Below are 840,011 nucleotides of genomic sequence, written 5' to 3'. Positions count from 1 at the left end.
ATCATACAAACATCCATTTCGAGAGTTTATACTAAACATAATATATTTAATACAGTCAATTTACACATAAAAATAGTGGTAAAATTACAAAAATTGCTGTAGAATCAGATATTGGTGGAGAGCTGCGGTTCACCGTTACAAATAAAGTTTTGAAAATTCCCATCGATCATACGTGTGCTACAATAGTTATTCGTAGTCAAAGGTTGAAATTTGAGATTTTTTGGATTTCTCTTGATCTTAAAACTCTATACAAAAATGATCCGTATAATTTTTTGTAAGAATTAGAAATCCAGAAATATCGCGATTCTAAGAGTCACATTATACATGATACGCATACATTTCCACGCCACCTGTGAGTTAGTGTACTCGGCGCGTTTTTCTTACTGTCGTTTCCCCTGTGGACCTACTCCACTAACTTTCGTGGCAACTTTAGGTTATTTTAGAAGAACAATAACCGTCAAGTTCTAGATAAAGTACTGACATTGATATTGGCTACTGATGATTGGGTTAACTATTGTTTCGATTTCTTCAGATATTTTAATCTAATTCATACTTTTGAAAGTTTACATCAACAGTAATGTCTTCGATTTTTTCTTCTTCCTCTTGCTGGATGTTCATAAATTGTTCAAATATGGCTGAGTCATTGGTCTCTTCATTAAAACCACAGGAATCTTCCTCTATTGTACTCAACTGGACATTTAAGCAAGACTGTACCTTGGCAATTGGTACATACTGAAGAACACACAAACCTGACTTTTTAACAGCCAAATTTGACACTAAGATCTTTTTCGCAGTTGCAAAAAACAGTGTTGAGCAGTTTTTCTGGAGCAGGTGAGAGTAAAGTTTGAATCGGTTCCAGAGTATTATCTATCAATTTCCAACCCCAATCTTCGGGGTTCAGTTGATTGCCTAGCCATGTTTGAACATCCTATGAGACATCATCAGAACTATCTTTAGCTAATTTCAACAAGGATTCTTTGATTTTAATGTAGTCACGTTACAAATTTTTTTTTTCGTATATGCTGAGCTTTCTTTTTCTCAATTTCTTCATTGGCTTCATTGCCACAAAATAAACAATATTTTTTGAAACAAAATTTTGATTCACTTCCCGCGTTCTAGTACGAGGTGGACTTATTTTTGAAGTACTAGACTTCAGTTAAAAGTTTATTGCAAATAAAGCAAAACTGAGTTAGAAAATAGCACCAATAACATAAATGGTAGACGCTTGTGTTAAATATGTATATTCTCTTGAACTGAACCTTTAGCACTAGAAGAAACAGGTATATGAATGGGACTTAAAGGATAATAGAGTAGCCAGATATTTTTCAAGGATACGTTGGTAAAGAGGATTCAGGGGACTGACTATCGTTTGAATAAATGTTTTAAGAATAGCATAATATATATAAAAAAACACATATACGTGGCTTATATGTGCATATCATGTATAATGTGACTCTTAGAATCGCAATATCTTAGGGATTGTAGCTCTTAGGAGAAGAATCATAGGAACCATTTTTTGGCTTAGATTTTCTTAGTAAAACTTACCGTTTTATTGACCTTTGAAACCGAATAACTTTTGTAGGACACAGCATCGATGGGGATTTTTAAAGCTTCATTTGTAATGGTGAACCCCAGCTTTCCACCAATATTTTGCTTTCCGGAAATTTTTAATGTTTATATTGACCGGACCGGATTAATTCTCTATTTTGCCGTACGTAATGTGACAAGCTTTTTTCCTTTCGTCCCCTTTTTAGTGTTATTCGTTAATAGGTTTTTCGTATTATTTCTCAATGCTGCTCAGGCTGATTATCTTGGTAAGCATATGAGAAAATTGTCAATGATGTCATGTTTTTTCAGAAAGATACTTCAAATATGGATTTTTTCATAATATGTGAAACTGGAAATCACCAAGTTGTTTTTGCTCCTAGAATATGTGGTGTACGATATAACTTTTTGATACGCCCTATTTTATCCCATACACAGCAAGCTGTTCAATTCAAATGTTTACTTTGTTAGCAAATTTACTATAAGTTAAATCCCAGACGAATTGGAATCGGTTCTAAATGCTAACCGTGTAAATCTCAGTGCGTACATATCTTCTCGTCAACGTTTAATTATTTTAATTTCCTCTGGGAAATAATCGCTGAACTATTGCTTTTTTTTCAGTATGTTCTAATTGAGAGATTAAGTACAAAAGATAGATAAAGCTTAAGACGTTCAATGGCATTCCCTCAACTATAAGTCGTTGCGAGATTTTAATAACAAAACATCCAGAAAGTAGTTCAAAAATTCAAACTAATTATGTATAGTCTAACTTATTGTTGTACGACGTATAAAGAATCCTGTAAGAAGGCTAAGTTTTATAATGTTGCTGATTGCGTGAAAGATTTTATCGGAATTTTTACATACAAAAGTTGCTACTTAAGTTTTGACATATAGCAACACTGATGTAAGTATGTAAAATCTGACATTGCCATCATAAAGTTTGACATTGTCAAACGAGGGCTATGTGAGTAATTTACAGATACCTGAAACATTCATCTTGGTCAAAAATGAAATTAAATCGCAAACATTTTCATGCGACTATTTTCTATGAATTTCGACGTGCATTAAACCAACAACAGTGTGCCGATCAACTCGCTTTGGCATTGGCAGCTTGATACTCCTTTTCTCTTTTGTTTTTCATTTTAGCTGAAATTTTAGCGAAGATCTCTCAACCCATGTCATCTTAAGTTTGTGGTCGGAAATTTAGCAAACAACTTTCATGAAGTTTTTCTAATGAGGCATTTAAGGGAAAATGATCTCTTCACAATTACGTAAAAGCTGTCTTAGTTCCTGGAGTAAATGTGAGATTGGTTAATGGATATTCAAGCCATTTGGACAACATGAAATTCTAATGTGTCTTTGACACAATGCGGTTAAACAATATCGTTTAAAAAGATGAAAGATGGTCCAAAAGCAGCATAAAGTAAATTGTTTGTTTCTTTAACTTAATTTAGATTAAAATGAATGTCTTTCAGCACAGCAGCTTAGTGAGTCGGAAAAACCTAAGGTCTGATGGCGGGCATCAAAATAGCCTAAGTGAACGCTCACCATGCAAAAGTCATGGCCTGGGCATTACTAAAGAAAACCTTAGGGTAGTCCTAATCCAGGAACTCTGGGTCTACAGGGAACATATCAAGGGACTAACCTGTAAAAATACCAAGGAATATATGACACAAGTAGTGGTAGTATACCGAAATCATGTATCTTGGTAATAAACGATAGAAATCATCTTTGTCTTTCAGAATTTCTATCCAGAGACCTCGTCCCGATTCGAGCACGACTCGAATACGAGAAAAACAGTAAGAAATTGTCATGGTCTCCTGCTACTTCGATGGAAACGGGTCTGTACTGCTACCAGAACTGCAAAGACTAGTAAAGTACTGCCAGAGAAAGAAGCTGCCAATACTCCTAGGATGCGATCCAAATGTACACAACACTGTTTGGGGTAGCAAAGACACCAATAGAAAAGGATAGCAGCTCTTAGCAAATATTTTAACTAATAACCTTCACGTACACAATGTAGGGAGCACACCAATATTTGTAACATGAGTAAGGGAAGACATGGCGTTGAGTAGTTCGAACCTAAAAAAACGGGTAAAAAACTGGGAGGTTTCCAATGAGCCGCCTCTTTCTGATCACAGAATAATCATGTTCGGACTAGAGACAGATTCCACTGAGCCAGAAATCAGTAGCAATCCAAGAAAAACCGATTGGGAAGCATATAAAACCAATCTACACTATAACCCATCGCGTATCCAGACCAGTGAGGCTAGAGACCATATGAGTATGGAGCAAGATCTCAGAGAAGTGAATGAGGCCATACTAGATGCATACGAATCGAGTTGCCCCAAACAAAAAAGCAAAAAAAGTAGCGTAGCGATGCTCCTTGGTGGAATGATCATTTGTCCAAGCTAAGAATCGAAACACGAAACCTTTCTTTAACAGAGCAAAGTGTTTCGGGGACAGGCAGATATACACAAGAAAACTCACTACATACAACAAAGAAAAGCAAAGCGACAAAGCTTTAGAGAATTCTGCGAGGAAATTGCCTCTACACCTGCGGCTTCAAGACTTCATAAAATTTGAGAAGGTTGAAGTTAATACAACCAAGACACTGAGGAAACCGGATGGCAGCTTCACCGAGAGTGAGGAGGACAGAGCACAGCTCTTGCTTAAGAGCCACTTCCTAGAAAGCGGCAATCCTTGACACAAAAGGACAGAATATACCAAAATTACGAGAGAAATTGCTGCAATTGCAAAACAGGTATACAACACGGCCTTTAAACCGTTCAAGTCGCCAGGAGTCAACGGAATCTTTCTAGCCCTCCTTTGTGGGGGTCAGGAGGTTACAATTGATTCGCCTCAGTAGAAGCAGCTTAGAGCTGGGTTACATACCAGAGCTATGGAGAAGGCCAAAGCAACCTGCATTCCAAATCCTCAGTTTTTATGAATACACAAGTGTATTCTTTCTACTAAAGAATCCATGAATCTTCTAAACGGTGGGGAGTTAGCTATGAGGTCATTAAAGTGATGTTGAATTCTTTCTTTCAATTTTTGAGGAGAATTAACCTATGTGCCATGAACTTTTTCTTCAAGATACAATCAAACTGTGTAATCCAAGGGATTAAAATCGCATGACCAAGGAGGCTAATGAATTGGAGCTTCTGCACCTCTACCAATCCATCGATTTGAAAAATGGTTACTCAACCAATTACGACACCTTCTATCAAATTGCGTTGGAGCTCCATCGTGCATAAATAGAGATCTCCGCTCGTTTAGCGTTATATCTTCTATCTCGAATGAGTGATTGCTTAAAAAATCCAAGTACATATCACCATTTAAATTTCCAGGTAGAATGTGATAACCTACTAATTTGTTACCTAAAGTCTTGTAACGTATGACAAAAGTCCACTCTAACCGGTAGATCGTCTTGCAAGAGCTATTGGATTTGTCTGTAAAGATAAGGATGTAACTGTTGCTCTTTATGTATCCACCAAGTACTTGAAGAAGACATATTTGTTTGTCTTGCCGCATTCCTTACGCTAACTTTTAGATTTTGATCGATTAAATTTAAAATCATATTCTCTTCATTAATGGTTCTTGTTCTTGGTCTGCCAGAACTTTAAATGAGTGTTGGTAATGGGATACCCTTTTGACATGTAGATTTTCATCGCACCATTATTGTGCATTATGGGAGTTAAACATACCTTGTGGCGTAAAAGTGACTTTGTCCATGAAAAGAATACGTTTAAAAAGAGTTGGATTGTGTGCCGTCCTTACTTGTAATGTTTGATAACAATCCACTCTAAGCAGTAGATCGTCTGGCAAAACTCTTGCACTTGTCTGTAATGATAAGGATGTACCTGTTGCTCTTTAAGTACCTTCCAAGTACTTAAAGAAGACGTACCTATTTGTTTGTTTCGCCACGTTCCTTGCGCTAACTGTTGAATTTTATTCAACTGAATTTCAAATCATATTTTCTTTATTATTGGTTCTTGTTCTTGGCCTACCAGAATATATTTTCTTAGGTCTAACATTCTCAGTTTCTCGACAACGTCATTCCGTGGCTCTAAATGTGTTCTTACTTGTTAAGTTTCTTCGAGGAAACATTTCTACGTAACGCGTAATAGCGTAATAGTTTCTTAATCAGTCGTATAAGGTTGATAACATGTCAGTGTATTCAAAATTTGATCACATTTTAATTACAAATATCTAAAAAATAAATGACAGTTTCTCATGTCAAACTCAGAGAAAATGCTATTGCCGTGTAAAATTTAAAGTTGAATAATTAGGGGTACTCAACTTTTGAGGTCCTTAGTATAAAACAAACAACAGTTTAAGTCCCAGAACCGTAATACATGATCATCAAATTGTTTCATACTAAGGCATCCAATAGCTCAGTGACCATACTTTTTTAACTTTAAAAAACAAGATCCTATACTGATTAGACTGAATTTCTTTGAAACGTTACAAGAAACGAAAGCCCTAAGTTCCATTTTTTTTAAATGTATCCGTTTCAACGATGGGCCCTCATTTACGCGACAAAAAATTTTCACATAATCACATAATGCTTACTAATTAATAAAAATAATAATAATTAACTTTATCAGTACTTCATAATTTTTAAATCAAAATATTCCGAAAACGTACACAGTATCGAGCAAACTCCAAATATTTTTCAGTTTTCTATCTATCCTAGAGACGGGATCACCTTTTTTTAAAGACCCAGCATAAATACCGACAAAACTTGGTAAATAAATCATTTTAACATAAATCCAATATTTATGAAGTTTCCCAAACTTTTGTGAAGCAGATTATATTAAACTAGGATTTCTTAATGTCACGTTTCCTAGTAAAATACACAAAGGCTGATATAAATGTTTTTGTTTGATGTCATAGCCCGAGAAATAAATTTGACAGAAATCTGAGTAATTGTTTTTGATACGAGTTTTAGTCCAATGATTAATGTGGAGAGCTTTTGTAGTTAATGGGGCTTTCGGTATAGTGGTCCGAGTGGAAAGAAAAACAATTAAGGGTTTCATAATATCCACTTTAAACATTCTAGTGCGGAGAGCTCTCATTTTTTCTTCAGTTTGACTGAATAATTTATGGGCTAGAGCCATTATATTTGATAAAAGAAATATTCGCTATTTTGAGATTTCAGTCTAATAATTAGTCCAATTTCTTCAAATTTCACTGTTGCTTATAATCGTAGTCCTCATTTGTTGATATAATACAGACTGTATTCATTTATATTTTGTTTATTGAAAGTATAGTTTTAACTGTCGAATAAGAGTGGTTATAGTTCTTTCAATGTCAATTACAGAAGACAGTTATGCGAAGAAAAATCAATATTTCATAAATACGTATGGCACTCATACCAAATTAAAAAATAAAAATAATGTTTAGTCTCCGTATAACGGTAAACATCTAACAAACTGTCAGTCCACGTGGACTAACCATCTTCACTGCTTACCAATGAAAACATCGAATCGTAAGCATGAATGCACTTTTTTGTTAGTTAGAAAAGAGACAGGTATGAATTTAATAATAAAGATTTAGCTATACAAACACAGCAAGTTATTTAAATTATATTCGAATGCTTAAAAAAGGAAAATGTTCAGCAATCTGATAATGCAATCATAATAAGAATTGCTGAATTAACTAAAATGATCTACAGCAGTCCCTTTCGGATTATTGAAATTATATTATTATATTATTTGAAAAGTGGCTTAATGAACGGCTTTTACCTAATATTCCATCAAAATCAGTAATCGTTATGGACAACGCATCCTACCACTCGCGTTAACTCCTTAAGATACCATAGTAGTAGTAACAAAGCTCAAATTTTAGAATCGTAAATGAGAAAATTTATTATATTGACAAGCTGTGCAATGAACAGGGCCATACTCTTCTCAGACCAATACATATTTAACCTAGTGGAGTTAATATTAATACATGAAGATACCTACTTTGGAATTGAAATGTTTTTTTTTTCGTTTGTTTTATTTCTTAAAAAATTTCATTTTACTTTATGGTTTCTGCGTTGAAATTTCGTTTTCCAGGATAAAAACGAATGGGTTACAAAAAAAACTCTCAGTTCATGTCTGGTACCCGGTGTAAACGAAAATCCCTTACAGGCAGATACATTTTATTCGTCTATTTATGTTTTATAATTTAATATTCAGTTTTAGCAAGCTCATGAGGTATGATAATGATGTTTTTCCAAGTTCCAAGTATTTCTACAATTAAGTGCATATGTCTAAATAACGGCGTTTAATGTCTTCTAATTAATAATTCGATTGCTTTCCAACGAATACTTTCTACGCCTATGGTAGATCAAACAAAATTGTCGACAAGGGTTTTTATAATCTGTAAATGATATTGGAAGAACTATACATATTCTCGTCTCTACCACTACCCTGGCTGAGAGAGATCCCCTCCTGTATCTAAAGGTGAGAGATGCAATCCCCACTTGTTCTATATTACAAGAATTTTGTAAAATCACGTTTTTTGCTATGTCAACTCTATAGGGTGTTTCCTCAATAATCTAATTGTAAACGCTTTGTCACTCCATGTTAAAACGAAAAGTTTTAATGAACATGTGTGATAAGTCTTGTAGTTAATGAGATACAGGATGTCGGATTGTGTCATTATTTATTATAAGCTTCATCAAGTGTTAAACATAAGGAAAAATAATATATGTGCAAAATGTGCTACTCCAGCTAAAATGCTGGACGTCTAATGGATTGCCGAATAAGTTCGAAGATACCAGGATTGATACGAATAAAATCACTGGCTTGTATGATACAATTTTGAAGATATAATATTGGAGTTGTTCGAATGAGCGATTTCGGATACCCTTCCACACACAAATCCAGAGAATTGTATCAAGGGGTCGAGGTTGTGGATATCCTCGTCCGATCCAACTCTCAGAAAAAACGTTAATCATACGTACCAAAATGTGTAAGAGACCGTCATGCACGAACCACATGTGCCTTCTAATAATAAGAGGTACATCTTCCAAAATAACTGGAAGCTAATTTTATAGAAAATGAATATATGTTAACCAGACAGGAAGGAAAAAATTTTCCTATTAAATAATCCTCGATGATGCCAAGCCAAAAATTATCCGAAAATGAGAGTTGGAAGCGTAATACAACTGTTGCATGTGGATTTACATCTGCCCATATACGGTCATTATGAAAATTCATGTCTTGAAAAGTTGGCTTCATCCGTGAATAGAAAATTGTCAGCAAAATTAGGATTGTTTGCGATCTTATTTTAAATCCATTGACAATATTGTATACCGAGCGGATAGTCGGTAGGTAGAAAATGTTGTCGAACACGTTTAAGGCGATATAGACACAATAAATTATCTTTTAGAATATTCCAAATAGTTCTATTACTAACATGTACTTCATCAGCAATTTTTCTGGTACTAGTTTCTGGATGCTCATCAATCATTTGAGGAATCTGGTTTTCCAATTGAGGAGTTCTTACATTTCTGTGTCGTACAAAAATATTCTTTGATTAAGTAAAAGTTTCAGTGTCTTGTAAACGATTATGTATCTTATTAAACGTTTAAGAACATGGTAAGCTATTATTTGGATAACGTCTAGCCTTTAAGGTATAATAATTGGCTAATCCATACAAAATGTGCATGTTAGACATTTCAGTATTAATAAACGCAAGCATCGTTGTTAATACAACAAATCCGTATGATGAACATTTCTCATTCGTTTTTTGCGTCAGTTTTAAGGTTCGGCACAGTATTTGACAACATTATTTAAAAGGCCATTCAGAATAAGCATGTTCTTTCGTATCACTTCTAGTAGTGTCATCAGGAAAAATAAATTTCACTTACAGTCACAGCTCATTTATTACAAACAATTCAACACCCTGTATCTTATCACACATGATTATAGGATTTTCTTTTCTTAAAATGGAGTGATGAAGCTCACACTACAATATTTTAGGTTACTGTGTATAAGCGTCAAAAAATTGAAGTTCCTTCTGAATAAGATAATCACAATATTTTAAATTTTATCTACTCCTATCAATTTATGAATTAATTATTTAGCTGCTTCTGAGCTTGAGATTAATAGGATTTAGGAACAAGAAACATGAGTTATAATAACTCACTACTAAAAGTGACTATCAAAAAACGTATCAAACTACAAATCAAGTGAGGGAGAAATATTCCATTCCTTAATTTGTAGTACATTGTACTTTTTCTAAGAATGGTTGAAATTGCAATTAACAATTAGTTATGAACAACACATTTTCGGTAATTGAAGATGTGAATATTGAAGGTTACCGGAAAAATGTATAAAATGCCGATAGAATGAGCTCGCCCCAATGAGGTGAGTCCATTGGAACCTATTATTAAAAAGAATATTTCTCCTTTTGATACTAATGGAATTGCTGTTTAAGAATTTATTTTAGAAGAAGAAATTATAGTAACATACAACTTAATGGTGTATTCTATATATATTCAGTGATTTTGTAAGAGGTATAGGATTTGATTTTGAAAAAAAATTTGAAAAATTCATGATTTCATGCAAATTTTGGCCGCGGCTCCGCTTTACATAGCCCACGCGCAAGGTCCAATTTTGGTACCCTCTCTCCAACATATCGGCCAGTATTTCACGAATATATGCTTCAATATTGGCTTCTAGTGCGTCCACACGATTTAGGCGTCCAATTAACGATCCCCAAACGTGGGAAGAACTGTTCACAAATTTGGCCATTGTTTCGCGTGCCGTGTGGCATGTGGCACCGTTTTGTTGAAACCACATGTCAGGCATGTACAATTCTTTCATTTTAATTTCAAAAAAATCGTCAATCATTACACGGTAGTGCTCGCCATTTACAGTAACGTTCCGGCCATCGTCGCTTTTGAAGAAGTACGGCCCGATGATGCCACCGGTCCATAATCCACACCAAACAGTGACTTTTCCGGGATGCATTGGTAGTTCTTGCAATGCTTCTGGCTGGTCTTTACTCCAGATGCGGCAATTTTGCTTGTTGAGGTATCAATTTAATCAAAAATGCGCTTCGTCACTGAACACAAATTTTCGATAAAAAAGTGGATCTCTCTCCAACTTCGCCAGCGCCCATCCACCAAATTTTAGACGTTGTGGGAGATCGTGTGGCTTCAATTTTTGCATCAGTCGCATCTTATAAGGTTTTACACCCAAATCCCTTCGCAAAATTTTCCACGTAGTGAAGTAACAGAGGCCCAATTGCTGCGAACACCAGCGATTCGACATTTCACGATCATCAGTAACACTGGCGGATACAGCCGCAATATTTTCTTCAGTTCTCACTGTATGTTTGCGTGTTAGTGGTTTAATGTCCTATAGTGTAAACTGGGCTCAAAATTTAGTCACAAAGCTACCGAATAGTTCACTCAGTACACCGACTAAACTGCCCATAAATTGAAAGAAGTTTGAAGTCGATAGACCAAACTGAACGAGTTTGACAATGACACGAGAAACGATTCACGCGTGATCTGTCAAAAACAGTGTTGCCAAAAAGATACCAGCCAAAAATTACTTATTAAAAATCAACAGTCTGCTTCGTTAGTAACGTCTGTCGAAATATCTGGCTAAAGTACTTCGAAGGTATCACTACTTTCAATGTCAAATGTACAAGCTTCATTGTTTTATTTCAATAAGTTATTGTTGCTAAAGAGTGAGCTTTTTAATCAAAATTGAATATTAGAAATGGAAAATATATTTTAGATAAGCGTTTCAATCTAAATAGGATCTGAGTTGTAATGAAAAACAATACATAGTTGAATTATGATTAAAAAATATCGTATTCAATATAAACCCCTCTGAGAAATGTTGGAGTATTAATAATGATGAAAAAGGACTTTTCTCATTTATCCTTTCCCTTTAATTTGTGCTCGATTTAAAATGTTTAATTAGATTGAAAGCATCTCGACAGTTGGGACGTATTTTATTGATACCTTCTTAAATGAAAGGGAGGAAAAACTAGATCCAATGAATAATTTATCACATTTTTAAAGTTGAACTCTTGAGGTACTAATTATACAAAATTATATTTAATTCAATTGATGACTTTGTTATTATAGTAAATTTCATTAGTGCGTATGGATAACACCTTTGGTCTCTGCCAGATCTTCCAACATACAACGTAGAATACAAAAATCGCATAACTAAAAACTGTTGATGAGTATATATTTCAATAGAATAAAATCAGTTATACCTAATTATTGTGATGTTCTATTGAGCTAACATATTCTCTTTCATAAAAGTAGAAATCCACGAGATTGAGGTGAAAGGTTTGTCTTTCAATAAAAAAGGTTTTTGGATCAATACCACTAATTCACTCTTCTTACCGGATATTTCCAGCTAGTGATTTTCCAACTGTGTTTTTAGTACTATCACTTCCAGATCACCTAATCTCTTAGCTATTCTTACGTAACTATTTATTTATCTAACCTTCACACCTGACACCAATTAATGTTCTTAGTTATATAAATAGTATTTAACCACAAAACGGTTGGGATGAATTTATACATGTGGTGCATTTTACTAACTTAATTTATTTATGAAGACACTGACTTTTCACTAACACTTTTCTGCTATTTCCTAATCATGGCACAAAATATTTAGGAGTAGGAGTTATAATATAATAACAAAATGGTTTTAAAAACTGTTTATTTTCTTGACATTAGATGGACGAGCCCTTTTTATGTCAGTTGCATTGGAATGTCTTATAAGTTGGAAATAAGAAAAAACATTTATAAGTCGTAAGCCTAATATAATTCACATTTTTCAAAACGAAAATATTTCACGCAGATGCATTCACCTATAACCAAATGTGAAGAAGAAACACTATGTCTAAATATCCTAAAAAGTGGAAAAACAATTATTTCTACCCAAAAAAGCAGAAAGATTGGCATGAAAAGTGAAAGACGTAGTCGAGGATTCCGCAAGGAAATTAGCGTGAATACCATACTTCAATGAGTATCGTATCATATGGATCATAATAAATTAACAATGCATATAGAAAAAACTGTACATATGGTTATACAACAGGTTGGAAAAAATAATCATCAATACGGTAATAAAAATAAATGATGTAATATTAGAAAGAGTGAAACAGAACAAATACTTGGGGTTAATAGTTACAGATAATCTGACGTGGAAATTACATGGGAAAAACATAATAGAAACAGTGTCTCCAATATTATGTGCAATTAAACGATGCAATCATATGTTGATTGGGTAATTATTTAGAATTGGGGCTCCACCCCAAACATACTCCTAAAATTTTTTCGCATATATAACCCAACATAACACTCATTATCTTATGCATATTGAATGTCAATAATTATCCAATTAAAAGTATGATTAACTGTAACGTCCTTGATACCTATAATATTAAATGAAAAAAATATATACATGTTTCACGATAAGCTTTCAACGATTGATTTAACTTAACTTAACCTAACCTAACCCAACCCAACCCAACCTAACCCAACCTAATCTAACCTAACTTAGCTTAACCTAAGTTAAGGTGCTATTGCTCTAGATGACCGCGTATGATTGGATAAGCATTGACATTCAATATGCATAAGATAATGAGTGTTATGTTGGAAAAAATGTGTCTCCCGCACCCTTATCTCATGCTATCGAAATGTCACCGTAACACTAAATTACAAAGCTTATAGAATAATGTAATCAAAATCGTATTTGCGGAAAATTTGAGCAAATAAAACTAATACATGAAATACCAATAATCCAAAGGAAGACTGATTTGAAATTAAAAAAAATCAAGATTACCACAATCACAATTGCGGAAATGAAGCACTCAGGAACAATTGTTTACGTACAAAAAAAGCTCAAAACTTACATATAACAGTCAAAAAGTGAAAAAAACTGTGTATAGGGAACCTGAGAAACTATTGAGAAATTAAGTAAAATAATAAAAAATAATTGAATTACATTATTTTTCTTTATTCTGTTATGATTTGTAATTTAATTATTTAAGGGCTTGATACCAGATTATTGTTATCTTACAAATTCACAATTTCTTTTGGTAGAAAATAGTAAAGATAGAAAAAAATTGCAATCGTCAATATATTAAATTTTTGGATGTAGGGATGATGTGCACATCAAACAAAGTGAAACATAATTAAAGCTACCTCCTATCATAACGGTCGACGTGCCGTTACTAAATGGGTTATAATTAATAGATTTACATAATGATTTTTGGGCCAATCATCACAACACACATATATACAACATACACACAAAGACAAAGTCCATTTATCATTTCAAATCTAATTATGATTTTATGCTTTGCACTTTTTTTTAGCTTCACACCAAACGGAATGTTCTGTTCTCAATATATTAATAGAAATATTGACCGGAGCTCATGCTTATTATCGAGAGTTGTTTCAGGGATTAAATATTATTACAAGATGAGTAATAAACTTGTCTTTCTGTTACATCTGGAAGAGAGATAGAAGTATGTAACTCGTCAACTCTGTGAAGTAATTTCGAACGATAAATTGGAATGGACTTCTTAAAAATAACGATGTAAGCAAATATTTCATGTATAATAATATTGTTATAGGTAGAAAAAACAAAAATTCCTTACGTTTGAATCAGTTCAGAGGTTTATAAATGAGGCGCGAGAAAAAAATACTTGATAGTAAAAGATCCTACTATTTTTAAAATATATGGAGTCCGTTGATGTCAACAATGTTAAAAGATGTTAGGAAATTGAGAGATAAATAATTGATTGTTTAAATTCCAACCACCAAGTCGAGAATAATTCATTCTTTTTGCATTGCTAGCAAATATACTGACTATTTCAATAAATACGCTGAATAATACTATTAATACATAATTCATCGGCTTTTTTTCTGGAATACTTATAAATGCTTTGAGGAGCGTGTTAATATACGTCTAAGAATTTTTATTTAAGTATTAGAACCCAGCGGAGTCAGAGGATTTTTTCTGCAAGTTTCCAGTTTTTAAAGCGGTTTCTAATTATATATAATTATAATATTATGTATGATACTTCTATACATACTACCGTTCCGTATTTACAGCGTGAAGTTTCATAACGAAGGATCTTTTTCAAGAAAAAATCGTCACGTACGCCAACATTTGAAAGTTATAAATACGTAATATTCGAATAGTAACTGATATACAATAAAATTGAGTTTGTTTAAATTCAGTAATAGAAATTTCATGATATTAACTAAAATTTTTATTCAGAAATGAGTATTTAGAAATATCGATAAATAATAACAAGAAATCACCGAAATAGATGCTACACAAATTGACACTTTTCACATTGTTATCATAATTATGACGACGTCTATAATACATTACATTTACAAATTATGTTGCTCAAGTATGTTTGACAAAACAAAACGCTTATTCCATGTAATTGTTATTATTCACATCTCCTTTCTCCATTTTGAAAGATGATAGAAATGTCATATTTGATATTTTTTCTTCACAGTATTTGTTCTTTATAAAATAGTATGAAATACATATTTCTTTGTAAAGAGATACTCTACAGAAACTAAAACGTTTTATCTTGTTTATTCCGTCCTTGAGGCATAAAATTAGGGTTTCGTTTCAAACAAGGACTACGGCGTAAGATCCATCAATTCGATGTTTTGACTGTTCAAACACGTTTTTGTTTGAATTGATGTGTGAGGGCTCGCATTGTTATGATGAGGAATGATTCGTCTACTGCTATTAGTTTCCCTGATTTTTTCGTATACTTGTGGCAAACAAATCTTGGTGTAGCATTCAGAATTGACCGCTCTACGTTGCTATAATGGGATGGTGGCGACATGTACACTTATCTCGAAAAAACAGGCGACCATTTGCTTCGAAGTGGTTCTTGCGAACAACTCTTGAAGGATTTGGTTCGTTTTGAATGACCCATAGAGTGGGTTGTTGTTCATATTCATACATTCATGATTCATCGCTTCTCATGATCTTATAGATGTCTTTTGAAGAACCGCGATTGAATTTTGTCAGCATTCCTTTGCACCAATCAAAGAGCTTTTTTTACGCGATTGTCAGATTACTTATGAGTATCTAGAGCAACAAATCTTTTTGACAGCCAAATTTTCATGCAATATTGAATGTATGCTAGTTGAAATAATGCCTCAATCTCACATCATGTCACATGACGAACTTGCATCGATGTTTACTATGTTTACTGGCACATTAGCCGATGTTGAAACTTCACGAAACTGACTCGATCAATCATCGGTTGAATTTTCTACAGTTTTTTGACATATTCGGAGACCGTAAGGTTATCTACTACATGAAGTTTATAGAATCTGTCCCGATTCATTACATCGGCAATAATTGGTAGTTGATGCTTAATGCTACAGTAAAGATGAATTCTAGAAAATTTAAAACACCCCATGATGGCATGCATGTCAAAAAATTGCTTAATCTCGTTTAGAGTAATTTTTGGTTTTATCTCTCTGCCAGTTTGCTGTAAATGATATCTAGATGTCTGTTCTGTTCCAACTTCGGAAATATCGTTATTTAAATATTTGCTGAAGTAACCCCAAGGACTCAAAACTTCGGCTACATTGTCATTTGTAATATTTTTTGGCAAGTCTTTTCCTTGAAATTTAATTTTAATTCATTTCAAATCCTATGATGTTTTTTTACTGACATTCGACGGACCTTGCTTTTCATCGTTGCTACTTTCTTCAGATTCTTCTCCGTCCGAGTTTTCAGAAACAACTGTTGGAGGGTCAAAAATATTTTCATCCCAATCACTGTTATCCTTAAAATCGGATCCAATTTCGCCAAGCATATCGTAGATTTTATCTGAATCTGCAGAAAGCTATCCAATTGATATTTTGCTTAGTTCCTGTAATGAAAATTTTGTATATGTTAACTCCTGGACGTTACGAATATGACACTCATTCCAAACAACAACATTAAAACCTCAGAGAATTTCTATCCATTTTATTGTAAAATCTTTAGTTACATGCCTATTCTAAATAATTATGCATGCAAAGCATCATTTAATAACATTTGGACCAATACTTACAATTTTTTGCCATTGTAAAACTCAAACATTGAGAAGAGAACGAAATTCGTTACTGTGACCTCCAATCACAAGACAAAAACGCCGCCAAACACAAACTTTTCGTTTTAACCAGTTAAAATAGGTGTAGCACAGATGTGTCGCATGGGGGTCAATAGAGTAAAAGCAATTATGAGCTTCACTTAGCCTCTCGATAAGATTTAAACGATTGTGACAGCGTGGAGCGTAAGTGTTATAGCGCCATCTATCAGCGAAATGTCGAAGTTTAATTTAAAAGTTCTATACTATACTGTTCCATATAAGAATGTTAATCAATTTATGCCATATTTTTAAATATTTCATTGAATATTGTCATCTGAAGCGGAAATTATGAGACATTTCAAGTTTAAAGTGAGCAATACATTGAAATAAAAATGGAGTGTTGTAAAAATGACAACTAACGGAAGAAGCCAAGATGAATTCTTATGAATAAAACCTTACAAATGTTTATCGCTATTTGTGTCAAATATCTCATAGCTTACTCATATTTACCGTTAGTGCGGAATACATAATTAAAAAATTAACCGAACGTGTTTTTAATATTAGTTTTAAACTTTTAAACTTCCGTACTTTGTCTAAACAAAAAAAATTCTCTTATTCGTCGAAAGTCTACCCCGACCACCCACGTTAGCATCGCTAGTCCTGATTATGAATGAAATTTGAAGTTCCGCGATCCTGCAATACACGTAGTAGTGGGGATTCACAACGCGCTTCCGTTTGTAGCAGCTCATCTTCGGCGAAGGCGCTGCGGTTCATCCCAGCAGCCCGTCGAGCTCAACGCTCACTCAGTTTCAACGCCGAGTTTGTTCATTGTCGTACGGATCGAGTCAGGGCTGAAAGTTACGCAGTCTCGCAGCATCGACGAACTCTGAGAGAATTTCGTTTACTGGCACGTGTTACTGGGATTTGCGGGATGATTTCGGAGATTGATTATTGTTGTTGCTGGTGGCGGTTTTGTGGTTTTTGGATTGTTTTTGTTGGAGGGTTCGACAAGTGAAGTATAAAGCTGACTGTTATTAGGTATATTTCTGTTTTTATCGATTGTATCCAAAAATTTTAATTGCATGTTAAAAAATATTAACTAGGATATATTAACTTCGAGAGAAAAAATTGGCCAAGAATTTCGATAGAAAGTTATACATATGGGGCTAAATTTCCATAGATACAAATTAGGTTCGTGAAAAGTTTTTTACAAACGACTATCAATTTGGGTCCTTTTATTTGAAAAGGTTGTGTATTATTTAGTCTCGTTCATATATCAAGAATATCTTTGAAATTACAACAATTGACTCCGAGAAGTATTGTTAAAAGAAGTAGTTTAAATATTCAAATAAATATTCTAATGCTAATTTAATAACAATTATGAATCAGTAATTATTAATAGATTATTCATATTAATTCCGTAAATTAATCAACGGTATAATTTGATGATGAATGTTTCGTAAATGGATAATGAAAATAAGACCAAATAGCAGAACTTATTGCTTTAAAATAAGATATAAAACTTTGAAGTTGATTATTTTTAAGTTTTTGATTTTTTTATGGAAATATTTCTATTTATATTAGATCTATTGTTCATATAAAATAATTTTCACAGCCTCAAAAACAACAAACAATTAAAAAGTTGAAGCTTAAGACTTCCATTACCGTGGTAGGGCAGAATTGAAAACAAATTAACGTAGAAACAACAAACTTAAATTAATTGTTCTTCGTGAAACTTCTTCACTTTTGTTATTTTTGTTGTATAGAACTTTATGATGACAAGAGAAACATACCGGCGTTTTGTTATTCTTGTAATATAGAACTTTAGAATGGCAAAGAGAATATTACGATATTACCATGTAAAAATATCTACGTTTCTGTTTTCTTGTAAAATAGAACTTAAGAATAACAAATATAACATTATAATATCCCCTCATAAATTTTTTTTTGAATTTTTTCTGAGAGAAACAATGCACCTTATCTCAATATCAACCGACATTTTACATTTAATTCTAATTTACTAAGTATCTCACTGTTCTCAGTATTCCCAAAGGTTCACTTAAGAAATAAACGATAATATTTAACTATTAATTATTGAGCTGGGTTATAACTGTCACTTCTCACACAAGTTGTAAAGGTTTGGTGCCTTTGAGCCTGCGGACCATGTCTTGATTTTATAGAAATTATTATATTTCGTTGATTATGTGGTTATAGAGTCGTTCTTCATGACCTCCAGCGATCTTCTTAATCTCTTTTACGACTGTTTTAATATGGATTCTCGCTGTAGATCTTTATTGCGGACATACCACGAGGCGTTAACTATATTCCATAGTATTCGGTTTTGGACTCTGCAGGCAAGTATAATCACTTTCACTTGTACAGCCCCATAGTTGTAAACCATAACTCCATAGCTTGAGTCTTTATATACTAGCATCTTATTTTTAATACTTGTTGTGAGCTTCTTCCTAGTAACCAATATAGTTTTTTATATCTGAGTTGCAGTTTCTGTTTACTTTTTGATATGTTCTTCCTACTCTAGTTTGGTTCCAGATTTAATCCTAGATATTTGACCGTTTTTTATATAAGATAATCTTATTGTTTAGTATAGCTGGGAGATTGTGTATCTCCTTATAGATAAAGTTGATATCGATAGATATTCCCTCATTGATTTCACTACTCCATTTATTAGCCGAGACATTTATTTTATTATTTTATTGCAGTATTTTTCGTAACAGGAATGTCACAATTATATAACAAGTATAGTATTGGTTCCAAAGTACTGCCTTGAGGAAGCCCTATTCTAATTAGTCTGAACTATGAATATTCGTTTTCTTGTTTAACTCCAATTGTAGGTCTTTCAGGTAGGAGTTTATTAGCTCAACATAATGAACAGGTGAATATTTTCTGATTTTTGATAACAAACTTTATCACATGCTTTTGCAATATCTAAAAAGACAGCTGAATATATTTTATTTTCTTCAAGAGATGTCTCTATTATATTTGTTATACGATGTACTTGATCTATTGTGGAGTGCCTGTTGCGGAAATCCAAAATGATGTGATGGAATAATTTAGTTTTCACCAAGTTTGGTTAGTATTCTTATCAAATATTATATTTATATTATATATATTTTCAATTCCTTCTTTCTAGGTCCTTGAGGGACGTCCTCGTCTACTTCTATTCTGCGGTTCATACATCAATGCTTTCTTCGGCCACTTGCTCAGATCTATCTTCATCACATGTCCATAACAGAGCAGTTGCTGTCTGTATTCTCTCTGAAGTCGTGTATACTCGACCTGTTCTTCGTCGTATATCTTCATTCCATATCTGCTCTGTTCTGGATATCCTGCACTATCATCTTAAGTGGTCCATTTCCGTAGCCCATTTCCACCCTTTAGATTAATTTTTCCTAACTACAGCAATGAGTTCAGACTTTGTGTAAATTTGTTGTTTCATCCTCCGAAATTATGCTTCTCAGGTATTTGGCTTGTCTACATCGTCTAATCCTATTTATTTGCAGTTCGGTGTCTCCTTGTGTACTTCCTACCGGCAGATATTCTGATTTTGACATATCCATATTGAAACTCCATTTTACAAATTCGCCGTCCAGCTTTCCCAGCATATAATCTGCATCGTCCTCGTCGCCAGCTATAACTTCGTCGTCGTCTGCGAAAAATAAAGTTGATAATAACGTATCCTCTATCTAAATTCCCATTCTCGCAACTTTAGTTTTTCAAATACTCAAAGCTTCCTGAATGTATGTTTCGAATAATATTGGTTATAAACTGCACCCTTGTCTCAAGCCTTTCAAATGCAAAAATCGTTTTGATAGGGTATTTGCCAGCTTGACTACACCTTTTGTCTTTCTGTATATGCTCAGAATAGGTCGAACATAAACATTGCTAAGGTCACTATATCAAAAAGCTGTTACAACGGTACCGCACAAAATCCGTACTGTTATTTTAATTCAATAATATTTTTTCCAATTTTATTTTTCAAAACATTGCCGTACAATATTGCCACACTTCTCATCTCTATTCATAGTATCTTCTTAAGTAATTTTAAAATAATTTGTAATAATGATATCGGTCTGTAGGATTCTACTTTATGCATTGATTGTCGTCATTTGGGTATCAGTTATCACTTCAACTGTTTTCCACGTGTTGGTACTCGTACGTATTGGAGTTTGAATACTGCATTTATGAGGTTTGTGAGTTTCATAAAGGCCTTTATTGGTAACTGTTATTAAGTTGTACCCTAGGGTATTCTTGGGGTTTATGCTATTCTTAATAATTTTCATTAACTCTTTAGTATGTGAAGTAAGCTCTATTTTTTTCGTGGCCTTCACTATTGACTCCTTCTTCGATACTCTCATCATCGTTACTAACGGTTTCATCATTACTTTCTATGTCAGTGGTTTTGAAAATGCATAAGCCTTTTGTTGATCATCACGTGCCCAAGATCCATCTTCGTTTCGAATTGGCAGAACCTGTTGAATTGGTTTGTTCAATTATTTCGTTGTTTAGTGTATTTTTATTTTCTGCAGTTCCGGTCTCCTGCCACGTTTTTTGGCTTTCATTTTTCTTTGTACTAGTTCTCTGATTTCTTTGGGGTAGTTATGACTTTTCATTCTTCTTGTAATTGGTTTGGTACTGTTCCATGCTGCTTGCTGTATATTTATCATTACTTTTTTATTTTCTTCGTCTACTTGTTCATTAGTTCTGATTGGTACATTTAACTTAATTCTATCACTTAATTCTTGTTTGAAACTTTCTCCTTATTACTTAGATTCTCATAAAAAAGAAGTGGGCTTTTGTGTTTTGATTTTACTCTAAGTTGTTCAAGTGAACATATCTTACGTGCATAAACTAAGGACTTTATTTGTTACGAAATTTGGAAATAAAGTGGGTTCAACTCACAACTTCTTGGAGACAATTGAAAATCATTCTGTTTTCTAATACACCGAGGTGGATATCCATGCTATTCAAGCAACATGTACCTTCTCAGAGATCGAATGTTAATAAAAAAATTGTTACTTCAAATAACTCTGTCAACGATTACTGAGAACATGTGAAAGATATCATAGCTCACAATAAATATCACAAAATTTCATAAACTTTAAGAGTAGAAAAGGCTGAAAAATCTAAAACTACATAGCAAAATATTCAATTTTGAGTTACTATCCACCCTTAAAACAAAAAAACCACAATTACGACACTCTGTTAGGAGATATCAAAAATTTTCTTACTCTAGTGGGTGAGCTAGATAGCGTTCGTTGATTTATCTACGATTTTCACGTATAACAAAACAAAATATTGCATCAAATAAATATAAGAAATCTGTATTAGCACCATATTCATTTGAATAATTTGAATAATCATAGTTCCATACGTACTCTGTATGATTCTGTATAAAAAAACTTCAATAACATTTTTCATCACTCACAATAATCCTGAACTTTGTATACAGCGAATAATATAATTTGTGTTTTTCGGCATGATATCCCGAAGTGTGCCCGATATTTCATTGATATATTGGTTTGTCCTTTTACTCATTATATTTTGTCTTGAAATTATTTGTATGATATGTAGATCTCACTAAGAAAATTCTTAGTGTCTGAGTTTCATTGCAACACTATGTATTCGAAATTCAAAATAATTTCAACCGATGAAACTGAAATTTTATCACATTATTACGAATATATACAGGTCAAGCTAATAAAAGATTGTTGGAAATAAACAATTTATTGTGATACTAAAAGATTTGTGTGAAGATATGCGGATTATTTGGAGTGAATTATGTGATTTTTATTTTTATATAGTCAAAAATAGAAGAAAATACTTCATGTCAACAAGGAAATATTTGTAACCAGTTTTGACACAGAAATAACGAAAAAGAAAACTAATAAAAGCTTGATTAATTGAAATATTTATCATTCAATTCCATGAACACTCATATTTATACAGCTGCTCACAAATAAACAAACATTTAGTCAAAGCATTTTGAAATGAAATTTGAGAATTCATCGTCTTTCATTAGGCATCAAGTAATATTATTGTTACTGAACAATAGAAACAAATTTAGAACAGCTTGAAGTTTGAATAAATGTTGAATCTTCTTATATAATTTTTGATGAATACATAATTTTCATATTAAAGTCATGATACTCCATTAAAATAATGGAGTCCGCTTCTCTTGATATGACACTATTATCATTACTGCTACTATTATTGGTTCCGATATTAATAACACCAGATTTAATAATAGGAACCACTAGAAAAATTTTTATAACGCTCTTATGTGATAATGGGATAACTTCGTCTATTGCAGTACGTAGCCAAAGTTCCACATCTTCAATTCTCATTAAATTAGGAGATGCTATAAAACTATTTGTACCTATAGGCAGTTCCAAAACTGTAATAGCGCGAGCATGAGTTATTGTTATTAATGTAAGTTGATCGTGCTTATTGTACCCAATTCAGTTTTCACGTAGTCATTTTGAAATTTTCACTGTCTGAAATGCTCTGGCGACGGAATCTAACTAAAGTTCGAAGTGATCTGCCTTCATGTCTTTGTGGTAGTCGTCAAAGATCACACTATTTTCCTCCGGAAATCCACTGCTAGAGTTAGACTGAGATATAAGGGGTTCGAGCCCGACTTGATAGGTCTAATGTGTCTCACGTTAGCTAGAGTTAGGCTAAACAGATAACCTACAACATTTCTTACAGTCTGGATCATGCCGATTAGCAAGGTTCGGGTGCTTGCTATCTTGGTGCATGCAGAAATTACGTGATATTGCCTGTTGGTGTTTGAAAGCCTGGCGATAAACCTTTAATAATAGCTTTTCGACTGATTGTGAAGGTTTTGTCGACCCGTAGTTTTTCAACCGTATGCCTGTCTCATCTGAGCATTTAGTTGAAGATTTTGGTTGCCAAATTATGCCTTTTTACGAACGTAGTTTCGTGGTCAGATGATTGTTTCCCGTTTACCGCCAATTCCAACATCCTCCGTGAAGCTTAGCAAATATAAAGTTGAGTTTTTTGTACAAGATGTTCCAACTCATGCTCTGAGATTACAGTAGGAATTTCTTTATCAAAATGAAAAATTACAGTCTATTCGTCTTTTATCTTGCTGGCTATGTTTTATCTCATCTTATTTTATATATTTTCTTTCTCGTGAATGTATCTGTTATATTTAAATATTACCACAACGATATTTTTTATCTAAAAGTGGATTTTCATCTGTTTTTTATAAATGGCGGACAATGGTTCCCTTTTAGAACTTTCCATTATAGCAGGAGGTTATTTACAGTATTGATTTTAAAAATTTCTAGGAAAGTCTATTTATTCATTTGTTGTGTTTCTTTTTGTTCTAGAACTGTGTAGATTTTTATTTAGGTATATAAATGAATTGTGAAAACGCAGTTAGTTCAGTGTCAAATAAATAGTCATAGCGAATAGAACGAGTTAGTGAAGTAATCGCAAAGTGATATTTATAAGTATATTATTATAAGTTATTGAAGTGTATCATATAGTGTATGAATAAATTAAGAACGTAACAGACAGTGTTTATGAATTCACCCCACGAATAGAAAGAGTGTAAATAAATACGAAAAACGTTACATTGGTGTCAGGTATGGGGTATTATATATAAATAGTGACATAAACATGGCAAAGAGACTAAGTGATCTGAATGTGACGGAATTGAAAGCCCAACTGGAGAATCTTGACTTGGAATCGTCCGGTAAGAAAAGTGAATTGATAGAAAGATTTAACGTGGTGCTGGTAAGTGAAGTCTATTCAACGAAGAGTCCTCGATCTTGATCTCATCAATTTCGACTTCGAAAAACGATATTTCTGACAATATATCGAACAGGAAGGACAATATTTCGGCTATGAAAAATGATATTTCGGCCAATATGGATGACAAGATTTCTACCATAAAGTGCGACAAATTTTATCATTGAAAACCGATATTGCCACTGGCGTCAAAAATGAAATGTCATCTCTATAATTAGATATCGAGAATGAGATGAAACAACGATGAAAAATCAGATGAATGAGAAAATTAAGCAGTTGGAGAAAAAGACGATAGAAGATAAAAAACCATGCAATATACAAGCACCATTCAGAACAGAAGAGCAGTTCTACACGAGTCAAGGCTCCAACGATCGACGGCAAGACGTATTGGACCAATAACGTTAAACACGTTTGAGGCAGTCACAAAAATGAATAATTGGTCCGATAAATAAGTGAACTTGACCATTGCACTGCGAGGATACGTTTTAGATGTACTCCAGTAGTTGGATATGCGATATGGTCATTGTTCACATTGGAGTTCCATTAGTTTGAGACCACATTTCAAATTTTCAGCAACCTACCTGTCGTGAAGTTTATAATACATACTAATAGTTGATATTGCCCAGCTGCTGTCACTTCTATTCGAAAGTTTTATGTACAAATAATGTAGTTGTCTTATTCTATTTAGTTTATTATATTTCCGACTGAGATTTTTTCTTTCTCGTAAAACAGACTAATATTCACCTACGAAACTCCAAATTTTTCTAAATTATCACATTATCATCACCCTTCCGCTTTAAAGAATCTTGCGTTCAAAGTAGATATTATAAGTTTTTCAGCAATTTTCCTCGCAATCAAGATCTTCAGTCATATAACTGACATGCTCACAGAAAAATATAGCCTCTAATTATCCCAAATTCAAGATATGGCCTAATCTAAAAGATGCAACATATGTTTTCCAAGTTTATTCATTCTTCATTACATAGAGGAGACGTTTGGTATTGTTGAAGTCGAGTTACGAAATTAAGATAAAAAAAATCAATTCTCACTTCAGCTAATCCTGTCGCTTAATCCGTGTTATTCCTAATAATAGATGCTAACAGGTGTGGATAAATTGTCGAACCTCCTTCTAGAGTTGTGTGACTATTCCTTTTATGTCGAGTCACTTCTCGGCATGAGTTCTCTAAAATTGTTTAAGAGAAGACGATTACAACACGTTACGGGCTCTGAGATCAAACCAATACTGTATGTAATTTTTAATATATTGACGTTAGATACGGATAAGATTGTTATCGATTAAATGTTGCAATAATTAACAATGTCGAGAATTTATGAACCATTGTTATGAGTTTGAATAGTTGAAATACTGAATTTGTTTTCCACTCGCGGGGACGAATATACAGAGGTAGTATTTCATTAGCAGAAGTAAGAAAAAATATTTTTTATAGAGTTTATAAAAATGGAGTGCATAAAGGTGATAGGGACTTGGCCAGGGTGAAATTTTGAAAACTTTCGACGCTTCGGCTCCCACTTTGAAGCCATTATTAGAGGTAGGGTGGGGATAGAATGAATAGAATAGAAATCAAAATCGAGAACACCGTGTTGACACTAACACAATCATTGCTGACCTTGAGCTAACTGGTGAGCTAGCCTGAACCTGGTAATTATTTGCGGGTTTTGTCTTTTTGGCCCTCGTGGGAAGTATATTATTGGCGTCAGGGGCGTCAGGGCGGTTTCTCGGGGGGTTTTCGAGTAAATGTTATGGTTGGTATTGGAAAGAAGAGGATGAAGAAAGTGTTGAACGTTGAGGAAACGATTGGTGTGAGGTGTTTTGATATAGGCTGACTGAGAGAAACTGCGCGGAGAAAGTTTTTTGATCATGACGTCAAGGAATGGCAGAGATGATTTTTTCTCCACTTCCATCGTGAATTGTATACACTTATACTTATCTTGATAAAATGTGTGGTGTTCAAAACACATATATTATCTTTGTAACGATTATACATATACCAGTGAAATATGGAAACTGAATATCAAGGTTTATGCGAAACAGCGAAAACCAAATGCATGATGTATTCTAAAAGAGAAACGATAAAAAACACTACTCTGTCTAAATTCCTGTTGGTTATATATAACAAATTACATATCTGGGAATAATCTTCGATTCGCAATCAAATTGGAACGAATCCATTAAGAATCTTATCGTCATATGTCAGAATGGACTAAACCTATTAAAATTTCTGCAAACAGAAAGTGGGGATTTGACGTTACTTACTGGTCCTTACTCTCAATCTACAGCTATCTCATATGTTCAAGATCCATTATGGATCCATCACCTATGCCTCCGCTAAAAAACAGATACCAAAATGTTTAAATACTACAGCCAATCAAGTATTGTGCAAAATTGCTGGAGCTATATCATTTACAAGTAAAACTAGCAAAAAGAAATGTACTATAATGAGCAACCATGAACATACAAAGTACGATACCACAGTTGCAAATAGATGAAAACTAAACTATCGACTATCCCTTTTATCAGACGGTTTCTAGATATATCAGACAACTAGATATGCAGATTTCCCCAATTCTACAATTAAATATTGATCTACCTCTACCATGGCTGATTAGAACTCTAAGTATTGATACAAATTTGAATATCTTGAACAAGGCAGAAACGCCAGCCTCTGTAATATATCGGAGCTTTCACTCGAAATTCTCCGTGTATTCTCACTTCCATAAAATATTGATTGATGCACCGAAAACCCAATGAAGTAACCTCCGTATATTTAGCAGAAATATATGTGATCCTACAAGCTTTGGTCGAATTTCAATCGTTAAACGTACAAAAAACTGTAAAAGTAACCGACTTCTGAATATCTATAAAAAATCTCCCTTGAACTACAAATCAAGATTCAATTGCATCTACTACAAAACAACAACTTAGATGTCAAACAAGGAAAGGAAGTTGTTGAAAACATGCAAAGGATTCTACGGTATGTAGTGACGTACATGAAGAGTGCGGTTTATAGTAAATATCAAAAAGAAAATTAATCTTCAGAGGCAGGGATCATTCCATAAATTGAAGCAAATAAAGGAGAGTGCTGCACAGTGACCGCGCATATGCAGTAATCGCCCAAAACAAGTTAAAGTAACCAAACTAAGAATTGGTCACACTATAATTTCACCCGCACGAATAATTATTATGTAAAACTAACCAACTTATGTGAATAACTTGTAACCGAGAACTTACTATAAAAAATACTTTTAAAATATACAAATCGCGAAGACAATAATGTAAATTTCCAAACGACATGAACACCTAACTATTTTCGTTACTTCGTTCGAAAAGTTCAAAAAGACATTATCATAATTAGGTATAGTTCTTCCAATATCAATTGCAGAAAATAAAAACCGGTTCGATATATTTGCCGACAATTTTGTTTGATCTACCATAGGCGTAGATAGCTCATTCTATATATTTACTATTTTTATAAATATATAAAAATACATATTTTAAAAATATTTATATCTTATGCGAGAAAGTATTCGTTAGATGTCAATAATATCATTATAAATTGGACGGCATTATACGCCGTTATTTAGACAGATGCTCTTAATTGTAGTCCTACTTGGAACTACGTCACACCAGAATCGAAACAACAATTCATGAAATGGCGACATTCATCACCACCCAAATAGTGAAGTTTAAGCAAACAATTTCTGCCCGGAAAATCATGTGCACAGTTTTTTGGGAGAGAAAAGGAGTATTGCTAGCGGAGTCTTATTGTGAGACATTGAACAATCTGCGTCGTGCAATCCAGAATAAAAGACGTGGCAAGTTGAGTAAGGGTATCATTTTGCTCCATGAGAATGGGAAACTCTAGATCATCCTCCCTACAGCCCTGATCTGGCGCCCAGCGACTACCATTTGTTCTGGCACTGGCGGCACCTGGGCGGTCAGCGTCTTCAAGACGATAACGAAGTCAAAACAGCTGTGATACAGTGATTAACAAGTCAGGTGGAAGAATTTTATGAGAAGTACCTCAATATTCACGGAAATTATGTAGAAAAGTAGATTAAGGTACAGGCTTTCATGTAAAAATAAAATTATTGCAATATCTTTGCAGTTCTTTTTCTAATTCCAACGTCCCTATCTGTAACAGCATTTTGTTTAAACAGGGTACCAGACGTGAACTGAGCACTTTTTGTACCCCATTCGTTTCTTTTTCTGGAAAACGGAATTTCAAAGCAAAAACCGTAGAGGAAAATAAATTTTCGCAAAGTAAACAAACGAATCGTCTAAACTAGAGTCATCATTTGATTGAATTATGATGAGTTGTAAAGACGGTGATGCCACATACTCATATTCTATTTTGATAACGTCTTCAACAATTTTTCCAAAGCTCTTGGTGGTCTGCCAGCAGAACTTTCTTTACAAGTTCTGCAACCTCTTTACTCAGTTCTCGAGACTGATTACATTTTCGTAATTCTGATTTTACGTTTGCCCATATTAACTGTATGAGGTTAAATATGTTAATTTTCTTAGCAGATATTAATAAATCATAGGCACCAAACCGTCTTTATTTCCAGCGTGTACTATTATAATGCGTTTCCCATTAGAACATAATCCATTCAAACAGCAATTTTTACTATTGTCAACCCAACCAAAATTTACTACATCCAGACTGTTAAATCATATTTCATCTATATAAATTATGTGTGTATTAGAACTTCTGTAGTCTTTTATCTGACGCAAATCTTGTCACCATCGAACTATCCTTGACTATTTGGTTATTGACATCCGTTTTTTGTCTTGAAAACCACATGCTGACAAAACTTGACGCCATGTTTCTAGACTGGTATAATTGTATTCTGGAAATCTGCTATTTTTTGCTGTATTTCTTCTAATGATTCTGATGATTCATTAAGAATGTCCAATCTCTGAACTGTAGATTCTAATAATATGATCATTCTGCTTAAAATAGAAGAACCGGGGATGTAATTAAAAATAATAGACAAGGATTATTTGATATTAAGAGATCTTTACGAAAGCGGATAATAAAGTAAATGGTGGGCATTTTGAGCATTTGCTTTGAAGTTTTTTATTTTTGTTTACAAATTTGTTATTGTTATATATTTAAGGAATAATATGAAAAATATGAAAAAATTAAAATTTATTGAACTTTTTAGAAGCAAATTACTTGATAACCGATTGAGTTACACGAATCAAAGAAGAGTAACTTTTTTTTTGTAGAACTTAACGCTTTTTAATATTTTTTTATTATTTCAGTTGTAAGTTTGGCCCAAAAAAAGTTTACTTTGATTTAATTAACACAGACAAGTGTAACTAGCGTCCTCTATTAGCAATGTTAAATTATATACCTCATGCCAAAAAAAAAACGTAAAATTTCCAATTTTCAAATAGAAATCGTGAAAATATAAAAAATTATTGCGAAAATTAAAATTTAAATTTAAACTTTGATTACCCCGTATCTCGGAAACTAGCAATATTTGCATACGCCATGTTGAGCAGAATCATCATAATTTGATGTCTAGAATCTACAGTTCAGAGTTCGGAGATTCTTAATGAATCATCCTGTATAAACTATAAATTGTCCATCGTAAAAAATTTTGAGTAGCTTTGTCAACTGATTTAAGTTTTTCTTTGCATGTTTTTCGGTTCTGTGAATGTTCCACCACCGCCCCTATAGTTAATTCAGCAATTTTTAATATGATTGCATTATCAGATTGCTGAATATTTTCCTTTTTCAAACATTCGAATATATTCAAAATAACGTGCTGTCTTTGTATATCTAAATCTTCATTATTAAATTCATACCTGTCTTTATTCTCACTACACAGTCCAATTTCATTCGTTCATGGTCTAAAGAATGCCATTTTTCTATTTATTTGAAGAAATTCATGAATTGAATGAATCTCACCAAACGACGCCACTCCTTATCGCAGACATCCTGGCAAGATTATTTCGAAGAAATTGGGTACCTTCCGAAAGCTTCGGCAAATCGAAATGCATTTATTTTTCATTGGTAAATAGTGTAGATGTTGAATATGTTGAATTTTCACACATTCATCAAGTCCACGTGGACTGACGGTTTGTTGGATGTTTACCGACTTATATACGGGGAGTAAATATTATTTTTCATTTCTTAATTTGGTATAAGTGCCGTGCGTATTTATGAAATATTGATTGTTACTCTCAAAACTGTCTTCTGCAATTGATATTGGCAGAACTTCAGAGCATTCTAAGTAAGTTATACATTTCATATTATTTTTTCCATAACAGATTTTGAAAGTTATTGCCTAACGTCAATTAATAAAAAACAGCCATTGAACTTATTAAACTTAGAATTGGCATACAAAATAACGAAATTGCACTTTCTTCTTGAATGACAATCCTATTGAATTTGTACTATAGGAAAGAATTGCGACGTGATTAATATCTATAAGTATATGTTAAATACTACTTTAATTAATAAGTTATGATTATATTATCATATCTATCGCTAATAACCAACATAGTTGATTCAAAAAACTTAGAAATAATTTCATTCATTAGAATGATAATTCATAGTAAAGTTTGAACAATCACTTCCACATAAATTACCGAAGATTTTCCATGTTGTTGCTGATCGTAATAGTGGTTGATTCCGCATTTTTATCAGATATTTTAGTTTGTTTTGGAGAACAAAAAATATCTGAAAAATATTTTGTAATAAATTTCAATTTTGTTTATTCAAACTATCTTCTATATTCTACGGAGGCCACCGCGACGTTTTATGGACTTATTTTTTCAAGACAATAGTTGTTTAATTTAAAAGCGATAACTCATCATGACAAGAAACTACGGCAAAAAATTCTGGACGTATTTATTTTTAATATATGTCAGCACTACTTCGGGAGAATTTTTAGCCACGAGCTACGGTGACAACGCAAAATTGACACTTTCATGTGTCATTAAAAAAATACTCATTTTACGCACAAAAATAACTACGTCAATATTTTTTTACACATTGTGTCTAAGAACATTATATTCGCTTAACAATTTGCACATCTCATGAATATTTCATCAAAAATGAGAATTATTTAGAAAATATTGTTGAATAACAGTAGTTGATTTTGTAAAAATAAAATAATCAAGCACAAACAAGAAATTTATTTCTTGGTTATTTGACAGAAGACGCGACAGAAAAATTGAGAAGCCTACGGATTCACTGGATTATAATGATTGTGCTGGGCAAATATTGGAACAACAATCGTTGAGACAATTTACTAGATACACGTGGTTTCAAATAACGAGACTGACACAAGAATTGATGGAGCAAAGTTAACTTCAATAGAAACAGTAAAAGGGAATACAGAGCCTTGGTCGTTCTAGACTTGAAGTGCATATAGAATACATTCTGAGCCCTGATATCCAAATTAAAAGACTCGATTTTATAGTCCATGGTAGTGTTTCATAAATAAAGAATGAATTGGTTAGGGTCGCTTCCATTTCCGGAAAATGTTGGTAGTTGGATTTTACTATAAAGTAACTGAACTATGAACTTTTGTCTAATTTTCATACCAAATGTTTATTGAAATTATAATATTAATAAATGGTTTGAACACGGTGCAGTTATTTGGAAATGTACAGGTAGATACTTTCAATCGGTATCAAAACTGCAATATTTATTTCGTGTATACTGTATATAGTGTGATTATAAATAATATTGTTAGTTCGTTGATAAAAGTTATTCCAAACAATCTGAACTGACTTTCTTCTGAATCTATTTAAAGAAGCTGATATGGAATTTTTGAACTGTTGTTTGACTGGCTGTAATCAGTACTTATTATATTTCTAAGTTCTCCAAATACTCCTCTTAGAGTGGCCCAAAGACAAATATGAGGATCTGTCCAACAACTATAATTTTCCCTTTCTTCCAAGTCAAACGGTGAAGTATTTTGCCTCATTCGTCCTCACTAAAGTGTGGTCATGCACTATATCGCTGAGACCGAATGTCATTAAAATATTTACCAACTAAGTTCTTTATTGCGGAATGGATTCCTCAACAAATATGGATATTTTGGTTCAGTAAAATTGCATTTGCAAAGAATGATCCAATAACAGTGTGGCTGAAAGCACTTGTCCACACTTTGAAGGTACTTCTTGATTTATGAAACCGCATCCATCCAAGAATATCTTACTTATAGAATAAAGGTCTGCAGTTTCACAAAACTCAATTCTGCCGTCTTAATCATTTTCAGATAATTCTTGTATCAACGTTACTTCACAGTTTTTGTTTGATAATTTAAAAGATGGATTCACCACTATTATTGTACTTTAATACAGTTTTTCGCAAGGTGTTGTAAGGGTTTTATACAAAGCTACGAATAACTTCCAAGGTTTTATCTTTGCTAGTTACCATCATTTTCAAAACAATTTTGAAGTTGATTCACTTAAAACACTTTCGCAATCCTTCAAACTACAAATTGATTTATGTGGTTGCGATTTGAATACGTATCAAATCAATGCAATGGCTTAATAAAAACTGCACTAGAGCAGTCAACAACAAAAATGATGCTTACCGCAAATGGCTCTTAAATCCTAGTGCCAAAAGTTGTACAAATTTTGTTGTCTCGAGAAATACCTTCAAACAGACCATTGATGCTAGCAAGTAACGATATCATGAGAGAGTGAAAACACCATTCTCAATTGCCCAAATGGGTCAAGAGCTCTCTGGTTTGTAACGGTCAGCAAAGCAAAAATTCCACCGTTGGCGTTGAGAAGATGAGTCAATAGCTGTGACCGTAAAAGAGAAGATGGATAAGCTGGGTTGTATGTTTGCAAAAAATTCAGCTTTTGATTTGCGGGAAAACTATCGCTCTGCTCCACCTAGCCTGCCTTCAGTTGGTACAATATACCTACTGGCCTAGATGAATTGAGGAAACGCGTAGCTGATCAATGCTAATTCTTTTCTCTATCATTTTCTACCAGATTGCTCGGGCTCAACCCATACCGACAAAAAGGAAAAAAGACGATTTCCAACAACTATCGTCCAATTGCTCAAGTTACAATTATTGTCGAGGTCATGATCGTTAATCAACTTTTATTGAGATATCTTGAGTGAGTTATACTAACATCATCAACGACCATCAATACGGCTTCCGTAAACATAGATCAACCAGGGATCTCCTGGTCTATATCACCAACGTATGCAGTGAAGCTATAGAGAAATATGGGGAATCTAGAGCAATAGTTCTGGATATAGAAGGATTTTGACAGGATTTGACATACCACCCTTTCAAATAAATTAAGATCGTACGGTTTGCCATCTTCACTTATCAACTGGCTAAGCAGATTTCTCGAAGATCGATTCATCCATGTCGCTATCGATGGATACATCTCAAAAAAGTTGGATCTCAAAGCTTGAATGCATCTTGTCACCTATTCTCTTTCTCTTATATACCAACGATCCACTCGAAAAAACTGCAAACACGATCTATAGTTTCGCCGTCGACACCACATTGATGTCGTCGTTCAATTCAGCCGACCCAATAAACTCGGCTACTACCCAAATCCGTATGCAACAACTGATCACCTCTTCCAATAACATTCTTGAAAATATTCTAGAGGGTATAAGCAATCTGATTGAGTTTAATACAGCAAAGACACTGGCTACTGTATTTACAAAGGCACCGCTGCTCAGGATTTGGTCATATATGGCCATAAAATATCACCATCACAGTAAATTCGCTTATGGGGGGTGGATGTTGAGAGTGATATGACCTGACATAGTCACGTAGCCCAATTAGCTAAGGCAGCTTCACAAAAACTCGGAGCTCTCTTTGAGACCAAAAAGCTATATACCCCGCAACAGCTTTCAGTCCTCTACCTCTACAAGACCCATATTTGTCCATATTCGGAGTATTGCTTACACTCGGCTTCCAAGCATACTTTGAGGATGCTCGACTTGAATACAAAAGGAAAAATTCGACTCATAAGGAAATTCAGAGTTAACCAGAAACTTAGACAGCTAAGAGCGTAGAAGAAAGATCAATGACCCGACTCTGTTTCGCCGCTGTCCAACATAATCCCAGCTAGAGCAGTTTTTGCAAGATATACTTGACAAGCAGACGTTGCTCATGAACATCAATTTCGCCTGCAGATGCCCAGAACGTCAATTTATCGGGAATCCCTCATTTGGAGAATGCAAACCTGTTCAATCAGTTCCCAATTCACGTCTCTCCCGAGCAATGCAACCTACAGAAGTTCTAGAACAATATCCACATACATCTTTACACGGTAGGCGCCATTTGAACTACTAGACTGTAATGGGGCTAACCCTCTTATGCTTGCTTTTAAACACGCTTGTATTAGCTTCATCTGTATGTGGATTTGTTTGTTTGTAGTTCTCTGGTGGACGAAGAGCTTATAAACTTATAACCTTACTAACTACATCGTTACGGCTTGATGAAAATTTCGAGGAGATATAGGTATATGAGTAGCGAAGTCATTATTCGAGGGTGTTATCAATTAAATAAATATATCCGAAAAAACGGAAAAATACGCTTTTATAGCCTATGAAACTGAGAAATGAAAAATAAATATAGTTTAACAAATCTTAAAAACATGGTTCTAGCACATCAAACGTGAAAGTGAAGAATGATTCTCAAAATATGTAGAATTATATAGTTTCAACCATTGTATTTTCATGAAAAAATTAATGAAAATTTCAAAATATGTATATTCCAATTCCAATATAACATATTTCTTTTTTAGGAAATATTTTATATTGGAGTAATCGTGCTTTAATTTTGAACAAAATTTATTCAATATTTTCCAGTTAAGCAAATCGAGATATTAATGATTTACGTTACTTATGAACGACTTTTATATCAAAATATATACTTAAATAACTTTCTCAGTACTCACAGAGTTCTCTTCGATTTTTCCTGTGGCTTGAAAACATGTGCATTTACTTTATAACCCTGTTTAATACGCACTGGTCCAATAACGTGCTACATAAATATTTCTATTAAATTCTAACGTATTCAATTGATAGACTAGTGATCTGAAATGTAACCATTTGATGAAAATTTGATATAAATTCAAGTTAATTAAAGTTGGCAAAATTAAACTACTGCAAAAAATTACCTCGTATAGAGTACATCGATCTTACCAGTCACGATTTTTCGCGGCCAAATTGCAATTTGCGAATATTGATATGCCGGGCCATTATTATTTCAAGCTCGTCCAAAACTATAAACACGATAAATCCTTTTTTTTATTATAATAATACCTGGTGTATAGGTAGAAATCGTATTATCAAACTTTATTGCTACATCTTTTTTTAATAAACCATTGTTGTAGAATTGGAAAAAAAATATTTCGTTGCTACTCTATCATCCTAGGTCATCTGTGCGTTAAAGTGATTTATCAACATATTAATAATACCTATTGGGATAATCAAGCTATTATTAAAATGATTTCATACTATCATAACAGTTGTAGATATTTTTTTTTATAATGAACGTTTATCAACTGTTAAGGATCAACGATAATGACCGACAAGATTTTTTGGTAACAGGTTGAGGGGATATTGAGGAAAAATAGCAGTCATAATTCATTTTAAAATGGAGCCCATCTACTTTTGATGGAAAATATGATGGAATGGAATGGAGAAAGTGGATTTTCCATTCGAGACACTAAGAAGTCTTCAACAAACCACGATTTCTACTTTTATCAATGCCTTACTTACGGATACGTGAAAAATCATATTTTTTTGGGTTACACTAAAAAATTTTGGATTTCTATTGAAACCAAATATATTTTAGTAAAAAATTTTTATTTCGTGTCTCCATATTCTAAATAATGGTTATATGTACTTAAACTTCAATTCGTGTCATCCTATGTCACAAAAAAGATTAGTGATAATAAGTGTGGCTGATAGATCTATTCAACTATTAGATCCTGAATTTAGATGCTGAGCTATTCAAAAAGCAAAAATTGCATTGAAAGGAAATAATTATCCGGAAAAAATAATAAATAACATATTAACATATTCAAGAAAAGGATAAACATATACTACAATCAATTTAAAAACAAAACAGAAACGAAACATCAACACATAAAACATTTTTCCTTATCATATGTACAAGGAATTTCCCAACAATTATCGAATTATTTCAGTAAATATTTTATTAGTATAAGTCATAAAGGACATAATACGAAAAAGCTATAAATGATAAAAGAGATTCAAATAATTTAAGTAAAATTTATAGCTCCGTTTTTTAAATTCTATTAAAACTATAAATAATTCAATTGATTTTATCCTAATTTGATATTCATGATGGTGATCTAAATATCAATATAAATAAGCAAATTGTCGTGTCAATATGATATTTTGATAAATACTTAAAGAAAAGTCAAAATGTCAAAATTTATCTTTCTTTTAAAACTTACCAAAAATAAAAACTAATTTTAAAAGAGGAGGGACCTAAGATCAAGAATATTTAGATGCATTTATATACATTACTTGTGACGAATATACCGGGTTTTGATAAATGAATCTGGGAGCTATGATGAAAATATGATTTGTGATATTAGACCTCGACGGCGGTGATTATTAATTGTGAAAAAAAAAAGAATAAACGTTGAGCGCCAATAAATTTATAGTTTATTATATAAAAAAAATTAAAAATGTATATATAATATCTCCATTGTTAAATTATTTTCCCTGTGCTTCTAGATATTAACTACCAACAAGGTAGCGATACTTGAAACATGATATGAAGCAGTCTCCGTGGGTTTTTGTAATAATGCTTAAAACTGAAATGAAATTTTAATTAATTATCCTAAATAGTTATTTTGATTCGAAATAATATTGCAGATGAAACATCAGAGAAATCATTATAAATTTGTCGTCATTCGTGATCTAACATTAGCGAGACAAGTTAAAAAATAGCAATATATTTTGACATATATGTGAATTTTAGTTAATTGATCATAAGAATTGATTCACACTAAATAACGACAATTTATAAAAATAAATTGAAGAAAAATTATATATCCTATATATTTTTGTCTAATTATACTACCATACTATTATGATGATTTGAAATAACACCTTATATTCACGGTTGACTGTTCAGTCCAATATGTCTTTCACTATGCACTCCGGAATCTGTTTAACCTCGATGACGCGTACTGTATCTTTGTCTTGTGCTCACTTCAGGAATTCCGTTGTTATTATTAATTTTTTTATTCAATTAACCGCTTAGAATCCTTTCATCACTATAAACACTTTCGGGTTTTCTTTACTCATTTTCCGTAACTGTATGGTTATTCGGTGACTACTTATATTCTTTTCGCTAACTAACTCTTTCGGTTTTCCGGTCACGAGTTATACTTTCGATTCTTATTTATTTCTTGTTCTTCTTTTTCTTGCCTTTTTTATTTTTTCCACCAATTGTCATTTTTATTGTTATAAAACGAAACCAAAGTCTCGAAATGTCACTGGAAAATACATGATTCAAATCTTATCGTGAACTACATTATATTTATGATAAAACTGAGTTTTGGTTTTAGAATGAAAACTTCGTTCCTTTTTTTCTATAACAACTAATCTTACTTATTCAATCTTACTTATTCCTATCGATTTGTTAACAACTTATTTGGATTCTATTTTTAAACTCGTATAAGAGGGAAATTTAGAATTTAGTGTTGAGAATCATGAAAAAGTGTTTTTCCTTCTTCTTTCAATTATTCACTTGCATTTGCATTTTAATTAATGGTATAGTAGAAACTTCCATCCAAATTCAACAAAAAGCATGAAAAATTATTGATATTCTTGTTTTCTTATTTTATTATCGACAGGCGTAACTTTTGGAAAAATTGGAAAGGAAGATAACGAAATGAGTCAAAACTCCGCGAAATTTGCATCCTCTCACGTACGTCATTCTTGGGCTGTAAACCTATCCCGATATGATTGTTGTAATATAAGCAAACAAGTGTGCAAAACCAAGCATCTGGTTCTAAGGTTGTCCAGAGAGTCTGGAATTGATTACTATTGTGATTATATGATCGAAAAACTATTGGCAGAATAGAAGCTTTTGTAGTATAATAAATAGGTATAAATCTTGCCAAGTGATTCAACATCATATCTTTTATTCATTGGTTTCTCGATCTGGTGTATACGATACATCCCTGAGAATTTTTTTCTGTTGTAATTTCTTTCAATGTATAGAATTTTTATATTTTCCAGATCTATATGATGGAATTTGTCTATGAAGTGTTCAGATAATGCACATTTTGATTTCTTCAATTTTGCATCGCTTTTGTGTTGTGCGCATCGTGATTTTTAATTTTGAGATGTCATATCATCATATATCTCATAACAGTTCTTACACTATAGATCCAATTTGTTTTTTTTTCAACGACTGGTGCGCGCATCTGGAAAGTGTTAAAAGTGAAGAAGAAATTCGAAGTTCTGTCCATTTATTTTCATTTGATTTCATCGTCTTGAGCCTCTATGCATTGTCTTCTGCATACTTCAATGCTACTCTCTTATGTCCCTCTTCAATTGGTCCTATGTACAGTGATATTTAAAGTTAATTCTTTTTTTTTTCAAATAATTGATCAAAAATATAGTATTGTTAGTCTAAAATGAAAACACTATTGCCTTGTCACATCATTTTTGAGTTTTTACCTGCATTCTTTTGGTCATGTAACTGACATTCTAATGCAGGTGTGTAGTAGTGACAACCTTATCTAAAGTATGGTCACGTATTAGCATATAACATTTTTATCAATTTACCTTAACAGCACCCATAAATTGGTTGTTGTATTTGTGTTATTGCTCGGCCTGTTTCTTATGAATATTCAATCTCTAAAAATATGAATTTTTACAAGAGAAACTTAATTTTCTAGAAATTGTTCCCATCACTGAACATTGGTTGAATAATAATGAGCCGGTTCTTGTCAAAAACTATTCCACAGTAGCCAGATTCAAAAGAACCAATTCATCTTATGGAGGTACTATGATCATGTACATAAAAAACGAAATAACACAGTTCATTGATATAATATCTGATGGAATATTCGAATTTTTTTATCGTCCATCATAAGACTTATGATCTCTATATTGTTTGTATTCACAGAACACCTGACACTGGCGTGCATACTTTCTTTCACTACTGACCTTACCTCTAAAAAGCTAATTCTATGTGGCGATCTCATTATTGATTAATACAGTGTGTGTGATGGTTAATTCGGTCAATTTTCTATTCTTTTGGTATGTTCATGCATATAACGGCACCAATCAGAATAACTAAGACCAGTTCTAGTACTATAGACTAGTGTCACCGTATATCCAGAATCCACCGACTGTACTGTCCTTAATTCAGATCTCTCCGATCATCAAATAGTGATAAAAAAATTTTCGGTAAAATCCAAAACTAAAAATCCTTCTTGCAAATAATGCCGCATCTTTTCGGAAAAAAGTGTTCAAAACTTCAAGCACAGTTGTTAAACAACTGACTGGAACATGCTCTTTGGAGATGTGGACTTCCAATATTCTAGATTCATAAAAACATTAACTAATCTGGCATCCAATTCCAAGATAAAAATCAAGCATCGGATTATCGCCCAATTGCCCAATCCCACGTTATCTAAGATCATAGAAAGATTGATCAAAAAGAGGCTTTTATCATAGCTGTTCAAATATAAAATACCTACTACCCATCAATATGAGTTATTGAGTAACAAATGCACAAATGATGCTATATTCTTCCTTTTTAATAATGCCTACTTTAGCCTCTAGAACCATCACTCCAGTACAACAACTTTTTGTGATTTTTCTAAGCCTTTCGATTGTGTTAATCATAATATTTTAATCAACAAATTTTAGTCACCACCTTTTAAGGATGATATCTCGGAAAGAAGTAGACTGACGACATTTGTTGTTATAGGAAAGACCCATCTTAATTCCATACGAGCAAACACCTGAAATATATAACATGAATTTAGAAACACTCTGTATAACCCTATATGATTCAATAAGTATAAAATTTCAAATTGATTCTCAACTTAATATTTCAAACCTAGCGTTACTGAATATTCGAATTTACAATTGGTCTTGATGTCGTGATAGAAAAATGAATTCTGGTGCGTTCGGTTGAACCGGAATCTGAAATAATTTCAAATATGCATATTTCCACACGTTCAGATCCAATATAGTCAACATGATTTTCCTCTCTATTGCATCAGATAATGTGCTGGCAGGATTTTTCAATTATTATAATATCGAGAATATCTGCAAATTTTTTCGCATCTTTCCAAAGAATTTCCATTTTTAATCAAATACATTAATCAACTATAATAATAGATCTCCTAGTTGGACATAGTATGGAGCAATCAGGAAATAAATCAAGTAAACACCTCATGAATTCATTTATAAACAAGGAGTATAAATTAAATAAAATGTTTTCAAAATTTGATCTCCAGTTAGTAAACGTATAACCAGGTCTGACGCTATTGAGATGGAACAGTGCAAAGCAATGTCTTATTAAAAATCAAAATAACTTCTTCAACGTGGAGCATCTCCTATTACCATACAAAGCTGTAACTGACGTTTGGGCATATAATCAAAATGCCCGCCAAAGAATCTCTGAACTAAAGTTTCACTAAAGCCAGATCTGATATCAGAAGATCCCGAAGAATTGCCAGAAATAGTCATGAGGCATGATAATAATACTAACTAAAACGAATGTACTAAACCTTTTACCCACGAAGAAGGTTTGCATGAAAATATAATTATATAATGACTAGCTAAAAAACCCGGCTTCGCCCGGAAGTTGATATGAGATGACGTGGTAGAGTCGAAATAAAAAAATAAACTATGACGTAAAAAGTAAAAAAAAAGTTTATTGAAAACGTTTTCTCATTATTTACGATACTTGTTTATAAACAACATTTTTCATTTTATTGTCCGGAGTATATATACATAAATTTTTTGGATTTCCTACTCTTGAGCAAGCTACATATAGATGACCGTGAGAGAAGCAGGATTCTTTGAGGTTAATGCCACAATATTTTAAAGTTTGTCCTTGCGCTTTGTTAATTGTAAAACTAAAGGCTAATTTTATTGGAAAGATCAGAGGTATTCTAGGTATAAATACTGTCTGTTCTTTGGTCTTTCCAGAAATAAGTTCAGCTTCAATGATATTATTCGAAAGCTGTTTTACGATCATTCTATTTCCATTACATAATTTTGGGGAGTTGAGATTTCTGAGTAGTATGATTGGAGTTCCAATTTTCAGACGAAGGCAGTGTAATGGCATTCCTGGTACTTGTAAAGAGTTTAGAAATTCAGTGGAGAAGTTGACACTTTCTTCAATGGATACCATCGTGTCGATCGATTTATATATTTTCTCTTCACCAGGTATTTTCTTTAGAATATTAAAATTGATATCGTCAACAATATTATTTTTAGTGGCCAAAATTGCTCTTTGAAATAACCACTCTGCATTAGTATAGTTCTGAATAATATTTGGATAAATTTTGTCGATTAGTTCGTCTTCAGTAGTGGCTATATTACAGAAATCACTATTAAGTTCAATGAGGCCGGTCGTTTGGTCAGTTTTATTATAGCAACAAATTAAATTTAAGACTTTATTGAAATTGGAATTTTAAATTTCGCGCCACTACTACACATGCTACAATTGCTTGCAACGCTTTTGGAAATGCAACCCAAACAATCGTTGTCCTGAATGAAGTTCAAATATTCAATAACAGATGGCGCCACTATACTTAATTTCCAAGTTGTAGGGTTGGAAAGTTCCTTATATCTTTAGAAATACGCCCTTTAGATCAAAACGGGAACTTTCTAGCTTCTGTAGCGGTAGCGTATGTAGTAAAGGCGCGAAATTTAAAAACCTAAATTTTTAAATATTTTGAGAACTAATTTGGATAACTAAAATTATGTCGCTTTAACTCCAAAATATACGTTAAATAAATAGTGACGTATAAATACACAAAATTTAACAACTTTATTATAGTAACAAATGAAATTTAAGATTTTATTGAAATTGGAATTTTAAATTTCGCGCCACTACTACACATGCTGCAATGGCTCACAACTATGGAGACTATACACTATGACTATTGGAGTGTATAGTCTCCATAGTTGTCTTGAACGAAGTTCAAATATTCGATAACAGATGGCCCCACTGGACTTAATTTCCAAGTTGAAGGGTCGGAAAGTCCCTTATATCTTTAAAAACATGCCCTTTAAATTAAAACGGGAACTTTCTAGTTCGAGGAGGGGTAAAGGGCTATCACACCACATAAGTCCCTTTATCGTGTCGGGACTCCTTTTTAAGTTTTATCGGCACGCACATTTTATCGACTTAGTTTTATTATATATACAAATATAGATAAATGATGAAAGTATGTACTGATTTTTTTCCACTAGGCTTCCTAGAAGCTTCTGGTGAATAATTACCATATCAGAAGTATTGTTAAATAATACACACAAAACATCTGTTTTGACCATGATAACATTTCAACATAAAGTCAGCAACAGTATAAATTTCATTCCAGAGCAAAAAATGGAAAAAGGAATATTATAAATACTAGCTACTAGACTCAAAGAAGCTGATTTATACAACACAATAACTGGGTTGTGATCCCACTGGATTCGTAGCGAGTATGAATCATCATGGGAATATACGTTAGCAAACGAACGATAGACAAGTGGAAGACCGAATTAAAGTTGCAAGATGAGGAATGGAATTATATGAAAGGAATTTTCGGACAAAAATGAGCTAATTTCTCCGTTAAATTTATTATCGATAGAGTTGTATCGCTAAAAATATTTGGTCGCCTGATAAATTTTTTATATTATGTAAAGTACATTTTTAAAACTAGTTTATTGATAAGGTTTAGTTTCGTAAGGACATCAACGCTAAACTTAGGTTTACACTAAATAGGTCCACTATTTATTCCTCAGTATCATCACATATAATTCTTCTGTTTTTGTAGGCATAATCGATAGCTTCTTTCGAGAATGATACAATAAAATGCACGCTTTTCTATAGATTCAAAACAGCGGCTTACGATTGTCAGCAATTTGGACATCTTAATAGATGATCGTTGTTGTACGAATAATATGAAGGCCAGTGTGTGGTAACTTCACATACATATAAACTTTTTCGATCTTTTTCAGTTAAAACATAATTCATAGGAATTCTTCTTCATTTTTTAAAAAATGCCCTCGAAAAAATATTCAAACAAAATCACTGAAAGATAAAAAAGATTATGATAAAAAGAGTGAAAATACTATAAAAAAAGAGAAAGGGGAATCATTGATATAAGAAGGAAGATCAAAATCAAAACGAAATAAACAGGGAAGAATTAAAAAATGCAATACCTAAAATAAAAACAGGAGCAAATTGAGAAGATGTCATATCTCCAAAAAAATGATAGAATGTCTTTGATAGAAAAAGAATTTTTTTGGAAAATTTCACAAAGAATATTAAAGACTAGAAAAATAACTTGATAATACTAATTGATTACAAAAGGGACCAGGCGCAAAGTGATTATTATAGTACCACAAGGAAACAAAATGATGATACATATTCACAGTAACCTGTAAGGGAATTAGTTGAAGAAATAGAAACTTTCAAACATTCATTGATCTCCCAGCAGTATCCGACATAGTGGAAAGGACGGAAATATAGGTGTTCAGATGAAATAGCGGTACCTAGGGGACTAAAAGGAGCTTTCAGAAGCATATACAGGACGGTAAAGGCTGAAATACAAATATTACGAATGAAATTGGACGATATTGGAGTAATAAAAGAAACAGAAAGGTGCATCGTTATTTTTATTCGTTATACAAATGAAAGTCACAACTGAACAGTTGAACACAATGATTGGCTACAAAAATATGATACCAGTTTTGATAAATTTCAAAAATGTTGAATATAATGAACATATGGAGTGAGATCAGACGAAAATAAAGAGAAAATAGCTAAATTGGTATGTACATATGTTTAGAATGGAAATATACATTTTCACAAGAAAAGTAATGGGAACAGGAATTATTATCAAGAGAAGTATTTTGCGAAGGAAGTGGATAGATCAAATAAGTAAGGTGAGGCAACCTATTTAAGGTTATATTAGATTGGATTAGAGACAGGAGAGATGAGACACAATATCTGAAAAGATAGAAAGAAAAAGCAGGGTTGTTGAATATAATGAAACCCAACAAACAATTCAGTGATGGGAAAAAGTCGAAAATTCAATAGCTGTCTGGAAATATGATTCCTTGTGACCACTCTCCACAATCAATTGGATTGGTTATGGCTTGTTTTTCAAAATATTCTCCATTAAGATCAATACACTTTTGCATGCGTTTGAACCAATTATCGTAGCCATTTTTTCTATTATGATTGAGGTATCTCCAAAGCAGGAGTGTATCGTGATTAATTTGATGTTTTGACTAATGAAAATAATTTTTGTTTAAACTGATGTGTGACAGCTCTCATTGACGTGGTGGAGAATGATTCGTCTTCTGAGATTCGATTCTCTAATTTGTCGAATACTTCTGGCAAACAAATGCTAATGTACCAGTCAGAATTGAGCGTTCTACGTTGCTCTAATAGAAAGGTAACATGCCCAGTTATACCTAAAAAAGATGCGACGATTTGTCTAGACTTAAAGTACCCACACAGCCAATTGTAGTTAAGTTTCAGACTCATTTGCGTAGATCCATAATTTGTCGCATGTGAAGATCTTATGGACGAGCATCTAAATTGATTTTTTTCAGCATTTATTGAGCGAAGGTCAAATTATTCCATATCTAACTCGAATAAATCTTTCTGACAGCCAAACGTTCATGCAACATTGAAAGTATGCGAATGGAACCAATGCCCAAATATGCTTCAACCTCACATAACGATCTCGTAATATCAGTTTGAGCACAATGTTATCTGGCACAAAAGCCGATTTTGAACGACCTTCACGATATTTCTCCTGTAGCGAATTGCGGTGGCTCGAAATGGTGCTTCATCACCAAAGTTAAAGCAAGTTGATCAACGCACTGCTGTTAGTTCAATCGACGTCGAAAGTCATACAGAATCATTGCACGAAAATGTTCGCGATTTAATTTCATTTTTTAACTGAGATAAATGTTTCAAGTATCTGTAAACAACTCGTATGACAACTCCATCTGAGTGCGCTCACCATTAATATCAGTGTTGCCATATTTTTAGACTTAAGTAACCACCCCTTATAATTCGTTAAGACACATACACCCCCTTTTGAGAAGTGTGTGACTATTGCAAATGAGAAAAATATAACTACTCATACTTATAGCAGAAAAATCGTTATATCGAGACTGGAATCAAGCTGTTCTATTACAGAAGAAATTTTAGTTTGCTCTACTTTAGATATGCAGAATATAAATCAAAAATCTGAAATGAAATGAATTTTCTACTAAACATACTTTCCAAGAGAAAATCACATCCAGTTATAAATTTAACAGATGGAAAATTCAATGTTATTTGAATTTATACTTGTCAGATCGATGAATCGTTAATCAGAAACGAGAGATGAAATTCAGAGCGCTGTTTTTGAATTAGACAAGATTTAGAAATATTGGGTATTTCTAATAATAAATGATAAGCACATGTGTCAAAATGAACGATTATGGTCATCAATAATTTCTGGGTTTTCAACTTTTTCTCACTTCTTCTAGTGAGAGGAAATATAACTGAAAATATTATCGAAACATATTATATGCTTCTCAGTAGAACTATATGAGAAATTTCACAAATGCTGATTCGCAGAAATTAATTTCTGTCCACGATTCATTCCTAGAAAATGAAATAAGGAACTTGCCAAGATCGGAAGTGTGCGGATGGCAGTTATGAAAAGTTATGAAAAATAATTCATTATGATTCATAAAAAGTTCCTAGATTTTGTCAGTAGAAACTTTTGTTACAGATTTTGATCAATAAATAAATAATTTGATCATGATTACTGAGTCTAACTATGGTTCAATACCTGTAGCCTTGAAATGATGCAGTGTCATTATTAGTAAATATATTATTTTTAGAAAATGTCTGAGCTTTTATTAATATCACACTTTTTCAATTTATGTGAAAACTTCATAGTACTGAATATTGTGGCGATTGGAACATATTCTAATTAAATTGTTGCCAATATTCGATAATAAAAATTGTAAAGGCACATGAATGTATATCATTATAATCAAGAGTCGCTTGTATCGATGAAGTTCAAAAAATATATGGGGCAGAATAATATTATAAACAACTTAAATATTATTAGAAAATGACACAAATTGTCAACTTGCAGTTGTTTAAGTTCATTTTCGAATCAATTACCTTTAGAACTGATTGTTTAGAAAGAAAAATCTGAATAGGAAGTGTCTTCCTTTTGAAAGCGATACATTATAAATATGATATAACTTTCAACAATACCTAACTCTACTTAGCGAGAAAATAGAGAACTGAGCTTTCAGTTTGGCACAAATAACATTCACCACATGACGCGACATATGCCCACAAGTTTTCATAACAAAAAGGTACATAAGCAAGATTACACGTAGACCAGAAAGTCTTTTAGGAAAACTAAATCAAATAGATAGAAAAACTTTAACTCATACAAAATGGCAAATTACACAACACTTGTTATTATTCTAGTTGAATTAAATTGAATATCATTCGTGAATGATAAGATCAACATTTCAGTTGCTGATACCATCCAAACCAATTTATATTGATCTCTATACGAATCGAATAGAGAACTGTACATTGGAAATAAAACGATCAGAGAGAAAATCTACCTCATTGAAAATCCATTACCATAGGATGGATTGTAAGAAAATCGATACAAATATTTTATAAAAGCTAATGATTTCCACCATGAGTATTTTGAAAATTTGAGAAGTTATATAAAAAATATCTATCCATGATTTTTTATCGTCCGTGATATGAGTATATAGAAGAAGTGTGCACGTCCGAACGCCGGTAACCAGCAGTTGTTAAAGTTTGTTCTAAGTTAATTTGAGGAATTAAACGGAAAAATAAAACAATAAAATTTTTTGTTGGAAAGTGCCGATTCTACCGGTGACTTACAAAAGAATGCGAATATGAACTTCTATTCATTTGCACCTAGAATTCATGTTATTTATTATATATTTTCAGTACATTGTACGATAAATGAGAAAAATGTAATATTTTTCTTAAGCCCAGATCAAGTAAAGAGGGAATATTTTGAACGATTGGAGATATAAAAAAATAATTTTTAATGGAATTTTTTCATAAATAATACGTATGCTTGTATGGTTGTCAGTATCGCGAGTCATATGGAGACGATTATATGATTATAAAATATTAATACCCTAAGTGCTGATAAGACAGTCGCAACCTAAATTGCTTAAATCGTTTGGTCCATATTTCAACGTTGTTAGCAAAAAAAATGAAGACACAACTATCATATAATTATATTTTATCAACCTTAGATCAAAACAGAGTTAGCATAAAACAATAATTACTGGAGAAAACCTACAGTCCGGTGTTAGCTATGCCCAAATAACAATCAACCAATCACGAAACATACCAAATAATGCAGCATATCCAACATACACACCTACAGCTCAAAACCCGAATGATTTGGCTGAACTAAAAAACATGCTAAGGAATCTTATGGAACAGATCGGTACGATGTTAAACCTTCTTGCCACTATCGTGTCAAAAATCAGAAAATGATGAAGTTCTTACCTTTCGGCACAATGTATAGTAATACAAAATCAGGAAAAACCTCCCTCACAACCTTTTCCAAATTCTAACATCCTACCTGCACAATAGACACTTTCAAGTCAAAACCCAAGATTACATCACCACTTTACATTCAATTATTTCAAGAGCTCCTCGGGAAAGTGCATTTGGCCCGATCCTCTATCTTTTGTACACAGCTAATAATCCCACACACAACAACGTAACTCCCGCAACATATGCAGATGACACTGCCGCTCTTCAGTGCATGTTAAATATACCACATGGAGAGATATCTGCCCAGCTGTAACATTAAACAGACATCTTCTGCAACGAGTACAAAATACCTTGGAAGGACCGACGGACGACTAGCTTGGAGCACACACATATCAAGAGAAATCAATTGGGTCTAGAGCTCAGCAAACTGTACTGGTTAATAAGTCGAAAATCTCAACTAACAATCAACAAAGTCACACTAAAACTCATCTGGATATTCAACAAGGGGGTACTGCATCCAACTCAAGTATAGCAATTCTAGAAAGATTTCAATCAAAGGTACTCAGAATTATTGTAAATGCTCCTTGGTATGTACCCAACAGCGTTATGGCTTGCGTCCTCCAAATTAAATTAAGTCAGTTAAAGAAGAAAAATCTCGCTTCTCCCAAAAATATTATTACAGTATGGAAGCCCTATCCTAACACATTAGCTCAACCTCTAATGAGACCTCCCACTCAGCGAAGGCTTAGAAGGCATCTTTCGTGTGACCTGCCTGAAAGATTTTAGTGTCATAGTGTTGTGTGGTTATCCCTAAATCAAACGATTTTTTTTAAGTGAAGGAAAATTGCCACTGGGTGATTCTCTTACAAGACAGTTTATATTGCTTTAAACCATTTGCCCATTGTGAAATTATACAGATTGCACATCAAAAAGGGTTTAAGAAACTATTCCATTTCACTGTATACATAATTCATGTTTCTTTTTGTTTGTTCTGTAATTAAAGAAAAAAACTAGTCTTTGATCATCAATTTTCATAGTCATTAAGTTCTACTTTTCAAATTTGAATATTGTTCAGTTATTTCAATTCAATTAATTTATTCTTTATACTTGTCGATCGTTTCATTGTTATAAAAAATATTGTAGTAGTAGAACATCCTGTGAAAAGAAAAAATGTAGATATTAAGTTGAATAAGATTGATGAAAATGTAGGGAAGTTTATTTGCTGATAGATTCATGATTCATACAAACAGACAATTTTCCTTATACATGAGATATTCTTCCTCGAACAAAATTCACAAACCAATAGAGTCGTATTCCAAAGCTGTATTTTTTCTTGGAAAAATATTATAACTAACACATGAAAAAAAAACACGGATGAAACTAGAGATGAATGTTTATATCGATAATTTGATACAAAATGCCCGTCGGTTGAGTATTCGTGAAACTGGTGACACTATTCGCCGTATCTTGCGTCGTGCGATTTATATTTGATTCTTCGTGTCAAACCTAAATTGAAACGAAGAAGATTTGAGTTATGGGGTTAGGAAATAGGTATATATTGAAGGTCTTAGTATTTTACAACGTCAATCTATTATTTTCTTGTCACTCCCCTAAGTCAAACTCTGATAATTGGAAATATGGAGATAGTTGTTTAAACTTTGAGGGGTGTAAGTAATATTCACTAGTCGAGAAGGATTTTGTGACTGGGTGATGGGGAGAGCGCCAACAGTCAACAATAAATTTCGGGTCCAGTAAACGTACTCCCATCCCGTGAAGTATATAAGATCTTTTCTCTTTCTCACAGAATTTATTCTTAGCTTTTAATTAATATAACTCGATTCTTTTCGCATGAAATTATGGAGATAGCTTCAACCAGTTTCTATAGTATCATAAGCATTGTGATTTTATCAACAACGTCAAACTGTCAGTTAATTAAATATAGCTTGACTGTTGACAGAAAAAGCGAAGATGAGGTATGAAGCAACGCGTCAAAACTTCAATTAGTATGACGTTGTTAATGAAATGAAAAATCAATAGCTAGTCGTATAACAAGGGAGGAAAGTTTATTTTTCCTCCCGTGTGGAGCAGTAATCATTCGAGGGATGGAAAGGCACTTTATTCTGCAATACATATGATTTTCCGCATCCCGAATAAGTCATTTCTAAATAATTTATTTATGAAACTAACAACCAAATTTTATTAAAGATGTGAAACTGCGAAGTAGGTACAATTTAACTTACAGGCCCGTTATCTTCATTCTTGCATGCCACATATTTTTTAATTAGTGGTAGAGTAATTATTTATACTAATGTTAAACGTGCACTTTTTAGCAGTGGTTATTCGAATATCACCTGCAGTGAGAGCTATAGTCAATGAAGTTTTTGTGGTATTTTCATTAACAACATTATTATTCAGCTAGTACCCCCCCGGAAGTGCTCGTACGTGACTGATTATAATCAATTTCATCAACTTCAGTGATTCCCATAATTTTATTCGAAACTTTTCGCTTTTTTGCAAGAGATAGGTGCATATATCATTTAACAATTTTCTTCAACTTCCAAATACAGGGGAAAAGTACGACTTTACTCCAGACAATGAGGCCAGGAAATGTATATTTTGGATAGAAGCATGCGAAAAAAATGTTTCGTATGTCCATCGTTGAAACTTTATAAATAGAGGGTGTTTTACGAGTGAAAGCGATACATACACATTAAATTTCATAATTATTACCAATCAAGGGTAGAAGTTAGCTTGCAACTCGTTGTCAAGGGCAATCGATACCATTTTGGTGATTGTTACGTTTCATGGAAGCAGTGTCAAAATACGTTATTTACAATATAGGGAGTGAAAAAACATTATTTTCACTGTATCAATTCAGTTTGATTTTTATTGTAATCATGCATTATGCAAATTATAAATATTCTAAAAAGTGATATAATACTATGAGGTCAGGGAACTTTATGTATGAAAGTAATCGGACATTGAGGAAATAATGACTCAATGATATGAGTTCTTTGCAGCGACTATTCAGTTATTTTCGCATAATTCCACAATTGTTTATATGTATAACTTGTTTCTCTTGAAGAAACAGTTTTTTTAACAGTGTAGAGGAAACCGGAAGAAGATCAAAAAGAAGACTTTGAAGCATTCAATACAAATAAATCAAGAACTATATATTCAGTAGCGATTTGGAAAAACGTACACAGAAAATCGCGTAGCTATAGAATTCCTGAATATATTATTTAATATGTTTGTTCCTATTGTTTTATTATCATTGTTATTTGTTTGAACCTATAAACAATTATCACGATCCCATTTATTAATATTTATTGCAGTTTCATCGTTTCACTACAAATTGAAATATACGATTTTATTTCCGTTTCGGCTTACACTTCCGTCGATATATGTCAAAACGCCCACAACTCAATTTGTGTAAGTGAATATTAAACCAACATCCGCATATGTAATCCCTTCCAATTATTCACAACCGCTCTCAAACAGTGCTATTAATTTGAACATATACATATATATGGGAAACGTTTTTATTCTTAGTTTTATCAAGAAAAGTAATTCCTCATAAAAAGTTGTGCATGGTTCAAAACCTGAAATGCACTGATCAGATATCAAAATTTCTTAGTCGTATACGAGGTATATATTTTTTAAAATTATTTTCAGATATCCAATATTATACATCAACCATGAAAAATAATTTTTTGTGCTTATTTACTTCTCTGTATCAGCATTTCCCTGACAAATTCAGGAGATTAGCAATTTGTGTATAGAACGATTTGTTATCTAGAATCCACTGGCAGCAAACGTCGAATCGCTAGTTAGATTGTATAAAATACAAGAAATGGCGGTTCGGTTAAGTATAGAGGAAAAACTTGAAATAGTGTTGATTGTGGGAGATAATTACAAGACTCATCGAGAAACAGCTGCTATATTTAACAACAGACATCAGAATAGAAATATTCAGCATTCGACAGTTTCAAAAATTATAAATGAATTTAAGACGTCTAGAAGTATTCACAATAATTTCAATAAAAAACGCCAGAAGAGGGTTACCAGTGAGGAGACGCAATCACAAGTGATGTTATCTGTATTAAAACACCCTAAAATGAACCAAAATGTTATCATGTTTTTCAATAAAATTGCTGATTACATGATTTACATATGCATGTATTTTATTTATACCAAAAAATATTTTTTCATGGCAGAAGGGAAATATTGGATATCTGACAATAGTTTTCAATCGTGATCAACTTTTTTAATAACAATTTTCGATTTTGTAAAAAATAAAAGTACCTTACTCTTGGGTGAAAATCATGTTTTTTGACGAACCTCGTATATGACTGATAAAAGTTGTCATCTGATTGTTGCAAGTATGCAGTATTGTATTTTATACAAGGAGTTCGCAGCTTTGAGCTAGGTTTATTTGACCATTTGGCCGATAGCTGATAGTTGCTTTTAGTTTAAGTTTGTTTGACATTTTATCATGGATAGTCTTCTACCACAGCAACAATCGCAACTTTTTTAACAGAAAAATGATTCTGCTCTTAAAACTTGGTTCATTTGATGACGAATATAATCATCGTTTAGAGCTGCTCATTCGAATAACAATGTATCGTTTTCGGATAATTTTCACGCTTACCATTGATGTGAGCTGCCGAAGTCTGATCACTGAAGAATCGGTTTTCAACAACGGGATTTGTGTCTTTCCACTTTATAGAAAATTTCACAAGCAAAAATCTTGGTTTAAAAGCTTCCAAGATTCAATTTGGACAATAAAATAACAATCGCATACGCTACCAAATAGGCAGATATCAATTTTAATATTGAATTTTCATCAAATATAATGAACTACGTTGGAATTTCTGGAACAGTTGGTGAAATTCATACTAAATACACTGCTTACACCACCACTAGACCAACACTGACAATTACACTGTTTGCAGCGCGTTTCTAGACGCGCGTTTCGATAACCAAGTTATCGTCTTCAGAGACTGAAGGTAAAGCCTAATTTCACCGCAATAAACTTTCTCCCGCAAAAATTCAATCCAATAGGAGAATCTCCTTCATCTCTATTCAAGCTACTCTTACATTTAGCAATTTCAATGCTTTAAAATGCAGTCATCAATATATCATTGGATACATCTTTTATCAATTTTACATCATTAATATTTATGTCATGATTACGATCAGCAGCTTGATCGGCAATACTCGATTTTCCGGTCCGTCCATATTTTAAATGGGCTATGTGCTCTTTAAACCCGACAATAACGGATCTCTTAGTCTGCTCAATATGGCGAAAATATTATCCACATAGCTTCACCATACTCTGGAATTCGTTGTTGTACTGGAAATGGTTTTGTTTCATACATATTTTTGTTAACTGTAAATATTCTTCTATTACATCAGCTCCAAGACTATTAGACCTCAGTAAGTCCTCAAGGTTTTCCAAGGTCTGCGGGATCGGGACGCTGGGACATAATGAACTTACATCAAAGATTATTTCCACATCTTCCATTTTTTAATTTTTTACTTTGTTGATATATTCTAATGAATTCTTCACTAAAAAACTCTCAGATTTAGTGAGTAGGTTCTCAAACTCCTTCGTTAACGATCTGAAAGTATTATAATTGGATGTACAAATTGTTGTCATTGCCTTCTAAGGTTTGTATAATAATAATGAACATCAATAAGAAGAATTGTCGCCTTTGGAGCGAGAACAATTCATAAAATTTCGTCGAAATACCATCACAGCCAAAGAAAATTATTGTTTAGTGTCCTTTATGGGCTGGAAGAGTCATTGTTCAATACGTTTCCAAAAACGATTATAGTCAGAATATTATTCTTAAAATTGAATAGTGTAGAGACATGATTAAAAATTTTTGCGTACCTCAATTAGCTATCATCAATATTGGTATTATGTGTCACACATTGTGGGCTCCAATTGATTCAGTTAAAATATTGACGAAAGAATAATTTCACGTAATGGTCGAATTAATCTTTGGGATTATGTAAAGTCACTTGTCAATATCGATAAACTAGAAACACATGGAAGAGTCATTGGCGAATTACGGCCGCATATGCTGCGAAAAGTACTTGGTATTCCAGATTGCACCTTGTACGCGACAGCCGTGGCGGTAACATGGTTAAAATCATATTCAAACGTGAATGTCATAAAAATTTATATGCAATAAAGCCCGTTTCATTAATATTGAAAACATATTTCTTTGTATTATTATAATTTAAATGTACTCTAGTGCGTGGAACACAGAAAACACTCCATCTTGATAAAATAACAGTATTGATTAGATATCAAGGCAATGCTGAAACACGTCGATTCTTGTTCCTAAAGGGTCACATTTTTTCGACACGGCATCGGTCATTTGTTAACATCCTTCATTTCACTTCCATAAGTCCTTATTTTTAAATGGAGAATATATCATGTGTGACACATCATTAGAAAGGTATTTAGATGGAGTAGTCATACGTAATGGTCGACAATGTTTTCTTCGCAAAAAAGTAACAATTCACTCAAATGCAACGCCTATGGTCTGCTAGTGTCATTATCAGTAAAAAATTGTTTATTATCTTAACTTAATAAATAAATTGAGAATTTTCTATATATTTTCATAATGTTTAATTAGTTTAAAGTATGAGTTGAGATTATTTATATATTTTTTTTAAAACGTGAAAAATGCAGGAGGGCAAGGAAATTTTTTTCAGTTTCATGGAAACAAGCATCATCAACAATTATACTCGTACATATTAGAGCTAGTGAGGAAATTTGGTTAATAGGGAAATTGCTGTTATTAGGCTAACTATAATCGTAAACTATTTCTTCAAATACGTAACAGACATCCTCTAAATCCTAAAACAACACTCCGACGTTTCTGGCGAACCGGCATGTTAAATCAAAGCAAATATTTGCGCAAGTGTATCACGTGCGAATTTTCCTATATGAGTACCTCTATTATTCATTGTTATTCTCAATAGTTAGTTCCATTTTATGAACAGTAGTTTCTGGCGTGGGCCAACTCGTCATTTTAATACCTGCCATATATTCTAACTTCTGTTTCAATATTACAATTCGTGATCGTGGTTGTCATGAAGATTAGACAACTCGTGACGGAAAATTATGCAGTTAGGAATTCTAATAATGTACGCTGTTGAAAGTTTATTCATTGTGAACGCCATGTATGGTGAACAACTGGAAAAAGTACTTTGAAGAGTATTTGAAAGTACCATCCAAGTAAAATGTTTCTGAGTTTTTTAATAATTTGTATTTATTTCAGATCCAAATGTAATTATGCTATTAGTTAAATCATAACAAATAATAAATATTCTCCTCACTTAGTTTTTAATTGATCTGTATTATTTATAGAATTGTGAATTTAGGTTAGGTAACCTAGCCTAACTTAACCTTATTGATTTAGAAATTCTAGGTGTTATTTTTTCAATTAGGTACTAAATTCTAAGTAATACTCTTAATGAATCCATTATGAGTTGTATTATCTACTTAGACTCGAGTTGGGACATCCTCATATCAATGGATTGAGAATTGTTATGAGTTGTAGCGCATCCGTAGTTTCGTTTGTCTTTTTATTAGACCGTTGTCTTCTACGACGCTACGATGTTGATGTAACCAAGGCGGATGTTTTATTCGACACCGCGGAGCGGTTGACGTAGCAAAGGATGTTTCATTGAGCTATTTAGAGACATGAAATTTTGTAAATACATAACCTTTTACCCCAGCTAAAGTGAGTAAATGAGTAAACATAAACAAAAATAGAGTGGGGGATGAAACAGAATGTGAATCTTGAGCTGAAGAAGAAAGCAAGGGATTGAAATAGGGATTGAATCAACGTCAGATCTTGTAGCAACATTTAGTTTCTTCTTAATGGTTACAAATAATTAGCTAAACCTCTGCAATGAGAAAGGTAAAAACATATGTATCGGCTTACCCGGCTTAAAATGAGATACAAGAGTTGTAGATGGGACGGAGAAAATCTTGACAATTATTTTTCACTTAAAAACTAACTAACAATATTGTGAAATACACCAATAAAGAACTGGCCATTCAACGGTAAAGATATTAAATTGAGTGAAGTTATTTACAGGATGTTACTACTACTGCACTATGACCTCCTTTGGGTCTATTATATTTTTCGGGGGAGTCTTGAAATATCCTCAGTAGTGTTTCATAGAGATGTGGTTTGAATTTTCAATGTTGCTATATTCGAAAACACGATGTGAATTGAAAAGAAAGTCGAAGACAAATTTGCTGCAGTATAAGACGATAAGATAAAGGACATATTTATCAATTGTATCTTCCAAGCTTTATAGGGTGATGAGCGTTCTAGACTTATATTCTCAGTAAACTGATATTAAAATAATGATGATGATAATGCCAAAACTATTCACAATGATTTAGGATTGTGTGAAGAAAACAGGAGTGGGAATGCAAACTATACATAACAAAAAGAAATATTAAAATGTTCTTTAACCTGAACAATTAATAGAGATAATGAGAACATTACTCTCAATGATTGAGTGAACTTGAATGACGTGATCCATATTACTACCTAATTAAGAGCTTTTAACAAGTGTTAGTGTATTTCCTGATAAACAAAACTAATCAATCTAGTCATTAATTATACCTTTGAGAGATAGTAATAACTATCGTGCCTGCCAAATGAATTGTATTTGCCTATTACACTATTTTTTATAGATTGCAAATAAATATGAAAATAAAAAAATAATTGATTCATTTCAATAGAGATTACTAAGAATTTCTTGGGATAGAAAATTCCAATGGCCGGTAAATTCTTAATATTGATTATTGTGAAATTTCTTCAGATAAATCGTGCTTCGACTTTCGCATTCGATAGAGATTTTTTTGTGCTAGAAAAAATAAATATGCTCCTGTTATAAGCATCATACATTTTTAAGATGATGTTCATCTAAGCTTTGGTAAACATGAAGTTATTTTGCTTCACAATTTAATTAAAGGTGAAAAGCCATTAGGAGTCTTTTATGTAGTAATAGATATAGCTGTAATTAACGCCTGTATTAAATACGAGGAATGCTACTTGAGTTTTGAGATATGTCAACACTGATGTGAATATTTTAAAATTTGACATCGCCATCAGAAATTTTAACATTTTTAACATGATTTTCTATGACTTCGACGTGAATTAAATCGCTTCGATTGTTGGTGATACAGCCCCATCTTGAGCCACCGTGTTTCTTTGGTTTTCCGAATTCAAGTGTAGTCGCATTTCGCTACAGGACGAATTTCGTGAAGTTCTTCCAAAATCAACTGTTTGCCAGTAAACATCGATATTGTTATGTGAGATTGAGGCATACTTAGCATCTCGTATACATTCAATATTGCATGAACATTTGGCTGTCGAAACTATTTGTTTGTATTCGAAAAAATCAGCAAAACCAATTGCAGGAGACGAATAATTCTCCACAACAATGCGAGCTGTCACACAACTGCGTGATTCTTTAACGGGCTTAAATTTATAGAAATCGTTGTTTTGGAACTGGGTCTGCAACGAATTTGGGAGAGAACATATTTTCTTATCATTAGAAAACACTGTTGATCACATATGTAGTCGAAAATCTTATTAGGTCCTCAGAAGATGATATTTCCTCCAACAAAATGGCGTACCAATAAATTATTTATTGGATAGTCTGTAACATTCGCATATTCAAAGCTCCTGTCTTATATTTTATGTTATTTATTATCATTATATATGGTGATTCAAATAGTAAAATCTATAAATCTGAAGCCGCTTCGTTGGAAGTAATGTAATTAATTTATTCAATCATAATTGAAAATGTTTGATATAATTATTTGTATGCACAACTGTTGTATAATGTACTCAGTATCCGTCTGCTTCCTCGACCTCAATCATATTCATTAATCATGGTAGCGATTAATGAATCCATTGACATTAATCACTGCTGTCAGGTGCTTTCTTGATTTAGCTATATTATATCGTTTTGTTACAAAAAATTGGTTTTCAAGATTTTATCATTATAACAATACTAAATATTTCCAATTTATCTCTGTATATATAAAAAATTGGATTGTCCTAGACCAGATTTGAGCCAGGGACCTGCAGTTTGAAGGCTAGATGCATTAACACTGAGCTATTGAAGTAGAATTTATAAATTGATGTACATTTTGAAACAATAGAAATTTGACTTAGACCAGTCAATATTATTGTGTGTTTAAATATCTTAGTGTTTCAATATTTCAAGTTAAATTATGTTGAAAAACCAACTAAAAATGGATAAAGAAAATGAGAGTGACTTCAACAACACCAGAAATTAGAGAGTAGAGAAGCTGCTGAAGTTGCCACATTAAATTAATTGCTGGAAAAGTCGAGAAAAGTATATATGGCATAAGAATTTTGAACTGGCAAAAGGGATTAACAATAACTATAAATAAATAACATACTCTTGTAATATTTGTGAAACAAACACAAATTTTTGAGTTGATTATTATGGGGATACTATACGATTATTATAATTTTCTATAAATATCTATTATGTTCAAATAAACAATAATATATTGTATGGAACATTTGTTAGAATAAAATAATAATGTTTCTAATAATGTAACAAAATTTTCCAACAAAAAAACTTGGATAAAGTTTAGTTTTCCACTCGTGAATAATGAGTTATTAATCACTCGGTGATTTATGCTACTCGCTAGCGCTGGTGACATATAATTAACCTCTTGAATACTATCCTTCAACATAGAATCGTGAATAATATACTATCAATTCAGTTACAATTAATTATCATAATATTTTTGCAACATAACAATTTTCATTGAAATGTGTCCCTCTTAAAATAATAATCGACATATTCCACCATATCCTCAAAATCTTTTTTTATGTACTGCTGCTAAATTTTTATGAGAATTGTTTCCTGTGACTTTCTCTAGGAGTATATTAACTGATGAGTGCGTTAATACGTCCCTCAAAACTCAGTATTTCGAATTATCTACAATCATGTTCTATTGTTGACAAGATATACTATCCGGGTTGTTATAAATTCTTATATACAGAAAATATACAAGGCTTTTTTCTATTCCCTTCAGACTCATCATGATGAAACGAAAATTTGTTTATATATACATAGTTATATAATTATAAAAACTAACCGACTTGAGGGTTTTAATAAATGTATTAGAATATGTAAATTTCCTATATGAGAGAGTTTGTCGGAAAACATATTTAGGGAAAACCGACGAAGTGAAGACCCTAGATGTTAAGCGCAAATTATCTTGGTCTTGCTATTTGCATAGGACAGAGGGCATTATAAACATTTACTCTAATCATTGTGATTATTTTATATGAAGGAATACAGAATACGATAACATAGTTGAAAGCTTTAGAAACTCTCCAAATTGTGAACGACATTTGTAAGGTAATTGAATTGGTTCTGTAGTAATTGACTGTGTATATTTTGCTTCAAGAAAATATTTATATTCTCGTTGTTTCAGTCTAGAAAGCAATGCTTATATTGTTCAATAAGTTCAGTTGAGGTTATATACTTCTTTTTACTACAAGAGCGAGCAACATGTGCTATTGAGATTAAATAATGCTAAATATCTGGGTATTACATATAATGCGTCCTGTCCAGTTATAATGGAATTCTAAAATTTGGGAAAATCCCAACACGTGTAATATACTTTTCATAAACCACGCAATTCGTTCAAGGTATATTTTTACATATATTTTTATCACGGGAGGCGATTTGTAGAAAATTGTTTTAACTAATTTCTAGAAAGGTCTTGTAATTTATTTTGTGTTTGTTTTTTTACTTTTTAGAATTATAGTGTCGTTTCTGCTATAAATATCGAGCATGTTTGGCGGAATTAATTAGTTTATAATAAATATTTATAGTGAAAAGTGAAACTTCAAACACGATATGCGGTACATCAAGTACCTGGTAATCAAGAATGAATTTCAAGATTAATACGCCTACCGTGATGTGTCGGAAACGCTTCAAAGCTTCCGCGATCATTTGTTGAAAGCCAACAAGAAGAAACTGGCTATTACCAAATTAGCGAGTAACGAGTTGGATTGGAGAGTCGTCAAGAACATGGTAGATGTGATAATCTATGATACCGGGGTTCACATATTAATTTTCAACTATCCACCCTATCAACAGTACTTGGTGAAGCGTCTTCCTTGTTGTTGCCTAGTTGCCGATTTAAACACCCAGCCCCAGCTATCCATGAGTTCCAGAAGGAGGAGGTAATGTTACGAACAAGTTTACGATATGGACCGTAAAACCGGTCCTGTCCAGTTATGATGGAATTCTAAACTTTGGCCAAGACGAATTTGATATAATTTTCATAAACCGTTTGAGGTTTGTGTTCATATATGTTTCTATCACAGCAGGCAGTTTATTTATATCATTTATTTTTCACTAATTTCTAGGTCTTGTTATTTATTTGTGTTAGCGTATTTTTTAGAATGAAGAATGTTTTGCGGAGTTAGTTAGTATAAAATAAATAGTCATAGTGAATAGAACGAAATAAAAAAGTAACCACTGAATTTATATAAACAAGACAAGTAATCATACAAGTAGTGATAAGTTAATGATTATAGAATTTAGTTGAGTATTGGTGAATAATTAATTATTATATGAGTTAGTTAAATCTAGTGTTAGTGCTCAAATAAATAAAATTACTAAAGGGTAGTGTTTATAAATTCAATCCACCTTTATAAATAAATAAGAAAAACATTGTAATATTATCTTCTATAGGTAAGAAATGGAGGTGGATAATTCTCTAGAAATAAAGTCTAAAATTTGTCCTGTTGCTTTTCTGTTGTTCAATGCTTGTATGACGTTCATAACTCCTAGTAATTTGTAGGGCATAATGGGAATGAGTGAAAATCCTAATCATTCCATCAATTATATTAGATAAAGCCTTTCATTTATTATTTAAAATATGTGTTGAATATATTTGCAATGCCAAGTTCATTATTGAGTAGTTTATACTCAGAGAACATCAATAGATCTGAACTGTTCCATCTCACATCTCTTGCTTTTTGTAACACAAATGTTGTAACTTTATGCAATTATGCAAACCACAATTGTGTGATTTTTGATATAACAAGTAATACAAAATAAATGAGTTTCGAAATTCAATGAATGGCTGTATAACGCAAAAGCGATAGTCGCGAACTAGATAACAAAAAAATAATTCATTAGGTTTTTTAAAAATACACTTACCAAATTGTAATTTTTTACCATTTCAAAACACATTCTCATTGTTCATTCAGAACGGCGGCTTATGGAAGTATATGAATGAGTTCGTGAAATACAGAATTTGCCATCATTATTTCGTTCACTTCTGTATGCTATGCTGTAAATTTTTTTGCTGTTTGTATTTTAGATATTCATAAATCATATTGTACTTTGTTGCTGGCATATTATGAATAAAAATATCAATTTTGCTTCACTATTCGTAGTTTTTTGTAGCAATATTCAAAGTAGAAAGAAAAAGTTTTTGTATCCAAAAATTTCTGAGCGTAGAATCAACGAGAACTTTTTTATTAGTTGCATCCATAATGTAACTGAGTTAAGTGGATGGACTATTTTTCGTATATACTCGCTGCCGGAATCATCCCAAAATATTTTGTTGACGATCGGAATAGTCTTTGTAATACTTCTTCTTATTCATTTTAACATTTGTTTTGTATTTATATCAAAAAATTGGATGGAATATGGAAATAGTTACTGTAATCATCATATTCTGATGATCTATTCTCATGAGAATTTTTGAATAGAAATATTCAAAATGAGAATCTTTGCATTTGAAAATAAATGCAGTTATTGTTATCTATCATATATAGACTCACGCTACAAACTGTTGAGTTTGTACTTCTTGAAGTGTGTATACATTTTACAAGGATGGTCCCAGAAGTACCTGGTAATGTCGGTAGTTGCTTGAAAAATACCACTGTATTAGAAAGTATACAATCTATAGAGCATATGTTAAAAGTTTGAAGATGCCTCGTTGTTTAGTATTTGTTTGGCAACCATCAATAGTGAAGGTCTTTAATGAATTTGTAAACATGGATAAATTTGATCATCGTGAAAAGCCTAAGCGCAACCAATATGAAAGCAGAATTAGATACCACTCTGAGTGAGGCTGTCCTATCATTATCAACAGTCAAATATTGGGTAGCAGAGCTTAAACGATGACGTACGACCTACGAAGACAAACATCGCAGTGTTCGACCAAATGAGGAAACGACTACAGAAATGTTAAAGAAAATCCACAAAGTGGTACTGGATCATCCTCGACTGAGAGTGCTAAAGCTAGCAGACATAGTAGGTATTTCAGAAAGTGCGGTGAATAGCATATTCCATATTAACTGAAAAATTGGATATGAGTGCCGCGTTTGCTCACAATGGAACAAAAATAGCGTTGTCAAAGCGACGTCAAAAAGTTATTAGGTATGTTTCTCAGAAATGAAGCCGAATTTTTGTGCTGCTTCATAATCGTGAATGATACGTGGTTTCATCACTTCAACTGAATAGTGAAAGAAGACAAAGACCGTTCTATCTGAAGGCAATGTCATGGCGTTGGTTTTTTAGGATACACGTTTGATAATTGTTGCAACGATTGAGCGAAAAAATCAAGCTGGAACAACCGCATTTGGCTATGAAGAAAGGGTTGTTCCATCAAGATAATGCACCAGCTCACACATCCGCTATTGCAATGGCAAAGACATCTGCAGGCCACTTCATGGCGTCGGTTTTTGAGATACGCTTGGGATAACTTTCTTTGACTATCTAGAAAAAGGAAAAACTATCAACGACGAGTATTATGGGAACTTATTGCAACGATCGAGCGAAAAAAGCAAGCAAAAAAGGCCGCAGTTAATAGTTATTTTGAGAACCTTGACGAATCTTATTATAAAAATGGTTTCAGACATCGCTGGAAAAGTGTATAGACTGAAAGGAGATTAAGTTAAACATATATATAATTAAATTTCTGAACGCAACGATAATATTTGACATTTCACAACCAACTAATTGTCTATCCATCCTTTATGTCAATCGATTCCTCAGACTAAGAGAGCATCCTCCTATCTTTGTGAGTGAGAATTTTCTTTACTTGGGTGATCCTTTGTGATAATGACATTTCAAGTTACGTGCTTTTTTTGGTTGATCTAATGTGATATTGACACTTAATGCTAAATGCGCGAGAGCTTTTCTCACTTTGATTAATTACACTTTACAATGCCGACAAGACAATCTGACTTACGTCGTCGCAGTCAATCAAATGTACGAAGAGCTACCTCACGTGTTAACCGCACTGATGACCAGAGAGAGACAGATCAAAAAAATAGTCATATGATATGTCAGAGCAGCAAACAATCATAAAAGGAAAATACAAATGAGAGGATGTTTTGATCCTACATATACCAATGATTCCAACGGATTTACCATTGTACAATTGCACGTCGCGTGTCGGAAAGCCGTCATTTTTGTTTATTTACGCACCACAAAACAAAACAAAAAATATAGTTTATCTGAAAACTTTAAATTGATCAACAGACTGTATCATAGCTGTGAGTGTCTGTCAATATCAAATTGAAACATTTAAATAGCCAGTATTTCATAATAACTGTTTTGTAAGTAAGCAACATCATGTGTAATGAATCGAAAATAATAATAAAAGGTCACTCATATTGAGCATTTTTTTAATTTGTTTTAATGAAAAAAGGATTGATTCCTTTTGATGGTTTTAAATTTATTTTATATAAAAGTTCAGTTTCCAATATTCCCAAATATTGAAGAAAAAACGAAAAGAAGCTGACAGATTCGTATAGTTATTGGAGATCCTTGCTTTGGAAATTTCTTAGTTCAAAAGTTTCTCACAAAGGTTGTCGTAGAATTTTTGAAAAAATTTATGAGTGAATATTCATTCTTTGCATTCTATTTTTATATTTTTCCCTGTCAACTTAGAACTTGGAAGTGTGTGTTATGAACTGGGGCAGTATTCCTTCAATATTTAAAGAATGTTCAAGAATGTCATCAGGAAGTTTTGTGTCTATAAATAATAAGAGAACCTGATCTAAAAAATTATGGATGGAAGGAAAAGATTTGTCATTAATTTTTTTGTTATTCTTCATACTAAGTTTCATTCGAAAAATATTGTCCAAACAAGAGGTGAGAGAATATTTTTCTTATTATTTTTGGTAAGTATCAATGTCTTGAAGCGCTTGATAATTATGACAATAATTTTTCAATGCTATGGTTAAGTAATCCAAAACAACCCTCCTCACAGCGGCACATCATCATTAATTACTTATTTATTATTATGAACTCTAACTTCATTAAATTATCGTTGCCATAAACTAGTCTGTGTTTAGTCTCTCTGTGTCAGTTTTATAGATTCCACTTCAACCCCATTGAGGTATCTTCTTTATCTTATTTATTATTGATAGTGACAATAATGAACCATAAATATATTTATCTAATTTTATAATTATTATGGTATAAGATAAGAACTAATATATGAAGAAGTCTGTAAAACTAATACTTCGTTCATTCAATGTGATATTAGTCTAGTATGCCAGTCAGATTGGTGTTACCATTTGTAACTTTAAATTCTTAGTTCCTTTAATTTGAAATTCGTCTAGTACGGTAGTCAGATTAGTGTAACTAATTGTAACTTTAAACTATCATATCCTCAGTTTGCTAAATAAAGCAAGTTGGTGAATTCAGTTATTTAATTGTATCACCAACTTCTACCAAAATTTCCTCCAAATATTGACAATTCCCTCTAAGCGCATTTGCTAAATACAAGCTAATGACATATATTATTACAATAATATCGATGGATACGATGACCTCTCTTGGGAAATTGTTTGCTTTATGGATACAATATTCTGGTTTGTGTATCTTATTATCGTTTCAAACATATCGTCAATCAATAAATTATCACAACAATCGGCTGTATAAGACGTGTTAATACCCAGTTAAGCTTGACTCATTACACTGTTGGGTTTAGATTTTTATTACTTGATTCCAAAATAATCAAATTGTAACTGCCACGAAATATCCAAACTTTTTAGTTTGCACAATTTATAATCGAGTTCTTTCAATAATTCACTAACTTGAACTCGTCCATATATTTTCATCTTTGTAGTAGAGTGCCGAGAAATAAGAAAATTTAATAAGGTCAGAAAAGCGCGAGAAAGCCAATCTGATTCAAACGCAAGAAACCTAATTAATCTTATTTTGTTAAATCCGTGGAAAGCAATTTCTTTTGAAAGTTATCAATTCTTTTATCTCTTCAAACACTGTTTAATGGAATCAGTGGTATAAGTGATAACTTTGATGGATACATTGCACATAATTATACATAACTCACAACGATGTATGGTTATTTGATGAATAAATGACTCCCAGCTCATTAGAGGAACGAGTCTAGATACGCAATGTGAAAAGAAAAAGTTTGATGGATATGCGATGATCTTTTACATTTATGTATATTTGTGTAGTTTATAGAGTGAAGTGGAATGAATATCTTTGAAAAATAAATTGATCCCTTTATAAAATGATTTCGGAAGCAGAATTTTTAGTTGCGAACTTTTTAATGTACTGTTTCAATCAATTGTGTGAACAAAAATATTGATAAATCATGTAATATCACATATTTACTTATAGTTCATATTATATTAAATTATGCCTAATAAAACAATTTCAACCAGCAGAAAAAATATACATTTAACAATAAACAAGCTTGAACCTAAACGCTAAATTATGATGTTATGTTAATATTAAACAATTCAGTACGTAACTAAAGTTTTATTGGTTATATGATGGTATCAAAAATGTGAAAGATCCAATGGTGGAGGATAAATCAATTAAACTATGAACTTTAAAATAAATTTTATACCTATAACCATTTGAGGGTAAAAATATTGAGTTCTAGTTCTTCCAATATTTGTTTTTATTTAGTTTCCTGATTAATATCATTATTCTTAAGAGTCTGTCAAATACATATTGTATAGTTCCAAAAAACCTTGGCCGCAAGCTCTAGAACAGTGTTTCTTAATGTTTTTGGCTAGCGAATGAACGTATAAATTTGTCTGTTTTGAGGCCTTGACGTTATATTTATCTTTTATTTTATTTTATAAAACTAATATGAACAAATCACTGCTGTAAATAATTTATAGCCTTTTCGAGAACCATCGCTTTTGCTAAACTTCAGATTCTTCTATTATAATAGAACAGGTCTGGTCTCACGGTCCATGTAGTGTACGATTTTGTTACATTAATATGTGGACAGCTGTGAAAAGTCTAGTATCTGCTGATTCATCAATTTTAATAAGAAATTATATTGCTGTTTCAACATCAATTATCAATTGTTCCGAAATTTAATTGCATCGAGACTATTCTTTTTCAACGGTATTATTCGAAATTAACACCATTTCTAAAGTCACAGATAGTTTTCGCCATCGCTGCCGCACTTCTTTAGCAATATTATGGATTTTTCTATACTGAGAAACTTTTAAAGCCTCTTGAAAGGTAGAATAGAGAATATTTTTTTAAAAAAATTGTTACCGAACTGCATAGATCAAGTCTCATAGTGATTTTTGTAATTGTAATATATGGCAAGTCGGATGAACATTCTGAACATTCGTGTAGACATGACTGGTGTAAAATACACTGTATGTCAATTGGAATATCTACTAACATGTAAATAGCAATTTGCGGCATTTCAACTTCAATTAGACAAATTGTATATCCATTGCACGTACCATTCGCAGTAAAGAATGTGTGTAGAACCAATTATTATATTAAAAACTTGTGCAACAAACAAACTTTTGTGATTCACTTGAAATGTTATAAAAGGATAGAAGGCAGTCATCAATGAATATGCAAGAATACCAAGTCACTGCCTCAAGAATTACCGTATCACTTCTCCCGGCATCCACCGTTACGTTTGGAATTGAGCATTTTTAATAGATCAAGTTTTCCAAACATCTTTTAAAACTCCTAGTGGAAACTGGAATCTGCTTAGCTGTCATGAAAGAAATAGACTTGTAGATTATCACTCCAATGAGTGATCTCCTTTGAATTATAACTCCAAATTAATTTGAATCTACTACTTAGTCTGCTGATAGGTTGAATGGTAATAGTCGTTATAGTCGACGCACTTAATTGTCATCTCGCACATTCAATTGTCTGGCCAATACATTAGAGTGCACTATTATTCGGTCACTGTATTTCGCATTATAGCGGTAATAAACCCATTTAAAGTGGAAATATTTGCAATCAAAAAATCACAGAAAGATCATCATCTTGTGATGGCCAAGCGCCCGGACCCACTATAGTGAGGGAAAATGAAATAACAAACATATTTGAGAGAGTTAGATAAATTCTCAGTATGTCTTGAATCTTTCTATGGAATCTGCTACTACAAGGGTAGAGACAAATAAAAATACTTCTGGGAACTTATTATCAAAGAAAATTGAATGTTTGAACATAAGAAAGAATAATTTACGAATGTTAACAAAAGTCTATTCGGAGTGTTACCACTTCAGTAGTCACTAGATTTAGTAGAAAATGCAACGTGCAGATAAGGTTTCCTGGAAGACGAAACCGCAATGCACATTATCTCGAAGTGTGAAAGACTACGGATCTCCAGAGTACTCTACCTAGCAGATTATGAATAGAAAAATGTAGATATTGGGTAGCTAGCTATTATATATTCTGAAATTTTTGGATCAAATGGAACAGTGAGAAAAACAACATCTAGTAAAAACCTTTGTAAAAAATTGTACATTCTCACTTTTTCTACCTGTAACTATCCCAAAGGTAGCAAAATAATGAAACCTAACCGATTACATAGATAAAAAACTCCAAATTAACAAAATAGATGGCTCATTCAAAAGTTATAATCGTTGTACATTGTTCTTAAAATCCTCCGGATTGAATTAGAAGTATATATTGCAGATGCCTTTGGAAATTGCCAGGATAAATATATTTCACTGAAATTCACAATTCAATTCACGAAACAGAGTCAAATAATCTGTCTATCAACTTGAAGATCAATACTGCTCTACTCAACAACAAAAAACCCTAGCATTTACCAAAACTAACATCGAAGCTAAAGGAATTTTGCATTATCAAATAAAAAAAAAACAAAAAGTTATCTGAATTTACTTGTGACCTTACAAGCACGAAAAATACTGAACGTTTTTATTGCCCAGTTGAGGTCTACATACCTGAAACAATTGAAAAAATTCAGGATATGGTAGTTTCCCGATCGGGAACTCAAAGTGACAAAGATTGTGGATCTCATAGGCATCTAACATGACTCAATGGTTTCAATTTAAAAGATCACTCCGATGAAGGACTATTTTATCATCAAACCGCAATAATAAAGTGGATTTATCGGAGTCAATCTGAGATAAAGAAATCCAAAGATAGTTTGTTAGCAATTGAAGTTATGACGATCGCTTCTTGCTTTATACTAGGTATAATTCATATTAATTACCTGTATAAAAATAAATCAATCTATAGTAATGGACTACATTTGCCAGAGAAGTAAGTTTTTTCTCACCTGGGAGTATATACGATACGAATTGCTACCTTATTTACCCTATTCTCGTCGTTTAGTCCCGAGTGTAGAAAAATTGAGGAGTTTAGAGCTGAAAGAAAATGATATTGAAAATAAACCGAGTTTCATTCTAAAAGTCACGGACACATTGGCTCCCATCGTATCTGCCATTATACAAATATCCTTTAGCAACCATATCCCGTATATATTTCGAAAACTAGTTTCTGACTTACTTACTTAATTAGAGTACAAAATTAATTTTATATATTTTATGTTCGATAGACTTTTTGTTACTTCTATGGTAACCTCGTTGCTTATTGAACATTCAGAGCATGTGCCTTAGAATGAGCTGTAGTGTTTTTCTAAACTATCGGCGACACAGTCGGCGGCATACAAACTACAATGTAGATTCATATCTTCATTATAGGAAGGCGCGTTTCGAAATGCAATGGAGATACATACATTATCAGTGAGTTACAAAAAACCAGGGTATATATACGGTCTATCATGGAGAATCTGTGATACACCGTTTTGTGTTCGGTAGAGCAGGACAACAAACTGTAAATCAGACCAGAATTGTTGGAAATCAGTGAACATATTTATGAAGAGTAATTGTCATAGCTACTGAAAAAGGTGCTTTTATTCTCCTGCCATGGGTTTAATACGTGAAATATTTTGCATTTCACGAAATCTTTTTTTCTTTTAAAGTATATGATAGCTGATTGATAATTCATCAATTCATAAACAAAGATTTCTTTCTAATTATTCGATGTACATTTGTATGTAACACTATCAACTAACATATGATAATTATTTCTCAATAATATTTTACTGAAGAAGAAATGTTATTAAACTAAAAGTATGTTCCAGATTATGTAAAGTAAATTATAAAAACGAACAACATAATCCTAAATTAAAAAAAAAACAATAAGACCAAAATCGAGAAAATAGGTAACAATAGATATGAGGTACAGCTGAGAATAGAATGACAAATCATTTATTAAGATACTGTGATAGAAAGTTACCGTAAAAATTAAGTAGGTGATGGATACAAGACAAGACAAACGCTGCTGCTAAAAAGCCAGGACCAGAGAATTACAATGAATTCAAATCAATTTTATCACCTCTTCTATAATGGTTGGGCGGGTAAATTCTCTTAATACACCCCATTGGCTGTATAAGAACAATGGGTTTTCTGCATTGTTCACTATAAGTAGTATCGAAAATATCAGCAGTTTCTTCAGATAATAGCGTATTCCCCTAAAAGTCCTCTATCCAGTCTCTCACATTAATCCACATCATACTTTTGTTGCTCCTGGTATATGTTCACAGATTTTCATTTAACAGCGATCTTGGCTCCACATGATATTTTCTATCCTTTCAGAGTTATATTTTCTTTCGTAGATTATCTAGATCATTTGGGACGGCTTTCGCAATGGCTTGTTTGTTGTTTCTGAAAAAGTAAAAAAATTATCGCATCTGTTTTGCTCTGCTTTTCTCACAAGAGAGTCTATTCACATATTTTCGCGCTCTACAGAAATATAGAGTTGCTATATGACAAACAGTTTTCTTTCGCTAGTCCTCGGACCATTTAGTTTTATCAGTCGACTGAAAGAGTGCTTGATCGCTAATAATCTGCCCATTTTCTAAGATTTTCTCCAAAGTTTATATTAGAGTACAGGTAAATCCTATACATTCGACGAACTCTTTTTTCTCAATGACTCATTCCTTGGATGCTGTAACTAGCTTCTTATTCAAGAGTATCAATTCGCTATTCTCCACCACTAGCGCTACGCCATGATAATTTAGTATGAGAAGTGCTACTCTTTGTGTGAATCTTGCTTATGTTTTAGTTCTTAGGACCATTCTTAGTGTCAAATAAAAAGTGAACTGTCTACTTCTTTATGTTAAACAACTGGAAACATTGTGGTTATCTCTTAGCTTAGTTTAATATAATTCTCTAACAAACCGAGTTAAGAGTCTTTTTGACGTAGGTTGCTGTAAGCTTATTAATTTCTTCCAAATATCTTGTTAGCAATAAAAGATTACGTTGGAATTTCTGGAACCGTGGGTGATATTCATACTGAATACACTGTTTATACCACCCATACACCAACACTCACAATTACATTGTCTAATCAAGTTATCATCCTCAGAGAGTGATGGTGAACTGGTTACCTTCAGTTTTTGTAGTGGTGGTATAAACAGTATATTCAGTAGCAATAAAAGGTAGCAAATATGATTGATTTCAATATCAGTATTCCAGCCTTAATAATAGAAATAATAGTTAACAGTTTAGTAGATATGAAATAGAATACCCACATATTAATGCCAACATCGAATAAAAGAACAGATTACCCCGAAAATACAAACTTCAAAACAATTTTGAACGTCGTACGTTCTTTCAGCAAATTATCCATAAACAGAAAACATTTGCAATTTGCATCATTCAAATTGACTAAAAACTAAGCTGAAAGTATTTTTTATATCTAGAATTTTTATCTAGATAACAACCAGTTCCATTTATATCAACGTCATTTGGCATTTTTAATTATCTGTTGTGCTAGTTTTAAAGCCACTTTTCCTTGCTCATCAAAGTGTTAGGTCGGGCATTATTTGCAGTTGGCCTTAATTAGTGTTTTCTAGCGTACTGGAGTCACGCAGAAGTTCCACACAAGGGATGTCAATGATCAGTCACTTTATAATTAACTGTATTTTCAGATATATTCGCATTGAAGAGTATCTGCTCATTTATTATCAGGTATGCAAAATATATTGCGAGAAAATTGTCAAAAATAGTTCACTTTCAGTCTCTGAAGACGATAACTTAGTTATCGAATCGTGTGTTATGAGTGTTGGTGTGATGGTAGTGTAAACAATGTGTAAGGTATGATTATCCCCAGAAATCACAACTTTTTAATCTATTACAAATTTGTATAAAATGGACGAACGGCTGGAAACGAAAGCGTCACTCTACATAATTTTAAGATATGTTCTTATAGGAAATTGAACTTGTTGATTGTGAATCCTAACCATAATTCACTTACACACGTTCAAAACTATGGTCTGATTTCCATTTTTGACTGTATCAATTATTGTTGACATTATCTCTTAATGATAAATTGATTTGATGAAATCGATTCAATGGTTTCAATATAGCTTATATATTTATTGCTGTTTTTTCTTCTCAAATATCTACGCAGCATTCATCAAAACTTTGTTAATGGCTTTTCATTAAACTTTATCTTTACAAAGTAAATTTTCTTTATGTACTGCTGAGAAAAGTTATAAATCCTGTTAGATTCGAAAGAGGAGGTTGCAAACATTCATATAACTTGAAAGTGAATGACTTCAAATATAAACTTGACATAAAAGTTTCTAACAAAAAGTTATTGTTTCCATTGTATATAACTCTTCTATAGTAGCAGCTGATCAAATTTTGCTTTATATTGCTGACTCATCAAATCGTAGTAATAATGATTTGATTATTTTGAATTGAAAAGAACAAGTAATACCGGGTAAGCTTATATTGTATTAAATCACTCTTCTTAGAACTAAGTTTTCATTGCGAGATTGACCAATATGTCTCTTAACTTGAACTTTTTGTTGATGGCAAGCTTCATTCCACGCTGTATTATGCATTATGTATACTGTCACGATAGGAAATTAAAGCTCTGAATCTGTTAATCAGTGCCTACAGTTAGTAGAATCCCAAACTCTTAGTCATATCTCAGTATTAAATTGAAGTGTGTGGTGATTGAATACTTGCGTTTAAAGGAAATAGCTGCATCTAAAATAACCAAGATTTTGTGGGTATATAAGATTTGCTGTCATAAAACACAGTGAAACGATGATGAATAAGAATTAGGCAGATAGTCGTGGACAGAAGAACGTGCAGATTGAGTCTGGGGTACATAATGTACATACAGTGACGATAGGTTCCACTCGAAAAGTTATCTTTAAACGCAGTATAGGTACACAAATTCATAGTAGATTAATAATAATGGATGAGTCAATGTGACGAGTTGAAGCAGTGAGGTTCATCATTAATTTATCATCAATTACAGCTCCAATAATGCCAATTTAGGTTCAAAATCATTTCAAGTGATGAAAGAACAGCGTCGAGAAAAGTTGCATGAAGGTGTAATCTTGCATCAGAATAATGCACAGTGGGCCACTATAGCCGCAATGGCTTAAGCGGGCTTCGATTTAGTAGGACGTCCACTATATTCTTCACATTTTGACCCGAGTGATTTCAGGCTGCTTCTAAAACTTAATTTGCATGCTAAGCTCCTAGACTGGAAGATATACTAGATTCAGTAGGTAATACTTTGACTAAAAAAAAAATTATATGATAAACGATGAAGATAACTGATATAAATCAATAGATTGTAGATTTGTAGATTGGTCTGAGAAGTCGTTTTGGCTTTACAGCCACTCTACACCTATACCTAGAAGATATTTTGTACAAGACTCTACATCTTACTGTTTTGTTTCGTTAATACATAGAATGCTCCCAAAGGGGGCTATTTTTTGGGGGTTCTTGTGTATCACTTCCCTAAATACTTTTACTACTCCTTCAACGTTCTTGAGCCTCTTAGCGGAAAAAGCAGAACATTCGCAGAGTAGATGTTCCGCTGTTTCCATGGCTTGATCCCAGAACATTAAGGTGGTATTTGACAGGGCAGTGACCTGCCAGAACTACGACCCCAAGTTTCAAGTCGTTTCTGGTCATCATGGAAGCACTCCAGACTTCTCAGCTGATATGGTTATGCATATATTGGATTGTGTTAGGCCTGAAGTGTAAGTAAGACTTCATCTGAGCCATTTATTCAGTTCGTTCTTGATAAGGCATCTCGTGAGACCAGAGTAGGGTTCTGGTCCAACGTATAAAGTGGTGGTAAGTCCATTTGCTTCCTCATTTTCTGGTATATACTGGTGGCTTGAAAGTCACATTAGGGTTACTTTGTTTTTGTTAGCCAGTGCTTTCTGGATGTGCACTCAATAGCTTTCAGAACTTTCAAGTCTGAGAGAATGTATATGTGGTTTTTACAGAGGTTTCTATCCAAACACTTCTGAGCATATTTGTTTATTGTTAGCAGCTCTACCTGAAAAATGTTTCTAGAGGTATCAAGATTTTGTATTTTGGTTCAGAAATGCTCAGTTCAGCTCCTTACGTTAGCTGCGAACCGTCTGGGTACCAAAAAATTGACACATTATTAGCGCTCGTTAATTACCACTTTGAATGGGGCACGTTTGTTCAACATTCTATTCATTTGGTAAATCAATAGAAAGAATGATATTCCACAAAAAAAGTGAAGATGAAAACGAGAATAATTATTTATGAAGAAATATAATGCGGAAACTATGAATTGGATCTACTTTATTTGTAATGATCAAGCACACATGTAAAAGTAAAAAAAAGGATTTCTTGGAATATTGATTCACACCAACTAGAAAGGATTAGACGACAGACATAAGAATGCCAATTTACAAAAAAAGGAGAATTTATAACAGGGGCATCACATTGACGAACATACCTAGTGACGTTTTAGTAGAACAATAAAAAACAGACAACAAAAATAAGGGTAAACATTGGAAGCATTATTGATTTAGGAACGTAAGGAGCGCCCAATAAAACATACTGAAGCTTACGACCTAAGTGTGATTGAAAAAAGTATAAATTTCCCGTTACAATAAAGTTGATCGAATTTACAGTTTTTCATAATTCTCTGAATATTCAAAAGCTAATTATGTTATAGGAGGGGAAATAAAAAATATGAAATAGCGATAATTTCATCTGTTGCACCTAGTAAGTCTGAAACCTTCAATTGCTAAGACAAGCAGAGACGGCCACCGTTGCCGGCTCAGTGACAGTTTTGCGGTAGGTATCTGTAGTGAAATATGGAACTTGATCGATATTAGGTTTAGTATGAAGCTAAAGAACATGTCAAAGAAGCTCACGAATTATTCAAATCTGTCTATGATGTAATATATGAACCTTGGTGGCTATTCACAAGAATGGTACGAATGATTAAACAGTGGTAGTAAGTTAGTTGAAGATAAGGAATCGTCGTGACTTCGTTTATCCTAAAAACGAATGAAAATGAAATTCGCGAATGAGACGGGTGGATGGCAAATTCGTTTCCAGATTTTTGACTGTTGAATTTAGAGAAAATAATGCTTCAATTTGAAGGAAATGTAGAAATTGCCTTCGTAGAGATCTGGATTTTAATACCAAAATTGTGACTTGAGATAAAATGGTATATGTCCATTAGATATGAATGTAGAATTTGCCAAAGAAAACAAGTTCCTTATCTCATCCTTTGAAAGCTCACCAATCAAAGTTGAGCACCAAGTACATAGTAATTATTTTCTTTCATTTGTGAGTGCTATCAAATGAAAAAAACTGTGAAAACATGCATTGTTGTGAATAGCTAATTTTTGTCCACTAAAATTCTTCCTGTTTGTCTACTCTCATCTAACTCACCAGGTTTAGTACCATGCGAAATGAAAAACACTTTTAAATAGTAACGGTTTTTCTTTGAGAAAACTATTTCGAAAGAAGCCTTCCCGAAATACTTTTACTCATAGACTTAGCTTAAGAAAAGCCTATTGCTGTCCAAATTTTCTATAGAGAATTCACAACATATACACTAATAGCTAATTTGGAAATCATACAACAGAATAGCATCTTTTAATTTCATGAAGTATATAAATCTGATCTGTTGTGATTTCAATACATCGCAATAAATTAATAATACACCAAGAGATATGACGATACTGTTGTCGCACAAATACCTGCATATAACGGTATTTCATCAGGTCAAAATCCTATTTCCCAAATATTTCTCCATCCATCCTTTCCTTTCTTGTCTCTGCTGATATTCTACCCCATTTTACTTCACCTCCATAAATTTGCATGGAATTAGGAAGAATGTTTTCGGTGGTTAGTGAATCTGAATAGGGAAATAACATGAGGCCATCGAATTAAGTTATAGCATTGGAATATCCTGGAGGTTGGAGACCAAAAACCTGGAAACTTTATGAATTATGGCTGAGATTATAACAGGAAAAAACCAACTCACAAAGATGATTACCCCACTTTCAAATAATTCAATTACATCTTATCATCAACGATTTTAGGAATCATGAAAGTCATTAATTCTTGTTACATAGATTATTTTCAAAAATTTATTCACACTTTAATAAAATCCATTGGATTTTTTAGTTAATTCGTATCTTCTTATTTCGAAGATTTATTGTTATTTCTATTAGTGAAATTTCTGCGAACTTATTGAAAGTATATTAGGAAATTGGAAATACTGGACAAAGATTCATTATACTTGACATTGGATTGAAAATATATGAGAATATTAGGATAATGTATGCATGTACCCTGAACATTTTATTATGTGATATAATTTAGAAGCATATAGTGTATTTCAAATAAATAATTTTTATCAAATTATTATCTAACATTGAGAACTTTGTTGTATGAATTGTTGATACATGAACATGAAATTACATTTCATTTATATAAAGATTTTTTATTTTTAATCATGAAAACTAAATTTTTAGTTACATGCTCGTTTACATCATTTCTCTGTATTTAAGTAATTTCTTTACATTCCTTTTTGTATTCGAGGATTCGAGAAATGATTTTTGAACTAGTTTGAATGAGACTTTTTTTAGCTGCATTTCATGGTATTGCAGACTCTTTGATCCATTTGGCAGATATTGTGATGTTTTTTCTACATAAACAGCATCACAGTTAATACAAAGAGCGATACATTCAATAGTTCTAGTACTATAGACTATGACGTGTTATCGTATGATCCAGAATCCACCGACTGTACTGTCTTCAATTCAGATCTCTCCGATCAAGAATCAGTGTTAGCAAAATTTTCGATAAAATCCAATACTGAAATGCTTCTCGCCAATTATACCGGAAAAAGTTCTCAAAACTTCGAGCACCGTTGTCAAACAAGTGACTGGAACATGCTCTCTGGTGATGTCGACTTCGAATTTATTAGATTCATAAAAACACTAACTAGTCTGGCATCCAAGAAGCAAGACAAACCCTGGGCCACTGAAGGTTAACGTATATCTGCAAAGAATATACGATCTTGATTTAATCTAAGGAAATTCTCGTATACTGTCTTCTTCAAAAATTACGCGAAACTATACTAAAATTTATCATAAGATAATAAAATGAATGAACTAAGAAATAAGGCTTTTTCATCGAGCATAATCTCTACTTCACGCATCAGTCATTAGTTTTAAACTCATACTGAAGATTAATTTGCTGCAATAATTGCTGATAATCGTCGATCGTCATCGTATCATCATCATCATCGTCGTTGTCGTCGTATTTACATAAAAAGTGTATCTTCCTGAATAAAGGATGGTGTCGTTTCACTTTACTCCTATGAGCAAATAATGTCTAGTCTTTCCTTACCGTCTATGGATGTTGATTCTGATAGTTGATTCCAATTTTTCAGTTTCGCAAAATAAAACAGAACAATGCAATCAATACACTGGTAGATTGGAGCAAGAATTTCATTTTAACCTCGGCAACCATGGCCATTTGGCACAGAAGTAAAAAATATAAAAATTACATAAACTACAGGTTAAAAAGCTATAACACTACATTAATATTATTATATTAATTATATTTTCTGATTCAGTTTAGTAACTTCAAGCTACTCCAAGACTTTTTTGATTTCTGCAGGACAGTTGAATAAGTTTAAGTTCAGATTAAAATGATGGTAAGTGATTGTGTGCAGTCGAGTGGATGAGGATGTGCTTGACAGACATGATCAGTTAGGAGGATCAGAAGGAGTTTCCATGTTTTGACAGACGACACTAAAAAAATGTTTATCAGTATATCCTTGATAGCACTTTTGCTGTGGGTGTCCTTACAGAAGGATTCTAAAAGCTCGTAAGTGAAGGGGATTCACTTTTACAACTTCAGGTAATGACAGTTTCATTTACTATCGTTAGAGCTTTCTAACAGTGTGTTTCGTTTTCGAATCGTCCAACTGGGTGATTTTTTAAGAATTTTTCTTCAATAAATTGTTTATAAGTAAGTAGAACTTATTTTACAATGGATATTTATTTCAAGATTTAGTATATTAGAACACTATTCACTAAATTGTTGAATTTTTGTTGCAGATTTCGATTAACAACGAAGGATATTTTTATAAAAATTAGCGTTCGATATAGATTCTTGCGAGTGACCCGGTAATTTCTGCTTTTTACTTATCACATTTATTGTACTAAAGTATTTTAATACATTTAACTATATGTATTACATTTAGTTCTATAATTTGGAGAATGTATATTTCCTTAAAAAAATAAAATAAATAATAATGTAAAGAACTTGTTACGCTCTTTGATTATCAATAATGTCCAACAAAATAATAATTTGAATCAATAATTATATATAATTAGTAATTGTTATTTGCCATTCTAATAAAAATTTTCAACAATTTTAGAGTTTTCTTTTACAATAAATAAACATTAGATGTAAGTGTAGAGGATTTAGCATAAATTGACCTAATGGGTGTCCATTGATATTAACTCGCAAATCAGGTGGTATTCCTCGCTTCCGGAAATGCACACTTTTTTGTTGGATTACATGAAACATGTCTATATTAAAAACTCAAACAAGAAATACACTCGTAACAGGGGTATTCCCCAAAAATGACATCCTTAGTGAAAGTGATAGAATATGCGATATATGAAATTAATTGAAATGACAGTGGTGCCTCGTCGAAAATTAGCGTACCCATCATTCTTCTTCAAAACATGAATCCACCATGCGAGTTTGCAACGGAACCAGACTCTCAGTAAAGAGAATGATTCACATTGTTATTGAGGTAACAATTGTGGTAAATTCAAAGATGAAGACGTACTGTTGCGATCAGCATGAACTATCAGGGCGATATATGAAATTCATTGTAATGACAGTAGAGCCATTTTATAATTTCTCATTTTGAAACTAATTTCAGTTATTTTCAATCCAATTCAATTCTTCCCAAATGACTTCGACAATTTCCCTTTGATTATTTCCTGAATTCTTAGTTCCAATATAGACAATTTGTCTTTATAATGATCGTTCACCTTTTCTGTACTCCCAGTTCGAATTTTAAGATTTTCAAAATCGATGGACTTCCTTTCGAACGTATCCATTTCTATAAATAGTCCACTCATTTTGGTGAAATTATTTGGATCAAAAACGTTGTAAATAATCTAATAATATTAAATTGAAAAGGCACATATCATGGGCGAATATGAAGTTTTTTAAGTTTGATGCATACTATTTAGAATGTTTTTTCAATGCACTTTACAATTTTATTGAATGTTCCAAATGAATTTTTGACAATAAATGACATCAGGGGTTATTTTGTTAATTTCTTCCGTTATCCTAACTTTTAAATCAGCATAACTGTTTGGTCCATTAAAATAATCAGGTATTTTCTGTTCTGCTAACATCAGAAAAAAATCTTTGAAGATACTAAAAAAAAGTAAAATGAACAATTGATATGAATCTAGTAGGTTGCTGTAATTTAGGTATTTAAAGTTACAAAAGACATGCACGAATTAAATTTAACTATGGCTCATTTGCCCGAGACTCAAAGAAATGATATTTTAATTACGATTGGTTGTGGTAATGAAACAAGAACTCAAAAGGAGGTTAGTGAAATTTTTCATAATAAATATCTTTGTAAACACGTTTCGCAGTCTACAGTATAGTACAGTACAGGCAAAATTGAAAAAAGTTTCGTGAAACTGGACATGTAAAAAATATAGAAAAACTAGGTATAAATGTTCAATTTACTAATGAAAAAAAGTTGGATGTACATCTAAAGATTGCGGAAAATCCGCATAAGACAACTATAGAAATTGCCACCGACAATGATGTGAGTGAATTATCTATTTTGGAGTTTTGCATAAAGAGAAATACTACCCTTATAGTTCAGTTGATTCAGGAGTTAAATGAAGATGATCCTGATAGAAGGCAAGAATTCTGTGAATTGATGATGAACGCAGATTGCAAATCATAAACCAAATTATTTTTTCTAATGAAGCGACGTTTCATTTAAACGGAACGGTCAATAAACAGAACTGTAGATAATGGAATAGAGAAAAGATGTGTGAAGCTTACATTCAATATCCTAAATAAGTAGATATTTCGGCTGTTATCGTTATCAATAAAATTATTAGCCCTAATTTTTTTGAGGACACAGTTAATGGAGAGGTTCATCTAGATTTTTTGATTAACTTAGTGTTTACATTTCAAAGACTGATGTTATTCATCCAAATGAGATAGATCGATTTATTTACTATTAACAAGACGGAGCTCCACCGCATTTTGCAAGTACTGTTTGAAATTATTTGGACGTGGTTTTTCCCAATAGGTGCATTGGAAGACGTTGAACGATCGAACGGCCGTTTAGATCCACCGATTTGACTTCTCTCGATTACGGGGGTTATTTAAAATATAAAGTAATAGACTTAATAATATTGCTGATTCGAAAGTTCGGATAACGGACGATATTAGCAAAATAACCCCTGAGGTCATGCCTCGGTTATTGTCAAGAAGTGAATGTTGGTCATTTTGAACATTTAATAAAATTGTAAAGTAGATTGGAAACTACATTCTAAATATTATGGGACATTATTTTCATTCTACGTGAAGTTTTGAAGAAGAGATATCAAAATTTTACATCTTAAAAATTAATTCTCTCAGTAATCACTGTACCAAATTTAAAAAAAAATCATATTGCTGAATAGAGGACTCAGATTCCTTTCCAACAAGATGCTACCCCCTTTGTGATTAAAACTTTTCGAGGGTGTACTTATAATTCAGAGGGGATGTTCATACATATGGACCGCATTGTATAAGATAGTTCATTAGTGTGTATGTTTGAATTTTTCTAATTTAGATTCAGGATTTTCTGTGTGAAATATTTCAAATCATTGATGAATCATACTGTATAAGTATCTATACATCCAGTATAAAGATAGAATCTTCAAACATTCACTCATTCCGTTACTATATACAGTTTTTCTCGTCTATTATTCTAAATCTTGTGTGATAAGCCATTGTCTTTGAGCAGACAGTTGCCATAAAATTGAATCAGTAGAATCATATAACTGTTTGTTTTTTTATTCTGAAATCAATATTTTAACAGTAAATCCTTCGCTTCCGTATCAAACAAAACATTTTTCACGGCTCCTTTTAAAGTATCAGTGGCATTGTCTGTTTTCTTGCTACGTTATGAGATTGTCAGTGTATTATAGCTAACAATTTCCTTTTTATTCGGGGATAATTAACGAACAGTGGTCACAACAGTGTTTGGTTGAAGATGTTACATTTCTTTTTATTTTGTCTAGTTATAATCAATTATATCACTTAATTCATTCGATGAATTTTGTATTGTAGGGTAGTTCGCGATAACACAATGACTTCAGATTATTTATAGTTTTTAGTCTACGAGAAGATTTAACGTGACTTGTCAATGAGAAAGTCACTACTCAAATACACTATTGTTTTTGACAACAAATCCTCGCCTACAATCGCTTTCTACCTCGCGATATTTTTTTAGTTTTTGTAAAGAAAGTAATGTAAGGTATGCAGATCATGTGAATCTTATGATGGAATAAAATTATTCTCTATGACAAATGCGATATCTTTTCCCAAGGTCGGCATCAAAAAGTGTCAGCAAAAGAGCATCATCAAAAAATCACTTGGATTATGTTCAAACACATCTAAGCATATAAATGCAAGGGAGCTTTCGATAAGCATTACGCAAACGCGGTAATCAACTTGCAGATAGCTTTTCCATATGAAAAATATTGCATATCTTTTCGGTAAATATCATCTTCAGTCCCGAGAATTGAAGTTTAGTTAAATATTACACAAATTTAATATATTTAAGATTCAAATTTAAGTTAAAATACGTAGAGCTCATCAGGAAGTATTTCATGAGGTTTCTAAAAAGGGTCAACTCTTTTTCTTTATTAATCTACAGGGGAATTTGTGGAATTGACCATAAATTTGAAATGTTCTGATAAATAATTTCATGTTTTGAATTTTTTCATGTAGCATTACACTTCTATCAATCATTGGATTGGTATTAGCTAAACTCAGAAATTCTAGGACCGGCTTTGGAAAAATCAACTAAGGGATTCGTATTATTGCACCTTGCATAATATTTTTTTGGATGTGAGTGATTTTAAAACTACATAAATAACCAATGAAAACGACATATGTGATAATATTGTTGCACTTCCCTGAGGAACTCTACATTGTAGAAGTATGTAAAACTCTAAACTAAAATTATGGTATTTTGGTATTTATTTTTTAAGTCACTTGGTCTGAAGAAAAACTTGAGGATTTGGAAATCTTTTCCAACTTAACGAGAATAATATTTTTTGTATACCCATCTTCATGATTAAAAAATCTCTTGTTCTATTATGATTTTACAGTTTATGTTCAAATTCTTGATGTAACCCAATCAAAGACATCCTAAAGGTCAATGTCATGACGACGATTTTAGGAGTAGGTGTTTAATGACTATCCCAAATTTGTCGCAAAAAAATTTCATAACATTAAAGGTAGATAAAATAGTCTTATTCTTCTCCGCAATCGTAAGTCGGTTGATTGTTACTTTGTATTTTATAGAGGATGTTTCATTCTTTCTTAACAAATGGCTAAAAAATTCTGCTTCGCTGTAAAACTTTGCTAAATACTCAATCGAACCATATAATATAATAATATAAGATAATACTTTTTCGCGAATGCGAGCAAACGCGGTATCCATATTACACACATTTTACAAATTTTCCGAAGATATATAGTGTAACGTAATCTTTGAATACATGTGGAACGTGTTATATAACGATATCCTTAAACTTAAGCTTTCAGAGGGTACAACAACTATCACTTATACTAACTATTTGGCCTTGATCGTTGATGAATGTGATGAAAAAGAACTTTCTGTGAAAACCAATAATGCCATAGATGAAATTAGCTACTAGATAAACTAAATGAATAGCTAGGAAAAAAGGGAATCGATTCTATTGATACCAAAAATACGACTAGACACAATTGAATTCAAGGAAGAATACATAGGTATATGGCTCATGTTTAACGAGCCTTAAGTAGAGCTTTCTCAGCAATTTTCATGGCTCTTCGAACTATTCCATATTTTCTATGTATGGGGTAATTAAAAAGATGATCACGTCTATAGGATAGGTAGAAAACTGAAAAATAATTGTCGTTTGCATGGCAGAAAGTTTTCTTGACGCTATCCATATTCGAGTTAAAGAGAGTTGGAGCAAACAGACATAATTTTGCCAAATCTATTATCAATAGACGACATGGAACGCACATAGGAACTGACAAATACCCTTATGCTTAGATGGCAACAGCGTTTGTTTTCCAGTGTATCCGTATCGTTTCCATGTCATTGACAGTCCACTATGTCTATACTGTAACAACGACACGGATCATATTCTCTTTCACTGTCATCGGTGAAATACCATGCAATATCCTGCTGGCTATTGACATAAATTGAACTACTTTTGCTACAATGATAAAAGATATCCTTGGCATAAAGAGAGCTGCCTTTCAATAAAGATACATACCTCTGTACTTAACAGTAATATATCGAAATAAAATATTAGACAAACTGTAGTTTTGAGGTACGCGGTCCCAAATGTTCAGAGAGGTGGAAGCAGAAAGAGGTAGATTTAGTAGGTAGCAAGGCAAGGCGCGGATCCCATAAATTGTTTGTAAAAAGTATTTCCACAACTTTCAAAACCAGAACTACATGATAGCAATCATTTAGACCCCTTTGTGGATTTTCTGGAGTTGTAGATAACTGTAAGATTCCTTGAAACAAATAACTTTCAAGTATTCTATCACATGGCATTGGTTGCTTTTCTCCATTTTCATAAATTCTTCGAAAACGTTCACTATCGACGGATGACAAATAATTACTAAAAAACATAAGATTCCCAACATTTGCTTGGTAGACTGTGTACTTTATTATACAGTCACATTTTTCAAATAACTACTATGTTTCCTTTTCTGACTATGGCACATATTTCAAAAAGTTCATCTACAACAAAATTTTTCCACTTTATGACATCACCTTATTATTGCAATTCACTGTTTCAGATTGAACCTGCTATGCTGACATGAAGTTCGTTCTTGATTAAGGTGGTGGGAAATAGAAAGGTAGGAATTATGTTAACACCTTTATTATCTTTTGTGGATATTTCCACGATTATGTTTAGAATTTTATATTTATATAAGAGGCGTGCAGAAACATAATAACTGAAAAAATTTTTTCAAAAAATTTCACTCATTTTTATCGAAATACTTTAAATAAATTTTAAAGGAATCAGTTTTCTGTTGCTCAAATATTAGGTAAGGTGTCAGTAATCATTAAGTGAATTGTTTGTGATTAAAAACCTTCTGCATCAATACATCATCTCCAATAAGTCTCGAATGCGTTGTAGTGGCAATCACTGGAATTACTATTGACCCGGAATGATTGTGTTTCATTAGATTTATGAGACATATCACAAAAATCCTTGCCGATCTTCTTTCTGATCCGAATCGATCTTAGTCGCTGTTTTTCTAAGTTACATACAAAACTTTATCTCCATTCTTCTTATAGATATGCTTGTCCCCAGTCCCTTCAACTAGCTTCAACAAGAAAGTAACATTACTCTGGATGTGGGTTGTCCACTTTGCTTATGATCACCTCTTTACTCTCTGTAAGAACAATGTATAAAAAGTGGGATATGCACCATTTAACTTTTGATGTACTTTCAAAGTAAATTATTTCAACGGTTGTGAATTATGTATCTGTAGTTGCAGGAGAACTGTAATATTCGGTAGCAAGACATGTATTCTCCTATACAGTAAACAATATCATGTGCTGTCTTGCCTATAGTAGAGACTCGACTGGTCAAGTGTGAAATAATAATCAGTGCTTACATTTTTTGTTGGGTTGTCACTCTGTATAAATTATAAGTTCGTGAATAGATAATTTCCTCAATAGTTGATGCGTAGTTAACTTGTTTCAGCGTTCATTTTTAGGGTATTCGTTGGATGAAAACTTTTCACCTTAGATCATTCTCCAACTTAAACATAAAATGTGTATTGAGCCTTAAGTAAAACTTTCTCATCAATTTTCATGGCTCTTCGAACTATTCCATATTTTCTATGTATGGGGTAATTAAAAAGATGATCTCTTCTCTAGGATAGGTAGAAAACTGAAAAATAATTGTCGTTTGCATGGTAAAAAGAGCGTTGGAGTAAACAGACATATAAACACTTTTCACAGTTTTGCCAAATCTATTGTCGGTATTGTAATAAAGTTTCATATGAATATGTTTTGCAATAAACAAACAGTCTAATTTTTTTTCTACATAGGTACTAAAATGAACCTAAATATGCATTTATGACAAAAAGCAGAACCAATTTTTTTTAACCTTAGGGTCTGAAAACGAGATTGGATTTATATTTTCAAATGATTGGGCACGATGTAACAGAAATTTTGAAATTTACTGCATGTCTCCTGCACTCATAATAGCGCTGATATTAATTTTTAAAAGTATTATATCTTTAGTCCGCCCTTATTTCTTTTTGCAACGCGCCAATCGCTTGCTTACGTCAACATCGCCGATCAAGTTTCGCCCGCAAAGCTACAGCAGCATCTACATAACGTTGTTTTGTTATACCATGTCTACTCCAGCCTAAACAGCTATCACTCTACTGCAACAACTTTTTGTGATTTTTCTAGGGCTTGCACTTGTGTTAATCATAATATTTTAATTAACAAATTGCAGTACTATGGTTTCAGGGGAACCTCTCGCATGATTTAAGTCATACCTTACCGATAGAAGTCAGCTTGTAAGAGTTGATACAACGATGTCTTCTTGCAATTCAATAGAATGTGGAGTGCCCCAAAGCTAAGTACTAGGCCCTATTTTGTTTCTTCTGTTTATAAACGACATCTCCTGTCTATACATCAGTGGTAAAAAATAGATTATTTACAAGACGAAAATGTCTCCCAATCTCTTCAGAAACCTTATACAAAGCATTGGCAAAACATGTTACATGTATTAAGTTGGGGCAAAAGATTTCACAAATGTCACAAATTTTGTCTAGCCTTTTTCATGTACGGTACTGCATCTGACAAAATGATCGAAGAATTATCTCCAGGAACAGTCGTAGGAAGCAAAAATGTTGAAAAAATCTCTTGTATCAATCTAGTCTTTGTTGGTCCATTTATTTTATGTAACTCTTTAGGAGCAATGAGGTAAGATTATGGCAGAACGTCATCGTTAAGAATATCTATCAATAAATTATCAATATAACGTTCTACAGAATCGGTAGTTCCATTAATACAAGTGTAAAAATGTTTATTCCGAAGATTAGCTTCAACCTCTCCAATTTACTCCAAATACATGTACTTGAGATACTAACGTCGTTACTTCGTAGTGTTGATTTACCTGGTACAATGAATTTTTGATACTTTTGAAGAAAGTATGCGACTATTAACTACATAACTTTGACAGTGGAATAAATGATGTCGTCATTGCATGATACAGGTCTTTGCTGAATAATACTTCTTGTTCGTTTTCATTTATGTGGGTTGTGAAACGTCTCCAGATTTTGTTGGTCTAATGTTTCATCGCATGGTATTTGCAATAGAAAAAACAAAAATCCAGATATCAAATGTTTAATCAACAACATCAATACTTACAAAAACATTACAAAATTGGATTGCAAGCGCCCCGCGTGTTCAAATCATTCGAAATCAGTGGAAATCTGTCATATTTCGAGATTAAAACAATAAAGATAGAAAAACGAATCAAACCTGAGGCACCCTGTACATTTCTCTATATTTTCATTGTGCTTACTGCTAAACAAGAACTTGATCTTCACTTGTTTTTATAATTCTCAAAAAAATAACATATTTCGACCGATTTCGCACATCGCTTTGAATTGAATATACAAAAACTATACTTACTATTTTAACGCACGCAGAGCAGTACACTTTTACCATTTACTTACGTAGTTCTTTGTATGACTTAATCTATACTAACGCAAAGTTGACTTTGGGGATTTTCCTAAGAAAAATTATTAAAATACTTAAACACAAAAACCACAAATCGATGTTCTCTCTTCAAAATAAATAGGAGCTGACACGATACCCTCCACCAAGAAAATTGGAAATTGTTGTGTATTTTGTTTCCGAGGGTTTAAGCAAATAGATGAAGAATTTTTACTGTCACCTCACCTTATTCAATATTAAGAAATTACATTTAAGTAGAAAACAACAAAATAACAAAATCAAGTCGTCTATATTTGGTTTTTGAAAAGCATTGTTCGGAATATTCATATTAAAAAAATATTTCCCAGATCCTAAATACCAGAATCAAGTTGTCTAGATTTGGTTTCTGAAAACGGATGATCTGCATATTCCTGTTAAGAAATATTTTCCAGATTCTCGTGGTGGGAAAATCTACTACGGCTTCCCTCTTGAAGCTGCCCTTGGTTGAGGGTTTACAACGACTTATTTTAAATTTAAGCTTGGGCATAAATTCTCTTTGATCCGTTGACTACCTGCTTTAAGATTCGTTTCTTGAGAACTGCAATAAAAGTAATTACTTCAGATTAGCACATTTATAAAATTGTTCTTGTTTTGAAAAGCCTCGCCTGCCAAGGCTCAACATCTTTAAAGATCTTTTCAATTATGCACAATATGCTATTTACGAAAGATATACCAGGTGTATCTAAGTTGATGCGGCAAAATTCAGGAGAGGATTACTCATATTAAATTAAGATGGATGTTTCCTTTGACAAAATTTCCTCAGTCCACTCCTTTCTGAGATATCACCTTTAAAAGGTTGTGACCAAAATTTTTTTTAAATTCCAGTAATGGTTGAGACATGAAATTATATAATTTTCTTGCACTCGCAAAGGTCCAACTACGGGAATTTTTTCAATATTTCTTTTAAATTATACGGAGGTGAAATTGGCAACCGTTACTTGTAAGCATGTATTATGAATCGTATGCTTTATCGTATTACATTTCACATATTAACTGTTTTCCATTAAATATATTAATTATTTTTTTCTTTGAAACTAGTTGTTTTGGTAATAAATTTGAGAATAAAATATATTTTCAAATAAACCAAGGATTTGGAGTTATATGTTTATTACATAAAACTTCATATTGTGATAAAGTTTTGATATGAAATAAGTACAGGTTGCTAATTTCACCCAGGAATATTTAAAAAATACCGGTGATTAGTCATTTGCGAGTGCACCAAAATTACAGACTTTTAAGTTTCTAGCTTTACTGAAATTTTAGAAAAAAAATAAAAAATCAATTTTAGTCAACACATTGTAAGAGTGATAACTTAAAAAGAGGTAGGCTGACGAAGTTTTATTAAAGGAAAGATCCATCTTAATTTCATACGCCTAATGAATATTTTCGCATGGTCTTAGAAAAACCCTATACTTAAATATTTATAAAAATGCATATAATAAGCAAAATATGTATAATATTTGCTTTGTATATTTGGTTTTTTCAGTAATAACCGATGCTGTTATAAAGTTATTATTTATTGTTATTATTCAGTATGCTTATATGAATACTGAAATTTTGGGATTGAGTACTTTCCTTTCTTGCAATGTTTCTCAAAAACCCATTAATCGGTAACTTGATTTTCGTTTAGGTTGCCATGGAAAATCATGATTCATTGATAGTTAGAGCGATAAACGAACATTAATAAGATTTTGTAAACCTTGTTATTTGTAAAAATAGATATCTATTGTTGATCACGATGTACTGAAATGTTAAATATGCCAAAATAATATCAACCCTAGGTGAGTATTTCTTAGAAGAAACTTACTGAGTAAAGATACATTTAGGGCTATTCGAGAGCGAGAAGATGAGGGTGTGAGATCAAATATAAAAATAAATTCTGGTAGGCCCAGAAAAACAAGAACCATTTATAAGGAAATTATTATTCAAAATTTAGTTGATCAATAATTTTTCAGTTTTCTACCTAGCCATAGACAGGGTTACCTTTTTTAAATAACCTGTATATTTGTTTAATTTCACATTTTTTAATGAATATTCCCACAAATATATATTTTTGTTTCAATATGCGTTGTTTCATTTTATTTCTAAACCTAGAATGACATGCATTATTGTGAAATATCAATATTTCCATTGAGCGTATTCTAGGTTGTATTTGCCTTAAGGCGTTGCATTTTAATTCAATTACACTTTGTTGAAATTTTAGTTTTCTACTTCTACATAACAACTATACTTAGCTGTTTAAACGGTGAATAATCGTAATTTTAGTGGGAAGCCGGTACCTGCCTTGATATTAAAAACAGTTACGCCTATTAAACTACCTACAATCACTCTACATTGAAGTAAATAAACAATCAACATTCTATAAAAAACATAAGTGGTTATTAAATAACAAGGTATATAATATGAAGAGGAGGATAGTATAGTAGGGCGTACTTTCTGATTTTTAGGAGGGTGTCAATATTATTTTTGTTCAAACGAACGATTGCTGTTGAGTGACTGAATTGAAATAAACTTCCAACATCTTCCCCTTATTTGTTGTAATTTTTTGCAAAGTCCTAGATATGATTTATGACTTTTGTATAAATTCTCAACAATATCACATCATATCAAAAGGACATTTGCCTGAGGCGTTTAAATATAAGTGTGTTTGTTGAGTTCTTAGAATACATTGTGAAAAAAGGCTGCTTTAGCTGCTTTATCAACATAACCATCTCTAATCTCTTTCAAATAATTATTGATCTAGTTATCAATTGTTATATATGTTTTTTGTTAGAAATCTTCTTGATTTTAGGTCTAAGAAATGAGAAATTAAAGAAAGAGAGACTAGACATATGTCCTAGGAAATCTATACATTGTCTAAATAGCAATCGGAAACAGCTGGGCGAGGAGAAGGAATTGTTTTGTCTGATTATAAGAATAATATAAGTCGATTTTGTGAAAAATACATTTTAAAAGTTCCTACAAACTTGATTTTCGAAGCTTTAATTAGTAAGATAATATGAAGATTATTATATTTTACGATATGACCGTTAGCTGAACGTTGTTGTCTCAACAATTGCTTCGATAAAAATTATTATTCTCATTTTAACAACGCGTTTTATTACAGAAAGCATTATTTTTATACATTTTCTAATAAGATATTGCAATTTATATACAATTCCTAGGAATTGTGCACATTTCCTAGGACATTAAGTAGTTTTTGAAACAATATTTTATACATTTCCCATATAGATTCGGAACTATATAAATTTCCTAGAATTTGAATATTCCAATATCGTATTAGAAAATGTATAAAAATAATGCTTTCTGTAATAAAACACGTTGTTGAAATGATAATAATGATTTTTATTAAAGCACTCGTTGAGACAACAACGTTCAGATAACAGTCATATCTTAAAATATAGTAATCTTCATATTACCTTACTTGTCAAAGCTTTTAAAATGTATTTATTACAAAATATTTTTATAATCAGACACACCAAAACCCTCCCTTCGCATCGCTATCCCCACATACCCATTGATATCTCAAATATTGCCACGTTCCCAATAAAAAACCGGTCATAATATAGCTGGCAAAGACTTCTTTGCAATTCAATAGCCAGCTATATATATATATTTATATATATCAAACCACAGTATTTCTATTATTTACCTCTTTACCTCTATTATTACCCCTCTTGCAATTGCGAGGTATTATCGTCGAGTTATTATCCAGAAAAATAGTTGTTTTCTCATTCGAAGAAGGGTAGCATTCATTTTTGAAATACTGAATTTTTGAAATATATATATATATATATATATATATATATATATATATATATATTTCAAATAGTTATGACATTATAATTGACTAAAACTGAATAAATGTTACTAATTCTGAATTAGTTATTCAAATTTGGAGAGCTACATACATATAAACTCAACCATAAAATTGGAATAACATTAAAAAATTTTTATTTAAATTTAACAATGTTAATAATTATTCAATATAATTCTAAATTTTTATTCATATTTTTTTATTGATTCCAATAAAATTTACTAAACTTCACTTGATACAAATCAGGAACTTTTTATATATTAATCTCTTTTTCCCAGTTGGAACTATCTAATGTTTTATAAAAACTAAAGATATTGAAACAATCACACATTTTCCAGTTTTTTCACATTTATAATCACATAATTTGTCCATACTATAAATTTTCATTTAATACATAATTTATAGTTTTAATTGATTTATAGTCGATGATCCTAGTAAGTGTTACAATAAACTTAACTATTTTCACAACCCTAATTCTAAATTTAAGATATCATATCACCTTTTTTATTTATATTTTTTTTAACATTTTTAACATAACTTCTTCATAACATAAGAAAATCATTCTAAATTCTAATAGCTGGTCAAAGATAGGAAAAGAACCAATGCTGTGTTAAGGTTATGTTAATTTAACATTTGATTATTCTTATTATATATAAATGTAAATATTTCACATATTTTATTAGGAATGTTTTTTATATAATGAAATTAATGATACTGAATGTGAATACATCCTATCAACAACAAATACAGCCAATCTATAGATTTCAAAAATCTATATCATTACTATAAATATATTCACCTAATCAGATAATTCAGATGAATAATCCAAAGGAGTTATTGCAATCCCCTTTTCAGATTGCCCCCGCTCCTATATTGGCCAAAAAAATTGACGTATTTCCATCAGAGCTAAGGAACACTAGTTGTCTGCCACTAATTCCGATATTGCCTCCACCTTTGCCAAGCATCGTGGCCATACCGAACACACAATCGATTCCAATAGTACCAAAATTATCACCTCACTCTGCTCTTTTAAGTCCAGAATTATTCGGGAAGTTTTCGGAATAGAGAATCGTCCAAACTATTTGAACCCAAGGGATGGTAGCCAGAAATTAGCGTAAACACCTTCATCATCCACTTATTATCAATACCACTTTAACCAACAATAACATTTTCTCTAGAGCCCCCGATGATCCGAACTCCACAGATTTATTACCTTTCCCGCCAGTAATATACTTCCCACTAGCACCAAAAAGTCAAAAGTATTTCTCAGGTATCTATTTTAATATGACATACATATTAAAGAGATGTCAAGTATTTTTCAAATATATTCCTTCTTCCATAAATTGTAAAATTTAATGCACACGCTTAAATTATACATGACAGCGACTTTTTAATGCTAGAAATATTTGGCTTTCAGCCCTTGTGATGAAACTGATCACCAATATGCCAAAAAGGCTACCTCTTTGGTGTCAGTTAAACAGCTTAGCTAAGATCTGAAATCGATATCTAAAGATTTAACCGCAAATGCTGGCGAATTTATTTGAACACCGAGTCTTCAAGATATAATGCACAAATTTTTTGAAGTCTCCACAATCACGCATGCTACTTTTGCACTAACGTTGAATCATGTTTTTCCCCTTAGTAGGCAATAGGATTGAAAAATCTTTATGCGTGTAGACTAAACTAAACCACCATACTCATGAAGGTATGTAAGCTGGTGTTGAGCTTCTGGTACCAGCCAGGTCTTGCAACTGCTAAATGATACACTCTATAGCAATGTTACGTAAAAAAGAACAAGATGCTAATACTAACAGAAGTGTTTCAATTACAGCTAAACACTTTCAGAGTTTGCCAATGAGCGCAGTTTACAAGTTACTTGAACAATGGCTGCAACTTCATTTTTCACTACTGCCCAATTCATTTCAATAGAGTTCAATTCACAATGATACAGTTACATCATAATTACTATAATTCTATGATTTTGTTGTGCCATTCCACAACATATTGATCATGCAATTCATATAAAAATTAGTATAATTTGTGGCTTACTTAATAGTATATTACATACCCACTACTAAATAATTTTATTGCGAAATATGAATTTCATGCATACCTCATATATGTATATAAGTTTGCTTATTCTGTTTATTGAATTTTTCCTGAGATACTATTACTTTTTTATGTAATGCCTTAAAGCATCACTAGTTTGGATTTTCAGCAAAATTTCATGACCAGAGATGGGAAGACAGGGCTGAATACTGACAAGGTGGAGATATAGTACGTGAAATAATTAAATGAGAGTCTTAACACGGTTCAAACGAAGCTGGATCAACGATAAAACACGGTTATTTTAGATTGGTAGTTTAACACCTTTTAAAGTACAAGAATCATGAAATGTTGACATCTACATTAATTTATTCATGAAAATATAGTAAGAGTTACTCTTAATATCATACACATCAGAATATAATTGAATATACGAGGCATCCTTTTGTTTGAGTAAATAGCGTTTTGAACTAATAAATAACTACAGAGAGTTAAATTCTGCTTCTCCCACAACGTCTGTCTTGAAAACTACTTCAACGCAGCCTTTTACACATCGTTATTAATACTGTAGCAATCACTGCTCAACTGTTTTACTACATTTCATCAGATTAAAGAGCATGTGGCAGCCACTGGGCGCAAAATAGAGACTATAGGTTTTCCCTACTCAATGCTCTGATCAGATCTTGAGTTAGTTAGATGAATATGGACAGGAAGTACCAAGAAGCAAAATAAATCAGTTTCCAAAATTGACTAGGAGGCTTTCGATAAGGTGAAATATAACCAATTCAAAGACCTTTTTTTAAAATAAAGATTTGAATATACAAGATGTAAAATTAATTCGAAATCTGTATTGCAATCAACGATTCACAGAGAAAATTTAACAAAAAAATATGAATCAATGAAAGCTGTTATGTAATCTTGATAGATGAACGATTACTGAAATGTGAAAGACCTTCCTTCAAAATACCGACGATTTCTTATAGTTCTGACAATGTAATGGATTTGAGGACATCTCTCGTTTGTAGCCCCCAGCCTTATATTTACCAATCTATAGTAGTCTTTTCTCAATAGTTTGAAACTCGTGTATTGTCTATTCAGATGAAAATACCATGTTGGAACTTTTGTTGAACTTCGTTTAGCAGATTTGTTCTTGCTAATATGTTCTACCGATCTCATCTGATAGTAGTTTCTAAGTAGTGTCTTTCCTTGTCTTAGTCCTACTGTGTTGATCCAGTAGTCTGATAGTTCCATATTTCTTTTTCATCAATTTCTCCAAATTTTGATTCCATAAAGAGGTTCTGGTTCCTAGAAGGTTATTAAAGTGAATTGGTTTCCAGTTCAACATCAAATTTTCCCATGATATATAGTTATATTTGATACAACTTAGCAAGAGATATAAACGAAATATTATGGTATATTTGAACTCATGGGCTTTTTCTACTATAGAAAAAAAATTATTATTTGCGAGAACAGCAACAGTCATTACTGAAGAAATAAAAAACGAAATCGAATGAACTTTTACCGACTTTATAAATATGGGAAAACATAATTATAGTGGATATGTGTTAAGTTTCATTATACAATAAGCAAAATGTTGATAATAAAAAAATGAGAAGATATATTTCATTTGAAATATTAACGTAAATAAAAAATTTGAGAACTTTGTTAGTAGACACAAACATAGAAGTGCAACAAAGGATCTGTGAGGGGAAACAAATTGAAATTACAAAGGAAGATAAGAAAATATTAAATAGATAAGGCGTAAAATAAACAACCTATTACGACCAATAATGCAAAATAGAAGCCAAAATAAGTTTAGAAAGAAGACAAATTTCATTACCGAACATTTGGTACTGCTCAAAAATATTATTAATATTACGTTAAAGTCTATGTCTAGAGCAGTATTTTCTAAAGTGGGGCCCACGCCACACAGAGGAGCAATTTGATTTTTGAAGAGAGCAATACGAAAATTGCGTCGATATGAGTGTTACTCTTTCGTTCCCAGTCATTTAAATGGAAAACTTGAGTTCGGTGTCTCAATTTAATTATTTTTTTTTTAATTAATTATTAATATATCAGCTGGCTTAATGAGGCCAAAATATCAACTGGTTGTTTGGCGTCGTCAAGTATTTTTCTCGGATGTTGGTCTTCAACTGATAAGGCGTAGACTCTACTTTTCAAGTATCCCCACATAAAAAAATCCGTACTTCTAGGCGGCCATGCAATGTCACCTCGGCGAGATATCAGTTTTCTTGCAAACATCTGGTTTGCGACCGCCAAAGAGGCATTAGAAGTATGACATGTCACGCCATCTTATTTAAACCATGTCGTACGATTATAAGCTTCAAATTAACATTGCTATGTATCGTTCAGAATTTACAGTGACAGATTGCTTCTGTTGATTTTTAAAGAAATAGGGTTCAATAATTCCGTGCGCTGATATGGCCACCATTTGGGTAGCCATATCAGCGAATGAAGAGGCTTTTGATGTTTTCCACGTGGGTTCTCTGCAGCCAGTAACGGAAATTCTGTCTATTGACATGGCCATTTAAGTGAATCGAACCAGTAGCTTTCGACTTTCTTTCTGACCCACTATCGAATCACTCTTTCCCTCGGACACTGATTTATGTCATGTAATCCAAACTCACGTCGAAACAAATTCGGAACTATAGCGCAAGAATTGCTAACGTAAAATCGTACGCCTTTCTGGCCCACTCTGTATATGAGATAAGAAATAAAACTTATGTGAAGAAATACAAGATGCTTGCAGCCCTCAACTTTGAACCATGTTGATGAAGATGTTATCGTTGATGGTGGTGTAGTTGTTGGTAGTTTAACATAATTTTTTTATTGTCTAAGTTTTGCAATGCCCATGAAGTAAACGGGAATACGGAGTGGACATAGCATACCTAGGTAAAAATGAGCTTATGCACATACAAATGCTGGATTGATATTTGTGGAATACAACCAACATAAATCTGTTCTATTATATTTGTTATGTACCACAAGTTAACATGAATTTCAACGGAAAAGATTTCACAAGAATTAGTTTAAACGATGATATAACAAAGAGAAAGGCACTAAAGAAGATAATTATTGAAAAGAACTTTTATGATCACTAAACATAAAAAGTTAATAGTAAAAATATAACAGCTAGAGAAAAAAATAACATCACGTTGAATTTATTAAGATATTATAATGCTGGGATTGATATCCCAAGCTCTTTCAATTCAGTGGAAGGTCTATAATGAATTGATTTCTTTCTAAACAGAAGTGGTCGAAATATATAAAATATTTGACGAAAACCAGAAAGGCTAATTGACATGTGACATGAGTAACTGCCTTAAAAGTTACGATAGCGATAGTGAATGTGAATCTTCGCAGAGAAGAGGATTGTCATCAAATTATTATTTGATGGCAACGACAAAGAATGGTCTTAAAAATCTGTAATCCCTTTTCAACTTTGAACGTTTCAATTTATCAATATACATCATAGTAATGTGATTAAATAATTTTCAAAATGTGTTTTACTGGAAATTACAAAATTTGCTCCTCATATTCATTAATTCTCAATAACTATGTTACAAAAAAAGTAGTGACCGAATTTTCCAAATTTCAAATTTATGATAATATTTTTGTTTTTAGCATTAACCCTTTATACATAAAGGCGTTGGTGATATTTACGATCACATGAACAATTCATAGTAGCTTGTAAAACTGAATCTATTAACATGCAAATTCAACCTTTGTTCCCATTAAACAATATTTGGTTTAAATACCACAACGTAATAATTTATGGGAATTCCTTATTTTATCATCGCATTCGTACTACATAGTATACTGTAAATGATTTGAATAACTCCAGTTTGAAATTATTACAGTTTAATTAACTATGATATCACTTAGGTAACATAAATATTAGTGGTGCCTGGTGCTTTCTCTGTGTTATCTTAAAGAGTAAAAGATTAGAAGCAGTTTAATCCGGATATGGTTCTCTATAAATTGAAAATATCTGGGATTAGAATTATATTATTATGACCACTAATATTGAGAATTAATAGGAAAAGAGGTTTATAACTTCATACGTACAAATTTATTTAACAACTCACTTTACTCTTGTCGTGATCTCCTTATGGAGTTAATCCGATTCTCTCCCAAAAATCATCCTTCAAATACAGTAAGAAGTGTATAAAGCAGTTGAAAAAACTAGCAACGTTATGGTACACTATGGTATAAATTGAATTACAATTGTCACATTTTTAGTCAAGTGCCATCTATAAAAGTGTTTTTCTTTGAGACCAAATATCACGAAAATAGATCAATGAGACACAAAGTATCTATTATTAAACAAATTTATTCTATCTATCGCTATAAAGTGTATTTGAGAACATTTTTAGTAGTCGTCTTCAGTATTACCTTTCAAATTTTGTGCTGTAATATTTAAAAACCAAAGAATTGAAATAAAAACTGGTCTTGTGGATAGAAAATCTACGAGTGATATAGGGAAATGGATTTGTGAAATTGTGTTTTGTTAAATTAGATGAATACTACGTCGTGTTCATAATCAATCTTATTAAGTTTTTCATTTGTTCTTCGAATTATTCTCTTCTTGATATACCTTGTCAGGTATTCAATGAGGGTCTTAATTCCTCTTCTACTCATTTCTCTTACTGTCTTCCTCACGTCTTCTATAGTTTTACCTTTTTTATCGAATCCTTCATTTGATGTGTTTAATTATACTATTTTTCCATTTTTTTAGTTAAACTGTATTTATTCGTTTTATGATGTATCTATACCAATTATTATGTTTTCAGTTAATTTTCAAAATATTGGCTCTTGTTCTTTCTTATTTCTGTATTATGTATTCGTTCTATATCCTGTATCACTTGGTTTTATTTTGAGTCCTACATTTCCCCTTCATTCTCTTCTTATCTTTCTTCTTAATTGTCAGTTTTTCGATCCATATGTACAATTAATACTGATAGTGGCGTTATATGTTTTTATTTTCTCTATGTGTATATGTTGGGTGCAACTACAGTTTTATCCCATTCCTAGAAAAGTTTCGTCTATTTTGTCACCCTATTAGCTATCTCTGCATCTGTTTATTTCTGTCATTATACTTCGAAGATATTCGTCGTTACTCCTCTTATTTTTTTTCTTCTGTAGTTCAGACATTCTTCAGTTTTTGAATTCAAGATCACAACGTCGGCATAAAATTGGCTACTCAGTGTTTTATACTCCTCCTATTTTCTAAATAAAATTCCTGTACTAAAATGTTCACAGTGTCTTTGCATTTTCAGACTTTCATAAATAGTAACAGTGGTGGGCTCAAACTTCACTTTATTCCATAATGAACTACTCTGATATTCATTCATCCTCGTTCTATACATTATAGTCTATATTTCTTTTCTGACGAACAGTATTTCAAATCAATAAATACCTTAGTAACAATATAAAGTACAGGATTTCTACTATTTACCTCTAAACTTATTTCGGGATTCAATATTTCGAAAATGAATTCTACCGTTTCGTCAATATTAACATACCAAATGGCTCGCAATTGCAAGTCGGGGCTGTAACTACTGACTAGTTTCGACGTCATTACGTCTCATCATCGTTCGGGCTTGAGTCCCGAAAGAGCATTGCTATATCGACAAAAAGGTTCGATTGACATCACTGTAATATATATATATATATATATATATATATATATATATATATATATATATATATATATATATATATATATATATATATATTCCGGAGATAAATAATGATGAACAACATATTCAAGTAAATGATAAACAGACACTACAATCAATTATAAAACAGAAAACAACGAAACATCAACATAAAACATTTTTCCTTACCATATGTACAAGGACTTTCTCAACAACTATCAAATTATTTCAATAAATATATGCCAACAAACAGAACAGCTAGCCAGAAGACCCGGACAAGGTCGCGGAAGGTTAAGTTCGGTAGTAGATGATCGTTATTTGAGGTTTACGGCGTTAAGAATTAAGCATACCACCGCTCGAAGTCTGCAAACAGATCTGTTGGCTGCTTGTTGTGTTCGAATAAGCCTACAAATGGGCTGAGAGAAGCAGGTATGCGAGCCAGGGTGCCAGCTAGAGGTCCACGTCTTACCAGAGAACATCGAGTAACAAGATTGGAATTTGCTCGAGAACACGCAAATTTGAATATTGGTCCAATATTTTATTCACGGATGAATCAAGATTTTGTCTGTATTTATCAGATAGGCGTGTACCAGTATATAGGCGGCGTGGTTAATTTTTGTTAATTTGAAAGCTTTGATTGTGGTACTATCATGGTTTGGGGAGGAATTTTGAGGGTCGCGCGGAGTTAGTACCAGTGAATGATGGAAGACTAAATACTAACAGGTACACAATCCATATCCTAGAACCCCATGTAATGCCCTATACGCTTCATATCGGTGACAACTCTGTGCTAATGCACGATAATACTCGTCCACACGCTGCTACAGTGGTTCGGCAGTATTTAGAAGAGGTCGAGATATCCACCCTGAATTGGCCTGCTCATAGCCCGGACCTTAACCCAATAGAGCATGTCTGGGACCATCTAGAATGACAATTCAGCAACATCCGGCACCAATAAGAGCACTAGAAGCCTTCCAAGTCGAATGGAAGCTGTAATTAGAGCGAGGGGCGGGAACACACGCTATTAGAAATTCATTGGCTGATATTAGTTTAAGCACCGTTCATTTTTTTGTATAGATGTTTTATGCAATATTTTTGATATTTTCTATGTTTTGGTAAATCAAACTTTTTGTCCTCTGTAGATTAAACTGATATAAAATAAATTTTGCAAAAGGTTTGGTGTTTTAATTCGTAATTATGAAATTCTTGTAGGTAGTTTGTAGCTTGTTATTGCAAAATTCAATTTCACATTTTTGTCTTTTTTTTATTCAACTATAGTTATATTTATTAAAAATTCATCGGAAATTTATAGAAAGGTTGTGGTAATTTATAAGCATAAACTCCTACTTTGATTGCAAATAACAAAAATGTACATTAAATTAGTTTTTTTCATGAGAATCTTCTCGCACCCCTCGTTGAGTTTGAAAAGTACTTCTTATCTTTATAAATTTCTCTAGGGTTTTCATCTGTCGAATTCGACAGTGGTGTCTATTTACTCTTTTCTTCGTTTAAATGGAACGTTATCTTGTCAGACGTTATTAACTCAGCTTCCGAATGAATCTCATATTGTAACGAACGTTCGATTTTGCTTCTCTCTTGTTGAAGTTATTGGAAACTTGTATTTTGTTGGGCTTCAGTTTCAACTGTACACAACTCTAAGAACTCCAGCTATCAACTTTTTCGCTAAAAATTGATTGATGTTCTCAATAATTGTTAGAAATTATTCTCAAATAACATTTTAAAAAAGATGAATATATTTCCTAACCTCTTCATTAAAAACAAATCGATATGTGGAGTATACAGAACAAGAGACTTATAAATAGTTGGCCTTTTTACAAAAGAGTAATTTCAAGGTTCTTTTATCAAGGAATATTCCTCATTGAACGATTATGCTGTGTTAACATTTTTTACGTGAATAATCAAATATGAAAATAATTCTCGTTCTCTTGATTTGGTAATTACAAAAAACAGATAGGAAAATTGAAAGAAGTTACTTAAATAGAGAAAAAAAAAAAGAAATTATATTTTATTTTTTTCTAGTTTCAACTGATAATATTCAATTACGACACTCGTCTAGATACTTACATTAAAACGTTCCTCGATACAATCAACAAAGCAGAAAAAACCAAAAGTACATCTTCAATCCTCATCTACGTCTATGTAGATGTCCTCACCAAATCCCTTTTCAAAAAACCCATAAGTTTCGTAAAAATTCCAAAAAAATGGTAGCGAAAATTCCACCACAAAAAATTGTCACATAATTCATTCTTACTCTTGGTAGCTTAAAGTTTAAAAATATGTAGGTACCAAGGACGATGGCGAGGAAAATAATGTAGAAGCAAGAATGATGGGAGGGAGTATAATGCGAGGAATATTGAATGAAATGATAAAACAAATAAAACTTTCACAAAAATAAAGCCAAGTGAAACGTAGTTCTTAAAAATTGAAAATATGTAACTGGATCTATGAGTAATTACACAGTAATTCAATATTCGTGTGCTGGTCCAAAGCTGCCAAGACGTTTAGAAGGATGACTTTGTCTGCTTTGTTGCGAAAAGGTTTTTGTCAAGGTTCGACATCACAAATTAATCAAAGTATTAAGAATAACGGATGAAGATGAAGATAATATAAGATGTATCTATAATTTGTAATGGCACCAAACCGCTCACTTGAAAACAGATGAATTAACAACAGATGACATAGCAATTAACATGGGCGTCAGATAAGGATGCAGTCTATATCCATTATTATTTAACCTCTACTCTGAGGCCATCTTTAGTGAAGTACTTGGAATTGGAGATAGAGAAGTGAGAGTAAACAATATTGTATACACAGACGAATCAGTTCTGATAGCAGACCCAATTGAAGATTTACAGCATATGATCGATTGACGAAACTGTGTTGGTAAAAACAACAGATTACAGATAAACAGCAACAAGACAAAGTTTATGACGTAAAGTGCCGTACACGAAAGCATAACTCTTGGTGAATGGTGTTGCATTAGAGCAGGTAATTCGCTACAGGAACCTGGGAAGTTGGTTGGACGAGGACTGGGAGGATGAGAAAGAGGTCAGAGTAAGAATTGAGTTGGTATGCATTTATTTTTTCAAATTAAAAAATACCCTCACAAACAAAGATACCGGAGTGCCATTCACTAGATGTTACGTGTGGTCGGTTTTGCTTTATGGTATGGAAACACGGATGCTTAAAAAATCAGAAATCGATAAACTGGAAGCATTTGAAATGTGGATCTATAATCGAATGCTGGGAGTACCATGGACTAAAAAATTAACAAATGGAGGGATCCTAAGAAAAATGAAAAAAATATAAATACATAAAAAGTATATACAAACTAAGAATCTAAGTTCAACAAAAACAAAACGTAAACTTTATTCTGGATATTTTTAGTTCTTGAAATCTGTCGTGAATTGTGACGAATCGATTTCTTTTGATGCAACAACTGAACGTTCATCAAATTTATAAGAAACTACAATATTAAATCCCCAGTTTCACTCACATATTCTACGATCATGTTAATTAACCGGTGCAAGTTCGCTTGAGGTTTATTGACGTTACTTTTATTACTTTATAATTATAATAATGCGATGCCGTGAAAAAAGTTAATAAAAAAACAGAAATAGATGGCTGAACACCTCAGTCGAGTTTTCACCCAATCTATTTTTGTAATTATGTATAAGTACAGTTTCGAAATGAAATATTAAGGAAGCGTCCAACCACATGACATAAAATTAAGAACAGTCATCAGTAAAGTCAAATTTTATTATCATTTTTTATTACTTTGGTGTTATTAAAACTCAAATTTTAACGGCATCTGCCACTATTCTTCAACAACATCTCGAAATGATCTAACATACAAGGTGATCCAAACAGATGTTTTAGATTGACTTGACACAATTAAAATATAAAATTTTGGTATATAGAACGTACTTATGCTGAATAAAATCACACAACGTTAAAATTCTTGAACCGCTTTTGTTCTATTGAAGACAAAGTGTTTTGAAAAAACGAAATAAAAGTCAGTAGAACGATTTTGTTCCCTATTATGTATTATATCAATATACTATGATATTTCGACAAAATTTATTGAGCGATAAAATTGATGAACTCTGATAAAGTCGATATGACCTCCTCCACATTCCCATAACATGTTGTTATTGATAATGAGGCCATTGATAGTTTGAAGTAGATTATAATTCCGTTAATTTGTAATCTGTGGAGGGTTAACACGACTTTCATTTATTAATATACAATATATTTTATTAAAACTTTGTTTCTAACAGAAAATTTTAATACTATTTGAATCTACTGTTACAACTGGTGTTATATAAATGGAAATAGAACAAGGAAGGCAAGTATCGTAAGAAGTTATACGATGGTTGCTTCTTAAATTTTGAAATCTACAAGTACAATCAAATATTCATAATTGGGTGTGGCTTTGTTGTGAATCAAAATATTCTTCAATATTCTTTTGCATGCGTTTGAATCAATTTTCGAAGTATTTATCACATTTCCATTAAGGTACCTACAAAACATGTTATTTGAACGAATCAACCGCTTCTTCAGGTGTAGAAAAAGACCTCGCATTTTATTTTTGATCTGCGGGAATAAGAAGAAATCATCGGGTGCCAAAGAAGAATTGTTCTTCGGATAACCCATCAATTCATTGTTTTGATTGTTCAAAAACGTTTTTATTTGTATCGATGTGTGGTTTAGTATAATTAGAAATTCATAGACAATCGCGGGAAATTGTCGCGATTTAATTCTATTTTAATGAATAACTCAAATAGCACTCATATGATATATTCACATCAGTGTGTCCAGATCTCAAAACTTGAAGAGCAATCCTCGTATGATTATTTTGTTCTTAATATCTTCTAAATATTAACTACTCTAACTCTGTACGCTGTGCTCTTTATCCTGCTATATTTCGATATATCAATTTAATGCTGATAAATTACCGCTTCAAATTCCAATTTTCATAGAATTTGTTGATATTATTCATGATGTGAATGAATAATAAAAGAGTTCAGTTTTTTGATATGTCGTCCACCCAGTGCATGCCGAACCCTTCTTGTTTGATGTGGTCTTGCTGTGAAGTGCAGACGCTAGTGTATAAAAATATAAAACCACCACTTTCATCATAATAGTGAGAATACTAGTTTAGTACTAAAGATCACTTCAACTAATTAGGTTAGTATGCAGCCATACTCAGCTTACTAATAGTTCCAAGTTCCGAAAGATTGAATTTTGGAAGACACAGCTAATAATCAAACAATCAATGACCGCTGGCCCAAAATATGAAAAAACAAACAACTTCAATAACAACTAGAATATTTACATAGTGAGAGTCGCTAATTACTCCAGTAGTAGATGCGACTAGTTTATATAAAAAGATACTCCATTTATGATATGATTTTTATTCATATTGATAATATTATTTCCGAATATCTATAATGATTCAATCCATTCAATTCGTTAATTTTTCTCTACTCCTTTTAAAGCCGATTCTAAAAGAAACATATTCAGAAGTCACCGATTTACATCACTTTGATGGTAGAATTAAAATTTCTCTTTTTTACTCTACACTTTATTCCTGGTAATTTTTTCTATACCTTTATCTGTATATTTGACTAATAATATCTTATTAAAACGTTGTGTAGAATCTCTGAATAGAGATCAAATTGACTGTGACAACATACGGTGAATGAATTTTTCAATGCAGCAAATAAATACTGATAATACTAATTTGTTAAAACAAAAAGTGGAAGTTTTAGTCTGATCTGATTTGTCATAAAGTATGGATCATAAACAACATTAGTATTAAGTATTATAATTTGAAGATCAGGCTTGAGGAACCAGAAGATATCGAAAGAGCCACAGAACTATTTAACTAACAACTTCAGCTAGCAGGCCAAACTGCTGCACAAAACATGAAACAAAGGAAGCAAAGATGTCCCACTCGAAATAAAGAGACTAATAGCAGAAAAGAGACAGGCTCGGACAAGTTGGCAAAGTAGCCACATTCAATCGACATCATAAATTAGAGAAAAAAGTTAAACAAGTAAGCGATGCACAATTTGAGAAATAGGTGTCTAAATTAACAAGAACAGATAATTCCATTTGAAAGCCAATAAAAAATTTAAAAAAAAAGATAACATCCCCACCTGTACGAAAAAAACGAACACGAACAAAGAAGCGACAAAAAAGCAGATTTATTTGCAAATCATCTCACTACAGTCTTCCAGACACTAAGTCACGAAATAGACAAAGAAGTTTAGCAAACCTAGCAAATGCAATAAACACAAGTATTGATTCCAACCGAAGTGCGCAATGAAATAAAATTACTAAACCCGAAAAAAACACCAGGCTTCGATATTATAACCGCCAAAATTCTGAAAGAATTGCCACATTTATTACGGAACTCTAAGACTCGGATACTGGCCAAAATCATGTAAAGTTGCACATATCATATTGATTGGAGAACCAGGCAAAGACTCAACCAAACTCCTTGAAAAATTACTCCTACATACAGGTAGAATAACTAGACTTTCCTCCACAGGAATGGGTCCCCTATCATCGATTTGGATTCCGACAAAAACAATCGACAGTGCAACAAGTCCACCGACTAATGCAGAAAATAAATTAAGCCCGGGAAAACAAATAATACTGCTCTGCTATTTTCCTTGATATAGGACAGGCTTCCTTCCTTCCTTCCAAATAAAAGTTAATGAGAAAAAGTTCGAAAATTTTACTATAGAAGCAGGGATACCACCGGGTAGCGTACCAGGCCTACTATTTTACATCCTGTATACATCAGATATACCAGAGACACAGTATACAACAACATCAACCTTAGCTGACAACAGAGTCATCCTCTCTACTGATCAAGAACCACAAACAGCAGCAACAGCAACAGCATAGACAAAAAAACTTAACTGAAAACAACAAATCCCAAAAAAAGTAAACAACTTGATTCAAAATCAAGAGAACTACATTGGTTGATAGGGAGAAAATACAAAGTCTTAGTTAAAAACAAAGTCCTTAGGTACAAATTGGTAATCAAGCCTATATGGACATATGAAATAGAGCTGTGAGGCTGCCCTTACAAATCTAATATAAATATTACTCAGAGATCCCAACCTATAATACTCCGTCAACTAGTAGATGCTTCATAGGATGTAACAAATCACACAATTCACGTGGAACTGGGAGTGCCCACTGTTCAAGAAGTTATCCAAGAGAGGATCTTCATACACAACAAAACTATAGAAACCCACCCAAATTCACTACTAGAGGAGTTGTTAACGTCAAGAAATGCAAAGAGACTGAAAAAAAGTTGTCCAATAGATCTTGCATGAGGTATAAGTTACATTTTCTTTCATTTCCAATAAAATCATTTTCCATTCTATTATCATTCATAGTAATAATAACAGTTTAAATTTTATCAAAATAAAAGTGTAATTTATTACAAGTTATTACTCATATTACCGACAATAAATAAAAGAAATTAACCCCGAATTCTCTAGTTTAAAACTCATTTAACACCATGCTATTTCATAGAGGTGTCTCTAAACAAAAATATCGTATATGAATCAAACAGCGGTATTGTTGTCGTCTCGCTAAAGGAAAATATATGATCCTAATAAAACTGAATTTCAGTTTTATTATACTTACAGTTTTTCGTAATGGCCTGCTGCGGTAGGCAATAAAATACAATAAATACTTTGAGCTGACTCAAAATTGAATGAAATAGTGTATTGATAAATAAATTTTATGACATAGAAAATCCCATAGACAATACATCCATCAGAATCAGTACCCTTACTATTGATTATGACAATTCTTGAAAAAGATCTTTTGAAATCACCACTCAAAAATATCTGATCTCGAATTAGGCATTAGAGAAAATTGCACAACATAAAATTCTACAATTGGTTCACGAAGAAGTTCCAAATATAATTAGCTTCTAGAATTTTATCACTATAGTTATCAAATTAGGATGTTTTTAGTAGACCAAACAAACTTCTGATTACTTACATATCCCTGCTTAATGTTATTCTTGTATACGAAGGCTGGTGTATGTGCTCTACCTTTGAACTACTTACAATGAGAGATTTGCAATAGATAATTACTTTGCAATATTGTCTCCATAATCCGAAGATCCGAAATGTTCTTGTGTTCTTTAAGATTTAAAAACAACCGGTAAACTCCGAGGGCCAACAATGGGTTTGGTAGTTGCTCAAATTGGTATTTTAAGCGCTTCTAATTGTGGCTATCTTCAGAAGGTAATCTACTCAAATTACTTCTTCCTGCATTTTGCATTGTTTTGATGATGATGAACCGCGATGCTTCCACTCATTAACTGCATTTTGATCAGGCGGGGCTGCATCCCGTACTTTTTTGGCATTGGTGAATTATAGTGATGGATCGCTAAATCATCCATCCCAACATGTGTAGGGAACTTCTATATTTTATCTAGTGCGTTAATAGTCAACTGCAAAGCTATTTTCTTGTTTGCTGGTGTGCAAATGGCATTAGTGGAACTCATAGTGCAAACCATCTTCTCAGTAAGTATATGATGTATCACTCGCTTCAGCTATTTTGCTGACTGTATATTGAATTTCTATTAAACGAAATATAATTTTCACTATTTTTCTGTGAATGTGACGATCCAAACATAAACTTTTGTAGTCACGGTTGCCTTTACTCTCGCATTTATTAGAGTTTCACTTTACATTCGAACTTTTCACGGAGGCCAGCAATTTCCCGAAACTGTGATCAATTGGTAAGATTTGGTGAAAAGCTTAAAAATTCTCAGATATGCAGATGACCATTTCACTTTTCTACGTTTCTTGCGATATAAACAAAGTGCTAATTATGATCGGTTGTTAAAGCAAATTTGTTAACTGGATGAAATCTTTGGTATCTTATTCATTGAAACCAGATTTCAAGCATAATTTCTGGTTAAATTGTTTAGTCTAGGCTCAAATCTCCTCACAGGAGCTGTCAAAAGTAGAGATCTATAAGACAGATTTATACAGTCTTACGTTCATTTGAATTTTTTTTGACATATTCTCAAGACATCACTCTTTCATTATATCATGTGTTTCTGCAGATTTTCCTAATGTACTCGTATTAACCAAGCCTTCTCGGTACTTAATATGATTCATTTTGGTAAAGAGATGATGATGAATCTCTTGAATTGGAGCTTCTGCTGAAACCACTCTTCAGACTTGTCAGTTACTAGCATATGTACATAATAAGTTATATTGTGACATGATTACTTTATATTCATAAATAGGGCAGGGGTGAAATAAAGGAAATAGCCTGTACTATGCGTGTGGGGTTCTAACGACATAGAAAAGCACCTAAGTTTTACGGTCAATTTTTAAGTAAATTTTCTGACACGTATTGAATGGTAATGGCAATAAGGTATACGTATTCCATTTAATTACACCACCCTGCCCATAAAATTTTTTTACAGATGATTTAATGAAAATAGCTGCTTCTGAAATGCTTTTTATGTTGATTTTACTTCTGATTTCCGTTTTTCTTTATCATGTCTAAATTCTGTATAATCTCACTCGACTATGATATATATTTTATGAAGAAAAATACGTTTTCTAATACATCATCTAATACAAATTTTGTTATCAATATAAGTTTACATGTACAGAGATGTATAAATGAATATGAATTTATCACAGAGAATGAATGAACTAATTAATTTTGAATAAAATCATAAAGGAAAATTATAGTATGTGAAATTATATATGATATGATAAAGTATTCTATTCTAGCTTTCAGACTTCCGTTTATTTTGGTTTCCTGCATATCTTTTGAGTCTCCATCTCCCTCTTGAGATTTCAGCAGTAGTCAGACATCATTTTTTCATTCCACCTACCTTGGTATTGTTTTTCCATTTCTTTTATGTCTAGGTGGAACTGTTTACCCTGCTTTTCACTGAAATCCCTTAGATTTTCAGGGAAATAGTTGAAGTGGCAATGTAGAAAATGCACTTTCCCGCTTATGTTGCATCCAAGATTTTTATAATGGCATAACATTGTTCCTACTAGGTTTTAGTACTCGGGATCTTTATTGTTGCCCAGAAAATCGCGCACAACTTTTTCAAAGCTAGTTTTTTTTTCCGATTCATACCTTTTTACGTCTTCACTCCTAATTTGTGGACCTTAAAAAATTCTCGCCATGATTTTTCTGTGATAATGCAGAGAAATTGTTATGAGAGGTAGGCAAAATCTTCTTAGGGTCAATCAATCAATCATGCAGGATGTTTTTAATACCAGATACAAGATTTCGTTGTTTACGCCACAATTTTTGTTTTCAATGTTTGTCACGAACTCTAGTGTCCCATTCACATAAGAAGCACGGCATTTTTGTACAACCCAGTTGTTGACTAGCAGAAGGCATATCATTTTGAAATCGCCAAATACAAACAATTGGTGCTCTGCATATTTGATGGTGCCCAATAGGGGTCCTACTTTTTCATATTTCCTTGATATGAATGGAATGAGCAACTGGAATAGGGGCGTATTTATTGCCAATATCTAGAAGAACTTCGTTCAAACTTCTTTGAGAAGGGTCAATTAGAATTATCCACTCGCTTCGTGATTCCAAAATATTTCATTAGATCAGTAATTCCACAACAAAACAGCATTGAATTTTTGTCATAAAAAAAGATAGTTTTCTAAAATTTTTCCATGAAAGAAATGTAAGAGATTTTTTTATTCCAGTTTTGAGCCTACAACTTTACATTTCTCTTTCGATATAGGTTCAAATTTCGAAGCAAATCATTTGATTCTGTTGGATAAGCAGCTGTGATTCATTGCGTCTTCTGTAGTGAAATTCATCCTCTGATGATTTGGTCTCAGTCTCATATTTAGCTGGTACATTGATCAAAATGTGGTGGAGATAGATTTGGTAGATCCTTGATCTGGCCCTTGTGGCACAGGTCATATTGTTAAGTAGCCAATGCTCTTTATTTTTAGAACTAATACAATGGTCTTGGCCATTAGAAATAGCATTATTTCACATGATTCTACGTTTCTAGTCATACCATAGAAATCCCAAAGGGCATTCGCTCCTTCCAAAGACGCAATCCTTCTACTCAGATACGACACACTTTATGGGGAGCTCATGATTTGTCTTGATCCCTAACTATTGAATTTGAATAGGTAAAATACTAGTTCTCCACTAACCCATTGGTGTTTCTCTGTTAAGCTTCTGTAAAATTGTCAAAGACCTAAACCTAAACAAAGATAACAAAACACATCAGGACTATTCAAACACTTCCGTTTCAAATCGCTTATTTTCTGTCGACGCTATTTTCACATTTATCGGAAGAAGGGCAAGAAATTAACTGGGGTGACTATAGAGTGACGAATTAATTCTCTACCGTATACTGTATTGTATATGTTTTCGGCTACTTGCAAAAAAAGTCTATGCGTGATTGAAAGGAATTTGCTGCTCACCAATAAGGTGCCGAAAGACGAGAGAAACATGTACATGCCAATCCTAACTTCACACGAGAATCGTGAATGTTTGCTTCACGCGCTGTACACTCTTATCAGCGCAGTGCGTTACGGGTGTCCGAATATTAGTGGCCGGGAATCAATCCCCACGAAAAAAACGATCGATTTGTGACTTAACCAGACATGGTTGAAAAAAACGAGTTGCATTTTTAAAATCAGTGTAAAAAACTGGTTGAAGAAGATCTATGTTCATTTTTTCATGGATTTTACTGCAATATTGTGTTATTTATTTCCTTTTATCTCTCGAAAATAAAAACAGTTGAAGACTTGCTCAGCAATAGATTCAAGTATTTCTTTACTTTACCACTTCGTTTTCTATGACCAATTGTAACAAAAAACATCAGATTTTGTGGTTTGTTGTATCCAGTAAATAAGTAAATTCCTTCTAGTATTGGTAACTAATTTTCATTGTTTTAAATATGCATATTTTTCCCAATTGAAGCATTCATGAATTATGATATAATAATTTGAGATCTAATAAAGTTCATATTAGATACAGCTCGTTAAATAAGACAGAATATTACCTAACAGAAAATTGATGTACAACATATACAGTCATTGATTGATTTCTATTTATGTACGGGTCAACAAGACTGTAGGTTTTACTGTTATGGATCATTATTCCAGTTTATTCAACGTTACGTTCCACTGAAATTAATCAATATATGTTGATAGTTAACAAGGGTAGTTGTTCATGTATACTGTTGTAGAGAGAATATCATTAATTAATTTTATATTATACAAAATCTACATTCTATTATCTACTTTCATCACGTACTATTTGTAATTTTCACAGTTTGAATTTGTTTGTGGCAAGTAGATTGTATTTAGTAATTATTTTTAAAAAGCCTTGACATAGCTTAAGTTTCAAGAGGTCGAAGTAGAGGTAATGAAATGGATATTCAAGACATAACGGACAGTATAACGGAACCACCAGAAGGTATTATTTCATCATACTGCTTGGACTTATTTTGGTCTATTCACCAAATCTTTCTGGTTTTTATTTATTATTCTCTCACTATATTAGATAGGGTTTTTCAGACTTCCTCGTTACCAATCATTTTATGAGGAATATTTTCTGGTATCAATACGTTCCCGATTTTTTGTATGGCTGCACTACGTTTCTTCTGTCATCTTAGAGACATGCAAAATAGGTATGTTCTGTAGTATTTTCCACTTCGGGACTATCAATTAGGACAAATTTGAGTATGTAATTTTGAAACGGTCAAAATAAACCATGAAAAATCTATCCCCTGTGAGTAGCTGTGTCAGGTAGATAATTTATACATCAGTGTTTTCTATTGAGCCAAATTTCAATACTAGGGATTAATCTTCTTGTCCAGCTACCTTTGTCTGTCCTACTATACCATTGTCTTTGGTAGCTTTCCACGGATACGTTTATTTTAGTAGCATTATCTTCACCATATCCAGTAGGTCTATTGATATTAAGTCAGCCAGTACTACAGTAGTTCTTCCATTGACACTGTTCGAAAGGCGCTGCAGATTCTAATGACTTCTTTTCTTTGAATTTTTTAAGCATGTTGCTGTACTCTTTGAATCTGAGTACATGAGACCAATGAGACCTAACCTAACCAATACGGAGCTGTATATAACATGATTAAGTGAGTGACCATACTAAAGAGTTTTCGCTTTACAGCATAAGGCCATCGCAGATGCCTCAGCTTTTTGACAGGTACTCAAAATCTGTCTTTTCATAAAAGTTTTCTGGTCTATGCATACTCTAAGGTACCTTATTTCTAGTTGAGTTGTGACGAATGTTATTCACTTCTATGGTCACCTGCCTAACCGCCCTACGACCGACCATGAGCAAAGTCTTTTCTTCTACGAGTTTCTAGATTAATTTTTTTCCATATACTCATACCAATACATATATCCATGTATTGCAATATCTGCCAGGGTAACTAGAAATTGCGACCACCACTGTAAAATCAAAAGAATTACCTTGATTGTAGATAATAAGACGTCATTATGCAGTAGTTTTATTGATTCCAGTGACGAGATTTGAGAACAACATTAACGTTTAATTTGACGCCACGAGAGAATCGGTTTTTTTTGTTCACGTGGTATAAAATTGTTTATAAACAGCTCATTGATCCACTTAACTATAAACGCCTTTAGGTCAATTTATTCACTAGTGATATAAGTGCTAAAATAAGTAAAAAGAAACTGTTAAGTTAGAATTTCTGGAACCGTTGGCGATATTCATACTGAATAAACTGTTTACACCACCACTACACAAACACTCACAATTATAATAGTTGCAGTTTACATTCATTCTCTGGAGACGATAACTTGGTTATCGAAACGCGTCAGACAGTGTAATTGTGAGTGTTTGTGTAGTGGTGGTGTAAACAATGTGTTCAGTAAAAAGAAACTGTACAAGAATACACCTCCATCTCACTCTTGTTCTCTCTACTTGAATCTTTTTGAATCTTATTGTACACCAAACAGAATTCATTTATATAAATAAATATTTGGGAGTTTGTTCTGTTGTAGAAACTACTAGAACCGAAGGAAAATAGAAGTAATCTTTTTAGATAATCTTTTGTTTCTTCGCTGGTAGATTCAGGAACAAATCCAACAGAAATAGTTGTCGATTCACTTCATCTGTTTATTGGCATAAAAAAGCGTGAAAGCGAATGAGACGGTACAAATAAAGATATACAGTAGAAACAGATTGTTGTCAGAATGCAATTAAATGGCTTGAATAGGAAAAACAACAGAAAACTATCGGCTTTTAAGAGTTTTCCATTCACGATTCATCAAAATATACAGAAATGGAAAAAGTCCTATCGTATATATTTTTGGATGAAGCTTATATCTATGTAGATATGTTATGGTTACTTAATGGAATGACCATTTCAATTTGGGATAATCAAGCCCTTTATCAAAAGGACAAAAAATAATTCTGGCAGTAATACAGGTTTCATTCCGTAAGCTAAATCCAATACCACAGTGGAAGATTACTTCAACTTGAAATGGGAATTGAAAAAAAAATGTTAGAAAAAAATAAATCTGTGCTAGTATTTGATTATATCCTTCACCATGTTGTTTAAAAATATAAGACAATAAATTATTAGCACGCAAAATAATTACTGTATCCCTAACATATAAGAGCTGCTAGATTTAACAGATTTTAACACAACATATAATTTCCCTATTATCGCTTTTGCTACCCAGAGTTAAGTCGGATTAACTTAGTTTGGGCATCCCTTGTAGCCGTTTTCTTTATTCGTAGTTATCCTTTGGTTAACATTATTCTACAGATAACAGGTAACGAAAACCATTCGATTTTAAACCTAGAATATATTTATCTGCCGGGATACATAACTGAGGCTTAGCTATTTTTGCTCAATGAGAAAAAAGGTTCGATCGCGTGATAATATGGAAAGAAACGTTCTTGAAATCAGAACCTAATTATTAATTTGTGAGACTGTTCCTTCGTCGTTATTTCTCCTCATCCTGTCTCTAAATTCTCACTCCAACTCTTTCTTGATTAACCTCTTCTCCTTATTCCAATTGGAGATTTATTGGTTTCAATTTTTACCAGTCTATAGTCTATCATTCGACTTATATGCTGGTTTTATTGCTTTTTACGCTGTGATACCCATTCGTTAATGTTATCTACGATACATAATCGTCTGATGTTTTCGCTCCATTCCTCGATCTAATAGTGTTTTGCCCGAGATCCCTCAAGAGAATATTTATTTGTCCTCAAATAAAAGTCATAATCGACCTGATTGTCTTAGTAGTTTGATCAGCCATACTAGGTTCTAAAGATATCCCACGACCTTATTTGCTCTAGCTACTTGTTCAATTACATCGTCTTCTACGTCTATATAACTAATTAAGTCAATTCGAATTGTATTTCATTTGTATTATTATACGTTCTAGTTCTAATTTACATCTAATTGGCTGTTTTGATATTGTCATGCATGTCGTTTTTTCAGTCGGTATAGTCATATTATACTGTTATCCTGTGAGATTGAAGATATATAATAATTTTTGAAGATCTTCATTCTCGGCACATATCATGGCGTCATCAGCATAGAATAGGATTTTAATTTCCTTGTCACCAATTCCGTAACCTTCCCCCAGCCGCAACAAATCTGTATCTACTAAATTTTCCTTACAATGAACCTCTTTCCGTGGAAAAATGACAGCGAATTAAACTATTTCTGGCAGAGAATTTCATTGCTTTTCTACATTATTTATATTCATTCCATTATATCATGACAGACAGCGAGCTTGGTAATACCCGATTTTTCTCTCCGTCCATATTTCAAATGATCCTCTTCCACTTTCTACAAATCTAGTATTTTATATTTGGGATTACCCAAAAATTGTAAATGTACTATTTGATTTAGAAATTAAATTCAAACCTAGCACAGTTGTTGAGAAATCCCAAAGATGAAGTACTAGATTGGAATTGAGTGTAATTGTGAGTGTTAGTGTAGCAGCGGCATGAAAAGTTTCTTCTTCTTCTTCTTCCTCTTTCAATAGGACCTCAGACAGCTGCTGACTGTTGATGCTTTCATTGCTTGTGTTCGTAGTGAAAGTTTCTTTCACTAGATATACTAATTGAATTGAATTGAATCTTGATACCTGCTGTATTATTCCGCTATCGACTGCCTATTTGCACCTAATTGGATTTTTGATATTACCATTGTTTCTGTCTTGTTGACTGAGACGCTCATATCAAATTTTGCGGCAGAAATTCTCATCTTATATATTAGACGTTGTAAGTCGTCTTCATTTTCTGCTACGGCAATACCACGTCTGCATACAGCAATACCTTTAGGGAGCGGTGACCCATTCTGTATCCTGCATTGACTTTGTTGACTTCCTCGATAATTTGATCCATTATGATGTTGAATAGGGTTGGGCTAAGACTGTCTCCCTGCCGAACATCAGTATTAACTTCTTCAGAGAGTCCTTCCTTAGTTTTAATTCTTGTTCTGGTTCCGGTATAAAGTTCTTTGATGATACGTTGATACTTAGCCTATCGTAGAAAGTTTATGTTGTATAATTAGACGATTCCAAATCAATGGGTGAAGTTGATAATACTGATATTTAAAGGGATATTTCTGTTTGAATAATCTATCATCATATCTCATATTAAAGTAGTAAATATTCTGATTTACTTCTATCCATAATATGAACAAGATTTGTTAACTGAATATACCCTTTCGTTTGCAAGACACAAATCACGCATACAGACCTTGTCCTAGAGCAGTCTCCACCGGCAAACTCGCGTTATGTTAGCTGTATATATTTATTGGTAATCGTTATGTAATTCCTACATTCGAGAATATTGAGATAAATCTCAATATAAAGGCCTCCGTTTCTTTCTCCCCGAAAAGAAAAAACATCGAGGGATTACATTCCACTGGGCCATTAACTCCAAGACTGTGAATTAGCTTTGAGTTCGCTTCAAAAAATTGTTCAAGTACGAATGTATATCCGCTATCGTTTCAAACGTGGAAAGACAAAGTAAAGCAGAAGAGGAAAATTAGGGAATAGGAAGAGAATCGATAATGAATTATCAAACCGAATTCCTATTAAGTGTAATGCGGTGTTACACCGTGTAATAGTGAGGAAAGTTAAATGTCCTTGCTATGAATCGTAAATTGAATGTTGCAGATATAATAGAATGAATTGAGCGGCTCAAATAGCTGATTTCAATAAGTTAATGTAGTGTATATAATCGAGGATACTCAATGTGACGTTTTTTTTTGTTCAAATATTTTAGTATATTTACGAACTAGATAATATATCCTTAACGCACGATCACATGAATAGGTCCTTCATTATAGGCATCTTCTAACATTGAACATGTCTGCAAAAGTAATAAATGTTGTTTATGAAAGCTTTATGCTTTATCAGAAGGACCTTTTTATGTCAAATTGTTACTAAAAATTTTTAATTTTAAATGAATGATTCTCTAGGACTTTAAGGTTGTTACACCAATAAATTTCCATATTTACACAAAGATCATTTTTGAGTAAGAAATGTTTGGTAATCGAATAAAGAAACAGTCACAAACCTTAATTGTATTATAAACTAAAATATGAACATATTTCCAGCTTTCAGCATAATCCCCATTAACATTTACTCATGTGACCATCCTCAAAAATAAAATAAAGTTATAAAGTCAACTGGCAGGCCATTGAACAAGGTAGTAATTTTTTCTTTAAATTTGCCATCATTTGTCAAGAGTAATACTGATCCTAGAACATAAGGACAATCAATATTGAAACGCCTTTTCTCTGGTCTCTATTCGTGATACCATCCATATCGTTATTCATCAAGCAAATTTTTCTATTTTATATCGAAGATCCTAAACCATTATCATAAACAAGACGTTGGATTTCCATTCAAAATGAATTTTTTTACATTAAATGTAGAATAACTCGAAGTAGTTTAGCCATACATCCAACACCATCGTAGACGTGGAACCTAATAGCGACATAGTAAAAGACTGAGGCCTTTCGACAGAATACCCAGACACGATGAGAAAACGGTTCTTATCTCACAATTGACTGTCCTCATCTACTGGTATCATGTTATTAATAATCAATTTGCAATATAAAACTGCTGCTTACAACTTTATGATGTCAAACAAACGTTGCAAATGTTATACTTCTTTTATATCAGCAAAATTATTATTATTTTCATGATTGTTGTCGATATAAAAGGTATGAACGGTTGAAGGAATACATTTTTAAAATGTCAATAGGACGCTTAGCATCTTTGTAAAGTTTCTATAAAATTATTTATTGCCAACAGATCAGTTTACTCTCTATGGCTATATGTTTAAGAGTTTGGTATTTCCAGTTTTTTTACATATTGACGAGGAAAAATATACTAAAGTTTGTCATAGTCCTGAACATATTTTACGTTCAAAGACGACGTCTTGAGAGATTGCTTGAGTAATGTCCAAATTGTATAGAATTGGGACATTTTAAATTATATTAAAAGCACCCAAAAGTGTGTTAAGCTCTAAAAGTACTGATATCCATGTTTGTTAGGTTAGGTTAGGTTTACAAATTACAAATCTTTTTAAGTAAAATCAGTTTTCTAGATTCAAGAAAAATAACGATAATAAATTTTTTTAACGATATAATTAACAGTCACTTATTTGCAATATACGTGATGTAGAATTATTGTCTTTTGTAAGTCATTCTCCAGGAAATAAAGAATGATTTTTTTAATAGAATAACTTGCTAAAATGTGATCAACATAAAATAGCCAACCTTATATTAGTACTTTTAAAGCTGAATACCCGTCACTCGACATCTTTTGGGTTTGATATCAGACATTTTGTTGATAAATTAGAATTAAAAACATTTCCAAGAAAAGAAAATAACAAATTACCATTTGTAATTCCTAAAGATTTAATGAATTAAAGATAATGAAGGAAAAACCTGCAAACAAATCATCATCACCATCTAATAGACTGGAATACGAAATCAGATATTTCAGTCCAGTCTTTATCAAAATAAGAAGCAAACTTTCACCACATAACCAAGAACGCAAAAAATATTAACACACTGTAACATCTCAAACATTGAGAATGGCGCGTGATATTACAGTGTCAATCACTTATATTCCTAATAAACCAGTTAATACAAGCAGCATCACTTCTCTTGATACGTAGGTGTGACCAATGTATTGCCGAGTCTATCGGCAATTGTATAAAGAGACAATAAGCGTATCCCTAGGAATCGATATATCTCCATTAGATGTTATAAAAATCCCCTATTTCCACAGGAATCCCATGGAGTAAGTACCTGGCCTTACCAAGAGAGGACGGTAGCTGCTTGAAATATACCAATGTATTAGAAAGTACACAATCCATACAGCATATGCTTTGAAGACGCCACAGTGCTTAGTATTTGTTTGGCAGCCATCAATAGTGAACGTTTTCATTGAATTTGTAAACATGAAAAAATTAGTCATCCTTATGTGATGCAATACTTTTATTTGAAAGGCATATAAGCCCAGCCAATATAAAAGCTGAACTATATTCTACTTTGGTTGAGACTACTGCTTCACAATAAAATATTGTGTAACAGAGTTTAAATGAGACCGTCCGACCTGCGAAAACCAGCAAGGCAGTGGTCGACCAAATGAGGTGACTCTTAAAATGTTGAAGAAAATCCACGAAGCGGTACTGAAAGCGTGCGAGCTAACAGACATAGGCATTTCAAAAATTGAAGTCCATCGCATATTTACTGAAAATTTGAGCATGAGAAAGCTGTGCGCAAGATGAGTGTCACGTTTGCTCTCAATGGAACAAAAGCAGCGTCCTGAAGATGTTTCCATCGAGTGTTCGGCAATTTTTTATAGAAATGAAGCCAAATTTTTTCGCCTTTTCATAAACATGGAAGAAACGTGGATCCATCACTTCACACCCGAAACAAGAACAATCAAAACAACGAACTGAAAAGGGAGAACCGGCTCCAAAGAAGGCAAATACCGTTCCATCTGCAACAAGGTCATGGCGTCGGTTTTTTGAGATACTAAAAAAGGAAAAATTATCAACAGCGAGTATTATGCGAACTACAACGTTTGAGCAAAGATATCAAGTAGAAACGGCCGCATTTGGCTAAGAAGAAAGTGTTGTTTCTTCAAGACAATGCACCAGCTCACACATCCGTTATTGCAGTGTTCAAAATTAGTGATTCAAAGTATGAATTGCTATCTTATACACTCAATTCAATTCAGTCCCCTCGGATTATTTTTCGTTCCTAGACTTTAACAAATGACTCGGTGGTAGTTAATGGCTATCTTAAGGAGCTTGACTATTCTTATTATAAAGAGGAAATCTAACTTACTAAACATCGCTGGGAAAAATGAATGAAGTTAAAAAGAAATTACGTTGAAAAATAAATATATTCTTTTCTAGATTTTTTTATGAACTAGCGGTAATATGACCATTCCCAGTTGTTTTTTATTGTTCCAATTTTCGATTTTGATACAAGTATTTTATTGTTAATTTATGCTTTTGTCAATTATTCAATGGATGTTTAATGTATTTCATATTAGCATAACCAAAATTCGATCAATTAATTAATCAATTCGACAGTTATATTTGAATTTTATGAGACATTTGTATCTATAATAAAAGCAATTATTAACAGATATACGGTTATTCTAGACTAGTTAAGATCATTAATAGGTAAAATATAATGTATAACTGCTTATAGATGTACAAGTGTCATAAGAAGTAATCTTTTTAAAACTACAGAGAATATATTGATCGTTCTAAATTCTTCACACAACGAATTTTACGCGAATGGGATAAATATCATACTTTTCTTCTTAGTTTGATGTTTACAAACCGTTATACATAATGTTTTATTTATTTATCATCCTATTAAAATATAAAATAACCATATATCTATTTATAATTGATTTTATGATATTATCAAATGCGTCATGAAATTTGAATATGTTTGGATAAAACTAGGCTCATGGTTTGAACTCATTAAATTTGATGTCATTTTGGGGAGTAGTTACGAATAAGAGTTTGGAAATTTAACGACTTTAAGGGCTATAAAAACGAGATTCAACGGTTTATTTTGAGAAACACACATACCATATCGGAGCTACTCTCATAATACTATGAAATATTTCTTTTCCATGTTATTAAAGTTTTATATGAGCATCCTCAGCAGAATTTAATTTGTTAAATATTACAACATAGTATTTGTGTTGTTGTTATCTAAGCAACAATATTAATTTAATAAAAAACATCTACGAGGCTTGGCAACACTGATATGAATATATCAAATCTGACATTGTCATCATAAAGTTTGACATTTTTAGCGTTGAACTTACTCATAACTTGTTGTCATACGAGTACTCTATTTGAGTTGTTTATAGATACTTGAAACATTCATCTTGGTCAAAAAATGGTATTAGATCGCGATGTTTTTCTATTACTTTCGATGTGGATTAAACAAACCAAGATCAGTGTGCCGACCAACTCGTTTGAACTTTGGGTGATAAAGCACAATCTCGAGCCACTGTGTTCCGTTAGTCTTCCGAATTCAATTGTAGTCGCACTTCGCTACAGGATGAACTTTGTGAAAATCGTACAAAATCGGCTGTTGTGCCAGAAAACATCGATGCCGTAAGTCAAATGATATTGCAGAATCGTCATGTAACATACTGTGAAATTGAGGCATATTGGAGCATTAGTTCCACTCTCATAATTCCATCGCGGTGCTGCAAAAGACGTCGATCGGCACAGACGACAAATCATGCAAATATTTACCTGTTGTTTCTGAATAACTGGATATGTTGCCACTGTTCCATTGGAGCAACTTAGAACGGTCAATTCTGAATGGTACACCAGCTAAAAACGTTCGACAAAATCAAAGCAACCAGGACAATGCAACCTCTTACACATCGAATTGATGTGTGGTGAGAGCCGTACAGTTCTTGTTTGGCACCCAATCATTTCGCCTTATCTCAGCAGATCCTAAATAAATTGAGAATTCAACGTTTCACTATACCCGAAGGAGCAGTTGCTGCGTTGGAATCACATGTTTTAGAGGAACCTCAATCGAAATGGAAAAAGTGCTTCGAAAGTTACTTCAAACGCAAGCCCATAACCATATATTATATTCATTTTCAAATTAGAATCTGATCGCTTCGATTCTTACACTTTTGCATTTCACTCTGCTTTAAGAAAGGATTCTTATTTACCAAACTCATGAGGTATCTTTCTGTTGACTGATTAGTCTTATCGAATTAGTGAATAGCTTGAACATTTACATTATCTTAGAAATATCTTTTGTGCGTCTTGACAAACTTTGCTATCGCATAACTGCCAGTGTCTTTTAGCAAATCCTCATGAAGGTCGCTATTTCTGGTGCAGTCAGGAGTATTGATTATATCGTTGTATAATTTGGCTGTTTCTGTCTTGAACATACTTAGCTGGATGTTGTAAGTCCGTATATTTTCTAGAATTTCATTGTACGTAAAAAGATTGGAATAGCCTGCTCATGTTCCTCAATTTGTATTTCAATTATTTTCAAGGTTTTCAGCTAACTCCGCATCTGGTGTTATACCTAGATGTAGATTGTAATAATACACGTGAAAATTGCCTAATTTAATTGGCATAAGTTAACATTCCTTATTAATGAAGATGATATGCACCAAATTTTATTTAATTCAGTTTGATACCTATCATTTTAGTCTACATATGCATTTATTTAATGGCTATTTTCACCGATTATTATGACCATAAACATTTTAGATCCACTTTCTAGTAAAATTCTGAATATCAATAGATTTGTTCCAGTGTATGTAATTTAGGGAATGCAATACTGGTATATGCGTTACGAAGATGACACGGTTATCATTGCAGAAGCCATTCAACGCCTAATCAAGAAAGTTATAGAAGTGGGAAATCAACTTCTTCATCTCATGTCGTCTTCTCATTGAAGATGTGTATGTAAGATGATTTTCTTATCTCAATAATTGTCAACAGCTTTCTTTTGTGACCAATGTGTTTTAGTACTTCGTCGTTGGTTATTCTGTCAGTCCAGTGTATCTTCAAGATGCATCTATAGAGCCACATTTCAAATGCCTCAAGTTTTTTGATAATTTGAGCTTTCAAGGTCCAGGTTTCCACTTCGTACAGCAGTACTGACCACACGTAACATTCCATGAATCCTTTCTGAAGTGGAAGTTTAGGTTTCTGTTTGCAAAAATTGAGGTGTACTTGATAAATGCCTTTCGAGCCATTTCAATTCTGATCTTGATTTCTTTGTCTAGATCCATATAACTGAACCAAGATACTTATATTTTCGCACCTTTTTTATTTGTTTTCCACACAGTGTGAGAATAGAGAATATTTATGACGATTTCTACATTTTCACATTCTCGGTTGATTCTCTCTAATAGGATTTGAAGATCTTCTTCACTCTCAACAAGTATAGAAATATTATCGGCAAATCTTAAGTTGTTGGTTAATGTTTCTCCGATGTTAACTCCCTCATGTCTCTGCTTCAGAACTCCGTATCGTTCGGGACAATTGCAGTCGCGTACGGGAAAGTATCACTTTCCGCACTTGTTAGGAAAATAACTATTTCAAAATCAAAAGAGGGATTAGTTATGTGAAATCCTGGCTCGTATCGTTGCTCGTGATGGACTACCATTTAGAATTATCTGCTTTTCAGAGGATATAAGAGAAGAGCTATCTGTAAGAGGATAAATATAATGATCTACCCAAGTCAGCTGCAACAAAAAAAAAAGAAATATCTTATCTAAAATCCAAAATCAACCGACCAACAAAGACGAACAAACAAGTTTTGCAATATTTACATAACGCTTCATAAAATGAAATCGAAACGGATACAGACTTATGTCCTAAACTTAAAAAAGGTTTTATTACAAAAATATTGATTCCTCTTATAAAACGCCTAGGAGTTAAAAGTGATTAATCAGACAGTGAAGATTTTGATCTTGAAGATAAAAACAAATTAGAGAATGTGATTTACAAAGCAATGACGAACGTTCCAAACCCAAAAAAACTAAACAAATGATTAGAAATAAAGCATAAACTTAAAAAGAATTAGAATTTTTTGAAGAGGATGGAATTAGGAGAGTGCATCTAAAGTTTGCTTATGAATTGGAAATGAATACTTGTTAACAATACCACCAAGTGTGGAGTCAGAACGAGCCTTTCCAGCTTCTCAACATATAATCAGAAAAGTAACATCGATTAGACAACGGTACCTTGGATCATTTATGTTTTTTGAAATCATATTTAAATTTACATCAAAAATAATCGATTATACGAATTGTTGTTTAATGTTTGACGTATATTTGTACTACCCCTAAATAATAACATAATATATAGTAAGTAAATTTCAATTGTGTTTACATTTTTTAAAATAGTACTAGGACTGATATTTTATTGGTATCATCGGTTCTAAAATCGAAATAACTACTTGATCATGCGCGTAATTGAAGTTGCGTTCCAAAAATATCAAGTTCAAATGATGAAAAAAAGTTGTATATTCCAGCAACTTGTTTAGTACTAGTTCGAGTCGTTAAAGATTATAGTCAAATCAAGCTTGATACACTAAAAACGGAAATATTATCAGAGCATACTGCCTAAATAAATCTAATATTTCAATCATGTACAGTTATACTATATCCTCTCAAAATTAGGTGGTTAGTAATTTATATTTTATTTTATGTAAAAATGGGAAGTTGATATTTTACTAACACTACTTTATTTCACATGCTAGGTATACAAGTGTTGACACCAGAATAATGAGATATAAAATAAAGAAAAAAGTTCAGCGGTAGGGTCTGCGCGAAGGTTTAAAAAGCATAAACAAAAAGAAGTATTAATAATTCCAAAGAAAGCTGGAGCTTATTCGAGCAACAATTTTGATCTTATCACACTAATTTGGTTTCACAGAAAACCATTTGTTCCTAGATCAAGTAAATGAATTGACTATTATCATTGAAGTTAGTTACGTATACTTAACTTCTTCTGCTAATTTCTCTGTACATGTATAATGGCATGGGTATTTTTCAAATTACCAGTTCAAGATCCTATACATCGGTAATTTTCTCAAGTTTATAAGAATCCGTTCAGAATGTTCATAAATGTAACGTTTTTCATTTGTTTCCGTCATCACCATAAATATCCATCATTTCCTGACGTATGGCGAATAAGAAATTGAAAACACGCTTATCTAGATACAAGAAATTAACATAGTTGCCATTCGAAAGATATTTCATCGGGAATAAGAAATTTTATATTTTCTTTATATGGTAGTTATTACTAAGAAATTGAAATTATCTACGGCGTTCTAATAATGTGTATATATTACGCTGCATCAAAAAATAAAATGTGTATCGTAATTCAACAAACAGAATAAATGATAATTTTCTATGCAAGGATAATTGAAACGATTTAATTCGTAATTAGTTTTAATATCGATTTCCATAATCGTATATCATATGAATAAAATTAGAATCAACTGGAATTGGAACGTTTGCTTGATAAAAACAGAAAAGTAACATAATTGAGGCAGTTACTCTTAATTTAGGAGATTATGGTTTATATTGATTATACTGTGTGAAATTCTATAATTACTAAATATATATTACTGTTCATCTTTGCTTATAATTTGCTTTAAAAGCTGCGCATGACTGATGGGAGACTAATTGACATTTTTTGATAGAAATAATCATTTTAAGTGAAACAATTAAAAAAAAAAAGTTTCTTGTTTTCATAAATCTTCATTAATCAATTTTTCTACTGCCGTGCCTAAAGTGCATTGCATTGCACGCGACGTGATTTGTCGAGTTCAATAAACACTTTCTGCATGAGTTACATACAGAACTTTTTCTACGTACATGAAAAAAAAATGTTTTATTTAGATGTAGAAAAATAGGAAGCGTAATTTAAGAGCAAAATATTCAATAATTAATTATCACTATCGGTTAATATTGAGTAAGCTAGGAACTAGGAATAATTTAACTCAAACATTTTTTGTACTATTAATATTGAAAGTGAATGTACAATTTTTGCAATTTACAATAATAATATTTCTTAGTGATTTATTGGGACGTAGTTTCGTATAAATGGATCAAATTTAATCCTTCTTCAACGTCACCTCTAATGACAAAACTTCGTTCCCTGTCAGTTTTTAATCGTGGCACTTTTACAATTAATATTGAACCTACTTCTTCTATGTCTTCAATACTCAATTTGTGGAACTCATCTCTACGACATGCCCCTGCGATGCCAAATATTGCAGCGACCTACAACCAGTAATTTTAAAATGTCTTACAAAAGCTAAACAATAATTACTGACTAACTTTTTTCATCAAATACTGAAATTTGGAGCGTCTTTTAGAAATTGATAAATGTGTCCCCTATTAAATACTTCGACTTTTTGACTGTAATCCTGCAGAGTTTTGAATTTAGTAATTCAATAAATGATTGATAATAAAATAAAATCCGCAATTCTTTGAAACGTGTAAAAATCTCACAAAAAAGGACAAAATATCTCGCTTATTCGAATTTTTATGTTTGTCTTGACCCCAAACCTCTGTACTATAATGACAAATAAGTGCAATTAATTTTTATTGCATTAGTGCAATAAATATAATTCAATAATGTTGTGTTCATTGCATAAACGTAGAAAAACTTTACGCCCTATTGCATAATGAAACATACTGAAAAAATTTATTATCAAGGTAGCGTAGTGGCTAGAATAAGATGCTCACGTGCGGGAGGTCCCAGGTTCAAACGCGCTCATACAAAAATACGCCAAACCCATAGAATATCCAGACCTTGAATCTTCACCGAAAAAATTATCTCAAAAAAGTAGCCCATCTTTTAGTTCTAACAGAAGTAATTCTGATAGAGATTTTTACTTACACCAGAACAACCAAAACATCATCTACTACAGAAGATTTTAACTACTTGATAAGAGATATGAATGTGCCGAAAAATAAATTTATTTACTAATGTAAATATCACAGATCAGCGAACTAGTTTACCTTCAGTCTCTGAAGACGATAACTTGGTTATCAAAACGCGCGTCAGACAGTATAATAATTGTTAGTGTTGGTGTAATAGTGGTGTAAACAGTATATTCAGTAAGAATTTTGTGTTGGAAAACAATTCGTAAAACATGATTCGATTGTTGAAGAGGGAAAAGTGTTAATGCCGCATCTGCACATTAAATTAGAATTAATGAAAGAATTTGTTAAAAAACTCGATCAAACCTTAGTCTGGAAATTTGAGAAAGTGTTTTCCAATGTTATTAGAAGCAAAGGTTAAAGCTGGGGTCTTTGTTGCTTCAAAAATCAGACAAATTTTTGCTGATGAAGAATTTCCAAGGCTACTGAATCGTACTCAAAAAACGAGTTGGAACCGTTTCAAAGCAGTAGTTTCCGAATTTTTAGGTAACAAAAAAGCTGAAAACTACTAAAAAATATTAATGTCATAGGCTGCAGGAAGTCATAGCCATTTATATAAATTTGAAAACAATATGGCAGCGTATTCAGAAAAGCAATGAAAACGTTTTCATTAGGACATTATAAACTTTGAACTGGGAACTTTGATGGGATTCACTGAGAGTACTTGTAAAATTAAAAAAAACGTATTTTTCACTTTTATGTGAGCTATTTTGGTGGTAATGCTTGATAAAAATTATTAACATATTTATTTGTATGATTCTATCTTAAATTAAACACTAAGACCACAAATTTTGGAACAAATCATTTAGTCTTTCTTTTAAATACCAAAGAAATCTATATTCTATTTTATACCTTGTGGTCAAAGTCAAATTTTGTGTTGACTCGTGTTATGGTAACTGATAATGCTTTCGTAGAGTAATTTGAGATTTGAGCTATTCAATTTGTTTTTCATCTAATATCTTTTCTACTAAAACGTTAGGTCTTAAAGTATTCACTTTGTCTGACATTCCTCTACTAGATGGCATTTTCAATATCCATCTTTATTTTCTACTTATTAAAATCCAAACGTAGTTGCCAAAGAGTAAATATTAACAGATTCGCTCCTATGGAAAAAAACATAACCACGTTTTTAAAATCAAAAAAACCCGAATTGTACTCAAGACATTCATATCGAAGATCATATGCAAGTGATTGCGTTAGAGCAGGCGGTGACATTACAATGTTAAGCTCTTATGAGATTGACATCAACCTCAATTGCTAATGGTTATGTAGATGAGAATATAACCAAAGACATAAAATCATATTATACCATATTATAAACGAAATCTTCAAATATATTCGATCTAATAAAATGGATAACCTTGTGGCTCTTGTATCACAATTTCAACAATTGTTATGTTGCTATTAATAATTATTATGTTGATGAATATGAGTTTATTTTATATAAATGATGTTACCATTACAACCTGACGCTATATTTAGCAGAGAATCTGGCGGACAGATTGTCCACAAACAACGACTTTTCCCTACAACGACCTCTATATTGTATGTGGCAATCTCGATATCAATCATTCCAGTGTGTGTGCTTATCAAGAATGCCTTCAATCAATTTTTGATTCTTTTGGTATGGTCATGCATATACCAAACAGAATAACTAAGACCAGTGCTAGTACTATAGACTATGTCGTGTCATCGTATGATCGAGAATCCACCGACTGCATTGTCTTTAATTCAGGTCTCTCCGATCATGAAATAGATATAACAAAATTTTCGGGACAATCCAATACTAAATATGCTTCTCGCAAATTATGCCGTATCTTTTCGGATAAAATTTTTCCAAACTTCAAACACAGATGTGAAACAACTGACTGGAACATGCTCTCTGGTGATGTGGAATTTTCATGAGAACACTAACTAGTCTGGCATCCAATTCTTTTTCCCTCAGGCGTATTAAAAGTAAACAAAATAAACCTTGGTCTACGAAAGGTTTACATATATCTGCAAAAAACAGGCGATCTTTATCTCACCTAAGGAAATTCTCTGATAGTGTTTTCTTCAAAAATTGCATGAAATTATATAGAAAAATTCATCATAAGACAATAAAAGCTGCCAAAGTTGATCATTCTAATAGAAGACTCGCCAATTCTCGTAACCAAAGAAACATTGTCCATTGTGAATGATGTAAAAAATAAGGTTTTTTCGTCGAGTTTCTTCTTCTACTTTCATCTCAACAATTACTTTATGAATGTAGCCTGAAATTTATCAAATTATGTAACTCCTCATGATCCGCATTATCATGTCTCATGTCCCTGATGCTTATGCCAACTTTTTCTTCTCTATGCCCGTAGTTTTAACAAAGCCTCGCAGTATAATTTATGATATCAAAAATAAATACTCATATGGAACTGTTTCCCTGTCTATCCTGTCTATCCCACATTAAATCACCTTACCACTTTAATTAACGTTTCATTTCAAACTGGCACTTATCAACTTCCTTAACAGTCTATTGTATCCTTATTTAGTCACATATCCGATATGCCCTTCCCGTCTGGGGTACGTGTGGTGCGACTTAATTTGAGCTAATCTTGAAATTACAAAAGAGAGCTGCTAGATATTTACTTCGGGCGCACTGCAGGGACTACTTAAAAAAATTGAAAATTCTGACTCTTTCCTCCTTATTCATCTTTGAATCTTTTTCCCTAATTCTTAAGCACTCTTCTCCAATTTCAGAAAGATCGTTGCACGGCTATCCACTTAGGAACGCGGAGCACGAACTTTACCTACCTACTACAAGTTCAGAAGTTTCAATATTTCATAATGCAAAGAAAATAACAATCACTTGCCAATTAAGATCAAATCGATATCATATTTTCCTACATTCCGCAATAATTCGAAGGCATATTTACTGGAAAGTGCCTCCTACTATGTGAACGACTTCTATTCCAATGATAATATTTAATTCCGGGCTTGCTACATATTGTTTTAGTTTTGCTATGGACTTATATACTAATTGTTACCTATTACCATCACCTATAATTTTGTTACTCAATGTGGTTTTCTTCTTTACATTGAGTTTTTATTTTATTTGTATCTTTATTTAGTTTGTTCTCCCCTTTTTACAAGCTTTTGTCTACAAATTGTAACAATTTTTTGATAAAACAGCACTCTCTTTCTCTTTGAAATATACTCTGCAATTTTTAAACAAACAATAATATACTATTATAGGTATAATAATATGAATTGTAATAATGATTTTTTATATATATATTTATATAAGTAATTCGTTTCATTGAATGAACCTTTTTTATGATATTCATTATCGTTGTATTCAATATTACAGTTAATCTCATAACTATATTTATTTATAAATAAATGTTTCAAGACATCAAAAACAAATTATAAACACAATCAAATTGTGAAAATAATAAATCATTGTATTGTTTCCAATTTAATTTGAAATATATTTTGAATAAATATCTATGTACGCCAATGAAATAGCGAGTTCATATTATTTATATTGTAAAATGTTTAGATCCAGTTGGAAGTTGGTTATTGACTTCGGTGATTGAAGATTTTAATTTAAAATGTGACAGAATTGAATTAAATTACCCGCAATATGGCAACTTGATTTCCTGAACGTTACACTTCTTCACACTGAAAAGAGATTTGGTTTGATATCGACTTGTTCATATGTCTATAGACATAATTTTTTGTTAAGTCTAATGTGAAAATGTTTTAGGTAATCTCAACCTAACTAACAATGTTTAGTTCAAGGAGTAATATTTTCAAGATAATTATTTAATACAAATGATGTAGAATGATGTTTAGTCACGTTTTATAATAGAACATATCGTTAGTGGTGTATTACTGGTCTAATAATCTGTCTAACAGTAATCTATTGATAAATCAATCAATTACTCAAAATCGATTTACATTTCTGATATCGAAACTTTATTTCAATCATCCTATTAAACCTTATGATCGAAATGAATTATGTTATATCAAAAAATTATCGGATGATGGGTGGTAACTAGCAGCAGAGTATGGTTAGGATCGAGGGACGATCAACAAATTATCTACCAATTAAACTAGTGAAAAGAGCTTCGAAACTAAATTACAATTAAGAACCGGATGTACATAGGACACGATAATTGATTGAGTAATTTCTGTTTACTTAATGGTTAAATTTACATAATATTTGTTATATACAGGGTGTTCCTAAAACCATGAGATAAAATACAGGAGGTGATTGCTTGAATTAAGTTAAGACGGGTCTTTCCACAGCCCATCCTTCTCCGAAGTATCGCTCTTACAAAGTGGAGACTCAAATTGACTTTGTATTTTTTTATAAAATTTCAGTGAATCTAAAACTTACAAGGATTTAACTCTGGAGATCGAGGAGGAGGATATGTTGTACCTAAATGTTGTCTAGCAGCTCCACTGAAATGTATGGGAGCACCATCATGAATAAATTGTATGTTTAAGAATCATTTGCGAGAAAACTGGTGTAAGAAATTCCATTTAATGACTGAGGCATAAAATGTGGCCCAATTAATCCCCCGCAATGCTGAATACATTGTTTACACCACCACTACACCAAGACTCATAATTACACTGTCTGACGCGCGTTTTGATAACCAAGTTATCATCTTCAGAGACTGAAGGTAAACTGTAGGTAGGTGAACAGCTGCAATACCAACACATAAGTTCACTGAGAAAACATTTGGAAAATGGTGCTTATTTATAGAATAACTAGTTATACCAAGGAATAGATAATCGTGTCCGTTAAATTGTATAATAAGTTATTAATTTGACACTTTAACTAGATATTTCATGAAATAACGATCTATAGCCTGTTAAAGTGTAAAATAATTAAGATCATATATATCTCTCTTTCTAGTATAAGGTTGACAATTTGTACGAAACTCATGTATCTAGTAGACACGGTGGTATAGACTGAATAATAATGGAATTTAATCGTTGTTAAAATAATATTACGCAAAACAATATCAAGATTTTCCTGGATTTTTGTGATTCTTGTCAACAAAAACGCAAGATGGGCTGGTGTCGTTGTTAAACCCATCATTTTTTCACATATGAATTCAAGATGTCAGGTTGACCTCATAGATTTTCAATCCCAACCTGATGGAAAGTATAAATTTATCTCAGTTTATCAAGATCACCTTACAAAGTTTGTGGTCTTAAGACCTCTACAAAAAAAAGAGCAAAAGAAGTTGCAGGACAGTTGTTTGATATATTCCTGTTGTATGGAGCCTCACGTATATTGCATACGGACAATAGAAGAGAATTTTGTAACAAACTTATTGATGATCTAGTATTAACTTGGCCAGAGCTTAAGATTGTGCATGGTAAACCAAGACATTGCCGAAGCCAAGGCAGTGTTGAGAGAGCGAATCAGAGCATAGAATAGCATATGTTGACGACTTCTTCTGTTTCTGGTATTAAAAGGACCCTCTATGTTTGGTTGTGCAGCTAGAGTTGGACTGTCAACAACTGCCGTTCCGAAAGAAGCACCTAATTCTTTGGTCGACGATAATCAATTGCAGCAAAATACTTTGACTGCAGTGAATGTTTCTTCTCAACCTGATAATGAAAAAGTAATTGAACAAAAAGTATTAAATAATCCCATTACTAAAGTATGTGTTGTCTGTTCAAAAGAATGCAGTGAAGATATAGTTTGCTTCAAATGTATAGAGCCTGTCCGTATTCATGTTCGGAAGATTATGTTTCAAAAGATGAAGTTGAGCAGAAAATCTGCAAATTGTGTTAATGAACTTAATGTTCAAAGAGAAATAGAAAGTCTAAAAATGTTTAGAAATTCAAGCAAAAAATATGAAATATATTTCGGATAAATCTCATTCTGAAGCCTCTGTGGGATTTACCGTCTGTATCCCAGCGTCTGAAGTTGGCATTGGAAAAGGTGATACCAAACCTATTTTAGTTATCAAAGTAAATGAAGAAGGATTTTTCCAATTAAGTACAAGAAACGGCAGCATCAAACAATTATATTCCCGATCACAGTTTAGTGTCTGTGAATAAAAATTAATTCTAATTAAAGAGGTACCGGATGTAGAAATATCGCTCCAGTCGGTTGCTACAACTCAAAATCTGGTACTGGTCAGCGATTTAAAAATGTTCGTGTATAATCCAGTGTGTCAGCAAAAAATAAATTTCTAAAATACTATTGGTACGCTGAATGAATTACTTCTTTTCCATTTTAATTGTCTATCATTAGTTTATTCATAGAATACGTACTTATTTCATTTTAGATAAATTGTTAATTTTACACTTTAACTGTCTCTCATTAGTTAATTTACAAAATACCTAGTTATTTCATAGAGTAACTAGTTGAAGTGTCAAATTAATAATATGTTACATACTTCAACAGATATGATCAGCTTTTTATGGAATAACTAAGTATATAGTTTGATAGTAACAGTGCTATATAATTTCATGGGGATTTTAGTCTACCCATAAGTGAGAATTGTGAAAATGTATGATAGATATTTTCAAAAACGCCCATTATTAACAGATACTTTAGAAAATGACGCACGTTCCAAAAACATATATTATCCTAAAATTGAGAATTTCGTGTATACCATTCACAAAATCTTACTCGTTGAGGAAAATCTCTGTATAAAAGAGCTTGAACCCGTTGGATGTGGTAAGGCTATAACTGCTACTCTTTTGAAACTCGCCACACAGAGCAATGGCTGATATTTAGAATGTTGGCAATTTGTCTAGCGGTTATTTCCGGGTGTACATCAATTGCACCTATAATTGCTTGTTCTACCATCACAATTCTAAGTTGAGGCGTCATTTGCTGCGGATATTTTTCAGCATAAAGACATCTATCTTGTCAAGAATTACCATTGGCCATACCACACACAAAATGCAACTAGGTCATTTCAGCGTTTGTATACATGTACGCAATACAAATAACGCCAAAATAACAGCATACAAAGTTTCCAGCGTTCATTATGAATCGTATTACATTTTATATCTTCACTGTTTCCACTTAAATCATAGAAATATTATAAATTATGGTTTTTATTCTTTTCTCGGAAGCTATTCGTTTTAGGAAAAAACAATAAAAAATATTTTTCAATAAGAAAAGGATTCTAAGTTAAAATTTCATCTCATAAAACTTGAGTTAAAACAGTTATGATATGAAATAAAGTGAGGGTTGTTAATTTTACCCTCGTAAAATATAACAGGAATATTGAAAAATTACCCGTGGTCAGTCTTCTGCAATTAAACAAAAATTACAGAATCAAGATTGACTTTAGATTTAGTCACCACCTCTTAAGGGTGATATCTTGAGTGGGGCTGAGGAAAAACCCATCTTAATTTTATGCGAACAATCACCTGTTTTTATAGCATGAATTTGGAAGAATATGTTGATACATTTTTCGTAAAGTCCTAATTATGTCTTTTCAGAGCATCTGAGGTTTCGTGACATACAACTGGAAATGTTTGTCACAAGTCTCGTTTGTATGCAGCTTTGCATTATTATTAGAATTTTATAGTGGAGTTAACACAAACAATATTTTGACGAGGCAAGGTAATATTTATATTATGAATTCAACAAAACCGTCTAAATTTGGGAAGTCAATGGAGATAAGTACGGTTAGCGTTGTCGTAATTGAAGATAACGCTTTTCCTATTGATTCATTATTGTCGGCTCTTTTATTACCTGCTTCATTCGCTCCAGTTTTTGATTTTTTGACCTAAGACAGTCGAATCAATGGCTTGGACAAGTTCATGATGAGCAATATTCACTAAACAACAAACAGTATCTTCCTTATTGCCAGCACAAACATCACAAATTTTTTATTTGCATCTTCGGGCTTCGAACATAAAATGTTTCGTACATCAACTTCCCTAGCTTCAACATAGACTTTAAAGTTGTGTGATTTGCTTCTTCTGTCATGATTTCTTAGAATATGGATTCATTTAATTTCATGTCAGGCGAGATTGAAACAAATAGAAGGTATCCACTTCACTTCAAAAAATTTATGGTTGACATTTAGTTTCAGGATGAAATATTAGTTAGTCTTTATTTTTGAAAGATTTCAATAGAAAGTTGTCGAACCAACATAAACCTTCGCACATAAATAATTCAATCGATTCCATTTTTTTTTATAATTTGGTATCTCCACCTATGGTGGTGCTCTTGGAGCCTCCATATCTTGAACGTAATAGAATGAAATAGGTGAAACTGGAGACTGTATTGTGAATCTAAATAATGGACAATTATGAATAGAGATATCTAAACGTGAAACATCAATCCTGGCACATTTTAACGTATGGTGAATGAACACTTCTAATGATTCAAATGAATCGATATGGAATTTGTTTGCGTGGTATTTGTTATTCATAATCATTGCCTTCTCTCATTTACTCCAGTATTTAATTTAAAAGGCTATTGAATTGAGAAGAGAATTTTCAACAATTCTGTATTTATTTGAAAGCATTCAACCTACTCCAGCGAAACCCTACAATTAATCAACTAGTGTTAGTTATTTCAAATGAAATACAACAGACAGGTGGATTTCAAATTAACTAAGATTCAGCATAATATAACAGTGTTTACTCAAAGATTGAGACAATCAGCTTAACTAATGGTAATATCTGCAATGATATGGGCCTTTAATAGATACGGAATGCGTACAATTTAGTATACTCAACAGTAGAGTAAGATTTTGACTTGACAGAGTAGCAGTGGGGACGAGTAACCTTCAATACTATACGGTGTCCTGTAAACTGTAAAATATGTTGATACTGATTTTAAAGTAGACAATCCAAATTAAGTTAAAGAGGGGTTAAGTGATATCTTCTATATATCTCTAATTCATCGATAATTCCTTTGAAAACACTATTTGGAATCCTGAAAATTGAACAAGAAATTAAGTAGATCACTTTTTTGGAATAACCTTAATACCCGACATTGGATTTTGTACTATTTAATTGTTATTCTGTTAAGGTCTTTTTTTGTTTGGTTGACGATCAATAACTTGTCAACTGCAGACAAAAATTGTTTAAAAATGTGAGCTTTTCAAAAATTTAGTAAACGTCAACGTCAACTACACCTAAAGAAGCGCAAACGCATGCAAAAGTGTATTGATCTCAATGGATAATAATTTGGAAACCAATGAAGCCATATAAAATCATAAATATTTGTAATCATTTGTCTATCTCAAAACTTAAGTAGCAGACAGATATAACAAAGTGCATCAACGTCATATCTTTACATTCTAGATGACATTTTAACCTCTTAAAGTCTTCTAAAAAACAGTTAACTGTTGTCCATCACATAAATTACATCAGCAAATGTTATATGATAGTTACACTATCTCAATTATTTCGCGGTAATTTCAAAAACATCATGACTATTGAATATTGAATACAATAACTCAAGTAAAAAGATTTATTATCATAACTACCACAAAAGCTAACTTCTTGAGGACTGTGGGTATTTTTTTCTTCATTCTAAAACATAGTGATTGGACAAATCACAAAACAAATTTTTAAACAATAGTATATAACATTATAAGGGCCGAAAGTCAAATTTTCGGCCCTGCTCGTCATGTAAATTTGGAGAACTTTTACTTACTTCGCTGCTTAACAATTGATAGGGATCAAATCATCTTATATCTCCGATTCTGTAGAAATATATGATTGTATATTGGCTTTATTCTGAGTTGCATGCAAATCCAAATAAAATGAGAGCTAAGACGGCAATGGGTCGAGAAACATCGCAACTAGACCATTCAGGTTTTTTCCAAGTAAGTACGATAGACGTATCTCAGATTGTAGAAAACGATGACAAAGATAATAAGCAATTGAGGGCTTCGATAATCACATTGGGTGGAGGTTATATCATCGTTTGGTTTGAAATTTGTTTCAATGGTCTCACTTGAAAGTATTTATCTTTATCATAATTCCCACTCCGAGATATAGAGTCACGCTTATTGAATATATTATTTTGCTATTAGCTGTTGGAATTGGCGAAAATGGATGAGAATGCATGTTCTCACCATGCACGCATTGTGACAGAAATATTAGGACTTCACGGTATAGCGGAATTAAGTGACTTTGCGGTCACCAGACATGAAGTGCATATAATATATCTGAGCTGCAATATCTAGACAATTGAATACCTCAGAGGATCCAACCAATATGGTTGATAAGTTAGTAGACGCTGTTATATAAAGCTACACAAGTTTATCTCGAATTTGATCAATTTTATTTAATACAGAGAGTTGATATAGTGAGAAGCCCCTTTCGTGCTAGAGGTGGGCCGAGGTGATATTAAATAATGATGATATTTCAGCCCGGAAAATCATGTGCACTGTTTTTGGGACAGAAAAGGAGTATTGCTAGTGCGAGTTTAGGCCTCGTAATGAGGCAATGAAACATTAAACTATCTGTGAAGAAAATGATTTGTCTTCTTTGATGGAGTTTCCTGATTTTCTGCCAAACAAATGTCATTATACCACTTAGAATTGACTGTTATAGATTGCTCCAATGGAACGGTGGTGACGTGTCCCGTTATTCCAAAAAGCAGTCGACTATTTGCTTGGAAATGCTTAGTTTGCGGAAAACTTTTGTTAGATTTGGCTCGTCTTGAAAGACCCATACAGGCGATTGTTGTTTGATTTAGGATTCAAATGCATACTCGTTTATGCATTATTTATCACCATGTTCTTATGAACCGTCTTCTGAAGAATGGCGATTGAATTTTTTCAGCATATCTTAAGACCAATAAACACAAGCGATTGTCAAATCATTCGATATCCAAATTTCTTTTTTAAAGTTAAATGATCATGCAATATTGAACGTATGCAAGTGGAACTTATGCTCAAGTATTCCTCAACCTCACGGTATGTTACATCATGATCCTGCAATATGATTTTATACATAGCATCGATCTTTTCTGCCACAACACCTGATTTTGGATTAAGTTCACAAAATTCATCCTATAGCGTAGTGCAACCACAATTGAATTCGGAAGACTAACGAAAAATGGTGGCTCCTACACCAATAGTCGAAGCGAGTTGATCGACACACAGCAGTTGGTATAATTCACATCGAATGTCATAGAAAATCATCGAAAGATAGTGTTCGCGATTTAATTCCATTTTTTGATCAAGATGAATGTTCTACGTATCTGTAAGCACTGGTGTGATTATACGTTGTGCGGTCGTTCACCATAAAAAATGTCAAACTTTATTTTTATTATTACAAGTCTATTTCAAATGCCCTGTTCGTAATTTATGTGAACTTCGAGCTCCACAAATTGTAAAAGATGTTTAGAATATAAGCAAACAACTTTTTATCTGGAAAAATAACATTTCTCCCGATGAATAGAAATTTTTCAACTCATGCGGTATCCAACGCGAACAAATCTTTCTTTTTGACAGTCAAATACTCATGCAATATTGAATGTATGCGAGTAGAACTGATGAATAAGTATGCCCCAATCTCACGGTATATTACATGACGATCTTGTAATAGTATTCCATACATAGCATCGATGTTCACTGGCAAAACAGCCGATTAAGGACTACCTCTACGAAAATCATTCTGTAGCGAGGTTCGACCACGATTGAAGTCACAAAACGAGCAAAACACGGTGGCTCTAGTTAGTGGAAAAGTCAGATTTAACATATTCACATCAGTATTGTCATATATCAAAACTTAAGTAGCAGCCATCGTATAAATATAGACGTATGAAAACGACAAAATTTCATAATTAATTTTTGAGCTGTGTTATATCACTATGAAAATTTAAATTATTCAGTAGGTCCTAAATCTACTTATCCCATGGAAATTACATGAAAACGAAACAAACCAAGAAGCAAAAGGCGTTCGCTAATATCCAGGCAGCTGACATTAATCAACTTTTGATCCCGTAGAGTGCACCACCTTCTCCATAAATTACTTCCACTTTCCGAACTTCCTGGGTTACTCGACAAATCATTCCACGATTCCAATCTCAGCAACGGCAATGAATTGCTCACAAGCGCGATATAATCGCAAAATACAATCTCAAAGTAATATGTAAATTCAGAAACGATGATACTCTGTTTAAATTAACCCGACGCGACAAGATAATAGAGCTTATTGAATTTATTCTCTTTCTACATAAATGTTCACACGTAAAGTCATTAGAAGCAAACGAAGAAATTTAGGAATCACTCATAAATAGAGAATAGAGAATTTATTCAATTGAGGCAAAGTCACTAAGTGGATCCCGGATGTATTGACAACAAATTGAAATGTATAATTATTAGGAAGAAATGCACGTTTTTAAGCATGCTTCCAATTAACTATTTTTTTAATTGAGTTTACCAGGGATTTTCCGATTTTTTGTCACTTTTTTGGACGTAAATTATGCAACATTGAATGACATATCATTAAGGGGAAAACTTCGCTAAAACTGCATACTTATGGGGGACAAGACATATATTTTCTATGTATTCATATTTTCTCTCCTTTCTGAATGTGAAACTAATTTATTCTGTAAAGTAGTTTTTCTGTTACGTTTTATTCTGGAAAAGCTTCTAGGACAATGTATTCCCATATTGCATGATTTATTATTAGCATCTTAATACAAATATTGATTATGAATAATATATAGAATTGATTTCCGTTGATGTACACCAAATCTATTTTCTTAGTTTCGGTTGCAATTATTTATAAGAATGCTATAACTCAATGGAAATCTAGACTGATTGTAATTGATGATGAAATAGTGTATTGCTTCATTATACTCGACATACCAGAAGAAAAAGGAAGTAGAAATTAATCGAGTTCCAGTAAAACGCATTCCATGTACTCCATATAAACCGGGAGTCTGGATATCAGTGAATCTGCATCTATATATTGTTTGGGAGAGAACTTAATATACACTATACACGAGAAGATTCATATATTATTAGCTTTTATAAGATACTCAATAAAATCATTTTTATTCGCATTTGCTCTTTTAAAAATATCAAAATTTATGATGTCTTCTATTTTAAAATCATCAAAAGAGACTTTTTCTTTGAGTATATTATTTAGTGACAGGTGACTATTAGAAGCATGCTCTTGGACATTACTCTTGATTATAATGTAAGGTACCGATATACCACGAAAGGTTGAGACTTGCTAGATGATTTCGCAGTTTGTCTCTTTCGAATATGATAAAAAAAGAAACTAATTATAGAATTATCAAAAAATAAAGGAAAAATAAGATGCGATTGGTTAGTAATATTCTCAGTCCTTTAAACCCTTGTGTATTGTTCATGTTTCAGATTTTTGATTAGACATATTTATGAGTAATATGTTAACCGCCTACCTCTATCCAAAGTATACATTTTCTTGCCTCATTGTAGGGAGCAAAGTCGCTCTTTTACTTCCTAGAGAGGAGAAGTACATTTCTACTTTAGAAAGGAGAAATAAAAAAACGTTGGAAAAGCTATAATTATATTGACGTTTATAGAAAATACATATCACTGCACCCTAAAACAGTGTAGACACGTTCATTTGTCGTCTATAGAGCAGGAAAATATATCAATCAAATGTTTGAAAAATACTATTGCCTGAATTCCTACCTACTATTCCTACCAGGACCGTTTTTAAATTATCAATTGGAATTTCCTATATCCAGCCTTAGTGATTCGCCATTAAACTCAAACATCACTTGTTTGGAGTATGATTTATACATTTAATAGTTTATCTCTAAGACTCAATGCTAAAACTATAAACTATTTACAAACGAAAAGTAATGTAGTAGTGGCACTATTTTATCCTATGATTCTTCGCCAGAAAATGGTTAGGATAGTGTTTTTTTATATTTTTATAGTTAGAACGCTATTTTATGTGATAATTCAAAGAATATTATGAACCTTATAAGAAATTGAATAGACGAAGAGGCATTTAGAGTGTTGGAATATGAACTGAAACTATCTACTTCAAAGTTATATGCATTTTTGCAATAATATAAGCGCGCGACGCATATGAGGCAAATAATATGTATATGGCACTTCTAGGGAATAATAAGAGGGCACGCCTTTTTTCTTGAAGACTATGTGTAGAGATGACTTTACGGAGATGATGAGATATATTCGATTTGACAACAGAAAGCAATGAAGCTAACGGTTACAAACTGATAAATTCACAATGATTTCCGAAGTTTGTTACAAGTTTATTGACAACAGTTGAAATTCATATGAGCCAGGACCATATATTACTATTGACGAACAATTATTTCCAAGTTATTCTTAAGTGTGTGAAACATTTTTGGCGCAGCGAACAAGATCATTCGTACAGAAACATATACGTTTCCTGGTCAACTTCCGTTGTTTAATGAAGATTCATCCAACCTTTCCATAGGAAATTGGCATGCAGAGGACATCATTCGTGATCATCCTATTGAGGACAATCCTATAATCCAATCCAATAATGCCGAGGAAATTGTAAATTCAAGAGAAATTTCTCACTATCATACATGTCCTGCTCATTGAAAAATTATCTATAGATCCTAAGACTTAATTCAAATTTTGATCAGATAAAACGCTACTTTCAGCCTAACATTCCAAGTTTACTCATTTACTTGACGAACCGAAAGGTTTATTCAATTTTATCGGTACTACGATAAAGTATGCAACAGATAATCTAGAGGATACTGACTTAGACTTAAAACACATAAAACCGCTTTAGAATTAAAACAAAGCGAAATTGTGAGAAAATTCCACAAACAAATATGTTTCAGTCTGTCTCTCTATACGAGATTCAACAAATTATTGAAAAACATTGATAACAATAATTTAATGATATCTGCAGCTATCAATAAATTATCAGCTGACTTCGATGGATACGTCGCCCTTTATAATGAAATTATCAACCTAGAAAATACTAATGAATTCATAATGAAACTTTATCTTATTTGAATCTCTCAAATATAGAATTATTCACTTTAAATGGAACTTGTAATTCTAAGAAGGCAACTTATCAAAATGTTTTCAAGAAAATATCTACTTATTAATGATGAACATCCTTACGAATTAGTGGATCTTCTAGATCTGTGTGACTCCAAGACAATGGTTATAATAATCAAAATTTTAACCCATAAAATTTATCTTATTACCAATAATGAACAGGTAATGATTTTACCACCCACATCTTTCAATGCCAATAACAAATGGTTCGAAGATTGCAGAGGAGAAATGGATTACCTGATCTGCACCGAGTCCATTAGATCCAAATGTCATATACTGAACGTTCAAAACTATACGAAAACATTTTTATAGAGAAACTAACGAAGTACTTTTGTTGGGTATTTCAACCCTACAAAAATACAAAAGAAAACTGTCAAAACCCGCAGCCTTTTAATGTCATATGAACAAATATAGATATAGATGGAAGCCTGTATGGTATTTAGTATCGAATGCATCTTCAGTACCACTCACCTCTTGAATGTCAATATCTTTCTCTAATTCAATGGTGAAGTTGATATCGGTAACGTCCTGTCCGCGTCCTGTTCCGGATCGCCCGGATCCGGAACAAGTCCAGTTAGAGGCATGGGTGAGGCCACACTACTTCAGGTTGAGGGAACGTACTAAATGAAAATCAACACACGACCCGGACAATCGCCCGGCCTCTATCCAATACTTCAGTCTCTCTTTAATCTTCGTACAGTGTGCTTCGAAATATTATTATTTGATGTCGTTTGCATAGCAGTGTCCCTGTTTCTTCGGTCACCAAGTAAACAAACAGAAAGTAATTTCTTTCGTCTTCACAATGCCATATGCAAAAATACTGATAAGCAATTGATGTGGATCTGGGAGTTTAACCGATAAGAACAAAACCCTGACGTTCGCCCGGACCGTGTGTCATTTTAGTATTGTGTACGACGAATAGAGCAAAGATTAGATTCCTTGGTTTGTCTCATAGAGTGAACTAATTATTGGTCTCTTCCCTTGTTTACTTAGAATTCGCCTCTTGATTTTTAGCAAACAAAAACTGAAAGAAAAATCAATAGAATAGATAACTTTAGAATACAATTTATGTTCCCAAGATTATTTTTTAAATTGTTTACATAATCCACAAAATAATGGCTCCAACAATCACTGTCTACTAACAAGATTATCGTGTTTTGGATTACGTGAAATTTGACCGAGGCAAACGTATTTATCGCATTTTGTCCGAGGCCACGAATGCTGGATTTACTATTTGGCACAAATTTATTTCCGGCGTGAGCGAAAATGCCACTCTCTCCTAATCCGGTGTCAGCGAGAGATTTTTGGAAAGATAAACATATGACACGTTCTTAACGGAAGTGCTTTGTTTGAATTTTTGATGATTACATGGAAAAATACATTAAAAATATGTTTCTTTCACATTTATCGAATGATTTCTGTGAGCAAAATAGATATTTTTCAAGTTCAACAACTGTATTTCTACATCAAGGAAATGAATTATTTGATTTGAGGTTGCAGTACGAGATTTTCTTAATATGTTCCATATTATTTTTATAGCGATTCTTCACCTTTGAAATAATATTATGGTTTTCCCTATCAATAATTATCATCATAAGTCTACTGCTTGGTATAAGTCTTAACTTATTTTATTTCGCCACTGATATTTGTTCATATATTTCCGCTTCCAATTGGGATATTCTATGCACAATCCCATCATTTTATTTTACTTTTTATGTATCCTATTTATGTGCTCAACCATGTGCCAGTAGGTACTATGTCTAATGTTTATACTACTTGATACTGAGTGGTATTCTTGATATCAAAGCTATAGCGCCCTAATTTGCTATCACACATGGTTTCAAATATCCAGGATCTTTTGTTCTAAAATTAATAGTAGGTTTTCACCAAATTCGCTCAGTTTCTAGGTTTCATATGTGAGGATAAGGATTAGTGCTGTTTTCTGAAGGAGCCTCTTTGAAGTGCTTTCTAAAACTAAGGTAACTTCTGTTTGCAAGTTATATTTTTAATTGATATAATTGCTGGTACTCATGAGTGTGCCTCAATCTACCAACTTAAGATTATGTTTGTCCACTGTCATTTTTGTGATATTGCTAGATGAAATTGGTATAATTTTGTTTTTATTGATTTTTAAACACAATTCATTCACTGCAGTAGTAGAAAATAAGATTAAGCAACTATTTCCACATACGGCGAATTGTGATTTTTCAATTAGTTTCGTCTGCCTAGGAAAGATCTTCGAAAAGATGTTTAACTGAAAAATTGTGAATTGTGAATACACCCTTGCCTTCAGAAGTAGATGTCTGTCTGTTCTTTTTTGATAGCGACTAACAAATTGATAGAAAATTCATGGTTTGTGACCTCAAAAACGTTCACAGTTACTTTTATTGCGCCATAAACTTAATATCAATCTGCGTATATCAGTATATGCCAGGAGTTGTATGCTTTCGTTGAATATCTCCTTTATTGGATGTGAAGGTCTCGAAACACTCTAATTTGTAAGTTTATTTCACATATTACTAAAATCATCATTGTTTTTACCAGTCTTATGAGTGCCTATATTTAATATTGAGTGTTTTCAAGTATTTGATGTCTGATCACCTCTTGATCTAACTGTATTGAACCCGTTCCTCTTATGATATCACTTACCCTCCTGCACAAAACATGGAATAATTTCAAATCAATTGTATCTACCAATTCTCGTGATGTAGGTGAGTATGTTTCGTCATGTGGTGTTATTAAGGAGTTATCCTCATGGTATTTTAGTCTTTCCTTATCGAATAATGCTTGTAAATTGTCGATCTCATCAATAATATTTAGTAGTTGTTATTTGATAATAATCCTACGAATTCGTCTACGACATGGACTGTGAGATCGGTCCTGTTCCGTTATAATGGAAGTCTAAAATTTTGATGTTTGTTTTCACATATGTTTTTATCGAAGTGGCAATTTGTTTATATTGTTTTTTACCCAGTTTTAACGAACGACTTTTTATTTAGTGATAAGTTAATCACTATAGTATCTCGTATAACTGCCCAGATAAAATATGTAAGTGAAACACAGGGTGTATAAATTCACCCCACCGCTAGAAACAGTTTGAATAAATAAGAAAAACATTACATTCATTTTCTTCACAGGCTTAATGTTTTTGGTTTCTCATATTATTCACAATCTGGTAGAATTTAGTGATTTTAGTTTGATTTCTTCATAAATCCAGCTGTATTACGCTGCAAAATTATATATTAAACGTAAGTCCTCACTCAACTACAACAAAAATTGCCTTACAACCAAATCTTAGTCAGTCGTTTGTAAAAAAGTCTCTAAAGATAGAAAAACTGCACCCATACAAATTTCAACTAATTTACGAACTCTCAAGGGTGAGGATCCAGATATACGTCTAGTATTTGAGAAATCTTGAGAGGCATTTTTATGATAATTCTGGATTCAGACAAAACACTCATTACGGTCTTGATGTGCAGAGGTTTTTGAATAACCAGGAAGGTGGATTGAAAGACATAGATCAAGGGGGTAGTCACCTACACCAATCTATATCTTACCCCCCTCAATGTTTTTCTATGGAATCATTCAAAACTCGGATCTACCTTAACCTACTAGGCAATTAAGAACAATTAATGGAACGAATCAGACCTAGAATGACTCGTATATTTCCGCATATCATTTAAAGCTCTGGTCCACCACCGTCTGGATCTGCCAGATAGTGAGCGAGATACATTTTGAACAATTCCCGTAAAACATAGTTTGGGGTCAACAGACTAGATAGATAATTTATAATTAATTATTAAAACCAAGGTCATTTCTATTTTTATTACTTTTCTAGTTTTTTATTCAAATGTGACTCCTACTTGAATTATTTTTCATAATGTAGAGAGACAATTTTCATAAAATGATTTTTAGAGAGAGGGATTCGTTGGGTATATTTTCGGTGGAATGAGGATATTTTTTATGGTAAGTAGGTTCATTGGAATTGGCCCTGTTATAGGAGATGCTCCTATTTTTTGTAATTGTACTGCTTCAGGCTGAAAAAAGAAAAAAAAACGAACGACCAAACGCGGTTTGAAGGAAGGTAGAAGGAAAACCTCCAACCTAGAAGACAAAACGGTTCCTTTCAGTTTTTTGTATGTATTTCGTGATATTGTATTTATTTTTTGCACTTTTTGTTTCTTTCATGTTTTTTCAGTTTTTTTCAGTTTTCAGTTTATAGTGTTCATTATTTAATAGGGTGAAGTAAAGAGGCAGGTACAGCTGCGGTTGCATTATTGATGATGTCAGTACTTATTTTAAAAGTATTAGAATCAATTAATAAACTGTTTGACGAGTTATTACTTTCTTTTTCATAAATAAACCCTATATATTTAATGAATTTTATGCAATACTTTATCATAATCCTATATAAAGATCCTGTATAATCAAACCAAATTTCCAATATCTTTTTATTCTGTTCTAAGTTGTTAATCTTGTGATTGTGATAAAAACTTCTTTTCGTTTTTTCAATAACATTTAGCGAAGTGGTTTTGGTTGGAGAGCTGACGTTTCATTTTCCTATATCTTCCAAATAAGAATAAAAATGGATTTTAGCAAGAAATATTTTTGTATCGAGAAATATATTTCTTTGTAGCGACGACCTTCGAAGATTCCAATTAATCAAGTTAAATACCGTCGACCGACTGAGGTATATTTGTGCAACAACATCTTTATACGAATTTATATCAAATGATGATCAATTTGTTCCATAAATCCTACTTCTCTTCATATTATTGAAAGGATTTCCACAGAATTCCTTCGAACTTCCTTATCTTGAAGTAGAAAACTAATTCTGTGTTTAAATTTTAATCACGTTTCAAGTTTTTGGGGCATACTAAGTATAAAATGAATCTTTCACGAGCTGAAAAGTTGTTTTTTTTTCTCTCTCAATATACGTATTTTTAGAAATTTTGTATTATCGAGTTTATTCCAAAAAAAAAAACAATTTATTTGAATTTCAGCATTCGTTGTTGAGAGATAAAAAGATACAGTTGAAATTAAATATGCCATAAGAAGATTTATGGAATTTCTGCATCTGTACGAGTAATTGGTGAATTTTCACTTCTCACGTTTTATGTAGTAATCAGATATTGGGTGAAAAAATTGACATTACATCAACACAAGATATTTCTTTCCATCACAAATGAGTTGGTGTAATTGGAAAAAACGTGCTATTAATTTTATAGATGCACGCTAATCTGTTTCAATTCACATTGTGAATCCGCTACGGCTTTTCGGTTCACTACTGTGTGTCTATAGTGATAATGTAATGAATTGGGGATTTGGAAATTGTTTACAAGTAGCATAGATGATTTAAAAAGGGATATGGTGTTAGTAAAAAATGGAGAACGGACTATACGCCTTTTGAAATCAAAAAAGATAAGACGTACAAAAACTCGACAAAACAAACCACTAACTTATTTACTTATATTTTAATACAAATTCGTGCATAAAATTTTATCAGATGATTTGCAGCTGAGAATAGTACCAACATTGTTCGGCTTCTCCAATTAGTATCTAATCGTCTTCAACACAGATGCGTTTTTCATTTCCAAAAGTGTTGTTGGAGATGAAATTTGGGTCTATGAGTATGATATGTTCAAGAGCAAGCCAAGTTAAATAATAGAGTGCTGAAACTTTAGTGAACTGATGCGCGGAAAAAATGAGCCAACGTCAATATTTTTCTTCGACTTTCTGGTGACAGCTTAGACTTACAATAAAGATGGGTATGGTTCTAAAAAATTATATATGAGAACACTTTACTCAAGGGCGCTAAGGCCTAATTCCATATTTAATTTTTTCTTTAAAACAGAAAATAGTGGGAATACACTATCCGAAAAACTGTATTTCAAAATTAAAATTTGAGAAATGTAATAAAAATCAAAGAATTAAAAACTTAAGTCGTCTCATAGGAAACATTGGACCCGTTATTTCATAATTTCAGAATCACACTATATAAATAAATATAAAAATACTTGACTAGGACGTTTGCCCAGAAAAAAACAAAACAAACAAAATTATAATTTTGACCAGTAGATAATTCCTCCATTTCTTAACAAATAAAACTGAGAAAATGTGAGAAATTTTAAGTAGTCTGTTAAAAAATAATTAATGTAATATCCGACAAGGAAAAAAAATCATTCAACAAATAAATTCCTGGTGATTTTCGGAGAGAATTTCTTTTAGTCTGAGGTTTGCATGGCAGAAAAAAGATAATTGTTTTTTATACTTGATAACAAAGGTTTTTCAGTTGAATCACTCAATACCGGTATCTAAAATCGAAAAATAGAGAGTAGTCTAGAAACAACGGTAATTGGAAAAGGCAACGATTTGCTGTCCCTTGCAACCTTCTTCGGCTCTTATTTCGAGTTTCTCATACAAAGGAAATGGAATGTAACTGCTTTCTTCTTAGACATGAGTGTTTGCCTTCAGTCCCTGAAGATGACATGCGTCAGAGAGTATAATTTTTAGGCTTTGGTGTGATGGATGGTAGTCGAATCATTGTGTTCAGTACGAGTTTTTTATTGCTAGGAGTCCTATTGGTCCACATTCGCCTCACTTACCAGATTTAGCACCATACAACTTCTGTATCTTCCGGAAAATATGCTTTGAAGTCATTTCCTCATATTATGATCTATGCTCTTACAATTAGTTTTGTTTGTCTAGAAAAAATCGTTGATAAGGGATCTCAGCGGAAGAAAACTTGTCGCCATCGATAAGTCAAAATGTTTAATAGATTATGCGAATAGATGGTAATCTTATTTCTCGACTGAAGACTCTTCCTTATGAAGTGGTAATGCACCTCAGTTGAAGTATATAAATAACTGGTACTTAGATAGGGTGAACAAGCTTTCCAACGGACAAAATTAGTAATGTAAGAAAATGTGGAAAAACTAGAAACACTCTATGAATTGAATTAATAAAAGCTAAAAAAACTATCCCCGGACGTTTTGATGTAATGGTGCACCGATTGGTTCCTGGTAGCAGCAAACTTTAACCTGGTCTGACCTGTAGAACTGCGAGAACAAAAATAAAATGAGGAAGGGAACACATAAAAGTCAATTACTAAAGATTGGACGAGTATGTAGGATAGATCTGGAAAAAAAAACTTATTCTTTAGCATATACAAAACTAAATATTTTTTTAAATAAAAGCATACAGAAATATGTTCAATTCTAATCGTTCTGTTCCCCCCCAAAAATAGAAAATACTCCACATAAGCAATTCTTCGTGAAATAAAAAGAAATTAGGGAAAATAACTGAAATTTTTCTGTGTACTATATACAAAAAAGCAGAATTGAAAAGATATTAGAAAATCTTACCAGCGAATACAAGAAACAGTGTCATTACAAATTTATTTTGATATTAAGATTAGACAACGTTTTAGAATCGACACGCAGATTTGAAGTTTTAGTAGAGTGGGAGGAGGATGACACAATAATTTCCCCAACATGAACGTTATAATTTAATAAGAAAAGGACTACTTAGTCATAAAGAGCGAACAAAAGAATATTCAAAATATTAGAAACAAAACTTAAAGGCCGAATAGTATCCTTACATTGAGGAATATATACTACTTTCTATTTTTATGGCGACCAGTAAAGTAATAGAAAATTCATGGTTTGTGACCTTATTATCTTTCAAAATCAATATGTTTGCAGCAAAACGTGCCAAATACTGAGGAGTCGCAAAAAGAAACTTCGCACAAGCCAGTTTAAACACAACTGATTCAAAGCGGCTTAAAATTGATTGCATTTATCTCGTAGAAGTCTATGGCATACACCTGGATGAAACTAGAGGTACTTTTTTGCTACTTTTGCGGTTTACTGTGTGTCACATGTCTTTCATGAAGTGAGTGGATAAATTCCTCTCTATTTCAATTGTACATATATACATCATGAGAATAACAACGATCTTCCGACGTTTTTCATTTTTTAGCAACAAAAGTTTATAATATAGATAAGTGTATGTTAAAAAGACCTAGATTCAGTATAACTATTTGAAAGTGAACGAAATTGGGATTTCTGATACCTCTGGTCAATTACAAGTACACCGACATGTTCAGTCTATGTTATATTAAAGAATCATAATAAGGGAGATGTTGGGGTTATGGTTTATAAACGACTCGTGGTATGCGAGAAAGGTTCTCATCGTTAGCTACTTGGATTGAGGATGAAAATTTACTGTCAATTTTTTAATTTTCTCTAGTTTCGAAGTGTCACAGCAAAAGTAGAGGTACAACATTCAAGTAAAGACTTTGGTGATTAATAAATGGAAGATAGAATGAGAATGTTTGTGTTACGAGAGTAAACAAAATTCGACAAAACTTGAATGGGATGCGGCAAAAGGCTAGAATGGAGGTTAGTTGTACAACGTCAAAATACAATGTTTTGAAATCAAGCTTTTTCCGAAAGAAAAGAAAATATTAAAAAAAAGTTGATAACAAACATATTAAATAAATTCGCATACAGTATCCATTGATTTTTCAGAATTATAATTATGAAAGATAATCAACTGGACAGAACTTATGGTTTTTTTCAACATAAAGGGAGGAAGAAGATACTGAATACGAGGGTTGCTGCTTAAATATGGGGATAAACAAATAAAAATAATCGTATATGGCCTTATTGCTTTTAAAATCATTCTACATTAATGTCAATACACTTTTGGATTCTTTTAAATCGATTGTCGAAACATTTATTCCATTCCGATTGAGGTACCTTCAAAACATATGATTCGTCTTCGGCTATAGAGAAACTTTGACCTCGCAACTAATGTTTGATCTGCGGGAATTAAAAGAAACCATTGGATATCAAAAAACTGTGGATGACACCTCCATACGATGTTTTCACTGTTCAAAAACGTTGTTTGTTTGAACTCATGTGGTGATGATCTGCTGGTGAATGATTCATCTTTTGAAATTAGTTTTCCTGATTTCTTCGATCACTTCTGGCAATCAAATCTATTCAGAATTGTCTACATTGCTCTATTAGAACAGTGGCGACATGTCTAGTTATTCCGAAAAAACAACCATTAGGCTCGAGGTGCTTAATGCGTGATCAATTTTTGTTTAATTGGGTTCGTCATGAAAGACTTATGGAGTCGATTGTTATTTAGTTTCGGGTTAGTATGCATAATTTGTAGCTTGTTATGATCGTATATATATATATATATATATATATATATATATGTCTTCTGAAGCACCGCGATTGAACTTTTCCAGCATTTCTATGCACCAATCCACATGAGCTTGTTTTTGAACGTAATTATGCAGTAACCAACGCGAACGAAGCTTTTTGACTGCCAAATATTTATGCAATATTGAATGTATGTAAGTGGAACTAATGCACAAGTACGCATTAATCTCTCTGTATGTGGTATGACGATCTTGCAATATTAGTTTACCCACAGCAGATTTTGGACAACCTGTTCGAAACTCATCCTGTAACAAAGTGTGACCACGATTGAATTCGGAAAACCAGCGAAACGCATTGGCTCGAAATTGTGCTTCATCACAAAAAGTTGAAGTAAATTGATCGGCAAACTGCTGTTGGTATAATTTACGGCGAAAGTCATAGAAAATCATAGCACGAAAAAATTTAATTCCATTTTTCAACTGATGAATGTGCCTGTGAAAACCTAAACTAAAACAACATATTCTGTGTACGTCCACCAATGAAAATGTCAAATTTGACATATTCACATCAATCTTGTCGTATCTTAAAATTTTAGCTGCAATCCTCGGTACAATAACATCAAAAACGCCTGGTGGAAAACAATTATTTAAACATCAGTTCAGAAGATCGACGTTTTCAAACGAATGTAATTTAAACTAAAACCTACTTCTTACATTCTACATTAAATAGGATTAGAGTGAAATTTTCCCACCTAAGTTGCGCTTCTCGCTAGAATTCTTTCCCACGAAAGAAAACTCATTGGTGTGGAAAATTTGATATTTATGTGCCACAAATTAAGTAAATTTCAGTTTAACTTTGGCTCTGGAGACGATTATTGAAATGAAATAGTCTAGATCCCAACTATATACACTTTAAATATCCAGAAACTACTCATTACTTGATTATCTTTTTTGCTTTTTCATTACTATAAAGAAATATAGAGTAATCAAACAACCAGAAGTGCAATGAATCACTTTTTTGTACAATCTCACATTATTATCATCTAACGCGATATCGCTGTGACGATGATTGAGCAAAGCTTAAAACTCATTCAACTTCTATTTGAAATAAAACTGTCTGTGTCATTGCCAGCAGTGGAAGTCGGTAGCTTGTGAATTCTGTGGGTTTTTTGTGAATAAGTGAAGTCTTTCAAGTTTAAACTGAGAAAAGCACGGAGTTTTTAATGAGTGTCTGTTCGTGTTCGCAATGATCTACCAGAGAATTAGAAGTGTTAGGGCGAGGAAGAAGTATTACTTTGAAAAATAAAACAAGCTGAGAATTCCTTCGCTCTAATGGAAATTCATTATGATAGAAGCAATTCTCAATTTGAAATAACAAACGATGGCTTTCACAGTAACTTCATTTTGCCTTATTCCGTCTATACGCTCGTATTTTCATGGATTGTCCTTCATAAAACAATTTCTCAATAGATAAATTCAAAATTGAATGTAGTGAGTTCAATAAGTACTTTCACTAGATTGAAACACATCAAAATCCCAAAAAGTTTACTATGCATATCACGAAAAAATTGCAGTCTCTGTCTCTGTCCTCTATTATACAGTTGTTGATATTTAGATATCTGTTTCTATCACTGGCCCACAAGATTTTCGTAACAAAGGCAAGATCTTCATTTTTAAAATGGTGATAGCCGTCTAATAATAGAAAAAATATTTTTTAAGCCCTAAAACGTACCACTTTTACATAGCTTAATTATCCCTGTATACATTAGCAGGTAGGTAATGCTATGAAGGGGAGGTTAATATCGTTAAATTTCATGGCCGAAAAAATACCTAACTCTATTATTCAAAGTAATAAACATGAAAATGATATTGAAAATTAGTTTTCTGTTTAGTTTCAAGTAAGTTATTTTCTGTTCATAGACGAGAAAGTGATTATAAAGACGAAAATGTCGAGTCAAACGCGCCGCAGCTGCAAAACTTTTTCTGAATATATATCCTATATTTGTGGAAAATTTATGGTGAAATCGCAAGCCAGGCCCATTTTCCGAAAATGTAAAAAAGCCTATTTCAAATATTTTGGTACTCTAATTGGATACCAAGACAAGCAGTGGGCCCCCGCCTGTGCTGTGTTAGTTTTAGCATGTCATTGGTGCAGTGGATGTATGGGAAGAAAAAAAAGCGTGCCTTTTTTAATTGTAAAAAACAATGGATTTTATCACAGTGGAGAAATAAAGATAGATTGGGAGTAATATAGAAAAACGAAATTGTACACAATACGAATTATAATAAAAGAAGCTGCGTCACCTCAAACTTAAAATCTAAAATCCCTCTAAAGCTTATCGATGGTATCACAATTGGTACTTGTTTCAGTATTGGAGACTCTAAATGAGAAAATTATCTATAAATTTCAAATACCGATCACAATTATGATAATTTTCCAGCATCTAATTAAATTACATCTGAATGAAAAACCAAAACTGTTTATGATCATTCCGCCTCCATATATCGCTTATTTTTCGCTTAAATATATTCCCGTCATTGCAAATCTTTAGAGTAAAATTCTCGAATGCATTTCTAAATTCAATTATGGAAGTTACTACGAAGTGCTTCATTGCAATAATATTCACATAAGCGACACGATTCATATCTTGAAGCAAGTAGAAAATGGTAGTAGAAATTATGAAGGAATGGCGATAAAAGAGTTTTTGAGGCGTACATTATTATATTTTGTAGGATAATAACGTCTTTTCAACTGGATTGGAAGCTGCAAATTGTATATTTTATGAAAGTAGTTAGGTTAGGATGTAAATCGTTCAGAATTGCTAGCTTTGCTGTATATGTGGCGATTACCAAATAACGAATGTGTGAATGATACTATGTTCAGAAGAATGTCAGAACTCATTATCAATGAAGAAACACAGTCAAAAATATGTAAAGATAACATTCTCCATCTTTACAACCAGTGAAACTCCATAAGGTAGTAACATCTTCTTTAAGGTGAACTCACCAACATCTACCTGAACTATACTTTGACTACTCGAATACTCGAATAGCTGGTGAGGAAAGGTAGTATTCGGTATTATAATCAACAAAAATATTATTTTCGCCTTCTCTCAATCTATATGTGAATCATTTTGTAATTGAAGGAAGAGAGATCAAATAAAGACAAGAAATCAACTATCTACGTGTGACATTGTAAAACATCAAAAGAAGGTAATGCATAAAGCTGAAAAGATTCTAATGGTGTACTGTACTTTGCAAACGAAAATTGTGGTTGGAACAATAACAATTAATGTAAACTGTGGTGAAAGATGTAATCACGTTTATTAGAAGAAGCTTACGGAGCACGAGCGATAAGTTTCTCAGAATTCATATGCACTAAGGAAATAAACTTTTGGTATAGAGAATAGATACAAATGAAGTGAGATCAAAAACTAATTACTAGACAGGAGAAAAGTAGTAACAAAATGTAATTAGATGATAAGAAAATGGCGAAACTAGAATAAAAAGGCCTGGAAGACACTATAATAATTTAAGAAAAACCTAAAATACAGACAAATCGGGATCACAATTCAATAGGAATTATAAATATGAGAAGCCGATTGTAATATTCATGTAAGATAGCTACGCAGTCCTTAAAGCAATGAGATCTTCTGTAATCAGTTCCAAAGTGGTTTGAGAATGATAATATTTAACAAGACAACTGTACTAGAATTATCATAAATCATTCTGATGGTACTGTATTGAGTACAGAGACATTTCTATTTTTTTATTGTATTCAAATCATTCTAGTAGACCAAACAGATTTCACTTTAAATTTTTTGTTGTATTGGGTTAACTTTGTTAGTATTGTTTTCTTTAGGTTTCATAATTATCAATTCGAAAAGAAAAATGAACGTCATTGGATGACACAATGGTGGATTGGTTGATTGGGGTATCATATAGGTTTCTGATTATCACGAGTAATACAACATTATAAGAAGACGAATAAAGGCTTTTCCTCGCTGCAGAAAACATTTGTTTTAAGGGGTTCAATTTTTAAAATAGTTTATGAGAGAATTATACAATGCGGTCCATATGTATGGAATCAATTCAATTTTAACGTTATTATGTACTTTGTGATGAAAACGTGAATCAGGTCGACTTTTGACAATTTGCAGTATGAAAATCCCCCTCCAGCACGCCTCTGAATTATAAGCACCTTTTCGAAAATTTTAACTAAGAAAGTGGGTCGTGCCGCACCTTGTTGGGAAGGGATTTTCGTTTTCTGTTCAGCAATATAATTTTTTTTCAATTTGGTTCAATTTTTGAGACGGAAAATTTTGATAAAGTCTATATCACAGAACTACAATGACCACCATTCACCTCTTGACAATAACTGAAACGAATTTGGAACTCTTGTACTATAGAACATTTTATATGACCTCGGGGGTTCTTTTCTTGATGTCTTCCGTTATCCTAACTCTTGAATCAACATTATTGTTTGAACTGAAAATATACTTGTGGAATTTTTTATAATAAACATCCAGTCTACACTTAGCAAAATTGGAAAAAAATGTTATGAAACTGGACATCGGGAACTTGCCGCCGACAATGATGTAAGTAAATCATCTGTTTTGAGTTTTGCATAAAGAAAAATACCACCCTCACAAAGTTCAGTTGGTTCAGGAGTTAAACAAGATAATCCTGATACAAAGTAAGAATTATGTGAATTGATGATGGACAGAATGAACGCAGATTTGCAGTCTATATCCTAAAAAGTGAACATTTGGCTTAGTATCATTAACAATAAAATTATTGACTCTCTTTCTATTGAGGCGCAGTTAAAGGTGAGGTTGGTCTAGATCTTTTTGATTAATTTCTCAGTACCTACATTACAAAGATTTATGTTGTTAATCATCCAAATGAGATAGGTCCATCCATTTACTACCAACTAAAATGGGGTAAAAGGTTGATTGGAAGACGTGGAACAATCTAATGGCCGGCTAGACCCCCCAATATGACATATATGCTATAAGTTCAGCAGCTCTTATTTACATCATGGCTCCTGGTTGCTCAAGTGGCGCGCCTTACACCAAACATTTTCTATTGCGGCTGTAAATTTGCATAATAATTGAGTTGGTATGAAAGTAATTATTATTTGATAAAACCTTTATATTTATTTCGTTATAAATTGGAATTTAGTACAATTTCTAGTATTTTCCTATTTCAGATTATTATGAGTGGTAGTTTAAGGACCCATGATGTCTCGGATTCATACAATATGAAAACAATAAAATATAAAGTTTATTTCAATAGACTAGATAATATTGCCGATTTAAAAGTTAGAATAATGGAAGAAATTAACAAAATTACCCCTGTGGTCATACAAAATGTGCGAGAATTCCAAAAACACCTCGTTTATTGTCAAAAACTGAATAGTAGTCATTTTTAACACCTAATTTAATTGTATAGTACATCGAAAAATACATTCTGATTATTATGCGACATTATTATCTTCATTCTACATAAAGTTTTGTAATAGGGATATTATCAAAATTGTACATAAAAATCAATTTTCTCAGTTATGATTGCACCAAATTCAAGAATTTTCATATTACTGAACAGAATACAGAAAATTGTCAATTTAAGGATAAAAAATTGGCCTGTTTCAAGTTTTTCTCACATAGTACATAACGATAAAATTGGTAAAAAAAATAAAATTGATAAAACATACATATGGATCGCATTGTTTCTATAATTCCTCTAGAAATACAGTTGTATCTAGAATTTGCATTTATTTATAACCTTTCACAATTAAATCGGCAATTGAATCATGAAACTGTCCCTAGTAGAAAAAATAAGTCAGCATCTCGAGTTCATTCAATCTACAAGAAAGAAAGTTAATTTTTGCAGATTGTACATCTGGATTATCTCTGTATATAGTTTTGTACTATGAAAGTTAATTTGTGTAAATTTTAATAAAATGATTGGTTTTTATAGAGGGTGTTCCGGGACTTAATGCAAAAAATTCGGGAGTAAGTATATGACGACGTGAAAAATTTCTTCATACGATCCCTCGTTTGTGAGTTATAGGCCTTCAAGGTTGCGAAATCAGAACTTACGTGTAAAAGCTTATTTTCTAAATTATACATTGGAATTGTGTTTGACGGAATAAATAATTCTACACTACTATCTGAAGGCCAAGGGCGGCCCATGCCCAATGAATAATAATCCGTAACGTTCACAGGGATAACCTGTAGAATCTGAAATAGCAAAAATCTAATTGATTTCTCAACAAAACGGTACTCTTTGTTTAACTCAATAAAATTTTTGGTTTAGGAAATGTAGACCGTTATACATGCCAAGGAAACCCTTTACCATAAACAAAATGAAGGAAATTATCGTGAATTGTAATTATTTATTAAAAATACTTACAGGAGGTATTAAAACACAATAAAACATTTCTAATAGTCATACATCGTGTTACTCAGCAAAAAATGAACCCTGTATATTTCGGTATTTAAAATTATATGCATATCTCCCAACTACCCACAGCGTGTGTAGGCGTACTGAAAACTCTATACGCCGCAAAACCTATAAACGCGAGTTTGACGCCAGAAAATGTTTCGTAAATATTAGGTTCTCTTCATATTTTCTCGCTCGACTATAAATCCGCGAATATCTTTGAAGATACTCGTATGAAATCTCGTTTACTAACACTTTAAAGAATGGAGTTTCGTGATAAAAGATTTGGAATCAGAGAATTTCCCAGAGATCTTATAAGAAATTATGCTCCATCGGTTTTTTTTCGAATTTTATAGCAATTCTAAATTGTCAACCGTTTAGGAGATAAGCGATGTTCCATATATGAGACATGTAATTTATATATTGAAAATCAAAAGGGCAAGCGAATTCATTTTATCAAGATAAACGCCTACAAGAGGCAAGAAATTGAACTATAATTTAAAAATATTGGTTTCTAGTAGAGCCACCTGACTCTAGCAGATATGCGGCACAACCTTCTTGAACCACTTGTGTTCAATAAAGAAATTATTGGAAACGTTTTGGACACACTGTTTACTACCTCTACATGAACACTCATCGAATACACTATATAAAACGCGGTTTTATAACCAGTTTTCATCTCCAGGAACCGAAAGTTTCGTAAGAATGCGAAAGACATACAGTTTGTTTCTCAATTTAGGTGACACAATTTGGAAAGCGATTATGATGTGTCGTAACCACCGATATTTTCAATATTTCAGATACCATATGAGGGGAGGGACCTAGCAACCCTTACTGTTAAGTTGGGTTATCATTTTCAGAGACTGAAGGTGAACCATTTCAATTATTTATAAAATAAGTATTCTCCAAAATGATATCTATCATTTGGAATGTCCTCCAGCACATAAATTAGCATATCTGAAGGGATTGCAGCAATTTCTCATTCAAACACTTTTTGAAGGGATTTATCATCTTTTTATCCCTAGTTTCAAGAACATTACAAGCAAGCAAATGTGTCTGTATCAAGCCGAAACAATAATTACTGTATTTCATTCGAAAAAATAAGGTCAAATAATGCCAATTGAGTCAAGAGTATACGAGAATGGTACTATTTCTGAGGACTGAGGACGCTGGTGAATAAGGTGTGAATGCTCTAAGACCAAGTTGAGTAGGTTTTGTTTATTCACGTTTCAAATAGAAAGTACCTTGATGCTTATCAATCAAATTGTGTTTCCATTCTACTCCAAAATCATTTGCCTTCTGTAAGAGAAGTCTCTGCATACAGTCAAATCTGTTACCTTCATTTGTGGGATATTGAGAATTTTATAGAGGTGAACTCTAATTCTAATGTAAATTTCGTTCAACCGATTTATAATTTATTCGTAGTTTACTAGCATGATGTCCTGGTCTTCTGACTACGGCTAGTTTATTGTTTCTTTCAACATTTTCATCAAGACTGACCACCTCATACCACCACATATTCAGTACTACGTACTCTATTCAAGAACTTCCATTTTTCGCGTATCACCAGTAACTAGATTAATTCATTCTGTTCAATTCATGTACAAAAACAAAAAGATGATCTACATGCATATCATGTATGGTATAAGAAAATGGTAATTCTAGTGAGGTTAAACGTCTTCGCATTGAAAAATATCTTCTACGAGTGACGTTTCTCCATTCAGTATTTGTACGTAAGAGTACTGCTCACTTGACACTGTAGTTTTAAACAGAAATTTGGTCAACATTTGAAAAATGACAATATTCCAAGAAAGAATCATTAATTTTATCACCAATAAACCTTCTCCCTTGAAAATTAATTCCAGAGGAAAACCGCCCTAGCGGGAATCTTCGTGTATTTATTCCTAGTATTAGGAATAAACAAAGTTTCTTGAAAATTATATTTCTGTATTATTTAAGGATATCCCATTGAATATAAAAAAAAGATTATGTGGGCTTTTATCGTTGATCGTTTAATATAGATTAATTGAGCTTCAAGATAATTCTTATGTTAATCATACAAACCATTGGATCAGTCCAGATCAGCCCAAAAACTAGCATCCTTTATTTCCATAAATATATTCGTGATTTATGACTCTAGGATAACCTTGAAATCAGTAACTGACATCACAAAGATTCTTGGTATCAATGAATTGAAATGAAGAGCTTATTATATTATGAGAAATACGATTCAAATATGTATTTTTCATCATTATTATTCTTTACTTATAACATCAACAACCAAAAGCATGATTTGTAGAAACTTTTTCTCCAGATTTGTTGATTTTTGATAAAATGAATTTTGAAGGATATTATCATTCCATAAAACCGAATCTTTTAAAATGAAAAGATTAAAAATGTGGTACTGATCTATTTTACCTTGCATAATGTGACAGACATGTATTAACAACACATTAACAACAATATCTAAGAAATTTGTGAATAGAAAATAATTTTATACAATTACCTACTTGATGGTGTTGCCTGAATTTAGAAACATCCTGTATTTTGCGAACTGAATTTATCACTTGCTCAAAATCTATACGATTTTCATTTCATTAATGGTGATCATCATATTACCAGCAATGTCGATAATCCAAAAAAGAAAATAATTGTTTAAAAGGAACCGTGGATAAATCTGTTGAGTCTGTCATTATCACAAATATCGGAAAACATGTTGATTAAGACACAAATGTTGGTAGTACGATTCCAGTAAGGTTAGCAAACTCCAATCATCCAATCCTTGTTTATTATTCGTAATAAACGATTATCCAATTAAAAAAATTATTTGAGTACGCCACTGTCAATAAAATACAAGCTATTATCGAGAACGTCTATCTTAAAGAAAAAACTACTGAAACCGTTCTGGACAAGATAATCGGATAATCGCACGATTATTTATTAGCAACATACCAAAGGCAAACCTTTCTAATTAGTGATGATTAAAAATTTTCCATTTGTCACTCATTTATTTCAATTTTTTAAATAAAACGATAGAAAGATTGTTGCCTTGTGCTTCCGGTAGTTTTTTACTCGATTCTGATAACGTGCATACCTATTGTGAATAGAATTTTTTTTCATTACAAAATTCGTATCAGCGAATCAGTAAAAATTTAGTGTTTTATAAATAAATTTTGTTAAATTAAGTTTTTGATCGAGATCTGTTTAAGGTAATTTTTAAAGTAATTTTGCATTTAGGTCCTGAAATTTCACGTATTGTTCCGAGTGGTACATTTGATGATGATTTTTCTGAGTTAGAGATAAACATTCTGCGATTATGTTTTATAGTCAATTTGCAAATGCACTTGAATAAGAAGCTATGTGTATAGAATTGATTGTGTTTCAAGACTACAAATTATTTCTGATGGATCTAAATAATTTGTTATATCAGTGATCATTTTCTCGATAGGCGGCAGCAATGGAGAATGAACAAATGTTTTATAACAATTTATTAGTTAAGAGTAGAAAAAAAGGAACTGGCAGTATTAGCAATATTTATATATTCACATATTAAAACAAGGAGAAAGAGCTCTACCGAAAGAATTTGTTATCGCTTTAATACTTCAACAAAGGAAAACTGCTGAATTTGTTGTTGCAGATTACCTTCACCTGTATTAGAAGATTCAAGATTTCTTAATTATTTTGTTATCAATTTATTAAAATAAGGAATTTCTTTCAAGTAACAATATTAGGATACCGGAAATATTTAGAGTAAATTATATTTCCAACGGATACCTTCACGGATTTAAGATTTATGCTTTCCCATTACCAGTAAATATGAAGGACAAGACAAATTTCTAGTTTTTAGTTATTTCTTTTTGTTTTTTTCCCATCTCTATTTTTCTAACTCTAACTCATCTTCAAAATCGCTTAACTAAACTAATCAGTGATTTTTTAAAAGGTATAGGATTTGATTTGAAAAAAAACGACAAAAAATTTGAAAAAATTTATGAAATCTTCATTGGAATAGATGGAACGACCAGTATAATTTAATGTTTCATGCAAATGTTGACCGCGGCTCCGCTTTAGGTAGCTCATGCGCAGAGTCAAATTTTGGCGCACTCTCTCCAACATATTGACCGGTATTTCACGAATAAATGCTTCAATATTGACTTCCAGTGCACAAATCGTTGTTGGTTTATCCCTGTAGACATTAGCCTCAGCATGGCCCCACAAGAAATAATTCAAAGGCATTAAATCACACGATCTAGGTGACCAATTGACGGGTCCCAAACGTGAGATGAACTGTTCACTGAATTTGGTCATTGTTTCGCGTGCCGTGTGGCATGTGGCATCGTTTTATTGGAACCACATGTCAGGCATGTCCAATTCTTCCATTTTGGGCAAAAAAATCGTCAATCATCACACGGTATCGATTGCCATCCACAGTAACGTTCCGGACATCGTCGCTTTTGAAGAAGTACGTTCCGATGATGACACCCGCCCATAATCCACACCAAACTGTATCATCTTCAGGGATGCATTGGTAGCTTTTGCAATGCTTCTGGCTGGTCTTCACTACAAATGTGACAATTTTGTTTGTTGACGTATCTATTCAACCAGAAATGAGCTTCGTCGTTGAACACAATTTTTCTATCAAAAAGTGGATCTCCCTCCAACTTGCCAGCGCACATTCACCAAATGTTAGACGTTGTGGGAGATCGTGTGGCTTCAATTCTTGCACCAGCCATATCTTATAATGTTTTACACCCAATTCTTTTCGCAATATTTTCCACGTAGTGGAGTAACAGAGGACCAATTGCTACGAACAGCGGCGAATCGACATTTCAGGGTCATCAGTAACAGTCAGAAAGTGTATTGCTATTTACTTTCAATAACTAAACTTCAACTTTGTGGTCCAAATATTTGATGACAAGATCCGTGCTTAACATTAATGAAAATTTCGATATTTCCAATTATTTTGTACTTCGTATCGTTTGCTTCGCGTTCATCGACTACATCTACTTTTAAATTGATCAAGGTGATCAATTTTGCAATTTTGCCTATTCTCGATTTCTTTTCCAAACGTTCAAACTAATGAATGATATCGTCACCAAGTTTTCCAATACATCAATTTATTGATTAAGCACGTTAATCAACTAGGATTCCATTTCGCTTTAGTGAGAGTAAATGAAGTTTGAAACTTTTTCGTTAACGAATGTCAGTATGGACACGAAACGTTTATAATGATTACCGGTTCACGCTACCTACAATCAAGACTCGTTAAATATCTCATTTTTTTGTTGCTTACTTTTTTATATGCGTATTGATCGGTATTTACTACAGAAGATGTTCCATAATGACATTAGTGACACCATTAATCAAAACTCCTCATTAAAAATTTACATCTTCAATTCACCTGAAGCGAAAGATTAATTTGTTATACTGACAAAGATTATTAATTATTCAACAAAATGACTTGACTATGATGACTTTTGATAAAACGGTTTTTTAATTCTGAATTAGGTATACTCTTGCATACTTCCTCAGCAACACTGCCAATTACACTATTTGACACGGGTTATCGAAACCTGTGTGGAACATTATAATTTTGTAATCGCAAGTAGATTTTTTTATATGAATTATACCAATAAAATTCAGTAGAATAAAGCTTTTATGCTACACGTACGTGTTTGTTAAATAACCGAATTCTAAATTGAGAACTGATTTGATAAATCTATGTTGTATTTTAGTCACTTTATTTTGCAATGGATGATCCTCGGCAACAAGACCGAGTAAGCATTTTTGATGTGATTAGGTGTAATATTTGGATGTGTTCAAAAAATTTGAAAATTTGCTAAAACACTTTTAACTGAAATCTGACGTCTTCTAAATATAAAATAATTTCATTCAGGTTCTGGCTATATCAGAACAGCCACAAAGCGTTCTGGCAAACGTAAGGCGCGCAGAACTCGTTGTGTCTGTTTTATACTAGCCGTTATATAAATTTGTTCCCTCTTTCTAACAAAATTGAACATCTTATAATCTATAACGTACTTTGTTTTAAATATTTTCAGACAATCCTAACGTCACGAAATAACAGTTAACTGAATAAAGAGGAACCATCGGAAGAACATCGGACAAACTCTCAGCTCATGTTGTTTCTACAAGAAAACAAAGAAAACTCTGCTCCTATTCTGTGAATGCGGATATGGAACTTGAATTGACTATACTAAAAACCATTGAAGGTAAGCAGCGCAGCCTTTAGACGGCTCGCTCACTTTGCAAAGTCGTTGCTATTTGACTGGTAAATAGTCCAGAGTACACAGTTAATCAAAATATTAGCGAGGTGGATTCACGGTGTTTTCGTCCTAGCTCATTTAAATCCAAGAAGAATAATTTAATAATCGGCTTAACAATTTAAAAAGATATATGTATAAAAACCTAGATTCATCGTTTGTTCACATTGTTTATTAATGAGCTAGATAACAAAATGATATCAGAAATGTATAAGAATGAAGAAGAACAGGAAATATATAACAATCAATTATTTCCGTTATTTTGTCTACTCTAGCTTCTTTTCCTGACTGCTTTTTGGATGCTTGCTCATATTTTATGACTTTTCCTTGATAATATATGAAATATATGAGATTCAATCTTATCTCACGAAAAATATGTGTTGTGAATAATTGAAAATTTTCAAGAGTCACTAAACCACAATAAGGCATTAAAAGACTCTGTAAATTCAGGAAAAATTCAAGAGGAGTACAATTAAATCAACGAAGAAAAAAATATCGAATTGAAACTGTGAACTAAACAAAATAGTTCTAAAAATAAGGTTACGTCAAAAACATAACCCCAAAACACTTGAAAATTTTTCATTTGTATTGAGCAGTTCTTAGTTAGTTTCATTGATAATCTAAATGTCACATGCTCCAAGATGTAAGTCGATAACTAAATTTAGTCACGGACGATCGAACTTGTACAATGTACAAATTAGTTTGGGCTGTTTTTGCTACAAAGGAGTGATTCATAGACCAATTTCAGACAATCTCGCTTATGAAACAGCTATATCTGGAATGTGCGATTTGTAATTAACACATTACGTGTTACAACATGTACATTTGCCTCTGTAACATTGCGACAAATTAGTTTACCTCCATTCAAATTCGAATTGCATCATACACTAGTGTATTATGATATGGTAGATTGTATAATTTAACTTTCAAAATTATTTGCTCTATTTCGAATAACTTGATTAATTTTGCGACTACTGACATCCGATTATTTTTCCCACATACGAGGGTTGTCTGATATGTTTCAAACCTCAACCGGAAGATCTGTCCACGTCTCGAAATAGGTTGAGAAATACATTGTCGCATGCGTTGTGAGAATCTCATAAAATATAATCTATTATGGACGCTTAGTTTTCATCATGACAATCATATCAATGAGTCGTTGTTAAGATTTGTTTGAAAATGGAACAAATTGAGACGGAGACTGCACCAACATTTAATATCATAGAAAATTTCACCAAATGCAATTGGTCGACCGTCGAATTGAGATGAGAGATAAGAGATAAGATTAACAATAGCATAAGAACAGAATGGTATACGAATCAACTTGGTCTTCAAGATATTTAAAGATAAATTCGTGTCATCCTATGATCTATCCAACTATCAGATCCTCAATTTAAATGCTTAACTATTCAAATAGCAAAAACTGCATTAAGAGAAAATAATTATCAGGAAAAAATGATAAGCAACATATTCAAGAAAAGGAAAAATTATAAATAGACACTACAATCAATTAAAAACAGAACAGAGACGCAACATCAAAACATGAAACATTTTTCCTTACGATATACACAAGGACTTTCTCGACAACTATCAAATTATTTTATAAATATATATAAATATGAAATTAGTATGGTAGTATGGTATATTATAGGAAGTCATAAAGGAACTACCACGTTATCCAAATATTTCAATAAATTGAAATCTAAAACACCAAAAAACAAAAGAAGTGATATTATATAACAAGTGCCTTGTAATATTACATAAGATATTTGTCACAGGTAATTGTTTGTCACTAGAAATATTTTATGCAAAATTGGAACCTAAAGATAAAATTTCTTTCACTTCATCTGGTATTACAGTATCAGTTGAATTCTCGATCCATTTTGATTTTATTCCATTTGTATTTTCAGCAATAGGTTGTTGTTTTAATATTAGCTTATCAATTTTATTAATATTTTTTTCTTTGCATTTATTAAAAAATGATTCAGTTCTTTCTCGACATTTTCCTTAAATTTTTGGAAAATATTGATAGGAATTATTTCATTTATTCTAACTGTTATGTTTTTAAATAATTTTCTTATTAGAGTGGTTCATTCGGTAATAGATAGTTGTATGATTTGGAAATTAAATCTAGATAAAACATGATTTTGATATTCATGCTGCAGGCATTTGTAAATTTTATATGAGTAGAAAATTTTTTCGGTTTTTCAGTTTTGCAATTTTGTGGAGGATATTTTCGAAATTTTTCAGATTCTGTTTATATGTAAGTTCAACATATTCAAGAAAAGGATAAGCAGATACTACAATCAATTTAAAAACTAAACAGACACGAAACATCAAAACATAAAACATTTTTCCTTACCATATGTACAAGGACTTTCCCAACAATTATCGAATTACTTCAATAAATATTATATTAGTATAAGTCATGAAGGACATTATACATTATACAAATATTTCACTAAATTAAAATCCCAAACGAAAGTCTGCGAGGACACCAACAAGACGAAACAAATGTTGAGGATGGTGAGATGAAAACACTGAGAACAACAGTGGGGAAAACAAGAAGAGACAGAGTAAGAAATACAGATGTCAAAGAGCAATGCGGGATACAAGACATTGTGAGATGGGGAAAACAACGTAAGAGGCAGTGGTACAACCATGTAAGACGGATGGACGAGAACAGATTTCCAAAAATAGTTCTAGAAAACAACCCGCCCGACTCAAGGCCTCAACAAACTATCTTTCCACCTAAAAGGTGGAAAGATAGTTTGCAATCCACCTCTCAGGAAAAGATGCAGAGGCAGCTTCAGAATTAACAGATCGACAGATCTCCAAGAAGTAGAAGAAGAAGAAGAAAATTCAAAACACCAAAAAAAAAGAAGTAATATTATATAATAAGTGGACTTGTGGTGGACTTGTGACGCTGTTTACATAGGGCTGACATCTCAGTATTTATAAAATAGTCTAAGAGGTCATCAATACGATAAAAAAATAAAACTACGTTAACGAACCACAAAATATCAAAGCAACATATATACAATTATAAAGATTAAAAATTCTTGGAACGGAATCTAATACCCGAAAAATAGAATTTTTAGAAAATTTAGTCGAAACATAAAAATTTATCTTGCTTTTATAAATTATAAAAAAAACTAATAGTAAAACGGGCGAGACCTAAGATAAAAACATTTAGATGCATTAATATATCGAAATGTCTAAGAAATGAGAAATTGCAGAAATTTATATAAATATATATATATATATATATATATATATATATATATATATATATATATATATATATATATTTCGATGGTGGATATGGTGGTACAATGTATTTCGCCGTTCTTCAAAGAAGAAAACAATTATTTTCCTGGCTAATGCCTCGACTAATATTTAATTACAACTCCTCTGAACAGCGTTATGTAAATCGACCTTTTTGTCGATATTAAAATCCCCAATGGCTTGCAATTGCACGGTGAGGGTGTAATTACTGACTATTTTCGATGTTATTACGTCTCATCAAAGCAGTTTAATACCCCATCGTGCGGGCTTGAGATCCGAACTGAAGACAACGTCAAAGAGCGTCGCATTTGGTACATCTAGTTAAACATTTCCCAGCGAACGATAAGAGGCGCCATCCTCACTTCCAACTGCAAACAATTGGTCAGGTAGTAATCTAGCGTAGTCGCCAGTAATATAGATTTCGATGGTAAATGAGGTGTGTAAAATGTTTCAAAATAGAGGATTTCTACCATTCACCTATAGAATAATTTTGAAATTCAAGATTTCGAGAATGTCTTCTGCCGTTCTGCAAAGGAGAAAACAACTACTTTCCTGGCTAATGCCTCGACGAATATTGCATAACCCAATTGAATATTAAATTACACAATTCAATATTCGTCGAGGCATTAGCCAGGAAATTAGTTGTTTTCTGCTTTGAAAAATGGCGGAATACATTTTCGAAATATTGAATTTCGAAATTTCAAACTGAATAGTAGAAATCCTCCATTCTGAGAGACTTCTTTTGTACATAGAAAGAGCGAATGTTCCAATGTCAGACATCTACTCTAATGTCTTCAACTGCTCTTTGTTATTCTTTAGACTGTTTCTCAATTTTCATATTTTGGCTATTGTAATCCGATGAACTTGATATATGACCATTTCCCTAGGTGCTAAATTGTTTTTACTGGTTCCAGATACAGTGAAAAAACCTGATTTTTGTTTGCGAAAGCTACTAATTTTCTTTGTAACAATGATTCTTCTATAGGTAAATTTTGCGTTAATTTGATGTTGAGAAATGTATTTACAATATTCTCTCTATTTAGAACACACATCAGAAAAGAGTTTGGGAAATATTAACAAATAATTATTTTACTTGACAATTGACATTGCCACATTTTTATTACACTAGCGTCACGATTGGCAGATGGCAGAACTAAATTTGTGTCTCTGAAATTCAGATGCAAGTCAGCCTTCTTATTGGGTATGTTCTGTGGCGCTACAAGTTCTCATGAATAACAATGGTCTTGAGTCACTTAGTGCGGCAGAGCCATTTTGCAAAATTTTTAGAAGAAATATTTAGGATAATCACAAAAAGTTAAGATTTTTCTAATAACCCCACCGCTGCAGACCTAAAAAGGTGTAACAGTAACAGGAAAGTATTTATTAGGCATCAATGCTTGATAAGGTAGAGGAAAAATTTTGAAAAAAACACAGTATTTGAAGGAGAAGGAAGTACTTTCCCCACAGGATAACGCACTTTCTCACACTTTGGTAATCGTCATGACCAAAATTCACGAATTGGTTAGGTAGAAACTTTCCCGTGCTTACTAACTTTCCCTTGCAAGAGAGAAAAGAGAAAGAGAGAGAGAAATATGACAACTCTTACTTGGAAGGGTTAAAAGTTTGGAGAATCAGTGAACTGAGTGTTTAGACTTAAAGGATACTATGCTGAGAAATGTTTTGTTTCTTAGGTGGGAAACTTCTCAGACAACACTCGTACATAAAATGAGTAAATTTGTTCTTTGTTTAATTGAAATACTATATTACTGTAATTTTGTAGCAAATCAACCAGGCGCATTTATACATAGATTTAGAATAATTCGAGAATGGTTCAACAGCAATATTCTAAAAATTCCACTTAACTAACAAAAAATACGGGCCGGTTAATTTCTAAATGGTGACTATACGTTTTAACACTCGCTTCAACCTTCCCTTGGGAGCCATTACTAGATTTAATTCAAATCGCATGGGCTTTTATTTAGTTTTTTAAACCTCGCTTAACGGAAGAAATAAAAAACAATTATGTAATCTTCATTTATCAAATAATTAAACATATTTATATTGATAAATAACACCATAAAAATTTAATTTCTTGCTTATTCAAAATGCTAGTAGAATGAATCATATTTACCTCATAGTGTCAATTGTCGAAGTCTCTAAAATATGTATTTTTGCAAAATATTCCTTTCCACGTGGATATTATGGTGCTTATTCCCATTGATCCATTGATCAATGTGCTTTTCCAATGAAAATAAATATTATGAACTAAAAATGAATCCATTTTGAGTAACAGTGTTGAGTTTCAGAATTTAAGTTTTCAAGTAACTCAAAATTTTAAATTAATATTGTGTTGTAAGAAGGGGGCATCACTTCTGAAAAAACAACAAAGCAAGCTAAACCTTCTCATTCACAATCGCGACTTCTTGTATCTTCCGTAAGGGAGTTAAGAATGGAATGGACTTATTTCTGTTCATTTTTCAATTTTTTAGGATAATCTTATCGAAATGATAGAGTTATAAACTTTTAAAACGCTGGACCAGAAATAACTTACCGAATTATTTTGTGTCAATGTTAAATATTTAATTAAACCACTCTATTTCTCCTATGATCTCCGTAAATGTTAGGGCTGGTGACATGATAACTTATTCTTAATATAACGCTTTTTCTGACACATCTTTAATCGACTGGTCAAAAGCCCAGGTTCAGGAATTTCAGAATAAATTTGAAGATAATAATAGCTGTGTATAGACAGCTTTGGGATATAAGATTAGTTAGAGAAATGGTGGAGAGTAAGCTTTATAACTGCTTACAAAATAATGAGCTACTTTTAGATACATTTGATGAAAATAGTTGATTTTTATTGCAAACTACCTCATGTATAAAATATCTTCACGATTTCATTTGATTTCTCTGAATATGAGGAAAAGAGGAATTCACTTTTTTTAAAAGGTGGTTGAAAACCCTCAAATTGTCATCCCATATATGTTTTATTTTTCAATATACTAAACTTTCACTTGATAACGATTCGTTATATTGGAGATACATTGATCACGAGAATTTGTTTATCATTAGATTTACTTCAATAGCCTGAAGCAATCGAAAAGCTCTTATATGATGATAGGTATGTGATTCGAATGTCAAAAAGAAAGAATAAGAGTTAGAGAATTAACGAAATCATTTCTATATGAACTTTCTATTGATATTTCCAAGACTTGATATCTGGAAATATCATTTAGAGTGGTATAATAAGAACAAAGAACAAAAAGAGGAAGAAATTTATGCGGGAAATTTACTCAAAAAGGAAAAGTTTAATATAAGCTTTGCTAAATTAATTTTCGACCGTTTGTACCAGTAATATGAGATCCATTAAAATGATATTGCTCGATGAATTTAGAAACATATACAAAAGAAGAAACCTAGTTGAAATGTTTTATAAAATTAATTGAATGAGGCAATTTCTATTTGATTGAAACAAAAAAAGGGAACAATCGGTGTAGCACACACCGAATATTCTGAATTGTCATAAACAACAATTTAGGTCAATTTGAAAGATTGTGAAAAATACAATACAGGTCGAAGGTAGCTTGGCAAAATTGAGAATCAAATTTGAAAATAATAGAACGATAATCATACAACGAATACCGTATACATTTTATGTCTCTTAACGCCAAAACAAAACAGGAAAAGAAAGGAGGAGTAATAAACACCAACAATTTTTTATGCATATAAAATGAAAACGGAAAGAGCTTTCTGAAAGAATGGAATAATGAAATAATTGCTAGAATAAATGTGTGAAAAAAAAGAAATAGCTGTTAAAATTATGTGGAGAAAGATGAAGATGACGAATAATTCCGAAGTAGTGGTGAGAATACGCTCAAAGTCTATACTATAGATTTAGAAGCAAGATTAAGAGAATATGTGGAAAACAGGTGAGAGGATGCAGAAAAATTAGAATTAACCAAAGACGAATTCGAAGCATAATGAATAGAATAAGAACGGGACAGACAAAATGGAATGGCACGAGAACTTATGAAATGTATATGTGAAAAGAGAGAGTTGAAATTTGAGACTAGTTGTTAAAATTACAAACCTATATGTTTGAGTTCATTAGATGCCTATACCAGAATTCAAGAAACAAGATTGATAAAATATGTGAGAAACTGTTTAGGACAGGAGCGAGCTCAGAAAGAAGAGAAATAACCGAAGATCAAGTTGAAAACCAAGTAAATAAAAAAGAAGAAGAAATATTGATCAGCTAATGCAAGATAAAGACCAAGAACGGCTTAATCTTGGTCTTACATGGGCGTTTTTGATCCTGCAGCCTCAAATGTGGTCTTGGTATAGTATAGTATAAGTATACAAAATCATCCCATGAAAGCAGTTTGAAATATATCGGCGTGAGGAAAATGTATTTTTAGAGTTACAGGTAACTGATTTTTCTTAAAATGGAAAGTCTTTTTGAAATAAAATTAGAACTATTATCATTCGTGATCAAATTTCGCTGAGATTTATGGTAAAATTAGTTTCTGATTTATAACTGAAAATTGTTCTACTAATTTGCTATTTTGTTGTAAATATGTAATGTAAGAATGTTTAATATATTTGAATTAAATATTTAGATAATGCCTTTAAAAGTTTATTCATTTGTAAAAGAATGGCGTTATTTTGCAAGACTACGACCAAGACCTTAAGAGCAAGACCAATCTCGCTCATCACTACTGAGAGAATGGTAATCGATAGAATTGATAAAACGAATAGAGTGGTGGCTGTAGGAAATATGTGTTCAGAGATAAAAGAAAAACAAGTAATTTCGAAAGTATTGACAAGATCATTACAGACCTTATATAATTAGCGCAAATTTCATTTGAAATCTATACCAGAGCTGAAGAAAAAATAGGAAGAGAAAAAGCGGAGGATATAAGAGAAATATCTACAGAATATAAGAGAAATATCTACAGAGAAAGTTGGAAACAAGGTAGAAAAATAAAAATTTCTGAGTACGATCTGAGTACGTTCACCATTAAAAATGTCGCAATTTATGCTTGCAGTGTCATATTAAATTAGCAGCAGAGAATTAAGTGATGTGGAGATAGCGCAGAACTAGAAACATAACCAAAGAAATTGAAAATTTGAAAAAAATGGTGGATGACACAATTTGGGGCAGGATCAGAAGTAAACGCGAAATGGAAATGACGGACAGACATCATTCCTGAATAATGTAGATACCTGAATATGTAGCATTGTTTAATTGATAAGGAACAAAACTTTCTTAATCACTCAAAAACAAACAGCAAGAAAGGAAAAAGTCAAACATAGATTTATCCTCAAAATGTGAATATTTAGAAACAGTTTAAAAGAAATATTATTACTAGAAGGCTACTATTTCACGAAACGTAGTCTGCATCTGAATGTGTTAGTTTTATGAAATGCTACATCTCAATACAACTCAACAAACATAATATTATTTGAAGTGCGGCTTTACTGTAAATAGAAGGTAACATAATCATGTTTGATACTCTCAAACATACTATAGAGAAGTAAACTTTGTGTCTGCGGTATATAGTGTCTAAAATTATAATTAAAATCTTTCGTTAATACGAAAATCACTACTACACATGGCAGTACACAAAGTCGTCGTAACTTTTGAAATAACTAACCTTTTTTATTTCACAACGACCGACATAAGCGCTTAATCTTGGAACAGAAATTCAAAGCGGTCTGAAAACATATAAGACCGTTCTAAATTGATGGAGCGAAAGTTCTATGAGGTTTCTTTGAAACCCTTAGAATTAACAAAGGATCATCTGAAGCGTATTTCAACCTTGTTAGGATATGAAGAGTTTTTTTATTCGGATTAAAGTCTAATTATTCAATTAACACTGAGTACGATCTAGAATTTTTGAAAAATTATGTATAACAAATTAATTCTAAGAGATCGGACGTATCGTTTGAATTTGATTATCACATATCGAATCTGTACTTATATACGAAGGGTGAAAATGGACAAATCTGAATCTCTTGAAGCGTACCTACAGTGGAAGGCCCGAGTTAGAGAGAATCATATCTCAGTACCGAAATGGATTGCGTCAAATAACGCTTGGTGATACGAGAAGATAAAAGAAAGTGATGAAAATAATTTCGGGGTGAATTAGTAGATGACTATTTCTTCAGAAACGAAACGCTGTTTTATGAGACAATGAAAAACCAGTTATATCCAAATGATTCACAAGTAATCAAATATATCAAAGATGAAAATGACAATAATTTCAAATGAAGATTATATAATAAATAGATCAAACTTTCAAAAGAAGCACGAGCTGAGAACTAATGAGACACAAGAGGATGAGAACAAATCAGAGGAAATTACATACGCCAATCTAAAGGTAAAAAATAGCAGGGCTAATTCACTTAGAATTCGCTACAAGGAATTATTGAATGATAAATGAAATCATGCATATCATTTATATAGTCGGGGAAACCTTCCATGAAAAATCAAAATGCTCCATTTGAGAAAAATTACGATGGCAATAGAGACGTAATTCAGACTCAAAGATTTGCCATCTGTATAATTCGTAGAATTATTGTTGTGTAAATCCGTACCTGAGAGACAAAGAAGTGATTTTTTCAAATTTTCTGAACTTGACACATTATATGCCAAAACACCCACATATAATTGAAAGATGAAAAAATTGTTGAGAAATTGAAAAATTTTCAATTAGCTTTTAGGCGCATAACAAAACAGAAATATGCGGAAATAATAAAGACAAACCATCCGAAAAACTCAACATCAATTTCTATTAGACTAAAATTTGGAATTAGCTATTAACGTATTAACTCATTGTTTCCACGCGACACCAAAAAGAAAAAAAACGAGTAAATTTCAAGAACGAACGTTTAACAAGTATGAAATATTTCCAACAGTATAACATCAAAAACACCTGTCTTAGCAGCATTGAACCACTAGGACTCAAGATATTTCGGTTTAAAGTTCAGAATAGAGATCTTCTCAGATTTTTTAATGTCAATCGTTATAAATGAGATTTCTGAGTTGCTTAAAAATCGTAGTAAATTCTATTTTGCGAAGGATGGACGGATACCATTGTCATTTTTTTGGTGTAAATTGGTGATCCATTTGAGGTGTAATTTCCAGGTTTTTTGGGTGGCTATGCATTGACAACCAAATGTCATGTCCTTATGTTCTTTGTTCTAAACTAGGATACATACTCTGGTGATAATTCACAACAATGAAAATACATACCAAATCCAAATAAAACAAAATAAATATGGACACAACCATTTTAATATAAAATAAAAGAAATCTACATCAATCTTGAATATGAGGATTATATGAGAAATCCAAATATGAGGAAATATTCAGGTTGTAAGATTTGCAAAACCGTATGTTTGCCTTTTTATGAACCTCAGAATAACCTTCTTCAACTAGGCATATTTTTCAGATAAACTGCATGTCATATTCAACAATTTTTATAAATAAATCTTTGGATAATTTCAATAACATCGAGACTTAAAACACTGATATTGATTATATTAGAGAAATAAGAAAATTATGAATTCAAAGATTACTCTATTATTGTTATAAAGCCACAAAATAATTAAAATTCGCTAAACTACGTCTATGAATCACATACAACACCTACAAATATTTTGTCATGGAATGAATTCAATAAATCTAACATCTCTTGACATCTCTTGTAGTATTCCCGACAACGAAAATGCTTCGTATCCAACCAACAAAACTGCTTGGATGACTTTAAAAACAATTGCCAAATCACTTAACTGTGTCATTGTCGTTCTACGAAAGACGCTCTACTAGATAGAAAACAGAAAATTGTCTGTTGCACTTACTGGTCCGGCTCGTGCGTAAATTTCAACTTATCGAGAAAAATAGAGTAAATTGTACTGAGAGCAGAGGTGTACATTTCATGGGTGTTAAAATCAAGTATTATTTTTCTTCGTATAATGATTTACAATGATCACAATCGATTATTTTGGTCTGTACTCGATTATTAGTAATACAGGGTATTTCTAAGCTCATCCGACAAATTTAGGATGTGATTGTCCAGGTTTTTTTTTATAACAAAATTTCCTCACCTGGTAAGAAGTGAGTTTTAATTTTTCATTCAATTTAAATGAAGATGGAAAGTTGGAATTTCTGGAACCATTTGGTGATATTCATACTGAACACACTGTTTATACCACCACTACACCAACATTCACAATTACACTATCTGACGGGCGTTTCGATAACTAAGTTATCGTCTTCAGAGGCTGAAGGTTTACTTGACTTTTGTATATTCCATGCAAAAGCTGAGGCATAACTATCGATGTATTTGGTCAACAGAAAACAAAAAAATTCTCACAATATCATCATTTTTGAATTATCTGAAATTCACACAAAACTATGAAAATACGACTTCAATATTTGACGCCCTATAACAATCAATGAAACGACACTATATTTCATTTAATTTTATTTTATTTTTAAGCTTGGAATGTACGTTGATCACATGTGCCGATAATTGTAATGTAGGGTACCGAGTAAACATCATTTATCTAAACAGTCGTACATTCTGTGAATGAATTTGTGTATGGTCTTGACAAGGTAAATGCATTCGAATGATCTTTCCCAGTTATAATTTTCCAGGAGTATGTTTGGCTGTTTCACCTCTATCTTCATTTCCATTGCTTTTGCTATTTTTCTATAGCTGATACCAGAAAAGGATTCAGATCCTATGCGGGGTTTATCTGGCCCAACTTAAGCAAGTCTTTCACCTATTCAATTTTCCTTCACACTAGTTTATTCTTCTTACCTAGCCATTTAGAGAATTGATACAATTCACTCCAACAGTTGAGTTTTTCGGTATTTCACCCTGAGGCATATTCCAGATTTAATAATTTTTTGAAATCGGTCTTGCCCTTTTAATTCCTTATCTAAACATTCTAGTGAAGTTTTTTCCAACATGCTTTCCAATACTACGAGGAGCAGTAGAAGATTTGGAATCACTCATTGTACCTTCGAGAGATAGTTTCTCGTGATGTTCGGATCAGTCTAACTATTGCCGTGTATAGCCACTATAATATCATTGGATTCCAATTATAACTTCATGGCTTTATCTCCTTTTCATATTTAGGGAGGAATTTAATATCTAGTGTATATCATACGTAATATACGTTTTCGATGGCGTGAAATGAGAATCAATCGCAAGCTGCTGATGGAACGACATAACCTTAGAGAATTGAGCAAAATGTTTTTACCAAGGACGAAACAATATTTCTTTGCTCAGATGGCAAAATGGTGTAGTTAGTTTTTTTTAATGAAGTTTTCTATATCTTTGAGCCTCATTGATTAGTATTTAGAAGGTTTTAGAATTTCCCTTAATTTATGAGTAAACAACGATTATGAACTGTAATGAGTTTGCGATTTTTGAAAGCGGCTTGATGTTATAAATCTGGATAGGGTAGAACTGAATCGTGATTTCTTGTTACTCTCCATGTACATGTGCGCGTGATGAGGCTCCCGAATTTTTTTACGACCAAGTCTTCTATACTACCTAACATCAATTTCCCTTGATCGAAATGTGCCAACAGGTGATATTTTACCTTCGGATAAAATCTCTAATCACTGCTACTAACATCGCGTACTACAAAAGCTTACTATTTACCTGGAACCTCACGACGCGGAAGTGCTTACAACCGCTTGTAACGGCTCTAGTATATTATACCATAGAATGAAGACAATGCGGAAACAGAAAACAGAAAGTGGGAAATGTCGGGTAGCTAATGGAAATTATTATTATTATGCGAAAGACTTATGCACTACACAGCTTAGAGCCGGTATTATTTACCTATCCCGGACACAAAGTATCAAAAGGATTAGGCTCGGTTCACATAATGAACGTGTGGATTACAGGCTTCTGGATGTCGACGAAGGTGTTTTTTGGTGATCCTAGTTTGGCTATGCTATCGTGCAGAGTTTTAGGCACGACGCCAGTTGCTGACATAAAACTGTGTCACAATATCAATTGCGAGGTCCGCGTATTTTGCCAGTTTTTCCTGGTGTTCGGTATAGCTACATCGACAAGAAGGACTGAATTGACTCTTCTATCAACCACCACGATGTCAGGTCTGTTATTCGTCACCTGTCTATCGGTGATAATGTACCTATCATAGTAGTGTCTAAAATAACATCCTGTTAGCACACTTCGTCTTTGCTTCCATCCATTAAATAAGTGAACACCAACCGTTACGATCCTAGTTCGATTCAACAGTACAAGAGTAATAGTCATAATTACTCTCTCATTGAAAAACTTATTATTTTCACACGATTCACAAACGATACTTTGCATGTTCATAGCAATTCACGCTGTAGTTGTCGTTTGAATTTGAATCCAATTTTATATGAATTATATGTTGTTTTTGTATTGATTCACTAAGTTATCTCAAATTATAATGTAACCCACGTGCAGTTGAACGTGTTATTTAAACATTTTACCTCTGGGAATTCATGTAATATTATGAAATGAATAGAATTAATTTGAAAGAGAAAACAGGAACACGTGCCACAAAAATAGCTCCATACACAAAATTATATAAACACGAGTTAAATAAATAATTTATTGTAATTTTTCAATTCGTTTCAGTGAAAATATATTTTATTATATTCAAATATAGTCCAGAGTTTGTTTAATGGAACAATTTAGCGCGTAGAGGATTCGACACTAGATCATCCATTTGAATATATAGTTGAGAAAGTTCGGTGAAACTTTGAATACGGTTATCAAAGATTGTTAGGTGGTTAATTATCAGATTCGGATCGGAGGTTTATTATTACTCATATTGGATGTCCATTAGATGGCTTTTTAAGGTTTGAATCGAAATTCACTAGGGATGAAATGTGACATGAAAGAAGATTGGCTGGAAATAATACTGCAAGAGGTAAATATTTGATCGTGATTGCCAACGAAGCTCCTCATCACAGTCGGCAATTTCCTACTTCGAAATTGTGTAAGGACAACATAAATGGATGGCTTCAATATAAAAAAGTTGAATTGCTGTTTGGGTCAATTGTTGAAAGAATGGTAAAAAAATATCTTTTCTAGTGACTACAAATTTATAGTGTTAGGCAAACAAGTCGCTACAGCAAACAAAACATTCAAGACGGTTAACAATGCTGCTAAGTAGCGTCTTCTAAAAACACGGAAAAAAAATGAAAATATGCATTCAACATGAGTTTTGAGTTGATTGCAATTCTACAATCACCAACTTCTATACAAAATTCAGAATATCTTTCGATCATCTACACCAGCGTTTTGAAATTATGATACTATAAAGATTGATTACGTTGACAATACGCCCACTTTCATCTATATGAGATGACTATAGTTTATTAAAGACCGTTTCGAAAATACTAAATTATAATTTAAAAGAGAAAAACATTTTTTGACAGTAATCTGGATTTCATGAAATTTCGTCTACTGGAATGCTCATTTAAAAATTGAATTAATTAAAATTAATGATGAGACGAATGATATTTTTCAAACTCTCAATTGTAGACTATGGTCTCAAGTAAGTGATGATGATTTAGTCGATTATACTTTAAAATGTTCTTCGAGATTTCTAATGATTTGTGTTTTATTTCTGTATACTAGATGATTCAATAATATATGTAAATATTTTACTAAAAGAATCCTGAGTCTATTGAAATCAATATGAACGTTTCAAAAACAATCTTGACATGAAATTACTTTCATAGCAAAGAGCAACTAGTAAAGATTTTTCAAATACCATTCACAGGTGCTTAATATGACCCAGATACACTGCATTTGTCTAATCGATACCCAATTTCGTCAACACCTCAAATAACATATCTCGAGTGATGGATTCGATTACTACTCTAATTGGGTTCTTCAGTTGTTGTTATAAAGAAAGTGATATGAATAGTACCGTCAACAAACCTTCATAGGCATAATCGAAAAAAGAAAGGTCCCTTGACCTCGGAGGCAAGTGATGTAATAAAAAATCGTTGGATCCAAAACGCCCGATCCATATCTGGCATTTTTCTTTTCTTACATGAAGATTCCGGTAAGGCCTGTCCTACTGATGCATAGAGTTATTCAAATCTGCTACAACTGGCGACAAAGATATGTTATTCCTGTAATAGGAAATTTGTGCTTTTATTTCTTTGGTTTGGTACCAAATCATCTACATAAACTATTTCTGATACTGTTAACTCTCCCATAAGCCAATTTACATCTTGTAGTTTGTTGCTTGTTTTGTTACTTCTTTAATATTCTTATCAGAAACAAACAAGAAGAGCAGTGAGCTTAACATACATCCCTGTTTTCTCCTTCCCGTCGTCTATCTGGTAATTTTCTATAAATCTTAGTAATGGTTCTGAGCACATGAACATACTATATCATTTTAAACATACTGGTTACACAACTACTACACCATTACTCAGAATTAGACTGTCTGACGTTACGACAAATTTCATCTTCAGTGACCGATGATAAATAATAACAATTAAAAGATGTATCTGCTCAATATTAAGATAGTATAAAATGAAAAGGGTAGAGTTTTTGATTTTGATCTTTTTATTATACGAGGATGGTTCCAGAAGTACCTTGCCCAACAAAGAATACACAAAAATTTTAGAAAAAAATATGTATTTGTTCGTCAAGTTCCTCAAAATAGCCATTAACTGCCGACATCAACTCTTTATTGTTGTAAAATATTTGACCACCGAGCAATCTTCTCAAATTCGGAAACAGAAAATAATCTGAGAGGGCCAAATCTGGCGAATAAGATGCATGAGGTAGCAATTAAAATTTTAATCCATTAATCTTGGCAATTGTAATAACGGGGAGCTGGTACATTGTCTTGATGAGACAACACTTTATTCTTAGCCAAATACGACAGTTTTTGCTTGATTTCTTCACTCAAACGTTCCAATAATACTTGCCGTTGATAGTTTCTCGTTTTTCAAAATAGTCAATTAAAATTATCCCACGCGAATCCCAAAAACCCGACATCAAGGCCTGCAGATGAAACGGTCTTTGTGTTATTTGGAGCCAGTTCTTCCTTTTCGATCAATTTTTTTGACTGTTCGTTTGTTTTGGGTGTGAAGTAACGGACCCACGTATCATTCATGGTTATAAAACGGTGCATAAATTTGGCTTTGTTTTTGTAAAACATTTCTCGCACTATGGAAACATCTTCACGACACTGTTTTTGTTTCATTGTGAGCAAACGCGGCACACATCTTGCGCACAGTCGACGATCATCCAGTACCGCTTTGTGGATTTCCTTCAACATTTCTGCAGTCATCGCTCCATTGGTGGACCATTGTGATGCTGGTCTTCGCAGGTCGTACAGCCCCGTTTGAACTCTGCTACCCAATATTTTACTGTTCATAACGAAGGAGCAGTCTCTCCCAGAGTAGAATCTAGCTCTGATGTTATATTGGTTGCACTACTGCCTTTCAAATGAAAGAGTTCCATGATTACAATTTAACTGAAAACGTTCACTATTGATGGCTGCCAAACAAATACTAAACATATTCAAACTGAAAATATATGCTGTATAGATTGTGTACTTTCTAATACAGTGGTACTTTTCAAGCAAAACTACCCCCATCTCTAGGTCAGGACAGGTACTTCTGGGACCATCCTCGTATTACTACTTATTATATTTAACAGCCGACTACAATGTGTTATTCATGTATGAATTACAATCTTATGATGAAAAATATATCTTACTATCACCATACCTTTAGATTTGAACCAACACGATCTTGCAGCTCCAATATTTAACTGAGATTATATAGCAAAACCTTGCCTCAATCGCAACAAAGTAAGTATTTCACTTAAATAAAAGTTTTAAGAGAAAGGAAAATTCTTAACTGACAATTCGCCACACAGCCTAGAGTATAAAAAAAATCTTCTGTGCCCATTTCGTTAACGTTTGGTAAGAGGAGGATAACAAATATTGTTATATTGTTTGGGATATTGTCAATTGCTTGAATCCGTTTTCGAAAAATTTAATTGCGGTTTTCTTTTGTTTAAAAAGATGAAATATATACAACAATACTAATATATTGATAAAAGGTATGAGTGTAATTACTGGAAATATTCCAAATTTATTTCAAACAACGTACACATCTCTTTTAACAGTACTTGAAACAAGTGAAACAACATTAATTACACAAAATTCAAGGCTTCTGCGAAAAATGTACTAGAAAATCTTTGAAATTGAAAATTGAAGTGGTAGACTGCACGACCGTCATATGCAAATTGAGTTCGCTTCGACTTTTTATTCAGGCCCTTTCAACTAAATTTCAAAATATCACTTCCTGGCATTCTGCTTTTAATCCAATTTTTGAAGCGGTATCGAGAACTTTACATCATGGATGTGAAATGGATTAAGTAATATGCATTTCGATTTTTGTAACAGATGTCACAGAAAAATATTTCATCCAAAAAAATGTTCAAACCAGCACTTTATTAGACTAGTTGTTATCATTATTGAATTCACACACGCAACACATTCAATGCAACCAGCTCTATTCAATTATATTTAACGATTTCCACTCTAATCCTAATCATTACGGCAAGGCAGATGAATTAACTCTATGTAGGACAATTCTTACTCTGTGTACGCTACTTCTATATCATATAATCCATTCAATCCTATTTTTCCCATAAGTAATTCTGCAGCTAAACTTTCTGCCAACAACTCATTCCGTGTGGCCATAAAATCGCTTCATGCTTCTTCATAAAACGAAATAAACATTACGACCTGCACTCAACACTGATCGAATAAGGTCTCACCCATATTTAATGTCCTCATATTATTCGTAATATTCTGTGAGTTAAGCATTTAGTCTTCTACCTTAACCTCGCCCAATATTACAAGTACTTCATGGTAATCCTCTTTCTGTAACATATATACTAGAGAGATACTTTATTATCCACTTGAATACGTTAGCATTTATGACTAACTATTTCCCATAAACTCTTCAAAATTCAGATACAAAAGTATTCGGCTGTTATCAAACACTTGATCCTTGATGGCAAATGAAAATGTGGATCTGCTTCGACTTCGACAAAAGTCCAGCCCAGATCTGAAATTCTTTTTCATGGCTTTATCTCACAATTTCAGACCAAGTTTTCAAGTCGTATTCTTAGAAGCTGGCGCTCTTATATATACAAATTCTAAGGTGGGACTTTATAAAAAATTATGTGTTCGGAAATGATAATACTTAAAGGCCTCTTGGCAAGATGCAAGACAACGTGCAACGCAAAGTAAGAAGCTATATTTCTCAAAATCTCGCACCTGCAGCATTATCGATTTGGTGCCAGTTTTTTTGCGTCCAAGTTGCAATTGTGTCAGGCTTCAAAAGCAAGGCAGCAACAGATATCATTATTTCCAGTTATTTACTGGACAATTTTATCGATTAGGTGCTATTCTCATTGAGTCTGAGTTTCAATTGTATAGAGAAATGAGTTTCTATGCTGCTTATATTACGTTTTATTTTTCTCGGGAGTTTTATAAATGTTTTTACATCCATCCTCAACTAATTTTTTTATGTTTCCTCGTCTAATTCTCTAGCTAAACTGTCCATCAGACTTCAAAATTAAGGAAGAGGCAGGATATAATTATTGCCAGTGTTTGAAGTTAGGATATTGTTTATATTTACAAGGAATTTTGATTAGTGGCAACCATGATACAATGGTGAGAGACTTGCATAATGTCAAACATCTTGCAATATTACTCTATGTAATATTTTCATCTTACAAGGAACTGCATGAAATTGTGTGCATGTTATCTTGCGGCATGTCAAGCGGCCTTAAGGCAATATGTAGCAAGTCAGCCGACAATGTTTCTGTTACTGAAAAGATTTAAGGAATTATTTTTGTCGCTAATATGGCAGATAAATCAATTATAGTAGAGAAAATGCAAGAGCGTCTGTTAATCAGAAATTCATGTATTGAAGATGTAAACAAGGCTCGTGGTAAATTGGGGTGATCAAAAACAGGTGCGTCTGAATGATGCTGTAGATTTTGAATAGTTGGATTTTGTATATCATTTTCGGGATAGTTTAAAATACTCGTAGCTTAAATTGATTCAACCTTCTTCGAGTTTTGCGCAAGACAATTGTATACCAAATAATCAGTTTTCTCAGATCCGCAGAATTATATGTAATTGGGGATTATTTCTCAATAGTATTCCAAAAGATTGTTTGGAAGATTGTTTGGAAATCGTTCGGATTTCTGCTGAAACAGCTGTAACAGATCCTGGCAGAATATTGTCACCTACATGGACATCCCAAGAAACTAAAAAAGGAGAATGCACTATAATTTTTTTGGTTCAAAGGGTTGCAGTGCGTTACAGCAATTTAGGCTTCGAAGCCTGAGAGCATATTGAATAGAGCAGAAATTCTTACTGAAACTCAAGTCGAGGGATCTCCTAAAATTTATAAAATATCAGGCGTAATAGGACTAGTAGTTTTATAAAGTCCTTGGAAATGGAATAGACGAGAGAGTGAAATAGACTTCTATATCTCAGTGAATTGTATTCATCAAGGGGATTTAGCAGGTTCTAATTACAACTGCTGAGGTTTATAAAGATTTCATTACAATGGTTACGCTTCTGTAGGTTTTCCACATCGAATATTTACTGTTGCCGTTACCGTAATTTGGACATTTCTGTTCTCTTTTTTGCCCTTAATGAAAATAAACTTGAATTAATGCCTTCTCTTGGTGTGGTTCCAGAACTTTTTACATTGATACAATTGAATGAAGCTGTACACTAATTCCAAATTTGCAAAATATGGTCGCGTCCTAAAACAGACGCAAAGGTTATAGAGAATTATAATTTCATGAATATACAAAGAAGTCTCTCCAAAACTAATTCCAGTAGTAATAAGTGGTTCATTCATCAAGACATTGTATCTACAATTATAATATGAAATTTGCATATCATTTTAATAGGAATAAGGTAGAAAAACTTTCTTGAAAATGTGCAAGATTATGGGACTTATGTTCCTCCTAAGTTGTCTAATATATCATGAGAACTAAACACTCAAAATTTAGTAGGATAATGAAAATTTAGTGAAAATATCAAATGTCTGGAAGGGTTTCTTTATGCCATCATTTATCTCCCGTATTTCGTCAAATTTTATTCTGGAGTAGTGATAGGAGTCTAAAACTGAATAAATTGAATTATCACAATAATTAAAAGAAATGTTAGAGCTTCATAATTACGTTGAATAAATTAAGAGCCACACAGTCTTTCACGAATTATGGATCTTAAATTTTAGGTTTTATTTAAAGTTGAGAAAAATTTCCAAACAAGCTTATCAAATTCTGAAATCAGTCTAACGTGATGAAAAAGAAACTTTTTTTACAACTGGTGTCAGTAATTTAAAATCCACCAAGGTCATTGTTTTTATCTAATATGGCAACTATTGTCGTATCAATAGGAATATCTCTTAACCTCTTATACTAGCTCTTTAATTCGAAATATTACGGAAAAAATTTGGGTTCGACGTAGTTTTGTAAGGGTGAATATAGTGGCATTTCTTCAGCGAAGGAATATGTTTTCTCTCTCAATAGTGTTTGTGTAATGAAGGGGAAGCAAAAATCACCAAAAACATCTATTACTAGTATCAATAAATTGTGAAGTATGATCTTTAGGTTTCCTTAGCTATCTACTATATCAGAAAGACCAAAAATATCTTTTTGTTTTCTTTGGGTGCCCTTTTCTAACGAAGGCTGGCGATAACCCCAGCTAAGTCATTTCTGTCACTGGCCCTTCTTATCATCGCCTGAGAGTCTAAGCCGATCCACTCGCGAAAATTCTTCAGCCATGAAGCCTGTCGTCTGTCAGGACCACGTTTTCTCTTGATTTTCTCTTCGATCAGAAGTTGCCAAAGTCAGTATTTGTCATTTCTATATATGTATCCCAGATACGAGGTTTTTCGAGTTTTTATTATTTCTATAAATTTCTTGTCGTTAAGTTATTCTTTACTAGACTTTGCATGTCTTTTTGTTTAAGTAGGTTCATATCTGCTTTTCTTTTTACAGCCTCTTTTAGGTGTTTTAACTTCTAAGTTTATGATATAGCTAGTAATAAATTATGATCCGAAGGGACATCGGCGCCTGGGTATGTTCTTGTACCTCTCACTGCATTTCTTTACCGTTGATTTATGATAATGTAATCAATCTGGCTTCGAATACAATTGTTCTCATTATCCGCTGGCGATTTCCACGCGTATAGTTTGCGTGGAGGTAGTTTAAGAGGTAGTTTAAATCAGGTGTTCATGATAGTTGTTTCTCTTTGCAGGTATTTTCGACTCTTCCGCGCCCAACTTTAGCATTAAAGTCTAGTATAAACGTTGTTTCGTGTCTTTTTGTCATTAAAAGTAGTTCTTGGAGGTCCTCGTAAAACTGTTCGATTTCTGTGTGGGGCTTGTTAGTAGTTGGTGCGTATACTTGAAGTATGTTTATGTTTACCGGTTTAATTTAGGGTACAAAATTAATCACTGTGTTTTGTATCTGTTTTGTCATTTTAAGGCCTACCTTTTTTTTGGATTATTCTATTATTCTATAATACAGAATTCGAATCTCATATATTCATTAATATTTTCTAATTTAGGATATAGATCAGATGTAGAAAATTTTCATCGATTCAGTGATACACCCAAAAATTTAAGGTTAAATAAATCAATAAAGAGATATAAAAATATGTTATCAATCACTAATATGTGATATTTCTTATATATAATTTGAAAAAATCGATGATGATACTTGCTGTTAGGTAATTAGATAATTTGAGGTGGAAAATTAAGGATTCAAAATATTGTTATATTCATTCATAGTAATATGTCAATTATTATGGCGCAGTAGTCACTTCTGTTTTATAGCCACCTCCAAGTTCAAAGAGAAATCAATTTGTGAGTTTTGATAATAACTTTTTTCTTTGATTTTTATAGGTAGTTATTACAAAATTTAATAATCATATTCCAAAGTGACATAATTTCATTCAAAAAACTTTTGCAGGTAAAGTAAAAAAGTTATTTGAAGAGCTTACTAGCGAGTTCGGGAATCAAAACTGACAATTTCACAAACATTTCAATATATTGGATGGTTCACAAACAGTTTTTAGATCTTGTAACCACAATTACGAAATATAAAGAATATTTGACGAAAAACGTAACAGGCTGATTGGCATGTTACATTATATGAATTTTTAAGACTGTGTCTTTTTACAAATTTGTTATATAATAATAACCAAAAAATCAAATTACTAGGGTATTTGCAATTACATCAATGCGAATGATTGTGAAATATCTATATATAATATACGTAATTTTACAGTAATGTTTTAAATGGGAATTCAGGGAATGTTGGGAACGAATTACCAATAGTTTGACTTCATAATCCAATAATATGTAAAATTTCAAAAAAAAAGGTGAAAATATGAATATATACGGCCCAGCAATTGATAGTATTTTTTAGAAGATATATTTGAATACACACAAGAGCTGCTACTCAAGTTTCAATATATAGCAACACTGCCATGATAAAGTTTGACATTTTCAATTGTGAACATACTCAGAACGTGTAATCATCCTAGTGCTATTTGAGTTGTTCACAGATACTTGAAATATTCACCATGGTCAAAAAATGGAATTAAATAGCGAATATCTATGACTTTCGCCATGGATTAAACCTAGAGCATTTTGCTGATCAACTCGTTTCGACTTTTGGTGATGAATCACCCGATGCATCCGGCATTTCTTGCTGAATTTGATATTAAATCACCAACTATAGAAAGCATTACTCGTTGGTTTGATCAATGGAGAGACTGAAAGTGTGTGTAAAAGGAAAAGCACAGGCCGTCCGTGTGTGTCAGAAGATGATGTCAAACGGATAGAAGACAGTCTTGTTCTCATCCTAAGTAAGTCTAGCAATAGAGCTAGTAGAGAGCTTGGAATACCCCAACCAACTGAACGTAAAGTTCTGAGACAGCCTTTGCTCAACAAGCCCTACCGTTTAGAACTCATGCAGGCTCTCAACCCCAATGACAAAGAGAAGCCTCTCGAATTTTGCGGTGATGTGCTAGAAATGATGGAGGGTGACACATTTGTACAGTGTGTCATTTTTAGCCATGAATCACCTCAGTGGAAATGTCACACAATGACACAATGTTCGCATATGGGGTTTGCAAAATCCACATACAACATTGCAACACGAAAGAGTCTAACCGAAGATAATGTTCTGTGCCCTATCACGTACAAAGGTTTATGGACCATTTTTTGGCTGTGACTGGAATAACGTACCTAGACATGTTGGAACAAAGGCTATTCCCCCAAATTATGGAATTATGGCTTTTTAAATGAATCCCTTCCCCAGCGCTGGATTGGTTGCAGGGGGAATGAAGACCTGGTTCTACACTTCTGGTCACCGAGATCTCTTGATCTCACCCGATGTGACTATTTCTTATGGGGTTATGTTGAGCAAACTGTTTTCGTTCCGCCTCTATCAACAAGTCTGAACGATCTATGGAACCGTATCACTGCCGCCGTGCACTCAGTAACAGCAGATACACTTGCTCGTGTGTGGGATGCGTTTGGCGCGTAGATGTTTGCCGTGCAGCAGCTGGAGGAAGCTACACTGTACATTTGTAAGACAATAAAAAAACTTTGAAACTTCCTCTTTCCATTGGTATAAAAATTATTCATGTAGCATTTGTAATTTAATAAACAAAAATTTTTAAAAATGGGTTCATTATTTAGAATAACCCTATATATTGCGAGGTCAACGTTTTTCTACACTTGAAAAAAGGATTGACGAGATTAAAGTTCAATTCACATGTTCTGGACATCGTAATGGAGAAAATTCTTCGAAAATTGGTTCATACGCATGCAAAATTGTATTGATCCCAATGGAGAATATTTTGAAAAACAATAAAACTATATTCAAGCATAAATATTTGTCCTTATTTTACATTATCTCAAAACTTGAGTAACAACCCTCGTATTTTTCAATGGAAAGAATTTTTTGTTGAATTGAAGCTATTTCATTTGAGACCGGGTTTTAATGTTGGTTTTTCTCTACGAAACTTGGATTGGGATGTTCCTACGTATGAATTTTATCATGTAATTGCGAACGAAATCATTAATTGTTAGGTGTCGAAGAAAGAGTATATCTTTTGCTGCTTTTCCGTCAATGTTATGAAACAAGTAGATTGATTGAGGTGAGCTGGAGAGGGTAGGTACCTTTGACCAAGTGCATTAAAATAACTATCCTACTACAAGGGTTATTCAGATACCAGAACCCTCCTACTTTCCGCATTTGAACGTTTACACTCATACCTGACATTTTTATGCCATTGCACAAATTCATATGAAAATATAGGTATATTTCAATTTTTTCTCACATAAAAAGTTTTACAATAAATTGAATCAATTTATTGTAATGAGAATTTCTTACATTGATTCTACTAGCTCTCCATTTCTCTTACTGAAGATCCAAAACTCAAGGTAAAGATTAAGTGAAATACATAACCATTAAATGAATACGTAAGAGAATCACTCTTTATATTTTGAGATGTATTCAAAGGAATATAAATTACTTTGCGTGCGTATCTACTATATTAATAGATATACTTCACGCGCAATGGTATTTCGCTGGTACAGCGAATTTAAAAGAAGGCGGATAAGGCACATGCTAGTAGGCCTTGTTTTCTGATCATATGATCATATTCATGAGAAAAAAATTTTTACTCGTTTAGTACCTTGTACCCCAACATCCTTTTCTCAAAGACATGTAGTTTTCTTGGTTCTCAAAATAGATTGTGATACATATGTTCAGATTTTCCCTGTACTACATTGTCACCTGAGGAAATGTTTCACAGTTCATTAACTAGCTGTATAATTGGAATCTTCTTCTGAAGAAAAATGAGAATTTAAACAAAACTCGAATAACTCAATAAAGGATTAAACAAAGCTGAAATTATGGAAAGAAATTTTAAAATTAGTGTTATTCAAAAACAGATATGAGCTTAGGAATTAGTACCTACTTTTAGTATCTATGTTTGACTACCTGTTGAAACCACTGAAAGAATAATATTGTTTTGTGTCTTAACCGCAAATTAGAAAAAAACTCAGTCAGGTGAACTTTTAAATTAAAAACTGGGCTCTAAACATAAATTTGAATATAGGCAAGCCTAGAATAATCCATTTATTTCCAATCAATTACCTAGGATATTTTCAAAATTAATAAATTATAAATCAGCGTGAGTTTTTTTTTGTCTTGAAGTTCTCATTCATTCCAAAATTATGCACTATACACTTTACTTGTAAGGCTTTGTTTGGCTTGTAAGAAGAATTTTCTTAAAACTTCTTTTCTCTTACAAGTCAGTACGACTAGACTTAGCCATAAATTGCGTCAATAAGCTTCTGTTTAATTATTGTGGCTATATCTTCAGATTAATATTTTTTATCTTTGGTAATAATTAAATCTGGCAATTGGTTTTGACGTCAGGGGTGTGAGCGGCAGACTCAATTGGTTGATCCATATGGATTCCATTTTTCAAACTTCTAAACCTCAACAAGCAAATAAGACAGTACAGACAGTGGAAACTTGTCAAACGATTTCCAATCAATTTGAAATATATTTTTGTGATATTCTACTTATGTATGCCTTTTTTTAGCATAAATTACCTTAGATTACTAGCCCAATTTTCAGTTAGAATGAAGTATTTCCGCAAATATTTATCGGTCTTAGTCCTATCACGTCTACTGTAATGTCAACTTGAATCATTTTTTTCTCTGAATTTCTGTAATAAATATTCACAACGACGACTGATGAGAGAAATGAGAAGGAGAACCTGTTTCATGAAGCGTATGTTACAACAAAACATTCTGAATCGAGCATCAAAAAGTTGAAAAACTTTTCACATAATATACAATCTAGCTAACAACTGGAGATTTAGGCCACACGCTACAATTCAAGGCACTAACCATTAGCCCATTTCCGTTTCCGAGTTATTAAATAAAAATGATGGGGATCTTATACCAACACGCTCGGTGTAATCCTCATCTCCCTTCGCGATAATAAAACTTCGAGCGTCGAATATGACAACTAACAACAATCAGAGCATGGAATATATGAATATGGCCCATAGTTTGTCTAGTTTCTAGCTTTCCTTGAAATATCATGTGATAAAATTTGACTCGGCTAACCATATAAAGCATTTTTAAGTAATTTAATTCAAATATTGATTATCGCTTCTAGAATTTGTTGCTTTCAAGCCAATATGAGTTTGCCAATTTTCCATACATTTGTTTTTGGGTTGGCCCATGCAAATAACTGTTGATTCCATGTGCTATGTCGCTACAAAACGGGGAAGTAGTACTCTTTATTGACCGTATGACCATCTGCGTTTAATGAATGTAGGGTCCTCAGCTACATTGCTAAGCATATCTTCTGCGACCTATACTCGACGTTGTTTCTACAAGATATTTATGGTACTAGTCGAGATTTGAAACACTTCACATGCAAAACATTAACCAAAATATGTTGTGTTAATCGACATAGATATTGAGAGTCTTTGGTTTTCCGTATGCCGACATGAAGATAATATTTTCGAACATCATCTCCTTTTTTTGTTATCGTCGTTAACAGAGGTCTATGGGCGACTCTTTTAAGGCAACTTTTCGATGATTTCATGACCCCTACTAGTAGAGAAAACAAATTTAATTTGAATAATCGATAAAGTAATTTGAATATTTCAGGAGAAGGATTGTCAGTTATGACAATTTTTGTCACTTATATCTATTGAGGGTAGAGGTGAGGAGAATAATCTGAGTATATGAAAAATTAACTGTAGGAATGTGCTACGTCGGCGCCACCTAATGGCGCCCTAATGAACTGCTCTAGTCAAAAATGATATTAAATTTCAATTCTTCTACAAATGCTACATTCATATCAACTCATATGATAACCTTAGTATACACCAGATCATTTTGGAAGGTTTTGGAACTGCTTTTTAAAGTATACAGCTGATAACTTTTGTCCCATATGAGATACTCATTCTTATCTCTACTTTCCATAGTCATATATCCCACAAATATTTGTTTTCATATACTTAACTGGTGAAATACATTCGCATTTCGCATAGAAAATCAAAACTTTGTAAACTCAACTAATTTTAGGAAAGTCGTCCTTGTTCTCACGTGTGTATCACTTCTACTGGAAATATTCTCATTAGTTATTGAGCATTTTATTTATTCGAATTTTCAAGAACTTGCCTAAATACATTTAGCTAGAATTCATATCCATAGCTTAAAACTGTTGCAGTTGCGAAGTGTTTTCCACTCATAACACAAGTAAAACTCTACTCATGACACAAGTGAAATATTTTCGCTTTTTGGCACAAACAACAATACCACAATAATGTCTCATTCCCCTCTCAATTCAATTTGTGAACATTCCAGACATTAATGTTATTTCCACAATTCTGATTTAAACTTTTATCACGAATTTTTTCAACACCCTGAGTAATCAATTTTATATAATAATTTATAATTTTCGATGTATAGTTCTTTTGATCTTCTCATATTAAAGATAGAAGATACAAAACAATGAATCGTTGTCAATTTGCAGCACTCTGTTTCTTTTACTATACACCGCGCTGCAAGTTAATTAAAAAAAACGTTGAAAGCCTTCCATGACGTGACTTATACGTCAGCATCAATATCCATCTGAATCAAATAAAAATCTAAGTCAACACAGTAGAAATTCGTTATGATTAATATTCCCCGTCTTTCATGAATTGGTAATTAAAAAAGAAATTTAACGTCTTAAAATGTCTTAATTTCATTTATATAGTTAATATCAACATAATAAGCAAAACCCTTTCGATAAAAATATCTATATAGGGATGTATAAGTAACAAAATCCAAAATTAGTATTTGCCATGCTGATTTATTACTGGAGAATTTTTATTTTTTGCAGGATGACTAGGGTTTTATATAAATAAGTAGGTATAGTTCTTACAACATCAATTGCAGATTATAAAAACGCTTGCCAACAATTTACCTCATTTTAAAAATTTATTATTTTCAAAAATACTTTTAAAAATATGTATATCTTATGCGAGAAAGTATTCGTTAAAATGCAATCGAATCATTATAAATTGGACAGCATTATACGCCGTTATTTAGACAGATGCACTTACTTGTAGTCCTACTTGGAACTTAGAATAAAATCATTGTTATACCTTGTTAATTTGTTACAACTAAATATTGAATTATAAAAGGTAAATAGACCAGTAAAATGTACATGCCTGTGAGGAAGTTTGGTTTAAAAAGGATACCAGACGTGAACTGAGCACATTTTGTACCCCATTCGTTTTTTCTGGAAAACGAAATTTCAAATCAGAAGCCATAAAGGAAAATAAATTCTTTACAAAAAAAAAATAAAAGAAAAAACATTTCAATTCCAAAGTATCTTTATAAATAATAATGGTAGTCAACAAAAACAACAACTAGAGTCATCATTTGATTGAATTATGAAGGGTTGTAAAGGAGTTGATACCACTTACTCATCTTTTTCGTGGATGACATGCTTAACATTTTTTTCAAAGCTTTTGGCGGTTCTGCTGCTAGAACTTTTTTTATGAGTTTTACAACCTCTTCACTCAGTTCTGGAGATTGATTACATTTTCGTAAATCTGATTTAATGTTTTCCCATATTAACTCTTTAGGGTTAAATATGCAATAGTAGACAGGTAGTCTGAGAAGAGTATGACCCTGTTCTTTGCATAGCTTGTCAATATAATAAAATATAATAAATTTTGATTATTCTCCTTCCAGTTTTTAGCAGAACATACCGTTTTCACTGATATTTTCAGAGCGGTTGCCACTCTGTGAAATATATAAAATAGATGGGAATGTACTTAAATAGATAGGTTCCACCCCAAATTATTCAATCAAATTCATAACTACTTCCTGTGTTCGTGAATTAAGATGCATTTTCTGAAAATAATTGTTAGTTAATCTAGCGATACAAGAATATCAGACACTTGTTTGATACAATTTTGAAAATTCTACGTTATGATAATAATAATAAATTATAAAGACTATTTACCCATAACAATATGGTTTATTATGCCTGGTTGATTTGACATCTTCTATCTATTTCCCTTAAATTAAAATTAGTTCTTATTCTTTGATTAGTTCAACTATTCTAAAGCTGTAATCTATGTCCAAAAGTAATTTTCATTTTTTAATGGTCTAGTTCTTGTTAATTCTTCTAATTCTAAATCTAAAGTCTCGTCTGTCCGCAAAACATTGTATAAGTGCTTCTTTAATTTTTGGCCATGTATTTAATTATATCCTATTTCTCACCATGACCTCTGCTTTTGCTATTAATTTTTCCTGTATACATTCCAATACATGTGTACTTATATCATGATCATTATAAATAGCGCATGTTCCAATTAATTTTTCGCATTTGTTTATGAATTTGATTGAATTATTAATACCTTCATCATATGGTTCCATATTTTCGAGTTTCAACTTAAATAAATCCCAGTTAAGGGTTTTAGGATTTGGCGTTGTCATTTCTGTTGAATCTGGATTGTGTAGCGACCACACGAATCCTACTGACTGCTCCAATTATATATACAATTTTCGAAACGTATTATTACAAAAAAATACAATTACAATTTTAAAATCAACGAATATTTATCGAAAAGTGTTTACGATCCTATTTTCATGTTAAAATAATCTAGATTTTTCTTCGTGTAACTCTCAGTGAATTTTTTTCAGAAATTACTTATCACATAATCAAAAGGATGTAAAAACACACAAAAACTGCATATATTCCCATCGAATGACATGGAATGGAATATTCTTTCACGAAAATAACACACATAAACTAAAAGTTATGATCAGGTTTACAATGTCAGCACAATCTACATATGACTGTGTGACATTTTATTTCGAATTCACCGTTAACACTATTTTTAGATTCTACAAATAATTATGTTTTCAGTAAAATACATCTACTTTTGTGAGGACCGACTATTAGGACATTGTAAATAAATTACATTTATGGAAGAATTTCGACCATAGATGAATTTCTGACTTCGGCAAATCTTCTTACTCTCCTTACAAACAACTTATTTAGTTGTTCCATTTCTGTTGAGGAATTTTCTTTGTAGTTACATGAATCTTACAAAAATCAAGATTGTCATCCTTTGATCTATTCTTTTGTTACTTTCCCTGGTTATATTACATTTTATTATATTTTCATATTAGCCGCTCTTCCATTTCGTAATAAGGTGTTGTTTGTAGTTTTCCCATCTTAATTATTCGAATATGTTTTTTATTACATATTTTCAAAGGTTTTCATTTGGTATTTCCAAATATCTTTTATACCAGGGCTGCTACTTAAGTTTTGGGATAGATGAAAAAATACAAATATGTGTAATTGGAATGTTTATTCAAAATATTTTCCATTGCAATCAAAACACTTTCCGATTGAGGTCTTCCAAAAAATGTTATGTTATGTTAAGTGTAGAAAAACGTCGACTTCGTAGTTTATTTTAGATCTGCTGGAATAAGAAGAAATCATTGGATGCCACGCGAAGACTGTACGACGAATTACCCATCAATGTTTTGACTGTAGGAGCTCGCATTGCCTTGGTAGAGAATGATTAGTCTTGGTTTACCAGATTTTTCGAACACTTCTGACCAACAAATGGTAGTGTACCATCCAGAATTGACCATTCTATGTTGCTCTAAAGGAACGGTGGTGACATGTCCAGTTATTCTGAAAAAACAGGCGAGAATTTGCTTCGAAGTGCCTCGTGCGCGAACAACATTTTTTAGATTTGGCTCTTCTTGAAAGACCAATACAGTCGATTGTTGTTCAGTGTTGGGTTCATATGTATGGATCCATGATTTTTCGTATGTCACGATCTTTTGAAGCACCGTGATTAAATTTTTTCAGCATTTCTTTACACTAATCGACACGAGCTTTTTTGAGCTATTGTTAAATTATACAGTTTCCAACGCGAACAAATCTTTTCGTCAGCCGAATATTTATGCGATATTAAATGCATGCAAGTGGAACTAATGCTTAAGTATATGTCACATGATGATCTTGCAGTATCCGTTTGCATACAACATCGATATATTCAGGCACACTAGCAGATTTTAAACGGCATTCACAAAATTCATCCTGTAGTGAAGTGTGACCACGATTGAATTTGAAAGATCATAAACAATATGGCTCGAGATAGTGCTCTATTACCAAAAATCGAAGCGAGTTGATGGCAAACTGCTGTTGGTTTAATCAAAGTCAAAATTCATATATAATGATGACATGAAAATATTTGCGATTTAATTCAATTTTGGATTCATATGCATAGATCTATGATTTGTCGCATGTTACGATCTTATAGACGTTTTTTGAAGCACCGTGAATGAATTTTTTCAGCATTTCTTCGCACCAATCCACACAAGCGTTTTTTGAGTGATTGTCAAATTATGCGGTATCCATTTTGAACACATCTTTTTGACAACCAAATGTTCATGCAATTGTGAATGTATGCGAGTGGAACTGATGTCCAAGCATGCCTCAAATTCGATCTTGCAATATCATTTTACGCACCGCATCGATGTTTTCTGGCACAACAAACAATTTTGGTCGACATTTGAGAAAATCATCCTATAGCGAAGTGTGAACACAATTGAATTCGAAATACCAACGAAAAAAGATGGTTGGAGATGATGCTTCATCACCAAAATTCAGAGCGTCTTGATGGGCTGATGGTTAGGTTTCATCTACGTAGAAATCTCTAGAAAATCATCGCACGAAAATGTGAGCGATTTAATTTCATTTTTTGACCAAAATGAATGTTTCAAGTATATGTAAACAACTCAAATAGTACTCGCATAAAAACATGTTATGAATACGTTCAATATTAAAAATGTCCTTGTATGCATATCAAAAACTTCAATATGCGCTCTCCAGCTCTATTAAGCTGACATCCACACTCATGGGGAATCAAGAGCAATTGTTATTAAGAATATTTTAGGTTCCAACTAGATGTCGTGTGCAGATAAATATTTTTCTAATCGAAATACAAACGATTAGTCGGTTGCAATTAAAAACTAGATTGTAGTGATATGTGCAGATAGCTCGTGCTATAGTCAAGATATCGGTATCAAACATTCTTGTGTTCGAAAATGTGTGGATACAAAATCACAAAAATCAATTTGGTCCCATTCCTCACAATATAGATTTATGTAATTTGCTTGATGATTAGTTATATGGTCTAGTTGTTCAATGAGTTCATTTGTTCGACATAAAGCACTATTTTATGGTTTGAAAAAGATTTTTCCATTCAATATACTCCCTCTCAACTTGTTTTGTTGACGTCTCAATTTATTGATTCCATACCTAAAATAAAAATCTGAAACACTGTTGGAATTGGCTTGTATGGCTGCTAATACCACTTCGTTCAATGGAAATAGTTTTCCAATACATTTTGCGATGGATCTATCTCAAATTCTACAGCTGACCAATACTATGTTGAGAAAACGAAAAAGACGCACCTAATTTTTTTTTAGCAACAAAACTTATTGAATAACCACTTATCTAATGATTCTAAAGCCTATTTTCAAATAATGCATCTTTTTTCTATTCCATTTCTAAATACGTTATTTGTTTGGGGAATTTCCAGTATTTAATCATCAGTTACAGTCAAATGTATTTTATCACAATTGTCAGTTTCAATATAGCTCTAGTTAAAATGATTCGTACAAACTTGTAATTCGTAATTTCAAGATGTTTTAATGGGTTACTATTACTCATTTTTCTATTTACACAGTCTTCACTCCATTTCTGTTTTCTATCACACTAATTTCAACCTAACGAAAATGAACAGAACATTTTATGCGAGTGTGAAAGATAACTTGGTAAGAAAAAGTATTATAGGAAACGTAAAAGCAACAGTTTCAGATGCCGGTAGAAAATTCCCAACGAGAAAAGAAAACTCGTGAAGTCACAATGTGATTCAAGATCTGATTATACATAATAGGAATTTCATGGGCGCACATTTGTGTACTAAATTTAATCATAGCCGTAACGATGTGCTTCTGTTTCTCCCACTTAATTTAGAAATATTTTTGTTATACTCTTCGTTCAATATAAGTGATTAACATTTGATTTATTTCTAAAGATGTTTTCATACTCTCAAATTTGGTATTGAATTTTTCTTTTCCTGTGTTTTTTACTTTCAGATAGGTAATTGTTCATGGCATCTATATTTCAACGTTGTTCTTCCATAACAAGTTTGAAAAATCATATCACTCGATATCATGAGGTGTTTGAAGAAACCTGAAAATAAGAATGGTTCTATATCACATTATACGAAAGCCCAGTGTATGTATGTATATTGTTCTATTACTGAAATTCGCATACGATTTATGCAATGGGAGTAATCGGAAATAATGGACTGGACGAGAGATAAAAGAAAATGAAAAGCTAATAACTGAAAAACGCCGACACCACTAACTACATGAACTATGCAAAAATGTTACTCAAGATTATCTATAGTGGATAATTTTAAATTTTAAAAAACAAGATTTCTTATGGCACTCGAAAAAACATATGGAGCGTCGAAAGTTATGAATATATAAAGAAAGAGAATTCGAAATAATTATTGTGATTATTTATACTAGATGTCTCAATGTTAAAATGACCTAATCATTGATTTACTTATACGAAAAAACTGTCATTCAATGACCCTTTTCATAGGGTATGTGAAGTTTCACATAACTAGCAAATATCAAATGCATGATAATTATTTACTATTTCTTTCAAGAAAATATTCATATCATCAACTGACTCCTTGTAATATCCTAAACGCATCAAAATTAATTTTGAACAGCTTTTCCGGCGCAATTACACTATACCAAAAGTTTTGGGTGCGAGGAGCGAACGTGCTTTGAGCGCACAGGCATTTAGAAAGCATTTCGTGCACCTAGCACACACTACCTGTGTCGAATCCGAAAGATCGTTCGTCAAGCGCTCAAGAAAATTTGATCTGCTGAAGTGAGTCCTAGAGATAGGCAAACATACGAACTTTTGAATAATTATTATCATCAAGACAAAACGAAAAACCATCATTAACATCTAAAAAATTGAGAGAAAAAAATATTTTTTCTAAGAATGACTGCATTTTTGGTATTAGGTTCAATATAATTGAAAAATGGCGTATTTCGAATTTTAATTTAAGAATGGTTAGGTTAGGTTAGCTTGAGTTAGGTTAGGCTAGGGGACTATGACTATAATCGCATCTACGAGAAACTCTTTGTTACTCTGTTGTTAACTCTTTTATATTTTTTTCTTTTTTATTTACTCTAACTAAGAAGATGGATATCGTTTTTCCTGCAAAAAGATATGGCATCGAGACTTCTATGTGAAGAATGGTTGTCCAGAACTAAGAGTTCTGGATTTTCGATATTCGACCGTCCATTGTTTTGAAAGTGTTCCAACCATCTAATGAATAGTTCAGAATTTATAAAACCACTTTGAGATAGCAACATCATTATATCTTCTAGTGCTCTATAAAGTGCTTCCTTTTTCTCCCTCTTTCTGGAGTAAATTAACGCAGGAGTTATATAATATCCTCTTCCGTTTGAACAGCAGACTGCTGTAATCAATTCTCCCTTTTCCCCTGATACCACTCTCCCCACAACTTTCTTCGCTTTAGCACTCACAATTTTTGGAATTTTATTGAGAGCTGTGAATATCCCATCCATTTCTCCCCAACAACTTGGATTGTCTTATTAAAATGATGATTTAAGTTTATTTTCTCTTCTAATTGATATACAACTTCTCGTATTTCTAAGAATCACTTTTTCTCTTATAGAACGCACGAGAAGTCGTCGTTGCGGACACTTAGATTTCAATCCGTCTCGAATTAAAACTGAATTATGGGCACTAAATAAGTTTATTGGAGTGTGTAAAGCGCATAAGGTCAAACTAAAGATACACCAGCTCCACGGATGCATAAAAATTTACAATAAAGGTAGCCAAACATAGAAACAAAAAGTTATTTACTTTTGGCTAAACAGATTTCAGTAAAAGTTTCAATATCTTACTTCTGACATGAGAATTGAAAAACGTGTATGAATGCAGTTGAACACTACTTACTTCCAATAAACTGATGCGTAGTCTTAGATCACTCGTACTCTTAGGCGACCTTACCTTATGTCAGTGGTATGAAACTATACTATAAATCTAGAATAGAAAAGCATGGAAGATAGAATGCATATTTATTCGTCTCTTGTGTCCTTTTTCTTCCTTTCCGAACATATAGGATTCAAACGCTCATCAAAAACTATAGTATTTTCAAAACTGCTTTTAGTTATCTACCAGATTATTATAAATAGGGATTGTATATAAAAACCCGATGTTGTATTATTAAGTTTCAATCACCAATGTTAATAATGATTTTATTAAGATCCCGAGGTGAAAAAAGTAAACCCGTTCATGGTTTATTCCCGCAGATGTAGGTGGGCGAACAGTGAGTGCTAAATTAGCTAATATATGTAGACGGTGAAAATGTAAACAGTGTCAGAAATCTTATTCAAACTGGCGAGCACGTCCATTTGTTACAAACGTGTTAGTTGTGTTTTCGAGTACGACCAAATCTACAGTCAGATTGCACATTTGCATGTTCGTAAACGTGAATTTATGCCGTTATAGATGCCTGTGTCTGATTCGTTTTTGTCGAAAAACGCATGAAATTTCGTAACCATTTCTCTTTGTACAGTTACTGATATTACTGATATAATATGACGTGTTTATAATGAATCGGACACGAATACAACAAAATTAAAAAATAAAATAAAAGTTACCGAATACCTGGTGGGAAATTGCAATAAAAAATGCCACCCATAAGCAATTTATACGATGTGTCATAGGAATTGAATGACCAATTGAAAGATGAAGATAAACTATACGTTGAAATACTGTGAAGATTTTAATTGTTCTAGATAGATTGTCCCAACCTCTATAACATCATAATGAATGAAATCATATGATAAACTGAAAGAAGACATAGATTGAGTGACGAAGATATAAAATATTACACATTCTCGTTAACAAAATACCGGAAGTTGAGAATATATCTTTCGAAATAAAAAGACAGCATATTGATACTAATTTTTCATAAGGAGAAAAAACAAATTTGTGAAGACCGAATAGAAATTAGAAACAGCAGGAGTGCAAGAGATGTCATATTAATCTTCCATCAAATAACCCAAAGCCATAGAGTTTGATGAGACATCCACTTATTAATCTTACTCAAATGATGCATAACCCTATTGAAACATTGAAATTCATCAGATTATAATAAGTATATTCGAAGAACTGCTATGACAATGAGAATCGGAAAGAAGATAACCTTAGCTCAATCCTCTGTATGTCATAATGAATGAAATCATAAACGGGGTGAGGAAGTTTGAGGTACAGAGAAATGAAAATATGGTATACTGATGATGCATAAGGAAATGAACATTCCAACAACGTTGTTAACATATCTAGGGTCAAATTTATCGATAATTGTGAGACTGTAGTTAATGTCGAAAGAAGAAAGGCGTTATTAATATTAGGATACTTGAAGAAAATAAAAATATATCAGCGTCAGAATTTATAATGGAGCAAAGAACAAAATAATGAAACATCTCCCAGGAATACCGAAAACTGTGTCGAAATACATCTTAAAATGAAAGTCTCTTATTAAAATACCTTGTAGTTTGTGATTATTACAGTTGAATTAATGGGAGTTCAGTCAACCTACCGTATCGCGTCTTTAAAGGGAAATTATGTGCCTACTATCCATGATCTAATGAGAACTCGGAGACAAAAGCCACTATGTTAGACAAACATTTATTTTCCCTTAGAAATATGCACCCTACAAGCAAGGAGCGAATATGTATTGAAATGTGAGAGTGTAGCCAATCTGTTTACGGCGGAAGCTCTTGATAAACAATAGATAAAGAGGAATTCGCGATTATTAACGCTGTAATAAGCTTTGGTGTGCAATTTTATGCGATAATAACAGATAGTTATGAACTATTTTTCAATTATTATATAAGTTAAATACAAAACATCGTTAATAGATGCAGGACTTGAAATCATATTTTCATATATTGTTATTTTATGAAATTTTTATTCAGGGTATTAGAAATGAACTGCATGACAGTTAGTATGAGGTAGTTTTGGCTAATATAGCCTAGGCTGAGGGAGATTTGGATTGAAATTGAAACTAATAAATCCAAATCAACCGGTTTTGAATTAAATTAAATCTATATATTATAAAAATATTTAGAGTGAAAATAGCAGCTTTTGCTATAAACGAAAAGAAAACATTTTTAAAAATTTGATTTATAGGCCTTCATTTTTCCAGATAATAAGTTGAATAAGATGATAACTTGAATAAACTAACAAAATAAGCATCTTATGTTTGATAATTGAGATCAATAATTATATATATATATATATATATATATATATATATATATATATGCATTAATTTTGCATGAAGTCTTGGAAAAGCAATCTTTGTTTAGCAGCCAGTATGACACTCAAAAGTATCTGTATCTTCTTCTAACAAACCAACGCACTATTCAAGGTACTAATAGTCCAAGAGCTATCTATAAAAAATTGATGATATAAAGTACATGAAAGGTTAGTGCATAACTTCGCGGCCTAAAGGTGACGCATTATGGAACTTTCGTCTATTGGACCAGATCGGTCCCGTTTGAAAATGCGAGCCGCATGAATTTAGTGGAAATTTGAGGAAATAAAAAAAATAGCGGCAAATTATTGGCAGACGTGAAAAAAGCTGATCGTAAACTCACCTAAAAAATTAGATAATGGGCACACGAGATTCTTTTTTCTATTTCTTTCTTAAGTCATGAACAGTAGCTGAGTCCTTGGCAGACGTAAAAGTGGGTCGTCGAAAAACTCAACTCAAAAATGCCATAAGGAAAAATGCCATAGGCAAAATTCTTTTTCTCATCTTATTTGTAGGTCATAACTAGCAAGTAAAAATGACAGACGCTTTAGTTGAATTTATTATTGAACATTTGAAACTTGATGAAATAATTATATACCTTGGAAATAAAACAATTTTCTTGAATTGCAATGAATGTCACGAATTCAAAGCAAAGGAACAAAAAGTCATTCATCAAATTAATCTTTTCTTCACATCACCGCGACACGAAGAAGCTGATTCAAAATTTTTCCACTCAGTTTACAATACAGATCGTAAAGCAACCATTTTATTAGAAAATATGAGTGAACTAAACGAGGAACTGCAAGTTAATATATTGTTTGGCTTTTCTTCCAACATGAAACTCATTGATGTAACTGCAATTTATAAAGATTTAGAAGAAAAACCTGAGTAAAACACTTCCAGCGTTTCACGCATTTACGTGTTGTGACTTTAATACCTGTTTTTCCTTCAAGGCAAAAAAGAAGCCATATATAATTTTATGTAAATCGGGAGCATTTGAAAAAGCATTTGCTGATATGGCAACTGAAATAAAATTTTTATGTTATACAAAATTTTCTATGTATAATGTAGGGACAACCAAAGAGCGTGATTGATGTAAACTTCACTATAGAAGCCATATTCAACAAAAAATTTGACATAGAAACCATCGACGATGAATTTTAAAAACTTTGCTCTAAAAACGTCGATGTTAACATGTATCCTCCAAGCGAAAGTGAACTGTGGCAGCATTACATTGCATCAGTATGGGGAAATGCAGAAAAAAAAATTCCAACTGAAATGAAACCCAAAGAATGTGGGTGGACAAAAGTAAATTCCAACTAGGAGTTTGTTTGGTTTGAAGGAGATATCAATTGACTAAGAATATACAAAATGTTATTATATCAGAGATTAAAGAAGCGTCAGGTATATCTTTAAATATTTTCAAGAATAAAGTTTAAAGTACTAATAATACAATTAATTTGTGTTGTATAACTTACCTGAATCTGAAGAAGTTAACGATGTGCCAGATCAAAAGAGCGATTCTGATTCCGATAGCGATGGTTGCTAATTTTTTTGCCATTCACAGATCTTAATTGCAGTGGCATTTAAAAATTTTAGATTGTTAAGCACTATTCAATTACCCATTTTAAATGTGTAAATGAAATGAAAATTTACTTCTTTTCTATTTCGACATATTATTATACATTTTAAGAAGTCGTCACAGCACTAAATTATAAATACTTTTCTTTTAATTGAAAAAGTTTCGCTATAAATTTATCTGCATATTGAAAAATTGTGGACAAATGCTTGTGGCCAATTACAAACGAATCGTGCACAAACGTGAAAGCGTGCAGCTCTGAGATAGGTAATAATGAGTCAAGGTGCTTCAAATGTGGGACGCTGAAAAAATAAGCATCACAATTCTATGAATAGACGAGCATTCATCTTATTGCGATAATTTTATTCTAATTTGGGAAAGCCTGCCAAAATCCGCTTAATGAGCAAATTAGTGTATATATCAAACTGTAAGAACTAAACAAATACACTAACTGGGCGCGTACCTTAAATAATTTTTCAGGTGAGTTTTCCGATCACCTTTTTTCACGTCTGCCGGATACAGAAAAAAAGTCTGGCAATGGTTTGCAGCTGATACAACTCAAATAACGTTTAGAGAAAAGAATCTTGTGTGTACCTTATTTTTATTTCCTCGAATTCCCACGCGGTTCGCATTTTCAGGACCCATCTTGACCGGCAGACGAAAGTACCATAATGTGTCACTTTTAGGCTGCGAAGTTATGCACTAGCCTCACATTTGAACATTTTATGTTTACTCAGCTATCTTAGGTCGTCATAATATGTCATAACTTGTTCTGCAGAGAGTTCATCCAAAAATGCCCTTAATTGGCGATTATCGAATAAAATTATTAGTATTTACTACCATATCAATGACACTCTTAAATCTAAGCTAGAAATAACCTCAACATGAATTTTAATTCATATTTTGTCTAGCTTTAACCAGTAGCATCATACCGTTTAATCTCTTGGATTATGGCTAGCGCTTTGTGCGCCTACATATTCCTTTATTAGGGTGGATTACTCCCCATGTTCTTTTGTTATTAGTTCTTGTTGGTTCTGGCTTCATTTATCAGCTTTCTCCATTATTTTTTGTTTTTGAATTTGGCATTTATTTCTATAATTCTTATATCTTCTTCAAATTGGTTCCACCAGGTATTTTTTGGTCTGCCTCTACCATACCCCCCTCACAATTTCTGTAGGTTCCCTTCTCATGATGTGACATGCCCAATTTATTCTTTGTGCTTTCACACACCTCATTATATTTTCTCCTTCCTTCTCCTATTTCTTAATTTTTCTTCAATCTCCTCTCTTCATCTCCTGTAATACGTGGTCCGAGTATAGTTCTCAGTATTTTCAGATATTCTTCTTCCTTTTTATTTATGACAGTTATTTCCGTGTAATCTGAGGATTTTTATTTCAAAAAAATCACACACACAAATACAAATTGAGATGTAAGATTTTTGTACTAAGTAGTATCTCCAGTTTTGCCTACAAACAGGAACTCAAAATGTTGTACTCTCCGATAAACCAGATTTAGGAGCATCTTCAAACATAGTAGTCAATGGCGCGAGGTACATCAAGACATCGAAATTATCAACTTTATTTTAATAATTACTCAACTTCTCTAGGGACAGTATAACGCTATCTCATTCCAGATTGCAAACTACCCGCTGACAAAGAAGTAATAAAATAAACGCGGATTTTCCGTTAAATGTGGAAGGAATTGATGTGTCAAACGTTTTATGTAACGACAATAAAGTTGTAACTCTGGTGTCATCTTTTTCTGGCGAATTCCCGAAGGCCCAGACGTTACGATAAGGCCAATGAAAAGGTTAACATTGATCGCTCCCATATCGTCGGAAATTATAATCGGCATATGGGAGGTGTAGATTGGATTGACAGTTTCATGGGAAGACATAAAATTTTGGTTAGGTTAGACAAAAAACTGCAACGACGAACAATTGTTTTCAGCAGATTTTTGACTTAGGATCGATGAGATTTAAATCAAAAAGCACAAGGGATTAGCGCAACATGTCTCCGAATTAGCAGCAAGGTAGGATCAAATTCGCCACTGGCCGATTTTGGTAGAGAAAAGGGTTAGGTTCAGGTTTCTTAAATGTACTGGTGTATCTCAAACAATTTGGGAGAAATGCGAAGTACCGTTATGCTACAATCAACAAAATCATTGTTTTATATTTATCCATACTACATAAGTAGATTTTCTTTTGGTTTAACTCAATGTTACAGTAATGTTACACACACTAAAATATCCAATAAATGAAAAATAATAATTATTTTTGAATATTTGACAAATATCTGATTTTCTGTTCCTTTAAATCCTTAATTTTCCAGAGTAACTCAAAATTTTATGATTTTGGGCCACAATTAATCTGATTTTCATAGGAAAGAGACCTAAAATCAATACAAACTACCATGAAAAAGATAGAATTTTAGTTTCAATTCTTCTGATAATGTTGAAGAGTTACACGTTAAGAAAATAAAATAAAAGAGATGTAAAATGGGAAATCAACCTACGAGCTCAAGAAGTTATAAAAGAAAAGATATATTATTGTGTTACTAGAGATATGTTGATATTAAATATTTAAAATGTTTTATACGTACTTTTATTACTTTCTGATGTGGGGTGTTGAATATTTTTCCAGATGGCGTTATTGAAAGGGAATAACAGCAACAATCATCTAAATCAAGTGATGGATGGACCAAGTTGGTCTAGTCCTTCGGCAAGCCCTTCACCACCACCTCCTCCTCTACCCCCACCGGTAGCAACTCGCTGGGCACGAACTGAGCAGGTTATCAATGATCCATGTCCGCATTGTAGAGGCCGACTAGCATCGCTTCCAACTAGAACAACTTCTCTTAGTAGTTATACTTACAAAGGTAAGTACTAAAATATACTTTTATTTTGATAAATGCGATTTAAAAGAATATAATTTGCAATATAACTGAATGTAATTAATATATAATTAATATATATATATATATATACATATATATATATATATATACATATATATATATATATATATATATATATATATATATATATATATATATATATAATATATAATATAAATATATGATTAATAATATTAATAAATAGAAGATTTGGCATTCTGAACATAAAAATGAAGAGATATACGTAAGATGTGCTGAATTATGATCTGATTATAATTGGATCACTAAAAATTGAAAATCCTCAGATCTTTTAATTTTTATTTCAATCGAGGTGATTTATAACAAAAAACCACTAAAATTGTCACCCTTTTATCTCCTATCTTTGACAGCTATCCCTTCAAATGTTTTATAATAAGGAGAGTCGTGCCATATTTCGTTGAAAAGAGTTTGAACACCAGAAATGTATCATTTTTAAATTTTGGATGGAACAATTGGTTGATAAAAATTAATAAAAAATGATATATCACATTAATTCTTCGAAATTAAAGGGACTAGACAAATTATCCTAGAGAAAACTTGATCTACTAAAAATAAATCATTTCTTTCGTGTCCTTCCTAACCTTTTGTATGGTCCGAATATCATTTCTACAACATTCTTCCAATACTATAAACGACATTTAGCAAGTGTCTCACATACACTTTGGAGTTAACCCTATAGGTGAAAATCTAGAGGAGTTCCATTTGGTGATCTTAGTACCCATCTACGACATCCAATCCATGTTCTCAGATAAAAATTATTTAATAATTTCGAAATCAGCGTAATGAGATGGAGCTAAATCCCACAGAAAAATAATATCCTGAGTGAATTCGCCAACTACATCATTGTTTGAACGAACAATTTGTATCTGTAACAGGTTAAGATGGACTTCTTCCATTGAACCTCTCGTCTACATAATATATTCTCCTAGTATAACTGCAAAACATTTAATTGAGTATGACACTTAAACAGTCGAAGGTTTTGGTCAGACCAATATCTGACGTTTTTTGGAAGTACATAACCATTTAAATATAATTTAGCTTCATTGGAGAAACAAATATGTCTTAGTAATTTTAATCTAGTGAATCTTATTATCCATAGTTCCACACTATTGAAGCCGTTGATCTGGATCACCATGGAATGGAACACCTATCAATTCGTGTGCCGTGTTCACTTTATTTGAATGAACTTTTTGTTTTCTTAAAATGTTGAAAACGGTTATATGACTTACTTTAGATGCTTTAGCAACATTTCTACTTGAACTGCATGGATTTATTAGAAATTAAGACAAAACATCCCCTTTGTTTTTCATCTCGTATCTTGTTTTCGAGCGAACCAGTATCAAATTTTGTGGCAAGTAGTGTATACGTAGTGATGCAGATCAATTTGGCGATCTGAAAAACTCTCCTTGAATATTTTCATAGCTTCATGGTAGTTACGGGCCGCTACACTAAATATTAAAATTGCTAAACCGTGAGGGTGTACCATTTTTATTGTTGTGGATAAAAAAATCATCAAATTGTAATTGTTAAACACAATTAGCTTTTGTCAATATTATTAACAACACCAACAATATACACCAATTAGGAAAGTGTTCTAGCCAGGGTGTGTTGTAAAAATACAAAATTATTTAGTCGGAAAAAATGAAACGGTACAGCGTTAAATGATGAAAATTAAATAATTTTTGTTAGATCAAGTTTCCAGAATTAAAGCTAAACTTCATTTTGACCTGTCATTCACAAATGGTGAATCTTAAACCAATAAATTGTTATTAACAAAGAAATATTTGAGATTAAAGCAAAATGTAATACATTTGTTAACTGTGGTTTTCAAACCCTTTCCATCGAAGTATCGCACGAACCACTTTGATATTTAAAAAATCTGAGGAGCTAGCTGTCTAGGGTAGGAGGTAAATTCAAAATAAAACAAAATCCTAATTAGAAATTGACAGGTTCGAGGATTTTTCAGTAGACAACAGAGATCTTAACGATCGTGATGCATTTTAATTTTTGGAAATGAAGTAGTTTTCCAAGAGTTCGAGCAGTTTCTATGTGCCTCTGGAACGTAAATTGGCTTCGGCGTCGAAAGAGATTTACTTGGAAATAGTGGTTCCAGCGAAAAAATGACCTGCGACGTTTTTTTTAGAAAATTTTGGGTTCAAAATTTTTTGTTTGGTCAATTTTTTCCGAACTCCTCTCAGCTTTCGAGTTATTTGTGTTTCAAAATTTTGACTTGAGTTACAAGTTCCAAAATTTCGAATGCTCATGCCCGTAATTTCATTAAGAGCTGCTAGGCTTATTCAGTAACTGTAAACCTCTTAGAATCTAAAAAATCAGAAGCGCCCAATTCAATTTCGGGCTTAATCCAATTTTTCTTATACTATAATATTATAAATGTGAAACTTAGTTTGTTTCACGTGAAAACTACTCAACCGATCGTCATGAAACTTTGTACACATATTCTTGGATTCATGAAAAAAATTATTTCCACAAAAGATAAAAAAAATTATTTATCTATCTAGCTCTAGCTTTCTAGTGTTTGTTGTTGCATTTCAATGAAGTTATTAAAACTTCATTGTTCGTAGCAACTTTTATATATTGATAATTCCAGTCAAGCATAAAATTAGTTATGGTATTGGTTCATTTCTATTGTAATGATCTCTGATACATATTTTATGGCTTCAATGCCGAGCGAAGCCGCGGTTAATAGCTAATCTATTATAAAGAAATGAACTACAATAACTATGTAATTCTCTCTTCCTTCAATATTGTTAAAACAGCGTTTCTAAAATCGTTCACTAATTTTGTGCATCAAAAATTTTGTAAATGGTGTTATGATTTGTATTGGGAGGAGTGTATTAATATTTTTGTAGCATCTTGGTCTTAATTTAGATTATGAAGAAGAGTGTTTCATTCTGGCAAGATTTTTGTTATTTTGGTAGACAACGCGCACTCTTAACTAACTGATATTTATTTCAAGTTCACATGAATAATCATGAATTTAAACTAAAGCCTACAAGTACTTCGTAGGACTTTATAATCGTACTTGTAACAACAAATATTATGTAAACATGTAATGAAATTTCAATTTCCGTTGTTAATTTAACCATAAAAATACATGGCAGAGGCAACTACGTGTTCGTTCAAGACTGGATTTGAGTTATTAATTCAATCAACAAATTTTGTTACTATGTGGTTATACAGCAATGTGAAATAGAATGTTGAAGTATAAATTATCAAGAAGCTTGGTGTTGATTTTGGAAGAGAAAGTGAATATGTTTATATTGAAAATGTACACACAACTATATAACATCAAATTCCAATTACCGCTTCATGCTCTTGGTACCAATTAATATAGTGGCAGATTAAATATCAGCTTATAGGATTAAAAGACGATCTGAAATTAAAAATAGTGTGAGGAACACAACAGATATTCGGAAATTGGATTTATTTAAAATTTTATCTGGAAGAACTTCTGAGAGAAATGATAATCAAATTGAATTATCACTATAATGAAAGTACAACAAAACTTTGCTTTCGAATTTTATGTGATGAACTTTGAAGTGGTTGGTTAAGCGAACTCCGTAGAACAATGTGAAACGATAAAAGCTCTGCAGTAAATTGAAATGTTCCGCATTCTGTTATCTACTTCAACTGTAATATATATCTACAAAAAATATTAAAATTTCTTGAACTTGAGAAGCTAGTTCATGAATAAAATTCACGAGCAGCTTCTCTAGAATATTTTTTTTACGCAAATATCTAAATACCGATTGTCCTATCAGGAGAGATCAGATTAATGTGAAATTTTATAAAATTCAAATGATGGGTTACATACATTAGTACCGTATTTGATTATATAAATGGAACACATTGCTTTTGAGAAAGCTTTTGCACCATAGTTTCGTAATTTTGACAGTATTTTATCAAAATATCTGGAATGAGTTTCCAATTATTGATTTATAAAATGTGGCAGAGGGTCAATAACATGATCCTATTAGGAAAATTTCATTATAGAATGAAGGTATCAGAATATACATAAAATATCAAGTGGATGGAAAAACTGTGATTGATTATCAACACTTTTTGGCCCCAATGGAGTACGGGGAGAGAAGGGAAATTAGCTAATAGCCAAAGACAATAATCATTACACATTTGGTTTCACGCTATAGAATAAGGAAACTTATGTGAAAAATGCCGAGTTGTTTTAGTTCTTAGCTAGAGTCTAGTGGTTGGTGGTTGGTTTAATAGCTGCTGAGAAGTCACACAGAAAAAGCATGAAAGACAAAAAGGTAATACTGAAAATCTGCTACTACCATGAAGAATTTCCATAAATAAATCCTAACCATACTATTGCCGAAAAGCTGGGTGAAGTAATATCACCAACGCCTCAATTATCCCAGAAAGGGGTTGTACATTTTTTATAAATTTTGATGCGCAAGGGTCTTGTAATACGGCCACAATTATGGTGTTATCTGTATTGTTGTCAGATTTTTCTGGAAAAGTAATGAACTTTGTTATTTTAAATTGATCACACTATATATTTTGTATTTTTAGAAATCCTTAAGAAATACTGATTATTTTTCATGTAATATTCTCTATACCTAAATGCCATAATGTCGTTTAAATTGAATATTCTTTAATAATTCATGTTCTAATACAAATATCGTAACAAGATCTAATTTCAGTAAGTAAGTAAATAGTTCAACGAAACTGTTGCAGTAAAACATTTATCCAAATCATGGTGCTGAAAATCCACAACAACTGAAGACAAATCTTTAAATGTTTGTATCATGTTAGAAGTATATCCACATTTATGAAGTAGAAAACTTACGAATTTTAGAAAACATACAGTGAAGGTAATTACAGCAGATGCTCAAAATGTTGTCTATTTACTTCAATACAACAAGCCATGCGAATTTCACAACTTTGCAATTCAGTCTGCAGCATCCTTAACTTCTCAATTCTTTTTATCTTTGTGGTAATCCTACCTGTTAATTCCAGGATATCGGCAAGTTTTGTTTTATAAACGACGTTTTTTATGTGACGCCATAGGAAATAGTCTAAATGATTCATGTCGGGTGATCGCGGGGGCCATTCGATAAAACCACGCCTTCCAATCCATCTTCTGAGAAACACATTATTTAGGTATTGCCTCACACACGTATAGTGAGGTAAAGCGCCATCTTGTTGTAGCCAAATATTGTATTGGATCTAGAAATGAAAAACGGACCAATTATTTCGTCGACTATTATTCCGACCCATACATTCAGTTTTTCGGGATATTGGATGTGGGATTCCCACATCCAACGACGATTGCTACGTGACCGGTATCAACAATTAGGCTGATTTACCTTTCCATTTATACAAAAGTGGCCTCATTGTGAAACATAACATTATTAAAAAAATTTTAATCGTTTTCCATCATTAGGTCTGCAAAATCTTCACGTCTATCAAAATCGTCATCTGACAACTCTTGAACCAATGTTACTTTGTATGGATGGAATTTATTATCACATAAATTTTTCTAGATATATTTGTCTAGTACTCAAGATTTCGGTAGCTGTAACTCCGAAACTATGGCATTTATGTATAGGGAACATTAGATGAAAAATAATAAGGATTTCGAAAAGCGATGATTATACAGGGTGATCCATTTGAAATAACGAAGTTCATTATTTTCCGGAATAAAAGAAGACCTGACAACAATGTAAATACCACCATAATACCGAGAGTATAACATAAAACTCACTCTGTACTTGTGTGTATAAGGGTGTCATGTACACTGCAATCAAAAAAATCTATTGTATCTCATTTTCTTACTTTGGCAGTGAGGATACTTAGTTTTACAGCTAATCTATTAATCCCAATCTCCTCAGGATGTCGAATGGGTGTAGCTGCCAAAGATTTTTATTTTTTATTTCTTCCTCTGGAGCTCCGTGGTTTCCCACTCTTCGAGAGAATCTGGATAGAGGTTTAGTCCTCACCGTAGTAAAATGTGCACGTTGTATTATCTACTATACGTAGGGTCTTCAGCGCTCTCGACTAAGGCAGCAATACCCGACACGAGTGTTGACAACGTTTTCACTTAGGTCGATACATTCAATAGATCTTGCTAGTTATAAGCTTCCAAAAATATTATGCTGTTGTTTTATTTTTCTCAAAGTGGTACTACATCTTCATATCATGTGAAGGGAAATTTCATAGATTATTCAACTTATTCGTATACTTAGTTGTTCGAATTTGTCGTATTTTTTTACAATAGGTGTATTCGAATCTCGTGCAGTAACAAAATTCTGAATTTACGTGGTGGTTAAGGGTCATTTATCTTCCATCCAAACATTAGAAAGATGTGTTGCTACATTCAAATGTTATTATAGACGTATTAAAGACGAGTGCGTTAAAGCCAAAGCCGAATCATAGCAACACGACTATGCAAGATTGTAATTTAATAAAAGAATTAGCCATCCATTGTGATACAAAAAGCAGATAGTATAATTGTAATCTTCTGAGTAAACTGAATTTAAAAGTTTCAGAAGCTTAGCTCATGCCATAAAACTTATGCGAGAAAAAACAACGCAAGAATTGGTGAATTAAGTATCCACCCTATTAACTAGAACTTGATTATCTCTGATTGATACTAAATTTGAAAGTTTAGTCCAGTCCAGAGTTGACGTTTTCACCTTATAAGTTTGTATTCCTTTTGTGTCTTCAATGCTATTTTCTATTAAATATATAATTGCGGAATCTTTTCTTTTAGTGATTCCAGTAATTTATATCAATTTGAAAGATCGTGTTTTGGGACTACTTCTGTTAATTCCATTAGCGTTAATTCTTTATAAGGTTGGTCCAGCTTTTCTCCTTCAATTTTTCTTTTGCTAAAAATCTGATGGCGTTCAAATTGATATTAATTATTCACTTCATGCTAATATAGTTGTAGATTCTCCGACTAAGGCTGAAGGAGAATTTCTAGCCGAGGACTCAAAGTTAAAAGTATTGAAATGCAAAAGACTACTTACTTTCTAGTTCTAGTTAAATCGTTCTAATTCTTGTTATGCTATATTTGAGGGTTGTTGAAAAAATTTCACACCCTCCAAACTGGCACTACAAATGAACGTAGAAAAGACACAGTACTTATGTATAGGAGAGGATACAAACGACATACAACTAGAAAACAACAAAATTATAACGAGAACTATAAATATCTGGGAGTTATTTTTGACAAAGATGGAACAGATGATAGAGAAACAATCATAGAATATATTGAGGCAAAGCAATTGATTTGGTACGGGAACGTGCAGTATATGGGGGAGGAGGGATCCAAAAAAAAAATAATGTGGATCTCATAGGAGAACAAAAAGAGAGGAAGACTAATATTAACATGTATGCAAGGGAATGAGTATACAGAATATGAATAAAATCTAAACGATAAGAACTGCAGCGACAGTGAAGAGTAGCAATTAGGCATCGGACAACGTCGTAGAACGTTTTGAACCCGATTTATGTATGTATGTTGATGTAGTTGACATTTTCCCCGACAAATGTAAATTTCCTTGATTAGCTCGTTTCGTAGAGTTCTAGAGCTATTATTTATTCAAAAGAGCAGAAGGAAATTTCATTTTATTTTTATGAATCATCCGTAGACAGTACGTAGACAAGGAAAATGAAAAAGGATTATCAATTTTTGGACTCTATTGCCCAATATAAAAATTTGAATTTCTCCTCAAGCGTTATTTTTATCGAATTTAAAAAATAATAGGTTTTCTATTGGTGACTCAATTGGAAACTTCATTTCCAAAATCAAGATAGTTTCCAGTTTCCTCTAATTTCTGTTTATTAACCACTTGACACAAGCGGCTTCTAAGTTTTCCGATGTAATGTGGATTTATTCATATCTTCCAACAAAAAACAAAGATTAATGTAGTTATTCACTGAAATTTGATAGTTTTCCAATCTCTTCTACTATTTCCAGGAATTTTAGGTATCTGGATATTACATCACACGTTAAAGGGGTAGGAAAGGATCGACTAAATGTAACATTGTTTGACAAGGGGGTGTTTAGGTGATCATGAATTTCCTAACGTCACATTTCAAAATCTATTATAATCTAAATGTCAATACTCGAGATTTAAACTATAACTTTACGAAAATCCCTAAACAACTATCTGTATAAATATAACATACCAATTGGTTTGTCAACCACTCACTCTACGTTTAAAATGAAAAAAAAAATAATTTGGGTGAACTATATTAAGATTCATACAAAGCCACTAATCAACACAAGCAATTCCATAAGACGCAACAAGAAGTTTTATCTCAAAGAATTGCTGCTAGACGTGCCAGAGAACCTTGTGTTTATGATGACGATGATGCTGTATGGTTTGATGAAAAAGACATGAACAAAGTGGCTGCTATGCCAGTTATGAAAAATTTAATTTAAAGTGTATTCAAAGTCCAGGTTTTCAAGATAATAAGACCAGCTGTGACAAGAACGGGAGGAGAGGCAAAAAATCATGAAATTCGTGTGACGTAATTTATTTTATGACGTTTAAGATGAATCTTGTCGATATTATAAAAAAAACTAGAAAAAACTGACCAATTAGAAACTACTTTGATTATAATTTGTATAATGTATTGGTAACAAATAACTGCTCATAAACATCGGAACTGTATGGTTTTTAAAAAAAAATGTGGGATTACTAGCACTTTGTCCGTTCGTGCATCTGTTCGCCTGTCTTTAGCGGTGATATATCCTCACAGGAAGCATGTAGCGAGCTCGGGTTCTATGAATGTATCGAAATAAGAAATTTTTTTGTATTATTGGGAAAAAATTATTTAAATTAACTAAAATGTGATCTCCTTGATCCTTTTGGCCAAATGACATGAATTGACGTGAATCTGAATCGACATCAATAGACGTCAATTATAAGATATTGATCAATATTAAATAACAATAGAAGTCAATTGGCTTCAGTAGATTTCTATTCATGTCATTTTTCATTTCATGAACTAATTATTATGAGAATTGTCAAGAAACAATGAGGGCAAAATTATTAAATAAATGAAAATATTGACACTTTTCTTGTTTTATTTTCCATGCAAACTTAAGCTGGAACCTTATGGAAAACTTTTTTACTAGCGGTCTTATGAAAAAAGTTATTCTCGATAAAAAGTTCTACATAGTCTAGTAGTTAAAATTCAATCACCAGATTACAATTTTTTGAAGCATTATATGAGGTTTGTTGAAAAAATTTGAATTTTGGGCAAGATTAAAGTAACTTTATTTTTCACAATTCAGAAAAATGTCATGAAGTTAAGTTGTTTTGATTCAAAAGTTATATTATAATATGTAATTACAGCCATTTATAATGAAAATACAAGTTTTATGATTTTTTACGCTCTGATCCAAGGAAAGTTGGATGAAGACCCGCTTTTTACAAGAACTATGATATTTTTCGATGAGGTAACATTTTCTTCAAACGGAACCGTCTCATCACAAAATTGTCCCTGGTGATCTAACAGTAATCCAAACTTCGTAATAAAAAGTCGACACCAATTTTCTTTTGAAAAGAACGAATGGTATGGTGTATACAATAATAAATCAGTTGTACCTTTTATTCCACATTCCTTAAATGCCCCACAATACTTACAATTATTAGAAAATCAAGTAAGTGATTTTTTGCACGATCTCTACAAGAACGTATGACAATTTGGTTCCAACACGGCGGTGCTTTCATCCATAGTACATTAAACGTTAGAGTACTTTTCCAAAATTCAAAATTTTTTGGCCTCCTAGGTCTGCTAATATGAATGTCGTTGAATTTTTATGGGGTTACTCAAAACAGCAGGTTTATCAGCGGGGACCATTTGATGAAGAAGTCCATTTGGATTCTGTTCAATAAATATTCTTTGTATGGATTCTTTAATGTCTTCAATAAATAATTATAATACATTCATTACGTATGAAAATTGCAAGGTTGTTCAAAAACAGTAATAAGTAGAAAGGTAAACATATTTTTAACAGGTAAGAGAGATAAATTACATGCAGCCAAAATAATTAATACGGAATGATTAGTAAATAATCACAAAACCTGAATTTTCATAATAAATGACTGTAATTGCATATTGAGATATAACTGTTAATTCAAAACAACTTTACTCAATAACATTTTTCTGAATTGTGAAAAATGAAGATACTTTACTCCTGCACAAAAATCAAATTTTGCGACAAACCTCGTATACTGCTTAAAAAAATGATATCTGATGGTGGCATTTCAATTTTTCGACTATGCAAAACTTTTTATCAAGAGTAACTTTTTTCCATAAAACCACTAATAAAAAAGTTTTCCATATTATTCCAACTGAAGTAGACACACTGTATAAATTAAGAATTTTTTTTAATCGTTACTGATTGCTAACAGTAAAAAATGCACTATAGTATCTTGCGCTAAGAGTGCGACAACTGTTTACTTGTTTCAATATGAAGAATCACAGAAACCAAAACGGAAAAACGAGGAAAAGAGCATTCAAAGGAGATTCATTTAGCATCGCATTACAGCTTCTAGATAGTTCAAATCTACGCCATATCTCATTCAAAATGCTTTTCTTCTTCTCTAACAGGTATCCTACGATATACTTTTTATTACCCTCTCTAGAAAAAATACCAAAAATATACGATTAACCTAATATTCAGTTTTGAAAGCAAAACAAAGAACGTTTGATAAAGTATATTTAATGTTTTAATGAAACGTTTGATATTCCATTTGACCTTCCATTTCTCACCTCCAGTTATTTCCTGATCTTTTATTTGTATAAGACCGTGAACTGTTGGAAAGTCCATCGCCGTAATTCGATTATTAAAAGAAGATTACCAAAATTATACAAATGTTTCAGTTTATGTGAATACATTTCAAATTATGAAAAACGAAATAAGTCTAACGTGAACTATGGACATAACATAAAACCAAGCAATTACCAAAATATGTTCGGTACCATTTAAAAGGTAAATGATGATAGTTAATCCGATTAATATCATGTAACATGTTCAGTGTCTAGAACGTGCCTAGCTTAGGAGCGATTACTATTTCTATAGTTTAGTAGTTATTTAATTTTTTCAACAATTATTATCGTAACAGCGATAATATTTCAATAGTCCTTCGAACCGGCTAAGTTTGCGATTTACGATGAATAATTAATTTCGACCATGTTCTAAGAAAGAGGTACAATTTAGCTCACCTGATTCATAAGTAGGCATTCAATTACGCAGCGTTTGTTCTTGTTACAATTATTCTCGTTCCAACTCTTTAACAGTCTTTGTTCTCTTTCAAGTAATTCGTTTAATAGTGCTTTGAGTGAATAAAAATGAAAATTTTCTCATATTTACCTCATTGCCGACTCTGTGTTACCGTTGTTGAGAACAGTTACTCGTTCAAACCAAATCAAATAACTTCCAGAGGATGTCACATGTACTTAAATCCAGAACTCTAAACACCAACTGCTTCAAAATATATGGTTCTAGAATTATTTAGATGTTGCGAATCCGACAATTATTATTGAAGTGAGAACAACACAGGGTTAAAAATATTCTCTTAACTAATGGAATATTTCCGAAAGTTTCAAGATCTTTTGTCAAGTACATATACATAATGATAATAATAACAAACTATCCTTCCTCGACAAGATTCATACTTTGAGCTTGACGATAAGATCAATATGATCAATATATCAGTCCCAATTTTTGAGAGAAAAAAATGAAATCTCCCTTCCTATATAGAAATTTTAATAAATTTGTTAGAAAATGAGTCTTTAGATTCAAGCATAAATGCAAAACATCTATCAAAAAATTTTGAAACTTTCTTAAACATAGAAAAATTAGAAACTTTATAATTTAATAACTATCCATGACTTTAAAAGCTGACTTATTAAAATAAATTATCAGTCCTCGTTTGGTACGGTCTTTTACAAACAACATTTTTGTATGAAACTTTATTTTTATACTATTTTAAGTTAAATCATTCCAATAACTTCATTATACCTATTTATGATATTCTACTGTACCTATAATGATTGTATTATATTTTCTAGTATTTTAGTTTTTATCATTCATCGACAAATTTGTATAATAGATGTAGTTCAATGTTCATCTTATTATTACAGTACAGTTTTAAACAGTTTTTTAAACATACCTATTTATTTCCTTTGTATTACAGTACATGCCTTGAAACGAATTGGCCCACCTCTCCAAAATGTTCTTTTTCACTCATACGTTTGTTCATTGTAAGCTCCTGTGACTTAGTTGGTATCTATAATTATAGTTTAATTTGGAATGATAAATATTCCTCCTTCCTTTTTATCTCTGTATCTTTTCTCTTTTCTTCCTGTTTTGTACCAAAATTTAGAAATAATTCGGTACCTTCAACGCTTCCTGTGAACCCAATAAAAGCATAATCTTACAATCGATCCATATTATTATTTCTTTAATATCCTTTGATTGCCTTTTCCTATGTTTTTACATTCATTGTTCTACCTTCTAGATACCAACATTCCAAACCTCTTCTCTCTATTTTCAAAGTCTGATTCTCTCCCTCTTAATATTCTCTTTTACACTACATCAAAATTCTTTTTCACTTATTAACACAAATTTTATTGGATCTATATTTTCGTTGTAGTACTGCTATGTTCATTTTTATTGTGCTTCTTCTTGTCTTTAATTTTTTTGTAAAAAAATTTAATTAGAAAAAACAATTATTAAACATAGAAAACTGATCCGAACGACTGCAAACAAGGGAACAAAAAGAAGTACAGAAAATGAAAATAGAAATGGGAAAAGAGAATGAATATAGTCAGGTTAAGTAAGTAGATAGAAGAGGTTTGAAATGTTTATTATCTAGGAAGTAGAACAGTTCATGGGACACCAAATGAAAAATTCCATTATAGAAATAAAGGGAATAATAATATGAAATCGATTGGAATATCATGCTTTGACCTCGTTCACTGGAAGAGAAAAAAGCGATGATTGTATTTACTGATTTTAAAATTTTGATTTTAAAGCATTGTTGTAGAAAACAACAATATTTAAATTCAGCACGCTACAAAACAATGGAAAAAAAGATAGAGAGAAAATAATGAAGGAGGAATATTTATTATATTCTTGGTCTAGAATATTCAAAGGCCTCAATATTCACGGAAATTATGTAGAAAAGTAGATTAAGGTACAGATATCTTTGCACTTCTTTTTTTAATTCCAAAACGGTACTTATTTAAAAAATATGCCTCGTACTTGTTACGAGCTGTGTACTCTTTATGAAAGTCAGACACAAAAACAAATTAATTGGATGCATCAGCTTCCAAAACATATTCGTATAAAATTTCAACACAATCGTTAAGTTTGATGTAAGGGTCGATTTTCATGTAGACAATTGTAATAAGACGAATACTACACATCAGTAAATCATACAAATTTGTTTAAGTGGATGGATAAAAAAAAATTCAGAAAATACAATATGATAATTATGGGTAGAGAAGAATATCATAAATAAGGATCTCAATAATGAAGTTATTATGAAATCCTAGTTATAAATATAAAATATTATACAATAGAGCAGTACGGAATATAATAAATGTGAAAGAATTTTTCTTTATTTTAAATATTATAATTAAAAATAATATTTTTATTCACCAAATTCTACTCAAATTTTGAAAGAAATTGTTATGTACGGTCACCAGATAAAAATTACATGCTCGTACTGAAGAAATTCGATCCTTAAAATTTGACAAGTTTCAAAATTTTTCATAATTATGTACACCACTGTGTAACGATAGATTTATTGATGGCATTTTATCTGCCTAAAAATTTTCTAATCCACATTGATCGTATTGCACGTGACAAGAAAAGTATAATGCTAATTACTTTGCCGATTGAGTACATTATAATATATAATAAGAAAAAATGACAAATTTATGATAATGAAAGGGAGAATTTGAGAAAATTTCCTTATTAACATAACGGAAAGATAAATCGATATATAGTCTCCGACATCTCAAGCTTTTGATATAAAAAAATTGAAAGCTGTCAAAAAAATCACGATGGCATGATAATTACTGTTGGACGGTAATTTTCATCCCTTTCCTTAATGAAAATGTAATATTTGTAGAAAAAAAAACAAGAGTATCAGTCATTAATTTTCATTTGATAGTCGTTACCACGAAAAACCATTAAGCAATTTCACTTTTCGCAAATTTTTAATATTTTTAATATATGAGAATCAACATCGGGTAATGAGCTCACAGATGTCACTAAAAATATGAAAAAAGTTCTCACACTAAATATTTTCATTATTCGTAGTATTTTAGAATTATTATCTTGCAAATTAGACAAACATACTAGTCTGAAAAGCACAACAAGGTTTACAAAAGGTTTTAGTGCATGTGCTCATCTGTATACAATGAAATTATATATTGAAAGCATAAGCAACTATGGAACTAATTGAACAAACAAAACCGATTGCGATATGCTGGGAAGTCAAACAAGGAGATACCATGTGATCTTAAGTATTCCATCAAATACTAGACGACTTTTTCTACAAATTTCGGCGGGATCATAAAGTGACTAATAAATATGGTAAATACCTCCTCAATATCTTACTTGCGATATGCAGATGGCATATTGTTAATAAAGATGAAAAGGTAACTGCAAAGGATGATTGAGGAATTAAACTATAAAGTATCGAAAATCATGAGCAATTAAAAATCAAATGATATAACCGAATAAAGATATCAAAGTCAAGAAATGACTAGTAGAATAAGATTAACATGGACTCATTCGGAAAGCTGTCATATATAAAGAAAAGAAAAATACCCACAGTGAAAAGAAAAATGTTAAGCATCAAACTGGCAAAGAGGACACGGAACAACTGGATGCGAAATATAAAAAATGTAAAGCACGTCTCTAGGTAGAGGACAGAAATTCGCGAGGCATACCTCACGCTTAACCAAAATAGCCGCAACTCTCCCAAGATAAAGATGCATGGAGGAAGGAAAGGATTCCGTGTGTTCATATATTGAAAAATGAGGCCCATTAGATAGATTTCCACAACAATATCAAAAAATTTTGTCATGAAATTATGAAGAATAAGTTGAGCAGGAAAAAATGTTTCATATTACTACTACCGTTGATATCAAAAATTAATTGAACTTGAAGCTCCGGAACCATTAGTGATATTCATACTGAACACACTGTTTACACTGCTCCTATACCAACACCTACAATTAATTTGAGCGACTCGGTTTTCGTTTTCAGAAAGTGCAGGTAAATAGTGTGTTCAGTATTGGCATTGATTATTAAAAAAGAAGTAGTTTTATGTGGCTCGTTATGAGACACTTTAAATCTGAATTATATCATACAATAAGCATTTTTAATGATCCAAAGTATCACTTTTATATATCAGACAGTTATCTATAAATTGCCTATAAAGAAATTGGTAGTTAATTACAAATAAGTAGGGGCTTTACCAAGTTAATATCTTAGTTAAGAAAAAACTAAATAGCACGATTTTTAAGTTGATCAAACTAGTAAGGCAGGAACAATTCTTATTATAGGAATGATATAACTGCTTAAGTGAGATTATTATCATTAATATGGAATAAAACTAGAAAAAACTGAAAACAGCGAGGACAAGGACGATGCTATTAATTCTGAGCTAATAAAAGCGTGATAAAAATGGAAAAACCCGACTACAGTGAGATTTTGTGGAGAAAAGGGTAAAACACCGAAACACATCATTTCTGTATGCACAGCAGGCACCAGTGCCCGATTATTTGGGTCGACCGAGATTAAAAGCGGAGAATTATCGACCCTAAAGCCGTCTCAAATCATAATATTTATAAATACTCTGACCGTACGAAGAGCAATAGCATATATGTTCAGCTTAGCTCCAGTAGGGGAGACACAAATAGCTCTTATGATGAGAGATGAAAAAATCAGCTGAGTAAATAACAGCTGACAAAGTCGAAAACGTAACGTATAGGTATTGGTATTTCCAACTACGTAGAGTATTTTATTGTTCTTTAAGAGTAAAAATGTTTCATGGTTAAGTTAGATTAGGTTAGGTTTCATGGCACAATTTTAACCAGATGAAATCCAAATACTCAGAAACAAAGCTATATTTTATCGACGCTAGAGGGTTTACTCTTCTACCAGATTTATTTCAATGTCATCCACAAGCCTGTTGAATTATGGTTGGAATGACATTTGATTCAAATAAGAAGGTGAATGTGGTAATGGTGCAAATACTAGCTGAAGAATCAGATGATACATATCTGGAGTTGAATTACTTTAGAATTAGTATATCCAAAGCGGTAATAGGAGTTATCAAGAATCCACGCAAATAAGACAAAAATCACTGTTTCAGAGAAATTTCCCCACATCAACGAGACCAATTCCGATGTATTTTGGCTGTCTGAAACCGAATTCCATTTTCCAGAAACCTAGAGAACGCGCAGAATATTTCAAAACTCATTTCTTGCATTTTCTGTTTTCTGTAAAACTATATTGTCGATATTAACATCTCCAATAGCCCTCAATTGCAAGGAGAAGGTGTAACTACTGACGAGTTTCGACGTTATTACGTTTCATTAGAGCAGCTTAACACCCCTCGTTCGGGCTTGAGACTCGACTGAAGACAAAGTCAAAGAGCGTCGCATTTGGTACAGGTAGTTATACATTTCCCAGTAACGCTAAATGGCGCGATCCTCACTTCCATATAGTATTTAAAATTGAATATTTAAATTGACATTGATATGCATTATCTTAATGTTCTTGATTTTAGGTAACTTCTGTTTTAGACTTAATTTTTTTATAATTTCTGGAAGATAGATAAAATTGACGTTTGATAAAGACTTAAAGAAAAGTCGAAACGTCAAATTTTATCTCCAAAAAATTATTAAGAAAACTAAGTTGAAAATAGAAGGGACCTAAAATTAAAAATATTAAGATGTGTTAATATCAAAAGGTCTAAGAAATAAGAAATTAAAGAAGTTTATATATAATATATAATGTTTCTAAATGTTTTTGACAGCCAAAATATCAGAATTGACTGGTCTCGTTGCTGTGGGAAAAATGTTAACTTTGACTGGACTATATCATGTAACTGATGATTCAAGAACATAACCATAATACTTCTTCTAGGCTTGATCCAATATAAAAGTTTTTTTTCATAAATAGAAAAATTGGACTAGTAAGTCGGAAGCATTAATATTTATTTGAAATCCAAAATGTCTTTTATTGCTTTTCTTAATTGTTGTTTGGAATAAAAAATGTCTTTTATAGCTTTTGACATGAAAGTTTTTCTGAAAACTTTTGTTTGTATCGACATCAGTTGTTAAACTCTCAATACAATTTTTTCGTTGTGATGTAAATTTTCAAAGTTTGATTCTGATTTTAAATGTATGCATTCATTGTAGTGTCAAATAATAACTTTTAAATTATGAATTTGCATTATTCTGTGAAGAGAGAAGACATCAATAAAGCTAACAGAAATCATTGATATTAAATTTCAATTTCAAAATAAATTTGTGAAACTACCATTTACGCTTCAATTATTAATGCCGATAAAGCAATATTCTAGAACATTTACTTAAAAAACACGATACAAACAAAATATGTTCGAATAAATTGAACTTATAGAAGCTGATTATATACAAATCATACCCCACCCCCTATCAACTTGGGGTTGTGGGGGTAATAAAGAAAAGTGTACTGAACACAAAAAATTATTCCAGCCGTCGGTCATCCCTTTTTGGGAAAAATTATATTTCAAAAAGTGAAAATATGATCGCTGTATTTGTCATGTACCTAATAGATTATTGAAATCCAGGAATAGATACAGTATGCTCAAAAATGTTAATTATTTGTTCCATACACCTTCATAATTCTGATCACCTTATATCGATAGCCTAATTTATCGAAAAAAATCAGAAAAGTATTCAAGAGAAATCGAAATATGCGTTGTGTTACTTTACGAACGCACTATATATTAACATGTACACACATTTAAATGAGATTTATAGCTGTACATTTCCATATTGATTTTAATTATAAGCTTTTTGCATTTCAATAAAAAATAATCAAATCCTGAAAAAGAATGATAAACTTCGAATTTTTATAGGTTTGACTCGATTTTTGATGATGATTTTGCAATCGGAAAGCACAAAATGTATTTACGATTTCCAATCAAAACTATAATAAAAAGTTCAATCAAAACTTTCAAAATTGGATATTTTAACAGACTTTTTTATTTTCGAATTCATTGATATGAATATAAATATGAATATTTGATTTACGAATGATTCATTCAAAAAAATTTTGATTCACATCGAATCAGCTTTTATATTGGAATAACTTGATTATCGAGCCAATATTATGTGCGTTCCTAGCATTTGTTCAAAATTATGAAAGAACATATCTTTGTCTATCTGAGAATATTACGTGAACCTATGCCCACTTTGGTTTTTTCATTTTAGTAATTTGAGACATTTGCTTAAGTTTTTGGTAAGAAATGCAATCTAATTTTCAATGGCAAAATGGTGAGGAACATGACAAGCAAATGCCACAATTATAATTGAGTGTGTCTTAAGATGCCACGGAAATACAGAAATTAAATCTGGCAATACTGCATTTCAAATACCAACATCCTTAAGTAATAAGCTCTGTCAGCAGTTGAGTCGATGCAATCACAGAGTATGTGATGAAGTTGTTAAGACAGCATGTGCGCACTTTGTTTACTATGAATCCAACGTCAGTTCTACTAAACATCAAAGTCTTAAACAATTACAATGTGTATTTGGTGATGGGAGTATTTCAAGAGCAGTTGGTTTTCGATGGTATAGCGAATTCAAAAGAAGACGGATATTGCTTAATGCTGGTTTTTCTTCTTATAGTTATTGTTGGAAACGTGAAAAATGACTCTTAGAAGATCCAAGATCCACCTATCAAGTGATTTAAGCCTCTCTTGGTACTGGATCCGCAACAGTAAATTCAATATAATATAAGAATGAGAAAAAATTATTAATTGTTGCCAGGATAATTCCACTCGAGTTTTCTATGGTCATTTAAATTATTTTAGAGAGCTGAAGTAGATTTCTCATATATTTCATATCTTTACTTGGCTCTTTCTTAGGTCATTTCCAAGTTAGCATCATCATCATATGTACTGCATCAACGGTTAATCTATTGGACATAAAATAACTTGAATAATACTCATAGCTCCTCTGTATAGTGCCTCGATCACATTTTCACCAAAAAATCGCAAAGTTTTGCGAGAATCTTTGTACATTCCTTAAGGAAACCGTCTGTAATATCATTGGGATCAATGTAGTTTATACAGATCATAAAAAAATGGGTAAGCAGATGAAATGAAATTTGTGAAACACTAGTTGACTTGAAATCGAACATAACATGCACCTATACAATGTCTTAACATTTCACTTCAGTTCGAAAATATTTTTTCGAGCTACACTTTATTGCACTCAAGTATACTTTTTTTTTGATTATCAAAGCTTTTAATATTAGAGAAAATATATATATATATTACAGTAGTTAATCTGGATTTATAGCATTTTCTATGCTCGACGATATTTAATCTCCAAGAAATTGCGCAGACTATTTGAGAAACAGTCCAGGATTCCGTACATTCAAATGTATCTCCAGGAGGAGAGGTAGCAGTGGCGTAGATATTATTTCTGACATTATCTATGATTGCCTCCACAAAAATAATGGAATTTCGGATAAATATTCTATTCATAACTTTGCTTCTTCGTTTGCTTCTGAGTTAATCCGCAATCTTGAGACACAATATCTGAAGTTGCTACTTAAGTTTTGAGATAACGTGTAGAAAACATATTTATAATTGTATATGGCTGTATTGTGTTTCAAAATAGTATCCATTAGAATCAATATACTTTTGCAAGCGATTGAATCAATTGTTGAACTATTTTTCCATTCCGATTGAGATACCTCCAAAACACTTATATTTGAACACATCAACCACTTTTTCAGATTTCCCTGATTTTCTTGAACACGTCCAGTAAGCAAATGCTGGTGAAACATTCATAATTGACCGCTCTAATGGAACGGCAGTAACATGTCCAATTATTTTGAAAAATAGGCGATAATTTGCTTAGAAAAAGATCCATACAGTCGATTGTTGTTTATTTTCGGATTCATATGCTTAGATTCATGATTCTTCACCTGTCATGATGTTATAGACAATATGTTCATACAATAATCAATGTATGTAAGTGAAACTAAAGCCCAAGTATGCCTCAATCCGATTGTATGTCGCATGATGATCTTGTAATATCAGGTTTTTGAACGACCTTTATAAAATTCATCCTGTAGCAAAGTGCGATCACAATTGAATTCGGAAAACCAGCTTATCATGGTGGCTTCATCATCTAAAGTCGAAGCGACACACTGCTGTTTGTTTAATCTACGTTGAAAGTTATCGCACGTTTTAAGTATCTGTGAACAACCCAAATAGCACTCGTATAACAAGACATTCTGAGAACGTTTACCATTGAAAATGTCAAATTTCAGAATGGCAATGTCGGTTTGACATATTCACATCAGTGTTGCCATATTTCAAAACTTAGTAGCAACCTATCGGTAGCGGTAATGATCTGGGAGCGTGTTGAACGTTCGTTTTCGATATCTGTCAATTTTTTTCTTTTTACAGGTTTATTTCTTATAAAGAAGATATATATGTTGATTTTTGCCTAAATTAACGAGTGTTTCATTATGTGATGGTACTTTGTCTAGTTTCTTTTTAAAGAATTACGATATGTAACCAGTATTCACCCTCACACATATATATATATATATATATATATATATATATATATATATATATGACATAATTCTGATTGAAATTATGGACATAAATGGAGCTCCAGTTCATTCTTTTCATCCTCATGACCGAATCCAATCATTTTTCTTCTCAGAAGGGTGCAACTCAACGTCTGATCACAGAACACAGTTGATTTTACAAATTTCTGGTCTGGCTCTGTCTCAGATTTTATTCACTTCTCACGTTTCAGTTCTGCTAGCGCTAACTACGACATGCAACTATATTCACTAAATGGAGTTTCTCTCAACGTTTTTCTTTCTACATCAAAATTAGAATATGCAGTATACTGTTGAGCGAACTTTTCAAGTGATATTTTAAATGTAGCTTCTGTTGCAGCCTTTTCAATATCAACGGGAATACACATTATATCATTACTATTTCTAATTATGCGAGATGAATATTAAAAACCAGCAAGAAGTTCTAATAAAAAGCGAGAAGTGCAAACAATATTGTATGTTGTGAATGAAGTGTAATCTAACATTTTTAATTTACAAGATATTGGACAGTCATTATTGTGAAAATGTCAAGAAATAATTAACTGACCACTCTAATTTCATTGGTAATCGCAACTGTTACGAACGAAATCGTTATATCTTCGGTTCATTTTAAAATTGAATGTGACTTTCGAAATTACTTCTTTTGTTAAAATGAAGAAAGTCCTCGAATTCATGTCAAGGAAATAGATAAGTATACAATAAGTAAAGTTGAACAAATCAGAATCGAAAGGTTGTACTTATTTATTGATTTGATATCCGCAAAGTTTTCATTGAAATTTCTGAAATTAGTGACAAAAAGTTCTTTCTTTATGTTGTTAGTAAATGGTGTCAACTAAGAATCTTTTTATTTAACAAGCACACCTATTTATGATGAGGAACCGAATAATAACCAAACTTGTTTAAAAAGTATATCAAATTTCATATATCTCACAAAAAAACATTCTCAAAATACACTTCTTTAAAACTAATACATTTGTCTCACTGGTGCTACCACTGATCGAAACATTTTTTTACTAATCTGTACAAATCACTGACAACTTCTGCCTCGTTTTTTTCTCGACATCTTTAAAGTTATGAAAAAGGTCACACAGAGCCAAGTCAGTCGATTAATGTGTGTGGGGACACGTAAACATTTTAGCTAAAAACTGTGGAACGAATATGGCTTTCTATGTATTACAATGATGAGAGAACCAATCTCTTGTTTTTTTTTGTCATAAACACTGATGCGCAATCTTCTTAACAAATCTTTTTCCATATTTTCGTGGATTTAGACAGTTGATAGGTTGATAGGCGAGATTTGTCACCAATAGACATGTTACCATTTTTAAAACCGTGCAAACTATTGGTACACTTGACTATTTACTTCTATCATACCATCAATCGTAATTACATTTTTAAATGCGCGTTTCAATAACCAAGTTATCTTTTTTAGAGATCAAAAGTTTGTTAACATCACCAACGATTACAGGTATTTCAATGAAATAAGCCTCCACAAAATATAAACAACAATCAAGACAAAAAGGATTTTATATCAAATTCGAATCAATGTTTATATTATTTTTCATATGGTAAAACAAAGTTTATTAAAAACATTCACTGAACTTCTAGTTAGAAATGAGATTCATCATTCCTCATAGACTCATAAAACTCTCATTTCAATATTATTTAGATGTCCAATTTTGAACATACTGCCCCTTCCTGTCTTCATATTTCTCCTATATATGAGAGTTGCTGTTATTTTGGTCCAATGAGCATCTTCAAATCGTTTCTTTTCCTCTTGTAGCTCTTCGGTCTCCAGTGTATCAATATATTATTCTATCTGTCGTCATTCTGTCCCAGTCTCTTGTCTGAAGATATCTCATACATTTGTTTCATTATGGATCCAGTTATATCTTTTACTGACTGCCAGTTTGATGTATTTTTCTTGCATTTCATTGAAGTTTCTTTGCAATGAATGAGACTCCATTCGCTGATAGATTATTGCATCTATCCTCTAATCCGACTTAGAAATCGATTAAAATGTTTAGATTAGAAGGTCTGGAAATAATGAACCACAAACTTAATAATAATTAATTATATAGACACATAGTGAATTGAATCTATAAAGAATTTCAAAGTCGGTTACTACGTTTTTCAGAGGGAATGTCAATAACAGTTGCCCAATTTTGTGGCAAATGAAGTTTTGAAATTTTTGTATCTACTGGTGAAATAAATTTTAAAACATTAATAAGATCTGATTCCTTTCTGATCAATTATTGTGAATAATTCAGAATGAAGGAACTACAATAGACGTAAATTGCGTTATTCAGAGAGCAGAGGATGTTTTTTTTTCGAATATTACGCTACATGAGAAATGAGAATGAGTGAAATGCGAAATTGATTGAATATAAAATTAAGTAAAATGGTCTATTCCAAGTACAAGTACTTATTTAATTTGAAAACAGAAATATTTCATCAAAAATAAATGTATACACTGATACACTTTAGCAGAATAATGTATTTATCAACTCTTCCTCCATAAATTTCTTATTTGGAATATTTCATAGCAAGATAAGAATAAGTGTTGTGACTAGCTGGCCAAACATTTTTTATGCCCAAAATCGTTTTTATTCATCAATGTAATCTTCAAGAGCAATAGAATCATTCCAACGCTTTAGTTTCAGCAATGACTTGTTCATTTGTGCTGAATTTTTCACCGGCGAGCATATTTTTGAGATCAGCGAATAGCCAGTAGCCACTGGGAGACAGATCTGGACTATACGATGGTTGATGAAGCAATTCGAAGTATAATTCGTTCAATTTAATCATCGTTCCCATCGACTTGTGAATTGATGCATTGTCTTAGCGAAACAGTGATTTTTTCTTCAGTATATGAGGCCGTTCTTCCTTGATTTTTGGATTCAAACGATCTACCAATTGTGCATAATATTCGCTATTGATTGCCTCTCAGTTTTAGAGATAGTTGATGAACAATATTCCATGCGCTTCCCAAAATTCTGAAGCTGACTGTTGTGCCTTTGCACACTTAGGACGTGGTTCAGCGGTTGCACTCCTCTCAGATGATGATCGTTTTGATTTTGGATTGAAGTGATGGAACCATATTTTATCCATTGTTTTATATCGATGCAAAAAATCCGATTTATTACGTGTATATACTGCTCTGCATCTTTATGAGTGACCTCAGCTATATTACGCAATTTCAATTTACACTTTGATATAACCAATTTGTGGACTTTCGTGATGTTTTCTGGAGTAACTACCTCAATTGGACGACCAGAACGTTTACCATCTTCGGTGTCTGTACGACCACGTTTAACTTCAGGAAACCAATAGCAAATGGTTCTTTTCATTAGAGCATAGTCCGGATAATACTTTTGAAGCCATTTCTGAGCTTGTACAGTATATTTTTCATCAAGAAGAATTCACACATTAACACACAGTTTCAAATTCATTGTTTTGAAAATAACGAAAAGAGCTCCACTTAAATGGCTAACACTTTTTTATGACCAATCGAAACGTCACAGGGATTTGACAATGGCAGTGCCACCTGTGTGTCAATATTTAGAACAGAAAATTTTCAAAGGGTATGAAAAAAGGCCTACCCTTCAATAGACAAACTATTACAGTTATTCCTGATTCGTAAAACAGTAATTTCAGTAACATATTTGTAACAATTCTACATTACAAATTACATTGTCGTTTATTATTTTGTGACTCAAGAAACACTAAACAAATTCACATAAAGTTAAAAATAATTATTCACTGCATCACTAGAGCAAGAAACGATTATCGATTCTATAAGATCATCCACAATCATATATAACTTGTATTCAATTTTATCTTTTTATGACATGTGACACACAATCCACTCTATCTTCACAATGATATGGTGGCACCCTTAATATAATTTTATTGTTTTGTTGTGCTATTTCATCGGTAAGATACGAATTAAATTTAAATATATACTCGTATATGTTCAGATCGAACCATATTCATATCTACTTGTATATTTTTACACTATCACCATTTTTGCATATATTTTTTTAACGTATTTTAATGTTATGGTAGGAACCTTTTCTACCCTATGGCTGTTGTGTCTTTATCTCTGGTTTATCATCCGAGATTTGTTTATACAAATTCACCATGTTTTGCTTCTCTGTAAACGATCAGTGGCCTAAAGCTACAGAGCTCCGATTTTAGGAGGGCGAATGATGTCTGCTAGTTTTTGGAATGTTATCTGAATCCATTTACAAATTAGCCCTGACAAGAACTGTTTTTATATTTTAATGAAACAATAGAAAAACACACTAAAATACAAAATGAACACTATTTGTTTACAATTTATACAATTTTCGATCATAATATACATAGTGAGTTTTATGTATGGAACGCCTCAATTTTCTTAGAAACAGCTTGTAGGATTTTTATGAACGTTTGTACGCAATGGTCTTGTGATTCGGACAGTATTATGGCGGTAATTACACTATTAACAGATCTATCCTTTTTCCGGAAAAATGAAAAATATTAAACTTTGGTATTTCAAATGGATCACCCTATATATTCCGTGTTTTTAGAAATCCTAAAGAAACAATGATTATTTTTCATATAATATTCTCTATACATAGATACCATAATCCCGGAGTTCAGTATCTCCACCAAAGTTCCAATAAATATTGTACATTTAGATGGCTACGATTGAATAAACTCGTTTAATTTGAATACTCTTTAATAATTTATGTACTAATACAAATTTCGTAACAAGGTCTACTGTCAGAAGTTAGTGAAAAGTTGAACGAAACTAGTACAATTTTGCAATATTTATCCAGATCATGACGCAGAAAACCTACAACAACCTTTTTAAATGTTTGTGCTACGTTAGAAGTAGATCCACATTTATTAAGTGGAAAAATTACGATTTTAGAAAACATACAGTAAAGGCGATTAAAGCAGATGCTTAAAATGTTGTTCATTTACTTCAACACAACAAGCCATTTGATTTTCGAAACTTTGTAATACATTTTGCAACATCCCCGACTACTCAATTATTCTTATCTCTGTGGTAATCTCCTCTATTAATTCCTGAATATTGGCAGTTTTTTTTATAAACGAGGCCTTTCAAGTGATCCTACAGGAAATAGCCTGAAGGATTCATGTCGGGTGATCGCGGGGGTCATTTGATAAAACCACGCCTTCTAATCCATCTTCTGGTAAACACATGAAGTAAGTATTGCCAGTGGCACCATCTTGTTGTAGCCAAATATTGTCGTTTGAGATATAGTTATTGTGAAAAAATTTTTAATTATGAAGTTTCTTTTAAATGTAATTGAAAATACTTACTTTGATTTTGAAATATCCGAGCCAACTCAGGTATAATACTATTTTCCAATAAATCTAAATACGCCGGACCATTTAAGTTACCCTCAATGGAAAAGGGGCCAATTATTTTGTCGTCTATTATTATGTGGGATGCATGCATCCAACGAGGATTGTTACGTGACCAGTATCTATAATTATGCCTATTTACTTAATAAATTTGGATCGTTTTTATTGTAACATTTTTCCTTTATTTGGTCTGCAAACTCTTCACGTCTATCAAAAGTCATCTGATAACTATTGAACCAACGTTACTTTGTACGGATGGAATTTATTATCACATAAAATTTTCATTGCGGATGTTTGCGGAATATCAAGCTCCCAAGATTTGTTTTCAGTTGATACAGTTTTTCTGCGCTCTGATTTGATTTGGATAACTTCTTTACTAATTTACTGACAGTAGATCTTGTTAAGCGATTTCGGTTAGGATATAAATTATTGAAGATATTACACGTTTCTGGTTGACTCTTACCATATCCTAATATTGAAATATCAATTTGTTCTTTTTCAGATAAGCGATCTATTGTGACTTTCAATTAACCTCAACAACAATAATTTATGGAAACGTCAAATTTCTTACTCTAGCAGTCTCCACCACCTAAATGTATTATTTTAACTTCGGCAGATATAACGCAAATGTAGCTCCGAAATTATGACATTTAGGTATAGGGAACATCGGATGGAAAATAATAAGTATTTCTTAAGGATTGCGAAAAGCGAATAATACACAGGGTGATCTATTTGAAATAACAAAATTCAGGGAAAGATCTGACAATAATGTAAATACTTACATAAAACCGACCGTATCATAAGACATAAGTACAAAATAATTTAAAAAATCGTACCAGCCGTTTAAGAGATAATTGCATACATAAAACTAACTCTGTATGTCAAAAGTGCTGTGTTAAAACCGACTGCGATTCGACCAATCAGGAATCTACAGAATTTTCAACCTAAATTGGAACCAGTCCTCCTAGTTTGAAAACAGGGTATAACACTCTAACATACGCTACTTGATGCCACCCTCACTTTCAACTACTAAAATCAAGCCTTAGTTGCCGATAATATGAAATGAAATTTCGTTGATATACGAATATACACGTATACGAAAGTTTAGTCAAGCAGCGAAAAGTTGGTAGATCTTTCCAGTTTCGAATTAAAAGAAATATTGTTCTGTTTAACGAATTTGAATTAACTTACAAACTTAAAATCACAGATAAAAATTTATATAGCACTGAATGGAATATGCATGAAACAGAATATCCTACCGAGTGAAAAATTGCTATATTATTTTGTGGCGAATGAAGTGCCGGAAGATATTTATGAAAAGGCTACAACAAAAATGAAATGAATAAATCAAGCGGCTTGAAATCGTTTCTAAATCTCAGAGGAAGTAGATATCGATATTTTCCGATACGTTTTAAAAAGATATTGTCATGACTAGCCGCCTCGAATGGAAATTAAGGATTCGTTACATTCCCTTTTTCGGTTTCGAGTTGAAATTTTCTATTTGAGGGGTTATAGATTTTGTTGTAGCTTAGAGCTCTTACCTAACACTAATTCAAAGCCTTAACTTTCTTAAATCTCTCTCTATATCGATGTGATTAATAGCTCCCACAAAATATATGGGAATTGTTGCTCGGGACTTCTTGTGAACTTTTCAGTTGTTTGTTCTACACTATAGATCATATCTATGTTTGACGAAGGAAAAAGTGTTATCCATTGCACTGGGATATTGTTTTATCAGATATGAAGGATTTTAACATATTTTTTTATACAACTCGATCCTTCTAGATGGGCACTTTGAATGTGTAGATAGAGATAAAGAGTACCTGGAAAAATATAAAAAACAATTTTATGATCTGAATATATATATATATATATATATATATATATATATTTTAAAACAAAAGAGACCTAAAATCAAGAACATTTAGATACAATAATATATCAAAAAGTCTTAGGAAGAAAGGATATCGATACAATGAAAATATAAAACTGCATTAACGTACCACGAAATATCAAAAAATTGAATTATAAATATTGAAAAATTTTTGGGGAGGAATCTAATACACGAAAAAAGAATTTTTAAAAAAGTTTCACATTCATAAGAACGAAAACGTTATAAATTATAGTTTAAATTAAATTTATTGCGCTTGGACCTTCTAATATGTTTATGTTTCTAAATCTTTTTGATTATAGGTTTCTTCTGTTTTATTAGTTTTTTTTAAATAATTTTTGAAAGATAGATAAAATTGACGTGCAGACTTTTCTTTAAGTCTTTATCAAAATATGATGTTAACACTAACAATTTGCGTATTTATATTGATCAATATATCACCTTCAATATCAAAAATCAAACTAGAACTTTGTTCTAATAAGAAAAATAGATTTTTCCCTAATCCTCATATCAACTAAATTATTTTTAGTTTTATTAGAATCTAAAAGATGGAGCTAAAAATTTTACTTAAATTATTAAGGCCTTTTTTTATCATTCATAGCTTTTTCGTTCTTATGAATGTGAACCATTTCTAAAAATTCGGTCTTTTGTGTGTTAAATTCCGTTTCAAGGATTATTCTATCTTTATAATTGAATTTATGTTTTTTTGATATTTCATGGTTTTATCGTATTGATGACCTTTTAGTCTATTTTCAAATTCTGAGATGTCTGCCCTATGTAGACAGCGTCACAATTGTTACAAGGTACTTGATATATAATATTAGTTCTTTTGTTTCTGGGTTTTTTAGATTTTAATTTAGTTGGATATGACTTATACTAATATCATATTTATTGAAATAATTCGATTAAACAGGTCAGAAGTAATTACATAAAATGTAATACGATGTCGCCTACCAAAAATTTGAAAAATGGTGTGATTCAACATCAACGAAAAGGTACTACTTTCCTATTTTGAAAATTTAGAAACATTGAAGGCGTCTATTCTGTGGTCTACATATTTAGTACTAAGATCTGAACACAACTTGCCCAAAAATTTGGATATCAAGAAGTACACTATGCTTTTGGCTTGGCTGAAGAGACGGCAGCAGGATACCATACAAAAAAATCGGACATTTTGACGAAGGAGAATGTAGATTTGAGAGGCTGAGGACGAAATATTTCTATCTGCGAAAGTACGAGTTGATTTACAATATGTTAATAATTTATTATCAAATTAATCTGTTCCTTAGATCTCAATCATGATAGGAATTTCCGGACCCTGCAGGAAGGCTGACCTAACATTCCTATTAAAAGGAGATGTATTTGATGAAGGCACCTTTTTTGAAATCACAATTCCAAAAAGGAAAACACACGTTATTCACGAATTTGTGGTCACTGCTGGAGAAAGTACTGTTGTCAATCTTGTTGACCTCCTCCAAAAGAATAAGAATAGAAATATTAGACCTTCTGCTGTAAAGCACGATAGATTTTTTATGAGATATTATAATGGAAAATGTGGCATACAACCCATGGACACAAATACCATTGGAAAATTACTACCAAAGATTGCTAAGTACCTGGGTCTACCTAATGTTGAAGGATACACAGGACATTGCTTCAGACGCTCGTCTGCGTCTCTTCTAACATACTCAAGAGAGGACATTTTAAAGATAAAGAAACATGGAGGATGTAAATCCAATAATGTTGCAGCTTGCAATGTTGAAAGTTGATTACAAAATGTGAGGAAAATTTCACAAAACACTCTAGGCCAATATCATGGCATACATTTAGATATCACATAATATTCACACAATGGACTTACTCTTGATTAAAATATTGAGTTTATTGTCAATTTGAACAATGAATAATTCCCAGTTTTTACAATAGTTAATAAATTATTCCTCAAAACTTTAACAGTTACGTGAAGTTTTTAGATAACTACTTTTCATAACTGATATATGAAGGTTAGGTTTCGTAATGTCAAGGAGTGACTTAAAGTATCACATTTTATAGCGGAATTAGATAAAATAAGCTTTCTGGATTTTCACCTATTCCTATAAGTGTTTTTTTTTTCTAATTAGAACTACAGTTTCATCATCAATTTTCCGATCGTCGAATGGCTGATTAAAGTTCTCACTTTTCCGTGTGATTTTGAAGAAATGAAGTTTATATAAATATTAGTTTTTATCAATTTATATCAATAAACATCAAAGAAAATGCGAACAAGTTACCCTTAGGAAAACATAATTGATCCCCTATACTGAATGAAATCTATAACTAAAAAGTTTTACTGCCGTATTGAAAAAAAATCAAAATCATTTTCAGCTGCAAAATGTGTTAGCTTTGTATTATTTCATTATTTTAAGTTTCATATGTCCAATTTTGTTGGAACGAAATTTAGAAAATTCGAAGATAGGGATAAATTCACTCAATTATTCCCTACACCCTGAACATATTTCCATTCTTTCAGAATCTATTAAATTACAAAAAAAAAACCAAAGATCGAAACATACTACTAAATTCAATAGAATCAAATTTACAGTCCAAATTGAAATTAAAAAAAAGTATTAGTCAAAAAAGTAGGGGGTAAATTTATAATTTATATATATATATATATATATATATATATATATATATATACAGAGAGAGAGAAATGCTTTATTGTTAAAAAATTGTTACAATTTATAGACAAAAGCTTGTAAAAACTAAAAAAAAAACATAAAAATAATAAATGAATATACAAATAAAATAAAAATTCAATATACAGAAGAAGACCACAATAAGTAACAAAATTATGGGTAATAGTAATAGTTAATAATTTAGCAATTTAAAACCAGTATGCAGCATGCCCGGAATGAAATATTATCATTAGAATAGAAGTCGTTTACAGAGTAGAGAGCACTTTCCAGTAAACATGCCCTCAAATTATTGCGGAATACAGGAAAAGATGATATCGATTTGATTTCAATTGGCAAGTGATTATGCATTTTGGGTGGATAGCCGTGCAACGATCTTTCTGCAATTGGAAAAGCGTACTTACAAATTAGGCAAACGGATTCAAAAATGAATAAGGAAGGTAGATTCAAAAATTTTTTTTTATCCCAGAAAGGAAGGGCATATCTAAGATACGACTTAATAAGGGCAGAAATTTTTATCAATATCATCAGTGGGAGGAGTTTATTGTGATTAAATGCCAGTAAAATTTCACTATAGTTATCAAATAAGAGAGAATAATGATTCTCATGAGAAAAAGTTATAGTAGCCATGTGAAAAATAATCAATCAACTGTTGACTGTGAGAGCGCTGATATGTCTCCAATATCAACATCGAATAACCTCACTATTTCCTTAGTTTAGTGGCTTCCAAAATATTACGATAAAATTTGAATCGTTGTACAATAGAATTTTGGAAATAAATACGTTGTAAATATGTCTTCATTGTTATAGACTTACCCCACTAGCGTAAAAGGTTTCGAACATCTATCTTCAGTCACACTGTCCCACATTAAGGACATATTACCAATGTAATAAATTTTATTTTCGAAGTAGCTATTGGAAAAAAAATATTTTTGCACGAATCCAAAACTTTGCACTATTTTTTAATTATTCTACATTGTCAGTGGCTTCTTTGCATTCAATTAAATAGTTTATTATTCACAGACACATTCGACAGTTTTAAATTATATTATTCTCAACAGTTCTGCTGGTGGTTTCGAATGAATCACATTTAAATTGCAAGACTGGAAAATTGCGTTTCTCAGGTCGAGTCTCTCAGATTGGTGATTCTCAAACATAATTTCGTTCACGTAACGTGAATTACTACCGCAATCGCGTTGCACTGGTAATAACTAAAATATAAATTTGACTCAAAATGGATATTATTACATCGAGAAAATAGCGGAAGTTCTGTCAGCGACAATTGAATCAAAATGTGAACTTTTACAGACATAACAAAGTTATTTAACCTTCCGCGGGAATAAATACAAAACAAGTTTATCCTTGTAAAATGAAATAAAAGTCCTGACGTATATATCGAATGAAGCCCCAGAAAAGGTTAATTCAATGAACGCCCTAACAAAAATCTAATGAAACCAAAACTCAAGATTTTTCCACAAGAGGCTAAGAGTTGCCGCCTTCACGTTTTCTTTGTAGTTCTCGCCTTAGGGTTTTCATTTTCCAAGTTTTTCAACGTTTGGTTAACATATTTACGTGACGCAATTTTGTTGTGAACTCAGTGCCGGATTTGCCACGTAGCAAGAGTAGCAAATGCTAAGGGTACAGCGAACCAACGCCTGTCCCGTCGTTGAAAAAAATTTAATAAGCGTAAAATATCTTGCATGCGCCATAAGGCATATTAAAATATTTTACGCATACGCTCAGGATGTGCATCAATGCCACCTGAAAATTTAAAACTTCATTCCAACATACATACAAACGTTGGTATTAGAATCTACAACAATAATTTAAAGTTGTAACACATTTCTAAAATCGAATGGTGGCCGCATGCCCCACTAGTTTTGTTTTATGCGATCCACATTTTCATATATTGAGGCAAGAACCAAAGATCTTAACGGCGGTAAAGAATACAAGCAACAGACATCCAGCAAAATACGAAATATCTTCTCAGTAGCTCTACTACACTGGAAGACTTAGTCGAAAATCAAATAGTTGAATAAGGTTTTGTGGTTTAGGTGTTTACTGGGATTATTGATAACTTACTGTCTGCTTCAACTAAACGTATATAAACATATCATGGTGTTTTAAAATATTTGGAGAGCTAAAATCCCTCAGATCAGAAGATAATTTGGAAAAATCCTCAATAATGGTCAGTGCTTACACTGATGATATGGAGAACAGCTTAGGCAACGAATTAATCCAGTTTGCGGGAAATGCTTAAAAGATATGTGGCTTCTTTTATTGATAGCAACAAGAGTCGGTGGAAGTGCAATTTTATAATGAGTCATGTGACCCAAACACAGAAATTGCTTTTGAGAATTTACTTGTCTCTCATGATGACTAACTGCAGTGGCGAACGCTCTTTTTAACACTAAAACGCATAAAAAATGAGTTAAAGAATATAATGGGTCAAGAACGACTTTATAATCTCATTTTGATGAATATAGATCATCGTTAGCTTAAAGAAGTTGACATTGGAAGTGCTACCTCTAAATTTACTCGTACTATATCCAGAAAAATCTCTTTGTTATAGTTCTTCTTCTTTTAATAGTCATCATTGTTGTTTCATCACCACAACGTAAATCTAATACAGTTAAGAAACTATCATAGGTCTTAACTTTTAAATACCAAACGGCAATATCACAAACTTGTGCAGAATAAAGTAGCTAAGGTTTTATGTTTGATTCACTCTGTTAGTTTAGAATTATATTTTATTTGAATCGCTTTACATTTCACCATATTATTGCACCAACGATTGTGATCCCGTGGTGAATAAAAAGGGTAGCCAAAGTATTGTCAGTTCTCATGTTTAACCCCAATCAGCTAGCTGAACCTAGGCACATTGGCTCAAATAGCTCTTTCTCAAGTATCATGGAAGTCATATACTAACAGGAATATATATTTGACTTTGATTGTATGTAATAAATATTTAAGTCATTTACTACATTATTACCCGAAGTTGTTTAAAAAAAGCCAAGCAACTTGATTTATAGAAGTAATAAAAATTATAGTGAGTTTATGTCAAAAAATGGTATCATAACACGCAAACAAATAAGTATACGTGTTCTGACATAGTCGCCCCGGGTTATCACGCATACACATATTCATTTTTTCATTTGTGTTTATAACAATAAACGGCCTCGCGCTAGCTTAATCCGGCACTGCGTGAACTTACATAGCAAACCTTAAGCACTGAATTATACGTTGGGGAAAAGTTAAGATTATTACAGAAGGACTAGAAAAGTGCCATAAATACAAACAATATTAACGAAGTATTGGAAAAACTCTAGTAAAAAATGACGAATTCATACAATTCCATAAAGAAAAAAATTATTATTTAAGAGTATACCTGTGCGTAAAAAGTTATGCAATTGATTGTTTCGGAGTGTGTATAAATATAAACAAAAACTTTCTCTATAAATGGTGTAGATGTTAATAAATTATGGACTACTCGTAATCGACCAGTAGAGTGGAATTATCGGTTTTTATTACATGTTCTGTACCTTATAACATTTTTAACAAAAAATATGAATATCGTATGGCTAAATCCTAGAGTTCCAGAAATAATTTGTGTTAAAGTATATATATATATATATATATATATATATATATATATATATATATATATATATATATATATTTTTATAAATTTCTTTAATTTATCTTTTAGACCTTTTGATATGTTTATGTATATAAATCGTTTTGATCTTAGGTCTCTTCTGTTTTAGTTTAGTTTTCTTATCATTTTTGAAAGACAGAAAAAATATATAAATATTTTATGTTAATAAATAGTTTTTACAAAGTTGTGAATAAAGTTATTTAACTCACGACACAGTGCCGCCCGACGAAGAGCTGCCCTTCGCTGTTTGACAAAATAAAAAATAATTGCCACAACAATAACCTCAACCTTTGAGACGAATTCAATTATTTCCGCATGTGAACACAGTGAACACTTCGTTATGACTTCCTAACGTTCTTATTGATTTAATACGTATGTTGTGTGATTTCAGGGTATAGTATAATTGATGATGAGTAAGAAATTTTAACGTATTCGTCTCTAAAAATCAAATAAAGTAACATTGTTAAAATATACGATGAATTGATTATAGCAAAGAATAATAACCAAGAATGGGAATATTAGTAAAATTAATTCATATGAAATAGACTAATTTTGGTTGTTACATACTCCAATAGGAATCTTAGGAACCTATTCAAATCCGTAGAATTAGCGTAGCTCGTTCACTCAGTCATATAATTTACATATCTTATTTTTAGATGCACCTAATTGCATTAGTTAAACATCTGCGACAGTATAATTTAAAAACCAAGTGAGAGATTCCACATGTTTAAAGAACTACCATTTGACTTAACACTTTAAATCACAACGAACATAGTTTGAACTAGTTCGTAAACATGCGTAAAATTATTTATTAATACATTTTGTTTCATATAAAAATGAAGTTGTAATTTTAACGAAATAAAGAAATATACCTTAAGTATGACTGAATTAGATTCACAATATCGTTCTTATTGTTATAGAAATCAAATTAGGCATATTCCTTTTAATTTATTGCGTAACTCTGTTTTACTTTTTTGACGTCAAACTTTAAACTAACACTTCTAATAAATACGATGCTACGGTAACGCAATATTTTGTTTATGTATGGAACTGGTCTAGGTTAACTAGATATAAATACATTCTCATAAAAGTTGATACCTGGTGATAACTGTATTAAAAATTGCTCAAACATTTGTACTTGTTACCGATAAATATGTTCCCGAAAGCGTGAGCTCTTTTTTAACAAACTTAACATAAAACCTACTGAAGTTTTAAACGCACTCAAACATTTTAGTGTAGTGTACATTTTGTCCTGGTGAATTAATGTCTATATCACGTGTTAACATGAAACTTTTCCATGTTTATCATTGTATCAATTATTTAAAATAACATCGTTCAAGAAGGTAATCAATAATTCTTATGATTAATAAGACAGATTCAAGGTCTTGGTCAGTATATATCTCAGCGAATCAACAGTATAATCTTATTACTACGAAATACATCCATTATAAATTCATCATGAATTCCATGGAACCTGTAATGTTTTGTATCAGAATCGAAACATACGAAAAGATACTATCGTAAATTTTCCTGGATTATTCCATTTTGGTTCAATGACAAGTAAAATACCATCCATAACGGTTATATGGGTTATTTTATGCGAGAAAAAGGGATTCTAGTCCATCGAGCAGTTTTTTGTCAAAACCGTATCAGTATGAAACTTAATTTCTACAAAAATGAAAAAATAAATGGAACATGTTCAAAAGGATAAAACATGTGCCTTTTGTGTCCGTTTTTAATCAAGACGCTTTGATTTGGTGTGAAATTGAGTGAACTGAAATTCGATATATCTATTTGAGCAATTATGTTAAATATAATTGTGATTGTAGTGACAAAACAATAAAAACAGTTATCATTTTCTTTCTATTAAGTTTGTAGCGACCAATTAGGAATATTAGTATATAGAGTATTCCAGAAACCCTGAAATTCTGATTGTTGGATATTTATACTAGCATAGAAAACTAAAAATATAATTCGGAGACCCAATAACAACCGGAATAGCATTGCGCCGTGATAAAACTTGTAGTGCACATTAGTGAGAAGATCGATAGCACAACTCATTTCCAGTTCAGTGCCATCTTTGATATCGATGTCTGCAGTGATTTTTCCCCAGCATTCCTTCATTCATTGTTTTGTTTTCTTAAAGTGCACAACAACAGCTCTTTCATTTCCATTCCTACTTGCTAAAAATGCTACCGAAACTGTTTTAATGCTTAAAAATAGCTTACAAAAATGAGGCTATAAAAATATCCTGCTTACTAATAGAACAGTTACGATTATTGATTTCGAACCTCGTTATAGACGCTGTCGAAATCGATGGATGTACAAATGTTGAAGAATTGGATATCTTACGCTCACACGAAATATTAAATAGATCGCACCACACTATTCTTCAGAAAATTTGTGTTAGATAAGAGAGTGGTTCTTTGACCACGACAATGCACTTGCTCACACAGCTCTCTCCGATTAACAAATATATTAGTTTTAATCTAGAGTATTTTGAAGGGAACATAAAAGAATGTGAATCGAATGTTATAAAAAAATAACTCTGCTTATTTTTGAGTGGTACCTTGTAATCATCGAATTGATCTCCTTTGATTTCCATACCAGACAATTATTATTTCTTACATTCGCAAACATCTAAGTGTTGGACAAAGTTACTTAGTGAAATAATATGAGGGTTGCACCAAAAGATAGGTTTCCATATTTTTCACATTGTTTATTGTTATTAATTTATACATCTTTGGAAAGCTTACACTGTTGTCGGTGTTGCTGCTTTTATATTCCTGAGTCAAAGAAGTCTCCCGCCAATACGTCGAGGATGCGTGTAACTTCTGCTCGGATTTTATCATCACTTTGAAACGTTTGCCACCTAAGTGTTCCATGGGCTTAGCGAAGAGGTGATATTTCCTGGGAACTAAGTCCTCTCCGCTGATTCTGGATTGATCACCATATTGTTAATGTTTCATAATATATTGCTGTTCTAATTTACATGAAATCGATTAGAAGTACCCCATCCTAATCACGAAATGCAGTTGCCATAACTTTTCCTACCTAGTGAGTTTGTTTGAATTGTTTTAATGACTGTGAACCAAAGTGTAAAGAAATATCCACTTCGCGTCTCCTGCTACAACAGGGTCCAACAACTACTCCTTGTTGCGTACCTCCTTTTATTGTTAAAGCAACTTGCAAGCACAGTCCAGGCGTTGCTATTTCTGTCAATCAGTTCACCGGGAGAAACAACAACCACTCACTTTGCTATAACCGAACATTTTTGTTAAAGTTCTTTCAGTTGTGCCATCGGAAGATTCCGTTGTGCCATGGGAAGCTTTAGAAAAGTTTTTGGTCAGGAACCCTCCGATCTTTGACAAGCTAACTGTCGATCTTTTGGACAATCGTATCCAAAACCGATGGTCTTCCACTCCGTTAATCACAGTGAACTTACGTGCGACTATTTACAAAAGCCCTGCACCAATTGCTGATGTGATAAACGGACATGAACTCTTCCCCAAAAATCTCAGTTAGTTTCCACGGGTGGTAACTTCCTTTCGTCGAAAAACCGGATTTAGATTAGCGGCAATCAACACTTCCATCTGACGGCTGCCAAGCAAACACTAAGCGATGACGCGAACGAGAGGGTTTGTGAGTGGGAAAGTTGTCGAAATTAGCCTAGCACCTTCCTCGAGGTTAGAGTTTGGGGTAGTATGGGATATTTTCATGGTCCAATATGTCAAAAAACTATGAAGTTTTTTTAATAAATGACAAATACTGATCCAAATAATGATACATGTGATTTGGTGTTCATGTATTCAGTTTGTCATTTAACATAAAGGTACAGTCGACAGAAAACACGTATTGTACGATTTATGTGGGTTATTATCAACTAAAAACTTCACAGACTTAATGATGATTGGGATAATTGTTCAATTCATGTATTTTATAGGGGTAAAATATGCGAAATTTCATAATTCTATGAACAATATATGCTTGAGGTAGTTGTAAAACGTTTAAATATGTTGAACATGTTACTTGATTTGTGCTGCAGTTCTATACTCATCATACATTTTCAATGCCAAGAAACCAAATCTTGCTAATACTGAAGCCAAACATCCTTTTTAAATTTTAGCTCAACGTGTCTTGACAGCGCTGATCATTGGAACAGGAACCAAAATACGAAAATAAAAATACACAATTACATAAAGAGCTATCACAAACCTGTTACAATACACGATTCTATTTAAAATTTTGTATAACATGTCGGTAGTTAGAAAACTTTCTAAAATTTTAGTATATCTTTGGAACAATTGTATTAAATTGCTGGTATGTATTGTAGTTGACGAGTACAGTATTATGACAAACAGATCGATTCTCTGAAGATAGCACATAACCATGCAGGTTTGGTCTGGCTAATACAGAATCTTCTTATTGTCACAACTTCTCTCCTATTCATAAAATTGAGAGAAGAATGATAATTAGATGGATGGATGTTGTTCTGTTGACCTGTTGCTCGTGGATGGAATCATTTGCAAGCTGGAACAGGATTTTAATGGCTTGCTGGAGGAGTTTCTAAAATGGTGTATTGAGCTCCTATTTTTCAATGATGAGGGAATTATCAAAACATAAGACGATTGAATAAGAAAATAAAGGTTGATTTCAATGTGGAGTAGATATTAACCAATGAGATCTACCACATATGAATGTATCGTTAGATGTGGATACGAAATAGTTTAAGTTTTTTCTTCCTCCAACTTATGTCATTTTTCATTCGATATTTCAGTTGATTTATTGGAGAATACCAATAAATTTTGACAAGTATACTCCAAGACCTTACTTCCTGATGGCGTCAACCGATGAGCATAAAAACGGGATCTCTCAATGTTCAATATTTTTATCGTAATCTTTCATTAGTAAGTTTTCAAATTTAGTAGTACTACGAGGAAGAGCATAGTCTAGAAGCCGCATATCATAAAAATCACTATACATACTCAAGAACTCACGAAAAAGATTATCAAACTGATTGATTTTGAATTGCGCATAAACTATGGGTATTGAAGTTCGAATTCTAAAGACCTAGGTTGTGTGCCCAATAGTTTGAGAAAACTCCAGAAATAAATTATTGAGATCAATGGATATATTCCAATTTCAATAACAAGTCTTATCTTGAAGATCCCTTTCATCACTCCGAATCAACATTGAAATTCAGAATTTAAAATTTCACGACCATTGCCAGGTTAACGTATTTTATCATATAGAGTGGCTCAACTCTATCTTTTGTGCTACTTGTAATAAATTGATATATTTCTGAAACGATTTGAGAATAAAAATGCTTCTCGACTCGACGTTGTTATTTTCCAAAATGGCATTTATATAATTGCATGTCAGTCAAGTATTCAGCTCAAGGATATAGATGTAATATTCAACTCCCAAGAGCAGTAAAAAATGTCTCTTATCATCCACAATCCACAAAAGAACTAGGACGGTAATATTTTAAAGTAGATGCGATAACCGACATCAAAAATGCCTAATTTTCATCATATGCTGCTATTAGATTATAACCAAATATTAGAATTTGATAACTTGGAAAACACATAAGTGTATGAAAGTATTTTGAAACATATAGTCATGAATTTGAAAATATGTCTTCTATTGAACGATAACTATCAAATTGCGAGTGCATACATCAACATAATGCATCCAGAACAAGAGCGATTTGATAATTCTAATTGCAGTTCGGAGCATTTTTTGTATTGATATTCATCTTAAATATTCTGTACTTCACAATTAACAACACGGTATATTGTTCATAGATAATTTGGAAAAGGGGAAAATAATTATCAGTGTTCTTTTCTTCATCATTTAAAAAAGAAAATTACAAAGAAACTGTCCCACATGCAGAAGAAAAAATTCTCATTTACCATGGCAATGCACAGCACAAGTCGTTAAAAATAAAAGTCAAATTCATGTAATTGAATTTCGAATTGCTTTCTCATCCACTAATTTCTCTACAGTTGAACCCCAGTGACATCATGCTGCGTATAAACCGGATGAATAGAAAAATTAAACAAAACTTCTCTATATAGTAGACTTCAATTTAACGAACGATGATAATTATTTATAATTATAAATAGCATCACATTTTTTATAGCTTTACAGTATGATCGACGGCATCTTTCATCATCCATTATTTCTCCTTTGTTATCCTGTATTTAGACCTATCAGTATACTGTCTCTCCTTCTGAATCTGGGCCTACTTCACGTTCTTAATGCCGGAGGTGCTCTTTGATTCGTTCGATGAAGCATGGGCTCTCCTGACATGTTCTCATAAGGCTGTTATTTCAATAATTATGATTAGTAATAGATTATTTCCTGTTCTCAGTATTATAGAATCTAATAGTACTTAATTATGTATTATAAGTTCATATATTCTCAGTTCGAAACGTTCCAAAGTAGTCTGACAACGGATGTGTCAATTCTGATTTCCAAATATGTAGATAACGCCTTTAACTTCGATAATTCATTAATGATTACTGTCTTTCTAGTTTATCCTTGTAATTCACTCCATTTATCATTTTTGTGTAGTTAACTGGTATCAAAATATTCTCGTCAGATATTATATTTGAAATTTAATTATAGGAATGAAGAAGGAACAATCAATATTCACCTGAATTTTATAACATAACTCAAACATTGCTCAAACTGTTTTATTGTTAATGTTAATCATTATGAATATCCTATTTTTATGTATATGAACTATTTCTGTTCCAAAGATGTTAATATTCTTATAATTTAATGTTTGTGTCTCCATGTTTAGTTATTTAGGTGTCCTGTGCTAACAGACCACCATAATTTTGATAAGAAATCTTGGATAAAATCACACTTATTTAATTTTTTTGTTTTAAACATGGAAGAAAAATGAAATATATTGATAATGTATACGTAATAATAATACTTGAATTTTTTTAATATGTTGTTCATTATTTTTTTACTATTTCAATTACCGTACATATCAATTTAGGAGCTGACTATTAGATAATCAGTGTTTCCATTTTAAAAATAAATGACCTTAAGGGCAAGTTGGTTTTATAAATCATTCCGTGTTCCCATATAGAGTGTAACCAATTTCTGTTAAATCCCTTTTCTTACTATGAAAATTGAATATTTGGCTCATAATTCCATTTTTGGTATAACAAGAATGTAATAATGTTGGTTCTAGCTCTAAAACAATTCGACTTGAGGTTTGAATGGATATTTCTCATTTTTTCACAATTTTCCTTTTAGTTTGATTTCTTGATACTTGACCTAAAGGATATGACAAGTATATGTTCTTTTCCTCGCAGAGTTTTTCAAAAGTTAACAAATGAAGATAGAAAACAGATTTGATATACAAAATCAGGTATATTTTGAGAAAGAGTGAAATAAGCCAAAAGGTAAAAAACTTCCTAATTAGAATCCAATAGGTACATGCATTGTATGAGAAAAAAATAGTTTTGAATAGTTTATATACAACCTTTTATAATTAATTAACTATTTGATCAATATTTATGGGGAAAAAATTATAGAACATTCAAAAATTTTGTAGGTAGTTTGAACATTTCAGGAAGGCCACCATATTGCATGACGTCATAAGTATGAAATGAACACTGAACATATGATACAAAAAGTGAATGAGACAGTTATTCTCTCGGTTATTCTAAAATGAGCGTCAATATTAAACTTTCATTAATCTGAAAAATGGTATATAAATCGTGTATTATGCAAGGGTGTAAAAATACCACCTGATAGAGTTTTTTTATGATGCCAAGAAATTCGAATATACAACAAAAATTGTTTGAAAGTGTTGTTCGTTTTGACGGTCCTGCGAGATGTAATTATTTTTGTGGCTAGGATCATTTTAATGTAAGGAAGATTCAAATTTAACTTATTTCAATATTTTGTGGTAATTAAGTTGATTATGCTTTCATGTTCTAACGTGATTGTGTAATAAAGTGGGAACTTAACCTGAACTTTGAAATTTCTGGGATTTTCATTTAAATAATTAGATATTATTTTTTCACTTTTGATCAAATATTCCACTTCCACTGATATTATATCATATTAAGAACTTATAAAATAAACAAAAAATTATTATTTAGATCTTATTATTTAGATCACGCAAGTACCCCATTCAACATTCAACATCATTTATGAATTATAAAAGTATATATGTATACAAGGTATTCTAAGACTTGATGCGAAAAATACCGGAGTGAGTAGATGACGTGGAAATAAGGCTGTCACATGGAATAAAATTTCTCATACAACTTCTCGTTTCTGATTTATAAATTATTACTCACTATTCCTCCCGGTAGGTCTATATATAGGTTTTGATAATAACCTGAATGTTCAGCGATACTCTTCCAAAATGATTTCCTAACCATGTTATGTGATATTCCCCTAAACATTCTCAGTAACATGTGGCTCATTCATGATGGAGCCTCCCTTCCCCACTTCCTAAATTATATGAAAAAACAGCTTAAAACATGTTTCCTAATGAGTGGGATGTCCATTTGCTTTGCCACCAAGTTCCCCTGAATTGAATATAATGAATCCATTTTTTGGGGAATTTCTTGAAAGCAGTAAGCGGTAAACAACAAGCGGTAAACACAAGAAACTAAATGATCGATAGCAAAACTTCCATTGTGATGCTATAAGGCAGGCAGAATTTTGAAATGGTTTTCCAAATTATAGTTTCTTTTGTTCTTATTTGATAAGTTGTATGATAACCAACTAAGTTTTTCTACATTCCAATTTTTTCCTCATGTAAGTAATACGATATTCGATACCACGATCTAAAAATCTGCATATTTCACAAACATCTTTTTGTTGAAAAATCGATTACAAATTCAATTTTGCTATCTTTAGATTGTACAGGTAAAAGGTAAAAGGAATTGATAATCATTTAGCATGGGCCGCCCATGGCCTTCAGATGGTAGTGGAGAATCATCTATTCCATCTAACACACAACATGGACATACGTAATCATTAAAAAGTCATAATATTCGAATGTATAATTTAAAGAATTTACTTAAATATAAGCTCTGATTTCGCAGCTTTAAAGTCCTATAACTCAGAAACAAGGAGTCGTATGAGAAATTTTTTTATGGTACTGCATTATTTCCACGTCATCTACTCATTCTCGAATTCTTTGCATCACCCTATATAAAATGGTCAATTAATCATCATCAATTTTTTCACATAAGATAAAAAAATTTGTGTATAATTATAATATTTTCAACACATTCCCATGGCTTTACATTTGAAAATTGCTACTACGCGACACTAATCATAACTTCAATTTTAGATTAAACAGACAACTTTACTATTAATTCAATCTAGAAACTCCCATAGCCCATTTACGTTTAAGATAAGCCAATGATAGTTGAAAGGATAATTTCAAGATTGCTATATACGATGTCTGGAGATGACTGTGAAGATTTAATTTAGATATTATACTCCGAGCGTCAGGCATCACATTTCAATAGATACATCTCAAGAAATTCGCTTGAAACATGTCTAAGTAATTAAATTGTATTGGTTTTTGTTACTTAATAGTTAGGTACATTTTCACTTAAATTTAGATTATTTGAATTTGAGAAAGGATTTGATAATTTAGGTAAGTTCTTGACAAGTGAAATTGTGAGGAAATAGTGCAGATATAGGTCGATGACTGCTATACGTAATCTCTGGAGAATCAATAGAAAATAAACTATTGGAAAATCAGTAAATCGGATGTTTTCACCAATTTAAGAAAAATTTTACCGAGCTTGACATTATTTTGAGGTCTACTAAATTTTTTTATAATTTCTAATACTAATACCACTACGTATCTACATTCTGTAGTCGTCTGGAAATTGATATAAAATACAAATAGACGTTTTCGTTTTTTTATTCCATATTCATTATGTTTCATATTTCTAAAATCGTTCTAGACCAACATATTTGTTTTAAGTACTTTTCGGTTCGTATCATATTAATTGTTAAAATACATTATATACAAAGCGGTACCCAAAAGTAAACGGAATAGCATTGCCATGGGTGGGGCTTTTGTAGTACTGATTTCTGCCGCTAGGGCCTGCATAGCGCAACTCGTCGCCAGTTCAGTGTCGTGCGTGCCGTTGACCTGCCACGTTCTGTTCGTCACTAGTGACCCTTTTTGCTAGTGCTGTTTTACTGCTGCTATTTAATGTTGAAATCTGCTTACAAAGATGATGCTATGCGGAAAACTCAAGTGTATGAGTGGTTTTTTCGATTTAAAAATGGTGACATGTCGATTGATGACAAACCTCGCTCTGGACGTCCATCAACTGCCCGAATCGATGAAAATGTTGAAAGAATTCGAGAACTTGAGCGCACAGACCGTCGACAGACAATTGAACAACTGTCTCTGAAATCAGTGGAATATCTCTTGTAGCTTGGTTCAGCAAACAGGCGACTGGTTCTTCCACCATGACAACTCACCTGCACACTCAGCCATCACTGTTTGCCAGTTTTTGGTTAAAAATAATATGGTTCCTCTGCCCCACGCACCTTACTCGCCTGACCTGGCTCCGTGCGACTTTTTCTTGTTTACACGCATGAAAAGGGACATGAAAGGACGACGTCAAGAAAATAACGAGACAGGACCTTGCAGTCATCTCTAAAGAGTTCAAACAATGTTTCGAACACTGGAAGCACCGCGGGGTCAAATGTATTACTTGTAGGTACCCCCTCGTACTCTTACATCTTTATTTAGCTGATTATATTCACATAAACATCGAAATTCGGTAGCGATTTGCATGCTCCTTGGATGTTGAAGCTTCCCCTGCATTTCTAATTATATCCAGGAAAAGTGTAAATGTCTATCCAAAGATACACATAACGTTGGAATTCTCTGTTCTCGATGTAGTAAAAATTTATATCCATGAAATGAAATTCTTCTTATGACCAATGGAAAACTGAGCTCTAAGCCAATGAATTTTTGGGAGATTGGAGAGTGCAAGAAAGCTCCTGAAGACTTTGGGAAAAAGGAGGGGGAAGAGAATTGGTTTGGTACGGTTTGGGTGTTGACTATTTTCAATCGAGAAACAACAAGACTCACAACAAGCACCAGCATTATTTTTATTAGTCTCATATGCGGCAACATATAAAGGAAATATGTACAGATTGCGTTTAAGGTATTTCTTAGGGCTTATTGAATATGTTAACGACATTTTCAAATATACTTCTCATTCAAAAAGTTTCTCAGGAAATGTTTTTCATATTTCTATCTTCTTTGAGTTAACTGGATAAACCTCTTTTTTTAATGAAACAATAATCTTTGATGTTCCTTACACAAAAATATGTGTTACTGAAAATTATTATTCCGATAATGAACCGATTCCTTTTCTGATGAAGTGAATCATTAGAGGATGAGCTTCCTGAAGAAATAATGAAAGAAATACTTTGAAAACAACAATAAAAAAATAACAAGCGATAATTAGGTTTTTGTGTCAATGGAAAAAGAGTTCTGTAGCCGAAATCATGTTTCCTTAAAAAGAAAAGCCTGAACATTTTTAATGCAAAGCTATGAAGAAACTAATCATCAGAAAAACTCTGAAAATGCTAAAATTCCGTGCATTTTTGAATGAAATCCTGTGTAAGTATTTATCTTTTCGCATTTTCATACTACCTTTGCAGCAGTTTTACATGTAAATGTGAATTTTTTAAAAGCAAATTTTGGGTAATTTCATCGCAGGGTTACTTTAAAATAACCATAAAATATATTATCTTGGAAAAATATTCAGCGGAAAGTTTTCTCTAATCCGATTGGAGCTCTTCAATACCTGATTTGCTGTATAATTTTGCTTTTTAATAGTATATTTCATCAGGAGTCTACGAATAAGGATACGCGTAATGAACGATATTTTTTGTTATACTTATCGGAAAACAACGCAAAAAAGGATAAGAATTGAATTTAGAACATCTTATTTTCAAAATAATCATAATACATCGTAATAGTACCAAACGTGTTTTACATTTCCATAGCAACGGAATTTTTCTTATTTTTATCAGTTTGATACAGTTTGTTTTAAAAAATTATAACTAAATTCTTCCTCAGGAAGTGGTATTAGACCTCAGTTAAAGTATATAAATAGCTGGTACTCAGATGGGGTGAACAATTAATATTAAATTCGTCGCCACCAGCTTTATAACGAACGACGTTAAAAATAATTAAAAAGGGTGGGAAAGCCGGAAACACCTTATGAATTACATTAATAATAGAATCTAAACAAACTGAAACTATCCCCGGACACGATTATCCAAATTAATATTTATTGCTAAGACTAATAAAAAAGTTTCGCACAATTAAATTCATTGAAAGAATAGTTAATTAACATTCAAGAGCACAACAAATAAAAGCAGTTTTAATTTAAAAGCAACTTAGATTTTTGTAAGTATTAAATGTTAGACTGTGACTTATCTATGGGCATCCGGGATGGTTGCAGCTGAATTCCCAGTTGTTGGAGTTGGGTTGATTTTGTATGTTTGTGCTGTACCGGTTGTGTCCTATGAGTGTGGTTGGAACTCCAACCTGGCAGCTACGAAAAAAAAGAAAAAAAATGAGGAAGGAAACACAGATGGAAGTTACTAAAGAAGGAACGCGTAGAAAGAACAGATTTAAATAAAAAGAGCTTATACTCTAACATGTAAGAAAACAAAATTTCATTTTTTTTGATATAATCAAATGGGAATCTGTTCTATTCTATCCCTTCTGTTATATGAAAACTATTATACAAAATTTGCTTAAAACAAAAGAAAGTCCATAAAGATAACCGGAATTGTTGGGAGCACAATAAAAAAACAAAGCAAAACTTACCAGCGAATATAAAGAATACAATCACCACAAATTTAACAAAATTTACTTTGATTTAAAGTGTAGATAGGTAGAGAAAGAATTCGAATACATTCCGAGGTTTTATCGAATTTTTCGAATGAAGTGGGACGTGGATAACAAATTAATTTCTTCTCGAATGTTAGAATAAATACATCAGAAGTACAAAGTTACTACCAAAATAAATTATGGAATTGCGAGATCTCTGAAAGTTAAGAAGTAAAAAATGTAAGTGCTGGTATTCTTCTAGTTTATTCTGTCGAAAAAGCCAATAATATGAAATCTTTCACGTTATGGAGTCGATTCTAAATGCTAAAGACTTGTTTAGCTATGAAAGAAAAGCTTCAGATGAACAATATCTACTGACGAAAGTGATTTTAGTGATTGGGATCTTTGGAGTATGTCGTAGAGATGAATCAATACCTTTGAGTTGAGTCGAGTTTAGACGATGTGGGAGATAATGGGCGCTTCATTGTTGTGTTTGTTCGAGATGGAAAAAATCATATGTCAAGAAGTTCACCATTACCAATGAGTGATGAGCGTTCGAGGTCTATGCACTTTACCGTGAAAATGCAAATCTACGGCCTAAAAATATGAACTGCAGAAGTTTATTTGTTGCAAACCGAAATCGTAGCTGTTGTGCGCTGTCCAGAAACTTGATACCTGAAACTGAAAAATCCCGAAAAATATATTGGACATGGACTGTGGCTTTCTTCAGCAAACATGTCGGAGGAAAGTACCGCTGATTTGCTCACTCTGAAAAGACACGGAGAATGGCGCTCTTCCAACGTAGCGAAAGGATACATAGAGGAATCTATAGAAAAAAAATAGGAGTATCACAAAAACAAGCTGTATGATATTTCATCAGGAGAATCAAAACATCTGCGAATCGTCTTCTTCAACATCCACAGTTCTGAAGAATGAAATACTGAAGGAGCTAAAGTTCTGCAATAATATCAATTGTACAATAAATTTTACTATTAATACTAACGATACATACAGACTAATTATGTTATGGTTGTTTTCAGAAAAATGTTATGAATAAGTAATTGTTTTTTTTTTGTATAATTAATTTCAATTGTATTTTTTTATCAAGCGCACGGAACAAAAATTATTAAGTCGCCTTGTAATGCACGTAGTCTTTCGAGTAAAAATAATTTTTACAAATAAACACTGTTGTTGACTGGTTCTATTCAAAAAAGGACAAAATGGAAACGTTTGAGTGAATTAACTTTGTTACAATTTAAATATTTCGTTATAAATGTACTCTTTATAATATTCTAATTTCAAACGAACAATTCTTCACACCCAGCAACAATAATTGTCATAATTATAAAGAACCAAAAAAGATCTTTTGAATAAATGAATAGAGCCTGTCGTGTATCAATTTCACAGACAATATAAACAGAACACGGTATGATATTGATTAACATATTCTTAGTTTATAATTATGTATCACAGTATGTGTTTTCTGATACAGTCATTGTCTTTTGTCTATGTAGGTAGTATATATTTGACTGTAGAGATGAAATCATGATAAACACATTCTCTTATCTTGATGTATTACTAAAGCACCTTTTCTAAGAAATAATCATTTACTTTCAAAAGCCGATTTAGTAGAAAGTATTATCCAACAAACCAAGAATTTTTACAAAAAGTTAACGAACTTAAACAAAAGAAAGATATAGTCCATGAAAATAGGCGCAAAGTTGCTACAAGCTATAATAAATTAGAATGAAAAATATGAATAGGAAGAAACCATGTCGATACAATGCAGAATTAAATGGATGAGTATTAAGATAAAGGTGAGCCCTCAGAATGGAACAATTACATATGGATAACACTTCTCAACTAAACTGAAAAATATTTTCTAAAGCCACACTTTGAAATAATGAATAAAAATTTTAGCGTAAATCTTGGTATAATGATTTGAATAATAACGATTATGATAACTAAGTTGAAAAGAATATTGTGAACATATAGGTACGGAAATTTAAAGGGAAGTTGGTCATATAGGAACCATAGCTTTCTAATTTTAGCTAAAAAATTGAATTATTGAAAATTTATCAGTTCATAATACAACACTATAAAGTTAAATTTATTAAAAAATGGTCCTAATATGTGATAAAATAGACTAGTCAAAGACTGCACATAGGACAATTAATTGAATTAGAAATGTTTCTAAAACGAATAACACCTCTTGCCCCTTACATTGCACAAATTTTATTGACGATTCTGTATTATTAAACAAAATGATTCTGGTTGGTCATATTATTAATAGAACTACACTCAAGAAAATAATTTCTCATTCAAATATCAAGTACTAAGTATGGAGTAAAATACATTTTTTATTCTGCTTCTTTATTGATTTCTTCCGACGGATCAAACCTGAGTTACATTTTTATTATGGAATATTTGATAATTGATTATCGCAGAGGATACCTCTGTTTCTGTGACATAAAAAATAGATTTAATAAAGACCAAATTATGAAACAAGAAGCATAAGAAGAAATCAATTAAGCAGGTATTTAAGGTTAATTTCATCAACCTAAATTTTCCGCTCACGTATTAAGTCCGAATTTTTTTAACCGTTGCGTTGGTAATATTTATACTTAACACAAAAAATCATTTATTTCACGCTCCTACGCGTGTTGCGATAGACAAGTTACCGTCTTCAGAGACTGAAGGTAAACTGAAACCTAGTAATTTGACCTATCTATTTATACTAATTTTCTTCCTCTTCCACTAAAAATAGTAGGAGAACAGCGAGAAAAAGAATAAAAATATTTATACGTTTTTCTTAGGCAGAGTATAGCTAATATCAACAATTTCATCAGCTGTATCCGTGTCAGACATGTTTAAGAAAAGTACGCAACAGACAAAAATGAGCTTTCTCACTGCTGTCTCTGTACTATACCTAATCTAGCGGCTTATACAGCAATGCGGCACAGTTTCGCCTGGGAGGTTCACGTGATGATCATGCACTGATCATTGTTTTGGTTCACTATTTCTCTTCGATAAATAGACTTGTAATATTAAAAACTAAAAATGGTTATGTGAAAAAATGTCTGGTTTCTTTATTAGATCGCCAACTTTCATATATCAAATACCCATACTTCATAGTATTACTTTATTCAATTCTTCTTCAAAGTCTAGGTTGGAATTTCTAAACATTTATACTGAATACACTGTTTACACTAGTGCTACACCAACACTCACGTCAGACCAACTGTCTGACGCGCGTTTCGATACCCAATTAAAACAATTGCTGGGCAATCCTAAAGTTAAAATACCAAATTTGAAACATAGTGGAAGGGACCGAAAAAAGCATTGCTGAATGTGAAAGTTGCTGAATGTAAGATTTACAGCTCGTGCTAAAGCAATAAATGTTCGACTTATAGTCGATCCAAAGTTGACTAGAAACTTGGACAGCTTAGAACATAGAAGAAAGGTCGCGAATACAATTCTGCCTAGAAAAGTTTTTGCCTACTCGACAGTCATACGTGGCTTATGAATGCCGAGTTCGCGTGCAGACGTCCAGAACCAGAACAGGAGTAATTTATTTGGAGAAGTGCAAGCCTGTGGAGTCAGCTACCAAGGAAAATCTTTCCCGAGCACTACAACCTACAGAAGTATCCACAAGCATCTCCACGCGGCAGGCACCACTCGAGTTAATGCTCTTGTGCTTGCTTGCTTTTTAAATAGAAATGAAATTAAGCGCAATATTCTCCTGTTATTTTTTCCTTTGTTTGAATATAGTCGATTAACACAACTCCAAAGTAGGTCACCCTTTGCAATCCACTGTCCTGGCACAAAAATTTCAGATCATTTTGTTCAACCTACTTCAATGAGGCCTGGGAAATATTCAATGGATCGCTCTTTTAATTCAAAGTTGTGCAAACACTCTACGTAACGTACGAATATGCTTACATATGCATAATTCTTCAATAAATACATGAAAAACGCGTTGCTTTTATATGCCGATAGCCTCTTTTATCTCTCTAATCTCAATCTGCCGGTCGTCTAATATCTTTGGAGAACTGTTTCGATGATATCGCTTGTTGCCGCAGTTTTTGGTAGTACCGAACGCTCGAATATATTTCCCAACATATATTGATCATCTTTATCGTATTGTAATTGAAAGCAAAGCATCCTGCGAACTTTAGAGACAATAGGTTGATTGAAAGTCCAAAGCTCATAAAATTCACAAAAATAACTAAAGATCGATAAAAATAACTGTAGAAGCAACATAATAGCTGAGGTTTGAAATAAGAGTGATAGAAGATGAGAGCCCCTATTAACAACAAGTTTTTACTCCTTCAAGGGAAAAGTCGGAGCCCTAACATAAAGACACTAGCAAAAGCCCCGACAAAATTGTAGGTTATGCCGATGACATCATGAAGAGGATCTAAGCAATTTTAGTAAAGTTAAGTTTAATTTCATGAATTTCTCTGATAGTTGCTTTATATTTTCGAATTATAACAACTAAGAAAGAATTTAAAAATTATTATTTGTGGTTGGAACAGATTTTTAATTTGATATTAATGTTGTGGAAGATCTATTGATTAATACAATTATGTATGCTATCAATTCATGTTATATTTTGATAAAGTCCGAAATAGGTCATAACGTCAATTTTTCACCTGTTTGGAAATTTAATTAGCAATCAGAAGGGACCTAAAATCAAAACAGTTTAGCAGCAAAAACATATGAAAGGGTCTAAGAAATAAGAAACCGAAGAAATTTATTCCAGGTATTTATATCAACTTAAAAGGAATACCAAAATGACCAGGGTACAGGAAATATCAATAATTAGGGACAATTCATACTGGAAGATTAGTAGATTTCTAAACAAAAAAGATCATCCATGAAACTCCGTTAAGGACATTAAAAGAAGCATTCGCCGCCCAGTTACAATCTAGGCTCGGATCTGAAACAATTTGCTTCTCAGAACGACTTTAATACAAAATTGTTCAATTTTCCAATCAAGATTCGAATCGTAAAACGATAACACTTTGTTACATTCTATCCAATTTAGAAAAATCTGTTAAAAGCTTATAATGGATGTTGATAACGCCCACTATATGAGTTATATAAATATGTACAGCTAAGCAGACAAAGTTGTGTATCTAAAAAGGACAAACAAAGGGAAAACAAAATGGGTGAAATAGATACTGCTATTATGTGGATATCAGATAATTTTCCTTCGAAACTGGGATGAGGAATGAGGACCGGAGATGAAGTAGCGGAGCTTTGGGATCGATGCCAACTCTTTGAAGTTATGATTTGTCGACCATGAAATCTATTTAGTACAGTTGGCATGATAATATTTGTCGATTTATTTGAGTTCATTTGATTCAATATTGTACAAATGAGAAAACCATAAACTTGGTATGTGCTAACAATGCGGTGTTAAATTTTAAAACAACTGTTGTACCAAAGCCTGATGTTATCCATTAAAGGTAATGTGAACTAGTTCACCATTTCTGCTTGGATGCTATTAATACATAATAGAGATTATGAATATAACAATAAAATACGATTCATAATAAATATAGATAAATATAGAGAAAAACTCAGGCTTGAGAAATTTTGTTGCAGGAAAAATTCCCTCCTGAATCCCTTCGCATCAATTTGGTATTTGCGATACTATTAGTTATAGAATATCAAGATCACAAAATATGGCATATCTACGGAAAACATTAAAATCATTATCTGTATTGATAGATAAAAATCGAGTCTAACAATGATTATGTCTTGTCTCTAGATCAATTTACTTTTACCGTTAAATTCAATTTCCAATCATAAGGACGTTTTATTATCTTCTAACTGACAGAGCAATCTTCGGTATTAATTTTACGTGAAGAATTCTCATAAAAAACTCACAGCATCCTCTCGCCTCAATTACATACTGAAATTGGCAACAGTCGACGTGATTAAGTCGATTTTTTTATCTAACAGCAAACAAAACGTTTTGAGATTAAAGACGACAAACAAAAGTGTTAACATGGAAGCCGCTAGTTCATTTTTCACAAAACGTCGTTCTGCACGTTTGTCTTCTTGTGCTTTCCTGAGCGTCACTCAGATCAGGATCGCACTTAAATCCATACGATAGCGTTTTACTTCAAATGATCGAAATTATTTTATTTTTCAAATTTAATGTCAGGGCAACACAGTACAAACATTATTGATTAGAAAATTTTCTTTTATATTTTTTTATCCCACTTTATGTATTCATCAGTATGATCGATTAAGGGTTAATTATTTTTTTTATCAACAACGATCGAATTTTATTTATTTCAGCTGGCCACACACGTTACTGCGGCGTCGTTCGACAAGATCGTACAATTTGGTTGAAACATTGACGACGGCACACATGCGCCGCAGTATAATCTTCGCAGATCAAAATGATTTAATTTTATTAGCGTCTCTCGCTCTATGCTCAACTAAAAATAAAAATTAAAAGGAACCGCAGATTTTGTTGCAAAGAATGGCCCAAGAAAAGGTGTTCACTGTCACGTTAATTTATTGGTTGCATCCAGAAGATTATAGAAATTACTTACGGATTGATGAATCTACTTACGTGGAATTGTTGACACTGGTTACTCCTTTGATGGAAAATTATGCGCCAATCAATATCACCACATAAGCGGCTTTCGGCAAATACCGAAGTTACCGTTTGGTTTAAATATTTTTTATTCTGGTCACCGGAAGGAGCTATAAAGAATTAAGGTTTACCAGTATCATTTCCGCTCATTCATTGACCAGAATAATACCCGAAACTTGTTATGCCATTTATACAGTTCTTCTTCGGGAATATTTAAAGGTATTGAAATAAATAAAAAAAGATTACATGTACAAATATGTAATTTCGTTTTTTATTTTTTTTTATTATTAAGAATTTTCAGTAAAAGTTGAGAAGAACTGACATGTGGAAAATTTTGCATTAGCACTATGTTGGGACTGTAACTCAATATAAACATTAGTGGAATCCCGATACTGATTATGAACAGCGCTTGGTGGCGGTGTCAATTGCCATCCCCTGCACGGCGCATTACTTTCAGTTTCGAACAACACGTAATTTATTAATTTTTTAGCCACGATTCTTTGATTGTTGGGAAGGGATCTTAATTTTCTCCAAAAATATCGTATCTATCCTTTTCACGTACATTTTGTATTGGCTGCTGTAATTTCTCGTTTATTTTATGAAGCAGTTCATCTGGGATCTTCTGATTTTCTCGTTTGTTTTTTGCGCAAAGATATTTGAAGAAGTAGACTTGTTTTCTGATATTGTCGACTCTTGAAATATATGTGAATCTTCTTCGATCTCTGGGATTCTTGGAGAGGAAACTTCATCTGCTTTGCTCGTTTAAAGAAATGTGGAACTTTCCCCACTGTCTAGGTGCTATCAATGGTAAACACGTTCGAATTACTTCACCACTTCATTCAGGCTCTTAATATTATAAATTATACTATAATATATAAAAAAGTCAAAGTCATATCAAAAGTTGATGTCTGGAAGATAAAATATACCTAAGCCAGAAAAAATGAGCAAAGAAAAAACCGTTTTTAATTACAGAGTGTCAAGAGGGCGTCGTACAATTGAGAATGTTTTCGGAATTTTGGCAGCTGGATTTCGAATATTTCATACTGACATTAATTTAAATCCGAACGCAATTGAAAAAATAGTACTGGTGTGTTGCGTTCTACATAACTATTTGCGAACGAAAAGTCCGAAGAGATTTACCCGTCAACAACATTTGGATAATGAGGATCAAGAAACTGGAACTTTCACATTAGGGCTTCGAGTTAGCTCAGAGGATTTAATTGACTTATAAAGGTCTTCAAGTGCCAAAAATTATTCACAGGCTGCAAAAATAACAAAAGAAAGTCTTATGTCATATTTTAACAATGAAGAAGCTGTCCTATTGCAAAATAAAGCTGTGAATATATATAGTTTTAATTTATTTATTTCTTCCTCGTCCAATAGGTTGGAAATCGCTGCCCTAGGTACCTCTTGATCATTTAGGAACAACAGTCCCTATCAGTCCCCATACCTGTCTTACTTGAGTTCTTCACTAATTTTAGTTTTTTTTATAAGATGTTCAAAAATCATTAACTTTTTTTTCACAAAATCTTTGTTTGCTTCTTTATTAACCTCATTAATTTTTTCAATTAAAATTAGTTTTCGGCTCGACTCGACACTTCCGCACTCGTTCCATATTGTCGATCGACAAAGTCGAACGGTGTCGATCCACAAAGTGTAAACGCAGCTTTAGACGAGGAAACAAGAATGAATGCGTATTAATAATCCGGTGAGATTAGACCAAAAAATAAAAGTGAGGATATATAAAGTTACAACAAGCAGAATATCATTCAAATTGTTTAAAATATAATTATACATAAAATTTTTAAATTCCCCACCATTCCTATGAATGCAAAAATTTTACTCAAGACAAAGATCAAAAAAATTCTTCGCAATTTTCAGCAAAATGGTGAGTTTTGCATTACTTTTTATCTAAAGAGGCATAACACTGTAATTATTTTATAATATTTTCGATATTTATATCTATTTCGAGGACGCAAATGGTGAAACTATTATTTGAATAGTTTTAAATCTGTCAGTTTAAATACTCAGTTTTGTTTAAATTCTCTGGTGAATAGGCGTGCTTTAATCAAAGTGAAGCAATAAAGTGTCCGTACTCAGTAAACTTTTCTTCACAGGTGATGAGCAAAACACTTTTTTAAGTGATGTTATCACAAATTCAGTAGTCACATCAATTTTATTTTATTCTTTTATTTTATAAACAGAGGGTCGTTTGCGGCCAAACCTCTCGCTTCTAACTTTTTTTCTTTGCTCTCATATCATCGATATTCCAATGGCAAGTGTGTGAATGGTCTGAAATTTGCTCTTTGTTGAGTTTTTGTAGTGAACAATGAACGCTGAATAAAGCTGTTGAAAGGAAAAAGATATTTTTGTGTCTACATCTGTTCGAAGATTTCTGTAATTTATACAGAGAATACATTATCCCCGTTTTCGATTGTGTCTATATTGAGTGATAAAAAAGTTTATGTGTCACTCCGTTAAAACATTGACGGTGACTATACGAGGGATCATTTATAAACAATCACTTAAACATTTACATCTGAAAGATAATATTTTTTTGCACTTATATTATGATTAACACGTTAAGCACCACAATAATAAAAAAATGATGGCTGGAGACCACTGTTTCAGAAGTTTGGTAGTATAAACATAAAAACATCTGAATACATCGATTTTTGTTATTTTTTGGTTTATTTAAAGTTGTTTGATTTCTAGACTTTCGCCTGTTATCTGCAATCAGCTGTTACTTCTCATTTTTGTCTATTGTTATTATAACCTCCAAAATATTGTAGTGAATATTACTAAACATCCTTGTAGTCTTTGTAGTCTTACTTCACTACTTTACAGTTTTAATAGCTTAGTAGTTGCAGGTGACAGGCTAATGGATGAAAATATCGTAATTAGGCGCACAAGAAAAAGAAAGAGCCAAAACTCCCCAACGTTACAAAGTAAATATAGTGAAAAATTCCAAAACAAAAACCAAGCGATGTCAAGGTTCTGCTTATACTTGACCGACTCAGTATTTCCCTGTTATCAGCCACAGCTTCCTCTCGTGTGGAAGAAATTTCGGAATAATATCTTTAAGGCTTTAAGAAAACATGACCGCATTTTTGATGTTCATAAAATAACTGACATAAATTTGCAAAACTTATCACGGTTTTATAAGTTCACTGTTCATGAGGTTACATCATCTGACAGTTTTATATTTCAAGAAATGGCAGAATAGGTTTTATAAAAAATCATGTATATCACAAGAAACAAAAGGAAAGATGAGAAGAATGAAATGTATTTTCAAATTCAAATGGTATTATTCATCACAACTTTTCACTAGCTAAGACAAAAGCAGATACTCTCTCCCTTCGCTTAAGGCTTACCAAGGTCAAGTGCAAGATATTAAAAAACTTAGAGCCTAAATTCTAGACGAGCATTGGGGATTTTTCGAAGAAATTCTCTAAATTATACATTCGAACTTGTACACTCCAAGAATAGAAAAAATTAATTTTTTAATTGAATTTTCAATAAAAAGGTACTCTTTGTTTAATTTGATAGAATAAATGGTTTACGAGATATATAGATTTTTAGATCGTTGTACGTGCCATTTATTGAAAATGCTTTCAGAATGTATTGAAACGCAATCAAACATTTCTTGGAGAACTAATGAATAGATAAATAAACATTTTTACTTCACACTATCGAAGATGATATTACTGGCATAAGGAAAATCTTCTTGAAAGAAATTAATTATCGTTTTTCATCTAGTATACTACTATTAAATAAGCTACTACGTGATATACGATTAAAAACTGTGAGTAACTATTTGTTAATATCTCTCATCAATAATTACCACATAGTATTTAAAGTGATATGATTCAACTTTAGTGAATATGATTATATATTAGTGAATAGTGAATTTGAATTATGGTTTGGCTGAACGCTTTCCAGGTAGGATTATATTCGACTGTACAGCTTTTGTTAGAGTTGATTGCAGCTTACTGGAAGCAGGTTTGTCTACATGAATTGAGTAAACTAGTTTCCATTACTTTTTATAAGATGATACTTTAGATGCAATTGATGCTAATACCACAACTAGCGTATGCAAAGTGTCACTACAATTTAACGTATCAAAGACAAGTATTGATAGAATTCTCCAGAAGCAACTTCTTTACTCCTTTCACATCCACGAAGTATATACCATGGGAGTAGAGGATTATCCAACAAGACTGGCCAACGCTTGCTGGATCCTAGATAAACAACGAGTTGATAATACATTTCTGGCAAAGTACTGTTTATTGATGAAGCTGGTTTGACACGAGACGTTTTTATTAATTCCCATAATTTACATTTATTTTCATGAAAAAGAATAGTGGGTAATAGTATAATAGGTCCATATTTGTTTAATAATATCCTGAATGGTCAGCGATACTTGGAATTACTCAAACATGATTTCCCACCTATGTTATGTGATATTTCTCTGTGGTTCATGCACGATGGAGTCCCTTCCCACTTCCTGAATGATGTGAAAAATCATCTTGATAACATTTTTTCTTATAGGTGGATTGGTCGGGGAGGTCCATTTACATGGCCAACACTTTCTCCTGAATTAAATATAATGGTAAACACATAGAACGAAATGATCGATAGAATAAACTTTCATTGTGATGCTATAATGCCGAATCTTGGAATGCTCTTCCAAGTTCAAAGAAATATCCTCCGTGAAGTCCGGAAGTGTATATAAGTGCAAGGTGCCCACTTCGAACATTTAGTATTGTTTTTTTTTATTGTAGGCTAACCAACTAATTTTTTCTACAATTCAATTCAGTACGAAATGTTTTATTGTGTTTTAATGTACATATTTTCAATGAATAATTACAATTTCAGAATGTCTTTTTATGGTGAGCGGCTTCCTTGGCAAAAATCTAAAAATCTACATATCTCCTAACGCATAAATTTTATCGAGTTAAACAAAGAGTACTTTTTTGTTAGAAAATCGATTGAATAATTTATTTTCGCTATCTTCAGATTATACAGGTTGTCCCGGTAGACGTTATGGATTGTTAACCATTGGGCATGAGCTGCCCCTTGCCTTCAGATAGTAGCGTAGAATTATTTATTTCGTCAAACACACATAATGTTTGAATGTATAATTTAGAAAATATAAGCACTGATTTTACAACTTCAAATGCATATAACTTAAAAACGGGGAGTCATATGAGAAAGTTTTTCTCATGTCACAGCATTATTTTCACGTCATACACTCACACCCATATCTTTTGCATCATGTCCTGGAACACTCTGTATATAAGCCCACATATATATATATATATATATATATATATATATATATATATATATATATATATATATATATTCCTAGATAGTAACTATTTTGCATATGAATTTTTTTACTAGTGTTGATATTAAATAAACCCTAAAACGTAATGTGCTCAAAGAATATGAGAACAAATTGTCAACATCCACATACAAGCTTCGTAAAGTGAAAGACTCCGTCAAACCTTGGTCAGTGCTACCGAATAATCGTAGAGATGAAGTTCTTTTAACACGTCTCCGTCTAGGCCAAACACGACTGATCCATAGCTACTTATTTGATGCTAAGCTTAAACCTAAATGTGAAAAATGCAATTGCAAATTGACCTTAAAACACATAATCGCAGAGTGTTCATCTTTTGTGATAAATTTGGTAATCAAAAAAATTCATGCTCAGATCCCACATGAATTAAAACGTTTGCCTTTTCCAAATCGATTTCTCAAACTTCTCAATCCTTCAAGAAAAGCATCCCTTCTATCTCGAATGGAATTTGTATGACCCTCATCATAGTAATAAATGTTTTCTCCATCTTACAATATCGTTGCGTACTATTAAAATACTCTTTCTATTTCTTTTCAAGTATATAAAAAAATTTTCTTGGTACTTGCCATAAAATTAATAAAGGGGAGTCCAATACATATAAAAATTAGTATAATTTTTAGGAGCATGCGTCAAATTATATTTTTTATTGTATTGTCGAAGGTTTGTATATTTCCTAGACGACCTCCAGATGTTTAGAAGAAACTTTTATACCAGTGTTCCTATATTTTTCAATAATTCGAAACACAGTCGATATAGCTACTCCTAAATAATAAAATTTTTATCCGTTAATTTTATACAAAAGTGCAATTGCAGATAACTTGCCCAAGGTTTTTACTATTTTAAACACAATAGCATTCACCTTTGTCTCTTGTACATCATCTGAGATTTGTTTATACAAAGTTCCTTTTTTGGGTGGCGAATGTCATCTAGAAGTTGGAAATCTGAGTCCATTTTCAAATTATATTAAATACGAATATCTCCTATCGACGGGATGCATAATCTAACTTTTATGTTATGTAATACTTAACGAATTTGAGGTACATACATTTGATAATTCAGACAAGGGTTGGAGTTTCTATCATTAGATTTACTGACTCTGGTGGTATGAGTATTGGAATTCACCTAAGAGAAAATGAAGAGACCAGCAACTAAAAAAAATACATTTGAAGCAGGGTGAGAAAAAATAAGCTTATATCAAGAAGATATTGCGGAAAATAATTGAGGATACTGCAAATGGAGAACAAAATAAAAACTTAATGCTACAGATATATAATTTTCAAATCCCTCGAACAAAAATGTCTACTTTCATAGTTTTTCAGCGTTATCTATGTCAGAGACTTAATTATTGAAATAAAATACTACTGCATTATTTTAAAATATTCATTGAGTTAATTGCAATACAAATATAAAATCTCTTCATCTAAATATTGATAAATTCATTAACCGAGAGACCATTAATGTATGAATTTGAATTCATTCTAATAATTAATCAGAATTTGATAAATTCGGGCATCGAAAATTTATTTAGTTAATGTTATAAAACAGTAACGGATTGGTCCAACAACAATGAACTCTGTATATAAACAGAATATAAATAGTTACCATGTTATCAATAATCGATGGTGCTTCTTTACTCTTCCTCTATAAATATTGTAAAACTCGCATTTTCACATTTTTTCTCTCTGGTTAGAAATTTTTTTGTTGATGAATAAATTCGCAATAAAGTTTAATTTGATGTTGAGGTACTTAAGCAGCTTATTTATACATGAATTTGTTTTTCCTTATTATATATTTTAATTAATAAGCTCCCTTTAGACACAATAAATTATTGAACAAATATCCACGTGAAAGTGATTATTTGTGGACAAAACCATATTTTAGAGGCTTGACATGTATCCATTTGAAGCTTAACATATATGTATAGGATCAATTTCACTTTTGGGCTATGTGAATTTATTTCCACAAAAATCTTAGTAAAGTATACTGGGATGGTCCCAGAAGTACCTGGTCTGACCTAGAGATGGCGGTTGTTACTCAAAAAATCAAAAAGTTTGGATATCCCATGCTGTTTTGTATTTGTTTGGCAGCCATCAATACTGAACGTTTTCAGTGAATTTGTAAACATAGCAAAAATTGTTCGTTTTGTGATACAAGACTTTTATTTGAAAGAACTAAGCCCAACCAATATAAAAGCTGGACCAGATTCTTAACTGGGCGAATCTGCCCCTCCGTTATCAACAGTAAAGTATTGGGTGGCATAGTTTAAATGAGGGCGTACGACCTGCGAAGACCAGCTTCGCAGTGGTCGACCAAATAAGGTGAATACTTCAGAAATGTTGGAAAAAATCAACAAAGCGGTAGTGGATGATAGTTCGACTGGAAGTGCGCGAGCTAGTAGATATAGTAGGCAAAAAGTGCATTACATTGAATCTTAATCCGGGAATTCGATAGGTCGCGTGTTAGAATTAGAGTTAAACTCATTAGTGTAAAAAAATATATGTTTAATAAATTTATTTATGAATATTAAATAAATTTTAAAAAAATAGTTAACAAAATAAAGTTGAAAAATGAAATAAGAAAGTTTATTTAACAGAATAGGGATTATACTAATAATTATTTTAAGAACAGTTCAAAAATATAGGCTTAAGAAAAATTTTAACTACAAAGATTCTTCAGTAGAATTATTACCACATTCAAACAAATATGAGTAATTGTTTCACTGTGTTCTTTACATACTGGGGAGACACAAGTTGCACACTGATGTTTAGTAAATAGGTTCTTTCTTTTGGGGTAATATTTACATCTTAATTTTTGCTGATCCTGCTGATCTTTTATTGTAGCAATATTCAATAGAGCATAAAAAATTGTTATTGGCCAACGATCACTAATTCGTGCTACGGAATATTCGGACTTTAGTCGATCTACCCCACCTTATTATGATAAGACTTGAATTTTTTGAAGTTTTCAATTTGATTCTTTGGTACGGCATCAATGCAATCATCTACATATTGAAAAAAGAATGGAATATTCATATCAAGTCTGCTTAGGACAGTTTCCTCGAGATCTTACATAACTAATTGTGCTATAACACTTAAAATGGATGCTCCCATAGCATAACCATTGATTTGTTTGTATATTTCATTTTCATATTTGAAATATGTTGTTGTAAGTGTGAGTTCTATAGCTTTTATTTTGATAAAGACTTAAAATTAGTCTCTTTTGATTATTAATATTTCCAAATGTTCTTGATTCCAGGTCCCTTCTTTTTTAAATTTTTTTTTAATAATTTTTGAAAAATTGATAAAAAAATTGACGTTTCGATGTAACTTCAGTCTTCATGAAAATATGCCTTGTACTAATTGTGACGCAGTTCTCTCAATATGTAGAAAATAGACAAAAAGGTCATCACAATATATATATATATATATATATATATATATATATATATATATATATATATATATATATATATATATATAAATTTATTCCATTTCTTATTTCTCAGACCTTTTGATATATTTATGTTTGTAAATCTTAGGTCTGTTCTGTTTCAAAATTAGTTTTTCAAATAATTTTTGAAAATAGATAGATAAAATTGACGTTTCAACTTTTCTTTGAGTCTGTCGAATGACCAATGGCCAATGACTTGACTATAAACTAATAATAATGAATTGAATGTTTATATTGAAATTATATACAGTGCGTAATGATGCAATCTAATTCAAAATTTTAATGTAAATATCGACACATTCGTATTGTTCTTTATATGTACCAATAAAGAAAGTTCACTCATTTTTTGTTCATTTTTCTTTTTTACTTGTAGAATTTGTAAATGCCTCGTTTTTCCTTCTATAAAGCAAACACACAAACTGCACAAACCACGTAAGAGAGCGTCAGAGACTCAGAGCTTCTTCTCGTGTTTATAGAGTCCTGTCAATCACCCTCTTGTAACTTTTTCCTATGTGATGAAAACCATCGAGATTTACACAATCACAAATTTCAAAGTTATTTGTGAATATGAATTTGAGTATATTTGAATTACGGTCCATTTCAGTAGTTCATCTATACAATCCCTTGATTTGTCCATATTCCAAATATGGCTTTGATACACAATTTATTATTGTAATTCATAGTCTATGATTCTTGTGAATTTTAACACCAGCCTAAACTCTATTTTAACAGCCTAAATTCCAAATTCAACATATGGATCCATTCTCATTTATTGTTTTTCGCAGTAAACTTAACTTAATGTTAATAAACTCCTTTCTAATTATTTTCTTGGAAATTATAAAAATGCGTTATTCTTCAATAATTCTGACAGTTCATTAATAATAAAAAAAGAGGAATTTTTATTTTTGGTCATATCACTGACATTTGAAATGTATCTATGTTTGATTCATATATGTAATACTCCCATAAGGACAGTTGGTGTGAGAAAAAAAATCCCTGCGTTATTGTGCCGATAATATTCATTTTCTCTCTCGTTGGAGACACTTTATTTATACTGCGCATGCTTGAAATAGTTTACCATTCTGTCTTCCTCAGTCGGAACAGCTTCCACTTATAGAAATTGTCCATATGGAAGTATTACGTATTATGGTTTCACATCCAATATTTCAATCAACGTCACTTTGAATATTCAATTTTGAATCATACCAATCTCAATTTAGAGTGCTACAGGCCGATGACTTATTTTCCTTTTCTCATCGATATTTCACAATTCTTATCCACAGTCTGCGATTCTGTACTTTTGTGGTTCAATTCGGTTCTATCTCCCTAATATTTCCGGATACGTTAATATTTGAATAATGTATAATTTTTAAAACTTCCATAGATGTATATTGATCATATACACGTTCATAAATTCTCATTTAATGAACAAAATATTCCAATATTATGAAAGAAAGAGTTCACCCTTCTTACTTCTAAAACACAAAAATTAAATCCATTAAGACCACCGGGGTTATATGGTCCATAAAGGAGTTTCAAGTTTTTACTCGAATGACGAAGTTATAATAGCAGAAAGTTTAGTCTCCTAGAAATGTCTGAAACAGTTGACAATATTCAAGAATATTAATTCTAAAATATTCTGGAGTTGTTTCCATCTTCTGTCTATGAAGAAGACATTCTACATTTTTTGGTAATATTTCAAATCATTATGAAATATTCTCGAACAATGGAAAACGTGGTGAAACAACATATTGTGCCATATATGCTTCTCAATCTACTTTTCCAACAAAATAATGAACGACCAAAAGTAGGTAGGTCTTTGCTCATTTTATTGATACGTGTTGGTTAATGTAGGAACATGATTACTTCGTTTACTCGATCCACTACATACTCAAGCTGTACTTCTTTAAGATCAAATGGCATATCTCAAGATATGATCAACCATTCTATTAGGAGTATGCACCGACAGGTTTATAAGTACGTAAAACACGTAGGAGGTTCCGAGCATTATTAATTTTTCGTTGTTTTCCTGAGGTTGGATTTTTATCAAATTTTTATCGGTTACTTACCTAACCTTGGGACATATGTAGAAAATTCAAATCTACTAATACTAAATACTTTATTCTCTGTAACTTGCGTAAGTACATTTATATTCATTTTATGTCAGATGTTATTAGTTTTTTCTTGAATATTAAAATTACTTAACAAATTTTTTCTCCCCACTAGAATTTTGTAACTATAATTGTGAAAGTTTTTGGAGCTTAAGTTACCTTAAGTGACTCACATCATTTGTCATAAATATTTTCATGAAATTTTAGCGAAAGCATGCTGAATGTAATGACACCGAAATGTTCATAAGCAAATCGCTATTTTCAATTACGAAAAGGAATAATACCCAGAAAATGTTTCATTATTTGGTATTGACATGAATCGGACTAACAGCTTTGTTTCCAATTTAAGTAAATTATTCACACTATATACTTGTATATATAGTATATATATTGAATTTCCGCTAAAAATTTCTAATAATATTAAATAACTTCATAAGAGAATGATTACTATAGTATACTAAATAGAATTTAAAGTCATGGAATACGTACTTTTGATTTGTTATCCCAAAAGTCCATTAAAGACTCCAGAGGAGTCTGCGGTATTTTGTAGAAATTCCTCGTCATTGTATTCCATCAAAAAAGAAAAAGCTTAATAAATAGAAGAGATCTGCGTCAGTGCCACTGAAAAAAATGCGACAATATAGTTAACGGCAGGAGACTGAAGTTTACGGGGTCTTTATAAGGGGAATGGAAAATAAAACGGAATTGATGTTAAAAAACGCGTCAAACCAAGATTTCTAGTCTGAAAAAATGTTTTCCATTTAAGATAGAGACGAAGAAGATTCATTTATATATTATCCTTTAATACGATTTTTGATGATGATATACAAGGGAAAAGTATACATATATCTTTTGATATATTAATGCTTCTAAATGTTCTTGATCTTAAGTCTCTTCTGTTTTAAAATTAGTTTTTTTAAATAATTTTTGAAAGATTGATAAAGAATTGAGGTTTGGACTTAACTTCAGTCTTTAAAAATTTCCTTTTTTATTTCTAATTTGTAACAAACTTTTAAATTATATAGACAAAGTTTAGGTATAGTTGGTACGGGCAACCTCGACTAGATTAAAGTCTATTGTGTTACCCTTTATTTTCCACAACTTGGAAACTTAGAGAACTACCTCCCATATTTTTCCGTTTCTAGCTTATTTTCAAACATTTACTATTTAGAATTGAGTGATTTCTATTTCTAATTCTGCTATTTAGAGACAATCTACTCTTTCGTACCAATTAAAATATATTGAGTATCGACGCAAATATTGATTTATTAATAAAATAGAAAAACTCGAATAAAATGAGATGTTCGAGAATTCTTATTCCTAAAGTAAATTTCAACAATTGGCACAGTTTTACGTGAAATTTTTAATGATTGTGGCCGCCCAACTTTGAAAAAAAAACATTTGTTTACAGCAGAAGAAACAGTTTATTATTAGAAAAGGCTGAAATTGTAATTTGACAAAGAAAATATTGAAAAAAAAAACATAAAATCGTATTGAGATAAAAAACGAAAACTATATTATCTTGTTGAGAAATGGGTGGACTATGGGCATATAAAATCGCAGGTGTGGCTTGACAAAACTATACGTATCACATACTTTTATATCCGATTTATCTACTGTCTTAAAAAATCCATCTGAAAGTAATTTAGTAGGCTTGACAACCTCTTCTAGCTTCATTTTTCTATTTCATTATCACTTCGTTTATTAACATTCCTTCAATTTTCTTCGTTAATTGTTTGTTTGTGAGTGAATCCGAAATCTCGCAATAAACACGTGAAAATATTTGAAATGAAACTTCGTTGACCCATTTAAAATGCATTTATTTGTTTTTCCTGATCTTTCGTTGAACTCACTTCTGTCATGATAATTGGTTAAAATAGGCAATAAATATTTTTTGCACGAATACATAATTTTAAGTCCTGATAGGACTCCCGTAAACTATGATCAGGTTAACCCGATCATGATCTGAAGAATCTGAAGAATTAACAGGCACAAAAGTAATAATAATGAACAACTTTTTGTAGATCGTATTTTAAATTTGAAATTTCTAACAAAAATTGAATGCGAAGTTCAAAAAACTGATCAAAATCTGTTTATGGGTTAGCATTCACCATCAGATGATAGATGATCTCTGGTCATAGTTTCTAAAAAGCACTCAAATCGAGCCATTTACGTTCCGCAAGATCGTTCCGCAATTTGGTGTTCATATTGTGTGTTTCACTGGGCCGTTTGCATCGCCATATTGTTGTCCAGTATTCTCCTATAGAGCAGAGTCTAGTGTACGTGTTCAAAGTATCATCATATTCATCTCCAGATTGGACTTTAAGATTAGATTTGATTCACCCTACCGCTACAATAATCATCCATAATGCTGATAAGAAATCGTTGTTGCTGCCTTAGGAAGTCTTTTTCCTCCAGCCCATCGAAATTTTTCAATAACCATGCTTCTTCTTTTTGAACCGTAACAAAAGTTGAGAAGTCACTCACCTCATGGTATTGGATTAAATATAAATAAAATAAAAATGAAATAAAACGAAAGCTGAAGAAAAAATCCTTACTAGAAAATATACATTTGAATATTAGTGTTTTCATTGCAACAAAAGAAAGCTAAATTCATAAATAAACAAAAAAGAATATCAAAAAGATTATCAATTTTATAACACCGGTGCCTGCACAATGAGGAAATTGCTAATTCGCCTGTATGCATCTACCACAATATTTTCAAAAGAACTGAAATGAGAAAGGCAAGAAAAAGGACTATGTCGTCCGCCAACATCGCTTTACGGAATATACGACCCAGCTGCGCTGTTGTCTAATTATGATTTTTATATTGAAACATTATAAAAAAGAAAAAGTATCACTTCGCCGGTAATGCAGGGTTAAAAACTGTTTTATATACCATTAAACCATTAAACGATTTTTTACATACATATCTCGATAATACTTTTTTTACAGAGAATAAGGATTTTTGCAGTGGTATATAAAAAACATTTTCTTTGGATCATGACAACAAGGACATTATCTTCACTTTATTGACTTGAAAGACATATATTTCGAGGGAGGTTCAGAGTAATTGCCTATTATATATCACTAATAGCATATTAAACTCCAAAAGGCTTATAAGAATTAGCTCATTCAGCTTTAGTGGTCTACGGTTGCAAATTACCGTTTATAGGGGTTAAATGTGAACGGAAACTTTGAATGGCATTTACCTTGGATAAGGATTGTAGAGAAGTCCAAAACAATTGCTGCGAAAGCAGAAATTTCTGTATTCTATTCATCAGTTGGAAAAAAATCTAGCGGTGAAATTAATTGGGAAGTTTGGATCATTATATAGGAATAACAGTATACCGCAGAAAAAATTTGTCGGCAAATAATAGCAGAATATTGATTGACATTCAACGATACGGCTGTTGATAAGTAATTCTCATATTGGGACATATTCATTTGTCACAAGTTGAATCCAATTACCTATTCATTATCATTACCACGTGAGTGCTAGACTCAATTAAAGGGCAATGATCATATTAAACGGATAATATGTTGTTTCAATTGTCAAAATAAGGTAAGAAGTGATTTATGGGGACGGCTTTATCATAGTAGTATGTAGTATGATTTTCTAACAATTTCGAAACAAAAGCCAGAAAAATATTTTTTCCATTCAATACATATATTTTATTCATTTATCTTAGCCGACAACTACCCAGTTATATCTCTTCTCCAACAACTCTATGTGTCTGCAACATGGAAACTGTCCAAAGTTATATTTTCTACTATATTATACTTTCGTGATTTACTCTTCTAGTCCAAAGTTTGATTATGAGTATATTCAATGTACCGATCTAGTTATCCACTTGATTTTTATGAATTGAAAGTTTATGTGAAAAGTTTCCTTAATGAATAAATGTTGGGAGTCAGTTTATACTTTCAGTATTTCAAAATGGTATATTTATATTTTCGAACAGCATACTTTTAGTATTAATAACAAATTTTATGTTATTTTTCACTAGACAATGTTAATTATTTCATTTGTTCTCACTCAAGTTACATTCAGAAAAATCCAATCCAAACGAATTAAAACGTACGAAGATTATATTTCATAAATATTTAATCAGAATTTATTTCAATATACGTAAATAGGTAACTGTTGTAAATACCATTTTAATGAATTTTGTTAATTCAATTATTAAGATTTATTAAGTTCATTTAACATGTGTAAAATAGTAATGTGGTTTTGTGAATAAGGTTTTTTTAGAAATGAATTGGAATGTATAATTCTAAACGATTGTTTTTTTCTAATTGGCTAATGTTATATTTCTTGCGAATTTTATTCACATCGTGATAATAACCCAAATAATCGATAAAATAGGGAGATTTAATATACACACAATGAAGTGTATTGATATAAAATAAATTAACCACACGGCAAATTTCACATGGAATTTTCATGATGCAAAAAGTATATGCCAATTTAGTGTATGAAATTCTCATGTTTGAACAATAAGAAGCTCACAAATTTGTTTGTTCTGACATAGCAGACAAATGGGAAGCTTCACTAGTATTATTTCAAGCAATAAAAGGTTGTAAGGAATGTTGAAGTCGTAAGGAAAAGATAAAGTTTTGACATCTAATTAATGACCCTAATTATCCATTATTAAGTTATCCGGTGACAACAAATGATTCTCTCAAAAGTGATGTTCTTTTGTCCTGTAATAACAGGAAGAGGTAGACATTTCTGGTCTAGTCCGAGACTAGAGCCTCCGACAAAGCCCAAGTCACATTTTCCTCAAACAATCATGAATGTGTTTGTACAGGAGATTCCTGATTACGTTATTTTTTAGTTAATTTGTAATGGCAAATAAAACACTAAACTTTCTACTTATTCACCTTTACTACATCATTAAACTATAAACCAATAAGTAGTGGACTGTATTAATAATTTTACTAAATTGTACTTTGAAACTAAAACATTTATCCACTCTTGCAAATTGACATAAACCAAAATACATAATATGTAAATATATTATAAGATAATAGCGCGATAATAATCACACGCACCCTACCAAGGCCAAAAAGCAAGTGTTACATTTCTTTTTCTATTTATCTTTTGCCCAGCGTTAGCCGACGGGCGACAGCAAAAAAAGGTCTAAAAATAGAAACCACAATACAGCTTGTTGCCACGGTAACAAAATTCAGTATATGCGGCGAACAAATTAATAACAAGAAAGAAATATACATATATACGAGGTGCGTTCACAACAGTGTTCTTTTTATTTTGGGGAAAAAGAATTCGGCAATAGATCCGGTAAATATGGTGGCTGTGGTATTAATCAATCAATCAACGCACATTGGCAGAGTGCCCTGTCTTGATTCAGTAGCCAATAGTTTGCGATATGTGGATACACTCTGTTAACTACCTTACGAAGGTTATCAATTACTTTCAGATACAACGGTTGGTACTTGAGTTTGGAGATATGGCAACAATATAGTAGAATCTGACATTGCAATTATGAAGTATGACATTTTCAATAATAAACCTACTTAGAACGTGTTGTCATACGAGTGCTATTTGAGTTGTCACCTCGACGTTTGGTTATGAAGCACCATCTCGAGTAATTCGCTCGTTTTTCGCATCCAGCCATTATCGCACTTCGCTACAGGATGAATTTTGTGACGGTCGTTTAAAATCGACTGTTGTACCAAAAAACATCGATGATGTGTGTAAACTGATATTTCAAGATCGTCATGTGACATACCGTGACTTTGAGACATACTTGGGCATTCAATATTGTATGAAAATTTGTTTGTCAAAAAAATTGGTTCGCGTTGGATACCGCATAATTTGACAATCGCTCAAAAGAAAGCTCGCGCTTGAACCAATTTGGAGCGAATGGTCAAACGGCCAATTCTAAATACTACATCATCATTTGATTGCCAGAAGTGTTCGAAAAAAATAAGGGAAGCCAATCGCAGAAGACAAATCATTCACCACCACGACAATGCGAGCTCTCACACATCAGTTCAAATAAAAACGTTTCTGAACAGTTAAAACATCGAAATGATGGGTCATCTGTCAATTAAACCTTTTTCGGCACTCTATAATTCCCTCTTATTCTGCAGATCAAAAAATTGCGATGTTAACGTTTTTCTACACTAGAAGCGGTTGATGCATTAGGTACCTCAATGGGAATAGAAAAAATGCTTCGACCATTGTTTTACACGCAAGTATGAAGACGTGAATGGAGAAAGGTTTGGAAAACATCAAAGGTCTCCTATTATACTTGAATCACGATCTATCTTGGTGAAACTATCTTTATGGACTCCGTTGCCGCAGAAAGAGCAAATGAACATTGATTTCATTCTCTATTTGCTCTTGTAACCTTTTTTGAGAATGGAATAATGGATCATTTTCTACCTGCTAAACAGTCATTTTCGATTGACCTCGATTCTGTATTTGCTATTTAAAAAGGCTTTTCGTATTATTTTTTTCAGTCTTTCTCCTGATCCACCATCCACGGTGCTTTAAGAACTCTCCTTGAACATTATCTGACAATGAAAAACTTGTGCACGGCTCTATAATCACCACCAAACACATTAAATACTTCAACTGATCTTACAATTTCACAAAAAATTTGAAAATACTTTGCTTGAGGTTTCTCTTCACCAAGATTGTAACGAGCACCACTAACATACATGTATAAAAGACACAGCTGAGAGAGAACTAATAGAATTGCACGCAGCTGGAACAAATATGTGAGGATAGTGTAGGGTTACCACCTTTTATAATCTATGAATATATTTATAAAAATCTTACTCACTTGAATGTTTCCAGCCCCCGAATTATTAAGTCGCAAAATTAGCAGATAAATTCACCAAATTTCCCATTAGTAATTTTCTTATTTCCTATATGGCCATAAAAATAGATCCACTGCAATTCACATAGAAAAAAATGTTAACTGGGTTTGAGTAATAAATTGTTAGTTTTTCTTGTGTCTTTCAAATATATGGTTGATTCAATACGTGGTATAGAAAGCATATAATATTCCGTGGAATACATGGGTTTTTATAAGCCCGACTGAACCAGAAATATTTTTAAGCCTCATAAAGCTGGAGTTACGACATCAAAAAACCGCAAGGTAACAGTGATTTGGTAGTATTAGCCATTCGCTTTATTTTTCTCAATGATCAATAATGCAGGAACTAGCTCATTGATTTTATTTACAACAAAGGCATTTAATCAGGGAAAACTAATAACTAGAGGATATTTAGTTGTGGTTCGGGAATGGATTCGATTGAAATCACTTGACAAACACCAAAAACTACTTACAGATTCCAAGAGATCCTCGCAAACACATACATGGCTCATTCAGTGAAATATTTGTGGAACTCACAAATGAGATGCTTATAACCAGACCGGACAAAAAATCAAAAGACCTTCCCCGGTTCCGGATTAGGATCTCAAGAAGACTAGTTATTTTTAGTTATTTCTATTTTTCTACTCCTCACTAGATCCTCGAATGAAGAGTAATTAGTTATCTGTTAAGTATTTCTTTGGGCTAAGCTGAAGAAGATTTAGTTGAAAAAAGTACTATTTTTGTCACAATTCCTAAAGCATTAAAAATATTGATAACATTCACCGAATTCATTATATTCTAATATCTAATAGTTCAAGAACAATAATAATTAACTTAATTTAAAAAAGTATGATTCTTTTATATAGATATAGGCTTATACATTTTCTCTGCCGAGATACTTTAGCTTCTATTAATGAGCGGCGTATAATGTTACTAATTCTATTCTATCAACCAGTTAACAGCTTCAAAGGATGCGGATTTTATTGAATGTACAAAGTATAGATATAAAAGAATTTCATATGTTGATTATTGTAGGTACTGATAGATTCAAAACTCTTATTGTTCTCTTAGATTAGATTTATTGTTTTATCTATGTCCAAATGAACAAACACAAAATTCGGGAATGAGTACATGAAGTGGGGATATGAAAAGAAATTCTCGTACGACCCCTCGTTTTTGAGTTCTAGGCAAAGTCAGAACTTATATTTAAGTATATTTTATGAATTAAATATTTGAAAATTATGAATTTCTCATAGATGACTACATTTGTCCATATTTAGTGTTTGACGAATAATTCTACACTACAATCTCAAGGCCTGAGGCAGCTCATGCCCAATGGTTAACAATCCGTAAGGACAACCTGTACCATCTGAAGACAGCAAACATGAATTTTTGAATAGATTTTTTAACGAAAAGGTACTCTTTGTTTAACTCGATAAATTGGTTTAGGAAATATGTAAATTTTTAGATCGTTGTATATACCAAAGAAATCGTTCGCCATAGAAAGACATTCTGAAGAAAATTAACATAAAAAAAAACTATGATAAATGTTTGAAGTGAAATGTTATTAAATGTTATTAAGATGATAGTTTACATCATTTAGGAAGTGGAGAGAAGTTCCATCGTGCATGAGCCAAATGTCTCTGCGAGTGATTAGAGGAGTATCACATAATATGGATGGAAAATCATTTTGGATAAATTCTAAGTATCGCTGATCATTCAAGTTATTATCAAAAAATATGCACCTTCTAAATTATCACCCACTATTCCTGCCCACACAACAACACAAAATAGATGTTGACTCTTTGTTTGAATTGCTCCGTGAGAATTTCCATCTCCCCATAAATATAAATTATAAAAATTAATAAAACCGTCTCGTATGAAACCAGCTTCATTAGTAAGCAGTACTTTTCCAACCAACCTATTATCAACTTTATTTATCCAGAAACCAACGAGCGTAGGCCAGTCTTACTGGATAATCCTCGACTTTCATGGCATGTACTATCTAAATGTGAAAGGGGTAAAAATGTAGTTCCTGGAGAATCCTATGGATAGTTGCCGTTCATACGTTAAATTGTAGTGACATTTTGCGTACGTTAGTTGTGGGATCAGCATCATCTGCATCTTATACATTTTGCTCTCAACCTGTTGTCCTCATAGTTCGTTGTCGACCTTCGCCGCCTAATTTTTGATAGGATACTTCCTAAAATAATATTTTTTAGAAAATAATGAAAACTAGTCTACTTAATTCATGAGCAAAGTTGAAATTTCTGGAACCGTTAGTGGTATTCATACTGAATACACTATTTTATCTTACCACTACACCAACACTCACAATTACATTGCCTGACGTGCGTTTCGATAACCAAGTTATCGATTGTAAAGTTTGGAATTGTATAGAAATGCCCACTTCGAGCATTTATTATAGTTTTTCTCGATTTTACTAGATAAGTTGTAGGCTAACCAGCTAATTTTTTTTACATTTCAATGTTTTCCTTTTGAGAGTAACACGATGTATGCAGTTCAATTAGAAATTTTGTCTCTTTGTGGCGAACGGTTTACTTGGCATATATAACGATTTAAACAATGAATTTTATCAAGTTAAATAGAGTACCTTTCATTAGAATAGTTCATTTTTGCTATCTTTCGATTGTCTAGGTTGAAAATTCATAATGTTCGAATGTATAATTTAGAAAGCTTTAAGGTCTATAACTCAGAAGCAAAGGTCGTATGAGAAAATTTTTATGTCTCAACATTCTTTTCACGTCATCTACTCACTCCTCTCGAATATTTTGCATCAAATATCTCACCGTATGAGAAACAATAATGGAACTGGATTTTAAGTTATGTTATTAGATGACTAAAAAAAATGAAGGAAAATCATGTTTCACTCTTTTCGTGGTAATGTTGTTCCAATAGTTGATGACTTCGGGTGATAGTTGTTGTTCTTCGTCAACAATGTTCACGTCAACCTCTGAATACCTTCAAGCTCTGTTTTCGTCCACTTCCAAAAGAGTACGTTAAAACAAGTATGGCATAGGTGTTGATTGCCTGGACTAAGTTACTTGCATTTAATTCGCATTTCATAAGTGACTTCACTAGTTTCACTCACTCATCCTAAATTCTAGCTTCTGCCTGATTGTGGTACAGTATCTAAGCCTTTTGAAATCCTGAGTATTTGCATTTTCCACTGCTTGTAAGATATCTCCGTTGGGAACTTGCACATTTCCGTTCATGGCAATGCCTTTCTTGATATTTAGACTATTACATCTAGACAGTCCAAACTTCATATGTATATTTGCTGCGTATAGCGTATATATATTGATATTGTCCATTTAATATTTAAATTGCAGAAGGGATCTAATAGTAGAGGAAACTATCGTAATTTAATTTTCTTTATTCATGACACAAAGTATTATTCAAAGGAATACATTAATACGAACCAATTTATTAGTATATTTCACATTAGTACACAACATATGATCCAGTATAGGGCGAGTAGACGGGATAAGCACCTGGATAAATATAATTAGAGTAGGCAAGAGGAGCAGCAGTATACGCTGATGTATAGGCAAGAGCAGGAGCAGCAACAACTGGAGCTGCATATGCAGCTAAGACATCAGGTTTTGCTTCTGGTTTTGGTACAGGATTCGCTTCGGGGACCGGTGAAGCTACGGCTACAGCCAAAACAGCAGCTACAAAGCACTGAAATAAATGTTAAAGTGTTCAAGATATGTTAAAACTATTATTTATACTTCGTATCAAACAAGATGGGGAGTAACCTATAATCAAAAATTCTTTTTGAGTTTCACGGATAGTATTTAAGCATTTAAGTTATTATTATAAAACTATTTCAAAATGATAAGTTGATTGGAATAAAGGATGAATGGAGATTAGAAGTCCAGGACCTAGACATAATACTAGATAACATATAAAGCAGAAGTATTGTACATAAAAGCCTTTTGAAGTATTTTATGGAGGTAATAGATGCTATTGTAATAATTAGCATTACGTACAAAAATAGAGTAGCGGAACTAGTCTACGGACAACGAAAGACAACTTCTCCAGAATTCATCCAAATTCAAATGTAATTTTTCACTAAAAGTTTGAACGGGGCTCTAAAAACGACATTATGGCCCGAATGAACAATATAGTGAAATTTAAACTAGTGAAAAAAGACAACTGTAGAAACAATGGACTTCATCCGAGGAGCGTGTTCCCAAAAAAACAAAAATTCTTTTTTCGGTCATAGTATTTTGGAACTCATAAAGTGTAATATATATTTTGAACACACTATTTATGACACTACTACACTAACAACAAGTTATCTTCTTCAGATACTTAAGTATCATCTTCAGGTGACGACAGATTATTTTTTTTATTGTTAGCATGCTTGAATAATGGTTGAGCATTAAGAGTTAAATAGATATTGTGTTGAAATCAATCTGTTTTTTGAATAAGTTGGAAATTGAAATTGAGCTGACCCTGGATTTATATAATTATCTACAAATAATAGATAAATTATAAATAATAACAAATGAAAAATCTCTTTAGGAAGGCTGATTTTGAACTTATGGAATTTGTAATGAAAAGTGGTTATTGACCAATATACTTCAGTTTATGTATTTGAATAACTATAATATAAATCGAAAATTAAATGAAGATTAAGGAGGTTCTTCGGCCAGTTTAGAATTTCCTATAATTTCTTAAGCATACATTTCAGAAAATTCGGTGGTAAATAATGTATTTTATTAAGAAAAATAGAATTTGCATATTTAAAAAGCCAATTTTTAGGTGTTTTAAGCCTGATTCAATTAACAATTTATAGTATAATCCAAAGGAACGTGTGAACTTAAGAGCTTCCTCTAAAAAAATATGTATGATTCAAATTCCATGGTTGCATAGTTCAACACTCCAGCTTTTATGAGAAAATTTATTCTCTTCATAATATAGTGAATTTTTCGTTGATGACAAAAGAACCTCATTAAACCACTTGATATGATATTTGAAACACACTAAAAATATTTATTTCGAAAGACATTAATACATAAGAGCCTAAAATTTCTTTATTCATGATTACCAATTGTTAACTCACCAATTTGAACATGTTGACGATTGTTTGATTGTAATTAAGAGGTATTCAACTGATAAGAAATCTGAGTCTGTCGTCAATTTATATTATTTGAAATTAACTATTCAATATAAAGGGGATAACCTTAGTTAATTCATGAAGTGCTGTAACCATACTAAGGAAAACGTTATGTAAGAAATGAAGTTCAGTATTGCATACTAACCATAGACAATCGAAAACACAATGATACTCAGAATTTTCTTCAGCAATACATGAGTTGATTTTTAAATGGATACAAATATTTGAACATACGATGCGTAGCAATATGAAGGTTTTTATGAATGGTGAATCTATTTAAAAAAAATCGTATTCATCAAAATGCAAATCCAAAGTAAACAATCTTTATAATCATATGAAGAGTAATATGTGAAGTTTTTTTCCAATTTCTTACAAATGTTTAATATATCCCACGTTTAATATAAAACTGATTTGCGTTTTTTTTTGACTTACATAACTTTTTTAGTCGGCACGATATCGATATCAATTTTCCACCCCTTCATTATAGCACCATAATGGTGTATACAAAAATTCAGCTCACTAGGAAATTTCTCCACAGATAAAACCTAAAATAACTGGACTATACCTTCCCGAATACAGTTCACTTCAAAGTATGGTAGCCCGTCAAAAGTAGGCTTTTTGATAATACGCGCATAGGAAATAAGCCTGGACCATCTGCCACGACTCCCAGTTTGAAAGTAAATTTAGATCAGGATTAAACTGCCACAAATGTCGGTTAACAGTTGATGTGCCATCTGATAGTCTGTAGCGCAATCAAGTAGAAATTTCAAGGTGTGGGCATATAACCAACATGAGCATTTTTCCCTACACCTTCCCTACACCTTGATAGTAACCAATGCATCGATTTTTTCTCTATAGTTATTTCTTATACAAAAAAACTTCAGTGAGAACATTTAACTGTTGTCAATTCTTCCATTTATTTCTTTTTGTCTATATTTTAATTTATCACTCTAGATCTCTATCTAGATCAAAATATCTCTAGATATTTATTAACATATTTTCATTTTACGGTTAGGTTTTCTACAAGCATATTTCTGTTTTATTCTAGTTTTATTTCATTGATTCTAACTATATATTTTAGTACTGTCTTCCATATAACACGTTCTTGTAGCTATCTTTCCATAATTGATAAAATAACTACGAGGGTGAATCAAATATAAACAAGACTTATTTTTTAAAATATTTATTTTGATTTTAAACGTACAAACAATCATAGTTTATTTTTCTACATGATCTCCTGATTTAGAAACACATTTTTCCCAGCGTATAGGTAATTTTTTAATTCCTTCCAGGTAAAAAGAGTCAGGTCGTGTTTGTAGCCAATTGCGCACATATGCTTCAACCTCATTATCGCTGTGGAATTTTTGCCCTCCCAAAGCTTCCTTGAGAGGACCAAAGACATGGAAGTCGCAGGGAGGCAGGTCTGGACTGTATGGAGGGTGTTCTAGTGTCTCCCAACCCAGTTGCTCCAATTTTTGTACTGTCAGTGCTGCCGTATGGGGGCGAGCATTGTCATGGAGGAGAATCACTTTTCTCATTGCAAGGTGTCTTTTGCGGCGATATGCAAGTCTTGCATATCGCAATTGCAATATCCCAAGTTGTTAGACGCCTATCACCTTCAACAAGTTGACAAACACTGTCGATGTTGCCCGCTGTAATGCTGGTGCGGGGTCTGCGGTCATGGCTCTCATTTTCAACACGTTCAAGGCCCTCCACGAACTGTTTATGCCAAGCAAACACTCTAGCTCGCGACAGCGTCTTTTCTCCGAACTGTGCAGTCAATCTTCTCAAGATTTCGGCCGGTTTTACACCTTCTGCAGCTAAAAACTTTATAACAATACGTTGCGCAATAGAGGGAGGTACCTCCTGCTCGGACATCATAACGATGGACACTGAGCGAGTCTATGATGATGAGTCACGTGCTTCCCCCACTCCTGATACACCAACCTAACAGCCAATAACAGCGGAACGTTCTTCCATCACTATTGCGCGCGCAGGTTCAAAAGTCTCGTTTATATTTGATTCACCCTCGTATATCATCTGCAAATGCACATTATGCCATTCTCTCTAATTTCATATTTTTGTGAGCACAACTTTTTTTCACGCTCTTTCATTACTATAAATAAGGGAAAGCTTGAACTTTTTCCTTTCATGTAGCTATTTTCACCTGAAAAATATTTTTGGATGTTATTTTCTCGTTGATTAGAAAGTTTTTGTTTTCTTGTATATATTTTGAATAGCTCTTATCAGCTTCTCACCGGTTCCCCTATTACGGAATATCTCCTAAACATTTTCTTGTGATACTTTAGAAAATACTTGTTCCATATCAATAAATGAGATGTACATATTTTTCCTCTTACTTTTCGTTTTCAAAAGTCTATGTTAAAAATATGCGAGTTCAGATACTCTGCGCTTCAGTATTTTCCACATACTGGTTTTTGTTCCATTTATTTTTATTTATGTCCTGTATTAAACAGTGAACGATAATACTTTTACCAATGACCACTAATGAAAATGATAGATTGCGCATTCATTTTTACCTAAGAAATTAGCTTATTTCACACAGGTACTTTTCGACACATGTGTGATATTATTTAATTGACTTAGTAGTATTTAAAGAATACATTTTTTAAAGAATTTTTACGTGGTCGTAGCAAAAATAGTGTACACCACTCGTTGGAAAGTGTATTTCACATCTCGTTAGGTTTCAGCACTCGCCGCTACGTGGTTGGTGCAAACAGTAACTAGTTCGAAATGTATTACTTTCTAAACTCGTTATGTAATATACAATTTCTATATACTCGTTATTTTCCTATGTTCGTTAAAAGTTACCTTTTTATCAACTTTTATTTCTTGTTCTATGCGTTCTAATATGTTCTAACCATCAATGTAATTTAATAACAAATATATATATAAATGCAATGCAAATGTATTTATCATGGTTTTGTGTATGTAATTTCTTAGTATTTCAAAATACGTTGACCTCAAAAATAACCTCGAGTTTACATTTTCTGAAGAGCTACACTACTGAACATACAAAAATGCTGATATTGAAATTCATATTTGGAATAACACAATCATTGTGTTGGTACAATCGAACATGAATGTAATAATACCATGTTGTGATTATGAATGACTGAACAGTAAGTAAGTTATTCTCATGCCAAAAAATTCCATAAGAAAAAACGGTTCAAGGAAATAAATTAAGTGAAAGGAACAATAATCTTGAGAAGTCATATTAATTGCGTTTCGTAGGCCCATTAATAAAATTCAAATTTATTGCCATCTGATGATGAATGTACGAATTTCACCAATTCATACAATATTGTAAAATTTAAATTTTATCGTGCCTTATTTACTGGGCGTTATGACTATCCATCTCGACTTCCTCAAAATTTTATTAAACATTAGTAGTGATTAAAAAAGTAACAAGTTGATTTAATTAATTTTTTCTATATTCTTATCAGTTTGTGCGACACAATTGCCAAGTTTCATTTATTAATATTATTTCATTTCCTTCAAATTTGGTTTTTGCTCATCATATTGAGAGTTTTTGCTTGTTGAGTATTGTGCGGCAATATCTACTAATAACTGGTTTAGAGAAAGATGGGAGTTCAAACCCTGTTTTGAATTACGAGGTTATCAAGCAACTTGATTTATTCGAACTTCTTCAACAGTAACTTTTTAGGGGGTTGACCTTCAAAGTAAAATCAATGTATGAATTTTATTGTATCGATTTGAAACCAAGAGTTCATTGCACATTGTACTACTTCGAACGACATAATTTTCATGAACCAGAAAATAGCATTTGATTAATAAATAGTTCAATGTTTAGAATATCAAGCAAATTTCAGTTTTCATAAATAATATTCTTTGGTGCTTTCGACCTTACATTACTTCGTCTTGAACAATGACGTTCTCTATGGCCACCTTGTGAAGAGCAAATAATTTCCATGAATATTATCAAGAAAACTAGATAGATTCAGAACTCAAATGTTTAGTCATGCCGATAAATGAAAGCAGATAGACCCTTAAACTCTATATGAGCATGAGCAAGATATGTTTTTCTTTTCTAACTGATTTTTTACCAGAAAAAGTAGCTATGGATTTAGTTAATCTCTCAGCTCATCTTATAGGGGAAACTGGCATAACTAATGGATTTATTGGCGCCCTAGGAAGAAAAAAAATCAAGATTGTCCAGCTGTTATGTTCCTACTGAAACGTGCACCCTAACTTCATGCTAGCAAACCAATCCTTCCATTACATATCTAAACTCACTACACCCCAAGATCGAATACAGCTTCCATAACTTCCACAATTCGATCAACAACAAGATTTATTCAAATCACAAGATAAATAAAATAGTTGCGCTAATCATTAGCAATACGAGAACTGTGCGACGGATGATATATTATTAAACGTTTTTGTTTAAACTGTTGTGTGTGAGTTCGCATTGTCGTGGTGAAGATGAATGATTCGTCATCTGCAATTGGTTTCCTTGATTTTTTTAAAACTGCTGGTAAGCAAATTCTGGTGGACAATTTAGAATTGACCGTTCTAAGCTGCTCCAATGGAACGGTGGCAATATATTCAGTTATTCCGACAAAACAAGCGACCATTTGCAACTTTTGTTGGATTTAGCTTATCTTGAAAAACCCACACAGGCGATTAATATTTAATTTCGGGTTTATTTGTATAGACCCATGATTCCTAGTCTGTCATGATTTTGCGATATCAGTTTACTCACAGCATCGATTTTGGACGACCTTCACGAAATTCATCTTATAGCAAATTACGACCGCGATTAAATTCGGAAATTCAGCGAATAACGGTGGCTCGAGATGGTGTTTTATCACCAAAAGTTAAAACGAGTTGATTGACTGCTGTTGATTTAATCCACGTCGTAGAAAATCATCGCCCGAATGTGTTCGAAATTTAATTACATTTTTTGACTAAGATGTATGTTTAAAGTCTCTATAAACAATTTAAATAGATCACCTATATTACAACACTTCTGAGTACGTATACCATTAACACCTTGTGTTGCCATTTCTCAAAATTTAAGTAGCAACCCTTGTAGCCAGTTGAAACCACAAGGAGAAAAAATTTAATGTTGTAAAACAGCATGTGAGTTTCGAAAAGAAACTCACCGTATATTGATTATAATTTTTAGGATAATGAAACGATAATAATGTAAATGCATCTTCTTTATTGAAAGTTTCTCAGGCACAATAGAATTCACATTTTTAATAGAAGAATTAGATTAATACAAATATTTAGTCCGTTACATCTAATAGGTCAAGAAGGATGCGGCATAAGGAGAATACACTGAATAGGCACTAGGATAAACATAGTTGGAGTAAGCTACAGGAGAAACTGAATAAGCTGAGGTGTAGGCAGGAGCGGCAACCACAGGAGCAGTATACGAAGCAAGATATTGTGGCTTAGCTTCAGGCTTTGCTGCCGGATTCGCTACTGGTACTGGAGAAGCTACTGAGAGAGCCAAAATGGTAGCTATAATACACTAAAAAAAAAACAATTAATTGTGCTTTAAATACAAGTGACAATAGAAAAATATAGTTAAGTAATTCATTGAAAATAAAACTCAATCTCTGACTTTCTGGCTTTCTTCTTGAAACGTCGCATGGTTCTAAATCTGGAGTTGTAGGAAATGTGCACCTACGTGAATACATTTGGTGGTTAAATCTAGCGACTTAGCAAAGCGCGTTGTTGTGCTGAAGCACAACGCCATTGACTCATTTTTAGGTATCTTTCTTCAAATATCGCTTCGCAAACGTAAAAGTACCCCAATCATTTGAACAAACAAGTTTGCACAACTTTTAACCGTTTCTCATTCATAACTTACTTATTTTCAATTTTCAATTGTTCATACCATTTATAAACTAGCTTGAACAATATAAGAAGTCAATACGGATCGAAGAGAATTCACAAATGAGCTTAAGTATTGTTAATAAAATATTGATCGAAAAGTACAGGAGATTCACATAATCTAATTATCATATTGTAAACAAATGAACAATCTGATTTCTGTGCTTACAACAAGAAGTTGGAAACTTTAATTCATTTGCCAATACTTGAAGTTAATTGTCATTCAACTAATACAAAAATCACTTGAGTAACCTCAAAATAAAACCATATCGAGTTGATAATTTCATAGATAATAAATATTATCGTACTGTAACAAATAGCTATAAACTCTTGAAACCTTCAGATCCTCCTATCATATACTAAAATTCATAAAGTTACTGATACATATATAAACACAAATAAAGAGAACGCATCAAAATATCAAAGAAATATAAATGATTTTGGAATTTTGAATATATTATAAATTTACAGGTGTATAATCATGGAATAAATAAATATAGTTTGAAAAAACTGAAAAACACACTTTTAAAGAAGATCAAATTGACTGTTGTATAATGTATCAATTATACGTCTGGTCGCTCGACCTTAATAAAACCCATCAATCACGGCAGTGGTTAATGAATCATTAATCACTGCTGTAAGATGCTTTCTTGTTTCAGTTATATTATATTGTTTTGAAACAAAAAATAGTTTTTTATAATTTTAGCATGTGAAACATATATATATATATATATATATATATATATATATATATATATATATATATATAAATTCATTAATTCATTGGTAAAGTAAAGACCAGATTCGAAACCAGAACCTCCATTTAGAAAGCATGGAACATTAACACTGCGCTCGATTTATAAATTGATATAATTTTTGAATAAAAATAAAATTTAGTCAAAACTGTCAACATTATTGTTTGTTTAGATTTCTCTGTCTATGTTAAATTATGTTAAAAACCATATAAAAATGGATACAGAAAATGAAAGTGACTTTTCTTCAACACCACAAAAAATTAGAGAAGTTGATGAGGTTGCCAAATTTATTGCTGTATATGATATGGCATATAAATTTTGAACTATCAAAAGAGATTATTGATAACTATAAATAAATACCGTCCTTTCGTAACATTAGGTACCCAATATTTTTCAAACCGATATATAGATTTTTGTGTTGATTATTATGGAGATATTATACGATAATAATAATTTTCAATATCTATGTACTATATTGTATGGAATATTTGTTAGAATAAATAATAATTTGTTAGAATAATAGTTTTTATAATAATGTAATAAAATTTTCCAACAAAAATATTTAGTAGTCGTGGATAGAGTATAGTATTCTACTCGCGTATAATGAGTTATTATTTTCTCGGTGATTTATGCTACTCGCTGGCACTCGTAGCACTAAACTTCACCTAGTGAATAATAACCTGATTATACACTCGTGAATAATATACTATTTTTTAATAAGCTCAAATAATAATGAATGAAAAATACTTGTATTATTGTGGGAGAAGCGTCAGGCGCACGATGTATGAGAAATATAGAACAAAGCCCTTCACTACTACTAGTATTTTCCATTCATTACTGATTTAAACTTATTTTAAATAATAATCTAAGTTTAATTTGCTTTTTGTTGTGTTTTTTAAATTATATATATTTTCCACTGTTTAGTTTAATTAATGGTCAAAAAAAATCTCCAATTATGAATCTCCAACAAAAGGTGCCTGATGCAAAATTCTTCTAGAATTGAAGGTGTTAAATTCTAAAGTAACACTGATGCAGGTAGTATAGTGAATCTCCAACAGAGGGCAGATATTCATAAAATTAGTTTTGATGTAAAGGAAAACTTTGCAGTAATAATTTATAAAAAACATTTGCCAAAAAAATCATCTTTTTAGAGCGTGAACGAGATTTGAACCCAAGACCTGCGAAACCGGAGGTTGACGCCTTAGCCTGCTCGGCTAACAAACGCAATTGAAGTAGTGGGATATACTAACTGCAATAAGCCAGAAAGGGAAGTTACAAACAAACAAACAAACTCACAAACGCACATGCAGTTGAATTTAATATAAGCGTGTAAATAAATTATCACAATATGGTTGGTTAAAACACCATTGGCGATTCACGTTATCTTCCTGTCAAGTCACATCTTATTATATAATAACTTACCAATTTAAACATGTCGTATGGATAAATTTATCGTATCGATGGAGTGAACAAACAAGATCTAATAATTGAAGTTTACATTCTTGTGGAATTTATATCTTCCAAAATAATTCGTAATAGGGGGGGTACTTCAGCATGACTAAATAAAATAATTCACTTATTGAAATTTAAAATATATTGATAGCATAATGTCAAAATACTATTGAAGCTTTGCATACAAACTATAAGTAGTACGCGTTTTGAATTCAATTATTTATGTATGTCTTACTAATATTATTTTTGAGAGAATGTGTTATAAAAGTTGTTAAACAATCTTATTTAGGTGGTAATTACATTACACGAATATTTAATGTCAATGACTAAAAATACCTGTCTGTTCTAAGATGATGTGACCTATATTCTGTTTCTTGTATAAATTGCTATACTGCCTGATACAAATACATGAATAATACTGTATGTTAAAAATTATTATAATTAGTCTAGATATGATGCAAGTGTGAGCTTTGCTTGAGGAATTATGATCGAGTCCATTCATATCGGAGGAGTTTCCTGTATTCGTTAGAATCATAAAATTGTACTGAAGGTACATTGAAATTGTCAATCCTGCAAGCTTGCCTATGACTTAATATTAGCCTCTATCCAAATATAATAGTTATAATCACATTCTTAGAATAGAAATTAAATGTAGGTTTTTGTATTGAATATCATTTCATCTTCATATTGTTTTGCTATTGTGGTATTCACATTGTCTGGATCTGAGTCTAGTCTAGAGTGGCTAATTAAGACTACCCCTGGCACTTAACCCTCTAACTGATTGGATTATAATCCGCGAATCTCTCACTATTAATCTATACATAGAATAAATGGCGAGAAACTCAATGTCACTGTTATAAAACGCGAGTTATTGATTATCAATCGTAATATTATTTTTTTCATCATCCACTTCATCTTTATATTAGGAATTAGTTTCATTAAATTATTTACGATTAAAATATCAGTTGTATCATGTGAATTAGTTCGCAATTTGTTAATTCAATTTAATGCTTCACCTTTATATAGGACTCGTTAATTTGGAGCAATCAATTTCTTCTTCTCGTATACGTCTAAGGAGCGTAAGCTACATATCAAGTCTAGCCATCAAGAACGTATATAAACTAGACCACATCTCCGAAAGTAAATAGTGAATCTTGATGATTTTAATTGTTTTGAATTTATATAACCGTGTAAAGCTAGAGTCCAAAGTTTCCGTTACACGCTATGTTAGTGAACCCTACAAGGATAATACCACGGTTGCTACCTAAGTTTTAAGATAGATAAATGGAAACAAATATTTATGATTCGATAAAGTTTTATAGTTTTTCAAAATACTCTTCATTAAGATTAACATAGTTTTCCCTGAGTTTGAACCAATTGTCGAAATATGAAACCGTTGATTTCGCAATTTATTTTTGATCTATGGGAATAAGAAAAAAATATTAGGTGCCAAACAAAAACGTTTTTGTTTGAACTGATGTGTGAAAGCTCGTGCTGTTCTGATGGAGACTGATTCGTTCTTTGCGATTGGTTTCCCTAATTTTATAGAACACTTCTGATAAACATGCTAATCTCCCATTCTACGTTACTATAATGGAACTGTGGCGACATGTCCAGTTATTTCGAATAAACGGGCGACCATTTGCTTCGAAGTGTGCGAACACGTTTTGTTGGATTTGGCTCGTTTTGAAATAGCCATACAGTCGATTTTTGTTTAGTTTTGGGTTCATATGCATAAGTTCATGATTGATCGTCACCGCTATTGAGTTTTTTCAACATTTCTTTCAATATGCGGTATCCAACGCACACAAAATTTGACAACCAAATGTTTATGCAATATTGAATGTATCCGAATGGAACTAATGTATAGGATGGTAGTTAAAAATTGAATCTTTTGCGACGGCCATTAGAAAGCTTTTTTTATGAAAAAACAATGGGAACTTTTTTTTAATTCAAAACAACACCTGCCTCTACACGATCTAAGTAAATTTTTTGAAATAATCATTTTTTTTGGATATATTTCAGTAAAAGTACAATTTTATACCTACGATATATAAAAAATTATAGAACTAAAAACAATGAAAATAACAATATTTGGTCCAACTAACAATAAACAAAAATCTAAATTTGTAAATTTCCGCAATTGATTTAGTCTATTGAATAAAAAAATGAAATATAGTTATAGTCTATTTTATATCTTTATTTAAAAATAACATTGGTACAAACGTTATTTTAATATTCCGGTTCCTTCACTCAAAACCTCAAGTAAGCTTTCTTTCGTATTTATAATGCCTTCTATAATCATCTAGGATTTGAATGAGAAACTGTCCGTCATCTTTTGTTAACAAATCGTTGTAGTCTTGTATTATTTTAACTCCTCGCTCTGCAACATATTTCACTACTGAAAAGCAGCCTAACAGTCTTATTAATTAGAGTTTTACAGCTTGTATTTAGTACGAGTTTATGAAAACAATTGATGGAAGTTACATCAATAAACTATTCTAACCATTTCTCAAGTATTTTTGGAATATCTACACGAGATACAACAGACTTCCTAGAAACTTGGTCATTACCTAACCAGCGCATGGGCATCTGGAATTTTCCATAAAACAACTCATACGTAACTACTCATAGGCGTATAATTGGCTCATAGGCTCGTAATTGTGCTTAAGATAGAAAGATAAACGTGACCGCATCGAATAGAAGTACAGAAAGAGTTGTAATTATCGTTTAAATCGAGAAAATTTTATAGATATTCTAGCAGGACAAAATATGATGGTTCCAATAAATCCGCGATTGACCAGGAAATCTTAAATGAAAACGTATTTTTTTTAATAATTAAAAACCGAATGAAAATATCTATTATTAGAATAATTAAATACTGTTGGTAGAATATTTTTGTCTTAACTCCCGAGGAAAGTAGGTTTATCGATGATTACTTGTTTTTATTTGAATTAAACTGGACCCAGTAATACTCGTGTTTCTAAAGAAAATTTTCAGCAATAGATGGATATCATTACTCCAGTTCATTCAAATAAGAAATAAATCGACGAGAAGCTAGATATACTCCTCCACCTTCACCTTGAAAGTTCTTCAACGAAATTACTTTAATAATAGGAACAAGTACTGCATCCTCCGTTATATTTTTAATTCAATTCAATAGAATAGTGTTACGAACTAATCTCCGTCCTGGAACCGATCCTGCTTAGATATGGTAGAATTCTAGAATTTGGCCTTTGATGAAATACCCAGAAATCGTTTGATCTTCGTTTTTATAGGAATTTGTTTCTTTTGAATAATTTCTCGGAAGGTTCCTTTATTTGTTTTGTTTCTTTATTTTCTAGATATTTGGAAATTATTTTTGGATAAATAAGGAGTTTATGTAGCGCACTTTAGTTCAGTTCATAATAAATAGTAGTGGTGAACAGAACAAATTAGCGAAGTAATCGAAGAATTTGAATAAATTATTCAAGTAAGTTGAGTGAATTATTATAAGTTAGTGTAGTGTATTTAGATATATTAAGAACGCAAGAGACAGTGTTTATTGGCTGAACCTACAAATAGAGTGTAAATGAATACGAAAAATCTCACAATATATTGAGTGAGGGTTAAAACGTTACAATCAAAGCACTTACTTACGTTGTGTGTGAGTGTTTCCCGCAGAAGCTTTCTCAGGCTTTCAATATATTTCAGAGAAGTAACTGAGATAGCCCTAATAATGGAATAACCCTAATGATGGTATCTAAAGGTCTTCCATTATCTACGTAAAAGGGTTGAAAGATGGTCTATTATAGTGAAAATATTTTCTTTTTGAAACTAATGGTGTAATTAATATAAATATTATATATTTACATAAAATGTCTATGAAATTTGAGAACTATATTGGATTTTAATTGATATTCATAAAATTTTTCAATTATCAGAGCTTCGAAAAATTATTTAATTTCTGAATAAGGAGACGCCATCGGCGAAAAATCACGAGAGCATAATTCGAGTGGTTTTTAAGGACTACGTCTAGTTAAGAGTGAAGTTTTCGTTACGATTATACAGTGAATAAATGAAAGATTACATTTCTTCGCTTATTCTCAAACTTGAAGCTATTACGAGGCGATTCATGGTGATATTGAGATACTTTTGAGGAAACTTGTCGCCAAGCACATATGTATACGTCGTAACTATGACCAATTTGTTATTTATATTGAAGCATTTTTTTGAGTTGACTCATGATTAGATGATGACAGAGTGATTAAAATGAAATTCATAGGAATTTCATTGAAAATTATTCCTCTCCAAAAGTCCGATAAACGATCTTATTTGAGTTTTGAAAAACTTTATTATTGTATTAGAATTCAAAATTGCAATTAAGTCACTTATTTTTCATTGACTTCTCACTACATTTTCAATTGGATCATCAAATTATTAACTTTCTAGAATGGAATATTTTTGAAAATAATAAGAAATTCCACAATCATTTGTTAACTCACGGTGATTTGCAAGTAAGAGTGCGTGTCATATGTGTACCAGACTGAAAGAATATATATTCGAAATTGCATAAATGAATACTGAAACGTTTAGGAAACAATATGCGATAAATAAGCCAATACGTCATATCACAAGTCGCTTTTGATTCGCAAGTTTTGTCCACGTCTTCTAGTCTATCCATATCCACCTCACTTATCAGATTCGGCAGTACCATGCTCTTCCAGAAAATATAAAATATATTTGATACCATTTCTGACCAGAACACCTTTCCCAGTTATAGGATAAGTGCGTGAATATAATTATTAATATTTCGTGCTACTTTCATACATTATTTCATTTATAATACTTCAATGTGTTTCTCAACAATTCCTCGTATACACGGGAAAATTTGGAGTAAATCGTATGGTTCCTATGTAATTTAAATTCAAATATTCTCTGGTTCTTGTACATATCGTTTGAATAAATCAACTTCATTCGAATTAATATTAAATAACTGTTCAGAATAATAAATATTAATTTTTTATTGTTTTTTTTGTTTGTCAGGCTCATTCACATTTTTAGTCAGAATAATAAATATTGCGATCCATTTCCATCTAATCTAGTAGGCTAAGAGAGATGCTGTGTACGGTGAATATACAGAATAGGCACCTGGATAAACATAACTGGAATAAGCAACAGGAGCAACAGAATAAGCAGAAGTGTAAGCTGGTGCGGCAACTACAGGAGCAGCATAGGCAGCAAGGAGCTGTGGTTTCGCTTCAGCTTTTGGTGCCGGATTCGCTTCTGGTACTGGAGAAGCTACTGAGAGAGCTAATATTGTAGCTACAATGCACTGAAAAATAAATTCAATAATATTATCAATTGTCTAAACGAATGCCAGTAAATATATTTAATCGGTTTGTGAGTATTTGCTATTATCGAAGAAACAAGATACATTTTTGAATTATTTGGAACCAAACCAAATAAATAAGTTACATTAGAAACATACAACGAGAAGAAACATTTGAAGGTATATATATAGCCTTATGGGCTCATGAATCTTCTCCATTTACTTTTGTCCATGGCTGCTTCATGCCAGTTCTCTATTCCTACTCTTTCTAGATCTTCTCCACATGCGTGTATCCATCTTTTCCCGAGGACGCCCTCTCTCCCTTTTCTGATCTTTTTACCCAACTATCTTCGACCATTCTGACTATATACCCCATTCAACGGAGTGTTTGTGCTCTGACCACATATCCCATTTCAGTTTGACCACACTCCTTCAAACATCCTTCTTAGTAGCTTTCTCTGTCATATGTTTATTTTGTTCTACTCTTTTTTGTTCATCGTCCAGCACTCTCTGCCATACAGCACCGTCTTATAAAAGCATAGCTTCTCAGTTTTTTGTTAATTTCCCTGGTTTCACTTCCAAGTATTGGAACTTCTGGAATTTATCAAATCTATACTCCATGTTTTGATCTGTCGTCACTTTTGAATGGTGGAAGTTAGTTATATCCCTCTCCATCCCAATAAATTTGGCCTTTTGTTCATTTATGTATATTCCACATTTTTTTGTTTCCTTTTAAAAGAGTAGAAAAATTTTCTCTAGTTCTTTCTTAGGAACTAGAGTACTAGTGATAAGTACTGATAAGTACCACATCATCTGCGTAGGCAAATATTTGTGTTTTGTTATTGTAAATCGTCCTCTGTGTTCCTATGCCACTACTTCTCAGAACCTCTTTTTGTTCAAAAATTTTACGATAAGCTTCCTTCGACAACTACTTTATTATTGATGTTATTCAGTGTCAATGTTACCATATGTAGTATTTTCTACTAATTGAATTATACGCTTGCTTCAAATCTACGAAAAGGTTCTTCAGGTTTAATCCTTGGTCGTAGCTATTGTTCTAGATTACCTTCGGAATAAAAATTTGAAGAAATAAAAATCCTCAATAAGTAATGCTAGGAATTCGTCCAACAAACCAATTTTAAGTATGCAGGATAAAGAATACGGTGAAATATTTTATAGAAGATACACTAAAATAACCAAAACTTTAAGTGAATCTTATTGTAACAATCACGTTTATTTGAACTAGTCAAATTAATCACTTATCAAAAATCGAAAAAAAAAATATTATTTATAGTCCATCGAAATCTCAAAAGTATTGTGAAATAACTAATAACTCATTGTTGATGATACAGAATAGAGAAGAATGATATTATTTCATGAAACGGCAAAACACTGCGGGACATATATTCAAAAATATGCTAGTAAAATAATAGAAAATATGTAAAACTTTTTATATGTATTGAGCAAACTTGACCAATATAAATGGTTTGAAAATAAAATAGATGAATTATTCAAAAATCCAAGAGCCAAGATGTTTGTGAAAATTTACCATAACAATAACCCGGAAATATATGAACGATATCACGTTTATGAATAATGATACGAGGTGTCATAAAAAAATACTGCGGAGAGTATGGATTGTCAGAGTTTTAGTGAGAAAAATCTCACAAATTATCACTTATAGCATAATGATTGCATATTTTCATATGTTTTCAAGGAAACAGGTCCTGATTGCTCTTTATCATTATAGAGAAAGAGAGAAATGCTTTATTTTATTGTCAGAAAATTGTTATATTTGTAGAGAAAAGCTTGTGAAAACTAACAGGACAAAACCACAATGAGTAACAAAATTATAGGTGATAGTAATAAGTAATATTAGTTATATATAGCAAAAATTGAACCAGTATGCAGAAAAGATGATATCGATTTGATTTCAATTGGCAAGTGATAGTACATTTTTTTTGCATTGTATAATATTGAGCCCTCAACTAATTCTGAACGTGGAGTAGGTAGGTGTAAAGGTCGTGCTCCATATGTTCCTAAGTGCAATGACCTTTCTGAAATTGAGAAAGCGTGGTTACGAATGAGACACGGATTCAAAATTTAATAAAGAACCTTTTAAACAATTTCCTGCAGTTAGCCCTGCTGTTTAGTCCGAGTAAATATTTAAGAGGCTTTTTTTTAGTTTGAATTGAGTCAAATTGAGTCACAGCACACGTATCCCAGAAGGGAAGGGCATATCCGAGATGCGACTCAATAAGGGCATAATCAACTGTTAAGGAGGTGGATGAGTTCAGTTCTTTGGAAACTGAATTCAGCGCCAAACAGGAGGAGCTAAATTTTTTAGATAAGGTGGCAATATGTAACTCCCATTTCAAGGAAACGTCCACGTCACTAGATATGCTCCTATGAAGTGCCGTGAGATCATGGTTGCTCCAAGAGAATCTGATGTCGTTTGCAAACAGATATTTTTTACCACTGATGTATAGATAGACGATTTTGTTTATAAACAGAAGAAACAAAATAGGGCCTAGTACTGAGCCTTGGAGCACCCCACATTATATTGGCTTGCAAGAAGACATCAACTCTCACAAGCTGATTTCTGTTGATAAAGTATGACTTAAACCAAGCGAGAAGTATTCCCCTGAAACCTTAGTACTGCAATTTGTCAATTAAAATAATATAATTAACACAATCGAAAGCCTTAGAAAAATCACAAAACGTTGTTGCAGTGGAGTGATGGCTCCCTAGGCTAGAGTAGACATTATTTAGGAGGGAGAATATAGCATTATTCGTGCATTTATTATTTAAAAATCCAATTTGATAGGTAGTGAGTATTTTCAATTGAAACTGAAATGATAAAAGCCTTTTTTGACCAATCTTACTATGATCTTAGATAACGTCGGAAGGAGTTCAATAGGGCGATAATTTGATTTTTATCTCCTCCTTTATGCAGAGATGTAATTATAGCCTTTTTAAGGCAATTGGGAAAAGTGCTATTTTGAAATGAAACGTTAATTGAACTCAAAAACATTTTTGATGAAGTCCATCAGTTCTAGATAAATGCTCGATGAAGAAGCCTTATTTCTTAAATCATTCACAAAGGACCATGTTTCTTCAAAAACATTACGAGAATTGGCGAATCTCCTATTATAGTAACTATATTTGGCAGCTTTCATTGTCTTATGATACATTTATCTGTATAGTTCAACGTAATTTTTGAAGTATACCTTTACTGACTTATTTCTACTTTTCAACAATCTTCATAATTGATACATTAATCCACAGATAAATTGCAACATTTTGTGAGTTTATTAGAAAAAAGCTTAATGTTAATGATTTACTAAAGATATTAACTAACGCACACTAAACACAATCTTTCTGAAACCGCCTTAGTATCATACAAAAAAATTGGTATCGTTTAAAACTGGTCTTATAAAGGTAGGAAACATACTAGTTACTGCAGAGTAATATTAAAAAGAGAAAACAAATAACTATTGAAAATTATTAAATTTTTTCGGTTAAGCAAACTCTAAAAAGAGATTACACTTTTTCTAATACTTACCAATTTGAACATATTGAGATACTTTGTTGTTTGTAACGATGTCAGTATGTGAACAAATTTAGTTTGTAAAGATCATAGACTTGCAACGATTTTATATCATACGAATTTGGTATGATAAGTGGGGCTCATGTAACCTTTGTTTAGTGTATTACATCAAATTATTTCATTCTACAAAATATTAATGAAATATGTCAAAACATACTAGAAGGTGAAGCATTGCTTTGCATACATATGAACAACTGAACATTAAGTACGACTTCTGAATACAATTATTTCTTCATGTCCACGGTATGATTTGTTAGACCAGAAATTCAAGAAAACTGAAAAACACTTTCATATCTAAACAAATTTTTAGTTAAGCTGAGAAAACGAGGAAACAATATAATAATTATTTAACTGGATAAAAAATTAAAGACACTCTTTTGTGGTTCAAAATAAAACAAAAAAAATGCCAGTTGGAAAAAATTATTGTCACGGTTCTAACAGCGTGGTTACTTTGTACGGCTTATTTTCAAACTAATTCAATATTTTGAATAAAATAAGCAATTGTAACGATTAAGTAATACGCTTTAAGGACAGTGCCATTAATTTTCTCGTCAGCGTGCTTTTCAATGTTTTCAATTATATTTGTTAATATGAAATTATCATATATAAAAATATCTTATGACTTATATGCTATATAAAAATAAGTCGGGTTTTCCTTCCTGACGCTATAACTCCAGAACGCACGAACCGATTTCCACGGTTTTGCATTCGTTGGAAAGGTCTCGGGCTCGATGAGGTTTATAGCAAAGAAAATTCAGGAAAAATTTCAGTAGAAAAGCTTTTTTCACATACAGCGCCATCTCTGATACATAGCATTTACTACAAACCAATATTTTAATATCGATCAAGATGTGACATAGCTTTGGCGTCAGAATCATCTGGAATTGCGGCGACTCTTGTAGATGGCGATTGTACTGCACATTCTGCGTTTAAGTTGCCACTCAATTTAAACACAATTAATACTCCAACATGCAATATTTCCCGATGCAGTGCAATGGGAAAATTGTTGATGCAATGCAAGCTCATTGTTTGGGATGAGTGCACAATGGCACATAATAAATCATTTGAAGCACTTAACTTCGCACTGAAGGATCTTCGCCGAAATAACAACATCTTTGGCGGCTTGATGATATTGTTAGCAGGCGATTTCAGGCAGACGTTGCCAGTAATTCCCCGTGGAACGCCTGCAGATGAATTGAATGCTTGCCTGAAGGCATTACCTTTATGGAATAACCTAAAAACATTATCGCTAACAACTAATATGAGAGTTCAACTTCAAAATTATCAAAGTGCTGCACAATTTTCCAAACAATTGTTAGCTGTTGGAAATGGAAAAGTCCCAGTTGATGCGACATCTGGATTAATTACTCTTACCAACGACTTTTGCCGATTTGTATACTCTCAATTAGCTCTTATTGGAAATGTTTTCCCAAACATTAGTGAGAATTATCAGGATTATACTTGGTTAAGTCAACGAGCAATTCTTGCCGCAAAGAATAATGATGTACACACACTGAATTTCACAATTCAATCAAAAATTGCTGGCGATTTGGTGACATACAAATCCGTTGTTTTCATAACAAATCCCGATGATGTAGTAAATTATCCAACGGAGTTTTTGAACTCTCTGGAGTTACCAGGATTTCCACCACATAACTTGCAACTTGGTACAGTTATTATGATATTGCGTAATTTGAATCCACCGCAACTTTGCAACGGTACTCGACTTTCGGTAAAAAGTCTTAAGCCGAATTTGATTGAGGCAACCATTATTAACGGAAAGTACGCAGGTGAAAATGTATGTATTCCTCGAATACCAATGATTCCGACTGATCTTCCGTTTGAATTCAAACGATTGCAATTTTCAGTTCGCCTTGCGTTCGCAATGACAATTAACAAGTCGCAAGGTCAATCGCTTAGTGTTTACGGGATAAATTTAGAAAGTCATTGTTTTTCACATGGGCAGTTACACGTTGCGTGTTCACGAGTTGGGAAACCATCCGCTTTGTTTGTGTTAACGTCAGACCAAAAAACAAAAAATGTGGTTTACCAAAGAGCACTTCAATGAAACGGATAATTTGCGGACACGTATAACGCTTCGATTCAGTATTTACTTTTGATTCACTTTCATTTACTTAGAGAAATTCAACTAAATAACATAACACTTAATTTTTGTGATCGAAATGAATTCATTACTGTTGTGAAATGAAATAAAAATTTTCCTTATCAAATATAAAACAAAAAAAATTTTTTTTCTTCATCTTTTAATCACCAAACGAAATGTTACATAAAACGAAGCCATCTGGTGGCGAAACGGAGTTCGCCGGGTTTGCTAGTTTAACATAGATCTGTTGATTCCAGTAATCAAGTTATTATATATGTAAACATTCTAAGAATCATATGTGGCTGTATGCTACTACATCAAAAATCAAACGAGATCCTAGATAAACAAAAGCATGATTGAAAGCACTGCCTTGCATCTCGGGGACAGTCGATGTCCATCTTGGAATAGTAATTTCCAATGTGATAGATGCTCAGAGTCATATCTTCCTACACATTATAGGTAATATTTTGATAAACGATTTCCGAGGCAAAGGATAGAGGCTTCATAGGATGACCTGTAATATTTCCCGATTTAACACCCCTGGACTTTTTTATAAATATATTGAACAGTGGATTGTATGGAAGTGCATGGACAGAATTTTGAACATCTGATTTATTAATTCAATAATAATTTAGAAATATTATACGTGTATTTAATTGAATCAATTTCAATCCAATTTTCATCAATCTATTGATATATAAGCACACTATAAATTGCACTTTAAAGCAAATAATACTTATTTCCAACTTTTCAAAATATAAAAATACGAATCTATCTTAATTCGTTCCTAAAGACGTTATATATCCTATTTGAAAATAAGAAGATGGAGGAGTAGAGCCACAAAGTTTTTGCAAATGACAGATATCTGTATCGTAAAATTATGTACCCTTTAAAATAATCGACATGTTTTAGTGTTTCTGTTGAAAGCCAATGAATACCGTCAAACTTCGGAATCACTTTTTACCGTGGCACAGTCTGTATATGAATATATCTACGACTAGAGTTTATTATGAAATCGTCTACCACAATGGGTGCGGATTTTGTAGGATTCTTCTCCTTCTTTTAACCTACCTACCCTCAAATAAATTATAACTATTAATTATATATTTTTTGATACCTCGCTATAATTCCAGTAGTTTGGAATAATTGTAACTTTAAATTCAGCTACATCCATTTTATCCTATTTGATAGATAGTATAATTCATATACATTTAAAATAAAGTCACTCTACTTGGAACACAAAAGTATATCATATATCATGTTAAGTTTTTCCCATTATCAATGTTTAAGGTTAGCATGATGGTGATATTCAAAGAAAAGCAATTATCTTCATATTCAGTTACCGTTTATTACTAATCATAAATTACATATAATATTAAAATTAATAAACAACATAGGAAGCGGCGTAAGGTGAATATACAGAATATGCGCTAGGATAAACATAGTTTGAGTAAGCAAGAGGAGCAGCTACATATTCAGATGTGTAGGCCACTGGAGCAGCAACAACAGGAGCTGCTAAGAACTGTGGTTTAGGTTCGGCTTTCGGTTCCGGATTGGCATCAGGTATTGGAGAAGCCGTTGACAAAACCAAGAGAGCAGCTAAAATGCACTATAACAAACAATACATCTCAATTATGTTTTCAACACATAGTTGTTGAAAGCAATCGTTGTATGAGACGCACTTCAACCACCTAAAGTATATGGTGAGTGAAGAGCATTATATACATACACCAAACAAAAGGTTCGCCTGGTGTAAAAGGTTTCTTACACTAGATGATATCCATTAATTCTAGGGATTGATGGAAAACCCCGAAAACAGATATTCGTTCTGAAACCAACTCGGTTTTAATGGAAGCAAAGTGGAATACGATGCAACAATTTCTTTTAATATGAATCTTAATATTCGAAATAAATATCATTCAAATTAATTCTAACGTCTTGCAATTGCTAGAAGATAAGTGTAATCCGCTAGCCAGTTTCGATCTTGTTGCATCTCATCAGAGCGGTTCATATCATCGGCTCGAAACAACTGTAGGATTTATTTTTTTACACATATAAACTCAAGTAAATTTATATGTACAATAAGGAAATTGAAATAAAACATATTATCTCTACTTGTTAACTTAAGCTAAACTTTACTGCGAAACAATATTTAAAAATTTTTTTTACTTACCAATTTGAACATTATTTTGGTCGTTGTAACAGATTTGTTTGACTTGAGAGACTGATTTACTGTAATAAATTTTCTAGATATCATCATCATTTTATATCCAATTCAGTTATAATTGGTAGGGCTGTAACCTTAACAAATGCAGCACAAATTGGTGTTAAATTTAAAGTTCAATCAATGTAGTTAGAAGGTGAAACAACTTGTTGCATACTAAGTAATCACTTTACGAATAAGGAATCATAGTTTTGGTGGTCGAATGATGAAAGTAATCAAATCCATTAATTCTCTATTCAATATAATATAATTTGAATATAATAGGATATTCTGTGATATCATTATATCCTAATATTGATAATTCCAAAATTCCTATGTCTATGTAGTCGTTTAATTAGATAATGCCTACAAGTCTCGACAATACTTTGTCCATGCAATGAAGGCTCAGTTATGAAGTGAAAAATAAAAGAAACACATATTATTTCCAGACAAACATGCACATTTCTACCCGATGATTCTTTGAACATGAAATATTACGTGATAACCTCTGACTTTCTTGAACTTGTTCACAAAATACATTGGTATGATGAAAATTGTACCTAATATTAGTAATAGTATAGTAATATTTTTAGTGCCCTTCAAATCAAACGTACCATTATTTGGTTCGTGCTTAAACTTTAACACTAAAATTATTTCTTCGAAACTATTATTCATGTACGAACACCGAGTAATAAAATTTGGACGTTCTAGGGATATAGGTATTGGAGGAAAATGGGGAAACGGCGATCACCTAACTTGGTTTATAGTTCGAAAACAAATTAGAAAAATTTGTTGTCAAAAGCTGTACAAATATATTTTGAAACATATCAACCATAGATCATTCAGAGATTCTGAAAATTATCAGGTTGAATCACGGATCACCTTTTAAGATAATCGCAATCACGATGTAATTATATGATGTTTCAAAGGTATTCAGTATGACAAGGAATAAATGAATGATGCAATTATTTACGAACAAATTGAGAAACAATATGAGAACTCAAGAAAAACATAAATGATCATAAACATTGAATAGATATTAAAGTAAATGAGGATCTTCTTCGTTGAAATTACTGAAAAGTTGAAATATTTTCATTGGTTATTTTTTCAGAAATATATCACACAAATATCCTTCAGATGAATTCCACCCGCTACATAATTTATAGACATAATCGGTGCATCTATACCACATTTCTCCACTAATTACGAATTTTTCGAGAATCAAACATCGTCATCACATAAGGTTTTTTCATCGGTGTAATCATTTTTTGAAACACTATCAAACACCACTTTTAGCTGTTTTCTTGCGTCTCAGTACTTTATTTTTTTTTTTTGTTTCTAACACTCAAGCTGATTTGCCTTCTCTTTCTATTCTCTCTTCTAAAACTTGCGTTTTTGTGAGTGCTGTTCAGTTCTACCTCCAGTTTTCTGCTTGACAGAAATACGTAGAATTGGAATGAGTTCATCTAATGTTTCTCCTTTGGTTGGATTCCTTGAACCTGCCGAAGAAGTTGAGCTACAATGTAGCGAACTTTCAGATGATTGAGTCTCAAGGTGACAACTTTTGTCTCAATTTAAGAACAAGGAGCTCCTAGCCGGTTCAATAATATGTCAGCTCGACTGAAATTAGAATTATTATCAGTAATTTGTTGCGAAACTGTCGATTTAAAAGTTGAACAGCATTAGCAGCATGTTCCAGTGTTGAAATATTTTTTACAACGAGCATAACAATACTTTTCATTGAAAATATCTGGAACTAAGAAATCCTCATCTGTGAATATATTCGGGTTTATAGGATATATCCCAGTTGATTGGGATACAGAAATACCAAACCTTACACGCCAATTCATATAGAATGATACTCAGTTAAGCACGTCTCTTCAGAATGCAGCTTTCGAAGGTCCGTAAAGTGTAACATCCAATGTTTGCAACCTGTGGGATCCATGATGGCAAAAGACAACATTGATACGCTGATATTTATACTGAATACGAATAGAAAGCATAGTTCAAAATGGCTCTTACCTTAGAATAAGTTCGTCAAAATGTTACAGCGGATCGAAATGGCAAACAGAAATGACCATAACTTACCAACGACACCAGGTAGCGCAATAATATATACAAGGGTCGTTTTTTTTCAACCTCCGATCGCTCCGTGCAGGAGCAGGTGCAGATGATAGCGGGAACGTGCTGTAGGCATCTGCGAAGCTTTCGCACTACACACTCCGCCATTGCTAACATTCAGGCGTCAGTCGGTGATGTTCTACAGCCACGTAAACCTGTCCGCCATTATTGATGCTCCGACCAAGTGTGAATTGCGTGGTTCGTTTTCTACAGGCTGAAGGCTATAATGCTGCAGAAATCCATCAGAGAACGAGTGATGGTATTGCGCGTGAATGGTGTCGAAAGTTTAAATATGGCCGTAATGATGTGCATGCCCTTCCTCATGCACAGGCTAAGGACGCAAATCTGTCGTTTCAGATGACCTGGTTCGACGAGTTCACAGAATGGTCAAATAAAACTGCAGATTCACCATTACTGCTTTATCCACAGAATTTCCGGAAATTACAAGGTCTGGTTGGTTTGTACCCTATTGTTACTGAACGGTTAGGTTAGATTGATGGCAACTTTCTTTGAAGAGGTTATTGAAAAGCTTATCCAAAGATATGACAAATGTCTCGATCTCTTCGGTGATTATGTACCGTAAGTGTACTAATCTTTTGGTAATAAAATTATTGTTTTATATGTACTGGTCTTTTATTTATAGCCCATCGAAGATTGAAAAAAAACACGGCTCTCGTATAAGCTCTCACCAACCTCCGCCAGGCGTACCACTGGATAATTTTCCACAAGAATACAATAATTCACCTGAATTCGCCTTGATCGGTATTACCCGCTGATCGGTAGTACCCCATTTACCCCTATGTATAAAAACTTTTTATAATCTCATATTATACAAGTAAAGGTTATTCTGTGTCTACATCAGTAGCTCAAAATTGGTTTTAGTTTTCGAAATGAACAAGAAATTCATTATTTTAATATTGAAAATTAATGGTAATATAATAAGTTAAGAAGTACAAATCAGAAAAGTTGCTTCAGTATCATTTCTACTGTCAGTGAAAGTAACAGTATTTTTATTGACGCTGTCATAGCAACAAGACGTTCTCATGAAAATCAAACTTCTGTACAGACAAAAGTTCAAAAGATGTCAAGTTTCACTGAAAATTTTCACAACAAATAAGGCATATAATGTTGTGAATGGTAAGATATGGCCATATATTTTGTTATCTGTCACTCTGTCTGCTATAACCCAGTGCACTCTCCTAAACTATTCATCACCATTCTCCTAGAGATCCGACTGGAAAAACTTTCGTAGGAATATACGCGCACGCTATAAAAGTAATTCATGAGAAAGGACGACTGAGAGATGTCACGTTTTTATTCTAGGAGTTTTATTTATGTTGTCAATAACTACACAATTTTCTAAAAACAATTCCAAATAATGATGACTGGAATACACTGCTAAAACATGATTCAATAACATAATAGCGGAAGAGTTTATATTGTATGAAATGATTTAAAAGTGGAAGATGAATCGTGTTACGACAGTAGTAGTTATTAGTAAAAATTCAGTTTATGAAAAATGAAAAAACATTCTTTTAGTAAGTGTCAAACTTAAGCGTTGAACATAATTTTTGTCATAAGAATAAAATTACTATTGAGAAAATTGATGTCACAATTAAAAAAGCTTGGGATACTTTTCGGATCGGGGTCGTCAGAAATATTTTTCCATTACAGGATATTCTTTACTAAGTACGTCTTCACTTTCCTGTATTCTTAATTCCCCCATTTACCCAACTCACACAAATTGGTGATGTATCGATGTGTTGTAGGTTGCATCTCGATTTTGAAAATCTGGAACTGCGCGTTTACGTAGTTCACACACTAGCTCTATATTTTTTACTCTCATTCAAAGGATACAAAAATTACTTCATTACATATCAGATATTTTGATCGTATTATTGCATTGTTGACAGTCTTTGACATAAGTACAAAGTTTTAATTGAATCCCATCGTACAAATTGGAGCAAAAACAAGGTCAAAAGTCAGTTAACATGTAAACATAGAGGTGAACCTAATGAAAGCGTGTTAAAAATCTACCACGAGACAAAATGCAGAAAACGAGAGGAAAAACGAGTAGGAAAATCAATAAGACAACTGTTTAATTTATTTTCCTCTTTATTTTCTCTAATTTTAAAAAAACCACGGCAACGCTGTGATCAATATGTATAAATGTAACGATCGTGCAAAGCAGTGACTGTATGATAAATTAAAAATCATATTCCAACGTAAGTATAGTTTCACTTATTCACACTTGCAATTAATAAGTAATCTTTCAACATAATTATAAACAAAAACTGTTGAAGTTTGGTGCTGAAGATATCTATTATTGATAGATACTATTCAATGAATAAAATTATTGTACGTTATCGTTCTAAAAGATCAGTCATACTTATATCATCTCTCTTCAGTCTTTTATTACCATGAGGACATAATGATTACTTACCTATAACTTTGATTTGCTCTCCAATTACCACATACACCAGTGGTGATAAACGATAGTATGATTGAATTTTTAGAGCAGCAATTACTTAACGCTTAATCTATTTAAGCAAATATGTATCATACCCTTTTGAGTTGAGATAAACAGTGACGAGATAGAACCCGTTTAAACTCGTTAATTTGCTATTAAAATTAATCTAGTAAGATGGTTCTTGTAGTGTCTATCTATGGTGATAATATAGTAATTTAAGAAGCTTTCCAAGCAATTTGAAAGAGGAAATTAGTCAGTTGAGGATAAGAAACGGTCGGGACTTCCTTCGATATTAAAACAAATGGTAATGAGCAAAAAGTTGAGAGATTACTTGTAAACGTCAAAACTTGAGTCTTTTGGCTCACGAACAATTTGTATAGGGTTGAAACATGCTGGAGAGCAAATTTTTCTCTATGATCATGACCTTTGAATAAAAATGTTTGAAGGTAGAAGCCTAACCGACTGCGTTATTATTCAATTGTTTACTTTTATATAGCTTTTCTCACCCATTAATTGGTGCTAGGGCTGAGGGGTTGTGTAACGGTATGAAAATAAAATAAATGAATAGTTTCTCATTTTCAGTCTATATATCACCATACGCCACTGAGTATAAAGATAGAGTATGAAGATGAAAAATTGGAAAGTTAGTTTGTGAAAACATTGGTTTTAAAACACGTAACTTGAATTTACCAAACGGAAGATGTAGCTACGTATCAATCAAGATCAATTTTCCTACTATCTAAGGTATTATAAGACAATACTTCTCATAAAATCATCAATAATCTATGTTATCTTTAGGATAAGAAGGTTTGCCATATTCATAGAAATGTTTTGAATTCTTATTTCATTTTTATTTTCTTATATAATATAGCTTCACATTATTACTTTTATTTTCTTGTTTTCCAATATAATAGAACGATTTTAGAGCCGATTTCAAGTTTTGTACATAAACCACCTGAATAAAACTTCAAAAACGGTAACGACTCTATTTTTCGCAATATTGCTAGTCTCATCAAACATTTGATAAAATATTTTAATCAAATATGTCCATTTTAATTTATTTTGGACTTTCATTTTGAATTATTGAGTTTAATTCAATCCATTTTCTCACTTCATTTGCAATTGATTCAGTTATATTTTATATTTTCTGTATACAAAGGCTCCAGAGACATTATCTCAATTGCATCTCTTTCCTTTTTCCGCTATTTCAATTTTTCCTATCAACATCACCTTCCAGTTTTATCAGGAATTCTAGTAGTACTATAACCACGAGGATAATTCTGTAGTTGCCAGGACGATTTGAAATATTGAAATTCCATCTTGACATTAGATTTTGTAAGATGGCTGCTACTTAAGTTTTGACATATGGCAACAATGATGTGAACATGTCAAATCTGACATTGTCATAACAAAGTTTGCCATTTTTAATGGTGAACGTACTCAGAATATGTTGCCATATGAGTTGTTTACAGATTCTTGAAACATTCCTCGTGGTCAAAAAATGGAATTAAGTCGCGAACATTTTCGTGCCACAATTTTCTATGACTCGCTACACGATGAATTTCATGAAGGTCATCAAAAACTGGCTGCTGTGCCAGAAAACACCGATGCTGTGCGTTAACTGATATTGCAAGATCATTATGTAATGTTATATACCGCATAATTTGAAAATCATTCGAAACAAACTCGTGTCGATTGGTGTAAATAAATGCTAAAAGAATTTAATCGCGAAGCCTCGAAAGATGAACCCGACACTAAACAAAAATCTACTGTATAGGCCTTTTGAAATGAGCCAAATCCAACAAAAGCTGTTCGTGCTCAAAGCCCATTACCTGTTTTTTCTGGACATGTTACTATCGTTCCATTGACTTCCAGACGTTTTCGAAAAAATCAGAGAAACGAGCTCTCATAAGTCAGTTCAAACAAAAACGTTTTTGAACAGTCCAAATATTGAATTGATGGGTTATCCGCCGTACAGTCCTCGTTTAGCACCCAATGATTTCTTCTAATTCTCGCAGATCAAAAATAAGTTGCGAGGTCAACGTTTCTCTACACCTGAAGAAACGGTTGATGCATTTAAATCATATGTTATGGAGGAATGGAAAAAATGCTTCGACAAACAATTCAAACGCATGCAAGTGTATTGATCTTAATGGAGAATATTTCTAGAACCAATAAAGTCATATTCAATTATAAATATTTGTTTTAATTTGTCTATCTTAAAAGTTAAATTGAAACTCTCGTATAAACCAGGATGATTTTATAATTTTTAATCAATAAAAATAATATCGTATAGATATGAAATGAAATGTTCAAACAATTTTTTCTCTAATATGTTTGTTAAATAAATTCAAAACGTCTTTTGCATCAATACAAAATTTACCGACAATACTGTAATTGGAATTAAAAAATGTTTGGAATTTTTGTTTATCGGAAATTTAATTTAATTTTAATAAAAACGACCCTAGAATATTTGAAGGGATATTAAAATCATATAGTCAAACATGAGAGAAGTTTGTTATTTTTGTTTGCTGTGAAATTTTTCTCGTCATCATAAAACAGTTAATTAAATGTGAAAAAAAAAACGAAAAAAATTGTGGGAAAATAGATCTTAAGCTTATGTGATAGGCTTTCATTTTAGGTAACTATTGTGGTTAAAGTGAGAAATTTTAATCAAAATGGAATATTGAAAATGAAGAATGCATCTTTTAAATATAAGTGTTTCAAGTTTAAAAAGAATTTCGTGTACTTAAGTACCTTAAAATTCAAATTAAAATTGTGTACCGAAATTACGGAAACAAACAAAAAAGCAATGTGACAAAAATGATGTTATGGAGTCTAAGTCTCCACTTTCAATATTTTTTTTTTTTTGGAAAATCATACATTCACTAATATGGTTCAATATCTCCAGGTCTCAAAATGAGATTAATGATTTGTTCCAAGAAATAGAATTTGTAACCTAAAGAAATTTTTAATCTCTGCCTTTATGGCTAATTTGAAGTTGAATCTAAGTTCAAAAGAAGAAAAATCTTCTTATATTAGAGACAACACAAAGTGTATTGAAGTATTTATGTATATTAAAAGATAACAAGAGTGCTTGGAAAAAATCCAGTGTCTTAAAGACCAGTTAACATCCATAATAACTTCACGCTATTTCTTATCATTCGTACCTGTACTTTGAAATCATATACTGATTCTATTATTACAAAAAGCGGAAATAAGAACTAAGAATATTGAATGGTTAATTTATTTTAAATTAAACTTTAGTAGTTAATGGTGGAGCGTACTCTGGATGAATGTGGAGGTCTCAAATAAAAACGAAATGTCAAATTTGACCATAGAATAGAATGTATAACGCTTTTGAGCATAGTGATAAAATAATTAAAGCTGTTATTTCCTCCATGTTTAGTTTTGTGTAATTTTCGCTATTAATACCCAGTTCTAAAACGCGATTTCTAGTTCCAAATCTGTTTTTATTCAATACTTACCTAAATACCTAATTTAGACTCGATAATAAAATATCTAGTTAATATTAAATGTTTCTGACTTCTTGTTTTACACTCATGTATGTGAAGTTGAAGAACGTTTACCTACACGAGAAAGTGTGGAGAGTTAACGACTTTTTTGTGATAAATGAGATCAATTTTCCTACAGATTTAGGTCGTTAATTCTCTGAAAAGCTAGTTTCGTATAGCATCACTAACCCTTTCCAAAAAAAGCAGAATCGGGCCTTTCAAATAAAAAAAATTTATACCCATTTCCGGCAGTTTATTGCGATTCATAATAGTAGTTTAGAAGTGTTACGACCATTATTTTATGCCAGTAAGGAAAAAAACACTAAAAAATGGAACCAAAATATATGAAATGTATTAGAGTTAGCATTTCACTGAATTGATTCCTAGAAGTCAGCTTATAAATTTGTTTATTCCAATTTAACGTTGTTGGACAATGTGATCATTTGCACAGGAAGAATAATTCCATAGGCGGTAAATTCTACAGAAAACCGACTTTTTAATAAAGAAGTTACTGTGAAAAAAATGTCATATTTCTTAATGTAGTCTCCTTTTATTTCACACTTAGTGCCTAACTTTTCCAAATCATTCTTCATTTTTCTTCTTACCACTAAGCCAAATATTGCGGTATTGCGTGATATTGGTAAGCTAGAAAATATTACAAAAGATTCCCAAACATTATGGCCTTATTGATCTAGAGGACTGTATTTGTTTTCATGTAAACAGGTTCCGTGGGAGTTTCTAGAATAAAATGGTATATCCAAGTTTCATACACTGTGACGTATCGACGAAAAAATCCATTTAAGATTTTTCAATTTTTTTTATCTCATGTACTTTCATTCGATGATTGCTAAATACAACAACACTTATTTTATTAACCATTTTTAAGATAATGTGATTATGTTTATTTTCAATAGTAAAGAACTACTCAAATCATTCCGTATTATGGAAAATTTTTATAATAATGTTTATGTAACTTTACCTCGGCTTCTGTAATTATCGTAACAATATTCTTCATTGAGTCTTTGTACTTACCCAATAATGAAAATCACTTTCGCTTTTCAGATGAATATTGAAACTAATCTCTCTATCAATTTTATATAATATTTTTACAAATGACATCTGTAACATGGTAAAAACTACTTCTCCAAAGTCGTTTTCGTCGAAGTGCCGTGATATATAAGTTTATTTGAACTATTATATATATTATTTATTGGTAGAGGACGGTAGCTTTGATGATATCGAGAATTTAGTATTTCCTTAAGATTGGGCTTCATATAAAATGATTGATATGTTGCGTTGAAGATTTTCTGCAATCGATAAGTATGTGCTTGACTTCTTGATTTCATCACATAACCATGGGCATATTTAGTATTAATAAAGTCACCATAATCGTTACTTGATTGAAAATTTCAGGTATGGATTACGATTACATTACGATTTCTGAATTAGGTTTTTTAGCATGGTAGTCTGCATGTTTGTTTCCAGTGATTCCAGTGAGGGATGGAAGCTAAACAAGACTTTCACATCACTTGTAAAGAAAATAGAAGTCATATCAGGTTGTCGGATAAACTGATACTAATTCACTAAATGGTAGAAAAAGAATCAGTATATGTTTATAGGGGAGGGATATACGAGTATATTCGAAATTCCAAACGATATAAAACTTAACAGTGTAAAAACAACAGGTCGAAGGTGAATAATAGCAATGGATACCGGAATCAGGATAGGAGGCAACAATATAGAGTATTGAATCAAATGATTCCTTTGTAGAAACTAAGAAAATGCTTGGGTATGATTATCATAACAAGTGAGGGAAATATCTATTATAGAAATTTTTTTGGTACAAGGAGAAGATGAAGATGGAGTAAGTGGGAAGCTCAGAGATATCTTGAAGTGAAGTTGAGAGTAATTACAGAATAGAATACTGACGCAGCATATGAGAGGTAAATGACTTGTTATCTCATTAACTTCAGCATAGAGGTTGATAGTGGAACTAGAGCACAAGACCCAAACAAAGGCGTCCGCTCCACTCCACTCCACCGCAATTGACAGTACAAATTACCATTTCATACCATATTTAGTTTCTGGTGCCAATCTAAATTTTAAATGGTAATAATTTTTTTATATAATACACACAAATCATATCAAGAAAGTAATCAATACTTTGATATAGGTGAGAATAGGAAAAATAAAATAATTGAATATGAATGAATGGAGTAAAACACACGATATCATTGAAATAAATTCTTGGGAAGAGAATCATATAAAAGCAAAAGCAAATTTCTTAATAAATAAATAAATCCAGAAGTTTTTGATAACTGGTAATAATGATAATTAATGTAACAATTAAAACTATATTATACCACAATTATCATACTAATTACCACAAAACTAGCGATTTAGAAACTATTTATCGCTCGTCATAAATATTCAATATTCAACTACTTCTTACTCTGAGCTCCTGTCTTATAAATATTTTGGGAGGTTTCAGAAAGTGGTAGAACCTTCTGCATCTAGGAACAGCTAATTTCTTTTCCCAGAAATATTTACATATAACATAATCCACCATCCCTGATAGTTTCCACTATATAAGTTATGACCAGCGTGCGGCTGTGTTCCCGTCAAAGTATTAATGTTAATTAGATATACTCGTAAATCCAAAATGAAAAAATAATGAATGTAGCATATTATTAAAAATAGACGAAATTTGATGACTATTTCGAATTCTGCACCTAAAGCTAATCTAACCTAACCACGTTTATGTGAAAAATCACAGGCAGGAAAATTTCTGTATAATATTGGAAAGAAGAGATGATATTTCTATGAATTAATATTCAGCTTTCATTTAACCATTCCGACACGTCAAAAACTTTGCATGTATGATAAAAAAGGTGTTAGGATTAAAAAAAAATGTGTACTGTAAAAAGCAACGTTTTTGATAGAACTTTTAGTAAGTAGACAGTACAAGATACTATTTCACGTATATAGAGGTTCAGTTTGAATTTACATGTTTCAATATTCGTGCAAAAAATTATATTCAAAATGTTATTCTACCTTTTATGAAATATTGAGCACGGAACAAAGTTAAATTGAATCACTCTGCCTTTCTTTCTATATTTTCAAAGAACTTAACAACTTAACACCTGTTTTCATTTCATTACCTGGGCACTTCGTGTCGCAGTGAAAAAACAAGCCATGTTATATTATAATTTGAAGGTAGGAAGTAGATAAGTGAAGTAAATGAGAATATCTAATTCCTATTTTGTATGAGTACGGAAACAAAATCGAATTTCAAGAGATTTTTGTTTCGAAAGTAACAGCAATGAATATTTGCGAATATGGCATTTTATTTTATTGTAAATTGGAATTTTTTTGAAAGAATATGTGATCTCTACATAGATTCTTTTTCAAAAGGTGAGTTAGTTCGATCCAAGGTGTCTAGTCATCCATAACAATATCCATCGTATACTTACCTGCAATGGTTATTTTTTTTTCGGTGAGGCAGTCACTTTTCCTAATCAGGCAATTAGAAAATTATCAAAGGGTATAAAATAGTCTGCCGGCAGCTTCTCTACAATTAGCGGTGCGCACGAATTACGTAGAAAAAATTACATCTATCTGTTTTATCAAAAACTTTCTTCACTTTACACAATATGGTGAAGAAATTGTTGATGTGAGCATTATGGAAATTATGTTGAAGATAAAGAAACGTTTAGTAGCTTTATGTAGAGATGCATAAAGAAAGGAGCTTGTAAAGCGTCAATTTTGTACATGAATGCTTTAAAATTTAATACTAGTCACAACCAATTCGCTTCTGTAAACGTTGAAGTGAAGGTGAGTACAACTTTTCTCAAATTTTGTCCACATTATCCACATTATCATTTACTTCCCTAAATTTCAAAATAGTTTAATACGGAATGAACGAACGGCATTATCAAAATTATGATTCATGGATTTGCTTCAAAATTTGGCTAATATATAACTACCAAAGAAGTAGAGAATACAAGGAAATCTATTTATCGAAATGGAATGTCTGTGTGGATAATGACAAGAAGAGGACTCCTTTTTATATGTTATGGTATGTTAAATGCTGCATGTATTAACTCTCTATAATTATCATAGAGTAAAAAAGGGTCAAAAAATCTTCGTCAGAAAAATACCTAACTCACTCATTTCATTTCGAAATTTATCAATTCATTTTCTTTTTCATTATGAAATACCTAACTAAACTCTAAAACTGGTACCTGTTTACTTGTCTACTATTATATTTTTCCTATATATATAATTCTAATCTCTAACCTCCGCGTGAACCGACCAAGTCGCTTGCATCCGAATGTCCTATGGAATTGAGACTGTTTGAAGTTGAAAGTGACCCCAATAGTTGGAAATCTCAAAAAATTAGTACAAGCAGACATTATAACGAGTGTTTTCAAACTAAAATTTATTTGTTCATTTTTGAGTTCGATTACTATAAAAGCGTGTTTTCAAATATATTTGATTTGTTAAATTGTATATGAGAAAATTATTCTATTGGCAATGTGATCATATCATTCAATCCTTCGTCGTTACATGGCACTCTTTCCATTAAATTGGAGCAATCAAGCAATTCTATTCGCATACAGACTAAGGGACTTTACGCGACTGAGAGCTAGTTAGTCCAGTATCTTGAGGATGATTGTTGCTTAACTCAATATAAAAATTTTCAAATGTTTTTTTATCAACGTCATCCTCTGGCAGGGAATATTTATTAGGTTACTAATTTAATTCACCGAGGAAGAAAAAGAAGAAGTTTTATCGGTACTTAACAAATGTGCAAAATTCTGTTTACGATTATATTTACAGCAAACGAATAGAAGAATCTTTTTCAATACCTACTGGCGTTTTTGATAAAGAAAATGTGTGTAAATTATTGAATTAGTGCATTATCATGAAATTAAACTTTGAAAATTCGTTACATAATATGAATTTTACCCTAACCACTTGATTATTAACCTGAATAAAAGCGACAAGGATACTAAAATAATTATACAATAGAAGTTAATAAATATTGTTGTAAATAAACTTACTTCAATTGTTTTCATCACACACAACCTTACCCACACAAAAGTGGGTAAGGTTGCTTTCAACATAAGTTATATCATTTTACTTCCAATGAATCTCATTTAATCAAACCATTTCCCTAAAAACAAAGGGAACTCGAAACAAAGGATTGTATAAATTGAAACCCCCGAGGATATTGGCCCCGTGTATCTGGCAACTGCAATCTCACCTCTAGCATCAAACGTCTTTCTGTGATGTCATCATTAAGTAGCCAAATCCAGAGAAACCCGTCCTAATGGAATTTCCTGTAAATCAACTACTAACTTCTACTTTCTCATACAGCTGAAACAGTTCCCAGACGATTGAGGCTTATAAAACTCTTAAAAAGAAACTTCTTTTGTACTTTTCTATTGACTGTACTTACGAATGTTATACCATAAGTTTTAAGTAGGAGGAAAATTTCCTAAGAGTATTATATATCAGTGGGAAGATATATCTGAGGTGATTGAATTGGTTTTTATTTGTAAAAACAATTCCAAATAACTTTTATACTACGATGGCGACGGATAATAATTATTTTTGAAATACATTTATGCAGTAAAGAAAATTTTTAATGGAATAAATTGATAATTTGAAGAGCACGGCAAGAAATGGAGTAATAGAGATCGCTGTGTCATTTCACGCTCCTTGTGGCCGGTGCTACAGGAGAGGAAGACAACAGAACTGCTAGCCTATGGGAAAGCCTCGATCCGAAGGGTCGTAGCAGTGATTACCGGTCACTGCACAGTAGGTTCTAGACTCAGGAAAATGGGTATCAGAACCGAATATCTGTATGCAGAATGCAGTGAAGAAGAGGAGATAATAGAAGACCTAATGTGTCACAGCACAACAAATGAAACATTGGAATGCCTGGAAGAAGCAACGGAGCTGGGTGTTAAGGACCTGGATCACTTCTTTGCAAACTGCAAAAACTTGGGAAGGGGACAAGGACCTGGCAAAGGAAGAGATATGGAAGGGGAGTAAAATGGTGTTGACTGAAAAGTCAGCAAGGGCATCACAATGGGCATAAGGCTTTCGAGTGTATCTCGGGTGAAAAGTTAACCTGTTAACCTAACCTAAACTAAATTGATAATTTCCATTAAAAACTTCTAAAACTGGGTTACATGTGAACTACAATCTGACACTTTTCACCTACCTTCAACAATTGTCCCATAATCCCCAATTGTTTGATTGAGAAGTTATGAAATTGTGATTTATCGAACAAAAAGCTATAGTTCTAATTTTCAAAAAATCAACATTAAGAAAAATAAAATAATATTTGCTTCAATACACTGAAGTTCTATTTCATCCAAGTATCTCTTTGTATATGTCAGCTGATAAATTTCTGTTACTGACCTCTAGTTACTAGAAGATTTTCAGTAATCTATAGAAGTCATTTGTAAAAGTTAGTGTTCCCAGTATTTTAGCATCGGAACGGATTCACTTATATTCTATTCTTAGTATGCTCCTACTAGTTGTGGTGACAAATAATTTAAGAAGTGTCAAGCGGGGCTATTTGGAATAGGTATTTGGGAATACCCAGTTATTTTTTTACTTCAGACATGTAAATAGAAAATACGTGAGTAGTTGCAGGCAAGGAAGAAATTTTAATCCATATCATTACTAGTGATGAGAAAATTTTTCGAAGTCACTAGAGGACGTTGGATTAAATATCCGAGAAGCTGGGAAGTGAGAAAGTGGAATAATTATTTGACCAAATAGACAACAAGATAAAGAACACCTCAGCTGCTTCATGAAATTTTATGTTCGATTCAGGGATATTTGAGAAAGTATCGAATAGATTCGACTAAAAAACATCATGTCGGGTACTAAACAAGCAATGAATGATTTTCTCCTAATATATCAATATAATAAGTTTTGGATAGGTTTTTAAAAATGCCTCGAAAATATTGTGTGTATTTCCTAAAATAAGTAACAAAATACCTATAGATGTTGAATTCTACGAAATCTGGGATCAGTATTATCTCAGCTGAGTGTGATTTTTTTTGGGACGATAATAGTGATTTCTAGTGTTTTTATGGTTCCTTTAATTGTTGCACTCGACATGTCTAAAAACAAATTCGGAACTTTGAACGACAGCAACAAAACAATATGCCTTGAGGAAAATAAGTGTTGCATTGGTACCATTTTAGGTACGAAGTGAAAAAGCGGGACAGCTACGATTCCAGTTAAATATACGCGAGAATAGTCAACTTATATTTCAATATTTTCACTGTGCTGGAAGTATACTAAAGCATAAAGAGCAGGGATGCCATAACTCCACTGCAACAACCCTTTGTGATTTTTTGATTGTATTAATCATAATATTTTAATCAACAAATTGTAGTACTGCGGATTCAGGAGAACACCTCTCGCATGGTTCAAGTCTTACCTTACCAACAGAAGTCAGCTTGTAAGGGTTGATACAACGATGTCTTCTTGTACGCCAATAGAATGTAGAGTGGCCTTATTTTCTCTCTTCTGTTTATTAACAACATCGCTGATCTAGACATCAGTGGTAAAATATGTCTATTTGCAGAAGACACACAATCGATATAATCTTTTCTCGCATTTCGCAATTATTTGAGGGAATATTTACTGGAAAGGGCCTTCTACTCTGTGAACGACTTCTATTCTAATAATAATATTTAATTTCGAACATGTTGCGTACTGGTTTAATTTTTGCTAAAGGTTTATATACGACTTATACAGGTACTTACTAATTATTACCTATTACTATTACCTATAATTTTGTGGTTTGCTTTTGTATATTCTATTTGTTATACCTTTATTTAGTCTTTTTTATGTTTGTTTTTTAATTTTTGAAAGTATTTGTTTACAAATTGTAATACATTTTTTGACAATAAAGCATTTCTTTCCAAGAGTAAAAGCCAAAAGATTGCTGTTTCAAATAAGGTGTGAAAGAAGGTGAATTATTCTTTCTAGTGTAATGAGTAGAATCTAGTGCAGCAGTTCTTCTAAATTTCAGGTTCTAATAGGAAATAATCTTTCTCTGAAAGAGTGCTATGAATCTTCCAGGAACTAGTATATTGTTTAACGAGAAAGAAGTTATAGTCTTTTCCCACGAGAATGAAGTTTGTAGCATGAGCTGTGGGCGAAGGCTGCAATTCATACGAGTGAGAAATTAGCATTCCATGCGAGTTATACACTATACGGCTACGGCTTCAATCGATAATAGCGAAATGGTGTAACAAATAGCAAGAAATTCAAATTTATTATCATCAAAATGTCCAATCGGGTGCAATAAAAATATCAATTACACATTGAATAACATAGAAACGGTATTTTCATTCTTTTTAAAAGGTTTCAAATAAATATTTTAAATATTCACAATTTTGACTGTTACACTGTGACACAATTATAAGTAAATCAAGCAATAAAAATTGACATTTCATAAGAGACTTAATTTATTGTGTAATAATAATGACAACTGTATCACAATGAAGTCATTGTTTGTTCAGGTAAGGAAATTAAATTGAAAACCCACAATGTACTTCATTGATCTATCAAGAACAGTTAATATACAGCAGTTGTGTGTTATAGCACTAGAAAAAAGATATTGTATTCGTCTGCTTACCACCGAATGCTAAATATGCTATGCTCAATGATGCTTCTAACAAATTTTGATATCAGGAACAAGGCACGCTTCAATGGCAAAAGGTACCTTCCCTGTTCTTATGCTATAATTGCAAGAAAAGCTCACATAATCCTAGAACTTAGTTTGGTATTGGTTGAAGTTATATTTTATGGACTCCTAAAGACTAAAAACACAATTTCTTGAGAAAATGAGAGGCTGCTTTGAAAAGCTATTGTGAACAAATTTAGCAATATTAATATTGGTAGTAACTTATTTAAAACAACTCCTCAAGGTTGTAAATGGTGAAAAGGTGTTTGTTCTGATATACAAAACTGACTAAAGAAACGCTAACAGAATATTGTTAAAAGGGATTAGTGACAGTGAACAAGGTAAAAATGGAACTTCGTATCGTATCGTATCAATCTTACTTATAAATTTCTTTAATTTCTCATTTCTCAAACCTTTTGATATATTTATGTTTCTAAATCTTCTTGAAAAAGACCTAAATAATTTAAGTAAAATTTATAGCTCTATTTTGTTAATTCTAATAAAACTACAAATAATTTGATTGACTACTGCTATATATTTGAGATGTGAGGACTAGGATTATTAGAGCAAAGTTCTAATTTGATTTTATTCTTATTTTGATATTCATATTGAAGGTGATATATTGATCAATATAAATACGCAAATTGTCAGTGTCAATATCATATTTTCATAAAGACAGAAGTTAAGTCCATATGTCAATTAAATCTATCTTTCAGAAATTTTTGAAAAAACTAATTTTTGAAACAGAAGAGACCTAAAATCAAGAAGATTTAGAAACATAAATCTTACTTATATCGAACTAGAAACTAGACCTTTTTATATCTTAGTCATAATCTGCTACTTTTACTTCCTATAAAAAATATTACAATGTACTTTTGATCAAAAAAAAAAAAATTCGGTAATTCTCGAGATCAGCGTTAAATAAGAGGATGTTTGTATCATATTCAGCTTTCAAAAACTTGGCAAATCAAACAGGTGCTCTGTTCACTTTAGATAGAATACTGATAATTCAAGTACGGACATAATCAATAGAGTATAGTATAGTATAGCAATGGCTGCAAGGGTTGAAAATACAGGCACAAGAAAATTCTACTCATTCGAGACACGCTCATAACATTTTTTATTTTTTTATTTATGTAGTAATACTTATTTTCAGGTGGCATTTTTTATTGGTATTTTCGGAGGAATGCCGAAAAAAAGAGCACACAAGTAATATATTTTATTAGGAATCAATCAAAGCGTTATAATTTCTTCTATAAAAAATTACCATTATACTTCTGTATCTTGAAAAAATTTTCAGTATTAGAAAACAATATTTAATAGAATTCGTATGTAAAGGCCATTTTTCGCATTCGTCAAAAAAGGCTACACATTTGTTACGTAAATAACAATTATGTAGCGTTCTACGATAAGCTTTCTCTTATATAACTGTTGTTTGTGTCCTTCCAAACACACAATGCTTTGTTTGTTCTCTGTACTTCGCTCTCCTCTACCAATTCATTTCAAAATAATTTTTTTGTTAGTAATTTCAATCTTGTTTCAATTTCAGGGAGTAATTGATCAAATCGATTGATAGATACTTCTATCCTTCTCGAAGAAAACCATTGTCTTCATTTCAAAAATATTCGAATCTATCGACTCAATTTCGAACTTTCAATGAACAAATACCAGCTATTCAGTTAGGTGGACTATAGAATAACATTAAGTTTAATGTTCATCCTACTTCGAGAATAGTTCAGTTGACAAGTTGAGCGATAAAGTCGAATTATGTAAAGGGACAACATTGTTAACATCAAAATTCCTTCCAGGCTACATTAATGATTGATTTGTCTTCAATTGTATTTCATTATTTGATTTTCATAATGACATAATACGTTAAAAGTGCTAGAAATTTTTAAAATATCCGTTACGGAGATATTTAGTCCAAGTTATTGATCAATCTTCGCTCTGATTTGTATTCCTGTAAACTGATGACATTATGTTTATACGAGGATGTATTGATATCTAGTTCCATGAATAAACAAAATATTGCGTTACCATAGCAACGAATAATAACTAATTAGAAGTGTGAAGTTTGACGTCAAAAAAGTAAAATAGAGTTACGCAATAAATTAAAAGAAAAAAGATGTCCACCGAAATTGTGAAAATCGAAAAATTGGAGTATCGAGCCATCATCAAGTACCTGTAAGCGACCATGAAAAATTGAACTGCAAGCTTCAAAAGAGGTAAATTTTCCATTGAAGATGATGACCCATCGGGAAGGCAGCCAGTTTCTGTGTCAGTCCCCGAAAATGTCGATGCAGTTCAAGATATGATTTTATCAGACCGTCGAATTGAGCTTCAACGGATATCTGAAGCAGGGAATATTTCATACGAACGCGTTCATCATATAGTTCACGTCAATTTTGACATGAGAAAAATTGCAGCAAAATGGATCCCCAAATGTTTGGATGTTGACCAAAAGCATACAAGGGTCGAAGCATCGCGTTCGATCTGCGCTCGATTTGAAAACGGTGTAGACTTCTTAAATCGAATTTTTACTATGGATGAGACTTGAGTACATTTCTACGATCTAGAAACAAAGCATCAATCGATGGAATGGTGACACTCTCGTTTTCCAAGACCTAAGAAATTTCGTATCTAAAAATCTGCTGGAAAAGTTTTTTGGGATTGCTCTAGAGTAATCATGATTTTTTGGATAATGGTGAAACAATAACTGGAGATTACTATTCGACATTACTGGCTACTCTACGGGAGAAAATTAAAGAGAAAAGACGCGGAAAGCTATCAAAAGGTGTTTTGTTTTTGCGGGCAACGCCCTTGCACACAAATCTCATGTTGCCATGTAAAACATTCGTGATTTAGGGTTTGAATTACTGAAACGCCCCCCTTATTCCCCAGATTTGGCTCCGTCCGACTATCATCTCTTTCCTCAACTGAAAAAAAGTTCGTAATTTTTTTTCCAGCGAGGAGGTAATAGAGCCTGGGGAGGTGTGGTTTGCAAAGCAAGAAGAAACATTTTTTTTGAAAGGTCTAGAGACGTTGCTGGTTAGCTGTAATAAATGTATCCAATTAAGAGGAGAATATGTTGAGTTATAACATATTTTTTTTGGTTCTATGGTAGGCTAAGAATTTTTCAATATAACCTCGTGTATTTTGGATTTAAGCGTGACCGATATTTTCTTGCCAGAAATTGAATGTACAAATAACCAAAAGAGTTTGTCAAAGATTTTCCAAATGATTTAAAAAAAACCATTTACTAACTAGAACTTGAATTTGACAGTATTGGACACACAAAAAGAGATGCGAGAATGAAAAGGAACTTCGGTTCATTCTGGCAATTAATGCTTATAACATAATAGCGTTAATTCTTGTTTTGAAACTTAGGAACCAAAATATGTTTTACCATAAAATGAATTGACTCCTCAAATTATATATCAAAAGTTTATTTCAAAATGTTTGAAAACAGCCATATATTATTATCTATATTTGATGTACTCTAATAAATTAACGCTCCAATAGTAATAATATAAATTATATAATATAGTATAGTATAGGATAGTATAGTATTCTTCCTCGAAGGAGGAAAACATACGGTTGAAGTAAAAAATAACAAAGGATTCTGCCGCCTTAAGAGGTCTCCAATCAATATACTTTTGCATGCGTTTCAGCCAATTTTCTAAGCATTTTTTCGTTCATATTGAGGTACCTCCAAAACATCAACCGCTTTTCAAGTGTAGACACACACAAGTGCGCTTGAGAAATCCCGAAGAACATTCCACCACCCCCTTGTCATTTCGAGAGGTCCTCATCTTCATTCGCATCACAATTTCGCGCGTAGATTCCTTCCTCTCCCCTGAGTTCTATGGGAAATTCTGTCTTTTTGTTAAGAGTTAGCCTCTTGTCTTCTTGGTCTGGACGTCTTAATGTGTGTGTGTATTTTTGCTGCCTCAGGTAAACCCAACCTTCTTTGGCAAGAAAAAATCTAGTCCGAGTGGTCCTTCGCCTTCTTTACAATTGTCCCTGAAGTATAAGTCTGCACATGCGGAGTTACCGTTTCGGAGGTGTCCTCTTGTGGGTTGAGTTGATAAACCTAGGACTTTGGAAGAAAAGATGTTATTTTTCAGTATTTTTTCCTATTTCTTTGGTATATTTGTATTTTTGTTATTTTTATACTAACCTAACTTAAACTATCGATCCAGTAGTCTTCTTCGCCTCCTGTGTTTCCTGTAATCCTCACTGGTGTACCTCATGAGTTCCCTTAATCCCTTGTTAGAATACGTTGCCAGCTTCTCTAATAGCTTTTCTTCCCTGTCATCCATGATGTCCAACATTTTTTGGGATCACATTTCTCCGTATAGTTCCTCGCTTTTCCAATCGACACGAGCTTTATTTGAGGGATTGGTAAATTACGTGGTATTCAAATGTTTATGACACCCAAATGTTAAAGCAATATTCACATCAGTGTTGCCATATCTTAAAACTAGGAACCCTCGTACGCCCTGATGAAAATCTATCTCTTGAAATTGGAACTTTAGGGCTAGTTAACAGGAATAATGTGTTGGGCGGCAGATCCGGTAAATAGGGTGAGTGGGTATGGTGTTCACTTTCTTTTCTTCAAACATAGTCGTTTTTTGTAATTCCTCTCTTTACTTTATCAGGCATTGATGCGTAATATTCTCCTGTAAATGTTTTATGTTCATTAAAATGCGCCTTTGGTCCAAAGTGAGCTAAGGCGCAGTAACCCTCGTAAAATAAATAAGTAATATCATAATGGACAATATTGTTATAATATATTTTTTTATTGAAATTATATGTAGATTATTAAACTTTTCAAAAATTACTTTACAGATTTGAAAACTTTTTTTTTGCTGACCACACGCTTTAGCTGTAAAGAGATGAAATTATTCAGAGTTTTTATAGGCTAACTGCCTGAAATTTCAATTTTAATGTTTTCTTTTATCAACAATCATTTTTAGAGAGAAAATATAGAATTTAAATTATTCGTATTTACATTTTAATTGCAGGCGTTCATTAAATATCGTAACGTTTTTCGTATTTATTTACACTCTTTATATTCGTGGGGTGAATTAATAAACACTGTCTCTTACGTTCTTAATTTATTCACACACTATACACTATTTATAATAATTCACTTATAAATATCACTGAAATAATTTATATACCTTAGTAAAATTCTTCAAAGTACTAGAACAAAAGAAACAAGCGAAATAAATAAATAGACTTTCCTAAAAGTTATTTAGAAGAAATACTGTGAATAAACCGCCAGCTACTGATAAACTTATATAGCAATAAATATCGAACCAGTCATTTATAAAAAATGTGAAAGACGCTGCCGCGTGAATTCGCAGAGTTTTTAAAGTTCCCTAGTAGCTTGACAGGGCCTAACCTAACCATTTTTCTTGTTCTTTGCAATATTAAACTTTTATTTACTATTTATGTTTTAGAATATAAATCCTTACATAATATTTAGATGAAAATATAACGTATTAATCTGAAAACCAGGATTCTTCGAACTAAAATTGTCAAGATTAATTATTATTAACGTTATGGGTGGTAGAAAAGAATATTGATTAACTTATCTCCATGAGTAGTACAAATGCTATCAAATTGTAACTTTTTGAAATTTAAAACGGCTAATTTTTATGTGGGAATCTTTTTATGAATGTTTATTTTCCAATAAATCTTATTATTCTATCTGTTTCAAAACTATTATTGTGTTTTTGTTTAATATTCGGGAATGATTAGATGAAAGATAATGACAGAATTTGGTTAAGTTAAGTTAAGAATTGGGAAATGTTTCTAGGCGAAAAGAAGAATGCATTCGATACAAAAACATCATGATAAATATTTAGAAGTGATACTTCTAGTTTACTGTTCCATAATTTATTTACACATCAATAAAAAGTTATTTTATTTCTTATTATGAATTCGCAATGTAGCACACTTGCTCCACGTTTAGGGTGTATGCACCGGAATCAGGATCCGCGAAATTATAAATATGTTTAACTGTCAAGTGCTTGAAACCTAAAATATAAAATAAAAGAAATACATCTTAGCAGAGGTACCAGTTCAAAATTTGACTCAATTGAACAGGTAGATGCAAAGGAGGTTGAAGTTCAGAGGGTCTAGGCTCGAATGGGGTCTGAAAGCACAGCCACTAGTAAAGATTATAACACTTTCTTCCCCCCACCAACCCTCAACTAAATATTTACCTATCTATTAGTTTCATAGCAAAAATTTCATGTGCTATTGCTGTAGATGACCGCTTATTCCGATATGAACGGATAATTATTTACATTCAATATGCATGAGGTAATGAGTGTTATAACAGAAAATATGTGTCTCTTCCATCTTCACAGTACTTTCGGAGCACTAAAAAACAACCCTATGTGTGCAAAAAAATGTTTGAGTAATTTTGTAGTGGAGCCCTACTTCTAAATATTTACCACCATCTTTACTTCCATGAACAATAATTATCCATTTTCCTCTTGAGCAAAGAGTATTTAGGCAAAAATATTCCCCGATTAATAGCACTTCTTGAGCACATTCCTTACAAGTTAAATTTCTCGATTAAAATCGCGCAATCATCAAATAACCACAAAAAGTTTAAAAAATCGTTGAGTCATTCACCTAACAAATTAAACTTGTTAATAAAATCAATTTTCAACTAAGTGAATTCCTTATCGGTCGTTTTTTGCTTATAACCCATGAAAACAATTAGTTACACATCAGAACCTGTCATAAATAAATATCATATACGAGTGTCTAACGAAATTCAATCTAATTTAGTAATTAGAAGTACTATAGTCTGGTCAATTTAGACATTTGAAGTTACATAAATTGCCATCAAGTTGTAAATCGTATTAATATAGTTCTTCATACGAGTCACTGTTTCTCAGATAGAATGATTCAAAAAGTTCAAAAATCGTTTTAATATGAACACGTTTCCCAGCCACCTATGAGGTATTGTACTTAGCGCGTTTTTTAACTTGGTTCCTGGGTAAGCCTATTCCACGGGTCTTTTATGATTATATTTTCATTTGAAACTATTGCAAAATAATTGAAATTAGCAGAATTTGAAAAGATGAAAGCGATTTAAATTGGAAAAAAGTTGTGTAATTTAATCGTCCGAGTCGTAACTCCCATATTCTTCTTCTCGTTCTGAGTTGCGTCAATAGGCCTCATTGGAACCAAAGGATCCTTCACTGTTGGTGATTCAATATTAGAGCACGACTGGACAGAGTAGAAAACAGTCAGACTTTTTTGCAATCACATTTAGAACATTACTTTTTGCAGTTGCAAAAAATGTGTTCAGCAGTTTTTCCGGCGCAGATGGGAGTAAAGTTTGAACGAATTCTAATGTATTGTTGACCGATTTCCAACCCCAGTTTGTAGGATGTAGTTGATAACCAAGCCACACTTTAATTTGGTAATATACCCGAAAAATATGTTGGTATGAGTAGCAACTGAGGTTGGAGGAAGACAAGCCAATTGAACTTGTTTTTTACTTTTATTATTTTTAAGGAAACATGCATATCGATACTTTTTTAAGCGGGTTACTTTTTTAGGAGCTCCTTATATAGAAAGAAGGAAGCGAATACCGTAGGTAATAACTTCTTGTCAAGTTGAATTATTGTTTCTAAAAATTTCAGCCCATTGAACTGTATCTTGTTTTTCAAAAATTTTGAAAACTCTAAAATGCAGATGTCGTGTCATAGCCAGTTATTGCGTGTAAAAATAGTAGATTTTGACACTTTGCAAAAGTAGATAAACTTTTTGATGTTGAGCTTTTCCTGGTTTTAAGGAGAAAATAGTTTTTTCAGTTGCAGTTCGAGCAGTATAAAGTATTTTTAAGATGAAACTTAACTTTTTGCAGAAAATGGCAAAAATCTAATTTTTTTTACCATTGATCTTGAATAAATTTTTTTCCATACACGAGAATGATAGGGAACTTCACTCTTATTTTTTGGTTCGAGTTGACCGGACTACTACGATAGTTTTTGTACTGTGCATTGTATTTTATGTAATATAGCAATTCTTTGTTTGTGAACTATAGTAAACTAATATGATATCCACTAAACTTTTTCTCAGTATCTTTTTCGCCGATTCAAAATGCTCATATTTATGGAAATCTCACCTCGCTACACAAAAAGTGTTTATTTACCAAAATAAAATATCATAATTGATTCAAGAAAACTTTCAAACAAAAATACGCTTGTTAGTAAAACAATTATTTTTGGCGTTTTTTGACGGCATGACCTAGAAATTTCATCAGCCCTGTCGCTTTTCGGGAGGTAAAAAATACGAAATGGAAATATATCAAGCTGTTCCAATTCATTTAAGACGCTTCTAAATATAATTTTAAATACCACCCAGTAGCAGCAGTAATATAAACTTGTAACTTCTCACGAACTTTTGCATGATCATAGGCGTTTCGTAACCAACGAAATACGAAATATTCAAAAAAGAATTTACGGGTAACACGCTCAATTTATATTGCAGCAAATGATCGTTGGGAGATGAATGTTCCTTGGCTTGTCCGAAGCAGAGGCGTGCTCATTGATTTTTTATATCTACATTTTCCATTTTCTATATTATTTTCCTCGAAGCATGCTTACTGCATTAATTTGAAACCTTTGAACGAAAGAAAATATACATTTTAAAACCAGTTCTTTTAAAAGTACTGTTTAAATCTGAGGTTATTTAAACTTTATTGTCCTTAGAATATTTTTATTAACTGTCTATTGTTGCAATGATTATTTCTATATTATTCTAGGTAAGATCCAATAAAAAAAGTTACATTTAAACCAATTTAGAAGCAACTCCTCAATAATCAGTTCTCTATAAACCATAGTATTAAAAGGCCGTTCTTTTAAATCTGTGTACTGTGAAGGATTGATGAAATTTTGCCATTGGTAGTTTTCGCCAAGCTACCAATCCAATCAGTAAAAATTTCACATACATCTGACACAGATACTTATAAAATTGTGTTAGTACATGAAAATAATGAAAAAATAATTTCGAGCATGAATTGAATATTGTATTTTAAGTGAAGGAACAATTTTGGAAAGCAGTGGAAAGTTAAGTGAATAATATTCTAAAAGTGATCTATTTCATGAAATAATTTGTAGTTGGTCCTCTGCTGTGTATGAATACAGATCATTTTGAGAGTCTGAGACCTTCATTTGGTCTAACTATGTCAGAAATGGTTATCACAATCCATTAAATAAATGTACATGAAATATATAATAAAGTAGATATTCCAACTAAATGGGTATGTAATATTTTGGATAAAAAATATCTGTGAAAGGTGGGTGCCGAGTTGCTTAGTGCTGATAAAAATTTCATTCGCATCAAAAACTTAAACGAATTATTGGGGATCTCCAAATGTATGTCGAGTGAATTTTTCTGTAGATATATCACAGTAAATAAAACTAGAGTATATTTTACTCTATAAAAATGAAATACCGTCTAAATAATACACTCTATCCGAAGCACGTGCTTAAAAACCGAAAACTGTTTTTTTTTGTTGATTGTCATGGTCATGGACACTGTCTTGAGATTTCAAATCTGTAATCTGTTGATTATTTAGAGAAGGGGAAAAATAAAAATGTTGAAGTTGAAGAAAAGAGGTTTGTTCCTCCACGTTCCTCATCCGCCATAATCTATTTCTCTAGGATTAATTTCTGTGCTCAAAGTCGATAAATGGATAAGTTTGGAAAAAAAAAAGAAATATGCCAGAGGCAAATGCGTGTTTTTCAGAAAAACATTTTTCTATGATTTGGAGTAGGTAACTGTGAATAGTTGAAAGGAGATTATGTTGAAAAATCAGATGATTTGAAACAGCTAATAATTTTTTCCATAAAAAAGTCACTCACCCATCAAGCGACCCTCGTAAATTTGAGACTACTTTTTTCAGTATCAGCCCCTGATAAATTTCTATCGATTATTTTGCCATATTTTTGATCATATATCTCCCATGTCTAAGGAATGTTGTTCAGTTTTATAAATTATGAATTTATTCTGCATACTATTATCCTTTGACATCCAATAAGTATTAGTCGTTAGTTAAAAAAAATTATAAATATTCGTTCCTTGTTATTATCAATAATTGAATTCTCAGTATATCGTTAATGAATGATTAAGGACATATATCAAATAACTCATCTGTTAAGCCTGTTCTACACGATGCCTCCGACTTTTGTGCTGACATTCGCGTTCCAACGACAGTTGAACATTGGAAGGAAGGTTGGATGCAGTGCTACAACTTCACGAAACCTAAAACGTTTGTGCCAACATTCACTTACCAAGGTTTGCTGAACATTCGACGAAGGCTAGAACCTCACCTAAATTTACCTAAGAAAGAAATGAAAACGTGGCAAAAAAGTGATGAACAGTATACAACAGATATAAGTTCTTCTGAAATAAACTGGATGAAACTTTGGTTTGTTATACAAAATCCGTACAGTTCATACACAAGAGGACAAGAAGTGTGTGTAGTTGTAAAACAAGTTTTGGTTCCAGCTTAGTTTCAATGTTGGGTACTCCTTTGACTCGGGTAAAAAAAACAACTTTCCTTGGCCAACGTTCCAATGCCAGCGTTTAAATTAAAAACATTCGTCGAATGACATGCGTACTACCAACACACGATGCGTTTAATCACACCAGCGTCCAACGTTGGAAGAATTATATGCATCGTGTGGTACTGGCTTTAGATGTATTTCTGTGCATTTTGTTCATCATAAATAAAACATCGACTATCTCCACCTTTTGCAACATGATGCTCTACCATAATTAAATTGAAAGTAATCTAGGTTATTGAACTGAGGTGAATTATACGCTGCTACATCACTGAATATTTTCGCTATGTATCCATACTTTTATATAACAAAAATATATTCAATGTTCAATAATGTAGCTCATTCTTGTGTCACATAAATGCTATAAGGATCAAACTCTATGTGACTATAGAGGACCTAATTAACAATAATTTTGTCTTACTTCTAATCGATATTTTCCAATCATGAATGTTGGAGACTTCTCCTAACTCTACTATAAGAGCTTCCAGAAAATATCCGTTTCAAATATTATTCTCCATCAAGATACTGGCATATATTAGCAAATATAAGATCTCATTAGTGCATGATTATTTCTTTTACTGTGATTCGTGAGAAATAAAGTTTTGCAATTCAATAAATTATCTCTTGATAAAACTTTGATATGTATTTAAATAGTCCTTTGATTACGCCTTGTAACAAATGAAGAAACTTTTCTAGAACGGAAATACTATTAAAAGTTTATTTTTTGAAAAGAAAACGTTCTGTGGAAAATTATTTTCTCACAGCACGGAGAAATTTATAATGAGAATTATTGATTTTGATGGATAATTCTTTCTGATGCTTATTTCACCGAGAATGTAAAGCGTGCGAAGAACTATCAACAATTGTTATAAATCTTATCAGAAAATGCAAAACGTTCGATAGGATCTTAGTTAATGATCCATGAAAGACGTGCGAAGAAGTTTTACAACAAAATTTCATCAGTTAAAGATCTTTGTGAGAATGTTGTTGTTATGACTTTCGATTTTATGCAAAATCTAATTTTGCCTTACATACCAATAGTAAACATTTGTTATTTACGGAAATTATGACTTCACTGTTTTGGTACTGAGGATTTAAAAGTAGGCCAATCAACATTTTACATGTATCACGAATGCATTGCTAACAAAAAAGCCAATGAGGTTCATAAACATAATATTGGGCCACATATTAAACATTTATCTTTTTCCGACAGCTGCCCCAGTCAAAATCAAGATAGATTTATAATGGCTTTGACTGACTAAGAAATTTAAAAAAAATTATCAGTATTTTTTCATACGTGGGCATTTCTTTTTTACCAAATGACCGTGATTTTGGATAAAAAAGACTGAACATATCTACGTCCCTATATTTGGTTTCGAACTCCAGCTCAATATTTACAGTCATAGAAACTAAAAATGTTTCGAAATTTGATAAATGGTAACGAAACTTTTACAAAAGCATGATTGTCAACTTTATCTTGTGGAGAAGAAGTCCCAAAAGAACTGAAAAAGTCATTTACAGCTTCGATATATATGAGTTTTAAGATACAAGAGTTACTATCATAGGTGTTTCACTCGATCAACTTTATAACAATATTTTTAGCTAGCCAACTGCAAATGTTGAAAATAATTCAGAAGAAAAAGTTGAAAATATGATTATGTAAGATGATAAAAGATAAAATAATGATACATGTAAAATATTAATGAGGTTTTTTCTATTGTTTTCGCTAAATTATTCACCACTAACCCTACTTTTCGCTAAAACAGTATAAGTCAGGTTTTTTTGATTACTTTTATTAATGAGCAGTGAAGGTTAGGTAGCTCAAATACTTAATTAAAAATAGACGTTTAAAACTATTTCATATGTACATAAGACAATTTCTAATCATATATGGAAATTTATAATTTTGTGACTCATGAAGTTTTGGGATTTAGCTACTTACCAGTCATTTATTTTGCCCATATGTTGGAGTAATATATATTCTTTGAAGTGAACAGCACTCGTCCGTCGTTTCTATAATTCCTCAGAATTTTCCGATGTTTTCCTTCAAAAAAACGATTAACAACCAATTTGATACAAAATATAATGTGATATTATAAAATAAAGAAACTTTACTTGTTATTCTCTCCAGTATTTACCATTTCTCTATACCTAAGATAACAACTTTCCATTGTTTGAAAGGGCTGAAAGTCTTTTTTTGTAAGCTTGTTTTGAACATATGTCAATTCGTTGTTTAAAGCGGACGCAAATTATTTCAATGTAGATTTCACCTTAAGAACCAAATGGAATTTATATGGTGCTAGATCCGGCAAATAAGGCGTACGGTATGATACTGTAATGCTATACACCTCTAAATAAACAATAAAGTCTAATTTTAAGTGAAGAACCCATTTTTCGTCATACCAAAGGTAGATGTGTTTCCCTTATACTTTCACAAAACTTGGTAAAGAGTAGTAATAATGAATAGCAGTACCTAAAGGATTCAACCCCATGAATATTAGAACAAAAACATTATCACTGCCTTACTCATTCAACCTTTTTGGCTCTAGACCAAGATAGACTTTTCTATTCCATAGCGATTAATTTTAGGGAAAAGATTTATATTTTTTTCAGTGGTAATCAAAGTATCAGAACAAATATTATTGTGGGCTTCCTGTTATTCCACTGTAATAATTTTAATAATTTATCGAACCCACACTCTTGCATGCTGCGATATATAATTTCCCATGCGGATTTTTTATCAATTTCTACAGTATTAGCTCATTATTCCATGGTTATTTTTCCGATCAGTTTTTATCGTGGTAAGGCTACCTAGGAGAAAATCATCTAGAACTTGTTCTTACCTTCTTAAAATCACTTAAACCAATCAAAAATGCTAACAAACATTCTCTATATAAAATAAGTTATGGTGCGGGTTTTTTGTGTTTCATCGGGAAAGAAATGAACAACTGATGCTAATATAAACAACGGCTTTACAGATTTGTTTATAGTAGCACGAATTGATAAATTCGTGAAGAAACGTTTCACGTGATTCATTGGCGCATTTCTTCTGTAGCACCGTCAATATCGTTGTTTAATAACCATACCTCGTACCGGGTGGGCAACTAAGAACGACTGTCTATTGTCTATTGATGTCAACGAGAGCTTCTATTTGGCTCTATAAATATAGATATAAGAAAATTAGACTTGGAGATCTAGGTTACCGAATTAATAAATTTCCACGGTTCCACGTCCTATCCACATATCAGGGTATAATTGATATGGAAAATGCCGCACATATATTCAATAATATGCAGGGCAACTATCAGAACATGTCACGATGAATGGCTGAGAGTATGTGTTCTAGAAGAGGATGCCGTTTACACACTTCTTGACATATAGCTGGACAGAAAAAAAATCGAACTTCGATTTTCGCTATTTTCATTTTAATTTTAATTCAAAACACCTACGCTTGGATTTAAGTTTTTCAAAATATATGAAATTTCGTCTCTCCTGCTAATTGAATTCCTTAGAATTTATATACTTTGTATTGCTGGATAAAAGCTCTTTAAAACAACAATAAGTTTATAAAAGTCGGCTAAGCAGAACCAGACTCACAGGCATTTTTTCATAAGAATGTTCCTACTCTCCACATCTCTTATTTGTAGAGATAGACTAAAACTTGTAAATGAAAAATGCGCAGAATTTATTCATGAATTCGATTATCATTATGGAGCGCCACTTAATTAAATTTCAAAAAATGCTTTTTCAATTTCATATTCATATTCAAATACGCCAAGTGATGGACCTGAAATTGTAAAAATAATTTCCACGTTTGTATCGGGGCCACTTTGTTATTTTTCTCTTTTCCTAAAGCTGTAGTATTATCCTTTCCAGAGGTATGGTTAAGGGTTTTTCTCAGTTGCCCACCCGGTACATACATAAATTCAAAAGAAAATGAGTGGAAACTTTCTGACAAAATAATTTTAGCTTTCTTATACGAAATCAATTAATGGATTTGTGACTATGACTTTACTTAGAATGGTCTGTATGTCTCTATCTCACAGGACAAAACCAGACATGTCACTTTTTATTCAAAATTTAGATGCCATTAAATTCTCCAATTAAAGATGCATAGTTTAGAACAGTCAAAATATCATGAAGCTTACGGTTATGACTAGCAGTGAGTTAGATGAGTCCATCAAACACAAAATCATGAATACAAAAAAAGAGAACCGGACGCTAGTCAGACGTCGCGAAAAAGATAAAATTCTCGACACATGAACCGCGTTGTAATCGCGTAAGATTAAAGTGTTTTGTTATGATAAAAAAGGGGCAAAGAAACTCTATAGTAAAACATTTCAATTCACTACTTTCTTAAGATGAACAAAATTATAATCTAGCTGGAATAATTGCGGTCAAACAAAGAAGGCCGCATCAAAATGAATCCACGGCTACTCCATGATGCTAGTTATTTGTAGCAAGTGCGCGTCCTAGATCGTGATATTCCTGCGCCAAAGCGTTTTGTTCGATTCATGGAATAACAAAATATAAGCTGATTTACATAGAGGAAAGTCTAAAGCGCACTGGTGCAGCTCCTAAAGATAAACGGGGAATCCACAGTGCAATCCATAGAAAACTGGACGACTCAATAAGGCGTTTGGTATGTGAACACATTAAAAGGGTCGTCCGAAAAGGATACAAAAAATCTATTTACCCGAAGAACTTACAATTGAAAAATGTTTAACATCTTTTAGCAAAAGCATTCAAATAATGTTAAAGTCTCGTATGAAACATACAGACCCATTTTTAACAACGAGCTTAATATAGTATTTATATAGTATTTGGATATCCCCGAACTAATACTAGCGCAAAATGTGACGAACTTAGATTCAGATTAAAAGCATGTCTGCTGAAAAGGATACGGGTTAGATTAGATAATCAACTATAATGATTTGCATAAGAGAAAGGCTGGGGCGTTCAATTGTCGAAAGAGAGGAGCAAAAAGAGCTGCAATAAAAATTAATAAAAAAGAAGTCATCTGCATTGATTTCCAAAAAATATTTCCATCCCGAAAATTACCACAAATGACGTATATTATAAACGGCAGTTATCCATGTATGCTTTTAACGTTCATGTTCTTTGTTCTGGACAGTTGATATTTATACTTATCATGAGGGAATCGCTAAAAAAGAATCAAACGAAGTAGCTTCTTTTATCTTCTTATATACTTACTTAGAAGACGACATTGAAGAATTGAAAATCTTATGCAACTTAACATGAGGACTAAATAAAAAGTTTTGTAATTTTTTGATTTATCCTTTTTATTGTTAACAACAAAATTCATGTCTCATGAGACATTAAAATTACTTCTCCTGTAAGGGGACACCCCTATTTAGAATTAGAAGTTATTAGAAATTGTTTTGTGTTTGCATTGCAATTAGAATGCAAACCATCGCCTTTCATAGTGAGTGTGTCACAAAACATTTTGAATTGGAAATCTTATTTTGATTCAATGTAAATACAAAAATGTCCATGTAAAATCAAAATCATAAAGGAAATAGTGACAAAATCTGGAGATGGCAGTCTTATTTATTACCGTTCCACCTACAACGGAGCAACCCTATCTGGAATAATAAGAAAACAAACCTGTGTATGATGGTAAGGGATCAGATTTACAAAGACAAAATTTAAAAATTTTGAAATCTTTTGTTACTTTACCGCTTGCAAAGCCTAAGTTTATAGACCTGATGAGCCTCATGCAGTGACATTTTTCAAAAACCTGGCACATAACCAACAAGTAAGTTTTAAGTACTTACATGTATAAATTTCAAACATAAACAAATAATTGTTAAAAAAACTACTTACTCCTATATTTTCTGTTATAAATATAATTGTGACATGGATGGTTTTTGTTTGTTTTAGATGACGTAGCTGCTTTCTTCCCTGGAAAACATAACTTCGTTTGTTTTCTTGGCAACAAATTCATTAAAAAATTTTTTAAAGCTTCAGTATTATAATCATACGATTTTACTATAATGTATTTTCAGTTTTCTAGAAAACTTCGAATTATTTTTAATTTCAGAATTAGAATATATCGTTTTCCACATTAAATTGGCATTTACTCAGTTTGAGAATAAAGTGACATCTCTGCTTTTTTGTGTACGTGTACACCTGTATATTTTTCAATTTTTTGTTAAAGTTCCATACGATTACTCCATCGTTTTGTCACATAAATTACGACTTGTGAATATTTATGAGGCGTCCCTTATATCTAGACTTTCATAACAATTGCTGAAATAAATTCTTATTAGAGGTTACACGTACTTTATACCGCAAGGCATACTAAAACTATGATAAGTAATTAGACATCTGCTACTCAAAGTTAAAGCTTGAAATATTTGAAGAGCTACGCTGATACATATTTATTGTTATTAATTTTTGATAATGAATTAAATTTGCTATGAATCTGTGCATTCGAACGCGATTTCAACTGAAAAAAGGACTCCCTTCATTGTATAATAAATTATTAGCAAACATTTGAAACTCGAGGAAGATGTTAAATGGCGAAATTTAGAGGATACCCTTCTTCGTCCCTTAGGAGTACCTACCTATTATGGGACTTATTTGAATAATCAATTTAAAATTGAATACTATGAGTACAATAAGTAGGGAGATGGATTACGTTCCAAAGTATGTTTTCAAAATATTTTTATAAAAGATTTTCGACGAACTTTTCACTCGATAGAAATGGAAAAAACTTTCATATAGATTTCAGTGACTCAATGGCTGTACTAACACTGGCAAAAGAATGATTAAAAAATAGGAGTAACAGAATTAGCAAAGCAAAAAACAGAGTGGTAAAGCATAATGATAAGAATAAATAATGTACTTCAATTTGATAACAATAAAAAAATTATAAAATGAAATTAATACAAACAGCATGTCAAAACATTAAGGTGAAAACAAACATAAAAGAAAATATATACCAAGGAATAATCATGAAAGTAGAAAAAAGCTAGGTGAAAATAACAACAACCAACAGATCCTTATATAGCAGAAGAAAACACAAACTCTATAAAGAAAACCTCACAATCATAAGGAAGAGTAAGAAAATTCTGTTTGGAAATTTTACACAGGAGAGGTGTAAAGCCACAATAAAATTGAAAGAACAGTCATATCACTAGTTGTATTTCTTCCTCATTACAGACAAACAAGACACTAAAAATAAGGAAAAATAATTAATAAGTGGTTCCAGTTGTCAAAATAAGTAGCAAAAGAGATAAAATTGAATATATAAATCTAAAAAGGCACCCCAGAGAAATTCTAACAAATCTACCTAGGAAACAAATAGATATCCAGACATACTTATATAATGCAAGTTAAAACCGTACCTTTCAGTTGAAAAACGGCTGTAATGATTATGCTACTTTTACCAGAAAGAGATTCAGAATTTTCAATTTGTATTTAGAAAGAAATATTTCATAATCAATCAAGTACACTGCATTAGAAATGTTATTGAACAAGCATAAGAAGAAAAATTGGTAGCTCAAATCTATTCCTGGATGTCGTATCAGCACTCGACCTTTGCAGATGATACAGCAATCCTATCAGAATAGATCCGAAAAGTACAGACAACTTGTGACGTACTATATAAATGGATCCACAAAAATAAAAGTTTTTCAAATGAACTTAATCAATGCAATTAGGTTTCAAAATTTCAAAAAGTACTAAACTAACACAGTGAAAAATATCTAGGTATGATAAGTTTGAGTATATGGGATATAATTATGGATATTCGCCAAAGACAACAATAGAAAAATTATACGGACTATCAAAAATCATACGTAAATGGTCTGAGGTACGTGAAAATGCAAATATACATAGAGATTCCAGATTTTACTGCAATAAAAATTAGAGGCATTTCAGCTGCTAGATAACCATCATTATATCCGAACACTTACGAGACTCAAGCCCTACGAATTAGTATTATAGGTAAAAAACTGTACAAAAGCATTGAAAACATCAATTCATAGATTTTTATAAGGTAAGTAACTAATTTCAAGAATTATTAGAACAATTGTTGGTTGATCTCTAACTCAGTTCTGATAACAGCATAAGCATTTTGCTTGTGAGCAAGAAGTGATGATCATAAAATATGTATTTGATCAGATCTAAATTTTTGCAAATAGAGGCCCTTATACCTACCATATTTGTGATAGAGTTTAACCCAAAGTGGTGGACGTCATGTGCGATAAGGTAAGACAGGTATCAATTTTTGGCAAAATCTAAATCTATTGACCATGTCTTGAAATTTGAAAATATATAATTATTATTGGAAAATAACAATGTCAGACCATCATCGCGCGGTTAACATTGTAGAAGGCAATTTTAAAAATACTAAATAAATATAATTTGTATTTGACCAGATCTCCCTTTGATATATATTATCCCTTATAACTTTTAAGAACTTTTATTTATTACGGCAAAAATCTAGATGGTGGACACAGATAATAAAATCTTAGCTAATATCCGGTCGGGTGGATTTGTATTACGTTCGAGGTATTACATTAATATAATTTTATTGTGATCCACTTTATCACTGTGTTTATAGAAATTATTATTTTTTGTAATCTATATATTGTACTCCATAAGTTAGATGATAACTAGATTTATTACAAGAAATCTTTAATATTTGGGTTTAGGGACGATAATAAAAAATAATTCACTTCATTATTCATGCATTACAAAATATTCACTATACTTCATCGGAGTCTAGCGTTAAGTAATTCATCTGCATCATCCATGGAATCGTATTCTGTAATAATAAAACGTTAAATTGTTAAATTGTAAAATAGAAGTGGATTGTGAACTAATCTGGACAAAGCATTTATTTTGATCTCTTTTTCCTGAATGAAGGTGAAAAAACTTTTACTTTGCAAAAAACTACTTGCTATCAATAAGCATTTGCTACTCTAGATGAAGGAAATTTAACAGAGGATCAGCTACAAGAGCTATTCAACACTATTCAGCATTTTACTTGCCAGCTATATAATATCAAAAAATCAAATAACGTACAAATGGCAAATACAGGAATGAATGTAGAGAAACGATGAAAAAGGGTAATTTGCGCTTGGTGAATTAGTACGTTAAATAAAGTACTGAATTCTGTACCCCAGAATAAAATATATATTAAGTAATATTCTTCAATTATTCAGGAGACGTAAATGAAGGTATTAATAGAATATATTTCTGTTTGATAATATATTGATTATTATCTGCTAGAACAATCCAAGTCTATACGAAATAAGAATGCAGATATTTAATTAAAGAAACAGGTGGTTAGAATTCCAATATTTTAAACTTAATCCGGATGTATGTCAAAACAGGGATTCAAACCCTTCAAAAGCATTTAAAAAATAATTATAAATACATAATTAAAGTACAAATAAAATATTTTTAACTAAACCTAACCTACATATTTCTCTCCAAAATGAAATCCAATCACAAGCAGGGGTTGCTGTTATCGAAAACTTTTCCATGGTTTTGTAGAGAAGTATGTAGGTTAGGTTAGGTTCCATTGAATAATTTAAATATTACAATCACTGAAAAAGCATTACAATTATTTGATTCTTTAAACGCAAAAAAGTACCTGAAGGGATGATTTCCGCTCCCTATATATACATATTCTTGTTCAGCGTAACTTTCTTTATAACATATTAAAATTTTAACGAAATCGGAGGGGTGTAAGCTGATCTAGATAATTCCCGTTTATTTTCTGATGCTTCCCGGCGCATAATATAAATTATATTTGCCAAAATTTCTCGACTTTGTCCAGTCAAAACTTTTATCTTCACTTTTCATTTTAATTCCATTTTATATCCCTATAATAATATCTTTATTTTGCACCAATAAATATTTTTCTCGGTGATAAAAAAAAAACAATGAAAGTAAGTACCCACGCAGTGCTCTTCACTATCTAACAGACACAATAGAACTGACAGTAGTAGTCAAGTATACCTGTTTGAGGGACTTTACTAATCCCTAATACCATCATCTAGTAACACACATTGATGGGCGTGGCTATTTCACATTCATTCCTGTATTTGCCAAAGTGTAGATGATGTAAAGTTTCAGCTATTCGTCAATAGCTATAAAGCCCCAAAAATTTTGATACAATCTCAATACCACCGTGTAAGTGTGAGCTTTATCCATAATTTTTTAGCGCCCACTATATCTCCCCTATTTGGAAAAATGCTGGCAAAAATCAGGATAATACATTTGTCTTCAAATGGTTCGAGGGTGATCAACTTCCACATTTTATGAGTGAGTTACTCACCAATATCACTATTAGGTTAATGAAAATTATTCTATTCACTTCTAATTCACAATTTACATTCTATTTTCATCCGATTCGATGGAAGATGAAGACAAATCACTTTTTCGGCGTTTTTAAATTTCAATTAATAAAAAAACATAAAATAATGAAGTGAATTATTTTTTATTATCAGCACCATACCTTAATATTAACGAATACATATGCACCCAAAGGGATAATAACTAAGATTTTATTATCTTTTGATGTCCGCATGTAGACTTCTACTACTTCTAATATTTTGAAAATTTTTTCTGCAATCTCAAAATTGTCTGCTACAATAGTAACCGCGCAATAATAGTAGGTAGTAATAATATTCCAAATTTCAAAGCGGCACACGTGGTCAAATGGATTTAGAATTGAAACCTGCCTTATCTTATAGCGCATCCCGTCCACCAGTTTAGGCTTAGATAGTCTTCTCCTCAAATATGCTAGGTATAAGAGCCTCTATGTACAAAAATCAGGTCTTGTTAACTACAAATAGATGGCCTGACACGGGCTCCTAGAAGTGTAACAAACAGCCGCGGAATGTTTTTGTTTGTTATGAATTCCAGCGATAAATGTTTTTGCTATAAACTTTGAACTTGTTTGAGAACAAAAACTCGAGAAAAAATAGTTTAACATTTGTCACGTGCATTATAAAGATTTGATAAAATAATATAAAGACATGGAAAGAAAATAGACGAATTCATAATGATAAAATGTTTTTGAGGTTTCGCAAAAGCTCGGTCAAAGTGTACAAAGAAGAAAAAATAGATTGCTGGTTAAACGTAAAATTGCCCCTTGTTAATGGGGAGGAGCTCTGGTGAATGCGAAAGCGTCAAAAGGTTCAATATACTAAAATAACTTTATTAGAGATACAGTTATCTTTCTACAAAATATATCTAGTGAAAAAAAAGAATGTTTCAAAGTGTAATGGGAATTGTCAACAAAATAAGAATCGTAGAAGTAGATTATTTTTAGTCTTGTCAATATAGACGTCTAAAATAAGAAACATTTCCGGAGAGCCAAATATTAGTGAAGAGCTGGGGCTTACCTTTACAAATAAAATTTTTAAAGTCCCCATCGATCCTACGTGTGCTACAAAAGTTAACAAGGTTAAAGGTCAAAATCTGAGATTTTTGGGCTATTCACGAGAACGCTTTATTGAAGAAAATCTTTAACCAAAGTTGTAGATCTTGAAATTCTCTACAAAAATGGCCCTAACGATTTTTTCCAAGAGTTACTATTTCTAAGAGTCACAATATACATGATATGCACACATTTCCACGCCACTTGTGAGTTAGTGTGCTCGGCCCGGTTTTTTACCATGGCTTTCCCTGTAGGTCTACTGCACTAACTGTCATGACAATTTTAGAATAATTTAAGAGAACAATAACCGGCAAGTTCTAGATACAACCTTATTATTTCTATTGATTATTGGGTTAACTATTGTTTTCATTTCTTTAGATATTTTAATCAGATTCATTCTCTTTGAAGTCTACTTTAACAGTCATGTCTTCTTCGATTCCTTCTTCTTCCTCTTCCTCTAGCTCTTGTGGCTGATTCATTAGTCTCTTCATTAAAATCACAGGAATATTCTTCTATTGTACTCAACTGAACCTTTGAGCAAGATTGACCTTGGCAATTGGTACACTCTGGAGAACAGAGCAACTCTTCTTTTTTACAGCTACATTTTTTCTGAAGCAGGTGATAGTATTAGCTATCAAGTTCCAGCCCCAGCCTTCTGGATTCAGTTGATTGCATACCCATATTCGAACTTGATAGTATACTCGATACAAGTGTTGGATAGCAGATGCCGATGTTGGGGGAAGACATGATATTTGTCCTTGTTTCTTGTTAAGTTCAGTATCGGTATTTATCAATGCAAATATTTTTTTTTGATCTCCATAAACCGCATGAATAAAGCTAATTCCTTCCGTAATTATTGTTTGAGGTGTGGAATCAATTTCTGTGAATACTTTAGATGTAAGAGACACAAATCTGTATTTATACTCGTCTTAAGTGCCTGATATGTGTGTACGTGGCTTATATGTGCATATCATGCATAATATGATTCTTAGAATCGCGATATCTCAGGAATGGTAAACTCTTAGAAAACAAAATCATGAATAACACTTTTGTATAGAATTTAAAGATCTATAACTTTGGTTTGTAGTTATTTTGTAAAAACTTTTTTGACCTTTGACCCCGAATAACTTTGTAGCATACATAGGATCGATGGAAGTTTTTAAAACTTTATTTGTAATGGTGAGCCCCAGCTCTCCACCAATATTTTACTTCCCGGATATTTTTATTATTTGACTACTAGAATATATCAAAAATTTACCACCAATCCAGGATAATAACAAAAGAACTATGGCGAAAATGGACTTCAAATACTCTATAACGAATGCATCAGAAATTGAGAAACTTTATAACCCCGACAATGAACCTGATGCAACAAACTTAAACTGACAACCAAAGGAAAAAGGCGAAGAGGAAGTTTAGATCTGAAATGGGAACTTACATTGGTTATACTAATAATTCGGAAGAAGGAATAATCACTTTTGTTCGTAACACAAGGCGTTAGTAACATCAGACTACGTGACATTGATTAGTTCTCCCATTCCTTCAACTACAACATAAAAAATCGTTTAATCAACAGTAACGCATTTCAACAGATGAATGAGTATTGAGATAACAGACGCTGCTCGGCTATTGGGAGTAAATTTTTACCCTTAAACAAATTTCACTAATCTATTCATAAATAGAGTCTTATTCAGAATAACCAGTTTTAATTAAAAAGGACTTAATTTAACTTGGAATGAATTAATTCATTTTAAAGATTCAATCACGTCGAATAGATTTGATTACAACAAAAGTCGTTGATTGGAATTCTTACAAATCCTGCTGCTTCAAATTCCTGTGTTAAATCATCTTCAAGAAATTCAATAAGAAAACATCAAAGACCTATTTTATATTGAGAGACTTCTTATAACGTTCAATTGAGCTTCGTGGAATTATTAGAAATAATCTGTAGAAATCTCTGATAGTCTGTGTCACAATGAAAAAGTGGACTTTCTAATTAAATTTGCACAAAGGTATTTATCTTAGGGTACGGATATTTACTATTACTTTAGTTCCGAAAATCAGTACTGGGGATGGTTAATTTTAACGGTAATAATTTAAACATAGTGGTAAATATTTATTAACAATCAATGCAATTTAGTTCTAGCTGTTGTCAGTATTTTGAACGAAAATTAATGGAAGCTGCTTCTGGGAAGCTCAACAAAAACTCAAACTCCCCAAATAATGAATTTATTTCAAAGCAAATTAAGAAGTTTACCAGAATGACAGCCTTGCAAAATAAAGTTAAATTTACGGTCTATTATGATTTGAGATTGTATATCAGCTTGTGGAGTGCGGAAGTTACACATCGTGGAAGGTATTGGGAATCCAGATAAGCACCTAAATGTTCTTAATTTCGCTTATCATTTCATGAAGACATGCTTTCAAATCATATTTCTATTTAACAGCAAATTTCAGATCAAATGCTCGCACGAAAGTTGGAACAGTTTCATACGTTATTTGACTATAATAAGAAACATGAAAGAAGTAATTTATCGAAAAGGTGAATAAATACAGTGGTGCCTTTATTTTATCAAGTTTCGTTCATTTTTGAAAATAGATGTTTTTAATACAAAATTAATTTCACTCTTATGACAAAAATTGAATGAATTCTTAATATCACATGAGGTAAATTGCTTTAGAAATGTAGCTTCTATAGCTGGCCAAATTCACTGAGATAGGTCTCATATACATTATAACCTTAAATTCTCCGGCAAGAGACACTTTCTCAGGAAGTGGTATTCAACCTCAGTTAACGAATATAAATAACTGGTGCTCAGATGGGGTGACAATTATTATTGAATTGGACGCCACCAGCTTTTTAACGAACGTCGTTAAAAATTAATAGAAAAGGAGGAAAAGCTAAAAACACAAATTAATATTTATTGCTAAGAACAATAGAAAAAGTGTCATGAAATTTGTATCTTAAAAACTCACAAAATGTTAAAGTATGTCATGGTGAGGATGTGCTAACTTTGAAGAGTACGAGTCGTATAAAACGATTTATATACAGAGTGTCTAGTTCGTTAGAAACTAATCGTAATTTTTTAGAATTTCTTATCGTTCTTCACAACAATCAAAAAATATCTCATGAAAATTGCTGAATGAGTCAGACTATGTTACGAAAATGGCAGACTTATTATTGTTTTAGCTAAAATTACCATTTTTTTAATATAGAAAGTTACAAAATTTTACCATTTAACATTTTCCTGTAACTCCGGAAAAGAAACAAAGAATAAATAAATCAGAAGTGACTGCTGTGCCACAATACGTGACCAAAGGAAGATTCAAAATGTTTGAGAAAAAACGTAACAAGACGAATGGCATGTTACAACATGTTTAGCTAGCTTGATAAAATATATCAGTTCCTAATATATTTGATTGAACAAACAAAATATTTTCCATAATTTCAAGTAGATAATATTTTTCATGAATTATTATATTGTGATTTTGGAATCAACTAATTCAAAGTTTGAAATATTTTTACAACTCTATACAATTAATATCCTGCGATATCATATCATACAGGGTTCTTTGTGACCGCTCAATTACAAGTTGTCACCATCACTGGTTGTCGGTCGAGGGCAAACCTAATCGAAACGTTGTTACTCATACTAGCCTGAACATCATATTAAAGTCTAGTTACAAAGGACTGGATACATAAAGCATAGGCGTCTCTCAATCAACTTTCGAACTAGCAACAAAATGATCCTAATTTAATTTCGTAATCTCTCTGTAACACAAATAGTTCAGTTACCTCAGATTCTTTGAAATTTTGATTAAATATCTGAACTTGATTAACGAAGCCTGTTAAAAATTTCCCACGCTTTTTTCTGAATTAATTATAATTTTGCTTTTCATCTAATTATAAGGATAATTTGATGGATATCGAGCAGATGAAACGGTAAGTGAAAAATGTTTTAAGTGCATACATAGTAGTTCAGAGACTGATTTATCTAAAAAAAAAAACAAATACCAATAACGAAGATAGAGAAAGAAATGCTTTATTGTCCAACATTTTGTGTATACAAAAGCTTTTCACTTTACGCATGTGTTAGAAACATTATTTTTTCTACGACCGTATATACAAAAAAGTATACCAACCCATTTTTCATAAATTGTTTTATTCCAACAAACATAACAATATTAAAAACTGTAACTAAAAACTACTAATTATTATAAATATTAGTATTGAAAACACAATTTGTTGCATTCTGTAGACTAGTAAGAATTGCCGATCCAAAGGAGTTATTTGGTTTCAACTGGAGGGTAGATGACGTCGATGAGGATGGATGGCATCGGTTACAGGTCGCATAAAGATGACGATGACGGTGACGGCAACGGTTTTAAGTCATTTGGCAGGTAACAGCTCGGAATTAGTTTCATTTGCAGCCTTCAAAATGGCTTTGAGAAGTTCTTCCTCGGTTGATGATGAATTAATATTATTGTATCGGATTCGGTTTAATGTGGTTTGATTTAGAAGAAGATTGCACTTATTCGGTCACTTCCAAGACGTTTTGAACAACTTTGACGTTTTAGTAACAATTACATGGTTATATAAAAAATATCTGTATTATTTTATATTTTCAAAAAATGCTACAAAAAGCTAGAAAAGGTTTAAATTTTGTTTGATGGACTATTTCGTAAATATTTATTTACCTGTAGTAACAATAGTTATAATCTCAGAAGTGAAAAACTATCTAATATGGTCAAAATGTGCATAATTTTACTTTCCCGCACTAGTCGCACGGTCGTAGAAAAAGATATTTAAGTTAAGTTTACCTTCAGTCTCTGAAGACGATAACTGGGTTATCGAAAATACGCGTCAGACAGTGTTGGTGTAGTGGTAGTGTAAACAGTGTATTCAGAAAAAGATATGTTGTATTTAGAATATACGGTTACAGCCAAAAAATAAATTGAGCTGTTCAAAAATTCTTTCATCACGTACGTCATATCTTCAGAAAGGTTCTACACAAATTATTATCTAGTGAAATTGGAAAAGTAAATATTCAACGCTAATCTGTAATGTTCTATTGATGATAGGTGATTGTTGTAGATGACGTGTAATTCATTGTAATCATTAATGTTAAACGGAAACCTACGGTAGTGACATCCCTTTGAAAACGCATTGGAAACCTATATAATGATATCAATATTGTTTATGTTCATGGTAATTTTGATGGAATGAATCAGTGAAACGCATACTTGAATGATATTTTATCATCATCACAAAATACAATATCAATTTTTTTGATCAAACAACGGAATATGGTACATTTCCATTTTAATATTGAATCTATAAATTTATATTATGTGATGGATGAACTGAAATGTAAGCGAAGCCCAGCTTTTTAAATCAAAATATATAATAAAACAAAACAATTAGTATGGATAGCGCATTGAAAGGGAATATTTTCGTCAGACTCGGAGAAAGAGCAAGTATAGACGATAATAATATCTTATTCAACTAGTTCATTACAAATATAGTCAAGGTTCCACATAGAAAATTCTACTCTAATAACATACAAGATGCATTTCTTTCAGTTCCTGTTTATCACGTTACATACAAGGATGTGTTTTTCCGCGCAACTGTCTTTTTTATTTGCGTCTATATTAATTCAACGAAATTCAGCTTATCAGGGTATGGGGGCAACCGAAGCACTACGTAGAGTTGCCATTTAGTCCACTACATACATTAAATTGAGCTTCGGTTTTACTAAGGGATATTATATGCTATATTTTTGAAACTATCATGAAGGTTTAGTTCAACTACTTACTAGCAATTGTTCTTTTAATCTTGAATAGTACCCTGCGTTATCCAATATAGGAATGGTAAATTTACCATTAAGATCTACTATTAGCTCAAACCATTCCTCAAAAACTTATCATCGTGGTTAGTAACCTGCAGATCTTAAAATAAAAGTCAATAGTCTACAGTCATCAAAACTCTCAGTGTGCAAGATGATAGATGTTCATAAATATGGAAGATAGTTCAACTTGTTTGAACATCTGTGATACCGCAAACAATGATCGAGCTTGACGCGCTCTAGACGCCAAAGTTAACCAAGTTTCTACTTTTTACGCGCTGACCGATCGACAATCAGGTTTTCATGATGAATGTTCTGTTGTGTTTCTGCTCAATGTGTTCAAAAGTTTATTATTCATCTGGATCTATTTCGTTGATAACTGTTCAAATGTTTTCTTATACATGCACCTTTAAGGTTACGTTTACTAGCAAACCAGCTTAATTTTCGCATTCATTCTGTGCAGCTTTAAATTTGGGGTGTATTTTTAACATTCATGAACCTCTAGAGCGCGTCATGTTCGCGTTCATTCTGTGCACCGCTTTAGAAATGTTGATAGACCGTCTAGAAATTCTTATAACTCTATCATCATGATACGTTATATTTAGCATTTATCCACGTTTCATCTAAATAGTTTTGCGTGTTGTATGTGCGATTGAGGTGTCCATCATCATCTCTTGACCAGATGTGGAACTATTATTTTTGAGGTTAAAGATTTTGATATTTTGTCATCAGTCCAGAGAATTAGCCATCCTTCTAGCAATGTCCATTTTGACCGATATAGCCGAGAACAATGATCAAACTGTGTGTCAGGTAGGTAGTCTTAATTCGACAGCGATACAAGTGAAAAGTTAAAAAGAAGCGAAATATAATGAATAAAACAGTTGAGGCCAATATATACTAAATAGTGGTGTGAAGTATAGGAAGTTTGAACATTGTTGTAAGTGGTGTCAAGAAGGACGTTATAAATCTTAGTGAGGTGGAAATAAAATACTAGGACATTTGAAGGCTGTTTCAACTTTTATCCAGCACGAAACAATAGATTATTGTCTGTTATATCGACTGGTTTGTCGAATGATTAGCATAATATCTCTATTTTGTCTGATTTGTTGAATCTATATTCCATATCTTTCAATGATTTGCAAAGTTGTGCTTAATACTTATCTTGTTGAATAGATAACAGAATTTTATCCAGAGTAAAGATTTCTGTGTTCAGTTGAAAAGTCTGCAAAGCTACGTTCACCTTTGAAACATTCACTAGGAGAAAATCTTTGCAGCCAATAAACTTGCTCGACATGCTTTCAAGTTTATTTGTTTAGTAGTGAAATGAAAATGCATCCAAGTGCCGTATTTATTACATTTATTACAAATAATATTAGTTTAATAAAATTTAAGAACGCAAAAAATTGGGAAAATCGAGTTTGGGTGACATGTCAATATTTCCAGTTCCCAATTCTACCAACTCCTTTCAAAGTTTTTCAATTGAATTTTTTCACGTTACTTTGTTACTTTAATTTCATATTCAATAAAACTTCATATTTATGGTATAAATTTAAAAATGAAATTATTTGATTTCCTTTTCACCTGAATAATACGAAAAATAAATTAGCCGATATACTAGTTGGTCCGTCAACTTCTAGCAAGTCTTGCTGATAAGTACCAAATACACTTTCCTCTGGTTTACACATGACACGTTTAGTGTCCGCAAATACTGTCCACCAGTGAATTTGACTAGATTTTCATAACACAGGCGATACCTTTATTTTTAAAATGGTAATACCCGTCCAATGATAGAAAAAAAATTTACTAAGCCCTAACACGTACCACTTTTTAATAGCTTAATTATCCATGTATACATTAGCAGGTAGGTAATTTTATAAACTGTATTATTCAGAATAATAAACATAAAAATAACATTAAAAATTAGTATTCTGTTTAATTTCATAGTAAGTTGTTCTCTGTTCATAGTTCAAAAAGTTGCAAAACTTCTCCTGACAAATTTTTCTATATTTGTGGAGAATTTATGGTGAAATCGCGAGCCAAGCCATTTTCCGAAAATGTGGAAAAAGACTATTTCAAATATTTTGCTACTTTAACTGGAGACCAAGACAAGCAGTGACCCCTCACAATTCTGCAAAAAAGCTCACCAGACAGGAACTTGGAGCATGGAAGGCATTTGTTAGTGTAGTGAAGGGATTTTTGGGCAACAATATGAATCTAAACTACCAACAGTTAGTTGATGAACTTCTAGATGCCTACAAATCCCTTGGTGCTGGAATGTCTTTGAGAATTCATTTCCTCCATTCCAATCTGACATTTTTTCCCGAAAATTTGGGAGCTGTCAGTGATAAGCAGGGTGAAAGGTTCCACCGAGGTATTAGAACAATGGAAATTCGGTATTAAGGATGATGGGATTTGGCCATTATGGGTGATTACTGTTGATTTTTAAAAAGAGGAAGTGCAACCCCTCATAAAAGGAAGAAGTAGAGCTAATTGATATTTAAAGTGATTTTTCTCAAAGTTTTTGTTTTTAATAGATGTTTGGCATGTTTATTAGATGTAGACTATAAATATTGTCAATATATACTATTTAAAAAATGTGAAATTATGTTTTTAATAAAAATTAAATATTTTACCTATCAATATGATAAAAATGTTTTTCGATGTTTTCAATCAAAAAATGTTTTCTCCTGTGTGTGTATAAAAATAAATAAATAAGAAAACTTCTTTATTCATCAACTTATGGAATAGGGGCGTTTTCATAATTGCTCATTATTATTCAAATCAATGGATTCAGTAAATTATCTCTCTAAAATATTAGGTACTTGGCTAAAAAATTTTATTCAATCACATTTTTGAGTTTTTGAAAAATTGTGCATCTAGTTTGGCCTGTGACATTTTTAAAAACTGCCTCAGATTATTTTAATTATTTTGCACTTCTTATAACTGACGAATTAGATTCCTCTATTTGTGTTATTGTTGTAGAAACAAAGCTATAATTAGTTTCTATGAACAAAAATTGTTTTATTTGTTTGTTTTTGAATAATTGCTAAAAATGAATAAGGAATTGGAGAAAATTCGTCTGACAGTCCTGAAATCTTTCAATTGACGATAATTCTCGCAATAAAAAAGCGGCTCCAAACCAAGTGTATTAATAGGTTGAGATGAAAGAGGAGTGTTTTGTAAATTTTTTCAGGTGTGAAATTAAATTTTCTTCATCACTCTATTTAAAGCATGGACAAAACATGTTACATATATCAAGTTGGTGTAAAAAATGTTTGAAAGATTGTAGAGTCTCTAGTACAAATACGACCACTACCAGTGCATTTGTACTTTCCAACTCATCATAAGCATTATAGTAAGATTTTGGCAAAACATCGTTTAGATCACCTATCAATAGATGAGGAATATAACGACCTTTAGAATCGATGCTTTCATAAATACATATGTAAAGATTTCTTTCGTAGCATTGATTCACCTGGTACATTGAATTTACAATACTTTTGAAGTTTATCCAGATTTTATATTACCCAATGTAGCAATATGAGCAGACATTTTCACTAATTTTCATCGCATGCTATCTACAATTAAAAATAAAAACAAAAATTGTAATACCAAACTGAAAATCAACAATATCAATACCTAGATGTAAATTCCTAACAAAAAATTCTAAATATAAATAAAAGCCCGCTGAGTATCCAAATGATTCAAAATCGGTCGATATCTGTTATTTTCCGGGATTAAAAAAATATAGATAGAAAAAAATATCAGAGTTAAAACTTCCTGTACACTTATATGTACTTTCATTATGTAAGTTGCTCAAAAAGAGCTTGCTTTTCACTTGTTTTTGTAATTCTCGACCGATTTCGCACCACCATTTGTATTGATTATACAATAATTATAATCACTATTTCAATGCACGCTGATCAATATACTTTTTCCGTATCTATACCTAGTTCTTTGTATGGCTACATCCATACTGACGCAGAAGTGATATTAAGCAGTTAACTCTAAGCAGACGTCCCAACAGAACTTATCGTCAAAGGTTTAAAACGACTTTGAACCGTTTAATTACCTGTTTTAAGAATAGTTTCTTAAGAACCACGATAGAAGTAATTGCTTCAGATAGGTAGATTTATAAAGTTCTTTTTGTCTTGAAACTTCTGCCACAGCTCTACATCTTTCAAAATTTGTTCAATTATGTACAATATGCTATCAACTAAATATGCAAATATTTGAAAAAAATTATATGCTATGCAAAATATGTATGATACGCGCTACGCATATTTGGGTTTCCTTAATAATTAGTGTTCAGTTCATAATGATCATCATATGTGACGATCACATCAACTAGCACCAATAATTTCTAATGTTTTTCAAATTTATTAGGTTGTGTGTAACCGTTCCAAAGGTACGATAAGAGAAGGGGACTTTCAAATATCATTGCATATATTTCCTTCAACTATAACCTCTAGAAACGTCAATGATTTCCGGAAGATTAAGGAACTACCCTATTTACTGAACGGGGAGTAAATGCAAGCGGTAAATATGGACGCAGTTCCAGGGTATTACACCATCAAAAGGTTGATAATAAGGAAAGTTTCTGAATGGTTCATTGATAGAAGATTATTCAGGGCCTTTCTTGTACCTTCTACGGCTTTTAAGTTCTATTGTCCTCGGCGTGCATATAAAGTAGAAGTTCGAAACTATGATTTATTGGATACAATACACAATGAACTTTAAGGAAAAATATTTTCTTTAGATTCCAGTTAGGTAGATTTAGTTGAAATTCTTTTATGATTTTATTGCTATTTTCATAACATGAATGTTCACAAATGGTTATAAAAAAAGATTTTGTCCTGTTTTTAATTTTCTGTGTACCAATTTCAATTATCGTCAGATTTGGTATTGGTTGAGACTACATATTCTTCTTCAACCATTTCAACAATATTTCTACTTCCCTGTCAAATCGTTGTTGAGTATGTACGAGGATTGTTATTTAAATTTTGAGATAGACAAATGAAAATAAATATTTATAAATGGATACTGTTGCTTTATTCTTCTACAAAATAATCTCCATTAAGATCAATAATACACTTTCGCATGCGTTTAAACCAATAGTCGAAGCACTTTTTTCATTTCGATTAAGGTACGTCGAAAACATGTGATTTGAAGGGATCAATCTAATCTTCAAGTGCAGAAAAACGTTTTTGTTTGAACTGATGCTTAAGAGCTCTCATTGTCGTGGAGTAGATTAATTCGTGTTCTGGGATTTGTTTCATGATTTTTTCGAAAACTTCTGTCAACCAAATGCTAATCTACTATACAGAATCTACCGTTCTGCGCTGCTCTAATGGAACGGTCACCTGTCACAATCTTAGATATATTTTGAAGCACCGCGACGATAAATTTTCCCGGTATTTCCTTGAACCCATCTACACGATCTTTTCAACGCCATCATATCTTTTTTACTACCAAATGCTATCGATATCATCTGGCAAAACATCTGATTTTGGACGACTTTCACGAAATTTATTCTGTAGTAAAGTGCGACCACGATTGAATTTGGAAAACCAGCAAAACAAAGTAGATCGAGATAGTGCTCCATCACCAAAAGTCGAAAAGGCGAGTTGGTTCGCCATTTCATTCCATTTTTTGACCAAGATTAATGTTTCAAGTATCTGTAAATAACTGAAATAATACTCGTATGAAGACATGTTCTGAGTACTTTCATCATTAAAAATGTGAGACTTTATAACGGCAATGTCAGTTTTGACATATTCACATCAGTATTGCTATTTCTCAAAACTTAAATAGCAGCCCTCGTACACTTTTAATACTTATAGGGCACTAAAAACTTCTCTGTGTTTAATTCAAATACAGCGATTACAATATCAACCAATTATATGAGAACATAAAAACAATATCTATCCATAGGGCACTAAGTTGGAATTTCTGGAACCATTGGTGATATTCATACTGAATATACTGTTTACACTACCACTAAACCAACATTCATAATTACACTGTCTGACCCGCGTTTCGATAACCAAGTTATCTTCTTCAGAAACTGAAGGTAAACTAAAATCTAATGACTTGACTTAACTGTTTTATACTAAATTTGGTATTTTAGCCTTAAGATTAAATACCAAATTTGTATATATTAAATTAGCTGTGATGATTGTGACCGGAAGTATATTGGATAGACTAAGAGATCCGTTATTGTCCGGTTTAAAGAGCTCATTTGAAATATGGACGGACCGGAAAATCAGGTATTGCCGATCACGCTGCCAGTCACAATCATGACATAAATATTAATAAAGGAAAATTGTTAAAAATTTATCCGATAATAAATTATTGGATGCAATTGAGAGTGGAGAGTCGAAATTGCTAGATGTAAGAAGAGTAGCTTAAATAGTTACAAAGGGCCAATTCCTTACACTCAATTTATAGTTTAGAATCCCGCCAAGGAGTTTTTTCCAGCTGGAATTTATTTTCGTGGGAGAAGGTTTATTGGTGGGAAAATTTAGTATAAAACAGGTCAAGTCATTCGATTTTAGTTCACAATCATTCTCTGAAGACAAGCAAGATTTTCGAGATTCACTCATGCGCGAACAATTAATTTTAGGGTCTATGTTTTATATCATATTGTAAATGAAAATGGCTCTTTTGCATCTTCAAACATTTACTTCGAGCATGCGTCAGTTCTGGATAAATTCATTCCCATTATTAGATTCATCATCCCTGCAGGCCTATCTGGCACTCTGCCTTGTGATATTTCATTCTTTTGCCTCATTTGGCCCTTATCTCACTCCCACTCCACTTAAATCTTTGTTAACCTTCTCCAACCATTTTTTCCTTAATCTTCTTCTTTTTTCCCTATCTTCTCCAGTGAAGCATTTCTGTTCTCAATATTACATTGTTTTGTGTTGATGTAATTTTACACATTCTTATTTGCTCAAGACATTATATGACCACTTTAAAATATAGTAGGCCACAAATCTACGAATGACCGGTCGTCATACAATTTCAGCAATAATTCAAGTTTATTCATTGTAAAAAATACGTGTAGCTACTTTGAATTTATGTTTGAGCTGACCGATCTACAAAGCATCTAATATGTGTATGTGGCAAGTACGTCAAGTGCCCCCCGCATGTAAAAATACTTAATACAGGTACACATTTCCCCGCATATCTTCCTCAATAAAACAGTAATCCTGACTGACTGACCGATACCTGACCCAGGAAATTCCAAGTTACCTTTTTTCAGAAATTTTATATTTTCCTTTTCTTTTATAACCTTTTAAATGTCCTTTTGGTGTTTATGTATATATACTAAATTTAAGTAGTTATAAAACTTTTAGATATTATTGCAATTTTCGACCCTAAATCTAACGTACATAGGTCCATAAAAAACTAGTACCATTTTGATATAACTAAAAAGTCAGACCTAGTAGCGAGAAACTTTTATTAAACGATAGAACTTATTCCAGTTTATCTGAATTACCCACTTCTATTACATAAATAATTCTGTAAAAAGTTATGTCATTATTTTTGGTTTTATACCTATAGTTTGTAACCAAGGATTATTTTATCGATTATATAACTTATATAACTTTGTTGATATATAGTATTATTTCTTGTTGGTGTGATAATTATACCTATTTACTTATTCCTATACCATATCTACAAAAAAAAAGATATAAAATTCCACTAACTCCACACGTTCCAATATGTATTTCCGTTACTTCAAAGCTGCTTACGAATATTATATGTAAATCTTCAACTTCTCACATTTCATATTCATTTTTTTTAGAATATTTTCACGCGTATTCCATTTTCATGGAAATAAAAAAGTATCAAAAGGTGTACGTGTGGTATAACCTTTGAATTTGAGGATGAAAAAATGAGAGAAATATCCTAAACGACCTACCCTCAGACATTGGCAAATAAGTGAAATTCAAATACCCAGAGGAGTCTATTCAACTGAATTAGATTGGATACAAAATATTGCGCTTCGAGCTCTTAAACCAACAACAACGTATTTGCGGATGCTATTTGCTGGGATAACTTTTAAACTCATTTTCCGCTTAAAGAAAATATTTTGTTATTTGTGCGTGATAGATGTAACATAATTTTGATTCCATACTTGCCTGCATAGAAATCGGCCCAGTGTAAACTTTGAACATTTACTATATTTTTTTTAATTCATACATCAGATCAAAAGAAGTTTGCTGTTTGAAAAACAATTTGATATGCTTCAATGTGAATATAAATTTGTATAAACTTTCGATTTCATATGTTTAACATAGTGAATTAATGCATTAAGCAAATTGAGCTTTTTAACTATTAACAAAAATAGGGTTATTGACAATTTAAAACTTAACACTCAATGACCTCCTTTTATCCTAATAACATCTCTCATACGATTAGATATAGATCTAATCATGTTAACTATTGTTTCTGGTCGAATGTTAAGCTACTCTTCTTCTACTGCAACAATAAGCTCTGGGATCAAGTTTAGTGTGGGAAGTCCAGCCCGAATTCTTATTTTTAGCTCATCCCATAAATGTTCTATCATATTTAATGACAGGACGGTATGCTGGCTACTTCATAAACCGAAAACCGACTTCTGCAATATAATCTTGCACGATTCTGACGGTGTGTGCAGTCGTGTATTGTCACGAATAAAGCTAAAATCTTCTCGATCTATCTATCAGCCGTTAAACCTCTTTTTCCCTGAAACAGTAGCTCCTACAAACGAACACAGAGTCGGTTCGTGCTCCTATAGATTCCTATAGACTCTAGATCATGCAGGAGTCACCTCCATAAACACTCTGCTCTTCACAGTAGCAATCTGTAAATCGCTCTTTTGCTCTTCGGTACATTTTCCTTCTTCAGTTGATACCATGGAGGCAAATTCTGGGCTCATCTGAGAACTGAACCGATCTCCAATGTTCCAACGTTCAATTCAGATGATGTGCAAAATGCAAGCGTGCTTAGGGTGAGTTTTGGACCACTCGTAGATATTTTAGAGGTCAGGTTATTTTCCTGCAGTCTTCGTTTTACTGTCCGCTGACTAATAGTCACTACTCGCACATTACGGATCTGTCGTTGTACTTGAATGGTGTTAAGGTGTCGATTTCTTAATATTGTTGACATATTTAAAGCGCCTGCTTGTTCCAGGTCGCCTATGATCCAGTCTCCTCTTAACGTTATCTAGCTTAGAACCGTTGCGTGGGCCAATTATCTAGCAACAGCTCGCTGATCAAGTCCATTTTCGATTAAAGCAATAACTTGGGCGGCTTTTGTATTTAAACTGATGAATAATTAGAAAAATATATAGTTGAAGTCAAGAGAATACATTTATCACATTCAATGTAAAATTTTCATATACTGTTTTCAAATGACAAAGCAGAAAAATGGCCTTTTCTCGAATACATTTTTCAGTACATCGTCATAAAACTTTTTAAATGAAATTCACTTCATAAGGAAGAGCTTTATTTGGATTTTCATCTTAATTTCTTATTTTCTTAAGTACTGTATGTTCTTTGAGATAATAAATAGTATCACCAATGAAACATCATATATATGTAGAGTAAAAATTAAGTTGAAATAATGTAAATGTTGAAATTGAGAGATGATAATATACCAAGCAAGTTAAGAGTAGACTTCTGAATAGAGAAGATAAGTTAAAATGAATCTTAATGATTTATATAATGATGAGAAATCATAAACCATATTGTAAACTTTTTTTCGTATTTATTTACAATCTTTCTATTCGTGGGGTGAATAAATGAACCCTGTTTTTTATGATCTCAATTTATTTACACACTGTACAATACACTCAACTTATAATAATTTACTTATAAATATCATTTAAATAATTTCTGCGATTACTCTTACTAATTCGTTATTTCACTAAGACTATTTTTTTTAAATAACTGTTAGTTTCAAATGATAAGTTAGTTCTAGGATAAAAGGAAATGCAAGAAAAAAATAAAATCACTTTCTCAAAAATCATTTAAAAGAAATTCTGTAATAAACCGCCTTCTATAATAAAAAGTTCATCAAAGGCACGTCCGTCATTTATAAAAAACAGATCAAAAGTACCACGCCAAAACGCCGAATTTTAAAATTCCATTGTAGCTGGACAGGGCCGTCCTAATAACTAATTTCACAAGCTTGTTTGCACAATATATTTGAAAATGTTGTAGGACCACAAAAATTAATCCTCACCCCATCTCAACACCACATTCAGCAAAAAAATTCTTCGAATACAATTCCCATTTCTACAGTAGGCCCAAATATTCAAAGGTTAACATTGCGTGACTTTTTCCTCCAATTTTTCGTAAACCTGACAAAAAAATAATCTGGTTTATTAAAATGAGTATTTGTTTGAAATGATTCTATCCCATATATCAATTCTCTACCCAACTATTTCTTCAGTTTTAAAAACAAGAAAACGTCACTTGATACCTTCTCTAAGAAATACAGTAAGTAGTTTATTAACAAACTCGTAGCCATGAACTTTCGCTATGTAATCTGTACCCTTGTGCTGTTCTGATGCAAAAAAGCTTTATTCTCGATCAAAAACGGTCTTCTAAACACTAAATTAAAGTTTAAAAGTTGTCACATAAAGTTGTCACAAAATTGAGTTTGTATTCAATTATTAATGAACTCGAAATCCATCCTGGGAATCTATCTCATACCCAAATGAGACTTTCATATCATGATTTATTCCACTTGTTCGTTCAATAGACCTAAACTAAACATCCACAATTTTCAACTCAACGATATTCAGAGAATAACTTTCTCACCATGTTCCGTCTAAATGCGAGTGATAACTAATATTAATGAGTATAAGTAATTCACTTTCCCCAAGTTTCTCCTCAAATCACTATGGAGCAATAGTGTTCTTTGTTTTAAGAGACGAGATGTTCGAAAAATCACAGATTTCTCAAACCTTATTCGTTATTAAATATGAAATGTTGCTTCGAGGTCTATAATAATAGTGTTTCGTTATGCCTATTACTGACTCCTGTTTTTCAGTAGAATTAATCCAAGCTCTCACCAGAAGTTTGCTCCAGAAGAAACGCAGCCTCATATCTCCATACCAAAATTTCTGAGTAACCTTTGTGAGGTCTGGCCATCACAAACTTACCATCTCGTTAGTATTCGCAAATATCGACTGAAAGTATTGATTTTTAAACGGATTTGAACGCTATTTATGATACTTTCAAGTTTTTTACAAAATAAAAGAGGAAATGTGGATGTAATCTACAGCTTTTTAGAGAGGCTAAAGAAGTAGCTGAGCAGCAAGATGTAGAAATTAAATGCCCCAGAATAATATCAAAACAAATACATACAATCTGCTGAAGAGTATTTCCGCAGCGCTATATACATCCCTCTTCTAGATTCAATATTAAGTGATCTCTAGGACCGCCGGTCTCCTGATGTACTTAATTTGTTTCAGCTAAGGGTTTTCATACCAAAAAGTGATTATAGTAATGAAGACATTGAAACTGAAACAACTAGCTACCGACTATACATGACTATACATTATTACTAGATAACACTCCAGTTTCTGTCATTGTAAATGAATATCGGCTGGTAGATGGTGAAGTGGCAGGCGTGGCAGCGGATCCAGGACATACCGCAGTCGATTTCTGATCTTATTTCAAATTGTGACATCGATATGTATCCTAATATAAGAAATTTTTATGTATTATGGCTACACTACCTGTCAGTGTAGCGACAGCAGAAAGGTCTTTCTGTACGTTGCGCAGAATTAAATCGTGGCTAATATCTTCAACGGCTGAAGATCTCCTAACCGGAGTGGCACTTCTCCATGTTCATAAAAACGTACCCATTGACGTAAATGACGCAATAACGCGTTTCGGGAGAAGACGGTAAAGAAAAATTGATTTTGTTATTCAAATATATGTATTTTGTCTGTTGGAAACCCTTGTCGTACCACCTCTTCACTTTTGAGGAGTTTTGCGTCATACCCCTCGACATACCTCTAGCTGTTATGACAAATCATTCACCACGGTTATGGAATATAAATAAGATGCCTCATTACTTGGGTGGTAGTGTTTCTCTGGCTGTCTTCAAGAGAAGATGGCAATATGAACGTGTATAGTTATTAATTTATTATGTATTAAGTTTTTCAAGTGTACAATAAAGAATAAATATACGTACGTACATTAATAAAATACCTACTTTTTACTTGTATATATTGTAATCAAAATTAAATTATTAGTTCTTGACTTGACCACGACGATGCCAAAGCTGGATCCGCACTTGTCATTACATGACTCAGATTCCCTACTCCTATTTGCTGTTCTTATTACTTATTCATCTATATATCGGTATTTTTGATGCAAAAATGCAATGGATTGTCAACAATTTCAAGGAGCATGCTTTCACATAACAAAAAACCACCGTCAAACATTGAAATTAACTCAAAACATTAAATGATGCAGTCAGAAGAAGATTTAAACAAGAAGTGATTAGCTGCTATATCACAATAATGCGCCAGCATATTCATCGATCCATGTGCAGCAAATTTAAAGTACTATGACATTCCTCATTCTCACAGATTGAACGCGGCTCAATAGACGTGAATACACTGAATCAATTCCGATGTTTCGAAAATTTAAATTCCGAAAACTGTCCTATATAGCTATAGTATTCAGTCAAAGACTATTAAGCGGGTGTTAACGAACATTAATAAAAGATATGAAGATGCTATTAAGAACAAATCCCGTATAAAGATCTATTCGTCGATATTTTATGAAAAGAAAGTTCTGCTGTTGTTTGTAAGTTTTTGATGAAATATACCCATCCCATAGATAACTGAACCGAGTACTGTTATCTCTCGCGGTTTATGAGTAATATAATTACAGAATCTCGTTTAATTCAGATCAACTTAATGACGTAGACGATGTTGACGGTGAGTGGCTACCGGCTCTAACTAAGACGGATAGACAGATTACTCCATGCTTCCATTCTTTCCTTGACAGCAGACTGAAACTTACTGAAGTGTTTTTGCAGGTTTCTGAATGAAATACAATTTCTTAATTATTATATATATATTAATATATATTATATAATAATTTCTGAATTAGTCTGAAAACAAAGAAAAACACGTTATGAAACTAAAAAGTAGAAAATAGTTTCTTATTTAAGAATAAAATGCCACGAGAAAATTGTTGTTGTTACTGTTGTAGAAGCGTATAATCCAGTTATCTTTCAAAAATAACTTTATATTGAGCACCTGGCTCTTTTAGAGAAGATAGTGGTCGGTTCCGTACGATACGGTCCTGTTGAATACTTACTCAAATGACGGAAGCTTTGGTGTTTTTCTAGAAAGAAAAAAAGAGCACATATTTCATTTTGTCTGTAACGTGTCCATGGAAACATTCCGAGCATCAGTGAGCAATTAAGGGTCTTAAACCTAAGACGTTAGGAAAAATATGAACCTACTTTATCATTCCCGATTTTATTTTAGTTCATTTCACTGGTATTTGTAAAATGTGTAACATCGAAATTTATTTTCGGTACTAGACTACAGCTCGTGAAATATATACTTACTTTTGGTTATAGGAGAACAAATAATACTCATACAGAGAAGATAAAATTGATACAAAGGATTTTAGTCTAAGATCCTACCGCTTGATCTTGCAGGTAACTGTTTTTTTGATGAAATTAATTTTAAAAGAATCTTGAGGATGTAGGGCTAAGACGTACATGCAGGCAAGAACATGAGATATTTATCTCACTTAAGGAAATTCTCGGATAGTATCTTCTTCAGAAATTACAAGAACCTATACAGAAAAATTTGTCATAACACAATAAAAGCTGTGTCACTTCGCAGTGACATGAAACATAAATACTCATCTGGAACTGATAGACTTACATTAAAAATGTTTTCGAGTCAGCCCGATTACAGATTGAATGACCTCACCACTTTAATTAACGTTTCATTTCAAAATGGCACTTTTCCCAATTGCTTTAAGACGACTTTAATTATACTTCTGTATAAGGGTGGAGATCAAAATTAAGCATCGAAGCATTCTTATCTATATTCTTCTTCCTAAATAATGTCTACTCCAGTCTAAATAGCCATTAGTCCACTGCAACAACTTTTTGTGATTTTTCGGCTTTCGATTGTGTTGGTCATAATATTTCAATGAACAAATTGCAGTACTACGATTGCAGGAGAACATCTCTCGATTGGTTTAAGTCATACTTTAATAACAGAAGTCAGATTGTAAGGGTTGATACAACGATATCTTCTTGCAAGCCAATAGATTGTCGAGCGCCCCAAGGCTCAGTACTAGGCCCTATTTTATTTCCTCTTTTTATGAACGACATCGCCTATTTGGACATCAGTGGTAAAATATGTCTTTTTGCAGAAGACACTAGTTTCTCTTGAAGCAACCCTGATCTCACGACACTTCCTAGTACCATATCTAGTGACTTAATCACCCTTAAATCATGGTGCGATTCTAATCTTCTCTGTGTCGACGTTTCTAAAATAATAATTTTTAAAATAAAATAATTTTTTATTGAATAACACCACAATTGACGTCGTTGAATCCGTAAAATTCTTTGAGCTTGTTGTAGACAATTCCTTGAAATGGGAGTTACATATTGCCACCTTATCTAAAAAATTAAGTTCCTCCTGTTTTGCGCTGAGATCAGTTTCCAAAGAAACCTCCTTAACAGTTGATTATGCACTTATTGAGTCGCATCTCCGATATGCCCCTGCCTTCTGATGTACGTGTGGTGCGACTCAATTTGAGCAAATCTTCAAACAACAAAAGAGAGCTGTTAGATATTTACTCGGACTAAACAGCAGGGCTAACTGCAGGAACTCCTTTAAAAGATTTAAAATGATTCATCTTTGAATCCGTTTGCCTAATCCGTAAGCTCGCTTCTACAATTTCAGAAAGGTCGTTGCACGGCTATCCACTTAGGAACGCAGAGCACGACCTTCACCTACCTACTCCACAATCAGAATTAGTTAAGAGCTCAATATTTTACAATGCAGAAAAATGCAAAATCACTTGCCAATTGAAATTGAATCCATATCATCTTTACCCACATTCCGCAATAATTTGAGGGCATATTTAATGGAAATTGCCTTCTACTCTGTAAACGACTTCTATTCTAATAATAATACTTAATTCTGGGCATGGTGCATACTGGTTCAATTTTTGCTATATTCGACTAATTATAACCTATTATTATCACTTATAATTTTGTTACTCATTGTGGTTACCTTCTGTATATTGAAATTTTATTGTACTTGTATCTTCATTTAGTTATTTCCATGTTTATTTTCCAATTTTTATAATCTTTTTTCTACAAATTGTAATAATTTTTTGACAATAAAGCATTTCTTTCTCTCTCACTTCAATTGCGTTAGTTAGCCGAGTGGGCTAAGGAGTCAACCTCCGGATTCCCCAGTCGTGGATTCAAATCCTGTTTACACGGTAAAAAAAAATTTTAGAAATTACCACAGCAAATCTTACAACCAGTCTGCCTTCTGTTAGAGATTAACTATACTACAGGAGAATTTAACACTTTAACTTTTATTATGTTGTTCGAGAAGAATTTCATAACGGTGTACCATCTGCTGGAGATTTACAATACTAATGATTAGAACTTAAAGAAAAAATTATTTCTGACAATAAATCGAACTGAAGAGTAGAAAATATAGTTTAAAAAAAACACGCTCTTACAGCATATCAAACTAAAAAGTAGAGAATAATTTCTAAAATAAACTATAATGAGTGAAAATACTAATATTGTGAAAAAAGCGTGGGGTGCTTTGACCCATATTTCTCGTAAATCGATTTCCCGACGCTTTTTTCATAATAATACCAGAATTTTTATTTTAAAACTTATTTTTATCTTCCATTCCATGAATCTTGAATTTTTCGCGATTTAGCTGGCAATAATTTTTGTGATGCTAATTTTGCTACTTCTACTGATTCCAGTGGAGTTAAAAAAACTCGGAATCAGACATTTTCACTTGTATTCAAAATAACAAGCATCAAGTTCACAATCCTTGGCAACGCAGGTATTTTGAATTTTTTTGGTATTATCTGGCTCTTCTCATTTTCATACATTCCATGTTTCTATTTACAGTTATTATTCATATTATCTTTTGACTATTGACTATCTTTTCATTACCTTAAGTATTAGCTTAACCTGCCCTTTCCTCTATTTTTGAGTGCATTATAAGCTACTTTAATATTTACTCTGCTATTCACACTCGTATCCTTACTATTCCCCCATATAACGTCTTATCCAACCCTTACAAATTTCACAAAATTCTAAAATAACCGCATCAACAGATCTTTGAAATTTTTATTGAATACTGTCCACAATTAATCAAATGAAGGAATCGGTATATTTGAGGAAATAATCTTTAATCATGAATATTCAATCGCACGTCATATTTTTTTTTGTTGCAGATAGAAATACACCCATTCATCGACCACCTGATGATGAAGATTCCTTCCCAGTTATACACGAACGGGAGCTACATTCCCTGCATCGAAATATACCTGCTTTACGAAGAAGGGACGTCGATACAGCGACTATAAAACAACATTATTACCCTGAAGGTTCGTTAATGGATATTACAATTATGTTTACGAGTTGAGAGGTTGGGAAAGATTTATTGAAAATGTTATCCCGCATAGCTTTATGATTATTTGTCTATAAATATTGAATGAACACACAAGAGATAAATATCATTAAACCGTCGAAATACATCAAACAACGAAAAATATTGTTCCAATTATTTTAAATCCAAGCATTCTTATAATACTATCCAAACAGCGAATTGTGGAGAAAAATATTCCACTACAGGATCGAACGACGTTGTATGTCCAATTTTTGTATAAACAATCAGCATCGTTAGTTTATAATATTATCAGTGTCAAATATTACCTACATTTATATGATTCACTGATAATTCAATGTTATTTGTTCTGATTAAATCAAGACTATCTAGGGTCTAAGCCAATCTTTTCCGAAGCGGACGATAACGCTTCCTTGTGAACGCTGGTATCCTGGAAAGAGTCGATATAAGACTTAGAACAAAATAAATGAAGTTTGAATGGTATGAGGGAGCGATTGTTGATTTCTGATTTCATACATGTAACAAGCTGAAGTAAACAACATTTATCAAGTCAATCCCTACTAACTTCATTGTTCATTTTTAGCTGAACTGGTAACGCTTTGCCTTCACTACATTGATCGATTAAGGGTCAGCTACTACAAAGAGGGATCCAGATATGCTCACCGAATATTGCAACAACATCGACAACTGTAGCTTTAGTGAACGAGTACTTCGATCACTACATGTAATGATAGCAGTTAATATGAATTAAATTGATGAATTTAACTTTCACACAAACTGTGTGGGTTATCAAAAGGAAATTACTCGATTCTATAAACTGTTTGTTATCTAGTTCTGAAAAAATAGTTATTCATGTACCAAATGTGTGAAGTAGCCTTTTTTGACGAATGTGAATATTACGACAATCACATGGGTTAGAAAATGCCTTTACTCATGAATTGCATACAATAATTTTTCTACTAACGATAATTTTATCAAAATACAGAAGTTTAATGATAATTTTCCTCATAAAATATATATTTTCAATATTTTGAACATTTGACTCAAGATTAGAACAAATTAACAAAACATCAGGCGAATTTTTGCAGTTATTAAATCTACGTAATCTTCTCTTCGGCATGTACAAATACCACCTAAAAACAATTGTCACCACATAAATAGAAAAATAATAAATGGTATCACTGCAACTTGAACCTGAGACTACACTACGGAGACCTTAATAATACGTTTTCTCATGCGCTACTGCCTAAAGTATATTTCATTACGTATTAGTGCGTAAAGTAAAGGCTTACGCACTCAAAAGTGTGTCTAAAGTACGTACTTCACGCACAGTGCCAAAAAAAATTAAACATTACCAGACAAGCATGAAGGGTACACTACAGAAGCGAGCGCGAAGGTGTGGGTGCGAGTGAGATGGCTAGTTAGGCCTATTGCGCCCCCGTACAGCGCAGTGGTTATTTCTACTCCTAATGTATTGTTTTCAAGTTAGTATATGTTTACATCAGCAATAATCTTATATACCAGACATTGAGTACATAAGTAGTCGAAAGCTCGGAGAATATAATAAAGTTAGTCTATTTTGGTGTTTCATTGCCACGTTCCCAATAAGAAACCGCTCATAATATAACTGGCAAAAAATTCGTTACAATTTATATATATATATATATATATATATATATATATATATATATATATATTTTCTTGGGTTCGTTGGCTGTTTGGATGGAATAAACAAACTTCGATGAAATATTACATTTTCATGTTAGATATGTATAACTGTATAACGTTTCTCTCTTTCCTTTGGAGCATTTTCAGAAGAAATTGAAAAAATAAATGTATACCCAAATGATTGATGTATATTGATTTATTGGAGAGAATTTATGAAGTGAAATCCATTGGAATTAATGCTACTATTAGTGCACACCACCTAGAAGATAGAATTGAAAAGAAGTCCTAAGAATTCTTTACAAAAAATAATAGCACTCAATTATATGAAGATGATTGACGAAACAATATAGGACAACTAACAACAATATTTTACAAAAAGTGGTATCAACCTTACGAAAAATTATTTTGAAAATGGACATGATAAAACTGCAAGGATTTCACAGGTTGTGATTATAATCCCGCATTTTTCCGGAAGGAAACTTGAGGACTCTTAAAATATTAATAAAACGGAAGAGTTTCAAAAGTTTTCATTAAACTTGGTGAACACGTATCATTTGTAAATAATAATGAACAACAAAGCACTTTTGATATTATTCAACATGTTATATGTGAGATATACAATGTCGGTTCGATAAATATGAAAAAACGTATCATGTCTCAGATATTAGTGGAGCGTTTAACCGTGTAAAACTAAGAAATTTTGGAACCTCCGGGTAAATCCGAGCTGCTACAACAATTTTGGCGAGTCAACTATATGTCGAGCATTTGGAATAATGTAAATCAACAAAATCCAGAAGTTTATCAACCCGAGTTGATATAAAAATAATCAGTACCATTTAAAATGGTTCGAAAGTGATCAGTTGTCAAATTTCGTCAGATATTTATTGGTATAAATACTAAAATACTACTTCAAACCTTAACACATCATTTTTCAATACTTTCAATCGCATTAACTTTTTCTCATTTTCATAAAAACTGGCGAAGAAGACTACGATGGCAAATGGAGTAGCAGTGACGAGGAAAATGATAATATTGAGCATAATGATGATAATGAGTAAAATGACATTAACTTTCATTCGTTATAATGATGATCTGTAATATCATCAATATGTATTTTATAATTTATAAAATTGTAATTAAATTAATAGATTTTTATTAAATTTTTCAGTATCATTTTATAAATGTCTTATAACTTGTTATTAAAAAAATAAAATAAAATTCCTAGTAATTTAAGGTAGTTATAGCATATAAGATCATCGCAATCGCACCCCCTGCCTTGAGCTCGCTCCTATAGCTATATATGGTTGTCTGGCAAGAGGTTGAAACTATCAAAAATAACTGGATAATGAGGAAACGTCATCTAATCATCAGTGTTATACATAAAAATCAGTACTACAATGTAGGTAGAATTATAAACTAATGAACATTAAGAGTATCTGGCAAAGGCTTACCACGATATTAGTGTCTGGCAACGTATAACGTGATTTTTAATAACAATCTGATGGTAGTCCAAAAAAATCCCACTATATTTTTTCATGAATGTAGATCGGTATTTTAGCTAACTGACAAACTTTCAGCTTTTACAAAATAGAGAAGGTCTGGGGTTCACGGACTCTTAGTGTGCGTTCACATTGGCGACGCTCAACCGTTGAGCCTCGAGCGATGCCGCTTTTGCGATGTCATCGCGCATGTTGTCCTGTCCAAATTGGTTAAACGTCGTTTTAGTTATTTTCCAGCTTTCGAATTAAAAGGACGTAGTGAATTTGATATCCAAACGATTATTACTTATAGATAGTACACGACTGCGAAGGCTGATTTAAAGAAATACAAAAAAATACAAGACGTTCATGAACTTAATAGAAATAGACTTGCTTATGGCGAACTCCATTACCTTTATCATGAACATTGCAGTGATCCAATAAGATTTTTTCAGTTTTTAAGAATGTCAGTGAAAAAAATTAAGCATCGACTTCAAAAGAAAACAACTACGCACTTCGACTCCATACTGAATAAAAATATAAACCTGAGCGCACAACAAAGGCGATGCCGCTCAATAAAACGAACAAGATCGAAGCTCGAGCAGCGCGATGCGTTGCTTCGCGCGACGTTAAGCGGTGATCTTTTGCAATATGAACACATTCATTTAAAGTCTATAGCCATAAAGATTTTTTAACACCGCTGCAGCGGCATCGCTCGACGCTCACCGCTTGAGCGCTGCCAATGTGAACGCACATTAAGACTATTATGGATTAAATAAAACTATATTATGTGTCACTTACTGATACTTGCAGAAGTTATGATATTTAAATATGATATAGCCCACATTTGTCAAATGAAAGTAGGTGAAGTTATGTAATGTTAAGGTTGGATTTCCTTCGTCTGTCACATTCGGCTGCCTCAAGGGTCAGGCCTTATCTCATCCTCGTCAAAAATCAACCTGACAGGCTGTACTCAATCTTCGCATATTCGCATGAAGCATTTGGGAGATAGTTATTACCTGCATAAACTTATAAAAATTAATACAAATCAATTTGCGTCGGCATTTATATTAATTTAATGATTGAGGAATTGAGGTTTGCCTAGAAAAATTAAATGAGCTAGGCAAGAATAATAAATACCTTACAATGGATTCCGGAACACATCGGAGCGAATTGAAATGAGATAGTTCATAAGTTCGCTAAAGCGTGTGCAGAAAACGCCTTCATGAGATCCGAACCTTTCTGTGTTATCAGCTACAGAAAGATGAGAAAAGCACTGGAAAGAATATAGATAGGAACAAAACCATTTGTTGAGACAACCTACAAAGGCTAAGACAGGCAAAGACTCTTCTGAGAAACTATAACCAGAGTAGATCTGTCGATTGTATCAACCTTAGTAAGACCAATCTACGTATATTAACAGGGGTTCACAGAGGACAAAACGTCTAACCACAATCTCTCGGAGTATGAAGTACTAAGGAATTCAAGAGCACTACACCTGGGAGCGGGATTGATGGATCAGCTGTTAACGCTGGGCTCTCCAGTATCGCAGCAAGAAAGGAGGACAGTGTATACCAGACCCCAAATCGATACCAAAATACATACATACATGGAAGATAAAGAAGGAATTTTGTATGAATAAGTTGTAAGCACTAAGTGTGAACTAAGGTTTAAATTTGAATGAACAAACTTAATAAATATTGTAATTAACAGTTGAAATGATGGTGGCAACCAAAGCACACTGTATAGATAACTTAATTTACACAATATTAATGAATCATTAACTAATACTAGTGAATTTGAATTTTAGGTTACGTTTATTCCTCACCTACCATTTTCAATACTATGTAAATATAGTAGCCGAATAATGGTAAAGAGAAAATTAGTACTTTGGTACTAGTTTTACAATAATGAAACCATAAAAAAGAATTGCTTTTTTACAAGACCATAGCCATAGTAATCTATTTAAAATCTAGATTTCATACAAGTAGTGATTAGAGCTAAGGATTACTTCAATTTTTCCATTGTGATATTTGATTTGTTCAATATTCAAAATCATTTTAATGGTTTAAAAAAATTTCTGCCGCCAAATTAACGCAGAATTATTAAATATGTGAATTTATTTTGCTCATGAGTTTGGTAAAATAGACTAGGATCTACATATCTACCAATTTCAGGTGGTTGGGGATGGTTAGTTTGTGGAGCTGCTTTTTTAGCCCATCTTCTTACCTCAGGAATTCAATTATCATACGGTTTGTTATATCTCTATACTATGAAATTCCTCCTTAAGAATGTCCAAGACGAAGAGCTGTATATTATGGGAGCAGGTAAGCATCTATTTATTGAGAATGAAATCTAAACATAAAATTTTCTACTGTTCAACTCGGTTAGTTAGTTAGAATAAATTTCTATTTTTCGTTATAATTTGTATTGATTTCAGGCCTCTCTTCTATGGAAATCAGTATTAAATAACATGTAAAAATCTTACGTTTCGACCTATTTCGGACTTTATAAGAAATTTTTACATGGTATTTTAAACTTATTTCCGCAGAAAGGAGATCTAAAATGAATCATCACTAAAAACATTATAAAAGTTTTTTATCCCTTCATTCTCCCATTTTTTGACAACATATTTAAATTGAAACGAGTTCATTTAAAAAAGTCTCAATCCATATCTGGATATCTATAGCAGTAATAATAATATGTTATTCTTTGTTGAGACTAATCATAGTTACTCGATCGGAAGAAAAATGAAGAAATATGCCGCGATATTCAGGATGTGGGCAAGGAGCCGCAGAAGAGAACGGAGAGACCATGTTGACAGAATGCCAAATGAACTGTTAGCAAAAATTGCAAAGGAAAAGAAACCAGACACAACTCGACCTCCTGGACGACCACCTATAAGGTGGTATGAAAGCTGGTCCTCAGCATCCCAACTACTCCTGGCAAACCCTTGATAAAAATATAGGACCTAGTCCTAACGTAAGAAGAAGAAGAAATTTTTACTTCCTCACCAGATACTTCTATCCAAAGATTGAATACGATCTTGTGAATATATATATATATATATATATATATATATATATATATATATATATATATATATATATATATATATATATATATATATATATATATATAGCTTGGAAAATTTATCCAGTTAATCCACTTAATATAAATAAACTGGTGTTTCCTTGCCATGTTCCCAATAAGAAACCGCTCATATACATTTAGGTATATATATATATATATATATATATATATATATATATATATTCGATTCCGTGGTCTTAATCTGCCTACTTCTTGGAATTTTACCGAGGAAATGGTAAACTAAAGAAAACTAAAACAAAAAAAATATAAAATGGTCTTGAGCTAACTGGGGAGCTGGGTCGCCTGGACCTTGTAATTATAGGGGACCTTCTAGCGGGTTTTGTGGTTTTTGGGAGCGTGGAAAGTATATCATTGGCGGGAGGGGTAAGAAATGTGTACATTATCGTAAAAGATCATAGCCCCCATATACAAACTTTGCCTCATCTTTAATTGACGAAGGCGTATTATCCTTCAAAAATAAATATTCGATAACAGGGTTGACACTCAATTTTGTACCATTTTCGGAAAAATGACATTTATACGATTGTCAAATTATTAAATAGCGTCAAAAACATCTGAAATTTTTCAGATAACCATCGAAAATTCATGGCAAAGAAATTATTGATAAAATGTACGCTGTTAAATAAATAAAACAAGTTCATAGTTATCGAATGCTGCTTAATTGCTTGTTTTCAGAATGCTTAGCAGATGTCTTGAAACTAGACGATGTAGAAATTTGTTGATGCAGTTATTAAAAATAGGAAATAAAAAAAAGTTTCACGAAATATTAGAATAATCACAAATTTATAAATTCCAAGTATGTCAATAACTTGATTGATATAGTTTATGTACTATTTGGAAGAAACTATTACGTTGAAATTGAAATTCTATTATAGAATATATATTTTTATTTCCCAATTATTCAAATTGGACTTGTTCTGTATAAAATCCTTTATACTTTCTCAAGTCTACTCCTTCGCTGCTCTTGTCAACCGCGGTATCAGAACTGTTTGAATCTTCGCACGATTTTGCCAACATTTCTTTTAAATAACACTTTGCTGCTTGAGCTCCCATGAACTGTTCTTCAAGCTTCTCTAACTCTTGTAAGAGGTTATCAGATTGAGCCCTGGGGTGCGTAGTTTCGCCAATTTTAGAAAGTTTTTCTTGGTGTTTCTCACACATTTCTTTAAGCAAAACGTTATCTCTCTGTGTTTTACTCAATACCTCTATTAATTGTTGTACGTTGTTTTCTGAATATCGTTTCCAGTTTTCCTTGAAAATTTTCTCATATAAATCTTTACTGCTCCTCTGGCTTTCCTTGAATTCCTTGTCGATTTTCATTTCAGTCACCTTTTTCTTTAATTGATCTTGTATAGTTTTACATTTTTCCAATGATTCATTCAACTTATCTTGTAATTCCTTTCTCTTCGTTTCGTATTCATCCTGAAGTCGCGCAATTTCTTTTTTTCTGATATTTTCTGATTCGTTCTGGAATAAAATTTTGTACTCGTGCTTCCATTTTTCCAAGTCAATAATTTCGTTGACTGTTATTACATCATCTACAATAACGGGAAGTAGAAATAGATTTTCGTAATCGTCTCCTATTGTGATATCAGATACGTTTAAATTAACGTTTAAACCAATTTTGGCTAATGGAAACGAATTATTCAAACTAATAAACTCTTCTTCGTAATCCACGGATCCATTCTCAACAAAATCAAGCTTTATAGTTCGTTTATCAGTTATGTATTTCTCGTTTTTATCAGCAAGGACTAATTTTGGACGCCAATATTTAAATAATTGTGTTATCCTAGTTGCTGACGATATGTATGCAATTCTTACGTACAAATTATTAAGAGGTATCTCTTCATTCAAATTGATACTAACTTCTGTGAATATTGTGGTGCAATTACCAGCTCGAGGATGGAGAAATTTGAACATAATCTTATTATCCGGAGGAGAAGATGTCCATATCAAATATTTCAAATTTATTATAATTATAAACTTTTCATAGGAATCAAAAACTGCTAATGATCTGTCAGTCGAAGTTTCGCTTACAATCACCGTATCTACAGATTTTGTTATTGATAATACTACAGGTTCTTGTGGTTTCTCCGGTTCCTCCGTATTATGTAAATCTTTATAATCAATATCTCGAGCGGACGTTTTGCAAACATTTGAAAATATACTGCGAGTTTTCGTTTTTTCTATTAGTTCTTCACCATTATCTTGTAAAGCGTGATCAACCTCCTTCACATCATTATTTTCTTCAATCCAGGCTTCAATTAATATATATGGAGATTTATCAGTACCTTCAAAAGGAACAACACCGTCGGGAATTTTAAAAAAATATTTAATGGCTTCTTTGTTCCAAATTTTGTCGAAATTTAGCCTTGTTATGCCTAATTTATCATAACCATGGTAGAAACTTATAGATACGGCTTGGGTCTTAAGAAAATCTTCCAATATTTCTTTAGCTGATAGTAAATTGACAACGATTTTTTCATTCAAAAGAACGTGGTCGCACATTTGATTTTCGAACGGTTTGGTTTTTATGATAATACCAAGAATTTTAAATGTTAAAAAGAAACTGCTGCTGCTGTTATTGTGGAAAACAATCGATTCAGTCAACAGTGAATCTAAATTAAATACCTCCACCAATGTTAAGTTAAGTGTATAGGAAATATTAGCCACATCATCATCTCCTATTTGAATATGGCCATTTTCGAAATATTTAATCAGGCATTCTTTAGTCACTAATTGCTCCTCCACTGATTGAATGTCTTCTTCTAAAATGAAAGGCATTCCAGCGCTTTGACAATCGATATTAACTTGTTCGTTAACCATATGATCTCTAACAGATAATGAAATATATAGCTCGGGATGGCATTTTCTTTTATCCGCTTGACAACCAATCAACTTATGCCAAGTAGAAACCACTGGCTGATCAGCAAGGACTTGCGGTACTATTTTGGCACTTCGAAGACTCAAAAGTGCGAATCCAATTCGTTCTTTTCGATTTAGAGGATCTACCGTTATACATTCAACTCGAAGAGGTACATTTCCGCACCTAATTTTACGAAGCTCTTTCTTTTCCACTTCCCAAACGAGTTCTGTATTGAACGCAGGAGATTCATCTGGTGGAATTGTATCTGATTCTGAAAAAGATTTTTTTAATTACCAAAAAACATTTTGAAAAATCTATCTCAAACTCTCAAAAACATTGAGGATTTATAATAAATCATACCAAAGTAATCGGAACAACAGTTCACTGGAGAAAATTAAGAAGGTAATTTTGAACTACAGTGCGTTGTAGATGTATCTACACGAGAAGTGCGGTGCATTATTCTATTAGAGATAAATAAAGAGGTCATATGAAATTTGAAATGAATATCTTCCAAACAACCGCCTTTATATAGTATTGTATTTACACCAAAGAAGATTCTCAGGTAAGTATCTACCGAACACATCCGAAGATAAACTTGGTGTACCTTCAGTCTCTGAAGACGATTACTTGGGCATTGAAATGCGCGACAGACATTATAGATGTGAAATCCAATGTTTATTGGTAGCAGTAAAGAGTCTGTTCAGTACGAATATCACTAACGATTCCAAAAACTCCAACTTAGCTCTTTATGTCAGAGTAGAGTCACTGATTCTATCAACAATACAATCAACATTTACTAATACGAATTCACTCTGCCTACGGTGGGTCATTAAAAACTTTGTTACGCGAGTTGCAGAGCGTATCATTTTTCATACTAGCAAACTTATCGAATTTGCATTTGATGTCTTTAGATATTTGACTTTTCAAATGTAGCAAATAAATATCAATGTTCCTGAATTTACTTAGGAAGTTGAGTGTTTCAGCTTAACATTTTGTATTCAATTCTGACTAATTGGATCCTTGATCACTGTTGAAAACTACAACAAAGAGATCGAAAAATATAATAGTAAACGAAAGGAGCTGTTTCTCGTGGAGAGGATGGTCAAATTTTACCGACACACGCATATTTAATGAGAAAAATTTATTTGTTTATTCTCAGTAAATTTCTACTGATTCTTTTAGGGAGGTAAATATCATTTCTCCTCACAATCTACTTTTTTTGTGACTATGACACTGAGGAAGTCTTTCCAAGCACTATACTAGAAAAACTTACCAGAGCAAAACTTTACCACGTAAACTGAATTGTAAGTTACATTTTACAGTTTATTGTATCAGAGACGAGGAAACCAAAGTAATTTCTTCTTTCTGAAGAATTCAGATTTGAAGCTCCACAGTTTCCTCAAGCCTTTCTGACAACAATTCCAGAATAAAATATTTGGAAAATTTTCGTCAGTTTTGCCATATTAGATGATTAGACGAAGTTTCTTCTGTTATTTACATTTGCATTCATGTAATGTTGAGTTGATAGTTTTGTTATATAGACTCCGTTGTCCTAATTTGTTAATTCGTAGTGATTTATAGAGATGATCAACTCATTGAAATTTACTAGAAGTTGACAAATAATTTTAATTCTTTATATTTCACTTCACGACTGAGACATTGGACAAGCTTATTACAAAATATAATGATTTTCATTCATCAGTTTGGCGACAAAATACTAATGATTATTATACCCATCACACATGAAAAACAGCGTAAATCAATACTACTTTCAATAAAACTGTTAAGGTTATATAATTTATCCTAATGGTCAATCACCACAATTCTTTTTATATTATACATTGTGGAAACCAATGTTTTTATTAAACGTTGATTGTGTACTTCATTATGATATGCAATACACATTCTTCTTCCCAATATCCAAACAATATGTATTTTCAGCTGGATATTGCATCAATCCATATTTGCAATTTTTTGGAACCAAGAAATAAGAAATTCTGAAATAACATCTATCTATATAGTATATTTATGAATTCAATTCCGATAGAATAACTTAATTTTGTTTGGTACGTTAAACTGAAATTTTCAAATACACTAGTTTTTTTCTGTGCATATTTTTGAATGGTTATAGAGTTTTACAGATTACTGCCAAAACATTCTACTTGATCCTGACCAAATAGTCCATTTCACTCTAAACTGATAATTAATCGATTTGATCAGAATACCGATTTTTTCAATATCATATGAGTATGAAAGGCACTCAATCAAGCTACCTCTATTAATGGAAGATTTCGATAAAGCATTTTGGTAAACCTCAATTTATAATCACACCTCGAACGATCTGTCTCAGTCGTTGTTTGAAAATCATTAACAAATTATTTTTGAATATAAAAATCTGGAAATATAAACTTTTTCTGGATTAAAAACCACACACATTAGGCCACAGAGCTCTTGTGAAACATCTTGAACACATACAGGATCTTTATAAATAAAGTAATTTAAGGGATTGCTGGACGCAATTCGTTGTTAAATTTCAAAACAAAAGCTTTTAAAAAACTTGTGTGATAATTCACGAAAGCAGAACAGTTGATATACTGAGATCGATATTTTTGTTTGATTTTTCTGTTATTAAATTTGACACTGTAATTATCAAGATCCCAAAGGCTACTTATAATAGTATATATATATATTCGTCAATCTATTAACTGATGTTTGTTTTTTAACTGAAATTATACGTTTAGAACATTTGCACTAAAATCTGACTTGATTTGGAGCTGATGTTTACTTTTTAACTAGAATTATACGTTTAGAACGTTAGCCCTAAAATCTGATTTTTGTTTCATGTTTATCGTAATGTGACTGCTTTCGGAAAGTAAGTTTATTTGTTCCGCTTTCATTACAAACATGGACAAACAAGATCTACAAAATCACATCATGAATTTAAGCCTTTTCAAACGTATTCAACAATCTATTAAACTCCGTATCCTTGTACTAGATCCTTTGTATTTTAGCTGTAGATGCATATTGATCATTTCTCTAAGATGAACTATTTGTTTTTGGCTATGCCTATTTCTATTCCGTTGCTTCTATTAAAATAACTTTCACTTAGTGGCTACAATCTCCTAAAAAGTAATACTAGAGCTAGTCTTATCCATTTAAACTGGTGGATCTTTCTCTACTGTTTTCTGTCTATCACTACTTCGTTCCAATTCACGGTCCCTAGTACTTGCAGGACTTCCAACATTTGGTATTCTTACCTGGATTTCGGTATTACTCTCGATCTATTTTCTATTTGTCACTACTTTATGATTCTTTTGAACAGAGATGAGTCGCAGTTTCTTTGTGAATTTCCGAACAATCTTATTCTCTGTGCTTTTATATACTTTAGTATGTCTTCTTCCATCTGGTTTTTTGTTGTGTAGTTTATAAGCGTTTGACATTCATTTTCTTACTTTCTTGAGTTCTAGGAGCTTTTTCCTTTATTGGGAATTCTTATTTCTTATTTATCGTTGCTAATGCTTTTTTCAAATTCTTCTTGTGTCTTGCCATAAAACGCAGGTTCCCTGTATATCCTAGTGTATCTAAGTACTAGGTTGAAAAGCATTGCTGATAATCCGTGACTTTGTCTAGCTTTATTTTCTAAGCTAATTATATCCGTATTTCCTTCCTCTAGTGGTTGTAACTTCTGATTTTGAATTTGAAATAATCATTCCTGTTATTTCGATTGATCTTCCTATGTTAGTTCATTTAAAACAAATTGACTCTTAGTAATTCATTAACGACAACACACTGTACATCAAAATTTACATTTATTTACACTCAACGCTCTTCAACATATTCGAAAATATCCTATTTAGGAAATGCGGGTATACTTACACTATATTAACCTAAATTGTGTTAATCAAAGTATCTTTTAGTTAATTACTTTGTAGAAACAGATTTTTCTACTTATATGAAAGATTGTTTCGCTCATATGAGAGATAGGAAATATTGTCCACAATAATATGTTAAATAACTCATACTTTTAATATTACATTCACATATTAACAAAGTTCGAATAGATTAGGAGCACTCTAGTTATAATAATTTACCAAAAACTAATTAAACAATCCTTCTAGCACACATATTTTTCGTCTTCATTTCACTATAGCCAGTTAACTGACTTTATCATCGCTGAATTCAAATAAAAATTAGATTTTGCTTTTTAAAAAGCACTTACCTAATATTCTGCCATTGAAGTTTGCAGTTATGAATACATTGTTCCTCAAAAAATCCATTCCTCTTCCGCATTCCACCGAAAGCACCACGTTAACGTATTTTCCGGAAAGTTGATTCATTATTTTTTATTATATATATAATACAAAATATGTCTGTTTAAATGGGTTATAGTGTAAATTGACGTTATATTGACATATTGATTTGTATTGTCTCTTCATCAATTTCACCTATGTCAACATATCCTTGTGGAGAAGTCAAAAATTTAATTTGATTTGAAGTTGGTAGTAATGTGAAAATGTCATCAGAACACTTTCTATAGGGTGTAATTTCCAAGTTTGAACTAAAGTATGGGATAATGGCCGGATTGGGAGACATCAATAAGAATTTGGACACACTTCACAATATTAATCAAGATTACAATGCTTGACATTAATTCATATATTGAAAACTGAATGACATAATAAAGGTTAGAATGAAGTATGAGAAAAGGTAACAGTCAGAGAAAGCCTAGACACCTTTTTTAATATTGTAATTGTAATATTATTTAAAAAATATTGTTTATAATTTTCGATTATTTTGAAATTTTCGGCACATAAACAGGAATTAAACGCGAAAAACCCGAGCTTCCATTGAGAATATCGCTGCTACGGACGGACGAACAAAACTCTAGTAATAAGAAATGCGCTGAAAATATTCAATTGTGTATAAATATTTCTAAAAAATCCAAAGAAAAATGTGATAAAATGATTATAAAGTTGTGGTTTAAAAGCGTGATTTTTTCCTGATCAATAATATTTAACCTTTTTTTAACGGTAGGGTGAATTTATACACAAAGCTTCTCACTTACTCACTCAATTTATTCATTCACTTATACTAAATAAACTGAACTATCTACTATTCACTAAACTATACTGTAAGAATTAACGATGTGATCAGATTATTTACTGACTTCCTGCTGACTGCTAAATAATCTCATATTTATACAAAAAAGAATTTCTCGAATAATTCTAGAAAGTAAACAAAGAAATAAATGAGAGGGCTTTCCTAGAAATTGGTTCTTAAAAACAATATAAAGAAATCGCCGCTGTAATAAAAACATGTAAAAAAACATAAAAGACCGCCGCATTCGCCGAATTTTAAGCTCTTCCATCATAACCGAACAAGACCGGATTCAAGATCTATGTCGTGGAAAAGTTCGTAGTAGTACCAACAAACCTTCATCATTCACTTTTTTTAGTGTCCCGTTGGTAAAAAGTTTTTTGTTTTATTCATAATTCTGTAAGTTGGGAGAAATTGCGAAAAATTCAAAAAACCCTAAATGATTTTATTCTTTACACCAAATTCTTATATTTTTCTCTCACCAGAACTGAAAAATATACACATCTACTGATAAGAATTTGATATCAATGGTGAATGGGAATCCCTCTCGAACCCGAAATTCTCATTTTAAAAAATACTTTTACTTAGAAACTTTTGTAGAAAGACATGAGAATTTTCTTTTTTTCTCATATCTTTCAATATCAACATTTAAGTTTGATTCGCTTGCATGATTTTTCCACAAATTTCATCGCGATGGAAGTGTTTTTTCTCAACAATCTGAAGTATTATATGACAATCTATTCAAAATCACAATGTTTAATGATTTTTCATTGATTTTTTAGCTTGGATGGGAGCATTGTGTCTGTGTATCTCTTTTGCAACCTCGCCGTTAATAGTAGCAATTTGTAGAAGAAAATCGGCTCGATTAGCAGCACTTCTAGGAGGTCTGGTCATTTCTTTGGCGTGTTTATTCACCTCTTTCGCTGTGCAATTTCATCAGGTAAACATTTGTTACTATTTTACTTGCTGCTAGATTTCTATGTGCAGTTACCTTCAGTTAATATGACTTTTCAAGTATTAAATCTCACGAGCTGCCCTGTTTCTGTGCTTTAAGGAGAATTGAATCATTTAGAGATCTGTCCTATATCTCTTTTCAGCATATATGGTGAAGAGAAGAGCATAAATAATATGCTCTTTTCTTCACTGTATCAACCCTTTGAACTAAATACGATAGATCATGGTAAGTTCTTTCACCTTCAAGCTTCAAACCAAAAGATAGAATTAATAGTATAGTTAAAATATCAATCAGAAACCCACATTGATGCATATGAAACTTCCCATGAACTGATCAAGTAGCTATGTAAGTTTCCTGTAATCATGTTCGATTTACCGCCCCACGGGAGGTAAAGAAATGGTGAATGACTATTATATATCATGTTTTGGCGAGAGAACATGTTTCCAACAAAAATGAAATATGTAGTATATTCTAGGGCAGACACATATAATCAAGAAATATGCGGGGAAAAAATAGTTATTTTTACTACGAGAGATATTAGTAACATACTAGTCGAGGACCATTTTGTGCCCGAGTGATAGCGAGGTCTATCAATAGAGTTCGAGTCTAGTGAATATCAAATCATTGATCGAGATAGAGGTATGAAGCTTCAAGAAAAAATGATCAATCAATGCCTCGGGAAGATAAAAATTGACTAGGAGTATTGTAACAACACGATTGTTCCCAAACTCATGGTGTAGCTGTATTTCTTCGAATAGGTCGAGTATTTTTTATAAGCAACTAAGATACCGAATCTCACGGTTTGAAATTTTAATTTACGAAAGATATTAACAATATCAGATTTAAAAAAATTTCTAAATACACAACTACCCAATACTGTATCACTCAGATAAGCTAGAGATACTTATTCTGTCACGAGTAGATTTACGTTTTAAGTTGACTGAAATAGAACTAGACAATAATTCCGTCAATTTTTTTGGATTGATTCAACATTTATACTTGAAATGCATAATTTCTGGTGGCCGCTCTATATAAATCACCTAAACTTAGTTAAAATCCCTCGTCAATTGGAAAGTACAATGTGATTTTTAAATTTTCTAGGCTCTTCTGAGTTATGGACTTGTTCTGGGAATTGGAGCAGGTGTCGTGAGGGAAGCATCGACTATCGTTTTAGGTCATTACTTCAAAAGACGGAGAGAGTTTGTAGAAATGGTAGCGCAATCAGGTGCCGGAGTAGGAATAGCTTTATTTTCAGTTCTTTACAAAGAAGCCGTTGGGTAATTATGAAATGATTTCGAAAGTTTTTTCACCATAATATGTTTCATTTCTAGGAAATTGGGTTGGCGTTTGGGTCTTCAATCGGTAACTGGTCTTTTATCGCTAGCATTTTTTCTCCCAATAGTATATAGATCTGCAAATTTGTATCATCCACAAAGAAGAGCTATTACACATTTGAAGAACCAAAGAAAGAAAATGAAAGAGAAGAAGTCTCATACCAAAATACCAAAACCACCAATGTTCGATTTTAGTCCATTAAAAAGTAAGGGCCTCAGGGTTCTAATGATTGCTTGTGCCTTTGCAGCATTAGGAATTTATGCTCCTATTTTTTACCTAGTAAGTAGAATTGTCCAATAGCACATAAACTGATTATATTGAATCATTAGTTATAACGCAATTCTTCATTTACCTATAATTGAAACTATTAAATAGGATTGGTGAACAAAAAAACATATGAGCTTCCAATTTCTTTTTATTCGCTCTCCCTTCAATTACTGAGCAAATTTTAAATTTCAATTTCGAGAATGTTTTTTTGTCCATTCCACTCGATCATTATGGTAGTAGCCAATGAAATGGTAACATGGATTTTTCTGTGATAATTAGTTATGTCAATGATAATAAAAGTCAAAAATCTTCAAAAACAACCACATTTCCATCAAATAACTTACTTAATCTCTATATCCTCCAAATATATTACTCTATTGAACTTTGTGGTATGTAACACTTTCAATGTCACTGAATATATTATATTGACAAAAATTAATTTTTGAGATCTTCACCAAGGAGCTCTATCACTTGTTCTTTCTTCTCTGAGCTCTATGATTTCTCATTATATCTTTGATCCATGTGCAAATTCTAGTGAACTACTTGTACTATAGCTATCAAGTTGATCACAAGTGAATAAAGCATTTATTGAATATTCCAAGGAAAGTTTATTTTCATAAAGCAAAAATACTTGTGAAGATTTACTTCAAGATGTTTTGTTTTTTATAGGGATTGTTATATATTCTTGCACTCACGCAGTGACAATCTCATAAAATGTTCTATTATCATATGCGAAGTTCCCAAAAGCATCAAACCTCTTATCTTAACATTATTTAGTTATTTATTCATAATACCGTGAATTTGATTGACTTCATCAGCGGTACAGCGATTCAGTTCTAAATTGCGCAAAGCATTTTTCGCATTAGTCTCAACTCTGTCTTTGTTAATCTTCTGAATCATTTTCATTTGAAAAAAGTCGCAGGGAACTACGTCAAAACTATACGGAGGCTGACGAAATGGTATGTCTTGGTACTTTGTTTAATATTGATGCACCAGTTCAATAAACATTCTGGCGCGTTGTCGTGCTACAGTCGATAATATCAGGGCTTGCCTAAAGCGGTAGCAATTTTCTTCTGACAGCGTCACTCCAAAGTAATGTTCTTTAGTGATCATGTGACTTCTCATAGTTCTGCACACTTATTCATAAAGAAAAAAATTAGTCAATATTGTCTTCGCTTTGTTCGACTTTTACATTCTTTTCTAGTCGTGGCAGTTCAGAATATTAAACTGTAAAGACTGTCGCTTTCTTTGTGAATCGTAGCTGTGAGCCCATGCTTCATTATCAGTTTTCTCAGGATAAAACCAAATTCATCGATCTAATTATTTACAATAACAAAATACGATAGAGAACGAAAAGAAGACTTTGTAAACTAACGTACGCCGTTAACAAACAAATATGTTTAGTCCTTCTTATTACATTCCCTGTCCCACAGAGGTTAATCAGAAGTTTTTAATCGTTAAGAATATGGGTCAATACTTTTTGGACAAATCGCGTATACAGATAATAAAGTAATCTACGGATCTCACTAAAGTGATTGTTTTGATTCTTTTAGGTATATCAAGGATATAAAGAAGGTCTTGAAGATAACGGTCTGGTTGTGTTACAAACTTTTATGGGCTTTGCAACTGCATTAGGTTGTGTTGGTTTTGGTTTTGTGATAATCAAACCAAGTACACAATGTTTAATTTCAAGACAATACCTGTGCCAAACAGCTATGGTTGGAATAGGTATGTAGGTATTTAGATTATTCAATATGAGGGTGATAAAATATAATAAATAAAACAAGAGTAATATAAAATTAGAATCAAGGTACGTCCCTAGCATAGTCGTAGGCTAGCAATGCATTTATAATAACGTATAATAACGCAGAAAACTTTTTGGGAGACTTTCATCTGCTTTTAAGGCTTCTCAATGTGAATAACGCTGTTAAAATGTTTCCCTTCCAGCATTTTTGTTTATCTATTGCACTATTTTTAAATCCATACCTTCACATATGGTTCCTCGACCCCAATCATCTGTTTGAAAGAACAAGTTTGTTAATTTTTTAGCACATTTCATAACTTTATGAGGTCCCGACCGTTCTTCTGATACATTTCTACATTTAAATCGATCATGTCACAGTTTTCAAAGTGACTACATTATCTTCTTCGTCATATTTCATTGTTTAGTGAGCTTCTCGACACTCTCCTCCAACTGTAACAAATGGTACAAACGCGATATCATTGAAGACTCTTCTATAGTTGCGAGCTGAGAACCGGTACGCCAACGTGTCACAACGTATCACAGCTAATATATTCTAATCCAATTTTATCTATTCACAAATGAACGTATGTATTTTCTGTTCTCTTTGACATAAATTTATAAATGGGAAGCACTGCAAAACTTGCAAATTAATTTTCTTCACTTATTTATCAACAGTTAACACAACTAAGTGGGAATTTCTGGAACCGTTGGTGATATCCATACTGAACACACTGTTCACACCAACACTCACAATTACATTGTCTGACACGCGTTTCGATAACCAAGTTATCGTCTTCAGAGACTGAAGGTAAACAGTTTACAGTTTAAATTCGTGAATTAAACCACCGTGTTTTGCGAATTCAATCGTGGTCGCACTTCGGTACTGGTTGAGTTTCTTTAAGGTCGTTCAAAATCGGCAGTTGTGCCAGAAAACATCGATGCTGTGCACATAAAATTAAATTGCAGGATGGTCAAATGACATACATTGAGATTGGGGAATACTTGGGTATTAGTTCAACTTGGTTCCACTAACATACATAAAAATATGTGCTCGCATAATTTGACAATCGCTCAAAAAAGCTCATTTGGTGCAAAGAAATGTTGAAAACTTTCAATCGCAATGCTCTAAAAAACGTCTTTAAGATCGAGGCAGGTGACGAATCCTGGATCTATGCATATGAACCCGAACAATCGACAATATGAGTCTTTCAAAACGAGTGAAATCCATCAAAAGTTGCAGCAGTTGTTTATCAAGAGTCTCACAGAAAAATTCAGAGAAACCAATCACAGAATCACAATCATTCTCCACCACAACAATGCGAGCTGTCACATATCAGTTCAAACAAAAACGTTTTCCAACAAATTAATGGGTCATCCGCTGTACACAGTTTATCACCCAATGATTTCTTCTTATTTCCGAAATCAAAAATAAAATGCGAGGTCAACGTTTTTGTCCACCTAAAGAAATGATTGATCACTAAAATCACATGTTTTGAAGGTACCTCAATGAGAGTAAAAAAAATGATTCGACCTTCGGTTCAAACGCATGCAAAGGTGTTTTGATCTCAATAGAGAATATTTTGAAAAGTAATAAATTCATATCCACTAATAAATATTTGTTTTTATTTGTCTATCTCAAAACTTAAGCAGCAACCCTGGTATCTACTGTAAACGAATAAAGTTTTTGGTTTCTTCTTAAAATATCTATATGAAAAAAGCTTTGAATATTTGGTTCATCTCTCTTTATTGTTGAATTAAAATAGGGATTAGCATTCGCATGCATTCGTAAGAAACTAAAATTTTAGATTAATTTTAGACATAAATTAACTCACGTTAATATATATACAAACCAATCTTAAATTTCCCAATTCCGAAATTATATAAAGTTGTATTCCTCAGAATATACATATGTTTGCTATAAAGTATTATATTATAGCGTTTTTTAATATGATCTTTCCAGTAGGCCTCCTCCACAATCAATTCTACTTAATAAATAGAATGTGAGGTCAGGTTATTCTTCTTCTTCTTCACTTTCTTAACTTTTGAACCTTCTCAGGTTAATGTAATTAGTTCTAGCAGTAGTAGATCAGTTATTTCGTCATTGATGTAATATGCATTTTCTGTTGAAGATTCCACATATGAACACGAGTGATTTAGATAACATAATGATAAGCAAAATCAGCCAACCATGTCTAAGTGAATTTCGAATAATCTCTTACTTGTAGCTACAAATATCGTATCAACGACTTTTTTGAGTATAAGTAAAATTAGTGTGTAGGCTGTACTCCAATATAATAATTAGTTTCCACAATAACGTAGGAATGGGCACAAGCATTATCATCTTTTGTTCTACAAGCTAGGTATCAAGACCTTTCAGAAAACCTCTATAATATTAGCCAGTTATAATTTGACCTAAGTAACTGATAAAAGATTAGATGGAATCCGGATACACTGTGGCCCCGATCTTTGCTTACTTGGGTTTCTTTGGATACTTTGGGTTTACGTTTCTCGGATAAAAGTCATTGTTTAGACTGTATTTCTATCTTAACGGTATAATATTTGAAGGATATCTAAATAATATTTCCAACTTCTAATGTGAATAAGTTATTGATCATAAATAATTGTGAGAACATATTGCAGATCAATTTTACATATTTAATCATTAATGCAAAATATTGCATACCCCCACGTTTTAAATATTTACATGTTGTAGAAGCAGAATAATATTATCATAAACATTCCTTAGTTTCTTATTATTCTCCCTGCATAAATAATGTTCAATTAACATATTCACCCAACAATGGAAATAAATTTTCTTTATATGAGTGGTGGAAAGTAACAATATAATCAGCATAGCGAAACCTCTGAAAAGTTGCTTTTCAAACCTTCTTCGTATACTCCATAAAAATATTGAACAGCAAAAGCCGGAGTTGGAAAGACAAGCTAATTGTGCACGTACGAAAAAATTGAAATTGAAACAGAGCAGCAGACAGATGCTGCTCAAGGCCAGATGGTCGCATAAAATAAACGTCTGTGCTTCTTTTCAGTTCATATTCTTAAAATTATTATTCAATGTTAATGTAGAAGATGCTAATTGTTTCACTCTTGTGCATTCAATGAGCTCATAGGCAACGTAGTAATGTATATTATCGGTAGTACAACTTTGGTAAAGTTTATATCAATTTTTGATTATAGGATAATCGGATATAAAGATAATAGGGTACTTTCATGGTTTGAAAAAAAAATTTGGATAGTTTATTACAATTTTTTTTAATTCTCTGATCAATATTTATAGAGGAAGGAAAATTTGTAGGCAGTTTAAACATTTTAGTGAGGCTACATCTTGCGTGACGTCATATGTATGAAATAAGCACGGAACATATGATATATAGTGAATACGACAGTTATTCTGTCGGTTATTCTTAAACAAACGTTATTATTAAACTTTGATTAATCTGATAAATAGTATATAAATCGTGTTTTGTGCCACGATGTGAAAATACCTGATAAAGTTTATTTATGATGCCAAGAAATTCAATTATACAACAAATATGCTTTGAAAATGTTGGTAGTTGTGACGATCCTGTGATATATAATTATTTTTGTTAACAGAATCATTTTAAGAATCAAATTCAACTTATTTTAATATTTTGCAGTGATTAAGTTTATTATGCTTTTAATTAATGTGATTATGTAATAATTTGAGGACTTAACCTATAGAAGGTTTATTCACTCTATTCTTATATATAGAAAAATACGTAGCTGATAAATAAAAACTGTATTATAACAGCACCTACTTTCGGCAACGACAACCTCGTTATCATTAAGCAGACAACTGCAGACATCCGTGAGTTTCACATAAAAATTTAACTCTTTGGAAACTTACTATTAGTTGCAGGCACTCTTATGAATATTGGAGATTATTACAAATTAAAATAAGAAAAAATTAATTTTATCATTTATAACTAAACTAACTGGAAACGATATGAAACGATTATAATTATTTATGATGTGAGCGTTAAAACTGCTGTTTTATCTTGTGAGTGAATAAGTAGGTATATGAAATGAACGGAGGAATTGAACACTTTCACTTTCATTTGAAATCACTTTTAACACGAATTTCATACAACTTTTTGTATAACTGCCCTATTTTTGAGATTAAAATAGGCGAGTTTGGAATGACATTATACTTCATAATGCATTCTAATATTCAAATAATCACATGATTGTTGTAAATGGTAAACGTTTCGAAGGCTATGGTTAGTAATAAATACTTGTTTACAAATAACAAAGACGCTGTCATTTAGATTCCGTTTTTGAGCAATTTTTGTCTTTTGTTGTTGACTTCTTATTATGTATGTCCATAGTGAAATAATTTTTAAATTGTTAATTTGGTTATTCCTGGATATTGAAGGGATATTGAAGAGTCTGCAATAACAGCAACTTTAGAACGAACTTCTACCTAAAAATCAGCTCAGCAGTACAATATTATATATACCTATTTCCTGGCTTGATGTAAATTAATAAAATATTAAAGAGAGCTTCAGTCATCATGTTTTCATGGCGTACTGATAAGAACAATAAAAAATATGAACCTCATTAACTTCGTCAAGGAAATTTTCAATTATAAAGTCAAGCGCCCTTGTTAAAAATTGTATTGATTTTGGTTGATATTTCAAGGTAATGGCATATTTAAAACAAGAACAAGTTGAAAAGTTAATAAATGAGGCACCAGACGAGGAATACTTGATGGTTTGGGCTCCAAATATTTTAGGATTATTTGGAGCCTGTCAACGTAAATAAGCATGTAATTTACTAGTAAAATACAAATTACTATTTCACTATTCAGTAAGTACATTGCACTACTCCTTTCTGTTATCAAGCATTATCGTTTTCTTCTGAAATAAGAGGGTAGCCGAGGGCTGTGTTGATCATTTCATTGGTAATAAAAATACCATTGCAGGAAAAATGCTCTCAACCTCTAGCAGATTTTGGAAACTCGTCATCCAATATCCTACTTCCGGTATCTACTAATTATTGTAATGTTTTTTGCATTTATTTACACTCTTTTTATTCATGGGGTGAATTAATTAAGGTACTGACTCTTACATTCTTCATTTACTTACATAGTATACACTATTTATAATAATTCACTTATAAATCTCACTTTACAATTCGTTCTATTCACTAAGACTATTTATTTAAATCCAAACTAACTGCGCTCACATAACTTATATATCCTAAATAGAATTCTACAAACTTCTAGAACAGAAAAAACTCAACAAATAAATAAATAGATTTTCCTAGAAAACATTTAAAAGAAATACTGTAGATAAATGGCCTGCTATGATAAAAAGTTCTAAAAGGAAACATCTTAGGCGCGTCCGCCATTCATAAAAAGTAGATGGAAGACGCCGCTCGAATTCGCCGAATTTTAAAATTCCATTGTAGCTGGACAGGGTCGGCTTAAGGACCCATTTTGCGAAGTTTTTCGTAACGTAATTTATTGCGAAACTTCCTGATGTCGCAAGTCATTAATGCCAGCGTTAAATATTAATAATAAAAATTTACAATTCATGAAATTATTATGGTAATTATATCAGCTTTGATAAATATTTATATGATTTCAAAATATTTATCTATGATCATCATTAAAATGAAGCAATCAAAAATTCATATAAATACGTGAATTTACATATCATAAATAACGATGCTTTTCTAGAGCTTCCTCGGAACCAACCGCTTTAAACACTGATGTTAAACATTAAAATTACCACTTTGAGGCAGTTATACAAAAACATTACAAACATTAAAAGAGCTACTATTTCGTATCTGAATCTCAATTTACAAAGTAACAAACAGCGCAATTCTTGAATTTTTAACTTAACATATTTGTCGACGTACGTATCCACCTTAAATATTTTCAGGAATTTCACTTCTGGCGTTAAGCGCTGTCCAGGGATACCATGGTTACGTACTATTTGTATGGATGTATGGAATCTGCCTCGGGGGCTACAACTACGCGTTGAAGATGTTTACGTTAGAACGAATAAAAGGAAGACATTTCACCAAAGCCTGGAGTTTTATTCAAGGTGCTAAAGCGTTACCAGTATTAGTAGGAATACCAATTACAGGATATATCAACCAAGCTCATCCTAAAGCTGGTTATTATTTCAGCTTTGTAACAACTATTATTGGTAAGTTCACATGAACATGAACATGATTTCATAAAGTATATATAAAGTCACTCACTTGATTTTATAGCATCTCATACATTTCAAATTCGATAAATTGGAAAGAAACTTGTGCTCGTTTAATTTATGTCTCTCTCAATCAATTTGATCAGTTTAACCCTAAACTACTACCGTTGTTTAAACTTTTACTAATGCTAAATGGGGTCTTTTTGGTCCCACAGCAGTTTGATAGATAAAAAATAGAAATTGATGAAATGTTTCTATGCAATTGCTGAAAAGAATACTTTAAATTGTTATTCATTTGAACCGAAAAAAAAACACAAAGTAAATTGATGTTTAGTGGCAAATTAAAAAATGTATGATTTATCTTACATATTTTTATATTAATTCTGCTAAATGTTCTTGATTTTAGTCTCTTCTTTTCTAAATTAGTTTTTTCCAATAATTTTTGAAAGATTGATAAAAAATTGACGTTTCGACTTAACTTAATCAATAATCACCTACATTATTAACAACAAAATAAGAATAAAATCAACATAGAAATTTGTTTTGATAAGAAAAATTGTACTAATTGTATCTCTAATAAGGCAGACCTCTCAATATTTAGAAAATAGACTAAAAGGGCATCAATACGATAAAAAAACTGCATTAACGGACTATGAAATATAAAAAAAAAACTTAAATTCAAAAATTCTTGGAACGGAATCTAAATACGAGAAAGAGAATTTTTAGAAATGTTTTACATTCATAAGAACGAAAAGCTATAAATGATAATTTAAGTAAAATTTATAACTCTACTTTGTAAATTATGATAAAACCACGAATAATTCGATTGATTAAGTACAGCTACATATTTGGGATGTAAGGACTGAGAAAACATTGAGTTTTCTTATTAAAACAAATTTCTATTGTGATTTTATTATTATTTTGATGTTCATGATGTGGGTGATCTATTGATTAATATAAATACACAAATTGTCAGTGTCAATATCATATTTTCATAAAGACTGAAGTTAAGTCGAAATGTCAATTTTTTATTAACGTTTCAAAGAGTATTAAAAAAACTAATTTTAAAACAGAAGGTACCTAAAATCAAGAACATTTAGAAGCATTAGTATATCAAAAGGTCTAAGAAATAAGAAATTAAAGAAATTTATTTTTATATTTCTACAAATAAAAAGAAAAATCAATCTAATCAAAGTACTTTTCAATCGATATATTCAAATCAACACCTAATAGTAAAAGTATTATATAAAGTATAGCTAAAAAAAACTTGGTACATGTTTCATAGAATGTTGTTCCTTTCAACTTTCCCATAATTGTTTTAGAGACTTTATTTTTAGACACAATTACATGGTGTTGTAGCGGTTGCAGACTACTATTTGTTAATGTGGCTTGCACACAGTACGGTTACATATATGACATAAATTTGAAAATTTTTTAATCAGTTTTCTACTATCGCAGTATTTTGACGGCCAAGAAAATAATCAATTTTTTTCGAAGTTGTTTTGATAAAGTAGGTACTAAAACTCTATCTCTAAGATGTTGTTTGAAGTGTTCTTTTCCAACCTCTATGATGAATCTGCCGTGCGAAACATTCTGTTCGTTTTTAAGAAGCTTTTAGAATTACGTATCCATTAATTATTACAATATACATAACATAATACCATTTCACTAAAGTCCAGCGACGACATGTTCTGCCTGTTCTGTAAATCAAAAGCATCCACACCTCCCTTTGTACTACTATAAAATACTATAAAATACCATCTACCATGTTAACATCGATGACAATATTATGACAGACTTGTTTTTCTTCGGTACGTAAGACGCAATAGTCATATCACCAGTAAATCCAAATAATACCTACTTCGTATGCTCTCCTAGAAAGAAATTCGGAAGGAATCTCTATTTTGATTTTTAAAGGTTCCAGCGTAAGTACGACCGACTTTCTGCAGTTTTTTTACCAGCTCTATTGACGTAAACCAGTTTTCACTAGATACACTTCGATTGAGACAAGAAGATTTATTGTTATTAGAAAATTTTACAATTTTATCGACAAATTAACACAATTTTATATTAGATAATATGAAAATATAAAATAAAAATTTGGCTTAATAATAATAATTATAATATATATAATATCTTACTTCACACTAATTGAATTATGCTATTCTATTGAGTCTATGGTAAATTGTAGTATTCTGCTACAGAATAAGCAGAATTATTAACAATTACCATGCAATTTTAATGGAATTCATTTTGTTTTAGGTGCAAGTTTGATGTTCCTTGTAGGTACTCGGAAAGACCATCACCCTATAGTAAACAGTAACTCAAACAACTGTAATCTCAATAATTGTACGATAGCAAACTTAAACGACTGCGTTTGTACTATAGGTCCTTACAATCCCATCTATACGCCAGACATCAACCCTTACAACTTCTACCGACACGGAAGTAATCATTATGAGCGAATATTTTCGAATTGTTCGGATCACTTCGATAAATCTGTATATAGACATTCATTTAGACAACGAAGAGATCCTCATATCCAATATTTACCAAAAAGTCTAAGCTATGCTGCCAATATAAATCATTCTCCTCACTATGCTCCTAATGCTTGTAATAAACAAGAATGTATCAGATACGCTTCTTTGCCGAGAATGAAGAAGAACGTATTACGACCTAGTAAAAGCGTGCCGGAAGGTCTGGCGAGGTGTGAATATTACAGAACGTGTAGAAGGCCAATTGTTAGAAATGTTCAAGTGATAGAACAAATTACGACCTCCGTGTAAATTATATGAGACAAAGTATTTTTAATTAACCATTAATGAGTGCCTTATGACTTATTTTTTGTTGTGAAGAATATTTTTACCTTAGTAATTCAAGTAACTTTCTGAATGAAACACAGGTTTATTGATAAAAAATCATTTTATTTCCCAAGGAACTCTCCTTCAAAAACCATATTCGTTGTTAACGTTTTTCCAATTTGTTTATCGATTGCAGAAAATAAAGTTGCTCAAGGTCATCAATAACAATTATTTATAACATGACTCCAAATCCAATCGAATATTCAAATATACTTCTGGCATACTATTTCTTTAGTTTTTAAAACAATAAATAGTCACAGTGGACTAAATCCGACGAATAGCAATTCATATGCTATTCATTGATTTTTCTTGTGCTGTGTGCACCCTCGCATTTTACTAGAACAAAACAACTTCTTGCTTGATCCTTAATTTTTTTTAAATCTTTATTAAATAAGTCTTTCTGTTTGGTGTTGCTTGGTTTACCCGATTTGGGTATAAAGACAACCCTTACTTCCCTCCACCTTCTCGGAACATGTCCGATTTCAATAAGCACTTCCATTATCTCACCCAAATCCTTCTGCAGCATGATCGGCAGGATCTCGTCCGTTCCTCCAGACTTATATAGGCCGAACGAGCCCACCGCCCACGCTACCCTCTCCTTGATGATTGCTCTTCTAATCAACTCCTCATTGTGTTCTGGAATCGTTTCCCTTTGCGTCTTTGGCATTTGGTTTTCGATATCCTGGCATCGCGGAAGTGAGTTCCCATCAGTAGCTCCAGTGTTTCACTGCAAACTAGCTTTATAAGCTTGCCAAAGGCTATCATCTTCTTTGTTTCGCTTTGCCATATTGTACAGCCTTGGACAAGATTTCCTAAAAGCTTTGAATAATATGTCACTTAGTGTGCCGACCGTTTCTTCGAGCTTCTCAATTGATAGCTGTACGGGTCTCGAGTCCCGTCTGATTCTCGTCTACCCGATTTTCTTCCCCACGATCTCTACCATTCCCGTCCAGTCGGTTTTCCGAGGATTCCTGAAGGGTTCGTGGTTGATTTCGAACGATATTCTCTTAATGAAAATATTCCTGGACCAAAACTCCATTTCCAGTTTCAAGTACACAAATAAAGAATAGTGTAAGTGTGATTGTTAGTGTTGGTGTAGCGGTAGTGAAACAATGTGTTCAGTATAAATATCGCCAACTTATTTCAAGAATATTTTCGCAGCTTTCGTATCTCCTCAAAATCTTCAGTTCACGAATTAACCACATTAACCTCACGTACCTGCGTTATTTCTATCCAAATTAATTTTCTCATAGTTTGATTCCTATAAAATTTGTTTTCTTACTCAAATGAACAAAGGTGGTCTCTAACATAATTCTCATTAACAATTCCATAATAAATAATTTAAAGGCAAGATGTTGAGTAGTACTTATTTGATACAACTGGACCTGCCGGACGCCATGTGATGAAAATATAAAAGTAAGAGATCTCCATCGCTTTTCTTTGATTCAGGTTGCATCGCATTGCATTGAATTTGATATTAATTGATAAATAATTTACCTCCTGATTCTCATGCGAACTAAAAATGGCAGGTATCAGTATTATAAATGTTATTTGTGATCTATTACATTGTCAATTAACATCCTTTTATAATATTATGACAAATGAAAAATGTTGAAAAGTCAATATCGAATATTCACAATTTGCACAAAGATATTGGACTGTGTATTCATTTCAAAAGATGCAGAGAATAAGTCATATGTTTCTCACGATTTTAGGTGCTATTAGTTCTAGTCATTAGAATAATGAATATTTTTTAAAAGACATTCAATTTGTTATAAATAAAATATATAATTTATACTGTATAAATCATTACAAGTATTCAAATTTATCCGCCAAATCTTGATAACAAAGTAAAGTGGAAAACTGTAATCCGTATTTTTATTAAAATATACACAAAAAGGAAAGCAATAAATTTGGAACTATTTTATTCATTCACAAACACTACCCCTATGGTAAAGTCATATTGTATCAACTTGTAAGGCTAGTATATTATACGATTTGTCTAAAAAGTTTCCAACCTTATAAAAAAAACGACATTATTTTCTATAATCATCGGCGATCCCCAATGTGTAATCAGGTGCCTTGTTCTGATGGGAAAACATTTTTTATTTCCCTAAATGCGCCCGCTTCTTTGCAATTTTTTTCTTTACATTCTCAAGCGTAATATTCTTCTATTATTCATTCACTATTACAGGAGTGTAGTAGTGTAGTCAGTATATGGCAAATGCATTCTTTTGATCTCCAATAGCCTCTTCAATCTCTCTAACCCCTATTTAAAGATTATCGAATATCATTTGGAGAATGATTTTCGATGATATCGAAAGTTGCCACAGTTTTTAGCGGTGCCTAATGCTCGTCGTCAGTAAAGCAAACATTTGAATTCAGCTGTCCAAAATTTTTCGGTTGTAAATGATATTACAAACTCTCCGTACACAGTGTCCAACTCTTCTTCCATTAACGTACGTGTATTGCTATTCAAAATGAAATATTTAATAACAGATCGTTGTTGAATTTTTCCATTATCAAAAAAATCTTCTCAATCTCTCATATGGTTGTAAAATGGACACCAAGCTTCTAAAACGATTGAAATTTCAGTGAGAAATGCTCAGTGCACGCAAAAATATATTTCCGAACTTATACGAAGGTTGTTACTACAACACTGATTTGAATATGGAAAATCAGTGACGAATCATGGATTTATACATATGAACCCAAAACTAAAGAACAATCGAATGAATTAGTTTTTTGAAGACGATCCAAATCCAAAAAACGTTGGTCGTGCTCGAAACACTTCTAAGCAAATGGTCACCTGTTTATTCGGATAACTGCACAAGTTGGCACCCTTCCATTAGAGCAACCTAGAGTAGTCAACTCTCAAATAGTACACAAGCATTTGTTTGCGAGAAGTGTTTGGAAAATCAGAGAAACCAATCGCGGAAAGCGAATCATATTCCACGTAACAATGCGAGCTCACACACATATCTCTCACACATCATTCAAACAAAAACATTTTTGAATAGTCAAAACATCGAATTGATGGGTCATCCACTGTACAGTCCTTGTTTGGCATCCAATAATTTCTTCTTATTTTTGGAAGTCAAAAATAAATTGCGAGGTGGCGGATTTCTACACCTGTATAACTTCGTAGATCGCCTTTTTATTTTGAAGGTGATTTAGAACGTTGTTTTCTCGTTGGTACTAAGATAACTATTTTCTTACTCAATGAGTACTGTATTCTATAATCACTTACGTTAATTATTACGTACTAAGTTAGGTTGAGTATTTAATACATCTAAATCTTAACTATAGGTTCTCCCTATTGATTATTTTTTAAGATATATCTCATTATTGTTCATTGCTGCCAATGTATAGTAACTATCTTTTTCTTGTGACTATTTAATTGCTGGAACCTAATTTTTAAATTAGATACCTACTCGTATAAATAAGCGTGACACAATGCAATATACAAATACTGTCCCTAATTAGAACTAAACAATTTGAAATGATAATTATAATGATTCAATTTGGAAAATTCATTGAGTCACTTTTCAATTTTGTTAAAAGAAAATTTCAGATACAAAAATTTTGGCATAATAAGATAAACAACTTTTCTTATGAACTACAAACAAATGACGTTTTCGTATGATTGTATATTTTAGTGAAATTTCATCCTTGAACTGGATAATAAGCTTCGAACCTCCCGTGTACAGCTGCTCTCATCCATTATTTGTCAGCTACAGCGCCATCATCACTCATCCATCTTGCTTCGAATCTTCTTATTCTTCTTTCCACTTATCAAGGTCTTCATATGTGACATAATATCTATATTTTATCGTGTATCTATCACTTTGTTCTTATTCTTATTCTTCTTTGTTTCGCTATTCTCTACATAATGTCCATCACTCAAGATCTTCTACGTATTTCAATTTAGATGAAGGTGATATATTTAACATATGGTTTTAAAGAAAACTTTTACCGTCAACTTCATAATTGAAATTTGATCCACATGAATGGTATAATGTATCACTTTATTCAGAAGTGATAAAATAACTTAATTCCACTAGTAATGGAAAATATAATCTTAAAATAATCACACTTTACTCATTTATTATTTCTATTAACATTTACGTTAATAGATATTTCGTTCTCTGTACAACATATTTTGCTTCGTCTGCATTAAGAATAAGCTTGTAGTTGTCATTAGTTCCATAACAGATAGTGCACGTTTAAGTTCTCGATGAATATGTGGAATTAATAGATTTCTCTTCTTGATTAGCACCAGCAGAACCTCAAATTTTTTGTCTTCATCGAGTAGTGATGAGCGATACTAACCTTAGTCTTTATTTAGCAAAACAAAAAACAAAATAAAAGCCAACTGAAGGTATACAAGATCTAGACTAAGACTGATTATGCAATGTTAGATACGTGATAATTATAATCAAACTAGAAAAAACATTACGTAAGGTAATTACCGGTTCAGGAGATAGAGTACCATACCTGAAATTGTTCAGTCGTTGACTGTGAACAACTGTAACTAAGGTTAAGCAAGTTTGAAATTTCGACTCCATATATTGTATTATAAAGAATCATGTTATATTTGTATCTCAAAATTTCGCTAACGCGACACCAAGAACAAGAACACACGGTAGAATACATTGCATACCTACTCGATTCCGACGTGCATAATAAAGAGTTGCTATCGATTTCCATCGTTTATTTCAGTAAAATATTGTAAACTGTTTTTTGCAAATAAAATATATTTGAGATTCATTCATCTCTGATATTAGAATTTGTCTCTCGAACTTCTATCCTGCTATTAAATACTCTTGTTGAATAGAATACTATCTAAAACACTTAAATTCACTTCTAATTCATATAGACTCTTTTTAGCGGTGGGATGAATTTATAGACACGATTTTCTCATTTACTTAATTTCTTCAAACACTTACGAAACAATATACTAAGCACTAAACACTAAACTACTCGCTATTTATTATAATTATCTACTTAACTATTCACTAACTTATATTTATTTAAATTCACTGGTTACTTTTCACTATTTTCACTATGCCATTCAATTATTTACTGACTGATATACAAGCGACTATGTATACAAAAAGAAGTAATCGATAATTAGGCTCTAGAAAGTGACCAAATGAAAAGGTTCCTAGAAATCGATTCAATAAAAACAATATAAGTAAATCGTCGCTCTAAATAAGTCACAAAAAAAGAATATCAAAGGTTTCCCCTTTATTCCCACGAAGTTAGTACCAGGCGCATGCACCAAATTTTCGATTCTATTGAAATAATCAAACTGAACCGGCTTCGCGGTCCATGTTAAGGACAAGTTACCAACTACAATACACTACTTATATTTGCCAGGATTCTTGGATCTCATTTAAACGATCAAATAAATTTCAATACCTCAACGTAAGTCAAAAGGTGATGTATACACGAATTTTATAAATTCGTACCATTATCCTTGTCAGGGCACCAGGATAGCATGTATAAAATTTTTGGACGATTACATGAATTCAAAATTCCGCACACTTGTTGAGAACATAGTATAGGATAACATGTAACGTAAAATCAGGCAAAAATATAAAATTGAAAATAACAAAATTCAACAATCAATGTCTATATTTTTTATTGAATAACAAAAACTCTACATAGAAAGTTTGATTTGTAATATACTTATCAGAAAATAAACGAGATTACAGTCTTCCCAAAATTAAACTTGTAATATTTCATAAATTAAATTTATTAGAGCAATATTGGAACGGTTGTGAAGTATAACATTTATGTATTGAACTCCTTAAACTCGCTTTAATATCTTGATAGTACGGCTTAGTTTTTTTTATGAGACACACTTGTCTGCTCTAAATTTTATATGATAGACTCTTTTCATAGTTATTGAATGAGGAATCAATTTTTGTCAAAACCTATGTCAATACAAAAGGCAATCTTATGTAAGGCTGATGAAAACTGATTAAGTGATATTTTTCCCCGTAACTGTCAAGAAACAAGTAGCGCAACATATAGTTTTTAGATAGACTCAAGTGAATTTCACTGTTACCTTCAGCTGAATACATTCCTTTGAGCTTACCCTGATCCAGGGAGAACATGCCTAGAATAGCTTATTTTAAGAACATCAGATAACTTTCAAGGTTGTATTTCATTTCAAACAATCTATTTAATGTCTACTGGATATTTAGTTCTTCTGGATCAATTGAAGATAGATTAAATAGTTGAAGAAAGCTTCAGAGAGAATACTGAATACACTGTTTACACCACCACTCAATTTCTGAAGAGAAGACCGATAACTTGGCACGTCAGACAGTGTAATTGTGAATGTTGCTATAGTGGTGGTGTAAACAATGTATTCAGTATGAATATCACCAACGTTCCAGAAATTCCAACTTACTTCAAAGAGAATAACCAAATAAAATGCTCAAATAGGAAAACTCGGTACGGCAAACATTAGGGTATTAATCAAGATATTGAGCGACTAATTTACACAGAGAATTGAAGACACTGTATTATATCTCTATCAATTAAGTGTCTCTTTTGTGTACTCCTAATATCTAAAAAAATTTCCTCGTATAATACAATCAGCATGAGCAAGTAAACTTCTTTAACTTCCCACTCCCTACGAAATGCAACTCCCAAGTTTGAATAAGAATATTCAAAATGTAGGCAAGTTTCACATATATTGAACATATAAGACAAAACATCATCTTATTATATATTCAATAGTTAAAGAAAGCATTTTGATCGATTTCAAAATAATGTTCATCTGCATTTAGGATGTGTCGCAAACAGAACAAATAAGTTGGGTTTTTCTTCATTTGTAAAAGCATTTGTTAAAGGATCATAAAAAAATGAAAAATTTATAGCTTAGACATCCAACACTCTCATGGATAATCTTATGATAATAGTTCTAATATAACTGGCAGCTATAAATGATTAAAATCCACAATTGTAAGAAGGAATGAGGAGACTACTAGCTACTCAACGTTTCAAATAGGTTCAATCACTTTGATTTCATGACATAAAAAAGCTGTAAACAAAGAATTAACAGAAAATATCCGTATTCCTCTATGAATCAGATTTATCGAATGGCATATGAAATTAATGGTGAAGAAAGGATAATTAGGAGGAAACGTACTGGGTTCATGAGTTGAACCGCGTTGGAAATTTGAAATTGCTCGATATTTTTGTTTGCACTTCGAAACAATTATCAAGAAAAGATGGTGAGGTCTATTCAAAAACCTAGTTTTCAAAATTTCCGATTCCAAAATTATTGGATGAATAATCACACCAAGTGACATGAGGCTCTTGATAATAGCTTCAAAATGGATATCAAAACTCCGATAAAATTATTATTTCCACTTCAACAATTGTCATTGTATCTATGTCCATCTCTATTTGTGAGAATTCAACACCCAAAGATGCTTTTTGGCTTGCAGTAAAAAAACTTATAGCAGCTCAGAATGTAGAGATGGCGAGTATCTTCTTCGTATCACAAGGACAAAGCAATTGAAATTAAAGAAATCGGCAACAAGGCTTGCCTACTACTTCTGTATTATATTTTCAACTAGTATGTTCCGTGAAAGAAAGTTTCCAATAATCCCAATGGCAACTTCCGTAGACTTTTTTATATATTTTGAGTAACTAGAAGTACTGTACAACACTTTTATTTACAATCTAGTATTGATATGGAAAACTTCTTTATGGAGCCTATCAGTGAAGAATGTTGGTCATCATCATAGCAATCTATTCTAATATATTGTATCAGCAGCAATGTGAAAGAGTTGGAAGGAGGTTTTATTCAACCAATTTCTGAGGATAAGAACCTTAGAATTTTCATCTTCTTGGAGGAACGCATATCTAGGTTCGTTTCGCATTATGTGGCCGTAGTATTGTAGTTTGTCAGTTTTTATGGTTACTAATACTTCTCATTCACTTTTTATTTTTCTGAGGACTTCTTCATTTGTAATCCGGGCGTTCCAAGGTATCTTGAATATTCGTCTATAGAGCTATATTTCGGATGATTCCAATTTTTTGCAAATATCTTCATTCAAGGTCCAAGACTCAACTCCATAAAAAATAATAGCGAAAACGTAGCAACACAGCATTCGTATTTTTATTTCAAGATAGACATTGTGAGTCTTAAAGAAGGCTCCTATCCGGTTAAAAATGGATCTTGCCATTCAGACGCGTGCCCTTATTTCCTGATTGTTGATCTAATCGTTGTTTTATTATAGTATCAAGGAATCATTATTGTTTTGATTCTTTCTATTGGAACTTGATTGATATAGAATATAGAGTTTATATAGTTTAGTATTTGTAATATTGATATTCAGTCATTCACTCATTGTGACCGTTAACACTAACGTTACCCCCAGATTTTGTAACTAAATCTTCTGTATTGTTATCAAATACAATGGTGTATTCTGCATATCTGATGTCTAGCCTGGATCCATTTATTAGTACACCTTTTTCTGCCTCATATAAGGCTTAGCCGAGTACCCGCTCCGAGTACAAGATAAATGGAGATAATATACAGCCTTGGAAGGACCTCTCTTATTATTTCCACTTTTAAATATCTGCATCATTTTTCTATTATTCATTTGATCGAATATTACTTCATAGTCTACTAAAGATGCAAATACATCGCAATTTACGTCTCTGCATCTTTGCATCAGGATCTGTACTAATAACAATGCTTCCGTCATACCAACAGCATTTCTAAACCGGAACAAGCTGGAGGATATATACCGTTCACGTAATTTGTAAATTCTTCTGTGGATTGATCTGAGAAAGAGCTTCATGGCGCAAAGAACTAATCTTCTTCAGATTTCTTGGCGTCTGATTTGTGAGTAAGTGCAATGAACTGAGATTTCAACAATTCTGATGATATTCTTCCAGAATCATATATGTTGAGCACCTATGTAATCAGGGCTATCGTTTTGGTATCAAGAAGTTCAAGGAATTGTGATTGTACGTAATCAGGACCTGCTACTTTGTAATCTTTTAGTTGCATTATTGCTGCTTGGACTTGTTGTTGTTGGGTTTCTATTCCTTTCTCTATGTAAAAGTTATTTCTTCATTCTTCTAATAATTTTTCAAGATACGCTTTCCAATGTCTGATTTTGTCTTCTTTATTCATGATTATAATGCCATTAGTATCTGTTAATATTCTTTGTTGCATTCGTTTGAATCCGCCAGTAAACACTTTGATTTGTAGTACATTGTGGCTCTCATGTTTTTTGCAAAGCTTCAAAAAGCAAATAAGAAGTTCAAAAGTGCTAAGTCGAAAAAAATAGCTGAGTATGCTACGAACTTACGTAGTCTGCTATATAAATTGAGATGCCGACATGTATGTCTCTTAATACGAAATTTCTTGTTATTACTAACTGAATATCGTAATTTAATGAATAAATCTATAATAAAATGCATGCAATTATCTCGTTAATATTTTGATAAAGGTTTTATTCATATTTTGTTACATTGTGAAAATTGAGATGTATTTGTTGCGTGATGTTGTAAAGTATTATTATTATTTTTCATTGAATATATTAGATACCTGTATTATACATAAATGATGCAATAATGCTTTTACTTTATTCTTATCATAACAACCGCTTGGTATGGAGCAAGACAACATGCTATGCGAAATAAGACGCAATGGCATTGTTTGCGGATGTGATTTCGAAACTGTTTAATAGCCGATTGCATGCGCCCTTTCATTATTGTTATTCGCGATTGGCTCAATTATAAATTTTCAGAAAACACTTAATTATTAAGTACTAATCAATTGTAATATATTGCGCTAAAAGAACGGTTCAGTTGCTAATAATACGCGGTAAATCAACATCTTGAATAAGTTTCTAATCAATCATGCGCATATCATCGTCTCTAAATGTGATAACTAATTTGAAATCTATTCTAAATTTATCCCACGAACATAGCATTCGTTCGCGTGTCCAATTTCGAATAAGTTTACAGACTAATCGCATCCGAACTAAAATTATCGTTTGTCGTTAACCCAGTTCTGAATTTTCAATAACACTTACGGGTTCGCAGATCACATCGATTACGTTAATTATTGATTACGAATGAATTTTAGCAATTCTGGGGCTGTGTTAGAGAGCTAAAACTTTGTTCGATTATTCATCGTTCACGGTAAATTAGATTTATAAATAGGTTCGTAATCAAGCACGCGTATAAAAGCGATCTTGAATTGGTTACCAACGAATTCGGAATCGGTTCTATATTTGACCCGCGAACACAATTCGCATATCTTGATTTCCTACACTCACAAATGAAGCTTAGATGATCGAAACCTAAAACAGTTCAATCGGTTTGGGTCGTGCCATTTCTTTTGCTTTTGTTACAATTTTTATAGTCAACTAAATGTTAAATCAACTGATTAATTGGATCACTTGAGAAAACCTTTACGTCTCGTGATTTTTGTTACCCTCTACTTTTATTATGTTCGCCACCAAAGAGAAACAAAAATAATTAGTTTTACTGAGAATTCATACTGCAACGGTAAGAACTTTAAATAATGTCAAACAACGTGCAATATTTATTAATTTTTCATTTTTACTCGTGAGATATTGCAAAGTTTTTACTGGTTGTTTTTCTTCATGTCAAGCGGTTTTATGCGATAATTTGTTTTTTGTATTGGAAAATAAAATTTAAAATTAATAAAATAATATGATTTTATTGAAAATGGATTGCTATAGGAAATTAACGAATCTCGTACCAATTCATTTATGTCACAATTTTTATTTGATCCCACTTTTTATTATCACTGAAAACCGTACAAAAATACAATTAGCCCTAGCATACATTTAAATGTAATTGAATTTTTGTTGGTAATAGAATAAAATTGTACATAGCTCTAGTAATGAGGGAACAAATACACTTAATAGTAATAAATAGTCGAATTGGTGTATAATTTGCAGGATTATGAAAGCAATCGTTTTCATACAAAAAATTATAAAAAAACTGTCATTTCAGCAAATTAAAACGAAACGTATATACTCAAATTTGAAATAATTTTTATGCTACATCGTTACACCTTTTTCCACACATCGGATAGTTTCATAATTCCATCGGCATTTTAGTGGTAACGTCTAATTTATTGTCCAATTGCTTTCCATCAAAAAAGTTCTGCAGAGACCTAAATGGTTAAAACAATTAATATCGTGGCTCAAGATTCAGTGCGTAGACTCGCTGTCGTGGTGGAACATGGAGTCCGCTCCGGAAGTTTTTTTTTGTTTTTTGAATTTTGTCCTTCACATCTTCGTTGCAAAAGATCTACTATACCACCTAGCTCTCCTTTCCCAACTACGGATGAGGTAATATGCCTCCTCTACTTCGGCATTGACGCACGTCATTCAATTTTAGAGAAACAAACAGATCCCTAGTTTTCTTGTCTTAACACTTTACATAGTCTTTCAGTAAATAGGATGGGCCCATTATGAATCTTTATAGCTAAACAAGAACAAATTTAGTAACAGGCAACGGTCGGCGGCAATACATAGTTGAGGTCATTAACAATGAAAAAAAAAAGAAGCTTTCAAACAAATAACGAAACCGTTCTTCGTTTTTTGTGGCGAAACGAGACCTCCTAGAGTAATCTAGCGTAGACGCCGATAATACAGATTCCGATAGTAAATGAGGTGTGTGAAATGTATCAAAATAAAAGATTTCTACTATTCACCTCTGAAATAATTTCGAAATTCAATATTTCGAAAATGTATTTTGCCGTTTTTCAAGGAGAGGTTGTAACTACTGACTTGTTTCGACGTTATTACGTTTCATCAGAGCATTTTTGTCTTCAGATTCGGTCTAAAGCCCGAACGAAGGTTATTGAAAGTAGTTACAACCTCTTCTTGCAATTGCCAGTCATTGGAAGTGTTAATATCGACAAAACGGTCGATTGACATCACGCTCTTCAAACGAGTTTTAATTTGCCGAGGCATTAGCCAGGAAAGTAGTTGTTTTCTACTTCGAGAAACGGCAGAGTACAATCTGTTACGGAACTATTTTGATTTGCAATTGAGTGTGTGCCAAATTTGTTCCAGGACTTTTGACTCATGAACAAAAGATTTCAACTAAAATGGAATATAATCCATAAATCCGTTTCTGCAGTCCTAGGAGGCGAAACACATTGTAAACACCAATTAACAAGCCAATACTTCCAATCTTTACTTTCTGTTTACGCACACTTTTTCGGTAAAAAAAACACCTAAAGGACGTCACAGTTTACTGAATTGAATATTGTGCTTAGCAAATTCGGATAATATATAACTGTTAACCAGAACTGCTGCTAGCTTTTTCATCGCAATACCGATTATGCCGCCCTACGACGAGTTACTTTGAGGTTTATCAAACAATGGATAATTGATATTTTCTTAGTATGATAGGAAAAAACAGCTCAATGAAGATAAAACCTTTATTATTTTGGTTTATTGTAAATTTAAAAATTCAACTTGTATAAGTTATCTAGCGAAATATTCTATCGACTTTCTTGTATCCAAACAGTTGGAAACTGATTTAGTACTGAATGAAACATGAATGAGGTCTACTAAAACTTCGCCGATGTATTCATATTCAAATTATGTGGATGTGGATTTGTTTTTTAGACAAATTGGTAGGAAGTCTGTTTCTACATTGAGTTCGCTACCTACTTAGCTTCTAACGTCATTTGAAAGTGCTCAGCCGTGAGATAATCTGTGAACTCATCAATCAACTTTGATTGGTCATTGTGGGGTTCTGCATCATTCTGCAACTATTCAGTAAGACCTTCTTGGCTCTTCTTCTAAAACGCATATATCTTTTTTCCCAGTTACATGCATAGTTTCATGATTTAAGGCTTTGCTTATTAAAACTACCTCAATATCCTCTTGAAATATCGTTTCTAACTTGCTAACAATTACATCTAGTAAACTAGTATTTTTTCTCTTTGTACCATGTTTGCTCGTTTTTGCCATAGAAATTGCGCACCCGGAAGTTTTTTCCATTCACTGCGTACCTAGGCATCTAACCTACCAACTGAGAAAGAAGCTAAGAGGTTATTACTCTATATTCGCCAGTCCTACTTTACATTAGATACTTGGGGCGCTAACAAGCGAGGGCGGGTGGTTCAACCTTCCGGGAGGCTACATTTGATATTGCATCTCAGTTTTAACGGATGCCAATAGATAACAAAGTTAATACGATTCGGTCGAATATTTTCCTAGCAAACAAATTTCTTGCGTAAGTTGGGTGGGGAACAATACCAATGACTTAACTAATGATGAGTCACACGATTTGCCGCCCACCTGAACGTGCCGGCCGCTTTTGGTGGGCTTGTTAATAACCTTCCTAATTTTATATATTCACATTGACTTTACGTTACTATTTGTTCACCCAATTGGTGTAATTGTAAGTATCGTTGTAATTATATTATGTTCAGTATGAATATCACTAAAAATTTCAGATATTCCTACCTAGCTCTAAGCATTGACTATAAATTTAATGCTAGTTGAAATGACAGTTCATTGTTTCTGAATTTTTTGGAATTGTATTAATAATCCTGTCGAAATTATTAAATTTTTAATGTGTAACATAAACGTAGTGTGACAACATGTCTATATAGACATTTTGAACTCAATAGCTTATTTGCTAGACATCTAAAACTTTTTTTTAGAAATTCGAACAATACATTGAAATATTAAATTATATTTGCAGGGTAATAATTATCCTTCAAAAAATAATAAATTACTTCTTTTTTCGAAAAAGTTTTTTATTCATTTCCTCAACACAACAACAAAATTTTGTTAAGGAATAACACCAAAAATTTCAGATGAAATAAACAAATCTTGAAACGCAAGTTAACTCATTAATGATCTGATGATGTAGTCGAGGTGATATTGTTCTCAAAAACCTATAGTGAGACTTGAACACAACGAAAATATTTTCTAGTTTAATAAAGGTTTTATCCGAAATAATGGAAAACCCGTTTTGCTCTAGTACATAAACAATGGACTATGTATAACAAAAAAACATTACCTTGTATAATCATCAAACTCGACCCAATATAATTGAGAGCCACGACCCTGCATAATGAACGAACGAATCTGTATAATGAATTTACGCCTCTGTGTAATAAACAAACGATCTTATATAACGAAGAAACAATACCCTGTATATTGATTAAATTGGACCTTATATAATTGGTAAACACGATCCTGTATAATATACAAACGACCCTGTATAATGATCAAACTCGACTCTATATAATTGCTAAACACGACTATACAGTGTGTCCCACGACGAATTAAAACTAACTGTATATGGCAAAATACTTATAGTAAAATCAGGCAAATTTCTACGTTTGGGTTTTCGGATACGATATTTTTAACTAAAATATTTGATGGCCGACTTCCGGTTCTATAGCATAAATCTTGATATTATCGTGCACGTGCATGCTGCACGAGGTAGAATGTAGACAACTAATTGCTACTATACAGAGAAAATTCTTAGGCAAAATAATGTAGAGAGCTGCCTGGTATGACGATATCATAATAGAAACGTAAAAAATGGAACATCATACACAGATACACCCACCAACCAGAAGTAATATCACAATAATCCCTGGTTGGACGGAGATGTCAGAAGACGGCGTTTTAGTGGGAAGGCTACGGAAGTCTCTCATTTTCATCAGCGCTTCATTTTTTAATTTTAAAAATGTGAATTGGAACTACTTCTTATTCTAAAATCGATATCTACAGGTGAAAAATTCAAATGTGAGTCCAGGACATGTATTTTGTGAGTCATTTTACACCCCATAAAGCGAAAAGCTTCAATCATATCTTCCACAAGTGTTTCATAGTTCCGATAACATTTTTTGTAGTATTGCATTGTCGTTTATCATCAATCTTTTCAAAACTTATTTTTAAGATATTGGAAAGCATTACTTTCACGGTTAAGAGATTTAACAATTTTTTTATAATTTTAGATGCCAAGGTGAAACATTAATAGTTTATTGTTGAACTAATGGTGGGTAGAGTATATTTTCTAATCCTAGGTGGTCCTTTACAAAGTAAAGGCAGAAACACAATTAACATGAAAATGAGATCAACAATTTTGTTAAATAGAAAGTATATTACTATATTATATACTCGTATCTGCGATAAATCAGGACAATAATGAGAAAATAAGAAAGCACCCAAAATCTGCGTTTTCCTCTGTTCTCTATGGAATGTTCCCAGTTTCCTCTTCTAAACAAAGTTTCTCCTAACTAAGCCGCAGTTGCTGAAATTTTTGAACATTTTGCGCACAGATACATTCGCGATTTTAATTGAATTGACAGTAACGAAAGATCGAGATGGAAATCGGAAAGAGCTCGGAAGAGTGAAGAACATGTGTGATCCCACCATTCGATCCCGCACCGATCAGTTCTTTGGAGGAGAAAGAGACCTGAGTCGGATCGGAGTGGTGTATGAAAAGTGTATCCCGGTATAATTTTACTTAATGCAGGTACGGATTTGTCTTCAAGAGACTGGACTTGACGAGTTACGCTGATAACTTTTACCGCAATTAACGCGCACATAAACTCACTTATGCGCTTTCCCTACCTTCCTTATTTCCATGGTATTCCGATATATTTCAATAAAACATAATAATGTTTACATAATACTTTATTTTTAACTGAAACAATAGTAAAAAACAGTAAATGTTAGTGATATTATACGCAATTTCTTGAAATCCCAGTAATTCAGTATGTTTATTCGAAATAATTGCAAATTCACAAAAACGTTACAAATATATATGATATCATCAATAAATTCTCAAAAAATTCATCGAAAGCCTAGAAAAATATTATCCGACGTTCAACTTGATTGGGTAGTAGAATATCTAATTGGAGTATTACACTCTTTGTCCGTGCACTTCTTCGGATTGATAATAATTTTACCTTTTGCCTCTATTATTTCTGTTTGAATCTCAGCATCACTTCTGTTACAACTCACGTACATATATTTATTGCAAATAAATGTTTTTCCAGCAGGATCGGAATTGGGGAGAAAATCGACTTGGCAACACTTATCAGTTTGTTTACATTGATCTATTAACACACCATTAATAGAATTCACAATGATATCAGTACTCAGTGGAATTACTTCAGCGTCAGTGGTCACTGCAGCAATTTGATTTTTAGCTAATCTTCGATTTAAGAAACGTTTATGCCTGAAAAAGATTTTAATTGTCCTTTTTATTAATATACACCATTTTAATAGAAATAGAGGTTTTAATTTCATACCTGCTTATTGACTTCTTTTCATCAATTATCGATTTTTTGTATACAAGTGGAAATATTGTTGGAATGTAGCTTGGACTAGTTTCCTCTTCAGCCTTGCGACCCCCAACGAAATGATCACTACATATGGTATCAGTTGGTTTTGGAATCCATGGTGATCCATCAGGACTGAAATAAATTTTTCATTTATTACAAATTGTACTTGGATTATATCACTTTAATCTGTAACTTATTTTAATTATTACCTACAATTTCTTTTTATTCCTTTTGTTATCATAAATGTGTGATATTAATTTTTTATTTAATTATATTTACTACATTTATTGAAACGCAAATGCTTGGTATATTCAAAAAATAAATATCAATTTTACAGTGGAACATGCACTACTCTGAGTTGGCATTATACAGAAATATACTACAGCACTAAATACGTAGGTATTCTCATCCGCCATTTCGTGTCCTCCGATTATATAGATAGATAGTTTATTGACCCCATTCATATATATAAAATTAGTTTTTTTTATTATTTTTTTTTCTAAATAGTCTTTCATTTTATTTCCATATCTAATTCGATCTTGGGAAGAACAACTTTTTGTTTCGCCATCGTAAACGTAAAAAAATCGAAAATTCACAATGCCTTCTCCCCTAAAATATATGATTTACCAAAACTGCACAAACCTGACATTCCCCCTTAGATCGATTGTTTCAAGAATTCAAACTCCTCTCACCCCATTATCTAATTATTTGAAAAATATTTTGAAACAAATTTTATATCAAAACAAATACTATATCAAAAACATATGGGATTATAAAGAAACAATTAACAATATTAAAATTTCTAGCGAATAAGTAATTTCTTTCGTTAGATATGGTTTCTTTATATACAAATATTCATATTACAATTGTGAAAAATATATTGATAAACAAATGGGACAAAATTAACCACAGACCGACTTATTAATGATCCAGAAATTGGTTTTATTGAAATTCTTTCAGACGAAAGGTAGCTTTGAAACTGTAGTAATTCCTGAACTAAGTCTGTTTTTAAATCATTAGGATACATTTTTTCTAAAAAACTGGCTTTTTCGTCAGAACTGATGGTAACAACTCATTCATTTTGGTAAGAAATGAAAATTTTTCATTAAATCCTTGATAAGCCTCTTGCCGTTTTGCTAACTCGGATATGAGTCTATCTATGACAACGAGAAACGGATTAACCCTGAAGTAATCACTCGCAGCTATTCCAATATCTCCATCTGGTGTCTCATCAAATCTTTTTTTTCTTTTTGGTTGTCTTTTTTTCATCTCTCTTGTTTATTCTCTCCAAAAAACATCCCATACAACAACCATTACCGCCGTTTCCAGTTTTTCTGAATTCAAAAGTATTCCCGCCACTTCCTGTCGCGTTACAGGCTTTTCGGTACAGTCATCGTTGATTGATTGCAAAGTTTTAAGAACATCGTGCCAAGATTCTTTTAAACTTTTACATACATCCTCTCTAGCTGACCAACGTGTCAGATTTGCCCTTTTAACACTTTTTCCTTTTCCGATTTCAGTCATTAATTTTTGCCAGCGTTGTGTGGAGTTCACAAAAAAAACGTAGATTTCCTGTAGCAACATGAAAAGATATTGATATTGAATATTATAAGATATTGAACTAGTTTTTTATTTAATAAAAATTAGTCAATTTTAGTCAGTATTTTTTACGCATAAAGAAATTATTTTCTGAAATTGAATTTGACAAGTTGCAAACATGCTGCAGCAATCATGATTAGACCATCGATATTATATCAAGATTGAATTGGGTAAGCAGATCTCACAATTATTAGGTACACGGAGAAAACATTATAGCAGTTATCAGTGAAGAATATATGTAAAAATTACTAAATTTCGATTAAAATATCGAATCGCTATTGCGATATTCTAAAATTTCATAATCATTAATGTACAATTAGTAAAGCGTTTAGGAATTGTTCATGCAGAGATGTTGAAATATTCATTAATTAGCATTGTATATGAGAATATTTCGATTTTTCTTAAATATTTTAATTTCTCTCCAATTTTCGAAATTCGTATTATGTGTGTGTATAATAATTTTTTTTTAAATATGTAAACCGAAATAAAAAATTTATGAACTAAATTTGCCGCCCTAGGCTCCAGCCTACTCAGCCTGCTGGTAAATCCGCCACTGAATCACATACAACATTTTACCACTTGGCAGCAACGGTCCTTGTTTTTCAGGTTTTTCTTGTTCTTTCCTTGTCACATAGCTTTTTTCTGTTTATCTTAATATATTCCATTAATAAGCAAACTTGCCCACTTGACCCACCACTTACCAGCTATATGCCTACGTTAATTAAATGTTATTTCACTATTTGATTATTCATTTGACAACGTTTTTCCAGGAAGGTGTTTAATTGATTTGACTTATTTCTCCTTAGAGCTATTCCACAAGAAATGGGAAAGTGTACTTCTATTAATCCCACACAATTCAATTTTGTGACGTACAAATTACAGCCAGCATGTCACCATCCTAAGAAAGCTTTTATCTTGGTGATTGACATAAACAATGATCATGTTGAGTCCGATTAATTTTTTTTCTATTGAGTTAATATATTTCTCCGCTTCAACTTTTTGGGTCAGGTTTTCATTTTGTTTTGTTTCGCCTGGTCCAGTGCCTGGCATTTTCAAGAGAGATGTTGACTGTTGCTCGGTTTACAGTCGAGTACTAAAGTAAACCAGCAACGACGGCCTAAAAACCCGAGAATCCAATTTTCATAAGACTAGGTCAATTAAAATTAAACTTTAATGTGAATTTGTCTCTTTTAATTTGACCCATCTTGCAGCCATTTCCTTTAGAATCATCCTGCAGGCATTTTTTACGAACTTGAGTTGGTTAAATTTTGTCTCATTGGTTGCTGTTGAATAGCCAGTAGTGAATACTAGTTTGCAAATAGTCGTGGTAGATTTCAGAACAGTTTTAAATTTAAGTGCTATATTTAAAACTGCTCGCATGGACTTTACACCATCCGATTAATTTTTGCAAAGGTGAAAAAATATTTCTAGTTCTCCTTTCAAGACACTTTCATCTGGTCTTGCAGAAATGGGACACAATTTTAATAGATCGTTGTTTTAATCATTTAGGTTTTTTTTGTCCAGTGGAAAATTGAAAATGTTAAAAAAGCCGACAACATTGTTCGTGACCTCCTATACATTTTCAAATAAAAATTTAATGAGGACGTCCAATAGGGCACAAAACTCTTTTCTACAAAATGACTGAATGTCAAATTCTGTTGCATTGTCTTTATTTACATCTATTTTTTTAGGAATTATCCGCCTTCTATGGTGTTTTATAAAATCGCTTTCTGGATCATGATCAATATTTGAAGCACGTGTGATTGTGCTCTGAATTAAGTTATTAATTTCTTCACTATTTTCCCTGATTTGTCTTAAAGTATCTATCACAGACTTTGTTATCATAGCCACATCTACTAGATATATAGAGGTCTTCCTTTTCGAGAGTTTCTGTTAAAATATGTACTTTAAAAAATATATTTTTTAAAAATGTTATACACATGAGGAGGTCAAAGGAAGTGACCTTCTTATACAATGCAAGAACTTTGGCTCTTGTTTTGGTATCCATATCAAAATCGTTTTTCTATTCGAATAAAAGATCTAAAATTGCATTATATGAGATATTGATAGTTTTGAGTGTCTCTTTCTTGCAGTCGGGTTTTCGAAAGATTACAGTGTCCTGCAATTTCAAAGCCATATATTTTTATTTGTAATATTTGTTTGTATTGATCACCTGGCTTATTTGAAATAGCGGAATAAGAATACCGTATTCCACGTTATCAAATAAGGTGTTTTTAGCTTTAGCATTAGATATTATAGACCGAAAAATATGTATAAAAACATAAATCTGGCTTGTAAGTATCACAATGGACAATGGGTTCATCCGTTCATCAAGCAATTCAGAGAAGATATTTAAGATAGTAGTAAGTATTTAAGATAGACAGATTTTACTTATTTAGAAAAGGGCATGGTTTACTTCTTATGGATTTCTTACACCGTATTTAGAAAAAATCAGGTTGCAGAAGTTATTATAAGCATTGAATTTATCAAAAAACTAGACATGACACAATGTAATTTTCTTTTAGCATCTTTTATTAGTATTGAAGAAAATAGTGAACCTAGAAGGACAAAGTGGATGTGTATCGTTACACGATTACACGAGTAATTTTTTACCTATCCTAAATTTCCTAACTCGCCTAAAAATTTCCAACTTTCCCAACTTTCCCAACTGAACTACCCACTGCGAGTGGTGGGAGGCTAATAATGAATAATGTGGCTTTATAAGTTTAACAAAAATTAAAAGCACATTAGAAACGGATCCAAAAAATTACAACGGAGTAATATATCATTTTAAGAGATTGAAAAAATATTAACTGGACTTAATATGACCATTGAGTTCAATTTATAAACTTTTACGCTTGCGCATAAATACAACATAAATTAAACAGATTCCGAAGTGTGATTTATAAACGCCAATGAGAACGTCAGCGCAGGCACGAACGTAGAGTTTATAAATCCAACGATAATCACGTGATTAGAGTTGGATATATTAACACTAGTGATTGAAACTTTAATCACTAGATTTATAAACTCTACTGTTTAATTTATGTTTAACGCGACCGAGGGCGCCAACGCGGGCACGAGGAAAAAAGTTTATAAATTGACCTCGATGGTCATATTAAGTCCAGTTAATATTTCTGGTTGTATTGTTAGGGCTAATTCAGACGGTGCGAAATGGACATGAGTCACGACTATTGCGGAGCGGTGAGAACCAATCAGCACATTGACGCTGGCGTCACTAAATTCCGCAACTAGCGCGCGTCCAGAACGTATGCGTGATGAAGTGCCAATTATCACATCATTCAGTTTGTATTTTGATGTTGGTGTAGAGCTGATAATAAATCCTCAATCTTACTTCGGAATTAAATAATAAGTATAACTCATAAAATGATATGAGTCTTCCGTGAAATTGATATTTTCATGAGGATATAAATACAATTTCAAAAGATTACTCTTTATTATTTTTTCTTTCCAATAGGATTCTAACTTATGTTATTTTTGATTTTATTGTTTTCTAAATTTTGTTTTTGACGCAGTGGGAGTGACGAATGTGTTGTGTCCACTATTTTCACATGATAGCAAGAATGGAACGTCAAAATTATATCAAAATAAACAATCACAATAAAATTATTTCCAATATATCTAATTTGATTGAAAAATAATTGTTAAAAAATAATTCACAGTATTTTTTATTATAACTGTGATTGATTTTCATTCAAAAATTATTTCAATAACTTTTTCACCTAAAAGTTTTCGCCCCACATTTAAGCCGCTCCATTTGAACATAGTGGGCCAATCGCGTAACAAGTGATGCGCCCAAATGCTGATTGGCTCTCTCCGTTCTGCTGTAGTCATGTCGCACGTCCATTTCGTAACCTCTGATTCAGCCCTTAGGGTGTAATGGAAGTAGAACGTCCTGTTTCTTGTTGTAGACACTTGTCTTATACCAACCTCGTTTTATACTGATTATTGCTCCGTTTCTGCTTGCCAAAGGATACAAAATGGCGTACCATAATACTCATCTTTATACTGTGCACTACTCACTTTTTTCTCCTCACTGCATTTATCCATTTATTTCTTTTATCTATTTTCCACTTGGCTACTGGAAATCTATAAAACTTACACTTACTGTTTCTACCTGTATTTTTGCACTCAACAACACAACAACTATTATGAACCATTTTCCATTATATTTTCACGTGTTTATTTACATTGCGAGCATGATTTGACGATGTTTTAACAACATCGAGCGCTGTGATCGATTTAGTTCTCCCCACTATGTACTCCGTTCCCTGCCAATAGGTGCATAGCGACTAAACAACTGCCCAACAGGGATGCCAGATGGTTAGAAACTCATATATGTAATAATTCTACATGGACAATACGCTTAAGTGGAAAGTGTTCCGACTAAGTGAAATAAATAGTGTATCACTCTCTCTCTCCTCCAAGCACTTTACTTAGTTCTGAGCATCTCTTGCGCGCATGAAGCATGCGCAGTATAGATAAAATGTCTCGAACGAGAAAGAAAATGAGTATTGTTGGCACCGTAACGTAGGGACTTTTTTCCCATATAGTAGTATCACATATTATATGTAGAAGCTGAAATCGTCAGGTCCGTAGTAAGAAAATCGTGAGAGTAATAATTTATTTATTTACCTACTTTAACAGAAATATTAACAAAGTGTCTAATTAAATTAATTAAAGCTGTAATATAAAATAAAATTAAAAATACTTTACAAAGAAATGGTATATAAATGATGTAAAAAATAGATCTCATAAAATAAATTTATTCAGTCTGGATCTGAATCATTTTTTTGGGGATACTTTACTGCAGAATTCTATTCATTCATTTATTCATTCTGCCACTATTTAAAACTAAACTTTTTGTTTTATGGAGCCCTTCCAACGTGGTGGTTTTAAAGCGTGATCTGCATTATTTGTTCTCTATTAGACAAATTATTAACAGCTCGCGTCATCCCACGTAGTTCAATGATAATTCTGTTATTCATTTATGTCAGAGGTGCTGAAGTATTATTGATATAATATGTATATTTTCAAAAAATCATGAGAATAAGAATAAATATCGTCATATCGTGAGATTGAACATGAACTCGTTAGATCTCACGATAAATATTAAAATCTGGCATCGTCTTTACGTTAGATCTAATGTCAACATTATCAACCTGTTTTAGGTTATGTTTATGTTGTGCACGTTTTGATTTAAACTTAATCTCATTTTCATATTCGCTTCTTAAAAAAATTTAAAATTAAATTTAGTCCCTTTCAATCCACATTAACATGAAGAAAAAGAAGCAAATTCACTCATCTGTTGAGGAAACTGACATGGAAAAGAAACAAAAACTATTTTCAGCTAAAGAATTCAGACAACTACTTACCACAAACAGCTCACATGGTAATTAAACAGTGAAAATAAATGCACGGCATATAACTAATTATTCTTCTTTTAGCACTGCAACAATTTTTACATATTATAAAAGACTTCAAAGACCATGATTATATACTAGACTATTTAGAATCTGGTGGAAGCTGTTTGGAACTTCTGCATTGCTTGGAAGTGGACTCTTCAATACCACCAGCTATAGTTTTTGAAATAATAACTCTAATATTGTTAAAGATAAATATTCATTATCCTCAGTATCAAAGTACTGCATATGAAGCTTGCAGATATATACTCAAAAGTTATTTGACTGTATTGAACAAAATGATTAATTTGAGCTCTACCACACCAGAAAGAAAATCTTGCTTAAAGCTACTTACAGCCATGGTTGCGTTTTCTCCTATTTTAGCCAAAGATATTTTAATTCATATTAATTTCCATTCAGCGAATGTTGAATTACTTTCTAAAAACACTGGTGAAAAAGATAGTACAAGAGATCATTTTATTAAATTTTTAACAGCTTACTTAGTAGATGGACATTATCCAGCTTTATCCCTGTTGCTTGAGAAAAAAGGTTTTTTTACTAGTATTATTAGTGGACTAAAATTTGATTCTGCGGAGACACTATGCTTAGTAATGTCAGCAATGAAGAATTTCATATTGGAAAATCCATTGGTATCCAAAACAGCCAAGATGAAAACATTTAACACTGTAGTGGTAAAGGATATAGTCAACTTATATAATTGGGTGGGACCTGCAGGATTTAGAGCAGATAAAAAGAAAAATAGTATTGTGAATGTGAGTAGTTATAATATACATATCTGGTATATAGCTTTCTATACCTTGTGGGACCAATCATTTCTTGTATTGTGATATTTGGAATATGTTAAAGCTATGAAGTTCCTACTGCTTGCTGTCAAAAGTCCATTTCTAGTGATATTAGTCTTTATTTAAGTCTTGACGTCAGCTGCTACGTTTCACATCCATATAAGACAATGCTTTTGAAAATTGTGTTAAATATTGGATGTTTTTTTAGAGATTTCAAAGGACTGTAGTACGGAGTTCAGTGCTTCAATGAGTTTTTCCCTTTTATTATTTGTTCTATTCCTGGTTCTGTTCTATCACTGCTTGTGATTTTTGTTCCCAATTACATGTATATTTTAGTGGTCAGTATTTGTCTTACACACATTTTATATCATATTTCACAATTTTGAACTGAAGTCCCAAAAATTTTCCAAATTTTATGTAAATATTGCAAAAAACAGTTGATAAGATTAACAGAAAATTGTGGTGTAAGTATTTTTTATAACATAAAAAAAATTCATAAAGTTTACAATTGAGCACTGACGCCCATAATTTTAAGTTTAATTATTACATAAATCACATATATGTGTACACAACTTCACATCTTTGATATTTACACAAATGTGTTTAGTGTTTATACCTGTTACAAGAAACATTTCTTTGTTTTGATCACCACAATATAGGCATTTTTTTATATATCATCTGTGCTCAAATGAATGATATATTTCAAGTATTGGAGGTAGTCTATCGGGGTAAAATCCTAATCTACAATAATATTTTTAATAATTCATAAATTATATACACTCCATAATCCCAGGCATCTTTGTGATGAATGGGATAATTAAAATGTATTATTTCTAAATCAAGATATCTGCCGTTTACTGAATATGTTGTGCTGTTATCCTATCAAAGTAATATTTTGCCTTTTTACTGGAATTGACAAATGGGTAAAAATAATTAACAACATTCACAGAACATCACAGAAAAAATTAGAATTGGGCATGATTTTTTTTTCATTTCCAGGATTGCATTTTTATATAATAATAATAAGCTCATCTACAGCTTCATAATTAAACATTTTCTGTTTTCTGTGAAGTATTTTCTCTTTAAAAGTCATTGGAATCTCACAACTACTTTTTTATATGAATTCGTAGGCTTTTGCAGTACATTCATTAATGTCTATTTCCCTAAATTTGTGGATCCACTTGCAAAAATTGCGTAAATTGTCGATAGCAATTTTGATGGCATCGCATTTAAAGAGGCCTGGCGAGGGCCTACTCCCCCTTCTCCCAGTAACGCCACTGTACGTTTACTATCATATTTCAGCATATTTAATTTTGAATTAATTAGGAATATTAATTATGTAATTCCTCTATGTTAACTCTTATCTTTTAACTAACGCCGCCAATTTATATTTTTTAAACATATTTTGTAAAACCGGTGGGTAGTTGCATAAACTATACAACTAAGGGAAAAAACACAGGGTTCTATTCAACAAGTCATTTTTCTGTACCTTTCACCCACGGTTTACTTATTGTTCTATTTAGAAACAGATTGTAAATAAATTTAGTAAATAAAAAAAATTATTTCGTTATTCAGACTATTTGTACCTTTCAACTTTCTTTAGTTACTAACTTTCTGCCATAGCTGGAATTTTTTATTTTGAAGTAATTTGCCAACTCTACTTAGCTGAAATTTGAATAAATGTAAAATTTAAGTGAATATCGCTGTAATACTTAAATTGTCACTATTTTCTACATTAATTGTATTTTTCAGGTCAACGAAATTGAAAAATCCAAAGTTAATGAATGTGTCCATGATTTTTTGTTAATGCTGTGTACAAATCACAAGTATGGAATTATTTTTAAAGATCATTTAGTAGGTTTGGGAAAGAAGAATCAAAATAATTTAATGTATACAGTTTTAGAGAGTCTAGATAGGTAAGCACAAATATTTTCTACGTAAATTATTATAAGGGATAACAAATAGTGTTTAAATAATTTTAGACCTTGGGAACACTCTTACGCTTCTGAATTAGTCACAAAAATTTGTGGAGCGTGTCCAGATATTTCAAAAATGTTATGGAGCAATTTGAAACCATTTCTGGAACCAAGATTATCTCCAAAATGGATAACTGCAATGAAATTTGCTGTTAAGTTAATAAAAGAATTACAGCCAAGCTGCATCAAATACTGCATACTGGAATTAAGTGATATACAGGTAAAATGGAATTGCTATTATTAATCTTATGTTTGTTCCTTTAGAATCAAAAGATAAGTGACATCATATTCTGAAAAAGTGTGAAGTGAATTTATTTTTAATAAAATGCTTTCGATTTGATTGTGATAACAGTAATAGTAGGAAGAGCAAATGTTATAAATGGTAATATTACCAAATATACAGGTCATATAATATCTTAGAATGTTACTCTACTGTAAATAAGTCTGAAAGAAACGCATCAGCTACCAATGCCTCCAGAGTTTACAAGATATATGACTATTAATACCCAGCCTCAATGGAAGCTGATACTAGCTTCCGTGAAAGTGCTGTAACTAACCCTACAAGCCATTTCAACCCACAATTGTTGAATAGAGTTGAGTTCAAGTCAAAAGTAGAGTTGAAATTTCGACATCTTGTAGGTGATTTAGTACCTTTCCCTCATAGTTACCTATATTACCACATACAGTTCTAAATCGAGGAGTTGTATAATAACAACTAACTCCAAACGGGTCTCCAAACTAATGCCATAAACCATAAAAAATTCTTCCAACAAGTGTTTGGTGAATCGTTCGCCAGACTTAGTTCAACAACTAGCAACCTTCTTTGCACTATAACTTTACTAATGTCTATTATTATCTAAGTTGGAATTTCTGGAACTGTTGGGGGGGGGGTGTTCATACTGAACACACAGTTTACACCACCACTACACCAACGCTCACAATTACACTGTCTGACGCGCGTTTCGATAACCAAGTTATCGTCTTCAGAGACTGAAGGTAAACTAAAACATAATAACTTATCTGTTTTATACTAAATTTTCCTACCAGTATGAAAACCTGCTTGGCGGAAATCTTCACATTTATTCCTTGGCTACTGAACTATAGATTGGGCTGTAAGGAATTGGCTCTTTATCCGTATTTAAGCTACTCTTACATTTAACAATTTCAATGCTTCCAAATGCATCCAACAATTTATTGTTGGATACATTTTTCAACAATTTTACATTATTAATATTTATGTCATGATTATGACTGACAGCGTGATCGTCCATATTTTAAATGAGCTATGTGCTCTTTAAACCGGACAATAACGGATATCTTAGTCTGCCCAATATACTTTCGGTTACAATCACCAAAACTAATTTCATAAATACCACTCTTTTCGAAATTTTAATGCATTGTTGGGTTTATAAACCAACTTAAAACCCATTCTTTTGAATATTCCTTCCAATCCTTTTGTATAAAAATAATTGAAAGGTATTATAGCAATTTTTTCTTGTTTTTGATTTTGGGTTTGGAAAAAAGTGATTTCACATAGAGATTTATTAAGCCTAATTTACAATTCTTTTATCATAACATTTGAGAACAGCTACATACTTAATAAAGGACTTTTCCTTCTTGTATCTTTCGATGGTAAGTGGAATGTATGGATGTACCAGGAAATGGAGACTGGTCATCTTATGTTGGATATAATGAAAATAATAAGCCGAGATGCACCTGCACGTGTTTTTCCTAAATACATCATATTGTAGCCTTATACTAGTCCATTATTTTCCATTTTGTAGGTGAACTTAATAGATGGATATTTTGAGTTTAGCTCTTCGTATTGAATATGGCAAAATATCATCCATATACCTGTACAATATTCTGGGGAAATACTGAAATTCCTGACTGGTTTGCTTTTCAAAATGACCCATGAACAGTTCAGCCATAAACGATTGGTTGTGAGTGTTGGTGTAGTGGTTGTATAAAACAGCGTATTTAGTATGCCTATACACCTACGGGAAATTTCTTTGTGTAGTGCAGTTCATTGCTTGTATCAAAGTAATGTAATGTCTATATTCACAAAAGATATTTTAATTACCCACCACACCCTTCTTTGGATACTACTGGAGTCTTCACAACAAGCCAATGTTTTGGATATAATAGATTGGGTCATTTTCAAATTGAAGTGTTACATTCCTTGGTTGAACGATTTCTATTTCATTTTTAACAATTTTTACTTACAAAACTTGGAGGTTATATCTTAAAGTATATTGACCGTAGTAAATCATAAAATTCTTTTATGCAGAATTTTATAAACTTATTATTTTGTCAATACTTCAAATACACACATCTCCAAAAGTCTTTGCCCCCTTTGTAAACTTTTAAGTTTATCTATATATTGACCCCATTTTTTGTTTTTTAATTCTGTGACACCTTATCATTAAAATAAAAACAAATCGTACCAAAAAATTATTTTCGTACGTAAATATATGAATTTTTGTATAAAAGAAATCAGATTTAACGATTCAACTTGACAGCGACTTCATTAAAAATTTGTTGAAAATGCCGGGTAATATGAAGGTTTATCTAATCACGACATTGGCCTTCGTCTGAATATGTCACGGACTGCGGTGAGGCAGATCGTGGCCCTTTTCCACCAAACTGGTAGCGTTGCACAAAGACCGGTCACAGGTCGCACCAGAGTTACATCAGAGAGAGAAGACCGTTACATAGCTAATTTCATCCGAAGAAACCGATTTATAACGGTAACGGTCGCTCGAAGTCACTATTTGCAAACATACCTTAGGGCAGTTTCAAGAAGTACCATCAGAAAGATGTTACATTCATCAAATCTAAGGGCAAGAAGACCTTTAATGGTGCATAGACCTTCACAACGACACACAGCTGCTCGTCTCCAATGGGATCAAGAGCACAGGAATTGGGTTTTACAACAATGACGTAACGTTCTTTTTTCTGAAGAGTCCCGATTTGGTTTCCACTGTGATAGTCGGTGGGAAAGGGTCTGGAGAGGCTCAGGTAGAAAGGAACGACTCAATTTTACCTACATGGCGGATCCGTAATGTTTTGGGGGGTATATATCCGTACACCACTTATTGTCATTGAGTGAACAATGTCAGGTATCATACACGTTGAAAACATACCGAAAAGACCGATAGCTCAATCCTTGCGTAATGAATATGGAACAAATTTCATTTTTCAGTGGGACAGTATGGCTGACCATATTATTGATAACTTGATTCCTGGGATGCTGAGACGCGTTGGAAAATTGATTGCAAGAAGAGGCGGTCATATGAACTATTAATTTGTTTTTTTTTTATTACATTATATTTTTTTTCTCAATATAAAAATTTTTACACTTCAATATTTTGCAAATTTTTCGTTAATTGGTTTACTGTATATTCTTGGATAATAAAATTTAATGTTTTTCCCCATAAATTCTTATTAACTGAAGTATAAGATTGAACACATTTTATAAATTTAAAAATGTTTTTTTATTAAATAAACAGGGAGGGGCAAGACTTTTGGAGATGTGATTAATAAGGACTTCCGTATACTAACACAAATTGGGGTATTAAGCCACGAAAAAAAAAAATCTTTGAGTCATTGTCATCAGTTCAAAAATTATACCTATGGTAAATTTCTTTATTTCAACCAATAAGCGTTGATATTGAGTTACAGTACAAAATATTATATGTTCACATCGATCATATGATTTATTTGTTAGCTATATCTATAAATAATAAATAAGTTGTAGAATTCTTACAAACTAATTATATTTTATAATTTTTTTTTCTAATACTTAACACAATATGTTTCTTTTTTAGTTATTCCAAATAGTTCAGTGCCTCATTGTACCTCTACCAGTATTAAATACAATACTTCCTAAAAATAATTCCTACGAAAACTGTTCGGTTAAACAATATGTACTACTATTACTTTTAGAAATGCTTAAATCTTTGCAACAGTATATTATTGCTTCAAATAATCTGTTGGTGGATGAGAAACGAAAGAAATTTAAATTTTTGTTGAGCAAACATTTGTCAAAACATTTTCCAAGCGCTGAGTCAGTATTAGAAAATTGGAATATATTAGATGAGAACTCACCATTTTCAAGCATTAAAATATTACAAATTATCTTTGACATATTTAATCACTATAAAATTATCGCACCCGATTTATTAGACAATTTGAACAACAATGAAAGTGAATTGTCCGATCTTTTAATTCGAATTGAAAAGTTGAATGAGACAGAAGAATCCATAGAAATTTTACAGGTAAAAATAATTAATGTGTTTATTGATGTAGCTCAATCCCAATTCACAATAAATTCCAAAATGTTCCAATTTGTAGTACCTCTTTTGTTCAAAATATATTATAATAATGCTAGTAAGGATACATTGAATGCAATCAATAAGTTATTTAAAACAACTGGTATATTCGATGGTTGTGATTATGAAATAAATATTTGGATAAATGGCATTTTACATTTGAAACAATTGGATCCTAATTTAGGGGAGATTTTAGTACAAATATTAAATATAACTCACGATAAACTTGTAGAATTTCTAGAAGAACTAACATCTGTGCAGTCCAATACAGGAAGAGAAAATCACTACAGTAGTATTCTGCTACAAACAGATACAGAAAAATACATTATAAAACATCGATATTTAAGCCCCATGGTACTTGGTTTATTATCTTATTCATCCGATAATGAAACCACTAAATCTTTTAAATGCTATGTGAATTTTGTTTTAATGAATTTACTGCATTTACAAACTCAAATAGCACCTATCGTCACTATTATTAATAAATTTGACATACTACCAACGTCTTTTAAAAATTATGCTTCAAGTTGGATAGATTGTAAAGAAATTGTGGTATTGAAGAAATTAAAAGGAAGATTACACATTTTCGAAGAATTCTGTAATGAATTTTTATCTGGAAATATCGACGATTTTTTGACAAATACCAATCTGAATGTTTATTCTGATTTACCAACAAATATACTGGATGCTGGTATTTTTTACATAACTTGTTATGTGAATAATAATCTTTTAACTATAGAAAAAGCAGATAAATTTGAATATTTCGCAAAGTATATATTAGAGAAGAGCGAATTGAAAATACAAATAGTCGAAAGGATTTTATGTCATCCTGCGTTTGTATTCAATACAAATTTTCTGCATATTGAAAAACAAACATCTCAAAGCTGCACTACAAATATGTTGATAAATTTAACGAAGTTTACTGTACAACAAAATTGTAGTACTGATTTAATTCTAAATGTATATAGAGAAAAATTATTACAAGCAATAATGAAAATTCTCACTAAACATAAAAAATACGAACAATTATCTCTGGACCTGAAATCTGTTTTACAGGTATACGGATTAGGATATAATGAGTGTTTAACTATACTAGTCAAAGTATCTCAATCTTACCAAGATTACAGTAGGCATGAATTAATTGTAGATATTTTGAATTATAGTTTGGTGACGTTTACAAATATTTGCAGTGCTAACACAAATTTAGAACCACTAAAAGATGAAACCGTTTCAGGATTGATTGCATACGTTGTTTTCTTAGCAAAAACTAAACAAAACATCGGTGTTTTATCTTCAGCATTATTAAATTATTTTAAAACATTTCCTCATAATCTAAATTGTGTTAATAATCATTTATTCAAAGTGCTTATTGAACTTGAGGATTTAAATAAGGATAACATAAAATTGGCTAGTTTTTTGTTGGAGAAAAATCCTATTTACATTAAATATATCAAAAAAAATTTAGGATTCATTTGCGAAAAGAAAAATTTATTATTGCCTTTGTTGACTGTTTATATTAAACAAGATGTAGATACAGATTTAATAAAACAAATTTATGAATCTGTTGTTACTTCTATGAATAAAACATTGCAAAAACCTCAAAAAGTCGGACATCACTTTCATGAAAATTATCAAGGTTTATTAACTCTAATAAATTTGGCTATGCCCATCGAAAGTTGCAAACAATTTTTTGAAAAATTACAAAAATTCGATTCCATTGAAATATTCCATGTCCATATGTTAAAAGCAGTAAGTTTCAAAGTTTTAGAAGATGATCCAACTAGCAAACATATAAACAATATAATAATGACTTTCATACATTTACAAATACATTTATTCAAAAAATCTGTAGTCACTGAAGACGATATCATAAAGCTATTGGAAACTACAAAAGTATTTTTCGATTTTCTGAAAGTTGTTAAGGAAAAACTCACCGATAAAGATTTAAAAAATACGTCAAGAAATGAAACGGTTAAATTATATTTCAAATTTTGTTTGAAATACGGCGTTTCTAGACGACCCATACTGTTGCAAGCTTTAACAATTCTGTTAGAAATATTGAGTACTAATTTGGATAAAGAAGATAGTAAACTTCTACTTGATATGTTGACTTCTCACTCGGAATTTTTGGAAATTGTTTTGGGCGAAAACAACCAAACGAAAACGGAAATAATGAGTTTATATTTAGTTTTATGTAAGACTTGGCCTGAATTTATGGAAAGACGATATGTTCCTCTTTTATTGGCAAGTTACAGAGGTTTGGTCAATAAAACTGATAGAATTATTCTACTAATTCTAAAAATGTAAGTAGGAGTTTATATGGGTTTTATTCATTATCAGTTTTGTGATGTATCTTCGGGATAACCAATGATTGGTTGACCTTATTAAAACATTAAGACTACTGAATCATTTTTTAACTTAGTTCAGTGATTCGTGGGCATGGCTTCAAAAACAATTGTAACAATCTTTTCGTTTCAAAATTAACTTTTTTCGACAATACAAGATTTATTACACCTTGAAATATTTATTATCTAATTAATAAAAGTTGTTCTATACTTATGCAAGTTTTGCAACAATCAAAAGTTTCAAATTTACAATAAACTCAATAGAGTACTTGCAATTTTTAAAAAGTATATTTTTTTTTATTTTATCAGCTCTTGATATGAAAGAATGTCAGAAAGTAAAATATTTATTTAAAAGTTAAAAAATAATATGTAAATATTTAATTGAAAATCCCAAAAATTTCAAATTTTCAACTACATAAAACATTGAGCAGTTGCCTGCTTGATGATCACGGGGCTATCGTTGCCGGCAACGTAACTTGTGCTGTTATAATACAGCTCTTATTTATTAGTTACGTATAAATAAAATATTTTTCTATATATAAGTATAAAGTGAATAAACCTTTTATAGGTTAAGTACTTACATTATTATATAATTACGTTAAAAATTAAAAGCATAATAATACTTCATTGCTATAAAATACTAAAATAAGTTAAATTTGAATTTTACTTACAATAAAATGATCCTGGCAACAAAAATAATTACATCTCGCAGGATCGTCAAAACGACCAACATTTCTTTACACTCATAAACAAAAAAAATTTTTATGTACTCGTTCGTTCACATATATAATTTAATGATAGATTTGTTACTCTCAATACTGATTAATTCAAACATCATAAAATTTTATCAATTATTTGAATTGGGATTTCTTTACTGGCATAATTTTGTCTAGATATATTATTTCAAAACTAGTGAGATTCCTGCAAAGCTTACGGAAAGGATTCTTTCCATCATCAGGCAGACTAGAATATTCTTATTGTATTATTCAATAAGCTTGGATTAGTTATTTAATAAATATTTCTCATTTTCAAATTGCTGTAAACCTCAACATCTCCATAATTCTAGTTCTAGTATGCAACGACTATCCGTGTCTCGATATACTTTTTCATATAATTTTGTGTTTATAGGTACGAATCTAGGGCTGAGCAAACCAATTTCTATGAATTTAAACCGTTTTTGTGGGGTAAAGTAGCAGCTACTCATTATTCAGTCAGATATCAAATAGAAAACGCCTTGTGGAGACAGCCCAAGATGAGTGATGTGCTCGATATTCTTCAAGAAAATTTAGTCATTTCTACAATTACCAACTATCCCCTAAGGCAACATCTACGTTCAGATGAAAACGAACTTTTAACACTGGATGATATAAATAGCTACGACTTACTGTTTTTATTACCTTTATTCAGTCAACTATTAGCTCCCGAACAACAAGTTCAAACATACAAATTCACCAGATCAGGTAAATTTTCTTTTAAAAACAATCATTTTATTTACAAGTTCATTCGATAGTAACATATAATCAGTGATTTTTTAAAAGGTAAAGGATTTGATTTTGAAAAAATCCACAAAAAATTTGAAAAAATTGATGAAATCTTTATTGTAATCGATAGAACTATCGGTATAAGTTAATGTTTGAAGATGAAACCACATGTCGGACATGTCCAATTCTTCAATTTTGGGCAAAAAAAATCGTGATTCATCACACGGTAGCGCTCGCCATTCACAGTAACGTTCTGGCCATCGTCGCTTTTAAAGAAATACGACCCGATGATGCCACCGGCCCATAATCCACACCAAACAGTGACTTTTTCGGGATGCATTGGTAGCTCTTGCAATGCTTCTGGTTGGCCTTCACTCCAGATGCGGCAATTTTGCTTGTTGACGTATCCATTCTACCAGAAATGATCTTCGTCGCTGAACACTATTTTTCGATAAATAAGTGGATCTCCCTCCAACTTTGCCAGCGACCATTCACCAAATGTTAGACGTTGTGGGAGATCGTGTGGCTTCAATTCTTGCACCAGCCGTATCTTATGAGGTTTTACACTCAAATCCTTTCGCAAAATTTTCCACGGTCATCAATAACACTGGCGGATTCAGCCTTAAAATTCTTCGATCCTCACTGTATGTTTGCGTGTTAGTGATTTAATGTCCAATAGTGTAAACTGGGTTCGAAATTTAGTCACAAGCTTCCGAATAGTTCCCTCAGTAGGCCGACCAAATTGCCCATAAATTGGAGCCGAGCATGAATTTTGATAGTAAAATTCAATAATTTGCAAGCGCTGTTGGTTTGTAAGTCGATTCATGATTAAATTATAGGCCAAACTGAACAAGTTTGACAATGACACAAGACACGATTCACGCGTAATCTGTTAAAAACAGTGTTGCCAAAAAGATACCAGAAACTCGTTATAATGGAAAAATATACAGTGCGGGCCATATATAAGGAATAAAGTCAATTTTAGCCTTATTATGTATTATGTGAAATAAACCTGAAACAGGTCAATATTTATTATTAATTTGATCATTTACAATATGAAAATATTGTTCCTCTCCAGCACCACCCTGTTTTAAAGAAACAGCAAAATTGAAAAAAAGTTTCGTGAAACCGGACATGTAATAAATATCGAAAGACCAGGTAGACATGATCAATTTACTGCTGAAAAAAAGTTCTTTCTTGAGGCAAATTCGGATAAGACAACTCGAGAACTTATCTCCAACAATGATTTAACTAAATCATCTATTTTGAATATTTTGCTTAAAGAAAAATACCACCCTTACAAAGTTCAATTGGTTCAGGAGTTAAATTTAGATGATCCTGATAGAAGGCAAGAATTCTGTAAATTGATGATAGATAGACTAAACGCAGATTTGCAGTTCGTAAACAAAATAATTTTTTCTGATAATCATTTAAACGGAAAAGTTAAGAAACAGAATTGTAGATATTGGAACAGAGAAATTCCTCATTGGATGTGTGAGGATCCTAAAAGAGTGAACGTTTGAGTTGATATTAACAATAAAATTATTGGCCCTTATTTTTTTAAGGACACAGTTAATCGTGAGGTTTATATAGATTTTTTGTACCTACACTACAGAGACTTTTTCCTGATGTTAATCATCCAAATGAGATAGATCGTTCTATTTACTACCAAGAAGACAGAGGGAGCTCCACAGCACGTACAATTAAACATTATTTAAACGAGGTTTTTCTCAATAGGTGGATTTGGAAGACGTGGAACGATCGACTGCTGGCTAGATCCCCAGATTTGACTCTTCTCGATTACTTCTTATGGGATTATTTAAAATCTAAAGAATATTTTAATAGACCAGACAATATTTCTGATTTAAAACTTAGGATAGGGGAAGAAATTAACAAAATAACCCCTGAGGTCATACAAAATGTTGTACGAGAATTCCAAAATCGCCTCTGTTATTGTCAAGAAGTGAATGGTGGTCATTTTGAACATTATGGTTGTAGATGTACAAATTAAAAAAAAAATGTTGATATTTGTTGACAATTTTTTTTATCTTTCTAAAAAATATTTTCTTTAATAAAAAGTATACTATGTTACTTCTAGTACCTCCCAGAATATGTATACAAAGTTTCATGATACTGTTTCTGTGATAGTTTTTACGTTAATTGACGTAAAATACAAGTAACTCAACTCGAAAATACACTTTTTTCACGTTCTTAGTAAAATACCTAAAAAATGCATTAAACTTTCAAATAATACTTACAGAAAATTTAATTCTGAAGCGAATGATGTGTACATATAACCTCAATAAAAAGTAAATGTAAATTGAAAATATCTTTATTTTACTGAATTTAAAACAAAACAAAAATGAGCAAATTGTGTAAGTAACTATACATTTGACGATGTTCTATGTAATATATCTGAGACCTATTTTATATTTATACCAATTTTTTTCCTCATATTCACCTATAGAATCATTTCCCGAGAGATTGGAATGCTATTCCGAAACACCCTGTATAAAGTGTCTGAATAAGCTCCAATATTAACAGTTGAGCTTTGCGATTCTTCTTTAAGACAGATTAATGGTTATACTTCAAATTTCTTAATTTTCAACAAATTTATGTTAATTAAAAATAAGAATACTCAAGACTCCGAGATTTGTGAAACTCTTCCAACATAAATGGAAGACTGGAGACTAAGACTCGAGAGTGGGTAACACTGTGTTGAGGAGTAATTCTGTCATCATTTCATTAGTATCCTCATCCTATTTTTAGGAATTAACTATCCAATAAAAATTTTTACTTATTAAAATTATATGTTACAAATCTTGATAATTATTACTAAATCTATTTTACTTTAGGTGCTTTAAGTCTAACAGTAGTCGGGTTAAGTAGTGACGACAAAGAAATCAGACAAGCTGCGTGTCACGTTTTGGCAAGGTTACATTATCATGTGGATGCACGACAAACTGGTAAAGATAATTTGTTGTGGATTCGATACATTGAAGCTGTTTGTAAAGGTAACGCTATTTTCTTTATTTTACGGTCTTCTTCGATTAACTATCCTGTGTGTCATCATGTATTCTTGGAGGTCCTTTTAATTGTTTAATATGATTGTCACATGATTTTAATTGTTTCTTGCTGTTTTGTAATAAACTTGAAAATGATAAAATTTTGAAATAAAAATAAACGATAATAACAATATATAAGACGCTAAATTCAAAGTCAGATTTCTTCTTTAATGGTTTTAGATTTAGCGCAGAAGAACGAAATTAATTTAACCCTTTCATTCAAAGTTAAGAACTTTATAAATACCTATGTCGTAATTTTTCCGATGGATATATAGATATCAAATATAAGTATATTTTTGTTGTTTTATTTACTTCATACCAACCCCCCCCCCCCCCCCAAATTAAATCCTGGCTTGTATGTATATAATATAGATTAGTAAAAATTTATATCCTTTCGTTTTAGTTGTCAGACAACAATTTGACATTAATAATCTATAAACGTATCAGTTATGCTCAAGAACCAAAAGAGGATGCTACGATTCATTTTCCCTTCCTGCACCAACGAGTTTCCATACCCTTGTAACGATCCTTTAAACATCTAGTTATCATCAATCAACATCCTTTAATATCTAATAAAAACGTCTCATACATTTATCGTTTTTCATTTGGAAACAAAATAACAATAGTTAACGAAGAAAATAAAAAAAACCCACTTAAATACAGACCACTTATCGAACATACAAAAACAATACCTGTACTACATGCTTTAGATCAAGATATATTGCTTGTTGCATTGCACGTTGTCTTATTATTATTACTTCAATTTTAGGTACAGCCCTTTTGCCGGACTTCAAATTAAACAATTTTGCTGCAATTTACTTAGCAAGAATGGCACTAATATTAACTCAACCGAATCACGTAATGTACGTACCGTTATCTCAACATTTGACAGCCAAATCTTCTCTGGATTTCAGCACAGTTCCTGAGCTGTACACATTCCTACATAGTTCCGATGTCAACTTTAAAGAACACAGAAATTTCATTTTGGAACTTTTGATAGATGGATTGAGAACAGAAAAAGATTTCACCGATTTCATGCGTTCAATGGCATTTAAATTAATTTCAGAATTATATTCTAGTACTGTGTCTGATCTAGATACTAAATTATTGATATTGGACGTGTTTAAAGTGATTTGTGATATACCTTTAGGTATTAAAGTTTTGTGTGAGAGTTATTCTTTCTTAGTGCAAGTCTTTATCGACATCAACAATCTCTTAAAAGCTCATTCTAAAAATAATAACAATAGTCTGTTGATTAAAAAGAATTTAGAAATTGTTAATAAGATTATAAGAGTCAAACAAGATAGACATACTTATTTTACAGTTTATTCAATGGTAAAAAATGTTATTTTCAGTGAATTTTATGATGTGCTTGCAGTAAACTGCGAACTGTTATTATTTGAAATTTTAATAGCATTGCAGAGTAAATTTAATTGTTTACTTGCCAATGAATTCTACAATGTTTTATTGGGTAAAGTTAACGATTCTTTGAGTAATTATTTAGATAAATATGGCTGTGATTATTTCAACGTTGATGAGTTAGATGTTGTAGATAAATATTATAATCTAAGGAAATTTGTTATAAATTTCAAAAAAACGACAGTACCTAAGGGTAACTCACAAAAAATCACAAATTGATAAATAAGTTGTAAAAAACTCCTTTGTTTTTTAAGTGATTAAATGTAAACTTTTATACAACGTATTTTCAGGAACTAGTTTTTTCTTTCTAAAAGACCTTTTAAATTGAAAAAAGTCATAATTTGTGGAGTAAAGTCTTCATTCACATCAAATAAGAATGAAGAATTTGTATTGTATACAATGATATCGGGTCTTTTGTATTTGCTATTTTGAGCATCCACTAACATTTCCTGATAATAAATGTTAGCTACAGAGCGCAATGAAAGTAAAATGTTGATATAACTTCACTAGTGAACTAACCTTTATACTTCGGCACCTAGGGAGGTCCCGTAGCCGTTACATACTCCCCTGAGCTTTAGAGCATTTTCCTTTGTGCGTAGAATAGATTTTTCAAGAATACCGAGCCCAAATCTGGTCGAGTAATTTCTTATAAGCAATTTAATCGTTTATAAAGCTATATCTTTTGAAAAAAAAGAGATGAAAAAAGCTACAAATAAAAAAGGTTTGTTTTAAAAAGATCTACAAAAAAGGCCTGTATAGTTTTTGCAAAAATGAATATTTTTTCCCACTTTATTGGTCATTACTTGGTTCCTACATGACGTAGAAAGTTACAGAAGTTTGAATGTACAAATTTTCATAAAGAAAAGCACCGAAATTTGTTTATAAGTGTTTAGAGGTTATATAAATATTAAAAAACGAGATGCACCTTGTAGTAGCTTAAAGTGCTAATCAATTAGAATATTTTGACCACTTCCAATTAGGTTTTTGATCCTTGGTTTTAAACTTATGTAGGTTTTAAACCGCGCCGAGCCCCCGATTTCTTCTTTACAGTAACTTAATTGAAGTCATGAATGAAAAACATGAATTTTTCATGTTCTCCAAAATACATATATTAATATTATAATATATTTATTATTTCATTTTTCTATTGCACCTTATAAATATTTATTTTTTAATTCATAAAACAAACTAATAATTTTTAATAGTGTGTTGTATCGGAATTATTCTTGACAGTATTATTTTAGAAAAATAATGATATATTTTTATTTACAACATGATTTTTACTTCTACTATATTTTTGAGACCATAAAAAAGTAAACGTGAACATGCACTTTAGGCTCTGGTCGCGCAGTTTAAAACCTGCATAACCTTACAACTCGGGATCGAAAACATAATTGGAAGTGGTCAAAATATTCGTATTGATTAGCACTTTAAGCTACTATAAGGTGCATCTCGTTTTTTTTTAGATTTATATACTTTATATATATATATATATATATATATATATATATATATATATATATATATATATATATATATTTATATATACAAACTACGGTGCTTTTTTAATGAAAATTTGTACATTCAAACTTCAGTAACTTTTTAATAGATAATATTTAAAAGGACCACCACATCTCATTTTGTAGCTTAATCGTTTAACGTTTAAAATAAGATGTTTTAAAACAATTCTTTTTTATTTCTAATTTTTTCATATATCTATTTGTTTAAGAGTTATAGTTTTATAAACAATTGTTTAAAATAAATTACTCAACCAGATCTGGGCTCGGCACCCTCGAAAAATCGATTCTCCTCGTCAAAAAAAATTAGAAAACGCTCTAAAACTGAGGGGAGTATGAATGCCTACGAGATCCTCCCCTTAGCTGCCGTACTATTACCACTTAACCAGATTTTCATAAACGTTAGTTCATAGTGGACTCGACTAGGGTAAAAAATTATTTGAAATTTTGATTGAAATCAATTTGAAAATTGATTGCTCATATGAAAAAATATGTTACTTTTCTTCATCACATTTTATTTAAGGGGTAACACCACAGTAAAAATTTCAAAATGTCATTATCTTTTTTTTTAGCTAAAATGGTAGGGTATGTGAAAATGACGTCCTGAAATGAGTATTCGAAAAAAAAATTTTCTCTGAGCTATGAGCATCAGACGCTTAGCCGCGTCAGATATCCATTAGCGACTAGTAAATAGTACACATGGCTACCTATGGGTGGCACTAGTGAGATTGTGAACTGTATTCGTGTTAGTGTTTTAGTGTAGCGTCAGTTTGACCGTTGAATCACGCTTTTAGTCCCGTGTTCAAACTTTAAATGCGAGTTAAATTTCAAAAAGTAAAAAGTTACTTTTTTAAAAAAAATTTTTCAATCTTAATGATTCTGAACAGTTGGTGATTAGAACAGAGACTGTTTTTTATTCTAGAATTGTTTAACAAATAAAAAGGAAACAAGAATACTGAATAAAGTAAAATGATATAATATATAATTATTGTGTTAACAGGATGTCTACACATGTCTGCTGATAATATAAAAAATGTTCTCAAACACCTGAAAGCATATAATGTGGGAACTGTCCTGTAAGCAATTACAATAATATTATTTTATAATTATGTCTCCATATGACTCGCGATTTTCTCGAAATAACTTTTTTTACACTACCACCACAATTATTTAGCCAATTTTGATCCGATTTATTAAAAAATTTGACTGAAGCTCATAACATTTTCTAGTGAACTACGTAGGATTTAATTAATAAATTGAAAGCTTTTTGTTTTACGAACTATTATTTACTTTTAAATTATATTCAGAATCTTTGGAAATAAACTCTAATAAGAGGTTTTAGAAATTTAAGTGACTAATATACCAATAAAGCCACATAAAATCATCGGAAAGTTTCTATTACCCATAAATAAAGTATTAATAAAATGTGAAATATATCGTTGTTTTAGGCCTTAATTCAACTGTTACATTCCTTAAATTCATTCTATGGTTATACTTAAATAACTTTTCTCCAAGTATTACAAACAACTCCATATATACTGCTAACCGGGTAGTAATGACCAACAAGCTATAAATTCTATAGTAATAAATTAAACACACTGCTAGGGACACCATAACATTGCTTCGTGATTTCTTGCCTAGCAAATTGATAAGCTGTTTTGACATTCCTTAGTCCCCGGATCTTACCCCTATAGACTTTTTTCTAAGAGGGTATCTCAAAAGTAAAGTACGAATCAAGCCCGGCGACAATTCCTGAACTGAAAGAAAATATCGCGAAGTCAATGGCATCTCGACGACAAATATCGAAGCCAGGTTCCAAGATTGTGTCCGATATAACGGCTAAAATTTGGATGTGTAATTTTTAAAAAATAAAACCTGCATTTGTGTACCTCATATTGATTAAAACTAGAAATGCACATTTTTTGAAGTTTTTTTGTTATATAGATTTTAAATCCTAACTTTGGCACCTGACACCCCGTATGTTATTATACTTAAACTGACAGCTGGATACCAACTGGTACCACTTGGGGTATATCAATGTGTAAAATATATCATAGTTTCCTGATATTTTTACTATTTAGAAGTACTATAGAAACGTAGTTCATAAAGTACTTACCACTTTATATTTACCCACCCCTACTCTACCGACTTTGATAATTTCTTGAGCTAGCTGTAATATTTAAAAGAAAAGGGGAAGATACGGTGATTGAAGGTAATATAACTTTATTTTTATATATTCTAAAGTACAATTATTTTTATTTTTTGTCAATTTAAACAAATAGCGAAAGTGATTAAGTGATTTGTATCCTTATTATATACTAGCCAAGCTTATGCATAATACTATAATTATAAGATATGAGGATTTAATGAAAGCTCTGTTACAAAGAGTTGTATTACAGGTTTCACATAGAACAGAAACTGATTTGGATGTGCTGGGTTTATTTTCATTGATGATATTGCATATATCCCGATTTTCGCATCCTCTCGTTGTTGATACATATGAATGAGATCCTTGAGTAGCTAAAACATAGAAATTACAATCTATTGCATTAAAGGTTTGCACAAAATATTAAGTATCCGCCGAATTCGAATCCTGGTTTTTTATTGATTTGTTGGTTGATATTTTTTGTTTGGGAGTTTTGTAATAAAGATAAATTCACTAGTCTCAATCAATAAACTATTATTAACTTGACATGACAAACAAATCCTTCCGTAGGACTTTTATGCTTTAAGTTTTCCATAACATCTCAACATCTTGGAAAAATGGTTTACCAACGAATAAAAGTCAACTTGAATCTACATAGCCTCCCCAACAAAAATTATTGAATGTCCCCGTATTACAATGTGTAATAATTCCGTCTCCCCAAAAAACGAAATCAAGAATTAGGTTCATATCAGGACTCAAAATTAATATCAAGATCAAACAAATTTGAAAATACACAGTGGAAAAGGAAATACACTCTCTACGTACAAGCTATTACTGAAAGTTACCCGGTCATCAAAATGAACACGTCAATAGCTTAAACGAACCACTACCAGAAGGATAAAGAGAGAACGATCATCTGATTTACCAGACTTAAGCATTAAAAAAAATGTCATTGGACAACTTCTTCCTCAAAACATCTTCTATAGTAATATTATTGCTAAAAAAGCAGATTGAAAATGAGCTATAAAATATAAAAAAGCTCCAGTAATTCTAACCTAAAAAGGCAACTATCTCAAAATAGAATATTTATGGTTGAAAACTGTTTTTTCAAATTATATTCGAAGCCTGAATTTTTCTTATCCTTAAGTCGTTATGTTGATTTTGTATTGGGATTTGTTGGCTTATGGGTAGAATGCGACATATTGTTAATTCCAATTTCACTTTCCCAACTTTATACCTACCTAAAACTATAAAGAATTAACACAAAAGATAATTGGTAAGTAAAAAATTGGTGTGACATAATTGATTCTTGACATTAATAGTAGCAGTAAATAAAAAAAAATCGTGTCAATAGCCCCCAAAAATAATTTTTCACTATAATAAATCTCAAATTCCTTCAAATCCTGACGTGAAGGGTCAAGTAAGAACGAGGATTCGGATTCCACGAAGACATGGTTTATTTTCTAATAACCAAACCACAAGACATTTTTATTTTAAATATCGTTGAGTAATTTGGGAAAATGTTAAATGATCATACGTAAGTACATGTGAAATTTGCTGGTGTATTATAAACCTGTTTTTAAAAAGAAAATGTATGAAATATGTTTTATATGCAATAGAAAACTATTAAAATAAATATCTGTAATTTTAATATTTTTTAACAGTCCAAGAAATATATACACACTAAGATAATTCATTTTATTATATACTTTTATTGGTACATTCCAATGCTCTAGACCTCTAAAATCCCTATTGAACTAACGTAAAAAGTCATAGAAATTTGTAGGTGAAAGCTATAAATATAAATGAATCGCTCTTCTTGAGCGCTCTACATTGTATAAAGGTTAGGTTAAAACATTTATGCAGTATAAAAAAATATCGATATTTTGATTTATCGATATTTTTACTTTACGGTGTGATTACCCAAAAATATTGTTAAATTATTCGAACGTTAAAAAATATGAACAAATATTTAATTTATTCAGTTTTATTTATTAATTTAGAAAATAGACATGTGATTTTTGTTAAAAAAATGAAGAATTTGATACTCGACTATCGATACTTCAAGATAAAAAAATTTATTCATTATTTTTTGAAAAAATGTCGATAATTTAATATTTCGATATTTTATGCCCTTCCCTAGAAACATGTAGTGTCGGAATTATTTTTCATTTTAATTTTTGACCAAACCAACTTCCACTGCAACGTAAGTTTAGGGTTTGTAAAAAGTGACTTGTTTTATTGTTATTGTTTGAAGAGATACAAATGTTGTTATAATCGTTGCGGTAGTGTAATTTCTTATAGGGAAATAGTTATTTTCCTAACAAGTGCGGAAAGTGATACTTTCCCGCACGCGACTGCAGTTGTCCCGAACGACGCGGAGCAGAGTTCGGGCAAGCGGTCAAGTGCGGGAAAGACACTTTACGCATGAGTTAGGAACATTATTTTTTCTACGACCATATATACAAAAAAGTATACCAACCCATTTTTCAAAAATTATTTTATTCCAGCACACATATACAAAATTTTAACTAAAAACTACTTATTATTATAAATATTAATATTGAAAACACAATTTGTTGTATTCTGTAGACTAGTAAGAATTGCCGGCCCAGTGGAGTTATTTGGTTTCAATTGGAAGGTAGATGACGTCGGTGAGGATGGCATCGGTTGCAGGTCGCATAAAGATGACGATGACGGTGACGGCAACAGTTTTAAGTCATTTATAGCACAGAGAAACTTTTTACCATCGAATAGCGGGACCATAATGTAATGTATAGATTTCAAAACCTTACTTAGGTCTGAAAAATACGCCAGAAATACCTCTTCCTTGTAAGTTTTGGCCCCCTTCTCCTTATACCATGTAACAAAATGGTCATATTGCTTCTCATACTTTAGTCTGGATTTGGCAGGTATCAGCTCGGAATTAGCTTCATTTGCAGCCTTCAAAATGGCTTCGGGAAGTTCTTTGTCGGATGAATCCATTAATATTATTGTGTCGGATACGGTTTAATGTAGTTTAATTTAGAAGAAGATTGCACTTATTCGGTCACTTCCAAGACGTTTTGAACAACTTTGACGTTTTAGTAATAATTACACGCTTGGGTTGTCATAGCACTAGTGCGGGAAAGTGACACTTTCAAAACTAAAATGCGTGCGGGAAAGTGGGTTAAAACGCACGGTCGTAGAAAAATAAATATTTTAATGTTCAAGAAAAAGTAAAATGAACAGATACCCTCAAAATACTATTGAAAAGTTACTTCTTAAAACTTACTTTCAGACTGATATGTGACACATACGGTGCTTTCAGAACAGTTTAATGTTTTCATGTTTTCTGTGTAGCCATAGTAACAATTACCTCTCAATTTCTCCATGCATGTATAGCATTGCAAAGTATACACAAAGTCTGAAAACACGAAACACATGTTTTAAATGTATGTGTTATTTATAAACCTTTTGAATTAAATAAAATTGAATCGAAACATTGTATAACGTGACTGTGAAACCAATAACAGAGCTATGAAGACTCTAGCCGGGAAACAAGATGATTTATCTCTCATAAATAAGATGAACTATATTTCTTAACAGTATGTAAGATAAGTTGGAATTTCTGGAACCGTTGGCGATATTCATACTGAACACACTGTTTTTACTAACACTTCACCAACACTCACAATTACACTGTCTGACCAAGTTATCGTCTTCAGAGACTGAAGGTAGGTACTTGGTTATCGAAACGCGTGTCAGACAGTGTAATTGTCAGTGTTGGTGTAGTGGTGGTATAAACAGTATATTTGGTATGTTAGGTAGACTATAACATCCTGATTTTTATAACAATAGAGATTGAATTCATGTAATAAAAAATTGTAATTTCCCGCAGATTTATTATTTGATAGTAGCAAGGTTGTTAGCTAGAAACAGTGATTTTTGTGCTATGTTGACTGAAAATGTGCATATATTTTTGTAAGTACTTGTCATTTTATGCTGATATACCTTATTGCAAAAGTAAAGTAAGATTCGTAAACAAGTCCAAACCTGTCTGCTTTAGTGCTGTTTGCTGTCTGCTTTTTTTCTTTTACATAAAAATTCTTCAGCCTGGCTGCTGCTGGCAAAAAGTAGACACGTGTCACTATTCATAAATTTATTTTACTTATTAAGTGTAATAGTATGTAAGTGATAGTTTTTAAGAATTTTCTATCCAAAAAAATGGGATAATAGTGTTACTGGACTTCTCTCAAATAGAACCAAATTCATGTTGGGGATTATTTACCTATTCCGGGAAATTCAAGAAAATAATGTGTACGATGTGCTGATTTCTAAAAGAAAAGAGGTCAAAGATCACTCATTCTTGATTAACTTGTATAAATACAATAAAAAAGAAATGTTGACTAACAATGAAGTATTTATTTTACTTTTAATAAAACATGTATTTTATACGCTTCACTATTTTACTATCATAAAATACTGTTGGGACACATACGACCCACTCACCAATACTATTGGGACAATGTGTCCAATTACTATTTTGCAATAATCAATAAATAATATCATCATTTAATTAAATATTTATTTATCCTGTCAAACTAAATTAGCAATAAATATTTTGTGTTACAAATAATTTATGAATTATTAAAATGAAAAAAATCGTATTGAGAGCGTTAAAACCACAAGTGAGGTTATGTACCGTATATCAAAAGTATATTTTTATCCCTATTTTGTCAATTTCAAATCTTCAAAAGATTTTTTTAGCGATAAATCCGAAGGATCCGTTTCTTAGAAAAGATTTATTTACTTATATTAAGTGATTAGTAAACAAAAATTAATAAATATTTGTCCTCTGATATTTCCAGATGTACTTCTCACTATCCTCCAAAAGATTTCACAATTAATAAAAAACGTAATAGATAAAATTACTTCATATTTTGTTAATATTTATTCCAATTGTTCCAGAACTCACTTTGGATGCGTGTTTTACGGAACGAGTCGTCAGGGATTACTTGGAAATCAATTTGGTATTACAAACAAAGCTTATAATTGAGTCAGTGGAATTTATAATGATACTTATACCAGGACAAGCGCCTGGCTTCGACAACTAACCTCCAATGTTGTGTGAAAAATAACATACCATTTCAAACCCACGTCCCCGTTCGCTGAAATTTCAATTCAACTATCTTGGGCGTTGTAAATTGACGTTTTAAATGGAACGCTCATCTTGAGCACTGTAAATTTACAATATGGCGACTATGTAATACAACCAACACTAATTTTGAATTGTATGAGCCTACATTCCACTTAATACCCATGACTGCAGAAATTCCCATTTCTTCAACATAAAAAGTTGTAGGCGAAATTTTTAAGTTGAACGCTAATCTCTGTAGAGTTACAGCAGTTTGGAATGAATATTTCCCAAGTATTGAAAATCTAATTCAACTTGGATTCCCGTGAATTTATGGTTGCAGCTCAAACCACTCTAACTACATTCATTCCAACCTCACTCGTGTTTGTAAAAAATGACCTGATTTGACGCTATGTTTTAATGAATCAACCAATATTTTATGAGAGAAGTGGGCAGACACAGGGATTTTTCCACATAGAAAGGGACAATCTACTTCAAGGACTCTTCTACAAAGAATAGGTCGGTCTACTTTCATTTGCCCCACATAAACCAATTTTGTTACATCCAAATTGCAGCATCCTAAGAAAGGTTTTATATTGACAAGAACTATGGTCATATTAAGTCCAGTTAATATTTCTTTTTTTCTAAATTCATATATTGCTTCGATTCAATTTTTGAGGTCCGTTTCTTATTTTGTGCTACTCACAGTTTATTCATCTCATAAATTTGTTTACATGAAAGCAACTACATTATTTGTCATTATGTTATTTGTTTACATTTTACTATGAAATGTGTATTTGTGGTGACAGAAGACAGTCTGACAGATTTGATTACGTAGAGCATCCTATGCCAAATCGTTAAGGCTCCACTTAAAAACTCAATGACTAACAAATTGTGACATAACATCTTAAAGCTTCATAATCCATTCTACTTGTGTTTACGATTAAAACGCTGTGGACCAAGTGGAACGGGAAAGACCGTGGTCATGAATATGATTTTCGGGAATGCTCAGAGCAATGCCCATTTTAATAAGACCATTGCTCTTGACAACATCACGCTTGTTGTAATTCCTGTCATCACAAAATTGGATTTGTGGGTTTAATGTGACGTTATGACAAAGAATCTTAAGTAAGCCATACACGTTAGGGTTTCCTGGAGAGGCTAGTTTTGCCTGTGCAGGTTAACCAACGTCGGTAGCGTATTTGAAGAGATTCTGTTGTACCGGTCGCAGGTGATGACATTATTATTTTAAAGATGAATAATACAAAGATAGTGAAAATTAACTTACTAAATGAATAGAAATTTGAACTATATTTTGAAAACGACGAAAAAATATACTTGCAATGGTAACTCATACAAGAAAGAAACTTCAGGCGATTTTTTGAAGGTGAGTTATTAAATCATTTATTAATTTAAATCAAATATTCAAGTACTAATGAGACAAACAGAAAACAACCGACAGGCACACCGACGGTGTTTCTCGAAAGAATTGATTTTAGATCTGGCGCTGGTCCATTCCCATGGACGAAACGTTCCCATCCACCTGCGCAGGTATACCAATCTTTTGAATCGTAATACAAATGTTTACAAAGTTGAGTGAGGTTAAGAGAAGTTAAGGACATATTCACATGGTCGAATTTGATTGCATCCATTAATTATTTCAATTAAAAATCTTGCGGAGCCTGTATACTCTAAATATATATTATTTGAATCCCATGTAATTTTAACACAAAGTACAGTAATTATCTTATATGTATACTTACCGCAAGAAAATGTTAAAACGAATATCAACAAGATATATACACACCTAGTCATCTTTTTAAAATATCTGATTTATTTAGTTGGTTTCATTAAGGTTGATAAGCGACTACCGATATATTCTAATTTTATTTCCACGTGGAAAAATAAACAAAGTTATTTTTATATTGGAAGAATCTGTGATTTTGAATTTCGTCGAAATTTAATTTCATTAATTTAAACAAAATATATATTCATATACAGTCCAATCTAATTTTTCCTATTAATTTAAATGTTTTCTTCAATTTTCGCTTTTATTTGGGTTAGTACTACTACGATCGTATCAATACAATGTACATTTTCATAGTTTAATAGCACATGGAAGTTATAAACTGTGGTATTTCAATGATTGGCTTGAGGTAGGTTAGGAAATTCTTCTTCTTGGATAACCTCTTTATTCTATGAGCCATAACCTGCTGCTGCTTTCACAGTTGTGAAAATAAAAATTTATAAACAAGTAATAGAATGATTATTTTATACAGACAAACTTAATAAAGTTGCATTTAAAATGCATTTAAACTGAAATAAAATGGGGCATTCAGAGTAAAATATTTCTATTTAGAAATTTATGGATCTTTTGCGTTAATGACATTAACACTAGTGACATTATTCTTAAACATGTAATAAATAGCACATTTACATGGTTCTCAAGCCAACGAGAATATACCGTAATGACTGTGGAAGAGATAATAGATCGATTTTGGATTAGACAGGAATCTTCGGAATGCCACAGTATTTATAAAGATTTATTTACACAATTAAAGTACGTAAGATACAACCAAAATAGTAAGTAATAGCCAACTTAAGAATAGATATAATTTATTTAGAACTATCTGAAAAAAATAAAATATATTGATTCGGCAAGGTAGTGTTGGAGAACAATTTCGAAATACCCATGTATTTTCTTAGGATTTTGGACAGTTACTTAAGGGACCAAAATCTGGTGTATGAGACCACGGAGGGACAGCACAGAATGGAAGGAACAACAGGAGCTGGTCAAAGTTCAGTACTTGGACCGGATCTTTGGAATATCGTATACGACAATTTATTGAGGCAATGGTTACCGGAAGAGTCGTTGTTAGTGGAAATTGCTGATGATGTAGTAACACTTATTACTGCTGGGAATCTGGAGCCAGTATGATTCAAACTGAATCAGGTAATGCGGGTGGTTAAGAGCTAGATGGAGAATCATGGACTGTCGTTTTCCCAAAACAAGACCGAAGTTGTCAATCCTAAAAAAAAGAGGATCAGTAACATTGAGTGGGACATGTTGGAATACATGGTAATGAAACAGCTGATCGATTAGCAAAAGATTCAGTACTAAATGGAGTTTTTTGTAACGTATATACAGGAAGAGTTACGATCAATTCAATAAAAGACAACAGATAACAGAAACACTGGGATACTGCCTCACGATTCTCAAATAACACCTATTTTCAAATTTATCCTACTTTTCCCTTACCCCGAACTATATTTTCTATCTTGCCAGGCTGGGTATTTACAATTATCAACCTGTACCTGCGATGATAATTCTTGTGCTGATCTCAATCACATTTTTTTCGGATGCAGCAATCACATTATAAAACAAACAATTTGTTGCAGTTACTTGTTAAACAAAACTACTCCTTACCTCTAAACCTCATACACCTTTTAAGCATAGATAACCGACAAACTTTAGATCTATTAGTAAATTTTATCAAGGATATTAAAATTAATATCTAAGTAGTATCATTGAAAAATTCTGTAGCTGATGGCGGAGGTTTTAGTTGGTAGGGGAAGTGATGAGCTTCCATTTCCAACGCTTTCTCCATCAGAAAAAAATTTATATCTATAATACGGTGGTGATACCCCCATTCACAAAAATTTTGCCGATGATCGACGAAAGTTTAGGATATTTCCGATTTAGGAATATACTAATTTATTTGTCCACATCCACAATAACTAACTTTTTGTATACTTTCATACAATAGGCTTCCAGTATACACATGGTTTTGATAATTTGCTTTGGTCAGAAGAAATGGCTAATCTGGTGTGTCTTTGAGGTGTAGGAATCTTGATTTTTTTTTGGTTGATTGCCTTCACATTGGCATTTTAAACCGCTTGCTACTTCACATCATTTTCAGGTAAATGTTATAGTGAATAAATAAAAGTCGGTAATGAAAATAGTTATGAGCATCGTTAAATTTATGAAGACAAAAGAGTTAAATCACAGTATTTTCAAAGAATTCTTGGAAAGACTTGTTTCTAAATACGGAGATGTACTTTACCAAACAGAATAAGGTGGTTACCAAAATGACGAGCCTTGTATTTTTATTTGGGAAAAACTTAAACATGTGTATAGATGAATTGTTGAAGAATGATTATTCTAGTTTTCCTAGTATTAAAAATTGTTTGAAAAAAATCCTACTTAATATATAAAGATGTACATATATGAGTTAATATTATTGTCAAACCTACATCAAGACATCTCAATGAGGTGTGAAGGATTAAAAAAATGTAAAGATCCATTTTACTTAGTTGAGAATGCGTGGGCCATAACAATGGACAAAGTAGACAAATTTGTTGTATTTGTTGGACATGAATCCCAAATGTAAAAAAATACTCGTATAGTTTGAAAAAACCAGAAAACACGCTTCTAGAGCATATTAAACTAAGAAGTTAAAAATAGTATTATTGCGAAGAAGCGTCGGGCGTTCGATGTACGAGATTTATGGAACAAAGTGCCCTACGCTTTTTTCACAATAGGTAATACTAGTATTTTTGAATCATCATTGTTTTAATCCTTTTTCAAAAATTATTCTCAACTTTATAGTTTGTACTTTAAAAGCGTTTTTATGGTTTTTTAAACTATATTTACTTTTCACTTTTTAATTCCGTTTATTCTTAAAAATAAAATTTTTCAGTTCAAGTCATATAAAATTCTAATCAAACAACATAATAAAATTTAAGGTGTTCTGAAGTAATACTGATGCATGTAGTAAATTGAATCTCCAACAGAAAGTTGTAAAATTTGTTTCGATGTAAACTTTTTTACAGTAAGAACGGGATTTGAACCCACTACCGGCAAATCCGGAGGTTGACGTCTTAGCCTGCTCGGCTAACAAACGCAATTAAAGTAATGGAATATACTAACATTAATAACCCACTTGCTCTTAGTCCAAAAGAGAGTTACAAACAAACCCACATTCAGGTGAAGCCAATAAAAGCATTTTTGAACAAAAATCGGAGGAAAATATTCACTTTGACTTTTGGATTAGTTCAGAATCAGCTAATATCGATCAAACATTAAAGAACAATTCCGACCAATAACATCAAAAAGCCAGCAATGATTTACGCTAGTAATATATGAAATGTGTTCAGTGATCCATTATGCCTCTCTATTGCAAGTGAAACTTTAAGATTTGGAAAAAGGAATAAGTAGCTGCGGGCTAGATATGGTGAATATGGTGGCTGGTCTGCCAATTCGAAGAGCAATTAATTAATTTTAGCAATGGCGATCACCGAAGTGTAAAAAAGTGTGTTGTACTAATGGGAAAGGACTTTCCTTTTCATCCGATTGTTTTTGTGGAGTTTCTCCTCTTATCTTAAAAAGCAATGGTGGGTAATACTCTTCTTATTTCATTTACCTCGAAGGCAATCAATGAACACAATCCCATGAATATCCTAAAAAACAATAGCCAAGCTTTATTATCCGATGAAATCGTCTTTGCCTATTTCGGAGCAGGTTCGTCCTGTGCAATCTACTGTCTTTAAGTTGAGACCGGAAGCTTTTCAGACAACCTTCGTAGTTCACTGAGCACAATAATTTCATCAAGTGGGAGCCAGATTTGACGCTTAAATTAATGTTTATCTCATAACTTATTTTGTTAGTTCTCTTAATGTAAGGTGTTAATTATATAAAATACCAACACCGCATGTTTTTCGATTACAAAAATAAACAATTCCATACTTAATTTTATTTGTTAAGTTCATATTAATTCATGGATTGAGTTGAGAGTATTTAAATAATAAGTGGCAAGCCTCAGATTATATGTAGATAAGAGTTAATTTGATTCTAGGATTGAGACATTCAGTACAATGCCTATGAACATTATTTTTAGAATCGCATCAATGGCATGTGTTGTATGTATGTGTGTGGAGTTGGCGAATCTTTAACCTTTTAATATCAGGATGTTTTCATGTCTACTTTTTCTCGGGCTGCCTTTAGTTTTATTTTCTCGCCATTAAGCACGCCGCATACCGTCAACATTTATTTCGTATCGAAATAAAATAAAATGGTTGATATAACTTCGCTGCATTCGATGAACGTGATAGGTCTGTTTAGAACGATATACCACATTTTCGAATAATAATTTCCATTGACCTAAATGCCTTCATAAAAATAGGGCGTTATTGTCTCTCTGGAATATTTTTAGTGAAATGAATCTCGTTTCGTTTTTGTGCGTTCTTTTTATGATTTTTGATTCATCAGAGATGGGTGAGTAAAAATAACAATAATTTGTGGAAGAGAATTTAGTTATTCTTTCAGGTTAATGTTAATAATTATTTATCGAGGGTGATTACACAAGTGTTCCAAATTACCGATAATCTTTAAATGAAATGTGCAGTTTGTAAAAAACGCGTTTGATCAAAACACCTGCTTGTTTCGACGCAAGAGAGTAATTTCATTTGAATCTTTCCCTAGCCAATTGAGAATTGGAATGAAGTGAAACATACACATGAAATATAATAAAGAAAATAAAATGGTTAAAGATTACAATACAAACTATAATTGTATTTAACAATATGTTGCCCTGAAATAGTAAACTGATGCAATCAAGTAACCAGAGCTTATTTATTCTAAGAACTCTTGACGGCTGGTCATTGTCCCGCAAAAGGATATGATGTGTACCTTTTCCATCTGATTAACTGATGGTCCTCCAACATCTTTCTTTGCTTGTTTTGATACATTTCAAAACCTAAGAATGGTCTTTCTTAGTGTAGTGATCGATTTATTGTTGAAATTATTGGTAAAAAAGTCCCTCGTATTCCATTTCAAACTCTAAATACTTAAAATGAATGTATTTGTGTTACTAGTATTCTATTTTGATTTAAAATGCTCACTTTATTCACAATAATTAATTAAAACATTATACGAGGATGGTTGAAGAATACCACTGTATTAGAAAGTACATAATCTATACAGCATATGTTTCAAATTTGAAGACGCCACGTTGTTTAATATTTGTTTGGCAGCCATCAATAGTGAACATTTTTAATGAATTTGTAAACATGTAAGAAATTGGTAATCGTTATGTGATACAATATTTTTATTTGAAAGGCATTAGCCCAACCAATATAAAAGCTGAACTAGATTCTAATCTAGGTGAGACTGCTGCTTCGTTATCAACAGAAGAGTATTTGGTAATTGGGTTGAAACGAGACCGTACGACCTGCGTAGTAGTCGACCAAATGAGGTGACGACTGTTGAAGAAAATTCACAAAGTGGTACTGGAAGATTGCTGACTGAAAGTGCGCGAGCTAGCAGACATAGTAGGCATTTCAAAAAGTGCGGTATACCGTATTTTAATTCAGATTTTGAACATCAGAAAGCTGTGCTCAAGCTTGCTCACAATGGAACAAAAACAGTGTCGCGAAGATGTTTCCATCAAGTGTTTGACAATGCTTCACAGAAATAAAGCCGAATTATTACGTGGTTTCATAACCATAGATGAAACCTGGGTTCATCACCTCACACCCGAAACAAAAGAACTATCAAAATAACGATCTGAATAAGGAGAACTGGCTCCAAAAAATGCAAATACCGTTCCATCTGCAGACAAATAGTCAAATATCGGGCTGGACTGTTTTATATTACCCACTCCGTATAAAAAATCATGAATATCTGTTTTATTTCGCCATAATAAAACAAAATTTATGATTTATTATCAAGTTTTCTGCATAAAATATTAGTTGGCAATTCAAAATTTATTAACCGAATTGTGTTTTATGATAGCGCGTAGTAATTAATTGCAGCATAAAAAGACACAGTAAAAATAATTTTAAGCTTAAAAATAGCGCAAACATCAATTTCGATTTTGTAAGTTAATGATGTTTACGTTCACTACGTGTTACTTATTTTATTTAGCAAATTAAAACAATTTTTATAAAACCACGAAAAATTTTCAAAAAAAGTTACCTCAGAATATAAGAGTTTATCACAAGTATTAAAATGAATTCTGATATTTTTCTCTAGTCTGAATAAATATTGTCTCGATTTAGGTCTCTACTATTTAAAATTTGTTTTGAAATAGTGACGTTTACCCAAATATTTGGTCATACGGGGGTTGCTAATTAAGTTTTGAGATATGGCAACACTGATGTGAATATGACAAATCTGACATCGCCATCATTAAGTTTGACATTTTTAATAGTGAATCTACTGTTTTATGACTTTCGAAGTGAATCAAGCCAACAGCAGTTTGTCGATCATCTCGCTTCGACTTTTGGTGATGAAAGGAACACCATCTCGAGCCGCTGGTTTTCCTAATTCAATCGTCATCGCACTATTTGTTTTTATACGTGTACCTTAAAACATAAGTAGTAACCCTTGTATATAATTTGCATAGCTATTTTAATCAATAGAATATGGTATGAATATATCATAGAAGGCATTATTCTTCTTCTAAGCGTGCCTTATCAAGTCCCCTTGACGTTGGCGAGCAGCATAGCAAAACTCTAACTTGAGCTAGTCTAAATAACTGTCCTGCTTCTCTTATCTCAGTCCATTCTCTCCATTAGAGAAGAATGATCTTATTTTAAAAAATGTTGTTCGAGCTACCTCAATTCTAAATTTTATTTCCTTATCGGGATCCAGTTGTTCAGTAATGTACCCACCAAGATACTTGAAACTGGACACTCTTTTAATTGTGAGTACGTTTACTTCTGTAGCTGTGTCATGGTACGGCAAGCTACTAAATACCATATATTTTGTTTTAGAACAGTTAATGCTTAGACCCATCTCTCTTCCCACTCTGTCAATAACGTTTAAAAGGCATTGCAGTCGTCACACAGTACAACTGTATCGTCTGCGTATCTGATTATATTTATAAGTTTACCGTTAATTTTTATTCCATCTGATAAGTTGTGTCTAGTTTACTTAAAGATCTTATCTGAATACAAATTAAATAGAAGTGGTTAGAGTATGCAACCTTGTCTAACTCCTCTTGAGATTTTGCATTCTTCTGTCAATTTTCCGTCGAACTCCCGCTCTTTAGCGCCAATATAATTTTTCGATGATTCTTATGTCTATCAACTCCTTTTTCCCTTAATATATTTATTAATGTGTCGTGTTTTACTCGATCTAATGCCTTTTCGTAATCGATAAAGACTGCAAATACATCTTTCCGTTGATTCCAGCATTTTTGTAGTAATATATTCTATGCAAAAAACATTATATATTATCGAAATATTTCACTAAACGTACCTTGTAATATGATTGTGATACTGTTTACGTAGGATAGACATCTCAATATTCACAAGATAGGATGAAAAATCATCAATACGATAAAAATTATTAAAAGAGATTCAAATACAAAAAACGAAAAATTTTGTAATTTATTCGTATACGAGAACGCTGTCGATGATAATAACACCTAAACAATTTGGGTGAAATTTATAATTCCATTTTATAAATTTAAGTGTAACTATGGATAATTTGATTAAGCTACTTATTTTTGAGATGTGACAACTAAGTATAAAACAAATATATGTTTGTTTCCATATCAATGTTTTATATGTGCATATGACCTATTGATTAGTATAATTACGAAAATTGTTTATGTCAAATTATATTCTCATAAAAGCAGTGATATGTCTAGTTTGGTTTCCGTAGTGGATTTGGGACACGAGAAGCATTGATCAGTCTCATTATAATACTACAAAAATGCCGAGACCAGCAAAAGGACCTCTACTTATGTTTTATTGATTACGAAAAGGCTTTCTACAAAGTAAGACACGATAAGCTGATGGACTGCCTTTACAAGAAGGGCCTCGACGAGAATGACCTCAAAATCATTCGGGTGCTTTATGCTAACCAAACTGCAGTGGTGAGAACTGAAACCGGCAACACAGAACCATACAGCATCAAAAGAGGCGTGCGACAGGGATACGTGTTGCCTCCTCTTCTCTAAAGAATTACAGACAGTGAACAGGATCTCCAAGCACTCTTAGATCGCATATAAATTATGGGAGAAGATTATGGCCTTAACATTAACATCAAAAAGACCAAAACCATCATTATCTCCAAAACACCCAACCATCCTTCCATGTCTATCAACGTAAATCGTGGCATCCTCGAAAATGTCGAGAAATTTAAATATCTAGGGTGTTGGATAACAAAAGATATAGACCTAGATATAGAAATAAGATCACGCATCGAGCAAGCAAGAAATTTCTTTCTAAAAATGAGACAATTGTTTACATTCCGAGCACTCGACCTTAAAATCCGGTACCGGATGGTGAAATGGTGTATATACAGCATATACAGCACCATATTATAGGCTTGGACCTTTAAGGTGAGCTCACTAAGATGCTTAAAGAGTTTCGAAATGTGGATTTTTCGGAGGATGCAGAAAATTCCCTGGACCGCTCATATCAGTAACGAAGAAATATTTTAAAGAATATGCACCGACAAGGAGCTTATAGAATTGATAAAAACTCGAAAAATTTCGTATCTGGGACACATATATAGAAATGACAAATACTGATTTTTGCAACTTGTGATCGAAGGGAAAATCGAGGGAAAACGTGGTCCTGACAGACGACAGGCTCCATGGCTAAAGAATATTCGCTAGTGGACCGTTTTAGACTCTCAGACGCTGATAAGAAGGGTCAGAGACAGAAATGACTATGGCCAATCTTCTTTAGAAGATGTCTAGAAGCAGTAACGTAACCATAGGGTGGCAGGACGGGCAATTATTTGAACATTTAGTAATTTTATTAGCTTTATCCTCAAGTAATTCAAGTTACCTAAGTGCATACACAAGTTAAACAAGAAGTTTTATGAAAATTTCAATAAATTTTTTGGAAAAGGTATCACCCAGTCAGTTTTAGAACGTGTCTGATAGGGGCGGTAAATAAAAATCCATGCCACGTTTAAACGCAGCGATGTTGCTGTAAGAATGGGATTTTTCTTTATTATTTATATGGCGAGGGATAAGGCCCCATCCGATTAATTTACAACGGACCTCGAACAGTTCTGATACGCCACTGTCTTATCTGTTTAAAAAACAATTTTTAATAAAAAGAGACCTGAAATCAAGATGATTTATCCACAAAAGAATAAGTATAAAAATATATACAACTAAGTAATCGAAAAAATTATTGAAATTATCAGTCTGTTCCATTTCAATTGGAAGTCAAATTAAATTTAGTGGAAAAGGTAGGTATCAAATTAAAATCCTGAACATATGTTATAAATTTATTATAATCAATAATTGCGTTTATAGTAAGTAATTTAAGGCAAGCTCTGCCAGTTAACTGTGGAAGTTATTATGGTCAAAGTAAACCCAAGATATTTTCTCTTCTTACACGTGACAGTTCATTCAAGTTCTTTTTATTTTTGAAATTGGGAACTTGCTATCATAATTTAGAGCAAAAGATCATTATCATTAATCACCAGGGTAGCCTGAAAAGTTTCATAACTCAAACAAAAGACATCAACACTTATTGCTGGGAATCTCACTCAAAGTTCGGCCATTCTGGAAACATTAAGCTGTCTTTGAATATTTTTGATCAATACGCCCATGGTGGAGAAAGAGGAGAACTCAAGATTAACTGACGACGAACTTTCGAGACATCGAAAAACTGCGACAACCAGTGGTATCATCTGAAAAATTTACAAAAAGGTATTGGACGATCATCGGATTGAGGTTAGAGAGATGAAAGAGGCTATCTTATCATCTCAAAATAATCGAAAAACTTATTCGAGTGAACATTTCCTAGGCCTCATGGACGTGATTTATTTGGAATGATCTACCACTACACTTCTGAAATGATGAAACAGTCAAGACAGTAGATTACTAAGAGCGAACATGCTACGAACAATACAAAGAATGCTTGATTGGTCGCAAATATAGATAATTACATGAAACAGCATATTGTAAGAACTAATATCACAAGATAAATCTGAATATGAGAAAATATACACAGTGTAGTAGTTCGAAAACTATCGCTCAATGTCACATTAAATCTCACTCTTTATTTTGATACTTTTCAACACAGGTAATTGATTATCACTTTTTTGTTTCAGCAAAAGCATTTCTTTGCTTCCATTGTCATCAGACATCCAAGGATTGCAATAGTGGTATCAAGATGAATCTCAATGTATCCAATTGTACTACACACAAGTGTTTTGTTTTGAAGTATGAGAGTAAGTATACATTATATAGTCCTCTGGGAAACTTCATGTTTAATTTTATGTAAGAAAAAAGATTCATTTCAGTTACATGTGTTTTTTATGTAATCTGAAATATTGTGACTGTCGATTCGTTATTCAATTTTGAGAAAAGAAATTCTCATAAACCGTATTCTAAAACGTTAATGATACACATGAATAAATAAATATTACGTTTGAAATGTTTACCTCTAACTAAAATACGAGTATATGCTTTTAATAGATATCCTAGTACATTTGGAAAAACTAAGGTGTTGCGAATAACACTACAGCATAATTTCAAATATGCCCACACAAAAATCATGGGACAGGAGCAGTGGTGCTGTCGAGCCGGAAAGTCGTTCCGGTACTTCCTTTTTGGACAGGAACACGTTCCGGAACTAAAGATGATTTCTAATTACGAGAATTGGCTGATATATTGAAAAAGAAATTAAAAAGAATTGCTGATTTTTTTTCTAATTTTTGACGAATTTTTATATGTATTATTATAAACAAGGGTTTGAACCGAACCGGAGCAAAAACCGGAACGAACCGGCTTGTTTTTCCGAACCGTGAACCGGAGTCCGGAACTTTTTTTTTCTGCTGAACCGGAACTCGAACCGAACCGAAACAAATACGTGAACCGGTTTTTGAACCGGTTCAACGGGAATGAAACTTTATTTATACTAAACATTAGAAGAAAAAAATAAAATTTTAAAAAAGTAAAGATTTTAATGCAAGCGTTACTCATCGCTGGTATAGTTTATTGCCATACCCAAATGGGCCTTAGGCTAATGCTAAGAATATTTATTATACATTTGTTGTGTATAATAAATAATAATAATTTTCCACTTGTTGTCCTTCATTTTAAATCAACATTTATTTGAATACAATGGGTTTTCTTTTTTGCATAGTAATTTTAAAAATGAAAAAATATATGGCCCTCTCTGTACTTTTCATAATTTAACAAATAATCAAGAGTACACACATTTTATTAACACAATATATTGTTTGTTTCAGCTGAAATGCCGGGCATAAAAGTTTTAGCAACTTTCCGTGGTTGCTACCACTATTCAGTCGAAGAAATGATGAAACATGTAGTTACCGACCAACATGCCGTCACAAAAAAATATTTTCACATTTGTAATCATACATTATGCAACAAAGGAACTGAAACTTTTAGACTTAAAGACAGTATTCAAATTTTATTTACAGTACAAATGACATACTTTTTATATATTTTTGGATACCTAGGAGGAAATTAAACTATTATTTTGTATTTTGTAACTATAGTTGTTTATCCATTTCCATCTAAATCGTAGCTTTTATATGCGGTATACAGTGCGATTCAATAAAGGCGTTAAATACCTTCAGTTATAGGTCTGCTGATATTAGGAGAGTAGTAGGGATTGTTCAGTGATATTTACTGAATTCATTATATTATATCAATGACAATCAAAAGAATCGAAAAATCCTCTAAAAACTGAATGCAATGAAATGATATTCTTAAAAGGCATTGATGGTTTTTCATCAATAGTAGATTGTTTGTAAATTATGTGAGGAGTCTCTTTGGCTTTCATACCACTCTGCACCTATACTAAGAAGATATTTTGTACAAGATTGTGCATATCATTGTTTTGATTCCAGACTTTTATAAGAGGCTATTTTTTTTGGAGTTTTTGTGTATCACTTCCCAATGTGTTAGTACTCCTTTATTGAGATGCCTAAGCTTTTTAATAAACTGGGTATGGGAATGTTTTAAATTGTCTTAGGTATGGAGTATTTCTCCATCTACTTCTTTAGCCATCCATTCAGTGCGTTAATGATGTGACATTTCATAAAGCCACAGTAGGGCTCTGGTCCAAAATAAGGAATTGTTCTTTCTCTTGGCATAGCTGTCTACTTCCTCAATTCCTGTTATACCCTAAATTGGACGTACACTCAATAGTCTTCAGTTCCTTCAAGGCCGCATGGCTATTAAAGATAATATGAATGTTTTTTCTACAGAAATTTCTATCCAAACTTCTTGAGCAAATATGTTTATTGGTAGTAACCCTACCTGAAAAATAGTGAATGATTCTCCAAGTGTTATGGATAGTTTTGACTTTTCGTGATTATTAAATACGAATCTTCCATTTTGAGTTAGAATTTAAAAAATAAAGATAAATATTTGTTACATTAACGTTGGGACTGTCTGTGGCTGGCAACTATTTCTTTTTATTCTTTTTTCTACAAAAATTGATAAGAAAACATGATTCAATACACATAAATAAATTAATCCCATCAAATTCACGTATTTGAAGCTAATTCTTTATGAGCAACCAGTCGCCAATGCATTGTATACTTTCTAAACATTCATTCAAACTCAGCTTCATAAAAAAAATCGTAATTTAAGCACATTTAAGCACACGTGGATTTCACAATGAATTTTAATGCCAAGAAATTGATATTGAAACACCAAAAAGTACAAAAATTCTCAGTAACCTGTCAATTACGCTGCTAATTAATAATAGATAACCATATAAGGGGAATTAATCATTCGTAGCTCAAAAAAAAAAACAAAAATTAACGAAGTAACCCGTCATTGGATGTTTACTAGGTAGAAATGATTCTACCATATAGTAAGAGGTGATCTAGGCATATAGCTACGACCCGATTACTTTCTTCAGTTTCCAACAATACTGTACGTGATTATAGTTCTTCCAATATCAAGTGCAGAAGAGAGTTATACGAGGAATAATCAATATTTCATAAATACGCACTCTTACCAAAATAAGAAATCAATCGTAAGGGAGTTCTATGACGACAACTTGTCGCCGACAAGATTATTTGTAGTAAATTTCGGTTAGGTTGAGAATAGTGAAAATTGTTGTTTGAATTGGCCATGTTCTTAATGGAAACGCATTATAATAGTAGACGCTGGAAGCAAAGACGATTTCGTGCCTAATGCTTTATTAAAATCTGCTATGAAAATTAAAAATTTTGTAGCTGATTATCATGTAGATATGACAGCAGAATTATTTAAAAAATGGCTTAATGAACAGCGTTTACCAAACATTCCACCATAATCAGTAATCGTTATGGACAACGCATCCTACCATTCGCGGCAACTCCTTAGGATACTAAATAGTAGTAGTAACAAAGCTCAAATTTTATCATTTATGTCTGAAAACAGTATTCCTTTTCCTGTCGACGATCGTAAAAAAGGCCAAACAAACAAAAAATTGTTTACTGTTATTAAAGCTCTAAAGTTAGAGAAAATTTATTATATTGACAAGCTGTGTAAAGAACAGGGTCATACTCTTTTCAGACTACCCTTTAGTATTGCATATTTAACCCTAGAGTTAATATGGGCAAACGTAAAATAAGAATTACGAAAATGTAATCAGTCTCCAGAACTCAGTAAAGAGGTTGTAAAATTCGTAAAGAAAGTTCTAGCAGCAGACCTCCAAGAGCTTTGAAAAAACTGTGTTGAACATGTTATCAAAGAAGAAGATGAGTATGTGGTACACCCTCTTCACAACCCTTCATATTTCAATCAAATGATGACTCTAGTTCAGACGATTCTAACTACCATGATTATTTATAAAGATACTTTGGAATTGAAATGTTTTTTTTTTCAAAAAGGGCTCAGTTCACGTCTGGTACCCTGATTAAACCAAACGCCCTCACGGAAGACAGGTACATTTTACTAGTCTATTTACGTGCATCTGTCTAAATAACGGCGTATAATGCTGTACAATTTATAATGATTCGATTGCCTTTCTCGCCTAAAATATACGTATTTTTACAAGTATTTATAAAAATAATAAATTTGTAAAATGAGGTATCTACGCCTATGGTAGATCAAACCAGTTTTTATAATCTGCAATTGATATTGAAGAACTATACCTCTGTAAAGTTATATAATTACCGGATTAGTCGATCATAATTTCCGAAAATCCTGCGTTACTACAAGAGCGTAGGTGTAGGTATATCACGTAAGGATATTTTTATGTAAATAAAAATTCAATGTGTGCATTAATACCGAAAAATTGGTCAGAAATATATGATCGCCATCAATATTTTGTCATTAAAATCGATAATATAATGGATAAATTTTAAAGTCTCATTTTATTCTATATACTTTTATACGTTAATTTAAAAAATATTCAATGTATATATTGTTACTCCTACACTTCCCAAACTTAACTTTTTCATGTTTCTGTGTAGTTTTGAAAATACTCACCTACTTCTGAGAGTTTAGAATATTCGAACATAACTCCAGGCAAACAATACATGAATCAGTAACAGCTGCTAAATGAAACATGACGAATATCTGTCATTAAATTCGTTAATTTTAGATGTTCTATTTATAATTAAAAAACATAAAATACATGTTAAAAAGCTTACACCACGAAAATTTCTCGTTTTCCTAGAATATCCACTCAATGAATCATATAACGATGTTAAACAATTTCGTGTCATTATTTTCATGTTATCCGAACGAAATTTTCTTTCTACGAATACTATAAAATGTTTCACTTTTCTTATTGCTTCTACAGGGTGTTCCCGTCATCCGTATTCAAGGTAAAGGGCGTTGATTGTTTTACGATTTTGCCGCAACTACTGGCAACATTGCATTGAAATTTATACGAATATGTTTTGGAAGCTGATACATCCATTGAATCTGTTTTTATGTTTGATTCTCTTAGCGGGCGCTAGTTACACAGTTCGTACCAAGTAGGTAGTATTGAACATAACTTCATCAATATTAGGTTTAGTAAGCATAATTTCAAGTGAACTTAAACATCATCAAATATTCACCAGAAAGGTACTCTTGATGAAACTCATACTGTGTACCGTTTTCGAAATATTTTGGTTTTGAAATTATGAAATAATAACCGATGCTGGTATGAAGTAATGATACATACAATACATAAGTGTTGAGACTAAGTGAAGAACCTACAAAACTGTAATCAAACCCATAATGACGTACACAGCAGAAACTCGGCCAGTTACAGCAAAAAAAGGCTCCTGGAAACAAGCGAAATGAAAGTCCTACGAACAATTACTGGAAAAACGCTCCTAGACAGGGAACGTAGCGACGACATAAGGCAAAAATGCACAGTGGAAAATATTAACGAATGGGTACTGAGCAGAAAGCGCGAATGGGACGAACAAATAAGTAAAATGAGCGAGGAAAGAATAGTAAGGATAGCACGAGACAACTCACCACTGGGGAGAAGAAGTATGGGAAGGCCACGAAAAAGATGGAGTGATAACCTTACCATCAATTGAGGCAATAGGCATGCTGCGAAGAATGAACAAGCAATCTGCCTAAAATGGAGTGGGAAGAAGGAGAAGAAGGAAGAAATCTAATATTGAAAGACTTATTTTCAATACTATGTACGATACGAACGGTGTAACTAGCGCCCTATATGAGAGTCAGGCATAAAAACAAATTCACTGGATGTATCAGCTTCAAAAACATATTCGTATAAAATTTCAATAAAAGGTAGCAGTAGTTGCAGCAAAATCGTGAAAAATGTGTATAATAATATATTTTTTTTTCTTCAATGCCCTATATCTTGAATACGGATGGCGTTACGAAATTTTGTTTCTGAACAAATTCCAAATATTTTTCAGTTTTATATCTATCCTATATCTATCACCTTTTTTGAAACACTGATGAAAATTATTTATCAATAAAGGTATAGAAAAGATTGTACGTATTGGCCTTACGCGGGCATGCACTTCGGACATGGAAGGTTTCAAGTGGGCTCATTTAAGAGAATACAACTTCCGATATACACGATTTTCTAGTCCGAAACAGGAGCTGGTCTATATACGGTATTTTTGCTGCAAGTTGACAAGACTATAACTTCTTCACCTTATTAACGTGAGTTAGAAAATAATTTAGAAGAAGAAAGAAAAATGTTATTCTAGAACATCCCACCATAGCATGGTTTTGATTTGCCGAGATTAGAGGGAAACTACGTGCAAGCAACCTTTTGTTAGGAAAAAGACACTTCTAATTGAATGTATGGGGCGCAAGATATCATTCTCCTAATTTCACTAATTGTTTTATTTGATGTTACTAATTATCTACAATTTTCTATGGTGATTACCAAGAATAATTTTAATAATGAATATGTTTATGACACATGAAAAATCTTTGATTTATTTTTCTGAGAACCTCAGACACCTTTATCAGAGTGAAGAGATGCCCAGGTACCTTCCTAAAGTTTATATGTAACTTAAATAATTCAGATTTGTTTATGAATATTATTATTTTAGTCAAACAGTTCTGTGGCGATCAAAAAAGTAGCAGAATGGAGTTCGGTACATGGTTTTAGGCGCAAAAGTAATACTGAATCCATGCAATGCAAAGTGTTTGATATTGGCACATGACTGTATACGTTTGTTCGTATTTGGCCTTTTAGTAGTATTTTTACAAATCATCAATATTGCAGATGTGGCAGCGTATATCATTTACATGGAACATAACCTTCAAGTGATAGACGTCAAAAGTTATTAAAATCATTGTTAAATCAATATAGAACAAAGATAAAAATTGTCATGTGAGATCTGCAATGTATGACGTGCTTGCAGAGAACCGAGATTTTCGATTTCTTCTGGATCTACAATATCTATGAGTCAGACTAGACGAGATTCTAAAGGACGTGTAGTAGTCGTCGAAAGTTGCTACATATGCAGAAAACCGAAACGCAAGCAAAGAAAAGCTTGCACTATTTCATTTTTGTAAGAAATTATAAATACTTTTTTCATTGTGATACAAAACGCAAAGACGTACTTAACTCACTCTATTGTGAGTAAAAAATATGTTTTGTTTTTCACAAAACATTGGAAATAGTTGACTGAGCAAAATATTCAAAAATACATAATTGATAACTAAATAGTTAACAACTCTTAGGAAATCACAATTACATACAGATCACAAACCATACTTTTCTGTAAATTTGAAAATTCTACTACCTAGGTACCTCATCACTCACGCAAGGGTTAATAGTAAATCATTTTTAATACTAAAATATGCGGTTGATATAAAATTTTGGCCTAGTTTTATCCTGACTACGTCAACGGGAAGAGTGTAATTAATAATCTTTATTGGTGATATTTTCATGCTTATATTCAAAATTTCAACATTCAAAACAATGTTTAATCTTGACCCAGTTCGCTCCGACGTTTTACCTGATTTTTATTGTCAATAATTTAAGAGATATTTTCTTAATCAAACACTCATCCAATAATAATTTCCTGTTGTGAAACCGTCTAAATTAGACTAAACGTTTTATTATATACCAAATGTTTGCAGATATATTAAACAAGGTATAAAATTTTTATTTCAAGACCTCCTTTGGAAATTTAAGTACCATATTTTACGTTCCTTATTGGGTCAGAAAGTAAATAACACTTGTGGAACTTGTTAGTATTTTAGTGGAATTTGTATGAATACAGCTAATTTTGGTAGTTGAGTTAATCAAAAAATCGAACTATAATATTTTATTTATTTCAAATAAATATTTTCATAGATTAATAGTGACAATGACGAGATATATTTGGTTATTTTCCATATTGTGGCTTGGATCTATTAATTCAGGTAAAGTACAATGAGAATTAGAACTTAGTGGTTATCTATATATATTTTTCATATTTTGATTATTAATATGCATCATTTAAGTTGAATTCAGCGGGACTTTTAGCTACATAAGCAATAGACATTTTAATTTTCCTATTAACTACTCTAAATTAGAAAATCTAATTAGAAATACTCGGATTCATAGTTTCATAAACCAAACATATTTTATATTAATTAAACACTTTCAACATTATGCTATTAATTATTTCAAGAAATATACTAAAATTTGTTGCCTGCTTTGTCCAAGGAAATTACTATGTCTTTCCTAAACTACACTGTTAAAAATTTCTTTGGTGGTCCTGCCAAAAATCTGTAGGAAGTTATAGCGCACAAGAATTTAGTAAATTTACTATACAAAATAATTGAATTCAGATTGAAAAAATCAGAAAAATTTCATAAAATTTTCTAAGCGGTACTAAAAAATTTAATTAACAATTCAACTGTATAATTTTGTAATTTCAATCAAAAATTTATCACAAGGATACTCATTAAATTTACTATGCAATGTTGTAACTTTATTACTCAGTTAACTTGAGCTCAGTTTGAGAAACAAATATATTTCTTTCTCACTATCCAACAAACTAACTGTTTCCGACAAGTTATTATGATATTATTGTGATTTATTTTTACATAAAATCTCCGTCTTCTTCTAAATCAGAATCTAAATTTATTTGAAAATAAGTATTTTAGACTCAAACGGCTTAGCGCCATCTATCAAATATTTTCATCACATTTTTTTGTGAATCTACAATAAAACACAGTAAATCAAAATCTAGATATTTCTTATAATTTTCAAACATTGTTATTGAAAAATAATAAGCAGTTATTACGTTTTTTCAATATTTTGAATATTCTTTTGTTCACGTGTTGTGACGAATGCATACGAGTTTTTGGAAAAATTAATTTGTTATCGACGAACTCAATGAAAACTCCGTATGTATACTAAATCGTCCCCTATCTGTCTATTTCTACAACAAATATAAGTGGATTTACTAAAATATTATCTTTTATATTCAGTGTAAGTTTTTCGAATATATTTTTAACTTTGCTTTATATACTTATAGTGCTGACAAAATTCCAGTTATCTTTTGTTTTAAGCAAATTTTGTATTATAATTTCCTTGTAAATTCATATTTTCCATTAATATGGGCAACAGAACTATTAAAATAGAATATCTTAGAGCATACTTTCTTTTTTATTCACACCTGCTCAACCTACTCGTTCTGTTTCTCAAATAAATATAAAATACGAATTTACACGGAAACTATTATACAAAATTTGCTTAAAACAAAAGGAAATTGATAAACATAACTAAAATTTTGTGACCACTATATAAAAAACAATGTCAAAAAGATATAGAGAAAACTTACTAGCGAATATAAAGAATAACATCACCACAAATTTACTTTGATTTTAAGCTTGTTATAGTCTTATCATGTGGTTTGCGAGCAGCTGCGAGGTGGTGCGGGCGCGCAACGAATGCGTCGCGAACACGCGGCTGCTGAGCCTCGAAGACGTCGCGGTCGCGTGACAGAAATGCAACGTTTTCGTCGCGTGTTTGTAGCGCATAATCCACTCATTAACAAAATGGGTTCCGAGGAGGAAACACTATTGTTGGCTTTGTTACTTTTGGCGTTTGTACGCGACAGTAAAAAATGGCGTCCACGCTGCTATTCGCAGTGATCTCGTTGCGTGTCCGCAATGAAATCAATGCGCGTGCGCGGCGTAATCGTTGCGCGACAACTTCTCTTTGAAGACGCTTGCAATCCGCAAGTATGATAAACCTCTTAGAGTGTAGATCGATAGAGGACGATTTAGCAATGAAACTGGAGTTTTATAAAATTCTTCGAATTGAGTAGAAGGTCGATAATAAATTAATTTTTCAAAAACTCGAATGTTAGAATGAATAAAGGGACTACCACAATGCGTAAATAAACGAATATTAAAAAAAATTTGAAAAAAAGCCGAATGGCATGTTACAAGTATCAGATTTATAATTGATAATGTTTTTAGTGATAGCTAGTTTGAAAAACAATATTTATCTCATTTCAGATGTATACTATCTTATATAACAAATATCTTCTGCTCTCTGAATAATGCAATTTTGGTCTATTGTGGTTCCTTCATTCCGAATACTTCATATTTGATCCGAAACGACTTAGATCTTATCATTGTTTAAAAATGTTTTAAATACAAAACTTTTCAAAATTCTTTATATATTTAATTTTACAATTCGTTATATTTTTTTTTTTTCGTTATCAATAATATGCATTCCTTCTTTAACCCTGTTTGTTTTAATCGATTAGTATTAAGCTTACGATTCATTATTTACAGACTTTATAATTTTAGTATGACTAGTATTTTATATCATCGTTTCTAATCTAGTAACTTTTTTAATGATTTCTGGTGGTGTGATTGAGGTTTTCTCGGCCCCACGTTGCTGTTCCGGTTAAGAACTATTTGGAAAACAGTGGATGGGAAGTTTTACCCCACTCGCCTTATAGCCCAGATCTTGCCCCTTCTCACATCAGAGCAGGGTATCAAAAATTGGTTTGATTCATTCTTGGCTGCCAAGCCGGCGCAGTTCTTTTGGGATGGGATCCACAAATTGCCAGAAAGATGGGAAAAGGTCATAGCTTCAGATGGGCAATACTTTGAATAATACTATTGTACATGTTTTTCTTAAATAAACGTTCAAATCTTGGAAAAAAACCGCACGAGTTAAGTTATAGACCACAATAATATGTTTGATTCTTCAATTTCCTTATTTATACAGTGTATTCATCAAGTAACATAACTTGCTACTATTTCGTCTTCTGATTGACGAGCTTGTACTAAAAATTTTGTGATAAACAAAGTGAAAGCTCCGTTATTGTAAACTAGTTGTTTCCACGACTCTTTTCATCAACTTTGTCAGCCACTCGTTGGTCACATTGCTCGGGCGTTAACTCTTATTCGTAAACGTGAGTTTGGCCATCTGACACTGAATGTATCATTTTTTCATTTTTAGATGGGAGTTTCAATCGTTGCTTTGTTTTCATATGCCAAATGATGAGGTTACAAATTGCACTGCAATTTTTAAATTTCAATATTTCTTAATTTTTAATAACTCTTGTATGTAAATCGGAATATTATAAGAGTTTCTCATGTTTAAAAAAAGTATAATTGATATATTCAAATTGATAACGTTGCATTGTCGAATATTTTATTCAACATTGAAGGAGAAACTTTAAGTCTCGATTACACTCAGGGAAAATAAATGTATCTGATTTTCTACAACCTCAATATTATATTTTTGTTAATCTCACTTACCCGGGTAATGTTGACTTCATCCAATTTCGAAGCGTCAATTCAGCATATTATTTACAATGTTATAAATTTGAATATTTCCTTAATGCATGTAGAACTTTTGTTCTAAATTGGTTTCTGTTTATATTCCTCTCAAGCGTATTGAAATAAAATAATGTATTTATATTCATGTTTAATAATAATTTCAGACTTTTGCCACCGATTTATTTCCACTAATGCATTTAGAAACTCATTATTTTTCGACATTTACAAAAAATAGGCACATTAACTTTCCTATTTTATTACTCGAACCGATGCTTTTCTACGAGTTGTGATAAAAAATTAAATGGAATCATTTTATTAAAACAAAGAGCCTTATCATACTAGCGGATTGTGAGCGTCTTCGAAGCGGAGTCGGCGCGCAACGATCACGCCGCGCACGAGCAGCGAATTTGTTGCATACGCGCCCTTCAGTTCGTAACGAGACACAAATGTGAGGGGATTTAGGTGCTCACTCGTACCATCATGGCATCATTGGGAGATTCGAATATTGACACAGAGTTATATATAAGTAAAATTCAAAATTGTTACGTAATATGGGACCAAAAAAGCAGAGAATTTAGTGATCGTAATTTGAAAAAAAAAGGATGGGAAGAGGATGAAATGATTACAAAGTTAATGCAAACGATGGACGAGAGGATGAATAAAGACTGAAGCAATGGTGAAAGTGAACCCGAATACAACTTTGTGTTCTCTTTAAAATCAATTCATACATACTATAAAATGGATGCCAAAATGGAGATCATGGGAGTTTTGAAAAAATACCAGCATATGTCTAACAGCTTTGCTTCAAACTTTTCACGTCCATAGCCTCCCCGGAATAATTCATTGAAGCCAATTAATTCTTTACCAAGTGTTTAAGATGAGAACAGCAACGCTGAAGTTACGATTTGAAATAATTTTTTTCTGAATTACCTAAATCCCGGTACCTGTTACCTTTTATCCAATTTGATATGAGTGCGCTACAAACACGCGACGAAAACGTTGCATTTCTGCAACGTGCTCGTCACGTTCTAGCGGCGGAACCGCGGTATGTTCGCAACACATTCGTTGTGCGCCCCATCCGCCCCACAGCCGCTCTCTAGTATGATAAAACTGTAACAATAAATAGTTACATATATTTTGGTTCAATTTCCTTCAAGCTACTTGGCTAGAAACGCACTTATCTCAACGATAAATCAATTTCTGTATTCATTCTGAAAGGCTTCCGTTTTCTTTGTCTTGGCCTTATCAATGTCAGATTTGGTGTCACATTTTGTATTTTCAGAAATAGCGAGGGCCCGAATGGTGAATATGAGGAACTTAGTTGTCAAAAATTCGCGAATCAAAAACGATTTGTTACACAGCGCGTTGTAATGCTGAAGAAGTTATATTATTTTTCAGTTAATGTCATCGCACATTATACCAATATATCCTAACAAATTGGAAGTTTGCAGTTGTTCTCATTGGACTGAACATTGATAGACCCATGATCATAAATTTGATGTTTGACTTTGATAGACGTACCTTTTTAGAGTCACAAGTTATAAATCTCATAGACCCCATTTATCAATAGTCATTTTTTTGAAATCCGGATCTTCACTATTCAAGATCCATGTATTACGACAGACATTGCAAGCACGATTTTTCTAAAGCACTATTCCTTGTGTTAATTTGGTTGGAAAAATTTTTGCTATCGATCCACCCTCTGTCCTTCTGTTAAATTTATCCTATCTCGTTTTAGGAAACGATGAATTTGAATAAAAAATTTGAAGGTCAGGTATATATCTGATTTGAATATTTCAGGCTTGTGTCTTCGATGCTATGAATGTGTATCAAGATTGGGTCCAGCGGATACAGATGCTTGCTTAACTGGAGATCGCAACCAACTTCCCAGAGTACGATGTATAGGACCGTCAGTATGTGCTACTTATCATTATCAAAGTAAGTTTTTTGGAATACGAGGTTTACTATAAAACTTTGATTGAACGAAATAGGAAATTGGTATATTGTCATAAAAATCTTGAGAAATGTTACTGTTTCAACTGTATGTGAATCTTTTTAATTCTGTTAACATATACAGAAAATAAATATTGATAACGAATACATACAAATAGTAAACGAAGCAAAAAACAAAGGATATTTTTTGAGTGTCACATAAAATATAAACTGAAAATGGTTTATGCCCTATTAAGAAGCGTACATAATCATAAAAACATCTTACCTTCTAAAATCAAGTATTTTTTTGTAACACTCTCGTTCTTTCACTACTTGATTACTGAGATATGTTTATTCTTATTCGATAACTGTTGCAGTTTCCAACTCCCTTCAAAAATTGCGAATGAGTTTTCGTTTAATTTACCTTATCGAGATCACATAACTCCTCACTTAAACAGAAATTCCATTCTAAATATGAAGAATCGCAGGGAGCGATACATGCTTAGTTTTATTTATAAAATAATAAAAAGGGGTCAACATACTTATTTGTCCAATTTATTCTATATGCTCAACCGTCGTCGCAATACTAGAAATATTAAGCTTTATACGTGGATATATTGAAAAATTCTTAACCTATTATAGAACCAAACAAAATTTCAATGACAAAATATTTTATTACTCAACATTTTCTTCTCTTAATTGGATTACAGCGAACCTGCTACGTCTCTAGACATTTGAAAAAGAATGTTTCTTCTGCAAACCAGACCTCCACAGCTTTTATTACCTCATCGCTGGAAAGAAGTTTACGACGTTTTAAACTTTTTTTTAGTTGAGGAAAGAGATGATAGCCGGACGGAGCCAAATCTGGTGAATAAGGGGAGTGTTCTAGTAATTCAAACCCTAAATCACGAATTTTTTGCATGGCAACATGAGATTTGTGTGCAGGGGCGTTGTCCTGCAAAAACAAAACACCTTTGAATAGATTTCCGCCTCTTTTCTCTTAAATTTTTTCCCGTAGAGTGGTCAAGAATGTCGAATAATAATCTCCAGTTATTGTAGTAACAATTCGGCTTAAGAAGTCTACATCGTTCTCAAATCGAGCACAGTTCGAACGCAATGCTTCTACCCTTGCACGCTTTTGCTCAACATTCTAACATTTGGGGATCCATTTTGCAGCAATTTTTCTCATGGCCAAATTGACGTGAACTATATGATGAGCGCGTTCGTATGAAATATTCAGCGCTTCAGATATAAAATCATGTCATGAACTGCATCGACATTTTCGGGGACTGACACAGAAACTGGCCTTCCCGATCCGTCATCATCTTCAATGGAAAATTTACCTCTTTTGAAACTTGCAAACCAATTTTTCACGGTCGAATACGAAGTACATTGATCACCAAGGGTATTAAACATATCTGCTTACCTCTTAACCCTTTTAAATACAAGTACTTGATCATAGTTCGATACCTATTCCAATTTTTCGATTTTCACAATTTCGGTGGACATATTTTTTCTTTTAATTTATTGCGTAACTCTGGTTTACTTTGTTGACGTTAAACTTTACACTGACACTTCTAATAAGTTATTTTACGTTGCTATGGTAACGTAATATTTTGTTTTTGCGTGGAACTGATCAAGGCTAACTAGAAATCAATACATCCTCTACAGTACCTCAGTATTGCAAGGCTAGATTCCAAAAATCATTTTTGTATACCTCGTTCCAAATGTGGAATAGGTTACCGGAAACCTATAAAAACCTCTCATTTAAATCCTTTTGTGTGGAGGTAGGAAAGTACCTTTAAGTGGGCAAATGAGGCAATAACATTAAAACAGATTCATCTGGTTTTGCTCGCGTTGCAGTTACTTGTTCTATTCTAATTTCATTTACATTACTTCCCTCTCAACTTAATGCATTCGTCGCTCGGTGCTCTGGTATATTCATTGTACAGCTAAAACAATTACATCTTTGGCAGTGATATTGAAATGGATATTGATATGAATTTTTTTAATTTTGATTCATCATTTTTATTCAAAACTTGAAATAAAGCTTAGTAATAATTCCACTATATCATTCACACTTTTGAATAAATTGAATATCAATGTTTTCACACTGTTGAAGGACCGATTTTTCGACAATTTTTGCAGCCCTTCCAAAATTTCCATGATCACACTAGAATTTAAAATAGATTGTACACTGCACCTTGTAATTTACAACTAACCTAGTTGTGTTAAAAATACACAACTTGGACCTCTAAATCGATAAACATACAATCGTATTTTCGGTGAAATTTGTTGAGAAGAGATATTTGGAATTAAAATACGGACTTATTGAACAAAATTCTTAATACACGAGATTTTAGCCTGTCCAAACCTTTTTCAATTGTCTTCTACAGCTTGTGGTTTTAAAAAACTAATAAAAGACTGAAAACTTCTATTAGCTCACGAACATGGTGGAAAGTAAATTAAACGATGTACCAGGAAATGAAGACTGGTCTTTTTTGTGCACCTGCACGTAGCGGCGTTTTTCCTAAATACATCAAATTCTCGCCTATTACTTCTCTTCATTACTAAAGTATCTAGAAATGGCAACCATCGAACTTTATCCATTTCATAGGTGAACTTTATACAGGGAATTTTGATTTGAGTTCGAAAATGAATTCTTTTACGTTTGCCTTTTTCGTATTATACGCGTATTCTACCCTGGAAAAATACTGAAATTCTCAACTGATTTGCTTTTCAAAATTATACATAAACAGTGATTATGACGGGAAATATATTGGACAAACTAAGAGATCCGTTAAGGTTCGGTTTAAAGAGTACGTAAAATATGAGCGGACCAAAAAATAGTATATCATGACATAAATATTAATAAACTAAAATTGTTAAAGAATGTATCCAATCATAAATTGTTGTATGCATCGAAATTGCTAAATGTAAGAACAGCTTAAATAGGGACAGTATGAATATTACCAGCGGTTCCAGAAATTCCAACTTAGCTTAGGTACATTTATGAAAATTTCATGAAATATTTAGATTATTCTGTAATAATATTTACAATACTCAAAGTCTTTCATTGGAAATTAGGTTTTGTTACTATTTCGTACATAAAAATAGACTATAAATTAGACCCGACCTGCTGATAGGGAGAGAAAAAACATCGGTATACCACTCTTTACCTCCCCCAGCTCTATTCTAATTCGATCGCCATAACGTTGAAGTTTCGAGAAGTAGGAACGGCAAAGGAGGAGAATAACAAGTTTTGATTTTAATATCCAGTAGAGAGAGGTAGGGAATGGTAATACTTACATTCCGTTCCGTCTAGCTTTAATATTAACTCAATAAGATAACCAGATTTTCATTGAAACTTAAATTTTTTATAAGTAGTATATCTCATACTTTAAGCTTTGTGAGGAAGTGAATTTAATCAAATTACGTTTCTAGGTACAATACCAGGAACACCTACAATAAATCATGTTACAAGAGGATGTCAATTACTACGTTACGGAGGTAGCTGTGAAGATATTTTCAATGATTTAAGATCAAGAGGAGAAGTACTGCCAGGGCAACATACATGTGCAACATGCAGTGGAGATCTCTGTAATTCTACAACGTCTCTTAAGGCTTTGTGTTCCTTAATTTCAATTTGTATTTTCAGTAGTCTTTATTTCTCACTTTTGAGATAAAATTTGAAAGTACTCTTGTAATTTTTTGTAACAGATTACTGCCAGTTTCACAAAGATGAATGAACTTTCTTCATACTACTTTGTACTCCTTTTCCACAAACCCAGTTTTTGTTGATAATGCTCACATTAATCTTAGTACCTCCAATATTTGATGCTCATATTCGCTGAAAATTTTGTGTCGATCTTTTCATTTGATCATAATTTTTTGAGTGATTATTCACCTCGCTCACTCTTTATTTAGTTTTATACCATTTTTTCTCAATGAATTCATAACAAGCCTCCCTGTTGTCATCATTATTCTTAACTTTGTTTTATTTATATTTCCTTTGTTATAAGTATCTTCATTTTACTAGAGTCATTGACAAGAGTATATCTTGTCAATGCCTATAAGTTGTTTTATATTTTTACATGTTCAATGTTGTTTCATTGTTGACATATATATTGGATGTTTGTTAATTTTTAGTTTCATTTTTTGCTTTAATGTAGTTAATTGCTTGAATCCTAGTACTTTATATTTGCCGCAAACTCTTTACTATGAAATTAAAATTTAATCTTTTATTTATTCCACGAATCACTACCATGGAGAAACGTTTATCAGAAGTACAAATATCTAAGGTCTGAAAACATACAAACATTATATTATACTTTTTTATTATGTTTAACCCCTTGTATTTTTACTAGTTGTCTGTAATATAATTGACTTGAAAATAAATGATATTTGTAAAATCTCACATGTTTCACCAATCCTTTCTACAGGTAATTTCAAGTGAAAAAACACAGGTTGAGCTCATACTATTTACATACGAGAATCAATAAATAAATCCGAGACATTTGGAATCCCCCGCCTTTTAACTGGGTACAGCACTGGTTCTGCCAACAAGCATTAACCATTTTACATGTGTTATTTAGTTTCTATTTGAGAGCCATTGAAAGCCTATGATTTCGTGATCTGAGGAGAAAATATTAGTTTCGTGTGCTCATTGATTTTGAAGAAAAAAACTTATCACTCCAACCATAAAAAAACTATTCGCTGAATTTCTTTACAGTAGTACTAGCAAGGAAGATACTGAATTTTCTGGGCATCCAGTTGAAGTCTCTACATATAAAGAACTTAAAAAAATCCACGAGATGCTGTTGGCCGATTTAAGAATGAAAGTGCGGGTTTGTGAAAGTCACGACTCAGTGGTTTCAATTTTCAATGATCATATAGGTATGAGAAAGCTTTTGGCACCATGATTATAATAATGCTGGAGTATTTAATGTTTCCTAAAGGCCAAACAGCTGATACATAACGAGTTTCTCAAAGTGAATAGGCATCAAAGAAAAAAATAAAGAAGATATAAACTGTGAATATGATACCAACTTATTGCGTCTATTTAATGATGATTTGGTAAAAACGACATTTTGTTAAGAAAAAAATTATTTAGCATTGTTTAGTTTCCATGGGATAGATCTACGCATTAGGCAACGAATGTTCTCCGTCCGCCTTATCCTCCAGATTTAGTTCTGAGTGACTATTTCCTGTCGCCAAATTAGAAGAAATGTCTCGATAAAAAGAGATTTGAGTCCAGAGATGTAATCATCTCAGACATAAATATAGTAAGAATAGCATGAACAAGCTCTATCAATGCAACTTGTTGACCGAAACATTTCTGTGGCGCTGCAAAATCAATAACCTAAAAGTATTCGCCTGAGTAACAGTCAAGCTTCTTTTCATTGATTTTAAATAGGCTTATGACTTAATACATAGAAAAGTACTGTATGAAGCTGCAAAATCAATAACCTAAAAGTATTTGCCTGAGTAATAGTCAAGCTTCTTTTCATTGATTTTGAATAGGCTTACGACCTAATACACAGAAAAGAACTGTATGAAGCTGCAAAATCAATAACCTAAAAGTATTCGCCTGAGTAACAGTCAAGCTTCTTTTCATTGATTTTAAATACGCTTACGACCTAATACACAGAAAAGAACTGTATGAAGCTGCAAAATCAATAACCTAAAAATATTCGCCTGAGTAACAGTAAAGCTTCTTTTCATTGATTTTAAATACGCTTACGACCTAATACACAGAAAAGAACTGTATGAAGCTTCAAAATCAATAACCTAAAAGTATTCGCCTGAGTAACAGTCAAGCTTCTTTTCATTGCTTTTAAATAGGCTTATGACTTAATACATAGAAAAGTACTGTATGAAGCTGCAAAATCAATAACCTAAAAGTATTTGCCTGAGTAATAGTCAAGCTTCTTTTCATTGATTTTGAATAGGCTTACGACCTAATACACAGAAAAGAACTGTATGAAGCTGCAAAATCAATAACCTAAAAATATTCGCCTGAGTAACAGTAAAGCTTCTTTTCATTGATTTTAAATACGCTTACGACCTAATACACAGAAAAGAACTGTATGAAGCTTCAAAATCAATAACCTAAAAGTATTCGCCTGAGTAACAGTCAAGCTTCTTTTCATTGATTTTAAATAGGCTTATGACTTAATACATAGAAAAGTACTGTATGAAGCTGCAAAATCAATAACCTAAAAGTATTTGCCTGAGTAATAGTCAAGCTTCTTTTCATTGATTTTGAATAGGCTTACGACCTAATACACAGAAAAGAACTGTATGAAGCTGCAAAATCAATAACCTAAAAATATTCGCCTGAGTAACAGTAAAGCTTCTTTTCATTGATTTTAAATACGCTTACGACCTAATACACAGAAAAGAACTGTATGAAGCTTCAAAATCAATAACCTAAAAGTATTCGCCTGAGTAACAGTCAAGCTTCTTTTCATTGATTTTAAATAGGCTTATGACTTAATACATAGAAAAGTACTGTATGAAGCTGCAAAATCAATAACCTAAAAGTATTTGCCTGAGTAATAGTCAAGCTTCTTTTCATTGATTTTGAATAGGCTTATGACTTAATACATAGAAAAGTACTGTATGAAGCTGCAAAATCAATAACCTAAAAGTATTTGCCTGAGTAATAGTCAAGCTTCTTTTCATTGATTTTGAATAGGCTTACGACCTAATACACAGAAAAGAACTGTATGAAGCTGCAAAATCAATAACCTAAAAGTATTCGCCTGAGTAACAGTCAAGCTTCTTTTCATTGATTTTAAATACGCTTACGACCTAATACACAGAAAAGAACTGTATGAAGCTTCAAAATCAATAACCTAAAAGTATTCGCCTGAGTAACAGTCAAGCGTTTTTTCATTGATTTTAAATAGGCTTTCGACTTAATACATAAAAAAGAACTGTATGAAGCTGCAAAATCAATAACCTAAAAATATTCGCCTGAGTAACAGTAAAGCTCCTTTTAATTGATTTCAAATTGCCATTAGCAATGAATCCTAACAAAGATTCGTTTGATAATTTTTCTTTAGATATAAGAGTCAGTGAAATCATAAGTTCCATGGAAAACTGTAATCTAGAAACTTCAGCTTCACCTAGGGGTCAATCGAACTTTGACCCGACTCCTAGTCCTTCTGGTATTCAAAAGCAAAATGATTTCTCTCCATCTAAAATAAGGCCTTACCCGAAAGCTCCACCACGGAAATTCACTAACCGCCCTCAACGTAAAAGAAAATGCTGTGTTCTCACAGATACGCCAGAGAAGAACGAGTTACAAAAAGAACACGAAAAAAAGTTAAATCAGACAAAGAAAACACAAGAGACTAAGAAGAGTGAAGGAAAAGGCAAAAGATTGATGACAAAAGATCGAGAGGATACAGATAAGATAAAAATAGCTAAAAGACAAGGAAAAGAAAAAGAAAAAAAGAAAGTTTTAAATTCTGATTCGGAATCTGAACCCGAGGAATGGTTTTGTTTAGCTTGTGGGGAAAGGATTTGTTTATTTTCCTATTAGCTTAAGAATAAAACTTAAAAGTCTAAGTTTGTTATGACGTACCAAAAGTTTATAATGCTATATAAATCAAAAGTCTGATTATTGCTAAATATGCCAAATAAATCTTTATAAAATATGAAACTGGTTTTCAATTCCTAATGTTACAATTTGCCCCAAGCCTGTTGTAACACTCGTCAGTTTTTTTCAAAGCCGTTTCTACCAAAAATTGTTATAGGTTTGATCAAAAGTTTATTTGGGATCGATAGCTGAATAGTTCAAGCGACAAATTGTTACAACTAGCTCCCCGCTCCCTACATATGAGAAGAAAATAAAAGTAACCATGAAAATAAATTATTTTAATATTTTATTCATTTATTTTACGATTTGTAAAAAATGAATATTCAATTATTTCAAAATAATATGAGATTTAATGTGAGTAAATTACAATTATGATTTATTTTAAATGTTTCGTCAACTTTATATAGCATAAAGAATTAATTTTCTTCATAATTCATTTTAATTAAAAGTGCTGGAACAGTTAAATTTTTGCTAAAAATTTAGAATTTGCCACTTATATCACATGAAATGTACACCACCTGGCAAGAAGAAGTAGCCAACCAAAATATTTTTATTTCTTATGCCGCTTGCTGTAAAAATATATCGGAAACCAGAAAAAATTACAATTGACTATTGATTTCAAACAACTACTACATTTTGTTTAAATTTGGCGGAGTCCACCTACAATTGCTGCAACTTTCTGATTGGTCTGGAATATGTCCCATTTAGCTTATGCTACCAAACGTGGACAGATGGTCGATATTGGAGGAAACACTGCACACGGCACTGTTATCGGACTTACAATCAGCCCTCGATGCTATAGCTCACTGGGGACCTTACTATTGGTATAATCCTCGTAGAAGTAAGTATATTCCATTAAGACTAAGTTTCCTTACTGTTTCACCTTTTATGATTGGTAGTGTTTTCAGAAGTTTGAAGTTCGTACCTTTTTTTGGAATATTATGTCTCATTTCTTTTCTATATATGAAATATTTTTTGAAGAACATCGTTTCTAATAATTCCTTGTATCAAATCAATTCGTTTTTGGTACGGATATTACATAATCTACTTTAGACTACCTCCAAAGATTATATAGGTGAACATAGGTAAACAGCACCTAGATTTATAACAGGAAATTATGTTCTCCTTTTAAATCGTATCAAATATTTATAATCCTTGAAAATAGTGTCAATAGATGGACGTTAAAAATATAATCTCATGAATTTTTTCAATCAATTTTGTACGTGAAGCGAACATAATGTTTTCTCCAATAGTTTTTCGAATAAAAATACTTTTATTTTGCCTATTATTTAATCAATGTAAGTGCACTTCATCTATTAATTTCTAAAAAGTAAGGCTAGATTTTAGTTTTTTTAACGTGTATTTGTAAGAAATTGAAATTATTGAATGCTGCGTTAGAATGTATTATAACTCCTGCGAACTGGTTTCCTTTCCTTACTGAAACAATCTTCAATACAAAGATGGTGATTGATTAAAATGAAATACGATATATATCACACTATAACACATAAAGATAACAAAAACCAATTATTTTGTATTAATTTTTATTGGAAACTTCCTACACTGCTTAATTTTTCTTCATAAATTATTATTGAATTGAATCACATTCAACTAATACTTCTTTTTTATATATCCCAATTTGAGTCGTATCTTGTGTAATTTGCTTCGAAACGATTCTTCACACTCGTCATAATTGAAATCTTCATAGAACCGTTGATGAATTTTTGGTGTATGATAATTTAAATTTCTGGTTTTTTACATCCTTCTCTTTGTGATTTAATTGACTGTCCATTGACACAATTTTAATTTTGAGGTACTTGTTGGCAGCCATCAGTTTTGAACATTTTCAGTGGGATTTGTGAATATGAAAAAAATTGGTAACTGTTATTTTATACAATAGTTTTATTTGAAAGGCATTAGCCCAACAAATATAAAAGCTGGACTAGATTCCACTCTGGGTGAGACTGATCTTTCGTTATCCATAGTAAAATATTGGGTAGCAGAATTTAAATGAGGCCGTACGATATGTGAGCTAGCAGACATAGTAGGCATTCTCAAAAGTGCGGTACATCGTATATTAACTCGAAATTTGGACATTAGAAAACTGTGAGCAAGGTGGGTATCGCGTTTGGTTACAATGGAACAAAAACATTGTCGTTAAGATTTTTCTATCAACTGTTTGGCAATGTTTCATAAAAATAAAGGCCGTACAACCTGCGAAGACTAGCATCGTAGTGGTAAACCAAGAGCAATACTGGAAATCGTCGACTGAAAGTGCACGAGCTAGCAGGGTTTTCAAAAATTGCGGTACATGGCATTTTGACTGATGGGTTACAAGTTTATACAATGGCAAAATGAATTATTTTCTGTTCGCAGACTTGAAAAAATGGCTCGATGGTTAAATTCAGTTAATGGCTATTTTGAGAAACTTGACGATTCTTCTTGTTCAGTCTATATTCTGTAATTTTCCTTAGTTTTTCCATTCTTTCAATGTGTTCAAAACATTTTATTCTTTTTGCTTCTATTATATTTACTATATACTCATTTTCTAATATTTTCTTAATTTCATAGTTCATAAGTTCTCTGTACCCATTATTTCCGACTTTCACTGGTCCTGGAGTTTCCTAATTATTATCCTCTCATATATTCTTAGACCAAAAACAAGGTCCATATTTTTTGGTATCATAGATTCCGCGGCGTATGTCAATACTTGTGTTATAGCAGTCTTGTAGACTCTTAATTTGGTTACTCGGCTTATTCTCTTGCTTCCATTATGATTTATTGTCCTCCATTATGATGATCTTGCTTTGTTTTGTCTCATTTTTTGTGTCATTTTTGTTGCTTATTATTGTTCCTAAGTACTTAACGGTGACGACTATTTTGATAATATCGTCATTTATCTTTACTGTTTCTTGTTTCTTGTTTGTGAGCTTCCTTTTTTTAAACTTACATATATTTTTCATTTTTCCCTCTTTCACCTGATCCCCTTACGATTTTTTCTAATGTGACTTCAAGACTTTTTCGGTTCCTTGCTATAGGAGTTAAATCACCAGCTTATTATGCTATTATTTGTTTTGATTTATTAATGATACTTCCATCAATATTACATTCCCTTATTATGCATGTTAAACAATACCGCGGAGAGTCCATCAGGTTACCTTTCATCAGCATTTATTTCTAATTCCTCAGATGATCATTGTTTTGTCATTTCGCTTCGCATAGAATTTAGCATAGTTATTTTCTCCAATCCTATTAAATTTTGGGGTACTTGTAGGTTTTCCTTGTCCTTCTCTTCAGACCATCGAATGCTTGTTTGAAGTCGATGATTAGCATTACGCACACACTCCCTTAAATAGTATAATTCATCAAGTTTCATTAGTGTTAATTTTTGTTTCATGAATGTTTTTAAATTATTGATAAGCATACGGCTTCTTCAACGAAAAATTTCGCGTTCAACACTTTAAAGTTGAATCGAAAACTGACCATAATGGACTAAGCCTTTTAAATTTCACAACATTGAGAAACAATAACAACAGATGAGCCTTCAATATCGATTGTGAAGGTGGTGACGGAGCGTCGTGCCTAAAAATTCTTAAGGTCAAGTACCAAACTAGAAACTGTAATGGAATTGTTATATTGCAACATCTTTATACGACAACAAACGTATTTTACTACATGGACCCAATAATAACCGAAATAGCATTGCCGTAGACGGAATTTTTATATTGCACATTTCTTTTGCGAGGAATTAGATAGCACAACTAATTGCCGTGCTTTTTTGTCCATCTAAGGTAATTTTTTCCTGCCCCTTCTTTGTTTTTGTTTCATTTTTCTTGATGTCAACCCAATGCTGCTAAATCTATTTTAATTTTGGAAACAGCTCACTAATTCAAGTGTACGATGTTGATTGATGACACACCTAGTTGTGGCCATTAACTGACTAAATCGATGAGAATGATGAAAAAATTCGAAATCTTATGTTCACAGACTGTCGACTAACAATCGATCAACTATTAGTGAGTAGCTCAGATCAGAGAATTTCAATTTGGAATGACTAACAATCCGGAAAAAGATTGTGTTGGAACAAAACTGATGAGTCATATTGCTATGGCTATGGCCAAAAATCAAAGTAACAATCAAGTCAAAGGAATATCAACACAATGCTGATTTTCTTTTGTGATACAAAAGACGTAGATCTTGCAGAGTTTATTGCCCAAGTCGGAATACCAATCAATTATTTAGTTTTCAATTTCTTTGACTTATTGTATATTTTTATGAGTTCTTTCTTGGGTTTAAGTCGATTGAAATGATGTTAAAAGTGTTATTTATACATTTTAATGACGACTTGGTCTTTTCTTTGGACATTTTTCAAAACTAAAAGTAATTATATTGTGAAATATACAAAACAAAGAATAAAAATTACATCTAACTTACCCAAAGTGTAATTCGTCAATGTATATTGCACTAAATTTAAAAACATTTTTTTTTTCAATTAAAAACTATATGTGATATTTATTACTTAAATAATGTAATTATCTAAAAATCACCCCCCAGCTCCCATCGACTTGGGGTTGTGGGGGTAAAAAAGAAAAGTGTACTGAACATAAAAAATATCATTCCAGCCATCATCATGCCTTGTTAAAAAATTAGAGAGGGTTAAAGAATAAAAATTTGACATTTTCGGAATTACGTATGTTAACAAATTATAAATTTTATTTGAAAATATATAAACAAAAAATTCAGCTAAATAGTGAAAATAATTTGTGAAAAATACATGAAATTAATTCAGTGGAATTTTAAACAAATATAAATGTTAATTGACGTAACCATAAGTAATTATTATTTTATCACAGAAACATTGAAGATTCAACAATTTTTTATTGTAGAATAGAGTAAAAAAAGGATCGAGGGGTGGGGAATGAGGGGTTGTATTAAAAGAGCACGGAAAGATGTTGTATAAATATTGTTCTTGAGTAGAACATAACCTAACTTAACCTAACCTTACCTAACCTAACCTTACCTAACCTGACCGACAGTTAATTCCACATTCCATATATTATAATCACTTCCCTCTAACACCTCCCACAACCCCAAGTCGATAGGGGGTGGGGAATAATTTTAAGATAATTACCTAAATAATCACTATAAAGACAGCACAATTAAAATACAGTGAATATTTATATTGACGGAATGAATGTGTGCCATTGTAACGCCAACCAGTGATATAGTCTAACAGTAAGGCTACACAAGTTGCAATTCAAATCAATGGTACATAAATGGTATATCTGCATATATAATGTTTAGATCCATTGCCTTGTAATTTATCTCTCCACTTCTTTCGGTCCCTTGCTTTTCCTCTCCAGTTCTCTCGAAGGTCTTTTTCCGCTAGTTCCCTCCACCGTTTTCTAGGTCTACCTCTTTTCCGCTTGCGCTCTGGTATCTTTCATGCAACTCGGTTCAAGAGTCTGTCTTCTTTCATTCGTTATAAGTGGCACAGCCATTGTACCTCTTGTTTTTATAAAGGCGCTGATTGATGACTCATTGAAAAGTATGTAAATTATTTGGTTCGATCTTCTGTCCCATCGTCTACTTTCTTCCAAAAATTCATCTTATTATTTTTTTCTCCCAGCTTTCCAGTTTCTGTTTATTTTTATTCGTCATTACCCAAGTATGTCAGCGTATGTCAGGGTGGGTTTAAAAATTGTTTCATAAATTCGAACTTTCGTAGATATGGCTGCCTGTAGATACCTACAGCTGTTACTTTCGGCAATTCTTAGTTCGATTTCTTTTTCTTCTTAGCTTTTATTATCCCATCATGTTTATGACGTAATACACTCATACATACAACTATCGCCGTTCAATAGTTATTGCCACGCAGCTCCACGTACCTTACTTACCCGATCTTGTTCCGTGTAACTTTTTCGTGTATCCACGCACTAAAAGAAACATGCCAGGTTATCTATTCCACAACTAAATAATTCGAACAATGGAAACACCTATGGATTAAATGTATTTAGCTGTTATAGAGAGTATTTTGGAGGATATAACGTTGTTTTGTAAAAAAAATATTTACACAATGGAGCTGGAATCTATACTAAAATTTAACTCAATTTTCACTCGAACTCACCATAACTAATTCGTCAGTTTCATTTAATAAGATTTAATTAGGTATAAGTGTCCCTCAACTGTGGTCATCTTCTATTTCTAATGAAAATATTTGTTATTAGTATTGTTGAATAATTTTTCACGACTTCTCTATTTAATTTTCAGCTTTGTCATTGGAATGTTTCACTTGCAGTTCTCAGACGAATTTAAACAGCGATATGTACAGTAGATGTGAATACGTGGATTATTCATATTATGACAAGTCCAACTTATCGCATTGCCCTTCTCCAAATGTTTGTGCCAAATACATAGTAGAACGTGAGTATTTCCAATATTTAGATCAGGGGTAGACAAAGCGGCGCCACGGGCGCCATGGCGCCCTCGATCGATTTTTAATGCGCTCTCGCTGGACTAATGTAAATGTATAATAGCCAGAGCGATTTACTTACTTTTTCAAATAGACCACGCCTAGACCATGCATTTAAAACTACAAAGTAATCCGAAATAATTATTTTCTTCCAAAACCCTTCAAGGATAAATGTTAAAAAAAGAATATATTATTTTAACGATGAATGTGTATTTGTTTGTTGTGTAATAATAGTATTGCCATTTCCAAGAAAAGTAATATTGAACGACATTTTAAGACTGTTCATACCATTTTTGATAGTGACTATCCAATGAACTCTGAAATTAGAAGAAAAAAAATAATTTCTTTAAAATCTTCAATAACTAGCAAAGTTTTTTACTAAACCACTGCAACAACATGAAGCAGCAACGATAGCGTCATATCGCATTTGCTAGCTAAGAATGAAAAACCATTTACAGATGAAGAATTAGTGAGAGAAGCCATGTTAGAAGCCGCTGATTCACTTTTTGAAGAATTTAAAAATAAAATGGAAATAGTTTCAGCTATAAACACGTTGCAATTATCAGCACGAACTGTTACTAGAAGAATTGAAGTAATTGCGGAGAATTTCGTGGCAGAATTACCAAATGATATGAAAAATTGTATTTTTTTTTCGTTACATATGGATGAATCGACAGACGTGACAAATATATCACAAATAGCAATTTGCGTGAAGATGGCATTTTCTGATTCTACAGCAAAAGAAGAATTTCTTAAAGTTCTGCCATTAAAAGGAAGCACTAGAGAAGAAGATATCTTTTCTACTTTCAAGAATAATATAACAGATGTAAAATTACTTGTACAAAAGTACATGAATTACAACAGACGGAGCACCAGCAAAAAAGTATTTATTGCCTTATGTAGACAGGATTCGTTATTCCCGAAATTTATTTCTTATCATTATCTTAGGAAATATTATGCGCAAAAACTATCGATTATCAACACGTATTCACGATAGTAACAAAAATTATTAATTCCATAAGATCGGGAGCTTGCTTAAATTACTTTTAGAAGATGAGGACGTTCAATTCACAGATCTTCATTTACATACTAAAGTGAGGTGGCTGAGCTGAGGTAAAAACGGTTTATCATGCTTTAGCCACAAATTATAAAGTTAGGATTGGTTAATCAACCTCGGGTTTCCGACAAGGGAAAAATCAACATATCGCTGACATGATTAGTGCACTAAATGCATTCAAATGCGAGTCTTTGTTCTCAAATATGAAATATGTGAAATCAAAATATCGAACAAAGCTTAATAACTCACATTTAGATAATGGTTTAATAACCGGGAACTCTAAATATATCCCCAATTATAAGAAACTATCTGAAAATATGGATACCCAAGTTTCACACTGAATTATGTACCATTGTGTATGACACCAACAAAACAAAGTTGTAAAAAATATGCGCCCTCGGTGATTTTCAAATTTAGTATTGTGCCCTTAAGGACAAACAGGTTGCTGACCCCTGAGCTAAATGATTACACATTATTTGTTCATCCTTGAATACACAGTGTCCTAACGAAAACATGACCAAGAATTTTTTGAAAATGTAAAGAACACATATGAATAATCAATATTAATGTCCCGAGTGCATGTCAAATTGTCGATAATTTAATTTTCTCGAGTGCGCGAATGCGCACGAGAGGAAATTATGAGACAATTTGACATGCACGAGAGGGCATTTTGGCAGACTATTTCCTGAGAAAAATTTAATTTAAAATAAACAATAATTGTTCCTTTTCTTAAAATATGAAATTAAAACCAAATGATGTTTATTTATCCTAGACGAAAATTTGGCACTAGTGCAAATTATCGATAATTTGCACTAGTGCAGTATTATCGCTGAAATTTGATCGTTGCTAGGTAAACATAAAATATTACAGCTTTTTGATTGGCTTAAATTTTTCGAAGGAAATAGTCGACATAATCTCATAAATTTCATCCTCATACTAGAATATTCGCTAGAAAACTAATTCGGATGAAATCGGCTGTTTTGCCAGAAAACATCGATGCTGTGCGTAAACTGATATGGCAAGATCATCATGTGTCATACCGTGAGATTGAGGCATTAGTACCACATTCATTCAAAATTGCATGCAAATCAAAATGAATTATTCGCGTTGGATATCGCTCAAAAAAAAGCTCGTGTCGATTGGTGCAATGAAATACTGAAAAAAATTCAAAAGAAGTTGTTACGACTTCTAAATTTTATATGGAAGCTAAACTTGGCAACGCTGCGACCACGAGGGCTCAGAAGAGAGACGGCAAAACCCAGGGCATTCAAGATATACACCACAAGAGTTGCAGACGTAAAATTTATAAAAATCTGTTTAAAGTATAATAATAATTCAATATCAATATATGAGATGCAAGGATAATATATGTGATTAAAGTTTTGCGTATACGAAATACAATAGTGTATCATTATTATTATAATAAAAGAAGAAAAGAACAAACACCGACACCTAAACAAACGTCTATAAGATCGTGATAGGTGACGAACCATAGATTTATTTGGTCGCCTATTTTTTCGGATTAAGTGGATATGTCGCCACCGTTCAATTAGAATAACGTAGAACGGTCATTTCTGAATGCTAAACCTGCTTTTTTTGCCAGAAGTGTTCGACAAAATTAGGAAATCGCAGAAGATGAATCATTCTCCACCACGGCAATGCGAGCTCTAACACATAAGCTCAAATAAAAACGTTTTTGAACAGTCAAAATAAAAGAATTGAAGGGTAATTCGGCGTATAGTCCTTGTTTGGCATCCAATGATTTCTTCAAATCATTCAAAAATAAATACGTTCTTAACATCTTTCTGTACCTGAAAAAACGGTAGATGAATTCAAATTACTCAATCGGAATGAAAAATATGCTCCGACAATTGGTTCAAATGCATGCAAAAGTTTATCTTATTTTAAATATATGTTAAAAAATAAAACTATTTCCAAATATAAATATTTGTTTTTATTTGTCTATCTTAAAGTTTAAGTAGCAATCCTCGTATAAGTTTCAATTAATTCTCAGTATACTTTCCTTCACAAAATTTTTGAGATTTTAATTCCTAGCTCATTTACTTTCTAATTAGTGTGGCAATGGAGTTTCGAAATGTTTAAACCGCATTCTAACAGTGTATCAAAGTCTTTAGAATCAATGATCATGTTATGTAAAAGCTATTTCAATAACTCTGGGTGGTTGATGATGGAATAATAAAAAATCCTCAATATGCCTCGTAATGTTTCCAAAACCTATTCACGTATAATTTTAGTATTGAAATTTTCTACTTCATTTTAGTTTGATTTCCATACCATATTTTAAATGCTCCAGCTGAAACGGTGGTATGCTCTAGGTTTACGTTGAAGTTTATGCTCCATGAACTGGAAAGTAATGGTTCAAGAATCCGCCTCGTTTGGTGCAGCTAAAAGTATAGCTAGCACATACCTGAGCAGTATATACGCACGACAAACTCTGAGAAGATGGATAGAAACACCAGGCATAAGACAAGCGAAGGTATACATAGATGGACATTCTGCTTTCCTTACTCATCAACTACTGTACTTAGATAGGCGCGAAATTCGACTGAGCACTGTCCTTCTAACCAGATACGCCATTTTCATACTATAGACATCATGTACGATCTGGAATACCGCTAGTGCATGGAGGAGGTAGAAACTACAGACCATGTTATCGCTAAATCCCCCTGATACAGGCGAGGTTATAACTTACCTCAACTTACAGTTTACTTAGTGACGTTAAACATTCAAGTCAAGGCGCTTAATCAACTTTTCAAAGGACATCATCCCTTGGTAGTTTTAAGTCGGGGACGACGCGCCTATCAAGAGGTTCATGTACGAAACGGTTCGTGTCTCCCCAATGTTTTAATCATGAACTAAATCAACTAACGGACTGATAATATAATTAAATAACAATATTATATTTATTTGTCATTTTTCTTGAACCTTTATTAGTCGAAGAAACGTCAAAATCGAATCCATCAATCTATAACAATATCAAACTATTAATACATCAGTTTGTCTATCTGTCAGTTTGTCAATCTATTAATTTATCAATTTATGAATCTGCCAATCTATACATATGTCAATATGTAAATAGAACAATCTACCAACCTATCATTGTGTACCCTATCACGTTATCAAACTATGAATCCATTGATCAATGAATATTTAATACTATTGATTCATTCATTAATCAGTGTGCGAATCTATAAATCTGTCATTATATGAATCTATATGCAATAAACCCATTATTCTATCAATATATAAATCAATTTATTAATCTGTCAGTCAATCAATCTATTGATTCGTTAATCTTTCGATGAATTAATCTATCAATTCTATATAAATCTATCAATAAACCAATTTTTGAAATATATCATTATATCAATCAATTAGTTTATCTGTCGATCTATTTATCTATAAATATATTAATTCATCAATTAATCTATCTGAAAATCTACCAATTTATCAATCTGTCAATCTATTAATTATCAATGTATGAATATATCAAAATGTCAATCTCTCAGTCCTTCCATCTACCAATTTATTATTCTATCAACGTATAAATCTGTATAATTCTATCGATTCAATCAATTTATCAATGTGAACTTACAAATCTTTCTAGTATGTATCTCTTTTTACTGTTTTAAATATATCTCATTGTTTTCGCAATTCACGTATTGGATCGAGGAAAATCTTACAAACGTTTAATTGTACTTTCTGTTTTAGATGACGGAGTAAAATGGGTACATAGAGCATGCCAACCAAGAGACATCTGTTCCTTCATTGCAGCAAGATATAACGACCCCAGAAATATCTTAATAGATTGTCAGACATGTTCAGATGAGAATGCGTGCAACTCAATTGGAAAAATCATACCATTTTCAATATTATTTCTGTTACCGTTATTTTTAGTTAAGCTTTGAGTGTGATAATCGTAAAAGTTATTGTTCAAATTCCTAAAAGTGTTTCTTATTTTAAGTATACACATTTTTTGTTCAATATTGATTTCTTACTGTTGAAAATCTGTCTTTTATGTGGGTTTTGGGTATTGGGTTTTTCATTATCACCGGAATTATTGCTTGAAGAAAAAAGAAGTTTGAATTATAGAAACAGAAAGAAATTCATACATCCATCGTGTGTAGACGTTGTGTGATTTCGTCTGAATATTATTAGCAAGCTATCAAACTTTCATTAGTGTTCTAATTTGAGAAAATACGAGAAAGTAATAGTTTTTATTTAAAGTAAGAATTTTTCTCAAGATATTACATGGAACCGAATATATAATTTTAACATTATACCATTTTTGAATTATCAAATGTTATTGTAAATAAGAAAGATCATGAATAAATTTGACTATTAAAATTAAAATGAATATGACTGATAATTGACATTTTTATGATGAAATTATTGGAATAGTTTGAAATAATCAAGAATAAGTCCAAATTTTTATCTGTCTTGCAGAAAATTATAAAAATTAGCATACAAAACAAAGTTTCGGATACGATAATGTACCCAAATAATCTTATACCATGTGACTTAAGCGTTTACGGAAAATGAATAATCCTTGTTCTTCATACCTCCCTCAAAAGTACGCATCTTTTGCACCTATTTCAAGACATATTGTTTAAAAATTGTTACAATTTGTAGACAAAAGCTTATAAAAACTAAAAAGCAAACATAAAATTAACTAAATAAAGATACAAATGAAATAAAATTTCAATATACAGAAGAAAGCCATAATGAATAACAAAATTATAGGTAATAGTAATATGTAATAATTAGTCCATAGCAAAATTAAACCAGTATGCAGCAAGTCCACAATTAAATATTATTATTAGAATAGAAGTCGTTTACAGAGTAGAAGTGACTTTCCAGTAAATATCCCTTCAAATTATTGCGAAATGCGGAAAAAGATAATATCGATTTAAGGCGGCAATATGTAACTCCCATTTCAAAGAATTGTCTACAATTTAATAAAAAAGACGGCAATGTATTTTTTTATGATAAAACTTTAGTCTTAGAAACTTTAAGACAGGGAAGATTAGAAACGCACCAATATTTAAGGGTGATTAGGTCACTGGATATGGTCCTATGAACTGCCGTGAGATTAGGGCTGCTACAAGAGAAACTAGTGTCGTCTGCAAATAGACATATTTTACCACTGATGTCTAGATATGCGATGTCGTTTATAAACAGAAAAAACAAAATAGAGCCTTGTACTCCACATTCTATTACCTTGCAAGATGACATCGTTTTATCAACCCTTACAAGCTGACTTCTGTTGGTAAGGTATGACTTAAACCATGCGATAGGAGTTCCCCTGAAACCGTAGTACTGCAATTTGATGATTAAAATATTATTATTAACATAATCGAAAGCATTAGAAAAATCGCAGAAAGTTTTTGCAATGGAGTAATGGCTGTTTAGACTGGAGTAAACATTATTTAGGATGGAGGATATAGCATCGTTTGTGCATTTGTTACTTAAAAACCCAAATTGATGGGTAGATAATCATTCTTAATTTAGTGCATAATTTTAATTTTGGCTGCATGAACCAAGTTTAAAAAGAGTTCATTTGTAACGTAAAATATTATGTGGAAGTAGTTTATGATGTAACTATTATAAAAGCTTAAATTTTTGCTCCTAATATCAGCGTTTCGTATCTGTATGTGAATGTGACTTGTGTCTGGAATTTTAGTTAATTAAGAACAAATAATTATAGTTATAGAATAGATATACATAAAAGACATGTTCAAGAATTGGAAATCACCGACGACGATCGTAAGGAACAGTCCAATTTATTATTTTAGAAACATTAGAAGAACATAAGTGTACTAAGAACATATTTTCATCCCAAGTCTTTAAAATGACTTGAAATGAAGCCCATGAAGTTTTTTCGAATTTCTTTTTCAACAAAAATTTGTTTGCATAACATACATAAAAAATAAATAATATATATAAAACTAATTTTCTGGATTCAAAGTATATTTGGTATTTAAAGGGTATTTCAGTTGAATAAGAACAAATATTAATAGTTGTAAGAATGGATATACATAGGTGAGATTTTTCAAGAATTGGAATTCAAAGATGACAAAGATTTTATAGAGTTTATAGGAAATAAAGCGGTTTCAAGAGCTCCACGGAACTTTCAAAACAGAGAAAATCATTATTTTTAATGGAATGAAGAAAAATTTTGATGAACTAAAGTAGCTCTCTAATTTATTATTTCAAAAATGCGAGAATATATCAAGAACATAAAGATACGAAAAACATTTTCCGTTGTAGAATTCACAAAATGTGATAAAAACTTACAAACTAGAACTGAAAAATTTTTAATACGTAGGTACTAACTACAAAAATAAACAGCAAAGATATCGCAATAATTTTATTTTTACATGAAAGCCTCTACCTTAATTTACTTTTCTACATAATTTCCGTGAATATTGAGGCACTTGTCATAACGTGGCACGCTGACTGCCCAGGTATTTCTTCAAGTGCAGGAACAAATGGTAGTCGCAGGGCGCCAGATCAGGGCTGTAGGAAGGATGATCTAGAGTTTCCCATTGAAAAGATTTGATGAGATCTTTGGTCCGATTCGCCACATGTGGACAGGCATTGTCATGCAGCAAAACGATACCCTTACTCAACTTGCCACGTATTTTGTTCATGATTGCACAACGCAGATTATTCAATGTCTTACAATAAGATTGTCTCATTACGAGGCCGAAATTCCACTAGCAATACTCCTTTTCTGTCCCAAAAAACTGTGCACATGATTTTCCGGGCAGAAATTGTTTGCTTAAACTTCACTTTTTTGGGTGATGATGAATGTCGCCATTCCATGGACTACTGTTTCGATTCTGGTGTAGTTCTCAAAAATTCTAGAAAATAAAGAAATAGAACAAAAAAATAGATAGACCTTCCTAAAAATGAATTTATTCAAAATGTATTCAAATCGCCTGCTATAATAAAAACTTATATAAAAAAACTAACATCAAACGAATTATAGGGTATATTCAAAGTATATATAAACGTGCCGCGTCTTCGCCGAATTTTAGAATTCTGCTTCAACCGGACAGGGCCGGCACCAGGACCCATGCCACTTTGGTTCGTTACCATTCAGAGAAGTGCAGTAGAAATTTACTGCATAGATGTTTCATTCGAAAATACAAAAGAGACTTTTATATTTTTCTTAAAGACTCCCAAATTATGACTTTAAATCCAACGAGAAAATATGGACATTGGTAAAAAAATAAAAAAACAACTAAGCTTGTAAATCACTTGCAGAACTCTCGTATAATGAGAATTATCATGTAATCTATGGATAATATAACTTACTATTACTACGTAGTTAATAATCTAGATTGATAAAGCTTGATAAACATTTAGTTTGTTTGACTTGCAAAATTTGGAACGCTTAAATTAACTAAACAATGAGTCATAATAATTTTTAAAATACCGAAAAGTTGAGGATGCATGCAATTTGTTTCTTAAATTAACAACTTGTAAACTTTCTTATCTTTATATTCAGTTTACTTAATTCATAAATGCTCTATATATACCTTATCTAAACAAGTTGCTTAATTTAAATTACAAACAATTTGTCGCCTAAGTGGAAATCAGTGTACTACACAAATTATTAAGCCAAAGATGAAGAGATTAATTCGGGCATTTTCAACTGCTTTGGTGATTTTCTTTTACATAACTGAAAGTAAGTAACACAATATATGAATAAAAATAGTTCGTCATCAAATATTTAATAAATTTGGAAAATAACAACAATAACAAGTGAAGTCTAAGCACCAAAAGAAGCAAACAAATAATTCTATTTAGATGTGTTAGAGTCATAGTGATATTGGTAGAACTAAAATATAAAGATTTAAACCAAAACACTAATATACAGAGTGTTAAAATATGAAAATTATGTGTGCTTCAGCACTTTCCCATATTTGTTCATACTTAATGGATTCAAACATATGAAAATAGTGTGAAATTCTGTATCAGCCTCCTATCAAAGATTACGAAAGGTATAAAGAAGGATGTTTTTCTCTCTATATTCTGTTTCACCAACAGAATTGTAATTATAGGAGAATTTTTTGATTCTCCGATACTTTTTATATAAAGTAGTTTCATTCTGTTGTGTTATTTTAATTGGTATCAATAGTATTAGCAAAAGAGCATACAAGATGGAAACTAACTGTGAACAACAACCCCATTCACTAGTGTATTCATACTTAGGAGTCGAGATCACAAGCGTCATAAACTTACAACTAGAGGTACAAACCCAAGTAAATAAGGCTTCAAGAAAATCTACCTATCGGGGGACTTCATATAGGAAAACAAATATACCACCGATATTAAAGTAGCACATACAAAACAATCTTTCTACAATACATATGCAGGGGAAACTCGAGCTGACACAACAGAAACAGAACTATAAGAGAAGATCTGAAAATTCAGGATTTAGTACGATTCCCAAGATCTAGACGGCGATATTGGAGATACCACGTCGATAGAATGATGGAATATCGATGTGCAAAGGATGAAAAACCAAATTCAAGGAGACCTCCCGACAGATGACACGATAGCTGGACATTTACTTCTCAAGTCACTGAATAGTAGAAGCAACAAGACTAAGTCTTGAAAAAAGAGGAAAAAGAAGAAGTATTCTATGTAGATGATTGAAGCTTTTCAAATAATACTTTGTAACTTTGCCAACAACTCGCTTCGGTCATACGTGTACAGAGATGAAAAGATTTATAGTTTATAGTTAATAAAGAATTCAAATTCTAGGTATATCACATTTTATTTGACGCAATACATCCAATAAATAGAACAACTATAGATTATCACTTAAATTCACTCATAGGCGTTCATTCTAACAATTGAAAAAACTGACTAACGAATGAATTTGAAAAGCAACAGTCTTCGGAACTGGAAGGTTAATTGTTATTGGGGGATAAAATCAACTAACTCAGTACAAAACCAACTTTAGCAATCATCAACCTAGCTACTGCGTCGTGTATATCAAACCAAAAGAGTACCCTTCCCTTAGAAATTTAAGGGGATTCCTAGGGAGGCAGAAACCCTAGGAAGAAAATTGGAAATTATTGTGTATTCCGAATGTCTAAGTAAATCGATTTCAGTGAAGAATTTTCACTTTCACCTTACCTTAGTCAATATTGAAAAATTGGTTTAAACGATTTCTACAAAAAATATAATTGCTATACTTAAATGTAGTTAAGTATATATAAAGTTATAAGATTCCAAAAAACATAACTACTACGCTAACGTGTTAGATATATGTAGTTTGTTTATTTATATAAACATAGTATACATATGTATAGTGAAGAAACGAGTGGTATGAAGTTATTCCTGTTATCTACCAACACCCAACTCTATAGCTAATGTCTGACCCGATTCACCTTTTTTCATATTTTAACACAAATGCGGTATACACCTGACAAAGAACGGTTTGAAACTGAAACTAAGCTATCCACAACCAGTCAAATGAATGGAAATTATTTAACAGAATCAAGTACAATGAACAAATTAGGTATACAGTTAGTAAACCAACATGTATTGAACGAATTATCTTGCTACTCCTGATGATAACTATTATTGTTCTGTTAATCATATATAAAGTTATACAATATGTCTCTTATTTTATGCTCAATTAACGTATCGTCTCGGATTACCTAATTTCTATCTTATTTTTATTGTTTGAAACCTTTTATAGCAACTACTCGGTCGGGTCTTGGACGGTTGTGACGCCTATTTCAACCAAGTTCCAGATATCATTAATAATAAATTTGTATCTCTCCATAAATAAGGCCAAATTATTGAAAAAGACGTTAACATTCGCTCTGTTAAATCTACTGGCCCTTGCTAAGTTTGTTGCTTCTGGTTTTCGAATGAATAGTTCTGGATATCGTTTTATGAAACTGCTGGGCCAGTCTAGCCCAGTCATTTTATTTTGGCTCCATGTTTTTGGCGTTTTCAAAGCATTGACGTTAGCATATTCATAGGCTAGTGTGCGGAATGCATTGGGAAATAATCCAAAATAAATGTCAGACGCTTTGAGAATATATTTAACTAGTTTTTCATAATCGGAAGTAAAAACCGGATGATTTTTGATATAGCCAGCTGGAATGGAGGCGTAACCAAATGTTCATCAAAGAACTCAGCTTCTGGAATTTTTTGGTAGTACCTTGCTCGATAATTTATATTAAATTCAGTTGCTGCTTTTCTTATTGAATATCTATTTAACTTGACGTATCGAACAGCTTTTAGAAGTACATCAGGTAGTGTGTTACCTTTCTGTGTCTTTCTTTTGAAGCTACAAACCATATTTGCCTGAAAAAAAATCAGCATAAAACAATATTCTTTGTAGAATGTTGCACAAGCTGTTAACCAGAGTTGGTTGTCACATGTGACGATAAGCCCCTGCCAATTTAAGACAACCGGCCCCATTTGCACACATTATTTTTTACCCTTAATAACAGGATTATTTCAACAAATGCAAATTCGAAACTTACGTTAAATCAAAGCTAACTAAGCACTCAGTAAAATATATATGAAAGTTATTGTTCACTCTTAACAAATATTTCCACAACACAAATTTTTTAACACGCTCTCTGCCAATAACTCGTAATTGACTCTCTTGAAGAGATTTTTTACAAAGGTCCACTACGAAATAATTAGTGAAACTATTTTTCAAATATCTATTTGATAACAAATTTGTATTCAAATTAGTATTTTTTAATAATATAATACGATTTAATAAAATTGTGAAAATTGCAGAGCCAGCAAACGTGTTAAATACCATGAAATTCGCCGCTTTTTTGTTTTCTCTCGAAAGAGCGTATAAAACGTATAAAACGTGAAGTAAGACAGGGTCGTAACCAATACTTTTTAATATATATCCAGAAACCACTAGCAGAAGAGAAAGCGGGGATTCGAGTAAATAGAGTCCCAGTTAATAACATAAAATATGCTGCCGACACTGTCTTAATAGCGGAGAATATAGATGATATTCAAAGAATTGCAGAAAAAGTAACAAGAGTCAGCGAGCAGTAGGGGCTACACGTGAATTTAAATAAAACTAAATACATGCACATCTCGAAAATGCAAGATCAGAATGCACAGCTACAAATTGGAAATAACAACGTTGAAAAAGTACAGAAATTCAAATATCTAGGGACTTGGATTAATTCGAAAAATTACAGCACTGAAGAGATAAAAGTAGGAATTGAAATTGCTCGCGTTACATTTTATAAAATGAAAAACTTGTTTCGGTGTTAAAACTTGGATAACGAATCGAAAAAGAGAATGATAAAATGTCACATATATCCGATTCTTTTGTGCGGAATGGAGACAATTTCATTAAACAAAGCAATAACGAAAAAACTGGAAGCCCTTGAAATGTGGATATTGAGAAGATGACTACGAATATCATGGACAGATAGAATCGCAAATGAAGAAGTTTGACGCAAAATGGTTACAAAAAGAGAATTATTGACTTCGGTCATGTAATGAACGGATAACGATACGAATTCCAGAGATTGATTATGCAGGAAAAGAAGGTATATGACAACGAAGAATATCATGGCTGCGAGTGATTTAACTGCACACCAAACCAATTGCTTAGAGCATTTGTGAATAGAATACAAATAGTCACGATAGTCGCCAAACTTCATCCGAAGATGGCACTTTAAGAAAGAGGGAGAGCGTGTATATGCCATAGACGACGACTTTCGCACTGAATACATAAACTACCGCCAATAAAATTAAGGTTAAGACACATTTACATTTTGCAGCGTTGCTCAGATCTAGAATTTGTGACAATCAATCAGTGTAACAACCAGCCCAGGTCTCCCCTATATTAGACTAATATTTCACAATATTTTGATATTGCCTTTTTTGTGTATCAAAATACTATTCCTACATTCTTATATATTTCCGTACATTTGTTTCAAAACAAATGAAAGAGCCGACACTCAATTCTCATATTCATTTGCAACAATAAAATACAAAAAAAAATATACGGAGATCAATTAATAATTATATAGTATCCATCCCATGTGGTTATTATTAATATGGACTATAATAGATATTTACTATAATTTTTATATTGCTGTTGAGAATCAAAATAATAAGTTGTTATAAAACCCCTTGAACACACTTTTTAACCTTCCTTATTTATTTCTAGGTTATTCTTTGGAGTGCTATTCCTGTGCAACTTTAACAAACTCATCCAATAATTGCGAAATGATAGATTCTCATACGGATAATGAAACATGCGCGGAGAACGTCACACACTGTGTGTCAATACTATCATTTGGTACGTAAATTTTTATTTTTTAGCATAACTATCAACTATCAATCACTTAAGCCTCGTAACCACCAGTTAACACAACGCTCAACATCGACAGCAATGCAAAACGTTTTGCTTTTGTACAACCTGCAATTCACCATCAAATATGTGACCAAGTTGAAATATGATTGATTATTTGAAGTTATATGAAATTATCTGACTGCATCTTAAGATCAGTATGTTATTCTTCATATGGATGACAATATTTATCAGTCTCTTCAGTACCGAATCCTTTCTACTAACTTTGAAATCATTCAGAACAAATTTCGAGTACAAAATGCTCATTTTAAATGATATTTTACCTACATTTACATTTATGAATATTGAAAAAAAAAATTGACGATACTTATCAATCTCTTCAGTGCCGAATCCTTTCTACTAACATTGAAATCATTCAGAACAAATTTCGAGTTCAAAATGCTCATTTTCAATGACATTTTACCTACATTTAAATTTATGAATATTGAAAAAAAAATTGATGATACTTATCAATCCCTTCAGTACCGAATCCTTTCTACTATCTTTGAAATCATTCAGAACAAATTTCGAGTTCAAAATACACATTTTCAATGATATTTTACCTACATTTAAATTTATGAATATTGAAAACAAAAAATTTGATGTCTGTTTGTCTTCTTTTATACCTTTGAAAATCTATTATACTGTTTTGAACAAAACTGAACAGCAAAAAAAACGGACACTTATACTTGGTCTTATAATTTTGTTAAATATATTAATCTTTCTAATTTATGCTAAGAATTGGTTAATTTATAGGTTATTCAAACAAAATCTGCGAAAAGTGAATAATATATATTGATTATTTACAAATAATACAAAATAATAAAAAAATTATAAGTTAACACATTTAGAAAAAACATTCTCTTCATTTTTATTAGGTTCTCTAACAATTTATGTAATTCTAATAGCGGATATAACTCTCACTGCTACGGCGAAGGGCTGTAACCCTGTTAAGAATGGAAGAAATTAAATTCTGGACATACTTCACCATCACATTCTTCTCGAAGAGCAATTTAGAGCTGATTTAATTCACTAGGAGTATGACGACATCTAACACGCCTCCCTAAATAATGGGATTCATGTCAGGAGATCGTGTAAGCTAGTCCAGAACTGTGACTCCCACTTGCTCCAAGTATTTGGTAACAACTCTGGCGGTAAATGGAGCAAATAGGATCACAGACTCTAGGAGGACTTCCTCGATGCACCTCCGAGCAGTCACAGCCCCTTTATATATGAAAATCAGTTCAGTACGGCGTGAAAAGCAATTCCACTCCAAACTATAATTGATCTCCTTTCAAAAGGCCGTAATTCGGTACGAATGGTACATTGAGCAAATCGGTCCCATTATAAATCCACACTCTGTCTCGATCGTCTGAGTGGTATAGACCAAATCGAGACCGTGAATAAAACAGTTCCCCATAGCTCCAGACTCTAATGGAAATACTGATCGGTAAATAATCGCCTTTCTCTTCGATACCTTTCTAGGAGATTTCATGCTCCCTCTGTCTTCGCCGCACTGTATCTCCACTTCAAGTCTTTTCCGAACCTCAGGAGGTGTAAAATAGCGACAGCGTAATAAATCGATCGTCTACGTGAATGGTAGACTTCGATACCCAAAGCTATACCCAAACAAAACATGTCTATTAATCACAGAAAAAGCTTGGTTAATAAAGATGTTTAGATGTCCGAAAAACTACTTACAGTTTAGAATAGGTCCTACAGGTGAATCAACTTCAAGATAAATAAATCAAATCTGAGTTTTATCTAATTGTTTACTAATCCTGGAGGAATTAGTTCAATGGACTTAGACCCTACATTCTCTGTAATAACTAGAATACCCACAAAAACAAACATATTGCTGAAAATTAGCTTTTTATAGGAAAAATATGAAGTGTCTGGTATTTTTTGCTGTTGAGTGTATATGAATCTTAATTTAGGTAGATGTTATAGTTTCTTCTTTTCACATTATAATTGCAAACGCATTAATTATTACTTGAAAAGGAAAACTGTAATATTATCATCATTATCTAGAAAAATTTTACTGTTAAACTGTAGAGCCTTATCTTTACCCTATATGATTGAAATATTTATTTTTGGATGATTCTTCTAAATGGTATTGTCTAGGAACAAATCATTGGAATTCAGAGAACTTATGACATTATTATTTTTACAGATACAATAACAAGAAAATGCGCTACAAACAATACAATCTGTGATCAACAAACAGAAGGCACACAATGTCTTGAATGTACTTCAGATTTGTGTAACAATCATACATTCAGCTTAAATGGAACTAATGCTACTATTCCTACAACAACTGTTCCAGTTAATAATACTAACAGTACAATTTATAATATGACTACCATATCACCAATCCATAATACTACAAATACAACTATTCCAAAGAACAATACTATATATACCAAAGGGAGTGCAGCAGGATTGCAGAGTCAAATTTTACCATTAATTATTTGTATCATGAGTATAATGTTAAATGCTGATAAACTCTTCGCTGATTAAATAATACCAAAATAAAAGATTTTTGTTCAATATTTTTTTAATAACACAAATAAGTACTACTAATCCCCCAAACAGTACTCATCTATAAAAGGAAACGCAGCAAAATTGAAATTTTCTGTTTTATATATATACCACCAACTTCTAGAATCCAGAAACCCTTCTCCATTCTGTTTGACTTCAAGCTAGGATATGATAATGTGAATCAACAATGGAATTATCAGTGTCATATTTGTTGAAGGTTTTATGCAAAAATGAAGTTATTTCTTATTCAGAAAATGATCAAATTTGAGTTATTTTCTCGCATATGTTTTATCATCAAACATTTAAAAAAGTTTCCATGAAAAATAATAATAATTTCATTAATTTTATTATTTTACCCTCATTAATTCTTCACAGTTCTCATAATAATTGGTTTATGAAACTAAAAATGATCTCAAATGACATAAATTGACGTCCATTAAAGTCAATTGACATCTATTGTCATTTGATGTTGATCGATGTCTTAGTATATCTATTGATGTTGATTAACGCCAATTCATGTCTTTTGAAGTCAGTCGGCCAATGGCATCACATTTTGGTTATAGTTCTTCCAATATCAATTGCAGAAGACAGTTATGCAAGGACAAACAATATTTCATAAATATGCAAGGCACTCCCCATATAATATTCAGCAAAATCTAACAAATTATCAATGAAAACATCGAATCGTAAATGTAAATGAATTTGGCGTGGCTTGGTGAGTATTATTTAATTCATATATTTCCTCAAACCATGGGCGAATGAAGACAATGAAATTGCACACATGAATTTTATAATAAATATTTTAGATATACAAATACAGCAAGTTACTTTAAATATATTCGAATGTTTAAAAAAGAATTGCTGAATTAACTAGAGTAAATAAATTTTCCATTTATCGAGTAATCATGAAAAGGGTTGCTGTGGATCATTCACAGAAGCGAAAAACATGTAAGGAAAAACCGAAATCAGTTGACAAAGCTACTAAGATTTTATACGTATGACAATTCATAGTTTATATAAGGAGAAGAGTTGCGACATTAGAAGTAATAAAGCAAAATATACTTAATCATCTAGAATACAATTGTAGATACCAATTTAGCAACAGTGCGTCAAGTTTTTTCGGCGTATAATGCCGTCCAATTTTTAATGAGTCGATTGCCTTTTAACGAATACTTTCTCACATAAGATATATAATAATAAATTTATAAAATGAGGTATCTACGTCTTTGGTAGATCAAACAAAATATTATTGGCAAGGGTTTTTATAATCTGCAATTAAATTTGGAAGAACTATAATTGAATTCCTGATAATGCCCAAAATTTCCTCCGTTTTGGCACATCTACAGAAATACACAGCGTCGGATTAAGAAGTAGTGGAACCTGGAGATACAATCGACCCTGAGACTAATTAAGGAAATCAAAATCAGCCTCAACTCTTTTAAATGTAATATATTAGTTTCAAATTAAATATAAATTATAAGTAAAAATATATAAAATTTTTATGAAATTAACTTCTTCCTCGATTTAGTTGTGGCAAAATATTCAATTATCTCATGAAAATTCAAATTCTGTAATAGATCATTTTCAATGTACAGCCTTGTTAATGATGAGAATCGCTCATCTAACATTGTAGAGCGATGTCCATTGGTTTTTCTCTTTGAAACTGAGAACGACCTTTCTGTTTCACAATTCGCTATAGGTATCATCACCAGCAATCGGTAGGCTATATAAACATTGCATTTTCAATGGTACTAATATATTATTTGTATTATTGTTCAATTCGGATTGAAGTTTGATAATAGGGATGAATTGTTGTAATTCGCAAAATAATTCAAGTTGTAGATCATTAGAATATATTTCTACTACAGATTTTACTCGAACTTATTCATCATTTACATTTGCATGGAATATAGAATTTATTATTATTTAGAGTATAAAATTATTATATCGAGTAAAAAATTGGTGTGTGAATTAAATCACACTAATAATCATATTAAATTAAAATAGATAGTTCACTAAAATTCTTTCACTTAAAGTTTTGGCTTAATTGTTTCTGTTTTGCAATTTGTTATTATTTACCCCAACGTTCAAAACAGTCATCATCCATTCCACTTTGGTTTAAGATTATAACGCTCTGTATTAGGTAGAACGGGAAATACCATGGTCGTCAACATGGCCGTCGTGAGAGCTTAGTGGAATGCATCTTGTGTATTTTGATGAATACTGTCATCGCTCTATGGGAAATACCTTGGGTCAAATTATGTCTATCGGGATAGGGAAATTATGTCCTCAAATCCTGTCCAAGATATAGGGTTTTAAAGTTTTAAAAATAAACTTTTTTGTAGATAAATTTCAAATGGTGTAATCGATTGTTATTCAAACTTTTTGACGATCATCAAGTTGGTAAACTACTTGTTCTAACATGAAAAGATGATTTCTAGTTATTCCAGAGGCATGCAGCAGGGGTTAAGAAGCCTTTTCCCCCCTAAATTCTTTGTCACTGGATAAAATGTTATTTCTTTTTAATTTTTGATAATAACATATTTAGAAAACTGCAAAAATTTATTCCGAATCAACTTACATTGGTAGGTTAATAGTGTCGTACAAAATGATATTTGTTCGTTAAACTACACGTTTTCTTTGAAAAAAATGTTATCTTTTACTACGCTAAAACGGTTTTCCAGATATTCTTAATTAACACGGAAGCCATTCAGATGATAATTTTACAAATAAGTCATGCAGAATAAGAATATAACATTTAATTAACAAATCTTAAACGCAAAATAGTTACAACACAATAAATTGAAGCAACTGCTCAAATTGTCCACCTCCTTCGTTTACACAAGCCCCGACTCTTCGTAACATTGGTAAGCGCACGTTGCGGAAAACATTAGGGGTATTAGACATTTCTTCTATTTCTGCTGTGTACTACCAACAAGATCTTCCTCATTTTATACCGGACTCTGATAGACGAGAGACTTCATATGCCCCCACAGAAAAAAAATCAAGAGGAGTAAGATCCGGAGACCTAGCTGATCAACCAATTGGCCCACCTCGACCTATCCAGCTCTGTCCATAAGGGGCTTTTAAATTAAGTCGTACATTTGCTGAAAAATGTACAGAAGTTTCATCATGCTGAAATATCATATCGGGTATAAAGAGGAACTTTTTCCGGAATTTCTGGTAATGTGTCAAATCGTCTACTTTTTTAGCACATAAATTTACTGAAAACTTTTGCTGATATGCATGGGTAAAAGTAGCATATTTCATCCGCCCTAACTTGACTGTTTCGGGAATTAAACATGCCTTCTCTTGTAAACATTGCCTCATCGATAAATAATATTAATTTAGAAAATTTATCATTATTCCTATGTTGTTGAAGATACCAATTAGAAAATTCCATAGGAGGCGTAAAATCTCGTGATAAAACAACTTGTACCTTTGTGAATTTATAAGAATGCAATAACTATTCATTCGCAACTCTTCAGACAGTGCCTATTTGTATTCAATCTGTGACTGAGGGATTTCATACTTAAAGATGGTTGATTCTCTATATTGTTCAAAACAATGTTCTGAAAATTAACTGTACGAGTAGTTCGAGGTCGTCCAGAGTTATTTTGTTTAACATATAATGGAATATCCGCGTTAAAACGGTTTGTAGTCCAGGCTACTGAGGTAAAAATTAGGTATTACCTACCTGCATAGCTTTGTATGAAAATTTGGAATTAAGCTCGACTCACCCTTATCTTCAGAATCTACCCTAAGCCGATATGTGCTCATTACTCTTAGTGGTGAAAGCTACCCCTTGCAAAAAATCAATAAAATTATAAGTAAAAGCATTTAATGAGTAGAAAAATACTTTTAAGGTTTGAATCAAAGTTGTTTAATACTTTAATATAGTATTTATAATTTTTCAGCCCAGCTTGATGTATTTCATCCCCGGTTAATATATAATTAAAAAAATATTATTCAATTACTTTGTGGTAGCTTAATTATATAAAATTGACTGTTTTTTGTGTTCATCTCAAATAATTTCCAAAAAATTGGAAAAGAAAATATTTATAGAAGTATTTATTCTTTTGGATGATTTATTTATTTTAAATGGACATTATTCTGTTTTGACTTGAATATTTTGTACTTATAATTTTCAACCCCTATAAATCATCCCCTATGTCGAAAAAAATTGAAAAAAATATTTACAGACGTCTTAATAAATTTTTTGATATATTTATTTCAAATTGACACTTTTTATCTCTTTTATCTTGAATATTATATATTTAAGGTTTTCAACCCCTATAAATGATCCCTTATGACAAAAAAATGAATGTTATACTTAAACGTCCCTTAAAAATTATGGGTAATGGGAAAAAATTCTTAATTACACTGAAAATTTGTTGAATGAAAAAGGAAAATTAGATTGTGTTTAGTTTTTTGGCTATATCTCGGTTAATTTTCAAGCAAATTAGTCACTCAAAACGTAAATTTATAGGGAATTTTATAACCTTCAAGTTTATAAACTTTTTAAATTTTATTAGCCCTCTATTTTTCAAAGAGCAACGTTTAAATGGTTCTAAAATGGTATCAATCCGTTTGGGTACGATTGGGAAGGTTATTATTATTATTTTATTATTTTAGAAGTTACAAAAAATTTAAAAAGAGAAAAATCTTTGTTAAAAAATATTAACTTTTTGTTTCCTGTCAATTTTTATATATTACCTATTGTTTTTAGGCATTTTAAGAAAAAGGAGAAATTTCAAAATATCGAAAATGATTTTTCGACTTTAAACATATTTTTTATCGAAATTATGCATTCATTTAAAGTTCCAGAAATTATTATTAGTAAGTAAATTAACTGAATTATCACTGGATAATATTCTTATTGCAATTTGGGTACTATTGCTAAGGGTGAAATGGAGTTTTTTTCTGTAATATATATAATATAATATATAATATAAATCGATTCTATTTAGGCCATAGCTTTCTTAGTTTTTATGCTAGAGAATTCGACTACTCTCATTTTTAAGCTTTTCAAAAGTACTTCGAAAAAGATTATATACAATTATTTCGAAAAGTTCTCCGTTTTTTCGTTCTTCTAGGTTGAATTTTAAAAAAATTTCGTTCGATAAAAATATTCAACTTTCAATAAATCATAACTCGGTTTGTAATCTAAAGCAAATTAAAAAAAACCAATCCATTTTTTTTAAGCTTCATTTTTGTTTTTTACACTTATACTGATAATATCAAAAGTATTTGAGTTAATAATGAAAAATCGATTAAAAATATGATTTTATTCAAGACAAATTCAAGTTTTCAATCGCGCATAACAAAAAAACTATTGATTTTTCAAATAAAGTGCTAAGATAATTTTATGCTCAAAATTTGGTCCTCTATCAATTTCCGTGGTTATTGTCATCATAAAAATTTTCACTCCCTAGTTGGAGTGGAACTCCCCTAGGGCAAAAGCACAAATCGGCGTGGGGTAGATTCTGCTTTTTAAGGTATCCCCTACATGCCGTCAAAATTTCATTAAAATCGATGCAGGTTTATCGAAGGTGAAAACCTTGATAGCCTGGACTAATGATAATAAAAATTATTTATATAAAAATAAATAAGTTTTTCTTTCGTATACTTGCTTCATTCTAAAGATCAGTCAGTATGATATCTGACAGGTTTTTAATGATAATCATTTAGAAAATAGTAATCCGAGTTACATGGAGAAAATTCTAGGACATTTATATAAAACGCAATTGTATTAAATATCATAAACACTTCATCAGCAATTATTTTATTATAAATACGAATTATTGTAAACAACTTGGTAATGAATATATGTATCGTTCAATGAATATCAGTTAGTTCGCTTTTGAGATTAATTGTATTCATTCAATTATTGTAAAATAAAATTTTCGAAAGCCGAAAATTATTATTTCCGGGATATATAACAAGATAATTTTTTCTATTTACAGTGATATGTAAATAACAAATAACAATAACAAATATAACATGACGTGGCTTATCTTCTTTTTGACGTCACATCTTTTGACAGTACTGACTCAGCGACAGGTGATGTTTTGCAAGACGTATTGGTTATTGGTGTTCTGTAGAAACATTTTTTAGATTATTAACAAGTTGTGCAATCAAGACATAAAGCCCGTATATATAAAAGTAATCTCATACTTTTAATAGTGACCAGTTTATATCAAGTTCAAAATGAATCAGTTTGCTTCTCCAATGCCTAGTAGGCAATTTCTTTGGGACGTATTTCAAAGGTTGGTGTATTGAGAATTTCAATTTGTTTCAAAATTTACCTTATGTAAATAATTTTAGAGTTGATAGAGACAGAAGTGGGTTTATTAATGCAGATGAACTTGGATCCGCCCTTTCTAATGGAACCTGGAGTCCTTTTAATCCCGAAACTGTTAGATTAATGATCGGTAAGATTTACCTTGTGAATAATAATTGTAAAACAAATGATGAGATTACAAGTAAACATAGAAAAAAAACATTTAGCTGTATAAGTAATATGTACCATATCTGTAAGTGATGATTCAATTAAGACACAAACATTAACACCTATTCTTATAACTAATAGTAAAAGTGATATTGTTTAATATTGCAACATGTTGATGACTCAACAATCAACATTCTTTACTATGAGGATTTACATCTATAGCAACAAACTCACAATTAAATCACTTGATCTCTAATTTGAATAGATAAAAGCTTCAAATATTTTGTTTAAAAATGTTGAGTACAATATAATCGCCAAAAATAGTTAATAACAAATTGTTTCTGTTCGCGTTTTCAACTTGGTTCAAAAAGTAAATAAATAACAAATCATAAACATGGCAATAAAGAATACTGTTTGGCTGCCTTCTTTGATATTGCATAGGCATTTGAAAAGATCTGGCACAACGGACTACTATACACAATCAGGAAAAACCTCCAGCACGACCTTCTTCTAATCCTAAAATCCTACCTACAAGACAGACAAGTTAAAATCCAAGACTACATCACAACTTTACATCCAATTTTGTCAGCAGTTCCACATGGAAGTACACTTGTCCCAATCCTCTATTTTATATACGCAGCTGATATTTTCACACACAGCAACATATACCGATCACATTTCTGTGCTAATATCTCATCAGGACTTAGCAGTTGTCCTGCATATATTGCAAACTTTGACGCTGTTTCCTTGTGGCAAAAAACTTGGAAAATAAAAGTAAATGAAAATAAATCTGTTCATGTTACCTACATCCAATGAAGAGGGACCTGTTCAACTGTAATATTAAATGGGCATCTTCTGCAGCAACATAAGAGTTGCAAAATCCCTTGTAATGCATCTGGACTGACGACTAACCTGAAGAACACACTTACTAACCAAGAGAAAGCAGTTGGGTCTAAAACTCAGTAAACTGTACTATTTAATAGGTCGAAGATCCCAAATAACAATCAACAAGCTGCTAATATACAAAGTCGCACTAAAACCCATCTGAAGTTATGGTATTCAACTAAAGACCATAAAGATCCAACTCAAATGTAGCAATTCATGAAATATTTCAGTCAAAAGAATTTATTAGAATTATCCTAAACTCTCCATGGTATGTACCTTACAATATTGCTTGTGATCTTCAAATTAAATCAGTCAGAAGATATATCTCATTCTCCCAGAAATATTCCCACTGCATTGAAACCTACCCCAACTCATTGTCATAACCTTTAATGAGACCTTTCACCCAGAGAACTCTAACAAGGTATCTTCTGTGTGATCTGTATAGTTATCCCTGTATTTTATATACTTGTACGCTTCTATAAGCAGAAGAATCTTGACCTTTTCATTTCTTCCAAGTCCCTTATCTCACTCACTTTTACACTGTGTCTTGACCTTTTGATGGATTACCATATATACTGTCTTCACAATACTTACACCAAGTTTATTATTAGACAGCCAATCATAGTAGAGAATAAGATCACTATTAATGTTTTCTTCAATTTCATTTTCTTTGTTACCGGACCGTACATTAAAACAGTGTCATCAGCAAACATGATATAATCAGACAGATATAAAAGGTATTGTAGTGGCCCCAGTGCTACACCTATATTTACAGTTTTTGTGTCAGTAGTTTCACCATTCACAACTGTATAGTGCTAGAATCTTCAAACTACAAAAGAGAGCTGTTAGATATTTACCCGGACTAAACAACAGGGCTCACTGTAGGGACTTTTTTAAATGATTGAAAATTCTGAATCTTCCTTCCTTATTTATCTTTGATTCCATTTGCCTAATTCGTAAACAAGCTTCTCCAATTTCAGAAAGAACGTTTCACGGCTACTCACATAGGAACGCGGAGCATCACCTTTACCTACGTACTCCACATTGAGAATTAGTTAAGGGCTCAATATTTTACAATGCAAAAAAATGCACAATCACTCGATATCATCTTTTTCCGTATTCCGCAATAAATTGAGGGCATATTTACTGGAAAGTGCCTTCTACTTTGTAAACGACTAATAATATTTAATAGCGGGCTTGCTACATACTGGTTTAATTCTGCCATGGACTTATATACTAATTATTACCTATTACTATTACCTATAATTTTATTATTCATTGTGATTTTCTTCTGTATATTTTCTGTCTATATTTATTTTATCTTTATTTAGTTCTTTTTATGTTTATTTTTTTAGTTTTTACAAGCTTTTTTCTACAAATTGTAACAATTTTTGTCAATGAACATTGCCACCACATATTGGTTTTTGTCTATTTTATTTGATACATCTTCTAGTAAATCAACTGTCGCTCATAGGGTACTCCTTTTTTTCTGAAATCCATATTGACTTGAAATTTGTTTCGACAAAGTTCACAATCCTAATTTTAATTATCTCCATATCCATTATTTTGGTGAAAATACTTAATAGAGATATGGGTCTATATTTGCTTACATCATTATGGGCCCCTTTTTCGTATATTGACACTATTTTTGCTGTTTCAAGTCTTCTGAGTATATTCCACTTTCTAATGTTTTGTTTTTTGGCACAAAAGTGTCAAAAAGTATAATAATGTCTTTGTTTTAACATGTTGTCTGTACCAGGAGCTGAGTGATTTTTTAATTCATTAAGAAGGTTCCTTATTTCTTGGAGGTTTGTTGGTTCTGGAGTGTTTCCATTACTTCTTCTTTGAAGTGTTCACCAGCATTTTGTTGTATCTGAGGACAGAGTTTGCCCTATAATTTTAAAAGTTATTAAACTCCAAGTCATTTCAAAGTTATTATTTGTCTCTCCTTTTTTTTTATTTTTGTAATGTTGCTGTGTTTTTTAGCAGTTTGATTGCATAGTTCATCTAAGACCTTCCAAGTTTTCTTTGGATCTTCTTCTGCTTCTTGAAGCTATCTTCAACGTACTTTTTTGTAGGGTTTTTCGAAGATTATTTAGTGCATTTTGGACTCTCTTGTATTTTCTTTGTTTATTCATTTTCAACCCTTTTCATTCTAACATAAAGTTTATCTTTTTGTTGTAGTTTCTTCATGTACTCTTTTGTGATGCATTAATTTTTGGTTTCTTATTTTTATTGGTCGTTTTGTTATATGCTTATTTTTTGTATCATTTATTAATTGTTTTGCATGAATGTTTTCAACCTTTTCTCGTCCATTTCTTCAGTTTTCCAGAGTTTTTCCACAGGTTTAACTTCACTCTCTGCACGCGTTTGGCAACAAGTAACGAGATTTTCGCTATTTACCACACCTGCCCTTTTCTTAAAACTTGGGTGAAAGCTTAGTTTGCAGATTAAACAATCAAGTGGAAATGCAACTTTTTTGAAATATTTACACCTTTTCTCCATAATTTGTAACTTTTCTTTGTTTACATGTTACATAACCTCATATTTACGATAATTTCTTGATCACAATAAAGTTTTAAATGCACTGACAATTTACCAAATTTTTTCTGTTTCGATCTTTTACAAAGTTACATCGAAATATCAGGCAATCAAAAAGATATTTAGGAAAACTCACATCCTATGCAATTAATGAAATTCATCTATCAAATGTGGAAAGAATAATAGGTTTAGGAGTCAAACTTCATGAGCAATTACATCTTTCTCAACATAAATAGCAGTACAAATTTTTTTATTCTCACTTGCTTCAATTTATTTTGACATGGAGATCAGTATCTCTAATTTAATAGTAATATAACCAAAAATACATTTATGAATTGTCTTGATATCAAAACCTTCCTTATACAAATTCACAAGAGATTTTAAAATATAATTTCTTAATTATAAAGAAGTTTTAAATGCACTGACAATTTACCAAGTAATAAAATGAAGTTGGTAGGTTACATAAAAATATCAAGTGCGGAGCTTTATCAGATAATACATTTCATTATATTATGACAGCACAAATATCTGTTGCTTTCTTCGAGGATTAATTTAACTTGATACCGTCATGTGAATTTATTATACTATTTTTAATTAGTAATAAATCAATTAATAGATTCTAATATAGTATGTGTAAGAAAAAGATCTTTTTAAATATATATTTCAAAGGGTTTTCCTAAAGGAGGCATATTTCTTCAGTAAAAGAGATGTAAGAAGAAAAACTGGAAATAATATTGTTTATTCTATAAATAAAAACAGAATGGAATTTCAAATTTCTAAATGTAATAATTACTTCAATTTGTCAAAACTTTTTCAAATAATTTTTGATTGAAAAGCACATTAATCTATTCATCATTTGAATATACACCGCAGCACAGTAATTGTACTTTCCAGCTTATACCCTTCAATTATTATACTATTAAATTGATAAAGACCACATTGTTAAAACTAAAGGATAACATACCATGGTCCACTTATAACAGTGAAAATTTATTGTACCAGTATTATAATAAAAAACCACATAGAAAATAGATCGTGACGAATACACTTAACTTGTTAATCTTAACATAGAGCTTGTGTATTGAAATTGTTTTTCTATATGCAATATTATTGATAAAGAGGAGGAGAATAATTTCTAATAAGTAACCATAAATATTTTCTCATGTCAATACCAATTCAATATTCTTTTACTTATTATTAATTTCAAATTTTAGGTATGTTTGACAGGAATAGTCGAGGACAAGTTAGTTTTGAAGATTTTGGTGCTTTATGGAAATATGTTACTGATTGGCAGAACTGCTTCAGATCGTTTGACAGAGATAATTCTGGTAATATTGATAAAGAAGAATTAAAAACTGCTCTTGTTTCTTTCGGTTATAGGCTTTCGGATACTTTAATAAATTTACTGGTAAGAAAATTTGATAGGCATGGAAATGGAACAATATTGTTTGACGATTTCATCCAATGCTGTATTGTTTTATATGTAAGTATTTATTCATAATATTTATAACACTGATCAATTCAAAGCTGACGTAATGCCGAATAAAATGTATTGAATAGTCAAAAACAATAGAGTCTCTTTACTCTGAGTTCCTGGTCATACAAGAATTTCAGTAAATGAAGATGTCAATATATTTATCAGAAAAATAGCACAATCTCTTTTTATTGGCTTTTTCATGGTGTTTTGGAAGAAGGAAGAAACTAAAAGAGAAGCACTCTAGTGGTACCTTCTGGACTAAAAATTAACATTTTGATACTGCTTCCTTAAGGGGCACTACCAAAGAATTTGATGAGATTAGATCTAATAGAAAATGATGATTGTAGATTCTGTGTGTTTTTTAAACCATGTATAAGAAAAGGGAGGGTAGAACTAATATCTTCGAATCCAGTAGATAACAGATTTTATTAGAACTATAATAATGGGAAGGCAAGCTAGAAATGTCAAAAATAGTTTTGATATCTGAGTGCAATTGGTTAATTTAATCCATAATTGAATCTATCTATCTCTCAAATCTATACTGTTGTTAGCCAATTTATAAAATTGTAATTATTTTTTCAGACACTCACTTCTTCATTCAGACAGTACGATACTGACCAAGATGGCTACATCACAATTCATTATGAGCAGTTTTTAACGATGGTGTTTAGTTTAAAAGTCTAAATGATTACATAGGAAAAAACTTTGGTTGTAAAGTCAAACTTGTGCCAATTATATATTTATATTTTTTTCTTACACTGGTACAGTTTCTGGCAACAGCTAATAAATGAAATGTCTGGACTATATTTATAAAACATTTCATTAAAATATTGTGATAAAAGTGGATAGAATTTTGGTTTCTAATTTGTTTCATTTTAAGCTGAGATTTGTATAAATATTTGGTGCTCGAAACTTTTAGAAAGTTGGATATAGTTGACAGCATGAATTATATCCACTTCATCACAATATAATTGTGCATTTATCAATAAATCATTTTTTATATATATAATGCCTCTACCTCTATTTGTAAATTTTGTAAAGTGTTACTATAATTTGTTATAAGCTGTAAGGAATATGAAAAAGTTATATTTCCAAATTATTGTAACATGCCATTTGGCTTGTTACGTTTTTCTTTGAACCTTTTGAATATTTTTTTGTTCATGTATTGTGGTACAATGGTCAGCTCTAATTTATTTATTCCAGCATTAGAATTTTGAGAGAAAATAATTTGTTATCGACCACCCACTCCATTCGATGATAAATCGTCCTCTATTTACCAACATTCTAAAAGTGTTAAACTCAAAGCAAAGTTTAGTACATTTGTGGTGATATTCAGTTCTACAGCTGCCAGGTCCAAAAATCTATCAGTACACCATAAACTCAACTCCAACAACTGGGAATCCAGTTGAGTGCTGCAACCATCCCGAATAAATAGGAAGTACGAATTTATATGAAAACTATAATACAAAATTTACTCAAAACAAAAGTAAATTCATAAAGATAACTGGAAGTTTTGTGAGCACAATAAAAAAAAACAAAGAAAAACCAGCGGATAAAAAGAATAAAATCACCACAATTTACAAAAATTTACTTTGATTTTAAGTGTAGATAGGTAAAGGGAGAATACAAATACATTCGCCGAATGGCATGTCACAACTTTTCCTCTTATTCATTATTGAATTTTTCTTTTAATCTATGTTAATACATTGTAAGGATGGAAAACCAAAATGTATTTTTTATATAAATTTAGGTTGAAATTATGAATAAATTAGTTTAGGAATGATATTGAACGTTTAGTAACACTTTTCATTTGATTATACTGTTTGTGATATTTTTGGAATTAAAATTATGCACAGTATTTACATCAATATTTGATACCTGCTTATTTTAGTTATCATATAATCGTTTAGTTTCGCCGCTTTAACTATAAACATTTTTATATAGTGTATTCTATACATATATAAAATATTTAAATAATGGTATAGATAAATAAGGATTGAATATTTCAAGTATTTTTGTTAATAAACTGCTATTAGAAAACCAAACAATAAAAATAGTAGTAGGGATTCAAGAAACTTAGTTTTTAAGATAGGAATAATGAGATACGTGAAAAACTTTTTGTATAAGTATGAATTTCAGAACTAATCTATTGGCAACAGCCATAAAAATGAATAGAGAATCTCATCTTAAGTTGATTTTTTGAGTGAAAAACATTTATTTTAAATTGAAATTATATCTGTATTCTATATCTAAAAAGAGTCGCGTAATGTGGCTTCTAGAGTTTTTTTCAAAGACTTCACATTCTGTGATTCAAAAACAACTTGACTTGAGCCGAGTATTCTGTTTTAAATGGAGATAGAATGCAGATTTTTTTATTAACTGATTGAATACAAACCATTAAGAATTTACATACTGATTTGAAAATTCCAACCAAAACTTCTCTTTCGGAAGTATGTTTTTTATAGCTAAAAAATGAGCGTTCAAATTTTCAAGGAATAAATGTATCTAGGGCTACACTATTAGTGAATAGAAACTTCTATATTTCAGTGGACACACTTTATTTTTTAACATAAAATATGAGTCTCCGGTACAATACCCTACTTTCCTGATCATTTGTGATAAACTGAACTGTTTTGTGGATTCCAAAAATTCATTTATAAGTTTTTGCTGAAATGTTTATATTTCTGGAGAATATCACTGTTTTAAAAACATGACAATCATAATGCTTGATGAAAATTGAAAATAAAGGAAAAAATAAAATGTTACTTTACTTTTTCGCCTTTCATTGACAGATAGAAGTGTAAAATGATGCAAAGACGATTAAAATACAATCACGTGGAAATATTTTGTCAGATATTGATAGTTAGGTGCTCCAACGTATCTATGATATATACGCTAGATTAGAACAGACAAAAGATTTTTCTCTAGTATGTCTTAATATATTCATAAATGATATCAATGAGCCTTAAAAATGCACCCATACAGGCATTTTTTATGTACGAATGAAACTAACGTTTGGTTTTTTGTAAATCCGAATATGATGACCTTTCCATTCTGTTCCTATTTGACAAAAACCTGTGGGTTATTTCACTATGTATACGAATGCATTAAGTAAATAATGATTTCTGGAATCACAGAGCCACATAATCTTGATACCATATTTACGAGGTTTACTCTTAATATACCGCCGAAAAGAACTTCTACCACGAAATCCTACTAGCATCTCATCTACAGGTTGTATTAACTGATTAAATCCCAAATTCTGTGATTGGGTTAGGTTAGTTAACTGTTTTTGTTTTTATGAGGGCAAGTATCTCACAGTCAAAATAGTTTGATTGTCACAGATAAAATATTAGAAAAAGTAATATCATATAATTACTTCAATCCAAATTTGTATTTAAACCATTATATTAGCCCAATAAAATGAGAAATCGAATTACCATCATTCAATCAACTTATTCGAAAATACCGTCTTTGCTTTCAGATGGTAATTTGAATTCTAATTTTATGGGTCTAAATCATTAGTAGAAAAATTTAATTATATCTGCTTGATAGAAACACTATAAAAAATTGGTATATTAGTCTTTTTCTTATTTTCAACACATTTTATGTAAAATATGATATTGGTTTCTCTTGTGTTAATAGTAGATCAAAGAAGTTGTTATACGAGTATAATAATTTGGATTTATCCTTTCAATTTGTATTTCCATTGAAAAAAAAACAGGACAAGCGCCAGAACAAAAAAAGTAGGTTCATAATATGTTCAGGGGTGACCCCTCAGTGTAAATTCAAGTAGTTGTCATGGGGGGCGCCCGCGTCAGCCGCCATCTTGAAAAACACGTTTTATCGAATATCTCGTGAACCGCACATCATACGACAAAAATACTGGAGATCATTTTTATAGATAATAATTGTTGCCATCTTTTTTATTTGAAACTTTTTTTTGTATAGCGCATAGGTTTTTAATTATAGCGTTCCAAACTTTTTACAACATGGTATTTGCTAAATATATAGTGAACGGTTCATGATAAATTAAATATTGTAAAAGCTTTGAGCGCTATGTATACATAAATATGTTTCAAATAGAAAAGATTGCGAAAATTATTATGTATAAAATTGATCCTCACAATTTTTGTCTTACGATGCGCGGTTTGCGAAATAAATCGTGTTTTTTAAGATGGCGCCGTCTGGCATACACATACACCCTTGAACATATTCCAAAAAAAAATCTTTTCTTGCAAAAAAAGTACCCAGCGCTTGGCCTAATTAATAAAATTAAATATGATGTCGATGTTAACTAGCTTTGATAATTTCTATCTTTTATAATATGTATTTTTGTATCTATAAGCTTTTAATAATAATGAATGTTATAAAACAAATTTTTATCTATTTTTATTTCTAGATAAACACTTAAAAACAAAAATTATCAAAAAATATTTTACTTCATTCATTTAATAAACTAGTTGTTTACCTTCGCATAGAACTTATTTCGGAATATGGTGAAATAATAATTTACACAAGGGTGTGAATAATAATTCACTATTTGTTTCACGTTCACAAATAAACTTATGTATTGAATAAAAAACGAATTACAGATTTCTCTTCTTTGAATATATTTAACACAGGGTGTATTTAAATGTTAACTGGTTTTGTCGTTCTCAATCGAGAGTTCTTCTATTTTTCAAAATATGTTGATGCCATTTGTTGAACAAAATCACTACACTATATTTTTCTTTTGAAAAAATGTTTATTTACCATTTATCACGTTTTCAATTGACCGCTCCCCGTATATGAATTCAGGATGTCTAGGAGCCTTGAAAACCGGAAAAAGACCGGAATTTCGTAGATCTGGGAAAAACAGGAGATTCGACGGGAATTATCAGTAATTTTGAGTGCGCCTACCGAGTAAAGAAAGTTTGCGTTGGTATCTCAGTAAAAATAAATTTTCCTACAGTGTGGTTTATATCTCGCGCTATATTTTAGGAATGAATTGAGTGAAATTCTTAAACAGTGCGTGTGTGATTTGCTTTGACAATAACTTGAATAAAATTGCTCAGAAACAACAAATGGACATCTATGTTAGATATGGGCATAGCGGTAGGAATCATGTCCAAGATCCGTGTTCTTAATCATGCAAAAGCTGTCGATTTGTTGGCAGGCCTAAAAGTTGGTTTGCAAGATCTTGTTTCAAAGAAACTGCTCCAAATATCGATGGTTGGACCTCATGTGAATCGAAAGAAGTTGAGGATTCTCAATTTACATTTTCAAATATTGGGACATGCGGTTTATACATTGTAAATGTCGCTTTTAAAACTATTATAAACAACAGGCTGGAATATTACAGCATTCATGAGAGAATGTTAATTCAAAAAGTGTCCTACCAGACGAGGAATGTTCTGGTAGCTCTAAGTTTCCTCTGAAATTCCGTTTAATGGCTAAAAAACATACCTATTTCTCAAAAAATTTGGTCACTTGGAAAAATTTATATCTTATCTGCAAAACGGAGATCAGAAGCCATCATGTGAAAGTTTTAAAACCGTGGAAAAGTCTTTGGATGATAAACTATTATTGGCTGATGTAGCATTCTTCCAGTCCTTATTCGAAGAATTAGAGCCATTCCTTAAACATTTTCAAAGTGATTGGAACCTAAATCCATTTGTAAGACCTGAGAGGCGGTTCGTTACAGGCAAAATTCTTCGAAGCCTCCTATTTATAACATAGTCAATTTCAAAAAAGATGCCAATGGTTTATTCTGCAGCCTCAAAAAATGCAAGATATTGATTTAGGGTATGCTGCAAGAGCGGCTTTAAATAATTGCATCGGAGTCAAAAATGAGGACATTTTGATCTTTCACAATGATTGTAGAAACCGTTGCGGTATAAGGTTTCCAATCTTTTGGAAAAATGCCCTTTAGCATTCAAATTAATGGAAGCAATAAATTTCCTTAATCCCAATAAGATTGACAAGGATCCAGAACAATCCGTGCAACTGATGTCTGAAGCATTTGATATTTTGTTGGCTGCCAACAGATACAATGGCACTATATTGGAAGAAGCAGATAGGGCTTTTAGAGATCACTCTGAATAAGATTAAAAACTAATCCAAATGTGATAGAGTAGATGATTTTAGGATGGAAGTTATCGAAGATAGGTGGTGCAATTTCTTCTAATATTTTCTCGCGGCAATGCAATAGCAGAGAGAGCATTTTCTGTCAATAAGGGAATTTTGGTTGAAATTTTAAAAGAAGAATTACTTATGCGCCAAAGATTAGTGTACGATTATCTACAAAAGTTGGTGGATTGAAAAATGTAAATATTTGAAAATCTATGTTACTCGATGATGTATGCCTCCTCAAGATACGGCGCAGACAAAAAATCTCAAGATTCGCTGGAAACTCAATGAACAGAGAGAGAAACTGTAAAAAAAAAGAAAAAAATCCGTGAAGGCTCTCAAAAATTGTGCAACATGCAGCAGTGGAGAAACAATTAGTTATATTAAAAAAATAACTTGGTTGTATGATTATACTTGTATTTTCTAAAATAAATGTTCATCATCATAAAAGTGTAGTAAGTTCACGAAATTCTAACCGGGATAATGTGAAAACCAACCTGGAAAAAACCGTGAGAAAGACGGAAAATTTTTTTTAATTTAATATTAGTTTCAGTCAAATTTAATTGCAATCGTGAAAAATTTAGCTACTGATTACTCTCCATTAAAATAAATCAAGAAAATCCTTTTGTACATAGTTCATAGTATCATTGTGGGCAACCAAGGGGCCGTTGAGCACGTATACCTTCAGATAGGCCCGTCGTGCCTCACTTGACATTACCAAAGGTTGATGTCTTTTGAGAAACCGATCAAATCCTATCGTAATAACTTTTTTGGGCAACCGTCCGGAAATTGAGAAAGTATAGCTTTTTCGGCCTTATTCGGAAAGTACGTAATTTCAGGACTAGGCCAAAAACTGAAAGACTGATGTCATTGTATGTACCTAGTAATCAAGTATCAATCAAATCTACATGCCAACTTACTAATTTGACAACTTCATAATTCATAATCTTGTTTTTAAAAATTTGACAGATTTTTGGTTGAGATTAATACAATAATAAAAAGCAGCAGTGAAAATGTGCCCGACGGAATTACTAATACACAGTAATGTTCCTAATTTTGTTCTATAAGTAAATAATATGAAGAAATGTATTTAATTTAATTTTATATTAATTTTAATAACTAATCCCACGCTTGCCATAAAAAATAATGTATTTAACACAACCGGAAACTGTTTTTTCGAATTTCGAGGTTTTATCTAATTTCTTCTTCGCATCTTAGTTAACTATATCTAATCTTTCGACAGTAATGAAATTCTTCCCACTTCGGTGTGTAATATACTATTGTTATCTCCATAAAAATTATACAAGGTTATTTCATGTGATAATTTGTCGATTCCTTACGGGATAGGTAGATTGAGACCACGGAATCAGATCACTTCTAAGATCAATTAAAAAAGAACCACCCTCACCTTGATAACGGCCCTTTAAAGTCGAAGTCGAAACGTCGAAGAATTTGAAATTTCAATCAAAGTTCAAAAAGTATTCAATCTGACAGTGACAATTATAAAGAGAATAGGTTAAGTGTTGTAACAGTGACATTAAATTGAAAAACGACAATTTTGAGCTATAAAAAAAACAAAGGACTGGAGTTACGAGAGAAAAAACTAATTGGTGAGTTTGTTGATTTTTGATAAGAGATGTCTAGTGCAATTTTTGGAAGTAAGAGTTTCAGTGGATAAAAATTATAAATTAAAAAAAAAATAGGAATAAAATACAAGTGTGGTATACAAAATATTTCTAGATTGATACAAACCAAAATTTATTTGACATAAATCAATTAAAACTGTGGATTAGGAAATGAAGAAATAGAAGACACAGAAAATTGGAATGGAAACAAAATCAGAATGCAGGACAAATTAAAAAGTAAGTTATACATAATTAAGATAACATCATTGTACTTGATTGAAACAGATTTTAAAAAAACTGAAAATATAGAAAAATAAAATGACGCCTAACGTAGGGGTTTTTGTAATAAATATGAGGATATTTGTCTGAAACGTGTAGCTTTATAAAAAAGATAGTTAAAAACTGATAGTGCAATCCCCCAGGATAACGATAACAATATGAAAAAGAAGAAGCTACGGTGCAGGAAACTAGATCAAAAGAAAAGCTTCGTTTGTGGGTCAAATTCCAAATCAGTTTAAAGAATATTACGTGAGGGCCCTTTCACATCAAACGAATCCGAATCAATCAGAATCACTCCGAATCAAGTTGAAAGTAATTGACCAAGATTCGGCTTCGAGCGCTCCGTTTAAATGTGAAAGGACTCTTCTCCCGCCTTCAGACCGAACGAATCTGGTTAAATCAGGTTTGATTCGAGGTCGCACTTGATTCAACCTGTCAGGTCAGATTCCTCGTCCGGTCAGTCTTGAATCAACAACCATACGAGATGGACGTGGAGTTATTAATTTTAAAAGTTAAAGAAAATAGTGCGGTTTATGACGCCAGTGATAAAAATCACAGCAACAGAAATCTCATATCTTCTGTGTGGAGGAAAATTGGCGAAGAATTAAACATTCCAGGTAAGAATTATTCAGGTTGATTCAGCTGGTGTGAAAGAGTGGAGATGACGAATCAGATTCAACTTGATTCGGAGTGATCCAGATTGATTCGGATTCGTTTGGTGTGAAAGGGGCCTTAGAGTTGTTCGTATTCAATGGGATTTTGTGTGTTTGTGATATTTTGTGTTTAGCTGCTATTACAGAGTTGACTTAAGTGTTGATTATTTTCTTTTAAAATATTGTACTTTTTATTATGAGATCATAATGCCGTCACTACATGCGAAATAATATTTCCTGTAAACCGCACGCGACCTTAATAACGTGACATTTAACTTGTAAATTCACAAACCATATAAATAATACATATATAGACATGTCTTTGCATTAAATATTACTTTTGGAATCAAAATAAAACAGATAGGTATACAGCATACATTATACTTCACAATTTGATTCCAACGTGACGTCACATTGTGCGAGATAGATCGTGAGAACCTGCGCATAGGCATACAGGTATATGTATTTCGTGGATCTCGGGGAGATTAAGTCATCGACCAGCCACGAGACACATATACCGGTATGCTTAAACGCAGGCGCGCGCGGGGCGTGTCAAATTTGAGCCGATAATTCAATTGAAAGTGCGTATGCGATCGGTCCTTTAACTGATTCGGAATTTGACCCGCGAACAGAGTTTATATTCAGCAGCTGAAATTACAATAATAGAAGTAACAGAAATAACACGAGAGGATTATACAAAATGATAAAAATAATAATAGATAGCATTCTAGAAGAAACAAAGCGAACAAGAATGAAAATATGAACTAGAAAATATATGAAAATCTTTATATTCTGCAAATAATGAATAAGAAGATAGAAGAGACCGACTAGAAAATAGAAAGTAGTAATGAAAACATAAACAAAAAATAAAAGAGAACTAGAAAATATTGCAAAAGAAAACAGATAAATATAATATATGAAAATGGCTTGCGAAAAAAAAATAGAAAATATATAATAAGCTACAAAAGACTACAAAACTACAAAAAATTCAGGTAAAGCACAAAAAATTGTAGAGGAAATATGCAGGGAAAAGAATTATACAAAAGATGATGTTGGTTAAAATATTTAGAAGATATAGAACAATCAACGAGAAGGAAAATAACTTAAAAATGGAAATACTAAGAATAGAACAAGAAGTTCAAACTTAACAGATGTTGAATAATTATAAATATAAAAGACGAGATTGAAGAGACATTGAAAGTAAGGTATGATCTTGAAAGACAAGGTGTAACAAGATTAATAACGGAAGATAAAACTATTCAAATCTGAGCAGAATAAAAAGAAAAGTTGCCCACAAATAGTTTTTAGCATAGATGTAATAATATGAACAGTTTCTATTAGTAAAAGGCGTTCCGACTAAGTGGAAGGTGTTCCGACTAAGTGAAACTAATAGTGAATCGTTCCCTCTATTCTCCGAGCGCTTCGGTTAGTTATTATTTTCTCACTAATGATATTTTAGAGAATTTTCAAGCATGTGCAGTACAGATAAAGTGTCTTGAACGAGAGAGAAAAGAATACTGTCGGCACCGTAACGTAGATACGTTATTTAACTTACCAACTGTCCGTATAGGAGTATTACATATATGGTTTTTAGTGCGAAGAAGGATAAAGTAGATATTTAATATTTAAGTATGTAGGGAAACTCAAATGGATATGATATACAGACAAAAGAAAACAAATAGAAAATTTTCAGGCTAACAGACTTTTGAGTTTTTGGCACATAACACAAGTTGTCGTGATTCTGTACAAAAAATATTGAATTACGCGTTCTACGTAGAGAAAACATGAAAATTTTGTATGGCAGACGCATTAATCAATAACATCCAACAGACGAAAACGTTAAAAGCTGACTTTTGAGGCAGTGTTCAATAGTTTCAAATAGTTGTGAAAATATATTGAGAAACGACCAATAGTGTAAACAAAAAGTTTTAACCAAATTGCTAATTTTGATAACAATACATCATGTAGCATCGAAAACCCATCCCGCAAGGCGATCAATGGTGGCATTCAGCAGACGAAACCGTTGTGCATCGGTTTTATAACCCTCGCGGAATCTTTTGGTGACACATACGCTACAAATTCGAAATGTTCAGAAGCGGACGCCATTTAAGGCTGTGTCAAATTAAGGCGGGTTCACATGGAGTAGTAAACTGGGCGATAATACCATTATTAGGAGAGTTCGTTGTGATCACTACCTGGTGTGAACTGGTAGTCGTGGTAGTGGGAGACGTCATCGACCAAAAATAGATCGGTCGTTATTACTCCGGTATGTTGAAGTGAACACGACCGGTTTAGTCGTTAAACGCCCACCAAATGCGAAGTTTCTAGCGCGTATACACGTATTTGTTTCTATTTTTGTACGAGTGAAATAATAAAATTTACTATAATTTATTAATTAAATAAATTGATACATTTTTGAATCACTACTTTTATTTTACTGAGCAAATATAAATGTCGACTTGGATCCATTCTAAAAAAGTTGCTGTAGCCACTTTGATCTTCCAAAGATCGTTCTCGACATAAATTATTAGTGGCACCAAAAATATTTCGTTTTTTTTGCCCATCACGGACCCATCTATGTTTCTTTTTTTTAACATTTTTCAAACGTAATTCAATAATTAAAAGTTCACACACAATTTTGCACTTTCCTGTTTAGTCATGATTAAACACAATAAAAACACAAAAATAAAAAACGTATCATGAACAACTAGATGTTAACGGCGGTTCGTTTCTGGTCGCGAGACCTTTCAGACACTAATTCGTGTGAACTGGAGGTTGTATATTAATTATCGGTGGTGAAAATCAAGCAGTCGTGAAATATGCGCAGAGCAAGTAGTATTCTCACCCAAATTACGGTTCCGTGTGAACCCGCATTTAGGCTAATTTGCAAGCTGCTAGTAAGTAGTTTAGTCTGACATAAGTAGTAGCGGCTACTAACAGTCGCCGGCCAGTTCCCTCCCCAGGGGGAGGTCGGGTACAACTCTGGCTGCATTGTTAGTCGGACATTTAGCTGGTGCTCCCTCTTCCTGGTGCGGGGTCACCAAGTTACCAAAAACCATGGTATTCTGAAGACTAAATGCAAAAAATATAAATGTAGATCATTTATAGTTTTATATGATATTAGATGGATTTATATTGATATTAAAATGGTTAAAATACTTATTTTCTTACTCAAGTGAAATATGTTGTTCATAGTGATATGATAATTCTACATTAATTATAATAATTACCATAATGTTAGTTGTATTGCTCGTTCTTAATAAAATCTAAAAAATCTCATACTTATAACAAGGTTCAACATTTTACTATTTTATTTATTATAATAAAAATCGACAACCTAACTAATCTTTCAGAGAAATTCTATATTTAATAAAATCGTTTCACATAGAATTATCTTATTAGTAATTAGTAAGAGCTATATGCTCCAATATAGGGTATAATCACTAAATGAAAGCACAAATCTCTTAAAATTTTAATAAATATAAACAAACAATTTTCTCAGAATTAACCAAAGACAACGGATTTATTACGTTGTGTAGTTGGTATTGCATATGAAATCGTCCCTACAATGGTAAACTCGCCAATCTGCAATTTTTGCGAATTTGGGGTTATTGGTGCATTTGGATGTAAGATGACCAATACACACTATGGTAGACTCGCGTATCTGTAGCTCGTTTCGTTATACTAGATATTGCCACTGTAAACTCACCTAACTGCGTGAATCTTGTTTTTCGACCTCTGTAAAGTAGCGAATTTATAGATTGGTGACTTTACCGTAGTGAATTTTAATAACACATGCATCTCTTTACCAATGTATACTCGCGAATAGGCGAATTCGTTAGTCTACTGTTGTGAGCTATTTCGTAAATGTTATCAGCGTGTTGTAAACTTGCGTAACTTATGGACATTTTACTCTTTTGGATACAAACAATTTTTATTGCGCTTTTGGATTTGGATAAATTTTCAACGTGTGTCTTTATTTGTTACAGCACTATGAATTCAAGAACGATATTTTACTATAAATGATAATGAGTACGATTCTTTGACCCTAAGACTAAGTAATTTGAAAAATTCTTAATAGGTATTCAAATAACAATTAATTTGTTAACTTACATTTTGTACGAGTTTTACAAGTCAAGTTCGGCTTAAGGTTTTTACTTATTATAAACAAATACCTAAATGTATCAACTATTCATTATTCTTTGTTAACATTACAAGATAGTATAAATTTGTATACATTTTAAAATCCGAATTAAACAAACGTAAGTATACCGTATACGAAGTACAATGTATTTCAAAGAAAACTATCATGATTAAGGATAAGAAGCATTGTATAAACAATTTTGTAGTATAGATTAACATTTAGTTGCATATTGCGTTTTCGGGTGGAAGCACTAATGCTTTTTTCGTTTGTTAGTACTGTATTGAAATTAATTCATCGGTTAAGTTTAAATACTGAAGTTTCTTGAAAACATGATGAGTAGATCGAAGAGGCTAGTGGAAATGGCATTAAAGCAACATGAAAAAGGTAAATTAAATAATTTAAAAGTTTCTAGTGGTGATAATCGAAGCACTAAAAATATATTTTTTTGCAATTTTAGAGAAAACTGAGGAGAAAACGTCAGTAGATGAAGATTTGCCAATTCCATCCACTTCGCGTGTTTTGCCTTTACCTTGTAAGTAATTTTGATCTACATTTTGTACCTACAACTCTGCAAACTTCACATAAAAGTTTTATTTCGGCAATGTTTTGACAAAAGTAATGATTTTTCTTTTGTAGGTTCTAGAGAATCGTCACCTATTCCTTCCTTCGGTTCGGATCTGGAAAATGCTTTCAGCTCAGATGATAGTGTTTTTGATAAGGATTACCAACCTCCATCGGATAATTTGAGTGATTTGGAAACAAGTATGCATAACCTTGATTAATTTTAGCTCAAATTGAAACCTTTTTTTTTCAGGTGCTACAGAAAATATTAATGAATTACCACAGGAAATAATATCAAACAAAGAAACTACTTCTCCGTCTAAACAGGCAACACCGAAGAAAAGGAAGGTATCAGACCCTACTCTCTGGAAAAGAAGTGTTGAAAAAGCGAATCGACTCAAGGGAAAATCTTATAAAACAACTACTGGTAAAAATATTCCTGCTAGACCTATTATAGCTCCTCGTTGCTTGAATCTTCCTAAACACAAGTGTAAAGATTTAATTCCTGAAGATGGCAGGTTACAAATTTATAAAACATTTCACGGGTTAGATACTTTATACCAGCAACGTGAATTTATTGTAAAACATGTGACTGTCAATCTTCCAAAAAGAAAAACAACGAATCATGAGTCTCGAAGGAAAGCAACAAAGAGTTACTCTCTAACATACAAAGGGGAGAAACATAACGTCTGCAGGAATTATTTTTTAGATACTCTAAATATTCCAGAAGCTACTATTAGGGGTGCTTTAGCTAAGGTTAGTGAAACAGGCCAAATGCTACCTGATATGAGAGGAAAGAAGGCACCACCACAAAAAACAGATGAGAATTCAGAGAAATTTTTTAGGCATCATATTCTTTCCTTTCCTTCTGTGGAATTCCATTACTGCCGTAAAAAATCAGAATATAAATATCTTGATTCTTCATTAACAATTAAAACTATGTATAAATTATATAAACTGGAGTGTGAGAAAATTTCTAGTAAGCCCGTGTGTTTTGAAAAGTACAGGAGGGTGTTTAGAGAATACAAGTTAACATTCCATAAACCAAAAAAAGATTTTTGTAAAACCTGTGAGGTTCATAAAAATACAGAGGGAAATGATGACCAAAACAATAGTCATGGTGATTATTTAAAACGCAAGGAAGCTGCACGTCAATGCAGGGACGAGGATAAAGAAACAGCAAGGCGTCAACGTCTGTTTTGGCGTTTAACTTTGACTTACAGTCAGTTCTTAACACTCCTAAGGGTGCAGCCGGGCCTCTGTTTTATGTCAGAAAACTTGCAGTTTACAATTTTACGACATATAACTTAGGAAATTCTGATGCTATCTGTTACCTTTGGGATGAAACTGAAGGAAAGCGGGGAAGTGTGGAAATTTCTACTTGTATTTACAATTTTATAATGAATAAACCAGAAATAAGGCATGTTCGAATGATGTCAGATAATTGTGCAGGGCAGCAAAAGAACGTAACTTTTTCTATAATGTGTCTCCATTTATTAAAAGTACACCCTGTTCTTGAGGTGATAGATCACAAGTTTTTCGAATCTGGACACACCCAAATGGAATGCGACTCCATTCACGGTAAGATAGAGCAGAAATCGAAAAATATTCCTATATACACCCCAGAAGGCTGGGCACAAGTGATAAGAACAGCACGATCAAATCCAAGACCTTATGACGTCACGTATCTTTTACACGATAATTTCATAGATTTTAACCAATCTAAAAAATCTGTTTTCCAAGACGAGTCAGGTCAGAAACTTAAGTTTCGCAATGCAGTGTGGCTGCATTATGAAAAATCGGCTCCAGAGACATTTTTTTTAAAAAATAGTTACAACGATACGTCATACACTAAATGTACTTTGAAGAAGCTACGAGGGCGTCCTGTAATAATATCAGAGCCTGCAAAACTGTATTCTTCTCGAATTCCGATTTCGAATGCAAAAAAGAAAGACTTAAAAAAACTTTGTGATGAATTAGTGATACCCAAAGTTAATCACGATTACTATGATAATTTACCTACAAATAAATTGGCAAGAGACAACTTGCCAGAACCAGATCAGCTGGAAAAGTCTGATTATTCTGAATAATAAGTTCTAAGGATTAATCTAAGTTGATTTTTGAGATTTAATTTTTGTTAATTTTGTATTTTTTTAATTTGATCTTATAATTATTAATTTACGTTTAGTTTTGAGATTTAATTTTTGATAACGATAAATATTTTTTAATTTGTTCTTGTATTTGGTTTGGACTAAGTACTTTTTTTATATTAAAATATGTACCCTAAAACTATTGTGCATTAGTATAGCGAAGTTGTATAATAAAAACCGACAATTGAGTGAATAATAACATTAAATTTGGAACAATAATTATTACGGATTCGCTAGTTTACTGTCAAACTACAATAATTACCAAATGTGTACCACAGTAAACTAACGAATCTGCGTTTTAGGCCTTTAAAATCGAAAATTTTCAAAGTTGCTCTTATAGCCTTCAAAATGGCCTCAAGTTATACATTATAGGCAAAAATAACATTTAAAAAGAATTAAAACTGATTTTAGGGAAACAAATCGAATTGCGTTTTGCTCCCCTGAATAATTGAGATTTTGCAGATTCGCGAGTTTACCATTGAAGGGACGAAATGTACTCAATTTGCTACTTCAAATGACATTTAAGAGATAAATAACGTAAATTAATACAGTTATTATACTGACAATTCAGCACAAAAGGCTATCTACCGAAGTCCTTCTGCCTATATTACTACACAATTACAAGTTTTAGTAGAAATATAAATTGTTTTGATGTTTAAAGAAATATTATTCAAACATTCATTCAAAGTGAATAATCTGTCTAAAATTTTTGTCGAGGGTGTTGACATATTTTTCTTTCATTTTACAAAAATTTTTGCTTACTTACCTATACTATTACCATTCCTCTCAGTAAATTTTTTGGTTAATATTTTGATACGGAAATAAATAGACTGGCCTAAAAGCGAGTCTTACGACTTGTTCAATAGGCCAAACAATCTGTAGTCAATTATGCAAATTTTTAAATACGATTTAATTAGCAGGTCTAAAAATGTTATAACAGGTGGGCCAGAAAGGCGTACGATTTTACAAAATCTTTTGCGTTTGAACGTTATAAATGGGATCTGCGGGGCTGGTGGGGATGAATAGCTCGGTTCTCGGAAATTTAGTCGCGATGGATCACTTTACCGGAGCGCAACGTGAATTCTGCATTAAACATTATTACAAATATGGCGATTCATGCGCTATTGCTCGGCGTGAGTTTGGATTACATGACATAAATCAGTGTCCGAGGGAAAGTGTGATTCGATCGTGGGTCAGAAAGTTCGAAGCTACTGGTTCGACTCTCAAACAGAAGCCTACGGGCCGTCCAAGATCAACAAGAACGAAGACATAATTCAATAAGTGAGAGCTTCAGTTGAACGTAATCCTGGTCCATCGACTCGCAAGTGATCAGCCGAACTTGTGGTATCCAGAACATCTTTGAGTCGTATTTTGTCGAAAGATCTGAAATAAAATTTAACTTGTGCAGAAACTACAGCCAGATGATTTGATTTTAAGACGAGCTTTTTTTGGAATAATATTAGAAAGCTTTCAGAGTTTCAACAATATTATTTTCTCCGACGAAGCCCATTTTCACTAAAAATGGGCATGTCAATAGATAGAATTACCGTTACTGGGCTGCAAAGAACCCACGACCAAAACATCAAAAGCCTCTACATTTGCCGCAAGTAACTGTTTGGACCCTATTTCTTCCAAAATCAAAAGGGGCAATCTTTCACTGTAAATTCTAAGCAATACATAGCCATGTCAAGGGATTTCTTTCTTTCCGCAACTGCAACAATTTGAAGCCCATAATCGTACGACATGGTTTCAACAAGGTGGCGCGACATGTCATACTTCCAATGTCTCTTTGGCGGTCATAAACCAGATGTTTGCTGCCAAACTCATATCACACCACTGGATTTTTTATTGTGGGGATACCCGAAAAGTAGAGTCTACTCCAATAACCCAGCCACGCTTAATCAGATGAAGACCAACATCCGAGAAGAAATAGCAGCTATTTCCAGCGCAATATTCTAGCGAGTTTTTTCCAATTTGAGATCTAGATTCGAGGAATGTTTGTAGCGCGATGGTGCACACCTGGATGATGTTCATTTTAAGAAATGAATTTCCCAGATGTATATTTCAAATAAAATAAAATAATTCTATGTGGATCATATTTAGTTTTTTCATTATTATTTTTTTAAATTTGCAAAACTTTCTGACCCACCCGTTAGCTTATAAGAAATCATTTTTGTGAGAAAATGTTAGAAGTTACCTAACAAAGCTGATTTGAATTTATCACATCGAACTATCCCTGATCCATCCATATATTTTCTAGTTTTCAAAATACAAATTATCCCTTGAATACAACCATGAAAATCTAGTGGAAGTAGGTATTAAATAAATTATACTCGGGAGTGATTAAATTATTTTGAGGTGTTTGAAAAATTTTCTATTAATAGATTATGTATTCCAAGTAAGAGAAATTCTTTGAATCCGTGTAAGATACTAAATAATTGATGACGAAATATTTTATAAAAGATCATAACGTCACGTTATTCTGCATAATTCCAACTAATTATTTGTAATTTTTTCTTGTTGCCGGCTTTTGAATTTTATCTATGGAACTACTATTTATTATTTTTTTGACACGTGTTTTACATTACTTCGTTTTATTTTGATAGTTAATTTCTGTTTGCTGCATATTTTTTTAAATCGTATATTTCTCGAATGATCATAAATTTTTCTATCTATCTAAATGGATCATTCTACAACTTTGTCAATTTTTAATGAACACGGCAACGTTGGTTGCTGCTCCTTCAGTATCAATCATTCCGTTTTCGTGTTTGGGTTTATATGTATGTGGTGATAAAAGTATGGTTAGGTAAGATAAGATTGAAAATTAAAGAGTTCTACTTGTAACTATTTAGTTTCAACTTTGTTTCATGATTGCACATGCACTACCAATTATTTTTACAAATTGTTATGCACAAAACACCAAAAATGGTTCACCACCGCACATCAGGAATCATCAAAATGGTATGATTTACTTTTTTAGTTTTTCCTTTTTCAGATAACTATTAATCAGCCTTGATCCAATATCTAATATATTTTTACACAAGTATCAATTTAGACATTAAGTTGCCTACACATGAATCTGTAACTGTCAATTTTACAGCAGAACAAATTTTTTTTCGCGGTTCCAATTTTTTAAACAGTTTGCTTACCGCGCATATTGCATAATATTGACAGAATTATTATTGTTTGTCAATAAATATTAGCAAATTTGAATACATACTATATTTTTAATAATTAAAGTAACAGTAATAATAAGAATATTTTCATGCAGAATTACTATATTTAGAAAAAAAATATGAGTACTGTATTAAGTGTAAAACGTTTCACTCCTTAAAATACTGGAAAATGAGTAAATATATAAAATGAGCAATATTATATATTCAATAACTTTTTTATTAGTTAATTAATACTTGATACCCTTGATCAAATATAATATTGAACTGTCTTGTCTCTCATGGTCAACACAAAAATGTTATTTAGTCTGTTACATTTAGGTAATTACAGATTATGTCAAGGTGAATAATATATCATAGAGGTAAATTACAATATGATGTTCAAAAATAATACCTACTGAATGTTAGAAAAATGGAAATATATATATATATATATATATATATATATATATATATATATATATATATATATATAAAATATGTCATTGGAGATTATTTGAAAGGTCACAGACCGCCATAGACATGTGTGAATACAAAATTTCTGTTCATCACTTTAATTCGTATCAAAACATGGTTTTGTAATAAATTAGATTATTTTATTATTATAGAGTATTCTGCAAAGCAGTTTTTGGAAACAATATATTTTTTGAGCATATGTGTCTCAGTTTATTGAAATATATATAATTTTCTAGTGGCTTTAAAATATTCTTTACGGAGGTGCTATAGAACATAGTTTTTATTTGAATGAAACTGTTATGAACTTAATGGAGAGTTGAGGATACTTATTAGAAACTATTGCATTGCCTTTAGGAAATATTCCAAATACACATATACACCTGCATACATTTTTTAAAGAAAAGAGAATAACAGCAGGTGTTAAAAATTATGGCTGTTGAAAATTGTGATATGTGATATATGGAATACTCTCTCTATAGGTACAAGGTTGTCATATGTGTCAGAAAGACTGTTAAAGAAAATTACCAGATGAAAAGTAGATAATAACCAGACTCTTTGTAAGTTGAACCTCGATAAGTCGAAAACCTCCCAAAATCCAATTAATATTTCTTCCCCTTTCCTGTTCAAGCACTAAAACCTCCGTTGATCGAAATTTTAACTTTTTATAAGTCAAAGTAATTAGTGAGTCCCTACAAGCTGTTTCTTTACATATTTTCCATCCACAACTCGAATAAAAAAAACTTGGACTATAAAATTGTTACCATACATAAATATCTCATTTGTATTATCAATTCTATGAAATGGTAATAAATAAATTAGAATTAGAAACGAAAATTAAAAACCTTGAGTGTTGCTGTGGTCGAAGCAGAAGTGGTTTAAACAGCGTCGTCAATATAAGCAATGGTGAGCCATTGTTTTAAGAAAAAGCCGAAATGTATTCGAAGTCTTCAGGATTTTATGTTTTCAGAGCAAGCAATGGATGGCTAAAAAAGTTGTTTTCATAAAAGTTTGTGATGTAAGTGCAAGTGTAAATCTTGCCACTTGCAACAAATGGACAAGCAAAAAACTGATAGGTTTATACGTGAATACGAACCTGAAAACATCTGCAGATGAAACGGGCCTATTTTTGAAATATTTTCCTGATAGACTCTAACTTTCAAAGGTGATAAATGCCATAGTGGAAAGCATAGCAAGGAACATTCAACAATTTTACTTGCTGCAAACATGACAGGCACAGAAAAACTCTCATCTTTAATTATCGGAAAATCAAAAAAAACTTCGCTATTTCTCAAAATGTAAATCGCTGATATTAAAATATGAATCGAATACTAAAGCTTGGATGACTTCTGGAATCTTCCGAAACTGCCTCATGGACATCGATGAGAAAATGACTAAAGAAAAAAGAAAGATCCTATCAATGACATCAGTAAAAGTCGAGCTCTACCCCCTAACACCAAATCAAAGTTGTAAGTGACGCATTAGGGTATCATCAAAAATTTTAAGTCATTATACCGTAAAGAAGTTGTTAAGAATATGTTGCAAAATATTGAAGTAAAGAAAGATTCTCGTATAGATGTATTACAAGCAATGCGAATAATTGATAAATCTTGGCAAAACGTGACTCCTACTACTATAAAAAATCGTTTTGCTCACCGTGGTTTTTCTTCGTCATTAACAGAAGAAGAAGTCAAGATATTTCTCTCCAACATCCTGAAGCATGGAATACAGTAGCGCCTAGGGTATGTTTCGAGGATTTTATTACATGTGACGATGAAGTAATAACTGCTGGAATATTATCAAACGAAGAGATTCTTAATTGGTTTCCATTCTTAGGGGTTCACGAGTCATGTGGGTTGCATTTTTTGTTCCTGTGACGAAGGCGCCATCTAGCGGTCGGACTCGACATCCGGGCGTGGGCCAAATTGTTGAAACGTTTTTCGTAAACAAACCAAAGTGATCAAAGCACCATACCTTTGCATTGAAGCAAAAGTGTGTCCAAAATTGTAAGAGGCGTTATTCATTAATATTTCATATGATTTCATATTTACTGTGTTTGATTTTAAATTTGTGAGGATTTTGAAGCTTTGTTAATACAAAAATTAGTGAAGTAAGTGTTGAGGACATTTTCATCATTATTAGCACATATGCTGCTGTTATAAACTTGGGAGTAGTGTTTTCGTAAATGCTTCAAACATTGTTTTTAATATTATTAGTTTTTTAGAATTTATATCATTGATAAATGGGGGACAGATATTAAAAAAAAGAATAAATGTAAAGAATATATTAGTAAATAGAGCTATAAAATACTTTTCAGACAAAATCAGTCTATTTATTCCAGTACACCCCATAAATCACGAATTTTTTGCAGAGGAACTACATGAAATTCAAATTGTTAGAAAAGTTACTTATACTTTTATAAAATGTAGAATGCACCATTATTCCAAATTGTTGAATAATGAAATTAATGGAAAATCGTCTGCCATTAGACAAAAAATGACAAAACTAATTTTATTCAAAAATTGCTAAAACTTGTTTTTTTAAGTAGGTTACTTTAAGCAGTAAGTGGGGCATTAGATAGATTAGTTGTTTATGTAATTTTTATTCGAAATAAAATGCTTTTATTTCTTAAGGCCTTGTGTATTCGAATCGTATATGATGCCTGTAATTCACTTATATATTATTTTTAAATACTTGTTCTTAATTACATGCTTTGACTTTGTATACTTAATAATATTACGTTATTTTTCCCAAATATATTTTCAAAAGTTCCAAAATGTTTTTATTATAGTAGCGAAGTTATTTTATTGAATTAACTATTAAGTTAATAAATAGGTAGTAGGAATAATATTTCTCAGATGTGCTCCCCAATTTATTACTTTTTATCCAGTTTACAATTTATATTAGTCCCCAAAGGTTTTCATGAGTTTTAAGAATCATTTGTTATTGATATATTATAAAAAAATATTTAAATTATTTATAATAACGAAGATATAATTCAACACATGAAAATCTTAGCTTTTGCCATTTGAACAATGAAAAAGAGTGCGACGGGGTACTACAATATAGCTATTTCAATCGGCCTCACTTTCGTAGCGCTATGTGCCCGTTCCATTTATTTATATACCATAACTAAAATATTTTTCCGTTTCTGCCGGAAGTCGACTGTAACTTTGTTATTTTAAATGGAACACCCTGCATATGAGTACATTTTTGAAATTTACGTAAAATTTTAGTATAGTTTTGTCTTAAAACTTTTTTTGAAAAATACATACTTTTTGAGTTATTAATTTTTTTGTAAAAAGTTTGACGGTTACAGACCCTTATAAATTATTTTTTTATTTTATATTCACCCGTTAATACAAGCACTAAAAAATAAAAAAGATTATGTAAATTTGCTTTTAATATGGCAAAGTTGTTACAAGAACATGTGCTTTCTTTGCAGAAGGATATCCAGATAGTTCAAAATCGTACATTATTAAAAGAATACATAACAATTTGAAGGTATTCGGTTCATTTCAAGCAAAAGTTAATCGAATTAAACGAGTTGTGACAATAATAAGATATGCTACAAAATTTTATGGAAAATTAAAAGCCAAAGGAAAATAGTCTGTTTTAAAGTAAATGTTCAAAATTGTTCCCTTGAACTTCAATACATTTTTCAACCCTTATCAGTACGCATTCATTCGTCGCACGACTTATGATCATCTCAGAAAGAGAATTGAATGAATTATGAATTCTTAGCTCACAATCTTTTCTAGTTGTTAAGGCTTCTTTTTTATGTGACTTCCTTCCAACTATGAGATAATAAAAGCTGTTGGGGTCTGGTTTGTAGAGCAAGAAGAAACATTTTTTTTGAAGGGTCTAGAGACGTTTTAGGTTCGCTGTAATAAATGTATCCAATTAAGAGGAGAATATGTTGAGTATAAAAATATTTTGACATTGAAGTTATGTTTGGTTCTATAGTATGCTAACAATTTTTCAATATATCCTCGTATATATATTTTTTATATGTATTCTCAATGGTAATTGTGTGTACTTGAAAATGATATTTAGAGCTCAAACTTGGTGAGAATTTTTTTTCTATATGTAGATTAATATTTTGCTTGGGCACCAAAAAGAAAATATATATATATATATATATATATATATATATATATATATATATATATATATATATAATATTTTGGAAATGAATCACCGTACTAAACACGTACTGAAAATCTATAAAATTTATAACCACTTGCTTAAATCAATAAATATTTATCATCCCTTTTTTTTCTATTACATTACTTACCAAACAAATTATCTTCGGACCCTCGTAGAGATCTCGTTTCATTTTACCTTGAATACTAAACGAACTTTTTAAATTTAACAAATGATGTAACTTCATTCATTTAATGAAATTCACAGAGAGATTCGAATAAATATATATATAATCTTTATTGTAAATAGAATTTTATATTTTTAGATGATTCAAAGTGATGGAAGATGATGATGATTTCTTCGATACAGTGTCTGTCAATTCCACGACAGGAAAACGAAGATTCAATAGTAAAGAATACCTCGGATTATCTAGAAATACAGTGTATCGTTCCATTATGGACTTTGATGACGCCAATGAATTGGAAATGGGAGATTTGGATCAGAAAAAGGTGCCAAATAAAAGTAGAGTTGTTAACACGTATGAACAGTGGAAAAATAGGGTATTGTTTTACTTTGATTTGAAAATTGTGCATGGCATTTAATTTATCTAATCTTTTATTTTCATTATTAAATTATTTAAATCATTTTATTTGTACTAAATTCAAATGTTTCTATACAAGTTTTACTTGAGGAATTATTTGATATACTTCCCCTGGATTAGTCAGAAAATTTATTTCTAATTATCATTGTTGTAATTAAATGTAATTTAATAATGAAATACTTTAATTTGTTACCTTATTTTAAAACTGTTTCTTCTGTTACTCAATTCTCTTACTAAGTATATTGGTGGTGGGATTTTATCTCTCTTAATAACAAATGTTTTTTTTATTAAACAATTCCTTCAGTTTGTATGTCAATTATATTTCAGCTTCTTTTTCGATTATTTTAAAAATGATGAATTGATTGTATACATTTTTCTGTATACAATGGAAGTGAATATTTTAAATGACCTCAAAACATGTAAATTATTTAATCATATGCTTAATCATGATAAAATATGTGTGGGTATTAAGTCTGTTTATTTTTTTGTTGGTTTTAAATTAAATACCACGTTTATTGTGACATTACATCACAGAATAAGTCTTGTGACTGACAAATAGATGGCGCTGCCATTGTTAAATCCATATGACGTTTATGAAGTACCAATTTTCAAAAGACAGTATGTAAAATTTTATGACATTTCGATTAATCAGGAAAAAGTGACAGTCATTAAGTGAAGCCACTTTCGTTATTTTCAAAACAATTTCGTGTGTTAATTTATCATAGCTTCTTGATGAAAAAAATTCTAGAAGAAGTAGAAGCTCAGTAATGCTTTCAATTCGGACTCTGCTCCAACGAAAAGAACCCTTTGTTATTGGTTTGTTGAATTTAAATGTGGTCGTATAGACAATGATGATGGTGAACGTACTGGTCGTTCAATTGAAGTGGTTATTCCAGAAATCATAATAAAAGTCCACAAATTGGTTATATCTGATCGTAAACTGGAATTGTGTGATATAGCTGAGGCCATAAAGATATCAGAAGGCAGTGTGTACAATTATGCATGAACATTTGATTATGCGAAAGCATGTTTTTATAATGGCCCAAATACAGAGGCATCTAATGGCTGACATATATGTATGGTATTCGGAGGCAAAAAAATACGAAGCTGATATTATGTAGCGTAGAACATGATGAGCGTAGAGGCTTTGGATGAATAAAAAAATTTTTGAGCCATCGGTTATGTTAGTTTCATAGAAATTTATTATGTTTTTCGGAAACACATCTTCACGAGCTATTCTCGAAATACTCCACAATTGTTTCTGTTGTTACTTGTACCTTTAAGCGTTTTATGTTTTTTGACAATCTCCTCGCCATTTCAGGATTTCTTTCCTACATACCGATCCTTTCCAGGTAGATTGTTTTGAAATACAGGAATATGAACACCTTTTCGGTTCAACTACTGTTGAATGAATTGACATAGCACTTGCTGCGTGAAGGGCTAAGGGCAAATGAACTGGCAGCAAATAAAGCATCTAGAATACCTTTTTCCTCCAATATACTTGAGACAGGAAACCGTCTCAACTTGTCTCTCGTCTTCCCAAGATTTTTATTGTATAACGTATTTTAGGGCATCACAAACGTGTCTGTTGTCTCTCTCGAATGATTTCTTGTGAAGCTTGCGAATAGGTTTTCGTGGCATCGTTCTATATATACCCTAAAAATAACATTTTGGGAATATTTCATCATTCTTTGAAAACGGATGGTATTTTTGCAAAGTTGTTTTGATTACATAGAGTTGAGATTATGGATAAGTATTCATTCCATTGGAGCAATAACGTACAATGTTTAATGTACTGAGAATAGGTAAAACTTTCTGAAATATGTAAGATGATAAATATTTTACTTAATTATTATTTTTCCAATACTTACTAATGAATTTCATAAAATAAAAATATAACATTTGAAGTCTCTCTACTGTTTATCTCCAACTCCTTTTGTACACGGCTGCATTGCGTCAGTTCGCTATCTCTAACTTCTGTAAGTCTTCCTTACATGTATCTAGCTATTTTCTACGTGGACGTTCTCTTCTTTTTGCACCTTTTTTGGGCTCTTTTCATCCACCTGTTTTCTTTTGTTATGGCTATATACCTCAACCAACGTAGTCTTTTTGCCCATTACTATATAGCCGATCTCTGCCTGACTTCAAATCTCTGCATTCGTTCTTCTTCTTCATTCATTTTGTTCCTCTCAATTTTCTTAACACTCCTCTCTTCCATACATTTAACCTGTTATCCTCTTTATATATCCAACGCGAAAAAATCTTTTTGACATACAAATGTTCATGCAGTATTGACTGTATGCGAATGGAATTAATGCCCTAGTATGCCTCAACCTCACGGTATGCACATGACGATTTTGCAATATCAGTTTACGCACGCTATCGATGTTTTCTGGTACAAGAGTCGACTTTAGACGACCTTCACGAAATTCATCCTGTAGCGAATGAATTCGGAAAATCAGAAAAACACGATGATTCGAGATATTGCTTCAACACCAAGAGTCGAAGCGAGTTGATCGGCACTGTGCTGATGGTTTAGTGCTCGTCGAAAGTTATAGAAAATAATCGCTCGACTAAGATGAATGTTCCAAGTATCTATAAACAACTCAAATAGCACTCGTATAACAACACGTTTTGAGTACGTACACCATTAAAAATGTCAAATTTTATGATGACAATGTCAGATTTGGCATTCATATCGGTGTTGCCATATCTCAAAACTTAAGTAGCCACTTTCGTACAAACTAAGTAACTTCTCATATCAACATCACTTTCCCAGAAATATTTTTTGCTCGAGAGAATCAAAATTGCTACAAAAAATGTTAGCTCTTCTCTAGTAACTTTAGGATCTTGACAAGTTTCAAACCTGCACAGGCCGATATATGTTGTGAAGTGCATTCAAAAACTTTTTCATCAAAAAACTTCGAATATTTCTACTCTTGATAAATTTTCGTAGTATTTGTATTTAGATTTTGTTATGTTAGCCCAATTCACATTTTTACTGCAAGTAAATTCTCATTTTATGAAGCTCCAACTCTTGCTTCTACTAATTTTACTTCGGAGGGAGCTCCAGTTGTCCTTTTGACAAATTATCAAAGTCTCCACCGCCGTCTTCTTCACTAGAGTCTTCCATTGTTAAAGCTTCATCACCCTCAGGAGGTTTAAAAAATATTTCGTCTAAATCGTCGGCGTGTACTATTTCTAATACCTTTTTTAAGTAGTAGTAGTAGTGTAAAGTCCTCGGGTTATCATAAATGGTAAGGCTGAAAAGAGGACGTAATTTTTAGAAGAAGCATACAAACTTGTTAAATGATATATTCAATGGTAGATAACCTTAACATATTAGTTTATGTCATTACTACATTACTTACAAACGTATTAGTTGGTAAATGAATCAAGTAAACTGTCAAGTACTATGATAGAACAGTACTGTTACACCTCCATTTCTGGTGCCATCTACTGAAATCTTACTTTAGTTAACAAAATACAGCATTACTCACGACTGTTACCGTACGCTTTAAGGCAGTGGTTTCTAATCTGTTGCAAGTGGGGCATGCAGCTGTTTGCAAAATATCATTTTTGTAAATTTTTTTTTATTCCATTTAAAATTATTATTTCTTATAATAATAAATAATGTATACATAATATTGTATATTCTTTTGTAGCCCACTAAATAAATTATAATATCAGTTGAGTATTTATGAAATTAGATTGTTAGAAAAATTAAGGGGGCCGAAAATTTTATTTAAATGGGGGTGCAGGTACAAAAAGGTTGGGAACCACTCCTTAAAGATTGAAATCCTTAATATTAATAGAACTACCTATTGCAATCTATATAGAAAGTATACTTTTCAGTGGCGCCATTTATTGGTGAAAACATGAATAAATATCTCCATAAGAAATCTTAATTTAATTAATTACCACAAATTGGTCAATTAATTCATAGCTTTTTGAGTAGTAAGGAGTAAGTAAGTTTCTTGTTCAGTTATATCTGAAATTGGATAAAAATCAAATTTATCCTTTTCTTGTATCAAATGCATTAAAACTTTCATGTCATTTCCACATTGCAATAGGGTGTTCTGGGACTTGTTGCAAATAATTCGGGAGTGAGTAGATGACGTGAAAATAATGCTGTGACATAAAAAAAATATATCATAGGACTCCTCGTTTCTGAGTTATTATAGGCATTTGAAGTTACGAAATCAAAACTTATATTTTTGTAAGCTTTCTAAATTTTTAATGGATTATTACATATGTTTAACTGAAGACCAGGAGCGGCTTATGCCTAATGGTTACCAATCCGTTACTTTTACAGAGACAACCTGTGTACAATCTAAATATAGCAAAAATGAATTTTTCAATCGATTTTTAACAAAAAATACCCAGTATAAGTCCAGAAAATTTAACTTGAATCTTCCTTTCTTATCTAGATTTAATCTTTAGCTTTCATTTCAGTAAATATCTTGAGGTATAACTGGAATAATTATTGTTTTATTTTTCCAATTCCTTATCATAAATCTTGAAATTAATCAAGTTATTTTACCTTATCGGTTTTTGTTTGCGGATATATACAAGGTATAATGTTGATACCTTACCATATCCAATTCTGCTATAAAGTCAGTAACACAATATGTCTACGGTAAGTTATTTTTATTACCTCATTTGAAAAAAAAAATTAATCAAAACACCAACTGTAAGAATATAATTAGACAATAGTATAATTCATTTTTACGTGAGTTTTTTAGATTATAGGGGTTGGTACTTCATACAATTTCTGTTTTTCTTTTCTTCAAATTAGTATTAGTATTTTTCCAAAACTATGTTTCAAATGCTTTGTGATCTTTAAAAACACATCTTTTCAAATTTATTCTATCGTACCCTCAACTTTAAGTATATTTTTAATTATACAAAACCGAAATTTTGTTTAGCAAGTACTTTTAGAATAAATATTACTTATGGAAAAATTTCTCCCCGTCTTGCTACGCTGGATATCATAAAATCATCATGTAGCTGCAATGAGAACTCTGTGCTGCCCTTTTTGGATACAAATACATTCACAAAACTAACAGTTTATGAGTCATTTGTTAAACAAAACTACTCATTATGTTTAAATTTTATTCATCTCTTAAGCAGATATTTTCTTTCAAAAACACATCTACATAGAAGTGGCTTTTGTAAGATACAAATACACATTTCTGAATAAAGACGTTTTTTATAATAGTAATTTATACAGCAAGTGTATAAAGTGGCATTTTTTTCACTAATAGAACAAGTTGAAAATTCCATGAGTGAAGAATATACTTCATGCACCTGGTGCATGTTATTTTTTCTATAGCACTAACAAAGAAATAAACTTCAAATAAAAATTTGGGATATTTTAAGCTCTTTCGATAAATTACAATTAGTAGCGAATGATAATGAATGAATTTAAAGTTAAGTTAGATAGATCGATATTAAGAAAAACTAGCAACTAAATGCTTTATTTTTACTTCACTTCGCAATGTGAATATTGAAAAAACGTAATAGGGTACTTGCATTTTTAAAAAGTATTTATTTTTTGGTTTATTTTATAAGCTCTTGATATGAAAAAATGTCAGAAAGTAAAATATTTCATTCAAATTTATTATTATATAATCACTTTAAAAATTAAAAACATAATAACTATAAAATATTGAAATAAGTTAAATTTGAATCTTACTTACATTAAAATGATACTGTCAACAAAAATCATTACATCTCGCAGACTCGTCAGAACGACCAACACTTTCAAACCATTCTTGTTGTATATTCGAATTTCTTGGCATCATAAAAAAAACTTTATCAGTTGTTTTAATCTTGGTATTTTCATATCCTGGCACAAAATACGATTTATATACCATTTTTCAGATTAATAAAAGTTTAATAATAATGCTTATTTTAGAATAACCGAGAGAATAACTGCCTTATTTACTTTGTATCATATTTTCAGTGTTTATTTCATACATATGACGTCTTGCAATATGGCGACCTTACTGAAATGTTTAAACTATCTACAAAATTTTTAATTCCCAATAATTTTTTTCTTTATAAATATTGATCAAAGAATTAAAAAAATATGATAAAAGTTTTATATCTACTATCCAAAACAATTTTTTTCTCAAACCATGCAAGGACCATGTGGGGCTGACTTATGTGAATTTTTGATCCAGTCAAGCTCATTATCAGATAAAGTTTCATTTTAATGATCAATATTTGTAACAGTCAAATTGGTCTCTTGATTCTCATATGATGTAGAAAATTGGTTTAAAAAACTTTGGTTGAGAGAATTGCTCACATACCCTTTGACAACAGTCGGAGTTTTTTCAATTTAACGAGCAATTTGAGATTGATACGTTGTCCCTGTTTTTCGTCACACTTGGTTTTCGGCACGATAAAAAAACAAGTTAGTTTCAAACCGCTACTGCACAAATACTATAATATTGACGGAAACGTGTTTTGGGACGTTTATAGACGAGATATCTCCCAATGTACTACTCGTTATTTACCCCACGCGTCAAGGGCGCCCTCTAGGCGCGCAGTCTCATTTAATAACGATACCTCGTATTAAATTTTATATAGGTTTTTACCCAACCGATTTTTATTTCAGATGTGAGATTAATTTGGCATATTTAGTTAAATCTACATTATCATATATAATTAAGGTTGCTTTCAGTTCAGTAGAAATGCTGTAGAGTTTCTTAGTTATCGGAATACTGTCATCCTGGCCAAGCTCCATTAAAATCTTATCTAGGGTGGGTATTTCTTGTTCTTTTCTTCGAATTACACTTTTGGTGTCTTCATCAAGGACTTTTACTGGTCTGCCTGGACTTTTCTTGGGAGGTTCCACTTGGACCGCTATCTTTCTCCCAATAATTTAAAAACGGTGGACTTTCCAACTCCAGTCATTCGGGAACATCGGTCGACAGTTTCTTGTACAGTAAATTTCGGGTAATCGTATTTTATGCAATCGTGTACATTTAAAATAATACGTTTTTTATTTACTGATAGTGGAGAATTATTGGAACATCTTTTCGTTGGTGTAAATGTCGCCATTTTATTGCTAATCTTATAATACTGTGAACACTATTTACGACTTAACAGCAAATACTGATGCGTTAAACTAAACAAATATACTTATAAAGGTCTAAATATTTTGGGTAAGGCACCATTGCTGTTACGGCGGATGGTTAAGCCGAATCTGAAATAGAGTTGGAATTAGGCAGAGGCACTAATAGAAGGTTAAACGGTACTTGTTAAACGCAAAACGTAACTGTATAATCTACTACTACCTAAGTAATGCATATAAAATATTTCAATACTTACACCTTAGGCCGACACCGAAATTGAGCCGAACTGGACGGAATTTCCTATTTTATTGCTCTACACCTTTCTGAAATAGACTATAATAATTTATTATTGTGTATATATTTGCTTATTTTGATGACAAAATTTGACAACGTGATGTTCTCAATGTCACTTTCAATCTGAGTTCACGAAACTCACTAAAACACACGGTCTCAAGCTGAGAATTACTGAGTTTTGGTGTAAATAGAAAGCAGCTAATGTAGAAGTCGAAAAATTCATAGTAAATATCTGGATAAATGTTGAGTACTACTAATAATTGCAAGGATTATAATTGATGTTCATCAATCTGTGAAAAAATCTGCACAATAAGTATAAAAATTTGAGAAGAAACACTAAATAGCATAAACGTGATTGCGATAATTACTCCTCCGATAAGCGCATTATGATTCGTAGTCTGGTTGGAAACAATTCATATGAGATCAAATACCTGTACATTTATTATTAAATATCTTATCCGAAAGAGAAAGGGTATAAATTCGACTTCGGAGTCATAAAGAAGTATATGCGTAATTTAACGAAACACACATTGAAATATCGCTTTGTAAGCAGAATTATTGTAGGCGATGGCTGTTCCAAAATCTGGAAGACCAAGACTAAGCGACGTTGCAAAGTTAGATACTTTGCTGTCATTAGAAGACGACCCTCAACAACTACAACAGAAATTGGCTTACAACAAAATGTTAATCAGTCGTTTGTAGTAAAGTTTTTAAAGAAAGAACAACTACACCCACTACTACAAAGCTCAACTTTTTGTACAAAATTTTAGAAGAGAAATAGTATTTTCAAACGAATGAACGTTTTGTTTAAGTAGTCCAGAAAATCGACACATTCTCACTACTGGACTTAAGAAAAGCCCCATTGGATTTAATTAAAAGGCACCCAGCGCCACGAAAAAAATTATGTTTGGATGCGAATCGTCAGGTTAAGATTTATTGGTCCCTATTTCTTTCGTCGAAATTTAACAGCTGAGCGATGTTTAGAATTTCGTCATATGGCGATGCATCTAATTGCGGCATTGCCAAATCCACAATTTTATCTAGTTATCTACAAATGATTGGACTATATCGTGGAGAGTTACCAATTTTTCTTGAGCTTTTCTGGAGTTAGGATTATATTTTTAAATTGAGTTCATATCACAAGAAATTTGCCAGGTGAAGTAATCCGATAAATTCCTTGAATTCAGCTACCTCTGTGACTCTAACTCTTAGAAAGCGGTTGGGAAGATAGTTGGAGGCTCTGCTCTATGTTGTGAAATACAGAAACTCGGTAGGTCAAAAAATATTCTACTCATTTCGCAGATTGAATGCGCCCTACGGAAGGTTAAAAACTAATAAAGTATAAGTGATAAATAAATAATTTATAACCTCGTAATAATATAATCACTATAACTTGTTTCAACCTTTTGTAAAACTTTTATTCAAAATACGTGTTTTCTTATCAACATTCTTCAATAACAGGAAACATTACTAATAGCGATTTATTTTTGTATTTTTTTCTAGTATTGAGTTAAATATTGAACTTTTTAATGATTTAACAAGAAATGTGCGACCTTATAGTATAATCGATATTTCAAAAGTAGGGGAGCTCGGTGTATATTTCGCTGCATTAAGGGGAATTTCTAATTAGTTAACTACTGTTGTGTTTTAATTATTATTATTATTATTAAAATGACAAATATCGAGGCTAATAATTTATGCAATTATTATTAATGACGCAAAAGAATTTAAAAAAAAATTGAAATATTAATTCTGTACGTTGTTTTTGTACTAAAATAGATACAATTATATTGATTATATATAAAATTTAACAATTTTCATGTCAATTGAGTGTGTGCAAAAATATTTGAATGAAGACAAAAAACAGATACATATTTTTTTTTGAGGAGATAAACCATGATTTAATATTGAAAAATTATATCATTACAATAATCAATTCAGAAAATTATCGATTTGAAATTTGACTTTTGAAATTAGTACTTATAGTGCGAATTAAATCTGCTTTTTACCTAAATAAACTTTCACACCAATTAACTGTCAATTTAATTTTGTGATTTGATTTAAAAATTGTGAACTTGGTGGTTGTTTAGTTAGTTATTTTCACTACTATAAAGAAGAAAATACCTTAGTCCCAGTTTGACTCTACTGGAATTAGTAGAGTAGCCAAAGTAGCGTCAAAAAAATTATTGCCAGCTAAATCACGGAAATTTTACGAAACCGCGTATTCAAGATTTATGGACAGGAAGATGAAAAAACATGCAGACGTTATTGGCCAATTTTTCGAAATTGACAGAACAAGAGCTATTAACAGTGTGGTCGAATTATTTAATGATTGAAAGTATGTTACGATCTAATAATAATGCAGACATTCCAAAATAGTTCTGAAACAAAATAGGAAATGTTACAAGTTACCCAAAAAAGCTGCGGCTTTTACGAGTACACGAATTGCAATCTTTTTGTTGTAATTGGGATTGCAGGACCTTGTCGAATTTGTGAAATCAGCGATCATCAGATAATATTGAAAATCGGGAACGTTATTAATTGAGGAACTTGAGGAACAAAGAATGATGTAATTTTTTATCAGAAGATACCTAAAATCAAGATGATTTATAGGTACTGACCTACACCAACTTTCCACATCACACTCAATGCAGCTTATTGCTAATAGTACATTTAACACTGTGTGACGCGCGTTGCGATAACCAAGTTATCGTCTTCAGAAATCGAAGGTAAAGTGCTACTATTTCCATATTTTCGTTAGTTGTTACAAATACCGGTCGACCAGAACGCGGCTCGTCGGCAACAGAGCCCGTTTTTAAGAATTTCTGGTACGTCTTCCATACTGTTGACGAGTGATCTAGTGTTTGCATTCTCTTTTAACTTGTATTCTAGCACATCAGTATTTTTAATAACATTCCTTTTCATTTATCTTCCTTCTAATTCAAATTTGATAAACCTCTATAATGAAATTGCTTCCTTAATATCACAGATATAGTTTTGAAGCAGTTTTACTACTAAAAATTATTTCGATATTATATGATTACTAAAAAGTTACTAAATTAAGTAAAATAATAATTTTATATCAATGTTTGTTATTTGTTTACAGAGATGGCGTTATTTCTCAAGCTGTGACTTGAGCGTTGACTACGTTTTAGCCTACGAAGATCAAGGCGATACGAGAGATGTTGAAAAAAGAACCAACTACGAACATAATTTGGAATCCAACGGGTTGATATTAGAAAGGGAAGAAAATCAAAGAATACATTTTGTTAAAATTCACGTTCCTAAGGATGTTATCATGAGATACGCAGAGATACTTAAATTGCGGTTACCAATAAAAGACGTTAGTAGTTATACAATATTTATTAATTATGATCATTTTCATTGACTGTTAATGAATGTTAATGAGGTTAAACATAAATTCATATTCATAATTTAAATGAATGACGAATTATAAGCTTTAGATTCATATATTTTTTCCTTTCATTTTGAATTTTAAGTCGAATTAATGCTTCAATATTCATTGAAGTGATTTCAATAATTGATAATAAACTGGAAAAGTTTAACAATGAAAAATTTTAGTTACAACAACTTTGATGCAAGAAATATTTTATGTTGATGGTTCATATTGAAATGGAAACAATAGTTATTATTTAAATAACTTCATATGACTAGAGATTAAAGTTCGTTTTTTAAACCACGGTTGGTATTTATCATATTAAAATCTAATCAATTGTAATTAGAAACAAAACATCCGTTAAATTTAACGGTTTATTTTGTAACAATTTTGATTTATAGGTGTAAATAATTGTGTTGTAGAGAAGCACCCAACAAACGTAGCACTTTACGAACGTCACTCCTAGGTTAAGATCAAAATCGGGACATGTAAGCACTCTTCTAAACTTCAAGAATGTCTATCGGGCTTGTTCAATGGGACATTTTATTTCTTTGTCTGGTTTTTATAACAAACACCAAATATAGAAATCGAAAGATAATATGTGTATTAAAACAATCATTCTTCATTTTCTACCTCAATAAACACATTTTCTTATTCCCCATCAGATGACATTGTGCTTCCACTGTTATCAACATTTATAATAAGGGGCTCAACTTACACATCAATGACCATGTCTATATTCCACATTAAGGCTTCAACCTTAAACACTTGTAGAAGATACTCCCGAAATATTTGCCGTTTTAGAAATAACGTCATCAACAGTCATGTCATAATTTTTTTCCATTTCATTTTAATGAATGTTCACAATCATTTGTTTTTCGCTCGGCTATTTATTTGTGGTATATTATGGCGCCCCTGATTTGGACCAATATCGATGCCGCGCCGCGTTTTGCCCGGGATGTCACGTGTTAGTCACGCTTTGATCATTGTTTTGGTTTACTATTTTTTTTTTGATAAATAGACTTTATAAAAGAATCTAGCACAAGGTGTATGAAAGGGAAAATTCAAAATTTTAATTAGAATTTAGCTGGTTTTGCAACCCATTTTGCCTGGTTAAGGCAATTGACTAAATTAAAGCTTAAAATATCCAAACAACTAACTTTAAATAGCAAGGTTAACTCAATTTACTACTCTTAAATATCGAGCAAACAGAAGGTTTTAAATCACTTGTTGATAAATAAAAATATTTTGTGTATATTTTATTAGGAATTGTAGAATTATGTACGTTGATTTATAGCGCTGATAGTAGTCTAAAAATAGAATTATGATTCATGTACCCTTTTGTTTCTGAAACTGCATAATAATGGAGGTGCTTTAAATGCTAAATGAAGACCTTATTTTTTTCAAATATGTCTTTGGGTTCCGAAAAATAATTTTATCATATACCTAATCCTATATATACAGAGTGTATTTAGAAATTATAACATTTTCGACTATGGTAAAATAAATCTATTTTTATGAATAAGAGAGAAATAAAATGATGGAGCATTCGTAATCCATGGGAAAATTGCTTCTTTTAGTAATTTTCAAAATTATATTTCGATTATTTTCATATGAAATAACATTTTTATAAATATAATAAATATTTCGGGTGAACACTAATATGTTTACCTAATTAATCTCCTTGTAACATCTAAACAGCTGAAGTTAAAAAAGTGCAATTTTTTTTTCAAATTGTTTCATTTTTCTAAAAGGTATGAATTGTCATAGTAGTTATATAGGTATAAGTACTTAAACTTCTTTTAACAATCTTGCGTTCATAAAGAATAATTTTAATATAAAAACTGACATGTATAAGTAGAGCTACTAGTCCAGTCAGTGTAGGGTGTTGACCTCGAAAATTGACATCCTTATTCTCAAAATTCACATATAATTGGATGGTCGCAAGTTTTAAAGTTTAGAGATTATCTGAGATGAACTGGTAGTCCCGATCCAAAATTCATAATATTAAGGCTATAATTTATTGCTAAATATATTTGTTTATTTTTTTTTATTACTGATACACCTTTTTCAAATCTTCCTTCATTTACTTATCACGCTTAGCTTTCTTCAGTATTCCAATCAATTGTTGCATTTTTATTCGATTCTATTATCTCAATCTTTTTTTTCCACTACTAAGTTGGATTTTCTGGAACTGTTGTGTGTTGTGAACACACAGTTTACACATCACCACTCTTCAGAGATAAAAAGATAACTTGGTTATAGAAGCGCGTGTCAGACAGTGTACTTGTAAGTGTTGGTGTTGTGGAAGTGTAAACAGTGTGTTCAGTACTTTTTACCAGTTTTAGAAAAATAGTCTACACGTGTGGTACCTCTTATTTTTGGATGAACTATCAGTTGCAGTTATCAATGCACATAATTCTGGACCGCCTTGTATATTGAAAAATATTTATATTAAATTTTCTCTTGTTTGTTATAGGATGAAGAATCTCCTCAAATAAAAGAAAATATAGTTACGCAAACTGTGGTAAAAATTTTAAATAAATGTAAAGTATCATTAGACCCGGATAAGTTTCCTCCTAAAAAGTATCAACTGACTGCAGAGTTTAATAAAGACAAAGATTATTTGTAAGTATATATATCATAATTAGGTCACATATCATTTATTTGTTTTTTTTTAACAAATATGAAGGAGTACCATGCATTTTCAAGGTTACATAAGTTCACAGGACTCACTGTTTTTCTAGTTTGAAGAATATTCTTCAACTTATGGATCCGAAAACTTATATATTTTTCAATTTATTTTATTTTGCTTTGCTTTGAACATTTTTAAAAATCTTTAGGTCGATTTGAAAAATTACATCTAATTTTTTATTTTAGTAATGTCCTACTACTGAATGAACGGCAACTTATGCTATAAAGGTTTTTGTATTTTGATGAAGGTAAAATATTGCATTTCTTATTAACAAAATAAGATGAAAAAAATGGTATTTAGTTTTTCTTTAACAACTCGAAATACTGATATTCAAGCAATTTTAAAAAAAGCTCGTTAAAGAGGAGGACATTTCCGATAAAAAAATCCCCACCGCTGGAACTCATATATATATATATATATATATATATATATATATATATATATATATATATATATATATATATATATAGAATATTTTTTTTATAGCATAAAAAATCATTGTAAAATTTAAAAAAAATTAATATCTTCTTAACACCTGAAAGTATCGAGCTCCATTTGAAAAAGTTTTATCACTATGTTTCGAAATATTTTCAATTGGTACCTAACAAAATTTGATAAAAGGTATAAATAATTGGCCTATAAATTTGGAAATTAGTAGAGCCCTTTTTAAATATATACTTCATAAGATCCTGCGTTAAATGTTTATAAAAGTTTATTAATTTGTTTATAATGATTTTTTATAGCTATTCCAAAACAATGGCATTAATAACAAAGATTATGAATTTTTTACGTAATTTGTTTATATAAAGACATTGAACATTTTTAAAAAATTATTTTGCTATTCTGTTGTCTAGAGAAAAAAATGTTTTTTAAAAATGTTTTTGTTACTTTGATTTTAAAATTGTTTAAAATCTTGCATTTTAAATTTCGGTTGTTTACATATCTTAATTTATATTTTGGAATAAGTTGGGGAAATTTTTTTAATTATTTAATTGTTTATTAGTTTAACCATTTGTTTAAATAAAAATATTGACTAACCTTCGGAAGGAGAAAAAATTATAAAAACAGCTATATATATATATATATATATATATATATATATATATATATATATATATATCAAAGTGCAAAAAAATTTTTCTTATTATAATAGGTACTTTCTAATACCCATCTTTTGCAGTTTTCTATATATAACTGTTTTTATAATTTTTTCTTCTTCAGAAGTAAAATATAACGTTGGTCAATATTTGTTTAAAACAAATAGTTAAACTAAAAAACAATTTAATATTTAATAAAAAAAAATGTTTGCTAATTTATTTCAGAGTGTACATTATAATTTTTGGAAGCCAAATTATTTCTCAACTAATTATTTCAACAAAAGAATGATAAAAAAAGATTTCAAACAAATTATAATTTTCTCTGGACAACAAAATAAAAAAAAACTCTCACAAATATTGAATTTCTGTATATATTTAAAATAATTTTATAAACAAAGTACGTAAAAAATTCATTACCTGTGTTAATTACTGCAATTTTTCAATGAAAACAGGCATAGTTAAATATTTATTGAGAAAAAAAATTTAAATATTTAATTTTGTAAAAATTACAAAAAATCATAATTAACAAATTGATTGAAAGTTTTATAAACTTTTATCACAGGATCTTATGAATTTTATATATTAGGGGGCTCCATGAAATTAATAGGTTAATTCTTTTTACCTTCTATACTATTATTTATGCTAACGTAGATTCGGAAAAAATTTGTTAGTTAACGGCTGAATAACCTTTTTCCCATGATGCTCGATTTTTTCAAATATTCAGGAGATTCTAGAATTTGTTTAAATTACTAAGATGACACTTTATGTTTAAAAAAATTTCGGGAATTGGACTTTTGTAATGGAAATTTCCTCTTTTTTCAAAATTGTTTAAATATCAATATTTTTCGAGTTATTAACCGAAAACTAAATATTATTTTTTTCATCTTATTTTGTTAATAACAATTGTAATTTTTTACCTGCACCAAAATCCTTGAAAAATATATATCGGTAAATAATATTGTACATGAAATACTGCATTGCTTCTAATAATTTGGCCAGGGACTGTACATCAAAGAAAGGAAAGTAATGCCAATAGTACAAAAATGGAAACATATCAACGATTACACAACATTTTCTTATAAACATTATATATTATTAGCCACTATCTTTTACACCGATAAACATTCATAAATTGTTGATTTTCACTTGGATCTTGGGATAACATTTTTTATTTATAAGATTTTTATTTTAGATTTGATGTAGATGACCCAGAGTTCTTCAACAGTTCGGTGAAGATAACAGTGATTTCCTACATTTTAGAAAGAGAGCGATTTGGCAACGAAGATCAGGATAAGGGTATCAAAAGACTGATAGCTGAAAATGTTTATAAAGCTGCTTATCCATTACATGATGTAAGTGTATTTTTTTCTGTCCTCGAATCATTAACTAAAGTTCTTTATAATTTATAGGGTGATCTACACGACAAAACTTCCACTAGGAAACTCCTCTTAGACGAATGGGCGTCAGTCTCAAAATGTATAAAGTTCCAACCATTAGATGAAATCAAAGATTACTTTGGTGTGAAATGCGCCATATATTTCGCTTGGCTCGGATTTTACACACACATGTTGATACCTGCTTCTATAGTAGGCATTTTGTGCCTTATGTATGGTGCTATTACTTTACATTCAGATATCCTTAGCAGAGATATTTGTAACGCCAAAAACATCACCATGTGTCCAAGATGTGATAAATATTGTGATTATTGGTATATACAAGAAAGCTGTAATTATTCAAAAATTCAACATATTATTGATAATAACGCAACTATATTTTTTGCTGTATTCATGTCATTTTGGGGTACTTTCTACCTTGAAATGTGGAAAAGGTAAGATAAAGATAAATATATAATATTGGATAGATATATACATGGGCAATGAATCCTTCTGAACGTGTCTACTCTCATATTGGCAATAAATGAAGTGTTCGAACTTTACTGATTGCGCTCTTAATAACTATTTGTGTAGATGGGACAATCCAAAACCAAAGGTTTCTCATCTGGAAGAATATGTGCCTTCCTGGCCCTTTTCTGTGTCAACTATATTTCTTTTGACTTTTCATTATGTGACTCAGATATTCGAAATTGCATTCCTCAACAATTTCCACTATTTTTTTAAGAATACTGTTTCACATTAAAGGGGTATCCTGGTCTAGAAGCTTAAATTTTAGGCATTTTTGAAAATAACGTGAAAAAAATAGATAAAATTTTTACTATCCATTTTTTTATATATTTTTTGACTAATAAAATTTCAAGAAAAAATCAGAATTTTAATAAATTTTTGGTCGGAAAGTGGGAGCTACAAGAAAAAACGTTGAACCCTGGTCGACTAGTAGTGATCTGGAACAAAAAATTTGAATAATTCTTAATCTGTAAAGATGTCGCTTTCGCATTGACTTTAGTCAAAATAAAAATTCATAAATTAGCGTCGACTTATTCATTATTATTTCAGGTATAGTGCTGAAATAGCCCACAGATGGGGTTTGACAGGTTTCGATTTACAGGCAGAACCCCCAAGACCTGAATATCTATTAAAATTAGCTAACGCAAAGAAGAAGAAACTCAACGTTATAACTCAATTACAAGAACCAGTGGTTCCTTTCTGGAGAGTCAAGTTGCCATCACTTATTATAAGCTTTTCGGTTGCTTTTTGCTGGACTTTGATAGCTCTAGCGGTTGTCGTTGCTGTTGTGGTATACAGAATGTCTTCTCTAACTTCTGGTTATTTACATAGGTAATCAATTACATGTAATCTACTAGTAATGTAGATAATATTAGACTCAAAGTTTTACTCTTTGTTTGGAACATATAAATATTTATTCTGTTTATTTCAGTGGCAGTAGTTATAAGATCTATGCGATTCCAGTAACGGCGGGATTGATTAACTTGACTTGTATACACATTCTGAATTTTTTGTATGGACGATTGGCCGAAACATTAACAGAATTGGAATTACAGAGAACCCAGAATGAATTCGATGAAAGTTTAGCTATTAAAATATATATGTTTCAGTTTGTGAATTTCTATTCTTCCATTTTCTACATCGCTTTTATAAAAGGAAAATACGTTGGATATCCAGCAAAATATAATAGAATATTGGGATATCGTCAGGAAGAGGTATGTTAATCTATAATAAATGAACAGCAAAATAATTTGTAATATCATTTTATCACCTCTCTTTTTATATCATTTATATCTTTCTTTACTTTGAATAAATTTGTGGTATTTGCGGTTTTTCAATTTTATGTTATATCATAGGGGTGAAATTTTTCGAAATCGGCATAATTCACATCTGGAATAATTTAATATTTCCGAAAATGTATTCCGCTGTATTCTTCAAAGAAGAAAACAACTACTTTCCTGGCTAATGCCTCGACGAATATTGAACTACAACTCCTCTGAAGAGCGTGATGTCAATCGACTTTTTGTCGACATAAACATCTCCTCGCTCGCTCGCAATTACAAGATGAGATTTGTAAACGCTGGCTAGTTTCGACGTTATTACGTCTCATCAGAGTGGAATAACAACTCTCGTTCGGGCCTGACACCCGAGTTATTATTTTCGGTCACTGGTGATCCCTGGTATTTAAACGATGGTATATTTTTGTACCTATCTCGAAAGCCCCCGGCGGAGCTCTTCTGTTTCTTTACATAACCATTTATTTTGTTTTGGACTCGTTAATGGTGAGCCCCACTCTACAGGATCCCTCCTCAAGCTGCCCACGCTTCGGTTCACGCTCCCTTCGACTAAGATCAATGTCATCAACGTAGGTCAGGTAGTGCACTGTTATATTGAGCAGAGTTTCTCCTCTGTTAACTCATTAAAGTATTTTATTATAATATACGGAAGTAAATTTTTACAATACATTGGCAACAATATCCATCAAGGAAATTGAATGACTAGATATGTTATTTATAAACAATTTTTTGAACCCTTCAATAATTATTCCTATTGGTCTAAGAAGACTATACAAGTTATTTCACATATTACACTTAATGATAGCAAATATATAGGATTGTTCAGTTAAAGATCACATAACTTTCAATGAACTACATTTTTATAATTTTTTTGTACCGTTTAGTGCAATCCCGGAGGATGTCTGATGGAATTAACAATTCAACTAGCTATCATCATGATCGGTAATCAAGCGATTAATGCAGTCATGGAAATGTCGGTTCCTGTTGCAATGAAGATGTATAAAACATTTATTGTTACAACTGGTATTGACAAAGCCGATAAAGAAGAAACAGCGTTAATTAGTTGTAATCAATGGACGGAAGATTATAAACTATCGGAAATTGAGAGTAAAAGTTTATATTCGGAATATTTAGAAATGGGTAAGTCGCAATATTTTAATGCTTCAAATCATACAATTTTTTATAAAATTCAAAAAAGTGATAATAGTACAATACAGTTTCCTCAAAATCAAATGTTATTAATTGTTTTAACGTTTGAAATTTACAATTTTATATATTTTGATTAGCTATATTATGAAAACACGCGTATATATTATGTTGCGCATATAGAGAATTCACTATCAGAAAATGGAGACGAAGGGGAAACTATCGAGGAGGAATGGAACAATATAAAAAAGAGTTTACAAACTGCAGCGAAAAATCTTTTGGGTTGAACAAAGACCTGCATGAGAAAAGAATGTTTCAACTAAAGCTGTATAATTGTAGTAGGAATTAAAGTCAGAGCAAGACTAAGCTAGATGAAAATGGACAGAATTATACACAGAAAACAATACGAAATGATTGGAACGGAGAGTAATAAGCTGATAAGGCAAAGTAAACGTGATTGGATGAAGAAATTTGTTAGAGAAATAGAAATGGAAAGTTCAAATAAAATACAGAAATTTTGTACAAAAAGTAAATTAATCTAATAAAACCTACAGTTAAGTTAATGTTGAAAGAATAAAGAAGGATAGACAGAAGAAGACCACCAATATAAACTAATATGAGTAGATTTAAAAACTTGCTAAATGAACCGACCAAAGAAGAGAACGAGAGCCGGGAGGAGATTGATCAAGGAACCTTATCAGAAGAAATAACATAGACGAAGTGAACGAAATCATAAATAAAATGAGAAAGGGAAAAGCACCTGGTACAGATGAAATAGGGTTAGAGCTGATAAAGTATGAAGGAAACAAACTTCAAGAAAGAATATAACAACTAATTAGAAAAATGTGGTTTGAGGAAAAGATGCCAAAATAATGGGAAATAGAACATATTAACACTATACATAAGAGAGGTGATCAAATCAGTGCAGTAATTATAGGTTAGCTAGGTTAACTAGCGTACTCGACGTACGAAACAATTAAGAATCCCATATCCGTCTACAAGTTGTCTTAAATACTAAATCTTATCATATACAAAACTTATGATTTATAGAAGATGCTTTGATTCTAGTGAAATAATGAATATAACAAAAAAAGATTTGTTAGCTCTGATTTACTACCAGGTCTATTTCTGTATTTTTTTATTTTGCTTCCAAGATTCTGTATACGTATTAAATCACTCAATAAATCATGTGACTGACACACAGATGGCGCTGCCATTATCAAATCCATATGACATTTATGAAGTACCAACTCTCAAAAGATTACATGTAAAATTTTATGAGATTAGTCAGAAAAAAGTAACAGTTATTTAAGTGAAGCTATTTATGTTATTTTCGAAACAATGGATTCAAAACAATTTCGTGTGTTAATTTATCATTGCTACATAGAGTTGTTGGATCGTTTGAATGCAAAAGTCAAGGAAAAATGGCCTCATATGTTGAAGAAAAAAACCACTGTTTAACAAAGGCAAAGTACAGATGCCCAATTTGATAGGTATGATGGATAAATTGAAAGAATGACACTTCGAATTGCTTCCTCATCCACCGTTTAGTCCAGATCTGGCCACAAGTGACTACTGCCTATTCGCTGATCTCAAAAAATGCTCGCCGGTAAGAAATTCATTTCAAATGAAGAAGCAATTGCTGAAACTGAAGCTTATTTTGAGGCATCAAGGAGTTAGAGAAGCGTTGGAATGATTGTATTGCTCATGAAAGGAATTACATTGATGAATAAAGTCGATTTTTGGCAAGAATAATGTGTTTTTCTTAGTCACACGACTCTCTCCAAAACTTGGATTGCAACTTAATTAAATTTACATTTACGAATTTGACTGCGTATTGATGTACCACCTGTAACTATTTATTTTTTTTTCTTCCAGTGCTACAATATGGTTTCGTGACGATCTTTGTCACAGCATTTCCCCTTGCTCCACTGTTCGCACTCATAAATAACATATTGGAAATGCGATTAGATGCTAAGAAGTTTTTGAAATATTACAGAAGACCTGTACCTCAAAGAGTCAAAAATATTGGAGTATGGTATTCCATTTTGGCATTCGTTGGTAGATTAGCAGTGGTTTCTAATGCGTTCATAATTGCTTTCTCATCTCATTTTATTCCTAAACTCGTTTATAAGTTGAAGTATTCTCATAATTTTACGGAAGAAGGATACATGGAACATAGCTTAGCTTTCTTTAATACTTCACATTTTGCTCCTAATACAGCTCCGATTCATTCCCAGATAAATGCTACAGTTTGTAGGTAGGTTTTAGTAAACTATATAGATATCTTATAAGCAAAAGACATTGAAAAAAAAATTTTTTGAAATTAAATTCGCCAAATGCTCTGTTACTGGGGTTATTTTTGTTAATTTTTTGTTGATGTAAATTCTCAATAATATTGTATTCATTATTTTTTTATCGAAAATCATAAGATTTTATTTTGTAGATACCCCGAATACCGAAATCATTATTCTATGGATGATCACACTAGATATAAACGCCCGCTTATTTATTGGCATATACTTGCAGCACGATTAGCATTTGTAGTGGTTTACCAAAATTTAGTAAGTTTTGTGATGACTGCAGTGGAATGGATGATACCAGATGTCAGCAGGAAACTAAATGACAGAATAAAACGTGAAGCTTATAGAACTAATGAAATTATTATTCATAATGAAACCAGGAGAGCACGAGAACGAAAAGCTTCGTCTTGTAAGTTTTTAGTTGATTCAATACGAGGGCTAGTTTTTTTTTCAATCTCCAATGGGCTATAATAAAAAGACAGATGAATACACAACAAATATTTCTTTATCGAAACTAATGTTAATACAAGTTATTTGTCAACATAACCACTTTTATTATTGAGGTATTTATTATATTTGTAAACAAAGTCTGGTACATTGAAATTGTTGAAGGAGTCTTTATTTGTTTTGAATAGCTCTCAATAAATGTAAAGTTTCAAGTTGTTCCGGGCTGTATAAACAGTACAAGTGGTACATACTTAAGTCTCAAAAACACCTCAACGGTTTTAATCTGTGTATTGTGGTCGTCAGTCAACATCTGTAAATCTCAGCATGCTCTACTGTTGACTAACGATATTTGTCCAAGGAAGATCCTGAAATTGAACATTGTCATCTGTAGCAACAGACTTGCGTCATACAACTTGTACATCAATTCGGACGTCTTTAAATTTTCGACAGTATTCACGAAAATCGACATCACTGTCTCCATATACTCCATACATACCTTCCCGTTCTGCTTGTAAAAAAAGGGATAATAGTTTGCATTTCACACTTGGCGAGAAATCAATAGCGAAGCCATGTTTATTTGATTGAAACTTACCAGTTGGAGTCACCATTGACCAAGAGTAAGGAAGGAAAGTTGCATACCAGTCGCCTGTCGTAAGCCCGGTAGTAATATTGCGCCATCGGAGGTTGAAAAATAAGAACCCTATTTTTTATCATGAAAGTAATGATTAATTTTACTTTGCATTAGTTATTTTTAATATGCAGTGATTAAGGTTTAGTTGAATAGTAAGACAAACAGGGAATGTAAGTGTTATGTTTAAAATTATTATTTTTTGTTAATATGTTTCATTAGATGATTTAGAAGGAATCATGGAGCAACGTCTAGAACACAATCGGATATTAAAAACGTAAATTCTATTTTTTGTCAGTTTCTATTAAAAAAATGTTACACTACTTTGGCAATCTTTTCTACAATTTTAATCTTAGTACTGCATTTAAATAAGATACAGAGGAATATATGATTAATAAAATCCACTTGCATTTTTTAAAATGAAAATTTTTCAGCTGATAGTCAAAATATACCACAAACTAATTTTGATGCTGCAACAGGGCTTGCACATGTTGATCTAAAACCTCACGTTGTTTAATTGTCAGGTATCTTTGGAAATCTCATTTGGTAAGAGTATGTTGATTTCAAGAAGCAAAATCAGCCTATAAACTGTATAAAAGGCTTCAGCCGCTATAAGCTTGATGATTTTTTTTCTTAGACACTGTGTGATAATGTTATTTTATCATATACCAAGAAGATCAATTCAAAAATAATACGCCTGCTGAACACACTGTTTACACTACCACTACACCAACACTCACAATTACACTGTCTGACGCGCGTTTCGGTAACCAAGTTATCGTCTTCAGAGATAGTTCAACTTCATTCTCTGAAGACGATTACTTGGTTATCGAAACGCGCGTCCGACAGTGTAATTGTGAGTGTTGGTGTAAACAGTGCGTTCACTATGGATGACAATAACTATTGCACATGAAGTAATATTCGAATTATGTGAATAGGACTTTAATCCAATATCAAGATATCATATCATTGAGGCACTATGCAATGATACAAATATAAGATTTAAGATAAATAATGATATTTTATCAGATCAATTGTTAGTATTTTCGCGACAAGAAAAAACAAACTATAATAGAAAATAACAATGGACTCATGTTTCGCAGATTTTTCATTGTTACTAAAGATGATAATGACAGGTTTTTCAGTAAATGAATTAAGTAAATCAAGAGAATCACTAAATTCTTTAAAATACAAACGTTGCTCACATTTTATGTATATATAGCTTCTCTTTTTAAAATAGTTGATTTAGCAAAATCACAAATGCTTTGATTTTGAAACTATCAGTTTTACATGCAAATTTTAGAAGTATATTAGCTTTTTGCCTTACAATTTCATATATTGCTTTATATGCACATTTTAAGAATCGTGTGAACGTTAGATTTAGGTTTTATATGAGGAGTAACATTATACTGCGATCTCTTAACATTTAATGATAAACAACTTACATTTCTCATGAACTCCAATATTTGGCTTATGATGGCTACGTAATCTGTTCGTCGTCCCTACAGAACCTGCACTCGTTCATTTTTGCTAGACCTAACCTCATAAGGCATTTCCTCAGGCGAAAATGTCATGTAAAACCAGTGTGGCATCCATCCAGATAGTTTCAGATACTTTCTTGTCTTGACACTTTTTTTCTAAGTGTAATTTCCTATACCAGAAAAAGGTTCCAGCCCCGTACAAGCTTTTTGCAATTTTTTTCTGACAAATATATTGGCCTCAATTATCGATAGTCTAGTAACCTAAACCAAAAAGACCTTATAATTCTAGCTTGAGTCATTAAGTTTCCTATGACATTCCAATAGTGGCTTTGAATAGATAGCGTGAGAGCTTGATGTTTTAATACCAGTCTTGACTGACTAAATGGTCACTGTATCTTGATAGTTTCTTACCGTGCTTATTTCCACACATATCTTTCAATATGAAGTATTTCTGCCTAAAACGTGCTTGTACAAGACCTTAGCGGTAGTTCCGATCTTAAATAATATGTCACATTATTTGCCTTGAAAGTTTGCTTGGTGGATCTCTTGTTCTATACTTTTTGTGAGCTACCTCACATAGACTACATGTAACATGAGAATAACTCTTCTTTCTTTTCATTTTTTTCCTGTAATGGAAATTTTTTTTATATAAAATATTCAGAGTATTTTTAACTATAAAATACTCGTAGTACATGCACTTTCATGTGACCATTTTCAATGTTGTAATTGCAATTTATCAATATTTCGGATTTGTCTTTATGTTGAGAGTTTGAAAGGCAGATGATACAAAAGCTCCGCTGGCTTTTGGTCAATACGTAATTTTTTTATGAGTTATTTATTAAAATTCATTTACTATTTTTAGTGAGAAAAAAACGAGAGTCAATGATGTCAACATCAACAATTTACTTCGACGCAATTAACGGAGATGTTGGTTCGGAAGGTGATCAAGCAAGAAGTACAAAATATTATGACATTTAATTTACATATTGTGATTTTCGTATAAAAAGTGTCCTTGCAACTTGCCTTATTTCAATGGATACCTAGTCAAATGTTATAATAAATTATAAATTGGTTCATAGGATTTTGTAAGTCCTATTTAGCAAAATATAATTCATATATTATAGTAAATGTTAGTTATGTTCGATTAAAATGTACTACTTATCTTTATGACGTTATAGAATTTATTCTAATAGCGAACTAAAAATGTTTGCAGCAATAACTTCATTTAAAAGCCAATATTCCCGAAAATGTGTTCATATTATTTATAATTTATAAATTGTATATTTTTACATCAATTGTGAGGAAATAGAAAGTGTACTAAACAAGTCGTCACATACAGGGTTAGTGAACTGATACATTCATATAAACTATCAGAGTTTGTACATTGTCGAGTATTCGGACAAATAAAGCATTTTTTAATTCTGTTATTTTACATAATATAATATCAACTTAAACAAACGTAAAATTTTTCCATTTGTTGATTGTACACATAAATTCTTCATACATTTGAAAAAAATTTCTTCATTTTTTATTTTTGGCTTTTGCTTTTTTTGACACTGCACAATATTTTTGTGTGCTCACACTCACGCTTCATATTCTACTACTTTATAATGATAATGATTCATAGTTGAACAACTTTGTTGTTTTTTTAAAGCAGGCATTATTTTGCATATAAAGAGCAACATATAGTGTTTTCTAAAAGGTGTATACTTGTAAAAAATCTGTTCAAATAAGTTTGGGTTTGCGATTTTTCTTGAAAATTACTTTCTTTATCATCAATTTTACTGATAGTAGAATATTACATTCTATTAAATTTTGAACTAATTATATTTTGACGCATTTACTCAAATTTCCTCTTTCTATACACCCTTATAACCTGTGGCGTTTTACATTATTAATCCTATAATGATGGTGTTTTAATAATTGTTCTGTACACTTTTTATTTTAATTGTGTAGATGTTTCAAATCATCACATTTTAATTTAAAATATTTGTTAATATAGCTGTTGATGTTTTATGAAAGTTTATCGCAAATGCTTGAGATTTATAATAATTTTAATTGTTATCGAATAAAATGATCGAATACTGAATATCTACTTCTCACAACAGAATAGACCAGTTCGACAATTTTTGAAACTAAAAAAATAATAGTAGGATGAAATCCATTTGGAAAAGGAGGAGACTATAATAACAATAAAAGGAAATATAATTTACGGCAGATCGGAAGAGGAACAGGGCGAGTTTTTAAGGGTAAAAAATGGTTTATCTTTATTTCCAGAAAAACTACACGTCCTATAAAAAAAGCCAAATGACAAAGTTGTAGATAATGAAAAAATCTACAACTTTTGCATTCAAACATTTTTCGCATAATCTCAAAATTCATGAAATGTAATATTAAAACATTTTGGTTTTCTATTTTCATCTTTTTATCTAAATAAGCAGATTTTCTGATAGGAGAATTTTCGATTGAAAATTAGTAGGGTCTTTCGATATTAACTCAAAATAAGGTGGAAAAAATTTCAAATCAAATAAATTAAATTGTCTTTGGATCACAAAAAGGTAATTTTTCACCAAATTTCGTAGAAAAAATTTTTTTTGTATAAGATAAAAAAACCAAAATTTTGTTGTTTTTCAAATTCTTTACAAGAATTTTGAAGTTATTTGAAAAAAGGGTACATACAAAAGTTGTAAATATTTTTATTACCTTCAATTTTGCTATCCAACTTTTTTTCATAGGACTCAAGATAAACCGTTTTTAACTCTTAAAAACTCACCCCCTTCCCTTTCCCGACCTCCGTTCTCCTGTAAATTATTTTTCCTTTTATTTTTATTATATTCTCCTTTCCCTACTATTATTTTTTTTCACTTTTCATAATTTTGAAAGGCTTCTACCCTGGTCAAGAAACCAATTTGATTACTAATTACTCCTTTCTACCAAGATATTTATAATGTGTTTTTCCTATTTACATTAACATGAATTGGACCTGCTAAGGAGTTTTAAGTAGATTTGGCGGGAATAAGTATAACAGCGAGATGTAAAAAATTTGTGGAGGACGGAGGATATTAAGAACGTATAGGAATCAGACATTAGCAGTTTGAAAACGTTGCCAAATTTCTTGTTTTGATAGAATTTATTCGCCAATTTATTCAATAGGCTGACGGAAATCACAGTTGATATTTAGCATAAATAGTAAAATATATTTTATCTTCACTTACTACAATTGATAAATGAACGTGGCGACTCAAAGTGAGTAAAGTATTTTAAAGCCAAACTCAAAAGCATTTAGTTAATTACCCCTTGTTATTTTCTACATTATTTATTTAGTTGAACTAAAAAAATATAATTTATACAAAATATGTTTGAACATATTTTATACGATAACAATGAAGATAATAAGATTGAAATATTTTATCAAGAAAAATTTCTGAACGCACAAATTATGTATATTTTTACTACAAATAACTTTTTGATAATAATTAGAAGGTCACCTTTTCATTTAGATGTGAAATAATTGTGAATTTCTAAAATGAGATTAACCAGAAAAATGGAAGTAAATAGTAATTACCTTGTGTACTTAATGAGTATATTGTAATAGTCATCATTCAAAATGTAAGGATAAGTAATAATTTTCGATTGATTATACAATAAATTAATTAAATAGAAAACATTGTTAAACATTGCATCATCATTGTATCCTTTTGATACAAACAGTTATCATTTTAACTAATAATTTTTTATACTACGATCAAACTCTTTTTTAACATAAAATATTTTTCTATTTTATTCAGTTTTGACTTTTTCGACTCCCTTACAAGAAATGTTCATAAAGTTCATTATCAATTTTACTGACAGTAGAATATTACATCGTAATAAATTTCAATCCAATCATATTTTGACACATTTAATCAAATTCTCCTTTTTCACACGCCCTTATAACTTATTGCGTTTTGCCTCCTTAATAATCTCTAAATTGAATCATAAAATCATGGTGTTATACAAATTGTGCTGTACATTTTTTATTTTAATTGTCAAAATATTTTAAATCATCACAAGAAATGTTTAAAAAAAATGTTTATAAAGGATTACCTGTCGAAAAATTCACTTTTCTGGCTTTTACATATTCTTTAACACAGTCCAAGCTAATTAATAATAAAATAGTTTAATAAAACTACATTTATTAAATTTCATTTAATTTTATAAATCAGGCCTTTACATATATCAATTCCTTTGTCAACCATTGTTGCATTACTCAGTTTCTCGAACCACTTGTGGGCGTTTTATCTTTCTGCGTGTTGTGATAAGGACCGGTATCTATTACAATCGCTCTAATTGTGGTTACCCAAAGATATTTTTTATAATTTACAAAGTTCAGGTCATGATAATCTCCTGTTCTACTTTGAGATGTGCATAGGAAATAAAATTAATTGACAAATCTGCCTATATATCTTATTCTATTTTCTTGAAATAATTTGATCTCCCATTAAAAGTTTTTTATTTTTGACTAATGTACCAATAAAATTCCAACACTGAATTTATTTTCTCTTTCGTGGTACTGTATTGGTATTGTTCTGTACATTGACGGTGAATTCAATTGATATTGTTGATAGTAACATGAACATTGACAATTTTTCGACACCTTGATCGATTTCTAATTCCCCCGATTATAAGTCAGCTTCAGTTGCACGTCTTGTCTATTTTTTACTACTTGATGAGCAGACTACTGATACAAAAACATACAAATACACTCATATAAAAAATAATTTCCAACTATAAAAATTAACAATGTATTAACAACACATGTTTTATCAAAAATTTACGGGATATAAATGTAAGGTAATGATAAAATTTTTGGGGGTATAATAAGAATTTATAAAATTTAATAATTGAAACTTATAAGTGGTGCTTTGGTAAATGATATTAACTAGATGTGATATATTTATCTATTTTTGCAGTAACTCGTTCTTGTACTTTTTTGGCTCAGTCATCAATGTTTTACGTCTACTACGCTACACAATAAACAATTTAGAATGTTTATGTTCCTCACTCTAACTCCCTTTTTTCCCTTGACAACAATTGTCTGTATCTTTTGATGGAGATACAAAATAATTGAGCTCTGTCTTCACTATTCCTACACCGATCTCGCAGTTGTATTTATTCTAATATATAATTTAACATTCATTTATTTAAATTTTGAATAACATATTACTTATGGATCTGATGTATATTAAAATGTAATATTATATAAGAAGATACGAATTATGTATGTTATTTAATACTTATTTATATATAGAATATGACAGATAAATAATTTTTTCTGTGATATTCTGTACAGTGTTTTACTATACCAACATTCATTACTATTATTTATTGTTTTAAAAAAAGGGAACAACATTATTATATTCATAAGAAGTTAGTTTCAGAAAAAAAATTCACTGTTCACATACTATTAATTGAATATAGTCTACTTAATCATTTATTAATAGTTTTTATACAGTTTTGAAATTTTAATAAATGTTTTGTTTATCCTACTATAGTTTAAACATCACCAATTTCAGCAATATTATATATGATATAGGGTGTAGGAAGAAGGTACTTACACATATTTGTAGTCGAAAACAACTTAATGCAAATGTGTACACCAAAATCGATTTTTCCAATACTTCATAAAATAATCATTCTACTGAATTTTACATTCGGTTACAAAAGGAAAACCAAATTCTAATTAAATCAATTTCCAATTTTGATACTCCAGTTGTTGGTCGGTGATTATTTCAATAGAATGCGCGCCTTCTTAAAGCTCCAGAAGCAAAATTCAATAGGGTTAGGATATGGACTTCTGGTTAGCTAAGAAATAGGTGCATCAAAGCTCCTTTAAGTCCTACCTTCAGGGTAAAAATAACTTAAACTCAAAAGATATTCTTCTTCTTTTTAAATTTTCCTCTTCAGAGTACTCTGGTGAATCACTTTATAAGAACTGCAAGTAATTCACACTATTTAAATTAACATTCCTTTGTTGATAATTCTTTTTTAGTGTAACGATTTTATTCAGCCTATATATGTGCGTTATATGAAGGTAGCTTCATTAGCAAACCAAATATGATTAATGAAATTGATATATCTTCACCTAGTTATTCTTGTTAAGTGATAGGGATGTAGTTGCTATTGCTTCAATCTTCTCCAAACCATCATGTAGCCAACATTTTATTGAACAGCTATTAACCAGCGTTTTCTTTGAATAATTCTAAAACCTCCTTATCGTTTTTACCCATTTTTGAGCGATCATTATTACCAGCAATTTGCGGTCGCATAGTATCAGTCTCTAGTGATCAATAGTAAGATATAAGTAATCGCCTGTCTTTTGTGTTTTGGTCGAGATCATTTACCGCATAAAACCTTGCACTATTCTGTTGGAGTTTACTTAAATCACCAGAATTACAGAAACTTATCTTCTTTATTCTTAACATTCTTAAAATGTTTTGAAATGTGGATTCTCATCACACTAGTAGGGTGCATTATGGGAGTTAAACATACCTTGTCGCATAAAAATGGCCTCGTCCGTTGAAAGAATTCATTTAAAAAAATTTTGATTGAGGGCAAGAACTCTTGGACTTGTCTGTAATGATAAGGATGTAGCTGTTGTTCTTTAAGTATCCTCCAAGTATTTGAAGAAGACGTATTTGTTTTTCTTGCCACATTTGCTAACTGTTGGATTTTGATCAACTGAATTTTCTTTATTAATGAATCTTGTTGTTCTTGGAATACCAGAATTTAGTTTTTAAGGTCTCACATTTCCAGTTTCTCGATATCGTCGTTGCCTAATGTTGAATACATGTCAGTTTATCCAAAATTTGAGTACCTTTTTATTAAAAATATCTAATTTAACAAATAACAGGGTACAATCTTTCTTTCTTTATCTTCAATACGGATAGCGTCACGAAAATTTTTTACTGAGCAAACCCCAAATATTTCTCAGTTTTCTATCCTAGAGACGGTACCATCTTTTTTTGAAACACCCTTTATAGGTAAGTAAACAATGTTTTAAACCTAGAGACTTTGCATTATATGAAAATTCCACTTTCGAAATGAATGGAAGAAACGCGCTAAAATAAATAACACATAAATAATGGGAATTCCATCTAAATATTTCCTAAATAATTTAAGTAAAATTTATAGCTCTAGTTTGTAAATTTTCATACAACTATAAATAATTTAATGATGACTGCTACATACTTTTGAAATTAACCAACGAAGGAAAAAATAAGTTTCTATTTTGATTTTCTCATTATTTTTATATTCATGATGTAGTTAATCTATTGATTAATATAAATAAGTAAAGTATCAGTGAGTTAAATAACTTAATACACAACTTTGAAAAGCTACTTATTAACATAAAATATAAATGAATAAAGTGATTTCAATAATCAGAATACTGTTCTCGTTGGATGTTAAGTTTATGTATGACAATCTATGCAAGTTTATTCTCTCTTAAATACCAATACTCTTGTATGAAAAAGCTATAATTAATTATATTTATGATCGACAAGTCACATAATAATATAAGTAATTTGATAAGTAATGGAACTTCAAGTGTCTAAGTAAGGGACATATGGAACCGCTTATGAAGACATTGAGAACAATGATCAGTCTACAATAAATCTTACAATACTATACGAATACAATAGTGATTAGGTAGATTTATGATTCTTCACAGTCACATTAGTATAAGACAGAAATTAGATAATCCGAGACGATACGTTAATAGAGCATAAAATAAGAGACATATTGTATAACTTAATTTATGGTTAACAAATCTTAAATGGTTCCATCAGGAGTGGTGAGATAATTAGTGTCAATATATAATATTTCGATAAAAATTGAAAATATTTCTAACTAGACTGAAACCGTTTTTGTTTATAATATTTCAAGTGAATCAACAACAATATAAAATAAGTATAAATATTGGAAAAAATATGAATTGTATTTGAGATTTACGTCATCATTCACCATATTTAAAATTAATTTGATCCTGTCCACTGCTTCGCATATAGCGATGGCATTATGATCTCATAATATAAAGTACAATATTTTAAAAGGAAATAAAAACAGAGAGGCCAACTCTATAGTAACCGTAAACACAAAAAAAGATCACAAATACCCAGTAAATACGTACAACTCCAACCTAATTTTATTGGCAAAAAAAACATTCTGATTCCAGCGTGACGTCATGCGCGAGACAATTGACAACTGGAGCGTGATCTCTCGGCCGCCTTATTGTTATAATTCACTTTCGAAACAAATTTTGTAGGTAGTGTGTGCTTTTGGCAAGTTGAGTAGTACCTTGATATCAGACTTACCAATAAACCTAAAGAGAAAAGTATATGAGCAGTGTATTATACCTGTGATGTCCTATGGGGCAGAGACGCTTACCCTCACGAGACAAACTGCAGGAAAAATGAGAGTGGCACAACGGGCAATGGAAAGGGCAATGTTGAGAATTACGAGAAGGGATAGAATTACAAATGAGAACATAAGAAGAACAAACGTTAAGGACATTATTGAAATTATAACCCAAAAGAAATGGAAATGGGTAGGCCATGTAGCCCGAATGACGGATAATAGATGGACGAAAAGAATATTGGAGTGGAGGCCAAGAATGGATAAGAGAAGTAGAGGCAGGCCGCCAACAAGATGGAGTGACGATGTAAAGAAAATTGTAGGAAATTGGATACATACAGCTCAAGATAGAGACAGATGGTTTAAACTAGAGGAGGCCTATATCCAGCAGTGGATGGAAGATGGCTGATAGATGATGTGTGCTCTTTAAAGTCAAGTGCCAAAGTGTTTAATTAGTTTACTGTTGTTTAAGATTTTAATGTGTTTTTTTGCAATATATATATATATATATATATATATATATATATATATATATATATATATATATATATATATATATATATATATATATATATATATGATCGTCAACGCAGTTAAGACTTTGTTTGGGAAAGTGATTCCTGATCTGCCCCAACAATGGCAAAGTACAAAATTCAATCAACGGTCCCAATGAACTGCTATGGACCTAAGTTCCATTCAGGATTGAAAAGCTACTAATAAACATGTCATTAATTAATTTTTCAAGTTTATGGAAAACACAAGTAAGTGAAAGTATTTACTTAGCCATTATGTATGTATAAATTGGGAATGCTTAAGAATAGTTACGATGTGGTGGATACCAGAGAATACCAGCAAAAAAAGTGATCCATACATAATTCCAGGGACGGATATTATATTGGAAGAAATAGGAAAAAAATAAACTATTATGAGTTTTTACCCCTGCCAAAAAATTAAATATAAAGAGAAAAACGCAATATTTATCGTGGCTGGTGGTTCATTCACTACGCCTCTCTTACTTTGGTCGGCATGACCCTAAATGGCATGGCGTCATATTCTGCATCTAGCTTTTTAAGGCGTCCCCATTATCTTTTTAGAACAATAGGTACAGGGGAGACGATTCTGCTTATCTTATATGGTCCATCTCGCTTTGGATTAAATTACTTACTTTGAACATTGACCTTGAACCATACCAGGTCACCTATTTTAAATGAATGACAGTCTTTTTGGCTTGCATACTTTTCTGTCGATCTTGGGCTCCTTCATGGAAACCTTTTGCTTCGTGCCATGCACCGGCAATTTTCCTCAGCTAAGGAGTGATTTGGGCCATGAAACTATGTGATTCAGCTATGCGTCTAAAATCTCTTATGACTTGATCGGGAGTTGTAAGCTCTCTGCGAAATGTGAGGAAAGTTGCAGTTGGTCCTGATTTTTCACTCCAAACATTCATGGCGAATCTCAAGGAAGGTAGTTTTCTCACCAGGAATCATGGTCGTTACCAACTAAAATGGCTAATCTGTCTTTGAGATCCCTGCGTTCTACCATGTTGACAGGCGGATGATAAAGTGGTGTAAACGCTTCTTTAATGTCCAACGAGTTACAGGACGTGCTATATTACGTCAGATGTACTGACACAAATTGAACTACATTATCACTAATTCATTTTCTACATTCATATAGACCATATTGGAGAAATAATTCATTTATAAGTTTCTTGGCACATTCTTCGGCTGTAGCTTGTCCAATGCAAATAGTTCCAGCCATTTATTAGCTGTATCTTCTACCACGAAGATCCAGCGCTCGTCATTTGGCCCTATCGGTAGCGGTCCAAAGGGATCCATTGATAAAACCTCACACCGTTGAGCGAACACAGGTGTTTGAAGTAGTCCTCTAGGTTTTGGTTTGATGCCTTATAGCGCAGACACTGTAAATACTTGCTAACGTATATATTTAGCACTTGTTATTGGAAAATAATCCTCATGGTAGCGAGACAAAGATACGTACATTGAATCACCGACCGGCAAATGTCGATGAAAGTGAAACTCGACCTGAATTGTGGGGAATTAATTAAATTAAAAATTTCACTACACAAACTGCCGGAAAATTTACAATAATATAAAGAGTAAAATGCAATATCTTTCCTGTCTCCTTCTCTGTCTTCCACCATAGGAGTACAAAGCGGGCAGAGCCGGCATAGCCCTAAATGATAGGTGCGTTATGTTATGAAAAGCTTAGTCTTAGTCTCTTAGATAACAAAGTAGGGCTAAGACAAGAACAAGATACAGAACACTGTCGCGTTGGTGGATACTTCAAGAAACTCAAACTGGTGAAAAAATATTTTGTGTTCTAGAAGGGGGACATCCAACTACATATTTGGTGACTGCAAGACACTGTAGAATGCAAACATATTTATACTTAACCTAAAATGCGTTAATAGATCAGGAATAAAAGAATTACAGACTAGTTCAAGAAATGGTCTTCCCAAACTATGTGGAGAAGGGCGTGAAATAGATCTTATAGATATCAGCGATTCGTTATTCTATGAAGCATGCATACTTATGTATAATCATAAATTCAAGTATGCATACATAAATATTCAAAACCAGATGCTGAAACAAGGAGCTACTTAGCTAGTTACTTCAAAAAATTTAACCCTCGTTCAAATTTACCACACGCGAGCTTCCTTTTTGATTGCATGTTGAATATTGCACGATAAGGCTATTGTCGTTTATGAATTTTGTTCTCATTTATGAAATAATCGATAACTAGATTTCAGATGACACGAGACGAGTAGAATGGCTTCTCTTGAGCATAAGCTTTGCGTTCTTCAAGCGAAATTAAAAGTAAAAATTTCTCATTAAAAGTTTCATATCTCTTTGTTTATACTCTCAATTTTTAGGAAACAGATGATAATCTCAACGTTTGTATTGTTTTGCTCCAGCAATATCTGCGACAAGAAAAATACAAAAGTGCGGTAAGTATTAGTTTTTTAAAATCATTTTTCGTGGCAGATAAGTTCTCAGGATGTAAAAGATGCTATTTCTTAAACTGCAACAATATCAAATGGTTTATGGAATAAAATTTATATAACAAAAAAGTTTAGAAAAGTAAAGTTTCACTGCACGATTATAATGATTGAATTGAGTAAACTTACATTATACACTTTATCGTATTTTATTTATTGTTTATAAAAACATAATGGGGATTGAAAAATATTATTATTATTATATAAGTATTAATGTAGGATCTTTGCAATCGGACACGGCTTTATTTTTCACTTAACACAATTTCAATTTTTGTGATACAAAATTGCACGTTTACTTTTAAAGTTAATTAAGAAAATTTAGAAAGCTGAAAATATTTTAAACGCTTTTTGAGGAGTATGTTCGAATTTCCAGCATCTTTATTTTTGCATTTTTTAGCAATTATTCACTTCAGTAACAAACAAAATACGAGGTATGTTTATAAATAAGTTACGAAATATAATAAAATTATAAATAAGTTACGAAATATAAATCAAAAGGATCAAATATTTTTTAGTGATTTTATTTTAATCTACTTTTCGACATTATTAAAGCACTTGTGATATCGCCGAATTAGTATTTGAATTCCAACCAAAAAAGCATGCCTCTTGCAATTCCAATGGTATGGCGAGAACCTACTAAACATTTTGACGACTGCTATTTTTGTATAACAAAGACTGAAGGTTATTCTAAGAAGGGAATGTTCAAGGTCGAGTATCCAAATTTGCCGTCTGCTATATGACCTGTTCCCCATAACGAACATTTATCAGTACCGATTGCGTCTTTTGATCCGCAAAATATTATTTTAGAAGATACTGGAGACAACGTATCATCAGAGAGCTTCGAAGAACAATACACCTACCCTATTTTTACTCTAAGTACCAGTTCCTGCGAGCCAAATTTGATTGTTCAAAGTGAGTTGAATGATTTAGCACTTGATTTGGGGTTATCACCTGACGGTGATTGGAATTTTAATGGGAATTCAGGGAGGGTTTACGAAACATTGCTATTTTTTTGTCTAGGGGACAGTCGGGCAGTAGATCATCAATTGGTAAGCAAGAAGTGAGTTTCAACAGGGAATGTTAAGTTTATACCCCCCGAAATTCGCAAAGTCTTTCCCCAGTTAAGTGATGCCAAATTAAAGGAAGGTATTTTTATTGGGCCACAAATAAGAAAATTGCAGGATGATGAAATTTCTTCAAAAAAGCTCACAAGACAGGAACTTAGAGCATGGAAGACATTTGTTAGTGTGGTGGTGGGAGTTTTGGGCATCAATATGGATCCAAACTACCAACAGTTTGTTGATGAACTTCTAGACGTCTATAAATCCTTTGGTGCTCGAATGTCATTGAAAATTAATTTCCTTCATTCCTATCTGACAGTTTTTCCCGAAAATTTGAGAGCTGTCAGTGATGAGCAGGATGAAAAGTTCCACCAAGATATTAGAACAATGGAAATTCGGTATCAAGGACGATGGAATTCGGCCATGATGGGTGATATAAATGTAACATAAAACCTTACGTGTTACAATTATTTTTTTCATTCACATTCTTGTGTTCCTACAACAAAAATTTTTTTGCTGACCAGTGTAATTAATTGTGAAGTAACAAATGCTAGTGAAACTATATAAATTAATAAAGTGCCCCCTTATTTAAGATAATAACCCAAATGTCGTTTCCAAGCTCATTGTGGAAAAATTTAACTTAATTATGAATATAGATTATTCAGGAGACATGTGGAAGACAACTTCTTATCCATAATACCGAGTTATTATGGGGATCAAGATATTTTAGAGAATGCAAAGATATAATCGGTTCAATAATGTAAATAAGTACACGTGAAATATTAGCATTTGACAGTTGATGACTTTATCCATACAGATGATATTAGGAGAGGATTGTGAATAGCTTAAATTCGTATATACAGAAAATAGAATATATTAATGGCTATACACAAAATTACTCATTTATCTATTTTTAAGGATGATCATGTTCCGAACCAAATCTATGCGAATAAGGCTCCAGTCCATATTCTCCGTGTTCATGATAAAGTCCAGCATAACCTTCGAAACCTATGTTATGTATATCTCCATAGTCGTAATTGAATTCTTTGTCCAATCCGTGATCCAAGCCAAGATTAAAGTCATGATAATAATTGTTGTGGTGGTATATAGGTGCTACTGGTTGATGAGGATATACGCATTTATTGTGATGGGGTCTATAGAGTTGTTGATGGTGAAATTTGTTGAAATGATGTTGAAATGGCTGGAACAATTTTCTCTTGAAACTTTCAAAGAATGGTTCGATGTTGAAATGAAACTTTCTAAGTTTCCGAAACGTAGCCTCAGATAATGACATACTTACTGCTAGCAAAACAACCATGACCTGTAAAATAACAAAATAAACCGTTAATTATTATGTTTCCCTCAATTATTATTAAGGTAATTATTATAAACTAATAAAAATTTGAATTTTAAATGTACACACACACACAAATGTACACTGCTTACCAAAGCATTTTTCATTTCGAAGGAAACTATAGGTACACTCTCAACAGACGTACAAAACAAAGTGTATACTGGAAAATATTAGTGATGTGTTTTGATTTTATAGAGGATTTAGATGTAACGGCATATATTTAATAATATGTTATTTTTGGTTCACAATAGTAATCATTGCATTAATATGTAGAAATAAATAAACGTTTGATAAAGTTTTTAGTTCCTTATGTGGATAAATCGTATATTTAAAGTATGTAATTGCTACAATATTTAAAAAACGGAAGTGAAAGGTTACAATTGTTTTATAAATAGTAAATATTGAAACCCCAAATAATTCATTCCATATTGTAATAATGAGAAAATACAAAATCTGGACACACTTTTACCCTTCCAATATATTTGGGGTAATTCTAAGGTATCTAATTTACAAATTGACTATCAAAAATATTCATATGGGTAGCATACCATTCGAGGTTATATAAATAATAATTTTAAAGTAATAATATTTAACGAGTAGTAATGTTGAATGTTGAATATTCTATCTAGGTACGACTATACAATCATAAATAAAATCAAGACAATTTATTAAAAAAACCATATGAAAAAAAAGTAAGTAATTGAAGAAATATAATAATTACTTTAACTGAAGGTTCTTTCAGATCGAATAACCCTTTAACTTATTTGTTAAAGTGAAGAAGATCCATAACAGATTTGTTATGGCCTCTCAAGTAATGGCACCTTTAAGACGTTAAAACAAGGCTCGCAAGCCTTCTCATATTTTTATAGTTTGCACGTTTTTTTTGACTGAAAAATGTATTTTTGGTTTACGTTAACAATATCTTGCCAATGTACCATTTTTTGATAGGTTCTTCGTAGAGAACCGCGTAAAATCTGTTCATTTCAATTTCATTATTTTTCATAATAGATGTCATTCATATATTTTGATATTTCCTTTTCTTCAGTTATAAATGTGTCACTTCTACTTGGATTATTTATTTTTTCTTCCTGCTCTTCATTTTCTAGTTTGTTTTGTTCTTTAGTTTTAACAATAAATCTCCTTAGTATGTCATTTCAATCAATTTGTATCGTCGGTATATCTAATTCTCTGAATAATTTGTGATAATTTTCGACGATTCGATTACTTGGGAAATATCATTTCTTCTTGTAAATCACACGTTATTTTAAACTGAATTTGGTCGCTGTAGAGTTGATGTTGATGTCATTGAACGAGCAGTTAGGAACAACTATAGGAAAGCTATGGACAGTTTCCAGATCAATTTTGTTACTTCTTATCAAATTGGTCAAACCATGTGCATTCAACTCAATGGCAATCAATTGTTGGATAGAAAATTATTCTTGAGAGAATACTTGTCATGCTTTCTTATTCAAAGTCGCCAGCTTGTAAAAAAGAATGGTCCTTTCCACATTACGCTCATTCTCCCTCATTCAAAGATTTGTCAAGAAGAGGAGAACAATATAACTCATATTTTCTAAAAACAGGGCAGTTGTATCACTGTATCACTTTCTGGCAGATGCTTTAATAAATCTATTACTTCATAGAAATACATTTTCTCGGCGGCCTTAAAATTAATCTTGTCAATAGTTCGTTATTTTATTTAAAAATGATACAAAGAAATTTCCGAAAGGCAATACAATACTAGGATTAATGAGTTTGTCTCTTAGTTTAATGCTATATATAACAATAATTTTTGCAAGGCATTTTAAACCATTCAAAATTTGAATCTTGTTCTGTCATATCTAGTCCGAGCTGTATTCTCATAGTTTTCATTAACTTAGTGTCACTATCAAAACTGACAGCCGGTCTCATAATAGATACATTTAAAAGAAGCTTTAAACTTAAAGTTCCCAATAAATTAAGCCGTTTACCCTAAAAGTTCTTTCAATTTGAACTTTAAGTAAGAAGTCAGAAATGCGTCTCCTTTAGCGGCAAAAGTCAAATGCAAACATAGGCTATGTTTGAATTTTAAGCTGACCCAGGTGTCTATTCAATAAGTTTCAAAAAATAAAAGTTTTGCAGCATAATGGCTAGATATCGTGCTATATTAAGTTCGTGCTCAAGCTCATCCGAAGAGGGAAGTATTCTTGTTCAAAAACGAAAAATATATCGACAGAGAATGAACTAGGTTGGAATTTCTGGAACCGTTAGTGATATTTATTCGAAATACACTGTTTACACCAACACTTACGATTACACTATCTGACGCGCGTTTTGATAACCAAGTTATCGTCTTCAGATACTGAAGATAAACGTTTGCCTTCTTCGTATTGAATATGGTGAAAATATCATCCACGTACTGTACCATATCCTGGGAAAATACTGAAACTCTTGAATGATTTGCTTTTCTAAATTGACTCATGAATAGATCAGCCATAAACGGTAATAGGCAGTTGCTCATTAATGGTCCTTCGTCTTATTTTTAGAATTCCTTGTTGTACTGGAAATAGTTTTATTTTTCTATTACATCAACTCCCAAATTACGAGTACTAGATCTCAGTAAATCCTCAAGGAATTTCTAGGTCTGCGGGATTGGCACACTGGACATAATACTTCAATTTTTCAATTTATGCATTTTTTACTTCGTTTATAAACTCTAACGAATTCTTCACTAAAATACTCTCAGATTTAATGGGTAGGTGTTAAACTCCTCAGTTAACCACCTGGAAATATAATACAGAGTACAAATTGTTGAAACAATAGGTCTCATTGCCTTCCCCGGTTTATGAATTTTGGGAAGGCAATAGAGCTTTGACAAAACTGGGTTACTTACGGATAACTTATACCTGAATGTACCGGTAACAATATTGTTACAATTTTCAAGTGTTTCTTTCACATTTAAGATTATTTTATTAAGAAAAACAATTGTTGGGTAATCCTAAGGATAAAATACGAAATTTGGAAAAAAGTGGTATATATGGTATATAGCTGTGGTGATTATGATGGGAAATATATTGGGCAGACTAAGAGATACGTTATTGTCCAGTTTAAATAGCATTTGTTCTTTGTTGGATGCATTTAAAAGCATTGAAATTGCTAGATGAAAGAGTAACTTGAATAGGAACGAAGGCCAATTACTTACAGCCCACTCTATAGTTTACTAGTCAAGGAATGAATGTGAAGATTCCCGCTAAGGAGTTTTTCCTCCTGGAATTAATTTTTACAGGAGAAGGTTCATTGATGGGAAAATTCAGTATAAAACAGGTGAGTCAGGTTATTATATTTTAGTTTACCTTCATTCTCTGAAGACGTTAACATGGTTATATATTATCTATAACAAGAAACGTCGTAGATATCAAAATTGTATATCAACCATGTAAAACCTTCAATACTTACAATTGAAAATGATAAAAAATAATAATGGAAATGAAAAATTGAATTGAATAATTACATTGGCAAAACTAAACACTAGTTCAAATTTAATATTTTTCGCATAAGAAATAATATTTTCATTTGTTATATTGATAAAATAATTTAGTCATAGCGCATTTAATGGGTTTTTGACAATTTGTAGCAATTCTAAATTTTGAGACTTCATTCTCTGGCTATACTCGAGTAAGAGGAAGGTCCCAGAAGTATCTGGCCTGACCTAGGGATGGCGGTAGCTGCTTCCCGCTTAGTATTTATTTGGCAGCCATCTATAGTGAACGTTTTTAAAGATATTGTGAGAATGGAAAAAATTGAAATGAAGAAATAATGTATCTAACTTATTGAATATCACTGGGAAAAGTGTATGGAACTAGAAGAAAATCACGTTGAAAACTAAATATATTTTTTTCCAAAATTTTTGTGTTTTCTTTGTTGGGCCAGGTACTTCTGGGACTATCTTCTTATATCTGCGAGGACGTGAGAGTAGAATTTTTTGATAGAGATTAATTCGATCTTTCTAATCTCTGATGTATTCGTTAGAATTCAGTAGGCGTCTCTCTGAGTTTAATGTCACATAACGATGGGCACCATATGCGTCCTCCGAGAACTATACTAACTTTTAACCCACAATTATAATAAATAAACTACATTGTTTCATCAATATCAATTTTATTTACATATTGGTACTAGTGTACGAAAAAAAAATAATTCAGTCAGTCATGCATTACGGTGTAGGCATGTATTTATTAATAATATAATGGAAAACATCTGCAAAATATATTTACCAAATCAAAATGAATAACTTTGTGCTGATGGATTGTGTGAAAATATATCAATAATTGCGTGCTAATACTCAGATATAATTAAATATGGTACCTACTAAAAGTGAAAACTTGAAACCGAATATACAGGGTGCGGCAGCATAACTTCCTTTTTTAAAAAGTTCGCCATTTTGTCGGTAGATGTCGTAACGGAGTGCTAGTGGTCTCGTTCGAGAGGGGGGACTATAAAGTTTTGTCCCGGCACAGTTCAGTCGCCATCATGCGTTGGAACAGTGAGGAGCGTGCGTTTGCCGTTGAGGTTTACTTTTCGAGCGGATGTTCTGTGATCGCAACCTAGCGCGCCTTTCGGAATCGCTTTAATTTAGCCCCCTTGGCCCCTGTCCCGGACCGGAAATCAATTGTTACGTGGGTCACTACGTTCAGACAAACTGCAAGTGTGACAAGACGAAGAACTGGAGTCCCTCGGCCCATTAGATCACCGGAGAACATTGAGTTAGTTAGAACTTCAGTGTTGCGATCACCACGGCGTTCTGCGCGCAAACATGCGTCTGCCCTTGGACTTTCCGATCGTTCTGTGAGGAGAATACTTCATGATGATCTTCATTTTCATCCATACAAGATGGCAATTGTGCAGGAACTTTCTGAACGTGACTTCAATTCTCGGAGGAACGCGTGTGAGGTTTTTCTGGAAGTCGTTCCTGAGGACGCTATTGTTTTTTTTAGTGATGAAGCCCATTTTCATTTGTGTGGATCCGTAAACAAACAAAACATGCGCTACTGGGCTGATACCAATCCTCGACAATTTCATCAACGGCCTTTGCATTCACCTAAAGTCACAGTGTGGTGTGCAATTTACTCACGTGGAATTATTGGTCCCTGGTTCTTTGAGGAAAATGAAGTCACAGTGACAGTGAATTCGCACTGGCATGTAAACATGTTACAGGAATTTTTTTTTCCCACGGCTAGATGAGTTGGACTTAGGGGACACTTGGTTCCAACAAGACGGAGCAACGGCACACACTTCAAGAACATCGATGGCTGTTTTGAGGGAACACTTCCCAGAGCGCCTTATCTCAATTAGGGGCGATTTGGAGTGGCCAGCCCGCTCTCCCGATTTGACCCCTTGTGATTATTTCCTATGGGGTTTTTTGAAATCCCGTGTGTATGTGAACCGTCCAAGGACCCTACAAGATTTGAAGACGAACATCCAGGAAGAAATTGCCAACATAACGCCTGCTATGCTGGCAAGAGTCATGACAAACGCCAGAAATCGGTTTACTCAGTGTATGGAGAATGGGGGACGTCACCTAACTGATTTGATCTTCAAAACTCAGTAAAACAAAACTTTATGTATGTGCCTGTATTATAAAAAACGAATAAAAATTTTCTGATTCATACAATAAGTTTTATTAACTTTTGAAAAAAGGAAGTTATGCTGCCGCACCCTGTATTTGACAAACCACATGCGTGAATTAGTTTTGTAAATTATTCTAAACGTTTTATAAACTGTCTGAATCACATTTATAAAAGTGAATGCAAAGAGAAGGTAATGCTCATATAGTAGGTTGATTAATATTAAAGATTATTAATGAAATATTGGACTAATGAATAATGCGCGACATATCATAATTTCCCAAGTGGTAATTGTAAAAATATAAAAATACTAAAATAGGTGTGTGTATTAAGTGAGAGTGAGAGTTTTTGTAAATAAATTATTAATGAATAAAAAAACAAATTATGAAGCACAGTTGTCTGTGGAGTGATATTAGTCATTATATTTTAGAATGCCATACAGCTTACGACTAATTCAAAAAAACTTGTTAACTTTTATCCTGAAATCGATGCATACAAATGAAGCAACAATAATGTTAAAGATCCATTGCAATTCTTACAATTCTCAGGCTCATATTTCGCTACATCCTAGGCTCTTCTCAATTATTGGAAATTTCTGAAAAATTATGGTTTTTAAAATTTCAAATGCACGCAAACACTATTTTTTCTTTAGTTCATTGTCACAATTGTATTTTTATTTTATTTTTAATTGTAGTGTACCCAAGTTTCCTCTACTATGAAATTGATAATTCAATTGGTTTAAATGTGAACAGATCCGCATATTCATATTTGTTTGAATTGATAATGCGATTCAGCTTTTAAAGAGCATTAAGCATTCGTGGCATGTACCTTTCATGCAAAATATTGCATACGCATTCGGTTGTTAAGTTTTTTCATTACATGTCCCACGGATTTTATGTAGCATTTTTCGAGTACCTAGTTATAGTAAATGACAGTCCTGGCTGTTGGGCGTCATCCTTGTTCGTATGACCACTTTTAAACACAGATAAACACTTACCATTCCCAGGAAAATATTTACGTAACTTTTTGCTGATTTCTTTTCTATGTAAGAAATAATGTTTAATCAAGACTTTTTTTCCATATTTACCTAACAATGAAACCGTTTACATAAATAGTAACATTAATCTACTTCTTTTTAAGTAACAATATATTAATACATACAGCTTAAATTATGTTTAGAAGCTGTCTAGGAACTAATGCATTTATCATTAATGTTATGTCATCTCTCATGAAAGAATTTTTGCAGCTTTATTTAGAACAAGTTCTTTAATTTCAACGTTCAATACTTACATAACGTTTTCTGCTGAAGGTGCGGTAACTAGTTACTTTTGTTCTAAAAAGTAATCATCTAAATACAAAATTGAGAAATTGTTTTATATGGGACAAAATATATTTCTCTTATTTCCATAAACAGATGGATAAATTGCACCAAAGATATTTTCAAGAAACATAATTATACAGAAAATTATAAGTATCACTTAGCTCCACATCTGACTTATGGCGGCTGAGCACTTTACGGAATAAAAGTTCACTTTGAATCCCTGTTTTAATGAATTAAGTTTTTCTTTTATCTTTATGGGTTAAAATTTTCCTAGAAAAAGTCAAAAATGAAGTTATAGCTGATTTCAACCAATTTGATTTTATGAACTCATGTTTCTGCATATCACGTTTTTACTAAAGCTGCAATTATGACAAATAGGCAGTAGGTTTCTTTTGGATCCCACTAAGAAAGGATAGGGTTAAAGAGGAAATGGAAATTTATATAAAAGTCGTTTGGAGTTAGGATCTGCCCATTATGTATTTAGACTAAAAATTAAAAAAAAATTGATAACTTACATCAAGATCTTTGACAGTTTCACACACTAGGAAAAACGGATTGAGTTATATATGAAACGTCCTTTAATTCCAATTGATATATCACCCTATTCATTAGTTGGGCTTATGGTTGTACCGGATGGGCAACTAATCTTATCCCAGGAACAGATTATATTACGGCAACAAGGAAAAAAATATAAAAACAGTGACGTCGAGAAACACGTTGAAGCTATTTTTAGAATTTTAGGTCCACTACTAAAGGACGGATTTAAAAATATAAAATTAAAAAAAGTATTTTGTTTTTATAATTTACCCAATTAAGTGGCACGTTATACACGATAATCGAATTATCCAACAAATTCTGCGCATTTTTCATTTCGCAAGTTTTCGTCTATTTCTTCAAATAAGAGATGGGTAAAAGTGGGAACTTTAGGCTCTGCTTAGCCGATTTTTATAAACTTGATGTTGTTTGGAAGAGATGACGTCCAACGTTGCAAAATATATACATTCTAAGCAATTTAGTTAGCAACGTGTAGGCTGGAAGATGAAAGTAAACTAAATTAATATGTATAAAGGAGCATTTTTCTTCAAACCTCTAGTAGGCTGATGAACTGAGTTGTGTTTATTGTTTACCAGTGACTCAAAGCATAAAATATAAGTAAAAACCTACACGACAAATAAGGCTTAGTTTCTTAGTAATGGTAGAGTAAATCGCCATAAAATACACGACTAATCCGAAACGAACCCCCATTGGATGCAGTAGATCCAACATCAGGGTCCTTTTCTTTTAATGATATACTTGATAAAGAAAAATATTCAGACTTCTAAAGAACGCATTGCACTTCTCTTAGAAAACATACCCTTAGTCATTCATCGTGACATACTCTTACAATATGATGGTGCATTTCCATATACGTTCGACATTTTTTAGATCAAATATACCCTGATAGTTGGATGGGACGTGGAAGATCATTTATTTGGCCACGTAGATCTTCAGGCTCGTTCACAACAATAGACCCACGACAAAAGAATACTACAGGAAATACGAAGTATATCAATGATAGCGACTAATTCAACCTATCGTAAGTGATGGATGACATTTTGATCAGCTAGGGCGCCATTAATTATGTAGTTGGTTATCTAAGTTGTTAAATGTGAGATTTGTTGCATGGTTTATTTAATGATTTATTCTGATTGCTAAAAATATTAGTGTTAAATTTAGATAAAGCTATCTAGTGGCAATAAAAGATTATTATTTAACATTTGTTAAGATATCTCGAAACAGAAAAAAAAATATCGACGCGATTTTCGCTATTAAAATGATAATTTAGTTGACCTTTAAAAGACATCTAGTTGGGAACCTAAAATCCTGAAAATAATTTCCACGTGTTTATCGGGACCACTTTTATTATAATTTTGTTTCCTGGAGCTGTAATACAATCCGTTCCTGAGATATAGTCGACGATCGTTCTTAATAGACAACTCAGTACTCTTATTTTTATTGTCAAAATTACTTTCTCACTCCAATAAATTCACCAACTTAGCCGTGAATATCAGAAATTTGACGAAGAAACATAAAATGTTCATTGTTTTACGTAAGTGTTCATTAAGAAAGAATTTTGAAAAGTTAGTAAGATCAAAAGTCCAAAATAGGTGCAATAAAACTTTATTATATTTTAAACTAGCGATTTCAAACATAATCTCTCATAATATATTCATAATAATATCCCCAAAGGGGTGCAATGAGAAACCATCTTTCATAAATTTATTTTGTATTTTGTACCAAAAATTACTAGACACCTTTCTTTTCTCCTAAGCTAAGAATACATAGCTGACTACTAGTTTTATCAACACCTAAGTGTTCCTTACGTTATTGTCATGAGGATGATACAAATATAAAACTGCGCGAATAAAGGTATCGGTATCAGCTAATTGAGAATTATTGCAACGGCAATTTTAATAAAATCGACTTCATTTATGACATATTTGACAGGTACGCACTCGCAGAAAATGCCATTGATAAAGTACTTTTAATAAAGCCGTCTTTTAATAAAAAAAGTTGTCTTTATTAAAATCAGCTTTACAATTCTTCTTTTTTTTTGGGAGTTTGAAAACCTACTCATCAAACCTGAGAATTTTTCAGTGAAGAATTCGTTTTTCAACAAAGTGAAAACCGCAGAAATTGAAGATGAAGAAATTTCAATCTTCTTTGATGTAAGATCATTATTTTGTGAAATTTTCACAGCATGCCGATCCCGTAGACCTTGGAGTACCTTGGATGACTTACTGATATCTAATAATTTGGGAGCTGATGTAATCGAAGCATACTTACAGTTAACAAAAATATGTCTGGAACAATAGTTAATTGTGCAATAAGTGATTTATGATTAGTAAAACCAAAATAATACTAGTAGTGTCCTCTTAACTAATATTATTTAAAATTGTAGTTGATTGTGAAAGTTTTACAATTTTTTATAGTTAAACACGGAAACCTCATTTCTTTCTATTAAATTTTCGTTATGTTAATTTTAGATGTTGGGGTTTGATCGTTCATATACGGTGTATTTTCTATCTCCATTTCTGTGAAGGGTTCGAGTGGTTTTTCAATAGAGTTGACGATTTTATTAGTAACTTTGATTTTATTTTTAATAGACTCTTCGACTTATCCTTCTGCCAAGGTACTGTCCCCTCTTGCATTTACTAAAATTGATGCCGAAGAAAGCAGTGACTTGTGAATAGATGGAGGTTTTCTAATTTTAAAAAAATTGCAATTGTCTTAGCCATACTACCGAATTTGTTAATGCCAACTAATGTCTAGTACATTTTCCTTGTTGGTAATTTAGAAAGAAACGTTTTTCTGGCAAATCAAGCGGTCGAGGAGCAGCATATTTTTTATATATCTCATAAAATTCTTGCGTTACAGTTAACCTTCTTGACTTTTTTGTTTCAGTGTTATCTAATTTCACAAGTAAAGCTGAATTTAAATTCTCTAAATTATCGATTCTTAATTTCCACAATTCCTCTCTACGAGATGCCCCTGCCACGCTAATAGAATTTTTAATGCTTAATTCTTTTTATCAACTGTAAAACTCACTAATTAGAAAAATCTATGTTAATTCAAGGAGAAAATAAAATATAATTCTAAAAATAGATCCTTCTAAATAAATTCACCTTTATTAGTAGATATTCCTTGTCTGGAGCTTCGTTTAAAAATCTCTGCAATTGGTCTGCTGTCAATATGTGTGATTATTTGGGGACTTAATTGTCGGCCTTTCTTTTCAAAAATGAACGTTATTTTTGTTACGTGGATATATCAGTGTTATTTTTTATACTGATAGTACTTCGTAATATTAAATATTGTGACCAAAGTGTAGACGCCTTTAAAGTTTTCGACAACTCTTTAAAGTATACCAAAATTACAGTTTCCGAAAAAGATTTTATTTTTGTACTTCTTCTCTATTCCATACATTTCTCGTATGCTAATTCATTTTTTTTTAATTTATAAAGAGACATCAAATTATACGTGATTTGCTCGACCTCAGCGGCGTATAGCGGATATATTCTTAATAGTCCCCGTAAATTTTGATATCATTCTGAACACTATTTTCTACTACTCTAAGTATCTAAGACAAAAAAGCTAGTTATTAAATGTAATGTAGAAATTTATTTTGAACTATCAGATACACTTTTTTGTGGAACCGTACGAAATGAAATTTTAAAAGAATAAATTTTGTATCATGTTTTCTATTGGCATTATTCTTAGAATAAAGTAATGACATTTTTAAAGAAAAATTGTTCAACCTCTGCAAACCACTCATTTATCACACTTATAAATTCATTATCCAAAGAAAATAATTTGCCACGCAGATTTTGGAATCCAGTAATCGCTGGGGGCCAAATCAGGAGAGTACAGGCGTATTTTTTATCTCCTAACGTAATACTGGAACTAAATTGGCATATGTAACTGTAACTGAAGCTTCTTCTTGCCAGTGATCTACTAAATTTACACTTTCAGCATCCCAAAAGATGATGACTATCACTCTTTTCGGCAGTGGTGAACCTGGATGTTTCCACTTATAACTCTGCATTTTGAGCTCTACATCATAGTAATTAATGCATGACTCATCCATTACTACTAATTTTCAAGAAAATTTTCTTCGTCTTGTCTGTATTGCGTTGAAAGAAGACTGCAAATGTATTTTTTAGTTTGCTTGTGACGGAAGAACTGTGACGTAAATGCAAAACTTTCAATTTTACAGGGAAGTGAAAAAACAATTTGCATTTGTATAAAACATATAATTGAAAACGCTGTATGTGACATAAAATAATGGTATGTTGAGAGTATGTAGAATATATACTGAACTTTCATTTACCAGGGATTAGGATTCAATCACTCCAATTTCAACTCTAAATTCCCACCCCTAAATATAGTTACGTCATTGTTTCTCTCAAATTTCGCCACTGAATTAAAAAAAATAAGGAATAAAAAATGTTTGAGAGCTATCTCACAAATACCATAAATTCAAGTAAGGTACACTGTTTAATGTAGTTGGAAAGGGGAAAAAAATCTAAAGTGGTGAAAAAAAGTAGTAGCTTTATTATAATAAACGTGTAAACAGAATCACATATCTACAAATTTTGTAAATATTGGAATGTGTAAAATGTAAGAATGTATAAAAAAAAAGAAAGATTGTCACAACATTTTCACTTCAGGGAAGATCTGTAGAACGTAGAAATCAAATTTTTCATGTGCAGGGTATTAAAATCGCGTAATTTATTATTTGTTAGCGCGATTCTTCCTGTATAAGCCGGTTTTAGAGTGATGGAAGATGTGATCAAAGATCGGCTCTTCCTATTTATATATTCAACCTTAATCCACTCTTCCTGTTTATAGCTGGTTTTATAAAAAAAATTGTCCTCTCCTTTTTGAAATCGTAATATTTTTACATCCTGAAGTCTAAAATCATCCCCATTTGTGTTCTTGGCAAGTTTTGGTACCATCTCCTCATAAAAAAGATAAAAAATTTTTTTTTAGCGTTTCTGATCATTAAAACATATTGATCGGGTACGTAAATCGGGCCTGACTTCTTTGCTCTGTTCAAAAATCTTTCGATGATGCTGTAAACTGCGTCTCCCTCGTTTTGCGTATGACCGCGAATCAAATACTTGTGCGTAATGGATGTCAAGATGTTCAACTGTGTACAAGTATAGAGCGATCATGTTCCTACAACAACAGTGGAAGTTAATTACATTTTCCTTCATAGCCAAAAGCCTGAAAATGTTTACTAAGTGACAGAACGAAGTAGCCGATTTACTACACACATGCTAGGTAGGTACCTATGAATTCAAATCAAATTTTCGTTTGTACTCTCTGAGGCTTACCGGTTCTTCTGTTGGCCCCCGCAGTTGTCTGAGTACAATACAACGTCTTGCCCAGGGCTGCTACTTGAACACGTGTCGAGATATTTGTAAACGCCAGTTCTTATCTCGTTAACACGCCTGTGCCCAAGTTCTTCATGCCAAAAGAAGCACATGGTCTTGTCACTTCCGATTTCAGTTTCCTGCAAAAAGAAAAAATTGAACAGTTTGGACACTTTTTAGACAGTAGGAAGTAAATTATTATCATTATTATTATGAAGAAGTAAGTTACTGTGAATGGAAAACTTGCTGATAATTACTGTAAAATTGAAACAATTAAATCATGACTTGTAATAAAAAGCTGATGTTTGCCCCGTCGGTACTGGCAACACTGCTTGTAGATCGTAAACAGCTAACTTGATTTCCCTTTTTGGGACTTTTCTTTATCCGCTGCTTTCTCAAGTTGACTTAATTTTTTTTCCTCCTGATGTAGGTGGTAAGCGTCTAAGTTCCTTTTCGTCACCATCAACAGCATTTTTGTACGCCTCACATTGATCACATTGATCCTTCTTCGGCAGGAAGAATCCTATATTAAATTTGTTGTTAAATATCCGTGCTTACGTATCATAATTTGCCGGTTGCATATTAATTGATGATAATATTATCTACTACATGGTTTAAGAGTCTACTATTTTGAACTAATTGTTTAATAGTCTCGTGCTGATCTTGAATCACCAGATCATGAAATGTTTCAATATTTTCGTGTATGGTGGCTGTTGTGTACGTTCTTTCGCCTACCAAAACTAAACTCACTACACCATCTTTTACTGTCATACTACAGATTTCCCTAGAAATTCTGAAACAGTCACTTATAGATTATAAAGATATTCACATTATTGCTAAGCTTTACTGGCATCAAACCGCTAGCATTCGCGTAGATCAATAAGGTTTCCCTGATATTGAAATAAGAAATGGAGTAAGACAAGGGTGCATTATATCTCTATTGTTCTATAATTAGTTCTCTGACGATATATTCAAGAAGTAGAAGAACGCCGATGAAGGTGTCTTGGTTGATGAAAAACTTGTGAACAATATTCTTTACGCTGATGATACTATTGCAATAGCCAACTTGTTTGAAGAACTACATAGGCTCATATACCGATTTGTTATAGTTTGTCAGAATTACGGACTCAATACAAAGAAGACTAAATATCGCGATCTTCGCATCAGACAGATCACAGAAAAATCGATTGAGTACAACAGACCAGCATTTATATGCTTTATAGATCTACAACAAGCCTTCGATCGAGTTCAATCGTACTACATCTATTATATGATAAACAAATCCATTATGACTTGATATAAATCATGGAGAACAAAATCCAAACCAAAGTGATCGGAGTGCTAGCGGAGCCAATATCAGTACACTCCTTAAGCCTCTTGCTTTTCAATATCATTATAGACAAAATAATCAAGAAAGTAAACAAGCTAAACCGAAATATCACAATATTATATTATGCTGATGATGCTGTTCTTTCAATATAATAATATCTGCGTCCAAAACAAAGTGAATGACCACTCCAAAACTCCGATAAGATGTAAGCTAGTCGTAGACGACCAGATAATTCACCAAGTAATGAAATTCAAATACCTAGGAATCGAGATTTCAGGATTTGGAGACGTAGAGAACGAAATAAGAGAGCAAACAACTAAAGCCATAAGAATAGCAGCATGTTTGAACGAAACCATATAGCGAAATGAACATATCGGAATAGAAGATCGTATGGATAACAACTTGTCAAGATAGCGCACGATAAATCTCCTTTGGACCGAAGGACTACCGACCGACCCATAAAAAGGTGGAACGACAACCTTGAAACAGGATAGGAGGCAAGAGTGTTGAAGATAAAACAGGCGACTACGCCTAATACACGGAAGAAGAAGGAGACTAAATATAAAGTCATAGATAAACAACAAAATCAGTACAAATAGGTGAAATTGAAAAATTAAAGTACCTGGAAACCATAATGAATAATAAATGTGATCTTTTCGAGGAGATATCTGCAAGAATAGCCAAAGCGAAAGCAAAATGGATAAAATTCGAAAAACCCTTTGCAGTCATGATTTTAATCATGATCTGGATATGAGGATGACGCTATGTTACGTCTCTTCTGCACGTTAACAGAAAATCTGGTCTAAAGTTCGGAGCCATTTGAGATGTGAATTTGAAATGTGAGAGTATTTTAGATGATTTGGGTCGATAGAGTTAAAAAGCTGAGTCTCTTGAGCGCATGAACAAAACTTTAGAAACAGTCAACACTATAAAGCGACGTAAATTAGTATACTTATGCCATGTGATGCACAATTCGGTAAAGTACGATCTCCTTTACATGGTAATGCAAGGCAAAATAATCGGTAGAAGAAGCATAGGTCGGCGCTCAACAATTTAGCTATTGCGCGCAGTAGGAAATAAAGTAATTATAGTCAATATGAAAGCAAACATGGGAAACAACGATAATGATCCCTGTATGCGAAGAAAAAGGTTTTCCTAATGTATCCACCAAATATTTGTGAATTTGCTTTGGGTCATGCTTTTTGGACTCAAATATTTAATTGCCATGCGTTGTTCAACACGATCTATTTTAATACTATAATGTAACTTCATTAGCTTCAGCAATGTTTCTTACGTGACTATATATAATATGTTACAATGTGACATAATGATTAATAATCGCTTTGATTTATAAATGTATAAAAAGTATCAACCCTCGTATAGGTAAACCTATATTAAATGTATTCTTGTGTGTATTGATTTGTAGGTTACTATTTATTTCCAAAACTTCTATTATAGACGAAAAAGTGATTCCGTGGTAATTTGCTCAAAATATTTTCACTAATCATTTAAAAATCGTAGCATAGTCAAACTAATGCAAAACTTTTTTAAGATTTTTTTATTTAGTGTATAAGATACTTATACAAACCAAAAGAATTTGTTTCGACCACAATATGACGTAAAGCGAAAAAATCAACTCTTTATAATTCATTCCACTGATGTAACAGTATTATCTTCGGTTAGTTATGATTCGTTTTTAATCCAAGAAATAATCCAAAACTCACGTAAATGTGGTAAGGAATGAATAGGTGACAAAGCAATCAATTCTGAAAGATCCGCTATCGCGAGGAATTCAACTAAAAAATGTTCATTGGGACGTGGGATGTTCGAAATTAAAAAAATGAATTTATTAACAAAAATAGATTACAAAATTTAAATAAAATACCATAGTAATTATTTTTTTTCTTGCTTAGTCGCTAATAAAATTTATTGAACATCAGGCTGTTCTGAAAGCTAAGCAGCTTCGGTAGAAAAGCAGTTTCTTGCTTTTGATAGAAGTTGACGCACTTTGACGACTAATTTAAAAAAGCACCCTTCAGAATGATCAATTGAAAAATTTGTGTAAAACATAATGGCCGAAGTTTTTTTGAGAATACAACACATTAGTTCTGATATTTTAAATTCAATTTTCTCTGTAGGCGGCAAAAAGCAGCAAATGAATTTTTCCACAGTTAATATATACTTGAGGATATTTTTTATTATAAATTCTAGACGCTGTACAACGTTGTAAAAACATACGCCGTCTTCGTGGTGATAATTAAATGAAGCAATTTACTTATAGATTAGGCATACGACCACATAATTTCTGAAACGCATTGTTTATTGACTTTAAGTAAGCACTTGCTTTGTGATTCAAACATTATCTCACAGTTTTAATCACACCACAGTTTTACAAAAATCTTTAAAAATGACTGCCAATTCTATATGCTGACATTTACCTTCTTGATTACTAAACTTCAATTTCAATTATGAATAAGAAATCGAATTAAACCTAGCATTAAAAATTTTATTTTTAGCTAGATTTTTTTGTTTGTTACACTGTGCATTGTCATCAGGGACTTCTCCTTTATTCCATGCATTTTATTGCAAAATTCAAAATATATTGGCGTGGCAGTTTAGAAACAGAATTATCGCCTTGTCTTCCAGCACTCATGTCAAAGATACGGCCCGCGGGCCGCTTCCAGCCCCTGGGCCATATCAATAAGGTCCTCGATCGCAATGTGTGACAGAAAGAAGAATCGTGTTTTTTAGAGCTTTTAGACTTCATTCGATTCCTCTACAGATGTTTTAAATGCTCACAATCTCAAGTCTATGGATGTTATTGTTGTGTTGAATTTCATAATTGTTACGATTTTGGCATAATGTCACAAAAACGTAAAGTTGATAGTGAGTGCAGAGTTTTTGAGTCTAAATGGGGAATTGCATATTTTTTCATAAAATGGAAAGGTAACCCCCTGTGTTTGGTTTGTAATTGAACGATTGCTGTTTGTAAGGAGTTTAATTTGAAGAGACACTATGATACGAATCATAAGTCAAAATTCGATTGTTACAAAGAAAAAGTAAGAATCGATACATTGTCATCTTTAAAATCTAAGCTTCAAGGTAAACAATCGATGTTTACTAAAGCTAATACAGAGAGCGAAAATGCCCCGAAGATCAAAACCTTTTACTGATGGTGATTTTATTAAAGACTGTATGTTGAAAGTTGCCGATGTTTCATTTCCATCTCAAAAGTCTTTTCGCTCTCAAGAAACACTGTTGCTTCAAGAAGAATCGATTTATCTCAAAATTTGGTTCTTTATCTGAAGGAGAGAATTAAGGAATTTACAAACTTTTCACTGGCTGTTGACGAGAGCACTAATACTGTTGATACAACTCAACTTGCTGTTTCTATACGAGGCATTAACAGTAACTTTGAAACAATTGAAAAACTATTAAAGTGCATTCCACTGATAGGTACAACAACAGTAAATGATATTTTTTCTGCAATTGAGCATGTCCTAGCAGAATATGAATTCGACTGGAATATTCTTAGTAGCACAACTAAGGATGGAGCTCTTGCCATGGCTGGCAAACATTCGGACGTTGTAACTAAATGAAAACAGAAAACATCAGGGAATTTTGTAGGATTTCACTGTATAATTCATCAGGAATAATTGGCATCCAAACATTTGAAAATGGGCCATGTCATGCAACCTATAATAAAAATAGTGAAGGAGCAGTTACAGGAGTTACAGGCAGTTCAGGCAATTTTCACAAGATTTAGACGAAAAGTTTTCTGATGTCTATTATTTCACCAAAGTTCGTTGGCCCAATCGAGGTGTAGTATTAGAAAGATTTTTGCATTACGTGACCCTATTCAAGCTTTCATGCTAGAAAAAGGCAAACCAATTGATTATGATAATGAATGGTGGATTGATTGTGCCTTTTTGGTAGATATGAATAAACACTTGACTGATATGAATATAAAGTTACAGGGTAAAAATCTGATTGTCATTCAAATGTATTCATATATTCAAGCCTTTGAAACAAAGTTGAGGCTGTGGGATAATCAGGTAAAAATCAAACTTTGGTCCAGTTCCCTCATTTAAAATCATTTGGCACATTGAACTAAAAAAAATTGGATGAATATTTTCAGCTTCTGCAAAATTTGATTTAGAAATCAACAATCGTTTTGAAGACTTCCACAAAATGAATGAAGAAATTCCAAAATTTCAACAATCCATTCAATTTTGAAGCTTCACAGGTACCAGTTCATTTGCAAATGACGTGGAATTATCTTCAATCGGACAGTATTTTGAAAGAAAAATTTAATGAGATTAACACTCTTACATTTTATATAGCAGATGGTTTTCGTCATGAAAATAAATAAGAACAAACATCGCACAATACTTACGAATGAACATCAATTCTAATCAATTCTTAAAATAACTACAACGAATATAATACCATATATCAATCAACTTGTCAAAAACAAGAGAAATCAGGTATCTGGATCCTCGAGCTCAACATAGTTACCTACCGTCCTTTATAACTTTGATATGATTTTTAACAACCGTATATTATATACTTATATAATTCAATAAATAAAATATTATAATAATTCAGTTCTTTTCTTTATTTTCAATCGGGCACACCTACCAATTCAAAATTTAATATATGACCCTCTGCAAAATTGAGTTTGACACCTCTGTCTTACAGCATCTAGTTAATTTAAACCGTTTAACCATTTGAGGCTCCAGTACATAATGGTGAAGGCGGTCGCTAAGTCAAATACTGCTTATATGAATGAATAAATAGAAATTCATATGAGCAAAATGTGAAACATGGTTGTTAGGGGTAGGCTCAGGAAACTTATCAATATTATCCAACTGTTGGGTTACTAAATAATTAAAACAGTTTTATTAAAGTTATTGAGAACTTATGTAACATGCCATTCAATTCGTCGCGTTTTTGGTTAAATATAATGTCTACTTAATTTTAGTGACCGGCGCCATTAACCGCTAAACCATCAATTCACGAAGATGATCCTTTAAATCCAAAAAAAATGTCACAGTCAAATGTTTGTCAACAAATTAGTCACGCAAATCATCTGTTAGGTTCTTCAATAAGTTCTCCAGTAGTCAATCAACATTTACAAATTTTCATTTGTATCCGGACCGTTTCTCATCATAAACTTTTCAACTTGTTTATGCCAATAATAGACATTTTCAACAAACCAGTCTTCTCCTTATAGGTTCTCTTATCTAATAGATAGAACAAGTTCAAAGCGTAATGACTGCTATTATAATTTTATTCAATATAATACCCTATATATTATATAAGTTTATGAATTCTTCAAACCATTAGATTAGCATTATTATAATGTATCGAATGCCTTAATTCACAAAAATCTTCACTTCAATTATTGCATACCCATTTTATGTAGTTATACAGATCTAATAAACGTTAAATATAAAGAAATATTCTAAAAGTAAACCGCTCACAATTTAACAGTATCCAAGTCTTGTAAAATTGAATCACTATCATGTATTTGTTATGAAAATTTACGTTTTTTTTAACGTGCTTATCATGGCAATTCATAACATGTTCTGGTCCGTTTTACTTAGTGTGGAGATCATTGTGTCAGACAATCATTTTATCAATATTCAATCAATATCAAAATATCAGCTATTCCTGGAGAATAACAGACCAAGCTCGTCGTAGTCGCTAAAAGCCACTTCCTGTTTTTCGATGCTCAAATGCTTGAAACTTGGCGTGTAATCAATATTTTTTTTACTACAAAATTATTAGGTTATTAGCAATTCAGTAAAAATTAAGTGTTTTATATACATTTTTTGTTAAATTAAGTTTTTGATCGAGATCTGTTTAAGTTAATTTTTAAGGTAATATTGTATTTAGGATCTAAAATTTCACATATTTTTCCGAGTGGTAGATTTGATGATGATCTTTTTCAGTTAAAAGATGGACATTCTGTGTTTTATAGTCAATTTGCAATTGCAGTTGCTACATTTTAGTTCAGGTTTCGCAACAAATAAGTAGCTATGGATCAGTATGGCGTAGACGGAGACGAGTTAGAAGAACTTCATCTCTGCGATTTTTCGGTAATATTGACCATGGTTTTACTAAGTCTTTGACTTCACGTAATTGATGTGTGGACGTTCACCATTTGTTCTCCCATTCATTGAGCACTTTACGCTTTAGGATTGATTTAATATTAGCAGTAGTTAAAATGTTCACACCCTCCGAACTATCACTCTTTACAGCTTCCTAGTGACCAGGTCTGCCTCTTCGTTTTCTTTTACTCCAGTGTGTGCTGGGATCCAACAAATAGTTATTTATGCAATAAGTGAGTGAAGTAATACGTTTTTCACGAGTAGAACGGTTTGATTGGCAATTCCTACGAGTGAAAAAAAGTTACTTTACTCACGAGTTTCATACAAAATTTTTCATACGTCCGTGACTAAAAAAAATTCGACAAAAGTCATCAATTTCTATTTTGTAATAGTAATATTAAAAGTAGACCTGTGAGCGTTATTAATTTGAAGTGAAGAACAAATTACATTACTATTGGTTCTTGAATTGGTAGCATTTAACGAGTTCAAAGAAATAACATCATCTATAGTTGTATTAGTACTTATTGGATTATTGATAGGATCGTGAACATTTACAATGTTGCTTGAAGGCGAACTAGTTATTCCCGTTAAAATTTTCACTGCGGAATCCATTTTGTTTTGTATTGAGTCGTCTACGTAACCCTCCAGAACTGTGCTGGATTTCCACCCACCATGCTTCTTTAGTTTAATTATATTACTACCGGAATCCACTAATAGAAACGCCGAAGAGTATTTAAATTTATGCACAGAGAGGATTTTTGGATTAGGTATATTCAAATAGATTGCGTTAAGCGAGGGAATTTTTAAACAAGTATTTATACCAACAACTTGGGTTTTGCATTTTCCATTTCTATACTGCAAAAAGAAAAGATCTGTTTTGAAATTTTTGGGTCGTTGGTTTTTATATTTTTATAAATGTTTACCAAGTATAATCTATAATGTATGAGATAATGATCGTCTGGAGCTTGCAACAGAAACTTATTAATTTCTTCACGGGCACATGTTTTAAATTTTTTGGGTCTATACCCACCGATTTGTTTTTCAAATATGCAATGAGTTTCGAGTATTTACTGATGTCTACGTCGTTATACTATTAGTGCACCAGTTTTGAAAAAGTCGACCAAATTGTTGAAAACTTCCACATTTTGAATTTAGTTTCAAAGTAAGCTAGTAACACTCTTTCTGTGAAGCTGTTCATACCTTTTTTAGTGCGCCACTCTATAAAAGAATTATATTTCTTTAAATACTGTTCCCTGGATTTCTGAGGGAGAAGATTCATAGTCGCTGCAGTTGCTGATTCAACCATAAAAGTCTGACAGTTTATCGGAGAAATGAATTGACATGAGAAAGCCCACTAAACGATTTTATAATTGCGAAAAAATATAACACGTTACGGCACTTCTTTTAACACGAAAACGTGAAAAAATTAACCGCTACGGTCCTTTTTTTGACGCTTTTTGATCAATTCAGAAATTACATTCTTTATGAATACAAATGAATGAAAAAAAAAATTGAATATTATTAGAAAAATGCTATTTTTTGTTGTTATTTTGTATATATTACATTTGTTGCTTGATTTTTACTTCTAAGGAATTTGTGGTGTGAATTTTTTGAAGAGTTTGGATTGGGCTAAGGGAATCTGTGAGTATGAGGTGATTAGGATCGTTTGATGAAGCGGCGATGTGTGAGGCTTGATATATTGCATATAATTCAAAGTTTTTGTACTTATTGAGTATGTTATTAAAGTGTCCTTCGATTATCATATGATTGGTGTGGTGTTTGTCGAATGAGGTGAGCTAGGTAATGAATTTGGTGCTCTCTATTGTCCATGGTGGAGTCTGAGAAGATTCGATAGAAAGGCATTCAGGAAGGAAGAAATTTAATTCGCTTAAATATGACCTAATTCTAGCATAGAAAGGTTTGGGGGTCATGGGTTTATTTGAAAAAAAATTTGGGAATTCCTTAGAGAAGTAATTTTGGAGGGTAGGATTGGATTTCTTTTGGCTGTATACGTAAGGCTCCAATATATTCTTCTGTCTCCTAAGGATGATCCCCCTTATTGGCAGTACTGTAATCAATATTTGTTCAAAATTTTTATAACTTACTCTTGAAATATAACTAAAAGTAACAAAAAGGATCCGAAATACGTGAAAAATTTTCAAATTCTTTTTTCGTTTTTTGGACTTTATACTTCTAACTAAAAATGAACGTCATTTTTCGACACACGGTATAGAAATTAATAGTTTTTAGTAGTTTGTTGGGTAGCTTAAGCTAGATAAGTGCATTGCAAGCTATTCCTTCACCGGAAAGTTTCACAATATTCATTATTGATGGATTGGCTGAACTGTTCTCATTTGTAGCTTTATATTCGAAGGGCGTAAATCTTGGAATATCTTTTACCACATTTTCGGGTGAAATGCGAATTTAATTATGACGCCTCAATTTTAGAAAAAAATAACTTTCATGTTCATATCCAGCACCCTAAAACATATAACAAAACAGGGTTGTTTCACTTGAAAATGAAGCTTAACGAGTAGGTGGGGTGATTTAAGCAGCTTTAATGTGTGAAATGATCTCAATATTTTATGAAACTATCGACGTACTCTTTAAAACAGTGTTGTTATAAAATCCCTAAAATTGACATACTCAGTCAATTATTACTGGAGATACTTTTCTAATAAATCGATCAATAATGAAACGACAATAACAAAAGGTTCTAAACACCTATCACAACTTACACATTTATCGTAATCGATGTGGTAATGAAATGACCATACATGAGACTTCTTTTGTAAATACGTAGGTATACTTGTATGTATGTATCAAGATAAGTAAAAGTTACCATTAAATGACAATATGAACAATTCGTACGTGTGATTCTTGATCTAGTTCACTTGTGTTAACACATAACGAAAAAAAGAAGTTTTACCCTTCCACAAACTATATAAAGTGCATAGGATCCTATTAAATTCAACATAGAACCATCGAGAGTGCATTCAACCGTATCCATTCATTAAACATTATTTAAAATGAAGTTTTTGGTAAGTAGGCTCTGTTATTTTTTATTAATAGAATGAGTAGGAATAAGAAACAATAGAATAATAAATATGAATAAATGATTAAGTGGAATCTCAAGTGTTTGAATGATAGAATGTGACTTTTTCGCAATAATATTTCTAATACAAATTTTTCAATTGCTACCCAACTCACATTCTCAATATATTCAAACTTTTGTCATAATTTTTCGAAATCTGCCCTATTTTTTTATTTCTTACACAAGTGGTTTTGATATAAGTTTTGAGGCCAGTTCGAGTATCCAAGCTCGGGGTTAATGCTTTATAACGTAAAATGTTTGTGCAATCCTAACCCAAAAGTTCGAGAAAAACTATTTTACTATTATCTATATATATACGGGTTATATTGTTTTCCGAATAACTCTTTCTCCAAAATACAGAATAAACTATTTTCAATCTACACTTTTATCTTTCAATGTTTTTTTCGAATTGTTGATTCATCTTCAGTGCTTTAGATTCTTCATCCAGATTTAGGTAACAACATTTGTGATTCATCATGTCTTGGGGTATATAGGCCTATGGAAGTTGAGTTTGTTTATTCAGATCTTATGAAAATTTTTATGAATAGATTTCATTTTTCGCAATTAGCAATGGAATTTTTGATTTCCAAATTGATCATATTTTAAATAAATTTTTAATAATTTGTTCATTATTCAAAATTTAGCGAGTCTTCAAACTCTCTAATATTCTTTCATTTCAATCAAGATTATTTTTTCATTTCAAATACTCCTTCAATGTTTTGCAATGAATAAAGTTTTGACATTCTTGTAAAGTACCTCTCAAAAATTGGGTCGACCGAATTGATATATAAACGAGAATACTCCATTCTATTATTCTCTTCTTGGAATATGTACGATTCCAAGTTACCTAATTCCTCGTTTAATCCAAATCGAAACAAATTGTTCCATTCAATTTATTAACCAGTTCAACTTCAGGTACCAAATTGCACGGCTTACGACTTTATTCTAATACTAGAATTTTCCATAAAATCATTTGCAACGTTGTTAAATATTCATTTATGGGTGTAAGACCATAATTAATTTTACTAGTATAAGTAATTGTTGTCACTTTTCTCTAGCTTCATTATTATTTGTGAGATTACACGAGACTTGGATAGCTTTTGAGTGTCCCTTTTAGTCATTTTCTCTTAGTTGTTGCTCAGTCTTCTACCATTTATTTCTCAACCAATTTTTTTCCGATGTAGAGTTGTTTCATCTTCTTATTTTTAAGACACTTTCTAGTGTTTTCCCCACCAATATTCTCAGATTGATAGATTTTTCCATATTCGACCTAATACCATCTCAGCCATTTCCACAGAAGTAAATTATCCAGTTTATCCGGAGATTATATAGTATATATACGAGTACGTAGGACAAATGAAGTATTAGTTTACGGTTCCAGATATTTCACAATAAAAAAAATTTGAAATCGGTCAATATAACCTGTTGAGTGAGCAATCTACTTCTTCTTTTAGATGTCTGCTCTTTGTATCAATATATTTCACTCCTATACAATAAAAACTTGAAATGAAATTCTAATTGCAAACATTTTCACTGGGAGTCAAGGAGTGATAACGAGGATTTTGAGATGAACAAATAAAAACAAATTGTCGAAGCAATTTTTTCCATTCCCATCGATCGAGATATCTCCAAAACACGTGAAGCATCCGTCACTTTCCCAAGTGTAGAAAAATGTTTACCTCGCAATTTATTTTGGATCCGCGGAAGTAAGAAGTAATCATTGGGTGTCAAGCATAGACTGTACGGCGAATAAACCATAAATTCGATGTTTTGATTGTTCAAAAACATTTTTGTATAAACTGATGTGTAAGAGCTTGCTTTGTCCTGGTGGAGAATGATTCTTTTTCTATGATTAGTTCCTCTGATTTTTTCGAACACTTTTGGCAAACAAATGCTGGAGCACCTTTCAGAATTGACCATTTTCCTTTATTCTAATGAAACATTGGCGACACGTCCAGAAATACCGAAAAAACGAAGTCTTTCGTGCGCGAAGACCTTTTGTTAGACTTGGCTCATCTTGAAAGACCCATACGGTTGATTGTTTTTTAGTTCCATGATTTCATGCACTGCAAAAGAATTTTTTTCAGCATTTCTTTGTACCAATCGACACGAGCTTTTTTGACTGATTGTCAAATTATGCGGTATCCAACGTGAACAAATCTTTTTGACAGCCAAATGTTCATGAAATATTGAATGTATGCGAAAGGAACTAATGCCCAAGTATGCCTCAATTTCACGGTATGTCACATGACGATCTTGAAATATCAGTCTTTTGAACAACCGTCAGGAAATTCATCCTATAGCAAAATGCGCCTACGATAGAGTTCAGAACACCAGCGAAACACGTTGGTTCGAGATGGTACTTCAACACCAGAAGTCGAAACGAGTTGATCGGCACACTACTGCTGGTTTGATCCATGACGAAAGTCACAGAAAATCGTCGCACGCGATTTATTTCCATTTTTTGTCCAAGATGAACAAGTAAATTCACTATTAAAAATTATCAAATTTTATTATGGCATTGTCAGATTCGACATATCAGTGTTGTCATATCTCAAAACTTAAGTAGCAACCCCTGAATATAGGCCTATTCGTCTTTTCATTGTTTCGATTTTCATCGTTAGATGTGGTATATATTTTTACTAAGAATATTTCACGAATAACTACTTCATCTCAGCAGTAATATAGTTTGGAAGGAATATATTCGGCGTTTCTTACGTTCAAAACATTTTTATTGATAGAAGTGTATATTATACAAAGCTGTACTAAGTGACTCTGACATACAATTTCTCTTGTCTGAATACAACTTCTTCTATGTTCTTTTATGTATTAAACGATATCTTCAATAAATCCACCTTTTTTAGAAAGCCCGTTTACTAGATCTTTCTTGAGTTTCCATCTTTTCCCAAAATCTCTAGATGTGTCAACTCTTAGCTCCATACTAATTGTTCTAGAAATCCATCAAAAATATCTTAAATTTCTTTCTAAAGAATTGTAAGTGTACCTTGCTCGCAAGCAACCACATTTTCTGGAAACTTATGAGCACGAAAGTGGATTCCATTCTACGAATTATAGAAGTAAGGGAGCGGTTAAAACGCAGGATCATATTATATTTTTAAAATTGGTTTCGAGAACTTTAGAAAAGGTTGCTCATCAAGCGTTTCTCAAACTGCTTCGGCTTCTTTCTCACTACATCCAAACTAAACTACTAATCCAAAATTTCATTTCTGTTTTGCCAAATTTTATAGGTAAATAAATACTGTTTTATGCTGGAATACTGAAGTGACTTTTAAATTTTTGACATGGATTTAATGACAGATTGATATGAATTGTCGGTGTACCTATTTAGAAACAGTTCATAGCTTCATCAATATTGTAAGCTTTTGAAGCATCATTTTCTCATTAGTACGATTTATAGGATATTACGATATACGACAATCATATCACTAGTCTTTGACTTAGATTTGCCAATATTTATAAGGGTTTGTTGAAAATACTTTTAGAAATTAACACTAGAAATATTGGCAAGTATTACACTCGATTTCTTGGATGGAACTGAATATTTGTGTTGGAGATCAGCAGCAGATCATATATACTGTGGTGTGACTACTTCATATCGATAAGAGTTAGAGTTATTCAAGATGTAATTTTCATTATGTTGAAGAATGAATCACTATTAGATCTATTTGCAAAAATTAATAAATGAAACAGATAAATCTATCCGCGGAATTAGAAGAATTAGAGGAGTTTTGATATTTTAAATTGTTGGCACAAGTATCCTCTACATTCATAAGGAAATTGAACGTCATTTGTCCTTTAGTTTTTTTTCTTTTGTCTATTTGGCCAGGTTATTAAGAATTAGAGGAGTTTTGATATTTTAAATTGTTGGCACAAGTATCCTCTACATTCATAAGGAAATTGAACGTCATTTGTCCTTTAGTTTTTTTTCTTTTGTCTATTTGGCCAGGTTATTAAAAACAAAGAAATCTGTGTTGATTTTGGAATTACAAATGGATTGCATTTGTGGAAGTATTGACTTTATCTGACTTTATTGAAAATACGCGTGAATTGTACAACTGTGTGCAACAATCAACTGTAAGTTGTGAAACAAATAATTGATAGCTTTATTTGTGTAGTTGTATTATCATTTTGATGATTTAGATTCTATATTCTATATGTTTTTTTTAATTTCAGATCATTTTTGCAGTATCAATAGCAGTATGCTGTGCTGTTGAAGATAAAAAAGAAAAGAGGGGTTTGTTGGGCCTGGGAAATTCTTACTTTGAAGGACACGGTGAAAGTTATGGTTATGGCGACTACTCAGCACCCATATTATCAAAATCAATCATCTCTGCACCTTTGATTTCTAAATCGTATCTCTCAGCTCCAATCTCCTACTCAGCTCCAATTATATCCAAACCAATATCTTACGCTGCTCCTATTTTAACCAAATCCTATGCAGCTCCTTTGATTTCTGCTCCTCTTCTGACCAAGTCCGTATCTTATGCTGCTCCTATTTCCTATCCATCTTCTTTTGCCCATGCCCCCATTTCATATGCTGCCCCTATTGCAGCTCCTATTTCATATGCTGCCCCTATTGCACATCCAGCTCCTATATCGTATTCAGCTCCTTTATCATATGGATATGGTTCAGGCTTAGGTTTAGGTTATGGGAAATTTATCCATTAAAGTGATATGTATTCTGAGATTCTCCAATTGTACTGTATCTTATTTTGTAAATAAACAATAATTTTCTCAATAAATTATGCTTATTTTTTTGTAACAAAAAACAAACGAACTATTTGAATTTTAAAGCCAACAACTACAAGAAAACGAGGTTTCTACTATGAAGAAAATTCGAATTTTCAATAATTTATTATCAAACAAGTCATAAATACTTATTTAAGCTTCTTATACAGAAGTTCCATCATATACGAGAGATATTGAAAAAGTAAAGAACGTTCCACTTTGCGGCATTTACGATATCCTAATTTAAATATGCACTTCAATTAAAAACCAGTTGTGAAGTGCGGTCTTTTATGAAGTTTTGTGGGCAAAATTTATCGTGTTTGAAGCGCATAGAAATTTTATTGAGAAATTATTTAGAATAAATAAATAAATCAAGAAGAGAACTAGTCAAAGAAATCAAAGCGATGGTCATACAAAGAAGTATATTAAATACTTTACTTATTATAGACTAGTGATATACTTGATTTAAAGCACAATTAAATATCCGCTGCCACAGAGAAGTCAGCCCTTTTGGCTTGAATAACAAACATCAATTAAATTCAAGTATGACGAAACATATTGAACGAGACCAAATCAATGCCCATAAACCGTACTAACAAGAGAGAACAGCATGTGCCATTGAGGTTGAATTATGGTTGGTTACCTCATATGAACATAACTAAATACTTCAATATCAAATTAGATGGGGGGTTGTGATGGAAACCCCATGTTAAAAAAAGATAAGAGCAAGGTATCAAATTCAAAAGAATCTATTGGATTTTGACAAGCACTTTCACTCTATAAAACAAAGTCCTACAATAAAACTTCTGAATTGTGCCAAAAAAAGTAATATCCAAATAATCTAAAGATTTCAGAATAAACTATCAGAGAAACATTGCTTAATAGCTCAGTGTATAGTATATACTGTTAGTACAGTAGTTTGAAGGACTACTGTTTATAAAAATCTTTAGTTTTCAATGTGAAATTAGCAGCTTAAGTTGAATAATGAAGTCTAGTAAAGTATAATAAAAAAATTATATATTCAGTTCATAAATGGCTGAGGAAGAGATCAGTGGACGCCGAAGCATTGCGAAGTTGATGGAAAGATTTATGACATAATAAAGGAGCTTTCGCTTAGCTTTCACTGAGAGTTCTAATCTTACATCTAGTGTTTTTCACTTACTCCCAAGTATGAAGAACTGGTTGGAAAAAACACCTTGTGGCTGCGCGTCACTAAGTAGCTGTGATTGCAGTCGGCAGAATTGTATGATAAAGGAATTTCTAAGTTTATCCAACGCTAAGATAAGCGCCTCAATTTATTTGATAATTGCGTGGAAAGTGAAATTTTACTTACTTTTTCAAATGAAGACACACACACGTGCGCGTGAGAAAACCCGACCCTCTAAGCATCCATCCCCGGATAAATCCCTAGATGGGTGCGAAGAAGGACATTCCACCAGCCCTCTGTCATTTCGACAGGTCCTCATACTCATTCGCTTCACAGTTTCCCTGAGTACTTATCTTTTTGTTAATAGTTGTTGGCTATACACTCTTGGCTTTTTTTAGACGTCTTATTGTGTGTGTGTTTGTTTTGCTGCCTCAGGTAAATCCTTTCCAACGTTCTTCGGCAAGAAGATATATAACTCGGCATTTCTTCATGAAATGCGGAGTTCCTGTGTCGGTGGTGTCCTCTTGTAAACCTAGGATCTTGGAAAAATGTTTTTTTTTCAATTTTGCTTTTTTTTCTTTGTTTTTGTTCAAATGAAGATATTTTTTTTATTCAAAAACGTTTCTTACTCACTGAATAGCCCTCATATGTATTAATTACATATTACTTGTAACAAAAGAGGGCCACTTGAAATGAGTCTTCAATCCAATTTTTTAAGGTATAAAGGTGCAATATTTTATTAAAATACATTATGTTGCCATTATTTTTTTCGCTTGACTAAGTTTTGTTTTTAAACTTAAGTTTGTCCAGTCATTCTTATGATTATTACCCTTCAAAAGGTAAAATATTTGAAATTCGTTGATTGCTCATAGTTGTATAATTTAGGAATGAAATGCCATCGACATAAGCTAGCAATATTATTTAGCCTCGGGTGTGTTCTTACCAAATATCTAAAACAGGTAAAGTGGCGTTCGACAACCAGTTCTACAGAATATTCGATCTACTATCGCCTAATTGTTTTTTATACTTTGATATCTAAATTTTGCGTGTCTGCGTATTTGTGATTTAGTGTAGCTCATGAGTTCTAGTGAATAGAGTGCTTTCGCAAAAATCTACATGCCGCGTCAAATTTTAATAAGCTTTACACAGAGTTTCAACTACTTCAACCCATTCTATTTTAGTAGAGCTCGAACGACCTCTCAGTCAAGTTGTTTTAAAAAGTGTCCCAAATTGAGTTTCGTGCTGTTACAAAAATTTTGGCTAAACAAGGATTAACACCAAAAAATTGAAAATTGTTTCGCTAGGGACGAGTATCATTAGAAAATTACTCATATGCAGGGTTCACGTGGCGGTAACTAATCCAGAAAACATTAAATTAGTGGAAGCAACTACTCTACCGGCTGCGTCTAAAAACAAAATAAATTGCAGCACAGACCGGCATTTCCATAGTAAGTGTTCTAAGGATCCTACATGAGAATTTAAACATGACAAAAATTGGGTGCTTTGAAATTTCAGCGTAGTGCAAAAGCAGCGTCGAGTAGAATATTGTAAGAGATTTTTAAAGCTTTGGTTTGAGGACTAGGAAATTAGATCAAATGTAACGGATAATAAAATTACGGTTTTTTACTGTGATCTGACATTGAGAAGAGATCCTATAGAGTGGCATCGAAAAGGAGAGCCCATGCGAAAAAATACATATCAAAAAACCCACCAAAAAAATATGACTTCAATATTTTGGGACTGCAAGCGTATCCTTTTGATTAAAGGAGCCAAATACAAACGGGAACGCGGCATATTACTATGACTTACTAAGACAGTTGCCTGAAAAAATTATCGTAAAAAGGAGCGGCAAAAACAGACGAGGGGTGTCTCCTTCCTTTATGACAATGCTCCAGTCCAGAGTTTAAACACCCACCATATAGCCCTTATCTGGTCTCGTTCGACTATTTTTCAGTTGAGGTGTAAAATATTTAACAATGACGATGCAATTAAGCAGGCGCTGTACAAACATTGTAATTCTAAGTATGCATCATAGTTTTCTAGTTCTTATAAGGTTTTGAAAAGTGTGTGGAAATAAAAGAAGAATATATTTAAAAATAATCATAGTGTTTTTTAATTTAAGCCCTTTTTTTCTGTGTTAGGCTAGGAACTCATGGACCGCACTACGTACATGCTCAGGAAATTTTCCAGTAGATCTAAAATAATAATTTTCTCTATTTGAATGGTGGTTGAGGTTTAAAAGTACACTCTACAATTATCTCTTTCAGTTTATTAACACAATAATCTGAGGTCAAGCAGTACTCAATCAATCAATCAATATGTTTCCGGTGTATGTCGAAGTTCATCCATTCTTTTTTCCTCTACTAATATTCGTAGTTTCACTTATTTTTCTGTGATTGAATTATATTTAGCAATAACTTTTTATTACTACGTCCGTTATCTTCTAGTTTTATCACACTTTTATTAGTTTCATCTGTATGTTTGCAACTGACTTTTTGGTCTCGATTTTGCCTACTATGAACGATCAGATTCAATTAAAACTTTGCTCACTTTTGTAAGATTCACGACAGGAAAAAATAGCTAATGGATAAACTACGTAAACGCGCTGTACTACACTTATAAAATCGAGAGGCAACTATGAACACATCTATTCATATTAAAGACGATTTTAAAATACAGATATACTTCAATATAGTTCAAAAGCACTTATAGTCTATATCAGAAAGGTATAGAGTAATAAAATGGGGAGTTCTGTCCAGTTCGGCTCAATTTCAGTGTCAGCTATAGGCGTAGGTCTTGAAATAGTATTGTTTGTAATATTAAAATTTCAAGTAATTGCGTAATAGAATTAGAAAAAGTGTGTTTACTGACCTGAAGTATCAAGATTATACAGTTATGTCTTGCGTTTAACAGGTACCGTTTAACCTTCTATTAGTGCCTCTGCCTAATTCCAACCCTATTTCAGATTCGGCTTTCCTTTTTACGAGTATCTTAACGGCACGCCTTTGGCACACTATTTTCAGTGTTTGTGAATGGATAACAATAGGCTAAACCTCAACCAATAATCTATTTCTTATCCCAATTTTTTTTATACTATAGTTTTTCAATACATAATTTACTTTGTTAATATTATCATCTCATTCTTATTTCTGTATTTAAGTTGCCATACATGTATTTTTGATATCTTTTTATCTTTCCACAAAACTTGTTCCTTTTTTTTCTTTTTGTTTTTAAAATGGTTCTATATATCTTTAGATGACGTTTCAAATTAATTTCATTCAATTATTTCTATTTCTGTATGTATACTTGTTTAACTAACGGTTTCTTTTTGCCGTCACAGATGGCTTTTTCTAATTTTATCTACCTTGCTGTCTGAAACTACCCTTTTCTCTGATACTTACACTAACATACATATTACAATAATATACAAACTCATGAAATACTTATGATTCATTTTTGTACAAATTATCAAAAATGCTGCATGCCTGCAATAAAAATTCAAATAAACTGATTTCTTGTATTGTACTTAGTTTTTATCCATGACATATTAATTACATATTACTTAATACATCAATGAATTAATCTAAATTCATTGAAAAGTATTCTTCATAATTTGAAAATTGGAGGAAATTGCAAGAATTTTCCCATTTTCCAATAAAATTTTTATTGTTAAAAATAACTGAAAAAAGTATCCCCCTTGAAAAGAGAATGTATCGTTACTTCCATTGTAATTTTGATGCAGTTTCTTTTGTTTGGTCTCTTGGTTAGCAACGCAGCTTATTCAGCATGATATTGAAAAGTATAATTAATATATTTTATAGAAATAAAACATTATATTGCATAATAATCGATTTTTATTGTAATATTTTTAATATAAATTTGATGTAAATAAGAAAAATAGTTCTAAGCGAAATACATTAATTCGGTCTGGTTTTACGCCACATTTTTTGACATACTTCCTAGAAGGTGCACAAGAAAAAAATAATTAAATTACCAAACTATATGTCGACATTTATAACACCATTTAGGTATGATACGCATAGATAGGCACAGGTAATTTACTTAATTTTGTAAGATTTTTAACCTTCAGTAAGTAGAAGAAATGGAACATCTCATTTTATAGAATTCGACAAGTTACTTTTTTTTATTTTGCCAATATGAGGACATATGAATCTTATTGAGAAAAGAGCCAATATTTGGTTTCCATTTCCATGAAGAAGAGAAATCCATTATGATATGACATAATTACCGTCAACAGTGTGGTTGTAGATATTTTGTACATTTTTGGCATAATATAAATCATCAAAATTTAGTGCTTAAATTGATGAAAAACATAACTTTTTCCTTAGATTGTGCTCCTTTCCATAATCTGCCTCGATTTGGTGTAAAGAATTCACTCCCGAGATCTTGTAAATAATCATTATTATATTCTCTTTTCAAGATTATTTCAACACGCAGGACTACGCTAAGAAGCTAAGAAGATCATAAGATGGAATTAATGGAAATGTTTTGCAGCCTCATAGCAGACGACAATCCTTTACAATTCAACAAAGAGAGGCTTGTTTCTAGCTAATGGTTTAACTATACCTGTATTATATGGAGGCTGGTACGAATTGTATAATCATCCCGTCACCATATTGCACACACGTTCGATGGGATTTAAATATGTTGACAAGGGTAGCCACAGCAAACGCTTCTTGGAGACCTGCATTGTCTTGCTAGAAGAAAACTTGTCGACGCTCTTTTATATGAGGCGGTAAATTTATTTTTTGGACACAATAAACAAAACGCCCAGCTACCATACTGCCTCAAACAAACATAAGCAATTTCCGGCTGCCATGAGTAACAGCCTTGTTCAAACGGTTCTATGAGCATACCTGCCTTTCAAAAGGAACTACGTGAGTTTAAAAAAAAGCAAAATGTTCAGTAAAATAAAAGCTAAATTATGGTTAGAAAAAATTCTTTCGTTGATCTAATAGCTTTTGAGATATTTTGAAAAAATAACGTTTTTTTTAAATCGAAAAAACATTTTACATTAAACAACTTTTTTCAAAATATACGTGTTCCAAACCATTCAAACTTTTGGAACGTGTTGTTAGGGCTTAAATAAAGATAATTTTACATAGGCTACGATTACTTTCAATTTTGCTGCACATGGTGTCAAATTTACCGACATTTTTCTTTCAAATTCGAGTTACCTAACTTATTTTCGTCATAACTCACTTAATTTTCATGCTAGACGGTTTTATAAAGCTCATTTTAAAGGTCTGAATAAGTACTTTAAAAATGTTTATCACAATTTTTTATGAAAAATTAATCGTTTTTTCGTTATTTGAGCTCAAACCTCCGCATACATTTACGAAAAACAAAAAATTGGCTTTCATTGACTCATAAGTTGCTGAATATTATTTAAAAAATTTAATTTAAACTGACTAATTTCTTTGTCTTTAGGAATAGGAATAATTTTTTCCAGAAAATGCATAATTTTCGAGTTTTTCGTGAAAAAATTTTGGTTGTTTTTTTTTCAATTTTCAATCGCTATAACTTGAAATTCCCGAGTCAGGGTGGCATTCACTCCTGGGGTAGAAGCATACATTGGCACTAAATCAGGTTTCTTATTTGCATCATTTTTGAGCTTCTGTCAAAATTTCAAACTAATCCATGTAGATCTTTAAAATTGCGAGGTGATTTGTTTGGTTCACTGTACTAATAAGAATTAAAGCAATTTTAAAATGAAAAATTTATTTCAAATAACTCGTAACATAATATATAAACAATAAATTATATAACAAGAAACTATCAAAAATATATATACAATTTATGTACAATAACAAATTATACTCTAGCTTGTAACCGCAATAATAGACGGGCGAAATATGTTTAAAAAGATTTTGTTTTTTGATAGATAATATTGTTTGTTCTCTTCAAGTATTTTAAACATCATTCTAATTCAAGACACGTCCCTAATATGTTTTAATATTACCTAATAAACTATTTGCTTCTTAATTATACTCAAACCATATCAAACTTATTTTTTATATGGTGGCTCCAGTTGTATCGATGGTTTAAAACTTTCTTGTTGTTGCGATGCTTCCGGCTGATGATCTTGTTCATAACCTCTGTTAAATCCGGGATGATTTGGTAAATGTAACGGAAACTGCAAGTCAGTTTGTCCTGGTTGAATAAAATTGTGTGATGGTTGAGGATAAACGTATCCTTGATCTTCATTTTGGTTACCTGAAATAGAGTAATAGATAGCTAATAAACAAGCTACATGTCGTGTAACCCAAATGTCGATAGGCAACAATATTTAGTTGTCTATAACAGAAACATTGTAGTTCAAATAAAATGGCTACTGAATTAATCGAAAGCAAAGATGTTACGTTAAAAAAAAAATGAAAATTATAAAAAGACATATCATATAAAGTAATGTGTAAGTGCGCTTTACAATTAAATTGAGACAAGCTCTAATAGAATATATCTTACAAAAACTTTTTGAAAAAAAAAAACAAACAAAATAATTTTAAAATAAAAATTGAGAAATTGAATACGATTAGGTATAAGTACACACGACATTTCATTAGTATATCATCCAGTTACTGTTGGTTCTTATGTTGCGAGACTTGCGAGATTATGTCAGGCAGTAGTTTCTTGATTTTTCCTGTTCCTACATGAATAATACCGGGAGCTATAAGAGCGATGCAGCACCGGAGGCGTCATTAGTTTACTGGGCCATGCAACAAGTGCAGAAAGAAACGTTATCCTATTAGTTAATTTTTATATTTAAAGTTATTTTTTTGTCAAGTTTTTGTTGTATAATGCAAAATTTTGTTAACTACATTTTTTCTAAAAAATTAAGAGTTGAATACCTTGTGGCTGCAATTTCAACTGTACAACCGTGTTCACTACTTTATACTACCAAAATTATGCCTTTATAGGATACTGGTTATAATATTTATTTTACAAAAATATATTTTAACACGCCTTATATTAGCTTCACTTGTTTGTTTGTTTGCTTGTTTGTAACTCTTCCTATGTACTGCTATGATATGGGCATCAAAAAAGCGTAGTGGGCTCCATATATCACTTCTTGAGAAGCGCTCCATGCTTTTTTCATAAAAATACCATTTATTGTTTGTTAATTTATTTTTGAATTAATATTATTGTGAAAAAAGCGTTGGGCGCTTTTTAAGAACTGACATATGGAGCCCCCTACGCTTTATTTGCAATAATACCATTTATTGTTTATTAATTTATTTCTAAATTAAAAATTATTTTTCACTTTTCAGTTTCTTTCATCATTAAAACGTGTGTTTTAGATTTTTAAAACTTTATTTATTATAAATTGAAATGTCATTTCAACAAGAATTTATTATTATTATTATTTCATTTTGATATTTTAGTCTACAAATAAGTATGACTTTTAAAGTTCAGTTCTTTGCCTTATTTCAAGCACCTAACTACCATAAAAAAAGATAATTCAAAGTGCCTTAAGGGGCGCCAAAATCTTTTTTCGCACACAGGCGCCAGTAACCCTTACGGGGGCCCTGTATTTAAATATTAGCTTGCCTAAAAACCTAAGATTCAATGAAACGTTAAAATTGCTGTTAATTAATGAGCGATTTGTGAGCTTTACAGTAACATCTTAAATAACGATATTTAATGTTTCTGTCAATAAAGTAATTCTGGAAAACTATCAATATCTTACGAGGATATATTGAAAAATCATTAGCCTACTATAGAATCAAACAAAATTTCAATGTCAAAATAGTTTATTACTCAACATATTCTCCTCTCAATTGGATACATTCATTACAGACAACCTGCAACGTCTCTAGATCTTTCAAAAAAATGTTTCTTCTTGCTCTGTAAACCAGACCTCCACAGCTTTTATTACTTCCTCGTTGGGAGAGAATTTACTACCTTTCAACCTTTTTGTCAGTTGATGAAAGACATAATAGTCGAACGGAGCCAAATCTGGTGAATAAGGGGGGTGTTCTAGTAATTCAAATCCTAAATCGCGATTTTTTTGCATGGCAACATGAGATTTGTGTACAAGACCGTTGAACTACAAAACACCTTTAGCTTTAGGATAGGATTTAGAATCAATCACGAAATTTCTTAGGTTTTGGAGAACCAGAGTGTCGCCATTCCCTCGTTTTCAAATCGAGGGAATCAAATAGGGGATCCTTTTTGCAGCAATTTTTCTCATGTCCAAATTGACGTGAACTATACGATGAACGCGGTAGTATGAAATATTCAGTGCCTCAGATATCCGTTTTAGCCCAATTCGACGGTCTGATAAAATCATGTCATGAACTTTATCGATATTTTCGGGGACTGACACAGAAACTGGCCTTCCCGATCATCTTCAATGAAAAATTTACTTCTTTTGAAGCTTGTAGTCCAATTTTTCATGGTAGCATACGAAGGACATTGATCACCAAGGGTATTAAGCATATCTCCGTAAATCTGCGTACCATTTTAAATACAGGTACTTGATGATGGCACAATACTCCAATTTTTCGATTTTCACAATTTTGGGGATATCTTTTTTCTTTTAATTTATTGCGTAACTCTGGTTTACTTTTTTGACGTCAAACTATACACTGACACTTCTAATAAGTTATTGTTCGTTGCTATGGTAACGGAAAATTTTGTTTATGCATGGAACTGGTCTAGGTTAACTAGATATATATACATCCTCGTATGTAGCAGGTTTGAGGTCTTTGGTTGAGTATAAATTGAAATGCTACTACTGAAATCAATCCATTAAATTATTCGGTGAATATGGACAAAAAAAACTGAACTTACCTATTTGGAACTGTCCTTCTCTAAAAAATTGTTGATTGCTGACTTGCTGCGCAGGCTGATATCTATTATCGTTTTGCGTATTGGTATATTGATCTTGCACGTCAGGATAATGATCTTGTATATTAGGTTCCGGTTGAAAGTGATTAGGATATCCATTAAATTGAGGTGACTGCTGAGGGTACTCATTTTGTGCTACATCGAAGCTTTGAGGTTGGGTACCTAAAGGTGGATACTGTTGATTTGGATAGATATTATTACTAAAGTTAGGTATTTCATTCGAATGAACTTGGTGGTGTTGTATTTGAGGATATTGAAGATGATAATGATTTGGTAATAATTGTTGCGTAGGGGGTTGTTCAGGTCCCAATGAATGTAGATAATGGATTCCGTGGTATTCGATTTGACCGCCTGGTTGTTGGTGACCCACTGGATGTAAATGTCCCAATGGATTGTGATCACCGTGAACGTGTAAATGATCGGCTGGTTGAGGCTGATCTGCATGAAAATGGCTTTGTTGATAATGATCATGATGCAACTGACCAACAGATTCTGCATGAGCTACTGGATGAAGATGTGTAACGGGAAGATGTCCGTGTTGTAGCGTTCCTACAGGATGTATATTATGTATAGGTGTAATTGGAATAGGTGCAGGTGCAATAGGAATTTGAGCAGGACGAATTTGAATTTGTGTTGGAAGCAGTGGGGCTGGTACTGGTGCAATCGGCAATGGTGCTGGTGCAATCGGCAATGGTGCTGGTGCAACCTGAAAAGGTACTGAGGCAATTGGAATTTGTGCTGGTGGAACTGGAATATGTATGGGATGAGGAACTGCTGCAATTGGTGGGCCGGGCTGGGCATGAATATGATGTACTGGATGTGGCGCTAATTGAGGTGCTGGAATTTCCTTTAAAGCAGTTGTTGGGAATACAGCACCTAATGGAAGTACGCCTAAATCAGGTTTGGTAACTTCAAAAAGTTGTGCAGAAGGAACAAATGGTGTATGAACAACACCAGCATGCACTGGTTGAGGAGCAGCAGCAACATGGTGTAGATGATCAATGTGCCCTGTGGTAACATGATGTATATGGTCTTTAATGTGTATTGGTCGAATATGATCCACGTGAACAACAGGTTGATTATGAACGTGCTCTACATGTGGCACAGGATTTGAATGTATGTGATCTACATGAGCAGCTGACTCAACGTGTACATGCTCTACAAGTACTGGCTTCGTTTGTACGGGTGCAGCAACAGGAACCGGTTTTACTACAGAAATTGTTGGTTTCCACCCTGTTTCAACGTGTTTGATCTGAGGAATATGTACGATAGGCCGTTTTATTTGTAATTGAATTCGTGGTCTATTGTAATGGTATCCTTTAATAGCTACTGGTCGTAGCACAGGCTTCAGTTTCAGATTTATAGGTGTATATCCTAAGACATATTTAATGGTAGAGGGTTTTATTGCAGTATGTTTCACCCAAGCAACGTTTTTAGATGGCAAATTTAATACAGTCCGTTTTTCTTGTTCTTTAACTGTATGTTCAGAGTTTTCTACATCGTGCAAAGGATCCAATTCGTCGGATAGTGTGGATTTAGTTGATTCGATTTCTGCATATATCAATACAACTTGAAAAATGGTTAGAAATATGATAAGTCTCATCTGGAAATAAAATATTTTTATTGTTAACAAAGATACGAATGTCAAAAATGAAACATAATATGACTAACAAATCAGTTATTTGTTATAAATGATAAGACTACGTGAATAAAAATTCATATATATTAATGAGACCTTCTAAGTATCGATCAAGTAAGTACACGCTAATAACTCAAAATTGAAATTAGATGCAAATTATTATAATAAAATGTTGGCTTTATCGAAACGTGTCATAATTTTCTAAACTCGAGGAGGGAGGATAATAAGGCGTTTCTAGATTGAACAAGATATTATAATGTAATGTTTTTCGTATTTATTTACACTCTTGCTATTCGTGGGGTGAATAAACACTGCCTCTTACGTTCTTAATTTATTTACCCACTATACAATACACTTAACTTCTAATAATTTATTTATAAATACCACTTAAGAAAAGAAACACAAGAAATCTATAAATAGACTTTTCTAGAAATTATTTAAAAGAAATAATGTCATAAGTCACTAAGCCGCCTTCTATAATAAGAAGTTCATCAAAGGCGCATCCGTCATTTATAAAAAAACAAATCAAGTTGTAATATGTAGTTTCACCTTTACTTTTACGACTACATCTTAAAGGGATATTCTTCAATGCTTAGATTCTACTAAACAAAGAATCCTCTTGAACAGACTATTATGTTCTAGAGCTCAAAATCTATATAAATTACCTCTATTTCTGCATTACACCGCCTAGAAAATTAGGCTTACCAATTAGGAAAGCAGTTCAATATACCCAAGATATATATGTATACGTATTTTTATTAAATAAACTTAAAACAGAAGAAATCCTTTTTTATCAAAACAAAAAAAATATGAATGAAATTTTATTATTTTTTTCGATTAATTGACATTGACAGACACACACAGTTACGATACGTTACCGGAAATTATAAAAATTATAAACTGTATAAACTGTATAAATTGTAAACGTTTAAAATCAAATAGTACATCCGCTGGAATCATCGGTATACGCGGGATGAAGACATACGCTCCTTTGTATTTTCCCTTCATGATTGCGGCCTCAATGACGTTCTTTATCACCTTTTTCACAGCTAGTCTTTTTCCATTGCACAGTTTATTAATGTTACGCAGCATGATGACAACTGATCCTACTTTTAACTGCGAATTGTGAGGTGGTAATCCAGGCAATTCCTATGAATTTAAAAACTCCGTGGGATATTTGACTACGTTATCCTAGTTCATAACGGTATGAACTGTCTCGGAAAAAAATTCTGAATGGTCGCATTGAGATCCTCGACATCTTTTGACGCCAATATTGCTCGTTCGCCCAGCTAATTATTGTTAATGAACTCTTGCGCTATGCCTGGAAAAACACGCTGAATAAGCTCGTCTTTTGAGTCTGTGATGTGACAGACATCTGTGGGTGATGTGATGAATACGGACGAGGTGTCCACTACGACTTTATTATTTCCAATGTCTAACTATTTTATTTAATTCCGAGCATTTACATATTTATTCTCCTCTTAAACCACAAATAATTCAAGACCAAAATTAGCCAAATTGGTCCAGCCGTTGACGAGTTTTAGCGAGAGTAACGAAAATGAATTCATTTTTATACATATATAAAATTGTTGTGTGGCACCTCAAGAAGAGAATTGAATTATTCCACACCATTTCTATTGTTTTTCAATAACTACTCTATCATATAATAATTATGAAATAAATATGTAGCAAAAAACACTTTGGTAAATCACGTAAACTAGGTCTCATTCAAAACATCATTTGTTTAGTTTAGGCAGTTTTTCTAAGACCAGGACTACATGAAATGGAATCTTTCGCTACGGGATTCAAGTGTCACAGGATTGGGAAGATCTGGTTCTGTTATTTTTGAAAATAGAATATATCTTGTATGTTACAGCTGAACAAAGTTAAACTTGAGAGCTATATCACGTCACAACAACCCACACATTAAATAACAGCTCTTTTAACTTCAATCCAACAAAAATGTGTCATCACGATACCTTTAGGAATGCGACACGGGCATAATAAATAGATACTGTCAACCTCATCAGATTCGAGTAGATTGATGAAAAATGTTACTGATTTTTTCGTGGATACAAAAGATTATTTTGTAACTTCATATAATGAAGTTCAGATTTGAATTTATAGATTCATTTTGAAAATGATGGATTAATTTAAAATTTATATATTCTACTTAGAAGTAACAAAAGGCCAATTCTCGATATTTTCTTCAGTTTAGAGATGTCGAAAAAGTAATTCGAAACTTTATTCAGAATATTATTTTTCTATATTTATTATATCTTTCATGTTTTTTCAAATGCAACACACTATTTAAAACTAGAGTTTATGGAAAATTCAAATGACATTTCTACAATGAGAGGTGCAAAAAATAGAGAGAATTTTTTATTGTACCACAAAGATGAAAGTATGTAGAAAATACAGCATTTAAACAAGCTTTCCATAAGACAGAAAAGGAAACTTGGGATGTCATTAAGTTGTTGGTTAATGATTGTTTTGGGAAAAAATCAGTATTTCTATGAAAATACCGTCAACCTGGATACAACATGTTCGTTCTCTTATCCATTATTTCCACTGTCATCTAGACGTTTTTCCTTCTAGTTATGAAGGTTTTAGTATAGAAAACGAATGATCTAGAACAATGCTTGCGAAGTAGCGTTGCTTTATTTGTAGGAATGCACTAGAATTCTATTAGGAAGAACTAGCTAGGAGGCAGTGTGTACAAGAAACATCAACGATATTCTGATATTATACCATCAATTTTGACTGTCTTTTAAATAGATTGTCATTATAGATAGTTTGATCAGTATCACTGTGAATTGATCAGTTTTGAACCCATGTGGTTTTATATTCCTAAGCTCAAGGAAGAAATTATTTCCTTTCCAATTTTTAGAGTTGAACTATTTATTACATAAAATAGAAATCATGAATATAAAACAGCTGTGTAATCAGTTCATTTCCTCAAATAAATTGTTAAAATTTTACATTTTTTAAAATCAACTACCTGTAAAAAAAATAAATCCTTGTTGCTTTTTACTAATAAAATACTGTTGTACCAAAGGCTTGGCTAGAGAAGTGTCATAGAGACTGTTCAAGACCCCATTTAACATAAGCATTTACGTTTGAAAAAGCTTCTTTTCAATTGGATGCCGCCTTTCCTTAAGATAACGACGATTTGGTATGGAAATAATTGTCAATTTGTGAAAATAAATGGAACTTGGATTAACCACTACACACCTTAATCAGAACGGAATTTATTTATCAACAATTGTCTGGCAAAGTTATGACCTTTGTATATAATCGAAAACAAATTAACAGTGACTATTAGTATTCAGTATTGGGCTAATTCAAGAAAGAAGTGACGAAGATACGGCTTCTTAGGCAGAAGAAACAAAATTGTCTTTCAACAAGCATAACAAGTCAATACAATGGTCAAAGTGAGCACCCACCTTATTTTCCAGATCTCACCCACAGCGATATTTTCAAAGCTGAAAAAATACCAGAAGGAAAGATCAATGAAATGAAAATGTCTGAAGCGTAGTGAGTGAGATATAGTGAGAAAGTAAAATGGTATAGATTGGAAATGACTTGAACTGAATGTAGCACCCTGAACGAAAACTATCTTGATGAACAAAACGATATTTGGCTACCAAAGTATTATTAATCAATAGGTTATTTTGCAATATCTTTATAAATATCTTGATATTTTTATTGTAGCTAGATACTCACGTAATTTGAATTCATTTTGTAGAATTAATCCTCAATAGATAACGATGACGGAACTTAAACCATCACTATCAGGGTTCTAACTGCCAAATACACAAATTTTACTTTCTTTTTGTTTTATATCACAGGTAGTATCGTGTCTACGCTTTTTGTATATTAACTAGATGATTAAAATACTAACCGAATGGCAATGTCATTGACAAAGAAAGTACCAGCCAATTTTGGATGCAAGTTTTGCTAAATTATACAGATTCTTTATCGAATATTAATCAGGGTAAGACTTTTTTGAAAAATGAATTACTTTCACAATTTAAATTGTAAAAGTATGTGAAGATATGCAGCAATCTAATGTTATTCAAATTTATTTCTTCAAATTTTCCAATAGCAGGATACAAGAATCTAAACAATTTATATCACATTCTTAAAGGAAATTATAGAACACGGTAGAACTAGCAATTATAGAAAATACGAATCTATTAAAGGAAAAAAATGTTTCTGTGAAGAGAGATTGGTGAAAAATTGCCTCATACACTAATGCGATTTGACAGAAGCTTAACATCTTGTTAGCTTAGTTCCAATACCTCAATAAAGAAAACTATTTTCGTTGTTGTTTAAAAATGGGTCAAAATGGTGATTTTTATTGAAAATTATTTTTTACTTGGAAAAACAATTAAAAAACCAAAAAAAGTTACGTAAATATTATCCTGAAAATGCTTCCTCCTATTGCATGATTTGTGAGTGAATCTCTCTACTTTTACAAGTGGCCACATGAACAAGTTGCTGAGCGTCCGGTAACGGTAACTATTTTAAAATGGTTAATAAAATTCAATAGTCGTGCTGTTGTATTTAACGATAGTCATATGAAAGTATGAGCGTGAGATTATTTTGCAGGAAAAGATACAAGTAAATACTATCCTCAAGCTAGGCACCGCGATAGTTCAATGCTGATCAAAAGCTCGCTCTATTAAAAACTAAAACGAATATTTTAATATCTTCAAACATAATCAAAATCCGCTCATGAAATGGATTTACTTCTCAAAGGGAATGCAGCAAGGAAAAAAATAAATGTTTTTTAGAAAAAGAAGTAACGATATGTGGTAAATATTCTGCTGATTTTCTGGCAAATTTTGATGTCGAAAAAACGAGCGCTTTTGTTAAACAAGAGTTGTCTTTCATCATGACAATGGGTCTGTTCATTCGTCCGCTATTCTTGCATAAAAACTTTTTGTTCCCAAACTTTAAAAAAATGGCTTGGTGGAAAGCTATTTCAGATAAATAAAAAGGTGATGACAGAAATTAGCGAAAAAAGAAGATAACCTACGAAAAATTATTGTTTTTTTCTAAGGAAACTTGTTGGGCTGAGTAACTAAAGTTAAATAGAGGTTGTTCTGAGAAATAAAATATTTTTCACAGTAAACTGTTTAATTGGAAAGTTACTTTTCCGTCATATCGCCCTCATATTTAATGGCCAATGTTGTAGGTTGTTAAATTTGCGATTGCAAGAGCTTGTCGAATTTAAGAAATCAGTCAGGTAACTTTAGATGATATTAAAGATTCAGGTACGCTATTGATTGCGAAACTTAAACAAACGAAGAATAATTTGAAGAAAAAAATTTAAGTTAAATTTTACCAAATGTATATTTTTCTACAACATCCTAATTCATACCACTATTGGAAATGTCTTAATCAGGTTATGGGTTTATTAGTTTTATGAGGTACCTCAGACATTAGCTTATTTTTTTCAAGTTGAAAATGTTAAATTATCATAATTCATTTTAAACATCGCCTTGCTATTGTAGTTCAATCTGTAAAGACATTTGATCACACTATAGAAACATGACGATTGGAAAGAAAATAGTTAATAAAATGTTCAGACCAACCATTCTATCTAACTTACAAAGTGTCAAGTTTCCATCTTTTGTTAAGTTTGAGCACAAAAATAAAAACCGTCAGATTTATATTATAATCTAATAAAAAATTATTTTAAAAATTGTTTCTGTATGTTAATGATACTTTTATATAGAGATCCAATTTGTGAAAATTGCCTTATAGATTTTTCGGATCGGCCCTGTAGATGATACCTTGACCGACATATTTTCCACCATTCTACGAATATCAATTTTCAGCTCAGCTTTCCAGCACACTTTTCAGTTTCACGATTTACGTTTATAGTAAAATTATTAGAGATAAAAGGAGAGAAATACTTGTCAAAAAATTGTTTATAATTTGTATACAAAAGCTTGTGAAAAACTAAATAACAAACATACAAATAACTAAATGTAGTCAAAATTGAACCAGATAATAAAACTAACTAAGGCAATCCTAAAATAGGTAATAAATATCAATAACAATATCAAACCAGTGCGCAGCATGCTCCTAATTAAATATTATTAGAAGCACTTTCTAGTAAATATATCGTTAAACTATTGCTAAATGCAGGAAAATATGTTATAGCTTTTATTTCATTCGACAAATGATCGTGCATTTTTTACATTGTAAAATATTGAACCCTTAACTAATTCTGAGTGTGAGGCAGGTAGATAAAAGTCTTGGTCCGCATTCAATGATCTTTCTAAAATTGGGGAAGACAGTCAATATTTTGAATCTTTTGAAAATATTCCGGCAGTGAACCCTGCTGTTTAGTCTGACAGCTTTCTTTTGTAGTTTAAAGATTTTCTCAAATTGCGTTGCACCACACGGACCCCAGAAGGAAAGGGTACATCAGAGATGTGACTGAATAAGGGCATAAGAAATTGTTATAGAGGTAGATAAATTTAGTTCTTTGGATCTTAGCGCAAAACAGACTTAATTTTTTATATTTTTAGTTTGCGGGGGTAATACTATTAGGGTGAGCTCATTTAATTAACTTTTTTGAAGTTATTTTCTGTTTAAAATTAACTTCTATGTTTATTAATTGAGAAAATATATGGAAAAGATGGCCTTAAATAAATAGACTTTCAATAAATGAATGTTTTGCACACTTCGCTAGACGGCTCTCAACCAGTTGACGAATGAAGATTTTCAGTACTACTTTCATCAATAGAAACATCATATGGAGCAGTGTAGGGATCGCCAAAGAAGAACATTTAAAGAAACATTTCTCTTCACACTGATTATTCGACTGACCATAATTTTCGAAAAATTCCATATAATGTATCACTTCAATCATCTGATTTAAAAAATATTTATAATGCGAAGAACCAATTTGTGATTTTTCAATTTATACGTCAAATTCAAAACGTTTTGCAGCTTGTTACAATAATCTGAACAATTTCTCGTCTTATTCGGTACTTTAACTCATTATTATTTATTGGATCATCATTATAGGTTTTTAAAACATAATTCTGCGCAGTCGTATAAACGGGGTTACCCACCGAACTAAGAATTAAAAAAAAATTACATTCACATTAATATCTCCGTTTTAACAGTATAAATAAAAAGTCTTAATCAATAAGGTACAACATTTTGAAAAAAATCAAGTAACTTGCATACGTTATAGCCTCCCACAGAAAATAAAATAAAAAGTGACGCGAAAATGTAACTAATCCAAAAAAGTTCAGTGCTCTATATTAATCGTTAAAATTTCTTACTAATTTCACTCTAAAATGCAGGGTTAGCTTAGGCTTAGAGAATAAATTACTATGAGCTTGCTAACAGACGAAAACTTAGATAAACGACAGTATGATTAATCGCAAAAATTTTGTATCTTAAGGACTATCGATACAAAATACAGAATGAGAAAGTTCAATCAGTAAACGTTTCTTTTAATTAACCATCGTCTTCCGACGGTAAATATATGTTAAGTAAGTACCCGGCTGATTACCTTATTAAGGACGATGGAAAGAAATTATTGAATTATTACAGGTCTCTTCTAAATGTGCAAATTTGTTTGATCATTTTAAGTGGGTTAAAAGTCGTTGTTACCCTAGTAATTCTAGAGAGAATAATGGTATTATTAGGTATAAATAGTTGTATTGTCATTGAAAATCGAATTGAAAGATTTTTTATACATACACACTTACCAATCAAATGAAATGCGTGTTTTAAAATATCTACCTGGATATTTCTAAAATCAAAATCAATATTTTTATAGTGCGCTTGTATCGATAAGTAGCAATAAAAATGTACAACACGTACATAAGTCAGTCGAGTAATTTCGGTCATTTACACCTAAAATCAGAAACGCGTATACGGAACCTTATTGGAATATGAGATTTTAATGGAATTCGGTTTCGTTTTTTTTTAGATTGCTGTAATATATATTTGTATCACATGAATGATAATGACCGTCAATAGAAAACGAAAACATGCGTTCGATGGTGAAATAATAATGTTACGCAATTTAAAAAATAAAAATAGGTGTGTGGTGAGTTCTTGCGTTTCGGAAAACTTATTAGATTATAGTATTTATGTAGGATTCTCAGAACCTAAAAGTGAAATTGTAATAGTGCGTTAAGCATAGTTTACATTTTTTAAGATCTCCCAACGATGTGTAGATATAGTAAAGAAATTGTACTTATAGTTCTTGTAAAGTTGAAAAGAAGTCGACTGCTTCTGTTTCCGATTCAACTGCATATGATCTTACTAAATTCAAGGAATGGGCGGCAAAAGGAACATAATCTGCAAATCAATAACATTTTTTTACTCTTATCTTTTAAAACATCAACATCTTACCCACAAATTAAGCAGTGTATTAATGAATTAAATTATAATACACTGAAACAGTTGTTTTCATTCATTCATTCAAGGAACAAAAACCTGGAATCAAGAGAACTATTTATACAAACCAAGAAACGTTTCTTGGTGTAAAATGTTTTCTCTTAAGTCAAGTTAACTATTTTATCAGTGTATATTCCATAGAAAATTTTTATAAAAACTAATTTGAACCAATTTTTGGAATGGATTGTCATCACTTTCTTCGTCTCTAAATTTCTGACATTTCAAAAACCTTGCCGCTCTTCAAATTATGCCGCACTAGGCGTGGATCCGGTTCGACGATTTATGCTAGTAAATTAGACTTCCCTGATTTCAGCTCCGGAAAGATTTCGTAAACCTTGATGAGAGCAATGGGACAATATTCATATTTTATTGTATTATCATCAGTTCTTGATCAAATTTTTTAATTCACCCCCTAGCAAGAGATATGATACGAATAAATAGAATTACTATATTTTCTTGGTTCTTAATAAATGCAAAATTTCAAATGATTCCGACGTTGAAACTGCTCGATTATCCAGTACAAATATTTCTTTACATGTTATCCTGTGGACCAGGAATGATGATAGAATTAAATAATTCAATTCACCAACCTGCTTTTTAAAAACAATTTATTTAGCAAACTGAGGATTTAATAATTTAAAGTTACAATTAGTTACACTAATCTGACTACCGTACTAGACGAATTTCAAATTAAAGGAACTAAGAATTGAATGAACGAAGTATTAGTTTTACAGACTTCTTTATATATTAGATCTAGTCTTATACGCTAATAATTATAAAAGTAGATGAATATATTTATGGTTCATTATAGTCACATTAATAATAAATAATTAAAGACGATATTTTAATGGGGTTGAAATGGAATCTATAAAATTTTTAGACAGACTAAACATAGACAAATTTATAGCATCGATAACTTAACGAGGTTAGAATTCATAATAATAAATAAGTAATTGATGGTGATGCGCCGCTTGTGAAGAGGGTTATTTTGGATTACTTATCTATACGAATTTATTTTTTTGAGGTGGGTGAGAGTCACGTATAAAGATTCAGTTCGATAATCGTATACTTCCAATCTAACAAAAGCGTAATAAAAAGAGCTTATTGCATTAGTTCTTCGTTTCTTCCAAACTCCCATTTAATATTGCTTTAAATATATTGAAAAAAAAACTGCCATCACAACATTTTTCTAAATAAGAATATTTACATCTGAAAAACGCATACTTTCCTTACAATTTCATCTTCTTTGCCCAGATAAAAAACGCAATAAAACTTTCGGAAATATTTAATCGGTTCTAATTAACTTTCAATAAAGAATGTTATGAATGTAATGAATAAAAATGTTATATTATCAAAACTATTACCCAACCATATAAAAAAGAGAATTTGACTAAATTATATTGTTACAAAAGTTATGATAAAAAACCAATTTAATATATTTTGTTCAGTACATTTCACAGTATGATTCATTTTAGATTAACAAATAATTTGAATAGATACGGAGTACGTCTATTAAATATCGAGACTTACTACATCATCAACTTTGTTTCCATTATTTTCAAATCCATTCTCACCTTATCGAACCACATCTCACCGTGCGTCCACTCTCCATTATTCTTAACACAGTTTCCTGTCCAACCCTGCATATTTTTCAATTTGCATCAAGTGCTCTGTTCGCTGCTTGCACCTTCTCTTTTACTTCTTCTGTTTTATATTCATCCTTCATTATTATTACACATAGATATTTGAACTTCTTTACTACTCCAAACTCAATTTTTAGTTTGTCTTTTCATTCTTCTTGCTACATTTCATATACATCTTTTGAGTACTTATTTTTAGACCCAATTTTTTACCGTCTTCCTTGAATTCTTCCAACGTTACTACGATAATATTTTTATTATGTACTACTATAACTATATCGTCTAATTATGCTACTAGGTACTTAACCCCTCTATTTTTTATAGTCTTCTTTCTATCTATATTTTTTGTTACATAATCGAAGAAAAATATCATATGGGAAAGATGTATCGGAATAGCAACTGATGAAGAGAGAAGTCTGGCAGGAAAAAAGAAAGGGACAAAAACAATACTTCAGAACAAAATAAACCACGAATTGAGAAGTTTCGTAGCATATAACACCAAGAAGCGCTTTGTTGAGGTTACGAATTTGATAACCAAAATTTTTAATAACATCTTGTCAAAAACCTTCTACCATCGCCAGTTTAAAGAAATGTTAAACGAAATAGAGACTCAGTATTCAGATCTCCTTCTTCATAATAAAGTTTTATATGTATATATATATATATATATATATATATATATATATATATATATATATATATATAATTGTTTTTAAATGGTAAGATGTTGAAACCTTTGGCTTTGTGATTTGTGATTGAATTAAATAAATACATTCCAAAATGAAAAAGGTATTACCTTGAATTGATGAGTTAACAATGGTTGCAAGTTTCACTTTATGGTGGATATCACAGAGAAAATGAATGAATTGAATATAAAGCTGCAAGAATAGGAAAACCCAGCCAATGTTTTGAAGAAAACATCGCGAAAAAACCAGTGCAACTGTTGACACGAATTACACAATTACAGTATACTGAGAGCCATTCGAAAGCAAAAAAACCACTCTAGCGTTTGTAGTAAATCTTCTTAACACAAATAATAACGAAACCTAATTGAGCCAATTGTAATTGAAGCTGATTCTCTGAGAATGCAGTTGATCTAATTAAAAAACAGAGCTTTGTGGAGATGAAAATTTACAGAGCCTAAAAGCAAATTAGAAAAACTGAAGGTGCAGAAATTTATATACATAACGCAACAAAAATGCACAGCTCTGAGAGAGATGCCGCGAGTTTAATCGAGGCATTGAATAGTCTTGCTATAGTGAGGTGAAGAAATTAGCATTTCTAATGCTGACTAGCTTCGGATCAACATATTCGTGCGAGCAAACGTTCTCTTGCATGAATATAATTAAAAGTAAAGTAAGACACCAACTAAAAGATGAAAATTTAGAGTCATGTTTGAGACTTGAAACAAGTTATGAGCCAAATTTATCCAAACTTTCTAAAACCATGAAAAGCCAACGCTCCCATTTAATTTGTTTGTCCAATTGTTTGTTATCAAAGTGAGTAGGATGGTGAGTAATCGTTCAATTGTTTTCATTTTTTTTTTACTTAAATGATAGGTAATTATCTAACAATTTCATATGAATATGTGAGTATATTAATTTGTTGTGAAAAATACTACAATTATAAGATAAATAGTTTTCCGTTAAAAAACTTTTTTATGCGAGTGTTATTTATTATTGGCAAAAAAAATTTTCGGCTCTTTGAAAACTCTGAAATTTTGTGAATTGTAGCTTTTAACTCTCCTGACTCAAAACTTTTATAGATATCAAACGTTTTCAAATTCATTATAAAAATTAACATTAAAAACTATTTTAATCCACAAATTCGCTACATTACACTAAAAACCTAAAAAGTAATACTGATGATTTTTCATTTATGTAAAAAACAATAAAAAAACAACATAGAAGATGTTCCAAAGGCTCGCTGGACTTTTTTTATATTTTCTGGAGTAACCATCTCAATTGGACGACAAGAACGTTCACCATCGTCGGTTTTCAATTCAGCAACCCAATAACAAATAGTTCTTTCCGATGGAGCAGAGTATTACAGTATTTTTTTCATCGAGAAGCAATGATAAATTAACACACGAAATTGTTTTAAATCCATTGTTTGAAAATAATAACAGTAGTTTCACTTAAATGGCTGTCACTTTTTTCTGACTGATCAAAATGTGATGAAATTTCAAACATAGTCTTTTGAAAGTTGGTTCTTCATAAACGTGATCTGTATTTGAGAATGGCAGCGCCACCTGTTTGTTTGTCACACGACTTATTAAGTGATGTTATAATAAAAACACATATACTAAAATAACTTAACTGATGTGAAATAGATAGTTCCAAACTATGGTTGTGGCTTATAGAAAAATTTTGAAAATTGACCCATACCAAAGATAGTTTGTTTTATTTAGATAACTTTTACTTTTATATGCTTTTGTCTGTGTGATTTTCCCATTTTTCCCATAACATTTTGCATACTTTACACATTTTCTTAATATGCTATCATGCTAATGATTTGAAAACAAATTATAGCAGGATATTAATGGTCCAGTATGTAATACATCATAAATATAACATCATAAATCAGCGACGGATAATTTCTTAACTAAATTGTCCAGTATTATTTGAAAGTTTCAATTTTTTTCGATATCTACAGTTAGAAATATTCCCAAGACAGGATCAATTTGAAATTCCGTTCTCAGAAAGGTTTAAAATTTTAATTTGAAATCAATCCAGTTAAGATTTACATTTCAGTTTGTAAAGTCTTTCGAGTGTGCGATATAAATTGCACAAACATCTAATTTTACTCTTGGGAAAGTAAAATATAACCTTCAATGTTGAATGTACATAACACTTTTTTAGATTAACATGTCAATAGTACTATTCAAAATATAGTTTTTTAAATGTTCAAATATTAACGAAGTTGAATAAGCAACTAATTACATGAAAATTTACAGCCATATGAAAATATGAAGATATTTATGCAAATTAAGAAGAGACACAAAAATATTTCCTTTTAGGTTAAAACTTGGATATACTCGTATGAAAAATATCTTGTAGAGGAAGTTTCGGACGATAAAATGCGTACAAATGCCCCTCAGGTTTAGAACGTTTGTCTAATGGTTTAAAATAGTGAAGGTTGGGGCTCAATTATCACTTTTATTGTAGAAAACAGAAAATTTTTTTATGGAGGCTTGTTAGAATTTGAATCAAAGTCTACAAAAAAATACCATGGAGAAATGAGTACTAATGTTATTGAGGACCAATAGTTTTGGACAAGGCCAGTTATTATCTAAGATTAAAGGAAGCGTTATCGCATGCCAAAAGAAACAGGCAGTCTTCGATTGACTAATAAACAAAGAAATTGTGACAGAAGTATGTTTAAATGGAATGAAAAAAGGACATGAAGTGTTGTCTTTGCCAGCTCACCACTGTGAACTTAATTTCATCGAATGAAACTGAGCTCAAATGGAGGAATATGTCACAAAAAAACAATACGCTATAAGTCACTATAAGACATATCATAGCAGAGGAAAAGAAACTCCACAAACTTGATGTGTTGGATGAAGAAACAACGGAACCAATCACTATTTATGTGGGAAGTGAAGCAACTGATAGTGATGATTCTTTATCTAGAATACTACTATTTCGACATGTAACACCATGTTCATAACTCTATATTCAAATAGTTTATATCAGAAAAAAAAATTATATACGAGGTGATTCGATATAAATTTGGTTTTACGTATTTTAGGTATTGAACTCCTAACCTAACATCTTATAATAATTATATAAAAATAAAGGTGGTTACTTTACTAATTTCTACCTTTGATCGATTTCGTGTTCACTGTCACTAGAAATATAATTATTAGTTAAACCCTTAGCGTTTCTCCATTTTCGTTTTGTGACATATTGAATTCAAAAGTTTTCTGAAAGATTATAGTAAAATTCAGTTAAGGTTTATTTTTTACTACTTTCTTCAATACAGAGTATACAACTTTGCCATAAAAACTGTGCTATCACGCATTTTCAAATTACATGATTCATCGGACGTATGTACCTGTTACGATAAGGATTTAAAATTCCTGCACTATTAACAAAAAGCACGTTCTATTTATTGAGCGTATCATTTGGAACACCAAATTATAAATTGAAAAATAAATCATTAATTAAATACTACAAAGCAGTGAATAGGCCAGTAGACGAATTTTCCATAATTTAAAAATGTGAAAGAGACAAATATTGATTATATTCTACTAGAGAATATGGATGTCTTCCCCCGGAGTTTTTCTTTTATCGCCTCACGTAGCTTTGCAACTAAATTGCTTCAATAATCATCTGTAACTATGACTTCCTTTTGCATGTAATCTATTAATATTATACCTTCAGAATCATAAATAAGATCAGCATGATATTCCGTTAAAGGTTGCATCTTCCATTTTTTTATGGTGGCGAATCTTGATACTTCCACTTTTTCTCATACTGCGCTTTGTTCTATACTTCATAGTGTTGGATACATGATTTATCCATTACTACTAATCTTGCAAGAGAATTTTATTTTGCTTGTTAGCTAGAAAAGTTAAATGAGCCAAGCAAAAAGAGAAGAAAAAAAAGAATGAAGTTATGGGTACCGGATAATAAAGAAAACACTAGAAAAGAAAAAAGATAGGAAAACAATTAGTTGCTGAAATAATCTCCAGAGGATGTGACAGGCAAAGATATTCCTGGGAACCGATAACTACAAAAAAATGTAACAACTTAAGTAAGAAGAATTAACTAAAATTAACAGAAGTTTTGTCAAGCATTGCCACCTCAATGGACACAAGACGCTAGGTTTAGCAAAGAATGCAGCTCACAGATTCTACTATGCACAGGACGATGCATCTATTCATAGACTTCCGAAGTATGAGAGACCAAAGCAAGAAAAACGCCACAGTGTGTTCAATACTCTGAATTATACATACGAACACACAACATTTTCGGGTACGGTAGTTGTAGTTGCTGCATTCGCATTTTCACTATATCAAATTATATTGCAGATGTTCCTAAAGTGTCAAATCTTCTCGTGAATTTGTAGTATTGGGAAATCTTTTAAATTAAGATATTTGATCATCGCGCGTTGCTCTCCTAATCCATTTTGATACTCTGTCGATTCTGGGCTTCTACTTCTAATTCAAACATATAAGAATATAAATGATTATTTTGATTTAAAAATTAGACAGCCCATTCGAAGTATATTATAATGCGATCCTACAAACCGCATGTTCTAATATATGTTCATCTCTAATAAATGCTGAATAATTAAGAGTGCATTTGTAATTATATCTTCGCTAACTGGACTAAATTGTTAAACGTATTCTAGCATCTTAAATTGATCGTTTAATTCAAATTGTTTAGAATTGATCTGTAACTGAGCGAAAGTTGTTTCTTGTAATATAGTTTTTCCAGATTTAAGTTATGCAATTGTTACAGATATATTCGGTATCGATTTTTGTTGTTTCAAGAAACGCGGTCTAGTCGCTGGTTTTTTGAGGTTCGGTTTGTTAGTAAAAATGTTTTGTAATGTATTCAGCAGATCGATATATTACTATAACATTTATGGGTTGTTCGTTTGAATTAGATCTAAATAATAAACATCAGATATTAATATTTTGTAAATAAACTCGGAGTAAACTCGGATTCTCATTCTGCAAACACGTCTGCTTATGGTATCCGTTCCAAGCAAGTTTACCTTGGTGGGTTCACTGCGCTTCAGTCTCTTTTTCATCTTTCCCTCATATTTTCGATATGATTTAAATCTTGACATGTATTGTCTTTTTAAGAAAATGTGAACGCACAATTAGATAAGAAGAAAAAGGTTTATAGAACATCATCAACATAAAGCTGTCATACTACCTCGGATAAACACAGTGGTAATCGGCAACACACTAATCGTGGACGTCATGAAAAGATACTGAATGCAGTTTTTAAATATTATTAAATTTGTTTATATAAACTGATTTACAACAATATGTTGTTGTTCCTCGTAACAAGAATTCATAACTTTGTATTCATCCTTCAGAATCATTTTCTGAGAGAATTTACCTATTAACCTTTTAACCATTTACTTCTAGGCTCACACTACTGCTATATACTTGCGGTTGAAAGAGTTGACTTTAATCTAAAGTTTTGGCGCATACATTAGGGGAATCAGTAGTATCATATGACATGGTGAAAAGATGTTGTGAGTTAAAATGTGGTAGAGTCGTGTACAATCATACAGATAGAGCACCAACCAACTCTACCACATAACAAAAATGTTAAAGAAGTCCATGATTTCGTATTGCAAGTTCGACAAATAGTTGATGAGAGTGGTCTCCATTAGCATGTGGTACATAAGTTCGATAGACACCACACACAATTAAACTTGAAAAGACATTTTTATATGTCTGAACACAGTATAGACAGACGAAAAAAATTTCCTAACAAGATCAATAACAATGGATGCGTCATGGATCCATTACTACGATGTAGAAAACAGAAAAAAATAAAGAGTGGAAACAAAATGTTCCACCATTGCCGAAAAAATTCAATATGCAATCTTCGACAGAGAAAATTAATCAAATCGTATGCTGGAATGCGTAAGATGTAATTTAGTGTTTATATTCAAATACATTGGAACACTTTGTTAGTTAATCCCAATGAAATACTAGATTTAAAAAAGAGTGGTATTTACAAAATTAACTGTAATTATTGTGTATTAGTGCGAATCTGGTCACTACTATACATTTTTGAGGGTGGGTGTCGCCAGCGCGCCAGCCAACCCAGCTTGCAAGGCTAGCGAATTTACTTGTGTCAACATCGAGAAGACCCAAATGTAATTGAATAATAGTTTAATTCAAATAGCACAACTTGTAACATAGGAGCAAAAAAGCATTTTCAACATAAGAAGAAGTATTGAAAACACTGTTCACATCACCACTACACAACACTCAAAAGTAGAGTATGAATATCGCCAACGGTTCCAGAAATTCAAACTTATAAGAAGTAGAAGCAACAGATTAATAAGAGGTAGAATTAAACGGAAAAGTATGAAATACTTAGAGTGAAGAACAGACGAAGTTGTGGACAGATTAATGGGAGGATGAGGACATAAAGGAAATGAAAGGAACATTGAAGAATGAATGAAACGTATCACGACGGAATAATGAGAAGGATTGAATAGCAAAAAAATTGAGAAATACATGTCAAGGAATAGTATAAACAGAAAACTGCAGAATAAATTAAAATTATAGATATACATGAAAGCGTTGAATCGAGAAGCAGGAGAAGTTGTAAAACGATGAATAAAACGGAAAGGAAAAGTAAAAGTTGAAAGCGTTGAATTGTGGAGCAGGCACAGTTGTTAAATGTTAAATATAGTGTAAGGGTAAAAAAGAATTGGAGGATACTTGGTAAAGAGTAGGAAAAACAGTCCACTATAGATTGCATTCAGTTATGAAACAACAATAAATCAAATGATAAACGACTCTCAGTTTCATTAAGAATCATCTTAAAATACCTTTGAGTAAGCGGAAGCTATACATTTTTTGGTATCACAACTCATTAGTATTATGTAAAAAGAATAATTAGTCATATAATATGAAGTAAATGAAATTAAACAAACTTCAAACTAATAGCAAACTATTGAAAACAAACCGACAAAATAGTATATTACGTAACAAGAGTTGCTGCGCGGCTTCGTGCATAAAATTTTTCATTTCGTTCGTAATGGGTTAGTTACAACTCCTGTAACGTACTATGCTTTTTCTAGGCCCATTCATTTTGTTCCATTAAATAAAAAGCATCGCAATTATTTAAATTTCATTATGATAGTTATTAATAACAATTGAACAATTATTGTTAAATGATTGTGCCTAATTATTTAATGGTGATTAATATAAATGGTATTATATTTCTTAGAACACTCCTTCTCCTTCTTACCTCCTTACTAAAAATTATCGCATTAGAAGACAAATGGTCATTTTGTTGAGTTATAACGTCAAGACTCTTGTATTCTGGGATTTGTGGGATTTGTGGCTCTCGAATTTCAACGTTGGCTGAGAATGTTTCTGAATAGGTAGCTGGTATGTATTTGTTTAATTGTTCGTTGGATGCAAATATTGAGATTGTTAAGTCTAAAAATAGTAAAAATGAGACAAAGGACATATTCTTCACACCCCATTGTTCAGTTTATCAGATAAGGAATGAGTGTGGAATTGAATAGTTTCCCACTGGAATTGTTTATCTTCATCCCTAAATATTATACTTCCTTAAAATTGCGGTGAGATCATGAAATTTTGATGAGATTTGTGCAAATCTCTTAAACAAGCAATCGGTAGTTATCTTCAGCTGCTGAAGTAAGCCAGCCGTGATTGAAATTTACACAAGGAAAATATATATCGCTGTAATTGTACACTACAAGAAATCATCGTACCCAAGTTAACTCATTTCTGGAAGCGTTGGTGATATTCATAGGTACTGAAACACTATTGACCACTAAACTAACACTCAAAATTAAAAACTATCCGACGCGTGTTTCGATAACCAAGATATCGTCCTCAGAGACAGAGTAAAGAAGAAGAACAAGAAGTTGTATCTATAGGTATTATACCTACTCACTATCCAACTGAATTGGAATTTCCGCAACCCTTGCTGATAATCATAATGAACACACGTCCGCCCTTACAACTACTGCAATAGCGCCCGCGGGATTCGAATTACTTGAGTAGCCGCCATATTCTCCATATTTGGTACCCAGAGATTATCAGCTATTGCTAAAACTTGCATGGTAAACGATTTTCTTCAAATAATGAAATCATCAGTGGCTATTAGATGTTGAACAATTTTTATTATTGAAAAATAAAAATTTTCCAATTTTTCTATTGCAACTAGGTCAAGAACGATGCAAAGGATTCAGCCCTCGTATTTACTCTACGAAATATAATCTGTGGAACGAATATAATAATACATACGAAATAAGTAATAAGTAATGTAATTGAATCGAATCAGAAGTTAATTAGAATATTACTTATAAGTGACCTTTAGCTGCCTTTAACGGAACCCAAAAATTAACGAAAAATCCAAATATCATGAAATGACCTGATTACATACTATATTATATCCAATGTCAGCGGTTTACCAAAGTATTTAATCGTAAAATATGTCCTATTATTTTCAATAATCACTATTGTAATGAATCAAAACACACAGTGCATCGATGCGTTAATAGTCAGTCAATCAAATAATATTATTACGTAAAAACACTACTTTCGCGAAAAACGCAATATTGTTCCTATAATAATGTCAATCATAAAAAAATTCTCCTTTCTCTGACAAATAAATCGATTGAAACAAGAGAAATCATTTTAGAATAAACCGTCAGTGTTGTTTGTGCACTTGTGATAACAACATCGAAACCAAAAATAGAAATGCACAATGTTACTAAATAATGCAGCTGGAGTTTTGTTAGTTATAGTGGTAGTGTGTGCTCAAAATCCATCCCCTAGAAATCCAAGGACTATACAATCATTTTTAACGAATGTCGGTGACTTATTTGGATACGATGTGTTTAAACGACCCAGAATAGTGATAAATATCCCTGGGACTATTGCAGTAGCACCAGTTCCAGCTCCTGCACCAGCTCCGGCTCCTGCACCAGCTCCGGCTCCTGCACCAGCTCCTGGACCAGCACCAGCTCCTGGACCAGCACCAGCTCCTCGACCAGCACCAGCTCCTCGCCCAGCACCAGCTCCTCGACCAGCACCAGCTCCTGGGCCAGCTCCTGCACCAGCACCAGCTCCTGCCCCAGCCCCTGCGCCAGCAGCAATTGCAGCTCCTAATTTGCTAACTGATAGTGTACGCAGGCAGTTCAGTATTAATTTAAATTGGGATAGAAGTAAGTCACCACCTCCAAATGAACCCGTAATTGTTCTATCTCCACCAGGTGCCCTAGTTCAAACAGCAGCACCAGTACCGGCTGCTGCTCCTGTACAACCAGCGCCTACGGGACCACCAATACCTGCAAAACTTGAACGAGAACGACAACCAGAAAGAAAACACGATCGAGAAGATGAAAGTGAGCGCGAAAGAGAACCGGTTGAGGATTACGAAGAACAAGCTGAAGATTATGAAGATAGGCCGAAACGATTCCATATAACCATTCCTGATTATACTAATCTAGAAAAATTAACAGAATCTAAAAGGGATATAAATTCAAATGGGGACGCAGGTAAGATCAGATTCAAAGAAGATTTTCAAAATTACTGGAGAAATGCACCGTGGACTGTTGAACATGGTTACAAATATGTAGTGCCCCAAGAATCGTCAAGAACGCTTGTCAACTCTAATAAACCAAACGAAATACCAAAAGAATTATCGAAATACGAAGAACTTCCTCTTCCTAAAGAGAATTCTGTACGTAGTTTGAATTTCATTCATAATATAAGATTTTATACTAAAGAACCTCAGGCAGCACCTTCAACTGCTGTCAGTTATATTCAAGCACCTCCACAGAATGAAGACTACCATGCCGCGCCTTCCTATTTAACATCCCGTATCGTTAATGAACAGTTGTTAAATTATTTCGATACAAAAAATATCAACAATTCTCCAAAACCAGATGAACAATTACCAGAGCAATCTTATCTTACCTCCAAAGCTGTTAACGCCGAGTTACTTAAATTCTATGAAGATAAATTTAAAAATGACGCTGCTGAAAAACAACAGCAAGTTAATCAAGCACACATAGTCAATATACAAAATAATCCAGATACTCATTCAATTTTTCCATATATATTTAAAGACGATAACATTCAGAATTCGCCCCCAAATCCTCTGCAAAATATTCCTCCCGACACCCCAGTAATTATTAACTATGTTCAACAAGATAACCCACTAGCTTTCTACGAAAGGCCTCACCCAGATCTCACAATAGAAATAAATAATCAGGGAATTGACGGTAACATAAATTTTCCAGAATCTCCGAAGAAAGAAAACAAGAAAAACGAACAAATACTTTTTGACGATTTGTCTCATGAGAAGAAGCAATCATTGAACGTATTGAAAACTGAAAGTAGCAAAGGTAACGAAGACGAAAAGAGGTTCCACATAATCGACAATAATGCGAAAGAAAATCTTGAAGTAGAAAATATCGGTGAAGACCAAGCTGAAGAACAAAAAGATGGAGAGAATGAATACGAGGAATCTGCTGGAGCAGAGAATAATGAAGAAACTGAATCAGATAAAGAGACTATAAATGGAGAAGTACGAAAGGAATCTACAGAAGACGAAGATGGTGAAATTAAAAACGAAGAATACCAAGAAGAATCCAAACGAGATAAGGAGAGCGAAGAATCTATCAAAGATAAAGAAACTGAGGAGCTTAGTGAAAATGAAGAAAAGGATACATCTAAGATTAAGCCCGAAAACGAAGAATCTAGGAACGAGGCAGAGAATGAGGAATCGAATAATGAAGAATCAGATTCATATGAACAAACAAGAGATCAACAATACGATTTTAAAGATATAGATAGTTTTATAAGCACACATTTTGGTGATATAAAGTCTCCGGATTATGAGAAAATCAGAGAAAAAATTGTATCTGAAGGCGAAGCAAGAGCAGAGCAATCAGTAGGAGCCTCCGAAAATGGAGAAAATGATTTTTACGACGAAAATGGAGAATCCCATAAGGATAATGAAGAATATAAATACACAACTGCAGAGTCCAATAATGGAAATAAAGAGATTGGAGAAGCTAAGGAGGAAAACGATGATTTAGAGGACGAAGTAAAAATTATCAAAGATGAAGAGGAAGAATTGACGAAAATACGAGATCTGGAACGTCAACATAATCAAGAATTTGGTACGGTATTTCCTAAATTAGGCGAAGGAACAGAGTATGCAGATTTTTTTAAAGCATTTTCAGACAACTCCAGCGAAAATAAATTTAAAAATCAGGAAAATGAAAATTTTAAAACTCCGGAAGACGAAAAGAAAGATTCCTCAACAACTATTGAGAAGTATAAAGATAAAACGCAAATTAAAACCAATCAAAACGTCGAGGGGTTGAACAAATTTGATATACATGATAGTTATAGAAAAGCTAAAGAAGATTTTACTAAAAAGTTAACGGTGGACAATAAAAAGAAATTTTCTAAAGAATCACAAAAAGATTATGAAAAAACTGAACCAAAAAAACAATTCACAGACAAAGATAACTTTGAATCGACAGAAAAAACAGTGGTACATCCTTTATACTCCGGAGTTTGGCGTATTGGTAATTTACAAGAATTGTATAAATTAGATAAACCTGTAACGGTACCTTTCGACATTGATTACAGTGCTTCCGAACACAAAGGTAAAGCTCATCGATCCAAAAGAAGCACAGAAGACGGCGAAGGGGTAGTTAATTCATACGAACAATTAAATAAATATATACCAGATACCTATTCAGAAACATTCTCAGCCAACGTTGAAATTCCAGAGCCACAAATTCCAGATTACAAGAGTCTTGATGTTATAACTCAACAAGATGACCCTTTGTCTTCTAATGCGAGAATTTTTAGTAAGGAGGTAGGAAGGAGAAGAAGTGTTGTAAGAAATATACGACCATTTATATTCAGTTACTAAATTACCTTTTCCCTTTTCCAAACAATAGCTCCAATTTTTTAATTATTTCAAACATTCGCTTTTATTATTAATATAGCTTCTTATACATATTATAAAACAACTATTATAAGAAAGATTTTGTTGCAAAAGTTTGTTAACTTAATGGTGTTTTCTTTCCAGCTATAACAAATACTACTAGAATCACTCAAAAATCTATCTTTGTGAAAAGTCCATTGAGCTAATCTTTTGATTGATTAGAGTCTCGTTGCTATTTTTAATACTGCTTTATATTCACTATGATTTTGTACAGAAAAATTTATATATCATTCATAGCTATTCTAGATAGATCAAAACCAAAGAATTTCTATTTTACTTAGACATTTGTCGCTCATGTTTTAAGACCACTTCCATATGACTATTTCAGTTTTTTTTCGGTTCGTTTTCAACAGTTTGCTATTAGTTTGAAGTTTGTTTAATTCCATTTTCTTCATATTATATGACTAATTAGGCATTTCACATAATACTCACGAGCCATAATACCAAAAAATGAATAATTCCATCATCATTCAAGTCGCCCTATCTTTTTCTCCAGTTGTAGCCATCTATCATCACCATATTAAGATGATAATTGGTACTGTCGAGTCTACCAAGTTATACCGCTTACTCAAAGGTATTTTAAGATGATTCCTATTGAAACTGAGCGTCGTCTATTATTTGATTTATTCATATAATTATTTTTTGTCACTTCAGGAAGATACACTAATTACAACTCCAGAGCGTTCGCTTTAAATTTATAAAAAAACAAAAAAAGAGAATGTGAGGGTATAGTTTCGACATGAGCTGACTCTAAAAGTGATACATTAACTATGAATGAACTGTACATAGATTATTTTTTCAATCTATGCTCAGTAAGTTCGTATTCATACCATTTCTTTTTTATAAATAATCCTTTAACATTACTGTAGTGATTGAACCGAGATTCTGTAGAATATTACTTTGTCCTTTTGTCTTATGCACTTTATGTCACTAATGTCATATTTTATAACGTTTTTGATGCTTTCCATTAAACTCGTACTACAGAATCAGTAGCTTATGCTTTTTAGTAAACATATTTAATAATCAATTCATGATGTGGTTATTCTCTTGTTCGTTCTTTAACAACTTACCCTCTTCAATGCCAATATCTCTTCCCTTTTTGCTCACTCCCAAATATCCCAATTCCTGTGTGTTCCCATATTTTTAATCGTTGTTTTATAACTTTGACCGCTCCACAAGTCAAAGCTTTCACATTTAAACTTAATTTGAATGTAATCTATAGTGGACTGTTTTTCCTACTCCTTACCAAGTATCCTCCAATTCTTTTGTACCCTCACACTATATTTAACATTTAACAACTGCGCCTGCTCCACAATTCAACGCTTTCAACTTTTACCATAATTTTGATTCATTACATAAGTTTGCCAAGTATCCCTAAATTACTTTCTCATAATTTTATTCGTTGTTTCACAACTATTGTTCAATACAACGCTTCCATCTCTAACGATATTTTTCATTTAATCTACATTTGCCATTAGTAAGCCTAAGACTTTTCCCTTTCCCTTATAGTCATCGTTTCACAAGTTCACCTGCTTCTCGATTCAACGCTTTCATCTTTAACTATAATTTTAATTTATTCTGCAGTTTTCTGTTTATCCTACTCCTTGACATGTATTTCTCAATTTTTTTACTATTCAATCCTCCTCATTATTCCGTCGTGATACTTTTCATTCATTCTTCAATGTTCCTTTCATTTCTTTTATGTCCTCATCCTCCCATTCATCTTTCCACAACTTCGTCTGTTCTTTACTACAAGTACTTCATACTTTTCCGTTTAATTCTACCTCTTATTAATCTGTTGCTTCTAGTTCTTCTTATAAGTTGGAATTTCTGGAATATTCATACTGAATACACTGTTTACACCACTTGTGAGTGTTGGTGTAGTGGTAATTGAACAGTGTACTATTTACTTCTTCTTATATTGATTCGTTCTTTTCGTTCCTTTCTAAATTATTATCTTTCTTTTATAGTTTCTGGAAGTAATAATTTTTTGCTTTCCAAAAGTCACTATTGGGATGAACACGTTTTTTCCTTAATATTCATATCTTGATGTGATTACTATTCCGTTCGTCGTATTACAACTTCCGTTGCTGCTCATTCCCACTATAGTACAGCTATAGTTTCCATTTATTCTATAGTTTTCGTACTACTTAACAGGTATCTTTTAATTTCTTTGTGTCCTTACCGTTTTATCCATCGCTTATGATACTCTTTGGTCCACTTATTACATCTACTATCATATTTTTCGTTTTGTTTATATTCCGTTCGTCTTCGTCCTTCCGTCATTCGAGCCATTCCAATTCTTGCCAAAAATTTAATTTATTGTAGTTCTACATCACATTAATTTGCTGATTTTACTTCTTCTTATGTTATCCCTGCTTGTTTTTATTGTTATTTTCATCATTACCTCCTTCTGTTGTAGTTTTTAAGCTTAACAATGTTTTGCTATTCAAAAATTATTATTACGTCGAAAATATTCTTTTCTGAATTGTTTTGTTGAATTTTCAAGCTATTTAAAAATATAGGACGCAACTAAAGCTTTCGTTTCATCTATAGACTGGCACAAAAAATGTTGGTTCCTTTATTTTGCTTAAATTTGTGATATAATTTTCCAAATTTAGTTTTATATTATTTATTAATTTTTTATTAGGTATAGCTTCTATATTTCCCTGTTGTATTTTATGACCGAGATGATATTGTCGAAAAAAATAGTGACAAAATCACTTCGATTATAGCATATTTGTTTAGTTTAAGCCATCAGTTATGTTTTTGTTTGAATATTTTGTTATAAATATATGTTATTTAGTTTAATTATTTCGTTATGATATAATTTACACAGAACTGTTCTTATTTTTTTCATTATATTCTACTTTCCGAATATTATTAGAAAATGTAATAAAAACAGAAGAAAAAAATTAAAATATTATTAAACTATTACTTCTTAAATAATTTGTTTCAATTGTTCCTCGTCATTTAAAAACATAGTTGATTATTTCAGTTGATAGGTGGGTATATATATGTAATAAAAACAAATACTTTCTAATTCATATTTCAAAATGAGAAATTGATTATAATCATGTTTCAAATGAAATATTTCATTGTTGAAATTCAGGCAAAGATGTAGATAATCTTATTCGATATTCTTATTTTCAGATCACAACTAGTTAACGATGTCACAAACTCCCAAAAGAAAATCATCGGAATTTGATGGTTTCTCCAACTTATCTACATTATATCCTTAAAGCATCTATATAGCTTCATATCTGCTGGAAAAAATTGTTCTTAATAAATTTTTTACATCAAATTCGCTTCTCTTGAGATCCTTCATAATTTCAAATATTTCAAAAATACAATATTTTCTTTCTCAATATATATATTTATTCAAACTGTAATGGATTGCAGTAGATTAAAAAAATAATTATATATAGAATATTGAAAGATGTGATTTTATGTAGAAAAAAATCTTTGAATCAGCATATTAATAGTATATTATCCTTGAGTGTATATTGAAGGTTATTATTCACAGGGTGAATTTCACTGCCACGTACACTAGTGAGTGGCATGAATCACCGAGTGAATAATAACTCATTATACGCAAGTAGAATACTATAATTTATCGACGATTACGAAATATTTTTATTGGAAAATTTTATTACAATATCAGAAACACTATTATTTTATTCTAACAAATATTTCAGACATTATTTTATTGTTCATTTAAACATAGTACATACTTATCGAAAATTATAATAATCGTATAATATCTCCATAATAATCAACACCAAAATGTAAGTATTATTTTCACAAAAATTGGTTTATAATGTTACGAGACGGTGATATTTATTTATAGTTAATATTAATCATTTTGGCCAGTTCAAAATTCATATGCCATATTATATACTTTCCTTGACTTTTCCGGCAATAAATTTAATGTGGTAAATTCAGCAGCTTTATCTATTTCTGGTGGTCACTTTCAGTTTCTATATCCATTTTTAATTATTTTTTTAACATAATTTTGAATAAAATATTAAAACACTGAGAAATATAAGCCATGATCTTACATAAAGTTTGGAAACCAAGCCCAATTTTTATATGGCGTTTTGGTTGACTTGTTGTGCGAATTCTAATTGTTTGAAATAGCCATGGCGCGGCGCTGCTATCTAGAGATGCTAGAGAATGGACGTGGTAGGGTACGGTTACTTGTAAGATCGTGGGGTAAGGCAGAGATTTACAACTATTATTATTTGTACATATTTCACTACTTTTATATAATTACCTTACATATTAACTACTTTTATTTATAAAAATTCTTTACCTAGAAATAATAATAACAATTATTATTAGGTTAACACAATTTGATACCATCTCTTCATTACAACGCCGACCTAGCGGCCACAGAGTGAGTTAATTTAGCACCCGTGAAATGAATTCACCTCGCTACACTCGGTTCCATGTCTAAACAAACAATAATGTTGACAGTCTTGAGTTAAATTTATATTGTTTCAAAAGCCATGGTATGTTAAAAAACTGATATAGGACAAACACATCCAATATAACTGATAGATTAGTTTTAATGCTCCGTGCATTCAAGCTACAGATCCAGGATTCGAATCTGTTCTAGAAAAATTTCATTCAATATTTACAAAACTAAATAAAAAATGTTTGTAGTATTTTATATTGTAAAATTATAAAAGCCGATTTTTAGTAGCAAAGCAATACAATATAGCTTAAACAAGAAAGCATCTGACAGCAGTGATTAGTGGATTCATTAATCACTACCTTGATTAATGGGTATTATTAAGGCCGAACCATGTAGACTTATAATGGGTACATTATACAACAGTTTGGATACAAGATTAACAAATATTGAACAGAGCATTCACGTTCCGATTTGTATACCGCCTTGTGGTCAAAGTTGGATCCAATATCGTTACGTGAATGGGCTCGTTGGAAGTCTAGTTGGGCAAGTAGTGTTATCTAGAGGGACGATAAGCAGATCTGATTTGCGACTGCCGACGGAGTCACAGCGTGAGTGCAGGGGTAGAATCAAAGTCTTCCAGCTTACGTCAGTCAATGCAACTTCGGTTTCTCGTCTTTCCCGCCTTCCGCTATTATTAAAATGAAAAGTGAGGAAACTTCTGAGTTTGTATATATTTACACAAATAGTGTCTGAACTTCCAGCCCCACATAACATCCTAATGCTACAAAGGGTTGTGCAGCAGTTATAAAATTCACGTAAATCACGCATGATGGTATCTTTTTTGTAAATGAAAGAGCCAAATTTTTTCACCAATAGTATTTAGCAGCGTATTACAACAAGTAATTTCTGGACTATAATCGATACATTGTTCGGCTTGTGAGCAAAGTGCACAGTCGTAAAAAAGACTATATAGCACTACAGTTGGGCTTCAAATTGGGACGTGGTTACATTGATATAGAAAAACTGAAGGTAATAAAACTGTACGGCACAAAATTTGGAAACTTTGTAAATAGCTTTAGCTCTTTTTGTTTTATACTTGTAATTTCTTATAGCAAGAAATCATATAAGAGATTCAATTAGACTCCTTGTTTCTATATGAATAATTAGCTTGAGTGGTATAATGATGCCATAATTTTTTAGTTTAATTAGAATTTCATGATCAGCACAATCGAAGGCCTTAGCGGAATCACAAAAAACTGAAGCCGTATAAAATTTATTGTTAAGTGAGGTATATATTCCATTGAGAACGGAAAACAGTGTCATTATTACATTTAGTAGGTATGAAACCAAATTGTTGAGCTATTATGTTTGAAAAAAAAAGGTAATAGATGGTTTTTCATTAGTCATTCAATTAATGTTAGATAAGATTGGTAATAATGTAATAGGACGATAGTTACTAGTGTTATTTTTCTCACCACCCTTGAGGAGGGAAACAATTATAGCTGTTTTTAGATAGCTAAACGAAGGCCCCTTTTCTAAGGATTCGTTGATTAGAGAACATAAAACGTTAATTATCACTTCTGGAAAATTTGAAAATAACTTTGTTGATGACCCATCGTTGTCGCAGGAAGTCTTGTTTTGAATGCTGAGAATGGTTTGCTCGAGCTCAAATCTATCTTCAGGCTGAAGATAGTGATCTTTCATATCCAGTGGTATATACTATAATTATGGCGAAACTGAAGATTAATTTATTTTGGGATGTTCAAGGTGTAAAAGTAGGTCACGTACAAGTGAGAGTCTCGATTACAGGTGCTAATTATGTCAATTAAGTTTCAAAATTACGTGAGGTAATCATAGTTGCATTATTACAACATCCGCAATAGTTCAGACAGGCTTCTAATTATTCGAGCATCCACTATTGTCTCCATATTTTACCTCCAGCGATTACCGACTATTTCCAAAGCTTAAATATCTCTTGATTAGTGATCAAACTCTTCGGATAATAATAGCGTATGTGCGATAAATTAGTATTTGTGAGTTTTGATGAGTAGAAAGGATGGTTCTGTCGTCAGAGAATGTTACAGTTTAGAGTATTGTGTCCTTGATTCAACTGTAAAAGTTTGTTTGGAAAATTCTTTTGGTTAGATTGGATTTGAGGAGCGAGAAATAATGTGGAGGAAATTTGTTTCTGATTTTGTATTGCAGTGCCAGATCTCGTTAAATGCTTGACTACCACCGAGGGATACAACAGAGCAGTTTACTTTATTTTCTTAACCTCACTTATTGTAGAACGTTTGTATCGAAATTATTTTTTTTTAATTGTAAAAGGCATATTAAAGGAATTGAGAATTTTGAAAAAGTTTGAAACTTACATGTGCAGAAAAATTAAATAATCTTCTCAGTGACTTCAGAAGAGTTGCTGCAATAAAACGATGCCTATACTTACAAAACTTAAGAATTGTATGGGACTTAATGCTTCGAAACAGATATCAAAGTACAATAACGAGTTTTTGTATTATATGCCAATTGGAACTCATAGATAAAGTTGCATATGAAGTATTTTAAATGTGGTCCTCCAAACCGTTTTTCAAGCCCTCAAGCACTGAAGAATCCTGTTGTAGATAGTATATGACTATCTTGATAAGTGATAAAATAATATGAGAATTTAGGAGATCGATATATCTTAGTTTCTGTTTAAATAATTTTTTTCTACAACAAAATGTTAATAGTTTCCGGAAAAACAAAATTACATCCTTGGCTACCAGACTCGAGAGATATTGAATTACTTACATCCAGAAAGCGTGACGGTAGTCGACCTTTTTATCAATTAACTTCAACTTTTGGTTTAAAATTGGAAGAAGAAATTTATTGCGCCTCTTGTAATGAAAATTTCATTCTGACAAATCATGAAACTGTTGGGACATCGGGATGTTATTCAACATTCACCAAATCCAAATTCCAGAACAACTGAATCATTTCATTAAAACTATATTTTAATGAGCACTAAATGTATATTAAAATATCGTGACCATCTTTTTTATTTCTTTATGCGATAGGAAGACTATCCCTGTAACAGGACGAGTTTAGAGTCTTTTTTATCGTTAGGAGATTAAATATTATATTATTAAGCTTTGGATGTTTTTAATAAATCTGAATTGTCTAATTCGACAGGAATTGATTGTTTCTATTTTGGATTGTTTAATGAAAACAACGGAATATGCAAAATTTTTCTTTCAATATTTACAGTAAAAAGTTAAATTTATACCAGCGTTGGCTAAAAAATTTTCTACTTTAACCTGAAGATCTCAGCACTTTGGGCAACTGAAATTCAAACGTGTCCGTATCAACTTGTCTGACATTCGAGTGTTCGAGACCTCCAAAAACTGTGGCAACTAGCTAGTGTTGTGATACGAGTGCTATTTGAGTTGTTTATAGATACTTGATTCATCTTGATCAGAAAACGGAATCAAATTACGAACATTATCGTACGATGATTTTCTATGACTTTCGATTTGGATTAAACTAATGGCAGTGTGCCGATCAACTCGCTTCAACTTTTGGTGATGAAGCACCATCTCGAGGCACCATATTTCGCTCGTTTTCCGATTTCAATTTTGTTAGCACTTCGCTACAGGATGAATGTCGTGAAGGTCATCCAAAATCTGCTGTTGTGCCAGAAAACATCAATGCTGTGCGTAAACTACTATTGCAAGATCGTCTTGTAACTTACCATGAGATTAAGTCATACTTGGGTAAGTCCAACAAAAGTTGTTCCCGCAAGAAGCTCTTCGAAGTAAATGTTTTTTCGGAATAACTGGACATGTCGCCATCTTTCCATAAGAGCAACGTAGATCGGTCAATTATGATTGGAACACAAGCGGTTGTTTGCCAGAAGTGTTGAAAAAAATCGGGAAAACCAATCGCAGAAAACGAATCGTTCTCTATCACGACAAAGCGAGATCTCACACATCAAGTCAAACAAAAATGTTTTTGAACAATCAAAACAACGGATTGATAGGTCATTCGCCGTACAGTCCATGTTTGACACCCAATACTTATTTCTTATTTCCGCAGATTAAAAATAAATTGCGAGGTCAACGTTTTTATACACCTGAAGAACCGGTTGATGAGTTTTGGAGGTACCTCAATCAAAATGGAAAAATGCTTTGATAATTGGTACAAGCGCATGCAAAAGTATATTGATCTTAATGGTGAATATTTTGAGAAACAATAAAGCCATATCCATTTGTAAATATTCTTTTTTACTTGTCTAATTTAAGTAGCAACCCTCATACCCCTTACGTAAACGCCTATTTTGAGGATAAAGACGGCAACTATTATTTGGAAGGATTAAACTATGTAAAAAAAAATTGATTGTGAAAAAATGTGTTATGTCTTTGTTATGCCGGAAACTTCTCAGTTTTGAGTGACAGATAAAAATTACTGGTATATAAAACATGTGAAAACATAATTCTTCAAAATTTAAATATAGATTTAAAAGTGAGAAAATTATATTATTGGCAGTGATATTTATATTATTTTAATTATTTATAGGTAAAAGTTTTGTTTTCATCATTATATAAAGGGTGTCGCAAAAAGAATGAATTTGAGTTGAGTAGTGGGAGTGAGAGGAGCGGAGCGGAGGGGCGGGGGCTGGTTTTTTTCTTCAAAAGTAATGAATCTGTTATTACTGTTCAACGGCTTTTCCGCACAGATCGCAACACAATACTTCGGTTGGGTTACCTCTTTTCGCACAACTGAATCAGTTATGAAGCAGAAGTCGTCTAGTCGTCCTCGTACGGCGCAAACTTTACAAAATGTCGACAGAGTTAGGGCGTCAGTTCCTCAAAGTCGTCGCCGCTTAACTAGACGGTACGCTCCAGCTCTGAACTTGTCTTGACGTTCGCTGCAGCGCATCCTGACCGATGATTGTCAAAAGTAATGGAAAATTTCGAAGAAAGACTTTTGATGTGTATCGACGCGGAAGGACACCATATGTCGGAAGTAATTCGTTCACTACAAACAGTGCATATTGATATTCCAATGATCAAACTCATAAATTGAATAATGTAAACATTTTATTCATGTGAGTCCATTTTTTCTGTAATCAAAATAAAGCAAATTGTACTGGTTTAAAATTCATGCGTTCTTTTTGCGCCACCTTGTACTTCCAAAGTATTTGGATTGGAACTATCCCTATCAATTGCGTTTACAATATTTTTTTGTTCCAGGATGTAAAATCTATAGGAATCCAAGTAAACACAGAAACCAAAAGTACTGCAACTTTTACCGACACTGATATACAAGAAAAAACAGACTCATATCAGAGAAGGTATGAAATATTTATATATTACTTCTAGCAACAGTTATAAGGATAAAAACTACCAATCACAAAAGCAAAGGGCATTTTCGGTTTAGTGTCTTACTCAACTTCTACATAAAAATTTATTACATTCGGTTATTTATACAGTATCGAAAAAACATAGAAATATCAATGGAGAATCTTTATCCAACATGAATGAGACGTTAACAATTATTTCGAAAATACTTTTAATAATAAAATTATTTCTTCAGACAATACCAGCAAGGTAGTGATTTTTTTTTCTTTTGGAATATTAAAAAAATGTTTCAAATAGCTTTGAAAGAGCCACATATCTTGATGAATAAAGAAAAAATAATTCGTCTTTATTATTTGCTCATTAATTTTTAAGTATCCAATTTTTTTAATCAATTGAGGTGAAAGGATCTGTTATGAAATCACATTTTTATGTCGGCCTTGAAACCGCTACTATCTAATAGACATTATAAAATGTTCAAATTTTAGTGAGTCCGAGGAATTTGTCCAAAATAGATTTTTTAGACTAGACGATATAAATACCAAAGAACATTTCAAAGTATATGATAAACGAGAACACGAATCACAAGCGTTGATTATAATTTATTACAATACTCAATAAGTCATGGGACTGACACACAGATGGCGCTGCCATGGTCAAATCCATATGACGTTTATGAAGTACCAGCGTTCAAAAACTATGTATAAAATTCATGTCAAAGTTAGAAAAAAGTGACAGCCATTTAAGTAAAGTTACTTTTGTTATTGTTATATGTTATCATTGCTTCTTGATAAAAAAAATAGTTTACTGTTAACCGGACTATGATCGAAAAGAATCATTTTTTATTGGTTTGGTGAATTTGAGGGGGTTACTCCAGAAAACATCAAAAAAATCAACAAAATGGTTATATCTAATCGTAAACTGGAGGTACCATAAGGCAGTGTGTTTGAGATTATGCATGAACATTTGACTATGAGAAAGCATTTTTCAAAGTGATCGAAAACAACGTGTTGATGAATCAGAGCAGTGTCTGGCCATGTTTACACGTAATAAATCGGAATTTTTTGCATCGATATGTGACAATGTATCCATCACTTCACTCCGGAATCGAAACGATCATTATCTGGGTGGACCGCAGCCGGTGAACCACGTCTAATGCGTTGAAAGGCACAACAATCAGCTGAGAAGGTTATGGCTTCAGTATTTTGAGATTCGCATGGAATATTTTTCATCGACTATCTCCAAAAGAGAGAGACAATCAATGGTGAATACTATTTGAATTTGGATAGCTTTTATGCAAAAACCAAGAAAAAACCACGGTTTCACCAAGGCAATGCATTGATTCACAAATCGGTGGCAACGATGGTTAAATTGAACGAATTACCCTTTGAATTGCTTTCTCATCTTCCGTATAGTCCAGATCTGGCGCCCAGTGACCACTGGCTAATCGCTAATCTCAAAAAAATCACCTCAAATTTAAATAAGTAGAATTATTTGTGACATATTTGGTCAAAAATAATTTCGTTATCTCAATAAATTACAATTTTCGTGGATTCCACGTTTTCCTTCCTCTTATTTTATACTAGGTATGTGGTTTTAATGCTAATAACTAAACCACTGAAAATCGGGGTCCAGAGCGTAAATAGTGAATCTAGTAAAACAGTTTAATTCTTTTATACCACTATATCATATTTTTTTTAAAAAATTGTATTAATGTCAAGATACGATCTCGCCTACAGTGGCCTGAGAAAGAGTGTGGTCACATGGTGGCCGCCAAGTTTATCCTGAACTACGACACAAAATAAATTATTTTCATAATTTTGTTGAAAATACTATTGAGCCCTTGAAAATTTTTTGATTGAGTATTTGAGAATATAAATTACGATTTGAAAAGCGTTATTATGAGAAGAACAAATGCTGAATCGGCCGAGTTTGGATTAAACATGACGGCCACTTTCATGTGGTTACTGTAATCTCACCTTACTTGCAGTGACACCTATTGGAATATCTGGATACTATAGCCAAGAAAATGAGCTTTAAAACTCAATATGTAAGTAACAAGTCTGAGTGTGTGTTGAATGGATAGTTTAAAAACTTTAATAGGTGTTATAAAATCGTTACACTATTTTTTGGTCCATCTAATTTCTCTAAAATGGTTTTCTAGGACAAAATATTGGAAATTGGAGTTTTTCGGTTTGTATTACGTTTGAAATAACAGATTATAAAGGTTGTATGACTGTTTTCCGCCAGTTTCAAATACGTTACAACAGATTACAAGAGTTCTTCATAAATTATTGGTAATTTTTTACAGATGAATAAAGGACAAAAAATAATTTATTTCCTTTTTATGAAATCAATGACAATTGCCTTGAGGATATTGATAATGTAGCCTTTGATTATAATCCAGAATTTGATGAATCAGTGTAATCTAATAATGAAAGTGAATCTTCTAATGGAAGTGGTGAATAACATAAAGATGAAAATATAAAAAAAGGAATCAGGCAGCAAAAGAAGGTAAAATTAGCATATGAATGGAAACAAGTAGGGGAAGATGATAGCCAGAGGAACATACCGATTTGGTTACATAAAATAGAAGAAAGAGAAATTGATACACCGATTGCATATTTTGAGGAACTCTTTGATGCTGATATGTTTAATAATCTTGTGGAACAATCAAATCTATATTCAAACAGATCCAGATTATCTGTTACAATAACTGAGATAAGGCAATTTCTAGGTATATGTTTATATATGTCCATTTTTAGTTTACCACGAATGCATATGTATTGAGCTCAAGCAACAAGGGTGATATCATTAGTCCAGACCGATTTCAGATGATAAAAAAGAATCTCTACTTATGAACGACAATTTTAAAGCTGATCTAAATGATTTAGATAGTCTCTTTAAAATAAAGCTTTTGATGAAATCCTCATTGAGAAATATCAGAGCTATACCAATGCAACAACTTTTATATGTGGATGAACAGATTGTCCTCTTCAAGAGAAATTCCCATCCTTGGCAGTACAACCCCAAAAAAACAAATAAAAGGGGATATAATATTCATGTGTTATGTGATGTTACTGCTCTGATTCATAATTTTGACATTCACGCCAGAAAACGTGAATCCAATCCTAACTTTCCGGGTATTGTTAAGTTAATAAAATATGATTTAGTTTGTCCCACGAAAGAAAATCATCTGATATTTTTTAACAATTAGTTCTCTTCACCTGAATTATTTGTTCATCTGTACAAACGAGGAATTTTTGGTCTATGTACAGTTCAAATAAAGAAGTTTCCTGGTCTTACTTTTACAGCTGATAAAGACATGACAAAAAAGAGACGTGGTTCATGTGAAGAAAAGGAAGCAACAACAAAAGGTGCTGAAGTAAGGGCTGCAAAGTGGATAGATAATATATTAGTCATATTAGTATGTTCTATTTCTTCTGATTATCCTAGAAAGGAAAAAAAAGGTTTGACAAGAAAACAAAAACTTGTATCTTCATTAGTTGTTCTAGTATTGTAACAACTCACCTTAGGAAATTCTCGGATAGTGTCTTCTTTAAAAATTACGTGATACTACTACAGAAAAATGTATCATAAGACAATAAAAGCTGCTGAATCTGTAAAATTTGTATTATCGACTTATCTAAAAAATTAAGTTCCTCCTATTTTGCGCTGAGATCAGTTCCAAAGAACTGAACTTATCCATCTCCTTAACAGTCTATTATGCCCTTATTGAGTCGAATCTCCGATATACCTTTCTGGGCTACGTGTTGTTTATTAGTTTTTACAAGTTTTTGTCTACAAATTGTAACAAGTTTTTTACAATAAAGCTATTGCTACTTCTTCAAGATATTTATTCAATATCTTGAATTTTACATTTTCCCAATCCTTAACTATTGAAAAAATTGCAGTAGCATCCGCATAAGATACTATATTTTCAGGAATACTTATCAATAAATCATTTGTGTATATTATGAACAGTAATGGATCCAATATTGTACCTTGTGGAACTCCTATGTCTATGTTTTAGAAATCGCTATTATATTGACCTTTTGCTTTCTACCATTAAGATAGCTATTTATTAAGCCGAAAGCTTTTGCTAAATCAATGAATGTTATCGCTATCGGAGTACTTTTGTCTAAATTCTCATATATTTTATTTGTGATATAATTGAGCGCGTCTTTCGTCCCTTTATATTTCATAAAGCCAAATTGTTTTGAACTCAGAATTTTATTTTTTGTAATAAAATACGTTATTCTGTTAATCAATAATGTTTTCGAAACTTTTGGAAATATTGGATATTAATATCAGTGTATAGTTTTCGATTGTTTGTTTATTACCAGTTTGAATACATTTTATATTTTAATCAGCAAGTTTTAGTGCATCTGGCCAAATTGAGTTATCTATACAATTATTAAATATACTTGCCAACTTATCGCTTATTAGACTAGATATAATAGATTTGACACTTATCAATATCCCCATTTTTATTTTCCAAATTATAAATTAACTTCACTTCACCTCACTTTGTTTGTTGGTTTTATAAAGATTGAGTTTACATTCATTTGAGGTGAAATTATTGTTTTGTTATTAGGAATTTATTCCTAATTATTAGGTTTTTATTTCACTTATATTATATATTTCATATTTTTATTGTATGTCAAAATTAATTTTAATCAATTCAATTGTTCTCGTTTTCACATGTATAAGATATTTTTTCATATTTTATTGTTTTGCAGCCTTACGGATATATTCGACCAACTCAAGACTGATTTAGTAAATTTACACAGCCATATTGGAAGCCAAAGCCTAAAACTTTAGGCAAAGAAAACTACCAAAGATGCAACAAAATATATTAATAGAAAAACGAACAAACAATGCATTGTAAACATGTAGAAGTCTCACTTTGTATACTATATACAAATAAATTTTTTAAAACACTGTATCAATACAATAACAAAACACAACAAAACAAAATACATAATGACTGGTAACTTATTGCAAACAAAAGTAGTAAATTTTCAAAAATAATAAAAACTTTATCTAATTTTATTAGTTTTCACTCATATTTCCCATTGCAAATTTTATGTACTAAGATTATCGTACCTTACAAAAATGTTTAAATTAGCCTTTGGCATCCTATCCGGAAAATACAGGTGATTGCTTATATGAAATTATGATGGTTTTTTCGTATAATTTCCTCTGCTCACTCCTCCCTGACGCATCCTTACTAATATTATAAAAGTAATTGTTTGTTACGCTTTCACGTGATAACTCTTAACCGATCATCACAAAACTTCGTACGCATATTCTTGGGGGTATTAGAAGTAACAGGATACTTTTTATGAAAAAATTTTTATTATTTGTCAAAAAATATCAAAATCAAGCTTCTTCAACGCCATCTAGCAGTCCAGTAATGAAGTTCCAGCCCTGAGTACTGTAATACCGTTGCATCGTATTACCGACGGTCACGTCAATATCCAATCCAATTGACTATAGTTTCAGCTGTTTGGAATGTTTATTTATTGTTATCTTTTGTCATTACATATGCTGATTAAAACTATTTGAATTTTTTAGGTTAGACATCATTTTTGTGGCTAGATACTGAAATTATAGTCAATTGAATATTTGGAATTTTATAGTTATTGTTATTTTTTTCTGTCATTATATGTGCGGTATAAAACTATTAAAATTCTTTAGTTTACTATGTGAAACTATAGTTTCACATAGTAGTATAATTGGATGTTTGGAATTTTTCTATATTTATTGTTATTTTTTCTATCATTATACAGGGTGAGTCGGGAGGAGCGCACCAAACTTTAGGAGTGTATTATACACGTGAAAATAATGTAAAAAAATTCATATGTTCTTATCCGATTTTCATTTGTTTTCATTTGTTTTGGAGTAATTAAAAATGTTCTTCTAGCTTTACACTTATATCTGAATTTTAAAATTATCAAAGTATGCCATGTTCAAGGCTCAAAGGAATTTGATAATTCTGACGATTTGATGAACTGTCAGTGTACAGTGAACAGTAACTGAATATTTAATTTCGAATTTATGTGATTGTTAGTGTTGCAAAATATCAGATACTTATTCAAATTTAGAATATGCAAATATGGTGTTTGTTTATAGTTTCTGTTATGGAAATGCTACAGCTGCTGCTGAGGAATATCGTCAACGTTTTCCACACCAAAGATATCCTGATAAAAACTTATTTATTGGAGTTTTAACAAATTGTGCGAGACTGGTAAGCTTCCCAGTGCTAACATATCATCTGAACGCGCTACTCGACAAGGTTTGGTAGAAGTAAAAAATATTCTGCATCTAGTAGAGCTAGTAGAAGAATTACTAGCTTACGGAGAATTGCCACTCAATTGGTAATTCCACAAAAAAGGGTGATAAACACACTCCACAAACAAGGCTTATATCCTTATCACGTACAGAGAGTACAGCACCTACAACCAAAGTATTACGCTAACCGGATGGAGTTGACGGTGGATAAATAATAATCAACGTGTTGTATCGAGTATACTCTTTACGGATGAAGCTACATTTACCCGTGATGGTATTAATAATACTCGTAACTATCATGTATGGTCGGACGAAAATACCCACGCAACAGTCGAAAGCAATTGTCAACATCAGTTTTTTGTAAACGTGTGGTGTGGTATGATTGACAGTTATTTAATTGGCCCTTTCATTTTGGAGAATCGTCTCACAGGAGACAACTATCTAAATTTTTTACAAATTGAATTACAAGGCCTGCTAGAGGATGTTCCTGTAAATATTACAATGCAGATGTACTATCAGCACGATGGAGCTCCTGCACAAGTGGCTCGTCAAGTCAAGCAGCATTCGGACGAACGTTTTCCGGGGCATTGGATTGATCGTGGAGGTCCCATTAATTTGCCTGCAAGATCTCCAAATCTCACACCACTAGATTTTTGTTTATGGGGCTGGATGAGAAATGAAACCTACAAAATAAAAGGGGACACACGGGATGCACTAATTGGACGAATTGTGAATACTGCAGCCCATATTAAAGAAGAAAGAAATGAATCAATTGGGAGAGTAACAAACGCTCTTCGTGAACGAAGCAGAAAATGTTTAGAAGTTAATGGCGGTACATTTATTAAAGAGCACTATGATTAAGAAAATTTTTATGTGATAATTTGTTTATTTGTTAATATGCTATAACTTGAAAACAAATGAATATCGGATAAGAACATATGAGTTTTTTCACATTAAATTAACGTGTATAATACACTCCTAGAGTTTGGTGCGCTCCTCCCGACTCACCCTGTATATGCAGTATAAAACTATTTGAATTTTTTAGGTTAGATGTCATTTTTGTGGTTAGATGCTATTCTTTATTTTAAAAACTCACTCTTTGGTTTTAATTCTTACTTTGTTCTTCTTTAAAAATGACTCGAAAGCGGAAATCGAATCTATCCAAAAACTCGTCGCGGGCCGTGCAGTAAAAGTTGCACGAAATCAAGAATCTTCGGTTCACGCAGAGCTGAGAAGACAACAGCAAGCAAAGCGACAATGTGTTTTGAGAGCAACTGGAACTCCTCTTCAGGTACGAGTTCGTTCAGAAAGACAAGTTACGCTGCAGGCTAGAAGAGCGATAGAAACGCCAGAACAATCGCAGATGAGAATTCATAATATTGAAATGCAGATCACGCGACGTCGAAATTTCATGCGTAAGGATTGGTCGGTATTCAATGGTACTAGGTTTCAATATGATCCTTCAATTTAATATCGTAATCATCATTTGATTATCATTGTTATCATATCATATCAGTGGTAAATTTTCACTTCCATTACTTGTTGAACCAGAAAAGCCTTTAAAAACTTTATGTGTCACAGATGAGTAAAAGCAATTTTTAAGCAAAATAAGAAAGTATAACTCTTGCTTTCAAATGATAAGTTGGTAAAGATATAAAAATGCCCGGATTTTCCCCAACTTTTACCGTAAAAGGACAAATATATCATTGTCTACAGAAGTCAAGTCTAGCTTCCCAGCCCCATGAGATAAAATTTAATCTGAATGATGTAGTTGAATATTGGAAATGTATTTGTTCATGTAAGTAGGGTATACTTGCATATCGAAACGAAACTGCCAAAAAGAGACACAAGAGTTTTATTGGCCATTAGAATAGAACATTTGTAACACTACAATTTTTACCACGTTTTTATTGTTTTCTAAATGCATCTTTGGATATGTGGTTATTTTTCTATTAGAAAATAACTTTAAACAGGTATGTTGTTTTTCTATTTAGACTAAAATTTCAAATAACACTTTCTGTTCTGTGTTTATAGAACAACAAAATTTGTTGGTATTCCGGCTTTGTTGTTCACCTCTACTGGAGTTTGAGAGAAAATTAACAGATGTCACTCACTTCGTAATTTTCGCGTATAAATCTATTTGAATTGTTGAGGTTATGTGTCATTTTTTGGTTAGATTTCTACTGAACTTCCATTCCAATTCAAAATATAAAGCACAAGGGCAGATATTACAGGTATGGGGAGTTTAGAAAAGCCCCGATTCTCTCATGGTCAATTATATATATCCTGTTCGTGTGTGTCTTATGGCTGGAATTTACACATATTTGCACTCGACGGAAAAACTTATAATATAGTCTACTAAAATGTCTTAGATTCATACTCTGCATTATAACAGAGAAATATGTTTGTTGTTACTTTTTTGTTGTTTGAGAAAAAAAAAATAAAACATAATTGTTGGGTACGGAGTGGGCTGATGAAATTTTGTGATGATCCATCATAATTGCATACTGGCAATCACATATGGAATTTTTATTAATGAATTTAGAAGTAACCTGTATACAATCAAAATACTTCAAAATGCAACAGGATTCACATAATGTATAATGTCTCTAATAAATACTATCACATTCACCTCTTTGGAATCTTAATGATAATGCCCACGATAAATCACTATTTATTTATTTTTACTATATTTTCAAAGTGAGATGAATTTTTTTATTTTATGTATAGGTAAGAAAAGCTTTGATTAAATAAATGTTTTATAAAAAATTATTGCAATGATTTAAAATTTGGAATTGTCAAACACGTACACACGAGGGTAGCGACCTCATCATTTTACCATGGCTGCTAAAACACCAACAGGTGCTGTTTGCTTCACTGGGAGGCACACCATGATGGGTCTCCGACATGTACGATATTCAGAAGCAAAACTATTAAAAAATCCAAAATTGAAAGAGTAATTTGGAACAGAAAATATGAATAAAGCTATTATAACTCCATTCATTCTTCCCTGCAGATTTGGAATTCGCTCGGTTTCAACCCATATCTTGAAAAGGAAAAAAGACGGTCCCTAACAACTACCGCCCAATTGCTTTAGTCCCAGCCATTACTGAGTTCATAGAAAAGTCAGAAAGTCATTAACCAGCAAATCTTGAAATATCTTGAGTCTGCTAACATCATCAGCGTCATCAATACGGCTTTAGTAAACATAGATCAACTGGAGATCTCCTTGTCTATGTCACCAGAGTATGAAGTGAAATATGGGTAAGCCAAAGCAATCTCCCTTTACATATCGAAGGCTTTTGGCATGCAATTCTTCTAAATATATTATATCGTACGTTTTATCGTTGTCACTTATCGTCTGGCTTAGTAGCTTTCTCAAAGACTGATCCATACAGGACGGTATTGATGGACACACCTTAGAAAGGTTTAAGGTCAACAATGGTGTTCTGCAGAGATGCAACTTACTCTCTTTCTCCTGTACATCAACGATCTACTCAACAAACCTGCAAACCCGATCTATAGCTTCGCTAACGATAGTACCTATCGACTTATAGGCGACCTAGAGTTGACCAAAAACTTGGATAGTTTAGAGCATAGCAGAAATGTCGCTGACTTGACTCTGTTTGCCCGATAACACTACAGCAGATTCTCTTCTCAACTTCAGCAGTATTTACAGGACCTACTAGACAAGCAGACGTGGCTCATGAGCATAGAGTTCACCTTCAGACACCCAAAACGTCAATTTATTAGGACTCGTTTCGTTGGAGAAGTGCAAGCCTGTGGAATCAGATACCAATTTTTAAATTAAAAAAAGTGAATTTTTTGTCAGTTATACTAATAAAAATAAAGTTGAATCACAATCAGAAAATTATGGTGAATTTATTTCGAAAAACATGTTTTACCAAGAATAAGCATCTAATAGGTTCCAATTAAAAATGTCAATGTCAACTCACAAGGTGATTTGTTTAAAACAGAAAACTTTAAAAAAGTAATTATGAGATTTAAAAATACTATTACTTTTCTTCACTCGTAGTTATCTTTTAGTTAACTTTAGTTAATTTTCCAGATAGCAGATAATGCAAACTAAGGTTTAACTATTTCATGAAGAAAATGGCAATTAGTATGTTATACTTTATTATTGTAGCCTTTAAATTAATTTATCAAAGTTTTTTAGCAGTGGAATATTTTTATACACCACTTTTCTTATAAAAACTAATTCAAACCTTTTTTGATAGGTTACGATAGACCTTATTTGGAAAATGAATTTGTTTTTTGAGATTTTCAATTTTAGCAAATTAATTATATCATATACTGCACATACTATAATAACCATCTGCGGACATTCGTTTTAGCATTTTAAAACTGATATGATATTTTAAAAACTGTCTAAAATGAAAACACAACATTTAGACAGTTATTTCAAAATTTTTGTCAGGTATTCATGCATGTAATCATATACTACCAACATAATAGCCCCCCCAGGTCCCAAACGTAATACTTTTGGCAGGAGGCCTTTATATAATGCTGCAAACCTAAAAATATAACAAAAATTATTAATACATGGACATTAAGATATTAATCTTCTTATTTTGAATTCAATTCGCATTTAGCTTTCTATTACTCTGCTTTTGCAAGATAGAAGCTACAGTGAAAATAAATATTTTGACTCTCAACCAATATGAAAAAACTATTTACAATTCCAGCACATTGATGAAATCAGATAAAAATATAACAAAATTGTAAAGTGTTGAAATACTTCAAAGACATCATGGAATAAATTTTGATAATAAAAATTAATTTCACAGTAGACTAATTAATTACCACTAATTAATCAATTGTTTTGTGGATTTTTCATTTGATCATCGTTGGAATTAAGTAATTAGAAATTAAAAAATTTCAAGTCAGTAAATAAAAGGGAAAACACAACAAGAATTTAGACAAGGCGATCCCCTATCAAAAGTATAATTTAATGTAGTTTTGGAAGGCATAATGAGAAGAACCAATATCAACAAAAAAAGCATGATAATAACAAAAGTCATAAATACTTAGCTTTTGCCGATGATGTGGCGTTGATAGCAAGAAACAGAAGAATAAATGTGGAAGTAAGACAAAAAACAATTTTAAGTTTATAAACAAGATAGGACGATAATAGAATTTGGAGAAGTAGAAAATTTCATATATTAGGATGTACTACTAGATAATAAATGCCAAGAAGAGAAGGAAATCGAATTAAGAATTGCCAAAAGTAATAGCTGTACCTACAAGCATCCTTAGAAGAATATTAACATTGAAAAAGATATAGAGATAAAAAAAAAGTTCGAATTTATAAGACAATGTTGAGACCCACCTTGATATACACCTGTGAAACGAATAAAACTAAACAGAAATTGGAAATCTGGGAGAGAAAAATATTAAACGGAATTTTTGGAGGAAAAAGAGTTAGGATGGGAGAGAAGAAACCACGAAATTTACACACTTTTCAATGAGGCTCCAATCAGCGCGTTTATAAAGAAAAGATTTCAATGGTTAGGTCACTTAGACCGAATGGAGGAAGACAGACACTTGAAACGATACGAAACGGAAGATACCAGAGGGCAAGAGGTAGACCAAAGAAGCGATGGATGGAAGTGGTGGAAGAGAGAGAAACTTCCAAAGCTGGAGAGAAGCAAGGGACTGAAAGAAGTGGAGAGAAATTACAAGGTTATGATCTGCATGTAAGCCTTTATATATAAATAAATGGGAAGTTGCTTAAATATGGATTGTAAAATTTCATCAATCCAAATAACCAGAGTGGATTGAATGTTTTAAAAAGCAAATCGATTGCAAATATTACTCACCCTTCTTCTCGATAAACTATAACAATTGAATTTATAGTTGTCCTGTATTTAACTTCGCCAATAACCGGTTGAGGTCCTTGAATTCTAGATTTGGCTACATCAAAGGGGATATTCAGACATGAAGCCACACTACCAGAAATAAAACCTAGCCCAATCTTCTTGAAGAATTCTCGATAGGGATTCTAAAAATAGAAACGAATAAAGATTAAATAAAAAAAATTTTAATATACAAAGTGAACTTTTAAATTAAATTCCAATGTTGTATAAATAATTTATATTTTATTAGTATTTGAAAAAAAAATGAGATTAACAGTCTGGAATTTAGGAAAATAAGAGCTAACAGTTATTTTATTGAGGAATGAAAACAAAAAATGACAAATACTAATATGCATAACCATTACATTCTTCCTTCCAATTGGAGCTATGGTCCTTTAAGAACCTTGGCATCCCAGACAACTGTCTTCCTAAACTCTATTTTCCTTGTGCTTAGCAGTTCAACATTGTCCGCGTAAGTCACCTTCTGTTTTCATCGGTTGAGTAGGGTTCCTCCCGGGTAGGTCTGCAGTCCCCTAAATATTCTTTCCAAGGTCAGATTGAACAATAAAAGCATCCTCTTGCTTCAGACCTCTTCTAACGTTGAATCGGCATGATGTACTACTTTCAACTTCACCAGTCTTATTAGCTTGTCTGGCACACGAAGTATACACTGCGTTTCATAAAGGCAGCTTCTTTTTACGCAGTCGTAAGCTTGCCGAAAGTCTATGAAGAGTTAATGTACTTTTATGTTGTATTCGTGGCACTTCTCAAGGATCTTCAGCCATAGGACAGATGAGTGCTGTGTATTGACACAACATAGTATAGCCTTTGTATAGGAGAGATAAAGAACTAATGGGTGGAAGAGATAAATTACATGAACGGGAAAAAGGGAATGACAAAAACGAAGTAAATGAGGAGAAAGAATTTAGACTAAACTAAACAAAAAAGAACATACTGAATATAATGCTTAGTACCACGGAAGTTCAGTCTCTGAAGATGATAAATTAGTTATTATAACATACTTTAAGCAATAAATGAATTTTATAAATCTAAAAATTTCAGCTAGGTAAAGAAGAGCTTATGTAACAAAATTCTCAAATCATTTCTAGACATTTCTAATTAGTAATGATAATGAGTAATAGAATGATTAACAGGGAGAAAGACCAAAATTCAAGAAATAAAATTCATATCCTAGAAATGAAAAAAAGGCAATACAATAAATGAAAGAAATATAGATCAATAACTTTATAAACACAATTACAATTTTGTCTAAAAAATAAAAATAAAAAACCCTAAAATACTCATTATTCGTTTCTCAATATTATCACAGCAAAGCAAACATTGGTGCTAAAACAAGAGTAAATACTTTATACATAATCACTCACTTCATATTCGGGAAGTAAACCTTTCACTGAGTGATAAAATCCAAAGTAGAACATATTGAAAATTGAATTTCTGGCAATAGTAGCAGTAAGTCCCTTATTGAGCCCTTTCAATCCAAAACCATTTTCATTAATAATAGTTCTTGTAACAGTCCAAGTACTCGGTGCTTCTTTAGTTTTTAATTTATTAGCTTGTAGGGAGACTTTCACCACTTCAAAAGGATTTACAAACACTGCTTCAGTTGCACCTGCTCCAAGACCAGCTAGTGAGAAAGTCTAAAGCAAAAAGTATATAAATGAATTCAAATAAAAAAATAGAGTAGTAATTTAAATTAAACACACGCTCAAATGTAAAAAAATGATAGATGACTGCAATCAGGAAGGGGTGGGCTGAGGAAATTTTGTTATAGAAAAGACCTCCTGAATTTAGAAACACACTGTATATATATATATATATATATATATATATATATATATATATATATATATATATATATATATATATATATTGATGTAATTTTACCTATTCTTTATACAATATTGTTAGTCTATTATTAGAAAAATATTATATAACATTTAATCCCATTACATTTGTTTTTGTATTTTTCTATTTCAAATATTAAAATCCTTATTTAATAATTGCAAAAAAAATTCAGTTCAACTAATTATTGGGCATATTTTGTATTAAAATTTCAAAAATTCTCTCAATTACTCACCAATGGAGTAGGAGTTAAGGATCCAAACATAAAAAACTGTTTGTATTGTTCAAAAGTGAAAAACTGAAACAAAACAAATCAGATGAAAAGGTAGAGCAAAGTTAACAAATAAACATACTTTTACAGCTCTTTTAGGAGTTTCCGCTAAAATAGGAGGTAATATACCTTTCCAAAAAGATAACAAACCTTCATGTTTATACATTTTTCCAAAGCAATCAATAATGCCTCTGTAATATCTTGAATCATTTCTATCCGTTGATTTTGACTGTATTTGTAGTCTTGTTTTTACTAAATCAAGAGGATGCATAATACACACCTCAACAAAACCTAAAAAGATTCATTTATTTTTTCACAATACAATACAAACTGAAAATTAAAAAAATACCTGCTGAGCCTCCAGAGCCAATTTGAATTGCTCCTTCTTTTAAAGTTTCTTTCAATTTTCCCATTTTGGAAACAACTAAATTTATGGAAGACTAGACGTTTTTGGTAACCTATGCTAATATTTAATATCTTCACAGAATTAAAATTGCTTTAAAAGATTTTAGATAACAATATCACAGATTCTGAATCGGTATACATTTAAAACATCGGAGATAACACATACAATAACTAGAGATTTCAATTTTAATACATCCCTGTCTGATTCACATTACAACATAATCTCAAAACACTCAGATTTATCTTCTTACCGAAGAGCTTACGCATATTATAAATAGGTGCTTTGTGGGTCTACAGCACATAAACCGATCACAAAATTAGAAATATAAGTTAGGTTAGGTGTGGTTTTCCGTTCCGTATAGAGCTAATACGGGGGTTACTATGAAAATTTTGGAAAAGATGAATAAAAACAAATATTTATAATGGTATATGGCTTCATTTTTCTTTTAATATTCTCCATATAAATGATACACTTTTGCATGCATTTGATCCAATTGTCGAAGTATTTATCCATTCCGATTGAGTTACCTCCATAACATGTGATTTGAAAACATCAACCAATTTTTAGGTGTAGAAGAGCATTGACCTTTCTCTACCAACTACTAAATGGCACAGCAAACACACTTAGGCCGCATCGGGATTTTAATACACTTTGATAGGGAAACATGGCCCAAGTTTCGGAAACTTTGTTGTATCTACGTTTTACTTTCATTCTTTTTTCAGTTGTTTTTAAGTGCTTTTTATTATATCCAAACATTTGCAGATTTATGTAAGTAGATAAGTATTTTATACACAAAATGTTTCGTATTATCTTATGGTATGAATTGAAAGTATTCATCTTCAAAAATTATAACCTAAAAGTGAAAGTACGAGAGCCATATTGCTATTCAAAGTCAGTCAAAATGCTCCATATTTCTAAAAACGTCATATCATTTTCTGATACATCAAGTATTTGTGAGCCAAGTGAATTTGACACTAGATCTGATTTCCATATACCTTCAGATACCATTCAACAAACCAAAGAAGAAATGTTGAGGATGAACCTACTTCGAGTAGAGGCAAAAAAAAAACAAAATAAAAAGGGTCGGATGAAACAAAAATCAAAGATAGCAAGAAATTCCGGAAAATCATATCTTAACTCTCGTGGTAATCTTGTACCTGAAAAGAAATTTTTTTGAAGATATTTGTATATCTGTCCACCATTAAAAACGTCGCAAACTTTATGATGGCAATGTCAGATTTGTCATATTCACAACAGTGTTGCCAAATCTCAAAACTTAACTAGCAAGCCTCGAACAGTGGAAATAATGAAAGTTCAATATCTATTTGATATGAATCTTTATGAAATAATTTCTTAAAGATATGAAAAATTTAGGAAAAATAATAAAATCTAGATATTAATATTAAGTGTGAAAGAAAAAAATTTTAAAATTTAAAATCACTAGAATTCAGATTATTTTATAAATAGTTAGCAGCGGTAATATCACTTGCTCCGAAAATTAAATGTTTCGAGATCATGTCGAAATGGTTCTCTTTACATCTACCCTCCATATATCTAATGTAAAATTGTTAAAAAATGTATCCAGTAATAAATTATTGTATGCAATTAAAAGCATTGAAATTTTTAAATTTAAGAACAGTTTAGTTAAGGAAATAATGTCTATACCCTACAGCCCACTCTATAGTTCAGTAGTTAAGGAATAAATGTGAAGATTCCCGCTAAGAAGATTTTCCCACAGGAATTATTTTTCGCGAGAGTTAATTGGTGGGAAAATTGAATACAAAATAAGTAAGTCAATTTAATAGGTTTTAGTTTACATTCAGGCTCTGAAGAGGATAACTTGGTTATCGAAACGCGTGTCAGACAGTTTAATTGTGATTGTTGGTGTAGTGGCAACAGCAGGTTCAGTACCATAAAAACAGGACTGTCCTGCCTAAACCAGGATTGATGATCGAGCGAACACTCGAAATTAAAAAAAAAATAATAGGGGATTCAAAATATATTTGACCTATGAATATTTACATAATTAATGAAAATGAAATTTATATGATTTCCAAAAATAATTTAGAATTCTGTTCAGAAATGTCTAAAATGTACAAACATTTTGTTGAATTCTATTAAATTATTTATAAAATAATTGTTAATTAAATTTCGGTTTTGAAATAATGGATATAATCAAAATGACAACACCTATTTATGGATTGGAAAACCAAAATAGTTGAATTATAATAATTTGCATTTGTTTTTATTATGAATATTTCTATGTCGATCTGCGAGTTCTTGGTTCTCTTCTTCCAGCAATTTTAACCTCTTACGAGCATCTCGAACAATTTCGTCAGTTGAACTGTCTGATGATTCAAACTGCTTATCTGAAATTTAAGTTAAAAATAAGTCTTATAACTATCTATAAACTATTTGTCCTTAAAATTAGTTTGAGGCTAAAAGAAGTTGTATAATAACTTCATATTTTACCCACACTTCTCAATTTTATTTAAGTCTTTTCTTGTTTTACATAGGAAATCAATACCCTGGGGATGTGTTTATGTAAAAAACATATTCTTCTTTCTTTCTTCTTCTTTTATAACGCCTGTTCCTTCTCCAAAATCTTTCCTCATCCTGGTTCTAGATTGTCACTCCACCTCTTTCGTGGTCGACCTCCACTCCTTGTTCCAATTGGAGATTTATCCCTTGCTAGTTTTACCAGTGTATTATCGGCCATTACACTTAAATGTTGGTTCAATTGCTATTTACGCCCCCATTCGTTAATGTTGTATACGTCACATAATCACATATAAAATTGTTTCCGCCTGAAAATTTCTCATTTTTGCTGTCTCCAAGAGTTGTTTCATTGTTTATGCTTCTGATGTATAGGTCATTATAGGTCTGATTGTCGCTTTATAAATGCATGCCTTTGTTTTTTGTTTTAGGTGTTTGTTCTACGCTCTAAAGGCATCTCGCGACCTTATTTGCTTTAGCTACTTGTCCTCTTACCTCGTCTTCTACATCTCCGTAACTAGTTATGTCAATTCCAAGGTACTTGTATTTCATGATTTGACCATCTAGTTCCAATTTGCATCTAATGGGCTCTTTTGATGTTGTTATGTATTTGGTTTTTTCTGTAGAGATAGTCATACTATTTTCCTGTGAGATTGAAGATATTTAACTATCTTCATTTTCGGCACATATCATGGCGTCATCGACATAGCACAGTATTTTGATTTCTCTATCTTTGCCTAACCGTACCTTTTTTATAGTTTCATCCTTTATTATGTTGAATAAATTGGGCCTAGGCGAGTCTCCTCGTCTGATTTCACTGTTGACTGGTAAGGGTTTTGTTTGTTTACCATTAATGCGTGTTGAACTTGGCGGTATGCTTCTCTCAGTGATAGATTTACCAGTAGGCTGAGTAGGCTGTAGCCTAAGGCGATATGGAACGATGTGGACGTAGTGAACCAAAATGCAGTAGAATCGATTCGGTCACGTATTTAGGCTATTCCGACTCTCTGGCTTCCTGACGAACCGACCAATGGCATGACGCTACAGCCTCGTTTAAACTCTGCTACCAAATATTTTACTGTTGATAAAGGAGGAGCAGTCTCACCCAGAATAGAATCAAGTTCAGCTTTTATATTGGTTGTGCTAAAACCTCTCAAAGAAAAGTATTGTATCACATAACGATGACCAATTTTTTCCATGTTTAGAAATTAACTGAAAACGTTCACTATTGATAGCTACCAAACAAATACTGAGCAACGTGGCGTCTTCAAACTTAAACCATATGCTGTATGGATTGGTAATTTTCAAGCAACTACCGCCATCTCTAGGTCAGGCCAGGTACTTCTGAGATCATCCCCGTATATTGGTTTATATTGTATTTATTTTTGTAAGAAATAAACGTTTTGTTTTATTTTTATTACAAAAAAACATAATCTCTAAATTGGCTCAGGCCAAAAAAATAGATTAGAAATTTATCGTAAATAGGGGACTTTTTAGGTGCAATTTAGGTATGAAAATTAAATATAAATTACATTTATAGTTATTGAAAAATTCAAAAAAAAGGTCTGGTTTTTAAAACTTGGCGATCTCCATTTAAATAAAAATAATTTTTTCCCTTTTGTTTCACATAAGAGTGCTTATTGATCAAAAATTCCTTGAATGATTTTTGTTTCCATGACATTTGATTTCTTAACTCACAATTTGGTGAGCCAGCTCTCGTTATTTCACCTAGCATACTCTCATCTAATTGTCTCAGCAATAAACTTTTCAAACAGGATTCAAGTGCTCATTAAGTGTAAGAGGTTCCTGTCAAGAAGAATTTTATTTCCAACTTTCAAATTCCAAAAATTCCTTGAATGCCTTGAATGAATATTAAATCATAGTAAAAAACCATTCCATTTTTATTTTATTTCTCAACACACAATTTGGTGTGCCAGCTTTTGATATTTCATCAGGCATACTCTTTATCTAATCGTCTCAGCAATAAATCATTCAAACAGGATTTAAGTGCTCATTAAGTGCAAGAGGTTCCTGTCAAGAAGAATTTCACATTCAACTTCTAACCATAAAAAATTCCTTGAATGACTTTTGTTTCGATGACTTTACTAGAAGTGATGAATCTTGATGAGATGGGTGTTTGTTCCAACATCAAATCTTATTTAAAATCTGAATGGATTATTGCTGAGATAATTAGAATACGGTTTGACTTTGGAACAAGCACCAGTCTCATCAAGACCCACCACCAAGTCATCAAGAAATTTTTGTTGATTAAATGTTGAATATGGAATACTTTTTGAGAAGAATCTGTTACATTTAAGAAACACTTGATTATTATGTGCAACAACAGGCACAAAATTATTTTTATAAATTTAAATAGGCATCGCCAAGTTTTTAAGACCTGGCAGATCTTTTTGTTTGAATTCCTTAAAAAATATGAATGCACCTAATATTTGATTAGTGCACCTAAAAAGCCCCCTATTTTCAAAAAATTTTTAGTCTATTATTTAGCTATTATGCTCTACTTTGATGGAACATATCCTACACATTAAGCGGGGTCTTACTGCACTTTAATGTTTTGTTACTTTTTGTAAATTAAGTATACAAACAAATGAAATCTGCTTAAAATAAAAACCAATTACGTTTAAACTGATAGATCCTGTTTAAAATATCTTTACTTACTTGAAAATTTCAAATCCTTATCTAGTAAATCTGAAGGTAACAATGAGGAAGGAATTTCAGAATTTCCATTTAAATTCAATGAGCTGATTTTTTGCTGGAATGATGTAAATTCTAATAGAAGATTTTGGTACTTTGTTTTCCATACATTCATTTCCTCTAAATTTTTTTTATTTTTTCTAATGAGTTCCTCATTTTCGCCTTGAAGATCTATTATTAATTTACAGTTTTCTTTACAGCTTGTTCCACAATGTTCCAATCTACATTCTGTTTTTATACCTTTATCTAGACATTGTTCAGATAAATTTTTATTTTCTTTAGTATGTTTCAATGTAATAAGCTGCTCTTCTTTAGCCTTTTTTTCTTTTGTCACTTGTTTTATTTTAACTTTAAGCTCATTATTATTTTTAATAAGTTCTATCATTTTAATTTCCAGCAAATCTTTCTTTTTCTTCATATCATTAACTTGCTTTTCTTTTAAAACAAGATTGTTCTTCGATTTGAAAATTATTTTACTATAATGATCTTCAATGTTTTTTATTTCACTTAAATGGAGACCTTTGATTCTTTCTATTGCAAATGTTATATTATTCTGTGGTACATTCAATTTACATAAAATTGTTCTGAGTTTTCTAACAAAATCTATTTCATTGGACAAATCTGCAAAACAATAAAAATATAAATTTAGTCCAACATTACAAACATTACAAACATACAAACATTTATATAACAATTTTCTGAAGCTGGATAGTGCTCAAAAATAGTTAGAAACACATTTATACATTATTTAAAAGGCTCTTATTCATCTGAGTAAGACAATTTTACTCGACCGTTTTATTGAGGTGGTAAAAACATAATCTAAAGAACAATTATATAGAGCTACTGTGCCACCACATGAGAACTCTTTTCTAGCTACTATACAACTATAAAACTATTTTTTTTTTATAAGCCACTACTCAGTAATTATGTTATATCAATAATGAATTCTAAGTTACCACTTTTTTTCTTATTATTTGAGGGAGTTGCCAGTTTAAAAGCTGTATAAGGTGCATGTAAGATTAATAATTTAATATTAGAGAACTATGTACATTTTCCTCGATCATTTACTTTATGGCATCCATAGCATAAATATTGTTGATCATGAAACGTTATTAAATACAATCTTTTCACCAACAAAATCCAGTTTACAGTGAAACCTCCAATTCCAAAGAAGGCGATACCCCATTGAATTTAAGCCAATTTGACAATTCATATAATTCTTCCAAAAAAAAAAAAAAAAATTGAAATTTAAGTGCTGTTGAAGACTTTTATTAAAATCAAAGACAAATTTCTTGAAAATGGGTTAGTTCTGAATAAGTAAAAAAATTATCATATCCTTTCACCAAAATTTTCTAACAAAATCCACTTTACTGTGTGTGAAACTGCTCTAAAATAATTCCAAAGAATACAATACCCCATTGAATGTAAGCAAATTCAACAATTCATATAATTCTTCCATAAAAGAAAATTGAAATTTTGATGATACTTGATACTGTCGGTTGAACATATTGAAACACTGTCAACTGCAGATTTTGTGGAAAAGAGGTCAAAAACACAATTTGCTATGGCAGGATGTACCTGTGCCCTTGTATAAAAGTAAGCTGACATCAAAAGTGGAGGATTAACCCGATTAATTAATGCCATGGGACAGTATGCAAATATAGCTTATATATAAGCTATATTTGGTTATATATAACCAATTTTAGAGATAGGGAAACAATAGATCTTTTGTAGACCATGTACCCCCACTTTTTAAAATTATCTAACTTCAATAATTCCTAGGAGCGTTACTTTGTCCTCCTTCATGTATTTTGACAAAAAGATATTGACCAAGTCCTCAAATCAAAGGTCAAACCAGAAAGATTATTAAATTCGAAAACTGGCCACAGAAATTAATTATAATTCTGTCAAAATAAGATCAACGTTTTTTGAATGAAATAACTAGATTAAAAGCAACTTCATCTTAACAAAATTACATTAGAAATATTCTTAATCATTTGAGTTTCAGTGATTTCAAGATTGCTTGTAGTAGAAAAAGAAACTTACCAACATCACTCATTTGTTTTTGATTCACATTCTCAAACACACATTTACTTAACACTGAAATAAGTGCTGAAAGAAATGAATTTCTCTCATTATTCATATAGTAGACATCAAGAATTTCTTTACATATATTGGAAGTTTTGTGAATGCCGATTAATTCCAAAATATTCAATATATTTTCCTTGTCAAATTGTAGAGTCAATTTATTCTCTTCATTTGCTATATTATCTGAAAATGTTCGCGAAAGTCCAGCTTCTGTATTAAATAGAGAAAGAGAATAATCACAGTTATTTTTCATTAGAAATTCGGCTACAATTAAACTTATTGCTTGTTTAGATAAACTGATTGTACTTGGGTGCGATTTTTGTACAATATCTCGACCTATTGAAGTATTTTTAATCACGTTTATCATTTTATATCTCAGACTGGTTCTTAACTCGCAAAGAATGCCTTTTTTCTCAAACCATGACGTTAACATATCCTGAAATTCTTGTGAGGATACATTTCTTGGGGAATCAGCAGCAGGAATTGCTGCAAATAACTCTTTCATTTTAAAAAATCATAGAGTTTTCAATTTATAAATTATTTAAACACTTTACACTTTAAATTTGAATGTAAACATTATCTTAACCTAAAAGTTCACTTGATTTTTCACACTATAGGTTTAAAACTCAACAGGATAGTAAATTTTGAAGTCTGCCGTTACCAAAATTTATTGATAATGTACATTTCTTTTATTATTAAATAGTATCCATGGTTATTATTCCTTTTTCGGATAAAAATATTTCTGTTTTTGAATATTGACGATACAAAATAGCTCCATCTCTACATTTTTCAATAAAGTAGTAAAACAGGCTCAGCAACATTGGAGTGTTGACAAAAATATGTTATATTATTAGATTATTTTCAACTATTATATAGTTATTCATTCGATGCATATATTTCTGATAACAGAAAAAAGTAAAATCAAGTGTAATTCTCCGACTAAAGAACTCCTAGCAATTTTTTAATTATTTTCTTGCACGTGGTATTACTGACAAAATTGTCAAACTGAAAGTTGATTTGTAAAATATTGATAAGTTTGTTTTTATTTTTTTAAGAAAAAGGGAATAAATAAGTGAGTTATTGACAATTAAAGCTTTCCTATGGCAAATGAAGGTTAGTTAAACTTTTTCAACTATTATGCATGTTAAATAATAGTTAGTCAACGTACCTACTTCTTGATAAACGGGGCGTATAACATTATATTATAAAAAATTTGAATTATTGGAATAAATTCGATGTTTAACCAATAATGTATTTTCTTAACAAATCGTAAACTTATTTAAAGCTTAGTGACAATTCTGTTCTTTCCTAATTTATATTGTTTATTATTACTTCTATTGGGTGAATGTCCTACTTAATATTTCGATCATTTGAAGTATTTTATGTACTATGAAAAATTAGATAAATTAGTGTTGTGAAATATTTGTTATTTTTGAAAATTTAACAATGCTTGTTTTTTTATTAAATCGTTGGAAAGTATTATTTATGTCTTAAAAATTAAGTCTCTTTACTATTGATGTCAGTCTAGGCTAGTTTTCCTATTAAGAAAGCTCTAGTTATCAGAATTCTTCCTATCAAGTAATTCAAAAGTAAAACTTATAAGTAAGTAGCATAATCTTTGTAGGAACCCTTTTTAAAAACAATTTATAAATATAAGCTTATTTGGTTTTTCACTAAAAATTTTTAAAGAAATAAAAGTTTTCCTCAAGTTTATTTCATATTAATATGTTAGTAATTATTGAGTAGGTGTCTATTGAATATACATAAATACAAAAGCAAATGACCCCGAAATTCCTCAATTTTCTGAAACAAATATACCAATTAAAAGTGTATATAGAATTCATATTCATATCAATTCAATTAGTACTTTCAAAAGTATTATAACTACTTAAAAAAATCAACCATTCGCCTAGGAGCTGAGAAACCTTTTATAAAAAAATTAATAAAAGACTAATAATTATTTGATAGGAACTCAATTTCTTTCTCTATAAAAAATAAAAATAGGTAGCTGGATGGATTGCACAAAATTACTGTTTAATAAGGGATGAAAAACTTATTTTTTACTGTAACTTATCAAATTACAAATATCAATAAAAACCAATATCAAATGTTTTGTTTTGGATCCCTTATAGTACAAAAGATGTTTAGTGCCAGGTAGAATGCTTGATGCAATATACCTATCCAAATTATACAAATAACTTGTTTATATATGTAGTTTCATTAAACAGGCTTTCTTCACTTCCTCTGTGACTTTTGGGTACCATGTTGTAATTTTTGTGGTCTGTTTATTATTATCAGTCCTTCTTGCCAAGCGTCCTGTCCATTGCCTTTTAAGGGATTTGATTCTGTGGGTGACATTTATTACCTGGGTATTTTGTCATATCAGTCTTGAGTGTCTAAGTCTCGCCTCTGTATGTCATGACTGGATTGGTCAAGGACTCTTTTCTTCAGATAAAGTGGCATTCGAGATTTTAATATTAATGAGTTTCTCCCATACGCATTCCATGCCAATTTTATTCTTCAATTAATTTCTGGTAGTAGTAATTCGAAGCTGAGTATTTGTTGGTCCTGGTATGTATTCTACAATTTCCAGTCTAGTATTATTTATTAGGATGTCCTGTCTATCTACCAGTTCATTGTACATTACCTTGGGTTTAGCTGGGTTTATTTTTAGGTCTACTCTATTGCCAGCTATGTTGAGTTCATTTATTTGTTCTTGTAGCTGTTTGTAGTTATCTGCAATTAAGAAGTTATAATCAGGGAATCTTAGATGATTAAGGTAATCTTCATTAATTCTCATACCTTTGTTGTCGCATTCTAATTTACAGAATGTTTCTTCCAAAGTTGATGTGAAGAGTTTTGGTGATATTGAATCTCTTTGACTTACTATTCAGGAGTTCCATTATATATCATGACTTTAGCTTCCTCGTATATGCTGGGGAGAGTTTTTATATGATTTGTCGACTTAATGACAAGTTTTTCTATTCATATATTGTAGGATAAGCTTGTCCTGAAGTAGACAACCCAGAACCTAGATATACAGCCCCAGTTTAATTAACATACATCATGTAGAGGCACATGTTGTTTTGAATTAAAAAAATAAAACAAATTTTCCAGTGTTTTCTCATCAAACAGAGGCTTTTTAGAGATTACAGAAAATAAAACACTGGTAAATTGCACCAAATACAAAACCATCTCACCATTAGAATAACAAGCGCATACTGAATGCAGCAGAAATAATAGCTGGCATTGCTCTGATAGATCTCATGATCAAAGAACGAGCTGGGAGAGATATGCCTGTCAGAAAAAAGAAGAGGCACAAAGAAACCTAATAAATATGTGACAAGGCAGATGGATACACTCCCAAAAAGGACAGGGACGTACACTTTCATACTTGAGATCAACGGATGGATAAATAGACCTCATTGTTGGGTCATGGTTGTTTTAGAGATTACCTTTACAAAAGAAAAAAATTTAAACAAATGTATGCAAATACTCTTGCAGCATTGATGGAGTCTACCACACCTTGTTTGTGTGTTAGCGATGGGAGGAGTTAAGGCAAGAGTACAAGAATATCACAGGAGACAGTTTTAACATATATGAAATGAAACTAGACTTGATAACATCTGAAATAACATGGAATAGGACATACAAAGTTATCAGAAATATTATAGAAATTGAAGAAAGAAAAGAAGTAATGCGAGAGTAATTTCCGGTTTGAGGTGGTGCTATAAGAGGTTTTTTTTAGCCAGCTGGCGATTTTTTTGAATCTCTCCTAATGAGAAAAACTGACTAGTTGACTAGTTAAAAAAACAGAATCACAAAAAACAATTTTCTTACATTTTGTATCCACACAATACTAACTGTATAGTAGTCTGACAAACTGTATATGAATCATGAATAACTAGTTAGCAAAATCTTTACATTTAGATGAACCATTTATGTTTATTTAGTCTTTGACTGTTCATTTGGTTGATTTCGACACTTATAAGTTTATGTTCCTAAATTTCTAGAACAAATTTATTTTATAATGATTTGATGTTTATTCATAAGCAATTTTTTATCTGCTTTGTATAACTGGTTGAGATACTAGTGCTACTTTCATCTTGGCCTCCTTTAAAGAGCTTATAAGAGGAATTGTAATAAAATATATACAGGTATGACATTTCAAAATTTAAAATTACGATGCACTCAACTTAAAAGCGATGCGTTGAAGTTGAAGAAACCAAAACCAAAACACGTAATAGACGAATATCAGTCTTCTCGTTTCTTCTTCTCTATTTTAATTTCTAACACAAAATTAGCCTATACCTTTTGAGTTTTTTCGCCAAAACAATGTCGGATTCACTATCTCGTAAATCTCATTATTTAATTTAAGACGAAATTCATGGAATGTTGGGATATAGGGAGAAATGTAAGTACGGTAGAGTTATGAAGGTATCTACACAGTATTTCAATTTAGTGAAATTAATATTAGTGTATAATGTCAGATTCTAATTAATTATAGTGCTGTAATGTATGTGGGTGTATTTTTATGCTATAGTACATTGTCACTTATTTTCTGATTTTATATCAGGCTTCAAAATAATAAACATTGTACCATTCTGTTTATTTTAAAATTACACAAATGCTACTGATTACATATTACTTTGAAATTATGCAATGCGATCCATATATATGGAATAAATTCAATTATGTAATATGTGAATAAAACCTGAAACAGGTCCATTTTTATTCTTAAATTGATAATTTCCAGTATGAAAATATTATCCCCTCCCAGCACTCCCTCTGAATTATAAGCACCCCTTCGAAAATTTTAAATAAGAAAGGGATTTTAGTACCCTGTTCAGCAATATGAAGTTTCTCAAATTTGGTGCGATCATAACTGAGAAAATCAATTTTTAAGATGTAAAATTTTGATAATATCTCTATCACAAAACTTTACGTGTAATGAAGATAATAATGTCGCTCACGCTCTATATCCTAAAAAAGTGAACGTTTGGTCTGATATCATTAACAATAAAATTATTTGCCATTATTTTTTTGAGGGCATATAAAATAGTGAGGAGTATCTAGATTTTTTGATTAATTTCTTAGTGCTTACATTACAAATACTTTTTCCTGAAGTTAATCATCCAAATGAGATAGATAGATCTATTCACTACCAACAAGACGGAGCTCCACTGCATTTTGCACGTACAGTTAGAAATTATTTAAACGAGGCTATATCCCCCGATTTGACTCCTCTCGATTACGTCTTATGAGGTTATTTAAAATCTAAAGTATAGTTTAACAGACCAGACAATATTGCTGATTTAAAAGTAAGGATAGCGGAAGAAATTAACAAAATAATCCCTGTGGTCATACAAAATGTTGTACCTACGAGAATTCCAAAATCGCCTCGGTTATTGTCAAGAAGTGAATTTTGAACATTTAATTTAATTGTAAAGTACTTTGAAAAATACATTCTAAATATTATGGGACATTATTATCTTCATTCTACGTAAAGTTTTGTGACAGAGATATTATGAAACTTTTAGATATTAAAAATTAATTTTCACAGTTATGGTACTTTATATTGCTGAACAGACGACTAAAATCCCTTTCCAACAAGGTGCCACTCGACCCCCATTCTTATTTAAAATAAAAATCGACCTGTATCAAGTTTTTTTCACATAGTACATAACAACGCTAAAATTAAATTTATTTTATATTTCTTACTCAATATTCAAGAAAAATGTATTGCTTTGAAAATAGTTTTGTAGACCAGTAAATGACCGTATCTGTTAACAAATTCTTCATCCTAATTTTGAGTCTACAGTCTAGTATTCGATTATCTCTAAATTTTGAAGAGGACTTCTGTTCATTCACATAAATAAACGAATATTTAATGAAGTACAGTAAGACCCTGCTTAACGCGGGGGCTTCATCAAATAAGAACGTAATGTGAAACGGCGCTAAACCAGGCAATCTTAACATTTAAATAATGAGGTTAGGGGAAGACGAATAGAAAATTGGTTAGGTATTAATTTTAATAATGTTTTTTTTTTTGATAAAAATAAAACCAAAAATTTATTTCTTACAAATATAATAACAATATAAACGAATATACTTATAAAAACAAATAAAATTCAGTCAGTCAGATCATTCAGTCTATTCTCTATTTCCAATTTTCTGCCTTTTTGTCAAGAAGGCATCTAATGTTGTTTGCGTTTTTCTTCTGTTAGAAATTGTTGATAAGTAGATAAAGCATCTTGCGTTTGAACTTCTGTCAAAATTTGGATCATTTTCAATAAAGAGATCCATAATTTCAGTAATAGTGGTCAAACTCCTTCTTACAAACACTATCGAAAGATCTTTTTGCTCTTCTTCGAAATCACTATTATCAATATTTTTATTTTTTTCTTGCTCAGTGTATTCCTTAAGGTCATCATTAAAAAGACTAGCTGCTGTTTCTTGAACCATTTATTTGACGTTTTCCACATTTAGATCATCTAAGATCATCTGTTCAATGTCTTCGCTATTACTTAATATGGCCAAATGTTCTTCCAAGCTCCTTTCAAAGATATTTCTGTAATCTCATTTCAAGAAAGGTTTATGTTTTATACAGCCTTCATGATATTGTAGTTTTTCCAAAATTCTTTTATTGATTACTCCTTTTCTCCGTTCGTTTTTCAAACACCTTCTTAAATGTTTACCGCAAGTAATAAGCCTTAAAGTTGCATATAACGCCTTCGTCTATTGGTTGGATTAACACAGTTGTGTGTGAAAACCACTTCGATTGGAATGCATGTTGTTAAGTCTGATAAATTTGTTGGGTAGCTTGGAACATTATAAATTAATAGTAGTGCCCTTTGTTCTAGTTTTTTAATTTCACAATAACATTTTACAGACAGGCAGAAATGTTCTGGAAGAAATCCTGGAAAATTTCATAGTTATCCATGATTTTTTATTATACTCCCAAATTACAGGAAAAGTTGACTTAGATATGTTTGTGAAAGTGTTAACCAATCTTTCGCAGCTTTAAATCCTGACTCTAATTTCTCTTCACGGGATGGAAATGTTCATTTTGTCATTCTTTTCCAAAACAGGTCTGTTTCATAAACATTGAAAACCAATTCTGGAGTATAGTTTCCTTGTTCAATTATTGTTTTTAGTGTCGCTGCGAATTTAGCTTTCGTCTCACCACTTGCTGTTTCACCGGTAATCTTTATTTCGATGTTTAAATCTATTAAACCATCCTCGATTAGCAACGAAAGTTTCACTTACATATGTCACTTGCCTCCGCCTGAATGTAATTAAATATTCTTCTAGCTTATTCCATTATGATACATTGGCTTAATGGCATATTGCGTTCAATTTCGTCGTTAATCCATGCAGACAGTAATTTTTCCATTTCCTCTATTATGTTATTTCTAGAACTTGTAATTCTAGTTGCAGAGCTTCACGTAGTTGCAGTTGTCGATGACAGTGTTTTTTCTTTATATTTAAGAATTGTCCTTATTGTTGAAGTTACCAAATTCACTGCAGCACTAATTTGAGGTTGACGTTCACCAGAATATAATCTTCTAATCACTTGCATTTTAGTTTCCAGTGAAATGCTTTTTCTGGTTGCTTTCTTTTTTTGTTTTCTTTTATTATCACTCATGGTAAAAAATAAAGATCATAATATTTGTCACAGTATTAATTTTTATAGTTAATAAATTCAAATTTATAATAATTTCAACAAATGTTTCAAACGATAAACCAATATAACTACATATACTGTTTCGGATTTGTTATTTGGAAACCTAGCGCTGTGCACCTTTTTGGGGGAATCCCCGGTTGAAATAAAAGAGCACTAAACCGAAACAGCGTTAAGCGGAGTCTTACTGCCAGGTAACTAGAATAATAGGAGGCAGTAGACAAGTGACGTCACCGGTTCTTCATAGCTTTGAGAGCGGCAACAACGCTAGCATCTGCCAAAATTGTAAAACTACCAATAGTATTGTTGTTGGCATTAACTGATTAAAAATGGTTTTCCTTCAATAAAATGCCTTGTTGTTTCAATAAATTGGTTAGTTAGAAATATATTCGTTTGTATAACCAGATCAGCAAGAGATAAAACACATCCTCATAACACGAACATAATATTAGTGAGGTTCAGTTTGACATAAACATATAAACAAAACAAAAATGTAAACATAATGACGTAGCTGGTGTTCTAGCAGCTGATCGTTTGTTTACAAAACATGGGCATGTCACAAACCTTCTATTATTCTAGTAACCTTGTCTTACTGTACCTGAAAATTGATTCTTGGAGTGAGGACGGAGCATCAGTATTATCTGCATGTGTCATAGTAGATATTTCATTGTAGATAGGAAAACTCAGTAAACTAGATACAAACATGTTTTCCTGTCTTACCTCAGACAATCTTATATATTAAAAAAATTGATGATTTCCATTCCGAATCCGTTCAGGCGTTCTACCCAACCGATTTGCATAATTTTTTTTTCAATGAAAGGTATTGATGCACAGATCAATAATTTTCACCATTCTCAAGTTATACTCAAATGCGATTTCCCCCTGTACATTACTTATGGGAGTTTTTCACATACACACGTTCTATCCTCAATATCTCAGGTTCTATTCAAGATAGAGACTTCGTTTTGGTTTAAGAACACACGCTGAAACACCTTCTTTCTTTTGAGTTTTTGAGCACTTAAATCGGTTGAGTTGGAGAGGAGCTAGGCGCGGACATTCCATGTGGAGTTTGGATTTTTGTAGGTTTTTGGCAATTTTTCTACATTCAAAGATCTATATCTCAGGTTCTAATTTAGCTACAGAGTTCATTCTTTTCTATTATAATGATTTCTGATACTTATTTAATGGATGCGAGCGAAGCCGCGGGTAAAAGCTAGTTAGTATTATTATTAATTAAATGTATTTTAGATGGAAATGGAAATGCCTAGAAAAAATTAGATTTTAACAAAATGTTACGCGCGTGACTATTTACCTCTCTAAATGCTAAATTTCAAATGACAGTGAAAGGAGATGAAATGAACTGTGCTTTTAATGCTTTAAATCTTTGTCATACAGAATAGAAAATGGTTCGATTGATCTTCGAGTTTTTATATTTCTACTAGATTTTATTCTATCTTACACTACTATTTCATTTAATTGTTTTTTTGGAAAATAAACAATCCGTTTTTCCGTCATATGGCTCGACTCACTTTTACTTCTTTCTAGAATCCCAAATTACTAATTCACTGCACCAATTTTTATTGTATAGGAGACATCAAAGATAATTCACTACAAATGAAGAAAAAAATCAAAAGATCAACGAAACATTTGTTGGTGTGAGTTTATTATTTTTGAAGGCGATTTTTGAGTACCATCGATTGATATTTTTGACTTAGTAGTTATGAAGAATGTTTTAAATATATTGTTTAATAATATTTAGTATATGTGCAAAAATACGCTAAAATTAATTATTATTCAATATTGAAAAATATAATTTGCAAAGCATATCTATGTAAAATAAGTTCTACTAGACTATCACATTCTTCTTTGAATACTTTGCTGTGGTTTGTTTATCATCAAAATCAAATAATATAAAACCAAGATTCGGGAGGAGTACATACACTGGCAGTTGCTTGGACATTTTAAATTAATATTCCTAATCTACATTTTAATAGCTCTAAAGCTACTGTCGTCCTAATATTGTTTTTCAACATATTTTTTCATGTATTTGAGCGAAATTTTTTTCCATTCCCATTGACCTAAAACATCAAAACGAGAGAAAGAGATCCGTTGGGTATATTTTGGGTGATGGGAGGAAATTATTTTATAGAGGGGAAGGTTCATTGGAATTAGCCCTGATATCGGTTTGTGATTGCACTACGTCAGCTTGAAAAAAAACGGACGACCAAACGTGGCTCGAAGAAGAAGAAAAGAAATGGTTCTGTTTTTTTTGTGTTTCTGTTTGTTTTTTTTAATTGTTTTTTTATTTATTTTTAATAGGAACGCGGGTAATTGACAGGTATAGCTGCGGCTGAACCAGGTTACAGAAAAACCGCAGAAAACCTGCAGCACCGACGATTTCTTCAGGTGTAGAAAAACGTTAACCTCGCAATTTATTTTTGATCTGATGGAATAAGAAGAAATCATTGGGTGTCAAACTGGGACTGTACGGCAGATGACCCATAAATTCAATGTTTTGACTATTCAATGACTATTTTGTTTGAACTGATGTTTGAGAGCTCGCATTGTCGTGGTAGAGAATGATTAGTCTTCTGCGATTGTTTTTCCTGATTTTTTTTTAACATCTCTAGCAAACAAATGCTGGTGTACAATTCAGAATTGACCATTATACGTTGCTCTAATGGAACGGTAGCGACGTGTTCAGTTATTCCGAAAAAACAGGCGACCATTTGCCTCGAAGTACTTCGTGCGCGAACAACTTTTGTTGGTTTTGAAAGATCCATACAGTCGATTTCTTTGTACCAATCGACTGGAGCGTTTTTAAAAGCGATTGTCGAATTATGCTGTATCCAATCCGAGAAAATCTTTTTGACAGGTAAATGTTCATGCAATATTGAATGTATGCGAGTAGAACTAATGCCCAAATATGCTTCAATCTCACGATATGTCAAATACGATTTTCAATATTAGTTTACGCACAGCATCGATGTTTTCTGACACAACAGCCACTTTTGGACTACCCTCACGAAATTAATCCTATAGCGAAGTGCGCGAAACAGCGAATCCCGGTGGCTAGAGATGTTGCTTCATCCACATCGAAAATCACAAAAGATCATCGTACGAAAATGTTCGTGATTTTATTCCATTTTTTGATCAAGATGAATGTTTGAAGTATCTGTAAACAACTCAGATAGCACTCGTTGGCAACACGTTTTGAGTACTACCATTAAAAACCTCAAACTTTCTGATGGCAATCTGAGATTTGACATATTCACATCGGTATTGCCATATTTCAAAACTTAAGTAGTTACCTTTGTATACAAGGGCTCTAGTAAAACATTTATTGAAGAAAACTGATAAACAAACTTTCTATTTGGCATTTAACTATTTTTTTCAACAAGATCAAGATACACGGGTATCGTTTACCAAATAGGAAAGAATAACCAAATTCCCTGTAATTTGGAGGACTGTGAAATATTTTGAAGAAGGAGCTTCTACTGAGACTTTCACAAAAATTGAACGTCCAATTATGTAACTAATGATGAGAAATCCCTGGACGTCATATAGAGTTTTGTAGAAAATTTTTGTACAACTTTAGAAAAATTACATTGCAACCTGATGTTACTGTAAGATCCGAATGTAACATAAACACGAGTAAGTGTTATATTTTTAAAGCAACAATAATACAAGAATTATCTAAAGATTTATGGATTTTGTGCAACCAGAATGCAAAAGGTAGATGCAGATATTGGACTGATACCAATCCTATATGGTTGAGGAAATATAAAACACAAAAGCCTTTAAAAATCACTGGTGCTTGTAGAAGGACGAAATTCCAAACCACCACGTCATAGGTAAGTGCTTAGCATTTGCACATCCGAGGATCGAATACATGGGAAAGCCTTACAGTTTACCCAGTGACGTTAAAAGTTTCAAACCAAGCTTTTTGATTGGATTTTCTAAGAACATCGGCCTGTGGTTTTTACTAGGGTAAGACGGGTCTATCAGGAGTCCTATGTGCGGAGCGGTTCACTACCGCCCATTGTCACAATTATGAAATTTTGAAAGTTAATATTTCGGCAGGTATTACCGGCATCACTGTTATTGTACCACTGTTTGTAAAAGGCAATTCAAACCACCAAAGTATTCAATTTTGTTCAGAAATTCCTGAAATAAGAAATGCAATTGATAACAATTTTAATAACTTTTGGTTAAAGCGGAATGGTGCATCACCAACTTTAATGTTACTTTGAAATAATTACTTGAAGTTTTCTAAGATCGATAGGTTGCAAGAAGGTGTACAATAAAGTGGCCAGTGAGATTCTTTATACGATTTTTTCCAGCGATATTTAAATAAAAATATTAGCAAGTTTACTTATTTTATGAACACACTGTATATTGGTCCAATACTTCCGCAGTAATTTTGAAATTATTGTAGATTATTCTTTATCCTCATAACCTCAGTTGGTTCAACTACATTTGGCTTCAATATAACTTTATCATCTTCCCTGATAGTGAAAATAACTTGTTGTTAGTACTGCATTATGTATTGGACCCCCTTTTATGTAATTTTTCACCACCAATAAGTAATAGATGGACAAAAATGTTGTCATAACAAATTATTGTTCTAATGATGAGTCAGTAATAAACAATTTGATATTGTTCAATAAATATCCAGGGTCACGCCTGCCCTGCTTCCTAGGCGATAGGAAAAATCAATAGCTTAACTTTAAGGGGTGCGCGGAGTATTCAGAAACTGCCTTCTCAACTCCCCTAGTCGATCACAGTAGCTGAAGGCCTTTAAAAATTTCTTCACAGTAATTTCGATGAAAAAACGCGTAAAAAAACATATAATTTTTATTATGTGAATGTGTGTCAGTAGTCGTTAATTTTTATTTACATATTTGTATATTTTGAAGAGCTACTCTAATTTTCCGATATATCCGATGTTGAGGAATTTGTACCATTTCGGTAAGTATTCAGACATCTTGAAAATTTTTTATACATAACTGACCAACCTCTATATACCCTATTTGATTGCATGAAATTGTCCATTGAAAAATTGTTGGAATAATTTTTGTCAAAATTAAAAGTTTTTTTGTTGTAACCTATATTCCGGTGCATTGACAGTCTATCATATTGATTTTGAGTTGTTAAGTAATCGTCGGTATATAGGTGATTAGATATTTACATAGATACGTGTCTCTAATGCGATTTTTCTTAATATTACTCGAAATTTCTACAAAATAAGTGATTGATTATTAAAAACATATTTCGAATAAAACTAATCAATAACCCGTATCAGTTACTTCATTCAATATTTTATCAGCAAAAGGGTAACTCATCCAAAGATTATTTGTATGTAATGGTGAATGTTTCAAGCATAGTTTTAATAGTACTATAGCCATCACTCGCGATTATATTTTATACCAGATCCACAACTATCAGGAAAAAACACAATATATTATAATTCACAGTAATATTACTTCAATTATAAAGGTAGGTCATTGTAATATCGTTCGGATTTGTTTTTTATGTTGCCGTCTTGTAACTTCCGGCAACGGCTCTCGTCCAAGTTTTCCTCACAGCTGTGATACCACTACCTCCGCTCACACAAATGGTTGTTCATGATCAAGGAAATCAGTGACCCGAATGAAATATAGAATCTTTAAGTTGGCTCCCCAAATGTTTGAATGTTGACCAAAAGCGTGCAAGGGTAGAAGTATCGCGTTCGATATGTGCTCGATTTGAAAACGATGCAGACTTCTTAAACCGAATTGTTACTTTGGATGAGACTTAGGTACATTTCTACGATCCAAAAACAAAGCAACAATCGTTGGAATGACGACACTCTGGTTCTCCAAGACCTAAGAAGTTTCTTGTCCAAAAATCTGCTGGAAAAGTTCTTGCTTCAGTTTATTGGGATTGCCATGGAGTAATCTTGATTGATTTTTTGGATACGGGTAGAATAATAACTGGAGATTATTATTCGACATTACTGATCACTCTACGGAAAAAAATTTAGGAGAAAAGACGCGGAAAGCTATCCAAAGGTGTTTTGTTTTTGCAGGACAACGCCCCTGGACACAAATCTCATGTTGCCATGCAAAAAATTCGTTATTTAGGGTTTGAATTACTAGAACACCCCCCTTATTCACCAGATTTGGTTCCGTTCGACTATTATGTCTTTCCTCAACTGAAAAAAATTTTAAAAGGTCGTAAATTGTCTTCCAACGAGGAGTTAATAAAAACTGTGGAGGTCTGGTTTGCAGAGCAAGAAGAAATATTTTTTTTGAAAGATCTAGAGAAGTTGCAGGCTCGCTGTAATAAATGTATCCAATTAAGAGGAGAATATGTTGAGTAATAAAATATTATGACATTGAAATTTTGTTTGGTTCTATAGTAGGCTAAGAATTTTTCAATATATCCTCGTATTAATAGCACAAGTTCTTTCTTATGTTAGTTACATTAAAATGTCTTTGATCGAGAGATCGAGAGCCCGACATAGTTTGCATTTTTCAAAACCAAAATATTTCACGCGGAAACTATAGCCGAATGTGAACTAGGAATACCATATCTGAATCTCTCAAGAAAATGAATATCCAGAATTTTAACCCGGGAAATAACAGAAATACTGGTGAGAGTCAGTGTTTCCGTAAGAAAATTAACGCGTGAATACCATACTTTAAAAGTACCGTATCGAGGGAATTAACGAGAAATTGTCAAAATACCGAAAAATACGAGAGTGTCCTAAATATACTCAAAACCAATTAACACGGATACCAATATGTTGTCGCCAACTAAGTAGCAATTTGCGAATTGCGAGTCATTGTTATGGGCGATGAAAAATAATTAGTGATTTTTTAAGAGTTATAGGATTTGATTTTGAAAAAAACCACAAAAATTTGAAAAAATTGATGAAATCTTTATTAAAATTGATAGAACGATCAGTAGAATTTAATGTTTGAAGATGATTTCATGCAAATGTTGGCCGCGGCTCCACTTTAGATAGCCCATGTGCAGGTCCATTTTTGCACACTCTCACCAACATATTGGAATAAATGCTTTAATATTGGCTTCCAGTGCGTCAATCGTTGCTGGTTTATCCCTGTAGACATTAGCCTTAACATGGCCCCAAAAGAAATAGTCCAAAGGCGTTAAATCACATGATCTAGGCGGCCTATTGACGGGCTCCAAACGTGAGATGAACTGTTCACCGAAGGCGGCTCTCAATTTGGCCATTGTTACGCGTGCCGGGTGGCGTATAGCACCATCTTATTGAAACCACATGTCAGGCATGTTCAATTCTTTCATTTTGGGCAGAAAAAATCGTCAATCATCACACGGTAGCGTTCACCATTCACAGTAACGTTCCGGTCATCGTCGCTTTTGAAGAAGTACGGCCCGATGTTGGCACCGGCCCATAATCCACACCAAACAGTAACTTTTTCGGGATGCATTGATAGCTTTGGCAATGCTTCTGGCTGGTCTTCACTCCAGATGCGGCAATTTTGCTTGTTGACTTATCCATTCAACCAGTTCGTCACCGAACACAATTTTTCGGTAAGTGGATCTACCTCCAACTTTGCCAGCTCCCATTCACCAAATGTTAGACGTTGTGGGAGATCGTGTGGCTTCAATTCTTGCTCCAGCCTTTCGCAAAATTTTCTACGTAGTGGAGTAACAAGAGTCCAATTGTTGCGAACACCAAGGAATCGACATTTCATGGTCATCAGTAACACTGGTCGATACAGACGCAATATTTTCTTCGGTTCTAACTGTACGTTTGCGTGTTAGTGGTTTAATGACCACTAGTGTAAACTGAAATTTCTATACATTCAATTTATATAAATTGTTCAAACTATTTTTTTCGTCTTATTTCTTTTTCCTAAATTTCATTGCATCTGTAAATTTAGACCTGTCACACTAAATTTAGTTTCAATTTTTAGTTATATCAAACAATTACTATCGATGCGAATGAAATTTTGTCAGTTGTACAAAAAAACTGCATATCTTCCATGAAGACATTGTTTCTGTGAGCTCTTGTTAGTGTTTTTTGAAGAAGATGACTGTGGTAGGGTTCATTATCCATGTAAATTCTTCAGAGTTTTTCACTAGATACATATTTTTCAAATGATTACATTTTATTGTTTCAATTTCATTTAGTACCTCGAAGTTCGTTTGTACGTGAGGGATGCTTCTTAAGTTTTGAGATAGACAAATATTTATAATTATATATGGCTTTATTGTTTTTCAAAATATTCTCCATTGAGATTATCACACTTTTGCATCCGTTTGATTCAATTTTTTAAGCCTTTTTTCCATCAAAATTGAGGTATCTCCAAAACATGTGATTTGAACGCAAGAACCGCTTCTTCAAGTGTAGGACGGTGACCTCGCAATTTATTTTTGATCTGTGGGAATAATAAGAAATCATTGGGTGCCAATTTGTTTGAACTGATGTTTAGGAGCTCGAATTGTCGTTGTGAAGAATGATTCATCTTTTAGCTTTTCTGTTGTTGCTGTTGATGCTGTTGTATCATTCAGACCGTTCTACCTTGCTCCGTCCTATCTCTACCTAATGGAGCGAAGGACTTTTGTTGGATTTGGCACATATTGAAAGATTTATTCAGTCGATTGTTGTTGAGTTCCGGGTTCATATGCATAGATCCATAATTCGTCGCATGTCATGATCTTACAGACGTCTTTTGACATACCGTGATTGAAATTTTTTCATATGCGAATAAATATTTGTGACATACAACTGTTCATTAACTCAATCTCACGGTTTGTCACAAGACAATCCCATCAGTTTACGTTCACGCCGATTTTGGTCGACCCTCACGTGCTTTTTCTGAATGATTATCAAATTATGCGGTTTCCAACGCTAACAAATCTTTTTAACAGTCAAATGTAGAACTGATGGCCAACTATTCCTCAATCTCTCGATATGTCACATGACGATCTCTGTTGTGGCACAAAAGCCGATTTTAGACGATACTGTGGCGAAGTGCAACCACGATTGAATTCGGGAAACCAGCGAAACACGGTGGCTTCATCACTTCAAAGTCGAAGCGAGTTGATCGACACACTGCTGTTAGTTTAATCCAAGTCTAAAGTCATAGAAAATAACGAATGATGCCAATGTCAGATTTGACATATTCACATCAGTGTTACGACGTCTCAAAACTTAAGTTGCATCCCGCGTAGATTGCAGAAAAGTCAAGTATTTGCTATTTATAAAAAGTTAGATTGGATTAGATGAGCTAAGGCATCAAGGCCGTGAATTTACCTCGCTAACACTTCAACCTCTTGATCTATTTTGTGATGTTTACTTTAGGTAACAATGACTTGAGGCTATGCGGCTTACCTCTTCTCGCTTTAAGAAGCTTTAATATAAGTACCGTAGGCTGTGTCTATGAATATCCTCGCACTCACAGAGGTATTCAGCTAATTGGTTTCGTGCAGAGCTGTCGCTTCTCTGATGTTCTTTCGATGGTAATTTATTGGACAATGTCCATTGAGTATACCAGTAACTCTTCTAAGCTCATCTTTGCTTTGCATTTCAATCACTATTTTTCTATTTTTTTTTCTTGTTTTTCCCCTTTTTTAAATTCATGACTTGATAGCTTTTCAGGAAACCTAAAGTTGAGATACTATGAAAGAAGTTGTTCTAGCTTTGTTAGCTATGGGATCAGCTTGATCATTACCGTGCATTTCGGTTTGTTGTTTGCTCCCAGTACAGAAAGACACATCAAACACAAAGGGAATATTAGAAACCACCTAAATGAAAATAGTGCGCAGGATCGTTGGAAAGACACTTTTTGACAGGGATCGAATGAATGACGACAGAATGGTCAAAATAGCTAGAGACAAGTCGCGCTTAGGGCGCCGAAGTGTTGGAAGACCCCGCAAGAGATGGAGCGACAACCTCTCTAATAATTAAACGGCAGAGGATATGAGGAAAAACAAGGATTTTGCTTACATTAAAGAAAGAAGAAGAATATGTATGCTTACAAACTGACACCCAGTATTTTGTGTTTTTTCCAGCTCATTAAAACTTAATTATTTCCTAAATAAACTTGAATGATAATCCAATTTAAGGATTAAATTTGAACGAATAATTTCTAAAAACTAAATAATTTAATAGAATGAGGACAAGTCTAGATTCCTTTGTTTTTGAAAGGCTACTTTATAGACTATTATTTCTATTATAGGGTCTCTTATATTAAGATCGATAAATATAAAATGGCTCTTGGGAGTAAGACGTAGCCAAAAATATTATCCTTATCAGATTAACAGCACGAAACCAATTTGGTTTTTCTAGTGCCTATTATTCGATTTATCCATTTCTCTTGTTCATTATATTGTGTGTTCCATTTGAGGCGATAGTAAATAAAGTCTCTCAAATTATCAGTAGATGGAATGGAAGAAGATAGTAGAAATTACGAAGTTATTATAGCGAAGTATTTACACCCCTTTCCAAAAGGATTTATAGTCCGGGAGCCAGTAACAGATTTGTGCGACCAATTTTACTCGACCTACAATTAATGGAATCATTTAGCCCCTTGAATGAATAAAATAGCTGTAAACATATCAGCTAACGAATTTTCCTTTCGGTATAAAGCGAGCTAATCTTTTTTTACTTTAGGTACTATGTCGACCATTATTTGACAGTATTTCAATTGGGTTGAAATAAGTTTTAAATGAAGAAATAAAACTATAAAATTATAGAATAAGTAATAATATGTCAATCAATCTTTTATTCATTAAAAACCAGCTGTTATTTTTTTTCGTTTTCACTTTGGCTCCTGCTACTTCCATCATCCCCGAATTCACTTTCAGAGTCACAGTCGAATCAAGTTGAATCTGATTCGTCATCTCCACTCTTTCTCCACTCTTTCATATATATCATATATATCATATATATATATATATATATATATATATATATATATATATATATATATATATATATATATATATATATATATATCCACACAGAAGATATGAGATTTCTCTGCTGTGATTTTTATCACTGGCGTCATAAATCGCACTATTTTCTTTAACTTTTATTATTAATAACTCCACGTCCATCTCGTATGGTTGTTGATTCAAGACTGACCGGACGAGGAATCTGACAGGTTGAATCAAGTGCGACCTCGAATCAAACCTGATTGAACCAGATTCATTCGGTCTGAGGCGGGAAAACAGTCCCTTCACATTTAAACGGAGCGCTCGAAGCCGAATCTTGGTCAATCAGATTCAACTTGATTCGGAGTGATTCTGATTGATTCGGATTCGTTTGGTGTGAAAGGGCCCTAAAACTTTCCTTCACGGAGATAGGATTGGAATTCCAATCGTGCTAAAACGATAACTTGAATCGCGAATCCCGTGAATATAAATTAGTTATTCTAAAATACAAATTGTTGTTTTTAGTGCGTACACATACGAGGTGTGGCTATTAAATAACGAAACTGCACGCCTAATGGGTGCTCTAGACGGGTGGGGTAAAAAACGAGTAGTGCGTTGGGTATTTAGATATTTTGTCTATGCACGTCCCAAAACACGTTTCCGTCACTATTATAGTATTTGTGTAGTAGCGGTTTGAAACGAACGTATTTCTTTCTCGTGCCGAAAACTATGTGTGACGAAAAACAGGAGCAGCGTATGAATCTCAAATTTCTCGTTAAATTGAAAAAAATTCCGATTGAGCGCGCGTGTTTTTTAGTGGTGTAAACGCTTTAGTGAAGGCCGAGAGAGCACTGAAGATGACCAGCGCCCTGGTCGCTCTGTGACTGTTTTAACTCCGGAAGCAGTCACCATAATCAACCAAATTGTGCATGCAGATCGTTGAATGAGCAACGGGATCATTGCCGTGGATGTAAACGTCGATAAAGAAACGGTTAGAAAAATTTTACATGAGAAATTACACATGACAAAAGTCTGTGCGAAATTGGTGCCAAAAAATCTGACTCCTGACCAAAAGCTCTTGCGTCAACGGGTCTGATTAGATTAGAAAGGTTAGAAACAGATCTGCTTTGAAAGGGACCCGATTTGATTCGATGGAAGTGGTGAAGCATAAAACGGCGGAGCTCCTAAAGCCCATCACCAAGGAAGTTTTCCACCTCTGCTTTGATCAAAGGAAAAAACACTTTGTCGTAACCAGTCTCGTTATTTAATAGCCAGACCTCGTACTTTTCAATTTATTTACCTATTTATATTTCTCAAACTAAGGAAGGTAAGAAAAATAGAAAAAATGTACAGAATGTTTCATTCTAGATAATTTTCAATGAGTTTGTGAAATAATTATTAAAAAATTAACTTTCATATAAAATTTGTTTATATCTCGTAGTTACAAAAATTAAAGCCGACTGAAATTAAGTTGAAAAAACCTGGTACTTGTTGTTGATGTAGAATCACCCTGTACTTTTGAAATATCGCGATATCCTCTATTGTGTTTCCTTTATATCTTTCATCTGTTGTTGAAAAGAACAAAATTTCACTTCCCTTCTGGCCTTTATAGACGCTCGAAGCGACAGTCTGACTGGCACGAGGACTTTGCCCTCTTTATTCCTGTTATCCTTTGGTGCTTCTCATTTTCGTATAATGTTTTTGCTTATTTGGAACCTACTTTTAGTCAACTTCTTCTATAAGTAGTTTCCAGTTTGACATGGATGAACCGATTCCAAAATGGGTTAAATATCAACGACTGACGCCACTTAAAGATTTATGATCATAACGTTTGCCTTTACGAGAACATGTATAAATACTTTGTTGCAATTTATTTCAATTTAATCTGATCTATTGGAAGTAGAAATTGAATTGAAAAATATTAATAGATGCTGTATAATGAATAAAACTGTAGTAGAATGGATCGTTAGATTCTAATGTAATTAATTATTGGCAAGTTCATTTTTTTAATTTTATTGTTGAATAACTGGTGGAATGATTATGATAAACAAATGAAACAATTATTTCAATAAATTAGAATATATAAAGGCAATAAGAAATTAAAGATCCCTTGTACTTCACTACCCTTCATGAAATAGGTACGGATTAACTTCTCACTTTTCCATCGTTCATAGTCTGATGAGTCCTGCCTCATTTCCATTAGCACAACTATTAAAATTCCATATATTACTAAAAACATGTTAGGAAAGAAATCTCTTAATCTTTGGAAAATATACGAAAAATTTGTTTGAACGTTTGAACATTTTAATCACGTATAATATCCAACAAAATAAGGCAACTGTATCACTTCATTGCTTTACATCCAGCTCGCAGGCGTTAATTAATTCTTGTTTTTGTGAAAAGCAAGCACAAGAGAGTTAGTTATTCGAGTGGTGTCTGCCTTGTGGACATGCTTGTGAATATTGATCTTGAACTTCTATAGGTTATAGTGGCTTGGTAGCTACTTCCACGGGCTTACACTTCTCCTAAGAAATGAGTCCCGACAAATTGGAGTGTTCATGAGCCACGTCTGCAAGCCACGATTATGCTAGACAGCTCTGAATAGCATTTGCTGTGGTAATATCTGTAAAACAGAGTCAGGTCGACAGCCTTTCTTCTATGCTCTAAGCTGTCCAAGTTTCTGGTCATCTATGGATCGCCTATAAGTCGAATTGCTCTTTCATCCTCAGGATATGCTTGGGAGCCATACTCCAAATATGCCAGCAATATTCTAAAGATGGATGAAATTGGTCTAACTATTACATCTACGTTTTTAAAAGAATTAAGAAAATAGGCTCTAGTTTCAGCAATTGCTTCTTCTTTTGAGCTGAATTTTTATATCGACCAGCATTTTTTTCAGATCAGTCAATAGTCCGTAGTCACTGAGGGCCAGATCTGGACTATACGGTGGATAGGGAGGCAATTCAAATTGTAATTCTTTCCTTTTTAACCATAATTGCCATCGACTTGTAGATCGGTGCATTGTATTGGTGAAACAGTGTTTTTTACTTCGACCTTTTTTCCTCAATTTTACATTCAAACGATCCAACAACTCTATTTAGTATTCGCTATTGATTGTCTTTCCATTTTGGACATAATCTATGAACAATATTCCGTGCCTATCCAAAAATACTGAAGACATAACCTTCCCAGCTGACTGTTGTGTTTTTGAACGCTTCGGACGTTGTTCACCGGCTGCGGTCCACTCAGATGATGATCGTTTTGATTCCGGAATGAAGTGATGTATCTATGTTTTATTCATTGTCACATATCGACGCAAAAATATGATTTATTACATGCAAAAATGGCCAAACACTGCTCTGAATCATCAATACGTTGTTATTTTCGATCGACGCGGTACCCACTTTGAAAAAAGCTTTCTAATAGTCAAATGTTCATGCATAATTTTAAACACACTCCCTTCTGATATATTTAAGGCCTCAACCATTTCACACAATTTCAATTTACGTTTAGATATAATGGTGGACTTTTTTGTGACTAATTGAAATGTCATGAAATTTTCAACATGGTCTTTTGTGTATCAGTCACACATCTTATTGAGTGATGTAATAAATGCTTTTTGCATACTCTACCATTTAGCAGTTATATGAGGTAAAACTATTCCGAATTTCATTCAAGCGCGTTCGCAGATCGGTTCTTATGGTATTTTATCTGAGCTTTTTTTCATGTTATTTCACAATGTGTAATTTAATATTAGTTCGTATTCTATGCCTTACATCATGCAAAACCCTATCTAAGGTGAGCTTTTTCTTAGTTTATCATGCCATCAAATTTATCTCAAACCTTTATTCGTTTCTCCTCTTTTTTTTTCACGCCTATTTTTTCCTCGCTCTTTGATTACCTTCTCATCCTTCTTAATTAAACATATTTCTTAGTAAGTATTGATTCAGCTACTTTTACCACATATTCTGAATCTTATGAAAACATATAAACAAAGACTTGAAATTACTTTTTATTTTAGAAACTAACAAGAGATTACTTGTTCAAAAAAAATTATACGTTTACCTAATTTTCATATCTACCTTACGCCCTCCAAGAGTATTAACACTCTATTTTCCCTACTGTCACATACTATGCCTTTTATCGTCTTCGGAGAAAATAACATTTATATTTAAAAGCAAATATCGCGTGACTCAGCGAACGGCATAATCGAATCCAGACTTTCGGGCGCCTTTCCATTACTTGCTACTACCATTGATCTTGTACTCCGAAACGAAAACTAGAAAATAGAGTTGGGAATTGTTGTATATTACGGGGATTTCGCCAATCTTAGAAAGGCGAGAATTATTTATTATGACAAGATTATATTTGTTATGATTAATACTACATATTATTATAATACGAGAGCGGTCGGACAGAAGACTGACTTCTCACTTTAGCTACAGTGAGGCGATTATATTATTAGCTTCAGCCATGTTTTAGATGTCATGTACGCGGGAAGAAACAAAACTGCTAAGCTTTCGCATTACTGACTTCCCCATTGTTGACATTCAGACGTCAGTCGGCGTTATGCTACAGTTTAAACAAGTCCGCCATTATTTTGATACTCCCGCCAAGTATGAATTGCAAAATGTGATTCGTTTTCTGCAATCTGAAGGCCATAGTGCTGCAGAAATCCATCGGAGAATGAGTGGAAAACTTCATGAGTGATGGTATTGTGCGTGAATGGTGTCGAAAGTTTAAGGACGTGCATGATGAAGGGGACCGAGGACGCAAATCTGACGTTTCAGATGACCTGGTTCGACGAGATGACAGAATGGTTAAAGAAAACTGCAGATTCGCCACTACTGCTTTCATCTTTTTCCTGAATTGAAAACGTGGCTTGGTGGCCTATCGGAGGTTCAAACTGTATAAAGGAAATATAAGAAATAGAGAATTTAAATCAACAAGGTGAAATCAGAAAATTCCTCGCCGAAAATTGAGAAATAATTTCAACCAGAACAACTGGATGCAAGAATCGAAATGGATTTATAATTACAGATGAAAGAGAGGCATTGGAAATATGGGCACAACACTTTAACAGTCTGCCTAACAAACATCATACAGATGAAGTAAGAAATACTGAGGAAGTAGAACATGTAGATCTAACCAATAATAAAGATGACGATACACCACCAATACAGGAGATTCGGAAAGCAATTCAGAAGATCAGAAATAACAAACCCTCCAGGAGAAAACGCAATAGTGGGAGAACTGATTAAGTTAGGAGGAATAGGTTCTCAGCGAAGGATACACGACTTAATCAAAGGAATATGGAAAATACAGATTATGCCAGTGAGTTTGAATATAGCCGAATACATTAGAAAGAAGTACAAAAAAATCTGTCAATATCAATTTATAAAATCACGTGGTACAACTGATCAATTATTCATACCACGGCAAATCATGTTAAGATGCTACGAACATATTATTCATCTAAATATACCAGCTATAGATTTTAAACGAACTTTTAATAGCGTACGTTGTAGCAGAAGCACTGAGGGAAATGGAAATACTCCCTAAATTAATATGGCTATGATGACAATGCTAAAATCTTCTGATAAAGTTGAAATAGGTGGTAAATTAAGTGATATCACACCTAGTGTTAAACGAATCTTTTAAGTATACTCCTTATAATAATACCACACAAAGGAATTAAGCAAATAAATCGATCCAGATTTGTGCATATGCAGATGATATTGCAAAAAAAGAAATAAAGACAGACTAATAGAACTTTTCAAAGATATAGAAAGAAAATGCTTTCAGTCCAGAGGTTGAGATGGTTTGGACATATAGAAAGAATAGAGGACTAGCGGAGTTCACCAAGCCTTACAAACAATGAATGTAAAAGGACAGGGAACGTTGGTGAAGAACAGAGTAGTTTGGAGGCAAATGATGTAGTAACAATTGCTCAGGTACGGTATTTATGCAGAAAACTACTTTAGTTGTTTGGTAAATATGGGAAACTGTTAATTAAACTACAGAATGCAATATTTTGCATGATCGCTTAATGTTCATCAAAAGTTCGCATTAAAAATTCAAACGAATGTGTAAATATTCGTACTCTAAGCTCGTTTTTCCGCTTGTAAGTCACAGTATGAGACGTAGCAAACTCATGTGATGTCGACTAGGAAGGGTAACATCAAATTAAATGTATTATAAAAGGTTTTTAACTTTGTAATAAACAGTAATAACAATGGTGCGGGTATATTGTTTTAAGTATAGACAGTAATACTAGACTGCGCGATTCATTTACTTCTTATATGGAAAAGTTGTGCTAACTTTTAAAAGAAACAGCCTCTGTTATTTCTAATGTGCAGTGATTGGTGACGTAAGATAAGTAGAGAAAAAGAACGGTGGAAGTAGTATGATACCATAGATTTGAAGAAACAACGCTGGAATTTGACGGAGATAATTATACCATAATTTGATTTGTATTTAATTCTGCTATTGAATTTCATCGAATACGCAATCTAGTATACTATGTGTATGGTTGTAAGCATGGAAATAAGAAACTTGGGGCACATGCGGAACGAGTGTGTAGGCATATGCAAGTGAAACCTGCAGCGCCCCCCTCGACAAATTCCTAATCAAGAAAGATCCGTACTTATATTGAGTAAAAATATAAAATAGATCACAATATGTTTCGTATTCAATATATTGTAATGTTTTCCTTATTTATTTAAACAGTGGGGTAAATTTATAACCAACGTTTCTCATTTATTTACTTAATTTGTTTATACACTAATACTAAGTACACTTAACTATTCGCCAAACTATTGACAAGACTTATTATTAAACACTTAAGGTATTAATTTATTCAAACGTACTGTTTACTTATCTATGCCAATGTGTTCAGAATGACATCAGATTATTTTCTGAATGACTCGCTGAATAACAAGCACCTATTTAGTATTTATACACAACGAATTTCTCGTTACCCAGAATTGATTCTATGAAAACGGCCACAACATTCTGTAAATAAGTTATAAAAGCAATATCAAGAAATTGCTGCTGTATATAAAAAGTGGGAATTGTCCGCCGTATCCTCCAAACTTTAGATTCTATTAACATAATAGAACAGGACCGACTTCACGATCTATCAGTAGACGAGTTCGTAACAATATTAATTAAATATACTTTCATTGTCCTTTGAAAAGAATTATTTTATTATATAACTGCCTTTTTTGTTTGTTAAAATTGATTTCTTTGGCAAAAAATTAAATCTAATAGAATCTATATATCTTTCAGAAACAGTTTTTATTAGATCCGATGTGTAACTTGTCTCTTTTTGCAAACTAGAAGAAATTCTACACCAATAAAAATTTTTAGAGTCTGTTATTCTGATATTTTTCCTCAACATACATTTATGTGATATTTGATTATTTTTTCACAGAATTCACAATTTTTTATTTTATTTATTTCCGTTGGATTGTGAATGAACTAGAAGTATTAAAATAAAGAAGACTCTTCAAAGTTAACTGAACAAATGATAGCTCCTTTAGGTTGATCCACATAATCTTGAAATTCATATTTTATTGGAAAAATCTAAAACAAATATTAAAAACTAAAAGAGTAAATACATATTTTGTTAGATATTTTGGATTGTGGTTTCTTTAAAGCCTACCTAGGACACAAATCGGAAAGTCGCTTTTGGTTCTGTTCAAATGAAAAGCTCATACAATATTCGGGATTAAGATACAACTATTTATAATTTTTATGTTATATTTGCACTTACCATATTGGGTGTTCCTGAATTCATGCGACAAAATTCAGGAGGTGATTGCTCGTATGAAATTAAGATATGTCTTTCCTTTAACCAAATTAAAATTTCGTGTACTCGCAAAGGACTAACCATGGGTATTTTTATCAAACGTGTCCAAACATGAAAAAACAGTTTTACAAATCGTACAGACCAAATAAAATGGATCGTCTAAATCTACGGCACACTAAGGTGACTCATATATATTTAACCGAGAAAACCAACCAATATGTGAACTGTCAAAAGTATAAAAATGAAAGACTAACTAACAACTTTCCAAAAACCATAATTTCTTTACTTAACAATAATTGTCTTCTTCTTATTCATTTTTAAGCTCTCATGATCTGTTAGTTTTGCAGGTTCCTCTGTATAAGTATCTCGGAGGTGGACTGCCAGCTGTTTATCAATCTCTTAGGTGGTCGTCCGGGTTCTCTTTTCCCTATTGGTTTACCTTCAAGTACGATTCGTGGCAGTCTACTCTCTTCCATTCTTCTCACGTTGCCGTACCAGTATCTTTTTCTTTGTAATAGCACAAAACTTAGCAAATATCTAAAAGATACTCAACTGTATTATAAATTGTGAAGAACATATCGCTAATAACCTTTGAAGTTGATGCAACAATAAGTATATAAAAAAATCTATTTTACATCTTTACTGTTTTCCACTCAGTTTATTAGAAAAATTATGAATTATGGTGTTTATTTTTTTTCTCTGCTGCAATTGGTTTTGGGAAAAAATTTTGAGATTAAAAAATATGTCACTTATACACCCTACCTGTATGATAAGAATACTTATACTAAATCACACGGCTCATACTATGCAGTCACTTTCCTAGGGATTAATTTAAACGAATAATCGAATAATTTTTTAATAACTTACCTATAGAATGTTTCATCAAAAGAAGCTTCATTCATTATTGTACTATTACCAAACAGCACTTAAACTTAACCATTATAAAGTGGAAAATTGAACGTTAAATGTTTTTACAAGATGTAATATGTACGAACACTTGATAAAGACTAATACGCTCTGTTGTATCTTACCATAAGTTAACCATACTTCAGACTTCTCTCCAGGATTCAAGCTCTTGTTCCCTCCCTTCATACTACAATGGTTGTAAGCTTGTATTAACGCAAGCGCCTGGGCGGAAGAAACACAAATATTTAATACAATTATGACCCCCAAAATTACTTCGCTATTCATCGATATCGAAGTTTTTAAATTGGAATCAGTACATAAATTAAGGTATTAATTTGTCTAAATTTAATGTGAACAAATGTGATTAACGTTTTGATTTATTTACTCTAAAATAAAGTTCACTTTTTGTAAAACATGTTTGGTTTGGTTAGCTTCTTCTCCAATTTTTTTAGCGAAATAAGCGATATTAGTTTCAAAGTTAAGAAAGTAGATTAATGAGGGAGAATTCTGATATATATATATATATATATATATATATATATATATATATATATACTGTACTGTTTTTGAAACTTATGTTCATTTTTTCTCTGTAATGACGATACGGTTCATATCCCTTCAACTTCCGATGTAGTCATCTATCATACTTACTTCCCAACTTGACAGCTGTTCTCCATAACCTCAATCACTCTTCTTGTAGTCTACCAAGATTATCGAGTAGGAAACTCGTAAGGGAATACGAAAAATGCAGCTTTTGACGCCCATATTAACTTATTTTAAATAAATTATCAAGCATAGTGTTGATAATAAAAAGAGAATCATTTATGATGCTATTTCGTTGCGTACTGTGCATGCGTGACTCTGATTAAAACGATTCAACGGACAACGGTGAAAGAGCGTGCATAATTTGTATTTCTATGAATAAAACTCAATAGATTCAATCTATACATGGGTAACTTGAAGATTATTAAATGTTAGCTATTGAATGTGCCCATCTATTAAGTTCTCTTTAAACAAAGACATCAATCATCCTGTTACTTGTTATATTGGCCAGACCCTCCCAAGTACATGCGCGTCTATAGCATGTCTACTCTATCTGTATATCTCGATGGTTTTGAAGTTTCTCACAAAGTTAGAAAACGTCTTAGAAATAAGCGTAGCAATTAAATATTCAACGCTTCTGAACACACTGATAGTCTAGAAAATTTATTATATAATCCGAAGAACGATACTCTAGCAATCGAAATGAATCGATAATTATTCTTATTTTTCAACATATATTCTGCTTTCAAGTTTATAAGATGTTCTAACCTTTTTACATAAGATGTTCTAACCTTTTTACCCCTTCCAAATAATAGGAAACAGGAAAAAGTCACGGGGGGTCAAATCTGATGTATACGATGTTAATCAGTTCGAAGCGCAATTCGTGAATTTTATCCATAGTGATTACCGAATCGTGAAAAAGTGCGTTGACGTGATGGAAAAGCACTTTTTTCTTCAATTGCGGGAACTTTCTTGTAATTTCTTCCTTTACCTTATCAAGCAATTATGACTACTACTCCCCTGTTATTGTTTTACATTTCTGAAGATAGTCGATGAACACAATCCCGTGACTATCCTAAAAACGGTAAAAAAACGGCCGCCATTTTTCCGAACTTTGCCTTTTTCAGAGCAGGTGTCCCCTTTACAATTACCTATTTGGATTGTTTTTTTAATTTTAGGAGGGGAGTGGTGGATCTAGGTTTCATTTACAGTTAAAAATCGATGCAAAACGTCCGACTTAGTTTGCTTAAACTGTGTCAATAAGTTCTAAGAAATGCTTTTAGTCCAAAGTGAGCGAACACGACACCCAACGCGCGGATAGCTTACGGATGCATAATCCTGCAGTCAGTATATGGCAAATGAGGTCTTTTGATATGCCCATAGTCATTCTATCTTGTTTGATTATATCCATGATATCGTTGGTTGTCGCAGTTTTTAGATGCTGCGAACATTCGTCGGCAGTTAATCTGATATGATAGATTTTATTCATAGTTTTTTTCTTCATATAATTTATTGCTTGCAGCCTTTTTTCATTCAAAATACTCTGTAACGTGTGTGAATTTGGTTTTCAAAAATAGGCGTATTTCAAAGTTCCCGTAGCAATCTAAAATAAGTCAAATTTATTAGAAATGTGAACTCGATTATTAATCTAATAGGACTAACGTTACATAAAATTACTACTCTGCATTTTATCTAATGGCACTTCCAATTATTTGCAAAATATTTTTCTTTTTGTTAATACTTCAACAGTAACCAGTCGCTACCTTTACCGATTCCCATCCTAGATTTGATCCTAGATTGTCATACCACTTTTCGCCATAATGGTAACCGTCATCCCTCATAACGTTTCGTATATTTCGCTGGATAGTCCAATTTAAAATGACACGCAATTTGCAACAGACAAATGTATTAATACCAATCACTTGATTGATGTTTTTCCACTTTATCATACCGTTAATTAATTAATATTTCTATCAACATCAATTTGAATATTGAATTTTGAAACATATAAATTTAAAATTTTTAGAATAATTAATACAATTCAAACCCACCAAAAATCTTAATTAATTATTTCTCAGACGATGAATATATAAGTATTCGAAAGCTTCGGAAATATATTAAAGTTAGTCCACGTTTCCAATAAGAAACCGCCAGTTATAGGATCAACACGAGGACATTCAACAGACGTTTGAATTTGATCGAGTCAGTAGGTTGTGCGTACTCATTTCAGTGATTTTTAAGGGCATTATGAAAACTAGTTCGGCAACGGCGTGCTCAATTTTCTTCAAACTTGAGCACGCCTTAATAGAAATTTCATCGGGTCTAAGGAGAGAGTGTTGTAAAGTGACCAGATGTTGGGGTGATTTAAAGCATTATTAGAAGTACGAAACTCAATGGACGATGAAATGTTCAGCGAAAGACCTTAAACTAAAAGATCAAAACGTCGATAGAATCCTAAAAGTTTTCCGTTAAGATCATCGGTTGATGATTAGTATGATCGAGGAAGAGTTAACTTCGAGGCTGCCTGTTGCCTATTCATTTTTAGCCGCCTCTACTGACTTCTGAAATTCTATATCTTAGTTCACAATTATTTAAATTACATTTTTTATAAGGTAAGTAAACCTCTCTCACCTGAACAAGTTGTCGCTGTTGTAAATAGATCAATACGTGTGCTATCTCAAAGTTTGGTTAAATGTATTCTAAATGCTGTTCGTGCAGAAACAAAGATAGGCTTGATGTATCAAAATTTTTTCAAGTGAAAGGTAGCTTTGAAAGTATACGCATTTCCGATATATCTATTTCTAAATCATTAGGGTACATTTTTTCCAGGAAACTAGCTTTTTCGTTAGAACCGATAGTGAAAAGCCACCAAATTTTGTAAGAAATTTCTCGCTGAAATCATTATAGGCCTTTTGACGAATATTTATGAAACGAAAAACGTGTTAAGTCTGAAGTAAACGCAGCCATTCCAATATCTTCATCAAGTATTTAATCAAATCTTCTTTCTTTTTTTGGTTGTCTATTTTCCATTTCTCTAGTATTTTCTCTCTATACGTTTATTTCTTCAAAATACTTCTTGTACATTTATGGAAAACTCACGGAGTGATTCCTGAGAATCAACAACGGTGATAAAATCTCATCAAAACTTGTCTTCTCCTTAAACAAAATTTGCCGACTCTCTAAATCTGTCTCCCTAGGCTACAGCCTGCTCCTAAATCTATCACTGATCAGCACAATTTCAAGACAAAGTTTTTAACCAATAAAAACATTGTTGTAGCACCTCAACTGCCCTACTCACCTTAGTCCTCCTCTTCCCTAAATTGTAAACTAATTTTGGGATATTAGAAACATTCCAACGATTGTAACAGACCAACTGAAGACTATATAAGTTCCAGCATCGCTTAAATTAGTGAATGAATCGTTTGCAATAAATTTGAAGGCGATGACATAAGGTATACTGGAATAAAACTACTTTAAAAAATCAGTCTGTTCGATTTTAACGCCTCGTAAAATAGTAATTGTGACGCCACTCCGACGCTGATACATAGAGAATTCCTTTTTTTGCTTATAATCCGTATTCAATACGCGCTTGCACTCTGTCAGCCAATAACTGCCCTATATACCAGATACATTGGTACCGGCGTGAAAATACTAACCGCCAAATAACAGCAACCATCTCTTGGAAATCGGTAGAGACGCTCCAGACAGTTTTCCGTCGCCGAAAGACGCAAGTAATATTGTTAATAGCGGTTCTGGGGATTGCCAACGATTTTTTGTTAGCGAGAAAATTAGACGATTCGTTGTAGTTTCATTGTTATTTCGAATTGGAGTAACGACTTTTCGGAAACGGGTATATTTTTCGCGAAGTTATTGCGTATATTATCAGTCCCGATGAGAATTTTAAAAGGTAATTTATACATTGCGTACTAGTTATATTTGACAGTGTTATTTAGAATGGTTAGATTATTATTATTTTGATGCCATTATATAGATAACATTTTTCAATTTTTTTCTCTCATTTACTCTCTCTCAATTACGGCTACCACCTAATAGTATTTCCAGCCATACACGACGACCCGAAAGTAGTTAAATAAATGAAATAATTTTTTTTAGTTTATTACTTCTTAGATCTTTTTTATATGGTTTTGTTGATAAATTATCTTGATTTTTGGTCTCTATCAATTGAAATTTTGTTTAAATGTATATAATTTATTGGTTTTTAAATGTAATGTCCCATGTTTGATCTCATTCTATATAGAATCAAGTCAATTTTGAAAAAAAAATTATGAACCTCCATAGGTTTTACCGTTCTTGACATATTCCATTCTTTGCGGAAAGCAGAAAGAGTTTAATCCCGACAAGTGAAGGTGAATTCAGACAAGTGAAGTTTACTACAGTGATTTAGGATATTTTTCATAATAAATCGTTATATTTATTGTTCCATTATTTCATTATAGGGTGTTCAAATATTGAAGTAACTTTGACAAATTCAAACATCACTTACTTTATTATTTCAAATATACAATGAGGTTCACATGTATGGAATAAATTCAATTCTAGCGTTATTATGTATTATATGAAAAAAAACTTAAACAGGTCGATTTGTCTTCTTAAGTTGACAATTTACATTTTGAAAATATTATCTCTCTCCAGCACTCCCTCTGAATGATAAGCACCCCCTCGACAATTTTACATAAGAACGGGAATTACACGATGCATCTTGTTGGTAAGGAATATATTGAAAAATTCTTAGCCTTCTATAGAACCATCAAAATTTTAAATGTCAAAATATTTTATTACTCAACATATTCTTCTCCTTGCTTGGCAAATCAGACCTTCACAACTTTTATTACCTCCTCGTTGGAAGAAAATTTACGACCTTTTCAACTTTTTTTCAGTGGGCGAGAGATGATAGTCGGACGAAGCCAAATCTGGTGAATAAGGGAGGTGTTCTAGTAATTCAAACCATAAATCACGAATTTTTTGCAGGGCAACATCAGATTTGTGTGCAGGGGCGTTGTCCTGCAAAAACAAAACACCTTTGGATAGCTCTCCGCGTCTTTTCTCTTCAATTATTTCCCGTAGAGTGGTCAGTAATGTTCTACCCTTATCCAAAACAAAAAATCAATCATGATCAAGAACTTTTCCAGCAGATTTTTTGACACGAAACTTCTTAGGTGTTGGAGAACCAGAGTGTCGCCATTCCGACTCGACATCGATTGTTGCTTTGTTTCTGGATCGTAGAAATGTACCCAAGTCTCATCCATAGTAACAATTCGGTTTAAGAAGTGCTTCTACATTTGCACGCTTTTGGTCAATATTCAAACATTTGTGAATCCATTTTGCAGCAATTTTTCTCATGTCCAAATTGACGTGTTATCCGTTTTAGCCCAATTCGACGGTCTGATAAATTTTTCTAATCAATTAAATTAAATTCCGATAGCTCTTGATTTCTGGGATGAAAATTCCTTTTTTAAATTTTTTTACCAACCACCCGATAAATTTTCAATGGGATTTATATCAGGACTATTTGCCCGCCACGGTAAAGTCTCAATATTGTTTTGTCGAAACCATGGTTGAATTATGCTGGCGAGTTGACAGGACAACTATCATGTTGGTGAATAAAATCGTTTCCATCATTAGTTTGATAGCAACATAATATTGTCTAGAATATTTAGGTAAACTTCAGGGTTGAATCTTGCACCAATTCTCCAACAAAGGCCAGGCCCATTGATACTCATCCAAGCCCAAATTTTCCAGAGACTTCCGTCAACATATTGCTTTCCAAGTCTTGAATTTGTGAACACAAAAGTCCAGATTACTATACACATAATTAAGTGTAAACATCACTCTGGATTGCTAGCGCTCAATTGAAACAATGCTTTCCTATCACTTGTAGAGTTTTGTCAAATCCGAAAATTTTATTCACCAACATGCCTACTAGTAGGATGTACTCTCCAATTATTTCTTGTTCCTTTTGTGTAACGTTTTCATAGCTCAGTATGACATTGGCTATTAGATATGTTTATTATTTCTTTATACATATGTGATATTGTTGTATCTATAATTATGTACCAATAACAACCAAAAACAGCAACATATTCTACTACAGTAAGTCAAAAATAAATTACACATCTAATTCTACAAGGTGGCCGCATGCGTTGAGTTGGTGCGTCTGCGGTTACGTGTGCAGGTTTGAATCACGATCGCGATACTTGTCGTCTAGCTACAACACCATAAAAATCAGATTGCACCCTAGATAGTGAGAGTTACTGTGATTTGTTGATCAACAAATGGTTTGGTCTACTACCAAAGAAGATGAATGGTCGGCCAATCAAGGCCCATCACACCATAGCAACGTTCAAAGATTGGGCGGTGATATCCTGGACCACCCTAAAGCCCATATCTAGCACCCTGAGACCTTTAATCGTGGTAAACATACCTATTATCTAATAGTTATTAATTGAAATCGCCTTTGCGATGATTTTACCATTGATATTGTAAAAAGACGAACATTTTCTCATTTAATTATTGATATTTTTTTTTTGTTTCAGGTAGGGACGAATTCTTCTCATTGGGATGTTGTGTGGAGAGTTCCACAGAGCTCCCATAGGTTTGCATTTGAATAGCGTTTTTCTCTCGGCAAATCCTAGTCCTTACTGTTCACTGTTAACTTTAGTTCGTGGAATGGCTGCAATTACTGCGCAGGCTGTTCACGAAGATGAGGACATTTTTCTTGGTAAAGTGAAAAAAAAAATAAAATATTTTTGGTAAAATCAGTAGCACACATTTTTATTTTACTTTCATCGGAATAATAGCAGGTATTCATTTCATTTTAAAAATGATTTTCTATTATTTCAAAGTCATGGAAATTCCTCATTGTAAATACAACGTTTAATTTTCTCCATCATTCCAAAATACCATACAATTAATTAACAAATTCAAAGTTTTGTGATGTTTTTACATAATTTAAATCAATCATTACTACTGCTCATATTACGAAAAACTGATTTGTTTATTGGAACCCCCCTTTTAATTAAAGAAAGTTGTTGCGACGACTTGATGGAAAGTAAAAATTATTAAAAAAATTTTTTTTATTATTATTCATTGTGCTTGCTCGAAATGAACATTAAAACAAATAAAAAAAACAATAAGTGAAAGTAGATGCAAAGTTTGAAATAAGCTTTCCAAAATAAATGTGAAAATATCATGGAAACGATACACAACATACATAAGATATTGATCTATATCTAGCCAGAGACCCTCTTCCATTCCTCTTATTTTCTTATCAACTAGGTATATATGTTGTGATTAGAGAATCATGTACATTGCGACCCAAAGATGCTACTTTGTCCCTATTTATGGATATGATACAGTTTTCACAGCTGATTTATTGATCCCAGTCCTTCCAGGATGTGGCAAAATTTTAGCTACTTAAGACCTTCGTCTTCCATTTCATTTCTTCCCAGATGAAATTCCGTGGTCTTAGATAGAGTTTTCTTCCTCTACGTAACATAATATACACTCTCTATTGAATTTAACATCTTCAGGTGTCCAGAGACGCGGCAATAATTGTTCTTACCTAGATTGGTATGTTCAACAGATCTATTCTGTTTATAGTTTCCCAGAAATATCTTTGCCTTATCTACCTTATTTTCTAGTATTGTCTCTATTTTCTTGCTGTCGATTCCCTTAATATTGAAACTAAGAGCTCTAATGGTTGTTTGGCTATCAAATAAGATAATAATAGTCGGTTTGTGATGATTCATTTATAAGTTGGACTGGAAAATTTTTTAAATAGCATATATTTCTGCTTACAAAGTACTTGCTGTAGTGCCCAAGATTTTGTTAAGATAATGTTTAGCTCTGGGCCCGTACACTCCTATTCCAGTTTGATCTGCTGTTTTGGAGCCATACCATTTGGCATTTCTGTTAATTTCTAATATGGTCTTTTGATCCTATTCGCTTCTACAGCTTACTTTTGAGGTAAATTTTTCTTCAAAGCTAAGTTTTTTTGATATTTCATCCTAGGGCATGTCGCAGATTTATAATTAGGTATTAAATCCGTCTGGGATATTGTTAAAAAATGTTTTCAATATCCTTTTCTCTAAAAACATTATAATTAGAATAATCTTTTCACAAAACTGCGACGCGTATTTCATTCATTTTAATATCTGTTAAACATCATTCATCGTTCAAACTAGCGCACCATTAAACTAGTCCGCACGACTTTTACAAAATGGTTTGAAACCAAAAATTAGTTCTTGTAGAGCTAGTTCCAACCTACTACCCGCGACAAATAATGACTTAGGCCGAATACACACAGATCAACTCAAAAGAAACTAATTTATGACCCAATTCATTAACCAGTTTGCAATGCATAACAACCTTTGTAATCGAATTTGAGCAGACGGAGTAACTGGTCGCCAACCAGTCGGCAAAGTGTTGACAACCGGTTTTAAAAACTCGATATTTTGATTCGCTGGTGACTTGAATCACCCACCTTTCAAAGGTTTCAATGGACGAAGATTATTTTGTTTTCAATCTGATCACGACAATACGAGTTTGTGACTTAGGTTATTAATTTGTTCCAGTAAAATTACTGTCTTCATTTTATTTATTTATTTTGTTTCTGGAACTATATTTGTTCTTTATTCATGTAAGAAGCAAGCTCAAGAGGGTAAACCCGTTTACACTCGAGTAAATTGATTGGTGCCGCCGTGTGAAGATGCCTGTAGATATTGATCTTGAACTTCTGAAGGATGTAGTATTCGGAAAAGACGTGTCTTGGTAGCTGATTCCAAAGACTTGCATTTCTCCAAAGTTCGGGGCGTCTACAGGCAAACTTGGTGTTGATGAGCCACATCTGCCTGTCGAGTATGTCTTGCAAAAACTATTCTAGGTGGAACTATGTTTGACAGCTCGGAAGAGCATTTCCCGTTGTAGTATCGGTAAAACAGAGTGAGGTCGGCGAACTTCCTTATATGCTCTAAACTGTCCAAGTTTATAGTCAACTCTGAATCGCTTAGTTGAATTGAGTCGAGTATCTTCAGGGTATGCTTGGAGGCAGAGTTCCAAATGTGCGAGCAATATTCCAAAGATGGACGAATAGGATAGTTTGTACAATTACAAAATAAGTTTGGACTGGATTGTTTGATTCGATGCTGAAGTAAATTATTTTTCTCGGAAAGGGGATGTAGAATAGATAATGTCACAGACACATATCACCAAACAGTTGGTGACTTCCGACACATTTGAGGTAAGTTTCTTTACAGTTGCTCCATGTGTGTGTATTGGGTCTTAGTTTTGATACTGTTCCTGTAATCTTACATCTTTAAATGAGCAATTTTCTTGTATATATTTATAAATAAGCGTTTTCTTATTGGGAACGTGGCAATGAAACACCAAAGTAGACTAACTTTAATGTATTTTCCAAGCTTCTGAATACTTATGTATTCATCGTCTGAAATTATGGTTTAGTATAATATAAGAAATATGTATAAATGTATAACAATAATAACATTTACTTACAATGATTAATTAAGATTTGCGGGGCTTTAAGTTGTATTGATTCTTATAAAAACTTGAATTCGTGGGATTCAATATTCAAAATGACGTGTGATCGAAATTTTGATTCTTGTTACTATAGGAATTTTTAATTGGTTAGATTATGAATGACGTTGAATTTTTATAGGTTAGATAAAGATAAGTTCTAGTGAATGATGTTCAATATTGATTGGTTAATTAATGGATGACATTAAGTTTTAATAGGCTAGGTCCTTACGAATATAGTCTACTTTAGTGTTTCATTCTCACGTTCCCAATAATAAAACGCGAATACTCGTTCATTGATAAGAAGTGATCCAATTCCGTGGTCTCAATCTGCATACGTACTTAACGCAACGAACCACCCATTTTTTTGTTGATTCCAAGACCTCAATCTGCCTACTCCTTGGAATTTCACCGAGGAAATGACAGTTAGCTCAAGACCAGCAGTGATTGTGTTAGTCTCAACGGTGTTCTCGATATTGAGCATATCATTTTTTATTTCTATTTTAATAATTTTGAATTATTCTGTGTGAGCTTTTCATTTCCTCGGTGAAATTCTAAGGAGTAGGCAGATTGAGTCCACGGAATCGGATCACTTCTTAACAATGAACGAATAACCACTCTATCCCTACACTTGATAATGGCTTCAAAGTGGAAGCCCAAACGTCAAAAGTTTTCGAAACTACAACGCGGTTCAACTCGCGAAATAAAATTTAGTATACAAATGGCTTCGGAGGTGATGAATTGATCCAGTTAGGATTCATTTTTAGAAAATTAGAAAATGTGGTTTTATTCGGGTTTTTGATAATCAACTTAAACATAAACTTTTTGGAATAAAAATAACAGTATTGGAAGTAGAATAACAAGAAAAGAATGGCGTTTGAGTAGTCCCAATCATCATTTTCTGCCTATGCAGCCACGTACGAAGTTATTTTTTTATTAAACGATGTTCCTCATGGTCCATTTTCAAGACTTTTAAACTAGAAGAAAATACGCATATACAGGAAGTACACTTTGCTGTTTATTCACTAAAATTAGGCAACGGCGAAGTGATCCTAAATACCACAGAAGAACTTGAATTGCCACAGAATATAATTTAAAGCAACAATAATATTGATAAAGTATTTGGTAACTGATTAGCCAATGAAAATTAGGGCGGGGTGTAAGGCAAAGCAATATTCGCACCATTTAACAAAGTTGTTGAAAAAATTTATGATGGTATATTTGCTAAACTACCCATAGCTATTATTCAATGAAAGAAAAACTTGAAGGAGCAGAATATCCCAATAGTGTCAACATTTCAGACTTACCACACATAACTAAAATTGAAAAAAAATGCGTTAATAATGCTTTTGCGTAATTTAGACTTTTCAAAAGTCTATGCAATGGTGTAACAAGTATGTGTATTCACATAAGAAATGAGAAAATTTGGCAAAGAAGAATATATACCAACAATAACCTTGGACTCATCAAAAGGACAACTGGGATGCACCATGTAGCGTCACCAATTTCCCGTTAGATCCGCATTTACACTTTTCAATCTATTGGGGCTAACTTGGAGTCAACATTTTCAAGAGTAATGCAAATAACGTTGAAAGGTTATCTTCTAAATGAAAATCCTCGACATGCCCGCAATATAGTGTGGAAGGAAGTAGTATATTAAGACCCGATTTCAAAATTAAAACTGTAGTGACAACAATATTAAACTAATTGCACTCGTGATTTTTTATTTAAATAACTATTTCATATTTTTTATAATTATGTTGGCAAAATCGAAAAATATTGTTCATATTTCATCAGTATGGAATTCGTATTTAAATATAATTTTCAAAAAACACAAAATGCCGAGCAAAGCTGATTCACTCAAGTATTAAGGATATAAAGTAGGCTCTAGACTATCAAGCGTCTTGATCAAATGCTAGAGCAAATTGATTGTATCAAGCGTGATTGATAGTTTAGAAACCCGTTTGAAGCTTGAAACAAGCATTAACGTTGATTGATAAAAACAACCGTCTTTTTTTCTTTTTGTGGTTTCTCCCCTTCACACCAACCAACGTTAAGGCCAAGAAGCCCAAATCTACGTTTTACACCATTCACACTCCTTCACTTCTCAGCTTCGACTGAGTGTTTTGATCAAAAGATTGAAGTGTTGATTGAAGTATACTTGAAGCGCCCATCAATCGGAGCCTCAAGCAATTGATCAAGCCGTTTGATAGTGTAGGGCCTCCTTAAAACGTAGAAAATTATAATTTGTTTTTAATTGCTACGCAAAGATTAATGACATGGTCTACAATAATTCATATTTCAAATATACTAACCACTGATTTATATTCACGGCTCAGATTCGATTTTTCGTTTGTTACAGCAGTTAAAACCACTTCATTTCCCATAATTAACAGCACATTCGCCAAAATGTGAACATTTCACACTGTCCTATTAGACAGAGGCAGCTTCCAGTGCTACACAAATACGTAATTTTGTAACTTTGGATAGAGCAATTTACTTATTAAAATTTAACCCACTTTCTCAGGGTAGAAGAAGGAGGTAAAATGTTTATTTCATTTAGCAACATGAAGTAGCCGCATATATTATTAATGGTTGCGGATTTAATGCCACACAACTTATTATACCAATGCTGACATAGCCAAAACATGGGATTAAACATCAACATCAAAAAAACTAAATTCATGATTATCACTAGGGAAGCGAATACGTTTAGAAAATCTAGAGTAACATATAATGGAAAACCTATAGAACGGGTAGAAAAATTTAAATATCTAGGAACATGGCTCTATGGGGGAATGGTCGTCGGACGGTGAAATAAAATGCCGAATTGAACAAGCTCAAAGTACATTCATAAAATTTAAAAATGTATTTACATGTACCGACTTTGATCTTGATCTTAGACTGAGACTTGTGCGGTGCTACGTTTGGTCAGTGCTTCTTTACGGGTTGGAGGGTTGGACCCTTAAGGTGGAAAACATCAACAAATTAGAGGCATTCGAAATGTGGGTATATCGTAGAATCCTGAAGATACCATGGACTGCCAAAGTGAGGAATGAGGATATTCTCAGGGCGTATCAATAAAGACCGTGAACTCTTTAACATCGTGAAGAAACGAAAGATTGCATATTTTGGCCATAAATATCAATTCCTTCAGCTGATAGTCGAGGGTAAGATTGAAGGTAAGAGAGGATTGGGACGGAAGAGGATGTCATGGTTGCGGAACGTGAGGCATTGGACGGGTATACAAAATATTCAGGCATTGATCCATACCGCTAGAGATAGAAAAGCCATGAAAAATGTGGTCGCGAACATCCATTAATGGATAAGCATTAAAAGAAGAAGAAGAAGAAGCTGACGTAACGTTTAAGAATTTAAAAAATATACAATTCTTTCATTCTTTATTTTTAATCAAATATCGATTTTATTAACTCAATCAAATACAATTATTAAATGTTCCTCTTCAAATAAAGTTTATATCTGCGCAGTATTACTATATTTCCATTGATTCATCCAAAACAAAGAAAGCTATTCCTTATATCTATTTTTATCCTATGAGCCAAGTTTGCTAATAAACTAAATTTCTTTCAAGAAGTACGTGGAGTAATAAATCATAATCGATATCCTGTTTTAACCAGTTTCGAAATACCAAAATCATTCGACAACCATAATTGTAATTAAGTTTAGGTATAAAGATAATGTTTCATAGAGAATTTATATGAAGGGTACAGGGAAAAAAGCAGACATGTCACTTTATTCTCAAACTAAGTAAATACCAATTTAATGTTGAAAAGGAAATATTTCTATTCTAAAATTAGAAATAATTCAAATTTTTCCAGAAAACTAAAGTTACATTTTAGCAAAATCTTATAATTACAGTACTAAAGCTTTAAAAAGATCTTTTAACGAATTTGTTGCCAAAAAACAAACGAAGTTCATGTTTTCCACGGAATAAAGTAGCTACCTCATCTAAAACAAACAAGAACCATCCATGTTACAATGATATTTATAACAGAAAATATAGGAGCAATTAGTTTTTTAACAATTATTTGTTTATGTTTAAAATTTATACATGTAAATGCTTCAAATTTGTTAGTTATGTGCCAGGTTTTAGAAATATATCACCGCTTTCGAATTACAAAACCGCATGACGCTCATCAGGTCTGCAAACTTAGGATTTGCAAGTGGTAAAGGAACTGTAAAGTAACAAAAGATTTGAAAATTTTTGAATTTCGTCTTTGTAAATCTGACCGATTACCATTGTATACGGGAGGAGGCAGTATAAACTCCCCATTTTTCAAACCCGTGTTTGTGTCAAAACGGTCATGTCCAGATTTTACCATTATTTCCTTTAAGTCTTGGATTTTAAATGGATATTTTGGTATGTATATTGAGTTGAAAAAAGACTTCCAATTCAAAATAATATTTTGTGACACACTATAATTTCTAATAAATTCTTCAAATTTTTCTGGGATCTCAAAGGAACTTCTCAAATTCCAAAGTCCTACATTTTCGTCACATTCCAAAAGAAATGTCCTCCTACAGGAAGAGTAATTTTAATTTCTCTTGAGCCAAGAATTTTGTTGTTAATAACAAAATGGATGAATCGAAAAATGATAAAATTTGTGTAAATTTCGAGGATTTATTGAATTTATCTAATGGAGTGGGATATCGATAACAAATTGATTTTTTCAAAAACTTGAATGTTAGAATAAATAAATTCGAAGTGACTACTGTGCCACAAGCCACAATACGTGAACAAAAGAATATTCGAAATGTTTAAGAAAAACATAACACGCCGAATGGCATATTACACAATACTTACTGAGAAGACGACATAGAAGAATTGGAAATCTTATGCGACTCGGCCTTTTTATATTTCTATTGTTTTTTTTATATTTCTTTATGTATTATAATATGTAAGCACACATTTATTTCTCTAAGTCACGTAAGAAATTTTATAATTTTTTTCCTTTACCGTGTTTCTATCTCAACCATATCTAGCAATAGAATTTCCATAGTGCGAGGAGCGTACGTGAATCAAGCGCACAGGCACATTTAGAAAATATTTCGTGCATCTAGCGCACACTACCTGTGTCAAATCCGACGAGCGCACAAGAAAATTTGATTTGCCGAAGAAGAATCCTAGAGATGGCAAATATACGAACTTTTGAATAATTATTATCATTAAGACAAAACGAAAAACTATCAGCAACATCTGAGATTTTCCAAAATGGGCAAATGTTCAATATATAAAATATTGAACAAAAATTGATAGAAAAAATCATTTTTTTTTTTTTTTCGAGAATGAAAGCATTTTTGTTATAAGGTTCAAAATAATTAAAAATTGCGTATTTAGAATTTTTCTCTAAAATAGCCTTTTAATTTAAGAATGGTTAGGTTAGGTTAGGTTAGTTTAAGTTAGGTTAGGTTAAGAGACTATGACTATAATTGCATTGATGAGAAAGTATTAACTTTTTATTACTCTGTTGTAAACTCTTTTATAATGTTTCTTCATTTATTTACGGTAATAAACATTTCCAGCTAAATTCAGGGATTGAAGATACCGTCTTTATACCTGTAAATGTGCGTTCGATGCACCCTTTTATATAATCTGTGCGTTAGAACCACCGTGTACTCGACTCACATTCGCTCAATGCTCGCACTCATTCCCATGACGGAATTTTTGGAGTTTTTCGCTTTCCTGTTAAAAAAATGTTCACCGTGAATTTTTTTTTGTTAAGACCTAGTTTTGTGACAGGCGTAATACTACTCTTGTGACATCCTTCAGTGGAGAACAAAATTTCGGCAGAATATTATGATCGATCATAATTCCATGAATGTATCGTACCTACAGAGCACCGTTGTCTGAGAGGATGGTTTGATAACTTTTCATGATATCACAACGAATGGATGCGTCATATGGGCATTGTACCACGGTGTTATAGATCTAGAGATCCAGTCATTTTTATCTTTTGACGTTCTCCGTTTTAGTTATGGCGTTTCTACATTACGCTGGGTTCGGATTGCCCGAGCTCGAAAATTCTCTAGATAATATTCATTTACTTCCCGTAAACCCTTTATTTTCTTTAGTAACAACTTTGTATTCGATTTGTGGAATTTTGCTATAAATATATCAACATTTGGAATATTATTATATCGATAACTTTAGAGTTGTAGCTTTGATTTAAAAAAAACAGCTTCTCGTTAACATCTATGCTCTTTTTGTTATTACTGTTTTTTTACTATTCTTCCATTTAGTCTCTTCAATATTTGAACACTACTAAACTTTCTTGTTACTTATCACCACAATCTTGTTGCTCTAGCTACTTACCTTCGTAGACTGGTATATTTTATGCAAAATCAATGCAGATGGCTTCTTTTTATTAGTTTTTTTTTGTAGATCTTTTGCTCCCCTCTTTCGACAATAGAACGCCCCAGCCTTTCTTTTATGTAGATCATTCATTATAGTTAATTTTCTAATCTCATCCGTATTCTTTTCAGCAAACATGCTTTTAATTTTAATCTGAAATTCGTCACATGTTCGGGGTTATCCAAATACTATATCAAACTAGTTGTTAAATATGGTTCTGTATGTTTTATTTGAGACTTTATCATTATTTAGATGCTTTTGCTCAAAGAGGTTAAACATTTTTTTCATTATAAATTCTTCGGGTAAATAGGTCTTTTTTGTATCCTTTAAACTATGGCTCCGACAACCCTTAAAACCCTTAGAACTTTTCACTTACCAAACGTCCATTTTTCTATGGATTTCATTATGCTTTCCCCATTTATCCTAAGGAGCTGCACCAGTGCGTTTTAGACTTTCTTTTATGTAAATCATCTTATTTTTTGTTATTCTATGAATCGAACAAAATACTTTGACGCATGTAGGAATGTAGCATAACTAGCACTGATATCCACAATAATTACTTTGTGAATGTAGCCAAAAATTTATCAAATTCTTCTCTTCTCATGATCCGCTTTCATATCTACCTGATGCTAATGCTAATTTACACAGTTTCTTCTTTATTCCCGTAGTTTTAGCAGAGCTTCGCAGTACAATTAATGACATCGTAATTAAATATAATACTCATCAGAAACTTACATTAAAAATGTTTTCGAGTCTGCCTGATTGCAAATTAAATCACCTTACCACTTTAATTAATGTTTCATTTCAAAATGGTACTTTTCCCAATTGCACTCCTTCCTACGTTATCTAAGATCATGGAAAGATGGGTCAAAAAGAGGCTTTTATCATAACTGTTTAAATATAAAATACTTACTACCCATCAATTTGATGGTTTTTTAAATAACACATGCACAAATGATGCTATAGTCTCCCTCCTAAATAATGTCTACTCTAGCCTAAATAACTATCACTCCACTGCAACAACTTTTTATGATTTTTCTAAGGCTTTCGATTGTGTTAATCATAATATTTTAATCAACAAATTGGTTGATACGGTTTTACGGGAACACCTCTCGTATGGTTCAAGTCATACCTTACACAAACAGAAGTCAGCTTGTAAGGGTTGATACAACGATGTCTTCTTTCAAGCCAATAGAATTTGGAGTGCCCCATGGCTCAGTATTAGGCCTTATTTTGTTTCTTCTGTTTATAAACGACATTGCCTATCTAGACATCAGTGGTAAAATATGTCTATTTGCAGACATTAGTTCCTCTTGGAGCCAATCTGATCTCACGGCACTTCATAGGACCATATCTAGTGACCTAATCACCATTAAATCATGGTGCGATTCTAATCTTCTCTGTCTCAACGATTCTAAAATCAAAGTTTTATCATATAAATATACATTCCAGCCTTTTTTTATTAAATATCACTACCATTGACGTCGTTAAATGTGTAAAATTCTTAAGCTTGTTGTGGATAATTCCTTGAAATGGGAATTCCATATTACTGCCTTATCTAAAAAATAAGCTCCAGCTGCTTTGCATTAAAATCAGTTTCCAAAGAAGTGAACTTATCCACCTCCTTAACAGTCTGTTATGCCCTTATTTAGTCGAATCTCTTCCCTTCTGGGGTACGTGTGGTTCAATTTGAAAGAATCTTCAAACTACAAAAGCTGTTAGAAATTTACTCGGACTAAACAGCAGGGCTCCTATAGGGACTTCTTTAAAAGATTAAAAATTCTGAATCTTCCTTCTTTATTCATCTTTGAATCCGTTTGCCTAATTCGTAAGCACACTTCTCCAATTTCAGAAAGGTCGATGCACGGCTACCCACTTAGGAACGCGGACCACGACCTTTATCTACCTAGTCCACGTTCAGAATTAGTTGAGGGCTCAATATTCTTTCTTTTTTTGTGTCTATAATTTTGTGTTTGATGGACTCATCTGGCTCACTGCTAGCAATAACCGTTAGCTGAATATTATCGCACCCACGTACAAAAACAACAATCCAAACGTTTACCGACCATCAGAATACCGAATGAATTGTTGAAACACGTTCAAAATAATCATTTTATTTGACATCGCTGGTTTTTTACTTGAACACTTGGACAAAGCTGTTTCTTTCCCTGTATGCTATAGATTGAATATTAATTACCTCAGAACTAGGCTGATTTATTCACTATTTGAGTATTCTAAACTATGCATGTTTATTCGGGGAATTTAATGGCGTCTATACCTAAATTTTGAATAAAAAGTGACATGTCCGGTTTTTTCCCTTTACACTTTATATCATTTCATTTCGACAAAGCTTAATGAGAAATTCAAGTAATTATCATGATTTTATATTATTTACCCAGTTAATAGAATATTACGGCACCATTTTGGTTCAGCAGTTAAAAAATATAATGTAGATAATTCACAGTTTGAAATTCCCATCGATGATTTCATAAAAAAATCAACAATTTATTGTGGAAGTCAGAATCTTATTTAGGTATTCAAGCGAATCAAAATAGATTAAGATTTATTTTTAGGAACATATTTTTATAAATTGACAATCGCGGTTGATTGAAGCGTATAACTCACAATCTACATAATTAATTATCGGGGATTCTACATCGTCCATAATCCCAACTAATGCCTAAATTTTTTCCCTTTTTACATGCTCTATTGCTTGTATCCAATTTTTCTTCGCAAATTAATTCTCTTGGGTTTAATTTACATTGGTAAGTTCGCAAAAGTAATACTGTTCATTTTGTAAGTGACGCTGTATCATCTACAACGTGTTTCTCTACTGAATTTAATTCAAATTAATAGTTCTGCTTTCGATAATTCCAAATAAAGTTCTATATTATTCAAAGTAAGCTATTCATGAATAAAAATAAATTTTTTCATCCGCGGATGTTGGACATTTATTCAATCAACTACTAGGGTAACCAATCTGCAAAAATTATGTCGTGATGATAATCGTGAAACTACTGAACACACTATTTATACTACCACGACCCCAACACTCACAATAACACTATCTGACGCGCGTTTTATAGTTGTGAGTGTTGGTGAATTGATAGTGTAAATATTATGAATATCACAAACATTTCTAGAAATTCCAACTCAATCGCCAACCTATTTTGTTTCAACGAGCAAGAAACCATCAGCGACAAAATCGTCTTTCGATCATCCTATGTATAGGATAATAAAACGTTCACCTTTATCGGAAGGATATTTTAGACCAGTGGGTTAGTTTATTTACAGTATGGTCTGCGTTAAGTCTCATCTAAATAATAAATCCTCTGGTTACCATTCCTTTTGTTCCTAATTTCACGCAGGTACTGTTTCCTGTTTTCAAAACTGAAAAAAATTACACTACTCGTAAAAGCGTATGTCTGCTGTTTAATATTTTTTTATAACAACAATTTAATTCCTTCGCCAACATAGATACTTAACAAATATCTCTAGTTGTTGGTTTTTAATATGATTTTGTCCATTTCATTCTTACGTTAACAAAGATTGCTGCTATTTGAAATCACACATCGAAACCTCAAATAATTCTTATTAACGTCACAAAATCTACTGTTGAACAGAGAATTGAAAATACACATACTAACCCTTTTAATTTAAATTTTCAATGTGGTTGATGAAAACCAGAGGTTTCTATCAGTAACGAACGAATTGATAATTTGCTACGTTTGCTGTAATCATATATTTACGGCGATAATTACTTAAGTTCTTATTATTAATACTTACAATTGAATTTAATGTTTTTAAACCGTAATCCATAAGTCATAGACCCACTATACCTTGTATTCGTGAATTGAGAAAAACCTATCTAATTATAAATTCAGGGTTTAGAACTGAAGATATCAACCGAAGACGTCATATCTCAAAATATTTGACATAGACAAAAAATCTACAAAATCCATAACATAGTATACAAAAAATTTTATGTCAGACAATTTTTCATAAGAGTCATAACACTGGTCTACATTTTTACGTATGGGCGTATACGTGTATATTTATTTTTATTGCTTTTATACCTAGAAATAAGAATTAGAACAAAAAATTCTTCTGAATGTGTTTTTATGAGTATAAAATCAATGAAAGCACATAAAAAGCCCACAAAGAGATGATTTATTGAAATATATAAAATTCAAAAGTTTTAAACTGGAGTTAAGTAATTTAAAATGATTTTTTCCACTTTTTCTGTCATGTTCGGTAGAAGTTTCTCTGATTAACCCCCAAATATAGCCTCCCATCATGCTTTTAGTATACTGGTCTTGGTAACGTCTCTCAAATTCCACTATGTCTTGATGAAAGCGTTCCCCTTGTTTTTCCGAATAAGCCACCATATCATCTTCAACTTTATCTAGATGAGAATGTAACATATGCATTTTTAGAGACATTCTACATCCCATGATAGAAAAATTCGTGATCATATCAGCGATCAGTTCTTCTATGGTTTCCAAGAAAACTATGAACTACTGTCTTAAAACTGATCCAGACTTTTTTCTCTTTATTGCTGAGTAACTACAAAAATATCATAATTCATAATTTTTTTTTGGGAGCCAACAAAGCTTCCAGCTTTAATTTTCGCATCTGATAGCTTTGGACAAACAAACTTTTCAAATATTTGAAAGCTTTAAACCTATGATTGAGAGCCTTTACATATTGTTTAATAAAACCCAATTTAATATGCAATGGTGGCATTAATATAGTTTAGAGATTGACAATTGCCTACCTGTTTGACATTATATTTCCTACTTCGTCATCAGTTCGTGCAGGCCAATGTTTTTGTCGATAGTGAGCGGCATCATTTTTACTATCTACACCATCTGGAAATCACCAATAACTTCCCACTTGTATTCCATATTTTTAATTGCGTTTAATAGCATTTCAATACTATTGTAATTTTCTTTGAGATGTATAGAGTAACTTAAGGGAATCGATGGAAATTTGTTCCCATTGTGTAGTAGAACAGCTTTCAGACTTTTAATTGAACTGTCAATAAAAAGATGTAGATGTATGACATGGAATACCGATTTCTTCAAATAGACCTTTCACGTCATGGCAAAAACCGAGGCCATCTTCTTTACTAGAGAAACGAGAAAATTCTTCATGACGTTTTCTTTGACGGGATAGTCGAATATCGGATTCCATTATTTTAATCGCGATGCTAGTAACTCGGCATTACTTTTTGGAAGATTTAAGTCATTGAGATCTTAAGAGTTGATGAGGTGTGATATTTTTGGTTCAAATTCAAAAACGAATTCAGATTGTACGGATACAGAGAACTTAGTGATTGAGGGCTGCCTTGAGAGAGTAGTTGATTTTCCAACAATGACGGAGAAGGTACAGGATTTTCTTCTCTATGCGGTATTGGAGCAGAAGTGGATGATAAGTTGTATTTTTTGAATTATTACCTCTGAGTGAATTCACAATACAAAAATAACAATCAGTGTAATGATTCCTCCAAATTTTCGTCATTGCAAACTTTATTGCTCTTTTCTCACCTCGGTACCAACCTACAATAAAACGTTACGTAACGTAAACCTAGTTCATGATATTATAAGATAGTCAATAGAATAAAAAAGAGAAAATGAACTTACCGTCATGATTGTATCTGCAATAGTTACATGATACATGTGGAGCCTATTTTTTGCCTTGATTTTTGACTGGTGGGTCAATGTAAGCTTGATATGCCTAGCAAATCTTTGAATTTGTACTTAAATCATACTTTTTCTTTCTCATTTTGATAAATTGACCGCAAATATAACAAAACGAATCAGCATCTCGCTTACAACTTCTTGCCATTTTGCACAGATTGATACAGTGAAAAATGACGTGAAAGACGTTATTTTCCTGTAATATTCAAACCCCAACTGTCGTACACAACGAGCGATGCAAGAAATACTGCTCGCACGCCCTCTTAGTTCTCTTTCTACACCAATGGCGCGCAAAAACCGACATTGATCGGGCATAAAAATCAAACATTGTCAAATCACTGTAAATTCTTAAAAAGCAAATATTTTTAAATTCTAATCAAATTTCTTTTTATGTATATGCTAAAATTTTTTTTGTTCACCCGTGTGATTAAATGTTCCCGTATATTGAAGGTGATAATAAAAACTAATGTGTAGATTCTAAATAGAATGTTTAACACCGTTACGTTATTTAATAGCCACACATCGTGAATTAACATGATAAAATTACCCTACATATTTCAAATCGAACTCTCTAGATTTTTCCAATCCTTAGAGGCCAAGCATCGACTAGTTTCTTAACAGGTTCGCTCGGAAATGTAAACAAACCTTCGGACCAGACTGGCACTAACGATGATATTGATCCAAAATAAAAGTAAAATAAGTGTGGATTAAATATATTGATTGGTGCGCTAACATCGAACACGAGTTGATATCACTAGATCGTACATTACATGTCTTATATTGATTTAAATAAGTTATTAAATTTTTTCTAGAAAATGGCCTCTTAAGTTACGAAAATCCGAATTATCGACTAGGTCCCTCAACTCGTTTGGACGATGCTTTGAATTCAAACACAGAGAATATATATGAAGACATCTATCAGGAACTAGACGATATTTGTAACATGGGTCACGGAGGGAAGGGCTCTATTGCTACGAACGCCAGTAGAAAAGCTTACGCCGCTTTAGATATTACTTCAATGGGTGTAGATATTAATAAAGGACCTGTCACTCAGAATTATATGGACAATAGAAGGTAAGCTCCGATATTTTTATTTTGTGATATATTTTAATGTCGTTTGTCCAGTCTTTTTCTTTTTTCATTGTTTCTCTCTGATACTAAAAGTGCTTCTTTCAAATGAAAGTACATTAAAAGTTTCAACCTCTCTTATAACAATAGGATATGGACAAGTTAATGAAAAAAACATAAATACGAGGTATATCCGCAAAGGAAGTTTCGTTTCGTTATATCAAACGTTTACAAATACAGAAAATATATTTATTGCACAAAAATCTGCAACGTTCACTTATTTTCTACATAGATTTCAAAACTTTGTAAGCAATTTCATAGCGTGACACAAATTTTTGTATGCCTTCTTCATAGAATATGTTTTAAGCCATCGGGTAACATGTTTTGTGTCTCATTATCATCGATGAAGTGTTGACCACCAAGGAAAGATTTTCGGTATATAAAGAAATAAAAACTGCTGGGAGCGAAGTCCGGTCTGTACGGAGGATGATTAAACTCTTCCCAGCCAAAATCCTGTGGAAATTCTCTTGTGAAATAAACAACACCTTTCGACAGGAATCCTTGAGCGGTGCACTTCATAGTATCGTAATAAACAAATGATTGTTTCATCTCGTGATAAGAAATCAATCAGCAAAATGCCTTTTCGGTCCCAAAAAAACGTTACACATGAGTTTTCGAGGTCTCAAAATTTACTTAGGTTGAGGTATGCCCCAATTCCATTTATTGCCGTTTATTATCTGGGGTGTCATCACCATCTTCATTGTTTCAAAAACTGAAGTGAACTGTTCATTCGTTGTTTTGTGTACGAATTTTGGGTACCCAACGTGAGCAAAATTTTCGAAATTTCTGTTTTCCAGTAACTAGCGATCGTAAGATTTTCGGAATTCCATAGCAAGAGCACTAATTGTAAACTTACGATTCTGCTTAAACTTCTTTTCGATTGTGTGAACCAAATATCAGTATCCAAAGAAAGCCGTTCACGGCGCTCATCATCGTGCATCCTTCATTGAACTGTCTGGCATATCTTCCAATCGTTGAATCATTTAAAGAATTTTGTCCGTAAGCAGATTTGGTTTAACTTTCTTTGTATTTAGAAAACGAATCACAAATCTGATTTCACAAGTGACGACATTTTCGATTAAGACTGACATCATAAAGAAGCAACACAAAGTACACGACGGCAGAAGCGATTTGAAAATGGGGTCAGAGTAATTGCCGCGCATGCTTGCAACTGTGATCGCAGCGCTGCGACTGATAGAAATAGAAACGAAACCTACATTATGGATATGCCTCGTACGATACTAAATAATATGAAGAATAAATTTAAAAATAAAGGTTTTTAAATATTCGCAAACTCATCAACTGGAAGATGTCACTTTCTAATAAGAACTGTACGTTTAACTATCACATTTTACAATTACACTACACCGGATCTCCAAGGAGTGTGAGAAAAATAATAAGACTAGCAACACTGTGGTCAATCTGACAACGTTATTGTCATAGCATATTCTAAAGTTGTTTGTTTAACCTACCCTACAACTTACGCGTTATTTGTGACAGTGGTACGAGGGGAGTTTGACGAAAAACTAACCCTATGGTGATTATATTGTTAGTTTCTGTCATATATGTCTAATATCATATGCCAAAATTTTATATTAATTTGACATATGACATATGACATTTCAATACTTATATTGAGAAAAATATTTTTGTGTTGGCTAAATATTGAGGAAAAGAATTTTGAGCGTCAATTAAACATGATTTTATAAATCGACGAAGAATTAATATTTTCTTGAAAGTGTTCCGTCACAAGGAATAATTTGTAATTTGTTCTCTGCTCCTAAAAGAAACCATTAGAAGATGAATAATGCCTAAAGTTCGGAACCGTCATTCACTGAAACTGCTCCAAAAATGGTTAATAAAATATGTGTCTTTCTGATTAACGATCCCAGTATAAAAGTAAGTAACTTAGCTAATGAAGAAAATATTTCGACCGAACATTTATGCAATATTTGGCGTAAACGTTTACATATAAAAAAAATATCTGTAATGTGGGTGCTGCGATTGTAAAATGCTGATCAAAGGCTCGCTCGTAATTCAAAAGAATTTTTCTGCCGATTTGTCACAGTCAAAGAAACTTGGGCATATAATTATACCCTCCAGATAATAAAGTCCATATTATGTACGTCATCCGAGGAACTTATTGTCAATAAAGCAAAAAAGCTGTTTTTCCAGCTAATGAGGTGATAACCACTGTTTTACGATTCCAAATAGTTAGAAAAAAAACGGTTATTGCCCGATATTATGCTCATTTGCTGACACGCTTTAATACTAAATTAAAAATGATTGCACTTGTTAAAAGAAAGAGTTTTGTTTGTTGAAATTATGTTGATTTCACAAAAACTGGAGCATCAGAATGCCTTTGGAAAAAATTGCTTACTCAAAGCACAGCGCTGGCTTTCCGCTCAATTCATTGAAGATGAACCTCGATCAGGGAGACCTCCATCTTTCGTTCAGCTTCATGATTCCGTGCTCATAAAATGTCTGGATCTTATCAGCAAAAAACTGAACTAGGTGCGATAGAAGGACATCGTCATTTGTGAAAGTTTGACCATTCAAAGTAATCTCCTTTCGAAAGTTCGAAATAAATGGTAATTAGATGGTGCCAGAAAAGAACTGTATGAGGGACATGGCATCACCGCCCAGCCAAGCTCCAATAGTTTTCCATAAGTTGCCAAATATATGTGATGCCTTGCATTATTATGGTGGAAAACTAAACCTTTCCTATTTGACAATTCTGGTAGTTTTTCTTTGATTGCTTCATCCACTTTCATTAATTTTTGACAGTAAACATCAGAATTAATCGTTTGATTCCTTGGAAGCAGTTCACAAAACACAACACCTTTGTAATCCCACCAAACAGACGGCATCAGCTTTTTTGTTGTTTTTCAGCTTTCCATGTTGTTTGTGCTGGTTCATCGTGTTTGCTCCATTATCGTTTGCGAAGTATGTTACTGTACAGGCACCATTTTTCATCACCACTGATAATCCTTTTCAAGAAAGGGTCGGTTTCATTTAGTTTAAGGTACATATCGCAAATGTTCATCCTTTGTGTTAGATGAATTTCTTTCAATTCGTGAGATACCCAATTATCAAGCTTCTTAACTAGCCCAAGATATTTTAAGTGTTTTTCAATTGTTGTGTACGATATATGTAGCCTCTTCGCTACCTCTCGAGCAGTTACATGATGATCCTCTTCAATTATGATTCGGTCATCGTCAACATCAGTAGTTAGCGCTGTTAAGTAATCAGCACCATAAACATTACATCATAAAATTAACCCACAACCCCACATCACCTCACAATTGAACAAAATGCTGATTTAAATCAATGCTGTATGTCTTATGTAGGACATCATTTTGGACATATGGTGATTATTAAGTTAAATCAGTTAAGATGCACACCATTTGAAGGCTTCGAGTAGTGGAACCGAGTGTGGGACTAACAGGTCCGTCGGTTTATACTCAACATAAGCCAAGTACTTACATTGAATTGTTATTTAAAAAAAAACTTTGGTAAATGAAAACTCAGTATCATTGCTTTTCTCACACACCTTGTAAGATAGTTTCTTCATTATTATATCAAATGTATGCCATTAACATGTTTTTGATATTTCAACTTATTAAAATTACGAAAGTATGAGAGAAAATAGAAAATATTTTTATATACAGTATTTTTGTATAGAGTGTTCCGGGACTAGATGCAAAAAATTCAGGAGTGAGTAGATGACGTGAAAATAATGCTGTGACCTAAAAAACATTTTCTCATGCGGCCCCTCGTTTCTGAGTTATAGAATTTAAAATTTGCGAAATCAGAACTTATAATTAAGTATATTTTCTAAATTATACATTTGAACATTATGAATTTTTAATAGATTATTACTTATGTTTGACGGAATAAATAATTCCACACTACTATCTAAAGGCCGGGGACGGCTCATGCCCAATGAATAATAATCAGTAACTTTCACAGGGATACCTTGTACAATCTAAATATGTATATCAAAAATGAATTTTTCAATCGGTTGTTCAACAAAAAGTTACTGTTTGTTTAACTCGATAAAATGTATGGTTTAGGAGATATGTAGAGTTTTAGATCACCGAGGAAACCGTTCGCCATAAAGAGACATTCTGAAGAAAATTATCATAAATTGTAATTATTTATTGAAAATACTAATGAGAGGTATTTAAACACAATCAAACATTTCTAATTGAACTGCATTTGTTACCTCATTTATGAAGTGGTCAGGGGTCCATCGTGCATGAACCAATTATCTCTGCGAATGTTTAGAATAATATTATATAACATGGGTGGTAAATCATTTTGGAGTAATTCTAATTATCGCTGACCATTCAGGTTATTATCCAAAAAATATGGACTTACTAAATTATTACCCACTATTCCTGCCGATAAAAAATCGTGTTGATTCTTTGTCTGATTGTACCTTTAGGATTTTCATCTGTCCACAAATGTAAATTATTTGAATTAATAGAACCGCCTTGTGTGTAACCAGCTTCATCAGTAAAAAGTACGTTTCCAACAATTGCATTATCAACTCATTGTTTATCTATAAACCAACGAGCGTAAGTCAGTCTTGTTAGATAATCCTCAACTTCCTTGGTATGCAATATATGGATGTGAAATGGAAAAAGGAGTTGCCTCTAGAAAATCCTACGAATAGTTGTCGTTGATACAACCTAACAAAAGTTCTACAGTCGGGTACAATTCTGCCAGGAAAGCGTTTAGTATACAACCATCTGGCTTTTGACGAGTTACCAGAAGTCAAACCATACATCAAATGCATGTCGGCATATTTACTAAAGGTAAATTCTACAATATTGAAACTTTAAATGCGATGTGATAATAATTGATGACAGATTTTGAAAAGATTGACAGTAAACTGACATAAAAAATTAAGTCGCTTGTAATTTTTAATTGAATATGACAGTAGCCTAATAGATGAAAAATAATTATTAATCTCTTTCAAGTTTTTCCTTATGCCAGTCATATGATCTTCGATAGTATGTAGGACAATGTTTGTTTATTTTATCATTAGTTCTCAAAGAAATGATTAACTGTGTTTTAATACTTCCTGTAAGTAATTTCAATGAATAATTACAATTTATGATAATTTTCTTCAGAATGTCTCTTTATGGCGAACGGTTTCCTCGGTGATCTAAAACTCTACATATCTCCTAAACCATAGATTTTATCGAGTTAAACAAACAGTAACTTTTTGTTGAACAACCGATTGAAACATTCATTTTTGATATCTATAGATTGTACAAGTTCTCCTAGTAAAATTTAGAGGTTTATAACTCAGAAACGAATGGTGGAATGAGATTTTTCTTCATGTCTCAGCATTATTTTCACGTCATCTACTTAATCCTGAATTTTTTCCATCAAATCTTAAAGAATAATCTCTAATTGGTCCAATTTTCAATAGTATCAGTTAGAAACGGTAATTATTTGAGAAATTTGTAAGAAATAGTAGTATATGTTATTTGTTGTAGGGGTAATGAATGGAATGGAAATTCTTTGTCTGATAAGGACTTGAGTGAAAGTTCTACTGTCTGGGAAAAGTATGTAATAGAATTTCTATACAGTATTGTATTGTTTCGCATACAGGAAAAGTAGGTGTGACATATCCATTGAATGTAATATCCAATCTTCCCATTTTCCAAATTTAAATTTTTCATCTGATTTATTTATTGTATACTATACTATTGAGGTACTCCATCCTTTACTTCTTACTAATTGCTTTCTTCTTTCTCCAGTTGTCATTATATTTTGCTCCTATACGTCTTTTAACAAAATTATTATATATATATATATATATATATATATATATATATATATATATATATATATAATAAAATTATTAAGGGAGGAGGGGAATGGAGGTCTGAAAGGAGACAAATAAAAATAATGGTGAGAGTAGGAAAAATGAAAAATCTAATGCTTTACCTCTTTTAAAAGAAAATCAGCAAAAGCTGGACGTACAATTGGAATCTTAAGAAAAAATACAGAGGCAACTTGAAAATTACTATTAATAAAGAAGACTTATTTCCACCAATTGTTATAAGAAAAATAAAACTCCAAGCCAAAGTCTCAGATTTTCATCTTCTGTTTGTGATGATTTTTAGTAACCCGTATTGACCTTCAGTATCTTCGTATCACTTCAATCCCGGCACTATTAAATACAGTTACTAATAAAAATACAAGTATTTATATTCGTCCCGAAACAATAGGGTTTAATTTATTTGCAAAATATGGAAAAAGTGATCTTAAATGGAATAAGATTATTCGGCGTTTTGGGTATTTGATCGGTTACGATAGCGATAGTTAACACCATGAATACCATAAATATACTGATTTTATTAGAACTAGACATGGCGATCTGAAATCGATTAAACCAAGAATCGATTCATCGGATCAAATAAATCGATTTTTTAAATATGTTGTACTAAATCTAGTCCGTGTATCGATATTTCACTCTTGAAAATCGACCTCCGATTTTTTCTCTTTTGGTAAAAACCATGAAATTATTTACAGTTGGCTGAATGTACTTGTAATATTACGGTGAATTATTCAAAAACTCAGAAGAAAATGAAGAAATTAAACATTCATTCAGAAAGCACAAGTTTTTAGTTTTTACTAAAGAAGATATATCCAGGGTTATGCTAGCTCCCGATGAGGTATACCTGATGATTAAAGTGAGTACCAATTTTGCACTGGCTGGCGCTCTCCGCAGGTCCGAGCTTGTAAATATCACTGTCGACGACATTCAAGATAAAGGCAACCTAATTGTGAAAATTTCTGATTCCAAAAATCATTCGTCAAGATCATTTGTTTTATCTGAATAAATAAATGATGGAACCTATTTGAAACTACGCAGATTTACGACCACCTACCATTCCACACCGCCGATTTTTTATTCATTATAAGAATGGAAAATGCTCAGTTCAATGTGTTGGCGTAAACACTTTTGACAAGAAGCCAGCAGAGATCGCCTACCTAATCTGGAACGTTATACAGGACACAGTTTCAAACGTTCTTCGGCAACGTTCCTAGCAGACTCCGGCGAAGAAATAACCAACCTAAAGCGTCTGGGTGACTGGAAGTCTACTACTGTCGCTGAGGGCTATTTGGAGGACTCCGAGAATCAGAAGAAAAAAATATCAAATAAAATTCTCTGTACTACAAATGACTTAAAACCGTTGCCGTCACCGTCATCGTCATCTTTATGCGACCTGCAACCGATGCCATCCTCACCAACGTCATCTACCTTCCAGTTGAAACCAAATAACTCCACTGGGCCGGCAATTCTAGTCTAGTCTACAGAATGCAACAAATTAATATTTATAATGATTAGTAGTTTTTAGTTAAAGTTTTGTATATTATTATGTTTGTTGGAATAAAATAATTTTAGAAAAATGGGTTGGTTTACTTTTTTGTATATACGGTCGTAGAAAAAATAATGTTCCTAACTCATGCGCAAAGTGTCTTTCCCGCACTTGGCCGCTTGCCCTAACTCCGCTCCGCGTCGTTCAGGACAACTGCAGTCGCGTGCGGGAAAGTATCACTTTCCGCACTTGTTAGGAAAATAACTATTTCATGCACGTGTTAATACTCAAAAACTCGCTTTTCCGTACTTACTAAATAAATAACTATTTTCACCAAGATCAATATTGTTAAAATTCATTTAGTCGTTCAGTATGTAATTTGTTGCAGACGCTCGTTAAATGCACTCACGTGCTAAGAATTCGAGCGCCATCTGAAATAAATGTAGCGGCAGATGTAAAGAGTATTAAACATCAAAGCTAAACTTTGCTTGGCATGTTTTCTGGGTATCATTAACGTGTATCAGTTTGAATAATTGATTTATAAAAATCGATTAATATACTGAAAAAAGTTATATTAGTAACTGTTTACTCGTGTTCTGAAAAGGGTAATAATGCATTATTCACAGTTCACTTGAAATAAAATTATTATTGAATGAAGCCTAAAATCAATGACTGATTACTTCATATTTGTTTGCCATGTGTGTAACGCTCTATAGCACTACAACTATTTCAAATGGCGTTATAATCTAAAGATGCAATTTCATGGTGAAGCTCGACGCTGGCTTAGAGCGTCTAATGAGTTTATGTGCTATAATTCCAACTTGAGCATCATCTAAAATTAACGCAACGCCAAAACTAAATATTGTTTAGCTTTTGAAATCGGGTATTGTAGCAAAAAAACCTCAACCCATATTATCAACTGTTAATTGTTCTTAATAGTGCAAGGTATATATTTTATCAATAACTTCAACGATATCACATAAATTCATCAATTAGAATAATTCACCTATTTAAGCTAATAATTTATTCAAACAATTATTGAATAAATTATATATTGACGGAAGTGTATATTTTATTATTTTTTTCAGTGTTTTGAGGCTTGACGCTCTTATATTAGACTGCATTCCAGTCGAAAATATATCACGTGACCTCATTTGATGCTCTAAACCAGCGTCGAGCTTCACCATGAAATTGCACTTAAATTCTTACCACCGCATTAGACGCTCGAGCTCAGCGCCGAGCGTCAACATGAAATTGCAACTTTAGAGGTACAGATGCTTATTTTATAAAAACCCTCACCATTTTATTGAACAAAAATTCTCTACTACTCGAGTAAAACTTTTAAAATCATATATTTTTTGTACAATTTACTTGGTGGATTTCAAATAATAATCACTGTATCAGTGGAAATCTAATATATTTTCCACGGTATTCGTGGGAGCAAAGCTTTTTTTACCGCAAGTCTACAAAAAATAGTTTCTACGGTATAATTCTTTCCATTATCATTTGATCACCCTATACAAATTTGAATCAGACATATCCACAATAATTCAACAATAACAGATGGTCAAAGAGATTGGAGGAATGCAGAAATGTGAATGGAAGGAAGATGTACTGCGAAGCTAAATAATTCGATCCAATCAATATCAATGAAATATACTGGAAGTTTCGATTATCTATTACCAGCTCTAGTTTCCAAAGATTTTTTCACGTTATACGATGGCTGCTACTTAAGTTTTGAGATATGGCAACACTGATGTGATTCTATAAAATATGACATTGCCATCATAAAGTTTGACATTTCTAATGGTGAACGTACTCAGAACGTGTTGTCATACGAGTGCTATTTGAGTTGTTTACAGATACTTGATACACAAAATTAAATTACCGTGCGATGATTTTCTATGACTTTTGACAGGGATTTAAACAACTGCAGTGTGTCGATCAACTCGCTACGATTTTTGGTAATGAAGCGCCATCTCCAGTCACCGTGTTTTGCTGGTTTTCCGAATTCAATCGTCGTCGCACTTCGCTACAGAATTAATTTCGAGAATGACTTCCAAAATCTACTGTTATGCCAGAAAAAATCGATGCTGTGCGTAAACTGATATTGCAACAATCGAGCGTATGAACAATCCAAATCCAACAAAAGTTATTTGCTCATGTAGCACTTCGAAACAAATGGTCGCCTGGTCAATTCTGAATGGTACACCAGTATTTGCTGGTCGGAAGTGTTCGAAACAATCAGGGAAACCAATCGAAGAAGACGAATCATACTCCACCACGACAACGCGAGCTCTCACACATCAGTTCCAAGAAAAATATTCTCACAGATCAAAAATTAATTGCGGGGTCAAAGCTTTTCTACACCTGAAGAGCGTTTTGAAGGTACCTCAATCGGAATGGAAATTGGTTAAAGCGAATGCAAAAGTGGATTGTTCTTAATGGAGAACATTTTGAACATCAATAAAGCCATATCCGATGTACAGTACAGGCAAATTATGCGGTTTTGAGCTAAAACCTTAAATCAAATTGGACGGCTTTGATTTTCTAGATTCTAGAGTTATGGGATACTGAATAAGTCTAGCAAATCTTAACAAAATTACGGGCACGGATTTTCGAAATTTTGGGACTAATAATTCAAAAAAAATTTGAAACGCGAATAACTCGAAAACTATGAGGAAATCGAAAAAAAAATGCAGAGTACAAAATTCTACAAAAAAGTATCCCAAGTATTTGTTCCTAACCTCGAAATATTTCACCTTAAAAAGTGCCGGAGCCAAAACTGTAGAACACAAAATGAGTACCCACATTTTTGTGAAAGAGAAATTATTAAGAAGTATGTGAATATTGAAATAATAATCAACCGAGAACAAAGATAGTGCTCCAGCTTGCAAGATTTCCGAAAATTTCCTAAGTAGAAAATTATGGTAGTTTGCCCGAGTAGAGAATAAAGATCTTAACCATCATGATGCATTTTGATTTTTTGAAAACGAAGAAGTTTTCCAAGAGCAGTTTCCATGTGCGCCTGGAACGTAAATTGGCTTGAATTCGCACTGGCGGGAATTCGCGAGCGGATGCTCTAGCTTTCGGCGTTGAGGAAGATTTTTTGAGTTACAAGTTCCAAAATTTCTAAAACTCGTGCCCGTAATTTTGTTAAAAGTTGCTAAGCTTATTCAATAACCGAAAACCTCTGAGAATCTATAAAATCAGAAGCGCCCAATTTAATTTCGGTTTTAATCCTATTTCACCTGTACTAATTTTAAATATTTGTTTTGATTTGTCTATCGCAAAACCTCGTATTTGGTGTATCCAATGCTTTATATTCTAATATATCATCTATTGTCATTCTTTATAAAATTAATAGTACTTCATAATCTACAGGAATTACAGTTCTTCAAAGGAATATCTCTTCTATTTATTATTGTTTCGTGAGTTATGTTATTGTCTTGTGCATTCGCTTTCTTATATTTTTGTTACACAATTGGTCGCAACTTGAAACAAACTACTATTCGAGATAATATGAATAAATAACCATTTAAATGGATATTATTTTCCAATTATACTTAATATTTAATCCATTGTGAGCTTTAGTCATTAAATTAGATATTAGATAATCTCTACATAGATTATAAAATCGATATCCTGCTTTTCCTGTATCTATTATTTTTTTTATAGACCATAAATTGGGATGTCCTTCAACATGTTTAATGAAAACCCAATGGGTTACCACAATACAAACTAAACATTGATTCACTGCAATTGGTATATTTTGAATTTCATTTATTATGATTTATATTAAGAGGATATAGCAATGTGAATATTTGTTACTCCGATAAAGATCAAAATCATCTAAATAAACTGTTAAGTACTTGCAATAATGTAGTACTATGAATATAGAACAATAAGCTTTAGAAAAAATTATTTTTCAGCTACAACTAACTGTAATGTCAGCTACCTTTACAACATTTAGTTATCCTAGATAATTCTTGGTAATTAATTTTCTAATTACTTATACGAGGATGGTCCCAGAAGTACCTGGCCCAACAAAGAAAACACAGAAATTTTGGGAACAAATATATATTTATATGCATGCATAAAGTAGCAATTCAAACTTTTGTTCATTAATTTTGACCATTGCAATAACGGATGTGTGAGCTGGTGCATTGTCTTTCTTCTTAGCCAAATGCTGTCATTTTTGCTTGATTTCTTGCAATAAGTTCACATAATATTCGCCATTGATAGTTTTTCCTTTTTCAAGATAGTCAATGAGAATTATCCCACGCGAATCCCAAAAAACCCACGCCGTGACCTTACCTGCAGATGGAACGGTCTTTGCTTTCTTTAGATCCGGTTCTTCCCTTTCAATCCATTGTTTTGATGATTCTCTTGTTTCGGGTATGAAGTGATGGACCCACGTTTCATCCATGGCTATGAAACAGCGCAAAAATTCGGCTTTATTTCTGTGAAACATTGCTAAACACTCGATGGAAACATCTTTACGACGCTGTTTTTGTTCTATTGTGCGCACAACTTTCTCATGTCCTAATTTTCAGTTAATATGCGATGCAACACACTTTTTCAAATGCCTACTATGTCTGCTGGCTCACGCAGTTCCAGTGGACAATCATCCATTACCGCTTTGTGGATTTATGGAGTCGTTTCCTCATTTGATCGACCACTGAGTTGCTGGTCTCGTTTAAATATTTTACTAATAATAACGAAGGAACATATTTCAGCTTTTATATTCATTGGTCTAATGTCTTTCAAATAAAATTATTATATCACATAACGATGAACAAATTCATTGAAAACGTTTATTATTGATGGCTGCGAAACAAATACTAAACAACGTCTTCAAACCTGAAACATACGCTGTATATATTGTAACTTTTCTAATACAATGGTATTTTTTAAGCAACTACCGCCATCTCTAAGTCAGTCCAGGTACATCCGGTACTATCCTCGTAAGTAGAGTTTACCTGATGACAATTTGAATTTTTGTAAGAGGCTAAACATAAAACAAAGTTTTTACTAAACAAATTCAAACCACACGATTAGAAATTTGGAGCCCTAGTATTAATGGGTTTCAAACTTAATTTATTTAGTTTGTTTTTAATCTTCGCTGGACTTAATTGTTGTTATATTCTTCAAATGAATTTTATTAGAATAAGGAATGCTCTCCTTTCAAAGAAATAGATTTCTTTTATAAATATAATGTTTAGAGTCCAATAATCTGAATTTAAAATAGTGATCCCAGTTTAGGTTACTGCACCATTTCATTTCCGTATGTCATGTCCACACACCATTAGTAGATTAGTATAATTATGTTAATTACAACATTTTTTTCATTATTATCAACATTTTCATCCTATTGAACTGTTTATTATTTTAGCCTGTTCGATAAAACTGTTATGACCAAGGAAGACGAAAACGGTATTCAACATATTGTAGGTAGTATAACGAATGATTTGTATGCAGTACCAATGAGAAAATGTCCTAAAAGTCTAGACCAAATAGATAAACTTAATTCACCAGATCCAGAAAAAGAATGGGATAGTCAGAATGAGTTGCCTCCTGGTTGGGAAAAACACGAAGGTAATGCAAACCAAAACATTTTTTTATTTTATAATCAGTAATCTTGTAATTTGGAATGCGTTTCAAACTTCCCTAGCCATTTACGTTTTCTAATATGTAGAGCATTTTCATAAAAGAGTTAATATCAAAATCAAAAATCGACTATTCTTTGTTTCATTGCAATCATCCCATTTTTTCTTGAGTTACATCTTATTATAATAATTTGATAAAAAAAATTAGGAATGCAGTTTTTTATCCAGATTTTCCCTTGAAGCCTAAAAAGGCAAGACGTATTTGTATTTAGTATTGACTGACACATATTCATTTTAATATTTTAGATAACGATGGTCCGTATTATTGGCACATAAAGAGTGGCACTATTCAAAGGGAAATCCCGATTATAGAAAATCATAAATTAGAAAAATCGAATTCAAAATTGAACCTTAAAGAGAGTGCTCTAATATCATCTTTCGAAAATAACTTATCAGTTACTAGAAGCTGCACTAGTTCCGCTTTAAATTTAGAAAGTGACGATAGGAAAAGAAAAGAAGAAATAGCTTTAAAGTAAGTGCTTATATTCATAAATAAGAATTTATTAGTTATTTAAATTTAAAATATTATCATGCTTAGAAGTCGAGATTACAAGCGCCAAAAACTTACAGCATGAGGTACAAACCCAAGTAACTAATGCCTCATGAATCTCTTGTTATCTGTGGAACCTCAAATTGAAAACGAATATAAGAGGATATATTGAAAAATTCTTAGCCTACTATAGAACCAAACAAAATTACAATGTCAAAATAACTTAGGTTTGAGTGTGGTAGCATTAGATTGCGGTGTCAGTACCTCAATTGGAAGTTGTTAAAAGTATAATTGGTCATACATATGTTTATTCTACTATAGGAGAAGGAGTTTTCCTTCAAAACCCGACCAAGATTGCAAAGAACGTCCTATAAGATTTGCAGTAAGATCTCTGGGATGGGTAGAGATATCAGAGGATGATCTAACTCCGGAACGAAGCAGTAAAGCTGTAAATAAGTGTATTGTTGATCTGTCCTTAGGAAGGAATGATCTGTTGGATGTTGTAGGAAGATGGGGTGACGTAAGTATCATTTTTTAAATACATCTAATTAAAGAAAAATGTCAAGATTCATTGAATATATTTTATTAATCAAACTGCTATTCTCTTTTTTAAGGGTAAAGATTTATTTATGGATTTGGATGAAGGATCATTGAAATTGTTTGATCCGGAAAATCTAACTGTGTTAAATACGCAACCGATTCATACCATAAGAGTTTGGGGTGTAGGAAGAGACAATGGAAGGTAGGTAGTAATAGTTTAAAATGTTTAAAAGTAACTTATACTTTACATTTTATGCTGCGATGGGAAAAATAGAGAAAGGTAAATCTTTTGAAAATATAATTTTTCTTTTTAACTTCAGTAATACTAAATAATCAATTTTCGGGAAAATTTTATCCGAGCTGCTTTTTATTTATAATATTTATCCAATTTTCTTGATTTCCAATTTCGCATAAATACTTAATTTCTATGGCAAATGAAAAATCCATAAAAAGATGGATCATTTAGTAGTAATTAATTGAACTACTCTTCTAAGACTGTTTCTACATTTCACTTACAGATGATGTATTATTTCTATAAATATTTTAATAAATGTTTATAAAAAGAGTGATTGCCTTGCAATTATGACTTCCCACCTAGAGGTAGATGACTCAATTCTCAAGAAAATGCATTTTCTTACATTTTCCATTTCCTTTTAAACTATATATACTTGAAAATAATCGTGCAGGTTCGTAAATTTAATTTACAATATACTTTTATACCCGGAAATCAGTTACATACCAAATTTCGAAATCAGTTGTCAACTATCATTGTCAATTTTTTTTATAATAAAAAAATCACTTTTGGCTTATTACAACTGACTTGATACTAATTAGTAATAATTAAATGAAAGTAAGTTGAAAACCTTGGATTAAATGTTAGGCTCCATTCATTATATCTAATATCTGCGTAGTATGAAATACGTCTTCGAAATTGTTCGAGACCACGCAGTCTCTTCATTCCCTTCGCCGATTTCTCGCCTATCTCACTACATCTTGAATATCACATATTTTCCTTATTTCATCATTTCTCTTCTGGTCAAATAATGTGTTCCGCTATTGATCTCAGCATTCGTATTTCAGTAGTTCTTAAAAACCGCTTAGTTATGGTATTCTTTGCTCTGGTACCTTTCTTGAAAAGAATAATCACTTTTAATGAAAAATTGTACCTGTACAATAACATAGCTCGAAAACGATCACGGAGCAAACACTATGAACCAGCACAAACCAAATTTAAAGCTGAGAAACAACAAAAAAAATTCATGCAGTCAGTTTGGTGGGAAAGCAAAGGTGTTTTATTTTTTGAGCTGCTTCCAAGGAACCAAACAATTTATTCTGATGTTTAATGTCAACAATTAATGAAAGGATGAAACAATCAAACAAAAACGGAAAGGTTTAGTGTTCCACCATGATAATCCAAAGCAACACAAATCTTTGGCAACTCTGGGAAACTATTGGACCTTGACTGGGAAGTGATGCCACATCCCCTATACAGCACTAATTTTTCACCATCTGATTACCATTTATTTCGAGGCTTGCAGAATTTTTTGATGGGCAAACTTTCACAAATGACGATGACCATCAATCGCACCTGGTTCAGTTTTTTGATCATAAAGACCAGAAATTTTATGAGCGGAATCAAGTAGCTGGAAAGAAAGATGATAAAAGTCATTGAGCAAAATGGAAAATATATAGTTGATTAAAAATTATTCTTTGATAGAAAGAAATATTTTATTTTATAATACGAAACCGAAATTACGTTTTCGCCAACCCAATACATTTGTAGCGGCAATTATCACAATTTACATTTCTAAGCGATTTTGTGGACGTTTGTCTTTGGTATTAATATACGACAAACATAATTTTTTTGAAACTTGTTCCCGTCACGTTTTGTTTCTTCAGTAATATTTATTACCCATCTGTGTTTTTGTGTAACTTGTGTGGGATTTAGAATACGAGTAGGTTCATTTGTTATTCAAGTGGTAGGGACTGCTATCACGAGAATTACTAGCAAACTGAGTTGTGTATAATGTATGGTTATCTTGATTCAAGAGTCACGTCCTGAACAAATTAAGATATTAACACGAAACAATGACTAAGTTCATTTATTATTTTCTCCTGTACATGTTTGTACAAAATTATAAGCATTAGGTACCTACAATGTTTTTTGACTTGTTAATTTTTTCCTTAAACATAATATTAAATTCCAATTATGAGCATTAAAGACTAAACATCTAGAATTATGAACTTAGTCACTTTCTTTTGTATACCGATGATATGAAGAATTAAGTTTGTTGGGCAAAATAAAAATATCTGCTGCAAATGTTGAAAGGATGTTTAATTGTGCATATAAATCAAGAAAAAATTATTAATACTCTTGATTTTAGGTCTCTTCTGTTCCAAGAACATTTAGATGCATTAATATATCAAAAGGTCTAAGAAATAAGAAATTAAAGAAAAATTTATTATGATTATACAATTTGATATTCCCTTGCATTAATTAGATTCTAAGAAATAATATATATCTACGTCATTATGCTCTTAATTTGTTTCACTCAATCCATTTTTGAACATTTTAGGGATTTTGCATACGTAGCTAGAGATAGGACCACTCGTAAGCACATGTGCCATGTATTTAGATGCGACATGCCAGCTAGAACAATTGCAAATACTCTTAGGGACATATGCAAAAAAATTATGATAGAAAGAAGTTTGCAACAGAATTTAGGAAAGGCTATTGATGTTAATGGAAAATCTTTAGCGACTCGACCAAATAACTTACCAACAGAACACAGACGTCCAGCTAGAAATTCACAAATTTTTGTTTGTATGTATATTTTCTCTAATTTAATTATCACATTTATAAAAAATTAAAAATGTATTAGATCTTGTTTTTAATTTTCAAATTAATCAAGTTCTTCCCAACCAATTTTTTTCAGCTCAATCTTTTCCAACTCCAATGGAAGAACCAAAAAAGATTCTCCGAGCCCAGTATTTAGGTTGTACGCAAGTAGCAGCTGCCACAGGTATGGATGTCCTGAACGAATCTATTGATAGGTTGATGACTACAGTACCTCCAGAACAGTGGCAACCTGTTAATATCTCGATAGCTCCATCTATGATCAGTATTCATCATCCTAATGTAAGTCATTTTGTCTAGTGCCAATATTATAATTTTATGCTTTTCAGTTGAACAGTACAAACTATCATACAGAGTTATCGGTTGAACAGTACAAACTATCATACAGAGGTCGGCATAAAAAAAATGCAGCATAAAAATAAATTTATTAAAAGAAATCACAAAAGGGATTCGACAAATGGTTACTGTCAGTGTTCAAATTGATACCCATATTGATCAATTCATTTACGACAACGTATCTCAACGGAGAGGTAGGTCCGGCGAAGCTGTCCGCGAAAATTTTCAAATTCGGAGGACGGAAAGAGTGCGTGGTCCTCTTGCAAAATCGCGGTCTTTGAGAAGGTCCCACAGGAAGAAATCACAGTGTGTCAGGTTACATGACCGTGCGGGTCAGTAAATGAATCTTCGTCTGCCTATCCATTCTCCAAAATGAATATTGAGATACTGAATAAGGCGTAAGTCTGGCATCTATCCTGCTTGAAATGATGGATGTTCGCGAGTGTTTGATCGTTGTCTATCCGCCCAAATAAATCTTCGAGCATTTCCAGAAAAATTTGGCCCCTCACGTAACCCTTAATAAAGTACGGACCCACAGGACCTGCTGCATGGATACCTGCCCGCACACACACACCCCAGGCAATTTTAATTCTTTTTAAATGAAGACGTGAGGATTCTGGTCATTCCCATACACGCAGTTATGCCGATTGGTCGTACCCTTGAGCTTCAAAGCTGCTTCATCCGACCACAAAATGTAATGCTAGAACTGCGGGTCATCCTGTCTGCATCCAAGGTACCACTCGTAAAATTCCAGTCTGCGATCGAAATGATCCTCGTGAAGTGCGTAGAGGAGACGCGGATTGGTTCAGCTTATCAAATAACGCAAGCGCCACTGTTTTCATATTTTCGTTAGTTGTTACTGTACACGTTTACGTGTAGAGTCGAGTAGAGAACAGCTCTTTGCCCTGCTGAAAGATGCTTGTTTCATTATTAGTTGGGTTTATCTAAAAACCAGAAAAGAGAAAACTGGTGGTTAGACAAAGAGCAATTATCAGAACCTGTCGCAAAGAGAGGTTGATTCGAGCGTAAAAAGTCTTGTTGTGTGTCTGGTGGAATTATGAAGGTTTGGTGTATTTTTTAATCATTCGAGATGGTCGAGCCATCAATGGCGAGATATATCGTGGACAGCTGATGCGAATGTAAAAGATTTTTTGGAGAAATATCCAGGTTTAGTTAACCGAAAACAAGTTCTCTTACAACAAGACAATGCTAAACCAGATATTACGAAAGTTCCATCGTCAGATTAATGTTTATTCAGACCCATGGCGAAATTCTTGTGTGTAAAAAACGTTGAATACAAAGGAGATGTTGAATGCCCAAACAATGGTTTTACCAAGATCTCAAATAACTTGCTGACGTTGAGTTAAAACCTTAGAATACGATGGGTTGTACTTCGAATATTAAGTGTCAATTTCATAAATGCTTTTAATACCATAAATACTTGAACTAAAATTTTGTATCTGACAACAGAGTTGTATCGATGGAACATTGGAAACCGACTCTCATTTTTGATATTAGACTTCACGGCTCAATTCACCACAAAATACATTTCTATACATTTGTAAATACTTCAAGCAGAGTAAATCAAACATTAAGGTTTCTGAAGGTGAAGGTGATCCACATTCACCTGAGTCGGGTGTGGAAAACATCTGAAATCTGTTATCGTCGTTTTATTACAATCTCAATTACTTTTAATTCAACTATTGTTGACCTAACCTAACCATTGTTACTACCTTAACACAAACAATCACAATTACTCTGTCTGACGGTCGTTTTGATAACCAAGTTAAAGTCATCTGACGAACAAACTTTTCACCTCCAGTTTCTGAAAACGATTATTTGGTTATCAAAACGCTTATCAAATTAATGTTATTGTGAGCTTTGGTGTTGTTAGAAGTAAACCGTGTATATAATTTGAATACAGATATAGAAATCGCAATGCTCGTTTCATATTCAATATGTTCAGTTATAATTTCTGGAATCGTTGGTGATATCCATACTAAACATACTGTTCACTGCTACCACTACACCAACACTCACAATAGGGTACTTGCATGGTTTGAGAAAAAAATAGTTTTGGATAGTTTATATACATCATACTATTTTATTATAATTTCTTTTTTTATTCTTTGATCAATATTTATAAAGAAAAAAATTATTGAAAATTAAAAAATTTTGTAGGTTGTTCAAACATTTCAGTAAGGCCGCCATATTGCGAGACGTCATAGGTGTAAAATAAACACCGAACATATGATACAAAGTAAATATGACAGTTATTCTCTCGGTTATTCTGAAATAAGCATTATTATTAAATTTTTATTTATCTGAAAAATGATATATAAATCGTGTTTTTTGCGAAGATGTAAACCCCATAAAGTTTTTTGTGATACAAAGAAATTCGAATATACAACAAAAATTATTTCTGTTTGCCAGGATTATTTTAATATTAAGTTTATTATGCTTTTAATTTTTAACGTGATTATGTAATAATTTAAGGACTTAACCTATAGAGATTTCTTCACTTTATTCTTATATAGAGAAAAATGTTTTTTATACTTAACTAATAAATAAAAACTGTACTATAACAGCACACGCTACGTTACCGGCAACGATGACCTCGTGATCATCAAGTAGACAACTGCTATAAGTTTGAATGAACCTATAACGTCACAACTGAAAACTAATGAGAATCGTTTTCTTATGTAGTTGAAAATTTGAAATTTTTGCGATTTTTGATTGGATATTTAGATATTATTTTTTCAGTTTCAATTAAATATTTTACATTTTGAGATTATTTCATATCAAGAACTTATAAAATAAACAAAGAAATAAACAGTTTTTAAAAAATGCAAGTACCCTATTACACTCAATGACGCGCTTCAGATTTACTGTCAAGGAAAAGTATTTGTTGAACCAATCTTTGATTAGCTTGGTATTTTTTTTCTTCTACTGATTCTTGTGCCTATTTTGAATGGGTTCAATTTTGTTTAATTGTATAGTCTGATGAAAGTGAATGTACAAAGTGGTACAGAAATATGTATATCAATTTCTAGAAATTAATATACCTATTGTCTTTGTCTATACATTTTTTGAAACTAATTTATAAAGAAACAATTTTTTAAGGGAGTAAATTCAGAACCTTATTTTTCTAAAAATTATGCAAATCTTAGGCTTTTGTGATAATTTTATAGATATTTATTATTATTTATATAAACTTGAATGTACTTACTTCTTTCTCTGTAATTGTTACATTTCTATTATACAATTAATTAATACCAAAAATTATGGGAACACTGGATAATTTTCATTTAATTAATGGGAAAATAATGTTTCATATCAAATTTTCTTGAATACATAATCTACTTTTATTTAGCTAACTACCCTGTATTCATATGGAATAGGGTGTTATCAAATTGATTATCCTAATATGTTTTAATCACTCTCAAAATATGATTTTCGTAATCAAAAATGTTTCGCACATATCTGAAAAAAATTCTTTGAAGGCAGTGTCTTCCTTATTCTGTTTTACGACAAAGAATTATTCTCATGTTGAGACATGCGATCAATTCTAGAATTGACATTCACAAATTTGGACTAACTTATTTATTTTTCATTTATTTATTAATTTACACCACCCTGCAGCCCGAGGGTCAATTAAAAGGTGGGAAAGACATACATAACAGTTAACAATTGAATAATTAAAGTTGTAAATAAGAAATGAACAATGTTACATAAGTGAAAATAACATACACACAAAAATACAAAGTAAGCAGTTCTAGAACTTCATGATAATTTTGCCAAATAAGAATAATGAGAAAGTTAAAGAACAGTAAAAATTATATTATAATTTGATCTCATTTTTCTGTTTTTAAATGCACTAAACACTCAAGTAATTGTGAAATAGAAAGTTTTAGTGGTTGCCTCCTAAAACCAAGTACATGATTACAAGTTCAACAGTGATTATTTCAGTTTTCATTATTAAGTTATTATATATTAATATAATTTTTAAATTTCAGGATGAACGTGTTTTGGCAGAATGCAGGGTTAGATATTTATCATTTTTGGGTATAGGCAAAATAATTAAGCATTGTGCATTTATCATGCACACAGCACAAGATACTTTCATGTCGCATGTCTTTTATTGTGAACCTTCGTCAGGCGCTTTATGTAAAACTATAGAAGCCGCGTGCAAGGTAAGAAACTTTAATACAATTATTGAATAGACTTGGTAGGGCTAGGGGGGAGCCTCCCTCCACTCGCAGTGAGCAGTTGGGAAAGTTGGAATTTTTTAGGCGAGTTGGGAAATTTAGGATAGTAGAGTGTAAAACTGTCATTTTCGAGCATCTTCTGCGGCTAATACTTGTAATACGATGTAAAAGTATTGAGAAGACCAAACTTGTTGGTCAGTTTCTGGTGGATGATGTTGCATACTTGATTATGCCGGTGTGGATAGTCGGTATTTGCTACAAGCAGATGTTATGTGTTGAATGGTCTCTGATGTTTGTTGGCACTTTATGCATTTGTCAGATTGAGTGTTCATGTCTTTAATTATATTTTTCTTATAGTTATTTGTGTTAATAACTTGATCTTGGATAGCCATCATTAAGCCTTCGGTGTCTGGAAAGACTTATTTTATTATTATTCACAATCTTTTGCTGATCTACCTTAAAATTTTGTACCTTTACACTGTTTTCAACGTATAATGTATTAAATTGGCAAAAAGTTACATAACAATCAGGTTCCTATTTAGGGTTTTCAGCTTACATCTTATTGTTATGAAAAGATTTTCGTGAACAAGATTTTAGATAGTAGAGGTGTCCTGAGTAATAAAAGTACCCATTGACATTTTATTAGTATCATTTCATGCATTCATATAAATATTTTGTCAAATTTTATATAAATGTCTCTTTGAAAAAATCAAAAACTTCATTATACTTATATCATATATTATATGAAACATTTAAAATATTTGGTTCAACATGTTACTTTGCAATTTGTGTTAATTTATTTAAATTACAGCTAAGGTATCAGAAATGTCTTGATGCTCACCCTCAAGGATTGGGAAATCCGAGTACTAATGTACATACACCCGGCAGCAGTATTGGAGCAGCTTTAAAATCAATTGTAGGATCACTTCGAGGACGAAAGAGCAAGAGTGCAGAATCTTGAGAAAAAATAATATTTATTCAGGTCAGTTATAGAATATATTATAACATTAGGTAGTTTTTAAAATCATGGATGAGTCATTTCATTTTTGGTTTTTGATCCACATCATCGGTTTAACTTATTTATTTCATATGTTTCAGTTACCAGTAGACTTTGGACAAATTTCATAATATGTAGAAATATCATCCAGTTTCAAATTACAATTTTTCTTTATTATATTTTACTTATCTTTTCTCAACATTCCTATTCAATGCAAATAAGCCAGCTTCTTTCTACTGGATTCCTTATACCTCTACTTAAACTTGGTCTTCTCGTTTTTGACGTGGCCGTCCTGTTTTTTTCTTTCCATTTACTGGCTTCAATAGACTCTCTTTAGTGTACTATTTTATTTGATTATTTTTTTACGGCATATGCGGTTATCCTCCGATTAACCTTTCTATGGCATTTATTTCTGTTAAATCAGACTCTGGTAATTCCTTTTATATTTCGTAGGAATCTAATTTTAGTGGCGATTATTGTACTATTGATGGCATAATCATTCTTTGTACAATTGTGGTTTGATTGCTTTAACCTCTCAAAAAAATATCCTCATGATGTTATAGAATGTTCCAACTTTTTCAATTATGTGCTTTATTTTTTCAATTCTATTTCATCTATTGTACCTTTTTTTTGCAAATGATCTGATTTTTTCCAAATCGAGTTGGTAATATCAGCTCACTTGTTTTCACTTTGATATGATAGGTCAAATGGAATGATAAACTGAGACATTCATTCAGTTCATTGTATTCTTTCCCAAAATGCACTTGTCAATAAAAAAATAAAACAAATTGGCAAATTTTAATCACCAGGCACTAATCAATAAACACATAAATCTCTTTAATTTCTTATTTCTTAGACCTTTCATATATGTTTATGTTTTCAAATCCGAAATAAGATCAAAATAGAAATAGATTTTTCTTCAAGCATATAATAATATCTATATTATTTTCGGCAACACAGATCATAGAAATAACCTATTCTTTTACTAGTAAAATAATGAACGCTAATTATTGTACTAGTAACAAAATAATGGGCGTTGTAACCAAGTAGGCAGGAACTGTCATTTAATTTTTATTTAATTTGATGTTTGTCAGTTTTGAAAAGTGTATTGTAAAAATATCTCAAGAAGAAGAATTTCAATGTACACCACCTTACCTTGAAGAAAAATGTCACTCGGAGCAGAAGACCCATTATATTATGTTTTGCTAAGCTAACGCCTCGGCAGTGCAAGAATCTGGGCTCAATAATAATGATAACCTTCTACTTCTAATAACATAATACACTATTCTATTTTGATTTTATTTTTATTTTGATATTCATGATAAAGAAGATCTATTGATAAATACACAAATTGTCTGTTTCAATATTATACTTTGATAAAGACTGAAAGTAGTTTTAACGTCAAAATTTTTATCTATCTTCCAAAAATATAAAAAAATTTAATTAATGATTTGAAAATATAAACACGTATTATGCCCTCCAAACTTTCCAATCATTCGCCAAATAACTGAATTGAGTTATTTCCGTAAAACAAAAGTTGGTGCGAGTGCTCGGTAAGAAGGGAGGTAAATATTTCAATTCATCTGATTTGAGTAAAATTAAATGGGATGTAGAATTGAATTAGCTACGTTTAAATGAGTTCAAATTATCTGAAATTTCATGCAAAAAGAACGCAACTATTAATTTCAATATTAATATAATAATATATAATAAAAATATAACCGAAATGTTTTTTCAATTAATCATCTTGCTTTTCATATCTGTATATTATACAAAGATTCTAATTTGGGAAGGAAACTGGAACTTTTTTTATTTTTTGAAGCATCAAGCACACCTTCATTCATTGGGAATATATTGATGTTTTTACAGGACTCCGGCACAGGGTCAGCAGAACGTGATGTGATCAAACACAGGCACCTGCAATCACCTTTAACACAGAAATATTTTAGTATTAGTAACCCTCCGTCTGCAAACCTCAGCTCTCTCCTTTCACCTACAATGGTAGTCAAGAGATACCATAATATGTATCAATAGCATCGCCGTGAATCCCTCAATTAATATTTTCTCCTATTTGAAGAGCATTGTAGGTTAAGATTATGTAAACTAAATATGAAATTGTTGAATCTCGATATAATAAAGTTATTTTCTTTTTTTTAAATTCAATCTACTAAATCTTTTAACGGCGGCTCTTATTAAAGGCATGCCATTTGGAAATCGGTTGAATCATCGTCGTTTGCTTACCATTTTGTTAATGTATTTTACTCTGTTTCGCGCTTTTTTAAACGCTTCATATAAATAAGTGTTTTGAAAAGGGCTATACGCTGTTATGTGTTGTAAAATAAATATTGTAGAGATCAACAATTGGTTTGATCCAATGTTCAAAGTTGAAGATAATCTCATTGCAGTATTCCGAGTGGTTAACTATTGGTTAGTAATACAGATTAGAAACAAAAAAAGAGACCAAAATAAATTGTTAAAGCATGCTTAGCTTTTATTCTGACAAATCCAGCAGTACCGTAATCAGTGGTAATTGTCATCTCATGCTATACTGTTGATTTGTTCCCAAATTTAGTGATCAGCGCATTTACGTTTTATATTTGCATCATATTTAGAATAGTGCTCGTGTTTACTACGTTTATGCTCTAGATGTTCAAATATATTCAAAAAGAGTATATACAATTCACTGGCTTATAAATATATAAATATAATATCGAAAAATTTCAATCTAGATCAAAAGAATAGATATGTTAGCTATTAAGAAAATCGTGTCATTTTTGATATACAACTCTAGCAATTCTGGTGATAATATGTTGTTTATATATTCGAAAATGACAAAGAAGGAATTCTCAAAAAATACAATTTTTACTTGACAAAATAGTCATTTGCATTCTAAGATTTCCTATGATCTAATATATAAGTCACACTTTTCTAAGTCTAAATTATAGCATCTCATGACAATATTACTACTTGTCAGGATTCTGGTGTGTATTTTGCAATAAAAGCTTAGAAAGGTAAAATATATATGACATTATTCAATTTTGAAACCATAACATATCAAGTTATGTGTTGAATAAAAATCTGCAAATTTTGATCATAACATTGTGAGGACGACCAGAAAGGTCATATATACCACTGCTAAAAAAACACTACTCATCTTCTGTCTTCACTTGCACATATTTGTCGTTTCTTCAAGACTTTTTAACAGTATGTACAAATGGCACCCATGATTAAACTATTCATATCAGTCTGTTATTGATTCAACATTATGTATTTTTATTTTATATCTATTTGACTCCAAAACATAGATTGTTTCACAATAATTGATATCGGGGCTTACAACCCAAACAGACCGAGTCAAAAATTGTCTATGACCAAGTTACTAGTAAGGCCGACCGACCACGATGCAACTGTTTTAAACAGAGGTTGCAAACCAGTTGATCTTGCAACAATTTTGCAATCAAAATAAAACTTTTGGGCGCATATGGATACAACTCTTAATCAGTTGGTGTAGCAATGAAAAGTAATTTTTCAAAGTATTCAGACTCAGACCGATCTAGATATTTTTCATTAAACATTGAATACATTTTTTTGACATCCAATCCTGCATCAAGATATTCAATTTTTTTTCCTGCATAATGTGTCTTTTTACTAGGAAAGCAGAGGGTGTGTTCATTGGCATCATTCAAGAACTGTATTTGTTTTCGGGTGACAACCTCTGTTATCTGTAAGACTCTTCCTTTCATTAAGCAAATCACAAAGTCTGCGAACTCTGGCTTCAGTAACTTCATATAGGCTGATAAATACCCTCTTGCAGACTTTAAGTTTATCAGTTTGTTTTCAGACATAGAATTGAAAAGCATTTTGCCTCTGTGTACCATTTTTATTCGAGGACGCCTCTGTTTTAAACGATACTTATCAATAAGTATTTGAAGAAATATACCCTGCTCATTCTTAGTTTAAAAAAATTGGATATTCAAAAGTCATCAGTCAGTCAAAAATTATCTTGGTAGAAATTAGTAAAACATTCCTTCTTACATCTGCATTAAATAAGCGATATATTAGGTCTATATAGGCTCCGATAAAAAAAACTTCAACTGAATTAAGGTTTATGGTAAACTTGCCTGTTATTTTCACCGGTAGCGATTTGTTTTCATTGATAATGACTATATGCGTGTCTTTTAACTTCAGAATTTTTCATAAAATTCTTTTTATACTTTGCAGGATTACACGTTCTCTTCTATTTTCGACTCACCATCACTCTCAGTTTCACTTAAAGACATTTTTCAAGCTAAAATTACTTTTTGCACAAAATAATTTAGTAAAAGACAAGTGAACAACAAATTTGGCATTAACGGCGAGAGTTTACGAAAGATTGTTGAACCAATGAAAACAAAGCAAATATAAAAATGTCCAACTCAGTCTAAACTTCTTCTTCCATCTTCCACCTCTTAAGTCACTGACTAATGTTATTTATGCAACGTCTTTCACGCGGTATTATTGAAAGGGGAAGGAGTGTATTGACTCATGTGGTTTTAACACAGAATACGCATCTTCTTTCAAGAAACCATTTTCAGCAAAAAAGTGGAAAAAAATGTGACTTAACGAGTTTTTTCAAATTACCGATTAAATTCATATTTTATCTAAAAACTTTTCGGTTGGAAACGTTTTCACCGTTTCCAATTCAACTTGATTTCAATCTGAAAAATGCATGTTTGTCTTCATAATAAAGAGGTTTATTACCAGAATTGCGGTGGTACTTGTAAAAATTTTAGTATCTACTTGAAATGTTGTTAAAATTACAGTTAAAATATTTAAATCTCATTTGGGCAAATTGAAAGTATTAAGTAAATGTTTCAATTACGGCTTGAACATTGTTTATCTTTACAATATTTATCTTGAATATTTAAGTCAATAATTCTTTGTAAATAATATAGTATACTTTCGGAACGAATAATACGTAAGTTATGTGTTTTAAACTCGCAAAATGAAAAAAATGCTTATTTTTATATTGGGTGTGTAATCGTGCAGCTATTTTTATAAGTATGAAATGTCCTTTTGTCACTAAAACAGAATGAATTCTGCTGCTATTCCAAAATGATGAGCCAAGATATGAAGTGATGACGTTATTGGTAATGCTTCTCTAAAAATGATAGACGTGATCGTTTTTTTTTGTTTTATAAAGTCCGCAAAATAAGTTTTATTTGAAGATTCCAATTACTGTGTACTCCATTTGATCCAGACTAATTCAGTGAATATAACAATCTTGTTATTTCTTTCAATTTTTCCCGCATTAATTCCAAACAATTCAATACAAATAGAAAAATCTGTTTTCTCTCAAAATTTTACCAACCTCATCCGAACCTAGAAGACCTTCTATGTATCGTTATTACCTTATAATTCAATATAATCTAAGAGACACATATGTGTGATTTGTACTGATTTAGCTGTGATGATCTTATTTCGCCATTTGATGTACCACTAATTAAGCAGGTCAATATGATTTTGTAAATATTCAGTAGCTGTTAGTGGGACTTCGTTTGTAGCTAAAATGTCTACATCGTCTACATCATCAGCGAATGAAGCCATTTTAGTGTTACTGGTATATCGGATGTAAACATAAGGAAACTCGGTGGCCCTAAGACACTACCTTGGGGAACTCCAGATTTAATAGAAAAGAAATTAGATTTCTAGTCTGAGAATCTTACAGAAAAGGTTCTATTCGATAAGTATGATTTGAGGAAAAGGTAGTAATTATTTGAAAGGCAGGTTTTTAATTTAATAGATAGAGTAGACCTCTGTGCCACAACTTATCAAAGACCTGAGATATTTCTAGGAATACCGCATTACAATACTTTTTGTCTTCAAGACCCTTGGAGATTTCATTTATCAATCTGTGAACTTGCTGGGTTGTAGAATGATGTTCTCGAAATCCAAATTGATGATTAGGTAGTAACTCCATGAGATCATGATCCGTGTTTATCCTTCTTAATAGCCGTTCTAGGACTATACTATATGCAACAAACTGATAGGTCTGTAGGATGAGGTGTTTTGGTTTTTGTACCATGGTAATCTCCGCATATTTCCAGACTTTTGGAAAGTAAGACAAGCTTAGGATACGATTAAATATTGTTATTAAAAAGATAATAGCTTTACGTGATAAATGTTTCAGAATTTGTCCATTGATAAAGTCATATCCAGGTGTTTTATGGTTATTAAGTATATCTATTTCTTGTTTTATTCCTGTAGGAGAGAATGGTTTTATGGGAAGTTACATTTAACAGGAAGCATTAATGACTTCTTCAACTTCTTGATCTACTTCTTCTGGTTCAGTATTGAAAATCTTAGTCAGATGGGCAGCAAATGTAACAGCCTTCTCTTTATCTGATCAAGTCCCCTCTCCGTTTGGTTTACGACTAGGAGGTACGGGTGCTTGAGGTCTTTTAGTTTTTTTGTAGCCTTCCATAGAGTTTTATCATTTATGGATAAGTTGGTCAAGTAGTGATCAAATGAATCGTTTTGTGCCTTTCTAAATGCTGTTTTTAGTTCCTATTCAGTCTATGTATACATGTTGGTCAATGACGTTTCTGGTTCTTTGCCTATTTGTCTTGAAAAATCGTTTCTAAGACCAATGTAAAAAGAATATTTGCTTGAACTTTATTTCACATCAGGAATTTTTCCATTTTGATCAAAACAGAAATAACTACTCTTGTTGTATCGTTTGTAGCACTGTTTGGCTTAGAGCAACGGAAACAATAGATATTAACTACTTTAACCTTTAACAAGTAAATTTCGTGGAGCCTTATTTGTTTTTTCACACTATCATCGATAATATATCAAAACCGTTCCAATTATTACTTGTTTAATAGAATAATAAAAACAGTTTTTCGTGGGAAGTATTTTCAAAAGTTGGGTCATCACTTTAAGCGTTATCCAAGTCCAAATATATATATATATATATATATATATATATATATATATATATATATATATATATATATAAATAACAAATGTTTTAGAATTGTTCACATAAGTACAATTATTTTAGGACAAAAGAACTACTACTGCCTCTCGTTGGTACTGTTGTAAAATACTAAGCTGTATATTGTTAAATATAAATATCATTCCAAATATTTATCACACAAAAAACTGGTTTTAGAATATTTCTTATTGCTGGTTTTAGAGTTTTAAGATATTTGTTCATAATATACAATTATGATTAATATGTCATAGTATCTAAAATGTAAAATCATTCACTTAACCTTTTGGTAGGTCTGTAACCCAATTATTTTTATTCTTCTTCTATCTTGGGGCTCTATCTAAAGTTGATGAATTATTAACTATTCATAGTGTTTACTATTCCGTTATAACATAATTTTATGGACACATATTTGTATAGTTAGGTTCTACAAATATCATGGTATATAATATATGGGGTGTCTCATAACGATCCAAAACTACTTTAGTTGGGAAAAAATACGTTATACTAAGTGGTCGAGGAATACTCCTGATCTTTTCTTTAATATTGTTCCTTAAATCTGTCAAATTTCTTGGATAATTCTCGTAGACCATGCTATTAAGATAACCCCATAAGAAAAAATCAGGTGGGGTTAAGTCAGGCCATTCAATTTCACCTCTTCATGAAACCACCTTTTCTAGGAACAAATCGTGCAATACAGCTAAAGAGTTATTAGTGGTGTGCGATGTGGCCCCATCCTGCTGAAATCATGTCAGCCGGTTACAATGCTCACATTGTTCCAGTTGAGTCCCGAAAAAATTGCGTATCATGTCGACATAGCGTGCAGAAGTTACATTCACTGCATGTCCTCGATTACCTTCATAAGTAGGGCCCAATAATACAATTCGCCGACAGAACGACCCACACGGTGACTTTTGGGCTATGTAACGGGGGTTTATGTAAGGTCTATAAATTCTTTTCTTCCCAAAAACGACAATTTTGGCGATTTATGTATCCATCCAAATGAAAATGTGCCTCATCGTTAAAGAACATGTTATGGAAATTATACTATTCTAAAGCATGCGCAGTCTAGATAAAGTGTCTCGAACGAGAGAGAAAATTAATATTTTTTCCATACCAACTGTCCATATAAGAGTATTACATATATGGAATAGACTATAATCAGAGGCATTCTACCTAACTTTAGATTGGATAAAACTTTTACCATAAAATGAAATTAATATTTCCAATAACAATTGAAAATTTTTACTAGTGAATAATTTATCAAAACATTATTTGAAAGACATTACAGACATTAAAGTTGGTAATATGGAAATAAACAATCATATATTTAAAAAATTAAATTTCTTAGACCTTTTCATCGGTTTATGCTTCTGAATGTTCTTGATTCTAGGTCTTTTCTAATTTAAAATTAGTTCCTTTTACAATTTTTTAAAGACAGGTGAAAATTTGACGTTTCGACTTCTTTTAGTCTTTATCAAAATTTTTATTTAAGTACACTAACATTATTGAATGAGTGTATAAACTTGTCTAATCTTGTCAACATTTGTAACACTTTGAAACTCAATGTGATTTATTTATGGCTGCACCTTAGAACATAAAGTAGTACTATTCTATGTTCTAAGCGCTGCACTGAGCACTGAGCGAACTCTGACTAAATAAAAAAACATAATGTTTGCATTTTGATGGTGAAAACAGTATTTTATTTTTGTTAAACAGTAAAAAGTATAACCTAGTGAAAAACAGTATAATATTGTTTAAAACAGTATAGTTGGCAACTCTATGTGATACTCATATGGTTTAGTTGGCCTCTTGCATTAAGCCCGACGTAGAAAAATGATTTATTGCATGCAAACGAGTAACAATTGTTACCAACATGAAAACACTAGTTTATGACTGGCAGTTATTACTAAGTCATTGAAAGTACGTATAAACAAAGTACTTTGGACTGCGTCGATTAGATAATTTTATTTAGATAATTGATTTTGGTAATTTGTTTAGAACCTTTGATATAATTTAATTATTATTAATCTTACTTGCAGTTTTATTTTAGCCCAAACTTATTTCTGCTTCAAGACTGACACTATATGAGATTTTAGCTATGAAACAATTTTTCAATTACTCTAATAGATGATTTTCTTGGTGATAAGTTCCTGCCATAAACTAGTGTTTCAGCCCGTAGGTGTATGAGATTTTGGAAGTTATCTCGTCCATATTGTCATATTCTTCACTATCCTTACCACCGGTTACCATATCGATGATTTCATTGTTGGTGCTCTCCATCTAAACATCTTGATTCCACTAATCACAAATGTCTTCACCGTTGATTTAATCTTCAACGGGTAGGTAACTCATTCGCTAGTTTGACTAGTTCGATTATGTTCTCGGGTTCTGGCGTTTATTTGCATGGTCCATGGTCTATGTCAAATCAATTTTTCCACGTCTTTTGAACGGTGATTGTTTTTACCTCATCCCACGCTGACGCAATTCAGTACGACATAATGTGACTTGTTTTAAGGCAAACTTAACAGTCATTCCTACGTCTAACTCCAAAATCAATATCTGAAGAAGCCTTCGCCGGTAGATCCTCTTCATCGCTTCTCGAACCCTTCGTCAAGAGTTTATATAAGCGAGGTTACATTAGGGGGTTGAAAGATTGCCTTGGGGCTAACACCAAAAGAGTTCAACGCGAGTTCAGAGCCAACTGAGTCTATAATGAGTCATCTTCCCCTTTCCACGACATGACAGCTCGATCTAGCAACAGCCAGTAGACGCCAATAGAGGCGTTTACGGCTCGACCGCGCTTGTTACTATATAAACAAATAACCATCGCAGCTCCCCGTAGATGTCTCTTAGACTCGGATAACCGGGAGTTTACTGTGGCCAATTCATGTACACAGTTTTTGCCTTGTATTGTTACTACAGACCAATACCAAGCAAAAAAATTTATATTTTGAATGTGAATTATTTTTCGTTTCAAATATTTGTTTTACTAGTTCTTATAATATGTCCCGGTCATCTTCACTGCCCTTCTATCGTTGTTTTATTTCTCGGAATAAATGCTAATTTAATCACAGAGAAGTTATTCAAGGTTTTTTTTCTTGTTGTATTTGTCTAGCTTATCTAACAAATTATACGAATTTTCTTAAGTGAATCAATCTTTTTTCAACATACTAAGTACAATAGTCATCTAATGCTAGCTATTTCTAGCTATACCCCTAGCAAGGTATAGTCTAGGGGTAACGCACTTAAAGGAATCTCGCGAAGGAGAATGGTTATAATGAGACGAAGTCTTCTGTAAAAACATTTTCCTGTCCCAGATAGCGAGAGAATTTATTGCTGTGGAATGTTGAGTTGTCTTGTGACCATAAAGCCGCGTCAAATAAGCCTAAACAAATACGGGCTCACTAACAGATATTAAGTTTCGGAACCGTAAAATCGCATCCGATATAAGGTTCACAGCATTCCATTCATTTTTATTCCCTATTAGATAAAATCCAGAGGTGTTATTACATTATGAAAAAGCGTGAAGTGGAAGAACCAGGTAGACCCAGCTAGGCATCGCTTCTTAAAATGTATGCCCATATACTCAAGTGTATGAATTGGAACTGCTGTTGAAGAAAACAAGCTGAATTACAAATGTTGTCCCTAACCACCATACTATAATTAAGTTTACCAGTTAATATTTAACATTTTTCCTTTTTATTAATTCTAATATAGGAGTCATTTGAATATTTTGTACTCTAAAGACAATGGGTACATCTAATGGAGAGCTTATATTTATTGTACCCAGAATGTATTTTATTTATTGCCAAGAAATCTTTTAAATGTTTGTAATATGTACACTTGTTGAGAAGCTACATACAATATGATTCATATGTAAAATTTTATTTTATTAGTAGTATTTTTGATGTAATATTTTTTAATACAGAGTGTCCCTTAGTTCTGATCTTCGAATATTGCTTTAGATGTAAAGTTGAACATTCAACAATTACTTTTTGTAAAATAATATAAAATGTTTCTACGTGAATTCTAGCAACCACTCATATATTATTTCCTTCCTTAACTGAACAGGAATGTGAGGACAGAATTTTGGGATGTCTGGTATGATTTAATTTTTGTCAATGGTGCTAAATGCTTTATGCTCCTAGTATAAAAGTAAGACTGTTTCATCCAAAATTATATAATTGACATGAGAAACTTGAAAACCAAAAATTTTGAAGTTTTAAAATAATGTTGTGTTACATATTTTAGATGGTTGTAAGTGTATTGTATGTGATCTTGGAATCTGATCAAAGAAAAATATCAACTGATTAGCTGAGTAGCTGAGTTTAATCGATATATATATATATATATATATATATATATATATATATATATATATATATATATGTAATCTATTGGTGGTTGCATACGAGTTGTGTTCCGTGGTCAAATTTTAATCCGGGTTACTGTAAGCGTCGTATATCAATTGTGTCCCTTCCAACAAATGTAATACTAAATACTTCTGTGAACTAATTTTACTTCTCAGGATTATCTATATATAAATATAGAATTCTGGTTAACCATTTTCTTACCTGGAGCTTGAGTAAAATACATAATACCAACTTATTGGGGATAAATTTAAAGTAATTGGTTTAAATTTTATGACCAAAAATATTTTTGCAAATTTCATTCCCAACATTTTAGTTTTCGCTTTACCTTTGAAAAGTTTTAATTTTATTGTAAAAATGTAGTCAGAGTCTGTAGTTTCTAAATATGAAAAAGGAAAAGTCTTGTATATTGTAGACGGTTTTAAATTTAGATTTCAAAAAATTTCAAGTAGTGAAGTGCAACGATGAACTTGTACAAAAGCATCGTGTAAAGCTTATATTAGAAAACAAAATGATATAATTGTGGACGACGTTTTAGATCACAATCATAATCTAGCTTAACCTAACCTAATTAACCCGGACGCAACTAGTATAGACCTTTACAAGTTCGGTTAAACTAGTAAATTCTCTTTAAATATCGATTGCAATTTATTTAGAGTAATAATTGAAAAATGTTCATCAATATGAATTGTGATTTAGAAATTTAGAAAGAACATCTGGACTACATGCATTTCTATGAATAAATGAAATATTTTTCTAAATATCTTTTTGTGTGTGAGAAAAAGATTATATCAAATAATAAATACAAGCATCTACAAAATACACAACATTATTATCTCGTTTAGTCACAGTGAAATACAATTTGGTGATGCCAAAAAAAAATGATGTAGAAGCAAAGCTAGTTTCAGTTCTCTCATGTCTCTTGAATACGTAATTATTAAAAACAATTTCATATTTAAAGAATTTCTCAAAGAATAAAGATGTTAGAAATATGTGCACTATGCTATTTTGATTTTTCTTGCTTGAAAATGAAAAATGGTATAACGCTTGTTTTCTGATTTCTAAAGAGCACCAGAAAAAAATGTTAACAATAATAATTGTATGGTATTATGGTGTATTGTGTACATATTTTCAAAAATGCTACTAAGACTGCTTTAAAAGTCCTTTATATCTGCTTAGTGAAAGGCAACCAAATTAAATAATTTTTTATTAATATGGCTTATACATTTTTTTAAATATATTCCTCTCCTATAAAATTCTAGTCTGAATAACACAGTGCATACAGTTTAGAATTATATGACCATTCTAAGTTGGAATATCTGGAACCGTTGGTGATATTCATATTAAAGACACTATTTGTACTCCTACCACACCAACACTCACAATTACACTGTCTGTCGCGTGAAGGTAAATTGCTTTACCTTCAGCCTCCGAAGGCGATAACTTGGTTATTAAAACGCGCTGCAGACAGTGTAATTGTGAGTGTTGGTGTAGTGGTGGTGTAAACAGTGTGCTCAGAATATGACCATTCGTTTTGATTTGATAATTTTGGGATTATAAATATCTAAAAATTATTTGCGTTCCATTGCTCAACAGATAAACTGGCAGTGACATATTTAGCAATGATTTTCATTTTTTTATTTCCGTCCAATGGGATTACCCTTGCATACCCATTCCCAACAAGCTAGAAGTTTGCATATAAGTTTGTGATATTATTATAATGAAATGGTCGAAGTCCCTTACGATCATATCAAATTTTTTTTGGTATTCTAGTGAAGCAAGTTCACGATACTTATCACGAAACTTATTTAATTATCTGCAAAAATTATCCATATACTTTTTCCCTAGAAGCAGTTATTTCTTTCTTCCAATCTATTGAAAACTTCCTTAAAGGTCTTTTTTCCATAAAAACAATCTTCTTATTCTAAAGAGACTTATCTACAGCAAAAATTATATTAAAAAATACGCCAAAAACTCTATTTAAGGTGTGAAAATATGTGTGCATGCAATCTCCAATACTTTAATAATATTGTTTCTAACAAATGATGAATGTAAGATAAAAAAGTATATCATTTTTGTAGAACATAATCTACAATTTTTGCTTGGGTTATTTTTATCATGAAACTAACTATTTCGAATACAATTTTTGTGATTTTTGACTGCCTAACATTATTTACGACATTTGATAATAAAATCAAACTGTTCATTATAAAATAATAATTTCATCTTATGAATTATTCGTATAAGATTTCTATACTAAGATAAAAACAAACATGACAACGCCGTTTAGAATTTTACGCTAGGTGGTGAATGGATACAAGATAATGAATGAATTTATTTCTTGCGGCGTTGCCTTCCAGAAATTGGGCATCTGTGATTATTTTTTAAATATTTGGCTATTTTGGTATAAATCCTTGATTTAAATAATCAAACAATTATGGTTCGTGGTTGTGTGGTTTGTGGAAAAGTGGATTATTTATTTCCTGATTTAACTTTTCACAGGTAAGTTTTATGTCAGGAAAACAAATTTGTTTATTGCTAGTGGCGGGCCATTTTCTTTGTTATTATTATTGGAATATTTTGTTGCCTCACATTTCTATTTAACTATTAGTACTAGTTTCTTGAATATTTTTGTTTTAAGTTGAAATAATTAGTAAACGAGAAAGAAGTCAGAAACAGATTCCTTATTAGTGTGTTATTAGGTCTATACTCACAAGTGAGACCTAACTGAGTTTTTTTAGCTCTTCTGCACTTGAGAGGTAGAGGAATTTGATTCACAGATAACCAACTGATATATATATATATATATATATATATATATATATATATATATATATATATATATTTAAAGAGCTACATAAGTAGCTCTTTTCAACTTTCACCTAACTAGTTTGTAAGCAAAAAAAATGTATATCTAAAAGAATTCAGATAGACTTTAGTTTTAGTTTTTTTAGCTCTTCTGCACTTGAGAGGTAGAGGAATTTGATTCACAGATAACCAACTGATATATATATATATATATATATATATATATATTTAAAGAGCTACATAAGTAGCTCTTTTCAACTTTCACCTAACTAGTTTGTAAGCAAAAAAAAATGTATATCTAAAGAATTCAGATAGACTGCTTCTAGTTTTACCACACATATGCAATTAACATTTTTTTTCCTTACAAACTAGTGAAATGAAAGTTAAAAAAAGGTAAAAAATTAGATCTTTTGCCAGAAATAATAAGTCGCGAAAAAATGCCTAGGCTGTCCTCCTTCAAAAAAATCATCTATTTAGTTTCTCTGTCTATGAAGGTTATCTATAGAGTATATAATCTTAGAGAGTAGTTGTCAAATTGTTTTGGAAGGTTGAGGTGTTTCCCGATTAAAGTAAACTCGAAATGGCCAAACCAAAGAAGGTTTTAGAGGAAGCACGGGAATTTCAAAACCCCGAACTTGATTTATTTGATAAAGGGATAACTTCTTTTGAGGAACTTCCTGGATTATGTAAGTACAATTTTAATCACCTTTTAAGGTATGTTCTCCTAAATTATATTTGGGTGGGGTCTTTTTCCAAAAATATAACAATAAGTTAACGATTTAATGTAAACAATAATATCAAAACTACATCATTATTTTGTCAAATAAAAATTCTCCTCATGTTTACTTTCCTAAATATGAAATTTTTATATCCTAATATTTTCATTTTTTCTTTAATTTTTTAGTAAGCATGACGAATATAACACGGCTGACATTAAGCCACAACAAAATTAAATGTAAGTAATTGTTATATTAATTTTTTAATTCAATATTACTGTTATATGTTTTATAATTGTAGCTGTACCACCAGGCTTAGCAAATTTAACAAATCTAGAAATAATAAATTTTTCCAACAATTTTATTGAGGAATTACCTTTGTCATTATCATCCATGCCAAAATTAAGAATCTTGAATTTGTCGATAAATCGTTTGTATACTTTACCAAGAGGTTTTGGTGCATTTCCAGTTTTAGAAGTTTTAGATTTGACATACAACAATTTAAAAGAGGATGCCTTACCTGGAAATTTCTTTATGATGGGTATGAGATGTTTTTTATGTTACAGAAATAAAAATACAATAAGTAAAATAGCAGCATTTTGGGATGATTTTATTATTTATCAAAAACTGAAAATAAGTAATTGCTGAGCAGTAAATGAATAAAAAAAGGCTTAACCAACATAATTGAAGTCAGCTGGTAAGAACAGTGAAGTATGGAATCTTATGAAAGTAGAAAAATGGACTTTTTAAATGTTTATTTGCTACCACCAAAGCATCATAATCATGCACTGTTATAAATCCATTTCTGGATAATGGTATTCAAATGTTTCCAGATTCATTCGAAAATGTTACTTAAATTAGTTTCACTAAATCTTGGGATAACCTCTTCTGCATATTTCCACTCAGTCTTTTTCATTTTCAAAAAAGTCTGTAAACCCAGAAACTGGAGCTTTTCCAATTTTTCGAATTTAACTGTAAATGTAAATACAAAAACAACACCCAGCTCATAAGTACAAACAATTGTCAAATAAAATTGCTAATTGTTAAGCATTTAAACACCAAAAATAAAAAAAAAATGCGAACTGAGCAAGTGAGGTTGAAATAAAGAGGATTGCGGAACGATATTGAACAGTCAGAGTCATCAGATGTACATAGCTGAGGTCAGTAATTAAAAGCAATGAACATGAATGTTCAAGAAAGAACAACAGTGGTGATAATCCCAGAAATGGTATAGAATAAGCAAGTGGTTAAGAGGTGTTCAGGAAAAGTAAAAGCTATACGGACAAAGGATTCATTATGGACAGTAGGGGTTCAAAAAAGAAACAGTTATAATAGTCCCAGAAATAGTATAGAATAAGCAAGTGGCTGAGAAGTGTCCAAGAAAATTAGAAGGTATAATGATAATAACAACTAATTGGAGTACTGTTTGTGTACAATTATTCCAGGTGGAATGATTCTATGGGGGGCAGTTTAAATATTTTCGAAAGGTTGTTCAGTTGATTATGGTATTCTTATTTCCCCAGTATCTTGCTCTTTGCCTATATAATTATGAAGTTATAGCAGAAGGAGATTAAATTAAAGAAAGAAGAAGAAAACATCAAAATAAGTTCTGGAACTGCATGTGACATTCATACAGATAACACTTTTCACCACCACTACAACAACATCATGTGCATTTTAATGAAAGCTTTACTTTCAGTCTCTGAAGCCGATAACTTTGTTTTGATATATGCACCAAGCAATGCAATTGTAAGAAGAATTGTATTGTGGAAGAAAGCAGTATGTTCAAAGATTTATAAACTGTTGACTTTCCACTAACATTAATTGCTAATAGAAAATTTAATTTTATTCAATAATTGTTAAAAATAGCCCCATCTTGTTCTAATCTAATGGTATGTGGTAAAATTCTTTTACAAAATTCATTTAATCCAAAACACTATATATTTCGAATCTAGAGGATCTTTTTCTCTTAGTTTTCCCCATTTGTATTATTAAATGATGTAGGGCTTATTTCTTATGGCAGGAATTCCATACATTGTTAGAACTACTGTTACTTTGGAATAAATAAGTGCTTCCATTGTTCTGTTGTCACTGCTTTCTTTTGAAAATCTGAAATGTTAAGATTTGTGTGTGTTAAGGAATACTTTTAAAACAAAGGAATAGAGATACATCAAGTACATTTCTTCTTTTTTAGAAACACTACGTGCCTTATATATGGGTGATAATGATTTTGAATACCTTTCACCTGATATAAAGAATCTTAAAAATTTGCAGATAGTAAGTATATAATAATAAGTTGGAACTGATTTAAAACATTCATCAAGTTAAACCATTTAATAATCATTTTATTACTAAAAATACTAAGCTCAAGGTTCATTACATACAATAACCAATATTGAACACATTCTGGTTAGTTCTTAAATTTCATTCAAAGCTTCCAAATTCAAAAGTGATGAAATGATTTTATTTATTTAAATAATTGGAATTATTAGAATATGATGAAATCTACTTTGAAATCATAGATAAAATAATTTGGAATTAATTACTTAAATTACATTACCAATAATGCATATCTTTATCATCTCAATTGGCCTGTTTTTCATCATTTATTTTTTTAGTTGGTTCTTCGAGAAAATGATCTAATAGAATTACCAAGGGAGATTGGCGAACTTACCAGACTTAGAGAACTCCATCTTCAAGGAAATAGACTTACCATATTACCTCCTGAAATAGGTAACCTGGATATGTCTTCCAATAAATCAGCTTTTAGATTTGAAGGAAATGAGTGGGTTGCTCCAATAGCTGAGCAATTACAGTTAGGAATAAGTCATTTACAAGATTACTTGAGAAGTGAAACATACAGAGTGTAAGTATCACTCCCTACTATTTAAGGAATAATATTTGTTGTGTAAAATATTGGGATAATATTGGTAATATAAATTTGAATCCCACCAGCTTTGTTATAAAATGAAATTTAAAAATATATAAAATTATAAATACCAACTGATAGTATATGCTAGTGAAATGGAACTTTTTCTAGTAAAGGCTAGGTTGTTGTAGATGTGATATAGTGATAGAATAACAATGGTGTCAGTTGGTCTTAAATTGATAGTAATCATATAACAGTAATATAGCAGCAACTTGAAGATAAGATGTGACTACTGAGTAAGGTGACTATATGTTCCGGATTGGCCTGGACAGTCCCAGATTTTCACCTTAACAAGTGACATGACTCGACTTGAAATAGACACACTAATAGCAATATTACTTACTAAAGTCAACTAATAAATGAAGAAAAACAATGCTTCAAAGTGAAAAAGATCCGTAGTTCAGAAAAATATAAAAATTTTTGTACTCAGGAATTCTCATAAAAATAATTTTATTAATTTAAAAAGAATACTGATTTTTATTATATTCTTAAATATCATTTGTTTGTATAATTTTTATCAAAAAAATAATGAAAAAAATTATATTTAAGTTATTTAACTCAACTACCCCTTCCCCCTTTAAATTTTTCGCCCCCTATTTGAAATAAAAAAATATGGACCTTACTACTGAGTCATGAGAATTAACAAAATTTGAGATAATCTACAAAAAAGAGCAGGCTATAACTATTTGTAATACCTCACTATTGAATTTTATTTTTCAGATTATACAGCAGATTTGCAACAAACAAACCAACAATACCTCCACCATGTGTTGATAAAGCCAAAAAAATATCTCGAATACGTTAATTTGATACAAGAATACACCTGTGAAGTGCCATAGAGTTAATTATCCAATTTGTCAATTGATATTAACTGTTAACATTGTTTTGTGCACAATGCACCAAAAATATTCAAAGTTTTCATAAATTTTTTCCAATATTTCAAGTTCAATTTCACATCTCATAATCTGTATGTACCTTATACTATTAATTATTTACTGTTGATAATGTTTTGGTAAACTTAATCAATCTATATAAAGCATAGCTACTCTTCATGCCAAAACAAAGTGAACATAATATGTACTTAATGTTTCATTGAATATTATTGAAGTGCCTGTAACACTGCCTTAACAGTATAATGAAGCCTCGTCAACTCAATATTCTCAGTTATACCAACTGAATATGATTTTCCTTCGATTAACTAATGATAAATGTTTTCTTACTGTAACTACTAATCTAATAGACTAAATCTCAAAAGTACAAAATTGCCGATTTAATAATGCATTGAAATTCTAATAATAAGACTCTGACTAGAAGATAAGTATTAGTGATCACTTCTTTTCTGTTTATATTTAATATCAAACAAAATTAGTAACAAACGATAAATATAAAAAAATATGCACTAAAACTCATTTACATTAAAAATCTTGAGATTTGAGTTACAGAGTATTTATAGTATTAACATTAACAAAACATACTAAAATATATATTTTTTAATATTTTTATTTTTAAAAGTAAAATCGTCATATATATTTGACGCCCATTATGTAAGAATAATTTTCTTTATCAAATTTTTTCAAAGTTTTTTATCTTTTATTCAAAATACTTGTAGCTTCTTTTTCTCTCAAACATGGGTTTTTGTGGACTTTTTCATTCATTTTTTTACATTAAGCCTTCTTTATACCATACTTGATTCTATTAGATACGTTTCAATGTTATTGAGTTTAACTTTTTAGTTTATATTTCATTACTATAATGAATCAAAAAATATCAGCCAGCCATTTACAACATCATGAGACCAAACAAACATTCCCCTTTCATAACGATAAGTCAGAACCAACTTACAACCTCAGATAGTATGGGTTTTGTTGATTATACTGGCTTTTTGAATTCTAGATGCTAGCTATTTTTTTCTCTTATTGACCTTATTCAAACTGAAATTGTACCATTTAAAATCCCTATTGATAATCTGAACTTATACATTACACTGATTAAGGTGCAAGAATATCAAAACTCTTTATTTTTTTATTTCTTTAACCACATATTAAAATATATTGTTAAAAAATAAATTGAAATGTTTTTAATGTTAACATTACACTTGTTTCTTTTGTTCAACTGTTTATTGATATTTATTTGTAGTGTTACTAAATGTTATATATTTGTCTTTTATATATTGTACTGATTAAATCTCATATATTTTTTACTAAATTATATTAATATTTTCAAACTATCATTATTGAAGTTTATCATTCCTGAGTCATGTTACCAGCAGTACTTTAATCCAAAATCATCCATAAAAACCCAAAACTTTCAAAATAAGAATGTAGTAAAATAAATAAAACACAGGTTTGCATCTCGAAACATATATATATATATATAAAAACAAAATATAAAATTTTGAGAAAACAACATTAAGTGTACAAACGTGCAAAAAAATTAGTTTAGTCTCAACAACAATTTTTAAAATTGAAAAAAGCGATTATATAATGGAAGATTTGTCATTGTACTCATATTATGTTAAATAACAAAAATTAAAGTGATTTTTCTTAGTGCTTACGCCAACAAATGAAAAACCCAAATAATCCTGAATTTTTTACTTATTTATAAAATGGAACTTCATAATAAGGAATCAATAATGTAATCAAAGCCACCAATTATCTGTTAAACAATGAGTTTTTATGAATGAGTGAATACAAAAAACTATAACCTGTATTCAATATTTAATTAATTTGAACTAATTTAGGTTAATTAATATTTGTTTTGTTAATTGTTTCTTGAAAGATTTCCAACATCGCATTTTCCCTATCAACTTTATAAATATGTAAAAAGTTTCAGTATTTGATTTTAATTAAAGCGAGAGAAACAAGAATTTTGTAAAAATATTTTATAGCATATAATTTAGGCTGATCTTAAAGACTCGATTTTTTCGCATATCTCCTCTCTAGTTTGTGGACTTGATACAAGTATTATTTTGCTATTAGAGTTCGAGCCAAATAGCTTTTTCTTCTTTTCTGATGTAGCGATTAAGATACCTTTAGGGGTAACTTTGGCTGGCATCGTAACTTCTTCCCAAGTATAAGACCAATCAATCTAAAAATATTTATAAAATCAGATAACTTATAGAAGGTTAATATTAAAACTATATAATGATGAATTTCGTCAAGCCTTTTTTACTCCAAATTAAAGATAAATAACTGAGGGAAGGTATTATAACTAAATTCGTTATAACTTAGGTTTTGATGAACCGAATTTGGCACATTTGTGTTCACATGGTGTTCATTGAAAGTAGTTGTTTTAAGTTCACAGATACGTTGTGGAAATAATACACCAAGTCGTACCTTTATTTCCCCTGAAGGAGAAAAGTTTATCTTCGTAGATAATACTCAATGACATATCATAAAATTTTTCTAAAATTACCATGATGACAACGAAATACAATCCATGTTATGGCCATTTAAAAGCCCTGACTTCGATCCAATAAGGCCTCTTTACATGAGCCACCTCTTAGACCCATTAAAAATATAATTAATTCCAAAGTAGGAAATATATGCTATGAAAATAAGCCTTATCATTGTTTTTTATATTTTGCCTCCTCTTCTAATATTTTTGCGAAATCTCTGTATTTCTTATAATTATTAAGCTTCAACTCCACCTCTGTTTAGTAATTTTTTGTTCAATATTTTTTAAGATAAAAAAAGTCAAAATTTTGTGTTAATTTGAGGGGTCTACCTAATAGTATTTTAAATAGAAAAACATAAGCTCCATTATCGTGTTGTAACGTTTGAAATTTAAAGGCTCGCAACAATCAACCATTTCCAATATATAACACTTACCTGCCATCCTCCAAAAATGTCGTTGTGTGTGATATAAGCCACTCTTCGATCAGTTAATAAGAGCACTTCTTTGTTCTGTATTATGATATAATGAGCTACGTAGGTATCTGTCTTCGCATATTTCCCTTTAGAAACATGATTAAGGTATCTATTACCGTTAGCTTCATGTTGATTGTAAGGTCTCACCAATCCATCAGAATGTAAAAATCTTGGAGCCCGTAATCGTAAAGTATCTTCGTTCCCTGTTACATTATTCAGTCGTAAATAACAAAAAAAAAATATTAGTTTTAAATTTAATATCTTAATTCCTATACATGATGTTTTGTCTTAAGATCATTTTTATTCTCTTATGCTCTTTCCTTTGCCATTTTCAAGTTTTCTTCAACAAATACAAAGTTTAAATTTCAGTTACACCAAATAATAATATATATTAAATTCTCATCACATGGTAGCAATCATTATTCTTGATTATCATGGAGGTTACCTTTAGTTTTGAAAATCATCAATATAAATTAATTAAAAAAAACAAATCAATTTAGTCCATAAATTAAATGAGAACTTCTATCATACATTTTATTAATAATGTATAAAATATTTACTGAGGGTTGAGCAAATTGCAACGAAATGTATCTTATCATAAATTATGGTTTTTGAGCATAGATTGAAGACTCCTTAGATCTGGTAAACACGTTATCCCCAAAAAATCCGCAAATGTCACTAGCATTCCTGCCATTAAAATTTAGGACCTCTTTGTTATTTAATTTTACTGTTTATGGACCCGTTCGTTTTCACTTCACAGTGTTCCTTTTTTTACTTATTGCTGTCTATCCCAAGTTGTTTTAAATAGATGGTTTTACCAGGAGCAGCTTATAATAGCTCTATCAATACTTTCAGTCGCCTTCGTGAAACTTTTTAACGGATACAGTGGACCTGTTGTTTTTGTGAAAAATTTTCAAAAATATAAGAAGCTTCGGGATTTATTTAAGTAAGTTTTGATGGTTTTTGGTCTTATTCTTAAAATATTTTTTTGTTAAAGGGAGCGTCTGCCAAAAGTCTGGACCCTTTATGACATTATGATGCTTTGAATAGTTAGATTGGAATTCAACTTATATAACTTATTAAGCATAGTTTTTTACCTTCGGCCGCTCGTTTAACGACATCTAAAGAATCACTAGCAAAATCAACTACTCCAGCAACTGGACGAGTAACGAGACCAACTGCTCCCTTTCCTAAACCTTTGAAAAAACCTTCAACGCCCTCTTCTCTAGCTCCTTCGACGGGTTTTGTAAAAACTCCAGTTACACCGGAATAAACACCCTGCAAAAAAATTTATATTACAATAAAAAAAATTGTGCAAAACAGTTCAACAAAAATGTCTATGGTAAATACAAGCGTAGTGATGCGAATCAAGCTTGTATACCTGGAAATACTAATTCAGATAAAAAAGTAATATCTACGAGTTTAACAACATTTTCTGATTATTATTCTCTAGAAAGGAGACGCCAAGAATAACCGTCATAACTACATGCTGAAGCTACTGCTGTCAATAATCTATAAACTGAAATATTTTATTCAAATAACATTAATTCATTTTCAAACTGATAATTAGTTGAGATTTCTAAAAAAAAAACAAGGAATAAAATTTTCAATTAGTCTCGAAAATTAGCATGGGTAAATAAAAAAAGTATTTTATCATCTCTCCAATGTATATGAAGATATTTTAATGCTCAAAGTTGTTTTGGAAAAGGTAAAGATTATATATGCATGTTCCCTTGGAGTTTCTTCTAGAAACAGTTTTATATTTGCTATGTTTCTATCCATAACATTTTTAGGATTCCTAATAGCATTTGCTGATTGTACTCCCATTATGGGTGCGTTAAGTTAACAATAATTATATCATTCCTCTGTTTTTAACTATCGTTTGACATATATATGTGAATATTCTCGATCACTTCGCACCCACTTCACCTGTAAAATATGGTGGTAGGCTTTCGCCAATTATGCATTTTTTGTGTTATTATATGAATATTTAAAATTATGTTATTTAAATAATAAATTTTATTACCATAACTAATCCTTTTCCACTCCTAGCCAAACCTTCTTGAACATTTTGTGGTTTTCTATTCATTTTTTCTCTTCGTTTCCGTTGAAAATCGTCATCCAATGTTAATGCTGCTATTCCTTTGCCCATAGCTCCTGTAATTTTCGACACAGCACCTGCAGCGCCTCCAACTGTGTGACCAAATAAACTTTTAACACCTAATGCTAAACCTTCTACAAACTCCCCTGGACCTTGAATAGCACCCTAAAATATGGTAATTTACGTTGAAAAAATGTTTCCAAATAGAACCGTGGAAAATAACTTACCTGGAATGGTTCGTAGAAAAGATCTTCAACACCTTTTGTAATTCCCAAAACGAGACCATACGGATTACCCAAGACATCTAGGCCTAAGACAAGTACATAAAATTGTTTTATAGCTTGTCCCGCATAATGACTAGCAGCTTCATTAATTAATTGCTTCTGGGTAAGGAAGGTGAAGTTTCTTTCAAAGAAAGCTAATCTAAAAATTAAAAATTGTATGCCATTATTCGATTAGTATTTTTAGTAAATGCATACTCCATACAAAATATTAAATTTTAGAAATAATTATTCTATTTTAATCGCTGTGATACTAAACAATGTCAAGTGTTCTTTAAAATCGTGAGCTAGTGGGAAGGCAACACCAGAAATCTTATTTCTCCATATTATTACAATATTTTTATATTTGTACATAATTTACTTCATCACGGCTCTATATCTGGATATGTAAATCATTATGATTAAACATTAAATATTGGCTCAATAAAGAAAACACAGAAAGATATTTATTTTTCAACGTAAGCTTCTTTTAGCTCCATACACTTTTCAACTTGAACTTGATGTTCAATAAGTTTGATACCCTTTTTATAATAAAATCATAAAGCTCCTCAAAATAGCCAACATCACCTCTTCTTTGTTTAAACATCTTCGACTGCTGAGCCATTTTTTAAGTCTGGGAACAGAAAATAATCCGAGAGGGCTAAATTTTGAGAGTGAAGTGATGACCCACGTTTCATTCATGATTATGAAACTGTGCAAAAATTCGGCTTTATCTATGTCAAACATTGCCAAACACTTGATGGTAACATCTTCACGACTCTATGTTTGTTCCATTATGAGCAAATGCGGCACCCATTTTGCGCACAGTTTTCTCATGTCCAAATTTTCTACTATGTCTACTAGCTCGCGCACTTTCAGTCGACGATTATCCAGTACCACTTTGTGGATTTTCTTCAATATTTCTGGAGTCGTCACTTCATTTGGTCGACGAAGGAACAATCTCACCTAGAGTAGAATCTTCTTCAGCTTCTATACTGGTTGGGCTAAGGCTTTTCAAATAAAAGTATTGTATCACATAACGATGACCAATTTTTTCCATGTTTACATTCACTATTGATGGCTACCAAACAAATATTAAACAACGTGGCTCCTTCAAACTTAAGACATATACTGTATAGATTGTGTACTTTCTAATACAAGTAGTATTCTTCAAGCAACTACTGCCATCTCTAGGTAAGGCCAGATACTTCTAGGACCATCCTCGTATTTCCATTTTATTTGCAATAACTTAAATCATTGTCTTGCAATGAAATACGTTATATAACGATGGAACCCTTTCTATATTAGTGCTACATAAACGTTAAGTCATTTACTTACTTGAATACAACATCATTCAAATCTGTGAGAGTGACGCCTATTCCTTGAAGCAAAGCGTTAACGATAGGAGGCGTTGAAATATTCTGGGAAGACGAGCTTGTTCCTGCCGCTAAAGAGAAACTTATGTGGATTTTGAAAGGGGAAAAGTGTAATAAATCGTAGAAACTTTTTTGCTCCTGAATGGCTTGATTAGAAGCAAGTGCATATAACGTTTCCTCAACTTGTTGCTTGTCTATTAAAAATTGTTGTTTCTAAAACAGAATAAAAGACATAAATTAATTTAAAAAAAAATATATGGAATGATGCTTACCTCTGTTTCTGCCGAGGCTTCATCCTCTTGCATCATTTCTAAAATACTATTTACAAATCCCATATCCAATTTAATATGGAATTCTTGTACTAAAACTTTGAAATACTTGAATTGCCGGATTTGACTGTTTTTCATTAGTAACTGAACTATACTGACTTCTATAAATGGCTTGATACCTGAAAATTAATAGATATATTTATTATCAAATGAAATTCGACGAGTTAGAAATTATAGATCTTGCCATTTAATTATTATATCAAGTACTTATCATTCTAACTTCACCTATTTGAGATTTGAATTTATCATTAGGCCAATGAAACAATCAATTAATTGTGGATTTTTTCATTTAAACAACTTTCTTTTTCGAAAATTTGTTATGTGTGCAAAAATCTATATTATCCCAGGATTATAGACAATACGATATATCACATCGCCAAAGCAACTTTCACCACATGGTTCAAAGCTTCTTACTTTCATCGTCTATGCTTTTCTGACAAGTGGACAAGTTATAGGCCAATCAGTTTCCTTTCCAATTTTTAGAAAATATTCGAGATTGTCATGCAATATTGTAACTTCTATTTTCTAGTAAGGATAACAACACTGAAAAATCATCACAACAGCTGCTTTTGGGTATATTCACAAAGTTGTTCCACTTGACCATGGGAAAATTGCATTTAGTGTATTTTTAGATTTATCAAAGGCATTTGACTGTGTGCACCATAAATTGCTCGAAATTATAGAGAACATAAGAAAAGGAGAAGTTGCTAATAAATGGTTCGATTAGGTATTATTATTAAGAGTGTCTCTTAAAGTGAAATTCACAGAAATAAGGTAAGAATTTAGGGCAGCACTTAGATATGCTTCTACTGTATGTTAATGATCTTTTCGTTTCTTTATAAGAACTTTCAACCTTCATGAATTACCTGCTAAACAAGAAGACTTTGCTTAAATAAGATTGTATAAGTGGACATCACTGTTATACTTATCAACTAATGAAATTAAGGAAATTACTTCCTTACACAGATTTTGAAAATGGGTGAACATGTGTGATATATTTGAATTCTTTCAATGCATTCATATTTTTCATATTATATATAGTTTTTTACTATGTAAGATTTGAACCTGTACACTATGAGGTATATTTCAAGTGTTATGAAAATATATTTCAGCAAGATCACGAAAAAAATTGATCCATTAATTTTTTTCAGTAGTTATGAATAGTTAATCACTTGAACGATTTTGAAAAATATTGATATTAATAATTTTTTTAAAATGAAAATTTTGAGTACTTTTAAATGAAACATTGATTAAAAATCAAGCGTTAACGATAAATTAATGAAAGTTTCAGGATTTGTTTAATACCTATATTTTAATAGAACATTAATGACTTAAAATAATTGTGGAGACAAATATCAATTGTCCATGTACAGTGTGTAGCCTTTTTTCAAAATTGGTTGTTCCACTTCTAGAACAACACTCTCAGGCGCCGGTATATCAGTTCCCGGTATTTACATAGATTTTAAAACGAGTACAATAATCTGATGAAGACTCGGAAATTTCATAGATTTTTTTTCCAAATCGCGCTCGTTTTGATAGATTGAACTGAATATAAATCAATCATCCGTTGAAATTCATAAGAGATCCGTCTAGTGAGACTGCGCTCTCTGAAGTAAAAATATTGTCGAATGTACTATTTAGATAATCAACTAAATTTCTGATCTTTCTAATTCTATCATTTTTATACAACTTTCGTTGTCTGTAAGGTAAAGAAATCTTGTGATATCAAAAAACCTTTCCTGTGGCATGGTGGCTGCAAACATTTGAGTATTTATAATTGTTCTTTTTTACTCAATTCAGATTTTTTACTCGAGATAAAAGAATACATATTGCAATATATCCTTTCATTTTATCCACAGTTACTGAAACCACTTTAGGTTCGGTTTATGTGCACCTTCTCTCACAATTGTTTGTCTAGCATATCTATTCATTGCTTCTATTATCATTTATCAAAAAATTTCAGTATGAACTTGGTGTAGCACTTTCCATGGTGTAGGATTATTACCTAAACTGTGGAGATACAAAACATTGATTCTAGCTATTTCTTGAAATTGTTTTATATCAGCAAGATTTTCTTTTTCGTCCCAAATCCAATGTTCTTGCAATTGTTCGATATAAGATCTGCTATCGCTCTATAAAAGCGGCATGCGTTTTCGACGTACTGGAATTACTTCTCTATCGTCAGTATCACTTTCCAATTCATTGTCGTTTTCATCATTTTCATTATATAATCATCTTAAATAGCGTAAAAAAATTTTTTATCCCTAATAAGCGAATTAACCTTATTTGAAACTGTAAGATTTCAAAAACAAAGTACAGGCAATATTTGCGATCAACGTCAACTGGCTGAGGTACCGCAAAGATCAACACCTGCTTCTCAAATTCAGATGACGAGTCAGACTCGTCCACCGTAACATCGCCCAAGTAAAATTTAATAAATCAAATTTCTAAAATTAAGTGTAATAACCTTTATTTACAAAATAGAAGAACTCAATAAACTTTGTTTCTATAAAATAACCTTCATTTATATGCAAAGATTGGCTTGAACACAATATTTCGACATACACTAGAACCCCGGTCCCAATTAGTTCGGATTAGCGAAGTTCTAGTTTATTTCAACCGAAGAAAATATTTTTGTTGAAATTGAAAAATTATGGTGTGAGAACTTACCGTCGTTTACTGTAACACTTTTAGGTGGAGGAACTGGTGCTAAAATCACTGGGAATATACAATCATACAGCTGATTGTCAATTTGTAAGCGATTAATCTTAGCATGTATTTGCATTTGACTAGGGCTTGTCTTCATATTAAACCACAGACCTGTGATGAAAGTGCGTCTTATTCGTTTTTTGTGAGGTTTGTACATCATATTGTTTTTAAAATCAACTTCGGTTTTTCCATCTATATGAACGTGCCAACTGACTTTGGGGTTTACTTCAGATTCTTGTAAGCATTGTTGGTAAGCATTTTCCAATTGCATAGACTGTTTTGGATCGAGGAATTTAAATCGGTTATTGTTCATTTTAGATGATTCCCATATAACACCTATTAAAAGATATATTGTATAAGTAAACATTAAATAAAAAAACATAATACAAACACTTTCAAATATTTACCTGAACTAGCAATTCCAAGATACATAAGTTCCTGTCTCGTAGCATTATTAACCAACGATAAACCAATTCCATGTATTGAAACTGTTATGTCTTGTTGAATAACTTCCAATATATTACTAGCCTGTGCTCCTTCTGCCAATTGATTATCTTCTGTGAAAAGAAGAACTCTTTGCATACCATCCAAAAAGGAAGTCCAGCTTATAACTATTTCATCTTTTGGAGAGAATTGCCCATACATATCCTTTCGTAGGTCATTAATTATTTCTTTGTTGTTTCCTCTGTCCCACGCTATTGCTCTTGGTCCCGAAGGATTTTCCCAGGTATAAAGGCAGTAGGCGAAAGGAGCCAACGTTCTACAAAAACATAAAATAGATATCAAATAATCAAAATTCACATTATTCAAAATATTGTTATTATTAAAATGATTGGTAACCTTTTTTGAACCGCCTCTTTTTCCCAGTAACTTATTGGATAAGTCGAATGATTTACCAACAAAGCAGGTGCACAGCCGTCTTGATAAGCAGCTAAATTGATGTAAACTGCTCCTTCAGTTAACTGAATGTCAACGTTCACACCACCATACTAAAAATAAATCAATAGAAACTTATTGGAGAAACATTTTTCAGTTTTAATCATTATCTAATAGAGTGAAATATGAAAACAACTATTACTCTTATCTGATTAGTCAAATTTTGTTATTTGATTATGTTCGATTTTGATACTTCTTAATTTATAGAGCAGTTTACAGCTATTTTACAGATTCGATACTAATGAGATGTTAAGAGGATTGTGTAATTTGTAATGAATAACACTATTCACTTCCAAATCTCTGAATAATCTCTTTATAAACTAGTTTGCAATTTTATATGCCTATTTGTTATTCATTTAATTCTGTTAATGAAATACTAGGAAAAATAAAAATACTTGAATAGATATTACTTATAGGATACAGGAAGCACAAATAAGATAAGTATAACAATGGGACAAACATCAGAGAAGTTTATCATAGATATAGGAATAAAACAAGTGAATATATATATATACTCCACGGGGTGTGCTCTTCGCATATGTTTTCTCATTCCAGCCTAAGATTTGTTAAGTTTGTCTACATACGGAACAAACATTGCCTGCCGTCTGCCGGAGTAGCACCCAGGCAGCGTAGCCGTCTTAAATGGGTCTGAAGCCCAGTATCAGTGGCGATACCAGTTTTACCACAGATGAATATATAGATTTAGAGTCTCGTATGCACTGCGACCCAAAGGATCTATTGTGTCCCCCTTTCTTGCTGAGATGCTGGAGCACCCAGTGTTTACAGCTGATCCATTAATCCCACTCCTTTTAAAAAGTCTAAAATGTGGGCTGGCTTTAATTGCCAGAGATCTTTGTCGTCAATTTCATATGCTCTCAAATGTAGTGCTATGGAGTTCCTTACTGTTTCACACTTCGAGAGAATGTGGATAGGAGGTTTCGTCCTCTGGGCAACAAAATCTGCACGCCATATCATCTGCTAGGTCAAAGAGTCTTCAGGTTTTTGTTGAGGCGCCAGTGCCCCAATAGATCTCCTGATAGTATTCGTAGAATGTTCTTACTTAGGTTGATACATTCAGCAGATCTACTCTGATTATAGTTTCCCACTTATCACAGATACACACGACCATATTACGTGAACTTAAGCTAGGTCTATCGCAAGTTCAAATAAACAAATAGTTATGGGATAGTTTTGTAGACAGAAAAAGACTTGTCTACCACTTAGATAAAAAGTCGGAAGGTGTACTATCCCTCGAAACTAAAACCCCCAGGTTTCTGGAGGTGGCCACGGTTCGGAAAGGGAGCCATATAAGTGACCGTGGGGCAGTCTTCTGATAATCCCAATCTATTAGAATTGACAGGAGATTACCGTGTTGAATCAAGACTATGAATCCTATCTGGGTACGTTAGCCACGCTAAGGAAATTTTAGCGTGTTACCGACTCTACTACAGAGAGGTATACAGAGTTTGATCAGGAGGGGCTGCAAACTTTAAAAGCTCACAACCGTGGTTCCAAAGGTTTGGAATTAAACAGGGAGGGTCGCTCTGTCACTTTCTATACAATCAGACAAGCAAGAACATAAAGAGACAATGTGGTCAACTGAGTACAATGATTGGATACAGAAACTTAGAAAATAAGTAGCAAGTATACGCTGTCAGTGTGGTCTCAATAGCAAATGCTAAGAATAAATTTTAAAAGCTGGTCCTCTGATATACAGAAAAACGAGCATAATTAACTATATCCCTACCACCGGTTAAAGACATATATATGAAAAAGGTTTAAAGAAAAGACTGAAACGTCATTAAAATATCTAAATGACCATTTTAACATTATTTCTTTGACTCAGTTTATATTTTTATTGAGTTCTTTTCTGGGTTTAAGTCGATTAAAATGATGTTATTTAGACATATTAATGACGTTCCGATCTTTTCTTTAGACCTTTTCCAAAACCAAGGTCTAATTCGATAATATTTTTTTTTTAATTAAAAACTATATGTTGATATTTTTTACACATTCATTCCATCGATGTAAATGTTCACCGTATTTTAACTGTCCTTCTTGAGATAATTTAAGTATAAAATATCAATATATAGCTTTTAATTGGAGCTGCATAATAAAGATAAGGAGTATCAGTCAACATAGACAAAACAGAAGTATTAATACAAGCCCGTACGAAGAGAATGCTATAGAATGTTATAATCTGGAAAGAGTAGCAGATTTCATATACCTGGGTAGAAGACCTCCCTATTGCCATTTAAAACCAAATTATGATTCATATATTCAGCTTCAGCTGCTGGAGGAGGACCGAAAAGCAGAGAATAGTGATCGAGTGACATACCAATAATAGAATGAAACACTGGATAGTAGAAACTCTGAAGATATTATTGATTGACTTTAAGAGGAGTACCTAGTTTTAGCCAAGGAATGTGTTTTGTTTGTTTATTGTGATACATCGAGTAATTTTACTGCTGTAAAGTGTACCTATGTTTGAAAAAAATATATGTTTTGAAGATAAGAATCAAATATTGATTCATATAAATTATACTATATATTAAAATATATTCGAATAAAAAAATATTGAACCGTGGTAACCATATTTTATTTAAAAATTCTTAATTTATTGATATACTTACTTTATTATTCAATCGAAGTAGTGTATTATGACTCTCTGTATACAAAAATGGTGCTGAAGATTCCGTTGTTCCTTTTACTCGCAATCTCATCAATTTATCTTGTGCTTCACTTTTCGGCCATAAGGCTGCGCATGATTTTGGTTCAACAACGACCCAATGATCTGCAGGTCTGTTGTGCTCTTGGCATTCAATTTCATAAGTGGCTTCATTTATAATAATGTAATAAGGTGTGAATGTTATTTGTTTTGTTAAACCGTTGTGCGTCAGCCTATTCTGGACTCCAATCTACATAAATAATATGGGTTAAAACCTATTTCTTGTACTAATATTCTTAAATATTGGTTTACGTTATTTTGGCATATTAGGAAGTAGGAAAATATGTATATAAAATATTTAATATTCTTACTTTAATCTACCATTATGCCAAAACAATGTGAAGTTGATTTTAATCATATCTTTCTCAAGAAAATAAACTTCATGATAAGTATATTAATAAATTTTTCTTTACCTGATAGATTTGTTCATTCCATTTACAATTTACAAATCCAGAAGAACCAGCTACGTCTACTGAAAATTTATTAGACCAATCTCCATTTTCCACCCTAACGGAAGCTTTTTTCTTTCCAAAGAAATTTTTCGCGTTGAATGAGAATAGAATTGGTCCTTTAAAATCGCTCGGATGATACAGTATATTAAGGTTTTCATCTCCACTCTGTACGCAACAATTTGAAATATGAAACAAATACTGTATAATAATAATAAAAATGTAAAATAAACATGAAAAATGATCACATGCTATTATTGCAAAATTTGCTTTAAACGGTAATTTTTTGCAATTATCTTTATATTCGTACTACTCTCGACAATTTAGTTTCTTCTGTAAAGAGACTTTATATATACATACATATATATATAGCAGTATTTCCCAACCTTTTTTGTACCATGTCCCACTTTGGTCTTTCTAAAATTTTTATTCCCCCCCCCCCTATGTAACACACAAACGAAATGTAATATAATTATTAAATTAAAAAAGGAAAATGTTAACAAAGCAAGATGGGGGTGTCATATATACTGCGAAGGATCTATTGTTTCCTCAAAGCATAGTAAGTAATAAGTAAATTTTCAAAATATACAAATATACCAAAAACCAAACGTGATTTCACCAAAATCTTGGGGGACGATCAAGAAATATCAGAGGCAGGAAAAAATAAAAAATGATTTGAAAGGAATGTCTGAGGTTCAAATATTTGAGACATTACTTACGGAAGATATATTGCTGTATATAGTAAAGCAAAGTATCGCGTATGCTACCCGAAATAATCGTCACTCATTCACATTGTAGGTGAACTGTCTTCAAAAGTTCATTGGGTTTCTGATACTGACAGGATACCATTCTTTCCCACAGGAGGAAATGTATTAGTGCGAGGATGAAGACATAAATTTACCCTGTGTAAAGAAATGTATGCCAAGAAACAGGTATTTGGAAATAAAATGAAATCTACACCTGAATGATAATTCAGAAATAGATAAAAACCAAAAAAGTTTCAAAATTTCCCCTTTGTTAGAAAAAATGAACAATCAGCTCTTACAGTTTGGGGTTTTCCCCAAAAAATGAGCATTGGTATTTTCCTCTTATAACAAATTTGATAGACATGCTGTAAATTCCCTATATACTTTATGAAATTGCTAATGGAAAAATCCCATTCCTTGACTTCAAGAGGGCTATTTGGTGGCGATGGACATTTTATTGAAAGAACTGAAGGGGGCAAGAAAAATCCAAGAAAACAATGCCAAAAGTGTCATGTTGGAATACACGTGGATTGTATGCAAAAATGGCATAAATGATTATTTACATTTCAATAGTATTACTTTTTTATTCTTTGATTTTATAACATTTTAAAACTTTGTATTAGCTTTTTTTGTAATAAATTCATTTCCATCAATACTCTTATTATTCCAACCCTGTATCTGTCATGGTCCTCAAATGGAACTTTTTTGGAAAACCGATAATAAAAACATATTATATTTATTGCTTCTTTATTTTTACATGGCAATGTTGAGAAAAAAATGATATATTAAAAAAAAATAAAAGTTGGCAGTAAATGGGTTAATAGAAATTTCTTATATATTAATTTATTAGATATTTTCCTTTACTGAGATCCTTATGCTTGATGCATTGAAATTTTATATCAGGTTTCAATTTGGTTAGTTGCAGTCGAAAGACTTCACGTGCTCTTATTATATTTCTTTTTTTACCAGTAAATAATTTACAGTACCAAATCCACATTTTGTTGAATTTGGGTATTTGATTTTTGTTTCATTATAAAACCATAACATCCCTCCTTTTATATTAAATGAAGTTTTTAACGGACTCATCTTCTTGATGCTACATATTTTATATATCAGACAAATCCACTAACACTGACTGCATTATCCATGTTGTTAAATCAATTTGTTAAAAAATATTTCTTTTAAATCAGCTGATACAATTTTCAAATGATTGACGACAAGTAAAGTAGTATGAGTCACTTCACATTTTTGGAGCCAAGAAACACTCACAACTACACTGTCTGATGCGTGTTTCGATAAACAAGTTATCATTGCCATAGACTAAAGGTAAATTAAAACCTAATAACTTCACTTACCAGTTTTATACATAAATTTTCCACCAACAAACCTCCTTAGCGGGAATCTTCACATTTAACTACAGCACAGAGTGAGCAGTAATAGGAATTGGCACTTTGTTCCTATTTAAGCTTTTTCTACATTTAGCAATTTTAATGATTTTAAATTCATTCAACAATAAATTGTTAGATCCATTTGGAAGCATTGAAATTGGTAAATGTAAGAAAAACTTAAATAGGGACAAAGGGCTGATTTCTTACAGCCCACTCTATAGTTTAGTAGTCAAGGATTGAATGTGAAGATTCTCGCCAAAGTTTTTCCCGCTGGAATTAATTTTCGCGAGAGAAGGTTCATTGGTGGGAAACTTCATTATAAAACAGGTAAGTCAAGTTATAAGGTTTTAGTTTACCTTCAGTCTCTGAAGACGATAACTTGGTTATTTGAATCGCGCGTCAGGCAGTGTAATTGTGAGTGTTGGTGTAAACATTGTGTTCAGTAGGAAGAAAAGTTATGAAACCAAATATCTTCGCTTTTGCATCGACAAGAGTTTTATTTCTTCCTTCATTCAATATAATTAGTTTTTCCAAGATAAAGAAACATTCACAAATTTAAGCTCTGCAATATTACAACTAGAAGTCCGGGAGTTTCCCGCGGAGCCTGTTGTCAGCCAAGAGGAAGTTAACTTGACGACACCAAACACCCAGTTGATATTTTGGTCTCGTCAAGCCATATTATATCTAATAGTTTAATTTGGTACCGAAATCTAGAATTGCATTTGAATGACCTCAGGCGAAAGGGCTAAACTATTAGAATACTAAACATATTAAATACTTGTAAAAGTGAAACAAAATATTATAATGTATTTATAAAGTATAATTGAGCAGACAAGGTTGTAAAACTTCAAAATTTATAATTAGAATCATTTTCCCATTTTTTTGCCAAATTATATTTCATAGAAAACTTTAAGAAAGAACATTGGGAATATAGAAATTTAAACAAAATCAGACCCTATGACTAATAGAGGATGTTACTAAATTCAAATGCCAATGCTTTAGGAGAGATTCCTTTGGACAAAGTATGCCTATCGGGATATGGAACTTATGTCCGCAAACGCATCCTTTTCAAGATACAGGATGTTAAAGTTTTAAAAATATAACTATTTTTTTTCAATAAATTTTAAATTCTACAATAATTCCTTAATAAAAAAGCAATAACGTTTGACTATCCTAAAATTGACCGTTTTCGAGAAAAACATCATTTTGTGATCGCTCACTTGTGATTATTTAAAAAAATACAAAATAGTTTCTTCCGAATCAACTTACATCGATAGGTTAATGGTATGCTATAAAATGATATTTGTTCGTTAAGCTACACGTTTTCTTCGAAAAAAAAAAAATGTTACCCTTTACTAGCCTAAACATGTTTTCCAGAAATTCTTAATTAACACGGAAGCCATTCAGATGAGAATTTTACAAATAAATCATGCAGAATAAAAATATAACATTTAATTAACACATCTTAAGCACAATAAATTAAAATAACAGCTCAAATTGAAAAAAATCGTGGGGGGTAAGGTCCGGAGACCTAACTGGCAAACCAATTGGCCCACCTCGACCTATCCAGTTCTATCCATAAGTGGTATTTAAATTTAGTCATTTGTTGAAAAATTTTATCATGCTGAAATATCATATTTTGTCGGGTTTATAGAGGAACATCTTCCAGAAGTTCTGGTAAAATGTCCCTTAAGAATGTCAAATAAATTTCTCCATTTAATCTTAAAGGAAACATACGGGTTTTCATCCGCCCATACGTGACTGTTTCGGAAATTAAACATGCCTTCTCTAGTAAACATTGCCTCATCTGTAAATGATATTAATTTAAAAAATTCATCATTATTCCTATGTTGTTGAAGTTACCAATTAGAAAATTCCATGCGAATCTCTTTATAAAACATCTTGTATCTTGTTCCTATTTGTATTTAATCCGTGACTCATACTTAAAGATGGTTTATTCTCTATATTATTCAAAACGTTGTTTTTAAAATCAACAATTCTTTCTAATATTTAAACTTCCGGTTCCTCTGATTCTGATAATTCCTCAAAAGTGTAATCCATTTTGTATATTTTTAAATAATTTATCTTGTTACGCACACTTTCACATGAACGTTACATAAATCAACTTGAACAATTTCATTTAAGAGCTGCCACAAAATTATGTTTTTCTCGCAAACGGTCAATTTTAGCGTAATCAAATGTTATTACTTTTCCAATTGTCAAAAAGTTTCAACCACAATCGATCACACCATTTGAAATTTATCGACAAAAAATCGTTTTATTTTTAAAACTCTAACACCCTTTATCTTGGAAATAATGCGTTTGTGAACATGAGTTCCCCATCCCGATATGCATAATTTGACCCAAGGAATTTCCCCTAGAGCGTTGGCGTTGGCAATCGTATTTAGGTACACCGTAAATATAGAGAAGATTTGGCTACATATAATGACAAAAAAATACTTAAGGAGATATTTCATGTTACAACAAATAAGTTGATGAATACTTTGAAGGGTATCACTAAAGGATTGCACAATGGCAACATGAAATGCAATGATCCACAGATTATATCAAAAATTATAAACTATATTCGAAATCTATGTTTATGTTACCTTTGTCGCTCGACTAGTAAATAAATGGATTGTGATTTATGTTAAATTGCACACGAAAATCTAACTTCCAAATAAAAGCAGTTGAAGGGGATTATTTAAAAAGTAGTAACAGTCCTGTATTATGATATTTATTAATTTTAGATAAGATTTCAAAACTGGACAGGAAAGTTGTGTCACTCTAGATTCTTACTGCAGCATTTTCATACTATAATATGATAGAGATTATAAAGATCATACATTTATGTATACACAAATATATGAAAGTTAGTTCAGAGTATCTTATCAGCTTTAGGAAATGGATATGTTTTTGTAGTCGATAGTTTTGTCCACAAATTTAGAACGTCAAGAAGTGGAAAACTACACATAACGATTGTTAACCATGAAAATACATTGTCGCGTTTCCTTTTGAAGGATTAAAGAAAACTAAAAATGAGTTGTACCTAATTACACCTCAATAAAGCTTAAAGTATCTTATCAGCTTTAGCAACTGGATATGTTTTTGTGGTCGATAGTTTTGTCCACAAATTTAGAGCGTCAAGAGGTGGAAAATTACACAAAACGATTATATATTTATAATAGAGCTCAGAGGTAAGTTTTAGAAAATGGATATGTTTTTGTAGCCGATAAATAATAAAAATATAGACGAATATTCACGATACTTCAATTGTATGAACACTCTCCTATATTCAAGTAATATAAATATAAATTTTTCTGATGCCAATTCATGTGTTCCTAGAACCTAGAAAATATTTCTTTCCTTTATCCTCTGTTATCTGGTCGCAAAAATAAACTTTTGTTCTTTCACAATGTCCACCATTGCATCTTTCCTTGATCTGTCTTTTTTGTCTTGGCTTATCATGTTTCCATTTATCATTTCTCTTTTTTGTGTATGCGTCCCTTTTCATTTTTTTTAACTGGTTTTCTCTTCCACTTATTTCTCTCTACGTTATACTTTTTGCTTCGTTTCCTTTTGGAGTTTCAATTATAAACAGGATTCATGTCAAGTTTGTAATATAAGTAAGTAAAATTTTCCTACACATTTATTCGAAAAGATACATGAAATTCACATGTTATGCCTTACTTGAAAATGAACAGATACTTGTTATTGCTACTATTCTAGACTTGAGCAAGCGGGACACTATTCGGCTCGCTATTAGTATGCCGTAAAACACGAGGTATTGCATGCAAAAGATTCTCTAGGCTCTAGTAATTGTTTCTCGCCAAATAAAAAGCTAATGAGAGGTATTGCATTTAGAAATTTTATGCAAGGTACTGTCACATTGCTGTTCGAAATATTTCTATTGGTCATGCATATATGAGTATTTGTCAGAAGATGCAGGATACTGAGAAAAGCAGATATGAGGTATTGCTTCTAGGCTATCGATATTTAAATGTACGACGAGTAAAAGTATTAGTTACATATTGCGATTATTTATGAATTATACTCGTATATTATAATTAGGACAATCATAATATTTAGGTACATGTACGATGTAACTCAATACTCAATATATATTATTGGTGTCAATAATCTATCTATCTAATAAATACATTAAAGGCACCCGGTGCATTACAGTATTATCACAATTGATTTAATCTCTATATTAATAATTTACTTAGCTCGATCATGCAAACTTTTGATTGTAAAAATAATGTGCTAAACGATAGTGATTTTTATCTGAAAATTAAATAAATTTATCAAAAGGGAAGTGATCAAATTGGAGTTGCAGCAACGAAAACAAGGGAAGTGATCAAATTGGAGTTGCAGCAACGAAAACAAGCCAAAATAAAACTGAAAAGTATTGTAGTTAATTGATACCTTAGGACTATCAGTAGAATCGGCTCTTTCGCATTTTTTATGCTTCTGAAAAATAATTATAGCAATAAACATGCAGACATTTCAACATTATTTCTTGAATAACTAAACGAGGAATTGTCCTTTTTAAAATAACTAACTCTACGATTTAACTAAAAGAAAGAAGGTACATAAAGATATAACTACTGATACCTTTAGACTACTAGTAGAATCTGCTCTTTCATGTTTTTTAGACTTCTGAAAAATGATAAATTGTCACGTATGTATCTCTGAATTAATTTGAAACCGGATAAATAATTTTTTCAAATATATCACCAGCAATTATTCAAATAATGTTAAATACTTACTCTATATCCGAGCATTAATCCAGTTTTATTAAGCATCCAGAACGGACAATACAAAGTTAGCTCCAGCGATTCATTCCTCTTCACAATATACATTCCTAGTTCCAGAGACATTTTAGTAGAACTGTCAAAGCTTTCAAAAGTCCAAACGGAAAATTCATCAGGCTCGCCGGCTAAAGGTTTCCTACATGACCATTCCTTTTCCAAATAATCCGGAATCTAAAATAGAAAATTTCGATGTTCAGTTCAGCTCAAGACCAGCAGTGAGTGTTAGTGTCAACAGTGTTCTTAATGCTTTTCATTTCCTCAGTGAAATTCCAAGGAGTAGGCAGATTGAGGCCTTGGAATCAACAAAAAAGGGATGATTCGTTGCGTGGAGTAAGCAGATTGAGACCACGGAATCGTATCACTTCTTACCAATGAACGAATAACCACCCTATCCCACCCTCCTCTAGTTTCAACGCGGTTCAACCCGTGAACCTAGTTCTTTATGATGATTCCTACTGATCAACCATGAAATCATTTCGAAAATGTTTTTGCTGTTTTTCAGAGAAAACAACTACTTTCCTGGCTAAAGCATCGACGAATATTAAATTACATCTCCTAGTAGGAGTAATTTATTTTTATATATTTTACACAACTATCGGAATCTATATTATCTACGACTACGCTAGATTTCTACCTGTTCAGTGGTTCGCAATTGGAAGTGAGGTTGGCGGCAGTTAGCGTTCGCTGGAAAATGTTTAACTACATTGCTAAATCACTCTGATGAGACGTAATAACGTGGAAACTAGTCAGTGGTTATAAACCTCTCCGTGCAATTACGAGCCATTGGGATGTTATGGACAAAAAGGTCGATTGACAGAGGAGATGTAATTCAATATTCGTCTAGGCATTAGCCGGGAAAGTAGTTTTCTCTTTGGAAGAACGACAGAATACATTTTCTAAATATTGAATTTCGAAATCATTTCAGAGGTGAATAGTGGGAATTATTTATTTTGATCCCAATAGGTAGTTTCTTTGAGAATAGTTTTCCAATATACCACCTAGTTTATTTCATTTGATTATATCTTTTCAGGTTTAGGCAATATCGAAACAGAGACAGCAGACAGCACAGAGGCCTGTCAAAATGGATATTCAGACTCACATGAATTCCCAACAAGCTGAAAATTTTCAGAATCATATAATGAAATTTTAAAAAGTTTCGTTGTAGAAAATGTTAGGCAGTCAAAAATCGAAATTGTTAGCTCATGATAAAAATAAATCAAACAAAAATTGTAGATAATGTTATTTTCTACAAAAATGATTATATACTTTTTTTAATATGTTTTAATATGTTTAAATGCATAACAATAATATTACTTACATTAATTGGTTAACAACAACAAGATTCTTATAAAAAACATTAAATGCGTCGATTTCAAATAGCAATATTCTATAACAACCAAAAATCAATAACCTCAATATTTGTATCGAGCGTTAATTTGACTATTCCGATTTGAAATCGATGAATTTAATGTTTTTTTAGAAGAATCAACGAAATTTAAAACGCCGCAATTCTTAAATAATCAATGTAAATAAATTTATATTATTGTTAAACTTTAATACATATTATATATTGAGTAGTTTTTCAGTTTATAACAGACAGACAGACGCGGTGACGCACTTTATTTTATAATATGTAGTGATACTCATTTCTCAACACAGTTTATGATCTTATCATGAAGTAATACTCTTACCAACAATCACAATTACGTTGTTTGGTCTTTAAGCTGGACATGAACCAACGACCGATGGAAGACCAAACAGTTTTTTTTAAAACCTCGATCACAAGATATTTAAAACCATCATATAAAGTATATTATAATCTTTATTAAAGAAAGATAATAAAAAATAGATTAAATAATTACAACTCACCCTAAACACCAATGAATTCTTTCCAGGATCCACCGTGGGCAGTTGTAGAGTATCGCCAGGTTCAACCACAAATTCATCGGGTGATTCATCCACACAACAAATAACATTGTAAGGCAAGCCATTTTTAAAAATCACTGCTGGCCTTAAATGTATATTGAAACATGTACTTGCCATAGTATGACGATTGGTATTTTCGTAATAGACCTGTTCCATTTCACCAACTACTTTTATAACAAAAGGTATATTCTCCCTTTCTTGTATTTTAGGGAAACTTTGGAGAATTCTAGTTACTTTCAAGTTAGTCTGCAAGTCCTTCCAAGTAAATGGTGATACTGTAACTGAGTAATTTGATACCGCAAAAAATAATTCAGTAGTTGGAGTATAAACGGCTTTTAAAGGAACATTCAATTTTTCATTGGGTTTTACTGTATTCACCAGCTCCAATTGATTTCCTTTTGATGTCATATAATAAACATCGATATATTCATTGAAATGATTATGTACCTAAAAACCAAAAAATTATTAAATTAATTAGAATATCGCTGTGAATCTAAAAATTATGTCTAGAAAACAACAGTTCAACTAGCAACTTTATAAAAAGGTGAAAAGAGATTTATAAATTTCACAATGGAAGACTAAACAAAAATTAACTAAGAGACTTACAAAATTTTTGAAAAATTTTTCAAGAAGACTTCATCATACTATAGTTGTGTCCTTAAGTTCTAATACCATACCGTTACTTTATAAAATATTACTTATTGCGAATAAGTAAATAATGATAATAAATATTTGTACATCACTTACCTGTACAATACTTCGTAATGTAATTATTGTTACTGCTTCATCAACTCTAATATCTGATATCAAACCCCAATTATCATGAATGGAGCTTCTGTAATTTAACGGGAAATATCTTTTGTCTGCTCTATTTACAGGAAGTGTGAAGGTAGAATCTAAATCACTGATCTAAAAAACAAATCTGTATAAATATTTTAAATTGTGTGAGACTGTCTTTTGCAAATATAATGTCCTAACAAACTATTATCAGACAATAATCAATTTATAAAAGCAAGTTATTATGTATAAATTTATTATAAATTACCTGAACTTTCAATATAAGTGACTTCTTATTATTACTAGCTAAGAGCTCCTTTCCCAAATGCAACTTTTCATTTATTTTGTAGTCCTCTTTAAGCTCTAAAGGAACAGCTTCAAGTTTATTAACATCACCCACACCGGATGCAACGCCAACAAAAGAACTTTCTTCTAATAATAACGTTATATCTTCACCTAATTCGTTTAATACTTTAAATGGTGGTACATATGTCTAAAATAAATTCATAGCTGTGATATTTGAACGCCAATTTGTAAATAATTTTATCATAATCTTACTCAGGATTCTGCTGTTAAGCTTAACATGACTCCAAATAATACATTTGAATGATAAATAAAGTATCTAAAGATAATATATCAAAATTATTTTCACAATTAGGTACAATTCAGGGATGAACATATAGGGTGGTCCTAAATTCATGCGACAAAATTCAGGAGGTGATTAAGATGGATCTTTCCTATAAAAAAATTTTCTCAGCCCACCCTTTTCCTAGATATCACCCTTAAAAGCTGGTGGCTAAAATTGTTTTTTTTTTCTAAACGTTCTATGACACTAGGCGACGTTCATGTATTTCGGTTATTTCCAGCATTTATTATGAATCGTATTACATTTTAAATCTGTTCACCTCTCAATTTATTAAAAAAAATATATAAATCATGGTGTTTATTTTTTTTCTGTAGCTATTAGTTTTGGAAAAAAAGAGGGATAAAAAATATTTATAAAAAAAACAAGGATTTCAATTTATAATTTTATTTTACGAATCTTATGAAAAAGTTTTGATATGAAATGAAGTAAGAGTCGCTAATTTCAGTCCCGAATAATGTAACAAGAATATTGAACAAAATACCTGTAATGAGTCCTTTGCGAGTGTACGAAAACTATACCATTAGAAAAAAAAATAGAAACTCAATTTTAGTCACCACCTTTCAAGTGTGATATATAGGAAAGGGGTGAAATGAGGAAAATTTGTTATAGGAAAGACGGATCTTCAAAATCACCTCCTGAAATTTGTCATATGAATTTTGAAAACCCCTGTATATAAAGTACTCAAGAATACATTAAAATTGAGGAAAAACCTGAAAAGTACAAATACTTTTTTGCTTAATTTTAGCAGAAATTACTTAAATCGACAGGTACAAACCTGGAATTTAATTTTTTCAGTATCCAAAGCAGAAGCAAATGCCTTTCCTAAATATTGAAGATTCTCCAACAACGTTTTGGTTACTGTTATTTCAAGATTCTTCTCCGACTCTAGATCTATTTCCATTAGCGCTTGAGGAATTTCAATCTCCGTTTTCTCTATTTCTGATTCTGTTGGACTAAGAGTAGAACTGGAATCACCATTTGTTGATTCATTGTTCATCGTTACCTAAATATGAATGTTTAAATGATTAATTATTTTTTATATGGATTTTTTTTATAAAAATGTACATTGTTCCTTGAAAAATTTAGTGTCATAAAAATAGATGTTAGACTGGTCTGTTATGAAGCGTAGAAAACAACCGGGACCGTGTAACCTCGCTTTTTAGTGTCCTTATAGCCATGCAAAATACGCAGAAATTATTTGAAAGTTACTCCAACAATTCGGGGATGAGTGCCTCTCCAAGGCTCAAGTGTATGAATGGGTGTCCCGCTTACCAAAAAGGTTAAGAAGTGGTAACAAACTTGCCATATGCGCGGCGTTCCAGAACAAGTGTTATCGATGAGAACGTCAGCGCTGTAGAAAAGCTCATTTTGGAACGTAGTACTGTACGCGAAATTGCTGAAGAATTGAAAATCAATGTAGATAATATTGAGCAAATAATTCATGAATGGCTAGGTTACCTCAACATTTAAGTCAGATAGGTATCAAGAATTCCAAATTATGAGCAGAAATTCATTCTCATTGCACGTGTCTCCACGATTTGGGTTGAGAAACACTGAAAACACTTATAGTATTGATTTGTTGCCATGCGACTATTATGTATTTGATCCATTGAAAGAGACAGGCGGATTGCGATGTGAAAGCTTTTCCCTATGCGCTTGTATTGTGCTCCTTGTCTGCTTGTTTAATTTCTTGAATCTTGTTTCGTTCCTTTTGATAAGGACTGCTTCACAGTCAGTGTCAAACCAGACCTTCTCTGGTTTACCCTCTTGAATACAAAGGGTTCCCTCTGCCTTCAGTGCCGTCTTGAATGTGTCCTATTTGCGTTGACTCCAGTACTGCTTGGATTTTCCTGTTCATTACTCTTCGTGAGGGATCTGAGTTTTTGGCTCACTGCTTCCTGAAAATTAGATTGAGAGCTCTCTATCTTCAGCTTATCCACCTTGTACTTAACTAATTTATTGGTAGTAATCTTTGTCCTGGGGGCCAGCCTGCCTACTGTCCGTTAACACATAGTCTCTTTCGGTGGCAAAATCCCACAGGCGCAGCCCATTAAAATTTGTAAATTTATTGATTGTAACTATTCGCAACAGATTTTGGATATATAATTATAATAACTAATAATTATTATGTTTAGGAATATTTCTAAAGCATGTGATAGAAAATATCGAACTATTGCAACCTAAAAATTATTTTATACTCACCCCTAGCTTCAATTCCCAAGGTATATGTTTGTTGTTGACAACTTCTGGCTCTATTAAAGGCTCCCATAAGGCTAGTTTGCTATTGTAATAACCCATTTGCATGGTCAAAGCAGCTTCCATGTTTAACTAAAAAAATATATTAAGAAATTGGTTATTTTTAGATGATACGTGTGACTAGCTCTAGAGAGGTGTTTACAGGCAATAATGTGAACTTTTACTGTTCAACTTATTTCACTTTCCAAGAAGGTTATAAAATGTTTATAAAAGGTTTTGTCTGCTATCGAATATGCCTTCATACAGCTTAAATTAAAGGTGTAAAGGCAACTTTTGCACTACACGTTTATTCCTTTTCCGATTTAGTTCACTGCTAATCCTTGTTGAAGCTGAAAACTTTCGTCTAGTTTGTGTTTATCCAGGTTTATGGAGATGACATTCCGGAAAAAAAACTATCTGTTAAGGAACTTCTAGGCAATTCAATTCATATAACTTAAATCCATCGATCAACTTGTGGCGATTAAGCATCTATCAAGATGAGTGTCATTCTTTAGTGGACACGTTAATGAAGGTAAATCAACGCCAATATGCCAGAAAGTGTCAATGCTGTGAGAAAAATAACTGAGGAAAATTGTTTTGTAATTTCTAGATATTTTTAAGATAATATAATTAGCATACATAAGATTTTGCTTAATTTTATAGACGCATTGGATTTATTTATTTATAGATGTATTTATGCAAATGAGCCAGAAATGGTGAGTCGGCAGTTTGGATATTTCAGTTTGGAAAAAATCGACAAAAATTGCTCAATCTTGAAGCAATAATAATGAAATACTTACTTGCTTCTTTTTTTTATTAATTTAAGAGAAACTAAACTAAAATGACTACATGTCACAAATGAGCATTTGGACAAAAAAAATAATTGATAGTTTATTCGCCCTACTGCCTCTTAGTACCCAATAATGTCTTCTTAATTGATATATAAACTACATCGACTCCGATTTTCATCATCTGCAGGAGCAGGACTCAACAAGCCTTTTTGAAAGCTATCAACCTCTGATAACTCAAATCACTTGCGAATATTTTGAAAAACAAGAATAGCATTTTTGTACTATCCATTTATCCTTTCAAATTTTAATACATATTGTTACAAACACGTCCCAGCCCTGGTGCCGGCACTGCTTGGATTTAGTGGAATTCTAAAATTCGACAGATGCTTGATGATTATTTTCTTACATTACTTTTATTATAGCAAGCGGAGTTTGTTTAGCGCAGTTTAGTTAGTTTATAATAAATAGTCGTAGTGAACAGACCGAAATAGAAAGTAATCGGAAAATTTATATAAATTATTTAAGTCAGTTAAATATTAGTGATAAGTGATTAATTATAGTTAGTTAAGTGTGTATAGTGTTTAAATAAATTAATAACGTAAGAGACAGTTTTTATAAATTCATCCCATGAATACAAATATAGAAATCGTATAAATAAATAAGAAAACAAAAACATTACACTATATACCAACTCTAATATAACAAGAGTATAATAATACTGAACAAAAGAACTGCACAAATTACCTGTGAACTCCAATTTCGAACACTGCCTGTAAAACCAGTTTCTAACATCAATAATGGTAAAGTTTTGGTACCAACCCCTGCTTCAATAGTTACTGTTATGGATGGTATTGAAATTATACATAATTCTTGCAACACTGGCTTATCCATTTCCATTAAATTATCGAGAACAAGGACGTCAGTACCAAATTCTGGAAACAAATAAGATTTCTAATTACTGGTAAATCTCCTGATATGTTAATTACACTGCGCGTTTCGATAACGAAGTTATCGTCTTCAGAGACTGAAGGTAAACTGAAATTTAGACGATAACTTGGTTATCGAAACTCGTGTCAGACAGTATAATTTTGAGTGTTGGTGTAGTGGTGATGTAAACAGTATTATTCAGTATGAATATCACCAATGGTTCCAGAAATTCCAACTAAGGAGTGTATTTGAAAATCTGGAATAAAAATTTTAATATCATAACAACCTAACCTAATCTCAAAATTCAACATAAAGTTTTTTAAAATTTGGTACTTGTAGGAGGAAATATTAGGAATTGATAATTTTGATTTTATCACAAACTACATCTTACCAGTATTTAAAAACCAGAATCGGTCTTCTGTAAACTCTTGATCTTTCCATAAGTTTTCGTAGTTGTAAATATGTTCTTCTTCTTTGTTTATTTTACTTGCATCAGCAGTCATAGTGGCTAAGGCCTTATTTAACAATTCTATTGTTGCAGGTGAAACACTCAGGTATACATTTGTTATCAATAGCTGCAAAAGTTTATTTATTAATTGTAAATACCAAAAAATAAAAATATCCTTGGAATATTGAGAACTTTTGTGTGATACCAGTAACGATTGAATTTAGAATGATACAAACATTGTATAGTTTTGTATACGAGGATGTATTGATATTTAGTTAGCCTAGACCAGTTCCATGAATAAACAAAATATTGCGTTACCATAAAAATAACTTATTAGAAGTGTCAATATAAAGTTTGACGTCAAAAAAGTAAATAATAGTTAAACAATAAATTAAAAGAAAATCGAAAAATTGGAGTATCGAGCTATCATCAAGTACCTGTATTTAAAAGGGTTAAGAGGTAAACAGATTTACGAAAATATGCTTAATACTCTTGGTGATCAATGTTCTTCGTATGCAACCGTGAAAAATTGGACTGAAAGCTTCAAAAGAGGTACATTTTCCATTGAAGATAATGACCAATCGGGAAGGCCAGTTTCTGTGTCAGTCCCCTAAAATATTATTTTATTAGACCGTCGAGTTGGGCTAAAGCGGATATCTGAAGCAAATATTTCATACGAACGCGTTCATCATATAGTTCACGTCAATTCGGACATGAGAAAAATTGCAGCAAAATGGATCCCCAAATGTTTGAATATTGACCAAAAGCGTGCCAGGGTAGAGGCATCGCGTTCGATCTGTGCTCGATTTGAAAACGATGTAGACTTCTTAAACCGAATTGTTACTATGGATGAGACTTGGGTACATTTCTACGATCCAGAAACAAAACAACAATCGATGGAATGGCGACACTCTGGTTCCAAGACCTAAGAAGTTTCATGTCCAAACATCTACTGGAAAAGTTCTTGCTTCAGTTTTTTTGGATTGGCATGGAGTAATCATGATTGATTTTTCATTCGACATTACTGACCACTCTAAGGGAAAAAATTAAAGAGAAAAGACGCCGAAAGCTATCCAAAGGTGTTTTGTTTTTGCAGGACAACGCCACTGCACACAAATCTCATGTTGCCATGCAAAAAAATCGTGATTTAGGGTTTGAATTACTAGAACACTTATTCACCAGATTTGGCTTCATCCGACTATCGTTTCTTTCCTCAACTGAAAAAAAGTTTTAAAGGCCGTAAATTTTCTTCCAATAAAAGCTGTGGAGAGCAAGAAGAAACATTTTTTTTGAAAGGTCTAGAGACGTTGCAGGTTCGCTGTAATAAATGTCTACAATTATGAGGAGAATGTGTTGAGTAATAAAATATTTTGACATTGAAATTTTGTTTGGTTCTATAGTAGGCTAGGAATTTTTCAATATATCCTCGTATACTCATTAGACGACATATTTGTATTGATTTGAGGTGAAATATTTAAAACAATGCTAAAGTTTGTTTGTAAATATAATATACATAATAACAGAATCCTTTTCCTTAAAAGTGATCTATCAACGATTTCTCCTCTAAATAGATTTCATTTTTATTTTCCATAATGGAATTAAAAACAAAAAACGAAGATGAATTACAGCGAGGCACACATCAATGGTTATTACACAAGAGCATATTTCAGAAAATTAAAATCGAAGACTTAATCTTTGAATGAAATTGAGTTTAAAAGGAAAAAGAGGAGCATATTCCACTTGTTCAAATTTTTATCGCCAGAGGACTATCACTTGTCTGAAGATTTGAATAATGGATTAATGGAATAACAAATGACAATGTTGAGACATTGAGACACTAGAGATTCATAATAAACTGAAATATCTCGGCAATATTATGAAAAAAGAATATTTATAATGATATACAATTTTGGAAAAATATTTATTTTAGATGTGAATGCTATGAAAAGGTGATTTTTTCCATACTAGTTATAACAACCCAAAAATTGTTATATATAATTCTTACCTCCAAATGTAATCCTTTTTCTGGGGGTGTTGATCCTGCTAAACTTATATCTAAGGGATGGAGTACATTGCTTCTGGTTTGAGAGCGTTGAGCAGGATTATATACACATCTGTATAATTCTAATTCCTTGATTATACCGTTTACTACCTGATGTGTCCCTGCTGCGCGATATTTCAACAATATTTCCGCCTAGAAAAAGTCATTTTAACATTATGACAGAAAAAATATGCAAAGTTAGTTTATTTATACTAACATTAAGAATTAGAGCTCTTGTGTCAATACTATCCATATGTTCGACAAGAACTATATCAGGTTTCTCCAATTTGACATTGACTGTCATTTGTACATCATTAGTAGTTGATTTAGCTTTGGATTTAGTTTTCATTGCATATCCTTGTGATTTGGTAGATAATCCAGAATTTTGTTTCGACATATGAGAGACTGTATTCTCGTGACTAGTGCCTATCTCGTTCTCATGTTCAGGCAATTTGAAAAAATCTGCTAGTTTCATAAGGAATTCCATTGATAAAATTATGTTAAAACTAAAAACTCGAACATCAGCTGAAAAAGATATAAAAGTTACGGTAATAGTTATTTATATATTATACATAATGACCACTGAATTTGGTAAATATAATAAATTATTTCATATTTACTGGTTAGTTTATAAAATCCTCAACTCGTAATGGAGAATATGATAAAAGCCCATAACTTTACAAAAATTCGTGCAGTTTGCGCAACTGCTTGGCACGTGACAACCACGTTATTTCAAAAGTAGTTCTAATTTTTTCGCTATCCTCTCGTCAAAAATAAAACATTGAATAAGGCCGTTTGCTTGAGCGTTTTAACTCCAAATTACTTGATATTATAGATACTAAGAAAACAAACAGTGGTTAGATTAGGTTAGGTTGTAACTACACAGAAAAAACTTGCCCTCTTATTCTACTGGCCCAATAAGCGAGGTTCGTTGATTTAAATCTGATGTTAAATGTAATCATCCATCAGTGTTGAAAATTATGTTATACATATAAAAGGCGTAGCTTCTGGCATGAAATTTACCTCAATTATATAACTATAAATTTGAGGCCTTGTTAAGAAAATCCAATTTAAATAAAAAAAATCTAATTTAAAAAAAAATCACGAACACTGCTAATAAGTAATGATTTCTATCACATTTACCATTACGAGTTGGATGTTTCCCAAATTTAGTGATGATTATGATAAGTGCAAATGTAAAAAATCTGGCAAGCTTTGTAGGTATAAAACAGTCTAATACGTCTAAAGAACTAAGTGCAAATGAATGATTTTTCCCCCATAGAATATGAGTTTGGTTTGTTTCTACAAAATAATCCGAATTTATCACATTCCCCATTACGAGTTGGATATTTTCTAAATTAACTGGTAAATTTGATAAATATGAAATAATTCATCATATCTTCCAAATTCAGTGGTGATTATGTATAATCACCGGTAATTTCATATAATCACCAATTTATTATTTTGATTGTAACATATGCATATAATTAATATAGACTGTAAATATGTGTCAAACACAAGTTACATTTTAACACGACAATACTCACATCTGTTGCCAAATATTGAAGTGAATGTTAAAATAATGGCAATGTAACATCTCTTTAGTTTTGATACAAAGTCACTAAGATTTATTCGGCAATATATTTCAAACCTTGGCTACTGTTTCAGTTGTTATTTCGAAAACGGCAGAAGTACTTACCAAACATTGCGTTATCTTTCTGTTGGAAAGTAACATCAATCATACTTTTAGGCGAACTGGATGCGTCAACAAATTCGTATGATTCCTTTTTGCTGGATCTGTCTATCATTCTATTTAATTTATCTTCTCGGCCTGGTCTTTTATCATCCATTAAACAATTCATTAATAGTATTGATGTAACTAATGAGCCATCTGTTAATATCCTGCCTTTTAAAGAAAGTCCCTCCAACGAAAACTTAGCAAATTGATGATTCTTATCCACACAAAACAATCCTTCGGTCTAAAAAGTAGACAGAGTGAAATTTATTAAGAAAGTGTAATAGCTACAGATCGCCTATATTTATATGGTTCTCGAAAATCTTAAGCCTAAGTGGAAATAAAATTTCTAAAGAACATAATACTATAAAAAATGTAATGACGATAATGGAATATAGACAATTATGGAAGGGGAAATATTACAGAAAATTTATGAAATTAAAAAATGCACAAACCGTGAATATGAAAGTACTGACCTCTACCTTATCCGCATTATGATAAAGCGAAATTATAAACTTTTCCATTGTAAAAGTAAATTTCAAAAATACATGAGGTTTAATTTTTGTTAATGCTTCTGTAGCTACATCTACATGTTCTATTTCAACATGTTCTGTTTGTGGTGTAACAGTATTGAGAACTTCTTCTTTTACTTCCTCCTCAAATTCTTTATTAGTTACTTCAACTTTACCTTCAGATAAATTTCCAGAAAGAATTGCCATGATTCTTTGGTAATCAATATTTCCCATCATAATCTAAAGAGAAAAATAAATTAATGAAACTGTTATATAAATTGATTACATATATAAAGTTGGCAACTAATTACTTTCGCTTTTTACTGATAGAGAGCCTCGCATTATTTTTTAATAAATTACGTTAGTGCTGTACTTTGCCGTTTGTCACGTGATACTGGTCACATCGTAACTTTAGAAGCAGGTAGAGTGTAATTTTTATTAAAGCTATTAGTTGTGGAGTGCAGAAATGAACATTTTCGGCGTATTATACTTTTTTATTTCTGTAAAGGAAAGAAAGCTGCTGCAGTTCACAAATAAATATGTGATGTCTATGGTGCTGATTACTTTTGGTATAAAAAATTCCGTTCTGGAGATTTTTCCCTCAAAGATGAATAACTCTCTGGTCGGCCTACTGAAGTTGATGACCAAATCAAAGTCATATAACTGTTCGAGAGGTTACGGCATCATGTATCATACACAACAATTGAAAAATACTTAAAATTTCTTGATATGTAGGCATATCACAAATTGAAAGAAATTCATTTAACACAAAGAATCAACATTTGCGATATGCACCTTAAACAAAATGTAATCGACCCTTTTTTAAAAAGAATCATCACTGGTGATGAAAAATGGGTCCTGTACAGTAACATAGTTCAAAAATGATCATGAAGCACGATGAACCAGCACAATCGAAATCGAAAGCTGAAAAATAAGAAAAAAAGCTCATGCTATCAGTTTGATGGTTACAAAGGTGTTGTGTTTTTTGAGCTGCTTCCAAGGAACCAACTGATCAATTATGATGTTTACTGGCAACAATTAATGAAACTGGATGAAGTAATCATAGAAAAACGAGCGTAATTATCAAATCGAAAAGGTTTAGTTTTCCACCGCGATAACGTACATACAGCCCTAATATCGCACCATTTGATTACCATTTACTTCGAAGTTCGCAGATTTCTTTTAATGGTCAAACTTTCACAAATGATGATCTTCAATCGACTTGGTTAAATTTTACGCTAATAAGGACGAGAAGTTTTATGAGCGCGGAATCATGAAATGAAATAAAGATGGCAAAAGGTCATTGAGCAAAATGAAAATTATGTATTAAAAATTATTCTTTGTTAAAAAAAGTGTTTTATTTTATACTATAAATTACTTTGTCGCCAACCCAGTAATAATAGGATATAATGTAATTTCACTTAAATTTAGCAGTTATCGGATAGTTGGTATTAACCACAACAATGGAAGCATTATAATTAGTGAATTACTTATCTTTTGTTATGAAATAAAACAGGAGTACATACATGTATAGAAGCAATGTTGCCAGATAAATCAATGTCAGGTATAGATGTGTACCAAGATGTAGAAAGGTTTCTTTTAACTGTTAAATTAAAATTAAAAGGATTTAACATAATATGTTCTTGAAGAAGAGAATAATGCTGATCTAGTAAGACTCTGGACACTTTTAACTCTTTGAAACCGATTTTCAAATCATCTATAACTGCGGGGTTATCTTCTTCGTTTTTGACATCCAAAGTTAAAAATTTATTTTCTAATGTTATAATACCCATATCCAGCAGCAAACTGTCATAACTATGGGAATTGATAGGAACCATAATTATTGGAGCTTTAACTACAATATTTAAAGCTATTTTTGTTGCCTTATCATATACTTCCTTCATGTTTTCTTTAGCAGCCTCAGCAGCTCTATGTGAAGCTTCAACGACAGCTTCTTGTGCCGATTGGAATTGATTTAGGAAGTTCTAAAAAAATAGATATATTTGTCTCAGATATATTGATTACAAACTTGTTTTATTAGAACAATAATAAACTTACCAACATATTTGAAACGAACCAGTTCATGAATACAATTCTGGAACGTCCCAATTGAACTTTGACATCTATATCTGGTAAATCACTCTCTGTATCTTCATTATTATTTAATACTACTTGGGCTGTTATAGTTTCACCATCTAAGCGTGACATAATCTAAAATGTATCAAAAAAATATGAACATAAAATCTTTATCCCACTCAATCAGATATATAGTCAATATAGAAGTTTATATCAATGAAATTGTTTAGTATAGGTATCAAAGTATCGACTATCAATTATTACTGATCTATTGAAACCAAATTAAATTATTATTACTATCATCCCAAACATGACACACCCAAAATTTAATGATAATCTCAATTAAAATTTTTGTAGTTCTGGAAATATTTTCGGATTCCCAAGGTATATGCTTGTGTTATGAGCATCATGGAAAGTCCTAAGTTGTAAATGAAGTTTACATGTATTGAAAGAAAAGTATCTTTGAGAGATTTGAAATGTTTTTGTCGGTTAAAATAGTTTTGCAAACTGGTGGAGGTAACAATACATAGCCATATAATCTAATGGAGCATTATCAATCAGGCGACGGAATAACATGGGTAGGTGTTGATAATTCTGATTTTTTTCAATTACTTCTGGATCAGTGTGATCATTTCTTTCCTCAATGAATTGTTATTGGAATATTCAAATAATTTTATGAAGTATTTGAAAAGTTAATCTTCATCATTCTACTTAATATTGTCGGAAGCATATTGCTTTATCAATTGTTAATTATTTTTTACTCGAAATTATTTTGATGTCCGGTTTTTCCCGATTTTATTTTTATTTTAAAATTCTATTAGTATATTAGGCTTTTGTACTCAAGCTTCTATTTTCTTGTTTCACTTTGACTATTGTTTTGGTAACTTTTTCCATTTCTTCAAGTGCTTTGAGACTAACTTTATTACCAAATTTGTTGTTTTTGAAAGTACTTCTGGTTACCATAGAATTACAAAAGGTATATGATCAGATAACAATCAATCATCATTTTATGTTGATTCAATAACACTGGAATCCAAAAAATGTAAAGTTTTGTTAGGATCACTTGTCCAAGCTAGTGCATGCTACTACTAGTATTACTACTCATACTACGGCCCTCAAAGAGCCTTGACCTCGTCCACCACATTCTTCCAGTCATCACTGTTCAACACTCGAAGTCTCCACCTCCTCACACCCAGCTCCCGAAGATTCTCTTCGACATCATCCATCCATCGTTTGCGCAGTCGGCCAGGCAGTCCCCGGCCCTCGGGCCTCTGTCGGTACGCTTTGCGCACTCCCCGCTCCTGAGACATACGCTCCAAGTGGCCCAGACATGCCTTCTCCTCGCAATAGGAACGCTCCCACCAAACAGGAATGCTTCATTACAGTCGCATTCGCATTTAAATAGACAATTCTAACCTCTAATTTTTTATTAAAACTGTGTTGTAAAAATTATAATTGTAAATGAATCATTTATAATTATAGTCATATGTGAGGGATTGTATTAATGGATGATCTTCTGTATATTGGACTGCTGGAAGATCTAGAAGAAGCTGAAGAAATTTTTGCAGAGCTCCATTGAGTTGTTTTAAGAGACCCTCTAATACAACTCAGTGATGACCAATTTAAAAAAATATTTCGGCTAACCAATGAAAATTTTAGATATGTTTTGACACAATGAGAATATATCTGGACGAACCTGTAAAAACTGCAGTAGTAAGAACTGTTTTACTTTTTATTTGGTTTTGATTTATATAAACTACAAACAATTCCTGAGTTAAATGATATTAGAAGAAAGTAAGGGAAAAATTACTTATATTTATTTGAGATGTTTTAGGTTCTTTTTAAAATATAATATATTTAATTGACAGCACAAGCACAGAACTAGAAACTATTTTGACAAAATACACTAATACACCGATATTTGCCGTAACTAGTCGCTCGTGTAACAAATTTGCGAGCGGAAGTGTACATGAGAATCTAAAAATTCCGACTCAAGTCTCGCTAGCAGGGGTCAAGAATTCTGCGATAGATCCAGTTTTTCGTTCTCCAAACTTGACTTAAGTAGTCATTGTAGATTGAAGTATGCTATTTTCCCCGTTTTCACACGTTCTCTTATTTCCATCCGTACATTTTCAAACTTATACAAGCCTACTTCAAAACACCCTGGGGAGTTCTTCGGTTCCTTGACATAACCACGTATTGGCGAGTCTCTCTCTACAGGAATCCTCATCCAGATCCTCAAGCTTTCCTTCAGTTCACGCTCCCTTCAACTGAATAGATCAATGCCAGGTACTACACTGTTCTGTTGTGCAGAGTTCCTCCTCTATTAACTTCGATATATCGGAAGACTCGTTTTGGTGTCAGGTTAAAGAGAGTACCCGAGAAGGCGTCTCCTTGCCTAAGACCTCATGCTATTTGGAACTCTCATGAGATCTCACCCGCTATCTTTGCTCTTGGTCTCAGCTAACGTCATTCTCACCAGGCGAAAAGTTTCGGAGTAATGCAAAAAACGCAGGGTGTTGTAGAGATAAGATCGATAAACAATGTGCATTCTTAATCATAAAAAGGGAGTCACTAATTTTATGTAAAACTGTATGACAACCAGTTACCAATAATTAAATTACTGCAAATAAAATGTAATTATAATGTAAACAACATAGGAAATACCACTTATGCTGAAACAATCAGTTTGAATGCAGATAATGATATGTTTATAATGTTGTGTCACAACTACACAAATATACAGTTGTGATCAGCAGTGAAACAAGTATAAGAGATCATAAGAATGTACAACTTCTAAGATTTTTGGTTCAGGTGAGTTTTTTGTTGACAACACTATAAGCACCACAAAAAATCTAATTATTTTCTACCCTTCATCAAAGCATTGTTCTATTATATCAAAATAATGAATAATCAAAATTATCTTTACATAAACTCACCAACTTATGTACACTTTTGTGGTTTAAATCCAGAACTGTAATATCTTGTAATGTAGCATTTACTTGTGTATAATTGTCTTTCACAATGACTGTGGCATTTGCACCGCTTATAGCTACACTAGAAATGTCTGCGGTGTCAGAGCAAAACTTTACAGATACCTCTTTCAAAGCAGAATTTATTTTAATTTTGATAGTTTCGACCATTTTTTTCTTCTTTTTTGATCGTTCTGTAACAAACAATGTCATTTATTATTCGAATAACATTCATATAATGTTCAATTACTCACTTTTGATTTCCTTAGCTGGAATTTCAACAAACTCTTCACCTATAGATGCAAGTTTGGATACAAATCCAAAGTCATCTCGGGTTGTTGCAATCCTATCTTGCAGACTGTTTTGTTTTTCTGTGGTAGAAGCCGCTATTTGATTTTGGATATCGGTAGCAAAATTCATTAATGATAACAATCCTTCTTGATGAAGTATGATGTTCAAAACATCAAAATCTAAAAGAAGACTGGACTCGCACGATTTGTAAGTGGAATGGAAATCGCAATATTTTGGATCCACCTAAAAGAATGGGTGAATAATTAGATTTCTCTTGTTGAATGATGATACCAAAGGATTTCAAAAAGTGCATAATGCAAAGTGGATAGCTTTCTAAAGAAGAGCCATACTTTTTAGGATTTTTTCTACAGAATTAAGTTCCATAGAGCCAGTAAAGTAGCAATAAGACCCCGAGTCAATGAAGAGGGTTGAGTTAGTTGATATTTAAGTACAGATATTTAATTTGGTTTAGCTGCACCACAAGTCATATATCGACACATCTACTATTTATCAACCTACAAAGAGCATATGATTTTATTGCAATTGCTAACATTTTTTATTATTTGTCGTTTTATTATAATTAAAGTTTGAAATGTGAGTAATCAGTATCATTACAGACTAATTCCACGAAACAGGATAATTCTAAACAATTGTGAGAAATAATTCCTAAACAAAGTGATAAATTCGTGAGTAATATTCGGTAGCCATAAGCCAACAAAAACAGTAAAAGGTTAAGAATAAATTGTGCTCTTTGTTGTAAGAAGCAAAGGACTATAAAAAGTAGTAACAAACAGTAATATTAATTTATGTATCATTTTATAACATTATTGGAAGAAATTAATCGTAAAATGTGTGTACTAATAATAGAAAGTTTACCTGTATAAAATTAACTTTAAACAGAGAATGATTTTTTTCGTTTTTGCCAATAGGAGTTTCAATAATTTTGATTTTTTCAAACCCTCGATCCATTACCAATTCAACACCACCTAACATCATGGAAATATTCGTAACGTAGGTTTGTTGTTGTAAATTACATTTTATACTGTCTACTCTGAAAGTAGCAAGCTGTTTTTCTGATACGGTTGTCTCTTGATGTATAACAAATAAGGAAACTTCTGTAAAAATAACATAAATCAATATGTCGTAAAACAATATTGCAGTTAAAGAATTAAACAAAAAAAACTTACTAGACATTTCAAATTCAGCTTGCAGAGTAATAAATTGCACATTGGATTCATGATGTTCTAAATTATCTATAAGTTGTTTGGTTTGTTTTCCGGTGGCTTGCATTTCTTTGTATTTCAACAATAATGTACTTGAAGCAGCTTTTTTCTGAAATATACATGTATACTTAATATATTATGATAATATATTTTGTTGTTGTGGTCATGTTCATCAACCTTTTAAAGAGAAATATAACTGACATAATATTATTCCACGAACCTAAATTAAACCAGTCAAAGATAAGACTATATTCTATTATAAAATTTAGTTCATCTAATAATTTTGGAGGAGAGGAACCCCCAAAATCTATAGAACTGATCTAATAAAAACCTAAACAAGCACCTGATTCAAGTGACTAATCACATGATAGTGTTAACTACAGAACATACCAAAAAGAAGGTCAACTTGTATTTTAATCTCGGCAACACAAATTTAGTTCTGCCACATGCCAATAATGACGCTATTGTAATAAAAATGTGTCATTACTGAATATCTGAATTCCCGCCAGATTTCAATACGATACAATTTCTCATTTGTTTTAGAGCCAGGTAGGGAGCATAGCCCTAGACGACGAAGGGTTTTTTTAGATTTCCCAAATACTTTCCTGGTGTGTATACTAAATGGGAGAAAATTTGTAAAATTCCAAGCTCAACAAGTTATTGCTTGTGTGGAAATAATTTTCTGGAAAGTAATTTTACAAATTTCAATAGGAAACATTTGAATTATAAAGCAGTCCCATCTAATCCTACCTCTCATCTGCATCTTCATTGTCTACTTCCATTTATGATTTATGAATATATATGATGTTCCTCATCTATTAAAAAACACCAGAAATTCTTTACTTCAGTGCTACTTCTTATCACTTCAACTGTGACAAATTGATATAGTTTATTACAAGAAAAATATTTGGCTGCTGTATCCTTTATTTTTTCCGGTTTGTATGGAGTGAACTGTACTTCATAAGCAGTTTAATCACTTAATGGAAATGGAGGACAGGGAGATGTTATCTGATGGAATCAAATTATTTTGTTGTTTAAAAAGAAAGCTGATTTATTTTACAATTTTGTTGGTTTGTTTACAGGGAGAATATTTATTTTTGTTTTTCAAAATTTTTATGTTTATTTTTCTGCATTATGTTTAATTGATTTATTTTCTTGGTTTGATTTTGAGACACGTTTATGAATTGGTTAAGAATTTTCGACACTTGTTTGTTAAAACCCAAAATGAAAGTACTATATCGTTGTAATGATATTATTTTACTGTTTCATTTCTGGTTAGTATTTATTTACATATTATACTATTCAATTTGTTTGTTAGAAAAATCTGTATTTTGTTAGTTCTTATTTTAAAAGTTATATTGTAGTCATGACTAATAATTTTCCTTGATATAGTTGAAAATGTAAGTAAGTATTATGTTGTAAATAAAAGTGTCCCAGGTCTAACATGTTTTTTTACCGTTAATTCAGGAAACTGCGACATCAGAACTAGATGAAAATGAATAACAACTAAGTTTGCTTTTCTTCTAAGGGTATGTTCTATGGAGCTAACAAATCAAATAGTTTATGAATAATAATTGTCGAAATTGCACCAAGTTTGCTAGTAACTAGCAAATAAATCATTAAAGCCTATCGATAAATATATTTCAATAATTGTGAATTTAAGTTATACTTCAAATATAATCAATTACCATTAAAAAACTGTACTTTAAATAATAAATATAGAGTTCCATGTAATTGCAATCATATGAAACAAAGGACAAATTACTAAATTTGAATACTTCTAGAGGCTAAACTTTCCATAAACGTGAAACGTTTTCAACAGTAAGTCATAGATTGTTATACATAATAAAAAGCTTAACTTACCAAAGGCTGAGTTTCTGGAATATCTCCGCCAGGAAACTGAATGCTTGTAACTAAAGCTACTAGCAACAATAACCTAGCATCAGACACAACAACGTCAATAGAAGGAATTACTCCATTTATTTTATTCAAAGGTAAACTCGGATCGTCTGTAATAATACATGAAGAAAATGTGACAGATACAGAAACAGGTTTAAGTAAATGCATCTTAGATATGCCTGTTACCAATGCTTCTTTCCAATTTTCATCACTTTGAGCAGCTAATATTTGTACGTTAGTCAATTCCAATTTGAAATTGTCGTAACAGTTCTTTTGCATATATTCTAAAATTTCCGTTTTCGATTTTCCTTCGTCACTTAAAAGTTTAACTTTTTCAGATGAGATCCTTAAAAAAACAAGCTTTAATAGATTGATCATTTAATCCGAAGGAGATTTAATGACACCTAAAAAGTTTACTGAGTAGCACAAGAACCGAATTAACAAGAAATAAAAAAAAAACTGAAAAATTTATAAAAATGTAAAAAATAGATAGTAGAATAGGAGTCATCTATTCATTTCTTAAAAAATATAAGGAAATTCACAACCAAACTATAAATAAAACAATCAGACGCAGTAACATATTTTTGGAATGGGATATACTAGGATAGGTCAAAAAATATGATAGAAGTTGAGAAACTTTTGATAAATAATGGAAAAGTTCTAAAAAAACATTTTAAGAGAACTGTTGTTATCATTATAGAAGGATGAGTAAGAAGTCTTTGAAGAATATGAAAGGACTTGCCAGAGACAGAATAGCTTGGTAAGTATGGGTAGAAGAGAAGACGGTTCTACGCCTGAAAAGGTTTTCTTTGAACCCCTTGAAAATAGTTTTAATATTTTCTATAGATATAATTTTTACACTTTCAATAGAAGATAATGTAAGGAATATCGATTTCCTCAAAAATATGGGGAAAACATTTTTATAACAACAATTACCTAAGATACATTTATTTCAAGGAATGTGTCTTCGTGTGTTGAGATAAGCAGAGATTAGTTAGAACCAGCAGTGTCTACTTGAAAATAGGGATCTTAAACAATGCAGTTTTGTTTCTGGTTAGAGAAAAGTACCAAAAAGCTCATTAAAGGTAAAACTTTATCTATGACAATGTTTGGATATTGCTTTAAAGAGGTATAAGTGATTTAATATTGAAAACGAAGCAGCTAAGGATGAGGTATTGTTAGGATATTCTTCGATCTTAATAACAAATGATAACGTGCAAAAATGTCATTGCGGTACTAGAACCTTGGCGAAAGTTGAGCTGAAACGCGCCGTGCCACAAGTGGCATTTGATTCGTCATTTCAAATAAGCCTTTCAAAAATCTTGCAGTCATGGATTCGACCTCGAAATAAGTGCATTGCTAGCATAGGCAGTAATTTGGGATTTTCACTTTGTTTTATTGAAATAATTCACTGTATTTTTATATCACCCTTAGTACTTGGAAATTGTAGAATGAAGTCGAATCTAAATTTTTAACTTCAGTTAAATAAAATAATATTGAATTATAATGTAATCAATTATGTCACATATAAAAAGTTGAGCAAACAATCGGACTAACCTTTGGCCAAAAGAAAATATTTTCACTCTTCCCAAATTTGCCAATAAAACATTTTCACTACCAGTATATTTTCCACCATAAGGTAAAATTAACAATGGCGCTTGTAAATCGATATTAAGATCTATAAGAGGTCGTTTTTCAACAGCATATTGAAGGCCCAAAGATGACATTTCTTTTATATCAGTTAATTTATGTGCAGCTACATCTGTTATCCTGAAAATAAAAATATTTATTGAAGGCCAAGAAACGTACAGTATTAGTCCTATTAAATATGAAGGATTAATGAATATATAATCAGCATTATAATTTGAAATTATAGAATAATAAGTGTACTTACTGTTCTAAATTTGAATCTGGAGGAATCTCGAAAATCTTCACTGCTCTATTTATTGTAGTGGCATCATATACAATTTTAAGAGGTAACGCTGTTACATGTATTCGTTGATCACAAGTCTTATCCAAAGGATTTTTTTCAAATAAAACTTCAAGAAGACCTTGACGATTCTTAGTTTCAGATATTATCAAATAAGGTATGAAATCTTCTTGATGATAACCTTCTCCGGTTAAATCATCTACCTTCACCTGAACCCTAAAAAATCATGGTAGGTATAGATTTTTGTCTATTAATCCTGTAATAGGTTATTTTTTTTAGTTTAATATTTTTTTTTTAAGGTTAATACACTATTTTACATTATTTGGTTAAAATAACTAGCTGAGACATATAAAAAGACCAGAAATATTCGACCAATTAAAGCATAGAGGAGAAAATTCCTTAAATAGGAATATAGTATAAATAAATTTGATTTATTAAATGAATGATTATCAACTTTTTTGTACTTGAATTAGCTGGTATTAATCGTGTTAGCTTGTAGTTGCTACAAGCCACAAAACACGAGATACCATTTCAGGTTAGGAAAAAGCAGAGACTAATGAACCCAATTTCAGACAAATTATTGTTGAAATATAGTAGGAAATATTTTACTGAATAAGCATACTATATTATCTGACTTGTGCCGCCATCAGGTCGACCTGAGGAGGGCATAAGTCAGGTAACGCTCTCGAAAAATCGGCAGGTGTCCACACGGAAAGTCTCGTGGGTCCGTATATTTTGAAGGTCATGTGACACGACAAAGTTGTCTGGAAATGCTCCAAGATTTACTTGGACGGATAGACAACGATCAAATGGAGAGGCAGAAGAGGATTCGTTGAGTGGCCCGCACGGTCATGTGACATCTTGTTATATCTTGCTGAGGGACCTTCTCAAGGACCGCGTTTTTGCAAGAGGACCACGTACCCTTCCCAACCTCCAAACTGCAATTGAAAAAGAATTTGAAACTCTTTACGGACAGCTTGACATGCTTTGCCGGACCTGCCTCTCCGTTGAGATACGTTGCCGTAATTGCATTGATCAAGATGGGCATCAATTTGAACCTTCTTTTTAATTCCTTTAGTATTTTTTTAATGAATTCATTTTGACGCTGCTCGTTTTCTCTTAATGCAAATTTGTTATCTGTTTTTATATACTATCTCTATAATTTGTTACCATAATCTTTCTGATGTCTTCTTTTACTTGTTCCTTCGATTTAGATTTTAGTCTACCTTTTGACCTTTTTTACTTGTGGTTTTCTTTGTTATATTCTTATAATATTTCTAATATTTTCTTTGTGTCAATTACTATTCATACCTCCACTTGTTTTCGCTGTTTCCCATCCGAATTATAGTGGATTTAAAATAAATAACTGACAAACCAAAACAAATACGTAAGGCATGCCATAATACTTCAATTATATCAAGTCTGAAACAGACTAAGGGCCCCTTATATCGTACTATAAAACATTTTTTTATATTTGCTTTTTTGTGCAACTTTTTATTTTCTATGGTGGATTTTCGAGCAATTTTCTAGAGTAATATATCTATATCGTTACATTCATTTGCCTATAATACTCCTGTGAGTGCGAGTATATATAAAAAATGGCGTTTTGTCGGCGTTAATGTCAATCTTTTATTGATCCAAACCCCAATTATATTTCTCATTCCAAGATTGCTTTATCTGTACATCTATGATGAATTATGATCTCAGAAAAGAAGTATATTGATTCAAATCACTAGTTAATGCGAAATTGTCGAGAATCATGAAACAAAATGAAAACAATAGTAACAACAAAATGGGTAGGTTAATGAAAAAACCATGGATTTTGTCTAATTTGATGAAACTATGTACATTATCCCCAGAAAATTAAAGATATTAATAAAAGTTATATTATTACAAAACACGAAAGCCAAAGTAAGATATCTGGAAACACTAACAGAATAAAAATAAACAAAGGAGCCAAATAAGGCGACTCGATCTCTCCAACCTGGTTTAATATGATTTTTGAGAATACAAACAGCAGCATACGCAGACGATATAACAATATTGGCTAATACAAGAGAAGATCTAATAAAGGCAATCAACAAATTGGAAACAGAAGCAGGAAAAGTCGGTCTAGAAATAAACCAATCAAAAACCAAAAACATGAAGGACACAGAAATACGTAATTGAAACTGTTTCCTCCTTCAATTATCTAGGATTAACAATAGAGAGAATACAAATAGGATATCGAACATCTGGAAAAAATAAAGTTACTCAAAAGCAGAAATATTAGTAAAAAAAGCAAAATAAAAATATATAAAACATTAAAAAGACCAGTGATTGTATAAGCCATGTAAACAACTGTCATAGATAAAAAGAAAGAAGACCTGAAGATAATCGAAAAATACTGAGAACTATAATCGGATCAAATATTACAGGAGATGTAGAGAAGATTGAAGAAAAATAAAGAAATAGAAGAACTGGGAATAGAAAATATAATCAGGTATGTAACCTACAGAAATGGTGAGGAGAATAACACAATAGATACCTCTATGGCCAAGAGGTAGAGGCTGATCAACAAACAAAATTGAATAAGATACCAAAAACCTAGAAATAGTAGACTGGAAAGCCAAACCCAAAAACAGAAAAGAATGGAGAAAGCTGACAAACGAAGCTAGGACCAAGAAAAAACTACAACAAAAGAACAAGGGGAGTAATCCACCCCAATAAAGGGATATGTAGGCGCCCCAAACGCTAGCCATAATCCAAATAGAATATTTAATTGAATGAATAACTGAATATTTTGTGCAACTTACTTTACAGCTGAAGCAGCGGGTCTTGTTTCTAATTTACATCTGACTGTATTAAGATCAATTTTGAGAACTCTAATGAAACTTTCTTCCCGAGTTATATCAGATAATTCGACTATAAGTGACTTCAACAAAAACGCACATGATAAATCGACGTACTCTTCTGGATATTCAGTGGGGGCTGCGTTTTCTTGATATCCAATGGCTTTATACAAGTTCTCTTTTTCTTCTGGTGTCATTTCCCTCTTAAATTGGTCAACTGTAAATGGAACAATTCGTTTTAAATATTTTCAATATGTAATAGTTTATAGTTGAGTTGTGAATACTCACTAATATCAATTTTTGAACTATCTATACTGCCTTTTGATTTAGAACCCCACGCCCAATCCCACCAAGATTGTTTTCCCTGTGTCTGAGCTTCTTTCACTGCTTCAGCTTTCACCTGTTGTCTAATTATGATGAGATTAGTTAAATCTAATGTCTTTTCACATGTAATGAGCCTATCAGTTTCATCCGGTTTTAACTGAAAATAAACACAAATGCAATACAAATCATTTCAAGTGATTAGTAAGTTTGTATAAAATAGAAACTCACCTGCTTTTTCTGTTGCTTTGCGGTAAATAAAGTATGATATTCCTTACACATCTGCCTATAATTTAAAATGTGATCCCAATTCCAATCTCTTCTTTTTCTTCTAACATCTTCTAAAACAGCTGTGATTGCAAATTTCCACCATTCGTGGTAGTGACCTTTATACTCCGTTATATTTGGCCTATATTTGCGATATGGCAAACCTTTCGTCATTCTACCCATAGAATCCACCAATGATATTATATCTCGGTATTGACATTTATTTATGCCGACGTAAAGAGTTTCCATTTGCAAATTAAAATGGAACTTCGGTATTGAGTAAGACGGATCATCTAATTCCGGTTTTTGATTCATGATTAAACGAGCAGAAGAGTTAATTGGTCCCAGAACTAAATAAATAACTAATTAGCCCAAAAAATGTCTAACTTATCTTCTATTTAATTTATGTCACTCAATAAAAAAATTTAGGAAGTGAAAACATTTATATAAATTAATATCAAACAAAAACAGTAAATAGGCCACAACAGTTTAAAAGACTTACTATATGTAAACCCTTCTGGCATATGTGATTTGGTGGCAATTCCAAGTTCCAACTTTTTCAACATCTGAACAACGGGAAGATCTCCATATAGAGAGGTCTTACAATTTAGATAGACAGACAAACTTTGCAAGTAAAGGATCTAAAAATCATCAAAACTGAGTTAATTTTTTTTTCTATGAAGTGTATTTTTTTCAAATTTCAAATCCATGGTGTTAGTCTCAAGCTTGAATAAACACCATTCAAGAGATAAGAAAAGGATAAGAAGTAGTGATTATCTGGCAAAGGATGATAGTATAAGTAAACAATGACAAAAAATCAGAAGCGTGACCAATGGTCATTAATTCCTCCAGTGTTATGAATCCTGCATTTGAGTTTAGAATACTTAATATACATAAAATGTAGTAAACCTTGCTATGATTTACAGTGCATAGATCAAGTATGTCATGAAAGATATTAATGGGATTCTTTTAATATAATATAGAAATTTGAATATACTGAAACGATATGTAATAAAAAAGTACTACATTTTGCATGTTAAACAAGAAATAATCGATGAACAAACTTGTTTTAAAAAATCATAATTTCCATATTATTTGAACTACATAAATGTTGGACAATATTTTCACACAATTTTAGGACAAAACAAATTTAACTACACTTTTTCTATTAAAAATTTTGTTGATACAAAAATTGAATTGAAATCTATTGTTTAAATCTGGTATCTAACTAATACTCTTTACCTTATAAATTTTAACAATATCATCAGAAATTGTTTTTTTCCAATTAGAATCAGTACTTTCCACGATGAGCTGATCTAAAGTGACACCAAATGCAAATGGAAATTTTGAATTAGTTACTTTATCTTCATATCTAATATGAATATGTTTAATGTTAAGTTGGATATTCTTGATGATGGAAGCAACTAATTTTTCCGCAAATTCTTGAGTCCATCCTGATTTTGCTGGTGCTTTACCTGCTACTACAATAAAAATATATAATATTTCTGAATCTCAACGTTTCTAAAACTAAAGTTTTGTACTTTGTACTAAATAATATCACCATTGACTTTGTCGAATCTGTAAAATTTTCAGGGTATGTTGAGGACAATTTTTTGAAATGGTAGTTACATATCGTCGCTTTATTGATAAAATTAAGTTCTACTTGTTTTGCGCTAAAATCAGGTTCCAAGGACTTATCAACCTCTACTATCAATCTCCGATATGCCCTTTCCTTCTGGGATATGTATTGTGAGACTCAATTTTAGCTAATCTTCAAACTACAGAAGAGAGTTTTTAGTTATTTACTCAGATTAAACAGTAGTACTCACTGCCGGGAATTCTTTAGAAGATTCAAAATATTGACTCTCCCTTCCTTATTCATATCTGAATCCGTAAGTACGCTTCTCCTATTTTAAAAAGATTATTGTTCTATCAACTGTGAGACTGTGAAGCACGATCTTTATCTGCCTACTTCATGCTCAGAATTAATAAAGGGCTCGATATTGTACAACGCGAAAAAATTCACAATCATTTGCCAATCGAAATCAAATCTATAACATCTTTTCCCGCATTTCGTAAGAATTTAAAGGCATATTTCCTGGAAAGTACCTACTGAGCATTCTACATACTTTTAATTTAAATTATTACATGTTTTAGGATTATTGTATATATTACATTATAAAATTCTCACAATGTACATTTTAAAGAGTAATATCGTTATTTATTGTATTTTTGTTGTGTATACTTCATAATTAGATTTAATTTCATTTTTGTAATTATTTAGTTATATGTGTTTGTTCTATAGTTATTTACAAGCTATTGTCTATAAATTGTAAATGTTTTGACAATAAAGAACTTTTCTTCTTCTTTTTCTAGTATAATGCTTTCAATTTAAATTCAATAAATGAATTCTTCAAGCTTTTTTACTTATACATCACTCGTTAGAGGTATTAGAACGTACTGATGGGATTTAATTGGTAGTAAAATGGCTGTCTCATTTTATCAATATTTGTTTGCTTGGAACTCTTTTTTCAAGTCGTTGAAATGACACTAATTAATAATCATCATTCAAAAGGACTTGGTCCAGTAAAGATAAAACAAGTTTTTTAGCCAAATTTCGATTTATAGATCAAGATATTTTCTTTTAAGAGTTATACACTCAATATTTCGACTTTTCAATCTTGCTGGACCATTTCTCACCAACTTCTCTGTGCTATCTATTTTCAATCTTCATATGTCATTTTTATAGTACAATTTTCTGAAAATAGGCTTCTCTATCAATGATGACTTCCTCATTTGTTTGTACTTTTTTACTTAAGCTTTTTATCAGGTCTAAAAACAGCCAGTAGTTATTGGGAGCAGATCTGGAGAGTGTAGTGGGTGTGGAAGCAATTCAGAGTTCAATTCATGAATCTGACCATCGTTTTTAACAACTTGTCATGGTAAAAGAGATTTTGCTCTGAATAAGAGGCCACTTTAATCTGTTCAATTAGATACGGTAATAAGTCACTGTAAAAGTTTTTTCCCCTCATCAAATAATCAATGAACAATATGTATTCAAAAATACCATGTCTGTTGTGGCGATTTTACTCATTTCAAACGAGTCCACCTCACTCGAATGAGTAACAGTGAGTAATGGCGAATCCATGGTCATGTATACACTTTTCAGGACTTTTTTATCTTTTATACATCCGGATCGTTGGTGCCTTTATGACCAAACTACTTGTCTCAACGGTATTTTTTATGATTAAAAAGTAATATTTAATCAACGCTTGGAATTATTCTTTTCTACTATTTAAAAACTCACTATATAAAACTTTAATGAACAAAACTATTGTCCATTAAACTGGAGACTTATTGACTGATATATTAGCTGAATAGTATAATAGACATCAGGTGTTATGACTACCTATTTTTTTATTATTTTGCTCAACAAAACATATGTGTATATATATATATATATATATATATATATATATATATATATATCAATGAAAAATTTTCAAAAAATGTTACAAATTAGTGTATCTCCACCACTGATAAAATTATTTGGCGACTTATCAGATGTTAGTGGTGACATAAAACCCAAACATAATTTCCATAAAAAACCAATTAATCAAATAACCTTACAATAACATTACATTTATATCAAAGAGTGACATAACAATTTATTTTCAAGAATGAAAAAAGGCATATTAGTTATATCTAGACTAATTAAAAGGCAAAAGGATTATATTTCATAAATACTTTATCATTATTTATTTTATTATAAATAGGAATTGTTGTAAACACCTGTTAATGAATCTTGTTTATTCATTCATCAAATAAATTTGGTAATTCGACTGTTGAGATTAATTAAGTTCATTCAATATTTTTTATAATTGTAACTTATTGTGAATGAAATTATTCAAAATAAAGTTTTGAAAGTTAAATATGTAATTTATTATGTAGAAACAACTACTGCAAAAGAAGGAAAATGATAAGATCAATTAACACTGATTAGAAAAAATAAAATTGTTGTTCAGATAAGAATTAATGATTTACTGAATGTTAAGTGGCTACTTATCAAGTTTAGTGCAATAAACATTGTTACATACAGTGATTAATATTGAAAGCATTTTTTCTATTGCTCATTACTTATTTTTAAGAATAGCCCACTGAAATTGATTTATTGAGTATTTTAAAGAGCAATAAATTAATTTCTAGTTCAAATATAGATTAGAACATATACAAGTAACTCATAAATATTTTAAAAGTTGGGCAATTACTTTTCTACAATCTTTTTCTTATTAGAATAACTACATAACTTTGATTTGAAATTAATATAAAGATTGTCTTCTACCATGTTAACATCTTGTAACACATTTAAGAGTCAATTTATATTGAAAATCCAGTACAACAAGGGAAAGTCAATTAGAAGGAATAAAGGATACACCATTGGTGAGACATTGTGGTAGGGTAATATAAATAACAGTTGATCCACTAATATAGAATGGGAAACTGGGAAAAGTGGGATAATACATTAAAATCAAAAACATAGATTGGTTGTTAGTGAACTACTGAAAATCGGACTGTAGACTATACTTCGACGCTGATTTATTGAGCAAATGATTAATTTTATCAATTTGGATTTCATTAAGTTCAATTTTTTATTACAATGATAAATATAAATAAAAAAAATCAAGTATTGTAATGATACTTTGTTGGCCAGGTATTATGGTGCATAGGTTGCAGTCTACATTCAACCTATGTGATAGATGGCATTTTTTGTTTTATTATCATAAGCAAAAACAAATAACGCAGATGGTCTTCTGATCTGTGAATATGCTACATATAATTGACCATGGAAAAAAAGTAAATTTTCTACTAACCACAAAGTTTCAAAGATTGGTCTTGTTATTTATTAATAGTCATAGCGAAAACAAGACTGATCAAACATTAAAGTCATTTAAACTTGGACGTATTCTGTTGGGATCATCGGGATACTCAGAATGAGAAGATCCTCATCTTCGAATTTTTCTCTCGAGTATTGTTGCATAAATCACATTGTTCATCAATCAATCAGAAACCAAAGGAAATTTACCTTTGGTCTCTGGTTATTTAAACACACAGTACAGTGTAATTATGAATTTGGTGTGGTGGTAGTAAATAGTGATAACATTTCCAGTAATTCCAACTCATAATTTCTAAATTGTGTCCAAATAACACACATTTTTATTAAAAAATATATAAGTTATCTAGATTTGAAAATATTTTTAATACTTACACTTTTCTTCTTCGAGCCTTTTTGCTTCTTCAATTCGATGAATCTCCTTCAATTTAAAATCATAAAGTCTTCGTTCTTCTTTTACTGGATCAAATTTAACTTGTTGATTTGGTTGTACTAACAAATATATATCTTCAACAGTGATTATAGTACTGGAAGTGTATAGAGATTTCCATGGTATTTTCAAAACAAGCTTTCCTGAAAATTACAAATACTTGGAAAAGAGGTCGTTTATATTACAAGAACCCCATTATGAGTGGATTTAATTACCCCCTAATTGTCAATATTATAAATAAAAAAGGGTTAAAGAAGTGTTTATAGGTGCAGAATTAGTACCAGAAAGTTATTAAAGATTTTTGGTGTGAAAACCTTCTATTGTTAATGGAAAAATGTCTTCCTACAGATAAGAATGAAAGTGTCATTTCTTACATAAATATTCAAGTTTTTCCTAAAAACGAAATGATAAACGAGAATTTAAATACTTTGAAGAGCAATAATTTGTCACAAAAACTTGTTAGCTTATTGCCAATTCAACACTATAAATAGAAATTTATTTTTTACTATTATATCCATTTTTGCCCTTTAAAATGAATAAATTTTTCTAAAACCACACAACAATTTTCAGCTGTGATATCAATCAAAAACACCAAATTTAAATTACATAAGATTGTGTAATTTTACATTCTTAGGAAGGTATTATAAATTTTAGAAAAAAATTAACCAAATAGCAATATTGGAAATTATGATAAAATTCATATTAAATAAACAGTTTTTTAATGGTATTTTGCAAGATTTAACCAAATCTGAATAATATCCATTCACACATTCAATATTGCCAAGGTTAAAGGAAGTTATTGATAATAATGAAATTAGTAACAATAAAAAAATAATAATTGAATGTCACAAATTCATATATTGAGTAGCTATACTAGGTATAATTTTTTATTGGAATCTCCTTAAATTTATTCTAGGGTTATTCTGTCTGTATATTTTAATTGAAGATTTGCTAATTTGTATGCATTTAGTTAAAATTTGGTATCTATATTTGAATTTTAATGAGGAAATTTTAGCGTCCATATAAAATTTATGTATTAAAACTAGCATGTATTTCTAATTTAAGCATGTAATGTAAAATAAACAATGAAGGTTTCTTATTAAATAACTATTACCTCATCCTATAAAGGTCAGTAGTTCACCAAACCTACTTTAATTGAGTATTAAAGACTACAAACCTATTTTTCCATAAACAGACTGTACAGGTAAATCTAACTCTGCTAGGGCAGCCGGTTTTAGGACTAAATCTTTCAACTCAACGTCTCCTAAAAAGAAAATTAAAAAAAATATGAAAAAAAACTTTCAGTTTATTTTACTTATACCTCCCCATATTCCAACATTTAATTGATTTTCATCCAAGTTTTCGACAAATTCTCCAAGATATTTATTCAGAACATAGGAAAGTACACTTTGGAAAACCATTTCGGTTTTCTTAAGGGTGAAAAACTTTATCAACTCCCTATTTTCTAATTTTAGACATTACATGTCTCTTTCAACATGACATCTATTAATCAAGGTTATGTTTATATCCTCAATTTTTAAAATCAGTTCTACCAATATCAGGTGAAAAAATATCTAGATTGCAGAAATAGATTGATGAAATGTAATTATTTTTTTTGTATATATTGTTGTCTAACGCTGGTATCCAATGCATCAAATTTCCGATGATACAATCAGCTACCTTTAGAATTAAAAATGGCAAATACATTTAATAAATTCCGATGATTTACAAAGACAATTCTGCTAAAAAGACATTATTATTCTGTGGAAGAATTCTACAATCTACCGTAGACTCAATAGCATACGTCAATTTAGTAAGAAGTAAGATATTATAGGTATTATAATCATTATTATTGAAACACATTATTATTTAATAAAAAATTGTGTCGCTTTATCCATAAAATTGTAAAATTTTCTAATGACAATATATTATCACTTTCTCAGATTCAGATCAAAAAAACGATTTCGGACGAAACGATTGCATGTTTTTCGTTAAATACTTTATGGTACACTACTTATACTTTTTACCTTTCGCACTTGGCCCTTTTCTGTTTGTATTTTTGTAAAGATAACAGAAGATATAGACGTAATAAGTTATTCGTAATACGTACATAACTTACGGAAAAGCATCTATCCATAATCCATATTTATTTTAATTTATTTCAAATTCAACAGCTGTTATCTCAACTCTAAATAATAAAACAAAACCGTCCGATATCGCCAATAAAAATTAGACATCGGGAGGATTATTAAAATTTTCGGATGAAAAATCAAGCCAAAATTGAATGGGGACAGGCTTAAGAAAGCGTTTCTAAATATATTTTTTTTCACTACAAGTGTTATTTATAAGATGAGACAAATAAAAGGCTTAGAGCAAGAGCAAAATGGCAGCGGAGTCATACTCCAAATAATAAAAGAGAGTTCAATCATGCAAGACACATACTCAAGCTAAAAATTACAGAGGTACAAGACAATACTTAACAAACCTTAACCGATACGATCACTCCATCTGGAAACCAATCAAATACTCTAGAAAACCAATAACACTAACCTTTTCTCTAAAAAATTGCCAAACACTTGGGTTAGAAGCAGTAAAGAAAAAGCCAACCTCTTTGCTCAACATTTGAAGAATGTTTTCACTCCAAACAATGACTTCCTTATACATAACAATCTAATTAATACTCCACTCAACAATCCAGAAGAGAGCCAAACATCAATAAAACTCACAAGCCCAAAAGAAATAAAAGAAAAAATTAAATCATCAAACAATAAAAAGGCACAAGGAATAGACATGATAACTCCGATAATGCTAAGAACTTCCCACTAAAGCTTTAGTAATTTCAACATATATATATATATATATATATATATATATATATATATATATATATATATATATATATATATATATATATATATATATATATATATATATATATATATATATATATATATTGTTAGCCAAGTATTCGATAAAGTCTGGCATGTAGGTCTGTTAAATAAAATTAAACTCTGTCTACCAAATTCATACTAAACTGTCAGTCATATCTGTCAAACAAAACCTTCAGAACAAAAGTTAGTGATGAGACCTCTGAGTTTCACTCTATTAAAGCTGGAGTTCCACAAGGCAGCGTCCTAGGGCCAGTACCGTAGCTGATATATACTTGACATTCCAACCTCAAACTACACTATGACAGGCATATTTGCTAGTGACACAGTGATACTGCTTATACATGAGGATCCAATAATAGCTTCTGCCAATCTCCAAGACCACTTATTCCAAATCCTAGCACATAACATTTACCATAAGAAAAAGCCAATGTCTCCAGTTACTATTAACAAAATAGTGATACTAGTAACTTCTTGTGTCAAATACCTGGGATTACACTTAGACTCTAAACTCAATTGGAAGGAATTGCTCTCATACAATGAGGACAATCTAAAATCCTTCAATCACTGGTCAATGCAACATGGTATATCACAAACAAATTTATCCATCAAGACCTCCTTACTCCAACAATACAAGAGACAGTACAAAGAAAGAAGTCGTAACCACTACCTAAAACTGGACAGCCATCCTAATCTACTACTACAACCACTAGCCCAAGAACCAAACAGAAGACTGAAATGAAGCTGGCTAATTGATAAATAAAGTGCAAGAGACTTTCTCAATGGAGAAGTCTCATTAGGACATTCCCAAAACCAACCTATAGGTTGATGACCAACAGCTTATAGAAAATGTACTTCTAATTGCTGTTAATAGTACAAAAAAGGCTTAGATCTCTAGATAAATAATTTCATACAGAACCATATATAAATCTGAATAAAAAGAAAATTAATACAAGGTGTATTATACACATTACAGGTATTGTTCATACTCTTTGCGTGGATATAAATCATTAGAATAATAAATAATTTACAATGTGCCTCTCCCATATGAAGGCCGTGTGGCATTGAAGAATAAGTTAATATATCCTATTTTATATTTTCATTCATAAGGAAAACTTATTCTATAATTTCTTTCCTTGGTCTTGTTATAATTCGATAAGTATCACCATTCTATTTAAATTATTACTTGAAGAATATTAATTCACTTTTACTTTCATTCCTTCACCGAAAATAAAAACCCGCAGTTGTGACTTTTTAGACAAAACTGACTTCAAACAATTCATATAGAGTTAGATTACCAATACCATTCAATTGATCTTCCTTCGTACTCATATTCTTCCTTGATCCAAATTATGAATCTCTTTTTGTCTTCATTATCTTCACTTTTTCATTAAATAATTCAAAAATGAGTCATCCATTTATTTCAAAAAAATCTTGATATATTCAATATAATTTTGTTACATAATATATTTTATTGATAATAAATACTACAATAATTTACAGCCATTACAACGGATCTATACTTAAAGATCTGGTTGTCGAATTCTCGGTTCCTTATTCAAGTTTTTACAGTGATATTTCAATAAATCCATGACATCATGATTGTGCTCAATGGGTGTTTCCTTAAGATTGGTTGCCCAGTAATAAAGTTCCCAATCATTTGAAGGACCGTTAATTAATCTGTAATATAAAAATTAATTACATTATCAATGTTGGAATGTATGAAAATTTAAAAGTTTTTTGTATATTCTGAGAAAAGGGTATTTTTCAATTTCCTAGCACAAAGATTCTCAACCGGTGGGCCGTTTCATTAGTCGAATAAATGGAGTAATTTTTTCAGTCACATTATCTGCATGTCCATGCCTCATTAATTTATCAGATATCACCAGACCTAGGTATCTGTATTCCTCTACTCTTTTAAACATTAAGTTGTTCAGTTTAATAGTGGGGTTACATTGTCCCTTGCATCTTTGAAGGATTACCAAGTACACTTTTTTCTCCACATTTACATTAAGTTTATTATTACACAGCCAATCATAGTAAACAATAAGATTACTTTTAATGGTTCCTCAATTTCACTTTAATTCTTACTGGAGTATTCATTCTCTAACACCAATTAGTGAGCGAAAGCACTTCTGGGCAAGTCTGAGACTTATTTCTGATTTCATTTTGATGAAAATCATTCGAATCAATAAGCCTTAAGAGATATCTTATATAAATTGTAAGGCAGATTAAATACAGCTTGTGAGTAGCTATCTATTACATCACACAGAGGCTATGATAGCTTGTTCTCTTACAAGAAAAAGAGACCAAAAGATATAACTTGTAATTCTAATACTTTAATAAAGTATTTGAAAGATTACCTCTTTCAATGAACACTATACATCACCATGCTCATATGCATATTTCATTCTTTCTTCTCTATACTGAGACATATTGGTTGGCAAAATCTGTTCTCATCTGAATATATTACATTGAACCACTGGAGGTCTTCCCAGTTCAAATGATATATAATAATCTGCAGTTGCCCTCATTTAAGATTGGCAGACATCCAGTTACATATACTTTTGGCCTCAATAAAGTCTTCTCCATATTGTATCATTGTTAATTTTGTGTTGATTGACTACACAAAATCTTGGTGATGCAAAATAAATGTAACAAATAATTGGTTCAGCACTTGAATTTGGTAAAATTGGTCCCAATTAGAATCGGTCACACTCTCTTGGCTCTGATCTGATCTTAAATATCTTCCCATCTCTTGGAATTTGATTAATTTTCTAGAAATAATAGATTGTGCCAAAGGTAATCTTTGTGCCACATGTACTTGTGAAAAACTTTCTCTAATCAATGCAATTTGCAAAACGAAATCAAATACTTAGAAAAAAAAGTTGTTAAGTTAAAGAAATTTTAGTAAATTTACATGTTTTTCACAGCAATAAAAAATATCAATATTAAAAAAGAAACTCTATTTCATGTAAAAGTATTGAATAGCGACAAAATTAAACCAGTAAAGAGAATCTAAAGTTATGTGTTAATGTTTCGAAGAAGGGTATTTTGATATGCCATATGAGAATGAAATATAAAATTAAGCAATACTCAATTCATGATTGTTATTAGGTAAAGAAGAGCAGTATAAAGAGCTCCTGATGTTCAATATTTCACTTTGTCATTTCATAATATATGAAGTACATTATAAACAAATTTGTCCTAACCATATTTGATTGACAAGAAACATTTTTTGGAAAACTCACCTATCATATTTCTCCAACTGGGTTTCATCAAAAGATTTCAAATACTTTGCAACAAATGTGCTGAGAAGCAAGTCATTTTCCAACATACCTCGTTTTCTTGACTGATAGACTAATCTAAACAATAAAAAACAAATATAAATGGATTATTATTTTATTATTTCAAATAGCACCTGGCTCGACGTTGTTCAATAGGTTCATTTTCTCTTGAAAGTGGTCTAGGAATTGTAAATAAATCATCAGGAGGATCTACACACTGAGTTGAACTTGACAGTCTTATTTGACCTATTGAAAACAGGTTCAAACATTTTTTCTACAATTAAATAAATGTTCTTTCAAAGAAAAATTAATAATAATAATACTTACATTACCAAACCGTCTAAGGAAACTGGAAGTCATTCTTTGATTAATGAACAAACAATATAAAATGACACATTTATTTAAATTTTACGTAATGTTGATAGATGTCATTTATCCAGATTTTTTATTGGTTATGGTGCAATCACATGGAAAAGAAAAGACCGAACGTAATAGAAACATCCAATCAGCGCTCCTCTCTAAAACGTTATTCTTTAAAATGTAGAAGAGGTATTCGCATCTATTGTCGCTTTGAAAAGAAAATTGTGTGGAACATAAAATTAATGTTCGTTTAGGTGATATCAAGTCCTTAATATAGTATATTTAATATTCTTTTAGGAATGTCTCATAGAAGTGCTGAAGTCAAGCGTCTGAAATATGACGTTTTAAAATGAGATTAATCACCAGTTTTATCTGATGCGATAAACACACCTTTTTAGTTCAGTTTTTAATTACTTGATAAAATAAATTCAAATTAGAAGCAAATCGGAAATCATGAAGTAAAAAATAAGTCAAGATGACAGCACGTAAAAATGTAATTAGCAGGGCCGCCAACCATTCATAATGAGAGATCGCAGTTTCTGCAGACAGCCTATACAAAAATAACTGTACAGTTGGAATTCTTCAACATTATCATGGGATTTTAAAATGGGAAAATTATTCCCTATGTTCTGCCAAATTTTAGTTTTCTTCTATCCCGTCGACTGTTATATAAACACTTATGAACACGTATAAATTCTAGCAGACTTTCACTCAAAGAAGTCAATTTTTATGTAACTTATATATGGCAACTAAAAACTACACTAGAAAAGAGAGGTTATTTTTTCGAATCAGGATCGGCGCGAAAAAAGTTGGATAACTTCGACGTTAAGAGCGCGATCATTGTATGCGTTACTGTTTCTCAATAACAACTATCTTTGACATTTAAGAACGTCTAGAGCGCGGACAAGTAGAAGAAAGAAAATATCTAATGAACCAATTTTAATAAAGAGTTCCAGAATAAATAGGAAAAAAAGGGATCGGGTGCATTTAGTGATTAAATTCTGGAGCGCCTATATTATGGTACTGTAACTCAAGAGATTAATTGAGCAACTGACGATCGATGAAACATTGAAGTGTTTATTTAACCCACATCAATTGCAGTTATCAATTTAAGAATAAAAATAAACAAGGGCTGCGTAACTTTCAAATTCAAATCCCTGCCAGAGGCTAGATATCTTAATCTTACAGAAAGTTCTTGACTAACAAGACGTATACAATATCTTTTTTTCAATATCAGCTGAATTAATGCTATTAATGTATCAAAACTGTTTTGATTCATTTGGAGAAATCTCTTGTAATTATCGGGTCAAGTATCTCACATAATTTGTAGTAAATATTCAGGGGTTAATTGACTTTCTTTCTTGACCTCTCTTTTGTCTTGTCTTTCTTTGGACCGTATAATGCCAAAAACCCCAAACTGTTTTCAATACTTACGCATCATTATTTAAAAAAAATTAGTTCTAGAATATAAAGCATTTCAAGAATGGTATGAAAACTACTAATAATACTTTGTAAAAAATAAAAAAAATATATTTAATAAAAAATATAATTATAGTTCTTCCTTGTTCGTATTTTTTGAGAATTTTCCTGGATACACTTTCGATTCAATTGTAACACTTTCACATTTCTCTTGTTCAATCAGGTAATCTTTTGCTACCCATGCTTGGGATCCATCTTTAAACAGGAATATAGCTCTGTTATCACCTACTAAATATCTGAAAAAAAAGTCTCGGTTTCAGGATCAGAATAAAATAGATTAAAACTTATATAGATTAGGTTAGGTTAGGGGGAAGATGTGCTAAAAATTCAAAACAAATGTTCACATTTGCTCTGCTTTTCAAACAACCCCCTGCCCTTCGATCCCCTCCCAATTCTCTTTAACAGTCAACCTTAGTAAGATACCACTTTTATAATGGTGAAAATTTTCAATTTTTCAAAGTTAACTTTTAATATTGTACACTTGATTACAATAAGTGATTTTAAAAAAGTTTTTGTTCATATAACTTGAATGATTACTTAGTCCTTCAACCAATTAAGTTTTCATTTTTTTATTCCCATAATTTTTTCCTAAATCCGCCGTAAAAACGAAGATTTAAAAAAAATTCATCGAAATCAGATTTTCTAAAGCCAAAAATCGAGGTTACTGCGAAAGTATAAAATTACCGGAAAAAATTTTTATTCAAGGCCAAAGGTCAAGTTTTATCATAAAAATACAACAGATAAAAATTGTACATCATAAAACGTATCAATAATTTTTTTCCTAAGAACCACCGTTTCTGAGATATAACGATTTAAAAAGTTGTAATAGTCATAATATGCATGAGTATGCCACGTATATACATCTCTGGAGTTGTAATATACAATGCGGTCCATATGTATGGAATACATTCAATTTACAGTATGAAAATATTATACCCCCAGCAGTCCAGCACCCCCTTTGAATTAGAAGTGCCCCCTTGAAAATTTTAAACAAGAAAGGGGTCGAGTGGAACTTGTTGGAAAGGGATTTTAGTCCTCTGTTCAGCAATTCAGTTTTTTTAAATTTGGTGCCATCATAACTGAGAAAATAAGTATTTAACATTTTGGTAATGTCTATCACAAAACTTTACGCAGAATGAAGAAAATGTCGCATGATATTTAGAATATATTTTTCAATGTACAATTGAATTAAATGTTTAAAATGGCCACCATTCACTTCTTAACAATAACCGAAGACGATTTTGGAATTTTTTATGACCTCAGGGGTTATTTTGTTAATTTCTTCCTAACTTTTAAATCAGCAATATTGTCTGGTCTATTTAAATATACTTTAGATTTTAAATAACCCCATAACCGTTGGTCAGTAGGTATCCCGATGATACACATACACACAAACGCACACCTATACAAACAATTTTGTGACTTCATCACAGGAAGGAGGGACCACGCCATGTACCCTCGCTTCCAACTCTGATTGACTGATATATATCTTCTCTATAGCTGGTACACGTTTTAGGAAAAACCAATACAGTTACATGAACCCAAGCGAGACCCAAGAGAAGCTCATTCTGTCTCAAGACAGACAAGTGAGCAGCTCTCGGACAGCTAGATCTCAGCTGAGCTATGGTACTCTTAGAGAATCGGCACGCGTGACTTGATTTAGTGTTTTGTTTTGTATATATTGTCTTTTTTGGTACTTATGTATAAATAGTAAGTTTATGTAGTTATCAAACTTTGATTATTGTGCTGCTGACTCCTCATAATTCTCGGCCCTATGACTAGTGCACATAGTAGGATAATTCTCTTGGCCAAAAAACACATATTTTTAATTGAGTTTAAATATCTTCAAGACTGAGTTGTTGTATACCATTCTGTTTTGATGATTGTAAAGGAAGTGAAATAAATTACTGTTGAAAATTTATTATATTAGTCCACTAGTAGGGTGCTCAGTTTTTGGAAGTAAAAATTACTAAGTAATAAGTACAAAAAAATGAGCATAGCATTTCATTGCTTTTCAAATTCTCATAAAAAATTTAGTTGTATATGGATATTCTCTCATCTTCTAAAAAGACCCTCCCTTAAAAACTTTCTATTTTTAGGTAACAGCACTGAATGTCTGGTTGAAATTTACTACTATTTAACGCTAATATTTAATTATTTTGTCTGTAAGAAATGTTGATTTTTCAGTGTTTCTATTTTTATAAATGTTACTCTGATCTCATATTTGTCTTTATTTTTCTTAAATATGAGTTTAGTGTCAAGTGAATGTTAATGAAGAATAGTTATATACTGTTAGATGGAGAAAACATTTATAATTTTCTGAATTATTTTCTAAATCTGTTAAATTTTTGACCTGACTATTTGTTTTTAATCTATTACCTTTCTGCTTGTATATGATTATTCCATAAACTAGTTTGCCACAATTTAGTCAACTCTTCAGTCTCATCTTTTGAAAGAGTACCAGCTACTTGTACAAATGTCATGAGAGTCCTGCCCTTCTTTGTTGCTTGTAACATACCCTCTGGATCATTTGGATTCATTTTACTTAGATCTAATGGAGGTGCTGGTCGAAGGTGTTCTGGTAATTCATCTGGTTCTAGTGGTTCATCATCTTCCTACAAGCGGAAAATTAAGTTTCTGTTTTTATGTTTTATTCCAATTATTAATTAAATAAAAATTTTAGAAGCTGAAAGTGTAATAATAAATGTATAATAATTTATATTCAGTAGTTACCTCCCATTGTTCTAGTAACCGCTCCATATCTGCATCTGTGTAATCCCTAATATCTTTTTTTGCCCAGTCTGGTTTTTCATTTTCTTTGTGTTTCTTTCCTAATACTAAATATATGTTACAACACATTAAATATAACATAACATACTTAATCATGTTCGGTATCGAAATTAAACTTATGTAGAAGTTTAAAAATCAAAAGAAACTAATCTTGTATACTACTTCACTTTTAGTAATAAGCCGGTTTACACTAATATAATTATAATAGTAAAAAATAGCAAAATCCAATGTTTAATCAAATCACTTTTATTCAGTTGGCAATGTGTTGTTAAAGTTGACAATGTGCGAAGTGAACATTTTATAGTTATATTGTCCTAAAGCTAAAATTCAAAACTGCTTACTAACGTTGCATAATATTTGTGGTGTAATATATGGCGAAACAATTAAAAAATGTTTATGTGAACGTTGAGTACAGTTGTCATTGATTTGAAATATTTATGTTGGTCAAAATGATTGATTGTCACATATTCATGTGTCAAAGTCAGCTGCTTATTAGTAAAGTAGGGTCGTCAGGTGACTTTAGTAGTTTCTTCTGTAAAATTTTGAATTGAAAAAGTAAAATATGGCTCTACATGCAGCAGTTAAAGGTAAATTGATATCAGTTATAGGAGATGAGGTAAGTTGCTAAGATAGTAATATATATATATATGTAATGTTAGCTGACACAGCTTTATTTCTAGGATACTTGTGTTGGGTTCCTTCTGGGTGGAGTTGGCGAAATAAATAAAAATAGACACTCGAACTTTTTGGTGGTTGATAAAAGTAAGTTAATTTTTTTAAGTTAAAGTTATATTTATAAAACAACTACATATCTTCATTTTATGAGTTCATTTCTTACTATGTGTATTGAGATTTATAAGCAATCTATTTGATTTCTTGTATGTAGAAAAATTTACTCAATATTATTCAAAATTAATTATTATGCCTTCTCATTTTGTAGATACTGCAGTAAGTGAAATTGAAGATTGTTTCAAACGTTTTTTGAAGAGAGATGATATTGATATTATTTTGATAAATCAAAATATTGCTGAAATTATTAGACATATTATTGATTCTCATAATTCACCTATCCCAGCAGTATTAGAAATCCCTTCAAAAGATCATCCATATGATGCAAGCAAAGATTCTATTTTGAGACGTGCAAAGGTAAATCATTTTTGATATGAAATTTTCTAGTTTTTTCACTATACAATTGTTCAACAAATATTTTACATTATTGGAACATATCTCTAGCGACTCTATCACATTTCTTTATGCTAATTCTCAGTTTTAAATATTGATAATGCTAAATAACAATGTGGTGTATATCAGTTCACAATGAAATTTTAATGTGAAGAAATGAAGAGAATATCTTTTAAGAGAAATGGGAAAAAGATCCTAGCTCAATGTCTATGGAAAATGGGTTTCAACCAAGCTTTCTGAAACTTAACAACATAATAGTTTGAAGCAAGCTGATGAAAATAAGTACAAAACCCCGAAACTAAGAAAGGAAGACCCAGGAAAACTTGGCTGCAACAAATAGCACAGGAAGGGGAGGACAAGGGAAAACAGACAGCATTTGAATGAAGTAGCAAAGAATCAGAAAAAATGGATGAAAGGAGAATGAAAACTAAAATCCCATCGCTCGAAAAGGTATCAAGAGCTATAGAGAAGAATAAGAAAAATACGAGAATACTATCTGCTACCAATTCGACCGTTTCTTTGTATTTCTTAACAAAATTAACCACAAGTAGCACTTTATAGAAATTGCAGGATTTTTTTATTATTTGTTCATTTTTGTTTTCTTAAACAATTCAACTTTGAAACAAATATCGGAAAGATGTTGGTTATATTTGTGACAACTGGCAGAAAAATGTTTGTTTTACTGTGACCTGTAAAAGATACCAATCTTGTTTATTCTTCTTTTAAAATAGAGTTCAAATCATAGTTTAATTTCCAGTTTAACCCTAGGTTGTAAAATTGGCATTAAATCCCTTTAAATTAATACCTTATAGTGGTATAACCCACATCGAAACAAACTTTTTTGATTGTCATTGAAATCTTCTAGTATATTACTAATAAATAACTAAAAATAAAATGATTAAAGGAAAAAAATGTCTCACTAACGTGAGCTTCTTTACAAACCATCCATTTTCTCATTTGTTCCATATTGGGGTTAGGCCACTATAATTCTCAACGCCTCAAATAAAAGTTCCAAACTGTTTTCTTCCACTTTAGAAAAATATAAGATGGACAGAAAAGTATTGTAACCAACTTAATCTAAATGAGAATAATGATCTAGAACATTAACATTAAAAATATCTCTATCATTAATCGCCTTCATTAATGTACTTGTTGGTTAAATAACTAATATACATGACTGTTGAACATAATGTACCCATAATGAATCACTGCAATGATTAATGAATCCATCAATCACTTCCGCATCAAATGCTTTTTTGATTCAACTATATTATATTGTCTTGCTACAAAAAATAGGTTCTTATCATTTTATCATGTGAAACACTGACTATTTCAATTTAGTTCTGTAAACATAAAAACAATTAAATTTTCCTAGACAAGTTTCGAACCCGGAATCTGAAGAAGAAAATACAATCAAATATTTCTAATTGGACTGCATACAGTCGAACATTGTATTGGAGAATTGAAATGTAGACAAATTTAATTGGTTAGCCTATAAAGTATCAAATAGTAGGTCCATATTTTTTTGATAATAACCTGAATGGTCTTGAATTTGAATTTTCTTAAAATGATTTACCACCCATGTCATATTTTTCTAAAAATTCGCAGAGACCTGTGGTTCATGCACGATGGAGCCCCTCCCCCTTAAATGAAGCTTTGTAAGTGCAACATCACTTAACACAAGGAACGAAACGCTATAATCAGAATCTTGGAATTGTCTTCCAAGTTCTAAGAAATATCCTCTATACACTCCGAAAATCTGTAGAAATGCAAGTTGCCCACTTCGAACATTTAGTATAGTTTTTTTTTTTTTTTTAATTGATAAGTTGTAGGCTACATTTCAATTTTTTCCTAATGTAAGAACTCGATAATCGACAGTAATCAGTTCAATTAGAAATGTTTGATTGTGTTTTAATACCTCCTGTGAGTATTTTCAATAAATAATTACAATTTATGATAATTTTCCTTAGAATGTCTCTTTATGGCGAACGGTTTCCTTGGTATATGTAACGATCTAAAAATTTACATATTTCCTGAACTATAAATTTTATCGAGTTTCACAGAGTATATTTTTCTAAAAAATCGAATTGAAAAATTCATTATTGCTATCTTTATACTGTACTTCAGATAGTAGTGTAGAATTAGTTATTCCGTCATTAAAAATTTATAATATTCGAATGTATAATTTAGAAAATATACTTAATCTGATTTTGCAACTTTAAAGTCCCATAACTCAGAAACGAGATATCCTATGAAAATTTTTTTTCATGTCACAATGTTATTCTCACGTCATCTACTCATTCCCGAATCAAGAAAACTAAAAGTTTTTTTAGTAAAATGTTTTTATTTGTGTTAAAGTAATTTTTATCTACATCAATGCACTTTTATAACTGAAAGTTTCCACATAATTTCAAAGCTTGAAGTTAGCCATTTTTTGGAATGCTCTCTGATTTCACAACTCTAAAGCCCTATAACTCAGAAACAAAGGATGGTATGAAATTTTTTTTATATCACAGCATTATTTTCACGTCGTCAACTTACTCCCGAATTTTTTAAATCCAGTCCCGGAACACTCTGTATTTGTCAAAGGGATTGCTAGTATTCTAATAAAAGTAATAATTCACTTTAAATGCTATTATCTTTTTAATATGGAGGTCTGTTATACAGAATATCATTGTTAATTTTATTTATGTTAATAGTAATTTTTATTTATATTAATCTATTTTTTCAGGGCATGTTCAATCCGGATGAAGTATTGTAAATATTATTTAGAAGAGTTGTACTATATTGATAGGAACAGTTTAAAATGCTGCAGAAAGCAAAATAGATTTGTTAGTTATTACTAAGTGTATTTACATATGATTCCAAAAATTGTCTATTGTATAAAATAAATGAGAAAATATGTTAAGAGTTTCTTTTACCTATGAATTTTATAAATACTGACATTCCAATGGCAAAAGAAACTTCGATGAAATTTGAACAGAATTTCATAGTTTTCACTTTATATATACACATCTTATTGTAATTATCGCCAAATATATCTAAATTGCAACCATTTAATAATTTATAAGCACCTAAAAAGATTATTTTGTTTTCGTTTTGGTTCTTTTGTAAATGTTAAATCTTACATCTGACAAATATAAAATCAACAAACCTAATTTTTTTCTTTGTTCTTAAACACTGTTACTTTTCTCCTGCTGCTTCGAAAAAAATAGATTTTTAAAATTAACTGTTGCTGCTTTAATCTAGTCAAAGTGGATAATAAGCATGTTACAACTTGGCAACACTAAAAAAGATTGACAAGTATACTGTCAATGCGTGCATGTCTTAAATATTTCTGACAGATTATTGTGTATTACTCAAGAGTACACATAAATTGTATGCAGACAGTTTAAAGTAATTATTGCTTAAATGTGATATGGGATTATTTATATGCCGCTCTTAATTTCTAACTGGCACAAATATAAATATTTTGTGTGAGGTGTGTTACATTAAGAGTATATGGAAATGACTGCACCAATGGCCAATGGGTTCACTTATGATAGAATCTCAATATTTGGAGTAAGTATATTTTTTTACCATACCTTAGTAAATAAAAAATTAAATTTAGAACTAGTGTCCAAAGTATAACGAGAAGTAACTATATACTGAAAATGTCAAATAAATCTGACAGTTTTACTATGTAGTAGCTAAGTTACCTGAGGTATGTAAATTCAGTTACAACGAGTTCCACTAATATATGGAGTTTTATATTAATATAACAGTGGAGCTATACTATTGTATGCTAAGAAGTAGATTACAGATTTAGATGTGTTGAAAGATACAGTGTATTCAAAAACTAATTTGAAGTAGATCTTAAAACTGTGTAGGTTCAAATTCTGATACGTTCTTTTAATGTAATTAACAGTATAAGAAGTTTTCACCGATTCTACGTATAGTTGTTCAATTGATTTTCTTTCGTATTACCTAACCTCAATGTAGCTTTGACTTAGTGTTAATGAAAATGAGAGTATATTTAATTCATATAACTACTATATACACTAGTAATAATTATATAGAAGTAATTAGTGAGTAAATGTAACAAATATGTTTTGTATGTTTTGTTTTGTGATAGGCGATTACTCTTTATTAAATTAGCGGTGTTGTCAGCTCTAAAAAAATAATTTATTATTTTAATCTATTTTATATCTAAGTAGAAGAATTTTTTCTTTATGAAATCAAAAGCAAATCTAATTAAATATAAAATTGTAATCTTCTATTTCAATGCAAATAAATCTTGACTAATTCGTTCAATATAATTTTTTTTTCTCAAAACTTTCTATTCATCTATGATAGTTTATCAGAAATAAAAATCTCACTATTACCATTGAAAAATAATATTTTAATGTAACTTCCCTAATTACTCTAAAGTTTGACGTGGAATTTAAGCGAATAAAAAAATATAATTTTTTAGGAATGTCGGAATCGGATCAAATCAATGTGGGATATTCTATTTGGAGATGAGCCTAAGCAGTGGATAAGCTTTAAGCCAACTTTAGGTGCTTATGTTTATCCTTGTTACGCCTGCCAAACTTTGTGAGTATATATAATAATGATTTTCTATAAGAATGAGTAATATTAATTCTTATTCATTTGAAACCAACCTTTAATGATGTTATTTTGAAAAAAAAATTTACTTACCTGTAAAATTAATCAAGAAAATTGTAGGGATAGTAAAGACAATAATGAGCTATGTTGTTATATTGATTGTACTTAGAATATGAATAGATATGAATTGTAAACTTGAGTGTGTTTTTATAGAAAGATGGCTTTTCTAGAGTTATTTTAATATCAAGAAAATAGTAATAGATATACTGCGTCACAAAACATTGGAAAATGCTCTAAAATTTATTTCATATAGATGTGTTATAGAATTTTCAAATTAGACTCTTTAATAATTTTTATAATTCCTTTATATTTTTTAAGAAGCATTCAAAGTATTATATACTTCAAACGTAAACCTATTAGTTATGTTCTGGGGTCTTCAAAGTAGGAACCTTTAGAAGTAATCTGTTTAGATTTCTTATAATATCTTAAAACTTGGACCCTAAGTAGTTTTCTTAGATTTCTTGTAAAGTTTTTAAAAGTAGAAATCTTTAGAAGTAATTTGCTAAGATTTCTTCTTAAGTTTATAGCCTATTTAGACTTTCATATTTCATATAGATTTGTTATATGGATTTCAAATTAGAACTTCTCATAATTGTTATAATTCTCTTATATTTTGTGAGAAGTCCTCAAAGTAGTATATATGTCAGACGTAATCCAATTAGATATGTTCTGGGGACTTCAAAGTAGGAACCTTTACAAGTAATTTGCTTAGATTTCTTATAATATCTTGAAAGTTGAATCCTTTGCTTATATTTATTGTAAAGTTTTTGAAAGTATGAACCTCTAGAAGTAATCTGCTAGGATGTTTAGTTAAGTTTATAGAAGTGGCTTGTTTAGACTTATTGTAATATCTTAATAGTTCAACTCGTATAAGTTATCTGCTTAGATTTTTTGTTTTTTGTCTTGTAAGTTTAATTCTCTACAAGTAATCTGCTTATATATTTTTTTAGGTTTCTAGAAGAAGATCGCTTAGACTTTTTGTAATATCTTTTAAAGTTGAACCCTTTACAAGTAGTTTGCAAAGTTGAATCCTTTAGAAAGTGATATGCTTTTATTTTTTGTTAGGTTTATAGAAGTATCTGGCTTAGAGTTCTTGTAATGGCTCAAAAGTTGAACTCCTTCCAAGTAATTTTCTGAGATTTCTTGTGAAGTTTTTCAAAGTAATATCCCCTAGAAGTAATTTACTTAGATGTTTTGTCAAGTTTATAAAAGTAGTTCAACAAAACCACTATTCTCAGTTTCGAAAGCACAGCTGTACTAATTCAGTTTTGAATAATAAATTTTCGAAAAATTATCTAGAGTTCTGGCTGAAAGTAACCGATCTGATTAAATTGGATTACTATTTCCCAATCAATTTTATTATGGAAATTCGTTACTCAACAATTATCTAGGTTGCTTCCAACGTCATCTATTTATTTGAATGTATATTTATGTTTTCAGGTGATATACAGGGTAATTCTAATTTATGAAACATAATTTCAGTTGATTGCTTGGATAAAATTTTAATGGGTCATTTCTACAACAAACGTTCCTCATCACTTTACCCCACCAAAAAATAACAACCACCGGTATGTTTTCAAAATTACTGTTACATTATAAGGGTGTGCCATTGACAATCCTCACCTTATCTATTGCCAATATTTTTTTAGATTTAGTTTTATAAAGTCAAAATATTACTTTCAGAATTGTTCTTCTGAAGACGTTTCTTAATCATGAAGCTTTTTTCCAGAACCAATACACCTATTCAGAAAAAAATACCTAAATCATGATTTTTATTCTTCATTAAATAGTGAGCCACATATTGAGAGAAGAAAAAACTTAATATGTGGATAGGTATTTCCGAATTGATTGGTTCTAGAAAACAAAACTAAATGTTAAAAAAATTTTTTATGAATAAGTTGAGGGTTGCTAATGTCATCCTCTTATATTGTTACAGGAATGTTGAAAAAATATCGGTGTTTAGGCCATTGCGATCGCACGTAATATACAAAATTTTGAGTTTCTATTTTTATTTAAGTATGGAAAAAGTAGGGTTGATATCTCAGAAGAGGGTTTGTCGAATACATTTTGTTATAGGAAAGACCTATCATAATTTTATACGAGAAATCAACTTTTGAATTTGGTCGTATGAAATTAGAAACAATTTGTATAAATTTTAATGTTCTGTGGCATAGATATTACAAAATATACTTGCTTACAAAAATCAGACTGGCTTAGAAATAATGAATTAAGATCTGTGTACCTCAAACGTTAATAATACTAAGACAAAAATGGTTTCTTTTTATTTTATTGTCACAAAGCATAAACTAAACATAAAACATTTTTCCTTACTATATGTACAAGTACTTTCCCAAGTATCGAATTAGTTCCATAAATGTTATATTAGTATATGTCATAAAAGACATAATAGATTATATATTCCACTAAATCGAAAAATACCCAAAAACAAAAGTAATATTATTATTACCAAGTACCTTGTAATGTTTATTACGCTGTTTATATAGGACAGAAATCTTAGTGGTTAAAAAATAGAATGTAAGGTTCACAATACGATAAAAAAAATAAAACAGCATTAACCAACCATCAAATATCAAAGAAACATACATTCAATTATGAATATACAAGGAAAAAAGAATTTTTAGAAATGATTGCTATACATAGGAACGAGAAAGCTATCAGTTATAAAAAGACCTGAACAATTTAATTATTTATTTTTGAAATGTAACAACTAAGGAAAAATTTTTCTGGTTAAAGCAGATTTTTATATTGATTTTATTTTTGTTTTGATAATCATGCTGTAGGTGATCTATTGAATAATATAATTACGCAAATTTTTTTATGTAAACAGCACCCATAAGAGGGCAAATCCTATTATACTCGAGTGGTTCGAATGGTGCCTACCGTGTGGAGATGCCTGTGGATATTGATCTTGAACTGCTGTAGGCTATAGCATTCGGGGAATATGTGCCTTGATAGCTGATTCAACAGGCACTTCTCCAAAGAAATGAATACCGATAAATTGACATTCTGAGCAACTTCGTGTTTATGAACCACGCCTGGTGATTAGGTCTTGCAAAACTGCTCTAGCCGGGATTATGTTGGACAGCTCTGAAGAGCATCTGCCGTGGTAGTATTGATAAAACAAAGTAGAGCATCCTCCGAGTAAGATTGGAAGCAGAGCTCCAAATGTGCGAGCAATATTCCAAAGATGGACAAATCTGGGCCTTATAGAGGATTAGAAGCTGTTGCGGAGTATACCGCTTTTTGGTCTTAAAGAGGGCTCCAAGTTTTTGTGAAGCTATACCAGCTAATTCGGGTATGTGACTATGCCAAGACATAGTAAACTTAATTAGATTGCTTCCACCCCACTGGGGTGCTATCGTCGGTAAAGCTATATATCGGTTTTGTAGTTTTGTCGAGTAGATCGTTGGTGTACAGGAGAACAAGAGTGGATGACAAAATGAGAAGAACACAAGCTTTGACCTCAAACTTTCTGAGGCGTATCCATCCATAGCGACCTGAGAAAGAACATTCTTTCATTAACGCCAGATAAATCGACAAGGATTGTAGCGACAGAGAGGCGTGGCGGACACGAGAGAACCGTCCACACTCTCATACTCGCATTCCCTCGTATAGCCTCATGGAGACTCTGGATCGGGCTTTAAAATAAACCCTCAACATTAATAGGTGATTAAAAGATTTGATAGTTCTTGAAGATATTTGTATATAGTAAAAAAATCTTGAGAAATTTTCAATTTCTAGTCACATCACGATTTCAGCACAAAGCGGGAGGAACTTAATTATTTAGATAAGGCGCCGATAGTAATTCCCATTTCAAGGAATTGTCCACGACAATCCCTAAGAATTTTACTAATTCAATGACGTCAATGGTGGTGTTATTTAAAAAATGGCAGCAATATATTTTTATATGATAAAATTTAATTTTAAAAACGTTGAAACACAGAAGATTTGAATCGCACCATGATTTAAGGGTGATTAGGTCACTAGATATGATCTTATGAAGTGCCCTGATATCAGAGTTGCTTCAAAAGAAACTAGTGTCGTCTGCAAAACGACATATTTTACCACTGATGTCGAGATAGGCGATGACGTTTATAAGCAGAAGAAACAAAATAGGGCCTAGTACTGAGTCTTGGGGCACTTCACATTATATTGGCTTGCAAGAAGACATCGTTGTATCAATCCTTAGAAGCTGATTTCCCTCGTAGTACTGCAATTTGTTAATTAAAATATTATGATCAACACAATTGAAAGCCTTAGAAATTCACAACAAGTTGTTGCAGTAGAGTTATGGCTGTTTAGGCTGGAGTAGACATTATTTATGGGAGAGAATATAGTATCATTTTTGCATTTGTTATTTAAAAACCCAAATTGATGGGTAGTAAGTATTTTATATTTAAACAGAAATGATAAACCCTTTTTTTGACCAATGATCCTATGATCTTCGATAACGTGGGAAGGAGTGCAATTGGGCTATAACTCGATGGTTGATTTTTATCTCCTCCTTTATGCAGAGATATAATTATAGCCGTCTTAAGGCAATTTGGGAAAAGTGCCATTTTGAAATGAAACGTTAATTAAAATTTTAAAGTGATTTAATGTGCAATCGGCAGACTCGAAAATATTTTTAATTAAGTCCATCAGTTCCAGATGAGTATTCATGTTTGATGTCATTGCGAAGCTCTGCTAAAACGACGGACATAAAGAAGAAACTGTGTAAATTAGCATTGGCATTGGGAGATATGAAAGCGGATCATGAGAAGGAGTTATAGAATTTGATAAATTTTTGACTACAGTCACAACGTAATTATTGTGGTTATCGATGATAAAGCCTTATTTCTTAGATCATTCACAATGGACCATGTTTCTTTAGAAACATTACGAGAATTGGCGAGTCTCCTATTGTAATAAATATATTTGGCAGCTTTTATTGTCTTATGATAAATTTTTCTGTAATTTTTGAAGAAGATCCGAGATTTTCATTAGGTAAGATGAATGCAATAGATGAACGACAAATTTTGGAGCGAAAGAGAAACTTTTTACTTTATATTTCAGAAAAATCCAACTTGAACTTGAATTTCTTATGTTTTATAAATAACTTTGTGTTGCAATATTAATGTTGAATTTTTTTTTAGGTTTTCATCGTTTTCATCATTACAAGATCATGTCCATAGAAGAATTATTATACTGAGATATAAATGCTCCCGATGTTCAGGTAGAATATTGCGGTTCTACAATAGATGTACTCTATTATTACATACCCGTCATCATTATACTCTCAAAGAGGGTCAGATCAATTTGGCTGATCTAGATACTTCTACTTTGCCTATAGATTTAGCAGGCTTTTTACCAGTTCCTAACATTCCGTTAATTTACGAAAATGATGAAGAAGAAGACGTTCCCGATAATATCTACGTAAACGTGCAGTTTTATTGGCCCGGTGAAGATCAAAAAGGCAAAGCGGTTGTTGTTTTAAGCCCTAGCGATTTTATATTCAGAGATCCGAACCAACCGTTATGTCTTAAACAAGTTTGCAACAATATACCGAAATGTCGGTTTATCACTTTATATGATCAAAAAAGATTGACGGAAAGAGCTTTATTGACAAAACCAAACGAACCAGAACTTGATACAAATGTTAAAATCGAATTATTCGATTACGCAGATCGATTTACTATGCCGATTATATCGAAAGTGGAATCTTTACACGAAAAATCTTACAACGTACCACGATGCTTGGAATGTAAATCTGCCGTAAGTGCTACCATGTTGGAACATTACAAGGGTAGTAATAAACCCAACGATTTAAATTTAACGTGTTCCATTTGTAAGTTCGTCGCCCCAACAAAATGTTCTTTCAAAGCGCACGAAAGGATACATAAGAATGAAGCTCCTCATGTTTGTCCGGATTGCGGTAAAGATTTCGAAACTTCCGAATTATTACACCAACATATGGAAGAAGTTTGTTTCCATTTAGCGAAACACGTAAAATATCGTTGTCCCGGCAAGAGATGTAGTAAATTATTCGCTTCGTTAGCCAATTTTTCCTCGCATTTTTCCCAACAGCATTTCAAATGCGTTTATACTTGTTCAGTATGTAAGTGTACTTCGTACTCGGTATCCGAATTACAAAAACATATCGAATTTCACGATGGCGATTGTACGTTTTCAAAAGTTTACCAATGCGGCGTTTGTACGGACTTCGGAACAATTGGCGATAACGAATTCGATAAACATATCGAGATACATTCGAAAATTGATAATATAATGTACGTTTATTTATGCAAATATTGTCGTAATACTTTTCGATCCACTTTTACATTCGCGACTCACCTTTTAAAATGTACGAGTAAAATGATATCGGACACTAAATTACGTTTAAAAAATAAACCTAAAGTGTTAATAACGAAAAAATATTTTTGTATTTTATGCAACGATCAAATACCGTTGGAAAAGAAAGTGTCCCATATGAGATTATGTAAATATGCCCGTCCGGTTGTTTACGTTAACAAATTAGATATTAGTGATATATCGAACGGTATTCATTTGAATATATCTCAGGAGAATAGTAGATCGAGCGAATCTCCCAAATCTGAAGAGAATTGTAAAAAGAAAAGGAAACGATATCTCACTGATATCAGTAGACGAAGGAAACCTGAAAAAGTACAAGAACCGGATTTGATAGCGGAAAAACCAATCGAATTCGACGGCACATATTATTGTAAATTATGTGATTATCAGTCTAGAGAACGAAACGAATTTCACGACCACATTCGGATTCACAGAAATATTTCAACGGCGTATCAGTGTATGGAATGCGGCGAATGTTTTGTGGTTAAACCGTCTCTTTATAAACATTTACTACATTTCCACAATATCCATAATTATGAGTCTTATTTGAAAGATAACGATTGTTTCGATGTTGAGGCTGTGAAAGAATTGGAAAATGTGATGCGATTAGCACCTGGTGAATCGAAAGGACCCGTCAAAGACAATCAATGTAGAGTGTGTTTAGATGAATTTGACGATTCAGTTGCGTTAAATAAACATTTCAGAACACATGGAATGGCGTTTTTACTAAAGAATTCAAAATAATTCTATTGAATTATATTTTGTAAAATGATTAAAATAAAAATATTCGTTTGATATAACGATGTGTTTTTATATAAAAATATATTCACCGTAACAATTATGGATGTGTGAAAAAAAATTACCTGCAAACGTTTGAAATATAAAATCCGATATGTAGATTTTGTTGTATTCCATACTCACAACTGCGAGCTTTTTTACCCTCAATTTGCTTACGAGCGGTACATACATAAAGTCAAGTTCACGTTTTGCTAATCACTCCCAAAACATGCTCACAATCGCTAGTTTTCATGTTTCAATCATTAGCAGGAGTTACAATAAAACCTCTAGTAAGCAGTCCCAAGATTTACGCTCACAAACTGCGGATTTTTACGTTCCACTTGTTTGTGAGCGTTACAACCGTAAAGTTAAGAACAAGTTCCACTAAGCGCGCCTGAGACACGTCCATAATCAATGCTCCTCTTACAAGACTCACGCTTACAACCGCGGATTTTTACGTTCTATATTCTTACAGGTAATTTCCAACTAGAAACTTAAGATTGCATCCCCTTAGTACTGCCAAACTTACATTCGGAACTGCGGATTTTCACGTTACAATCAAACTCGATATTAGGTTCCAATGAGCAAATTCAAGACTCACGCTCAGAATCGAATTTTTTTCACGTTTCACTTTTGTGCGAATGTTATAATTATAAACTCAATGGTGCGTTCCACTCAAGTCACGTCCACTAAAGTCATTTTTTACATTCCATTTAATTGCGTACGTTACACTTGAAACTCAACGGTGCATTACACTTCAAAAACTCACAAACAAGGATTTTTACGTGCCATTTGCTTAAGAATGTTAATCTATAAACTTAATGGCGCGTTCCAATTATAAGAATCACGCTCAAAAGTGTGTCTTCTCACTTTCACTTGATAGCATTATACTTATAAACACAAGACTCTCGATCACAAACGCGTTTTTTTACTTTCCACTTGTTATCATTATAATCATTAACTCAAGAATGTTCCTCTCACAACTTCGGATTTTCACATTTCACTTGCAAGCGTAACTTTTAACGCTCTTTTGTCGCTACTTGACGGCATATAATCTTTGCTTGACGATTTGACGCAAAAGCTCAGGTAACGGATTGCCTCAGGCGCCAGCTTTTTATTGTGGTAAGTTTCACTTGCTCCGGGTAAGTCAGTATGGTGATGACGAATACGGTGAAGCTAGTTGAACAGATTTTACTTGCCTTCCTAGATAACCTGGGTATTTGGTGTTAGTATTACTTAACGAAGCTTTTGAAGTCGTATAAGAAAGTGAAACTACGGTTAAACACAATTTTCTTCATTTTAAAATAAAATAAGAATAAACTATACATGAAAATACACCAAGAAAAATAAAGCTTTATCATTCATAAGTTTTCATAACAGTTTTTCTTGTTGTTTCCCGCCATGTCTTTTGCCAAATATCTCCACACATACCATCTAAAATGTGTTTTTAAGTGCTAACTTGCTAATATTTCAATAAAAAAAAATTTATTTAATACTCCCTCTCATTTCAGTGTTTCATAATTTATTAAATTACAAATATAAGCAAAGGTGAAACCTAACGAGATCAGATGTTTCAAAAATTAACTCATCAACTATTTTGTGTTCATATTCAAATTGTTAGAAATTCTATTACAACGTCAACGAATCAATTCGAACATTGTGTTAGATGATCTTTGAATATGTAAAAAAATCGTTAATGATACACGGTAAAAAAGCTTGACGCTCTTTTCATTCGACGTTGCATTTATTTCAAATCGCATTTTAGTATAATTCCATGTAACCGCATTCAACATTCGACTCTAGCGTCAGCATGAAATTATTAAATTCTCATTATAATGAATGATAATAATATTGATCGTTTTATTATAATGATTTTTTCACTTCTAGTAAAGTAACTCGTAAATAATAATGGTTTATTTCTTTATTCCATTACTAAAAATAATAGTGACTAACTTTGAGTGAGTAAATACAGTTATGATCAAAAATTATGTTTCTGAAAACAATTTGAAAAAATGGCATATAATTTGGGTACTTTTGGCTCTAGAAAATCGAAAAATCATCCGATTTCGATGATTTTTTTTAAATCTTCGTTTTTAAGGCGGGTTACGAAAAAAATTATGGGAATAAAAAAATGAAAACTTATATTGGTTTCAGGGCTTTAAGTGTTCATAAAAATGCAATCATTCACGTATAATTGTTGATAACTTTTTTCGAAATAATTAAATGAAGTTATATTTCTTAAAAACCCTTCACAATAAAACGGACAAATTTGCACACACAGACAAAGTTGCATGATGCTAAATCTGAGTAATATGAATACGGGTATGTTGCAAGACTTTTAGCGGCCAAAAACTCGCGAGTCAAAGAAATGAAAAAAGTGTGGGCATATATTTTTAAAGTCGAAGGAAGTCCTGACCGTTTCTCGTCCGACTCATCCCCACTTTTAAATCGTTCATATAACTTGTAAACAATAATCAAATTTTAGTTGGGAGAAAAGTTTTATTGACATAGTCGCCCAGAACATCATTACACCCCATTTTTGGTTCCATTATGACATATGTATAGAAGTAGGAGGGTTGTCTGATATGCTTTCATATTCATTAAATATTTAGGCAATATGCCTAACCAATTGAAAGAGAAGCTAGACACTGTGCACCAAGATTTTGCAACATCATTTATGACCATAAAATTTTGTCTATTAGCTTGAATCAAAACGGCCAAAAACTGCGACAACCAACAATATTATGCAATATGCCTACACAAAAAAAGAGGAGCTAGACACTGTGTACCAAGATTCTGCAACATCATTTATGACCGTAATTCCAACGTGGTCTATCAGCTTGACTCATAACGGCCAAAAACTGCGACAACCAACGATATTATGAAAAAAGTTGGTAAAAATGGTACTGGACTTTTGTCGGATTGAGCTTAGAGAGATAGAAGAGGCTATCATTGCATTTGCCATTTATTGACTGAAGAATTCCACGTGTTAGGTGCCAGTACTTTTGACGGAAAAGAATTTTATCAAAAAATTCTGGAATAATTACTGTAATTGGTTCCTTCAATTTTTTCCCATGTAATACGTTTACCAAATTTTTGATCATACTTTGTATAGTGGTAATGAAATGATAATCTTGACAATAATCAGCACATGTAGGTAATACAAAAATTGATAATTATTCAAACATTCTATTTGTTTACATATTGTTTGAGGTACTGACGTAGGAATGATGGGGTTTGAATAAGAGGTCAGTAGTGTAATTTCATTAACAATTAAAATTGTCACTTACCTATTAAAGAATTAATAATACCCTTTCACCCATTGAATTTATATTTCTGTACCTTTCACTCCTCATTTGTATTTTTCTCATAACAAAAAATGAATAATAGATTAAATTTTCTTAGGAATGTGGTTCAAAAATTGTAACATTACGGGACTTGATGCGAAAAATTCGGAAGTAGATGACTTGAAAATAATGTTGTGACATAAAAAATTTCTCATACATCCCCTCGTTTCTGAGTTATAAATCTCTAAATTTTACAAGGAGAACTTGTACAATCTATAGATATCAAAAATGTATGTTTCAATCGGTTTTTTAACAAAAAGGCACTCTTTGTTTAACTCGATAAAATCTATGGTATAAGAGATATGTAGATTTTTAGATCGTTGTACATGCCAAGAAAACCGTTCGCCATAAAGAGACATTCTGATGAAAATTATCTGAAATTATTGTTGTAAGTACTTGCATTGTTTACTAATAAAGATAGTTTCCACGAGACGATTTTATTAATTTCCATAATTCATATTTGTGAGCAGATGAAAATCCTAACGGTACAATTAAAAAAACAAATCAATTTCTATTTTGTGTTAATGTATGGGCAGAATAGTTACCGACACTTGAAATTTTTCCAAAACTATTTCCCATCCATGTTATGTGATATTCCTCTGATGGAGCTCCTCTCCACTTCCTAAATGATGTAAAAAAAATTGTGTGTGTCAACTCCGACGCACGACTGGAGTTTACTCCTTAAGTTCGATAGTCTAACCAGAAATGCAAAATGGATCCCCAAATGTTTGAATGTTGACCAAAAGCGTTCGATCTGTGCTCGATTTGAAAACGATGTAGACTTCTTAAGCCGAATTGGGTACTTGAGACTTGGGTACATTTGTACCAAAATTCACCTCTTTTAAAACTCGCAGTCCAATTTTTCATGGTCGCATACGAAGGACATTGATCACCAAGGGCATTAAGCATAACTTTGTAAATATGCTTACCTCTTAACCCTTTTAAATACAGATACTTGATGATGGCTCGATACTTCAATTTTTCGAGTTTCACAATTTCGCCTTGGTTTACTTTACACTGATACTTCTAATAAGTTATTGTTCGTTGCTATGGTAACGCAATATTTTGTTTATTCATGGAAGTGGTCTAGGCTAACTAGATATCAATACATCCTCGTATTTCAAATTAAAATTCTTGATAGCTGTCTAGACATCTAGACATTATTCATATTTTTACTATTAATTGTGTGAGAATATGCCAATAACCACTTTGAAATCCTGATATTCAACATCAGGCTCATACTGGAATGCTAGTCGAAGAAATAAATCTGATTTAAATGCTCGAAGAACTTGTTGGCATTGTTAGTCAATTCCTCTACATCTGTTTACTATGAATACGCGCGTTTCTCTTCGTTCTAATTGTCTTTGCTGATCTCGGTCATCTCGTACCTCTTGCGATTGTGATTCGCGTAATTATGCCGTGTTCACACGCACATCTGCATTGTTTTGTTGGATTTGTTTGCCTTATCTTAGAGCTCTTATATGAATGAGATTTGATGGTTCGAGGACTCAAATCGGTCTCTTTACGTCTTGCTGGCATTGCTGACTGTACCTATAATCTGTAAATAAATCAAGTTAAAATACTTATTTGTGAAAAATACTGAATATTGTATTCGTTTACTTATTATTTGATTTACCTTTCCCAATCATAGAACACGTTGAAATGTTAGAGGAAGCTCACAACACGTGTTTATTTACATGAGAGTAAAAACTATCTAAGTAAAAATCGTTATGGAAAAATAAATGTTGTCCGATTTCGAGACCTAACCGATATGCACAAAAAATTTCATGAGAATCAAGCCGCTTCGAAGAAGTTTAACTACAAACATGAGAATTTTATATATTAGATATAAGCTCTGATTCCGCAAATTTGAATGCCTATAAGTGAGAAACCTCAACAAACTTTCATTCAGGGTCCATCTATGGCAAGCCACATCCCTGGATTTCATGTGTATAAGCTGCTTAAGATTTAATGACCCAAACAATAAAAGAAGCATCCAGTGAATAAACAAAAAACTTACATTTCTTTATAAATAATTCAACAAAATTAGACTATAATGCGTACGTTGTACGTTAATAACTGTGCGGTTGACCCGTTACACAAATTAAAAAATAAAATGAGTTTTTCTGTTCCCTGTTCAAATTTAAAAAAAGAAAAACGTAAGCAAGTTGCGTAAGAAAAGAGTATAACAAAAACTTTTAGTATTTATATTTAATACAATCATATGAAATATGTGATTATTACCTCAAGGTATAATATTGAATTATTAAATTATAACGGCAGCGTGGCCGAGCGGTCTAAGGCGCTGGTTTTAGGCACCAGTCCGAAAGGGCGTGGGTTCGAATCCCACCGCTGTCAATTTTTTTTATATTTTATTATATATAAATTTTTATATATCATTGATGATATATTCCTATTTATGTACTATTTTACGCATTTCGATGTGAATTTGTAATTCTTCGTATACCCATGTGTAACATGTAGTGCCACCTATATGTTGAATATCAAAATAGATGCCATAAAGTTTGAGTTTTCGATTTGTAGAGGTTAATATTCATTCTTACTAATATTGAGTTGGAAAAGTGAAATAAATGAAAGTCTATGCTACAGAGGTGATAAACATATATATTAAAAAAATTGATGATTTCCATTCCGAGTCCGTTCAGGCGTTCTACCCAACCGATTTGATAATTTTTTTTTTCAATGAAAGGTATTGATGCACAGATCAGCCATCAACCATCGGATTTCATCTAATTTTCACCATTCTCAAGTTATACTCAAATGCGATTTCTCCCTGTACATTACTTATGGGAGTTTTTCACATACACACGTTCTATCCTCAATATCTCAGGTTCTATTCAAGATAGAGACTTCGTTTTGGTTTAAGAACACTCGCTGAAACTTTCTTTTGAGTTTTTGAACACTTAAATCGGTTGAGTTGGCGCGGACATTCAATGTAGAGTTATGGATTTTTGTAGGTTTTTGGCAATTTTTCTACATTCAAAGATCTATATCTCAGGTTCTAATATAGCTACAGAGTTCATTCTTTTCTATTATAATGATTTGTGATACTTATTTAATGGATTCGATGCGAGCGAAGCCGCGAGTAAAAGCTAGTATTTATTTATTACATACTCAAAATAAAAAAATATAGGGTAAGAAACATTCTGCTCAAATTCTGCTATTGCTACCAATGTTGCCCTCTAGTGACCAGTATCTACAATTATGCCTATTCACTTTTCCATTAATACAAAAAGTTCGCAAAACATAACATTACTCAAAAAATTTGGAACGTTTCGATTGTAACATTTTTTCATCATTAGCTCTACAAACATTTCACGTATATCAAAATCGTCATCTGACAACTCTGGAACTAACGTTACTTTGTATTGATAGAATTTATTATCACGTAAAATCAGCATTACAGATGTTTGGGAAATATCAAGTTCCCTTGATATTTTTCTGATACTCAAGTGTAGATCGTCTTCTAACAGGTCACAAACATCTGAGGATTGGCTGTATGCATTTTTTCTGCGTTCTGATTTGGATAAATCTTTTACTGAACCTGTTTCGTTAAGCTTTTTTACTAATTCACTGACAGTAGATTTTGTTATAGGATTTCGGTTAGGATATTGAAGATGTTACACATTTCTTTTCGATTTCTACATCTATCCGGTCTTTCCAGATAAACGATTGAAACGTCAAATTTGTTATTGTAGCTGTTATAGCCACCTAAATGTATTATTTTAACTACGGCGGAGATAACGCAAATGTGGCTATAACTCCGAAATTATAGCATTTAGGTATAGGAAACATGGATGAAAAATAATAAGTATTTCTTAAGGATTTCGAAAAGCTAAAAATATACAGGGTTATCTATTTGAAACAACAAAGTACATTATTTTTCCGGAAAAAGCAAAAAACAACAATGCTAATATCACCATAATACCGGCCGTATCAGAAAAATTAATAAAAATCGTACAAGCCGTTTCCGAGATAATTGATGTGTTCCATACATAAAGTTTAAACGGGAAGGAATGTACCATTATTAAGAAGCCGACAATATACCATATTCTCGTTGCAGACAGGTTATGCATGCTTGAGAATATGCAGAGAACCGAGCTGGAGCCTCGGAGGATAGAGAAATCCTTGTCATTCGGTCTTCTTCAGTCTAAATAGCTTCCACTTGTAGAAACTGTCCATATAGAAGTGTTACGTATATGGTTTAGACTGAATAACAACTAAGTTGCATTTCTTCTAAGAGTATGATCTGTAGTGTGCACCTCGAACGATATACCTTCTCGTGTTTCGTCTTCTACACTTTCACCGCTTTCCTTGAACATTCCATGCCACGAAAATATTGTGCTCGGCTCATAGAATCACCACCAAACACTTTCAATAGGTTATCATAAGCTTCAATTACCGAATTGTCCAAATTCGTATAAAATTTTATCGCGACACGTTGCTCGAGATTTTGATTTTTCTTTTTTGTAAAGAGCACTACTAACACATGTATAAACACATAGCTAAGAGAGACCTAATGATCGCATGAAGCCTTATGAATAGAACATTATGTGGTATAAGCTTCGTTACCACAAGTGCGGCTGAATATTAGTTCATTATTCAATTGTCAGACCTCGTATGTTCAACATAAAATCAATTCATGTAATCTACTGTTCTTTTAAGTCACTGGTTCAATACTAATAATATTATTCCGTAAAAAATATCGGAATGATTCTTCGAATATCGCATTTGGTCTACCTCAACGCTGTTATCAATATTATAAAAATCCTATGAGGAACTTACGTCACACTTGAACAACATTTTATAAAAATTAAACGTGACATCTTCTCTAATTACCGTGTATGTTAGTTATCAATTAATTTCTGTTTTGTATTACATTTTGACTCAATTTATAAATAATTGTCGTTTTAAATTGCATTTTCTTACCATACACCAAACTTATGTACTTACACACTTCTTAATTGTTTAATAAAATATTCACCTCCACAAATCCCTAATTGCCAATTTTTGCAGGATCGAAATACGATACGTGTTTATCGCGATAGTGTTATACCAATCCCACGACAGTTTGTTATATGGGTTTTAATATACATAATATATAGGGTTATGATAAAGTAATGTACAAAATTCATTAAACGTACAATGTTTATTTAAAAAAATGTAAAAATACGTTAAACGGTTTATGTTATTTCGCGTCCTTTGACATAATTCAAAAAATAAAACGTCAAACTTGTCAAAGTTATAACGTCATCAATATTTTCTTAAATAGGAACTAGGTTTTTTACATTATTTAATAAAGATTGTTTTTCAGTATAAATAAAAATTGATTTAAGAAGAGTTTAAATTATAAAAATACGGGAAAATTAAAAAAAAAATCGAAAAAACGTGTTCCGTTCACAATCTGAAAAATCATGACGCTGGTGGACATGATTTGGAGAGTTTTCGTTCATCTGCGGAGTTACAGGAGTCATTTCATACACTGAGCAATCTAACGAATTGTCAAAATCCATTTTAAAATGGCCGCCGAGGGATAAGCAAATGTTTTTGCTAAAAGTTTCCGTGTGATTATTTGTTGAATTTTAGACTGTATTATTCCTAGTTTTATTGCGAAATGGCTTCTTAAATAAATGTTGAATTTGCTATCAAAATTGTTCTCATAACACTATAAAACAAAAAAATAATACAAAACAAAAAAACTACTATAGATAAGCGGTAAATTTAGTCTAAAACGCAAGTATATTGGAAACTTGTGGAAAATTAGTAGGATTCTGACTAAAACTCTTTTCATCATCTTCTGAAAAATGGTTAACTCAACCTAAAGCTTTAAGTTTGTCCTTGCACCTTCCAGCTGCTACTGGATTATAACTTTGCAATCTTGAAGTATTTACTCATGTTTGATAAGCTTACACGCAACAGTTAAAAATTAATGTTTAAAAAAACTGCCAACAAGTTCCAAATAAATACAAGTGCTCTAAGTTTTGTAAATTGCTTGAAAGCTTACTTGAAGACTGACAAAAAACCTGCATAAATATTCAGTTTCGGCCGTATTAGTTCTACTAAAACAGATCTAAAAAATATCTATGGAGTCCTATTAACACCATCAAACAAAAAATCTTCAAAAAACAACCCTCACTATCGGAAAAATCAAGAAAAGCTAACACGAGTTCTTACCAAATCAATTGTTTACCCCACGGCCGTAATTTTGACGTAGATCGGCTGTTTTCTTGGATTGCCCAATGGGGTTTGCTTATCGAATCATTAGCAATAACAAAACACAACTATTTTGTCTATTATCATTTGAAATTTAGATATAACCTTACATTGATAAGGTTCGAGGTAAAACATGTTTTATTGTTTGCCATATCCTCTAGTTTGCATGCACAAAGATCCCCACTTTCTATTTGATTTCACTCATTTTCAACATAATTGTTTCGAAATTATATCCGGGTTTGTACGCATTCTTCGCTTCTTTTGCTTATACATATTTCGTTTCATATGCACTCAGTATGGATAATTGATTATGTACGAAGATCGTCTCAATTTCTTTAATATTCTCTTCATGCTTAGCTATTATTTTTCTTTATAGGTGGTAAATTAGACATCGGGCGCTTTTATAGGCATAATGGGCTTACTAACGCAATCCCGCAATCCCTAAGCATTGCGTTAGTGATGATGATTTGTCTTCTGATTCCAACACTGACATTCCTACACCCTGTTGTTGTACCCGATACGGACGATGGATTTTAAGACGACGACGTACCTTTGGCGAATTTACCCTCAACATCAAATAAAAACATCGTCGTGAAAAGCCTACCGTCAGAATGAACTGGTCAACTGAACATCTACCTCATTATGATCCGGATCGTTTATTTTCACTGAAGATGTTGAAGTTCCTGACGATATAAAACAGATAAATTCGTCAGACGAGTTGATAGCAATGATGTAG

General features: G+C 31.9%; 25 protein-coding genes, 1 long non-coding RNA gene, 1 other non-coding gene and 1 pseudogene across 43 annotated transcripts; 16 read left to right on the top strand and 12 right to left on the bottom strand.

Annotated features, from left to right (window-relative positions):
• Nucleotides 1-17,455: 17,455 nt before the first annotated feature.
• On the top strand, nt 17,456-394,910 carry LOC130452713 (monocarboxylate transporter 2-like). Of its 2 annotated transcripts, XM_056792128.1 has the most exons (12): nt 17,456-17,688; nt 84,078-84,137; nt 162,329-162,499; nt 204,694-204,928; nt 364,436-364,588; nt 369,932-370,081; nt 379,614-379,771; nt 380,888-381,063; nt 381,118-381,400; nt 382,942-383,116; nt 389,060-389,329; nt 391,595-394,910. In XM_056792128.1, the coding sequence occupies exons 4-12, from the start codon at nt 204,694-204,696 to the stop codon at nt 392,116-392,118; spliced, it is 2,124 nt and encodes a 707-aa protein (XP_056648106.1). In that variant the 5' UTR covers nt 17,456-17,688; nt 84,078-84,137; nt 162,329-162,499; the 3' UTR covers nt 392,119-394,910. The 2 variants fall into 2 exon arrangements, with proteins under 2 accessions (XP_056648106.1, XP_056648105.1); XM_056792127.1 differs by lacking the exon at nt 162,329-162,499 and having other exon boundaries at nt 17,473-17,688; nt 391,595-394,311.
• On the bottom strand, nt 280,182-281,896 carry LOC130452714 (uncharacterized). The gene is made up of 2 exons (XM_056792129.1): nt 281,862-281,896; nt 280,182-280,471 (listed from the first exon to the last, which is right to left on the bottom strand). The coding sequence occupies exons 1-2, from the start codon at nt 281,871-281,873 to the stop codon at nt 280,232-280,234; spliced, it is 252 nt and encodes an 83-aa protein (XP_056648107.1). The 5' UTR covers nt 281,874-281,896; the 3' UTR covers nt 280,182-280,231.
• LOC130452715 (uncharacterized) lies at nt 287,125-290,019 on the bottom strand. Its single transcript, XM_056792130.1, has 2 exons — nt 289,982-290,019; nt 287,125-287,439 (listed from the first exon to the last, which is right to left on the bottom strand). Exons 1-2 carry the CDS (start codon nt 289,991-289,993, stop codon nt 287,206-287,208), a joined length of 246 nt encoding a protein of 81 aa, XP_056648108.1. The 5' UTR covers nt 289,994-290,019; the 3' UTR covers nt 287,125-287,205.
• Nucleotides 325,975-326,450, bottom strand: LOC130452716 (uncharacterized). Its single transcript, XR_008910993.1, has 2 exons — nt 326,307-326,450; nt 325,975-326,118 (listed from the first exon to the last, which is right to left on the bottom strand). It is a non-coding gene; the product is annotated as an uncharacterized LOC130452716 (long non-coding RNA).
• Nucleotides 394,911-407,881: 12,971 nt separating the features above from the next.
• On the bottom strand, nt 407,882-414,461 carry LOC130452890 (THAP domain-containing protein 5-like). Of its 2 annotated transcripts, none has more exons than XM_056792391.1 (3): nt 414,098-414,461; nt 408,515-408,679; nt 407,882-408,441 (listed from the first exon to the last, which is right to left on the bottom strand). In XM_056792391.1, the coding sequence occupies exons 1-3, from the start codon at nt 414,166-414,168 to the stop codon at nt 408,087-408,089; spliced, it is 591 nt and encodes a 196-aa protein (XP_056648369.1). In that variant the 5' UTR covers nt 414,169-414,461; the 3' UTR covers nt 407,882-408,086. The 2 variants fall into 2 exon arrangements, with proteins under 2 accessions (XP_056648369.1, XP_056648368.1); XM_056792390.1 differs by having other exon boundaries at nt 414,191-414,461.
• An 859-nt stretch (nt 414,462-415,320) lies between these two features.
• Nucleotides 415,321-431,285, top strand: LOC130440446 (uncharacterized). The gene is made up of 8 exons (XM_056773589.1): nt 415,321-415,559; nt 415,615-416,342; nt 418,125-418,288; nt 418,355-418,568; nt 422,179-424,985; nt 426,156-426,487; nt 429,364-429,522; nt 430,343-431,285. The coding sequence occupies exons 1-8, from the start codon at nt 415,445-415,447 to the stop codon at nt 431,209-431,211; spliced, it is 5,388 nt and encodes a 1,795-aa protein (XP_056629567.1). The 5' UTR covers nt 415,321-415,444; the 3' UTR covers nt 431,212-431,285.
• Nucleotides 431,286-434,809: 3,524 nt separating this feature from the next.
• LOC130453084 (uncharacterized) lies at nt 434,810-441,621 on the bottom strand. Its single transcript, XM_056792676.1, has 3 exons — nt 441,535-441,621; nt 437,930-438,061; nt 434,810-435,029 (listed from the first exon to the last, which is right to left on the bottom strand). The coding sequence occupies exons 1-3, from the start codon at nt 441,584-441,586 to the stop codon at nt 434,821-434,823; spliced, it is 393 nt and encodes a 130-aa protein (XP_056648654.1). The 5' UTR covers nt 441,587-441,621; the 3' UTR covers nt 434,810-434,820.
• A 4,155-nt stretch (nt 441,622-445,776) lies between these two features.
• On the top strand, nt 445,777-453,488 carry LOC130453172 (uncharacterized). Its single transcript, XM_056792783.1, has 3 exons — nt 445,777-446,045; nt 451,860-451,979; nt 453,003-453,488. The coding sequence occupies exons 1-3, from the start codon at nt 445,988-445,990 to the stop codon at nt 453,245-453,247; spliced, it is 423 nt and encodes a 140-aa protein (XP_056648761.1). The 5' UTR covers nt 445,777-445,987; the 3' UTR covers nt 453,248-453,488.
• A 3,525-nt stretch (nt 453,489-457,013) lies between these two features.
• LOC130440624 (uncharacterized) lies at nt 457,014-468,790 on the top strand. The gene is made up of 4 exons (XM_056773883.1): nt 457,014-457,172; nt 458,262-458,328; nt 464,758-464,895; nt 468,334-468,790. The coding sequence occupies exons 1-4, from the start codon at nt 457,014-457,016 to the stop codon at nt 468,573-468,575; spliced, it is 606 nt and encodes a 201-aa protein (XP_056629861.1). The 3' UTR covers nt 468,576-468,790.
• Nucleotides 468,791-473,733: 4,943 nt separating this feature from the next.
• Nucleotides 473,734-484,087, top strand: LOC130453386 (uncharacterized). The gene is made up of 3 exons (XM_056793095.1): nt 473,734-473,796; nt 478,769-478,921; nt 483,760-484,087. Exons 1-3 carry the CDS (start codon nt 473,736-473,738, stop codon nt 483,954-483,956), a joined length of 411 nt encoding a protein of 136 aa, XP_056649073.1. The 5' UTR covers nt 473,734-473,735; the 3' UTR covers nt 483,957-484,087.
• A 3,535-nt stretch (nt 484,088-487,622) lies between these two features.
• LOC130453263 (uncharacterized) lies at nt 487,623-494,953 on the top strand. Its single transcript, XM_056792900.1, has 3 exons — nt 487,623-487,744; nt 492,245-492,376; nt 494,601-494,953. Exons 1-3 carry the CDS (start codon nt 487,684-487,686, stop codon nt 494,945-494,947), a joined length of 540 nt encoding a protein of 179 aa, XP_056648878.1. The 5' UTR covers nt 487,623-487,683; the 3' UTR covers nt 494,948-494,953.
• Nucleotides 494,954-500,839: 5,886 nt separating this feature from the next.
• Nucleotides 500,840-510,809, top strand: LOC130452777 (programmed cell death protein 6). The gene is made up of 4 exons (XM_056792209.1): nt 500,840-501,237; nt 501,296-501,402; nt 506,060-506,328; nt 506,905-510,809. The coding sequence occupies exons 1-4, from the start codon at nt 501,179-501,181 to the stop codon at nt 507,004-507,006; spliced, it is 537 nt and encodes a 178-aa protein (XP_056648187.1). The 5' UTR covers nt 500,840-501,178; the 3' UTR covers nt 507,007-510,809.
• An 8,654-nt stretch (nt 510,810-519,463) lies between these two features.
• Nucleotides 519,464-521,785, top strand: LOC130440623 (uncharacterized). The gene is made up of 5 exons (XM_056773882.1): nt 519,464-519,518; nt 519,592-519,666; nt 519,771-519,896; nt 519,949-520,917; nt 521,007-521,785. The coding sequence occupies exons 1-5, from the start codon at nt 519,464-519,466 to the stop codon at nt 521,783-521,785; spliced, it is 2,004 nt and encodes a 667-aa protein (XP_056629860.1).
• Nucleotides 521,786-524,588: 2,803 nt separating this feature from the next.
• LOC130453253 (anoctamin-2-like) lies at nt 524,589-559,509 on the top strand. 6 transcript variants are annotated; one of them, XM_056792885.1, is made up of 13 exons: nt 524,616-524,651; nt 524,698-524,806; nt 529,943-530,177; nt 540,704-540,940; nt 543,474-543,622; nt 545,979-546,138; nt 546,196-546,614; nt 547,237-547,518; nt 547,619-547,901; nt 548,867-549,122; nt 551,007-551,388; nt 551,575-551,840; nt 554,850-559,509. In XM_056792885.1, the coding sequence occupies exons 3-13, from the start codon at nt 529,956-529,958 to the stop codon at nt 554,963-554,965; spliced, it is 2,772 nt and encodes a 923-aa protein (XP_056648863.1). In that variant the 5' UTR covers nt 524,616-524,651; nt 524,698-524,806; nt 529,943-529,955; the 3' UTR covers nt 554,966-559,509. The 6 variants fall into 6 exon arrangements, with proteins under 6 accessions (XP_056648867.1, XP_056648862.1, XP_056648864.1 ...); XM_056792887.1 differs by adding an exon at nt 552,941-553,052 and having other exon boundaries at nt 524,618-524,806; nt 554,850-554,983; XM_056792889.1 differs by having other exon boundaries at nt 524,589-524,806; nt 529,943-530,126.
• Nucleotides 559,510-567,377: 7,868 nt separating this feature from the next.
• On the bottom strand, nt 567,378-581,238 carry LOC130440622 (uncharacterized; annotated as a pseudogene).
• A 6,793-nt stretch (nt 581,239-588,031) lies between these two features.
• On the top strand, nt 588,032-595,886 carry LOC130440621 (cuticle protein-like). The gene is made up of 2 exons (XM_056773881.1): nt 588,032-588,091; nt 595,392-595,886. Exons 1-2 carry the CDS (start codon nt 588,032-588,034, stop codon nt 595,884-595,886), a joined length of 555 nt encoding a protein of 184 aa, XP_056629859.1.
• Nucleotides 595,887-602,818: 6,932 nt separating this feature from the next.
• Nucleotides 602,819-611,420, bottom strand: LOC130453251 (bromodomain-containing protein 4-like). Its single transcript, XM_056792880.1, has 3 exons — nt 611,330-611,420; nt 605,908-607,567; nt 602,819-603,330 (listed from the first exon to the last, which is right to left on the bottom strand). Exons 1-3 carry the CDS (start codon nt 611,342-611,344, stop codon nt 603,122-603,124), a joined length of 1,884 nt encoding a protein of 627 aa, XP_056648858.1. The 5' UTR covers nt 611,345-611,420; the 3' UTR covers nt 602,819-603,121.
• Nucleotides 611,421-627,140: 15,720 nt separating this feature from the next.
• On the top strand, nt 627,141-644,987 carry LOC130440620 (myb-like protein X). Its single transcript, XM_056773880.1, has 4 exons — nt 627,141-629,793; nt 629,911-630,275; nt 640,059-640,159; nt 644,906-644,987. Exons 1-4 carry the CDS (start codon nt 627,141-627,143, stop codon nt 644,985-644,987), a joined length of 3,201 nt encoding a protein of 1,066 aa, XP_056629858.1.
• A 3,313-nt stretch (nt 644,988-648,300) lies between these two features.
• Nucleotides 648,301-655,147, bottom strand: LOC130452790 (mitochondrial 2-oxodicarboxylate carrier). Its single transcript, XM_056792238.1, has 6 exons — nt 654,820-655,147; nt 654,553-654,761; nt 654,435-654,497; nt 653,722-653,994; nt 652,301-652,482; nt 648,301-650,995 (listed from the first exon to the last, which is right to left on the bottom strand). Exons 1-6 carry the CDS (start codon nt 654,881-654,883, stop codon nt 650,878-650,880), a joined length of 909 nt encoding a protein of 302 aa, XP_056648216.1. The 5' UTR covers nt 654,884-655,147; the 3' UTR covers nt 648,301-650,877.
• A 38-nt stretch (nt 655,148-655,185) lies between these two features.
• LOC130452788 (protein Fe65 homolog) lies at nt 655,186-747,766 on the top strand. Of its 7 annotated transcripts, XM_056792230.1 has the most exons (15): nt 655,227-655,300; nt 655,444-655,644; nt 696,590-696,774; nt 709,104-709,238; nt 712,475-712,736; nt 718,304-718,372; nt 725,532-725,734; nt 726,052-726,277; nt 726,617-726,815; nt 726,910-727,037; nt 729,412-729,659; nt 729,772-729,974; nt 734,045-734,221; nt 735,048-735,218; nt 737,103-747,766. In XM_056792230.1, exons 3-14 carry the CDS (start codon nt 696,615-696,617, stop codon nt 735,195-735,197), a joined length of 2,160 nt encoding a protein of 719 aa, XP_056648208.1. In that variant the 5' UTR covers nt 655,227-655,300; nt 655,444-655,644; nt 696,590-696,614; the 3' UTR covers nt 735,198-735,218; nt 737,103-747,766. The 7 variants fall into 7 exon arrangements, with proteins under 7 accessions (XP_056648209.1, XP_056648211.1, XP_056648212.1 ...); XM_056792231.1 differs by lacking the exon at nt 709,104-709,238 and having other exon boundaries at nt 655,186-655,300; XM_056792233.1 differs by lacking the exons at nt 709,104-709,238; nt 737,103-747,766 and adding an exon at nt 735,335-735,418 and having other exon boundaries at nt 655,186-655,300.
• LOC130452789 (uncharacterized) lies at nt 656,861-663,139 on the bottom strand. The gene is made up of 3 exons (XM_056792237.1): nt 662,134-663,139; nt 660,052-660,708; nt 656,861-657,245 (listed from the first exon to the last, which is right to left on the bottom strand). Exons 1-3 carry the CDS (start codon nt 662,678-662,680, stop codon nt 657,100-657,102), a joined length of 1,350 nt encoding a protein of 449 aa, XP_056648215.1. The 5' UTR covers nt 662,681-663,139; the 3' UTR covers nt 656,861-657,099.
• A 2,048-nt stretch (nt 747,767-749,814) lies between the features above and the next one.
• Nucleotides 749,815-755,901, top strand: LOC130440586 (ras suppressor protein 1). The gene is made up of 6 exons (XM_056773847.1): nt 749,815-750,076; nt 750,295-750,345; nt 750,408-750,647; nt 752,301-752,383; nt 752,725-752,972; nt 753,756-755,901. The coding sequence occupies exons 1-6, from the start codon at nt 749,971-749,973 to the stop codon at nt 753,838-753,840; spliced, it is 813 nt and encodes a 270-aa protein (XP_056629825.1). The 5' UTR covers nt 749,815-749,970; the 3' UTR covers nt 753,841-755,901.
• Nucleotides 755,380-807,444, bottom strand: LOC130440585 (intermembrane lipid transfer protein Vps13). Of its 2 annotated transcripts, none has more exons than XM_056773845.1 (41): nt 807,234-807,444; nt 807,090-807,176; nt 805,858-806,055; nt 801,834-802,072; nt 801,094-801,232; nt 800,556-800,941; nt 800,292-800,484; nt 799,968-800,220; nt 797,137-797,388; nt 796,800-797,012; nt 795,207-795,588; nt 793,308-793,452; nt 792,997-793,235; nt 792,084-792,363; nt 791,797-792,023; nt 788,840-788,992; nt 788,308-788,766; nt 786,746-787,021; nt 786,234-786,513; nt 784,752-785,059; nt 784,499-784,687; nt 782,437-782,620; nt 781,863-782,050; nt 780,295-780,420; nt 778,868-779,095; nt 777,715-777,939; nt 777,417-777,578; nt 776,613-777,116; nt 774,699-774,914; nt 767,757-767,993; nt 767,249-767,533; nt 764,520-764,668; nt 764,087-764,439; nt 763,641-764,015; nt 760,914-761,089; nt 760,604-760,854; nt 759,233-759,428; nt 758,931-759,170; nt 758,002-758,182; nt 756,866-757,107; nt 755,380-756,122 (listed from the first exon to the last, which is right to left on the bottom strand). In XM_056773845.1, exons 1-41 carry the CDS (start codon nt 807,331-807,333, stop codon nt 755,931-755,933), a joined length of 9,708 nt encoding a protein of 3,235 aa, XP_056629823.1. In that variant the 5' UTR covers nt 807,334-807,444; the 3' UTR covers nt 755,380-755,930. The 2 variants fall into 2 exon arrangements, with proteins under 2 accessions (XP_056629823.1, XP_056629824.1); XM_056773846.1 differs by having other exon boundaries at nt 767,757-767,960.
• Nucleotides 807,445-810,204: 2,760 nt separating this feature from the next.
• On the bottom strand, nt 810,205-812,561 carry LOC130452975 (succinate dehydrogenase assembly factor 2-A, mitochondrial-like). The gene is made up of 4 exons (XM_056792531.1): nt 812,415-812,561; nt 812,222-812,361; nt 812,052-812,165; nt 810,205-810,480 (listed from the first exon to the last, which is right to left on the bottom strand). Exons 1-4 carry the CDS (start codon nt 812,445-812,447, stop codon nt 810,324-810,326), a joined length of 444 nt encoding a protein of 147 aa, XP_056648509.1. The 5' UTR covers nt 812,448-812,561; the 3' UTR covers nt 810,205-810,323.
• A 1,391-nt stretch (nt 812,562-813,952) lies between these two features.
• Nucleotides 813,953-817,139, bottom strand: LOC130453125 (LDLR chaperone boca). The gene is made up of 3 exons (XM_056792733.1): nt 816,660-817,139; nt 816,306-816,541; nt 813,953-814,162 (listed from the first exon to the last, which is right to left on the bottom strand). The coding sequence occupies exons 1-3, from the start codon at nt 816,810-816,812 to the stop codon at nt 813,997-813,999; spliced, it is 555 nt and encodes a 184-aa protein (XP_056648711.1). The 5' UTR covers nt 816,813-817,139; the 3' UTR covers nt 813,953-813,996.
• A 36-nt stretch (nt 817,140-817,175) lies between these two features.
• LOC130453126 (V-type proton ATPase subunit F 1) lies at nt 817,176-821,056 on the top strand. The gene is made up of 4 exons (XM_056792734.1): nt 817,176-817,332; nt 817,397-817,478; nt 817,657-817,862; nt 820,630-821,056. The coding sequence occupies exons 1-4, from the start codon at nt 817,279-817,281 to the stop codon at nt 820,657-820,659; spliced, it is 372 nt and encodes a 123-aa protein (XP_056648712.1). The 5' UTR covers nt 817,176-817,278; the 3' UTR covers nt 820,660-821,056.
• A 130-nt stretch (nt 821,057-821,186) lies between these two features.
• LOC130453124 (zinc finger protein 345-like) lies at nt 821,187-829,717 on the top strand. Of its 3 annotated transcripts, none has more exons than XM_056792730.1 (3): nt 821,187-821,459; nt 822,352-822,473; nt 827,702-829,717. In XM_056792730.1, the coding sequence occupies exons 1-3, from the start codon at nt 821,400-821,402 to the stop codon at nt 829,659-829,661; spliced, it is 2,142 nt and encodes a 713-aa protein (XP_056648708.1). In that variant the 5' UTR covers nt 821,187-821,399; the 3' UTR covers nt 829,662-829,717. The 3 variants fall into 3 exon arrangements, with proteins under 3 accessions (XP_056648708.1, XP_056648709.1, XP_056648710.1); XM_056792731.1 differs by lacking the exon at nt 821,187-821,459 and adding an exon at nt 821,668-821,763 and having other exon boundaries at nt 827,702-829,711; XM_056792732.1 differs by lacking the exon at nt 821,187-821,459 and adding an exon at nt 821,883-821,965 and having other exon boundaries at nt 827,702-829,711.
• Nucleotides 829,718-835,319: 5,602 nt separating this feature from the next.
• On the top strand, nt 835,320-835,399 carry Trnal-uag (transfer RNA leucine (anticodon UAG)). Its single transcript has one exon. It is a non-coding gene; the product is annotated as a tRNA-Leu (tRNA).
• The last annotated feature ends 4,612 nt before the right edge of the window (nt 835,400-840,011 follow it).

This window comes from Diorhabda sublineata, chromosome 2, assembly GCF_026230105.1.
Source record: "Diorhabda sublineata isolate icDioSubl1.1 chromosome 2, icDioSubl1.1, whole genome shotgun sequence".
Classification (NCBI taxonomy): domain Eukaryota; kingdom Metazoa; phylum Arthropoda; class Insecta; order Coleoptera; family Chrysomelidae; genus Diorhabda; species Diorhabda sublineata.
Note: the sequence above shows the minus strand (reverse complement) of the source record. Positions and strands in the feature narration are given on the sequence as shown.

Bases quoted from the DNA above. Each gene is read 5' to 3' on its own strand.
- LOC130452713 (XM_056792128.1), top strand. From the start codon at position 204,694: ATGGCGTTATTGAAAGGGAATAACAGCAACAATCATCTAAATCAAGTG. The intron at 204,929-364,435 runs GTAAGTACTAAA...TTTTTGTTGCAG, and splicing joins TAGTAGTTATACTTACAAAG to ATAGAAATACACCCATTCAT. The intron at 379,772-380,887 runs GTAAACATTTGT...TAAATTTTCTAG, and splicing joins TCGCTGTGCAATTTCATCAG to GCTCTTCTGAGTTATGGACT.
- LOC130452890 (XM_056792390.1), bottom strand. From the start codon at position 414,327: ATGGTTCATAATAGTTGTTGTGTTGTTGAGTGCAAAAATACAGGTAGA. The intron at 408,680-414,190 runs GTGAGTAGTGCA...AATTTATTTCAG, and splicing joins AATGCAGTGAGGAGAAAAAA to TCCTGATGGATCACCATGGA. The intron at 408,442-408,514 runs GTATGAAATTAA...AATCTTTTTCAG, and splicing joins GAAAAGAAGTCAATAAGCAG to GCATAAACGTTTCTTAAATC.
- LOC130440446 (XM_056773589.1), top strand. From the start codon at position 415,445: ATGAAGAAAAAGAAGCAAATTCACTCATCTGTTGAGGAAACTGACATG. The intron at 416,343-418,124 runs GTGAGTAGTTAT...TGTATTTTTCAG, and splicing joins AGAAAAATAGTATTGTGAAT to GTCAACGAAATTGAAAAATC. The intron at 426,488-429,363 runs GTAAATTTTCTT...ATTTTACTTTAG, and splicing joins ATACAAATTCACCAGATCAG to GTGCTTTAAGTCTAACAGTA.
- LOC130453084 (XM_056792676.1), bottom strand. From the start codon at position 441,586: ATGACTAGGTGTGTATATATCTTGTTGATATTCGTTTTAACATTTTCT. The intron at 438,062-441,534 runs GTAAGTATACAT...TCGTGTTTTCAG, and splicing joins CGTTTTAACATTTTCTTGCG to ACTTTGTGTATACTTTGCAA. The intron at 435,030-437,929 runs GTAAGTTTTAAG...TCTATGTTTTAG, and splicing joins TGTCACATATCAGTCTGAAA to CTACTCAAGGATCTCATTCA.
- LOC130453172 (XM_056792783.1), top strand. From the start codon at position 445,988: ATGAATCTCGTTTCGTTTTTGTGCGTTCTTTTTATGATTTTTGATTCA. The intron at 446,046-451,859 runs GTGAGTAAAAAT...TTTTTGTTTCAG, and splicing joins TTTTGATTCATCAGAGATGG to CAAAAGCATTTCTTTGCTTC. The intron at 451,980-453,002 runs GTAAGTATACAT...TGTTTGTTTCAG, and splicing joins TTTTGTTTTGAAGTATGAGA to CTGAAATGCCGGGCATAAAA.
- LOC130440624 (XM_056773883.1), top strand. From the start codon at position 457,014: ATGAAAGTCCTACGAACAATTACTGGAAAAACGCTCCTAGACAGGGAA. The intron at 457,173-458,261 runs GTAAGGATAGCA...TTATTATTTTAG, and splicing joins AAATGAGCGAGGAAAGAATA to TCAAACAGTTCTGTGGCGAT. The intron at 458,329-464,757 runs GTAATACTGAAT...TGAATATTTCAG, and splicing joins ACATGGTTTTAGGCGCAAAA to GCTTGTGTCTTCGATGCTAT.
- LOC130453386 (XM_056793095.1), top strand. From the start codon at position 473,736: ATGTTTTCTCCAATAGTTTTTCGAATAAAAATACTTTTATTTTGCCTA. The intron at 473,797-478,768 runs GTAAGTGCACTT...TTTAATTTTCAG, and splicing joins TTGCCTATTATTTAATCAAT to CTTTGTCATTGGAATGTTTC. The intron at 478,922-483,759 runs GTGAGTATTTCC...TTTCTGTTTTAG, and splicing joins TGCCAAATACATAGTAGAAC to ATGACGGAGTAAAATGGGTA.
- LOC130453263 (XM_056792900.1), top strand. From the start codon at position 487,684: ATGAAGAGATTAATTCGGGCATTTTCAACTGCTTTGGTGATTTTCTTT. The intron at 487,745-492,244 runs GTAAGTAACACA...ATTTATTTCTAG, and splicing joins TTTCTTTTACATAACTGAAA to GTTATTCTTTGGAGTGCTAT. The intron at 492,377-494,600 runs GTACGTAAATTT...TTATTTTTACAG, and splicing joins TGTGTCAATACTATCATTTG to ATACAATAACAAGAAAATGC.
- LOC130452777 (XM_056792209.1), top strand. From the start codon at position 501,179: ATGAATCAGTTTGCTTCTCCAATGCCTAGTAGGCAATTTCTTTGGGAC. The intron at 501,403-506,059 runs GTAAGATTTACC...TTCAAATTTTAG, and splicing joins AACTGTTAGATTAATGATCG to GTATGTTTGACAGGAATAGT. The intron at 506,329-506,904 runs GTAAGTATTTAT...TTATTTTTTCAG, and splicing joins AATGCTGTATTGTTTTATAT to ACACTCACTTCTTCATTCAG.
- LOC130440623 (XM_056773882.1), top strand. From the start codon at position 519,464: ATGATGAGTAGATCGAAGAGGCTAGTGGAAATGGCATTAAAGCAACAT. The intron at 519,519-519,591 runs GTAAATTAAATA...TTGCAATTTTAG, and splicing joins ATTAAAGCAACATGAAAAAG to AGAAAACTGAGGAGAAAACG. The intron at 519,667-519,770 runs GTAAGTAATTTT...TTTCTTTTGTAG, and splicing joins GCGTGTTTTGCCTTTACCTT to GTTCTAGAGAATCGTCACCT.
- LOC130453253 (XM_056792884.1), top strand. From the start codon at position 529,956: ATGGAAGATGATGATGATTTCTTCGATACAGTGTCTGTCAATTCCACG. The intron at 530,178-540,703 runs GTATTGTTTTAC...ATTTGTTTACAG, and splicing joins ATGAACAGTGGAAAAATAGG to AGATGGCGTTATTTCTCAAG. The intron at 547,902-548,866 runs GTATGTTAATCT...TGTACCGTTTAG, and splicing joins TGGGATATCGTCAGGAAGAG to TGCAATCCCGGAGGATGTCT.
- LOC130440621 (XM_056773881.1), top strand. From the start codon at position 588,032: ATGGATCAGTATGGCGTAGACGGAGACGAGTTAGAAGAACTTCATCTC. The intron at 588,092-595,391 runs GTAATATTGACC...TTTTAATTTCAG, and splicing joins TTCATCTCTGCGATTTTTCG to ATCATTTTTGCAGTATCAAT.
- LOC130453251 (XM_056792880.1), bottom strand. The intron at 603,331-605,907 runs GTAAGTTCAGTT...ACTCTATTTCAG, and splicing joins AGAAGGACAGTTCCAAATAG to GTAACCAAAATGAAGATCAA.
- LOC130440620 (XM_056773880.1), top strand. From the start codon at position 627,141: ATGTTACTAAATAATGCAGCTGGAGTTTTGTTAGTTATAGTGGTAGTG. The intron at 629,794-629,910 runs GTTATAGAAAAG...AACAATTCACAG, and splicing joins CAAATTTGATATACATGATA to ACAAAGATAACTTTGAATCG. The intron at 630,276-640,058 runs GTAGGAAGGAGA...TTTTTGTTCCAG, and splicing joins CGAGAATTTTTAGTAAGGAG to GATGTAAAATCTATAGGAAT.
- LOC130452790 (XM_056792238.1), bottom strand. From the start codon at position 654,883: ATGGGAAAATTGAAAGAAACTTTAAAAGAAGGAGCAATTCAAATTGGC. The intron at 654,762-654,819 runs GTATTTTTTTAA...GAATCTTTTTAG, and splicing joins TGGCTCTGGAGGCTCAGCAG to GTTTTGTTGAGGTGTGTATT. The intron at 654,498-654,552 runs GTATGTTTATTT...GTTTTGTTTCAG, and splicing joins CTCCTAAAAGAGCTGTAAAA to TTTTTCACTTTTGAACAATA.
- LOC130452789 (XM_056792237.1), bottom strand. From the start codon at position 662,680: ATGAAAGAGTTATTTGCAGCAATTCCTGCTGCTGATTCCCCAAGAAAT. The intron at 660,709-662,133 runs GTAAGTTTCTTT...ATTGTTTTGCAG, and splicing joins AAAACAAATGAGTGATGTTG to ATTTGTCCAATGAAATAGAT. The intron at 657,246-660,051 runs GTAAGTAAAGAT...CTTAAATTTCAG, and splicing joins TAAGGATTTGAAATTTTCAA to ATAAGCAGTTTGAATCATCA.
- LOC130452788 (XM_056792230.1), top strand. From the start codon at position 696,615: ATGTTGTGTGGAGAGTTCCACAGAGCTCCCATAGGTTTGCATTTGAAT. The intron at 727,038-729,411 runs GTAGGTAGTAAT...TGAACATTTTAG, and splicing joins GTAGGAAGAGACAATGGAAG to GGATTTTGCATACGTAGCTA. The intron at 729,660-729,771 runs GTATGTATATTT...AATTTTTTTCAG, and splicing joins AAATTCACAAATTTTTGTTT to CTCAATCTTTTCCAACTCCA.
- LOC130440586 (XM_056773847.1), top strand. From the start codon at position 749,971: ATGGCCAAACCAAAGAAGGTTTTAGAGGAAGCACGGGAATTTCAAAAC. The intron at 750,077-750,294 runs GTAAGTACAATT...TTAATTTTTTAG, and splicing joins TGAGGAACTTCCTGGATTAT to TAAGCATGACGAATATAACA. The intron at 750,648-752,300 runs GTATGAGATGTT...CTTCTTTTTTAG, and splicing joins TGGAAATTTCTTTATGATGG to AAACACTACGTGCCTTATAT.
- LOC130440585 (XM_056773845.1), bottom strand. From the start codon at position 807,333: ATGGTTTTCCAAAGTGTACTTTCCTATGTTCTGAATAAATATCTTGGA. The intron at 793,236-793,307 runs GTAAGTTTTTTT...TTATTTTTACAG, and splicing joins AGCTGAATTTGAAATGTCTA to AAGTTTCCTTATTTGTTATA. The intron at 792,024-792,083 runs GTGAGTAATTGA...TGTTTGTTACAG, and splicing joins TCCAGCTAAGGAAATCAAAA to AACGATCAAAAAAGAAGAAA.
- LOC130452975 (XM_056792531.1), bottom strand. From the start codon at position 812,447: ATGACTTCCAGTTTCCTTAGACGGTTTGGTAAT. The intron at 812,362-812,414 runs GTAAGTATTATT...ATTTAATTGTAG, and splicing joins TCCTTAGACGGTTTGGTAAT to AAAAAATGTTTGAACCTGTT. The intron at 810,481-812,051 runs GTGAGTTTTCCA...TTTATATTACAG, and splicing joins CAGTTGGAGAAATATGATAG to ATTAATTAACGGTCCTTCAA.
- LOC130453125 (XM_056792733.1), bottom strand. From the start codon at position 816,812: ATGATTAAGTATGTTATGTTATATTTAATGTGTTGTAACATATATTTA. The intron at 816,542-816,659 runs GTAACTACTGAA...TTCCGCTTGTAG, and splicing joins GGTTACTAGAACAATGGGAG to GAAGATGATGAACCACTAGA. The intron at 814,163-816,305 runs GTAATAGATTAA...CTTTTTTTTCAG, and splicing joins AATCATATACAAGCAGAAAG to ATATTTAGTAGGTGATAACA.
- LOC130453126 (XM_056792734.1), top strand. From the start codon at position 817,279: ATGGCTCTACATGCAGCAGTTAAAGGTAAATTGATATCAGTTATAGGA. The intron at 817,479-817,656 runs GTAAGTTAATTT...CTCATTTTGTAG, and splicing joins CTTTTTGGTGGTTGATAAAA to ATACTGCAGTAAGTGAAATT. The intron at 817,863-820,629 runs GTAAATCATTTT...CTATTTTTTCAG, and splicing joins CTATTTTGAGACGTGCAAAG to GGCATGTTCAATCCGGATGA.
- LOC130453124 (XM_056792730.1), top strand. From the start codon at position 821,400: ATGGAAATGACTGCACCAATGGCCAATGGGTTCACTTATGATAGAATC. The intron at 821,460-822,351 runs GTAAGTATATTT...ATAATTTTTTAG, and splicing joins ATAGAATCTCAATATTTGGA to GAATGTCGGAATCGGATCAA. The intron at 822,474-827,701 runs GTGAGTATATAT...ATTTTTTTTTAG, and splicing joins TGTTACGCCTGCCAAACTTT to GTTTTCATCGTTTTCATCAT.